General features: G+C 42.5%; 7 protein-coding genes, 8 long non-coding RNA genes and 4 pseudogenes across 59 annotated transcripts; 11 read left to right on the plus strand and 8 right to left on the minus strand.

The window, feature by feature from the left end:
- Positions 1 to 423: 423 nt before the first annotated feature.
- On the minus strand, positions 424 to 201058 carry SYN2 (synapsin II). The gene is made up of 13 exons (XM_025449577.3): positions 200529 to 201058; positions 47514 to 47571; positions 46166 to 46257; positions 43897 to 44053; positions 39371 to 39460; positions 29215 to 29277; positions 28671 to 28813; positions 24785 to 24859; positions 24226 to 24328; positions 22735 to 22884; positions 8047 to 8107; positions 3758 to 3977; positions 424 to 1333 (listed from the first exon to the last, which is right to left on the minus strand). Exons 1-13 carry the CDS (start codon positions 200921 to 200923, stop codon positions 1198 to 1200), a joined length of 1743 nt encoding a protein of 580 aa, XP_025305362.1. The 5' UTR covers positions 200924 to 201058; the 3' UTR covers positions 424 to 1197.
- Positions 31164 to 68726, plus strand: TIMP4 (TIMP metallopeptidase inhibitor 4). Of its 3 annotated transcripts, XM_025449582.3 has the most exons (5): positions 31175 to 31767; positions 32982 to 33079; positions 33477 to 33591; positions 36165 to 36289; positions 36936 to 42169. In XM_025449582.3, exons 1-5 carry the CDS (start codon positions 31629 to 31631, stop codon positions 37131 to 37133), a joined length of 675 nt encoding a protein of 224 aa, XP_025305367.1. In that variant the 5' UTR covers positions 31175 to 31628; the 3' UTR covers positions 37134 to 42169. The 3 variants fall into 3 exon arrangements, with proteins under 3 accessions (XP_025305383.1, XP_025305367.1, XP_048954505.1); XM_025449598.3 differs by lacking the exons at positions 36165 to 36289; positions 36936 to 42169 and adding an exon at positions 65187 to 68726 and having other exon boundaries at positions 31164 to 31767; XM_049098548.1 differs by lacking the exon at positions 31175 to 31767 and having other exon boundaries at positions 32982 to 33057.
- LOC118351600 (40S ribosomal protein S20-like) lies at positions 194793 to 195381 on the plus strand (annotated as a pseudogene).
- Positions 201059 to 276651: 75593 nt separating the features above from the next.
- LOC112662979 (60S ribosomal protein L4-like) lies at positions 276652 to 277983 on the plus strand (annotated as a pseudogene).
- A 4175-nt stretch (positions 277984 to 282158) lies between these two features.
- Positions 282159 to 336310, plus strand: TAMM41 (TAM41 mitochondrial translocator assembly and maintenance homolog). Of its 6 annotated transcripts, none has more exons than XM_049098545.1 (9): positions 282159 to 282182; positions 287722 to 287904; positions 290260 to 290352; positions 298389 to 298539; positions 312761 to 312906; positions 323844 to 324009; positions 325249 to 325311; positions 331028 to 331143; positions 336170 to 336310. In XM_049098545.1, the coding sequence occupies exons 2-9, from the start codon at positions 287728 to 287730 to the stop codon at positions 336173 to 336175; spliced, it is 918 nt and encodes a 305-aa protein (XP_048954502.1). In that variant the 5' UTR covers positions 282159 to 282182; positions 287722 to 287727; the 3' UTR covers positions 336176 to 336310. The 6 variants fall into 6 exon arrangements, with proteins under 6 accessions (XP_048954502.1, XP_048954503.1, XP_025305401.2 ...); XM_049098544.1 differs by lacking the exon at positions 282159 to 282182 and adding an exon at positions 284688 to 285045; XM_049098546.1 differs by lacking the exons at positions 282159 to 282182; positions 312761 to 312906 and adding an exon at positions 284683 to 285045 and having other exon boundaries at positions 323848 to 324009.
- A 12045-nt stretch (positions 336311 to 348355) lies between these two features.
- LOC112662980 (copper transport protein ATOX1-like) lies at positions 348356 to 348739 on the plus strand (annotated as a pseudogene).
- Positions 348740 to 384932: 36193 nt separating this feature from the next.
- Positions 384933 to 548423, plus strand: VGLL4 (vestigial like family member 4). 11 transcript variants are annotated; one of them, XM_025449715.3, is made up of 6 exons: positions 384933 to 385281; positions 400407 to 400483; positions 504343 to 504532; positions 539966 to 540188; positions 545114 to 545237; positions 545635 to 548423. In XM_025449715.3, the coding sequence occupies exons 2-6, from the start codon at positions 400420 to 400422 to the stop codon at positions 545904 to 545906; spliced, it is 873 nt and encodes a 290-aa protein (XP_025305500.1). In that variant the 5' UTR covers positions 384933 to 385281; positions 400407 to 400419; the 3' UTR covers positions 545907 to 548423. The 11 variants fall into 11 exon arrangements, with proteins under 11 accessions (XP_025305500.1, XP_025305507.1, XP_048954202.1 ...); XM_025449722.3 differs by lacking the exon at positions 384933 to 385281 and adding an exon at positions 386013 to 386211; XM_049098245.1 differs by lacking the exon at positions 384933 to 385281 and adding an exon at positions 388668 to 388738.
- Positions 540691 to 545117, minus strand: LOC125753171 (uncharacterized). Its single transcript, XR_007404319.1, has 2 exons — positions 544537 to 545117; positions 540691 to 542915 (listed from the first exon to the last, which is right to left on the minus strand). It is a non-coding gene; the product is annotated as an uncharacterized LOC125753171 (long non-coding RNA).
- On the minus strand, positions 547892 to 787037 carry ATG7 (autophagy related 7). 17 transcript variants are annotated; one of them, XR_007404314.1, is made up of 22 exons: positions 786461 to 786743; positions 769580 to 769752; positions 768617 to 768671; positions 760021 to 760138; positions 758130 to 758207; positions 755121 to 755237; positions 753691 to 753840; positions 747259 to 747347; positions 745521 to 745642; positions 741022 to 741112; positions 740120 to 740264; positions 736331 to 736489; positions 729737 to 729931; positions 728314 to 728517; positions 726269 to 726384; positions 721276 to 721351; positions 707760 to 707840; positions 671289 to 671411; positions 638519 to 638601; positions 633508 to 633715; positions 632930 to 632975; positions 547892 to 549427 (listed from the first exon to the last, which is right to left on the minus strand). XR_007404314.1 is itself a non-coding variant. In XM_049098238.1 (20 exons), exons 2-19 carry the CDS (start codon positions 769740 to 769742, stop codon positions 632943 to 632945), a joined length of 2115 nt encoding a protein of 704 aa, XP_048954195.1. In that variant the 5' UTR covers positions 769743 to 769752; positions 786461 to 786743; the 3' UTR covers positions 547892 to 549427; positions 632930 to 632942. The 17 variants fall into 17 exon arrangements, 13 of the variants coding, with proteins under 13 accessions (XP_048954195.1, XP_048954196.1, XP_025305454.1 ...); XR_003137836.3 differs by lacking the exon at positions 638519 to 638601; XR_007404315.1 differs by lacking the exon at positions 638519 to 638601 and having other exon boundaries at positions 633508 to 633767.
- On the plus strand, positions 550720 to 557375 carry LOC125753170 (uncharacterized). The gene is made up of 2 exons (XR_007404318.1): positions 550720 to 550999; positions 551990 to 557375. It is a non-coding gene; the product is annotated as an uncharacterized LOC125753170 (long non-coding RNA).
- Positions 573856 to 574822, minus strand: LOC125753169 (uncharacterized). Its single transcript, XR_007404317.1, has 2 exons — positions 574699 to 574822; positions 573856 to 574213 (listed from the first exon to the last, which is right to left on the minus strand). It is a non-coding gene; the product is annotated as an uncharacterized LOC125753169 (long non-coding RNA).
- On the plus strand, positions 574852 to 575455 carry LOC125753168 (uncharacterized). Its single transcript, XR_007404316.1, has 2 exons — positions 574852 to 575039; positions 575192 to 575455. It is a non-coding gene; the product is annotated as an uncharacterized LOC125753168 (long non-coding RNA).
- On the minus strand, positions 602731 to 608324 carry LOC112662993 (pancreatic progenitor cell differentiation and proliferation factor-like; annotated as a pseudogene).
- A 52-nt stretch (positions 787038 to 787089) lies between the features above and the next one.
- Positions 787090 to 814303, plus strand: LOC112661670 (uncharacterized). Of its 4 annotated transcripts, none has more exons than XR_003137886.3 (5): positions 787090 to 787190; positions 787298 to 787368; positions 801539 to 801783; positions 802406 to 802549; positions 804002 to 807441. It is a non-coding gene; the product is annotated as an uncharacterized LOC112661670 (long non-coding RNA). The 4 variants fall into 4 exon arrangements; XR_003137883.3 differs by having other exon boundaries at positions 787092 to 787182; XR_003137885.3 differs by lacking the exons at positions 787090 to 787190; positions 804002 to 807441 and adding an exon at positions 812712 to 814303 and having other exon boundaries at positions 787197 to 787368.
- Positions 793117 to 868303, minus strand: HRH1 (histamine receptor H1). 8 transcript variants are annotated; one of them, XR_004807276.2, is made up of 5 exons: positions 867828 to 868303; positions 857857 to 858016; positions 832546 to 832663; positions 829561 to 829686; positions 828724 to 829021 (listed from the first exon to the last, which is right to left on the minus strand). XR_004807276.2 is itself a non-coding variant. In XM_035702663.2 (3 exons), the coding sequence occupies exon 3, from the start codon at positions 796044 to 796046 to the stop codon at positions 794583 to 794585; it is 1464 nt and encodes a 487-aa protein (XP_035558556.1). In that variant the 5' UTR covers positions 796047 to 796081; positions 842183 to 842285; positions 867478 to 867520; the 3' UTR covers positions 793117 to 794582. The 8 variants fall into 8 exon arrangements, 4 of the variants coding, with proteins under 4 accessions (XP_035558556.1, XP_025305534.1, XP_025305527.1 ...); XR_007404133.1 differs by having other exon boundaries at positions 832546 to 832694; XR_003137882.3 differs by lacking the exon at positions 857857 to 858016 and having other exon boundaries at positions 832546 to 832694; positions 867828 to 868301.
- Positions 868304 to 878629: 10326 nt separating this feature from the next.
- LOC112661685 (uncharacterized) lies at positions 878630 to 893433 on the plus strand. The gene is made up of 4 exons (XR_007404134.1): positions 878630 to 878714; positions 887575 to 887727; positions 889885 to 889974; positions 891744 to 893433. It is a non-coding gene; the product is annotated as an uncharacterized LOC112661685 (long non-coding RNA).
- Positions 893434 to 932431: 38998 nt separating this feature from the next.
- Positions 932432 to 942302, minus strand: LOC118351603 (uncharacterized). Its single transcript, XR_004807280.2, has 3 exons — positions 942030 to 942302; positions 941338 to 941400; positions 932432 to 933475 (listed from the first exon to the last, which is right to left on the minus strand). It is a non-coding gene; the product is annotated as an uncharacterized LOC118351603 (long non-coding RNA).
- Positions 942303 to 974275: 31973 nt separating this feature from the next.
- Positions 974276 to 1016354, minus strand: SLC6A1 (solute carrier family 6 member 1). Of its 2 annotated transcripts, none has more exons than XM_025449795.3 (16): positions 1016251 to 1016354; positions 994043 to 994105; positions 992570 to 992899; positions 991893 to 992024; positions 991205 to 991305; positions 990228 to 990337; positions 988493 to 988625; positions 985548 to 985682; positions 985220 to 985323; positions 984809 to 984933; positions 983331 to 983443; positions 982803 to 982934; positions 980849 to 980951; positions 979285 to 979385; positions 978380 to 978547; positions 974276 to 976673 (listed from the first exon to the last, which is right to left on the minus strand). In XM_025449795.3, exons 3-16 carry the CDS (start codon positions 992805 to 992807, stop codon positions 976569 to 976571), a joined length of 1800 nt encoding a protein of 599 aa, XP_025305580.1. In that variant the 5' UTR covers positions 992808 to 992899; positions 994043 to 994105; positions 1016251 to 1016354; the 3' UTR covers positions 974276 to 976568. The 2 variants fall into 2 exon arrangements, with proteins under 2 accessions (XP_025305580.1, XP_025305570.1); XM_025449785.3 differs by lacking the exon at positions 1016251 to 1016354 and adding an exon at positions 997998 to 998084.
- Positions 1007279 to 1012344, plus strand: LOC118351604 (uncharacterized). The gene is made up of 3 exons (XR_004807281.2): positions 1007279 to 1007449; positions 1007759 to 1007895; positions 1011302 to 1012344. It is a non-coding gene; the product is annotated as an uncharacterized LOC118351604 (long non-coding RNA).
- Positions 1016355 to 1063284: the final 46930 nt, after the last annotated feature.

Here is a 1063284-nt window from a genome sequence, read left to right on the forward strand (position 1 = left end):
GCTGGTTGGTCCAGCCTCATTGGCACCACCATGTGGCTTTGGGTGAGGAGCTTGATGGACCAGACAAGTAGGTCTAACTTGGATGCCATAGGAACAAGGGTGCTATGCTTACTAGAAAGGCCACAAATTTAGTAAAAGTGGTAGAGATGTTGAGTTACCAAAGGAAGTTCAGTTGTCCTGCAGGAAACATTCACTGGAAGATGTCAAGGAGGCCCAGCATATGTGACATCTAAAGGATAGCCATGCTCTCAACCACTTGCATACAGTCAGTCACACATAAACACATTCACAAACATACTGGCAAAAACAGCTTCACTCTCCTAGACTTTTCCCTTCCCTATACTTGCAAGCACACACGTATGTCTCACATATACTCTCTCAGCCAAAAGGGTGGCCTAGGGGATCCCTCACAGCTGAATCAAATGCTGGTTAATGCTGCTGCTTTTATTACACCAAATGTCTTAACATTTATTTGGAGATGAACACAAAACTTGGCATACTGCTGTTACAGTGGCATGCATTCTCTACAATGCAGCTTCGGAGCTCAAGATCACTGCAGCACGCACATAAGAACTGCTCTCCGGAGGAGAGAAAAGGTAGGGGGGATCTTGTTCTCTCCAGTATCAACAGACTAAAGGTGCTTTGCCATGAGAGTGGTCGAGGAATCTATTGTGTTGGGCAGGTGTGTTTTAAACAGCTACACATGTACGACACGGAATCCAAGTGTGGGTAAGTTCCTAACACTTAGAGCCAAGAGCATTTTGGGGTAAGTATATCCCCAAATAGGCAGCACTGACTAAACCGTGGGCATGCTTAGCACTGCATCTGAGGTTAAGCTACCAAGAGTCCTCAGTGAAGGGAATCCTGTTTCATGAAGAAGAATAAGACATGACGGCGCTGTCACAATAAGGCCACTAAACTCACAGCAAACGATGACCTCAGAGGAAGCGCTTAGGACTACAGGAAAGCAGCTCTATTCTCTCTGATGTCAGGTGCCCCTTGCTGGTTAGGCACTCGCCCTGAGACTTTCGCATGGTCTTTTCTGAGCTGCACAATATCACTTAGCACAACGGAGCAGAGGAAAGGGCCACACACATCAAGGTCATGGGACACCACCAAGCGTGGCTGACTATTGGCAAATGTCTCAGATAGATGCCTTTCCCAGTTGGGCTAGGTGCCCCCGTGTTATCTGGAGAGCTAATCTGAAAAGAGGCTGGCAAAGGACTTCCTCAAGCTCCGGATGGTCTCCGCTTTGGCTTCATCCTCATTGGCTGAAGACCGGAAGAAGGAGGATTCAGAGAAGCTGAAGGCATTTGTCAGGGACTGCGACTTGCTTGAAGATAAAAACCAGAGAGAATGTGAGAGAGGGTGTTCCCAGTGAGGGAGGGAAAGACGGTGACATGAGAATATACAACCGAACCCCACTCCCACCCCAGGGAGACCAGGGTGACGGAGGAGAAAGCCAGTGGAGTGCTGCCAGGACCCGGGGAGGCCCCTGTGCTATCATCCTCACCTTCAGTGCTGCTAAACAGAAAAGGATGGGGGCAGTGTGGGAGAAAGGGAGAGGGGGGAAAAGAGAAAGGAAAGAGGGAGAAGGAGCGACTTAAAAGCTGTTTCTTATACTTAATGCTAAACTAAATGGCTTACAAGCTACATTTCAGAGGTCCCAATTGGTAAGTACTAATCTAGGAATCTCATACCTTTTCCTTCTGATTAAATATAGCAACTAGGGGACCTTAGACTCTCTGCACTCTCTTTTCCATCAACTGTCTAGTGGTGAAGCCAGCATCAGAAGACCTGGGTCAAAGTGTTGGATCTGCCCTTCACTCAGTCTTGTGCTTCTCTGGACTTGGTTTCTCATCTGTCATGTGCAGATGTTTTGTAAAATGCTCTCTAGGATTTCTCCGGTCTTTATACTCTGCTTTTTCTTCTCTGATTCCAAATAAACTTGGAATAAACTAAGGCCTCAAGTTATCTGCTTTTAAAATGGACATGACCATCCTTTGTAGCCTTCCTCAGAGGAGCCCTAATATGAGGTCGGTGCAGTTCAGGATATCCAGGGGCAAAAGAGATACATATCAGGTGTACACAAGGACGTTAGGCAGTTTTCTCATTAAAAACTCAAATCACACACATTTTAGGAATCTATTTTTCCCCTGAGACCTAGGGATTCAGAGAGGAAAAAGACAAGAACGTCAAAGGGAGGCCAAACCCAGTACTTGAGAAGAAAATACAAGGTATGGTATCTCCAGTGGTCTCTCATGTCTCCCTGACTTTCACTGTCTCTTTCCTGATGATTTCTAGCTATAGAACTCTTCTCCTGATGTCTTAGGGCCCCCAACCCTTCTCTACATTTGGTGTCAGTCCCCAACATTCCCTTCTATGGGAGTGTGAGCAGTTTCTCTCCTACAGTGACTGTGAACAGATGGCCTTCCATTATGGTTGAGGATGAGCCCCAAACATGCTGGCCTCTGGGAAGGAGGGCCTCCTCTGCATGCACAGCCAGGGGCATGGCATATAAGCCTCTTGCTTGTTGGCTCTATTCAACAAATTCAGCCCAAAGGCAGTGACAACCCAAAGATCAGCCCTCAGACTAGGGCTAGAATTGACTAATGAGAAGGTAAGGGAGATTTTAAAAGTCAGCATGCAGAAAACAATTGGATTGAGGGGAGGTTATGGGGCAGGTGAGAGGTGAAATGTGCCACTGGCCAGAGTTGGGGAGCAGTAGTGGATAATGCCCCTCCAGTCATGAGGGTTGGAAGACCCAGAGAAAGTGGTCATCTGGACTACCTGAGCCTGAATCCTAACCAAATCTCTGAGCAGTTTATTCAACTATACATGACCAGACCATGTCTAAGTAGCTTTCTTTTCTCCCTCCCTCCCTGAAGATTCCCATCACCTCACTCTGAGAAGCACAGATGGATCACTCCCATCCCTGCAGGCCATACCTGTCTCTGCTGACAGTGATGACAGAGGTCTGTGTGGGGACAGTGGAGAGAGGTATCTCTGGTTCTAGGGGAGAGGGCACCATCCAACTCAGGTGCTTTCCATCCTAAGTACAGCTATACTGCTTCCCATGAACCCTCAGTTCTTCCTCTGAAGCAGGACTGTGTAGGGGGAGCTTTTAAGGAGTGAGGAAGACCAAGAAGATGGAGTTCCTCAGGGTGTCTCTAGCTGGGCCTTCCTTTGATGGCCACGCCAGAAACTGACCTCCTTCTGACAAAGCTGAAGGTAAAAAGTTGAAATGGATTTAACTACTTCCCCCTTTTCCTTCTGGGCAGCCTTGCTGATTGCACACCCTAAATTCTGAGTCAGAGGCAGGAAAGAGGATTTTTTAAAAAAAATTTTGACACACACACACACACATGCACACACGCACAGAAAAGGAATGGAAAAAAGAGTGGGAGACAGGATTTAAAAAGAAAGAAAGAAAGAAAGAAAGAACCACTCTAAGCTAATATAAGAATAGGAAAAGGGCAGTAACTCTGCCTTATTGGCATTCCCCAGGAAGAAAGGGGAGGGTTTGAGCTTTTAGCTAGACCTTAGACTTTCACTTCCTTCTTTTCTACCCTCCCCAATCAACCCCAACCATACCCCCAACCAAAAAATAACCCAAAACCAAAACCAAAAAAAGCCCCACAAAAATATCTGTAGAAGAAAGCCTGAACAAGGGTGCTTTCTAGCAGCTCTGGAGCCTAAGGCCGGTGAGGAGGGGCAGGAAGAGGGGAGGGGAAGGAGCTGCTGAGTTGTCTCTTACTTGAGCTGTGGGTGAGGCTGGGGCTTCTGTGGTGGAGCAGCCGGGGGTGGCTGGGCCTCTGCCAGGGAGCTGCTGCTGGAGGGTGCATCTCCGTGGGTGGTGGAGGAAGAAGAGGAGGAGGAAGAAGAGGAGGAAGGTGGCAGTGATGGTCCAGGGGGAGGCCGGCGTGGAGGCAGCACCTTGCCTGGGGGTTGCATTCCTTGGGGTTGCCCAGGGCCCCCTAGGTTCAGTACAAGAAAAACTTCATAATTTAGCCGTATCAAAGGGTTTCCTTATTAGAATCTATGTCTTAAAGGGTGAGGTTAGTTAATTATCAAAAGGATAAGCTCTATTATAAGAAGCTACCCGAGGCTCTGTAGGGCTCCAGAGCCAGTCCCTGGTTTCCCTCATACATCTGCCACTACTTGCTCCTCCTGAGACACACAGCACCTCAGGCACAGCAGAAATCAGGAGGACAAGGAAGAAACCATGGGATGAGTGGCCCTGACCAGAAGCAAGCTTTTTTACAGAAGGCCCCCCAGAACAGAGGGACCCCACCGTTCTTCCCCAGAGGTTCCTCAGGTATAGGGCAACCTGCCCCACGGTTTACTGGGAGGTCTCAAGTTCCACACAGTAGACGCAGTACAAAGGCAATGGAAAGAGCACAGGCTTTGAATCAGAAAATCCAAGACACAGTCTATTAGTGACTCCCTGAGCAAGTCAGCAAACTTCTCTGGGCCTTGGTGTTTATAAACCATCAAACTATGAAAAAATAATCTCTAGTCTTAGTTGTCTTTCAAGATTGGTAGTGTTTCAAAGATGTTAATGGACAAGAAAGTTCTTCAAAAAGTATTGTGTGCTTAAAAAAAAAAAGTATTGTGTGCTTTATGATCATTAATGATCACAGACTTGCATTGTTTTTACGGAGCAGGGCCTTGTCCAGCTCCTGACCTGCACATGTCTGATTGCCATGCTCCGCCCAACCAGGGCTTCATTTTAACATTAACTCAAGCACATGACTAGGGGAATCTTCTGTTTCCATGTACTCTTTTGCCTCATAGTACCATCCTCAGGAGCCTCTACCCTCTCCCCAGTGTATGTGGTGAAATTCTCCAGAAATCCAAGTCCTATTCTCCCCTGGGGTTGTTGTGGTCACCATCCCACAAAGAAGCAGCCCCTTACCCTTATCCCCACCCCCAAAAGGACCAGGATACCATTCTCTCAGCATAAGACAGAAAACCACCTGGTGGCCTGGAGGGAAAAAAAGGCCATCCTCCCTCTGGGGCAGTAAGGCAGTAAGTATGATACCTGCTTGCTCAGACTTAGGGCCGGGGCAGGGTGGTGGTGGTGGTGGTTCTTGCAGTCCAAAGTCAAAAGATGCCCCCATCAGTACATACTGACTAGTGGAAATGATGCATAATTGGCCTGAGAGACCCAACTTCTCAAGTCTCACTCTCAGCATCCACGTTCATGAGCCCATTAGAAGGAGCAGGCTTATGGAAACTCAAGAGCTAAGAGAGTTGTGTTGTAACTTAGTATCTTAGAAACACCAGAATACCCATACCCTCTGGAGAGGCAGAATTATACATCAACATCACTGTGCACCCCTGATTATCAGCGCCTCTCCTTAATACATGGCGTGGGCTCCACTGTATCAATTACCAATGAATACCAGAGTTAGTTTTACATAAATAAATACATAAATGTAATTTGGGATTGAAAACTTGAAGTTCCAAGTTCAAATTGGATAACCAGTGAAGATGAAGCCGACAGACCAGCATATTTCATGTTAACCAGTTTTTGCCTCTTCCAAAGTTTGGCATCATTTGTATTAGCCTTTTCTTGCAAAGTACAGCAGGTGGATAGCTCAACCTCTTATACCAGGAACCTGAGTTCTTTCCCACTTGCACAGAGATACTTGAATAGCCAGAAACTTTACAACTTAACACTGAAGACAGATATAACTTTTCCTTTATTGCACATTAAGCTGTACAAGAGAGTCACAAAAGAGAGGTACTTAAATCACACTTCCAGCATTGGCTGAGGTTTTCCCAGCTGGATTGGTACAAAAAAAGGGGACAACATCAGAAAATAAATGGATACAAAACACCTGAACAGCAATCCTATACTGTGACATGGATGTCCCCCAGGCCACAGAGTTCTCCCTTAGCATGCTGCCTGAGGGCACATGATAGTCAGGTTATGCTGCCTGCTTCCATTTGGCAGTAGGAGCCCTAATCAGTTTCTCCCCGACCTGAGAAACTTTGGCTAACACCACTCTGGAGCCTGACTGAATTCAAATGGCAACTTTGTATTTGTGGCTCACAAATGTCACATGAAAAGCACCTGAATGTTCACACTGATAACATGCAGAGAAGCAACACCACCATCAGCTCACCACTTGGACAAAAAATAAAAAATACAAAAATAAAAATGTATTCCTCCATTCTGGGAAATGTTGCTTTATTCCTTTCTACCATTTCATCAGATTGGGAGGTATTTAAGGACCTGATTCTTATGCAACTCACCTGGAAGTGCATAAATGCATATATGTATATATTTACAACAGATCGATCACCATCACCATCTAAGGGAGGGATCACAGATGAGAACACTCACACTCAGTGCATTTCTCTGTAGCCTCAGAATCTGCCAGCAACCAAAGGAGAAACTAGGGCATGTGCCCTTGAACCATACATCATACTATCAATACTATTTATTCCTCAGACCTGGAATCCAGAACGGTAACATGTCAGCATAGAAGTGAGAGGAATGTAACAGTAGAGCTAGAAGCACTTATTTAAAATGGAAACTGCTGGCATGAACTCCCACGGACCTCCATCCTAGAGGAGACCACTCAGTGCCTGTCCCAACCTGGCTAGGAGATGGCAAGATGAGGCACTGCTTTCATTAACTGCCTCAGCATAGCCCAGGAACTCTGTGTCAGAGGAAAGAGGACAAACTGGTGAGGCTTCTTCAAGAGCCATGGCTGTGGAGCCTCTGCCCCAAACACACCCAAGCTAAAATCAGAGATAGGTCTTTCCAGGAAAGATAAAACACCCCATTCTCTGGCCTCTGGGGGGGCTCTTGTAACAGCTGAAAATGAAGGCAGAAATCTACCTCATAGTTCTGTAGGCAGTGTACCCACTCTGTGAAATGGGACATTTCTCATTTGGTCTCATGATTGCCTAGGGAGAGGTCAAGAGCAAGATGGTCGAATCCTTCTCAGACTTTCAGTAGCTTCCTGCATCCTATGTCCAAAATTGCTAAAGAATCATCTCTGTACATAAGTCAGGCTTTGGGGAATACAAATCAGCCTCAATTCCACAGAAGCACATAATACAGCCAATTCAGAAACAGCAACAAAGGAAAAACAACTTAGGGGACTGAGATCAACACACAGAAAATACTCACAAGTTCACTTTGATATTGCACATCAGCGGCCCCATTCTTTTTTGTCTAATCTCATAGCTAATTAGTTAATAATAAAAAAGAAGGTACACTGGGATATAAAGTACAAAACACATTCCCGGAAATAGCTTGTTCTTTATATTTCATGTCATCACTAAAAACACAAGAGCTCTACAGGCACAGCCAGCCTATTCACATAAACTCAAACTGCACCAAATTTTAGCAAATGGAGAAAAAGGTGGATGCCTTCAGATTCAACGGATGAAGCTATGGAAATTAGACCTTGAAAATCTCTTAAACTTCTATTTACCCTAGCCATGCAGAAAGGAAGCAAAAAGCACAATTCGTTGAAGATCCCAAGCACACTCATGGAGGTAAGCAGGGGGTGGGGGGCGCTTTAATCTGAGCCTGGGAAGGTGGAGGAGAGGAGTTGGGTTTTATTTTTGTGGTCTTTGTTTCTCCCCTGTCCAACCCCCCAGTCCTTTTTCACCCCACATTATGTAATACTTTAAAAAATACTATCAAACCACCCAGAAGATAGTCACACTGGACTTGGGAGAGGCACAATTCTTTTGTACACTGTTGACAAACAGCCCTGGAATCACAAGTTATACAGAGAAACATAAGTGAGCATTACAAGCACGAACAGGAACAGGTAAACAACCAGACAGAGGAGCTGACACTGCATAGGAAAACACAGTCCAGTCAGTATTGAAAGAATGCAGAAACGGCACCAAAGGGAGGGTCTGTTGCTCCCTCCCCGCTTTCCTTTCTTTCCTTGTTTGTTTTTGGCTTAAAATTTCTGCTTTGAAAAATGAACTACCAATCACTTTAAGAAGCTTGGACTTGTTTTGGCCCTACTGCAATGCCATTACAGTCGAGAATATACTGTAAACAACCTTGGGGGGCTGGCCGCTGAGGTGGGGTCTTGCTGGAGTCCGGATCCTTAAGTGTTCCACTCTGGAAGACAAAATGCAAAAGAGATAAAAACAAGACTGCAAGCAGATTCCGAAGAGAAACCCTGTGGCTCCATGGCATGAGTGCAGTGGGATGTGATGGGATCCATGGGATCTGGCCTAAAGGCTTCTGCTGTTCCAGAAATACACTTCAAAGGAGTTCTCAGCCTCTCTGGTGTTGCTGGGGCAAGGTTCCTAGGCAGTGGGCTTGAGACCTCCTAAACCCCCTTTTCATTTCCCTCCTTTTTAGACTTATTCTCTCTAGATGCTCTGGGTCTTCTAACAGCACCTGGTTTCTTCTCTGGTGGCTGCCTGCTGTCTAGTTCCTTCAATACTTACAGGCCCAGCTTCCTGAAGGAAAGGGAGGATCGACACCGAAGTCCAGAGATTGGGTTGGGCTTTAGGCACTTCAGGGCCCTGAGATTAGGAGCTGGACCAGCTGATGAGCCCAGATTTGCCTCACTTCTGTGGAATGAACTCTGATGTGGAATCAGCTCTGGAGGTGGCTCTGGGGTCAGATCCACTCTTTGGGCTATGCTGGAACTCCCTAGGGAAGGACTTGGGGCCAGTCTTCTGTTTCCCCCAAGCCTCCTTTACCCAGAGGGAAGGGGTAAGATGTTAATGCTTGTAGAAGTGCTCAAGGCCAAGCTGTTTTTCCTTCTCAGATAGCATAATTACATTTTACCCAACAACATGGCTCCACTCCCATGTTTCCTCTCCTCCCAGCTGTGATTCTGATTATGCCCTGAAAGGATTGAAGATGCATGTGACTTCAGTTTGTCTACCATTTGAATTAAAGGCAGTGAGCAGTTGTAGCTTAAATTCAGTACAAGGGAAATGCTCTATAAAGCCTAAGAGTTGCCAAGTGTGCTCATGGTGATGTCACAGAGGGAGCTGCAGGGGCAGGGCTGTGAAATGGGCTGAGCATGTCCCCAGCATGCTCCCGCTTCCTCTTTCAGTGCTCCTCTCCCTTGTGACGTGCCCCTCAGCCCTACTCCCACATGAAAACTGTTTCTTCTCCTGTTCCCCATTTCCTATGGGTCTCCCATTCTCACCATCAGTCTCCTCTCCAGCCTTTTTCAGCTCCACTCAAGAAGAACTGAAGTGTTACCCTCTCCAGTGTCATGGTCTTTAACACCATTGTCTAAAACTATTTTACTAAGAGGATTTGGGGCAGTAGGAGGCAGAGGACCTTTGAAATGTCCTTAGTGCCACCACATCAGAGGGTACCTGTTCTATCTACAATCTCCACCCTCTCACAGATCACAGCAAGCACAACACTTGCCTTCCCATTCTTCCAAATACTGTCATGGGATCCAAGATGCTTGGTCTGAGCTCTGGCACCGAAATACCCACCACCAATACATCACCTAGAGACCACACCATCCAGTCAGGAGCAAGACCCATCCATTCTTCCCTTTCAATATCTATGATTCACCACCTTTTCCTGACTATTGCTGGTCAAGCCTGTACCATTTCTTGCTTAGACTACTAGGCAATGACTACTACTACTACACTACCAGATAGTCTCCTCTCTCTCTAATCTATCCCGTGCCTACCTAGTGTCCTCTTATGCTCCTTCCCTAATTGTGCCACTTTACTGCTTTAATAATTTATAGCTAATACTACCTATGTGCCAGGTACACGATGGGCAGTTTGATATATTGCATACCTCATAAGACCTCTCTGAGGTAGATGCTATTATTATCAACATCCCTAATTTTTAGACAAGGAAATTGAGGCCCAACTAAGTCAGGTAATTTATCCAGGGTCACACAGTAGAGGCTAATGCAGCTGGGCTGTGAGGCCAGGCAATCTGATAGTCATATTTTCTTCTATTGCCAGCAGGATGACAACCTGCCAGCAGGATGACAACCACATCCCTCAGGCTGACATCTAAAACTTGCTTCAGCATGGTTGGAATTGGCCAATCTAGCCTTCTCTCTCCCTCATGTCTTAAGCATACTGGCTCCCTCCAGGCCTGATCCCTCACTGTTTATTCTCAAGGCTAGAACACATAATTTTTTGTGCTGAGTACCCTACAGGAATACTTTTGCACCTGTTCTACCAATCCCATCCAAAACATCTTAGATGTCTAAGTAATTTTCTTCCTCATCTATGAAATCTTCCCTTCAGCTGCCCCTTTTGACTATGATCTCTTCTCTGAAATCCTGAAACAGCATATAGGAAACTCATACTACCAAAGAGGGTCTTTGTAATGCTGTGTTGTGATCCTAAAGCCTAGATGATATGCCCAAGAAGACTGACACATCCTTCAGGCACAGACTATGTATCTTCATCTTCTCATGAATTCTTAACAAATGCAATGCCCTTGTTTTTAAAGAAAAATAGGGACATATGGCCTGGAACAGGAACTATTTATTTAAAAAGTTAAAATAGTTAGAATTAGGAATATTTTGAAAAATTCAAGACTATCATCATTTTACCAACACCATCAAGCATAGGGCTGAGTATATAAGAGATCCTTAATAAATGCTTGTTAAATAAATGATGCAAGTAAAATAATGGTGAAAATCCAACAAGGACTAGAGTATAATTCTTTAGGAGAGGCATATTGTTAGATCATAGAAGTTAAACCATGTAAGTATTTGGTATCAACTCTAGTGAGCAGCTCTGAAAATGCTCAGGTTAGGGAACTAAACTTGAGGCCTGCTATGTGTACCTGTATATCAGGTACAGAAGGTAAAGTTAAAACAAGCATCAAAGAAGCAGATATTGCTTCCATCAAGACTTCCTAACCCAAGGACATTTTAAGCCTAAGAGTTCATTCCCACTGTGATCTCTTCTTTCTCATGACCTGGTTGCCAGCCAGTTAAGTCTGGGGCCAGGATACAGTGTACAGTGTTTGATAAAGGGTGCATAGATAACAGGGTGGCCTTTCTACCTGGGCTTCTGGCATGCTAAGATGGGGCTGGGGTTCAATCCCCCTCCCAGCCCCCAACCACCACCACCACACACACACATTGCTGCCTAGGTCTCCAGCAGTAGGTCTTTAAGACTGGATAGCAGAGTGACTGAGGAAGTTGGGCTTTTGGGCTGTGAAGACCTTGGGTTCAATCCAGGTGTGCCACTTAATTGCTTTGTGACCTTGGGCAAGTTATTTCATCCCTCTGTACCCACTTCTTTTCAAAAGGTTTCTGTGATGTGAAGTGAGATTATCTATCTTTCTATCTGTCCATCCATCTATCAAGATATCTATAAGCACTGGCCTCTGTAGTTTCTAAGTAAAATACAATAGATGACAATGATATTGATGAGGAATTTCCTCTGAAATTCTGTTACCCAAGTCTTATGCCCATGATGGAATACCCCTTGCAGTGCTCTATTCGTAGGCTTTAGAGAACCTTATTTAGTTGTGATAGTAAAGCCTCCTTTGATCTCCCTGACAATCTATCAGTGTTATGGTTTCTCATTGCCTGAGAAGAATACTCATACGAAAGACAGCAAAATTCATATTGTTTGTGGAGCCACTATATAGGCTCTTGCCAGTCTCCTTCCCTGAGGCCTCACCCCATACCACGCATGGCTGCCAATCATCTCAGGCATTGGTCAAGAACAGCTTAAGATGTTCTCCTCCAAGAAAATTTTTATTTTTAGATAGAGTTATGGAAAACCATTTAATAAGAGATCAGAACCAGGACCATTGGGCAAAAGCTTCAGAAAGGTAGAATTTCAGTTATAGGAAGAACTTTCTATAGTAAAATCAGTGGAAGAGGTTATCTTGGAAGGTGGGTGTGTTCCTGTAGAGGCTAGAGAATCAGCTGACCAAATATCGTAGAGAATATGCCTTCACTAAACATGAGATATATTAGGTGAACACTATGGTTCCTTCTACCCTGAAATTTATGATTCGGGGGGAGGGGAGGTGGGGAGAGGAGAAACCCTTTAAAATCCCATAGATTAATCTCTAATGGTAGAACTCCAGACACTCATTGGATGAGTTGACAGAGTAATCATACTAATGAAGGCTGGCCCTGGCTCTCCTCAGCTTCAGAAATATATAAATAAGACATGGATGAACTGATCCCAAAAGTTCCCTTCCAAAAGCTTCAGAGGAAGAGCTCCCAGAGGCAGTCCTTTGAACTGGAGCCTGGGAATATGCCTTGGCCACCCTTCTCTGGCGCCTAGGAAGCTTCACCCTTTTCTGGCTCCACAGAAGTTGTGGACTGAAGACTTCCCAGGGACTATGAGGGGTAGAAGAAGAGTCCCCTAGGACTGTCCGTTGCTAGGCTGAGACTCTCTGGCTCCACCCATAAGCCATCCATCTGTTGGGGCTGAGGGCTATTCCCGTGGGGTTTGGCTACCATGGGATCTGTCTCCAGTCACCAAGAACTGCCTGGGATGCTGAATTCCACAGAAGTCTGGCCACTCTGGCGTCACTGTCAAAGACTGGACTGTAGCCAACCCACAGCAGGAGCTCATGGCCAGACTGAGCTGCAGTTTCCCTCAGGAAGCTGAGTTGACTCAAACAGGTAAGAATGTGTAGTCCAATGTTTGTGCTTAGCTGTACTGAAAAAAAGAAGGGCCTTTTTCCCTTATAGTCAAAGGGAAAGCCTTGGCAGCAGCATAAGGGAGAAAAAAAAAACCCAAACAATTATGGCTTTATAGAATGATAACAAGCTCAGAGGGTCTCCATTTATAATGCTGCTGCCAAAAATTTGATGCAGTTAGAGGGGCTTCAGTGTCTCAAGGAGGGGAGGGCACAGGTCCATTGCTCTTTTAGCTGATAAGCCTCACAAGAGAGCAATGCAACCAGTTCTGGCTGTTCCTTTAAGGGGGACATCAGGCAGCCCAGGTGGCTCAGCGGTTTAGCGCCACCTTGGGCCCAGGGCCTGATCCTGGAGACCAGGGATGGAGTCCCATGTTGGGCTCCCTGCATGGAGCCTGCTTCTCCCTCTGCCTGTGTCTCTGGCTCTTTCTCTCTCTCTCTCTCTGTCTCTCATGAATAAATAAATAAAATGTTAAAAAAAATAAGGGGGACATCAGTGGAATTAAAATAGATACATGGAGGAAAAATGGGTACCTGGAGCTGTACCCATGGTGAGAAGTATGGAAATGACATCTTTCCTCATGTGACTTTGGGAAAGTTACTTAATTTCTGAGTCTCAGTTCCTCAAACAGATCAATTGCAAGGATTAAGTGACCTAACCATGGAAGCACCTAAGACTGAGTAGAAGATCAAATGTAAATCCGATCAAAGGTCAAGGAATAATGGGCATAGTGAGCTTCCTGGCCTTAGAGGTGTTTAAGCAGGGCCAGGAAAACCCTGGTCAGAGATGCTATGGAGGATGTTATGAAGTTATAGGCAGATGACTTCCATAGGCTGTCTGGTTCTGGTTTCCATTAATACTTTCCTGTATTTTTCAGTTCTTTAGGTGTCTGAGATAGAAGACCAGCCCTCCTTAGCTGCAGAGTCTAAGCCCAGCAAGACCCCGGAGCTATTGGGTCTGAGCAGGGGTGTCTACAGGCACAGGCTTTGAAGCACTTGACAAGTAGAGTGTGTTACCGCTTTCCATCAAAGCCAGTTGGGTTGGTATCCCACTTTGCTGAACGCACTGGGTGGGTCTGAGAAGTCAGGGAGGCAGGAAAGGCAGGTGTAGCTCAGAGACTCCTCTAGATTGGCAGGTTTATCACTTGGTTGTCAGGAGAAGGAAAACAAGGTTTTCCCTTACACAAGGTCACAAAGGCCCAGCTGTCTCCATTCTTACCTTCCCCAGTGCTCTGGTGGGGACATGAAAAAGGCATAGTGCATAGTATTGTATACTACTCCCTAAACTGGGTCCCCCTAAACTGGGGACCAGAAGACCCAGCTCTCCTGCTTATAAACCGCATGACTTTGAACAAGTCGTTTGCATTCTCTTTACCGATGTACAAAACAGAGACAGACATACCAGCCCTATCTGGTATCTATCCTACTATCCTACATGAGCCCTACTATCTCATGTAAGGGTGGTGAGACTCAAAATAATGTCTGTGCTTTGTAAACTGTACGGTGCTAGTCAAAGCAATGATATAAACAAGCATCATTACTATTATAGAAATGATAATAAATATCAATCCAAAGGAATGCAACTCTAATGAAGCTCTAGAATTTAATGCATTGATGGAGAAAGTATCCTTGGGTGGCTTCCTGTCACCTGTTACATAGTAGCTCAGTGTGTAGGGGATTCTGGGCTAGGTTATACCATGCCCTCTGTATATCATTGACTTGTTCCAACAAGGCTTGTGAAGATGCAGAAGAGTCATTTTAGAACAGTAAATATTAGCTCTTAAGGTGAATGGACAGGAAATCACTGGTCTAGGAGAGAAACCAAGCCCATGGATGAGGGTTTGTGGGGTCTTGTCAAAGGCACCTTTAATTTGCTATCCTCTGGCTTTCAGCAGACAAGCTGGGAGACAGGAGCTCCTATCTCAGGTCCCAGCAGGATGGAAAGTTGAGGAAGGAAAGACACTGAGTGACTCAACTTTTGAGAGTTGTTGGCCTGTGTCCAGCTGCCCCCACCAAGGAGGAAGGCCTGTGCTTGCTCAGCATATCTGAGACAGGAAATTGGGAAAGGGTCTCAAGGTCTGGCCCCAGGAAAGAGGCCAGGCCAAGCTCCTTGCCTGACATGGCACAGAGCTATTCTGATCAGCTCCCCCAGGCTCCGCTCCCCCAGTCTGGGACCCCAGGGGGAATGAGGCTGCAGGAAGGAATGTGGTTGGGAGGTTGTAGGTTCAGTTGGAGCAAAGGACAGCATGTTTTCAGGCACCTTGGGATCTTTCTGAGATCACTCTAGCAGTTACCAGTGCCTACCTTCCTTCCACTGAAAGGTTATAAAAGGTTCCCAAGGATGAGCTCCTCCTCCTCCTCCTTTCATGAAGGAAATTTCTACTCCAAGGGCAGAGCTCATCTCCTGGATTGGGGCCCTCCCACAATCAGTGACTTCCTAAGGACACAAGAAGTGTCCCAAGGGGGCAGTCCACAAGACCTACGGGGGCACTAAGGGCCAGGTCACTCGAGGTCAGAGTGTCAGCTTCAAGTGATTAAAGATGTCCCTTAAAAGTTAAGACATCCCTAAAATAGTCAGTTTCCCTGAATAGTCTGCTAAGGGATCTGGTCACTAGTGACTTTATCTGAACCTGCCTCAAATCTCCTCACATTTTCAGCTTATGCTCACTGGGGAACAAATTCCCTAAAGCCAGTCCTGCTGTGGGAAGCAGGAAGGCCTTTCATTTGTCCTAAATTTACTTCTTCTTAGCTATGTAAGTCCCTCTTAGTCCCATGATTGGGATCTGAGTCGTGGCCCTTCCCTAACTGTATGGCACTTTAGACCACAATGAAACCCCTCCTTGGTGTTGGTGTCCTTGTACTTAGAGACTTCATCTTTTCAACCCTCTGTCACTGGAAAGACCTAGCTGAAAATGTTTTGAGTATCTCTTTAGTCCAAAGAACTAGTAAAAGGGACTGGGGGAATGTCCCACCAGAGGCCAGAGGCTGCAGATTTATGGACCTCAGCACCTCAATTTTGAAGTCTCATCACTGCCATTTCCAGGTCTGTGGCTAGCACACAGCATCCTAGATCTGGAAGATTTTATGCTACCTGCTCCAACAGCCCTAACCCACAGCCCACCCTTTTACCATATTCCTGACAAATGGCTCATCTTGCCTCTGAATAAACATCAGCAATGATGTGGCAGGCACACACCACTTCCCAGAGCAGCCTTTTTCTCTCCTAGTGTTAGAGAATTTACTCCTGTCTTTTGTCAGGTTAGCTTTTTGGCACCAGTCCTCTCCCATTACAGCCACAAGGGCACTGATGGTACTAAATCATGAGCTTCTTGAGGCTATTGCTATTCAACTGGAGCTCCTTTAACTTTCACTCAAAGGTTTGCCAAATGTCTCAACCTCCTGGTTATTTCCTCTGAGCACATTCCAGTTAGAGTTAGAGGTTGTCCATGTTATACTGTGGCCCTCAGACTGCAAACAACATTGCAAGTGTGATCTGATCAGCTCACAGTAGGGGAAGAGGCTCGGCTTCCTCCTGGACACCACATGTGTACTAATGCCTCCAAAGACCGAGTCTTAGGATCACTCCTCATGGGAATAACCCACAAGCCAAATAGAAAGCCCGTTGGTGCCTGAAATCCTTGCATTAGCAATTCAGCCCTTTGACTCTGAAAGAATTTATAGGAAAATAATAAAAATGGAAGCAGTATGATTGGAAATTTAAAAAGATGAACACATGGAGAGCCCCAGGATGACACCTCTACTGGTATGACCTGAAAACTTTGTCTACTTGAGGTTCTCTTCCTGATTCCCAAGCCTCAGGAACAGCATATACTTCTCTACAGCCCTGGATTATAAGGCCCAGCTCAGACCCAGAAGGCAGACCCCAGGGGTCAGTGAATGTGTGTGGGGGATGGGAGAACAGGGCCTGCAGGGAGGTTATATAGCCTGGAGGCTTTGGCCATCACTGGCCACCAGGTGTCACTGCCACCTTGAAAACAGTCTCCCTGAAGCACTTCAGAGCCAACAATTGCCCTGGCCAATTCTTAGGGCAGCTCCGAAGCTGGCAGTCCAGTCAGGCTGAGACCATGTATGTTGTCATTAGCCAGATAAGGCTTTGCCACTCACCTCCCTACTTTCAGCAACACAGCCAATGCCTCTTAGAAACCCACCCTATCCCTTTGAACTGGGCACAGCAGCTAGCCTGGGTCCACTCCAATGACTTTGCTCTTTGTTTTCTATAATTAATCCATCTTGGGCTAGGTGCCTGACTGACAAGGAGGCAAGTTGGGCCCTCTACTAATCTCCCCCTCAGCCCCCTTTACGGGCTAGTTCTTCTAGAGTCAAATTAATGAAAGCTGTAAGGGTGGGACTGCAGACAAAGAGAGAAAGAGAAAGGTAGATAAATGGCTAGTCATTGCCTGTCTTGGTCTTGACCTAGAATACTGGGCAAGAAGTAGCTCTTAGGGCTTGTGACTCAGGCCAGAAGCTCTTTCAGCCTGAGCTGCCAGAGCCACAGAAGAAAGAGGCCAAAAAGAGGGACTTGACAATGAGGAATGCTATGTGATTTAGTGACAGCAGCTAAGGGCTCAGTGCATATCATGCAGAATTCTGGCTGGGACCCAGGTAATATTCCTTGGTTCATATCTCTTCCATATGCACACCACCAAAATCACTCATAAGATCCTGACACCAATTCCAATATGCTGTAAGGGCTGTTAAAGACAGTTATTCCATCTGGAAATTCATTCAACAAATTTGTGCTACAATGCCTTATCTAGGGGAGGAGAAGAGGAATGGTTTGTCTGGGTAGGAGGAATATTTTAATCACTGTCATTTGCATAGGAGTGCTATCACATGATAATAATAAAAAAGTAGCCAGACTTAGTTTTGTTATTGTTGTTTAACTCTCCTACTGACTGCACTTGTCTAAATCACTCTCACCCACCCTTCCTTAGTATACCCATGATGTATTCAATGGCTACCAGGTGCTAGCTACTCTGCAGACCCTAGAGGTACAGAAGTGAAGAGACCCCTACTCTCCAGATGCTTACATTCTACTGGAAGAGCCAAAGAAATGGACTGATGGGAATGATTTTAGCTGATAGCAAGTGCTATGCAGGAAATTAAAGAAGCAGGGGTGGTAGCCAGTGATTTGGATCCAAACTTTGGATTGGATAGCTGAGGAAATTTCAGTTATATTCTCATGAAGGAGCCAGCCATGCAAAAACAAAAGGAAGGACATTTAAGAGAGAGGACACAGCTCATATAAAGACCTTACCAGTGAGGAAGAGCTAGGATGGTATGAAGGCAAAGAGGTAGGTAAGAATGCCTGTATGAATTGTTTGGAGAAATTAGAAGGAAGGACAAATTTAAGGGGGGAAAAAGAGTTCTGCTTTAGCCATGTTATATTTAGGATGCCTTTAGACATGTAAATAAAGATGTCAAGCAAGAGTTAGAAATGTGAATCTGGAGTTCAAGGAGTGGTCAGGGCAGGAAATAGATATGGTCTGGTTGAGATCACCAAGGAATATACACAGACCAAGTTCTAGGGCACTGACATTTGGAGGTTTAGCAGAAGTGGAGGGGCCAGCAAAGGAGGTGAGAAGGAGAAACCAATGAGGTAGAATGAAAACTAGGCAAGAACAGGATCACTGAGGCCTAGAAAGGAAAGTGTTTCAAGAAGGAGGGAGTGTGGGAAATTGTATCAAGGCTACTGAGAAGTCCTGTAAGATAAGGAGATGGAAAGATGAGAACTAGGTGACAAGGAGTCACTTTTTGACATGAGCAATTTCAGTAGGATGGTGGGATTGGCTTTTACTTTATTTTTCTAAATGGGAGATGTTTGTGGGTGGATGTGATAATTGTCTAGAAAAGAAGAAATTGATGATGGAGAAGAGAGGGATAACTTGAAAGCAAAAAGGACACTCATGGACCATGGGCCTTAGAAGAGATTCATGTGGCTAAAGATGCAAATAAACTGGCAGATGTAATAGTGGCAATATGAAAACAATCTGGTTTGACAGCTCCATGGGCTTGGAGCCAGGATGACTGAAATGTCTCCTCAGTCATAACCAGTGGAAATGTGTTATCATTAGGGAGAATGGAAGGTAGAAATATGACCAGTACAGTCATAACCTCAAGCCCAAGTTGCAGTGTTTTGCCAAATGTGACAGACTGCGGTATACTTTCTGTCTTTAGGGTGGCCTGGGGTCAAGGTACAAGGTTCAAGAGGACACTAACAGAGAATACAAGAAGGTACCATCTGACGAATGTGAATTTAGTCATGATTTTAATCTAGAATCTAAACAACTTTAGGACAGGAACTGTATCTCATTCATCATCGTACCCCTAAGTCTGCTTTCTAATTTTAAGCACACACATTGGGCTAGGCCTGTGCTGGTCAGTGGAAGTATAGTTGAATAAAGCATGGCCCTCTCAAAATATTTAAGAGACATTTGTTAATTTAATTTAATCATGTCTGTAGTAAAGATTTGACTTTGCCCAAAGAGATATCTGGCCTTTGTACCCCCACTCCTGGGAGAGAAGTCTAAATTCTTGGAATTTCCTGAGTGATAGGAGTGTCTTTGTTATTTGTGGTGAGAGCCCCTCAGACCACACATGATAATAAATGCTGATGAGGTAACTCACAGTGGTCCCTGAGGCCACATGGTATTAACCTGACTTCCAGGGATGGGGATACTGGAGACCAATTTCAAGCAGGTGATCAATCAATCAAGCAAGCCTACGACCTGAAAACCAATGAAAGCTGTGAATACTGAATCTTGGATGCGCTTCCCTGATTGGCAGCATGTGTACTGTCACATATGGACACAGGAATGTTAGGACAGTGGAATCTTCATGTTTGGAACACTCCCAGACTCTGTCCTATGCATTTTCATTTGGTTAATTTTGATCCATACCCTCCTATTATGCACCTGGGAGTACAACAGTTTGCGGTAAGTTATGTGAGTCCTTCCCAAGAATTCTTGGGAACTCTCTAAACTCTATTGGTGTCAGGAGTGAGAAGTAAGTCTTGTGGAGAACTGTACTGTCAGACTTTGCAGTTGGGCAGACTCCAGGTTTCACGTGACCTTAGAATTGAAAGGGATCTAGATATCATCTGATTCAACCTAATTCTATAAGGCAAGGAACCAGAGGTCTAGAGATGGGAAATGACTTACCAAGGTCACATACTTTTATGATAAAGTACAACTAACTCCCACATGTTCTGACTCCCAGCACAGGGTGCTTTCCACAACATCCTGTTGTAGCTTTGAATGTGAGCTTGAGCAGAGAAAAGCTTATCCTTGAGTCAGTCTGGCTTTTACTATGAGGGATTTTTGCAGGAGCCCCTATATTTAGGAAAGCTCATTACTTAATATGTTTCTTGACTTGATTCTGATATTTTCTAGATTTCTTCTTGAGAATATTTAGGTTGCAATATGTAATGCCTGCAAAGTAAGGGGCTTGTATCAAAGAAGAGCTAATGCTTTCCTGGGGTGCAAAGGGTTTTTTGGTGATTTCTCTTTGTTACTGAACTTTTACGCTTCAGATGTCATTTCTGTATAATTTAAATTTCATTGCTAGAAGACATCTTAGCAGGGTTTTGTTGTTGTTCAGTCCTTCATTTTACACATGAAGATGTTGAGGCACAGAAATAGGAAGATATATACCCAAGTCACTTGGTAAGTCAGTGGCAAGGACAAGGCTGAACTCAGGTCTCCTCTCCATTCTAGTTCAAAATGACTTCACTATAGAAGGCCTAGAGAGTTTTGCACAGGTCTATTTATAAAAGTACTTAAGGGATCCTCACAAAATCCCAGAACAGCCCCCACCCCCTTTTTTTTTAATCTCACCTGGGTAGAGCATTGGACTTACTCTGTCATAAGTTCTTTAAGCTACAACCAGATATTCTCTGTATTTCTCAGGGCTAAAGGGAAGAAGGGGGATACCTGCCACTCTTCCTCTAGGGCAGTGACAAGCAACAATCTGTAAATTCCTAAGCTTTACAAAATCATAAAATCTAACCACAGATCTGATATTTTTTTAACCAGGAATATCTTTTTAAATCACCTCTAGTTAAGTATAACATTTAAATAATGGGCTTGTATCTCTAACAAACAATTAATCTTTGTTCTCTTAATTGCCCCCACTGTAATTCTCTGGTGACTAACATTCCTGACATACAGAAACAGATTCTTAAACTTGCCCAGAGGTTTGACACATGTGACACCAGCTATACAGGGTATAAAACACCCATAAGAGCTAATGTATGATAGCATCTCACAGCAGGGGACTACTCTCAAGTTGGATACCCAGAGTAAGTCTACTAGCCCAGAAGCTCTCATTATGCAGCATGAGTAAGGTTAGCAGTATTCTACTCAAAGAAATTTTCAGAGTTCAAAACGTATTTAGATATCATATTATAGGTGGAGAAACTGAGATCCAGAGAAAGAAATGACTTACCAATTATTACAGTTTTATTTTAATAATTTCTTTTTAAAAAGATTTAGTTATTTATTTCAGAGAGAGGGGGGAGGAAGAAGGACAGGGAGAGAGAGCAGATTCCCCAGGACTGCAGGATCATGAACTGAGGTGAAATCAAGAGTTAGACACTAAACCAACTAAGTCATTCAGGCTCTCCTATTTTAGCCATTTCTACAGAAATAGTTCTTATACTTTATGTCTCTAGCTTTCTTAAACAACATTTGGAATACTGACTTAAATATAACTGTTTCCTTATGATTCAGGTCCATTATTATGAATATCAACTATCTTCCTATACTATGATTCTTTGACATTCAAGTGATAAGACAAATGTGGGGGGAATTTGCTTCTATATAAAATAATCCAGGCTGGTTTATACTGTTTTTTCCCCTCCCCACTCCTTTTCTTCTTTCTTACTAAAGAATTTCCAGAATCCAATTACTTGGCTTCCGGTTACAGTATAATCCCATTGAGGCACTGATCTTTAGAAAATGGAGCAATGATCTTGAAGCCTGAAGTTGCAGGGAACCCAAGCCCCGAGGCTGCTTACTTACTTAATAACAACAGGTAACCTTTATTGAGCACTTATGATATACTATATATATGCTGTATTTTAGGTGCTTCATTTAATTCTCATAATAACCCTAGGAGAAGGGTGCCATTGTCATCTCTGCTGAGCCACCTATAAGTACTTTATCCAAGATCACAAAGCCAATACATGGAAGGTCCAGGATTCAAATTTAGGTAGTTCTCCTTTCAAAACCTGCACTCTGAAATCACTATTCTATTTTACCTTCTTAATTGTTTGAAGTAGGATTTTGAAAGAAAGATTTCTGAGAGCTTTTCATGTACAAGTGATAAAACTTGAGCCCTAGAAAAGGTGGTAACTTCTCCCCAGAGTCACACAGATGTTTAGGGGAATAGTTAGACTAGGACTCAGTTCTTGGATTCTTTGTCCCAAGCTCTTATCACTTCATTATGAAAAAGTTCAGTGTGAAGATAGTTGGGGGTATTTTTGCAAAATGAGTTATCTCCTAGATGAGATTTCAGATGCCCACTCCTGCTTTTCTCTGTCCCATTCTAGAGCCATAGGGACTCAGCCACAAAAACTTCAATGTGGATTTCCTACCAGGTCTGCAGCTGGGAGACTGTCGCTGTGAATGTGATTGGCCATGAGTCACACACCATAGTCAACTGAAAAAAGCTGCCTTTTTAGCAAGGAAAAAAATTGTAACCTCAGTTTTAGCAAGGAAAGCAGATTTCTAATTTGAGTTTAACCTTGTCACTCTCTTCCAGAATGAGGGACCTGACCCTCTCTTCTCTCTAGACCAGCAGACTTCTGATAAAGACCCTTCTTTCTCTATAAATGTGGCAGACTCCTCACAGACAGTGAATAGCTGGTGAAAGGACCCAACCTTTCTTGAAGATCTCCCATCCAAAAGTGGGAGTATCCTAAGGGAAATGGGATCTGGTTCTCCAGAGACTTCAAGTTCAGAGAGGAAATCCAGTAATCTATTTCTGGACAGTTCAATAGCTGATACCGCAGACTGCTAATGAGAAGGCTCCTCCATCCTGGAGCCACAGTGGACCTGGGAATGGTTCTTGGCTCTCCTGTGTCTCTTCCTCTTGCTTACCTGTGGCTGCTGGGTGGTTAAGGGTCTCTGAGGGGACAGAACAGGGGTCCTGGATAGCAGCTGGTTCATCTTGCTAATGACTAGTTCAGTAATGAGTTGTCTGTCTTCCACCTGGTGCTCACCAATAAGTGGCATACTGCAGTCCATGACCTAGTGGAAGATGTAGCCCAAGTTAGGAAAGGGTCTGGAAATATCTTTCAGAATGAGTAGGCATCAGAGATAGGTTGGGGATGAAACCAGTGTTCTTTTCTTGAGCTGGAAGCATGTTCCTTTGCAGAAATAGCACCTCTGTCCCCAACTCCAGCAAACTTTTGCCTTGGGTCCTTTCCCCCAGACTTCACCCAGGCCAGGGCTCAGACTGAAAAATTGGTAGCTGAAGGTAGCGGTGAAAAGGAGAGAGCATGGAGATAGCATAATTCCAGGGCTCAGAGGTTTGTTGGCAGGGAGAGCAGGAATACATGAAGGTCATTACTTTAACTTTCTAGTTAGGAATAGGCAGTTTTCATCTCCGAGATTTTTCACCCATGCAGTTTCTATCTCCACACATATTCTACCCATTAAACAACTAGATTTTTGCTTTTGCTCATGACCTGGGATGCCTTCCCTTTTCACTGCCATCCTAATTCTTCCTGTACCTCAAGGTCCAGGTAAATGTTTTCCTCCTTTAGGAATTGTCCACCTAATCAGGATCATAGACTCTATAGTCCAACTCTCATTTATGGATGAGAAAACTGAGTCCCACTGAGAGAGGGGGTATGACTATCTAGAATACTACATGCCAAATACTACATGCCAAACAGATCATGAAGTAGATTTTGAAGCCCACTTTGGGCTCCTGACACTAATCCTTTGCAAATATCACCAACTCCTGGCAAGGAGCCTTTCCTGCTCCCAGAAGATTGGGCAGGAACATGTGTGAAGGATTCACACTGCTACTGACTTTCTTTTAGTATGGAAAAAGGGAGTCCGTCAAGTTTTGTTAGAGGACCAGGCTGAGTAAAGTATCTCTGAGGCTCAGAGAGATGCTAAGGATATCCTGTATCCAGCAGACCTGAGCTCTAGCCCAGGTTGAGACACTGATTTACTCCATGGCCTTGAGCACATGTCATGGCATTAGGCCTTAGTTTTCTCATCTGGAAAATGAGCAGATTGAACCAAATGATTCCCAAGTCCAGCTTTCGGAGACCAAAAATAGTAAATCATTATAGTCTTCCCAGAGAAATAGCATTAGGTTTGGACCCCAGGGACCCAAATCTGGCATCTCTTCCCCATTGGGTGGATCAGCCTAGCTGGTTGGAAACAATAGCTCCCCACTGGTGGAGGTATTTCACTATGCACATCCATTGGTAGTGTTGTCTGGGAACCATCCCCTGGACAGATAAACTGTAATCTAAATGTAGTTTGGGCCACTCACATAGTTCTGAAGCCAAGAGCCTGGCCTCTAGCCTTGGAAGTTGTCTCTTACTGAGATACTCTTTGTGTCAGACTTACCTCAAAAATGTAGTCTTTTCCATCTTTGCCATGTACAGCTTTGACAGCACAGATGTCCAGGCCACCAAACATCTCAGAGCAGGTGTCCACCCACAGCTTGTACCTGGAAGGAATGGGATGGTGTTCTGAGGCTAGGGTGTTAGCTCATTTCAAGCCTGCTTGCTACTCATGATTCCTTGGTGCCTCTACCTCATCCATCCCTTCACCTCTCCTCCTCCCCTCCCTCTACCCCCATCAAGCATGTTGCCCTCTCTACAGTGCTCTCTCACTTTGCTCTCCAGATTCCACCCATGTTTCCAGGCTCAAAGCAGGTCCCACCTACTCTAGGTGGCCTTGACTATTCCAGTGCAGAGTAACTACTCCTTTCTTGGAGCTTCTACATCATGTCCATTCTATCTTTATAATTTAGCATATAACCAAGTCCTACCTAATCTTGTTACCTGGTTGCTTAGGCCTTTCTGTTCTATCTTGATTAGAGGCTCCTTTTAGGCAGAGCTCATTTCTTTCACCTCTTCAACTATGGAGCTGGGCTAGGGAGTGGACTCCTTTGCTCACTCACCTGTCTGACATTGCAATCTGCTCCAGCATTGCAGAGCCGGTGTTTGTCTTCCAATTCCCTGAGATTGACGTCCTCCTGCAATAAGGTGCCACCAGAATAGGACAGGCAGTGAGCCACATCAGCAAGGGGAGGGCATGAGACTTTCCAGAATTTTAGTTCACTGCTAAAATTACTTACCTGCTTCTCGCATAAGTAGCCCAGGCACCTGTCTGCTGAGCCTAGAACCTGGATGCCCTGCCAACCCCTAACCTCAATGTCCTCCTTCTTTCTGTAGTCCAGCCCAGACTGCTGCGGCTCCATGGAGGCTTTCCTGATCTTTTCAATCAGATGAGCACTTGCTCTCCTGAACCCCTAAAGGACTTTGCCTGAACCTCACTTAAAGTCCTATATCTACTTTTCACATTAGTTATTTGAGCTAAGTCTTAAGTCCACAAGTCTGTAAACCACTTGCAGCCTATCCACTTAGTATCTGGGCTGACTCGGCATATACAAACTGAATTCTATTGATCCTGGGAATGCTCTCAAGATTCTTGTGAATATCTCCCCATGGCTTCCTTACTGGCTCATTTATTTCTTTATTCAATAGTTGATTTCTGAGAGTCTACAGTATTTTAACAATGTGACTCTGGACAAGTCAGTTAACTTCCTCAGGCTTAAGTTGCCTCATCCATTCAAATGCAGCTGATGGAATCAAGTCACCATCTTCTCTGAAATGCCCTCTGCATCCTCTGCACCCTCTGCACCCTCTCCATCCACAAGCAGGTGTTAAAGTCAACTAGTCTTGGACTAAATTGGAGGTGGATGACCTGGTTTCTGGTCTGGATTCGCCCTTGACTGCCTGGGTGACCATGGGTGAATCACTTCACCTCTCTGAGCCTCTTATCATGAGGTGGTCATGAGGATCAATTGATACAGTTTTAAATAAATTGTAAAACACCAAAAATAGGCCTTCTTAATTATTTGTCTTCACTCAGACACAGTCAAGAGGAAGGAGTGGCCTAGAGGACAGAAAAGCCCTGTCACACTACTGACAAAACCGTTCATGTGCTGTCCTTCTTACTTGCTACTGTCTGGAGAGAGGATGCATGTGGTAGTCTCCACCCAGCAGTTCCCAGGAGTACCTTCCCCAGAGGCTGATCTCAGACACTGAGAAACCTAGACATATGGCTAATTTTCAGAGCCCTGAGGCGGCCTAATGAGTCAACTGATGTGGTAATAACAACCCCTCACACTTATACAGTACTGATTGCTTTCCAAGGTTCTTCCTCCACAAACCTTCACCAGAGCTTCAGTACACCAGAGCCTTCAGTACAAACCCCTGTTGTGAGCAGGCTGACATTCTTGCCCCAACTTTATAGACAAGGAGATTAAGACTCAGAAAGGTTAAATGACTTGCCCAATGTTGTGTATACAGTCATATTAGACGTAAGATAGAAAAACATCCAAGACTCTTGGTTCCCTCATTGTGCTGTGCTTCCCCTATACCCTACTACCTAGTTCAGAAAACATAAACAACTAACAGATGAATGACTTCCAAAATCTGAGTAGTGACACAAAGATAGATCATAATAAAACTAACACTGTCTTCCCAATATTGGTGGTTTATGAGTGTGTCCCTGTGACCAGGCTGGGCTCTTCAATGGTAGGGGCAGAGAGTCACTCACTTCCTGGTCCCCAGAACAGGACCCTGGTACATAATAAGGGCTTGGAAATTTGAGCGAATAATAATAATGTCCTTCAGACTTCACACCTTTCTCTAACAATGAGATGCAGGGCACAGATCCATCCTAGGTTACCTAGGTTGCATGGGAGAGCATCAGGGACACCCAAAAGCCACTCAGTAACAGCTCAACTACCTCTCAGGACTTGTAGGTCATCTGACATCCACAGAGAGAGGCACATTATGGCCTACTGAGAGCAGAGTGGTAACAGTACCCTCTTCCCACCAAACATGGCTGTCTCTGGATCTCCATGGTGAGAGCTAAGGGAGTAGGGAAGACTCTCAAATCTTATCTTGGCTATTGTCAGGTCAATTCTTTCTGAAAGCAAGGGAACAGATAAACGATTGGGAAAGAGGAGCCAAGAGGAGCTGAATATTCCCCTAAATCACTGTCCTTTGCAAATTAAAAAGTAAGTAAATGTTTTCTAAAGCTTCTTTGGCTGCCCACCTTTCATCATTAATAGAGGATTCTCTTTTCTTATGCTTCTTTGAAATTGCTTTTGGAAATCCTAGCCTTTAAAAATGAGGTGTCTCCTTTTAAGGATCAAGACACTTTTGCTCCACTGTCATAAGCATTTTGTGTTTATTTAGGGGATTTTACTTTGTTATTTTGTTGTATTTTTTAATTTAGGGGATTGTAAAAGTAAAGGGTAGGAAATCTGCTTTCCTAGGTGCCTACACATACTGATTTTTCTGCTTCTTTTAGCTACTTTTTACAATAGTCATTTAAATTATATTATATCATGTATACTTTTAAAACAATCCTAAATTGCTTTTTGAAGCAGCAAGACTTTAAATAAAAAATTATAAACTTTTAAAAAGTAGCAATCTAGTAAAAAAAAAAAAAGTAAAAAAGATTCTATGCTTCAGTTCTGTACAAGGGCTCTTCCCTGAATACTTATTGGGTGCCTCCTCTGTGCCTGCTGCTGCACAAGTTGATGGGGCTGCAGAGATGATTTTACTGTTCCTGCCCAGGGAGCTCTTTAAAGGATAATAGAAATTCCCATGTGTGCAAAGGGCGAAAAGAGAGGTGTGTGCAGAGTTATGACAAGGGAGGGAGGGGCATGGCTCCTAACTAATTCCAGGGGTGGGATTTAGTACAAACACTAACCAGGGGAGACAAGAACAATGGAAATAGATGGACAAGGGAAAGGGAAGCTGTTTAGGCTTAAAGTCTGCTTAAGTGCTGAGCGGCCAAAAACAAATTTGTATGTTAGAATGTTCTTCATTTGTAAAGGAAATACTACCCTGTAGGTTTTACAAAGTGAGAGGCTCACATTTCCAAAATTGGAATTGTAAGCTATTTGCATTCTTATGTACGTTATAGAAGATTGGGTCATCTTTAAATCTTTTCTTTCTCTAAATTCGAATGAAGGAAACTTAACTTTCCATTCTGGCAAATGGACATAGTTAGGTGGAGAAGTCATCTATTCTCATAACTACTAGGCTTTTAGTGCTGTGGAGTGTTTCCAGGGCTATATATTTTCATTTAGGAGTTCCTTAACCTTTTCTGAGTTCTGGAAGCCTGGTGAAGCTTATGGATTCCTTTCAATATATAAAAATATATAAGATATGTGAATGTATAAAATAAAGTACATAAGATAACAAAGAAACCCAATTATTTAAAATAATTATCAAAATATTAAACAAATCTGCAATTAGTAGAACAATATATTTCTTTGTAAATAACAAAAGTATTTTCAGGTACAAATGCAGTGACAGTTCTAGTAACTACCATGATTCCTGAGTAGTGATAAAAATAACTGGTATTTAAAGATACCTGGCGTAACTGTAGTTTGAATCAAAAATCTCTGTGATTACCTTTAGTAACAAAGGCACTTGTGCTGTTGCTACTACAATAGCTTATTGTGGTTTATAACTGAAGAGATGTCAAATTTCATTTAGAAGCTAGTGAATAAATGAATAATGAAATAAATGAATAAAATAAATATTCATTTTATTTCTCATCTTAGTTAATGGGACCTCCTCTGACTAGAAAGGAACTCAGGCTAGGATTCCCTGACTTGAATGGCACCCTCTCTCTGGTCTCTGCCTTTTGGTCCAGGTGAGGCAAAACTGAGAGTTGGCTGCTATCTGGAGGCTCAGATATTCCACTGGGCTGAGGAGAAAGTGAAGAGTATCTGCTGGGTCCCCAGCCCCACTCACATATAAGCCTTGTAGTTGTTGCCTATCTTCTGGACCCGGATGTCATACTTGGCGTCAATAAAAGGCTCTGCTGTGGCATACGTCTGGGTGAGAGCCACCACACTAGCAATGTCCTGGAAGTCGTAGTGGTTTTCCACTTTGACCTAATGTTGGAGCAAGGCAGAGAGGAAGAAAAGGAGACATACCAATACATACACTGAGAGTCACAAGAGCTCTGAGCCTCTAAACCCATCACGATGTTGTCGATCTGTATGTAAACCTGGATGTCACATCTCCCTAGGACACCCCTCCTCTCTAGTTTCCCCTCCTAGAACTCAGGAGCCACACTTGCTGTAAAGGGCCCAAGAACCCAAGTGAGTGGCCTGTACTCTGCTTGTTGGAAGAGGTCTGTTTGGGTAACACTCATGGCTTCAGAGAGGCCAAATCATCTCCTTAGAAAGAATAAATGGGGAAAGGAGGCAGAATAATCCATAATAAGGCTCTCTGAAAAGTGCCCTTCTTGGCCTCAACCCCAAAGCATAGCAAACCCTTACCATGGCCTTACCTTGCCCATGCCTGAGTGAGCATGGCCAATCTTCACCACCACAGGGAATGTGGGCAGTGTCAGCTGAAAGCAGAGGAGGAAGGAATGAACTGGTCAGACTGTGCCTCATCTCTGTGGAATCTTACAGATATTTTTCTTGGTAACACCTTTGGAAGGGTCCTTTAAACAACTAGACCAACTTACTTGGTTTACAAATTAAATAACTGAGGTCTGTAGAGTGACAGTGACCTGCCTAAAGTCATAGCATACTAGTAGCAGAACTGTAAGAACCCTGTTCTGCCACTCAGTACTCCACATCTTCAAAATTCATTGCTTCAATCTCTGCATTAGACAAACCCTGGGCAGGATCAGTCCTTAACCAAAGCGAATTTAGAAAAAAAAAAGAAAAAAAAAAGCATCTTTGAAAGGGTGAATCCTGTTGTATATAAATTGTATCTTAGTAAACCTGAATTTAAAAAGAAATATATCTTGGAATCTTAATGTCCCTTTGTCATATACCTTTTAGTACCCTCCCCTTCCCCTTCAAATGTCCAGCTTCCTATTCTGAACCTGGCCTTTTCCCTTCCTTTCAGTGTCTTCACTGTTCACCAACACTCCAAACTCACCACCAAACACAGCGTTAGGATGCTAAGCCCTCTTTCTGCCCAGTTTGGGGTTTGGAAGAGAAATGACTTAAGAATTCAGCATGCTTATAATTTGAAAGACATCCTTAAAAGTGTAAACTCTATTTTGGGATAGTCATACTTTAACAGAAGGACAATAGAAACCTAAAAGGAGAACTATCCTCCAAAGGCAGGATTTCAAGTGGTTACAAGGTGGTGATGGAGGAAGTACTAGGGTGGAGTGGAAGAAGCACTATACCATATGTCAGGATATTTGCACTCTAGTCCTCTCTGCCATTAACTTTCTGCAAGTCACTTTCCCTCACAAGTCACTTTGTCTTCACATTTGCCAAACAAAGAGGTTGGACTGGATGCCTTTTCCCATGCATCCAATACATCAGGCTCTATCTTGGTTCGAGTGTTATATGAGGAATCAACCTGGTCCCCAAATCTCATCCTTCTCAATCAGACTCAGCTCTCTTTCAATTCTTTTCTTTTCAAACATCACTATCACATCAAAATGGGAAGATATCTTTTGAAAAACTTAAAGTTAACTCTGATAAAAAGTCAGATTCCTATGGGAATTCTGGGTGTGGACAGATACTGGGAACACCCAACCTGAGGATTTCAGTATTTCTGGCTGAGACTAGTTGAAGCTGGGGCAAAGAGCTTCAAAGGGCTTTGGAAACATGTAGTTCAAGCCTATATAATGGGGAAGAAAGTGAGGTAGAGGTTGCCAGAGAGGCAAAGGTTGCAAAGCTACCTTGTGACAGAATCAGAACCTAGCCTTCCACCTTCTAGTTCAGCACTGTGTGGGAATATCCTACAATAATCTCCTGGGTCTCTTATCCTTTGGAGACTTGGAGCCCTATGCTCTGTCAAACAGAGCAGACAAGGCTCTGGTTGCAGTGACCCCATGAGCCTTGGTTCTTTGACAAGACTCAGTCTTCTCCAGTGAATAATGACACGAGACAAGAATCAGTGGTCTGAGAATCCAGGGTCTGGAGAGGGCTTTGAAGTCCCAGGTTTGCTTTAGGTGATGGGATAACGCCCGCAAGGAGCACGGTCCTCGGCCATCTGCAGAGTCTGAGGCTCTGGATATGGGAAAGGGTTTCTAAAGCACAGGCTGCTTTCTCTGACATCTCTCCCCACCCCCCAGCCAACAGCGCCAAGACACACACACACACCCCAACTTTCTCTGTCCTATTCCATTACTGTTTGCTGTTGCTTTGGAGCCTCATAAATAGGGCATTGAAAACACTTCCTGCAGCTGAAAGAAGCCCTGAGTAGCTTGTCTCATTCCCAGTGTGCAGCTCAGCAAGAGGTCCGTCCTCTCTGTCACTGTCTCTTTTGCCTGTTGTAATTCTGTCTGCCTCTCTCTGACTCTGCCTGTCTCACTTTCTGTTTGTGCCTCTCCTCACTCTTGTTCCTTCAGAGTGAATCACAAGCCCTGGGTCTTTCTGCCCTCGTGCATTTGTCTTTGTTTCACTTTCTTTCTGCCTTGACACCATCCTTTCTCAGTGCTTTCCCTCTACTTCTATAAGGCTTAATTGCTCAGGCAGGGAAATAGAGGCCAGAGGCCTCTCTCCTGGCTTCCCTCTTCATTTTACTGAGCCTGCCAGTCAGGAGAGCTGTGGGTCCTGCAGCCGTGGGTGGCCTACTGCCAAAGGAGGGAGGAGCCCATCCGGGCGGGACTGCTCCTAGGTCCACCTCAAAAAGCCTGGGGTGGGGGGCGCGACGCTTCTGGATGCGCCCTGGAGGGTCTGTTTGGTCTGACAGTCCTCGCAGGCTCAGTCGGGGCTTTGCGGTGTCATGCCCCGGGGCCCCCGGACCGCGCCGAGCTGGGCGCTGTTGCTGCGGCTGCTGGCACTGCTGCGGCCGCCGGGGATGGGTGAGGCGTGCAGCTGCGCCCCTGCGCACCCCCAGCAGCACGTCTGCCACTCCGCGCTTGGTGAGTCCGGAGGCCCAAGAGGTCCACAGCAGGGGGTGGTTGTGTGGGGTTGGTCTGGGGCTGAGCTGTAGACCTGGAGTCTGAAGGAAAAGGGAGGAGATCAAATACTGCACCAGTTGCCTCCTACTGGGGCTGATGGGTGGGCAGGGCCGGCGCCATAGCAACCTTGCAAGCTCAGAGCCTGGCTGACTTGCAAGGAAATGAAAGTGTAAGGGACCCCCTTAATGAACCCCTGCCCCCTGCCTACTGCAATTATGGAGTGTCCCTGAACAAGTCACAGGAGCTATCCAGTGATTATTCTGAACTACTGGATGCGGGGAGGGGGAAATAAGGGCCAGGGGACTGGGCATTCATTATAAACATCCCACTGTGACCAAGCCTATAATTGTTTACTCCATGCACCCCACCCCAACATACACACACCTTTGCCCCTTCCCTTTCCTTTGCCTGGAATGCCCTTCCCCCATACCTTTAAATTTCTGGCAGACTTCTATTCATCCATCAAGGTCTTATTTAGGTATCTCTTCTCTGAAGACTTCCTGACTCCTTGGTGTTACCACAGTATCCCTAACATTTTTGTACTGCCAGTATACTGTGCTGTTATTCTTTGTAAATGTATTCTCTACTAGACCAAGAGTTCTGCAGGATGGGAGACCCTGTCCTAACCATATGTATGGACTAGTACTATTACCTAGTGTTAGACCAGGCACAGAGAAGAATTTTATAACCAGTTTTTGATTAATGCCCAAATGGCGAGAGATAAACTACCTCTGTGCAGGGTCAGAACATATTTATTAATTCAATAAACATTTACCAACATCAGGTCTGGGTGGACTCTGTTGAGGCCTCAGACTATGTAAGTAGATGACTGCAAACTGACTATTCTCAAGGGGCTCCTCTTCCTTCTTCTATCCTGATGCCCACCTCCAACCCACTGCAATCTAGGCTATGCAGGTAAAGTATAGAAATTATACTTTAATATAAAGTATATTCTAAAGAGACCTAATAGGCCTGAGGGGTTTAGAACTTCCAGCAGCTGCAGAGGAGGAGTTTACAGGTCCCCACTCTTATATACATGGTCCTCCGTACAATCCAACAAGACCTAAACCCAGAATTCCCTCATAAAATTCTTCAGGGGGCTGAGGTCATCCAGATGCCAGATGGAACTGCTTCAACAGGTTGCTGAAGTTCCCCTCTTTTCTCTTCTTATGCAGCAATAAGGGCCAAAATATCCAGTGAGAAGGTAGTTCCTGCCAGTCCAGATCCTACTGACACTCAAAAAATGATCCGGTATGAAATCAAACAGATAAAGGTACATGGGGACAGGACAGGGCATTAACCCCCTCGGGCTATTGGGAGGAGTGGGGTCTGTGTACTGGGAGTGGGGCTGGTAGGTCAGGCAACCTGGCTCATTGATCCTGGGGTATTGATGCTGAAGTGGCAGGGAGGAGGCCCCACAGGCCCTTAGGGGTCCATCTAGTCCTACAGCTGCCTATGCGTGAGGCTACTAGAGGTATTCTCACTGGAATAAACCAAAGTTTAGATTTTTCATAAGAGAGAAATGATCCAGGTGGGCCATCTGTGTGTGCCAAATCCTGAACTAGACTTTTGTTTAAAATTTTTTTTTTTAGATTGAGAAGTGAGTTTTTCCTGTTAAGATAAAAAGTATACTCACTGACTAAATATTGTTTTTTGTAATTGCCTTTCAGATGTTTAAAGGGTTTGAGAAAGTCAAGGATGTTCAGTATATCTATACACCTTTTGATTCCTCCCTCTGTGGTGTGAAACTGGAAGCTAACAGCCAGAAGCAATATCTCTTGACTGGTAAGTTAAAGACCAACAAGTGGCCCTAATAGTCTCTGTCCTAAGCAAAGCAGTCAAGAAGGAGCCAGGGCTCCTTGGGCAGCAAGCTGAGCTAGGTGGCATTTTCTTGGGCATAAAACAGAGTTGTATTACTAAGAGGCAGCCTCTGAGTTGGGAGAAGCTGTGGTAACCTTTCTTTCAATGAAGAGTCTTTATTACAGTGATCTTGGCCACTGTTTCACTGTTTTAAGGACAAGCTGCTCTCCCAGCCTAGGGCAGCTGGTTCCATTTTCAAACAATTTTAATTGATGTTAAGTTTGATATCTTAAGCCAAAAATATGCCACTCTGAAACTGCCCCTTGTGAATTCAGTTCTGCCCTCTGCCTATGATAATCCCTCACAGGCCTGAGGACCATAAATACATGCATTCTAGCTCTAGGCCTGCTGGTCATGGTTCCCAGACCCCTTCCTATCCTGGCCACTTTCTCAAAATGGGATAAACACTGTCCCTGTCCCTACCCTCACACAGGACCCCAAACTGGACACTGTATACTATAGGTGATGCCTTGGTTTCACAGAACAAACAAGGATTGTGCATGTGCAACCTTGCCCCACAACATATATACTATAGTTACTGTAGTCTATAATGGCATTAACTTTAGGTTGCTATGTTGGGTCATGATCTTGGCTCATAGCCTCGTTGGCTAACTCACATTAAAGACCATATTCTGGGGTACAGTAAAGCACGGTCTTTAACAGAAGCCTTGAATCTAACAATTCTAACAAATCTCTATGAACCTGGGCCCAGGCAGGTCTCCATACTCAACTGGTTGGGACAGAGTAGTTAAGAAACCACACAAGAATATGACTCTGTGAGTGAATGAACACAATACTAAATTATTTTATAGTTTAGGGAAAAGAGGTATCTGTGTGGTTGTAAACAATAAGGAAAACTTCACTGTGTAAATGGGACCTAAATTGCCCCTAAAAGAAGAAAAATATTTGGAAAGAAGGCAACAAAAAGAAAAACACAGCAGGTGAGGAGAACAGAAGGAATTTCCACTATCTGTCCATCCATTCAGCAATAACGACCACCCACTCACTGCCAGGCCTTGGGCAGGAGTGTAGAGACTTAATGACAAGCCACAGTCCTCAAGGAGCTCACAGTCCAGGCTTGGCTCTTGAGAAGTCATAGCCATTAGAAGCTACACTGGTAGAGGCTCCCCAGATCTAAGGATGTGGAATTGTGTTGATCTGGGAGCCTCTGGATGAGAGAGACAGAGGCAAGGGCATGCCACTGAGGCCTCCAGGTCCCAGGATTAATAGACAAACTTACTTCATTCCCTCTGTGTGCTAGCTCTCTGCCAGGCACTGTGGTGCATTCAGGGGAGGAGAAGACATGTTCTTTGTCCTCAGTGTCAAGTCTCACTGATAGGTGGGGATAAATGACAAAATACAAGTCCTCTGAAAAGTCATCAGTGGCCCATGCTCTTCAGAAGAAGGCACAAGCTCTTTTGTCTAATGTTGAAAGTCCTTGTGACCAGAACACTGCTGACCTCTCCAGCTTTGTCTCCAGCCATGTGTGATTGACAGTTCCCAGCCCCTCATTTCCCCCAGAGCTGAAATAAACTACTTGTAGTTGCAGAAGGTGTTCTGCTGGGTTGTGCCGCTCCACCCTGCACAGGGCAGTCCAAATGTCCAGAATTCCTTTCCCTCATTTGTCTGGCAGGTGAACTCCTACCCACCCATTCAAGGCCAAATGCAAGCATCATCTCCTCTGAGACACCTTCCTTGCCCCTCACCCCTTCCACAGATAGAGATAATTGTGCTTTGTTCATTCTTATAGAACAGGATAATTTTTATCTACTTATCTATCTGCCCTACTGTTTATTAAGCTCCTTTGGAAAGAGATTCCGTCATATGTATTTCTGGGACTAAGTCATAGCAGTTGCTCAGTGAATAAATGAGTGACAGAAGTTCTAAGAGGGATATGGGCTAGGGTGGTCAGAGATGGCTTTGAGGACACTGTGGTACTCAAAAGGGTCTTTGGAAGCTAGGAAAGGGTTTGATAAGTAAAGAAGGCGTGCTTTTCTGTGGGGAAGGGGAGAGACTCACCAGGATAGGTATCGACAAGGCAGGAGACTAGGCTGTGTAGATGTTGGGAAGGGTTGGAAAGAGGAAGGGACCTATTATTTATGGAAGCTTCTGTGGGCCCGAGCTGTGCTGGGAACTTTACATTCTCTCATTTCATCTTGACGACAACTTACTACTTTCATCTTTGAGCTGAGAAGTCATGTGACTTTCTGAAGGTCATACAGCTGTAAATGAGAGAAAGGGGGTTGTACCAACAGTCTGACTTTAAAGCTCTCTGCACCACATTAAAGGCCTTCATCCTACAACTCTCTCTCATATGAACATAATCTGTTAACATCTTTAATATGTAAATTACAGAGTTTTTTCTGGTTCTTTAATTGAGCTTCATGCCACCAAGAAGCCATTGAAGAAGCGGCATTTCTGAGCTCTTTGAGGACCTGGGTTCCTGGAGGTCCACAAGCAGATTCCTCATGCTAGGTTCTCCTCCATTCCCCTTGAAGGTCAGGTCCTCAGTGATGGAAAAGTCTTCATCCACCTGTGCAACTATATCGAACCTTGGGAGAACCTGTCCTTTTTGCAGAGAGAAAGTCTGAATCATCACTACCATCTGAACTGTGGCTGCCAAGTAAGGGAATGTCCATTGGCAAGGTCTTTGGGGGGTGAGGGAAGGGTCTTGAGCCTTGCAGCCTCACTTTTCATGTATTCCTTCCTTTGTGCATGTGTTTACTCATGTATTGTACTGTATTTGAACCAAATACATGGACCAAGCTCTGTATGAAGTTGGGGATGGGGAAGCAAGATGGTCCATAGTCCATGATCCCAAAGTACTTACATTTTGGCTGGGAAGGTGGCCATCATATAAAGAATGAGATAATATAGCTACCATTTAAAGAGAGTCTACTTTTTGCCAGGTCCTGTAATGTCTATCTATTTAAAATATTTAATTTAGTCTTTATAACAAATTTATGAAGAGTTCAGATTTCTATTTTAAGGCAAAGAAATTAATGCTATAGGAAGTGAAGCGATTTGCTCAAGGTCAGTGGTAGACTAAGAACCCTGAGGCCTGTCTGACTCCAAAGATACCATTAGAGAGGCAATACTGTGTGTTAGGAAATTGGGGAAAGGGGACTCAGGAGGAAATTTGGGGACTAGGAAAGGCTTCAGAAGTCAGGGGCATTTGAGCTGGGTTATAAGCATATGTAGGAGTCTGAAAGGCAATAATGGAAAAAGAACACCCTACTCATGTTGATGTTGTGTGGCTATGACTCTAGATTACCACCTGCTATACAGTGCCCTGTACCATCTCAGCCCCTAACGAGTGCCTCTGGACAGACTGGCTGCTGGAACGGAAGCTCTATGGGTACCAAGCCCAGCATTATGTCTGCATGAAGCATGTTGATGGCACCTGCAGCTGGTACCAGGGCCGCCTGCTCCTCAGGAAGGAGTTTGTTGACATCATCCAGCCCTAGTAGGGGCCAGTGACCATCACATCCCTTCAACCATCCTGAAGCCCAAGCCAGTTTTCCTTCCCTGTGGAGCTCTGGCTGTCACCACCTGCCTCATCACTGCCAGCCAATGGAAAGTACCAATGGATAGTTTGGCTAGAATTAGGATAGGGATGGGGTATGTTATAGCTTGTATCCAAATGCCAGCCCAGCACCTGTCAAGGGCCAGGGAAAGTAATATGACTTTTCTAGCCAGCCTTCAGCCCATCTCTCCTGCCTCCCAAACCCTTTTAGTCGAGCTGAAAGCTGTTACTGAAAATTTTGATTCTGGCTTAGTTTGTTTTTTAGGTCAGAACTATTCCCTTTTCTATTCCTTTTTCTCTTACCTTAACTGATCTGATAGGGGAGAAATGATTATTATACATATGAGATGATGTAGCCTTGTGATGTACAATACCAGAAAGTGGGCTGACAGAATCAGAATCAGAACAAACTGATTTGGGGGAATGAAAAGAACAACCCACTATGGCTGTATGTCCTCTACTCATGTCCCCACTCAATCTAATCCTCTCATATACTATTATCTGTTTGAGGGAAACTCTTGGGGGATACAGTCACCAAACATGAGACCTGCAATGGCCTAACCTCCCTCCACATGCTATAATCTCCTCGATACCATTCCTGGCAGAGGATCTAGTCCAGTTAGCATGCCTCTTTAGGCAAGAATAGACTTAGGTATGGTCTCTGCAGGTTAACTATCCTTAAAGCCCTCCACTGATATCCATAAAGCTTCTCTTCTGTTTCTTTTAGAAAGCCCTTCTCTACTAGATTACTAATGGTTTTATTCCTAATTCAGAATTTTTTAAGCCAAAAAAAGCTTTTCTATTGTAAGATGAAATTCCCCTTTAGCTTTTGACACCTCAGAGAGATCTTAGCAGGTCCTCTCTTGAGGGCAAATTTCAGGATAGAGGACAGGAGAAAAGTAACACAAGGACACTTGGGGGAAAAGATGGTAGATGGGGAATGTGTTTTGCAACTGTTGCAACTGTTTTCAGTGGTCAGCCCTGGTAGACGTTATGGCAGGAGAAAAGCCAGTTTTATTCCCTGTCTACCCTTCAGTTCAGTCCCCATATCACTGCGGGTTACAGTCTCTGAGAACTCCAAGTACAGATCCCTTAAGGTTCCTTAGATTCTGCAAGGCTTCTAGCTTGCCCTGAAAGGGAAAAGCCCTTATGTTCACCTCAAGGATTTATTAAGGATGAGGCCTTAAAGTTCCAGAGCCTCTTCCTGGCAAAGATGAAGGAGGTAGTTATTTTCAAGGCCCAAGGTTGCTATTCATTTTTTATGTGTGGTTTGCTAATAAGCAGCGCCATCTCCATATGCCAAATGAAGGTTCTTGATTCACAGAAATTGTTCAAATGGAGATCCCTTTTGGAGCAGGGAGTGGGAAAGGGAACAAACATGATCACTGTCTCACAGTACAATACTAGAATGTTATGGCAGAAAGTCTCCATTGGTGGGTTAAGCAACTGACTTAACTAGTGGTCACCAACTGACCTTTCAGGCCTGGGGCAGAGGATGTAGGGACAGAGAAGAAGAAGACAGTTGAGCTAGAAGTTGTCTTAAAGGAAACACATTAGCTTTAGTCCTGTACCAACCAACCATGCCATCTCTCTGCCCCTTCTGACATCCTAGCATGGCCTCAGAGAAGGCACAGTGTTAGTTAGCCCAGTCTTATCTCAATCTTGAGGAAGCCAAAGGAATGGAAGGGCCTGGTGAATAATAACAGGAACAACACCTTACATCTGAGGAGTGCTTCACACTTTTCCAGAAGACTATTACTTAATCTCACTTACATTTTATAAGTACCATATTAGATATCCTGGTCAGAAATAATGATGCCCATTTAACTTTCCTATTGGGAAACTCACACACAGGGACTCTAACCTAGTCCAGTGACATGTGGCAGGGCAATGGCTAGAACCCAAAATAGCAGGATCTTCTGATTGTTGATCCAAAGATTTCTTACTTTTTCAGCTTCATAAAATGCCTTTGTTTCTGCTCTTCCCTATTGGGTCTCCGGATTTGGGAAGCAAGAGGTTGGCATTTAAAATTCAGGTGCTCTAGCCCCACAAAGCAGGTCCACAGTTAATCCCCAACAGAGTCTCGGGGGGTTGAAATGCTGAGGCATTTAGAGCCCCATAATCACCAAGCTCAGAATATAAACACCAGAGGACTAAAGTCCCCACTCAATCTCCTACCATCTCTTTATGGTTGGGGTAGTATGTCTGCTCAATGAGTGGGAACTTCTCTCCTCCCAATGTCTTGTAGATGGCCACCAGCTGGGCAAACTGTAAAAGAGAAGCAAATATTTCAGCTTATCTAGACAAATGCAACAGACAAACATCAATCTATCAAACAAATATTTATTGGGTTTGCTATGTTGGAGGCTTTGTACACTGAGGATATAAAAGAGGTATACTATTCTTATTTTTAAAGAACATATGCATTAGTTGGGGAAGGGAGAAAGAATGCACTAACATTCATTCAGTACCTATATGATTTTAAGGATATTTCATTCATTCCTCATATCAAATTGATGAATTAGGTATTTTATAATCTTTATTTTACATATGAGGCTCAGAGACAGTACAAAAGTTGCCTAAAGTCACAGAGCTGCAAAGAGATGAAGCTGGGATTGAAATTTGGGTCTCTAACTTAAACACTTGCATTCTAGAGATGGCAACTGATAAAGCTAAATAGGTAACATGGGGACAAGTCATGAAAGTTCAAATGCCAGGAAAGGAATGATAGCTTTTTTTTCTGCAGGCAGTCTGAAGTCCTAAGAATTGGAGCAGGGGTCATGAATAAAGCTATTCTTTAGGAAGATTTTCATGCTCATGGTATTCAGGATGGATAGACCTAGTCTCTCTAGGACTTACTACTCATTTAAGAACTGAACTCACTGGATCCTTCACCTATGAGAAACCAGAACAACTCTACAAAGAAGAGGTGAGGTACACATACTTACAGTGTGAGGGTTGAAAACCCTTTGGCAAACATCTAGCACCTCCTGGAGTCCCTTGCCCCCACATTTTATAAGTGAAGAAACCAAAGCCCAGAGAGATCACTTGTCCAAGGCCACATAATAGTTGAGCCGTATTCATAGCCAGGCCCTTTTATTTTTGATCTGTAACTCTTCACATGGCTGCCTTTCAGACTCTGCAGAGACCATGCTTTTCCCATAGTAAACACACAGGCCTTTTCTGCTCAATCCATTCAAACACACACCCACTCAAACACCTATCTCCAGTGCCTTGGCAGCAGAGGTAATCCAGCATCTTCCCTCTAGTGCTACTTAGGTTAGTTTACAATCTAACCACTGATATCTGGAACTGCTAGAAGGAAAAGTTGCCAGATCAGACTTGCCTTCTATTTACCAGAGAAAGGAAAGCTAGAATATTTTTCAAAAGCTCAGGACTTATTCTCTATAAGGGATGTTGGTACATGAGCCAGTGGGGACAGAAGGTATGGAGGGAGGAGTAGAAACTTAGAATGGATTTTTAGAAAAATGAAGTCTTCTGGTTCTTGTTCTGTCTGGAACTTGCTAGGTGCCCTTTGGGCAAATGATTTCTCCTCTCATTTTTTTTATATATAAAATGAAAAGAGTGAATTTAATCAGTTCCTCAAACTTTTTGCCATAAGGGAACACCATTTTATTATATTTCCCCCCAAACTCCATTATCAAACTGCAGTTTAAGTGATCATATATTGTGGTCCTTTGTTGGCAAGGATAGAATTTATTTTTGAAATACTGGAAAATCTTGGAATTTCTGGGTCACTCCTCTTTGTGGAACGGCTATTGACTGTAGATCTTGAAGGCCTCCTCCAGAACTGAAAGTATGATTCAGGGACTCTCAAACCCTCAAGATTTTGTTATTGAAAGAGACTTTAGGGATGCCTGGATGGCTCAGCAGTTGAGCCTTTGAGAATCATGCCTTTGGCTCAGGGAGTGATCTCAAGGTCCAGGATCAAGTTCCACATCCGGCTCCTTGTGGGGAGCCTGATTCTCCCTCTGCCTGTGTCTCTGCCTCTCTCTGTGTCTCTCGTGAATAAATAAATAAAATATTAAAGAAAAAAAGAGAGACTTTAGATCTTGTAGACCAAACATCTCATTTTACACATGAGGAGATGAGGCTAAGCTAAAGAAGCAAAGGAGAGCACAGGTTCCTAGATCACCCCTGGAATTGGGACTGCAGGACAGCACCCAGGTAGGTCTCTTCCTGCTCCTTGCATTCTCCATTATACTTGCTGTCCTTGCCATTCTTTGGTTTTTCAACTTGCTTTGATTGTCAAGACCAACCCCTCAGACTTTTCTTGCCTTCTCTGATTCTTCCCATCACCCCATCTGACCTTTAAGTCCTGCCTGCCCAGATTCCTGCCTCTGGATACCTGCCTGAGCTCCCATAGCTCTCCAGCATCGCCAGCAAGCGGATGCCAGCTCTGCCTGACAACCTCTGTCCTGCTGCAGCCCACGCCCTGGCATGGCACTGAGGCATGTGGGGCCTCATCTTTCCAGCATGTGGGAGAGTTACACAGACACCACAGCAATGCCAAGAAGGCCCACGGCAAAATCCCAGAGTCCTGGAACAGCAAAACTAAAATGGCAGCCAGTTAGGTCCGTGGGAGCTAGTTAGGTCCGTGGGAGCTCACCCTACTCTACTCCACTCCACTTTTAATCTCCAGCAGTCCCTGTCAGCTCAAGGTATTGGACTTGGCATCTAACCCCTGCCTCCTTTGGAAACTTAGATTAAGTCACAAGCACACAGTTACCAATTAAACAAATGTAATATCTGATAAGGGTTATTTCCTTTATGCATAGACAAAAGAATGGATTTTGGAGCTGGGGGTGGTGTTGGCAATGAATAGGAAGATAATTGTTCATTACCACCACTTCTTCAGTGAATCGGGAAAGACTTCTTGAAGAAATGAGATTTCAGAATCAGTCTGAGCTTAATATGTTATCCTTAGCCCTCCTGAAAATAAATGCTTTAATTCAACTCTTGTGTCTCTGCCTCTAAAAAACCCAGATGGAGTGATAGGATTTTTAGATAAATTTGCAGCCATATGGGATGGTGGCATTCTTGCTTTCTCTGGAATGCTACCTTCATTGATTGGGCTATTTCTGCTTCCAAAATTCCAGGGCATAGCCTACCCTGACCAATTTATAACAGTAGATGTGCTCAGAGACACAATGATGCAAGGCAGAGCCTTGACAACCCAACTGAGGCCTCCTCTCACACCAAAAACAGCCACAATAAAGAAATAAAGAAAATATGGTCAAAAGTCATCCTCTCAGAGGGACCCTCCTTTTATAGTCACCAAATTTGTTCACTCCCATTAACAAACAGAGAACAATATATAAAATGCCATTAATGGGGCAGCTGCTTAATGAAAATGAAGGGAAAACTTGGTGTCTGGCCAGGGAGCCTTGCTGTTCTCATGTGATGCCAAAGGCAATGTGCTGCGATTGTGAATGGGTGAGAATGTGAACCCTCACCAGATCCCAGATCCCAGGAGGGACAAAGCCTTAGGCATAGGCTCTCTAATCCTCCCACCTTGGCCTCTGGCATAGTTTTGGAACATAAAGCAGGGGACTATTTTCTTTAAGAGATCCTAAATACTAGGAGAATATAACAACCAGACTGTCAAACTGGTGACAGATACTACTATTATTCCTAGTTTACAGACAAAGAAATCAGGCACAGAGAGGATTACTTAACAAGAAAAGAACTAGCAATAGCAGAATCAGCTCCTTTGGCTATGAGGGAGCCAAATTCTAGCAGGTATTGAAAGGGTGGGGAAGGAAAGGACTAGGGCTTATTATGTGCAGTAGGGAAGGTTATATGACTAGGGAGAAAAGGGAGATCCCTAGAAAACAAACTTGATAAAAGCCTCAAATATGCTCTTCCATGATTAGTAACACATTCAAATCATACAACACTTTTAGCCTGTTTCTGCAAAACTCTAGGATTCTTAGATGCCTCAGGCCACAGAGAAAGGCTGAATAAGTGGTGATCAGGAACCCAACCCTCCTTCCTCAACCATAGCAGCTCCCACTGACTCCTCATTCTTTGGTCTTTGTCTTACACTGTCAGGTCTCCCTGGCTTCTAAGGGAACAGTGAGTTCAAGTGTGAGGAAGCCATCAAGAGCAGAGGTAATGGGTCCGTCTAATTAAAAAAAAAAAAAACAAAAAAAAACACCCCCTCCAATTCCCTGGGTGATGGAGAGGTTTGGGGTCTGAGCACTTTACAGTGACCCTTGGCAAGCCAGTGTGATAGCTGAAGTGATTTTTGAAAAACAAGAGGAAGAGGATGTGATTAGGAGCAGGTGTTTCCTTCTAAGAGGGCAGCCTGGAGCCGCAGTTGTAGGAGCTGGATCCCCACTGGCCTCAGGCCTTTCTAATAGACCATTCAGAGGCAAGAAACGGTATTTTTATTCTTGCATCTTATGACTGAGGGCATCACTTGCAGACCTATAAGGACTTCTTTACAGAATCTTTGCGTGACTTTGTTGTGAGGCCAAAGGTCCACTCTGCAGCAAAGATACCTCAGCCCATGATAATGTTTTAGCACCCACCCTACCCCATGTCCCATCTGAAGCTCCTCTTACATCCTCTCAGCTGTGCCGAGTGTATCTTGATTACCAGCGGTGCCTCCTGGGGGACTGGGAGATACAGGACCTGGATCCAACCCTTTAACCTGGGGGGAAGGGGACCTCACTCACCACCCATGGCTTGTCACAGAAGTTGTAAATTGATTCCAGTGAGTTGATGCTGGGGAGGCCTGCATACTGCATACCAATGATAAGGTGGCGGAAGTCCTCATTCTCTGCCATGCCAAATGCATGCTGCCGGATAAGCACAAAGTCTGGCCGGAAGGACCTGGTAAAAATGTAGAGGCAAGTTTCCCATCAACCAGCACCTCAGGTCATATGCCAACTTACCTCCTATTTCCAAAGCCCTAGACAGTTAGGTATTATGGCACTTCTTAAAGAAGATTCAAGGAATAGATATCTGAAGCTCTCATTCCTCTGGATTAAGCATTGTCTTTTTCTAAGGTACAAATTCCCTCAGGAGGGAAGAAACATTTTCAGACCCTCACACCTTAAGTGAACAAGAATTTATGTGGTCCCTATGGGGCAATAAAAGAGCAGAAGTTTCTTGTGGCTTCAGAGTTCATGTTCCAAGAGGGTCCCAGTAGACTTTGAAGACATATTGCCTGACTTCACCACCCTGCTATGGAGATTCCTGATCTCAGTGTCCTATTCTGACTCTTTAAAGCTGCTCCTTAAAATAGGCAATGCCCTCATCAGGTCCCCACGAGAGCAAGGGTCCAGGCTGGCTGAGAACAGATGCCAAACTTTCCAATGTTATTCTTCCAAAGTGTACGCTAGGGAGGGGTGCAAATATTTTTCGAAGAACTGAGGTTGAGCAATGGCTACAGGAAGCACTGGGAGTACAGAATGTTCCCATGCATGGGAAGGCTCCCTGCATTTCCCCTCTAGCCAGCAAAACTCCTCAGCCGCTCCTTGCTCATGCCCTTACTCCAGGGGAACGCCACCTTCCCAGAGAGTCCATTCTGTGGCAGCATTCTCCCTCAAGGCTCTGGAGCTTGCCAGCTTCACACAATATGCAAATACCTACCTGGTTCTTTGCCCAGGCACCCATCCATCCCCCCACGTACAGCTGCAGTACCACCTGGGCTCAGAGATTGGTCTTTTAAAGTGGGGGTGGAAGAAGCTCTCCTTAAACTTCATGCCCATGCCCTCTTCAAGGAACTTAGCATCAAGTCAGGATGGTATATACTGGAGCTGTTCTGATTTCCTTGTGCACCAGTTCTGGGAAACTAGCCAAAGTCAAATCTTACATGGCAGTTTTAGGTACTGAGCCCTAGATTTCCTACACTGGCCAGGTCTTAAGTTCCTATACTTATAACTGGAAGGGCCTGTCTTATTTTTGCCAGATCCCTCCTGGAACCCTGCTATGGAACTTTCTGTCACCACCTGCTTGTATGCATATATCCCTATGACTCATTCTACCTACAGTTGTAGGGGCCCATCATTCTCTCTTGAGCTAACTCCCCACCTGGATGGACATTTCTTTTTCTGTCCTCATCTCTAGGATGGATGAGTTTACATTTCCTGTTGCTAGGTTCCAGACACCTGAACTTTGCCTTCCCTGTCACTGAGCCAGTCCCTATTGGACATCGGAGACCTCAGTGTCAGGATGCTGCAGACTGAGGTAGGGAAGAGGATGAAGTAAAGATTCTTCCTGGAGCAAGATTCTGAAATCTGAAAACCTGATACCATGCTGAGCCCCTGGGAAAAATGACACTGTGGAAACCATTTTTTCCCATCTGGAATTCTCATGATCTCCCTCACAAAATTGTTGTATTAAACTTGGTCACATCTATAAGTTACCCAGCATACCACCCGGCATGTAAGTGCCTGTAACTACAAATTTTTCTTCCATATACAATGTCCTTTCCAACTTAGACTTTCCTATCAGAATTCCCAGGACTGAAGAATATAGAAAGAATACAGGGCTGGGAGTTAAGGGAATTCACATAGAAACACAAGGCTCTTCTACTGACTCACTGAGTAAATCTAAGCAAATCAAAGTAAAATAGGTTGAACTAGAATTTTCAAACCTTTTTTTAAAGCAATGGAATCCTATTTTCCAGGGTAAATATACACAGAGATAAAAGCACAAAAACCACACTGGTGGAAGTGGCGCTGGAATCCTAGAACCCTCTGATAGGAATCTGATTACCTCTGAATGAGTCCTGAGTTCTTTCTCTACCATTGGATTAAGAGCTCTCTGAGAGCAGTAGCTAGTTTTCTCTGCCTTCCTCTACCACTTCTACATAGCATACATCATTAACTTCTGTACAATATATCCCATCCCGCTCCAACACTTGACTTTGAAACCACCTTTGCAAACCAGAGACAATAACTCTGAAGGCCAGGACACTGAGGACAGAAGGAACCTTACCGGACAACCTTTGTGCCGTTCCGGAGTACCTGCATATCCACAGCATAGGTCCCATCTGCATGGGCCACCAGGTTGAGCTCTGAAAATTCTGCCTGGAAAATAACAGTAGGGGATAAAAGGGTAGATTTCATGTTATATATACATTTTTTTACTACAATTAAAATTGTAAAAATAAATAAATAAAAATAGTAGGGAACTAAGGCCATAGTCTTGGCTTTACCAAGTTCTCCACAGAACAACAGCAGCCCTCCCACCAAACATTTACTCAGTTTTCAAAGCATTTTCACAAACTGATTTCATCTCACTCTCATAGCAAGTCTTTGAGGCAAGGAGGACAAAGATAATTCTCCCCATTTATAAAGAAGCAGTTAAATGACTTTCTGGACAAACAAAACTTATTGTTGGTAGAGATAGGAACAAAGCTCAGGTCTTCTGACTCCTCTGTGCTGCCTTTCTACAAAGTAGGAGTGCAAACTGGGGCAACATGTCCTCTGTCAGTTTCAACATAAAAACACCAGATTTTAGTATGGCAACTGGGTTTTACTTCTGCTCTGCCCCCAGTTAGCAACATGGACTTTAGGCAAGTCACTTGTCCTCCTGCAAGGGTGGGAGGGGACACCATTGTTTCATCTATAAAGTGGGAATAATTTTTAATCAATCCTGACTATCTAACAAGTTGTTTTAAGAGCTAAATGCAATAATGGGTGGGAAAGTACTCTGTAAATTATAGCACACTGTGTAAGGAATGATGAATAACTTCTATTATTACATAGAAAATACATGCATTGTTGAAACTGGACATCCCCTTCTCCACCCAAATGGACTTCTCTATTTATCATGAAGCAAAGGGTAGAGGAAGATTTAAAAAAAGGGGGCGGGGGGCTTTCAGGGCTTTACTACATTAAATGAAGAAGGTGTTTTTAAAAAATTCTCTCTGAAGTGTAGCTTCATGACAAGTAGGCACTACTGCAGGTGCATAACTGAATGACAGTTATATACCAACCCAAGAATATTATGTCACCAACAATATGGAGATGTGGCCAAGTGTCCCAGGAAGACATTCTCCTAAGGTCTTCCTTAGCCTGAGAATCCTGCACTACAAGAGGCCCTAAGAACCACATTCCTTGCTTTTCTACAGACAACAGGACCATGAAAAGAAATCAGGGAAGTTGAAAGGCAGCCTTCATGGCCATATCTCATAGAGAGAAAAGCCCCAGGGAAAGGGGTGGGGGAAAGGAGATGGAGAGCCTGGAATCCAGTGACGACTCTGAAGAACTAGATGGTTCACTCTGAGATGTTGAGAGAACAATGATGACGCAGATGTAACACTGGGCCTCAGGGTAATTACCTGTTCCACTTTGATGTCATAATCTCCAAGGACTTTTTTACCCCGGAAGCACTTGGCCCTGAAAAAGAAAACAACCCACACAAGTTAGTTTTGTACAAGTATTTGAGATCATAAATTTACTATCATAAAGAAAAGGATCACAGCAGACAGAACCCCAGAATGAGAGTCAAGAGACCTGGGATAGGGTTGGACCGTAACTCAACTACTAGAGCATGATGAGACAGCCTCAAGCAAAGCACTTCTTTACGCTCAGTTTACCCATCCATAAAATAATCCAATGCACTATTTCACTCCCAGCTTTTGGGATTTTATGATAATACCCTTTATCTTTGGGCTACAAAAGAAGTCTAGAGAGCAGCCTGGGTGGCTCAGTGGTTTAAGTGCCCAGGGCGTGATCCTGGAGTCCCAAGTCGGGCTCCCTGCATGGAGCCTGCTTCTCCCCTGCCTGTGTCTCTGCCTCCCTCCCTCTCTCTCTGTGTGCCATCATGAACAAATAAATAAAATCTTAAAAAAAAAAAAAAAGGAAGTCTAGAAATAGGAGTTTCCCTAATATGATTCCTGGTAAAGATCAGGTCAGTCTCACACATCTCTATACTTTTCTTATCTTCCCCCATCCTACAACTCACTCTGATTTTTTAGTTGGGATCCACCCTTGGAATTTTAGTGTTTTTTTTTTTTAAAGATTTTTATTTATTTATTTATTTATTTATTTATTTATTTATTTATTCATTCATTCATTCATTCATTCATTCATTCATGAGACACACACACACAAAGGCAGAGACATCGGCAGAGGGAGAAGCAGGCTCCCTGCAGGAGCCTGATGCGGGACTCAATCCCAGGACCCCAGGATCACGACCTGAGCCAAAGGCAGATGCTCAACCACCAAGCTACCCAGGCATCCTGGAATTTTAGTTTTTAAAGAAACTGTTAACATTTTACTGCTTCATATGTATACTTTCAAAAAGGATTTGAGGCAATTAATAATTTAAGAGGCAAATATAACCAACAAAGTAAGGATTAAAGGACAATGAATGACAAAGTGTTAATTATACCGGAAAAGAAATTTTAAAAATTAGGAGGCTGAGGAAAGTTACTATAATTGAACAGAAAACCTATACTGTATTTCTGAATTTCAGTTAAGAAAACTACTCAGTCTGAGTTATACAGTACTTATTATTTTCCTATATTGTCACAGATCTAAAGGAACCTCACATTAATGCCTCAGGAGCTTCAGAGCCCCTTGTCAGTGGACCATGTTTATGTTTATATTGATACCCATTCCTACTTTACCTTTAATCTCCCCATTTCCCACAAGATTTTTCTTATCTATCCACTTACACTAGTTTTCCATGTGTAAAAGGGCCTTTCCACACTATACCTGCTAGTGAGGTTGGTCTTTCCCAGTGCCTTGAAATTTCAAATTAGTTATGTTTCACTGGAGGTTTCTAAAAGCCTCTCTCCAAAATAAAGGGATAAACATTTATTGGGCATCATGTTCTAGGAATTGTGTGAAAATTGCTTTCAAGAACATCTCATTTAATCCTCATAACAACTTACTATATAGGGATAAAGGTCTTCATTTCTGAGATGAGGAAACCAAGACTCGGGAAAAAATAGCCTATCTAAGGTCACATGGCAAGTTAGTGACAGAGCCAATATTCACAACCAAGTTTGAGTCCTGTGTTCCTGGGACTATATAGTACTGTCTCCCTCTGCTGATTCATTCTCTCCATCTTCACTCCCACCCTTACAAAAACTGATTTGTGTGTTGCACTGCATGTTTTTTTCTCCATTTTCCTTCTTCCGCTCAAAGGGACTTAATGTTGCGAGCACTAGTTCCACTACAAATACTTCCCACCCTGGTTCCTGTGAACTACCCAGGATGAGGCCAGGCTATTTCCTTTCCTCTCTGGGTTCTGGAACAGTCCGTTCTAGGAAGTTGTCATTTGTCCTATTCAAGTCCCTGGCCATCCTCAAATTGTTCCTCAGAGGCACTCAGCCATCATCACTGAAGACTATCCCTCAACCTTTGCCCCAATACTTCACTAAGCTTCATCAGCTTGCTTCCAGAACCCTGTTCAACATTTATAGCTCAGCAATCCCCTCCAGCAAGGGGCCTGTACCCCATCCTGTCCCTTTGGCTACTGTTCTTATTTCTTTATTTATGGATTTACATGATAGTCTATACATGGCACTATCACTCCTCTATAGATCTTGGGCTCTGTATGCTTTTATCCAGGACTTTAAAAAGGAGAAATGGAGTAAATGACCCTGGAGTATCACTCCTCTATAGATCTTGGACTCTGTATGCTTTTATCCAGGACTTTAAAAAGGAGAAATGGAGTAAATGACCCTGGAGGTTCCTTTCTTGTATTGATGAGATATGTCTACCTTTTTACCAGCAATGCTTTCTGATGCTTCCTGTCTCAAAATAGCTCTTGTTCCGTGAGGTTAGTCTCAGAGACATTAACAACAACCTCTCATTCTGTATGAAACCTTGCACTTTCAAAGCACATTCCTTGCCTTATTTGTTCCTCACAACTTAGTGAAACAGCCGGGGCAGATAGTACTCTCTGTTTGACCGATGGGGAAATTAAAACCCGAAGAAGTAAAATAATATGGCCAAACCACAGAAAAGTTCATAGGAGCTAAGTTTACAACTAAGAGTTTATATCTATCTTGGCTTACATGTTGCCAAGTATTTTAATTTGCTAACTTACTTTGTGAGTTTAAAACACTGATGTTGAAGTATATTTATAGATTCTGGCTTGGTTTATCTGCCACTTCCTGCATCTGCCCATTGACCAAGTTGGCTAACGATACTGTTTTCATGCCTTTTCCCCGCCCCCACCTCTCCAATGATCTTAATGCCTTTTCCTTAAGGTAATCTGTCCTGTTGAAAATTTTAGTCTGTGTTTCCTGACTACAGGTCACTGACCTCTGTTGGCTGAGCACAATCTTATGGAAAAGGAGTCAAAGATGGCAGGCAAATACGGCACATTCTCCTAGCTGTAGTGTTTGGAAATTTAGGTTCCAGGTTTTTTCATGAAAAATCCTGATACTAAGAGAGCACTGTTAGGATATAGTGTGTTAGAATCCAGGGGAATTGTGAATCACAGGGCTCTGAAATCACAGTCTAGGTGGGAATCCTAGCTGTACCCTTTCCTGGCTCTATGACCTTAGGCAGTGGCTTAAATTAAAACAAACAACAACAAAAACACAAAGGTCATATGGTGAAATTAATCAATATACCTTTAAAAGTACATAAAAGAATACGATAAAAAATAAGTATCTCAATTCCCATTTCTTTTTCATCACACATAATCCCAATTATCAGTTGCAAGCATATCCTTCCAGTGTGGGGAAAATGTCTGCACCTATATCCTTCTAACATACATATAGCGTCATGCTACATAAACTCTTCCTTTTTGAACCTTGATTTTTATTGCACTCAGAAATACATCTTAGTGAAATGCTTTCAGCACATACTGATGGATTTCTTTCTTTTTAATAATTGCATGAAATTCCATTAGAGGGTCATACAGTAATTTCAGCAATATATATTGGTGAGTGTTTAGATTTTCAGTTTTTGTGTTGTTTTTACCATTATAAATGATGCTATAATGGATAACATTTAAGAATATATCCATAGGAGTGTCTCCTGGGCAGCACAATCAGTTAAGCCTCTGACTCTTGGTTTCAGCACGGGTCATAATCTTAGGGTCCTAAGATCAAGCCGTGCATTGGGCTTCATGCTGATGGAGTGTGCTTTCTCTCTCCCTCTCTCTCTGCCCCTCCCCCTCTTCTTTAAAACAAATAAATAAATCTTAAAAATATATGTATCCAGGGGCGCTGGGTGGCTCAATCAGTTAAGTATCTGCCTAAGCATCTGCCTTCGGTTCAGGTTGAAGATGTGAGATGTGAGAGATGTGAGAGATGATGTGAGAGATCCCCAGGACTCTGGGATTGAGACCCACATCAGGCTTCCTGCTCAGCGAGAAGTCTGCTTCTCCCTTTCCCTCTGCTGCTCCCACTGCTTGTGCACTCTGTCTCAAATAAATAAATAAAATCTTAAAATATATATATTTTTTTTGGGGGGGAGGGGGGACGCCTGGGTGGCTCAGGGTTTAGGCATCTGTCTTTGGCTCAGGGCATGATCCTGGAATGCCTGGATCCCGGAATGTCACATCGGGCTCCCTGCATGGAGGCTGCTTCTCCCTCTGCCTATGTCTCTGCCTCTCTCTCTCTCTCTCTGTCTCTCATGAAAAAGAAATAAAATCTTTATATATATATATCCCTAGAAAAAAAAGAATGTGTTCACAGGATAAATATTTTTTCCAGCTGTACTGAGATATAATTGAAAAAATTGTTTGTATTTAAAGTGTACATTGTGGGGATCCCTGGGTGGCTCAGCGGTGTAGTGCCTGCCTTTGGCCTGGGGCATGATCCTGGATTCCCAGGATCGAATCCCACATGGAGCTCCCTGCATGGAGCCTGCTTCTCCCTCTGCCTGTGTCTCTGCCTCTCTCTCTCTCTCTCTGTGTCTCTCATGAATAAATAAATAAATAAAATCTTTAAAAAAAATAAAGTGTACATTATGATGACTTAATTTACCTATACTTTGTGAAATGGGATTACCACACTCAGGTTAATTAGCACATCTGTCACCTCACATAGTTACCATTTGTGTGTGTGTGGTGAGAATGCTTAAGATCTACTCTCTTAGAGAATTTCAAGTATACAATACAGTGTTATTAACTATAGTTACCATATTGTACATTAGAAGGATAAACAATTTATTGCAGAATTGTTGGTGCAAGGAACACAGTTACAGCTTTTATTGACATTGCAACACTGCCCCCTACCCCATGCCACCCCCAAGAAAAATATACCATTCTTCTCAGTATTTGAAAGTTTGGGAAAGTTACTTCACCTCCTTTAGTTCCCTTCTCCTTCTCCCAACCCCCACAGTTCCTTACATAAACTGGGCTCAGAGTAGGACTTTCTGACTGGCAGTGTTGTAAAATCAGCCTAAATTCACCTTCTTTGCTCCATCTTAAAAAGAACCTTAGATGTACATCCTTGAAGCACAGACTAAAAATATCTATGGTGCCTGTGTTGTCAATTTCCCTCTATTGTAACATTTTCTTAACAAGCCTAGCAGCTGAGGATCTATGTGGGTTTAATGGCTTGCAGCTTCCTTGATGGGCCAGTCAAGGAACCATATCACCTTACTGCTAAAATGAGTAGAGGCTTCTAGATTTAACTCTTCTTATTCAAGGCAATGAATATGCTCACCAATTCCTATCCAACTAGGGCTTGTGAGGCTAAGGATTTCAGGCACTTCTCTGCTAAGGCTCCCTCAAAACTTGGCCCAACTTAGGCAAGCTTAACTTAAATTTTCCCTGTTTTATGCATAGGATAATGGAGAAAGGTCTAGAAATAGGAGCTAGTGGGGTTGGGTTCAGGCATAGTTCTACCACTTTTCAGCTGTGTGACTTTGGGCAAGTATTGCCTCTCTGAGCCTCAGTTTCTTCATGTATAAAATAGGGTTAATAATAATTGTAATACTGAAGCAAACATTCACTATGCACTAGCCAATATTCCAAGTATTTTATGTATTTTACCTCATTTATTAATACCATACTCACATGTTGTTGTGAAGACTTAATAAAGTCACATGAGAATAACTGACATGAAATTGTTTTGGAAACTCTGAAATGCTATGCAAATATGAAGTACTATTAGCAAAATGCAACAAACATTTATGTACCAGGTATTATTATTGTTTTACTATTACTACAGCCAACACGGCCTCTTCCTCTTCTGAACTTTCATCCCATTTATTGTCTGCTCACGATATTTGGCTCATAGTATTATCATCTGATACCAACTTTCAAACTCAGTTGTCCAATAACCTGGGACATCCCTCTCCCACTCTCAGCTCAGACAACTGGATTATGTAATAATGCTCAGAGTAAGGACCATCCATCCATATGTGAGCCCTGGATTTTCCAGAACATTTATGATTTTTTTTTTTTTTCATTTATGATTTTAAATAATGATTATGTCCTATTGACAGCTTATATGATTTGAGCTAAGACCTATACAAACATAATGATCATATCTATAAATTTCCAACTCCTTCACTGAGCTATGTACTTACCTAGATCACAATCAAGGCTTGCTTATTGACTCGAGATGTTAGGAGTGATTTTTTTTTTATTGGAGTTCAATTTGCCAACATATAGCATACCCAGTGCTCATCCCGCCAAGTGCCCCCCTCAGTGCCCATCAGCCAGTCACCCCAACCCCCCGCCCACCTCCCTTTCCACTACCCCTTGTTCGTTTCCCAGAGTTAGGTGTCTCTCATGTTTTGTCACCCTCATTGATATTTTCACTCATTTTTCTCTCCTTTCTCCTTTATTCCCTTTCACTAATTTTTATATTCCCCAAATGAATGAGACCATATGTTTGTCTTTTCTGATTGACTTATTTCGCTCACCATAATACCCTCCAGTTTCATCCACGTCAAAGCAAATGGTGGGTATTTGTCATTTCTAATGGCTGAGTAATATTCCATTGTATACATATACCACATCTTCTTTATCCATTCATCTTTTGATGGACACCAAGGCAGGAGTGATAGTTTTGGCTGGACAAATGTAGAAAACCAGAAGGGGCCACCTTCAGGACTCAGTGAATTGAGCCTGTCTCTAAAGGCCCAGCCTCTTCCTCTCTTCTCATATGTGAACACCTGAGGGTGTCATGTTCTTTCTTCCCTGTCCTTCCCTACACAAAAATCTTTTCTTAATCTCCATCCACACTGGAACTAAAGGGCCTAAAAACAGTCTATAGTGTAAATCCTCCCTAGGTGCCTGAGGTTTGTATAAGGATCAAAAACCTCAAGCTAGAATATGAAAGCACTAACAAGCATTCTTAGAGCTCTGGCACTAGTCTAGCACCTAGGAAATGCCTGGCACTGGTCTGGATACTTATCTTTAATACAGTGCTTAGCTTCTGGCACTCACCGTCTAACTGGCTTGTTCTTCCAGTCAAGCATCTCTAGGCATCAAGAAGTTAGAAAGCACACTAGAAATACTAGAGGATTCCTATTTCCCACCCTATGGTAAAATTGGGCCGGCTGGTCTTGAAGTTTGTGAGGTCCTGTCGCCACCCACTGGCAAGATGTGTACTGCAGACATGCTGTGGTCCCAGCTCACGCACTCACTTAGCTTGCTGAATAGCCACCAATCCCACTGACCCAGGTGCTTATTTGCCACTTTGACTAACTATGCGTGAAAATTCACTGTTTCTTTTAGAAAGTCTGTGTCCCTCAAGCTAGATATTTAGCTTTTTGCAATCTTTAGAAAGAAAGGCTGTGATTTGTCAGTAAGTTCAGCAACAATTTACTGAGTATCCAGTGGGAGGTGCTGCAACTGTAATAAATGCATTAGCAGTTCCCAAGTAGTGAAAGCACCATCTAGAACAGGAGAATGATATCCATTACCAAAATGGGTCATTGCTAAGGTCCCTTTCAACTCTTAAGCTTTATAACTAGTATTCACATGCCCAACTTTCAATCTTTCTTTAAAAATTATTTAAAGCACACAACTAAAACAACAGAAGTTTCATTCAGCACAGAAACATGTACGATGAAAAATAAGTTCCCTCTACTTTCAAGAAGCTCACAGGTTTGTGGAGAACAGAAATATAGACAGGAAGTATATACGTAAATACAGGGTATAAGCTGTAACAGGAGTACCAACAAGGCACTTTTGGAACTCAAAGGAGTTTTCTTTGCCTGCAGAAGTCTGGGAAGGCTCCAGAGAGGGAGCTAAGTCTTAAAGAGTTGAGTAGGAATTTGCCACATGAGAAGGAGGAACAGACTTGAATTGAATGGCTGAGTGTAAAGGCAGAGGGGCTACTTGAACACAGAGCACAGCAGCAGACCTCCTGACTTCAGGGAAGGACACTGTTGGCAGAGCAGTGGGAGCTGCAGGTCCCAAGAAATGGAACCATTGAACTGGCAAAGGGTTCAGATGTCAGGCTGAATAGTTAGGACTTAATGGCTAGCTTCCAAAATTTTTTTTAAATGTTTTTATTATGAAAAAACTACCCTCAATAGTTATCAACATTTTGCCAATCTTTTCCATCTATCGCCGTCACTGTTGTTGAGACTATTGTCTGAGCATTTTATTTTTATTTTTTAAATATATTTTTTATTTTTAAGATTTTATTTATTTGAGAGAGAGAGAGAGAGAGAGAGGCAGAGACACAGGCAAAGGGAGAAGCAGGCTCCATGCAGGGAGTGTGACGTGGGACTTGAGCCCAGGTCTCCAGGATCATGCCCTGGGCTGAAGGCGGCGCTAAACCTCTGAGCCACCCAGGCTGCCCCAAGTGTCTGAGCATTTTAAAACAAATCCCAAATATCATGTCATTCCTTCTATAAAATTTTAAGTACTACCTCTAACTGGGTGGTGATTTGTTTTTTTAACGTAACAAAATATATAGAAAATTTGCCACTTTAACCATTTTTAAGTCTAAAATTCAGTGCCAGGGGATCCCTGGGTGGCGCAGCGGTTTGGCGCCTACCTTTGGCCCAGGGCGCGATCCTGGAGACCTGGGATCAAATCCCACATCGGGCTCCTGGTGCATGGAGCCTGCTTCTCCCTCTGCCTATGTCTCTGCCTCTCTCTCTCTCTCTCTCTCTGTGACTATCATAAATAAATAAAAATTTTTTAAAATTTAAAAAAAAAATAAAATAAAATTCAGTGCCATTAAATACATTCACAGTGCTGTGCAATCATCATCACTATTTCCAAAATTTTTTCATCCTCCCAAATAGAAACTCTGTAGCCATTATGCAAGAACTGCCCATACCTACCTACCCCTGCCCCCAGTCCGTGGTAACTTCTAATCTACTTTCATCTACAAATTGGCCTATCTTAGGGTAATGACTTTTTAATAGTTAATTTGTTATTTAATAATTGGCAAATACTTTTAACAACTTTACTGAGTCTATATTCAAATTTTCTCAATTGTCTCCAAAAATGCTGTCAAAAATATTAAGCCAGGAGGTGACTTAATCAGTTGTGTCTAAAATCTGAGAGACTACCTTATCTGGAATGTGGGAAAGACTGGAGGGACCACACCAGGCCTTGGGATCATTTGGGAAGCTGATGCAGTAACTAGATATCAGAACGTGGTTTTACCAGTACAGAACAAACTGCGTAACACTCATCTGGCAACTCAATCATTTGATTGATTAGGCCTAGGAACTTTGAAGCTGGCTGGAAAATGACAGTTATTTAAAAAGATGTTTAAAAAAATATTAACTAAGAGGATATAATGAAGTCATAGAAAGTGGTATAGGGCTCCTACTAAAGATGTTCTGGAGATATAAATGAGACCTAAGATAGTCAGGTAGGGCCTTAACATTGGTAAAGGAATTCTTCACTCAAATTCGGACTTGTTTTCTAATTCACGAACCATATAACTTTCTTTCCATATGTGGAGAGATATGTCTGTTATGGATAATTGGTTTAGGAATAAGAAGCAAACAACAGGAATAAGTGAACACTTTTCTGGATAAAAAGTTATGTGGCTACTCCTTGATATGAATTCAGTGATTTTTTTTAAAAGATTTTATTTATTTATTCACAAGAGACACAGAGAAAGAGGCAGAAACATAGGCAGAGGGAGAAGCAGGCTCCTTGCAGGGAGCCTGATGCAGGACTCCATCCCAGGACCCCAGGATCATGCCTTGAGCCAAAGGCAGATGTTCAACCACTGAGCCACCCAGGTGCCCTGAATTCAGTGATTAAGCTGTTCAATCAAATGCTCTGCAACTAAGGTCCTTCTTAGATAGAAAGCAAGCTGCATGGTGTCTTAGTTAACATTCATATAAATGATCTGGAAGGGAGTACAAGGGGAAACTGCCAAGTATGCAGATGGCATTGAGCTCTTCCAGGGATTAAAATGCCAAGCTGATTAGGGATAAACTGAAAGAAGATGTGGACGTGGGCAGAAAAGTGGCAGAGGAGTTTTAATGTGACTAAGTGTAAGAAAACACATTCGGGGAAAATGATTTTATCACAGGATCATGAGTGTTCGACTACAATCCGGTGAAGGAAACCGAAATGACAGGGGAAAAAAAAGACATCGGTTCTGTACGATGTCGCAGGCAAACCACTGAAAGAGCGAGAGTGAAAGGTTAAAAGATGTTGGGTATCATCAGAAAGTTTACTGGAGGGACACCTGGGTGGCTCAGTGGTTGAGTGTCTGCCTTTGGCTCAGGGTGTGATCTTGGGGTCCTGGGATGGAGTCCTGCATCAGGCTCCCCGCTGCAGGAACCCTGCTTATCACTCTGCCTATGTCTCCACCTCTCTGTGTCTCTCATGAATAAATAAATAAATGATCTGAAAAAAGAGAGAAAGAAAGAAAGTTTACTGGAAACCCAACAGTAAGGCTTTCTTACACTCTGACCTCATCTTTTTGTTTGTTTGTTTGTTTTTTGTTTTTTTAAGATTTTTTTTTAATTTATTTATTCACGAGAGACACAGAGAGAGTGAGGTAGAGACACAGACAGAGGAAGAAGCAGGCTCCATGCAGGGAGCTCGCCCAATATGGGACTCGATCCCGGGACTCCAAGATCATGCCCTGGGCCAAAGGGAGGTGTTCACCCACTGAGCCACCCAGGCGTCCCCACTCTGACCTCATCTTGTACAAGTCATAGTACTTTCATATTTCTGACCCAGTATATTAGGTCCACTTATCTAAAAACAAATGACATAATGAAAGCAAAAATGGCCTAGGGAAAAATGAAACAAAATGTAAAGGCCCTGATTTTAGGAAAGACTGAAATAATTTCTTTGGTCTGTAAAGGTAAGGATCTAAAGGGGACAGATGGTTATGAGGGAGGGAAAGACAACACTGAATGACTTCACTGTCGTTCATCCCAGATAATCTATTTATTTCATGTTATTTCATGCCTTATAGGGAAGCTGTCTCAATGTTATTGGCTTTATAGGAAAATGAGGCTCAGAAACTAAGTGACTTGATTAAAGGTAGCAGGGCTAGTAAAATTAAATTTCAGTCCTTCTGATGATCAGATTTAGAAATTATTTACTTCCTCAGGTGGGGACTGTGCTCTATTCCTTTTTGCATTTGCAATACTGTCCTAGTATTTGACACATACTGGATGCTCAGGAAGTGTTTATGGAGTTATTAAATTGAATATAGCTAGACATTTGGAGGTTAATATCAGAGAGTTTAGCAATGCTCGTTGTGAAAGAATCCTGGGCTTGTAGGTCTCTGAGGATACCTACATAGTGAATTTCTCTGGAGTTACATATGTAAGTTCCTCAAGTTATCTGTGGGAAGACTGCAGCAGCCTTAGGTGGTGGATGAGACCCCTTAAGGAAAACAGCAATCTCAAAGCTCTGAAAACGACTAATTTCTGTGTAAGCACCCTGGTTGTGACTTGATTTGGGAACACCAAATCACTTTTTCTGAGCAGATTTTCTGAAGATCTCTATTTTGGGGAATAATTAAATGATGCAGTATAACAAGATAACAACATTATCAAATGCAGAAGAAAAAAGAGAATCCTGTAACTCAGAACACATGATGGGAAGATTAGATGCATTTGTCTGTAATTATAGTGGAGCTACAGAACAGAATGCTTTAGAGTCATGGGACAGATTCTCTTTCCATGACTGGCTTATAAAATTAAATCAGGCTGATTTGATTTTGGAGCAAAATGGGTCAGTATGAAGTTTACTTTAGATAAACATTAAGCAAATATAATTTTTTAAAAGATATTGATTTATTTCATGCTAGATGAACATGATTCCTAGCATTGACAAATCTCTAGGTTTAACTCCAGCATAGGGTCACAAATCATAATCACAATTACTACTACCATCAAAGCTGCATATTTCCATCCCTTTTTAGCAAACTGGATACAAAGGAATGTTCTCTATAATCTGGCCCCACCCTTCTATTTCAAATTCATCTATTTCCATCCTTCAAGACAGCTCCAGACTTTTTGCATGAATTATAAAAAGATACTCCTGGGCGGCCCGGTGGCTCAGCGGTTTAGCGCCGCCTTCAGCCCAGGGTGTGATCCTGGAGACCCTGGATCGAGTCCCATGTCGGGCTCCCTGCATGGAGCCTGCTTCTACCTCTGCCGGTGTCTCTGCCTCTCTCTGTGTCTCTCATGAATAAATAAATAAAATATTTTTTAAAAAAGATACTCCTTCTTCCAGGTGGATACACTCCTGTACTAGGGTACTTAACTTGACAAAAAGAAAGTGGAGCTGAGTTTCATCCCCCACTAGTTTCCTTATTCAAATACCCCTGTATAGTGAAAAACCTGCACAAGCATATGTAGGAGCCCTGTCCTACCACCATCCAAACACTGAATGGTACTATTACATCAATCTATCATTAAGACACTGTTTCTCAACTACCTCTCATCAAACTATTGCCTCTGTGCTTCGGTCCACTTAGAAATCACCTCTTTTGGGGCGCCTAGGTAGCTCAGTTGGCTGAGTGTCTGACTCTTGGTTTCCTGTTAGGTCATGGTCTCAGGGTCATAAGATTGAGCTGTGTTGGGCTCTGTACTCAGTGCAGAGTCTGCTTGGGATTCTCTCCCTCTCCCACTGTTCCTCCCCTCGCTTGCCACTCTGTCTCTCTCAGATATATTTATCTGAGAGATAAATAAGATTTTATTTATTATAAAATCTTTTTTTAAAAAAAAAAGGAAAAAAATTACCTCTTTCTTACAAGATCCATGATATGGAAACAACCTAAATGTCCACTGGTGGACAAATGGACAAAGGAAATGTGATGTATACATATAATGGAATATTATTCAGCCATTAAAAAGGTAATCCTACCATTTGCAACATGGATGAACCTGGAGGACATTATGCTGAGTAAAATAAGCCAGACACAGATAAATACTGCATGATCTCACTTACATGCATAATATAAAATAGTCAAACTCAGAAGCAGAGAGTAGAAGGGTGCTGCCAGGGGCTTAGGAGGGAGAAATGAGATGTTGGTTAAAGATTCCAAAGTTTCAGTTAGGCAAGATGAATGAGTTTTAGAGATATAATGTATATCATGTAACAATACTGTATTGTATACTTGAAATCTGCTAAGAGTTTTTTTTTTTTTTTTTTTTAAGATTTTATTTATCTGAGATCCCTGGGTGGCGCAATGGTTTGGCACCTGCCTTTGGCCCAGGGCGCGATCCTGGAGACCCAGGATCGAATCCCATGTCGGGCTCCCTGCATGGAGCCTGCTTCTCCCTCTGCCTGTGTCTCTGCCTCTCTCTCTCTCTCTGTGACTATCATTAAAAAAAAAAAAAAAAAAAAAAAAGGATTTTATTTATCTGAGGGGTGCCTGGGTGGCTCAGTTGGTTAAGCATTTGCCTTGGCTTGGGTCATGATCTCAGGGTCCTGGGATCGAAGCTCACATTGGGCTCCCTGCTCAGCAGGGAACCTACTTCTCTCTTTTCCTCTGCCTTCCACTCCCTCTGCTTGTGATCTCTCTTTCTCTCTCTGTCAAATAAATAAATAAATCTAAAAAAAAAAGATTTTATTTATTTGAGAGACAGAAAGTGAGAGAGCCAAAGGCAGATGTTCACAAGATGAGCACAAGCAGGGAGGAGGGGCAGAAGTAGATGGAGAAGCAGACTCCCCACTGAGCAGAGAGCCCCATGCAGGACTCAATCCCAGGATCCTGGAATCATGACCTGAGCAGAAGGCAGACACTTAGCGAACTGAGCCAACCAACCACCCTGAAATCTACTGAGAGTTCTTAACACACACACATACACACACACACACACACGGTAATCTCAAAGGATTTTTATGCATCTATTGAGATCATATTTTTTCTTATTACATTTGCTGCTGTGGTGAATTACATTGATAGATATTCAAATGTTATATGAACTTTGTGTTCCTCAGATGAACTCCATTGAGTTATCATACATGATCCTCTTTATATATTATGGAATCCAATTTGCTAAAATGCTATTAAGTATTGTTGCATCTATATTTACTGGGGACTTTTGTTTGTGGCTTTGGTTTGGTATCAAAGTAATAATGCTGGCTTCACAGAATTATTTGGGGAGAAAGAGTGTTTGTGGAACTTGTATTATTTCTTTTTTTTTCCCAACCTTTGGATCCGAGAAAGTAATTGTTTCTCAGCCTTTTGGCTAAGATCAAGTGGATCCAGAAGTAAGTCTTACTTTATTATATAATGTCTTTTTGATACCTAATTGATTCCATGAATCAATATGTTACAGAGAATAATTGCATCTAAATTTGTAAGTAAATTTAGTAAGTAAATCTAAATTTGTAAATTTTCCCTTTGCTCTTAGCCAAATTATTGCTAAAATTATTCTGGCCTCAATAAAATTGGATAGACAGTTTCCTATTTTCTTTTCTGGTATAAATATTATGAATTATCTTTGCATGTATCCTAAAACTTATTAAAGATCACTTGAAAATTATTGTTTAAAAAAAGAAATCACCTCTCCTCATTCTTCAAAGGTCAAAACAAGTTCTGCCTCCTTTATGAAATTTGTCTTCCTCTCCTACGGTAGTTTCTTTTTCCTCTGAAAGCTTAGTCTGAAACTTATTTACTTGTCACTTTAGAGAGACACAGCTTAGTATAATCCACTGATTTTTCATCTATGTATGCCTTTTCCTACTGTATCAAAGCCTTCTGAAGGTGCATAATATCTTATATTTCCTCCCTACTTCCCAACTACTCACTCTCACACACACCTCTGCCTTAACCAAAGCATACTTGGGATAGTTAATTTTATGTGTCAACTTGACAGGGCCACAGATGTCCAGATATTTGGCTAAACATTATTCTGGGTGTGTCTGTGAAGGCGTTTCTGGATGACATTAACATTTGAGTCAGAACTGAGTAAAGCAGATTGCCCTCCCCAGTGTAAGTGTACCTAATCTGATCCATTGAAGGCCTGAATAGGAAAAAAAGGATGGTGTAAGAAAGAATTCACTCTCTCCGCCTGTCTTTGACTAGGGCATCAGTCTTCTGCCTTTGGACTCAGATTGAGTCCATCAGCTAGCTTTACATCATCAGCGTTCTAGTGCTTAGGCCTTCAGACTGGGACTGAAATGATACCATCACCTCTCAAGGGTATCCAGTTTGCTGACAGATCTTGGGACTTCTCAGTCTCTATAACTATGTGAGTGAACTCTTTATAATAAATCTTTCTCTCTTTTTTTAAAAAGATTTATTTATTTATTCATGAGAGACACAGATTGAGAGAGAGAGGTAGAGATATAGGCAGAGAGAGAAGCAGGCTCCATGCAGGGAGCCCAATGCGGGACTGGATCCCGGATCCTGGGATCACGACCTGAGCTGAAAGCAGGTGCCCAACCGCTGAGCCACCCAGGCGTCCCAAATCTTTCTCTCTTTATCTACCTATTTACTTATCTCTTTCTATACTCTCTAACGATCTACAGATAGAAGTATAGATATAAGGCAGAAATATATATTACCTATTATCTATGCATTTATTACCTATTTATGTTATCTATATGTAGATATAGATATATAGATACAGATATCTATCTCCTCAGGCTGCTAAAGCAAAATTCCATAGACTAGGGGCTTAAACAATAGACATTTATTTCTCACTGTTCTAGAGGCTGGGAAGAGGTTCTTACTGAATAAGCTGCCACCTTGATCTAGACTTCAGATGGGCTGCATTTCAATGAGTTGCCCAATGGTAGGGCTCAGTGGAAAGAGCGTGGATTTTAAGAGCCAGATTAACCTGCGCTTAAGTCTCAGATCCTCAATTTACTACTTGAACTTGGGCTCTTTATTTCTCTGTAACTTTATCTATAGGATAAAGATAATATGCATTTCTAAAATTTGTTAGATTTAAACGACCCTGTCTTTAATGTATTCCTCAAACATGATAAATTTACCATCTCTTTTGGGCTTTTGTACTTGTTGCAGGGTATATCTTTCCTCTAGACATTTGCAAATTCTGCTGCATCTTACCATCTTATATGTCTTACACAGCTTATACATCACCTGTATTATGTTTTTCCAGACTACCTGAGCTCAGGTAGTCCTATCCCCTCCCAGTCATTCTTTCTATAATCTTCAAAGACATTATCTTTACTTAAAAATTTCCTTGAGGGGCACCTAGGTGGCTCAGTCAGTTGAGTGTCCAACATTTGGTTTTGGCTCAGGTCAAGATCTCATGGGTTGTGGGATCAAGCTCCGTGACTTGAGCTCTGCTCAGCGGAGAGCTTGCTTGAGGATTCTCTCCCTCTGCCCCTCCCCCTACTGTCTTTCTAATAAATGAATAAATATTTTTAAAAATTCCTTGACTGTTTGTTTATTATCCATCTCTCTGATCAAAATGTAAGTTATATGACAACAGTGACCTTGCTGTCATGGTAACTACTGTATCAATCCCACTCCCAGCTCTATTATAATACCTGGTGCATGTTATGTGCCAGATAATATTTGTTGAATGAATATAAATATGTAAAGTATCTAGCACAGCACGCATTCACACATTGTAAGTATTTTTCTTCCCCCTTTCTATGTAAAAATCATTGGGTTAAATAATGTGCTTGTGTGGGTCCTTTGAAATGGAGAGCATTTCAACAAAATGGATTCTTTATTTGAATGTTGATCAGGCATTTATAATTATAGACAGAAATATGGTCATTTACTCCATTTTTGATGAGACTATCCTCTGTCTTAATGATCTATTTTAGATACAAATCAACATACTAGCTATTAAAGTGTTTATATAACTTTACTCTTATATGAGACTTTAATGACATAATTCCTCAGCCTTCTGAGAGGGAAAATTTTGCTTAGAGGCCTTTTATTTACAAGGAAGCAGAGGCCCAGGGAGGGGAAATACTTTAACTCAAGGTCAAATACCTACTTAGAGGTAAAATTTGTTGCCTTTCCATTCCACCATGCTGCCCCTTTAGAGAAAGAAAGGCAACTCGCAAAATCAAGGAACATTGGAATTGAACAGAGATCCCTAAGTGACATTACAGGGTAGAAACTGAGGACTTGAAATCTATTCAGAGTGCTTTTGAAATCAAATATGATAAAGAATAAAAGCTATGCATTCAGAAGCATAAGTTTTATTTATTTTTAACACTTTACGGATACATTGATTCTGTTTGTGATACTGCATTACAGTTCATACAGCAAATTGCTGGAAGGCAGTTAGAAAAGAGCTCTCTTCATTCTGTTATTATTAGCACAGGAGATTTAACCTTCATTTCCTAGTCCAAGTGAAAACTGCCATGGCTAGTATTAGCAGCCTCCTCACCACCATGGCTCAGTAGAAACATCCTTATACCTTAAGGCAACAATACTTTGGATTTCCAAATCCAAACCCAGGTGGCACATTCCATTCTACAATTTTCCAACTGGCACAAATTCTGGAGGAGATATTACTCACCAGAATAGGTATTAACAATTGAATTTTGGCAGGATAGGAGAATAACTGGCACTGTCCTGGAAGAGATATGTCACATGTTCCCAGATGCACCCAAGTTTAGCAACATGGAACCATGCATATTCTGACTGAAGAAATGGATCTTAGATGGTATTCTCTCATTTTTATAGGCAAAGAAACTGAGGCTTAAAGAGGAAAAATGGCCCAAGGTCATGCGGTGAGAACCCCATGGAAGACAGCTATACTCACTACTGTATCACCAATGTACACAAGGACCTTATGGGAATGCTCATCTCTTCTTAATCCAGTGCTCCTCTTGTTACACCAAATTTTGTCCAGAAAGAAGCTCATGCCTTGGTATAAAAATGCAAAGATATATGGTGCTGTTCTGGCTCTCTTCTCCTCAATGAATTTGTCCATTCTTTCAGCCCCCTCTCATGATCCATTGAAATGCTCCTCACATTTAATAAGCTCAAAAGAGTAGTTTTAAAAATCAACCCAAACTGATTGAAAACTCAGTTCATTTTTACTTAGCATTGAATATATTTCTTTGAAAAGGAGTTTACTATGGAGTGCTATTATAATGAAATACGTTCTATAAACCTTTAAAAATATTATCAACAATTATCCAATAAAGATTTATTAGATTAAGTACCCACTATTTGTCCAACAACATGGAAAGCACTGGGTGGGGGTAGAGAAAGGAAAGACTATAGACCTCACCAAGCTCTGGCACAAAGAATAGAAATTACAGCAGTAGAGCAGATTATTTATTGCAGAGTCCAAGCACCAGAATTAAATTAACTACTGCAAAATTAATAATAGCTAATATGTATTAAGTACTTAGCACTAGTTACTATGCTGATTTTACACATCTTATTGAATCAATTCTCACATCAATCATATAAGGTAGATAATATTGTCTCCCAATCTAACAGATAACTAAGGCAAAGAAATAATGATTTGTTCCAGTCATACAACTGCTGAGTGGTAGATTCAGGGCTTATGACCATGATTCCAGAGCAGATCTTATTAATCACTCCACTTGACTTCTAAAATATGAAATTATCCAAAAAAATTTTTAAGAGTATTCACTTTTGAAAATCTAACAATTTACTAATAGTTTTCTAAGATACTCACTTTTTAAAAAACAGATTTTATTTATTTACGAGAGAGAGAGAAAGCATGAGCTGGGGAAAGGGGCAGAGGAAGAGGGAAAAACAGACTCCCCCATGAGCGGGAACTTGATGCAGAGCACAATATGAGGTTTAATTTGGGGCTCCATGTGGGGCTCAACCCCAGGACCCTGGGTTCATGACCTGAGCTGAAGATAGACACTTAACTGACTGAGCCACCCAGGTGCCCCTAAGATACTCACTTTTATGCATGCTTTTAAAACTTTTACTTTTGAATAAATACAATTTTGTAATAAAAACAACTGAGCATACAAATGTCTATTATTATTTTAAAATGGCTTCCTAGCAAGTATGACTTTTGTAATAAAAATATAGCTTTAAAAATAGATACTTATACAAAATAGTAAAGAGAGTATTGCCTAGGCGGCTCAGTCAGTTAAGTGTCTGTCTTGGGTTCAGTTCATGATCTCAGGGTCCTGGGATCAAGCCCTTTGTCGGGGAGCCTTTTGCTCAATGGGGAGTCTGCTTCTCCCTCTCCTCCCAGCTTATGGTCTCTCTCTCAAGTGAATAAATAAAATCTTAAAAACAACAACAACAAAATAAACCCCCCAAAATAGTAAAGACAACCAACACCTTTAGATACAATTTGGTAACTTTCTCACTAATAATCAACCATTATAAATATTAATTCTCTTCTTTTTTTCCATAGCAGATTTTAAGAAAAAAATATTTTCTTCATTAGGCTTCTACATAATTCTCCAATTCTTAAAATTAAAGTTTTCAGTTTCCTTTTAGTTATGACATATATACTTTATTTCTTTCATCACACCTTACAGGATAAAACATCAACTTAAAATTCCTTGTACAATAAAAAAATTAAAAAAAAAAAACAAAAAAAAAACAGGGATCCCTGGGTGGCGCAGCGGTTTAGCGCCTGCCTTTGGCCCAGGGCGCGATCCTGGAGACCCCGGATCGAATCCCACGTCGGGCTCCCGGTGCATGGAGCCTGCTTCTCCCTCTGCCTGTGTCTCTGCCTCTCTCTCTCTCTGTGACTATCATAAATAAATAAAAAATTAAAAAAAAATTCCTTGTACTTGGGGTGCCTGGGTGGCTCAGTCAGTTAAACATCTGCCTTCAGCTCAGGTCATGATCCCAGGGTCCTGAGATCGAGCTCCACATTAGGCTCCCTGCTCAGTGGGGCGTCTACTTCTCCCTCTTCATCTGCCTCTGCCCCAGCTTCTGCACTCATACACTCTCTCTCTTTCTCTCTCAAATAAGTAAGTATAAAATCTTTTTTAAAAATTCCTCGTGCTCATTGGGGATTTGTTGTTTGATGGATATAGATATTCAATTTTACAAGATAAGAGTTCTGGAGATTGGTTGATCAACAATGTGAATATATTTAACACTCCTGAACTATACACTTAAAAATGATTAAGATAGTAAATTTTATGTTATGTGTATTTTATAACAAAAAAATTCCTTGTGCTCTTTTAGAGTCAAGATACTTAACTTTCAAAGGTATTGATTTAGAACAAATAAAGTCCCAAACATTCAACATGATTTTCTTTTTGTGTTATAGTACAGAAAAGGGAGTGATAAATTCTGATTATAGTATGATGTGGGAGAAATTTCGTGTAGTTTAGAAATTTATATGAATTACATTTTCTTCTTATGTAAAATGTGGAAATTTAATAACATGGCTTCTAAAGGAATTTTCAGGTTCTAACAGCACAGGAGTTAAACAGTTAGTAGGATTTCAATGTGTGATGCAGAAAAGACATTTCAAGTAGAGAAACAGCTTAAAAGTATTACAGCATGAAAGTGTAATTCACAAAACCTGCTAAGTGATGGTTAGCAGGTTATGGTATAATACAGGATATGCATATGTCAGAGTAAAGGACCATTAGGATAGGCTTGAAAGGTAAAATGGAGCCAGTTCCTTGCTTCCTGGTTTGTCAGTGACCAGGGGAGAGGCCTCTAAAGACCTGTGAGTCCAATAATTTGGAATTTGGGGAATGATGAAACAGACACCTTAATAGTACTGCCTTGAAGGGAGATTTCTACTTGAATGTTGTTTATTTCCCAGATTCCAGATTCTGTACTTTGGAGACTTTCCTAAAATAAAGCTGACATCCTGAAGCCAAGAGTAGTTTTCCCCTTTGTGTCAACAATTCTGGTATGTGACTATGTTCACTTTAATGGCTTAAGACTTAATAGTCTGTCTATCATTCATGTGTAGGAAGCTTAAAACTAGGTCATCAAATCCCACTTCCCACATCAATGTACGAATCTACTCTACAATGTTCATAATAAGGGGTCCTGAGAAAAATTACTATTTTTCTGTTTTGTTGTTTTCATTTTCTGTCAGTTGATTTTTAAACTGAGCCATATCTTGGAGTTTGCTGTTTAGTTTTGGCTCTGCCCACATAAAACCAGTCTGTTCCTTTCTTGTAATGTCTGCCTCGTCGGGGACAGTGAACAGACCTCCTTGAGACTTCACCTCTCCAAGCTACATGGCCGCTATTCTCTCAAACAACCTCAACCTGAAGCCTCTTCTTTGAATATATTCCAGTTTATGTTATAAGGGCATAAGGGCATGATGACTAGAACATGATGAAATCTTCTGGATTGGTCAGATCAAACCTGAATTAAGCAGCAAATATTGGAAGTTGGACAAATCTGAGATCGTACATTCAACATTATTTTCTCTTGGCAAATTACCACTTGGAGAAAACATGATTTTGGAAAAATGCAAGTCTGTTTATTTCTTTAAAGTTATACATTTTAATCAGGTGCAGTGGTATCTGTCTAAATTTCTGCCATCACTTTATATCATGCCTTACTATGAAAAAATGAACTTAATTAATTAGAATTAGTTATACACATAACTATACACTTTTCTAAAAGCTATGCACATTTCTCCAAATTTAAGTAATCTGCTAAATGAAGAGTTCAAGCACACAAAAATATTTAAAGAATGCTCTAACAAATACGTGTTTATCCCACTACCGAGCTTTGTCAAATCTTAACATTTTTCTACATTTTCCTCAGAATTTTTTTAAAAAAGAAATGTAAGATTCGCTATTAAAATTTCTTGCACATTCCTACTCAGTTTCATTCCCCTACTTCTCCTCCCCCGGGATAACTATTCTGAATTCGTGTTTATTATTTCCATATACAGATTTATATAGTTTTACTATATGTGTGTATTTTTCTAAAGACTTTATTTGACAGAGAGAAAGAGAGAGAGCACAAGAAGGGGAAGAGGGAGAAGCAGCTCCTCACTGAGCAGGGAGCCTGCTGCAGGGCTCTGTCCCAGGACCCTGGGGATCATGACTTGAGCCAAAGGCAGATGCTTAACTACCTGATCCACCCAGGGGCCCCTACATGTGTGTATTGATAAACGATATGTAGTACTCTTTTACTTGTTTGGGGGCTGTAAAAAAGTGGTATTATTCACTATCTACCTGCCTGTAAGCTGCCATTTCCCACTCAATGTTGTAATTTTTATGTGTATTTATGGCAATATATAAAACTCTGGTTCATTAATTTTCATTGTTTGAATATATCAAACTTATTTTAACTTTTCTCCCAATGATGGACACTTAGGTTACTCTGGATGTTTACTATTAGAAAGTATGCAGAGTTACTCTTTCTTGTATGGGGCTCCTGGTACAAGTCTTTTCACTTTAATAGTCTGGCAATTACACATCTTATTTCTAATCTTTGTGCAGTTCCACTTAACTCTTATTTTAACCTGTATACTTTACTTTTCAAGTATAAATTTAATCAGTAGCTCTACTATCCTCTCAAATTTTAGTGTGCTTTAAGACTGATCACTCCTCTTTTCTCTTTACTCCCCTACCATGTCACTTATTACTATTGCCCAATATTTCAATTTCACTTTGTTTTCATACTCCTTAAATTGGTCATTATTTTTGTTGTTATTCCATACAGTCGAGTTTTTCTGTTGTTTTGTTTTCTATTTACTCATATGTTTACCATCTCTGTCCTCACTATTACTTTTTTCATGTTACTGCTTCCTTTTAGATTCAATTTTCTGCTTCCTGGAGATTATCCATTTTTAGTACTCCTTTTAGAAATGGTCTCTGAGATGTAAACTTGATGTCTTTATCTGTCTAAAATTATCTCCATTTTACTCTTATTCTCAAATTAAGGCTTAACTAGCTGGAAAATTCTAGATTAAGTGAACTTTTTTCCTCCTCTCAGCTTTTGAGGAAATCATTTCCTTGTTTATTTTGTCACTGTTTTCAGTTTGTGATTTCTAGTGGGTTATCTCTTCTATCTTTGGATGCTCTTTAGATCTACTTTTGTCTTTGCAGTTATGCAGTTTCACTAAAATATGTCTAGAAGTAGCTTTGTTTATCCTTTGGAATTCAAAGACCTAATTGAGATTTTTCATTATTTTTGAAAAAATATCAAGCATTACTTCTGAATATTGCCTCTTTCCATTCTCTCTATTCTCTCCTTCTAGAACTATTATTAAACATATATTCTCATTCTATTCTCCTTGTCTCCTAACTTTGCTTTCATATTTTTTCTTCTCTTTGTTTCTGTGAGAGGCATCATGGATAATTCCTGACTGAACTTCCAATTCACCAATATTTTCTTTAGCAATATTGAATCTCCTGTTTAAATAGTACATTATGTTTTTAATTTTGATGATTATGTTTATGTTTTTTCTATTTCTGTTTGTCATATATGCCTTATGCCATGTTTTTTTTAAAGGTTTATTTATTTATTTATTTATTCATGAGAGACACAGAGAGAGAGAGAGAAAGAGACATAGAAAGATGGAGAAGAAAAAAAAAAAAAAGAAAGATGGAGAAGCCTGATGTGGGACTCGATCCCCCTACCCGGGATCACATCCTGAGCCTAAGGCAGACACTCAACCGCTGAGCCCCCAGGCGTCCTGCCTAATATTCGGTTTTAAATTATTTTTTGTTCTTACTAATTTTAAATATATTAACGGTATAGACCTTTTTCATCTTATAATGTTAGATCTTATATCATCTTGAGAAACTTCATGTTTTCTTCTGCTAGACACCCAGAATTGTTGTTTGGAAATATTTTTTTGTTAATTCATCAACTTGTAGGACCTCAGACTACACAGGTAGTATAGATCCAAACTCCAAACCCAATTTAAGAAAGACTATAGTTTTGAGTTGTCAGAGAGAGACTCCTTTTTTTTTTCTTTTATATCAGAGCATAGGCTGAGATAGACAACTTTATTGTGTCCATATGTTAAGGAGATTTTTTTTTCTAATCCATCATTTTACTGAAGGTCCAAGGCTCACTTGTAGGTCTCAGTGTTAATGTGTCTCATGAAGATTCACATCTCCTGTTCTTGTGTGGGTATTAAAATCTAAGTCCTAAGGTTACCAAGATAGATATCCCAAGAGGCCTGATATGACATCATCTTATAGACTTACTACTCAGTCTATCTCCTTTTTTAGCCTCCAGAGAGCCTCTTGCTTTCTTGCAAATTTAATTGTATATTTTAAAGAATGTTACTGTTTTTTATTTAGAGCTGTTAGGAGTTTAGTGGATGGAGAATTTTCAGATTAGTGAGCTCAAATTACTGCTGGAAACAGAAGATTACTCTTTTTTCTGAGCTTCAGATAGAAGCTCAAAAGCATACATCAATTCAGCAAACATTGCTCACTTACTGTGACGATTAAATTTTGTGGCTAAAAAAAAAAAAATTTGTGGCTAGATTATGGTCCCCTATTATTTTGTTGAATGCTAGCATAGATGTTGCTGTGAAGGTAATTTGTAGATGTGATTAATATTCACAACCAGTTGATTTTAGGTAACAGAGATTATCCTTGATAATTGTTTGTGGGCCTCATCCAATCAGTATAAGTTCTTAAAAGCAAACACTGAGGTTTCTCAGAGAAGGAATTCTGCTCAAGATTAACATAGAAATCCTGCCTGAGTTGCCAGCCTGATGGCCTGCCTTACAGATTTCAGACTCAAGTCTACAGTATCAATTCTTGCCTGAGTTCCTTAAAATTCCTTAAGTTACATTTGATACAATTCCTTAAAATAAATCTAAATATCTATATATCTCCTATTGGTTCTGTTTCTCTGGAAAACCCTAGCTGATATACCTATAATGAATAAGGCCCTGTGAGAGACAAAAAGGTGAGTAAGACTCAAAGACTCAAACCCTGTCCCTGCTGTCACATAACTTGTCTAGTGGTAGACAAAAAGTGTTTTTAAAAATGTAGATACTATAATAGTATAAGCGTATTAAAACAGTATAAAAATTATTTATTCATTGATCCCACAGTGTTTATTAAGCATCTACTATTAGTGAGATGTTGCTAGATGCTAGAAATAGAAAATAAAAGACATAGATATCTCTTTGGAACACTGTCTAGTGTGAGAGTCAGATACAAAGAGATAAAATATACTGCTTAAGTACAAAGGTAGAGACAGGTATATTCTATTATGGAAGTAGCCTAACTCAGCCTGGAGGTGTCAAGGAAGCCATGCTGAAAAAAGTGATGCCTGTGCTCATCCTAAATAGGAGTTAGCCAAGCAAAAGTGAAGTAAAAACTTAGGGCAGGGAATTGTGGGCAAATGAAGAGTATAAGCAAAGCCACAGAAGTGAGAAACAACATGGTATGTACAAAGTTGCTGTACAAAGTCCCTGAGGCAGGGAATGATGGGAGATGTAGCTACAAAGTTATAAAACTACAACAGAGGGAGGTTGTATAAGGTTGGAAATTGCTTCTTAAAGAAGGTGGCATTTAAGCCTGATCTTACAAGATCAAGGTGAAGGTGAGGAGGAAGGGAAGAAAACACAGAACTCCGGGAGAAAATGTAGGATGCATGAAGGGGACACTAGAAAATAAAAATACAGAGGTAAATTATGGCCAGATCCAGAGAGCTTTGAATGATTGATGACTCCCAAAGCAGAAGTTTAGATGTATTCCCTCAGGTAGTGGCTAGAGGCCTGTGAAAAACAGACACTAGTGAGGAAATTGCGGTTATAAACACCTACCACCTCCAAGGGCTTGGAAGGCCCTGAAAGACACACCTGGCCGTGGCATTCAGCTGCCTCTGAAAGACACAGCCAGACTAGCCAAGGGACAGGAAACATCTGTGCCACCATGACCTGCCTGAATCCGCTCTCTCTCTATCCTTCTTGGCACTACAAAAACTGGGAACAGAACAAAGGCTAAGGCAAGCCCCAGCCTGGGTTCTAGAGAAAAACAATAACAAGAGGGGGCCAGCCTGACTTACTAGAGGAGAAGAAGAGGTGGACTCTGTCAGATCTCATCAAGGAGAGTAAAATAAAAGACTCATTGTTACTGTTTTCTCCCCTTGGGAAATGAAGCTCCAAACCGTAAATTGTGGTTCAAAGCACACTGACCTGGAAAGAAAACCTGGGTTCTAGTCCAGATCCTGTCACTAGCTTGCTGTGTGGATTTGGCAAGTTGTTTCACTTCTCTAGGTCTTTGTTTACTCTTTTGTACTGTGAAGGAGTTGAACCAGATTACTGGTTCTCAAACCATGTCCTGTGGAACCCCAAACTAACTCTTGGAACCATTAGCTGTATTTCATTAAAGCAACTCCATTTTCACAAGTTATATATATAGAGTTGTGCCTAAAGCTTTGTTTTAAAAAAAAATCAGCCATTTAAAAAAGTGTAAAGACCCCTGGAAGTGAATCTCTTAGATCATTTCTAACTTCAGGGTTCTATGACTTTGTGGTTTTGCATTAAGTTGCTCTTAGGGAATTCCCACCTTCAGGTCAACTGGGGCTGAGATTGCATAAGAACCTCAGAGTGAAGGGAAAGTCTGGACAGAGTATATCCAGAGTCCAGGCAGGTATGAAGGCAAGAAGGATATGAAAATGAACCTGGGAGAAACATCAGGAATCGAGTAGGCAGGTAAAGAGCAAAGCCTAATAGACTCCGAAGGCTTTCCCAACATAGGTGAAATCAGATAACCCTAAAAAGTGACTAAAGAAAGGGCTTCTGGAAACTACTATGGAATATGGATTAACATTCTGGCTATTTATTTTCCTGCAAATAATTAAAACCACAAATAACAAGGGAGGTCTTTATGTGCCACAGTATAGCTCCTTAACAAAAACTATCATTACAGAGAAAAATCACTGTTGAAGAAGAAGGAGATGGGGGGATATCCAGGAAAAAACTGATTTACTTGTTCAATTACTAAAAATTTGTCAAATTTCTACTGGGGGCCAGAAACTGTGCTAGGTGGCTGGGATCAGAAAAATGAATAAAACATTATCTTTGTCCATAAGTTGAACAAAATTAAGTAGAAGAGACAGACACATAAGTAACATGAGATGGAAAACTCAGTTCAAAAGAGCTGAATATTCACAGAGAAAGAAAGGCATGGTATAAGGAACACTAACTGATTTCAAATAGTAGCTAGAAGAGAATTTTTTACCTGACCAAAGAAGGATACCTGGCACTTAGAAAAGAAGCCTGGCTCTTTAACACCAAAGAAACGGAAAATAAACAGATCCATTAAGAGAAAATAGTGAAGATAGGAATGAACATTAGAAAGCCAGAACTGTGGGCAGCCAGGGTGGTTCAGTGGTTTAGCACCACCTTTGGCCCAGGGAATGATCCTGGAGACCCGGGATTGAGTCCCACATCGGGCTCCCTGCACAGAGACTGCTTCTCCCTCTGCCTGTGTCTCTGCCTCCCTCTCTCTCTCTGTGTTTATTCTCTCATGAATAAATAAATAAAATCTTCTAAAAAAAGCCAGAATTGAGAGATGGGAAAAAGGAGATTATGAAAGGATACATCGTCCAGTAGAATAGCCCCAGCCACATGTGACTACTGAACACTTGAAATGCAGCTAATACAAGTTGAGATGTGCTGGGCGGCAAAATACACATTCCAGCTTCAAAGATATAGTATGAGAAAAGGATGTAAATATCTCTTTAATTATTTGTTTTATATTGATCACATGTTTTGTTGTGTTAAACAAAACATTATTCTTTTCTTTTCTTTCTTCTTTTTTTTTTTTTTTTTACTGTGGCTACTAGAAAATTTAAAATTTCACACCAGGCTTATGCTTGCAATGTTAAACCTTTGCCAAGCCAAATGAATAAGATGATAGCATATCCCTACAATCCATACCCTTTTGGATAAAATATGGATCCCTAAGTTTCCTCACCCTAAACCTAAATACACTTTATGTGGGGGCAACAGCATACTGGCTACTTAACAAGGTCTATAAAAGAGGGGGGAAAGTGGAAAACGTCATTCTGCTTTGTGTCTAAACTACAGGTGACTGTTTAACAAGCATGTAGGACTTTCAGTAAGTTTTTCATCTCTCTATGCCTGTTCCCTCATCTGTAAAATAGGCTAAGATCACTCTCCACTTGTCTGCCTGTGTTTGTATTTTAAATTGTGTTTTCCAAAGTTTCTCATACTATCTCACTTGACCCTTACTACAACCTTGAGAGTTAGGCACAGTGAAGATTATTATCCTCATTTTATAGATGAATAAGCTAAGGCAAAAAAGGTTTATTTGCTTATGAACATAAGACTGAGCCTTTCAGGGATACCTGGGTCACTCAGTGGTTGAGCATCTGCCTTTGGCTCAGTGCATGATCCTGGGGTCCTGGGATCGAGTCCCATGCATCATGCTCTCTGCAGAGAGCCTGTCTCTCCCTCTGCCTATGTCTCTGCCTCTTTCTGTGTGTCTCTCATGAGTAAAGAAATAAAATCTTAAAAACAAAAAAAAAAGACTGAGACTTTCAACCTGGGTCTTCTAACTGTAAGGTTACTGCTCTTTCCATTTCTCCATGCTACCTCTTACTGTACAAACATCATTTGTCTGAATCTGCCCTCTTATTTTTCATTTACCTTTTCCTGTGTATACCCTATCTGCCTCATCAGACTACATTTTTTAATGCAATATCCATGCCACATTCATCGCCATAACCACCATATCTTCTAACATCCTCCATGTAGTAGAACTCAGAATTAAGACTAAGTAGAATGTGGCACAGAGGGCCAGGATAGGAAGACTCAGGAATCCCCATTTTCCAACTCCCCCTAGAAAGGCTGAGTCTTGCTTCTAGGGAAGATGTCACGTACTTCTGGATAGGAAGTTCTATCCCTTCCCAGAAGGGCAAAAGGTAGAAAACGGAGGGGAGAGGATTTAAAACTTGACAACTCTAACTGCAACCACAAGGCAGAATTTTTAGCACATTATATAACAGTTTCTGGCACTACCCACTTATATCATCCAAAGTGCTATTAGTTCCAGTTCCCAATACTATTTGGGAAGGTGGGCCGGGATATAGTTAGTTCTCTGCTTCCAGGGCCTTTATAAACAATGAATGATGAGACACTATATGAGCCAGCACTGATTGGTACAAAATCCAGGGCAGTATGTCTAAGTAATTTCCAGCTTTTCTTCATAGATTTTGAGACCAGATACAAACAAACTAGGATATTCCTTTTTCTAAAGATCATATCTTGGTAAAGCACAATTTAGGGACCAAATCCTCTATCTCAACATTGAATCTAAAGCACCTAGCAAAGTTGTCACTCAAAAAATGTATGTTAAATGACTGGAAGAAATTGCTCTTAAGTTTTCTCTAGGAATACAAGACCCATTGATCTTGTATTTTGAAGCTTTTGTGAGCACGGAGAAATCACAGTGATAGTACATCTTAAGTGAGTTTTTTCACATATCTACAAAGATGGGGAAAGGGATACGTGATTCTAACTAATTGCACTGGTTTTATGTAACTCTCATCAAATATACTTAACCTACAGAAAATTCTTGGGTGACCTTGAAATTGCAGTGACCTTTGCTTCCCCCTGAGGTTAAACTCTAATCAAGAATGCCCTAGACTCTAAAGCTTACGCCAACATCTAATCACAAGAGGAACCTCTCTAGGATGTCTGAGACTTGACTGTGGAGGAAGAGAGCAGTTATTTAAAGTTATTCCTCCCCTCTTTCTCCACAAAACATGTAAAGCTCACTCTGGATCCCAAGGCCCCACAAGACTTGAAAAGCATTGTGAGGGTGGTGACTACTAGAGTCAAACCCAATGCATTTCTGGCCACTATGAGGAAACCATTCTCCAGCAAAAATTCATTTGCAACCGATTACTGACCAATCACAAAACCAGAGTGAGGTCACAGCCACTATTCTCTCAGGTCATCTTTCTTTTTTCTCTGCATTACTAGCTACCTTTTTCCTCTCCCAATTGTGTCCCCATTCTCTTCCCCTCTTCTCCCAACCTTTCTCTCTGCTCCCCCTTTCCATACCAGCAATGGGAAATACAGCATCCTCCCAAAAATCCCTAGTTTTAAGCCTGGAAACATGGTTAAGGAGGAGTTTATCATTTCCTTTTCGCAGAAACTCAGGAAGATCTATAGTTATTTCTATGTGGGCACTATGGGTTCAGTATTATTAGTCTTTGATTAATCTAGGCCACTCCAAAAAGCTAGATTTCCAAAAGGAACTGACATACAGCTCCATGAATCAGCTCATAAGCTCAGTTCATATTTTCTAGGCTATTGTTAACCCTCTGATTCTGATTGATGACTCATTCAGGGGCCCAATATTCTTGGCTGAGAAATGTCCAGTTAAAATAACAGACACTTCCCTTAAAGTGAAGTAAAAAAAATCTCGATTCAATTAATTCTTTAAATAATTTTGAGTATCTATTTTATTCTAGGAAGAATTGTAGTAGGAGATGTACAAGTCCAGACGTTGCTCTGAGGAAACCAATAGTTACCCCAATTCATCACAAGTTCACAGAATGTCTACTTATGTCCTATTTACTGTATGTGGTACTATGGAAGATGAGTGGTATCCTAGGGAGCAAAATAATATTCTCCAAACATAATCTCTTGCCATAATGTAAAATTAGGGAGGCAAACATCAAAGATTCTTTATCAGAAGCTCTTGGGATTTAAGTTTCTATGTAAATTGGAACTCTGAAGCCCTTGTACAGCTTTTCCCAGGGTTTGGTTGTTTAACAAGGACCTTGAACAGGTTATTACAAATACAGAATGAATAAAGATTAAAGAGATTCTAAACACTAGGAATTCCTGAAACCATGAAAGGTTTCATCTGACATATGGCAGAGAAACCTCCTATTTTTCACAGTCAATTTTCTAGGAGAGCTTTTTGTAACTAAAGTAGGAGAATAATTTAAGGATATGAAGATTGAAACTGTTTTTATGCTGCTACTAAGAGCTGGCTATAAGCTCTCTTCCCCCAAAAGTTGAGGGGGAACTTCCAGGGCTAGGTTCTAAAGTAGTAGATGTCCATAGAGCAGATTTAAAAAGTGAAAAATGTCCTTGCCTTCTGAAACTCCACCACACATTCCTTTAGGTCCTAAAGAGCAACAGTATGATATATTGGAAGTAGCACTCCTGCATCCAAAATCTGGCTCTACTGCTTATCAATTGTTTGACCTTGCACACATCATTTACTTGAGTCTACTCTAGAATACAAGTTTCTTGCCTCCCAATTGACTATTTTTTCCACAAAAAAAAAAAATGCCTTTCCACAATAAAAATTAGATGATTCTTTGGAATGACAACAGGGAGCTCTTTTCAAGGCAGTAAGATATTTCTCTAACAGAAAGAGGTTTCATAATTAGGGATAAAAATGAAGACTGACAGGCAAGTTTCTTGGGAACACATGTGGTGGACAGACCCTGGGTAACAACATAGAGTCTCAGGATAAAAGAGTAGTTAGAGATAATAGAAAGTTGTCATGTCATTTCAGAGCCTGGTGAGTGAACTCTTGCTACCTTCATCTTGCCCAGCATTTATGTAACATTATGCCCATTTTATGAAACTGAGGAGAAGGTGGGTAGGAGAGGGTGCTTGAAGAGGAACTATGTTTCCAAATTTGGTTTCCTTTCCTTCCTCAATATTTTATTACAGAGAATTTCAAACAAAAAGCAAAGTTGAGAGTTGAAAGAATTTTATAGAGAATCCATCACCTAGATTCTACCATTAACATTTTACAGGAGCTCCCCACTTATTTGAGGGGGATAAATTCTAACACCCCCAGTGGATGCCTTAACCTGATAGTACTGAACCCTATATGTACTATTTTTTCCTTTACATACATACCTATGAGAGTTTAATTTATAAGCTAGGCACAATAAGGGATTAATAGCAACTAATAATAAAATAAAATAATTATAATGATATACTGTTATAAAAGTTATGGGAATGTAACTCTCTCTCAAAATATCTCATTGTGCTGTATTCACCCTTCTTCTTCTTGTGATGGTGTGAGGTAATAAAATGCCTACGTGATGAGATGAAGTGAGGTGAATGATGTAGGCATAGTGATGTAGTGCTAGGCTACTATAGACCTTTTGAACAAGTCAGGAGGACCATGGTTGACCACAGGTAACTGAAACTGAATAAGAGAAGACTACTGTACCATACTTGCTTTATGACATATCTGTCCAGCTGTCTATACCTCTATCATTAATCCATCTTTTATTTTTATCAATGCCAAAGTAAACTGCAAATGTCAATACACTTTCCCTTATATACTTACACATGCATATCATTAACAAAGTTTAATACTTGATTCTTTTCTTCTTTTGAAATAACATTTATATACAATGAAATGCCCAAATATTAAATGTATTTGCTATGTTTTGACAAGAACACACCCTTATGTAACCCAAGCCCCTATAAGTATATAGAACATAACTATTACCCCAGAAAACTTCCTCATACCCCTTTCCCATCAATCCTCAACCCAACATTTCCAGAAGGCATTGCTGATATGATTAGTTTTGCCTCTTCTAGAAGTTCATATAAATGAAATCATACAGTGAGGCTTTTTTCACTCAGCCTAATCTTTTAAGAATTATTCATGTGCTCTATGCTCAGTAATTTGTTCCTTTTATTGCTGAGTAGTATTCCAGTATATAAGAATTTGTTGGTTTAGTCTCCATGATGGACTCCTGGGATGTTTCTAGTTTGGAGCTATTATGAATAAAGAGCTATGAACATTCTTGCATGAGTCTTTTTGAGAATATATGTTGGTTTCATTTTTTATTTTACTGCATACTGATCCTAGTCACAGAATTGGCTTCTCAAATTCATAGGAAAACTGCTATGACCCAAGTTCTACTCACTACAGCAAATACATAAAGAAATTAGAGTTCAGTCAAAAGAATGTTGGGCCTCTAGTGAGAAGATCTCAGCTCTGAGACTGTGTGAGCCTATAGTAAATCATTAAATTCTGAAAGCCTCAGTGTCCTTATCTATAAAAGGGGATATTATTGGCCATCTTATTATCAAAAGAATAAAATTAGATGTAAAAGCATTTTGTAAATTATAAAGTGAAAACAAAAGAAATATGTACTCTCATTGAAGTGAAATAGGATGATGCAATGGATAATATTTCTTTAAAAGTGGGGAAGGATGTAATTCACACATTATACATGAAATTAAAGAATCCACACACACCCAAAACTAGAGCTAATAAATGAATTCACAAAATTAAAGGATATAAGATCAACATATAACAATCAGCTTTATTCTATACACTAGCAACTAACAATCTGAAAAGAAAATTAAGAAAACAATTCTATTTATAATAGCAACAAAGATAATAAAATACTTAGGAACAAATTTAACCAAGGGAGTGAAAGGTCTATACAATAAAAACTATAAAACATTGCTAAAAGAAATTAAAGATGACCTAAACAAAAGGAAAGACATAATATTGTTAAGATGGCCATATTCCCAGAGTGCTCTATAGATTCAGTGTAATTCGTACCAAAAACTTAATAGTCTTTTTGCAGAAATGAAAACACTGATCCAAATATTTATATAGAACTTCAAGGGACTAAAAAATAAAAAAAATTAAAAAAATTTAAAAAATTAAAAAAAAAAGAACTTCAAGGGACTAAGAATAACTAAAACAATATTTAAAAAGAACAGAGTTGGAGAACTCAATCACACTCCAACTTATTACAAAGTCATAGAAATTAAGATAACGGGGTACTGGCATAAGGAAGGACATAGAGATCAATGGAAGAGAATGAAGACTCCAGAAATAAACCCATATATCAATGGCTAACTGATTTTTGACAATGGTTCTAAGACTAATAAATGGGTAAAAAACAATCTTTTCAATAAATGGTGCTGGGACAACTGGATATCCACATGCAAAAGAGTAAATTTGGACCCTTATTTCATATTACATACAAATATTAACTCAAAATGGATCATAGCCTTAAGTGTAAGATATAAAATGATAAAACTGTTAAAAGAAAGCATAGGAATAAATCTTTGGATTAGGCAATGCTTTTTTAGATATACACCAAAAGCACAAGTAACTAAAAAAAAAAAGATATCAGACTTCACAAAGAACTTTTGTGCATCACAGGATACTATCAGGAAATGAAAAGACAACTCACAGAACAGAAGAAAATATTTGCAAATCATATGTCTGATAAGGGTCTAGTCCCCAGAATATACAAAGAACCCTTACAATTTATTTTTTTTAAAGATTTTATTTATTTATTCATGAGAGACAGAGAGAGAGAGAGAGGCAGAGACACAGGCAGAGGCAGAGGCAGAAACAGGCTCCACGCAGGGAACCTGATGTGGAACTCAATCCTGAGACTTCAGGATCACACCCTGAGCGGAAGGCAGACGCACTCAACCGCTGAGCCACCTAGGTGTCCCAAGAATCCTTACAATTTAACAACAAAAAGACAAACAACCCAACTTTTTAAATGGGCAAGGGACCTGAATAGACATTTTTCTAAGAATACATAAAAACAACCATCAAGTACATGAAAAGATCCTCAACATCATTAGTCATTAGGGGAATGCAAATCAAAATCACATTAAGATATCACTTCAAATCAAAACCACAATATCAATTCACAGACATCATACTTCACACTAGGATGGCTATAATAAAAAAAGATGGACAAGTCTTCGTGAGCTTGTGGAGAAATGGAAATTCTCATACATTGCTTGTGGTAATATAAATTGCTGCAGCTCTGTGTAAAACAATATAGCAGTTCCTCAAAAGCTAAACATACAATTAACATGACTTGGCAATTCCATTCCTTGGTATATAGGAAATATACTGAAAACAAATGTTCAAACAAACCTTTTACACAAATGTTCACAGCAGCACTATTTCTAATCGGGAAAGATAGAGACAGCCTAAATGCCTATCAACTGATGACTAAGCAAAATACAGCCTAAAAAGGAACAAAGTACTGATAATATATAACACGAAAGAAATTTAAAAACACACTACATGAAAGAAGTCAGACACAAAAGACCATATTGTATGATTTCATTTATATTATATATCCAGAATAAACAAATCCATAGAAACAGAAAGCAGAATAGTGGTTGTCAGGGCTGTGGGGTGGGAGTGAATGCTTAATGAGTACAGAGTTTCTTTTTGGGGTGATGAAAATGTTTTGGAATTAGTGGTGATGGCTGCAAAACATTGTGAATGTGCTAAATACCATTTAAGACTAAGACATACTAAGACTAGAATTGCATACTTTAGAATAGTTAAAATGGTGAACTTTCACTCATTATACCACAATTATTAGAAAAGAGGAAAGGTAAATAAAGCCTGTCTTTATTTAAATTAATAATAAATAATAATAAAGCATTGTTTTTACTTAATTACTTTTTTCCCTTTTTCAAACAATTACATATACTATGGAGAAGAGTGCAAATTTTACATCTATTTAAAAATAAAGTCATAAGACTTAAATAAAATATTTCAAATTAATGCCAGCAGCTATTTGGGTTACAATATGTACTCTCTTCTCCACAGGAATACTTTGGTAAAAAAAAATACTGCATGAAGATATCAACATACAGAACTAGGATGCCTATCTGGGCCACAATTATTTCTAGAGAGTTGAATAGAGAGGAGGGTAAAATGCTTTTTAAGGATGGCAGACAGATAAAGATCACCACCACTGAGTTTAGAACTTGCACAAAGACTTCTGTGCAAGAAAGCCCTGTCACTCAGAAGAACAAACACCAAAAACTCCTTCACAGTCCCTCCATTGATTTAAGCCCAACTCAAATCTTATCTACTCTACAAGGTCTTCCCTGATCATTAAAATCCATGATCATTCCAGACTACCATAGAACCAACTAAACAGTAGGTGTATGTACCACAGGTACATACCACATACTAACTTGAAATGACTTAATTCTTAAAGTATAGTAAGATATCCATGGAGGCATCTCAGGCATAATCAAATTAATTTTCACTTGGAGGCAGAAAAAAAATGGGTTCATGTTTTATTCTACCATTTATTAGAGGAAGGCTTAGACCCTGGTGGACACATTATTATTTTTGTAGCTTAAGAGTCTTCATCTACAAAATCTACATAGTGGTTAACAAGGACTATACAGCTCACTGTGATAACTGAAAGAGAATCATGTATATTTCACAAACTGCAAATATTATGCAAATGTGAGAGATTCTTAGCACTTATATTTCAATGGGTTAACAGCCCTGTAACTTCACTGAAAAAAATTTGAAAGTACAGCCTATGGGTCTATGCCCTCCATAGCTGCAAGCTGTGTCTCAGCACAGGATAGAGACCCCCCAAATAATGAAATGAATTAAAACTAAACCTAGGAAGCCCATATCACAATTTAGTTGTCAGTGGTAGTTAAATAAATATGAATAAAGGAATAAAATGAATTAATTGATTCGGACTATGAAGCTGCCAGGAATCCCTCAAAGACAATGGAGTTGATCCAAGAACTAGAACAATGGGTAGGAGGATGGCAGATAGTTAACTTGCAGCATGATATTTTACTTGCACACAGGTACTTTCAAATTCCAAGGAGAATGCTGGACTTCTCATCTAGACTCAAAGCACCACTGTCAAGCCTCTCCTTAAGTTACACCACTCTCATGTTTTTTAGCATTAAACATTATCCTCCTCTTAGAGATTCTAAAAAGATAAACTATACCAACAATTGCCCAGGGATCTTACCTAGGAGTTTCTCCTAATGTGTTAGGTTAGGTAGTTTCTAAAAAATTGCGTTCCCAGAAGTCTGGCTGATACAACAATGACGCTATGTCCAGATTCCATTTCACTTTATCAGACATTGGGAGTCCTTTTCCCAGCCAATGATTCATCATACTACACTGACCAAGGATTCATGGAACAGTAGTCAACATCCCCCAGAGATAAATGGCCTAATACAGTGAACTGATGGCTAAGGAGTTCAGATTTCCCTTCCTTAAATAGCATCCCACTAACTAGGACTATTCTGAAGGCAGGTAGAGTGGGCTATACATTGACACCAAAAGCCAGTTCAAAGCTTTTCAGTCAGAAGTCCTATTTAAGATAAAGAAGAGAAAGATCTGTAAAGGAAGACCTGCTAAAAAATAAGACCATTTTCTCTGAGCCACTCTATCAAACTGCTTATGAATCACTAATTCTTTAAAAGTTTATTTAGGATTGTCTAAGGACCTGAAGGGGATCTCAGTGGGATGAGATGATGACAATACTGATAATACTGATAATACTGATGATAATAACAATGATAGCAATTAACATTCATTGAGCATCACAATGTGCCAGATATTATGCTAAATATATACAAACCATAACTCTATTAGGTAAGTATTATAATTATTGACATTTTAAAAGAAAAAAAAACAGGGGAGTCTGGGTAGTGCAGTCAGTTGAGCATCAGACTCTTGGTTTGGGCTCAGTCATGATCTCAGGGTTGTGAGATGGAGCCCCAAGTCAGGCTCCATGCTCAGCACAAAGTCTGCTTGGGATTCTTTCTCTCTCTCTCCCCCTCTGATACTCCCGCTCATGCTCTCTCTCTCTCTCTCTAAAATAAATAAAATCTTTAAAAATAAATAAAAGGGAAAAAACTAGTTTCGTCAAGATAACTTGTTTTGGTTAGAGGCACCTGGGTGATTCAATCGGTGAAGGCTCAGGTCATGATCTTAGGGTTGTGAGATTGAGACCTGAGTTGGGCTCTGCACTGGGCATGGAGTTTGCTTAAGATTCTCTCTCTGAAAAGACCCCGAATAGCCAGGGGAATTTTAAAAAATAAAACCATATCTGGGGGCAGCACAATGCCTGATTTCAGGTTGTACTACAAAGCTGTGGTCATCAAGACAGTGTGGTACTGGCACAAAAACAGACAAATAGATCAATGGAACAGAATAGAGAACCCAGAAGTAGACCCTCAACTTTATGGTCAACTAATATTCGATAAAGGAGGAAAGACTATCCATTGGAAGAAAGACAGTCTCTTCAATAAATGGTGCTGGGAAAATTGGACATCCACATGCAGAAGAATGAAACTAGACCACTCTCTTGCACCATACACAAAGATAAACTCAAAATGGATGAAAGACATAAATGTGAGACAAGATTCCATCAAAATCCTAGAGGAGAACACAGGCAACACCCTTTTTGAACTCGGCCACAGTAACTTCTTGCAAGATACATCCACGAAGGCAAAAGAAACAAAAGCAAAAATAAACTAGTGGGACTTCATCAAGATAAGAAGCTTTTGCACAGCAAAGGATACAGTCAACAAAACTAAAAGACAACCTACAGAATGGGAGAAGATATTTGCAAATGACGTATCAGATAAAGGGCTAGTTTCCAAGATCTATAAAGAACTTATTAAACTCAAAAAAATAAAATAAAATAAAAAAATAAAAAAATAAAAAAAAAGAACTTATTAAACTCAACACCAAAGAAACAAACAATCCAATCATGAAATGGGCAAAAGACATGAAGAGAAATCTCACAGAGGAAGACATAGACATGGCCAACACTCACATGAGAAAATGCTCTGCATCACTTGCCATCAGGAATACAAATCAAAACCACAATGAGATACCACCTCACACCAGTGAGAATGAGGAAAATTAACAAGGCAGGAAACCACAAATGTTGGAGAGGATGCGGAGAAAAGGGAACCCTCTTACACTGTTGGTGGGAATGTGAAATGGTGCAGCCACTCTGGAAAACTGTGTGGAGGTTCCTCAAAGAGTTAGAAATAGATCTGCCCTACGACCCAGCAATTGCACTGCTGGGGATTTACCCCAAAGATGCAGATGCAATGAAACGCCGGGACACCTGCACCCCAATGTTTATAGCAGCAATGTCCACAATAGCCAAACTGTGGAAGGAGCCTCAGTGTCCATTGAAAGATGAATGGATAAAGAAGCTGTGGTTTATGTATACAATGGAATATTACTCAGCCATTAGAAATGACAAATACCCACCATTTGCTTCAAAGTGGATGGAACTGGAGGGTATGAGTGAAGTAAGTCAATCGGAGAAGGACAAACAATATATGGTCTCATTCATTTGGGGAATATAAATAATAGTGAAAGGGAATATAAGGGAAGGGAGAAGAAATGTGTGGGAAATATCAGAAAGGGAGACAGAACATAAAGACTCCTAACTCTGGGAAACGAACTAGGGGTGGTGGAAGGGAAGGAGGGTGGGGGGTGGGGGTGAATGGGTGACGGGCACTGAGGGAGGCACTTGACGGGATGAGCACTGGGTGTTATTCTGTATGTTGGTAAATTGAATACCAATAAAAAATAAATTTATTAATAAAAATAACAAATAAATAAATAAATATTCTCTCTCTGAGGATGCCTGGGTGGTGCAGCCGGTTTAGTGATGTACTCTAGGTTTCAGCTCAGGTCACGATCTCAGGCTTGTGAGATCAGCACCCCCTTTATGCTTATGCTCAGTGCTGAGTCTGTTTAGGTTCTCTCTTCCTCTCCATCTGCCTCTCCCCTTCTTTCCCTCTAAAAATTTTTAAAAATTAAAAGGGGCGCCTGGGTGGCTCAGTTGCTTAAGTGTCTGCCTTTGGCTCAAGTCATGATCCCTGGGTCCTGGGATGGAGCCTCGCATTGGGCTCCCTGCTCTGGGGGGAGCCTGCTTCTCTCTCTCTCTCTCTGCCTACCTCTGCCCCTACTTGCTTGCTCACTCTTTGTCAAATGAATAAATAAAATCTTTAAAAAAAATTTTAAAGGGATCCCTGGGTGGCGCAGTGGTTTAGCGCCTGCCTTTGGCCCAGGGTGCGATCCTGGAGACCCGGGATCGAATCCCACGTCAGGCTCCCGGTGCATGGACCCTGCTTCTCCCTCTGCCTATGTCTCTGCCTCTCTCTCTCTCTCTCTCTCTCTGTGTGTGTGACTATCATAAATAAAAAAAAAATTTTTAAACTTTGTTTTGTTTATTCAGTTAGTAAATAATAGGAGTCAGTATACAAATTCATATTGAATTTCTCCTGAGCTTAACTCCTGAATCTGTATGCTTTATTGCCTCAGTCAAAGAGCCTCTGCAGGCAGAGTTTCCTTCTCTCATCCTGTATCTACCCCAAACCCAGGAAGGAGTTGTCTGTATAGTGGCATATTATTCTCTTCCTTACAGAAGAAACAGGTGGTAGTAAGAAATAAATCAAGCAACTCTGGTGGTGGGGAGTGTGTTGGGTAAAGAAGGAAAGAAGAGAGGAAAAAAGAATTGTAGCTCTTAGTAAATGTCAGGCACTTCACATATTTTTTATATTAAAGCAAAAATATCTTTACTGGTTTTCTGATACCCCATAATTATCATAAACATTTCAAAAAAAGGAGAAATTAAAAATGTTTCTCAATCTCACTTGCCACAGGCAAACTCTAATTGTTTGATGAATATGATAATACTCATACTCTGATTTATGTAATCTTCACAATCCTGTAGATAAGTGGTATCATCATTTTAGAGAACAAATAATAAGCCCAGAGAAATTAAATACCTTATCTCAAATGACATAGCTCAAAATCAGAAAGTCTGGTGACTTCAGAGTCCAAGTACTTTCCAGTACAGTGCCTTTGGTAGCTATGTCTCCTGTATCTCTTTCTTTCTGTTTCTTGCCTTACACTTCTCCATGTCCCCAGATCCCTAATTGTGTTCCTATCCTGAGTCTAACTTCATTAAATTTCTTTGAAAATATTCCCTTAAAATGGTTTCTGACAATGGCACTTTCTGACAAGAAAAAGCAAGAATGAAAAATCTTCAACATGGAAGCTTCTGGCTGTCTCAGTCAGAAGAGCATATGACTCTTGATCTCAGGGTCATGAGTTTGAACCCCACGTTAGGTATAGAGATTTCTAAATAAATCAATAAACAAACAAACTTAAAAAAACTTCAATATGTAAAGAAATAGGTATTTAGAGATGGGATTACAAGCTCTAAGGAGGGGCAATCTGCAAGCCTCATTGAGTCTTGCCTCATTGATCCTCATTATGGACACATTTTCTTTTTATTCAAATAGCTCAGTATTAAGAATAGGTATTTTGAGTTTTCTCCATATAACTCCTCTCCCCGAAACTTTCCATCTATTTCCTCCCTCTCTCCCTTAAGTAGAGGGTCAAGAAAAGCTCTGGAAAAACTGGTTCCCAGACCAAGTATATCTTAAAAACCAAAACCAAACCAAAACAAAACAAAACAAAAAACAGAATTAAAAACAAAGCCCAAAAAACCCACTAAATAATTTATGAAGGGACGCCTGGGTGGCTCAGTGGTTGAGTGTCTGCCTTCAGCTCAGGGTGTGATCCCGGGATCCGAATCCGGTCCCACATTGGGCTCCTTACAAGGAGCCTGATTCTCCCTCTGCCCTGTGTCTCTGCCTCTCTCTCTCTCTCTCTCTCTGTCTCTCATAGTAAATAAATAAAATCTTTAAAAATAATAATTTATGAAGGATTCAGGTCCTTATGTAGAACACACATTCTTTCTTTTAACAATTTATTTTTTTATTTTTTATTTTTATTTATGATAGACAGAGAGAGAGAGAGAGGCAGAGACACAGGCAGAGGGAGAAGCAGGCTCCATGCAGGGAGCCCGATGTGGGACTCGAGCCTGGGTCCCCAAGATCACATCCTGGGCCGAAGGCAGGCGCTAAACCACTGAGCCACCCAGGGATCCCTCTAAGGCTATTTCTAATAAAAGTATTCTATAATGCTCCAAGAGTTGAGCTTAGTTTCTTAGATTAGAAAAAAATCAGCCTTTCCCAAACTGTGTTCTATGAGATTTATTGGGTGTTCTGTGGCAGGGTTTTTGTAATCAAATGATTTTAGGAAATGTTAGGTTAAAAACCATCCTACACTGAAAGATAAGAGATAATGAACAAGTCATATTGCTCCTCCTTATGTAGTATACTTTAAAATACAGTACCATATGCCAGAAGCCTCCACTTGAGTCATCTCAAATGGGAATGACCTCTCTGGATGAACATTAACAACTGAGCTAAGTAGAGAATTAAATTACCCAGCCTGATTACAGTGACATCATTACACAGACAAGCCCTCTGATGGGATTAGTATCTGCTAATCTATTATTTGAGCAGATAGTCAATAAGGGCTGAGCAAATGTCATTAAATTGCAACAATAACCATCACTCAAAACTGCAGGTTAAAAAGCTACTCAAGCAGGAAGGAAAATATTAACATTAGACAGTCCCAGGGTAATAAACTTTCAATTCCAAAGATAAATTTGTCTTGGAAGCTATTGTTGGCATCCATTAATCTCTCTGGTGCCTAACTTCAAGTATTTTTCCTCTAGTTTGAATATTTCTGCTGGGTACCTGGAATGTACAAGGCACATTGTTATGTGAAATAATATGTGTGAACAGTTGAGTAGTATATGAAATAGTAGCATTGGACATTGGAATTAAAAGATTATCTAATCTAAAAAAAAGATTATCTAATCTAAATTGTCTTTACCCTACACACACACACACACACCTCTAGTTAGTGGCTGGGTCAAGATCTGAATCTATCTTTCATTTCCTATTCCGGTGCTCATTTCTCTATACCAAGAAAAATATAAAAGATATTTATGTGAATAATTTGCAGAATTTTGCTTTTAAAGCATCAACTGAAAAAAACTTGAAGACTATAATTTTATTAAAACTACAAAGAAATTGCAAACTGAATTATACATTATTTTACAAAAATATATCATGCTATATAACCATCAGAATAGTGGCCATTGCCCTGAATTATTCATTCTTTTATTTATTCATCTAAATACTTACTAAAACTATAAATCATACTCTATACTAGATACTAGGGATTAAACATGAATAATATTGTAATCTCATACTTCTAATACATTAATTAGTCAGTGATAATGTAAATAGCAGTATTTACTAAATGTTATTATGTGCCAGGCATTAACCTGCCCTAAAGACTCCATCTAGTAAATTAGATAAAATATTACACAAATGCAGTAGACAGAACTCTAAAGTGACCCCAGATTTCCCAAGGTAATCCCGGGATTGTTAAATAGGATGGATTTTACTCCCGTGGACAGGTTATTATATGGCACAATTGACTTTAATATCAGGAGATTATTTAGGTGGCCCTATCCTAATCACAGAAGCCTTTTAAAAGCTGAGATTTTTCTCCAGCTGGTGGCTGAAGGGGAGGTCAGAGATTGGAAGCACAAGAAACATTTGAGGTGCCATTGCTGGATTAAAGATAAAAAAAGGCCACATGGTAAGGAATTCAGGCAGCCTCTACATGCTGAGAGTGGCCTCTGGCTGACAGCTAATAAGGAAATAGGATCTCAGTCCTATAATCACACGGAACTAAATTCTGCCAAGTTCAAGAATGAGACTGGAAGCAGATTATTCCCTTGCCTCTCTAGTAGCTCAGCTACCACATATGATAGCCTCAGCAGAGAACACAGCCACACTATGTCTGACTACTGACCTACAAAACTGTGAACTAATAATGGGTGTTGTCAAGAAACAATAGAAAACTAATACAACAAAACATTATCATAGGAATTGTATGTATTTTCTCTTAATTGTTGAAAGGAGGATCTGTAAAATGCCTATTAGATCATGCATATTAATTATATTGTTCAAATGTTCTATATCTTTATTGCTTTTTTGATGCTTGACCTTAAAATAATTAAGATATATTGAAATTTCCTAGCGATATATTGCATTTGTAAATTTCTCCCTGTGGTTCTATCAGCTTTGTTCTATATATTTCAAGATTATTTTAGAATTAATTTTCTGGTTGAGTCTTTTCCCCTAAAATGTATTTTCTCTTATATTAATCTGGTTACCCAACCTTTTTTGTTTTCCTTTCTAAATAGTTTTGTAGAGGTATTATTGCTACCTCAGCATTCTTATGTTCAGTGTTTGCCTGGTATACCTTTTTGATATCTTCACTTTCATGACCTATGTTTTGGTGTGTTTCTTGTAAAAAGCATATGGTCGGGTTATTTTTAAATGCTATTTGATAATGTATCTTTTATTTTTCTCTCTCTTAACTGGTAAATTTGGCCACTTATATTTATTGGAATTTGTTACACTTCAACTCAACTGTGCTTTTCATTTGCCCTGTACATATTTTTCTCTTTTCCTGCCCTCTTCTTTTTTAATTTGTTAATTTTCTGAGTTGTATACTAATTTGGAAATTATATACATGCTATTTCTTTTCTTTCATTAGTTATTCTTGAAATTACATTTGTTTCCTTTCATTATATTGGAACTTAATTGATATCATACTCCCCTTCCTAAACAATTCAAGGACCTTAGAAGAGTGCTTCTCAATCTTTAATTTCATATGAATCACTTGGGAGTGTGCTACAAAAGCAATTCCAATTCAGTAATTGTGAGGTGAGCCTGGTATTCTGCATTTCTAAGCTCCCAAGTAATCAGAAGCAATGCTTTAGGATAGTTTACTTCAATCATCCCCCTTTAGACTGGCATGCAATTGTTGTCTGGGGTTTTATTTATTTATTTATTTAAAAAAAGATTTCTCTATTTTTTATGATAGACATAGAGAGAGAGGCAGAGACACAGGAGGAGGGAGAAGCAGGCTCCATTCCGGGAGCCCGACGTGGGACTCGATCCCGGGACTCCAGGATCATGCCCTGGGCCAAAGGCAGGTGCTAAACCGCTGAGCCACCCAGGGATCCCCTGTCTGGGGTTTTAATTGTCTTTTTTAATTCCATAATTATACATTATCATTATTATTTTATATAGACAATATTCATTTAGACTTACAGAGAAAAATTTCTTAATTTCTTTGCTCACCTTTCTTTCTTAACATCTCAGACATTCCCTCTGGGATTATTTTCCTTATTCCTAACATTCCTTAAACAAATCTCTGCTAAATGGTTCACATTCATTCTTGAGAGACAGTATTAAATTAGTGGACTGAGCAGACGCCTAATTTTGAATCCCTGTGCTGTCTGTTACTAATTGTAGACTTTAGGAAATTCACATCATTTCTCTGGCCCTCAGTTTCCTCATCCATAAAATGAGGATAATGATTTATAAATGTATCTGGCACATTGTAAATTCTAAATAAGTGTTAATAACTACATAATTCTAAGCTGTCATTTATTTGCTCTCATCACTTTGGAAATATCTTAGTTCCTCTGGCTCCTATTATTGTTACTGAGGATCTGTAATTCATATCACTCAAATAGGCTAGGTTTTGCTTCAGTAGTTAATCATGCAAGTCTCTGCAGCTCAGCACAGCAAAAGTTTATTTCTTGCTCACACTACATTTTCTACACAAATTGCAGAAGTTTCTGTCCCTCAGTCACTCAGGGACTCAGGTTTTCTTTTTTTTTTTTTTTTTTTTCTTTTTTTTTTCTTTTTTTACCAGGGGACTCGGGTTTTCAAAGGCTCTCTCTTGAAATCTTCTTCCATTAATAGTTTAGACAGGAAAAAGGGAAATGATGAATTCCATACTGGTGTTTCAGGAAGTGACATTCATTTTGTTCATATTTCATTGCCCAAAGAAAGTTACATGCCACACTTAACTTCACAGAATAAGGAAAGCAATCTTTATTGCTTATAGGCAAAAAAAAAAAAAAAAAAAAAAATTTGTAAGAGCATTCCTGACTACTGTAAGTCTAACTATAGTTCTTCTATAGGTGATCTTTTTATTGATTATTTTCAAGATGTTCTCTTTTTCTTAGGTATTCTAGTTTCACCACATAGTGTACAGTGTAAGGTGGTTGTTTTTTCGCCACATGTAAAAATATCTTGTTTTGTGCTTTCTTTGGAGATTTAGGTTTATCAGCTCGAATTCTTTCCATTATCCTTTTAGATAATGCTTCTCTTTTTTCCCTCCTCTCTGGGGTAACAGTGTAGATAGATTTCAGAACTTTTGATTCTATTCTCCATATCACATAACTTCATTTTTCATATTTTCCATCTATTTGTCTGTCTGTGTGCTGTATTCTAGGCAATTTCTTTAGTTCAGTATTCAAATTTATTAATTTTCTCTGCAGGTATATTAAACCTGCTATTCAATTCAACCTACTGAGTTTCTTTTTTCAATTATAATCTTTATTTCTAAAGTTCTATTTTGTTCTTTTTCAAGTCTTCCTAGTAATTTTATATTTCTTCAAACATGTCCTTCATAAAGATTTTACTTTCTTTACTTGCAAGTTCTATTATCAGAAGTCCTTGGGAGTCTGAATCTTACTTACATAAGCATAGTATATCTCTGGAAAAAGCAAAGAAGTTGAAGATGTTTGCTGCCTTTGGGGATGGGACTGTATGGATTTCACTATAATAAACTGTCAGCACGATAGCAGAGATATTTTGGAGATTCTTTCTATAACTAGATCTTTGATAACTTACAATAAAAATATCATTTTTAACCATTATTAGACCCTCAAAAACATAAGGAAAATCTCCAAATTCCCCTACTCCCCATCCCTCTATGAATTAAAAATTTTAAAAAAATAAGGAAAAAAATTCAGTGCAAACTAAACTTGAGAATTGTAAGCAAAAAAACAGCCCCAAAGGCTGAATTAGCCTTGAAGAAAAAGGCTGACTGATATCAACACTGGGATCTACAGACTAAAAACATTGTGTCTTCTGAAGTTGGCTCCTGACCCTAAAACTTTACTGCTAACCACATTAAGATAGTTTCTCAAAGGAGTCTACTCTCTTCTAAGCATCTTCTAGTTTCAGCTCTAATAATTCAGTCTATAATCTATACTAAGTTAGTTTTTGATATAGTGTGAGGTAAGAGCCCAATCTAATTATTTTGCATGTAAAGAATCAGTTGCTCCAGCAACACTTACTGAAAAGATCTCTTTCCCCAATGAGTTGTCTTGGCACCCTTGTTAAAAATCATTGGCCAGGGGATCCCTGGGTGGCGCAGTGGTTTAACACCTGCCTTTGGCCCAGGGCGCGATCCTGGACACCCAGGATCGAATCCCACGTCAAGCTCCTGGTGCGTGGAGCCTGCTTCTCCCTCTGCCTGTGTCTCTGCCTCTCTCTCTCTCTCTCTCTCTCTCTCTCTCTGTGACTATCATAAAAAAAATCATTGACCATAGATATTGAGTTTATTTCTGGACAATCAATTCTATTCAGTTCACCTATATGTTTATACGCTTGACCCAGACATCAGTATCACACTGTTTTGATTACAATAGCTTTGTAATCATGTTCTGTAGTAACTTTTGAAATCAGGAATTGTGAGTCCTCCAATCGTACCTTTTAAAGACTGTTTTGGTTATTCTGGGTCCCTTGAATTTCCATATGATTTTAAAATAAGCTTGTTTATTCCTGCATAGAAAAAAAAAAAGCCAAGTGGAATTTGGGTATGGACTGCACTGAATCTGCAGATCAATTTGGAGAGTAATGCCATCTTTTAACAATGTGTTCTGATTCATAAACATATTTCCATTTATTTAAATCTTCAATTTCTTTCAACAATGTTTTATAGTTTTTCAGTGTATAAGTCTTGCACTTTTGTTAAATATATTCCTGAATATTTTATTCCTTTTGACGCTATTATAAGTGGAATTGTTTTCTAAATTTCATTTTCAGATGATTAGTTGCTAGCACATAAAAATGCAACTGAATTTTCCCTTTCCAATCTAGAAGATTATTTCTTTTTCTTGCCTAATTACCCTGGTTAGTAAAAACAAAACAAAACAAAAAACCTGAATAGAAATTGTCAAAGTGGACATCCTTGTCACATTCCTGATCTTAGGGGACAGCTTTCATTCACCATTAGTATGATATTAGTTGTGGATTTTTTTTATAGAAGTCCTTTATCAGACTTCTTATGAGAACTTATGAGAAAGTTCCCTTTGATTCCTAGATTACTGAATGTTTTTATCATGAAAAGGTGTTGGATTTTGTCAAATGCTTTTTTGGTGTCTATTGAAATGATCATGTGGGCTTTTATTATATTAATATGCTTATTACACATTGATTTTAATATGTTGAACAATTTTACATTCCTAGGATATATCCCACTTGGCTGAGATATATAATCCATTTTATATAGTGCCAAATTCAATCCTGTTATTTTGTTGAGGATGTTTGTGTATATGTTCATAAGGAGTATTGTTCTGTAGTTTTCTTATAATGTGTTACCTGGTTTTGGTATCAGGGTAATACTGGCCTCACAGAATAAGCTAGAAAATGTTCCCTTCTCTTCTGTTTTTTGGAAGAGTTTGTGAAAGATCAGTGAAATCTTCTGTGTTAATTCTTCTTTAAATATCTGTTTGAGGGCAGCCCCGGTGGCGCAGTGGTTTAGCGCCGCCTGCAGCCCAGGGTGTGATACTGGAGACCCTGGATCGAGTCCCACGTCAGGCTTCCTGCATGGAGCCTGCTTCTCCCTCTGCCTGTGTCTCTGCCTCTCATTCTCTCTGTGTGTTTCTATGAATAAATAAAAAAAATTAAGCAATTAGCAAAATTAAAAAAATATACATATCTGAAATCACCAGTGATGCCATCTAGTTCTAAGCTTTTCTTTATGGCATTATTTTAAAAATTACTAATTCAATCTCTTTAATTTTATAGGTCTTTTTAGATTTTGTTTTTTCTTGAGTTGGTTTCAGCATTCTGTCTTTCTAAAAATTTGCCATTTTAACCAGATTCTAATTTATTGCCATAAGAGATCATAATGTTCCATAAAATCCTTTTTATTTCTTCAAGGCCAATAGCAATGTCCCCTCTTACATTCTTGATTTTAGTAATTTGAATCTTATATCTTTTTGTCTTAGTCCATCTAGCAAAAGAATTGTCAATTTTGTTGGTCTTTTCAAAGAATCAACTTTTGGTTTCATTGATTTTTCTCTATTTTTTTTTTACTATTCTCTATTTCATTTCTTTCCACTCTAATTTTTACTTTCTTCTTTCTGCTTGCTTTGGATTTAGCTTCCTCTTTTTTTCTATTTTTTTAAGGTCAAGGGTTAATTATACATTTAAAAATCACTTTTTAAAAAATAAAAATAAAAATAAAAATCACTTTTTTCTTAAAATAGGCACGTACACCTATAAATTTCCCTCTAAGAACTGTTTTAACCACATCTCATGAATTTTAGTATGCTCTGTTTTTGTTTTCATTAATCTCAAAGTATTTTCTAACTTCCTTTGTGATTTCTGCTTTATCTCATTGGTTGTTTAAGAATGTTTAGTTTCCACATATTTGTGAATTTCTTAAATTTCCTTCTGTTATTGCTTTACAATTGCATTTTCTTGTAGTTGGAGAACATACTTTATATGATTTAAACTCATTAAAATTTATTGAAATTTGCTTTATGGATTACTGTATGGTCTATTTTGAAGAATGTTTCATATGCTTTGAGAAGAATGGGCATTCCTCCATTGTTGGATGAAGAGCTCTACAGATGCCTATTTGGTCTAGTAGGGTTTTAGTGTTGTTCAAGTCCTCTATTTCCTTACTGATCTTCTGTTTAAGTAATATATCCATGATTCAAAGTGAAGGATTTAAGTTCTCAACTATTATTTTTGAACTACCAATTTCTTCCTTCAATTCTGTCAGGTTTTTTTTTGAGCCTTTGTATATATATTTAGATGTATGTTTATAATTGTCTTCCTGACAGAATGATCTTTTACCAATATATAATATCCTTTTTTGTTTCTAGTAACAATATTTGTCAAGTCTGTTTTTGCCCAATATTAGTATAGCCATTCCCACTCCTTTGGTTATTATTTGTATAGCATATATTTTTCATGCTTTCACTTTTAACCTGTGTATCATTAGTTTCACATATAGAATTCAGTAATTCTTCAGTTGCATATAACACCTACTGCTGATTACATCATGTACCCTCTTTAATGCCCATCACACATTTACCCCATTCCCCCACCTATCTGTGACTTTAAATCTACTTTAAATCTATTCATTGCCAGGATAAACAGCTCTCACTAAGCCCCGCACCCTGAAGGGGGCGGGGCATCTCCGCCCAAGCACAGACACCTGAGAATCAGTACAGCAGACCCTCCTCCAGAAGACCAGCTGGAAGAACAAGGGAAGAGCAAGTTCTTGACCAAACAGTGCTGGAAAGCTCCAGGGGAAGTCGAGGGATTTATAGTATATAGAACTAGAGGGTACCCCTCCTTTTTCCCCCCTTTTTCCAGTAAAACTCGTTTTTATATCAGACTAAAAATTTCCAATTTTTTTCTCTTTTCCCACCTTCACAATATTTTACCATCTCTTCATTTTTAAGTTTCTTCCTTTTTGACTTTCATATTTCTACAATTACATGTCTTATATTTTCCACTTCTAGATTCCCTTCAACATACTCAACTTAATTTTGGGAGATATACGAGATATGTTTTTTGTTTGTTTTGTTTTGTTTTCTGTTGTTTTCTCTGCCTCATTTTGTTCTACAATGGTGGAAGTTAACATGACCAGCGTGCACCCAGAACCAAGTGGTATACCATGCTGGTTCATTCTGTGAGATTATCTTCTCTCTTCATTCCCATTCTGCCCCCCTCTTTTATCTCATTTATGTTTTGGTGATCAATGTTGGAGCTCTCTACAAGTATGTCTGGTTTATATAAATTTGGGACTGAGCATCTTCTATAATACAGAACTTAATACACTCAGAACCAAGAGGATCACCCTCTAGGACCTTCAGGTAGACTACATTCTGCCTCCACTACAACTTCATCACCACCACCATCTCCCAGTTCCCCCCCCCCCCGTTTTTTTCTGCTTTTTTCTTTTTTTCTTTTTCTTCTTTAGTTTTGCATTTTTTCCCCTTTATTTTTTCTTCTTCTTCTTTGGGGTTCTTGGCCTTTTATTTTTTTACTACTTTGTTTTTAAATTTGTTTATTACTTTAGTGGTCCTTTTGTTTTATTACATTTTGATCTTTGTTTTCATTTTCTGGTCTCTGACCTCATCAGAATCATCTAGGGTGAAATTTATTTAGGTTGTGGTTGATATTCTTGACTCACCCCGCTCATACAGTCACTCTGCACTGAGCAAAATGACTAGGAGGAAGAACTCACCACAAAAGAAAGAATCAGAAGCAGTACTCTCTGTCACAGAGTTACAGAATTTAGATTACAATTCAATGTCAGAAACTCAATTCAGATGCACAATTATAAAGCTACTAGTGGCTCTGGAAAAAAGCATAAAGGATTCAAATGACTTCCTGACTACAGGATTTAGATCTAATCAGGCTGAAATTAAAAACCACATAAATGAGATGCAGTCCAAACTGGAGGTCCTAACAATGAGGGTTAATGAGGTGGAAGAAAGAGTGGGCAACATAGAAGACAAGTTGATGGCAAGGAAGGGAGCTGGTGAAAAAAAAAGAAAAACAATTAAAATATCATGAGTAGAGGTTAAGGAAAATAAATGATAGCCTCAGAAGGAAGAATCTATGTATAATTGGGGTTCCCAAAGAGAACGCCAAGAGGGACAGAGGGACAGAAAGTGTATTTGAACAAATCATAGCTGAGAACTTCCCTAATTTGGGGAGGGAAACAGGCATTCAGATCCAGGAGATAGAGAGGTCTCCCCCCCTAAAATCAATAAAAACCGTTCAATACCTCAAAATTTAATAGTGAAACTTGCAAATTCCAAAGATAAAGAGAAAATCCTTAAAGCAGCAAGAGAAAAGAGATCCCTAACTTATATGGGGAGAAATATTAGATTAATAGCAGACCTCTCTACAGAGACCTGGCAGGCCAGAAAGGGCTGGCAGGATATATTCAGGGTCCTAAATGAGAAGAATACTCATTTGCAGCCAAGAACACTATATCCAGCAAGGCTCTCATTCTGAATAGGAGAGATAAAGAGCTTCCAAGATAGGCAGAAACTGAAAGAATATGTGACCACCAAACCAGCTCTACGAGAAATATTAAGGGGGACTCTGTAAAAGAAAGAGGAATCCCAAAGAAATAATCCACAAAAACAGGGACTGAATCGGTATTATGACGACACTAAATTCATATCTTTCAATAGTAACTCTAAACGTGAATGGACTTAATGACCCCATCAAAAGATGCAGGGTTTTGGACTGGATAAAATGCAAGACCCATCTATTTGCTGTCTACAAGAGATTCATTTTAGACCTAAGGACACCTCCAGCCTGAAAATGAAGGTTGGAGAACCATTTACCATTCAAATTGTCCTTAAAAGAAAGCAGGGGTAGCCATCCTCATATCAGATACATTAAAGTTTATCCCAAAGACTGTAGTAAGAGATAAAGAGGGGCATTATATCATACTTAAAGGGTCTATCCAACATGAAGACTTAACAGTCATGAATATTTATACCCCTAATGTGGGAGCTGCCAAGTATATCAATCAATTAATGACCAAAGTAAAGACATACTTAGATAATAATACACTAATACTGTGAGATTTCAACATGGTAGTTTCTGCAAAGGACAGGTTTTCTAAGCACAACGTCTCCAAAGAAACAAGGGCTTTAAATGATACACTGGACCAGATGGATTTCACATATATTTACAGAACTTTACATCCAACCGCAACTGAATACACATTCTTCTCAAATGCACATGGAACTTTCTCCAGAATAGACCACATACTGGGTCACAAATCAGGTCTCAACCAATACCAAAAGATTGGGATTGTCCCCTGAATATCTTCAGATCACAATGCTTTGAAACTATAACTCAACATTTAATTCTAACTTCAGTAAAAGGTAGGAAGTGAGGGAGGCATTGTCACTAGAAGAGAAGAGAAGGGGTGGCCATGGACCTGGGGCTAGGACCACATGTAGGAAAAGTAGTCAAGGGAAGGGAAAATCTTAAAGAATAAGAAAGTAAGGATGCCCCCATTGTTACTTTAAAACCTCAGATTATGTGTGTTGTGTGGGTTTAAATCATTTGAAGCTAACAATTCTCAGGGATGAGATTTAGGCATATGCATGATCTTGGAAGGCATGTCGAGGAATCTGGATTGTGAGTGGCTTTAAAATCGTGGTTTTTTCAACAAACAAAAGCCCTATGTCAGATTCTATGGCTCGATTTTGTAATAGATTTAAAATTCAACCAAGGGCAGTCCTGGTAGCTCAGCGGTTTAGCGCCACCTTCAGCCCAGGGCCTGATCCTGCAGACCCAGGATCGAGTCCCACATCAGACTCCCTGCATGGAGCCTGCTTCTCCCTCTGCCTGTATCTCTGCCTCTCTCTCTCTCTGTCTGTCTCTGTGTGTGTGTGTGTGTGTGTGTGTGTGTGTGTGTGTGTGTCTCATGAATAAATAAAATCTTTAATAAGGAAAAAAATAGAAACTATAACTCAATCATAAGAAGAAACTCAAACACGTGGAGGTTAGAGAGCATCCTACTAAAAGATGAATGGGTCAACCAGGAAATTATAGAAGCGCTAAAAAGATTCATGGAAACTAATTAAAATTAAAATGAAGATACAACCATTCAAAATCTTTGGGACACAGCAAAAGCAGTCCTAAGAGGGAAATACATCTCAATACAAGCATCAAAAATTTGAAAAAAATCACACCTAAAGGAACTGGAGAAAGAACAGCAAATAACACCTACATCAAGCAAAAGAAGAGAGATAATAAAGATTTGAGCACAACTCAATGAAATAGAGACCAAAAGAACTGTAGAACAGATCAACAAAACCAGGAGTTGGTTCTTTGAAAGAATTAATAAGATAGATAAACACTAGTGAGCCTTATTAAAAAGAAAAAAGACTCTAATTAATAAAATCACAAATGAAAAAGGAAGAGATCACAAACAACACCAAGAAAATACAAACAATTTTAAAAACATATTATGAGCAGCTATACACTAATAAATTAGGCCATCTAGAAGAAATAGACACATTTCTGGAAAACCACAAATTACCAAAACTGGAACAGGAAGAAATAGAAAACCTGAACAGGCCAATACCCAGGGAGGAAATTGAAGCAGTCATCAAAAACCTCCCAGGACACAAAAGTCCAGGGCCAGATGGCTTCTCAGGGGAATTCTATCAAACGTTTAAAGAAATAATACCTATTCTACTAAAGCTGTTCTGAAGGATAGAAAGGGACGGAATACTTCCAAACTCTTTTTATGAGGCCAGCATCACCGTAATTCCAAAACCAGACAAAGACCCCACCAAAAAGGAGAATTATAGACCAATATCCCTGATGAACACAAATGCAAAAATTCTCAACCAGATACTAGCCAATAGATTCCAACAATACATTAAGAAGGTTATTCACTATGACCAAGTGGGATTTATCCCCAGGATGCAAGGTTGGTTCAACACTCATAAAACAATCAACGTGATAGATCACATCAACAAGAGAAGATACAAGAACCATTTGATCCTCTCAATAGATGCAGAAAAAAACATTTGACAAAATACAGCATCTATTCCTGATCAAAACTCTTCAGAATGTAGGGATAGGGGGAACATTCCTCAGTATCTTTTTTTTTTTTTAAGATTTTATTTATTTATTCATAGAAACACAGAGAGAGAATGAGAGTCAGAGACACAGGCAGAGGGAGAAGCAGGCTCCATGCTGAGAGCCTGACGTGGGACTTGATCCAGGATCTCCAGGATCATGCCCTGGGCTGAAGGCGGCGCTAAACCGCTGTGCCACCGGGTCTACCCCATTCCTCAGTATCTTAAAAGCCATCTATGAAAAACCCACAGCAAATATCATTCTCAATGGGGAAACACTGAGAGCTTTTCTCCTAAGATCAGGAACACAACAGGGATGTCTACTCTCACCACTGCTATTCAACATAGTACTAGAAGTCCTAGCTTCAGCAATCAGGCAACAAAAAGAAATAAAAGGCATTCAAATTGGCAGGAAGTCAAACTCTCCCTCTTCCCAGATGACATGATACTATACATAGAAAACCCAAAAGACTCCACCCCAAGATTGCTAGAACTCATACAGCAATTCGGCAGTGTGGCAGGATACAAAATCAATGCCCAGAAATCAGTGGCATTTCTACACACTAAGACTGAAGAAAGAGAAATTAAGGAGTTAATCCCACTTACAATTGCACCCAAAAGCATAAGATACCTAGGAACAAACCTAACCAAAGAGGTAAAGGATCTATACCCTAAAAACTACAGAACACTTCTGAAAGAAATTGAGGAAGACACAAAGAGATGGAAAAATATTCCATGCTCATGGATTGGAAGAATTAATATTGTGAAAATGTCTATGCTATCCAAGGCAATGTACACATTCAATGCAATCCCTATCAAAATATCATGGACTTTCTTCATAAAGTTGGAACAAATCATCTTAAGATTTGTGTGGAATCAGAAAAGACTCCGAATAGCCAGGGGAATATTGAAAAAGAAAAAACCAGAGCTGGGGAATCACAATCCCGGATTTCAAGGTGTACTACAAAGCTGTGATCATCAAGATAATGTGGTACTTGCACAAAAACAGACAAATAGATCAATGGAACAGAATAGAGAAGCCAGAAATGGGCCCTCAACTTTATGGTCAAGTAATATTCGATAGAGTAGGAAAGACTATCCACTGGAAAAAAGGACAGTCTCTTCAATAAATGGTGCTGGGAAAATTGGAAAACCACCTGCAGAAGAATGAAACTAGACCATTTTCTTACACCATACACAAAAAGATAAACTCAAAATGGTTGAAAGATCTAAATGTGAGACAAGAATCCATCAAAATCCTAGAGGAGAACACAGGCAACACCCTTTTTGAACTTGGCCACAGCAATTTCTTGCAAGATACATCTATGAAGGCAAGGTGGAAACAAAAGCAAAAATGAACTATTGGGACTTAATCAAGATAAGAAGCTTCTTTCTGCACAGCCAAAGAAACAGTCAACAAAACTAAAAGACAACCTACAGAATGGGAGAAGATATTTGCAAATGACCTATCAGATAAAGGGCTAGTATCCAAGATATATAAAGAATTTATTAAACTCAACACCCAAGAAACAAACAATCCAATCATGAAATGGGCAAAAGACATGAACAGAAATTTCTCCAAAGACCTACACATGGCCAACAAGCACATGAGAAAATGCTCCACAACACTTGCCATCAGGGAAATACAAATCAAAACCACAATGAGATACCACTTCACACCAGTGAGAATGGTGAAAATGAACAAGATGGGAAACAACAAATGTTGGAGAGGATGTGGAGAAAGGGGATGAATCCTCTTGCACTGCTGGTGGGAATGTGAACTGGTACAGCCACTCTGGAAAACTGTGTGGAGGTTCCTCAAAGAGTTAAAAATAGAGTGACCCTAAGACCCAGCAATTGCACTACTGGGGATTTACCCCAAAGATACAGATGCAGTGAAAGCCAGGACACCTGTACCTCAATGTTTATAGCAGCAATGTCCACAGTAGCCAAACTATGGAAGGAGCCTCGGTGTCCATTGAAAGATGAATGGATAATGAATGTATGTATATATACAATGGAATATTACTCAGCCATCAGAAGAGACAAATACCCACCATTTTTCGACATGGATGGAACTGGAGGGTATTATGCTGAGTGAAGCAAGTCAATTGGAGAAGGACAAACATATATGGTTTCACTCATATGTGGAATATAAAAAATAGTGAACAGGATTATAAGGGAAAGGAGAGAGAATGAGTGGGAAAACTCAACAGAGGGTGACAGAACATAAGAGACTCCTAACTCTGGGAAACAAACAAGGGGTAGTGGAAGGGGAGGTGGGCAGGGGGATAGGGTGACTGGATGATGGGCACTGAGGGGGACACTTGATGGGATAAGTACTGAGTGTTATACTATATGTTGGTAAATCGAACTCCAATAAAAAAATACAAAAAAATAAAATCTAAAAAAAAAATCTGTTCATTGCCAGCAATGAATTCATTTTTTCTCCCTGCCTCTCTCTCTCTTGCTCATTTTCTCTATCTCAATTAATCTGGGAATGTCTTGATTTCTTCTACACTTTGAATGATGATGTTGTTTGATACAGAATTCTTCATTGACAGTCTTTTTCTTTTGGTATTTTGAATGTGTCATCCCACTGCCTTCTGGCCTCATCATTTCCGATGAAAAATAAGCTGTAAATTTTTTTGAGGATTCCCATACATAATAAGTCACTTCTCGGGCAGCCCCAGTGGCTCGGCGGTTTAGCGCCACCTTAACCCCGGGGCCGGATCCTGGAGACCCAGGCTCGAGTCCGCATTGGGCTCCCTGCATGGAGCCTGCTTCTCCTTCTGCCTGTGTTTCTACCTTTCTCTCTCTATGTCTCTCATGAATAGATAAATAAAATCTTTTTAAAAAATAATAAATAAAAAAATAAATAAATAAAATAAGTCACTTCTTTTGTGCTGTTGAGATTGTCTTTGGGTCTGGCTTTGAAAATTTGATCATGATGATTTAGGTGAATATCTCTTTTGAATTTATACTACTTGGAGCTTCTTGAGCTTCTTGGGTATTATAGTATAACACCCTGTGCTCATCCCATCAAGTGCTCTCCTTAGGGCCTTTCACCCAGTCACTCCATCCCCCTACCTCCTCCCTTTCTGCAACCCTTTGTTTGTTTCTCAGTAATTAGGAGTCTCTCATGGTTTGTCTTCCTTTCTAATTTTTCCCACTCAGTTTCCCTCCTTTTCCTTATAGTCTCTTTTTTAACCATTATTTTGTCAAATACTCTTTCTGCTTTTTCTCTCTCCTTTTAGGACTCCCATTATATTTATGTTGGTATGCTTGATGATGCTCCATAGGTTTCTGAGGCTCCATTCATTTTTCTTCTTTCTTTTTTATTTCTATTCTTCAGACTATATAATCTCAATTGAACAATCTTCAAGTTCACTGATTCTTTTTCTGCCTGCTTAAATCTATTGTTGAACCTCTTGGTGAATTTTTCATTTATTATATATATATATATATATATATATATGTATTTTTAAAGATTATTTATTTATTCATGAGAGAGAGAGAGAGAGAGAGAGAGAGAGAGGCACAGACACAGGCTGAGGGAGAAGCAGGCTCCATGCAGGGAGCCCGACGTGGGACTTGATCCCAGGTCTCCAGGATCACACCCCGGGCCGAAGGCAGTGCTAAACTGCTCAGCCACCCAGGTTGCCCCAGTTATTATATTTTTAAACTGCAGAGTATATACTGTATATCCCCTTACATTACTATATATCTTTATATATACATATATCTTTTATATATATTTTATATACTCTTATATACTCCCTGTTCATTGCTATTCTCTATTTGGGGATACATAATTCTCATATTTTCCTTTAACTCTTTTTAAAAATTGAGGTATAATTGACATATAACATTATATTGGTTTCAGGTGCACAACATAATTCAATATTTGTATACATTTTGAAATGATCACAGTAAGTCTAGTTAACATCCATCACCTTACACAGTTACAAATTTTTTCTTGTAATGAGAACTTTTTTTTTTAAGATTTATTTATTTACTTATTTGAGAGAGAGAGAGAGAGAGAGAGAGAACAGGTAGTTGGAGTGGCAGGCAGAGGGAGAAGCTCAGCAGGGAGCCTGATGTGGGGTTTGATCCCAGGACCCAGTAATCATGACCTAAGCTGAAGGCAGATGCTTAACCAACTGAGCCTCTGGTGCCCCTCTTGTGATGAGAATTTTTCAGATATTACTCTCTTAGGAGCTTTCAAATATGTAATACAGTATTAATAATTATACTCAACATGATGTATATCCCCATAAGTTATTTACAATGAGAAGTTTGTACCTATTGACACCCTTCAACCATTTGTCCTATCCCCATCCCTCAACTCTGGCAACCACCAATCTGTTCTCTATATCTATGACCCTGGTTTGCTTTGCTTTGGTTGTGCTTTTTTGTTTTTTAAATTCCGTATATAAATGAGATCACATGGGAATAAGTCAAAGAGCTACTGCTGCTGTTTGTTTGTTTACTGACTTTGATGGGAAAAGTCTGTATTCTTTGTGTGTAGCCAGTGAAGTCTCTGCTCGGTTAGCTTAGCCGTCTGTTAATAATTAAACAGAGATTTCCTTAAATGCCTGGAACCAATAAATCTAGTCTTTCCTGAGGGATCTCTGTGTATTGGGATAGGACTTCAGTATTCAGCCAGGCAACTTACAACTCTGCTATACCCTACAAATCCAGCACATGCACACAGCCCTGCACATGTGCATGACCTTCTAAATTGTAAGTAATATTCCACAGCTTTTTGAAGTCCACTATGGACATCAGATTCCTCAACTTTTCGTTTTAAGTTTCTACCACCTCAAGCAGTCATGATGTTAAGCAATTGCCACTGATTGTTTTTAGAAAATGCCCCCCCCCACCCACTCCGAGAAAAGGCTTTTCTCACTGGGCAAATTTCCAGTCAGGTTAATAAAGACAAACCTTGCAAATGGAGTCTTCCAGGAAACCATCAAACAAGTCAAATAATGGCAATTCTTTGGGTATGGGGCTTTGAAGGAGCTCCATACTCATTCTCATTGAGATTCAGACATTTTTCTTGAAAATGCTCTTTGGATTGCTGTAGACCTATAGTTAATTTCCATAGTTCTGACAAAGTAGATTTTGACAAGTTTTGCCCAAAAAGTTCATTGCTTTATTTTCTTACTGATTCATAGAGGTAATTACATCACTTACATGGAGAGATTTGTCAGAGGTCTGCACTCAAAAAAAAAAAAAAAAAAAAGAGGTCTGCACTCAATCATTCTCACTGACATAACTGTTTCCTTCTTGACTTCAGCAATTCTTATCTTGATTAACTTTTTACTTTTCCTTATTTCTGTTTCCTCAGAATCTTTATTTTCTGGTGCACAATTTCTTTCCTCTGGGGTTTAGAGTCACTGTGTAATTTTATGAAATATTTCCTTATCGTTTTCTGATGTATTTTTACACCTGTGATCATGTTTTCTTCCAAAATGCCCTCTCCCTGCTATGGCAAATGCTGATTCGTCCCTTATGATCTAGTTCATTTTTTTTTTTTTTTTAATGTAGACTCTGATTCAGGAGGACAAGGTGGCTGAGAGTCTGCATTTTTTTTTCTTTAAGATTTTATTTATTTATTCATGAGAGACACAGAGAGAAAGAGAGGCAGAGACACAAGCAGAGGGAGAAGTAGGCTCCTCGCAGGGAGCCCGACATGGGACTTGATCCTGGGTCTCCAGGGTCACGCCCTGGGCTGAAGGCGGTGCTAAACCGCTGAGCCACCCCGGCTGCCCTATGATCTAGTTCAAATATCAACTCCTCTGTTAGGTCTTCTTCACTCCATCTACCAAAGAGTCAAATCACTCCTGCATTTTCTCCCACAACCCTCTTTATGTGCATCTATTACAGCTAATATTTAATCTACCCTGTCTTCTTTACTTGACTTTTGAGGACAGATATAAGGTATACACCTTACTCATCTTTATACACCTAAAATTTAACATAAAGAAGGAACTGAGAAAATGTTTTTGGAATTTATTCTCAATAAAGAAGTTATCATTCTGCTGATAGTAAGAACCAATCTCATCAAAGGCACTGAGCCCTCAGGCATAAGCAGAAGCTGATGAATTTTATGATACAAATCTAATAGAAGTCTTATAATTAACAAAATAAATAAAGAGACAGCACATGGCTTTTTTGTTTAACTTTGAGAAAATGTCACTTGGAATCATATTATTAAGTGTCCTTCTGGAGCTCTGGATGGTTCTCTAGACACCTGGGTTCTCTTCCAAGCCACCCCCTAAACTGCTGTAGGATTCTGAAGGAACCAACAAGAATATGTTTTAATGTGAAAGTGATTAATTTCATCTTTAACTCATACATGCCCTATCAAATTTATATCTGTAAGAGATCTCTTTCCCTGGAGTATGGAGAAAGAATTATAGGAAAACAAGACTGAGAGCAGAAAAAGTAGATAGGTGTCTACTTTAAGAGTGTAGGTGAAATCTGATAGGACCTAGACCACCTAGAAATGTGATAATGTGAGATATTCTGGAAATAGAACAAATCTGATTTGGAGTTAGATGTCAAGAATGAGGGAGAAGAAGTGAAGTTGACCCCAAAGTTCAAGCCTGACTAGTTTGACAAGTGGTACTATTTTTTTTTTAATTTTATTTATTTATTTATTCATGATAGACATGGGGGGGGGGCAGAGACATTAGGCAGAGGGAGAAGCAGGCTCCATGCCAGGAGCCCCACATGGGACTTGATCCCGGGACTCCAGGACCGCGTCCTGGGCCAAAGGCAGGGGCTAAACCACTGAGCCACCCAGGGATCCCCAGACAAGTGGTACTATTTATTACAATGAAAAGAAGAGTTGAGGAGGACAGAGTTTCAACAGTTATGTTTGGGATGCATATACATAATATATACATGACATGTAAGTGGAGATGTCATGTAAAAAATTGAAGCTCATACGAGAAATCTTACTAGAAATAAAAATTTGGAAGTTATCAGTTCAAGATAATAAAAAATCTACAGGAATGGTTGAGATCACCTAAGAAAAGAATTTTCAGAAAGAGGAGAGATAAGGGCTTGGTTTTGAGCCCTGAGGAATCTCAACATTTAGGGATCAGGAGGAGGAATAACTATGAAAGGGTACTAAAAAAGAGGAGCCACAGAAGTAAGGAAAAGGAGGGAACAGTCAACTGTTCCATCCTCACTGTTCAATGAGGATAGAGAAATGCCCATTAAATGTGTCCAAATGTAGATAATGGTTCTTTGAAAAGAGCCATTTCAGTGCAGTTGAGAGGATGGTACAGAAGCCAGCCTGTACTGGGTTGAAGAGTAAATGGAAAGCGAGAAAGAAAGATATCATGTGACAATTCTTTCTTGAAATGTTTTCTTCTCTTGGCTTCTTGACATTACACTTCCCTGATTTTCCAATCTTTCTGGCTGCCTTTTTAAAGTTGCCTTGGTTGGGTTATTCTTTACTCACTTTTAAATATTGAAGTTCTACAGAATATAGTTATCGTAACTCTGCTCTTTATCTTTCTCTTCTTCCTGAGGGCTTCGGTTACTACATATAGGCCAGCAACTCCCAGATTTAACACTGTATCTTTGCTCGGATCACTCCTTTGAGCTGTAGACTTGCATATTCAGTTACCTATTCGACATGTCAAAATTAGTCAACATTTCCCTTTCACAACTGTTTTGCTTCTAGTGTCCCAGATTCTCTGTAAATTATATCATTTTCTCAGTTGTTCAAGACAGACACCAGGAGCCATACTTTATTTTTTTCCCTCTTGTGTACTATAACTAATCCAATAGCAAGTCCTGTCCATTCTACCTTCAAATGTCTCATTCATTAACTGCTTATGGGCCAAGCACGCAAAGACTCCTTATTTATATTATCTTTCTCATCAAGGTTCACAAGTTCTCAACAGGGTAGTTTTATCTCCATCTTGAAATTGAATGTCAGACAGGTTAACTTAACTTTCTGCAGAAATACAAAAAGTGAATGGCAAAGAGGGAGGAATCTAATACTAAATACGTCTGATTTGACACTGCCTCTGACCTCCCCTCCCCCTGATCTAACCTCTCTGAGGTGAAGTTTCCTTAGGAGTAAAATGGACCTAAGATTTCCTAACTTTAGGCTGTTACAAAGATTAAAAAATAAACAATAAGGCATATAGCCCTAGTATATGATGTAAGTTCAATAAACGTTAAGTCCCTTACACTTCCTTCACTCCCTCCTTTATACTGTTTCGGGGACCATCTCAGTTGTATTAGGATTACAGAATGAACAAAGATTGCCCCTTGCCTTCAAAAAATAAATAATTTAAGGAGACAAATGAGCACACATAAAACAATGAGATAATAATATAAAAAGATAGTAGAGAACTAAGCATTAAATTGTATACAGAGGCTTCTTAGAATTACAGAGAAAAGATAAAGGACTGTTGGGGAGATGGGGATGGGAGTGGGCTTTTGAAAAGAACCTATTAGTACAGTTAGGATATTTAGTGAGGATGTCAGCAAAGAGGGGCAGGGCACTCAGAAAAAAAGAATACTGATGTGGAAAGAAGAATAACATGCTCGGGGCCAGTGATGTGAGCAACCTGATTTCAGCAAAAGGTGCCTTTTTTCCCCTACATCGAAGTATTTTTACTACTAAGTTTTCTTTTAAGTTCCCAATGGAACAAAGCAACATTTGAGACCATTATTAAAACCAAATGTCCTGGTAGGTAAAACCATCATTAACTGTCTACCCACCTTCCCAGGGAAGAGGAACAAGACCCGGACTCTGACCTACATGAGATAAAAATAATTCAGATGCTGAGGTGTGCTTTGAGAATAATATCACACTGTCAGAATGGGTTTAATGACGTCAATCACATTTTCTTAGCTTACATCTCTCAGTTGCAGCTAATACTGACAAATATCATCATTCCTATATCTGAAGATTCCTTTGATTAAAACCTACAGAGACTACTGATACTAATATACCCATTAAGTCTAGGGGTTGGATGAAGAAGTTTTTATTCTACAGAAACCTGTTAATCAAACCAATTTGGCTCTATGATGACAAGGAAATGTGAAAATAATTTGCCTCATCATTCAACAGAGCTTCTGGACAACGGCACCATAGAATATTAGAGCTGGAAAGAAACCTAATGATTACTTTGATCTTATTTTACTAACGAAGGCACAGATGCCCAAAACAGGGAAGTGGTAAGTGCAAGCTCAAAGGGGGACCAGGAAAGAAGGGTTTTTAGGATAGCCAACAGAACGTAGAGAAGGAGAGTCGTTAGGTCTCCTGCTCAGAAAAGTGATGAAAATGTAGAAAAAGGAATATTATAATCTACTTTCAGAGCTCCAAAAGCTCTTTGGTACTAGTCAAGAAACCTCAAACTCTGATCCAAAGTCCCTTCTCTCATCTCCCAAATGTTTCAGGTTGTCAATCAACAAACATTTATTCTGTACCAACTGTGTAAAACATTTTGAAACACCTAGGATGTGGAACACAATGATACATGAAATACAGTACCTTATCCTAAGAAGCCTACTGTCTGGTTACGGACATAAGAAATAATATATGAGAGATGAAATAATCTGAGTGGTGAAGGGATTCAAAGTAACTGGTATAGCTAATAAGTGTTCTGAATTCAGATAGAATTGGAAAGAGCTCAATAGAAAGAAGTATAGTAAGAATACTTCACGAAAGAATGAGGACATGATGAGGACAAGGATTTGGCTACAAGAGAGCATGGTGGAACTCACACAGGCCAGACTGGATCCGAGGACCTAAATTTGTAGATCTCATAATTGATTAAATGATCTATTCAGCAGAATCACAGTAAAAGGTGGCACTGGAGGCAGCAGAAAAAATTAAATAAAGCACAGAATTAACTTCAGTTGGAAGATTCAGTTCTGTCACCTACAAGTTATGTGGCCTTGAATGTTATGTAACCCCTGTAGAAATCAGACTAACAATACCTTTTACATAGTTATTTTGAGAATTATAAGGTAAACATGGATAAGCATCCAGTGGTATAATAGGTGGACAATAAATGGCTGAGTATTTTTGTTACTATTGTTCATTTTGCCTTGGTTTTTGTTGCAAGTAGGTATGTAAAGGAAAATGTCAGGTCAAGAAAATGTTGAAGAAGTGAAGGTGGATTGAATTAAATTCTGGACGTGAATTAAGAAACAGAAGAGCTGGAAACATATTTTCCACTCATGAAGTGGAAATTGGATGAGAAACAAGACTGATCTAAACCTGTGATTCTCATTGTTCCACAGCTCTGACTAGTTATGAAATTCACCTGGAAAATTTATTGAAAGAAAAATCAAAGATCCCAACCCAGAGGGTCTGATTAAAAGAGATCTATGGTGGAAACTGGCAATCTTAATTTTTTAAAAGCAAGTTCTGCATGAATTTCTGATGCAGAAGAAGACATATAACTGTTAGACTAAATAACACTTAAGATCCCCTCTAAGAATCTCTAATTCCAAGCAAGCAGTGAGTTCTAAAGGCCTGAAGTACTATCCTTCCCATCATTCAAAGATTCAGGAAATCGAGCCTTAACCAGCCATACTAACTCATCTTCCAAAAGCTCTATTTGATCATGTCACTTTGGATTTTTTTTAAAAGATTTTATTTATTCATTCATGAGAGACACAGAGAGAGAGGCAGAGACACAGGCAGATGGAGAAGCAGGCTCCATGCAAGGAGCCCAATGCGGGACTCCATCCCAGGACTCCAGGATCACGCCCTAGGCCGAAGGCAGGCGCCAAACTGCTTAGCCACCTAGGGATCCCCTCACTCTGGATTTTTAAAAGATGTCTTCAAGCCAAGCTCTGCCTGGTTTACAAGGATTTTTACAATCTTGATCCATCCTGCTTTTCTGAAGTCGTTCTTTGCCAACTCCATTCCATGTAGCAAGTCATACCATAAGATCTACCACTTTAAAATATGCACTTTGATCCTTCTGCATTTTTATGTATGTTATTTTCTTGGTCAGAATAACCAGTCACATCCCCACTAGAGTCTCTTGTTTATCTCAAAACATTTTACTCATCCTTCAAAGTTATTTCATGTGACCCTCTTGGTAGATTATTTCTCCCTCTGCGTTCCTCTGATCTCTCTAAGCAAGTCTTTCTCTCATTTATTATGGCTAATTGCTCTCATATATATAGTTCCTACTAGGTTAAGTTTTTGGAAAGCAGAGATTGGGGTCACCTGGGTGGCTCAGTGGTTGAGCATCCGCTTTTGGCTCAGGTCGTGATCCTGGGATCCTGGGATCAAGTCTTACATCAGGCTCCCCCTGGGGAGTCTGCTTTTCCTTCTGCCTATGTCTCTGCCTCTCTCTGTGTGTCTCTCATGAATAAATGATAAATAAAATCTTAAAAAAAAAAGGAAAGCAGAGATAATGTCTCAACCATCTCTTGAAAAATTAAGAGCACATAGTTTTTTCCATACTTGAATCTAAACCCTAATTATCTTTAGGGTTATTATCTAATGTATTTTAAAACATAGTGAAGAAAGTTTGAATACTGGTGCTCTGTTTAACAGTGATAACAGTTCAATATTTTTTCCCACTAATTCCTCATAGGTGATCCTAATAACCTCAAATTCCAAGAAGCCACTGATCTTAGATATATATGCAGACTTAAAGATAACATATTTAAGGGGACAAAACTTACTTAAAAAAAAATAACGACCGATCTGTAGCAATTTGCCTTAATTACCTTTATGGTGACATCTCCTTCTATTGATGGCTAATACCTATTTGGTTTTTTTGTTTTGTTTATTTTATTTATTTATTCATGAGAGACTCAAAGAGAGAGACAGAGAGAGAGAGAGAGAGAGGCAGAGACACAGGTAGAGGGAGAAGCAGGCTCCATGCAGGGAGCCCAACGTGGGACTGAATCCCGGGTGTCCAGGATCACGCCCTGGGCTGAAGGCAGGGCTAAACCGCTGAGCCACCGGGCTGCCCTAATACCTATTTGGTACAATTATTTATTTTGTGACTTGGCCAAAGTAGATCTGAAATGCAAATCCAGAGGTTCTTATTAGAAGGCTTGATGTTCATTTTGCTATACCCATATACCTCACAACTTCAAGTAATGCTTTAAACACTTCTATATAGGCTACTGCCTTGTATCTATTTGATGGTAAAATCATCTATTCCAATAAATAGCTGGCAGAGATGTTGAGTAAGGGGCAAGATACAGAGGCTATACCATTGCTAAGTCTCCACCAAGTTTTGAGATTTTATTATTTTGACAGAACTAATACCTGCAATCCAATTTAAATACAAAAAAATTCCACCAAATTAATTACAGAATAAAAGCTCTGTGGCAAATCAAAAGACCTGGCTTCAAGTCCTTGCTCTTCTGCTTATATTGAAAGTGATCTCAAATAAGTCACCTTCCCTGTCCTGTCACCTTCTGTTATTTTTTTTCAAGCTTTTTAAAAATTCCAGTTAGTTAACATAGAGTGTAATATTAGTTTCAGGTTATAATTTAGTGACTCATCACCTAAGATACAACACCCAGTACTCGGGATCCCTGGGTGGCACAGCGGTTTAGCGCCTGCCTTTGGCCCAAGGCGCGATCCTGGAGACCTGGGATCGAATCCCACATCGGGCTCCTGGTGCATGGAGCCTGCTTCTCCCTCTGCCTATGTCTCTGCCTCTCTCTCTCTGTGTGTGACTATCATAAATAAATAAAAATAAAAAAAAAATACCCAGTACTCTCCAAACGCATGCCCTCCTTAATACCCACTTAACCCATCTCCCCCACTTCCCCTCCAGCAACCTTCAGTTTGTTCTCTGTAATTAGTCTGTTTTCTGATTTGCCTCTGTTTTGTTTTTTCCCCCATGTTCATGTTTTGTTTCTTAAATTCCACATGCGTGTAATTATATGGTATTTGTTTTTCTCTGACTGATGTATTTCACTTAGTATAATACTCTCTAGCTCCATCCATGTCATTTGCAAATGGCAAGACTTCATTCTTTTTGATGGTTCAGTAATATTCTATTGTCTGCATATGCTACCACTTCTTTACCCATTCACTTGTGGATGGACATTTGGGCTCTTTCCATAATTTGTCTATTGTTGATAATACTGCTATAAACATCAGGGTGCATGTGTCCTTCTACATCAGTATAAATTGCCATTGCTGGATCATAGGGTAGTTCTATTTTTAACTTTTTGAGGAACCTCCATACTGTTCTCCAGAGTGACTGTACTAGTTTGCATTTCCATCAACAAAGTAAGAGGGTTCCTCATTTCCCACACCTTTTCCAACATCCCTTGTTTCTTGCATTGTTAATTTTAGCCATTCTGACAGGTATCGGATCCTGGTATCTTACGGTTTTAGGTGAAATAATAAATGGAATTGATTCCTTGATTTCTCTTTCTTCTTCTGCACTAATGGTGTATAGAAATGCAACAGATTCCTATACATTAATTTTGTACCCAGTAAGTTTACTGAATTCATGTATCAGTTCAAACAATTTTTTGGGTGGAGTCTTTTGGGTTTTCTATATGGAGTATCATGTTGTCTGTAAATAATGAAAGTTTGGCTTCTTCCTCACCAATTTCGTTGCCTTTTATTTTTCTTTGTATTGTCTGAAGGCTAGGACTTCCAGGACTATGTTAAATGAGAGTGGTGCAAGTGGACATCCTTCACCTTCCCTTATTTTAAAGTAAGGATGATTATCACTTGAGCTGTGAAGATCAAATGGACCTTGAATTTGAAAGCTTTTTGAAAGGAATAAAGTGCTTCCTCAACAAGAAGAAAAAAGTAAGGAAAAGAAAGTTTATTAAGTATTTAGTATATGCCAAGTGTTATGTTGGGCATTTATCCATATATTATCTTACTTTATTTTCATAACAACACTAAAAGAATACAGGGATTATTTCTGAATAAAGTCATGGAAGTTTAAGAGAAGTTAAATATCTTGCTAAGGTCTCATAACTCATAAACAGAACTCAACTTCTTTGGCATTTTTGGCTTTTTGCACAGATATAGACACATAAATAGAAAGATATTTTTTTTTATTCCAAAGCCCAGTCCTTTTCCTATTACATCATACTGCTTCTCAAAAAGACTATAACAATCACACCTCTCCTCTCGATAGTTGGGGTAATAAAATTTTCCCATACAGGTCAAAGCAAACAGTTTTGGTAACGTTAACATTAAAAACTATCATTTTAGCTATAATGTCAAAATATTTCTGAGAAAAGATTAGGGCAAGGTTGTCATATTTTACTACTGCGCAATGCTCCTTAAATTGGAATAATGATATTTCCACAGAATATGCATAGAGACTCTTCCTGTAATATCAATTTCATGCACTGATTTTTTTTTAGAAAAGGGGGGTGTTTTTAAAAATTCTACGTTTTCTGAATATATACGCGCAATAAGTTCAACATAAAAATGTAAATAAACTTAACTCAAAGTCCTCTTCTATCTCTCCACTGAACATAAACTACTATAAACAGTTTAGTGTTTATCGTTATTCCAGACTTAGGCCTCCTGTCTACTGAGATTATGAGAGGAAGAGACAAAGGAAATAGTTTTGAATATTCTTTTCCTAAAGATAATTTAAAACTCAATGTTGATAGTAAAACAAAAATATGTTACAGAAAGGAATTTTTAAAATTTACATGAGATTGTCTCACTATAACATTTTAAATTTATCTATTACCCAACTTGAAGCAGACTGTTTAATGCTGTACTATTCCCTTCTTCCACAAGAACCTGGTGTTTGCCTTTCTCTGTCAATAGGGATATCTATGGAAGTTAGAAAAGCACTACCTAATCAGTATTTCAGTGGCACAATCAGGATAAAACACCACAACTTCAACTAGGCCAAGGTACAATAAGAAGTAATGCTTCATTATCAGGCTCCCAGCCAGGAACATCATGCTATCCCTGCTGTCATCTCAGATGACTTTCCATTCAGTGGCTTCTAGCTCGATTCCCTTACTTGTGAGTTGCCAAGTCTCGGTTACTTGAAAGTTAGTCCAACTCTCTTATTTTACAGCTAAATTCTCATGCACAGAGAAGTTAACTCACTAGCTCAAGGTCTTAATGGTAAGGAAGTGGCAGAGCCAGGACTTTAACTTGAGTCTTCAGACTCTCTATGTAGTATTCTTTTAACTCTATTGTGTCATCTCTCTTTTTGGACATTGTAATTTCAGGTGTAGAATATAGTGATTCAGCATTTAATACAATGTCATGACTATACTCTTTATGCTGTACATTATATCCCCATGACTTATTATTTGCTCTCTGTATCTATGAGTCTGGGTTTTGTTTTGTTTACTTTGTTTTACAGATTTCATACATAAGTGAAATCATATGGTATTTGTCTCTCTTTGGCTGCCTTACTCCACATAATACTCTCAATGTCCATCCACATTGATGCAAAAGGCAAGATTTCATCTTTAATGGCTAGATAGTATTCCATTATATATAACATATCACAACTTACTCATCCATCGACAGATACTTTGGTTGTTTCCATATCTTGGCTATTGTAAATAATGTTTCAATGAATATATGGATGCATGTATCTTTCCAATTTAATGTTTTCACTTTCTTCAGATAGGTACCCAGTACTGAAACTGTTAGATCATCATAGTTTTATTTTTAATTTTTTAAAAGATTTTTATTTATTTACTTATTCATGAGGGGGGGAGCAGAGGGAGAAGCAGGCTCCGTGCAGGGAGCCTGACGTGGGACTGGATCCCAGGTCCCCAGGATCCCACCCAGGGCTGAAGGCGGCACTAAACTGCTGAGCCACCGGGGTTGCCCTATTTTTAATTTTTTTTTTAAACCTCCATATTGCTTTCCATAGTAGGTGCACCAACTTACATTCCCACCAATAGTGCACAAGGGTTCTTTTTTCCACATCTTTGCCAACACTTCCTATTTCTTATCTTTTTTATAATAGCCATTCTGACAGGTATAAGGTGATATCTCAGTATAGTTTTGATTTGTATTTCCATGATGATACTCAACAGTGATGCTGAGTATCTTTTCACATGCCCTTTGGCCATCTGTATATCTTCTTTGGAAATATGTCTATTTAGATCCTCTGCCCATTTTCTAATTTGATTGTTTGCTTTTATTTATTTTTTTTGTTTTGCTATTGAATTATATGAGTTCTTTATATATTTTGGATATTAATACCTTATTGATATATAACTTACAAATATTTTCTCCCATTTGGTAGGTTGCCTTTTCATTTCATTGTTGGTTTCTTTCACTGTGCAGAAGCTTTCTAGTTTGATGTAGTCCTAATAATTTATTTTTGCCCTTTTTCCCCACCTCTGGAGTCAGATCCAAACAACAACATCCCTAAGACCAATGTCAAGGTGTTTACAACCTGTTTTCTTCTAGGAGTTTTATGGTTTCAGGTCTTAGAAGCAAGTCTTTAATCCATTTGTGTTGATTTTTGTATATAGGGTAAGATAGTGGCCCAGTCTCATTCTTTTGCAGTTAGTGGTCCAGTTTTTTAAAACACCATTTATTGAAGACACCAATGGACAAAAACACATTCTGTTCTCATGGATGGAAGGATTAATATTGTTAAAATGTCCATACCATCCAAAGCAATCTATAGATTCAATGCAATCTGTATCAAAAATTTTTTTTGAAGATTTATTTATTCAGAGAGAGCGAGAGAGAGGCAGAGACACAGGCAGAGGGAGAAGCAGGCTCCATGCAGGAAGCCCGACGTGGGACTTGATCCGGGATCTCCAGGATCACACGCCGGGCTGCAGGAGGCGCTAAACCGCTGCGCCACCGGGGCTGCCCTGTATCAAAATCCTAATGACATTTCTCACAGAACTAGAACAAAAAAATTTTAAAATTTGTATAGAACCACAAAGACCCCAAATAGCCAAAATAACTTTAAGAAAACAAAGTCAGAGGCATCACACTCCCTAATTTCAGAAGGTACTACAAAGTTATAGTAATCAAATCAGTATAGTTTTGGCATAGAAACAGACACATAAATCAATGGAACAGAACTGAGAGCCCAGGTAAACCCATGTATATATGGTCAATTAACTTCTGACAAAAGAGGCAAGAATATACAATAGGGTAAGGGCCTTCCCTTCAATAAATGGAAATGCAAACGTTGAACCATCTTTGCATCCCTGGAATACATTCCACTTGATCATGGTTTATGATCATTTAATGTATTGGTGAATTCAGCTTGCTAACATTTTCTTGAGGATTTCTGCATCTATGTTCACCAGGGATATTGACCTATAAATTTTTTTTAGGACATGATGTCCAGAACAATGATTCTGGACATTTGTTTGTTGGGAGGCTTTTGATAACTGATTTAATTTCTTTGCTAGTAATCAGTCTACCCAGATGTTCTATTTCTTCATGATTCAGTCCTGAAAGATTGTATGTTTTTAGGAATTTTTTTAGGCTGTCCAATTTGTTGGTGTATAATTTGTTCATGGCTATTTCTTATGATCCTTTGTATTTTTGTTTTTAAAGATTTTATTTACTTATTCATGAGAGACACACAGAGAGAGAGAGAGAGGCAGAGACACAGGCAGAGGGAGAAGCAGACTCCATGCAGGGAGCCTGATGTGGGACTTGATCCTGAAACTCCAGGATCACGCCCTGGGCTGAAGGCAGTGCTAAACCACTGGGCCTGCCCAATCCTTTATATTTTTGCAATATCAGTTTTAATTTCTCATTCATTTCTGATTTCACTTATTTGAGCCTTCTCTTTTTTGTGGTGAGTCTAGCTAAAGGTTTGTTAACTTATAATAATGTTTTTCAAGAATCACCTCTTAGTTTCATTAATTTTTTTCTATTCTCTTATTAGTCTCTATTTCATTTATTTCCACTCTGATCTTTATTTCTGTTCTTTCACTTGTTCTTTTTCTAGTTTCTTAGGTGTAAAGTTAAGTAGTTTGAGATTTCTTTTATTTCTTGCAGTAGGCCAATTTTGCTATACACTCCTTAGAACTGTATACTTCCTCCCATAAATTTTAGTGTATTTCATGTCTCTAATATTTTATTTCTCTTTTGATTTCTTCTATGACTTAGTAGTTCAGTAACATTTAATTTCCATGAATTTGTAGTTTCTCTGTTTTTTTTATTATTATTTACTTCTGGTTTCATATCATTGTGGTTAGAAAAGATGCTTCATATGAATTCAATCTTCTTAAATTTATTGAAACTTCTTTTGTGGCTGAACATGTGATCTACCTAGAGAATATTACATGTGCACTTGAGAAGAATGTGTATTCTGCTGCTTTTGGATGGGACACTTATCTATTATGTCCATCTGGTCTAATATTTCCTTATTAATTTTCTGTATGGATGACCTATTCATTAATGGAAGTGGGGTTTAGAAATCCCCTACTATTATTGCATTGCTGTCAATTTCTCTTTAGGTCTGTTAATATTTGCTACAGACTTCAGTGCTCCTATGTTATATGTGCATATATTTATAAACGTTATATCATCTTGCTGGATTGACCCCTTTACATTATGCAGTGCTCCTTTTTGTCTTTTATTATAGTCTTTGTTTTAAAGTCTATTTTGCCAGGGTACCTGGGTGGCTCAGTCAGTTAAGAATCTGCCTTGGGCTCAGGTCATGGTCCCAGGATCCTGTGACTGAGTCCTGCATCAGGTTTCCTGCTCAGTGGGTCAGTGAGTCTGCTTCTCCCTTCACTTCTTCCCTTCCCTCCTGCTCATGCTCTCTCTCTCTCTCAAATAAATAAAATCTTTTTAAAAATTCTATTTTGTCCGAGTATAGCTACACTAGCTTTCTTTTCATTTCCATTAGTGTGAAATATCTTTTTCTATTCCTTCACTTTCATTCTGTGTCCTTACTTCTAAAGTCTCTTAAAGGCAGTATACAGGTATGTCTTTTTTTAATCCATTCAGCTGCTGTTTTTGAATGGAGAATTTAGACCATTTACATCTAAAGTAATTAGCTTTTAAAATATTTTATTTATTTGAGAGAGAGAACCAGAGAGAGCATGAGTGGGAAAGTAGGGGCAGAGGGAGAAGGAGACTCTCTCCTGAGCAGGGAGCCCAACAAGGGGCTCAATCCCAGGACCCTGGGATCATGATCTGAGCTGAAGGCAGATGCTTAACCAACTGACCCACCCAGGAGTCCCCAAAATAATTATTGATAGGTGTGTACTTATTGCCATTTTTTTAAAAAAGATTTATTCATTGAAGAGAGAAAGAAAGTGTGTGAGTGGGGAAAAGGGCAGAGGCAGAAAGAGAATTGCAAGTAGACTCCCCACTGAGCACCAAGTGTGGAGCCTGATAGAGGGCTTAATCTCATGGCCCATGAGATCATGACCTGAGCCAAAATCAAAGTCAGACACTTACCCAACTAAGCCACCCAGGTGCCCCTAATTACAGCTGTTTCGTTAATTGTTTTCTGGCTATTTTCATAGTCCTCTCTGTTCTTTCTTCTCTTTCTCTCTTCCTTTGTCATTTGATGACTCCTCAATGCTATGTTTAGATTCCTTTCTCATTTTCTTTTGTTTATTTACCATAAGTTTTTGCTTTTTGGTTACTCTGAGGTTCACAAGTATCATCATATGTATATAACAGTCTATTTTAAGTTGATACCAACTTAAATCTAAACACATTTCAAAACTCCAAATTTTGACTTCCCCCCAACATTTTGTTTTTGATGTCACTTTTTGTATCTTCTTATTTTATGTATTCCTTCACTAATTATCATAGTTTTAGTTCATTTTACTACTTTTGCTTTTTAAACTTCTTAGTAGCTTTAGGGGTGATTAATCCACTACCTTTACAATATATTTACATTTTCCAGTGAGATATTTACTTTTGGGTATTTCTTGTTATTAATTAGTGCCATCTCTTTTCAGCATAAGTAAGTTCCTTTACTATTTCTTATAAGGCCAGTGTATGTATGTATGTATCTGTGTATTTATTTTACATTTTAAAATTTTAAATTCAATTTTTCAACATATAACACCCAGTGCTCATCCCATCTAATATGCTCCTGATTGCCTGTCCCCTAGTTACCCCACCCCCCACCCACCTCCCCTTCTGCAACCCTTTGTTTCCCAGAGTTAGGAGTCTCTCATGCTTTGTCATCCGCTCTAATTTTTCCCACTCAGTTCTCCTCCTTTCCCTTATAATTCCTTTCACAATTTCTTATATTCCACGTATGAGTGAAACCATATAATGTTTGTCCTTTTCCAATTGACTTATTTAACTCAGCATAACACCCTCCAGTTCCATCCACATCGAAAAATGGTGGGTATTCGTCTCTTCTGATAGCTGAGTAATATTCCATTGTATACATATATACCACCTCTTCTTTATCCATTCATCTTTCGATGGACACTGAGGCTCCTTCCACAGTTTGGCTATTGTGGACATTGCTGCTATAAACATTGGGATACAGGTGTCTTGGTGCATTCGTCCTTTCTAATGGCTGAGTAATACTCCATTGTGTGTGTGTATATATATATATATACACACACCATATCTTCTTTATTCATCTTTCGATGGATATCATGACTCTTTCCACAGTTTGGCTACTGTGGACATTGCTGCTATAAACATTGGGGTGCAGTTGTCCTGTCATTTCACTACATCTGTATCTTTGGAGTAAATCCCCAATAGTGCAATTGCGGGGTTGAAGGGTAGCTCCATTTTTATTCTTGAGGAACCTCCACACTGTTTTCCAGAGTGGCTTTACCAGTTCACATTCACACCAACAGTGTAAGAGGGTTCCCCTTTCTCCACATCCTCTCCAACATCTGTTGTTTCCCTCTTGTTAATTTTCACCATTCTCACTGGTGTGAGGTGGTACCTCATTGTGGTTTTGATTTGTATTTCCCTGATGGCAAGTGTTGCGGAGTATTTTCTCATGTGCTTTTTGGCCATGTGTAGGTCTTCTTTGGGGAAATTTGTTCTTTTGCCATTTCATGATTGTATTGTTTGTTTCTTGGGTGTTGAGTTTAATAAGTTCTTTATAGATCTTGGATACTAGCCCTTTATCTGATATGTCATTTGCAAACATCTTCTCCCATTCTGTAGGTTGTCTTTTAGTTTTGTTGACTGTTTCTTTGTGCAGAAAGAAGCTTTTTACCTTAAGTCCCAATAGTTCATTTTTGCTTTTGTTTCCACCTTGCCTTCATAGATGTATCTTGCAAGAAGTTGCTGTGGCCAAGTTCAAAAAGGGTGTTGCCTGTGTTCTCCTCTAGGATTTTGATGGATTCTTGTCTCACATTTAGATCTTTCAACCATTTTGAGTTTATCTTTGTTATGGGGTAAGAGAATGGTCCAGTTTCATTCTTCTACAGGTGGCTGTCCAATTTTCCCAACACCATTTATTGAAGAGACTGTCTTTTTTTCATTGGCTATTCTTTCCTGTTTTGTCGAAGATGAGTTGACCATGGAGTTGAGGGTCCAGTTCTGGCTTCTCTATTCTGTTCCATTGATCTATGTGTCTGTTTTTGTGCCAGCACTATACTGTCTTGATGATCATAGCTTTGTAATTCAGCTTGAAATCCGGCATCGTGATGCCCCTGGCATTGGTTTTCTTTTTCAATATTCCTCTGGCTATTTAGGGTCATAAAGCCAGTTTAGTAGTCATGATCTCTTTTAGCTTTTGCTGGTCTGGAAGACTCTTTATCTCTTCTTTAAATCTGAATGATAATCTTGCCAGGCAGAATATTCTTAGTTGGAAGTTTGGTGTTTTGTTTTGTTTTGTTTTGTTTTCCTTTCAGGACTTTGAATGTCAGGCCTCTCCCTTCTGGTTTGCAAAGTTTCCACTGAGAAATCTGCTGATAGCCTTGTGAGGTTCCCCTTGTATGTATCCATTTGTTTTTCTCTTGTTACTTTTATGATTCTCTTTTTAACTTTTTTTTTGAAGATTTTATTTGAGAAAGACAGAGATAGTGACAGAGATATCAAAAGTGAGCACAAGCAGGGAGAAGAGGGAAAAGCAGGCTCCCTGATGAGCAGGGAGGGAACCCAATGCAGGACTTGATTCCAGGACCCTGGGATCATGACCTGAGCTGAAGGCAGATGCTTAACTGACTGAGCCAGCCAGGCACTCCTCTTTTTAACTTTTGACATTTAATCATAATGTGTTTTGGTGTAGCTCTCTTGGGTTCATCTTTTCCGGAGCTTTTTGGGCTTCCTAGACCTGGATGTCTATTTTCTTCCTTAGATTAGGAACGTTTTCAACCATTATAACTTCAAATAAGTTTTCTGCCCCCTTTTCTCTCTCTTCTCCTGCTAGGACCCTTATAATGCAAATATTAACCCACTTAATGTTGTCCCAGAGGTCCCTTAGCTTATCTTCATTGTTTTAAAATTCTTTAATTTGTGCTGATTTGTCTGGTTGAGTTCCATTACTTTATCTTCCAGCTCATGGATCCATTCTTCTACTTCATCCAGTATGTTGTGGAAACCCTCTAATGTATTTTTCAGTTCAGTTATTGCATTCTTCAGCTGTGGCTTCTGTTTGGTACTTCGTAGTGTTTTCTCTTTGTTGAAGTTTGCAATGTGTTCATCCATTCTCCTGACTTTGGCGAGCATCTTTATGACCATTATTTTGAACTCTTTATCAAGTAAATTACTTATCTCCATATCTTTAAGGTCTGTTTGAAGTTTTTTCTTGTTCCTTTGTTTGGAACATATTTCTCTGTTTCCTCATTTTGCTTGACTCTTGTTTGTTTCTATGTATTAAACGAAACAGCTACCTCTCAGTCTTAAAGGAGTGGCCTTGTATATAGATGATGATCCCTGTTGTTCAACTTTGCCCTATCTCTTGGTTGTTTCTCGAAACTTTTAATTGTCTAAACTGCCTGATTTATCCTTGATATGTACCCACTGTTGAAGGTGTGCCAAGACCTATCAGCAGTATTCCAAGCAGAGGAATTTCATTTAGTACCTAGTTTTAGGCTAATTGGAAGCTAAGAGATCTGGAAGTGTTCCCTGGGCTATGGCAGCAAAATTTGGGGCTCCAAACATATTAGCTCCTTTCTGTGAAGTCTCATAGATCTATAGTGAGGCCAAGTGTATGCAAAAAGATGGTATCTCCCTGAGAGTGCCTCCTTAGCCTCTCAATGTATGGGAAACCTGAAGCCTATTCCTAATTCTAAAGCTCTAAGTCAAGTAAAGAGGCCTTTTTCATAGGAAGATTGGGGTTGTTTCAGTCTGTTGTCTGTGCAGTGCCCTGGGAGTAGTATAGTGCCAAGAACTGTCTTCCTGATTGTTTAACTCCTATGGAATTCTGGAACACCAGCCCTCTTGGCCACCAGGGCCAGGCAGTCAAGCAGTGTCTCCTATGTAGATTGCATAGGCCAGCTGGCTTTAGCAAAGCTGCTATGGATTGTAGTGGGTGGGGCACAAGCTTCAGAAAAGCAGCAAGGCAGGGTAGGAGGGGCATTGTGTGGGGAAGGAATGTCTTGACTGCAGGTGCCTGTAGGCTTCAGCAACCCATGGAGAAAGTGCCCTGTTTACACACACAGACTTTAGACTGCGAGCAGGCAATGCCTGCACTTGCCAGCTCCAGCCAGGGGGAAGGAGAGTGTCACAACTGCCTATGTTCACAGATATTACCTCGGGAGCAGGAGAACTCTAAAACCATTTGTGCTCACCCACTCCAGCTAGGGAGTGGGAGAGTGCTGCAACTGTCTGTGCTCTCCAGCTTCAGCCAGTACTGTGATTGGTCACACTCACAGGTTGTAACAAGTTGGTGGGAGACTGCCACATCCGAGCTCATCCTGCCTGTGCTAACAGGTTATCTGGAGAGTGCAACGATGATATCTGCCAATGCCTCCATCTCTGGGGAGTGTTCCAGCTATCCCCTGCCTCTCTAGTTGATGCTTCTAGATCAGCAAGTCAATCTCTCACACACATAGTCTAGGGACTTTCCAAACTATGGTTTTTCACTGGGTCGCCAGGTGAGTGAGGCCACATGTTAGCCCTTCAAGAGGGGAATCTCACTTTCAATAGCACTTTAGGATCCCCAGACATCTGCTGCCTTGATTTTCCAAGCCAGAGGCTCCAAGGCTCATCTTTTCAGTTCAGTTTCCAGGGGCTGAGGGGCCCAAAGCGGGGCACTGACCCTTCCTTCCTCCAGGAAAAGTGCTTGTGTGGTGAAACCCTCCCTATTGTGGTCCCCAGGCCAGGGGTAGGATTTTGTGTAAGATCTTATCTCTGCCTCTCCTACTCATCTCAATATAACCCTTTTATCTTTTGTTGTGGAAAGCAGTTTTCACATGTTTTTAAGGGGGAAATGATCCATGAGTTCAGTTCTTCCTACTCCACCATCTTGGACCTCTTTTCTGTTTTTCCTCATGGTCATTTAAAAATAACAACACATTTTATGGAAGTGTTGAATCACTATATTGTACACCTGAAACTAATTTTACACTGTATTTTAACTACCTAGAATTTAAATAAATACTTTTAAAAGTAAACTATTGGTAAGAAAAAAATAATATAATAAGTGAAGAAAAAATAAAAATAACACATTTGCAGGAAAATGGCTTAAGCCTTTCTGAAGGCCACAGTCAGAGACTGACTTTATTCATCAGCTCTGGATGTAGATCTCTTAAGAAGCTACTGATTTTTTAATTCACAAGGACCAAGGAACCCATCAAAATTCAGCCAGGATTGCTCTAAAATTAATTATTCCTTCTAGATTCTTATCTGATCCACCATCCTGAAGGAAAGAATCTGATTAACTAATTTGAATATGAATTTAATGATTACATTTTCCAGAGGCATTTGGAGGCTACAACAATGTTGTAAAGGGCTTCCTCAGGAAAACAGAGCAGTCTGAATGACACTAAGACATATAATTAGGAAAAGTAAAAATAGTTAGATGTTATAGGGAAGCAGCTTTCACCTTAACATTATAAAAAATGTTCAAAGTGATCAAATTGATTATCTCAAGGCATACAGATAAGCTCCTGATTAATGAATGGTTTTTTTTTGTTTGTTTTTTAATTTTTATTTATTTATGATAGTCACAGAGAGAGAGAGAGGCGTAGAGACACAGGCAGAGGGAGAAGCAGGCTCCATGCACCGGGAGCCCGATGTGGGATTCGATCCCGGGTCCCCAGGATCGCGCCCTGGGCCAAAGGCAGGCGCCAAACCGCTGCGCCACCCAGGGATCCCCCAATGAATGGTTTTAATTCAAACATGGATGACTACGTAATAGGGATGCCAAAATAGATCTCTGAATTACATGAATGGGGAGAAACATGTCTGAACAACAAACTGTCTTAGTATTCTCCTCTTCCCATTTCAACCCATGAAAAACATTATATGGCTTCTAAAGATTTCTTGCTCCCTAGCTTTGGTCATTTTCTAATTGGTAGAGTATTGACATCTTATGGTTGTAAAATTTAGATGTCATAGTAATTCTGATAGGTAGATGGAAAGGTTAGGTCTTTTTTAAACCCAGTGGGCTCCTGCTTCCAGACAGATTAAAATTAGTAGATGACTGGGCTCTGCACCATCTTCAGGAGAGATCACTGGGTAGAAGAGATGATGAAGGGCCAACAGCAGTCCACACATAGGCTCTTTTTGTTCAGGGAGAATCACTACAGTCCACAGAGATATAAATTATAGGGACACAGGAGTTTTAGGAACATTCAAGTACGTTAAGTATTTTCTGAGTGTACTCCTAAACCTGGAAGGTTTCCAAGTCTTAGGGAAAACTGTGGGAGGAAGGAACAAACATTTCCCTTGTCCTTATCTATCCCAAGAGTTTCCCCATTCCTTATTGCCCCAATTCCATCAACCTAAGGGAACTTTAGTCTGAAAAATTCATTAGCACCAACACCAGGAGTGGTGGAACCCTTAATCACAGGCATCTTAGGTGAGAAATGTAGCAGATCTGTCCAAGATATGATTAAGAACAATAGGAATGGTTAGACTGGACAGATTTTTACCTCAATACATACATCAAGAGCTTCTTAATAATCAAAGTAATCTACTGGAGTCTCTCAAGGGGCAGATATATGAGAGGTAGGCAGAGCATTTGAGATCAAACAGTTTAAGTCTGTTATAAACAGATAAGAAGAATGATGGAGACAAGTGAAGAGTGACAGCATAAGTAAGAACTCAGGTCATGGGACGCCTCAGGGGTTGAGTGTCTGCCTTTGGCTCAGGGCATGATCCCAGAGTTCTGGGATTGAGTCCCACATTGGGCTCCCTGCATGGAGCCTGCTTCTCCCTCTGCCTGTGTCTCTGCCTCTCTGTGTGTGTGTCTCATTAATAAATAAAAACAAAATCTACAAAATAACATATTTCATGTGATTTTTTTTAAAAGTCCTAGAATTGGACAGTAGCAATGGATAGATCTCCTCTAAAACTTTTTTTTCTAACTTTTCATACAAGTTTTTTTTTTTTCATACAAGTGTTTTTAAAAAGATTTTATCTATTTATTTGAGAGCACGTGCGAGAGCGAGCAAGCACAGGGGGAGGGGCAGAGGGAGAGGAAGAGAGAAAATCTCAATCAGACTCCACACTGAGCATGAAAACTTGGGGCTCAACTTGGGGCTCAATTCCATGATCTGGAGATCATGACCTGAACCAAAATCAAGCGTCAGATGCTTAGTTAAGTCCCAATAGTTCATTTTTGCTTTTGTTTCCCTTGCCTTCATAGATGAGTCTTACAAGAATTTGTTATGGCCAAGTTCAAAAAGGGTATTGCCTGTGTTCTCCTCTAGGATTTTGATGGATTCTTTCTCATATTTAGATCTTTCATCCATTTTATCTTTGTGTACAGTGTAAGAGAATGGTCTAGCTTCATTCTTCTGCACTTGGCTGTCCAATTTTCCCAACATCATTTATTGAATAGGCTGTCCTTTTTCCAGTGGATAGTCTTTCCCACTTTGTCGAATATTAGTTGACCATAGAGTTGAGGGCCCATTTTTGCGTTCTCTATTCCTGTTCCATTGATCTATGTGTCTGTTTTTGTGCCAATACCACAAGATAAAAAGCTTCTGCACAGCAAAAGAAACAGCCAACAAAACTAAAAGACAACCTACAAAATGGGAGAAGATGTTTGCAAATGACATATCAGATAAAGGGCTAGTATCTAAGATCTATAAAGAACTTATTAAACTCAACACCCACGAAACAAACAATCCAATCATGAAATGGGCAAAAGACATGAACAGAAATTTCTCCAAAGAAGACCTACACATGGCTAACAAGCACATGAGAAAATGCTCTGCAACACTTGCCATCAAGGAAATACAAATCAAAACCACAATGAGATACCACCTCACACGAGTGAGAATGGTGAAAACGAACAAGATGGGAAACAACAAATGTTGGATAGGATGTAGAGAAAGGAGATGAATCCTCTTGCACTGCTGGTGGGAATGTGAACTGGTACAGCCACTCTGGAAAACTGTGTGGAGGTTCCTCAAAGAGTTAAAAATAGAGTGACCCTAAGACCCAGCAATTGCACTACTGGGGATTTACCCCAAAGATACAGATGCAGTGAAAGCCAGGACACCTGCACCCCAATGTTTATAGCAGCAATGTCCACAGTAGCCAAACTGTGGAAGGAGCCTCGGTGTCCATTGAAAGATGAATGGATAAAGAATACACACACACACACACACACACACACACACACACACACACACACACACAATGGAATATTACTCAGCTATCAGAAGAGACGAATACCCACCATTTTTCGATGTGGATGGAACTGGAGGGTATTATGCTGAGTGAAGCAAGTCAATCGGAGAAAGACAAACATATATGGTTTCACTCATATGTGGAATATAAAAAACAGTGAACAGGATTATAGGGGAAAGGAGAGAAAATGAGTGGGAAAACTCAACAGAGGGTGACAGAACATGAGAGATTCCTAACTCTGGGAAACAAACAAGGGGTAGTGGAAAGGGAGGTGGGCAGGGGGGTGGGGTTACTGGGTGATGGGCACTGAGAGGGGTACTTGATGGGATAAGCACTGCATATTATATGTTGCCAAATTGAATTCTAATAAAAAAATACAAAAAATATATATATGTATAAAAAAAAGACTCAGATGATTAAGTGAATAAGCCACTCAGGTGTCCCTTTCATACAACTTTTATCCAACTTATTTGTCAATGCCTTTTACTAACAAGGTAATATTTACTTGCTAATGTTAGCCTATTTCACTTTCTGTCTGCACTTTAGAAAGGTCTCCCTAATACCATAAAAAGTCAACATACCAGGCTTGAGAATGCTCTTTTTAGAAGGTCCTGCTTGCAAGGCTGGCTAGTACCTAGGAACTTAGATTTCAGGAGGGTACCACCATTGTCAAAGTTCATAAGAATGGTCACTGTGCCTAAACTATTTATATAAACAATGTGGTTTATGATGACTATCTGCTTTCTTTCTAGGGGTCTGGATGGCATATGGTAAGTAGAGGGTGCCTATGTGACCAACCCCTAGTAAAAACTTTGGGCACTGAGTGTCTAATAAAGCTTCCCTGGTAGACAACATTTCACACTTGTCATAATACTTAATGCTGCAGGAATTAAATACATCCTGTGTGACTCCACCAAGGAAGCTGCACCTGTTTCCTCCAGATGTCACCACAGGATCTTTTGTCTTAGCTGATTTTGCTTTCTCTGTAACAAATCATACCTGTGAATGACTATAAGCTGAGTTCTGAGAGTACTCCTAGTGAGCAAATCATCCAATCTAGGATCATCTTGGGGACTCTCTGACACAGTGTTTTGACAGATACTGAGTCTTATTCTGTCTTTCTTAGTTTCTGCCCCTTGGCCCTTCAGTTCTACACCTTAGAACAAATGCTAAAATTAATGACAAACTGATAACCATACAAGAACAATGTGAGTTTTAGGAAAGCTCACTAGAGGAAATAATACTTGGGCCTTGAAGAAAGGGTGGCATATAGGAGGGGGGGGGGAAGATTACAAACCAATCCACTTAGGCAAGCAGTTTGAACATAAGTAAAAGCTAGAGATTGGTCTGGGAGGGGACATATATGATGGCAGAAGAGTAGATTAGATGGTTATTGAGAAAAATACTTCTGAGATTCTGATTCTCTATTTTTCTTTTTTTTTTTTTCCATTTTTCAAACACTGTCAGAAATCATCAATCCTTAACAAGGCAGGAAACCACAAATGTTGGAGAGGATGCGGAGAAAAGGGAACCCTCTTACACTATTCGTGGGAATGTGAAATGGTGCAACCATTCTGGAAAACTGTGTGGAGGTTCCTCAAAGAGTTAAAGATAGACTTGCCCTACAACCCAGCAATTGCATTGCTGGGGATTTACTCCAAAGATGCAGATGCAATGAAACGCCAGGACACCTGCACCCCGATGTTTATAGCAGCAATGTCCACAATAGCCAAACTGTGGAAGGAGCCTCGGTGTCCACTGAAAAATGAATGGATAAAGAAGATGTGGTTTATGTATACAATGGAATATTACTCAGCCATTAGAAATGACAAATACCCACCATTTGCTTCAACGTGGATGGAACTGGAGGATATTATGCTGAGTGAAATAAGTCAATCGGAGAAGGACAAACATTATATGTTCTCATTCATTTGGGGAATATAAATAATAGTGAAAGGGAATATAAGGGAAGGGAGAAGAAATGTGTGGGAAATATCAGAAAGGGAGACAGAACATGAAGACTCCTAACTCTGGGAAATGAACTAGGGGTGGTGGAAGGGGAGGAGGGCGGGGGGTGGGGGTGAATGGGTGATGGGCACTGAGGGGGGCACTTGATGGGATGAGCACTGGGTGTTATTCTGTATGTTGGCAAATTGAACACCAATAAAAAATAAATTTATTATTAAAAAAAAAAAAGAAATCATCAATCCAATTACAGAACTTTTTCCAACCCCAGAAACATACAGAACATATTCTTTGGATCTACTACAAAGTGCTGATCATGATATAAATTGCCTTCTCAAATGTTCTTTTAGAACATTTGCAATTTGCATTGGTAGCAATGGCAACAACTAAAAAGTAAATGAAAGGAAGAAACTAAAGGTCCAAATATCTGAAATGAACAACACAATAATATGCAGTAAGCTAAGGAATGCCAGAAAAAGTAAATCATCTTTCAGCTACCTTTTTATTGCAGAAACACAAAATACCTAGAAGAATAGCTCACTCCCTCAGAAACTAGCAGAAAGTAATAACACATATTCCATTTTCAAGTAGCTCTTTTTGGGATTTGATATTATGGACATACAACATTGTATTAAAAAAGACAACTTGTGTGCATAAATAAAAGGCAGCTTTTTACTTGCTTATTCAATGAGCTTTTATCAAGTATTTATATGTCAAGCACTACTAGGCTAACAGTGCAGATTAACCTTTGCCTAAACTTTGTTGTTTGCTCTCTAACTTTGTTGTTGCTCTGCTTCTAAAATCCAGATGTAATAAATCCTCTCATCAGTGAAAATACATTGAAATATTTACTTTCTACATACTACTTAACAATTATCTTTCCTCTAAATTATCAGTCTTCAAATTCTTATAGTTGAAGATTTTTCTTTCACCACAATTGAGACAGCAAATACCCTAAAATATTTTACGCAAAATTTAATTGAAATCTGTGGCCAGGATTACTCTTACAGGAGTTTTCCTTAGAGTGAATTCATTTCAGCGGACTCACTGACATGAAGCTCATGGCTTAATCTAACCTACTAAACTAACTAGTTGTAGAGAACAAATTATGGAGGCGACACTGGTAAGATTGTCCCTTGTTTGCAATCCTGCAGTGAGCTGTAAAGTTAATCAGAAATAAAGTCAGAGAGGAAACCATACCTCTTTGCAACACCTCTCCCTTTGTCAAATTCTAATTCATTGGTTAGCAGCTACTTCCCTCAATACCCTTTCTTCCTCTGTCTTAACATCTGTTCAAAACTACACAATTTCCCAGGTCAAAGTTAATTTTGATCAATTTTGTTCCTCCAAACCATCTGTCGCTACAGAGGCATCTGACGTGTTGTAATCTTAACATCAGTAAACTATAAGGGTAAACTCAGTTCATTTCCACAGCCTTGGAATGGGAAGTTCAAGAGCTTGCAATGATATAAATGTTTGTTCAAAACCATTCTACTGGGGTGTGTAGGTGGCTCAGTTGGTTAAGCATCCAACTCTTGATTTGGGCACAGCTCATGATCTCAGGGTTGTAAGATCAAGCCCTGCATCAGGCTCCATGTTGGGTGTGGAGCTTGCTTAAGAATCTCTTTCTCCCTCTCCTGCTCCTCACTCTCATCTCTTTCTCTCTTAAAAAAAACAAACAAAAAAACAAAACAAAACAAAAAAACCTACTACTAAGAAGCCATATGAAATTAGACAAGTACTTAACCTTTTCTAGCCATGGCATTAATTAATTAAGGTTAATTAAGACAGGTAAAACACTTGGCACAGTGTCTGGCATCTGGCAGTAACTGATTTAAAAAGTAACTATGGGGCACCTAGGTGACTCCGTTGCTTAAGCATCTGCCTTTGGCTCAGGTCATGATCCCAGGATCCTGGGATAGAGTCCCACATTGGGAATCCCTGCTCAGCGGGGAGCTGGCTTCTCTCTCTCCTTCTGCCCCTTCCCCCCAACTCATGTTCTCACTTGCTCTGCTTTCTCTCTCTCAAACAATCTTTAAAAAGTAACTGTTATTAGCATTATACCCTTGAAATTTTTTTCTTCATTCTCATTTCCCATGGTGATCAGGTTACCATAATAAATTGGCTCATATAGTCTAATAAAAAAAATTACTTCTAAGTTAAAAAGCAACCTGGGAAATATATTTTACATGCCATAACACTGGCTTTTGCCTAACGTTTTCATGGCTCATGGGGATAAGGAAACTATATGAAATCAGTACTGAGAAAACCCAAGAACTATTATAACATAAATGCACTTAGTCCAGGCACTTATCACCTCACACCAGCATTACTCCATTAGCCTCCTTACTAGCCTGCTTTTTACTGTCTCTAAAGGAAGCATAGCATAATGAGAAAAGCACAAACTCTGGAGTGAGTCAGATATGCGTTCTAGTCCTGGCTCTACAAGTAACTAGCTGTGACTTGAGATTGTTCCCCAGTATCCTCATTTATAAAATGGGAATAATAGTACCTACCTCACAAGATTGTTTTGAAGATTAATTAATACATGTTCTAAAGTGTTTAGAATAAAATTGGAAACAAATCACACACTCTATTATCAGCATTGCTATACTTTTCATGATTGCTTTTCTTCTACTTACCTGTTAATGAAAAATACCTATTGGTTTTCAAAAAATTTTTGTGATGATTTCTGCTCTAAAAACAAATAAAGTGTTTAGAACAGTGCCTGACAGCAACTACTCAAGGAGCATTGCCTATTATTACTATGTGCTCTTTACACAGTAACTAACTCATTGTTTCAAAATTCTCACATGCGGGATCCCTGGGTGGCTCAGCAGTTTAGTGCCTGCCTTTGGCCCAGGGCATGATCCTGGAATCCCGGTATCAAGTCCCACTTCGGGCTCCCAGCATGGAGCCTGATTCTCCCTCCTCCTGTGTGTGTGTGTGTGTGTGTGTGTGTGTATGTGTCTCTCTCTCTATCATAAATAAATCTTTAACAAAACAAAACAAAAATTCTCACATGTGACCTAGTGTTGCAAAAACCACAGGCATCACATATGCTTTTCTTTATAAATTATTTTGGCAAGATTTCATTCTTTTTTATGGCTGAGTAACATTCCATTGTGTGTATGTGTAATGTATACATACATACACATATACCCCATATTCTTTATCCATTCATCAGTCAAGGGACATTTGGGATCTTTCCATAATTTAGCTATTGTAGATGGTGCTGTTATAAACATCAAGGTGTATTTATCCCTTCCAATTAGTATTTTTGTATTCTTTAGGTAAAAACCTAGTAGTGCCATTGCTGGAGCATAGGGTAGTTCTTTTTGGGGGAGTGGAGGAGTAGTTCCATTTTTAACTTTTTGAGGAACCTCTATACTGTTCTCCAGAGTGGCTGCTCCAGTTTGCATTCCCATCAACAGTGTAAGAGGGTTCCTCTTTCTCCATATCCTCACCAACAGCTGTTGTTTCTTGTATTGTTATTTTTAACTATTCTGAGTAGTGTAAAGTGATATCTCATTGTAGTTTGGATTTGTATTTCCCTAATTAGGAGTAATATTGAGCATCTGTATGTCTTCTTTGGAAAAATGTCTATTCATGTCTTCTGCCCATTTCTTAACTGGATCATTTGTTTTCCGGGTGTTGAGTTTGATAAGTTCTTTATAGATTTTGGATACTAGCCCTTTATCAGATATGCCATTCACATATATCTTCTCCCATTCTGTAGGCTGCCTTGTACTTTTGTTGATTGTTTCCTTTGCTGTACAGAAGTTTTTTATCTTGATGAAGTCCCATAGTTCATTTTGCTTTTATTTCCCTTGCCTCAGGAGACAGATCTAGTAAGAAGTCACTATAGCCGGTCAAAGAGATTACTGCCTGTGTTCTCCTCTAGGATTTTGATGGATCTGACTCACACTTAGGTCTTTCATTCATTTTGAATTTATTTTTGTATATGGTGTAAGAAAGCGGTCCAATTTTATCCTTTTGCATGTTGCCGTCCAGTTTTCCCAACAGCATTTGTTGGAGAGACTGTCTTTTTTCCATTGGATACTCTTTACTGCTTTGTTGAAGATTAATTGACCATTTAGTTCCGGATCAATTTGTGGGTTTTCTTTTCTGTTCCGTTGATCTAGGTGTCTGGTTTTGTGCCAGTTCCCCACTGTCTTGATCACTACAGTCTTGTAATAGAACTTGAAGTCTGGAATTATGAGGCCTCCAGCTTTGCTTTTCTTTTTCAAGATTGGTTTGTTTATTCAGGTCCTTTGTGGTACCATACAAATTTTAGGACCATTTGTTTTAGCTCTGCAAAAAATGCTTGTTGGTATTTTGATAGGGATTGCGTTAAATGTATAGATTTCTTTGGGTAGTATAGACATTTTAACAATATTTGTTCTTCCCATCCATGAGCATAGAATGTTTTTCTATTTCTTTGTATCATCTTCAATTTCATTTATCAGCATTTTATAGTTTTCAGGATAAGAACTGTATGCTCCTTTCTATAGATGCAGAAAAAGCATGTGACAAAGTACAACACCCATTCATGATAAAAAAAACCCTCAACAAAGTAGAGCTAGAGGGAACACACTTTAACATAATAAAGATCATTTACGAAAACTCACAGCTAGGGATCCCTGGGTGGCGCAGCAGTTTGGCGCCTGGAGACCCAGGATCGAATCCCACGTCGGGCTCCCAGTGCATGGAGCCTGCTTCTCCCTCTGCCTGTGTCTCTGCCTCTCTCTCTCTCTGTGAGACTATCATAAATAAATAAAAATTTATAATTAAAAAAAACTCACAGCTAATATCATTCTCAACGGGGAAAAATGAGAACTAGTCCTCTATGGTCAGGAACAAGATGGAGATATCCACGCTCACCACTATTATTTAACATAGTCCTGGAAGTCCTAGCCACAGCGATCAGAGACCAAAAAGAAATAAAAGGCATCCAAATCATCAAGGAAGAAGTCAAACTTTCACTATTTGCATATGACATGATAGAAGCCCAGAAATAAACCCTCACATTTATGAACTGATTTTTGACAAGGGTACAAAGATGAGTCAATAAAGAAAAGTATTTTTAACAAATGGTGGTGGGACATTGTATATCTATGTGTAAAAAAATGAATTTGTATTATTTCATATCATATGCAGAAATTAGCTCAAAATGCATAAAAGGACTAAATCTAAAAGCAAAATCTACAGAACTCTTAATAAGACAACCATAAATCTTGTAACCTTGAATTAGACAATGATTTCTTAGATATGACCTTAAAACCACAAACAACAAAAGGAAAAATAAATTGAAGCTCATTAAAATTAAAAACTTTGTGCTTCAAAAGACACTATCAATAAAGTGAAAAAGACAACCAACAGAGGAGAAAGTTTTTGCAAATTATATACTTGATAAGGGTCTAGTATCTACAATAAAGAATTCTTACAACTCAATAATAAAAAGACAAATAAGCCAGCTAGAAAATGATCAAAGGACCTGAGTAGATATTTCTCCAAAGAAAATATATAGTCAATATCACACAAAAAGATGTTCAATATCATTAAGCATCAAGAAAATGCAAATCAAAACCACAATGAGAAAAAAAAAACACAATGAGATACCAATTCTTACCAAGATGACTACAATAAAAAAGACAGAAAAGAACAAGTGCTGGTGAGGTAGTGGAGAAATCAAAACCTTCATACACAGCTAATATAAAATAGTGTAATTGCTTTGGGAAACACTTTGGCAATTCCCCAAATAGTTAAACACAGAGTTGCCATTTGACCAAGCAATTCTGCTACTAGGAAATGACCTAGAGAAATGAAAAATATATCACACAAAAATTTATACATAAATGTTCATAGCAGCATTGTTCATAATAGCCAAAAACACAGATGTCCATCAACTCGGGAAAACAACGTGGCATTTTCTTGGAGTATGACTGCTAATGGGTAGTTTCTTTTTAAAGTAAAGAAAATGTTTTAAAATCAACAATTGTGATGATTACACAACTCTTGGATATAATAGAAATCATTAAAGTGTACACTTTAAATAAGAATATTTCTTGAAAAAAATATCACTGAAAGAAACTCAATAGTAATGTTGGGAGAAAAGTTGAGGAAATTTTCCTAAAAATACAGAAAAAACTCAGACATGGAAAACAGAAGACAAAAAAATTAAAATTACCTGATTCGTTCAGAAGTTTCAACATCCAAATAATAGTAGTTCTAGAAAGGCAGGCCAGACAAATATGGGTTGAAAACCAACAATGAAAAATTTTAAGAAAGTGTCCCAGAATTGGACTTGTTTTCCAGAATGAAACAAATGTCTCCATAGATCTTAGCATAAATAGATTCTCACCAAGGCTCATCATTATAAATTTCAGAAGAGCAAGTCAAAGAGAAAATTCTAAAAGCTTTCAGGGAAAAGGGTTGGGAATAGATCACAGACAAAAGATCAGGAAATCAAAGTGACTTTGAACTTCCCAGGAACAATACTGGAATCCAGAAGATAACTGAGCAATGCCTTCAATATTCTTATGGGAAAATATCTTCTAACCTGAAATTCTAAAGCCAGCAAATTATCAATTAAGTGCAAGAGTAGTATGAAAATATTTTCAGACATGAAGTGGAACTTTAAATGTTTCCATAAAAAGAGATATCAAGTTCATACCAAAAAATTTATTACAATTGAGTTCATCCACACTTTAAAAATTTAAAGAAAGCTTGAGAAGTGAAGACATAGAGACAGATTGAGTTGAGAAGTTTTTTTCAGGAAAGGAAGAAGGAAATTGGGAGTATGAGTGTCAAGGAACTTTTCTTTTTCTCTCTCTTTTTTTTTTTTTTTCATTTTTTTGTTAAAGCTAAATGAGCCAGAGCTTATGATACGTTAATGGGAAAGATTCAGGACAGAGGGAGAAATTGATGCTACTTGGAATGCCCCCTCCATCAGTTCAATGAGGCTTCATTTTGAGCAGCATAAATCTTCCTAAAGTGTTGGGTAGATACCCACTAAATCTTTGACAGTTTTCCGAACACCATCAGCACCAATGCAATCAAATTCTTAGGTTGGATTTGTGTGACTTCACTTAAACCTTGCTGTTATAATAGACCTGTAAAGGACCCTGAAGCGAAATCATTTTTGGAGGTAATACTGCTTAACGGGCTAAGAGGCAATCATTGAGGAGGTATTATCTAGGAGAAAATATTGATTCTCTTAGTGCTTGGGGTTCAAGCTATGAATCTAGTTATGATTCTTGATACTTTTATAAAACATTAAGAGCTCCAAGCAAAATCTATCATCTTCGATCTAATATTTAAGCCATATAAACCCTCAAATGTTAGCTCTAGAAGGGATTCCAGCAATGATTTTGTTCAGCTCCTCAATGTGAAGATGAAGAATCTAAAACTCTAAGAGACATGTTATTTTCCTAAGATTTAAAGATCAGAAATTACATGTAAATGATTTGGGATCAATAATATTGGGAACAGATTTTTTAAAAGCCAACAACTTTTATTGTTTCAAAAGTAAAAATATAAGAGGTACACATCATATTCCCATGATGAGCACTGAGTAATGTAAATAATTGTTGAATCATATTATACACCTGAAACTAGTATGACACTGTATGTTAATTATACTAGAATTAAAATTTTAAAATAAAGTAAAAATAAAAATCAGAGGCAGAGCCAAAAGCAAAACTTGGAACTCCAAGTTCAATTCTCTTAAATTTCCTCATACTCTGCTTTCATCAATGATAATGCATCAATGATACACATTTGCTATCTCCTCCCTGAATGCCTGACAATCCTATATTACTACATCAATGTACACTACAGAGGTTTGTAGTAACTGAGTTGATAAATGGGGCCAAACAAAATAGCAATGCTTTTGGCATAAGTATAGCTACTCATTTGCAAGGCCCTACAGAAAGCCCTAGAATATGTGCAAATAGTTAATAGTGCCTGCAGCATAGAAAAGTCTGCATCTCTGAGAGTGTGTGAAATAAAAATACCTTCCCATATCTTAGTAAAAATGTTTTATTTCAACTTGAAAATACCAATAACAATGACTCCACATATAGGAAAAAGTGCCTAGAAAAATGTTCCATTCAAAAAAAAATTTATTAAGATCCTAATAGGTATTCAGCCCCATGTAAGATACTCTGTAAGAGAGAAACCATTTCTGCTGTCACAGAACATTGACATAGTTAGTGGGATGAGACTGACACACATACTTACATCAGAAAATAGCCTTAGAAATTACATCATTCCTTCATTTTGCAAGTGGAGAAATTGAGGCTAGGAAAAGCAAATGACTAATTAGGGACCCAGCTCATATGAGAGCCCAAGTCTCTACTTATTGTTCTTATCATAACAGCTATAACCACATACCCATGAGTAATCTTAATGTTTAAATCCTTTCACAAAGGATATGAGTGCTTCCCAACACACACGACAAAAAATAAAAATAAATTATAAATGGTGTGAAAACAAGGCATATAGCAGCAGTAGACCATGGTGAAGCTAGGACTAAGAACAGTACAATAATATCCCATAAGTTCCTATATACAATTGCTAGTTATGGACAATAAATCTGGCACCCAGTTTCTGTATAACAAAGCAACAAGGAAAAACCAATCAGAATTGTAGCATCATTAAATGAAAACTAACCAGTTATTTGGGAGGCATAACTAATGCTTCATAATAAGAACTTAAAGGAGTTTCTCCCATTGGTTCTTCCCAAAAAGCAAACATATCATACAGATGATATGTTGGTAACCTAAATAATCAATAAATGTAATTTCTAACAGACTCTTATTTAAAAAACAAAGTTTTTTCCGCCCTCAGTGTGGAGACTGCATGAAGATTTTCTCTAAAATAAATAAATAAATCCTTAAAAAAATAAAAAGTAAAAAGTAGTGATACCAATTATAGTTACAGCAATTCAATAAAGGGATATAATATGGACTAGAGAGAAACAGATTTCATAGAAGAAATGGCCTTGGAGGATAGAAAGAATTTCACAGGAGAAAATCAGACAAAGTTGAAACAATAAGAGGAATAACTTTCCCTTTTTATCGTAACTGAATGACTTATGTTAAAACTCTCACACAGACTTGTTCTTTTCTGTTTCCCTTAATAAAATCTGCATCTGTGGGGTGCCTGGCTAGCTCAGTCATGCATGCATGCAACTCTTGATCTCGAGGTACTGAGTTCTAGCCCCATGTTGGGTGTGGAGGCTACTTTAAAAAAATATATTAAAAAAACCTGTGTCTGTCCTTTCTCTGCTAGGAAGATGTGAAATAGAATTTAATAAAGCCTGTGAAGAAGTTCTTGAACAGAATGTAATACTCTATATTCTGAATGTAACTACCATACCACCCCTGCGATGTTAAGACTCCAGCATACTTATTTCCATATCTTGCACACTACAAACATTCTGATATCAATATGCAAATTGTGTTGGGGAAGAGAGAGGGAATCATTTGGACTGAAAAACTTGGTAGTTCTGTAAATATGATATATTTGCATAGGAGTCAGTCATATTTTCTACCAATGCCTCCAAGAATTTTGGTGAACATACTCAATTCATGCTCTGCAATTTGATTAGAGATTTTCTCCCTTTGAATCTTTTTTTTTATAAAACAAATAGCTCTAACTATCCTTCTGTTTTCATATGTGAGATTTTGTTTCTTTTCTCTTCTGATGTTAAAACAGCTGTTTTCATTTTTTAAAACTAACTTTACTTTTTAGAACAGCTTTAGATTTACAGAAAAATTGAGACAATGATATAGAGAGTTCCCACAAACCCCAAACCAAGCTTCCCCTATTAACATCTTACATTAGTAAGGTACATTTGTTATAATTAATGAGCCACTTATTCATTATTAACTAAAGTACATACTTTGTTCAGATTTCCCTAGTTCTTTTTTATTTTATTGAGATATAATTCACATACCATAAAATTCACCCTTTAAAGTGTACAGTTCCGGGGCTTTTAATATCTCAGAAGTTTGTGCAACCACCATCAACTATCCAGTTGTAGAACATTTTTAATACCCCAAACAGAAACCACGTGCCCATTAGCAATCACCCACAATGCTCCATTCTCATCCTCAGACAACCAGTAATTTACTTTCTGTCTCTACAGATTTGCCTATTGTGGACATTTCATGTAAATAGAATCATGCCATATGTGGTCTTTTGTGACTGGCTTCTTTCACTCAGCATGTTTTCAAGGTTCATCCATGTGATAGCATGTATCAGTACTGCATTCTATTTTATGACTGAATAACATTCCCCTGTATGGGTAAACCACATTTTGTTTATTCATTCATCATTTGCTAGACATTTGGATTATTTCCACTTTTATAGCTATTATGAATAATGCTTCTATGAATATTTATGTACAAATTTTTGTAGGAACATATGTTTTAAATTCTGTTGGGTGTACCTAGAAGTGGTATTGGTGACTCATATCGTAACCTCATGCTTAACCTTTTGAGGAACTGACAAAATGTTTTCCCAAATACACCATTTTATACTCACATCAGCAGTTTATGAGGGTTCCCATTTCTCCACATCCTTTCTACCGCTTGTTATTTTTATTATAGTCATCATCATTATAGTCAGTTATGCTCTACATCCTCAATGACAGAGAATCTACACAAACTATTTGTAATTATAAGGAAATTTTTTCTCTTCTCATTTATTTATTCAATCATTTATTTATATCAATATGAACCCATGCACATTTATTACATAGTTTGGGTTATAACTCAATAGAACTCTATTTATATTTTTGCTCAATTTGTTCTACATTTAGCCACTGGGAACTCTTTCAATTGATTCCTGTGCTCCTCTAACACATCCCCACCAATGTTTTTTTTTTTTAATAACTATAAACATTCCCATATAGAACTACCTATATCTACATTAAGCTAAACATGAAGTTCACAATGATGTCTTCAAATCTAATCCATTACTATATGGATTTTTCTAGCCTCCTTCCCATGCTTATCCATAAACTTCCACTCTAATAGTGAAAAACCTGGCTTCTACTATTTACCAACCATTTACTTAATCATTCATTTTCAGTTTACATATATAGTAGTATCATATTGTTAACCCATACCCCCATGAGATACAAGATTATCAACTAGAGTATAGTGCTCATGTACAGTTTCATTTGCCTTTAGTCTTGAAAACTCTACTCATTGTCACAGCTACATTAGGTACCTTTTCTCCTTACTCACTTCAGATTGTTTCATACATCTTGTAACTCTGTTACCGTCTGTATTCATCTTGGGATCACTCAACTTCCTATATGATTTTTTTTTAATTTCCAAAAACTATGGTTCGCTCTGAGCTTTTGAGTTTCAAAGACTTTGACAAATGCAGTGTCATGTTTTCACAACTACAATAACACATGGAACAGTTTCACTGTCCAACAAAAAAAAATCCAATTGTTCATTGCTGGGACATAGGAAAACAATTAACTTTTATGTATTTATTAACTTTGCATCCTGAAACCTTGGTCTACACACTTATTAGTTCCAAGAGTTTTTTGGTTGATTCTTAATTTTTGACATAGAATCATGTCATCTGTGAACAAAGAGTTTTATCTCTTCTTTCTCAATCTACATACATTTTTTTTTTCCTTTTCTTGTCTTATTGTACTAGCTAGGTCATTCAGTACAGTGTTGAGTAAGAATGGTGAGAAAGGACATGTATCTCTTATTCCAAATTTTCAGGAGGAAGCATACAGTCTTTCATCATTAACTATGATATTAATTATAGGTTTTTGGTAAGATGTTCTTCATCTGGTTGAGGAAATTCACTTCTATTTCCTAGTTTGCTGGAGTATTTAACATGAATGGTGTTGCATTTTGTGAAAGGCTTTTTCAGCATCCATTTCTGATCATTATTATTCAAATATTTATTCTGTTCCCTCTTCTCCTTCTGATATTCTAATTATACATATGTTAAATCTGTTGAAATTGCCCCATAATTCTTGGATGTTCTGTTCTGCCTTTTTTTTTTTAATTATTTTATGATAGGCACACAGTGAGAGAGAGAGAGAGGCAGAGACACAGGCAGAGGGAGAAGCAGGCTCCATGCACCGGAAGCCCGACGTGGGATTCGATCCCGGGTCTCCAGGATCGCGCCCTGGGCCAAAGGCAGGCGCCAAACCGCTGCGCCACCCAGGGATCCCTGTTCTGCTTTTTTAACTCTTCTCTTTGCATTTCTGAGAAAATTCTATTACCATATCTTCAAGCATGCTGATACTTCCCTTAGCTGTGCTCAGTCTAATGAGTAACCCACAAAAGCATTTGTGTTATAGTGTTATTCCTGGCATTTCTTTTTTTTTAATTGAATATACTGACATGTAACATTGTAGAAGTTTAAGGTATACAGCATGTTATTTTGATACATTTATATATATAATTTAGTTGAGATGTAGTGATAGCTATGGTACATAATAGCACAAGATTATTGTCTCAATTCATTATATTGTGCATTAAATCTCTATGGCTCATTTCCTATTTGTTACAAGTTTATACCTTTAAGAATCATCATTCTTACCCCCAGGCCCTATCCTGAGGTAACCACCATTTTACTGTGTGTGTTTTGTTTTGTTTACAGATTCAACTTCTTTAGATTCCAATATAGGGGTATCATATAGTACTTGTCTTTCTCTGTTGAACTTATCTTGCTTAGCACAGTATGCTCAAGGGCCATCCATGTTGTTGCAAACAGAGGAATATCCTTTCTCATGGCTGAATAATATTCTATTGTGTATATCACCATACTTTTTTTTATCCATTCATCCAATTATGCATATTTAGATTACTTCCAGATCCTGGCTATTATAAATAATGTTGTGATAAGCATGGGAGTGCATATATCTTATTGAAATCCTGTTTTCATTTCCTTTGAATGTATACCCAGAAGTGAAATTGCAGCATCATATGGTAGATCTATTTCTAATTTTCTGAAGAATTTTCATATTGTTTTCCTTAGTGGACCAATTTACACTCCCACTAACAGTGTACAAAGGTTCTCATTTCTCCACATCCTCACCAACACTTGTTATCTCTTGTCTTTTTGATACTAGCCATTCTGACTGGTGTGATGTATTATCTCACTGTGGTTTTGGTTTGCATTTCACTGATGAGTAGTGATGCTGAGCATCTTTTCACATGTCTAATGACTGTGTATCTTCTTTGGAAATGTTTATTCAGGTCTCTGCCCACTTTTTAATTGGATTGTTTGGGTTTTTTGTGGTGTTTTTTTGGTATTGAGTTATGTAAGTTCTTTATATATTTTGGATATTAACCCCTTATCAGATTTCATTTGCAAATATCTTCTCCCAATCCCTAGATTGCCTTTTTGGTTGGCAGTTTTTATCTTTTGGTAATTTAAATATGTCCTTCCACACTCTGGTGGCTTGTAGAGTTTCCGCCAAGAAATCTGCCAATAGCCTAATGGGTATTCCTTTGCAGATTACTGTCTTTTTTCCCCTGCCTGCCTTTAAAATTCTTTACCATAGACTTAACAGTTTTAATATAATGTGTATTAAAGACACTATTTTTGTATTGAGATTTAAAAAGGTGTTCTATTAGCTTTGTGGACTTGAATATCCAGTTTCTTCCCCAGGTTTGGAAAGTTCTCAGCTATTATTTCTTTAAATAAATTCTCTGCCTCCTTCATCCTCTCTTCTTCTAGAATACTCATTAGTCTTATGTTGGCTTTTCAATGGAGTCTGATAGCTCTCATTGGCTTTCTTCACTTTTTAAAAATCTTACTTCTCACTCTTCTTCTACCTGAATCATTTCTAGATTCCTGTTGTTTAGCTTGCTAATTCTCTTTCATCTGATTTGTTCTATTTCCAATTCATGCTAATACATTTTTCAGGTTATTGTTTTAGTTCCTCAGCTCCAGAATTTGTTTCGTTCTTTTTTTGGAATTTCCTTCTCTTTGGTAAAGTACTCCTTCTGTTCATCAATTTTATTCCTGAAATCACAGCACTGCCTTTCTAATTTTTCTTGTAACTTATTGAATTTCTTCATAATAGGTCTTTTTAATTCTTTATCTGTTAGATCACTATATTTTACATCTTTCAGTTCAATGCTAGAAAACTGTCATTTTCTTTCTGTGATACTGTACTACCAAGACTTTTCAAGGTGTTCATGAGAAGCGTCTGCCACATTTGAAGTGGCAAACACCTTTTTTTAATTTAAATTCAATTACGCAATATATAGTACACATCGTTAGTTTCAGATGTAGTGTTCACAAATTCATCAGTTGCACATAACACCCAGTGCTCATCACATCACATGCCCTCCTTAACGCCTATCACCCAATAATTACCCCATCTCCCACCCACCTCCCCCCTAGCAACCCTCAGTTTGTTTCCCATAGTTAAGAGTCTCTTATGGTTTGTCTCCCTCTCTGATTTTGTCTTGTTTTATTTTTCTCTCCCTTCCGCTATGATCTTGTTTTATTTCTTAAGAGTCTTCTCATGGTTTTTCCTCCCTCTCTGATGACTTCTCATTCAGTTTTCCCTCCCTTCCCCCATGAACCTCTGTGCTGTTTCTTATATTCCACATATAAGTGAAACCACATAATTGTCTTTCTCTGATTGACTTATTTCACTCAGCATAATACCCTCCAGTTCCATCCACGCCAAAGCAAATGGTGGTATTCATCCTTTCTGATGGCTGAGTAATATTCTATTGTATACCACATCTTCTTTATCCATTCATCTGTTGATGTACATCTTGGCTCTTTCCACAGCTTGGCTATTGTGGACATTGCTGCTATAAACACTGGGGTGCAGGTGCCCCTTCAGATCACTACATTTGTATCTTTGGGGTAAATACCTAGTAGTGCAATGGGTCATAGGATAGCTCTATTTTTAACTTCTTGAGGAAACTTTATGAAGTTTTCCAGAGTGGCTGTACCAGCTTGCATTTCCACAACAGTGTAAGAGAAATGGTTCCCCTTTCTCCGCATCCTTGCCAACATTTGTTGTTTCCTGTCTTGTTAATTTTCACCATTTTGACCGGTGTAACGTGGTATCTCATTGTGGTTTTGATTTGTATTTCTCTGATGCAGAGTGATGTGGAGCATTTTTTTCATGTGTCTGTTGGCCATTTGTCTTCTTCGGAGAAATGTCTGTTCATGTCTTCTGCCCATTTCTTGCCTGGATTCTGTTTTTTAGGTGTTGAGTTTTGTAAGTTCTTTTTTTCTTTGTAAGTTCTTTATAGATCTTGGATACTAGCCCCTTATCTGATATGACATTTGCAAATATCTTCTCTCATTCTGTAGATTGCCTTTTAGTTTTGTTGACTGTCTCTTTTGCTGTGCAGAAGCTTTTTATCTTGATAAAGTCCCAATAGTTCATTTTTGCTTTTGTTTCCCTTGCTTTTGGAGACATTGTCTAGCAAGAAGTTGCTGTGGCCGAGGTCAAAGAGGTTACTACCTGTGTTTTCTTCTGTGATTTTGATGGATTCCTGTCTCACATTTAGGTCTTTCATCCATTTTGAGCTTATCTTTGTGTATAATGTAATAAAATGGTCCAGTTTCATTTTTCTACATGTGGCCATCCAACTTTCCCAGGAAACAACTTTCTTATTTAGGAAGGACTTTATTTCTAGTCTAACAGTTCAACAGGTTGGTAATTCTTTCTTTTGCTTTCCAGAAGGTGGTGCTATAGCACAAGTTTTTAGTTTCTCTTACCAGAGTTGACCACTAAAATTGAGAGCACATCATATTTTAAAAGCACCTTCACTTTCCACCTCCTGTGCCATAAAGATCCTGCTATTCTACTGCTAGACCTGCCACTTCTTTCTCTGCTACCACAAGCTCTGCTGCCACCAGCTCCACTGCCACTTCCCTTGTTCCACAGCCTCCTTCAAGGTCCAATCCACACACTTTCAAGTGTACAAATGGTGGATATCCTGGCTGTCCTGAAATGCTGTATATGGGGGGTTTTGGCTATAAACAATCCAATTAGTTGTAAATAAAAGAGAAAGAAAGGAACTATTCACAACACCATAATGCTGAAGTCACTTCTAACATTTTTCATTCTTCTGGTTTTCATCTCTTCCTGTTATTTATTCCTTCATGTTGTCTACTTTTCCAAATAGTCTTTAACATATTAATCAATACTTCGAATTTCCTGTATGATTCCAAAATTTTTGCCATATGAATCTGTTTCTGATATTTGCTTTATCTCTTCAGACTGTGCTTTCTTATTTCTTTTAGCATGGTTTATAATTTGTTCTTGAAAGCCAGACATAATTTATCAGGAATCAGAACTAGGGTAAATAGGCCCTTAATGTGAAGTTTTGTGTTAATCTGGCTAAAAGCAGAGATGTATAATATTTGCTGTAGCAGGAGATGCCAGAGTCTTCAAATTCCTCTAGTGTCCCTGTTTGTGTCTCTTCTGTTGCTGTGGTTTCCCTGAGAACTCCACCTCAAATAGAGTATGTCTTATAGGTCCTTTGGCTATAATCTAGTTATTCTATCAGAGCTCTATTGGTCTGGTAGTAAAATAGAGAAAGCATTCTATAATCTATGATTAAATCTCAATCTTTTAGTGGGCCTGTCTCTCTAGGCTGTGACCTTCACAAGTCTTTTTTGTTTTTATTCACAAGTGTTTTTCAGTTTCTTTCTTCTCTCCTCACTTAAGTGAGATATTTAGAGAGGGGTAGAGTTGAAGAAATGTCCCTTCCCCAGGTAGGATAAGGCTCTGGTAGTCTTTTGCCCCAGAGAAGAGACCTTTATTATGAAGGCTGTAGGTATATTTTATAATGGTTCCTCTTCTCTTCCTGCCAGAAACAAGATGAGATCTTTCTTGGTTCTTCACAGTGAGAACTTGGTGGGGTTCCTGGATATAAAACCCAGGAAAGGGATGCCTGGGTGGCTCAGTGGTTGAGCATCTGCCTTTGGCTCAGGACATGATCCCAGTTCTGGGGATGGAGTCCCACATCGGGCTCCCTGCCAGGAGCCTGCTTTGCCCTCTGCCTATGTCTCTGCCTCTCATGAATAAATAAATAAATCTTAAAAAAATAAATAAAACCCAGGAAAGTGTAGGTTTTTTGCTCTAAGAAGAACCTTAATCTTCTCTAAGATTGGGGCCCCAGGAGTTTTTCATTCTCAAACTAGTTCACACTCAGCCTCTAGCAAGTCATCAATTATCAATTAAGTGTTCCTACCAAGTTTGTGACTCCTGCAGCTTCTGTTCCAGGTAAGCAGATCTCAACTGTGACTTTCTAGATTCACCTGTCTTCTCATATTCTAGGGTAGCAATCTAAGTTTGCTGATAAGAAAACTTACTTATTAAGTAAGAAATAAGAAAAATCTTCCAAGAAAAATCACTGATTTTCATTTTGTTCAGCTGTTTTTTTGTGTAAGAATGGAAGAAATAATTTCTAAGCTCTTTACATATCAGAGTTGATACCTGCTACTTGCATTTTCATCCTTATGGTTTAATCAGTTGCCTCTTGAGGAATCACTTGAGCAACATATTATATGGGATGCATATAACCTGGCAGGTAGATTTAGCTATGCCTCAGTGTTAGGATTCAGCTCTTGGCCAAATACTAAGGCTCCCTCATTCCAGCTGATGTTTATGTGGGACCCATTGCAAGATGGTTTTATAAAATGAGAAAGTAGTTGAAACTAGTGTAAAACTGGAATGAGGAGGCAATCTTGGAACATGGCATGTGATAGGGGAGAGGGGATGATAAAAGTGAGTGTTCTTTTTAGAAATGATTCTCACTGTTACAACACTAGAACAGAATCTTTGGACTAGGTCAGAAAAACAAAATTATCAAATAGATTTTCAGTACCCAGGCTCCTTTCTGGATTTCTCTCTGCCCATGCCTCCTTCCCTGTTTGAACACTGCCTCTGTATTACCTTCCCCGATGCTTTTATCTCGACTTACTCACTGGGCCCACTTCAAAATGCTAGAGCTTAATTGTTATCAGAAGGGATGATACTAGAATAAGAGAAAATAATAGAGGCAAGCTATCCATCATTGCAAGGAACAGTTTGCTCCAGAAAGGAATTTCCTGCCACTGGCATATTTAACAGAGAAGAAACAATTGCTTGTCAGGAAAAGAAGTAAATTACTGTTATCTTACACCACGCAAACATACAAAGGTTAATGACTGTAATAACTGACACTCATTCTGAAAAAACATTCTAAGTCTTGATTCCTTTTTTAGTGTGTATGTGTGTGTGTGTGTATATATATATATATATATATATAGTGTGTGTGTATATATATATATACACACACACAGCATAAGAGCATATCTTAATTTAATGTCTTTGATAATGCAGCTGAGAATCATTTAGAAATCATTTACTATCATTAAAGGGATCCTTAGTTTGCTGGAAAGAAAATGTAGTTAATGTTGTCAAGATCTTCAACTTACACAAACCTATTATTTCAAAAACATGCAAATGGTCTATCAGCTCAACCACCAGATAGCCTACTGATATCTACATGTCCTTACAGATACTATAGATAAGAAATTTAAACTCAATTGCAAACTGGTGCAGTTGCTGTGACAAACAACATGGAGATTCATCAAAAAATTACAAATAGAATTCCCATAAGATCCAGTAATTCCACTACTGGATATTTACTCAAAGAATATGAAAACACTAATTCAAAAATATATATACACCCCTATATTTACTGTAGCATTATTTACAATAGCTAAGTTATGGAAGCAACCCAAGTGTCCATCAGTAGACAAATGGTTAAAGAGGTGTGTATGTGTCTATAATTAAATATTACTCAGCCATGAAAGGAATGAAATCTTACTGTTTACAACATGGATAGATCTAGAGGGCATAAGGCTAAGTGAAATAACTCATGGATAGATAAATACATGAGACAAAGACAAATATGAGAGACATATTTCACTCATGTGAAATTTAATTTAAAAATTGAAGAAAAAAGACAAATCAAGAAACAGACTTAACTACAGCGAACAAACTAATGGTTACTGAGAGAGAGGTGGGTGGGGGGATGGGTGAAACAGGTGAAAGGGATTAAGAGTGCATTTATCATGATGAGCACTAAGTGATATATAAAATTGTTGAATAAAAAAATAAAATTGGCGAATCGCTATATTGTACACCTGAAACTAATATAACACTATATGTAAACTACACTGGAATTTTTTAAAGATTTTATTTATTTATTCACGACAGACACAATGAGAAGGGGGTGGGCAGAGACACAGGCAGAGGCAGAAGCAGGCTCCACGCAGGGAGCCCAATGTGGGACTCAATCCCAGGTCTCCAGGATCACACTCCGGGCTGAAGGCAGCGCTAAACCGCTGGGCCACTGGGGCTACCCCAAAATCTATGTTTTTAAAATTGTTCTGGTATTGCTCAGCTGATGGATTATACTTGAAATTTATTTCAAATATCTTTGTTCATGTTTCATTAGGAAACAAATCCCCAAAAAGCAGATTTAAAAGTATTACTGTATCTTCCTGATATTATCTTCTTAAAAACTATTATCTTCTGTTAGAATATACATGTTTCCATAGAATTTTTAACATACACAAAGCACACAACTTTTCAGAAGGGTGACTAATTGGAGGATAGATATTATTGCCATTTAATTTAGAGAGAAATTAGTATACCACCCACATTTCTACTTGCCAACATCAGTCTAACGAGAAAAGTAAAAGGACTCTACTTTGGAACCAGATCAGGTTTGGGCTTGAATTTATACTCTCTCATTACCATGAGCAACTTATTTAATCTCTATGAGACTTGGTAAACAAGGATAGTTTGGGGGTTTTCTTTTTTAAAACACTTGTGTCAAAGGCTGACTTTCAATGAAACAAGGATGGCTTTGAATATAACGATAATATCTGTGAAACACCCTAACACAGTGCCAAGCATAGCTCCCTTCTTTCCACCTCTCTACCCACTAATCATCTTGTTCATTATTTCAGACCACAGAAGAGATATTGTTTTTGACCTTTATGTTGTAGGGGTGCCTGGGTGGCTCAGTCAATTGAGTGTCTGCCTTTAGCTCAGGTCATAATCCTAGGGTCCTGGGATCAAACCCCACATTGAGCCCCACATCAGGCTTCCTGCTCAGAAGGGAGTCTGCTTCTCCCTCTCCTTCTGGCTTGTGCGTGCTCTCTCTCACTCACTCAAATAAACAAAATAAAGAAATATTTAAAAGGATGCCATAAATATGTTTGTTGTCTCCATTTCTTAAAAAAAGAAAACCTTTATGTTGTAAAATAAAACATACAGAAAGCCATACAAAAAATGTATTGCTTAATGAGTTTGATGAGTTGTTATCAGGCAAACACCTATGTATCCAACATCCAGATTAAGAAAAAGAATTTTGCCTACCCCAGCAGCTCTCCCAGTACCCTATCACAACCTTAACCTACTCCCATCCCCACAAAATAACCTCTATCTTGACTTTATAGTAATCACTTTCTTATGTTTGCACCTGAGTGTACAGTTTTAGACATTATAGAGATGCCCATCAAAAAAAAAAAAAAACTGGGGCTGCCTGGGTGGTTCAGTGGTTGAGCATCTGCCTTTGGCTAAGGGTGTGATCCCGGGGGTCTGGGATGGAGTCCCATATTGGGCTCCCTGCAGGGAGCCTGCTTCCCCCTCTGCCTATGTCTCTGCTTCTCTCTGTGTGTCTCTCATAAATAAATAGATAGATGATTAGATAGATAGATAGATAGATAGATAGATAAAATCTTTTTTAAAAATTAAAAAAATAAAAAAGTAAAAAACTGTATGGGTCTTCTAAATCCCTTTTAAGTCACAGGATTCCTTCCATCATCTATTTCTTTCTCTTTTGCTACATCTGTTGAAGAACCTGGAGCCAGTCGCACATACACAGAATTTTCCACAAGGAGTATCAATACATTCCTCAGCCCTTTGTATTTCCTACAAATTGGCAGCTGGACCCAGAGGCTTGATCAGACTCATATTAGATCCCTTTATGTTCTTTTATCAGGAGTGCATAATTTCTGCTTGTTTCTTTTTTGTGATGTTAACAGCTGCTGATGTTCAATGCCTAGATATATTAGTTCACTAGGAGCTGCAAAATGGTAATGCTCTAATTTTGTCATTTTTATGCAAAAAAGTATTTATTTCTATGTCCCAGCAACCAATAAATAGAAAGAAAAATTTAAGAGTATTGCTATTTATAATAGTATCCAAAAAAAAAATCCACAACCCATCAAGCATTCAGGGATAAAGAAAACAAAATGTGTCAAAGACTTCCACACTGAGAAATCACAAAATGAAATTGAGAGGCTATAGAAGCATAAAAAATGGTGGAATACATGTTTGTGAACTAGAAGATGCACAATTGCAAAGATGTAATTTCTCCCAAAATCGACCCACAGTCTATGTAATCACAAAATACTAGCAAGTATTTTTTGTGTACACAGAAATCCATTTTTTATGTACTTCTATTTTCCTTTCAGTTAATTCTCTTTATTTTCTATCTTCATAAAATGGACACTTAGCTCATTCGTTTTAAGGCTTTCTCATCTAATACATGAATTTAAAAGATAAATTTTCTTCTAGACTCTACTCCTGTTTTATACCTCAACAGTGTTATGTAATGTTTTCATTATCATTCAGCTCTAGGTATTTTAAAATTGCATTAACTACTTAGTCTGTGTGGGTTTTTTAAGATTTATTTATAGATTTTATTTATTTATTTGAGAATGACAGCACGGGGCACGGAGGCAAGAAGGAGAGGGACATGGAAGGGGCAAGAGGGAGAGGGACAAGGGAGGGGAGAGAATCCCATGCAAACTCCACCTGAAGCATGGAGCCCAACTGGGGGCTGGATCCCACAACCCTGAGATCATAACCTGAGCCAAAATCAAGACTCTAATGCTTGAGCAATTGACACCCAGGCACCCCCTTAAGTCTTTTCAAAACACCCCCTTTTCAAAACCATAGAAAGTTTTAAAAATTTAACATTCTGTATTAACTTTTAATTTCATTGTGTTGTAGTCAAAGATCATTTTTATATCTATTTTTAAAATTTGATATACTCTCTATTACTTGTTCATATTAACTTTTTAAAAGATTTTAATTATTCATGAAAGACACAGAGAGAGATGCAGAGACATAGGCAAAGGGAGAAGCAAGATGTGGGTCTTGATCCCAGGACCCCAGGATCACGCCCTTAGCCAAAGGCAGACACTCAACACTGAACCACCCAGGCATCCATCACATTCACATTAATTTTTTTATAAATGTTCCATGTATATTTGAGGAAAGGTGTATTCTTAAGTTGTTAGATATAAAAATCTATATATCCAAAATGTCAAGCATAAAGCATTAAGCATTTTTTTAGATTTCATTTATTTATTTATTTGAGAGTCTGTGTTTGAGTGGGGGGAGGGCCAGATGGGAGAGGAAAAGAGAATCTTAAGTAGACTGCACTGAATGTGGAGCCTGACACAGGGCTTGATCTCACAACCCTGAGATCATGACTTTTGTTGAAATCAAGAGTTGAATGTTTAACTGATTGAGCCACCCAGGCTTCCAAAAGCTTTTAAATTTTTAATTCTGCCTTCTTGACCTATCAGTCTTAAACTTCTCAATAGTAATAGATGCTAAAAGAAAGAAGCAGTAATTTTCTAAATTTTAGAGAAAAATTATTTTCAACCTACAATTCTATATTCTACTAAACCATAAACCAAATGTATAAGGAGAATAACAACAGTTTTGAACACACAATTTCTCAGAAGATTAATCTCTTAGGCACCCTTCCTTGAAAAACTCCTGGAAATTATACCTCTGAAGAATGAGAGTAAAGTAAAGCCAAAAGGAAGAAGTGGGATCCATGAAATAGTACCTATTCCCCAGGACAGCATTTAAAAAAAAAGTCCCAGAATACAATAGGCCTAGATAGCAAATAGGGCAAATTACAACAGAACAGATTTTGGGGAGATGAGGGGGAAGAGATTCCCAGACAGGGAGCAGATGGGAGGAGGGAGAATTGGTAGATTTTTCAGATATTGTTAGTAGATGATTGTATTAGACACATCTCTTGCTCCTTGTCAGATTCTCTTGGTTTTACTCACTTTTTCTTCAGCTGGCACCCTAGTGATTCTGTGTGGGCTCAAAGAGTTCCACTCAGGGTGTCTCTGGCTTCTCCCACAACTTCCAGATTCGGATGAAGTATCATACTATGGAAGGAAGAATCTTGCTTCCCCCCAAAATTGCCAAACATACATTTGATGATGTAAACAAGAAGGGCGGGGAGGAGGTTTATTCTTCACAGGACAAATTTTAACCAGTGGAAGACAGAAAATATGGGGAAATAAACAGATAAAATCCCTTTGCCAAGAGAAAGTTCTTGACCACTGGAAAGCTCCAGGGGAAGTCAAGGGATTTACAGTATATAGAACCAGAGGGTACCCCTCTTTTTTTTTTCCAGTACATCTCATTTTTAGCCACTCTGCACTGAGCAAAATGACTAGAAAGAAGAAAAGAAAGAATCAGAAACAGCACTCTCTGCCACAGAGTTACAGAATTTGGATTACAATTCGATGTCAGAAAGCCAATTCAGAAGCACAATTATAAAGCTACTGATGGCTCTGGAGAAAAGCATAAAGCATTCAAGAGACTTCATGACTGCAGAATTTAGATCTAATCAGGCCAAAATTAAAAATCAATTAAATGAGATGCAATCCAAACTGGAGGCCTAACAACAAGAGTTAATGAGGTGGAAGAAAGAGTGACATGAAAGACAAGTTGATGGCAAGGAAGGAAGCTGAGGAAAAAAGAGAAAAACAAAAGACCATGAGGAAAGGTTAAGGGAAATAAATGACAGCCTCAGAAGAGAAAATCTACATTTAATTGGGGTTCCAGAGGGCACCAAGAGAGACAGCGGACCAGAAAGTGTATTTGAACAAATCATAGCTGAGAACTTCCCTAATTTGGGGAGGGAAACAGGCATTCAAATCCAGGAGACAGAGAGGTTCCCCCCCAAAAAAAATCAATAAAAACCACTCAACACCTCGACATTTAATAGTGAAACTTGCAAATTCCAAAATAAATAGAAAATCCTTAAAGCAGCAAGACAAGAGATTCCTAACTTATATGGGGAGAAATATTAACTGCAGACCTCTCCAAGAGACCTGGCAGGCCAGAAAGGGCTGGCAGGATATATTCAGGGTCCTAAATGAGAAGAACATGCAGCCAAGAATACTTTATCCAGCAAGGCTCTCATTCAGAATAGAAGGAGAGATAAAGAGCTTCCAAGAAAGGCAGAAACTGAAAGACTATGTGACCACCAAAACACCTCTGCAAGAAATACTAAGGGGGACCCTGTAAAAGAAAGAGGAAGCCCAAAGAACTAATCCACAAAAACAGGGACTGAATCGGTATTATGACAACACTAAATTCATATCTTTCAATAGTAACTCTGACCATGAATGGGCTTAATGATCCCAACAAAAGATGCAGCGTTTTGGACTGATTAAAAAAGCAAGACCCATCTATTTGCTGTCTACAAGAGACTCATTTTAGACCTAAGGACACCTCCAGCCTGAAAATGAAAGGTTGGAGAACCATTTACCATTCAAATGGTCCTCAAAAGAAAGCAGGGATAGCCATCCTCATATCAGATACATTAAAGTTTATCCCAAAGACTGTAGTAAGAGATGAAGAGGGACACGATATCATACTTAAAGGATCTATCCAACAAGAGGACCTAACAATCATGAATATTTATGCCCCTAAGGTGGGAGCTGCCAAGTATATCAATTAACAACCAAAGTAAAGACATACTTAGATAATAATACACTAATACTGTGAGACTTCAACATGGTAGTTTCTGCAAATGACAGATATTCTAAGCACAACATCTCCAAAGAAACAAAAGCTTTATTTTTTTTTTTTTGAAACAAAAGCTTTAAATAACACACTGGACCAGACGGATTTCACATATATTTACAGAACTTTACATCCAAACGCAACTGAATACACATTCTTCTCAAGTGCACATGGAACTTTCTCCAGAAAAGACCAAATACTGGGTTACAAATCAGGTCTCAACCTATTGGTATTGTTGCCTGCATATTTTCAACCATAATGCTTTGAAACTTGAACTCAATCACAAGAATAAGTTTGGACGAAATTTAAACACGTGGAGGCTAAAGAGCATCCTGCTAAAAGATGAAAGGGTCAACCAGGAAATTAGAGAAGAGTTTAAAAGATTCATGGAAACTAATGAGAATGAAGATACAACCATTCAAAACCTTTGGGACACAGCGAAAGCAGTCCTAAGAGGGAAATACATCGCAATACAAGCATCTCTCAAAAAATTGGAAAAAACTCAAATATGCAAACTAACCTTGCACCTAAAGGAACTGGAGAAAGAACAGCAAAAACAACTACACTAAGCAGAAGAGAGTTAATAAAGATTTGAGCAGAACTCCATGAAATAGAGACCAGAAGAACTGTAGAACAGATCAACAAAACCAGGAGTTGGTTCTTTGAAAGAATTAATAAGATAGATAAACCATTAGCCAGCCTTATTAAAAACAAAAAAGATTCTAATTAATAAAATCACGAATGAAAAAAGAAGAGATCACAAACAACACCAAGGAAATACAATTTTAAAAACATATTATGAGCAACTATATGCCAATAAATTAGGCAATCTAGAAGAAATGGATGCATTTCTGGAAAGCCACAAATTACCAAAACTAGAACAGGAAGAAACAGGAAACCTGAATAGGCCAATACCCAAGGAGGAAATCGAAGCAGTCATCAAAAACCTCCCAGGACACAAAAGTCCAGGGCCAGATGGCTTCCCAGGGGAATTCTATCACACGTTTAAAGAAATAATACCTATTCTACTAAAGCTGTTCTGAAGGATAGAAAGGGACGGAATACTTCCAAACTCATTTTATGAAGCCAGCATCATGTTAATTCCAAAAACAAAGACCCCACCAAAAAGGAGAATTACAGACCAATATCCCTGATGAACACAGATGCAAAAATTCTCAACCAGATACTAGCCAATAGGATCCAACAATACATTAAGAAGATTATTCACCATGACCAAGTGGGATTTATCCCCAGGATGCAAGGTTGGTTCAACACTCGTAAATCAACACTCGTAAATGATAGATCATATCAACAAGAGAAAAAACAAGAAGCATATGATCCTCTCAACAGATGCAGAGAAAGCATTTGACAAAATACAGCATCCATTCCTGATCTAAACTTTTCAGAGTGTAGGGATAGAGGGAACATTCCTCAGCATCTTAAAAGCCATCTATGAAAAACCCACAGCAAATATCATTCTCAATGGAGAAACCCTGAAAGCCTTTCCCCTAAGATCAGGAACACAACAGGGATTTCCACTCTCACTACTGCTATTCAACATAGTACTAGAAGTCCTAGCCTCAGCAATCAGGCAACAAAAAGAAATCAAGGGCATTCAAATTGGCAAAGAAGAAGTCAAACTCTCCCTCTTCCCAGATGACATGATACTGTACATAGAAAACCCAAAAGACCCCACTCCAAGATTGCTAGCAATTCGGCAGTGTGGCAGGATACAAAATCAATGCCCAGAAATCAGTGGCATTTCTACACACTAAGACTGAAGAAAGAGAAATTAAGGAGTTAATCCCACTTACAATTGCACCCAAAAGCATAAGATACCTAGGAACAAACCTAACCAAAGAGGTAAAGGATCTATACCCTAAAAACTACAGAACACTTCTGAAAGAAATTGAGGAAGACATAAAGAGATGGAAAAATATTCCATACTCATGGATCGGAAGAATTAATATTGTGAAAATGTCTATGCTATCCAAGGCAATGTACACATTCAATGCAATCCCTATCAAAATACCATGGACTTTCTTCATAAAGTTGGAACAAATCATCTTAAGATTTGTGTGGAGACTTCTTTCTTGGCAGCCCCAGTGGCTCAGCGGTTTAGCAACACCTTCAGCCCGGGGCATGATCCTGAAGACCTGGGATCAAGTCCCACATCGGGCTCCCTGCTTGGAGCCTGCTTCTCCCTCTGCCTGTGTCTAAGCCCTCCTCTCTTTCTCTCTCTCATGAATAAATAAAATCTTTAAAAAAAAAAAAAGATCTGTGTGGAATCAGAAAAGACTCCGAATAGCCAGGGGAATACTGAAAAAGAAAACCAGACCTGGGGGAATCACAATCCCGGATTTCAAGGTGTACTACAAAGCTGTGATCATCAAGACAGTGTGGTATTGGCACAAAAACAGACACATAGATCAATGGAACAGAATTGAGAACCCAGAAATGGGCCCTCAACTCAATGGTGAACTAATATTTGACAGAGCAGGAAAGACTATCCACTGGAAAAAGGACAGTCTCTTCAATAAATGGTGCTAGGAAAATTGGATAACCACATGCAGAAGAATGAAACTAGACCATTCTCTTATACCATACACAAAGATAAACTCAAAATGGATTAAAGATCTAAACGTGAGGCAAGAATCCATCAAAATCCTAGAGAACACAGGCAACACCCTTTTTGAACTTGGCCACAGCAACCTCTTGCAAGATACATCTTGAAGGCAAGGTGGAAATAAAAGCAAAAATGAACTATTGGGACTTAATCAAGATAAAAAGCTTCTTTCTGCACAGCCAAAGAAACAGTCAACAAAACTAAAAGACAACCTACAGAATGGGAGATGTTTGCAAATGACATACCAGATAAAGGGCTAGTATCCAAGATCTATAAAAAACTTATTAAACTCAACACCCAAGAAACAAACAATCCAATCATGAAATGGGCAAAAGATATGAGCAGAAATTTCTCCAAAGATGACATACACATGGCCAACAAGCACAAGAGAAAACGCTCCGCAACACTTGCCACCAGGGAAATACAATTCAAAACCACAATGAGATACCATCTCACACCAGTGAGAATGGTGAAAATTAACAAGACATGGAACAACAACATTGGAGAAGATGTGGAGAAAGGGAAACCCTCTTGCACTGTTGGTGGGAATTGAACTAATACAGCCACTCTGGAAAACTGTGGAGGTTCCTCAAAGAGTTAAAAATAGAACTGTCCTATGACCCAGCAAATGCACTGCTGGGGATTTACCCCAATGATACAGATGCAGTGAAAGCCAGGACACCTGCACCCCAATGTTTATAGCAGCAATGTCCACAGTAGCCAAACTGTGGAAGGAGCCTCAGTGTTCATTGAAAGATGCATGGATAAAGAAGCTGTGGTATATGTATACAATGGAATATTAGCCATTAGAAACGACAAATACCCACCATTTGCTTCAACGTGGATGGAACTGGAGGGTATTATGCTAAGTGAAGTAAGTCAATTGGAGAAGGACAAATTATATGGTCTCATTCATTTGGGGAATATAAAAAATATTGAAAGGGAATAAAGGGGAAAGGTGAGAAAATGAGTGGGAAATATCACTGACGGTGACAGAACATGAGAGACACCTAACTCTGGGAAATGAACAAGGGGAGGTGGAAAGGGAGGTGGGCGGGGGGTTGGGGTGACTGGGTGACTGGCACTGAGGGGGGCACTTGACGGGATGAGCACTGGGTATTATGCTATATGTTGGCAAATCAAACTCCAATAAAAAATATACCAAAAGAAATCCCTTTGCCTTTTTCTGGTAGCAGTGCAACTTTTAATACAGCCCATATGGAAATGTCCTGAGTGGATGAGTAGGTGAAGCTGCCAAATGACCAGCTGTTATGTCTTCATGGCTTATTGTAAAACAGTAGCCAGTGAAGTAATGCATAATCTTGCATTTGCTTCCCATTCTTCCTGCCTTGCTTCCTCCATCCTCATTCTTGCTGCCTGAGATTGTACCTCCCAATAAAGAATTAGCATTTATGCTTCCCCAAACTCTGTTGTCTAAGGAACATGGAGCAAGTCACAAATGTATAACGGATTCGGATGAAACTATATAAAATTTTAATTTGTTTGTAAAAATTATTCAAGGAAAAACATCAGAGTATTAATAGTCTGTAAGGTTTGTAAAGTAAGCATTGTAATCATAGTACAATATATCATCTAGGTCTGCAGAAAATACTTACACAATTATAATACTGTAAATACTAATCTCTGATATAAGTACAAGTTGTAGAATAATTAAATTTAGTGGATGGAGAGTAGAGGAGTGTGAGAGCTAAAGTTATCTCTACCCGGTAATGAGAAAGAAGGATCACACAATCACAATCCTATTCCCTGCTCTAAAGTAATTCAGTGTGTGAACTTGCACAAGTTGTCTAATTTATCTTTGTCTCAGTCTTTTCACTTGCCACATGGAAATAATACCTGTCATGCCTTTTGCAGCAGGGCTATTATAAAGGTAAAATGAAATGTTTGTGGAAGTATACTGAAAAACAGAAAGAGGCATGAGAACCACAGTAAGTTCAAAACCGCATTTCGGGATCAAAAGAAGAGAAGATAGATATCAGTTCAAATCCTCTACCTACCATTTCTTTGAAAGCTAAACTGAGTGGGGCAAAGCTAAGAATTCAAGAATGTTACAATCTCTTTTCTCTAGGAAGGAGGAAGATATGACCATGCCTGGCTCCTATGGGTAATTTAGATTAAAACAACCTCTTAATTGGTTTTCCTGCCTCTAATATCTCTTCCCACCATATCCCTATCTAGCTTACCATTCCTAAACTAACTCTTTATCTTGTTATCCACAGATCAGGGACCTATTAAGTTCTCTCCATCAACTTGTATTAATTTTAATTTCTCTGGTCCACTCAGATTTTGTGTTTTATTGCCTTCTTCCAGGAATCAACTTAATTTTTTTTCTTAGAAGTATAACCAACAGTTAACTTTTTTTTTCAAGATTTATTTGAGAGGAAGAGAGTGCACAAGCAGGGGGAGGGGCAGAGGGGAGAGAGAGAATCCCCAAGGAGTCTCCCCACCAACTGAGGAGCCCATTGTGGGGTTCAACCCCAGGACCCTGAGAACATGACCTGAGCAGGAATCAAGAGTTGGATGCTCAACCAACTGAGCCACCCAGGTGCCCCCAGCAGTTAATTTTAATATTTGATTAAATTCTACCTTGTCGGAAAGGAGAAAAAATAAGTGGGAAATATCAGAAAGGGAGACAGAACATGGAAGACTCCTAACTCTGGGAAACGAACTAGGAGTGGTGGAAGCGGAGGAGGGCGGGGGGTGGGGGTGACTGGGTGGCAAGCACTGAGGTGGGCACTTGACGGGATGAGCATTGGGTGTTATTCTGTATGTTGGCAAATTGAAAACCAATAAAAAAATAAATTATTAAAAAATTAAAAAATAAAAATAAATTCTACCTTGTCTTTACAAATCTTGACCCCCTCTGACACTGCATGAAATTGAGAACATCAAACATGTCTTTTACTTCTCCCTAAGAGCTAAACACAGTTCTAACCAGGTAGCAGGTATTACCAAAAAAAAAAAAAAAATTCATGGAACAGAAGTTACTTACTTAACCTCTTTATGCTTTTAATTTCTCTTCTATAAAATGTGGATAATACCTTACCAAGATACTATGGGACTTTTAAAAATCATAAATATGAGAGAGCCTAGAGAAATGTCTAGCATGTAGCTAGCAATTCATAAATGTTTGCTGAATCTAGATACTAAAATGTGGATAATATTCATCTCATGATTGGTGTGAGGATTAAATAAGGATGTGGCAACATGCTTTAAAACCAAAACACTCAGGGCACCTGGGTGGCTCAGTGGTTGAGCATCTGCCTTTGGCTCAGTTCAGGATCTCAGGATCCTGGGATCGAGTCCCACATCAGACTCCCTGCAGGGAGCCTGCTTCTCCCTCTGCCTCTCTCTCTGTATATATCTCTCATAAATGAATAAAATCTTAAAAAAAAAAAGAAACCACTCACCAAAGGGAAAGAGTTATCATTATTAAAAAGCACAACATACAGAAACAGAATGGAAGAGGAAACCAGCAGGGAACTAATTCAAAAGCAATAGCCCCATGGGAAATATGTGGTGCATTTAATAGGAGTTTTGGCCTCTGAAACACTTCTTTCTTGGAGAAGCTGAATGAATACCTGAGGTTTTTGTTTTGGTTTTTTGTTTGTTTGTTTGTTTGTTTTTTGTTTTGTTTGGTTTGGTTTTTGGGGGGTTTTTTGTTTTTTTTTGTTTTTTTTGTGTTTTTTTTTTTTTTTTTTTGCTTGAAGAGGTGAGATTCTAATACCTTAGGTACAGGCAAGCCTTGAAGCAGATGCTGTTGTACAGTATGCTTCTAAAGACATTCCTTACAACTGGCCCATTTAAGAAATATTCCCTTCAGTCCAAAGAAGATCTTTGAATAAGCCATCTCCAAGTGGGGTGATGCAAGAACAAGTCTGAGTATTCTGTTTCAAAGACCTAGGATCCATTTAATGTTGAAGAATAGCTCAGAACTAAAAGTATTCCATGTAATAAAGGAGGCAGACCGCAGGAACTCTGAGACATTTCATTTATGAGATTTGATGATTCATCTGTACTAAGAAAACTTATTGGGGCAGCAGAATTAAGGAACAGACCACTGCTACCCAAATCTAGATCAGCAGTATTTCTGAAGGAGAAATTATCAGTCCCTGTACCTCTTTCAGAGATACAGAACAATGTTGCAATTCATCTCTCGCACAGTGACCTCTGTTTATATTCCAATAAAAAATATTCTCTACTGAAAGCCCCCAAGAGAACCTAAACATCCCCTTGCCACAGCCCTATGAGATCATCTTAAATTCCTATTCATCCAGAAAGCTAAGTTTTTTTTGCTACCCATACTCTGTACTATAATAATCTGAACTGTTTTTATTGAGAGAAAACTTAAATAGTCAAAGACAGGTAGGTCCATCATCATATACTAAGCTTTGGCCTGCAAGTCAGAAGACTTGGATTCGTTTGTGCTGTGCAGGTCCAGCGCCCACTTGGAGCTCTCCAGGGTACTGATTTCATTTCTGCCTGGTATTTGCCCTTCTACTCTGGACTTAAGCATGTTTCCAAATCTATCAACCACCCAGGCAGAGGTGTGACACAAATATATGCATTGCCCAATGGATATATGAATGAACAAGAGATGAATGTTCTAACAGAGAACATCACAGGACTGCAAAACAAAATGAGTTCCAAACCAGTTTTCATTCAGCACATACTAGCCACTTCACAGGAAGTACTGTACCATTTTCTATACAATATCCAAGTCATCTATAGCACGTCAGTACCAGACTAGAAGCCAGCTGTCTTAACCTTCAATCTAATGTTCTTTCCACAATTCCTCTCTACTTCTCTGTTGAGTCCCAATGTTAAATTTCCAATATACTAAGCCAGTAAGAATTCAGACTGTCTTCTAATACACCTAGCACAGTGGCCTGATATAACTGAAGTGTTCATAGATATTTGTTGAATGATAAAGATGGTACCATAAGCATTTCTAAACATCAAGTGCTTCCAGTTTCACCATGTCTCACCTGCATATTCATTAAACCCTGACAATCCCAACTTACACAGAACTTAAAAGACTGATACATAAACCTTCCAGAGGTTAGGTCGGCATGTGATTACAAAATTAATAAACCAGCTGATATAATGACTAAAAGTAGACACTACTATGTTGATTGCTGCAATTCCAGTACAGTGATTATAAACAGAGGTTTGAAATTAGACAAACTTGGATTTGAACCCTAGCTATCACTTACTAGCTGCATGACTTGGGCATATTACTTACCTTTCCTAAGTCACACCTGACACATCTGTAAAATGGGGAAGTACAGTATATACCCCTCATAAGCCTGCTGAGAGGATTAAATTAAATACTGCATTAAAGTGCCTACTAAGTAAGCATTCCTTAGGCTGCCTTACTGGAACAATAATGGAACAATAATGGAACAATAATGCCTGGTACACAATTAGTGTTCAATAAATATTCCTATTGTGATCATCTTTATAATAAATCACTGGATTCCATAACTAAAATAGAGACTATATGTTAAAAACAGTCTTAAGAAAATCAAAAACTTTTGTAGTTAAAAAAATAATGAAATCTCACACCATTCCCTTGGGAAAGTAAAATATATGAAACATTATGTCATTTTAAAAAGGCACAAAGAGACTAAATTTTTTACCTGGGGTCACATAAAATGCTCAATCCACTAAAGACAAGTAATGGGCACTTTGCCTATAAATCAGAAGCAAAAGATTGGAATATACAAATTATGTAACTCCACAGAGTTTCACGATTTGGTACCAAAAAACCAACCTATTTCATACCAATTATTTGCTAATTTATTGATCCACCTTAAATCTGAACAGCTTAGAGCAAGAAGTATGTTCACAGCTCTCTTCAAATTAAAGAGAAAATTCACATGCTGCCTCCTTAATATCTATAACAACCAAGTGAGAAAGGAATCAGAACTTTACATTTTACAAATGAAAGCAAACTTCATCTTAATAAATCCTCCAGATGATTCTGATGCACCCTGAAGTTTAAGAACCATTGTCCCAATCCTCTCTCCCCTTATCTTCTTTTGCCTCTCTATTCAACCTGGATTCCATGACCTAGTATTTCAAGAACCTTGATTTCCTCTCTTTTTCATCCCCTCCACTTGATAAAACCTCAGAAACCCCTGATAAGCTCAATTATCCACCTTCTCCAAGTGTATCCTCCAGGTTGCTGAAAAATGAAAAAAAAAAAAAAGGGCAGACTGGCACTTCAACAAGGCTTTCAACTGTCAATAAATCATATGTTTGGCCAAAAGACATGGTAATTTTAAATCCTATTCATTCCCTTCAAATAGCACCTCTTCCGTCCTTCTTCCTCATTCTCAGTAGATGACCTCGCCTCCTACTTAACAGAGAAAATAGAATCCACCAGATGGATACATACTCAACTTCCCACCATCCAATCTACACAACTTTCTGTATCTTCATCCATATTCTCCTCCATCCCTTCTGTTAAAATAATAAATCAAGTGGCCCTCCTCATAAATAAGACCAAAACCACCTCATTCACTCTTGCCCTTAAAAATCATATTATCAATTCTTCTTCTCTCTCCATGTTATTTACCTTTTCTTCAGTTACTTCTGACACATAGTACCTTAGTATACACAATGAAATGCCATACAGTCATTTAAAAAAGGAATAAGGTAGTTCTTTCTGTCCTCATATGAAACACAATATGCTTTCCCGAAATTCAAATCCATATACCTCAACTGCCCATAATCATCCTTTGGTTGGATGTCTCATAGGCACTTCAATATAACATTGTCTAAAGTAAGTCTCTTCTCCCTCTAAAATCTGTTCCTTTAGGCTCTCTAGCATTCCTCATCTCAGTAAACATCACTTGCATCCACCCAAGTGCCCACCCAGAAATCTAGTTGACATACTTTGCTACATCTCTCTCCACCTCCTATCTAATCAATCATCATTTTCTGATATATTTCTTATATTATTCTACCTCTCTCCATCTCCACTGCTACTATCTTTGTCCAAATCAATATCAGCTCTCACCTGGGCTTCTGCAATAGCCTTTTAATGGTTTCCCAGCATTCACATTTCTCCTTTTCCAATTCTGTCTCCACTAGATTACAGCCAGAGCAGTCATTTCAAAAGGAACATCTAATCATGGCTCTCATCTATCAAATCTGTTATAGTTTCCCATTTCTATGAAAATAAAGTACAAATACTTATCAAAACCTATAAGCCTCTGCATGATCTAAACTTTGTTTTCTCTCATATAATTTTACACCACTCTCCCCACTCTACATTCCAGTCACATCGAAATGTATTTCTTCACATTATACTCTTTCCCTTTCAGAAACTTCATGAATGTTCTTTCTCCTGGAATGTGTTTCTCATTTGCCTAGCAAACTCCTATTCATTCTTTAGGTCTCAGTTGAAATGTAATATCCTCAGCGAAACCTTTTCCAAATCTTCAGATTTGGTCAAGCGAATTTAACCCTCCCCCCAACTTACTAGACATTCATTCATTTATTCATTCAACAAATATTTATTGAGCACATAAACTATACCAGTTGTTGTGCTAGGTGCAGAGGATATAACTGAACAATACTGATGTTTCTTTCCTGATTAAATATATATCCTAGTGGAAAATATAATCATTACACAAATAATTATTTCATTCCCATTGTGATAAATACCACCATTAAGGAGAAGTACAGGGTGCTTTGAGAATGAATGAATATCTGGTAAATGAGGAAAGGAAGGAATTCAAATCCATGTCCTCTGACTCCAAAGTCTAAACTTCTTTTCCCACTACACTCTACTATAAATTCAAGCTTCATTTTATTTCTACCCATAACTGATTTTAACTTTTTTCTTCATAACTCCAGCAGATTCAAATTCTGCATAGATGTTTCTTGTGCTTCTGGGAGGCAGTCCTGAGCTCCCCACCACCCAACATGGCAGTTCTCCAACTCCACAAGGCCCACAAATCAGCTGACTATGAATACTATTCTGGGAATGGGGTAGGTAGGGATTGTGGGGGGTAAATGACATATAAAAAATAGTTTAAATACAGTGCAGGGCTATGTGCAGAAGACTATGGGAAGACAAAAGATGGAAAGGTTAATTTTGTCTAGGGCAATAACATAAGCAAAAGTACTCTGTAAAATGTAAAATGTTATTTGAATGATTGTTATTAGTGGTGGCAGTTGTGGTAGTCTCTCGAAGAAATATAATCCTCCAAGGACAAAAAAACCAAACCAAAAGAAAACAAAAACCATCTAGTCAAATAGAAAAACAGTATGACTGTTTACTTATTTAACCCAGAAAAGAAACCGGAAATATATTTTCTTCATTCATTCTTAGTATCCCATTTTAACTCATTTTACAAACAAAATTCTTATTTGCAGCAAATGACAAATTTATGAACTTTACTTTTTATCTACTGTCTTTTATTGCGTCAGAGAAATCTTAAATTCTGATATTTCTAATTTATTATACTCACATCTTAACCATTAAGCAATCGCTGAAGTTAAAACACACACACACACACACACACACACACACACACACAAGGCAGGGGCCACTGGGTGGCTCCAGCGGTTAAGCCTTGGATTCGGCTCCCCCTAGGGTCATGATCTCAGAGTTCTGGGGCCTAATTCCCAGACAGGCTCTGTGCTCAGAGGCAAGTCTGCTGAAGATTTTCTCTCTCTCCCTCTCTCTCTTTGCCCCTCCCGCTGCTTGTTCTCTCATTATCTCTCAAAGAAATAAATAAATCATTTTTTAAAAATTAAATAAGGGCTCCTGGGTGGCTCAGTGGTTGAGCCTCTATCTACCTTCAGCTCAGGTTGTGATTGGGAGTCATCAGATCAAGACCAGCATCAGGATCCCCACAAGGAGCCAGCTTTTCCCTCTTCCTATGTCTCTGCCTCTCTCTGAGTGTCTCTCATTAATAAATAAAATCTTTAAAAATAAATAAATAATAGGTAGATAAATAAATAAAATATTCAATGCACTAAACTGTTAAATTCATTTTTAGCGTAGATTTGGTTACACCACAGGTACAGCCCCCTGGTGGTGGTATAGTGGAATTAATGGATTGAAATTTAGGGGACTAAAACTCAGGATCACTAACCACTTGGAAAGCCCAGGCTAGGTGGGAACCTCTGGATCACATAATCTTTAAGGTGTACAGATTTTAAGTTCTAATGATTCCAGTTATGCCATTTAGCTAAATGACCTGGAGTACATTTCTTAACCTCTGTAATCTTCAATCTCTTCATTCACAAAATAGAAATAACTATACCATTTTATAGAATAATTTTAAGAATTAAAATATGTAAAGAGATTAGCACACAACTAGTACTCAATAAACAGTTATTATATTACTGTTCTTTCAGCTCTAAAAGTCCTATAAACCTACAGAACACAATAAAATACAGAAAACCTATATTATAGGTATTGTTCTTATTCTCCACTAGTAGAAATGTGCTGCAGTTCACAACTAAAAATCATGACCAGGTAGACTTATAGTTAAAAGGGATGCCAACGGTTTTCTAGAGATCTCAGATGTTTCAATAAAACTAAATGATCATGACCCAAGATAAAAAGTCTCCTCCTATTTTGAGGGGTTCTAATGGTTAAATAAATTCATCATAAGACTCCAAATTTCTCATACCTATCCCCCCTTAGTTCTTTCCTATGAAAGGATGGGAAATAGTTCCTTAGAATTATTTTGACCACAGAGAAAAACAACTTTAGAGAATTAGTAAGTCATGTTTCTAGAACCCTTTACTTTTCCACAAAGATCTTATTTCAAATCTTTCAATATTCTAATTACTCATGTAGTGGGATAGACAAAATGAAAAACAATATTCTACCAGGAGTACAAACAAGTTTGACTTACAAAAGAATTCCCATTCTTTTTTGTCTTCGCTCATACTGTTCATGTTCATGCCTTACCTCACCTCATCTGAATTCTACTCATCCTTCAACACCTAAATTATGCTTTTCTTCCAACCCTCTGATTTCATTCCACCATTAGACTTTGTGAGTTGAACTAAAGAGCTATCAGCATCAACATCCTATGAGAAGAAACTAAAATTCAGAGGCTGAGATTTGGCCAAGTTTATAAAGCTGGTCAATGCCAACAGTATGATTTTATATATCCACTGAAACATCAGGGATCATATTTACCTCTAGGGAAACACAAAAACAATTTAATGGCACCAAGAACATCTATACCACCAATCTAATGTATTCTGATGAAAAAAAAATCCAGTTTATTTCAAACAAGTATCAAGTTAAAAGTAAATCTACCTCTTAATGAGTCCAGGATACTCATTTTAAAAATAATAAAATAAAAACTCAGAAAAGCTTATTTAAATTCACTTTTTCAGTTAGGACTTTTACATTTGCAAGTGTAAACTAGGCAAAAATATAGTTTACTAAATCACATATTTGAAAATATGTGGTTTTGAGTTCAACAGATTCTAGGAGTTAAAAGGACCTGGTCATTCTTCATCTGTTTTGGCTATCTCCCAGGCAGAACCTCTCCTGAGGACCCTGGTCTTATATCCTCTCAGGTTCATGTCCAGTATATAAAGAATACATATCTTCTCTAAAGAACTGATCTAAAATCAGAGTCATAGATCCAAACTGAGATTGGTGCCCATTCTTAAGTAAATCTCCATGATTAGAAGAAGGTAGTACTTTAGTCAGCAAAACATGAATCACATGTCTATCTCTGGAACCATGGATAAAGTGGGCTCTGTCCAAAGCTCAAACTCTGAGTTCTGGAGAGGAAATGGCTCCCCAGAGTAAAATTTGGGTATTAATGCTAAAACGAGGGGAAATGGACACTGGAGGCCAAAAACAACAAAAGTCCACCACAATTATATAACAAATTAGAGTCATATCTGGGACAAGAACTTGCACTATGACTTCCAATTCAGTGTTCTATTGTACTATGCTATCATACTACACCATTCTTCCAGAAGGAAGACACTACAAAGGGGATCTCAACCAGCTCCAAGCCTTGAATTATCTAAAGCTTAAAATGTTTTTGCTTTGCCTCTTAAAAGCTATTTTCATGAAAAGATAGCATCACAAAACTCTCCAGGATATAATTCTCCATATGGAGAGTTTCAACATCACTTTTCAAGATGATCGTGACCTTATGATCTACTTCCCATTTATACCTGGCAGGATCAGCCACAGGAAATAGTAGATAACCTATAAGGTCAAGTATTTAGGAGGATCAAAAAGCTCCCAATCCAGATCTCTACCTCACTATTTATTAATATTCTTTTGAATTCTACCACTAAATTATATAGGATTTGAAAGGTCTATTGAGCTACTAGTTTCTCTAGAAAAATAGACACCCTAGGAAGAAAAACACTTTTAATTCATCCACTCAACCAACATTAAATGAATGTGAAGCAAAAAGCTAAGAGTCATTTGGGTATAAGAATGAGCAAGAAAAACCCTTCCTTTTGAGGAGTTTGCAGTTTGGGAAGAAAACATCAAATACAACATATTATGAAAGAGCTATGATAAATCTCCTATAAAAATGATTTAAGTCACAGCACAGGAATCACTTCAGAGGAGAATTAAGTGAGACTCATGGACAAGAAGGCCTAGAGATGGTGTGGGGTACATCACAAAGGATAATGATTCCTTCCTAAGGAGGAATATAGGAAGAGACCAAAGATAAACTTTGCCTTCCAAAGGCATAACCTGGAAAGTGGAAAAGAGGGAGAAGAGGAAAACTAAAATTCAACTAACAATTAATTAGCAGATGTTATGTGTAAGGATGTATGTAGTAGGTAATATGGAAGATAGAAAAATGACAAGATCTTCACCTTCAAGAAGCCTACAATATACAGGGGCAGAAATCACATAATAAGAGATAGACTATTTAAAGTGCAATAGAGTTGAAACATAAACTGCTACAGAGTTTCAGATGAAAAGGAGATAAAGAATATTAGAGAAGAATCTAGGAAAGTATCATGAAGGAGGTATGAACATGTAGGGGTGAAAAATAGGTAAAGATGCTGAGGGAGGCAGATGTTAAAAGCTAATTCCAGAAGAAAGGTCATATGAGACTTCTGGCCTTCTTTTGATTAGTCCCCCTTTCATATCTTTAACCAATCTAGTAGGGATAGACCATCATAATTCAGTGCCCAGTCACTCTGAGAGCCACAAAATAGCTCCTCAGGCAATTAACAGAAAAAAAAAAAAAAAGAAAAGAAAAAAAAACACACTGCTGACCACACATGATAGTCTTAAGGAGCACCTGGGTGGCTCAGTAAGTTGAGCATCCAGCTCTTAATTCCAGCTCAGGTCATGATCTCAGTATGACATTGAGCCCATTTTGGGCTATGTGCTCAGCAGGGAGTCTGCTTGGGATTCTCTCTCTCCCTCTTCTTCTGTCCCTCTCCAACCTCCCTCTTAAAAAACGGGGGTGGGCAGCCCAGGTGGCTCAGCAGTTTAGCCCTGCCTTCAGCCCAGTGTGTGATCCTGGAGACCTGGGATCCAGTCCCACATCTGGCTCCCTGCATGGAGCCTGCTTCTCCTTCTGCCTGTCTCTCTGCCTCTCTCTCCCCTTGTGTCTCTCATGAATAAATAAATAAAATATTTAAATAACATATTAAAGTGCCTAGAACATGTCTGGTATATAAGAGATCTTTCAATAAATACTAATTTTTCTTCCCTTCTGTTTTAGATTCCTAAGGCTGCCTTAACAAATCACCATATATGTAGTGACTAAATCTAAAATTTATTCTTCCACAGTTTTGGAGGCTAGAAGTCTGAAATCAAGATGTTGGCAAGACTATGTTCCCCCTAAAGATTATAGGGAACCATGGGTTCCTTACCTCTAGCTTCTATTGGCTATCCTTGCTCCCTAGCTTGTAGCTACATAGCTTCAATCTCTACCTCCATCTCCACATGGCCTTCTCCTCTCTATTTCTCTCTGGATCCCCTCTTCTAAGTACCACCGCCTTTGGATTTAGAGCCCACGCTGAATCTAGGATGATTTCATCTCAAGATCCTTAACTAATTACATCTGCAAAGATTCTATTTCCAAAAATGGTCACATTCTATGTTGCTGGGTGGACATGAATTTGAGGGGAGACACTATTCAACCCATCCAACCTCCCTTCTTCAGATTCATTTGAGTTTGAAACATTCACAACATTTTTTGTAACTGTCCAGGTCACAGGAAGGCATTTTTTTTTTTCACTGCTCCTGTAATATTTCCATGGAATTGAATAACAATATCAACAAATACCTTAAGGAAACCTGGGATTTTAAGAAAGCCTGAGGCAAGTCAGTATTTTCAACAGAGCCAAAAACCTGGGCTCCAGTTCTCTCTCTACCAGTAACAACCATAAGATCTTGGGCAAATTACATCAACTCCTCAAAATTCAGTTTCTTCATCTTTAAATGGGAATATCAAAAAAATGAGGGGAGATTAAGATAATAAATGTGAAGGGATTTTGTGAATTCTAAAATAATATACAAATACCAGTTATTATTTACAAAACTTTCAATGTTTAATTATTTAACAAAATATAATGATAATTGCCAGGCATCATCTTAAATACCATGGTTACTGACTTCAAAGAGCTCATAGCACAATACTTATAAACAAATAAAGATTATGAACTAATTTATACTGAATTATTTGGAAATGACCATATGTTTGACCAAGCCAAGAAGACAGCAACCAATGCTACTTTGAAAGAGGAAGAAATTGAGCTAAGTCTTACAAAATAGGTAGGTTTTACCTAAAGAAGAAAGGAATGAATGCTAGGGAAGAAGATAAGACATTAAGGCCAGATGTAACAAACTTCATAGCTAGACAATATGCCTAGACTTGACACAGAGCAGCAGCTACTACAGGTAACTGAATGAAGAGAGCCATGATGAAAGCAGGGTTTTAGGGGGGAAAAAGTCTGGCAGCATGTACAGTCTAGATTGGCAGGAGAGAGACTAAAGGCAAGGATACCAACTCAAAGGCTGTGGCCCTAATCCAGAACATGTTTCATTCTCACTGGTTACTAAAATCGTGACTGGCAGCAAGATCCATAATTTCTGGAAAGCTGCTTACTTCTCAAGCAGTAATTCCAAGTCCTTCCCAGGGATTTTTTCCTCTGCTGACCTCACTAAACCAATCACTGGACTGTACAGAAGTTTCCATTTCACATCTCATCATCTCGGCAGAAAAGAAGCATGAAGGACACACAGGCTATCCAATCTAGTGTAAAATCCTCTCTAAAGCAACATGGATGGGAGTAACATCCATTGGGAGTTACAGCTTCTGCTTAAACACTTCAGCCTAAGAAATACCCAATACACCAAAGCCACTATCTCTGCAAATGACTGAGGTCAAATGTCAGCTCCTTGAAGGAACACTTGGTCCTCCTGAGTCCTGGGCAGCTCTTCACCTAAGGTTAGAGTTATCCACTGCTAGAGTAGAAGGAAGAATAATACAATCCTGCAGCTTTTGACTCAGATTCAAACCATACCCAGTAGTGGCTGGCTGCAGGGAGGCAGGTCTGAGTCAGTCTGTCAGGTGATGAAATCCTCACTCCATCTGCTCTGAGGGAGTCGTCTGCCAAGTTTGATGCCTGAACACATGAGCTCCCCCTCCCACACTCACCACTTTCTCCTCTGAGAAGCAGAAACAAAATCTGTTTCAAACCTTCATCTTTCTCTTCTTCCCAAAACCCAGCCCTGAGCAATTACCTTTTCAGTTATAGGTTATAGAAGAGAAAAGAGAAGCACATATTCTACTAATGACTCCAAATGGGCAAGATGGCTATAATAAAACATATATTAAGCAAAGGTTACCTGGCATTTCCATAGTTAGCACACTAGTTCCTTGCTGGGACTTAATTATTTTCCTTTATTCCTTTCATTCTTTCTTTCTCTCTTTTTGAATGAAATACTAGATATACTTAAAATTGTAGTATATACAGAAGTTACAAAGCCTACTAATAAAAAAAAAAAAAACTCTCATGGGCCTACCATTCACTTTAAGGAATAGAACTTGCCAATACCATTAAAGCTCTCTACCACACCCTCTTGCCTCACCCTGGCTTCCATTAGAAGTAACCAATCACCATTCTTCTATCCTATTCATCAAAATGAGATTAATTTGCTCATCCAAAAACCTCTTACCCCCACTTTTCCACTCCAAAATCTACTTTCACTGCCATTTTTGTCTGCAACTACACACTTAACCAGCCCATCTCTCATCAGATTCCAATCACCTTTAGGAAGCTGAATGCCTACACAATCCTAATTCATGATAATCAAACTCTTGAACACTCAAGGAATCTCTTCTCCTGAAACATGAGCACAAATCTCCCAAATCACTAACTTGTGTCCCATACCAGTATACTTTATACCTAATCACTCCATCCTTTATTATTGTTGTTGCTGTTGTTGTTGTTATTAAAGCACACAATGAATATTGCAGGCTCCTCCAACACCAGTGCCCACCTGGTTAATGTGGACCATTGCTAGAGGCCTACTGTACAGCGTGCATGTCATGCACAACTAGACCATTAATTACTTAAGGGCAGGAAACATGTCTTCTTTAAACCTGAGGCTTAAAGATGGCTTTGATTTAGGGGTTAAGTTCTGATCCTATCTGACCTCAAAAAAGAGTACCTATACAATTAAGAAAAACTTTAATTTCTTTCTCTATACCCCCGACACTTCACATGATATAAGATCTCTAGTCCATGATTATAACCAGGTCCAGTTCTATTACTACATACATAAAGCTAGTTTTATAACTCAAGATGCACCTTCAAAAAATCCATTGTTTTATTTGGTTCTGTCTCAATTCTTTTTCTTGCAGCATCAATCCCTATTTAAGGGAGGATACGTGCGGAAGAAAAAAAAAAACAAAAAAATCTTTGCCCTTTTGTCTTGTCACCTGCAAAATAGGGACACCATTGCCTAGCATACAGTGAAAGATTAAATGACCTCCATTTAGCACAAAGGTAAAATTTTTAATAGGGTAACATCATGTAAGGCCTTTAGCAAAGTGGTAGCACAGAGGAGTTGGTGGAATAACATGAGGCAACTTCCATTTCTCTTTATATAATGTCAGATCTAGTAAATATATCACAGCTATAAACAAACTGTCAGCCAACCAAATATAGCAATATATAAAAGGGTTTATATACCATGACTAAGTGAGATTTATCCCAGGAATGCAAGGTTGGTTCAACATATGAATATCAGTCAATGCAATACACCATATTAATAAAGGACAAAAACCACATGATCACTTCAATAGACACAGAAAAAGCATTTGGCAAAATCTAACATCCTTCAATCAAAAAAATACTTGGCAATCTAGGAATCAAAGGGAACTTCCTCAACCTTATGAAGTGCATCAATTAAAAAAAAAAACCACACAGCTAATATTATGCTAATGGTGACAGACTAAGGCTTTCCCTAAAGATCGGGAGTAAAACAAAGAATGTCTGCTCTAATTTTACCTAGCATTGTACTAGAGATTCTGGCCAGGACAATTAGGTAGAAAAAGAAATAAAACATCCAAATTGGAAAGGAGGAAGTAAAACTATCTCTACTTACAGATGGCATGATCTCGCATATATAAAATTCTAAGGAATATGTACACACAATTAGATAAATAAATTAATAATAAATGAATTCAGCAAGGTTTCAGGAGACACAATCAATACATAGTAATGAATAATTCAAAGATTAAATAAAGAAAATTCAATCAAGAGGGACACCTGGGTGGCTCAGTGGTTGAGCATCTGCCTTTGGCTCAGGGTGTGATCCCAGAGTGCTCGGATCAAGTCCCACATCAGGCTCTCCTGAAGAGAACACCTGCTTCTCCCTCTGCCTATGTCTCTGCCACTTTCTGTGTCTCTCACATAAATAAATAAATAAAGTCTTTATGAAAAAAAAAATTCAACTAAGAAAATAACCCCATTTACAAAGAACAAAATTATTAGGAGTGAATATGGAAAACGAAGTACAAGACCCATACAATGAAAACCACTAAAAATCTATTGAAAAGGGCAACCCGGGTGGCTCAGAGGTTTAGCACCGCCTTCAGCCCAGGGCATGTGATCCTGGAAACCCGGGATTGAATTCCACGTCGGGCTCCCTGCATTGAGCCTGCTTCTCCTTCTGCCTGTGTCTCTACCTCTCTCTCTCTCTCTCTGTCTCCATGAATGAATAAAATCTTTAAAAAAAAAAAAAAAGCTATTGAAAGAAATTAAAATCAAAACAAATGGGAAGACACTATGTCCGTGGATTGAAAAACTTGCTAGATGTCAATATCTTCAAATTAATCTATAAATTAATGCAATCTGTATCAAAATTCCAGCTTTGTTTGCAGAAATTGACAAACCAATCCTAAAATCCATAAGGAAATTCAAGGGACCCAGAATAGACAAAAATCTTGGAAAAGACAAAGCTAGAGAACTTATACTTTCCTCTTACACTTTCCACATTACTAAGCAAATTTACTGCAGAAGTAAATAATGAAGACAGTGTGGTACTGGTATGAGGATAGATGATGAATCAATGGAACTGAGAATCCAAAAATGAACCCATAATTCTATGGTGAACTGATTTTCAACAAGTGTGTCAAGACAATTCAATGGGGAAAGAAGAGCATTTCCAGCAAATAGTGCTGGGAAAAACAGATATCCACAGGTATAAGAACACAGCATAATCTGTTTCATTCCCAAGAGGGGTAAATACTAGAATTGCTTAACTCATTACTTTGTATACATTCTATGTCTGATTGAGTGTTGATTCTCCAAAACCTCTTTCTTGACCTTGATGACTAAAGTCCTTCCCCTAAGCTTTTTCCCAATCAGAGGTGAAATTTCAATAACTCTAATAGAATAATTATTCTGCTTTCAGAGTCAAGAAGTAGGAAAAAAAAGGATGGATTTTCAACTCAAACAAAAATTCAAATCCTCACTTAGCACTTTCTAGCTGTATGCAACTTTGGGAAAGTTACCTAACCATCTGCTTATATGTAAAATGGCAATAACACCTCTTTGAAAGTGTAAGGATTCAACTAGAAAATGAATGTAAAGTGCCTGGTCATAGTAACTTTTCAATGTCAGTTCACTCCTTCTCAGTTTTGTAAAATGGATGAAGCTGACACTGGACCCAACAGGCAGATACTGTGCCTCAATGTGAAACACGTCCTCAACCAGTATAGAACTCAGGGGACCTAGGGACATCTCAAAGGCACAAATGATTAAAAGAAGCAAATGGGTGGAACATCTTTATATGTGTTTAATTGGGAACCTGATTCCCAACCTAATGCAATTCATAGGCTCTTTACATCATGGCTCTGAGCCTCGCTAGGCAAGGAGATGAGTGTTTGTCAGAAGAATGAAAAGGCACACTGCTCTAATTACCACGAATGCAAAGCATTACAAATAAACATGTGTTTTCAGGGACAGAATGAAGAGATCTGTTATGGAGAGGAACTAGGAAGTTTTTGACCTACAAGATTGACTTCAATTTTTTACACAGGAGGTAAAATTACAATCTTGCCACTTCCACCTCTGATGACAAGTTTTAATAGTAAGGACACTACTGAGTTTATTACAGTGTGGAAACTTGCTGCCATCAATTTGCTGGCCCTCTTCCATTCCCCTACCCTTTTGTTTTACACAAGCATTACAAATATATCTAATACTCTAAGCCAATCAAGAATAAGAAATTAGTGTAGACTCCAGGTCACCAAGGCTCTTTCTTATCAAAATAACTTCTAAGTGTGTGAGCTTCACAATTGCATACTACCATCCAAATACTGCTGTATGGATCAAGAGTGCACAGTCTAGAGGAACCCAAAATTCATTAAGCAGTTCTAATTCAAATGATATTTACAATTCTTCATTAGTCTTCATCACTGTAACTATAATGTTCGAGTCCCTTTACAAAGGATTCCATTGACCCCTCAACCTATATCACATAGCATTCCTCTTTCTTCCCGTTTTCATCATACACAATATCTACACTAAGACCACAATATTTCCAAAATAACAATGTCTTTTCATGCCTTCCTGCCTCATTCCTCTACCTGAAATGCCTTATTCCCTCCAATCTCCTAATCTACCCAGTGAATTTCTTCCTGTAAATCTAGCTCAGATGTTCCCTCTTTGACTAATCTTTCCCAACCTCCTACCCTAGATCAAAATTAATTATACCTCCTCTATCCCTCATGGCAGTCAGAGGATAACATGAAGGCCTTGCATATACCAAGAAAATGTTAACATTGAGGGGCACCAGGGTGGCTCAGTCAGTTTAAGTGTCTGACTTGATTTCAGCTCCAGTCATGATCTCAGGGTCATGAGATCAAACCCCACATCAGGGCTCAGTGGGGAATCTGCTTGAGATTCTCTCTTTCCCTCTCTTTCTGCCCCTCCCTCTGCTCTTTCTCTCTCAAATAGGTAAATCAATCTTTTTTAAAAAAGAAAATGTTAAAGATGATATTTTGCTCATCCTAGTCGTGCCATTCATAATCTTTCACAAAGTAATATTTTAACTTATAAGAGATATTCTAAGTAAGTCTAGTGGATTTCAGGCATATATTGGTTATGTAATACTTTGCTTTGACTAAAATCTCAGGACGAAGCTCAATACATATACAACAAATTTTTAAAAAAATAGCTCATACTAATATATAGAGGATCCAAAGTATCTCTTACTTGAGTCTTCCCAGTCAGCCCTGAGGATGGTCCATGGAACTCTAACTCCAATCTGACCCTATCTCTGTATAAATTATAAAAACTTTGACCGAGAGAAGGGAAAGATTGTATCTAAAAGCATACAACAATTTAGCATTAGGGCCAGGACCCAGGTCTCCTACCTTCTAGCCCTATTATATGTCATTCTTGCCTTCCTACTCTTGGAGTTAAAAAGCCACATGAAAAAAACTGGTGTGAGAGAGAAATTGGAGGCTTAACTATCCTTAAAAATTCTACAGAAGCTTCTTCCATCAGCCTGCCAGCTAGATCAAAGGATATGCCAGTATAATACCTACCTTGAGACAGTCTTAATGACTGGATTAGAGATTCATTCGGGAGGCAGAAAGGGCCTGAGGCACTGGAGATGATGAGCAGGGAAGAGAGGGTTGCCTGGTCAGGAGGCTACTGTTTGTAGGGCCAGCTAAGTACTAAGTCTCAGAAAAGGGCCACCTGTATTATGGGCTTTCAGGGTCTTCAAGAAGAGCCCCACCCACCCACCAAAAAAGAAAAAAAAAAAGAAAGCAAAAGGCACCTCACTGACAAAATGTAGTTTCTATGTGATGTGACTGGTTTGGATTCAAGACCTAGGCTAAGCCCTATGGGTAGGTTTTCATCGCCTTCTATTAAACAATGCAGTGTGCTGTTTGAATTATAAAAAAATAAAAATAAAATAAAATAAATTTTAAAAAGACCTAGGCTAGATTCTGGTTGGCAACTATGAGTTGCCTGACTAACCTGTATGTTTTATGGCTTGTAAAATCAATGCAGTAACACTGATCTCACATGAGTATCATCTTGATTAAACAAGACAATGTAAGTAAAAGCACTTAGGGAGTACTTGGTACATAGCAGGCATTCAATAACCAGTAGTTCTATTCTCTGGTGTTAGATATAGCCCTTTTTGTTCAAATTTCTTATAACATAAAAGCTTTTGATACTTAAAATACTGCAATACTGAGTAGTAATATAATTCATAATGAATTGAATGTGTCAAACCCCTCCCCTGAAATCCATATGTTGAGCCCCTAATCCCCCAATGTGATCACATTTAAAGGTAGGGTGTTTGGGAAGTCATTAGGTTTAGATGAGGTTATAAAGGCAAAGCCCTTATAAAGGGATTTGTGCCCTTTTAAGAGTTTGAAGAGATCAGAATTCTCTTTCTACCATATGAGGATATAGCAAGAAGGCAGCATCTATAAGCCAAGAAGAGGACATTCACCAGAATTTTATTATGCTAGCACCCTGATCTTGGATTTTAAACCCCCAGAACCGTAAGAAATAGATTTCTGTTTTTAAAGCCATGAAGCCTATGTTATTTGTTATAGCACCCAAGCTGACAAAGACACAAGTATTGGTAAGGAACTCTTATAGATTGCTAGTGGGAACTTCAAATGGTAAACTCCATAAAACTCAGTAATACAGTTTGATACTATCTATTAAAGTTGAACATACATATTGCCCTAACCCAGCAAATTTCCACTCCTGGGTAGGAAACAAGAGCCTATATTCACCAAAAGACATATACAAAATTTGTTCACAGCAGCATTTTTCACAGAATCTCCAAACTGGGAACAAGTTAAGTATTTATCAACAGCAGAATAGATATATAAAGTGTGATATATTCAAGCCATGGAATATAACTGAGTAATGAAAAAGAATGAAGTAATGCTCCATACAAGAAAACAGATGAATCTCATGAACATAATGTCAAACAAAAGAAGTTAGATCCAAAAGAGTTTATACTGCATGGTTCCTTATATAAAGCTCAAGCAGGCAAAATTAATATATAATGAAAAGAGTCAAAATAGTGGTTATCTGTTGGAGGAGGAGAAGTAATGACTGAGGAGGTACTCTATCAGTTTAGCAGGTATTGGTTATGCTGTATATATTGACTTGAGTTGTGCTTTATACTTGAAAAAACCCATTGAACTATAAACTTATTATTCTGTGCACTTTTATACTTCAATGTTTAAAAAGGGAAAACGAACCTCTGGGAGAGATAATAGACTGAAGGTCATAAGGTTCCAGAACTCCTTTAGCCTAGGACTACACTCTCTGATCTCCTTATATCCACTCCTTCACTGTCATGGTCTCATTATTATAAGCCTCTAGTATCTCATAGACGGACAACCAAAACACACTCCCTAAAGTCTCCAGGCCAACACAAATTCTTCCTCCTCCCAATTTTCAACAGTCTCCAGATATCTTCCTAAGGAAGGCACTGATTGAATCACTCTCTTGGTCCAAAATCTTCACTATCCCCACCAACTATGAGATAGAGGAAAAAATCTCTGAGCTTTGCATTGAAAGTTCTTTCTTATCAGATCCCAACTTCCTCTTCTAGCTATGCTTCATTTGCCTCTAGGAAAAGGACTTAGGCAGAAAAATTCATCGTTTACAAAAGTGATAAAAAGCTTAATCCCTCCCCCAAAGTTACCCCTATTCCCTCCCCCAAAGTTACCCCCACCCCATTCTCCATCCTTCCTCACTATTTTCTTGGGGGAAAATAATACTTTAGAAAGTTCTATTTCATCTTCAAATGATAAAGATTGGCAGCAAAATATAAAGAATAAATCCAGGTCCTGGGAATAAATAAAAGTAACTTCATTTCCCTATTTTTGGTTTCCTACATGAGATAATGATAACGATTCTTTTTCACATAGCACTTCTGAATTCACAAAGCTTTCATAACCTACTTTCATAACCTACTTTATTTCAATAAAAGTTCATGATAGGGATCCCTGGGTGGCGCAGCGGTTTGGCGCCTGCCTTTGGCCCAGGGCGCGATCCTGGAGACCCGGGATCGAATCCCACGTCGGGCTCCCGGTGCATGGAGCCTGCTTCTCCCTCTGCCTGTGTCTCTGCCTCTCTCTCTCTCTCTGTGACTATCATGAATAAATAAAATCTTTAAAAAAAAAAAAAAAAAATATTAAAAAAAAAAAAAAAAAAAAAGTTCATGATAACCCTAGAAAGCAGGCATTTTCATTGACATTTATACATAAATATACCAAGGCTTAGTGACCACTAAGATTACTTTCTAGTTCTCATACTCCTGGGATTCTCTGCAATAGATGACATTTTTTTTCTGACAACTTCCTACTACTCTTCTGAGCATCTCTCTCATCCCTATCTCTACCCCTCCACCACCAGGTGTCTATTCTATATTCTATCCCTACAGAGTGTTGCTCTCATGGTGGGGTTATAATTTCCAAGATGTTGCCTGAGAGCACCATAGTCATCCTCCTATAAGTATTAATAAATTCCAAGATTAGAATTAGGCCTCCAAGATTAGAAAATCTTTAAGATCCAAAGAAGAAATCTAAAATGTGAATGTTTAGGCAATTTAAGAAGAGGTGAGAATAATATTTAGAGGAGTTTACAGTACCCCCAAGAAATTCATATTCCTTCAACAATTTTTTGAGGCCTACTATTGGCCAGTGTGCTAAAAGCTGAGGCAAAGAATGAAACATGGCCTTTGCCCTTAAAGAACTCACAGTCTAGTATAGACTTCACAGGTGTCAACCCTACTTGTAGTACTGACTTTAGCTCAAACAATCTGACTCTTGACTCCACAATCACAGAAGTTTTTGCTTAGACCAAATTCCCAAGAAGACATTCTAGCCACTGCTATCCATTCCTCTTCATCAATAATGAATGTCCCATTCAAAATCAAACGCACCAAGGGGCTCCTGGGTGGCTCAAGTGGTTGAGTGTCTGTCTGAGTGTCTGCTCAAGGTGTGATCCCAGGGTCCTGGGATCAAGTAGCACTTCAGGCTCCCCACAAGGAGCCTGCTTCTCTCTTTGTGTCTCTTATGAATAAATAAATTAAAAACAAAACAAAAAACAAAATCAAACCACCAAGTAAGCAAATCTACAAATAAACTGCCAAAAGTCCAGAGCAACTGTTTCACACATTTATAAACAAACATTAGGGAAAACATTCAACCTTACCTGTACTCATAGAAATGCATGTTAAAACATTCAAATACTGCTTTTATACCTATTAACACAAAAAAATAATAATGGGCTGAAAGTGAGGTAAAAACAGTTGAGGGACTACAAACTGGAAAAGCTTTTTATAGGAAGCAGTACAGAAATATCAAAAGCTATATATGTCATAATTTTTTTGTCAAGTAGTTACTTTCCTGAAAATTGAAAATGCCTATAGCCTTACTATGTAATAATCATGAAAAATTCTAAGTCAACACAGTTATCTAATAGAAATATAATTGGATAAATCATGGTACAACAGCTATGAGAAAATATGTAAGTAACAATATGTAAAAAGTATAAGCAGAAAAAATATGAAATTATAGTTAGACAACAATCACAATTACATAAAAAAATGTTTGCATATGGACAAATACATTGGAAGAGAATATAGAAAAATGTGAAAGTAGTTGCTCTGTTGCTATGGTAAAATTATGAGAGAAATATGTCCTACTTAAAACTTTCTTTAATCATGTTGATATGTCAATAAATCCCACTTTACTACATTGCTTGTTTAATTGACTGTCTTCTCAAAGTATAAGCTTTGCGAAGACAGGTCAAAGTCTCTTATGCACAAGCATTACAGCACCACTTCCTACAGAATAATTCATGAAAGAATGAATGAAATACATAGGAAACACCTCACAATAAATACCCCCAAGGAGGGGAGGGGAAGTGGACCACTAAAAGTAAACAAAAGGCTGATCTCTATGTGTCTTTTTTAAGCTCTGAATATGGGAAAAGCCAAACCAACCACTAAAAAGTCTCTGGGAAGTCTTTATTTCCTCAAGGCCCCTGCCGAGATGCTCCTAAAGGGTCTGGAGAAAGACACGGGGTTCTGGGAAGTAGACACAGCAGTAGGGTACTTCCAGGATTTGAGAGGAACACACGGAATCAGAAGAGACAGGAGCTTCATATCCTTTCCCTACCCCTAAATTCACTGCTCTTTGACTCTCAGAACCTTGCATATAACTAAAGCTGGACTTAAGGGGTAGGATGTAGCAAGAGGGACAGGCTATAAGAAAAAAAAAAAAAAGGCAGGCAGAAAAACATAGATCAGCAGGGAACAGTCTTTTTAGTAGGAACTTAAGTCTGTGACCACCTGGAACTCTGGCTAAGAAATAAATTTCCAGGTACAAAGAAAAATAAGAAGCTTTAAAGGAACTGGGCTCTGGAGTGAAAATCTCCTTTCTTGACAACTTAAAATCAGTCTGAAATATACCAAAGACACGAGAAGGATTCTAAGTCATAAAAATATTATAAGCATTAACAAAAACACATTGGGAAAGGAGCTAATCTTTAAGTTGTTTTTCAACCAACCTACGCAGCACCTGTCACAGACCATACAGGCTCTTTCCAGCTTAAGCAATTTTTTTATCCATCCTCAGTGCTTTTAGGCAAAAGTGTCAAAATTGACTAATGTAGAGCTCAGAAAGGAGTTTAGCTGCATAGAGAAAAGGGACACTGAGTATGGAAAAAAGAACACAAAGAAAAATCTAGATTTTAGATGTAGCTCTACTTATTTCAAGTTGTAACTATAAGTGAATCACAATCTACCTGAGCCTTGGTTTCCTAATTATAACAGGAAGTTATACCAACTTACAAGGTTAAAGTAACAACTAAGTGAAGTGACACATGCAAGTCAGAGTACATAATAAATAATAAAGTTTTATTTAAATGTATGACTTTATTACAGAATCTTTAAATGCTACAATTTCCTTCCAGGGTCAAAGTTAAGTTGAGTGCATTTTTTTTCCAAGCAAATCTGAATGCATTAGCTATTTGAAAGCTACAGGAAAATCAGTCTTATCCCACTTTGCCAAGTCAACTCACAGTTTATTCTTTCAAAGCGTAGACTTTTCATGTGAGCAAGTGGCAATAAAGAATGATTCTCCTTTTCCCCAATCTGAGTGCTGAAATTCCACTATTCATTAGATAGGATTAGAGTTTTTCTATTTTCCAGATCCTTTTATGAAAAAAGCAAAAACCTGTGAAAAGGAATTGCCAATAACCAATTGCCAATAACCATTAACAACTCCTGGCTAAGCAAAAATTAACTCAGTCTGCTGAAAATTAAAGACTAGGAAATAGGGATGCCAACAATAATTTGGCTTACAATTCCCAAGAACCTCCTAACTTCAAGGAATTTCCAACCACCAAAATTTCCCCAATTCCCACATTTCAGCACCTAAAAGTCAATCATACTAGTTCTTACACTGAAAAATAAGACCTCATGTCCCAGTTTTGTTTCAGAAAATATGTTTACCTCTGGAATGGGTCCCAGGTCATTTATAGAACATATGTCTGTGGACACAGAATGAAAGGCATCAACAGGGAGAGAAGGCATAGAAAAGCAAAAAAAAAAAAAAAAAAAAAAGATTAAATTAAAAATCACCACCTCCACAGTTTTGAGTATAATCAACTGCCCTGATTCTAGGAAAAATATATTTGCTTCCCTAAACTCCTACTTCTCATAACTGTCCATGACAATACTTAAGAGGAAATTGAGAAATTCTTCCTCATATCAACTCTCAATCCCACCTGTTGCAATAGTTTCAATCCATATATATTTAAATCTATATGGTACAGTTTGCAACTTGACCTCCCAACAATCTTATGAAGAAAGAAGGACGGGTATTATTATTACAATTTTAAGGATGAGGAAATTGAGATTCAGAAACTTGTTATGCCTGAATAACAAGTAGACAATAGGTCTAACATGGGTAGACCATGACTTCAAATCTATGCTTTACAGAATACCATGGTGCTTCCCTAAGGTCTTTTGGCTCCATTCTTTCCAAAGAATACCAGTCTCAATCTTCCTGTCATCACCTTCCATGACAATGTTCACTAGCTTTTTGTGTTAGAACCCAGAAGTTTCTGCAAGAGACCCTTGAGGTAGTATTAAAGAGAAATCATTAAGCTAAACACCCTCGGAAAACAAAGAAGTTTGTTAAATGGCTGGAAGAACTGATATTCTTGCCCATGTCATTTAAGCTTCCAACTAGATTAGCCATCCACCTAGTTCTATGGCACTTGCAACTCAGTACAGGAAGCCCATAGTAAAGTATACAAGATCCAAAGCCAAAGATCTGAGTTCTAGTCCTGACTCTATCATTTCCTAGCTATGTGAGCTTGGGTAACGACTCCATCTTAATTCCTTTATACATAAAATGAGAATAACATTAATTGTGCTCCACAATTTATGTATACAATGGAATATTACTCAGCCATTAGAAATGACAAATACCCACCATTTGCTTCAAAGTGGATGGAACTGGAGGGTATTATGCTGAGTGAAGTAAGTCAATCAGAGAAGGACAAACATTATATGTTCTCATTCATTTGGGGAATATAAATAATAGTGAAAGGGAATATAAGAGAAGGGAGAAGAAGTGTGTGGGAAATATCAGAAAGGGAGACAGAACATAAAGACTCCTAACTCTGGGAAACTAACTAGGGGTGGTGGAAGGGGAGGAGGGTGGGGGGTGGAGGTGAATGGGTGACGGGCACTGAGGGGGGCACTTGACGGGATGAGCACTGGGTGTTATTCTGTATGTTGGCAAATTGAACACCAATAAAAAATAAATTTATTATAAAAAAATAAAATAAAATTTAAGATTAATTGTTCCAAAAAAAAATTGTGCCCCACAAATACTATTGTGTGGTGGATTAAATGAGACAATGGATGTGGTAAGACTCAAAGAATAAAACTTCTACAAATAAGCCATCTCAAAAACATCTTCCCCAGAGGCTGTTTCAAAACACTAGTAATCGGTGTTTTCTAAACTATATGCAACTAATACAACCAAAATGAAGGAATATTCATCTAGGTTTGTCCTATTTTTCAAAATTATTTTTAGTGTCATAGAAATCTGTCTACAAATTATTTTACTTGATTTGAAGTCTTCTATAAATACTCATATGGTAAGCTGTTGTCTTAAAGCTGCTGTGAAAATCTGCTCATCATGGTAGAACATTACTGAACTCTCCATGTCCCGGACACTGCATTAGACATTTTCAGTTTACTTTGACTAATTGTCTTAAGAATCTTTTGAGATATGTCTTATTTCCTCTTTATAGATGAAGAAACTGAAGTTCAGAGAGAACAAGAAATTGCCCAAAGTCAAATGTGTGTCATTGTCATTGAGGATAAGAAACATCAAGGTGTTTAGTGTCAAGAAATTTGAAACACGATTTATCTAGTGTTTACACAGTATATTCAGTAAGAGAATGGACTCAGAGCCGGACTACCTGGGTTCAAACCCTGGACTCACTATGAGCTTTAGTTTCTTCATTTGTAAAATTAAGTTCATAACAATAATCTATTTCATAACCTAGTAAATAAGTTAATACATCTACTTAGAACAGCACCTGCCTGTCAGAGTATATCCAATATATGAGGTATTACCATCCATCATTTCTCCCACACTGCTTATCCAAACTTCTCCTCACTAATCACTCAGCCTTCAAAGGCTAGCTCAGATCTACCCTTCATGTGAAACATTTTCTGACTTCATCAGCCCATAGAAATTTCTTCCTTCTCTGAAACCTCTATACTGTAGAAATCACTTGATTTCTAAGAACTTCTGAAGATAGGTGATTTAACCCAAATCCCTAAATTTTGAAATAGAAATTGAAGCTTAAGGAGTTAAATTGCCTATGATGACACAAAAAAAATTAATTGGCAGAGTAGACAATTGAATCTGGATATTTTAAATGTTTACAAAGCTCCTTCTACTATACTCTCCTTTTGTTTTGAGATTCTACACAACTTCTTAAAGCTGAAAGCATATACTCTATAATTAACTGATTTTAAGTATTTAACTGGCCTTGTGAGCTTCATGGCAACTAACACACTAAAGTTAGTAGCTTTTTGCTGATTGATTAGCAGATCAATCTTTCACTGATGCCCTTTTGTCCAACAGTTAAGGTGTTAATACTTTAACACTTTGCAGCACAGAATGCAACAGAACTTAAATTCTCACCATCAGGGAGTGATAGGGGCCAAAAAGGGAAACCTATTCATATGTATCCCTAGAATTGCATTACAGAATTGCATTGTAGTGCACAAATTTGGAGCCCTGCACCATGACTTGAGGCACAGCATGCTCCAGCATGATTGCCCCTACACATACAGCTCCTCTCTGGATTATTATTGGAACCTGGAAGTATAAAAGAAACAGTCTTCAGTTGAGTTTTCATTATTAATATTAGGGCCCTTCAAGGATTTGAGTCCACAACAGAAAAAAGACACTTCAATTTCCTCCCACAAAGCCCAAGCCTCTTTTTGCAGGATAACCCCAGGCTAAAGTTATTGCATAAAGTTGCTAGGTCCCTTGAGCAGAGAAATAAATATGGGGTATATATCCTGGAAAGTTATTATATCTGTACTTAGGAGGACTGGAATGGAAGAATGGTCCTAGACAGAAGGAAAAAAGAAAGAACAGGCCCTAAAATTTGAGAAAGTCTAAACTAAACAAAGACATCAGCCTATGCTGAAAAGGGGGAAGAAATAGAGAGCAAATGGCTGTTCTCCAGAAAACATGCATGGAGTGTTTATGCCCATCTAAAAACAAAAAGGGTGTTAGAGAGAGGAAGAATAGGTACATCATCTTGTAAGGGAGGCTAGTAATAATAATTAATGCTTTTATAGCACTTTATAATTTATAAAACATTTTTTTAATATATCACTTCTTAATGAATAGTCACTTTGGCTAATGCAGCTATTGTTTGTTTATATTTACAGGGAGCTGAAGAGTTGCTTTTGATCATCATTCATATGTTCATAATTTTTTCATAAGTCATTGATTGGTCCAACAAATAACTATTGAAAACTTTCTTTGTCATACCAAATGCTGGGGATATCAATATTAAAGTTGCAGTCATTGTCCTCAAGAGGATCTCAGAGTTGAAGGTGAGGAGATGAGAAGATAAAATGTGATTATAACACAATAAATTAATTGCTATGACATAACTAAGTACATTATGATTTCTAATACAAATTGAAAGAATTAAGAAATGAGTAAGTCTAGTTCTTGTTGACTCTTCAATAATCAACAACTGAATTGAATCTTGAAGATTATCCAGGCAAAAACACAGAAGAAGCCTTTCAGGTAGTAGGAGTAGTACAAATTTAGGGACATGGCAGATTCAGTTAAACCTAAGTAGTTGGTCATAGCTATCAAAGTAGGTGGGGAATCAAAAAAGGGTAGAACTGAAGAGGTAAGCAGAGTCAGATCATGAAAAGCTTACTATGTATTCAACATTTTTCAGTCACAATGCTGTTTAATTCCTCAGAATTATCCTTCGGATAATCCAAAGGAATTTTTTTCACTAAAGAGAAAGAAACAAGCAGCTTGAGTGTCCCACGATTGGATTGGTTTTTTGGTTTTTTTTTTTTTTAAGACTTTATTTATTCATTCATGAGAGACACAGAGACATGGGCAGAAGGTAAAGCAGGCTCCTCAGGGGAGCTCAATGTGGGACTCGATCCCGGGACTCCAGGATCACAACCTGAGCCAAAGGCAGACGTTCAACCACTGAGCCACCCTGGCATCCCTAGAGTGTTTTATACTGAGGAAAAGTTTTTTGGATGGTGGGGGAGGGAGGCAGAATTAACTTCAAAAAAATGAGCTCCATGAGAGCCAAGTATCAATATAGGCTAGGGAAGAGAACCTCAGTCCTTAATTTTATTTCATCTGCCTTTACTCTGCTCAAAGCTGCCATGGGCCAGATAATACTTTACAGTATTGAGGGCTGCTATGGCTCTCATTCAGAGTCAAATCTCTAAAGATTTATGATTTGGACTGATTGAAAACTGGTAACTAAGTTAATTTGTATTTCATACAGCATAAGAGCAAAAGCATTCTAATGCTTGTATATACAGTGAATAAAGAGGATTTCCAACATAACAACATATACCTCTTATCCTAGAATACTTTTTTCTCACCCTTGTTCCTTTCTATCCCTTTTCTCATTCTCTGGATCTCTCTATCCTTAGCTCAATTTGGCAAAGATTTACTGAATTCAAACTATGTGTCAGACACTGCTGAATGCTAAGGATATAAAAATGAATAAAACACTAAGTCTGCTGCAAAGAATTCTCCATCACACAAATAGATCATTGTGTTGAGTCCAGTGATAAAGATATCCACATGATTGAAAGCATGGAGGGGACAGAGGTGCCTAATATATCCAGGGGGTAAGAGAAGACTTTCTGAAAAAAAAAGGAAATATTCATCTCAGTCTCTAAGATATATGAGTTTACTCAAGAAAAAGAAGCAAAGAGAAAGATAGATAATTGCAGGAGTGAACAGCATAAACAAGGACAAAGGAAAGGAATGCCATAATGTGTGTATGGAACTACAAATAGTTCAATAGTGCTGTAAATTGAAGTTTAGGGATGGAAATGGTTAGCAGATTGGACAAGAATGCATGGGTCAAATCACAGGAAGGTGATGAACTTCACCTATCAGAAATGGGATAGGACACAAAAAGCTTTAAGAAAAGGAATGAATAAGTCAGATTCATATTTTAAATAGTTCATTCAAGCTATTAAGTAAAAACCATGATAAGACTTGCAAGTTCTAGGTGAAATTAATGAGAACTTGAATAAGCAAACGTCAGTGTGTCAGTGTCCTCAGTTGAGACAGAGAATATGAAAAGAGCTGGAATGGGGATCCCTGGGTGGCGCAGCGGTTTGGCGCCTGCCTTCGGCCTAGGGCGCGATCCTGGAGACCCGGGATCGAGTCCCACATCGGGCTCCCGGTGCGTGGAGCCTGCTTCTCCCTCTGCCTGTGTCTCTGCCTCTCTCTCTCTCTCTCTCTGTGACTATCATAAATAAATAAAAAAATTAAAAAAAAAAAAAAGAGCTGGAATAGGAGGAGAGATAAGGTCTTCAACACTGGAACAAATGATCCTGAGTTACTTCCAACCATCCAAATGGAGACATCCAGTAGGCAACTAACCATGTGTGTAAAGGTCCAGACAATGTTCTGGTCTAAAGACGGAGATTTGGAAACTGATTGCATTTAGGAGGTTAACTGACATCTTGAGAGTAGATGGGAAAGTATGCAGAGTGAAAAAAAGAAGTGGGAAGAAGATGGGACTCTGAGGAAAACTTAATGAGGTAAGCAAAGAAAAAGAACACAAAGAGTAAGAAGGAACTTTAAAAAGACAGGTATGAACAAAGATTGCCATATTCAGACGCCAAGGGACTTCTAAATGGAAGATAAACAGTGTCAAGCCAATCCATGAAAGGATAAATTGACATCTTCCTTTGGATTTAGCAATGAGATAACCTAGCAAGAACAATTTCAGTATTATGGAGATGGAAGATGTCAGTGCAGGAGGGGAAATATATGATAAGAAAGTAGAGACAAGAGTGAGATTGCTATTTCCCATCTGGAAGAATGATTAAGAAGGTGGAGAGCACATTCTGCTTATTTATTTACAAGGACAGAGCAACCAGTAGAAAATGAGAGAATGAAAAGGAGGAAAAAGGGGTGAAATTTAGAGCAAAGACATGGAGAGCACAGAGGGGTTGGGTCTTTTTTTAAACAAGACGACAGCATCCTCACGCTCTGAGAATGGAATAAAGAAAATGAGCATTGAGGTAAGATAGAGAAGCAGAACAAGAGCATTCTACAGGAACTATGTAATAATAGCATGGAATCCTGAAAGTCATGTATGTGTTCAGAAGAGTGTAATCCAGGATATAGCAAAAGTTTAGGATTGAGAGTAGTGACAATGAAGCTGAAAAGATAAACTGGAGTAGGTTATAAATGAGCCTCATAAGCAACAATGTGTTGGAGAAGAATGTTAAAAAGAAAATTAACTGTAGTATTTGTGAATGCTTTTGCTTTAATATTTTGAATGAAATGTGAATAGGAGAAAAGAACACAGACACACCTTTCAAAGCCATTCTGTTTCTGTCTTCATTTCCCTCTGTAACCACTCTTCCCTAGTCACAAGTGAAACTGAAGCAGAGCTATTTTAGAATTTATTAAATCAGAATTTGAGGTCTTGTCCCTTATGGTTAAAATAGCTGAGCCAGGGGATCCCTGGGTGGCTCAGCGGTTTAGCGCCTGCCTTTGGCCCAGGGTGTGATCCTGGAGTCCCGGGATCGAGTTCCGCATCAGGCTCCCTGTATGGAGCCTGCTTCTCCCTCTGCCTGTGTCTCTGCACCTCTCTCTCTCTCTCTCTCATGAATAAATATAAAAAATCTTTTTAAAAAATAGCTGAGCCAAATGGGTAATATCTTTTTTTTAAAAAAAGTTAAATTATATTTCCTTTCAAAAAATACCAAAGAAAGCCTTCAAAAATTTTGCTTTTGAGCCAGTAGCCTTCAATTTAAAAAACATATAGATTCTTCATCCTTAAAGTGTGCACAATAGTCAAGAAAACTGCACACTAAAATTTGGGGAACTCAAAGGGACCAAAATAGGTTGGGTACCTGCTGTTGGAAACAGGGAAGAAAGCAACAATCAGTAGTATGGCTCTTTACCCTTTAGAAGGTGCTTTTCCAAAACTTTATTTTATTCAATTCTCACAACATAGCTATGAGATAGACATGTTTTTATCTCCATTTCACACATAAAGGAACTAATTTTTGTCTGTGTTATTCCAGAACCTAGAACAGTGTCTGGCATATGGTAAGTCTACAATGAAAAAGGAAAAGGGGCTCAGAGAGGTTATGTAACTCTGATTAACGTCATATGGTTAAGGGTGGAGCCAGGTCTCAACCCTAGGTCTTCTGACCCTCACATTGTTTCATCGTACTGAAGAGAAGAAAAGAGTAAAATGATTGAATACAATCATAATCTGCTTTCCAATTTTACGTGAACTGATTACAATTTCAGAAATGCCTGCTGTTAAGCACAAACACCAAGGCCAGTATACTTCCTCCTATTCTTAGTCATGCTGCATTGGCATCTTTAGAGTTCAGAGATCTATAGTATTTGCTCACTCTTTATTCCCTCCATAGGTCACCTGCACTATTCTAAGTTACGTCCTCCTGCTGCACTGTAGTAGTATCTGCAGAACAGAAAAGCCTTTTATATCATCCTCTCTTCTCTCTAGAAAGCTATATGTAGCCTTCTGGCATTCAATTGCATCTACGTGGAAAGTTAAAGGATGACAGACAATGCCACCCAATGATTATGCAGGTCTTATTCACAAGATTTTAGTGTGATGCAACATTCCATCCTGAGGCTACTATGTTTAACCACACCCTCACTCTGTAATGGATATGATCCTGAAAAAGCTATGTACATATAAAATTTTTGTAAAGTAATTTCAAAAGCAGTGGGGTGCTTACTATTTAAGCGAATTATGAGGTAAATTCTTTTGCAAAAGAAACCTTTTTTATAACAAAAAATTTTTCTGCTGGCAAATTCATCTTGTATGTGTGGGAATCTAACAATTAGGGTTTAGAACATGACATTTCAGCTTAATAGCTATTTGCTATGACCTAAACAGCTAATTTTGGGCAAGTGACTACTTTTATGAGTTTGTTTATTCATCTATGAAATATTCTTTCTACTGTTTAGAATCACTGTGAGGATAAAATGAGATAATGTGTATCCATATGTTGTATAAACTCCTTAGCATAGTATACATGGCAGGGATCAAGATATAAAGTCTGTCAGCCAATACTTCAATGTATGTATATAAAAGTTCTTAGATCAGGAAGAGGAATTTAACCACAAGTCCCTAAATCCCATCAAGAGGAGGTAAGAAAGAGGTACTGAATGGCTAGTACTCAAAGATGAGCCTTTCATCCAAAGACATGTTTAGTCACTTATTGACCTATGCCTCTTCTTCCACGGATTTACAAGCACTATGCCATAAAATATAAAGTTTTTTTTTTAAAGAAAATGACACAAAAACTGTACCATGCAAATACAGTGGTACTATAAAGGATCTTACAGAATGTCTGTTTCAATCCTGTCATTGAACAGATTTTAGAAAATCAAAATCCAAAGAGGCAAAGTGATTTACCTAAGGATATACAATGGCACAAACATTTCTAACCACAGCTTCATTTTCTAGGACAGTCCACCTTTATGGATGCTAATTACCATACTATAATAAATTCTACTTAAATGTCCATCCTCTCCCCTACTGGACTGGAAGATCCTAGCAAACAAAGCCTATGTCCAACTTATTCTTATATCCCCAGCATGTGGCTTGTGTTAGGTGCTCCACTACATTGAATATACCCCAGTTAAAACTGTTTTACCAATTTGAGAGGAAGATATATAATTCTGGAAAACTTATCTTTTAGGCCTCCATTACTTTTCGCTTAGCAAGATACTGAAAAGGCTAATAATGTAACTACTGATCTGAACTTGGGTACAGAAAGACAAAAAGCAATCCCAGGTAGACAGGAACACTACTGTAAAAATGGGTCCCCATCATTATAGCACAGTACTACTAACTAATATGTTGGACTTCAGTTACTGAGTTTCCTTCAACCATTTTACAATTACCTTTGCTGAAACAACAATACAAATAAGACAATGAAACTGCCAGTGTGAATATAGTGTGATGCTCATGTGGCTCTTTTTAAAGTATTTACTAAGAATTCCACAATGAATCTTTATTTTTTTAAATATGTATTTATTTGAGAGAGAGCAGGAGTAGGGCAAAAGGGTGGAAGGAGAAGCAGACTTCCCCACTGAGTAGGGAATCTGATATGGGGCTCGATCCTAGGACCCTGAGATCACAACCTAAGCTGAAGACAGATGCTTAACTGACTGAGCCACCCAGCCAACCCCAAATGAATCTTTAAAAGTAGACAAAGACAATATTTTTAAGGAGAAAAGGATTAAATTTGAGAGCTCTGCCTAAAGAGTGATTGAAGAGTATCAATAGACCTCTTTGAGAAAGACGTGGTTCTAGCTACAGTGGAGCCCTGGATGCCCCTGCTCCTGCTCCTGCTTCTGCCTCACTGCTGTTTGAACAAATCAGTCAGGAAGCTGCTCCGCAGTCATGGCTTTTAAAGGCACTGGGAAGACACCCTGGAACCAGAGGTGGCAATTCAGCGATTTAGAATTACTCTAGTTGCAACCTAAAATCTTCAAAGACGGTATGTGCTGACTTGATTAGAGGTGAAAAGGAAAAAAATCTCAAAGTGAAAGGACCAGTCTGGATGCCTACCAAAACTCTCAGAATCACAAGAAAAATTCCGTGTGGTTAAAGCTCTAAGACCCAGGATTGTTTTCAGATGACGATCTACAACAACGTATTCATCTGCACAATCCTTCTGAGATTGTTTTTTTTTTTTTTTTTAAGTTGGTTGTTTTTGTGAAAGATGTGTTTTTTTTAATTTTTATTTATTTATGATAGTCACAGAGAGAGAGAGAGAGGCAGAGACATAGGCAGAGGGAGAAGCAGGCTCCATGCACCGGGAGCCCGACGTGGGATTCGATCCTGGGTCTCCAGGATCGCGCCCTGGGCCAAAGGCAGGCGCCAAGCCGCTGCACCACCCAGGGATCCCCCTTCTGAGATTGTTAAGCAAATTACTTCCCTCACTATTGAGCCAGGAGTCAAGGTTGAAGTAACCATTGCAGATGCCTAAATCAACTTTTTAAATAAGTCATCAGTTTGAGAGAGAGAGAGGAGAAAGAAACTTGAGTTGGAGTCAGATAACTTCTAGTCCCCATTCTCTAACTTCTTATTGGACTTTGGCCAAATCTTTCCATTTCTCTACACTAGATAATCATTCAGGTTCTTTCAAGTTCAAATGTTATAATTATAAAGGCAAAAAGTCCCTATCAGTCCTTGAAAGAGTCAGGAATGGAGAAAGATAACAAGAAGGTAGAAAGATGGTAAAATAGAGGGATACTGTGGTATAGTGGGGGGAAAAGGCTTAGTAGAGAGCCTGAAGTTCTAGATTGTAGTTCTGGTTTTGCCATTAACTATTTGAGGATCCTTATCCTTGAACAAGTCACTTTCCCTCTTCAGATCAAGATTTCTCCCATTTATAAAAGTAGCCAGATGATCTTCCAGCTCTAATAATCTAGAATTCTAAGCTACAGCCTACTGCTATTATGAACAATGAAACTTTATAGAATCAGTATGTTTGTGTTCACAAGTCAGAAACAAGACAGATAAAATATTTAGTAGACAGAAGCTTCAATCCTCAGTTGAGTCCCCCCCCATCCTAGCCCCGCCCAAGTTCTCAGCCTCTCACGAGCACTGGTCCAGACTACTGTACTTTGAATTCCCCTATTCTTAATGGTATGTCCCAAGATGGACCATTAAAGCATGGAAATAGGTGCTGCCTAGATAATGCATCAGTCCAGTCTCTTCACTGTCTCTCTTTGTTCTACCACTGTACTTTCCTTATACTATCCACTCTGGACTGAGCCAAACCTATCTCTTTTTATTCAAATTCTTCAAGGTTCAGTTCAAAACTCGATACTTTCATGAAGCATTCCCTTCTCACTATAGATCACATGTATTTTTCACTCTTTTAAACTTCTATAGTACTACAGTGTTGTGGTACAGATTCAATTATATTTGTAAAGAGCTTAGTACAACATTTCCCATTTGGCAATTGCTCAATAAATGATAATAACAATTGTTGCCACACCTTTATTACTAATCATATATCCTTTAGATCAGTGCATCTTACATTTAATGTGCATGTGAATCACCTGGATGTTTATTTATGAAAATTATGATCCATTAGGTATGAAGACCTGATAATATATATCAAAGAATTCCGGGGCTGGGGCACCTGGGTGGTGTAGTCAGTTGAGCTGCTGAATGTTCAACTCTTGATTTCAGTTCAGATGGTGATCCCAGGGTCAAGGGTTCAAGCCCTGTGTTGTGCTCCAGAAGCAGTCTGCTTGAGATTCTCTCTCTCCCCCCTCTGCCCCTCCCATTTGTGCTATCAAAAATAAATAAATAAATCTTAAAAAAAAAAATCTCCTGGTTGATGCCAAAATGCAAGGGGTAGTTTTTACTCAACTTAAAAAAGTATGTATTATATCTATCCATCTGAACAGAAAGATCTTAGAAGACAGATGCTATGTCTCCTTTATCTTAGCATATATACCCTATATAGAGAAGGTGTTCAATAAACACCTGTGGACTTACCATATCTACAGTCCCTAGAACATCTAGATAAACTCTAGAATGCCTGTGCTATGCTGATTTTCAAATCAAACATTGAGACTTGCTAAGATGAAAAAGCTCACTTGGTCCCTGGAATTGGAATTGCTGAAAATGGAGACAGGGGAAAATCTGAGAGAAAACTTACCTCTTCACCAGTGAGAGTGCAATATACAGAAAAAAAAATAACAACATACAAATGGACATTTGTTCCTTGTTTAAGCACAAAGATAATTAGAGTTCAGTCTTAACTGCACTTTAAATTTAGGTATGGACCATAAAAGACGACATGCCTTTTCAGGCTATATATATATATTTTTTTTTTTTTACACTAGTAATGATTACTAATGATTAGGAGCTTGATTTCATTTTTTTAGTGGAGTAGATACATTTATCCAATGATTCTTTAGAGTACAATTAATCTAAAGATCTCAACCAACCAATGAGAACACATTTCAAGCAAGAGATTGAAACACCCTCCAATTTTTCCCATGAACTTAGTCATGGAAAAGTCCCCAAATTCCATTGCCAAAATTACACTGATAAAAAATTGGAGGAATCTGCTGTATATTAAGGTTGCCCTGAGAGGCTGCCTACTTTAAGCCCTTCTTTTAAATCTCCAATTATATAAGTGCTTATTAAAACCCTCTTTATTTTAGCATTCTGTAATTTAAATGGGACCAATATTCTTAAATTCTCCTAGGAGGCTACACTCTAACTTCCTATTCATGAGGAAAATAATATTGAGCATATATGATACCTGCTCACTGAATGCTATCTAGATAGCTTTAGCTGAGACAAATTTACTAAAATTTGCCATTAAAGCAAAAAGAACCTTTTTAAGTCACTACTTGTCATAAGCAGGCATCTGCTTCTTAACTTATAGAGAACTTTCAACAAAACCATTCAATGATATTTAACTGAGATGTTTTTAACAAATTTAGGCAAGAGACAAAATCCGTAATCCTGAGAATTGCTATTAAACACAGAAACAGAAAAGCGTGAAATACTGTCAAGCACTAGACTCAAACTGGGTTTATGAGTTTTAATAAATCAATGTTATTACTTCAGAGAAAATCAGAAAACAGTTGGGAGTCAGCCCAAAGGAAAGTGGCTTCTATTACTTCCATCAGAAGTCTAGTCTCCAGGGCAAGGCAAATTCTCTGGTTCATGCCAGGCAGGCTGTCTTCCTAGAAAAAAATAGTATCCAAAAAGAGTTTTGAATCCTAAGTTGCTGAAGCAGTTCATGCTAAACATTTATCATCAGCAGCCACATTATACCCATACAAATGAGTATCTTGCTATCTGTGGGTACCTAATTGGTAATTAAACCCAAAACAAATGCGTTCAACAGGATAGATCAAGACAAGGTACAGGAGTGTCAGATTCTTGCATAAAAAATGAAGCATCACTATCATTCCCACTTATCCCCTCCTTTTCCTGGCCTTTTTTGAAGACTCTTGTAAAGCTTTCTCCAATAACTCTGGTTCTCACAATCACTCTTTTATTGAATGCCTGGAACATTGGTCCAAAATAATAATTGTAGAATTGTTTTTTAACTTTTCATGTTTCCATTTGTCTCCCAAATTTCAATGCGAGTTCTTAGTAAGACCCTATATTGCCTACCCTGTAGAGGGAGCCAATTAATATTGCCAATAATATAATTGCGAGGCAAAAATAGCACAGTGGAATGGCAATACTGGAGTCAGATGGGCCCAAGTTCAAATCCTTGGTCTACTACTTGCTGGCTGTATGACTGGGAACACATTACTCACCTGTTGTAAGCCTCAGTTTTGTGTTGAGAATTTAAGGAGATATATATTAGAGCACCTAGTAGAGGGTTTTTTTTTTTTTAACTTTTATTTATTTATGATAGGCACACAGTGAGAGAGAGAGAGAGAGAGAGAGGCAGAGACACAGGCAGAGGGAGAAGCAGGCTTCATGCACTGGGAGCCTGACGTGGGATTCGATCCCGGATCTCCAGGATCGCGCCCTGGGCCAAAGGCAGGTGCTAAACCGCTGCGCCACCCAGGGATCCCTAGTGGAGGGTTTAACATAGAACAGAAGCTTAATAAAGCTCGGTTACCTACCTTTCTCACTTAACGAGCACTTGTTGATTTGAACTAAGAGTAATCCTCCTAGGGAGCTACCAATGGTACCATTATATACTTTTATATTTTCCTCATACACTCTTGCTGGTGTCTGTCATTTCCTAACGCGAGTCCCTTAAGATTTTCTACTCCATTGTTCTGAGAAAAGGCAACTACACAAGCCACCCAAATGACTATTCAGACCAGTCATATTAGGGGCCAGGAGGAGTGCATCTCCACATCCACCTCCCACTTCCATTACACCCACGCCAGTACTCCCTCCCTCCAAGTCTCCCAGGGAGAAAAATGATAGAGAAAAGCAGTAAAGCAGCCAAAAGAGAAAATGGAGATAAACAGCTCTGTGGTTCCTCTGTGCCTCACTCTTGGGAGGAAGTGCTTGGGTCCAGTGTCTAACCCCAACCCTTGGGAGAAAGAAAAAATAAAACCCTTCTCGTACTCCTGAAGAAAAAGCAACCCAGATCCCTTGCCTCTTCATTTCTTCAAGCCCTTCAGTAGTCAATTTCTCCATCGCCACGCACCCCAGCCATCTCCTGGGCCAACTTTCTGCTACATAAAATAGAGTCTCTTTAAGCTGATCTGTCTTAAATGAACCCCATTCATGCTTTCACAAAGTTGCTATCTCCTGCATTAAGGTAGGTCTATTTGCGCTCTTTTAACCATACTGAATATTTGACCTCGGGCATCATCTTCCCGGCTGGAAAAACCCACCATCACTTTCACAACCTCCTCCTCCCCCCCCGCCCCCACACACCCGTGGTTTTTTTTTGTTGTTGTTTGTTTGTTTTTTTACTAAAACAAAAACAAACTCAAAAACTCACAAATCCCCTCCCTGCTGCGCAAAACATAAGAATTTTATTATTCTGCAACGGACTTCAGCCCCGCTCCCTGGGAACAAACCCCGGAACACCTGGGCTCTCACACCTGTCCTGTGACCAGCGTTGAGAACCACGCTGACACAAGGCCTCCCCCAGCCGGGTGAGCACTACCCCACCCCCGTCACCCTCTTCCCGCAAAACACCCATTCCCACCGAAAATTCACGCAGCGCCTCACTCTGTGGGCGGCCTTTTATTGGTCTTTAAGTGTTCCACCTGAGCTTTTCCGTGTCTTGGCTGAAAGTCGGCTCCGTCTCCCCACCCCCACCCCTTCAAAAAACAAAAAACAAAACCAAGCCGAACAAAACTCTATTTTTTTTTTTAAGATCCGTCCCCGCCTGTTGTATAAAGTAGTTCGTGTCGTGAGGGCTGTGAGAAAATCGCGGCCGCGTCTCACCTCGGGATCCGCGTCTCGGGCGCCTCCGCCCCCCGCCTCAGCACACTCACCGCCCGCCCGCGTCTCCCCACTGCGGGACCCTGCGGACCCCCCTCCTCGGGGCTCAGAGCCGATTCCCTGGCGCCCCGGGGCCAGCTTCCCCGCGGCCTCCAGCTGCCCGCAGGCCCCGGGAGCCCCGGGAGCCCCGAGCGGCGGCGGCGGCGGCGGCGGCGGCCCGGCACCTACCAGTCGGTGTGCGGCTCGTCGACGACCAGCAGCACCTTGGCCTTCCTGGCGGCGGCGGGCGCGGGCGCGGGCGCGTCCACCAGGCCGGCCGAGGCGGCCGTCTGCTTCACCGCTTGGGACAGCGAGCTGAAGAAGCTGCTGCCCACCGACGGCGCCGCGGCCGCCTGCGGCGCGGGTTGCGGCGCGGGCACCGGGGCCGGGGCCGGCAGCGGCCTCCGCTCGGGGCCCGGCGACGCGGCCGGGGGCGCCGAGGAGGCCGAGGCCGCGCCGGGACCGGGGGGCGGCGGCGGCGGCGGCTGCTGGGGCTCGGGCCGCTGCAGGTCGGTCATGTAGCCATTGGGCAGGTTGGCGATGAAGCTGCTGTCCGACAGCCGGCGCCTCAGGAAGTTCATCATCTGGCTTGAGGGGCTGGGGGCGCGCGGGGCGGCGGGGCCGGGCGGCGCGGAAGGCGAGACTGAGGCAGCGGCGGCGGCTGAGGCGCTGAGGCGCTGAGGCGGCTGAGGCGGCCCGGTCCGCGGCGCACGAGCCCAGCAGACAGCCGCGGTGCACTGGGCCGGGCGGGCCGGGCGGCGCGAGGCTCCGCGCCAGGGGGAGGGCGGGGCCGGGGGCGGGGCCGCCGCTCGCCCCGCCCCGCGCCGCAGAGCTGGCTCCGCCCCCGCCCCGCCCCCGCCCCCGCCCCGCTGCCCCGGCGCCCTGCACGTAGCCGTGGGGGTCCCTGAGGGCCGGGGGTCGCCAGCGCTCCTGCGGCCCGAGCGGAGCTCTGTGGAGAGAGCGTGGCAGACAGTCTTGCTCCCTGAGAATACGGAAAAGGGAGCCGAGACGCCTACCACCTTTTTGGTTGGGGCTGAAAGAGCCGTGGCCCACCTGGGATTCAGATGAAGGAAAATGTCCCCACTCCTTTGGAGGAAGAGAGGTGTCAGCCTCCCCACCCTGAGGTGAGAAAGGAGCCATTCCCCTGGCGTGCGCGCACAGACACACGCGCGCACACACTCCCCGTAGTGGGAAGGAAAAGAACCACCTCCTTTCTCAAAGCTGGGAGAAAGGTGCCATCTCCTCAAACTCCAGGTGACGGAGGAAGGAATAATCTGCCCCCCCCCCCCACACACACACACACGTACCGCTAGGATGAGAGAGAGAGAGAAAAAAAAAAAAAAACAAAACACACCCCTTCCTCAGTGTTTGGAGACAAGGACATTCCCCATTCCCCCTTCATCCATCCGGTGACAGAGACTTGACAGATCCCGTCACCGGGTCTGCAGACGCATTTTTGGTGACTGCACTTTAAGGCTGGCTCACTTAAGAACACCTTCTTCTCTTCCCCTCCTCATGGACCAGAGAGAAGAGGCCGTATATAAGGCTGAAGACCCCCTCCCCGCAAGGGGGATACCTAAGGGTGCCCCCCTCTGTGTTTCCCTCTCTGATAGGCAGTGGAGCATCCTAGGTAGTACCAAGAGGTTCATCTCTTCAAAATCTTTCTATTTGTTTTTTTTTTTCCAGTTCACTAATTAGATACATCTGTTTCCACCTCCAAGAAGACCTCTGATTATTACCTTCCCATGTGTGTTCCCTGAATCTGGTATGACCTCTGGACCTTTGTTTTCACCTCTCACGAGAGATCCTTAATCCATGTGTTGTACTGGAACAAGACACAGCAGATATAGTACTTTATATTCAGACCACTCTGGGTGATATGGGACCTCAGGCAGGCAAATTAGCCTATGATAAAAGGCTATCCCTATCTGATAAAAGACGATAATACTTTAATTTTTTTTTAATTTTCATATAATTGACACACAATGTTACATTAGTTTCAGGTGTACAACATAGTGATTCAAGGAGTTTATACATTATGCTATACAGAGGTAACACTTTTCAAAGTTGTTACACAGAATAAATGAGACTGGGTAAATAAAGCACCTGGCACACAGTAGGTATTTAGTAGTAGTGGCTAGATTCTTATTCTTTTTTTTTTTAAGATTTTTATTTATTCATTCATGAGAGACATGCAGACACACAGGCAGAGGGAGAAGCAGGCTCCATGCAGGCAGCCCAATGTAGGACTCGATACCGGGACTCCAGGACCATGCCCTGGGCTGAAGGCAGGCACTAAACCGCTGAGTCATCCAGGGATCCCCTAGATTCTTATTCTTATTTGAACTAGTTCTCAGTAAGTATCTGTTGGACTGAATAGAATCAATGAGCAGCTTATCATTAATATTGGCAGGCAGTTCTTGCTCCCTGCATCCCACCTGGCACTCAACTTGGGACCTATGCACAATCTGACTCTAAGCCAGAGACCCAGTGATGTTCAAGAGGTCTCTGGCCCAACTATAATAATACAGGGGTCTTGCTGTCTACCATGTGCCAGGCAGTGGAAAGTGCTTCGTAGACTGATATGAATGGGAAGTCACCCCTGTCTGGGGGAAGTTCACAATCTATGTGGGCTAGAGGAGAGAATGGGGAAGATAGACACAGGAACAATTAACCACAATAAGATATGAGGAATGCTATAATACCATTGGGCAAGGTGGTTTAGGAGAACCATGGAGTGAGGGAAGCATTCTGCCTATAAGGTTTAGGAAGAGCTTCTCATGGGCAGCCCAGATGACTCAGTGGTTTAGTGCTGCCTTCGGCCCAGGGCATAACCCTAGAGACCCGGGACTGAGTCCCGTGTCGGGCTCCCTGTGAGGAACCTGCTTCTCCCTCTGCCTGTGTCTCTCTGTGTGTGTGTGTGTGTACACACTCTCATGAATAAATAAAATCTTAAAAAAAAAAAAAAAAGGAACATCTTCTCAGAGGAGGTGACATTTGAGGTGGGTCTTGAAGCAGCAGAGAAGTGGGGAAAGCATCTAAGCAGAGAAGGGCTAGAGGAATGCTAGTTGATGACTCCTCCAGGAAGCCTTCCCTCAATTCTCCAAGGTGGGCTAAGTGTTTCAATACCTGTGTTTGGTTTTGTCACAGCCCCTTAAAAAATTATAATAAAATATGCTGGTGAGTTGAATGTAAGCTTTTCAAGGATAGGATTATGTTTTAGTCACCTTGGACCCCAACATGAAGCATGGTCCTTGGCATGGCAGTAAGGACTTAGCTGTTTGAGAGTTGATATGTACTCTTACCCAGCTCAGTCTATTAGAGAATAAAATTGATACATCATCACTAATAACTAAATAAACTTGATTTAATGTATTGCCCTTCCGGTAAGTATGTTTTAGAATGTCAGAGGAAACTTTTCAAAGGCATGAATCTCTAATGATAGCATTTCATATACTGCATCATTTTGATTTTTCAGGTGTTTGGATTATCTTCTTTTTATATTTCGCTAAGTAATTCCCCTTAACCATTAGTCTTGTATGTATAATATTTTAAAATCAACCAGTTAAAAAAACATGTTGTGAGTACCTAATACATGCAGGGTATTATGCTAAGCACTCATGGATAAAGATTCAAGGATATATAAAACCCAAGTTATGCCCTTAAGAAGACAGCTCGTAAACATGTGAACACATAGCCAGCCAGAGCAAAGCAGTCTGTGAATGACCAGAAATTGGAGCAGGCAGTGAGAGTTAAAGGAGCTAGAGGAAGAAAAGATCTCTGAGGTATGCGAGGATTTCACAGGGGAAATAGGGCTCAGTCTTTAGGAAATGGCTGGAATTCAGATACCCAGGACAGAGTAGAGAAGGCATTCAAGGCAGAGAAGATAGGAAAAGCAAGACAGGAAAGCTGAACTGGATAAGTGATGAGAATGTATTGCTCTATTCCTTGAAGACAAAGACCTCACCTGTGTTATCACTAAATTTTTTGATCCTTAGAATAGCTCCTGTCCTTAAGTATGCCCTTAAATATCTGTAAGGAGGCTCTGACAGGCTATATTTGTGCATATGTTTATGTTGTTAGTGTCTATCCAACTTTCTTTTTAGATGACAAGCACCTCATCGTGAAAGATCTTTCTTATGCCTCTCTCAAAATGTGCAATAAAGCCTGATATAACATTTAACACACAATTAGTGTCCCAATCTTGAGTGCTAGACCAGAATAGTCCCAAAGAACTACTTAGGTTTAGATTCCTTCATTGATACAATGGAGGCCTATAAGACCATTGAAAAAATATTTATTAAGGGCAGCCTGGGTGGCTCAGCAGTTTAGCGCCACCTTCAGCCCAGGGCATGATCCTGGAGACCTGAGATTGAGTCCCACATCAGGCTCCCCGCATGGAACCTGCTTCTCCCTTGGCCTGTGTCTCTGCCTCTCTCTGTGTGTCACTCATGAATGAATAAATATTTTTTTTAAATATTTTATCAAATATTCCATGAGTTTATTGTTATTTTCCGGTAGGTTTTAATGAGAATATCATTCTTATGGGAAGACAGACTATTGCTTTATAATTGGGAATGTGTGGTCATTAATCACTTGTTATATGAGCAGAAGATTTTGATTGGTTGGCACAACTGTAAATCACATCTGCTTAAACCAATATTTTCCATATTCCTCTGAGTCGTTGCCAAGAAGCGTTGGTGCAGTATGCAAAGACACTTGCTTGTAAGTGAGCTTCTGTTTTTAATGAGCCATAATGAAAATCTTTCCCTTATCCTTACCTGTGAATCCCGGTTCCAGATACAGGAAGAGTATAGCTTTTCTAGTCTATCTTATGTCTTGCCTTTTCTCTAGAATTAAAAGAGAAGCAGGACTTGAAAATGCTACAAAATATAAACTTCTGACACAGTTCAGGCCTTTTCTCTCTATCTCCCCCTGAGACCAACCAGCCATTCCCATGTCTAGGTAGAAGTCCTTTCTCCCAGAGTAATCTGTAGAAGGGTCTCTCTCACCTTTCTGAATCACTCAGAGACCAACTAAGCCAAATGTCAGAATTTCAGAGGTCTCTACCAGTTTTAGAAGCCTGGGACTCTGTAAGGCCTTTCCTTGCATAATCTTTATCTTCCCACTGAATCATAAACACAGGCACACATCTGTGAACAGCAGATGAAAGAATCCTGCTAAAATCAGGAACCAATTTAAATGCTTTATCGCCTCTCTGATTTCTCTCTTCCCCTGAACAACAATGCAGCAACAGAGAATGCTCACGGGGAGAAAGGCAGGCAGAGCTCAAAAACAAAGCTTAAAGGAAAAGCCGGCACATCAAGCCAGCTGACCAAACACTTGTCCAGGTGTCCTCTCAAACAAAAGTTACTAGAGCACACCACTTTTGGCCCTTGCTCACTTCTCAGAATCAGGGACCCCATTCAGTTCCACCTGCCCTAAAGAGATATACAACGAATTTGAAATTCAGAAACTGTAAATTCCATCACTACTTGGCTTTGTGATTTTCAACAAGTTGCTCAGCTTTCTGGGCCTCTTATGTAAACAGGGAGGAAACACGCTGAAAGTGAAAAGCTTTACCAGAAAAGGCATCAGTATTGCTTTCCAGACTCATGTTACCTGTCATTTGGAGAACACACTTGAACTGAGATTGTCACCTTTGTTCAGGTAGCCCTCCTTGATAATCAGCCCTGTGGATTCCTTTCTCCACAACCTCAGGATAGAGGACAACTATGTCTCTGACATTGAATTTTCCAAAGGTGGCTGTGTCAGCTGGGCTGGTTTGCTATAATTAGGAATCACACACAAATATAAATTTAATTCCTAAATCTACCTCATGGTAACTGTGTAACTTTGAACAAATCACTTTTAGCCTCAGTTTTCTCATCTGTAAAAGAATGATACAATGATCATAATGACCTTGAAGACTATTGTGAAAACTAAATAAGATCAAGAATATGAGTGTATTTTATAAGCAGTGAAGCACTGTGCAAATGTTAGCTATTAATATTTCTGACGCCAGGGGAAGCACAGAACTCGCCAGCACCACAACTAAAATATAAAAAAGGACTCCCCACACACATACTTATCCTAAAGTTATACACCCAAGAGAATTCATGGAAAGCATGAGGTGGATCCTTTGCAGTTATTCCCAGGCTTAGTCATACCTGCTAAAATATATGCAACAGTCACTTCAACTAATGGCTTCTACCTTCCTGGGTGACCTTGAACAATGCACTTCTCTCTCTCCAGGCTTCCATTTCCTGGCCTGGAAAATGAGCTGGGTGATCCCCAAGGTCTAGTGTTGTGAAATTCTGTGAGTGAAGTCCCACAGGGGAAAATAAGCACCTGATGTCACCAGGCTGAGCCAGGGAATACAGTGGCTGAGTCTAGGGAGCAAACACTGAGCATGACTTTAGGAAGAGAGAGAGAAAGAGAGAAGCAGAGGCACCCAGGAGAAACAGGTGGCAAGGATTCTAACTCCAAGTCTTCCCCTGACTTAAAGGAGTCAGAGGTGATCCCCTTGCCAAGTCTCCATTTCTCTGGCAATATAAAGGACACAATAATGACTACAACTGATTAGATGCTGACCACATGCCAGAAACTGCCCATGTGCTATCTCATTTAATCTCCCTCAAGGGAGGTGTTAAATATCCCCTTTTTACAATTGAAGCAATAAGACTTCGAAGACATTATACTAACTAACACGAGATCTTAGAACTCAAAAATTGCAGAGCTGGAAGGTAGGTTTGGTTGCTTACAAAGCCCATGGGATTCTCCATTAGAGTATACTGGCAGACCCCTTAGAAAGATGCCATTCATCAGTAGCTTGCCTAATAAATACATTTCGTTGGAATCCAAAGAAGAAATAATATGCCCTTAGGGCTCTCCTCAGCTTCTCTGTCAACTCTCTTTGCCCCAAATCCTGCAGACAGGAGGCTTGGTATCCTATATAAACATTCCTGCCTCCAGGAACAAGCTAGCTTCAAGCAAAAAGAATCAAGCTCATGAGACATCCCTCCCCCCACACATCCTACTCCTACTCCTACCCAGCTTGGACCACAGCTCCCCACAGAGCAGCTCTGGCCTCTTGTGGGATGCGGGTGTATTGGTTGTTGCCATGGTGATAGAAGAACATTACTGTCATGCACAGAGGAGCAGCACAGAGTGGGTCTCCCCTGCCTGGGAAACTCAGAGGATTCATCAGAGGTTGTTTTCTAGTTGCTTCCTCACACCACTTCATGGGTAAGTGAAAGAGCATCCTTTCCACTTAGCATTCAACCCACCCCAGGGACAGCGCTGAGCTTTTTGTACCGAGTGGGTGTAGAAGGCCTCTACTTCTGTTACAGTTCATCTTCAAGGAGGTTCCTGCCAGGTGGTAGGAAGAGATATTTACAAGATGCCAGTGAATGAGCTGCTGTGTTTATAATCTCAGCTACACTTAGATTGTGAACCAATTAGATTTTTACTGTCAGATCCATGTGGGTTTATCCTCTGCCTCAGCTGCTTATTAGCAAAATAATCTCATGCAGTTCTTTAAAATGAGACTCAGTTTATTTATCTGTAAAGTGGGATCAATCATTCTTTGCAGGTTTTGAAGAAAATTAAGCAAGATCATGTACAAAACAGTGCTCAATACAATGCCTGGCACATATTCATGACAGCAATTTCTTTAAAGAAAGAAATATAGTGACACAGATGTTCTGGTTTGGAGACAAATATTTGAATCCTTGGTTTACCACTTAATAGCTTAATAGCTGTGTAATATTCTGAAGTCAATTTTATTTTGAGTCTCAGTTTCCTCAGGTGTAAAGAAGAGGTCATAATGAGATTCAGAGGCTCAAAACTTATTATGTTCTAAGTGAAGATTTATTTTGAAGACATGGTTATAATATCTGAGGATTTGTGTGAAAAAGACATCCACTTGTTTATTGGTGAAAGGCCATAAGGAATCAATGGCATTACTTCTTAGTATATCTACCCATTAAGAACCTTTCCTCCACCCCCACCCTTGACACCACATTGTATGAGTTCCTGCACAGCTGTCCCCAGGGAAAGTTTCCTTAGTGCCAGGACCAGCTCTGAGCAGATGGCCCCATTTCTTCTCTTGAAAACAGCCAGCTCCAGAGATCGGAGAAAAACTGTCATAGTCCAAGGTCAAACACTTGACTGTTGTTTTAATGAGTGTGATTCATCCTGAAAGCCCATCAGCATTTTCTCTCCATCCCCTCCCCTGAGCTCCAGAGTCTGCAGGACTCTTTACCAGGGCTGGAGGCCCTCTGAAGAGCTGAGACACCAGCTGCCTGGCTTGCCTGTCCCCTTTTCCTGATCAGGGGTGGGTTGGTTTTCCTATTCCTTGGTTTTTATCTTCTCCCTACACTGCCAGTGTCAAAAGAATGTCTTTTCTCATCTCCAAAATAGCATCTGGTCCATTTGAAGCAGGCTAGCAGTAGGCTTTCTGCCAGCATTCTCATTTCTTGAAGGATGGAAGGCATTCCCCCATCCAATTATCTAAAAGTCCTTTTGCCTGATGATTCAGCCAATCCCTCCATCATGAGCCAGTCCAGGGTATCCTAAAGTCACCTTGAACAGATAGATCATAGTGATCATTTCACACATTGCCTTGGATTCTTACATCTCTACAAGGTAAGACTCATGCTCTCACTTAAACAAAGGAGGAAACAGAAACTCTGAGGAGGAAAAGACTTCCCCAAGATCACACAACCTGTCACAGAAGAGCTGAGATTCAAACTCTAATTGAGTTTTAGGAGGAAGAGTTGAACACTCACTTGCCACTTGCTTTTCCTACAAGCCACAGTGAGTGAGCACTTTGGAAAGTGCTGGGGACTAGAGAGCATAACAGCCAAGGGTTCCAAAAAATTATCCCATATGTCATCCATCTCTAGTGTGCCTCCAAGCCTTTGGCCACGCTGTTCCCTCTACTTGAGATATCCTTCCCTATGCCTTGCAGCATGGCACAGTGGAACCACCACAGGCTTTGTGGTAAACAGAGCTATTTTAGAATCCTCACTGTACCATTTGCAGATCTATGCTCTCAGATAATTCATCTAATATCCCTGAGATTTTCTTCTTCCTTAGGACTATCTACCTCATAATGTTGTCATGAGGATTTGAGCAAAAAGGGTCTAGCATGGTGCATGGTAGTTACCAGGGGCTCGTGACTACAACCAGTCCTTCCAAATGCAGCTCAGGCACCACAGCTTCAGTGAAGCCCTCCCTGACTATGCCGCCCTCCTCCATGCCCTAATATTCATTTTTTTCTTTCTTCATTCAACAAATACTTAAAATAGATAAATAATGCAATTGTAGTACTCAGCACATGGTATTGTAATTATGGGGTCATGTTCTGTTTTCCTTCATTAAACTGAGATCTTTCTGAAGGCAGAGATTTCAATGGAATCATCTTTGAATCCAGAATGCCTTATCTAGGGCCTGGCAGGAGAAAGGAAGGGTGGAAGAAAGAGAGATGAAAGAATAAAAGGCAGAAGGAAAAGAAAATAAGGCCAAAGACTGCTTATGAAACCTGCTCAAAAACAAACAAACAAATCGACCCCTCAGTATCCAGGCAGACAGGAAAAGCACCTGTTTCTTCCCCAGCCTGTTCTGCAAAAGCCTCTCAATTCCCCCCATTGACAGGAGCCAACAACAGGATGGGAATATCAATGACTGTCTGAATAGGAAGCCTCAGATGAGCCCCGCATGGAGAGCAGAGACAGGCAAGTGGAGAGTGCTAAGGCGCAGCTGCAGGAAGGAAAATTCTGTCTGTGCAGCCGCGGGGGATAGACAGCCGCCCGGACCTGGCAACAGCGCGGCTCTTGACGGAGCTCCGCCCACCTCCAGCGACTGCGGCTGCATCCAGGCAACTGCTCCGCCTGGCCTGTGATGAAGGCAACTACGGAATGGGCAGGAGGACGTGACACTCGCCCAGGTGAGGGCCTGGGCCCACAATAGCTCTACAGAGCTGGAGCTTGGACAAAAGCCTTAGACAACATACCAGGGAGGAGAAGATGAAGGTCTTCTTTCTCCCTGCTCCCCAAACAGTGCCCCTACCCACCACCAAATCATCTGAGGGCCTTTTATAAAATCCCATCCTAGGATCACCTGGGTGGCTCAATCGGTTAAGCATCCTACTCTTGGCCTAAGTGTTACATTTGTAAATTTACACTTCTTATAGTTGCTTCTACTGGCATTCTTTCATTTTCTGGTACTTGACTATGAGCATATAAAAATGATTCCTTTTAAAGGATAGAATCAGCTCTCAAATTCAATAACTCAAATGAGGAAGTGAGCAAGATCAGGATGGAGAAAACTTACGAGAATAGTTTGGTTGTATGAGATGTGTTTGGGATAATTTCTGCAATTGTAACACAAGCTCTTGTTTCATAATATGGACCCTACTCTGGAAAACTCAGTGTTAAATCAACCAACCACATCTTCCTTGATGTGAATAAATAGCAGAAAGATTCCTACTGAAATGTTCCATTGTAATATGCAATAAAATATTCAAATATCCAAAAAAATTAAAAAGCATCTGACTCTTGATCTCGGCTCAGGTCTTGATCTCAGAGTCCTGAGTTAAAGGCCCATATTGGGCTCTACACTGGGAAAAAAAAAATCCCATTCCAATTCCACCATTCTTCCTTCAAATTGCTCATTTCCTAGCCTTCCTTGAACTGGTCTACTATCATCTGCATCTGCTTTATGGGCAGATGACATGCTGTCATACGTCTGTGCCTTTACTAATGTTCTTCCCTCTTCTGGGAAAGCACCCTGTCTATTCTTTGCCCTGTTGGGTCAGTTTCCCAGAAGCAGACCCTGAAACTAGAATCTGAGTGCAAATACTTTGCTCAGAGGTGATACCCAGGAAGCTCCAGTAGGGACATGGACAAGTGAGACCAGGAAGGGAAGAGAGCTAAGAAAAAATACATTACTGAGCAGATTACCACTTTGGGTGGCTGGGGCCCAATCCAACTCAGCAACCCTGGTAGCTATTGTAAAACGTATCTTCGGAGTTACACTCAACAGGTGAGAAAACTAGGGCAATTATCTGCCAAATCCCCTTCAAGATTAGTTGAGTGCACCCCTGGGAGCATCAGCTACCCCAGCAGCCTGCAAGAGCCAGGCATATCTGTTCACCAAAGTTAGTGCTCAAGTAGAGAGTTACAGAATACTAGTACCACCTGCTACCCTTGTCAAACTAGTTCTCATCTTTCGAGGCCCAGTTTAAAAGCCAATACTGCTAAGCCCAAATAAATTTCACAACCCCTTCCCTGCATTCCCAGAGCACATTGATCTTAACTCTATTGACTATTTAAGCTAGTTCATTAAGGTGAATTTCTGCCTTTTGTTCCGACTCAACTGTGAGCTCCTCTAGGACAAAAACTGTGACTTTATTCATCTCAGTGTCCAGAGCCCCAGCACAGGATGGCACATAGATAACAAGTGCTCATTAAATATTAATGTTGGTTGAGAATGCTAATAAACATTGACAAACTCCAATGCCAGCCCAAGATTCCATTTTCCTAAGAGGATACAAATCCCTATTTCCTTTCGAAGAGAAAAATCACATCTTTAGAAAGTGTAATACTGAATGCTGCATCAATTTCCTCAAGGTGACCATTTGTCAGGACCAGAGAAAAATCTACCTCAGCTTGAAGCAGCATAAGCTTTAATTTGCCATATTCCACCCTAGCGTGGACACTTTACAGTGGATGAAAAGACATTCAATTCATATAGATTTGTAGCTGCTTATAATATATATAACATCATTAACCTGTTTTAGTATTCATGGTACCCATTCTAGAAGAGATTAGGTGAATGGGTAGCGTATTCACTGGGCCAGAACCCTCAAAGGCCATCTCTGTCTCAAGGGGTCTAGGTCTTGTCTGCAAGCTCACAGCAAGAACTGGAACCCAAATCAAATAAGATATAATGTTTCTCAAGATAGCCTGAGGAAATACTGCCACAGTGGAGATTTTAAATTGTTGCCAAAAGAACATCCAGCTAGAATACACAGAGGAAGGGAACAAATATTTATAAGAGCAATAAAAAAGATAGATTATCCATCAATAAACTTTAAAAGATATATTCAAAATCTATTTGAAAAAAAAGTAATGTTACTAAGGGACACCAAAGTACCCTTAAAAAAAAAGAAAGCTATATCTTTTTCTTGAGTCAGAAGATTCAACATCAGGGCAGCCCCGGTGGCGCAGCGGTTTGGTGCCGCCTGTAGCCCGGGGTGTGATCCTGGAGACCCGGGGTCGAGTCCCACGTCAGGCTCCCTGCATGGAGCCTGCTTGTCCCTCTGCCTGTCTCTCTCTCTCTCTCTGTCTCTCATGAATAAATAAAATCTTAAAAAAAAAAAAAAAGAAGATTCAACATCATAAAGATGTCATTTCTCCCTAAATTTATCTTTAATTTAATGCAATTCCAGTAGAAAAGATACTGACAGATTTGGGGCGGGGGGGGGGGGAACCTAGACAAGCTGACTTTGAAATTGATATAGAAAAGCAAGCAAAGAGGTGACTGGCTCATTCAGTCAGTAGAACATGTGACTCTTGATCTCAGGGTCATAAGTTTCAGCCCCACATTGGATGTAGAGATTACCTAAAAATAAAATCTTAGAAAAGAAAAGAGCAGGAATAGATAGGAGAATTCTGAAAAGGAAGAATAGAAAGAGTGACTAGCTCTACCAAATATTAAAACACGGTATTGAGCTGCAATAATTTAAACAATGTGGTACTTATACATCAAGAGACAGATCAATAAATAGGAAACTCATAAACAAGCTAAATATATCCAGAAATCTAGTATAGAATAAGTGTGGCATTTCAAAGCAATGGGGAACAAGATTATTCAATAAACATTGTTGGAATAACTTGAAGATATCAAGTTAGATTGGATCCATATCTCACACGTTACATCAAAAAGTTTTCATATGGATCAAAACCAAAACAGTAATAGAAGAAAATGTAGGGTGTTTTGTTTTATAATCTTGGAGTAAGGAAGAACTAAGAATGACATATCTCCGTTATAAAATTTTAAAAATTGATAAATTAGACTGCCAAAACATTTCTTCATGGAAAAAAACCTTCACATATTGAAAAGGCAAAAAGACAAACTGGGAAAAATACTGGCAATTCATACCACAGGCATAAGACTAATTCTCTTATAATTAAAGCTTCTACATTATCAGTAAGGGGAAAAAAAACAATTCTACAGCAAATAGGTAATAGACATGAAAGAAAAAATATAAATGACTTCTAAACCTCCTGCATTTTAAACAAGAATTCAATGGAGTAAATTTCAAGATCAAATTGGCTCTATTCAATGATTTATGGATCAAGGCATCATCCCATCAAGCAATATAAAGGAGCTCTGCTGAACTGTAGAAAAGGAAGGTTTTTTAAGTTTTAATTTAAATTCCACTTAGTTAACATAGTGTAGTATTAGTTTCAGGTGTACAAAATAGTGATTCAGCATTTCCATATAACACCTGGCACTCACCACAAGTGCCCTCCTTAATCCCCTCATCTTTGTCACCCATCTCTCCTCCCACTTCCCCTCTAATAACCATCAGTTTGTTCTCTATGGTTAAGAATCTGTCTCTCATTTTGCCTCTCTCTCTCTCTCCCTTTTTTTTCCCCTTTGCCTTTTGTTTTCTTAAATTCCACATATGAATGAAATTATATATTTGTCTTTCTCTGACTTATTCCATTTAGCATTATACCCTCTAACTCCATCCACGTGTTGCAAATGGCAAGATTTCACTCTTTTTTATGGCTGAGTAATAGTCCATATATAAAAATATAGATTTATATATGTGACCACATCTTCTTTATCCATTCATCAATCGATGGACACTTGGGCTCTTTCCATAATTTGGCTATTGTAGACAATGCTGCTTTAAACATTAGGGCGCATGTATCCCTTTGAATTAGTATTTTGGGGACGCCTGAGTGGCTCAGTGGTTGAGCGTCTGCCTTTGGCTTAGGGCAAGATCCTGGGGTCCGGGATCGAGTCCCACATCGGGCTCCCTGCAGGGAGCCTGTTTCTCCCTCCACCTATGTCTCTGCTTTTCTCTCTCTCTCTCTCTGTCTGTCTCTCATGAATAAATAAATAAAATCTTTTTAAAAAATGAATTAGTATTTTGTATTTAGGTAAATCATAGGGTAGTTCTATTTTTAACTTTTTGAGGAAACTCCATACTGTTTAAGGAAAAGTTTTTAAAGATTTTATTTATTTGAGAGAGAGAGAGAGAGCAAGAGAGAGCATGAGAAGGAGGGAGAGGGAGAAGCAGGCTCCCTGCTGAGTAGAGAACCTGATGCGGGGCTCAATCCCAGGACCTTGAGATCATGACCCAAGCCAAAGGTAGATGCAAAACCAACTGAGCCACCTAGGCACCCCTGTTAAAGAAAAAAAATTTTAAGGCAGAAAGGGAGCAGGTAAAAGAACTTAGCAAAGAATGCATTGTTTCAGGCAAAGTCACCCTCCTAAGGGGAATGAAAAGGGTCTATTGGGCAGATTATCTCACTAGTTCTGACCAGGTGATTCCCTGTTGACTGCTTAAGGATTACATTTCTGGGGTGCCTGGCTGGCTCAGTTGGTAAAGTATATGGTGCTTGATCTGAGGGTTGTGAATTCGAGCCCCATGTTGGGTGTCGAGATTATTTAAATAAATAAATAAATCTTTTTTAAAAAAGCTTACATTCCTGGAGGATTGAAACTGCAACTATTTTAGGTATTAAGTCTCGGTTTGCTGACATGGGGTCTAGCACAAGTGACTCCATTTTGGACCTGCTGTCTTCTTTTCTAACATGCTTATCAGTTAACTGGGTGATGGGAAATAACTGTATGTTCTTTTTATCTCTAAATTTTATGCCATCTGCCTATGTTACCTAACTTTCAAAAAAATTCAAGTTAGAAAGAAGAAAGTCATTTTTTAGTAATAATCGATTTGACCCTGGGTACTAGCTGATTGGGTAACTGTGGGCATCCAAGGGATACATAGAAAAACAAATGAAGTTGGTAACTAAGGGAGTTAAAAACAGGGTAGGGGAGCTTAGTGAGGTAACCAATCATCTGGAGCTTGGTGTTCAAGCTCTATTTTATGCTAGTTATGTGACTTTAGCAATTGACTTCATTCTATGGCCCTCAATTTTCTAATCTGTGAAATGGAAACAATTATAGTAATTATCTCATTGGGTTTTTCTGAGGTTCAAAGAAGGGATGCATGAAAAATGCTAGGACAATATCAGGCATATAGTAAATGCATAAAGAGCACCTTGCATGTGCCTCGAAGAGAGTGTATGTCACAGCTTAGTGCCTGTGCAGGATAAATACAAGATCCTACATCTCTGATTTCCTAACCTTGACACCTATGAGGCCGTGTCTACATTTCTCGCTGACAGCCACAGTCATCTCCTTTTATCTCAGACCCATAAGAAACAAATACCTCAAATCCTTTTCTGCAGTTATTCTCTTTCTTTCCTAAAGCCTCTGATACCTAAGAATTACAGATTTCTGTTGACTTGCACAGGGCTCACTGGCCCTGAATTCTCCTGGAAAATTCCATTAAGGCTCCAAATATTCTAATCTATAATTATGGCTCAATTGGGCTCATGATAAGAATTCAATGTGTGCAGTTTGCACTATGCTATGCTGTTCCACCCCTGGTCCTTTCAATGAGACTATCCCACCCACATACCACATTCTTGCCAGAACTTAAAAGCAAGCTATAAATGGTAGCTGATACCTTAGACAATCCCTCAAGGCCAGTCAATCCTCCCTGCTATCTAATCTGCCTACCCAATCTATCTCCTAGGTCTGAACTCCTGGCTCCATTCCCAGACTTTGATCCCTGCCTCTGGCCCCTTCTGGGTTTTTGTATTTTGTCTCTCCTTTGGACTTTAGACCTTAGGGCTTCTGAATAATTTTTCATTTGCATAACCATTAGGATAGTTAAGGACTGTACCTTTGTTTCTTCATTAAGGGGGACTCAGATAAGGCTGGCCCCCTACAAGTTTGCCTCTACTGCATCCCCCCTCCATTACAGAGCTCTTAGCCCAGACTTCATGCTGCTCTTCTCCCCTGGGTACCATCCTTAATGCTTTATTCTCAGTTCACCATCATCAGTACCCAAAAGACCCCAGCTGATAAAGTTTGAGAATAAGTCTAACATCCATCTTCACCATGGATTTTCCAAGGAGTTCTGAAAACCTGCAATGTCTCCAAGACCCTGTGGAAATTTTTAATTGCATAATCTGTATATCATCCTATTCCCCCACCTGATCTTGGGTACTTTTTCCCAAACTCCATCCACATGGCTGCCATGTTTCACATGACTCATTTTCTTGACTGCAATTCATTGGCTCACCTAACCCAGGCTAACCCAATCAAAGTCTTTCTCTGGGAGTTTTTTTTTTTTTTAAATAACTAAAGAATAATAACTAGTCTCAATGAGGGTGGTAACTATAAGGCAAAAATGCAAGACTTATTCAAAGCCCTTTTTACCACCTGTGTCAGTTCAGATCTTCTGAAAAGCAGATACCAGGATGGGATTAGATATGGAAGATATTTCTTAAAGAAACACCTGTGGGGTATAGAGGGAAGGGAGGAGTAGGGCAGCAGGAGCCTCAGAGCGCAATGCAGAACTGACACCTATGAAAGGACAGAGGGAAGGAAGGAGGATTGGTTAGGAAGAGCCTTAGACCACAGCACAGTTCTAAGAGAACTTGGCCAGGCCCATTGGGAGTTGTCAAGCCAAAACTGCATTAGAGGCATAGACCAGCATTAGCTTCCCCACCATGCTTAGTTATTGGCTGGAAATAATTGGGGGAAGCATGGCCTCAGCAAAATGCTATTGTGGGTCCACAGGAGTGGACGAGGTTCTTCAGTCAACTTTGCTCCCTATAACAAACTCTCTTAAAGGAGTCTGTTATTTCAGTACTTTGAGAAACAGACACTAAAACAGGATTGAATGTGCAAGGATTTTATTGGGCAAATCACCAGTCAGAGAAAATGGAAAGGGAGGCAGAAAGGCTGAAAGAATCATTAGACTATAGTGCAAGTCTGACTTCAGGTGACAAAGAAAGGAAAAGTAGCAACCAAGACTAGGAGCCAGTCCAAGGAAGGTTTGACAAGGCGGTAGGGAAATCATCAAGCCAAAAATCAATCATCAAAGCGTTCTTGTCTTCTTAGAAGGAGCCTGACATTTTCAGTCACTATCTTGGAGCAACCCAAGGGGATCATAGCCTTGCAGCAAATAGAAGAAATGAATTTCAGCAGCTGGGACCTTTGGTCAGTGACTTCTCTGTAGCTTCGGGTTTCTCAGGCTCAAACTCATGATCACCTCAAGGAGATCTGGGTGGTGCATTTACATAACCTTCAGCACCACCATACACAGAGAAAGCTGGTTGGCATTAAGAATGACATCAACGGGACACCTGGCTTGCTCAGTGGTTGGGTGCCTGCCTTCAGCTCAGATCGTGATCCCAGGATCCAAGATCGAGTTCTGCATCGGGCTCCCTGCAAGAAGCCTGCTTCTCCCTCTGCTAGTGTCTGTCTCTCTCTCTCAGTCTGTGTCTCTTATCATGAATAAATAAATAAATCCTTTAAAAAAGATGAATGACCTCAAAGGGGTGCCTGGATAGCTCAGTCGGTTGAACAGCTGACTTCAACTCAGGTCATTATCTCGGTCCTAATATGGAGCCCTGCTTTGGGCTCCCTGCTCAGCAGGGAGTCTGCTTGTCCCTCTTCCTCTCCCTCTGTCCTTTCCCCTGCTCATACTCTCTCTCTCAAATAACTAAATAAAATCTTTAAAACAATGAATGACAACAACATAACTAAGAAAAAAGACATAAAGAGAATCCTGGCACTGAACTTCTGATGTCACTTTTTCCTGAAATGCAGATTCCCCTGCCTTTTCACATCATTTAGCTGTTCATCTTTTCCTTAATAAGCCAATAAGTTCCTCTTTCTGCTTACATTCATTTGAATTGGGTTTCTGCAACCAAAAGAATCCTGATTAATACAGACCTAGGGACACCTGGGTGGCTCAGCGGTTGAGTGTTTACCTTCAGCTTCAGCGGTTGAATGTTTGTCTGGGGATCAAGTCCCGCATCAGGTTCCCTGCGAGAAGCCTGCTTCTCTCTCTATTTCTCTGCCTTTCTCATGAATAAATAAATAAAATCTTTAAAAAAAAAAAAAAAAACAGACCTAAAGGAAACAAACTGGTAAAATTTCAGTACTGTCACCAGTCATTAGAGGAAATGTTTTTGGTGATGGAATTCAAATCAAGTTAACTCACAGAGCCTGGGTATAAAGAACGTACAGATTAATGAGATTGATATGGGTATGCCCTATAACAATTTGAATTGTATTTGATGGATAAATGGCTGCTTTTTTTAAAATTTTTTTTAACTTTTATCTATTTATGATAGAGAGAGAGAGAAAGAGGCAGGCCCCCTGCACCGGGAGCCCAAGGTGGGATTTGATCCCGGGTCTCCAGGATCGTGCCCTGGGCCAAAGGCAGACGCCAAACTGCTGTGCCACCCAGGGATCCCTAAATGGCTGCTTCTTTACTAAACTATGAATTCTTTAAGAGCAGGAACATGCATTAGATCTCTGATGTCTGAGCATGTGTAATGGTACCAGGCACATAAGGCTTAATAAATAATTGTTGAATAAGTGAGACAGACCCCTGCTTTCAAGGAGCTCCTACTCTAGCAGCAGGAACAGATGTATAAACACTCTGATTACAATTACAATACAATTACAATAAGTATTAGAATTACATGCAAAGTGCTATGAAATCCACAAGCACAAAGAACATTCAGTTCTGCCTCAAGGAATCCAGAAATATTTACAATCAAGCTGACTTTATGGAATAAAGAAGGGATGCCTGGGTGGCTCAGCGGTTGGGCAGCTGCTGTTGGCTCAGGTCGTGATCCGGGGATCTGGAATTGAGTCCTGCATCGGGATCCTGCGAAGAGTCTGCTTCTCCCTCTGCCTATGTCTCTGCCTCTCTCTCTCTCTCTGTTTCTCTCATGAATAAATAAATAAATCTTTAAAAAAAAATAAGGGATAAACAAGATCACCACTGAGAGAAGGAAGAAAGTTCTTGCTAGGCAGCAGGAAAAGCATCTACAAAAAGATGACATAAAAGCATGAGGAACTTTCAGAAACAGCAAATAGAAAAAAAAAAAAAAAGAAAGAAAGAAACAGCAAATAGACTTTAATTTGGCCATGAGCCCCTGTGTCTTAAGAAACTGAGTTGTATTCTTGGGTGAGTAGCCAACACTTAGAAATGGCCTGGAATATAGTAGGAGCTCAATGCGCTTTTTATTTAGATTTTTTTCCACTGCTTATTAAGTTTTAATGAACATATAACATATAAGTTTAAGCAACATATTGGTTGGATACACTTACATATTGCAAAATGATTATGATATCATTAGCTAACACCCTTGTCACATCACATAATTACCATTTCTTTTCTGTTGTAGAACATTTAATATCTACTCTCTCAGCAACTTGCATTATATAATACAGTATTATTAATTATAACTGCTATACTGTTCAATGAATTTTTTGGTAGTATTTCAAAGTGGCTGAAGCATGGTGTTGTATGAAGTATAGCTGGAGGAATTATATGTTCTCATTCATTTGGGGAATATAAATAATAGTGAAAAGGAATAGAAGGGAAGGGAGAAGAAATGAGTAGGAAATATCAAAAAGGGAGACAGAACATAAAGACTCCTAACTCTGGGAAATGAACTAGGGGTGGTGGAAGGGGAGGAGGGAGGGGGTGGGGGTAAATGGATGAGGGGCACTGAGGGGGGCACTTGACAGGATGAGCACTGGGTGTTATTCTGTATGTTGGCAAATTGAACACTAATAAAAAATAAATTTATTATTATAAAAAAAAAGTATAGCTGGAGGAAATAAAGCTAAACAAGCAAATTCAGACCAAGTGGTAATAAATAATAATAAAATTAAATGTAAAGGGGCACCTGGGTGGCTCAGTCAGTTGGTTATCTGATTCTTGATTTCTGCTCAGGTCATGATCTCAGGGTCATGAGATCAAGCCCTGTGTCAGGCTCTGCACTGGGTATGGAGCCTGCTTAAGATTCTCTCTCTCCATCCCCCCACCCCATCTCTTCCCTGACTCTCTAAAAAAATTTAAATTTAAAAATCAACAATATAAAATAATAATAATAACAATAATAAATAATAACAACACTACATGATTGATGTGTGCCAGGCCCATGCTGAAAACTTCACATGCATTATCGTACATAATCTTAACCTTATGAAATTGGCATTATTATAATCCCCCCCCCCTTTTTTTTTACCACTGAAAATATTGTTGCTCAGAAAGTGAATAGCTTCACCAGGTCAAATAGGAAGGATGGGGCAGAGCTGGGATTCAAACCCAGCTAATTCCAGAGGCAGAGCTCTTCACCACAACATTGCCTCCCTTGCTAAGGAGTATTAATTGATTCTGAGGCAATGGGGAGTCACCAGAGCCACTTGAGATCTGTGTGATGCCCTTAAGCCACACTGCATCAATGACCGCTTTCTCTATTCTCTAGTATGCAGAGTCTGAGAAGTGGGCTGAGGTATAGCCAGAGTGACATGACTACATTGGATGGGGCGGAGCCAAATGAAAATTAGGAATGAGATTGGGGGTAGATGCCAGGAAATGATCTTAAAGGTACTCTTAACCCAAGTACTGAGAACTTGTCATATGCCAGGCCCTGTGTTTGGCACTTCCGTTGCATCCTCTTGTCCCATCCACCTGTACGTAATTCCACCATAGGCATGAGGATTCTGAAGCCCAGAGAAGTGTAGGGTCTCTCCCTAAATTCCCTTAGCTAGTTAGTAGCAAAGCAAGGATTCTAACCCAGGTACTTCTGACTCTTAAACCTATACTCGTTTCATAGCAGAAGACTGTTTATCTCCAGTTTTTATCTTAATCAACTCATCCTTCTTTCCCATCCTGGCCCTGTAACAACAAGAGACAACTATATCCAAGGTTTGAGGGATTATGTCAAACCCTTGGTTTCACCAACTACATAAATGCCTGTTAGTGGTCAGCGCCTTGCCTATTTTGTCAGACTTTTCTCTCTGATCAGCTGTGTTGATAGGTCTGTCACTTAGGTTTGTCACACAGAGAGGTCTGTGTCAAGCTGAGCCACAATCTAAGGTAAGATGCCTTAGAAAGGATTTTACCTGTGAGTTTAATTGGGGAAATTCCCAAATATTAATATCTTTCACTAGGTTCCTCAGAGGAGGAATCACCCTCTTTCCAAATCTCTCATTGATGAAATAGCTCTCATCTCTGTTTTAAAATCTGAAGCTCTGTTTAAATGTGTTCTTTAAAGCTATGCTCTGATAAACTTAGATCTATCACTGAAAGCTCTCCAGCTTAAAAAAAAAATGGTAACAACTTCTAAATAAGCTGTCAGAAAATGTGGTAATTGGAGAAAAATTAGTTCGAAGCATCAGTGTGACCATGCCATTACGTAAACTGTTTCTCCTTCTGCTTCACCCAGAGGTGACAAAGGACCCCTGTAGGAAAAAGTGTGTGGCGGAGACTTCTCTAGCCAAACAAGAATGTTAAGAATGACAAATGAGGCTGTTCCACTCCTGATCTCTAACAAGAGAGGAATGTATGTGAACCAGAGAAGATGCTGAGAATTGAGAAGTCTCTGTAAGAATGTTTAATGTCAACCTTGCTTGCCACATGTCCAGCATGGATAAGCTCCAGGAGGATTTACTGCTAGAACAGATTCAGAGTGTTTCAAAAATATCATCTAACCAGCAGCCAAATCAATTCTCAGTTCTGGTGCTTCCTCTCTTGCCCCACCTGGCAGCAACTCAGGTTAAAAGCTAAAGCTGGGTAGTGGGAGTGGAGAGACTTGCTCAGGGTCAGGAAATAAGGAAGTGTCAGATTAAGGGCTTTTTCTCCAGGCTCATTGTGATTCTGCTGCATATCTACACTGTATTTGTAGGCCATCTTAGTGAAAAAAATCAGGTCTGTTTCATGTTGTCTTTATCTGTATTCAAAACAAAAATTTATCACCAACTCTGAGAGTCCTCTTTTAGTCTAAAGTAATTCTTCAACAAAGTATTTTGAGAGATTTGTCATTCAGGTTCTCAGACTCCCTATTTTTTCTTATCTTTTTCCTTATTCCTTTTCTCCTGCCCCAAGACTCATCTTAGTCTGCTCCTATTCCCCTGCTTAGTTCCCTCTCCCCAGTTAAAAACTCTCTCAAGGAAAGAGTGTACGCGTATCCACACTGGAATGCTTGAGCAACTGCATTTTAACAAGGTTATAAGAATGGCCTAATACTTAGAGGAATTAATATTTAATGGTAGAACCTCAGAGACCATCTCTAATGGGGGAACGCATATCTTGGGGAAAACAGTCTTCCCAGGGCTTTCAAAGTCATACCAATAGGGAACCACTAATATGCATTATAAATCAGATCCATTTCACCAACTTTATAGATTTGGCTGGTTGCACTAAAAGGCAGTGTGGTGCATTCCTGGACCAGGAATCACCTGAACCTTTCTTTCCTTATACATAAGCTTTAGAAGACGTATCTTATATTCTCTTATTTGACATTCTAGAATTCAGAGGTAGATTTTTCGGTAGTTTTGTAAGGAGTCAGACCTGGATGAGCGTGTCATGTCACTTACCATCTGAGACAACTTGATGAATCATTGAACCTCACTCACTAAGCCTTATTTTCCCCATCTATATAATGAGAATTAAAATTACTTACCTCAGTATTACACTAAGCAAAATAAGTCTGACAGGAAAAAAACAAATACTGTATGATTTCACTTATATGTGGAATTTTAAAAAAAACAAAACAAACAAAACGAAACTAACAGTTACAGAGAATAACTGGTGGTTTCCAGAAGGGAGGGTGGATGGAGGAGTGGGCAAATAGCTGAGGGGATCAAGAGATACAAACTTCCAGATATAAAATAAATAAATCATGGGAGGGACATCTGGGTGGCTCGGCAGTTGAGCATCTGCCTTCGGCTTGGGGCTTGATCCCAGGATCCGGGATCGAGTCCCACATTGGGCTCTCTGGGAGGAGGCTGCTTCTCCCTCTGCCTGTGTCTCTCTGTCTTTCTCTGTGTGTGTGTTTCTCATGAATACATAAATAAGTAAATCTTTAAATAAATAAATAAACATACAGCATGATGACCTACAGTCAATAACATTGTATTGCAAATTTTAAAGTTGCTAAGAAAGGAAATCTTAGAGGTTCTCATTACAGAAAATTTTTTTATAATTTTGTATGGTGACAGACGATAACCAGACTTATTGTGGTGATCATTTGTCAGTGTATACACATGTCAAATCATTATGTTACACACCTGAAACTAATATAATGTTAAATCTCAACTATATTTCAATAAAAATAAAATAAACGTACATATCTCAGAGTGTTATGAGAAATTCAATGAGCTGTGTGGTGCATGAAAGAGCTCAATAAGTATTACCTATTATCATTGCTTTCTGTTAAAGGGGGATCACTTCTTCCTCAGCTAGCTGCCTGTCACCAGATAGTTGGATAGTCTTTTAATAAAGCTTGGGGATGAACCTTCCTTTAGTTTTACTGAATTCTCCAACCTAACTTCAGAGAGAAAATTATGTCCAAAACAATTAGAAGTCTATTGAAAAGAAGGAAAATGATTTCTTTCTTAAACAAATGTAGCTTTAATATTCTAATTTCTCACCCTAGCACTTATGAGTCACTAAAATTAATTGGGTTCGGTATTGAAAGAAACACATTATCCCCCTTATGTTTTCATAATCAGCTCCCTGGAAACTATTTTTAAAGAGAAATCAGTATGTCACACCTGGTCAGCATTATACTATGATTAGTTCTTAAATTAACAAGGAGGAAAAAATATCATATTTTATTAAGTCTTTGTGGAAATGCTGTTGGATTCCAGCAACTGAATAGTTTGTAATAATTCAGCATTGGATCATACCCAAGCAACTATTCAACTAAAGAGTGTATATTTATCCAAAGTTAAAGATGCTTATCATATTTTAAAATACTTCCTTACTTACATGGGCTCCTTACAGTAGCATTGATTTCTTTTCTATTCCCTCTTTAATGCACAATTAAATGAAACTTCTTTACGAGAAATGTAGATCCACAAAAAAGAAAATCCCCCAAACTCTGCCATCTAGTTACCCAAACCAGAAACTTAGAATTCATTCTTGACTTTACCACATATCAGAACCATTGCCTAATCTTGTCAATTCCATCTCCTTCATAATTCTAGAATCTGGAATCTCTCCATTCCCACTGCCATTAATCTAAGATCAAGCCCTCATCCTGTCTGACTTAGGTCCTTTCTACTCCAAATGTGATCCTGGACCAGCAGGATTTGCATCACTTGAGAACTTGTTAGAAAGGCAGAATTGTAGCTCACCCCTCGTCCCCGGCCAGATCTACAGAATCAAGATCTGCATTTTGATAAGATCCCTGGATAATTCATACATACCTTGGAGTTTGAAAAGCACTGCACTAGACCAGCTCAGGAGTGAGGCCTTAGATTCTGCATTTCTAACAAGCTCCCAGCTGATGCTTGATGTGCTTTCCATAGAAAGCACTTGTAACAGCTCCTCATTTGTTTCCCTACCCCCAGCTTGGGAAAATTGGAAGAAGTTCAAATCCTATCCACATTTAGCCAACAAAAGAATCTTTCTAACATATATTTGATAATGTCACTTCTCTATTTAAAACCCTTCCTCAGTGGTCCCTAGCATGGACATTCATTTTAGTAGCAGTAGTAATTATAGTAGTTGTTGCTGCTGATTTGGATTTGCATAATTTTGGAGAGGGAATTTGGTTGATTCTCTTTCCAGTTTGGGAAATCTTCTTTCTAACACTTGGTAGAAGGCAAAGTGGCCTCCCAATGTAGAAGCTGAGAATCGAGATATGTTCTCTGTCTCAGACTTTCTAACAACTAGAGAACTGGGCATGTGACCTAGTTTGGCCAAGCTGAGGTACCCATTTGGGATTTTGAACCTGGAGTTGATACGAAAAGAAACAGAGTAGCAGCCCCAACACCCAATTTCGAGGGGTGAAAGTGGCAGAGGTATCCCGGGCTGCAGGTATATAGGCTGTGCAACCTGAAATGTCCAGTGTTCAGCAATGAGAGTGGCAATGTCCCCAACAGTCTGGTTCCAAAGTTGATTTTGTCTGTGTTTCTGGCTATATCACTTCCTTATGTTCCTGCCCACTTTTCAATCCTGGATCCCTAGCCTTGCTGGCAATTCAGCGAGGTATCCAGTGTCTTGTCAATTACTTCTTTTCTTGCTTGTGTAATCCAGACTCAGTTTCTGTTGTTTGCAGCTAAGACCCCCTGATAGGTAAGGCTAACCAGCCTTGAAAGTCAAGTCTAAAGTCCTTAAACTTTAGCCTTATTTTTGTATTAGTAAAGATAATGGTATCTGTTGAAACACATCAAATCTCAGCTTAACACAACAGATTATTTTTTGTGTAATGTACTCCAACATTTATGTTCCTGATTGACAGGTGGTTCTTTAAGAAACCAAGTTCTTTCTATCTTAAAGATCTCACATCTCCAGCATGGCCTCCAGATGGTACTCTGCATCAGGCTGGTGAAGTGGAGAAAAAATGTACCAATCTTTATCTGTGATTACAATTAGATATAAGAGCAGACAAGACTTTGGGGCTGGTGGCTGGGTAATAGAAAGTAGGGCAGGAGATCTGGAAGCATATGGTAGAAATCTGACTATCTCAGTCAAGGGTTCTTTAAAACACAAATAACAGATTTCTTTTCAAAACCATCTTAACCTGGCTAAAAGAAAGGAAAGAAATTTATTTTAAGAATAGAGTAATCTATGATGAGCACCTATTGTATCTATTGCCTTATATCCAGTCCTACTTCCTTTAAGGAGTGTTTCTTTGAGGAGCTACTTTTCTCCTCTCAGTCTATGTGATTTGAATAGAACTGACTCCAACCCCTGGAATCATGTTTGGCCAATTATGCATTCCATCTCCTTGAACATAGTGATAGCTTCAGAGTTGGGCATGTGACCCAAGCCAGCCTATGACTCAACGGTGAGAACTTTTGGGAAAGAGACACTCTCGGCAGAGATGAAACCTGAATAATCTGTGCCTGGTGCTTCTTTCTGGCAGCTATCTTTCTACCATGGAAATTGCCTACTTGAAACTGACACCAGCACGAAAGAAAGAAGATCCAAAGAATAGAGACGAGTTCCTGACAACATTGAGCATATTGAATCAAGGTAAGCCTGAACCCAGTGTTATTCTTAGAGTCAGTGGATTGATTCTTTTTCATTTAAGCCAGGAGGAGTCAGATTTCTATCATTTATATCTAGAGTCATGACTAACACAGGCAAGAAGTCTAACTGGGAAATCCAGGGAGTCTCTCTCATCTTCTCCTTCTCCAGAGCTTCATTCACCTATTTCTTTCTATGTGCTTGCCACATTATTTTTCTATACAGAATTTCTATCTTTGTGTGTATCTAATCATTAATGACCACCCCATAGCTCCCAAGTTTACATACAGATGTTATCAAACATCTCAAATTCAATTCTCAATTTCTAAGCGAGAGAATCTGAGTGATTCAAACTGGATCAGATGTCCAATCCTAATCTAATGAGCTGAGGCTCAAGAGGCTTTTGCATTTCATATAACTCTCTTAGACCTCAATTTCTTCATCAGTAAAATGAGGGAAATGGCAAAACCTACCTCAAATGTATTGGAGGACTAAATGAGATCACACATGTAAAGTTCTAAGCATAGTACCGAGTGTGTAGTAAAGTCACGAAAGTAATGGATTTTATTTACAGAATAAATATAAGCCCTGAAAATAATATTTCATTGTAATGATGATGCTCTTCCTCTGTCCTTGGTGTCCTTAGATTCTTCCTAAAGTCAGGGTGATGTTGAAGCTGTAAGGAGTGTTGAGGGTCTCAGCTATCGGTGAGAGGAGATTTGAGGTAGAAAGCCAGACAGGTGATTACAGTGGTACAGGGTTCCACCAAGGAGGTAGGCTTTGACAGTGCCAGAAGAGGGAGGGAATATTTGAAATTCAGCCACAACACTTTTCCCTCCAGTAAAGGGAGGCTCTTCTCCCCTAAAATGAGGTTGCTCCCTTCAGAGAAATTCTCAGTCAACTCAGCCCTTCACCTGATTTCCCTCGGGTTTGTCTACACCAACAAGCAGAGTGAAGAATTTAGAAAGACTTGTAATGGCATTTGAGGCATTATTTCATTGAATCCTCACAACATTCCCCCTTGAAATAGGTATCACTATCATTATCATTATCATTATTTCTTTTTCATAAATGAGAAGACAGGGGCTGAAAAGGGTTAAATAGGTTGGCTGAGGTCTCAGAGCAAGTAAGTGACAGAACCATAATATGAACCTACATCTGTCGGATTCCAATTCCCTATTCTTTCTACTGGGCCATGCCTAATTCTACAGTGTCATGATTTACCTACCAGTCTCACTAGCTAAATAAAATCCATTACTTTCGTGACTTCTCAAACAACTGGTACAAGCCCCAAGTCACCTGATGGAACAGAGGGTAGTTGTAGGAGGATTGAGCTAAGTTCTGAAAAGTAGGGAGGGGCTAGATTTTTAGGAGTTGGCCTTTTGGTGGTGGTCTGAGAGTGCTATTGGTGCTTGGAGGGAAGTTATGCCAAAAGATAGCTCTTCTCACTCTCGTACTTCTATGAACTAGATTGTGTACCCCCTCCAAATTCATACGTTGAAGTTCTAACTTCCAGTGTTATATATTTGGAGATGGGACCTTTGGAAGATAATTAGGTTTAGTTGAAGTCATGAAGGTCAGGCCCTCCTGATGGGATTAGTTTCCTTATAAAAAGAGACACCAGAGCACTTGCTTTCTCTCCACCATGTAAGGACATAGTGAGAAGGTTGCCGTATGCAAGCCAGGAAGAGAACCCAAACAATGCTGGCACCCTGATCTCAAACTTTCAGCCTCCAGAACTGTGAGAAAAAAGATTTCTCTTGCTCAAGCTACCTAGTCTATGATATTCTGTTATGGTAGCCTGAAATGACTAAGACATATTTTGATTTATGATAGTTTATTTTATGTGACAACTTTACTAGGCCATAGGATAACGAGATATTTGTTTAAACATTATTTCTAGTCCCTAGGTATGTCTGTATGTCTGTGTGTGTGTCTATGTGTCTGTCTATCTAGGTATTTCTGAGATTTACATTTGTTTGGGGGTTTTTCTGTTGTTGTCTTTGTTTTGTTTTGTTTTTAAAGATTTTATTTCTTTGACAGACCACATTTAACATTTGAATGGGTAGAATAAATAAAGCAGATTGCCCTCCCCAGTATGGGTCAACCTCATCTAATCCATCCACAGAAGGCCTGAATAGATTAAAAGTTTGAGTGAAAAAAGAATTCTTTCTTTCTGCCTGATTGCTCTGAACTGTGACAGTGGTCTTCTCCTGCCTTCATACATGGACATGGACTGGAATTTACACCATCAATTCTCCTGCATCTCCAGTTTTCCCATGGCAAATCTTGGATTTCCAGGCTCCAGAACTATGAGAAATAAATTTCTGTTATGTAAAAATACCACCCAATCTGTGGTATTTTGTAACTACTAAAGCTAAGACACACACCCAACTTCAAATAAGTACCCAAGACACACATCTGACTATGATGCAAACCCAAGTCAAGACCACCTCTGGAGGTTCCTTTTCCCCAGTTTTACTTAAATGAGTGTACAGGGAAGGGTGAGGAGATAAAAGATTTCATAGCTGCATCTCTAGGGACATCCCTCAATCCCATCTCCAACACAGTGGGCAGGAAAGGCGTAACCCAGCCTGTAAGGAAACAAGTTTTATGGCCTGAAGCCCACATGGACCATCCAGTCTACCCCATGAAAGGCTAGGGAAGAACCAATGGCTAGGATAGGACACAGGGCCTTTTCCCCCTTCTCTCCATTCATTTTGTCACTGTCGTAGTCCATTTCTTCTTCAATGTCTGCTCAGATTCTTATTATGCCTCCTAGTTTTTCTGTGTGCCACCTATCTCTTCTCTCCCATCCATCCTTCAACATGCGACTGGGAAAGTCTTATCTGGTTTTGTCCCTTTGTTTCTCTGTGATTAAAAACGTGGGCTTTGGAGCCCAACTGCCTGGGTCTATATCTCTGCTCTGCTATTTCCAGCTTTGTTGCTATAGTAAGTTACTTAGTTTCATCACCTGTAAAATGGGGTTTCTGGTAGGTTGGATGGTGACCCCCAAACAGATATGTATGTCAACATTCTGATCCCTGGAACCTATGAACATAATCTTATTTGGCGGGGGGGAAGCCTTTATAGAAGCTAACAATCTTGTGAGGGTGGGGAAGAGATCATCCTGGATTACCTGGTAGGCCCTAAATCCAGTGGGGAGGAGATCATCCTGGATTACCTGGTGGGCCCTAAATCCAATGACAAGTGTCAAAAATAAATTGACTGTAACAATAAGAGTTTATGGGACACCTGGGTGGCTCAGATGGTTGAGTGTCATACTCTGGTTCAGGTCATGATCTCAGGAGTGTGAGATCAAACCCTAGGTTAGGCTCTGTGTCCAGCAGGGAGTCTACTTGAGATTCTCTCTCCTCCTCTCTTCCTGTCCCTCCCTGACTCACATGCACACACTCTCTCTCTTTAAAATAAATAAATAAATCTTTAAAGAAAGGATTTATTTCAAGTTCCCAGTTCTATTCTATTGATCTATACATCTATACTGTATAAATCATTTTTTTATTGAGATACAACTTATATGCCATAGAATTAACCTTTTCAAAGTGTACAATCCAATGGTTTTGGTATACTCATAAAATTGTGCAATCATTACCACTATCTATGGGCTCATCTTGGAGATATTTGCAGGTTTGGTTCCACACTAACACAATAGCAAATATCACAATAAATTGAGTCAAATGGATTTTTTTTTGGTTTCACAGTACATGTAAAAGTTATGTTTCACTATAGTCTATTCAATGTGCAAAAGCATTATGTCTAAAAAAATATTGTACAAGCCTTAATTAAAAATACTTTATTGAGAAAAAATGCTAACCATCATCTGAGATTTCAGCAAGTTGTAATCTTTTTGCTAGTGGAGGGTCTTACTTCAATGTTGATGGCTGTTGACTGATCAGTATGGTAGATGTTGAAGGTTGAGGTGGCTGTAGCAATGTCTTACAATAAGACAACAATGAAATTTGTTGCATCAAATCACTTTCCTTTCATAAATAATTTATCTGTAGAATGCAGTGCTGTTTGATAGCATTTTACTCACAATGAACTTCTTTCAAAATTGGAACCAATCCTCCCAAACACCTCCACTGCTTTAGCAACTAAGTTAATGTAATATTCTAAGTCCTTTGTTGTCATTTCAACAATTTTCATAGCATCTCCACCAGGAGTAGCTTCCATTTCATAAAAACTTTCTTTGCTCATCCCTAAGAAGAAACTCCTCATCCAGTATAGTTTTATATGAGATTCCAAAATTCAAATATAGTAGTAATGAAAATTTTTGAACTATTGTGAAAATTACCAAAACATGACACAAAGACACAAAATAAGTGATATTGAAAAAATGGCACCAAGCGTCTTGCTCCATGCACAGATTTGCTATGAACATTCAAATTGTAAGAAAAGGGATCCCTGGGTGGCGCAGTGGTTTAGCGCCTGCCTTTGGCCCAGGGCGCGATCCTGGAGACCCGGGATCAAATCCCACGTCAGGCCCCCGTGCATGGAGCCTGCTTCTCCCTCTGCCTATGTCTCTGCCTCTCTCTCTCTCTGTGTGTGTGACTATCATAAATAAGTGAAAAAAAAAAAAACTTAAAAAAAATTGTAAGAAAAAAAAACAGTAAGTGCAATAAGGTGAAGTGCAATAAAATGAGGTACAACTGTAATTCTGGGACATTTTTATCATCTGTAAATCCTTTTTTGATCCTTTCTTTCCAGACAGGAGTTTTGAGTAATGGTTGGGCTTTAATTCCTCATTTTGTTTTGTCCCTGTAGGTAGGGTGATCTCCTCATGTTAGTTTGTCTGGGACCTTCCTGGGTTTAAAACTGAAAGTCCCACATCCCAGAACCCCCTTAGTCTGGGAAAACTGGAATGGTTATTCCCCTTTCTTATAGGAAACATCATCAATGCCCTGCCCATATTCCTTGGCACCTGAATGTTTACCAGACACCTTCCTACCGCCAACTCCTGCATCTCTGCTAAAGACTTCCTCCAAAGCCTTGTAAGCTTTCTCTGAACAGAACAGCAGGATGGAATTAAATCCTGCTCTACAGGAACAGTTCTGATGGCAACTGGAACACCAATACCCCAACTCTGTCTCCTCTTGGGTGAGATAACTCCATAGGGAAGAGTTTTACACTGGTTCCTGTTATTTCCCCAGCAAGATAAGCTCCTTTTACCCATGGTGATAGCTGGCTTGATAACATGCCTTTTACTGTTTGCCTTCCCTTGCTGTCTCACTACTCCAGTCTTCAATCTTTATATCAGGGTCAAATCCAAAGACAGTCCCCTGTCCTACATCTTTGAAATAGACAACTAATGCTTTCTCAAATATATGTAAAGTGTTACGCAAATGGAATTTCCAATCCTTTCTTCCAACCAGATTGTTGCCCATAGAGTCCCCCCATATCGAAATGCTGGAACTGCCACCACTTTGCTGGACAGATCTTGATACCTCCCTCCCTCAATACACAACACTGTCTTATGCAGAGCCTATCTTCAATCCATAAGCTTCTCCTAAGGCCCAGCCAGGGAAGTCCTACTTCAAAGCAGGAAACTTTCTAGTCACTGCTGGTTGGGCTCCATCCAATGGCCCAGAAGCAAATCAGCACTTTTTATTTCTGTTCATTGTCAATGTCAGGTCCTCTTGGCAGGCAGGATCATGCCCCTGCCTATCAGTGGTGAGGGCTGTCTGAGCCCTTTGAGAAAAATGGATCACAACCTCCTGCAGGATAAATGCAGAGCACAGAAAAGCAGAATTATGCATGTAGGAAGCTGGAGCAAAGTGACCCCAGGAGCAATGAGATCTGATTTGAGCCACACAAAAAGGACCCCCGCATTGCCCCAAAATCTGTTCCTGTAGACCAGACACATGCATGAAATCCCACCATTAGAGAGTTGTGCCAAATTGTGTTTTTGAAAGTCAGTTGCACCAATACATGGCTACCCCCCGAGTTCTTATAATATGATATCAACATTCCTCCACTGAGAAGTGGAATCCATGTTACCTCCCCTTGAAACTGGGTAGACTTTTGATACTGCCTCAATCCATGAGATGAGGAAGAAATAATACTGCATGAACTCTAAGACTAGGTCATAAAAGTCAATATGAGTTCTATTTGGTCTCTCTCAGGATACTTACCCTGGGAACCCAATTATCATGTTGAGAGGAAGTTCGGGCCACATGGATAGGCCACCAACAGATGTTCCAGCCGACAGCCAACACCACCTACCAGACATAAGAGTAAATGAGTCTTTAGATGATTTCTGCCCCTGGTCTTTGAGTCTTGCAACTGAGGACCAACATATCATCCAGCAGAGTCAAGACTTCTTTTCTGTCCTGAGCTCCAGACTCACAGAAATTGTGAGAGACAACAAATGATTATTTATTATATCAATCCACTAAGTTTTAGGGTTGTTATGCAGCAATAGATTACAAATATAGTAGTAAATTCCTCAATTGCACTAAAGGACAACTTCTCTAAGTGCAAACATACCCATATGGGGAAACCTATGAAGCTAGGTCTAGTCATTCACACATCAGTTTGAATCACTTATACTTGGCACCATTCCCCCATCCCTACTGGAAAAGAGGTAAGATTGAAAATTAGGAAACGGGAGATAGCATTAGGACCTAGGAAACTGAGTAAGCTGAAACAGATAATGTGGCATTTTGTAGGAAGGAATCTGGACTTAAAGCCAACAGGGCTGGGTTCTAGTCCTAAGCATGCCCCTTTCTGACAGAATTTCTTCTGGTATATACAATTAGCCATGTGACCTTAAGCACAGCCTCAGTTACCTCATTTATAAAGCACTCACAATAATACCTATCTCCCCAGATTGCTGGGAAAAGCGAATAATAATTGATATGAAGGGAAACTGTCCATGTAACTTAAGAAAGCTGCAGGATGTGGTAGATCCAAGTGGGACTCAGCAAATCTGGGTTTTAAATCAGGCTTTGCCAGTAATTCACTCTACATCCTTGGCAAAGTCATTCCCTTCTCCACTATAGCCCCTACGTAGCTCACAAAAATATAATACTTAACTCTAAACCCAAGCATCTTGGGTGCAAGGTCTTCAGTTACGAGTGCCAGCAGAGGGGCTCAGAGTCTCAAAGTTACCAGTCTAGTCAATAGGGCTCAGAGTCTCAAAGTTACCAGTCTAGTCAATAGGGATCAAGGTTAGAGCAAGGTCAATTCAGGATCAAGCTAGCAAGGTGAGTAGCCAGTTATTAGACAGGGTTATGGGGGTCCAATGGTTATGAGTTCCATTGTCTATACCTTTTCAGCTATGAGAGACCAGGGATGCAACTCATAACTGGCAATGGGGCCATCGATTACCATTCATGTGTATTTATTATATATATATTTCATACTATAAATATATTAATATACCAATATATATAATTTAGGAACTTAGACTCTGGAGCTAAAACACTTGCGTTCTATATCCCAGTTCTCCTACTGATAAGTTGTTGCAGTCCTGGATATTGTAGTTAAACTTTCCATGCCTCGGTTTCTTTATCTGTAAAATGGAGGTAATAATTATAGCACTCTTACCAGAGTTATTGAGTGGGAGTTCTTTCACACCTAGGAAGCTAGTCCTCAGTGGGCAATTTTGTCTGATGTTTCCCAAGTAAGGAAAATGATTGTTATAGAGATAATTTTAGGAGGCAAATTCCTAGCTCCTTCAAATTAAAATCACATGTTCCCCCACCCTTCATTTAAAAATCACTTTTCAGGGCACCTGGGTGGCTCAGTGGTTGAGTGTCTGCCTTTAGCTCAGGTCATGATCCCAAGGTCCTGGGTTCGAGTTCCTCATCAGGCTCCCCACAAGGAGCCTGCTTCTCCCTCTGCCTATGTCTCTGCCTCTCTCTGTGTGTCTCTCATGAATAAATAAAACCTTTTTTAATAATCACTATTCAATATACTTTTAATCCTTCTGACTATACCACAGGGAAAATGTCAAGTTGGTGGTAGTAAGTCTCTAACACCTCTCTAGCACTTTCTAATTTTCTAATCCCCTCTCTAACAATGCAAGGTTCAGAGCCTGGAACTCAGAGCCTTCCCAGGCAGCAGTATCTAGCCACAATTTAATAACATTTTGCTCTTGTTATACTTTGTTATACTTAGTTTTTATAGTTACTTTCTTTTTATGGGAGTGATTCTGGTTTTACATTTATAGTAGTGATTTAAAGTTTTCTTTTAAACTTCAAATGTATTTTTTAAAGTAAGTCTATTTTTAAATATTAAATATAGTATAGATGGTTCTTAGATATGGATAAAATCATGAAGGTGGTGGTGAAATGATTGAAGTTTGGAAAACGTGGTATTAGGCTGCAAAGGGCAGACATGGCATCACCAGGAAACTACATGGATTTACTGACAGCTAAGGCACATTCGGTAGTTCCAATCTGCGTCCTCACAGTCCCCTGTTGTTTCCCAGGACCTTAAGGAGTCATGCTGTATCCTGTCCTTTCAAATGCTGCCAGGATATAAATTGGTACAAACTTGGGTTAATTTGGCAAGTATATCCTCTTATAAATCAGCAATTCCATTTCAAAGAATTTAATAAAATAACCATAGATGTGCTCAAAGATACATGGTTGGAGATATTTGCGGCCACATTATTTATGATAAGAAAAAAATGGAAACCATCTGAAGATCCAACAATATGGGACCAGCTTAGCAAATTATAGTATATTTTTTAAAATGGACTGATCTAAAAACAATAATGTGACATTCTGTACCAAGTGCTTTTCTAAGGACTTTAGATATGTTAACTCATTTAATCTCACTACAATGCTAGAAGGTAGATGTTAGAATTATTAGCCCCATTTTACAGGTGAAGAAACGGAAGCACAGAGAAGTTGATTATCTTGCCCAAAGTCACACAGCTATTAAGTGGCAAAGTTGACATTTGAACACAGGCCATTTAGATCCAGAGTCCATGCTCTTAACCACTATGCTATAGTCTTCTCATTGAAGCCATTGTTGTAGATGAGAATATATTGACTTAGGAAAGCATTCCCAATGTTTTAGTAAGTAAAAAAGCAGGCAGGGGGGAAAAAAGATCTGGAAAAAACACACCATTCATCAAAAAAAGATTATTTCTGGTTGGTAAGATTATTTCATTTTTGTTATTTGGTTTTTTCTTGTATGTATTTTCCAGGTTTTCTGTTCTGAATGCTTATTACCTTTACAATAGAACTGAAATTATGAAAAGATGACATTTCTCCTCAGTTCTCCCATTTCTTGCTACTTCTAAAGACAAGGCAAGGGGCACGTGGGTGGCTCAGTCAGTTGAGAGGCTGCTTTCAGCTCAGGTCATGATCTTAGGGTCCTGGGATGGAGCCCCGTGTTGGGTTTCCTGCTCAGTGGGGAGTCTGCTTCTCCCTCTGCTCCTGCACCTGCTCATGTTCCCTCTCTCTCTCTCTCTCTCAAATAAATAAATAAAATCTTAAAAAAAAAAAGACAAGGCAAATGGTCCTTCATGATGACAATAAAATTGATGATGGTGATAGTAATAAACAACATTTAATGAGCTTTTTGTATGCTAAATATTAACAGTATGATTTCATTAATTTATCACAGCCAGGACTACAGTGTACATCCTTGTAGGCTGTGCACTGCACAACTCTAGAAAGTACCACTCGTATATCATCTACATTAAGACTGTGCTGTGAATTGTGCTGCTTGGAATTATACAACATGGCCACCTGTCAACAACCCTAAGAGGTAGATATTCTGATAATTCCCATTTTACAGAAGAGGAAATTGAGGCACAAGAAGGCTAATTAACTTGCCCCATATCACCCAGCTGGTGGGGGGAACCAGTATTAAAACCCAAGCAGTCTGACCCCAGAGTCTATTCTTTTACTTTCGAGGGTAGATACACAGGGCTTAACAAAGTAAAATCTGGATCTCTAGACAAAGATTACAAAACCAACAGAGGCATTGTGATGACATGAAAAGAGCACTGGCCAGAGGCGCAGGACATCCACATTCTAGTTCCTGCTAGGTCTCCACCTACCTATATGACCTTAGGTAGGTTCCTTTTTTTCCCCCATGAGCTCAGCTTCCCCATCTGTAAAGTGAAGGAATTAGACAAGATGATCTTTAAGATCTCTTGCAGTTCTGAGAGTCTACAATTACAGATGGCATCCCAATATGGGCCCAGAATCGTGCCCTCCCACTCAGCATGGACCATTCTCCCTCCTGCTTGCTCAAGGCAGTGTCTCTCAAGCTGACCTACTTTGTGTGCGAGGGAGAGAAGGGCAGAGAGGAGGGCTAAGGGTGGCATGAATAACTGCAGGTTTGCCCTCCCAAGAGAGTCAGGCTCCTCTCCAGCCCGTGCCCATCTCACCTGCTTCTGATGCTTCTCCCCCCTGCTCCACAGAATGCAGCAGGCTTAAAATATCTGACAGGGCGGCGGTGCTGTTTTAATGCACTGCTTTTAGTTTTTAATCATGTTGGTGATTCACCAGGGTATTTTTCTTACTTTCCAAACGTGCTTTGTTCAAGTCATTATTGCAGGATCATCAGGATGTTTTATTAAACAAAAAAAGCAAGGTGCAAAACAGTGTGTGTAGGGTGAGAAAAGTAATTTAAATATACATTTGTGGAGAAAGAAAAAAATGAATAATTTGGAGGAGACCTGAGACAACGGTGGCCATTTGCCTCCCAGGAGGGAAACCAGGTGGGGATGGAGGCGGGGCAGAGGTAGGAGGGAGGCTTCATGCCTTTTGAATGTGCATGTATTATTACCTAGAGAATTTTTTTAAAAACCAACACAAGGTATTGTTCTTCTCTCTCAATACCATTTCATTGTGACTCTTTTTTTCTTAAGATATTCCTGGCTGTATTAGTTTGCTAGGCTGCCATAGCAAAGTACCACAGACTGGGTGCCTTAAACAACTCGATGTTTATTTTCTGACATTTCTGGAGGGCAGAAGTCCAAGATCAAGGTGTGTCTGCAGGGTTGGTTTCTTTTGAAGCCTCTTCACTTGGCTTGCAGATGGCTGTCTTCTCCCTGAGTCCTCACACGGTCTTCCCTCTGTATGGCTCTGTATCCTATCTCCTCTTCTTAGAAGGACACCAGTTGTATTGGATAATGGCCCACCTTAATGGACTGATTTTAACCTAATTACCTCCTTAAAGATCCTATCTCCCAATACAGTCACATTCTGCTGTTTGGGGAGTTAGGACTGTAATAAATAAATTTTGGAGGAAATAATTCAGCCCATAACACTGTCCTATGCCAGTGAACTCACTCTTTCAGACCAGTGGCCCTTGGAGGAACATGTATGGGTTCTTATATTCATTCCATTTTAATTGAGCATCTCTTGTGAGGGAAATACTATTTTAGGGTTGTGGGTAATATCAAATAGAGTTAGATTTGCTTCTGGCCCAAAGGTAAATAGGGAAATGAGAAAGAACACTAGATCCATACTCTACCTCTTACTGGCTGAGTTAGCCTGGACAAGATTTTTAGCTTCCAGTTTTACCACGTGTAAAGTGCCAGTCCTAATACATACCTCGAAGGGCTATTGACAGGATTAAAGGAGAAAGGCAGGTTAAATTCCTGATCTCTAGTAAATGTTCAGGATGTAGTATTTATCATTCAGCTCATCTCCCACCTGGACTGTGGACTTAAGCAGCAGAGCCCACAGCTTTTTCATCTTATGGTTCTGGAGTATAGCAACGAACAGCAGAGCACTGGCTGGGAAGTTTTGCTAAAGCAATAGCCCAGACTGATTTATAAGTCCATATGACCATACCCCAAAAGGACTTTGACTTTGAGAAATATCTGAGGGGCCACCTTTAAAAGTAGTTTAAAAAGAGAGAGAGAGAGAGAGAGAGAGAGAGTATTAATGTTAATATGACCATGGGAACCACAGGCTGATGAAGTCCAAGGATATCTGAGCTATATTTGGAACATGTCTTTCATGCCACACAGATCTCCCCAGAACAACAGGAAGCACATACATTTATACTGGACATTTGCTATTTGGATCTGCCAATCATTGATTCCCCCTTCTTTATGTAACAGAATTTTACTTTTCTTTTGGAGACCCTCCCCTCTCAGTCCACGTAGTTTAGATGGGCAGACCACATCTGCAGCTCCTAGGAACGAGTATGTGGTTCAAGCCTGGCCAATGAAAGTACTATATATTCTCTGGTTAACTAGAGTTGACTCAGAGATTAGCACATGATCCCAGCTGGAAAAATCAGCAACTCCTAGGAGTTTTATTGACACTATCAAAGAAAGAAGTGTTCTCTTTTCACCAGGGTTGCTAACCAGGGAACTTCTAGTGGCTATCTTGCCACTATTATGGGAAAGCCTGCCTTAGATCCTGGTCACATTGTTGGAGCACCTGGATTCAGCCTTGCCTAGAACCATTAGCCTTGAACATCTTGGTTATGTGAGTCAATAAGCTTTCTTTATGTCTTTTCTTTTTTTTTTTTTTTTAAGATCTATTTATTCATGAGAGACACACAGAGAGAGACAGAGACATAGGCAAAGGGAGAAGCAGACTCCCTGCAGGGATCCTGATGCAGAACTCGATCCCCAGGACTGCAGGATCATAACCTGAGTCAAAGGCAGACACTCAACCTCTGAGCCACCCAGGTGCCCCTATTTCTTTCTTTCTTTCTTTCTTTTTTTTCTTATTTCTTTTTCTTCTGCTCATTTCCCCCTCTACACTTCCTGGCAATCACCAGTTTGTTCTTTGTACTTAGGAGTCTGATTTTATTTGTTTGCTTATTTTTTAGATTCCACATATAAGTGAAATCATAGAGTATTTGTTTTCTTCTGTCTGATGTATTTCATTTAGCATAATACCTACTACATCCATTCATTTGTTGCAAATGGCAAGATTTAATTCTTTTTATGGCTGAGTAATATTCCATGCATATCTACACCATATTGTCTTTATCCATTTTCATCTATCGATGGACACTTGAGTTGCTTCCATATCTCATCTTTTGTAAATAATGCTGTAATAAACATAGGAGTGCATATATCTTTTTGCATTAACAATTTCATTTTCTTTGGGTAAATATCCCATAGTGGAATTACTATTTTTTAAATCTATTTTTTATTTTTTGAGGAACCTCCACAGTGGTTGCATCAGTTTATATTCCCACCAGTTTACATTCCCCCAACAGTACATAAGTGATCCTCTTCTCCACCCTCACCAACTTGCTATTTCTTGTATTTTTTATACTAATCATTCTGACACGTATTACATGATATCTCATTGTGGTTTTGATTTGCATCTCCCTGATGATGAGTGATGTTGAGTATCTTTTCATGTGTCTATTGGCCATCTATATGTCTTCTTTGGAAAAAAAATTCTATCTAGGTCCTCTGTCCATATTTAAGTGGATTATTTGGGGGAGGGGTGTTAGTGTTGTATTTTATAAGTTCTTTACATATTTTGGATATTAATCCCTTATCAGATATATCATTTGTAAATATCTTATCCCATTCAGTAGGTTGCCTTTTTGGTTTATTGATGGCTTCCTTTGCTATGCAAAACTTTTTATTTTGGAGTAGCACCAATAGTTTATTTTTGCTTTTGTTTCCCTTGCCTGAGGAGACAGTTCCATGAATACCTTCCTAAGGTCAATGTCCAAGAGATTACTGCCTGTGTTTTCTCTTAGGAATTTTATGGTTTCAGGTCTCACATTTATGTCTTCAATCCATATTGTTTATTTTCATATATGGTATAAGAAAGTGGTCCAGTTTCATTATTTTGCATGTAGAAGTCCAGTTTTCCGAGCACCATTCACTGAAAAGAATATCTTTTCTCCATTGTATATTCTTGTCTCCTTTGTTGTAGATTTGTTAGCCATATTAATGTGGGAAGCTTTCCTTTCTACTTATATCAGTTTGAGTTGGATTTCTGTCACTGATCAACCAAAAGAATTGCATGTACAAGATTAGTTCTCAAGATTAGTTACTTCTCTTGTAACTCTAATCCTTTGTTCAGAGGTGTAGGACTAGTCACCACTAAAAACCAGTTCATCAAACAACTTTCATGAGGATAGCCCTTTAGAATCTACAAATACTTTTCACATATCCAGGTGTGTATGTGAAAATAGATATTGGAGATGAAATGAAAATTGAAGATAGATATTGGGGATGAAATGAAATGAAAATTAACTACTCCTGCCAGGTGTATCTACATGCTGATTCTGACCCAGCTAGGACACCTGGCTGCAAGGTGGCTGATTTTGTGCTCTGGGCTAGTAGTACACTGGAACCGGTTTATACCCACTAACACAAAGATTTGTTAAATATCTGTGAATTATCTGCAAAATTACAGCTGATTATTAAACTGTTGGTAGCTTGAAATTGACCATGGTGAGAAAATTTATTTCATGAATATCACCAAACCCTACAAATTAAGGGGGAAAACACTTGAAGAGTCTATTTACCAGCAAATCACAGGCCCTGGGCCTTGGTTCAACAGGTCCCAGAGTGGCCAGTTAAGAATGACTGTTTAACAATAACCAATATCTACATTCTATTTCATAAACTTTCTCATCCATAATCTCATCTGGTTCCTCTACCAATGCTATAAAATAGAAATTATTATTCACATTTTACTGGTAAGGAATCCAAGGCCTAGAGAAATGTCTTCCCTGTGATCAGGTAACAGAGCTAAGAAATAAACTCAGGTCTTTGGGCCCCATGCCTGACGTTGTTTCCCTAACACCTCAGTGGGAGGTGACTGAAATATCAAAACAGGGTGTAAACAAGTAATTTGGTCACTGGATATGGAAAAGCTGTTCCTATAAAAAGAGCCTTTTAACGATGTATTTCTGAGCAGAGGTGGCCAATTAGCAAGGCAGTTGCTCAGGGATTAGCAATAATACTACATATTTGATCTGCTGAGAAAACACAGCATCACTTCTAATAAATTATATACCTCATTTGTATAGAAGTTTTTGGTTTATAAAGCCCTTTCAATTATGTTGCCTCTGTAGATCAACTCCTTTAAAATTTGGGCCCTGTGTAGCAGATTGATTAAACCAAAACCCACCACCAACACTCTTCTCCCGTAACTGCCTCTACCATAAAAGTCTAAAAAACTAAATATTTACTTTTTCAGCCTCCCTTAGAAACCTACAGTCATACAGACTAGTTCTGGCTATTGAGACTTACACAGAAGTCTGCTTTCCTGATAAAAAGAATTTCCTTTTCCCTCATTCTCTTGCCTTAAACAAAGATATGATATCTGGTGCTGCAACACCCATATTAAAACCATGAGGCGACAAGACAAAAAGCTAAGAGTAGCGGAACAAAATATGGGTCCTTGATGGCATTACTGAGTCTACACCTGTCTGCTTCCTCTGAATCTTTTGTTAGGTGAAAAGAATAAACCACTTTTATTTGGGTATTCTGTTACCTGCAGTGCAAATAATCCTACTAGGACTAGCAATTCTGCTTCTAGGAATTTATCATAAAGATCATCTATAATAAAGAAAAACTAGAGTCTAACTATCCAACAATAGGTTGATTAAATAAATTATGGAATGGCCATGTAATGTATAATATTCAGTTATTGGAAATTATATTGCAAACAAGGAATTCTTAACCTGTGTTCTTAAACAGTACCCTTAAATTACACAGAGACGTTTTTGTGTGGGTACATATGTGTATTTTTCTGGGTATATAATTCTTACCAGGTTCTCAAAGGTTTCTATAAACATTTTAGAAATCACTATTACAAATTAATATTTGTATACATAAAGAGATGTTCTCAATATGTTGAAGAAACAGATATTTACAAAATAGCTTGTTCAATATTCTTCCAAATTAGAGAAATTACATTTATGTTCTAAATACAAGTATGTATGAGAGTGAGCTAAAAGTTACAGAATACATACTTAGATGTAAAAAAAAAAAAAACTATTTCTTTAAACTGAATTTGCCTTAGACTCTTATCCCACATTCCTGCTAATTGTAGAAAACTTAATCTTATCATTTTATCATTCAAGGTAACTCAGACACTTCCTGATTTAAGGAGGGCAGTTCAAGACCCTCCCCATTTCCTGTTCCTTCCTGTTTTTCCACTTCTTCCATGAGCAGATGCATTGCCCTGAAATTCAGAAGAGTGACATCTGGTCCTGTGCTACCCTCTGCTCTTCCTTGGCCTCTGCAGTTATCTCATCTGGTCCCCATTGTCAAGCTCTGGCATCTGCTGCCAATGTCTATAGTCTTCTCCTGGTTGTCAGTTGAAAAGCCTATGTACTTCTGTTCTACCTTTTCCCAATTTATTCTCAGCCTGTTTGGTACCCATCACAGGGGGTCACTGGGGAATTCTTAGATGTTTCCCTCATCTAAAAGGATGCCTTCAACATGTTACCCCTACCCAAGCAACTTTGCCCCTCAAAGTGCCAGGTTTGATATGGAGTGACTTTAATGAACATATATCCTGGGAAGAGAGGCTCAAGTGCCTTCTGTTTTTGTATTTTCACTAAAGCTATTTAGAATTCCTAATATCCACTTGCAGTCTCAGGTGTGGACCAGAGCTCTGATCCCTCCTCTGAATCTATGTAATATGTCAGCTGTTTTCATTCCTCCAATGCTCTTTTCCCTTCCAGATATTCCAACTTATCTCTCTTTTTTTTTTTGAAACTACATTTTTCTTCATTCTGGAGTTTATCTTCCAAACACTCCTCTGAGGTTCTCAGGTTTGCTCTTTTATATATAAAATCAGGCTGTCGCAAAACTAGAGATAAACATTTTTTCTGTCAAAAAATCCCTGCTCTTGTGTGCTCATTGCATTGGACAATGTACATTGGCTTCCAAATTTTGTCCCTGCTGTAGATTTTCAAGTCACCTTAAGAATAGCCAAGAATTTGGCTTTTTGTTTTTCTAGATAATTTATTCCCCGCCCTGAGTAATACCTGGAAAATGCTTGAATGTGAGCCTAGAACACAAAAGGTAGAGTTAGCGTGTATTAGGAGGAAGCAAGCTCTTAATAATTCAAAATAAGTTTTCTGGGGGCACCTATGTGGCTCAGTCCACTAATCATCTGACTCTTGATCTCAGCGTATTGAGTTCAACCCCCACCTTGGGCTCCACACTGAGCATGGAGCCTACTTTAAAAAAATTTTTTTTCTGCTACATATGCATTGGAAAAGATCTGAAAGGGTGCACACTGAGGTATTATTAGTTATGATCTCTGGATAATGGAAGTATATATTTTTTGTTTATAAATTTATTTTTTATTGGTGTTCAATTTACCAACATATAGAATAACACCCAGTGCTCATCCCATCAAGTGCCCCCTCAGTGCCCGTCACCCAGTCACCCCCAACCCCTGCCCACCTCCCCTTCCACCACCCCTAGTTCATTTCCCAAAGTTAGGAGTCTCTCATGTTCTGTCTCCCTTTCTGATATTTCCCACTCATTTTTTCTCATTTCCCCTTTATTCCCTTTCACTATTTTTTATATTCCCCAAATGAATGAGACCATATCATGTTTGTCCTTCTCCAATTGACTTATTTCACTCAGCATAATACCCTCCAGTTCCATCCACGTCGAAGCAAATGGTGGGTATTTGTCGTTTCTAATGGCTGAGTAATATTCCATTGTATACATAAACCACATCTTCTTTATCCATTCATCTTTCAATGGACACCGAGGCTCCTTCCACAGTTTGGCTATTGTGGACATTGCTGCTAGAAACATCGGGGTGCAGGTGTCCTGGCGTTTCATTGCATCTGTATCTTTGGGATAAGATACAGATAATGGAAGTATATTAATGTAACAGTTGTGATAGAAATTACAAAGAACCTAACTAACAGTGGCTTAAAATACCAAGGGTATATTCTTCTCACAAAATAAGAAGTATGGAGGTAGGTGGATGCTGGCATTGGCTCAACACACAACATTGTCAGGGCTAGCATCTGCGCAGTTCTCTTGGCCTTTCTCTGTGATCTCAGTGTGGTTGCAACTCACACATTACATGCCATATTCAAGAAAGAAGGGATGGCACAAACCCCATCTGTTCATTTGTACTGAAAAAGCAAAAGCCTCACACTTGCATCTCTTTGGCCAGAACTGGGTCACATGGCCATCTCAGGTTCAAGGGAGGCTAAAAAAACTGGGGAGGGGAGAAGGGGGTAGTTTAGCATCAGATTAGCCAGCCCATGGAGCCTATCACAAAGAGTATTTACACTATTTTAAATTCTTGCTTCTTTGTGTCTTCCAATTTTTCCACTATTGACAAATAGTGTTTATGATGAGTGCTAAACTCATTTAACTAAATGCAAATAAATAATGCTTAGAAATCAAATGCACTGCCTCATTTGATCCTCTCAATGCCTTGTTCTAGCTAATCTTCTCCTTGTCTTAAGAGAATGTAAAGCTCAGAAGTAAAATTACTTTTTCAAGGACATATGTCAAATTATTGCTAACACTGAAAAAAGAATGCACCTATCCAGACTCAGAAAAATCAAATCTTCTGATTTTTCTACTAGACCAACTTGCTGTTAAAGATTGGGGAGTTTATAAATGAAACCTCACAGTTACACTAACAAAGAGGCAAGTGTAAGTTAATTAAGCAAGACACAAAAGACCTATTGCCCATGTTTCAAGCAACATTGAGTGGAGTTCCCGTTGAGCCTATACTGACTGTCCATGCCTCTTGACTTCCATCCTGCCTCCCCTTTCCTCTGCCCTCCCTCCTCACACTCTGCCCAGCTTTTCCCACCTGCTACCCCCAGGAAAGTGTCACCCAGTAGAAAGAGCTCCAACTTTGCCTTCATCTACATCTGAGTCTGATTCCTGATTCCACTCCTTACAATCCATGATACCTTGAGCAAGTTACTTCGACTCTCTGGGCCCCAAGTTCTTTGCCTATTAAATGGAAATAGTATTACTTAAAAAAAAAAAAAGATAGAAAGAAAATAGTATTATTACTTATCTCATGGAGCTAACTTAGTAATTTTATGAAACAGCATGAATGAAAACTTATGTGGTATCTGATGCTTAGTACATGCTCAATTAATCACAATAATAGTAACTATTGCCATAACACAAAAGCTCAACCACTTTTGAAATCTTAATCTTGCATTATTATGAACTAGGGTAAGCATGTGCCAAAGTAGAAGGCAATCAGCTGTGCTTTCAACAGAGCCATCACTTGTACAGTGCCACTTTAGAGTTAAAGCAAATTAATTTCAAAGCAGACTTAAAGAACTCAATCAGTTTGCTAAGTAATTTCTTAGTAGTGTACGATTTTGAGTACAAATGGTTGAAATCATGGCTTGGACATTCATTAGCTGTGTGTCAAGTTACCTAAAGTCTCTGTGCCACAATTTGCTTAGGATAAAAATAGTACTTAACCTTATAGGGCAGTTATGAGGATTCAGTGAGTTAATATATGTAAACACCTAGAACAGTGCCTGACAGACACATTGAAGTGTTATATAACTCTTTGCTGTTAATATTATTGTGGGATTGTATTGAATACCTGCTATGTGTCCAGTATTATGAAGTCAAGATTCACACTCAGCACTGATTCTTAATCAGCATGCCAAACCAATAACTAGCCTTTTAGGGAGAAGTGTTCAGATTAATGGCAGGCCTTTTGTTTTGCTGAACAGAGATGTAAGTTTGAACCCAGAGCTGTTTTGCTTGGACAACAGAGAGACTATATACTGCCAAGAGGAGTATTTGTTTTCATTCTTAACATCCAACAAACATTCAGTCTCTTCTCTAAATTCCTTTACCAAATATTTAAGAATAATGGTTTGAAGGGATGCTAAATTATTAGCCTGCCTGGGATAGACATTACCTGTGCTCATCATTATCTGGCCTTGTGTTTCTCTTTCTGAGCACACAAGAAGAGTACACTATTTGGCCTCCTTGCAACTATATAGACTATATAGGGCTGCATGCCAAGTTCTGGATAGCAGGCTGTAGGCATGAGCTACATATGTCACTTCTAGGCCTAAGCACCTACAAGTAGATGTGAGTTCTCATTGCTTCTCTCTTCCCCCTGCCACAATGAATGTAGAGGCCTTGTGTTGAGATAATGAAGCCACAAAACTGAAGTGGCCCAACCCAGTGAGTGTTGGCTCATGGAGGACTCTACCCTAGGGGTTGGTTGGGGTCTCAGTGGACTTTGACCAATCAAGAAATACATTTTTCATAATAGCCCAGAAATAAAACAACCCAAATGTTCATCGACTGATAAATGGATAAATTAAATGTGGTATGTCCATACAATCAAGTATAGTTCAGCCATAAAAAGAACTACTGTTACATGCTACAAGGTGGACAAGGCCATAAAACATTATGCTTAGTGAAAGAAGCCAGACACAGAAGGCCAAATGTTGTAGGATTCCATTTATATGAAATGTTCAGAATTGGCAAATCCACAGAAACAGAAAACAGATTAGTGGTCACAAGGGGCTGGGTTGGGAGAAGCATAGGGAGAGACTGTTAGAAGGTACAGAGTTTCTTTTTGGGGTGATAAAATGTCCTAAAATTAGGTAGTGGTGACAGTGGTACAACTCTGTGAATAGACCAAAAGCCATTAATTGTGCATTTTAACTAGGTGAATTTTATGGAATATGAATTTTGCCTCAATATAGTTGTTAAAAAGAAATTTTGTTATGTTCAACCACAGAGATTCATGGCTAATTTGTTATTACCAAAGCATAATCTGGGTCATCGCAGATAAAACACTTCCCAAAAGTACCTACCTGTGTGTAGTCAGTTTTGGCTATAGTAAAGTATGAATAAAGTGCCATGGGAGCATAGAGTAGGGGTCAACTAATTCCATCTGGGGAATGGTGACATTTGAGCTCTGGATTGAATAATGAGTAATAGTCCTCATCCTAATAATAGTCCTCTCCTTCTCCAAAATAGATGACAGGTAGATAGATAGATAGATAGATAGATAGATAGATAGATAGATAGATGACTGGTAGGTGGATGGATGGATGAATAGACAGAACATGAGCCACTTATGATAAGACACAGACTCATTGAAAGAAGATATTGAAAAAATAATATGTAGACTGTGAGATAAAGATCATCAAAGGGTCTTTAATTCCTGGGCAAGTTTTTGGGACTGGATCTAATAGAGGGGTTTTTAACAGAGGGCTAGAGTGGCAATATTTGTATTTTAGATCACTCTGATGCCAGGGCAAACACTAGATTCATGTCCATGAAATCTTAGGTCAGAAGCTGAGAGCTTGAGTCTGTCCATCCCACGAACACAACCTGCTGTTGGGCCTTCATACATGCTGGTATCTCTGCCTGGGACACTGTCCCCCTCACCTCTTTGCCTGGTAACTCCTGTTCATCCTTCAAGACTCAGCATCAAAGCCACTTCCACCAGGAAATCTGCCCTGGCTCCACAAACTAGATTTGGGTAACTTATTTTCTTTTAGAGTATGTGGTCCTTCCAGCACTTGTCTGAGTTGTAATTAATTACCATTTATAGGATTTCTTGCAGACTATCTGTCTCCCTCACTGAACTCTAAGCTCCAGTCAGCCGTGCTTACCTTATCCATGGCTTCATCCTCACTGCCTGGTACAGTGCCTGGTCCATAGTAGGTGCTCAATAAATACTTGGTGAATAAACCAGGTGGGCAGGTACATGATGTGGTAGATGAATCTGAAATTCTAATAGCTGGCTTGAAGGTGAAATTTCTTCTTCTTGAAGGAGAAGAAATGCATTAATTGAACTTCTATGATAGCAGGGAGTGGTAAAGATTTCAGGCTTTGGAACAGCCTGGTTTAGTTGTGCCTCAGCTGGGTAACTTAGAGCAAGTCACTCTCTTTCTCTGAAACTCAGTTTCTTTCTCTGTACAATGGAGACAATATTTATCTCATTCAATCAGAATATACACAAAGCAGCTAGCACTGTGTCACACAATAGTAAACCCTCGACATATGACAATAATCACAAAAATAGAGCTTTATTTTCTCAAACCTGACAATAATCCTTTGAGGATTAGGACTCTGTGTTTCCCAAGCTTGCCTGGTTGTAAGAATCACCGAGAGGGAACACGATATTCGTAGATTCACAGATTCTCACCCTGGACATTCTGATTCTGTGGGACTGAGGTAAAGCCTAATGATCTGTATTTTCATCATGCACTCCAAGTGACTCTTCTGCAGGTAAGTTTGAGAAACACAATGGGTGTTATTATAACCCCTATTTTACTGATAAGGAGAGCAAGTCTTATTCTGTGCTTCTCCCATGTACTTCAATGTATAGGAGAATCACCTGGGGATTCTGATTCAGTAGTCTGGGGGGAGGCCTGAGGTGCCCAAGTTTTAGCAACCTTGCCTGTGATGTTGACACAGCTGGTCTGAGGATCACACCAAGTGGAAGGGGTTAGGCTGGGGGATCAGCTTGCTGGTCCCCACCAGAAAGCTGCACATTGAGGTTAGCTAAAAATGCTCGTGCCTGGATTCTACCCCCACACATTCTGATGCAATTAGTAGGGCCTGGGCATTGGAATGTTCAAAATCTACCTAGATGATTCTACTAGAAACAAAGTTTGAGAACCACTGATTTAGGGAAAAGTCATATAGTTCAAACTCATAGAGCTAAGTGGCCAGGCCAGGATGTGCCCCACAGCTAGGTATCTTATGAGAAGAAGATACAAAATAGTAATTGATATAGTGACTAATATTATCGTTATTTGAGGATGGACCCCAGAAATAAGGCACAAAGAGGTAGCATAGGCTGGGGCCCAAATCTTAAACCTGGAAGCACAAAGTGAGCCAAGCCACCAGCACAAGGAGGGTGTAGTCTAAGAGCGAGACGCCTGCTCTTACTCTACCAGCTGTGGGCAGACCAAAGCAGACAAATGTGGATGTTTGCCATGTCTCTCTCCCTCTGGCAGTCCTCCAAATGTCACAAGCAGCTACTGAAGCCTGAACTCACCTCACACCACGCTTCCAGCTTTTTGAAGATGGAGACAAAAGCCAGGCTGCCCCAGCCATGAGACGAGAGAGGCATGATTGGACAACCTTGAGAAAATTGTAGCAGCCCCTAACTCAATTTCTTGCCAATTACCTTGGTGAGATGTCTCCAAGGAACAGACGTCCACAGCCGGATTAACTAGGATACCAGACCACCGGAGACAGACAAACATTCTAACTGCAAAATTCATTTGGAAGACTCAAAGCAGAGAAGGATGTCAAAGAAAAATGGCTATAATTTCAGAAGCCAGGAGAGGTACCACTTGACATGAATAAAACTAAAAGCTGTCATTTTCTGAGGACCTGGAGTGTGCCAGACCCCATGCTAAGTACTCTCCACACTTTATCTCATTTAATCTTCACCACCCAAGGGAGTTGGTGCTCTTGGCCCTTCTGAACAGGTGAAGCGATTCAAGTTCACAAGGCCCAAGGTCACACAGCTAGTCCGAGGCAGAGTTAGGGCTTGAACCTCACCCCAGCTCTTAACCACTTTCTATTTTCCTTCTCACTCTGTAGCTGAGCCTCATAGATCACTGCCTACTTTGGCCTTTAAACGAAGAAAGAAATATTCTTCCTCCAACTAAGCAGTGTAATAATTATCCCCGCTGAGCTAAGGAGACACAGAGCCCAGCTGTTCTCTGTACCCACATCCATCTCTCCAAGTGCCTGCTCTCCAGCGAGGAAAGGGACTGATTTTTGAGATGACGGAACACCTCCAAAGAGAGAAACAAATTAACATAGTGCTCAGCTATGAAGGGCACCAGCACCAGAGAAAGCGAGGTTGTTCTGAGCTGCTTGTCTTTGGTTTTTCATCAGAGCTTTCAGCTGTTTTAATTTGCCCTGGGGATCTGGAAAGACAAGCACTCAGTTCTAAAGGCGTCAAGCAGAAACTACAGGTGTGGCCATTTAATTTCCTAGCTTAGAAAAAAAAAAGGGAACAGGTGACATTTTGAACCAGCTGGCAGGTTTTGGTTCTAAAGAGCAGGATTGTTACTCGTTCTTATTTTATGCCCTCCACCGCAGGGCACACTATGGTTCTATGTCCTCTACCAAGGTGATTCCCAGGATACAACATTATCTACCTCCCATCTGATCTCTGAAGCCTGAAAACCCTTTCACAGGAGGACAAAAGCTTTCCTTCCATAATTAGAGACAAGGCCTTCAGGCAGATAGTTGGGAGAGGTCTATCCAACCTACCAGCCAGCAAAGACCTCTATAGAATCATCATGAATCCTAAGTCTGCCCTTTAGCAACACACAACTAGGAATGTCTTAGCAAAAGAAACAGCAGAAATCTGGGACCAGTCTTCAATTTTAGGCTAGGTAACAAAGTAGTGAGCAAAGAATTTGAATTGCTTGCCTTTTTTTTTTTTAAACTTGCAAACTAATGAGGAAACCTCTTTCCTCAAATTCAGAGGCAACTAAGGAGCTAATGAATAACTGGAATCCATGGTGGATTTCAAGCTGTTTTGTTGGCTTGGATGCATCTTGGTTTTGGAAACTCTTCCGCTAGCAAGCATACAAGCAAATAGTTTGGGAGACCATCTTAATTTTGTATCATTCTGGCTACAAACCTAGACATGAATCTCTTCCTTCCGTCCCCAGTTGTCAAGTGTAACCTTTGCTTCTCATCAGCTTAGGTTGCAAATGGATCACATAATAGGAATAGGAATAGCCAGTTTTTGTAGAGTGCTTACAATTTGCCAGAAATGGTATTCAGGGCTTTATATGTATTAATTTCTTTGCTCCTCAAGACAGTTTAATGAAATAGGTACTATTTTCATTCCAATTTACCTGTGAAGAAACTAAGAGAGGCGTTCAGTAACTTCTCCAAGAACACAGACAATAAGAGGCTAAGTCAAGACTTGAACCCAACCTGTCTGATTTGAAAGCCTACACTCTTTTAAAATTTTAATTGTAAACATTTTACAGAAGATAACAGAAATTAGGAAAGTGCATGAATCATATGTGTACAGCTTCAAGAATTTTCACTGGGTGAATATTGCCCATTACCAATACTCAGATCAAGAAAGTGTTCTCGTAAAGACTGCTAACTCTGGGAAACGAACTAGGGGTGGTAGAAGGGGAGGAGGACGGGGGGTGGGAGTGAATGGGTGACGGGCACTGGGGGGTATTCTGTATGTTAGTAAATTGAACACCAATAAAAAATAAATTAAAAAAAAAAAAAAAAGAAAGTGTTCTCCTGCTCAATTATAGTCCCTAACCTCCACCCCAGGGTAACTTCTCTCCCAAATTCCTACTATCAAACATCCTACTCTCTTTGTCCTTTTTAAATTTTTATATAAATCTAATCATTAGCATGTACCCTTTTGCATCTAGTTTCTTTCATTCCTCATATTTGAGAAATGTAGATAATGTAGTTGCCTCTCTTTCCCACTCTGTTGGTTTATCCTTGGGCTAGTACCACACTGTCCAAATGACTAAGTTTTATGTTACATCTTCACATTTGATCGTAACATAAAGCTCTAGTAATTAAGACAACTGTTCTTCTTCAGGATTGCTTTGGCTATTCTTAACTCTTTGCCAAGCTTGTCAATATTCACCAAAATTCCTGCTGGAATTTTTTTTTAAGTTGAGGTTGCACTAAAATCATGGGTAAATGTAGTGAGAATTGTCATGTTTACAATAATGAGTCTTTCAAATGAAATATCCCTCTGTTTCTTTTTTTGGATCATCTTTAATTTCTCTCAATGTTTAGTAGGGTTTGGGTTTTTTTAGGTCTTATACATATTTTGTTCAATTTATTCCTAGAAAGTTGATGCCTTTTATGCCATTATAAATAGATTTTTAAAATTTCATTTTCAATTGTTTGTTGCTAGTATTTAGAAATAATATTTTTGTACACTGATCTTTTATCCAGTGGCCTTGCTAAATTCAAGTATTAATGTAATCATTTTTGTGTAGATTCTTTTGTATTTTTTTTACATACACAATCATAATATCTAGACATGAGGATGTATTTGTTGTTTCCTTTCTAATAACTATGCCTCTTATCAATCTTTCTTGCTTTGGAGCTCATTTCACAAGTACAATGGTATAATCCAACTTGCTATACAGAACACCAGAACTCTCTGTAGAACCAACTTCCCTACCAAGGCCACATTCCTGGGATCCCACAGCTCATGTTCTTTATCTGCTCTTATTTATCAAATTAGGAATGCTTTCTGCTCCAAAGAACAGAAAACCTGACCTTTGTGCCATAAACAAATAGGAGGGTGTTTCATTTCATTTTGTTTTGTCTTATTTTGTTTTGCCTGAGTCACCTCATGGAGAGTCTAAACAAATGGCTGCTGAAGCTCCAGCCATCAAATCCATTCCAGCAGGAAGAAAAAGAAAGGGGGCCACGTTTATACCTTGAACACTTTCCAGAAGTCCCAAAATAGATTGCCCCTAAAGGCAGAGTGACCAAAATTAGGTCACATGGCCATTTCAACTTCAAGAGAGCCTAGGAAAGGGGATATGCTATTGTCATCATTGACTTAGACCAGATCCATAATCTGGACCAGACACATTGCCTCTTTGAACAAGATGGCAATTCAGTTATCAAAGAAGAGGGAATGGTATTGGGTAGACAACTAGCACTGTCTACCACAACTCAAAAAGACTTACCTCTACCATGACAGGCCTCTGCTTGCTCTCTCTTGCCCACATTGAGTATCCCTGTGTCCCCTTTGGACAACACCACCTTCTACCACAACTGAAGCCTGGTCAGTTGTGGCAAACTACCCTGATACAGCAGACAGGTGGAGCTAATGCTTCCCAACTCCTTTCATGCTACCCTCAGAACTGTCACAGAGTAATGATGTTCAGGCTCAAACATCACAGAATTTTTAGTAGAACAGAGCATTTACAATCCTCTCCTTTACAAGGACTTGACACACATGTCTGAATCTGAGCCCAGAACCAAGTGAGAACCACCACTCTGCACATGGCCCTATCTGAAGACCATAATTTACTAGTAAATCAAGCTCGTTATGCTAGGTGCCATTCTCCTTAGGATGAGTTCCTTCCCAGGAGCCAAGCTTCTCATTTGAATCTCCACTCAGGCTTGAGCTGGAACCCTGGCTACACACATAAAGAAGCTAGAAAATTAGGAAACCATTTTGGCTTTGACCATTTTCAACTTGATGACAAAGCAGTTTCAAATTTTTTTAGCTAGCTGGCAAGTCAAGAAACCTGGAGTCTAAACCCAATCCCGGCACTACTTGGCAAATTTAATCTTATGCAATTTCATTCCCCTCTCTGGGCTTCAATTTCCCCATCTGAAAACATAAAGGAGTTAGACCAGATGGACTCTCATGTTCAACTCAGCTCAACTCTTTTTAGAGCCCACTCCCATAAGAGTGTGCTAAGGGAAAGCCCCAGTGGGCCCTCAATATCTGTCAGCTCATATCCTGAGTACTCTAGGAGGCAGTCCCAATATTTTCCCCATATTAAGGAGGAGGCAAACTGTGAGTCACCATAGTAAGGCAACTTGCCCATAATGGCACAGCTAGGAAGCAGCGGTATTTGAACCCAGATCTGTCAAACTCCAGCCCAGCCTCTAGACTACCACATCATGTGACTTCTACCAATACTGGTTCCACACTCCTTAAGCATGGAGACTTGAGAGTCACTGTGCAAAATCTTGGCTGCAGGAAAGATATTCTTGCTTCTGGGTGAGTTGAAACAGCTCCCAGGTGAGGGGGAGGGCTGTCATCCACCTACCCATCCTTCCTTTGCATTGTCTGCCTACATGATTACAATGTTCTGCTAAGCTTTCAGCTTTCATCTGCTTTCCCCCACGATGCATGTCTTATTTTATGATTTCAATATAAATGATTTCCTGAGAATTGTCATTCTTTCCCTAGGCTGCTCAGCCTGCTATAGAAATCAGATTGCCCAAATCCATAGCCAAGTTGAATAGAGGAAATAAACATAACCTTAGCTCTGAGAATCCAGAACTGAGATGGCAGGCAGTCCATCACAACTGCCACCTGGGTCATTCACTCAGTGATGCATCTCGGGGCCTGCCACAAAGGAGGTCTGTAAACACACCCGCATGTGTACATTCTCTTCCCTTAGTCTCCACAGGAGGCTATTTACATATGCCAACAACTCCATCTTGGAAACTTTTTGTGAGAACTTATGTTCTCAAAAAAGAATTTTTTGAGCTGCCTCAGTTTTCCCAAAAGCAATCAACCTTTGGGAGGACAAAAAGTAAAAAAGTCAAGTGGGAGTTATTCAGATTACTGACCATTCTCTGAAGCAAAGGCAGCCAAGATCTCAAACTTGAACTCTGCCCCAGTTACTTAGTGCTGCAGGTTCCTAAGGGAGATTTGCAGAAACCTAAGGAAGGCTGACTCTTAGCATTGTTGTCACCTTGCCTAATGAGCTTGGTAGTCCATATAGAAGCAGAAAAGTCTCCTTTCACCTGTAGCTCTCAGCCAGGGCTTTGGTGAAGAATGATTTTTTTTCCCCCTCAATCTGTCATGGACTGATAGTTTTACAAAATGTAATAAAAGTGAATTACTAGGAAAAAAATAAGAAAAAAAAAGACATCCAAAATAAAAGCCTGAATGTTTTATTATTAGATTCAATAGATTCACTAAAATTACTCTGTCAAATTACTATAAAAAATGTTTAAGCATGTACTCTCAGTTTCTGCTCTTACCTTGTCACAGACCAGTTTCTAATAGCTTACAAATCAGCTGTAATTGAACAGCACTTTGTCAGGTCACAAAGGAGCAGCTATGTGGCATATGTGCCACCAGTTCCCTATCCTGCAACTGCAACAGACATTGCTAATTGGTCACAACGCTCATTTTTGAATGCAGCTCCAGATTCCTTCTCAGCACATTCATCTACTCCCCAAATCAGATTGGATATGTAAAATGAGAACTGTTAACTATCCCTGTTCTCTTTTTCCAGCCACACTCTGATCCTGGCTCTTCTGACTCTGTGCAGAGCTGCTTTCCTGAGCCATCCACTCTACCCCTCTTTTCCACTCTATCCAACATGGATAGGTCCTCTAAGGGACCAGAGCCTACCTGTAGGGGATGCAGTCCCAGCACTGGATTCATGAGAGGGAAGAAAGAAAAGTGCAATCCTAAAATTTTAAGGAAAGAAAAAAATCAAGAGAATTCCTCACCAACCACCCCCCCATCCAGTTTCATTTATGATCTCTTTACACCCCCGACCCCAGCAGCGTTTATTAACTATGTGCTTTGAATCTTTTACTAGAGGTACCATCTGTGGAGCAATGCATCAGACATTATTTTAGGTGATTATTTTTGTTATCTTGATCCATCATAAAACACCCCTATGAAACAGTCATTATTATATCACCATTTTTAACAGAGTATTTAACTCAGAGAGTAACAAAGTCATACAAGTAAGTGACAAAGCTTAAGTCAAAGGTCTGTCATATTCCAAGGCCTGTTTTTAAGATTTCCTTTATCTTCTCACCTCCAACCAGACTCAGCTTTGGAGTTGGAGAAGACAAGCTTAGGCTCCCTCTAGAGGTGACACTATGCAACCCACGGTCTTCCCTAAGTGGAACCAACAGGCAAGACAGCACTTCCCCCCTCCACACCACTAGAAGGCAGTGGAGGGCAGACCAAGGCTCGGCTCCAAACTCCACGTTTTACCTCAAAGATCATACATTGATGTGTATTTTGGAACTACTCAATGTCCACTCCGATAGTCCGTGGGTGTTGCTAAGGCAGTTGATTAGACATTATTCATTTGCTACTCTGGCTCCTGGAGTCTTGATATTTTAAAGTGGGAGGCTACCGAGTGTCCACCCAAAAAAAGTGATGGAATGACTCAGTATTTTTCAAAAGCATTGGCTGGAGAATTCACCCATCTGGCCTCAGCAATCTGGCCTCCTAGACAACTGAGGAAATAAATAAAACCAAATAAGAAAATGAGAATAACAACTGCTACTATTTATTGAGCTCCATATGCTGAGCATGATGATAAGCATATATATATTCTTAAAATCCAAACAGCATTCCTTTGCATTTCTTCAGTGAAGGGGAAATTTCCGTACTTTAGGAGAGTGATTTTTCACAAGACCCTAAAGTCGTTTGATATAGAAGCAGATGAATAAGATGCGTGATGGAACTGAATCATGGCTGTATTTGACCCAAAATAAAGTGAAGCTTAAGGAATAATAGGATCAATTTCTTATATGTCTCAGATACTAGGTCTCAAGACTGCGGCACAGTGGGCCCTGGAAGATTCTGAACAGTGGCAGCCCTCCAAAAGAATATTTGTAGTTAAGGTGACAGGGTTTTTTCCCCTCTTTAAAAAAAGCAGCTTTTATTTGTTTTCTAAATTGCAAAGGCCATTTATCTTTACTGTAAAGAGTAGAAAATAGAAAAGAAAGTCATCTGTGATTCCCTGTCATTGTTTTTGTCATTTCCAATTTTGTTGCTACTAAAATTATGATGCAATGAATATTTTCATATTTATATATATTTTTGCACACCCCTGATTATTGCCTTAGTACAAATTTCTAGTTGTGGAATTTCTGGATGAAAGAGTACATATATTTTTAAAACTTTCAAAATTCATTGCCAAGCGGGTAAGTGAACAATGTTATCTTATTTTAAGGTGAATGTTCTGACTATTAATAAGATGGAACTTTTTTACAGTTTCTTATTTTGCATTTGTTGCCTATTCATAACTTTTGGTTATTTTCATGTTGAAATATTTATCTTTTTCTTTTTGTTAGGCATGCTTATAAGTAAGAAAGCCCACCTTTTGTATGTCCTATATTTTGCTTTCTTTAATTTGTCACTTGCCTTTCAATCTTTAATGTTTTTCTAAATTACACTTTTTACTTCATGTAGTCAGATATGTAGATCATTTTCTAAGTGGCATCTGCCTTTGCTTGCATACTTTAAGAGGATTTTCCTATATGATATAAATATTCATAAGGCAACTGCTTTGCAGGGAGCATGTTTTTAGATGTATAAACACTAGAATATTGTTTTTAAAGTCTTCATGCTTTATAGTCACACTTTTTAATTCAATCATTTTTCTCAACCACCATCAGATAAGTACCTTTACTTGCCAGGCTCTGTGACAACTATTGGGGGTGCTGTGATGAATATTTTTGGAGCTCAGAAATCACCCTGACCCCACTCTATATTGGCCAAAGCCAAACTTGACAACCTAGGAAGCAGCAGGAAGAAGAAAATGGGGTCGCTCTCCTTGGCTTCCTCTCCTTGACCTCAACGTGTCTCTTACACTCAGTGCTTCCTAGAGGTCTATTCTAGGTCTCTTTTTCCTCTCACTCTTCACAAAGACCCTGGAGGATCGCCTCCAATGGCTGTCGAGGATGAAGGCCCCCATATCACCCTCCTGGGCATTGGAGCTCTATATGCTACCTTCATCAAGACTTGTAGTTCCCACGGGCACCTGTCTCATCATATACCAAATGGAGCTCATCATCTTACCCACAAACCTCACCTCCGTCATTCAGCTCAGTAAATGGCCTCACTGTCTCCCCAAGGGTCAAGCCAGCAACCTGAAGCCACCTCTCATTCCTAGCCTCTCTGTCGCCTCTGTTATCTGATCAATCACCAAATCCTAACAATTCTACCTCCCCATATAGTTCATCTCTGTCCCTTTCTTCCCAAACCTACTACCATACTACCACAACCTCACTCCAGGCCCTCTCATCCCAAGCCTCCTAACCAAACTCCATGCTTCTTGTCTGGTCCACTTCCAACCTATCTTCCACACAGGAGCCACAGTGATCATACCAAAGAACAACTCTGGCCACATCCTTCTCCCGTTGGTCTTTAATGGCCTCAGGATGAAGTCCATGCTCGTAGCCTCCCCTATAAGACCTCCTCTGATGTGGCCCCTCTCTTTAAATCAATCTGTCATGTTCCTTGACTATCCCTCCTTTTTCATTCCAACCATATAAACTGTTCACAGATCCCTGGATGTACCAAGCAAGGGAAAGCCTCTTGGGCTTTTCAAATTCTGTCTCCTCTGCTTGGGACTTTTTATTCCCACATTTTCACCTCACTAACTTCCATTTTTCCATAGGGCTCTGTTTAGATATTACTTTCTCCAGGAAGCATTAAGTGAAGTCCACTCCAATGTCCAGTGACTTGATTAAGTACCCCCTCCTCTCTGCTTACACAGTCTCCCTTCTTACTTATCTTAAATACTATACCACAACTGTTTGTTTACTTGATTTTCTTTTTGTCTAGACTGTGGCAGAACAGCATTAGTTATACACTGCACAGCTCACGAGAGACAACGATGTAAGTTATGCAGTGTATGTCCTTCACAAGTGTATCTACATGTGACCCCATGGAGGAGCAGGAGAACTACATTTTGTTCATTTTTGTATGTTTATATATGCTCAGAAAATAATTGTTGAATTAATGGATTAATAGATAAATGATTAATGGGTTCCTGGAAAGATAGATGGATACAGAACTTTCCCCCTTGGTCTTCACGTCCCCTAGCCAATGAAAGTCCACATCCTCTATTATCCTTGTCACCTCCTACCTGTTCTGCTTGCTTCCAACCAATTCACTGTCTCACATGGCTTCCAAGCAAGTACCTTATTTATGGGGATTCGTCCTTACATTGCTTAAAATCAAGATTCATTTCTCTTTATTGTTGCCTCAATTCCAAAAAGTCTCCTGAAGGTTTAATTGGGAATGACTTATCACCTAGGATTAAGCGGGTTTTTGTGTTTGACATTATAAAAAGTTAACCAGACTCTATGCTGTGCTTCCTAGGGCATAGACGATTTAAAGAGAAAACTCAAAACTCAAACCTTCCTTCTCTCTCCACCTCTTACCTTTTTTCCCACTGTTTAAAGAGAAATTGCCTTTGGAAAATTACAGAATTTTTTTCCCTGTATCCTAGCAAAGAAAAAAAAAAAAACAAAGAGTTTACGAGAATTAAAATCAAGAGACTGAACCTAGGAAATATTTGGAGATGTACTATGCAGATATGCCAAGTGAATTAAGCCAGACTCTAAAGGCCAAATATCTTATAATTCCATTTAGATGACATTCCTGCAAAGGCAAAACTATAAGGTCAGAAAACAGATTAGAAGCTGCCATCAGTTGAGACATTGGGGAATTTGAGTGGGGGATAGAGCTGTTCTATATATTGATTGTGGTGGTGGTTATTCAACTGTATATGTTTGTCAGCACCTGTAGAATTAAACACTGAAAGAGTGGATTTTGCTGTATATAAATTATGCTTTAGTTTTTTTAATTGAAGAAAGTTGTACCACCTAGAAATCATTAATAGCAATGTTAATGTGAAGAATGCAGAAGGTAATGTATGGTAAATTGAGTTCTGTTAGTCTCTATTCATTTTCTACCTTTGGATATCCACCAAGAATGTCATTTCTTTTTCATCTTTTTTATTGTCCTCTCTTTTCCCATTCCTTTTCTCAAACTAAAACAGACTTGGATTTGATATTTGCATTGTCACTTCCCAGTAGACGAATCCTGGACAAATTGCTCAACCTCACTGAGCCTCAGTTTCTGGATTTCCTTATCTGTATACAGGGGATAATCACATCTATTGCTCAGGAAGTTTTTGTGGGTGCTAAAAAAAAAAAAGCAAACGTGAGTAAAGAAGGGTAACGTGTCCTGGGAGAACCTATAGTATAAGTACAGTGCCATTGTATCCATCTATCCATTCATCTACCAATTCACCCATCCATCCACCCATCTGTTCATATATCCACCCACTCCTCCATCTGCCCATCCACCCATCCATTTATCCATCCATCCACCCATCTACCCATCCATCCACGCACTCACTCATCCATACACCCATCTGCCCATCCATCTATCCATCCATCGTCTACTGATCACTTCAAGATGAGAAGGGAAGAATCAGTAAATTCACGTTGTTGAGGATCTACTGGTACTGTGGAAAATATTTTTGTTTAACATTTGTCACTCAATTCTTCCAATCCCATGAAGAAATTCAGAAATACCAGGTTGCATAGCCTAGAAAAGGGGACAAGATGCAAATTTTTCTGAGTCCACCCACTCTTTCTCCAGGTGTCAATTCCATTTTTCAAGTGTTATCAACTTTGGCCCTCACAACAGCCATATAAAATATATAGGCTTATCCCCATTTTATAGTTGTAGAAACTGAGAGGTTGTCCCTTGCCCAAGAACACATGAAGCTAGTAAGTGACTTTATTCTACATGTCCTGTCTAGCTCTTGTCATTGCTAACTGGTTCAAGGCAAGTTGCCAAGCATGCCATGCACCCTCCTTTGCCAAGTGAAGCCTCAGGCTGTATATGATGCAGTCCATGATCCAGACAGACAGGAGGCATTGCCCTGGGAAGTAGAAGATGCTTGGAGTTTGAAAACATCCTGGCAGGTAAAGAATCTTCATAGTGTATGGGCTTTTCCATTTTTCAGAGTGGCCTAAACTTGTTGCTTCTACTTTCTGATTCCCAGTTCCTTCTTCTGTTAAATAAGGTTTATTGCACATGCTTGTTGGAGCTGTGGTGGAGATTTAATGAGATACTTAGGTGAAAGTGTCTTGCATGAGGATGGTCCATAGTAGATGCTCAATCAAATGTAACTTTTCTCCCCTTTCTCCCCTTTTTTGCAGTCCCTGCCCTTCCAAAACTCAATCCACTATTGGTTGAGTCACTATTTATGATTTAGTTACATCCACCAGTGAGTTCAAACCAGTAGCACCTGTTAAGATGATTAGAGGGGAATGGAATCACCAACACCTGCCCATGTTCAGGTCAGAGACTGGGAGAAGAAATCTAAGGAGACTAATTTATGGGGTTCTCTATGGATGTTGGGCCTTCAGATCAAGGCCAGCCCCCACTCTCCATCTCAGATGGATTAAGAGTATCTATGAATGTGCTAAGGGGAGGTATTGCCATAGTTACTCCATGCCCTGTACAAAGCAGCTGGACAGAGACTGAGCCAAGTCCTGGAGTGCAGGTGGGCATTACTCCCACAGGAACTCACTGGGTGCTGTTGAAAGAAGTCCTCAAGCAAAAGACAGCAGAACCCTTAAAAAAAGAGGTGGGGTAGCCCATGGACACTGACTCATCTCCCAAATTCTTCCGGTTATAGGTAAGGGACAGCATTCATACAGGGGGAAGCTGGATGGTGAGCAGAGACTGGCTCAGCTCCTGTCCACGTGGTTCTTTCAGGTCCAAATCCACAAACCCTCCACCTCTCCATGCCCTCTCTGTCTCTCTCCTCTCCTGGTACAGAAAACCTTTCTGCAGTTTTGACGACAAGAGGCCTTGATGTGAGTCCTCAAATTCTTCTCTCAAATGTATCGGAATATGAGCTGAGTTCTTTTCATTTTCTTGAAAGCCTAGGCTTTGGGAACTCAAAAGCCAGAAGCAGCATTCTTTCCTCTGCCAACGCATCCCTTTCCTGGGATAATTTGTCCCAGAATTATCTAGCTTGGTGGTTAGCAGCAACGACATCAGCAGGAAACATGCTACAAATGCAAATTCTTGGGTCCCACCTCAGACCTACTGAGTGGGAAACTCTGAGAGTAGGGCTCAGCAGTGTTTTAACTAGCCCTCCAGGCTATTCTGACACAAGATATAGTTTGAAAACAGTTGCTTAGCTGATGGCCAAATAATGAAGTGGGGTAGATTTTGAAAGGGTCAAGGATAAATTGAAAATACAAAGGGCACCCAGAGTAGTTATTATTATATTAAATATGTTCTCCTCTTATAATAACAAGCAATAATTGTATTTGTAATGACAGACAAATTTGACTACTTATGATGTACCATGCACAACACTGAGAGATTTATCTGCATTGCTTACAACAACATTGTGATGTAGGCACTATCATAATTTCCTTTTGTTGGGTGAGGAAACTGAGGTTGCAAGAGAAAATTAGGGATTTGCCTTTGGTTATACAGGAAGCAGTGGAGCAACACTGGGGTCTTGTGGGTTAGGGTGGGCAAAATGGGTGAAGGAGGTCAAAAGGTACAAACTTCCAGTTATGAGATAAATCAGTTCTGGGGATGTCATGTATGGCATGGTGACTATGGTTACTAATATTGTATATTACATTTGAAAGTTGCAAAGAGAATAAATCTTAAAGGTTCTCATCACAACAAAAAAATCTGTAACTGAGTGGTTATGGACATTAACTAAACTTATTCTGGTATTCATTTCACAATATATACATGTAACAAATTATGTTGTACACCTTAAACTGCTACAATGTTATATATTAATTAAATCTCAGTAAAAAAAAAAAGGAGGATCTTGTAAATTTGATTCAAGAGCTCCATTTTAGCGCTAATTTTATTTTTTTTTAATTTTTATTTACTTATGATAGTCACACAGAGAGAAAGAGGCAGAGACACAGGCAGAGGGAGAAGCAGGCTCCATGCACCGAGAGCCAGACATGGGATCCGATCCTGGGTCTCCAGGATCGCGCCCTGGGCCAAAGGCAGGCGCTAAACCGCTGTTAGCGCTAATTTTAAAAAATATCAGGCAATAGTGTGGAAAGTAGCATTACAGATGAATTCTGTTTTCTTCTATTTTTCTGTATTTTCCACTTCTCTCTGTGAACATGTATGGCTTTTTAATCAGACAAAAGGATACTATTTTAAAAAGTAATCTGAGGGATGTCTGGGTGGCTCAGTCAGTTAAGTGTCTGCCTTTGGCTTAGGTCACGATCCTGGGGTCCTAAGATTAAGCCCCACGGCAGGCTCCCTGTTCAGCTTTTCCCTCTTCCTGTGCTCCTCCCCGCTGCTTGTACCCTGTCCCTCTCTCTTGCTCTCTCTCTCTCCAGTAAATAAAAAATCTTTAAAAAAAAAAAAGTAATCTGAAAAAAAGTAAATTTAAAAAGTAATCTGTACATTATAGGTACCATATTGGTAAAAATAAGACCTATAAAACATAATTATATGTAAATGCACATATATATTTTACATAAATAGATATATCAGTGGGTATTTATTCACAAGAGAAAAAACTAGAAGGCTCAGCGTCAAAATGTTAGCAATGATTAGCTCTGTGGTAGAGATCTAAATGATTATAATTTTCTTCTATTTGCTGCTCAGTATCCTTGTATAATAAACATAAATTACTTTTGTAATCAGAAAAAAGAATTATTTTAAAAATCTGAGCCTTTCTGACTCTAACACCAGAATTCTCTCATAGCAAACAGTCAGTGCTTATTTTAAAAAGCCCTTTTTTTCTAGCTTTTTCCAGTAAGCCAGTCTTGTTTTTCTGTCACATGTATGACTAACCACTTATCTCATTCCACATCATCCAAGAAGAAATCAAACCTTCCAACAAGGAGCCTCCTGCAAAGCTGCCAGATGATATCTGATTCAGATTTTGCCTGCAATCCCGTTGTTCTAAATAAAGACTAGAAACACACTTTGCCTTTCACTAGATAATAGTTGAGCTCCAGCTAATTATGGAATGCTCCTCTCTGGATTTTTGACTATAAGAACATGAGAGGCAACGTTCCTTCTTGGCTTCTTAAAGGATTATGAATCACATAGACCTAGGTTCAAATTCTAGCTATTTCTATTTCTTACCAATCCCATTGGCCTTGGGCAAAATACTTAACTCCTCTAGGCTTTAGTTCCCTTCTAAAATTAGCGAAAGTAATGAATGCCTTTAAAGGTTATGAGGACCCAAGGGGAAATACATGTGAAATTTCCTAAAGTGCCTGGCACACAGTAACCCTCAATCTTAGTTTCCTTCTTTCTGGAAGATTCATGGTTGATTTCTGCTAATTGCCAATGGTGGGCTAGTAGTTACTCAGCCTTTGTCAGACTCAGTTTTCTCAACTGTTAATGAGGATAAAACTTCTTTCACCTTTATGCTGAAGCAGTGAACACAGATATGAGCTGCCCATATGCCCCTTAAAAGAAGGACTTGCCCCAGCTGTCATCTCCTGCAAGATTGGCTTCAGGGCTTGTCCTTATCCAAAGACCGATTGTAGGTGGGGATCAATGGAAATGGACCCACTGCAATGTAGCCCCAGCGGGGCTAGCCAAGTCTTTCTCATGTCTGCATTACAGTTCAATTTTTCCCTCTACCCAATCCACCTCCACTCTTTCTCTGCCACAGCTAGTGATCCCTATTAAATATCCTGCATGCCAAACCTTGTCTCAGCAACTGCTTACAGAGAATCTAATCTGCGACAGCTAGTAGCAGGAGAGGTCTCGGAAAACAGGCAATAGATGAGGCTTTAGACCTAAATCACTCACCAGTGAAGACTCCATCACTAACAGTAGGTAGAGCACAGACAGCCCTCAGCACAAGGTGCTGATGATCCAATTGTTAAAACATTCACCTGTGATGAATCAGGATGGCATGTACTGATGGAAACATGAGCTGGTGTGATCTATTAGGTGTTTAGAAGTATGGGCTTATTGTAGCTATGAGAACAGTGGGATTGGATGGAGCAGTAGTGTCCTAGCACTGTTGTAACAAATTACTACAAATGTGGCAGTTTAAAACAACAGAAACATATTCTCTCATAGTTCTGGAGGCCAAATGTCCCAAATTGAAAAGTCAGCAGGGCTGGTTCCTTCTGGAGCCTCTGAGGGAGTATCTGCTCCATGTGTCTCTCTTCATGGGTGTTCATGGAGGTTTCATAACTTCAACCTCTACCTCCGTCTTCACACTGCCTTCCCTCTGTCCCTCAAATTTCCCTGTCCCTTCTCTTAAAGGACATCAGCTTTGGACGTAGGGCACACCTTAATCCAGGATAATCTCATCTCAAGACCCTTAATTATTCCTGTAAAGACCCTATTTCCAAGTAAAATCACATTCTGAGGTGTGGGGTACACAGATCTTTTGGGAGCCACAATTTAACCTACAGACAGTTATTGCATAACACAATTGATGTCTTTGATAGAGATCATGAAAAGCTGCTGGATCAACAAGCAATTGAAAGCTACATGTGAGGAGTGACTGGGTAACAGGCACTAAGGAGGGCACCTGATGGGATGAGTACTGGGTGTTATACTGTATGTTGGCAAATTGATTTTAACTTTTTTAAAAAGCCCAGGAAAAGAGAAAAGCTACATATGAAAGCCAAGAGACCTCCTGATAGCTTACAGCAGCAGAAGGGTGGAGACCAAGAACCAGGCCTAGACCTAATAGAATGTCCAAGCTCCAAGGAAGATTAACTACTCAATCAAGGCAGATCTGTCAACTCAAGATTATGGCCGGGGTTGGGAAAACATGGGCCCCTTACACTCAGGAAGGCGACATCTGATCTAGACTTCCTCTAGAAGCCCTGAGCCAGTATAAGTGGTCCACCCTTCTTATTAAGAGCGAGCATTCCCCCCACCTCTTACTTGGAAAACATGGAGACGACTCTCTACAACAAATACCTCTACTTAGGATCTATCCCCACCTCCTGTTCTGGCCACCAGGCCTATAGCTAGGTGACATGGCAGAGCCAGTAGGGAAGGAAGCAGGCTACACCCCCAAAGAGCTATAATACATTCAAATACCAAACATTCCAAGAATGTTTGGTCAAGGGGGCTTATGATCAAGAACACAAGATTGGATTCCAGAGTATTCATTGATTGCCAAACACTCTCTCCTAATACAGGAATTAACACCCTGGCAGAGAACTCCAGGAGATGATACAAATTCCCCTTTAAATGGTTATGAAAAACATGGAAAAAAGTGATGGCCCATGCAAAGTGAAGCTGTAACTGCCATGGCTGACCATGGAAGATACTATTAAAATGCTCAGGGAAGTGGATGTACCATGACACACCAAAAGACACACCAGAAGATTATATTCCATAGAATGCCCAGAGGCTACACCATTTACCAAGACTTGGAGAATGGGTTGGTGATGGGGACACTGGCATCACCAAAAATTCTGTGATAAATGGCTCTTTCATAAGCCAAGACTAAGAGCAGGAAAGAATGGCAATATCTAGGTTCACTAATAGCAGCAGAGGGGATAAGACCCCAAAATAGAGGCCAGGTGGTGGCATTTAATCTCCAGAAGCCAGGTGGATGCAATTATCATAGTAAACAGCAGGGTTGGAGTGGCAGCCAAGGGGCCTGACCCACAGAGCTAGTTAATAGTGCACAACATCCTTGGGCAAAATAGATAGGCAGCTTGTATAATCAGAGGAAATCAAGGAGGAATGATCTGGAGGCTTAGGACAGTTATCCTAAGAAAAAGTCTGATCCCTTGCCCAGTTCCAGACCTGGGCCAGGTTTTGGACCTAGAATCCACTGACTGAATAGGAGGCTAGGTCCCCAGGAGGAAGGACCTTTGCAACACCACAGCCAGTATACACAGAAATGATCCCCTAGTCCTTTTCTAAAAGGATCTGCAGCCATTTGCTCTGGTAACTATTCTCTGGGGAAAGGTGAATACACAAGGATTGTTGAACACAAGGCCTGAGCTGACATTGTTAACTCTAGCCCCAAAGCCTCATTCTCTCCATTACAGTGGGAGCACACAATAAATAGAATCCTGACTCCATAAACCAGGAAAATGATTAAGTCTGCTTTTAGAAGTCCTTCATGATTCAGTTTTTGCTATCTCTCCAGACTTATCATTCAGCACTTATTCCACTTACTCCACAGAACTGAGCTACTTGCACTTCCTTAATGCTTCATCTCCTATCTTCATTCTCTTAGTCTCAATATCTTTCAATCTCTGTTTCTGTGTCTCATCTCTCTTCTTTCTCTCCCAAGCCCCCTTAAATCTTTCCTTCTGTCCTTGTCTATCTCTTTATCTCTTCTATGTCCTTCATCTTTCTGTCCCTGTTTCTCTCTCTCTCTCTCTCTCTCTCTCTCTCTCTCTCTCTCTCACACACACACACACACACACACACACACACACTCCAGGCACTGTACATGCTTATTCACCAGTCTCAGATGCTTCCTTCTACCCCTTCCTTTCTTCTCACTGACTTCCACTTGTGCTTCAACCTCCTTTTAAGGATCAGGTCTGAGACTGAGAAGCTTATTTCTTTATTCTCTCTGTGCTTGCCTCAACCACAACAAAAACTAGACTCTGTGAAATAATTAGGACTCTCCAAAATAATCTACAGATTCAGTACAATCCTTATAAAAAAAAATCTAAGCTGGCTTCGGGGCCTCAGTGGCTCAGTCAGTCAAGCATCCAACTCTTGATTTTGGTTCAGATCTCAGAGTCGTGAGATTTAGGCCCACATCAGGCTGTGCACTGAGTGTGGAGCCTGCTTAAGACTCTCTCTCCCTTTCCTTCTCCCCTTCCTCCCTCTCTCTCTCTCAAAAAAAAAAATCTAACCCAGATTCTTAGCAGAAATTAAAAAGTTGATCCTAAAATTTATGTAGAATTCAAGGGATCCAGAATAGACAAAACTATAGAAATCAAGACAGTGGGGTACTAGCCTAAGGATAGACATATAGATCAATGGAATAAAAGTACCCAGAAATAAACCCCTACATCTATGATCAATTGGTTTTTTACAAAGGTGCTAGGATAATTCAGGGAAGAACAAACATATCTTTCAACAAATGGTGCTGGAACAATGGATATCCACGTGCAAAAGAATGAAGTTGGAACCTTACTTCATCATATACAAAAATTAACCCAAAATGAATCAAAGACATACAGGAGCTTAAATTATAAAACTCTTAGAAGAAAAACCTTGGATAAAATGTGAAACCCTTTCTCATCATGGAAATGCAAATGAAAACCACAATGAGATTCCGCTTCACACCTACTGTACTCAAAAAGACAGATACTAAGTATGGCAATTCCTCAAAAAATTCAATAGAATTACTACATGATTCAGCAACTCTACTTTTTGGTATGTTCCCAAGATAATTGAAAGCAGGGACTTGAACAGATATTTGTATACCTATGTTCACAGCAGCATTATTCCCAGGAGCCAAACAATGAAAGGAAGCAACACAAGTGTCCATTGACAGATGAATGGATAGACAAAGTGTGGTCTATACATACAATGTAATATTATTTAGCCTTGAAAATGAAAGAAATTCTAACACATGCTACCATATGGATTAAACTTGGACATTATGCTAAGTGAAGTAAATCAGTCACAGAAGGACAAACACTATATAATTCAACTTATGCAAGGTACCTAGAGTAGTCCAGTTCATAGAGAGGGAAAATTAGATGGTGGTTTTCAGGGGCTGGAGGAGGAAGGAATGGAGGGTGAGTGTTTAACAGGTACAGTTTCAATTTGGAATGATGAAACCTTCTGCTGATGAGTGCTGGTGATGGTTGCACAACAATGTGAATATACTTTATGCTGCTGAACTGTACACTTAAAAATGGTTCACCTGATAAATTTTATGTTATGTGTATCTTATCAGTATTAAAAGAAAGAATGTTTACAGTTACCTAAACATACCATTATGTTTTTAAAGATAGCATGTCCCAGGGTGTGATCCTGGAGTCCCGGGATCGAGTCCCATGCTGGGCTCCTGGCATGGAGCCTGCTTCTCCCTCCTCCTGTGTCTCTGCCTTTCTCTCTCTCTCTCTCTCTCTCTCTCATAAATAAATAAATCTTTTTAAAAAATAAAAAGCATATTGGGCTGCCCCAGTGGCCCAGCGGTTTAGCACCGCCTTCAGCCCAGGGTGTGATCCTGGAGACCCGGGATCGAGTCCCACATCTGGCTTTCTGCATGGAGCCTGTTTCTCCCTCTCTGCCTCTCTCTCCCTCCCTCTCTCTCTCTTTCTCTCATAAGTAAATAAAAATCTTTTAAAAAAAGATAGCATGTTGATCGTTAAATGTCAAACATCATTAAAGATATTGGTACAAAAAAAAGATATTGGTACTTAATTTAGAGGCACTGGGGTGGCCCATGCACCTCCTTGAACCTCATGGCTTCATCTTAAAATGAGGTGAGTAGGATTAGATCAGTCGTACTTCTAGCTCAGAGTCTTAGGACCCCTGTGGACTTCAAATGTAATTTAAAAGATCCTCTGGTTACTTTCAATGTTTCCAAATAAAATTATTCTTTTACCTTCCAAAAGCCTGTCCAGAGCAATAAAAAAACATCAGGCTTCACAGGATATTAGTTATAATTTTTACAGAAGATGGAGGAATGGGTTTAAGCTGCTTATGTAACAGAGCTACTGGTGCAGGGGAGGGGACTGTCACCATGGAAGCCAACTGGAGAAGTACTTCAGAGCCAGCAAAGGGCACAGTAGTTTGAGCTTGGGCCACTACACCTACATCTGGAGAAGAGAAGGATGTCATACCAGAATGGGCACAGGTACTTATGGCAGATAAACATGTCATCACAGCTGAAGCAGTAGTGTCTTCAGGTTCTATGACAACTGAAATCAAGCTCAGCAGCTGGGGGAGGAGAGGAAGAACATGGCACCTGCTACAAGGCAACTGAGAAGACCAGAGAGCAATTTCTGACACCTTTAATTCCCTAAATTAAGGGTTCTCAAACAGTAGAATGCCACAGAATCACCTGGAGGGCTTGTTAAACCACAGGGTGCTAGGTCCTGCCCCCCACCCAAATATTTTTTTTCAATAGGCCTGGGATAGGGAACCAGAAAAATTAGCAGCTAACAAGATCCTAGGTAATGCCCAAGCTGCTGGTTTGAAGACCACACTTTTTTTTTTAAGACTTTATGTATGAATATATGTATGTGTGTATTTGTGAAAGAGACAGAGAAAGCACAAACAGGGGGAGGATCAGAGGGAGAGGGAGAGAGACAAGCAGACTCCCTGCTAAGTGGGAGCCCAATGCGGAGGCTCCATCTCAGGGCCCTAAGATCATGACCTGAGCCGAAGGCAGACACTCAGGTGCCCCTGAGGACCACACTTTAAAAACCATTGCCCTACTAATCTACCAGGATTACTTCTGCTATTCTATAGTACTAAATAACCCCCCAGGAGTTTAACTCCATAAAAGTTTAGTTCTTGCTCACATATCAGTCCAGGGTAGTTTAGATAGCCTTCACCCTTATCACAAGTATGCCAACTTAACTACAGGGAAGAAAAGGATTATAGGAAGGTGCATGAGATGTTTTTAAAGAGTGATGCCTGGAAGAGGTACACATCACTTCATCTGCCTCCTCCTGTGATTGGCCAGATCTCAATCACAGGACTCCAATCTAACTGAGAAACATAGTTTTTCCAGGTGCCAGGAAGGAAGAAGTGTGGTAAACATAGATTATTTCCATCACATCAACCTACTGTCCATTCTTATTGTCCCTTCTCTCCTTCTCAGTAGCAGATTATTTTTTAATTGAAATATAATTAACATAGCATTGTTTAAATTTAAGGTGTGCAGCATGTTGGTTTGATACATTTATACATGTAATACGATTGCCACTGTAGTGATAGTTAGCATCTCTATTATGTCACATAATTACCATTTCTTCCTTGTGATTAGAATAGTTAATATCTCATTTCTTAGCAAGTTTGGTGATTGTAATATAAAGCTGTTGTCTATATTCACTATACTGTGCATTAAATCTTCTAGGACTTAATTACTATTAGCTGCAATTTGTACACTTAAGAGCAACACTGCTCTTAATCCTCCACCCCCCAGTCCCTGGCAACCACCATTTCTTTTTTTTTTTAATTTTTATTTATTTATGTATGATAGTCACAGAGAGAGAAAGAGGCAGAGACAGAAGCAGGCTCCATGCACCGGGAGCCCGATGTGGGATTCGATCCCGGGTCTCCAGGATCGCACCCTGGGCCAAAGGCAGGCGCTAAACCGCTGCGCCACCCAGGGATCCCCGGCAATCACCATTTCATTCTGTTTTTACAAGTTTGGCTTCTTATACTCCACATACAAGTGACATCATACAGTATTTGTCTTCTCTGGCTTTTCTCACTTAGCATAATGTCCTCAAGATCCATCCATGTTGTCACACATCGCAGGATCTCCTTTCTCATGAATGAATAATGTTTCATTATATATATTCACCACATCTTCTTTATCCATTCACCCATTAACAAGCACATCAGTTGTTTCCACATTTGGAGTACTGTGAATGCTGCAATAAGCCTACTTTACCTCTGAATTTATTTAAAGCTACTTTGAAGCCAGATTGTTTCATGTAACAGAAAGCATCCAAATGAATACACCTCTCAAAGCATAAGAGTGGGAACAGAAATATTTTGTTTGCTAATCCTATGACCTTACTCTTACCCCAAGTGTTCTACAGATGAAGGAATGAGTTACACTTAATTAATGATGCAGTTTGTGTGATAGAAATTATTTCAAAAGGTAGAGTACATAGGATATAGTCACAGCAGATTGTAGACTTTGAGGTAGAGACTATGTCTTTTCTTTTCTCTGTTTTTCCCTGTTTCCCAGGGTCCAGCCAGTGCTTGGCACAGACATATAAATGCACACATACACTCATTATGTTGAATAAATACATCACCAGGAACTCACAAATATGGGTCCTTCATGGTGAGAAGGTTGGGAAGTTATCTAAACATTGTAAACAAAGAAACAATGTGAGTGTATAAAATGCCTAGCACAGGGTCTGTGGAACAGGGTCTGTTCCATTTACATAGTATGTAAATGGAAATAGTCATTAAGATTACTGGGGTTAATAAGCCATTCCATCTTGAAGATTCCTTTCAAATCTAACTATGTTATTCTAGGACACATTGTATAGTGATCAAGAATATAGACGTTAGGGGCACCTGGGAGGCTAGGTCGGTTAAGTGTCTGCCTTTGGCTCAGGTCATGATCCCAGGGTTCTGGGTTGGCGTCCTGCATCTGGCTCCCTGCTCAGCCAGGAGTCTGCTTCTCCCTCTCCCTCTCCCTCTATCCCTCCCCCTTGCTTGTGCTTGCTCTATCTCTCTCTCTCTTTCTCTCTGTTTCAAATAAATAAAATTTATTCTTTTTATAAAAGAATATAGACTTTATTCATAATTTTCTAAAACTAGAACAAATTAGTCCAATTCCATCAGCAGGTGAATGGATAAACAAACTGTGGTCTAGCCATACAACAGAATACTACTTGGCAATTAAAAAAAGAAAAAAATTCTCTCCTTCATTCTCTGTCTCTCTCTATCTCTGCCTGTGTCTCTGCCTCTCTCTCTTTCTCTCTCTCTCTCTCTCTCTCTCTCTCTCACACACACACACACACACACACGCACACTGTGGATGAATCTCAAAAATATTAATGCTAAATGAAAGAAGCAAGAGACAAAAGCCTGTGTTCTGTATGAGTCCATTATAACATTTTCAAAAAGATGAAACTATAAAGATAGAAACATTTCAGTAGTTGACAAAAGTTAGAGATACAGATAAGAAATTAGCTAGAAAGGAGCATGGTGAACCTTTTGGAGTGATGAAAATATTTGATACATTGGTTATACTGGTGGTTACATAACTATATATTTGTCAAAACTCATTGAACTCGTAACACTATTTAAAGGTGATTTTAGGGCAGCCCAGGTGGCTCAGTGGTTTAGCGCCACCTTCAGCCCAGGTTGTGATCTTGAGGTTCTGGGATCAAGTCCCACATTGGGCTCCCTGTATGAAGCCTGCTTCTCCCTCTGCCTGTGTCTCTGCCTCTCTCTCTCTCTCTGTGTGTTTCTCATGAATGAATAAATAAATAAAATCTTTAAAAATAAATAAATAAAATAAAAGGTGATTTAACTGTAATTGAATTGTACCTCAATAAACCTGACTTTTAAAACATGTAAAGTAAAAAAATAAATAAATAAATAAAATTTTTAAAAAAAATATGTAACATGTAGACTATTTGTATAGATCATACTCACGGAGATTTCAAATGTGGTCCCAATCCCAGATTCATCACTTTCTATGTAACCTTAAAAATGTTTCCTTAATCTCTTAGATCCTAAGTTTTATTATTTAAATAATATCAAAGGAGCTTTTGTTCTGGGTATGATGGAATAAGCTCATTCTATTGTCTGTGATCCACTGAATGCAACTATAAGGCCTAAACATGATGCTTCAAGCAGATATTTGAGGTCTCTGAAAAATAAATACAAATTAGGAAAAAAAGACTAGAATTCCAATTAAACTGAAAGAGAGTTTGCCACTTCAGTTTTTACTCCAATGTCTTCCAGCTTGGACTCAACACAGCCCCAACCTGGAAGAAAACATTCATATGGACAGGGAGAAGTCTTCTAGTTATGGCAGTAGGAGCAACATAAGGGTGTTGCCTGATGTTTTCTTCTTTTTCTTCTTTCCTTTTCTCAGCTTCTGTGCACTAGGTTGTGTGGCAATGGCAGTGATAGTTGTGGCAATAGAGACTTACAGGAACCTGAAACTCTGAGAGTTTCTGATCAGAAGAGATGTGGTCCTAAAAAGGTGGGGCAAACCTGCTTATTTTTCTCTTTCTTGATCCCACATGTAGGTGTACTCATTGGAAGTGAGCAGCAGAGCAGAATAGATAAATTTCCAGCTTTCTGGCCAAAGGTCAGAAAATATTTAAAGTGATAAAATAAGGAAACTATGAAAGAAACCTGGATAATTGGAGAAACTGATATACCATGTTCATGGATTGGAAGCTATAACCTAGTGAAGAAGTCATTTTTTTCCCATATATATCTACAGATTTAACATAATCCAATACAAATCCCAGTGGAATTTTTGCAAATATAGATAAGCTGGTGCTAAAATATAAGGAAAGGCAAAAGAACTAGAACACAAAGCAATTTTGGGGAAAAAAATAATAGAATTGAAGGAATAACATTACCCAATTTTAAGGCATTATAAATCTCAATTAAGCAAGACAATGCAGTAGTAAGGAGGAACAGACATATAGATTAATGGAACAGAAGAGAGTCTAGAAATACACCACATAAAAAATAACCAATTGATTTTTCACAAAAGTGAAAAGGCAATTTAAGGGAGAAAAAATGGGGGATCCCTGGGTAGCTCGGTGGTTTAGCGCCTGCCTTCAGCCCATGGCATGGTCCTGGAGTCCCGGGATTGAGTCCTGCATCAGGATCCCTGCATGGAGCCTGCTTCTCCTTCTGCCTGCGTCTCTGCCTCTCTCTCTCTCTCTCTCTCTCTTTCTCTCTGTCTCTCATTAATAAGTAAATAAATCTTTTTAAAAAGGAGGGGGGGCAGCCCGGGTGGCTCAGCGGTTTAGCGCCGCCCTCAGCCCAGTGCATGATCCTGGAGTCCAGAGATTGAGTCCCACGTCGGGCTCCCTGCGTGGAGCCTGCTTCTCCCTCTGCCTGTGTCTCTGCCTCTCTCTCTCTCTCTCTCTCTGTGTGTGTGTCTCTCATGAAATAAATAAATAAAATCCTTTAAAAAAAAAAAAGAAAAATAATTAAAAAAAACAAGAAAAAAGGAAGGGGGAGAAAAAATGGTCTTTCTAACAGCTGGTGCTGGACAAATTATATATCTCTATGTAAGAAAATAAATCTTTATTTAAACTGCCCAACTAATAGAGAAATTAATTCAAAATAGATCATAGATCTAATTGTAAAACCTAAAATTATAAAGCTCTGAGAAGGAAGCATGGGAGAAAAAAGCTTTGTGGCCAAGGGTTAGGCGGAGTTCTTACACATGACACCAAAAGCATGATCTTTAAAAGAAAATTTTTTCCCTATTGACAAATTGAACTGAATGAAAAGCAAAACTTTTGCTTTGTGACAGACATTGTCAGGAAAATAAAAAGATTAGCCACAAAGTATAAGAAAGTATTTGCAAATCACATATCTGACAAAGAACTCGTATCCAGAATGTACAAAGGACTTTCAAAAGTTAGCAGCAAGAAAACAAACAATTCAAAAACTACAATAAAATAAGCAAAAGATTTGAACAGATACCTCACCAAAATAGATATACAGATGGTGCTGAATAAGCACACAAAAAGATGGTTTTGGGGTGAGGGAACTGTTCTATATCCTGATTTGTTTACATAAATCTATACATGTGTTCAAATTCACAGAGCTATGCATCAACAAAAAGTCATGATAATTTTTAAGATAAAGTTATAGGAAAGAAATAACATCCTAATAAGAGAACTTTCTCCATATGGCTTTGGTGTTTCAGCATGGAAGTACTAATAAAGAAGTGTGGGCACCAGCCGTAGTACTTCTTCAATCATTTCTCTCCATGAAAAGGCCCAGATGATGCCCAAATTAGTAAGATGCCAGGCAAAGGGTCACATGCTCAGACCCTGGAGATTTGGAAAATGTCATTCTAAATTTTTTTTTTAATTTTTTTTTTTTTTTTTTTTTATGATAGGCACACAGTGAGAGAGAGAGGCAGAGACACAGGCAGAGGGAGAAGCAGGCTCCATGCACCAGGAGCATGAGTGGGATTCGATCCCGGGTCTCCAGGATCGCGCCCTGGGCCAAAGGCAGGTGCCAAACCGCTGCGCCACCCAGGGATCCCCGGAAAATGTCATTCTAAATAGGAAGATCATTCCTAGAATTTTGTCAGCTTGGAGTCTGAACAAAGACAGCCTCAGACAAAGGCATAGATATTCTTGGGATTTTATAACCACAAATTATAACAGTTATTCATGTTTCTCCTTAATGTATCTCTTAGGTTATGGCATCCTCTTGTTCCTGCAGGCAAAAGAGGTCTGCATAAATAAGTCTTGATTGGTTTGGGACCTTGAGATGATTATCTGACAGCAAAGGAGTGCTTGGTACCAATGTTTCCCAAACCGATGCCATGAAATATTAATCCCAAAAGATTTTGAAAGAGGGAGGGGGAGAGAAGGAGAGAGAGGGAAGAGGAAAACATGGTTTGGGAAACTAGAAAGTGCTGCATGTTCTGTTTTTCTTTGAGTGATTCACAATGCATATTAATCTATTAATACTCTGGGAAATCCCACAGTAAAAAAATCTATTTGCCTCTATTTAATACAGTTTCTTTAACTTAGTTGATCATGAAATTTTTTCCCAAATAATTCCAAATAGTAATAATTCAATGAAAGCCCATTTTGGGACATGTTGCTCTATCCCAAATCCTGATTACAGACTTTAGTGGCTAAAATGGACTTGGGCCCTCTCCTCTCCTCTCCCCACGATGGCGTGTGCTCATCCATTGATATCTGTATACTCCGAAAAGGGGGAATCATCTGGCAAAAATGTTACTTTGCCTGCTGTGTTTAAGGCTCCCATTCAACCCGATATCGTGAACTTTGTTCACACCAACTTGCACAAAAACAACAGACAGCCATATGCTTTCAGTGAATTAGCAAGTCATCAAACCAGTGCTGAGTCTTGGGGTACTGGCAGAGCTGTGACTCGAATTCCCAGAGTTCGAGGGGTGGGACTCACTGTTCTGGCCAGAGTGCTCTTGGAAATATGTGTCATGGAGGCCGCATGTTTGCACCAACCAAAACCTGGCGCCATTGGCACCGCAGAGTGAACACAACACAAAAGCAATATGCCATCTGCTGTGCCCTGGCTGCCTCAGCCTTACCAGCACTAGTCATGTCTAAAGGTCATCATGTTGAAGAAGTTCCTGAACTTCCTTTGGTGGTTGAAGATAAAGTTGAAGGCTACAAGAAGACCAAGGAGGCTGTTTTGCTTCTTAAGAAACTTAAAGCCTGGAATGATATCAAAAAGGTCTATGCCTCTCAGCGAATGAGAGCTGACAAGGGCAAAATGAGAAACCGTTGTCATATCCAGTGCAGGGGACCCTGCATCATCCACAATGAAGACAATGGTATCATCAAGGCCTTCAGAAACATCCCTGGAATTATTTTACTTAATGTAAGCAAACTAAACATTCTGAAACTTGCTCCTGGTGGGCATGTGGGACACTTCTGCATTTGGACTGGAAGTGCTTTCCACAAGTTAGACAATCTGTATGGCACTTGGCGTAAGGCTGCCTGCCTCAAGAGTAACTACAACCTTGCCATGCATAAGATGCTTAATACAGAATTTAGCAGAATCTTCAAAAGCCCAGAGATCCAGAGATCCCTCCAAGCACCACGCAAGAAGATTCATCATAGAGTCCTGAAGAAGAATCCACTGAAGAACCTAAGAATTATGTAGAAGCTAAACCTGTATGCAAAGACCATGCGCCGGAACACCATTCTTCGCCAGGCCAAGAATCACAAACTCCAGATGGATAAGGTGGCAGCAGGCTTTGAAGCCAAATCAGGTGAGAAGGGGGTTCCAGGCCATGGTAGGGAAGAAAGGAAAGAAGGCTCTTGGTGTGAAAAAGCCAAAGAAACCTTTGGTAGGAAAAAAGGCTGCAGCTACCAAGAAACCAGCAGCTGACAAGAAACCCACCACAGAAGAGAAAAAGCCTTCTACCTAAAAACTTGTATTTGTTTATTCCATAAAAGTCAAATCATTTTGGACACCTAATTTTAAATAAAGACCTGATCAAAGACAGTGAGAAAAAAAAAAAAAAAAGATGGACTTGGGATACAATAATTAACTCTCTCTCCTCTAACTGGGGTCTTTGCCAACTCAGTTTTTCCCATAATTCAGGGCCAGTTTTACAAAGAGATAAGTAGATAGTTGCTGACTTGCTTAAATTTCAAGGACATTAAATAATTATAATAATTAATAATAATAACAAACACATATATATGTGTACCCACTACAGGGGCACCTGGGTGGCGGCTCAGTGGTTGAGTGTCTGCCTTTGGCTCAGGGCATGATCCCAGAGGCTGGGGATCAAGTCCCGCATCGGGCTCCCTGCATGGAGCCTGCTTCTCCCTCTGCCTATGCCTCTGTCTCTCTCTGTGTCTCTCACGAATAAATAAATAAAATCTTTTTTTAAAAAATACCTACTACATATCAGGTATTTTTCTAAGCACTTTATATATACTAACCAGTTTGGTTGTTGTGACAACCCTGTGAGGTAAGCACTATTATTACCCCCATTTTATACATGTGGAAACTGAGGCACAGGCCACTTGCTCAAGGTCATACAGATAATAAGTGGCTGAGCCAAGTATTCAAACCTGGCAGAGTGGATCCAGAGTCCTCACTCTTGATCACTGTATTATACTGCCTCTCATATGAGATACCTGCTCTGTTTCCTTCCTCTGTTTCTACTATTAGTCATTCATTTCTTTGATACCATTAGAGTCTGTGATCTTCCAGAAGTCCATTGGAAAACACAATATCCTCCCAAAGTGAGAATTCCCAGATGCAGTGTAGAAGCTGTTCTTTCTCCCTAGAATGTTTTTGTTTTAAAATTTATTTATTCATGAGAGACACACAAAGAGGCAGAGACATAGGCAAAGGGAGAAGCAGGCTCTCCAAGGGGAGTCCAAAGCAGCACTCTACCCCAGGACCCCAAGATCACACACTGAGCCAAATGCAGATGCTCAACCACTGAGCCACCCAGGTGTCCCTCCCTGGAATATTTTCACTACTACTCTGTTATCACTCCTGTCTGGTGAACTGCTGGTCATCTTTAAAGACCTCATCCAATCATCACCTTCCCCCATAAGAAGCTTTCCCAGAAACCCTGAAGGGCTGTCTCACCACATCTGTGGCATAGATCTTGTCTGCATTTTACTATAATTGCTTTGTATATATGTTTAGTTTTATCACCAGCCTATGACATTCTCAATTTCAGAAACTTTGTTTCAGACATTATGCTAGGCATAAAAGAGTAGAAAGACAAAAAAGAAATGGTGCCTGGCCTCAGAGAGTCCCTATGCCTTATATACTTGTTCTTAATGGACACAGCTGATATTTAAGACAAGGGCTGGAGAGATATAAGCAAAGATTATGTGGGTACAGAGGGAAGAACAATTATTCCCAGTTGGAAGGAGGTGATATGTGAGCTAGGACTAAAAGAAGAGGAAGGTTTCAATAAGAAAATACATGAATGAATGAATGAATGAATTCCTTGGGGGAAATGAATGATTTATGTTATTTTTATGGTGTAAAAGGGAAAGGATTAGACTTGGAGACTGTATTAGCAGCGGCTGCCATTAGCCCTGTGCCTTCAGGCAAGTCACTTCATTTTTTACATTTCAGTTTACCCATCTGTAAAATTGGAATAATAACCACTCATTTCCCAGGATTTGCTTTAAGAATTAAATAATGTCCAGAAAAGCGCTTTTTGTAAAATGCTAAATACCATAAAGATGTTAGGTTTACTGATGCTCCTTACTTGCTCTTGTATATTGTCTCTTAAGAGTTCAATGAGAGGAAGAATATTTGAGAGCTTACTCTGTGGCAGGATTATTCTATGTACTTCCTGGATACCATTTCATTTACTGTCCCAACAATTCTATAAGGTTGGTATTATTACTATGGCCATTCTACAGATGTGGAAAAGAAGGCACAGAAGGCTTCTCAGTTGTCTTGCCGACGGTCACACAGCTGTCCAATCTTGGAGCCAGATTCAAGCTCAGGTGGTACCTGAGGGCCCCTGATCAGAGACTAAAGATAATGAAAGATGTCCTTAGTCTGTTCCAGTTATTCTACATCAAAAATCAATTAAGAATGGACAGATGTGACAGGATGACTCTCTGACAAAGATCAAAACCCCTCTTTCTCACCTTTGTCAGCAGATACATCGAACATGTGGTTAATCATAAGAATCACAGAGTTTGGATTTTCTTTTCCGAAATATTTTGTCTTTTACTTAAACACTGATTAAATGAAAAAGTAAGGCATAAAGGTTATAGATATTTCACAGGACTTTTATTTTTAAAGATTTTTATTTATTTGACAGGAAAGGAGAGAGAACACAAGCAGATGGAGGGGCAGGAGCAGACTCCCTGTTGAGCAGAGAACCCGATGTGGGACAGGACTCGATCCCAGGACTCTGAGACCATGACCCGAGCCTAAGGCAGCTCATAACTCACTGAACCACCCAGGTGCCCTATCACGGAGCTTTTTTAAAGATGGAATAGGTGAGCACTGTCCTACTGAAACCCAACCTGATAAGGTCATTGTTAAAGATACAATGCCAGCAGCTGGCTAAATCAGAATAATGAGGCTCCCATTCAAATCAAGTAGCATTTATCTGTAGTTTAAATGGCTCTCTAACATTTGTATTTCATTGGTATGAGAGTTCCAGCAGAACCCTAAAGCTATTAAATAGAACACCAAGGCTTTTTAATAGCTTCTAACTTAGCAAACCATGGTAATTTAAAAGGGAACGGATGAACTTCTAGAAGCAAGGAGATTTCTGCTGAAGAATACAAATGTGTTCTCTGCTATTGCTTCTGCCTCTTTCTGGGGAGAGGCAAAAGGCACAGAGGCATGTGATGGAACTTTCCAGCTGGTGGTTTTGCATTATCAAGAAGGAAAGTGTTTGAAAATGAAAATTACTGATAATTAGTTGTGAACATCTGTAAGGGAGAAAAATGGAGAAACACTGCAGAATCTTTATTTATATAAAAGGCTGAACCTCATGGGTAGCAGTGTGAATTGGTACAATCTTTTGGAGGGAATTTTAGCAATGTGCTGACCCTTTGACCCAGCAATTCCACTTCTAGGAATCCATAGCAATATTTGCACATGTACACAAAAGTCTATGTATAAAGAGGTTCACTGTAGCATTGTTTGCATGTATGAAAAAAGGAAATAATCTATCCAATTAATATGAAAATATTTAGGGGATCCCTGGGTGGCGCAGTGGTTTGGCACCTGCCTTCGGCCCAGGGCGCGATCCTGGAAACCCGGGATCGAATCCCACATCGGGCTCCCAGTGCATGGAGGCTGCTTCTCCCTCTGCCTGTGTCTCTGCCTCTCTCTCTCTCTCTCTGTGACTATCATAAATAAATAAAAATTTAAAAATTTTTTTTAAAAATATGAAAATATTTAAACAAATGATGGCATATCCATATTTTAGAAAAATTTGCTGCTAATAGATGAAATGAGATAGATCTACATAGTTGACACAGAAAGATGTCCCTGACATGTTAAGTGAAAAGGGCACATTGCAAAATGGTATCCCTTATATGATTCCACTTTAAAATGTCTTTGATGTTAATATATATGTAGAAAAATATCTGGAGGAATATGTCCCAAAGACTACCAGTGGCTATCTCTGGGGGATGGTGTAATATTTTTGTAATCTTTACATTTTTATGAGCATCAATTGCTTTTGCAAAGAGAGGGGGTAAAAAAACAAAAGTTGAAGGATTTCCTCAAGGGGAGAATGAAAGAAACATGGCTGGTAGAGATTTACTCACTGTATTTAGGTGAAAGGGTTTAATGTAATTCTGCAGAATCTTTCAGATTCTGGCAATCTGGGCAAGGGTACTAAACCATCAGAATGAACCAACATGACTGTGCTCACACAGGGAGACTGAGACATAGTCCTTATTCTGCTTTCTGGGTTGTCCCTTTGACTCTTGCTGCTGTTCCTCAACCTTAGCTGACAGAGTAGAAGCAGCTGATTTTCCTTTTTCTTCTCTTGTCTCACAGGCCAGCCATTTTAGAAGGCACTAAAACATGGTGGTAAAGAGCTTAGCCTTTGGAGTGCCAGAGTCTTAGGTGCAAATCCCAACTTTGCCACTCTACTAACTGTGTGACTTTGAGAAATTTGCCTCTCCTGTTGGGTCCTCCGTTTCCTCATGTTAGAGAACCTGCCTATGAGGGTCTTTGAAATGATGAAAAGAGGTAAGTATAGAAAGCGCTTGGAAATTCATCTTGATGAGGGACGCCTGGGCGGCTCAGCCATTGGGCATCTGCCTTTGGCTCAGGGCAATTCCAGGATCGAGTCCTGCGTTGGGCTCCCTGCTTCTCCCTCTGCCTGTGTCTCTGCCTCTCTGTGTCTCTCATGAATAAATAAATAAATCTTTAAAAAAAGGAAAAGGGATTTTTCTTGATGAGCACTGGGTGATATACGGAACTATTTAATCACTATAACGTATACTTAAAACTGGTATAACACTGTATGTTAACTACACTGGAGTTAAAAATATTTTAAAACAGAAAACACTTGGGAAGTGTAAATAAATAAATACCACCTATTATTACTGTCGCTATGCCCTATCAATTCTCTCTTAGTAGAATTTCTTCCATCTAACTTCTGTCTGATAAACTCCTACCCATTCTTCAAGCCCTGGCTCAGATGCCATCATTGTAAAACCCTCTCTGGTTTCTCCCTGCACCCCCAAAGCTGATTAACGTTCCATTATCAGTGGTCCAATGGAGTGCTGGGGTGCCCCAGCTTCATTACTGCATGTTATGTTCTAGGTTTACTTGTCTTTGTCCTTTACAGACTCTGAGCTCCTGCAAGGCATCAGCCCTGTTCCAGACATCTCAAATCCTCAGCACTTACCTCAGTGCAGGACTCAGAGTTTGAATTCACATAATCTTTTTTCTTTTCTTTTTTTCTTTTTTTTTTTGTTTGTTTTTGTTTTTTTCACATAATCTTTTTTCAAGTTGAATTAATCCCCTCCCTGCCTCTATCACCCAGGCCAGGCATCTTTAGTTTTGGTGAAACTATGGTAACGGCATCCTAACTTCTCTCTCTGCTCCTTCTTTTCTCCATTTCAATCCAGGCTGATGTTCAGCCCTGGGTTTTAGTTCCACCTTTGCCACAGGCTAATGTGATCTAAGCACACTGCTTTTTCTCTCTAACAGCTTCCTTATCGATAAAATGGTGACAATATCCTCCCCCTACCCAGTAGTGGAGGGGACTTAAGGAAAACTGCATGTGACTGGCATCAGCATTACCCAAATTAGCTATTGCTATTTCTGCTTTTTGTTTGTTCATTTGTTTGTTTGGAGAAAGAAGGAGGGAGGAGTGAGGGGCAGAAGGAGAGAGAGAATCTGAAGCAGGCTCCACACCCAGCGCAGAGCTGACACAGCACTCCATCTCAGGACTCTGAGATCATGTCCTGAGCACAAAACCAACGTGGGCTGCTTAACCAGCTGAGCCACCCAGGCATCCCACTATTTCTGCTTTTAGAAAGGTAGAGTACAACAGGGAAGAAGAAAAGAGTATTTGAAAAGTCTCTGTCCTGGAAGTTAAAGTACCTCCTGTGATTTTGGATGTTTCTCCAGTTATACATAAACAGGTGAGGTCTCACCTGGCGTCCTGTTTCCTCCAGAAATTGCATTTGATATGCTTCTCTGTGAAGCCAGTCCCCGAGGCAAAGGCAAAGACTCTTCTCCACCCTTAGAATTAAATACAAATATCAGAGAACACTGGTGCAGTCCCTTACCATTCATGGAACACTTTCATACCCATCACTGGATTTGAAAAGAGCTTTTGTCAGAAAAAAATCACAGCCAAATCTTAACAATGATAATCTCTGGATGGTGGAATTGGACATGATTTTAATTTTACGTGTGTTTTCCTCAAACCTTCAAAATCTCTGATTTTGGAGGTGGATAGAAATGATGGTTGTGTGATACTGCGAATGCACTAAATGCCACTGAATCACACATGGAGTGTACCATTTATTTTAGTTACATGAATTTCACCTCATTAAAAAGTATTCGGCAGTACATATGCATGATGTTATAGCCATGTACTGAAATGTGTGAGCTGAGAACAAAAACATTCTTGGGCAGCCCGGGTGGCTCAGCAGTTTAGCGCTGCCTGCAGCCCAGGGTGTGATCCTGGAGACCCCGGATCGAGTCCCACATTGGGGTCCCTGCATGGAGCCTGCTTCTCCCTCTGCCTGTGTTTCTGCCTCTCTCTCTTCTCTCTCATGAATAAATAAATAAAATCTTAAAAAAAAAAAAAAAAAAGCCTTCTTAAGGCTCAAAAGCAGTTCAGTTAAGAGCACGTGGGTGGCTCCGTGGTTGAGCGTTGGCCTTTGGCTCAGGCCGTGATCCCTGGGGTCCTAGGTTCAAGTCCCGAATCAGGCTCCCTGCTTCTCCCTCTGCCTATGTCTCTGCCTCTCTGTGTGTGTCTCTAATGAATATATAAAATCTCTAAGGAATAAATAAAATCTTTATTTAAAAAAGAAAAGCAGTTCAATAGATGACACTCTCCCCGGCCGGATCTCCCAAGTCCCACCCAGGTCGAGGCGGCCAGCCTGCAGTGCGCTCCTCCCGCCACCAGGGGCCTCCACGGAACCCTGGCGTCCCCACCCGCGGAGGAGCGTCTTCTCTTGAGCCCTTGAAGCGCGCGTGCCTGCGGGAGGCGTGGCCAGGACTGGCCCCTCGGCCCACGTGACCCGTAGCCCACCCGGGCCGCACCCGGCGCTTCCGGGCCTAGCGGGGCGGTCCCTCCAGCCCCCGCTTCCGGCTGCTGCCGTCTGCTGTCCCGGCTGGTCCCCCCCTTCCGTCCCGCCAGCCTTCCTGGGCGGCCCCAGTACGCGTTCCCAGCCCGCTGCCCGCTGCCCTCTGCCCTGCTCCGCCGCGGGGCCCTGTCTCTGAGCCTGGCCCCATGGCGCTGCAGGCGCTGCAGAGCTCGGGGGTGGCCTTCCGCAGGATCCTGTCTCACTTCCCCGAGGAGCTGAGCCTGGCTTTCGCCTACGGCTCCGGGGTGTACCGCCAGGTGGGGCCCAGTGCAGACCAGAAGGTGAGCCTGGCCCCGGGGGCAGCCCCACCGCAGTCGGCCTGTCCTCACGAAGGCCCTTTTGCATCCCGGGCCTTAGAGCTGCCCCTCTGCTCGGCGCGATCCACGTGTCCAGTGCAAACCGTAGCAGAGTGTTCCTGGTGTAATGACATCATGAGCTGAGCTTGGAGGGATAAGTGGGAGCCCACTTCGCTCTAGAACAGGAGATGCGATCACGCAGAGGGAAAAGCTGGTGCAGAGGCAAGCTGGAGGACGGGAGCTATTTGCCCGGCGCCAGCCCAGCGTGCTCAGCCTTAGCTGAGCATTGGGGAGTTTTCTGAGAAACTTTCAAAAATGCTGATGCCTTTTGAATACAATCTCCGCTTGAGGAGGTTCTGATGTACTTGGTCTGGGATGAGACCAGGGCTTCAGGGATTTAAAAAACTTCCCTGGTGATTCTAATGCACAGCCAGTTCGATGTGAGAGTCGCATCGATAGCCGTGGGAGGAGGTACTAGATGGTTGAGGAAGCTGGCGGGACTGGTTGTAGGGCCAGGGCAGGTGCAGTGAAGTTACCAGCAAAAGTTAGCGGGTGACTAATATATTTATTTACCCATGCTCAGGATAATTATTTAGGACTAGGTCCTGTTACTCTTCAAAGTTGCCTGGGCCTAACAGCAGGGAGGGTACAGATTTCCTAATGATTGCAGACTTTTGTTCCTGTAAATAAGGGGGGGGTGGGGAGAGTGCTTCCAATGGGGAGACAAGATTCAAGACATAAAGCAGCGGAGTGCCAGGCAAATATTCTCATTTAAATGAGGCTGTTACAGACTTTCCCCATTAAGGCTGTAGAGCGTATGCTAAATCAACATGAAAGGAGCAAGAGAGTCTAGAGATGTTCTCTGGCAAACGAGATTTTTTACTTGCTGTAGGTCATGCACAGCATAACAATTCATAGTCATCTTAGTTTATTTTTTCTTTTTTTTTTTTTCATCTTAGTTTATTAAACTAAGGAAATGATTGCCATAGGGCGTCCTGGATTTGAACACCTGGCTGTAATCTGTGTTTAGGTTAAAATTTGCCTGTTCACTTCTTGCTAAGGCCATCTATACTGTTGCTTGGATTTCCTGTTTCCCAGCTATATTGTATTTAAGTAGTATGTGCTTTAAGGTGACAACATGTGAAAAATTCTAAGTTGTAGATGTATGAGAAATTATAGATTATTATAGGCTAGTTACTTTTTCTAACATACATTGACATAATTATTTTTTTAAAAATACGTCCACCCCAAATCTCTCTTTTTTTTTTAAGATTTTATCTATTTATTCATGAGAGACACAGAGAGAGGCAGAGACACAGGCAGAAGGAGAAGCAGGCTCCATGCAGGAAGCCCAACGTGGAACTCGATCCTGGGTCTCTAGGATCACACCCTGGGCTGAAGGCGGTGCTAAACCGCTGAGCCACCCGGGCTGCCCATCCACCCCAAATCTTAAGTTTCACTGGTAGTTTGTGGCATTTGAGAAACCTAGAGCGGGCCTTAGCCTCCTGATTCAATAGCCACCTCTTCATTTTTCCATGAAGATTTTACTCTGAAAAGGCTCTTTCTTCCCTTTGCCTCACCTTCCTTCGCTACAAGATAACAAGTCTTACAGATTCCAGCATGAAGTCTCTCTCAGATCAGTCCCTACGCTCAATGCCTTACTTAATATCTTTTCGTTTCTCACCTAGGAGTTTGCAGTTAGCCCCCTATGTGGTTTCCCAGCCTGTAGTCTTTCTTCCCTCCCTTGAGCTCTTCTGCAGGAAAATTTTTGAAGGTGGTATCCCAGCCTCCCTCTCTGGTCTCCCTTGCTTCTGTTCTGTTCCAGCTATATCAAACCAAAAGCAGCATCCAGAATATGCCTAGCTCTCAGAGCCCCAAGCATAGTTTCCTTTAACAGGACTCTCTTCCCTTCCCCATACTTAATACTTCCACCAAGCCTGCTGAACTCTTGCACATTCTTCAAGACTGAGACTTACCAGAGGCTTGAAGAACGTTAACTTCAGAGCAAAATTTCTCATTCCTCTTCTGACCTCATCCTGAGTGAAATTAGTACATTTTGCATTCTACTATCAAATTCACTTAGTGAGAATGTGTCTATTCCCCCCAGTAGACTTCCTTTACCTCTACCCCCAATCTACCAGGGCTCCTTGTAGGTGCTCAGTGAGTGGTTGGTGAGTAGGTAAGAGTTAAAGTAACTTATTTGCCATTATATAATACTTTACAGAGCTTATCCATTCTGTGTTATTTGACCTGGAAGAAAAGTGGAACACTTAGCTACATTTAGATGAAAGGCTGGGTGGCATAAGGTTTAGCACACAGAATTTGGAACCAGACTGTGTCTGCCACTCACTAGCTTTGTGTCTATGGGCATGGAACTTACTCTGTGCCTTAGCTTCCTTTCCTATAAAATTGGGATAATACCAATACCTACTTTGTAGGATTATTTTTGAGGATAGAATGAACTACGATACAGGACAATCCATATTAAGGAAGTATTGCCATTACTATGTGTATTGATGAAAACAAGCTCAGATCGGTTCCAGAGACTTGCTTAAATTTCTGATGACAGCCTCAGGGCTTCTATTAGCCATATTGGCAAGCTTTCCACTCTAGGTGTCTTTGAGGAATTAAAACTAAAATCATTCTCCTCTTTATTCCCAGAATGCCATGCTGGACTTTGTTTTCACAGTAGATGACCCTGTTGCATGGCATTCAAAGAACCTGAAAAAAAATTGGAACCATTACTCTTTCCTGAAAGTTTTGGGGCCCAAGATTATCACCACTGTCCAGAATGACTATGGTGCTGGAGTCTACTATAATCCATTCATCATGTGTGATGGTAGGGTAAGTGACTTTGGACCTTTGTCTTAACTTGGGTGGTTATTATTAAATTAAATATTAGAATACCAGCTGAATATGTATGTCCTTGCAGTCAGGAAATGTTCACATTCCTGCTGGATAAAGATGGTTGAGAGAGACTGTCTTTAATTGTTGCCTTTGGCCAGTGGTTCTCAAATTTGAGCAAGCATCAGACATCCTAGAGGGCTTCTTGGACACACAGATTGCTAGGCCCCACCCCAGAATTTCTGATTCAGTAGGTCTGGGGTGAGGTTTGAAGAATTTGTGTTTTTTTAATTGCGATATAACTGTATAACATTGTATTAGTGTTCAGTGTACAAAGTAACGATTTAATACACACTGTATGTATTGCAAGATAATTACCACAATAAGTTAGTTAACATCACTACACATAGTTACAAATTTTTTTCTTATGATGGGAACTTTTAAGATTTACTACCTTAATACCAAGGATTTGCATTTCTAAGTTCCAAATGATGCTGATGCTGCTGGTCTGGAAAATATATGTTAAGAACCACTGGTTTGGTCAGTGGGATGAATACTGAGGCCTATGAAGGATGAGGGTGTCATAGGTAGTCAGGAGAATGTGGTGTCATGTGATAGGAACCTTTTGGTGCCAGCAAGTGGATGGAATTTGAGGATACACCCCATCTCCCTGTTGGAGAGCAGATAAGAAGCACAGATCCCAGAAGGAACAGAAGGAACCCTGCTGAACTGTTTTTCACACGAAGGGGCCCAGTCTCTAAGAGAGCTGCAAGAACTAGGCAGGACTGCAGCCCAAGAGGACCAATGGGGGACTAAGTCCTGTAGTCTTTAGAGATGAGCCAGGCTGCCATCGACAGTTTCCACCAGCTATGCCAATTCTGCTCTATGCTGCTGATTGCTTCAAGCTGTCTTTATATGTCAATGAATCACCTGAAGATCTCGTTGAAATGCAGATTATGATTCAGTTGGTCTGGAATGGAGCTTGAGATTCTGCATTTTTTGACAAGCTCCCAGGTGATGCTGATACTACGGTCAATGAACCACGCTTTGAAGAGCAGGAGGTTGGATTACTGACTTGAGAAGGATTTTGAAAACCTGTCTGAACTTGGCAGGAATGAGTACTATGATAGATTGGTGATGTCTGCATAGCCTCTGGGCCATATGTTTACTTTCCTGATTGTTTACTTTTCACCTGCATTTTGCAGTTGAGGAAATGAGAGTTCAGAGAGTGGACATGATTTCCATGAGGTCATGCAACTTGATATGGCAGGGCCCCTGACTTACAGGTCAGTGGTGTTTCCACTACCTCCCAGCTGTTACTTGCCAGCAGCAAGAAGGGCTTTCTGCCATAACGTGGCCAGATTGGAGGGAACATGGTTGCTCAGTGCAGTTCTCCACATCCACGTTAGTCATGCCAAGCACGTAGCTTTGTTCTTTCTCCATAATTAGTATTATGCTGAGCCTATCTCTAATTAGTGGTTTCAAACAATATTATAAGCTCCAGTAAGCAAATGTTAGGGCATAATTATATGCCAAAGGGACTGTGCTTTTTAATTGAAATTCTTTAGCTACTTTTTAGATATTTGTAGCCTGAGAAGGCTGTTTGGCTACTGAAGTTTAGCAATGTGAGTCTGAAGTTAGTTGTTGAAGCAAATGGAATTCTGTAATTTGGAACAACTACATTCAGGGTTTGTACAAATTGCTTTTGAAATGAGCTTGGCCATAATTCCGTGTGTTTAGTTCTGATAAAGAGGTTTAATTTTTGGATGTGGCTTTGTAATTATAAAAGTGTTTGAAATACTCAATGGTGAAAGAGAAATTCACCACATAAAGGATGTTGGTGAAAACTTCTACTTAAAGAAAATTTCCTGTACTTTGTGATAAAACGAACGTTGGAAGCCCAGACTGACATTCAGGGACCTAGTTTTTACTCTGCTATTAATGGTAAATAATGGGTACACCATTTATTACATTTATTTCTAAAATGAGAAGCATGAACTATATTTTCACTTCTCAAACTGCCTGTGGTGCAGACCCAGTTTTTCTTTCCAATTCAGTGAGTACCAACATGTGCTAGATAGCCTCTAAGAGCCACTGTGCCTTTAACATCACAGGAGCCTGAGTGAAGATAGTGATCGCTTCACCTCATCCCTGAGGGAACAGATCAGCCTTGGAAACTAATCCATTGTGAAAGATTCTGATGGAGATGTGTGTTTGCACAAGGCAGAGATTTTAAGTGGCTTTGGAAATCAAGGTGCAGGTCTGGTCGGAAATTTTTTTCCTTATATTTTACATTTGCAAAAGCAAGAGTGTGGTATTTTGCTGTCTTTCATGCCCATATCTTCTCTTTTCTAGCTTATCAAATACGGAGTCATTAGCACTAACATTTTGATTGATGATCTCCTCAACTGGAATAACTTATATATTGCTGGACGACTGCAAAAACCGGTGAGCAAGTGTCTTATTGGCTGCCACAGTTAGGGATGTCTTTCCTCTCTGAACCTGACTTGCTTTGATGTGTTTGATTGCAATGAGATGGAACTCCAAGAAACAGAAATGAATTTCAGACTCCTTTTACTCCTTATAGAATTCTGTGCCAAACAATATCAAGATATTACCCACACTACTCCTGTCTTCTCTCTAAAGATACTCTAGTTGTCTGAATGGATCAGGCTCGGTGTCAGGCCATTTGGGCTAGGGAGGATGGCAAAAGAGGTGCCCAGTGCCTCAGTGGAGCCTCTGTCAGCATGACTCAGATCACCATTTCAGAGTCTAAGTGCCATGGGGCACTGTTTGCCCCCTGATGTATCCCAGCAATGCTTGGGACAGTGTCTGATACATAGTGAACATTCAGCAAACACTTGTTGAATAAATCAATGAACCAGGTAGTCATTCAAAAGGGAGTAGATTCTGATCCCCTTTCTTACCCTCCTCAGGCCAGTGGTAAGATCCTATTATAAGGTCCTTCCTTCATTTAGGATGCTGCTAGAAGAGGTGGGCTTCCTCCTGGGTTGTAATAGAAATAAAACAAGAAAAGAAAGTGATAAAAACTTGAACTTTTTCTTTTTTTAAGATTTATTTATTTATTATTTTAGTGAGCTAGAGAGAGAGCACAGAAGGAGGAACAGAGGGAGAGGGAGGGAGAGAATCTCAAACAGACTTCCTGCTGAGTTGAGACTTGATCGAATGACCCAGAGATCATGACCCAAGCTGAAATCAAGAATTGGATGTTCAACCAACTGAGCCACCCAGGTGCCCCAAAGGACTCGAACTTTTGGCATTGTATTTGCGTATTATGTTTCTCCTTTATATATAGCCTATTTTCTATGAAGGAATCTGTTCATAGTTTAAGAACTATGTGAAATAGTCACAGTTGCTAATCTCACAGCAAGGAACAATTTTCTTTGTGCTGTTAGAGGGTCTCAGGCCCCAAAATCAAGTATGTGGATTGTTCTCAGATGTCTCCATAAGTATGATTCTGCTGCTCCCCTTTTTGTCAGTTATGGCAAAAGATTAGAGATTTATACAACCTTAGCTCACTTGATTGTGTCATAAAAATCTTTATTGAGCGACGCCTGCATGGCTCAGTCAGTTCAGCATCTAGCTCTTGATTTTGGCTCAGGTCATGATCTCAGGATCCTGAGATTGAGCCCTGCCTCAGGCTCTGTGCTGGGTGTGGAGCTTTCTTAAGATTCTCTGGCTCCCTCTTCCTCTCCCGACACCGCCCCCCCACCCCCCAATCTCTATTGATATACATAGGTAGTCACAAGGATCACAATTCTCTTGCCTTGCTTCTGGACTTAGAATTTAATAGTGTAGCTCATTAAAATACCCAGAAACACTTGATCCAGGGCAACAGATATGGGTATGTCCATATATAAAAATTCGTCAAGCTGTACCCTAGAGATTTGTACATTTCGGGCAGCCCCGGTGGCTCAGCGGTTTAGCGTGGCCTTCAACCCAGGGTGTGATCCCAGAGACCCAGGATTGAGTCCCACGTCAGGCTCCCTGCATGGAGCCTACTTTTCCCTCTTCCTGTGTCTCTGCCTGCCTTTCTCTCTCTCTGTGTGTGTGTCTCTCATTAATAAATAAAATTAAAAACCTTAAAAAAAAAAAGATTTGTGCATTTTACTGTATGTAATCTTTGCTTCAGTGAAAACATTTTTTTTAAGATTTGCAAATGCAAATACAGAATTTAAGATTTGAGAGAGGGATCCCTGGGTGGCTCAGCGGCTTAGCACCTGCCTTTGCCCCAGGGCGTGATCCTGTCCCGCATCTGGCTCCCTGCATGGAGTCTGCTTCTCCCTCTGCCTGTGTCTCTGCCTCTCTCCCTCTCTGTGTCTTTCATGAATAAATAAATAAAATATTTAAAAAAAAAAAAGATTTGGGAGAGAGAGAGTGTGTGTGTGTGGCATGTGAGCAAGCAGGACGAGGGGCAGAGGGAAAGAATTCTGGAGCAAACTCCCTGCTGAACGTGGAGCCTGACTTGAGGCTCTGTCCCAGGACCCTGAGATCATGCATGACCTGAACTGAGATCAAGAGTTGGCCACTCAATTGACTAAGCCGCTAGCACCCCAGCAAAAACATTTTTTAAAGTCCAGAAAAGTTGGCTTAATAATTTCATATTTATGTAGATGAATTTCTCATTCTAAGCTGGATAATTAGTAAAGATAATCCAGTAAAGCTGGATAATTAGTAAAATAATTGAATGAATAGATGTCATTGAAGATTTGTAAATATTAATTTTTTTCCAAGTTTTTTTTCTTTTCTCTTTTTTTTAGTTTATAAAATATGAAGGCACCTGATTGGCTCAGTTGGTGGAGCATGCGACTCTTGATCTTGGGGTTGTGAGTTCAAGCCTCAAGTTGTAATTAGGGATTATTTAAAAAATAAAAAAGATTAAAAAATGAAATAAATTTACAAAATATAGACTGATGGGAAGATAATGAAAGCAGAATTAGAAGCCTTGGGTCTTATTTATTCCTGTCACTTGTTAGCTGTTTATGTGAACTTGAAAAACTTGTTTTATCTTTTTGAACCTCAGGTAATTTATCTGTAGGATGGAGTAACAATACAGTACTTGCCTTCACAAAGGTGTTGACAAGTGGGGGCAGAATAATAATGCTGGAAAGAGCATGAGTGTTTTAGAATCAGATTTAGGGTTTGGGTCCCAGCTGTAATGCTCCCCAGCTATATGACCCTGCACCAGTGACTTAATTTCCCTGAGCCTTGGGACATCCTCCTCTGTGGATTGGGCACACACCAACTTTAACGGCATTCAAGAAATGCCTAGATCTAAAATGCCTGGCACTTAGTAGATACTCAGGAAATGATTGTTCCTTTCTCTTTGTCCTTGCTTATCTCAGAGTTATTTTGAGATAAAATGAGATATTGAATGTGAAAATGTTGTGTTATTCTCTGTACTGTGCTTTGTGCTTAGAATATTTCAATTTTCTGGAACACCTGGGTGGCTCAGCAGTTGAGCATCTGCCTTGGCCCAGGGCGTGATCCTGGAGTCCCAGGATCGAGTCCTGTGTCAGGCTTCCTGCGTGGAGCCTGCTTCTCCCTCTGCCTATGTCTCTGCCTCTCTCTCTCTCTCTCTCTGTCTCTCATGAATAAATAAATAAAATCTTTTAAAAATATATTTCAATTTAAAAAAATAGCTTTAGAAAATGAAATGCCATGAAATTTCAGAATTTAGCACTGGAAATGACCTCAGATTTCATCTAAATGTCACATATCCTTATAAAATAAAAATAGCAACTCGTGACCAGTAGTAACTGCTACACTCATCTTGATAAAAACTGCATTTCTGAGCTAACTTGGAAAAGAAAATGTTACTGAGAACAATGACTATTCTTCAGGCTTATTAACAACTCAAGAAAATTAGGCTATCTTAAGAATCATTTGAAAGTGTTGAACATAATACATGATAAAAAATAAAATTAAAAAATAATAAATGGGTGAATTTACTCTCACCCATTATCATTTTCCCTGTCACATGGAAATCACTGCTAACCAGAGGATGCTCTGTGGTATCGATCTTTAAGCCAATGATTTTCACCGCTAGGTGGCAGCATATAGTAATCAAACATGAACACAAATACCATGAAAAGAAAGGATTGGTAGCATAGTGGACAAAAGAAAAAATAGGTGAAGGTTTAGAATTGTGAGAATATGAGTGCGAATTTTTTATTTTTATATATTTTAAAATAAGGAGTTATCATCTAAAGCTCTAAAATTATCTTCCATATTGCAAATAGGACAGAATTTCTCAAGTCTTTTTTTTTTTTTTTTTTTTTTTTTTTTTTTTTTTTTTATTTATGATAGTCACAGAGAGAGAGAGGGAGGCAGAGACACAGGCAGAGGGAGAAGCAGGCTCCATGCACCGGGAGCCTGATGTGGGATTCGATCCTGGGTCTCCAGGATCGCGCCCTGGGCCAAAGGCAGGCGCCAAACCGCTGCGCCACCCAGGGATCCCCTGGATTTTTGTATTTCATGTTTTTAGTGTATAGATAATTTGGCTTGACTTTATAAAGCATTCTCATTGACATAGAATGGTATTTTGCTACTTTGTTAAGAAAATTTCTATTTTAATATATTCATTGCAATATTCACTTTTTGCTAGTAATATAGCTTTTTTATATCAAATTATTGACTTAACTCACATATCATACAATTCAACCATTTAAAGTGAACAATGGTTTTTAGTATTGAGTTTTGCAATTATTACCATTTTGTAACTTCACTGATTTACTTTTTTGTGGATAGAAAAATCCCAATGATATTAAAGATTCCTGAAAGAGAGTTGGAAAACCTGACTTACTGGTCTTGGCTCTGCCCAGCTGTAAGCAAATAATTGCACCCCTAGCCTTTGAAATGCAAAATTTAAGCCATTAATTTACTTATTCAAGAGACAACTAAGTTTCTTCTTTGTGGGTGCTGCTAAAGGAATAAAAAAAATAACACCACATTACTCGCCCTGGAAGAACCCACAGTCCAGCAGGTAGATGATAAGGTTTCATCCAGCTCAAATGTTCAGTGTTTCTTCATGGTCAATAAGCAGTGGCCATTTAGGAAAATTAACTTTTCTGGCCATTTGGAATGGAAAACTTCTGTGGGAAGTGTCATTTGGTTACTGGTTGAGTATTTAAACACTAGGTAGAGCTGTGTTCTTTGTGACTATAATTTCACTGTTTGCAATTCAAGGACAGTCTCCATGTGACTGTATTATAATGGAGACTACATGTGACTCTTTTTTTTCTATCTTGAAAGGTACTCACAAATCTCTCAAGTTGAGCTTTTGAAAGTCCCTTCAAGATTTGCCCCTTCCTCTCTCCAGTAACGATTTTCTCCTTGGCAGTAGTGCTAATGCTATCTGTGCGGTTCAGGTCGGGGCATTCCCAGTAAGATACAAACAGCTATTCACAAATCTAAGGACTTTCTTTTTTTCCCAGGCCTCTCTGGCAGTGTCCCAAGAGTTCACTGGCTTTTCACTCTGAACCACAAATAACAGTGCTACGGAGACAAGTTCCTAGGTCACTTTACACTGGAGAGGCAGATCAGCCCAGTAGCAGAGTCTTCTGAATTGACATTTTTCCTTTGTGTAAGGATGCTTTTATTTTTACTCTTTTAACCTTAAAAAGCAAACAGACTGCTTTTTTACAACCTAAGTAGAACAATTTTCTTGGAGAACAAATGTATTGCATTGAATAGGAAAATTTCTCCAAACATACTGATTTGTTAGCATCTTAGATTAACTTCTGTTTCCATTGAGTTTCTGTAAAAGCCACCAAAGAGAGAGAGGATGAAGAATTATTGAGCAGGACCTGGTGAATGAGGAGGAAGAACAGGAGTTGGGAAGTACTAAACAGGCTTCACAGGGTTGTCAGAAGAGCTCTGGATAGATCAGGGACTTAGGTCCTCTTTTGGTGTGCCACTGCTTCTCAAGGGGAGAGCTTTTAACCCCCTGGGCCTCAGTTTCCCCATTAGTAAGATGAGGAGGTTGCCTTCCTAGACCCATGATTCTATATGGAATACAGAGTTTGGGAAAGTTATTCGAGGAATGACCATAGGAGTTCTATAGGAACTTAACATTTCTTTTAATCATCTTTCAAGGTAAGTTAACCAGGACAACCATAACAAAAAAGTTAGCCAGAACAGATCCCTAACTGAATGCATGAGAATAATTCAAAATATTTAGAGCTGGATCTGCCAAGTATAAGGGTGTTACCCTGATTTTTGCCATCAGCTCATTATGCAATGCTGGGCAAGTCATGCTACTGGACTGCACCTTCATTTTCCTTTCTGCAGATGATTGCAATAATGCTAAACTCACCCATGTGCTGAAAGGCTTAATTAAGGGCTATTAAGTGCTGTAATTACAAGGGAGGAGTTGGTTATATTGAATAAAGTGGCTTACCTACCATATGGGAGGTTTGGATTTTATAAATATTCCCTTAGAAAAAAAGTAGGGACAAAAGGTGAAAAATAGAAGTTAGGTTCTTAAGTTATTAAAACAGTTATGTTTTATAATATCCTTTTTGACAATTAAAGAATAAACTGTATTTTGAGATACACATCATCCTTTCTCCTTGCTGTGTAATAAAATTTTAATTTAGTTTCTGATACTGTATGTCTTTTAGTGCCATCTTAGCTTTTCTCAGAAATCATCTTTATTTGACAGATAAAAGGCAACTTAAGCCCTATTTCCTAGATTGGGGGAAGATTTTGTGACAACACTAAATGGTCACAGAAGGTGGATACATTTCAGACAGGTGAGAGTCCTTATTAGGGATTTCTAGACCCTTTCCTCGTTTATAAACAGAGGCAGCCTGATCATATAAAAAGATAGTGCCAGGATTATAAATTGGCACAACCACTCAGAAGAGCCATTTGGCGTCTTCTAAGTATATACCTGAGAGCAGTGGCTCTCAAAATGTGGTTCCTGGAACTTGTTAGAAATGTACATTTTCAGGCAGCCTGGGTGGCTCAGTGGTTTAGCGCCGCCTTCAGCCCAGGGCCTGATCCTGGAGACCTGGGATCAAGTCCCACGTCCAGCTCCCTGCATGGAGCCTGCTTCTCTCTCTGCCTGTGTCTCTGCCTCTCTTCCGGTGTCTCTCATGAAAGAATAAATAAGATATTTAAAAAAAAAGAAATATACATTTTCAGGCCTGACTCAGGCCTACTGAATCAGAAACACTGGGGAATGGGCCTGATAATAAGTATTTTAAGAAGCTCTCTCAATTGATTATGGTGCTTGCTAAAGGTGAGAACCCCTGGCCCAGGAAAGCTCTGGGATTATGCCGCAAGAAAGACACTGAAGGAAGCTCGCTTCAGGGTAGCCCCGGTGGCGCAGTGGTTTAGTGCCGCCTGCAGCCCAGGGCGTGATCCTGGAGACCCGGGATCGGGTCCCACGTCAGGCTCTCTGCATGGAACCTGCTTCTCCTTCTGCCTGTGTCTCTGCCTCTCTCTCTCTCTGTCTCTATGAATAAATAAATAAAATCTTAAAAAAAAAAAAAAAAAGGAAGCTCACTTCAGCTAAGGGTTCGTATGGAATATCTCATTTAAACCCACAACCTTATCAATTTGATTCTGTTATTAACCTCATTTTTACTGATAGGGAATTATGGCCATAGTCATAGAGCTAGTAAGAGACTTGGGTCTTGAACAGATTTTCTTAACTGCAGTGCAGTCTTCAAAACAGAATCTCAGAACAAACTGGAGCAATTTGTATTTTAATGGATTTGAGGAACATCAAAGAGCACTTTCTGCTTCATATTCAAGACAAAAATCCTTTTTATTGATCATGGCATTCACTGTACATTAGGTACTTTACATTTATTATTTTATTCAGTCTTTGTAACAATCTTTGACGCACATTTATCCCCACTTCATAGATGAGGACTTCAGAGAAGTTAATTTGCCCAAATTCACAGTTAGTAAATACCTAGACCTGAGCCCATACCTATTCCCAAGCCCTTGCTGTTTCTACTGTAGCTAATTTTCTTTCCTTTTCTTCCTTAGTTGGGCTCAAAATCAGTTCAAAATAAAGCGTGAAGTGCTTAGGTTATATATGGATAAGAACAGAGGTGAGTTCTAAATAAAGAAGTAAAATGCCTTTGCCTACCATAAAATTAAGTAAAGAACAATGAGATTATAAAATTTAAAAATACAAAATTTCCCAACGGATGTTTATTCCATTTATACTGACTCTTTTTCAAAACCCATGGAGAGTTTCCTCATTTAAGAGAAATATTTACTTTGTTTTCTTTCCTGTATCATGATATATCTTTGATTCTGGCATAAAACATAAGCTTCTGGGATTGCTTATTAGAGTAATGATTATTTCGTGTCAACTGGCCTAATATGCCAAGATCTTCAGGGCTAAGGGTTTGGGACAGTTCTAGTGCATGTGTAAACCATAGCTTGAGCGATAGTCCACTTCTGAAATTTTTCTTCTAAATGTTCTACTTTTTTTGCAGGTGAAAATCATAGCAATGAATGAAAATATTGCTCTTAGGTCAGCCCTCGATAAAAATCTGAGGAGTGCTGTGACCACGGCTTTCCTCATGCTCCCCGAAAGCTTTTCTGAAGAAGACCTCTTTATAGAGATTGCCGGACTCTCTTATTCAGGTTAGTAGATTTGGTGCTCATATTTTGTGCAAGAAGGAGATGTGTTGTTTGAAGACCATGCAAACAAACATCCCGCTCTTCACCCTATGCTGAAGCTGTGGCACCCCTACTCCTGGATCCCACCACTTCCTGTGCAGGTATTTGCAAGAACCCTGTGATTTTCATCCTTGCCTCCAAGGTCTCTGCCTCTCCACATCTGTGTCTATATGTAGGTCACCCCAGGGTAATCTTGTTGTTACTAATCATTTTCATTGTGAAACAATTTCAAGCTGACAGAAAATTTCAATAATAATACAAAAAACTCCCATACACATTTTGCCCAGATTTACCAATTTTAATGTCTCACCACATTTATGTTATTCTCTTCATCCCAATGTTTTTTTTTTTTTTTTAAGGTTTTATTTATTTATTCATGAGAGACACAGAGGCAGAGACGTAGGCAGAGGGAGAAGCAGGCTCCCTGCAGGGAGCCCAATGTGGGACTTGATCCCAGGATCCAAAGATCACAACCTGAGCCAAAGGCACATGCTCAACCACTGAACCACCAGGTGTCCCCATCCCAGTGGTTTTCTGACTCCATTGTGCATCAGAATCCTCTGGAGGGCTTGTGAAAAACAGATATGGACCAGCCCCCACAGAGCTGCTTTGGCACTCTGGGGTGGAGCCTAAGAATTTGTATTTCTGGTCAGTGGATGATGCCAGTGCTCCTCCAGGGATCCCACTTAGAAAACCACTGCCCTCCTCTATAAACTGTAAATACTATATTATTTTTTTGGTTTATTTTTCTGAATCATTTGAAAGTAGGTCACACATATCCATTCCCCTTTGGGCCAAGTATTTCAATATGTTTCCCAAGAGCAAGAACATTCTGTTACATAACCACAGCATGGTTATCAAATTCAGGAAATTTAACACTGATACAGTACTTTTATCAGATTGATGATCCATAGTTCATATGTTGTCAGTAGTCCCAGTGATGTTCTTTGTAGTGTGTTTTCCTCCTCAAGTACACAATCCAGTCAAGGATCATATTTATTAAGATGCCCTGTCTCTTCTTTTAATCTGGAACACTTTTTTTTCTTTGTTTTATATGACATTCACATTTTGAAGTCTCAGACCAGTGATGCTTATGCCCTGATAAGCATAATTTTTGCTCTTCTAAGCAATCCATGGGGAGACATTTAAAGATCAAACACCCTGTTTCTTAGCAAACTTTCCTTCTTAGTTTGAGCTTTCATTGGTGATTCTTGCTCCAACCAGTCTTTACTATGATGATTACAAAGTGGCAACTTTAGAATTCCACCTCTCCTTGTGTACTAAGGAAAAGCTTTCCCTTCTTCCCCATTCATTATTTATCTAAATCTTAACTTCCTTTTCATTTCTCCTTAAACCAGTTGTGTTCCTCAGAGATGTCAGAGTCCCCTTCAAAGGGAGAGAGAAACTCTTGAGACAATAGAGCCCCTGGCCCCTCACCCTTGCTGCAACCAGAGGGGAGCCTCCCTTCCTGTTTAATGTGTTAAGGATCCCTGTAAAACTTCACTTACAAAAAGTAGTCTGCTACTTGAAAAAGAGTTTGAAACCATTGTCTTGAAAATAATAAATATCTTCTTTCCCAACTTTTGAGTGTGAGTTAGAGAACTCTATGCTGAAAACATTGCAAAAGCAGTTTACTCACTTTCTGAATCCCTGTATAGATAAGATTTCATGGAAGTATAATGCTGAAAGAGACCTTAAAGACCTTACTCGTCAGTCTTTCTCCCAAAATACAGCTAGCAGGACTATAGCTGCAGTTGCAACAGTGGAGAGAAAGAAAGTGATGTAACCTCGGTCTTGGTGGCTTCTAGCTCTACATGGCAGCAGCCCTGCCTTTCAACAGGAAGTGCAGAGGCAAAGGCTTCTGTGGCTAGGTACCAGAATGAATAGGCCTGCATGCAACGTGTGGGAAACGTGGTCACCTTGTAAGGATGATTCCCTCTCCATGCTCCCTTGTGAAAAAAAGATGGACCCAAAACCTTTTATGAAGGGTTAACTTTGTGGGAAAATGATGCAGAGCCTATTTCTACTTTGCCCACACCACTGCCACTCCTCCATCTCCTCCCCTGTGATCAACATCAGCATAATGTGAGGTGGATTTCTAGGAGTTCCTATAAATTCTGAACATTTTCTAAGGAAGTTTCTTGAATGGCATAACTGCTTTTACCTATTAGCAGACTTCAAGTTAGCATTCAAGCAGGTATCAATCTTTAGCTGACTTTTACTTTGCCTCCTGGAAGAGCCGTGTTTTATACTCCTGATTTCTCCTGTATTGTGAGACATGTACAAGGTGTTCAGTGAGTGCTTGCTGACTCAGAACACTATCATTGTCTGTTTTCCTGCTTCTATAATTTTTATTAAGGGCTGCTGTGTAGCAGTGCTGTACCAGACACAGTAGGTAGATGGATAAGTAGATAGATAAGTTGGTAGGTGGGAAGGGGGGAGGATAGATATGTAGATAGATTGATCTTTTATTCTATAGTTGAATCCTCACACAGCAAACAAATATTTCCTGTGTGCCTTCCATGTGCCACATGCTACGCTAGGCCCTAGATATATACCGGTGAGCATGATATGAGTAAGACTCCTCATGGAGTTCATGTTCCCTTAAGCAGAGGCAGACAGTACAGAAAGTAATTTCAGAGAGTGGTAAGTACAATGAAGAGAAGAAAAGAAATCAAGAGGAGGGCCTTTACCTTGGATAGGCAGGTAGGGCCCTCTGGGGTGGCGATGTCTGAGCTCAGATCTCATGGTGGCAAGAGCCCACCTGGAGCTGCTGGGAGAAGGGCAGAGAGAGAGAGTTGCTTCCTAAGAGGTAGGTCCTAATCTCGGTGAACCTGACTTGGGCTTTCTCAGCTTCCAGTTTCTCCCATTTCTCATCTCGTCTGCTCTTTCTCTCTTGCCATTGTATTATTTATTGCTTAATCCAGATTTGGATCTGAGAATTTGGCCAAGGATCCAACATTACTCATTTCACTGAGGTTGGCTTCTTTTTACTGTAAAACTTAGGACACAATACTTGGCACATCCTCTCCAGAGGGAACTCATTCCAACTCTGTGGCCATCCCTAGCTTATGAATGAGACATTTTCCAAAAAAGCTTTCTATAAGCCAGTTGTTTAGAACTGGGAATGTATTTTTCCCATCAAGACAACATTATATGATGTTCCTAAGCCAGGGCACTATATAATTAATGGTTACTTAATCCATAATAAACGAAATTAGAGTAGAATAGTGAGGATGGGGAAGGATCTAGGCCCTACAGCTAGATGCCTTTCATCAGTAAGAGACCTGCCCCAGGCTATGTGTTAAAAGGTAAGCTTTTCCTCCTCCCTTTCTTAGACTTCTGAGAATCCAGTATCCTTGAACTGATTGGATTCTGTCCTGATGGCAAACCACCCAAAACTCCCAAGCCCTCAGAATATTACAAACTTTCAAACGACCCACCAATCTCCTCTTTATTTACAATTTTGACATTTGTTTTCCATTTGAGAGACAATACGTTGTTCCTAAGCTGCATAGGTCAGCATTTCTCCCTGGAAGTGAGTAGGGATGTGGAGACAGGAAACAGCATCTCTCTCCATGTTATTGGACAAGTTCCTGCCAGTAGTTACTAGCAGAGGCAGGATCTGTGTATTACTAGTAGTAGTAATAACCCCTTACTTTTTATATAGTATTTAAGGAACACTTTGACCGCCTTGGGGGTCATTATTGATGACATTATTGTTGTAAATGATGGTGAGAAAGGAGTAGGTGGAAGATGAGAGCCTGCAAAACTGGGAAGGAGAAAGCTTTCTAATCCTTCAGTTATTCTTAGAAGTCAGCGTTGAAGTAAACAGAAAAGGAAAACCAAATGAGCTTTAAAGGGTCACCTTGACCTTTCTCATGTAAGTACGAACTATTAAAATGACTAATTTTACATAATGATCCTGGTTTAACAATTTATCAAATGAATCAGCGTCCCATACCTCATGAAGAATTAAAGCTATAATTTCTTCTCTAAAGAACTTCGCATTAATAAGCATGCAGTCATAGTGAGTCAGTGATAGACTTCAAAAACAACACGTGTAGAAAAGGCAGGGAGTGTGAAAGAATACGACTTGTTTAGGGAAGAACGAATAGGTTGATGTGACTGAAGTCTGTGGCTCATGGCAGAAGAAAATAGCACTTACTGTTATGTGGCAGGAACAACTCTCAATACTTTTGATCTAATAACTAGTTTAATCCTTACAGTCCTCCTTTGATTTGTGTGCTAATTTATTGCCTTATTTTAAGATTAAAAAACTGAGACCCAGATCTGTCTGGTAGGTTCGTGGGTGGTGGCGCTGGAATTCTAGCCCACGGTCTTCACCACTTAACTCCACTGTCTCTCAGGTGTTTTGGAGAAGAGGTTAGGCCCTGGCCAGGCCAGACAAGGCATTGAATACAAAGTTAAATGAGACTAGAATTTGACACCCCATACACAACTAGGAGCCACGGAGGTTTCAAGCAGTGCAAGATGGTGGGAGATTTGTTGCTACAGAAAGATCATTTTGCCAGCACTGTGCAGGAGGGAGAGGGACTAAAAACAGAGAGAAGTCTTACTCATTGAGCCAATGAAAGGATGAGAGTCTCCTGTGCCAAGCACTCTTTTACCTCTATGGATGAAGGAAGTAAAGAAAGCAGCTATTGTTCCTGCCATCGTGGGGCTTTCATTCTGGTTGAAAAGTTGTACAGCAAACTCATGGCAACACTAGAATATAGGAGGAATGCAAGCATGGCTTACATTAGTGTAACCAGGGAAGGTTTCAGCGGGAGGTGACATTTGAACCAAACACCAGTGGTTAAAGACCCACAAGAAGGACCCACAGGACAGCCATCTAGGCAGAGAGGAGTATAGTTAGGACGGTGCCCGTGTCTAACCAGCCTTGTTCCTTCGGTCTCTGGAACAGCACTGGGGCACAGACTAAGCACCCTGTATGTCTTTGTTGGGTGGATACAGTGTGAATGGTGATAAGGGCTTGAATTAGAATAGTATCTCAGCGAAGTGCATAAGTTCTTGTGAGAATAATTGACATTAAACCCTTAACTCCTTTTTTTTTTTTTTAAGATTTTATTTATTCATGAGAGACACAGAGAGAGAGGCAGAGATACAGGCGGAGAGAGAAGGAGGCTCCCTGTGAGGAGCCTGATCGATCCCAGGACCCTAGGATCACTTTGGCCCTGAAACAAAGGCAGATGCTCAACCACTGAGCCACCCAGGTGCCCCTAAACCCTTAACTTCTTCTTTCTTTTTTTTTAAATTTTATTTTATAAAGATTTATTTATTTATTTATTCATGATAGACACAGAGAGAGAGAGAGAGACAGAGACACAGGCAGAGGGAGAAGCAAGGCTCCATGTCGGGAGCCCGATGCGGGACTCGATCCCGGCACTCCAGGATCACGCCCCGGGCCAAAGGCAGGCGCCAAACCGCCGAGCCACCCAGGGATCCCTAAACCCTTAACTTCTTAAATTAATTGTCTTATTTTGTACCTTGCTGCTTTTTTTTTTTTTTTTAACATTATATTACTTCGTGGAAGACAGAATTAGTGAAGTGTTTAAAAGCTGGAGCTTTAGAGTCAGAGGCCTGGGTTCAAAACCTAGCTGCACTCTTACTTTTTTCTCTTCAGGCAAGTTTCTTAGCTCCTTGTGATAGTTTCTTCATCTCTAAAGAAGGGTTTTATATGGATTAAATCAAATCATACATGTAAAGTGCTTAATAGAGTAGCTGGTACATAGTAAATGCTCACTAAATGTTATCCATTGTTATTTTAGATATGTGTACTCACATAGCCACTTTGTGTAATAGATAAAAGAAAGGGAAAGACTACAGACCTGAATTTGAATACTGGCTTTGTAAAAGTGCTTGGACCCTTCTGAGCCCATTTTCTTAACTGTGAAACAGAATAGCTGTCTTGTAATAAGGTTTTCAATGAGATAATATATATAAAAGTCCCCAACATCATACCTCATTGAGAGTTGGTGTTCAGAAAATGATTGGTATTATTTATTACTGTTCCCATATCATTGCTGGCCACACAGGTTTTTCTTAGGTTGAGACACCATTGTTTGCTTATTCAGTGATAGATGGATACTCAGGTTAGCTCCATTTATTATTGTTTTATTAATGCCACTGCTGTGAATCACTTTAAAGAAATTACTTTGGTAGGGGAAGGGGGTAAAGGGGGCCCCTAACTTCCTCAGATATGTTCTCCAAAATGGAATTTTGTTGTGAGTTATAAGAATTACTAAATTTGGGATCCCTGGGTGGCACAGCGGTTTGGCGCCTGCCTTTGGCTCAGGGCGCAATCCTGGAGACCCGGGATCGAATCCCACGTCGGGCTCCCGGTGCATGGAGCCTGCTTCTCCCTCTGCCTCTCTCTCTCTCTCTCTCTCTCTCTCTCTCTCTCTCTCTCTGACTGTCATAAATAAATAAAAAAATTTAAAAATTACTAAACTTGTTATATAATGACAAAAATTTGCAGGCATTAGAATCTGCTTAGATGAGGTGGATTCATTTGGCCCTTTCCTGTCCTTAAGGAGTGAAAAAAAACTTTAAACACTCTTGTGTAAGAGAGAGAATGGGTTTCTTTCAATGCCAGATTGTCTGAACACAGGCTCAGCTACTTCTAGGAATAAGACAAAGCAAGGAAGTTGCCAGTTGAATGATTCTTGGAGAAAAGAAATTAGAAATGGGTGCCAGCCCTCTAAAGAGTGAGTAAACATCCTCATTTCTGGATCCTGGTAAAAGCCAATAAAGAAACTTTTTCTCTAGAGAGCTATTGAGATTTATTCCACGAGAGTCGCACCATCAGAAACCTTGCAAGCAGTGTCACTGGACAACTTGCATATTAGAGATTGACTATTTCAGTAATTTGGGAGCATATTTCTCTATGCTTGGCAAGCTTGAGCTTTTTGCTGAAGCCTCAGATGGAACTCTGCTCAGTCACTGATTAATTTCTGAGAATGTAGTACTCCAGAAGGGATAGTAATTGTCAATAATACCTAATGTTTATGAAGTACTTACTGTGTGTCAGATAATATTCTAACTGTACACATGCAGAAAAATGAGTTTGGGCCCGTGACTCATACTATGCATAAAGTTAACTCAAAGTGGATTATGGATATGAGAGTTAAATCTTAGAGCTAAAACTAAAAAGCTCTTAGCAGAGTGACTTTGGGTTAGACAGTGGTTTCTTAGATATATGCCAAAAGCACAAGCAACAAATAAAAAACAGATAAATGGGAAAACTGTATGAAAACTAAACTTTTGTGCTGCAAACAATACCCTCAAGAAGGTGAAAAGGCAACTAATAACATGGAAGAGATTTACAAATTGTGTATCTGATAAAGAATAGCACCAGAATATAAAAGATTCCTGGAATGCAATAAAAAGACAAATAATCCAGTATTAAAATGGGCAAAGGATTTGATGAGACATATTTTCAAAGAAAGTATACAAATAGCAAGTACACACATGAAAAGATGATTAACATCATTAGTCATTAGGGAAATACCAGTTAAAACCCCAGAAACAGTGCTTCATACCCACTACAATGGCTATAATCAAAAAGACAAGAACAAGTGTTGACAAGGATGGAGAGAAATTGAAACTCTCATGCATTGTTGATAGGGTTGTAAAGTAGTACAACTGCTTTGGAAAAACACTTTGGCCATTCCTGAAAATATTACTATATGGCCCAGCAACTCTGTTCTTAAGTATCTACCCAAGAGAAACAAGAACACATATCCACATGAAAATTTGTACACAAATATTCATCACAGCACTATTCATTAAAAATAGCTAAAAAATGGAAACAACCTAAATGTCCATCAGACAAGGAATGGGTTTTAAAAATGTGATACAGGGGATCCCTGGGTGGCTCGCTGGTTTCGTGCCTGCCTTTGGCCCAGGGCGTAATCCTGGAGTCCCGGGATCAAGTCCCGTGTCGGGCTCCTGGCATAGAGCCTGCTTCTCCCTCTGCCTGTGTCTCTGCCTCTCTCTCTCTCTCTCTCTCTCTCTCTCTCTCTCTCTCTCTGTCTATCAAAAATAAATACAAATAAATCTTTAAAAAAAATGTAATACATCCATCCATCCAATGGAATATTATTTAGCCGTAAACAGGAATGAGTATTGACACAGGCTACAACATGATGACCTTTGAAAACATAATGCTAAGTCGTAAAATACCATTTATTGTACAATTACATTTATATAAAATGGAATAGGAAAATATATGGATACAGAAAGTAAATTAGTCTTTGTCTAGTGCTGGGGTTGAAAGGGTGGAGGGAGACAGTGTCTTCTAATGGGTACAGGGTTTCTTTTAGGGAGGCCAAAATGTTCTAAAATTAGATGGTTGCATAACCCTCTGATATATACTAAAAATACTAAAAAAAAAATTATTTTATATAGGTGAATTATATGATATGTGAATTATATTAAAAGGAAAGCTGTTGGGGATCCCTGGGTGGCGCAGCGGTTTGGCGTCTGCCTTTGGCCCCGGGCATGATCCTGGAGACCCGGGATCCAGTCCCACATCAGGCTCCCGGTGCATGGAGCCTGCTTCTCCCTCTGCCTGTGTCTCTGCCTCTCTCTCTCTCTCTCTCTCTCTCTCTCTCTCTGTGACTATCATAAAAAAAAATTAAAAAAAAAAAGCTACCCTAAAAAAAAAAAAAGGAAAGCTGTTAAAAAATGAATATTAGGGGCATCTGGGTGGCTCAGTCAGTTAAGCATCTGCCTTCTCAGGTCATGATCTCGGGGTTCTGGGATGGAGCCCCAGCTGAGCTCCCTGCTCAGTGGGGAGCCTGCTTCTCCCTCTCCTTCTGCCCCTCCCTCTGCTCATGCTTTCTTTTAAATAAATAAGTAAAATCTTTAAAGAACAATGAGTATTATTTGGGGTGCCTGGGTGGTTCAGTCAGTTGAGCGTCCAACTCTTGATTTCAGCTCAGGGCGTGATCTCGGGGTTGTGAGATTGAGCGCCGTGCCATGTCAGGCTCCGAGCTCACACAGAATCCCCTTGAGTTGCTCTCCCTCTGCCCCTCCCCTCACATGCTCTTTCTCTCTCAAATAAGAAAATAAATCTTTCTTTAAAATTCTGCCGTATTAACATCCAGTTTGGAGCTACTGTTCTTAAATACTACCATATAAGAAATACCCACCTCTGCAACCCACAGTGAAATGATCTGTTTTCATAGCACCTCCTACCTCGGGTAGGGCATGTATCTTTTTATCTCTAACATCTGGCAAAGCTTCTGGTACTTACTAGCCACTTAAATATCTATTGAACTGAATGAAATAACAGCAGTACTGCAATGAGTTTAGGGGAAAGTTAGCCAGTTATTATTTTCAAAGACTCAAGGGCTCCCTCTTCCCCCATCCTTTCCTCATCCCATATGGATATCATAGCAACCATACTATCTGTTTTACTCTTTACAAAGCCTTGTCTGCTGCCTTAACTCATTTAAATCTAAAAATAACCTTGTGAGATCAGTATGTTGGTTACAGCCATTTTCCAGGTAAGAGAGCTGACTCAGAACAGTCAATCTCCAGTCACCACAGGGCACTGCCAGACTTTCCACTGTACGGAGCAGCCCCTTACATCCCTACATTCATACTAAGGCCCCTGGCCGCTGGTAGCATGCTGGAATCACAGAGCAGGCCAACTACAGATGCTTTACAAGCCTCTGTATTTATTTCATTTCAAAGTCAAAGAGAAATTATCCTTTTGGTTGTCCATTGTTACTAGACTGGCAGTTTTCTGGCTTGAGCAGTCAAGAGTTAAACTTAGCAGTAGAGGTATAAAATAAAAGTCAGCAGTCAGTTTTTCTCAATCCCTGTGTTTTGTTGCAAACATCTCTGGAGGTAAGAAAAATTGATTCTTATGATCAAAATGCTGGGTCATGCTGTGCCCACAATTTTATTCATTTTGTTCTGAAGAAATGAGTAATAAGCCCATTTGCTTGTGGTTCCCTGTGGCTGAGCTAGTTCTGCTGCACAACAGTTGGAGAAATCCGATTCGGCAGACGTTTGTCAATGTACCTTCCATGTGCCAGGCAGTGCATAAGGAGCTGGAGGTACAGGGATGAATAAGCCCCCGTCCACGTTCTCAGATCAAGAGTATTTTTTTTAAGGTTTTATTTATTTATTCATGAGAGACACAGAGAGAGAGGCAGAGACATAGGCAGAGGGAGAAGCAGGCTCCATGCAGGGAGCCCGATGTGGGGCTCGATCCCGGATTTCCAGGATCACACCCTGGGCCAAAGGCAGACGCTAAACCGCTGAGCTACCCAGGCATCCCAAGAGTATTTTCCATGCAGATGTTCTTTGGGGGAGGATTTGGATTCATTTGCTTTTACGTTTTAGTGAAATACAGCCACTCTCAGTTACTATCTAAAATGTAAGAACTCTTTGTTGAATGTACAGGAAGAAAAGAAATGACACACACGTTTAGAACTCAGTGGTGATAACAAACTGATCTTTTACTTCAGAGCCAGCCATGTTGGATTCAGAGTCCGATGACATTTAACCCTTCCAAGATTGATAGAATCCATTTATGGGCTCTGAATAAAACCATAAGGATTTACACGATTGAAAGTTAACCCAGCTGCCTCTCCATGCACATTTGCCAAGTTAGCATGTCTGTGCATCCCTTGCATCTATTTAAAAATGCTAGAAGTAATATGCCAACATTATAGAAGTGAGGAAAATGGTGAAAAACTGCAAAGTAGAGTAACACTAGTCACCTAAAATGTCACTACTCTGATACCGAGAGGTGGCTGGACCTTTGCACCTCAATCTCAATTTTAAAATTGGGAATACTTAGTACCTTCATTAGGAGGCTTTGCCAGGACTAAACAAGGTAACAGCGTAAAACACACTCACACCAAAACAACCCATAATAAATATGTGCTTATTAGAGCAAAAACAACATTTTTATGTAATCTTTCTGTCTTGTTTTTTCCTATTTTTATACGAAGTTGTTTTCTTCTTGTACTTTTGTCTTAGTTTCTTACTACTATATAATCATTTTTCATCTAGCCGTGTGTGAGTATTGTAATTTTTAATGGCTGCACACTGTTCTGTGGTAGGGTATGGGATTCCATTGTAACTTATCCATTCCCCTGTTGTTGGACTTTTGGGCTGCTTCCAGTGTTTCGCTTTTATAAATGAGTGCCTCGGGGATCCCTGGGTGGCGCAGCGGTTTAGCGCCTGCCTTTGGCCCGGGGCGCGATCCTGGAGACCCGGGATCGAATCCCACGTCGGGCTCCCGGTGCATGGAGCCTGCTTCTCCCTCTGCCTGTGTCTCTGCCTCTCTCTCTCTCTCTCTGTGTGACTATCATAAATAAAAAAAAATAAAATAAAATAAAATAAAATGTTTAAAAAAAATATATAAATGAGTGCCTCAGTGAATAGTTTTATGTATGCAGTGTATTCACTTACTGGGAAATCTCAGGCAGGTGACTTCATCTCTGTCCTTTTTGCCCGGATGCTAAATGAGGATAGAATAGTATCTGAGAGGATAGGGATGTATGGATTAAATAAAGTAATATAGCAAAGCACTTGCAACAATGTTTGGCACTTAACCAGATGCTCAGTGAGCATTACCTCTGGACCTCTGTTTGGGTCTGTTTCTTTAGGCTCACTCTCTAGAGATGAGATTGTTTCATCTACTGCTTTCCAAAGGATTTTACCAATTTAGTATTATGTCCAAGGACCAATTTCTCTACACCCTCACTAGCAATCATCTCAGGATTTAACTACGTAACAACTCTCTTTCTCTTTAAAATAATAGTGAAAAGGGGCCCCAGGGGGCTTTAGTCAGTTAAGCATCTGCCTTCAGCTCAGGTCATAATCCCAGGATTTTGGGATTGAGCACTACATCAGGCTTCCTGCTCAGTAGGAGCTTGCTTATCCTCCCTCTGCTGCCCCCCCCCCTTCACTCTCTCTCTCTCTCTCTCTCTCTCTCTGTCAGAGGAATAAACAAAATCTTTTTAAAAATAAAATAAAGGTGAAAAAATAAGTTCGTCCATATTTAGGGCAGCTTGTTATGACTGGAACTCACTTCTACTCACTGCCCTGAACAGACCTCATGTCACAAAGGTTGGATCCCAGAGGCTGTTTGTAAATCTTTTTTCCTGAAGTTTGCAGTGTCCAGCTGCTCTCCACAAAATTGTAGCATAAATTGGTCCTCTGAAGCTTTAAAACCTAGCATATTTTATTCCTTACTGAAGTACATACTATTGAGTATCTTTATTTTTTTCCAAAACAATAGTTTGGTCTAGTAATATCTGTTTTGGCCTATAATAATTTCAATGATTCCTTCCTCTCCTGCCCACCCCACCTCCAAGGAGATAAATTGGCAAGGGTAACCATATGTTTGGGTTTGCCCAATTTTTACTTACCCTGGTATTTATTCATCATGCCCACTTCACCCTCAAAAGTGACCTAGTTCAGGGAACCCTGGGTGGCGCAGCGGTTTGGCGCCTGCCTTTGGCCCAGGGCGCGATCCTGGAGACCCGGGATCGAATCCCACGTCAGGCTCCCGGTGCATGGAGCCTGCTTCTCCCTCTGCCTGTGTCTCTGCCTCTCTCTCTCTCTCTCTCTCTCTGTGTGTGACTATCATAAATAAATAAAAATTTTAAAAAATTAAAAAAAAAAAGTGACCTAGTTCAAATGATGAATTACTTCATCACCTGATCCCCTGGAATTCCTCAGCAGCTGGGTACCTGCCAACACTTGCTAACTAACTACTTTCCTGGACTTTCTACCTGTCCAACAAAGGTTTCACTCAGAGTGCTTTCACCAGGCTTCACCTGAGAAGCCTTCACATGTACCCAGCCTATTTTGAACACACATTAGCCCAGTAGGCATTCCCTCAAAGTTTTTACATTTCATCATCTTTTTCCCTCTACACCTTGCTGGTAATTGCCAATGGCATAAGCAGGCTTGGGCACTTCAAATTTGTGTCAGAAGTGGCTCTTCCCATATCAGGCTCCCTGCTCGCTGGGGGGGGTCTGCTTCTCCTTCTCCCTCTGCTCCTCCCCCTCCACTTGTGCTCTCTCACTTTCTCTCAATCTTAAAAACAAAAAAAAAGTGCCTCTATTCTTCAGAACTATTCTGCAGCTCATTTCATCCCACAGGCAAATGTAACATTCCTTATTTCTCACCACTTGCAATTTAAAAAGAGACATCTGCTTTCAAGAAGTTAATCTTAAATGTAAACCTCTTCTTATGAGGTAGGACTCTTAACACTCACTGCTCCTGCCCTTATCAAATATGGTAAAGTTCTTTATATTCATAAAGTACGCAGAAGCCCTTGCACAAATGCAGTAAGAGGTTCAAGCTGAATAAACAGTAGCAAGTAGCATTTGCAAAGACATGTCTAAGGTGAGACACTGCAGCTCTGTGATTGGTCACAGACAGTTTTGCTCACAGAATAAAAAATTATAAGTACAGGTGCTTCTGCGATGGAAAAACAAAAACAAATCAGCTTCCGATGATTACATTTTGCACCTAGGTAACTGCATTTTAACTAGCATAAAAGGCTTTATGACTTTTTTAAGATTTTATTTATTCATGAGAGACAGAGAGAGAGAGAGGCAGAGACACAGGCAGAGGGAGAAGCAGGCTCCATGCAGGGACCCTGATGCGGGACCCGATCCCAGGACTCCAGGATCACACCCTGGGTCGAAGGCAGGCGCTAAACCGCTGAGCCACCCAAGGATCCCCTAAAGGGCTTTATGACTTGAGAGGGTCTGTTTTCCCCCTAACCAAGTGCCTGCATTCCTTGGGTAATGTATTCATGGTTTTAATTAAAGAGGAAAATTGGGGATCCCTGGGTGGCTCAGCGGTTTGGCGCCTGCCGTTTGGCGCAGGGTGTGATCCTGGAGTCCTGGGATCGAGTCCCACATCAGGCAGGTTCCCTGTGTGGAGTTTGCTTCTCCCTCTGCCTGTATCTCTGTCTCTGTCTCTGTCTCTCTCTCTCTGTGTGTCTTTCATGAATAAATAAAATAAAATCTTTAAAAAAAAAAAGAGGAAAATAAAATGTTTTGAATGTGGGATGCTAGTCATCTGGAGCTAGCGTCAGATGAATGTGGGGCTATAGTTTATAGGTCAGGATGTGTACTCTTAGTGGAAAATTTGTTTATCCATTTGTTTTAACCAGGCGACTTTCGGATGGTGTTTGGAGAGGATAAGACAAAAGTGTTGAATATTGTGAAGCCCAACATAGCCCACTTTCGTGAGCTGTATGGCAACATACTGCAGGACAATCCCCAAGTGGTGTATAAAATCCAGCAAGGCAGACTGGAGGTAAACCGTATGTGGGAAATAATTTATGTTGTTTCTAAGGCAAGAGTGATTTTAAGAGAAAGAAGTAAGGGTTAGAGTAGTATGACTAGTGTGACAACATTTTACAGTTTAAAAAGTAAGTTTCATATGTAAACATACTCGTCTGTGTATTTGGAATAATGCTAAATGGTAACATAAGAGAGTAGTAATAAGAAGCCGCCTTTGGGGAAGGGAACCTGGGGCTAATGTGGGAGAGGGACCCGTCTTCATCATGTACATCCTTTTTGGCATTTGAAACTCTTCTTATGCATACTACCAATCAAAATAAGTGAAAAATTCTCAGATTTCCTTTTTCATCTCCAATTCCGCTGGCCTCCCCAGATGTAAATTTACTGACAGTCTGGCATATATTCTCCTAGATCTTTTTGCATGCATTTTTGTATTTATTTGTACATATACACATGTATGAGCAAGTTTGGTCTTTTTTTATTTGGGTTTGTTTTATATAAATGGACTCTTATACATACTCTGATGTTTATTTTTCTCCTCACTTATGTTTATTATGTCTTGGTTTTCCTTTTGATAAATGAAACTTTCTTTCTAGATATCTTAAAATTTATATTATTAAATATTTGAAAATAAATATTAAAGAACTTTTCCTTTGAGGAAAATAATTTGGATTTAAGATTTTTTAAAAAACTATAGAAACTGGGAACTCCTGGGTGGCTCAGTGGTTGAGCGTCTGCCTTTGGCTCAGGGCATGATCCCTGGGTCCTGGGATCTAGTTCCACCGATATCGGACTCCCTGCATGGAGCCTGCTTCTCCCTCTGCCTATGTCTCTGCCTCTCTCTCTCTCTGTCTCTCATAAATAAATAAATTAAATATTTTTTAAAAATAAAAAATAGATAAAACTATAGAAACCAGAGAGTTGGGTTTTTTTTTTATCTTTAGCGTAAAGAACACTGTGTTTTACTTTTTTTTTAAGATTTTATTAATTTATTCATGAGAGAGACAGAGACTTAGGCAGAGAGAGAAGCAGGCTCCATACAGGGAGCCCGATGTGGGACTCGATCCCAGGACTCTAGGATCACGCCCTGAGCCGAAGGCAGAGGCTTAACTGCTGAGCCACCCAGGCATCCCTGTATTTTACCTTTTTAATGTTCTTCCTCTTCCAAATAACAGGGGCAACTAATATTATATTGAATATGGAATTAAGTAATTTCTAGAACTGAAAGGGAACTTTCAAAAAAAAAAGAAAAAGGAATTACTTTAAACAAAAAAAATGAGAGTAATATGAAATGCCCAGAATACCTCCACTCAGTTGAACAAATTTTGCAAGAATTTTTTACTTTTCTCGAGGTAATGTGTGCACATGGTTTATTTTTTTTTAAGATTTTATTTATTCATGAAAGACATGGGGAGAGAGAGAGAGAGGCAGAGACACAGGCAGAGGGAGAAGCAGGCTCCATGCAGGGAGCCCAATGTGGGACTTGATCCCGGGACTCTAGGATCACGCCCTGGGCCAAAGGCAGGCGCCAAACCGCTGAGCCACCCAGGGATCCCTGTGCACATGGTTTAAAAACCAAATGGGACCTCACGGTTTATAACAGAAAGTAGCAGTTCCCTACTGGCCACCTTCTGGGTTCTCCATGCTGCTTCCTGGAGCCCACTGCTTTCATCTTGTTAGTGGGTCCTATGCTTACCTCCGGGTTTCTAAACAATATGATTTGACTGTTATTTCTTGATTTTTTTTTATTTTATACTTTATTTTTGTTATCCATGTCTGGAGGATGAGTATTGTTTTACTCTCCTCTGTCATTTCCATTAATAAGCACACACTTGTGCACATGTGCACACACCCTCTTCCTGCCTCAATCCCTCTTGCTCCACATACGGTTATTTCATTTTTGGTTGGGTTAATGTTCAATATTTACATTATTATGAAACTTACCTTTTCTTCATTGCTGAGATATGCTACTATGAAATTTCCTTTCCTATACAGATTTGTTTTTCTTGGAGTTAATAATTGTCTCATTTTCTTCATCTGCTTGATTTTCTTTGTACCTGTCACTAACTCATACCCTCTTACAAATCTGTATAGCTTCCTGGGATCCCTGGGTGGCGCAGCGGTTTGGCGCCTGCCTTTGGCCCAGGGCGCGATCCTGGAGACCCGGGATCAAATCCCACATCGGGCTCCCGGTGCATGGAGCCTGCTTCTCCCTCTGCCTGTGTCTCCGCCTCTCTCTCTCTCTCTCTGTGTGACTATCATAAATAAAAAAAAATAAAAAAAAAAAATAAAAAACAAATCTGTATAGCTTCCCCCATTATAGACAAATACATCAGGTGTTTTCTGTTTCTTGTTTTTCTTGGGGACATTTCTTCCTGGAGCTCTGTGTGCCCTGTTCTTTCTGGATGGGCTATTTTCTAGGCTTGCTGAGTGGCTGTTCTCCTAGAGCATCTTTTCATTATCACCCTGCCGGTTCTTTCCGCCTCTCTCCTTTGTTAGGTTTTGGTTTTCTGCATCTTCTATCTTCTTTTTTTTTCTTAGTGGCCCTTTAATCTTGGTGAAGTATACCTTTTAGTACCTCTCTAACATAGGTTGCAAGGAAGGTAAATTTTTTGAGACCATGTACATCTAAACCTTCTATCCTTGCACTGATTGATAGTTTGGGCTACATATCACATTCTAGGTTGGAATTTTTCCCTCAGACTTTTTAAGTCATAGCATTACTTCTTTTAGTTTATAAGTGTTGTGTTAAGAAGTCTAATGACATTCAGATTGCCTATCCTTTGGATATGACCTTTTTAACTCTTGGACAATGCTATGCTTAGGATCTTTTTCCAGTCTTACATTTCATGGTAGTCTGTCTTTGTATATGTGTTTTTCACTATTATTCTGGCACTTTATGAGCCTTTCTAGTCTGAATACTCATGACCTCCAATTCTAGGAAGTTTTGTTATTTCTATAATAATTTCTTCATATCCATTTTCTTCATTCTTTCTGGAATTCCTGTTAGCTGGTTGTTGGACCTCCTTGTTTGATCCTTTTTATTTCTCTTTCCTCCTTCTAGCTTTCTTTGGGGTTTTTGTTCTTCTTTCCAGAAGAATCTCTCAAACTGATCTTCTAGCACTACTATTAAATATTTAATTTCCTCTGAATGTTCCTTTTTTCTTATAGCATCCTATTCCTGTTTTCCAAATATATATCTTTTCTCATCCCTTTAGTGGTCTTTATTATAATTTTTGAAGTTTTATCTTGCTCTCTACATTGTCTCTGTTTCTTTTAATGTCAGTATCTGTAAGATTTCTCCAAAGGGACATCATCTGCTCCTTGGCTTCAGATCAGGAAGTATAATATGCCTAGCTGCCAACTTTCAGAAAACTGAGCAAGGGGAAAGGGCTGGGAATTTTCTTTAGACCCTGAAGATAAACATTTCCAAATTCCTTACTATGGCCTGTGAAAGGCTGCACAATCTAATTGATCTCTTATCCTGGGGAAAAGTAAGGTTAGTGGGGACCCCTGAGTGGCTCAGAGGTTGAACGTCTGCCTTTGACTCAGCACATGATCCCAGAGTACCAGGATCGAGTCCCACATCGGGCTCCCTGCATGGAGTCTGCTTCTCCCTCTGCCTGTGTCTCTGCCTCTCTCTCTCTGCATCTCTCATGAGAAAGAAAAAAAAGAAAAGAAAAGAAAAGAAAAAGAAAAGAAAGAAAAGAAAAGAAAAGAAAAGGAAGGAAGGAGAGAGAGAGAGAAAGAGAAAGAAAGAAATAAAGAAAGAAATAAAGAAAGACAGAAAAGAAATAATGCATGAAGGAAGGAAGGAAAGAAGAAAGGAAGAAAGAAGGAAGAGAAAGAAAGAAAAAAGAAAGAAAGAAAGAAAAAAGAAAGAAAAGAAAGAAAGAAGAAAGAAAAAGAAGAGGAAAGAAAGAAAGAAAGAAAGAAAGATGAAAGAAAGAAAGAAAGAAAAAGAGAGAAAGAGGGAAGGGAGGAAGGAATGAAGGACACGATTCTAGTTATAAGCGAGGAGAGAAAGAGGAGAGGGGAGAGGAGAGGGGAGATGATAATGGAGAGGATAAGGGAGAGGAGAGGAGAGGAGAGGAGAGGAAGGTTAGTGGACTGAGCTACAGTTCCTAGCGCTGCTGAGGCTATAACTGACACCCACCTGCTCCTTCCTGTACTACCCATTCCAAACTCCCTTCACCCTCATCTAGTACTTGTGCTGGGCTAGACGAGGTAGCCCAGACCCTCATCCCTGAGGCATCTGAGACCTGGTCACCCTGCCCATTTCAGGGTAGGGTTGCTGCCTTTCCCTTTACTATCTAAACAGAGCAAGGGGTACTGAGAGATGTGTATCAGCAGCCCTACCCCTGATGATCAGGATCAGTTACTTCTGCCACTATGGTGACTCCTTTCCATGTCTGAATCTGAATAGAGGAGGTAGCAATCATAGCGTTAAGTTTAAAGTCTTAAAGTTGTAGAGATGGGAAACACACATTTCCTGAGTGGGTCACTGGGAATGATGGGAAGCAGACCTACTTCTTTCACACCTTGGTTCCCAGATCTATGTGTTCCATCAGTTGGGAACGTGGTACTGTATAACAGGCATTAGTGTAGGATGTGTACAGCACCCCATTCTCACAGGGTATCATCTCCAAGCTGCTGGTTCAGCTGTTCCTCATTGCTCTAACAGGATTTTTTTTTTTTTTTTTTTTTATGATAGTCATAGAGAGAGAGAGAGAGAGGCAGACACACAGGCAGAGGGAGAAGCAGGCTCCATGCTACCGAGAGCCCGACGATGGGATTCGATCCCGGGTCTCCAGGATCGCGCCCTGGGCCAAAGGCAGGCGCCAAACCGCTGCGCCACCCAGGGATCCCCTAACAGGATTTTTTAATGAGGGTACTGTTGGCATGTTAGGCTTTATAATTCTTTGCTCTGTGGGCCCCAAATTTCCCCTTTTTGAGAACTGCTCTATCAGTCTGGCAGCTTTGGTGCAGTGTATGGTAGGAAAAGTGGAGCCATGGTCCTATGCCCATCGCCATACCTCTGTACCTCTTTTGTTCTACAATGGGTTCCATGTGTAATGTTACATGGTACAACCACAATGGTGAAGTGTGCGTTTGTAAGCCCTGTAATGGTACTGGCTAGGTCCTGTGGGTAGGAAAGGCAAACCCATACTCAGAATATGTGTTACTTCCAATTAAGATTAATTACTGCCCCAGGTGTGGAAGGAGTCCAATGTAGTCAACTTCCACCAAGTGACTGGTTAGTCTCAGGAGATGGTCCTGTTATCAGGATTTTAGCTTTGGCTTCTGTTGCTGTCAGGATAGACTAACAGCAGCAGTAGCTAAGTCAGCCTTGCCTAGGCAAAGCCTCTATTCCTGCCATCATGGCTACTCCTTTATGAGCCATTGTCCCTGCACTGGAATGTCAGGCTATTTAATCAACTCTCTGAATTGTTCTTTTGGTTATTGTTGATTCTTATGTGAAGAATCCTCTCTTTGTACCAAAATACAAAGTTCTTCATGCTTAGTGGGCTCCTCCCATAAGTCCATCCACATACCTCTTCTCCCTAGTTTTTTGTCTTCAGTCTTCCAGTCTTTTTCCTTTTGGGCCCACTCAACCTGCAAACCATGCTTCATACCCATGGGTCTGTGTGTGTTCTTACCTGGGGCTACATTCTCCATGTAAAGTGGGTGACCATGTGCACTATCTGAAGCATACCCATTTGGGAGGATTTCCCTTCCTTAATGTCTTTCAGGCCTATCCATGGATGAAGCTGTAATGTATCATTTTCAGCTAGTACGTACTAAGCCAAATCATCCATGCAGCAAGCTCATCCTTTATCCTCCAAAACCAATCACAAGAGACCTTCCATGTAGTCATATGCATGAACCAGTGAAGAAATAGGGTGGTATACACTGGTACAACAGTGCAGAGTGGATATTATGGGGCCCTATGTTTCCCTTTGTGCAGCTTACTTGTGCCTTCTGGCCTTACTCATGTCAAATGCTAGTGGACCTCTCCCATCTTACAGTAGATTACTGTTGAGCCTGCCTGGCCTTAAGATCTGATGAATAGGATAGATCTCCACTCATGATGGCAGTTCTTGACACATGGTCTTTTGATGATGACCCATAGTTAGAAGCTCCATCTCTACCAGGGTCTCATATCTAGGAGCTGATTTCAAATGATATATTGTTCTTTATCATAGATGGCATGGCCTTGGTCCAGAACCCTAGTAGTTTACATTGTGATTGTCCTACTGGGAGCCTACCACAAGCTTCCTGTGGCTTCTTTTGATACCAAAGATCTCATTAGTACTATAGAGTTTATAGGGTTCTGTGCCCCAAGTGGGGGCTGCTTGCACTGCTGCCTGAATCTGTTAGAGACCTCTTTTCTGCTCTGAGCCTCACAAACCTGGCATCCTTTCATATCACTTGGTAATTCAGTCTGAACATTATGCCAAAGTGTGAAATATGCTGCCTCCAAAACCTGAAGAGGCTTACCAAGCATCATGCTTCATTCTTAGCAGTGAGAGGTATCAGATCCAAAAATTTGATCTTTACTTTAGAGGGATGTCCCAGCATGCTCCAGACCACTTGACTCCTAAACACTTCACTGAGGTAGTAGACTCCTGTAACTTCATAGGGTTTATCTTCTACCCCCTGGAGTACATTTATCTACCAGGGACTCCAATGTACTTGCCCCTTATTATTTCCCAGGTAACAGTAATAACATACCATTGATGTAGTGGATCAGCCTGAGATTATACAGAATGTCCAAATAGTCTAGTTTCGTTGGGATATCTTATGACAAAGGATAGGAGAGTTAACATATCCCTGAGGCAAACCATAAGATATACTATTGTCTGTCTCATGAATGCAAGCTGCTTTTGATCCTCCTTCCTAATAAAGATGGAAAAGAATGCATTCCCCAGGTCTTGGCCTCATCCAGATACCTGCAGTTCTGTGTCTTGCTCTAGCAGATTTACTATATCTGGCAGAGCAGACATCACTGGGACTTCTACTTGATTGAGTTTTGGTATAATCTTCCAGAACCCATTTGGATTTTGTGAGGGCCAGACTTAATGGAAATATGATGGAGACAATTAGTCTTCATATTAGGGTTCTCCGAAGAAACAGAGCCAGTAAGATTTATAGAGGGTTATTTTGGGCAGCCCCGGTGGCGCAGCGGTTTAGCGCCGCCTGCAGCCCAGGGTGTGATCCTGGAGACCCAGGATCGAGTCCCACGTCGGGCTTCCTGCATGGAGCCTGCTTCTCCTCTGCCTATGTCTCTGCCTCTCTCTCTCTCTCTCTCTCTCTCTCTCTCTCTCTCTCTCTCGCTCTGTGTCTCTCATGAATAAATTAATTAAAATCTTTAAAAAAAAGAGAGAGTTATTTTAAGGAATTAAATCATAGAGGCTGAAGAGTTTGAAATTTGCAGAGCATACCAGCAGCACACCTGGAGACCAAGGGAAGAGTATGTCATAGTTTTAAGTCTGAGGGCAATCTGGAGGCAGAACACCTTCTTCCTCAGAGACTTCAGTCATTTTTCTTAAGGCCTTCGACTGATTAGATGATGCTCACCTACATTATAGAGGGTAATCTGCTTTACTCAGAGTCTACTGACTTAAATGTTAATTATATCTTTAAAAATACTCTTAATTTTTTTTTTCATTTATTTATGATAGTCACACAGAGAGAGAGAGAGAGGCAGAGACACAGGCAGAGGGAGAAGCAGGCTCCATGCACCGGGAGCCCTACATGGGACTCGATCCCGGGTCCCCAGGATCGCGCCCTGGGCCAAAGGCAGGCGCTAAACCGCTGTGCCACCCAGGGATCCCTAAAAATACTCTTATAGAAAAAAAAAAAATACTCTTATAGGGCGGCCGGGGTGGCACAGCGGGTTTAGTGCCGCCTGCAGCCCAGGGCGTGATCCTGGAGAGCCGAGATCCAGTCCTATGTCGGGCTCCCTGCATTGGGCCTTCTTCTCCCTCTGCCTGTGTCTATCTCTCTCTGTGTGTGTCTCTATGAATAAATAAATATTTTAAAAAATACTCTTATAATAACATCTGGACTAATATTTGACCAAGCAACTGATCACTATAGCCTAGCCAAGTGACACAAAATTAAACATCATACCCCTGCATCCTTTAGGTTTACAGATAGCACTAATCTCTGTATTTCCTCCTGAGGTGTGGTGTTGTTTGATTTTGTTTTTAATCACTGTCTTGGATAAGAGGCAAAGTGGCAGCTTCAGAGTCTTCTACTTGGCCTTCCATAGTAAGACAGCTCTAAAATGCCATCATAGAGTATACTCTTTGCACCGATCCTGGTACCTATTGCATAGCATCAGGGATTGAGTGGATTTGAAACAATCCCTCATCTAATCCTGCAGTAGCACTGTGGAATTAAATGGGCCTTCCTAGTTGTCCCCACTTGGGGAAAAAAGGCCAGGCCTTTGTACTCCTGCAGTGTCCAGTCATTGGATCCAGGCAGCTCCCTTTGGCTGAAGACAAGTCTGGGGAAGGACTCTAAGAGTGGGATTCAGCCAATTTTCCCAGCAGCTAGTGAAATGACAGTGGTACAACACAGAATCCAGTATCATATGCCCACATCTGCTTTTTTAAAACATCAGCTTTATTGAGCTATAATTCACATACCATAAAAATCAGTGGTTTTCAGTGTATTCACAGAGTTGTTCAACTATCACTACAATCTAATTTCACAACATTTCTGTCACTCCAAAAAGAAATCCCACATCCATTAACAGTCCCTAGCTTCCCCTCCCCACAAGCAACCACTAATCTGTTTTCTGCCTCTGGATTTGTCTCTTCTGGACACTTCATATAAATGCAACAATACACTATATGGTCTTTTCTGTACTGGCTTTCAAAATGCAGTTTGACTCTCATGATTTAACTGAATGCTTTCACTTCCATGTTTTAATGAGAATCAAAGAGTAAGAAGAATTACCCAGAATTTAACAATTTATTTGAACATGTCACCTAATATTTTGTCTTTCAAGCAAAAATTCCAGTGCATTATTTTCCTCAAGAGAAAGCAGTGGCAAATATGTTTTTTAATCCTTATCTACAGCTGGACAGTACCTGTCCATCTCCTGTCCTTCCAGTTACTTTTGTCCATGTCTGGACTCAGCTGGCTGTTCTGCCAGCACCTTGCTGGTTACTGACCTGAGAGTGATGCAGCCAGAGGCACCTGAGGGTTAGCCCAAGGGCCCACATCCTGGGTTGGCCTGTGAAAGAACTTAGGGTCCTTGTCTGGGTTTTGGTGATGTTGCAGGAATACCCCCAGCCCACTGCCCCCATTCCTTTCTGCTTCTGGTTTGGAGCTCTGGACCAGGGCTTTAGTCCTGGTCGGTTTTGTTTTGTTTTGTTTTGTTTTTTCCTGGTCAGTTTTTAAATAATTATTTAACAGTGTAACTTTTAGACCTGCGTGACATCTACAAAGTGTCCAATAAAGAAAGAAGCAGCTAAATAAATAAATAAATAAATAAATAAACAAACTTAAAAAGCCATTTGACATCTCTAAAATTCCTGAAAGCTTCATAGATAAAGCCTTGCTCAATCTTAACCCCAAAATATGAGTCTATAAATGTTATTTCTAATATATTTTATAGTAATATCCACATTTTTTGTCATTTAGTGAAGCAAAGCTAAGTAGAGTTCAAATCCTGTGAATTTAGAATCCTTTTAATGATAAATATGAAATATTCAGGTTAAAAAACCCCTTTACTTCTACTGGAGCCACTATATAATAGTCCTTTGTTCTTGTTTGCATAAATTTAATAGAAGACTAGGAAATCCAGACATTAGTACTCAATGAGTACTTGTTGAATGAAAAAAAGAGTGGTAGAATGAGTGAATTCTAAGTGTTAATAAAAAATCATATCTGGAAAATCTGAATCTAAAATTTAATACTTAATTTAATTATTGTCAAATTTTTTTCTTACTGTTGTCTTAGTCAAAGTTAAAACCTAAACATTTGTTGAAAAAATATAGGACAGATTTCTTGCCTGACAAATGATGAGATGAGCCGTTGAGGCCAGTGTTACTGGTTCTTACCTTGGCAGGCAGTCAATATTTATGTGATTTTGTAAAAACTTAGTTCTGTGAAGTAAAGTATATTAGACTAGAAGTTAGAGAAGCTAGGTGTGGCCTTGGCTCTGTGACTAACTTTGGATTCAGGAGTAAAGTCTGATGCATAGTTTGTGTGTTTTATTTCTGTGTTTCTCTTTCAACTTGATGTATCTAGAATATGTGGGGCACAGAAACCACTGGTGTAATTTAACCCTACTTAAGAAATAATGACAACTAAGCTTTATTGATGCAGTTATTCATTTCCTTACTCAACTAGTGTTTTTTGACTACCTACTATGTACCAGGAGATTAAAAGCCAATAAGCTTAGTCCTGTCATCAGTTTATTCCTACAGTTTATGAAATACAGCATGGTGAGTAAAAGGCCTAGAAGGCAGGAGACCCGAGGTTGGACGCCTCTCTCTCCAACTGCTATATGACCATGGCTGTGTCACTCAGTGCCCCTGTGTTTACAGTGGGAGAGAGAGAGTCTGAGTGTCTGGATTTGCTGAGCCTCAGTGAGTGTTAGCGGCAGCCTTCCTTCCTTTACCGCTGGATTTAAGAAAAAGAAATTTTAAAACTGAGAGTCAGAAATGGATGCTTGAAAGGGGCCTCTACTCTTTTCTCGTTGTAAAAGGATAATATCACAGGAAAAGTGTTGGCCTTTCTGAAGGACCTTAGAATCTGAACTCTTGTGCATTCAGTTTCAGAAAGGAGCAAGTTTCCTTAGCATGCTCCCCATTCTGGGGGATGGGTTCGTGCATGTCTGTGTGACTTGAAAGAGAAGCCATGACTTTGAATCTTTATAGAATTCAAAGAACTTCCCATAGATATCATCTTTCTTTTTTTCCCCCTTAGATAGATAAAAGCCCAGAAGGACAATTCACTCAGCTAATGACATTGCCCAAAACCTTACAGCGACAAATAAATCATATTATGGACCCTCCTGGAAAAAACAGAGATGTGGAAGAAACTTTATTACAAGTTGCTCATGATCCCGACTGTGGAGAAGTGGTGAGACTAGGTATGTTTATGAATTTGACGTTAAGGAAGTGCTGGCCATGGGTTAAAAGCAGACTTTGTGACTGAGCTGTATTCTTTATTCTTTCGTGCCTAGTGAGATCGAGAGACAGATTGTCTCAGGGAAGAAGAAAGCACTAACAACCTGGGTTTTTTCCAAATCTAAATTGTCATTTGTTTGAAGTACCGCGGTGAGAGTACTTCTGTTTTCAGATTCCTTGGTCCTAAATCACTGTCAAAGGGGGAAACAATGTTTGTTTTGGTTCCAAGACCATAACTTCTAGAAGTTATTCCAAAGACTCCTCTGTGTTCTTCATGGTGGTCTGAGAAGGAAGGAGGCTAGTGACATTTTTAGTGCTTTTATAACATCAGGAACACAGCTTTCATCAGCCGACTCCTGTTCGATGTGTCTCATAGTGGGTTCAGTCAGCTCCCTCTTACATGGCCCAGGGCCTTCCCAGTGTTTACCCAAAAATCTTATCTTCAGAGACCCACTTTTCTTTGAGGCGTTAAAGATAATTTACAAGGCTGTCAGTAAAGAAATAATCATGATTGAAAATGACTCCCTTCTCCAGATGAGCACGTTCTCCTGTGTTATTGAGTAAATATTTCTTGAGCTCCTCAGGGATGCAAGCTACTGCCCTAGATGCACTTGCCAATGACACAGTCTCCCAGGCACCTGCCCCAGGCTGTCAGAGCATACATTTAGATTGCCAGGTACCTATTCTGAAGATAAATGAGGAGGCATGCTGTTTGTTTTCATTTTAACATGATTCTGGTCACCATATGATCTCTGCTGCCTTTGTGAGAGGGTGAAGGACTATGCTATTGCTCTTCCCTGAGGAGTCACATATATGTTTTTAAAATGTAAGTTTTTCTCCCAGGCAGAACCAGTGGGTTTGGGGTTGAGAACTAGCACCCTTAAGCAGATTTAAAGTCATTAAATGACCTTTGAGGGTGACCTAATCCACCCCATATTTTAATTAAGGTGAGGGAGGACCACGCATTTGCCTGAACTCACACAGCTGGTTGCTGACATGCCTGGCAACTCTGGTCTCCTGGTCCTCAATCATGATACCCCTTCCACTGTCATTCTGCAACATCAGGGCAGAGATGGATGTGCTGGTTTTATTGGATAACTGGAAAGAATATTTAATTTTAGATTTTAAAAATGTTAAGATGACTAACATTTGGCTTTTTTTTTTTTTTTTTTTTGGCATCCTTGTTGATTTTCTTTTCACAGGGCTTTCAGCAATTGTGAGACCTTCTAGTATGAAACAGAGCACCAAAGGCATTTTCACTGCTGGTAAGAACTTTTGAAAGTCCATGCTTTTTTTCACAAAAGTTACATTTAATTCACAGTGTAATAAAGGTTACAGGTAAAAACCTACACATAAAGCATAAAAAGGCCTATTACACAAATGTACAATTCTCTACATAAAGCTCATATCACCATTTGCTACATTTATCTCCTCTATTTGTCAGCTAGGACAAGTTCTGGAGCTCTGGATTATGAGAGCTCTCAGACAAGGCAGGGAAGAACCTCTGAACCAACACCTAATAATGTCCTCTTAGAGACATCAGTTATTTGCAAAGTAAAATAATTTCCTTTTCAAAAATCCAGGCTTAATATATCTACTGGATGGAGTGGCCTCAGCACTCCTGATTCAGATATAAAGCTTTATCTGTATCCTGCAAGTACCTCTGAAGTGCTGAATTTTGATGGTCATGAACTAGGACATAGCAGTGGCATACAGACGGGCAAAATAGCACTGTCATCTGGTCTAAACCAATCCAAACATGTGAGGTACTGTTGGAAGTCTTACTACCCCTTTCAGTCTTCTGAATAACTCCTGTGTGCACGTTGTCCCCTTGTTTTAGGATTTATGGAAGTCACATATGCATGATGTTGCAGAAGCAGCAGTACCTTGCCCTTCCCCCTCTCCAGAGACAGATGTTGCTAATCCCTCTAGTGGGTTGGTTTTATTCCCACTGCAAGGGTCTAAGTAGTAGGCATATCCTGCTGCTCCTCTCCTTTCCAGTTGTCGGCATCAGCTGTGGACTTCTCACTCTGGGAGATTAGACTTCAGCTCTTGTATCCGCCCTGTCACACACAAGCTCACCTCTCCCATCCCTCGGTCCTCATGTAGTTGCTGTATAGCTTTGGTGAAGCCACTTGTCAGAGTTTATGGTGTATGACTCTGTTACTGTGATTCACAGGTGAGCCACATCATACACTTTTCTTTCCTGGCACAACTTTCTTTTCCCACGGAGATAGTCTTCCCCTGTCTCATGGGAGGGATCCCCTGTTTCCCGTCTCTTGTGTCTCTTACTTTCATGGTGTACATTCATATTGGTGAAGCATGCCTCCAGTACTTTTCTGAGAAAGGATGCAAGGAGGCAAATCAGGAGACTGTGTATAACTAGAAATATCTTTAGCTTACCCTCACATATAATCAACACTTAGGCTGGAGATGGATTAGAAATCATCTTTTTAAGAATTTCGATATCATTATTCCGATTATCTTCTCATTTGAGAATTGCTGTTGAGGTCCAAAGCCATTCTGATTCTCAGTCTTTTGTGGTATATGTTCTTTCTGGAAACCAGTTGGGTCTTCCCTTGCCCCCATGGCTCTGACATTTCTCAGTGATGCGCTTTGATAATAAATCGTTTTTATCTACTTTCCTGGGTACTCACTATCCTTTCATTTTGGAAACTCAGAAAATAAGAATATAAGAAATTTTTCCTTTATTTCTTTACCTTCTTCCCATCTATTTTCTTTCTTGTCTTTCTGGAACTCCTTTTTTTTCAGATTTTGGACCTCCTCAAAGAGCCCTTTGGTTTTCTTTCTTTTGTCCTCTATTTTTTATCTCTTTGTCTTTTTGTTCTTTCAGAGAGATTTTCTCAACTTTAGCTTCCAACTCATCTATTGAGGGTTTTTTGTTTTTTTTTTTTTAAGATTTTTATTTATTTATTCACGAGAAACCCAGAGAGAGAGAGGCAGAGGGAGAAACAGGCTCCATGCAGGAAACCCGATGCGGAACTGGATCCTGGGTCTCCAGGATCACGCCCTGGCTTGAAGGCGACACTAAACCACTGAGCCACCCAGGCTGCCCTCTATTGAGTTTTTTTATTTCTGCTATTGTATTTTTAATTTCCAAGAGCTCTTTCTGTTTTCTTTTTTGTTCGTTTGTTCTCTGAACGTACATTTTTATTTATTTATTTGAAGATTTTAAAATTTATTTTAAAAAGAGAGCTCGTGTGTGCACATAAGCAGGGAGAAGGGCAGAGGCAGAGGGAGAGGGAGAGAATCTCAGGCAGACTCCCCGCTGAGTGCAGAACCCTACACAGGGCTCAATCTCAGGACCCTGAGATCATGATCTGAGCTAAAATCAGCAGTTGGATACCTAACCAATTGATCCATCCAGGTGCTCCTCAATGTACTTTTTTTTTTTTTAATTTAAAATATCCTGATCTCGTTTTATGGGCCTAAGCATTTGAACGTATCTTTGGATATTGCCACATTGCCCTCCAAAGTGATTATATCAATTTAAATCCTACTAGTAGGAAACAAGAGTTCTCTTTTCCCCCCATTGTCTCCAACACTTGATATTGTCAAGTGATGGACTTTGACAGTTGGGTCTTTCTTCATGTGACCATCTACTGAGCCTCAATGTGCTAGCCATGCCAGGATGCAAAAGTGAACACAACACCATACTGCCTTCAAGGAGTTCATAATCTAGAAGGGGAGACAGATGTGTAAATAGAAATGTGGGGGTGCCTGGGTGGCTCAGGAGTTGGGCATCTGCTTTCAGCCCAGGGCGTGATCCTGGAGTCCCAGTACTGGGTCCCACATCAGGCTTCCTGCATGGAGCCTGCTTCTCCCTCTGCCTGTGTCCCTGCCTCTCTCTCCCTGTGTCTCTCATGAATAAATAAATACAATCTTGAAAAAAAGAAAATAAACATGGAGCAGCCCCGGTAGCTCAGCGGTTTAGCGCCACCTTCAGCCCAGCGCCTGATCCTGAAGGCCCCAGGGTTGGGTCCCGAGTCGGGCTCCCTGCGTGGAGCCTGCTTCTCCCTCTGCCTGTGTCTCTGCCTCAGTGTGTGTGTGTGTGTGTGTGTGTCTCTCATGGATAAATAAATAAAATCTTAAAAATGAATGAATGAATGAATGAATGAATGAATGAATGAATGAATTTTTTTAAAAAAACATGGTAGAGGGAGGGAGGTTAGGAGTAGATGACATAAGATTGGCCAGGAGTTGATTTATTGTTGAAGCTGAGTAAAGAAACATGAGACATATTCTACACTTCTTTATAAGTTTGAGCTTTTCTCAAATAAAACGTTTTTAAAAATCCATCATTGTCTCCTCTTGGCACTTCAACCTGAAATGAATCTTTGGTCCTCTTTCCACCCATTCTTTCCAGTGGCCAGCAGAGGGCAGTGGGTGACACAGAAGCCACAGCCCAGTTTTCCTGTGGCTGTCCTAATGCCCAGTGCTGGTTTCTGTGCCTGCTCACTGCCTGCTTCCCTCTCCTTCCTAAATATGCCTTATTGGAGCTTGGAAGGCCAGAGTAGCAGAATGTATGCAGCCTGTTCTGCAGGTGCAGAAACTGTGGAAAGTGATGGGCATCCCTTCAAAGTCTGTGGGTTTACCTACCTTATGCTCTGGCTCCTCTGGTTTTATGGTGCTTGTGAACCCACAGTGAAGGTGGCCCAAGCCAAAGGCCAAGAGACTGGGGCTCATATTCTAACTTAACTACTGTGACTTGGGCAAGTTACCTAATTTTTCTCAGTTTTAATTTCATAGAGATAATTATACCTGCCTCACCAGGTTGTGTAAATAACATCTTGTGATGAATAAAATCACTTAGCACTGCCTGGACTTTTTGTCTTTTTGGTGTCATTACCTAAAAGTTTCTGGACCCCTCTTTAGAATAGACCTCTTTGCACTGTCATATTCAGATGGCATTCGCCTACCCATTAACCAGGTCTCCAGTCGGAGTAAACTAGCAACGAAAGGCCCTGAGTGGCTGGTTTACTGTTTCTCTGCCCTCTGACTTAAGAGCAAGTTTCAGAACCTCTGTGCTTTTGCACATTGTTCTTTAGAAGTCCTCTCATGGTCACAGAGAGGACCTGTTGCTGTTCTGCTTGCTTTGCTAAGGCAAAACCCTCCAAGTTCCACCTGTGTTCAGGTTTTCAGCTCACTGATGCATCACCTGCAGGGTGGAAACACGTGTGTATTTGATGGAGTTTGGATTCCTTAATAGCCGTTCTCACCCCTCCCCTTTTGAATGGTCCCACTCAGTGGGGGTAAAAAGGAAGGTTCAGCCTTCCCCCTTAGCTAGTGAATATATATATTTTTAAAGACTTTATTCATGAGAGACACAGAGAAAGAGAGGCAGAGACACAGGCAGAGGGAGAAGCAGGCTCCATGCAGGGAGACCGATGTGGGACTCAATCCTGGGACTCCAAATCGCGCCCTGGGCCGAAGGCAGGCACTAAACTGCTGAGCCACCCAGGGACGCCCTGTGAATACCTTTTATACACAAGTACAGTGTAGTTCAGAAAGATAGCTAACTGAGGAGCTAAGCCTGGGGTCAAAAGACCTGGACTTGATTTGTAGCCACTCATTTCTTCACTCTGTAACTTAGCATGTTAATTAGCTCTTCTTCCTTGAAATGGAGAGGATGGGAATACCCAGCTTGCTATGTGTTCTGAGAGTATTCAGTATGTACCTAGTGGATGTTTTCTAAACTTGGGCAAGTCTAGATCTAAATATCACTGTAGTCCTAGAAAAGATAGAGGCCAGGCATCTATAACCAACCCAGAGGATCACCTTTTCTAATAAACTGTGTTGGATAACATAGTTGCCTGTTCTCATAATGGTCCACACTCTCTTCATTAGTTCCCTTGAAATCCCCTCATCATCAGATAACACCCATATTCTAAGGTGAGTACAGAAATGCCTCCAAAGCCAAACACCATTTTCCCCTTTTAGCCCAACTCACCAGAAGTTCAGGAGAAGTCAACAGCCATCTAGTCTCCTGATACTTGCCTGCTCTTCTTTTCATGGTAGCAGCAGATGGCATCACATCTCAAACTGGTCACAGAAGACCAGCTAAGCAAACTGTCTTCTGATCACCAGCAGCCTTCGCGTTATTAACCTGAGTTTTCTGGTATGGGAATAGAAGAGAGATGGAGGAATTTAGTGATAAGTCTGAGAAGTAAGCAGGAACCAGCAAAGGGGGGCCTGAAAAGCCAGGCGGAGGAATTCAGAGTTTATTTTGAGGGTGGAGGGAAACCACTGAAAGATTGTAGAAAGACCTCAATGGCTAGAGAGTAGAGAACAGATGGAAGGGAGATAACATGATTGCACAGGAAACTGATTAGTTATGGTTGCAGCCAGTCAGGGGAAGTTAGGTAGCCTGAACTCAAGTCATTGCAGTATAGGCAGAGAGAAGGGATTCATGTAATATTTAGAGGGCAAGTTACCTGTTCCAGATGGTTGAAGGGATATGGAAAGTGAAGGAGAGAGAGGAGTCAAAGATAACTCCCAGGTCTCTAGCTTGGGAAGTGGTGGACAGTAGTGCCGTTCCCAGAGCTGGGGGAGGTTGGGAAGGAGGATGAGCTTAATTGTTGAAATCTTGCTTTATTTTTCCACACCTGACTTTCTGGTCAGTCAGAATTGACTCTGGGGACAGATACCTATTTACCTTTCTAGCTTCAAAGGATTCACCTGAATTAACAAGACAGGTTTAGTCTTGTTCCTAAAAAGTTTCTGGCATGCCTGAGGGGTTCCTTACCAGCCCTTCCCTGGAACACAAGAGAATGGATCATGGATTAGCCTCTGCTTCTGATTTCTTGTAACTAAAACACTTCTTCCATTTTTTTGGTACCTACACTTTAAATAAGAAGAACACGTGATAATAGTTAAGTTTTTTTTTCTAGTGATTTGCTTATTATTTAACCTGAGAATTCTTTTTTTTTTTTTTTAATTTTATTTATTTATTTACGATAGTCACAGAGAGAGAGAGAGAGGCAGAGAAACAGGCAGAGAGAGAAGCAGGCTCCATGCACTGGGAGCCCGACGTGGGATTCGATCCCGGGTCTCCAGGATCGCGCCCTGAGCCAAAGGCAGGCGCCAAACCGCTGCGCCACCCAGGGATCCCAACCTGAGAATTCTTTTTTTTTTTTTTTTTTAAAGATTTTATTTATTTATTCATGATAGTCACAGAGAGAGAGAGAGAGAGAGAGGCAGAGACACAGGCAGAGGGAGAAGCAGGCTCCATGCACCAGGAGCCCGACGTGGGATTCGATCCCGGGTCTCCAGGATCGCGCCCTGGGCCAAAGGCAGGCGCCAAACCGCTGCGCCACCCAGGGATCCCCCCAACCTGAGAATTCTTAAAATAAGTTTGTACATCTGCTTCAAGAGATTTTCTTTGTAGATAATATCTAACTGTGGTTGGAAAATAATTGGAAGAATGTTAGGGGGCTTACTGATTTTCCCTCCTAAGTATCTGAAATGTTGAATTACAGGAAGGGAGAGACCTCTCACAGCCTACTCGTATCTGCCTCACATTGTTTCCCAGAGAACCATGTCTGTCATTGAACCCACCTTATTTAAGTCACACCTTATTTAAGTGACTTTGCTGCAGGTCATGTGAAACAAGCTGGAAATCAACAAAAGTAAAACTCAAGGAGCCAGATATTGAAGTAGATTTCTCTGGGCTTCCAAAGAAGACTTGACTTTAATCAAAATTCATAATGATTCACTTTAAGGATCTGTCTAAAGACACTGTTATCTAACGAGATGTGGCATCTTTATCCATTAGGGAAGGAGCAAAGGCGATGATGATGGTTCTTGAAGTGTCTTCCTTGAAGACACATTCTAAATGCAGACTTCCTAAATCACCATACTTTTCTGTAGAAAAAGAGCAGAAACCAAAAAGTAGGCTTAATGTAAGCCAAGTAGAATTCTGTGGATCATAAACCCTGTGAGAGCAGAGACCAGAACTCTCTTGTTCATACAGTATCCCCAACAGCTAGTTCAATATCTTGTATTATATGGATGCTCAATAAATATTGGTTCAGTGTATTTCAGTGACTGAGTAAATTAGATTCTAGGTTTTCTGGTAATAGGAAAAAATCTCCAGAGATTCAGAAAAAAAGTGCACAACTCATAAATTTGGTGAATTTTCACAAAGCCAACACACTCATGAACCTAGAACCCAGATAAAGAAATAGAACAGGACTGTCCCCCCAGTGGTGTGCCAGTCATAGTCACTATTCCTCCTGGAGTAACTACTCTGACTTCCAGTGCCATGCTTCTGTTGTGCCCATTTTTGAACTTTATATAAAAATGTAATCTCCTGTGTCTTTCACTCATTGTATCAATGAGATTCAACATGGTGTTGAGAGCAGCAATAGTTTCATTTATCCTCGTTGCAGCAAGTCTATTGTATGATTACATCACGGTTTATCCACTTTCCTGTTGTTGGTTTCTTGGGTTCCTCCCAGCTGGGGCCATTACAGGTGGTGCTACTGGGAATGTTTTTGTACCTGTCTTTTGTAAGTGAACATATGCATTTCTCTTAGTAGCATACTTACGGGGTAGAATTACAGCAGCATAAAGTATGTGAATGTTGTGCTTTGGTAATAGCACCAGACCGTTGTCCATATTACACTCCCCCTAGCTGACTCTTGTTGCGCTCCTCCTACCTTGGTGCTCCATGTCTTTTTCATTTTACACACTCTAATAGGTGAGTATTGGTATCATATTGGAATTTTAATTTACATTTTCCTGATGACTAATGAAGCTGGGCATCTCTTCCTGTTTATTTGGATATCCTCTTTTGTGAAGTGCCTATTCTAGTCCTTTGCTCATTTTTCTATTGAATTATCTACCTTTTCTTACTGAATTCCTATATAGTCTGGATACAGGTCCTTTTTCTGATCTATGTAATGCAAAATCTCCCACTTGGGGGGCTGTCACTTCACTCTCTCAATGACAGCTTTTGATGGAAAGACGTTTTTAATTTTACTCAGTCCAGTTTGTCAGTTTTGTCCTTTATGGGTAGCAGCTTTTGTGTCCTGTATAGGAAATGTTGCCCACCAGAACTTCATGGAGTTTTAGTTTTCCATCTGTGTTGCAATTAGACTATTAAAGCAGAGGGGCGCCTGGGTGGCTCAGTCGGTTAAGCATCTGCCTTCCGCTCAGGTCATGATCCCAGGGTCCTGGGATCGAGCGGTGGGTTGGGCTCTCTGCTCGGCAGGGAGTCTGCTTTTTCTTCTGCCCCTCCTGCTCGTGTGCGCTCTCTCTCTCTCTCTCTCTCTCTCTCTCTCTCTCTGTCTCTCTGTCACACACACACACACACACACATGCTCTCTCTCTCTCAAATAAATAAAATCTTAAAAAAAAAAAAAAGAATATTAAGACAGAAAAGATCCTTCATTCCAATCTGTTGGTTCTTAACCTTCTGCAAATCCTGGCTCCCTGTGAAAACCTGATGAAAACTACCCTTGGCACAGAAGTACACATGTGCACACGCACAGCAAACTTTCCCGGTTGCTTCTTAACTCTCCTGCAGACTGACATTGAAACATGCCTATGGCCCCTTGTTAGGGAACCCCAAATTAGTCTAACCAGTCTCATTACAGATGAGAAAGTTGAGGCCCAGAGAAGGTGCATTATACTGTAAGTTTGTCATCCAGTTGGGACTAGAACTCACATCTCTTGACTCCTATTCTAGTGCCCTAACACAATGCCCTGCTGCAGTCTTTCTGAGAATCTCCAGCAGAGCCATCGAAGGGAGAGAATGTTTTTAATGAAGGGAGGTCTCTTTTTTTAAAGATTTTATTTATTCATTTATGAGAGACAGAGAGAGGCAGAGACACAGGCAGAGGGAGAAGCAGGCTCCATGCAGGGAGAACGATGTGGGACTAGATCCTGGGACTTGATCCCGGGACTCCAGGATCATGTCCTGGGCTGAAGGCAGGTGCTAAACCGCTGAGCCACCCAGGGATCCCCTGAAGGGAGGTTTCTATGTAGTAGCATCAAAACATGGCTACATGGTGACACTCATGTACTTCAGATGTTTACCTTAAATGTTGAAGTCCAGGGCAGCCCCAGTGGTGCAGCGGTTTAGTGCCGCCTGCAGGCCGGGGTATGATCCTGGAGACCCGGGATCGAGTCCCACATCGGGCTCCCTGCATGGGGCCTGCTTCTCCCTCTGCCTGTGTCTCTGCCTCTCTCTCTCTCTCACTCTGTGTCTCTCATAAATAAATAAAAAATAAAATAAAATAAAATCTTTAAAAAAAAAAAGGGAGGGGGGATCCCTGGGTGGCTCAGTGGTTTGACGCCTGCCTTTGGCCCAGGGCGTGATCCTGGAGTCCTGGGATCGAGTCCCGCATCGGACTCCCAGCATGGAGCCTGCTTCTCCCTCCTCCTGTGTCTCTGCCTCTCTCTCTATGTCTATCACAAAGAAGTAAATAAATAAATAAATCTTTAAAAAAAAAAAAAAAAAACGTTAAAAAAAAAGAAAAATGTTGAAGTCCACCGTGTCTGTATGTTAGGTTTGTGAAGTTGAGCTGGGACTTATCATGGCCGATGCATCTTCCTCTAGCTGTGACTCAGTGCCCTGGCATCGCTGTGTTAAACTTTACTGTATGCACCTACCTGTGTTCTGCTTAGTTTCTCGATTGGTTCTGGCTGGAGTATTAAAAAGCACCTTACGTAAGAAGTTTCCAGTCTCAATGCTCAAGTGGGTGAGGTTCACCAAAGTGGTTGCTCCAGGGAGAAAATTAAAAGAGGTGGAGACAGAGAAATGTGCTCTGAGTTTCTTGATTAGGCTAAGTCGGTTTGCAAACAGTAGACAAGCTGGGCCAGAGTTTCTAGAAGTATTTGCTAATGATTTTCCTAGTATGCGGCCTTTTTACCTGCCACTGCCTGCAGTAGCTTCTTCAGAGGTTCTGAGTGTACTGGGCAGCTTACAGGTAACAGGCCCAGGTATTTTCAAGAGACCACTCAAACTCCAGTACTGGGAGTCTCCAGATTTAATCCTGTTACCTCATCCACAGTGCTTACCAGTGATTAAAGTGAACTGCCAGAGGTGTGCATTTCAGACTTGCAGTATAGACCACAATTTGTATCTCATGGGGAAAAAGGCTGTTCAGATCTTTAGGCCACACCTTGAAACACAGACTAAATGATCTCATCCTCAGCACAAAGGGAGTCGAGCCCATAATACCATCTGCAAATAGGATCCTATTAGACCTGACAAATAGCATCCCATTATTGTACCCCATTTTACCTCTGTCCCATTAACCCCCAGAGAGCCTCTTTGGTTTCCTCAGGTACGTGGGATTAAGTAGGTGCAGGGGAAGGGGTGTTAGGAGGTCAGATATCTCATGAGGGGCATCTGTTCCATCATTTCAAAAGCATTTACTGAGTGCCTATATGTGCTAGGTGATGGGGATACAGGGATGAATGGGACAAGCTCCCTGTCCTTGAGGGGCTCCCAGTCTAGGCAGAGGACCAGGTCACTAAGCTGACTGAGCACCATGCAGTATGGTAAGTGCTGAGTGAGAGGTCAGCACAGCTGCTGTGGGACCAGGAGGAGCCACATCTGAATTGCCTGAGGTGTCAAGGAAGGCACTTCTATAGGAGGATTCTGAAAGGGGATGAGTATATAGGAGGAAAGTGATAGAACCCATGTTCATTCTGGTCAGGCTGGTGGCATATGCAGTGACACAGCAGCAGGGATCTGGGGGTGGTCGGAATGTGGGCATAGGAAGGGGGCTGAGGATGCCCAGTTACATACAGAGTTTTGTCTTTGTTTTTCTTTCTCTTTAAAAGAGCTACTCAAGTCAGAGGCTGATGATAGACTAGTAACTTAAAAGATTCACTCATCCCAGTAACCCAGGTACCTTCGGTATCTGTGCCACTGTAGGAGTAGATGCCTAAATCAGAATCTCTTCCCCTTATGTTGATCATGGTAACCTTTAATCATCTTTGACTTCCGGGGTCTCCTGGGCCCCCCAGTCAGCCCATTACTGCCTCACTCCAAAGACAGGCCTCTGATCAGGATATTATGGAAGCTCTAGCTGAGTACATAGTCAACAAGCACCAATTTTCTTACCATCTCTTCTTTTTGTCTTTTAGGCATGAAGAAATCAGTGGTTTATAGTTCACTAAAACTACACAAAATGTGGAAAGGATGGCTGAGGAAAACATCCTGATTGTGCTTGCTTTTATATGTGTTATGTATAGATTAATAAAGTGATCCTTTTTGACGGAACAGTATTTGTTACTTTGACCCATTGCTTGAATTTATAGATACCTTGGTTTGTATAATATTTGATTTTGAAATGTATGTGTTAGACATTTATTGGGGGGGAGGTGCAGATACTTTTGAGGACCTAGCATGAGAAGAGAAGATTCCTCTTTGCATATGAAACCATCTGTGCCCTGCTTGCATAAGAGCTTTAGCTGTGGCCTGTGTTTTTGGTACATGAGAGTTCATAAACTGAGAAACTGCATACACTGTGGACATGCAGCCAACGGGCTACAGGCAGGGAAGTTTTGCTCCCTCTGTCTCTCAAGTCTCCTCTTCACCTGGCTTTTTCCATTGAGAGCTCACAAGTGTCACATTCACATTTTCCTGAACCTAGGCTTTTTATGTTTCTCTTTGTTCTCTGAGACAGTGTGTAGCACAGTGACTTATGGGTGAAGAGCCTGTGACAGTCCCCTTTTAAAGTAATGGCAAATACTGGGTTAAGCACTTACAGTGTCAGGCAGTATTCTAAGCACTTTCCATAGAAGATTCTCCCTCTTCCTCTGCCCCTCCCTGCCATTCTTTCTCGCTCTCGCTCTCTTTCTCTCTGTCGCTCTCTCATAATAAATCTTAAAAAAAAAAAAAAAAAAAAAAGAAGTAGGGGCAAGATTATAATTATCCAACTGAGAGATAATGACTGTCTAGGAGAGAATCAAGAATGGACCAAAGGGACACATATTCAAGTGATGCTCAGGAAGTAGACTCAATACACCCTGGTTGAGGGGCAGCCCAGGTGGCTCAGCGGTTTAGCGCTGCCTTCAGTCCAGGTCGGGATCCTGGAGACCCGGGATCGAGCCCCATGTCGGGCTTCCTGCATGAAGCCTGCTTCTCCCTCTGCCTGTGTCTCTGCCTCTCTCTGTGTGTCTCTCATGAATAAATAAATAAAATCTTTAAAAAAAAAAATACACCTTGGTTGAATATAAAGAAGATGCCAGAGCGTGTGAGCGGCTCAGTTAGTGGCATCCCCTCCCAGTGCTCTTTCTCTCTAAATAAATAAGTAAAATCTTTGAAAAAAAAAAAAAAAAAAGTGCCAAGGTTCAGGCTGGGGCAACTGGGAGAGTTGTGTGCTATTTCCCAAGTTGGGGATTTAGGAGGAGGTTCAAAGGGGGGGTGGCATGAAGACAGCGATAAATTCAGGCCTGGGCACACTGAGTTTGAGATGTCTGTGGGGGATGTTCAGTAGATAGTCGGCTAGACAGGTCAGAAGCTGGAAAGTATAACTATGAGAGTTGGCAGGTAATAGATGGGAGTGGATAAGACTCCCCCCAGGAAATCTGTAGAGTATGAAGACAGGAGAGCCAAGCTCACAACACTGGGAAACACCAACATGAAAGGAACAGGCAAGAAATCTAAGGGGTGGGGATCCCTGGGTGGCGCAGCGGTTTGGCGCCTGCCTTTGGCCCAGGGCGCGATCCTGGAGACCCGGGATCGAATCCCACGTTGGGCTCTCGGTGCATGGAGCCTGCTTCTCCCTCTGCCTGTGTCTCTGCCTCTCTCTCTCTCTCTCTGTGTGACTATCATAAATAAATAAAAATTTAAAAAAATTAAAAAAAAAAAAAAAGAAATCTAAGGGGTAATGGAGAGGTCAGAAAAAAATCGGGAGAGCAAGGTATCAAGTCATACAGGGGATGGTGAGGAAGCATTACATTGTATTACTGTTCCCCAGAATAACCTATTTTCCCTCCTTACAGTTCCCCACCTATGGGAGGACTAATTTTCTTTCCTCCAAGGATATCAGGTTGGCCTTATGACTCTTTTGCCCAATGAAGTGGGAATAGTGACATGTCACTTCTGAGAAAAAAACTTTAAGAGCCAGCCCAGAGTTTATCATGTCCCATTTCTCTCTGCCACAGGATTGGCAGTGGGGTCCTCATTCAGTTGGGAGTGTCAAAAAAAGGTTTCGTGCAATCAGTTGATTTCTTGATTTTTGACAAGGGCACCAAGGCATAAATGAGAGAAAATGATTTTTCAACAAATGGTGTTGGGACAATTGGATATCCACATCAAAAGAATGAAGTTGAACCTTACCTCCCACCATATATAAAAATCAACTCAAATGGATCAAAGCCTAAATAAACTAAGTCTATAAAACTCAGGAGAAAACATGATTAAATCTTCATAACCTCGGATTAGTCAATGGCTTCTTAGACAAGACACCAAAAACACAGGCAACAAAAGAAAACAATAGATAAATGTAACTTCATCAAAATTTAAAACTGTGTGCTTCAAAGGACACCATCAAGTAGGTTAAAGACAACCCACAGAAAAATGGGAGAAAATAATTGCAAATCACTTATTTGATAAGGCACTTATGCCTAGAAGATATAAAGACATTTACCAAAAAAAAAAAAAAAAGACATTTACAACGTAGGGGCACCTGGGTGGCTCAGTGGCTGAGCATCTGCCTTCAATTCAGGTCGTGATCCTGGGGTCCTGGGATCAAGTCCCATATCAGGCCCACTGCAAGGAGCCTGCTTCTCCCTCTGCCTATGTCTCTGCCTCTCTGTGTCTCTCATGAATAAATAAATGAAATCTTAAAAAAAAAAAAAAAAGAATATTCATAGCACCATGATCCACAATAGCCAAGAAGTGGAAATAACCCAATATCCATCACCAATGAATGGACAGATGAAATATGATATATCTCACACAATGGAATATTATTCAGCATTAAAAAAGAATGAAGTACTGACAGCATGATACAACATATTCGAACCTTGAAAACATAATACTAGATGAAATAAGCCACACCTGACATCTTGTAGGATTTGATCGATGTTAAGTGCCCAGAAGAGACAAATATGGAGGAACAGAAAATAGATTAGTGGTTCCCCACAGCAGGAGGTGGGTCCTAGGGGGCTTGGGAGTGACAAGTAAGGGATTCAGGGTGTCTTTTTGGGTTTTTGAAAATGTTCTAAAAGTGATTTTGGGGATGGATGGTTGCACAATTCTGTGAATATGGCATTAACCATTGAATTGTGCTTAAATTTAATTGCTAAAGTACATGAAATGGTAAGTGGTATGGTATGTGAATCATATATCAATGCTGAAAAATTGAAGGTTTCATGGAGGAGAGATCCCTTGAGATGGTCTCAAAGGAATGTGAGGTGCTAAGTAAGCAAAGATAGAGTAAGAATGAGCACAAAGCCTGGAAAAGTAAGGAGGTGACAGGAACAGGAGTTGGACTTTTTTTTTTTTTTTTTTTTGCCTGAGAATTTAGGGTTTTGTTTGAGGATCTCACACCAGAGCTTCCTGTCATCTCTAAACCAAGCTAGACTTGGGGACAAGGAGACAAATCATAGGGTCAGATGGTCAGCTGGTTTCCTCTCTGATGCTAAGCCAGAGAATTCTTGGATACTAGCTGCATTGCTTGTAGACCTCCACTGGAAGATAGGATTCCTCAGCCTGCCTCAGGGCCAGTGTTGGTCTCAGACAGGTTGCTGGGACCTTTGAATTGACAATCTACAAACCACCGTGTGAGATAGCAGGGCCAATGTGATGGGCCATGGTGACATCCAATCTTACCTCACTCGTATATTGAGTGGCAAGTTTCTCCCTGTTCTTTTACAGAAATCGGAGACACAAGTATGATTCCTAAAACTGGAGCAACTTGTAAGAGGGAATTCACGGTGATTACAATTTTCCTCCTTTGGTGCAGTTACTGTGGAGGCCGAGAAAATTAAGGCCATTCCACCTTAGGTTCAGCGTTAGCACAAGTACAGCCATCCCAGGCCCCTGTGAATAAGAGCTGAAATTTACCTTGCTTCAGTTACAGGAAAAAAACAGCTTACAGCTTAACACCCTAGAAAGCCCCATATTAGAATGAGAACAGAGCTTAATGCCCTTGAAAGCCCCATATTAGAATGTAAACAGAACTTGAGAAATTCCTCCCCCCCCTTCTGGAGGTCCTTTAGACAAGCCCATAAAACTAAGCTGGAACTCACCTCGGGGTCCAAGTCCCTGCTCCGCTGTGTCGGGTATACTTGGACCCAAGCTCGAGCTTGTAAATAAACCCACGTGTGTTTGCATCGGTGTCGGCTCCTTGGTGGTTTCTCAGATACGCAATCTTGGGCACAACATTACAAAGTCGATCATCTGGCAAGAGGCCCACAGACTACAATGTCCTTGTGCAAGTATGACACACAAGAGCCGCAATCTGTTAATAACGCTGCCATCCTTGTGAAGAACAAACTAACACTGGGGATAGAAGCCTTCGGTGCATTCCCTGGGAAACAGGCCCTGAAAAGGGGACGTCCCTGCAGAAGGTGTGTAGTGAAGCATGCTCTCCAGAGCAATACCTGTAAGAAAGTGAGGAACACCGCAGGGACAAGCTGAGCTGGGTTGCAGCTGCAGCAGGGCCCAGCCATTCCTCCAGGGTGGCTCTGGAACTGGGGGACCTTACAGGGTGGTCCCAAGTCGAGACAAGGCAGTCAGGCTTTCTTACCAAGGCAACAATTGGTTATTGGATGTGGGCCCTACCCTCGGCGAGGCAACTTCCTTTGGCTGGTGACAGAGGCCACAGAAACACTCAGCTGTGAGCCATCAGCCGTCAGCAGTCTGGACAGCTGGAGGAACGTTTGCTCTGTTGCTGGAGGGAAATCTGAATGGCGCTGCAGTCAAACAGGACTTCTGGACCTTTTTCAGCTGGTAAAACCTCAGAGCCTCCATGGTATAAAGAGAGAGGAAACCTTCAGACATTAAACATTTATATGTTAACACTTTTGTGAGTGTTAACACTATATGTGAGCACTTTTCCCTAGGGGGCTCACAGACCTCCTGCCCAATATGGTGGCCACCAGACACAAGGAGCCACAGGGCCCTGGAAGTATGACTGGTCCAGATTGAGGTGTGGTATATGTATAGATTACACATCACATGACAAAAAGATATAGGATGCCTCATTAATCATTTTTTATATTGATTGAAATAATTATTTGGACTACCTTGCCCCAACATATTAATGCTAATATTAATACTAATATCACCTGTTCCTTTTTCCTTTTTTTTTTTTTAAAGATTTTATTTATTCATGAGAGACACACAGAGAGAGAGAGAGAGAGGCAGAGACACAGGCAGAGGGAGGAGCAGGCTCCATGCAGGGAGCCTGACGTGGAACTCCAGGGACTCAAGGATCACACCCTGGGCCAAAGGCAGAGCTAAACCACTAAGCCACCTAGGGATCCCCCTTTTTTGCTTTTTTTTGAATGGATTACTAAACAATTGAAAAGTATGGGACGACTAGGTGGCTCAGCAGTTGAACGTCTGCCTTTGGCTCAGGGCATGATCCCCTGGGGTCCCGGGATCGGGATCGAGTCCCACATCGGGCTCCCCACAGGGAGCCTGCCTCTCCCTCTGCCTATGTCTCTGTCTCGTGTGTGTGTGTGTGTGTGTGTGTCGTGAATAAATAAGTAAAATCTTAAAAAAAAGAAAGAAAGAAAGAAAGAAAAAGAAGAAAGAAGAAAGAAAGAAAGAAAGAAAGAAAGAAAGAAAGAAAGAAAGAAAGAAAGAAAGAAAGAAAAGTAATGTGTGGCTCCCATTAGATTTCCAGTGGGCACTGCTATCAGGCACGCTTTCTGACAGTCTGTATGCTGGTTTCTTTCTACAGTGGGAAGAAGGCTGTTTCTCTCATTTGATGGCTGGTAGAACTCTCTTCATTCTATTCTTCCGGTCACCCACGCCTTGCCCATAGTAAACTCTTACAAAAGTTTGGTCAGGAAAATGGTGAAGCAGGAACATCCCATTCTGTTTCACTTCCCTCGTTCAGATGCCGCTGTGCAATTTTGTTTGTGGGATTCTTAGCTTCCTCACAGATGGGAACGAAGAAAGCTGTGGGTGTGTCAAGGGTGTGTGAAAGGAAGAGGAGCTTACTAGGAGGTCCTGACGTCCTGCAAAGAAAGCAAGTGGGCGGAGATCCCACAGTAACAATGGTTACTATTCGTGCAGTCTTTCACAGCCACAAGCCTGGCTCTGAGCGCTTGTTCCCAGGCATTATCTAATTTAATCCTCACAGCAGTACAGCAAGACCTACGTTTTCTTTTCCCTCATCTTACAGGAGAGGGAAGCTTGTCCCTCCAAACTCTGCTTTACCGTACCAGCCTGGTCCGGTGGGATTGGAGGCTCTAGCCCTCATCCCTTGGCCAATTGCATGTCTTTTATATTGAAAACCTGGTTGGAACCAAATGAGCAGGGTTCCAATCTAGGTCTTAGTTCAAAGACCATGATGGAACTTTTTAATCAGATGCATTTACATGGTGATTTCAATACTTATTTTGACCCGATTTGATCCCTGGCAGATCCCTGGAAGATTCCATTTAAGTTTTTCTTTTGTAAGTGCACTCGAGTTGTTTAACATAACCTTATTATGCATCTTTCCTAACTCTGAGTTAATTTTAAGATTTCCTTTTTGGGAGGACCAGATGCTGCAAATAATTTGTTTTTTCCAGATTCTGGAGCGATTCCAGACTATGAAGTTAATCGAAGCAGATAACTGTGAATTCACTGGGAAGTGACCCATTTCCAATTCTGCAGGTCGGGGGTGGGGCGTTGAGGTCATCTTTTCACTATTTTAATTAGGAGTACAGTCATAGCTAGCACAAATGTAGTGATTTTGATGGTTCTATTTAACTAGAACAGCAAACATATGTTTTCCAGATATTTTTATTCAAGACCAAAAAAGCAAAAGACTTTTTTCCAATAAAAGAATGAGTATTTTAGAAATGTTTAACTCATTTATAAATGTAAAATACATTTTGTTTTAAAAACATGTACTAAGCAGGCTGTTTTCATCAGGTTGGCATGTGAACCTTAAACTATGTGATTATTTTACATATGATTACATATGTACATATGATTATGTAGCTAACACTTCTCAATTTCTCCTTCCTTTTAATTCACAGAACAGAAGAGAAAGCATCCCCTCTTTCCAGTTCCCAAATATTTCCACATAGTATCAACTTATTGAAAGGAAATACATAGTCTTTCTTTTCTTTTCTTTTTTAAAGATATATTTATTTATTCATGAGAGACATGGAGAGAGAGGCAGAATCACAGGCAAAGGGAAAAGCAGGCCCCCTGCAGGGGGCCCGATGTGGGACTTAATCCCGGATCCCAGGATCATGAAGGCTGATGCTCAACCGCTGAGCCACCCAGGCGTCCCAATACATATTCTTTCTATGCTTACGGCTATGAGAAGATTAATTATTAACTCAGAAAGTGACCATGTTGTTTAAGGGAAAGGTGTGACCTCTGGGGGTAATCAGATCTGGGTTCAAATTTAAGCACCAGCTTATCAGAAGTGGCCCTCATTTATCCTCCAAGAAGTTGGGCTTCCTCTTCTGGCAAATAGGGATAATCACTATCTTGCAAGGGTTGGTGTGAGGCTCAGGTTAACTAAGGTAGCATTTTATCTATTATAGAACTTACATGCATCTTCCCTGATGAATCCCAGTGATTAAGAGGAAGCATGATTTAATGGTTCCAAATCTGAAGGACCCAGGGGGGATAAAGGTCATGCCTGCATAAGTACTTCCTGCTGTCCAGCACTTCACATAAGTGCATCAAGTTCTTTACAATAACCTTGCCAGGTAGGTGTTAATAGTCCCATCTGCACTCTGCTTTTCTCATTATACTTCTCAGATTTAAGGTCAAGTTTCCAGTATGCCAGTTACTCGGTGGGCTGGGGGACATTTATTCTAATGCTCAGTTTTCTGAGCGTCTATAAAACTAGCAGTATTAATCCTGGCATCACACAGTAGCACCTCCACCCCTTTTTGGAGATGCCCAAACCCTTTTTAGAGTTAGATTAGCTCTGGGGTGCCTGGGTGGCTCAGTTAAGCAATTGCCTTCAGCTCTGGTCATGATCCCAGGGTCCTGAGATGGAACCCCACATCAGGCTTCCTGCTCAGTGGGGAGCCTGCTTCTCCTTCTTCTGCTGCTCATGCTCTCCCTAAAATAAATAAAAATAAAAATTTTAAAAAATATGTTAGCTCTGAATATAAAAGTAAAAGCTCCAATGGTACCCTTTGGAATGGGACAATGTGCATAGTAACACCTACCGCACAGTAGGAGCTCAGTGAAGAATCATGACATCTGGATCCAAATGAAGTTACCTCCACTGGCATAGTGGTATGATTTTATTTTAAAACTTCTCAGCACACACATCTCTTAAAATTTGTGATAGTTTATACATGGAAGTATGACTACAGAATTGCCAGGTCCTGACCACCTTGATAAAATTGTAATGCAGTCGTGGAAAACATAGTTCAAGGGTGAGTTATTCACATTGATATCAGAAATCTTGGGGCACCTGGCTGGCTCAGATGGTGTCATGTGCAACTCTTGATCTCAGGGCTGTAAGTTCTAGCCCCATGTTGGATGTAGAGATTACTTAAAAATAAAATCAAAAGAAAGAGAGAGAAGAAAAAAAGAAAGAAAGAAAAGAAAGAAAGAAAGAAAGAAAGAAAGAAAGAAGAAAGAAAGAGAAACAAAGAGAAAGAAAGAAGAAAGAAGAAAGAAAGAAAGAGAAAGAAAGAAAGAAAGAAAGAAAGAAAGAAAGAAGAAAGAGAAAAAGAAAAAGAAAAAAGAAAAAAAAGACAGGATGGCGTCAGGCAATGTGATAGAAATGAAGATGGTAAGCAGGATTTCAAAGCCTTCAGGGAATATAGGGAAGACATTTGGAGATAGTAATAAGAAAAGTATTCTGGCTCATGGCCTGGACCTCCAAAGGCAAGAGGTAAGGTCCGGGGGCAGTCTTGGGAGAGTGCAGGCTCCACCCCTCGGCCTGCTCGGCTTGTGATTGCTTTGGTAGTTCTGCTACTGCCCATTGCACAACTAGTAGACCTTGCACTAGTTAACAGCCATCTAGTTAATAGCCACTCTGGAACTCAATTACTGCTTTTGTTGGCAGTTGGGGGAGCCTGTCTGGGTCAGTTTGGTTTGATAAGGAACTTGCCAGGTGCACATATAAAGGGAAAGAATACCTTCTGATTCCCAGGGAAGAAAAAACCTCCCAGAGCTGGTATTTTTCTGGTGGCAAGACAACTTCTCCTTGCTGTTTTGTCCAGGAAGTTTTCCTGTGTGTAAATTGAGCATTCACAGAGTCAGAGAGCAAGGGTGCTCAAACCTGTTGTAGGTGACAGAGAACCTGCATGTCAGCTCCCTTTGCAGAAGATGATGAAACACTGGCATTTCTATGCCTCATTATATGAATGATGACTTAGCTCAGAATACATTGATGGATTTCACTTCTAGGTCAGGCTAGAAACATCTGTTCAATTAATTGTGCATACTGGGGACACCTGGGTTGAGCATCTGCCAACGGTTGAGCATCTGCCTTCAGCTCAGGGCATGATCCTGAGGTCCCAGGATTGAGTCCCACATTGGGCTCCCTGCATGGAGCCTGCTTCTCCCTCTGCCTATGTCTCCCTCTGCCTCTCTCTCTGTGTGTCTCTCATGAATAAATAAATAAAATCTTAAAAAAATAATAATAATAATTGTGCATACTGTTATAAAATCACAGCTATAAGTGCACTGGCTCATAGGAGAAACAAGCTATTGAGCTATGCAGGATCTAGTTTTCAGGTGTCTCCACAATATCCATTTCCGGTATTCATTTGCCAGTAGCTTGGATATTCTGCTAGTACTTGATAGTAGTCATCAAGGAAAATTGTTGGGAGAAAAAAAATACCAGCCTTTAGCTTTTTTTTTTTTTTTTTTTTTTAAGGCAAATCAAAAAGAAAAAAAAAAGATCACATGTAAGATATTTGGAGTCAGAAAGACCTGGGTTTATTTTTGTTTTGCTTTACTTTTTAAGTAGGCTCCATGCCTAACGTGGGACTTGAACTCACAACCCTGAGATCAAGAATCAGGTGCTCCACTGGCTGAGCACCCAAGCGTCCCAAAAAGACCTGGGTTTAAATCAAGAGTATTAACTGTGTGACAATGGGCAAGTTACTTAATCTCTTGGAACTTTGCTTGCTTCCTCTTCTTTAAAATGGAGATAATACCTCCTTGGTAGGATTAGTCTCAAGATTAGCATTAATGTATGTGAAATTCCTGGCCCAGTGCCAGGCCCATAGTAGGAGGCTTAATAAAAGACAAGTATTGTTAGTGTTATTCACATCAGAATGCTTTGTCCAACTCCTGAAACACCAGTGTCCCATCAGTGGGGAAAAACTAAGCTAGAAGAGGCAGAGAAACGATTGAATTGTTTCCCCCGTGCAACAGGTGAGGCAACGGAGACTCACAGAGGATCCCAAAGTCACGCAGCAAATCTGCCGCGAGCCAGGCAGAGAACCCCAACTCCAGCAGCTTCCCTAAGCTGTGCTGTTTTCTTCTGCAAACCCAGAGCGTTTCTGAAATGCCCCACGTTGTGCCCTTGAGGCCCCGGTGGGGGCACGTGTTCTCCTCTTTTGGTGGCCAGCCAAGGGGAGGGTGCGCGTGACTCACAGGTGAGCCCGGCCGCGTCCTAGTTACTGTTCCTGTAGAGAAAACACTGCGCTCCCGCAGGCCCGCGGCTGGGGCTTCGAGCCCTGCTTGTTCCTGCTGCCGCGGCTCTGCTGGGTCGGGAGAACTCGCCGAGGTGGGGGGGGCCGCGCGGGGGACGCGGGTGTGGGGCGGCGGGGCAGGGAGGCCCGGGGAGGGCGCGGCGGGGGCGGGCGGGGGGCCTGGTGCGCGGGGCCCGAGGGAGCCCAGAGGAACCAGCTGCCCCTTGGGGCCACGCGTGGGTTTCACGGCCTTGAAGGCTCTTTACTATTTCAAACGGCTCAACGGCTTAAGAGATGTGGGATCCCCGGGTGGCGCAGCGGTTTGGCGCCTGCCTATGGCCCGGGGCGCGATCCTGGAGACCCGGGATCGAGTCCCACGTCGGGCTCCCGGTGCATGGAGCCTGCTTCTCTCCCTCTGCCTGTGTCTCTGTCTCTGTGTGTGTGTGTGACTATCATAAATAAATAATTTAAAAAGAGAGAGAGAGCTGTGTGAGGTTCCTGCCGCCTGGGCCCCCTGCGGCCGCCTTCGCCCTCCCACCCCGTCCGGACCGCGGCACCCAGTGCCCCACCTCCCCGCTCCGGGCCTCAGGGCCTGGCCCGCCCAGCCGCCCGCGAACTTCTATTATGTCACCAGCCGCCAATCAGAGTGGCTGATTAGTGTGCGACAACCAGCGTTCCTACCTCGGGTTGACACAATCCTGGCCAAGAGCAAAGACGCTTGACAGTTTCTGTCAGCAGGCAAAACTTTTTAGAGGGCTGTTGGCAAGCCTGCGTATCTTTATAGGGCCACTCATAGACCCCCTCCGGCCTCTCCCCCGTGCTGACTGTTCAGTCATCTGCACACGGCGGTGAGAAAACTGCTCTGCAAAGCCTGCAGCAGACCCTGAGAGATCGGGAGACACTTGCCCTCACTCTGCAGCTCCTGGCTCCAGCCCAGGGGCACTGCTCATCCCGCTTCTAAGTTCTAGAACGAGCCCCCAACACATTCTTCTTTACTTAAATTACTTTGTTTTTACCTAAATTAACCGGAATCAAGCCTTCCTGTCTCAGGCCAAATGGTGCTTTGGCAAGCCTTTCCACGTTATTACCCAGGCTTCTCCTTGCCTGGGCTGTGGGTTCCTTGGCAGGATTATTGCTAGTGTAGACTCTGTCTCTCCAACCTTGCTGACACAAGGACCTGCAGAGAATTCCAGTGGCCTGAATGGAAGATGTGAGCTGGCTGGTGGGTGGGAAGCGGAGTTCCACTTTCCATCCCAACCCATGTTGAAGACCCGGCTCCTCTTGAAGTCCAAAGATACCCTCTTTGTCAGTTAAAAGTCCCACTTCCTTTGTTCTATTTTGATTCTCACCACTAATGAGAGAATTTTTTGGATAGTTGGGGGTCCACCTGTTTTCATTCTTCCCATGGTCTAATCTAAGAGCCACTAAACCACAGCCTGCAACCCCCCCACACACACATCCATTCCACCTGGTTTTATAAATAAAACTGTAGGCCGCCACCACCACCACCAGCACCCGCCATCCACAGTCATGCCATAGCACGAGTTCTCTGTGGATGTGACCTGTGAAGGATGCTCTAACGCGGTCAGTCGGGTGCCCAACAAACCGGGAGGAGTTGAGTTTGACATTGACCTGCCCAAGAAGAAGGTCTGCATCAACTCTGAGCACAGCGTGGACATTCTGCTGGAGACCCTGGAGAAAACAGGAAAGGCCGTTTCCTACTTCGGCCCCAAGTAGTGAGGGCCTGGACCCCTGAGCCCATGATGGACCAAAGGGAGCAGGACGCTGATCCTCTCCTGCCTTCCAGACAGACCTGGGGCCTGGCAGTCCTGCTTAGCGATGGCAGTTCCTGACAGAGACCCTCACTTGCCCCACTCCTCCCTAGCTTCCCTGTAATAAAGTCGAACCACTTTTGCTGGATAAATAAATAAATAAATAATTAAATAAATAAATAAATAAAATTGTATTAGGACACAGCCAGGCTTATAAATTTGTGTATTGTCTATGGCTGTTTTCACACTACAAGAGCCAACGTGAGACATTGTGACAAAGATCGTGTATTGGCAAGACCAAAATATTTGCTATTTGGTCCTTTACAGAGTTTGCAAACCTCTTAATTCCTCTACCTGGCTGCCCCCAGCATGATCTCTCAAGCCTCAGATGCAATCACACCATTCTTCAAAGCAAAAACAAGGGGCACTTGGGTGGCTCCGTGATTGAACATCTGCCTTTGGTTCAGGGCATGAACCTGAGGTCCTGGGATTGAGTCCTGCATTGGGTTCCCTGCATGGAGCCTGCTTCTCTCTCTGCCTGTGTCTCTGCCTCTTTCTGTGTGTCTCTCATGAATAAATAAAAAAATCTTTAAACGAAACAAAAAAACTCAAAATCAACAGTCTGTAAACAGAACTCCTTGGCATAGCTCTACCCAACCTGCTCACATTCCCTTCCATCCCTCCTATGCACCCTTCACCTCTGCTGTTGCAGAACTTTGACATCAACAGTTACACCTTTGTCCATGGTGTGCCTGATGCCTAGAATGCCCTCCCACTTTCTCTATCTGCCAAACCTCTAAACATCCTTTAAGACCAAATTCAAATATCACCTCCCCTGTACTCCCTTCCTGCATGCCCAGCAGAATTAATTGCTCCTTCCTCAATGCTCCCATAGCTCTTTGGATAGGTGTGTGCCATTGTATTGACCAAACGGGATTGCATGATGTGTTTATGTGTTTGTCTCCACCACTAGACAATGAACTACTTAGAGATCAGGGACGTTGTCTCAGTGCCTTTCTGCCTTCGACAGGAACAAAGATGAATCATCTGGATGTTACAAGTAAGTCAGAAACAGACCTTTATAGAAGCACCAGGAACCTGACTGTAATGTCTTATCTACGCCACTTCTCATGATTGACTAACTATCTGGTTTCTTCTCATCTCCATACTTCCTGGTAGGTGAAATATCATAGATGCCCAGAAAATGTCTTACTGAGTGAGTGTGTAAATAGATAAAATACATGTATTTTTTCCTTTCTATTCTAACATCAAAATGCAGTTAATACATTGGCATATTTACTTTATTCATCAAGTACATTTAGGACTTTTAAAAGAAGTCTGTCTTCATCCAAAGATAGGCAAATGGCCAATAAGCACATGAAAAGATGGTTAACATCATTAACCATTCGGGCAATGCAAATCAAAACTACAATGAGATCCCACTTTATGCCCACCAGTATGGCTTTAATAAAAAAAGGCAGGCAATAACAAATGTCAGTGAGGATGTGTAGTAATTGGAATCTTGTACACGGCTGGTGGGAATGCAACACGGTACAGATGCTGTAGAAAACCATTTGACAGGTCCATAGTTACCAAGTGACCCAGCGATTCCACTCCCAAGCATATCCTCAAGAGGAATGAAATCATGCATCCTCACAAAAACATGGAAAATAATAGGAAAAATGTACAAACAATGAAAATGTCCACTGACTGATAAATGAATAAATAAAATGTGGCATAGTGCATACAATGAAATACTATTTAACCTCGAGACGCCTGGGTGGCTCAGTGGTTGAGCGTCTGCCTTTGGCTCAGGTCCTGATCCCCAGTCCAGGGGATGGAGTCCTGCATCAGGTTCCCTACAGGGAGCCCGCTTTTCCCTCTGCCTGTGTCTCTGCCTCCTCTGTGTGTCTCTCAAGAATAAATAAATAAGGTCAGCCCAGGTGGCTCAGCAGTTTAGCGCCAACTTCAGCCCAGGTTGTGATCCTGGAGACCCGGGATCGAGTTCTACCGTCGGGCTCCCTGCATGGAGCCTGCTTCTCCCTCTGCCTGTGTCTCTGCCTCTCTCTTTGTGTGTCTCATGAATAAATAAATAAAATATTTTTTAAAAGAATAAATAAAATCTTTTTAAAAAGAAATATTATTCAACCTTAAAAAGGAATGAAATTCTGACACATGCTACAAGATGCATGAATATTGAAGACATTACGCTAAGTGAGAGAGAAGCCAGTCACAAAATGCCATGTATCATATATATATATATATATATTTTTTTAAGATTTTATTCATTTATTCAGGAGAGACACAGAGAGAGAGAGAGAGAGAGGCAGAGACACAGGCAGAGGGAGAAGCAGGCTCCATGCAGGGAGCCTGATGTGGGACTCGATCCCGGGACTCCAGGATCACGCCCTGGGCTGAAGACAGGCACTAAACCACTGAGCCTCCCAGGGATTCCCCCAGTGCCATGTATTATAAAATCGTGTTTACGTAAAATGTCTGGAATAGACAAATCCATAGAGGCAGAAAATAGATTAATGGTGGGCTGGGTTTAGTGGGGATGAGAGTGGGGGAGGCGATGAGCAATAACTGCTAATGGGTAGGGAGTTGCCTCTTGGGTTGATAAAAATGTTATGAAATTAGACACTGGTGATGGTTGTACAACTCTGTGAATACACTAACACCATTGAACTGTATATTTTAAATAGGTTAATTTTATGGTAGTGGATTATACAGTGTTGTTGTTCTTCAAGTATTCTGCAACAAGTAACAGCTAAAATTGGTGAATTCTATCAGTTTAACTTCCAGGTTGGGAAATTGTTCTACAGTTTTGCAAGATGTTACCACTGGGAGAAACTGAGTAAACAGTACATGGGATCTCTATTATTTATTACAATTGCATGTGAATCTACGATGATCTAAAAATTAAAACTTTAATTTAAAACCGTACTCCTCCTCTTTTCTATTTCTCTCCTCCCCAAATAAGAATACCCCCCCAAAAAAGAATTTCCCAGAACATCATGTCCATGTTCCTTAAATGATATTGCTATTTGATGGCATCTTTTGCTTCTTAGAAACCGTAGACCTAGCTCCTAAACCTTTACTATGACTTTTTCAAAAGTTGACCAAAGTGTTGGATGCAACAAAAATATTTATTGTCCCCAAAAAATAAAAAAAAAAAACTAAAATCATTAATGAATATTTGAATGGCTACCCCCAAAAATGGCTACCCAATATGATCTTATCAAATAGTGACCTGCAACTCAACTCATTTATTTCTCTGTGTGTGTGTGTGTTAAATGCTTAATATTTAATGTGGAATATTAGGAAGATTCAAAACAAGAAGTAACTTGGTTTTGAATCTTGTCTTTACATCTTGTAGCTAGCTCTGTGGCTTTGGATAAGTGTTTAACTTCTTTGAATTTCAATTTCATTTTCTATAAAAAGAAAATTGTAGTATCTACTCCATAGACTTGTTGTGAAAATTAAAATTACAGGAATAACTCATTCATGTAAAAGGCTCAGTAGAGTACCTGCCCATGCCCCATTGTAAGGGCTCTCAATACAAGATAGTTATTATGATGACGATAATACCAAGCATGGCGATTTATGCGCTGTTGTTCCTGACGTATATTTTTGTAGGTGACTGGAGCTGGTGGTTAGAGCTCTAAGCCCAGTAGGTTCTTGGGCTCACTTGATAATGGGCTTGTATTTCACCAGAGCTGGAGAAAAGGCTTCTATTGTCACTGTTCTGCTAGAGGATCAATAGGAAGACGAGAACAAAGACCTGGTTACATTGGAGGCTCAAGCTAATATTATTTTTAATGAAAGCCAAAAACAGTGTGGGAAAAAACACAGGAGGGGTGAGGCCAGCTAAGGTTTGTGTCCTGAGGTCAGCTGGTGGTTGAGTCACGAAGCATTTCATACAAATCGTGATCTGACAATCTGACAGTATTTTCCTTGCTAAAACTCAAGATACGTATTCTAAAAAAAACTTATTTTTTTAGAAATGTGTGTGATATGTGGTGTCTTGTATATGACAAGGTTTGTATATGACTTAAATCAAATTTGGTTATACATTTACTCTTTATTGAAAAGTGTAAGATTGTGTGACATCGGCACCTGCCTGGGAAACCTGAGCTTTAAGGTTGTGTAAGATTGTGTGACCTTTGGGATAACTGTGCAGAACATCTCTGCAAACGTGCGTCAGGGCCTGACCCCTCACCGAGCACAGAGGAGGCAAAACAATCCCTGTCCTCAGGCACACCTGGTACTGTACCTATGAAATGTAACAAACAAACAACAACAAAACCCACAGAAAAAAACCCAGAGAGATCTGTAATATATAAAAAATCAGGGCAGCCCTGGTGGCTCAGCAGTGTAGTGCCTGCTTTCAGCCCAGGGTGTGATCCTGGAGACCCAGGATCGAGTCCCACGTCGCGCTCCCTGCATGGAGCCTGCTTCTCCCTCTGCCTGTGTCTTTGCCTCTCTTTCTCTCTCTCTGTGTCTGTCATCAATAAATAAATAAAATCTTTAAAAAAAATAAAAAAATAAAAAATCAGTGATTCTATGAATGTTTTATCTTATCAGTAGGAGATAATATTAAAACAAAAATGATAATGAAGATCATCTTCATCTTTCTGGCACTTGTATAGTTTTAGAAAAACAGTAGAACAGTAGAAATATGGCTAATGTACTAGGCAATACAAAGATTAGAAATGAAAAGATCTGGAGTTCTGATACCCACTGTGACTTCAGTCAAGTCACTTAAACTCTCTGTGCTTCACTTTCCTTATCTGTAAGAAATGAATAGTAATACATACCTCATGGGTTTGGTATGAAATTATCTAAGATAAATTGAATTGTATTCAAATATAAGGTAACATTATAGGAAATTATAGAGAACATTCTCAGTTGTGGGCTGTTTACAGATAACCCAGGATCACAGCATTGTATTATTATTTTGAATTATAGTGTTACGCATTTTAGGCCAAAATTAGAGCAGGAAGTAAAAATTCCAAAAGAAAAGAAGAACACCACTGGAGGAGTCTAATTTACCAATTTTTCCCTGTTTTGTCTTTCAAGAACTTTAAGATCTTTGATTCATAAAAGAGAAATTTGTGTCCACATCAGAAGGCAAATGCTCATCAAATAATAGTGCATGCCTAGGGGATCCCTGGGTGGCTCAGCGGTTTAGCGTCTGCCTTTGGCCCAGGGCTCAATCTTGGAGTCCCGGGATCGAGTCTCACATCAGGCTCCCGGCATGGGCCTGCTTCTCCCTCCTCCTGTGTCTCTGCCTCTCTCTGTCTCTATGTCTATCATAAATAAATAAATCTTTAAAAAAATGTTTAAAAAAAATAGTGCATGCCTGAAGTGCTAGGTAAGGAATCATGCAGCAAGGCCTGGGAGATAAGGGAGAGTTCTGATTATGAGTTTGGCATGGGTACACGAAGGGCAGTATAGGCAAGAAGTAGGTATTCTTGGCCTTACATATCCAAAAAGAAGGGTGCACTACATTAGCATGATGGGGGGCAAGTAGAAAGCAAAGTAAGATTCCTTTTTTTTTTTTTTTAAGATTTTACTTATTTAAGGCAGCCTGGGTGGCTCAGTGGTTTAGCACCTGCCTCTGGTCCAGGGTCTGATCCTGGAGTTCCGGGATCGAGTCCCACATCGGGCTCCCTGCATGGAGCCTGCTTTTCCCTCTGCCTGCGTCTCTGCCTCTTTCTCTCTCTCTCCCTGTGTCTCTCATGAATAAATAAATAAAATAAAATAAAATAAAAAGATTTTACTTATTTATTCATGAGAGACACAGAAAGAAAGGCAGAGACAGGCAAAGGGAGAGGCAGGCTCCCTGCAGGTAGGCCGATGTGGGACTTGATCCTGGGACTCCAGGATCATGCCCTGGGTCGAAGGCAGGCGCTCAATCACTGAGCCACCCAGGCATCCCGCAAAGTAAGATTATGATATATCTAGAAGACAGCAATGGAAGCCTAAAGGTGAAGTGATTCGATAAACACTAACTAAGCACTTACTTTGTGCTAGACTTTGTGCAAGGCCCTGGGGATAGGGGGATTAGTGGGGCTGTATTCCTTAGTGTTCTAGACAAGAGGCCTTTGAGTATATAGACTGAGGTTCAAGTCCTGGCTCTGCCACTTGAACTATCTATCACTTTAGGTAGGTGATGGAGTCAGCCATGGAAACAATTATAATACCATATAACAAATGGGCTAAGATAGGTATGTGCAGAAGATCTGGGAAGCCTCTGGTCAAGATGATCTCATAAGGTCATGCTTTGAGGCTTTCATCTGCTCCAAATATATGAAATGATAGATAAAGTATGAAAAGAGAGGGAGGAAAACATAGCCACACTAAAAAATTACAATAAAAATCTCTGTGGAGGGATCCCTGGGTGGTGCAGCGGTTTAGCGCCTGCCTTTGGCCCGGGGCGTGATCCTGGAGACCTGGGATCGGATCCCACGATGGGCTCCCAGCATGGAGCCTGCTTCTCCCTCTGCCCGTGTCTCTGCCTCTCTATCTCTCTCTCTCTCTCTGTGTGTGCGATTATCATGAATAAATAAATAAAATCTTTAAAAAAAAAATCTCTGTGGAGCAAAAATGGAAGACAGACCAGTGTAATAAATAGGCCTTCCAGGCTCTGGATGGGGAAGCAGGCAGAGATGACCAGGGATTGGGCTTTTGTGTAGCAACAGAAATGACAAGGACACTCAGCAAGGTGAAAGGCCAGACTCTGGCAACTGGAAACTGCTGGGCAGGGAAAGAGTGCAACAGGGACCATGGGGTGGTCAAGAGAGAAAACACACTCTTAAAATGAATGTGCAAACCAACATTACCCAAGTCTATAAAAAAAATTGATGCTGGGGCACCTGGCTGGCTCAGTTGGTAGAGCATGCAACTCTTGATCTCAGGGTTGTAAGTTCAAGCCCCACATTGGGTGTAGAGATTACTTTAAAAGATTTATTTAAGGGATCCCTGGGTGGCTCAGTGGTTTAGCCCTACCCTTCAGCCCAAGGGCCTGATCCTGGAGACCCAGGATCGAGTCCCGCGTCAGGCTCCTTGCATGGAGCCTGCTTCTCCCTCTGCCTGTGTCTCTGCCTCTCTTGCTCTCATGAATAAATAAATAAAATCTTTAAAAAAAAAAAAAAAAGGTTTATTTAAGGGCGCCTGGGTGGCTCACCAGTTTAGCGCCACCTTCAGCCCAGGGCCTGATCCTGGAGACCTGGGAGTCCCACGTTGGGCTCCCTACATGGAGCCTGCTTCTCCCTCTGCCTGTGTCTGTGCCTCTCTCTTTCTCTCTCTCTCTCTCTCTCATGAATAAATAAATAAAATCTTTTAAAAAATAAAAAAGAAAGAAAGAAAGAAGAAAAAAGGAAAATCAATGCTAAAACAAACAACCAAACAGAACCAACAACCAAGAGACAAATTCATTCCAGGTAAAAAGGAAATAATGAAGCAACCTGAAGATGACTTTAAGATGATTATGTTTATAGTCCTCTAAGGGATAGAGGAAGAAACAGTATCTGTTTTTTTTTTATAAAAGGACAAAACACTAAAAAATAAAAATGGGAAGAAATGAGAAAATGGATATGAAAGAGAAGAAAATGCTGAAAATGAAAAATACAACTATTTACAATGAAGTATGAATAAAGAGTAGAAAAAGAAGCTCCTAATTCGATGGGTGGTTGAGCTCAAGTAGAGCTCAGGATTATAGGTGCCACCAGGGAGGGAACTCCTTGAGTGTATTTTGGAATGTTATTCTCATTGTTGGGTTGTCAGAAAAGGCAGAGAAAAGGCCTCCTGGCTTTGGGGAGAAAAGTAGGCAATTGCTTACATTAGAGGGAAGAAAACAAGCTTTGTTCAACAGTGGAGTTATTTCCTTAAATTGAAAAGCTTCCTGAGAGGACAGCAACTTGCCCATCCAGAAATGCTATAATCGCATGTTCTGGAAATATTATTATTGGGTCCACCATCTTTGAGTGGGTTTTCTATTGAGGGATGTTTTCCTAAACCTGATTTGTAGAATTTGGTCTTAGTCTAGATGCTTAAACATGGAAGCTGGGGTGGGGTAGAAGGAATGAATTTTTATTGAGCCCACACAGCATTTGTTTTCCACACATTTTCTCATTGATCCACACACCAACTCTGGAAGTCAGCTATTTTTATCTCCATGTTGCAGGGAGCAAACTGAGACTCCAGAAATTTACAGTAGCTCAACCAAATGTTCTAGGAGGTAGTGAGGGGGGAATCTGAAGCCATGTCTATGTCTTCCTGTCATTTTGCTTCCTGTCATATTGCTGTTTCCACAATAGCCACTTCAAACTAGAGACGATGTTACATTTTTGTTTGTTTTCCCAATGCCTGGTGCAGTGTTTGGCACATGAAAAGTGGCTGGTAATTGTTTGCCAAAAGAGTGGAAGCTCCATTGATCAACCTCTAAGTTCCTAAATGGGCAATTATTCCTTCCATTTAAATACTGCAGAATGGACCTGAGTAATACCGAGTGTTTGCCAGTGAATCCCTGATAACTATTTTATGTGAAAGATGAACAATATTGCTCTTCGGCCATTACACTCTTCAGTCTCATCAAATCCTGCTAAATTTTGCTCTTAAATAATCTCTCCAATCCCTTCACTTCTCTTCATCCCCACCACCTCGATTATAGCCCAAAACATCTTTGTTTCTCAGCTTCACTGCTGTGGTAGCCTCTCAACTCGTCTGCCCATTTCCCTTTTTGCCTTCTATCGATTCTCCACCTGCAGATACAATCATGTCATTACCTGCTTAAAATCCTTAAATGTTTCCATTGCCATAAAAAATGAAAAGCCATGGAACCCTTCAAATCTTCTCTTTCTTCTTCTTCTTCTTTTTTTTTTAAGAGAGGGAGAGTGGAGGGGCAGAAGGAGAGGGAGAGAGAGAATCTTAAGCAGGCGCCACACCCAACACACAGCCCAGGCATGTGGGGCTCTGCACAGGGCTCTAACTCACCACCCTGATATCATGACCTGAGCTGAAATCAAGAGTCCAAAGCTTAACTGACTGAGCCACCCAGGTGCCCCTGGAATCCTTCACATCTAAACCTGACCTACAGAGTCCTGCATGATCTGACCCCACCACGATAACCAAGTTATCGTGCCTCTGTCTAGTGTTCTCCCTCGTGCTCTCTCTCCTGCAGAGAACCTGGACTTTGCTGTCTCCTGCCTTCATGATGCTTTTCTTTACTTCTTGTACCAGCCTCACTCCTCCTCAACCTCCAGGACTCAGATATCAGTTCTGCAGAGAAGCATCCTCTGCCTTCCTAAGACTGAGTTGAGACCTTTGTTGTATGCTTTCATGGCTCTCTGTTCACTGCCTTTAATAAGCTCTAATAAACTCTGGTTACTTCTTAAATATCCCCTTTCCCAACTCCACCGACTGGGACTGGACCATTCCCTCACCGACCGGGACTGGACCATTCTTGTCCACCAACATATCCTGAGCCCCTCCTCAGTGAACAGACATATAAGATACTCTCAGTGAGTACATGTTCTCTGCGTGAATAATTTACACACTCTACTTAAGTGGTGACATGTCCAATGATTGAAAGGAAGTGACACAGAATTGCTTCTAAATCGCAGAATCAGAGCAAAGATTAAACAACCCTGTGATTTACTTATGAGTGACTTTTAGATGAAGGGCTCCTGATGGTCTAAAGAATAAGTTAAAAAGCATTGTCATTTTGCTGCCTGTGGCCGGCAGTTAATCAAACCCCAGTGGGGCCTGATTCCCATGCGGGGAATAAACAAGGTGACATCATGGTGACACACTCCCAAGGGATCGTGCAAGTTGTCAACTCTGTTTGCTGGTTGGAAGAGGCTGTCCTTGCTGTCTTGGGCTGCTAATCATCTTTGTAAGGCTTATGATTCTGGAGGTCTCCAGAGATGCGTGATAAACTTCAGTCTCCCCATTCATTCACCCTCCATGATGTGACCCTCAGGCTCTAGCTTAGACCTCCATGGCAGGGAGAGGGTGCCCTCCACTGCACACGCAGAGCTCCAGAACAGTGCCTCTGCTCACTGCTTTCTAAATCTTGTGTACTCATAGAAGTTCCCCTCTGAACTTCAGTGTAACAGCTCACATCCTTCTAACTAACCTTCATTGTTTGTAAAACTCTCCCAGTTTCTCTCTTGTCATTTGATTGTGGATCTTATGCTCCAAGGAAAGAAGACAGCTTGAAATTGCAGTGTTCTATGACATATTTTATACACACACACACACACACACACTCAGCTTAGTGATCTGGGCAAGTCTTTTAGCCTCTTGATGCTTCACTTCTCTGAAGTAGAATAATAATAGTAACTATTTCGTAGGATTCTTGCCAAGGTTTATTAAATTAATACATGTACAAACCTATAATAGTTCCTGGCACATAGATAATCACTAAATATTTAGCCATTTTTTATATTTAGCCATTTATGTTAGTAGTATTAATCTATCTCATGAGAGGAAATGTGTTCTATTTGGAAGAACATGGGCTCTGAAATCAGAAAACTGGATTTCTGTCTTGGATCTATCAATTACTGGCTGTGTGACTTCAGGGTATTCTATTTAACTTCTCAGAGCTTCAGGTTGGTTGTTTATAGGATAGTGATTAATTCTACCAATCTCCTAAAAATCACTGTGAATATTAACCAAAAGACTATCTGAAAAACATCTAGTGAAGGCCAGGCACAGGGTGGACACCCATTAAATGATAGCTCTGGCCTATTATTCCACATGGAAAGTGCATCGCTCCCAACACATAGTAAGTGAGAATTGCATTCAAGCTAACCAGTGAAGAGAAGTCAAGGAAGAAGGAAAGGGCAGCACTATCAGATACTATTAGTAGCATCCTGCAAATAGGAACTGCTCAGTGACTCTGAAATTAGAACAAACATTTACTGAGTATCTCAAGGGCAAGAAAGAGAGCGAACATTTTATGAGTACCTACTACATACCAGGCACTTTATGTAAGTCCATTTGAGTGCCAGAAAGATGTGCAAGGAAAGGATTGTCACTCTATTTTACTGATAATAGGATAGACACAGTGATTGCTCAGGTCTTGCTGAGTCAAAAGTAAAGCTGGAGTTCTTTTTTTTTTTTTAAGATTTTATTTATTTATTCATGAGAGACACGGGGGGGGCAGTGGAGACACAGGCAGAGGGAGAAGCAGGCTCCATGCAGGGAGCGTGACGTGGGACTCGATCCCGGGTCTCCAAGATCACACCCTGGGCTGAAGGCGGTACTAAACCACTGAGCCACCCAGGCTGCTCTAAAGCTGGAGTTCTAATCCAGGACTGCGATGCCTAAACATCTTTTCTCCCTGTTATGAAATATTCAAACATCTGATGTCCTTCATAAGGACGAGTAGACAGTAGCAAGAAGATGGTCAGAGGAGTGTGTTTCATGGGACGAAGTCATTGCAGGTAGCAAGAACAACATGGCATATTAGAGAAGCATGACCAAGCAGATGCCTTACAGGAGTGGAGGAGTCCATCTGGGGAAGGTGAGAGATGAGGCAGAAAAGGTGTATGGGAGGACGGCAGGTGGTGCGAGTCCCCCTCATGGTGACAGGAGGAGTACATCATCAAGCAGCCTTGGTGTGGCCATTGAATAGACATTGATTGTAAGTGCACTGGAAATGGTTCTTGCCTTCAAGCTCAAGCTGAACATTTGCACCTGACTGTTTGCAGAGTGCTCCTATTGCTCAGAGCAGGTTCTCCTCATCTTAGTTTGTTTTCTTAGCTCCTTCACAGGAATGTGTCCTCCAACATGGGTACTTGGACCCCTGAGCCATCCCCTCATGGTCCCCCAGTCCCTTAGCCCTTTCATATTCCACCCCCCCCCCGCCCCCCAGGAGCCCACTCTCCCTAGTTTCTGCATGGATCCTCTGAACAGGGCAGTGAATGGCCCGGGGGCTTGTAGGTCATGTCAGGGAAGTATCTGCAAGTTCTGGACTTTCTACAAAACCAAGAGAGGGGCCCCCTCTGCCTATCTCTTATGTCCGTGCATTGTTGTGCTTCCTCTCATCTCTTTGTCTGCCTTTGATCTCATTTCCAAGACTTCCTTTTGTTATCCCAGCCAAGGCATATGTCAAGGCCTGGAAGAAAAGCATGGGGAAGGAAGGGAGAGAAAGTGGATCCCATCACCCCACAAGCAGTTGGACTTACGCAGTTACATCGGGGCAGACTCATGTGTTAGCAGGTTCACCCTAGTGGCCAGTGTGAAGAGCACATTAGAGGGGAACAGGATGATGGAGAGTGGTGGAGAGGGACTCGTTAGGGGGCTGTTGCAGCCATCTATGGAAGAGCTATGGTATCTGGTTTAGCACTGTCTCTAGATTAGACAGGACAGTGACAAAAAGAGATTTGAAAAATCTTTTGGAAATTTAAAGGAAAATTGGTAATTGATTGGCTGTAGGAGGCATGGAAGAGTGAGGGACTCACAGGGACACTAAGGTTTCTAGGTTGGATGTCTGGGTAGAAGGTAGCATTATTACCTGAGCTGGAGAGACAGCACATGGAGCAGATGGAAGGCAGTGCTGCAGGAGGGCTTTGCACAAGTTTGAGGAGCCTGTGGGACAGACAGATGGAGGGTCCAGCCTGTGTTTGACATGTGAGTCCAAAGCCCAGGAGAAAGGTCTCAATTCCCAACTGAGAGCAATCAAGATCCCCCACTTCCCCACTCACCCAGGTAGAATGAGAAGAGCAGGGGGCCAGGCAGGGAAAGAAGCTGGGAGAGCACTAACACTTATGCCTCATGTAGGGAAAAAGCAGCTCACAAAAACCCCCACAGAGACATGCAAGAGACTTATGAGGAGAGTGTGAGGCTTTCCAGGGCATTGAGAATAAATCTGGGTTCCTTACTGCTGCCCAAGGAGCCCAGCAAGGTACTGCGCCGTCCACTTACCTCCTTGTCTTCCGCCTTCCTTACTTGGATCAGACACATGCGACCTTCCTCTTTCTTGGGGTGCATTCCTGTTTCAGGTCTGCTCTTTCTGATATACACCACCTTCCAGGGCAGTCTTCTACTTAAAAAAAAAAAACAAAAACATTTTATTAAGGTGTGATCAACATGAAAAAGCTGTACAGATTTAATGTATACAACTCAGTGAGTTTGGGGATAAATATATATACCTGTGACCATCACCACCATCAAAGCCATAAATGGTTTCATCACCTCCTAAAGCTTCCTCTGCTTCCCTTGATTATTATTATTATTTCATTTGTTTGTGGTAAAAACAGTTAACATAAGATCTATCCTTAAAAAAAAAAAAAAGATCTATCCTTTCAACACACTTTAAGTATGCAGTACAGTATTGTTAGCTACAGGCACTATGCTGTATAGTAGATCTCCAGAAATTATTGATCTTGAGTAACTGAAACTTTGTATTCTTTGACTATCACGTCTACTATTTCTCCATTTCCCATCCCCTGGAAACCACCATTCTTTTCTCTCCTTTTATGAATTTGACTATTTTAGATTCCCCACATCAGTGGAATCACACAGCAGTTTTCTTCTTATGTCTGGCTTATTTCTCTTATTATAATGTCCTCTACGTCCATCTCTGTTGGCACAAATGGCAGGATTTCCTTCCTTCTTCTTCTTTTTTTTTTTTTTAAAAGATTTTATTTATTTATTCATGAGAGACAATGAGAGAGAGACAGAGACACAGGCAGAGGGAGTAGCAGGCTCCATGCAAGGAGCCTGATGTGGGACTCGATCCCGGATCCCAGGATCGTGCCCTGAGCCGAAGGCAGACGCTCAACCGCTGAGCTACCCAGGTGTCCCTTTTTTTTTTTTTTTAAGATTTATTTATTTGAGAGAGAGAGAGAGAGAGAACATATGTGAGCAGGGAGAAAGCAGAAGGAGTGGGAGAGAGAATCTCAAGTCAACTCTGCACTGAGCATGGAGCCCGATGTGGAGCCTGAGCTCACACCCCTGAGATCATGACCTGGGTTGAAATCAAGAGTCGGATGCTTAACTAACTGATCCACCCCGGCACCCCTCCTTCTTTTTTAAGACTGTAGAATAGTCCATTGTTTATTTATACCATGTTTTCTTTATCTATTAATCTACTGATAGACATTTAGATTGTTTCCATATCTGGGCTACTGTGAATAATGCAGGGCAGCCACTTTTGACTATCCTAAAGTAGCTCTTCATTCCTATCACTTCTTGATTTATTTCCTTCATGGCTCATAGCACTATCTAAAATCTTTGGAACATTTACTTGTTCATTTGCCTCTCTCAGATTCCCCACTAAAATATAAACTCCACAGGGACAGGGAGCTGGTCTGCCTTGTTCATTTGTGTGCGCTCAGCACCTACCTGAGTGTCTGGCACCTAGTAAACACTCAGTAAATATCTGCAGAATGAAAGAATGGGCCAGAAGAGAGTGTCACAGCAGCCTAGGACAGTGGTTCTCAATTAGGACTGCCTGCATCAAAGTCACCCACGAAGCCTGTCCCTTGCACTAACCTTATACCCACAGAATTTGAATGCCTAAGCATTGGTTAATGTAAAATTCTCGGCCTTAATGTATTTAGATGGCAATCAGGGTTGAGAACATTTAGAGTGAGAAATTTTAAGAAGAATCAACAGTGGCAAAGGCTATAGGGAGTTTCAGCGAGCTAAGGACTGACCAATGTCCAGACTTGATGTTCTTTAGTGTTAAGCTGGTCAGTTCAAAGTGTAGAGGAAGCTGCTCAAGAGGAAACGTGTGATTACCTTCCAGAGTCTACTAATGCTGCCCTGATTGTCCTTTGGGGGATTTGTTCTTCCCTGTTCTTGACCATGTGGTTTGGTGGATCTGATCCCAGCAGAACAAGTGTTCACTGGTCATAGTAATGTGCTTGTCTCCTAGGCATTTGGCTCAGAGCTCACCATAGGACCAGATCACAGCCAAGTGATCCAAGAAGATACTTGCTCGGGCTTCTTTTTTTTAATTTTTAATATTTTATTTATTTATTCATGAGAGACCCAGAGAGAGGCAGAGACACAGGCAGAGGGAGAAGCAGGCTCCATGTAGGGAGCCCGACGTGGGACTAGATCCCTGGTCTCCAGGATCATACCCTGGACTGAAGGCAGCACTAACCCACTGAGCCAGTGGGCTGCCCTTGCTAGGGCTTCTAAGATTCTTTCTCTTCCTCTGGATGTTGTGGTATGGAAGTATGCAACTTAGACCTGCGGTAGACATTTCACTACCACAGAACAGAACGTGGAGCCTGCTGATAAACAAGGTCCATGGGAGAGAGATCTGAGGAAGGGAGTTAACTGAGGCCTTGGTGACAGGTGGGATCCCTGGAAACAAGCTGTCTGGAGCCAGTTCCCTCGGAACATTTCAGTTCCAAGAGTAAATAAATTCTTCTTATGGGTGAAAAAGATTCTGGACCAATATAACTATTATGTCAGCTGTGCATCTGGGAAGCTGAGAGTGAACTGGGCTTTAGTCTGTTAATACTTAGACGCATCAGTAGGTTTTATTGAAATAGGCTGTCAATCCAAACCACAAGTCTTTAGTTACGAGGATGAGATATGCAATCAGCACAACTGTCACAATTGATAAATATTTTCAGAGAGTTAGAACATAGGTCTAAAGGGATTGGAAGCCTACTGTGGGCTTGATTCTGGAAAGATCTCTTATATCTGTCTCAATACAGAGATTGCTTTTTATTTTTATTTTTTAAATTTTTATTTATTTATGATAGTCACAGAGAGAGAGAGAGAGAGAGAGAGAGGCAGAGACACAGGCAGAGGGAGAAGCAGGCTCCATGCACCGGGAGCCCGATGTGGGATTCGATCCCGGGTCTCCAGGATTGCACCCCTGGGCCAAAGGCAGGCGCCAAACCGTTGCGCCACCCAGGGATCCCCAGAGAAAGCTTTTTAGAAATAGACACTCCTGGGCAGCTCTGGTGGCTCAGCGGTTTAGCGCCGCCTTAAGCCCAGGGCATGATCCTGGAGACCCTGGATCAAGTCCCACATCAGGCTCCCTGCATGAAGCCTGCTTCTCCCTCTGCCTGTGTCTCTGCCTCTCTCTCTGTGTGTCTCTCATGAATAAATAAATAAAATTTTTGGAAAAAAAGAAAAAGAAATAGACACTCTTGAGGTCTTCTGTCCATGTGGGCACAAACTGATGCCGAGATGTTCCAGTGTCCAATATGGTCACAGTAGTCTTAAAAACCAAAATCAATTCTTGCCATCCTCAGAAACCAACGTGAAACAAACAGCTCCTGCAGATCTCAAGCTACTTTGGTATGAATGAATACTCCCTCTTGCTTCATATCTGAATGTTATACATCTGTGTTGGATTGTACATTGTGTTTTTGTGTTTATGCTTTGATTCATAGCATTTCTCATGTTATGGGATTGGTTTGTGTTGAACACAACTCTAAATAAAAAGAAATAAATGGTTGGGGTGCCCGGGTGGCTCAGTCAGTTAAGTATCTTCCTTTGGCTCAGGTCTTAATCTTGGGGTCCTGGGAGCAAGCCCCACATAGGGCTCCTAGCTCAGAGAGGAGTCTGCTTCTCCATCCCCCTCGGCCCTTCCCCTCTGCTCATCCTCTCTCTCTCTCAAATAAAGAAATGAAATCTTTTTTAAAAAAGTAAGAAATAGCTGAAAAGGAAAAAAAAATCTGCCAACAGATCCTGACCAACTGTAATAACTAGACTTGCTCATTCATCATCCCTGTGACTTATCTATGTAGGGTGGAGTTGCAGAGAATTCAGAGGCCCTCCGGGGAACCCTAATCATAAAGCAAAGGAAACAGGGTTTTTGTTTTTTTTTTTTTTAAGGTTTTATTTATTGGGGGCATCCCAGGTGGCTCGGCGGTTTAGCGCCGCCTTCGGCCCAGGGCGTGATCCTGGGGACCCCGGATCAAGTCCCACGTCAGGCTCCCTGCATGGAGCTGCTTCTCCCTCTGCCTCTGTCTGTGCCTCTTTCTCTCTGTGTGTCTCTCATGAATAAATAAATTAAAATCTTAAAATTTTTACATGGATGAACCACAGGACACTATGCTAAGTGAAATAAACCAGTCACAGAAAGACAAATACTACATGAGTTCACTTATATGAGGTAGAATAGTCAAATTCATGGAAACCAAAAGTAGAATCTTGGTTGCCAGAGAATGGGAGTTACTTTTTAATGGATACACTTTCAGATTTGCAAGATGAAAAGTGTTCTACGGATGGACAGTAGTGATGGGGGCAGGCCGGGTGGCTCAGCGGTTTAGCGCCGCCTTCAGCCCAGGGCCTGATGCCGGAGTCCCGGGATCGAGTCCCACATCGGGCTCCCTGCATGGAGCCTGCTTCTCCCTCTGCCTGTGTCTCTGCCTCTCTCTCTGTGTGTCTCTCATGCATAAATAAATAAAATCTTTAAAAAAAAAAAAAAAGGTTTTATTTAGCAGTCCGGGTGGCTCAGTGGTTTAGCGCTTGCCTTTGGTCCAGGGTGTGATCCTGGAGACCTGGGATTGAGTCCCACCTTGGGCTCCCTGCATGGAGCCTGCTTCTCCCTCTGCTTGTGTCTCTGCCTCTCTCTCTTCTGTGTCTCTCATGAATAAATAAATAAAATCTTAAAAAAAAAAAAAAAAGAGAACAACTGATAACTTTGGGTAGCCCAGGTGGCTCGGCAGTTTAGCACCTGCCTTCAGCTCAGGGCATGATCCTGCAGACCTGGGATCAAGTCCCACGTCAGGCTTCCTGCATGGAGCCTGCTTCTCCCTCTGCCTGTGTCTCTGTCTCTGTCTCTGTCTCTCTCTCTCTCTCTGTGTCTCTCATGAATAAATAAATAAAACCTTTTTAAAAAATTCTCTTTCTCCCTCTTCACTCACATGTGTGCACGCACGCACACACACTCTAAATAAAATATTTATAAAAAATAATACATAACAAAATTTACATCTTCATAATTTTTAAGTGTAAAGTTCAGTGGCACATTCAGTACGTCTACATTGTTGTGCAACCATCACTACTGTCCATCCCTAGAACACTTTTCATCTTGCAAAACTGAAAGTGTATCCATTAAAAAGTAACTCCCATTCTCTGGCAACCAAGATTCTACTTTTGGTTTCCATGAATTTGACTACTCTACCTCATATAAGTGAACTCATATAGTATTTGTCTTTTTGTGACTGGTTTATTTCACATAGCATAGTGTCCTGTGGTTCATCCACGTAGCATGTGTTAGAATTTCCTTCCTGGGATGCCTGGGTGGCTCAGTGGTTGAACATCTGCCTTTGGTTCAGGGCGTGATCCCAGGGTCCTGGGATCGAGTCCCACATCAGGCTCCCCACAGGGAGCCTGCTTTTCCCTCTGCCTATGTCTCTGCCTCTCTCGATCTCTGTGTCTTTCAAGAATAAATAAACAAAATCTTTTTTAAAAATTTCCTTCATTTTTAAGTCTGAATAATATTCCATTGTATACATTAACCACATTGTGCTTATCCATTCATCTTCCATGGACACTCAGGTGCTTCCTTCCGCCTTTTAGCCACTGTGAGTATTGCTGATACAAACATGAATGTACAAACATCTCTTCGAGACGCTGCCCTAATTTGTGGAGAATAGATTCCCAAAAGTGGGATCTTTAGGTCATATGGTAGTTTCATTTTAAATGTTTTGAGGAGCTACCATACTGTTTTCCACAGTGGCTGTACCACTTTACATTTCCAACAACAGTGCACAGGGTTCCAATTTCTCCACATCTTCACCAACACTTGGAGTTTTCTGGTAGCAGCCATACTACTGAGTGTGGTTTTGATTTGCATCTCCTTAATTATTAGCGATGTTGAACTTCTTTTCATGTATTTATTGGTCATTTATGTATCTTCTTTGAAAAGATATCTGTTCAAATGCCTTACCCATTTTTAAATCAGGTTGTTTTGTTGTTTTAAACTTCTCTTAGTAATGTTATTCTGTTTTATAGATAATGAAACTTGAGAGTTTCAAAGTGACCATAATAGTACTGGTCACAGGCATTGTTCTTATATCATCAAAGACGAAGATAAATAATTACCTGAATATTGGTTGAGCATATCCTAAGAGCAGTTGAAGTGTGACAGAGGCTGGGCATGCATTCACAGCTCTGAGAATGGCCGGAGAGGTAAACAGTTTAATACAATAGGAGAAGTGCTGTAAATGGGGATGTACATGAAGCCAATAAGGTATATTTGGGAAACTGGAAGTAATGTAGGATAGTTGGAGCATTGGGTATAAGGAGTGGCTAGAAATGAGGCTAGAAAGGAAGGTTGGTTGGAGTTCTTCGTTGCAGACAGCAGAATCTACTCAAGCTTATTTAGCAGAAAATAATTTTTTTTTAATTTATGACAGTCACAGAGAGAGAGAGAGGCAGAGACATAGGAAGAGGGAGAAGGAGGCTCCATGCACCGGGAGCCCGACGTGGGATTCGATCCTGGGTCTCCAGGATCGCGCCCCAGGCCAAGGGCAGGCGCCAAACCGCTGCGCCACCCAGGGATCCCAGAAAATAAACTTTGAAAAGAATATTAAGTAGCTCAGCTCCCCATGAGGGTCATTAAGTGGGGCTGGGAAGCCACAGGAACAAAAACAATGCCCAGACCCCCGCCCCCAGGACTTTGACCAAAGACACCACTGCCAACCCCCTACTGGTATAGTCACTGAAGCTCACTGGCTACAGTGATGTGAACATCTAGACCTCCGTAACTGCTGCCCTCTTTTCTTATCCTTGTCTAAAAATGGTCTCAGAGTATCTACTTCCTCACATAGCTCATATGTGAACAAATTCTCACATGGCTATATCTGATGGACAGAGCCTAAGTGCCTTGGATACGAGTTGGGAAAATGAGTTTTTCTGGCTTCTGTCTTCAATAGGCAGGGAGACTCCTAAGGGAGGGAACACTTCAATCATAGGAAGGGATTCAAAAAGTGGGCATGTTCATACAAAAACTTATACATGACTGTTCATAGGCATCTTCATTTGTGATAGCCCAAACATGGAAATAGCCCAGATGTCCTTCAACAGGTGAACAGTTAAACAAACTGTGGTCCATCCATACGCTGAGTAGTAATGACTCAGCAGTAAAAGGAATGGAAAGATTGATACACACAACAACTTGGATGGATCTCCAGGGAATTATGCCAAGGGAAAGAAGCCAATCCCAAAAGGTGGCATACTGTGTTATTCCATTTATAGGACACTTTAAAACGACAAAATTTTAGAAATGGAGAGTAGATTGGTGGTTGCCGGGGGTCAAGGATGGGGAGAGAGGGTACAGTAAGAGGGAAGTAAGTGTGGGTAGAAAAGACCAATGCAGAGGATCCTTGTGGTGTTAGAAATATCCTGTGTCTTGACTATGGAGGTGGATATGTGGATACTTACACGTGATAAAATGGTAAAAATTAAACACACACATACGTGTGCACACATACACACAAATGAGTACAAGCAAAAACTGGGACCTGAATCAGATTGGTGGACTGTATCAGTATCAATATTCTGGTTTTGATATTGTACTATAGTTTGCCTTGGAGAAAACTGGACAGAGGGTACATGGAATCTCTCTGTATTATTTATTACAGTTACATCTACAGCTATCACTATAAGCATTTTTTAAAAACAGTGAAAAACCAGAGAATACTAGGAACTTAAGATGTTAAGAGCTGTGGGGAACTGTTGTGAGGTTTTAAGCAGGAGTGACACATGTCTTCATTTAGCACCGATTTTCTGTCCAGCGCTAGGATAATGTTATCCTGGTTTCTGTTACAACTGTGACATTTTAATTTAAAATAAAATTTAGAAGATCTGTCTTTATTTTTAACCTGATGTGGTTTTCCAGAGTTTCCAGGAAGGCAATTTTAGGCTCAATGTATAAGCTCTGATTCCTCCTGCAACAGAAATAATAAGGATTTGTTTTTTCATTCTTTCCTCAAGCATTTATTAAGCATCTGCTATGGGTCAGGCTCTGTGCCAGACACATCGATTCAGCAATAAGTAAGACAGTCTTGCCTTTGAGACGATGTACTGTTAGACTTGGCAGGGGTGGGATGGGATGGGATGGGGTGGGGTGGTGGGGTGAGTGACTCCAATAAGAAAAGGATTTATTAAAAAGAAAGAGAATAAGAAAAAAAAAAGAAATAGATTTATTTGAATATCATGTAACCTGAAGCCAGAGGACAAAGGTCCAGAGATGGTGCAGTGGCCCCACAACATTACTAAGGTCCCAGACTCCTGTTATCTTTTTTCTCCGCCATCCTTAGCCTGGTCGCCCAGCCTCAAGCTCACCTGTGGTTGCAAGGTGGGCCATGCAGCTTAGCTGGTATAAGGAGGGAGGAAGGGGCAGCAAGCAGACTACCTGCCAGCTGAATCATCGAGCCATTCCCCGAAGCCATCAGCTTCTGTTTACATCTCATTGACCACTGCTGTCTTGCAAGGGAGCTGGGAAATCAGCATTCTCCTGATGGGGCAGGGAGAAGATGGATAACATTTGTAACTAGCAGTCTCAGTAACTAGTGAAAGACAATACAATGTGATAACCCCCACTATATGTAATAGAACTATGGCATAAAGGCTGCAGAGCCACACATCCAGCCTAGAAGCAATCAGGGAAAGCTTCACAGAGGAGGAGACTTTTTGAAGAAATGCCCAATAGAGGAAACTGCATGGCATGTACCAAGGCATAAGAGCTGTCATGTCTAAGACAGAAAGTAAAATCTGATGGTGCTGGAGCATGAGGTATTTTCAGGAGTGCTACGAGAAGACTAGGAAAGTAGCCTGGGATCAGCACAGGAAGAAACTTGAATGCTGTGCTGAGGAAGTTTGGACCGGGTCCTATAGCTCAGTAGTTTTAATTAAAACTCTAGCACGGGGGATCCCTGGGTGGCTCAGCGGTTCAGCGCCTGCCTTTGGCCCAGAGCGTGCGTGATCCTGGAGTCAGGGATCGAGTTCCGCGACAGGCTCCCGGCATGGAGCCTGCTTCTCCCTGTGCTTCTCCCTCTGCTTCTCCCTCTGCTTCTCCCTCTGCTTCTCCCTCTGCTTCTCCCTCTGCCTGTGTCTCTGCCTCTCTCTCTCTCTCTATGTCTATCATGAACAAATAAATAAAGTCTTTAAAAAAAAACAAACCTCTAGCGTGCTTCAGGATCATCCTAGGGGGCTTGTTGAAACACAGGTTACTGGGCCTCACCACCAGTTTCTGCTGGAGTATGTCTGAGATCGGGCCTGAGAATTTGCATTTGCATTTCTAACAAGTCCCTGCTGATCAGGGGACCCCATAGGGAGGACCATAGATATAAGGAATAGGAGATGGACAATTTCCTAGTAGGGGAATAATGTGATCATGTTTTTGAATGATCATCAACAAAGTTAACCTGGAATGAGTAATTTCCTGAAGAGTGTAAATCTCTCAGACACAGCAAGCTCCCTAGAGCACAGCCCTAAAAGGTAGGCAGCTGCCTCTAGGGGCCTCACGCTGCGCAGTACAGATGCTTTTAGAAAAAAAACGTGAGGTGTTGAGGGGATTTGGGTTCCAGGTCTGTATTTGGGACCTACTTGTTGTATGAACCAGGGCAAATGTGTTAACCAGTTTGAACTAGGACACCGAAAACAATAATGACCACCATTTATTATAGTTACACAATCATCTTGTTTAATACAATTGTCCTGAAAGATAAGTATTATTGTTCCATTTTATAGGTAAGAAAATTAAGGTTCAGATTACAACTTGCTCACGATTCTAAAACTATTAAAGGATAGGATTAGGATTCAAAACTAGAATTTTTGTTCTTTAACTCCAAAGCTTACACTCCTTTTTTTTTTTTTTTAAGCTTATGCTCCTTAACTATATTGCCATGATTTCTGAAACTGAGGTTTACAAGTGTATCCTAAGGAATTTATGAGTTTTGTTGGGGAATTTTTAAAATTTAGTATTCTTGATGCTAATCTTTAAAAAACTGATATAAGAAAATACTGGGTTATTTGGGTGACCCTTCCAGCTGATTGAGCCTCTGCATTTGTGTTTATGTTTGCAATGGCATCAGAGCCAAGTAGAACAATTTTAATGGTCCCAGCCCAAAGAACCAAAGAACATCAGTGGTCTTCATTAGTGAATGGTGTACCGATCCAAAGTAAAGAGCAAATGACCTCAGGATATGATGTATGAATGAAGTGTTCACAGAGATCACTTTGAATAGAGAAAAAAGGTAAAAGGGTTAAATCATCAAGTGGCCCATGGCAGTAATAAAATGAAAACACATGAGCCCATATTAGTCAGTTTCACATTCATATTATTAATAGCTATTTAGTTTCATAAAACAGCACCATCTGTCATATTAGGTCAATGCTGTTAATGTCAACATTGGTGATTTTGTGGCCTTGCTTGTATTTACCTTGCTAATGTGTTTGTGTTTGATAGTCGCTATAGCCTCTAAGGAGTTTATGCATATTCAAGTGACATGAGAACAAAAATAATGTACTTCAACCCTGGGAGTCTGGAATTTTTGTTCTTTATTGGGGGACTGCAAATTACTTGATATTAAGCCAGGGTTCTGGGTTATGATGAACAGAAATGGTCTATGGGAATAGAAGCAGAAATGGAGCTTATTGAATGGGTATTGGGTAGCTAAAAAACAGGTGAGAAGGCTAGAGAACCAGACTCAGAAAATATCAGAGCTAGAGAAGGTGGCCAGGGCTTCCCCAGAACCATCTGGGGTGGAAGCAGCTCTGACTCTGCCAGCACTGGATTCACCTCTTTGGCCCTGGCACTTCCATTCCAGGACTCTTGACACTGCCACCACCAAGATCCTGGGCAGGAACATCTAGTTGGCTGAACCTAAACCATTTGTCCACCTCTTGGCTGCCAGGGAGCAGCCCTTTGGCTTCTGTAGACCTAGGCAATGAAGAATTTCCCCCAAATAGGAAGGACCTCTAGGTGCTGGGCAGCCAAAACCTAGTTGATATTCACAATTCACACTTTCCCATAAAACAGAAAAAATGGGACCAGTTCCAGAGATGGTCAGCATTAACTAAGACAACCTCATGAACATCAACTGTATAACCCTACCCACATGTTGCGGTCATTGCTGAGCACTGTCCCGAGTCCCACAGTGATGAAGAAAGAGCAGCTTTGAAAGGCCTAGACTTTACCACTGGTTTTTCTGTTTCATGGCTCTCACCATAGTGAGCAGATAAAGAGAAAACCATACAAGGTAATTTAACAGGCCTGAGAAACTGTGTATCTCTTGAAAATATACATTTTTTCCCCATTTAAACCAGCTTCTTCTAGTGTTCTAAAGACCAGCTAATAAAAGGCCTCTGGCTCAGTTTCTGGAGTTGAAATTCAGAAAACAGAGTATTTATCATTGTAGCATTTTAAGGTTCCCATCCTCCTGAGCTAATCATGCAAATGGTCTAGCTCCAGGCATGAGGGGATGGGAAGTGTGTGCCTGGGTCTCTGATGGTGCTTGCTAAAAATGCTTCCCCTCCAAGAGGGCTTCACATGTGGCTGCAATTAACTGTGAAGAAAACCTGCAGCAAGAGGAAACGTTGTGCATTCTGAGCTCAATGTTGTTAAACTGTTACCCTTTCTTATTTTGGTTGCAAATCCTCCACTTTGAAAGTGTTTCATTTTGGGAGTCGCACAGGAAGTTATTGACCTGTGTGTTGCTTTCTTTGCAAAGATTTCTGCACCAGGAAATAGGTTTGTTTTTCTCCCTCCTTCTCCAGTTACATGAAGGCGTTGGGAAAAAAAATCCGTTTTGGCCGCTGCATGGCCTGCCCACCCCCCCCCCCCCACCTCTCTGACCTCTACCACTCTTCCTCACTCTGGCCACATGGCCTCATGGCTAGTTTTGGAACATCCCAGGTACTCTTCTGGCTCTGGGAGTTTGCATTTGCTTTGCCCTTACCTGGCACATACGTCCTCCATATAGACACAAAAGTGGTATAAGCAAACGTTGGGTTATCTGGATATGAGCCCCTGCAATGGCGTTTATGTTTGCATAAACTCTCAACTTCCTTCGAGTTTCTGCTCAAGTGTTCCTTATTATAGAAGTCTTTCTGTTTCTAATAGCCCTGGCACCTAACTTCCCTGGTACTTTCTCATTTACCCCACACTATTATTCTCCAGGGCAACTGACACACTGTATACTTTTTTTTTTATCATCTTCTACTAAAATGGCATCCGTATGGGGGTTTACTAACCACAGTGCCCAGAACATAGTAGACACTCAATAAACTATATGTTGAATGAGTGAATGCATGTAATAGTAATAGTTGTCATTTCATGGGTTATAGAATTACAAGCATTTTCTCTAAAGAGGAGTAAAGTTATGCCGCTGCATTAATGATTGAGGGTCAAGGGTAATGAAGGGCCCCTACCTATAAGAGGAGGTGTTGGGATTAGAAGTCCTGGCAAAGGTAAATGCAAAATTTAAATTTCCAGTCTTCACTCTTCCTTTGCAGTCCTGACTTAACCCAACTGCCCTTCCAGCATTTCCTTTTGGATGTGTCATAGGCAGCTCATAGTACATATGGCCAAAATGGGTCTTCTGATATCTCCGGCCTCTAGTATAAATCTACTCCTCCCCCAAATTTCCATTTCAGTTAATGACCACCTTCCACCTTTGCTCAGGCCAAAAGCCAGGGGATCACCCTGGGGGCTTCACTTTCTTTCAATTCCCATGTGCAATCCATCAGAAAAATTTGCCAATTCTACCATGATAGAAATGGCCTGTTGGGCACTAAGGATCTGAGTTCCCTTTCCATAGTATAGAACTGTCAACCAGAAGTGATTCCCCACTCGGGGACTAGCATTTCTTAGCTCCCCATCACTCCGATGAGGCCATCTGACTGGTTCTCACCAATGGGATTATGCGGAAGTGATTTGTGTTTAGGCGCACAAAGAAGCACAGGTGTACACTCTCCATGCTCTCTTTCTCCATCTGCTGGATGAAGATCTTGCAAAGGATTCTTGAGATTTGGGGGCTGGCAGAGCCACAAGACTGAGGAATCCTGGGTTACTGAGTCACCACTTGCAGGATAGCCTTTTAGACACCTTTAGGTGTCTTTTTTAGAACACCTGTTAGACTTTATGTGAAAAACCACCAAGCTTTTGGGGTCAACTCTTGCAGTAGCTGACATTGCCTTAACGGATACACCTATCACCAAAATACACCTCAAATTTGTCCATCTGGCTTCCTTAATCTCTTCTTCTTCTTTTTTTTTTTTTTTTTAATGTTCCATATCTTCTTTTGTTGTGAGCCACTCTCCTCTCTCATTTGAAAGATTGTGAAAGTCTCCTACCTTATCTCCTTGCCTTTATCTCCCTGCTAGCTACAGATTGTGTGCTTGTGCTCCCTGAAGATTCATATGCGGAAGCCCAATCCCCATGTGATGGTGTTGGGGTGGGGGGAGCTTTGGAAGGTGACGACAGCTGCGCCCTCAGGAATGGGTTTAGTGCCCTTATACAAGACTCCAGAAAGCCCCCTTGCCCTTTCTACCATGTGAGAACACAGCAAAAAGATGTTCACCTATGAACCAGGAAGTTGGCTCTCATACCAAATACATACAGGACACCTTGATCTTGGACTTCCCAGCCTTCAGAACTGTGAGAAATAAACATTTGTTGTTTAAGCTCCCCCGTCCATAGTATTTTTGTTATACAACCCAAAAGGCCTAAGGGACCGCCACAGCCCTTTCTCTGCACAGCCATCAGAGAGGTCTTTTAAGAACCCAAACCTGTGTCACCACTTTCCCTAAACCCCCTCAAATGGCTTCCTCTTGCATGTAGAATAAAGTCTGAACTCCTTACTATAGCCTGTCTACTTCCCTAACTTTACTTCAACTGTCTCTCCCCTCACTTATTATGGTCCCGTCACCCAGGCCTTCATATAGTTCTTCAAACATGGCCGACATATTCCTGTCCCAGAGTCTTTGCACTTGCTATTTTTTCAATTTGGAAATCCTCCCCCACCCCTCCCCAGATCATGGCATGACTGGTTCCTCCTTATCATTCAGTTCTCAACTCAAATGTCATCTCCTCATAGAAGCCCTCCCTGATCATGCTGTCAGACTGAGGCCATTCCGCTGCCACCAGTCATTTTCTATTTCATGATCATGGTTTTTTTTGTTTTGTTTTGTTTTTCATTGCTCTTATCACTCTTTTAAATTCTTTTAAGTTAACTTATGTGACTTAAATTATGTTTCATGGCTAATTATCTCTCTTTCCACCTCCTCCCCTACACCTCTCCATTAGACTCCTTCAGGGCAGAACCTCATCTGTTTTATTCATAGCCACAGCTTCAATATCTAGAATGGTAAATGGCAAACAGAGGGTGCCCTAGACAAAAGGAAGGGAGAGAGGGAAGGAGGATGGGAAGTCAGAAGGAAGGAGAGAGGGAGAAAGAATTGCCCCAATTAGATAAGGCCCCTCACAGTGCAACCCCATGGTCTACACAAAGTTCCCGGAGATAGGGGACTAGTGGGTTGGGGAGACCCAGAAGGAAGGCAGGCTGAGCAGCCCTGTGGCTTCTGAATCAGCTCCAGGGGATAGAAATACATTACCTACCACCACGAGCATCAGCTCGCTGTGCTTTGCAGGCTCCCACTCTGGAAGGGAAAAAAACACTTGCCCTTCTTTTTTCCTCTCTGTGCTGAAACCTCATCTATTTTGGACCCAAACCCATTTCCCTTACTGCCAATAAACACTGGAAAGATTATGGTGTCTCCTCATATATGTGATTCAGAAGCATATTAAACTGTAAACATAGTGTAAAAAAGACATGGTTGCCCACAATGAGTATTTATTTGTATATATCAAATTCTTTAAAAAATAGGTTTGTACATTGTGGTGCCCTAAATACAAACACAGTCTGCTTACTGGGGATGCCAGCACTACATACAGTAGGAGCGCATTAGACTTTGAACTGAGGCCACTTTTATTGAGTATGCAACTGCTCTAATGTATACAAATACCCCCCTTTTTTTAAGAAAAACGATTTTATTTATTTATGAATAGACACATAGAGAGAGAGGGGCAGAGACACAGACAGAGGGAGAAGCAGGCTCCATGCAGGGAGCCTGATGTGGGACTCAATCCAGGGTCTCCAGGATCACGCCCAGGGCTGCAGGCAGCGCTAAACTGCTGAGCCACCGAGGCTGCCCTGCAAATACCCGTTTTAAAAAATATTCAAGCTAATATGAATTCATCAGCCTAAGGAGGGTTGACTTTAACACTTTTAAAAACCCTGAATCTTTTTTGCCAATTAGAGTTTTTTCTTTTTTTCCCGTTTTAATGATGTATAATTGACCCACAACCCTGGATACCATGTCTTGACTTACACATATTGTGAAACAATCACCACATTGTTTTGTTTTTTAAAATTTTATTTATTTATTTATTTATTTATTTATGAGAGACAGAGAGAGAGAGAGAGAGAGAGAGAGAGGCAGAGACACAGGCAGAGGGAGAAGCAGGCTGCATGCAGGGAGCCCGATGGGGGATGCGATCCTAGGACTCCAGGATCAGGCCTGGGCTGAAGGCAGATACTCAACCACTGAGCCACCCAGGCATCCCGGATCACCACATTGTTTAGTTAACATCCATCAGCTCCTATAGATACAAAGAAAGAAAAAGAAAATTTTTTTCCTTGTGATGAGGATTTACTTTCTTAATAACTTTCAAATATATAAATATATACCATATGTCAGTGTTAAGGTGGTCATCATGTTATACGTTACATTCCTAGTACTCATGTATTTTGTAACTGGAAGTTTGTACTTTCTGAGCACCTTCCTCCTATTATGCCCCAACCCTGCGTCTGGCAATCATAAATCAGGTCTCTTTTTCTATGAGTTTGGTTTCTTTTCCTTTCTTTCTTTCTTTCTTTCTTTCTTTCTTTCTTTCTTTCTTTCTTTCTTTCTTTCTTTCTTTCTCTTTCTTCTTTTTCTTTCTTTCTTTCTTTCTTTTTTCTTTCTTCTCTTTCTTTCTTTCTTTCTTCTTTCTTTCTTCTTTTTCTTTCTTTCTTTCTTTTTTCTTTCTTCTCTTTCTTTCTTTCTTCTTTCTTTCTTCTCTTTCTTTCTTCTTTTCTTTCTTTCTTTCTTTCTTTCTTTCTTTCTTTCTTTCTTTTTTCTTTCTTTCTTATTCCACATATAAGTAGATCATACAATATTTGTCTTTCTTTGTCTGTATTTGTCTGTCAATACTTGTCTTACCAAACCTTTCTAAGTAGGAATTATACCCAATGTATAGGAGAGAAGATGGAAGGGTGGGCAGTGGCCAAGTGTGTGACCAGCATCATACAGCTGGACAATGGTGGGACTGAGGTTTGAACTCTGGTCTGGCTGATGCTGATGTCTCAGCAATTCTCATGTTCCAAGTGTTTGTCCATCCTTTGACAAACAACGTCAAAAATGATGTTAGAACCTCAGTAAATTCCAATTCCATACAGTAGCCCACCAAGGATGGGCCACCAAGAGGAGACATTTGCCTTCAGAGATGAAGTGTTGGTTTATAAGAGTAGATTTAATGGTTTACTTAGAGATTCTCAATAGAGTTGTTTCTGGGTAAACTTAGTGATATCGCTGAAAGGTTATTGAATCAGGATCAGGACAGTTGGTTTGAATCCTGGCTCTGTACTACTAAGGCAAAGGTTTTACCCTTTCTAAGCCCCCATTGTCTCATCTGTAGGAAGGGGTTGATAATGTCTTCCTCACAGGATTCAGGTTGTGTCAAATGGGAATGCTCAGCAGAGTGCCTTGCATGTAGTTGGCACCCAAGAATGTTGATCTTCTTCCTTCCTTGTTTATCTTCTTCTTGCTTATGTATAGCACATGCTTGTAAGAGCCGAATGCAAAGCAAGAAACTGGAGCCAAGAGAGACATGGCAATCTTGGTTTGAAGAATTTCTCTCCTAGATGGTGGTGTCCTCTGAGTGATTCCACACTCAAAGGAAAAACACATGCTCATTTCTGGTAAGTTCCCTGACTCAAACCATTCTCTGTCTGAGAGTTAGCTAGTTACCTGTGGTCAAACTCTCAATGACCTTGAATCCAGCATCTACAACATTATTTTCCCTGGAAAATGGCTCCTATTATGTCCTTGCCCAGACCACTTGTTTGTCTCTAAGAAAGATGGCAAGCATCTATTGCCAAGGTGAATTGTTCTTATAGTAGTTGAAGGAAAATTCCTTGTGTGAGGATGAATCCAATCTTTGGATAAGTTAGACAGATATCACTCAGCTGAAGTCTAAGCAATTGTTCTGGCCATAAGTCTTGCCTTGCTTAAGGGCGTCCATTCAGAACCATGCTGTGAAAAGAGCTGATGTTCAGAAAATACTCACCACTGACTCCTTGACAGATTTCAAATGGTACCTCTCCAAACCTCGGAGTGTCCCCTTCATTGAATTCCACAAACAATTTGAGACTTGGATTACTACCACTCAAATGGTCCCATCACTGCTTGGTGAAGGGTAAAATTCGTGTTGGGTCATGGTAGAGGTGAGGCTCATTTGTGGGCCCTAAGATGGTTGCAAGGAAGGAAAGAAAGGGACTTCACTGAGTGCTTACTTTGTGCCTGGTACTGTTAGATCCTTTCCTACACATCTGCCTAGAAATTCTGCAAATGTGTTAACCATTCAAAGCTCTATCATTTACCACATTCTGAAATCTGAGCAGTAGAGGACTTAGTAACCCACATCTGGGTTTAAATTCTAACTGCCCACATTGGAATAATAGCTGAGAAAAAAAAAAGGGGGGGGGGAAATAATAGCTCAGGGAGGGCAATGTTTGTTCACTGCCATATCCCCAGTGCCTACAAAAGTTCCCTGCACATAGTAGGACCTTAATCCTTATTTGCAAACTTGGGCAGGTTAGCCTCTTTAAAGCTTCTGTTTCCTCAGTGATAAAAATGGGAAAAAATAAAAATAAAAACCTACATCATATGATTTTTTAGTTACGCTTTTTTTTTTTTTAAGATTTTATTTATTTATTCATGAGAGACACAGAGAGAGAGGTGCAGAGACAGGGGCAGAGGGAGAAGCAGGCTTCATGCAGGGAGCCCAATGTGGGACTCGATCCCAGGTCTCCAGGATCACACCCTGGGCTGAAGGCAGGCGCTAAACTGCTGAGCCACCCAGGGTGCCCTACACTTTTTATTTTGAGATAATTATAGATTCACATGCAATGATAAGTAATACAGGGAGATCCTATGTATCATTTCCCCAAGTGGTAACATCTTGCAAAACTACAATATAATATAATATCACAGCCAGAATATTGACATTGATCAATCCATTGATCTTGGAAGATTTCTCTTCTGGGATTTTTATGTGGATCAAATGCAATTATATAGGCATAATGTGTAGCACAGTACATGCGTATTGTAAATATTTAATAACGGTAGCTAATGTCCTCTTAGAAGACAATATAGTGTAGATCAGCATTTCTCAAAGGGTAATGTGCCTATGAATCATCTGGGAAGCTTGTTGAAATGCAGATTCTTTTTTTTAAGGTTAATTGATTTTTTTATTAATGAGAGACACACACACACACACACACAGAGGCAGAGACATAGGCAGAGAGAGAAGCAGACTCCATGCAGGAAGCTCTATGCGGGACTTGATCCTGGGATCCCGGGAACACCCCCTGACCCAAAGGCAGACGCTCAACCACTGAGCCACCCAGGTGTCCCAAAATGCAGATTCTAAATCAGTTGGTCTGGGAATCGGCATTCCTAGCAAGCTTCCAGGGGATGTCTGATGTGGAGTGACACGTTAAGCACATGGACTCCAGAATTAGACTCCCAGGTTTAATTCTACTTGTACTGTTATTATTTTTAAGACTTTGGACAAGTTATTTAACATCTCTGTGGTTCAGTGTCTTAATTTGCTTCAATAATGGGAATATTTACAGTCCCTACCTCATAAGGCTGCTGTGAGACTTGAACTCAATAATTGTTTTAAAGCACTTAGAACAGTGTCCAGACCATAGTAAGTACTCATTAAATGTTAGGTATCATTATTACTTTAGATAATTTCTTTTTCTGGTTAAGATTTTATTTGAGAGAGAGAATGAGTGAAAGAGAAGGCAGAGAAAGAGAGAGAATGATCAAGGGGGCAGGGGAGAAGGAGAAGTTGGCTCCCCACTGAGTAGGAAGCCTGACTGGGGCTTGATCCCAGGACTCTGAGATCATGACTTGAGCTGAAGGCAGGTGCTTAACCGACTGAGCCACTCAGGTACCTCTAGGTAATTTCTTATTCTGTACTCTTACACTGGAATAAGATCATTTGACTTTTTCCACTGGTTACTTTGGCCTCTGGAAAAGTAGAAGTTCACCTGTTCCCACTTGAAGAGAAAAGAGAAGTTATGGCTAGAAGGGATTTTTAGAGCTCCTCTAGATCAGAAATGGTCAACATTCAGTACACCAGTTTCTACTCCGTGCCCATAGCAGACATTACTAATCAATCTTGACACTTATTTTTTCACTGGACCTCAATTGTGGCTTCAGAGTCTTCTCAAGAGAGGACTGCAGACAGAGCTGGTGCTCAAGATGACAACTGTTTGCCAAACCTGTTCTGATCTAAGCTCTTCATAGGTGTGGAGACTTAGACACATAGGTGTCCAATAACTTTAAGGGGGTCCCACTGTCACCTAGAGAACACACATCTTCTGAATGAGAATCCATATCTTCTGTCTCTTCAGGGATCTTTGTGGGATAATTTGGAGTGAAGAGAAGAAAAAAAATGAGACATTCATGTGAGCACATTATATAAGCAAAGGGCTGGGGCAGAAGAGGACATTCTTCCATGGCAGGTTAATGCATTGATAAGAATGATGACTATATGTTTGCACTACAAGCAACTCAGTGGGGAGCCATCTTGGTGTTTCCTCAGTTTCCTTCTTGGAAGTATAACATGGGAGAACAAATTGGAAAATAAACTATTAATTGGGAATTTGGTGTGGGAAAAAAACCCTGTTTTTACAATACTGAGTAATTGGAGAGCCTTAACAAATCGTTAAGGAACAAATGGCAAAGCAGAGAATTTGTTCTCAATTGAACTCCTGAGGGCCTTTCAAAGTCTTGCATTGCTCTGGGTGCCGCTCCCCTCCACCTGCTGGCAGCTGTGTTATACATCCTGTAATTCCCATTCTCCTTTGCCCTATCCTTTCTCCTTGCTGGACTGTGCCTGATGTCATGGGCCCTCACAGACCCTCACGGATACCCCACTTCAAGGCAGATCAGATTGATGCCATTTCTAGGATTACTAGAAAGAGAAGAATCAGATTATCTCTGTGAACAATTTGAACTCTGAAGATAGAAAGGGAGTCCATTACCAGGGGAACAAAAGCCAAAAGGAGCAGTAGGAACAGTAGTACAGGAGCCAAAGTGACAAGGAAACTCCTTGGTGCAGGGATGAGAAGGAATTAAATGGAGGTGGGGGAGGCCCAGAGAAACAGAGAGGAAGAATGCCCAACGACACTGTGGCCCATGAAGGAGGCAGGATTATAGTCCACAGAGCTTCTTTCCATCCTTGGCACTTTCTTTTCCTTTTATTTTATTTTTAAAGATTTTATTTATTTATTCGAGAGAGAGAGAGAGAGAGAGAGAGAGAGGCAGAGGGAGAAGCAGGCTCCATGCAGGGAGCCTGACGTGGGACTCGATCCGGGGTCTCCAGGATCAGGCCCTGGGCCAAAGGCAGACGCTAAAACGCTGAGCCACCCAGGCTGCCCCTTTCTTTTCCTTTTAATTTTGTAATGTCTTAATATAAAAATCTCAAACACACACAAGAGTAGACAGAGCAGTATAATAACCCCCCTGTACCCATCACTTGGCTTCAACCATGATCAGTTCAGGGTGAATTTTGTTTTATTCTCAATCTCCACTCACCACCTCGTGGATTATTCATTCTTTTTTATTTTCATTTTATTTTATTTTTCACTCTTTTTTACAAAAAATAAATTTCTGGGGGTGCCTCGGTTTTTGTTTTTTCTCAATCTCTACTCACCCACCTCGTGGATTTTTTTCATTCTTTTTTATTCTTTTAAATTTTTTTTTCTTTTTCATTCTTTGAAAAAAAATAAATTTCTGGGGGCGCCTGAGTGGCGCAGTTGGTTAAGCATTTGACTACTGATTTTGGCTCTGGTCATGATCTCAGACTCCTGAGATCAAGCCCTGTGTTGGGCTCTGCACTCAACAGGGAGTCTGCTTGAGTACTCTTTCTTTCTCCTCTGTCCCTCCCTCCACTCTCTCTTAAATTAATAAATAAATAGAATTAAAAAAAAAATTTCTAGGGGCTCCTGGGTGGCACAGTCAGTTGAGTGTTGGGACTCTTGGTTTCAGCTCAGGTCCTGATCTCGGGGTTGTGAGATCAAGCCCTTTGTAGGGCTCCAGGCTCAGTGTGGTCTATTTGAAATTCTCTCTCTCCTTCTCCCTCTGCCCCTCCCACTCATGCTGTCTCAAATAAATAAATAAATCTTTACAAAGAAAGATTCATTCCTATTGCTACACGTTAGTATAAGTGATTTGTTTAGGCTGCTAATATCCCATCGTGTGAATAGTCTGTGTACCTGACAGGTTCCAGTTCCAGTCCATCTATACCTTGAAGGCACACCCCATTTTCCTCAGGATGACTTGAGTGTGTCTTTCTTCTGCACAACTAAAACAGCCAGGCTTAAACAACCATGCTTAGATGTTGTCAGAGCGAAGTCACACTAATGCTGATGTAAGAGAAGCAGTGAGATTGATTCTTGGAAAGGTCGAAGACTGATCACATCCATGAGAAAAGGCCCTCTGTCCCCAAGATTTATCTGCAGAGTAAGGTTTGCTCTGAGCAGTGATGGAAATTAAAGAGGCAGCTTTAGGACCTCCACACTGACCCCAAATGGAAATCATTTAGCAGCACACAAATGGCAGAATTGTCATAGAAATCAAATGAGATAATGATATGTGGGAACACTTTGTAAACCCCAAAGCCAGTTTATAAATGTGCAGTTGTATTATTGTTGCTATCATTATGCATTTGCATTATCTGGGCAAATCATTTTCCTATCCCTCCATGTTAAGGTGGGGGTCTGTTTATAAGGTGCCACAGCAGGACTGGATTTAAGGTAGGAAGAGAGAAGGAGGATGTGAGTATTCATGGAATCCTATGCCTAGTCCTTGGTTCCGGCAACGGATCTTTAAGGTAAGAATTATTATCTGTTTTACAGATAAGAACACTGACCTTGATAACATGCCCAAAGTCCTCTAACAAACACAGATAGAGTTTGAATTCAAATCCAGTTCTGTCCAAATCCCAAGCCCTTTCTCCATCCTGCCACACTTCCTGAAATCTGCCCAGGCAGCCCTCACTCTTTCCTCATACCCTGCCCTAACTTGGCAGGATGAAAACCTCCTTTTAATAATCTTTTCAGGGTGGTTTTCCGCCCCCCTCCTAGTCTGAGACTATTGATGACCTAACATGGAGTCTAAATAAAAATATCTTTGGGGAGGCTGGGAGCCTTCCCAGCTTTAATTTGTGAATTTTAATCTGGGAACTGGGGCACCAGGGTCAGCTATGCTTGGGTTGACTTGTCACTTGGGTTGTGCATTTACAGTGGTCCTGAGTGGCCTGGAGGAGCGAGTATTGCACAAGGGGCCATAAGACCCAGGCTCTGGTACAGGCAACACCCCTACCTGCTTTAGGTAAACTGTCGAGCCTGGCTGTAAAATGGAACTATTAATACCTGTCCTGCTACCCAACAGGGGCTAAGATCAAATGAGGTAATATGCTGTGACTTGATATGATTGGATGAGGTAATAGATGCAAAAGCAGTTTGAAAACGGCAAAGCCTTCCCCCCTCCCCCCTCCCGCCAGCATTAATGTAAGCTGGTATTTCTTTTTATTGCTATCATCGCCTCTCAGCAGAGCCTTCTTTCTCCCAGGGAAAGCCCTGTAGTAGGAGCTCCTAATGCCGACCCAGGTTTGAGAACAGCCAGAAGGCGAGCAACATGAAGCCATTTAAAGCAAACCAGAGGAAGTCCAGTCTCTGACTATTTATTTTATGAAGTTAGCGGCTGGATATGTTAAGCAAATGTTTTCTTAATTGTGGCAGTACGAGAAAACAATGGGGCAAGGGCTGCTGGAGACTGGAGTAGCAGGCCTCCACCCCTCTTACCGCCCCCCCCCCCCGCCCCGCCCAAATCTCTAGAGAATGACAGGAAAAAATTAAAGACAGGGCTTTTCTTTTCGTGGTCACATGTCTGCGCTGCTGCTGTAATAAGAACCTGCACCAATTAGAAATGTTTCACCTCCTCCCCTCTGCCCCTCCCCAGGCACATTGCAGAGCAGCCCGGGTTGTGGACTCCAGGAGTTTGCCAAACACAGCAAACACTGCTCTGGAGCGGCTGGAGGGGGCTCTATCCACTCCGACCTCCCTCCCTTTCCTCCTCTGCTCCCTCCTTCCACACTGTTTTCATTTACTAGGACTTCCTCCTCCGGGCGAGGGAGGGGGAGGAAAGACGCTGCTGGGCGCCTGGGGCGTGAGTGTGTGTGTGCGTGTGTGCGTGTGAAGTGGAGTGAGTGGTGGAGTGTAAAATGCTGTAATGGGAGGAAACCGAGCCGCGCCTGAGTTCCCCGGACTGCAGCGGCCGCTCTGATCGCAGTGGCACCTGAGCACACACTCCCCGAGCAAGCGCGACCTGTACCTGCAGGTACGTGTGCCGCCGGCCGGTCGGGGCAGTTCGACGTGGGGGTGTGGGTAAGGAGAAAGTGAGGCAGCAGCGGTCCGGGGCGGCGTCCCGGGGAGCGGGGAGACCCGGTGTGCGGGAGGCACCGTGCACCGCGGTCCTGCGGGCGAGCCGGCGTGGGCGCGGAGGGCGGGGGCTGCTGGTCGGGGAGAGGACGCGTGCGGGTCCGAAGCCAGCGCCGCGTAGGTGCCGCAGGTCGGGCTCAAACGCTCTGGCGCTGGCTGGCTGCGCGTGGCGGCCAAGGGGCAGCGGGTGCAATGGGTGCGGGGTACGGCTCGGCCGTGGGCGCCGGTGTCACGTGTGCGGAGCCCACTGGGTGCGTGTGGGGAACGCGCCTGGTCCACAGCAGCGCGCACCTGGACGCGCACGCAAGGTTCGGTTGTGCGTGGACCCTGAAGGTGTGTCGCACCCGCTGGGCCCTGGGGGTACAGGTAGGTGTAAGATGCCGGGTCCCGGCGCCTCCAGGCCGGCAGCCGGCGGCACCCGCGGGGTAGGTGCTAGCCGCAGCCCGGCGCGCGGCGGGGGGGGGGGTCTGCTCCGCGTGCGAGGCCCCGCCCCGCCGCCCGGCCGGCTCACCTGGGCGCGGCCCCCACCTGCCTGGCGGGAGGGGCGTGTCCGGGGGCGTGTCCGGGGCGTGTCCTGGCGGGCCAGGCGGAGCCCCGCGGAGGGCGGGCGGCGCCTCATTCCAGGGATTCCTCGCGCTTCCGCGCTCGCGTCCGCCGCGGAGCCGGCTCGGCGCGCGCCGCCCGCGTGTGCGTGTGCGTGTGGGTGTGGGTGTGGGTGTGCGGAGCCGGAGGCCGTGCGGGAGCGCGGGCGCGAGCCCCGGAGTGCGCCCCGGAGTGCGCCCCCGCCCCGCCCCGCCCCCGCCCCCCGGGGCCCGGCCGGCCCGAGGCGGTGAGTGCGGGCGGACTGGCCTGCGGGGGGCTCGGGTGGGCCGGCGTCCGAGCCGGACGGAAGGCGTCCTCGGGGGGGGGCCGGCGGGTGCTCGCGAGGCTCCGGGGCTCCGGGGGAGGTCCGGCTCCAGGGGGGTCCCCGGGGCAGGCATCCCGGGAGCGCGAGGGCGAGGGCGAGGGCCGGGAGGGGGCCCTGGCGGGCGGCGGAGCAGGGCTGGATGCAGGGCTGCGGGAAGGGGCCGGGCGGGGCCGCCGGCACGGGGCTCCCCTCTTGCGCTTCCCTGTGCTCCCTGCCCCAAAACGGAACGGCGCACTCTTCCAGCACCGAGTGCAGGCCTCGCCGAAACGCAAAGGTCTTTTCCTTTTTTTTTTTTTTTCTTAAAGTCTCCTCTGATTTCTGACGCTGAGACATTGAAATGATCTTAGGTTAGGATGACAGTACTTGCTGGGGCTATTAGCCTTTATGCGCTTTACTGGCATATATTCGTCTACTTAAGCTAGATGATTAAAATCGGTTTCACTTTGATCATCGGTGCTGTGTGTTTGCTGGTTGTATTTTCCTTCTCTGTGGTTAATAAGAACCAGCAGCCCAGGGGCCGGGAGTGCAGGCGGCTCTTCTAGTTTTTATCGCAGCTGGTTGCTACCTTCTGTCTGAAAGGTGCGATCTTCCAGTTTGTAGATCTTGCAAGTCTTTTTCAAAACCCAAGCCTACCTTGACGAGAATGAAGGGTTGCATTTGGTTCCTCTGAACATTCAAAGACAAAACCAAGGAACGATAGCTTTTCTGTTAGTGTTTGAAGGTCAGTTTTGCACACCGTGTTAGCGTACCACACTTGAACTCTTTGCTCTAGTCCACTAACTTGTAATGTTCATTGTTTCCTCCTTGCCGCGCGTGACTGCGAGGAGTAGCGTGGGTAGTTGAAAGGGAGCTTTGGGGTCAGTGCCTTAGGGCTGTGCTGATGACATGATCTCGGCACACGTTATTTATCATCTCTAAATCTCAGTGCCTTAATTTTAAATAAGGCGTTTAGAAATACTTTCTTCAGAAATTTCTTGTCTCATACTCAAGACATAATTTCGTGTTCGTTTTCTTCTGTTTCCTGTTGCATCTGGCTGAAAAATCATCCCCCCCATGGTAGAAAGGATGTAAAGCCCTCAAATGGTTATTTAATTTTAGTGCAATTTTTAAAAAGATTTTATTTATTTATTCATGAGAGACATAGAGAGAAAGAGAGAGGCAGAGACGCAGGCAGAGGGAGAAGCAGGCTCCATGCAGGGAGCCTGACGTGGGACTCGATCCCAGATCTCCAGGATCATGCTCTGGGCTGAAGGCAGGCACTAAACCGCTGAGCCACCCAGGCTGCCCATTTTAGTGCAATTTTAATCCCAGGTTGATTTCCCCTGCCACTGTTTTTGTCACACTTTGGGGCAGCTCGCTTTTGCTTTCCATTTGGAAGAGAATGCAAACTAATTTTTATGTTGACCAAAACACAATACAATTAAGAAGATAATTCTGCTATAAATAACCATGGACTACATTCCAAAACTGTGAATGTTGTAGTAAAAACAGCTCTGGCCTATTTCTGGAGACTTGACGTTAAATCCAATCTCTGTCACCTACTAAGTTTGTGACCAGAAGAAGTTACTTTTACATAATCTTTGTATTTGCTTTTCCTCTGTAAGAGGGTGGTAGTATCTGGTCCCAATACATCACAGAAGTTCTGGAATTACAAGGAATGATGTGCTTTGAAGAGGAGTTGTATTATGTTATTTATAAATGTCTTTGAAGATTTGAGAGATTTTCTTAATAACAGTTGTTGGCACTTCCCCCAACTGATTTAGAATTGTGAGATTACCTGAAGGGTTTGACACTTCTTACAGACGTGATCATTATGAAACCAAAACTTTCACTTTCAGATGTTCAGTTTGACAAGAGTGCTTTAAGGGGAAATTCCTTTTCACTGCTTATGGTGTCAGCCATGTTACCAACCTCTGGTGGTTGCAAAAACAAATCCAAAGGAAGGTTTTACTTTGTGTCTTTTCTCAGTATCTTTCCCAGGATCGGTTTGCTGTGCAGGTTCTAGTTTGCCTTAGTAAAATAAATTAAATAACCATCCTAAAAATTGCTTTGAGACTTTGACTATGACTTCATAAAACAATGAGAGTTGTGAATTCAGGAGGTAAAAGTGACATACATTGGGAAAATTTTAATGTAAATAAAAATATGACACTATAGCGATTTTAACATATCAAGTCTGGTTTTTTGGTCTTTGTTAGACACCCTGTGCAGACCCTGGTGAAAGAAAGTTTTTGTGTGTTAAGTTTGTGCATAACCGAAGCTCATTTGTGATTGTTTTAGAGAGCCCATCTAAAGGTCGAGAAGTCGATTTGTGAGCATGTAATAGGTGAGAAAAGGGAATGCTGCCAACAGTCTGTAGCCATTTAGAATCTGTCCACATGAAGACAACAACAGCAACAACGACTGCTTAGAATTGGACTGCCTAATCTTGAGAGTATAAACTGCTAAGGTAGGAAAAGCAGGAGTATAAGTGGGAGGTGCTGAAACCAGAAAAATTCTTGCTACCTGGGATGCGGTTTGACAGCTCCTTTTCAAGGGAGGAAAACCTTGTAGAATATACTGTGTCTTAAGCCTTGGGTCTGATAACCGAATACTGTCTATCCTCGGATTTCTGAGTTTGTTTACTCACTAAAATTTATTTGTAAGCCCAGATCCAAACTTGCAGGACTTTCCCCGTCGTATCACATAAGGTGTCTTTAAACAAAAACACTTCTTTTTTTTTTTTTAATTTTTATTTATTTATTTATGATAGTCACAGAGAGAGAGAGGCAGAGACACAGGCAGAGGGAGAAGCAGGCTCCATGCACTGGGATGACTGGGAGCCCGATGTGGGATTCGATCCTGGGTCTCCAGGTTCGCGCCCTGGGCCAAAGGCAGGCGCTAAACCGCTGTGCCACCCAGGGATCCCACAAAAACACTTCTAAAACAATGTTAATGTATTGATGTAACCAGCGGCTCAAAGGAACCTCAACAGGTGTACTTCCCCTAGGAACAGTGGTTCAGTGTTTGCTAATTCAGTGTTCTTGGAGACTTTAGAGAGCGTGACTGCTGTGAATAATGAGAATTGAGCATATATCCTGATGCTGATAACTGGAGCGCTTCCTAATGATATGATGTGTCATGGGTTATTCATCTAGGTCTTAATAGGCTGGGTTGAGATTTGGAACAGTGGACAGTTAGAGCTAGGTATTATGGGAAGTTTGCCAACTTGGACTTTGAAGCAGATTCATGTCTCTCATTCTTGGGGGTAAAAGGTTCCTGAGAGGGATGCCTGGGTGGCTCAGTTGGTTAAGCATCCGACTCTTGATCTCAGCTTAAGGTCTTGATCTCAGGATTGTGAGTTTGGGCCCCATGTTAGGCTCTATCCTGGGTGTGGAGCCTACTTAAAAAAAAAAAAAAAAAAAAAAAAAGGTCCTTAAGAGGACTTGTGAATAGGAAATTCTAAATATCCTAATAAAAGAAATGTCAGAACAAGCATACCCAGACTAAACTAAAAATGCCAGGAAATTTCCCTTATTTCATGTGGAGTGCTGTAGAAGGCTGAAGTCTTAGAAATAAAGACACAGATTCACAATAGCCTAAACATGAGAAAGAAAAGGATAGTCCTTTTTTTTTTTTTTTTTTTTTTTTTTTTTACAGTAATGTCAAGACATGGTGGGAACTGGTATTCTGCTCTAAAAGTCCAGACTTGAATTTTATTTTCTTTCACTTAGACACAGTGGTGTTAGTGTGGGTGCACCGTACAGTTTCCAGGGGACCCTTTGGTAAGGTAGGTAAACTTCAGCCAGCCGTGAGATTTTTACCAGGCATGCAGCCTCATAGAAAATGTCAGGAAATATGCTGTAATCTAAGTTTAGTTTTGCAGCATTGGGCTTATACACAGGGCTCTCAACTGGCATATGGTCAGCTTTCATACTGTCTGTGCAGGTGCATGGTTGACACTGATACCAAACTGTATTATAGGACCTGAGGATTTAGTTACTGTGTGGTAGCCCTGTTTGGCAGCTCCTGTTGCCAGGGTCATCAAGATGACTAAATATCATATTCCTAACACACACATCCCTGGGGAAAGGGTGCTTAAGGAGGTCCATAGAGTCAAGCCTTGGGCCATTTTAGCATCAGAAAACCCCAAGTGGTTGAGTTGGGGATTCATTCTGGAGTTTCCATCCAGAGTGGTACATTTTATTCAGCCCAAACTGCCTGGGATCTCAGTCTCTGTTGAGATGATAGAAGGTGGAGACCAGCAGTAGGCAGAGCGGAGTAATTAATGGCAGTTACCTGAGATTACCTTGTTCCGACATCTAATGTATCCCCCACTTCGGAGGGCGAGAGTTGGATGGCTGTCCAATCTATAGACTGCCTCCTACAGAGCTTTCATAGGAAGAGCATTATATCATTATGGAAAGGGTATAAAACTGTCCCCACTTACCAAGTTTTATAAGACAATGGACAATAAAGGACAATGGAGTCAGCCATCAGCTGACTCTCATTCTGGGGCTTATGCAGCCTAACTAGGGATTTTATACACACATATTTTCAATTCTCTGGAAATAAGCATAGAACATGTAGGTATATTGTTCAGATTTACTACATTTGGTCTTGAAATAAATTTTCAGGAGTGGCTATATATAGAAGTGAGGAATTGAATGTAAGTGGAAGCTGGCCAAGCTCTTGTATTGTACTTGGTGGGTGCTATACATTATGGCAGTGTGGGTCAATTATTCATGCCAGGGATATGCCTAGGTGAGGAACGCTGGCCTAGCAAATGATCCATCTGTTCATACTCTTTCTTTGGCAGTATGACTATTGAAAGAGTATTTTTAATGAGGGCTGGTCTATATTTAGTAGTGTGGTATACAATTTAAGGTTGTGAGAAATACAAGTACGGTGAAAGTTTGAAAATATCATTTACAGATTTCTAACAGTTACCATTGGAACTCAACAATAGTTTTTTTTTTTTTTTTTAAGATTTTACTTATTTATTTGACAGAGCAAGAGAGCATAAGCAGGGGGAGCACAGAAGGAGAAAAGAGAGGGAGAAGGAGACTCCCCGCTGAGCAAGGAGCCCCATGCAGGGCTCTATCCCAGGACCCTGGGATCACAACCTGAGCTGAAGGCAGATGCTTAACTGACTGAGCCACCCAGGTGCCCCCCAAAACAGGTTTTCTGGAGCATGACTAAGTAGAAACCATCCTTCCCAATACTGAACCTGTTCATGGAGCCTGAAGCCTTGAGGGCTTATGTTTAATTGCTGTGTAGCTGCAGCCCTATGGAGTCCTGTGGCAGCAGGCTACTGCCAGTGGTCGCATGTTTCACTTCAGAACCAGCAGACTGTGAGCATTTTCTCACCTGGCTTGGTTATGATTCCTGTGACTCCATGCCTGTCTCTATTCAAAGAAAGTAAAATATGGCCTCATTCTCTCATTTCCAAGAGGGGAGGGTTTGTTTTCCTTTACTTACTTTAGGAACTATAAAGTTATTTATTGCCTGATGTATCTCAAGGTATAAGGGGGAAAGAGCACAGACTAGAAGTCTTGCCTTGAGTTGATGATGGAATGGGTTTTTGGGGGAAGTGAGGTGTAACTTAATGAAACTAAAAAGAAATAAGTATTTTTCTCCAAACGTCTTTATGAAAATCAGCTGAAGTATAGTAAAAATAGCATTGGATGATAAGTCAGGGGACTTGGATTCTAGTCTTAGCTTCTTCAGGAAGTCACTTATATTCTTGGCACCTTGGTTTTTCATCTGTAGAAGAATATTAATAATCCTATGTGGCCAACTTACAGTGAGAATCCAGTGAAGTAATATATATGTGTGTGTTTTGGAAAAGTATGTGCTGTGTAGCCTTAAGAGTGTGGTGGCAGCATGGGTATAACATCTATTTCTCATTTGAGTTTACAAGGTACTTTTGGTTATGTTGTATCACTTAATCCACATACTGGGTTTGTGACCATATGAAGGAACAATGTTATTGCCATTTTCTTTAAGTGAGGAAACTGGGGTCTGGGGAAGGTAAATGACTGGCCCATCCAATCAGTGGGAGCTTGTAGAGCAGGGCCTAGAACAAAACAGTGATTGTTGACTGAATGAGTGAAAGTGTTAAAAGTAGGGCTCATGTCCTGGCTCCATTGATTTAACAGATGGTAAAGTGTGAAAAGTAAAAAAAAAAAAAAAAGATTACACAAATGAGAGATATTTTCTGCAAGAACATAGAGGGGTGGTCTGAGAATTGGATGTTAATGGGAAGAATGTGTTGCAAGAAGTTAGTGGGGCATCAAATGGACGCATAATGGAGAAGAAATAGCCAGGAGGATAAGACTCATCTTCTTCATGTGCCCATCCATGTACATCCATGTGGCTGCCCGAATCTGGTGATGATTTGGTCTGAAGTTTTATTTCAGTTCTCCTTCTCACTGAGATGGACAGCTAGCCAAATCAACCGCAGTGTGATACATATTTGGTGTAAGTTGCTTCAGGGCAGTGGATTTCCTTTTCTGTAACATCTGTATATAGGGATTTTTTTTTTTTTTTTTTTGTATATAGGTTTTATAGAAATAGGAGATATACAATGTAAGCCTCTAAATTCTTGATGGCCAAAAGGGTCATATACCTCCTGCTATGGTGTGAGAGTTCATACTTGTAGGCTTGTCCTCCAGTTGTGCTTTATTAGCTGAGGCTGGTTTAGATTATCCCAGGAAGTGGCCCTGATTGCAGGGAATAGAGGGATGGAACAGGGCCAATAGGAATTAGAGATACTCAACAGTGTGCATCTGGAAGCTGGAGATGCTATCAGTATTCCACGGTAGTGATGTCTTCCTGTTTCTGGGTTTTGGCCAAGTGACAGTGTGGCAGGAACATCAGGAGGTTTGAATGTGCTTCTCCCCACCCCCACCGGTTTCCACCCCTTGCCAGGACAGTTGCTCCATGTTCTCACACTCTTTCCTAAATCATACTGTAGTTGGGTCCCCGTTCCTGGCAGAGCCATGGAGTGAGGCAGGCCTGGTGCTGTAGCTTTCACCTGGGAAAACTCCTTAGAACATTTCTATAACATATTTTAAAATTCTGTTCTTTTGCCTGAAAAAAAAAAAAAAAAAAAAAAAAAGAATACACCCTGTGATTCTTTCCAAGACAGGTGCTTTTAAAGTCCTCATGTTGATCAAAAAGGGACAGTTCTTTGTGGAAGTCCAAAATAACGGCTTTCAGATTTATAGCTGAGCTTGTCATTATCACTGCATGTCCCTAAATTTTAGTAGCTTTAGAATTGACCTCTTATTCTCCAATTCTCTATCTTAAGCTCTTTGTAGGAGCATTATTATAGGCAATAAGGGAGTTTGAAGAAAAGAATATGGGCTGACAGAGAAAATACTGACCATTGCTTGCAAAACAAAACAAAATGTGTATTCTGTTCAGGATGACTAATGGTCATACTTGTCAGTAATCTCCTGAGAAGGTAAATGGATAGACTGGAAACAGAATGCAAGAGAGTAGAGTATCTTTTCAGATGTACATGATGTCTTTTTTCCAAAAGTATTTTCTTCACACGTGAATGGTGTAATGTTTCAGGTGTGAGCATTTCAAGCGATTATGTTTTTGGGTATTGTGATATTATACTGTAAAAACCATCACAGAAAGGAGAACATGTAACTGGGATGTACTTGGGGATCCCTAAGTACTAGGATCTACTTAGCTTTATTTTCTGGAGGTTGCATAATCTTTTGCAAAAGGTAGTAGATGATTTATGGTTCATAAAGGATATACAGTAAACCAGGCATCTCTCTCCTCTGTGTAAAACTGTTCAGACCATTCAAGGGCTTTACACTGAGAATAAAATCTCAGCTTTGTCATGCCCTAAAGGGGCATGCTTGATCTGCCCTTGCCCACCTCCCTGCCTACCTCCTGTTCTCTCCCCCTTGTTCCCTGGGCTGAGGTCATTCCCTCCACATCTCCAAGCCCAGTTTGGTTCTGTTTTGGGTGTTCTGCAAATGCTCTTTGTCTCCTTCCTGCCCCCCTTCACAAGACTAATTCTTCTCCTTGAGGTCGCAGCTTTCATTCATCTCAGAGACATCGATTGCCAGGTAAAGTAATTGTCAGTACCCCTTTTTTCAAAACACTTACCACCATCATTTGCAACTTATTAAAATGTTTGCATACATTCTGACATATTGATACATATAAAGCCCATCCACTTTCCATAACACCCTATGAGGGAGGTAATAGGAATTCATATCCTCATTTTACAGATGGGGAAACAGACACTCAGAGATAAAGTCATTTTCCAGGGACACACTAATAGGAAGTGTCTGAGCCCAGTTCAAACTCAGGTAGGTGTCCAAAGATCATCCTCTTAAATAACCACTCTGCTAATTTGCCTCTCAGTGTGCTGTGACCCTCCATAAAATACTGTAACCATTGTTTCCCCCCAGCCTTCTGCAACTTTACTAACATGTTTTATTGGGTTTTTTGAATTGTGAATATTGAACAAGCCGTAAAATAAATAAGGGTTTTTTTCAATAAGGTTTTTTTTAATTAATTTTTTTTTTATTACTGTTATCTTCTACCTGTATTTGCTTAGGTCTTTTGTGGCTAGATAATGCCTAATTGCTGGTCTTCATCTCCCACCTGAACCAGCCCCTAATGTTCTTATCTCACACTTGGTTCCTATAGAAGCCTCCTAAGTGACCTACTTCCAGTGACTTCTCACTTCACTCTATCAAGTTAAACCATCTTCTCCAGAACTGTTAAACAAAAATCTCATTAACATCAGATCACCAGCCTGCTCAGGGGCTAATCATAGCTGCCTGTTGCATACTACATTCAGCATAAACCTGTTGGGCTAGCCTTCAGCTTGTTCCTCCATCTACCCATTTTGAACTCACCCAAACTCAGCCTCTACTGCTTTTTTTTTTTTTTTTAAGATTTTATTTATTTATTCATGAGAGACAGAAGAGAGAGGCAGAGACACAGGTAGAGGGAGAAGCAGGCTCCATGCAGGGAGCTCCACATGGGACTCAATCCCAGGTCTCCAGGATCACACCCTGGGCTGAAGGCGGCGCTAAATTGCTGGGCCACCGGGGCTGCCCACCTCTACTGCTTCTTTATCAGGACTCTCCATTCTGACCGGAATGGTCTCAGTTTCCCTGTCTTGGTTTTCATTCCTGCCTCTGAGCCTTTCTTCAGGCTTTTGATCCAACATGACTGCACATGTAAGGATAAGACAGGGTCCTTGCACCCAGGAAATACTCCGACAGTGTGATTGAGGTAAGAGAGGTCAGAGAGGAGCATGATAGCCTGAGGGAGTGAAGCTTTGGAAGGAAATCTTTGAAGTGGCTTTTTGAAGCACACACATGCCCACACAAAACAAAGTAGATGTTCACAAGGTATACATTTAAGCTGACACTGAGCTCTCTTTTATCACACAATACACACATTGGTTTTTTTTTTTTTTTTTTTTTTTTTATATTTTATTTATTTATTCATGATAGTCACAGAGAGAGAGAGAGAGAGGCAGAGACACAGGCAGAGGGAGAAGCAGGCTCCATGCACCGGGAGCCCGACGTGGGATTCGATCCCGGGTCTCCAGGATCGCGCCCTGGGCCAAAGGCAGGCGCCAAACCGCTGCGCCACCCAGGGATCCCCCACACATTGGTTTTAAACTATGTCTTGTCTTTTATTATGCTCTTTTAAGTTTGTCTGTTATCCCATTCCTTAAAAAAATTTTTTTTGTCTGTTATCCTATTTCTTATACTTTAGGTTCACCAATAAGATCATAACTCCTTAAAAAAAAAGATCATAACTCTTTGAAAGCAGAGATCACATCTTCTGTTTCTCTTTTACTTCTCCTGAGTACTTCCCTGAACTCAGAATACTTGTGTCATAAAAATTGGTTGCTTTCATAAATAAGGCTGCAGCAGATGGCAGGTGCCTCTTAGGTGAACCTTAACCATCTAATCTCTTATCTGCCTACTTTGAACGTTAGGTTGCTTGGGGGTTTGGATTTCATAGTACCTGAATAAATTTAAATATGTAATCTGAGATGCTAGAACTCTGCATATACTTTTTTGTGTCATTTGATGTTTTTATTCTTTGATATTTTGCTTCTATGTATAACACTTCTATGTGTCATTTGCATAACTGGAGGCATGTGTCAGTGTATATCTGTTCAGGTTTAGAATTTTCACTGTGTGACAGGAGAGGCAGGAGTTTGATTGGGAAGAGAGTGTCCCTCAAAACCCTTGCCCTTCAACCTCAGGAAAATTAAGGAATTTGAGTCTACACAGTGCATTATGGACTAGAATGCTTATCAGCATCTACTTAATCAAAATGAAAGACTTTAAGCCCAGTTCTTGCCTGAATGGGAAACTGGTTCAGGTGAAGAGAAGATAACAGTTCTTGGGGGGTTCAGCACGCCTTTTCCTGTCCTTTTGTTCAAGCCTTTCTTTGCTTTCTCCACCTTTGGACAAGTTCAAAAGTCCTTACTCTCAGGAGATGATCTTTTCTATCTTGCCAAGAAGATTAGGAACGTGAATGTCATGAATTTTCCTTCATTCTTCCGATTGTACTCATCTTACCTTGTCTCTGAGAAAGAAGACATGAACTCTGGTTGGTGACATTGCTGCCCTTGCACTCACTGACAGCCTGCTTTGACTTTCCTCTCACACTTTCCTTTCTGCCCCCTCCCCCCATTTCTGGTATGACTCACCAATTTATTTATTTATTTTTCCACACTCCCTTCTTGACCTATCCTCTCCCCCTCCCCCTGCCTGCAACCACCAAACTGTTCTCTGTCTCTGTGAGTTTGTTTTCTAGATTCCACATTCGAGAGACTCTACAGTATTTGTCTGTCTCCTCTCACATCTTGAGACCTGTCAGTCTGTCTCTGGTTTTCTCCTGTCCCCACAGCTCCCATAATAGCACCCCTCATTACCTTCTGCATGCTACATAGCTGTATCTTTCAAATTGTTTATCCTGCCTTTGTCTTCCCATTCTATAGAATGGGACTACATGGTGCTACCAGAAAAATTTTCATACAACACGTAGATGACCAAGTTAGTTCTTAGCTTAGAGATTTCGGTGGCTCCTTAATGCATACAGGATCAAACCCAAGTCTTTTTTTTTTTTTTTTAATTCTATTTATTTATTTGACAGAGAGTGGGGGGAGAGAGAGAGAGAGAGAGAGAGCACAAGTAGGGGGAGCTGCAGAAGGAGAGGGAGAAGCAGGCTCCCTGTGGAGCAGGGAGCCTAATGCAGGACTCAGTCCCAGATCCCTGGGATGATGGCCTGAGCCAAAGACAGACACTTAACTACCTGAGCCACCCAGAAGCCCTGGAACCCAAGCCTTGTCAGAGAGCACTCAGCCCTTCCATGACATGGCCAATTGAAACTCTCATCCCTGTCTCGTACTTCCTGTCCCCGTCTGACTCTGGTCTTCTAGCCAATATGGGCAACTTGTTCCTGAATAGATTCATCTTTTGTACTTCCATTCTGGCAGAACTTTTATATCCATTCTTCAGAGGCTTAGCTCATGGTTGTTTTGTCCACAGAGTCAGAATTCTTCTGTATTTCTATGGGACTTTGTTTATACCTCTATTTTGTCGGTTAGCACATTTTACCTTAATCCATATTTTCCTAAGTGTTCTCTAAGAGATGTTTCAGGTTAATAGAATGGCTAGTGAAATTTGAGATTTCTTTCTTTCTTTTTTGTAAGTAGGCTCCATGTGGGGCTTGAACTCATGATTCTGAGGTTGAGAGTCAACAGGCTTTACTGACTAAGCCAGCCGGGAACCCTGAGAGATTTCATACGGAGAGAGCTACTATGCCCACTATCTTAGCCTTTTGCAGAAGGAAGCCATAGCAACATATTTGAAGTGCAGAAAGGAAAATAAGCTGCTTAATTTGGTTTACTTCAGTGTTTCTGAAACTTCTAGAAAAAATTTTCCTTATAAAATATGAACATATAATGCGAAACACTTTTATTTATTTAAATTTATGTATTCATAGAGAGAGAGAGGGAGACAGAGACACAGGCAGAGAAGCAGGCTCCACTCAGGGGGCCTGACGCAGGACTCGATCCTCTGTCTCCAGGATCACACCACGGGCTGCAGGCAGCACTAAACCACTGCGCCACCGGGGCTGCCCTCAAAAACACTTAAAAAAAAAAAAAAGATTTTATTTACTTATTCATGAGAGACACAGCAGAGGGAGAAGCAGGCTCTCTGTGGGGATCCTGATGTTGGTAGGACTCAATCCCAGGACACGGATCACCCCTGAGCTGAAGGCAGACGCTCAACCACTGAGCCACGGGGGCGTCACTCAAAAACACTATCTTAAACAACTAGATTCTTTTTTCTTTTTTTTTTTTAAAGATTTTATTTATTTATTCCTGACAGACACACACATACACACACACACACACAGAGAAAGAAAGAGAGAGGCAGAGACACAGGCAGAGGGAGAAGCAGGCTCCACGCAGGGAGCCCAACGTGGGATTCGATCCCAGGTCTCCAGGATCATGCCCTGGGCTGAAGGTGGCGGTAAACCTCTGAACCACCCAGACTGCCCAACTACTGGCCTTTTATTATTTTTTTGCCTTAGCACCTGGTAGACAATGTTTATTAAATGAAGTTACATTGCCAGGCAAGACTTAATATTTCTTTGAAGACCTGAAATACGAAATTCTAAAGCCAGCTTATCTGTCATGTCTTGTAACTGGCACATACCCAGTAGGTATTCAGTAAGTGTTGAAGAAGGCTGAATAAATGCTGAGTGTCTTTAAAGGGGCATAGTTAAGAAGGTAATTCTCGGAAGCTCGGGTGGCTCAACGGTTTAACACCACCTTCAGCCCAGGGTGTGATCCTGGAGACCCGGGATTGAGCCCCATGTTGGGCTCCCTGCTTGGGGCCTGCTTCTCCCTCTGCCTGTGTCTCTGCCTCTTTTTCTCTGTGTGTCTCTCATGAATAAATGAATAAAATCTTTTTTTTTTTAAAGGTATTTCTCTCAGTTGTACTAATAGGGTGTGCCTATTTTTCCAATAATTGCGTGTGCCTCTGTTTCTGTGTTTATGTATATGTGCGCATGTGCATGTTTAAACAACCCAGAAAAGGAAAACTGGGCAAAGTGGCCTGATTTTTCTAGGTTTTCCACCATCTTTAAATCTTTGGCAGTTTTTATTTTTATGTGTATTCCGTAATTTAAGAAAACAATGAAAAAATAAAACTTATTAAAAAACACAGGATAAAATTGGTGATGGGTGGTGGTGATAGTAAGTATAAATACCATATAAACATGGTATTTTATTTGTTTTTTTAAAAGCATTTTATTTTATTTATTTTTTTAGTGGGAGAGGGGCACTGGGAGAGGGAGAGAGAAAATCCCAAGCAGGCTCCACGCCCAGTGGAGTGAACCCAAAACAGAGTTAGATCTCACAACCCTGAGATCATGACCTGAGCCAAAACCCAGAGTTGGATGCTTAACCAACTGAGCCACCCAGGCATCCCCAACACATGATATTTTAAAATCAAGATACCTTTCAGAGTTAAAACACCACTTAACTCAGCACTGGAATTCACAGAACTTTCGTGAGTATGTTGAATATATTAAGTGATATGATCATGCAGTCTCTCAGCGAAGGAGGTGAATGAACAGAACAGTTCAATCTTAGTAATTTCTGTTAGAACTAATAAACCAACAACAAACACCACCACAACAGAAATCTCAGACTGGTAGTAATGCTACATTCATAGAACAGCCTTTGTTCTGAAACTGTTTTTTTTTTTACTAGGTATGTCTGTATGGGCTTGTTGTTATGCACACACATAAACATTTATAAGCACAAATAACATGGGCGTGAATATTCACAATATCCCTCCTTTAAGCGCTAACACTGGCTGCTTCCTGGAATCCGCAAGGTTTAGCTTAGTACACTGAATGGAATTTAACCCTTTGCTCTGTCTGTGCCTGAACCAAATCCATTGGATTTCTTCACAGATTGGGAAGAATTTCATCCTCAGAATTAGGATTTGCATGTAGTGGGGGAATCCTGTTAACTACCAGAATTCTAAAAGAGTGTTTTGAATTCTTTTTAACTTTTTTTTTCATCTTTTTTTTTTTTTTCCTTCTAGGCTCTAACCAGGAATGGAGACACCATTGGATGTTTTGTCAAGGGCAGCATCTCTAGTGCATGCTGATGATGAAAAACGTAAGTCAGGAACCTATTTTAAAGTGATTTTTATCCGTGCCCTCTTGTCTCCTGCGTTATAATAGATTCATGTGTTTCTCCAACATGGTTTTATGGTTATATGCAGTTAGTTTGGGTTGTTTTCCTCAGAGATAGCAGGTTAGGACCTTCATTTTTATTTTCCAATGCTAGAACATGGAAGTCTTATGAATGTCATCTTTGGATGCTGGAGCTCCAAGGCTTAACTCAAGGAAGTCTTTTCTAACTTCCTTGCTCTAGGATGGAGATAGTTCTTAAATGTCTCTGGAAGTTTAGATAAATATGTATTGCTTGATGGACTAATTGACCAGCAGAGAATTAGAGGTGGAAAAAAATCAAGATCCTTCTTGTCATACGTAATACGCGGTGCATATAATGGAAAACAGTCTTGAAAATTCCTTTTGCAATGGTGAGAAAGAGCAAATGTTGTGTGGAAAAATTTACTACTGTGGTGGAGGACAGATGAAAGGAAAGAGAACATGACATTGTCCTCCACAAAGTTATTCCACAATGTGTTAAAGTGGTTTTCCTGCTCATCCTAAGGCATATTTGTTTTTAAGCATTCTTGTTCAATGTTAAAAAATTGCTTGCTGAACAATTTTTGCGAGATTGGCTGTTTTACGTGAGAACAAAGTTAAGTGTTCTTTTTGTAAGCACTAAAATGCTAATAACAAAAAAATATCTGAGGTTGAGATTTCATAATTAGAAGTTCTTAAAAATGAACTACTTTCCAGTTCTTAATGAATCGGCAGGCTGGAAGGTGCATGGCATTAAAATGTAAACTCTTGACTTTTTACCGGCTAAGACTTGTGTATTTTTCTATGCCTCAGTTTCCTCTTCACTCACCTGAAGTAACAACATTTTACGAGGTATTTGTGAGGATTAAATGAGCTATTGTAGATTGTGCTTATCTTAGCTGTCAGCTCCTGGCGGGGACTGCCATGCTGTGTCCTCTCTTGGCACTTTGTTGGCTTCTGGTAGGACTTAGTCTAGTCTTCTGTATAATCACTGTGTCTGTATCTTCCCACCCTCTCCTACTCCCAACAACTCTTGCAAGGTTATCTTTAGACTAGTGATTGGATGAGATAACAATTAGAGGGCTTTTTTTGTTTGTTTTTTTTCAACCTCTTACATAATTTACATTTACTTAGCTTTTGATTGTTGGAAGGATATAACTACCTTTTGGTGTGGTATAATTATCCCTTGCTAAGGAAATTGAAGCTCAGGGATGTTAGGTGTCATTCCCAAGGACACTGAGCTAAGGAGAGGCAGCTCAGGTTGTAGGCTTTTATCTAAACCACAAAAACTCCTTTATGCCTCTAAGATTGCAGTACATGTTATTGACTTGAATAGCTAGTTACAAGCTTCACTAAGTATGAATATAGTTAATTTAGAAGTTTTTATACCTTTGCAAGACAGTATTTTGAATTTCTTATAATGCCCACATTTCTTTAGGATTAGTAAAACAAGATTATGTTTATACACATAAATAGAAGTAATGACCTCCAGACAGCCCTTTGTGTCTTGGGGGTAGAGAGTTAAAGTTTTTTCCCTTTTTGAGCACCCTTCTTAGAGATTCAGCCCCAGAGCTCAGCTTGAGGGTCACTGATTTCAGGCTGGAGACCAATTCAATGAGCAATGATTGAATCATTATGTATAAGGGGCATGCATAGATGAACAGGAAATAGCCACTGCCTTTATGAAGCATAGGAACTTAACTCCTGCAGCTGTAAAATGTATATATAGTAGGGGGAGACTGGGCATACTTGGTGATAGAAACAGAATGAATGATAATGCCAAGGGAGAGAGGAATTCTTACTTTTCTCTTGAGTTCAACACAGCCGGTAGTGATTTGCAGAGTAAGGATATATGCATATGCAAGGCCAGAATGAATCACAGAGTAGACTTTATTCTGGAATATTCTTCTTTGGACTCTGGTGCTTCCAATTGGTTTAGGAATGGGCTGGCGTGATTCTGGAATCCCTCTGGAATGATTTCAGTTGCTCGGGATCATTTTTTACACTTAAAGAAGAGGGAAAAAGTCCAAAAATGTCTATAATCATTATTATTAATATGTAGGCAACATTTTTGAGAATCCTTTTTACCGTTGTGTTCTGTACATCACTACCCACAAGAGCACAGAGCTCAAAAAGCAGGAATTCATTGTATTTTTTGTTACCTAATAATGTAAGTATGTGAAAACTTATGCAATTTATAGGCAAAGTTGAGCATTAAGTTCAGAGTCTTCCAGTAGATTTCTTAAGACTTACTTGGGCTTGTTCAGCCTGAATCAGCTTTCTCTGCCCTAGATTAATTCTATTTTAGCTTTTGTTATAAATTGCTCTTACACTCAACACTTAAAAAAAGTCTTGTGTATGTAATCTGATTTGGGTGTCTTATTACAAACAGAAAAATGTTCTACTACTTGGGATCAGTTTCCCGACTCATGTAGGTGACCTAAATGATTGTCTTTTCTTTGGCTCACAGAGAACCAAAAACTCAGGCATTTTTGAAGATGTTATTGTTTGAACATTTTGAAGAGAACAGTACCTATTAGGACTTGAGTCTATAATACCTGATAGCCTTAAGGCTTCATTATGTCTACTTGCAGAGAATAAAAGAAATATCTCAATGGTACACTGTAGAGCTGAAGTCAATAGTGAAATGGTGGTTTTGTAGTAACACAATAGTCATTTATCTGGATGGCCTAGAAGGAATACATTTACTTAAAATAATCATTCCACTGCTCATGAGACATTGATTTAATCAGCATCCAGGGTAATCCTGGAAGGTACTTAAGGAAAATACAATGTGAGATTGCCCGTTTTTCGTGTGCTGGAGGAATCTTTCCTTTCACTTGTGATTAATGCTGGTGCTGGGAAGACCCCAACTTTTTGTCAGGTCTAGTTTTTAGTGGTCAAAATTGAACAAAATTTGAGGACAAGACACTTAGACACTACTGAGGTTGTTAGACCAACACTTTGTGGCGTCTTTAATATGATACTTCATTTTATCTTAATGTTTACAAAATATTTTTGGTAACTTTGTTCATGTAGCTTCTGATGATAAGATCTTGTCTTTGCTGACTTCTTCACTTAGATTAAAATAATTTTAAGAGGGGCGCCTGGGTGGCTCAGCGGTTTAGTGCCTGCCTTTGGCCCAGGGTGTGATCCTGGAGTCCCGGGATCGAGTCCCATGTCAGGATCCCTGCATGAAGCCTGCTTCTCCCTCTGCCTGTGTCTCTGCCTCTCTCTCTCTGTGTCTCTCATGAATAAATAAAATAAATAATAATAATAATTTTAAGAAATGGGTAGTTTTGGTTTTGTGGATTTTGGTGGAGGGAATAGCACTTTCGATCTGCTCTGATGAGCATGTGTATGATCAGAAAAAGCATGATAAGGTTGGTATGATTGTGGGGAGAACGGGAAGAGAAGACAGCCTTGGCAGGGGGTGCTGCTGTACTCACCAGATCCTAGAAATTCACAAACTTCTCACTTGGGGAAGGTCACTGAAAGTTGACTAAATGATCACAAATTACCGTAATCTTTCCAAGTAAAACACTGTTAGGAGTGCAAGCTTTTCTTATAAGGGGGACCAATGCCCCAGATGCATTTTCAGTATATAGGTTGTGGTCTGTTTTGCCTTAAAAAGGAGAAAAAGAAGCCTGTCTGATTAATTATAACATAATGATCAATTGCACTCACATACTGTTTTCTCAGATAAATTTCCTTCCTGCAAGATTGTGATCAGCCTCTGCATCAATAAAGTAATCTAGTTGCTGTGTGCACAGGTTATGGGTGCTCTAGATCAACTGGATCTGTACCTTGATTTGTTTCTCTCTTTCTTCTTCTCCTCTTTTTTTTTTTTTTTTAAATTTTTTATTTATTTATGATAGTCACAGAGAGAGAGAGAGAGAGAAAGGCACAGAAACAGGCAGAGGGAGAAGCAGGCTCCATGCACCGGGAGCCTGACGTGGGATTCGATCCCGGGTCTCCAGGATCGCGCCCTGGGCCAAAGGCAGGCGCCAAACCGCTGCGCCATCCAGGGATCCCTCTTCTTCTCCTCTTATTGTTGTTTTTCCTTTCTTCATCTGTTAGGGTGGCTTTCAAACATTTTTTATTATGGCACAGAATAAAGAAGTACTTAAAGGGCAGCCCAGGTGGCTCAGCGGTTTAGTGCCGCCTTCGGCCCAGGGCCTGATCCTGGAGACCCGGGATCGAGTCCCACGTCAGGCTCCCTGCATGGAGCCTGCTTCTCCCTCTGCCTGTGTCTCTGCCTGTGTGTGTGTGTGTGTGTGTGTGTGTGTGTGTGTGAGTGTGTGTCTCTCATGAATGAATTAATAAAATCTTAGAAAAAAAAAAGCATATTGTGACCCTTGTATTGATATATTGACATAAATGATAGCAAAGCTACATGAAACAAAAATTACCCTGACTTTGCATGGTGATATACCTGTTTTGATCTTTATATTCTACTCTATTTAAATGAGAATTGGGTCATGACTCATTAAATAGACTTTAGGATCTACCGATGAATTGGGACCCACACTTGAAAAAACAGGATTTAAAAAAAAAAAAAAAAAAAAAAAAAAAGAAAAACAGGATTTGATTTATATCCCCTTTGTTGGATAAACTCGCTGCTGGCTCCTCCCTTCAGGTACTGGGAAGACTTGACTAACACACAGGGTCATGAAAATCGGTGAGCCAGATTATTCAGACATGTTGGAATACATTGGTGACTAGACAGGAATGACATCATCATACTCTCTTTCAAGAGTACTGGAAGACTTGGCACACCAGTTGTGAGCAAATGTGACTACTCCATTAGAGGCAGTTCCTCCCTTTCTCAGTCTAAATTGTTCCTGAATTTTTTTTTTAAGATTTTATGTATTTATTTGAGAGACAGATAATGAGAGAGAGCATGAGGTGGGGTGTAGAGGGAGAAGCAGACTCTCTACTGAGCAGGGAGCCTGATGCAGAGCTCTGTCCCAGGACCCTGGGATCATGACCTCAGCCAAAGGCAGACACCTAACTGACTGAGCCACTCAGGCACCCTTGTTCCCAAATTTTACAGCGGTACTCAATGAAATGGTTACTCTCCTTTGGTTAAATTTATTTAACTCCATCTTGCTCCCTAATGTGTGCTCCTAGCTGTACTACCACTCTATTGAGATTGCTTCATAGACAGTAATTGAGAGAACACGCATCTGATCATTTGTAGCCTAATTTGATGGCATTAATTATTGCATTAGTGATTTTTATCCTTTATATCTTAAAACACCCAAGAGAGATACCATGCATTTTCATCCATGACAGTGGTTCATTGTGGCAGTGATTCCCAAAGAGAGGGAGGAAGGAAGCATTCTGAAAATGCCTTACCAGGTGATTCTGTCATTGGATCCCTTCTCCCGGTTGAGGTAATGGTCGAAAAATACTCTGGGAGAATCCTGGATTTGGATCTTTAAGAAGGAGGGACTAGGTCCTCCTACATGTAAGGTGCTGTAATTCCTTGGCTATCCTATATTCTTTAACCATATTCACCAGTGGTTTATATTTTGTCCCATTTCCGTTATCATTGTCTCTCTCTCAAACATATGTGCATATATTTGTATATACATGTGTATATATATGCAGATTATTTTTCCTGAAACAATTGAAAGTGGGAGAGCATGCCTCTTTACTCCTAAGTACTTCGTTATGTATTTCCTACAAATGAGAACATTCTTTTGCATAATCACAATATGGTTATCCTTATTAAAATGTTATTTAAATATATATAAACCTAAAACTAGGCATAAAATCTTTATGCATATAGTTCTTTTACAATTTCATAACCAGAATATGAATTTATAATTTAAATATAGTGATAAAAGTTAGCCATGATACAGCAGATAGCTATCTGCTCCAACTGAAGCCTGTTCCACTAGTGTGGTCCTGCTGTCACACTGGGTTTGCTTCATCAATGCCTGTACTGCTATGTGCCCTCTGACACAGTTTCCTCCCCACTTTTATCTTTTCAAACTTTTTAAAAATACTTTATTGTACAGATGGTGGTGAGTGACATAAGTTGGCTTTCTCAATGCAAATGTTTTAATTTCATATTAGGCCTATTTCTGTCCTTATCTCACTAGACCAGGAAGAAATGCAAACGTAGTCGCTGAAATCATGTGCCAGTACCTCATTGTATAGTAAATATCTGATTTTTAACCCCCAGATTTTCTTTTTCTTTTTTTAAAAGTAAGCTCTATTCCCAACATGGGGCTTGAACTCATGGCCTAAAGAAGAGTTGCATGCTCTCCTGACAGAGCCAGCCAGTTGCCCCTGCTTATGTTAGGTTTTTAAAAAGATTCTCATTGACCACAGGGGAGCCATGATCTTTTCTTTCTTCATGCTCAGACATAAACTTAGCATCTTAATGGAAGGAAAATGAGGGGAACTTAAAATATGATTTATTAAAGACAATTTCTATTACACCTTCCTTTATGACAAGTGACATTTTAGATGTTAAAGTAAAAACTTTACCATGCCTTTTTTTTTTTTTTTTTTTTTTTTTTTACCTAACATTGAGGCCTTAAACCTGAGGCTCCTGTGCCTGATGAAATTCTTGTAACATACACTTGTGTATCATATAAAGATACCAAAAAAAAAAAAAAAAGGATACCACTCTGTTTCTCTTAAAAAAAAAAAAAAAAGATTCTCATTGAAATAACACAAGTGAAAATTCCTCACAGCCTTCAGAGCTTTGTCTGTGGACCTCAGTTTAATCACTGTATTATCTCATTTTGTTCCCTCAAAAACCCTATTAAGTAGATATTGTGATTAGTCCCATTTTATAGATAAGGGAACTAAGGCTTACAGAGATTTTTTTTTTTTAATTTTCTTTTTTAGGCTTACAGAGTTTAAATAATGTGAATACTAATTATAATAATTCACTATACTAATAAATAAGGATCCTTAGGTGGTAGTGGCAGCTCTAAGATTCAAACTCAAGCAGCCCGACTCTGAAGCCTAAACCCTTAATTTCTCTGCTGTATGCCTTCTCAGAGAAAAGGCATTGAAGACTGGACTGCTGAATGAATGAATGCATGAATGCATACATATATACATACATAAAAGATTTCTGTAAATTCTACTTCCACTAATAAGTTAGCAAAAGGTTTTTCTTTGGAAAATGTTCTTCAACCAGTAAATAGCATTTCAGGAATAATTAGTAGCTATAATCAACCAAATGTTAGGATGGGTGGTGGCACATATTCAAGAACTGCAGGGACTCTGCTTTCTCATGTGTGTCCATGACTCAGATCCTCACTGCCACAGAACTTCTCTTTTTAGGGAGCTTTCTTTTCCAGTAAATATCTCTCAGTTAAGACATTCCGATGGTATGGGCAGCCTTACGAAGTAACAGATCCCTTACTGCCAAAGTTCAAGTAGAGAGGACATAACCACTATTCAGAGTCTCTGCAGGAGAGACTTGGTGGTAGGTGGGTGGCCACACTTGCTGACCTAAGATTCTCTGAGTCTGTTAGATCCTAGACTTGCTCAAGGCCAGGATCCTGTTCCATACTGCTTTGTATTCCAAGCATGTACCATTTGATGCATATGGTTGGCATTTAATAAACATCTGTTGGTAATAAAGTAACCGCTGTAGTGAAAGGCTCATCTCTAAGGAATTAATTTATTTAACACTAGCAAAAATGACTCATTATAATTATCACTATTACTACTAATAGTGTACAAATTGAAAGGAGTACTATATTCCACTTGATAATAATTAATAGTTGGCAAAACATTTTCATTTGATGGTTATAACAGGAATTTTTGCAGTAGGTTGAGTGGGAGTGTCCCAGAAAAAAAACTAAGCTTGAAAAAGTTGGATGCCTAATCCAGGATTAAAATGTAAAAAGAAGGGATCCCTGGGTGGCGCAGCGGTTTGGCGCCTGCCTTTGGCCCAGGGCACGATCCTGGAGACCCAGGATCGAATCCCACGTCAGGCTCCCGGTGCATGGAGCCTGCTTCTCCCTCTGCCTGTGTCTCTGCCTCTCTCTCTCTGTGTCTATCATGAATAAATAAATAAAATCTTAAAAAAAAAAAAAAAGTAAAAAGAAAAAGCTCAAAGTGTGCCTCTTCTCTCAGTGTCTTCATGTGCGGTCACACACTATGATTGCCAGAGGTGCACTTAATAACTGAGTGTCAGCTGTTGCTGGGGAGTGCAGGGTACTCCAGGGGTGAGAGTCATGAGGTCTTGGGGGAGCTTACCTCTTCCTCTGACTTCAAGCCTCCTTTTGATTTTCGAAATAAGGACTGAATTTATTATCCTTTTTAAAGGTTTGAATCACTAATAATATGCTTTGTGCTTTTTCAGTTATTTCCCTTTGTGAACAATGGCATTGAAATATCTCTCAGAAGCTTTATTTTTATTTTTTTAATTAAAAGAAAAATTTTAAAAGATTTATTTATTCATGAGAGGCATACAGAGAGGCAGAGACCTAGGCAGAGGGAGGAGAAGCAGGCTCCCCGCAGGGAGCCCTATGCGGGACTGGATCCCAGGACCCCAGGATCATGATCTGAGCCAAGGCAGCCGCTCAACCCCTCAGCCACCCGGACGCCTGGACGCCTGGAAGCAGAAGCGTTACTTTTAAAAGGTGCATAAAACCTAAGGTGGGATAGTATTTACGTGCTAACTTAAGACACTCTAGGTGTGGTCAGCTGCTTTAATCAAAGTTTGCCTTCCAGGCGCCTGGCATACAATCAGAAGGGCTACCCTCCTGAGACAGCTATTACAAAGGTCTCTGCTATTTTTGTGCTTTTATACCAGCTCAAATTAGCATAATAAATGTTAGAAATGGATCTCCACTGGTGAAAATAATGGCTCGTTAATTAACAGTGGATGTTGGAAATCGATTCTTCCACCAAATAGCTCTTTAGCCACTTGAAGATGGTTTATTATGTTTTCTTTAAACCAATATTTCTCAGCCTTTAGAAATCCATGCTTTCCTTTAATACCTATAAAAATGTAATGAGCTATTGTAGTGTCATTTGCAATTCAATTTAAAAAGTCAGAGTCAAAAAAAAAAATAAATAAAAAGTCAGAGTCAAGAATCCTTGGATGAAGTCCTTCTGTTTTCCATTTGATGCCCGCCTTCCTCGGCGTCCCCTTTGCTTCCCAGCACGTTCCCGCGTCTCTCTCTGCAGCTCGAGGCGCTGTCCGCGGCAGGCTGGGCGGGCTGGCGGGCTGGGCGGGCTCTCCTCCGCACTCCGCAGCGGATCTTTGCGGAATAGGCCTTCTAAGCTCACCTTTGGGAGTCACTGTCTACTCCGCCACTCTGGCTCCTTGGCGTCCCTCCTATAATAGGTACATTCAGACTTAAACAATGATTTTTGTGTGTGGTCTGGGGATAGTGTACCTGGTACTACCACCAGCCTTGATCTGGAGTTCTCTGGGACAGAGGGATGGAGGGACTGGGAGGGCAGCCTGATGCCAAGTGCCTGAGGCAGCCACGCTGAAGACTGTAGGGAGCAGGGGAATCCTGGAGAACACAAGGCTCTCTCCCGCTTTGCAAGAGGCAGCCACAACCCAGCGCCAGTCACTGTCGTGTCAGAGCTGTCAGGAGAGCCGGCTGTGCACGTCTCCCCTCAGGACACAATGTTGAGAAGCTTGCAGTCAGCCCTGGTGGGAGTGTTTACACTGGGGCAAGAGCTACGGAGCAGGGCTTGTTGGGTTTTTCCTCCCAGCAGAGCCAGTTGCTACCGTTTACCAGCATGCACTGGCTCCTGGTGACTGCTTTTACATGGGAATATGGGGCTGGATTTGTTAAATTTTCTGATTCTTCAAGACAAATTGAATCCTGAATTTTTATGTAAAATGTATTGATTTTTAAAATTCCATGTGAGCCAAACAGTCATTTCCTTGTGAAGATCTGACCTGTGAGTATCTATCTAGTACGTACTTTCTGGTCTAGTTTTAATACTTCTATTAGTACAACCTAAAATAACAGTAGATTTAGGGACGTCTGGGTGGCTCAGTGGTTGAGCATCTGCCTTTGGCTCAGGGTGTGATCCTGCGGTCTGGGATCAAGTCCTACATCAGGCTCCCTGTAGGGAGCTGGCTTCTCCCTCTGCCTGTGTCTCTGCCTCTCTCTCTCTCTCTCTCTCTCTCTCTCTCTGTGTATCTCATAAATAAATAAATGAAATCTTTAAAAAATAATAATAGTAAATTAAAAAAAAAGAAATCTAGATTAGCCCTCCCTCCCCCGTAAGTTGTGAATACTATAGCAATTCTTTAAGAGCTGAAATGGTGGTATTTAACATTGAACCACTTCCTGGTATCTGTCATTGACTTAATATGGAAACGAATTTGGATATGTTTGTATTTTTTTCTTCCCAATCAGATTTTCTGTTAAAAGACAGAGGCCACATCTTTGCTTCACCTTATTTTGTTTTCTTAAAGATTTATGTTACACACTTATGAAATACTTATTGACTTGATAGTGGATGTGTGTGTATTGCAGAAGCAATACCTTTGGGTTTACACTTTTAGGGAAAGATCAAGTTTGAAAGATCAAACTGTTACATGCTTAGTGGCTTTAGATTTATTGTAACTGCCTTTTTATTGGACCAAACTCGTAATTCCTCATAAATGAAATAAATAAATCTTTTCATTTGAAATCTGGGTAAGTTCCTATTTCTTTCTCTAGGACTGCCTTTCTCACAAACTTTATATGTGTTTTTTTCCCCTTTGAAAAATATCACTTAAATGTCACTTCTTTCATGGAACTTGCCATGTTTAACTGGATTGTAGTCACTTTTTTTTTTTTAAAGATTCATCTATTTATTCATGAGAGACACAGAGAGAGCCAGAGACACAACACATGGAGAGGGAGAAGCAGGTTCCATGCAGGGAGCCCAATGTGGAGCTCAATGCGGGACTCGATCCCAGACCCTGGGATCATGCCCTGTGCCGAAGGCAGACACCCAACCACTGAGGAACCCAGGAGTCCCTTGTAGTCACTTTTTAAATGAACTTGACAAACAGAAATCTGTTTTGTTCACCAGTAAGCAAGAGTGGAGAAGAATGATTTTTCTTTTCCTTGGCAAAAATGGTAGTTGGGGTGCTTTGAGTAAAATAGTTTAAGTTACAAAGGAATATTTCATTTAGGAACTTAAGAGGACAAACTGGATTTTTGGGGTAAAATGGTAGCCTGAACAAATGTTTTTAGTTCCCCTCTTAATAAAAATCCTTTAAAATAACAAAATACAGACATTTATTTTATTTTTATTTATTTTATTTTTTAAAAGATTTTATTTATTTGTTCATGAGAGAGACAGAGAGAGAGAGAGAGAGAGAGAGAGAGAGAGAGGCAGAGACATGGGCAGAGGAGAAGCAGGCTCCCTGTGGGGAGTCCGACCTGGGACTCAGTCTCCAGTCTCCAGGATCATACCCTGGGCTGAAGGCAGTGCTAAACCACTGAGCCACCTGGGCTGCCCAAAATACAGACATTTAAAAAAAATCTGTCACACTGCTAGAAAACCAGAAAAGGTGCCTACCTGTAGTAGACCAAAACGTAGGAAGAATTCCTGGAAAACTGAAAACAGATGGGATTAGATTGACAAAAGGAAATAAAAACAAAAATAAAAAATCATAACCCAAAGCACCAAGTGCTTGCACCAAGGTGCAAGAGAAAATGGGATTAAAAGCAGAGCTTACAGCCACTAACCACTACTGACAGGAAGGGGCCCTAGAGCCAAATTCATGAAACTCAAGTACTGCATTTATGACAATGACCCTCTGGCAGAGAACTGAGAACTATGCTCTAAAGAAAGTAAACACCCTGCCTTGGTAAGATTCCTTAACTGGATGAAGGGAGCTGAGAGGGCAGCAGAATAGAGTTTAAGATTGGTGTGGACACCCCCAACCAAAAGCTGGGTGGGCAAGGTGATGTAAGCCTTCCTGTAGGCAGTGTCACAAAACTCCTTCACCACTAGAGGAAATACTCTTATTTAGGCAGGTTGTGTTTGTCTCCCAGCCTGCTCTCTTACGTGTTTCCCACCCATATACCCTAAAGCACAGCCTGCTTGCTGGACACCTCTTGTCCTCTTACCTAGGGCCTACAGCTGCTCCTCTCCAGGGAGAGACCCCAGTGCTAGCTAGCCAGGAGACATGCATTAGCTGCCTTTGGTGATTGAACTAGTCTTTTCTGCTGAAGTATGAAGGAATATCCCAGGATCATCTGGCATTCGAGGAAAGCAAATAGGATGAAAGAAAGACCCAGAGTAAGCAGACTTTGGGGAATATAGGAGAAGCTAAAAACATGTTAGTATCTTCAAAAAGATTTGAGGTAGTGAATATGTTAGGATAATAGCCTGCTATGAAAAATATTATTTATGCAATAAAGTCCATGGAACTTTAAAATAGGATTATTAACTTAAAAGATTAAATAAATCACCTTGAGAATTGGGTAGATATGATTAAAGACAAATTTAGTGACCTGGAAGATAGGCAACAAAATTTTATAGAATATCACAAGGAATTGAGGGAAGTAATAGAGATCTCAAACATCCATCAGATGGAAGTTCTGGTGAGATGAGGCCAAAGGAGGACTGAGAAGATGCATTTATTAGAAAAGCAGGGGCACTGGGTGGCTCAGTCGGTTAAGCATCTGCCTTTGGCTCAGGTCATGACCCCAGAGTCCTAGGATTGGCCCCATGTTTTGGCTTCCTGCTCAGCGGGGAGTCTGCTTCTCCCTCTCCCTCTGCCCTTCTCCCTGCTTGTGCTCTTGTGTGCTCTGTCAAATAAATAAAATCTTAAAAAGAAGAATAGAGGGCTGCCCAGGTGGCTTAGCAGTTGAGCATCTGACTTTGGCTCAGGGTGTGATCCCGTAGTCCCAGGATCAAGCCCCACATTGGGCTTCCTGCATGGAGCCTGCTTCTCCCTCTGCCTATGTCTCTGCCTCTTTCTCTCTGTGTGTCTCTCATCAATAAATAAATAAAACCTTAAAAAAAAAAAAGAATAGGAAATTAGTGGACCCAATGAACAACCAAGATAGTAATAGTAATAGTAATAGTAATAGTAATAGTAATAGTAATAGTAGTAGTAGTAATAACGCTAAAGTAGAAAGAAAAGAATTGATCTTTGCTTTTATTTTTATAAATAAAAATGAAAATCAATAAACCTAAAGAGTAAAACCAATTTTTTTTTTAATAAGCCAAATAAATGACATAAATCTTTGGTGAATTTGATTAGGGAAAAGAGAATACATACAATTATAGAACATTACAGGTGACAAAAGGTATTATTATGAGTATAGATGAAAATAATATACAAGTGAATACATATATACATATACCAAACAATGAAAAATGTAAGTGACATGTATAATTTTATTTGGATCATGGAAGATAGGAAATCTGAACTAGTCAGTGATTATAGGAAAAATTGAAAAGATAGTCAGAGATATGAGGCCCAGATGTTTGGTTTTTAAAGAATTATTTATTTACTTATTTGAAAGAAGAGAGAGAGAGCACAGGCCCAGGGGGGAAGAGGCAGAAAGAGAGAGAGAAGCAGATTCCCCACTGAGCTGGGAGCCTGAGTCGAGACTCATTCTCATGACCTTGAGATCATGACCTGAGCTGAAGGCAGACCCTTAACCGATTGAACCACCCTGGTACCCCCTAGATAGTTTTATAAGTGGAATTAACAAATCTTCAAGAAATAAATCTCCTTATAACACTATGTGTAGAGCACTTTCTCACTCCTTCTGAGGAGTAATACAGCTATGATATCAGAAGTGGATCAGGAAAGCCCAAAGTGTATGTGGTATTATAAATCAATTTCCCTTCTAACATAGATATGAAGATCCTAAATTAAATATTAAGAAGTTCAGTCTAGTGTATTAAAAGTAATATATATTGAAGTAAACTGCATCACAGGAATGCAAGGATAGGTTAATAACAGGGGCTCTTAGAATGTAGTAAATTATTTGTATTACTTTAGTAGATTAAAAGAAAAATCATATAATCATGACAGAAATTCAAAAGTATTTGATGAAATACATTAATTTATGAAAAAAAACTCTTAGCATGATGTGAATCAAAAGAGACTTCCTTACACTGATAAAAGTAACCCACTAGAAACCTATGATTACTGTGTTTAATGGTGAAACAGTTTAAGTCAGGGCAAGACAACTCAAATAGCATTGAACTTAAGGTTCTAGCTAGTGAAAATTTTTTCAGATTTTTTCCCAATTTTTAATTTTATTTTAGTTCCAGTTTAGTTAACATACAGTGTTATATTAGCTTCAGGTGTACAATATAGTAATTCAACAATTTTATGCATTACTTAGTGCTTATCATGGTACGTGTACTAATCCCCTTCATCTATTTCATCCATCTTCCCAGCCACCTCTTCTCAGGTAATCATCATGTTTATTCTCCATAGTTAAGGATCTTTTTTTGGTTTATTTCTCTTTCTTTGTTTTCCCTTGCTCATTTATTTTGTTTCTTAAACTCCACGTACAAGCAAAATCATATGGTGTCTTTCTCTGACTTATTTCCCTTAGCATTATACTCTCTAGCTCCATCTGTGTAGTTGCAAATGGCAAAATTTCATTCTTTTTCATGGCTGAGTAATACTCTACCAAACATACATATACACATACACGTACCACATTTTCTTTATCCATTTATCTATTGATGGAGAGTTGACTGCTTCCACATTTGGTTATTGTAATTAATGCTGCAGTAAACATAGAGATAGATGTTTCCCTTTGAATTAGTGTTTTGTATTTTTTAAGTAAATATCAAGTAGTAAGACTACTGGATCATAGGGTGTTTCTATTTTTAACTTTAGAAACTTCCACGCTGTTTTCTACAACAACAGTTTGCATTCCCACCAACAGAGCACAAGGGTTTTTTTTTTTCCCCCACATCCTTACCAACATTTGTTTCTTGTGTTTTTGATTTTAACCATACTGACCCATATGAGGTGATATCTCATTGATTTGCATTTTTCTGGTGATGAGTGATGTTGAGTATCTTTTCATATGTCTGTTGGCCATATGGATATCTTTGGAGAAATGTCTGTTTCTGTCTTCCACCCATTTTTAAATTGGATTATTTGTTTTATTGGTGTTAGCTATATAAGTTCTTTTATATATTTATGTATGTATGTATGTATTCATTCATTCATTCGTGATAGACAGAGAGAGAGAGAGAGGGAGAGAGAGAGGCAGAGAGACAGACAGAGGGAGAAGCAGGCTCCATGCTGGGAGCCCGATGCGGGACTTGATCCCAGGACTCCAGGATCGCGCCCTGGGCCAAAGGCAGGCAGTTAAACCACCGAGCCACCCAGGGATCCCCCTGAGCTATATAAGTTCTTTATGTATTTTGGATACCCTTTATTGGATATTTCATTTGCAGATATCTTTTCCCATTCAGTAGGTTGTTTTATAGTTTTGTTAATTGTTTCTTTACTGTGCAGTAGCTTTTTATTTTGATGTAGTCCCAGTAGTTTATTTTTACTTTACTTTGTCAGGAGTCATAAAAGTCATAAAATCCTGATTCTAGGATTTTTATGGTTTCAGGTATTAAATTTAGGCCTTTAATTCATTGTAAATTTATTTTTGTGTATTATGTAAGAAAATGGTCCGTTTCATTCTTTTGCATGTAGTTGACAGTTTTCCCAACACCATTTGTTGAAGAGACTTTTTCCCATTGCATATTCTTGCCTCCTTTGTGGAAGATTAATTGACCATATAATTGTGGGTTTATTTCTGGGTTTTCTATTATTTTCCATTGATCTGTGTGTCTGTTTTTGTGCCAGTCTCATACTGTTTTATTCACTATAGCTTTGTAATAGAACTTGAAGTCTGGAATTGTGAAACTTCCAGTTTTGTTTTTCTTTTTCAGGATTGCTTTGGCTATTCAGGGTCTTTTGTGGTTCCATGTACATTTTAGAATTGTTCTAGTTCTTTGAAAAGTACTGTTGGTATTTTGATAGGGACTAAATTCTAGCTAGTGAATTTTTTTTTTAAGATTTTATTTATTTATTCGAGAGAGAGAGAGAGAGACAGAGACACAGGCAGAGGGAGAAGCAGGCTCCATGCAGGGAGCCTGATGTGGGACTTGATCCCGGGTCTCTAGGATTACACCCTGGGCCGAAGGCAGGCACTAAACCGCTGAGCCACCCAGGGATCCCTAGCTAGTGAAATTTTTTTTTTTTAATATATTGTTTTGATTTTTTTTTTTAATTTTTTAAATTTATTTGTGATAGTCACAGAGAGAGAGAGAGAATGAGGCAGAGACACAGGCAGAGGGAGAAGCAGGCTCCATGCACCGGGAGCCCGACGTGGGATTCGATCCCGGGTCTCCAGGATCGCGCCCTGGGCCAAAGGCAGGCGCCAAACCGCTGCGCCACCCAGGGATTCCAGCTAGTGAATTTTTAAAAACTGAAAAGTTATAGGCAAAACGGTAATTTTCAGATGTTTATAAACAGTTTACTAGAATTTTTTTTTTCTACTAGAAAAATTTTAATGTCCCCATGTATTATAATGGGAAAAAGACTGCTAGGACTAATAAAAGACTCAAATAAGGTGTCTGGTTATAAGAGTAGCATCTAAAAAATCAATACTACCCTTATTCACTTGTGATAACCAGGTGCAAATTATCTCTAAAAAAGTCTTATTCACATACCAACCATAGATATGAAGTATTCAGGAAAATACTAATAAGAAACATGTAGGACCTACATGAATAAATCATAAAACTGTTGAATGACATGAAGATGATCTGAATAAAAGAAAATACCATATTTCTGAGTAAGAAAGATTCAGTCAAATAAAGATGTCAGTAACATTCATTTTAATCTATGTTATCCTAATCAGATTCAATATGTCAATATAACCCTAATCAGAATATCAGATGTAATTTTTAAATTGGTAAACTGATTCTAAAGTTTTTTTGTTTTAAAGATTTTATTTATTCATGAGATACAGAGAGAGAGAGAGAGAGAGAGAGAGAGAGGCAGAGACACAGGCAGAGGGAGAAGCAGGCTCCATGCAGAGAGCCTGACATGGTACTCCATCCCGGGTCTCCAGGATCAGGCCCTGGGCTGAAGGCGGTGCTAAACTGCTGAGCCACCTGGGCTGCCCTGATTCTAAAGTTTATGTCAAAATTTATGAAAAATAATTTGGGTGAGGAGCGAAGGGACTTGCTATATCAGGCACTAAAAATCTCTATAAATTGTATTATAATTGTGAAGTAATTAAAATGGGGGTAATACTGGCATTGCGATAACTAGAGCAAGTATTTTTTAAACTTAAAAAAATTACAATCCATAGTAATGAAAGCATTTTACAATTAAGTTTCGTGGAATAGATGGACATAGTGTGCAGGAAGTTTGCTGGGGGTGCTGTCAGGATTATCCCTGTGGGGGAAGGGAAGAACATGGGAGCAGAGGGAGAGGTTGGGCTCCTGAGCAGTCCCTGCAGGGTCCTCCCACTTTCTCCTGTCTCAGACTGTTTTCTGGTGAACCCAGCTAATAGCAGACCTTTGCAAATGGATGCTAATTTAGGATTACTGGAGATAAGGGCCTTGATTATTTTCTTGTTCAGTCTTCTTTCTGATGCACAGGTGCCCTCTGCAATATTCCTGAAGTATGAAGTATTCAGGAAAATACTAATAAGAAACATGTAGGACCTACATGAATAAATCATAAAACTGTTGAATGACATGAAGATGATCTGAATAAAAGAAAATATCATATTTCTGAGTAAGAAAGAAAATACTAATTTTAGCTGTTTGTCCTCTGCTTGAATGTAAGAGATGGAGACTTTATTATGTAGCTGCATCTGTCAGTGTTGAACACTTTAAGGAGTTAGAGCATTTTAAAAATTATTATTATTAAAGATTTTATTTATTTGAGAGAGAGAAAGAGAGAGAGAGAGAGAAAGCAGGGCAGGGTGAGGGACAGAGGGAGAGGGAGAAACAGACTCCCTGCTGAGCTTGGAGCCCAGTGCCAGGGAGTGGGGAGCAGGGAGAGGGTGGGGTGGTGGTGGTGGAGGTTGGAGTGGGAGTGGGAGGTGGGGCAGAGGCTCCATCCCAGGACTGTGGAATCATGACCTGAGCTCAAGGCAGCTGCTTAACCAACTGAGCCACCCAGGTACCCCTTGAGCACTTTTATTATTAAGTAAAAATCTGCATCTCTATAACTTTCTCACCTTAGATACACTTCTCTCAGCTACTCCAAATACCTCTTCCAATCCTTGGAATTGTTCTAATTTCCGCCCTTAAGAAAATTGAAGAAAGTTACCACATTTCCTTTAAGTTTCTTCTTTACCCCTATTGAAATGCCTCATATTCTCACCTATCTCTTATATGATGTCCTTTCTCTCTTTTCTCCTCCAGCTTTATTGAGGTATAATTGACAAAATTGCATATACTTAAAATGTGCAGCATGATGGTTTGATATATGTATGCAATGTAAATAATTAATCAAGTTAATTAATACATCCATCACCTCACATTAGCAAATGTGTGTGTGTGAGAACACTTAAGATCTACTCTGATAGCAGATTTCAAGTATAAATACAGTATTTTCACCTGTAGTTACCATGCTATGCATAAGATCCTCAGAACTTATTTATTAACATTTGTGCCCTTTGACCAAAATCTTCCCATTTCTCTGACCACCCCTAGCCCCTGGCAATTAATTTTCTATTCTCGTTTCTATGAGCTTGACTTTTTTTTTAGATTTCATGTGTAAGTGAGATCATATAATATTTGTCTTTGGCTTATTTCACTTCACATGTCCTCCAGATTTATCCATTGTGTCACAAATGGCAGAATTTTTTCTTTGTGTGTGTCTGAATAGTGTTCCACTGTATACATATACATATTACATTTTCTTTGTCCAGACATTTATTAATGGACACTTAGGTCGTTTCCCTATCTTGGCTTTTGTGAATAAGGCTGCAGTGAACATGTGAGTGCAGGTATCTCCTCTCGATACTATTTTCATTTCCTTAGTGTATATACCTAGAAGTGGGATTGCTGGATCATACGGTAGTCCTATTTTTAATTTTTTGAGGAAATTCAATTCTGCTTTCCATAGAGGCTATACCAATTTACATTCCCTATAACAGTTTTACAAGGTTTTCCCTTTCTCCATGTCCTTGCCAATATTTGTTCTTGTGTTTTTTTATAATACTCATCCTAACACAGGTGAAGTGATATTTCATTGGGGTTTTGATTTGCATTTCCCTGATGATTAGTTGATGTTGAGCACCTTTTCATATATCTGTTGGCTATTTGTATATCTTCTTTGGAAAAATATTCAAATTCTTTGCCCATTTGTTTTATCAGGTACTTTTTTTTTTGATATAGAGTTGTATGAATTCCTTACATATTTTGAATATCAATCTCTTGTCAGATACATAGTTTGCAATTTTTTTTCCTGTTTTATGGGTTGCCTTTTCATTTTATTGATTTTTCTTTTGCTGTGCAAAAGCTTTTTCATTTGATGCAATCATCCATGTTTATTTTTGCTTTTGTTATTTGTGCTTTTGGTGTCATATCCAAAAAATCATCGACAAGGCTAATATCAAAGAGCTTATTATCTTTTAGGAGTTTTGTGGTTTCATTTCTTACGTGTTTAAGTCTTTCATCCCTTTTGAGTTGATTTTAACATATGGTGTAAGATAAGGATCCAGTTCATTGTTTTGCATTTAAGATGTACAGTTTTCCAAACACTGTTATTTTATTTAAAAATTTTAAATATAAATTCGATTTAATTAACATATATCATATTATTAGTTTCAGAGGTAGAATTCAGTGATTTGTCAGTTGCATACCAGGTCTCATTACATACCAGGGCTCATTACTTCAAGTGCCCTCCTTAATGCTCATCACCCAGTTATCCCTTCCCCCACCTTCCTCCCCTCCAGCAACCCTCAGTTTGTATCCTGGAGTTCAGCATCTCTTATGGTTTGCCTTCCTCTCATTTTTTATCGTATTTTATTTTTTCTGGTCAGGATGGCTAGTATCAAAAGGATAAGAAATAATAAGTGTTGGCACAGATGTGGAAAAAAACCGAAACCCTCATGCACTGTTGGTGGGAAATGCATATTGGTATAGCCATTGTGGAAAACAGCATGGTGGTTCCTCAAAAAGTTAAAAATAGGGCAGCCCGGGTAGCTCAGTGGTTATGGCGCCCCCTTCAGCCCAGGACCTGATCCTGGAGACCCAAGATTGAGTCCCTCTTCAGGCTCGCTATATGGAGCCTGCTTCTCCCTCTGCCTGTGCCTCTGCCTCTCTGTGTGTTTGTGTCTTTCATGAATAAATAAATAAAATCTTAAAAAAAAAAATAAAAATAGAGCTATCATATGATCCAGCAATTCCACTACTGGGTATTTACTCAAAGAATATGAAAACACAAATTTGTAAAAATATATGCGCCCCCACGTTCATTCCAGCATTATTTACAATAGCCAAGATATAGAAGCAAGCTAAGTGTATATCTATAGATGAATGGATAAAGAAGATGTGATATGTAATACACACACACACACACACTTATCACCACACTGGAGTATTACTCAGCCATAGAAAAGAATGAGACTTTGCCATTTGTGATAACATAGGTGGACCTAGAGGGTATTATGCTAAGTGAAATAAGTCAGAGAAAGACAAATGCCATATAATTTCACTTATATGTAGAATCTTCAAAACAAATGAACAGAAACTAAACAGACTCATAAACACAGAGAACAAACTGGTGGTGGCCCAGAGGAGAGATAGATGAAATAGATAAAGGGGATTAAGAAACAAACTTTGAGTCATAAAACAAGTCATGGGATTAAAAAAAAAAAAAAAAAAGTTCTGGGCAGCCCGGGTGGCTCAGTGGTTTAGCGCCGCCTTCAGCCCGGGGCAAGATCCTGGAGACCCGGAATTGAGCCCCACATCGGGCTCTCTGCATAGAGCCTGCTTCTCCCTCTGCCTGTGTCTCTGCCTCTCTCTCTCTCTGTGCCTCTCATGAATAAATAAATAAAATCTTAAAAAAAAAATTCCTAAGGCATAGAAAATATAGTCAATAATGATGACTACACTAACTGTGGTGAGCATTGATGTATAGAATTATCGAACCCCTATGTGGTGCAATTGAAACTACCATTACATTGTATGTTAACTGTACTTCAATAATAAAAACCGAAACCAGATGCTCCTTTATTCTTCAATTTTAAAGTTATTTCTAATTATCCCATTTGTGCATGATGCTACAGTGAACACTTTTATTCAGACAACTTCTCCATCCCCTTCTCCCCTTTAGGGTTATTTCTTTACAGTGAGTTTCCAGACAGGAATCACTAGGTCCAAATTTGTATGTATGCTTCTATCATGGCTGTCCTGTAATTAAAAACAAAACAAAACAAAACTGTTCTCTGGTTCTTATTTCATCACATATAGTTGAATGTTAAGGAAACTTTTGGAAGGAAATGAGTCACTTACTATTTTCTATTTATTGTTTTACATGTTGTTAGTTTATTATTTCCAAGTACATATTAAATTCCTGAGGTTAGGATTCTATATTCTCAGCCCAGTACAGTATAGAACTTATGAGTAAGTGCTCAGTTTTGGTTGCTTGGTTGAGAAAAAAGAAAAGTTTAAAAGGGAAATTAATTCTGGGGAAAAGACAAAACATTATTGATATCTGGTCAGATTATCATTTCTAGAAATGTACATTTAGGAATTTATTCCAGGAAGAATAATAGTCAACTCCATGGGAAGGGCTCATCTGTGAGGGAGAGAAAATCCTAGTAGATAAGAGCAAAGCAGATAACCACTGGGAATGGAAAGGAAGGGGAGGGGAAAAGGAAGGGAAGGCTGCTGCCATTTACTAAGTACCTAATACAATGGTGTGAGCATTTCTGCATGCAGTCCTTACAGTAATTCCGGCCTTCCATCCATCCATTTATTGAATGCTTCTTGCATGTCAGATGTCATGCTAAGTAATGATGTGGAGGTATCTGCTTTGGCAGAAATCAGGACTTTGTTATCTCATAGCCAGTTGGTGGCAGAGATGGGGGGCAATCAGACTTGACTGCCTCCATAGTGCATATCCTTTCCAGTATGATGTTTCGGTGTAAGTGTACATTGTATTGGGAGTTAATCATGCACTTTTTATTTAGACTTTTATTAAGGGACTTGGCATAAGTGCTGTCCATGAGAAAAAAGTAGTATCCACCAAGGCAGCCCATGGTATCTTCCCACTATCCTCCCCATTGCCCTTCTGGATCAATCTTAGTATATTATGGGACCCTGTATCTTAGTGTAGTCTGCCTTCTATTCAGACTTGTTTGTCAGTCAATCGGTCTCTCCCACACATTTTGATTTCCCAAAGTATCCTTGTGTAGTACTTTAAGCAAAATAATTATTTTACTTGAAATTAAATATATTTTTTTCTTAGTAGGTATGAATTTGGTAGTGTGTTGGGATATTTGATTATCATGCTGCTGTGGAAAATAGCACATGGTTGTAATAGTAAGGAATATTTAAAAATCAGATGGCTTTTCTAAGGAGCATCTCTGGGCTATGATTTTTTTAAAAATGAATGTACTTAATTTATTTTATGGAAAATTTACAACTTAAACAAGTAGAGAGAACATTATAATAAGCTCTCTTACACTTTTAGTTGGATTAGGATGATATGTTGAGGGTCACAGCTAAACAAAAGGCAGTTTAAAAGGAAAGCAACATTGTGACCAGGAATGGCATTCCTGCTGGAAGATAATTAGAATGTAGGTCAGAATTAATACTATATTATCTCTGGAGTGAAAAATACCATGATAGTAAGAATTTAGCTATGGGTCAGAGATATTTTATGTGGTGTGAATCTTAGGGATTCTATTCTTGAGATCTGAGCTCCGAGAACAATAGCTTGCACTGAAGCTGGCCTATGAAATTAGTAATTTACTTTTTTTATTTTTTAAAAGATTTTATTTATTTGAGAGAGAAAGAGAGCACAAGTTGGAGGGAGGGAGAGAGAAAGAGGGAAATGGAGAAACAGGCTACTCGCTGAGCAGGGAGCCCAATGTGGGGCTCCATCCCAAGACCTGGGACCCATGACCTGATGCAAAGGCAGATGCTTAACCAACTGAGCCACCCAAGTGCCCCTTCTATTGATTATTTTCAAAACTTCTATCATTATTTTAATTTTCTAGAACTCTTTTTAAAAGTTACACCCTCTTTCACCAATGCTATGTCTCTTGGAGACAATTAATACATTGAAAAAAATTTCCTTCTTGCACGGTCTTTGAGTTGTCTGGGTTGCTTTCTTTTTTGTTTGATTTGGTCTCTTTCTTACATGTTAGTAGCTTTCCTCAAATATCTGCTTGTGTACTCATGATTAAGGTCAGGGAAGAAATGACTGAGTTCGGTAAAAGACAGAGGGAAGCTTGTACTCTGAGCCCCACTGTAGGTGATCTTTGAGGGCCATCTGTTGGGGGAACCTCCAGTCTCAGTATTGTACATCTTTTATCTTGGGTTGGTTGAGTTTGTTAGAGCTCTCTAGAGTTCAGAAGCCTAACTGCCAGCATTCTGGGAGCCAAGGAGGGATGTGAAATCAATCTGCTATCCTTACTTAGGTAGGGGTTTAAAGTAGCACAGAACTGAGGTTCAGTACCCAACCCATTGTTCACTAATCCTCTATAAGCTGCATTTTATTTTATTTTTTTTAAATTTTACTTATTCATGAGAGACACAGAGAGAGAGGCAGAGACACACAGACAGAGGGAAAAGCAGGTTCCCTGGGGTGGGGTGGGGGAGCCTTTTGTACCCTGGGATCACATCCTGAGCTGAAGGCAGATGCTTAACCTCTGAGCCACCCAGGTGCCTCTATAAACTGCATTTTATTTTTTTATTTTTTTTATAAACTGCATTTTAAAAACAGCTTTATTGAGACTGATGTACCACATGACTGACTAAAAATGTACAGTTCAGTGGTGGTTAGTATGCTTACAGAGTAGTATATTTGTAGTGTTGTATAACCTACATTTTATTAATTGAAATATATGTGGCATATAACATTGTAAAAATTTAAGATGTATAACATGTTGATTTCATACATTCATATTTTGTAATAGGATTGCCATGTAGCAGTAGCATCTCTCTCATGTTACATAATTATCATTTCTTTTTTGTGTCTTGGAATAATTAAGATCTAGTTTCTTAGCCAGTCTGATGATTGTAATACAATATTGTTGTCTGTATCCACTATACTGTGCATTAGAGCTCTAGGACTTATTTATATACTGGTTTGCAAGTTTGTACCTTTCAACAACACCTTTGTGTTGCATCCTCTCTCTCCCTCACTGGAATGTAAGCTCTAGGAGGGCTGAGAATTTGTCTTCAAGGCTAAGCCACAGCATTTAGAACAGTACTCAGAGTGTGATAGGCTTCGAAAGTGTTTGCATGGAGTTTCACTTGAAATGCTTATCGGCTTCCTTCCCTTTGCAAATCCCTCTTTTACTGTCACCTTTTGTAAATGATTGTGGGGCTGCTTGTTGAAGTAGAAAAACATTGAGCTAATGATGAGTAGAAAAACATTGAAGCTAAATATATAATGGTTTTCAGAGACTTATTTTTAATTGTAAAAAATTTTTTAAAGATTATTTATTTACTTATTCATGAGAGACAGAGACAGAGAGAGAGACAGAGAGAGAGACAGAGCAGAGGGAGAAGTAGGTTCCATGGAGGGAGTCTGACGTGGGACTTGATCCCAGGTCTCTACGATCATGGCCTGGGCTGAAGGGAGGCGCTCAAACGCTGAGCCACCTGAGCTGCCCCAGAGACCTATTTTTTAGCCCTTGCTTTGGCGATAACTGTGTTATTTATTTAAGCTTTTTGTATTCCATTTTTCTAAGTGGGACTAATACTTGCTCTGCCTTGCTTCTGGTGAGCCTCTTGAGAAAAGTGTTAAAAGTATAAATGTATAAAAAGTATACAGTGCTTTTATAACAGAATATTTAAAAATTAGGAACATGAGCTATCACCTTGCACCTCTCAGAATGGTATTTATCAAAAAGACAAGAAACAGCAAGTGCTGACAAGGATGTAGAGAAAAGGGAACTGTGGTGTCCAATTGATGGGAATGTAAACTGGCACAGCTACTGTGGAAAACAGTATGGAGGTTTCCCAAAAAATTAAAATTGAACTACCATATGATCCAGCAGTCCTACTTTTGGATATTTATCTGAAGGAAACAAAAACAGGATATTGAGGAGTTATGTATGGACTTGCATGCTCATTGTAGCATTATCCACATTATCTAAGACCTGGAAGCAACCTAAATGTCAATCAGTGGAGGAAAGGATAAAGAAAATGTAGTGTATGTGTGTACAATGGAATATTATTCAGCTATAAAGAAAAGGAACTCTTGGCTTTTTGTAACTTTATGGATGGACCTCGAGAACATTATGGTAAGTTAAATAAGGCAGAGAAAGACAAATGCTATATGACCTCACTAATATGTGGAATCTTAAAAAAACAAAAACAAAAACAAGGGTGCCTGGGTAGCTCAGTTGATTGAGCATCTGCCTTCAGCTTGGGTCATGATCCTGGAGTCCTGGGATCCAGCCCCAAATCGGGCTCCCTGCTTAGTGAGGAGTCTGCTTCTTCCTCTACTCCCCACTTCCCCACTCCCCACTTCACACTTACATTCTCTCTCTTTCTCTCTCTCTCTCACTCATTCTCTATCAAATAAAAACATTTAAAAATTTTTAAAAAATTAAATAAAAACCCAAATTCATAGGTACAGAGAACATATTGATTGGTGGTTGCCAGAGGCAGGGAGGAGCATAGCAGGTGAAATGAGTAAAGTTTGTCAAAAGGTACAAACTTCCAATTATAAAATAAGTAAGTCCAGGGATGTAATGTACAGCCTGGTGACTATGGTTAACAATACTGTATATTTGAATGTTGCTGAGAGTAGATGTTTAAAATTCTCATCAGAAGACATTGTAATTGTGTGGTGATAGCTGTTAACTAGACCTATTGTGATCATTTTACAGTTCATACAAATGTTGCATCATTGTGTTACACGCCTGAAACTAACATAGTTATGTGTTAATTATATTTCAGTTAAAAAAAGTAAATGTAGTTAGAATCAGAATACCTGAAGATCTCTTTACAAAAAGCATAAAAATAAGGAATACATTTAACTTATTTTTAAGCCCTTACCTTTCTTTTTTTTAATTTTTTAATTTTTCTTTTATTTTTAAAGATTTTACTTATTTATTCATGAGCGACACAGAGAGAGAGAGAGAGAGAGAGAGAGGCAGAGGGAGAGGCAGGGTCCATGCAAGGAGCCCAATGTGGGACTCAATCCCGGGACTCTAGGATCACACCCTGGGCTGAAGGCGGCACTAAACTGCTGAGCCACCAGGGCTGCCCTACCATGTTGTTTTTTGATTGCTGTAAGATTATTTGTTTTCATCCTCAGGTTAATTGAGGTTAATCTGAAAATGTATACTTTTTCTTTTTTGGTTAGGATCTAGAAAAATGGGATTCCCAGATTCCTTCTTTCCAAACTAATAGTTATTATTTGGAATTGGACTTCCTGTTTAATTATGCTTACTGGTAAATATTTGTCATTTCAGTGGGGGGACCTAAGAACCTAAAGGCAGGTGTTGGCCTCTCAGCTTGTTTTGTTGAGGTCTCTGAAGGTAGAGTGTGTTGCTAATGGCTAAAAGCTAAGCATTCTTCTCTATCCCAACCTTTTCCTATCTCCCTCAATGTTTTTCTCTTTTCGTTGGCTGAACCTCAAATCAAGTCTTATTATCTCTTTGATCCATAAAAAGTTCAGCTCTGGCAGCTCTGGCTTATCTATATTACATTGTATCCCCATTTTCCGATAAGCGGCCATCCCAGTGGATTTAATGCATCTCTTTGTGTCCTGCAACTTGCTTTTCTTTTTCCCTTTGATTCACTCATTCAGTTATGTGTGGAGCATCTGTTCTCCTATTTGTCCCTCTTCTAGGCACTAGGACACAACAAGGAGAACAATCCAGAAACCTTTCTCTCATGGAGCTAGATGGAGCTTTCAACTTTCTTCAGTCTGGGATGCTTCTTTTGATTGACTCCAGTATAAAATAGAAGTATTTAATTAAATAATAGATGAATATCTTGACTGAAGTTTAGTGGTCTTTGTTCACATGTTGAAAAGTTAGTTGCATACTCTTAAGTTTTTCTGAGAAATTCATTTTGAATTCTTGTAGTTATGAATGATCCTTCACTGATTGTCTCTTGCTCTGCTTGCTCAATCGTCCTCCACAAGAACAGATTTCCTCCCTTTGCTGAATAGCAGAGACTTGCTGTGGAACCTGGCCTGGGAGAACAGATGAGGGAGAGCTTGCTGTTTTATATTCAGTTCTGTGAGTAACTGGCCTAAGTATTCCGTGTGATGTCTGCCCTTTATTTTTCAGTTAAGGCTAAGAGTTCAGCCTTCTCTTTTTTCCTTTTTCCTTTCATAGAATTTTTTGTTGTTGCTATTAACTTCTAACTTTAAAGAAGTTGGTAACTTCTTTAAATGTATACAGATAGCTTTTATTTCTCAAAGTTGGCTGCCTCTGCCTCCCTGTGAAGTATTTAAAAATGCACAGATGAGGAACCCAGAAGACTCAATTTCAGTAGCAGTGTGGCTTTGAGTGAGTCACTTAATGTCTTCGGTTCTGTGTCCTCACCTGTAAAATGAGGAGCCTAGAGAAAGCTGTTTGAAAGTCTCTCTTGCTGTGCTAAGAATTTTAGCAAAGTCTCAGCAAGGAATGATGACTAGAGATCAGAGGATGCACGTGTCATTTACCTTACAGAAGTTTGACAGGTGATGTTTGCACAAGTTTTGACTTGCAAACCTGTGCCTGTGCTGCAAGACTTACGGGAATTGTGAGAATTTGCTGAGGATATTGCTCCAGAGATAGTGAATAAGATAGAGAATGAATATTGTTTTTAAAATAAGAAAATAGAGGTGCCTGGGTAACTCAGTTGGTTAAGCATCTAATTCTTGGTTTTGGCTCAGGTCATGATCTCAGGATCGTGAGCTTGAGCCCCACGTTGGGTTCCATGCTCTCCTTCTGTCCTCCCCCCAATATAAGTAAATAAGTCTTTAAAAAAATAAGAAAATAATAGGAAAGTAGAATTTACAACGGGGGAAAAACACTAAACAGAAGCATATGCTTTCTTCTTGAGCTATTTTAATTCTGAGAGCACAGTCTTAGAAAGTCAAGTTACTTCCTGGGTGTCTGAAAATATCTTTGCATCCTGGATTCATTCAAAGTTGACCTTCTGTACTTAAATTCTGGTTTTGTTAAATAGAGTTTGTGCTTTGCAAAGAGGACTCCTAATTGCCCTTTCTCTGGGATGATGATTCGAAGTAACCACAAACTTTCAGAAAGTCCAAAAGTTCTTGGCTTCCTAATTCCATTACTTTGTGGCATGATACTATGTGCCATTGGGAATCTTGAAGAATTTAGAGAAAGAGGGAGAGGTTGGTGAAAGGGTTCAAACTTTCAGCTATTAAACAAATAAGGTCTGAGGCTGTAATGTAAAACATGATGACAAGAGTCGGTAACACTGTATTGTAAAATTGAGTTTGCTAAGACAAGCTGAATGTTCTCACCTAAGTAAAGAAGTAAACAAGTAGGACAATGGATATGTTAATTAACTAGATAGGGGAAATCCTTTCACAATATATATGTATATCAAAGCACCAGGATGTACACTTAAAACATATCTTATAATTTTATATGTTGGTTATACCTCAAAAAAGCTGAAATAAAAAACAAAAACAAAAGAATTTAGAAAACTTGCCAGGAAAAAGTCCTCTGCTTTGTAGGAGATAAGCAGATGGCAAAAGGCATTTTATCTACCTGGCAAGCAAGAACAGTAGAGATTTGGAAATTTTGTGACCCATTTTAATGGCAGAGTAAGCAGTAAGTGAAAATTGAAACAAGGATGAAGTTAATAAAATAATAATTGTATGGGTATCAAGAGCTTTGCTAGAATTTTAGCCAAATATTCTATTCTTTTTGAAAAAATGCTAGGCATTTTGAAAACCTATTTTTAAGAGGCGTGTGGCTGGGATCCTGGGCTTTGAGCCAGGGCCTGGCTTTGTGGAATTTTCCCAGTTGAGATTTTTTTTAAAAAGTGAATTTTTAGGGCAGCCCCCGTGGTGCAGTGGTTTAGCATCTCCTGCAGCCTGGGGTGTGATCCTGGGGACCCGGGATCGAGTCCCACATCGGGCTCCCTGCATGGAGCCTGCTTCTCCCTTTTCCTGTCTCTGCCTGTGTGTGTGTGTGTGCGCGTGTGTGTGTCTATGAATAAATAAATAAAATCTTTAAAAAATGAATTTTTAGATGATATATTCTCAAATCAGCTCCTTTAGGAAGCACATTGCTGCAGAGAATATATTCTCTCCCTCTTTGCTGCTCAACTGTGGTCTGTGGGGTCACCTGGGAGCTGGTTAGAAATGCCTTCATGTCCTCACAGCAGAGGGACCGATGGAGATGCATTGTGCCCAGATCTCCCAGTGAGTCATGTGCACGCTGAAATTTGAGAAGCGCAGTTCTCTACCCCATGGTAAACATGTATTTTTATATTTTCTTTCTTTTTGGGGAGTAGGGAGAGGGAGGAGTCTCAGTTTTTTCCCCCCAGCTATAGTGAGCTATAATTGGCAAGTAAAATTGTATATATTTAGAGTGTATAACACTCTAAATGATTTGATACATGTACACATTGTGAAGTTATTACCACAATTAAGTGAATTAACACATCTATCACCTCATGTAATTACCACTTTTTAAATTTTTTTTCACATTTTCTTAATTAACTTAGCAAAATTGTAACACAGTGCTTTTCTTGCAAAGAAAAGTTCGGTAGGTTTGTCTAAATGGCTCATTACTTCCTGAAAACACCATTTGTGCTGGAGACCAGAGTATAATCTTCTTAAGGACAGGGACTCCTGCTGTTGCTACTTTGTCTTCCCTCCACCTGTCTCAGCACGATGTCCTTGACATGGTGTAGGATAAGGGAGGAGACTGACTCCCAGTCAGCGTGCACAGCGTGCACAGGTCGCCAGAAAAGTTCTTTTTTTTTTTTTTTTTAAGATTTTATTAATTTATTTATTCATGAAAGACACACAGAGAGAGAGAGAGAGAGAGGCAGAGCCACAGGCAGAGGGAGAAGCAGGCTCCACGCAGGGATAACGACGTGGGACCAGATCCCAGGTCTCCAGGATTACGCCCTTGGCCGAAGGCAGTGCTAAACCTCTGAGCCACCTGGGCTGCCCACTGTGGTCTTCTTAATGGAAGTCATACCTTCTGGAAGCAGGATTCTAGTCTCAAAGAATTATGCCAAATTGATACAGTCAAAGAATGTTGTTCTAACCATTACTCCAGGATAAAAATATTACAGCAATACTGTCATAGTTCAAGATGTTTTTGGAGTTGCCTTAGGGAAGAGTTTATGAAATACACCAAAATAATCAGTTTTATTAATATTTACCTTTTTTTGGAATAGCTATTTTAATCACCCCTTTAATTTGCATCAGTTGTTTAAATGGCTAGATGTTTCCTAAAATTCTTTTTTTTTTTTAAGATTTTATTTATTCATGAGAGACACAGAGAGAGAGGCAGAGACACACAGAGAGAAGCAGGCTCCCTGCGGGGAGCCCGTTGGGGGACTCCATCCTGGGATCCCAGGATCACACTCTGAGCTGAAGGCAGATGCACATCCACTGAGCCACCCAGGTGTCCCTGTTTCCTAAAATTCTAATGATGTCTTCAAAGAATATTTTTTGTCATTTAATGTCATTTTGAAAAAAAAAAAAGATGATAAACTAGAGGAAAATGTAAAAATTTTCAAAGAAGAGCTTTAAACAAAGACAATATTCTGTGTCTGAGTTGCGTTTTGAAAAACATTTAATTAAGTGTTTATTTATTTCAAGCCATGTGTTAGGTGCTAAGGCTACAAAGATGAGTAATATATGGTCCTGCCCTTAAGGTACACACTGCCCAGTGGAGGAGAAAGAGATGTTTAAATATGAATCACGGTTTAGGGATGCAATCCTCACTGTGTTAGAGGATCAGTGGAAGCCCAAAGAAGAGATTATTTCAATCTGGTTGATATTTAGTCAAGGACACAGGCCATGGGATGGGTGGAAGTGGTTTTACCAATAGTCTTTGAATTGAAAGGAGTTTTTACAGAAAAAAGAAATTCTAAATAAAGGGAACAGAATGAACCCTGGCATGAAGTCAGTAAAACGCACAGATACATTTGGAGAAGGGTGCCTAGGTAATATGACCAGAACATGGGGGGTGGGGCACTTTACCCCATGGGAAGCTAAGCTCCTTGAGAATAGGGACATCAGGTACATCCTTGCTACCTGCAGGAGTACCTGGCATATATCAGGCAGTCAGCACATGTTTATTGATATAATGGGGAGGTGGTTGCAATTACATTATGAAAATCCTTCACTTTTTGTTAAGGTGTTTGTACTGTATCTTGTGGCCTTTGAAGGTTTTAGATGAGAGATGACATTTTGAGGATTGTTTTCAAGATGTAACGCAGAGCCATCCTTCCAGCGTTTTACCTAAAGACTTTGTCTGCTTCAGTAGGTTGGGGAGGGTCCATCAGTTTCCTTTTCTGACAAACTCCCAGGTGTTGCTGGTAGTGCTGGTGCCTCACTTCAGTAGCAAGGATCTGATGCAATGGATCTGATCCTTTTAATGAGGTTTCCAGGAACAGTAGTAAGCATGGTGCATTTGGAAATTGAAGAGGCCATATTTTGGATTCAGAAGATGAGACTAAAGCTGTTTTGATGTTTAAAATTCTCTCTCCCTTCAAAAATATACTTTTAATTTTGCTCTTTTTTGTTGTTGTTCACTTGTTTCTGTTTATATTTTAAAGAAATGGGTTGTTTCCTGTGGCTTAAAGGTAGGAATTTGAGACCCTCATGAAATATTTCAGAAGAGTTCTCTATTTGGAAGGAACCTTCAATTGCATAATGAAGACAATGCAGTCCAGGTGGTAATGGTATCTAGACAGTTTAAAAGGAAATGCCTTTTGAAAAAATTATTAATGAGCTGGCTTTGACGTTTGGTCACTTTTCATTATCTTTCACATCTGTTTGTGATACAACAAATATTGGGGCCCTTTTTTGTGAAAATGTGGTGCATAAAGTCTATGTGCACCTGGTACTATACAGGATATATAAAGTGATGAGCAGCCCAGGTGGCTCAGCGGTTTAGCGCTGCCTTCGGCCTGGGGCCTGATCCTGGAGACCCAGGATTGAGTCCCATGTCAGGCTTCCTGCGTGGAGCCTACTTCTCCCTCTGCCTGTGTCTCTGTCATTCTCTCTCTCTCTCTCTGTCTCTCATGAATAAAAAAATTAAAAAAATTAAAAAAGAAATTATATAAAGTGAATCAAATAGGTCCTAAATGATTACATAGTCTAATAGGGAAGATAAAGCAAGTAGATTAATGGCAAATAGTATATATTGTAGTATGTGTATGTGTATAGTATATATCAGTAAATAAATAGGCTATATCACTTTTTATCTTTATATCAGGTACAATGTGACATTATACCATAAAAACAAGACAGATAACATGTTATGTAAATTCAGGGAAAAAGATAAGGAAAGATTATCAGGAGACTCACCAGTCTTATTTTGTTCTGTATTATCTAGAAAAGAGGCCCAAGCTGTACAGCCTGTCTTTCAAAGTCACGGCCTCCTGGCTTCAGCCAGTGAGAACAGTGAGGATTAGAACTTTAGTTTAGGACTTTGTGGATTTGAGAGTCTGCAGGAGATGAAGCACAACTGTTAGGGATGCCATTTGAAATAGCAAACTGTGGTCCAAAGAGAGTCAGGCTAGAGATGGAAATCTGTGTGCTTTTTCCTCTCAAGGGATTGATGTGTGAATTGATTTAAAATTGTAGAGTGAAAGGCTGTTGAGACAGAAGAAGAAATAAAGGAGGATGGCACTTTGCAGAAGATCAGCATCAAGGTGTGTTGAATGAGAAAATGAAATTAGGGAAGGAATCAGGAAGGCAGGAGAACATCGCAGAGGTAGGGAGAGGAACTTCTTCCACCAAGGGGAGTTAGTAGTTTTTGCTGCAGAGAAGTTACTAAGACTGAGAACTAAAGAATGTATTATTAGTGATTTATGAGAGCAAATACATTTCTTAAAAATATATACCTACCTCTACAAAGACTAGAGTGCAAATAAGTAAATAAGTAAGACAGTAAAACTATGGTAGCATTAACATTTTGTAAGTGGCTAATTATTGCAGTTGAATTATTCTTTTTTTTTTTTTAAGATTTTATTTATTTATTCATGAGAGGCCCAGAGAGAGAGAGAGAGAGAGAGAGGCAGAGACACAGGCAGAGGGAGAAGCAAGCCCTACGCTGGAAGCCCGATGCGGGACCTGATCCTGGGTCCCCAGGATCACACCCCGGGCCACGGGCGGCGCTAAACCGCTGCGCCACCGGGGCTGCCCCAGTTGAATTTATTCTTAAGTTGAGTGTTTTATGGAGCCTTAGAAGCCTATAGGTTTATAGGTCTCTGTAGAAGACCTGTCATAGCTTATGGTCTCCTTGGCTCTGGATTCCAAGTCCGATTTCAGTGTTTCAGCAGTAGTTCTACCAAATATACATTTAACAGTTTTATTTGGAGGCCAAAATGCTTAGAGTCATTCTTGATAGTCTTTTTCTCACAAACTACCCACCAGCAAATTGTGTTTCATCTACCTTCAGATGTATCCCAAATCTGACCACTTTTCGCCATCATCATTGCTACCACCCTAGACCACAGACACTCACCTCTTGCCTGAATGCCACAGAAGCTCCCTAGCTGCTGTCAACTACTAACTATCCACTTTCCATCTGTTCTCAACTCTATTGCTAGAGTGATTCTTTAAAAGTGTAAATTGGATCCGAGTGCCTGGACGGCTCACTCAATAGCACATGCAACTAACATGATCTCCTGGTTCAGTTCAAGTCCCATGTTGGACAGAGCTTACTTTAAAAAAAATGTAAATCAGATTATGTCACTCCTTTGTTAAAAAATCTTCCAGTGGCTTTCCCTCTCATGCTGAGATAAGAGCTGATGTTCTTTTATAACTTCTGAGGCAAGCTGGCCTCCTCACGACTCCTGGAAGCATGCCCCCGCCCTCTGCCCCATCTCAGGACCTTTGCACTTGCTGTTCCTTCAGCACAGAATGATTTTCCTTCAGGTATCCTCATGGATTGTTCCTTCCCTTCCTTTGTATCTTCACTCAAATGAATCTTCTCAGAGCAGTCCTCCTATCCCCTGCCTGTTCCCCATCTATGACTTGACTGCACATTTCTGTTTTATTTTATTTTAAGATTTTATTTATTCATGAGAGACACAGAGAGAGAGAGAGAGGCAGAGACACAGGCAGAGGGAGAAGAGGCTCCATGCAGGAAGCCCAACATGGGACTTGATCCCGGGTCTCCAGGATCACACCCTGGACTGAAGGCGGCGCTAAAACCGCTGAGCCACCCGGGCTGCCCCTTCTGTTGTATTTTTATCTAAATTGTCTCTCACATACAGTGGAATGTACAATCAATGAAAGCAGAATTTTTGTCTTATTTTATCCACTATAGAATCTCCAGAGCTTACTATGGTGCCAGCACATGGTAGGTGATCAATAAATATGTACTGAATGCCAGCTTATCCTTCCCCAGACTTGGTGGTATTCTGTTACAGACTTTATTAGTCACCTTCATGCATGGACAGGACTTGCCTTTCTTTATAGAGGAGCGAGCTGGTAAAGGATCTCCTTCCTCCACAGCTGCTTGGCCAGCTCCCTCTGCCCACTCAGAAGTTACTCATCTCTAGGTCGAGGGCTGGTAGCATGGTGTAAATTGGCTTTGGCAAAGTTAGAGGTGCATGAGGCATGTTGGGATTTGAATATGGTGAAATTTTTAAAGTAAAGACATCTCTTCCATTTTGGTAAGCATTGTTTGGAACTTTATTTTGGAATTAATCAAATTTATACAAAAATTAACTAGTGACATTAAAGGAAATCTCCAGTAGTGACTACAAAATCTCCAAAAGGTGCTACGTATGTCCTGTAAGAAATGTGGGAAGATGCTGCCGTGCTTGGAGGAAAAAGAGAATGGGAACACACTTGGGCTAATTAAGGTGTCGGTTTTCTTTTCTTTTTTATTTTATTTTATTTTATTTTTATTTATTTATTTATTTATTTATTTATTTATTTATTTATTTATTTGTTTTATTTTCTGAGAAAGAGAATTCTATGACTTGTAGGCATTTGGGGCTGGTAGACTGTCATTTTGGACAAATCTCAAGGGTTAACATCTATTCTTTTCTAGTTATTTCTGGTGAGAACTATGTTCTCTTTGAGGCAATTGTTTCCAGTAATAATTCTTGACAAGTCTGCCTCTCTCACCACAGTCTAGACTAGTGTCTCTTTTATATGGAAAGCATTTTACCTCTAGGGCATATCAGAAACCCTTGGAGGAGTTTTTTGTTTTTTTGTTTTTACAAATGACTCTGTGTGTGTGCATGTGTATGTGTAGATACACAGGGTATGCATATCTTCAGAGATTTTTTATTTTATTTAATTAATTTTTAAAGATTTTATTTAGTTATTCATCAAAGAGAGAAGCAGAGACACAGGTAGAAGGAGAAGCAGGCTCCCTGTGGGGAGCCTGATACAGGACTCGATCCCAGGACCCAGGACCCCGGGATCACACCCTGAGCCAAAGGCAGACTCTCAACCACGGGAGCCACCAAAGTGCCCCTATGCAATAAACTTCTGTGACTCCTGAGAGAGAGACAAATGACAGAAAATAAACCAATAGTAGAGATGTAAAAAATGATATAAGCTTATGATCATTTGCTTTTTTGCTTATTTGTTAAAAATTAGAAAATATATATAAAACAATTAACAAAAACTATCTGAAGTCCTCCCTTCTGCCCACAAGATGACTTACTAGTTTTAGTATATAGGCTTCAAACAATTTTTTGTACAAATAGATAACATATCACAAAAATAAAATAATATATAATATTTATGTATTGTTAGCTAGATATACAATTTTTTAAAAAGATTTTATTTATTTATTCATGAGAGACAGAGAGAGAGAAAGAGAGAGAGAGAAAGAGAGAGGCAGAGACACAGGCAGAGGGAGAAGCAGGCTCCATGCAGGGAGCCCGACACGAGACTCCATCCCGAGACTCCAGGATCATGCCCCGGGCCGAAGGCAGGTGCCAAACTGCTGAGCCACCCAGGGATCCCCTAGATATACAATTTTTTATATATACTATGTGTATAAAACAAAAGTGGAATCACACATAAAAACCAAACTGAGGGCAGCCCGGTGGCTCAGCGGTTTAGCGCCGCCTGCAGCCCAGGGCGTGATCCTGGAGACCCGGGATCGAGTCCCACATCGGGCTCCTTGCATGGAGCCTGCTTCTCCCTCTGCCTGTGTCTCTGCCTCTCTCTCTCTCTGTGTGTGTCTCTCATGAATAGATAAATAAAATCTTAAAAAAAAAAAAAAAACCAAACTGAAGCAAAACCATATGTATTGCTTACTTTTTTCACTTAGAATTATTGTGAACATTTGTCTATATCACTAAATGTAGTTCTATAGCATTTTATTTTTTAATTAAAAAATTTAAAAAAAAATTTTGTTTTAAGCTTTTATTTTTTATTTTACTTTTTAGAGAGAGAGTGTGAGCAGGAGAGGCAGAGAGAGAGAGAGAGAGAGAATCTTAAGCAGGCTCCATGCCCAGCGTGCAGCCTGATGTAGGGCTCGACGTTATGACCCTGGGATCACAACCTGAGCCAAAACCAAGAGTTGGACACTTAACTTTAACCTACTGAGCCATTCAGGTGCCCCCTACCTCATTATAGATTTACTGTAACTTATTTTGTTAGTTTATAATTTCCAATTATTTTTAGTTTTTTATTATAAACAATGCAGTTATGAGTATTTTTGTATATATATATGTGTGTGTGTGTTTCTGTGTTAGGGAGTTTTTTTTTTTAAGGCGCTTTGTTAGATATGTGAGAGGTATAATCATTTTTCAAGTAAAATACTAAGACACTTCACAATTTTTTTTTAATTTGTGAATATGTTATATGGGTATTATTGCTAAGGTAGAGAATTACTAAGGTAGAGCATCTCTATCTAGTTGGCTGTATTTTAAAGGAATTGCCTATACTGGAAAAAATATGTACGGTTGGGATTGTCTTAGAAAATTGGGATAGATGATTACTAATTATTAGTATAAATTGTTGTGAGCTCATTACCTGCTTTATACATAGCCCTAGCCCAAAATACTTGATATTCCTATTGATGATCTGGCTTGAAGCCTTCAGGGACGTCAGAGGAAGGCTGAACTGTAGTTCTACATGTGCTCTGCTCTGAATGTTTATTTAAATAATTGTTCCATGACTGTCTTCCAAGTAATTGAAAAGTAATTGTTTAAAGGGGTAACTCAGTTAACCAGAGCTTTTAATTAATATTCTGTTTCTCCCAAACTTCAAATAAATAGGAGTCTGCTGTAATTGCTTCTTGTACCTACCCTGAATTGTTAAGCCTGTGTATGCCTTGTGTCACTGAGTTTTGCTATTTAGGCATTTTAAATTGTCAAGGAGTTAAAATGTTTATCTTGATGAGATAATAGCAATTTAAAGGAGTCTGTTTCTAAATGTGATTGTACCATAGTTGTACTTGGCAAAAATACACGAGCAAATAGAATTTCAATTATTAGGTAATTTATTCTTTGGATTCTGATGCATAGGATTTCTCTGTTCAGACAGGTCCTACCAGTTGTAATTTTTCTCAGAGACCTTTTGAAACCTACCTAGCGAATAGTATGTCATGCTTTGTGGTGTCTTTGTTTTGTTTTTGCTTTGTTTTGGTTTATTTCACTTCCTCCTGGGAGCAAACAGCAAGGAATCTAAAGGAGGGAATTGAGGGGACATAATCTAAAATGGAAGAAACAGAAGAAAGTAAAGTCTCACTAGTATGGAAGAATCAGACCATAGGAAGCAGTAATCTGTTCTGTTGGCCAGTCCTTTCCTGAAATACGGTGTTCAGTTGTATACCATTTTTTAAAAGAGAGTCAGTAACAAACTCCATTCCCAGGAAGAAGGAAGTGGAGCAGAATGATTTGTGGTTAAGACTGAGATACGTGTTGAAGGAACTAGGGTTAATTAATCCAGAGAGAGGTCTAAGGTGAGACAGAAGAGCTAGTTTCTACATGACAAATATTCTTGTTTTAGGTCAGGGATTAGGTTTATCCAGTGCTGTTCTAGTGGGTCTAACTGGGATTTGTGGGTAGAAATTACAGGAATTGATTTCAGTTTGCTGGAAATAAGAAATGTCTAACAGTAGGAGTTGCCTAGGAATGGAATAAAAGGCTCACAGGTGAAATGCTGAGTCCTGAGTCCTCAACAGCTAGAGCTAAGGAGTGGGGTGGGGTAGGGGCACCATCCACTGATCTTTTTTTTTTTTTTTTTAAGATTTTATTTATTTATTCATGAGAGACACAGAGAGAGAGAGAGAGAGAGAGAGAGAGACAGAGACACAGGCAGAGGGAGAAGCAGGCTCCATGCAAGGAGCTCAATGTGGGACTCTATCCTGGATCTCCAGGATCACACCCCAGGCTGCAGGCGGCGCTAAACCGCTGCACCACCGGGGCTGCCCCCACTGATCTTTTGTATAGTGACTTCTTCAACTCTAGTGAGGAGGTGATATTTAGGTAGCCCCCAGATCCTTTCCAAATCTGAGATGCTTTGGCTTTATTTATTGGTCAGGGAAATGCTCAAACTAAATACTTAAACATTTAAGTCTGTTTCCTACCATTTAGTTAAAACAATTTTAAATGGTTTTCTATTGAGACTTCTGATATCTGTGCAGCCACAACTTGGCTGTATTCCAGCTATCACCCGACTACTTACATGTGCATGGGTCGCATCCCAGTGCTATAAACATTCTCTCCAACCCAAAAATTTCTTTAAAAAAATAAAAAAATATTAAGGTACTTGAGGATGTAGATTTACAAAAGAGAATACCTCAGCACAAAAATTAAATCATTGTATTAATTTAATTAACAATGAAAAAAAACAATCCATTTCTAAGACATTGATGATATAAAGAAAACCCTGACTGTAAGACTGAATATATGATTTCTGCAATTTATCTACCTGGCCTTTTCACCTAAAGGCATACAAATTTATTTGCTAGATGACTTACCACAGCAGTGTGTATAAACGCAAAAAATGTGATCGTGAATAACAGTCTTCAGTAGGTTTTTTTTTTCAATTGTAGTAACAACAGTCATCATGCAACCTACCCTCTTAACACATTTTTAAAAAGATTACTTATTTATTTATTTAGAGATTAAGCATGCATAAACTGGGGGAGGGACAGAGAGAGAATCTCAAGCAGACTCCCTGCTGAGTGCTGAGCCCAATTTGGGGCATGACCCTCGTGTCCCTGAGATCATGACCTCGTGTCCCTGAGATCATGTCCCTGAGACCATGACCAAGTGTTAGACGCTTAACTGACAGAGCCACCCAGACACCCTCTCCTTTAACACATTTTTAAGTGCACGGATTATTATTATTATTGTTATTAAATATTTTATTTATTTATTTGACAGAAAGAGAGAGAACATAAACAGGGGGAGCGACAGCCAGAGGGAGAGGGAGAAGCAGACTCCCCTCTGAGCAGGTAGTCCAATGCGGGGCTCCATCCCAGGACCCTGGGATCATGACCTGAGCCAAAGGCAGACACTTAACTGACTGAGCCACCCAGGCGCCCCCGGAACAGTATTATTAACTACAAGGCACCATGTTGTACAACAGAGCTCTAGAATTTACTCATCTTATAGAACTGACACTGGATACTTGTTGAACAGCCACTCCCCGTTTCCCCCTTCACCTGGCCCTTGGCCACCAACTTCTACTCTTTCCATGAGTTTGACTGTTTTAGATTCCTCATGTAAGTGGAATCATATGGTATTTGTCCCTCTGTGACTGGCTTACTTCACTTAGCACAATGTCCTCCAGGTCCATCCATGTAGCATATGGCGGGATTTCCTCCCTTTTTAAGGCCGAATAATACTTTATTACATGCACATACTATGTTTTCTTACTATATTAAAGAAATGGAAGAGAAAGAACAGGTATAAAAAAATGAAAACCAATTATACATTAAGATGATGGTAGTCTGGGTGAATTTTTACTCTTTGTACTATCAACTAATTATATACAAAATTTTCAACAGTCTTATGTATGTTATGTATAATATATAACTATAGCTATTAAGATCTCCATATCCAAGATAAATGTGAACTGGGTCATACAGGTTCCTAAGGGTAGGACTTCTTCAGTATTCAGGAAGTCTTTCGTAGCCAACTGGAATGATGTGTGTTCTGAGTGTCACTGGTAACCTGTTACTACACGAACTCTGTTGTTCAATCCCAGCCCTCTAGTGCTGGCCCCAGGTTCTCAGCTGCCATTGCTGCCAGATCTAAGTTTAACCTATTCATAAAGTTTTACAATTGGAAAGGATTATAGCACACTTTTGGTCCAGTCCCTTTGTTTTATAAATGAGAGTGCAGAAAGAAGAGGTGAGGGCAGCCCCGGTGGCTTGGCGGTTTAGCTTGGCGGTTTAGCTTGGCGGTTTAGCGCTGCCTTCAGCCCAGGGTGTGATCCTGGAGACCCAGGATGGAGTCCCACATCGGGCTCCCTGTGTGGAGCCTGCCTCTCCCTCTGCCTGTGCCTCTGCCTCTCTCTCTCCCTCTCTCCGTGTCTTTGATGATTAAATAAATAAAATCTTAAAAAAAGAAAAAAAAAAAGAAGTGACTTATTTAGGATGACTTAGGGAGCTAGAAGTAGACTTGAAACCAGAATCCAGGTCTTCAGATTACTAAATTCGTGCTCTTTTATTACCTCTCTGCAAAAGTCGTAGATTGGACTTTGGTAGCCTTCCTTCCAGGGATTGGTCTGTGTCTAGCTACTCTCCTTTTTGGAGCTGTTTAGATGGAATTTATGCTTAAAAGGAAATGGAAAAAGAAATGGCAAATGTGTTGTCTTATGTTAGTGTTTAGCACAGAAAAACGAAACCCATCATTTTGCTAATCTCAGAAATATTGTTGCATAAAGAAATAGTGCGTAATGACAGAGCTGTCCAAATTCTTCAACATAATTTACCAACATATATATGTATATACACACGTACTTATACATATACATATACATATACATATGTATATATATGTATTTATCAAGTACTGCTAATTTAATTTTGAAACTTGGGAGTTCAGCAGGATGAATTAGTTGTGATTTTCACTTCCTTTTCCTTTTGCTTCTTTCTTGGCTTATTCTATATCCTAGACTGATCTTCAGCCATTGTTTTTATTATAATATTAATCCTTCCGTCTCTCCAAAAGGAACCAATGGCGATTCTTCACTACTGTGTGTTACTGTGCAGAGTCAAGCCTGATATAGTCCTGGTCTTCATCCTCTGGCCCCTTATATCTTTTCAGGTATATTTTCTACTGCTTTCTGCCACCCCAAACCCTTTCCTGAACTCATGGCTCATGTCATTTTGGTAGCCTGAACTTACCCACCCACCCCTGCTTTTTGCTTACCCAACTTTGACCTCGTCCCTTGTCTAAAACCTCCTAACTACTCTGCATGATTCCTTGGTAATCAATCTCTCCTCTTGTAGTTACAAAATAATTATTTATCAGTTTTGATTATAAAATGTTTAGAGAAAAGAAAAATTCAGTCAGAGAAGAAAATTTCTCCCCTCTCAAGTTCCTAGTTTTTCTAAGGTAACCAGTGGTAAGTTTCTTTTGTAGCCTTCTCAGGCTTTTTGCATCATGGTCACAAAATGGTTGCCATATCTCCAGGTATCACATATACATTCTAGACAGTAACTCAGGAAGGGGAGGAAAAGGGTTCTCATGAGCCCAAACTGGCCTTTTTATTAAGAAAAACAAAAGCTTTCCTAGAAGCTCATAGCAGACTTGTTTTCATGTCTCATTGGCCAGGCCTGTGTTCTCTGGCTACTCCTAGCTATAAGAAATTCTGGAATAGAGTATTTAGGCTTCCTAGCCCCCCTAGTGGAGGTAATAAAGGAGAAGGGAGTTGACTGTGTATTTTGAGTTAGCCATCAGATTGTGTCTACTACACACAACATATTATTTTCATACTGGATTTTTATAAAAGTTAACTTTATAAAAAGCCACTTTACTACGGTTTCCTATTGTTTTGAGTAATTTTTCAGTTTTTTTTTTCTCAGCTTCCCAGTATGTCATTTTAAAATTATGAAAATTCTGCCTTTTTTTTTTTTTTAAAGATTTTATTTATTTATTCATGAGAGACCGAGAAAGAGAGAGAGAGAGAGAGAGAGGCAGAGGGAGAAGCAGGCTCCATGTAGGGAGCCCGACGTGGGACTCAATCCCGGGACTCCAGGATCAGGCCCTGGGCAAAAGGCAGGTGCTAAACCGCTGACCCATCCAGGGATCCCAAATTCTGCCTTTTTAAAATAGTTTTTTAAACCTCATCAAGCAGCTTTCAGTTCCAAGTAATGGAAAACTGAATCAAAATGATTTTAAAAATAAAAGGAACTTATTAATTCACTTAGCTGCAAAGTCTGAAGGTAGGATGGACTTCAGGGGCAGTGAGATTCAAAGAATCCTGATGTTATCAGGTTCTGGCTTTATTTCCCTGTGATTTTCCTGAGTATGTGGGTTTGTCCTTGGGTCAGTCTTCTTTGTAGTAAGCTGCATGGGTACATCATATGAGTCCGAGAAGACTGTCTCTTCTCGTAGCTCTCTTATCTGCTTTCCAGAAAGCTTACAGCAAACGTGCAAGGCATGCTCTTTTTTCTTTTTTTCTAAGATTTTATTTATTTATTCATGAGAGACAGAGGGAGAAGTGGGCTCCCTGTGGGGAGCCGGATGTGGGATTCCATCCCAGGACCCTGGGATCCGACCTGAGCCAAAGGCTGACACTCAGCCACCGAGCCACCCAGGTGCCCCATGCAAGGTGTGTTCTTATCCTTGAATCAACTCCTGTGATTTCCTGAAGCCTGTCCTTCATACACCTGATCTGGTGTTTATCCATGCCTGTTTATTTTACTGTTTTTAATGTGGCATCTATTTCTGTCACAGCCGAATTTTTCCTTTTTGTTTCTTTCCTGAACTTTTCTATATTCATCTTTCCATGTGGTCATACTGTTTCTTCAAAATAGAGCTTTTACTTCAGAGTTTATGCTTTTTCTTCTTTTTTTTGGTAAATCTTATAGAGAAATGTTGGTTCACTACTTTCAACATTCTTTGTATAATTTTCCTAGTATGTTTTCTCAAACACCTTGTTACTTGTAATGTTTCTTTGCCTTTTTTTTTTTTTTTTTAAAGTAGGCTCCAAGCCCAGTGTGGAGCCCAGTATGGGGCTTGAACTCATGACCCTGAGATCCAGACCTGAGCTGAGATCAAGAATTGGACGTTTGGGATGTCTGAGTGGTTCAATGGTTGAGTATCTGCCTTTGGCTCAGGTTGTGATCCCAGGGTCCTGGGATCAAGTCCTGCATAGGGCTCCCATGGGGAGCCTGCTTCTCCCTCTGCCTGTGTCTCTGCCTCTCTCTGTGTCTCTCATGAATAAATAAATAAAATATTTTTTTTAAAAAAGAATTTTGACGGATTCTTGTCTCACATTTAGATTTTTCAACCATTTTGAGTTTTTCTTTGTGTATGGTGTAAGAGGATGGTCCAGTTTCATTCTTCTGCATGTGGCTGTCCAATTTTCCCAACACCATTTATTGAAGAGACTGTCCTTTTTCCAGTGGATATTCTTTCCTGATTTGTTGAATATTAGTTGACCATAGAGTTGAGTGCCCATTTCTGGGTTCTCTATTCTGTGTATTCATTTTTGTGAGGACCTTCATGTATCATAGTTTTGCTGTTGGTCCCACAGCTACTGTGATGAAACAACTGTATGATGAATTGGGTTTTGTTTGTTGTTCTGTGTTCTTTCCTTTTTTTTTTTTTTTTTTAAGATTTATTTATTTATTTTAGAGAGAGTACAAGTGCAGGGGTGGGGGAGACGCATAGAGAGTCTTTTAAGCCGACTTCTATCTCACAACCCTGAGATCACGACCTAAGCCGAAACCAAGAGTCAGACACCCAGGTTGCACCACCCAGGCAGCTCTTGTGTTCTGTGTTCTTGATGTATTATGGAAGCAAAGCTGAAATGAAAGTTCAGTTAACATAAAACTTGAGTCTTTGGATCTCAAAGTTTTTTAATTTTTAGAACTCAATGTGAATGATTTTTTACTGGCATTTCATATACCCAGGTCCCCAAAGAGATAGATATATTTTTAAAATCTATAACATTATTCATAGAAAAAAAATCCTACTGAGATAGAGATATGCTGAAATGTAAAAGATGAAACTCAAATTTTGAAATAGGGATATTTCAGAATTTGAGTGACAGTATACTTTATAGTACAAAGGAAAGAATTTCCATAGTGAATAGAAATTCAATAGAAAAAAAAAAAGAAATTCAATAGAAAGGAAGAGAATTTGGCATCTGTGGGTGCCTGCTGATAGTAGCAGCAGGCTGTTTCAGAGTAAATAAGCAAAGAAGTTGGGTCTCAGGGAGTACTTGGTCTATCCAGGAGATAAAGCCATGTGAGATTATAGCAGACTGTATTAACAATGCCATCATGGAAGTGGTGGCATCCCAAGAGAGTGATCAGTCTGTGGAAAGTGTTGGCATCATCCCCATTTTTCAAAGATAAAAAGTGAGATCAGAGGCATTATGTAATACACCTGAACTCACATAGCTACTCCTTTGCAGAATCAAGGTTGGAACCTGCTTCTGACTAGCTCCTGGCCTCCAGGATTGCACATTTTAATTATTTCAATATTTTAAGCTAGTTTTGCCCTGAGTAATCCCTTGAAGTTCACTTAATATGTCTATGGAAAACTCATTGAGCTATAGTAAATATTTTACTTTGTTTGTGTCTTGGGAAATACCATTGGGAATGTCTTGACCCTCAACCCTGCCTTGAAATCCTATTCTTGTGAGGGCCCAGACAAATGCCATTTTCTTTGTGAAGCCACACCTAAATCCCTTCAAAAAACAGTATCTCTCTTTCCTTTGCTTCCTATGGTTTGTTTATAGTTCTTGTTGTTTGCCCTCTGGTATATGCTCTTCAAGGACGGGGACTGTGTCTTATTCATCTTTGGGCCCCCATCCCTTCTAGGCCAGTGAAGTGGTATTAGCATTAATGTGGCTCTGGCCATTTTTTTTTTTTTTAAGATTTTATTTATTTATTTGAGAGAGAGAAAGAGAGAGAGACAGCATGAGCATTGGTAGGGACAGAGGAAGAAGCTGACTCCCTGCTGAGCATGGAGCTGGACATTGGGTTCCACCTCGGACTCTGGGATGATGACCTGACCCAAAGGCAGACACTTAACTGACTGAGCCATCCAGGCGCCCTCTGGCCATGTTTTTATGGATGTCTTGCTTGCCATATGTCTAGAGTCCCAAAGACAAGTAAACAGTACTTGGAGGCAGTAAGATTGTGTCTGTGCTGGGTAGATTTTCACCTCTACTATGATCCTGGGCAGGATAAATTTGTACCTAAGGTTTGGAGAGTAGGGGTCAGATGAATATGGATGGTCTGGTTGGATGTCTCTCCTTCTGGGGCTCAGCAACACTCTTACCAACAACAAAAATTCTAGGTATCTCTATATAGTGTCTTTTAGCAACAGCCAAATAGCACTTTTCAGGTCTTCAAGATATTTTCACATTCATGTACTAAGTGCACACAGTAGGCATGTCAATACTTTATAATTGCATATTAGGCAAGTTATTCAGACTCTCTTATCTTTTTGTTCCTTGTGAACTAAATAAATGTGCATTTATGAGTGAGAATTGAAGGCTTGATTTTTCTTTCATGAAGAGTAGTGGGCCACGTGCCAGGTGAATAAAAAGAAAGGTCTAGAAAGAGTTTGTGTATTCATTCCTTTTCTCTGTGGCCTTCCCAGTCTATTAAAGTTGGCAGCTGGTTCTTTAATTAATGATGATATTAAAGCAGCAAACACACTACAGTGCTCTGCCGGAAGAGAATTGGAAGGTTTGCTTAAACACGGGAAAGAAAGCTTTTTCTTTTTCTTTTTCTTTTTTTTTTTTTTTTTTTTCTTTTTCTTTTTTTTTCTTTTTTATGTGTCAGCCTTCCAAAGGAAAATATATTGGTGTACCTTTCCTTGGTGGTTCCAGGCCAAACGCGAAGTGTTTTAGCCTGCACTTTGGAAGCAGTTGTACTTTTAGAGCATCTATAAATAAAATATGGCCATTTGGTTATTTGTGCGGGAAGTGCAGCACTAAGCATGCAGGTGCAAAGCTCTATTTTCTCATGTTTCTCTCTCTCTTTTTAAAACTTGTTTTCCTGGGAAAATGGAGAGCAGAGAACAGGAAGAATCATTTATTTTGATGCTGCGTAAATCGGCATTACTGCCACAAGGATCATAATTTTCTTGTTGGCAACCTGTACCACAGGGCTGTTAGCACAGATATCCTGTGACAGGAGTCTTGAACAAGGAGAGTCGCAAAGAACACTGATAGCCATTCAAAAGTAATAGGATCATACATGAAACTTTTATGGTGAACTGGTTAGGCTCCTTAACCCTCTGGTAACTACCTAGAATGAAACCAAACCGAGAGCTAAAGACAACCAGGAGTTTTAGGTATTTTCATTCTTATTGAGCTGAAAAGTCCGATCCCCCTAGGGAGCAGATGTCTTGCCTTCATGTCCTCCCCAAGAAATGTAGAACTTTTAATTACTTTAAGACCTCTTGTTGTTATCGTTGGTATTGCAATTCAAACCATCAGGAAAATGAGCTAAACAATTTTCTTCATGTCCATTGTTGGCTAATATGTGTGTGTGTGTGTGTGTGTGTGTGTGTGTGTGTGTGTGTGTTTCTCTCTCTCCCTTTGTTTTTTCTTTTTTTTTTTTTTTTTTGCCCTGGGAGGTACAGTGTGCTCTTTCTCTCCACGTGCTTTCAGTCAGTAAACCAAAGAAAAACCACCCATAAACCCAGCAGAAAAAGCCATCTCTAAATAGTAAATACTGCCATTTATTATATAAAACATGAGATTCTGTCTTGAGATTGCAAATGAACATGGCAGCCTATGGTTGGGTAGGGATAAGGGCACAAAAGGAAGGGATGAATTAACCGGAACCCTAGGATTTTAAGGCTGATTCATGCACAGAGGAGGTTGAAGGAAGGATGTTGTATATTGAAGTGGGACATATAGTGCATTAGAAAGGAGTGAGGCTTAGGGAAGTATATAAGTAATGTGGTACATTTTCTGTGATGTCAAGAGAGTAAATCTGTTCTGGTATTAGACCCCGTTTTTATTTTATTTTTGACAATTTTGTTTATTTATTAGAGAGCTCATGAGCAGGGGGAGGGGCAGAGGGTGAGAGAGAAGCGGACTCTTCACTGAGCTGGGAGCTCTTCACTGAGCTGGGAGCCGGATGGGATGGGAGGCTCCATCCCAGGACCTCAGGATCTTCACCTGAGCCAAAGGCAGATGCTTAACCGACTGAGTGACCTAGATGCCCCTACATCTCTGTTTTTAATGCAGTCTGCAGGATAGGTTTTGTTTCATCTGAATAATGGATAAGTCATCAATGTGATTTTTAAATATTTGACAACTTTTAGGGTAAGGATACTAAATTTAAGTGAGGCATGCATCACGATCATATTTTTAAAATTAAGAAAAAAAAAATGATGTGTGTGGGTTCCTTGGCAGATCCACAGCCGTCTTAAATTATTTTCCCCTCTTCAGGATGCACAGAGGAGGTATGTGGCAGGGGCATTCCTGGATGCTCCTTCCAGAAATCCACAGAAGTCTAATTAAGCATAAGGAAACTGCCAACCAGCAAAAAAGACGACCTTTGTTCCCACATTTTTATAGATGTTTCTGTTTGAAGTTCTTTCGGGGGGAGGGAGTGGCCAGGGCAGTCTTACTGTCTGAACAGGCTCTGCTTCTCCTTGTGGGATACCAAGAAACTTCATCATCTGCGTGAGGAATGGCGTGAACAGTTCCCTACATTCGTACGTGTTCTGTAGTTCATGCGATGCTCTAATAGCCGTGGCTCCCTGGGTCCTTGACAGCCTGTGTGATGGGTGATGGGCAAGTGAAGTTCTATCGTACCCCGTTTGCAGAGAAGGCAATGAAGCCTGGGAGAGGGAGAGTTCGCTAAGAACTAGGAAGCTAACTTTTCTGACTCCCAATCCTAGTGCCGTTTCTCTCTCTCTCTCTCTTTCTTTCTTTCTTTCTTTCTTTCTTTCTTTCTTTCTTTCTTTCTTTTCTTTTCTTTTCTTTTCTTTTCTTTTCATTCATTCATTCATTCATTCATTCATTCATTTCTTTATTTTTACTGGAAAGCCAGTCTGAGATTGCAGAGGACAAAACGTAGGCTCATTATTGTTATCAGTTTCCAGTCTTACCTGCTTCTCCTCCTTCGCCTCCCCATTCCTGACTTCCTCTGGGGATGGCTATGTTCCCCTGCAGCTGTTCCTCCTTGGCTTAGTCCTTAATTCTTAGACCTTCTTCTCCCTTGCCCTTGGCTCTCATTCCCTCCCCAGGGTTGGGGTTTACTGTTCCTGTGGCCACAGTTGTCAGTGCTTCTCTGGGAGGCTGGAATGTCATCAGTCTTCTGACCCTGGTTAGAAACCTAGTTCTTTATTGATCACCTGCCAGATGCCAGGCATGGTCTAGGTGCTGGGGAGGCAATGGCCATTAACCAGAGGAGCATAGGAATGTGACATCACAGTTGAGTCCTCCTCAGGAAGGTTCATGGTGCTGCACGTTACTAAAAATTCACCATCACCAGCCTTGACTAGACGCACATACTGTGGAAATGCTGTTCTGCTCCTCCAGTAAATACCCTGTCTCATTTCCAGGATCCCTCACACACTACACACCCTTACCCATTTGTAGGTAAGCAGAAAAGCCTGGTATATACATTTCTGGTATTAAAATAGTTGAGTGTCGGCAGTTTATAAATCTCTAAGTTTTCTTCTGGCTACTGAGTGTCAGTGGTTGAAGAAGACAGGCTGAGAAAAGGGGGATTTGTTGGTCTCTTCCTTGTAAAGCAAGACACAATGTGTAAATTGAGATGATGGGGTTCACAGTCCAGCTTCCTAGTGGGAAGGAATTTGAGCTGTGTCTAAGATTGGCTCAAGGGGATCCCTGGGTGGCTCAGTGATTTTGCGCCTGCCTTTGGCCCGGGTGCGATTCTGGAGTCCCAGGATCGAGTCCCGCGTTGGGCTCCCTTCATGGAGCCTGCTTCTCCCTCTGCCTGTGTCTCTGCCTCTCTCTTTCTCTCTCTCTCTCTGTCTATCATAAATAAATAAAAATAAATCTTAAAAAAAAAAAAAAAGATTGGCTCAAGTCGTCCCCTAGTCCTGCCCAGGAGTAACTCATTGGGATGTCCTTGAACTCTGGAGGGTGTGGAAGGCAAGGGGTTTCCTCAGCCAGGCACTTGACTAAATTCAACTCAACATTCCCACTGCAGAGCTCCTGAACATCAAGGAGAGGGGCGCATGTGAAAATGATGTAGGGAGCTATTTTCAGACTGTACTGAGTGCAGCTGTTTCCTGGGCGTAAATTCAAAATACATCTTTCTGGGCCCCACTGTGTCCTACCCCAGATTTACTAAATCACCCTCCAGATACATTGCCGGGGCCTGCATAGTTTTGAGTCTCCTGGGTGATTGTGATAGGTGTCCAGGATGGGAAACTGCTCTTCTAGTTGATGAACTACTGGTGCCCTAAGGCTGCGATGTCCTCACTAATGGAAGCATCAGTGAAAACATCCAAAGGGTGATTGACGGGGCTATGTGTGCCAATCCATCCTTGGAAAAATCTGATTGTGTTGTGAAAAGAATTTGATGGCATTGACTATTGTTTGACTCAACTGAATATTTGCAACAGAGGGACACCTGGGTGGCTCAGCAGTTGAGCTCCTGCCTTCTGCCCAGGGCATGATCCTGTGGGATTGAGTCCCACTTCGGGTTCCCCCCAGGGAGCCTGCTTCTCCCTCTGCCTGTGTCTCTGCCTCTCTCTCTGTGTGTTGCTCATGAATAAATAAATAAAATCTTAAAAAAAAAAACATTTGCAACAAAACCCTTTTTATTCTACTTTAGGCTACTAAATATAGTTGACTAGGTGAAAAAAAAAATCTGAGCCATCTGCTTGCTTTATGAAGACTCTGTCTTCCTTCACTGGGGCTTTAGGTCAGATCCAGGGAACTTTAAATGCCTACTCCCATAGGCATTGGGGGCATATACAAAGAAAAATAAGACATGATGTAGCTTTAAAGAGATCACAATGTTATGAGGAAGATGGATTTATTTAAAAGTTTTAAGGTACAGTTCTTAAAAGCGTTGTCTTTTTTTTTTAAGGTTTTATTTATTTGTTCATGAGAGACACAGAAAGAGGCAGAGGCACAGGCAGAGGGAGAAGCTGGCTCTCTGCAGGGAGTCTGATGCAAGACTTGATCCCAGGACCCAGGGATCATGACCTGAGCCGAAGGCAGACGCTCAACCACTGAGCCACCCAGGTGCCCCATTACAGGCATGCCTTAATCTTAACATTGCAGATGATCTGTTTTTCATATCCAGTTTAAAAAACATTTTTTAAGAGATTTTATTTATTAGAGTGAGAGAGTGCTCATGCGCACAAGCGTGAGAGGTGGAAAGGGCAGAGGGAGAGGGAGAAGCAGACTCCCCACTGAGCAGGGAACCCAATGTGGGGCTCAATCCCAGGACCCTGGGATCAAGACCTGAGCCAAAGTCAGACACTTAACAGACTGAGCCACCAAGGTGCCTTGTACCCAGTTTTTATTCTGTTGCTTTCTGCAGATCTAATGTGAAACTTGCCCCTTCTAAGTTAATAGTCCTTATAGCCTTCAAAAACTCTTATTTTTAGTTAAAAGTAAGACCTGGAGTGTAGTAGAAAAGCACAGCTTCAAATCCAGAGCTACCACCGCTTCTGTGAGTTTGGACAAGCCACTTAGCCTGTGTGATATCTGCTTCCTCATCTGTAAAACTGTGATAGTCCCTGATAGCATTGTTGTGGGGATTAAAAAAGACACCAAGTATGTAAAAGAACCTAATGCTACGCCATGTACTTGCCCAACACCTAGTACTGTCCTTTGTCTTTTATCCCTTCATCTTTAGGGAGAAAATAACATTTTGAGACAATAGGAAATTGACTTCTTGAGCTGTATCAGCCACTGATTATATGGCCAAGAAGAAAAATTCTAATAATGGTTTGCTTGAACCAGGGTTTCTTATTAATGAAGAAACCAAATGTTGCCATTTTGGTCTAGCTAACTCTTTGTTGTGGGGGTTGTTCTGTGTACTATAGCATGTTTGGCATTATTGCTGGCCTCCATCTGCTGCTAGATGCCAGTGACAGCCCCAAGTTGTGACAGCCAGGCATCACCAAATGTCTCCCAAGAAGGGAGTGAAGCAAAATTGCCCTGGTTGAGAGGCACTATTGGTCAGAGGAGTATAAAGTAAAACCACAGTGTGGCTGCTCCATACTTAACAGAATAGTGGGAATGAAAAAGATCGAAAAGTGTTGGCCAGGATGAGGTACAACCTGAAATCCATACACCACTGGCAGGACTCTGTATTGGTACAACTGCTTTGTTGTCATTGTGTGGCAACTAAGGTGAAAAAGATAAAATGTAAAGCTGCAGAAAAAATATAAAAAGTATAAATATCTGATTTTAAGACTTTACAAAAACAATAGCAATAGCAACAGTAACAAAAAAAAAACCCAGCTATATGCTCACCAAAGACACGCACTAGCAGATTTGTAGCAAACATATTATAATAGCCCCCAAATAGAGACTGCCTAACTCAATGCCCATCAACAATAGAATGAAAGAAGTCTCCTCTGGTAGGGCGATGTAATGCTATACAGCAGTGAAAAAGAATGATTTTTCATCTGTGCATAAAAATAAGGGTAACACACTGGGTGCCTGGTGGCTCAGTTGGTTGAGCATCCGACTCTTGATTTCAGCTCAGACCATGATCTCAGGGTCATGAGATTGAGTCCTTTGATGGGCTCCATGCTCAGTGGGGAGTCTGCTTGAGATTCTTTCTCTCCCTCCCCTCTCTCTCTGCCCCTCCTCTGCTTGCATGTTCTCTCTCTCAAAGAAATAAAATCTTTTTTTTAAAAAAAGAGAAGGATAACACTCATAAAATTGAGTGAAAGAACCCAGTCACAGTACATAACATATTCTATTTACATGAAGTGATCAAACTAATTTATGCTGTGAAAGGTTAGGATATTAGTTACCTTATGCGGGTAATGACCAAAAGGGGGCACAAGGCAGGGGAGCGTTAAAATTCTCTTTTATTTTATTTTTTTATCATTTTTTAAAGATTTTATTTATTTGTTCACGAGAGAGATGGAGATAGAGGCAGAGACATAGGCAGAGGGAGAAGCAAGCTCTTTGCTGGGAGCCCAATGCGAGACTCAGTCCCAGGACCCTGGGATCACCACCTGAGCCAAAGGCAGGTGCTCAACTACTGAGCCACCCAGGCGCCCCTAAAATTCTCTTTTAAAATACCTGGTGTGGGGTCTGTTTTCTGGATGGGATCCTAACTGGTGGAATGGGTAGAAATTCTATTTCTACCCTCCAGATTCTGGAGGTAGAAAAATGCTGCATACTGAAGTACTAAAGGCTGTGGTACTGTGGGACTATCAGTTGATGTTAGCACTTCAAATGCTATATATTTTGGTACTCTTCCTCCTTTGGATTTCATCTCTGATTTTTACTGTGGAAGGCAGTTCCAGCCAGCCTTGAAGGAATACATTTATGGATGATTATGATTTGTGAGAATGTGAATATCAGAATAATATTTTATTTGTGAAAGTTCTTTGGATGGGCTTTACTGAACCTAAGTAATTTTTAGTAATGAAAACCTGTAAAATAATAATTCTGTTTGCAACAAAACATTTGCGTTGTCAAGCATATAAGGTACTAGTTGTAAAACTTACAAGATTTGGTGTTTTGCAAGAGATTTCTCCTTCCTTGGGAATGCTAATTGATTCAATTCCTTCTCCCAGTACTGATTTATTCCAGTTTAAGACTTCAGTCCTGAGATGGTAGCTAAATTTGTCACGACGATCACTTGGTAATGTATATAAATGTTGATTCACTATGTAGTGCACCTGAAACCAATATGGTATTGTACATCCACTATGCTTCAAAATATATATAAGATATAAAATAATACTTTTAAAATACTATTAATATCTTAAATTAAAAAAAATCTTAAATTCATGTCAGTAAAGATTTCCTATTCAATCATTTGATATTAATTGAATTGGTTTTGCTAGTATTTTAATTTTTACAAAGTTTAGTAATTGTTGAAAGATATTTGCTGTGAGGCTCCATGGCAGGCCAATGTGGAGTCTACTTAAAAGAAATATATTTGCTGTGACTTTTAAAAATAAATAAATTAACAGGTTTATTGTGTTTGAAATATAAGGTCTATCAGGTGAAAATGGCCCAAATTGTGGGGGTTTGCATTCTCAAAATTGTCATTACATTTTAAAACTCACCCCCAGAGGGCGCTGTTGTATTGAAAGTTTAAATCTTTGAAGCACCATTTTATGTTTTTTTTTTGAAGTACATATATTTGTGCTAAAATTCTACACTAGAGTAAGTAATCTAGTAAAACTTAATAGAAGTTGAGAGTGTTTTGGGGAACCTGGCTGGCCAAGTCTGTAGAGCATGCGACTCTCCATATTCGGGTCATTGATTGATATGAGCTTCATGTTGATTGTAGAGATTACTTAAAAATAAAATCATAAAAAAAAAAAAAAAAAAAGAAGTCGAAGGGTGTCTGGGTGCCTCAGGCAGTTAGGCCTGTGCCTTCAGTTCAGGTCATAATCCTGCCCCCTCAGCCAGGAGCCTGCTTCTCCCTTTCCCTCTGCCCTTCCCTTGCTTGCGCTCTCTCTCTCTCGCTTTTTCTCCTCTCTCTCTCAAATAAATAAATAATTTTAAAAAGTTGAATATTTTAACTTAGAAATGGTACTATTTTATAAACAAAGAAGTCAAGATAGGGCAGCCCCTGTGGCGCAGCGGTTTGGCGCCGCCTGCAGCCTGGAGTGTGACCCTGGAGACCCGGGATGGAGTCCCGCATCCGGCTCCCTGCATAGAGCCTGCTTCTCCCTCTGCCTGTGTCTCTGCCTCTCTCTCTCTCTGTGTCTATGAGTAAATAAATAAAATCTTAAAAAAAAAAAAAAGAAAGAAAAGAAATCAAGATATACAGCTCAATAGTATTTACTTTTGTGAAAAAGTTGACGGGGATCCCGGGGTGGTTCAGCAGTTTAGCGCCTGCCTTCAGCCTAAGGCCTGATCCTGGAGTCCTGGGATCGAGTCCCACATCAGGCTCCCTTGAGTGGGGCCTGCTTCTCCCTCTGCCTGTGTCTCTGCCTCTCTCTCTCTCTTCTCTCTCTTTCTCTCTCTGTCTCTTTCTCTTTCTCTCTGTCTCTCATGAATAAATAAATAAAATCTTAAAAAAAAAGTTTGCAAAATAGTATATATTTTTAATCATTCTACGGTGAGCAACTCCAAGTTAGAAAAATAAGCAATATTTTATTATATATTTAGGAATTATTTCCTCAAAAGAAAATGCAGTTAAGATAGGAAAACTGATAGATATGTAGGTTCACCTCATTGATACTGGAAGCATTTGAAAATTATTTAGTTTAGGTATCTTATTTAGTTCAGCAGCCATGTTGTTGAAGACCTTTGTGTGCAAAGCAGTCTTTATAAACTGGTGGGAGAGAGATACATATATTATCTCATAGTCTCCCTTGTTTTATATATTTTAAGATTTTATTTATTTATTCATGAGAGACACACAGAGAGGCAGAGACATAGGCAGAGGGAGAAGCAGACTCCATGCAGGAAGCCCGATGTGGGACTCGATCCTGGAACCCGGAATCACGCCCTGAGCCGAAAGCAGATGCTCAACTGCTGAGCCACCCAGGTGTCCCATCTCCCTTGTTTTAGAATTAAGTGCAGTATATCTGTTTTTTTAAAACAGATTTTATTTATTTATTAGAGAGAACATGAGTGAAGGGGTGAGACAAAAGAAGAGGGAGAATTAGACTCCCTGTTGAGCAGGGAGCCCAGTGCGCATTGGATCCCAGGACCCTGAGATTATGACCTGAGCTGACGGCAGATGCTTAACCAACTGAGCCACCTGGGCACCCCAAGTGCAGTATATCTAAAATTACAGATTATAGAGATTAATCCTAGCTAATGGGGTTCTTGAAGAAGTTGGAGTTTTAGCTAGGCTTTGAGGAGCCACAGAACTTTGCATTCTGAACAATATTTAACGGAAAAGAAAGTTTGGTTTCTTAAGTCTTTTTTCTTGACACTCAATCTAGATGTTCATTTAATCCCTTTTCTGTGCTTTCCTTCTTACAACCTTTGTCTTAGTAATTAGTATAATTAGATAAAAAAGGAAATGTGCCTTGCCCAAGAAAATGTTGTATGAACATCATCATTGTTACTCTTGCTATTGTTCATATTATACTGAGGAATGTATCTGTATATGACAGTGGATTCTAGAGATGCTTTTAAATATTGTTCTATAGCCAGCTTCTTGTTCAACTAAAACTTTAGGTCAAGGTATAGTCAAACTTACTTTCTTCCTTTGATTAGGTCTATTTTGATTATTATTCATATATTAGGTTGAAGTGATTTAAAAAAGATAAACATGTGATAAGGAGAAAACTTTAAAAGCATTAACTAAGTATCTAGCTTACATAAAATCCTGGGGAAAAGAGAACAGTTCAGTCCATTAAAGGAACTCAATAACGTTGTAGGGTTATTTATATTTCCCAGTGTCTTTGAAGAGATTATTGTTAGATTTAACATTAAAATATTCACTTCTTGGGGATCCCTGGGTGGTTCAGCGGTTTAGTGCCTGCCTTCAGCCCAGACGTGATCCTGGGGTCCCGGGATCGAGTCCCACGTCGGGCTTCCTGCATGGAGCCTGCTTCTCCCTCTGCCTGTGTCTCTGCCTGTGTCTCTCTCTCTCTGTCTCTCATGAATAAATAAATAAAACCTTTAAAAAATAAAATATGCACTTCTCGGAGTGTCTGGGTGGCTCAGGCAGTTAAGCGTCCGACTCTTGATTTCAGCTCAGGTCATGACCCCAGAGTTGTGAGATTGAGCCCAGTGTTGGGGCCTGCTTGGGATTCTCTCTCTCTCCCTCTGCACCCTCCCCGCCAAAAAAGAAAGAAAGACAGGGAGGGGGGAAGAAAGGAAGGAAAAAAGAAAAGAAAAAAGTCTCTTCTTCATACACATACCTCAATGTTTATAACAACATTATTTACAATAACCAAACTGTGGAAGTAGCCCAAGTGTCCATCAACTGATGAATAAAGAAGATATGGTGTGTATACATACATACGTACATACAGTGGGATATTATTCTACCATAAAAATGATGAAATCTTGCCATTTGCAACAACATGGATGGAGCTAGAGAGTAAGTATAATGCTAAGCAAAATCAGAGAAAGACAAATACTGTATGATTTCACTCATGTGTAGAATTTAAGAAACAAAACAAGCGAAGGAGCAAAGCAAGAAACAGTCTCAACTACAGAGAACAAACTGATGGTTACTAGAGGGCAGGTGAGTGGGGGGATGGATTAAATAGGTGATGGAGGTTAAGGGGGACACTTGTGATGAGCACCAGGTGGTGTATGGAAGCGTTGAATCACTGTATTGTACACCTGAAACTAACATTACTGTGTATCTTAAGTAACTGGAATTTAAATTTTTAACTTAAAAAATTCCCTTCTCTGCACATGCTCTAATGAGAGCTTTTTGTTTTTACAAAAGTGTCTGGAGAGTGAATTTTATCTTCTAGCATTTATCAAGCAGGTCACGGTTCTGATGTTCTGTTCTAAATTGGTAGTCAATTGTCTAGCAAACTGAATAGTTGAATCTAGTAATCAGCCTGGGGTCCTATCATCGTTTGGCCAGCATTATTCCACAGAGATGCCGAGATGCTGTCATAGTGAACATGTATGGAGCACTTATTGTGTGCAGTGGAGAGGTTTATACCAAGAACTGAAACTCTGTTTTCTTTTTCTCCAGAAGAAAGCGAGGTCTTGGGGAATTGATACTGATAAGTGAAATAATTAGTAAACAATAGAGGACAGCATGTGCATACATATCCACCTGCTCTGAAAGTTTAAAGTACAGGGAGATTCTCTTTAGTCCCTTTAGGACACATTTGAAAAAAACATCATAAGTATCTTTGAGTCTTACAAAGGTCTAAATAAATGTTTGGAATCTTTAGTTGTTAAATCTAAATCAAAAAGATATATTATGGTATTTAAAAATAAGATACATATGATCCACTGTTCATGCCTTTACCAGGGGATATTTTCTCATTATGTGCCTGCTTTTTAATAAGTGAGGAATCTCCTTCACCCTCACCTTGATTATATATGGCATATACTCTCTGTAGGTTAATTAGAAATACAGAAAAATGTCAAAAATGCCCACTACTCAAATATATAGGCACTGTTACTTTGGTATTATTTTTAAAAGATTTTATTTATTTATTCATCAGAGACACAAAGAGAGAGAAAGAGAGAGAGAGAGAGAGGCAGAGACACAGGCAGAGGGAGAAGCAGGCTCCATGCAGGGAACCTGACATGGGACTCGATCTCGGGTCTCCAGGATCACACCCTGGGCCGAAGGCAGGTGCTAAACTGCTGAGCCACCTGGGCTGCCCTATTTTGGTATTCTTTATAGTATTTTTAATACATGTGCAAACTTTTTCCCTATATATGTGTATATACTCCGTATAGAAGCAAAATTGGTGTAGTACACTATGTACACTATGTATTACTGTTATTTTTTAAATTTTAAATTTTTAATTTTAAACATTTTATTTATTCATGAGAGACACAGGGAGAGGGAGAGGCAGAGACACAGGCAGAGGGAGAAGCCAGCTCCATGCAGGGAGCCCAAAGTGGGACTCGATCCTGGGTCTCCAGATTCATGTCCTGGGCTGAAGGTGGCGCTAAACCACTAAGCCACTGAGGGTGCCCCTGTTCTATTCTATTTTGATTATATTCATTTAACACATGTAGTAGTATTATCATACAGAACATAGTATAGCCTTTCCTCATGTCATAATATTTTTTTTTAATTTTTTTTTAAGTTTTTTTAAATTTATTTATGATAGTCACAGAGAGAGAGAGAGAGAGAGAGAGACAGAGACACAGGCAGAGGGAGAAGCAGGCTCCATGCACCGGGAGCCTGATGTGGGATTCGATCCCGGGTCTCCAGGATCGTGCCCTGGGCCAAAGGCAGGCGCCAAACCGCTGTGCCACCCAGGGATCCCTCATGTCATAATAGTTTTGAAGGAATTATAATAACAATAATATTTTGTTATTAATATATTGCATTTTTTTTGTTATTGTTTTTTAGAGAGCAACAGATAGAGAGCTGAGTAGGGGGGCAGGGGAGAGGGGCAGAGGGAGAGACAGAAAGAGAGAGAGAGAGAGAGAGAGAGAGAGAGAGAGAGAGAATCAGGCTCTGCACTCAGTGTGGAGCCCAGCGCAGGGCTCAATCTCACGACCCTGAGATCATGACCTGAGCTGAAATCAAGAGTCAGACACTTACCTGACTGAGCAACTCAGGTGCTCCAATATACTGTAGTTTTAATGCAGTCTCTTTGGACTTTAAGTTTTCAAGTTTTCAGCATTATAAGTAAAAGGTTGGTAAGCATCCTCATGTAACTCTTTGATCAAACCTTAGTATTTCCTTAAGACAGAGTTCTAGAAGTAGAGTCTAGTGTGAGGAAAGGAATATGAACATTTTTGACACTACAAATAACTTGATATAAATGCCAGACTGCTTTGTGGAAAGGCATTATCTGGGGGGTGGCTCAATCCTTGAGCATCCAACTCTTGATTTCAGCTGAGGCGTGTCACGATCCCAGGGTCTTGGGAGCGAGCTCTGCATCAGGCTCTCTGCTCAGGAGTGAGAGTCTGCTTCTCTTTCTCCTTCATTGATCTCTCTCTCTCTCTCAAATAAATGGAAAAAATTCTTAAAAACAAAAAAGAGGAAAGGCATTATCTGTTAACATGTCACTAGCAGTGAACACAAATTGTACTAGGATCTCACCTTACCAGCGCATTTAATAAGATTGAAAAGTCTTTGTTGTAGTTAATTTGGCAGATGCAAAATCACTTAATTTTTTTAAAATTTGTATTTTTCTTAAAGATTATTTACTTGAGAGAGAGAGTGAGAGAGCAGGGGGAGGGGTGAACAGAGAGAGAGAAGCAGGCTTCCTGCTGAGCATGGAGTCTAACTTGGGGCTCCATCCCAGGACCCCAGGATCATGACTTGAGCTGAAATCGGATGCTTAACCTACTGAGCCACTCAGGCGCCCTAAAAATTTGAATTTATTAATAAAGTTGAATAGTTTTTCAAAAATATATTGACCATTCATTTCTTGCATTCTTTAAAAAATATTTAGATTCTTTTATTTCTTTCTACTTTTAAATGTTCTTTATAGATCAGAAACATTTATCCTTCATGGACCATAATGTATGTTACAAATATATTCTTCTGTTTGTTTTTTTTACTTGGTTTTATGGTTTTTATATGTACAAACACCTAAAACTTGTATAGTCAGTCAAAGTCTTCAATGTTTTCCTCTGTATTTTCTTTCTTTGATTTAAGGAGTTTTTTGTTTTGTTTTGTATTTTCAGCCTTAGAAAATGTTTCCCTGTTCCAGATTAGTCTGAACATATTACAGTTTTTAAAGTTTTTTCAGTAAAAATTTTATTGCATTACTTGTATCATGCTACTTATTCTTTTTTTTTTTTTAAATTTTTATTTATTTATGATAGTCACACACAGAGAGAGAGAGAGAGAGGCAGAGACATAGGAGAGGGAGAAGCAGGCTCCATGCACCGGGAGCCCGATGTGGGATTCGATCCCGGGTCTCCAGGATCGCGCCCTGGGCCAAAGGCAGGCGCCAAACCACTGCGCCACCCAGGGATCCCCATGCTACTTATTCTGTACCCACTTCTACCTCCAAAATGTTCTTTGCTTTATGTTTTAAATATCTGATAGCTCAAATTTCTTCATTGTTTTTTAAAAAAGTAAATTTCCTACTTGATTTTTTTGTGTGGATAAAATATAGAATAGTCTTTCCCATTTCTTAAAAACAATCCTGTTGGTACTTCAATTATGAATATATCATTAGCCTGTGAATGAACTTGAGAAGCATTGACATTTTCCAGGATTCAGATTTGTAAACTGAGTATGCCAACTATAACTTGAGGTGCGTTCAGAATCCAGATGAATGTTCCTCAAATGTGAGGACTTGTGGTTCCCAAAAGATGTCTACAGAAACCAATCTGGAAAACGCTAGGTATTCCAGTGTGTGCTGGGGCGGGAGGCTGGATAGAGAATATTCCTGTGAGATGTTTTAATCTTACTGATTTTAATTCACCAAATATTCACTGATGGCCTACCTAATGTGGCAGGCTTAGGCCAGACTGACCTTGAAGAAATGAAGAAGCTATAGTCCTTGCTCTTTTCTTTTCTTTTCTTTTCTTTTCTTTTCTTTTCTTTTCTTTTCTTTTCTTTTCTTTTCTTTCTTTTTTTCTTTTTTTTTTAAAGATTTTATTTATTTCTTCATGAGAGACACAGATAGGCAGAGACACAGGCAGAGGAAGAAGCAGGCTCCTCCTGGGGACCCCGATACGGGACTCCATCCCGGGACCCCAGGATCAGGACCTGAGCCGAAGGCAGATGCTCAACTGCTGAGCCACCAGGTGCCCCTGTAGTCCTTGCTCTTAAAGTCTAAACTTGGGGGCAGCCTGGGTGGCTCAGCAGTTTATCACCACCTTCAGTCCAGGGCGTGATCCCGGAGTCTCAGAATCGAGTCCCAGGATTCAGTCCCACGTCAGGCTCCCTGCATGGAGCCTGCTTCTCTATCTGCCCCCCCCCCCCCCCGCCCCGTGTCTCTCTGTGTTTCTCTATGTTTCTCTGTGTTTCTCTATGAATAAATAAATAAATCTTAAAAAAAAAAAAAAAGTCTAGACTTGGTTAGGATCGAAGCATATATCTGGAAAAATGATAGTGAGGAGCAGGGAACAAGGAGGTAGACAGACAAGAGCTATAGGACTGTCCACACAGATGATTGCCACTCAGAAACTAAGAACCACATTTTTTTTTTTTAAGATTTTATTTATTTGACAGAGAAAGAGCACAAGCAGGAGGAGTGGGAGAGAGGGAGGAGCAGGCTACCCACTGAGCAGGGATCTCAATGCAGGACTCAGTCCTGGGACCCTGGGATCATGACCTGAGCCAAAGGCAAATGCTTGACTGAGCCACCCAGGTGCCCCTGAGAACCACATTCCAAGCGACATAGCATCATTTAGGGAAAATTATGAAGTACTCATATTTTTATAACTATATTGTTTGAATATGGTTAAGTCACTTTATTTTATTTTATTTTATTTAAAAGTTTTATTTATTTATTAATGAGAGACACAGAGAGAGGCAGAGACATAGATGGAGGGAGAAGCAGGCTCCTCACAGGGAGCCCGATGTGAGACTCCATCCCAGGTCCCCAGGATCATGACCTGAGCCAAAGGTAGATGCTCAACCACTGAGCCACCCAGGCGCCCCTAAATCACTATATTTTTAAAAACAGAACTCTTTCTTCCTCAAAATAAGTATATAAAATGAAGTATCTTAAGGGAGGTAATTTTTTTTTCCCTCTTGGATAAAAGCAATGGTTTTCAACCTTGATTGCTTATTAAAATCACCTGGGACTCTTTTAAAAATGATACTGATCCTGGGTCCCACCTCCTCAGGTTAGTTTGGGCTGCTACCTCAGCATCAGGATTTTTTTAAACGTCTGCATTGATTTTTATGTGCAGCCAACTTTCTCCCATAGGGACATGTTAATGAGTCATCGTGTTTTCTGTTTGAGATCTTATGTCAAAGAACAGCAGAGTAATTGTACTCCAAAACTACCATTTGAATTTGAATGTGGTGCTTAAAGATATTAAGATTGTTTGAAATGCAATAATCTAGTGTATTGTGGATGCTATTAGAGCTTTCTTCTGACCTTCCCTGCCAAATACCATTATTTTAATTATAATTGATGATATATATATATATATATATATATCTTTCTGTACAGCTTATTCAGTATCTAGAATATGTAACCCAATGTTAATAGATACCCTTATAAATGAAAGCTTGTGAAATCTTGATTTTTCTGTTGCCTACTTCACCCGCTGCTATCCAGTGATAGCAGTAGTATTGGGTGTTTTGTTAATCTTCTAATAAGATTTGATTAGAACAATTTGCTGTGAACATCTGTCATCCAAAATGCAACTACTGATGGATTTTAAAAATCCCCTGAAATTATTTATTCAGCTCTGTAGAATATTAAAATTTCAGGTCTTGATCTACAGTATGACACTCCTTGATATTTTCTAAATCTCCAAATAGCATATATTCATATCAATACACAGACACTTCCTGTGGTGAATTATTAGTCAATTTATGGTGCCAAAAGCTAGCTACAGCCTGCTAAGATAAAACAATTTCCTCCCTCTGTTTGCTAGTGTGCTCTTTGTGCGCTTAAAGGCTCTGGACATTCAGTGATGTACTCATCAGTAAACAGCTTTTGGGTACCTACTTGTACTAGATACTGGAGATACGAAGTTTAAGGGTTTTATTTTTTATTTTTTTATTTTTATTTTTTAAAGATTTATTTATTTATTTATGATAGAGAGAGAGAGAGAGAGGCAGAGACACAGGAGGAGGGAGAAGCAGGCTTCATGCCAGGAGCCCGATGTGGGACTCGAACCCGGGACTCCAGGATCGCACCCTGGGCCAAAAAGGCAGGTGCTAAACTGCTGAGCCACCCAGGATCCCCAGTTTAACAGTATAGGAACAGCATAGCAACATGCTACTGGCCCCTAATAAATAGATGAAACAGCTTTCATATGTGCCGAATGAAAATGCCTTTATTCTCCTCATGACCCGTCATTTCAAATAGGCTTTTGGTCTTCCTTGCTTAAACCACTTTCTCTGTTTTCTCTTTTTTCTCTCTTTCCCTCCTTTTTTTCTTTAAGGAAAATTATTAGGGGAAAAAATACCCTAAAAGTAGTTTTACCAACTATTTTGGGGTCCTGGGTCAGTCATTTAATCCCTCTGAGCCTCAGTTTTCTCTGCTGTAAAAAAGTGATACCAAAAAAAAAAAAAAAAAAGTGATACCATCTCCGCCCGGTTCATGTCATGAGGAGCAGGAGAGAAGTTCTATGTAACATTCAGATCAAAATTTGAAACATACAGCCCGAAGTGTAGAAGTGTAAAAGGACATCGTAAACCAATTTTTAAAAGAAACAAAAAACCTTCCAAATAACGCATGGTATATGTACCACGGCAAACGCAGCAGCCTGGGTTCCCGAATCCCCACAGTGAAGACCCAGCCAAGGTTAAATTCTGTGGAAGTTTGCTTCCATGATGGATTTTTTTTTTTTTTACTTTTTTACTCAGCTCCCGAAAAAGAAACTTCCTGGGTTTTCTCTCCCTCCTAGGGTTCTTGCAGTGGCAGGGCTGCTTCCTGTCCAGAGCAGCTCTGCCCCGGCCCCTCTGTTCAGACTCTCCACCTCCTCTTTCTCTTTCTTTCAAGCACTTAATGCATTTAGAGACTGATCTTGTGCAGAAAATATCCCTGACATTTGAGGAGCTGCGGGGCGCAGTGAGCATGCTCCGTGGCCCTCGGCGGGGAGAGGAAGCTCGCTCGCATTCGAGTCATACCGAGCATAGCCAGCATGTCAGCGCGGTTCCCTTGCAGCGGGCTGTGAGGAGGGCGAGCGCGGCTTTGTCCGAGGAAATGTGCTTCGTGGTCTTCGTCTTCACCCCTTTTCTACTGCGAAGAAAGACCTGCAAAGACTTCCGAAACGGTTTTTAAGTGCTCCATCGAGGATACAAAACCTATACTGTCTACAAATAAACCCTCCAAGGGTTTCCGTGTGACTTTGATTTTTTTGGTGGCGTGTTTTTGTTTTCTCTTTTCTTTCTTTCTTTCTTTCTTTTTTTTTTTTTTTACTTTTACATACTTTGTTTTGATCGTCTGAGGCTGGGCCTCGCTGTCTTTGTGAAGTTTGAGAAGAGCCAGGAGCTACTCAGTAATAATTGATTTTTGAAACCTACTCTTTGGGGGCGGAAAGCAAAGAGCTGGTTTTCTGTGCTAGCCCAATAAATGCTATTTATGAAGATGGACCTGTTGAACTACCAGTACTTGGACAAGATGAACAACAATATCGGCATTCTGTGCTACGAAGGTAGAGGTTCTGTTCTAGAAATTGCTCTCCTATTGCTTTTGTTAAGGCCACTCCTCCTTTAGGGTTCTGAATGCCTTCTGTGTATTTTGCTCTCTTTCTTGGGATTTTAGGGTGCTTTGAAAGGCGAGTATTTATTATGCACTATTTTCAATACAAAGTTTGCTGTTTCTCTCTTAGCTTTCAGGGTTACAGTGGGGGAGGGAAGGCAGTGAAATATAAACTGTTAAAAGTTTCCCTTTTGCTTGCAACATTAACTCTTCAAAATTTTTAACTCTTGATAATATGATTATTTTTGTTTTCTGCTGGTGCTCTCTTTAGAGGAAGAACTTCTAGGACCAGGAAAAGTTAAACGAGTTGGTCACCTCCCCACCCCCCGCTCTGATACTTATTTTAAACATACACTATCTACAGTATTCATGTTGTATTCCAGTCAGTGCTTTGGATTTTCATGTAGAGGGGAACAGAAAGTTACAGTGAGTTTTTGTTTTCAGGAGCTATTGTCCCAAACAATGAAGAATTTTTCTATTCAGTTTGGGGGACTGGAAGGGCACCCATGTCACAAAGCACAGACTGGCTCTTTGTCTGATTTCCCATTTCCTGTACTGCTCTAGAGAGTTCTGACATTGAAGGATGTTCCCTCCACACTCCGGTCCCTTGTGGAAGTGATTGCACAACACACCAACCAGAAAGCTAAATTGAAAGAGAGAAAGAAAGAAAGAAACCTACTCAGAATTCTTCTTGTTTATCACCTCCTGCTAAACTGTGAGGTGTTTCCCCACCGCCTTGTAGCATTTCAAGCTGCCCCTGTTGGTAGGAAGAAGAGAAAAAGCGATTTCTTGATCTGTTGGAACATTATCTACGTGCAATTTGAAAAAGTGGAAATGGCCTGGGTTTGAGTGGCCGGAGAGGCATCTGCGGGGGAATTCAGCTTGGCAGGAGGGGCGTTTTTTGTTGTAACCAAATACAAATCGAGGAGGAGACATCTCCTTTCTGATTCAGTAGGAGTTTCCATGTTTTCCCTTAATAGTGAACTGAACGTTTCTTTTGAAAAAGAAAACATTGAGGAAACTTGTATTTTTCATGTAAAATTTCAGGCCTGTTACCTAGTCAGTTGAAAACTTACCCTTTCCCCTTCAAGGAACATAAAATCTCATTCATACTGTTTTTTATTTCACTCAGGATAAGGATCTCATACTTAAAATTTTTTCTAAAAAGTTATACGTATTTAAACTCCTGCTTGTTCCACTAATGAGAATTTTGGTGTTTGCTTTCTTTGAATCTGCTGTTTTTAACTATCGTGTTACTTCTGAAATCACTCATTTTAAAAAAGGCAGACTTCTTCAGGGTGGTGGAAGTAGCGAGTGACTGGGCTCATTTCTTGTGAAATTAATATACTGCAGTTTTTAAAAACATTTTTTTTTCAGTGATCAAGAAATCACAAAGTCTTAAGGCAATATCTGGTGGCTTGTCTTTGTCATTGTGTAATATGATATTCTCAAACCAAACCAAAACAAAATAAAACATAACGATCCGCTTAAGAGAGGGATAGAGGGATTGCTAGGAAATTGATACCACATTACTTTTTTATGTCTTTAGTTGGGGGTGGTGAGGAAAGGCTTACGGAAAGCTCCACCAGGTTGATTTGTTGTTCTGTAGTCTGTAATATACTTGAGAGTAGTCTGCTTGAAGCTTCCCTCTTTTGGGGGGAGGAAGAAACTTTGATTTTGAAAGTTGAGTAGATATGTAGGATGATTTGCTATAGTTTGTTTGGTTTAAACATCTGCTGCTATTTTCCTTACTACGAAAGTTAACGTTATATTAACACCAAAATAAATACACAGGAAATGAAGAAAAGCACAGCAAAACTTGAGTGGTGTTTTTAGTGGGTTGTTTATGTACTGGTGGTTTTCTTAGTATAAATACTGCACACATCTGCTCTGAACTCAAAAGGGTGTTTTGAGGATGGGCATAAATCTCAGATGGGAATTTTTTTTTTTTTTGGTAAGAAAAGTTGGAATCATTGCTATTTCTTTAAATCCAGTACTTTGGAAATATTCATATTAAACATAGCCGCTCACCAGCATTCCAGGGAAGTTATTTGGAAAATGGAATGTACAGTTGGTGTAGGCAGCATTTGATTTCATTTACGGCACAGGCAGGTTTTACATCTCTTAAGAATAAGGGGCAATTTAATTTTCTGAGGTTTTAGTTTTAAAAATTAAGATGCGGATGGTTATTCTTATTCTCTAGGTTATACCAAATTCCTTAGTTGTATTGTACACTGCCGTACTCTGCAAAATAAACCATGTGTCTGCACTGTCATTTCTTCAGCTTCTGTGGCAACATATACACAAATAGATCATTTTTAGCCAATTATTTTGTAGCATGCAGGGCCTTCCTAAAGTCCTACAGTTAGATGACTCTAAATGGCTCAAATATGGACACTGCTTGGTGACTGCTGTCTGGCACCTGACTTTCACCATAGTAGCCTGGAAGCATAATTGAAGAAGAAAATAAAGGAAAAAATTAACTTCAGATAGGTTTGGGGTGAGACCCATTGGATAGGAGAAGGAGAGGATTGGCAAAGGGCAGAAAGAATCTGGCTAATTTCTGGAAACCAATTACCTTCATTGGTAATGAACAAATTAGTAGAACTCTGCTTGTGTTAATGAGTCTGTTCAAAAACCTTATGGTTTATTACCACACTCAACAGTTTACCAGCTAATCACTCATGATCCTACTGAATGTTCAAGTTATACCCACTTGAACCCCAATTTTGCCTGTATCTCCATGAAAAGGTCATAGGCTAACCTCGGCCTTCAATTTTCCCCAGTGAATTCCTGAGAATATTCCACTAGTAGATTGGAAGCCTCATGAAGGCAGGGCATTTTTTCTTGGTCACCACTGTATCCTGGCGTCCTGACACAGTGCCTGATTTGGCTCCCAGGAAGTAGCTGACTCAAAAAAAAAAAAAAAAAAAATCCATGAAATCTCTCCAGTGGCAGCATAGTCACTATTGTATAATTTAGTACTTTGTTATATATATCTTGTATTCCTTATCTAATTATTGCAGAGCTGTACAGGGCCTTAGGTATATCTTAGACATTTGACTTTTTTTTTGGCCAGGGAAACTGAGGCCCAGAGAGTTAAATTGTTCAAGTTTATTCAGAAAGTTTGTAGCAGAAATGAGTTGTTGTGAGGGCTCAGTGGTTTCGATTAGTCTCTGCTTTTTCTGTAGCATTACTGCCTCTCCACAATCATTTTATGTCTTGTCTCCTTAATTATTAGCTCCTTGATGATAGGGACCGGCTCTGTAGTGCAGACCCTTCCAGCTCCCAGCATGGGGATGACATCTTAGATTACGAGTGCATGGTGAGCCTGTCCTGGAGTCCTCATTGCTTTGAAGCCAGTTGCTGGCCTAGGTTCCCAGGCTGTTGTGATGTCAGGAAAGAGAGTAATGAGAACTGTAGGTGACCAGCCTTGTTGGAATTCGTTCTCCCTGCTGCTCTGGCACTTAGAGATTTTCTTTACTTTTTTTCTGATTGTGCAGAGGAGGAGGCCCTGGGTAATGCCAGTTCACAAAGAGTGTTTTCCCAAGGGAGTAGAGAACTGGTTAGACCATTGATTTTTCTCAAGATGGCTGATGGTTATATTTACATAATTACGTGGTGCTGAAAACATAGGTCCTAATAAATGTGCTCATGGTTGGCTATGGCTTTAAGCTGCTGTTAGTGATACTTTAATTATGGGTTAAGAGCCATTAGTGTGTAATTTGGTAGAAGAATTCTCCCCTTTTAATTTAATAGTGCGATTTATATTGGGAGAAAGTAAGAATAAATTGCATATTGTGATCATCTGAAAGCTTAAGAGTGGAGTATTCTAAGTTCCTCACATTTTGAGCTCTTCATTGTTTTAGAACATAATTATCACTTATTTCATCACAGGCTACACTTAAATTAATTTTCTGGAATTGAAAGGAAAATGCACACGAGTTGTTGAGTGAGACTGTGCCAGAGATAGGAGCAAGGTTGGGTGACGGATTTCTTTTGTTTTCTGCCAGTCTAACTAGCAGCAGTTTAGCATTCTTTGTCTAATGAGTTCAGAGGCATCAGGAAACTTAGAGTACTGGGTACTATTAAGGTGAAAAGGCCACAGAGCAGAGCCATTTGAGACCGCCTATGTTCCCCAGCCCTGCATATCAAGTGACCAGCTCTTGATCCAGGGATGTATTCTGAAGTAGAACATCTGCAACTGTTTTGCTGTGGAAATTCATTTTACTTCAGCATTTTATTTGCAGGAGAGGGTCCAGAGTGAGGAGAGGGAGAGGGACAGAAGAGAGGTAAAGGGGAGGGGAGAGGGGAAGAGAGGGATGGGGACGGGGAGGCAGGGAGGGGAGGGGGGAGCCCAGAGAGGGGGAGAGGGGAAGGGGGGAGGAGGCGGCCGAGAGGAGCCTGATGAGTAAAACATGCCCAGGTGAGCCCAAGAGATCTCCTGCAAGAGATCTGGCCAGTTTGTATTTCTTCTAATTACAGTTTGTGAAGGGAAGGTGTGATTATATCCTCCTTCCTTCCAGCTCCCCACCCTTGTTTCTCTCCTGTCCTCTGGAAGGATTATTTTACTTGGCTGTTTATCTCTTGGAGCCTACACATGGCTTTGTTTTGGAAGGCAGATTTCTCTTCCTTCCTTCCTCCTTCCCTTCCCTATTGTCTGCATGGCCTTCTATTCCTAGGGTGTTGCGATTTGTTGCTGTAAGGATTTTTTTAAACACACCATAAGATACAAAAAAAAAAAAAAAAAAAAAACCCCCCCCCCAGCATGTGAGAAGATTCAAAACCTCTCAATATAGCCTCTCAATATAGCCTTGTTCTGCTCAATTGTTGCAGAAAACTTGGTTTTGTCTGAAGAAATTAGATCCAGACTTAGCACGTCTGCATGTATACAGATATATAAAACTAGTCTTACCAGGGATTGTTTCTGGTTATATCTGTTTTATCTCCGTATCTGAACATTTATTCAATGACTGTTCATGTAAATGGCATTTCTGTTTTGCATATTGAGCTCATTGGAAGTATTCTCTAGCCTTGCTGATCAACATCAGTTTGTCCTACAGACTAGTCCCTCTCCCTCATGGTTTTTTTTTTTTTAAGATTTTATTTTTAAGTAAACTCTACACTCAGGGTGGGGCTCAAACCTAAAATCTGGAGATCAAGAGTTGCACGCTCCACTGACTGAACCAGCCAGACGCCCAATCCCTCTTTTATTTCTTAATGAACTCCTATCAACCACCCCACCCCCACCCCCCAGCCTGAAAAATGATTTTATTTTCTCCATTTGGTCTCTTTTTGCTTTCCAGAATGTTACATGTTCTGCTAAGTTCTAAGGAATCATTTCCATCCATTTGCTTTGTTATCTTGCCTTCTTTTCTGCACTTTCCCCTCCTTTTTTAAAAGAATGGTATAGATTGGTACATTATTGGGGTATTACAGAATATGTTTAAATCCTAACAATGTGAATTACTACTAGTTGAAAGAATGCATATTTACCCTCAATAAAGTAGATAATTTATTCTTCAAGTTATCTTTAATTTGTTGCTAATTTATATGATCTTTCTGAACTCTTACTATTTTGTTTACAAAGAAGTCTGTAAGGTGCATCTGGGTGGCTTAGTCAGTTAACCATTTGCCTTTGGCTGAGGTCATGGTCCCAGGGTCCTGGGATCGAGCCCCATGTCAAGCTCCCTGCTCTGTGGGGAGTCCACTTCTCCCTCTACCTCTGTCCTTCCCCTCTACTATGTTCCTCTCTCTCTCTCATAAATAAATAAACAAACAAACAAAAATAAATAAATAAAATTTTAAGTTTTAAAAAAATTTTAAATTTTTAAAAAAAGAAGTCTGTAAACATAACAAACAAATATATCAGTAAATGATCACAGAAAACTCAATCCAGTCCTTTTCCCACCCAGTATCCATTCTCTTAAACGTATATAGAATGCCTGTGTTCTTCTGGAGTGTATTAAGTCTGGGGTCGTCCCTCTGTCTCTTAACATTTTTTATTATGAAATATGTCATGTGTACATAAACATGCATAAAACATATGTGTGGTTTAAAAACGAACAACCTTATAATCACCACCAGGTCAGGAAATAATAAATCACCTCCTTCAACTGTTCTTTCCTTTTCAAATTCCTCCTCTCCCCAAGAGGTCATCATAATTGTAACATGTCTGTTGTTTATACCTTTACTATCTGTGTGCACTTCTAAATAAATTAGTTTTGTCTGTTTTTCCTTTTTCTTTTTTTGAGCCCTATACTGAAATTATTTTCTGTGCCCTCTTTTGTGTCTTGCTTATGAGGTTTTTTTGTAGTGGAGATGTCTTTTCCATATGAAGCCAGCTTATCTTCAAGTGTGGGAAATCTTGGCTGTGGAATATGTGTGGACGCCCCAGCATCCTTCTCATTCACTTGCTGCTCACTGTCTGCTAAACATAGTTGGTGACCCTTTGGTCTGAACTTTTTTTTTTCAGCCTGTGTTTTGTTCACAGTCTACCTCACCTGTTAAAAGCCTTCTACCATCCATGCTGTAATGGGAAATTGTATGTGTGAGAATTTCTGCACGGTTTTGGAGAGTGCAAAGTGGGGGACGCTTGAGGAGATACATAGCTTAATTAGGATCTGAACAACGACTTTCGTTCTGCATTAATAAGCAATTTGCTTAAAGGCTGAGACTTGTTACAAGTCAACTTTGTTACAGTGCCAGATTTCTTTGGATGTTAATCCAGGGACTTTTAGATACACAGAAAAAGCTTAAGTTGTTCCAGTATTCAAACAATACTCTACATTGTAGAGAGATGGCTGTCCGAGGGCAACAAAGATCTGAAACAATAGTCTGCATTATGCACCATCTAACTTTATGAATGAGAAAGAATCATCCATATGTATTGCTCCTGATTTTTTATTTTATATCTGTTTTGCATGAAAATAGTTGCCTGTTAATTGTTCTTGGCTAATGATTCGATTTTAATAGAGTGAATTCCAGAATTTAATGATTTGTTGCAGATCCATTCTGCCAAGCAATTTAGCAAAGTTGTTTACACTACCCCAAATCCAGCTGGACAGAGTGAGCCTGTGCTTCTTCCCTGATAACAGTTGAGGGAGTGATGAGTGCAAATTTCTGGACATCCCCCCCCCCCCCCCTTTTGAAAACAAACATGTCTTCCATTATGTGGCAGCACTATTAACGTGGCAAGGGATTAATTTAAAATTTTATTTTAATGTCAGCAGCTTTTTCAGGTACCCATTTTCTCTCATTCTTACTCTGTGTGTCCTCTTAAGTGATTGTTTTTTTTTCTGATGAGTAATTGATAAACTATTGGCTGACCCCACAGGGAACTCTTGTTTTATTTCCCTGCTGAAAGTTTTGACCTCTTTGCCAGTCTTTAAAATCACCCATTAGAGGGCTTTGAGCAGCTTTATTAAAGGAATATGCAATAGCAGCTGTATCAGGCTCTAAGTTCTATTGAGCAGAGAGCAAAAGAAATGAAAAACAGTAGCCATTCTCAGGATAAAACCCATAAAAAGTTTTCTAGCACCGTTTTTACTGAATTCAAAATTGGGAACAATTACCACTGCTTTCTGGAGATCACGATGGGAGCCCTTATTCTCTGAGAGGCCATATACCAGTAAAAGATGACTGATGTTGGTAGGAGGGAGGTGGAGTGGAGTTCTAGAACAAACAGCAGACCTCAAACGTGGCTCTTGGTATCCAGCAATAAATGTGATACACATACATACTGTGCTTGGTTCTGTATTTTGTTCAACACAGAGGGGGAGAGGGCCTTCTCAGAGAGCTGGAAGAGAGCTTATGTATCCTTTAAGGAGAAAATAGAACCACCACATCTTGTTTTTTCCATCTGCAGATTCTTCCAAATCCAAATCCTTTTTTAAAAAAATTTTTATTTATTTATTTGAGAGAGAGTGAGGATGGGCAGCCCCGGTGGCACAGCGGTTTAACGCTGCCTGCAGCCCAGGGCGTGATCCTGGAGACCCGGGATCGAGTCCCGCGTCAGGCTCTCTGTATGGTGCCTGCTTCTCCCTCTGCCTGTGTCTCTGCCTCTCTCTCTCTCTCTCTCTCTCTCTGTCTCTATGAATGAATAAAATAAAATCTTAAAAAAAAAAAGAAAAAAAGAGAGAGAGTGAAGATGAGAGATCACAAAGGGAGAGGGAGGAGCAGACTCCCTGCTAAGCAGACAGCCCAATGCGGGGCTTGATCCTCAGGACCCAGAGATCATGACCTGAGCCGAAGGCAGATGCTCAATTGACTGAACCCCCTAGGTGCCCCCAACTTCATCCTTCTTCTCTTTCCCTTAGGCTCAGTGAAAGGCTAATTCTTCTATTGGTGCTTACCAGTAGAAGGGTCCCAGCCTTTCTGGCCTCAGGGACTTACGTATGATCTGTTTCCGATTTCCTCTTCTTCCTCCCCTGGTTCTTTATCCTCATCATCTACTTATGCACACAAGTCTTTCCCAACTGTAAAACAAAACCAAATTCATCTCTAAATCTTACCTGCGCCCCTGCTCCCACCCTCATTGCAGCTATTAGACTTTTTTTCTTTGCCATCCAAGTTTTTGGAAGAGTATGGTCAACTTATTTCTACTTCCCTTCTGCCCAATCTTTCCTCAATCCACTGGCATCTCATTTCATCTCATTTTGCTCCTACAACTCTATAAAGTTGTTCTGGATGAAGCCACTAAGTGATATATATCCTAATGGAAAGTTCAGTGGACACCTTTTAGTCCTTACCTAATTGAATCTCCTAGTACCACTTGGTGTGGACTCCTTCCAAAATTGTAAACTTCTTACATTCCTTGGCTCAAATACTTTTTGAGTATGCACTCTATCGGGAATGAGGTGCTGGTGAGCGTATGGTAAGCAACATCGACAGGGAGCTCCTGGTGTTGGTAGGAGGGTATAAAAAAACAAGGCAGGCTGATAAACATTCAAAACAAACAAACTGGTTGCAGCTTGAGAACAGATTGGAAGGGAAGAAGGAGAGAATGTAGAAATAGGAGAGAATGTGAACATGCTGCGATGGTTTAAGCAAGAGATGGTGGTGACCTAAATTGTGGTGGTGGTCATGGAAAAGGAGAGGAGTAGTTGAACTAAGAAATATTTAGGGAGAAGACTGACGGGACATGGTGAGAGCCTGGAGCAGAGGATGGGGGAGAGGACATAGAAGACATGGAGAGTGCCTCCTAGGTTTCTATCTTGTCTGGGTGAGGGGAGGGGGCCATTTGCTGAGATGAGAAACGCAGGGAGAGGATTGGGTTCTGGGATGAGATCGTGAGTTTAGTTTTGGATATGTTGAGTTTGAAGGAACTTTGAAATTTCAAAGAAGAGCTAAACATTACAGGATTAGATATATGGGTCTAGAGCTCAGACAAGAGGCCAGGGCTGGCAATATTCTTTTGGGATAGAGCATAAGTGAAGCTCTAGCCAAGAATGGTCACTGAGGAACAAAGGGCAGAATGAGAAGTTGAAGAGGTTCTAGGAACTGTTCTAGTTAGTTAGGTCTCCCTCAATTTTCTTCTTTATTCCTAAAATAACTCCATAACTGACCCCTGCTTCTAATCTTGTTCCCTTCTTGGCCTTTATACATAATATTACCAGAGTGCCATCCCTTATTTACTGTTTACCTATCTTTAATTATTCCTTCGACCGCACCCTGTAGTCCAGATATATCAATATACAATATTGTATACAATGTGTATACAATATATACTTTTGACCCTCAGACAACATAAGAGTTAGGGGTGCCTACCTGCCTGCTGCCCCCCGTCCCCCGTGCACTTGAAAACATGTGTATGACTTCTGATTTCCCCCAAACTTAACTAATAATAGCTTACTGTTGACTGGAAGCTTTATTGATAATAAAACACAGAGTGATTAATGTATATTTTTGTATGTTATGTGTATTATATACTGTATTCATTCTTAGAATAAAGTCAGCTAGAGAAAAGCAAATGTTAGTAAGAAAACGTAAGGAAGAGGAAGTACATTTATAGTACTGTTACGTATTTTCTGGGAACAAGCTGCATACAAGTGGACCTGAGCAGTTCAAACCCATGTTGTTCAAGGGTCAGCTGTATTTCCTTTGAGGGAACCGTGGCCTATCTCTGAAGTTCATCCCCGTCTCCCACTCTTTGTCTTGACTTCTATTCATCCCTCTCAAGTGCAGAGACTTCTAGAAAGTGACCCTCCTCACTCTTCCTTTTTAGCTGAATTAGGTGTTGTGTTTGTATTTTCATAGCATGCCACGCATGCTTTTGTCAGAGAATTTATCTCACTATGTTATGTACTTCTCTGTCTGCCTTTCTGTAAGATCTGGGAGGGCCAGGACTTTGTCTTTTATCTCTTTGTTCTTAGCACCAAGCATCATCCCGTCTGCTTAGGTATGCATCTACTCCAGTGTCGTTTTATTAAAGAGAGAAACATTGAAATTTTGTGTGATTAATCCAGGGATAGTCAGTTACTTGGTAACACAAGAGAGTGGAATGGCAGCTGGCAAAGGAGGGATAAAAAGAAGGGAGGAAGAAAGAAAACTGTTTAAGGCTTTTTCTGTAGAGAAACATTGGAAGTGGACTAGTTGGTTGTAAATGATTGTTTTCTAGTTACTGCACTCTGGATGGTCTATTAAATAAATAACTGAACATTTATGGGAAAATGCTTAATACCTGTTGTGTGCCAGGTCCTATTTTATGTGCTGGGGATATAGCTGTTAACAAAATAAGCAGCAACATCCTCGGATTTTGGGGGCCTACATTCTAGCAGGGGAGATGGACCATGAACAGGTATATAAATAAAGAAGATAATTACAGATTATGAACAGTGTCATTATTAACAGGTTGATGTCTCTTAGCTGATCTGCTGTTTAGAATAGTTGTATCCGTACTTCAAAAGTGACTGCTTTTATTTTGAAGCTTCAAAGCATATATTTGAGTGGATGGTTATTTCCCCCATGATATTGTGAAGGATTTAAAAGGATATCCAGGAAACTTTTAGAAAATTTCCTTTGAAATATTAGAAGTTGAATCTTTTGCCTGGTTTTTAAACTATGGTCAGAGAGTCAGACTGCCTTACTCCATTGTACCTGGTTTTTATATTGGAAACTAACATTTACTGTAGTATTAACACGTTTTTCTTTTTCTTTCTTTCTTTCTTTCTTTTTTTTTTTTTTAAAAGATCAATTTTTGTTTGGGTCCTAAGAGGAATAGAATATATTTAGAATAAAAAAGTCAGTGAATTTTGGGACACCTGGGTGGCTCACTCAATTAAGCGTCTGACTCTTGATTTTGGTTCAAGTCATGATTTCAGGGTTGTGAGAGCGAGTGCTGCATCACACTGAGCTTGGAGCCTGCTTGAGATTCTCTCTCTCTCTCTCCCTTTCCCTCTGCCTCTCTCCTCCCTTTCTCTCTCTCTCTCTCAAAAAAAAAAATATTGGTGAGTTTTAAAAAGGCTCAAGAAATCATATGTTTTTCTTAAACTATTCCGGTCAGAACTTTAAAGTTACTGCCCTGAATAGAATAGATCCTACAAACCTCAGGGGGAGTTTTTCTTGTGAGCTCTAATTTTGTGATAAGAGTATCTGGGGAGGTCTAGATGAAATGCAAACCTGGGCTTCTTATGGATAATGGACTACTGGGGTGTTCCACCTGTTTGGTTTCTTTCTTTGTTTTTATTGAGGTATAATTGATGGTGGTGAAATCTTAAGGGCATGGCTTATAATGATTTTTTTCCCATTTATACCTTTTGTAAGAACAACCCGGATCAAGATTTAGAACATTTCCATCACCTGGAAATGTTCCTTCATGCTTCCTTGGATAGGTCATACATATCCCCCAAAGACAAGGACTATTTTGACTTCTATAGCCATAGATTAGTTTTGTTTGCTCTTGAGCTTCATATAAATAGAATCATTTGATTCCAACTTTTTATACTCAACATAGTATTTTGGAGATTCATCCATATTGTATGGATCAATAGTTTTTTCTTTTGTATTATTGTGCTGTAGTCCATTGTATGTCACAGATTGCCCATCTATTTTAAGGTCAATGGACATTTGGATAGTTTCCAGTTTTTAATGATTCTGAATAAAATTGTTCTACACATTTTTGTGGTAAAATATACATGTGCTAAAATTTATTAACCATTTTTAGGAGTATAGCTCTTAAATTCATTCACTTTGTGGCACAACCTCTGAACTTTTCCATATGAGCCTTTTTGTGGACAAATAAACTCCTTTCTCTTGGATACGTATGTGTGGAATTGCTGGGTCATTGGTATATGTAACTTTTTTTAGAAGCTCTCATTTGTTTTCCAAAGTGGTTGTACCGTTTTATTCTCCTACCAGTGTTGTATAAAGGTTCCAAGAACTGTACATCTTTACCATTACTTGGTGTAGCTGCTCTTTTAAATTTTAACTTTGCTAGAGATTTATAGACAATATTAAAATGTTTTTCATTATTAACTTAAAATTCATTACTTGCTGAAATACCTGTTATGACACTGCTGTTTCATATTTTTTGTGAAAAGATGTATTCTTTACTTTCGATGGGTTGATTGCCTAAGAGGCTGGAATATGTGTGTTCCTTGTCTAATTTCAGACAGAGGTAGTGATTTTGGTATTGTCAAAGGAGGGGTTGTTTTTCCAAATGGGTAAATCCAAGCCATGGAAACCAGCAGGCAGCCGGATTGAGGGATGTGAACAAACACCAACGTGGCACAGAGGACTCTTTTTGGGAGCACTTTCCTTTAGTGTAGTGTTACTTTCCTTTATTTTGTATTTGGTAATGATTCATCCAACCACTGGCCTATTAAAATAAAGCTCAGAGATTAAGCTCTTCTAGCTCCAGTTAGATTTATCTTCTGGTTTGCCTACCATTCCCTCTGTAGGTTCTTTTAATTTCCCCCAATGTGGAATGCTCTTCCTGCTTCTTTCCAGCTATGTGAATTCTGTATACCCTTCAGAGTGTAGCTCAGCCTCCCTCTATGAAACTGTATCTGAAACTTTTTATAGGCAGGAATTGCACTGTGTGTAACCTTTTAAATCCTCAGTGCCTAACAAGATACCTTGTCCTCCTTCATGTCTGACGATGTTTATACCCCCCTTTTTTGAATTTCTGTGGGGCTTATAGCCTGTAATATTCATTTGGGAGTTATATCACCTTGTATTTTGTTATCTTTAATGTAAATAGAGTGTGACATTAAAAGCAAACAAATGTAACGACTTACACATCCGAATAAGTAAGGTGTTCAAACTTGTCTTCATAATAATTGCCTTGGAAAATTACACATTTAACCTAACATTGTGGTGATCTCATTCTCAGAACATTGTTGGTTTTTTTTTAGAAGTTGCCTTCAAGGTCTGAGGTGCATTCTTTTGAATATTTTATATGGTGGCTGGTGATTGTATATACATGTATACATATGTATATGCATTTATGTATGTATATATATACACATAAGTATTACATATTATATGTTATATATATATTAGACACTTGTAGAGTACTTACTGTTTGCTAGGCTCAGTTCTATGTAAGTATGCCTATAAAATGATGAGCTGGTTTTTTTTTTTTCTGTTATTTTAAAGTCAGTTCCACAAGTGGAGTTGGAAAATACCTTTTAATCAGTGACAGTTTTCTTTGGAATAAGTAGGTTCACATCATCCTAGAATGACTACTTTGAAAATGACAAGACTCGTTTGCATGCCTACCAAAAATTTTTAAATTCACTCTCACTGCCATCTAGATAGGTAAACATCACATCTAAACTGTAAGTTACTTGAGGGCATGGAGTCTGTTATCTTTTATGTGTCCTCCACCAGTAGCACTTTTCACTGTGACTGTGGCAGGCACTAAGTAAATGTGTGGTGATTCGAGATCATAGAACCGTGCTTTAGAAGGCTGAGATACTTTGTTACGCTGGGTAGACAATCTCTGGCTTTGTCTTTATTGTGTTTTTTGCTCGCTGATTTCTATGTCACACAGTGCAGTGGCTGTTTGTGACCTTCCAGCAACCAGTTCTTCACTTTATGGAAGATGTGAATGCCACTTAGTTTGTCTGTAAGTGATTTTCTGTAGAATGAATCTTCCATTCCCATTAAAGAGGTGGGTTAATCACAGCCCATAGCTATGACAGTGGTGTTTAGAATATAGCCTGGGAAATAGTCATGGCACCTTAAAATACTTATTACTGCCTTGTTAAGGTTATGAAATCTCCAGCTATGCTAGATCTTATGTGTCATGAGGAAACACAACTTCAAGTTCCTGCCTTTGCAAGGGCTTATCTTTTAATTAACAACAGGAGAATGAGAGAACCTCTGGTAAGATGAATGACACTTAAATACTCATGCACCCATATGGAGACTTCTGTTGTTTGATTTTGTGTTATGTGTGTAGGGGTCTTTCTTTCCTTTTTCATTTTGCACATTTGTGTGTGTGTGTGTGTGTGTGTGTGTGTGTGTGTGTGTGTCTTTTCTTCCTGCCATGTTTGATTTACCTCATTTTAGTTACCTCTACAGCTATGACAGTTGGTTAATTCTTTTAATGCCCGGGGCTCACTGAGAATCTTAGAAAGATAAAGAGCTGCCATATTTACCTGCCTCATTGTTGGCTCTGTTTCTGCTATAGTTTTTTTTTTTTTTTAAGATGATAGTTATTTTTAAACTTAGTATCTTTAAACAGCTTTGCTGAGATGCAGTTCACATACCACAGAATTCACCCTTACAGTATTACAATTCAGTGGTTTTAGTACATTCACAGTTGTGTAGCCATCACCATGATCTATGTTGGGAATATTTCCATTACCCTCCAAAGAGACCTTGTACCTATTAGTAGTTACTCTCCATCCTTCCCTTACCAGGCCCTGGTAACCCCAAGTCTACTTTTTGTTTCTGTAGATCTGCTTATTCTGGACATTTCATATAAATGGAATCATACAATATATGGTCTTTAGTGACTGGCTTTTTTTACTTAGCATGATGAAAGGTTCACTTGTATTGGAGCATGTGTTAATACTTCATTTCTTTTTATTGCTGAATACAGTCTCTTGTATGCATATACCACATTTTATTTATCCAAAAGATAATATTTTTTAGAAGCAGTAATAGAGGAGTGCCTGGGTGGCTCAAGCCATTTAGCATCCACTCTTGGATTCAGCTCAGGTCCTGATCTTATGACTTGTGGGATCGAGCCCTGTGTTGGGCTCTGTGCTCAGCCAGAGTCTGCTTGGATCTTCTCTCTCTCTCTCTCTCTCTCCCTTCCCCCACTCACATGCTGTCTCTCTCTCTCTCAAATAAATAAATCTGTAAAAAAAAAAAAAGTAATAATACTTTCTGGGTAAAGATTGGGCTGAGCAGTTATACTGACTACAGTGTCTTCTTTGCTCTTCTTCAGCTATGAAAAAGCAAGAGAAAAACATGCCATTTTGTTTGCTGATTTGCACATGAACCCCAGCAAGATGCCATGGTCCCAATCCAGTGGTATAACTTCTCTAGAGCAATAGCATGGTTTATTTTGAGTATCTGAGTGATAATTTCTGCTTACAGGTAGACTAATCTCTGGCTTTGTTTTTATTCCATTTAGCTTCATTTACCTATTTATATGTTTTATATGTTGCACAGAGGAATAGCAGTTTGTGTAATTGGTAGATTCCTTACCCTCGAATAATTTACACTTTGGATGTGGTGATTTTGTGTATATATAAAATTACATATATATATGTGTGTGTGTGTATGGCAGTGAAATTGGCTTTTTATTTTAGATCTGTAATTTCACATGGATATATAGCTATGTATCTATTTGTAAATTTATATTATATAAAGTATATGCACATTATATATAAATTTTAAAAATATATCTACATCAATATCTTTATCTCTCTTTAGCCAGATGGTCTTTGACATTTTGAAGACTGTACTTTGAAAGACTTAAGAACCAAATGTCATTCAACCAAACCACAATGGGTTATAAACTAAGTGTTCTATAATTTTGTACTCAGTTGTCATGGGGTCAGGTAAGATAGACTGCCAAATGCTAGCAATCCTACTTAGAAGGCCTACTTGTAGGATTTAAAGGAAATGCGCTGCCATAGATGAATGATCTGACACAAATAGCAACATGCAGCTCCCATGAGTGATCCCTTCTGACATGAAGTAGCATTTGAAAAACAATCTAGGACAAAAAGAAAAACCTCTGGTGCTTCTGAAGTTTTGAAGAGAGAAACCTGTAAAAGTTAGCATGTGATTTTTTTTCTAAGTTATTTTATTATTTTATTTCTTAATTATTTTTACTTAATTTCTTATGCTTGTATTTACAGAATGAATTGAGATATTTTACAAGGCAGACCCGCCAGATAATTTTGATCTCTTCCTCCAATGATACCAGTCATGCTGAGCAGATCTTAATACTGTCCTCAGTTTACCTGCTGTGATCTCTCAGAGAGGGATCACAGGGGCTTTGTAGCTGGCCTCAGTTTAATTATGAGGAGCTAGTTGGGAGAAAGTGAGCAGTTTCCTGAAGAGCAAGTAAAGGCTAGTTTTAGGGGTTAAAGTAGAAAGATCTCTTTGTTCCCTTTCCTGCCCCTTTGTTTTTCTAGGCTTTGAGGAATTTATGAATTGGTGGTCCCAGAATCTGTAATCTGATATTTATTGCATATCTTGAAGCTTTTGTTGCATAATTCAAAGCTATTAGGGGGATGAGTTGTTTTGTCATGCAAAAGACATACAGTAAGTTGAGGGCAGTATACACATTAGAGAGAGTATAAGGCCACTGATGGTTGACCCATTTTCCAAATAAGGAAACTGAGACACCAGTGAGGGCCATTTAACTTAAAAATTCTAGCATCTGAAGAAGTGAATATTAAAAATAATTAGAGAAATATGTCTCTGTTTGAAAACAGAGGTGAGCTCTCCTAAAGACTATCTTAGCTATTTTACATGTTATTGGTGGTAATGGGAAGAGTCTAAACTCTATCCTCTGAACTCTGCTTCTTCAGGCATTTCCTGACTAGATGCTTGGGCATTCAGATACTCACAGTCATCAATTTTCCCTTCTATCAATCACTGTTGCAATGCCCCTTGGGCAATTGGAAATGATTGATCATAGCATTGCTTGATTATACTATTGATCCGTTTTGAGAGTGGAAGAGGTATAAGAGAAGATACAAGCAAAATGCAGGAAAATTCCTGGGGAGTATGCTGAACTTACATATTTTTATTTTTTAAAGATTTATTTATTTATTTATTTATTTATTTATTTATTTATTTATTTATGATAGACATAGAGAGAGAGGGAGAGAGAGGCAGAGACACAGGCAGAGGGAGAAGCAGGCTCCATGCAGGGAGCCTGATGTGGGACTCGATCCCGGGTCTCCAGGATCATGCTCTGGGCCGAAGGCAGGCACTAAACCACTGAGCCACCCAGGGATCCCCAAACTTACATATTTTTAGAGGTCCTGCACTACTTTTTCTTTACAACTGGGGTTGGGCCTAGGAATATGCTTTTTATTTTGTCTTATTTATTTTTTAAATATTTATTTATTTTAGAGAGAGTGTGTGCATGAGTGGAAAGGTGGGAACAGCAGAGGGAGAGAATCTTCAAGCAGACTCCCTATTGAGCATGGAACCTGAGGCGGGACTTGATCTCACAACCCATGAGATCATGACCTGAGCCAAAACCAAGAGTCAGACACTCAACCAACTGAGCCACCCAGGCCCCCCTGCATTTTAAATAAGCATCTCAGGGGATTCTGATACAGCTGGGCCAGGGACCACACTTCCAAAAGCTTTGTTCTAGATGGAGATTAAGAGTAACAGAATGAGAAACAATAAGGAGACTTTCCATAGATTGATAAAAATAAACTGAGAACCATTTTTGCTCTAAATAGGAGCTCAGTAGATCAAGATTGTATTTAACCAAAAGTGAATTTATTTCCAAATTTTCAGTAATAACATTTGTCACATAGAGTCCATTTCATCTGAATAGTCATGGAAATAGTCATTAAAATTTACAGAAAATCCTGAGATAAAGAATACAATATCTCTTTTGTATACAACACCTATTTTCAACTCTTCACTAAAACAAGAACATTTACTACTTCTGCTTCATGGATTCTTTCTTCTTTTCCTTCCAGCAGGTCTACAGTGCCTTGGTATTATCCCAATAGATAATCTGCTGTCTCAGTGAGGTAACTTGATTATGTGTGGGTTGATGTGGAAGCTAGGGTTTGGATATGTATGAGGTGATGTCACTTTCTCCATTTGGGATTATCACCTCTGTGCTTTCAGCCACACTTGGGATCTATAATTGGTTTAACATGAGCATCTTCAATAAATGTCCATGCACCTTTGGCCAGAAAGATTGAAACATTAGCCGTTTAAGATATTTGCTAAACTACTGAGTGCTTAAGTAAATGGGCCATCCAAAGCCTGAACAACTCTGAGTGAGTGTAAGAAAGAAAATGAGAGCATCTCACCCCTCAGTTTTCAATGCAACAGATGGAAGCCTCTCAATTACATGAGCACACATCTGTCTCTCTGATTTGACTGGGTCTGTGCCATAATGTGCTGTGGAATTACTGATCCTGTAATCCTTAGAAAGCATGGTTGAAGTGAGATTGACAAAGAGCTAGGCCCTAAAGGTTAATGGCACAGAGAGAATATGGACCCTGGAGAACTAATAGTGAAATATAAATGTCAGTGGTTGCAACCACTCATCCATTTTATTTGCCAAAAGTTTAATATAGTTTAGTAGGCCCCAAATTAAAATGTTTCAGTTTTGTTTTATTTCTTCATTAGTCTAATTCCCATTGACCTTGTGTCAAGGCTGAAACAATTTAGGAGCGTTCTAGCATGGGAGCAGTTTTAACAATCATTGTCAACATGGTTTTAAAGAAAATAGGTTGGCAAGACACATGTAGGTTCTGCAATCTATTAATAGCGTGACAGTCTATTTATTTTGTAAAACCATTAAAACAAGGCTTTGAGAAGATGGATTGAATTTCTAAAATGGCAGAGTGGCTATGGTGAGCATCACTGTTATTTATTTTCCTGGAGTTTGCTGCCCAGGCAGATGTGGTGGGTATTTGGTAATAGCTGGGCCCTCTCGTTCCAACATAGGTTGGCCTGTCAGGAAACAGGATGGAGGGGCACCTCGGTGACTCAGTTGGTTAAGTGTCTTTCTTTGGCTCGGATCATGATCCTGGACCCTGGGATCAAGCCCTACGTTGGGCTCCCTGAGGAGCAGGGAGCCTGCTTATCTCTCTCCCTGTGCCCTTCTCCTCCGTTGCTGCGTGCACTCGTTCTCTCTCAAAAATCAATCGATCAATCAATCAATCAATCTTTAAAAAGAAGATAACAGTTTGGAAAGATAATAGCTTTTAGAAGAACATTTGTTATAAAATTCTCATGCCTTATGGAAGAGGTAAGAATAAGGGTCAGATTTTGTGTAAGGGTCTTTTGTTTCTGTCTGAAGGCCCTAGATAATGGTAATAATAGATTCAAATGAAAAGGCAGTCCACAGAATGGAAGAACAAATCCTATATCTGGTAAGAGACTTGTATCCAAAACATATAAAGAACACTTATACCTCAACAATACGGAGACAGTAACCCAATTTAAAATTGGATAAAGGACTTGAATAGATATTTCAAGATATGTCAAGAAGACATACAAGTAGTCAGTGAACACATGAAAAGAGGCTCAACATTGTTAGTCATTAGAAAAATGCAAAACTGCAGTGAGATACCACTTCATACCCACTAAAATGGCTAAGATAAAACCGACAATAACAAGTGCTGATGGGGATGTGGAGAGATTGGAGCCCTCATATACTGCTCGTGGTATTGTAAATCTTGCAGCCACTTAGGAAAACAGTTTGGTAGTTCGTCATGTGTTAAAGTCAGGGCTGCCATTTGACCCAGTGATTCCATTCCTAGGTATACACCCAAGAGAATTGAAAACATAGCCCCACAAAAGTTTGTCCACAGACATCCGTAGTAGCATTATTCAGAATAGCCAAAAAATAGGACCAATATGAATACCCCTCAACTAGTAACTGATAAATGGATAAATAAGATGTGGTAGTTCTCATATTATGGAATATTACTTGGCAATAAAAAGGAATTCTCCCTCTCTCTCTCTCTCTATATATATATATATATATGTATATATATATAAAGAAGCCAGACACAAAAGACCACACTTATGATTCTATTTATATGAAATGTCTGGAATAGGCAAATATATAGAGAAAGAAAGGGTAGTAGCTGCCAGGGTGCCAGGGACTGGAGAAGGGGTGCAGTGTGGGTAGTCACTGCTAAGGGATATAGTGTCTTTTTTTGGGGAAAAAGTATTCTAAAATTAGATTGTGGTGATTGTTGTACAACCCTATGCATACACTAAAACACGTTGAATTGGATATTGAAATGGGTGCATTATGTGGTATATGAATTATATCTTAATAAAGCTATTATACAATTTGGAGATTTGAAGGGGAGAATATTGTTTGTGTTGTTATTCCATTCATTTGATTATTTGCAGTCTTCTATGTGTGTGATTTACTTACAAGTGAAAACATTTTGCAAAATATTCTTAGTTTGCTGATGAACCTTACTAATGGCACCTGTAGGTCATCCAATGAATATTTGAGCACCAGGCTTTGTGCCTAGTGCTAGGGGACCTGTTCTGCTCTTCTCAAGGAGCTGACAGTCTAGTATCATGTTTTCTTTATAATCAGTACTAGTTATTGTATAAAAAGCAAGTTGGCATCATACATGTTGTAAATTAAGATATCTTTACAGAGAATAAGTTGTGGCTGAGGGTGTTTGGGGCCTGGGGGGCCTGGGCCCCTTCATCTCTGTCTAGGTGAAGATAAGCAGCAAGGGCAGATGTGTGGATGGCAATATATACATGTGAGTGTGTTGCTTTTCAGGTTGGATGTCACCATTGGCTCCTGAACGCCTGCAAAATAAAGTCAACCTACTTGAGCATGGCCCAGCAGCAGAATTTCCATGCAGGAGAACCCTAGGGGCACCAGTCTGATTGGAAGTGGGAGGATGCAGGGCTCATGACCTTGTCTGGACCTGGTCTGCATAGCAAGCTAACTTTTATCTATAATGAACATTTATTGGAGGGGGACTTTGAGGTGCTAAAGCCTTTAGATGGCCAAAGCTGAACCTGTTCCCCACTATCACTGTTAACGGGGCTGTCTTTCCCTGATTTGTCACTTTACTGCTCTTTCACTTTCTCCTGGAAAACTCCTACTCATCCTTCAAGACACAGCTGGAGCACCATCTGTTCCTTTAAGCCTCTCTGAATGGCATATAACCTTGGGCAACTTGCTAAGCTACTTTTTTGCTTCCATTTCCTCCTGTCTAAAATGAGACTAGTAAGAATACCTACTTCATAGGTAATTGGGATGATGAAATGAATTTGTGCATATAAGCTTTTGGAACGCTAAGTACATGCTCCTAAATGTTACCTATCCTTCTGATTATTAATTTGGGGCAGAGTGGGTGGCTCTCTTGTCTGTGCTTCCTCTGTACTTACATGCCCTTCCGTTACTAACAGTAAATTACAGGATGGGAAGGCATTGCAAAAATTGGTGAAAAGTCTCCAGTGTAGTCAAAACCATATAGATAAGGTTGTTTCAAGTGTTAGAGGGCTCGGGGTAGAGAGTGCACATTTACCCCATTTTGTAGTCATTCCAGGGAGTCTGTCTTGGGATGGAGATGAGATCAAATGACTTAAGGGCTCCTTCTAATCTTTCCTGCCTGAAGGAGCCTCTGTCTGTGGAGGTACTGGGAATGAGGGGGGAAGTTGGGGTACAAAGATGGGACAGAGTAGGATGAGGGAACTGGGGTGAAATCCTAAATCCACTTGACTTTCCCACTCCTTCTCCCTATCCCTAGTGTGGCTGTAGACCAGCTCTGCTCCCACCCGAAAGCCTCAGGACAAAGTCTGGGGTGGTCTGCATCAACACACTAAGCATCCTGCATTAAACTGCTGGGGAAATGGGTCTTACTGCTTCATCCAGGACCTCTCAGAATTAAGATTTGTTTCCTTACACAGCTGAGGGCATATGGAGAAACTCTGCTTAAATGTAAATGCACACTGTTTCAGAAATGCCACTGTCTTTAGCCATCATTGAACCACATCACATTTAAAAATTTTCATTTATCCAAATATGGAAATGATGTTTCTGCCACTTTATATTTTTGGATTACCCACCCCTCTGTAAATTCAGGAGGAAGCCATTGGAGTTTGTCCTCGCATTTCTATTTTACATAGCGGGCATGCAGCAGCTTCAGGAATGTCTAGTCCATTACTCTGCAGTCTGTACCTCGGATCCCAGGACTCATGCTGTCAGCTCACCCAGCCTCAGCTGTACCTTTGAAGTGGAGGGCAAGCCTTTCATCTTTGCTCATTTTCACTTAATGACAGCCCAGCCTTTGATCAGCTCAGTTTTCTTCTTTCTTTGGCTTCCTAATGAGTCACTTGGAGGTAAGGAGAGACCTGAAGTGTAGGCCCTGAACCAGCCACAACTTTTATGAGCACAGTGGTTGTTTGACCTTCATATCTTAAGTAAACATACCAGAGGAGTCAGTCCTTCCTGGCCTTTCATTGATAAAATTTGCTCACTGGCTAATGTAAACTTTAAAAGAGAGGTAGAGGGGGGTAGACAGGATGGAGAGAATGAAGTGAAATGTAAGCAACATCACCTCCTGCAATATTTTAAGTTGTTTAATTTGGGAAACCCCCTTCATCTTCAAACTCACCTATAAAACTTCTCAGCATCATGGGGGTGTATTGTGTTTGGGAAGCATCAAATTCTGCATGCTAGTGAAATCATTTGTTTTCAGATTAATGGTTAAAACTTTTTAGTCTATTATTTAACAGTATCTTTTCTTGGCACTTGATAAGGATACAAAAAGTTCTCCTTGATTGAATATAATTTTTGCATAAGACTTATTTCCAGTTACTGTTAAAATCTAGGAAACAAATCTGCAATAATCCCTTTACAAAGTTACTCTTAGATTCACATATTCTTTTTTTTTTTTTTTTTTTTTTAGATTCACATATTCTTTGGGTTTGGTATTACCACCATTATTCCTTTGTTCTTAATATGAGATCAAAATACATTTTGGTATTAGATACTCTTATTCATAGATGAAATGAACTGTTTGCCTCTCCAGTAAATCTGTAATAAATGGTTTAATACTCTTTCAAGCTAGTTATTATACTTTTAGACTTCAGGTCCAATAGTGTTTAATTTTTGGTTGGGGAATGCAAACATCTTTCAGTAATAGCTTATGTTAACTATAATTAGTAAAATTTTTCCATAAAAGGACTCCAAAGTATACTGCATGCTGTGGGAAAAAAAAAACTAACAACTGTATATAAACTTGACACTAATTTAATGAAAGATGTTATAATTTTTTAGAATTGTGTGTGTGTGTGTTTTTAAATAAGGTGGATTTCATCTGAGTCTATTTTAAATCATTGTTAAGAATTTTTCTTCTGTATGTATCCATTATTATTTGACAGGCTTGATATTTGTTCTTTACAACTCAGATGTTACCCAAGAAATAGTTATTAAATGAATTTGGATTATTTATGGACAATTGGAAACTCTGCATAACTCTTGCAATTAAAGCAATAGACATCTATATTATTTTATTTGAAGAAAATGAGTTTTGGCATATTACATTTTTCCCTCCAACAATAAAAATAATCTTATTAGAATATTGAAAATGTCATAACAAAAATGTCGATGTAGAAGACTACTTAATTAGACTTGTAGATCAACCTGGAGAACCTAAAATATGGACTTAACTGGTAACTCAATCTTTACTTTTCCTTTTATATGTTGATAAGGTAAAAAAAGAGTGTAGCTTTCTGGCTTTTCCAGTTTGTATAGTTTCTCAATTTATAAAGAAGATCTTTCCTTAAAGTGTCTCTTGGACTTGCCTCTTCACTACCCTCATAGATGTGAACATAGTTGGCCACCCCACTTACACATACATTACTGCCCTGTTCCATGGCTCAGGTGTGTCCATCCCAGAAGTCATTAGCATAGTGTCTGAAGGTTTGCTTTAGCTGTGTCAACACTTACAATGGCTCCCTATCAGTTGCTTGTCACACCAAGTCTAAACGTTCTGCTGTGTTCAAAGCCCTTATTTATCTGACCCATCTGTCTATATAGCCCTGACTCTTTACTGCTAGAAGGAATGAGCCCTTCATTCCAGTTAGGTTGACCTCGTGTACACGTGCACACACATGACATCATCCTTGCTCTCTCCATTTACTCACACAGTTTTCAAGTGTCCAAATCCTGTTTTTCAAATCCTACTTCTATTAGAGCTAGAATTAATGTCTTCCTTCCTTTTACAAAATGCCCACAGCTCCTCCTTTTTTTTTTTATGTATTAAGTTTATTTTGATCTTCAAATTAGTTAATACCTGAGTATTTTCTCCATTGTAATTCCTGATATGGTAATTATTGAGAGATTTAGCCTATACAGTCAAAAGCTCTTTGTGGTCCTCAATTATTATTCTTTTTTGTAAGAGTTTTATTGAGATAGGATTCACACACCATATAATTCATCCATTTAAAGAATATCTCTTTTATTTTGGCATTTTAAATATTTTTCTTTATAGTTATTTATCTCCATGACTTACCAGTCCTACAAGAATTATATAGTTCCTTGAGGCAAAGGCCAGATCTGAAAAACATCTTTGTATTTTTCTTAGTTCCTGGCATAGTACTGCAAACACACCAGTCAAATGGTATTGAGTGAAAAGTATCCCTTCATTTCTCCTGCCAGCTCTAAAATCTCATACTTTGTTTAGATTGGGACTAGCATCAATAATTAGCAATTAGCCTTTAAAAGCTCCATGTGTCAGTTTCTGGGGTGATAAGCAGGGTTACAAATCCCACTAAATATCATTTTGTGAGGAGGATCATCTCAAGAAGAGAGCTTGAGTGGCAGCTTTCAGAGCAAAGGAAAACAGACTAGGGTTTGCCCCTGGAACGTGAGTCTATCTAGTGGCTTGTTGGCTTACCAGCTTTGTCAAAATGTAAGTAGTGATCTAGTTGGGTGACATGATTAAGAACACAGCACATGACCCAGACAGTAAGGTCCAGAAAGAGATAGGTGCAAGGCCAGAGGGATGACTGTGGAGGCCTAGACTAACAGGTTGAAGAACTTCAGACCTTATTTCAGCAGTCCAGTCCATCAGGGATTTTAATCTCTCATGGCCAGATACTCTCTGCCCAAGGTATAGGTGAAGTGAGAAGAAGGAAGAGCTGAAACATGAGGTTAGTGCCAGTAGCGTTTGAACCATACAGATCACTTATTGAACAGATATTTATTTTTCACCTACTGTATTCTAGGAAGAGTATAAGCCAGCTTCTGATAACATTGAGTACTTTTTTTTATATATTTGTTCATTGCCTTTTTTAAAAAATAAAAATTTACTTATTAATTTGAAAGAGAGAGAGCATGCACATGCAACTTGGAAGAGGAGCAGAGGGAGGGAATCTCAAGCAGACTCCCTGATGAGTGCAGAGCCCAGTGCAGGGCCAGACCTCATGACCCATGAGATCATGACCTGAGCTGAAACTGAGTCCAATGCACAACTGACTGAGCCACCCAGGTGCTCTTCATTGTCTTTTATATGAAAATATTATATCCCAAATCAGACTTGTGCTGATTTATAATCAGGAACTTTATGTTTTATCCAGCTTAGCTCTGGTCTCTTGCATAGCAAATAAAAAGTGAGCAAGAGATTGAGTGATAATGACAGATTTCACACATGTGTAAACAGTATTAGGAAGTCAGGTAGCTGCCCCAAGACAAGATACATATACATTGTTACTACAAAAGGGGGAAGGCTACTTTTTTTTTTTTAATAGCAGAGACATCTGTGGACACCATCTTGAGAGCTTGTTTGGAGGTTCTAGCAGGGGAGCGCAGCTACTCGTATACCCTTGACCGAAGAACGGTCCTCCTCTATCGGGGATGGTCGTCCTCTTTGACCGAGCGCGCAGCTTCGGGAGGGACGCACATGGAGCGGTGAGGGAGGAAGGGGACACCCGCCTAGCCAGCCAGATCAGCCGAATCAACCCTGGCGATCAATGGGGTGACAGATGTCGCAGCCAGATCGCCCTCACATCCTGTGGACACCATCTTAACCAAGTAATCAAGATTAGTTTCACCAGCAATGTATAAAGTGACACCAGGTGTCTTATGATGTGATACAATGAAATGCGCACAATATCACCTCCCTAGTATTTGTGCCCAAAATGTTCAACTCGAACGTAATTGTGAGGAAATCAGTAGGCCACAACAAATTGTAGGACAGCTAATCAGTCTGGATCTTTTTTTCTGTAAGATTTCTTTATTTCAGAGAGAGTGTGTGCACAAAAATGGTGGGGGGCGGGGAAGAGCAGAATGAAAGAAAGGGAGAGAATCTCTAGCAGACTCCTTGCTTGAATGCAGAGCCCAATGGGGGGCTCAATCCCACAACTCTGAAATCATGACCTGAGCTGAAACCAAGAGTCAGATGCTCAACCAACTGAGCCACCCAGGCACCCCTGGTCTGATCATTTTTAAATGTCAGTGCCATGAAAGAGGAAAAAGGATAAAGTCCCTTTAGATAAAAGGAAATTAAAGAGGCATGACAACTACATCTAGCAGTGTGTGGTTCTTGATTTGATCTGGATTGTCCCACCACTCCCCCATACTCTCCAAAAAGAAGGCATTCAGTTGGGAAAATTTGATTGGATATTAGATAATGATAGTATATCAGCTTTACCTTGTTGAGTGTCATAATGGTATTATAGTGATGAAGGAGAATGTCTTAGTTCTTAGAAGACATTTGTTGGAGTATTTAGGAATGAAATATGTACAAGTTACTTCAAGATTATAGCAGTTAAAAAAAAAGATTATAGCAGTTATAGCAGATAAAGTGTGTATAGATAAACTGACAAGATGCTTATACTAGGTGAATTTAGGCATAGGAAGTGGGCTATTCATTGTGCATTCAACTTTCGGTAGCTTTAAAAATTTTTTTGAAATAGAAAGTTGGAAAAATGTTACTCAAATGCCTGAATCTTTCACCGATAAAGTTTACAGAATGTTACTCTAAGTGGCTTGTTTTACAGTCTTCATGGTTATTAGGCACTTAAATTATGTGCATGCCTGAGTTCTTCATGCTGCTTTCATTCTCTAAGTATTGTGTGTCACACTCTCAGTATTTGAACCGTGTCCTATTTTAATCCTTGGAAAATTTATTCTGTGGCTTCTGAAACCAGCATGTTTAGCAATGATAAGTAATACAGTGAATTAATGCATCTCTGTGGGGTAGCAGAATGGCTTTCTGAGGTATTTGAGGATATTTGTCACATCTTAGCTACTTACCCACTTCAGCTCTGTTGGGGGTTTGGAGCTGATAATGAGATTTCATATTTGGAATAGGTAAGCCTATATGTGACTTTGAATAGTCCATATGCCAATTTGTGTAAGAATTTTGAATTGGTTCCTGGGAGCCTCATGTTATTCCTCAGGGTCCAGACTAGAATATATTGTAGAGAACAAGATTGCCTATTTATCTTCAGAGACCGTAGCACACGTATTGCGTAAAAATCTGTAGTTGTTGAATTGGAGGCAGGCAGTGCTAGAATGTCACTCAGGACTGTTAGGTCGACCAGCTTTAACAGATGGTGTCAGGAGAGGTACTCTTGGGGTTGGGGATGGCAGCATGCCTCTGGGTTGGGTTTTTGAAAGTGGAGATGAATATGATTTGGCTGACAGGGATTCTGAATCCATTCTAGTGGAGAGAAAGGTATATAGAAGCAAGCATATTGAGTTGAAGTGTGCCTGGGAAGGAAATGGTGCTAGTTTACTGAACACCAACTATGTGCCAGGCACTGTACCAAGTTTCTTGTTTAATCTTTGAACTAGCTCAGGGTCCATGTGTGGGTTCACATGGTCATTTTCACACACGTGTAAACAGTATTAGGAAGTCAGGTAGCTGCCCCAAGGACCTCTTGGCTCCTGGTGCAATAGATTGGGAATGCTTACTCACCCATGCTCCTTGACACTGTGTCTCCTGACCTTTTCAGGTAGTTGGTGGAAACTGTATGTGCTAACTCTATGGGAGGAGATGAATAGTGAATAGGAATAGTGAGAGTGACCGTTGGAAATGTCTCCTTTGCCCCCATCATCTCATCCTTTATCTTTTTAAAAATGATTTTTATTAATTAATTAATTTGACAGAGAGAAAGAGCATGTGCATGAGAGTGCACAAGCAGGGAGAGTTGCAGAGGCAGAGGGAGAAGCAGGCTCTCCACGGAGCAGGGAGTCCTATGTGGGGTTAGATCCCAGGACCCTGAGATCATGATCTGAGCCAAAGGCATATGGTTAACTGACTGAGACACCCAGGTGCCCCCATTTCCACACAGCTTATTATCTCTATTTTATGGCAACTGGAGTTCCTCAGGAGGCAGCTCGACTGTAGAGGCTAGAACAAGCCTTTTTCAATTCACCTTGTTTGATGACTCCTTGTACACGTTTATGAGGCCTGCCACCAAGGAAATTGAGCCTGGTTCTAATACCATCTGTAAAAACTTCTATAACTCTCCTCCTTCTCACTAAAAGTAACATGTCACAAAAGTAGATTTTCTGGTACATATAGTGAAGAATTCCCACTGTTAAGAGGCCCTTTCCATTAAAGGCTCTGTATGCTTGGCACTAAAAGGTTCTCCAGCTGCCTTTACCGTGTCATGTGTTGGTGCCGAGCCCTCAGACAGGGATTGGTGAGGACATGTGACACATTATGTCGATGTTCTAATATCCAGGCAGACACAGCCCTTCCGGCTTCATCAGTACAGGAAAGCAGGGCTCGCACTCTGAGCCTCGGCTTCCTGATTTACTCTGAATCCTTTTGCAGCTGTCAGAGCCACAGTCTAGGCTTGGAGGACCAAGAATAGAAGTTGGTGTGGTCATTGGTCTGGCTCAGGAAACCAAGGACGCAGACAATTGTTTGATCTTTTTGAGTCCTGGTTATGATTTACGAAGCCAAAACCCAGCCTGATACCGAGATCTGCTGATCTTCAGCCTCATTGTGTCATTGTTAAGATACCTGACTTTTTCTTTAAGCTGAAGTGATATATAAAATAAGACATCAATTTCAGTTCTCTTACTTTGTGATAATTTCACCGAGGTTACAGTATTTTTTAAAAATATTTACTTATTTACTGGGGGGGAGGGGCAGTAGACTCCCCACTGAGTGCCCCCCTCCCAAACATGGGGCTCAGTCTCCTATCTAGGAGATCATGACCTGAGCTGAAACCAAGAGTACACACTTAACAAACGAGCCACACAGGTGCCCCCTAGGTTACAGTGTTGCATAATCCATGAAGATAGAGTGAAGTTGTAAAGTGAATTCAGTAGAGTAAATGAGATTAGAGGGACTTTATTTTTTTAACCCCAAACACAACAAAATTATTTAAGTGGTAGAAAACTTGTTAATTAAATGAATAGCAACATATGGGTATGAATATAATAATTTTTAACTGACTTTAAAATATCTTTAGTTAGTGCTTTTTGATATTCAGATTAATTTCTGTTCAATTTATATAAAGTATTTTATTGTCTATTCAGAATGGAGACCGAGAATTTGAGACATTTTACTGTTCCTCCGGGGTTATTTTTTACCCTTTCCCTTCTAGTCCCTACAGAATTATAGATATTTAAAAATGTTAAAGGTTGTATGCACTCTCCACCCCGATGCACTAGCCACACCGCCACTCTCTGGGAGCAGGGGCCATCCAGACTGGCTCTGCAGGGACTCTCCCCTTCACCTGTGCAGCTCAGCACCCTGTCCATTTGCACTGAGGCTCAGCCTGAGCCTACACTTTTCCTGGAACCCAGCCACGGTGTCCACTTTCTATCAGTGCTGACCCATTGTTCTCCTCTCCTCTGTGGCTTCTAATTCCAAAGTGGCATCTGTCCATTAGACTGCTTCCATCTTGACCAGTCCTGCCATGTTAGGTCAGGTGGAATAGACTAAGTGGCAGAAGCTGTTGGGTTCTAAACTGAAGAGGCCTCACACCTCACCACCCATCTCCCCTCCTTAGTCTTTTGTCCTTGTGCTCTTCAGCTCTGGCCCCATAACAAAGCACCCCAGGGGGCTTAACCAATGTTTGTTGTGTCTCAGTTCTGGAGGCTGGAAGTCTGAGGTCAGGGCTGGTTTCTTCAGAGGCCTCTGTCCTTGGCTTGCAGATGGCTACCTTCATGTTCATATGGTCTTCCTTCTGTGTGTGTCTGTGTCTTAATATCTTCATAGAAGAGCATCAATTTATTAGATTAGCACTCGTTGTAATGACCTCATTTAACCTTAATTTTTTCTGAAGGGACCCTATTTCAAATACAGTCACATTCTGAGGTACTAGGGTTAGGACTTACAAATTTTGGGGGGACACAAGTCAGCCCATAATACTGCCCTTCCTGCCTTTCTCTTCCGGCCTTCCCACCCTGCTGCTCCTCCTTCCTCCCTTTCACCTGTCTTCCTCCCACTTCTTTTCTTTAATGTGTAGAGCATCCTGCACAGCTAAAAGGAATATGAAAATGGAGGGATCTGAATGTCATATTTCTCCTGCTAGGTCTTCTCTGGATCAGCTTTGTGACCTTGAGCAATTTACTTAATTCTTGAAACACTAGTCTCCTTAGCTATATAGTTTGGGAATCATTCTTCCCTTCTTCCATTTTAGGACTATCGTAAGAAAAAAACTGGGATAACATTATATTTTTAAATGCTTTAAAAATAAAACATACTGATATAAGTTACAGGAAAGCTCTGACAAAGTGTAATGCTTATGGGATTATTTAGATTACTTGTAATTCTGATTACAATGGCATTATGTTTCAACTCCACATTTTACTGTGTTTTCTTATCCTTAATTATATTATTAGCAGTCAGCAATATACCGTAAGCGTTTTTGTTTTTGTTTTTTTTCTTTTTCCCTTTCCTGAGCCATCTCCTTGCTGCTCTAAAGAAAAGACCAAAGCTGCTCAAATTGTGCTCAGCTGGGGGTCTGGCCTCCCCCGCCTGGCTGACTGCACAAGAGTGACCTTTCGCTGAGGGTTGGCCTCCAGATGTGGGGTTGGGCTCTGCAAGTCTCCAGCTGTGGCTTTGGGCTCCTGAGGGTGGCGGTGGGAAAGGGGTGGGGGGTGAGGGGTGGGGGCGAGGGGGCGCGGTCGGCTGAGTTGTAGAATCGCTTGTAATCCTTGCTCCGCTGGCAGACACTACGTCACGTCTTTTATCTCTGCTGGCTCGCCCGGGTTTCATCATGTTGCCTAACAGCCCTCCTTACAAAAAGAAAAAAGAGAACCAGAATGGGGATAGCCACCAGTTGAACTGTGTGAAAGAGGTTGACTTCACTGTCTTCGCTCCAGCTGCTAGTCTCTGAGACAAAGAAGTATTATTTGAAAGAAAATGAATAAGCCCCGGGTTGCTGGGGCTGCTGCCCTGCACCGTCATGAGTGTGAGAGGAGAGTGCAGTTGTTTTATCTGGGTGTCTCTCACCAGGAGGGTGATGTCAGTCTGGTCCCTGTGGGCTGTGGTCAGACAGGAGACGTTTCCACGTAGCCCAGAGGCTTGCGGGTATGTGTATGTGAGAGAACTGAGCTGTGGTTTTACTTTGATTTAGGTTCAAAAATGATAAAAGGGCTGGGGAGGGGAGTAGAACATAAAGTCTTAAACACAACAACGATTTAAATTGTGGAAGAAAGCTTTTGAACAAGGAGGGCAATACAGATTTTTGTGAAAAATCTACCCTTAAAAGTTACAGCAAGATACTTTTGTTTTTTAAGTACAGATGTACCTTCCCCTTCTCCATAAACACAAAGACACTGTCATTTCAGCCTTGTGCTGTTTGACTAATCTCCAAAAAATGACAATAAATGCCATGATTTTGATTAATTCCTCATGAAACATGCCACAGTCTTGCGTGTACTCACAGTCCTTTTATGGCAGTTGGTCCACACAGTTGGTCTCTTCAGCACTGTGACCTGGGTTCTAAAGCCACCTCTGCTTTTCCTTGGAATCCCTTAGAATAACCACATCAGTTACCTCATCTCCATGATGAAGGCCAAGGGCCTTCAGTTGTATAAAAGTTAAATCCACATTCCATGGATCTGATCATATTTATTTCCACTATAATTTTCTTATGGTATTTGAGCAAGTGAAGCTTGAACACTGAGAATTAAAAGTGTACTGGATCGGGATCCCTGGGTGGCGCAGCGGTTTGGCGCCTGCCTTTGGCCCAGGGCGTGATCCTGGAGACCCGGGATCGAATCCCACATCAGGCTCCCGGTGCATGGAGCCTGCTTCTCCCTCTGCCTGTGTCTCTGCCTCTCTCTCTCTCTCTGTGACTAATATAAATAAATGAAAATTAAAAAAAAAAAAAAAGTGTACTGGATTGTTAATTACATCTTCTTCAAGGACAGGGTAGGGTAGGTTACTTAATATTTGATGGAATCAGTTTTTTCTCCTGTTGTGTGAAGTGTATCCTATAAAAGTTTAGTGTTTCTTGATTAGCAATTAAAGTATGACTTAACTTTGGAAGATGTACATTATGTAGACTGGAGATGTACATTATGTAGAGCTGAAGTTAGGCCATCAAGGTGATGTAATCAAACCACTTAATTTTACAAATGAAGAAACAGAGGCTAACGAGACAGAGTTCTGTTTTGAAGGCCCTCTAGTTGTTCCATAGTGCATCCAGTCTAAGACATCTCATTATCTTGTGTTCCACTAAGAAAGAAGCTGTCTTGCTTATTAATATATGATTATAAGACAAACCTTAAGTAGCTTTATTAAAATGAAGGAAATAAGAAGTCTTAGAATCTTTAAAGGATTCTAGGCCACATCTTCCTGGATCTTGTCCCTGTGCCTTGCTTTTCTCCTGCTTTATTCTGACTCGAAAGCAGAGGTTTCTTGTGATATTTCACCAGAATCATTATGTGGCACATCATAAAGCTAAGCAATTGTCTTTATTTCTCTGTTAAACTTATTTTTATTTTTTAAAAGATTATGTTTATTTATTCATGAGAGACAGAGAGAGAGAGAGAGAGGCAGGGACACAGGCAGAGGGAGAAGCAGGCCCCACGCAGGGAGCCCGACGTGGGACTTGATCCCAGGTCTCCAGGATCATGCCCTGGGCCGAAGACAGACGCTAAACTGCTGAGCCACCTCGGCTGCCCTCTGTTAAACTTTTTAAAATTGAAATTCATGTATGCTGATTCTTGTGAAATCTTGGGCCAAAGATCTTTGCTCATATTCTGTTGGAAGACATATTTAAGAACATTTTTGATTCTTGTATTAGAGCTGCCACCATGACTAAAAACAGGAGTTATATAATCTTTGTATCTATTGGGCATTTTCCTTTAGTAACTCATCTCTAATTAAAAAGGCCAAATACATTTTTAAAAAATGGAATTTCCTTTTTATAGTCAGATTTTTTTAAAAAAAATTTGTTTATTTATTCATGAGAGAGACAGAGAGAGAGAGGCAGAGACACAGGCAGAGGGAGAAGCAGGCTCCATACAGGGAGCCCGATGTGGGACTCGATCCTGGGTCCCCAGGATCACACCCTGGGCTGAAGGTGGCGCTAAACCGCTGGGCCACCGGGCTGCCCCAGAATTTTTTTTTTTTTTTAATTAAATTGACAATTATAGTGAGGCCAGCTTGAGAAACTTGAAACCCAGGGTTACTCAGATCTCCTTTCTCCTGTTTATTCCTGAAAAAGAAAGATAATCCTTTCTCCCTTTTCAATTAGTGAACCATTGTGAAATGTAGAATACACATTAGTTCAAGAGCAAAATGTCTTTTACACCTCAAGATAAATTCCTTTTGGTGTGTATTCTTTGCTCCCCTGCTTGTGGTCAGGGTCTGTATAAATTTCATCATTTACTTTTCTGACAGCACTTCACACAGCCTTCGGCAGGCAGCAGGCGCTCACACAGTCTGATTAAAAGCTGAGCTGGAGCTTAATCGAACTCTGATGAATCCAAGGGCCTGCATAACCTCAAGCGGTTCCCTGCTTTGCCTTTTCTTAACTTAATGATATTAAAAAAAACTCTGACTTTAACATTGTAGAGAGCTGTAGCTGTAATAACAAAAGATTTTGTTTTATACCAGAGAAAATCAATGGGTACTTGTTCATATGTAGCAGTTCAGTGTGAAAAACCTGAGGGAGGGGAGGAACTAATATAATACTAGAGTATTTTATCATTTACTTATAATTATATTTTTATTTTTTAGGGGTGAGGGTAACAGCTTTATTGAGAGATTCATATAGCAACATAATTCACCCATTTAGCCTATACACTCCAGTGGTTTTTAGGATATTCACAGGGTGGTACAACCTTTACCAAAATCCATTTTAGAACATTTTCATCACCCCCAAAAGAAACTCTGCACTCACTGGCAGTCACTTCCAAGTGCTTCTACTCTCACCCAAAAAGTAGAAAAATTCACTTTTCGTCTCTTCAGATTTGCCTCTTCTGGACATTTCACGTAAATGGAATCAGACAGTATAAGCTCTTCGTGTTTGACTTCCTTCACTTCACATACTGTTTCCTAGGTCCATCCATGAATCAGTACTTCATTGCTTTTTATGGCTGAACAATGTTCTATCCTATGGATAGATTGCATGTTTTCTGTACCCGTTCATCAGCTGGTGGACATTTGGGTTTTTGGCTATTATGAATCATGCTGCTATAAACATTCATGTATAAGTTTTTATGTGAATATGTGTTTTAACTTCTCCTGGTTGTATGCCTCAGAGAGGAGTCGCTGGCTCATATGGTAACTCTATATTTAGCCATTCAGGGACCTGCCCAGAATTATTTTCCACAGCAACTGCACCGTCGCATTCACACCAGCAGTGCATGAGAGTTTCAAATTCTTCACGTCCTTGTCAACACTTGTTACTTTCTGTCTTTTGAGTATAGCCCTACTAGTGTGTGTAAAGTAGTAGCTCATTGTGGTTTTGATTTATTGCCTGATCAATAATGATGTTAGACATTTTTCTATGTGCTTATTGGCTGTTTATATTATTTTTCTTTGAGAAAGGCTATTTAGACCTTTTCCTATTTTTAAGTTCTTATTGTTGAATTTTGAGAGTTCTTTATATAAATATATTAAGTGGATCTTTTAAAATTCCTTATTCTATGATATCTCTGATCTTTAACATGTCTTATACCTCTCTAACCTGGGCACCCCCTTGCCCAGACTCATTGATTTCATTCAAGCAGTGTTTACCATCCATCTACTATGTGCAAGGATTGTGCTTTGCATTCTCAAGTGTATAAAATGAATTAAATGTTCCCTGCTTCAAGGGACACAAACCAAATAGGAAAGGAAACACGTAGGGATAATTTTCTATGGTATTCAGAAGTGATGACTTTTAGATTGAGGAGTCAAGGAAGACAACCTGACAGAGGAGGCATTTTAAGTGGCCTTTGCCAGGTGTGTTGGATTTAAGTATAAGAAGATCGGAGGAATGGGACGTCTGGGTGGCTCAGCAGTTGAACGTCTGCCTTTGGCTCAAGTCCTGATCCTGGGGTTCCGGGATCGAGGATCGAGTCCCACATCGGGCTCTCTGTAAGTAGCCTGGTTCTCCTTCTGCTTGGGTCTTTGCCTCTCTCTTTCTGTAAATAAATAAATAAAATCTTAAAAAAAAAGATCGGAGGAAGAAGCTGAGTAAGGCCTTAGGGTTAGACAGTGAGATCTCTGTGCAGTGGTGTCCAGTCTGCTTTAACCTCTAGGGCTGACATTTTCAGAGATTACCAAGAGGGATATTAGGAAAAAAGGCTGGGAAGCCGGTGGGCCACTTGTTAATTGTAAATGTAGAAGCAGCCTGGAGATTATTTTATCTGTGACTGGCAAGACCTTGGCTATTTGGGGTCCTGGTAAGTTGACATACCCAGAATGGTGCCATGGAAGACCGAGTTTACAGAAATGTGTAGGATGGTGGGGGTGGGGGCAAGTAAAAGCAGCACTGCCGTGTCTCTGGCTCAGAAGCTGACAAGAAGGCCTGTAGTGAAGAAACTCCTGTGAAAATGGTTTAATCTAGTTGTTTTCAAGTTTATTTGACCATGGGTTCACTTTCTGGTTTTTTAAATACATGATCCTTGAGACACGTATTTTGCATTTTGCTGCCTTCGGTCAATGTTACACAAGTAATTGCTTAGTAAATGTTGGCTGGTTGGTATTTGATCATTTATTGGGTTACTACTAATTCTGAGGGCTGAAGGAGTGTTAAGTATTAGCTAGTCCATCCCCTTGTAGTAGTCAGGCCTTAGAGGGGAAGTGTGTGTCTGTATTCGCCTGGCCCTACATAAAGTGACAATGTCCCTACTGGTGTCTTGATTCCCAGACTGTGTTCTCTTCAATTTTACTAAAATAATTTTAACCTTCCTTTGCTACTTATGCAATAATAATAGCAAATCCCATTTTATAATATAAGGTATTGGATGAGGATGTGTGTAGGCCTTGCTTAGTGTTTATGAGGGGATGTCACTCTGATAAGCAGAGGGCATGGGCTTTTGCTTACAGTAAACCCATTAACTGTGTGAGCCTAAGTAGGTCACTGCATGTCCAGGGGCATAGTTTTCTCTGTCCAGTGAGGGAATCCAAGTGTACAACATGGATTCCAGTGCTAGCAACATGCATGTCCCATTGTCTTTAGGGGATTTGGTATAGTTTTGTCACAGCCCCTAAAGGATGAGGAACCACCTGTGGTTCCTGTGTGGATCCTTTACCTATCAGGTTAGAAATCCCAGTGTTTTTAGGATTCCTTTCTTCTTTCTATGTCAGACACCAGCCATTTGGTCTTAAAGGTAAGCAGTGCATCCATTTGGTGAACTTAAACTGCAAACAAGCACAAACAAGCTTATACTAAGATGGAAATTGGAGAGTGGAGTGAGGATGTTGTCCTAACTCCAAGACTTCTGCTTTTCGCTTAGCAGTGTATGCTAGTGTTGTAATGAGTGGCTCTTTATTGGAGTGATTCGAATTTGTTGCTGTGGTGGCAGGTTTCCATGGCAACTACTGTTGCTACACATCTGGCATCTGATAAAATGGTTCCCAAAGCCCAGGGGTCCACACAGAGCCCGAATATTCCTCATCCCTGCTAAACCTGCCAAGGATGTGGAGAAACACAGGGTGGAGGGCATGGTGGCCCTGTGCCATTTGATGAGGCTTGATTTGCAATTGTCAGGTTCCTGGGGGTATCATCAGGGATCCTCCAAAAGTTAGCCTGGCTACTGACGCTTTATATTGGAAATTCCCTCTCCCTTTCCATGGAAGAGGAGGGTACAAGAGGGGGGAGCATATTTGGAAATAATATTTTCCGATTTATCACAATATAAATATTAGCATGGCTTTTTGTTTGCTTTTTTAGAAAAAGATTTATTTATTTATTTGAGGTGAGGTGGAGGAAGAGGGAGAGAGTCTTAAGCTCACTTGGTGCAGACCACGGAGCCTGACACAGGGCTCGATACCACAACTCTGAGCTCACAACCGGAGCCAAAACCAAGAGTCAGATGCTTAACCAACTGCGCCACCCAGGCGCCCCGTTTGCTTGCTTTTTTAAACCAAAAATTCATAAATAGGAAGTAGAAGACAACCAAAACCCCACTGAATGTCTGAATGTGGCAGGCCAGCATATGGCCTGTTTTTAGATATTTCATTTAAAATGGAAAGTTCCAGTTTGCTTTGGGGCCAAAATCTCTAAAAGAAATCCTGCCTGGAGGTGTATTATGGGGTCACTGTATATTTGCTAGTTTATATCTTGCTGACTAAATTGGCAAAAGTTTTATTTTTCCTGGTAAACATTCAGGAGGCTTTTCCTTCACTCCTCTCCCTAACAAAATCATATTTGTCATATGTGTATGAAGCAAAGGACTGTTAAAACTGTCCACACATCTGTGATGATATGAAAATTAGTGGTGGCAAACAAAGATTTCCTTTCTTAGGTACTATGAAGTCTCAGATGAAGTTCACTTTATCCTAATATGTCTCTCAAACTGTGACCAAGTGGAAAAAAAAATTGGTCATGCCTTAGAGACCAGCATGAATGAATAAATAACATGACAAAAAGGTAATTATTTGTGAAAAATTTAGGTACCCCCCATATGACTTAGAAAACTTGAAGTTTTCTCTTAAAGTGTATGTTAGTTACTCTTGTTTATAAATTTTAGAAGGTATAAAACCTTCATTATAATAGAGTTGTGCTTATTTTAATTAATAATGATGCATAAAGTTACCACCCAGTACAAAGTCTTTTTAGTAGTTGGAATGAAAATACCAAGATGTTGGATCAGATCACAATATGAATTCTCACTTGAGATTTTAACTTTGAGTTTGAGAACTGCACCTGTGTATTAAGCTCATGACAAATTCTATGCACTTTGTGCTGATAATAGTCAAAATACATTCAGTGTGCCATTTTTAGTGTGCTGTAAGAATGAAATGTTTGTTTTTCATTAAACAATGTGTTTTCATTTCTTTTAACTTTTTGGGCAAATATGTGAATTATTAACTCATAAATTTTCCTCATTCTTTTGAAAAAAGTAACATATCAAAATTGTAATAAAAATGTAATAGGCAAGAAAAGTGAGTTTCTCTAGTCATGTTCTAATGAAACGTGTGTTAGGTCATTCTCTTACAGTTTTAGAGCTGAATACCCACACGTCAAAAGACCTTTATTGTTTTAAATTAACTTTTGGGATGGTTTGTGGTCAGTACTTTTACTCTTCTGTTACTTTATTGCAACTTTTAATATTAAACTCTACCTTCAAGAGTTATTGCAGAAAAGGTAATTATGTGTCATACTGGAGGTGTTAGCAATATGTAAGTGTATCAAATCGACACCTTTTACACCTTAAACTTGCCCAGTGCACTATGTCGGTTACATCTCAGTAAAGCTGGAGCAGGGGGGTGGGGTGGGAGTGGGGGTAGTGAGTTACTGAGTAGAAAACCACATTTATGTAAAATGTCTTGTGCTTGGCAGCTCACCTCCCGCTCAGGCCATGTTCTGAGAATGGCAGGCAGCCCATTCTGTTGCCAAAACTTTCCACTGGGAGTAGTTTTGCAAGGGGTGGGCGGGGAAGCGGGGCACTGAGGTGGGGGGGGTGGTTTCTTCTGTTTGGTGACGACATCATCTCTCTTTGCGTAGGTGAAGCTGCTCTCAGGGGAGAACCCAGGATGCAGACCCTCCCTGTGGCGTCTGCCCTCACCAGTCACCGCACAGGCCCCCCGCCCATCAGTCCCAGCAAGAGGAAGTTCAGTGTGGAGCAAGGGGACGATGACCTGGACTGTGAAAATGACCATGCTTCTAAGATGAGTCGCATCTTCAACCCCCATCTGTAAGTTCCATCTTTCTGCAGTGAAGTTGGTTTTGGCGTTGGCTTCCCCGCGCTCTGTGCTGGGGCCACGTTCTCCCGCAGCTTTGTGTGAAGTGAAAGGATGAACAGTGCTTACCTGCCAGGCAAGGGATTAACCATCTTTAATAATTTGCGGAGAGATGACATTTCCTTTCCTTCTAACTTACTTGTATGACCCTGTGTGTGTGTGTGTTCGTTCCCCATAGATGTTAACTTTCTCTTCCAGCTTCTGGGGGTGGGGTGGTGGTGGTTGTCTGAAGACCGCGTTTTCTTATCTGTACCACTGATGGTTGTTAGGAGAATCAGTCTATGGTGAATGTCTTATGAGCCAGGAAATGGAAGGACAGATTAGCGCCTGAACAGACTTTGTAAAATATTTTGCTTAGGAGTTGAGAATTGTACACATTAAGAAGTACAGTAGACCCCTCCCTTCCCCCCCTGCTTATCTGCGGGGTATGTGTTCTAAGACTCCCATTGGATGCCTGATACATGGGTAGTACCAAACACTATATAATCTGCATGTTTCCCTGGACATAGATACCTATGAGAAAGTTTAGCTTACAAATTAGGCACAGTGAGAGATTAACAACAATAATAAAATAGAACAGTGATAGCAACATACTGTAATAATAGTTATGTGAATGTGGTCTTTCAGAATATCTAGTGTACTGTACCCACCCTTCTTCATCCTGCGATGATATGAGATGATAAACTATCTACGTGATGCAGTGAGGTAAATGACGTAGGCATTGTGATGTAGCGTTAGCTGCTGTTGACTTTCAGATGGTGTGTCAGAAGGAGGGTCATCTGCTTCCAGGCCACAGTTGATTATGAAAGCAAAGCTGCAGCAAAGGGAGGGGGGAATGATTAGGTCAGTTCTCACCTTGTGTATTCATGGTACGAAATTGAGACCTTTCTAAAGTGGGGAAGATGGCTTTTTGTGTTTATGATACGGTACTGCTTATCACGTCTGGCATGTGAGCCTGTTGTAGCTGCCAGAGAGCCAGTCTTGGGGCTAGTTCTCCATCTGCCACCAGCACTCTCTATGATCGTGACATGAATTGCTCCAACTTTTTGGGCCTCAGTTTCCTTATTTGTGAAACAAAAGGGTTCATTGAATCTGTACAGCTCTTACCACGTTTATATTAGGAAAATAGCTTGCAAGGCACCTGGATGGCTCAGTCAGCTAAGCAGCTGTCTTCCGCTCAGGTCATGATTTCAGGGTCCCGGGATGGAGCCCCACATAGGGCTGTCTGCTCAGCAGGGAGCCTGCTTCTCCCTCTCCCTCTGCCTGCCGTTCCCCCTGCTTGTGCTCTCTCTCTGTCAAATAAATAAAATCTTTTTTAAAAATTGGGGAAAAAAAAAAGAAAATAGCTTGATTCTGTGCACCTTGTTCTGGCTACCCCTTTGCACTCCCTTCTGAACATGCATACCCCGCAAAGGGAGTGGAATGTCTTTTCACATGTTTTCAGGACTTGGAGACAGCCAGCCAGCTGCCTGGAGAGTCTGCTCTGGCAACTGAGTAACCAGTTGGTATTATCAGCATAGGGGAGCTTGTCAGAGGCGGTGAGGTAGTCCTGATTATTAGAAGGTGTAGCTTTGTATAGCCAGGTAAAAAGATCCTACTCTTTTTTTCCCTTCCCCAGGCATGAATTGATGTTTTGAAATTACTCAAAATGCTTGGCTTCCCCAGTTCTGATTTCTGAGGATGCGACTGCTTCTGGCAGGAACGTGACTGCTCAGAGAGCTCCTGTTTTCTCATTGGAGGAGACCTAGTGCAGTGAGAGGTAGCCGATAACACCAGCGGCCCTGTGCTGCCTCAGCGCCAGCAGTCCTGAGCATTCCGTGCATTCCAGCCCGCTTGGACTGTTGTGTTCAGTCATAAGACATACTGACAGAGGTATTTATCCTCAAATAAATCACTGTAGTGTTAGTCAGAGGCTGAGCCTGCAGTCTGGAGCCCTGGAATTTGCTACAATCAGGAATCCAGCAACAAGGCCCTGCAAAACAATGAGCTCTCCCAAATAGGCAGAGGCTCGTAATTGAGATCCTGGGCGCTTGAACTAGTTGTTCGTTCTCCTGTTACTAGGAATTTCTTCTCCTCTGCCATCCTCTTTCCTGCCACCCGAATAGGAGACCTTTGGTCTTTTATTTGGAAGCAAAGGGGAGCTAGCTAGCCCTGAAGCAGTATATTTTGTGAGCAAACATGCCTTGGTTTAAATAGCAATTCGGCCACTTACTTGGACAGTCACTGAATTTGCTTGGGCGCAATATCCTTCTTTGCACAATGGCAATGAGAATAGTTCATGTGAGGCCTGTCGTGAGCATGAGAATCAGCATATGCAGGAAGTTTGGTGCAGGAAGATACCCAGTTGATGGTAGCTATTACTTTTATTATTATTAAATCTCTTATTCTGATATTGATAATACAGATAGAGATTAAAATACTTTTATGGTGAATTTAATGCCCAAGAGTGTGTGAATTTCACTCAGAAGGTCTGGGCTCAAATTTCAGCTTCTTTATCATTCAGTGAATGTAAGCATAGTTCCTTCTTCATAGGATGAGTGCAGTGCCTGGCATCTATGTAGTAAGCACCCAGCTTCAGTCATTATGAATATTATTATTAAAGTGTTGAAACAGAAAATGATTTTGTAACTCCTTGGGTCTTTGCAAATATGACCTTAGTACAGATGAATATAAATAATTCATCCTGTGTTATCATTATATTATAGTGGGGGCACTATAAGTAATTTAAAGTGTAAATAATAAAATAGCTAGATTTCACGTGCACTCACAATTGATGTCATCGTGCAGACTTTTAGGCAAACAAGAAGAGCGGCATCCCCATGGGCCACACGGTCTGAACTTATAGGTGATCAAGATGTGATCGAGTTCATTCTGGTGTCACTGTTCACCTGTGATAATTATTCATTTCGATGACAGTAACAGTGTTTCTATCTATATCTTCTAAGAGCTGAATTACAGATTTTGTAGGCAAATTGGAAAGATGCTGTATCTCTTCTTCATGTTGTAGTGTACTTGGTATTGTTGGACTTGAGGTAATCTTTCCTCTTTGAGCTATAGTGTATTTTCTTCTTTTTGATATGTCTAAGAATTTTTTTATAAGAAATTACAAATTGATATTTCTTTGGAAAAGAATGTCTGGTATATTTGTCTCTTTAAGAAATTATAAAATGGGGACATCTAGGTGGCCCAGCAGTTGAGCATCTGCCTTCAGTTCAGGGCCTGATCCCAGGATCCAGGACCGAGTTCTGCATCAGGCTTCCCGCAGGGAGCCTGCTTCTCCCTCTGCCTGGGTCTCTGCCTCTCTCTGTGTTTCTCATGAATAAATAAATAAAATCTTTAAAAATAAAAAAACAAAACAAAAGAAATTATAAAATGGGGCACCTCGATAACTCAGTGGGTAAGCATCTGCCTTTGGCTCAGGTCGTGATCCCGGGGTCCTGGGATCAAGTCCCGCATCAGGCTTCTTGCAGGGAGCCTGCTTCTCCCTCTGCCTATGTCTCTGCCTCTCTCTTGGTGTCTCTCATGAATAAATAAATAAAAACTTTAAAAAAAGATTATAATGTTCACATTGTGTATGAAAGTATGTTTTGTTTATTTTATCACTAAAGAAATCACAATAATTCTGGGCATGGAGTGTTGTTGAAAAACAGTTTTGACAGCTAGTAAGAGTTTCAAAAATGCAAGCCTTGGCTGTATTTCATTATAACCATCATATTGAGATATTTTCCAGTAGAGAAGAGGCGAGATTGCATGTCTCTGAGCCAGAGTAGGAAGCTACAGAGAATGACTAAATTTCATCTGACTTAATTCAGGGAGGAGGAGAAAGAAGAGAGGTTTCCTTAGTAATTTCTCCAGAACTTGGAATTTGAAAATTCCTGGACTCTTGTTCCAGCTCCTTATAGCCTGGGTCATTTGAACTCTTCATTAACTTTATTGTTGATATGATGACTCAGAGCAGCCTATTTTTTTTGTTTAATTTTTTTTCTTAAGAAAAGTGTTAAGAACATGAGTGTCTTATTTGGAAGTTGAAAGATACTGTGTCTCTTAGAAAGAAAGTGGTTAAGTAAGTCATGGGGGTGTGGGTATTGGGATTCCTTTCGTAGAAATGACAATAAGTAATTTTTTTCTAGGGCCCTGGTAGTCAAGCATGATCTACTAAGTAGGAATTCTCTTTTCCTCCATCCAGGACCCATGTGGACTCATGGATTTCAGTTTTATAGCTGTCCCTAATTTGGTGAATAAGAGCACTTTCAGCTGGCTCCTGTGTCCTTGTTATGTGCCTTTTTTTTTTTTTTTAAAAGCATTTATTTTCTGGCAAACATTATCCTCCTCTTAATAACTTGCTTATACCAGCCATGGAATCAACCCTTTTTCCTAGGGAACCTGGTTCCTTTTAGTGGAGAATAGGATTTAGAAGCCAAAATCTGGGTGCTAAGTATTATTATGGCATCATTGCCTTTAGATTTGAGTTGTCTAACTCAATTCAACTTAATTGTGTAGCTAGTAGGCAGTAGCTACATGTGGCAATTCAATTTTTTTTTTCAATTCAAATTTAAAATGAAATAAAATAAAAAATTCAGTTCTTCTGTTGTATTAGCCACATTTCCTACTCAGCAGCCACATTTCAAGCTCAGCAGCTGCATGTAGCTAGTGGCTACCATATTGTACAGCACCAATATAGAATATTTCTACCATCACAGAAAGTTCTGTTGAACAACACTCTTTGAGGAGAAAGAGCTAAGAAATCATGAGTTCATATTAATACTCTCAATTCTAGTCCAATGCCACAGATTTCTTCCTCCCCATTTCCCATTCCATATTTGCATCTCCTTGTTTTCCAGTAAAACATTTACTTATTGTTCATTCCTGTAGCTCACATAAAATAGTTTCAGAATTGCTATGCCCACATCACTTTGAGAAACAAACCTTTGTTGGCACTTCTTTTTTGGTTCTGTGCTGAGGGTGTAACAGAGCACTTGTAACTTTGGAGCCATTGACTTCCCCTCTCTCCCTTTCAGTGTTGTGCCAACTGAAATATATAGTTGGGTTCGTTCGTTTCTGTTTGCATTCAGCTATACATTTTTTCCATCTTTGTTGATTTCATTTTATTTTTTTGAATATGTAGAACATCAACGTGCTTCTAAAAGTGAAAACTATATTTAAAAGTACTTGGAGGATGGGCAGCCCTGGTGCCTCCGCCAGGTTTAGCAGCCCCGGTAGCTCCGCCGGTTTAGCGCCACCTTAGGCCCAGGGCATGATCCTGGAGACCCCGGGATCGAGTCCCATGTCGGGCTCCCTGCATGGAGCCTGCTTCTCCCTCTGCCTGTGTCTCTGCCTCTCTCTCTCTCTCTGTCTCTCATGAATAAATAAATAAAATATTAAAAAATAAAAGTACTTGGAGGAGTGAGGAGTATTATTCCCTCCTCTGTCTTCTCCTTCCCTTTTGCTCCTTCCTTTTCTAGGCTATTATCCTTCTTGTGTTTCTTTTTGTTAAAGTAAGCAGATACATGAATGGTTTCTCAGTTCACTGACTTTTTCTTACACATAAGGTAACACACTTCATATGCTCATTTAAGCTCTGGAACTTTCATTCAACCATACACCATGGAAATCTTTTCATGCCACTGCCTCATCCTTGTTTATAGCTGCATAGCATTCCATGGCATGCATGTGCCAACGTTCAGCTAACTGATTCCCTTTGCTTGGACATTTATATATATTTTTAAAAGATCTTTATTTATTTATTCATGAGAAACACAGAGAGGCAGAAACATAGGCAGAGGGAGAAGTAGGCTCCTGAGAGGAGCTGGCTGTGGGACTTGATCCCAGGACTCTGGGATCACGCCCTGAGCTGAAGGTAGATTCTCAAACTCTGAGCCACCCAGGTGCCCCTCACTTGGACGTTTAGGTCACTTCCAGCATTTTTACAATACTGATAATGCTGCAGTAGATAAACTTGTGCATTTGTAATATTTTGTGTATTTGCCATACAGTAGAAAACTCCTGAAGGCGGACAGTTGATGGACTAAAACAGCAGGCTAAACTCATTGATTTTGAGACCTAATTTGGGCTGCTTGACTGAGAGTTCAGTGCTGAAGAGTACAGTCTAAGATGACTTTTGGAAATGAAGCAGTTTCCAACTTTGTGTGTGTGTGAAGGTATGTGGCAGGGTTTGTGTGTGTTGAAGGTTTGCTGTTGTGCTGTTCAGTTAGTCACCTCTGAGAGGAAGGGAACATTTATTGAGTGCTGTATACTCATCCTATGCTAGACACTTTAAATATATTGTTATCTTACTTGAGCCTCACAATAAATGTGACTCTTTTAGACGTGTGTGTGTGTGTGTGTGTGTGTGTGTGTGTAAGAGCTCTATTACTTACAGAAGCAGAAATTGAGGCTCAGAAAGGATCATGTGTCCAACATGGTAGAGCTGGGATTATCCGTTTTGTGTGTGACACCAGAACCAAAAGTTGTTTGCCATAGCTGTATCTTACCCGAGGCAAGGTTACATGCATCTTAAATACAGACATCTTATATTTATGACACTTTGCCAATCCAATGTCCAGTGCATGGTAGGCACTACATAATTTTATTTTATTTTATTTTATTTTATTTTATTTTATTTTATTTTATTTTATTTTATTTTATTTTATTTTATTTTATTTTATCTTATGATAGTCACACACACACACACACGCACAGAGAGAGAGAGAAAGAGAGAGAGAGAGAGAGAGGCAGAGACACAGGCAGAGGGAGAAGCAGGCTCCATGCACCGGGAGCCCGACATGGGACTCGATCCCGGGTCTCCAGGATCATGCCCTGGGCCAAAGGCAGGCGCTAAACCGCTGTGCCACCCAGGGATCCTGGCACTACATAATTTCTGTGTTGGAGTGAATTAGATCCACTTTCAAGAGACCATGCTCTGTCCCAGCTCCTGTCCCAGCTTGGGGGTGGGGTCGGGGGCATCCTCTTCTGATCCATGCTATACAGTTACAAAGTAGTTTCCTCTGGCCTGAGATGGGGCAAAACTCTGTAAGCTCACACTGGGATCAAAGCCATGGTCACTAAGCTTGTGCTCTAACCAGCTGAATTTGCCACAGATTGAGTTAGCAGTCCACACTGCATGGGGAAGGGCCAGTGAAAGAAAACAATGCCTCTCCTCATAGGTGGTGCTCCTTTGAGATACTGCCCTGGTGTGAAATGTGTCCAGTGCTGTTGTCTTTGCTTCTGTGGCCATTCTTTTGAAGTCTTTCTGCAGCTTCTTGTAGCCAATTCTGCTTTCTCCTTGAGTGCCTATGCAGCCCCTGGGCTCCTCTGTTTCCTCTGTTCTTCCTTTTCCTCTATTTCCTCCTTTTGTTTTTGCATTCTCCTTCCCTCCATTCCTTACCCTTATTCCTTCCCACATCCCTCAGCTTCACTCTTCCCTCCATAAGCATGAACAGAAAAGAAGGAGAAACAAACAAACTCAAAACCAGTCATTCTTTCAGCTTGACAAAAGGTTGGAGGCAGCCTTTGAAATTAAGTGCTGGTCCTATAATGGAAACTCAGTAAAAAACGAAACCCCCCCCCCACACACACACACACAACTTACTGATTACTGGTTAAAATGAGCGTTGAAGGGGATCCCTGGGTGGCGCAGCGGTTTAGCACCTGCCTTTGGCCCAGGGCGCGATCCTGGAGACCCGGGATCGAATCCCACGTCGGATTCCCGGTGCATGGAGCCTGCTTCTCCCTCTGCCTATGTCTCTGCCCCTCTCTCTCTCTTTCTCTCTCTGTGACTATCATAAATGAATAAAAATTTTAAAAAAGTGAGCGTTGAGGTTTTCACCTGGATTTTGTTTGTTTTTTTGCAATGGAATTGATTGTATAAATGGTACCTCAAATGTTCTAGAATATCTATAGTTTGTGATGTCTATGCATAAAATCCTTGGGAACATTATCACACTCCTTTTGGTGACTCTGTGTGTCTTGTATCTCATTAGTACCTTTAGTTTGGATATATGTGGACATGCTTTACCAAGGGACAATTCCACAAACTCCATGAAAGTGAAGAGGGCAATTCCTTATTTCGTATTAAAACTAGACCCAGAGGAAATTGAAAAGTTGGGGTTATTTTGGTACTTTGACTCTACTGGCAACTGGGACTTTGTAAGGTAAACAGTAACATATATTTATAGACAGAGTGTATTACAGTTGTGTTCCAAGTCCACAAAAGCCTTAGGAGAGAGGCATGCTTCCCTACTGAGAATGGTGACAGCTCAGGATCTGCAGCATCCAGAGAATCATGAGAGCCTTTGCATCGGGGCTTATTAATAACAGTGACAATTGACTCTTTATTGTGTACCAAGCACTGTGCTGAGGACCTTATGGGCATAATCTCATCTCATCCTCACAAACCCGTGATGTTGGATACTATGATTATCCCTCACTTACAGATGGTAAGACTGAAGCCCGGAGAGGTTCTGTACTTGGTCAAGGTCACACAGCTAGCTAGTAGGTCAGGGGACCAGGAATTAAATGTAGCCTGTCTGATCCTAAAGCCAGTGCTCTTGGAGACCATGTTACATTTACTTAATAGCATAAGTATCTATCCTCTATGAATCATTTGATATAGGACCTTAACACCTTTCAGGTTTTTTTTTTTTTTTTTTTTTTTTAGATTTTATTTATTTATTCATGAGAGATACAGAGAGAGAGAGAGATTGAGAGGCAGAGCCACAGGCAGAGGGAGAAGCAGGCTCCACGCAGGGATCCCTGGTCTCCAGGATCACGCCCTGGGATGAAGTTGGCGCTAAACCGCTGAGCCACCCAGGCTGCCCCACCTTTCAGTTTTGGACGATTTTCTATTTAAGCTCTGTCAAAATGCTACTAATGATGCTTTGGAGATGAGAGGTGGAGACTTTATTTTAGCAGTAACGAGGATGGGGGCATAAGGCTGTCAGTAATAAGAATGCTCTGCAAGGCAGATCCTTCCAGAGCAGTGATGAGACCTTTCAAAGATGGCTGAAGAAGAGCTCCTATTTAGCTTCCCTGGAGGAGGCTTGAAATGGTGTGTCTGTGCAGGTGAGAGCCCTAAAAGAATAAGCATGTTTGTTTGTTCGTTTATGCCCAGGAAAGGGCTTATTCATTGTTTTAATTTTGGGGGGGCGCGTGGGTGGCTCAGTGGTTGAGTGTCTGATGCCTCTGGCTCAGGTCATGATTCTAGGGTCCTGGGATCAAGTAAGTCTTGCTCATCAGGGAATCCGCTTCCCCCTCTCCCTCTGTCACTCCCCCTACCATTCATGTTCTCTCGCTCGCTTTGCTCTCTCTTTCAAATAAATAAATCAATCTTCTAAAAATTGTTTTAATTCTTGTTTAAAACTTCTAACCCAATTTTAAGTTAGTGGCACAGGCCAATAGTAACCTTAATCTAACAGATTTGCATTGGAGCAGTTCAAAATTTGGTTTAAGTATATAGAGACACATTTTTTTCCCCTTCCAGATTTCATAAATCAAATGCTCTTGAAATAGAATCCCTCCAACTATGTGCTCTCTCTTTTCTCCCACATCCTTCTTGGCATCATCCAAACTTGGAACATTTTAGCCTTGAAATTCTATACTTCTACACACAATCTTATAGGTACCCCCAAAAGGGTTCTGGGGGATTCAGGAGGATATTTAATAGCCTTAATTCTAGTTATCCTAAATAACTCAGAAACTGAGATAATGTTAAATTAGAACTAAAAAAAAGTCTCTCCCCTCTGCATGCAACAAATATGTATATTTACTTAAAAAAAAATAAATGAGAAGGGAGCCTGGGTCTTTAATAAATGTTTCATGTTAGGGAAGTATAATCTAAGAACCATTTAGAGTGAGACCTTGCCCCTAACACGGTAGTTGGAGCCGTGGGCCAGCCTTAACAGGGATGGAAACGAAGCTGATTTTTTATGGCCGCTCCTGCTCCCATGTGACATTAAAGGCGCATCTGTGTGTTCCATGCAAGTGTTTTGCTAATGAAGTGTGGTACCTTTAAATAAAGGTCACAGGCCTGACCTGTGTTGTGTGGGTTGCTTGTTTGTCAGGCTAGAGGCATTTTCTCATTTTCACAGTTCAGCCGAAAACAAAGACCTCCTTATCCAAGCAGGGAGCTGTGCTCTTAAGAGCTGACATCAGCCTTTTCCCAGCAGGCATCACTTCTGCCTTAAGAGTCTTTGCAGAGAGCTGGAAAGGGAGATACCCATCCTGCTACTGGTATTTTTCTGGCCAAATTACTCACAGAGTAAAGAAATGCCAGGAGTGCCAAGAGTCAAAGAAGGAGAAAAACAGGACCATTCTCATTTGCCTGTTTGGTCTGCTCTGGGGACCTCTGTGGTGCTGATCTGTGTCACAAAGAATATAAAAGCGCGACCAGAACCTTAAAACAGGAGGGCCTTTTTTCCTAGAGAGGAATTAAAAAACACTCGGGATATAGCAGAAACCTTCCATTAGCATGTATAAAGTCACTTTTTAAAACGGCACATTAAAATTGAAAGAAAGGAGTGTTTTTATTTGCAGAGTAAGTCAGAGGCATTTGTTCAGAAGTTGAGGAAACAAAACAATACAAGATTTGGCTGTTTCTCCCTCCTATCCTGATCTCCGAGCTCTGAAGCTCTTTTCAGAGTGCCGTTGTCTTGAAGATGCTTCTGCTCTGGGAACACAATGGCAGCTATTTTTATAAGTTAGAGGATTAGTCTTGATGTTGCTTTATGACCACACAGACCTCTTACTGTAATCCAAAGCCAGTCTGTCCTGCAAGTATAGAAAGTGCTGTCGCTTGAGTAGATTTGACCACGGACCAGAGAGAGGGATGCTAAGAAACATTGCTTGTGTGTGAGTACCGATGGTTCTTTTATTTTCCTCTAGGATCTGGATTGTAAATCCATCATTTGCCTGGGCTACGTGCAGCTGGAACATAGGAAGGTAGTTAACAAGCCCAGTGTTCTGTGTCTGGTGTAGTTTTTATTTGATAAGTGCCAGTACTCGGTCTCTATCTTCTTTGCTAGATCCCTGGGTAAACCAACCCTCCCCACCCCCGCCCTCTATTTTGAAATTTCTTCACCAATTGTCTCCAAAGCATAATTAGAGAACTTAATGTTGCAGTGGTGTTCTGAGTCTGGCAGTAGTTGGAAACCTTGCCAAACAAGGGATCTGTATTCTGGATCCAAGCCTTCAATAGCGCCGACAGAGGCAAAATATACTGCAGAATAGAAGGAAACTGATGTGGGGCGCCTGGGTGGCTCAGTGGCTCAGTTGGTTAGACTCTTGGGTTTTGCTCAGGACGTGCTCTCAGGTGCATGAGGTCCAGCCTCTGTGCTCACTGGGGAGTCTGCTGGAGATTCTTTCCCCCACCCCTCTCAAGTAAATAACTCTTTAAAAAAAGGGGAGGAGGGGAACTGACTTCACTACTGTGCTCTTCTCAAAATTATCCTTCCTCTTGCCTTCCCTTCCTTGAAACGATCTAAGAAATGTAACTAATGGATCCACATAGAAACCAGTTCCAGAAACTGGTTGAAGGTCAAGTGGAAGAAACAAACCAGCTCTTACAAGGTCAGGTCACTGTAGAAGCAAGTCTGAAAACTGAAATCTCTTTGCTTCCCTAAATTTGTCTCTGACATTAAACCCATCAAGGAATGGTTGTGGAGTGTTCTAACTCAGCAAGAATCATTTTCTCAGCTGCATGTGACCACTGAAGTGACAGTCCTCATGGATTCAAGACACCATTACCCATAGATGATCTCAGAACAGTCTTGCCAGCAGATGCTCCAAGGAAAAAAGGGTTCCCTGGCCTAAATTTGGGAAGTACATCACCTGATCTTGCAGGTCTGCTCATGCATGGCACGTATTAGGCTTTGAGAGGTCCAATGCGTGAAAACATTGGCTAGCCCAGGATTTATTGGGTAACTAGCCATGGAATCTTTTATCCCTTTTCATGAGACCTGTTAGGAATATTCCAGGGAGCACACTTGCCTAACAAAATGAGCATTTTGCTTGATTTCAAAATTCTGTTATAAACTTTCAGATTCACCAAGGTCTGATGTTGTACTGTTGTACCAACTGTTGTAATGAAATGATTGTATAATTCCTGGATTTGGGGCTATTGGGTGCCATCTTTCCTGTCTGGGGCTCTTAGGGAAGTTCTCTGAGTTCAGAGAAGTTGAGGAAGTCTGAGGTCCTGTCTTCCCTTGACCTTATGTGTCTCACCATCCATCCTTAGCTTTCTCCCCCTCTCTGAGCTGTTTCTAGACAGCATATTATTTCTACTCCATATCCACCTCCCAGTCTAGTACTGTGGTCTCTGCCAACAGTTTTATATATTTTTTTAATCTTTAAAAAATATTTATTTATTTATTTATTTATTTATTTATTTATTTATTTATTTATTTATGATAGACACAGAGAGAGAGAGAGAGAGAAGCAGAGACACAGGAGGAGGGAGAAGCAGGCTCCATGCTGGGAGCCCGACGCGGGACTCGATCCCGGGACTCCAGGACCGCGCCCTGGGCCAAAGGCAGGCGCCAAACCGCTGAGCCATGCAGGGATTCCCCAGTTTTATATATTTTTTAAAGATTTATTTATTTTAGAGTGAGAGAGAGTGAGTGAGTGAGTACAAGGGGGAGAAGGGTAGAGGGAGGAGAGAAGCAGACTCCCATTGAGTGAGGGGCCAATGTGGGACTTGATTCCACGACTCTGATGAGATTATGACCTGCACTGCAAGCAGGGATCGTACACTTAACTGACTGAGCCACTCAGACGCCCCTCTCCCAATAATTTTAATGAAACTTCTCTCCCTCGTTCACTGGTGACCTACTCATCACTAGAAACAAACCTGAAGTTCCTTATTGGACTCCCTCTTCCTTGTAAGTCTTTTCTCCCTCGTCTCCCATGGCCCCTTTCTTGCTTTCTTTGGTTGCTCTCCTACTTTTGTGCCCACTTCACTCAGGATCTTTCAAAGACTCAGCATTACTGCCATTCTGCAGACCTCCATCCTTGTCACTGTACAGACCCTGCTGATGAAGTCACATTGCCAACTCATGGCCTAGATTACCACTCCAGGTAGAGGATTCTCAAATCTTCGTGTCTAGCTGAGGCCACCCTTCATACCTGTAGAGCCATCTGCATTTGAGATACTGTGTACACTCCTCGGGTCAGCGCTGCTTTGCTGGAATTGATTTTAGTAGCTCCTTTCTTCTTCCCATCTTTTTGATGGGACAGCTGTCTTTCTGTTTGCCCCGGAAGTCACCTCCTCCCACTTCCCACTTCATCTCCCATATCGAACCCATTGGCATGCCCTGCTAAATATTGCCCATGATGGTACTGGCCCTAGCCATAGTTTAGGCCCTCATTTCCATGATAGTGCCTTCTTTGCTGGTCGTGGCACTTCAGAAGGTTTCTGAAGTTCTTACTCTCCTCCTCAAATCTTCCATGATTTCTAGTCAGCTGCAGAAAACAGCAAACAGACCACTGTCAGCAGGAGCTTCTCCCTGTGTGCTCCCACTTGCTGAAGTGAGCCCATGTGCCTTCAGTCCTTCCTGGTATACTTGCCTCCCGCTCTTGGCAAATGGTGATTCCTTTTGTTTCAAGCTAAACACTTCTTTATATAAAATGGTAATGCTTTGCTATAATTGTGTGGCCATCAGTCTGTGCCCCTCCCCAGACTGCAGGTCCTTCCAGGGCAGGAGCTGAGTCAGGGCAGGAGCTGAGTGTCTGTCCCACTAACACCCAGCACAGTACCTGATACCTGCTAGGTGCTAAATAAGTGTTTGAATGAAAAACAAATCACTCTGGGAGCATTGTTAAAACTCTCCTCCCTTTGGGAAAGATTTTAAGAATTGCTTTTACATATGTAATAAATCCTGCGTGGCACCACTTCCTGTGCTTCTGTGTTTTCTTGTAGCCTTGATGTTTAGTTGAGGAAAAATGCTGGAAGAGAGAGAACCAGAGCATTACTACCTTCACTCTTTCCTTTCCCTATCCCTTGCTCCCCCAAGACAGGAAATGCAAACCTGGGCAAATGCACAGTTTACGAATCACTAGCTCCGCTTGTGATGCTTGCTTTGGATCAAATGATCTTTTCCTGATGTTGACTTTGAGTAATAAGTCTTCAGAGTTCATTGTATGAATGAAATGTGGGTTTTGTTTTTCCCCACTGCTCTATTTATATTTCTTCTTATGCACTGTGCTCTGATGCCAGTGTGTACATAATGTAAGGTATATGGAAATGAGAAATTCACTTCAGCTGGGCTCACCTCCCAATGCAGAGGGGTGGCCAGACATGTCTTCTGGGTGGAAATCAACCCAAAGACTAGATCTGTTCCTACTAGAAAAGCAAGCAAATATCTACCCAAGTGTTCAGTACTTTTGGTATTTTTTCAAATCTACCTAAAAAGTTCTCAAAGCCAAAGTGTATTGGCTATTCTAATAGAATTGTTTATTTTTTTTGTTTGTTTGTGATAGCTTTGGGCTGGCATCACTGACAGCTCTAGTTCCCTGTGTGTTGGTTTTGAATGATCTTGCATCGTTTTGTATTAGGCTTTTAGCTTTAGAGTAAGTTATATCAACTGATGGAAACAGCATTCTCTCAGAGCTGTCTGTCAAATGTGGATTAAGGTTGGGAGTGGAGACCTAATTGAAAGGGGCTGATGGCTGCATGGTGCCATGGTCAGCAGGTAATCTTGAGGGCTTATTTGGAGGACACGGTAAAGTTTATTGGTGGGTGGTGTCTCTGGCTTCTTTTTGAGAACAAGATAAAATCCAGGTTCCTTATGGTGATTTTCAAGAATTTTGGTGATTTGTCCCAAACTCCCTTTTCCCACTTAGTTCTTAGTAGGTGGCCTTCTTGGACTATCGATCATTGAACTACTCCTTAACCATGGTTAAATCTTAAAAGAATGTATTTAAATTCCTGCTGTTACATACCTTTAAGCAAGCTACACAGTATGAGAAGTAGCTCTTTGACAATTCAGGGTGGGCAGTTTGGATCATCCAACCTGCTTCAGGACTTCATTTTGAGGCTAATATTTGAAACCAACATTTTCCTTGCTCATGGCATCTTCAAATATATGGCATGCTCCTCTCCATCACACAATTCCTCCCCGTATCCTTGTGTGGGCTCTTCTGTAAAACTAAAGTCCCACAACATCCCACTTTGCCTACATTTGGTTATTAGATAATTCTAGACGTACCATCCAAATTTGATGATAATCTGACCTGTCATCTTTTACTCCCTCCACCATCCCCTGCCCCAATTTTTTATTTTGGAAGAAGTTCAGATTTGCAGAAACATTGAACAACTATTTCAATGAATACCCTTCACTAGATTCACCAGTTAATATTTTGCCAAATTTGCTTTCCCTTTTATATATGTTTTAACAATGATATGATCTAATATACAAATATATTCACATTCAGTGATGTCCTTTATAGATTTTTCTTTTTAATGCAGGATTCGATTACAAGTCATACTCTGCATTTCATTTAGAACAGATTTCTCCATTTTGCGGGGGTGGATGATGATGGCATTTTGGTGGCTAATGGAAAGGGGACCTGGCAGGGACAAGTCTCAGCACCTTGGTGAGGTGAGGTCTCCCCTTGGGACAGTAGTTGGACGCCTGGCAGGGAGTTGGTTTGTTTGTCTGTGAACCCTGGGAGGGGTGGCATTGTGGATGATAAATAAAGGCAGTATTCAGTATACGTGTGTGATTGTTATATTGTAGGAAGTGAGAGCTCAGGAATGGGGTGGGGGGGATGAGGGGGAAGGGAGAGAAGTCATGGTGGAGGAGGAGGCAAAGGATCTAGAACACAAGATGGCTGAAATTTATGCAATACATTTAATTTTTCCTGCCTGCTCTAAGATAGCTCAAATCACCTTTTCATAGACTTTTATTACTAATGCCCCAAAGGCTCAGTTCTACTTCTACCCCCGGAATTCCAACAGTTTAATTCCAACAATTCCAACAACAACAATGACAAAAACAGAACTAGTACCTTCACTTATTCATGGCAGAGATGGAGCATTCTCTGTTCCTTTTCTCCCCAAACCTATAAAACTCAAAACGTCAGTAGATTGCTTTCCTGTAAGATCCCCAATTTCTTACTGAGAAATAATTCATTGGAAACTCAGGTGAAGTCTTTTGATTGAAAACTGGTGCCATTTGGGTGTGTGTGTGTTGGGGAGTTATCTTCTAATTTTCAGCAGCATATATGGTATCTAATAAAAAGTCTCAGAATTTTTAAGACTTGTTGTCAATAACTCCTCCATGACTCTGTGATTGGATTCCAGTATATGTGTAGGACCTGGAAAGGGGACTGTGGTACTATTCATGGTGATTGAGTCTAAGACCTGGAGTGGTTGGCCATGGTGCCTCCCCGCCAAGCATCTTGCCGTGGTGCTGGGAGAGGGCAGGTGTGCTCTGTGCAGCAGTTGCTCTGGGTATTGCTCACAGGAGCATAGAGCTCCTTCTACCTCCTGCTGCCAAGGTCCTGGGGCTGCCTCATTTTTGTTTTTGTTTTTGTTTTCCTTTACCAGGATTGGTTGACTCTTCTTTCATTTCCAAGAAATGTAGCACAGTATCCTTCCAGTAAATTCCCCTTTATTTTCTTCAACTAGCTAGCTTTGTTTTATGTTGCTTGTAACCAAAAGAACTTGTTAAACAAATGCAGATATTTGGGTTGTTTACAGTGTTTCACTGTTATTTGCAAAACTTCTGGGATGATGTATGTAGATCCATCCTTGTGCCTATGTCATATTTCCCATTTTTCTAGAATTGGAATTTCTGGGTCAGAAGGCACCCTTTTCTGCTTTGGCTGGTATATTCCCTAGCAGGTTCTCTGATTTACATTCCCACTAGTAACCGTCTGCACGTGCCCGTCTCCCTGCATCATCACAAAATGACTATTACCATGTACTCAATTTTTGCTAGATTCATAGGGAATCATTGTAGTAACTTGCCTTTTTTCCCTTCTCTGCTACTAGGGAACTTGAATGATTTTTTCACATGCTTATTGGCCACTTGGGTTTCCTTTGTTACTTTGTATCTTCTCTCTCTCTCCCTCTCCCTCTCTCTCTCCCTCTCCCTCTCCCTCTCCCTCTCCCTGTCTCTCTCTCTCTCTCTATTTTAATTAGGGCATTCATCTTCTCTTATTGTGTTATAACTTTTCATGTCAAGCATCCTTCATCAGATGTTAGGAAAATAACCATTTTCCTAGTTTGTCGTTTGCTTTTCAACATTACTGTTTTTTTAAAATACAGATTTTTAAAAACTTGGAAATGGTTGAATCATTCAAAAAATATATATATATTAATGGAAGAGGCTTCGAAAGTGTTCTGGGACTGAAATGTGTTAGTACCTTGTAATATGTCTGCTGTGTTTCGATGGTAGGGTAATTCTATCTGCTTGATGCATGTTTGCTGTGGAATGGAGGAAAGCATGTTGTTTGTGTATAACTTCTTTAGCTCAGTTTATCCAATATTTTCCCCAAGTGCCTGTTTGTTGATGGGTGTGCAGGGAAGGAGTCAGCCCTGGTTAGAGGAGGGAACGTAGCTGTGCCTGGTGATGATGTACAGGACGGAACTCTGTGAGGAGCAGGGCCACCGCCTGCCTTTCCTGACTTGTCTGCTTTTTCCTCCCTTCCCCTCAAGAACGTTTTTCACTATATCACTGAGTACTGTGCGTGGCCAGAGCGCTTTCGGTATTTGTTTTAATAGCCTCTTGTTGGGTACCATAAGTAAGCTCTGAAATCAAAAGTTTAAATTCTGTTTTTATTTAACCATTTTACCAGATGTTTCCTGTGGTTTGACAGATTACCATTTACTCGAAAGTTACACTCCTGAGATTTTGAATGTTATGGACACTGTTGCTATAGACAATGATTGTGTCAGGGCAGGATTTGGAAGACAACTTTCAAATCACTTTTGGGTTGAAGTTGTGTTTTCCCCCAGAACTGAAATGCTTATCTTCGTAATCTGTTTTTACCTTCTCGGTTACCATTCTGATCTGCGGTTTATGAAAGGCTATAATCTATATCTGTTAGAGTTTATTCCAATAAACACCATTGTTCCTCCATGGGGATTCCTTTCTGGAAGCAGCTGGACTCAGGTACATCCAGGTTTTGTTTGCAAAACTCACCTGGGTTGGGGGGGAAAAAAGCTCAGGTGATGGGCAGGAGAAGATTTAAATTGGGTTGAAAATCCGGCTTGATGCCCTACGTGGTAGGCCACTTGATGCTGAGTTCGGTTGATCTAGAAAGCTGCAAGCTTGGCAGTTTTTTGCACCCACCGAGAGCCGCCGTCAAGACAAAGCGAGGACTGCTGTGGTACCTTTGGTTCCCCAGTGCCCACAGTCAGCGTCTCTCTGCAGCCTGAGTCCTCATAGAAAAGAGCCTCCCATCCAGGATTCTGCTGGCAGGAGGAAAGCAGAAGGAAGTTGCTTCCTACAAAACACAGGCGAGACTAGTTGTGGCTGCAGCGGGGGGTGGGGATGAGGATTTTTGACATTCCTTCACTAAGGGGCCAGATGCAAGGGTGCCATGGAGTTGCATGCGTGGTTCCGTCAGAGCTGGCTCCCTTCTCCAGCAACCTTCCTCTCCTGTGTTTTGTTTAGCCTTATTTAGAGTTTTATAAAAGCCTTATGTTATGGAAGATGGAGAAACAAAGAAAGAGGAAATCGCATGCTATAATTCCGACAGCAGATCTATTTGCGCACAGAATGGAACTGTAATGATGCATGTAACGTTTTGGCAAGACCCTCTGTGTAAATAAACCCTCCCCGGAGTTACTAACCCATCCCAGGGCCCGCAGGGAAGTTTGCTTGCGGCGCGGGGCCGGCCGGCCCCTCACCTTGCAGCGCGCCTCTCCGACGGGGACTCTTATTCTGACAGGCGCCCTGCTCACCCACTTCTGCGCGGGGCCCGCCTGCCAAGTTTGTGAGGCCCAAGGCTTTCTTGTGGGAGGACGCTGGGCTGTCTTCATGCTCTTTGGCAATGATTAAAGTGAGGTTAGTACCAAAAACCCTTTCATTTTATTCCCTTATCCTTGCTTTTTCAAACCAGATGGCAGCCCTGTATTTTCAGCTGTAATTAATTTAAACTATGAGGCAGCAAGTCCTGGGAGAGGTAGGGTTGACCGTGCTCCGAAGGGGCAGCGCTGACTTGCCTGCCCAGCCCTCCCGTCACCAGATGGCACCTGGTCCCAACCAGAGCGTGTCCCGCGCTGCTTCTGAGGGGCCTGGCAGCGGAGCCTGCCGCCGGCCGCCCATGACACGTGGGAGCCGCGCGGGTTAAGGCACACAGGTAACTGTTGCCTTAATGGATTGGAAGCAAGCGAGCTTCAGGTGATGGCTGACATGTCCTGCCAGGCCGGGCTTCCTGGGACCGCCCGAGACCGTGGCGCATAGTTTGAGTGGCCGCTGATTCAGGGAGTACGGGGTGCTTTTTCTCCCCACTCACTGCAGCTGCCAGGATCGCCTCCAAAAAGGGGGGATGTTTTAGGTTTAACATTTATTCTTAAAGAAAATTACAAGGGCAATGAAAGCCCTGGGCCACGATTGCAGTCTGGAGGTTTTGACCTCAGCCACCTGACCACTTCCCTCCGTGGAAATTTTACTCGAGTCCCCTCTCTGTAAGTTGCGTTAATCAGTGATTGAGAGATCCTTCACTTTTTAGTAGAAAATGAGTGCTTTTGTTTGATCTCTAAGTAACTTGTCAGATAACTCCACAGAGCGGCCTCCCGCCACCCCCTTCTCCCCGCCCCTCCTTGCTCTGAATCCAAACTCAGGTGAAAACAGAGCGAAGTAACCGACTTCCCAGGAGCTCGGCATCCAGGTGCCTGTACCTGCCCGCACAGGTTGGCACACAGGGTTTTAGTTTCATCGTTGGAGGAATACATTTTCCGGGCAGTACAGAGGAGTTGCAGACTGAAGATCTGTTAACTATAATATATGTGCAGAACACTTTGTAAAACAGTACACTAATGTTATACAAGTGGTAGTTATTACTATTATTAACATTAGCCATCCTTGGATGACTTGAAGTAATTTTTAAAGGCCCATAGTGAGAAATGAGAACCACAAATATGTAGCTTGTGAGTCTCCAGAATGCTCACTGGTGATTACAGCATCACTGACTGCAGTCGCTGTGTGTGCTTGAGTTTGCTGAATTTACTGGGCTGGGTGATGGCTGTTCTTTGTTTACTTAATTTTTATGTCAAATATTTACATTATTCATGAGCATCTCTCTCATAGACCACTTGGACTGTGTTTACCAAGGCTTGCATTTTTGTTGTTGTTGTGGGCCAGACCCATCCTTCTGGAAACCTTTTATTTTTCTCTAGGAGAGAGGGCCAAACATGTAGATGATTTGTCAAAACTTGTAAGGACTAAAAATTTAACATAGAATTACCATATCCAGCAAGTCCACTTACTGGTATGTTCCCCAAAGAATTGAAAGTGGGGATCAAGCCATTATTTGCACACCCATGTTCATAGCAGCATTGTTCACAATAGCCAACAGGTAGAAACTGCCCAAATGTCCATCAGTGGATGAACAGGTAAACAGAATATGTATGCACATAATGGAATATTATTCAGCCTTAGGAACACAGTTCTGACACACACTACAACACGGATGAACCTTGAAGACATTCGCCAAGTGAAATATACTAGTTACAAAAGGACAAAAATAATGTAAGATTTCATTTATGCGAGGAGTCAAATTCATAGAGAAAGAAAGTAGGACAGTAGTTGTTGCACAAAGGAGGAGGGAGACAGGAGTTCGTGTTTAATGGGGATAGACTTTTAGTTTGGGAAGATGAAAACATTCTGGAGGTAGATGGTGGTGATGGTTGCACAACAACATGAATATATTTAATGCCGCTCAATGACATACTTAAAAATGACTAAAATGGTGAATTTTATGTGTATTTTACCACAATAAAAAAATAAAAAAATCTAAGAACTAATGATTAACTTTAGTTCACTTGAGTAAACAATAATAAATCTCTTATGTGTTCCATACTTAGCTGGGAGAAGCAGTGTGTAAGGAGGGGGTAAGTGGTTTGGAAGACAGCAGAAGTCCAGCTCCCTGGAGATAATGATATTTGGTGCCTAATAATAAAGAGAGTCACAGTGTGATGACTCTTGGAGGTGGTAAGTTTAATTTAAAGGGTAGTTAGAGGGCAACCCTGGTGGCTCAGCAGTTTAGCGCTGCCCTCGGCCCAGGGCGTGATCCTGGGGACCTGGGATCGAGTTCCGCGTCCCGCTTCCTGCATAGCGCCTGCTTCTCCCTCTGCCTGTGCCCCCCCCCCCCCCGTCTGTCTCTTGTGATTAAGTAAACAAAAAAAAATTTTTTTTTTTTTTAAAGGGTAGTTAGAATTAACCATTACCATTTGGTTTTGTACTTCCCAAGAAAAGGAGAGGGGTTGTGTCACTGGGGTATTAGGAAATGATGGTCCTCTGGATTCTTCAAAGGTGTTCTAGAATCATCAACTCAAGAGTTTGGGGGAAAATGCCACCTCAGTGCTGAACAGAATCACCAGGTTCCTGAGGAGGTTCCTTTCCCTCTTTCTCTTCCAGGTTCCAGGTTTGGGATGTGGACATGATTTTAGTAGCCAGGGGATGGCTTTTAGATGTTAGTGATGTTACAATAAAACTAAGTGGACAGCTTAATTAGTACTGAAATCCATGAAGTTTTCAAATGAGAATATTTGTAAAGAAATACAACTTTATAACTCAGAAATGAAATAGGCCATCTGTGTTTTGGTTTTTTTAAGGTCCCTTGGGCACTTTGCTTTAAGAATAGAGATTGATGTGTGATTTGCCTATCAATTGTAATAGCCTTTCCAAGCACCTGTGGGACCTCGTAATAATCATTAATTCACATCTTGTTCCTATCATGTAATCTGTGTTTTTTTTTTTTAAAGGCCAACTTTTCCTCTAGTCTTTGAAAAATGGGGTTCAACCTGGACTGCCTAGATGCTCAGAGGGAATTAATGCACTAAATGCCTAGCATTAATGCACTACATAATTTACTCTCAGATAAAAGATCCTTGAGGTTCTTCATTACTACTATTTTAAAGACTATTGGATAGATCCCTCATTAATTTTATTAGATGAATATTTAATCACTTCATATAAACCATCTTAAATTTTCAAACTTTTTAGTATAGTTATATAGTAACTTAACTCAATTATTTAGCCCAAAAGTTTCTGATGTCAGTCAAGGTAGGTGGCTGGTTTTGAGAGAAAAACTGGCTAATTTTTGTTTAGTGTTGAATAAATGTACTGAATTTGAGGTTGGATAACCCCTCATATCAAGAAGTCATAAAATCATGTGGAGCTAGTTGGCACCAGCATCGGGTGCAGGAAGGTGACTGGGTGGGTGTGCATAGGGGAAGAGGGAGGAGCAACAAACATAGGAAGGACATTTGCCAGTGTATGTCTGATGTGCAAGCACAGATGATGCAAATACAGGTAGCAACTCATTTGTAATCCTTGCCAAGGTGGGGTCATAAATACAGCTGAGTTAAAGGAAAAAGAAGAGGAGGGATTTAGATGACCACACACTTACAACATGACACAGGTGCTGAAGGAACTGTTGGCATCTTGGGTAATGCTGTTAAAAGTGTGGTTCTAGATGACTTAGAGTGTTGAAATCATCTTGATTTCGAGTTCTGTTCTGTTGACCTTAATTCTTACTTATTAGATCTTATGTCATGTTTTTTTTTTAAGATTTTATTTATTCATGAAAGAGAGAGAGAGAGAGAGGCAGAGACATAGGCAGAGGGAGAAGCAGGATCCAAGCAGGGAGCCCGATGTGGGACTTGATCTCCGGTCTCCAGGATCACGCCCTGAGCCAAAGGCAGGTGCTGAACCACCCAGGCGTCCCTGTCCTGATGTTTGGTGCAGAAATATGCTACCATAAATGAAGGGAATTATCTTTTCCCGTGTGCTCTGTGTTAGATCACATCGAGAGTATTATATTTAGTTCTAGGCACCACACTTATGTGCACCACACCTACAAATGTTAATTTGTAGGGCATGTGAAGATGGATGGTGGGATGATAAAGGGTCTGGGACAATTTGGAGCAGTTCTTGGGTGAAGAGAAATCTGGGCATGGCAGGGCTAACACAGCAGTTTTCTAGGAGTAGGAAGAGGAAAAAGACTTCATTGAGTTTTCCCAGAGGCTTCCCAAAGTTTTGGACCTTTGACCAAAGAATCATACTGGAAAGAAAATTTCATTTATTGTGAGGATGAACGTTTCATTGAAGCTCTTCAGTCCTTGAGTGAAATGCCTGAAGAGGAAGTTAGTGCCCATCCCCAGAAGTGTTTAAGAAGTTAGCCACCCCCCTGGTTATGGAATGAATGAGTCACGGGAGTGAAAGGCACAGCATAGGGAACATAGTGGTACTGTAATGGGGTTGTGGAATGACAGCTAATAGTTATACTTGTGGTGAGTACAGAATAATGTATAGACATATTGGGTCACCATGTTGTGTTCACCTGAAACTAACGTAACATTGTGGGTCAGCTACACTTTAAGAAAAAAATAGCAGTATGGCCATCTTAGGGATGCTGAGATTTCCCACCCACTCTCCTTTATTCACAGCCATCTTACCTTGAAGTTTTCTTCCTTTGAGTAGGACAAAAAGTCCCATCTTTCTGCTAAATGGCTCTCTAATATTTTACAATGATTTGCAGCAAATTGCAGAGTAAACTAAGAGTGAGCCTTCTGAAGAACTTGAACGGAGTTATGACAGATGGCTTGGTACCAAACCAGAAGCATGGAAGCAGAAATAACGATGGAAGGTGTTTTCAGACCACTCCTTTCAGGGTGGGAGTGGTTTGCAATGGCGGGAGTTGGCTCTCCAAGTTACCCCTGTACCAGAGCTGCTCTGGTCACCGGCTTCATGAGCTCCTCTGTCTTGTTCAGACCAGTTAGTGCTGGTTTTTCCTAAGAACTCATGTGCTTTTTGGTTGGTTCAGAAGTTAGTCACTGTGTACCAGGCACTGTATAGACACCGACTGATGGAGTCTTCTGAGCAGCATATCGTGCATGGGAGTTACTCTCCCTCATTTGTTTCATTCCAGGTGTGTCTGGAGGTCTGGAGGGACCTTTCTTCCCCCTGGATCTCAGATCAGTGGATAGCTGAGAAAGGGGATGCCTCCCTCCTCTGCCTTCCTGAGGAGGGTGTGTAAAGTAATGGTCCCACACCACTTTGCTAGCACAAGGAAGGTGTTGCCTGTGGATCTTAGACTGAGAGGTGGGGTGGGAAGCAGCAGGGAGAGCTGAGGCCCTGGGTTGACCCCAGTAGAGCCAGCATTGGCACTGGACAGTCTTGGTGGGCAGATCCCTTTGCTCCCCCTCTTTCTCCTGTCCTTGCCCCAGCTCACCCAAGCATTCCCTAAATTAGGACAGCAGAGCAAAGTGTCACCAGGTTGATGCCTCTGATTTTGTGAAGGGGACGTAGATGGTCTTTTCTAGGCTTTTGTCCACCTCAGACACTGTAGTAGCTCAGTTATAGAAGGGAAGACATAATGTTTTCCGTCCCATCTCTGGTTCCAAGGACTCCATTTAATGCCAAAAATATGGTAGTGGTTGTAGTTTTTAAACATCATTCATTGAGAGAATACATAATGATGAAAGCTCCTACCAATATAGTAGCAGTAGGAATTTTAAATTAATTTATATTTTATTAATTTCAGCTACATCTCCATTCACTTGGAAACTCTGAGTGTACACGTGTGGGACCTGTGATCTGTCCGAAGAGTAAGCAGTGCTGGCTGTGCACATGGATCCTGGGCCCCGGCTCACACATGGAGGCCCCTTCCTTTGGTGGCAGTAGTTGCCAGCATGGGGAGGGGGATGAGCTGCCTTACAAGTCATGTTCTCAGGCTGACCTCTTTTCTCAAACTTTTCTCTTGTCTCAGCTAATGATGGGAAACATGTGCAGACAGCTCTAGTCAAAGACAACCAATGCCTTATTTACATGGGGCTGAGCTGTTTGGAAATGTGGCTTGAGTCCCCGGGCTATCTGTGAGAGCGCTGCCCTGCCTGCTGACATCTCTGGGAGTCTTGCTTTCTGTGGGTGACAGCGCTAGAAAGCTTTTCCTCTGTGCAGCAGGTCAGCTCTCTGAATGCTGGAGCGGGGGATGGGGAAGGGTGCTGTGGTGGGCCCTGTGCTCCCTCGGCCCATCCTCTCTTACTTCACGCAGTACTCTAGCATACCTAGTTGCCTAGTTTGTTGGCCCGGCGTAAGGAGTGGTAGCACCAGCAGTGGCAGGCACGCTTCTCCAGGAGTGACCCTTTAGTCACTGACCCAAGAGTGCAAACGGCCGAGCAGTCTGAAACAACTCCATCCAGGCCCGTGGAGGCCTGCTACATCACATCCGGGAGCAGTGTTTATACTGAGGAGCCTGAGTCACCAAGAAAGGGAAGAAGTTGCAGGGTGTTTCAGACAGGTTTCTGACTAAAATAGTTTAAAAAACATATTATCTCTTAAGGCTTAATGTTTTGGTTTTATCTAGGAGCTTAAGTGGCTGTGCTGGGTAAGTGCCGCAGGGTCCCTTGTGTGACCTGCATAGTAATTGTGCTCAAGGAGAGACCCACTTGCCCCCAGAGTTCCTTCCTGTCTCCCGAAGAAAGGACAGGAGTTCACAAAACGCTCATTAGGGCTGACCTGCTGGAGGAATGGAGGGAAGTCTGAGGAGTCTCAAAGGCTGGAGAGTATTTGGAGATATCGTTACACTAATTTAGTGCCTCTCACTCTTGGGAAGGCTTTGATTGGAAACCCTTGACTCAATTATAGACACAGAGTCCAAGTCAGTAACAGCGGAAATGTCACTTAGATACATATTTCCTCTTACACTATTTGTGATCTCTCCCCCCTCTCCCTGCACTAGAGAAATGTGTTATTTCTGAAGCCCCTGTAAGGCAGTTCGGCAGAAGAGAAAGGGTGGCCTGATCTGAGTTCCTACTTCACCACCTACCAGGCTTGTGACCTTGGGTGATTGGCCCACCTCTCAAATCCATTTCTCCCCATGTTCTAAGGCAATGGTGGTGGGAGCCCCAGAGGGCTTGCACAGGCATTGATGTGAGAAGGGGGACAGTACTCACAGTTGGCCCATGGCCTTGAGGGGTTGGTTATCGATGGACCCATCAATGCAGGAATGATGGAAAGATCTAGTGGGTCATTCATGCTGTCATCTGTCCAAAATGTTACCGAGCCAAAAGGTTTTGCAATGTAACTTGGCTGACAACCGTCTTCCCTCCTGTATGCGGGGGCAGGTGGGGATGCTTTTCCTGCCTTCCTGAATTGCTCTTGGAGGTGAGGTCAGGGGGCAGCTTGCTCTCCAGCTTCTCACTGGCAGCCCTGGGCTCACACACACTGTCTTAACTTGTGTTGTCATTTCTTGGTGCTGGTTAAATATTCCTCATAATGACAGGCCTGCATGGCAAAGTCCAGTGGATCTTAGGAATCTCTTTGAAAATGAAGCTTTAAGACTTCGTGCAGGGGGTGGGGGGTGGCATGTGTTAATTATAGATAAAGCAGAAAAAACCGTGATTATGGAGAATGTCTAAAGATGTATAAAGCAATGGTGTGGAAAAGCCATGGAAATTGTATTGGTTTCCCAGGAACAACCTGACAAAGTACCACAAAGTAGAGGGAGGAGTAGATTGTGTCACAGTTCTCGAGGCTAGAAGTCCAAGGTCAGGATGTCAGCAGTGTTGGTTCCTTCTTGAAAGCTGTGAGTGTGGATCTGCTCTTGCCTCTCTCCTGACTTCTGGTAGCCTCAAGCATTCCTTGGCTTGTAGATGGCATTCTCCCTACGTCTTCACATTGTTTCTCCTCTGTGTGTGTGTCACTTTGTTCAGATTTCCCGCTTTTCTATAAGGACACCAGTCATATTGACCTCATCTTACCTTGATTATCTACAAAGACTCTTTCCAAATGAGATCACATTTACAGGTCCTGGGGGTTAGGGCTTCACCATCTTTTGGGGGAAACACAATTCAACCCAAAACAAATTCAAAGCAATCTATACTAGAAAGTAGGATGAAAAAAAAAAAAAAAAGAAAGTAGGATGACCGATAGATATATGAAAATATGCTCAACTGCACTGGTAACTGGAGAAATGCAAGTGAAAACATCAAGGAGGAATGACTGTGTACCACAAGAATGGTAGAAATCCACGGGCCGCTGAAGCTGGACAGCATAGAGGCCGCACATCGGCCGAGGTGGTGACACATTGCTAGCAGAGGCGGTGCAGAGTGGACAGCTACGTCATAAAGGGTTCTGGCAACATCTGTTGACGTCTAGAAGGTGGTGAGCTCTGCAACCCAGTGGTGTACTTCTAAATATCTTCCTGGGAGACACCCAGAAACCCTTGCACCCAGGGACAGAGATCTGCAAGGATGGAAGCACCACGGGGTTATTTATAATAAGGACAAGGCAGAGATGGTCCAGATGCCTGTCAGTAGAAGAATGGATAAATACATCATGGTGTATTCATACGAAGTAATCCCATGCAGCAGGGAAATAATCTAGGTCAGGACGTGAGTAGAGCCCCAAAACCACGTGAGGGAGGAGAGCATGATTTGAAGTCAGAACATACAGTCTGATACCATGATGTCAATTTGAAACGTGCTTCATATTATTTACAGATAGACTAGGTGGCGAGAGTTCATAAGCACAAATGGGAAGACTCCCCAAATACAGGGCAGCGGTGCATCTAGGGATGAAGAGGGGGAATGAGTTGGCGGGGGCGGGGGGGGCGCATGAAGGAAGGGCTCCAGCTGTGTCTGCCATGTTCTGCTGCATTGGTTACTGCCAGAATTTCCCATAAGAGGAAAGAGAAGGTCTAAAGCGAATTCCATATGTGATTTCATTTGTCCATCCTGGGCGGTGGGTACATAGGTCTTTGTCATCTTCCCCCCTGCTCTGCCCCTCTCCTGAGAGGAAAAGCTGCAAGGAAAAGGCTTTGGAGCCAGTCACATAAAAATTAAAATCCTTGTACTGTACTGGTTTTGCAACTTTAGATGAACTCCTTAGCCTCTCTGAACCTCAGTTCACTCATCTATAAAATGGGGATGATACTTAACTCTGCGCTGTAGTGAGGGCTTTAATAAGACAATTAGATCTAGAATATGGTCTGGCAATTAGCATTCAATAAGTGTTAGCTTATATAATAAAGATTATAGTGGTAAAAAGGGGGATTCCCTAACTTTGCAGCATTATATTTTTGGACACAACTTTCAAAGGGCAACATTGCAATGGCATATGCTTGCCTTTGGGACTAGAGATCGCAGATGTCATTGTGATAGAGCAAATCAGTGTGTGGTTTGGATCCCTGTGATTGCTTTTTGAAATCTGAACTAGCAGAAGGGGGATGGCTGCTTTTGTGGAGAGCTAAAGGGGAAAAGGTTATGTGGGTGCATAGATGCGCAAACAGTGTGATTCACCAGCTGCAGCGCCCTCCACATGCAGGTGGGATTGGTTCCCTTGGACCTTTGACGGTGGTAGGGCTCTGGCTTTTTTCTTTTTTTTTTTAAAGATTTTATTTATTTATTCATGAGAGAGGCAGAGACACAGGCAGAGGGAGAAGCAGGTTCCATGCAGGGAGCCCGACGTGGGACTCGATCCCGGGTCTCCAGGACCATGCCCTGGGCTGAAGGTGGTGCTAAACCGCTGAGCCCCCCGGGCTGCCCTGGCTTTTTTCTTGATTGTTAAGTGATATTAAGTGATGATCATTGTCATATGGAACACAGTGTCTCCCCACAGTTAAAGTCAAAGGCGGTCTCCGTCCTCTTTCTACTGCCGACCAGGTCATGTGTGTGGTTGAAGCAGAGGTCCCAGATGGTTCTGTGTCTTTGGGACACTGTGAGTACCAGTATTTCCCAACTTTTCCTGCCTGCGACACACAGCTCGTCATGTTTTACCCAGGAGGGTGTGTCTGCCTTCCCTGGTGGTGTCACTGCCCCCTCCGCTTCCTGTCTGTAGTTGGTACCAAGGAGTGACAGGCTTGACCAGGGTGTCTTAGAGACACACCCAAGTGCCCTCTTGCTTGTTGGGAAGCAGTGAATTACCCTGCTCACGGGGGAAAGCAGGAGGTGGTGCATGATGACCTAAGGGACAATGGGGGGTGGGGGAGGTGGGAGGACAAAAACGAGGAAGGTACTTACAGGGAGAAAACATTTCACTACTGTTTATTCTCAATATATAAATTCTGCTTTTTCAGACAGTCTCTTCTTGCTGGGCATTGCCTCTGAAATTTCCTTAATTCCTTTTTCTTTTACCACAGATGCTGCTCACTGGATGCACACGTAATATAGGTACTTTAATAATTCACTTAGTCAATGACGAGTTAAATGTCCACTGTGTGCCCAGCCCTGCACTGGGTGCTGGGGAGAGGGCAGAGCAGGAGGCCTGCGGGGCCCTCAAAACGTCCCGTGGAGCCGGCTCCTCGGAAAGCAAGGCTGACAGGACACCCAGGGCTGGGCCTATCACGCGTGTCTGGGGGTCAGGGAAGGCTTCCTGGAAGCTTGGGGTGGAGCAGGAGGTGGTGGAGGGAGGATGGCTGAGCAGCCCGTGTGTCTGGTTGATGTTCTGCCTCCACCCCCATCCTTGGCTAAGTGTTTATTTCTGTATCTTGCTCCTCTTTTGTGTAAAGCTGTAGGGACAGCATCATCTACCCAAACCCGAGGAACTCAGTAAGTAATGGCCATGGGATGCTTTATGTTTTTTAATTAAAAAAAAAATCATTATTCTGTTTAATTCTGGTAAAGCATATTTACCATACAGTGTACCAGTCTAGCCATTTTTTAAAAAAGTTTGTTTTTAGTAATGTCTACACTCATTGTGGGGCTTGAATTTGTGACCTTGAGATCAAGAGTCATGTGCTCCTCCAACTGAGCCAGCCAGGTGCCCCTCTAGCCATTTTTTTTTTTAAGATTTTTATTTATGTATTCATTGAGAGACACAGGCAGAGGGAGAAGCAGGCTGCATGCAGGGAGCCCAACGTGGGACTCGATTCTGGGTCTCCAGGATCACACCCTAGGCCGAAGGCAGCGCTGGACTGCTGAGCCACCCGGCTGCCCCCCTCTAGCCATTTTTAAGTGTGCCATTCAGTGGCATTAAGTATGTTGTCTGAGAAGCTTTTTAAAATTAAAGATGCTTTACTGACTATTATTATTTAAAATTGTATTTATTTGAGAGTGAGAGAGTGAGCATGCATGAGGAGAGGGAGAGAGAGAAGCAGGCTTCCCGAGAAGCAGGGCCCTCTCTGCCGCCTCCATGTGAGGCTCGATCCCAGGACCCCGGGACCATGATCTGAACCAAAGGCAGCCACTGAACCAGCTGAGCCACCCAGGCGTCCCCTGACTTTATTATTGTTGTCTGTGCTGGGCTGGGAAGGTGTAGTACTGTCCTGTAGGTTCCCAGAGGGCGACTGGCCCACTAAGGAGTGCAGTGGGAGTGGGAGGAGGACTGCGCAGGGGAGAGGGCTGTATCTCGGCTGGGACCCTTGTCTCATGCGCCCCTGCTTCCCCCGGCCTCAGCCCTGCTCCTGGCGCCCTCCTGCTTGGAACGTACATCTGCACTACACTGCTCAGTTGGCCCCTGTGGGGTCTGGTCTGGCGCCCCACAGCTGCTCTGTGTGCTCCCTGGGGCTTGCGCCCGGGGTCTGGACTGGGCCCTGCCTCATTCACCTGAGCCTAGAGAGCTGCAGCATGCGGGCCCCCAGGGCCCAGAATATTTCCTCGAAAGCACCAGCTAAAATGCCTCATACCCATAGCCCCTCCGCTGCTGGAAGAATTCAGACCCACGTTGGTTTATTTAATAGCCATCGATAGTTCATGGAATTCAGCTAAGGCCCAAGAACATCAAGTAATACCTTCCCAAGGGTTTGGTTTCAACTCTGAGCTCTTATTTGTTTAAGGGCAGGAAAATCTCATTTTAATGAGAATACAGATGGCCGCGGTGCAGGTTTTCCACGTGGTGGATTCTTTCGCCGTGTCCCTGCGCTTTCCCCAGACACAGCGGACGCCTGCTTTCTGGGCTCGGAGAGGGCGGAAGAGCAGGACGGATCCGTCTCCGCACCCTGTCCCCGAGGAACGTGCGACAGGCATCTTCTTTTTTTTACCTCATCTCTACGTTTGTCCCCCTCTGTTTCCTCTCCTGGGAAGAGTTGGCCGTGGCTGTGCTGCCCCAGGAGGAGCGTGGGTTTCCAGCAAGGGGCCGGGGTGCACGGAGCCAGCAGCCCGTCCTCGGCTGCGGGGCACCGGGGAGCCCTTCGGGCCGCCGCGGCCGCACCGGGTTTTCGTGAGCGGGGGCGCCCGGACCTCCCGGGCAGGAAGCGTGTGGTTTGCTGCCCGTGAGAGCACATGACCCTCTGGGAAGCCGTGGAGCTGGGGTATGATTCACTGGGGGGGAAACATGGAAAACGGTGACTGTCTGTGAGCTCCGGGAACCAGGAAGATGAGCTGGAAATGTGAGTAATGTATAATTTTACTAAAATTAAACAGCAAGTTCTTCAGACATTTTCTGTGTTTGTCGGTGTCTTGTCTGATCCGTGACGCCCCACTGCATCACCTTTGCCGTTGACCGTTTTTCTGGTTGGCTGCCCCAGAGTCCTGTCCCCAGCTCCCGGGTGGGTGCGGTGCGGGTTCAGAGTAGGCCTCTGGGGGTGTGGCCCTGGCCCGTCCCGCTCTGCCCTGGTAGCTCGATGCCTTTAGACAGTTGCCTGCCACCTTGGGGCGTCCCCGGCTGCCCCCTGGCCGTGAGGTTCGGGGGACCTTGACGTTGGGTGGAGCTGGGCGCCGCCGGAGCTTGGGGTGTCTCTTCATCCTTTGTCCGGCCTCCGCCCTCACCGGGCTGCGATGCTCCGCTGTCGCCTGGAGCCCCTGCCCCTGCCCCTGCCGCCGGCCGCGTGCCCGCGAGGAGCCAGGGCCGGGTCTTCCTTTCTGTAGCGGTCACGAAACAGGGGCTCAGTTAACACCGCGTGATAAACGAGTCTGCACTGGATGGAGGGGATTGGGACTGGGAAGCTCGTCATTGGTCCCCTGAGCGCCCACGGCTCGTGCGGTGGCCTCCCGGGACTTGCTTGGGCAGCGGGGAGTGGGGAGAAAGAAGATCGAGTAAAGGAGGCAGCTTACGTGTCTTGCCAGCCGTTAAGTTTTATCCCAAATTTCGAAGGAAACCTGATGATGCAGATGAGGAGTGTGATGATATCGTCTTCTCCTCGTTTGAAAAATTGTATCTTTAGCAATACATTTCCGTGTGGGTAAAGCCTGGTTGGTCTCGGGTTCGAGGGGCAGGAAGCCTTCCCGGTGGACGTCCTCAGCTGTCCTGCGTGATAGTGGCTGTTTGCGACCATAGCCCTGGAGGCGTTCACTGGCAAGGCCTGAAGTGTCTTCTGAATCATCACAGGAAGATGGAATTAGGTACGGGCTGGTTTCAAAATTAAGTGTTTTTGTTTGGTTTGGTACTGTAATTCTTTGACAATTGCTCTGGTACTTGTGGCAAGTGTGGAACATACCAAAACACAGTCCTCCGTGACTGTCTTAATAGGCTGACGATTTATTCTCTAATTGCTTTCAAGTCATTCTGCATTGTCAACCAGAGGATAAGAGGAAGAAAAATCATTCATAAAGTAAATGCTGTGCCTTATGCAGTGAATTACCCTAAGCCTACAGCCAGTTCGGCCTCACTGTGTCCACTGCCCCCTTGCACCGTGCGAGCACGATTGTCTGCGTCTGTGTTCTGTTCAGGCCCCGCTGAAGCTCCTCCGAGGAATATTTTACTGTGACCGCACAGCAGATAAGGACACTAGGCTCGGTGGCTTGCCTGAGCGGTGGCGTGCAGAGCTGAAGCTTGGGGCTTGCAGGACTTGCCACGTCTCATGCTTTTCCTGCTCAGCCCCCACTGGCTTATGGCTCAGGCACAGAACCCATCGGAGGGTGTGAACCACCCGGACACCCGGCTCCTCAGCCCTCCTTTCCCCACGATACCGCCCATCCTCAGTTCCCCGGCCACAGTGCCTGCCTTTCCTTCCAGGTCACCCCTGTACTGCTTCTCCGTGGTCTAGTGTGGTCACTGTGGGCCTGCCCCACGAGGCAGTGTGCTGGGCAGGATGGGGACAGGGTGGGCAGGGCCTGGTGTACTCCCAGAAGCCTCGGGGAGAGGGGCAGCCCAGGTGGCCCAGCGGTTTGGCGCCGCCTTCAGCCCAGGGCATGATTGGTCCTGGAGACTGAGGATCGAGTCCCATGTCAGGCTCCCTGCATGGAGCCTGCTTCTCCCTCTGCCCGTGTCTCTGCCTCTCTCTCTCTCTCTGTCTCTCATGAAAAAATCTTAAAAAAAAAAAAAAAAAAAAAACCCTGGGGAGGTGAGGGGTGGACAGACGGACGAAAGGCTGTTAATGATGGTGTGATGGGTTCTTTGTTAAAAGTCTGCGCAGGAGGGCATCCCTGGGTGGCTCAGCAGTTTGGCACCTGCCTTTGGCCCACAGCGTGATCCTGGAGTCCCAGGATCGAGTCCCACATCGGGCTCCCTGCATGGAGCCTGCTTCTCCCTCTGCCTGTGTCTCTGCCTCTCTCTCTTTCTATGTCTATCATGAATGAATGAGTGAATGAATAAATAAATAATCTTAGAAAGTCTGCGCAGGGCGCTTAGGGACCGAAAGCCCAGTTAGCAGCGAGCGGTGTGTGCGAGTTGGCAAGCGGCACAAAACATACACGGTTCGAGGCAGAAAGCGGTGCGTCTTGCTTGAGGCATGGCGAGAAGACTGCTGTAGCTGCAGCGTGCAGGGCGTGAGGGCGTGCGGCTGGAAAGGTGGTCAGGGCCAGAGCGGGAAAGGCCTCGAAGGGGGTCCTGAGCGGCCGAAAGTTGCAACTACGGGTGTGACGTGGTTGGAGCTACTTTATAAAAGGATCCCGCTGGATGAATGCGAGTAAGGCCGGGCGTCTGAATCGGGCCTGCAGCTGGTGGCAGTGTCAGCAGCCCGGGTGTGGCGTTGCGGTTCTACAGGATGTCCCCCTCGGGGAATGGGGCGACGGGTACACGGCTCGCTCCGTGATACTCCCTACACCTGCCCGTGAGGCTCCTGTGGACGAGGCGTGCTTTTGCACATGTGCGCATGCCCGGGTATAAAATACCTTTTGTCTTATTCAGGCAGTGAGGCGGGCTGTGACTTCATTTCTCTGGGTTTCTTAGTACGTGAGCCTAGGCTTCTATGCTATACAACTGGTTGTCCACTGAGGCAAGAGGATGGTTGCCTGTAGAGTCTGAGAATAATTTGCATTCCTTAAAGAAAAGTCACTGACATTTTGATCTACCACATTTCTAGTTAAAAGACCACATTTGTTATTTAAAAAAAAAAAAAAAAGATTGTGCTGGCAGCAAAGAACATGGTAGACTGAAGGGGCCGAGACCCAAGGTAGAAAGAACCTCTGGAATAAACAGGGCAGGAGGGACCTGGGCCCAACCTGAAATGGCGTTCCTGGTCTTTGACAGGCTGTGCCTTCCTCGTCCCCTGCGCTGCGTCGCTCCCTGACAGCTGCAGCATGGCATGCTGCCTTTAGATGAGGCCACTCAGATTGCGGGTGGGGGTGGTGTTTACAGCCCTGTCCATGTTCCACACAGTACCTGCCAAGTGCTAGACGTGCAGCGGAGGTCTTCGGGGGTGCCCCTCGATCGAGGGACTTGGCTGGAGCAGACTGCTGTGGCTCGTGTGTTCTGGACGTAGGGTGGCGTGCATAAGCCAGGGCAGATGCCACCACTTACCAGCCACGGCACCACTGCCCCGAGTCTCAGTCCTGTCCTCTGGAAAGGAGGTAGTCGCGGCATCTCCTTCATGCTGTGGGGAAGATCTGGAGAGCTCACGCTGCTGGAGGCCCAGAACGGGATCTACCATATAGGAGGTGTCTGGTGACTTTGTGTCATTGTTGTCTTCGTTCTTTTGAAATGGCAGATCCTTGTCAAACCAAGCTGGCTCGAGCACATAGGCTAGTTCTCCAGGCTCTGAGCAAGAAGGGCTCTGATAGGCACCCAGCTGTGCAGGGGGCAGGATGCTGAGCAGAAGGGTGCCATCTTCATTTGGATGGCCCAGCAGAGCCGACTTCATACCCTGGGGACACTACTTCCTCCCAGCACCAAGGGGCTTTGGAGTCTTGCCCACCTGGGTTAGCGCTGGGGCTCCTTACTTCTTCATGAGCTGTTTGACCTGAGCCTCAGGAAATGGAAATGGTGGTAATAAATATTTATCCCCAGCACAGTGAAGAATTCAATGAGATAATCAGCCGAAGCACCTGGCACAGGGCCGGCAGCTCCTTCACCATTCAGAAGATGCCAGATTTTCCCATCTGAGTGCTCTTTCCTCTTTTTCAGGAACAAGACTGCCAATGGAGACTGCCGGAAAGACCCCCGGGAGCGGAGCCGCAGCCCCATCGAGCGTGCTGTGGCCCCCACCATGAGCCTGCATGGCAACCACCTGTACACATCACTCCCCAGCCTCAGCATGGAGCAGCCCCTAGCACTGACCAAGAACAGCATGGACGCCAGCAGGCCAGCTGGCATCTCGCCCACGCTGACCCCGGTGGAGCGGCAGCAGGTAGGCCTGTGTCCAGTAGGGTTCAGGTTGGTGGCGGATAGGAGGTCCGGGGGTTTGGGGACTACATCCTGGCTGGAGAGCACAGGGCGGAGGGCCGGGGGAAGGGTGTGGGGGGGTGAGAGAGGTGGTGCTTAGCTTCCATTCAGTGGGGGAAAGGAGGAGTGGGAGCAGCAGCAGGGGTCCTTTCACTGAATGCCACCTGCGTTTTGATTCCTACCTAGACCTGCCTGGGCCTCTCCTCCCAGGACTAACAGCCCTGGACAAGATGGTTAACATCTCTGGGGCTTAGTTTCTTTGCACAAGGCAGGGCTGGATTAGATTAGCTATGTTTTCAGCAGTCTTCCTTGGCAATCCTATTTCTAGGAGGATCAAGGAAAATCCTGCCTTTACCTGATATAAGGTCACGCTGATGAAGTTAAATGTCAGGTAACTCTGCTTTGGGTTGGAATCCTATAAAACCAGTGGTCAGAGCAGTTATTAGCTCATGCTGGTGAGAAATCTGTGATTGGCAGATAGGGATGTTTTTTATTAAAGGGAAATAAGGAAATTACATTATTACTTAACAAAACACTGTTTGCTTGATTAAAAAAACCCAGTATTTCAAAAATTGGGCTCCTGGGGAAATATAACAGGAAGCATTAGCATCGAGGTTTGGAATCCCCACATAAGCCCATGGCGTTTCTCTGTGAACCGCTGGGGCCTGTGACCCAATAGGCTCCCGGTCAACATTTGTTCAAGACTGACGGGCAGTGAGCAGAGGCAGGTGCTGTGTCCTGAGGAGATGCAGGGTGCAGCTGGAGGCCCTGCTGCTGGGGGTGCCACTGCTTCCCTGCGGCGCCTCTAATACTGCCGGGGCTGGGCTCTGGGCATTGGGAGAGGTGGTGCTGGTGCCTGTGAATCCCAGTAAGGCTGACAGGCAGTTGCACTTCCTATGTGGGAGCCAGGCATCTCCATCCCATTATGTTTCATTCATTCATTCATTTAATGAAACCGGGTAGATGCCTCCTGTGTGCAAGAGGAGAATGCTCGAAGCTGGGCAAGGAAACTAGAGGCACTTACGGTTTTAGGCTAGGGGAGACTGGTATCAAAAAACTATAGTGCTTAAACCATTAATGTGGGAGGAGACAGCCACTTATACCTGATAGAAACTGGGGGCCAGGTTGTCATTACGTTCTTTGTTGTACACTTACTATGCTAACTGTGCTTTGGATGCTCTGTAAAGCCCTAGAGATAGAGATGCTTGTGTAGATGCTTGTGTATCCTACAGGTCCAGCCTGCAGGGAGCCCGCAGCCTGGTCAGGGAGATGGGTGTGTGCAGAGAGGATTGCACTCAGAGGCTGCAGGAGAGGTGCTTTAAGCATCAGAGAATTTGTAGGATCAGGGAATTCAGCTTTCTGGCTGCAGCCACTGCCATGTGGTGGGTGGGGGTCCTTGATGTGGGCATGGGACTCCACTGGGAATTCAGTCTCTGAGCCCATGCTGGCTTGGGGGAAGAAGCTCCCCAGAATGCCTGGAACTATCTGCCTGGAACAGCTGTCTCTGAAGCTTTAGTGTTGGCTTGGATCATAGGTTTCCATGACTCTGAGGTTCTTTTGGTTGATTTTGGTCATATCCGCTGTGTGAGAAGTATACTGCTGGACAGTAACCTGGCCCTTTTAACCATGGTCTCCTCGACCCTTCTGTAAAACGTGCCTGGCTGCCCACTCTAGCAAGAGGATCCCTGGCCCATCAGATGTGCTATGGGGGCTGTTGAGTGGGTTTTCTAGGACTGAGAACCTTGAGTTTCCACCTGAGTTCTTAGGGGATTCCTGGATGGAGAGCAAAACAGGTGGTCGTGGAACGAGACCCCAGCTTTCCCGGGATGGGTACCATGGCTTTGGCTTCCCTGACACGGTGGCCCAGACCTAAACTTTACTTTAAGGTTGGGGTTGGTGGTGGAGCAGAGGGCAGCTTGCCCTCCCACCGTGGCTGCTGGTCCCCATGTGTTTTGTTCACATGGTGACCATTCATCGAGCTCCTTGCTGTGCCCGATGTGGTGTGGCCTGGCTGGTCACTGGAGCCTGAGCTAACTCTGAGGCTTCCTTAATTCCCTGCCAGCTCCTCTGCAGACCACACAGAGATGAGCTGCATGGTCCTTGTTCTCCAGCACCTGGGAGGCATCCATGCATTTCTGGGGGTTCTGTTTCATTTGTGAGCTGTCGGGGTGGCTCTGGTGGGGAAGCTCTGAGCCAGGGAAGTGACGGGGAGGGGCTTCCTGGAGCAATAGCACAGCTCTGTGTGGAGGGCAGGCAGGATGGGCTGAGCAGGGCAGGCGCTGGAAGCCTTCCTCTTTGGGTGGAAAATGTGACTCAGATCTCTGGCAATGGGGAAAGGAAGGTTTACAGAGAGGGACGTCTGGGGAGAGTGTCACCCCACTTCTCGTTTTGGTGATGGCAGCTCTGAGGGGATCGTGTGTCCTAATGCTACGGAAGAGCCCACGAGAGTGGTTTTGATGACCGCAGCAAATGAGGAGACACAGATAAGGCTAAATTTTAACAAGCCCGGGGACAGCAGAATGGTTCTCCTCTGGATGCGCTTTCCCCGGGGCAGCCTGGGGCTCCGTGTGCAGCCAGAGTGCGTGGGGCGAGCGGTGCATGGAGCGTGGGTCACAAAGTCTGAGCTGGCCCGGCCACCGCCTGCTGTGGGAGCTCCAGCAGGTTACTCATTTCTGGCCTTTGCCTTCCGGGTCTGCAAAACAAGGGGGTGGGGGGGCGGGGTTTCACGTGAGCTCCCAGGGCTCAGCATCTTGGAAGTGGGAAGCCTGTTCCAGGTGGTGTGTGGCGCCCAGCCTGCGCTCTGCGCTCGGAAGGGGAGGGAAGGGAGGGTGGTGCGGCGCCGCGTCCTGGGAGCTGTGTCCTGGGGGGGCTGCCCCCTGCCCACTCTGTCCATGCCATTGCCTTCGTCCCAGCCAGGAGGTGTCCTGGAGACGGTGTGCTGCCCCCCTCCCAGCGAGGTTGGGATGTCTTCGCAGCATCCCCACGTTCTCCCGGGGCTCTCCGGCTCAGGGGCCGCTTTCCACCCTGGAGTGGCTGACGTAAAGGCTGGGCGTTGACTGTATTCTAGCTTTATTCTAAGCTTTCCCTGACACCTTACATTTCTTACGTTTCTCCCCAAAATAGGACCGCGTTTGGGGGCATTTGCGTCAGTCAGGACTCTAGTTGCAAGGAACAAAAACCAGCCTGAGCTGGCGTAAGCACAAAAGGAAGGGAGTTTTATTGGGAGGACCTGGGGCGTGGGGGTTCAGCGGGCTCAGGAAGGAAGGGCCAGCCCTTGCCCGGGAGAGCTGGGGAGGAAGCCAGGCTCCCCGTCCCCGAGCCGTCCGGGTCTCCCGTCCTCCCCTCTGCCTCTCCGCGCACAGCGCCGGCCTCGCGCCTGGCCCCCGGTCAGCCCGAGTCTCTTAGTCTGGCTTAGTGGTTGGCCCCAGCCGGGTCAGATTTGCAGCACGGCCAGCAGGACAAGGTCACTTCTGGACGAGGCCGCCCGGGCCTGCCTCACGGATGGAGGCCGTGTTCTGCGAGCGGGCAGGCAGGGAGACCGCAGGCTCAGGGGCCAAGGGACCCTTCAGGAGGTGGCCTCGGGCGCTCCTCCAAGCCCCTGTGCAGCTGCTGCCCGCTGAGGGGACGTGGACCTGGCCTCAGCCCTGTCCCCCGCCCAGTGTGCGGGCTCCCTCTGTCCCCACGCCTGATGTGGCGAGCTGGTAACGAGACCTCCGGTTTTTCCTCCCCCTGTGCTGGGAGCCGCACCTCCCCCCGGCCTGGGTGGCAGTGCTTGCGGGTTAGACCCAAGCACGTCCTGGCTCATTCTTGTGGATCCAGATCTTTATCACAGGACGTGTTTTTCACTCTTGTTCATTTCCCATCGTGGGAAGGTGTGCGCACAAGCCTTCTGTGTCTTTGTCCTGCCTGTTGAACATCTTTAAAGGAGAGGCCGGGGGTAGGCAAGCACAATTTCCCCCCGCGTGGACACTGTTTGCATCTGTGGGCCCTTTGAGGGGCTCTCCCTGGGTCCCCTCTAGTTGTCTTGGAACTCCGCCTGGCCCCCCCGCCCGCCCATCTCCAGCGCTGTCGGGAGGGGTCTTCCCTGGCTGGGGCCTGAGGAAGCTGTTGGAGTCACAGGTGTTTCCTGGTCTGGATGCCGTGCCATGGCTTGGGGATCCAGGAACGCTTCCTGGTCCTTGTTCCAAAGTGTGCACGGGGTAGAGGGCCCGGTGCCGGGGTCTTCTGGGCACACTTGGGAAGGATGCCCGACTCGCTCAGTGGGGACACGGTTAGACTTGAACAGGGTTTTAAAGGACAACTAGAGTTCTTACCGGCAGCGCACTGGTCGTGGGGAGGGAGAGTGTCAGCAGAGCCAGCTGGGCCAGGGGTGGGAGGCACGTAATTCACCCTCAGGTGTACTTCCTGCATTCCCATGCCCGTCGGGATTGGTGTGGTCCTCGTAGAAACACACTCGAGCTGTCTGGCTTGAGCAAAAGCCGGGAGCCTGCCGGGAGGGTACAGGGACTGTGCCTAGAAGCCGTGGACCACGGGGACCTGAGCGCCCTGGGGACCGAGCCGAGGAGCCGTGAAGGTTTCTCACCCCCCAGGAGGCCCACGCGCTGTGAGTCTGCTGGGGTTTAGCAGGTGCACTCGTTCTGAAGCTGGAGGCGGCAGGAGGCCGGGCTTCGCTGTGCCTCCTGTGGGGAAGGGCAGCAGGGCAGGGACCCGATGGGGGGTGGCACCTGATGCCCCGCAGGTGGGAGGAGTGCCTGTCTGTGGTGCTGGAGGGACACACAGACCACCCAGCCTCAGCTCTGGCAGGTGTGTAAGGCCCGGGGTCGCCGGCCGGCCTGAGCACCGGCGCTCCTCGCCCGCGCCACCCCAACCGCAGCCTCCTCTCCTCCCCAGAACCGGCCCTCGGTGATCACGTGCGCCTCCGCCAGCACTCGCAACTGCAACCTCTCCCACTGCCCCATCGCACACAGCGGCTGCGTGGCGGCCGGGCCAGCCAGCTATCGGAGGGCGCCGAGCTGTAAGTCACCCTGCGGTGGGCGGGAGGCGGCGGCGGGGCGGGAGGGGCGGGGAGGGGGGGGCTATTTTTTTGGACGTGGCTCAAGCAGAGTGTTTGCATCCGTCCTACGTTGTGCCCTGGACAGAACAACTACCCCTGGAGCTTGTTCTGTTGAGGCTGAAACAGTGGTGGTTTGGAGCACGTGGCACGTGGGTTGTGTCTGGCTTGAGTGGGACCGGGAAGGGGCCTCCAGGATCCCACCGGACTTGGGACAAGCCCTGTTCTTGTCTCTGAACTCCTGCGTAGCCCAGGCGGGCACATTGCCGTGTCACGGGCCCAGAGAACAGCCCGGTGGGTGGGGGCCGGGCCCCACGCGCGTCTCCACGGCCCTGACCGCCTGCTGTCCTGCCCCCCGCAGCCACTGCCACCTGTGACCCCGTGGTGGAGGAGCACTTCCGCAGGAGCCTGGGCAAGAACTACAAGGAGCCCGAGCCGGCGCCCAACTCCGTGTCCATCACGGGCTCCGTGGACGACCACTTTGCTAAAGCCCTGGGCGATACGTGGCTCCAGATCAAGGCGGCCAAGGACGGCGCGTCCAGCAGCCCTGAGTCGGCCTCCCGCAGGGGCCAGCCCGCCAGCCCCTCTGCGCACATGGTCAGCCACAGTCACTCCCCCTCCGTGGTCTCCTGAAGGGAGCTCCACCCTCGAGCAAGATGTCAGTCTGCATGGTTTGCCTGAGCTTTGAACAGTCAGTGCTTAAAAAATGGAAAAACAAAAAAAAAATATTGTGGGGGTGGGGTAGGGGGAAGGGTGGGGAAGGGATGGTTTATTCGCAAAAACCATGTCGTGGGGATTTTGGTTATGTTTTTGTACTTGCTTGGTATTCGTACGCGGGGCCCTCCAACACGACCGCAGGGGCTGCCCCTGAACATCTAAGGTAGCGTCCTGCCTCCCTGCCTCAGTTACCAAAGAAACCTCTGACGCAGGTCTGCTGCCCTGACTGGGCGGGACTCCGCGCGCACGCTTTCTCAGTCACAAGCCATGACATTCGTGACCCAGATGCTTCGTGCTCTTTAATTTGCTTCTCGAGACCGGGGTGTGTGTGGCTTCGCTTCCACTGGGTGTTTGGTCCGGCCCGCATGTGTGTGCGTCTGCGTGCGTGCGTGCGTCTACTTGAAGAGAACAGAGAACTGTCGCGTCTGATTTGCACTATTGGAGGAGGGCTGAAGTTGCCTGCCTGACAACTTTATGTGAGATGCTAGTACTCTGAGGGCAAACTGCTGAAAAACAAAGGGTTTAAGGATGACATTTCTGACCATTTGTGTGTTTTTTGTTGTTGTTGTTGTTGTTTTTAATTTAGACAAAACAGCTTTGGAAGGGGAAGTCTCATACAGGTTATAGGTCTTTCTCTCTAGATTTCAGGTGCTTGCAACTGGACTGCAGACTCTACCGTCACGGGCATTCTCCCTTTCCTGAACACTGCAGTTTGTTAGACTAGAGCTGAGGCTGGAGGATTCTTTAGTGCTTTCAACGTGATGCATGTTTTAATGGAGAAAAATAGCTGGTTTCTATTAATTGTATAGATCTAGTAAACAAGAACCTTAATACTTATTAGCTTCTTTTCAGAATTAGTTTATTTTTGTCAGTTATGGTCCTGGATCTACTTACTGCTGGTACAGTTGTACTCTGAGATTCGTGTTTGCTACTCCCACTGCTCCCAGGTAGCGTGGGGCCGGCAGCCCTGGAGACGGGCGGGCCAGTCGTGGGTCAGCCGCGGTGTGGGATGCTGGAGATTTTTTGCTGCAGGCTGACATTTATTTTTTGCATCCCTTTCTGCTTATTACTGGCTCCCAGGGGGGTTGGGTTTGTGTCTCCTTCCGGCTTCCCTCCACGCAGAAACCGCTCCCTGCCCACCCTCTTGGCTGAACAGCAGATTACTGACAATCTGTGATATGGTATTCTGTGCGCTTCCTCGTACGCCGGGGCCAAGGCAGTATACATTCCTCTGACTATACACTTATCACTGCATTTATTATCGTTTGCTAGAGTAATAGCTACTAACTAGAGGTTAGGCGAAGAAGAAAGCATGACGGACACAGCTGTGGATGTTCAACAGCTGCTCCTCTTTTTGGTAAACGTACATTTCTATCCCCCCCACCCCACCCCACCCCACCCCCACCCCACCACGGCCCAGCCTCCAGAGGGCTTACCAAGTCGCCTGGCCGGGTGACACAGGCGGGCCCGCCTCCCCTGCGAGGCACTGTGGACTTGCGGGAGCCCTCGAGCCTGGTTTTCAGTATAAGAGAAATGGAGGTTAGCCGGTTGTGAAAGTCGTCACTGGGCGGAAAGGTCAGCCGATCGGCTCTCGTGGTCACAGGGTGGCTGCGGGTCCTTCCACAGGCGGAAGGAAGGCCCCTCTTTTGCCCCTGCACACACATTTCACCCCCACGTAACTGGGCTTCCAGGCTTTCGCATTTGGGCCCCTATATTTTCTGTAGGAAAAATCGGTGAGAACACTTTTTTTATATAGGTAACTTTAAGACCATCATTACGCTGTGCGTAAAGAATGTACAGAGAAATTTGTAGGTATTTTTTGAAGAACAATTAATTTGTTAATGATATGTAGCTATTTAATTTCCCCTTTCCCATTGTAATCATTCATATTTTTTGTTTGGAAAAAAAAGTTGATCTTTTTTTTTTTTTTTTTTTTTTTTTGTCGTAGATGTGTCTGTAAAAGTGCAGGAACACAGTTATTCTATGAGAACACTGCATCTGCCTTAATAGCCACTAGTTTGTTACTGCTCCAGGCTACTGAGCGCTGCGGCGGGCAAGCCGCCCCGGCGGGCTCTGTGAAGGGCGGGTCCTCGGGCAGCTGCCCCGCGGCGGCGGCCCCCGGCACTGACCTATCTGGGATAGGCGGGACCCTGCGGGGGGCCCCGGGCGCACGGGGAAGCAGAAAACCAAACATTTCACTGGGAAAGGACACACTCCCTGGCCTCAGGAGGAGCACAGTGAGTTCTTCACAGAGCCTCGCCGTCGCAGTGCGTTCTGACCGTTCTCTCCATGTTTGTAAATCTGTAATATACCATTCTCTGTGGCCTGTTTTTCCTGGAAGAAGAAGAAGAAAAAAAAAAGGTTTGGCAGGCCATCTTTTTTTTGTACTTAAAAGTAGCCTTAAGAACAATAATAAAGTGCTCTTAAACCACAGGCTGTGTGTGTGAGCCACCTGCCCCTGCGTGCGACGACACCCCCACGGGTGGTTCCTGACGTAGCTCTGACTCCACGAGAAGCACCACTTACAGTCTGACCTGCAGGTGCCCCTCAGCCTTCACATGCATGCTGACCTGGGTCCCTGGCCTGACACCGAAGAGAATACCCCAAAACACAAGTGTGGAGGGGGTGCCTCCCTCTCCTGAGTTCCCACACCCTAGCTCTGGGTGTCCACGGGTGGGGGGCGGGTGTGGCCTCCGGTGGTGTGAGGCCTCCTCCAGGGTACCAGATTGTGGCCCTGAGCCCTGTTCCTGGGCCTTCCACCAGCTCAAGACAGCAGCAGAAATTTCTTTCCTCCCCACAGCTGAGGACAGGCCAGGAGGTGGAACAACTGTGTAGGTGGCAGGCCCTGTCCTTACTGGTGCTCTGGGTTCATCGGGACGAGTGCAGGCCCTTTTGTCCTGCCCCCCACCCCAGCAAGGACATCAGCCCTCACTGGTGCCCAGGGGCCCTTCTCTGGGCATTGCCCCCCACAGTGGCTGCCGGAAAGAGGTGCCTTCTCATTTCCCTAGTTGGTGTGTGTTGGGCTGTTTCCTGTCCTCCTTGCCACCCCACGGGGACCAAGATGGGCAGGATCCTGGGAGTTTCAACCATCAAACACTTGACAACAAGAAAAAAAGAACTCGCGGAACGAACCAAGTCCCAGATCACTGTCAGCGCCAAAGCCAAGGTTATTATTTAGCTCAGAACTGGTAGGATCATGAATCATGAGACCTGGAGAACCCCAGAAGCTCCTGGGCAGCGGAGAGGGGGCTCCGGCCCTCAGGGTACGCAGAGGAGGAGACCACAAAGGTTGGAAGGTGCAGGGCCCAGAGTCATCGGTCCTGGGGGCAGCTGTCCTGCTCCGGTAGCCCAGGGCTCCTCGGCGCGCAGCCAGGGAGAAGCCAGCCGCACACAGGTGGGCCATGTCACACGGTCTCATCGTCGCTCATGTCCCAGATCTGTGTGGAGAGGGGGAGATGTTCAGTGTTCAGCCGCCTGGGGGCACCCGCTCATGTGGGCTCAGATCTGGGTAGTATGACAACAAGCAAAAGAATGCTGGCTCCCACTGGCAGAGGACACACCGTGTGCCTCACAACGCCCTTGTCACTGAGGACAGACACCCTATTCTTGTATAAGCAAAGCAAGTCATAGAGAAGGGAAGGCACTTGTCCGAGGCCTCACTGCGAAGTGAGCAAACCAGCAGCCAGCCGGGGGCAGGGCCGGGGGGCCGGGGCCTGAGCCCCTCACCTCTAAGGGCCGCGCCCAGCAGCCATCCCCGCCAGGCCCTGCGCCCTCTGGCTTCTGCAGCGCCCCGAGCCATCCTCTACAGTGGCCTCCTGTCTTCGAGGGCGGGGCCTCCGGCTTGTCCCCTGCTCAGAGGCGCAGCGGCCTGCCTGGACACACCCTTCCACCTCCGCAGGCTCCCACCCTGGGCCGCAGGTCAGCTGTGGTCTAGGTGCCACATGGACTGCAGCTGGCTGTCCCTTGGGAGTAAGCTCTCGGCCCACCAGTCCTGGGGGAGACAGCCTGGCCCTGCCTCTGTCCCTCTCTCTTTGGGGAGCCCCAGACTGCTGGGGCCAACCTTCATGTGCGCAGCGTGAATAAGGGGACAGTGGGGCGCTTTTAGGAGCGGCGAGCTTGCTGGGCCCTGCCTGGCCACCTCTTTCTCTGCAGGCCGTCTGCATGAATCCCTAGGAGGGAGCCAATGCAGGCATAGAGGCCCCCAAGGCTCCTTGCACCCTGGGCTCCCTAGGGGGCTGGTCCCTGAACTTATGCCTTCAGACTTTCAAAATTCCTAGAATTGGTTGCAAAAGGCCACCTCAGCCCTAGCAGAGCTGAGAGAAGGAACATCATGTTTACACGAGGCTGGCCCGGGGAGATGGGGAGGCCCGGCCAAGGTAAATAACCAGCTTGGCTTTCAAAGTCAAGGATGTGGAAAATAAATAGAGAAGGAAATTTCCTTTATCCTGAGGCCTCAGCTGCCCAGGCTGAGGGCTGGTGCTGCGTGTGCCTCTCCCACCCACCCCCCTTTCTACGTACACCCCACTGTCCCAAGATAGCAGAGTGGGAAGGCACAAGCAAAGATCCAGACACATGCAGGAGCAGCAATGTGGGGGGGGGCCTGGTCTGGGGTCCAGCAACCCCAGTGAGGCCAGGCAGGCCCTGCCCTTCTCTGGGCCCAGCTCCCCGCCCAGCTTATCCAGAGCATGCTTTGAATGAGACTCCAGGGCCTGGACCCTCAGGTGGGTTTGGTTGGGGGGAGGGGCAGAGGGGTATGAGGGCGTGGCTGCATCTCGAGCAAAGGCGGTACTGAGGAGCCCCTGGTGTCACAATGGTGGCTCTGGTTCAGGCCATCTGAGTGTGAAATCAGCTGCCAGAGGGTGTCTTGGGGGGCTCGTCCGTTCTTTCAGTCATCCAATAAACACACCCGTGGAGCCCCTCCCCGTACTGTGGCTGCACAGAGCTGTGGCAACTACTCCCTCCTCTGCTGCACAGCAGCCTGGGAAATGCAGATGGAGACAAATTCAGAGGTAAGATGGCTGGCCTGGGATCACACAGCAAGTCAGGTGTGAGCTGGGAGCACAGTGTGTGGGAAAAGGTTACGTGAATAACAAGCGTTCCTGGGGTGGGCTGCAAGGAGGCGGTGGCCACGGCCAGTGGGCTATAACCTGCTGGGGGTGGGAGGGATGCCAGCCAGGGCCCGGGCAGTCTGGGTCAATAGTGTCCTCTGAATGGATGGGGTTTTTCATAGGACACCTGGGGGCCAGGCCCGGGACAGGGCTTTATGGAAACGCAGGAGCTCCATCCATTTTATCATCGACTCGACTGCATCTCAGCTACAGGGAAAGGTCCTCAGCACCCAGCCCTGCCCGTGCACGCAGCAGGGGAGGAGGAGCGGGAAGGGAGCTGGCTCTGCCCTTCGCTCCTAGCCCCACCCAGGTTGTGCAGGGGATCAAGTCAGGCACCCAAAGGGCTTATTATGACAGGACTCTACAGAAGGAGGCAGTGAGGGGTAATGGATTTTACATAACCATTCGGGCATTTTCCAGAAAGAGTTCCCTGGGCCTGAGATGGGTCTCTCCACTAGGGCAGCCAATCCTTTTCCCATCAGCTAGGCTCAGGAAGGCAGCAGTCTTAGTTGTAAACTTCCAGAAATGTAAGCCTCCACCGCTCCCATATGATCTCACTTATAGATGGAATCTAAAAAAGCCGAACTCCCAGAACCAGAGAGCAGCTGGGTGGTTGCCAGAGACTAGGGGGAGATGAGATGTTGGCCACAGGGTACAAACCTTCCCGTTACAAGAGGAATATGTTCTGGAGATCCAGTCTACACCTACACCATGGCGATTATACTGGGAGAATAGAATCTTAAGTGTTCTCATCACACACACACACACACACACACACACGACAACCATGTGAAGGTTTGGATATGGTAATTAATTTCGTGGTTGCAATCATTGCATAATATATATTAAATCACTACTTTGTAAAACCTAAATTTATATACTTTTTGTCAGTTTTCCTCAGTGAAGCTGGAGGAGGAAAAAAACAAACTTTAGTCTCATCTCACCCTGGAATAAGGCCTTGGGGCTGGGTTGTCCTCAGAGGGCCCAGCAGCAAGGGGCCCAGCAGCAAGGGGCCCCATGAATGTCCTCTTCGTAATGAATGAAGGTTGTATTAAATTGGCAAAGATTTAAAAAATGCTGATACTCATTGCTGGCAAGAGAGTGGCAAAACACTTCCAGCAGGAACATAAATTGGTACCATATTTTTCAAAAGAAGAGATTGGGCAATATATAATACAAAGCTTTAAAAATAATCATACCCTAAGGAAGAGATAAATGATCTCTTTTTGTAGATGATATGCAAGTACACCTAGAAAACCCAGGAAAATAAATATCGAGAAGAATAGAGAATATTCAGTAAGACAAGCAAGGTATAAAATTACCAACAACCAATTCTAGCCTTCGTATCTGCAAACAGCAGCCAGTTGAAAAACAGTGAGAGGAAGAACCCATTGTGAGAACGATGAAAAAGAGAAGCTCCTAGGGAATAAACCTACACGAAATGGATAACATCCAAATGAAAAACCCGTCATCCCAGCCGCAGAGCAGTCCACGCCAGGGCCTTGGGAAAAGTAAACTGGAACAAACTGGGAAAAACACTCCTTGTGTGTACACGGGGCGACTTGATGACAAGAAAGCCTGTCAGGTTTGCCCACTTTCATACAGAAATTTACCACGATCTCAATTTGAAAAAAATCAACACATATCTTTTCTGGAGCTAGACAACTTGGTCCTAAGGTTTATGAGGGGAAAAAAATATCTAGGAAAACCTTGGTAAAGAAAAACAATGAGAAGGTTCACTTGCTAGATGTTCAAGCAGGTCATCAAGTTGACAACTTCGAGAGGGCTGCGTCACCACGGGAAAAGAGAGATGGGCCAATGGCACATAGTGAGCCCAGAAACAACAGAAAAGAATGTCCCAGGACATATGGACATTTAGTATCTTAATGATAAAGGTTTGGGGAAGGTGATCCCAAATCATTAGAAAAAGATGGACATTTTTTTTAAAGATTTTATTTATTCATGAGAGACACAGAGAGAGAGAGAGAGAGAGAGAGAGAGGCAGAGACACAGGCAGAGGGAGAAGCAGGCCCCCTGCAGGGAGCCCGATGGGAGACTCGATCCCGGGTCTCCAGGATCACACCCTGGGCCCAAGGCAGACGCTCAACCACTGAGCCACCCGGGCGTCCCAAGATGGAGTTTTTAATAGATGATATGGATATAACTGGACAGTCATTTGCAAAAAGACAGAATTGATCCCATGCTTCACTGTACATCAGAATCCACTCTAAATGAAACCAATCGAAGTGTACAATGGTGAAACCATATAAAACAAACATGAATTCCTTTGTAACTTAGGAGTGAGGAGCCTATAGCCTTAAATCTATAAGCAATAAAATAGATACACTGGATTATGTGAAAACACATAATTGTGGAATTTTGCATAGAAAAAGCTACATGCAAAGTCGGAAAGACAACAAAGTGGAAGAAAATACCACACCAGACCGTAAAGGGCTAATCTCCCTAGTATATAAATAGCTCTTACAAATCAAGAAGAGAAAGACCAATAAATGGATTCTTTTTTTTTTTAAACAGACCAAAGACATGGACAGTTCACAGAAAAAAAAAAATACACAAATAGTCTTTAAATAGAAGAAAAGGGGCTCAGCCACTCAGAATTAAAGAAATGCTAAGATTTCTTAGGATACAATAAATACACAGCAGAAAAAATACTGAGTCTTCACAAAAACCCAAACTTCTGATCTCTTAAAAGATACCACTATGAAAATGAAAAGGCAGACCAGAGACTGGAAGAAAATATCCACAGTGTATATAAAAACGACTTGTAATCAGAATTACGAAGAACTCCCACAGTTCAGTGATACAGAGATGGGCAACCTTTTTTTTTTTTTTTTTAATGGGTGAAAGATGTGAACAGACACTTCACCAAAAAGGAAATAGAATGGTCAGTGAGAACCTTAAAAGGGACTCAGCATCCTTAGTCCTCAGGGAAATGCAAACCACAAAGAGACACCACATTGTACCTTCTAGAACTGCCAAAATGAAAAAGGCTGGTAGCGCCAAAGGTCTGTGAGAGTGTGGAGCTACAGGAACTCACGTACTGCTGTCAGGGGTAGAAAGTGGAAGAACCATTTGAGAGTAAGTTCTGCTGACTTTTTTTTTTTTTTTAAGATTTTATTTATATATTCATAGAGACACAGCTAGAGAGAGAGAGGCAGAGACACAGGCAGAGGGAGGAGCAGGCTCCATGCAGAGAGCCCGATGTGGGGCTCAATCTCGGGTCTCCAGGATCACGCCCTGAGCTGCAGGCGGCGCTAAACCACTGCGCCACTGGGCTGCCCAGGTCTGCTGACTTTAAAGTTAAAAGTACAGTATGGTGCGGCCATTCTACTCCTATTTACTGCACAGGCATGAAAACACGTGTCCACAAAAAGACTTGTTCAAGTATGTTCACAGCAGCTCTATTCCTAACACGCACGAACTGGAACCAACCCAAAGGTACACTGGCAGGCGAACAGAAACACACTGGTACAGCCATACAGTGGGTGCTGCTTACCATCCGAGGAAGAACGCACAAACGCATGCAGCAACATGTATGCATCTTAGAGTCACTGTCCTGAGTCAAATAAGCCTGACATGAAAGACTTAAACCATATGGATCCATTTATATAAAATTGTAGACGTGGCAAAACTAATCTATGATGACAGGAAGTAGATTGTCTGTCAGAACTCACCAAACAAAAAAAGAGAGGAAGAACTCACTAAACTATGCGCTTTAAATGGGTACATCTTACTGTACACAAATTATATATACCTTAATAAAGTTGATTTTAAAAAAAAGCTGTACAGAACAAGGGTGTCTGGGTGGCTCAGCCAGTTGAACTTGGGTCCAACTCTTGATTTCAGCTCAGGTCATGATCTCAGGGTCATGAGATCTAGCCCCACGTCAGCTCCACCCTCAGCAAGAAGTCTGCTTAAGATTCTCTCCATCTCTCCCTTTGCCCCTCTCACTGCTCTCTCTCTCAAATGAATCTTTAAAAAAATAAAATAAAAAAAGCTTAAAAGCTGCACAGAACATTTTGTCACCTATCAGAGGGGCACAAATCCCAAAGCTTGCAAATATGTTCACTGTATCTGTGAACCAGCGGGAAAGCACACTCCCCTTAGAAGCCAGTGCTATGGAAACAGCACAACCTCTATGGAGGATTCAACAGAAATTACTTGTCTCAAATTTTGACCCAGCAGGCTGACTTTTAGGAGTCTGTCCTAAAGATATGCCTCCACAAATACAAAAGGATGTGATTAAAAAAAAAAAAAAAAAAAAGGATGTGATTCACGGCTGGGTGGATTGTTACAGGCAAAGATCGGAAATAGCCCAAATGACCCTCAGTGGGGAACCAGCTCACTAAGCCATTTGCTGCACATTGGCCACTATGGCCCTAAAACACAGCAAGGAAGCTCAGTGAACAGGATGGGGTAATTTGCAGGATTTCCTTAGTGAGAGAAAGAAAAATGAGAGTGTCTGTGGCATGCCACCTTTTGTGTGAGATGGAAGAGAAAATAAGAACATCTTACATTCTTTTAAAAGTTTGCAAAAATAAAAACACAAATGATAAACTGGAAATTAATTTTACTGGCTCCCTATAGTGTGTGGGTGGGATGGAGGCGAGGGTGGTCTGAGCATCCCTTGTAATTTGAGCATCAGCTACATGTTTATAGAGTCAAAAATTAAAAACAAAAATAACTGAAAGTACAGCAAAAAAAAAAAACAAAAAACAAAAAACAAAAAAACACAACAACAACAAAGATAGATACACTGGACCTCATCAAAAGTACAAAGTTTTGCGCCTAAAAGGACACTATTAGGAAAGTGGAAAGACAGCCCGAAGAACGGGAGAAACTACGTGCAAATCACACACCTGATACGGGACTTGTTTCTAGATCCTTTACGACTCAGTAGTGAAAGGACAACTTAATTTATGAACGGGCAAAGGAGCTGCATAGACAAACATAAATGGCCGAGAAGAACATGAAAAGATCCTTGGACGTGGTATCAGTCATGAGGAAAATGCAAATTGGAAATGTGAGGAGATACCATGTTGCACCTGATGGGATGGCTTTAATCAAGTCAGATGACAGGACTGGAGAGGACCTGAAGCAGTTTGCACCTCAGGCATTGCTGGGGAAGACGCACCATGGCACGGCCACTGGGGAAGACTGTCTGGCAGCTCCTCAAGCCAAACACAGCGATCACGTGGCCCGCAATGCCACCGTGGGGTGTGCACCCGAGAGAACAGAAACCTATGTCTGCACAAAAACTTACCTAGAAACATTCACTGCATTACTCGTAATAGGACGTCGAAACGCCACAGATGCCTACCGACTGATGAATGGAAATGTGGACCGTCCGGACGGTGTGATGTCACTAGCAAAGCATGTGTGTGCTCAGTGTTCTCAAGAGCCTGAGGACAGTGCTGTCACCGTGTACAACGTAGGCAACTGAAGTCCAGAGGAAATTATGTAACTGGTCAAGGAGGCCCAGCTAGTAAGGGGGGGAAACTGAGACTTTTCCCCTCATCTCACTATTTCCTTACTGTTAAACACAATTCCTTATAAAACAAACAAACAAACCAATGAAGGCCAGTCTCTGAACCTGCTTCCTGGACTGACATTCAGCTAGGCTGACACAATGGGTGGCCCCACGGCTGGACAGCACCCACGGGAAGCACGTGTCCACCCAGGGCTTGGGAAAGGCCAGGCCAGCCTCTAACCTATCTTGGCTGCGGGGGTCCCCTGACCTCTGTCTTTGACTCCATCAGGAGGCGAGGCCAGGCTCCTGCCCGAGGCCCAGGCTGCTCCTGGCTGGCTGAAGGCCTGGCCTCCGCAGGCCCAGCCGTCCCACAGCAGGGAGCGGGTCTGTCCAGAGGAGGTGCTGCGCCACTTCAAGCCCATGTAGGCGGGGGACGGCGGGGCCAGGGCCACTGCTTCGAAGCACGGAGACCTTCCAACATCAGGACTCCTCATGAGAGGGCGGGTAGGACAGACAGCTGGACCACACAACCCCAGGGGGGCCTATGGTTTCACTTTCTGCTCTCTCCAAATGAGACACATTTGAGAGGAGCTGTTCATCATCCAATTCCAAACTTGGGTCCCCTTTCTGGACCACACTGCCTGGAGCCTGCCACAAACTAAAGTTTTTCTTTTATAAACACTGTAATTACCCTTTGAATGGCATGATTATATTTGTGTATGTGTGTTAAAAGTGTTCATTTGTTAAATGTAAACATTTAAAATATACCACAGTTTCTGAAATCCAGTTTGGGCATTTATTTTTTAATATAAAAATGGAAATATCCAGATCTCTCTGGGCCTCTGAGCAGCCCTGCTCCCCCTCCCTCCTCTCTGGGATCTTCATAGGTATGCATCTTTCTTCAGGAAGGACACAAAACAGAGGGGTCTAGGGGTTGGCCTTGGCTGGGGACCAGATGAGGACATCAGCCAGGACTTCCCCAAGACTTCCCAGCCAGGGTTCAGTCCACTGGGGAAAGAAAGAAGGCTCCATCATGCTTCCAACCAGCTCACACTATATTAGCTCTCCATTCATTCACTCATGTACAATCACTTATTCAAAAAAATGCTTCCTGGGTAGGTGACACTAAGCCAGGGATGTGGGGCACTGTCCTTCATTTCTTGCCTGTCCAGGTGGTCAGTACCTTCCTCTGAACTATGGGAAACAGTTGAGGGCATTAAGCCCCATTTCGTCTGAGGGGCAGGGGTCTGGCAGTCTGCGAGCCCCTTCTGAGCACTTCTGAGAAACCATGGGCGCCTGTGGAGAAAGAGGACAGGAGGCACCCAGAAGATAGCTCCATAAAGACTTGGGAGCCAGGCAGCCAAGGACATGCCACCAGAAGGCCTAGCCAGGCAGGGCTGGCCAGGGCAGGGCCCAATCACAGCCGAGGTCCAGAGAGAGGACAGTGGTTACAGGGCTCCCATGGCCAGCACACTGTAGACCCGCCCTGGGTCTCTGATATCTCAGGTCAGGTTCCTGGACAGGAAGGGAGAGGAGGCGGCAGCCTGGCAGGAGGAGGAAAGAGGGAGGAGGAGCAGATGCAGAGTCCCCTGCCTCACTCTGGGTAACCCGCAGGCCTTGCCACAGCCCCTGAGGGGAGACCCCTCTGTATCCTGAGAGCAAGGAAGGACTGTTTTCAGGGTCACTCTGCACACTCTGGAGGCCCACAGACAATAGGATCTGTTGTCTTCATTGGTCACTGGCCCCTACTTGCTCTCCCTGGATCTCCATGGTCCCTGGAGGGCTGTTCACACAGGGAGAGTGCAATCCATTCTCGTTGCTGTGCCACTAGGCCCCCCATGCATGACCCTGTTGACCTCCTCGAGCTCACTTTCCAGGACTCCTTGCCCACCTGCTCCCAGCCACCTAAGCTTGAGTGCTCCTCCCTTTGCCAGGGCTCTTGCACACACTCCCCTTGGGCATGGGAGACACTCCCCTTGGGCATGGGAGCCCCTCCCCACGACCTCGTCTCCTGGCTGGCTCTGGCCTGTGTGTGGCTGCTGTTTTCCTGATCCCCCAGCTGAAACCCCCCAGCTGAAACCACTTCCCCTCATTCTTCAGTATGAACAACCCATCTGGCTCCTTCAGTGCCCCTCCCATAATTTGTCAGCACACTGTGGTCTGTGCGTCTACCTAAATCCCCTGGGAGTGTGAGCTGCCTGAGGGGAGGGCCCAGGCTCAATTCACTGCTGTGTCCCAGGTGCTGGCACAGAGTCTGACCCAAAACACAGCCTTTGAATCAACGGTGACTCAGAATCATCTGCTCTGCACATGATACCACAGTGAAGAAAAGAAAGGGCGATTTTTGGTGTGAACATAATACCCAAGAATCAAACAGCTAAGGAAAGGGTCCTTCAGTCCAGATGGTTGCTGGGGACTCTGGCAAGTCAGTCCCCTGCCCTCCAGACCCCAAAGGCTGTGGGTATCTCCTGGCAGGAGCCCATGGGGATAAGCAGGCAGCAGAGCTAACTTTCCAAAGGGAGGCCTGGGCTCCAGAGCAGAGACCCTTGTTTTCCTTCCTGGGCCTCCCCATCAGGTCCCAAGCCAGACCATGGCAACGCACCATGGCAGACACTTCTTGCTTCTAGATCCTAAGAGCTCCAGTACAGGATGAGTGCTAGTCTGAAAGGATGCTCTGTATGTAGCAGTTGGGGGGCCTTTCATGCAGCGTGTCCACTTGTGCAGCGTGTGCCTGGTTCAAGGCCCAGGTTCTGACTCCTCAGTTCCTAGATTCCCACCTGAGCTCAATCACACCATGGGGACGTGGGCCAACTCAGGAATAACCCTGACCTCTCTTTCACAGTAAGTCCAGAATGCAAAAGGATAGACCATGTGCCCCAGCTTTTTATCTGTACCAGGGGACCCAAAAACTTCAAGATCCTTCTGCCTTTTTGCCAAGGCAGAGGTAGCTGACGTGAACTGGCTAGGCTAGCTGGTATAAGCAGGTGATGGCCACCAAGGACAAACAAGGGAGAAGAGAAGGGCAGAGAGTCTGCATAAGGAAGGCTGGAGTAGATAGCTAGGGCTACCCTGGGGATCAGCCACCATGGCCTGCAGGGTACTTCTAGGTGCCCTTGCTGTCACCACTCCATCCACATGCCTTTGTCACAACCTCCTTCAGTGGAGATGAAATTATTCCTTCCCCACTCCATCCCCAGGGCTCTGCACTCCCTTTTCTTATATACGACTGCTCTGGTACCTTCCTTTTTAAGGATGCCCGCTTGCTCTTCCACCCTGAGACCCCAGACACTCACTATCTCCTCCAGCCTGACCTCTCCTGGGCACTTGTTTAGGAGAGGAATTATGACCTAGCCTCTCTTCTCATGGAACTTCAGCCCCAAACTCAGCCTCCCAGACACCAGGCAGCTGAGGGTTGCAGGAGGGAAGAAAGACGGGGGGTAGCTAGAACTTTTGGGGCAACTTCCAGTGCCTTCTGGTGGAGAACTTCCCATCTCCATCCTCACAGGTGCCAACTCAGGGACGCAGTATGCACTGCCCCCTGACCCCACTGCTCCAGGGGCTCCAGCACAAGGTTAAGGTTTTACCAGAAAGAAATAGTTGTGGCCCAGGCAGCTGGTAAGATGCAAACAATGACTTATACAAAGCACACTGGGCAGCCAGTAGTGAGGGAGGACAAAGGAGAAAGGAAATGCTTCATGCTGGCAGCAAGATGGGGTGCCTCTCCCCCTGCAGTGGGGTGGGGTGGGGAGGATGCCTCTGTCTGGCTGCACCACTGATCAAAGGCACATCAAGGGAGGAGGCAGGGCCTGGGCCTGTGAACACATGCAGCTTGCACGCCATCTTCAAGGGGCCTCTGCCCCCAAACCTCCCCCACAGCTCCCCTCCCCCCCCAACTAAGATGCTCTGGGCTGCAACTGACAAAAGGGGGCCTGAAAAATGGCCTCTTGTTTTGGAACCTAGATCTGGGGGAAAAGACAGGCTGACACAGCAGGCCTGCACTCAGAGAAGCCCTGAGGAGGCACTCAGCCATTCCTAAGGTCACTGGTCCAGGTACCAAGCATATAGTTAACTCCTCAAACACAAAGATACAGGGCTATATAGGACGCCCTGGGGGTGGGAGGAGCATACCCGGAGGGTTGTCATCTTAAGGGAAGCATAAATGGTAAGCAGAGGAGAAGGGGGGTTGCTAAGAGCAGCTTCCAGGCTCGGGGGAGAAAGAAGAGAAAAGAAGTTCAAGGTTGCAGCTCCCCTCCACCTGGGGAGGTGCAGACCTCAGGTGACAACACTCAGTGGCAGGGACACTCCATGACAATCCACCTGAGGAAAGGCTGCTCCTTTCCACCTTCCCACCAGGAGCTGAATGGGCCTTCAAGGCCAGAAGAGAGGGACGGGGGCAGGCAGGGGGAGAAGGAATGCTTCCTGGGGGACAAGAGTCTCAAGCCATCCCCTGGGGTAGAAGAGAGAAACTGGGAGCCCTGTCCTCGCCACCACACCAGGGGAGACTGGGTGGGAGAGCCTTGGCCCGTGTACAGGATGAGCAATAGGCAGGCATTTAACATGTTTTCAAGCAAGTTCTAATGATACGAGAAAGTTGTCAGAAAGGGATATGTTAAGAGAGAAAACAAAACCATGTGCCCCAATCACATTCACCTGTGGTTAAAAAAAAAAAAAAAAAAAAGCTAGAAAGAGCAACACCGAAGAATAACCTCCAAGTGGTGGAGTCATGGGTGCCAATTTTATTCTTTATTTTGGAGCTTTTCACAAAGCTCACATAGCACTTTTGGGACCAGAAGACAACGCAGCCTGCAGAGCCCTGAGGGCCCCTGGGGGTGAGTGCACTGGCTGTGGAAGTGCCCACTGGCACCGTCAGAAACCTCAGGCCAGGAGGAGAGGCTGCCCCTGTAGCCATGCACTCCTTGTGAGCTTTCCATGGGAGACCCCAGAATTCCCAGCCCCCCCGCACCGGCTGCCCAATGTCTCCCCTGTGATGGGTCTGGACAGTGGGCCTTGGAGCCCTGCTATATTTAGTGCCTGCCCTTTGGAGGTCCCTAAAGGAGTACCAACATCTGAGAGCTCCAACGAATGTTTATTGCCGGAGGACAAGGGAGCAACGGAGGGCTGAGAGGGGTCAGTCGAGTCCAAGGACTGATGGGGAGCAGCCTGGTTTCTGGGCTCTCAACTCCTCATCATCAAGTGACATTCAAAGGCAAAACTTCCAAAATAGCAGCAGCAGCCCCAGAGAATGACTAACAACAGGGTGTGTGTTCCATGCTTCAACTTCTCTACTTAGTTTGGGGAGTAGTGTGGATTTATTTTGGGGATGGAGGGGAGGAAGGGGACGTGTGGGAGAAGGCAGCCGGGCCCCAGGCTTGTTTGCTTTCTTCCCAGCTTCAAAACACATTTTTCAAATTAGGTGGTAAGAATACAGGGCAATTTCTGTGGCACCAACATACTTTCTTTCAAGATATGATTTATATGTTTGGCCCACATTTTAAATGAAATGGTTATTGAGATAAATGGCCATGCTGGAGGCTGCAAAATGGTTTCCATTATGTAGTTCTTCTTTTTCAGTTCCTTAGAAAACTTTCTGAAAAGTGCCCCTGTAAAAAGGCAGACACTTTAGCATCTTTGTTCTCTACCTCAAGGGGCTTTTGGGGTCAATACTGGAGAAATGGTGAAGGAAAGGGAGAAACGGGTGAGAGCTCAGAACTCCAGAGTGAGGTGAGGGCAGGATATAAACATATATAGACTTTATGTGGTAAGAGATAATTTTGAGACTTTACATAATGCTAAGGCAGGGGACCTAGAAAACCATGAGAGGGCCCTGATTCAGTCCCTGGCAGACATTCAAGAAAATGTTTGGTATCCCTGCACGGAGTCCTCTGTGCACCCCCAGGAGAGACAGTGCGGTGAGACAGACACCCACCCCTGACCTTGTACAAAGGTGCAGGATCAAACCGTAAGGCACTGAAGTAAGGGCAAAAAAGAGTAGAGGAGCAGAAAGAGACCCACACATACACTGGGCCAACTGACTTTCAACAAAGATGCCAGAGTAATTCTAGGAGGAAGGGAGAGTCTTTTCAACAAATGGGGCTGGTACAATTAGGTACTCATGTGGAGAAAAATGAACCTCAACCCTTACTTCAAACCATACACAGAAATTAACTTAAAATGAATCAAACATGGATGTACATGTAAAAGTATAAAACTTCTAAAAAAGAACATAGAAAAATTCATGAGACAGAGAATCCTTAGATACTAAAAGTATGAACCATAAAATAAAAAACAAATAAACTTGACTTCGTCAAAAATCAGAACTTTTTCTTGCTTAAAGACAGTAAGAAAATGAAAAGGCAAGCCAAAGATATAGAGAGAATATATGTCGTACGTATACCTGACAAAGGACCTATGTCCAGAAAATGTAAAGAACTCTTACAAACCAATAATAAGGTAAGCAACCCAATGGAAACTGTGGCAAAAGGTTTGAGAGAAATGTCACAAAAAGAAGATATATAGATGGCAAATAAATACATGAAAGGATGTTCAGCATCCATTGTCATCAGAGGACTGCAAGAAAAAAAAACACAAGCTACCACCATATACCCAGCCAACTAGCTAAAATGCAAGACCACCAACTAAGTGCTGACCAGGAGACAGAGCAACCTGAACTCTCAAGTGCTGCCAGTGAGAATGGCAAATAGTATGGCTACTTTAAAAATCAGTTTGATAGTTTCTTAAGAGATTAAATGTATACTTATATTAAAACCCAGCAATTCCAGTCCTAGGTAAATCACTTAAGAGAAATGAAAAGATACGTCTGCACAGAAACTTGTACTTAAGCACACATTGGAGCTCCATTTCTAACAGTCCCAAACTGGAAACAATCCAAATGCTCAACAATAAGCGAGTGAACAGACAATTATGGTGTATTCATAAAACAGGATACTATTCAGCAGGGAAAAGGGACAAACTACTGAGACATGCAAACACATGGATGGATTTCAATAATATTACAGCTGAGCAAAAGAAGCCAGACAGAAGAGAACTTAGTATGTATGATTCAAAAAAATTAATCCTAAAATTTGTATGGAACCACAAAAGACCCCAAAACAGCCAAAGCAATCATGAGAAAGAAGAACAGAGCTGGAGACATCATACTTCCTGATCTCAAACTGTAACATAAAGCTAAGTAATTACAACAGTGTAGTACTGGCATAAACATAGCTACCTAGAGCAACAGAGCAGAATTGAGAGCCCAGAAATAGACTTCCACTTTGATGGTCAACTAATTTTTGACAAGGGTGCCAAGAACACTTAATTGGGGAGGGTAGTATCTTCAACAAATGGCACTGAGAAAATTAGGTAATCACATGCAAAACAGTGAAGCTGGATCCCTACCTCACACCGTTTATAAACATTAACTCGAAATGGATTAAAGACTTAAACACAAGACCTCCTACAGTAAAACTCCTACAAGAAAACATAGGAAAGAAGCTCCTTGATTGTTGGTCTTGGCAATGATTATTTTAGATGTGACACCAAAAGCTCAAAAGCAACAAAAACAAAACTCAACAAGTGAGACGTCATCCAAAGAAATTTCTGCACAGCAAACCCAACAAAACAGAAAACAACAACAACAACAACAACAACAACAGCAAAAACCTGTAAAATGAGAAGGTAACCTATGGAATGGGAGAAAATATTTGCAAGCCATGTATCAGATAAGAGGTTAATATCCAAAATATATATTAAAAAACCTCCTATAACTCAATAACAATAAATTAAACAATCTGATGACAAAATGGACAGAGGAACTAAATAGACATTTTTCCCAAAAAGACACCAACAAGTACATGAAAAGGTGCTGGACATCATTAATCATAAGGTAAAAGCAAATTGAAACAGCAATGAGATACCACCTCATAGCTGTTAGGATAATGATGTTCAAAAAGATAAGAGATTAAGTATCCTTGAGAGTGTGGAGAAAGGGAACCCTTACACACTGCTGGTGGAAATGCAAGCTGGTGCATCCACTATGGAGAACTGTGTGAAGACTCCTTTAAGAATTAAAAACATAGGGATCCCTGGGTGGCGCAGCGGTTTGGCGCCTGCCATTGGTCCAGGGCGTGATCCTGGAGACCGGGGATCGAATCCCACGTCGGGCTCCCGGTGCATGGAGCCTGCTTCTCCCTCTGCCTGTGTCTCTGCCTCTCTCTCTCTCTCTCTCTCTCTCTCTCTGTGTGACTATCATAAACAAATAAAAAATTAAAAAAAAAAAAGAATTAAAAACATAACTACTATTTGATGTAGCCATCCCACTCCTGGGTATATATCCAAAGGAAACGAAAACATGATATCAAAGAGATTGATGCACTCACCCCCATGCTCCCTGCAGCATTATTCACAATAGTCAAGCTACAGAAACAATCTGAATGTCTGTCACCAGATGAATGGATAAAGAAGATGTGGTATAGAAACACAATTGAATTATTATTCAGCCATGAGAAAGAAGGAAATCCTGGCATTTGTGACAGCATGGATGAACCCTGAGGGCATTATTCTAAATGAGGTAAGTTGGAGAAAGACAAATACTTTATGATACCTCTGATATGTAAAAAAAAAAAAAAAAAAAAAGCCCAACTCATAAATAAGAGAGTAGAATGGTGGTTACCAGGGGCTGCGGGGTGAGGAAATGGTGGGAGGGAGGTGGTTTAAGGGTACAAACATGCAACCAGTAGATGAATGAGACCCAGAGATCTAATTCACAGCACAGTGATTAGAGTCAACAATGCTATATTACACACTTTAAGGCTAAGAGACTAGATCTTAATTTTCCCCACCATGAGAAAGAAGTAATTCTAACTTGGTAGAGGAGTTAGCCAACATTAAGGTGGTATCCTTATTGCCATATATCAAAGTATCAAATCAACATTGCACACCCTAAACTTACACAGTTGTATGTCTTGACAAAAATAAAAAATAAAAAGTAAAACAAAAAATATGGTTTCATTTGTATGGAGCCCTAAAAAATATAAGTGGGATCTATAATGACACAAAGCAGACCCTTGGTTGCCTGGGGCTGGGTGTGATTTGACTATGAAAGGCCCCAAGTAAATCTTTACCTTTTGGGGTGATAGAAATTGTCCCTATTTTGTGGTAGTAGTTATATAGGTATGTGTAAGGCTGCCAAAACTCATAGAAATGTACGCTTTTACATATATTTTATTACATGTGAATTACAATAAATAAGAAGTTTGATCTTTTAAAAATTCAGCAAAACGGCTAAAAAGGAGGAATTCACAAAATATAAATACATATTTATAAGTTTCAAAAAATATAATAGAGGAATACTGTCCTTTCCCAAATGGCAAAGGGCTGGCAATCCTAAAGGGGGACCCCATTTCTACCCTTTTAGTTCTGACACTGTTTCCCAGACATTTTATCTAGAAGTTGTGTTTCTGAGTCGCTTTAGGTGGAACAGAATCATCACAATCCAGCATTCCCTCGCTTCTTCAGCTAAATGGCATGCCTTCTCTCCCCCTGCATCCTACATGGGGCTCACCTTTAATCACCAAGCAACATCAAATCACTTGGCTCAAGAGCTAAGAGCTCTGCCTTTGAAGTTAGATTTCCTGGATGGTGTCCCTGCTCTGCCACTTGCTAGCTGTGTGACTTTGGGCAACTTGCTTAATCTCTCTGTGGTTGTTTTTCTCATCTGAAAAACAAAGCCAAACTGTATCTCCCGAATAGGGTTGTTGTAATAATTAAATGAAACACATGAGTAGGTGCTGTTATTTGAAATTATTGAGAATACAACTTTACAACCTGAAGAAAAAAAAATCCCTGTTCATATAATTAACATTTTTTATAAGATCTTGGAAGTTGTAGGTAATTGATCTCATACAATAGCCTAAATAAAGTTCTTCATGCTAAAAATAACATGAAGCGATTTCCTCTTTTCTGTTGTCCTTTCAGGATGAGGACATCTTAGATGATATTCCTTCACTCACTCACAGGCACAAGAATTATTAAGTGCTGATTCTGTGTCATATTCAAATAGGACTCAGAGAGGACAGATGACTTGCCCAGGGTCACACAGCCAGTAAACAGCAGAGCTAGGATTCAAACCCAGGTCTTTGTGGTTCCATGCCTTGTCTTCCCTTCTCCACTGCAGCTTCTGGCAAACAGGTCTATTTCGAGGCTCCATGTGGGAGTCTTACCAAGAGAACTATCCCCTGAAGGGCAGGCAGCTGTATGATAGCATCTTTGCTGGCCTTCCTGACGCAGCTGCAGGTCATGGCTGAGGGGCAGCATCACCCAACCCGTCCCCTAGGCTTTCTATTATCATTAATCCAAACACAGCCCCTGTGCTCTGTATGACACTGTGTTTCTAGGATTGCCAATACCTTACCTTAGGTTCCCATGACACTCAGGGATGTCAGCCAGCCCTAGTCTGCACTGTTTCTCCTAGCTAGGTGGGCCACAGAGGCCATCTGGAATCACACACCAGTACCTGCTGGCCCTCCCTCCACCATTCCTGGGCCCCTGCTATGTTCAGGGCTGCAGCTTGGCTCAGTGACATGGGGTATGAAGGAAACAGCACCGGCCCTGGGGTAAGGCTCCATCACATTTCAGCTCTATGATCTTAAGCAAGGTGACTTAATTTCTGAGACTCGATTTCTATCATCGACCTCTCAAAGGTCACCAAGGGTCAATAAAATAATGATTGGAAAGCACTAGCCCAGAACCTGGCACTGAGCATATCCCTAGGAAATGTTCAAGGAATCTGGTTCAACTGTGCTGAGGCTGCAGGAGCAGAGTAGAGTGGGGATTAAAAACACCTCTTGGCTACTGACTAAGGGCTTCATAGGGGAATTTGGTTTGTCTTATAACACCCCTCCTGCTACAGCCAGACCCTTGAGGGAAAATGGGCCTGAGTGGTCAGGAGGAAAAATAGAGTTCTTTATATGGAGGAGCATCCATCCATTTAACCATGCATCCACTCAACAAACATTTATGGAACACCCCTGTGCAGCAGGCACTATGCTAGGCGCTGGGTGCTCAGTAGCCATCAGGAAGGCCCCCACTCTTGCAGGTCCCTGTTTGTGTGAAGCCGACATTCTAGTGCAGGCAAACAAGAGACTAGCACAAAACCAGATCCAAGAAAATAGCTCCAAGACCTTTAAGCACCAAGAAGGAAAATAAACACAGAGTGAGAGGTGGAATAACAGAGGAACACTTACTTTAGACAAGGATTTTGAGTCGAGCCTCTTGGAGGTGACATTTAAGCTGAGATCTGAAAGATGGGAAGGAGCCAACCCATTAAAGGGCAGAGGGAGGGTGGCTAAGGATGGAGGAAACAGCAGGTGCAAGACCTACAGGCAGGAGGGGGTGTGGCGTGCTCCAGAGGGTGACAGCAGAGCACGTGGTTGGGAAAAGCCCCAGGCAGAGTCATGGGAAGTCTTCCATCACAGGGTCCATGGTGAAGAGTCTCGGTTTATTCTAAACCACTGAACTTACGCAAGAAGTGACATGATCATAGTACCAGGAGAAATGGAGTGCAGTGTGCATATCTGAAGTATATTTTGGAGGGATAATCAGCATATTCATAAACACCTAAGATCAGAATTGTAAAATGTCAGAGCTGGAGATGATCTTACATGTGTCAGGTTCAGCTCCCACTGTCACAGAGGGGGAAACTGAGGCCCAGAGACCCTTCTGGGCATGGCCTCAGTGAGGTCATAGGCAGAGCTAGGTCTAGAACCCTGAACTACCAGGGTGGTCCTGCGCTCTCCTAAGTCAGAGCCATGGGCTCCGGCTGGGTCCACGCCTGTGGAAACAGAGGTGAGAGGGTCCCCTCTCCATGGACTCCCCCTTTCGGAGTGTACTCACACAGAAGTTTACTCTGAAAACAAGGGCAGCGACCTCCACAGAACACAAACATCCTCCCTAGGTGTGCATGAAACTCGGCACTTTTCTTGGGAAAGGGAAGTTTTGACTTTCTTCCTCTGCAGTCCCAGGGAAGGTCCTGGGAAGGCACTGACCTATTCTGAAATCCAGGCTCCACGGGCAGGATGGAACAAAAGGAGTCCATGATGATGGTCACTGCTGATGGAACAGGGTGGGCACACTTCCTCGAGCCCACATGGGTAGGGCTAATTGGGCCAGCCAAGGGCTTATGAGGAGATGGCTAGTCTTTAAAGACTAAGAGCAGTAAGAGCAGTCTTTAAAGACATTTCTTTTGCAACCTAATTTATCCCTAGTGAGCTATTTCAAATGCACTGGAAGGCTCTCAGTTCCTCTCCAGTCCTGCTCCAGTGGGCCCTAGGGCAGACCTTCCAAACTCCTCCTACTGGCTCGGCTGGCCTTGACCTACTCAGCAAAGAGGGGAAATCTCTCATCCCCACTGGCCAGTCTTGAGGCCTTGTCCCTCCTGACCCAAGAATGGAGGCCCAGCCCATGGCCAGGCATGGCGGCCAGGCTCGGCATTGGTTTGGCCAGGGGCTCTGCTCATCCCATATGGAACTGCTTTTTTCCCTCTGAAGACGTTAAACTTTGGGGCTCATTTTTTGTGGGCTCAGCAGAAATTCTTTGAAAAGGACTGATGTGATTTCACCATGAGAGTGAGTATACAAGATTACTAGGAGCCTTGGTCCAGGGGAGTTCCAAAGTACTCTGGGAGGCATGACAGAGCACATTCCATAGCTCTCCCAGGAGGCAAAGCCCAGCCTCATCCCAGGCTCCCCCAACCTCTGTGCCAAAGAGCCTGGGCCTGGAGATTTGAAAACTGATAGGGCCAAGCCCTCCTCAGAGAGAGCCCGGGTCTCCAATGCCATGTCTACCTGAAGAGTTGGGTCCTCCCACTGGGTTTTCAGCAATCATCTCAGTCTGGCCCAAGGGCTCCCAATAAAGGCCACTGTCCTGTCATCACCTCCCCAAATCTGCGAAAGAAGGCTCGCTCTGAATCTCCTCTTACACACATGCTCTTTTACCTGCTCTTGGAGGGGCTGATGCAGGAGACTTTCAGGGTGACAGAAGTTGGGGTTCTATGCTAGGGCCTTGGACATAGTGCTAGGTATCACTAGGGACACAAGGAGGACTGGGATGCCCCCTTCCCCCTGACCTGGCAGCCTGGAAGATCATGCACACCTTGGATAATACTAGCCAGGGTTTCTAATAGATGGGCCCAGGGGAATGTTCTGAGTCAGAGGATGCAGAGGGCTAGAAGCTAAGCTAAGCTAAGGCTCTGCATGGGATGTCTGGATCTAGAACCCAAAAGGATGGAACATTCCAGAAGGAATGCCACCATGGCTGAGAAGGAGGACTCCAAGCAAGGCAGCCAAGGAAGAAATCATTTGGCCCTTTACAGAAGGCTTCCTGGAGGAGGTGAATGAGGATGTGAACTCACACAGTGAGTGAGGATGTGAACTGGTAGCATAGATGGACAATACAGGGAAACAAAGGCACTAGGTAAGGAGGTTTAGGAAGAGGGCTGACGGCCAGCTAGAGTAGAGACCCTGTTAGGAAGTAAGGAAAGGAAAGGCAGGTTGGCTCAGGCCCCTGAGTGGCGGCGGAGAGGGACACTAGAAAGGTCCCAAGGTAGCCAGGTATGTGATGGCAGGCAGTGACTGGGTCTCTGTTCCCCAGGTGCTCAGCAACACAGGAGATGGAGCCAGGTGAGAATAGCTTCCTGCTGTGGGTTGAAGAACATCTTCTGAGAAGCAATAACCCATCAGACCTGGCTGGGTCATTCTGGGCTTTACCACAGGCCTGCTAACAAAGGGTGTGCAGCAGCTCCCTTAAAGGACAGCAAATAGGAAAGCACAGTGTCCAGGTCCTGCTTGGCAGCACGTAGCCACCCAGCATGAAGGACAGTCATTCAGGAAGGGCTCTTGAGGCCTTCCAATTCCTAGGCTTTGGGCAGAGGCCTTCTCCTCTGTGAGACAGTCCAACCCCCAGAGCAACACAGGGCCTCTGTTCCAAGACAAAATGCATGCTGAGGTGACACCAACCATGCCTTTCTTTACCTTGGCAATCTCATGCCCACACCTAAATATAGATGCTTGTGCAGAACATCTGCCTGCTGCCACAGAATCAGTGAAGTTTAACTTACAGCAGAAGGGCACAGTGTTAAGACTCTAGAAGCTTTTCGCTATGTGTTGTTAGAATCCCAAGTTCCTTTTTTGTTCAGACTGAACATCCTCAGCAGGTGAAGATGGGGGACAGCCATGCCAACTGGATAGAGACGCACAGCTTCTCACCGGGAGGGAGGAGAGGACATGGAGCCCCAAGGAACCCAGCCTGAGGCTTTCTTCTCTGGTCATTACTTTTCCAGCCCCAACTGCTCAGAAGTATTGAAATTCTTGAGTGGCTACACATTTCTGATGGTGGGAAACCTGAATCTTACTATACCCTACAAGTTTTTTTAAATTGTCATAACTTGGAAGAGCTTAAAAATTTAAGAACAGGAAAGAAGGGTAGTTCAATCTCTTCAAAAATACATTTTTAGTGGCGCTTGAGTGGCTCAGTCAAACATCTGTCTTCAGCTAAAAGTCATGATCTCTCAGGGTCCTGGGATCAAGTCTTGCATTGGGCTCCCTGTTCAGTGGGGAGTCTGCTTCTCCCTCTGCCCCTCCCCCTGCTCATGCTCTCTCTCAAATAAATAAAATCTTTTTTTTTTTTTTAAGATTTTATTTATTTATTCATGAGAGACACACACACACAGAGGCAGAGACACAGGCAGAGGGAGAAGCAGGCTCCATGCAGGGAGCCCTAGGTGGGACTCGATCCCGGGTCTCCAGGATCACACCCTGGGCCAAAGGCAGGCGCTAAACCACTGAGCCACCCAGGGATCCCCAAATAAATAAAATCTTTAAGAAAATACATTAAAAAAAATCCACTTTAAAAACAATTCCGTGTTTCCCCGCTTCTAGTTTCTTTCGTTTTTTTCTCTTTTCTTAGTTTGTTGATAAACACCAGGCATTAAGTCCAGAAGGCTGCATTTTGGTTAACAAAGAATAAACCAATGACTGTGGCTTCAAAAACTCAAATCTTTAAAGAATCAGTTCTGTGTCTTCCTTCCTATCTCTTCTCAGGAAGAAGTTTCTAATGACAGTTTTCAGTCTTTTCAGAAGAGTTTCTGCTCCAATGTATTTACGTAATGAGTGACTCTTCACAGAACAGGGCTTTTCTCAGGGGTCCCAAACCACCCTGAGAAGGAGGTAAATGAAAGTTCACACTGGGAACAGCATCAAACCCAAGCAGAAGAATAACACAAAGCAAGCTCATGCATGGGCCTAGCTCTTTAAAATCACACTTAAAAATCACTTTATCTTCCTTAATAAATTATTGCAAGCTGAACTAGGAAAAAAGTCACTCCAGAGGAGGTTTACAATATAAATAACCGCTGAGAGATCATTTTCTTTGTTTTCGTTGGCATGGATCTTGCTGAGTTTAAATGCACATGCACCATGATGATGAAAGGATCCTGGAGAGTAGGGCTGGGGGACCACAGCCCAGTGTGGCCTCCAGAGAAAGAGACCACTCCAGGCAGATCATACCCCCAGGCAGCACTGGGGTGGTGGGGCTTGAGGTCAGTGACTCCAGTGCAGAGCCCTAAGCCCACACCCTCTCTCTCTGCTCTGCACAAGGCACCCCTTTAGGCTGTTCCTGTCTGGGGCCCCTTCTTCCAGCCCTCCCGTCTCAGGCTGGGGCCTGCTCCTCTTCTCCACCCTTCTGGGTAACTCTCCATCTTAGCACTTGGGTACCCAGCTTGAATGAGCCAATTCCAACACTGGGGGCTAGGAGATGGCATACAGACAAATGAATAAAACTCGGGGCCTCTGTCAGAGCCCCTTACTCTCTTAACAGCTCAGCTCGTTTTTCCTGCCTGTTGGGTACTGTGGTAAACACCACTCTTATGTTACCTAGATCCATCCTTAGCCCACAGGGACATGGTACGATTGCTAACTCTGGGAGAGAGGCCAGTGTTCTCAACTATCCATTCCATCTCCCTCTCTGTAACTCCAATTCATCTTTCCAGACCCAGCCCTCTGTTCTTCTCCTCTTTGGGTACCCAGCACAGGGCACCTCTGGTTTACCTGCTGCAGGTGATGTGCTCCAGACCTGGGGCTGCACCTGTTCTCTGTGCCTGCAACTCACATAGTGCTAGTAACTGCTCAATAAATCATAAACCATACATAAATCAGCAGGTCAGCCTCAGCGAATGCTTGTGGAATGAAGGAATAAAAGAACAAGGCACCCTGTGTAAATTCTCTTCTTACCATTTTGATTCTCAAGCACCTGAGGGCAAGACCACCCACTTGTGCCTGCAGGTTCGCACACTGCCTAGCACAGGAGGCTTAATGATGGACCCATCTGTCTGTAGGCACGACATGCAACCTTTCCATTTCTAAGTTTTAACAAGTTGTCGCTTTCTACATGATGATTCTGGGGGAAAATCAAGTAATTAGATTTGATAATTAATTTAAATTGATTGAATGTGACGCTAGCAAAGTGTTTGGAACAGTGCTTGGCACACAAAAGGCACTCAAATGTTAGGTACTATTATTACTATTATTAGTAGGCCTAGTTTTATCTATTTAGGAAGTTTCAAAATGCTCTGCTGTCACAGTGAAGTTTAGTGAAAGCTGACACACAGATTTGTAGACCATTTGACTATTTCTTGGGCTTAAGGATGATTACCAAAGGGTGATACTCTTGATGCCATCCAGAAAAGGCCTGAAGTGGGGCTGTGAGGAAGGTGCTTTGCCTCACCATGCAGATTGCACACATAGGCTTGAGAGGTAAATAAGTGTCAGCATGAAGTGAGAGTGAGGTCCCCTCCTGTCCTCATGTCTTCTCATCTCTCAGGCAGGACAGCAGGCCTAGTCCCCTCCACCTCCCCTTACTCTTCCTTCTCGCTTCCCCTAGGACCCTATCGTTAGCTAGGGACTGTGCGCAGCCGCCTGTTCCCCCAGTGCCAGGCCCTGATAAGGACAAGTGGGTTTTAGGCTTGACTCTGTAGCCTAATAGTTGAGAGCACTGGACCGAGGGAGGTGAACCTGGCTCCACCTAACTCCACAGTCCTGTGGGGAGGGGACGCTCACCCGGACCACCACAGGGAGGAAGGCCGTCGTCATTTTGACGAATAAAACAAATGAGTTACTATTTATCACTAAAGAGAATTGGGGTAAATGGGGGTCACCTGATGGACAGCAGAGTCGGGAAGGCAGAGGAGGGAGCGCATTTTACAATGAGGTCCAGGTTGGGTACCGGTTGGAAATAATTTGATTTTTCTTACATTTCTGTTTTCAACTAAAGGAAATCATTACTTCCCAAATCAGCATCTGAGTTTCTCAGAAAACCAACCAAAGGAGTTCCAGAAGTACTTCTGGGCCAAGACATAACCCAGGTCGTTGTGGCTCCTTAAATTCAAAAGGTGGCACTTCCCTCAAAGTTGATATTAGCATGTTCAGCACATTGGCTGGCAATGCGCTCAACAGGAGGAGGTCCGCACACATACACCAGGAGCTGTTGTTGTGGAGAACATGTGGCTGCTCGCCCTGTGAGCTGCTCTGACAACCAGATTAATTGTTCAGAGAAGACAGTTTGTTGAGTCATGTCTGCGGAGGCGAGAAGGATGTTACAGTCCATCTGTGCTGGCCCTCTCCACATGGGTCATGCAGTCCTTAGGCCTGCCTCAAACCCAACCCCCCAGATCCCTCAGCCAGAGCTAGAGGCACGGCCACAGATGCCAATGCACACCTGCTCCACTGGTTTCAAATTGAAAAGGAGAGAGTATGAGAGAAGGCTGCAGGCTCCTCCTCTCTTGTCAGTCACTGTGAGGGTAAGAACAGGGCAAAGAGCAGGGAGAGAGCCAGTGCCCGAAGGTGACAATGTCACAGAGCTACCTCTGTCCCAGTATCCTCAAAGGGAAATACAAACTCCTTACCCAGGCGGGCTTTTGAGTGTCCCAGAACATGACCCTCAGGATCTTAATTCCTAATCCTTCCTTCCTCCCCCATCATGTGCCCTCTTGTCTAGCTATGCTGGATGTACTGTCACCTGGATGTACCATTCCCTGCTTTCAAGGCAGTATTTTTCTCACCAAAATGTCCCCCAGGCAGGCCCACTTTTTGCAATTCTATCTGTTTTGCAGAAAGCCCTCTTCTACCTCCCTTGTCCCCACTGACAGTCTGACTGCTTGTGTAGTTATGGGAGTTCAACAACATTCTATTTATGACTTATGTCCTTCAATTGTGACCTCATTCTTGTAATGTTGCTTTTAACTTTTGTTGAAAAGAAATAACAGATCTGAAATGGAGTCACTTGTGCTAAGCCTCACATCAGCAAACCAAGACTTAATACCCAACCTAAGTGCAGTTACAACCTCCCCCCAAATGTGACCTTTAACCAGTCAACTTGGAAATTCCTGGTCAGCACAAGGAGGTAATCTGCTGATAGACCCCTTTCGTTCCCCTGAAGAGGGCATCCTTGCCTAAAACAATGCATCCTTTGCTAATAATTTCCTTTTTGTATGTTTCCTCTCTGCCTTTAAAAAACTTTTCCTTTTCTGCAATTCTTTTTTTTTTTTTTTTAAGATTTTATTTATTCATGAGAGATACAGAGAGAGAGAGAAGCAGAGACACAGGCAGAGGGAGAAGCAGGCTCCATGCAGGGAGCCCAACGCGGGCTCAATTCTGAGACTCCAGGATCACACCCTGGGCCGAAGGCAGGTGTTAAACCGCTGAGCCACCCAGGGATCCCCCTTTTCTGCAATTCAATATAGCTCCTTTCTATTGCTAGATGAAAGGCTGCCTGATTCATAAATCACTCAATAAAGCTAATTAGATCTTGAAAATATACTCAGTTGAATTTCTGTTATTTAACATTTTCTATGTGTACTTTGTATCGTCCCTCCTACTGGACTTGATGTTACACTATGATGTAAAAGACAAACCTTCTGTAGTCTTCTCAAGGTCTCTGATGGTGAATGGCACAGAGGAGGTACATGGCTATCTGACTCACTAAATATTAGTGATAATAAATGACTGACTCTAAGCTCCCTGAAGGCAGGAGAGATGACTTATACTTCTGTAAGGTACGTGCCATTGAAACTTTGATATACCTGGACACATCAGCAGGGGCTGGCACTTGCTGATTTAACAATAGCAGCTCAATAGATACTGGTTGAATGAAGTCAACATTCTTGTGGGCTGAAAATAGGGTTCAGTATAGACAATCTTGTCTTGTGAAATTAGAATGGTAAACAGAGCCTTACTTCATTAATGTGTTGGTTTTCTTTGCTGCATATATTGTATTTCCATAGTCCCCAAGATGAGAAGGTGATAGCAAGCCCACAACTGAAGTAGAAATGAACTCATGGGTGACCCTCAAGTGAAGGGCAAAGTGGGGAAGATATAATGCTTCAAGCCAAAAGGCAAGGAAACAGGATATATGCCAAATCATTTCCCTGTTGCATTTCTGCATAGGTAAGGGTGAAAAATCCTAAAGCTGGAAGGCAGTGTACTGTTTCCAGTGCAGTTGGAAGTCCTTTCTAGGATATAAGTCTCTCAAACTTTGATATGTTTGCTTCCTAAGTAAACTCCGTGGGGTCCTACACTATAACAATTGTGCCTGTGTTCCTTCCCACTCAATCCTTATACACACTGATAATGGTTGTAAGGCATCTGCATAACATGAAAAATAATCCAATGTCAGTGATATCCAGGATTTCCCAAGAATACAAATTCTTAATTACAGGAGATAGTAAGAGACAGGTAGAGGAGAATGACAGTATCTCAGGAATGCAAAGATAGCTCAGCATTTTAAAAAATCTAGTATGTTAGTATATCATACTCCTCATTTTTAGGAAAAATTTAAACATCTTAATAGATCAAGAAAAGTTAACATTCACTCACAATTTTAGCAAAATGGCAAATCTGTAACAAAAGGAAGCTTTCTTAATCTAATAAAACCTATAGTGGATATCATGAAAATGGTAAAACTTTAGAAGCATTCTCAGTAAAGTCAGGAACAATTCAAGGAATCTGCTATTAGTGCTTTGATTTAACATTATTTTGGCAGCCTTAGCCAATGAAATAAAAGAAGAAAAAGCAATGAGGTATACAAAATGGAAAAGAAGAGCCTAAACTACTGTTAGTTGAAAAAGATTTGACATTCTATGTCGAAAATCTAAAAAGATTTGCAGGGGACCCTGACTGGCTCAGTCAGTAGAGTGTGCAACTCTTGATCGTGGGGTTTTGAGTTTGAGCCCCACAAAGGGTATAGAGATGACTTTTAAAAAATCCTTTAAAAATAATAAGAGGCAAATAAAAAATAAACGGATTTTCAGACAAACCGTGAAAACTAATGAGATAGGTCAACAATGTTGGACATATAAGCAATGTACAACAACCAATGGTTTTGCCATATATGGATAATAACCAATTTGAAAAATGTAATGGAGGAAATCAGAGACATTACTAACAATCTCACTGTTTGTAAGTTGGTAATTTAAAAACAAAAGACAAAATTCTACTATTAGTGAAGGTTATGGTCCAAGGTCACAGAATCTCACACTCTGCCTGTGAATTTGGAAAAACGATCAGCAATAATCACATCTGTATCGGCAAGCATTTTATGGTTTACTGAGTATGATATTTATTGTGCACAGTAAGAAATATATTGATAAAAGAAAGAAGAGCTGAGTGGCTGCCAGCAGGTATGCATTTCTTTTTAGGGTGATGAAAATGTTCTAAAATTGAGTGCTAAAAAAAAAAAAAGAAAAAAATAAAATTGCTGCACAACTCTTTGAAAATACTAAAAACTGTTAAATTATACACTTTTAGTGGGCAAATTGTATAATATATGAATTACATCTCAGTAAAGTTGTTACCAAAAAACAATAAACAAACAAAAAGACAAAACAATAATTTCTCCAGGCAAACACATCTTAGAGTTGACAGTAAAGTGACACCTGGTTGGTAAATTTTTCCTAAAAGATATAAAGTCTTTTAAAAATTTTCTACTTTAACCTCATAAGCATCTTTGGAAATACTGTTAGCTCCCTTTGGGCTTTATTTTGTAGTTGGAGAAATTGAAATTCAGAGCCTAGCTCGGTCTGAGAAAGCTTCATGGAGAAAGGGAAACTTTTTTTTTTTAAGATTTTTTTTTTTTAAGATTTTATTTAATATACATGAGACACACAGAGGCAGAGACAGACAGAGGGAGAAGCAGGCTCCATGCAGGGAACCTGATGCGGGACTCGATCCCAGGACCACGGGATCACGACCTGAACCAAAGGCAGATGCTCAACCACTGAGCCACTCAGGTGCCTCAAGAAAGGGAAACTTGAATAGAATCTTGCTTGCCCTAGAAAGTTTTGGGGCATCTAAAGAAAATAGTTCTGGAGGATAAAAGTTGACAGCTTTATTAAAGAAGGAAAAATGTGAATGAGACGATTAAACTAGAAACTCCCTGAAGGCAAGAAATCTCTTTCATCTGTGCCCTTAGTACCAAGTCTGAGTCTCAGGCAAAGGAAGGGTTTAGAAAATATTTCTTTAATATATAAATGAATGGATAAACACCACCAAAAAAGAAATAACATATTTTGGTCTTTGTGACTCCTGGCTACAGCTCCTAAAACTTTTGGAATTTCCTGGGTAACAAGAGCACCTTTTCTTCTAATGAGGTGAGTCTTGGTGGGTTCCTAGATGGCTTTAGGAAGGGGGGCTGGTTCCCAGAAAGACCAACCCATGTTAGAAACTTGGAACTTTCAACCCCATCTGCCATCCTTGTGGGAGGGGAGAGGAGCTGGAGATTTAGAATAATCAATCATGGGCAGCCCAGGTGGCTCAGTGGTTTAGGTTTAGTGCTGCCTTCAGCGTCGGGATTGAGTCCCACGTCGGGCTCCCTGCATGGAGCCTGCTTCTCCCTCAGCCTGTGTCTCTGCCTCTCTCTCTGTGTCTCTCATGAATAAATAAATAAAATCTTAAAAAAAAAAAGAATAATCAGTCATGCCTACATGACAAATCCTTCATAAAAATCCCCTTAAGTATGAGGTTTGGAGAACTTCGGGGTTGAACCCATGGAGGTGCTGGGAAGGTGGCATGTTCCCAGAGGACATGGAAGCTCCACACTTCTTCCCTTGTACCTTGCTCTGTGGTATCTCTTCCATCTGGCTGTTTCTTAGTACTTTTTCTTTCTTTTTTTTTTTTTTAAAGATTTTATTTATTTTAGAAAGAGAGAGAGAGAATGTGAGTAGGGGAAAGGGGAGGGGGCAGATGGAGATGCAGAGAATCCCAAGCAGCTTGGAGCACAACGTGGGACTGTGGATCCCACAAACCTGAGATCACGATTGGGCCGCAACCAAGAGTCCCAGGTTCAACCAACTGGGCCACCCAGGTGCCCTCTGAGTTCTGCCTTTTTATAATAAACCAGTAACTGGTAAGTAAACTGTTTTCCTGAGTTCTGTGAGCTGCTTTAGTAAATCACTGAATCTGGGGACTGGGTCATGGGAATCCCTGATTTGTAAGCCAAATCAGACATAGGTTGTGTGTAACTATTTTCAAGTGGCATCTTAAGTTGGGGTGGGGGGCCGGAGGGGCAGTCCTGTGAGACTGAGCCGTTAACCTGTGGGATATGACACCACCTCCAGAATCAGACTGACTTGCAGGGCAAGTAGACGGTGTCTGCAGAGAACTGGAAAACAGCTCGGTGTGGACGTCTACAAATTTGGAGGACAGAGACATTCTGAGTCGGAACAGTTTTTTCTTTCAATGAGTCTCGTCAGCTAGCACAGTAACGCTGCAGATCCTCAGAATTATCCTGTGAGAGGTGAATCCTATTTCATGTGAAAGGAGATAAAAGCTACAAAGTTTCTCAGTCCCTGGTCCTCTGCTTCAAAATAAGTCTATAATTAGATTTTCCTACTGGATGCATAAAAGATGTTCAATTAACAAACAAGTGAGTACCTATCAAATACTAGGGCAAGGCAGCAAAAATCCCACCGGGGATTTATGGCAAATCTCTTTTGTGTGAAGTCAATCACTCAGAGCAAAGAGGAGGGGTTCTTTTTTCTGTTCCTCAGGAAATAGCTAATGTGAACATGATTTGAACAGACAGAGGAATAAATGTCCCTTAAGTTCCATCCTAAATCCTGAAGCAGCTGAGGACAACACAGAATATGTGGGTTTGTTGCTCTGTCGTTTTCAGCATTTGCTCCCTGATAAACAGTTGTGTTCTTAATGATGTCTAGAGTACAGACCCTTACCTGGAAGATGACAGGATAATGTGGGTGGTGGTGGTGGCTGCTATAGACTCAGAATGCATGGTATTTATTAGTAGTGTTAAAAACAGACTGTATGTTCTTTACTAGAATTCTTCTGCTTTTCTCAGAAACATGCAGCAGCTGCCACCATTTAATGTGACACTTTTCTGTTTCTCTAACATGCCACAGTCAAGGAGACCCTAACCCCATTTTTCAGCTCTCCAATGCACATTTACCCCATGGTGCCAACAGTGGAATGGGCTGCTCTGTCAGAGGCTGGAGGGAAATGCTGGCTTCATTTTATGCTCTTCATCTTAGGTTAACCCAGGGGAGCTGGTTAACTGGGCCAGTCTGCTAACTTGGGGGAGCCTGCCAGGCAATCAGGGGTCGGGCACCCAGAACAGTGGAGAGGTGTGGGGCTCCTTTTGATGGAATCATGCATGTGAGAAAAACAGAATATTTCAAACTGCTTTTGAACCAGACTTTTTACAAACTGTTGCCTGTTTTGGCCTGGGGCTGCATACTTGAAATGATAAAAGCAGTTCTTTCAACTCATTGTTAAATCACAGAATTCCCACAGCTAGTGTCAACATGCAGGGCCTATGCCTGCAGAAAACAAAGGGGTGGGGGTTTGCGCAGAGGTGGGGTGGGGGGCACAAGGTGTTCCAGTTAGAACGAGACAAATGAAAATAGAAGATTTTGTGTCCCACCAAGGCTTCCTTCTCTATCCCTTGCCATGGGTTTGGTTGAATTTTCCCCTTCTTGTCTGGTTTTTCCATGTTAGCTGGATTTAGCAACTGTTGTTTTGGCTGTAATCAGAGATCGAGAATGGTATAATTATTCTAACATCACAAGGTGCAGTTTCATTTCCAGAGCTGACATTTAAAAACCTTTGCCAATATTACCAGAGCACTTCCTTTAGAGTATGTGAAAGGAAATCGGTACCAGGGCGATGCAGTAAATCAGGTTTCACCGAAGCCCTGCCCTCCCAAAGGCAAATCAACATTTAAGGCTCCCAGAGGAATGGCAAAGCAGATTTCCCCATTACGCTAAATCAAACACTGCAGAGTACTTCACCTCTGCCCAAAGGTAGGTTGGGAAACAGTCTTGCATATGGTACAAATTAGAAAGCATCCTCCCCCTTATTCTCTCTAGGCCTGGAGACAAGCTAGATGGATTTGCCTTGCATGCAATGGGTCACCAGGATAGAGGGTAAAATCATTGTAGGGTAAGAGTTTTAGGAAGATTATTTTAACAGAATTGGACAACTCCTCCTCCCATCATCCCTCCACCAAAGAATGAAGAAGGATGGGTACTAATTGTAGTTTATAAGCCAAACATTTACAAACCATTTATAAAACCATCATCAGAATTTCTGGTTGATCCTTACAGCCTGGGGATGTTCTCAGAAAGGACCTGAGATGGGTGTTACAAGAATCAGAGAAAGCATTTCCTATATGACACAAAATGACATCATCAACAATTCCAGGTATTTTACAAAGTATGATCATACAATTTCATTAGCCCTTCTGAAAAAGCACTAAGAGGTCTCAGTGTGTCCATTTTACAGGTGGGGAAACAAGGCAGAAATAGGAAAAGCAAGTGGTTTGAGGTCATATGGCTGGTGGGTGGCCGGCTGGCATTTCACCTCCACCGTTTGATTCTAGATCCAGAGCTGTCCATTAATTTGTGAAAAGATTTGTCCATTAATTTGTCAAAGATTTGTGAAATCTTTGAAACATGAATCAAAACAGTGCAGGTGATCAATGCCTGCCTACATCTCCTGGCAGCCCTGCCCCTGACTAACGTGGGTTGTGCTTGAACACAGGCATGTCAGACTCAGAGTAGAGGACACACAGCGAGCATTCAATAGATTAGTCTGAAGGTTGAGGTTTGTTTGAATTCATTATTCACGGTCACATGGAATTGCCCAGTAAACACTTTTAAAAAGTTGGGTGGGCCATTTTGATAGAATTTAATCTAAATTCCTTGAACACCATGTCTGTTACCTTGGGGAATGACTGCCCCTGTTCCGAGCCCCTCCCAGCCCTGTAAAGACACTCATAGGAGAGGTGTGTCATGGCCTTGCCCATCCCCTGCTGATTCAGTTGGCCAACCTGCAGAGCTGTGAACTCTGTGAGGTTCATTGTTCCTCTTTGAGTACCAAGTTCTGAGCTTATTTAGGAATTCCCCAGTGTCTCCTAGCACAGGAACTGTGTATGTAGCCAGCACACAAAAGGATGGTAGGCTCCAAAAATACTCGACTCTTGGTTTCAGGAAGTCAGGGTTCCCTGACATTCCACCAAAGATAAGTGCTAGTCTCTGCTGTAGCTTAACCCTTCCATTGGAAAGTTTTCAAGCAGAAGATAAGCAGATAAAAGGAGGTGAATGGGTTTAGGAGGCATAAAAATCTCCTCCTCCCAAGAATAACTGCTGAGTTAAGAGCTCCTGCTATGGGGATGGACCCCTCTGAAGTGGAACTCTGGCTCAACCACTATTAGCTAATTACCTGGGGGCAAGTCACATAAGCTCTCAGCCCCTCAAGTGTCCCTTTTATTTTTTTAAATTTTTAAAAAATTTTATTTATTTATGATAGTCACACAGAGAGAGAGAGAGAGGCAGAGACACAGGCAGAGGGAGAAGCAGGCTCCATGCACCAGGAGCCAGACGTGGGACTCGAGCCCAGGTCTCCAGGATCGTGCCCTGGGCCAAAGGCAGGCGCTAAACCGCTGCACCACCCAGGGATCCCCAAGTGTCCCTTTTAAAACAATGAGAGTAACAATGGTAGCTATCTCACGCAGTTGTGGTGAAGACCAAGGACATAAAGGGCCACTTGACACACAAAGGTTTTTTTTTTTTTTAATATTTTATTTATTTATTCATAGAGACACACAGAGAGAGAGAGAGAGAGAGAGAGAGAGAGAGAGAGAGGCAGAGACACAGGCAGAGGGAGAAGCAGGCTCCATGCAGGGAGCCTGACATGGGACTTGATCCCGGGTCTCCAGGATCACACCCTGGGTTGCAGGCAGCGTTAAACCGCTGCGCTACCGGAGGTGCCCGACACACAGCTGTTACTACTCTGTTACTGTTGTCATCAGAAACCAATCTAGAGTCACTAAATGCATGGATAATTCCCCACAAAGCTTCCTGGAATGGCCATGCAAAGTTGATCCTCTGGCAGGCTCTGGCAAGGGATTAGAAAGAAGAGACTGGGTGCAGAGTCTTGTGTTAGAAGGTCTTCAATGTCCCGTATGTAGCTTGCTCCTGCCTGCTGTCCTACTATTCTGCGTGCCTTTCTTCTCATCTAGAATGTGTGACTATTCTTCTCCCTGACAGCACGTCCATAATCTCGGAGACTGAGTCGCCACCTCTGTGACGCTGTTCTCAGCCACCCTTTCCCAAGCTGGTGTCAATTAGAATCCTGATTTCCATTAGACCTTTGTCAGCACATGGTGTGCACAGTGGCATTCTTGTCCAGTCCATCCAGCTGTTTCACATGGTCCTGGCCTCTCCACCTCATCCTTACTAATGGCAACTCATTTCTGTGTAGTGCTTTACAGATCCCTAATATGCTATACCTATTAACTCACGATCGATGGTGTGTTTGGTGTGTTGGGGCTATCCCTCCAACACCTCTGTTAGACAGTTTTGCCATCATCCCCATGTTACAGAACAGGCAACTGGGAATCTGACAATCCACAGCTGTCCGCTCCACTATTCTTCCCCTCAAATCCCCACGTGTGGCCTGGAACAACAGCTCCTTTGAGTTATGGAGTCTTCATGCTAGGAAATGCTCCAGTGTTTGCAGAGTGTTGGCCCCCTGGAGAGGATTCACAACCAACTGTTCCTTGTTCTCAGGGGTGAATGAGATGTGAGGCATTGGAAGGTGAGGGATCCTAATGAATACTGAATTTTTAAGAGGGAAAAGCTACATCCCAAACACACTTCTGGTTACTGATAAGCCAAAGCTTGGATCCACGATGGTTTCCAGAATCAAGCTTGTCAGGTCACTGAAATTTCTACTGTGAGGCAAGAGGACAGCCTCAGAGGTGCAGAGTCTGTGCTGAGGTCCTACTTTCAATATATGCTTGTTATTCATTTGGGGCCATTTCTTTCACTGGGCTATGAGCTCTTCCAGGGTAGGGACATAACTTCCTCACATCTATTTCCCCAGTCCATCTGGTATGGTACCTGACACAGCAGCCACTAGTAGTAGCCATAAAGGCTACTGTTTAGCAGGTACTTACTGCTGAACTATAGGCCAAAACCCTTACAGGCATTCTATCTCTAATCCTTAAAATATTCTTGAGACATTGAACATCTGATTCTGTGGGACCCAGGAAATCTAACAAAAATCCCCTACCCCTGGACAAGCAGAGCAGGACTAACTCCATTTTGTGCTACACCCGCCATCTCATGTAAAACCCCCCACACGACACCTGCCTGTTGTTTAAGGCACTCCCTCACCCTAGTTTAGCTATTAAGCACACCCTTATCAGAAACTAGCACACATAGGAATGCGGGACCTCTGACCTTTAACCGCCAACGAATGAAAACCCCTCTTTTGCCCGCCAAACCTGCGCGCCAATTCTAACCAGAATAATAGGCTAGTTCAAATGGTCACTATAGGGTGAATCGTGATTCAATTGGCCACCTGCGTGTGGACCGACATGACTGTGCAACTTTCTACGTATGTTACAATCTCATTGGCCATGGACCCCTATAACACTACTATGCTTCTTAGTCTCGGGGTCCAAGTCCCTGCTCTGCTGCATGGAGTATACTTGGACCCAAGTTCGAGCTTGTAAACAAACCCTCACGTATTTGCATCAGCGTCGGCTCCTTGGTGGTTTCTTGGATTCGCAATCTTGGGCACAACAATTCTTGGTTTCAGCTCAGGTCATAATATCATGGTCATGAGATCCAGCCCCGCCTGCTAGAGATTCTCCTCCTCTCTCTCCCTCTCCTTCTGTCCCTCCCCCTCACCTCCCCCACCACCTGCAGGTGCTCTCTCTAAAAAGTAATTTAAAAAAAAATGTCCTCATGAGGGAAGGTGGATGTATCATCTCCACTTGTTTACTGAATGAATAAACAAAAGGAAGACAGTGGATTTCAGACATGCTAGTTCTCTACTAGCATACTGGCAGAGAAGGAATTTTATCCAGGGGTGCCCCTGTCATGGTAAAGCAGCATGCTTAGTAGAAAAGTATGGTGGGGGGGGGGGGCATCTCGCTGAAGTGGGTTCAAATCTCAGCTCTGTCCCTTCTCAGCTGTGTGACTCTGGCTAAGTTTACTGAATTTGGTGAGCCTCAGCTTCCTGGTCTTACAAGATTTTTTTTTTTAATAAGGTCTTATGAGATTCTTATGAAAGTTAAATGAGTTTGTGTGCAAAATCTCAAGCACAGAGCTGCCATTTGGGTAGCTGGCAGGCTCCCTACTCCCATAGTCACTGCAAGACCAGCACAGCCTCAATGTGTACGTACATACGAATGTGGTCTCCAAACTATATACATTTTAAAATGCCAATAAAAAGTATCATTATTTGAAAGTGGGGAGAGAAACAAAAAATGTTTAAGGTTATATGAAAACTCTCACCAACTAACTTTACTGACAGCAAATAATACTGTGAGCACGAATGTAAGACAACTTGTATGCAGTGTATCCCTCAGCACTGAGAAAGAGGTTTGGCTGCAATCATCAGAACAAAATCTGAATAAGATTCACTAACCAGATCTATTCCACCAAGGAAGCACAGGGTCTTAAATAATTATCCTCATCTATTTATTTCTTCATCATTAAAATGAGGATTGTTTGTAAAACATGTCTAATTACATTCTACTTTTTTTTTTTTATTTTTTTACATTCTACTTTAAAACCAAATCTATCCACTGCCAAGGGTTAATCTGTACCTCATACCTCAACTCAGCAGGGAAAGTCCTGTACGATATGGCTTCTGTCTATATGGGAAGCTTTATCTTCCACGTCTTTGCTCATGTGAATGATTTGGTCTGGCCAAACTGATCACCTCACTGACCCAAACCAGCCATCTATGTCCTCCTCCTGCCTCTCTTGTGATACTCTGACTACTCAGGTCTCAGACATTGGGAGACCAGTGTCATGGTGTTGAGTGTCTCTGCCTGTCTATATGTCTTATCCCAACCAGATTAGAAGTTCCTGGAGATCAGGGATCAAATCTTAGATGTGTTTTCTCCATGGGAATATTTACGTGCTTTGCTTTGATGGGTATGAGGCTTCGTCAGACTATTCTGGTACATTTAGAAGAACTCTGAACGCAAGTGTTTTCACCTTTGGTGCACATCAAAATTGCTTTTATTTTTCCAAAATCCGTATGTCAGGTACCCAGACTTGGGGTTCTCTTATGTTACATCCAAGGTAAGGTCTATGCATCTTTATTTTTTAAATAAAATATATTTTATATATATATATATATGAAGTTAGCAATTACTGCTAGCTATCCCCAAAAGGACATACAGACTTTCTTACAGCCCCATTCTCTCCTAAGGTGTGGTAGAAAGCCTGCTGATTTTGATACAGGTGCCATCTGTGCCACTATACTCTGGACCTCTCTGAATCTCTTCATCTGTAAAATGTGAGTATCACTTGCTTCACAGGTTTGTTGTGAAGATCAAAAGACACAGAGCAAGTTAAAGCATTTTGTAAACTGTAAAATACAAAATGGTACTTCTGCTATTGCTACTGATTATAATTAGACTGGATGGGCAATGTGAGATGGAAGCAAAGATAGTGGGAGCCTGAGGTTCCCCAAGAGTACAAGATACTTCTCTTTGGTATTCACCTTGCCTCTATGCATTCCTTCAATTTATATCTGAGGTTCTTGGCAGGGCTTGGGCCCCTATCGTTCTCAGGCAAAAGCATCATTCCCTTTGCCCTGGCCATTCCCCATGACACTGCCTGCTGTGGTAATAATTAGGAATGACTTCTTTATGTTTGAGCTACCTACACGACAGCCTCAAGAGGCAAGAACCTCTCTCACTAGCAACAGTGTGGGGGCATTCGGAGGCCAGGAAAAAAATATCTGGCAACCAAATCTTCGCTCAGCCTTGAGTGGAAACAGAGATATACCCCACTCCAACACTTTCCTACACATTTGCTGGCCCAATCCCACAGCTTTGGAAAACACTTGCAGGTAACCTAGCAAGGCTTCAACTTCACAAGTGAAACAGTTAGATGGTTATAAGATCTAGGCCTAGGGATCCCTGGGTGGCTCAGTGGTTTAGCGCCTGTCTTTGGCCCAGGGTGCGATCCTGGGACGCCAGGATCGAGTCCCACGTCGGGCTCCTGGCATGGAGCCTGTCTCTCCCTCTACCTGTGTCTTTGCCTCTCTCTCTCTGTCTATCACAAATAAATAAAATATTAAAGAAAAAAAGATCTAGGCCTAAAATATGGACAAAGATGTGAATCAAGATAACTGTGGCTGTTTCTCGTAAGGCATGTAGTTTAGATAACCAAATACTGGTTTTATCTCCACAGTTTATTTATTGGTTGATGAAGACCATAGGAGAGGGTATTTGAAACTGGAACACTCCACACCAATGGTAACTGCAGTGAGAATAGCAGGACAGAGTGTTCAGGAGCATGCACTCCATAGCCAGACTGCCTTAACTTGAATCCTGGGTCTGCCATTCACTAACTGTAAGCTCAGGCCAGTCACTCCACCGCTTTCTGCCTCAGTTTCCTCATCTGCAAAGTGAGGAAGATAACTAAACCTACCCACATCATAGAGCTGTGAGGATTAAACGAGCATGTAAAGTTGGTTATGACAAACAAAACTGAGGATTATAATTGCACCTGGGTTCCTTATAGGACACAAGATGGTTATGCGATTTTTGTTGCATTAGTATCAGGAAATTCATTGCTGGAAAGACAGAACTTTCCTTCTCCCCTTCTTCCTTCTTCTTTCCTTCTCCGCCTCCCTTCTTCCTCCCTCAGTCAGAGCTTCACAGGTTACAGTGTTTTCAAACAATAACAGCACACGGGTCCAGAGGATTTACACTCTGGGAAATCTGACAAGTTGGAGTTTCAACATTAAAATTTTGGATTAAAAAAGGTTTGAGGCTCAATAAGGGATAGCTCTGTACTCTGTGTTTATTCACATAGAGTTTTTTTTTTTTTTAATCTTGATGAAAAATTTTATTAGGCTAGAATTTCAGAGCTGGAAGGGAACTCTGAGATCAACAGGTCTGTTTCCTTCATTTACCAGATGAGAAAACTGGGGTCAAGAAAGATTAAGGCTGTTTCTGCTGTTTACCTTATCATTTAAATTCAATACTTTAAGAAATAATTGCTAAAATTCAAGAAAAGCTATTCTCTTTTATTTAACTACATTGGCTTTGGGGCTCATATCAAGTTTTTCTCCAGGCTTTAGCAAGCACCCGATTGTCAGTTTGGGTATGGGCCACTTTGGGAATGCAAAGGCTGTCAAATGTTTATTCTAGAATCTAACAATTCCCAGATGTCCATCTATATTTCAGGGTCTGGCTGAAGTCTGATGTATCAAAGAAAAGAGCAGTAACAAAACAGTGATTTGTAACAAGACCGTGCCTTCCTTGGGCTTCCCTCATGGCAATTGGCACATTGGCAACCACAGCACAGTTCTAATCCACCTTTCTAGCCTTATTCCCCAACCCTCCTCTCCCTGATCTTCATCTTCTCTTTGTGGATCCCTCACCCACTGCTCCCATCCCTGCTGGCTGTCTAAGCCATAACCAAAGCCCATGGAGGTGCCAGTGTCCTTGCTCTCACTTACCACCCAACCAATCACTGGTGCCTGCACATTCTACCTTTTCAAATCCATCCACTTCTTTCTGGCCTGGTCTTAGCCAAGCCTCTGTCCTCCTTGAGCCAGCCCATCATCTGCAATCTGTCCTCTGCCCTGTGGCCATCTTTCTGAAGCAGGCATCTATGTGATCATGTCACCCTGCTCAAAACTCCGTGGTTCTCCCCACAGCTCTCCACATGAAATCTCCATGTATTTGTGTGCCTGACCAAGCCTTGCATGACCTAGCCCATCCATGCTTCAGTCTCCCTGCCCATCCCTCCCAGTTCTGCTGAGCTCTCAGATCACAGATGGTTTTTCTTCCTCTCTCTCATCTCTGGGCATTTCCACATCAAGTTTCTGTGGCCTTAGAATGTTCTTGCTTTCTATTTGCAGCTTTCTAATCACACCCTAGATGTACCTGGTCCCCTAGAAAGCCTTTAGTGAAGTCCCCTTCCTAGAGTCCCAGTTCCTTTCCATGGCTTCTTCTGGGTATGTCCTCCATCTCCCTCTGATATGGGTGTCTGTGGACCCCAGCTAGGCCAGATACCCTTAAGAACAGGGACAGAGGTTTTTTCCACTGGCCTAAAACTCCTGTGTGCTTTGCCTGCTTGTTCCCTCACCACCTCCCCGACCAGCACCTGGCAACCACTGATCTTCTACTGCCTCCAATGTTTTCCCGTCCCAGACTGTCATATAGTCGGAATCTTATAGCCTGTAGCCTTTGTAGGCTGGCTTCTTTCACTTAGTAATATGCACTAAAGTTTCCTCCATGTCTTTACGTGGCTTGATAGCTCATTTCTTTTTAGCACTGAATAATGTCCCATTGTCTGGATGTATCATAGTTTATTCACCTACTGAGGGACATCCTGTGCTTCCAAGTTTTGGAATTATGAATAAAGTTGCCATAAATATCTGTGTGCAGATTTTTGTGTGGACATAAGTTTTCAACTCATTTGGGTAAATACCAAGGAGCATGACTGCTGGATGGTAAGAGCGTGTTTAACTTTGTAAGAAGTTACTGCACTGTTTTCCAAAGTGGCTGTACCCTTCTGCATTCCCACCAGCAATGAATGAGGGTTCCTGTTGCTCTGTTTCCTTTCCAGCATTTGTTGTTGTCAGTGTTTTGGATATGGGCAATCTTAATAGGTCTGTAGTGGAATGTCATTATTGCTTTAATTTGCAAATCCCCCAATAACAGATGATATGGAGCATCTTTTCATATGCTGTTTTGCCATCTGTGTATGTTCTCTGGTGAGGTGGGGGTGCAGATGGGGACTCATCTCAGAGTCTTCAAGTACTCTGTTGGCACAGAGTTGATGCTCAGCAAACACCAGCTTAGAAATTATGTTGTATGTTAAAAAACAAAACAAAACAACCCCAAACCAAACCAAACCAAAGGGAGTGAGAGCTGTTCCAAAACACACCTCCCTGCTCCCATGCCTTTCTTCTGGCAGTTTCCCCCTCTGAGATCTCCCTGCATATGCCACCTACTGTCAGGACGGTTTGGGTTTCCCACAGCCAGCAGTGGTCTGTGCTGGCTTCAAGGCCCCACAATGTCCAATTTCTCTGGTCACATACACTGTATTTAACTATGGAAGACAGTTTACTATCTTATTTTTCATTAAGCTGTAAGCTGTTTGAGAGGAAGGATTAACCTTTTACACTTAAAAAAATTATTTAAAAAATTTACGCATGGTAAAAAACCTGACATTTCAGGGTGATCAATTCTGTTAGTTTTACATACACCTATGACTGTGTAACCACCAACACCACAATCTTTCAATTCCCTCAATACCTGTGGGACACTGTCTTGGTCTTGTATCTATATACTTAAGACATTTTGAATGGAATCACACCATTTCTCAGTTAAGACATAAACACTCTGAAAAGCGGCAAGTTTTATTATGTGTCTTTTCTTGAATTAAGATTAAAACCAAGTTTATACCAAAGCCTCCCAGGAATACAGCATTCTGAAACCTTGACCATATACCCCTGGCTATTTCTCATATTTGGAACATTCTTCACTCTCCTTACCATTCTATCCACACACACCAGCATCAAGATCGCACTCTTTCATGGGGGCTTCGCCTTCTCTGAATCCTCTTGTTGGATCCATTTCTTTCTGTACTGCCAAATATACACACACTGATTAGTCACAACACCTGTCCTGTCTCTGCAACAGGATGGTGGTCACACAAGGATCAAGACTTTTATGTCTCATTCTGTGGCTAGCCGTGTGCTATGCCAGGAACTTGGTGAACTCACACCTAGCCAACGGCTCTGAAAAGCAGAGCAGGTCTAAATGCCCTACCTCTGTCAACCACAGTAATAGAAATGCAGTGAGCACTGTCTGAGCCTTAGTCATCCTGACAGCTAGTGGCTTATATAAGAGTCACTGTTGAGTTGGCTAATGTATAGTCAGTGCATCGGGGTGGTGCAGTGTGGGTGACAGGAGTGGGTGGCATTTCCTGGAACAGGCAGACACATCTCATGTCTCCCTCTCCCAGGAGGAAAATGAAGTTCCATCTCCTCTGGAAATAAGGCCTGAGCACAGGAAACAGCTTGTTGATCCAAAAATGGTAGGGAAAGTCGGTATCCCAAACAAAACACTATAAATGCCCATCTTTGAAGTTAATTATGTTTCTCTTACCAATCCTGAAATGAGAAGGGAAATATTCTGCTTAATAGATGAGAACATGGGCCTTAAAGCCAGCCTGGCCAGATTCAAATTTTGACTCTCCCACTTTCACTGGGTATGTGAACCCACCAATAACTTCATCTTTTTAAGCCTCACTTTCCTTTCTGTAAAATGGGCATACTAATACCTTTATTTTTTTAATTATTATTATTATTTTTTACTAATACCTTTAAAGAGTAGTTGTCAGGATTAAATGAGGTAATTCCCATGAAGCACTAAACAAAGTAACTGGAACATGACAGATGCCTATAAAATAGTACCTACTATTTTTATTCTTGCTGTTGTTATGCTCTCTGCCTTTCATAAAGCATTTCAAGTATAATACTTTATTTTATTTGATCTTATTATTCTGAGATAGAACATTAATCCCAGACAAAGGCAGAACCAAAGCTCAGAGCGTGGATAGACATCATTGGTGACCTGGTTCCGTGGTCCCTTTGGCCAGACTGCAGCACCAAGCTCTGGGGCCCTTGACCCTGGGGTGGAACTCAGAGACTGAAACAATCTCTTTTACTTCCAGACTTGGCCCAAGAAGTGAGAAAGAGCTCCAGCCCTCAGAGTTGGCTGGTGGGTGGAAGGAATGGGGGCAGGGCTCCCAGAGGCAAGCTAGTTGTAAAGTTAAGGAGACACTCAAGGCCACTGGGTGGATGAAGCCACAGATTCTGGTAAATTATCGGGGGAGGGGGATGCTGAGGCTACACATGGCATACTGCCAACCAATTTAACTTACACTTGAAACTATCAATTCTATCCCCAAGCCTGGAAGTTGGACTGCCAAGTACACCATGGTCAAAAACACAGGATGAAAAAGAGCAGGATCAATTTTTGCTTCATGTTGAGAATGTGCTGTTTATGGCATGAAAACCTGGGGAAAGGATGCAAAGAAAGGGCAGTGCTGCAAGGCAAGACTCTCCTGGCTGACAGTGCTAGTAGTGTGTGTGTGTGTGTGTGTGTGTGTGTGTGTGGTGAGGCGGGCAGTGCCCCACAAGTAGGGAAGAGAACTCTAGAAGCCCTGGGCCAAGACATCTCCCAGGGGGAGGCCTGAGCTGGCACTCTAATGTCTGTATCACCTAGGACAGGGATGTTAGTCACAAATGGGGTTGAGGTTACCTCAAAGGAGGCAGTTTGGTTCATCAGCAGGAACTTAGGATTTGGGTTTTTGTCCCCCCCCCCACCCCGCCCCAACTTGGGGCCAGGGCAAATCTACAAAGACAAACAAAAGGTAATATTGTAAAATATACATTCAGGTATGAATGTAGGGAATTGTTCTGCCTGAATGCTGGTAGATATCCATTTCAGACAAGGCGGCTAGTCCCAGAGATTCTGTGGCCAGATGGGCGGGGTGGGTGCCATTCTCGGGCCGGATGAAAGAAAGATGATACTGAAAGGGGGTGAAGATATAGGATTTCAGGCAACTCTGTGTCAGGCACGTATCTTTCTTCTAATTTCTGCAGACACCAGCAGGCTGAGGGAGGTGGAAAGACAGGCTTGCAGAATAGAGGATCTCCCCAGTGGTAGAGGAAAACAGGGGAGCCAGAGGGAGAAAGTCATTCTGGGTTCAAAGAAATCAACTTAGAAAGCTTCCCTTATAAAAATAGCCATTGGCAAATCCTAGCCTATTTATATCACCTGACCAAGATCACTATCAGATCCTGGGCTGAATCACAAGACCCTGTAAATAATCCTCACAAGTATGGGGCACTGGCTGCCTGATTTATGGGAAGATATTTGAAACACCGCTGGAGCAACTGAGTCAGGGAAAATTTGAGTGCTGGCACCAAATGGTACACTTGCAAGTGGATCTCACTTTACAGAAATAGATAGGTTCCTGAAAAGTTGGCTCTAAAATTAATTCAATCAATGGAGTCATATTTTCCTAGTGAATCATATTTTTAAACTAGCGAGGGATAGGGGGAACGGTGACCAAAAATCTAAGACAACTGGTGACCCTAAGACTAAATAAAAACCACTCTTCATTCAGCAAACCTTAAAATCACACTTATTTAAAAGGCCATTATAAGCGCTCATAAAATAGAAGCGATTTGTCAGCAAGCAGAAGTCTAGTGCCTGTGATGTACAGGGAATTGCACCAGGCTTTGTGCGGGCTAGGAAGAATCCAGTGCCTGCCCCTTGGGAGCTCACAATCTGGGACTTTAAAGAAAATAACACTGAGCATTCATGTTCCATCAGAAAACATCTCCTGGGGTGGAGATGAGAGGCATGCATGAGGGGTTGCCTGGCCCTTTAAGTGCTATCTGGGCTTGGACCAGCTCTGTCTCCCTCTAGCCAGAAGCCAACTGGGTTAGCCTGTAAGTATGCCTTTTTAAACTCTTCTTTTAGAAGCTAAAAGCTGTCAGCCATGTGGTGCTGTGTCAGAATTGCTATTTATTTAACTAACTTAAAAAAAAAAAAGAAAAATGAAACTCTCATGATCTGGATACTTTAATAAGATGAGAAGAGTTAAGATACTAAAAGATCTCTGAAAAGTTAAAGGCCTATACAACCCAAGGACTTGTTATTTTAAACTTTAAAGGGCATTTGTTCAGGTATCTGTTTGGAAAAAGCCTGCCTCCTTCTACTTTTTATGCTCTCTTACAGATGGACTATTGGTCTCTGGTGACAGGAGTAGATACCTAACAGTACAGATCATGGCATACTGAGTCGGCTTTGAGGAAGGGGTAAACACACTCTGACATGGATGAGACTGTTGTCTCTGAGCTAGTCACAATGTTGCCAGTGATTACAGGCAGATGTACAGAATTGGGGAATACCAGCTACAAATTTGCTACATCCCTTGCACACTGTATGCCTCAGGACTGGTAACACTGTGAGAGCCTGTCCACAGCTCCTAAGAGTGAAACTCTTCCTAGCATTTCTGACTCAGATCTGAAAATGCACAAAATGTCAGAGAATAAACAGCCATTTTTGAAAAGCAAAAACACATTTTTTTTGTTTCTATTCCACAGTGATGAACCAAGCTGTGGCAGAGACTGCCATTTATCCTAATATTGCTTCTTCCCTTCTTTTACTAGCAGAACTCCTAACAGCTTTTTATTTTATTATTTATTTATTTATTCATTCATTCAGAGAGCGAGAGCGAGGGCGAGAGAGAGAGCGAGAGAGAGAGAGAAGCAGGCTCCATGCAGGAAGTGCGATGTGGGACTCGATCCCAGGTCTCCAGGATCACACCCTGGGCTGCAGGTGGTGCTAAACCGCTGCGCCACCTGGGCTGCCCCCTTAACAGCTTATTTTTATTTATTTATTTATTTTTATTTATGATAGTCACACACGGGGGGGGGGGGGCGGGGGGTGGAGAGAGAGAGAGGCAGAGACATAGGCAGAGGGAGAAGCAGGCTCCATGCACTGGGAGCCCGACGTGGGATTCGATCCCGGGTCTCCAGGATCGCGCCCTGGGCCAAAGGCAGGCGCTAAACCGCTGCGCCACCCAGGGATCCCCCCCTCCCCGCCCTTAACAGCTTTTTAATAACAACATACAGGGCTGCCGCCTGAAGACTACATTTCCCAGGCTGGTTTATACTACAGGTGATCACGTGACTGGCGGTTGGCCAATGGGATGGGAGCAACTTTCGGGTCACGTCTTATTTATTTATTTATTTATTTATTTATTTATTTATTTATTTATTTATTTATTTATTAACTTTCTGGGGTCATGTCTTTTAAAAGAGAAATCATTTACCCTCCCCTTTCCACATTCTAGAGGGTGGACTTGGCATTGTCAAGCCAGCTTTGACATCACCCAGCAGGGCTTCTTATATCTGGAGTCCATAGACCCCTGAGGGGTCCATAGGTAGAAATGTTGGTCTGTAAATCTGGATGGGAAGAAAACTATATGACTTTCTTTTCACTAACCTCTATCTGAAATTTAGCATTTCCTTCAGTTATTAGGTATGGAACAAACCATAAGTGCTATTGCCATATCTATGACTGTCACCAACTGAAATTATATTTTCATATCACATTATATTTGTTATGGACTATCTTGAAAAATCACATATACTTATTAATACCTTGAAATTACAGTAGCCATTAGATTTGCCACTAGATCATTACTTGGTGTATTAATAAAGGACATATTATTATATCATGAGTTCATTTTATTTTTTATACTTTGACAATTATATTTCAACATAATTAATTTCCATTGTAATTCTATGTGTATACATTTAAAAATATTATTCTGTGAAGCAGTCTGTAGGCTTTGTCATAGTGCCAAAGGTGGATGGGACCAAAAATACATTATGAAGCCTTACCTAGGGGGTGGCAGAGAAATAGTATTAATGAAACTCAGGTCCATGGATGACCTTGTAGAGCAAACCCACCCTTAAGGTTCTGGACCACTCCTCTAGATCAGGGCTGCCCAAGAAAACTTTCTGGATGATGAAAATGTTCTATATGCGCTGTTCAATACAATACAATAGCCTCCAGTCAAGTGGCTTCTAAGTGCTTGAAATGTGGCCAGGGAAACTGAGGAAGAGAATTTTAAATTTTATTTAATTGTAATTGATTTAAATGTCAATAGCCACAGGTACCTAGTGGGTACTATATTGGATAGCACAGCTCTACACTGTTATATGAGAGAGAAACAGATTTTTGTCTTGTTTAAGCTTGTTTAAACTGTCATATTTTGGGGTCTGTTATTAGCACTTTAACCTACTCCTTAACTAATACACAAGCCTACCTAGAATCATTATAATAATAGCAACTCAGGGACAGAAGGTAAATTTGTACAAACTTACCACATAAAGAAACTCACTAATGAAACCAAGAATTGTAATAGGAATTTTCTAGTTACAAGGCATTCCCATTCACATAATTTTGCCTGATATCTATTATCACCCTGTGATTATTATTGCTCCTATCTTATTCTCAAGAGGTTAGGTGACTTTGCTAAAGTCACAAAGATAAGAGAGCCAGGAGTCAATTCCAGATCTTACCACCACCACACCATGTACTTTCCAGCATTTTAAATGCTCTGGATGGCAGTCCCACCCCCTGATTTCTGGGGAGGAAAGAGGCGGCAATGGAGGTTGAATCAGTCACCGATGGCCAAAGATGTAGTCAATTATGCCTATGTAGTAAAGGCTCCATAAAAACTCAAAAGGCTGAGATTCAGAGACCTTCCAAGTTGGTGATCTAGAACACTCCCATGTGCTGGGCCCCAAACTCCACAAGGACTGAGCTCCTTTGTTTGGGTCCTCACCCTATGTATATTTTCATCTGGCTACTGATTCACATCCTTTAATATCCTATGTAATAACTCAGTCATCTGGTAAGATGATTTCCTGAGTTCTGTGAGCCACTAGCACATTAATTGAACCCAAGGAAGGGGGTCACAAGAACCTCTGATTTATAGCCCCTTAGTCAGAAGTATGGATAATAATGTGGACTTGTAACTGGCATCTGAAGTGGAAGGTAGTCTTGTGGGACTGATGCAAACTGATGTTATCTCTGGGTAGATAGTGTCAGAACTGAGTTGAACTGTGGGACACCCAGCTGGTGTCAGAGAATTGTGAGGTATGGGGGACCCTTTCCCCAATAGGAATTGGGTACAAAATCTTTAATGTCTACATGGTTACTTCTTGGCTTCATGATTTTTTCCTCCCTGGGTTTAAGCATTATGTATCTATTTCCCATTTTGGTAAATGAGGATTTAGCTATCTTCCACTAAAGCACCTATCACCCCCACAATCACAAACTCTTACCTTCTCCTCCTTTCATCTTACCAACATAATTATAATTCCATTTGATCAGTATCTAATTCCTATATCAAGGTGAGCTGTGTAATATGCTAGGATTACTTTTCATTTCATCTACAAGGCTGTTTTCCCTTGAGGTAACAATGGTCTTTTTTGTTTTACTTTGTTCTTAAGGATTTATTTACAATTTAATCCCAAACTTTCTGCCAATTGTCTAAATCTCCTAAATAAATGCTCAGACACATTACATAATTTCAGCTCCTTAACAAATCTGTGTTGGAGCCCTCTGCCCTGGTCCAAACTGTTCTAGTAGCCCTTACTGCTTCAGGTCATCCTGAGATTTCCCCTCACCATTATTCTGAGGGTTCCACTGTGTGCCATTTGCCTTTTCCCATTTTCCGTGTCTTCTTCCTTGATTTATTCTTGTTCTTCTAGAGTTCATTCTTCAGTGGTTCCCTCAAAAAGGGTGAATAAAGGGTACGTTTTTGGAGAGCTTATGTATCTGAGAATATCTTTACTCTAGCTTCATACTCAGTTAACAGTTTGGATACAGAATTGTAGATTAGAAATAATTTACCTTCATGCTTTGAAAGCACTGTTTCATTGGCTTCTGGTTTCCAGTGTAGTTACTGAGAAATCAAAAACTATTTTGGTTCTGGATTCTTTGCATATGACCCTACTTTTCCTCACTTTAAGTGGTAGGTATTTTTTGACCTCCATTCTGAAATTTCATCATGATGGGCCTTGGTGTTAGTCTATTGCCATTTACTATTCTGGCCAGTCAGTAGACCCTTTCAGTCTACAATCTCGAGTCTTTCAATTTTGGGAAGTTTACTTTAATTCCTTCTTTATTTCTTCCAGTGTGTTTTCTCTGTTTTGATTTCTGCAACTTCTATCATCTGGATGTTGACATTCCTACCCCAATCTATAATTTGCTTATTCTTTCTCCTCTGTTTTTCATTTCTTTGTCCTTTTGTTTTAGTTTCTGGAAGATAATCTGGTTTACGTTGTCTACTCCTTCTGTTGAATTTTAAATTTAACTATATTTTTAATTTCTGAGAGTTCTTTTTCATTATCTGAATATCCCTTTTCATGGCCCTTTGTTCTTGTTCCATGAATATCATCTTTTGTCTCAATGAGAACATACATAATAGAAGAATATCTTGGAGTATCTAAAATTTTCATCTCTTAACATAGTCTGTTTCCTTCAAATTTGGTTAACTCTTTGTCTTTCAAGTGAGATGCCTAGAAATACACAGTTTCTGCTCCTATTTAAGGAATTACTCAAAAGCTGTTTGAGGTCTACCACGGACTTCACTCTAGGGTCATCAGCCTGAGCTATCATGTCACAAAGCTCCTGACACTTTCTTTTTAGAGTTGATCAGATTCTCTGGAGATGGAGCATCCTCTCTCCTGTCTAGAAGGTATTTAAGCTTGATGACTTGTGTTATGGGAGCCCAGTGTGGAGAGAGGGTCTAATCTCTCTGTATTTGATACATAAACATTAGTTTAATCCCATGTTTTCAGTGTTAAACATCCTACTTTCAACTCTGATATCCTTCCTTGTCTAGAAACTCTGTTATACTCTCACCAGTAAATAAACTTTCAGTTTTTACCTAGAGCTTGATAGGGAGTTGTGCAAAGCTAGGGTGAGAGGCTAGGGATCTAACTGCCTCTTAAGATATTCAACCAACCCTCCTGTTTTTTTTTTTATTAAAAAAAGATATTATTTATTTATTCATGAGAGGCACAGAAAGAGAGAGGCAGAGACGTAGACAGAGGGAGAAGCAGGCTTCCTGCAGGGAGCCCGACGTGGGACTTGATCCCAGGACTCCAGGATCATGCCCTGGGCTGAAGGTGGCGCTAAACCACTGAGCCACTGGGCTGCCCAACCCTCCTGTTTTAAGTCTCGTATTTACCTCCCATTTTCAGATGTATCTACTGTCCCTAATTCCCAAGCCTTCAGGTAGCTCTATGGAAACTCTTCGCTTTCTCTACTGGCTGGCTTAGTATTTAACTTTCTTGTTGTCCATCTGTCTTAGTTTGGACTGCTATGTCAAAAACACCAAAAGCTGGGTAATTTAAGCAACAAACACTTATTTCTCACAGTTCTGGAGGCCAGGGAAGTTCAAGATCAAAGTACCAGCAGATTTGGCATTTGGTGACAGCCTGCTTCCTAGGTCATAGATGACTATCTTCTCACTGTAACCTCATAAGGTAGAAGGGGTAAAGGAGCTCTCTGGGGTCCCTTTTATAAGGCTACTAATCCCATTCATGAGCAGTCCACCATCATGACTTAGTCATCTCCCAGAGGCCCCACACCTGCAAATACCATCACACTGAGGATTAGCTTATGAATTTTAGTGGGACACAAATATTTAGTCTATAGCATCATCTTTCCAGATTCCAAATTTTTTGTTGCCAGTGTTTATACTCCTATTCTTATTATCTTTGAAGGTCAAAAAACATATCCCTTTACTCTTAGGGTGTTATAGGAAAGGTAACAAGTAAACATGCTTGATCTTTTCTTTTTTCTCTTCTCTTTTCTTTTGAGTAACACATTCATACGGTTCAAGCTTCAGGAGGAAAAGAGATTACAAAATGAAGTCTCTCTCCCTCATCCTTAATGTCCAGCCACACAAAAGCCCTCCTAGAAAAAAACCAATGTCACCAATTTCTGGCATCCCTCAGCCTACCTTACTCATTCTAGATTTTACTGTATATTATCAGCCTATTTATATCATTTTAGACTTTGCTTTATTGCTATAGTTCCTATCACATTGCACGAATAACTTCTTGAAGAAACATATAAAAAAACTGAAGGAGCCTAGTTTCTTGGGGAGGATTATAACAATAATAAGATTTATCTTTTTTATTCCTTTTATTTTATGTACACTTTCTCACCTTGTATGGCCCTGTTCACTGCCTCAGACATCAAGGAGTAACCACAAAAGCTTCTCCCCAGCTATTGTTCAACCAGTTCTACAAGAAGGGTACTGAGAAGTTGTTTTTGTGTGAATGACTAATACAGGCTACTCTGCCATTCTTCCTTTGAAGTGGCTGAATTTTCACAGGAGATAAAATTTAAGGCCAAAGGAATTAAATTCTAGTGGCTGCCATTTTGGGAGTCACCCAGGACAACAGGTCACTTTTGTTACTGGGATTATGCTTACCAGGAAAACAGGGTCAAGCCTGAGCAGACTCTCAGCACTAGACCATTTTCAAATTATGCAAATGCCAAAGAAGGTATGTCTTAATACAGTGAGCACCAAAGCTATTCTGAATAGGCCAACTGAAACATTCATACATTAATCAAGATACTGCTAAAAAATAGTCATTTTCTATCTAAATGATAATGTTGGGAAACATTACTGAATAACAAATTTACCATGAAGTGACCATAAAATAAAAGTTATCCATAAATTGTGCCTTTTAAAATGAATGTCTCAAAAAATGTAACTGAAACCAAGATAGCAAAATGTTAGCTTTTAGTTCTATGATAAAGTAGATGGTATCAGACTCACATTCTTGCCAGAAACAATAAAAACTTGACAAAATATATAATATAACAGTTACCAGGATCAGAGAGCAACCAACACAGAAACTCAAGCAGGGCGCAATTGTTTTGATAGAGGGATGAGTCAGAAATAAAAGTTCGATGCTGCTAAGGTGGGGAGCAGGGTGGTAGCAATGGTTGAATGTGAGGGATAGAACCCAGAAATCTATAGGGAAATTGCCCTTGAATACTTGGCTAACTCTTGGGCTACTGAGTCGTGGCTGAGATTCCTAAAAGTCTGGGAGAAACATGTGCTATGAAGCCGAAGCTGAGTGGAAATACCAGGTATTAAACAGTATTGGAAAGATGTTGGATTTGGGGTGATGGCAGAGTGGAAGACACATACCAAACATTTACATATAACTCACAAAAGTCACCCATAAGATTATCAATCACACATAGCAGTAAGAGGACACTAAATAGATCTTCCCTAAATAAGGCTTTCTAGTAACTTAGTGGGCTGAACAAATTTAAACACTCTGTAGAATACTATAAGATAGTCTGGAGTAAATCTAGCAGTACAATGTCTTGCATATAATAAATATTTGCTAGATATTGCCACTCACTCTCTAAAAACTGTAAAAGGCACCAGTTATCAAGGGATAAAACACTGATTAAAAGTAGAGTTGATCCAGATATTTGACTTAGCAAAGACTCCAAAATAACTATGATTAATATATTCATAATAAAAGAGATAGAAAAACCAGATGAAAATATAGAACATTTGAACTTAGAAGCTATAAAAATAAAAAATCCAAAACTTCTAAAACTTCTAAAAACAATATCCAGAACTTCTAAAAACAGTATCAGAGATTAAGAACTCACTGGATGGGTTCAACAGTGGAGTAGATATACAGCAGATAGGATTAGTGAGCCAGTAGATTGTCAATATTATATATCCAAAATAAAGCACAAAGGTAAAAAAGAACAGAAAAAGCAAAACAGAAAGTAATATAGATTTGAGCCATCGTCAGATGATCTAGTATGCATGTAATTAGACTTCCATTAGGTAGAAAAAGAAAAGAATGGAAAAGAAGACAAATTTGGAAAAAATGCCAAACAATGTTCAAAATCTGAGGAAACATATCTATCCCACAGATTCAAGAAGCTCAGTGATCCTCAGGTAAGATAATAAACAGAACAAAACCTAGGTTTAACAAAAATTGGTAAAAAGCAAAGAAAAAGAAAAAAAATCTTAAAAAAAAAAAGACACACTACGTTCCAGGAAACAAGAACGAATAATGAATGTTGATGGAGGTTAAAAACATGCTACTAAACAATGAATGGCTCAACTAATAAATCAAAGAGGAAATCAAAATTACATATGGAGACAAATGAAAATGAGAACACAATGGTCCAATATCTTTGGGATGCAGCAAAAGTGGTTCTAAGAGGGATGCTTATGACAATGCAGGCCTACCTCAAGAAACAAGATAAACAAACAACCTAACCTTATCCCTAAAAAAGCTAGAAAAAGGAGAACAAACAAAACCCCAAACCAACAGAAGAAAGGAAACAATAAAGATTAAAGTAGAAATAAGTGAAATAGAACTAAAAAGTCCCAATAGAACAGATCATTGAAATCAGGAGCTGATTCTTTGCAAAGATCAACAAAATTGATAAACTTTTAGCCAGACTTATTAAGAAAGAGAGAGAGAGAGAGAGAGCTCAAGCAAAATGAGAAATTAAAGAGGAGAAATAACAGCCAATATCACAGAAATATAAAGGATTATAAGAGAATACTATGAAAATCTACATGACAACAAATTGGGACAACGTAGAAGAAATGGACAAATTCCTAGAAATATAAAACCTCCCAAAACATAATCAGGAAGAAATAGAAAATTTGAGCAGATAGATTATCAGGAATTAAATTGAATCAGTATTTAAAAAAAAATCCCCAAAAAACAAAAGTCCAGCACCAGACAGCTTCACAGGTGAATTCTAAATCTTTTTTTTTTTCTTTTTTACTGGCTCCTTAGAATTTATTTTCCATTTGGTGTAAGGCACATGGTTACAGGGTGTCAGGAAAGCTTGCATTTGGCATGGATAGTAAGAGCGGGGTTTTCTCAACTCCCTTTTTGGTGTTTTGCTGTTTTAATATAAAAGAACTTAACTGCTTCTGTTTGCTGCAGCCTGCCTACTCTACATGGAGGGAAGGGGTAGGGAAGGCTAATGGCTCTGATGAGCCTAGCATCTCCTGAAGCCTGGTGGCTGTGGTGGCCACTCAGGATTGGGGCCTAGTATTGGCTTTGCTAGGCTGGACACAAGGCTGCTTCCTTAATGGCTTCCAGAGCCAAGTCACAGGTGACTGTGCCACTGGAGGCCTAGGGATATTCTGAGTGTTTTGGGGACTCCAAAACGATGGCCATGAATGGGAGAGTGGACTTACCAAAAAAAAAAAAAAGAAGCTTGCCCACCAGTGATCCAAGTGGGCCTTGAGGAAACTGCTGTGGTTGGGGGTGGCTTCCCCAGGATACTCTGCACTTCCACAGGAGCTGTTGCTGGAAGTGGAATCCAGGCGGTGCTGGTAATAGTTGCAGGTGGCCACAAGTCAGCTGCTGGGGGGAATGGCTACCAAGCTCTTGCTTGTGGGTGGGTGGAAATCTTGGTGATGACCCCTGGAAGGCCTTGGCCTGTGATCACAGGTGGCAGGGATGGGGACACTAGGCCATGGAGCACTTGCAGAGGACACCAATGAAGGCCACTGTGCAACTGAGGCACAGGTAGGATCTCTAATAAATAAGAGTTAATATCCATTTTTCTCAAACTATTCCCAAAGACAGAAGAGGAGGCAAAGTGTCCAAATTCATTCTGTGAAGCCAGCATTACCCTAAAACAAAAACCAGATGAAGATACTACAAACAAAAAGAGAACTACAGGCCAGTATCTCTGACGAACATAAATGCAAACAAAATATTAGCAAATTGAACTCAACAATACACTAACAAAAGTCATTCACCCCAATCCAGGGGGACTTATTCTGTGGATGCAAGAGTGGTTCAATATTCACAAATCAATGTGATAAATCACGTCAGTAAGAGAAAGGATAAAAACCATATGATCATTTCAATGGATGCAAAAAAAAAAATAAGGAAAAAAAGCATTTGACAAATTCATGATAAAAAAAAAAACAACCCTCTACAAAGTAGGTTTAGCAGGAACATACCTCAACATAATAAAGGCCATCTATGAAAAAAACCTCAAAGCTAATATCATCCTTAATGGGAAAAAACAATTTCACCCTAAGGTCAGGAACAACACAAGAATGTCCACTCTCACCACTTTCATTTAACATAGTTCTGGAAGTCCTAACCACAGCAATAAGACAGGAAAAGTAAATTAAAGGCATCCAAAATGGTAAGGAAGAAGTGAAACTTTCACTATTTGCAGATGACATGATAATATATATAGAAATCCCTAAAGACTCCACCAAAAAAACTACTACAACTGATAAATGAATTTACAGTAAGGTCACAGGATACAAAATTAATATACAGAAATTCATTTCATTTCTGTACACTAACAATGAAATAGGAGAAGGAGAAGTTAAGAACACTATCCCATTTACAAAGTGCACCAAAAATAACAAAATACCAGGGAAAAAACTTAATCAAGGAGGTATAAGACCTATATTCGGAAAACTATAAAACACTGATGAAAGAAATTCAAGATGACACAAGCAAGTGTTTTTCCACATGACTGGAAGAACAAATATTGTTAAAATGTTCATACTATCCAAAGCAATCTACAGATTTAATACAACCCCTATCAAAATTTCAATAGCATTTTTCACAGAACCAGAGCAAATAATCTTAAAATTTATATGGAACCACAAAAGACAAAAGACCCCAAATAGTCAAAACGATCTTGAAAAAGGAAAAAAGGAACAAAGTTGGAGGTACCAAAATTCCAGATTTCTTTTTTTTTCTTTTCTTTCTTTTTTTTTTTTTTTTTTATGATAGTCACACACACACAGAGAGAGGCAGAGACACAGGCAGAGGGAGAAGCAGGCTCCATGCACCGGGAGCCCGACGTGGGATTCGATCCCGGGTCTCCAGGATCGCACCCTGGGCCAAAGGCAGGCGCTAAACCCTGCGCCACCCAGGGATCCCAAATTCCAGATTTCAAGAAATACTACAAAGCTGTGGCAATAAAAAGTATGTTACTGGCACAAAAATTGACACATACATCAAAGAAAAAAGAAGAAAGTCCAGAAATAATCCTACAGTTATATGGTCAATTAATCTTTGACAAAAGAAGAATATGCAATGGGAAAAAGAGAGTCTCTTCAACAAATAGTGTTGGGAAAACTGGACAGCTACATGCAAAAGAATGAAACTAGGCCACTTTCTTACACTATACACAAAACTTAACTCAAAGATGGATTAAAGAACTAAACGTGAGACCTGGCACTGTAAACATCCTAGAAGAGAACACAGGCAATAATCTCTCCAACATGGGATGTAGCAACATTTTTCTAGATAGATTTCCTGAGGCAAGAGAAATAAAAGCAAAAAGAAACTATCACAAATACATCAAAATGAAAAGCTTCTGCCCGTTGAAAGAAACCATCAACAAAACTAAAAGACAACATACTAAATGGGTGGAGAAGATATTTTTAAGTGGCACATTCAATAAAGGGCTAGTATCCAAAATATATAAATAATTTCTATAACTCAACAACAACAACAAAAAAAACCCAATTAATCCATCTAAAAAATGGGCAGAAGACATGAATAGACATTTCTCCAAAGAAGACATCCAGATGGCCCAACAGACACATGAAAAGACATTCAACATCACTCATCATCAGGGAAATGCAAATCAAAACCACAATAAGATATCACCTCACACCTGTCAGAATGGCTAAAATAAAAAACACAAGAAACAACAAATGTTGGCAAGAATGTGGAGAAAAAGGAGTCTGTTCACACTGCTGGTGGGAATGTAAACTGGCACAGCCACTGTGGAAAACAGTTTGGAGGTTCCTCAAAAAATTAAAAATAGAATTACCATATGATCCAGTAATTGCACTAATACATATTACCTAATATAAAAACACTAATTTGAAGGGATAAATGCACCCCTGTTTTGACAGCAGCATTATTTATAATAGCCAAATTATGGAAGCAACCCAAGTGTTCACTGACAGATAAATGGATGAAGAAGATGTGTGTGGTATACACACACACACACACACACACACAGAGGAATATTACTTAGCCTTAAAAAAAGAATGAAATCTAGTCATTTGTGACAACGTGGGTGGACCTAGAGCGTAAAATGCTAAGTGAAATTAAGTCAGAGAAAGACAGACACCATATGATTTCACTCATATGTGAAATGTAAGAAACAAAACAAAGAGAAAAAGAGAAAAAAACCAGACTCTAGAAAACTGATGGTCACCAGAGGGGAAGTGGGTGGGGGATGGATGAAATAGGTGAAGGGGATTAAGAGTACACTTATCATGATGAGCACTGAGTCATAGAACTATCAAATCTCTTTACTGTATGCCTGAAACTAATAGAATGCTGTATGTTAACTATACTGGATTTTTTTTTTAAGTGGAAAAAAAAAAAAAAGAAAGAATGTTGCCTTAAGAAAAATTACACAAAATAAAAGATTTTAAAAGTTCTGAGAAAAAAAAAGTCAACTAAAAATTCTATACCCATGGAGGATGCCCTTTAGAAAGAAGTGTGCAGTACAGATGCTCTCAGAAAAATAAAACAAACGAGTATTCGTTTCTTGTAGAGAACTCGTCTATGAGTAATATCAAATTGTATGATGAATATAAGACAGGATGCTCTTCAGGCTCAAGGGCAAATGCTCTCATATGGAAGTACACAATTTTAAGAAGGAAACAGTAGCTCCAAGATGTAAATATATAGATAAATATAAAGGTCACTGACTATTAAAAACAACAGTGATAATAATGCCTTGTGAGGTTTATTACTTAGTAGAAATAAAATACATGGCAAGTGTAACAAAAATGAAATAGAGGGGGAAGGGAATACACTTTAAATTTCTTGCTTGCTTAGGCAATGGTGAGGTAAACTGTAATAGATTAATTCGGAAAGTTCTATAATAACCACTAAAGAACTCAAGCCCCATATTGGGGGTAGAGTTGACTTAGAAAAAAAAGAATTAAAAACATGAAAACATAAAAACATGAAAAATGTTTTAAAAATAAATAAAGTCAGAGAAAAGGGAATGAAGGAGGAAAAAACAGAGCAGACAAATACAAATACAAAAGAGAATTAAATCTAACTAAATCAGTAATTGTATATAAGCAGTGTAAACAATCTAATTAAAGGACAAAAACTATCAGATTGTAATTTTAAAAACACAGATGCAACTAAAAACCCCTAGCAATTTACTTTTCAACAGGTTGAAAATAAATGATTTATACCATGGCAAATAACGAAAAGAAAGTTTTTGTTATGTCAATATAAGATAAGTAGATATTAAAGAAGGATCCTGAGAAATAGCTAGAGACATTTCACAATGACAAAAGGGTCAGTGCAACAGAAAGATGTTACTGTTCTAAACGTTTATGATCAAATAACTTAGCTTTAAAAGAAATAAAACAAAGCTGAGAGTAAAAAGAAGGAACAGACAAATCTATAGTCATCACTAGAGATTTTAACACACCTCTTTCACTAACAGAAAAAGCAGACAAAATATCAGTAAGGATACAGAAGATTTGAACATGACTAACCAATGCAATTTAACTGACACACATAGAAGAGTATATGCAACAACTGCAGAATAGAGATTCTTTTCAAGTGCACATGGCACATTTACCAAAATAGATTATAATCTTAGCCATAAAGTAGGTCTCAACAAATGTCAAAAGATTAAAATCATGTTTTCTGACCACCATGGAAATGAGTTAAAGTGCAAGAACAGAAAGATGAGAAAAATCTCCAAGTGATTGGAAATTAAGCAACACATGTCTAAATAACCCATAGGTCCAAGGAAAAGTCACAACAGAACCTAGAATTAAGCTCTAAAAGCTAATAGGGCCTGTCCACGGCCAGGGCAATCAGGCAAGAAAAAGAGACTAGAGGACATTAGCTCTGGAAGAGATCCTGGGGCAGTAGACAAATCCTATTTTATACTGGAAGGGACTGCAGTCTTAGAAAGGTCAAATGGCATGTACAGGGTCTCAAGGATAGTCAAGAGGCAGGGCAAGGACACTAAATGCTGGCTCCCTGATTCCAAACACAAAGGACTTGCCCCCTTTGCTGACTTGACCATGTGCAGAAATCAACACACGAGAGTTAAGATATGGGATGATTCTAATTTTAACTCAGATTCATTTCTTTCATATGCCTCAAACTCTTGTCCTTTGTAGATGTTTATGCCTTTACTTCCATATTATACTCCATTTTGTTGTCTCTCATTTTCATACCCCTATTGATACAAACACTGTATTGATACAAACACTGCTGCTATTTACCTCTGGTCTGACCTCAGTTTGGCAAAATGAGTGGAAACGGAAAAAGAGTAAGTAACAGGAACTGCCCTCTGCCTACCGATCTGCATTTTGCTCATTCCTGACCAAATAGCGGCCTTCAAATTCATCCTTTCCTTCCTTCTTTCTATTGCTACTGCCTCCTCCTGTCTCTTGCTCAGGCCTCCACCTGTCCCTTTCCAATGCATGTCTTTCCCAGCTGCTAACGGCATTTTTCTAACAGTCTCTACTGTGTCTCTTCGCTGCCTAACACAATTCTATGAGTTCCCCAATTCATCAGGATGAAGTCCATTCAACATGCTCCCCAGACTAGCCTCAACCATTCACCTTCCTACCTTTCAAGTTTCATCTCTCTGCACCATCCCTACATACACCCTACCCTCTAGTTACCTGAAAAAGGCAGTATCTGTGCCTTTGAACCTACTGTTCTCATTGTTCATCTTCTCTGTTAGCCTTTTTTTTTTTAAAGATTTTATTTATTTATTCATGAGAGACATAGAGAGAGAGAGAGAGGCAGAGACACAGGCAGAGGGAGAAGCAGGCTCCATGCAGGGAGCCCAACATGAGGCTCAATCCCGGGTTTCCAGGATCACACCCTGGGCTGAAGGCAGCGCTAAACCGCTAAGCCACCGGGGCTGCCCTGTTAGCCTTTTTAGATAAAGCTGAAATGACCTATCTTCTGTGAAGTCTTTCCTGTCCCCAAACTGGAATCAATTCCCTCTTTGACACTCTATACTTTTCCCCTGTACACAACTAGCAGTCTTTATATTTCTGGTGTTACAATTATAAATGTATGTGCCTGAAGCCTTTAGCACCACAATGCAACCTTACTGAAGGCAGGGCTGTAACCCCTGTCTAGCTTGACACGGGAGTAACTGATTGCCCCAGTATCTGGGGTTACAGAAGATGAGCCTTTTCTAACATAGAAGAAATAGAAATATCAGCTGGCCTGCCATAAACATAGGTACTTAGAAGGGATGATATGGGTGGAAGTCAAATGGTATCACCAGCAGGCCAGGACTGCTCCACAGTGGTGCACAGTGTGTACTCTGCTGAAAGGTCATTTCCTCTCTCCGGGTCTGCCCACTGTCTAGAGAGCCATGACCAGAGTCTGGAATATAGCTTGCCAAAGTACAGCAGGGTACTAAATAGGTGTGGATGGCCTCAGTCATTAGGAGCTTTTTCAAGAGGAGCTTTTCTTCCCTGAGAAGAAGTCTGAGGTAAAGGCCTGAGTTTATTTGGAAGGAAAAAAAAATTCCCAGGTGATTTCCAAGAGCACTCTCCAAATTAAAAACTCTGAGGTAAATCAAAGTGCTGTCTCTCAGATAAAGACCTGCTTCTATGAATCATTAGCTTCTTTTTTTTTTTTAAAGATTATTTATTTCTTTATTCATGAGAGACACAGAGAAAGAGACTAAGCTACCCAGGTGCCCCTGAATCATGAATTTCTGAAACAGAAAGAATCATTTGTTCAGTCTGTGAATCAATGAAGGATATAACAATGGTGAGAAAAGGTGGATACTGTGTGTACAAGGAACAAGTACAAGGATGTTTGTTGGGGTATTTGTATCAAAAGCTTAGCTTAGGGGATGCCTGGGTGGCTCAGAGCTTGAGTGTCTGCCTTTTGCTCAGGGCGTGATCCTGGGGGTCCCGAGATCGAGTCCTGCATCAGGCTCCCTGCATGGAGCCTGCTTCTCCCTCTGCCTCTCTCTGTGTCTCTTATGAATAAATAAATAAAATCTTTTTTTTTTTCAAAGCTTAGCTTGGAAACAATTTAAATGTTTTTCAGCAGAAGAATAGATAATTTTCAAATATGTCAACAATAAAATGCTCTGGTGAAAATGGGTGAACTGGTGCTCTACCAGCAGCATGGATGAATCTCAAAAATATACTCTTGAGTGGAAAAAAATAGTTGTGGAAGGCATTATATAAATGATGTACAATGTGCCATCATTTATATAAAGTTGTAGGAAAAACAAGGCAATACCTTATCTAGGGAGATATCACACATGCAGTCAGGTTATAAAGGCACACAGAGGAATGATAAGGAGCATATTCAAGGTGAGGCTTATCCCTGGGGGAAGGGGAGAGGGAAGGCCTGTGATCAGGGAAGGGGAGGTGGGGCTTCAATCAAATATCCCAGTCACTCTTTTTTCTTTTTTAATTTAAAATTTTAATTATTTTTTACGTTTTAAAAAAGATTTTATTTATTCATTTTAGAGATAGATGGAGAGAGTAAGAAGGTGAGAAAGAGAGAGCTGAGTAGGGGGAGGAGCAGAGGGACAGGGACACGCAGATTCTGTGCTCAGCATAGAGCCCTACTTGGGGCTCAATCCCATGACCCTGAGATCATGACCTGAGCTGAAACCAAGAGTTGGATGCTTAACTTACTGAGCCACCCAGATGCCCCATCCTAGTCATTCTTTGGCTCAGTGTGGTATGTACACTTTCATCACATTCACTAAGTCTTTTTCCATGCCTGAAGTATTTCATAATAAAGTTAATAGTGAAAAAAAGTTCTCAAATGTTCTATGTAAAATCTCCAGTGTTAGGTATTTTAATGCTCTGAGTGCAAAGGATAAAATCCACCATGAGTTTATCAGTCTCTTTTAAGTAAGAGGTGTACTGGGTTCCCTGCCAGGCCTTGCATGGGCAAAACACTGTTCTTAGTGAACCTTGCCTCCCTAACCCTCCCTACTCCCATCCTGACTCTTCAGCTATAAGCTGCATTGTATGCTTTTCTTCTGAGACCAAGCAAGCAGATCAGCTGCAACACCTACTGCCCAGTGTAACAAGTCTCATGCCTGCCACAGAGTGAGTCCCCGTGGACCTCTCAGGAGGCTGCAGCGTTATGGAAGGAACCCTGGAGAGATGGCTCAGGGGATGTATGGTTACTAGCTGTGCCACATGTCCAAGTCAGTGGACCTCTCCTGGCCTCGGTGGCTTCATTTGTAAAGTGGGTGGTTTGGATCTCTCAGTTACATCCCTTCCAGCTCTGAAATCTTTGGCACCATAAGCTATATCCAAAACACTTTCAGTTCTGGTTCTCACCAAGGAGGAAACCTTGAAATCAGTTGCCTCTTGCCCTGAAGTCGGACACTGGAGAGCCTCACCGGTGTCAGAGTGAGCAAATTATTTATTAACAGTGTTCCACAGAAATGCTTTCCGGCTTGCCTGAGTCACAGTGAAAACAGGAAGCCCACACCTTTTTCTTCTGAGGACCATCCCATGTGCCTACCACCTTCCACCAGCTGTAAAAACGTCTTCATGAAACCCCCACAGAGCAAAAGCCAAAGGGCACTGTGTGCGGGAGGGGGCGGGATGTTGGGGCAGGAGGCATGCCGGCTGCTTGCCTACAGGAAACCCGCAGTGAAGTCTGGACAGTCCAAGGAGGAATCTGTCCAAGAAGTTTGCCTGGAGATAAGGCACTCCCTACGTAGTTTCTGACCCCCGGGCATAAATTATTTCATTTATCCAATAATGGCACAACAGTGAAACTGAGCATACAACGTGGAGTTTAAAATTTTTTAAAAATTATAATAGCTTCCCCCACCATTAAGATAGAAAATGGAAGCACATCTACAAGATTCACAAGCTAAGTCTCCTTCCAGTCCTGTCCCAAGCCAACCAATTCTCTTCCCTAGTAGCAACCACTGTTCTCAATTTCTGGTATAACCTTTAGAGTTCATGGTGTACAAGAATATAAACATGTAAACACACACACATATATATACACGATTCTTAAAAAAAATACCACACGTATTCTTTATCCTGGTTTTTGGCAATTTTTTTTCTTTTGAAATGTTTCAAACTTAGAGAAAACCTGAATCAATACTCCCATCCTACTCCCATAAATATATTGATATTTTCCCACATTTTTCTCTTAATCTATGTTTATTTTTTTTCCCTGAACCAATGAAAGGTATACTGCAGACATCATGACACTTATCTTCTGAATACATCAGCATGTGTCCTGCAAGAGTAAGGGTGTCTTCCTACACACCCATAATAACATCATCACACCCATGAAAATTAACATTAATTCAATACTATATCTTAATGTGGAGCCCATATTCAAATTTCCCCAACTACCTCAAAAGTGAACCTTGCTTTTCAAATTTACCATCTATCCAGGAGAATTTCCTGCATCCAAATAGAAATTTCTCAATCTTTGTGACAGGTAAATAATAATGGGTAACATCTATTAAGTGCTTATTGTGTGTAAGGCACTTTTCTAATATTTTTCTTCTGCCATCCCTGGGTTAATTTTCCTTTTTTTAAAAAATAATGTCATAAGTTTGATGCATAATTTCTTTTATTTTCATTCATTTTTGTTATTCATTAGAACTTAGGTTGGTGAATTTTCCTAAGTACCATGTTAGCTGTGTCAAAAAAAATTTGTGTCAAATTTTCACATTATTTTCTAGACAGTCTACAGCTTTCATTCTGATTTCCTCACTAACCCAAGAGGAGCTTTTAAAATTCCCAGTGATGTTTTATTTTTGTGTTTTAATTTTTTAAATTTGTGCTTCTTAGTTATATTACAGAGTGATCAGATATGTTTTCTGTGCTATTTCTACTTTTTTTTGATATATAATGTAGCTTTCTTAGTGTCCTATATATGGTTAATTTTTGTGGCAATTGAAAAGAAAAAGGTTTATTAATGAATCTATTTTATAAGTCAAGGAAACAGCAGTTTTATGTCTCACATCCATACCAAATTCAGCATGTTAGAATTCAAGTATTTGAATTCTATTCAAATATATTTTTGGCCTGGGAGTTTGAGACATTTCGTCCTTACTACTTCATCATACAATTGTGCTTATGTGGGTCTTACATGGCATATTGTTTCTACTGAATTAAAGAACCTTAGCAATAGAAAGGAATTTAAAGGGCACTTAAGCCAACCTCCATTTAGTATAGGAATTTCCTTTACAACATCCCCAAAAGATGTTCAAATGGATTTAATTTGAATTATTGCCATGCCAGGGAACTCCATACACTGCTGAAGTTGACGTTGTTGGTGCTTATGGTCCCTAGCAGATGCCCAAGGATTAAAGTCCTCATTAAGTATTAATTGGCTACTCCTATGAGGACTGCATTGTTCAATGCACTTTGCGGAACACATTAGAGAAGGGTGATACTACACTAGAGCTGTGGTTCCCAAGGTGCGTGCCTCAGGGCAGTGAATTTGCATCATGGGATGGGATATTTTAAACTTTTCAGGAAAATGTGACAGATAATATCTGTCAGGCACCAGATCAAGGTAGCATACAGCTTCAACATTATAGTTTGTGCTATGTTCCTTTTGATGACCTCATATCTCTGCAAAACTGGGTTTTTGGCAGTCATATCATCATAGTATTATGTGAAAATCAACACAGAACAGGAAAGGAATGTGGCAGTATCTTATCTGATTCTAAGCTTTGGGAAGCTGTGCAGTACCCAACAGATCCTGTTAGTAAATAATTGGTTATTTCAGAATAAAACAATGATTTTTTTTCAATTTATGTGCAGTATTTTTTTCAAAGGGCTAATAATTGTTAGGCCAGGACTACTTATTGAGTCATAATTGCTTCATAAATGAAAATTCTGTGTATTTCTTTTGGCCTAATGGGCTCTGTGGAATAATTTCTGAGACACTGAGAGCACTGTGAACTGAGAAGTCTAAGAATTTCTCTGGGAGCTCATAGATAAGTCTTAGAAACCAGAACTCATATGACAGCAATGCAATTAGGATGTCAAATGTCACAGTTATACAATCTCATAGAATCAGTACACATTTCAGGAGATCAGAGTGGAGGGAGTACGGTCAGACCGGAGCACAGCATAGGACAGAGTCAAACAAGTGGGACTGGCCAGGCCCCTGGCGGGTGGGAATGCCTGAACCACAGACAGGAGAAGGAGAACCTTTACAAGAATAGAGAGGATTGGGAATGACTATGGTCTGTTCTGGTGAGGACACTGGTCTGGTGGGGGGCCTTGGAGGGGCAGTTGAGGAGTTCAGAGCTTTGACTGGGTGTTTGGTCCCAGCAGTAATACATTAAAAGCCAGCATTTTCAGAAGATTAATCCAAGCAGGGTAATAGATGGACTGGAGGGTGAGAAGGTAGGAAATTATATCACCTGAAATAGCAATGTGCCTGTATAGGACAAGCCTGATATAATACACCATAGGAGTCAGTACCCTCCTTCAGCAGCCACACTACATGAGGTCCACAATGGAAAGTTCTCAAAGCTATAATCCTGAGAACAGGAATCATAGCCCTTGATTGCATGCCTTGATAATTGCTATTTTAGGATTCTTTCTAACTGAGGCACACTGGAATTGAGTTTACAGAAATTCTGCTTGGAGATCATAGCCTTGCTTCTAGGAAAGTATACAAAAAAGAGGGGTTAAACATAGAATAGGAGAAAAAAATACTGGATCGAAAGCCAGGATACCTGGAATCCAATTTCATTTTGACCAAAAACTCAGAGTCATTCTAGGCCTCCACTTCTTCACTCTTAAAATGAGGGCTCTATGATGTGAGACATGAAGAAATCCTGAATTGCCAAAGAGGGCTCATTTCTATCTGAGGAATCAGGTCCAATCTTTTTGTATAATGATAAGTCGAGCCAAAATTGTGGTTTTAATATTTCATTCCAATTTGCATGAAGCATTTATATCAACAAAGGGCTCTATATTATTAAAATATCATAATCTGGGCTTCTGTAAACTATTATTACTGTAATAGCAGTGAATGTATACAATAGACCGGAATATTGGCAGAGACTTCTAGGGAACAAAAATGAGCTTCATGTACCAAAGCTGCCCCATGATGACGATTCACAGACATTTAAAATAAAAATTAAGCAAATATCTGCTTTGTGTCTTGAGGGAATAAACAAGCTCTGTACAAGCTGCATGAAGACAGAGTAGGAGCATCCAAGTATGATAGGGAGAAGATGATGGAAAATCAGGGGAAATCAGGGAGCAAAATGACTGCTTAGAACTTGACACAGTTACAAACACAAGAATACCCAATAAAGGCCACATCAGAAAGGACATTAAGAAAGTCCTATGGATTTGTGTTTATTTTAATTCAAGCAATGACAGCTTTATTTTTCCTTTCCAACTTCAGAAGGAATGATAATGCATTCTACACAATCAGCACTACTGATTCTTTACTCAAATTGGGTAGAAGATCAAATGAGACAGTATTGGGGACCTCCTAGGGTGATGGGATTATTAAATGTCCGGACCTGGTGATGAGTCACAGAAGATGTCTCTAGCTTTTTAAATGGCCCCCGGATATTACAGTCTCTTTGATAGCCCTGAAATGTCTTTTTAGAGGCACTGGTCTAGTGGGGGCACAAAGCCTCCATGGCCGCCAAAGAAGACCAGGATAAACCTAGCCACAGTAGGCTTCCAAACACAGCTCTGGGTGGCTTTTGCTAGGGTAGGGAGGCTGAGGTTGTTTTATGGTGGAGGAAGTGGGGGAGGGAAAAGGAGGGGGAAGAAAAAAAACACTATCTCATCCTTGGGAAACTAGCACAATGACTTCCCTGGATGAGTTTGTTCAAGCGAAATCTCTACCTCCCACCCTTGCTTACAGGTCAGCGAACCCATTCACAGATTAGGAAGTGACCCACCAGCACCCAGAGTGAGAAGAGGGGCGTGGTGGTGGAAACGTTTGGAGAGAATGCCGTATCCTGTTTAACTTGGCCTTGCCAACATTTCTTTAAAGAGCAAAACGTCCTACTTCCAATGGCCTTTCTGTTCATAAAACGGGCTGTTCTCCACATTTACGAAATCACTCTCCCTGCTTCACTTCACCTCTCCTGCATTACTCTACTCATCTGTGAGACAGGGAAGGAGCTCTAACTTACATCATAACACCGCTGTGGAAAAATGCCTGGAAATAAAAATGTGATATGCTTGCAAAAGGTAATACAATGCAAGTCCTTACAGTGCAACATTCCCTGGATATGGTCTTTATCTCGTTACTGGCCACTCGGATAAGAGAAAATAAAGAGTGAATGTGGGAAATAAAACTAGATAAAGTATGCTGGTGGCCAGAACTAAGAAGGGTTCTCTAAAGCCACATTTATGAACAAGGGCAAAACACAAACTTTGTGACAGTGACGGCCACTGGGAACACTACCTTAAAGTTTCAGAAAGTGTAGAGTCAGCATTAGTACAGACGCAAAATCTTGGATAAGGCTGCAGGTGGATAAATAAAGCCTCACTGTTGATGTGCTAGCAAGGTGCCTTTTCCCCATGGCCTTAGGGAAACTGCCTATGACTCTTCAGCAGAAATAACTTTTGAGGGGATCCCTGGGTGGCTCAGTGGTTTAGCGCCTGCCTTTGACCCAGGGCGTGATCCTGGAGTCCCAGGATTGAGTCCCGCGTCGGGCTCCCAGCATGGAGCCTGCTTCTCCCTCTGCCTGTGTCTCTGCCTCTCTCTCTCTCTCTATATATATATCATGAATAAATAAATAAAATCTGTAAAAAAAAATAACTTTTGAGTAGTTTGGTCAGGACACCTCCACTGCCTGTCAACCAACAGAACAGGGAGCTGCCAATATCACTGAGATCATGGGGTTGGAGTCTGCTTCACTCTGTGTCCTTGTAGGAGACCACGTGAGAGTAAGGGTACCCAAATCTTCATCTGCTATGGTTTCCCATCCTGTTGCCCCACCGTATCTACCCAAACTTCTCTCTCATCGTCTCCCATCATCACCTCATATCTGCCTACCTTCACTGGGTGCTCCTCAATTCTGTCACACTTCAAGATCCATGACAGTCCCTGCCTTCTTCCCCAGATGTTCTAATTCATGACCACCTTACTAGAGCTCACCTGAGCCTTCACTGTGCACCTATGAACAACCATAGAACATCAGGGTTGTTTCTAGGGCATCTTGTTCCAAAGATCTTTAGTGCATGAATCCCTCTCACAAACCCTCTGACAAGTGGCCACTGGGGCCCTACGACTGGTATGAGGTCCATCCTCCATAAATGTGAGTCCTTTACACCCACACACACTCATGAGGCCACCTATTTCTTCTGTTCAGCAGCTTCAAGTATGGGTAATGGAACCAGAGACTCTCTCTGTAACCTCTCCCTAATCCTAAGCTGGCCTTCTAGGGCATAGCCTTGTGTGCCTCACATACGGGACAGCCTTCGGATATTTGGGGATCAGACATAGGTGTCCTTTTTCTTTTTCCAACTAACTACCCCTTCTTTTATTTGAGAATGTTCCAGGTAACATGGTTTCTGATCCTGGTTCTCAACATCTTTCAGCATCTTTAAGTGCAGTCATCTGAAATGAGGTCAGTATTGTATCCAGGTTTGGATACTGGCCATTCAGTTTTGAGAAATGGGAGTTTGCAGTACAGAAGCTGTATGTTATGCCCCTTCATACCATGGCTTCACTCACACAGTACTTGCAAGCATCCATGATCTCTCCTCACAGGTGCTATTTATTGTGTCTCTCCCATTCTAGACTCACAGAAGCTTTTTTAATGATCTAAGGATTTACACTTGTGCCTGTTATATTTCAACTTTCTAGGTTCAGCCTTGTGTCCATCATGATCTCTTTAGATCCTGATTTTAGTGCCCTTCTAGGTTTAGCATCACCCATGAATTAGTTAGACGTGTCTATTCTGTTGTAACCTAAATCATGGATAAAAATGCTGAAAAAGTTTTGAGAACTTATTCCTTTTGACACATCATCTTCCCTTTGGGCTGCAAACTACATTATGCAATACCATCCATATAATAAATGCTTATGTACATTGTTAAATTATTCCAAATTCTCCCCCATATACATTATAATTATATTTTCATGGTAATGATGGAATCTATCTCAATTTTCTTGCTGGGTTTATCCTCTCTTAAGTCTCCCTCTTGCTTTTGCCCTCAGAACTTGGGGAACACAATGTAGCCTGCAAAGCCCAAGAAATACACATTATGTCAATAACATGTTCCTTAAATCCTTTTGTGGAGTCTATCCTGATTGGCTGTAAAGTCAGAATGTAGAAAACCCATCGCATTAAGGCAGACAACATTTGTGAATCCTCTGATTTCCTGTTTGGCTCCAATGTCAATATAATAATAGCTTCTTGTAGATATTTTTACTGTAGGATAAACAGACTAAGCTCCACTTTTAAATACAAGGATTTGAGTAAGGCAGTGCATGCCAAAATGGGGGCTTCTGTGTACCTCCTATAAAATCATCTTCTTGTAATATTCCTTAGTAGAAACAGCTCAAGATGGTCAACGTTAACAAGGGGAGTGCAATGGTGATAGTCCTCATCAAATGCATTCCCCATCCCCAAGAGAACTGAAAACATAATCAGGGGAAAGATAATCCCACTTTGACAGAAAAAGGAAAACAGGAATCTAAACATGTTGGAAGCTCAGTGGCTATTTGATGATTCTAAGAACCACACTCTTGTTCAGCTTAGAAAACACTATACCGTGAGGTTTGGACACCAGGGAAATAGGACTAAGGTCCTAGGGCATCTGTTTCTGTTCCTTTTCAGACTCTGGGATAGAGCATGACTGGCTAGAAAAGATGGGGATTTCACTTCCCTGACCATGACCTGGTTGGGGGTTGTGGCTGGTGGGGGTAGAGGGCATATTAGAATGTGTGTGTAGGTGGGGAACGTAGGAAAAGCATTTCTAATATGACTATTACTTTGTTTCTTTTTGATCATAGCAGGCTATCTAATACATAATAAACTTCGAATTCTTAAATGATATTAAGTAGAAAATCGGGATTTAGGGGTGGGCATAGTTGCAAAAAGGTCAAGAACCCAATGCAATCTAAGGTGATAAGAGGTTGAAGCAGTAGTTACCTTTGGGGTTACTGCAAGAAATGGGTCCAAGGCTCTGGAGTACTGGAAATGTTCTGAATCTCAGTGTGGGTAGTATTTACACAGGTGTGCAGATCAGAAAAATTCATTGAGATGTATACTTCAGATTTGTACACAATCAAGATTTAGTTGTATATAAATTATACAACCCTCAAAAAGTTAAAAAAAAATAACAAAAAGGTTGAGAACCACCAGCTTGGTAGCCTCGTACTAGCCTTACTATCATCCCCTTTAACTTATGGTACTGGTATGAGAGGGGTGCCCAGCTCTTTATCACTCCAATGTTTATAAGATACAAAAGGATGTTGTTAACTTGGGGAAGCTGAGAAATTATACCACCCATCAAAGTAATCTTTCAACGAGCTGAATTCTAGGTCTTCGTGAGGCCTGATGCAAAGCTGGGGTGTCTCTTAGAGCCAGTTGGGACAGCATGAACCCACGGGAAGGAAGGGTGATGGTCCCCAGACACAGCTTTTCAGACCTGCAGGAAGAGGGTCTGCTGGGGCCAAGCTACCAGCTGAAAAGACACAGGTCTGGGGTAACAAGTACCTTTCTTTGCTTCTAGCTTCCAACCGAGGGACAAGAGGTCAAAGGAAACCAAAGGGAAGACATTCTAACTCTAGGGAAAGGTAGTGGGTCTGAGAAGCGAGGCTGAGGCCTTGGGGTCTCAAAGGAGGCAGCAGACCCAAATACCATGAGACACTGAGCGCTGCTGCCATTTCCACAGCTGCTTCTGGCACTGGGCCAGGGGTGGGCAATTTCCCCTCTTTCACAACATCAATATATTCGCATCATGAACTTTCCATTTTAAAGGCAGGCAGACCAGGAGAGCAGAGTATATAGAGTGATAGGAGACCAGAGAGGGAGAAAAGATTTCCAGGATGTGTCTCACATGCTTCCACACGTGGAGGATAAAGGGTACTCTGGACGCTGTCTCAGATACCTACTGCATTACAGTCCTTTGTCACAAAAGTCTCAGGGGCAAGGGAAATGGCACTGATTTGCCACCTACTCTACCCCCAGCCTAGTGCTAAGTTTCTCACAAATGTCTGCCTGTTTGGTCCTGACAGACTTTACAGCGGGCATCTTCACTCCCATTTTATAGGTAAGAACACTGCAGCCAGCCCACAAAGATGAGATGATTTGTCCACAGTCATACCACTGGCCAAAGGTAGAGGCAGGAATCAGAGTTCTGAAGATCAAGGCTTTCTCCACTTTAGCTGGTCTCAAGGCAGAATCGGAGTCTCCGTTCACCAAGCTCAACAAAGTTCTGGCCGTTTTGGGATACTGTGGTATGGACGTTAAGTGTAAGGCTTAATTCAGGGGTTTGTTATACAATGCACTTGTTGAGATTCTGTTTTCACCTCGATTACAGAAGATAGTAATTTGTTAACTTAAATAAGACCTTATATACTCTTTTGACAACAGGAGAAATCAGTGACATAATGATCTCAGTACTTGCTATGTAAAATACAAAAAAATGTAGAACTCTAGGTTTTTGTGGTAGTCCCACACACATTTTATTTTGTTATAGGATATAGGTGGAACTTATAACGTACAACAAATAACTAATCCTGAGTGAAAAAAATTTAAGATCCCTAATTGGTTTTGTGGTAAAAAATACAACTTACCATTTAAAAAATATAAAATCTACCATTTTAGCCATTTAAAAAAGTACAGCTCAATGGCATTAACTACATTCACATGCTGTAACAACCATCACCATCATCCATCTCCAGAATTTGTTCATTTTTCCAAACTCTGTCCCCACTAAACATGAACTCCTGTATCTGTTCTTAAAGTAGCAGTTTTCACAGTACTTTGCCCGGAGCACATGCTTAGAAAATGCTTGTTGAAGAAAAGTGAGATTTATAGTCATATGAGAGGACCAACTATTATATTATATAAATAAAAGAGATTAAAGTGAGTATATTTTTCCATCACTAAAGACTAACAGCATCCATAGCCAAGAAGAATTAAGAGTAATTTATGACTTGTTTACTCTTCTGGCATCAACTCTAATCATCTGTTGTGACTAAGACCTCTTGTTCCTTTTAGATGCATTAGCAGGTGGTAGTGAAGTCTAGTGAAGGGGGTGGGAAAGAAGAGATGGCTGGCTAGCCAGCACTCAAGGATAGTTGTTGCCCTGTCACTCACTCTGTGGAGAGGGACTCAGTACTCTCCTAGACAAGCTTCCTTTGACAGATTTGTATGACTTGGCAGTGACCCTCTGATGGAAATTCACTGAAGAGCATGAATCTCAAGTCCTGGTGAGCAAATCTTTCAGAGAGCTTCTGTGCATAGAAGCTGCCTGGAAAGAAGGCAAAGGCTTCCCCAGTACCCTTTTGTGTGAAATTGGGGAAGCAGAGAAGCATGGATCACAAGGCTTTTTATTGATTTCAGGGCACCACAGAAGCATGCAAAGCCTCAACAAGCAGCTCCTTTACTTCAGAATGATCTAATGTGGTAAAGACACAATGCCCTAAGTGGAGAGGGCTGGAGGTAGGCTATTTGTTGGGGACAGGTTAGCTGGATTTTCAAAAAATGACTGAGGGACCAGGCATGCACATAGCAATGGCCACTGGGCCACTGGTTGACCTTACCTTTCTTTAGCAAAAAAGAAAAAAAAAATTGAAGTAATAAATTTTGCCAGAGAAAAAACTGTTCATTGGGACACTACTCATGTCTGTGGTTTTGGATTCTTCTGACAATTGTTGTTCATTAACTTTTCCTTTCGTTCCTGGAGACTATACCTTACCCAATGTTTCATACTCAAAACCCTAGGCTGGGAAGGTGATTCTGAGCTGGTAGATTTGGACTAGTTGAGAGATGCTCTGTTCCAAGAGAGGGGACCGATAATTATCCAGGCTTTGGAAGTAACTTTATGATGTTTGGATTTTGTGCTGGCACCAGCCTCTGGGTTTTAAGCACTCTGCTGTCATATGGCACGCAGCCTCTCCAAGAAAAACTCTATAAAATGAAAATACTTTATTGCCATGGCCTTTGACTTTTTGAGTCACAAAAATACTGTAATCTCTTGCAACATTTAATTTAATTTAAACTAAGTTCACCTAAAGAAAAAATTAGTTCTGAATCTGCCCATTTCATTTCTTAAAAAGCACTAGTCTTCTCTATGGTGTCACTGTTTTGTTTGCTATGTGCCAAACTGTTATTTCACATACGTGAAAAGAAAATTGGCATCAAGTCCGTATGAACTCAACTACTGGCAAAGGCAATGCTAGAGCTTGCCATTGAGAAGATTAGATTCCCAAGAAACTCCTCTAGCACTGTCCAATATCCACAAACTAAAAGAGTGTGTGTGTGTAAATATACACACACTTATTTGATTTGAAGAAGCTGATGCTGCATACCCACCCCAGAGTTCAGGTAGGGTAGTATTCCATTAGTTTAAGTTGCCCCGAGCTTAAATATCTCAGTTGTACATAACTAAAAAAAAAAAAGAAAAAGAAAAAAAAACATAACCAAAAAATTGTGCATGATTAATAAGATAAATAGGAAATTGAGAATTTATTTTTATTCAAGTCTGAACTTGCACATTTTGATTATCTCCCTCACATGCTTAAAAATTGGATGATTCATACTTTCCTTATTGATTAGATCATGTTCAGTTGGTATGGGGGGAGATTAGGAAAAGCACTTTTAAATTTTCATCTAATGTTTTCTCTTACTTTTTAAAGGTCTTTTGCTATTTAAGTCTGCCATTTTTAAGACTGTTTAGCCTTTGCCCTCACAGATTCAAACGTGGAACTAAACCAAGAGAAAAATGGAAAATTGGTATTATCCAGAATTGTGGTAAGTAGTCTGGTACTCTGAGGCAGTAGTTGAAAACTGTGCTCTCTGGAACCAGGGATCCTTAGTCCCCTGTAATAACGCAGCTCTGGTGGCTGTGCCACCGCAGCAGGCATCTTTGTGTCTGTTCCGTCTCTTTAGGGCCTTGCCCTTAAAGTGCACTATTACGGGCTCAAGAATGATTGCAGGTGAGGTTAGGCAATCATTTGAAACTGAGATGTATTCTTTCATAACTCGGTCTTACAAAGGTCGAATATATCTAAAAGAAAGATGGAGATCCACTTTGGAAAAACAGGCAGAGACTATTTATTAGGTTTGGATACTTCAGATTTTCATATTCATTCTCTAAATAACCATTGTGTTTTTCTTAGTCACTAGGGAACCACCTATGGGGACATACTAAGTTCTCCGACAGGGCTGTCAATCAGAGAGACTCTATCTTCCCTACCCTGCCCCCAGGGATGACATGCGACCCAGGCTTGGCCAATCGAATGGTATCATTTCCTTGGGGCTGGGAATTAGTCCAGGGGGTGGAGTATGACTCACTAGGGCCAATGGGAGTCTTTCCTTGAGGCCAATTTATGAAAGGCAGAAGACACATGTTACTAATAGAGTTGCTCAGCAAGGAAGATTAGAATCTGGGGCTACTGATGGCCATGTTTCCTACCACAGGGAGAAGTCTAGAAACCTATCCTAAAAACAAGGCCAGGCACAGGCAGACTCAACTGAGAAATGAACAGAAAGTAAGTCTCAGGAGGGACCGAGTCCCAGTTTCTAGCTCTGGTTCTTGCAGCTCTTTTTTTCATCCTATTAGTGGTTCCAATAACATAACTTAAGCCAAGAAATGTACTCTTTGCTAAGGTTGGTTAGGATTAGATGTTTGTCACATGGAAAGAGTTCTGGATCATGCAGCGGCCCATCCTAATTTGGGAACCAAAGTGTGTTACTAACATTAGTGATTAATGGCTTTCCAGGTGCCACTTATGCCAATGTTCTGCTAGTGGCATCCCATATCAATTTATAGGTCAAGAAAGGAATGCTGATATGCCTACAACAGAGCGAGGAAAAATGTTTGTGTTTAAAAAAGAGCACAATTATGTTCCCATTTAGCATTTCTCAGCACATGGAGCAGATTTACATTTGTTACTGGTTGATTCAGGAGTTTGTAGCCCAAAAATTCTTACCCACATCTCATTTCATCAGTATCCTTCATCTACCTTATGGAACAAAAGGCCAGGAACCAGATTGGGAAAGAATAAAAGAAAAGCTTCCATTCATAGAAGGGCTTGATTCTTCCTCTCCATATGTTGAGATTCTGCTTCTTTCGCTAATCCAGAGCTGAACATCTCAAAGATGCTGGCAGGTACAAACATGCTCCCTTTTAATTACACTACCAAATTGCTGCAATAACTGATTGCCAGTTAAATAATTATAATCAAGTGCCCATTGTGCATAACAATCATTTAATGACTACCATCCGAAAACACTATAATAAAGAGAGCTTTAATAAAGAAAACTGGAAAAGAGCCAAGGTTTTATGGCGGTTTGCTTAAAGGGAAAGAGAGTCATAATCTGTATTTAAGATTAAAAGAAGCCTTTAATCCAGATGCTCAACATTAAACAAGAGAGTGGAGTCATGTTTTGATCAAAAGTTACTGCATGCATAAAAGAAAGTAATGTAAATGTTCTTTAAAAAAAAAAAAAACTTCAGTAAATTATATTAAGTAAGTGTTTGTAACCATTTGCTTTGGAAAAAAAAATTAAAAAGAAGAAAAACATCTGATTTTCATTTTGGATAAGAATACTTAGCTAAAATAAAATAAAAGGGAATAGCATTTTATTTGATTTGTATAATATCATTGAAAATCGGTGAGATGCCATTCAACTTACCTGGTACCAGTAATCATTCCCCTTCTACTGACCCTACTTATTTTTTGCCCTCACTTTACTAGACCAGACCCATATCTTTGGGAGGTATAATTATATTCTCACACAAAGTCCTAAATTGAAATGATTTTGGTGATCTCAGCTAGCAAACAGTAGTTCTCATTGGAGGGGGGAAAACAAAAAACAAAAAAAATCTCACCACATAAAACTCAGATCAACTGACAGCTACTGCCCCTGCTGATGTGTGGAGTATTTGGCTAACAAATTAAGGCTGCAATTCCTAGAACTGCAACCATTTTCTACCAGCTGATATGGAGCCTGGCCAACAATAAACACCAGAGATTCCAGATTTTGCTAGAGTGAATGCTAAAGGCTTTCAAGAAGGAAGAAAATAACTCAAAAGAAAACCAAAACTGGTTCCTATAGATGAGAGCAGATTGGGCTCCAACAGCTCTCCTAGTATCTCAGGATACAAAGGAGCAGGACTTGACCCTTGTCAGGTGCCCACAGAAACAGCCACTCCTCAGGAGGTCATGATGATGTCTTGGGGCTGTGAAAAGCCCCTGAGCCCCTGAGGGAAGCATATCAAAGCTAGGGATCATTTCTGTCCCAGGGTGAACACACAGAGCAGAAGAGGCTACCCTGGTGCTCTTGAGATGCCCCAGAAAGCCCAGTTCCTGGTGTGTGTGCGTGCGTGTGCGTGTGTGTGTGTGTGTGTGTGTGTGTGTGTGTGTGTGACAGAGAGAGAAACAGAGACAAAGGACACAGATGAACTGGGGGTAGGAAAAAAATGCCTACTTGCTTATTTGGGGGTAAAGGGCAGACAGATCAGGACAGGTTTTCTGAGACCATTCTAACTTAAAACGGACTTAGGAGAAGGTATAGGAATTCAGTGAAGACACCAGGACTTTGGACATTGTAAGTTAAGTGTATCAACAAATTCTCCTTCAAAAGGTTCCTGCTTTTTAGTCTGTGTTAGAGGCATCTCATCACCTGGCCTGTACACTGCTGGGGGAATGGCTTGATGGTCCATTTTATCCCAGGCTCTCCCACAGCACTACCTGCAGAGTTTGACAGCATGTGGACTGCTCTGGGATGTGTGTTCCTACAGCAGGCTCTTCACCATCACCTGGAACCAGCTCTTCTTTGCATCTCAAAGTCACCACCAAACTCCAGTGTGCTTCCTAAGGAGCCTCCCAGCCCCCTTCTGGGAATTTGGGGTCTAGCCATTGTGCTGCCCCTGTTCCCTTTCCTCGCTAGTGAGTGGTCAGCATCTAGGCTCTCCTCATCACAGTTTCTTCCTTTATAAAAGGTAAAGGTAACATTGACACCAAACTCAGCTTATAAGGTTCTTCATGTGAGAGAGGACTTGATGAAAAATGCACAGAAAGCCATGTGACTGGCACTGATAAATGTTCACTAAGCAGGAGCCATTATTGACACACACTGTTGCCTCTAGGAGAAACCCCAAATTCAAATTCCTCTGCCAGGTATGTGATAACATCGATAATTATAACGACATAACTCATCTTGCTCAGCCACTCACCCCAAACATTCTTGTTCCTAGTTTTTTACACCCTGATCCATTCCCCACATAGCAGTCAAGGCATTAAAAAATATGCAAATCACTCCCTGTCATTCTCCTGCTTAAAACACAACACAAGCTCTCTCTCATGGCCTAGGAGAGCCCCATCACCTGTTCCCTGCCTGTGTCTCCAACCTTGCTTCCCACCACTCCCCAGCAACTCACTGTGCTTTTGCCATGCTGGCTATGTTCTCTCCCCCCTCCCCCACCCCCCTTTCTTAAATTGAACAGGCTTATTCCCACCATTGGTCTTTGCACAGGATGGTCCCCCTGCCCAGTCTCTTTCTGCATACATGTGAGGGTCTGCCTTCAGGTCTCAAGTCAGAAGCTGCCTTCTCAGATGGGTCTGCACTCACCCGCCAGTCTAAACTGTCTAACTTCTGACCCCTATTTTTCTCCTCCTCTGCTCCCCATGCCAATTCACTCTACCCTAACACCCTGTTTTGTCTGCATCTTTGTGCTCGACATTATCTGAAAGCATCTTTGTTCGTTGTGTATGAAGCTCCATGAAAACACAGACCTTGCCCTGTGTGTCTTGACTACGAGTACTTACAAGGAGCCTAACAGCAGGCAGTGAATGAATAAGCTGTATTTCCCCACAAGGCCCGACATACCGGCTGCCACTTTACTAGGCACTCAGTAAGTCTCAGCTGAACTGAAGTGCACTGAATTCAACCAAGTCCTAGATGTCCAGGGTATAGAAAAAAATCTTCCCTGGACCAAAGTCTTGTCAAATCAGGCGGACAATGGAGAGCTCATAACTGTGACCTGTGTTTATCAAGGTCATGAACCCTAAAAGGCAGGGGTCATAGGGGTGAACATGTGTAAAGACACTTAGAGGTCACAAATGTTTCTGGGTTCAACAGAAGGCTGAGCAGACATAAATGCTTAAATTTATGGCACACAGTAAACAAAGTGGTGAATGAGCATACTGTACAACTGGGACCAGGGTAACATTTAAAATAAACTCTTTTTTAAGAAGATATTTATTTGAGAGAGACGGGGGGGGAGAGAAAGAGAGAATGCACATGAGTACGCATGCACACAAGTTGGGGTGGGGCAAAGGGAGAGACTCTCAAGCGGACTCCTCGTTGAGCATGAACCTGACATGGGGCTCAATCTCATGACCCCGAGATCATGACCTGAGCCAAAACCAAGAGTCTGATGCTCAACTGACTGAGCCCCTAAAATAAAATCTTGACTTAGTATTTATATATGCCTAGTCATGTTCAGAAAGGAGTTCAGATAGGGATCTAGAGGCAGAATTCACCATTTTCTGAACTTGAAGAGCACCATCAATTATACTGTATCACATGGCACTTAGAAGTGACAGTATCTTAATTCACTGTTTCCAATGTGTTAGTCTTACCCTTTGGCTTCAGGTCATAAATTGGAGCTTCTACTTTTCCAATATGTTTGAGTTCCTAGTCTAATTCTTGGAGAAAGGGCTTTGAAATTTAGCAGATTTGCAACGGAATCCCTGGTCTTCCACCAGTTCTATGATATTTGGCAAATTATTTATCCTCTCTTAGCCTTAATTTCTGCCTCTTTTAAGTGGTGATGACACCCATCCCACAAAGCATTGCTATGAGAAATAAATGGGATTATTTTCATGAAATTTTGGTCTACTGATGTACTTAACAGAAACAAGTACTCAATAAATTACAATTTCTGTCGGGTAGGTGGTAGGAGTTCAAAAATACTATGTGGCAACCAAATTGGGGTGGAAAGCATGCCAGGAAACAAGTTTAGGAAGCATAGTAGGAAAAGAAAACAAACTATCAATTGGAAAAGATTAAAAAAGGCCCAAAGTGCTGTAATGTTCTGTTATTACTCCCCATTTAAGAAGGATCTACCAATATTGTTATTTTATGCTTTGGTCATGGTGACAAGTGGCAGTCAGGGATGAATATTAGAAGAAAGCAATTGCTGAAGATAAAAAAATCACTGGTTAACTACAGAAAGTAAAGGGAAAGCATATTCTTGAGAACAGTATTTGCTTTAAATCTATATAGTAGTTGAGAACTCATGACAGGATTCCAATTAAAAATCATCAGGAATTTAAGTATTTCTTGATCCTATCAGGAAATGCAAGTCATCATGAAAAACTGCTGTGTTCAAATCCCTCCATTTGGCATTCCCTGGCTCTGACACATACAATAGAGCTGTTGGCCAATCACAAAGGCTAGGGTGAAAAGTAAGTGCAAGAAAGCAGTAAACTATCTTCAACAGTCCTGGGTGGGGGGTATTTATAGAAAAAAGGGAAAAGACAAGCCACCTGCTTGGGGTCTATCACACCATTTAGCTCTAGGAAATAAGAGAAATATTAGAAATATTAGCAAAAAGGATATCTTTCACTCTGTTTGCTCAGCCTGCTTTATCATCATCTTTGTGATAACAACACAAGTTTCCTAACTTTTCACCAATTTCTCCCTGCCTCTCAGAGGCTGTGTGATTTTGGTGGGCTGTTTACCCTATCACCACAGGAAATGGAAACATATCCAGCTCTGACCAGTGAGAGCTACCTCCTTGCCCCCCAAATGGTAACTGGGTCACTAGCAACCGGTGACGCAGGACCTAAGCTAGGACCAATGGGAAGAAGGCTTTCTTTCCACGGGAGTTGCTAAGCCTGGAGATAGAAGCCGTGAGCTATTAGTGCCATCTTGTTATCCCAAGGTGAGAGTGCCTAAGAATAAAGCAGTATAGAGTAAAGCCAGGCAAGAGTAGAAGATGGGAAAGTTATCACTGACACTTTTTGAACATTTAGATCTAGTGGTACCTAAGGCTAGAACTACCCACGAATTTTTCAGTTATTTGAACATACAAATCTTCACATTTGCTTACATTTCTTTGAGTTTGTGTCTAACTTCCAACGCAAAGAGTCTGACTGGTAACAGTAATTAATTCTGTAGAGTTTAATCCTAAAGGAGTTATCTAAAAAAGCCATCCACGAAGTATTTTTCTGAGTTCTCTTTAAAAAAAGGGTGGGGGGAAGAGTTAGAATATGTGAGATGCTGGGAAACCACCTATATTTCTCACGCCAGCAATCCTATTGCATCAAATATACATATGTATGATACAGCAGTATACATGAGACAACTGCACTGTGAGATTTCTGTAGACAGAAGGAGACCTTCTATTTATTATGTCCCTGTTCCTTCACCTTCACCTCACCATCAAAAAGAGTCAAACAGTCATTCATTCTTTCAAAAATGTTCTTAGTAAGTGCCGTATGCTAGGTACTGAGGATATAAAGATAATCAAGACATTATTCTTATTTTCAAGAAACTAGCAGACGATTATGATCCAATGTGACAAGGGTGAGAAGGGAACCAGGGGGGCCTTCAGAAAGGATGAAAGCTTGAAGGATGAGCATGCGTTTGTCAAGTAGAGAGAATGAGTGCCAAGGGATAGGTGGAAGTATGGGGCAGCTTAGGAGGTAGGCTAGAGCCTGCTGTAGGAGCTGTGACTGCCACTCTGAGGAGCCAATCTTTTTTTTTTTTAATTTATTTATGATAATCACAGAGAGAGAGAGAGAGAGAGAGAGGCAGAGACACAGGCAGAGGGAGAAGCAGGCTCCATGCACTGGGAGCCCGACGTGGGATTCGATCCCGGGTCTCCAGGATCGCGCCCTGGGGCAAAGGCAGGTGCCAAACCACTGCGCCACCCAGGGATCCCTGAGGAGCCAATCTTATCCTGAAGCAATGTTCAGCCTCTACAAGTCCCTGAGTAACATGCTCGGATCTATGTGTCAGAAAGGGATGCCTGGTGGCTGCAGGAGGGTGGGCTGGAGGGGACAGGGACTGAAGGACTCACTGGAGCCTGTGATTGTCAATGGGAACTGGCTGTGGGACTTCGATGTAAAGCCAGACTAGACTAGGAGGCAAGTGTCTATAGTTCCAACTTGAAAAACAATAAATATATACATACAGATAACTTGAGAACTGGAGAATTATCCTGGTCAAGACGATTATCTGCATCTTAATGACAAAGACAGAACAAGAGTAATATAGGGAGATGGTAATACACCTCTGTGCTTTCCTCAGATTCCAGGTCTCATCCTCCTCCACCTAAGTTCTTTTCCCAAACTAAATTCCATCCACCTCATAACTTAGCTTCAGGGACGGGCGTCTGCTTCACATCTGCTAGCGGTCCTTAGGGCCCTCTGTGCTATGGCATCCCTATACTTTTTATAAAACTTGTTCACTGAATACACCTCTCTGAACCTCAACTTCCACATCTTTAAGATGGGAATACAGACATTTATCTTGGAATAAGGATTGAATAAGAGAGCACGGCACAGAACCTGGGATGTGAAAAATACCCAATACACAGAAGCTGCCACACTCCTGCTGAAGATGACATCACTGCACTGCCAAGAAACAAAAGACACCTCAAACCTACCAGCAGCTTTGCACTTCCAGGGACTTCCAGAACTTCCAGTTAATAGAATTTTGTGGTAAGAGCAAGGCAGAGGCACTTTACCAGGTAAAGTGCATGGACTAACACGAGTGCACTAACTCGGAAGGCCTCTAAGGAATCCAATCAGGCCACAGTGAAGGGTGAAACAGATGTTCATGCTCCTAGACACAGAAATGCAGTACTCATCTTGTTCCTCCTCAGTGAAAAGGTTGTTCTATTGTTGCCCCTCCTCGAAAAGCTAGGGAATGTTTTGTAACTGAAATAAGAAACTCAGGGGACAAGCAGGTTTATTGATGATCTGGTTTATTTTGTTCCTAAAGCCACATCTACAAAGATAGTTTCTTTATAGAATTTCCTACTACCCTCTTCAACCAAACCTTTTTCTGGACAAGTTGGGACTTGGCTACCAATGAGCCTGGCTTAATAGTTTGTGCAAATGAGCAAACTCAGGAAGAGATTAGAGAGCCATAATGCAAAAACCCAACAAGACTGGGCGGCTGTACACTGCTTCAGCATCTCTATCCTCAACCCACCCACACAGAGCTTTGGGTGCCAGAGGAACAAAGCTGCAGAGTTTGCAAACACTAAAAAAATATAGTCAGTTCACTTAGGGCAGTGATTCCAAAGATATCTCTTGAGAATTTAGTGACAATGAACCTCCCCTCCATAACACATGTACATGCAACCTTTTGTGTACAACTCGTGAGTGTTCAGGAACCATCCCTGCCCCACCTGCAGGCCTATCATGGTCCTGTGGGAGTTTAGACAAACCAGTTCATAGGACTTGAAAGAATGAGGTGGGAGAGTCAAGAGCTCCTCTTCTTGGGGCTTAGTTTTCTTCAGGATGCAGTTCATTGCCATGAATGCCCCCTCTTCATAGGGAGAGGGCAAATGAATGAGGGGAAACTGAGCCCAAACACTGATCTGTCACAGGGCCTAACTCTTAGGGGTTATGTAGCACCTTGGAATCTTAGTGGTGTCCACTGTGCTAGGTATGTTAAAGTCAAGGAGGATGCTCTGGAGGTGTGGAGTGGGAAGGGAGCCAGCCACCAGGTTCCCCTGGGAAGCAGCAGGAAAGCCTATTCTCTTTCTCTCAGCTCCACCTACTTCTCCCATTCTCATTCTTCACTTATGCACAGACAGCAGATTCCACAAATGATCTGTACCAGATCCAAATGGTTAAAAATAATTTGCTAAATACCTTCCTAGATGAACTGAAATACAAGACCTTTTTGAGCCTTGTCCAGCCATCTCTCAAAGGGTGAGCAGGGCTCACAGGGCTCACAATCATGCTCTTTCCTAGCTGAGTCAGACTTCTGCCTGTCAATCTTCTGATGTCACAAGTCAAACTGTGCCACGGAAGGCTGAGTAAGCATCTTTAGGAAATAGAAACTCAACTGTAAGAACACAGGTATTTCCAAATGCAAAACATCCCTGCTTGGTTTCTAACTCAGCTACTGTATATAAATTTAGCCATGATACTGGGAGAGGATTTTTTTTTTCTTTTAAAGATTTTATTTATTTATTCAAGAGAGACACAGAGGCAGAGAAGAGACATAGACAGAGGGAGAAGCAGGCTCCCTGCAGGGAGCCTGATGTGGGACTCGATCCCAGGGCCCCAGGATCACAACCTGAGCTGAAGGCAGACACTCAACCACTGAGCTACCCAGGCATCTCACTGGGAGGGGAATTTTTAAAAAACAGAAGTCAAGAATGAAAAGAATAACAACAACGTACAAGTCACTACCTTAGGCAAGACATATAAAGTGGTCAAAAATACATATAAAGTCTTTGCCCTTATGGGGATTATATATATATTTTTTTAAGATTTTATTTATTTATTCATGAGAGACAGAGAAAGAGAGAGACAGAGACACAGACAGAGGGAGAAGCAGGCTCCATGCAGGGAGCCCGATGCGGGACTCGATCCCAGGACTCTAGGATCATGCCCTGGGCCAAAGGCAGGCGCTAAACTGCTGAGCCACCCAGGGATCCCCTGGGGATTATATCTGAATGGGGGCCGGAGTGGGAAACAGGAAATAAACACAAATATTTCAGATAGTGATTAAGTGCCATACAGAGAATAAAATGGGGTAAAGGGATAAAGAATAGTTGAGGCGCTATTTTTATATCCATTTTATAGATGAGGAAACATGATAACAAAAGTCAGGTGGATTATTCAGTGATTCATAGCTAACAAGTAGTGAATTTAAACTTAAGTCTGTCTGATTCCAAAGCTGTTCCGGTATACCTGCTACCCCATGTTATCTCTTCAGCTTCCAGAGAAACCAAAGAATCTGGAGAACAAAGAAGAGAACAGACCACCCTTATTTTTAAAATTCCCTCTCTTTAAGAGATCAGCAAAATTCTGAGATTCATGAACTCAAATGAGTATACTACAGCTTCCATTTTGATGTTAATGCAACTAACATTTGAGATTTTCTACATGTTATTTAACATACTTTAATCCTTAATGCCACCCTTTGGGAGGGGGATTACTGTCTGTATATTTGATAGGAGAGTTTAAGTAACCTGTTGAAAATCACAGAGCTTGTAAGCGTGGAAGCTGCAACCCAGGCCTCATGCTTCTGAGTATATTGCTTTTTCCATTACACCATGCTGCCTTCCAGAAGACTCCCCAAGGAGCTACATTTTTCTCCCACTGGGAGACAAGGCAGTAACTAACTTGGCAGTGCAGACAGAAAGGAGTGACTGTTTTTGCATCTCTGCCAAGCAAGCATTCATGCCCTTTGCAATATGACTTGGACACAATACCCAACCAATCTTTAGCAACTAAGCATTCTAGAATTTGCTGAAGAATTTTCTCACCTTCTCCGTATGGGGTCCAAAATTAAGAGGGGAAAAACATATTTATGTCTCATTCAGAATTCAAAAAGTAATAAATCCTTCAAGGCTCTGGCGAGTTTCTCTAATCCGCTGTAATCATGTTTCCTTGTATAACAAGTCTTGTGATGTCTGTAGCACCGTCTTGCTATAGTAACGGCAGCCTGAATGTTGGGAGTTCTTCTTCTTGTGCCTGGGGGATTATTCCATTTTCCACATTAGGAATAAGCCGCAGACTTTAGGTTCTAAAACAGAGCCAGAAATGCTGACTAGAATCCAGATGCCCAGAATATACTTAGAACTAAATTTTACTGCCCTCTGTGCAAGGCACAAATGAAAAGAATGTACCAACTTCTAGAATACTGGTCCAGAAAGCAAAGTTATGAATAGAGCCAGCATGGTTTCTGCTGCAACCCAGAGGCTCCTTAAAGCTACATGGAGACTTTCTAATTATCTCTTCTGCTTTTTTAGTTTTTTCCCTGGCTTAAAATTTTTTTCTTTTTTTAAATACAAAGCCAAACATAGGAAGAAGGAGGTGCTATAGATTCGGGTTTTCACATACCTCTAGAACTTTATAGAGGTGTCCTTTTACATTAAAAAAATTATTTAGGTTTTCAGGGATTGATTTGATTAAAAGTGACTTTTCTTTATAGTTAAGCACTTCTAATTGTTATTAAAAGAAGTAAACTTATTAAATTCTTTAGTGGAAATAACTTGTTTAATACTAACAGTTGCCCGAACAAGGCTGTTATTATTTCCATTTTACAATACAGGTCTAAGTCTCAAGATGCTCCTGCTGCTAATGCCCAAGGTTACACAGCTAGAATTTCAATATAGGGGATTAGACTCCAGAACCTCTTCTACAATAAAAGGTAAAAGCCCTCTTTCCCACTGCAGAAGAGCCATTGCTTCTAGCTACTGGCTCATCAAATCTTTCCAAATTAAACTTAATTTTCATAGCAGTAATTTTCTTCTTGCATTGTTTTTTTTTTTTTTTCACTAGGAGAATGTTTAATTAAATGGTATAATTACAAGTCCATCTGGCATTCTCAGGTTTTGGAAAGCACACCCCTCAACTGATGGGAGCAGAAACATGCAGGTGTTCTAGAAACCAGCCTACTAGCTGGCAGCATCCAGCTTCTAAGGGTACCAGATACTACTTTAACAAGAGAGTGCATAGTTAATTAATCAGGAGAGTCAATGAAGGGAAAGTTGATTAGGAAAGCTTTATTGAATATATATATTTAAAGATTTATCTATTTAATTTTTTGAGAGAGAGCAAGTGTGCAAGCATGTGTGCACAAGCAGGGGATGGGCAGGAGGAGAGATAGAATCTCACACACACTCTGTGCCGAACCTGAGCCCAGTGTAGGACTCCATCTCACAAGCCTATGATCATGACTTGAGATAAAATCAAGAGTTGGACGCTTAACCAACTGAGCCACCCAGGCACCCCCTAATATATAAATATTTTTTTTTAAAGATTTTATTTATTTATTCATGACACACACACACACACACACACACACACACACAGAGGCAGAGACACAGGCAGAGGGAGAGGCAGGCTCCATGCAGGGAGCCCGACGTGGGACTTGATCCCGGGACTCCAGGATCATGCCCTGAGCTGGAAGGCAGATGCTTAACTGCTGAGCCACCCAGGTGTCCCTAATATATAAATATTTTTAAAAGCATATCACGCGTCTTGTTTTTCAACCTGTACTCAGTCATTCCTCTCAGGACGGACTCTCAGTTTGTTTCAGATACCCTTAGTTTTCAATGCTCAGCACCCTTGGGCTCCTAGTAATGGCAAATACCTTCTGATGGGGACTGCTAACCATGTTCTTTTACAGGCCCTGGCTCTCTGGGCCAACCTGACTGGCCCCAAGATGAGCAAAAGACCTAAGCTGGGCCCTGGATTTTGAATCCAGGACTGGAGTGGCCAGTTGACATCAAGGGGACTGCAGCTCTGAATTAGGAGGCTCTGGAGCTGCCAGCAGCCATATATCCTATCTTGCAGAAGAGGCCTGTCTGCAGGGACAACACTTGCTCTTGTTACTCCTGAACTGCAGCTTTTCCCAACGTGGGCCTGATTGACTTTTTTTTTTTTTTTAAGATTTTATTTATTTATTCACGAGACACACACACACACACACACACACACACAGAGAGAGAGAGAGAGAGAGAGAGAGAGAGAGGCAGAGGGAGAAGCAGGCTCCGTGCAAGGAGCCTGATGCGGGACCGATACCGGGGCTCCAGGATCACATCCTGGACTGAAGGTGGCGCTAAACTGCTGAGCCACAGGGGCTGCCCCTGATGGATTTTTCTTTCAGTATTTCTGTTGATCTCTGGTAATTCAAGTTGGGTCTATTTCACTTGAAACCAACAGAGTCCTGAATAAATTTAGAAATGGTACCAGGAATGGAGAGCTGAAAGTGAGCAGAAAAGCACTGGATGAGGCAGGAGGGGAGGCTAAAAGAATCCACCATCTAGGGCCGAAAAATTCCCAATTGTGGCTATAGGCAGTAAAACAATGGGTTTATCAAGGCCAGAGCTTTAGGGGATTTAAGAAAGCACCAGATTATTGGAGGCACTGTCTACTTCTTCCGACCTTTCATAAGGGGCAAGAAAGAAATGCTTCCCTGTAAGGTGGCCTAGCCAGAAGCAGGTAAGGACGGCAGAACTAGTATATTACACTTTTGGAAGGGATGGAGGGAGATCTCTTACCCTTTTGGTCAGCAGTCTGAGTCTTTTGTGAACTGCAAAGGCTGGATTTTTTTTTTCCTCTGCAAACAGAAGCGAGCAGTTGCTACAGAAATGGTGGGCATCTGATAAATGGACAGAAATCTATGGGAGGAGGCAGGACTCTTAATAATGGTGACAGGAAGGTTCTGAACTCAAATGCAAACTAAGGGTAGGTACCAGTAAAAGTCCTTAAATTGAGTCCCAGAAGGATACACAGAGGCTCTTAAATAGCTTGGAGGCACTGGCCTCCAGCTAGGAACAGAAATCATGAGGACTGAGTAGGTTTTATTTTTTTAATTTTTAAAGATTTTATGCATGTATGTATATATGTATTAGAGAGAGATAGATAGAGAGAGAGAGACTGCATGCGCAGGCTGGAGGAGGGGCAGAGGGAGAAGGATAGAGAGAATCCCAAGCAGATGCTGTGCTGAGCATGGAGCCCAAGACAGAGCTTGATCCCATGACCCTGAGATCATGACCTGAGCTGGAAACGAGAGTTGGATACTCAACAACTGAGCCCCCCGGGTGCTCCTGAGTAGGTTTTTTTCTTTTTTTTTCCCTGTTTATTACTTATTTATTTAATAATAAATTTATTTTTTATTGGTGTTCAATTTGCCAACATACAGAATAACACCCAGTGCTCATCCCGTCAAGGGCCCCCCATCAGTGCCTGCCACCCAGTCACCCCCACTGCCCACCCTCCTGAGTAGGTTTTAATGGCTAGACCTCTCAAATTTCTAGGAGCTGTCCCCTGGATTCAGATTCCATATCTTAGAACGAGAGTACTGAATAAGATTATCTCCAAAGTGTCTCTTCAGTTTTAATCTTTTGTTTCTTGACGATTAAGTAGAAAATAAATCTTCATTATTTTCTTAAAATCACTAAGGACAATTGTCCTAATTTTAAGCATTAAATGTATAGGCAATCGTAGGGGTAAGAGACAGAACAAGTACTTCCTTGTGAGTCTTGGCTCAATTCATTGTGTGATCCATACCACATACTCCATTTCCTCACCTGCAAATGGGGATTTTAAATGCTTGTCTTCACAAGGCAGTGAGAAGGGAAAAATGAAAGTCTTGCGACTTCTCCTGAGAGAGAATTTGTTATAGAAATCCTAAATAGGATTAGGGCAAATCTCTTTCTAAATACAAAGATTAGGGCAGCCTGGGTGGCTCAGCAGTTTAGCGCCACCTTCAGCCCAGGGCCTGATCCTGGAGATCCAGGATTGAGTCCCATGTCAGGCTTCCTGGGTGGAGCCTGCTTCTCCCTCTGCCTGTGTCTCTGTCTCTCTGTGTGTCTCTCATTAATACATAAATAAAATCCTTTTAAAAAATATAAAGATTAGCCTCAAAATGACTTTATTTGGGGTTTTTCACGTCCTGTAATGCAATTTCTGACCCCAACCACTGCTCTCCGCCATTTTCATATGTCTACAGAGAATATAATTTCCCAATGGACACAGAACTGGTCTGGGGGAAATGCCAATGCTGTCTCATCCCCAGCATTTCTGATTTTCCCATTTGGTATCCTATTTCACCTGTCCAGTACTGATTCCCTATTTCCCTGGCTTTATCTTACCCAAAGATCACAGAGCCAAGCTTGTAAAACATTGACCCAATATGATGGATTAATTTCATCCTCTCCTGGGTGTATAACTGCAGTGAGACTCAAAAGAAATGACATACTAATGGTAGTGTTGTATGTATTCTGAATATGATAGTTAAATAAAAACAATGGGAGATGTCAGTCATGTCAGGTAGCTGTCAAAACACACTCCCTTACAGGTTCCATACACATGGGCTGAGTTAGGGTTTGGACTAACTGGCACCTTCTGTGAAGCCTGTCCGCTCTTCCCAGGCATAAACAGCAGCTCTTTCCTTTGTGCTCCCACACCACTTTCTAAGAATGCTTATTATTTCACTGTATAGAAATTGTTAAAATTTATAGGTCTCTGGTTAGAATAAAATTTGTGGACACAGAGACTATGACTTATTCATCTTTCTATTGTGTGTCTTGTACAAAGCAGGGATTCAATAAATTTTTGTAGAATGAATTAATGAATTGTGTGAATCACTACATCTTGTTCTCCTATTGAAGGAAAAATAACCTTAGAAGCCATGCAGTTTAGAGGGAGCCTCTGATCCTGAACTAGATCACGGATGGCAAAGACATGAACTTGTGCTTGCCCAAAGCAGAAGTTACACTCAGCCATGAACCTCTCTCTCATGACATCTGAACCAGGCTTGCAAACCTTTCTCAATACAGTTTTCCAGGTGGCCACTTCCCCTGCTGGAGCAGGCTGATTCAGCATCCCTGATGTAGATTAAAGATACCCTGGAACAAGAGGACACATGGTTGATATATGATGCTCTTCACACCAACAGTGAGATGTGCAAAGCAATGCTACACTGTTTTTGGAACTCAGGATGCTACCTTAAAACAACATAAAAAAGAACCCGTTAACTTAGAGAGAAAACAACGGATCCACCCAGTTATTAAGCTGCCTGCTTTGTAAACTGGTTATTGCTGCTATAAATGAAACATTCTTTCCTGAGATGGTTCAGAGCTGGGGAGTGGAGCTAACTGGTGGTGAGTTAAATTTCTGTAGTGATTTCAGAGACATAAGAGGAAGTGTGGTGCAGTGGTTAAGATCACAGACCTCAAAGCACTGTTCCGAACTCTCATGGTTGTTATAAGGATTTCATATCTTAACATAGGTAAGATACTTACAACAGTGTCTGGCATAGAAATACCTTAAGAGTAAGCACCAGCTGCTATTATTATATGTGGCCTGTCTAGAAGCCACCAAACAACCAGCAAAATAAGGTTTGGTCTACGTTGGCACTCTTATTCACAATTCAATTGTTTTTTTATTTTATTTTATTAACTGATAGCTATTGCTTTGATAAGCACGGCAGGATGACAAATTGAGCTTGCATTTTCCTTTTTTCCCCCTAAAGCAAATTATTACACTGGCTATTGTCAGACAAGGAGAACAAGGTAGCCCATTACCTCCCCCTTTGCCTTGGCTGCCAGGAACCATGAAGCTACATTTCATGTTCAACTTTGGAAGCTTTCCATAGTTTTAAGTATCTTAAAATAATGATATATATTTAAAAAAAATAAACTTGGCTCTTGTCCTTTCTTACTCTAAAGGTTTTTAGGTTTAATTATTTCTATGGTATTGAGTATAAGTTTCTTATATATACATTTTTCAACAGGCAGAATGTACATAAATATAAAAACATTTATTTGTCAGATTCTTGGTGAATGTCAGCCAAGACGTGTCTGAGATGATACATTTTTATGTATCACATGTACCACAATCATCTTGGAATATAGGGCAAACCTATTCTGTAGAGATATCGGAAAATGCTTTCATTGAGTTGACACTTTACTGTAAGTGATCATAATTAAAAATGTCATTCCTCCTCCTTAGCCTGAGATCACTGCCCTTAGGATAGAAAGTGAAGCTGAAGTCAGAGAAACAATCAGCTAGGCTAAAGAGAGAAAGCTTATCTTGTTGAAACCCATTCTCTTTTTCATCTTCTACCCTGGTTCACAGGGCCAAAGAGCTAATGGAACTTCAGTTCTGTGATATTTTTGGAGGGCACAGAGACCCAGAGTGGAGAGGTGATTAGCTTATAGCCGCAAAGTGCTGTAAGTAAAATCCAAACCTGAATTCTAGCCTGGTGTTCCTTCTAAAATACCAACGTGCCACTCTAGGCCACCGAAATAGAAAATGAGAAAATCTGCTTTGAGTAGCCAATTTAAGTGGAAACTCTTGAAATGTATTATTTCACTGTAGCAAAATGGAAAGCTATTTTGAAAACATCAAGGCAAAAGCTCCATGATAATCAAAGTTCTCTGGGAAATACTTCTGTTGCAAAAAATTCATTTACTGTTAAGACATTTAACATGTGTCATTTACTTAGAATTACGGAGTAATTCTAAAACTAGGAAATCAAATCACTCATTCAACCAATATACACCTACTGCTGATTTACTCTTTGCCAGGTCCAGAGACTAGACTACCTTGTTATTGAGGAGCTCAAGGTCTAGGGCAACTACTGAACACACGTGCTACTTCTGAATCTCTTAGGTGTTCATGACAGACACCACTAATTCAATATATGATCATCTTCCCTGCTGAGCCTGAAATTGGCCTCAAAAATCCTTCCCAAGAGAATCCTCCATGTGGCCATGAGCAAATGATAAGAGAGACACACAAACTTATCTATCATCTCCACACGAGGATAGGTACTATGAGCTTATTAGATACTATGCAACTGGAAATCCTTATTGTATGTGCTAGAACCCTAGTCTCCCCACTCAGAGGAGCAAAACAAAGTACACTCTTGCTTTCATTTAGCACTGACTTAACTCCTGGGTGATCAATTCTTTTAGGTACTGTAAGAGTTCTTTATAAAGGCTCACGAAAGACCAATTATGTCCCAATAAGAGGCACTCCTCTTTGGTTCGCACTTTTCCTTTCAGCCTGGGAAGCACAGCCTTCCATCTTATGTTCATCATCACCCACAGCTACCATCTGCTGCAAGAGAATCAGACAGAGGTGTTGCACTCCTTGCTCCAGAGCAGCTGCTTATCACACGTAGTGATTTCACCAACTGAGAAAAGCATCTGCTCCTGACAATGCTGCCCTAGTCTAGTTCTTCCTGCCAGCAAGAGTTTGGGAAAAAAATACTTCTGATCTTACCCTTTCAAGGTGGACCTAAAGACAGATGCAGGGCCTCTGTTTTATAAACTTGGCATCCTTTCTCTCCTTCGTTAAAGCTGTTTTCTTAGGGTCTGATCAGGGCAGAAAAAGTAGAATGATATCTTTTTCTTTTAATGGCTTTTATTATGTCTTTAAACGTTTTAATTAACAATGATACATGAATAAAGGCCTTGTGAAGCCCTGCTTTGTGGAGGTGCATTATTACCCCCACAAATGCTGACCTTTCTTGGCAGCAGGGAACAGTGCACAGTGTTGTCTGCAAGGAGACAGGTTTGAAGCTGTCTTTTCTTTGTGCCTCAAAGTACATCTCCCTCAGAATATACAAACCTGTAGGTATTGTACATTGATCATCTGCACTTGCAGGTCATTCACCTCTAATAGCTGGGGCTCGGGGAGACCAAACACTTTTGAAAAGAATATACATGCAGCACTAACAGAAAGGAGCAACATAAATTAGGCTTAACCAAGGAAGAGAATGCCACTACTTTCTACTTTCCATTATATTTCCCTGTCCTAACAGTGACCGTGTTTTTTTGTTAGGTAGATATGATGGTAAGTACTAGGTGGAGTAGAAAGGGGAAAAAAAAAAGGCTTTTTTTTCCCCTGCCCTCAAAGGTTTAAATTTCATAAGTTAGGCAAGATAATGATAATAAAATACCATGGGATTTAAATATCAGAATATATAATGATGTCCCCCAAAACAGGTACAAAACACAGAATTACCATTAACCCAGCAATTTTACTCCTACTACGTATGTACCCAAGAGAACTGAAAATGTATGTTCACATAACAGCTTGTACACAAATGTTCATAGCAGCATTGTTCATAAGTCTCCAATGGAAGCAACCTGAATGTCCAGCAGCTGACCAATGGCTCAACAAAACGTAGTCTATCCATATAATGTAATATTACCTGGCCTTAAAAAGGAATGGAGTACTGACACATGGTACAACATGGATGACCCCTGAAAACATTATGCTAAGTTGAAGAAGTCAGTCACAAAAGACCACATGTTGTAGGATTCCATTTATATGACCTGCCCAGAAAATGCAAATCTATAGATATAGACAGTAGATCAGTCATTACTTATGGAGCTCAGAGGAAATGAGGGCTGACTGCTGAGGAGTACAGGCTTTCTTTTTGGGGCAATGAAAATATTCTAAACAGATCATGGTGACAGTTACTTAACTGAATATATCAGGGACACCTGACTGGCTCAATAGTTGAGTGTCTGCCTTCGGCTCAGGTTGTGATCCCGGGGTTCTGGGATCGAGTCCTGCATAGGGCTGCCTGCAGGCAGGAGCCTGTTTCTCTCTCTGCCTATGTCTCTGCCTCTCTGTGTCTCTCATGAATAAATAAATAAATAAATAAATAAAATCTTTCAAAAACAACTCTGAATATATTTAAAAAGTTAAAGTGTATATTTTAAAAGGGTGAACTGCAGGGTATGTGAATTACATCTCAATAAAGCTGTTATAAAAAAACACAACAGTACACACAATGCTGTAGAGGCTCAAAAGAGGGATAGAGAATTTCTGGCTTGGATGATTTGAAAGAGGTATTAAAGTTTTGAGGAGAACACATTTACTGGAGGCGGGGTGGATGGATAGGAACATAGTACAAGCCAAAGGACAGAGATGCTCTGGTCTTTGAGTAAACAAATTTGGTTAAGGTGGGAGCCTTCAGTGGGAGAACTGGGGACATGAAGCTGAAAATATAGTTGTGGGGCACCTGGGTGGCTCAGTCAGTTAAGCATTTGACTTTTGGTTTTGGCTCAGGTCCTGATATCAGGGTCATGAGACTGAGCCCGATGTTGGACTCTGTGCTCAGCATGGAGTCTGCTTAAGACTGTCTCTTCCTCTTCCCTCTTCCCCTCCCCCCTGCTCTCTCTTTCTTTGTATCTCTCTCTCTCTCTCTCTCAAATAAACAAATAAATATTAAAAAAAGAAAACATAGTTGGTCTCAGCATGGGTGAAATCAGAGGGGCAGACTCTCACTCTGGTGAGGGCCGAATCCATTCAGCTCTGTGAGTGCTGCTGGCTTCCAGGTCAACAAGAAGCAGCATGCTGACAACCTGTCAGCCTCTCCCACAGCTGTCAGGGGAAATGGGTGCCATTGGAGTAAGGAATGGCTGGCTGGGAGGCTGCTTCCACTCCTCTTCAAAATGAGTAATGCTGAAGTCAGAATCTGCTTCAGATCCCCTACTCTGCGGGAGGGGATGCTGAAGAGCTGGATGTGGGACATCAAAGAGCTGAAGAGGATCACTAGGTGTCTGGGAGCTACCTGCCAGAAACTGATTTCTCTGGAACAGGGTACTTTAGTATGGCCATCATTATGGTTTGGCACGTGCAAGTCTTACTGGGTAAGAAGAAGGAATGAGCTCTGTGAGAAATTTTAGGACTTTACCTCTCCAGTGACAGCCCACTTAAAAATCAATGACTTATTTCCCAAAAAGGCTCCAGAAGTCAACAAGGCATTTTAAGTATCTTCAGTTTCCAGGTCTAGGAAATGCTAGTTGCTCTTGCATGAAAGAACATTTATACACACTTCATTTTGTATAATGTGTGGCTCCATATGGTAATTTTTTTCATTATACTACTGTGTTAGAATTTGTATATAAATCATTATACACGAGAGAAATAAAAGTTGACCTTTCATAAATCACTCCTTTCAAGTAAGCCAGACTATTGTTCTGTATGTTGTGCTATCGATCATTTCAAAACAAACATCTGCAAAAATACAGCATCCTAGAATTATGATCTGAGTCTTACATATGTTTGTATTCTCTACAGTAGCACTTTCCAATAGAACTTTGTGCAATTATAGAAGCGTTCTGTATCTGCACTGTCCAGGAAAGGAGCATTGAACACTTGCTTTGTGGATGGCATGATTTAGGAACTGGAGTTTTTATTGTTTAATTTTCATTAACTGAAATTTAAAGAGCCACATGTGGCCTGTGGCTGCCATATTGGACAGTGCAGCCAGAACAATACATTTGTTCCTCGTAAGTGTTCGAAAAGTATCTGTTCAACTGAAAGAAAATTTGTGCATAAATAAACACATACTGAGCTTCCTCTACATGCTAGGCACTATGCTAGATGTTAGATATGAGTAAAACGCTGCCCCTGAATGAGTTAAAACTCATGCAAGGGACAGCAAACTTGACCCTGATTAACTCAAGCCAAATGGGAACTTTTTGGCTCACACGCCTGGAAAGACCAGGATAATGGTGCCTTCAGGGAACTTGGCTGAGGGCTTAGAGGATAACACCATGACCATCCTCATCCTCACCCTCTCCCTCCTCAGTTAGAGTTGGCTCTTTTCCATGTGTGGTCTTCATGCTCAAATTGGCTCTCTACTCATAATTACTAGAGAACTGCCCCAGCCCAGAGCTCACATTGGCAAAGCTCCAAGCCCTGACCCCAGCCTCCTAGCCAAAGGCTCATTAGATCTCATTGGTCATGACTGGGTCAGATGCCCAGTTCTGCACCAATCATCAGACCCATGGAAATATGATGTATTGACTGACCTGGACCACAATTACATGCTGCAACCCTAAGCCAAGGGTGGAGCCAACTTCACCAGACAAACACACGGAATTAAAGTAATGTCCTAGATGGTCTCTCAGAATAAAACCAAGGTGATCATTAGGGAAGAGTAATTTTGCTAAGCAGCAAACACAATAGCCATCCATTGTAGTCTCTACTTTGAAGAGCTCAGCATCTCCCTAGGGAAATCTTTTTTTTTTTTTTTAAGATTTTATTTATTTATTCATGACAGACACAGAGAGGCAGAGACACAGGCAGAGGGAGAAGGAGGCTCCATGCAGGGAGCCTGACGTAGGACTCGATCCCCGGTCCCTAGGATCACACCCTGGACTGAAGGCAGCGCTAAACTGCCAAGCCATACGGGCTGTCCTACCTAGGAAATCTTAAAGAAAAATGCTGGTTGGTCAAATCTGCTGGTCAGATAAAGAAAATACTATCTAAAAGGTAAAGGTCAATTTGCAATGACATCTAAGTTGAAATGACAGTGTTTACTTACACAGAATTTCCTCTGATGTTTACTTTTCCACAGATAATTCCCCTAAAACCCTTGTGGGGAAGGTTACGTCTATGAAATCTAAAACATTAAGGAGGGAGCCATCAATTGACCAGGGCCTGCTGTCTGCAGCCTGACTCAATCTGAGAGTCCAGATGTCTCCTTCTGTGACCCCTTGTCACTGAGCACACTGAGGGTGTGCTAGACCTTAGAAGTCCTGACATATGTGGATGCAGGCAGAGCAGACGCAGTGCAGCCCACCCAGGGAAGGGACACACAACTGCCAGTTCACACAATGCAATATGAATTGTCTATTTTCATAAGGGCTACTCCAAGAGAGATTATTTGTGGGCAGGATGACTCACGAGAGAGACAAATGAAATTCGCCCCACAGAGAAGACAAAGAGCTTGGAACATCACTGAAATGAGAAAAATTAGCCAAAACAGCTGCAGCACTTTAGGGCCTTTTAAATAGCCTCCTTCTGTCTACTTCTCCACCCCTTTCTAGCTGTTCCCTCTCTCTCATTAAATACTGATGAGCCTTTGCTTTTGTTGGCTCTAAGGGCCAGCCGAAGCTGGGAAATAGTCTTTTTTAGCAAGCATATCTTTTTATCCCTCTGAGTTTTCTGGTATTATCTTTTGTGAGGATGATTCTGGATTACTCTGAAACTTCTTGGCTTATTTCTTGGCAGAAAAAACGTTAATAAAGCTCGTGGACAGGACTTTCTGCACTTCAGGGACATCCAGTGCTTGGGCCCCATGGCAAGAAGGCCCATGACTCTCTCTGCTCTCCCCTGGGAATCCAGAGACCTCTGAGCCCCTTCAACATCAAAGTGACCACCCCTACTTCTACTGTACATTGAATCTTCTCATTGGAGTATGGCTCTCTAGGCATAGTAGAGCTGCAGATACTCCATGCTTGGTAAAAAAGGAGAGGCTGTTTGCAATATCTTCTGTGGTTTTCCCGGATTGCTCAGTTTGGCATTTAGTGGGCCTGTCCCCTACCAGACTGGAACTGTGCCTGCGGCAGCCCGGGAAAACCATGCACTTCCAGCACGCAAGAACTGGGCCTCCCTTGGTTTGCCAACTGGCACAGAGTAGGTGCTTACTGAATGCTGGCGAACTGTGGAATATTATTGGTAACTTGGAGATTTACTGTGCATAAAAAATACTAAACAGAATGGGTCTGAACACTAATATCTGCAATTCTTACTGTTCCAATAAAGTGTTCAGCTCTTTGACTACCCTGTAAACCTCAGTCCCCCAATCTTAACAAATTCTCAACCCTAAAGTGACTTAACTTTAAAACACTTTTTATTATGGATCTCAAGCTAGTTAGCTGATTCTCCAGTCCTCAAGGGCTAACTCCAAAGGACTCTAGTAGATCAAACTGGCATAAATTAATTTGCTTTTCAGAATGCCTCTAGTCTTTTCCCTACTATAGTTTCAATTCATGTCTAGTGGGTCTTTTAGTGAGTTTCACTTTCCCATTCATTTTTAAATGGAGTTTGAGATAAATAATTCACATAACATACAATTCACTCATTTAGTGTGTAATCCAGTGATTTTAGTATATTCACAGAGTTGTGCAACCATCATCACGATAGAATTCCAGGACATTTCATCATCTCCAAAAGAAACCCAGCACCTATTAGGAGTTATTCCCCTATTTTGTCCCAATGCTCCCCTTCTTCCTAACTCACCACCCCTACCAGCTCCTGGCAACAACTATCAATCTACTTTATGTCTCTATAGATTTGCCTATTCTGGATATTTTATATAAATTGGATATCATTCATTTTTTTTAAAAAGACCCCTTATTGTATTTTCTATGTATGAGCTCTCACACTGTGCTGGAATCACAGGCTTAAGTAAAATCTAATGCCTGCCTTCTAGTTACTCACAGTTCAACAACAAACAATTGCTGAGCCCAGAACTCTCAGCGTTTCCTCTTGGGCACAATAGCCACATACATATTAGCCGGCAGAGGCTTTTGTACCAGTGAGATACTCAGGCCAAAATGTCCATCACTTCCCTTTGGGTTCAACTCTATTGAGTAGATGGTGCCCAGTACTCCATCTCATGTGCTGACCAGGCCTACAGATGTCTACTTTATTCCTATTTAATCAAGCACCTGTAACTGACCTGACCTTTTGAAAAGATTCTGTCTTTGGCAAAGACTCAGAAGTTTGGGGGTGTTTTTAAATGCACCCAGGTTGTCTTTTTCTTTCCAATAAAATCAAAGGAATAGAGAATAAATGGATGGTTACCAGAGGGACAGTGGGTAGGAGATGGGTTAAATAGGTGATGGGGATTAAGGAAGGTACCCCTGGTGATGCACACTGGGTGATATATAGAAGTGTTGAATCATTATGTTTTACACCTGAAATTTAAATTACACTGTATGTTAACCATAAGGGAATTAAAATACACACACATGCACACACACATACATGCACACACACACACACACACACGCATCAAAGGAATATTTTTCTCAAGTTTCTAATAAGGTATTTGGGATTTTCCTGTGCAATAATGATTGTATTTAGCATATCCGAGGGTGGAGGGATATAGAGGTCTCTCTGCAGATCTTGAAAATAAGGTTAGCTTTGCAGAATGGAATGAATAAGAACTGACATACCCTGGAGGAAATCAGCCATGTGTGGAAGTTAGTCATCTGAAGAGACTAGAAAAGCAGTTGAAGAGATTGGGAATTTCCATCTTCAATCAAAGTTACAAAGGAGTGATATCAGAAGATACATTTTAATTAAGAAAGCTACAACCTACATAACTCTAAAATATTATTTATAGATAGTAAAGGGTCCATGTGGATTTTGAAAAAGTCTCAGAATTTGTGCAAGAATTTGTTCATGTCTCCGCTACTGTCCAGAAATTAGCAGGCTCTCCAGTGGAGCGATCATGAAATCTTCAGATTACCAACTGTCTCCCCAGGTACACATGGGGAGTGGCAGACAAAACAAATTAAACAGCCTCACTTATACATTAATATCTTATGAGTCTGGCTGTTAGAAATTAGACCCCGAGAGTCTTCAAACTTTGGCAAAAACTGGTTTCTGACTAGATAAGGTAGGACCCATATACTATGATGATTTACCAAAGCAAAATCTGGAGAACAGAAGTTTGGGAGGTGTGAAAACCATGGCCAAACATACAAAGGCCTGCCATTTAGAAGAGGGATACAACTAGCTATAGGCAGGCCCAACAGAGCAGTAGTTAAGAACACAGGCTCTGGAGCCAAACTACTTGGCTCCAACACTTACTAGCTACATGAACTTGGACAATTTAGCCTGTATACACCTCAATTTCCTCCTCTCTATAAAAAGGGGTTGTGAAGATTAAATGAGATAATCCAAATAAATGCTTAGTATGACATCTGGAACACAGTAAGTTCTTAGATGTTAGCCATCATATCATCACTTTCCAAAGAAGACAGACCACCCTGTGAGATGGGGAGCCCCCGCAGACTTCAATTCAAGGCAGAGATTTGTCAACTGAGGGCCAAATACAAACTTGCTGCTGCTGAGCTTACTTCAAGCCCTGGACTTCTGATTAGCTCCTATGCCCCTCAAGCTCCTACATACAATCCAAAACAAAAATGCTCTCTCAGGGGCTGATGTGTTGTTCATGTAAAACTGCCTTTTTGGGCATTCAACCCATGTATACCTTATGTGCAAAGCAGCTGTTAGTCAATAATAATAAGGGGGAAAAGTGGTCCTTGCCCTCAAGAAGCTCAACATCTAACTGAAAAGAGGATCAGAAAACCACACAGTGACACAGACACATATGTTGGATTTAGGCCAACCATATACTTGGTGCTTAAGTTTTTATTAGCCATAACCAAGAGAAAGCTCAGGGAACTCTATTCTATGGAACATAACAAGCCTGTTATACTGAACTAAATTCAATCACATTCTCTCTCCAACTCTTAGTCTCCTTCTCCATCTCTCTTTCTCTCCCCCCCCCGCCCCCTTCCCATTCCCTTCAAGGTATAGCAAAGTAGTATGATGGCTCTAGGACCGCCTAGTCTCAAATTCTCAGGCTCATGTGCTGGCCAGCCCATGGCAACAGCTGGTGAAGGTGGAAAAGCTGCTTCCATGTTGCAAGTTCACACAGGACTCCTTGGCAGGACACTGAAGGCTAATTTTTATTTTTTACTACTGTTTGAATTCCCTTCTGCCTCTTATCTGTAAGTTCAGGGAAGAAAAGGAAAGTGGCCTTTCTTCCTCATGTGGCACAGGCAGGTTCTCACATATTTATTGACTGAGGCAGGTTCCTCCCATGGTTATTACAAGTAACATCTGTAAGGAAAACCACCCATCCCTAGTCTCCTAAAGACTCCTAAAGTCTCCTCTCCCAACCCTGATGGTTTCTTTTTGTGACATTCTAACCAGAGTTCCGGGCTTCTTTTAGGTTCCACAGGAATGTGTGGCTGCATTTTAAGTATATTCCTTTCCTGTAAAATGTCAGGTAGGGAGAGAGGCCCCTGGGGTCTGCCTTGCATTTTGTGGACAAACACCCGGGACCAGGGAACACCAGGAGGCTCCATTCATGTTGGAACAGTCACCAGTTTACTGATTACTCTGTTGCCTCAAGAAATTCATAGCACCTTCGGGCAAAGGAACAACAGTGTGGTGTTTATTGAAATCTACATCTGGTAGCAATTTGTTCAACAGCAACCAGCTTCCCCCCCCTCCTTTTCTTCAGTCAAATAATCCACAGGGGCCCATAATACCCCACAACTGTTCATTTGTGCGAGGCCTGTATTGTGTCGTTTATGTTCCTAATTACAGACCTGGGTTTATCAACAAGTTGCAGCATGGTAAGTAATTTTTTAGACTGCAGAGGAGAGTAAAGGCCCATGTGTTGAGGCAACGACACTGTTACTGACCGTCACCATCTGGACTGAACAATGAAGTGGCACACTGGTCCCGGTCCTCAGCTCCTCTGCCCACACTTGGTCAGCAGAGGCAGCCAGAGCACATCCCTTCCCCACCCAAGGAGGTGCGGCCTCACCATGGTATGTGGGAACTTGGGAGAAGGAACAACAGAGTGTTAACCTAGAATTAGACATTTGCGTACTAGAGAGCAAGGGACAATCCTTGTGCTTCAATTTGGGAGAAAAATTCTTTCCCCCTTTGGAGGCTGGTTGTGAGAGAGACTGAGCAGCTAGTTTGTAAAGGACTCAATGAATAAAGAGCTCTTAGGGTATCTGTGGTCTGATGAGAAGATGAGGTAAATTTAGAAACCAGAGTAAGCTGAGGTTGGGGTTAAATCTGGGGAGCTGAATTTCAAAATTTGCAACAAAGTTGCTGATGTGAAATTGCTAATAGAAAAGCAGAACTGTTTAGGGAGGAGAACAGACAAAAGAGCAGACTTAAGAATAAAATGGATGTCTCTATATATGCCTGCACCTACCACACCCACATCAGGCCCTCCTTTGGGGAGGACGATGCTGCTCTCCCACTAACCACCCGGTTCTGAGGGATGCCACCAATCCCCACACCCTGCCTGTGGCCCAGGCTGGCCAATCACAGCAGTGCAGCCCTGTCTATTGCAAGTGGTCCAGAGAAGGCATGTGACTCAAGCCTGGTCAGTCATAGTTTGTGTCCCAGGGGTTTCCTTTTGGAGCCATTGGAGAAGATATTCCTAAAGGAAGAATAAGATTTGGAACTGCCTGAGAATGTGTTTTTTGCTAAACAGAAAAGAAAGAGAACTTGTTGGCGGTGAGAGAAAATGGTGCCAACAAATAGGGAATAAAGATGAGCAATAAAGAGAAAGATGGCTGTGACATTAAACCCCTCTATGTCGAGTCCCTGAAGCCAAGATTCCATGGCCTACCTACACATTCTTCATATATGTTAAAGCCAATTTGAGCTTTTGGTTTCTGCCATCACAACCAGGGTCTAGGTGGCTACCAAAGGCTTTTCTCTGAATGGTTGCTATGATGACCAACTGAGTAAATGCAAGCAAACACTCTGAAAAATACAAGTGCCACACAAGTGCCAGGTATTGATTGCATGCAATCACACATTATGAGAGGCAGGTGGGCACAAAAAAACAGGGCTCATGGACACCAGGAAAGGGGTTTCTTAAAAAGACTTTTTGTTTGGGGAACTTTTGAAGACACACAGAAGTACATGGAATGGTATAATGCCCTCTCGTGGTACTCCTCTCAGCCCCAATAACCACTGACCCACAGTGCAATCCAGGAGAGCAGTGGTTTTGACCAACTCTTCTTGGAGCACAGCTGGTTCACTCTGTGCCTTGGTTCCAGGCCTGAACAGCTCCTTGTCTGACTGGAATTGAAAGTCTGGCTTCTGGCAATGGGATAGGATCTTACAGAAAAAGCCAAATGTCAGGAATTAATGAGTTCAGCCTTATCAGGCTGTACTTAGCCCAGACACCATAAGTAGACATATGCTCATTCTAAGGCTCATTTATAATTTCTTAGCATTGTCTTTGGATGTGTATTTTGTCATGACAGGTGTCAATGAAAGAAATTCTATTTAGTGTTGCATGTAAATCAGCTACAAAAAAAATTTTTTTTTTTGAACATTGACACTACCTTTCCTTTGTGGACTAAATTTTAGGAGTTTCCTCTTTTTTTTTAAAAAAAAAGATTTATTTATTTGAGAAGAGAAAGACAGCACAAGCAGGCAGGACACAGTGAGAATCTCAAGCAGACTCAGCACTGAGCACAGGGCCTAATGCAGGGCTCAATCTCACAATCCTGAAATAATAACCTGAGCCGAAACCAAGAGTGGGACTCTCAACCAACTGAGCCACCCAGGCTCCCCAAGTTTCCTCCTCTTTATAACTCATTTACAAAAATAGATTATAGTTTGACAGAGAAATAGTCCCCTGGCATGACTAATTTAGGGAACACACAGAAGGATGACTCAAAACTATTTTATCAATATCATGCAATGTTGGGTTGGAAGGGATATAGAAATCTCTAATCCAATTGACTCAGACTTTCTAGTAGAAGTATGCTCTAAACATCGGTATTACTGAAAAGACAATTCTAATAGGCAGCCAGGGTTGAGAAGCACCTCTCTAATCCAATTTCTTTATTTAGTATATGAGGACACTAAGTCCCAAAGATATGGGACTCTAAGACAAATAGCTCATCTGGGATTAGAATGCAGGTCTCTGGGCTCCATTGTGTTTTTCAAGGAAGTAACTAGATCACCCTATTTTAATAGGATGTGTTTTAACAAGAGTTACCTAAGTGGAACATACAAGAATTTTTAGAGTTGAAATAGAGAAATAAACCATCAGGGAAGAGGAATCCAAATAAGTAATAAACACAAGCTGTTTAACCTCACTGATAATTAAGAAACTACACATTTTTTTTTTACAAAGCATAATGTAATATTGTTATACATCTAACAGATTGGGAAACATTTTAAAATATCATAGTACCAGGATTTTGGCAAGGATATGCAGCCACAGAAATTCCTATATACTACTAGTAATCATTTAAATTGGTATAATTGCTCTGAAAGACAGTTTGCCATGATCTAATAATGTTGAAGATTCACATTTTCCATGACCCAACAATTCTGATCTTAGTTATAAAACCTAGTACATGCATTTTCAATAGGGGTAGTATTATTCCCACAAAAGAACAAAATTTAATTTTTGATAGGTGAAAAAATCTTGGGCTATCACAATGGCTTGTGGCCCCGCCACAAAGCTCAGCTCTACTCAACAAAACCCTACTCTTTAGGATTAATTAACTTAATTTAAATTTAAAATTTTCAGTTTAAAATTAATTAAGCGGGGATCCCTGGGTGGCTCAGCAGTTGAGCGTCTGCCTTCCGCCCAAGGTGTGATCCTGGAATCCTGGGATCGAGTCCCACACCAGGCTCCCTGCGTGGAGCCTGCTCCTCCCTCCGCCTGTGTCTCTGCCTTTCTCTCTCTCTCTGTGTCTCTCATGAATAAATAAAATCTTTAAAAAAAATTTAATTAAGCCTTCTTCTTAGGAGAGGTGATAAAGGAAAAAAGGTTGAGAAACACTGACCTAGAGAAATGTTGCACATGTAGCCCAGGAGATAGATAGGTAAATAGACCTATATAGATAGACAGATATGGACATATAGATAGATTGATCGATATATATATATATATATATATATATATATATATATATATATATATATAAAAAACCTCAACACTCCAACCCACACTCTTTATTATAGTACAAAACTGGAAGGGCTACAGGTATTCATCTACAGTAGAATTGGAAAACTACACCATATGTAAACTACAGAATAGAATATAGCAATGAAAAGGAACAAACTTTGGCTGCACACAACATGAGTAACCTTCACAATGGTGAGCAAAAGCAGCAAGACACAAAAGATCATATAAGACTTATTTCCATTTATACAAGGTCAAAGTCAGGCAGGCAAAGTGAATTATACTGTTCATACACCCAACTGAAGCTGTCAAGAAAGGCAAGGAAATATCACAAGAGTTAGTAGGGCATTTACCTTGAGGGCTGTGATCCAGGAAGTCAAATATGAGAGGGGAGAAAGGAAACACTGTATTTTTTTGATCTGGATGTGAATATGATAATCATTCTCTTGTATACATAATGCTTTATGCTTTCTTCTGGCTTATGTGATAGCTCATTTGAAAATATTAAGACATAAAAGAAAAAAGCAGGGGGAGAAATCTCTTGATCTTCGCCATTTTCATTTTCCTTAAAGCATTGTTTGGATCCAGTTAGTCTTCTGCTCACAAGTAATAATACAAACCACCCCAAATGTACATGGTGCTTTCAGACTTTCATTTACAGAATCTCATGTGTACTCCAGCATTGGGAAGAAAAGAGTCAGAAACCACTCCTCAGAGGAGGTTGGTACTTGAATTGGAAGAACCAGCAGGAACCAGAGAGACTCCATGGGTAAGGAAACAGGACTTTACCAGAAGGACCAGCTCGACCAAGTCTGGAATGGGGAGAAGGCGGGGCAAGGGAACAGAAGTACACACAACAGAACTACAGTGAACACATGGAAGCATGGGAGAGACAAAGCTATTCAACTGTCCTTTTGAGGAGTTAATTTCAGAATAGGTAAGAATATTCTTTTAAAGATCACAATTAATTGAGAAGTTGTAACTTTTTCATATTAAGGGGTTTTACCCAGATTTATTTGAAAGTTAATGTGTATTCTTATACCTGAATTGAAATCAAGTAGTTTTTTACAGGTTCTTGTATAACAAAACTGTCTGTTGCTAATGTCTTTGATACTCAAGATCCAGTTAATACAAATTATTTTAAGGGTTAATGATTGTTTAAAGTTTAATTCAAGACATTCATGTTCAAAGGTCTACGATATATCAAGAAAAATTTTACTTAAAAAACTATGGCAGTTTTCCATTTGGTTCATTTGCAGTTAGCTTACAGGAACTGATGCTTATATTATATTTCTAAGATTTCAGAGCACATTATAACACCAACTTGGTGGGGGTACGTATTATCCCATTTTACAGATATAGCCCAGACAAGAGGAAATGATGCAATTAGAGGCAGGACCAGGCAAATTCCTACTCTTCAAGACTCAAAGCCTGTCTTTCCTTCCATGAGAACACTATGTTTCTAGGCCCATGCTGCTAAGGGCTGAAGGGAGCTAGGCTTAGTATCATTTCAGCCTAGCATTCATGGTATTAAAGTATAAGCTTTTCATATACTATATATTTTCTATTTTATATACCACATGTTTTCTAGTGAAAATAAAAGAGAAAGGGGAAGGAGGGAGCAGAGTATAAATAAACCAATCAATATTTGAGTTTGGAAAGTTGAAATACTTATCTCTAAAAACTTGGTATTGAACTGCTGCTTTAAGACATCAATTCAATGCTTAGAACTGTTAGTTTGACAAAGAGTATCATCAATGTTACATATGTATATTTTATGAAAATAAAATATCAAAAATCTTTTTGAAGATTTTTAAAACTTTCTAATAAAATGCTAAGCAGAATCAGGTATGCCTGAGATTACAGTAAGATAAATGCAAAGACCTTAAGTTTAGTGGCATAATTAAAAATAAATCAATCCACAGCAGTTTAATATACATGTAATTAGAAACTCAATGACTTTTGTTTTGTGACAATAAAAATCTAAATATTTCTAGTTTAGCACTGATTGTTTTTAACCAGATGCTTGAATAAAGACAAATAGGGACAAGCCTTTAATTTCTCTTTACAAATTAGGAGAAAAGTAAAGGCCCAGAAGAAACAAGTTGTCTCTTATCTGCACTTTTCCCATTGGTTAAGTCTGGAGATGGAATCATGAATGAGTAAAATCTCATTCCCACAGATTTTAAGATGCCAGGCTGTTCTTAAAGACAGTTCGAGAATAAGAAAGCACAGAGAGGCTGGCTGACCAGGCTCCAGGATGGAACAGTGAAAGAAATTATGCTATTCAAGAATGCAGTTGGGAGGAAACAAAAAGCAAACTACTCTTTGAAACTGCTCAATCTGAAAGCAGAGGCACCCTTAGTAAAGCAGAACACATCTGTATCTTCCTGTCTGCTCTCAGGTACATGAAGCATATTGTAAACCTGAAGATGTAGATTTAACAGTGTCCAGTCAACTTAGCAAATCCATTCACTCCTCTGAGCTGTAAAATGTAAGGTCTAGGGCATCAAAGGCTAGGTACAAAAGTTCCATGAGAAATACAGATAACATAATCAGTATTAATTGCTGTCTCTCTTGGTACTTTTTTCATCAGTGATCTCGGATGCTCCTGTGCCACAGCCCATTCTGGAATGCCTTCTCACATTCTCCTCTCATACACTTGGAGAGCCAACCTCCAAGGATTAGTTCAAAATCTAACTCTTGCCTGGAGCACTCTCTGTATCCTATGCTCTTGAAATCTTGCAGGACTTACTGTACCATGTGTCTAGCTCTCTGTGCACACCTACTGCCTCACAGCCTCATCTCTTCTACTACCCTAACTATGCCACGTCAGCCACCTGAAGGCCTGGTGTGTACCTCTTTGAATCCCCACACCGCCATGAACTTGACAAGGGGTCAACATTTGTTGACTGACAGAAGCCATGATTAAACCCCAATAATACTTAATTTAAAAACAATATACACCTTAAAATGTCTCACATCCCTTCTCTCCTTGCTGTCCCACAGTTAATGGCAAAGCAAGATGGATCAAAACTAAGATCTTAGAGCCAAGAGTCAATTTAATTTTACAGTATCAAAACATGGAAACCCCCCAAATTCAAAATAGCAGCTGTTATGTTTGCAAATGAGAAGGGTCAGCTGTAAAAATATAGCCCCTGAAATAATGGTCACAGGGCAAACTGCAGGAACATCTCCCCAGGACCCTCTATTGCTGATACAGTCAAGAAGTCAGGGTCAGTGGGGCCCCGGGCCAGGGGCTCTCCTCTAACCCCCACTTTCTTTCTTTTTTTTTTTTTTAAAGACTTTATTTATTTATTCATAGAGACAGAGAGAGAGAGAGAGAGAGAGAGAGAGGCAGAAGACAGAGAAGCAGGCACTATGCAGAGAGCCTGACATGGGACTCGATCCAGGGTCTCCAGGATCACGCCCTGGGCTGCAGGCAGCACTAAACCGCTGCACCACCGGGGCTGCCCTAACCCCCACTTTCTCTGTCTCAGACTACATCTTGAAAAACTGCTACTACCCAACAAAATGCATGACTTTATCTAATTGTGTTTATAATTCAAAGGCATATATCTGTCAAAAAGAGCTTCTGGCTGGATCAGGCTAACCAGTATTCCATTCCACTCTGAGACAACAGAATTCAGAAAAACCAGCTTGACAGATCAATGTAAGCTCCCGTCTTAAATGTTTAATTTCTGTTTGGCTTTACAAAATATCGAAAAAAGCCTTCACAGTCCTGTGATCACCTCCTCAAAAGCCTTAGGCATTGGGTATCCCCATGGGAGGATGAAGAGGCACCCACTACTCAGGGCTGGTTGGCTATGGAGGCTGTCTCAGACCAGGATGCCAAGGTGATACCTAGAGATACCTCACCAGGAAGAGGCCTGTCTAGAGCAGCAGAAGCTCTGGGGTATTCTACCTAATAGGAGAACTGTATTTTCCTTTTAGAAATCAAGGTGTTAAGAGTTTAGAGATAAGATCAAGCTTATATACCAAGTAACGGACGCTTAATTTTTATTTTTATTTATTATTTATTTTTAAAAGATTTTACTTATTTATTCATGAGAGAGAGAGAGAGAGAGGCAGAGACATAGGCAGAGGGAGAAGCAGGCACCCTGTGGGGGGCTGGATGTGGGACTCAATCCTAGGACTCTGGGGATCACGACCTTAGCTGAAGGTAGACGTTAAACCATTGAGCCACCCAGGTGCCCCTTAATTTTTATTTTTTAAAACTTTTAAAGTATAACGTTACAAACTTGTGGGGGGAAAAAAGCAAATAATGGTTTGAAAGGTACTTTAAAAATTTTGTGGACTACTGGGAAAATAGGAATACATACTGGCTTTTAGATGCCATGATGGAATTACTGTCCATTATTCTGTGATATAATGGTATTCTGCGTATATGAAAAGAATAACTATTCTTAGGTGATTCATGCTAAAAATTTAGAGGTGAGGTATCATTGTATGTGGGACTTGCTTTCAAATGGTTCAGGAAAAGAGAAAGTGTGTGGGTGTGTTTGTGATGTGCTGTGTGTATGTACTAGCCATAGTGCAAGACAGGGTGAAATAAGGTGAGCAGAGACTAAGGCCTGGAAAATGGAGGCACAACAAAAATGGGAACAAAAATCACTATCATATTTACACAAAGTTCATTTCTACAAACAATGAGCTAACATGATCTGACAGCCTGTCACAACAGAAAATCAACACTGCCCTTAGAAGCCAGAGAGAGAAAAGGAAAGAAGGAAGCACACAGAGTCCTAGCTATGTGCACTGGGGCTCCATGCTGTCTTTCTCTTCTCTTGGTTAAACTCCTTTATTGAGATATAATTCACATGCCATACAATTCACCCATTTAAAGTGCACAACTCAGTGGCTGCAGTATAGTCACAGCTGTGCAAGCATCACCATAATCTAAGATTAGAACATTTTATCACCTCCAGAAGAGATCCATATGGATTTTTAAATTCTGGACATTTCATGTAAATGAAATCCTGTAATATGTAGCCTTTGGTGACTGGCTTCTTTCACTTAGCAGGTTCATCTGTGTTAAAATATGTGTCAGTAGTTCTTTTCTTTTTATTGTCAAATAATATTCCAGTATTTTCCAGTCTAACACCTACATTTTATTGATCCATTCACTAGATGGACCTCTGGATTGTTTCTACTTTGGGGCTATTATACAAGTAAACAATGCTGTTACGAGCATCAGTGTGCATCTTTTTGTATGAACAAATGTTTTCATTTCTCTGGGTTATATACCTTGGGGTGGAATTGCTGAGCAATATGGTAACTCTGTGTTTAACTCTTTGAGGAACTGTAAGTGGCTGCACCATTTTACATTCCTACTAGCAATGTATGAGGGTTCCAGTTTCTCCACATCCTTGGCAACACTTACTGCTGTCTTTTTGATTATAGCTACCCTAGTAGGTACAAAGTAGTATCTCAGTGGTTTTGATTTTCATTTCCCTGATGGCTAATGATGCTGACATTCCTTTCATGTACTTATTGGATATGTGCATATCCTCTTTTGAGACATGTCTATTTAAATCCATCGCCCAGTTTTTAATTGGGCTTATGTCCTTTTATTACTGAGTTTTGAAAGAATTTCCAGTAAGTTCTAGATATCAGTTCCTTACCAGATATATGACTTGCAAAAAACTATTTAAAGCACAAAGTTTCAAATTTTGATGTACTCCAATTTGTCTCTTTTCTTTTGTTAGATACCTTCTTATTTAATGCTCACAGCAGTTGTGAGGAGCAGGAATTATTGATCCCATTCTATAAATGAAGAAAATGAAACTCCGTGAAATCAGGCAAATGACCCAAGGCTCCTGCAGAACCCCACAGGCCTCCTGCTCATGGTCTTGCCCCACACAATGCACATGGCTGAAAGGCAGCAGTCTTGGTTATTTGGCGAAGCTGTAATATGGACTCAGATCCTTTGACCAGGTCACGGTTCAGGCTACTCATTTACTCTATGAGTATTATAGTGTAATGTGGTTTATTGTTAAAGAAAATGCTTGAATATTATACATTCAACATTCTGAAGATGTTATCATTACTTAAGGGCTTTCGAGATCATCTTTGGAAGCTGTACCAAGAGGTTGTGAGTGGCAGATTCAAGGAACACACTCGATTATGGTGTGGGGAAACTTTGGTTTAGGTTTATAAAGAAGCCAAAAGTCCAGGGCATCAAGGCGGACAATGAGGTGAGTTATGATGCTGGCTTACATCATATTGAATTTATATATACTGCTACATTTACCAATCAACATAAGGTATGAGAAATGTTATGATATGGCTCAAATAGATCTAAATCTCTAAAGAATCCAACAACAACAAAAAATGCCTCTAGCCATGACAACCCAGATAGGACAGATAACAGTGAATAGTTATAAAATGTATAAAAAGTAATCATCTTGATACATTTTAAAACATTTTGACATAAAAATTTGGCCATCTCTTTTCTTCTTGGTCTCACCAGCTATATTTGAAACAAAACCACTGGATTATTAGAACTAAAAAGAATTTCACATATGGCTCAATTCCTTTAAAAAACTGATAAACAAAATTTTCAAGTTTTGAATATTTATCCCAATACTCAGGAGAACATGAGGAGAACAAGGACTGAAATTTATAGAAGGATGCAGTACCCATATTCTATTTCTTAATATTTGCCATTTTAACTCTTCTCTTAGCATTTATGATTCTCTTCTTCTCTCCCCCATAGATCTCTAAATGGATTATACCATCCAAGACTGCTCTTTGGAAGGGTGGGGACTCTACCCAAACTTCATCGTTTATCCTCCAATTGGATCCTTCTCCAACACCAACTTATCTAAACATCTCAAATCTATGTAGATAACTCTGACAGCAAATAAAAGGGATTCATTTTATAAACTGAGTTCTGAAGGGATACTGCCAAGCCTTATTTCAAAAACCAGGCTCTTATTTCCAATCTAAGAATTAAATGGCTTTCTGCCTGCTGTTTCTGCCTTTCTCAAATTAGGAGAGAAGGCCAAGGCTGTGTCTCAAGGGATTGCTTCATAAGGTAAAACCAAAGCAGGATACAGTCTGAGGATTGGCCAGTGCAGGTTGGAAGTGGGCTAGCAGAAGACTGTGGGAAAAGCAAACTAGGTTCATGAGCAGGCTAGGTCAGTCCCCACAGCAATTTCTCTCCATTGGAAACAGGTCTAAGTGCTGACATGGGGGTTTCCCACAGCTTCTACTGGCCTCCAAAAGCATATTTGTCATCAGAGGTTCTTGATGAAGCTGTACATAAATATCTGACTGTTGTTAAATACAAAACAAAACAAAAAAATATTCCACAGGAACCAAATCAAAACCATCTGTGAGGGGGTGAGGCCAAAAACTCAGTGTAAGTGCAAAAGGCCCAGCAGAAACACTTGTTAATTGTGTTATTTACTTTGCTGAATAGTAAATTGTCATGCCAATGAAGTCATATCACATGACTATAATGTTTTTCATATGACTTTCCTGCTATGAGAGAAATGGGCACTTTATTTTCCAGAATTCTGAATTCTGTAGTAGATGAGTCAGAACCTGAGTTTTAATTCAGAATCAACCCTTTGGCTCAGCCTTCTTTATTTCTGCCAGCCTGTTCATGATTTTACATCTTTGTTATTGTTGGCATTCAACTATTTTTTAATGATCATTCGTTAATCTCTGATTCTGCAGGAAAAAAGTTCTGCTTAGCAAACACTTGACAAAGATGTAAATTCTATTAATGAAGTGCTGTAACTGCAATCCTAAAATCGTAACTGCATGACACAGCATCAAATATTGATGACACAGTCAAGGCAAGGGAAGAAAACATAGCCTAAAAGTAATCCTGGAGTCACGTAACTTGCAAACCTTTAAAAATGAGAATAAAGTATTTTGGGGAAATTGGGTTATGAAATTTTGTTATTTGAATTTCTCAAGGATATAGCTTGCTTTATTACCTCTCTTATGAATCGGTCTTTTCTCTCTAGATGGGGTTTGAAAATTATTTGGCATTTCCCCCAGCACAATGTTGAACCTACAGTTGGAACTAATTCAGTACATGTGAACAGGTACTTGATGAAAAATAACCCTAAAAAGATTAAGTCACAGCAAATTTTATGAAAAGATGGCTAAGTAATTTGTGTGTTTGATTTACACTGAGCCTTTCTTCAACAAATTCAGCAGTTTTAAAAGCATCTGGTGAGCACTTCAACAGCTTCATGACTTGGATATCTTGTACTTTGTCAACTTTAAGGCCATTTCCTTTTATTCCAACTGGAATAAACAGACAGGGATAAGCAACAGGGAACTCTGGTTAATCTCCAAGTATCCAAACCCATTCTCAAAAAGTAAGGATCAGAAGTTTGCAAAATTCCTATTTGGATAGCAACATTTTAAGAGGGCAAAAGCTGAGGGGGGTGGGGGGCTTTTCTCCATAGGGCCTTCTAATACCTCATGGGTAGAATGTAACTATAATTTGGCAGATTGATGGACTATAGACTAAGGACTGTCTCCATCCAAGACCTCTTCTTTAGGAGACGTAACATTAGCAAAAACATTTATGAGAGGAGTATTTTTAATTTTTTAAGCTACAACTCAAGACAGTCAATCTATCACACACATTCCTCATTTAAATACTAGCTCAATAGCTTCTCGTCACTGCACTCAGTGAAACAGGATAATTTTCTTTACCAGCTAAATCCATCTACCAGACTCCCTCTTTTTCCCCAGGCTCTATCACCATCCTATCTCTAATACCATTCATTTATGCCATTACCTCAAAATCACCATTACCCCCAAATAAACTCGTCTTTGTAAGTTTGATCTGTCTGCCCCTCCCTTGGCCCCATCACCACATTCACAGTCCCTATTTTGCACCTTACACCTCACCCCTCCTCCAACAGAAACCAACCTGGTGATTTGTCTGTTAATTTCAATCTCAACAGCACTGTGGTAACAATAGTAAACTAGCCTAAAATAATGACAATCATCTGGGGGCCATTTGATGATGGAAGAAAGGTGGGTGCGAAAAACTGGGTTGCATTAGTCAATCTCACTAAATCTGGGTGATTGTCTCAGAATATATCTTCAAATCCATTATTCCTGTGTTCCTTTCTATGAAAAGAAAGGGATTTATAGTCTCTAGTAGGATCAGCTCTGCATTCTTCCTTTAGAAAGGGTCTATATTTTGGGAGATAGACCACAGGTGTTAAAGGATAGGGGATTGTTTAATAGCATCAAAACTTTTCTTTCTTTAATGAAAAAATAATTATTTTGCTATAACATTGATGAGCCTTGAAAACATCATGCTTAGGTAAAGACACCAGACACAATGGGCCACATATTGTTTGATTTCATTTACATGACACGTCTGGGATAAGCAAATCCATAGAGACAGAAAGTACAGTAGTGGTTGCCAGGCCTGGAAAGAAGGCAGAATGAGCAGTGACTGTTAATGAGCATGGAGTTTCTTTTTGGGCGATGAAAATGTTCTAAACTTAGAAGTAAGAGTAGTATGACAACTCTGTGAATACACTAAAAACCACTGAATTGTATACTTTAAGAGGGTAAATTTCATGGTATGTGAATTACAACACAATAAAGCTGTTATTTAAAAAACCCACCTTATCTGATTTCAGATAACTCTGCTTCCAACTACGTGCTCATGATTCTGAGTAACACACTAAAGACTCTTGGCCTCTGAGACCTTTATTCGTTTAGAATGCCTTCCACCCCTTCCCTCTCCTTTCCCTCCCCATTTTTATTTATTTATTTATTTATTTATTTATTTATTTATTTTTCAATCCAGTTTTATTTTTAAAGACAGTCTATTCATCCCTTAAAACTAACTGGTGATGGATGTTAATTAGACTGATTGTGATGGTCATTTTGGAATACATACAAATATCAAATCATTTTACACTGAACACCTGACACTAATATAATGTTGAATGTCAATTATAGCTCAGTAAAAAATTAAATAAAAAAATTAAATTTTAAAATTTAACTGGAATACTTGTTCCCTTCTGTGTGAAGCTTTCTTTGACATCCCTATTCCCCCAGGCAGGAGTAAGTGCTCTCTGAGCACTTAATATATATAAATGACTAAAAATATTTTTGATATTAGAATGCACTATTTACATCTGTTTCTCATATTAGACTATGAGTTCATCTCATTAACTTCTGTATTCAGTTACCAGCACAGTGACTTGCTATCAAATTTTTTAAAGGTGTTCAGTAATTCCTGTTATAAAAATAGTATGTGTACAAACACATATTTTATAAACAACATTCAAAATGATGCACTCACATGTAATTATCTGGTTGAATCTTTTGTAATTCCAATACTGAGGCATAAAAAAAGCCCAAGATGTGAACTGGGCATTCTTTTCTTTCTTTTTTTTTTTTAAGATTTTATTTATTTATTGACGAGAAACACAGAGAGAGAGCAAGCAGGCTCCATGCAGGGAGTCCAAAGTGGGACTTGATCCTGGGTCTCCAGGATCAGGCCCTGGGCTGAAGGTGGCGCTAAACCATTGAGCCACCCGGGCTGCCCTTAACTGGGCATTCTTGACTGCATTGCTAAAATAAATAAATTGGGACCTTTCTATATGGAATGAAGAATTTTGTTTTTTTATTAATAAATACCTCTTAATGCATTGGGAATCAAATACATAAACCAAAACACTACCTTCACCTAGATTTTGATATATATATATTTATTTACACACACATACATATTTTTCATAGTATTGTAAAATAATGTAGGGGGCAATGCGTTTTATTGTTAGAGGCCTTCTGCTGAGCTTTGTCTTAAAATACAGCCCAATTTAGAGCACTGAAATACATAAGGCAGTTAATAACAGACATAAAAGAAATAATAGTAATACAATAGCAGGGGACTTTAACACCCCACTTACATTTGATCATCCAAGCAGAAAATCAACAAGGAAATAGTGGCTTTGAATGACACACTGGACCAAATGGATTTAACAGACAAACTCAGAACATTCTATCCTATAACAGCAGAATACACATTCTTTTCAAGTGCACACAGAACATTCTCCAGAACAGATCATATATTAGGTCACAGAACAAGTCTCAATGAATTAAAAAAAAAAAATCAAAATCATACCATGTATCTTTTCTGACCACAATGCTATGAATCTAGAAATCAACCACCACCAAAAAAAAAAAAAAAAAGAAAAAGAAAAAAAAATTCTGGAAAAAGCACAAACACATGGAGGTTAAATAACATGCTACTAAAACAATGAATGGGTCAACTAAGAAATCAAACAAGAAATTGAAAATTACATGGAAACAAAAATGAAAACACAATGGTCCAAAATCTCTGGGATATAGCAAAGTGGTTCTAAGAGGGAAGTTTATAGTAATACAGGCCTACCTCAGGAAGCAAAAAAAATCTCAAATAAACAACCTAACCTTATCCCTAAAGGAGCTAGAAAAAAGAACAAACAAAACCTGAACCCAGCAAAAGGAAGGAAATAATAAGGACTAGAGCAGATAAGTGATGCAGAAATTAAAAGAATAGAACAGATCAATGAAAACAGAAGCTGGTTCTTTAAAAAGATCAAAATGGATAAACTTCTAGTCAGACTCATTTCAAAAAAAGAGAGAGAAAAATCAATTTAAACAAAATCACTAATGAAAGAGGAGAAACCGCCACCAACACCACAGAAGTAACAGAATAACAATTGTAACAGACTATTATGAAAACCTATATATCAACAAATCAGATAGACAGACAGTTCAGAAAACACGGATAAATTCTGAGAAACATACAGCCTCCCAAAAATGAAGCAGGAATAAAAAGAAAATTTGAACAGACTGATTACCAGCAAAGAAATTGAATCAGTAATCTAAAAACTCCCAACAAACAAAAGTCCAGGACTAGACAGCTTCAGAGATGAATTCTATCAAATATTTAAAGAAGTGTTAATACTTATTCCCAAAAATATGAGGAATGAAAACTTTCAAATTCACTCTTTGAGGCCAGTAGCACCCTAATACCAAAACCAGAAACAAACACCACAAAATTGGGAACTATAGGCAAATATGTCTCAGGGATATAGATGTAAAAATCCTCAACAAAATATTAGCAAATAGAATTCAAAAATATATTTTAAAAAATCATACAGCATGAATAAGTGGGATTTATTACTGGGATGTGAGGCTGGTTTAATATTCACAAAACAATCAACATGATACAACACATCAATAAGAGAAAGGATAAAAACCGTATGATCATTTCAACAGATGGAGAAAAAGTATTTGATGAAGTATAACATCCCTTCATGATAAAAAAAATAAAACCCTCTGCAGAGTAGGTCTAGACGAAATCTATCTTAACATAATAAAAGCCTTATATTAAAAGCCCACAGCCAATATCATACTCAATGGTGAAAAACCAAGAGCTTTTCCCCTAAGGGCACAAATAAGACAAAGATAGCCACTCTCACCACTTTTATTCAATATAGTACTAGAAGTCCTAGCCACAGCAATTAGACAACTAAAGAAATAAAAGACATCCAAATTGTTAAGGAAGAGGTAAAACTCACTATTTTCAGATTACACGATACTCTATGCAGAAAACCCAAAGACTCCATCAAAAAACTACTAGAACTGATAAATGAATTCAGTAAAGTCCACAGGATACAAAAATCAATGTACAGAAATCTATTGCATTTCTATACACAAATAATACAGCAGCAGAAAGAGAAATGAAGAAAACAATCCCATTTACAATTGCATGAAAAACAAAAAAATATCTAGGAATAAACTTAACCAAGGAGGTGAAAGACCTGAACTCTGAAAACCATAAAAAATACTAATAAAAGAAATTCAAGATGATACAAAGAAATGGAAAGACATTTCATGCTCATGGGTTGGAAAAACAACTATCATTAAAATGTCTATACTACCTAAAGCAATCTACAGATTTAGTACAATCCCTATCAAAATACCAATAGCATTTTTCACAGAAATAGAACAATCCTAAATTAAAAAAAAAAAAGATTTTATGTATTTATTTTGGTGGGAGGTGGGGAGAAGGAGAGAGATAATCCCAGCCAAACTCTGCACTGAGCACAGAACCCAATGCAGAGCTCAATCCAATGACCCTGAAATCATGACCCAAGCCAAAAATCTAGGGTCAGATGCTTAACCAACTGAGCCACCCAGGCACCCCTAAACATTCCTAAAATTTGTATAGAACCACAAAAGACCCCAAATAGCCAAACCAATCTTGAAAAAGAAAAGCAAAATTGGTATCACAATTCCATGTTTTCAAGTTACATTACAAAGTCGTAGCAGTTAAAACAGTATGGTACTGGCATAAAAAAAGAAACAGATCAGTGGAATAGAAAACTCAGAAATAGGGAAGCCTCGGTGGCTCAGCAGTTTGGCGCTGCCTTTGGCCCAGGCGTGATCCTGGAGACTCGACTTCCCCGTCGGCTCGGGCTCCCTGCATGGAGCCTGCCTCTCCCTCTGCCATTCTCTCTCTCTCTCTCTCTCTCTCTCTCTGTCTCTCATGAATAAATAAAACCTTTAAAACACACACACACACACACACACACACACAACTCAGAAATAAACCCATTATACAGTCAATCTTCAACAAGGGGGAATGAATATACAATGGAAAAAAAAATCTCTTCAACAAATGGTTTTGGGAAAACTGGATAGCAACATGAAAAAGAATGAAACTGGATCATTTTCTTTCACCCTACACAAGAATAAACTTAAAATGGATTGCGGATCTAAATGTGAGACCTGAAATCATAAAAATCCTTGACAAGAGCACAGATAGTAATCTCTCCAATATGGAATATAGCAACATTTTCTAGATATGTCTCTTGAGGCAAGGAAAATATTTTCTTTATTTTTTAAAAAAATTTTTTTATTGGAGTTCGATTTGCCAACATATAGCATAACACCCAGTGCTCATCCCGCCAAGTGCCCCCCTCAGTGCCCATCACCCAGTCACCCCAGCCCCCTGCCCACCTCCCCCTTCCACTACCCCTTATTCATTTCCCAGAGTAAGGTGTCTCTCATGTTTTGTCACCCTCACTGATATTTTCACTTATTTTCTCTCCTTTCCCTTTATTCCGTTTCACTAATTTTTATATTCGAGGCAAGGAAAATAAAAGCAAAAATAAACTATTGGGATTACATCAAAATAAGAAGCTCCTGCACAGTGAAGGAAACACTCTACAATACTAAGGAAACAATCTACAAACGGAAGAAGATATTTGCAAATCACATATCCAATAAAGGGTTAGTATGCAAAATATATAAAGAACTGATACAACTTAATACCCCAAAACCAAATAATCCAATTTAAAAATGGGCAGAAGACATGGACATTTCTCCAAAGAAGACATCCAGATGGTTAATAGACATATCAAAAGATGCTCAATATCACTCATCATCAGGGAAATGCAAATCAAAACCACAATGATATATTACCTCACATCTGTCAGAATGGCTAAAATAAAAAACATAAGAAACAGCAAGTGTTGGCAAGGATATGGAGAAAAAGGAACCCTCATGCAATGATGGTAGGAATGGAAACTGATGCAGTCACTATGGAAATTATGGAGATTCCTCAAAAAATTAAAAATAGGATTATCCTACAATCTATTAATCACACTACTGGGTATTTACCCCCCAAATAAAATATGCTAATTGAAAGGGATACATGTACTCCTATGGTTACTGCATCATTATTTATAATAGCCAAACTACAGAAGCAGCCCAAGTATCCACTGACAGATAAATGGATAAAGAGGATGTGGTAAAATTACAGTGGAATATGATTCAGCCATAAAAAAAAAGAATGAAATCTTGCCATTTGCAACAACATGAATAGATCAAGAAAATATAATGCTAAGTGAAATAAGTCATACAGAAAAAGGCAAATACCAATATGCATATGATCTCAGTCATATGTGGAACTTAAATAATGAAACAAAAACAAACTGAAAAAAAAAAAAAGAGAGAGAGAGAGAGACAAACTGAGAAACAGACTCTTAACTATAAAAAACTGATGGTTACCAGAGGGGAGGTAGGTGGAGGCATGGGTGAAATGGGGGTGGGGGATGAAAGAGTATACTTGCTATGATAGAAAATAAGAGGAAATAAAATGACAAGAATTTTTTTAATTAAAAAAAAAAAAAACCTACAGCCCCATTTAAAGCTTTTTAAGAAAAATAATGGGGACACCTGGGTAGCTCAGTGGTTGAGTGCCTGCCTTCAGCTCAGGTCGTGATCCCAGGGTCCTGGAATCAAGTCCTGCATTGGGATCCTCACAGGGAGCCTGCTTCTCCCTCTGCCTATGTCTCTGCCTCTTTCTCTGTGTCTCTCATGAATAAATAAATAAAATCTTAAAAAACAAAAAGGAAAAAGAATGATCCTTTTCTAAGATAAGGATTGCAAATTCTTTTTTTTTTTTTTTAAAGATTTTATTTATTTATTCATGACAGACACAGAGAGAAAGAAGCAGAGACACAGGCAGAGGGAGAAGTAGGCTCCATGCAGGGAGCCTGCTGTGGGACTGGATCCCGGGTCCCCAGGATCAGGCCCTGGGCTGAAGGCGGTGCTAAACCACTGGGCCACCATGGCTGCCCCAGGATTGCAAATTCTAACACCTTTGTTAGGGTCATTAACTTGAGAGCATTGTTTAAATGGAGAATAGCACTTAAAAAATAACTTTGGGTAAAAAAGCAACAACTTTGGGTAAAAAAGCAATTTGTCTCTAGAAAGGAAACTAGGTGGTAAGGGACAAATGTAGATTTCCTTTTCATGCAGAATATTTTTTACATCTTTAAATTTCATATAAAGTACATTATTTATCTACATAATTTGCATCCTGGCTCCAGCTAACCATCACTATTAAGAAATGCAGGCCTAGGCTTGCCAGATCTGGTATTTTCAAAGTCGGAAATGGGAAAATTCAGATTTTTTTATGTAAAACTCCTTAGTTTTAAATGTTGACTTTATTCAGAATTTAACACACAGGGCAGGCCAAACAAAACACACCTGCAAGCCATATCTGGCTCACAGGCCAACCAGTCTACCATCTCTAATCAAAAATCGGATGTGCAGCTTATGATTCCAAAACTATAAATATAATTTAGTAGAGGAAAACTTCAAAAAGAAAACAGACTTGTGGATGAAGCCATGTCCCCTCCTGCCCCACCATCTATTTAGTCACTATTGTTCTCTTAAACTTCCCCTTCTCTTTCTGGGTCTTTGAAAAAGCTATTAATGTTTGACCAACTCAAATGTAAAACAAGCCAGATTTCATCAAGGAACCTGCCCATTATCCTAGCATCTGCTCTGTTTTAATTAGTGAAATTTGGGGTCAATTTTAAGTTGCAATTCATCTAGCCAATGAAAGAGAAGTATATGAATTATTTCTAGCTGGGTAGAGAAATATTCCTTCAGCAAACTAGTCAACGATTGCATGGTTGAAAACATCTTTAAGTTATTTTTACCTCATCATCAGGCAGTAAGTACAATGCTACTCAAAGGATAAAAAGGTGGCCATGAGCAACATAATGTTCTGAACTGTGTCTGGGAACCAATCACAGTTCTAGGGAAAAATCTCAAGTCTCTGTAAGTTCAGCAGAGATGCCATTCATCTTCTGAAACTGAAGCTATGAGACAATATGTAGATCTAACTATTGGTTATAAGTGGAATACTACAACTACTGAATGCCCAGAGGACACCAAGGGAAGTTAAAGAAGAACTAGTTTCAAGGTTTTTTTTTTAAAGTTTTATTTATTTAAATAATCTTTACACCCCATGTGGGGCTCAAACGCATGACCCCCAGCTCAAGAGTTGCATGCTCTTCCAACTGAGCCAGCCGGGCATCCCAGAAATGATTCCAGTCTTAGAAGTAGTATTTGAGATATAGTATCTTGCTTCTCTGTTGTGCCTAAAACTCTCACCTCCATCTGCTGAAAGCCTCAGAGGATATGACTTTGGTAGTTCCTCTTTTCCTTAGTGCTACTAGCTCCAATCTTTCAAACAGCGGCCTTAGTTTGCCATCAGCTAGTCTAGTATTGGGTCTGAATGTCTATTCACTGACTACTGGGGACTGCCCCAATGGGGAAGACACAACCCCAGGAAGGGGGGGAATGGGATGGTAATCCATAAAGAGGACAATAGAACTAATGGCATCTTTGCAAGTGTTCCACTCCATCATGACATAGGCACTCAAGGCTTTCTTTATGTAGCTTGTGGAAATGCTAAGACAGGCTACATTTCTCCTAAGAACTTCTACACAAGAAATTAAGATCTGCAATATATTCTAAGTGACAAAGCATAATTTTCTCAGATTGTGACTGGGGAAGCCATTTTATTTATTTTTATTTATTTTATCTTTTTTTATTTTTAAATTTTTTTCTTTTTAAATTTATTTATTCATGATAGTCACACGGAGAGAGAGAGAGAGGCAGAGACACAGGCAGAGGGAGAAGCAGGCTCCAAGCACCGGGAGCCCGATGTGGGATTCGATCCCGGGTCTCCAGGATCGCGCCCTGGGCCAAAGGCAGGCGCCAAACCGCTGTGCCACCCAGGGATCCCCCGGAAGCCATTTTATAATAGAGTTCAGTGATCTCAGAAGATGTATCTAATTATGAAATAAAAGCCAGGCATATCCTCTCTGAAGAACATGGCCAGAGCCCTTGTCTTTACTGTCTTACATTCTGATGTGTGGACATCAGAGCCAACTCTCCCATGGCCACAGGCATGGCTAGTCTTTAGAGAGGACCAGAGGTGCTTGAAAATCCATAACCTTTACTCCCTTTAATTATGTGGATTGGGCACCTACTATATAACAATCTGCACACATCAACATCCAGCAACTGAAAAGGTTCCTCCTTTTCTGATAATTAGAAAAATTATTTAGCCATGTTTGTTCTAAGGAAAAACATCATAATTAACTGCTTCTTTACTTTTCCATAAACCTGAGTATCAAGTAGGTTTCAAACACACCAGTCCTCAGTACAGAGAGCTTTCTTTATTCTTACCTCAGCAGCTTGGGTCTCTTGATGCAGCAATGTGAGACCAGTCAAATCTTCTAAGAAGGAATGTGAAGAATTAAACACCTTCGCTAGGAAATTAAATCCTTCTCGTTCATATTGATCAAGAACCTGTAAAACATTTATAATTTTTAAAAAGAGGTTGCAGGTTTTAAAAGCATATTACAATATTTTCACTTCTACAAGCACCTGTCAAAAATGAAACTAAAACTAGAATTAAATATGGGGATAATAATGCAATCTGGTGGGCAAAAACTGGGAGGGCTTAGTATTTATCATTTTTCTCGTTTTAGAAACAATGACATTGTCTTCCAGTTCAGATGACAATTTTTTCAAATAAAATTTAAGTCTCATGCAAATTCACTAAAATTCCCAGAAAAGCTGAGGTTACCTACTTTTTTTTTTTTTAAAGATTTTATTTATTTACTCATGAGAGACACAGAGAAAGAGACAGAGACATAGGCAGAGGGAGAAGGCTTCCTGCAGGAAGCCCAATGTAGAACTCGATCCCAGGACCCTTGGATTACAACCTGAGCCAAAGGCAGATGCTCAACCACTGAGTCACCCAGGTGCCCCTGGGGTTACCTACTTCTAATGTTCAATTGTTAAGGAAAAAAATAACAAGCCAGAAAAGAGCCAAGAAAAAAATTAAAAAGGATAAAGGCAAAGAGAGGGATAAATGGGTGTGAAATGTGATCTACTGGCTAACCATATATATATATTTTTTAAGCAGAATAGCTTAAAAATGTAAAAATAAATTTCACCAGGCATGTCACAAAAGAGGATACCTAAATGGCCAATAAAACATATGAAAAGTTGCTCTCAACATTACAAGTGATTAGGGAAATGAAAACTAAGACCATAATGAAATCCTACTTTTTACACACCAAAATGGCTAAAATGAAAAAGAAGATACCAAGTACTGGCAAGAATGTAGAACAACTAGGATTCTCACGGGAGTGCAAAATGAGAAAGCGATTTAGAGGCTTAGCATTTATATGCCCTGTGATCAAGCAATTATACTCCTAGACATGATTTTATACATATATATAACATATATATAATATATAAATATATTAATATAATAATCTACAAAAAAGGTATACAGTTGTGCATCAGAAGACCCAAAGTGTCCATAGCAGCACTACTCATGATAGTCCAAACTAGGTACTACTCAGGCATCCATCAATAGTAGAATGAATGAACAAACTGGCATATTCATGCAATGGAATACTACTTAGCAATGAAAACAAACTATACCTACCGGCAACAATATAGATAATTCTTACAAACATCATGTTAAAGAAGAGAGAAGCAATATTTACTGTATGGTTACATTTTTATAAATAAAATAAAAAAAAAAAAGAACAGGCAAAATGAATCTAGGTCAGGAGAGTGGTTACTCATGGAGGGACTGTAACTGGAAGAGGAACAAGGAAGGCTCCAGATACTGACAACATTTGTTTCTTTATCTGGGTGTTGGTGTGCTTTATGAAAAGGCATCAAGCACTTTTTTTGTATAACATGTTGTCCTTTGATGAAAAGATTAAAGGCCTGCAGTCTTGATAGGTGAACAATATGAGAATGTATGAGTTCTTAGAAGCGAACAAAATAATGATTATCATATTTAAAAATTCAAAGATCACAGGAATTCTGAATGTTAGAAAGGAAACAGTGAACCAGAATGTCTCAAGAATTCTCTCGGAACTCAGAAGAAATAGAGATGAATGTATCAAAAAGTAGACACTGAAGATAAATCCAAGAAATCAATGGCACATGAATAGAAATGCTGGAGAAGCAAAATAAGAAATAGAAAACAATTTAAAAAAATTCCTCCATAAAGAAATGAAAATGTATAAACCCTTTGATGCAACAATTCCACTTCAAAGACTTTTCATATAGATATAGTTGTCCATGAGTAAAAAAAAAAAGTCAACATGTAATGATGCTCACTGAAATATTGTTTGCAATAACAAAAGATTAGAAGAAGCTACTCTTTAATAGGGGGCTGGTTAACAAAATTATGGCGTATTTACAATCAAGGGCATAATTAAAAGAATGAGGTAGCTCTATAGTATTGATGTAAACTTATTTCCAAGACATGCAGAAATATTAAAAGCAATATCCACACCACGTGTCTACTATTAATGTTTTAAAAACAAAGATAGAGGAGGAAAGAGGAAGAAAGGGAAATTTACCTATGTGTATGCTTGTTCATGCATATAAGATCTCTGGAATAATACGCACACACACAACTGGTGTCAAGTAGTTACCTCTGTAAATACTACTTGAATTTTTAAAGCCATGTAAATGTATTACTTATTTGAATATTAAAATCTCTGTTTTTTCCCCAGTGCTGGAGAAAGGTCTCAGAAGAAGAGAAAGAACTCTGAAGCCCTGATGAAGCTGGAGCTAGGAGGAGCAGCCCTCCTTTAGCAGGAAACAAAGCAGCTGTAGTGTTAAGTTAGAAAAGCGGGGAGGTGGGGGTGAGAAGCCCTGGAGTCTGAAAGCAGGCAGCAAGGTCATCTGCTGCCAGAGAAGGGGATGGGGTGGACCATGGAGCTTCAGGACAGTGGTGATGGTCTGGGACAGCTGTGTGGGAAATGCAAGAAAGGAAATGGAAGCCCTTTCTCAGGACAGAAAATACAAGTTTTGGGAGAAATGTGGTAAAGGACTCATCTAAACTTGGGCATTGAAAAGATAAAGGTAAAAGAGAGGTCAAATAAATCAAGGGGCTGCTGAGTACCAATGAAGAAAGCCAAGGATGGTAAGGTAAGACCTGCAGACTGGAAGGAAGAGATACACTGGCAATCACAGAGGAGAAAAGGGTGATCAGTATGCCTCAAGGTACACAAAGCAAAGCCTTTGGCTGATGAACCCCAGTAAATTAACCTGACAACCCAACACCTGGATAAAAAGGCACATAGTAACTGAATCCCTCAGGAGTAAAGAGATTCCTTGCAAGAAAGAATTTTGTCTTAGAAAAATATGCATGAAAATTAAGTGATCTTTTTCAAAATGATAAATACTATGTGCTTAGTGATCACTTATTTCTGAACCACTAAGCTCACTAATTAGCTACTTTGTGCCAGGTTTTCAGTAAGGAAAAAGAAGAAACAGGTTTGAAAAATGGATAAAAACTTTGAAAAAAATTAGAATAATTCCAGAGATGATACTTTGTTGTACCTTAATCAACCTTTCAGATTTCAAGTCTATGTTTCCACAGATAATTTTGCAGTGCTGCAAATCTGAATAGCAGAAAAACTAACAGCAAGAACAGTTGGAGCAAAACCCTCCCCCATAATCAAGACATACAGAAAGTTTAATGCTGAAACATTATTCATAGCTCTGGCTTCAAAAGTATGTGGAAAAACTTAATCCTCCAGAGGCATATTTAATCATGCAAGGGTTTTCTAGTATTCCCTTTATGTGCTGGGAAGTTAATCTGTGTTAGGAGTATAAGCAGCTTATAAAAGGTACAAGGATATTTTGCCCTATAGTTTGACCTTCTTAAAGGGGAAAATGTGTTTTAAATTACTCCTCACCCCCAAAAAAGATACTATCACAATGAATTTGGGTATTGCAACAACATGTCAGTCTACATAAAACATAGTGCACCTCCTAAGTAATTAAAAAATACATGGTCCTGAGAAGTGTACTTACTCCATTTTGATAGATTGTAAGTACTCTGAAGGTACTGGGAGAGTTTGCTAAGTAGAGAAATAATAATGACTCTTTGTATATAAAGATATAGATCCTTTCCTGATGAACATGATTTTCCTTACTTAACTGTTTTATAAGGCTAGGTTAACTTTATTCATGTCTCATGCATACTGCTGGACAAAGATAGTAGACTCTCTTAAGAGAGAGTCTCGTGCTGAAATTCTCAGCTCTTTACTAGATCAAACCTTACCCCCCCCAGCTAGGCATTTAAGTCCCTCTAGAACCTTCCAACTTTGGACAATTCTCTGAAGAATGCCTTTCACAGGGTGTAAGATCTCCTGATAATACCACACAATGATTTCCATTTCTCGAGAAGCAGAAGAGATTCATGGTCTACAACTCTTGCCTATTTTTAAACAAGAATACAGGAACTGAGTACCCAACCTAAAAAAAAAAAAAAAAAAGGCTTATGTGTTTTCTTCTTTTAGCTTATGTATTTTCATGCAGTGTCTGCAACCTCTTATTCAAAGTCTCTGTTGTTTAGAAATTGTATTTACTTACTCCAAATGATTTAAAAATCTACATGTGTCATGATCTCTAAAATATTCAGGGAAAGCTAGCCCAATATCCCAGATTGGGTAATAAAAGATTATGGCTGGAAGCCACCAGGACCTCTGATCCCCATCCTCTAAGAATCCACAAAGAAGGGTCAAAACACTCCCATCTGATAGATGGACAGTTACCCAGTAGTCTGCAGAGGCTTTGCTCCAAGGAGGGCAAACTCCTCTGTTTTCCAGTTCTGTTGCTAAGGGAGCCATTCCAGAGTGGAGAAGCCCCACTTTGGATAACAAGCTGGAAACATCACTAATAAGACCAGGAAACCCCTGATCAGTTTCTGTCTCTTGGTGTTTGGGATTTCTCTCACCATAATAAAAAAGAATCAAAGAGGAAGAAAGAAAGCTCTGATTTCAGCAGCCCTTAAAACTACTGTCCCACATTTACTGCTCCCAGCTCCTTTCTTATTCCTTCTTGGTGTTAACCACTGAGAGTGACCTCCAGTCTTCCTCCAAGGGAGATCTTTCACTTCCATCAAAGTTCAGCTCAAGTACCAGCTCCTGCATCAAGTCTTGCCTGATTAATTCCACTCCCTATGATCTTTTCTTCCCTTTTATATTCTGATCCCACTTCCCAGGGCACACTAAGTTGCCAAAAGAACTGAAGGAAATGCTCATACTATCCATGATAACTGAGGGTTGACGGCATTTCCAACTATTAACCACATGCTGGATAACTTTGTTTCTGTTCTATATATCTCAGTGATATAAAGCAAATAATGGATGAGAAAACAGCTTCACATAGAAACATATAGCTATTAAACTAATTATTTTTCTTTTAAAGATTTATTTATTTATTCATGAGAGACATAGAGCGCATGTGAGAGAGGCAGAGACACAGGCAGAGGGAGAAGCAGGCTCCATGTAGGGAGCCCGACGTGGGACTCGATCCTGGGTCTCCAGGATCAGGCCCTGGGCCCCAGGATCAGGCGGCACTAAACTGCTGAGCCACCCAGGCTGCCTGCTATCAATCTAATTAAATCTGCTGCTGTCAACTTACTTTAATTGGACATAGGCAGGATTTATAAGGCCAAATAAAAAAAAAAAAAAAAAGAAAAATCTGAGTTCAGGGTATGTAATGGTATTACTGGCATATCAAAAATATGGAACAAGGAAGTCTCTTGTTGTTTCCCTGAAGTCTCTGAATAGTGTACAATCTTAGGCATCCAAATGCGAAATGGGCACAACTATAAATTAAAGGACGTGGAAGAGTTCAAGTGAAAACAGAAAACAGTATCGACATTGAGATAACTGACTATGGAATAAAAGTTCTAACACTTAAGTCTTTAAACTTCTTATGGTATAACACACAATTGCATTTAAAAAATCAGCTATCAAAAAATTTAAAAAATATATAAAAATCAACTATCATATCTTGTTTTTTTCATATACCAAAATCACAATTCTGCTTGAGTCAACTGGGCAGAAGAAAAGAAACTGATTAACTGGGAGTTAACACTTAACTGGGAGCAAGCTGGAAACACTGGGCAAGACACTTCACCTTTAGGAGCCTGTTTGCTCATCTCTAAAATGGAGACGCAACTCCATTCCTGTTTCCCTATCTACTAAGACACAAAAGGGATCTCACGACTTCGATCACTGACAAAGAATGGTTTATGAAGGGAAACTGAAATGCTATGCATTTATTACTTTAAAAATATTACTGCCAACTAGGGTTTGATAAATACAGAAAATATATGACAAGATGACACATAGTGATGTCAGCAATGTTAGCAGAGTGAGAGCCTCTTGTAAATCCTCTTCTTTGTAAGAGAAAAGAGAATAATGACAAAGTCTGAGGAGTATTTATATTCAGGAAAACATCTGAATTTCTGTAAAAAAAACAAAGGGCTTTGAGGCTTTTAACATGCTCCATTCCCACCCCTTCCACCTTCTAGCTCAACTGTACCCTTGAACACTAATACAGAATCATAGTAGAAACCAGCCTGGCAGCCACTAGAGGGGGCAGACTGGAGTCGAAGCTCCTTCGAAGCTCCATTTTCAGAAAACTCCACCTGCATAATAGTTGCTGCAACAACGCACTAACCAAAGAGTGTAAAACAAAATTCTGGGTAATATCATAAGAGACTTTGAAAAATTCCAACATATCATGAGAATCTGGAAGACTGTAAACAGGCATATGGTGAGCTGTATGCCCAAAGTTGTACACACGCTCAGGAAAGGTCTGAGAAGGCTGTAAGCTCTCACTTCTAGTTGACCCTCAGTATCTGTGCAAGCAGGAGAGGAAAGGTAAAGGCAGAACTCTTAAATGCCTGGTTCAGCATTGAAAACACTCCCCAATACACACACAGAGCATCTCGGCAAAGACTGTGATTTACTGGTTCAAGGAAATTAAGAAAATCTCTAATCATCAGATGACACCACACTAACAGCAGAAATTTCATGGTCACACAGGACAAAGAACATCAACTTAATGAAATTCGTTCAGTAAAAAAGTCACTAAATAACAGTAAAAAAGTCACTAAATAACAACAGCAGCAGCAGCAAAGAACAATAATAAATGGGCAGAGGAGAGACTTTGATTTCCAGAGTTAACACATTATATTATGTAATACATCTAGCTCTCAACAAAAATTACTGGATATGTAAAGAAACCAGAAAATATGTCCCATACATAGAAACAAACCAAAAACAAAAATGGTCACTAGAAACCATTTCTCGGGAACATACTACTCAAAGACTTTACAATAGCTATTTTAAGGGCAGCCTGGGTGGCTCAGTGGTTTAGCGTCACCTTCAGCCCAGGTTGTGGTCCTGGAGACCCGGGATTGAGTCCTGCGTCAGGCTCCCTGCATGGAATGGAGTCTGCTTCTCCCTCTGCCTGTGTCTCTGCTTCTCTCTCTCTCTCTCTCTCTCTCTCTCTGTGTGTGTGTGTCTCTCATGAATAAATAAAATCTTCGGGAAAAAAAGCTATTTTAAGTAAATTCAAAGAACTAAAAGAAACAATGTCTAAGTACAAAAAAAAAAAAGCATGAAAGTGATGCTTCACTAAAATAGAGAATATCAATAAAGAGAAATTATAAAGAAGAACCAAAGAGCAATTTTGGAGTTGAAAAATACAACTGAAAAATTCACTACAGAGACTGAAATCAGTTTTAGGCATGGCAAAGAAAGAATGAGTGAAGATAGGTCAACTGAAAATATCCAGTCTGTGGGGCACTTGGGTAGCTCAGTTGGTTAAGCATCTGACTCTTGATTTCAGCTGGGGCATCATCTTGAGATTGTGAGATCAAGCTCCATGTCAGGCTCCATGCTGAGCATGCATTTTCTCTCTCTCTCTCTCTCTCCCTCCCTCCTTCCCTCTCTCTCTCTCAAAACAAAACAAAGCAAAACAAAAAGTATCCAGTCTAAGGAGAAAGAAGAAAATTGAGCAAAACCTCAGAGACCTGTTGACATTATCAAGTGTACCAACATATGCCTAAAAGTAGTTTCAGAAGAGAAGAGAAGCAGAAGAATATTTGAAAAAATAATGGCAAAAAAATTCCCAAGTTTGATGAAAAACATTCTTCTACACATCCAAGCAGAATAAACTCAAAGAGACCTATACCTAGACACATCATAATTGAACTGTCAAAAGACAAAGGGATGATCTTGTAAGTGGAAGTGAGAAATAACCTATCATGTAAAGGGAATCATTAACAGCCAGTTCTTCTTCAGAAACAACAGGGACCAAAAGTACTGGAATGAAATATTCAAAGTGCTGAAAGCAAAAGACTGTCAATCAATAATTCTATGTCCAGCAAAACTAACCTTCAAAAATGAAGGAGAAATTAACACATTCCCAGATAAACAAAAACAAGAGAATTCATCACCAGCAAATCTATCCTGTAAGAAATTCTAGAGTACTTCAGGTTGAAATGGAAGGACACTGGACAGTAACTTAAATCCATAAGAAGAAACAAAAAACACAGGTAAAGGAAACTACATAGATAAAAATAAAAGAAAAATGTCTTTTTTCTTTGTGATTTTTTCTTCTTTGTGATTTAAAATACAGATACATAATACAATAAAATACAAATGCATAAAGTAATAATTATACATTTATGTTGTCATATGAAGATTTAATCTCTGTGACAGTAAGCCCAAAGGAAGGGGAAGCAAACCAAGGTACAATGGAGCAAGGTTTTTACTAGTATTCAAATTAAGGTGACGTTAAAACCAAAACACATTGTTATAAATTAGTATTTTTTTTTAATTTTTTTTTTTTATGATAGTCACAGAGAGAGAGAGAGAGAGAAAGAGAGAGAGAGAGAGGCAGAGACACAGGCAGAGGGAGAAGCAGGCTCCATGCACCAGGAGCCCGACGTGGGATTCGATCCCAGGTCTCCAGGATCACGCCCTGGGCCAAAGGCAGGCGCCAAACCGCTGCGCCACCCAGGGATCCCTATAAATTAGTATTTTAATTGTAAACTCTGGAGCAGCCATCAAAAGCACCAACTGAAAAAAAAATATATATATAGTAAGAAAAAATAACAAGGGAATTAAAATGGAACATTGGAAAATATCTAACACAAAAAAGGTGGAATACAGAAAGAAAAAAGGCATAAGACACATAGAAACCAAAAAAAAAAAAAAAACCCCAAAACAAACAAACAAGCAAAAATGCCAGATGTAAATTCTATTTTATCAGTAATTACATTAAATATAAATGAATTAAATGCTCCAACTGAAAAGGCAGACATTGTAGAATGGACAGATAAAACAAACAGCATCATCCAACTACATGCTGTCTACAAGAGATTCATTTTAGATTCAAAGACAGGAATAGGCTGTAAATTAAAGATTAGAAAAAGATATTCCATGCAGTTTAAGTTATGCATGATAAAAGTTCTGGAGATCTAATGTACAACATGGTGATGACAGTTAACTACACCATATTGCATACTTGAAATTTGCCAAGAGGACAGACCTCATACTAAACTTCTCAACAGGTATACCCACTCTCACAATGGTAACTCTTTAGAGTGATGGATATGTTAACTAGCTCAGTTGTGGTGATCATTTCAATATATATACACACACACAGCAAGTTGTATACCTTAAATATGTAAAATTTGTATATATTAATGATATTTCAAAAAAGCTGCCTAAAAAAGAGAAAGAATCCATGAAAACAGAAACCAAAAATCAGTTAAGTGGATAGGCTATAATAATATCAAACAAGGGATCCCTGGGTGGCGCAGCGGTTTGGCGCCTGCCTTTGGCCCAGGGCGCGATCCTGGAGACCCGGGATCGAATCCCACGTCAGGCTCCCGGTGCATGGAGCCTGCTTCTCCCTCTGCCTATGTCTCTGCCTCTCTCTCTCTATGTGACTATCATAAATAAATAAAAATTAAAAAAAAAAAATAATAATATCAAACAAAATAGATTTTAAGACAAAAATTGTTACTAGGGATAAAGATCAATATATTAAAAAAGATAAAATAATTATAATTTTATGTGTACCTATCAATACAGCTCCAAAATACATTTTGCAAAAACTAATAGAATTGAAGGGAAAAATACATAATTACACAATAATAGTTGGAGACTTCAATACTACACTCTCAGTAATGGATAGAACAACTAAACAGAGATCATTGAGGAAACAAAAGACTTGAACAACACTATATAAACTGTATCCAGGATTAGTAGAATCCATATTCTTCTCAAAGAATGGAACATTCTCTAGGATATACATGTATTAGATGATAAAGTATGTCTTAGTAAGTGAAAAAAAGGTGAAATCATACAAATTATAGTCTCTGATCACAATAGAATGAAATTAGATACTAATAACAGAAAGAAATTTGGGAAGCTCACAAATAGATGGATATTTAAACAACACACTCCTAAAAGCAATGGATCAAATAAGAAATCACAAGAGAAATTAGAAAATACTTGGAGATGAACAAAAATAAACACGCATACACACATAACATACCAAAAGTTATGAAATGCATTGAAATACAGCACTCAGAGGGAAACTTATAGCTATAAATGCCTATATTGAAGAAGAGTGATTTCAAGTCAATAATCTAACTTTTCAACCTAAGAAAAAGCAAAAAAAGTGGACTACACACAAAGCAAGCTGGAAGAAGGAAATAATTGAGCAGAAATAAAATCTTTTCAGAAGACCAACAAACCTGACAAACCTTTACTTAGACTGACCAAAAATTAAAGGGAAAAGACTCAAATTACTAATATCAGGAATGAGAGAGGGGATATGACTGTCAATATTTCAGAAATAAAAATTATATGGAAGTACTACAAACAATGGTGTGCCAATACATTAGATGAACTAGATAAACATGGAAAAATTTTGAGAAAGACAAGTACTAAAACTGACTCTAAAAGAAATAGAAAGTCTGAATAGATTCATGAAAAGTAAAGAGACTGAATTAGTAATCACAAACTTCCCACAAAGAAAAGCCCAAAAGCAGGTGGCTTTGCCGATGAATTTTACCAGATATTTAAAGAAGAATTAACCAATCTTTCACAAATCCCCCTGAACAATAGAAAAGAAGGAAACATGTTTCAATTCACTTTGAGATCACTATTATCTTGATACCAGAATCAGACAAAGACATCAGAGATAAAGAAAACAAAAGACTAATGTCCTTTATGAATATGAGTGCAAGTATCTTCATCTAAAATATTAGCAAACTGGGGTGCTCAGTAAGAGCAGCATGTGACTCTTGATCTTGGGATTGTGAGTTTGAGCCCCATGTTGGGCATAGAGATTACTTAAGGAAATTTAAAAAAATATTTTTTAATTAGCAAACTGAATCTCCAGCAACACATAGAAAGGATTATATACACCATAACAAAGTGAGATTTATCCCTGGAAAGCAAGGTTGGTTCAACATATGAAAATCAATGTAATACAACCTGTTAATAGAATAAAGAACAAAAACCACACCATCATCTAAATAGGCACAGAAAAAGCATTTGACAAAATCCAACACCCTTCCATGATAATAAAGAATAAACTAGTAATAGAAGAGAATTTCCTCAACTTGCTAAAGGGCATTAATAAACACCAATATTATATACTTAATGGTGAGAGACTGAAAGCTTTCCCATCAGGACTAAAACAAGGATTCCCACTTTTGCCACTTCTATTCAACATTGTATTGGAGGCTCTATAGAGTTAGGGTAATAGGCAAAAAAAAAAAAAAAAAAGAAAGAAAGAAATAAAAGCATCTGTCTAGATTGGATTTGGCTTACAAAGGAAAAAATAAAACTATTTTCAGAAGACATCTTGTATGTGGAAAAGCCGAAGAAATCCACAAAACACTTAGAACAAAAAAGTACATCAAGTACTCCTACTCTTGAGTACAAGAGTACATTCTATTCTTGAAGGATATAAGAGCCATATACAAAAATCAATTGTATTTCTATACACCAGCAATGAATAATTCAAAGAAAAAATTAAGAAAACCACTCCATCTAGGGGTGCCTTGGTGGCTTGGTCAGTTGGGCATCTGATTCTTGATTTCAGCTGAGGTCATGATCTCAGGGTTATGGGACTGATCCTTGCATGGGGGCTCCACACTCAGGGGGAGTCTTCTTCTCTCCTTCTCCTTATTCCTCTCTCTTGCCCCTCCCCCTGCTCACAGTCTCTCTCTCTCTCTCAAATAAATCTTGAAAAGAAAACCACTCCATTTAACAGCATCCAAAAAAAAAAAACAAACTAGGAATAAATTTAATCGAATAAGTGCAGTACATGTACACTGAAAACTACATTGAAAAAAGTAAAGAACTAAATAAATACAAAGTCATTCCAAGTTCATGGATTATATAACTTAATGTTGGTAAGATAGCAATATACTCCAAATTGATCTAATATTCAGTGCAATCTCAGCTGGCTTTTAGTAGGTGAGGACTGTGACAAGCTGATCCTAAAATTCATATGGAAACCTAAGAAATCCAGAATAGCCAAAACAATCTTGAAAAAGAATGAAGTTGGAGATCTCACATTTCATGATTCAAAAATTTAAAAAAAGACACAGTAATCAATACTAGATGGCACTAACATCAGGACAGACATACAGATCAATGGAATAGAATCCATTGTCAAATGGATTGTCAAAACCCTTAGGTTTTTGACAAGAATAACCAGATAATTTAATGGGATAAAAAAAAAATACTCTTTTCATCAAACAGTATTGGAACAACTGAATATCTACAGGCCAAAGAATGAAGTTAAACACCACATCCAAAATATAAAAATTAACTGAAAATGAATTACAGATCTAAATGTAAGTGCTGAAACAGTTACACTCTTAGAAGAAATCAAAGTAAATCCTTATGAGCTTGGGTCAGACAACAGTTTCTTAGATGTGGCAACAAAACCATACTTAACCCCCTTACCATCCCTCCAAAAAAAAAAAAAAGAAAGGATGTCATCAATATCAAAAACTACTATGCGTCAAAGGATACATCAAGAAAATGAAAAGATAAGCGACAAAAATAGGAGAAAATATTAGCAAATTAGGTATCTGATAAGGGTTTGGTATTCAGAATATATAAGGAATTCTTAAAACTTCTCAATAAAAAGCCAAGCCCACCACAAAAACAACAACAACAACAAAAAACCCCTCAAACAATTTAACAATGGACAAAGGAAGTGAATGGACATTCCCCCCAAAAAGACAGACAGATGACCAAAAAGCACATGAAGAGATGCTCAACATCATTGGTCACTGGGGAAATGCAAATCAAAACCACAATGAAATATCACTTCACACCCAGTAAGAAAGCTATAATAAAAAAGAGACAAAAACAAGCGTTGACAAGAAGATGGAGATTGAAATCCTCCTTCACTAATGGGAATTTAAAATGGTACAGCTGTTGTGGAAAACAGTTTGGCAATTTTATAAAATGTTAAACAGAGTTACCATATGACCCAATAATTATACTTCTAGGTATACACCCAGGAGAACTGAAAACATATGTTCACACAAAAACTTATACACAAATGTTTGTAGCAGCATTTTTCATAAAAGCTGCCAAGTGGAAACAACCCAAATAACCATCAGTTAATGAATGGATTAAAAAATGTGGTATATCCATACAATGTAGTATTTTTTAGTCTTAAAAAGAAATGGAGTACTGACACATGCTACATTATGGATGAACCTTGAAAGCATTATGTTAAATGAAAGAAGCTCTTTGCAAAAGGCTACATGTATGGCTCCACTTACATGAAATGTCTAGAATAGGAAAATCCATAGAGACAGATAGTAGATTAGTGCTTGCCAGGATCAGGGGGAAGCTGGGAATGGGGAATGACTACTAATGGGTACTGGGGGTCTGGAGCTTTTTTTTGGGGGGGGTGATGAAAATACTCTGTAATTTGATAGTGTGATGGTTGCACAAACTTGTAAATATACTTAAAAACCAAAGAATTGCACACATTAAAGTGATGAATTTTATGATACATGAACTGTGCTTTTTTTTAAAAAAAGATTTTACTTATTTATTTATGAGACAGAGAGAGAGAGAGAGAGAGAGAGAGAGAGAGGCAGAGACATAGGGAAAGGGATAAGTAGGTTCCCGGTGGGGAAGCCGATACAGGACTCTAACCCAGGACTCGATCCACGACCTGAGCCAAAGGCAGATAGATGCTCAACCACTGAGCCACCAGGTGTCCTGTGAATTATGCCTTAATTAAAAAAAAAAAAAAAAAAGACCCATAATGAGCTGTTAGTATAAGGATCCAAGGTAGGCTGTCTATAAAGCAGCTTGGAATAATAAAAAACACTATCTGGAGGGAGGAATGGAGGAGTGGGCTGATGGACAGACAGACACACTTAATCTTCCCCATTAATCTGTGGATTGTTTCTTAAAAATGTGCCATTTCCAATTAGAATTGTTTGGAACTAAATAAGTACCAAGTCTAGTTTATCATCTTAAAAGAGTGACAATACTTTTGAAGATCCTTGGAAAGACAAACATATATAGTGAGGAGAAAGAGAAGAAAAGGGGTGGCTCAGTTGGTGAAGCATCGGTCTTCAGCTCAAGTCATGACCGCAGGATCCTAGAATTGAGCCCCTCGGCAGAGTCCCATCTCCCATTCTCTTAGTGGAGAATCTGCTTCTCCCTCTCCCTCCTGCTTCTGTGCTCACTCTCTCTCTTTCTTGCTCTATCTCAAATAAATAAAGTCTTCTAAAAAAAAGAAGAAAAAGGAAACTCTTAGAAGGTTTCACAACCTTCAAGTTTTGAGTAGTGGTAGATCAAAGAACTACTGAAGACCCTTTGTGGAAAAGCTATTTTTCTCTACCCCTGCCCCCCAAAATAAGCTAATCTACCGTAACTTTATCTAAATCTAAAATATCTCTCTTTTGGGGCACCTGGGTGGCTCAGCGGGTTGTCTGCCTTCAGCTCAGGGCACGGTCCCAGAGTCCCAGGATCGAGCCCCACTTCAGGCTCCCTGCTCAGCAAGGAGCCTGCTTCTCCCTCTCCTTTGCCTGCCACTTTACCTGCTTGTGCTAACAAATAAATAAAATCTTTAAAAATAAAACAGCTCTTTTTAATTCTATCATAACAACAAAATAAGGTTTTCTTAAATAATCTTACAAAATTGAGTTGCTTAATGAGCATGGTACTATAATGATCAAGGTACTTACAAATGGATGTTCTGACCAATTAATCTATCTTTTTAGACTTCCACTACTATGGCAGGTCATAAACCTGAGGGGGTTTTATTTTAAATACGATAGAAGTCCACAAGGAGGTGAATTGGAAAAATGCAAAGAAGAAGCGCTTTAAGAATGACTATAGCGGGGGCAGCCCCGGGGGGAGGGGGAGGAGCCTCAGCGGTTTAGCCCCGCCTTCATCGGAGGACATGATCCTGGAGACCTGGGATTGAGTCCCACATCAGGCTCCCCGCATGGAGCCTGTTTCTCCCTCTGCATGTGTCTCTGCCTCTCTCTCTCTCTCTGTTTCTCTCTCTCTCATGAATAAAGTCTTAAAAAAAAGAAAAAAGTGACTATAGCCCGAGTCACTCAATACATTGTTTGAATATTTACAGAGCCTGCTCTAGGTTACAGGCTTCTTGGGAGAAATTCACTATGTTTCTGTATGAGAAATATCTTTTATTTTTTCCAATTTTTTTTGTTGTGGTAAAATAAATACATAAAATCTACTTTCTTAAATATTTTTAAGTGTTCAGTTCAGTGACATTAAGTACATTAACAATGGTGTGCAACCATCCCCACTACCTTCCATCTCCAAAAGCCTCTTCATCTTGCAAAACTGAAACTCTACACCCCTTACATGCCAACTCACCATTCCCTTCCCCTCCCCAGCCCTGATAACCCCCCATTCTACTTTCTGCATCTAGAAATCTGACTATATACCTTATTTAGGATCATGTGTTGTCTTTTCGGGACTGGCTTATTCATTTAGCATAATGACCTCCAGGTTCCTCCATGAGGAAGTGTGTGTCAGAAAGCCCTTCCTTTGGAAGGTTGAATAATATTCTGTTATATGGATAGACACATTCTGTTTGCTGATTCTTCTATAGATGGACACTGGGTCCTTTCACTTTTAGCTATCGTGAATAATGCTACTATGAAGAGAAGTGTACAGGGGTGCTATCTTTTGTTAAGGAGATAATCAAATATTTATTGTAATGCACGATGCATGCAGAACTATTTTTACCCTTGTGATATTCATTCTTTGGTCTCAGGCTTGTTAATATCTGATGTTTTGTTGGTTTGTTTTTATTTTATCATTTCACTACTAATTTATACAACCAAGTTAGGGAGAAAGAACTGGACTATCTTATCTACTTAAGAATTAATAGTAATATGTAAAAGGAAGATTATTCATCCCAATTAAATACAAATAACTCACAGAGACAAATAAAAATCCTAGAAAATACATAAGTTAAAAGCATACATTAAGGGATCCCTGGGTGGCTCAGCAGTTTAGTGCTTGCCTTCGGCCTGGGTTATGATCCTGGAGTCCCAGGATCAAGTCCTGTGTCAGGCTCCCTGCATGGAGTCTGCTTCTCCATGTGTTTGTGTCTCTGCCTCTTTCGCTCTCTCCTGTGTCTCTCATGAATAAATAAATAAAATCTTAAAAAAAAAGTGTACATTAAGTAGAAGGTTTTTTTTAAAGATTTATTTAAAAATAAAAATTTATTTATTCATGAGAGATACAGAGATAGATAGAGAGAGAGAGAGGCAGAGACACAAGCAGAAGGACAACCAGGCTCCATGCAGGGAGCCCGGTGTGGGACTTGAACCCAGGACTCTGGGATCATGCCCTGAGCTAAAGGCAGATGCTCAACCACTGAGCCACCCAGGCATCCCTAGATGTTGGTTTCTTTTTTTTTTTTTTTTTTAATTTTTTAAAATTTATTTATGATAGTCACACAGAGAGAGAGAGAGAGAGGCAGAGACATAGGCAGAAGGAGAAGCAGGCTCCATGCACCGGGAGCCCGACGTGGGACTCGATCCTGGGTCTCCAGGATCGTGCCCTGGGCCAAAGGCAGGCGCTAAACCGCTGCACCACCCAGGGATCCCCCTAGATGTTGGTTTCTTAAGTGATCTTTTATCCTTCATTATCTAAACAAAAGGAATCAGACAAGAATTTTCCCTACCTCTCCATATTCTCATCTGAACACAAACAAGCTGAAATACCCACCATCTTTAAAAATATAATGTTTTGGGGGATCCCTGGGTGGCTCACCAGTTTAGCATCTGCCTTCAGCCCAGGGCGTGATCTTGGAGTCCTAGGATTGAGTCCCACATCGGGCTCCCTGCATGGAGCCTGCTTCTCCCTCTGCCTGTGTCTCTGCCACTCTCTATCATGAATAAATAAATAAAATCTTTAAAAAATGTATAATCTTTCTTGATAATCTATTTGTCTTACTACCTTCCCCCAATGCCCTTAACAGTAAAAATATCCTTGAAAACTGCATCTATTTCATCCTATGACTAGGGGATAAGGAAGGCAAAGAGAAGGTACGATTGTATCTTTCTTGTATACGAATCTTTATTTTAAAATGGAATTTTTAGGGACAGAACTTTTCTTTCTCAGTCATTTCTCTAACCCAAATCATGTTTCTTCATGACTATAACAAACTGAAGATATTCTTCAAAGGATCAATTGGAGAATGGGGAATAAAAAAAAAAAACACTTGAAACTTTAACAATGTACATCTCTCTAAAGCCATTCTTCAAAATAAGTCACAAAGCACAAAAACTACTGAGCCTTGGTCTGGGAGCACACATCAGAATCCCCTAGTGAGCTGGGCCACACCCCTAGTGCCTCATTAATTAAGTATAGGGTGGGGTCTAAGAATCTGCCTTTCTAGTGAGTTTCCAGAAGACACAGATGCTGTAGGTCTTAGGACCACATTTTTGGAAATGCTTCCCTTATCTAAGCAGGAGGACCTTCTCTTAGATTCAACCCATGAAGAAGCATGTATGTTCCCTTAACTTTAAAAACGCATCTTTAGCTGTCCCTCCTAAAAGAAATTACTGTGTGATATTGCTGTTTATTTAGCAGTTTAAGTCAATCCCTTTAATAAATTCTTTATGGTAAAAAGTTTTTAGATTCCCTGCACAGAGAGCCAGCTCTCATTAAGTAAATTATTACCCTGACTTTGTAATGTGTGAATTTTGGTTCAGTGACTTTCTTTTAATTTTGGAACTGAGAATTATACAAGCACATACTTGGCAGGAAAGGTCCATTGAGAAAAAACTAGGCATTTGATTATATTATTTTATATATTATTCTCTATCTCTATCTGCATGGCCCTTGATGTCACTGCCATAAACTAATGGCCATTGACTGGAAATAGCCCAGACACTGGTTTGGTTTAGTTTGATTCATGGAAAATTTGGGGAAAATATATGCTTGAATTAATACTAAGAATCAGATGCTTTGACTTTAAAATATAGATTTCCATTTACTCTTCAAATAAAGAAATAACAAGATATAGCAACTTTATTCCCAAATTTCCACAAGTCAGTGATCAATCAGAGTTGGATCCTCACTGCTCTTCAGAGAGAACTTGTGCTCTAGCAGGCCATAGTCCCCATTCATTTCCTCTCATCTTCAAACTAGTTCACTCCACTCATGTATTTATCGGCCTGCCCTGTAGGCTTCTGTATTCAGGTGCCCAGAATAAGAAGGAACACATAGTAGAATCTCAATTTCAAAAAATCTATATACACTGGCTTAAATTAAGTATGGTGTAAGTAAGTTCCTTTGGACTTGGTCCCTACGGCCTAAGGTTGTTGAGCTGTGTGATCTACCAGTAGGTCACCTCTACTCTTGTGTTAGAAACCTTCTAGCTAAAATGAGCATTCTCTAAAAAGCAACGTGTTAGTTTGAGACCCTTTAGTGTAGAGCTAAAAGAATAACGTAAATGATGGGTGAGCGAGAAAACACCTACAAGCATGTTTGTTAATCTTTTTGTCATGAAATAACACAGACATGAAATGTTATAGCTTAAAATACTGTAGAGTGTACTCCTGTATTACAATTGAGAACATCAGCACATTGGAAGTCCCCACAAAACGCACTTTACAATCACTACACCCCATCTACCTCTCTCAGATAAACACTGACTTGTATGATAACCACTTCCTTATTCTTCTTTTTTAATTCTTCCACCTAAATCTGCTTCCTGAACACCATCTCTTAGTTCTGTTGTATTTGAATGCTGAACTTAGGCATTTATTCCTTTGTATCTATCTAACCTTTAAAAATTCAATACTATGTTAGGGGCACCTGAGTGGCTCAGTTGGTTGAGCGTCCCACTCTTGGTTTTGGCTTGGGTCATGATCTGGGGGTCATGGGATTGAGCCACAAACACAAGCTCTGTGCTCAGTGGGGAGTCTTGAGATTTTTCTCCTTCTTGCTCTTCCCCTCCCCTCCTCATATGCATGTGTGCATGCACGCTCACTCTAATGAATAACAATCTTTTTAAAAAATTCAATACTATGTTGTTAAGATACAGGCTAATTGTGTTTTCTGTCTCCTCATGGTTGGCCTCAGCAGAGGCTTATCAATTTTAGAGATACTTCCACTACTTGGCTTTATCTTCTTTTTGCTCTTCTCTTTAGTTTCTACCTTTGGCTTGTTTGTATTTGTTGTGCTGCCTTTTCTGACTTCTTCAGATAAATATTTTCTCACTAGTTTCAGGTCTTTTTTTCATTTTAAGGCTATCCATTTTTCTATCAGGTTACTCCTTTACCTATATCCTGTAAATTTTTACATGGAATATTTATCACTCCTTTACAATGTTTCTTTCTTTCTTTTTTTAAAGATTTTATTTATTTATTTATTCATGAGAGACAGAGAGAGAGAGAGAGAGAGAGAGAGAGAGAGAGAGACAGGCAGAGACACAGGCAGAGGGAGAAGCAGGCTCTACATAGGGAGCCTGATGTGGGACTCGATCCCAGGACTCCAGGATCACACCCTGAGCCAAAGCAGATGCCCAACTGCTGGGCACCCAGGCATCCCTAAAATATTTCTTAAATTCCATTATATCTTTCTTTAATTCATGACTTTAGGAGTGACACTTGAGTTTCCAAATAAATATATGGCAATGATTTTCCTAGTTATTGAGTTATTACTGATTTCTAGCATAATTACATTGGGTTAAAAGTATATATTCGGTATAGTTTCAGTCTTTGATATTGAGACTTGCTCATTAATTCAGGCTATGGAAAATTCTTATAAAATATCTGTGCTTGACAAGAATGTGTACCTCACAGTTTGGGGCAATGTGTTCATTAGAATAGGTTTTTTAATCATGTTGATCAGATTTTCAATTACCATCACTGACTTTTTTTTTGTATGCTTCTGTGAGAGAATGGAAAATATATATATTGGTATCTGCCCCTGGGTTTCAGAGCTCCTGAAACCCTTGTAATTTACTAAGTGATAAGAGCACTCTTACCTTACCTTTTATATTTCCCATCTTTTTGTATCTTCATGCTTCACTTTAAATATTGAAGTTTCTTCTAACCCATTTTTTTCAGGTCACTGATTTGCTCTTTGCTATGTCTGACAGCCTATAAAATGTTCACTTTGTTTTTGTATTCTAGTTGTAGAATTTGATTTTTTTTTTTAAACATCCAAAGCCACATTTTGGAGTTTTCAGTCTCTGCTTAAAATAAAGTTTGGCGCTTTTTCTTTTAATCCCGAAAATGTAGTATTTTACAGTGTGCTTCTGGTAAGTCTCATATTTAGAATCTCTGTGAGTCTATTTATGTTGTCTGTTGCTTCTGTTAGTTTTCATGTTTGGTGTCTTCTTTCTTTGTGTGCATGGTTACTTCTGATTGTGACTGGGTACTATAATTGAAAAATTATTTGTAGAAGTAATTTGAAGACTGGGATCATGATATTCTTTGATATGATTTCATTGCTTTTACCTGGCACCTGTGGGCATTAGCTACATGCAGTCATCTTAATCCAAGTAAACCTTAAAGTTTGTGGGCTATCAGATAATGCAAAAACAGAGCTGCAGCCAACGTGAGAGTTGATTTACTTCCAGTTACCATTACTCCTCAGTGTATCTCTTTAGGGAGTCCCAACTCAAAGGAGGGAGTGTTTTACCACGTTTCCTAAGCTTGACAATGCCCAGGCTACAGTTTTTAACCTTGAAAGGATACCACAGGTGAGCTCAGTTTCTCAACTTCCTTTTTTTTTTTTTTAATTTATTTATTTATTCAGAGAGAGTGAGAGAGAGGCAGAGACACAGGCAGAGGGAGAAGCAGGCTCCATACAGGAAGCCTGATGTGGGACTTGATCCCGGGTCTCCAGGATCACACCCCGGGCTGCAGGCGGCGCTAAACTGCTGCACCACTGGGGCTGCCCACAACTTCCTTTTCTTGATCAGTAAATGCCCATAAGACAAAAGAGGCACCATTGTTAGGCTCAGATTCTCTCTCAAGTCTCAACTTAATAATTCTTCACAATTTACTAGTTCTTTGATGTTTAAGAAGATTAAAAAATGATTTATCTAGTTTCTTTAGGTGATTTCAGTAAAACAGCTGGTTTGAATTATATGGCTTACCATGAGTTAAACTACTAATCTCTCAATATTCTTTTATGTATTATGTCCTTAGCACATGGCCTTACCTTGCCCACACCTGCCCCAAAGTGAAAACTCTATGGTATTCCTTGAAGAATTGTGACAGCTCTTCCTGGTGGCAATCTACCCATATAGTACAGAGGAACTATAAAAAACAAAGGTTCAAGTTACAGTTCCTATTTCCTCTGTGACTCTAAAAAAAAGATTTCTCTGCAAAATTGGGTGGGAAATACTTTCATGCATATCAGAAGATTAGATAGAGGAATGCAAAAGAGCTTGAAAAAGTCTACAAAACTAATTCTCTTTCTCTGCTCCACAGGTGAACCATTCATCCATGGCTCTGGTTTATTCATCATAGCAGGCCAGTCAGTGGTCAACTGAAATTTCAGGTCACTCATTAATGTCTGGCAACATTATACAAGACACAATATTCCAAGTCCAAATAAAGAGATACCTACTGTTATGTTGTCTATAATTTATTTTAAAATACTTCAGCATATGTAGAGTGTACATGGATGATGAGCACCATACACTCTCTACTTCCTAGGGGTAACTAGGTACCCTAATGAGTAATGCATCATCTGGGTGTGGTTGGTTCACATTTGAAGGACTAAGCAGAAGAGATCCAAACTCCCAAATCAGAGTGTATTAATTAGTTATAGTTACCTAAATCTACACTGGAGGGTTTTTCTAATGAGTATTATCGAGGGAGTGGGGCAATATTTTTTCTAATGAAAATAATAGTGCTCAAGATAGATGGGCTGGTTGGAAATATACCTTTACATATACATGTGGATTCTAAGAGTTGGACAAACCAGGAAGCCTACCACCCTTTGCAGTGGCACTCTGGGCCTAAGCTTCTGGTCCTAAGTCTGGACAGTTAACAGAAGAAGATTCCATCCTCATCCAACTGACAGGTTAGATATGTCCTTTAATAAGAATATGTTTGGATCTGTCTCTACTGAATATTTGATGTGAGATACATATGAAAAGGATGACGTTGGGCTTTTCTCAGTCTATAAGAACTGCTGAATGACCAGCTTTTGTGTCTGCTTGCTAATAAATATTCACATGTGTGACAAAATCTGGTCTGAGACTTGACTTTATTGTTACAAACCACATAGTAACAAGATAACCTGTAACCATAGGAAGCTACTGATTTCTACCAAAAAGATTAAAATGCATGTTAGTTTGTAACAATTGTGGCGCATCAAATTCCCGAAAAGGATCCTGTTGAGCAATAACCTCAAAGCAGGAGCATCATGCTGATCAAGCTAATGTACAGACTTGCCCTCCTGGACTATCCAAGAAAAAAGGCTGTTTCTCTTCAGTGGGAAAACCACAGGAAGCTACAGAGACAGCCTTGGGGTGTGGGTTTTGCTGGGCCTGGAAGCCTGCCAAAAATACCATCATTCTGTCTCTTGGCCCTTGGAATGCAATAATGCATTGCATTATTTTGGTTGTTGTTGTTTTTTAAAAATATATATAACTTTTCCCACTGACTGCCCCCAAACCACCTGGACTCCATATTTTATTCAAAATGATGTCATTTAAAGAGTATCTGTATTCAAAGGAATAGATAGATGGGAGGCAACTATCCTACTTCCTTAAATAAATCCAAACCAGAATCATTTTCATTTTCAAAACAGTACTGTCTTGGATTCTCAGCAGCTGCATGTCCCTACCTTCCAAATGTTTTTAAAAATATTTAAGCTGAGGGATGCCTGAGTGGCTCAGTGGTTGAGTGTCTGCCTCTGGCTCAGGGCATGATCCTGGGATCCAGGATCGAGTCCCACATTAGGTTCCTTGCAGGGAGCCTGCTTCTCCCTCTGCCTGTGTCTCTGCCTCTCTCTGTGTCTCTCATGAATAAATAAGTAAAATCTTTAAAAAAAAAATAAAGATATTTAAGCTGAAAATTAACCCAGTCAAATCAACTATGTTTGTCATAACAATTTTTTGAGGAAAAACTTTGAAACTCTCATTCCCACCCCCCCCCCCCCACACCTGTGCTGGAGGGCACCTAGAAATTGCTCTAGTGCACACAGTTTTCCTGATGTCAGTCTGAAAATGTGACTGTAAGAAATACATTCTTCTGGGTCAGGATTCTCCTTTAAAAGGACAAGTCTCCCAAGGATAACCAGTTGGTTCACCATGGAGCTTAACCAATCAGTCCTCAAAACTGCTAAAAATGTCATTTATTTTTTTTGAAGATTTTTTAAAAAATTATTTATTATAAATATGCAGAACTTGATCCCCAGATCCTGGGATCATGCCCTGAGCCAAAGGCAAATGGATGTTCAACCACTGAGCCACCCAGGCGTCCTCCACTAAATTAAAAAAAAAATTTTTTTTATTGGAGTTTAATTTGTCAACATTTAGCATAACACCCAATGCTCATCCCGCCAATCCACTAAAAATTTTAAATGGAATCTTTCCACCCTCCACCCCCTAACTCTCCCAAGGACATTGGAATTCTATGAAAACTGAGTTATTTCTGCCACATCATTGCGAGATGCTTAATATGTATGTAAGTGAACTGAGGGTTGGAAATCTTGGGTTTCTGTGCCATTTCTCTGAGCCTAATGAGCTCTGGGCCTGATAGTTGGGGTAGCCCTTTTGCTAGACACTTCCTGGGAAGCTTGGAAAGGGCACCGAGAAGACATTCATAAAATGGTGAAGACAGAAACACTGCGGCATCTGATGAGATGAAGCCAAGCCAGTTGGTCCTCCCTGCTCATGTTGCTCTAACCACTTATAGCCACAATAAGACAAGACAAGATGCTTGAGGCTGGAGAAAGGCTTCTGAGGAGCAATGTGGGACAAGGGCAAGAACAACAGTACTGCCAGCAGCAGGCCTGGTGCTGCCACAGAACTACCACCCTGATTCTCTTATGCCCCTGCCCTCTGAGGGCACAGAGGAATTCAGAATTCAGAGGCAACATAACCAAGAAGTCTTCCCCAAGATTCATGCCAGCTCATCTAGAGTTGTGGGCCTGACACTAGTCAGATACATGCACAGAAATTTCACCAAATAAGAGGATTCATCTCCTCCCCTAGTGCACATTCCTGGGAACATTAAACCTCAGCTTCATTCTGGTTAACAATGAAACCCCTAAGTTAAATGCCTACTTGAAAAGCGAAAAGGAAGGAAAAAGACAAAATCTAATAACTTGTATATTAGTATTTGCTCACCTCTCGAGGCCATGCCCTTTTAAAAGAACTGCTCATCCTTTTTTGTTTCCTTCCCTTTTTAGCCTCTAAAGATAGAAAGATTTTTTGGCTGTAAATTACAAAGTGAGCCTTTCTGTGAAAGGAAATGGAAATGGCATCTGAGTTTTGCTTGTAAGAAGGAACAATTAAAAACATTTACCCGGGATCCTTGGGTGGCGCAGCGGTTTGGCGCCTGCCTTTGGCCCAGGGCGCGATCCTGGAGACCCGGGATCGAATCCCACATCGGGCTCCTGGTGCATGGAGCCTGCTTCTCCCTCTGCCTGTTGTGTCTCTGCCTCTCTCTCTCTCTGTATGACTATCATAAATAAATAAAAAAAAATGTTTAAAAAAAAAAAACAAAAAACATTTACCGTACTGAGGCACCTGGGTGACTTAGTTAAGCATTCGACTCCTGATTTAGGCTCCAGTGATCTCTGGGTCCTGTAGGGCCTCTGAGATCAGTACAGAGTCAGCTTGAGATGCTCTTCCTCTCCCTCTGCCCATCCCCCTGTGTGCACTTGTGCTTGGTCTCTCTCTCTCTCTCAAATAAAGAGAAAAACCACAAAACAAACAAACAAACAAAAAAACAACAAAAAAAAACCATTTACAGTATCACCTATAGGACACTTGGCACACTTATAGGACACTTGGCACATGAGGTCTGATTTAATCTTCATTGCCACTAAAAAGGTTATCTTAACTGCTTTCCACCCAAGGGAGGCACAGAATGTTTGAGATACTTTTCATCGGTCACACAGCAGGCAGTGTTATCTCTAAAGCTAATGTCCATTTCTATGGCACAAACCATATTAAAATGTCTTGTTATCTCTCAGCCAGCTTGTAGCCAAAACGTTAGCATACTCTGACTTCCCTTCCAACTAGTAGTTTCACTTATTCAGATCCATAAACTGTTTGAAGCTCTTGCAGTTTTTTAATTCCTGAAGTTTTTCTTGCAAATTGCTTGTTCTCTTGATTCACAACACACAGCTTCAAATTACTTCTAGCCTTTCCAAAATTCAAACCCACCCTTCAAAGGTCAAGAACTTACCACTGCTGAGGCTATTAAGAGGAAAATATTTTGAGATCTGAAGCAATTTCCTAAGAATTGTCAACTGTTTTGTGTGAGTACAACAGAACTGAAACAAGCACACAGCCTCCCTCAGGGACACTGTGAAAGGGCCACTTCTTGGGACTTGCAGTCCTTTTGCACGAAGGGCGTCACAGGTCTCATTTTTCAGGTATTAAGGGCCTACTGAAATATTCTCAAAAACAAGCAGTAAGCAATTAGGTAAAGAATGGCAGATGTTAGGAAATAAAACTTACTCCTCTAGTAGAGCCAAGTGACGCGTGTTATGTTTTTGTTTTCTTCCTAACATGTTACTCTACTATTAAGTCAGTTTGTACTTGCTTATTTTTAAAAATCTGTTTGTACTATGATTGAAATCAAGTCTGTCAGGTCAAATTGAACTAAAAGGAAATCTAAATATGGGCCCATAAAGAGTGATGCTAAGCTCACGTCCCATGTTTGGGATATGCGAAAAGTATTAACGCAACAATGAATAACTTGCCTTAATTCTCACTTTTGTTACCATTTCCCCTTCAGAGTCCTTCATGAAAGAGCTGACAGGGAAATCTCAGGCACAACTAAGGACGGAGAGAAACCAAATTTTCTCTCCTGCCTTTACAAAGAACATAAAAATATGCATTCACATAGATTTCTATCTCAAGTTGGAGTGCTGACAAAGGTCTTCAAAGTATCCAAATGCTCTGGTGAATCCAGAGTCAACTACAAAGACATCAAGACTGTCTAGAGTCATGAGGACAGACAGATAAGTTCTGACTACAGGTCTTGGGACTATGCAACATACCCTTCAAAGCAGTCCTCATGGGAGGCTGGGCAGTGATCCCAGAGATACTGCCATTCCTCAAGACCCCGCTGGATATGCACTCATGTAGTTTCTACATGGTCCCTTGTATTTTTTTTTTTTTTAAGATTTTACTTATTTACTCATGAGAGACACAGAGAGAGCGGCAGAGACACAGGCAGAGGGAGAAGCAGGCTCCATGCAGGGAGCCTGACGTGGGACTTGATCCCGGGTCTCCAGGATCACGCCCTGGGCTGAAGGTGGCACTAAACCGCTGAGCCACCCGGGCTGCCCGGTCCCTCTTATTTGAAAAAACTTGCTATGTCTGTTCTCCCACTGATTGTCTATATTTGGCATGCTTACAGCCATTTCAGGATCACAGGGAAGATATTTTGCAATTTTAGTCTGATGGCCATAAATTCAAGATGTCGAACTTTGGTGTATGCTTTAATCAGCCATTAGATATTCTAGAAAAGAAAAATAATGTAGTCTTTCCTTCCTTGTGAAGGAAAGAATCTTTAGTTTCTATGATGAAAAAATTACTTAAAACTAGGGAAGACGAGGGATGTCTGGCTGGCTCAGTTTGTAGAACATGCAACTCTTGATCCCGGGGTTATGAGTTTGAGCACCATGTGCAGCACAGAATTTAAAATTTAAAAAAAAAAATTTTTTTTTTAAACTAGGGCAGGCCAGACACTACCATTTATCACTATCATCACACAAAATATTATGTAAGCAAGTTATAAGGACAGTAACTTTAGGAATAGGATGTTCTCCAACAGTTCTTTCATATCTTCTATGGCAAAAAAAGGCTGTGGTGATAAGTTCTTTTAGAAATACCTGGACAGGATATTGGAAGGCCTTTTAGAAGAAATAAATTGGAGACTCTAAAAAAAATCCTGCAGGAGAGTAAGCAAAACCCTTCAAAGAATTCATTGCCAAAATGTGTCCTTTAATAAAATGTTAGGTCAACTCTGACGAATCCCAAAGGCTCCTTCTTTTAATATCCTCTGGAAGTGATCTTTCAACATAATAACAATCATCGAAAGCATCAACTAAAGCAAAGGAGACAGTAAAAGCTGAAAAAGAAGATCAGCTGGTAAATATTCAGAACACTGAAATGTAACATGCAGTAATTAGCTACCACTTACGGCATAATGATAAATCACACCTCTGCACTAATAGGCAAAGGGCATTCTGCTACTGAGTCTTAGCTACATACCACACTGTGAGTTCCTAGAGGACATAAACTATCTTATTTTTTCTTATCCTGTTTTGCTGTTCATTTATTCATCTACTAAATCGTGATTTTTTCCTACTATTCAAACTAAAAACTAGTTTACTATCATTTACTAAAACTAGTAAATGCTAAAAACTGGTTTTATCATTTACTAAAAACTAGTTTGCCTTCCAAGCTAGTACATTTCTTGAGTAAAGATGTTTAGATAATTCTGGGATAGCAAGTTGTTCAATCATGTCATATAATTTTACTATTTTGTCCAAAAGGATATCACTGGACACTTCAGAGGCTCTTATTTGCCTCTGTATCATTAAAAAATGTATCATAAATTAGAAGCTCTAATGTTTGTTCAAGTGAACTGCTATGACAATAGTGATTAAAATAAATTCACATAATATGTATCTGGGTGTTTTCAGTATTCAACTTAAAGAGTTATATGCTGTATACAAACTGTGTATGTATAAGTATGTACATTCATAAAAGATTTTCCAATTCAAGCTGATGGCTCCCTTATTTAAAAAACCCAGCAGTTACTACCATGATCCTCCCTCTCTTCCTTCTAAAGACAACACACATGTTATGAATATAAAAATATAAAATATAAATATAGGTTTTGTGTAAATAAAAATATAAGAAGGAACATGAGCAAAGGATAATTGCGGCTCTTTGTCCACTGGTAGCAGGGTCAGTATCTTCCCCATCCTAAATGTTAGTTGGGCCTAAAGAAATGGAATAGTTGATCAAGAGATTCTATAATTTCAGAGTCATAAAACAAAACCCAGTGGTAGATGAGTTCCTGAATCTCTCTTTACTACAGCTGAGGAAAATGAGTCCCCAGAGAGAGATGGCAACTTTCCAAAGCCATATAAGAGGTCATGGTAGGGCTGATTACAACACTCATTCCCCAGTGGCTCATACAGAACAGCTTGGGAATGGTATCAAAGAAAAACTCATAGAACAAGGGTGCTTTCCTAGGATCCACAGGAAGGTTTCAGGGACTTCATGAAACCACTGAAATTGTCTGCAAAACTGTGTGTGGCTTTGCGTCTTTTTCAGGGAAGCAGGGTCAGTCTAAACAAGGTCCAGGACTCAAAAATTTTAAGAACCACTCCGTCAAAGGATGGGCTTGGGTGAAGGAGAGGAGGAGAGGTTAAAAGTAAATGAAATTTATTCCAAACTAAAAGGAACACAGATTTTCAACACCCTGAAGATTATATTTGGGCTGGGCAGCCTGTGGAACCAGGTAAGAACACAGTTCTAAACTTTCTGGTGTGGATGGTAAAAGGATCCTGTAAGAAAAAAAGGTGTTCAAGCAAACTAGGCATGTCTTGGTAACCACAGGTGACAGGGAGAAGAATAAGCAGTACAAACTTAACTACCAATTAGGTGGTCTCAGAAAACCACTGGTCAAAAGTAACAGACAAGGCTCAGTTCTCTGGAATCAAGGGGAAGGTTTTGGCAGTTATCTGTCATGAGTCACGATGGAAGGTTTCTGCAGCTTCTCAAAACCAGGGCAGCCTTGACCTTCACTCAGGCCTCTCATTGTACCTACTTGTACAGTGAGCCTGGAAGGGGCTCCACACACCCCAGGTGACCTATTTAAATCACAGGGGTCTTTGTTTTCTTATTTCTGATGTCAACATCAGTCCCAGGAGTGGGCAAAGGCCTTGCTACTTGGTCACAGGGAACTGGATACACGTCAGTCATTGCAATTTCCCTGGGAAACAGAAAATATTTTCCCCACTCTATGGATGAGGAAATTAAAGCAAAGGGAGAAATGTCCAAGGTTTTTCAAGGAGGTGAAGAGCCAAGAGCTCCGAGGTTAGGGCTTGCAGCTACATATGCCACACTGGCTCTGGCTAGATATTCTGTCCCCTTTTGGGAACCAAGCAGTTCTGGAGATTGGGGAAACACTAGTTGCTAAGCACAAGATGTAGGATACAGTTTATACCACACAACCATGCATATGGAATCCATCACACGTTACAACAGAAGACTTGAGGCCTCACTGGGTAAATGAGATAGGAAAAGGAGAACCTGGGGGTTACTCATCATTTTCCAAATCAGAGATTTATGTCCCTTTTGGAAAGGAGAAGGAAAGCCTGGCTGCAGCCCAGTTTTGAGTAATATTTGCCACTGAGAAGCTGTATGAAAAAATTCCTGGCACAAACTTTGGAGAGCTCTTCCGATTGGGCTCTGGCCAGTCCTTATAAATGATTGAGATTTAAAACCCTATCAAATCAGAGAAGCAGGGAGTGTTGGTGCAATACCATAAATCCCTCTCTAAAGCTAATTTCAAACACAAAATAGGAATGTTCAGAGAAAAAAATTATCTACACATACTTCCTTACATAGAATTTTTTTTTCCCCTTAAGTCTAGTAGGGTAGAGGTCAATGGCTAACTGTAGTCTGAGTGCCTGGAATAGTCGATTATCTTCTTTAACCTAAATATATTTTCTGATTTTTCCATCATTCAAATAGATTGCTGTGAAATAAAGAATAAAATTAAGTAAAGAAAATATAAAAGCTAATAACTTTGAGTGTCAATAGAGAGCCAGAGCTTATCTCATCCAACTGACTCATTTAACAAAAGAAGAAACGGAGGCGGACAGAACAGGGAGCACCTTGCTTGTGGTCACTCAGGCAGCCAGCAAGGGACTCAGAGCCAGGACCCTGGAAATCCCCTGAACAACTTCCTGGCCTCCACACCACAGTGTTGCAGCTGCTGGATTCCTTAGGCTAGGAAACCCCCTAGGCTGGGTGTTAGGTGAGAAACAATTTTATATGGAATTGTAAAATTCAAAACAGCATCCTCAAATGTTAGACAAAGTACACTAGATTCCAACTCAAGAATAAGTGAAACTGAAAAGGCACAGAGAGGACAGTTTGTAGGGAATTGGGTGTCCAATGCTCTGTCACAACTGCTATACTGAACTGCATAAATGTACCATATTTTCTTTCTTCTGGCTATTGTTTATGTAATTCCACCTGTCCACAATGCTTTCCCCTCTTGGTCTACCTCCCTCCCATGTGCTTCTAGAAATTCCTCCTCATCCTTTAACATCAACTCAAAAGTCACTTTCTGCAATGCTGTCCCTGGTCTCTATTTGAAAAATTAATGGGTACTGGGACACCCCAACAAAAGGATGCACTTTTGACTGCACAGCATACCACTATATAAGGGAAATCATTGCTGGTTTACAGATCTGTCTCATCTCTAGATAGCGTTCTTTTTAAGTCATTGTATTTCTGGCACCTAGCAGGAACTCAAATGACAGCTGAATGAATGAAACCTACTAACAGCCATACAGCAAGACTTTTACCTCTCTTTGCATATCTATGATTTGTTTTTCTATCCTGGAAAGGGTGCATTTGTAGAACCTGAGGCAAGAGAGATTGCTTCCGGACAGAGGTTTTCCCTAAAGTTAAAACAGCTAAATTGAGTATTGTTATTTCATACTACCTAAGTAACAAAGAAATAGGTTAGAAAAACATTGATTACAAAATATCCAAAAAATGGACAGATTGGCAACAAACACACAACCCGTATAGTTTATTACAGGAAGACACCAAAGTGTATTATTCCTACACCCTCTCTATCACTCAAGATACATGTACATAGGCACACACAAAAAGTTAATAGCAAGTCACTGTGGGAAGTTTAATCAGAACCCATCAATAGAAGACCCATGGCGTGGTAAACACCAAAGTGTATTATTAGGGTTGCTAATTGCTAATTAAAATCCCCAGATCAGGTTTCTGGGCACAGCTTGCTGCATCTGTGCAGTGGGCAGGTCCCAGACAGTATGAAAACCAAGACCGGGACCTGCTTCTTCATGCAAGGCTATTCCTGTAGTATCACAAAGGGTGTGTGACAGATTGTACAAGAAGAATATCCACATGCAATCCCCTCAGGCACAGTCCTGTTCCTGACTACAGATTTGAAAGAAGTTTCTCATCAACCTCTAGGATCCAGAAACTAGGCTATTGTTGCATAAAATACCAGAAGGTACCTAGCTTACCCCTTATAGGGAAAGAGAATGGTCACAACATTCAACATACTGTCCTCCTTCCTTGAGATGGTCTGGGAAGGGGGATAAGAGGACTTTCTGGGGCGATGGAAACATTCTATATCTTGATTGAAATGTGGGTTACATGCATGTATACACTTGTCAAAACTTACAGGATTGTTTGCTCTTAAGATTCATGCTCTCTAGTGTATATAAATTTTACCTAGAAAAAAAGAACCATGGACAAAGATTGAACTCTAATTAGTAGGTTTATTTTCTGGAGTGGTATGAGCTAGCAATTTTGAAACTATTTTCTATGTATTCTAGACTGGAGCAAGTGAGTAAATACATGCAGGATAATGAGATCCAGGTTTTTCACCATTGGGGAAGGTAGTTACAAATATGGGAGAGGGTAAATTAACATCACCATAGGGGATAAAATATATCATGTGCCTCCTAACATGATGATACATCATCACGTCTTTGGTAGTTGTGCCAAAATTTCATGACCTGACTCAAATTATAAGGAAACAGGAGACAAAAATCAAATTGAGGGAAATGCTACAAAATAACTGGCAAAATATCAACATATTTAGGTTAAGAAAGACAAAGAAAGAAAGGTTAAGGAACTTTTTCAGATTGAGGGAAGCCAAAGAGATACGACAACTAAATGCATGCTTGATCCTGAACTGGTTTGGGAAAAGAAACCTATAAAGACTGTTACTGTTACGAGTAACAACATTTAAAATATAGATTGTGGATTAGGTAAGAATATTGTGGCAACATTAAATTAATTGCCTGAATTTGAAAAGTATATTGTGTTTAGGTAAGAGAATAGCCTTTTCCTTAGGAAATACACATTGAAGTATTTAGTTGGAAAGGACACAGTGTTTCCAACTTACTCTCAAAGTTGCAAGAAAAAAGAGAAGGGTGAGGAGGAGGAAGCAGGGTGAGAGGGAGGGGAGTATGCATATATAAGTGGGACAAAAATGTAAACAAACAACTGGTCAATCTGGGTAGAGTGTAAGAAGGTTCTCTGTACTATTCTTCTATCTTTCCTGTAAGTATGAAATCATATCAAAATACAAAGTTACCCTCAAAATACCCTAACCTCCCCCAAGATATTTTTTTTTTTTAAAGATTTTATTTATTCATGAGAGACAAGGAGAGAGAGAGGCAGAGATATAGGCAGAGGGAGAAGCAGGCTCCATGCAGGGAGCCTGATGTGAGACTCTATCCCAGAACCCCAGGATCACGCCCTGAGCTGAAGGCAGATGCTCAACCGCTGAGCCACCCAGGAGTCCCCTCCCCCAAAATATTTAGATGTAAGGCTATTAATAACTAAATAAGTGTATTATGAGAAATTGTTTCAAGAATATTGGTTTTAAAATTCTATTTTTCCCTATGGTAGCAATCCACAAAAACTTTAGTTGGCACTAAATTCCTTTTTAGAACTAAAAACAACTCATATACCTTCAAATAAGATTTTTTGAAATTCCGTGCTTTTAGATTTTAGAAAGTCTTGTAAGACAATAAACAGAAATTGGAATGAAAGTGCCTCTTTACGAAGACATAGACATGGCCAACATGCACATGAGAAAATGCTCTGCATCACTTGCCATCAGGGAAATACAAATCAAAACCACAATGAGATACCACCTCACACCAGTGAGAATGGGGAAAATTAACAAGGCAGGAAACAACAAATGTTGGAGAGGATGCGGAGAAAAGGGAACCCTCTTACACTGTTGGTGGGAATGTGAACTGGTGCAGCCACTCTGGAAAACTGTGTGGAGGTTCCTCAAAGAGTTAAAAATAGACCTGCCCTACGACCCAGCAATTGCACTGTTGGGGATTTACCCCAAAGATACAAATGCAATGAAACGCCAGGACACCTGCACCCCGATGTTTATAGCAGCAATGGCCACGATAGCCAAACTGTGGAAGGAGCCTCGGTGTCCAACGAAAGATGAATGGATAAAGAAGATGTGGTTTATGTATACAATGGAATATTACTCAGCTATTAGAAATGACAAATACCCACCATTTGCTTCAACGTGGATGGAACTGGAGGGTATTATGCTGAGTGAAATAAGCCAGTCGGAGAAGGACAAACATTATATGTTCTCATTCATTTGGGGAATATAAATAATAGTGAAAGGGAATATAAGGGAAGGGGGAAGAAATGTGTGGGAAATATCAGAAAGGGAGACAGAACGTAAAGACTGCTAACTCTGGGAAACGAACTAGGGGTGGTAGAAGGGGAGGAGGGCGGGGGGTGGGAGTGAATGGGTGACGGGCACTGGGGGTTATTCTGTATGTTAGTAAATTGAACACCAATAAAAAATAAATTTAAAAAAAAAAAAAAAAAGAAAGTGCCTCTTTACTACCCAACTCCCTCCAGATTCTTCAGTATTTTTTCTGTAAGAACAATTCATCTGGCTACATGCCAAGTTAAAACCAAACAAGATAATAAACAATTTGTGTATGGATGATTCAGCCTTCCCTGACATAGCAGAGAACTGCATTCTCCCCAGGCCTTATAAAAGCTCTACACACACACACACACACACACACACACACACACACACACACAAATATAAAATATGCTAAGGAACACAGCATTATCACTCAGCAGAACTTATTCTATCTCCCCATCTTTGTCTTTGTGTTAAATCAAACACAAGTATGACTGGTCTGGGGGGGGAGGAGGGGAGGCAAAAATACCAAAAACTACCAAAGGAAAAAAATTACTTCATGGATATCAAAGGAGAATTTTTAAAAAGTCATTTTTAGCCCCAAGAATCTTTTTGAAACAATAACTATGATATGACTCAGTATGAAAATATTATGCTAAGTATGTATTAAGAAAAATTCACATGCACAGAGATGAAACTGCAATTGGATTTGTCATTTCAAAGTATTAATGTTGGGTTTGCAGATAATAGAGAATGACATTCTCCTAAGCGAATAAAGAAGTTAGCCAAGTAAGTAAATGCTGTGTTTCTACTGTAAGGAAATACATGCACCAGTGAAGCAACCTTTTCAGCACAAAAGAAATTTAATACCCAGACCACATGAAAAGTGATCGCTCTGGGAATAGCACAGCTGTTAAAATTCAAGGCAGTTTGTATTAAATCGTCCAGCATGTTTATGTAAAGCAGGACTCTCAGAATGACCACCAAGAGGAATTAACTTCGCTAACAAAAAAGTGATACCTATATTTAGTTTAATGCTTACAATAAGTGTGAAAGAAAAATGCAAAGCGATTCTTTCAAAGAATATAAGGGACCTCAGTTAGCTAGTATGCCTGTGATTCTTTCATAAACAGTATCTCAAGGGCTAATTTAATTAGAAAGAGAACAAAAAAGAATGAGTGTTTGCATTTCACTTACAGAACCCAATTATCTTTATTTCATTGAGATGCATGATCTACATAAAGCCACAGAAAAACTTCTGGCACCTGTGCCAAATGATTTCAGTATGAAAACTAATACTGCCAAGTTATTTTGAGACCAATTAGCTTAGCCATTCAAAGAAAAATAATGTGCTCTCTAAAAAACATATAATCCTAAAATCTGCATTTCTGAAGACAGAAGTGTACAGATATCCTTGACGCCTTGATGTGAACAGATATAAGATACCTCAAAGAGATGGCAAAAAGAATGAGCTTGTGGGTAACTACTGACAAATGGCAAGCTTTAAATCTCAATATTGATGCTTGGGATGCACAATGATAAAACAGCTTAGTTTACTTTTTGAAGAAAAAAGTTATTCTCAATGTTTGAACACCTAAAATTAACCAAATTTATCAGCATTCTCAATCTGAATTAATTTTTTAAGACTGGGTAGGATTATGCTTCTCATAGGATATGACCAAGTCAAGTCTTAAAAAAAAAAAAAAAAAAAAAAAAAAAAAAAAAGCTTATCAACTCAGAATGGAGATAATTTCCCAAGACCTCAATCCCTTCCATACTGCTAGATGTTGTAGGCCAAGGCAAAGAAATCCTGAGTTAGAAGTGAGATGCCAGACTTAGGGGTTAATGACCCTAATACTATTTTGCATAACACTTGTACATGAAAGTCTTACCAAAAAGCTTGAGTTTTAAAAGCCCAAGTTAAATCACTGGGCATCAGAAGGCTTAAAGAGGCATACAAAAGAAAATTAGCAATAACACACAGTATAAAGTCACAAATAACTCAGCCTATCTCTAGGCCTGTTAAAAAAGGAGATGCCATCAACTGTAGTTTTGAGATACATCAGCCGTTTCCCATTACAATGGGGTACATACCAGCTCTATTTTTAGAGCCTCTGGAAAGATCAAAGCAAAAGGGGCCCTTTTATGGGCTCCCTAGCCAGGCCCCTAATCTCTGTTTACTTTTTGTCATTATGTAGATCTCCCAAAGACAAAACCACGAGGACTGCCTGGTTTAACTCCCTCCTCTGATAACACTTACAAATTGCTCTAGGATGGTCCATGTGAGCAAGGAACTTCTGAGGAGGAACAAAACCTAGTAACGTTCATATTCAAGCCAAAATTATTATGAGGCAAGTATTGATACAGATATCTACAATATCTAATTCAATCTCTCTTTGTACACTATAAATTAAACTTTCTCAGGCTGATTTCTCTGTGACAATGAATACACATGAATGACAAATCTCCTCTGGTATTTTAGACCTTCCCTCTCCCCCTCCAAAAAGTCCTCAGTTGGTTTCAGTGCTCTGGCTAGTAAAGATGATAGGCTCATTTTAAAAAACAAGTCCTTCAAATGCCGAATGACTTACTTTGGAAGAACAAGCTGTACATTTGTCAAACGCCAGGCTGACAGGAAGAACATTATCAAACCGTGACAGAAATCCCCGGATCTAAAAACAAAGCAAAACAATTGACATCAAGCTCAGAATGCCCATACCTGTGAAATATATTTGTAGTTTCTGACAAAAAGTGGGAAATAATATGGTGGTCTTGACACAGATTAGCAAAAATGAAGTTCAGCATGGACATTTTTCCTTGTATTATAATCAGTTTGAGGAAGAACTGTATCATGTCCTTTATGCCATCAAGAACCAGGCCCCACAATCTTTTTACGTATTTGAGACCTAAAAACTCCAAAATACAAAAAGAAAGCGATATGCTGTAAAGTATCATTGTAACAAATGTCTTAAAAAATAAAACAGGTTAACTAGTTCATGATGGTGCAACTGTCACATACATGTTACAGTGAATATGGTAAGTGTGTGTACCTGGATAGGATATTGGGTGGGGCATCACAGGTGAGAAGGTCTGGAGACTACATCAGGCAGAGATGGTCCTAAATATACATCTAGTTACTTGCTTGAGTTGGGACAGGGATACAATGCAAAACATCACCAAATTTATGAGGAAACAGCGCCACCTTGAGCATAAATTTCTGGACTGCAACTCACTGTCCCAGGATATCTGCCATAACCAGGTTTCAAAAACTATGATTTACGTAATTTACTGAGAACATCATATCTCTCTAGAACTATAGTATGCCAAATGGGAAGTTTTAAACTGCTGCGTAGATCATTAACATATTATTATGAAAAATATGAATGGTAAACCCCATGAAGTCTCACAGGACTCAGCATTTATAGTAAATCAGATAACATGAATCCTTTCATGAGTTAATTTATTTCATCTTCCCAACTGCCCCCATCTTCATAAAACTCAGGCTCAGAAAGGTGACACAAGTTGGCTGAGGAAAATAGAAAGTGACAAAGCTAAGATTCAAAAGGAGGCGTCTTAACCCTCAACTTGGCCCAGTTTCCTTCTGCTACCTACCCTTTCCCTCCCTTTCTCTCAGGATACCACAGGTTTGTCTTCAATATTAGGTCTCAGCACAAATTGACAGTCTCACCTGAATAGAGCAAAAGAACCAAGCCACATATCCTTGTTGCCTTTGGCTGCCCTACCAACACTCCCCCAAAATAAAAACAAACAAAACCTGACAAACTCTTTAAAGAAAAAGGCTTCCTTCTGCATTGAGATAACTCCATCTTCACACCCACACTGGATCTAATGGTCTAATTGCATGTTCATACTAGAAAATTGAACCTGTACAGACATGGCTATGGCTATCTTTTAAATATCCTTATCAGTATAATCCAAGATCAAAAGAGCATTTGGTAGAAATGATAAATTAGACAGCTGGTTTTAGTTAGATGGCCTCATTGTGAGCTTTGAAAATGTGACAATCTTTTAGTTCCCTAAATCTCAGGAATGTAGTGACCATTTCATTATACAGTACTGGAGGCACAGTCTGGGTTTAAGTTTGCTATTCAAGGACACCAAAACAGGAGACCTCAAACTTCTAAGAAGGATTAGTCAGAAATAGGAATGCTGAGACCCTCATGAGATCAAGAAGTTAGAGGCTTAAAAATATTGGCAAAGTGAGCCTTCTCACTTCTCAGTTACTTTCATATTTTATATATTTATATAATATATATAAACTTTTATATTAAATTCTCCAAAAATGTTACTATATTTTACACATTTTCCATTAAAATGTTTGTTGATACAGCCTATGTTAATGTCTCCATATAGGCTTCGCAAAAAGGTTTTCTTCATCCTTTTTTCTCCTACAGCTAATAACAAGTTTTATGTTGTATAAAGAAATATTGGTAATTTTCTCTGCTAAACTGTCTCATATTTGCAGATGGGAGGTAAGGCTGAAGGGAAGGGAGACAGAAGACCAAGCTAGAGCAGGAAGGAAGGCAGGAAAGAAAAAAATAAAAACAAAAAACACAGGTGGTGAGCAACAGAAGAAAAAGGAACCAAAATGAATGGATTGGCCAAGCATGGGCCACACACTATTGTTTAGCACCCCCAGACAGCTCTTTACTAGGAAACTGTGATTCATTTTCCCAGGAAATGAAGTAAAATAACATCTGTGTGTGAGGCCTTTTAAATTCACCAAGCTGGTATCAGAAGGCCCAGAGCTCAAAGTAATTAGTTTTAGGTAATTTCAAAAAGGAAAGTCTTCTTCTCAAACCAATTGCATCGGATTCCTAATGGGTATTTCATAGGTGAGCTCCCTCCTCTCCACATAATGCTACACTCTGCCATTGAATAATTTTTGTAATACACAGCTCCTAGGTGTGTCACTTTATCGATTTCTATAGCTGAAACAAATATGGCAGAGAATTCCTTATGCTGGCATTCAGAAACCCCCACACACACTAATCTGGGACCATCCTGTCTTTCTAATTATGTCTCAAATTGAAACTGCTCACAATCCCCATACAGCTACTAAGCTGAACTACAACTTCCTTCCAAAGACTTTCCCAAGTTCCTGACCTTATCTCATGCTAAATTCTGTGACTTGGAACTCTTCTTTTTGGAAAGAGCTACACAGCCAAATCTCCATCTTCCTTAAAAGCTGCTCAATGCAAACACACCTTTCATAAATCCTCAATCTACCTACCACCAAGCTTAAAGATCATGTCTCCATCATTTGAAATCCTTCTTTTTGATATTTATCACTAAATACCTGTGTAATAGTTATTTTAAGAAAACAACAGGTTATGAACACCTGGGTGGCTCAGGTCATGATCCGAGGTCCTGGGATGGAGTCCCGCATTGGGCTCCCCATAGGGAGCCTGCCTCTCCCTCTGCCTATGTCTGTGTGTCTCATGAATAAATAAATAAAATCTTTTTTTTAAAGGTTACAACATAATTCACGTACCATAAAATTCATCTTTTTAAAGTATACGACTCAGAGGATTTTAGTATATTCATGGAATAGTACAATTATCATTAATATCTAATTTCAGAATACTTCATCACCCCCAAAATAAATCCAGAACCCCAAAATAGTCCCCATTCTTCACTTTTCCCAGGCCCTGGCAACCACTAGTCTACTTTCTATTTCTACTGATTTGTCTATTTTGCATATTCCCTATAAATGGAATTATACAAGACTGGCTTTTTTTTACTTAGCAAGTTTTCATCCATATATATCCTGGATATGTACTTCCTTTTCATTGCCAAATAATATTCCATTATACGGATATACCACATTTTGTTTAATCCATTCATCAGTTGGACATTTCTTTTGGGTATCTACAAAATTGGGTATATACAAGAATTCCCATTATTTTAGGAATTAATGAGTCACATGGTAACTGTATGTTTAACATTCTGAGGAACTGCCAAACTGTTTTCCAAAGTGACCATACTGTATTACTTTCTCGCCTATAAGGTCAACACTTGTTACTGTCTCTGATTACAGCCATCCTAGTGAGTCTGAAGTGGTATCTCACTGTGGTTTCATTTGCATTTCTCTAATGACTAATAATGCTGAACATTTTTCTGTGTGCTTCTTGACCATTTATACATCTTTTTTGGAGAAATGACTTTGCAAATTCTTAGACAAATTTTAAATTTGGTTTTTCTTTTTATTGTTGAATTTTTAGAGTTTTTAAAAAACATTTTGGATACAAGTTTCTTTTCAGATAAGATTTGCAATATTTTCTCTCACTCTGGGTCATCTTTTCAATTTCTTGACAGTGTCCTTTGATGCACAGGACTTTTCATTTTCATAAAGTCCTATTTATTTTTTCTTTGGTTGTCTTATGGTGTCATATGTAAGAGACCTTGTCTAACCCAAGGTCATGAAGGTTATGTTTTCTTCTAGTTTTATAGTTTTAGCTGTTACATTTATGTCTATGATCCACTTTGAATTAACTTGTGTATATGGTAGGAGACCAGCATCTCAATTCATTCCTTTGCATGTAGAAATCCAATTGTCCCAATGCTTCATTGATAAGACTATTCTTCCCCAATTGAATGGTCATCAAATGACCATAAATATAAGAATTAATTTCTCGACTCTCAATTCTATTTGGTTGATCTATATATCTATTCTAATGACAGTACAACACTGTTTTGATTATAGTAGCTTTGTAGTAAGTTTTGAAACTGGTGAAGTGTGAGCCTTCCACCTTTGTTCTTCTTCAAGATTATTTTGGCTATTCTGGGTCCTTTGTCTTTCCATATGAATTTTAGAATCAGTTTGTGTGCTACAATTAACAAAAACATTTATTTCTCTTGCTTTTAAAGGGCAAGACACAGGTTGAACTATTTGCATTTGCCCAAAGCACAGTGAGATGTTTATAAAAGAGGCTACATATTATTATGAAATGAGAAAAATACAAACATCCCAAAGCCTACCAAATTACTCATATTTGAACTATACAGAGAAAACAAGTCTCATACCACAAGAAGAACTCCAATTTAGCACCATTCACATTTTCCAGGCAATATGAAGCCCTTCCCCATCAACAATGCTTTAAATCCCCAGTATTAAAAGTGCATAGAACTTCCACAAAAAGCTCTGCATTCCCTCAATCCTACAATAATCGTATAAAACTTGAAGAGCAGAGGTTGTTATTTTAAAGTTTTAGCACCTTCCTTCCTTAGATACACACAGAAATCACAGAGCAATCTAAAATCCAGGTACCCTATGCAAAATCCTAATATGTTCACATCTATTTAAGCGGCCACTCCCCAATTCATAATCCAAGAAATTCTAGAAATTTGTCCTTAGCTTGGGTAGAGAAAAATTCACCATCACCTCCTACTTAGAAGTGTACAATGTGAAGCAATATGCTCAGTGTTTTTCTAAACTTGCCTGATCAGAAATAATTCCTCTCTGGAACTTGATTCAAAAGGGCTGGGGTAAGGCCTGGGGTACGGCCTGAGAATCCGAATGTTTAATAAGAGCCCCAGGTGATTCTCATCAGGCAAGCACATGAAACAGGAGCTTTTAGTTACCAACTGTATTTACACCTTCCTGTGGTTTGCGCTAGACCACTCAACATCACCTGTTAGACGTCAGAAAACAGATGGAAGCAGCTTTTAGCAAACTTCTCATTTTTTTCCACATTTTCTAAAAATAGCACCACACTCACCAAATTTTGCCCACATCTAAAATAACATTCAAAAGGTTTTATGAAATGATAGTAAAGTCATTTCTCTATCCACACAAGAACTAATAATAAGTAAGCCCTCTGGATACTGCTCAAGGTAAATTCTCTAACTTTGGGGAATGCACACAGTTCACTGTAAACTTTTATTCTATTACTAGTATTTGCTGTCAATCTTTCCATACAGGAGGGTTAGCACTAAACAGCTTTTTAAAAATTCTACCTATAAATAAAAGCAATGCACATGACAGGAAACAAAACAAAAAACAACTCATGCTCAACAGGATATTTACTCCCATTTTCATATTTAAAAAATATTTACATATTTAATTTCCTCTTACGTGACCTCCTCTGTATTGAAGGGGAAAAACTGTAGATTTTACAAACACAAATGCCTTGCCTCTCTATCTAGCTTTGGGGCTAGTAAGAGATTTCTTAGAGGAGCCAAATGTTGCCTGCTTCTCTACATGTTTTTTTTTTTTTTTTTTTAATTTACAATAAGTTTTTTTCCTCTTAATACGGGAAAGAATAAGGAAGAAATTTAAATGGCCTGCATGGATATGGATCAGTGGTTGCCTGGTGATGAGGGTGGGGTATTACCTGGGAAAAGCCACAAAGGAAATTTTGGGGTTGACTGGGAAGATTCAACATCTCACTTGGGGTGGTAGTGGTTATATATGTGTATGCACTTGTCAGAACTCATTAAAATGTACATTTAAATGAGCTATATAAATTATACCTCAAAAAGGGTAATTAAAAAACCTGTTTATCATCTTAACATTTTTAAAATATAGAAAGGCACAAAATGAAAAATATAAGTCCCTATTGCCCCCAACTCCCCATCCTCAAAATAATCTCCAGCATCCGTTTCCTGTGTTGCCTTCCTCAGAAAAAAAAAAAAAAATCATGCACAAATCAGCTCTCCAATTTTTGCTACCCCCCTGAATATTTAAAAGCCCACCTGGGAATGACAGAACCTAGAAGAAATACAATTAGCTGTCATTTCTTGGCTCCCTTAGCTCTCATGGCCCCCAGGTTCCATCAAGGGCGAAAGCAGCCTGAGTTGAAATTGCCGTTGTCCAACAGTAGTGAGGCACTGGTGGTATTTGCCTTGTAAGAAGGACAAGCTCCCCTCACCAGAAAACAACAAAAAAACACAAAACAAAACAAAACAAAACAAAACAAAACAAAATGAAACACCTGGCAGGAGATATGCAAAAGTCTCAGAGGAGGGCCTTTAAACTTTCTTTGGCCTCCCTCCCCAGCTGTTCCAGCAGGACAGTGGGCGTGGTCCCAGCCCAAGTCATTAGGCACACCTGTGCTGTGCCTAATTAGCTCCATAGGCTCACAGGCAGGAACACCTGCTTGGGCTAGTGGTGTGGGCTGGGGACAAGGTGGCAAGGGTCCTTTTGTAAACAGAACTTGAGTTGGTGGGAGCACAAAATTCAAAGGTATGTTCAAAGAGCAGAATTTGGTCTGTGTTAACTTGAAAAGTAATGTACTTTGTCCCATAGGATGCCACCAAGAAGCCATTTTTTTTTTTTTCTAACGTCCCTGGAGGCTGGCATTCAGTATATCCAGAAAAGGGCCAGGAAATGTGATTCTGAAATGGCTCCAGAGGTGACTCTGATGTAGTCAGATGTGGGAACCCCTGGATTAGGCTGTCTTTCACTTAATGGGTAGCAGACTCCAAGTCTATATCCAGACCTGCTCAGATCTCCTCTAGGCCATTCTCTAGGCAGCAGCCAAATCTTACCATATTATGTCCATCTCCTGATTTTCCACTCACTGGCTTTCCACTGCCCTTGGGGTGAGGATCCATGGCTTTCAAATGCCTATAGGATTTGACTGACTCCCCTCCACCCACGCCATCCTCCTGTGCTTTCTCAGCCCTGTGTTACAGGCACACCTGCAGCCCTGCAGGTCCTCAAACTCACCAAGCACTCTTCTCGCCCATCTTTGCCGCTGCTCTTATGCCTCCCCTACAGTGTTTACCCCTCTCCTTTTTCCCTTTCAAAGAAACAGCTGCTCTTCTTCTTGCAAGCTGTACGGGAAGGCATGTTCTGGAATAATGTGGAAAATGGGAAGAGAAGGAGGAGAGCACTATTGTCATCCTGTGCTCTTGGGTGTTTTCACTTATTTATCTCAATTTACCCTCAAAACCATCCTGTGACTTTCTCAGGGAAGTAGTATGGCTTGCCCAAGATTCCACAACCACTCAGTGGCAAAGCCAGGAATCTGAGTTCTATTCCTTCTGGCTCCAAAGCCTGGGGAAGAGAGCTGCAGAGCATGCGGGAAATAAAAAGAGAGGAGGAAAGAAAAAGAAAGCACAGAAATTAAACAAAAAGTCCTGCAAAAACAAAAACTCAGTACCTGGTGGCTATCAGGGTCTGGGTAAATGAAATTAGATCTTCAGTCATTTATAGCCAATTGGCTACAAAATAAATAGATCAGGTATAGGAAGGAGCTGCTTCCATTCTGGGCTACTGCTGGCGGTGTGTACACCAGAGCTGAGTAAAATCAGCTTGAGCTGTAAGCCCACCCCGCCTTGATGGGAAGCAGAGAGCCAATGTCCACAGACAAACAGCCACCCTGAGAAGGTACAGTGCGGCCACAACTGAACCTGCTGCACTGACTTCACACCAGTTTCCATCAGATCTGGCAACATTTCTAGAGTTGGAGTCTGCATAAATAAAGACGAACTCCAAACTCCAAGAGATTACTCTAGAATGTTGAAAAGAATTTTTTTTTAAAGATTTTATTTATTCATTCATGAGAGACACAGAGAGAGAGAGGCAGACACAGGCAGAGGGAGAAGCAGGCTCCATGTAGGGAGCCCAACATGGGACTCGATCCCAGGACTCCAGGATCAACGCTCTGGGCCGAAGGCAGGCACTAAGCTGCTGAGCCACCCAGGGATCCCCTGTTGAAAGAATCTTAATCTAAAAAAAAAAAAAAAAAAAAAAAAGAATCTTAATCAAAATCAATGCCAAAATGGGGAGTTGAGCAATTGCAAAATCCCAGGCACTGCATAGTCAGTCATCTTTGTTTCAGACAACAGTGTCAGCGACTACCAATGATCCACCTCTTGCTATTGAAATGGAGCCACCGAGGGACAGAAGGACTGAGCTGGAAATGAGCCTGCCTTATTCTTAGAAAAAGCCTGCAGAATAGAGCTGGTTAATCTTTTTCAACTCTTTCCAATGCACTCAATGCTTCCAGGGTTTTATGAAGAATCTTTGTAACTCCCTCTTTAGGAGAACACAGAAGCTCTATTTTACCATTTTAGTTCAAAGTGAAAGAGAAAGATAAAATAAACATTTACTAGTATCCCTTATGTGCCCAGAACTGTGCTATTGCTTAGTAAATGTGATGTAATCTGTATGTTAGTTCCAGGAGTTTATTATATAATTATTCCCATTTTACTGGCATAAAGTGTGAAATTCAGAGAGGATTGGTAACCTGCACAAGGCCACACAGTAACAAGTGACAAGAGCTGTCTCAAATCTTTTGTATAAGGACAAAAAAATGAATGGATGAAAATGCAATTAAGAAGCAAACCTAGGATTCTAATCAGATCCATATGATTGCAAAGCCTACAGGCTGCCTCTCACACGGGACCTCTCAAACAGGATAACCTCATCAGGTGAGCACAAGTAACATCCTTGAACTGATAAACTTATGTCCAAGTCCTCTGGGATGAGAGATGCTCTCTAAGACACATCTGAACTCTGGTACTATATGTAATTCATTGCCTCTGTCATTCTCCAAAGAAAGCCTATCACCCTCTCTTTTTCTAGGGCCCCCACACAAAGCACAGACATTGTCAGGTCTTGTACCCAGATCCCTCCTTCTATTTAGGGGCCTCCCACTGGAATGAGGCTCCACTACATCCACATGGCTTGGAGTATATCCTTCAACTTAGATCATTCCAAAACCAAGTGGAAATAAACACTGGGTGACCTTGTGTCAGTTGCTGAACTTCTCTGAACATCAAGGTTCTTGGCACAGTGTTTGGGCATCATTTGCTGAAGGGATGGTTGAACGGTCTAAGAGGATGGATAGGTCACAAATCACAGCATCTGATATGGAGAAACAGCAGACATTTAGACAATTTATTTTTCCTGCCATTCCCATTATCATCAATCGGAAGGGTAAAGAAGCAGAGAGGGAAGGAGACTCCTTTTCTTGGGCTACATCTCAGGAAATGGGCTTTTATTGCTTATCTTCTTCATCTCCTTCCTCAGCAGTTCAGTCCATCCATATCCCTAGAGGCACACTGCGATAAGCATTTCTGACAACATAAGAAGAGCTTATTCAAAGCTAAAGGCCTGAGGATTTGTGGGGGCATAGCCTATGCAGACAAGCCAAATAACTAGCAATCCAAGGAATGGCTAGGAACCCCAGCTCTGTCTCAGACTTGTCTCAGAGATTTCCCAGGCCAGGTCTCTCCCAGGGTCCTGCCCTAGTTCCGGCTTTGTTCTGTGTTTCTGAAAGTAATTAAAAGAAAGAATCCAAGAGCCCAAGAGAACCATGGGGTTGGCAAGTCTAAACCCCTAGGAAGGGCATACACATTCAGGGTCTTTATTCATCAGTACTTGAGAGCCAAGAGTACATTCACCCAAAGACAAAAAATGTGAACTGCCTGGTCCACAAGCGGGATAAAAGCTGACTGCTATATTAATGACCATGGTGTTTGGAGGACTGTTGTAGTGCCACCTTGTTTTTCATTTTTTGAGGGAGGTCTAGTCAAATGATCAGTAACTTCACAGGCTTCCAATTTCTGTCACATTCAGGATCTCTTATAAACCTGAAAACCAACTTCCTGGAGATATCAAGAGTAGCCTGTACCTTTTATAACTCTTGAGCTGTGCCAGCACCAAAGAACCAGGAAAAAAAGGGTCTGACCTCATGGAACTCAGCCACCACCCTGAAAGCCAGGAAAAGATAACTTTTTTTTTTTTTTTTTTTGTTAAAGATTCTACTTGATGGAAAGCAGAAGGAACAATACTATGGTAAGATCTGCAGTGAAAAAGTTCTCTCTACAAAAGAAGCCAAACTCCAAAGAGTATACTACATTAGATGATTTCATTTACAGAAAGTTCAAAATTGGGGCAGCCCGGGTGGCTCAGCGGTTTAGTGCAGCCTTCAGCCCAGGGTGTGATCCTGGAGACCCAAGAACAAGTCCCACGTCAGGCTCCCTGTATAGAGCCTGCTTCTCTCTCTGCCTGTGTCTCTGCTTCTCTCTCTCTGTCTCTCATGAATAAATAAATAAAACCTGTAAAAAAAAAAAAAAAAAGAAAGTTCAAAATTAGACAAAAGTCTCCCACAGTGTTGAGAATCAAGAGATGCTTGCCTCTGCGTAGGAAGTATGCAATCATAATTGCAAGAATCATGAAGGGGCTTTGGGAATACTTGATAACATTTTATTTTGATCTGTATGCTGGGTACATGAGTAGTGTTTATTTTGTGATAATTCAAGTTGTATACTTAATGATTTGTAGGATTTGACACACTTTATACATCAATAAAATGATGATTTAAATTACCCAAATCATTGCCTTTACAGACAAAAAGAGTTATGCTTATTGTTGGCTGCTTGCACAATCCCTACTATGTACACTGGGCCAGACAGTTTTAAAAAAGAATAAGCCCATAAGCCTATTTTCTTACCCTCAAATGGTTTTCTCATGGTTTTCAAAATCAATCAAGTTTTTTTCAGGCTATCACTGAATGTCAGGGCCTAATCAAGCCTTTTCCTACACTTGGCCAATCTCTGGATGGGCCAAATTCTGCCTGTGGTTCCACAGGCAGATCAACCAAGTAATCCTCAGGCCTCCCTGGTCTGACACAGAAAGCAGAGACACAGAGCCCACAGGCTAAGTTAAGCAACTTTCTCCAGATTACACAATGAGCTGCTAGTGGGGGGCCTTGTGATTCCCATCCAAGGGCTATCACTTTTCTACTACAGCTCATTCCACAGGGGCCAATTAACACACACTCTCTTTTGGGGAACAGAAAAAAAAAATGAGCTCAGGGAACTCACGGGTTGTTCTTTGTATGCAAGGCACACAAAGGGGTTTACCAAGTTCCTCTCCAAGAGGAAATCTGGAGAGCCAGGAAGAGGAGGAGAGAAGTGCTGAGTCTGCAGCAGGGCATTGCAACACAGCCCAGTGTTTTTGTGGAAACGATGTTCTCCTAATCAAAACACAGTTGCAGAAATGGACTCACTCCATTTAAAAAAAAAAAAAAGAAGAAATTTAAAGTCTATAAATAGGAACCACACAACACTGATTAATTTTAAAGTTCTTTCTCCACTGTCTTTTTTAGATAGTAGCTAAAAATAAAGGCTTGAAACTTGAAATAATGTAAGCAACTAATCACACACAAGCGCTGGGCTTTTCCCATATATGGCTGGGTTATTCTTCAGCCTTTGAAAAGACCAAATGAAGAGATGGCCAACAACCAAAATAATCCTTCAGACATTTGAAAACGAGGAGAAAGAGCTAGAAGAGTTGGTGAATGACAAACAATTGTGAGGCTCAATGGGGGTAAATGACACTGAGAGGGATTAGTTGCCATAGTACTTTAGAAACATGGGTACATGCATTTTGACACTGGACCCCTTCTATAAAGAGACTGTTTTGCCCTCTGGCCTCAGAACTAAGGAAACTACAGCTGTGGTGATTTAACATAAAGGACTTAAGGAGAGAAGTGCAGGGGCATGACTGAAAATCTAATTAAGGCCTTTCTCAGTATGAAATCTGTAAGGGCGATGAGGGCACAGCTCAAGGTCAGGAGAAAGGGGTAGAGACATGTGAAGAGGGGAAGTGGGTAGGGATTCAAATGAGCTTCGAGCATAAGTAGCAGAGGTCAGCTCTAGAGGACAGCTTTCTTGCCATGGAGAGGTATTATAGTGTCTGCTGGGTCCTGCCTGAAATGTTTTTAGAAAGATGAACACAGTCATGTCAGATAAATGCTACACAATGGCACACAGTCCGTGTGAGGCAGACTGGAAAGCCACACTTGCACTGTGTTTTATGGCTTACAAAACCTTATGGGAGGCATAATCCTGGATACAAGGTAAGACACCTGCTTTTACTGATACGGGAAACGAGGCTTTGGGAGGGTAAGTAACCTAACACATGGTATCTGACGGGCGACTTACTGCAAGAGGGCTGGTGTAGCGACCAGAAGGTAACACTCCCAATGGGCAGGCCAGGGAAGTTTCACTCATAAAACCTCATGAAGAACACCAGTAGGAGTGTCAAGTTTAGGTTCATGTTTTGGCTCATCCACTACCTCTCTGTGACTGTGGGCAAATAATTTCCCCTCTTCTAATTCAAATCCTCAATTGAAAAATGATAGGGCTATCGTAGATGACAGGAGGCAGGAGGAGACAAATGTGGGCTGAATGCGCCACCCTACTCTCGCCCTCAGCTTCACGTGAGTCTGTCTGCATGACCCTCAGCCAGAACTATCAGGCACCTTCACTGCTTCATCCATGGAGACAGCCTTTCTCTTACACACTGAAATACACATATGGGTCCTAGAGAAATGACTACCAAAAGGTAAGATTGGAAAATGTCTTCATCCCTCCAAAAACATAGTAACAAAAACTAGTGACCGGGCAACATGAATTTGAAATTTTCATTCCACCACCTTTTGTCCCCCCTCCCCGACCAACAGCTCATTGTGATGAATCTTCCTCATGATACTTCAGATTCTTTTTCTGAGAAGAAACCTTACTTTTTGACACCTCTAATGGTTTTCCCATGCATACCCATAAGGCTTCTTATGTGGCTAGGGAATCAATAATAAACAACAGCAAAAATAGCAAGCACCCTTCACTGAGGGCCTATGGCACACCAGGCACCACTGCGGAGCCCTCTGCACACATCACCTCTCATCTCTGCAACTACCACATGAGGGGTGTATTATTGTCACATTGCATAGATGGAGAAACAGGGGCTCAGATAAGTTTAGGGACTTGGCCAAGGAAGGCCATCTCAATAATTGCATGGCTGGGACTTAAACTGCCATCCAGCTGATTCCAGGGTCTGTTCTTGCTGCTGCTTCTCCATTATGGGACCTCTGGTCAATATGGTTAATGCATCCAAGACTCTGGGTGATGCTGCTTGCTCATGATTTCTCCTCATCACCATCCCTGTGGAATGGGATACTTTCCAGGTAGTCTGAAAGCACTCCCACAGAAACTCAAGGGCAGCTGGAGAATAAGGAGGGTGGAAAAGCGGTGGGCTGAGTGGACAATGAAGGGACCCTGAATGCATTCCCCCCTGTGCCACTGGCACCAGGTCCAGAATGATGACTTCATTTCCAAATCACTAACCTGGTGAGGCACAAGCCCAAGAGAGGTTGGCGGTTCATTCATGCGGTCATCACTGCTGCTGGCAATGGCGTAGCCCCTGAGAAATGAAAACAATTAGAGGTGCTCATTTAATAAAAGTTAATGCTTGACATCTGTGAGGATGGTCTGGAGGGGGACCATGGGAGATTTATAAGGATAACTGAAAACACCCTTGCAAGGCAGCAAGATTTAGCGGAGACCTAATTTCCAAGGGAAGGAAAGAAGAAGAGCTCACACACACATATGCGTGAGAGCGTGCACACACACACACACACACACACACACACACACACACATCCCTGCGTCTTGAAGTTAGAAAAGCCAGAGCTTGTGACCACAGGCAGATTGCTTAACTTCTCTGTGCTCTGGGTCCATTACCTATAAAGTAAAAATAAGATAGTTATGAAGCATAAATTAGGAATAAGTTAGAAAAACTGCCAAGTGCAGTGGCTGGCACGTGATAAGCTGTTTAATGTTAACTCCCTTACTCTGAGATAGTCTTGTAAAAACCATGGCACATTTTTGTACAGAAATTTTGAAATGGAAAACTTTCCAACCATAACTTCTTGAGGTGATATGAATGCTATGAAAATGGAGGAAGGAGACAGAAACAGTAAGGAATTAATGGGGCAGGAGAACAAATGCACTCCTTCCTGAATGACGGTGTGATGTTTTCTTACGGCACAGAAGGGCCTGGTTTTAGCCTATGACCAGGGAGAACACACAGAGGGGTCAGTGTCAAGGAATGGCACAATCAGCTCTCCAAGATTTTATCCCAGATATGTCCTGTCAGGAGGCCACACAACACTTAGAAGGCAGGGGTGGTCAGGGGGATGACAGAGACTAGAGGAAGTTAAAAAAAAAAAAAAAAAGCTGCTTTATTTTCCTTTAACTCTCTTGCACCTAGACTAGCTATGTATGCTACCAACATTGTACAGGGGTCATCTTTTCAATTGTGTAGAAAAACTGTTGAGTCATAAAGTAAATAGAATATTTGATGTTAATTTCTGAGAATTGGAAAAACAAATCTTTCGAAAATTCAAGTCTCTCCTGCCTGTGTTACAAACAGCATAGCAGGATGATTAAAAACAGAGTTTGGAGCCAAACTGAGTGAAAGCCCAGCTTTGTGAATTCCAGCAACTTATCTTCCCTATGCCTCAATTTCCCCCCTCAAAAATGGGACAGGTAATAGTTCTTTCCTAATAGGTTTGCTATGAGGATTAAGTGAGTTACTTCTGCAAAATGATTAGAACAGTGCCTAGCACAAGGTAAGCACTATGTAATAAGTGTCTGACAAATGAAATAAATCACAGTGTATTTGTCAGACAGTCAGGTGTAAATACCCATTTGACTTCAGTTTGCCTACGCTAGCTGACACTTGGCAGCAGACACTTGGGCAGATATGGAGAGAATCTTAAACTGTTTAATCATTTTTCTTTTACTTTTTTATTTTTTGTTTCCTTTCCTCTTCATTCCCCCACCCCTTTCTCATCTTTTCTTTCCTTCTTTCTTTCTTAAAATTACTGATTCTATTTTTGAAATCAATTTAATTTTATCCCACTTCTACTTATTACAAGATGAATTAGTTCTATTGTTTATAGGTCATAAAGTAATAAGATCTTCTTGATTAGAGCATCTGGGTGTCCAGATCGCAAATGTGGTAAGTTTTATATCTTTAATGTAAAATATCTATAGTATGGTAAATATATAGTCTGCTATAAAGCCAAAGTCAGGTTGAAACAAAATGTACCAGCCTGCTCACTTGTCTACTCTCACATGCAAGTTAGTACACAATGAGTGCTTAATAAATTAAAAAAATATATTTTTAAAAATTGTATGTCATTGATAGACTAGGTAGTCATGACTAACCTTTCACTGAAAACAAACAGAAAGCTAGATACAATATTAAAACCTTTGAAAGCCTGACAGCTACCAAAGTAGGGAAGAATTGCAGAGCTGGGATCTGTGAGAGGAGAGAAGCCGCCCATAGAGGTAAACAAGGCATTTGCAAGGGAACTTTCTGCCATAAAGTGATTGCCAACCTCCAAAAGCACTGGCTATAGGATCAGAAGCTGGACAGACAAATGAACTGGAAGGAAAAACTAGAGCTTGAGGTCTGCCAATAAGGAGGAATCATGGAAAATATCCTGGGCTTTGGGTTGGGACCGATGGGGGTTACACGCTAGGAAAAAGAGTGAACCAGAAATAGACAAACCCTAATTGGACTTAAGCATTCTAGGACTTGGTCTAGCAGTTTGCCAGAAGGAAATGTAAATCACATCATCTCTGCAATTTCTCATATACAATGTCCAGTAGTCAAAATTAGCCAAGCAAGAAAAAAAAATAATAATAACCAAGCAGATTTGAGAAACTAGGGAATTTTTTTAATTTAAATTCAATTTGCCAACATATAGTATAACACCCAGTGCTTATCCCATCAAGTGCTCTCCTTAGTGCCTGTCACCCACTTACCCCATCCCCACACCCACATCCCCTTCCACAACCCTTTGCTTGTTTCCCAGAGTTGGGGGTCTCTCATGGTTTATCTCCCTCTCTAATTTTTCCCACTCAGTTCCCCTCCTTTTGAGAAACAAACTGGGGAAATTTAAAAGCTAATTGTATATTAGGTGATATGAAGGAATTACTTTTGTTTTTATATGTAAAATAGATATACACACTAAAAAGATACCTTTTATTAATGAAATGCTACATCTTAGACTTGCTTTAAAATAAGCCAGTGGGGAGAGAAAAATGTGGATATCTGTATAGACAAATGATGGGCCATATGTTGGTAACTGTTGAAGCTAGGTGGTCTATACGATGGGATTTATTATTTTATATATGTTTTTCTTTCATAGATGTTGGAATTTTCCATAATAAAAAAGGTTTTCTCTTAAAAAAAAAAAAAAAAAAGGAAACAGTACCAGATACTGGAGGAGGTAATACATAACCAAAAGCCAAAAACCAAAAAAATAATAGACAAGAGGAACAGACTCATAGGAGAGCCAGATAATAGAGTTACCTGATAAGGGCTTAAAAGAAAATAATAATTGTTTTCAAGGAATGAAAAAGATCAAAATCACAATTTCAGCAGAGATCAGGAAATGTATAAGATCAAATGGAAATTTTATAACTGAAACATAAAATAATTAAAAATTCAATGGATGGTATTAGACACAGAAGGAAAAAGAATTAGCAAACTGGAAGATAAGCCAAAAAGCAAATTGGCAAACTGAAGCAAGGAAAGACAAATACTGGAATATACAAAAAAGGGCATAGATTGATTCTGACACACAATTAGAGACTCAAAAGGAAAGAAGACAGAAAGGGGCAGAAGCCATATTTTAAGAGATACTGGCTGAGAATTGTACACAATAGATGAAAAGCATCAAGCCATGGATTCAAGAAGCACTAGAGAGCACAACCAGAATAAATACGTAAGTAGGTATACCATAGTCCAACTTCTGAAAAGCAAAGGCAATGAGAAAACCTTAAAACCAACTAAGGGCAGGGAAAGAGAGAGAAAAACAAACTGTATCAGAGGAGCCTCTGTGAGATAAACACCAAACTCCTCAACAATAAAAGCAACCAGAGACAAGATTATACTCTCAATGTGCTAAAAGAAAATTATCACCAATCTACAATTCTAAACCCAGCAAAAATATCTTCCAAATATATAGTCATTTTCAGGCAAACAAAAACTGAAGTATCTTGTCACTAGCATTCCTTTTAGGGATGCTAAAAGAAATAATAAAGGGCATTCTTCTGGCAGAAGGATAATACAGCCTTGGCTGGAAGCTCAAAGATAGATAGAAGAGGAAAATGAAAAGTAACAGAAAAGGAAAATGTTAGCAAACATAATGAATACCACCATAAAACAATCTCTTCTGGGATTTAAAATATATGCATAATTTTAAAAAATGAGTGTGCAGACAGTGCTATTTGCCTACCCAATATCCATTCTCCACATCTATCTTAAGACAACTTTATTTAGAGAGGTAATGTGTCCAGACAAAATAACCATATATGTTAGTCTTCCTTGTAGTGAAGGGTGGCCGTGTGATACAGGAGTTAGAATCACTGGGTGTTATTCTCTATGTTGGCAAATTGAACACCAATAAAAAATAAATTTATTATTAAAAAAAAAAAGAATCCATGGGTGAATCGGGTAAGTTCTTTTTTTTTTTCTTTTTTTTTCTTTAATTTATTTTTTATTGGTGTTCAATTTACTAACATACAGAATAACCCCCAGTGCCCGTCACCCATTCACTCCCACCCCCCGCCCTTCTCCCCTTCTACCACCCCTAGTTCGTTTCCCAGAGTTAGCAGTCTTTACGTTCTGTCTCCCTTTCTGATAAAAGGGGGCAGCCTCAGCCAAGCGGACATGTGTTAACTTTAACACAGAAGCAATATGTAGTCACGACCACAAGGTGGCAGGCAAAAGGAAAAATGCTAAGGGTACCTGAGTGATTAATAAGGAACCGAAGTCCCTGAGGGCCTAACAAAGCCTTTGTACCAACACTGAACTGCCTGCCTCCAGGCTTTTGCCACATAAACAAAATAAAGTCCCATTTGGCCAAGTCACTGAAGATGTTACATACAGCCCAATACAATTTCTATCACATGTGATTCATGTATTGCCTTACAAACGTTCAGGGCTAAGGAGATCAAAACCTACTAATAGAATAAAAGCATGAGGGTCCCTACGGCCCCCACCAAAATGTTTATTCTTCCTTATCATCAGTTACCAAATAACTCAGAAGAGTTCAATTCCAGAAGAATCCAGAGATAGAGCCCCAAAGGTCCAATGACAAGCTCCCCAAGAAAAAAGAATCAGACTAGGGTTTTCAGTCTTGTTTTTTCGAGGACGGCTTTAAAAAGCAACACAATTCTCAGAGGAGTCAGGATGAGAAAAGCCCAATGGAGATACAAAAAGCTTTTTGTTTAAATGACCATCTCTAAATAGTAAGCTCACCCTTCTGGATGCTGCAAAACAGAAACCATCAATTCCACAGCCAGGGCTCCTGCAATCATGGCCAGTCCTGGGCGGCTCACAGTGCACTGCTGGTCCAAGGTCCGGTCTCTGGTTGACTAGAGAGAAACAATCATTGATGTGTGCTCAAAGTTCTAGTCCACTCAACTGTGCTGTCTGAAGCATGAACCTCCTCCCTGGTAAAGCTATATAACATAACCAGATGCTCACTCAGTGTGGACAAAGAACATTCAGCCTCAAATAATACTGCTTCTTGCAAGTACCAAGAAAAAAACAAAATATACAACTCAGGTAACTAAATGAGGTACTTTGCCAAAAAGGAGTAACAGTTACAAACTAATTAAAGATTGGGGGCCTAGCTGCCCCAATAGGGAGTTGCATCATATGCTCTTTTAACTGACTCAAACCCCACTGCACTTGGTAGCTGAAGGACAGAGACACAGAGAGGAATAATCACTTGAATAGTACAAATGATTTTGCCCTGCCATTCTAACTGAGCCAGTGCCTCAGACTGCCTGTGAGGTGGGACAATAACTTGCCTTTCCTGCAGTCCTCAGTTCCTACGTGCCTCTCACAGTGTGGACATCATGTCACCCACCCATCAAGTCACCCATCATTTCACCCTGGGTTGAAATGCAAGTATTTTTGCTACAACATGGCTCCAAATACAACCCTTCAATAGTGCAACCAAAGAAATTCTAGTCTTACAACTTTAGGCAAATTAAGAGGTGGTTGTTAGGGATAATTTTGACTCTGAAATTTTCCCCTTATGAACAGACACGACTTTACTGCAATTGATTCCTTTATCCTACTTCTTGGTAATGATGCGGTAACAGGGCCAGCTATGTGTTATAACACCACTGATGAAGATCCTCAAGTCATCCTTCTTCACATGGAGAATATTTATCTTTTATTTGTTCATACTGGGAGGCCATAGAAGCCAATCTTCCAAAAAAGGCAGGAGTTATTAAGGAATACATTTTTAAAGAAGGGGAAAATGAAGGGAAGGGCACAGAAACACTTATGCTTTATTTCACTGGACATGATTCTCTGTTCTGATAAAAGACCATTCCTACAGACTGGGCCTTGTGTGCTGGCATTAATACTACAGAATCTTATATTTGAACAGGGTACTACTTGCTGTTCAGAGCACTTTCATATTCAACCCACCTTGCACTATGAATAGGTTAAAATATTTTTCCCTCTTCTATTGGGTTAGCAGATAAAATACAGGATGCCCAGATAAATTTGAACTTCAGATAGACAATGCATAGTATTTTAATATGAGAAGGTCTTGAATATTGCATGGCAAAAATTTATACTAAAACTTTATTTACCTGAAATTCAAAGTTAACTGGGAATCCTATTTTCATTTGCTAAATCTGACAATCTTATAGGGCCCAGCCCCTTCTGCAGAAACACAGGCAGCCTATGAGCCTTATTTGGAATTATCCTGCAAGGCAGTGTCCAAGCCTGGATTGGAATCCAGGTCTTCAGACACCTCATTTAATGTTCTCTTCAATGATACATGCACAGGAGACAGAGCTGACTGCTGCCAGGGACCAGTCTATCCTCCAGTTTCCTTGCTGGAAAAATGGTTGCTCACTGTGTTTATGCTAGTGAACAAGGAACAGCTGTGCACAGTTGATGACGCCAATCAAGGCTTGTAGTGTGATAGCGTCACCCCCAAATTGGAGACTTCTTCTCTTTGTTAAAAGACAAAATTTAGGGACGCCTGGGTGGCTCAGCGGTTGAACGCCTGCCCCTGGCTCAAGGCATGATCCGTGGTCTCAGGATCGAGTTCCACATCAGGCTCCCTGCCTAGAGCCTGCTTCTCCCTCTGCCTACGTCTGTGCCTTTCTCTCTGTGTGTCTTTCATAAATAAATAAATAAATAAAATCTTTTTTTTTTTTTTTTTAAAGAATAGACAAAATTTAAATAGTCACAAGAGAAAGAGCTGGGCCATTTTGCCCCAGTGGGCAAGACAGTTGTAGGAAATATCTAGAAGCACAAAGAAATCCACTTACATCTCCTGGGGCCACCACATCATTGCAGAAATAGCAGCCAAGTTTGTAGCCAGGGATGTTGGCAAAGAGGGATGAGCCCAGGAGGTCTGCAGGTGCCACAAGGTGACCAGAACACAAGTCCCCAGCTCCCTGCTGCTTAGGTTTCTTCAAGCCATGTCTCATGACAACAAATGTGTCAAACCCCAAGGCAGCATTGATGACCAGCTGTGGGTTTTGAGGAATAAAAGTCTACAGTTAAGAGACACTTACATTTTAAACCATGGCTAATTTCATATTTGGTCAACTTTTAAAATTCATTTTATAAGTATTTGCATATGAATGTAATTAGTGTCTAGAAGCCAACGTTAGTAAAAACAACCCAATATTGAGGATTTATTAAGTGCAAAACACTTGACCAGTGATTAACATTAATTATTTTATTTTGCTTCATTTAAAATTCCCAGCACACATTTCCCATTTACAGATGAGGATAATGAAAGTCAGAGTAGTTATTTCTGTAACTTGCCCAAGGTCACTTAGCTGGTAAGAGGTAAACGCATAAAACCAAGTCTTGAGAGTCCTCAGCTTTATTCTTTCTACCATTACACTATCATCTGACATACCTACACACATTTTTTTTAATAATAGATTCGCTGAGATATAATTCACACACTATACAATTCAACTGTCACACAGATTTTTTAAGGACAATTTGTTTCTCATTTATACTAGAACTTCTTAGTCATAACTTATTCCTCTCATATTTCTGGTTATATAGGTTGGAAAAAAAAGGAAAAAGTATATCAGAAAACAAAAATTACTCACAATCTCACGGCTCAAACACATACTACTAATAATTTGGGGTATTTCTTCCTACTGTGTTCTTTCTCTCTCTTTCCTTCCACCACCTTTCTCCCTTCTTTTCTCTCCCTCATCCCTCACCAAACAGATAGAAATGTTTGTTTATAGCTATAAACAGTTCATATTAAATATATACAATACTGTATCCTGTAATGTGGTATTTTCCATGTTATTAAAGTTTTTGAGAACATAATTGTGCACAGCTGCATAGTATTCCATCACATTTATGTACCATGATTTAATTAACCATTCAATACTGTCGGTCCTTGAAGTTGTCAGTGACCAAATAGTAGTAAATGAGATGGTCTTTTCTGCTTGGAACTTACATTTTAATCTAAGTAGAATATCCCTTCTAGAGTACTTCAAAGGGTTGCTATGAAAATTAAATAATAGGAGAAACCTATTATATTAGATGGTGGTATGTGAGGTAAAGATAGCATCTGCCAGTAGAAGCCTTTTGGCACCATGTCACTAGGTTATACACAGCACATCTCTCTTCTGGAGGGAAGGCAGATCTTCCTCCAGGGTGATGGTACATTAAGTCGCACTCAGACTTGAAAGTCCCAGGATCCACACACTCTACCTTTCTCTTGCTCGCAGCAATGACGGCAGGGAGCCACCGGCTCTCCCTGGTGTCCATCAACAGAAAAACGACATCATGGCTTTCAATGAGCTGCTCTAGTTGCTCCACATCCCTGCGGGCTTGGTCCAGGGTGACGCTTGAAAAGTTCACTGGGTGTCCAGGCATGGGGATGCTCATGTTGAACCCTCTGGCATTCTGGGGAAACACCCAGATATATAGATGTCTGAACAGATATACAGATGTCTAAACAGATATATAGACGTCTGAAGCAAATATATAGGTGATATCTTAGGGCCCATATCTCCCCATAGCTACAAGCATGCATGTGTGGTCACCTGCAACCAGAAATTTCTCTATGTGTGATTTTGCTACCCGTGCCCTGTACCTTCTTCACCTCTACATCCTAGACTATCTTTTCCTGTCATTCCAGGGTCCCTAAGCCTGGATAAAGTAGCAAGCAGAGACATATGGATCCTAGTTCCAAAAAAGGAGGGAAGTACATCCCATCTGAGGCAAGGAGGACACTGGAAAAAACCGTACTCTTGGCTTTCTCCTAGAACCTGAGACAAGAACCTCTATCAAAGTGCCCTCTGGCCAACTGTCTCTCCCTACTTGCTCCCAATTGTCCCCACCCCCGCCATTTCCTTAATATATAACTTCTTCAAATAGGATATTATAACAAAAAACATTTGATTTAATAAACTCACATAAGATTAGAATGACTGATAGTCTTGTCTTAATCTTAGAGGTATATGAACTTTAAAAAAAAATCCTCTAAACTGAAAAACTCCACTTGCTAACTTATGACCAGAAAATCTACTTAGGAGTGTGCAGATATTTGTTTGGAGGGGACAGGGCGGTGGGGGTGGTGGTGAGCTATAGCAGAGTGCGGTACTGAAGTGAAGCTTCATTCCCTGTCGAAAGAAGTTGCCTGGTGGCCCAGATTCTCTGCAAGTGTGGTGACTCAGGAGTTTTCATAGGGGCTTTAGAACAGCTCTGTAAGACTGGTCCCCCGCTGGCCCCACAGTTCTTGGCAGATTAACAGTGAGTCACATAGGGGTGTCAGCGAAGCCAGGGACATTAACTGTCCACAGAAAAGAAAGTGTTCTAGAATCACAAACTGCATCCTTAATCCTCTGCATAGCGCTGGCCACAAAGAGGAGTGTGAAAACATTAGCTTTATCATTCATTTGCCAAAACCTGTCACTTACCTGAAAAACAACTGGTGGGGGGCAGGGGAGAGGACCAGAATAAATAGGTCCTTTCACAAAGGAAAAAATCTATTTTGTGGATTGTGGCTATTCTCTCCTTATCTTAAACTTTAAACCTAATCTCTGGAATTCAAGAAAGGGACAATGGTAGCAAAAGCAATGCTATTTAAAACCATAAAAAAAAAGTTACAGGAAAAGACACCAGACAGAAAGGACTTCAGAAAGAGGGTTCAAAACAAGTCCATTTTAACAATGAGAACACCACAGAGACAACTTTCTGGCCCTCATTAATTAATTCACTCATTAAGATGCATTTACCATATACCAAATAGTGTCGTAAACTTTAAGCAAAGATCACAGTAATGTTAATACCTTATTGTCTTATTACAATTGACAAAGTATCTTAAATGGTGGTGGCTTGATCCAGAAAGGTATTTTTGGTATATTAGTGACACCAAAATCAAGCATAATTACTCAACACCAATTCTGACCTTTTCAGTAATACAGAGCCATACTCACTTCACTGACCTAAATGATTCTCTACTTGCTAAAATTTCAGCCAGTAAGCCTACTTAGGACTGGCTCTCAGCCCACCATTTAGGTCGACATGCCTAAGGCCAGAATTCAGCAAGTTTCAACACAGAAGTTTTCAACCTTGGCTGCATATTAGAACCACCCAGAGAGGTTTAAAATTCCTAATGGCTAGACTTTTCCCCAGACTATTTAAATTGGAATTTCTGAGAGTGGGACTTGCCATTAATATTTCCTAAAACTCCCCAGATGATTCAAATGTGTAGCCAGGGTGAAGCATAATTTACAGAAACTGTAATATACAGATTTCAAGTATACAGCTGGCTGTGTTTCAACAAACTGCAGATTAACCACTGCATACACCTATTAAGACATAGGATATTTGCATGACCCCAGAACGTGCTCCTGTGCCCCTTACTCCCCACTCCCACTGGGACAACCACTGTTGCAATCACTTTTTTTTTGCAATCACTTTTTAAATCCTAGATTAGTTTTGCCTCTTCTAGAACCTCATATAAATGGTATCTACAGTATATATCTGTTGGTGTTTGGCTTCTTTAACCCTGCATAATGCTTTTTAGGTCTATCCAAATTGTTAAGTATCAAGAGCATGTTCCCTTTTTGCTGTGTGAATATACCTCCATTTGTTTATTCAATGTCTCATTGACAGATATTTGGGTTATTTCTAAATTTGGGCTATTATGAATAAAATTGTTATGGACATTCTTTTGTAAGTGTTTTAGGGTATATACGTTTTCATGTCCTTCAGGTAAACATCTATGAGTGGGGATTTCTGGGTCATCGGCTAGGAGCAGTTTCATGAAAACCTGCCAGACTAATTTACAAAGTGGTTATTTTAGCAGCAGACCAAGAGCTCTGGTTGCTCCTCAACCTGACAACAGTTAGCCCTGTCAGTCTTCTTAATTTGAGCCACTTTAGTGGGTACGTAGTGATGTATTTTCATGGTTTTAATTCCTCTTTCCCTGAGACCATGGATGTTGAGCATTTTTGTGTGTGCATTGGCCATTTATAGATCTTCAATATGAAATAAATGCCTGCACAGAAGTCTCTGGCACCTTAAAAAAACCAACAAACCAACAAACCCTTGTCTGTCCTTTTATTATTGAGTGATAGGAGTTGTGTTTATGGATTCTGGGTAATAGCTATTTGCCAAATAGACATACTGTGAGTATTTTCTGGGTTTTGACTAGTCTTTTCATTCTCTTAATGGCATCAATTGGGAAGCAGAAGTTTTAGGTTTTGATGAAGTCCAAAGTTATCCATTTTTACACATACGGGTCAGTGTTTCCTGGGTCTTAGGAAATCTCTGCCTATCACAAGCATACTGTGCTGCTTTCTCCTGGGAGCTCTATAGTTTAGCTTTTATGCCGAGCTCTGACATACTAGAGTGTCACCTAAAGGCTCAAGGTGTTCAGTGAAGACACTCCATTCTGGAAAGGTGGGGATTCCAATGTCTCCTGGACTTGGAGAAGCTCTGGAATCTCCAATCGGCCCACAACAGACAATGGTGCATTTTTACCCAGCCTTACAAAGTCATGCCCTGAGCACACGCAGCTTGATCTGGTCAAAGATCAGATCAAAGGTGCTGCCCACACTCCTCCTCTGCTCAGCTCCCACATGTCTGATACTCTGTCCTGCATGTTCCAGCTCCCTTAGCTGCTCTGAGATTGGATGTCGGTTTCCTCAGCTCATCAAGCCCAAGAACATCTCCTTGGGCTCCTCATGGGCTTGGGAATGGGCCAGAGAGTGCCTCCATGTGATGGGCTAAGACAAACATTCTTGCTTTTCTTTCTGTCTATGACCACTGTCTTTCACTACCTATTGTTCATTGTCCAGAGAGAGTCATTTTTATATTTTACCCAGTTGCATAATTGTTTATGGCAGGAGAGCTGGTCCAATACCAGTTACTCATCAGGGTTGATAACAGACATTCAGAGTTGGGTTTGAAAATCTATCTATCTATCTATCTATCTATCTATCTATCTATCTATCTATCTATTATTGGTGCTCAATTTGCCAACATATAGAATAACACCCAGTGCTCATCCCATCAAGTGCCTCCCTCAGTGCCCGTCACCCTCACCCCCACCCACCTCCCTTTCTACCACCCCTTGTTTCCTAGAGTTAGGAGTCTCTCATGTTCTGTCTCCCGGGTTTGAAAATCTCTAGTGCAATTCCACAATCCTACATTTTATTGTCTTGTCTTAAAAAAAAAAAAAGTAACTTCAAATAGTTTGATTTATTAATGGTCAGGTTTTTTCCTATTGAATTAATTCAACCCCAAGATTAGACAGGGTATTTGCAGCAGAGCAGTTCTTCCAATATCTTGTTCACTTAGGACATGTCTGCAGCCTGACATGAGAAAGGTGATGAGTGAGTATCTGTTGAAAGAAATAAACACCACCAAACTGAACATACAAAGAAAGCACCATAAGCCTGAGTAACCGGTAGGTGAGATTATGATGGATTACACCAGGACCTTAATGGATTCTACACATTATCTATTATTGTTGATAAGGCAGGAAGGGTAAAAGTATGAGACCTGGCTCCTGGCCTCAAGGACTGAATAACCCAGTAGGGAAAGCAGAATAGCACAATTTAAGTGTCAAGGAGGACACTCAACGCTGGTGGGCTGGTGGTTTCAAGAAAAAGTAAACTTGATCTCAAAAGGTTCCATGTGAGTCAGCCCTAGCTTTGGCTTTAGCTTCTGCCCTAGCCCCTTCTATCTTCCTTGACCTTCATGCTTCAGCCTCCCTAGTTTTCCTTCAGCTCCACAGAAGTGCTATGCCACCTCCTGCCTCCAGCATTTGCACAGACAGCTCTGCTGTCCTCATCTAGCTGACCCCTACTCATCCTGCAGGACTTTGGCTCCTCAAGGGCATCTTGAGCTTAGGTCAGGCTGCCTGGTAAATGTCCCTATAGCATCTGAGCTCCTACTTCATGCACTTACTATAATTACAACTGTTTATGAAATTTGTTTTTTTTGTAAGATTTATTTATTAATTCATGAGAGACACAGACTGAGAGAGAGAGAGGCAGAGACACAGGTAGAGGGAGAAGCAGACTCCTCGTAGGGAGCCTGATGCGGGACTCAATCCCGGATCCTGGTATCATGACCTGAGCCAAAGGCAGGTGCCCAACTGCTGAGCCACCCAGGCATCCCTGAAATTAGTTTTTGACCATGTCCCCCTCTGGACTACAGAAACTCCATGCAGAGAAGAGGGAACTTTATCTGTTTTGTTACCCAATTCCTAGCACACAGAAAACCTTAAGTATTTAATGAATAAGTAAAAGAATAACTGAACAGATAAATAGGGAGGACTGCACTGGATCATAGACTATCTGGACAAGGAAAAATTTCAGGCAACTAGTTAAGTAGCAGAGGTGAGATTCAAAGTCAGGTCTCTCTGGGCCCTGAGGGGAGCTCATAAGACTCTCCAGTGATAGGTTGGATTATTCTTCCCAACCATGCACTGCCTCTCACTAATGTTTTCACTCTTAGCCACATGACTTTGCAGGACCTCCCACTAGGAAGGCAAAGTATACCCCTGGACTTTGGGTTTGGCCCTGTGACCAGCTTTGGCATGGGGATGGAGAATGCTGCATTGTGTCACCAGTGAACTGAGACTTTTAGAGGTATGATACGTTTTCACCAATCCTTTTTCATTTCCACCTTCTATTGTAAGAAGAGCATGACCCAAATGACTGCTGCTCCTCAAGCCTAGATTTTAAAACTATAACACATAGCACAGACTGGAACCTGACTTAAAGACTGGAGTCCAGCTATAGCCACTCTGCAGACCTGTGAGTATGAGATAAATGCTTATAATAATAAGGCACTCTCATGTTAGGACTGTGCGATATGCAATAATGTAGCAGCAACTTAATTAATATGATAGGGTTCTAGCACTCTTATTTCTTTTGGCCTCCAGCACCTAGCTGGGGACACAGTGGGTGCTTAAATAATGGTGTTGAATTAAACCCAATAAATGATGTTCTTCTGGATCAATGATGAAATGGACAAAACCATCAAGTTGCTTCTTTTAAAGCAAAAATTAAAATGAATGAATCTAATACTGAGTAATTAAACAGAAAAACCTTGAGAAAGTGGTCTTTTTTCAAAAATTTTTTTGTTGTTGTTGGTAAGGCTGAGAGCCTCTTGTGGCACTTTAAGTATTAGCAGATGCTTTGGAGACATCTAACCTAACTTCTGTCATATAAACTGATTAAGTATGCAAGATGCACATTTCCTTTTGTGGATGACCTATGAAAAAAACTGGTGAGATTTTGAATTGAATGAGCTGAATGGCTTGTCTCTTATTATTTGGTTTTTTTAAAGTAAATAATGCAACTCAAAAACAACCAGCAGCTTGAGTAAAAAGCTAAATATTTAGCCAGATCTTCATTCTGTGCAGACTTGTATTCAATTTAATTTCATAAAACTGCACTAAGTAACTATCAAGTATTCTGGTAATGAAGGAGAAATAAAATCCTATACCTGAGCTACCAAGAATCCCTTTGGGATAAGGCAGTATATAAAAATATCATACTTCTAAATTCTTCAAATGAGACTCCGATAATGCTTTGCAACTTACAAAAGCATTTTTTTCATACATTCTTCATTTTATTTTCACAATATATGAGTTTTGTTTTTTGATGCCCATCTCTGAGATGAGGAAACAGAGGCCTGGCCATATAATGAAGGCCTGGGTAGTAAGTGACAAATGTCTGACTCTCTTTTACCAATACCACAGGACCTTCATTGCCCAAGATTAATCAGTAGGAAACTACAGGAGACAAGCTCTGACGTTCCCAAACAACATCAACGTACCACTCCAGGGAATATTTTCTGAAGCCGGTCTGCTGCAGCCAGGGCCTTGGGTTTACCACCTGCTAGGCAATCTTCAAATTCATAGAGAGGCTGCCTCACAGGATTGGAGTAGGAGATATTGGCGTTGTCCACAAATGTGATGTGTCTGACACCCCAACCCTGCATGGAAACAAGAGATCATGGTGTGTTTCTGACAAACATGTCACAGGGTGTCTCTCTTGAAATCCCTAAAAGAGGTTTTGCTTTGGAGTAGCTTAGGAACTTCAAAATACAGGAAACTTCAGAAAAAGGATTGTGCAAATTCAGTTTTTGATCAACGGAGGGTCAACTTCCTTTAAAAGACAAAATAATTATATACCCGGTGCCTGGTTTCCTGCAGTAATGAGACTAAGAAATGTCAGAGTGGGTCTGACTAATAACTCATTATTTTTGACAGTAACACCAGAGAAAAATTTGGAGGTAAGTCCCATAGGAATTGTCTAAGCTGTTGTCTTAAAAGGATTAGCAATGAGCCCCCAAATGTCCTTGCTTTCCCTTAATGAATAATTAAGTATAAATAACAGCTCACTTAAAACTCACTTAAATCCTGAATTAACTCCTCAGAAAAATGACTTCTGAGTTATTTCCCATTGTATAATGTCATAGAAGATTTTGGCTACAAAGCTGATTCTGCTCTCTCTTATTTCAATATCCTTCCAGCAGAGACTCAGAAACTCAGTTAAACTGATGTTTCCAAGGGGATGGTCAACAAGAATCCAAGGTTCATTTTCAGGGTTGAGGACAGGCCAGAATCTATCTTTTCAAAAGCACAGTTATCTGTGTTGAAAGCCCACTGGTAAACTTGGTCTACTCATCCAGTTTTTGTTTTTTTTTTTTGTTTTTTTTTTTTATTTATTTATTAATGAGATACAGAGAGAGAGATGAAGGCAGAGACACAGGCAGGACAGGCTCCATGCAGGGAGCCTGACGTGGGATCTCCAGGATCACACCCTGGGTTGAAGGTGGCGCTAAACCGCTGAGCCACCGGGGCTGCCCATACTCATCCGGTTTTATAAGTGACTTTTACCAGCAAAGCAATCTACCGTGGAGGCAGAATAAAGATACGGAAAATCCCTCTCTCTCTGTGTCTCTCATGAATAAATAAAGAAAATCTTAAAAAAAAAAAAAAAAGACACAGAAAATCCAAAAGTCACTTGTGCTTGATTTGGACACATTTATTTCTTTTTTCTTTTTTTAAGATTTTCTTTATTTATTCATGAAAGACACACACACACACACACAGAGAGAGAGAGAGAGAGGGAGAGAGGGAGAGGCAGAGACACAGGCAGAGGGTGAAGAGGCTCCATGCAGGGAGCCTGATGGGGGACTCCATCCTGGGTCTCCAGGATCACACCCTGGGCTGAAGGTGGCACTAAACCACTGAGCCACCCAAGGATCCCCGACACATTTATTTCTGAAGTATTTTTACATCCCTTAAAGCAATGCTGAGTGGAAGGCAGTCTAGGAAGATGCTGGGCAATGGAAAGAAAGCCAAGTAAATTACAAACAGGCCATGGGTTAGCCACATCCAGGGGGGCATTCACACTCAACTTTTGGCTTCCTGGAATGCTAACACAGTTTAAATAGCTAAGATTAAAGAAAACTGTAATAGTCAATGCTGGTGAGGATGTGGTGATGAAAAGCTATTGTACTGGATGAGAATATAAACTGATATAATTTTTCTGGAAAGCAATTTGGCAATATGTTTCTAGAATCTTTCAAATGTTCATATCTTTTGGCCTATTTGCAGCAATCTAACCTCAGTAAATACTTCCAGCAATCTACCCTAGGAAGCAATTTGAAATATTAACAAAAATGTTCCACAACATAATTTGCAGTTGTAAAATACTGGAAACAATGTTAATGCTTACCATAAGAGGAGTATCTTAGAACATTACATTTCATCATATAAGAAAGCATATTCTAGGGGATCCCTGAGTGGCTCAGTGGTGTAGCACCTGCCTTCAGCCCAGGGCGTGATCCTGGAGTCCCTGGATCAAGTTCCGTATTAGGCTCTCTGCATGGAGCCTGCTTCTCCCTCTGCCTATGTCTCTGCCTCTCTCTCTCTCTCTCTCTCTCTCTGTGTCTCTCATGAATAAATAAATAATTTTTTTTAAAAAAAGCATATTCTATAGACATTAAAAACGCTTTACAGGCATTATTTTTAATTACATGAGAAAGTGTTTACAATGTTAATAAATAAAAGTGAAGGGCATTATATAAATCAAATAAGATTTTTAAATATATATTTAACAAACATTAAAGGAAATAAGTGAAAAAGTGGTAAGAAAATGGGTGTCTTCTTTTTCTGCTTTATAACTTTTACACTTTACAAATTTTCTATGGTAGATTTCCAATGACTTTATAATTCTCAATAATGCTAAGAAAACCTAAACACCTAATTCTGGAAGCCAGAAAAAGAACACAAAATAAATTTCACAAAAAGAGGAAGATATTAATGAAGATAAAAACAGATATTAATGAATCTGAAAGCAAAACAAAACAAAACAAAAACAAAAACTATAAAACTAATAAATAAATCAAGGACTGAGTCCTCCAAAAAGACTGATAAGACAGACAATCCTCTCTGGAAAGTCTGAATAATAGGAAAAAGGAGAAAACGTAAACATGCAACCTTGGGAGTGAGGAAAGATTTTTTAAAAAGACAGAGTTTTAAAAGATGCTAAGAGAGTATTATATGTATTTTGTGTCAATATATTTTAAAATTTAGATGAATAAAATAAATAATATTCACAAAGGAAATAAAATTAAAGATATACTCTCACTAATAAAAGAAACAAATTAAAAAGCTCTGTTTTGTACATGGTTCTAAAAGTACAGGCTAGTAAAATGTTTTTGGAAGGTAACTTAGCTTGAAAAAAAACTTATATATACATAGTGTGTGTGCATACACACACACACACACACACAATACATTCTCTCTAACATAATAATTTCTACTGGGGCTTTTTTTTTTCCCTAAAGAAATAATCACATACATATGTAAAGATATAAAAATATTCATTTCAGCAGCATCTCAAAAATATGCTGAAATTGAAAAAAATTGAGGACATGGTCATACAACAAAATACTACATATACATAATACAGAACACATAGAGAACCACAATTACTTTTCTATGAAGAATAAAAACCTGTTACAGACAGTATGCCATGATCCAATTTTTATAAATACAAATAAACAAATGACAGCAAAGATGACAAAGGTCCCTCTCTATATTTGTATCTGCCTATGAAAACTTCAGGGAGTGCTTTACTGTTTACTCATCTAGGAAGTCTGTTTAATTTTGGGAAATGGGACTTGAGATGAAGGTGGAGAAAGACTTTCTGTTTCTACTTTACAATAAAAGTATGAGTTTCTTTTTTAGTTAAAAAGATAACTGAGATAAAAAAGGAAGGGAGATGGGATCCCTGGGTGGCGCCGTGGTTTGGCGCCTGCCTTTGGCCCGGGGCGCGATCCTGGAGACCCGGGATCGAATCCCACGTCGGGCTCCCAGTGCATAGAGCCTGCTTCTCCCTCTGCCTGTGTCTCTGCCTCTCTCTCTCTCTGTGTGACTATCATAAATAAATAAAAATTTTAAAAAAATTAAAAAATAAATTAAAAAAAGGAAGGGAGAGAGGGAGGGGAGAAGGAAGGGAGTGAGAAAAAGAGGAAAAGGGGAATCTGGGAGGTAGGAAGCAAACTGGTATACACAGCTTTGGAGGTACCATTTGGCCCCCACAAACTTACCATCAATGTCCTAGCTACATTACAACCCAATGTGCCGGCTCCAAGCAACAGACACTTGACAGACACAACCTTCTCTAAGTCCAAAGTAGGGACCAATCTCCAACACATCAATTTGAGATTTAGATCCACTGATGACTCAGCTAACCTAGAAAATGACAGAATTATTTATTCATTCAGTCACTCATTTATGCCCCCATCTTACCCTAAAAAGATAGAAAGCATCTCTATAAGAAAATGAAGAACAAATCCTGAGCAAAATGGGATCAAAGGGAAAATAAGATGAAGCTTTAGGGCAATAGGGAGGAGAAATGACACAACATGTGTGCCACTGTAGACCACTGCAATTGCTAGTGATAGGCCACAAATTTGATACTGAGCCCCTAGCAGCCAAAGTAAAAATGCAAACATGACCACTTATAGGAGTTATTATATCTATAAATAAAAAAGACACCAGCAACTTAAGAGGAAAGTTTTCCCTAATACTGAAAAGCAAGAAATATGTCCCCTCAAAAAAGGGTGCACTTATATCATCCCTTCAATACAACGTTGGTTTCCATGAAATATTCTTACAATGTCCTTCAATGTAGGCCAATGGACTAAATTAAAGGGCCATGAATAAAGGACTAAAAGTAGGTATTGGTGTAACTAGGTTCGAGAGTCTCAGCTCAAAGCAAGAACAAAATTTATAATGTGTAGAGAGCAGATGAATTGTGCATCCTTCAAAATCTCCATCAGGATATTAATTCGCACTAACACGCTTCAATCAAGAGTCAGTGGAGTAACACTCATCAATGTGAATGGTATCCCCTGCACTGAACTCAGTGATGCGGTTCGCCTGACAGAACCTGCTGTGTGTTTGGTGACAAACAGCCCCACTGGAGAAAACAGCTTCCAAACTATACCTTTTAGGGTCCATACATTCACTGAGGTTCACCATCCTCGGTCCCATGCCGCCTTTCTGGTTTTTTTCCCATCCGACCGCCTTGGGACAATCTTAAGGCAAATACAATAGTGAGTTGAATGAAGGAGGAAAGAATAAAAAATGAGCAAGTCAAGTAGCAAGATGGCCGACACATTAGTAAGTTTTCAGTTCACTTCTTTCTCACAGAGGCTCCAGGATCTGAATTTGTGCATACTTGCTGCAGTTGCTCGCCATCTTCCTCAACTAGCCATACCCTTGCTGAGAGACCACCAGACCTGAGCATGGTTTTCATGTAAAGGTGCTTCTGAAATAGCCCTCAACTCTGGCCTGAGTTGAGTCAACTTCTGCAGTTCCCAGAAGTTACGCACCAAAATAGACCATCCTATCTGGGATAGGTATCTTTGGGGGGCTCTCTATCCAGGGAAGACCAGCCAGAATGACTGCACTTTCCACTGAAGTTCCCACCAGGCTTTGAAGCTTTGTGTTCAGTACATCCTTTCTGTTCCTCATCCTTACCATGTCCTGCTGCTCAGTCTTTCAACACGGTCACTGCACACCTAGCCTGTCCCTCTATTAAGCTGTCCTCTCCTTTAAGTATATCCTTATCCATTCAGACTTTCCCCTTCCTTGACTTCTCTCTTCTCCACTAACTTCTTTTAATCTCTGCTATGGGTGCCTCTGAACTTCCAATTCCAGTTCTCAAAGTCTGATCTAAGAGGATAAGGGTCCCGTGGCTGCTCTAGTCTACTATTACGAAGTCCTCTTAAGTGTCTCACTTGCTTTCTAGAATACTCCTGCTACTTTCTCACCTTAACAGTGACCTGAATTCCTTGGTGGAGACCTGCTAATGGCAGCCACTCACTTTCTTATACTCCTCACATCTTAGGACCTCTGTCACTCTCCCTTTCTCATCAAATACCTGAAATTCATAATAAAGCCTCAACTCCTTATCAGGAGGATAACCCATGCTGCTAGCATCCCCTCCAATGTCTGCCTTAAGTAACAGTCTGTGAAGGAACAGAAACTCCCTGACTTAAAAATGTATAGGACTACTGGGAAGAATCATATGTTTCTAATTTGTATGTTGGTGTTCTTTGGCCTTTCTCCTACTTTTAGATTGCTGTCAACACTTCTATTTTCTTTCCTTGGGAATCTTCTAGCTTTTGACCTTTGTTTTTAAAAACAGTATTGTTCAATGTAATTATGGGACCTACAAGGTATAGATTTCCTTAACACAATCTTTCCTTTCTGGGATAAGATGACCGATGGAAAACATTGGAACCAATTATCCTCAAAAGCTAGTTGGGTTTCCCTGTGGCTGGAAATATCATTCGTAGCAAGGAGCCAGAAAACAAATATTCCTTCCCACTTTAACTCAGGCACTCTGATGTGGGTTTTTTGTTTTTTAATGTAATAAAAAATTAAAACGTATATAATAGATGAGTTCTTGGGGCACCTGGATGGCTCAATGGTTGAGTGTCTGCCTATGGCTCAGGGAGGATCCTAGGGTCCTGAGATTGAGTCCTGCAGCAGGCTCCCTGCAGGGAGCCTGCTTTTCCCTCTGCCTGTGTCTCTGCCTCCTCTCTTTCTGTGTTTCTCATGAATAAACAAATAAAATCTTAAAAAAAATAGATGAGTTCTTAAGTCAAGAATTCAAAATTCTTTTTTTCTGGGAAAAGGAATTCAGACATGTTACTAAATTCATATTTTGTTTGTTTTCCTTAACTATTCTTACATTAAATTTTAAAAATGCTTCTAATATATAGCCAAAACCTTGAAGATTTCAGAACCACAGTCTAGTACTGTAACTAATAACTCTGGCCTAAGTTTTCTCTTGTTACAGATAAGAAGTCATAGGACAAAAAAAAAAAAAAAAATTCATTTCAAATGAAAACATCTCTGTAATCAAAACCTTATAGCCATTTCTATATGGCTATAGAAATGGCTATAGCCATTTCTATATTATCTAATTAGATATACTTTAAGATATAAAAATAAATAAAATTAGATATACTTTAAGCTTAATAATGAAAAAGATATATATTTAATCTATCAATAGTGTTTAGTACATCTTGTCTGCCTCTGTATCAACTACATCCATAAGACATGCCCCAAATTAATAGAAAAATATTTTTAGGAGAAAAGCTAAACAAGCAGGAGGAAAACATGAAGGACAGGAATTAAAATGAAGAATCTCCCACTCTCAGCAGAGACAGTTGCCTTCTTCAGCTGGCTGCCAGGACACTTTTTGTATCAACAATGGACAGTGGACTTGACTGTGCCACAAGGAGCAAAGGATGATTAAAATTATACTTTTATGTCACTGCCATTGCAACTATGGGTTGTCTTCAAAATAATAAAAAATACTATCATCAACAACCTTCAGTTCACACTATGATATAGAATAACTCTTTACAAAGTTTTATTCAGCTTTATTTAGAGGGGCGCCTGGGTGGCTCAGTTGGTTAAGCATCTGCCTTCAGCTCAGGTCATGATCTCAGGATCCTGGGACCAAGCCCCACATTGGGCTCTCCGCAGAGCGGGGAGAGCTTCTCCCTCTCCCTCTGCCTGCCACTCTCATGCTCTCTCTCTCTGTCAAATAAATAAATTAGTCTTTTAAGAAAAATAAAAAATAAAGTTTTATTTAGAGCTATGAGGGAAAACATTAATGTACACAAAAAAAGAAAGAAAATTTGCCTTTTCTAAAGTAAATGATCTACACTCAACATCAAGCATAAAGAAGCTGTATCGAAGGCATTATTGGATGATAGAAAACATACTTTCCTTTTTTTTTTAAGATTTATTTATTTATTCATGAGACACACACACACACACACACAGAGGGGCAGAGACACAGGCAGAGGGAGAAGCAGGGTCCATGCAGGGAGCCTGACTTGAGACTCGATCCCGGGTCTCCAGGATCATACCCTGGGCCGAAGGCGGTACGAAACTGCTGAGCCACCAGGGCTGCCCGAAAATATAGTTTTCAAAAGGAGATGTGCAATGTTTCTGGGCTTTGCTAGCTTCACCAAACATCAGCAAGATTGCTGGGATTGTGGAGGAAGAATCATATGAAGACTTTATCATAAAAATGGAAAACAAAAGTCCCTACTCTATAGGATAGCTGGCAGGATTGAGTAGTGTGGAAGGCACCTGGTGGTTTGTCAGGCACAGACCAGGCACACATTGTTAGTTAACTCACCCATTCCCCTAGAACTATCTACAGTTGTTGGTTTAGTACACACAGGTATGGTACCTCAGTTAACAGCATATGGAAGCTATTTTAGAATGTGCCAGAAGAGGGTGCTAAATCAAATGCCTGTATCTAAAGACAGCAGAGAAGCAGAGGATTTCTTAGGGCTCTCAACTTAAAACCTGTAGCCTTTCTTTGCCTAACCAAGCTGAATCCATCATCAACCTTTCCCAGAGATCTATTTAAGACATTTATCAGTGCTGTGGCAAAGAATCACCAATAAAATGCCCTCAGAGTCAATCCTGAAACCTTCTGACTTCACTCTAGAAGACATCTCAGAGGAGGTGATAACACTGCCCTCCCCAACACACACACACACACACACACTCTCTCTCTCTCTCTCTCTCTCTCTCTCTCTCTGTCTGTCTCTCTCTGAGACACACAACCCCCAGAAGAAAGAAAGCAATGCTCCTTGGAACAATGCAGAGGTGGTAAAGAGCAAATTAAATAACGTGTATAAAGGTACCCTGGAAAGCATGTAAGTCACAGAAATCTGAGATCATTTTGGAGAGTGCTGGGCTTTGTGTAAGATAGGAAATTAACATAAATTAGCATCTATTAAATACCTATAATATGCCAGACTTAGTGTTCTTTTACATAAGACACATATTCGTCCTAAGGGAGACTCCATGAGGTGGATATTATTATCTTTATTTTACTCAAATTTGAGTATGTATTCTATCTTTGTAACATGCATATAAATACATAAATGTATGTGTACACACACACACACACACACACACCTGTAAAATATCTGTGAGTTAAAGTTTCCTAACAGCTACCGTCTACCACCCTGGATCTAAAGAAGAATACTAAACGTGAAAGGAGAAATGGCACTTCTGCTGACTGGTTTGCTACATGGACAGCAGGATCACACATAATTTTATATAACAAATGAATACGTAAATGTATTAATACTTTGTTCTTCCCGTAAGAAAGGTCAGGAATAAAGATTTTATGTGAAACAAAAACTAAGGGGGAAAAGAATCCTCAAGAATGAAAGAAAAAAAAGGTCTGGAGGAAATTTCCTGAGGACATTCTCTGCCTTTGTTCCTTTCTGAATAGCAGTGTGTGCCCTCTGTTCAAGGGAGGTGTTCCCATGGGCAAAAAGGTAGAAGCTGTACTTTTTTCTACCTTCTGCTGCCATTGTGAAGGGATGAAAGTTAAGCTTGCTTCGGTTTCTGATATATGATAATTATATGCATTCTCAAAGACCTGCAAATTACCTGGGCTAAATGCCATTTCTGGAAGCTTCACTTCGAAGATGATGCTGTGGGCAATGTCTCTCATTCCCTGCATGGTGCGGTCCCGGAAGCAGAGGACTTCAACAGACTGGAAACAGCTACTCCTGATGTCAGGCCCCAGATTTTAATTAATTCATTTTTTTAAAGGAAGGAAAAGAAAGAGCTCACATAAGAGCTTCAGCAAAGCCAGTTGGAGAGTATTCAATTCATTGTTAATTATGCCTTCCTGACACTCTTGGGGCATGGCCTTAACCTCTGATTCTGAACACATCCACATGTTTTCCTTTATCTAAATGTTTAGAGACTGAACAATGAATTGGCTGATTTCTTTCTAAGTGAATTTTAGATGACAATCACATTGCAAATAAATAATTCTGACAAATGCATCTTAAGTGCAGGGGAAATAAAGCTTACAGGACATTAAAAAGAACCTCTAAGACACACATAGGTTCTCCTGGTTCCCCCTTCTCCCCTTCTGAACTCACATTCTATGAAACAGCTCCTCAGTCAGGAGTAGTTAGCAAGCCATGTGTGCTCTACAGACACACTATCTGGATAACCAAGTGCAATCATTCCCCCTCTAGGGACAATCTATAATTTAGCTATCTTCATTTTTTTAAAGCATTTTTATGTAAGTCAAACAGATAGGAAGATAAGTACACAAGTCCTAAAATAAAAGAGCTTATCTCATGCCTTCTCCCAGTCATTGGCTACCTCCCTCAAGAGTAACTGCTACTCTAATGTCTAAGTCCATTCCTGGGTTTTGCCTGTTCTGATCTTTACACGGAAAGAATCTAGTGTGTGTATTCTTTTAAGGTCTAGCTTACCTTGACTCAAAATTATGGCATCCATGTTGACACGTGCATTAGCAGTTCACTCAGATTTACGATAACATCCCATTCTGTTGCAGTGACTGTGTCACAATTTATTAACCATTTCATGTTGAGGGACATCATCTGGGTTATTCCCAGTGTTTGATTATAAAGAAAAATGCTGCTATAAATATCCCTGCATGTATGTTTTGCTTGTATATGAATGCACATTTCTGTGCACTATCTACCTGTGAAAAAAAATCATTGAGCCATACATAGTTTTAACTCTAGTGGATGCTGCCACTTTTCAAGCAGTCTGCAGGAGAGATTCACATCTTTGTGATGTGAATGAGATGTGAGAGTCACATCTTTTGACAATGCTTGGTACTGTCATCTTTTTCAAGTCATTTGGTAGGCATATAGTAGTATCTCAGCATGGTACCTCAGTATCTCTATTACTGAGTAGAAACTCATTATATTTTATGTCCATGATGACTAATGATGTTGAGCATCTTTTCAAATGTATACTGACCTCTTAGATACCCTGTTTTCATTATTTTAGGGCTAGGAGAAAAGGAAGACAGTAGCAAAGGAAAATCCTATCTGAGAGTGACCCAGACGTCTGGAGGAAGGGGCTGGAGAGTTTCCAGCTTGGAACCTCTGCTGCTCACCCTGCCCTACTCTGAAATGTCTTTAGTGCAATATGGTCAGAGTCTGCAGCTCTGTAACATACCTGCTTAGGGGCTCACCACTGATGGAAACTGGACTGATGGATTGATTTATTATCTGGTTTCTATGCCAGAAATGAAAAAATGCATATGGGAAAAAAGAGACACAGGCAGAGGCAAACACAATGTCAAAAACAGATCGACAGAGACAGACAGACACAGACACACACATGTAAATACCATCGGTGAGCTGCTAGGACCAAAAGATTCCTCAAAGGCCATCCGGGGTGCTGCGCTAAGTTACAGGGATCATATACACCAATTGTTATCTGTGAACAGAAAAGATTTTCTGAGTGAGTCAAGTATCATGTTAGGTTCACAGTATAGACACTGCTAAGACTTCTTCTTCCCTTTAATGCTATTCTGCAAAAGCATTAACAATCAGACATTTGATGAAGGGCTAGAGGGAAGAGAAGAAAGCAAAAGGATCACACACCAGACTGCTGAACTTCTAGATAGAGGGGCTGTCAAATTCTTCTCTGCACTCTCCCACACCTTATAGTAGGCCCAGCATAGTAGGAACTAGATATATTTAGAGGGAAGAATTTTGATTACTCTAGTTCCAGTTAGTTCTATAAGAATGAGACGAGCCCAAACAATTCCACTTATTTACTATACTGCTCAACGGAGGGACGGAGGCAGGGAGGGAGGGAGGGAAAGAAGGAGGGAGGGAGGGAGGGAGGGAGGAAGGAAGGAAGGAAGGAAGGAAGGAAGGAAGGAAGGAAGGAAGGCAGGAAGGAATTTTTACTACTAAGCAAAAATGACATCATGTTATAAATATTGTTTTATTATCTCTTATTCTATTGCAAGCTTTCCACACCAATAAATGTCATTCTACAACCACTGTCAGTAGTGGCTGAAGGGCATTCCATTGTACTGGTGCACCATAACTTTTTTCTATTTCCTATTGAAGGACAATTAATTAGCCTTCATCTGTGCTCAATAAATATTTCTGAAAATGAATTTTACTCTTATCAGATAATTATTGTATTATTCCAAGGATATTCTTTTTTTGCTACATTCTCTATGTGAAATTTTCTTATTCCTAACATTGAAGCTCTTTGTCTAGGTGTATTTCATGCCTTTAATGCAAACTGACGGATTCATACTTAATTCAATACAGATTCAAATATATAACCATCCTTTCAGGAAACACAGAACATCTTTATCCGAGATTTCCTTTTCCATGGGAGATGAAACACCAGCATCCAGGAAGCTTTTAAAAACAGAGTTTGCAGAAACTATTATTCTGAGTACTGCCCCTAACTATGTGAGTAGCCTAGGGCAAATCAGTCAAATTCTTTAGACATCAGCTTCCCCCCAACCCCCCCCCCCGCCTTTTTTTAAGAGGTGAGGGGGGGCAGAGGGAGAAAGGACCTCAAGTAGACTTCCCGCTGAGCACAGAGCCTGACAGACTGCTCAATCTCATGACCCTGAGATCAGGACCTGAGCTGAAATCAAGAGGAGGACACTTAACTGATTGAGGAACCCAGGCACTCCAGGCCTCAGCTTTTTAAACCTGAATCAAAGGGTGCACCTACCTCACAGGGCTGTAATGAGGATTACAGGATATAGTACTGACATGAAAAGCCCTGTACATGTGTAGTGCTGCTTCATTATTAGTGCCTCCAAATCTCCAGTGGTGAGGCTAGCTATCTGTATCTGTATAAAGTGCCTAAGTAATTCTGGTGCACTTGGACCAGTCCACACGCATACTCTGAAAACCACTAGAGAAGGTTATTTCTCTTTTGTAGACAAAAGAATAAAAAGTCTGTGGGGCCACTTTCATTACCTTAGAAAATCTGGATTGGTTCTATGTCTTTCCATTCTCTGTAAAATGCAGTTCATGCAACAGTAGCATCACATGGGAATTTGTCAGAAATGCAGAATCTCAGACTTCTGGTCTCCAGCCCTGCTAGATCCAAATCTGCATTTTAACAAGGACCCAGGTGATCTGCATGCTATATTTTGTCCTATATTTTTCCTATGGTAACTGATTATTTGTTGAACCTTGGTATTTTCTTGATTCAAAGGCACCACAGACTATAAAATGCACTCTCCAACCAGAAAAAAAAAGAGTAAACACCATTAAATATATGCAACAACTGCAAGCAATTCCTGACTTTAGAAAAATAATAATGTGAGGAAAAATGCAATTTAGGGATGTCTGGGTGGCTCAGTGGTTAAGCGTCTGCCTTCAGCTCAGGTTGTGAACCCAGGATCCTGGGATCGAATTCCGCATCACGCTCCCCATGGGGAGCCTGCATCTCCCTCTGCCTATGTCTCTGCCCCTCTCTCTATTTCTCATTAATAAATAAAATCTTTTAAAAAAAGGAAAAATTCATTTCAGAATGGAGGATGCCTTTCGTATCTGTTTCTTTGCTGGCTTCTGTGAGGGCTCGAGCAATGTCTAACATATGCATCTTTCCATCCTTGGTGCCTGGCACAGTACTGGATACTAAGCAAACAGTGCTGAAAAAATGACAGAATTGGCCATTTCTCTAGGTCCCACTATCTGGAAAGCTCTACCCCTTACACCTTATCTTTGGGCAGGGATCCTGGGGGGCAGCTGGAGGGAAGGAAGTGATGGCTGACCAACAGAGATCTGAAGCTCACATATAAAGCCATGGTGCAGCATCTTGGCTAGCTCCTTTTCCTCCCCTTTCCCTTCTCAACAGTACAGGTTCTCCCTTCAGTGACATTTTAACACTAGGATTCTCCTGCTGGGTGAGAATGTGACAGTTTAATCTCAAGGGATTTGCTCTGAGAAGCGAGAGAACTCAAAGAATTAGGCACTCCCCCTAAGGCTCCCTCTGAATGCAGAAGCTGTCTCCCTTTCTCCCTTGAGTTGTTCTGGTCCCATTGGCCACCACCACCACCTGGGATACCTTTCAGCTTTGTTCCTTTCTTTCAGTCATGACAGTCATGACAGACAGCATCTACTGGACAAACTACATTTAAAAGTAATCACTCCTTCGACTTCACATTTTTAAAAATTCATCAAAGACATTTACAACTCTATTATCCAGCAAGAAAAGAGGGAGAAGGGAGAGACTGGCATTCTATTTCTGGAACATTTAAAACAGCTTAGAAGAAGAAAATGACCTGATGTGGTGGAAAAAGCATCAGCTAGAGGTCAGAAGGCATGTGTTCTAATTCTACCACTGACTGATTTTCAGACCTTGGGGGTGAGTAGGCAAGCATACTAACGTAGGGAGGAAAACTGATGGTGGGGGAAATTCTGTCCTCACCTATAAAAAAAGGATACAACAAGTTGTATCTCCCTCCCTCGTTCCCTTCCTTTCTTTCTTTTTAAAGATTTTATTTATTTATTCATGAGAGATAAGGAGAGAGAGGCAGAGACATAGGCAGAGGGAGAAGCAGGCTCCCTGCTCACCCCCTGAGCCAAAGGCAGATGCTCAACCACTGAGCCACCCAGGTGCCCCATGGGTTGTATAATTTCATCTCAAAAGATTCCTTTTACCTCCAGAATTATAAAACTTTATAGAACATTAAAGAGAAATAAAATCCTACATATGTTATAAGGCAACACAGACTTATTAGGCTCATCTTACTGGGTATCTAAAGGCTACTCAACTTTTATTTAGGAAGAATCTAGATAATATCAATCCAGAAAATCCTGTTTGCATTGAGATTCTGAGTTTCAATTTTCAAATGTGACTCAGTAGATATGGACTCTTAGCAGATGCCCTAAGTTACTTACTCTCATACTAGTTCTCTATGCCTTAGGTTTCTCCTCCTTGGAGAACTCTGCCCGGACTCAGACTGGAAACAAGGCAAACACTCAACAAATGCTAACACTAACAGCCATGTAGATAAGTTCTACTGTAGTCCCTGCAGGTTCAATCTGTTACTGTTACATAGTATAGATGTACCCTCAGTCTCAATGTTCCTTTTTCCTAACTGGCAGAGAAAAGAAGGAATAAGTTCCAGTTTATCAAATATTTTCTACACTTGGGTTTTATCATCTGTAAATGCAGATTTGGGACTAAGTGAATTTTAATCATAGAAACAGGGTAGCCTGGTGGCTCAGCGGTTTAGCGCTGCCTTCAGCCCAGGGCCTGATCCTGGAGATCCGGGATCAAGTCCAACATCGGGCTCCCTGCATGGAGCCTGCTTCTCCCTCTGCCTGTGTCTCTGCCTCTCTCTCTCTCTCTCTCTCTCATGAATAAATAAATAAAATCTTAAAAAAAAAAAAAGAAAGAAACAAGAATATCATATAAGGTACTATAAGTGGGTGCCTAATTTCAAAGAATGAGCATATTTCTGACACTAAATACAAAAACAATGAGATAAGAAGGTGATAAAAAAACAAAAAAAAAACAAACAAAAAAAACTTTTTCTGAGCAGCAAAAACCAGGAACAGGTTTCTTAGAGCAACCTGACCTAAGATGAGCTACAGCACAGGAATGAACTGCTGGAGAGAATCTATCACCCACAAAGGGAGGTCGACTTGGAAATGCTTTAAAGTAACTCTCCTAGGGGTCCCTGAGTGGCTCAGTGGTTTAGTGCCTGCCTTCGGCCCAGGGCGTGATCCTGGAGTCCTGGGATCCAGTTCCTCACCGGGATCCTTGCATGGAGCCTGCTTCTCTGCCTCTCTATCTGTGTCTCTCATAAATGAATAAATAAAATCTTTAAAAAAATAAATAAACAAAGCAACTCTCCTACCCACATGAGGCATGCATGAGTACAAAAAGCAAACATCCAGACAGGAAAATTACAGAATCCATTTGACATTTAGGCTGAACATTATTTAATATTTCTTTGATGATTCAAAAGTTATTCCAAAATGTTTAAGTGCTTTTGGAACCAAATCAGGAACGTCAATTACTGTAGAAATTAGTCAGCACAATAGTAGGTAAGCCAGCTTAACTCTTTGGGTAAATAGATTTTTTTTATTGGTGGTAGTGACAGTCAGAAATCATCATGGGCCAGGAGTTCTGTGTTCTCCAACTGGCTTTGTCACACAATCATTGTGTGAAGTTGGGCAAATCATTTCCTTTTGTAATACAAATCAGTAGAAAGAAGCAAAATGTAATTGGAAAAAAAAAAAAAAAACATTTGTTCAGAAGGTTGTTGAAATAAATGCTCCTTTCTACTTGGCTGAGAGCATGCAATTCGTTGAAGTAGCTCAGTCATGCTCTGGCTATGGTCCACCCAGCTATTTGCCGAGAAAGTACAGTGTAAGAGAGAAAAGGGCAAAATTGTCAACTTGAGTAACTTCAGTAAACACGTTTATCTGACAAATAGCCATCTATTACTCAAACACTTGATATAACAGGAAATGCGCAAAGGCGATTACAGGTTTTAAAAGAAAAGGACAAAAATCCAAGTATCTAATGCACAGCAATGTCACAGATGGCTGCCAAGACGTGGAGCTTGCTAAGTGAAGAAAGAGCCCGCTAATAGCATATCAATTGCTGTTCCTTTGCTATCGTTCTTGTCCAAAGATTTTAAAACCCTAGAATTAAACGCTAATGTTGTTAAAATTACAAAATGTTTCCCAAACATCCAATCTTCAGTAACTGCTCTGCAGAAAGCAAAAGACTCAAGCAAGCTTTCCAAAAAGACTGGCAACGGAATAGTGATATGGGCTGTTTTTGATGGAATCACAAGCACTGGCTTGAAGGACAAGTAATTGTTGTTAGTGACGCAGTTGCCACTGTGACTACTCAGCAGAATCGTTATTTCCCTGAGGGGAAATAAGAACGTTAACAAGGCCCATTTTTAACTGATGCAAATATGTAAAATGTACAACATTCCAGAGCTGGTAAGGGGGCACAGCTGGCAGGACCAAGAACTGGCATGGTTTGTGTGCTAGAGCTGTGACAGATAAGCAGTGGTGTGCCAGAGCTGGTGCAGGCAGACTTGGAAGAGTCAACCGTTACCATCTCTTGCCATCTCCATGTTCTGTGACTTCACATTAGTAGCTTGAAATTGGCCACAGTGGGAGTAGCAGCACCACGGAAAGAAGCAAACACTATACAATCAGGGTTTTGCCCTACCTGAGAGTCAGCTGTCAAACATTTACCGGTGTACCATTGACGGTAAACCTTTAAGTATTCAAACCCTTTCACTAAGTAACTATCTAGGAATCCTTTCTAAGGAGATAATTCAAGATAAGTGGGGGGAAGGCAGTAATTTGATGCACAGGGAGGCTTTGAATAGTGATGAAATTATGAGAAAACTAAATGTCAAAAATTTGATGTCTCTATCAGAAAGGATGTTGATAACGAGTGTAACAGTACTACGCTAAGTTCTACAATAAAAAGAGACTCTGGTAACTCTGGAAATAAGTTAAAATATAAAATAAGTTAAAATATCAGAAAGGAAAACAGAAATAACTTTATCACAAATAGGAAGTAGGGAACCCAAAATTACTCTGAGGTGTAACAGAGCTAGGAAAATCTGGAGGAGAAGCTGATTTGGGAACAAGGGTGGGAGAGGATGAAGATACAGAATGTTCCACCACATTCTTTGGAGGACTAAAGAAATCTAAGTGAGTCTGAATTTTGCAGTGGTCTTACTACGTACGACATGAACATCAGATTTTTTTAGGGCTAATAAAATGAAACTCAGAGTTTCTCTGACCTTTGTCCTTTGGTCTTGGAAGAAATCACTGTAGTGTTTAAGCAGGGAAACCAGTACCATGTTCTCATCATACTTGATTAAGAAGTATGGTAGCGCTGGGACTCCTTCTGTTTGACAAAGATCATCATATGCATGCTCAAGGGCTTGAATCTAAGAACAGGAAACATTGAGTTATTCTCCAGACAATTACATATCTACTTCTGAGCTTAAAATTAACATAAAAGGCACTTTAAAGGCAGGAGACTAGAAATGACTGAGCATACCCCTGTTATTCTTCTGCAACAAATGAACATATAAGTACTTCAAATAATACCCCTTCACTTCTGTGTAGCATTTTCCATGTGCACGGTGGTGTGTCTTAGACAGGGGCACGAGGGGACATTTTATGGTGCAGTATGGTCGTTCCCTAAGATGCTAATCACAAAGATGTAGAGAGAGCTCCTTTAAAAACCAAGGACTGAATCCACCACTGATGAATTTTACCCTGAACCTTTCCATAAAATAACAGCATTATTGACACATACCTCACTTACTATACAATTCACCGACGTAAAGTGCATAATTCAGCTGTTTTTAGCATGTTCATATGATTACCCAACCATCAATGCAATAATTTTACAGTATTCATGTCATTCCTAAAAGAAACACTGTATCCATCAGCAGTCAGTCCTATGGCATAGTCCTTTTCCTCCACTTATATTTCTTGGGAAATTAGTTCCACAAAACAACCTTCAATTTGTTCTAAACAAACTTATTACTATTTTTTCATCAATAAGGGCTTTTCCCTGGTGTTAGAATTCATGGTTTAGTGATTGACGTGCTTCATGATTTTCAGATCATCTTGACATGACCACAATCCTTGCCTCAATAGCAATCAGAATTCTTTGGTTTAGGATCTGTGTTCTACTGGCCTGATTATTTTCACTGCTCTTCTCAGGATCATCTCTGATGACCTTATTGTCTTTCGTAGACCACAAAGACTAGCTCTGCATGTGCCATTCCTGATGTTCCACAACATGGTGTGAGGGTGGTAGAATGTCTTTTGTTTGGTTTCAAAGACTCTTTCCAAAGTATACTGCCTTAGGATCCTCACAGTGAAAGTGAAAACCACATTTTGGCAAATTCTTGCAGACTTAACAACATATTCCTATAACTCCTCCCCACCAGCTTAGCTTTTCACCAAATGTCACTGAAAATCTGAAAAAATATCACTCACTACTCTTTCAATATGATTTTACAATATGATTAAATTGAATAAAATATGATTTTATTCACATGTTGTGAATAAGTCTGCTCCTAGTACCATGTATGGAGGATTCCACAGTGACCATCTCTTCATTCAGCAAGTGCCTATCTGTCTTTAGAATGAACTAAAGTACTCAAGTGTGTTAAGTCCAATTTTTGCTGCATTTTGTTTTATTTGTTGATACCTGTTTTGGCGAAAACCTTTGATCCAAGCCCACTGGACCCTGGATGAGGGGTATACTCTCTGGAAGGCAGAGAGCAGGGAAGCAAAACCAGTAGTAGAAGTGGTACTTCTTTAGATCCTAGAAGAAAGAATATGACAGAGGATATCAGAGTAGCACCAATGATTAAATTGAAATGCAACTATTAATGTAATTCCCCACTGCCATGTAGACAGACACACTGATGCACAAAAGATATGATCAGCTGGTCAGAAAGTCTCATCTTCTATAGACCTCATGATAGAATACAGAATTTCTCTTAAAGTATTCCTACACACCACACACGAATATCTCATGATAAACATATCAGCCACTTGCTAACAGAAAGTGTTGACAATGATCATCATCCTTGTTTAATATACAAAACCACTCCTGGAAGTAACTATTATCCCTTTTAATGGACAGAAAACTAAAGCTCAGAGGGGGAGAAGAACTCAATAAAACAAAAATACTGAGTGGTGGAGAAGGGGGCAAGATTCTGTTTCTGAAATTTACTCTGTTCATGGTACCAATCATCCATATTCAATAATCCATCTGGGGAGGCTCAACCACCAAACATGGTTACCACTCTTTATAATCAAATGCATTGAGCATGTTATTGAAGAAGCTGTGCTATCCATAACCTACATATGCCTGGGATAGTAAAATGATGCTTTCAGAAATGCCTCGTTGGTGAAATTTGGATCAGCAACTATTAAGCACTTGCTATGTACAAAGCAATACATTAGACACTCTGACAAAAAGATAAGTAAAACCCAGTCCAGCCCTTAGACAGCTGTAGAGGCAGAGACAAAGTGAGTCCATGATTAATGCCACAGGTCACAGAAGAGGTTCTGAGAACAAAGGAACATCAGTGACATGAGATTACATCTTCAGGGATGTATCTGACCACTCCTCCACCAAGGGATGCAAGGCAGAGACAATGACTCATGAAGCTGATCTTGAAAACTTCCCACTCAGGCTGGATGCTCTTGCCTCTGGATTCTTGCAGCCTTTGTGGCCTAAGTCACTCCTATGGTGGGATCTCATAGTTATATGGGCAGTTGGCAGCTTCTCCATCAGTCTATTTATTGGCTAATCAATATTGCTTCTTGAATCTTGCTAAGAATAAAGAATAGGTAGTTGTTTGATGACTTTTTATTGAAATAAAACTCACATACCAGAAAATTTACCATGTTCAAGTGTAGAACTGGGTGGTTTTCTGGTATATTGACAAGGTTGTACCACCACTCAACTGCAGAACATTTTCAATGCCCCAAAAAGAAACTCTAATAGCAGAGCCCCTCCCACCTCTGTCAATTTATTAGTTAGAAAAACCCATCCACAGAGCTCCCCATTCTCTCTTCTCCCCCCCCCTTGGAACCAGTCACCTATTTCATGCCTCTATGGATTTGTCTATTCTGGGCTTTTCATATAAATGAAATTGTACTAGATAACTTTTTGAATATAAATGTATATATAAACGTGTGTCTGGATGAGGAAGTCTAGTAATTATAGTTTCCAGTTTCTAATTCTGCCATTAATCGATCAACTAAGAACAAATTCCCTTTTGACAGCAGCAAAACAAAATACAAAATTGAAATGAATGAAGTGCCTGTTCCTTTGAGTCCTAAAAACAGTAGAAAGGAAAGTAAAAACATCTCCAGAGATTATTCTCTCTTCTTTATACTTAAATGATTTGTCATAACTGATCTTTAGTCAAAGGTTAAACAATTCAAGATGAAAAACTTCACAATTTCTAAGAAGCTTTATCAGATCATCTTCAAAAGTCAAAAGGCTTGAATTTCTTAGAATTCTTTTCAGGATACAAAGGACCTCGATTAAATTAAACATAAAGCCCTTTGTGTTTGAAGATTTTAAAAGATAGAGACTTTTAATTTTTTTTTTTTTAAAGGCAAGGTAAGAATGATCAGTAAAAAGGGCAGCAGGGCCAACACACATACTAACTCTAGGAAATGCCTTAAAACTTTAAGTAAGAGCTAATGTTATTTTTCTCATTAAACACAAATTGTCAGATTCTATTACTGAGAATTCTTTGGTACAGAAAATATATCGATATTAAAGTAACAAACCCAGAAATCCTTAATTAGCACTACTTATCTCTTAGTAGCAGATCTACAAAATTGCTCAAATTTACAAGCAAATTATTAATGCCAAATTGCAGCCAATAATCTCATGAAGAATTTAAACAATTTTTTTTTTTGAATTTAAACATTTTTCTCTCTCTCTCGCTATTACACAGAAAGCATTATAACACGTTAGGTAATGTGCTCCTTATATAATAGCCACCCTTTGGCATGGCCTTCAGTATGATTTTTATCATTCTCTCCTTTGTCTTGGGCAGATATATACACAGACATACAAACATATACATACACAGGTGTGTATGTGGCTGATATCTCTATAATCCACCCTTACATTTTCCCACACTGCCCATCATAGAGACCAGGTCCTTCCCTCTACTTCCCTAGGCAACAGATGTTACACTTACACAAAACATTTTTCATTCTTAAAAAGAAACACAGCTGTACAGACAAACTATGTAGTGTGAACTCCTCTAGTCCAGAAGCTGTTGGGGGATAGCCATGATCCCCAAGATGTCACCTTTTCCTTATGTTGATGGACCCAGAAACTGAGCTCCACAGGATTGTACTGAAAAAAGACATTAGCAACAAAGAACCACTACTCCCTGAAGCTGACTTTATTGTGTCCTGAATGACAAGACATGGGTCACCATGTTACACAAACCATGTGATTATGATCAGTATGGTCAGTAAGAATGAATTAGTTTTGCACTGGTGTTAAGTGCCAGCACTATGGGGCCACTTATCAAATGAGTGTTTCTTGAACAGCTCTGACTTCAATTATACCAGGTAGTAGCTTCAGTGAAAAGAGCACAGCGTCCTATCGGCAGCCTGGACTTGGCCAGTGCATTTCAGCAGTCTAAATGTACCCAAGAGTCCATTTACTTACTGCAAATGTCAAGAGGAGGAACTTGTTGAGGAGGACAGGGTTTTCAAGAGCAGCGCCTGATTTTATGGCTTCCCATATCTGTCATAAGAAAGAGAAGTGTCAAGGCAGGTTCTCAGGCATCTCTGAACTTCGCTCTCAAGTGAAGCACAGAGGCAAAAAGCTTCGAGCTCTTCTTTCCTCCAAGCCCAGCACCACTTAACCCAGGCAGTAAAGTAGGTTGTTACCTCACTCTGGCCACACTCCCTGTGGCCGCTGAAAAATTGAAAAAACCCAATAACCCTCCTTTTTGTCAGTCTCAGCATCCAAGGAGGCAAGCATGCCTTCCTTATTTCCCCCAACAAATGTTTACTGCCTACTAGCTACCAGGCACATCAGGATTACAGAATAAAAGACACAGTCTCTACCCTCAAGAAGCTTTGGATTTGGTGAGGGAGATAGGCATAAATGTCCGAGTGCACCACCAGTTAGGACATGCTACCTCAAAGGGATATGGAATTCCTGGAATTCGGTGGATCTGCCACCAAACTGGGCTGAGCAGGTGGAAGGGCAAGGAGCAAAGGAGGGATTCTAGGAGGCAGTGATCTGAACTAGATGTAGGAGATTTCTAGAAGAGGAATTATCTTGCCCTGAGACATGAAGGAAAGAGAATGATGAGTTTATGCATACTCAGCAAGTATTGCGACCAGAAGCAGAGCTGGTATGGTTTGTAGCTGCTGATCACAAGATGTTTCAGCAGCTGAAATTAGCTGCTAAACTCTGTCACTAAGCAAGGCAAACAGTTGCACCAATAGGAGCCACTGAGTGGAAGAGAAGTTCCTGCCATCGACATAATAACCTTGGAGGAGCTGGACCAGAGAAGAGCAGGTCCCCACTTCTGAGAAACTAAGGGTGTGGGAACTGCTGGGGAGTGTCGACGGAGGTAAAGACTGAGCCCCAGGGCAAGGGGTGGGATTTCTGTGGGGAACAATCTGTGATTTTTGATGATGGATGAGAACCTGACCCACTCTTTGGAGACAGGCTTTGAAATGTGCAGCCAGAGCAGGAGCCTAGAAGCAGTGAAGCTGCAGGCCAAGGAAAACCACCATCATCACCTGTATCACAAGCTATACCCATCTCAAGGGATGTAAAGGATGCCTTCCTCAGGACCAAAGGGAGAAGATTTCCTTCTCTGACCATGGCATCTACATAAATAAGACTCTTTTCTATTTTAAGACTAGTGTGAAGACCACTTGATTAAGTAGGTTAGAGAGGATAGGAATAAACTGTTCTCCTATTTTAATTCCTAACACTCAGATGTGAAGAAGTAAGGGAAAGACACTCTTGGCAGAGAGAATATTATATCCCAAGGACAGGGGTGAGAACAAAAGTAGGGAAAGGAATTGTAAGTGATTTATTGTGATGGGGTCAGAGAAGGTAAGGGCAAGAATGACAGGGGAGAAAGGCCAAAGAGGCCAGGCCACAGGGACCTTGTAAATCAGATGGAGTAGTTTAGATGGAGCCCGAAAGATCCTAGAGAGACTCTACAATTACTTCTGATAGCATTACAGTGCTTAAAAGTGGAAGCACAAAGAACAGAGAACACAAAGGCATGCAGACACAGGAACAGAACTCTCAGGGCTGGGTCAAGCTGCTTCCAAATGCTAACTGAAAGCAGCAGCAAAGCTTTTTACAACTACCCTGCCGGGACTTTCCAGCCTATCCCCAGCTGAGAGCCTGAAGGTCTTCTCCCTGACCTTCCTGCCAACACGGGAAAGCTGCAAGTACTCTCTGAGATAAACCAGAGCCCACAGCTATCTTTAAGTACCTGCTCTATGCCTGTTTCCATGCCAGACCCATGTACGTGATCAGAGACACTGGACCTACCATGCTACCCCATCGTTTCCCAGCTCACCTCATCTGCTGCTTGCTCCAAAAGTAGCTTCTTATCTGCGGCCTTGAAAGCCTCAAGTGTGTTGGTATTAAAGAGCGTTCCAACAGCCGGGCAGCAGTGGGCTGGGGTGGGAGCACTCCTGGACAGGGGAGAAACATGGTTAGGCAGGCACAGCCAGGATAGCAGTGGGAGACAAAGGACAGTGGTCTATAGGGTAAAGAAAGATTAATCACATGTTTCTTTGGGAAAAGATGAATATCCTTGCTTAAGAACTAAAAAAATAGGCATTATATGCATGAAAAAAGCCTGTATATTCCTTTGCCCTTATCTCTCTTCCACTGCCCACCACTCCACCCTCAAATATAAGTTCATTACCTAGTTTTTACTCTTTCCATCTTTAACCTGAAAGGGAAACATCAATTATTGAAGTTCTACTGTGCCAAGAACTATACAAGTGTTGAATTTTCCTAACAGCTCTTTCTCCCAGTTAAAAGCTTAAGTAACTGGCCTAAGGTCACATAAAGGCAGAGCAGTATTCTAAAGCCAGAACTAGCAGACTCCAAGGTACTGAAGGTACTGAGCTGTCTACTTCCCACTCAGACATTCTCAGGCTTCAAGGCCCTGCTCTAAACCCTCCCCTTCCAGGAAGCCCCTCCCATTTCTCTGGTTATGGCCGGCAGAGGAAAATGAGCATCACATTTTATTTTATTATTTTATTTTATTTTATTTTACTTTATTTTTTAAAGATTTTATTTATTTGACAGACAGAAAGAGAAAACATAAGCAGGAGTGGCAGGCAGAGGGAGAGGGAGAAGCAGGCTCCCACTGAGCAGGGAGCTCAATGCAGGGCTCAATTCCAGGACCCTAGGGGTCAAGACCTGAGCTGAAGGCAGAGGCATAACCGCTAAACTGACTGTGCCATCCAGGCATCCCAAGCACCACATTTTAATGTGTCTTAAAGACTGACCATCATACACACTCAACTAGAGGACAGTAAGCTCCCTGAGGGCAAGGAACATGTCTCCAGACCTCACCCCACCCAAACAGGCTCCACACAGAGCCACTGCAGAGCAAACTCCTAGTGGTTGTCTGAGTCACCCAGATAATGTCATACCCGGGCTACCTGCCAATCTATCATGTGACATGATACAGAGTAATCAAAATCAGGGGAGCAGAAGATGAGTTAATTCTGAATACAAACTCAGATGTGGAAACATCTGGTCTCTTCCCTGAAATGATTAATTTGTGTTTCAGAGGTTACAGATGCTAAATGAAAATACCCATTTCATTAGTACCCTAATATTGTTGTCAATTACAATTGCTGCAGAAAGAATGCATTTTTATTGATTGTACAGTTTCAAAGACCTCATATCTCTTGGAGTCTGTGTAAAATTGGATTCACAGGGGCTGCGAGGAGAAAAGATGGAAACCTAGAACAGGTGTGGAGGGGTGTGATGGGTGGCAAAGGCTGTGGCAAATGCTACCTGCAGGGCTCAGATGCCAAGTCCTAAGGAAAAAGTACCTTTCAATGGCCAGAGCTTTCCCTTGGAGGCGGACAAGTCAGCAAATCATATGTTGTTTCTCACAACTCTACTCCAATAAAATATTTTTCATCCACGTGGGAGGAGGACATCAAAAAACAGTTTTGAAGAGAAAGAGAAATCACAAAAGGGCAAGACTCAGCGGACAGGGAGGAGGAAAGAAGCACAGTGGTTGGTATACTAGGCCCCCGACATTCAGACTTGGCTTTATGAATTACTGCTGAAACAGAAAGAACAAAGCTCTGATCTAATTCTGATACAGGCACAAGAAGAAGGTACCCTTCTTCCTAAGTGCTGGAGTGTCCCAGGTGTGTGAATGCAGTGCCAAAGTGTCATCATGAAAAGTCAAGCAACTGCCAGCACACTGATGAGGCTCCTAGAACATAGTGCTCATGCAGGTTAATCAGTGAGGACAAGGTGAAGCTTCAAAGGAGAAGACTTTTTCAGGAGTAAAGTCCCACCAGGGAAGGTAGCCAAGGAAACGAATTTAAAAAGTGATGGGGGAGGAAAAGCCATTCTGCCAAGCTCTCCAGGTTCAAGTTCACTTGTTTCACACAGATGGCTCAGAAGAAGAGTAGAAAGAGCCCTGGACTTGGATACAAGAGAATTTAGTATACATCCTGGTCCTAGACACTTATTAGTTTCTTACAAATTCCATTGATATTAAATGCCCTGAATAGGCAAATCCATAAGGTAGAAAGTAGACTTTCTAGGTTAGAAAGGTTACTAGGCCTGGGGGGTGGGGGGGTGGGAGAAGGGAAGAATGTAGAGTAACTGCTAACAGGTATAGGCTTGCTTTCTGGAGTGATGAAAATGTTCTAGAATTAGTGGTGGCAGCTGCAAAACCTTGTGAATACACTAAAAACTGCTGCATTATACATTTGAAAGTGGTCAGTTTTATGATATGTAAATTATATCTCAATAACACTGTTAAAAGATCAGAATTAGAAATCTTCCCCATATACGAAAGCCAGCAGCAAACTCACAATGCGGTGCAGACTAACCAGGTAAAGGACTGATCTTAGAAAGGCCACAAGTCTGGGCCTGCTTGAGGATGCTAGCTCTAGAAACTTGGCTTTCACTTCATTCAGTCTCCTGGGACTTACTGAGGAAAGTACTGAAGCTGGTTAGCACCTGTTATTCACATCTGGCCAAAGGCAGGCATGTAGCCAGAGCCCTCAAAACAGGCAGGGTAGTGGCCAGGACAGAATAAATCCCTCAGAAGAAAGACAGAGGTAGTTTTTGAATCTCTGCTCCACATGCACAGCTCTGCATGCCCATGAGGAACTCTGGGAACCTAGAAGTCACACTCAGTCTGGGGGCATGTGCCATTATCTCCTGCTTGCTGTAATAATTTGAGAATCTGTTTTGCAATATCCGCTAACAGACTCCACTGCTGTCTTTCCCACCAACCACACCACATCCCATTTTAGACAACCATGCATTTAGACTGCTTGTAATTGATTTCAACAGTTATTTGAGCAACTAGTACATGTCAGATCTGTGTTAGGGGCTAACAAGATTGCAGAGATTAAGAGCCTGTATCCTGCCCAGATGATTTTGCATATGAGTCTCATTTCCTTAACTATTTTTTATTTTTTTATTTTATTTATTTATTTATTTATTTATTTATTTATTTATTTATTAAGATTTTATTTATTTATTCATAAGAGATACACAGAGAGAGAGAGAGGCAGAGACACAGGCAGAGGGAGAAGCAGGCTCCATTAGGGAGCCTGATGTGGGACTCGATCCCAGGACTCCAGGCTCACGCCCCGGGCTGAAGGGAGGTGCTAAACTGCTGAGCCACCCAGGGATCCCCCTTAACAATTTTTTAAAGTTTTTTTGAGGGCAAGGGTTATGCCTTCTATTTCTCTAATTAAGTCCAACTTGAGGTTTAGGAAAGAAAATATTTCTTCTGACTGCAAAGATAAATGTTCCTAAAGGGAAAGAAGCCCATAGAAAGGAAAACTCTTGTTTTAATGGGTCAGTTTCACATTTATGCAGAGATTTTTCACTGAAATCTATTCTTCCCTTCTTAAGCAGAAATAGAGTACATATATGCTGCTTGTAGTGGGGCACCATGCTTCCCAGTCTTCCTTGCAACACAGGTGAGGGCCCACGCTCTCCCCAATGGAACCTAAGTGACACATGTCTCTGCTTTGCAAGGTAAAAAGTGACAATTCAGGTTGCTGGTGGGTTTTTTTTTACTTGTTTTTTCTCTTTCTTTCAAGGTTTTATTTAAATTCAAATTAGTTAACATATAGTACAGTATTAGTTTTAGGGTAGAATTTAGTGATTAGTCACTTGCATATAACACCCAGTGTTCATCACATTAAGTGCCCTCCTTAATGCCTACCACCCAGTTACTCCATTCCCCCATACACCTCCCCTCCAGCAACCCTCAGTTTGTTTCCTCTAGGTAGGAGTCTTCTCATGGTTTGTCTCCCTCTCTGTTATTTTATTTTTCCTTCCCTCCCCCTATGTTCATCTGTTTTGTTTAAATACCACCTGATTTCACTCATATGCAGAATTTAAGATACTTTTTTTTTAAGTAGGCTCTATGCTCAACATGGGGCTTGAACTCCCACCCCTCAGTTCAAGAGTCACATTCTCCACTGACTGAGTCAGCCAGGTGGCCCCCAAGATTCAGTTCAGTTTTAAGCAGCACACACAGACAAGCCCTCCAGAATGATGGAAACATAGAGGGAAGAACACTGAATCCCAGTCCTAGACTATTAAATGGGCAAGAAATAAACCTCCTCTGTATTTGGATCATTACATTTTGGGGTCTGGTTTGGCAGTACACCCTACCCTAAGACAGCTCTCTCCAGTGCAAGATGGTTGATGACTGATGAAATACTACTTGACTGCTAATTCACCTAATGTGAATGTGGAGAACAGGACCTTATAGTCCTAACTGCTGGCAGACACCCATTAGGCTTCCAGGGACTCAGAGGATAAGGGATTTACCTGATGCTATGAAAAGCTGAGATACTCTTGGCATCTATAAATGAGTACTAGGACGCTTAGCTCTTCAGCTGTATCTTATTCCTCTCTGCACGCCCAGTGCCTAGCACATCCTATTGTCAAAACACAGAGGAAGCAATCAATAAGTATTTCTGAAATAACTATTACACCTTCACTTTTATTACAGCACAGAACATACTACAATGCAAATACTTATCTTCTACCTCTATCCAGAGCTCTGTGTTTCCTAAGTCTTTGCATTCCTACCACCTACACATCCTGCACATAAGAGGCATTCAACATCTGATGAACAGATTTATAAACAATTTCCCTACAAACCCATGCAGATGTACAGCAATAAAACAAAGAAAGAATATAATGAAAATAATTTGGATATGAAGAACTCCTTTCTTCTGTGGAGCTCCAAGCACTTACATTAAACTCCCTAGCTCTCTTAGCCTTTTTGGGCTACTATAACAAAACATCACAGACCAGGTGGCTTATGAATGACAGAAATTTATTTCTCATAGTTCTAGAGGCTGGAAATCCAAGATCAAGGTGCCAGCATGGTCAGGTTCTGGTGAAGGCCCTCTTCCAGTCACAGACTACACACTTCTATGTCCTCAAGTGGTAGATGATGTGTATCCATCTCTGGGGGTCTGTTAAGGCACTGGTCCCACTTATAAGGCCTCTGTCTCATTACCTAACTCCCTCCCAAAGGCCCCACCTCCTGATACCATCACTGTGGGCACAGGGTTTTCAACATATGAATTTTGGCAGGGACACAAACACTCAGACCAAAAGCACCAATCATCCTAAGACAGATTCAGAAAATCACAGACTTGTAAAACCAGAAGGAATGTCAGAAGCCAAGTGCCAGAGATGAGGAAACTGAAGATGAGGAAACTAAAAGCACTTACTCTAGGTAACAGAGTTAACCCGCTACAGATTCAGGTCGGCCAGCTCCAGCTCCAGCTCCACCACTAGGGCATGCTTCATTCCAGCCCATCTCCCCAACAACCTAGCACACACCCTTGTACGCTGCGGGTATTTAACAGCACAATGAAAAGATGGGACTAGTCAAAGCGAGCCATTCATGTGAAAGTCATAGCTGCCCAATCAGATTTTCTTACCTTCATCAACTAAAATTTCTGGATTGTTCAAGTTTAAGATGTTTGGATTTTGTAATAAGATCAAAACCTAACTTCTGTGAATTGCTTTTTCCTATAATTAATTGTTCCAAAGAATAAAATTATTAAAATCTATTAAAAAATATAACCCTTCAGTCTAGTTCCAAAATAAAGATGAGAGGGATCCCTGGGTGGCGCTGCGGTTTGGCGCCTGCCTTTGGCCCAGGGCGTGATCCTGGAGACCCGGGATCGAATCCCACATCAGGCTCCCGGTGCATGGAGCCTGCTTCTCCCTCTGCCTGTCTCTGCCTCTCTCTCCTTCTCTCTCTGTGACTATCATAAATAAATAAAAAATTAAAAAAAAATAACAAAATAAAGATGAGAGCAAGTCTAACTGGCAATTAATGTTAGATTCTCCAGATCACACTAAAACTACACTGTTGATATGCCCCCTTGAACATCTTCAGATAATTTAATGATTGTACACTGTGGGTTATTTTCTTATTATCTTATAATTGCTTCAAAGGTAAACTAATCTCTACCAAAACAAGAGAGAGATTATCAGGATTGGATTTGTTTTGACAAGCAATCACAAGGAATTTATTACAGAGCAAGAAAGGTCTGAAGAGAACAAGAAACACCAACACATACCTTTTAAAGATATAAAGACTAATATATTTTTTAACAGGACCATGTTTTGTTTATTTTTCCTAAGCCATTCTTTCCTCTCAAAGTGTGGCATATTATTTATTTCAGCATATCAAATCCCTCATTTACGTGGGATTTGATAGGGGAAAGGACTAGTATCAGCTTGAATTTATGTTATACAGTTAAATTTTGCAATTTGAGATAGAGGAATCAAATGTGTTGACTTTTTGAGAGATTTTAAAAATATATTCTATGCCTAAAATCAACAGCACAATAAACAACACGTGTTGGCAAGGATATGGGAAAAAAAGGAATCCTCATGCACTGCTGGTAAGAATGCAAACTGGTACAGCCACTGTGGAAAACACTATGGAGCCTCTTCAAAAAATTAAAGATATAGTACTGTATGATCCAGTAACTGCATTACTGGGTATTTACCCAAAAAAGACAATAACACTAATTCAAAGGGATGTATGCACCCCAATGCTTACAGCAGAATTATTTACAACTGTCAAATTATGGAAGCAGCCCAAATGTCCACCAATTGATGAATGGATAAAGAGGATGCAGTAGATACATACAATGGAATGTTATTCAGCCCGAAAAAAGAATGAAATCTTGCCATTTGCAACAACATGGATGGAACCAGAGAGTGAAATAACTCAAATACATATGATATCACTTACTTAAGAAATTAAGAAACAAATGAGCAAAGGAGATGAGAGAGAGAAAGAGAGAGAGAGAGAAATCAAGAAACAGACTCTTAATTATAGAGAACAAATGGATGGATGGCAAAGGGGAAGAGGATGAAGAGATGGGTTAAATGGGTGATGGGGATTAGGGAGTACGATGTGATGATAAGCACTGAGTAAGGTGTGTAACTGTTCAATTCCTATATTATACACCTGAAACTAATATAATACCTTGTATTAACTAACTGGAATTAAAATAAAAACTAAAAAAAGCCAAAAACAAATAAATAAAATAAAAATAAAAAATATATTCTAGGGATACTTTACTTGCAATACCCTAACCTCTGACTATTGCTACTTTCAAAAGCCAGGCAGTCCTTACAAAGACCGCTTGGCTTTTCTCATAGCCTACATCTTGACACTGCTAATGTGGAGAAAGCAAAAAACACTGACCACCCTGAAGCCTTCAATTCTTCAACCATTAATTGTTGTATAGCCCCTCAATATTGTTTCAGCTCCACCCTCCCGTGTGGAATTCAGTTTGGAACTACAAACAGCCTAATCAACAAATCCAATGGCCCTTGCACTGAACACTGACCTTTCTGCTTCTCACATGTTGATCAACTCTTTCCTTCCTGAAAGCATCCATCTTTGGTTTCTGTAACACTTTTCTGGTTCTTCTTCCTCTCCGACAATTCTCATCTCCTTTGAGAGTTCTGTATCTTCCTTCTTGCACTCCCTCATCAGATTCATTCACTGTTCAGGCCCTTTGTTCTTCTTATATGATAGCCTCATGATCTCCTCTACATGGATGACCCTTCCTCCTTAACTCCAGTGCCTCTTGGACATTTCTGCCAGATGATGCCATCTCAAACTCAATATGTTTTAAACCAAGTGTACATCCTCCTAAAAATCAAATCCCCCTCCTGGTCTATTTCTGTGGAAGATAACAAAATGCCCCCAGCTACTCAGACTACAACCTGGGAAATAGTTTTCACTTTTCTCTCATCTCTGCTTCCTAAATTTAGCCACCTATGACCTTGGGCAAGCCATTTTACCTTCTGACCCATGGTTTCTTTGTCTGGAAAAAAAGAAAAGTCACATCTGGCAGGTCTGAAAGGATTACATATGTGCAAACACCCATAAAATCAAGTCAATAAATATCTCTCTTCTCTCCAGCACTCCCTATGGCCCCCAATAAGAAAAAAAACTAACAACTTTTTGGGGGTATGTGTCATATTTCTTTGTATAATACCTTACACAGTGGCTTGTATACAGAAGTAGCCTAATAAATGTTCACTGATGCCCATGGATAAGCAACTGAAGGAGTAAGTCAAGAAGTACCAATAAGGAATCACAAAATATTAACTAAAATCAAAAGCAGAAAGGATATTATCTAAGTCTCAATCAATCTAGATACTTGGCACCTAATAAGCTCTGATAATTATCTGCTGAAAAAATAATCCAGTAGTCCCTAAGCATCTAGCACATGTCTCTGTGCAATGGGGGCTGAGGAGATGGCCCTGCTTCTGGTGGCTCCCCCAGTTCTCCCTGCAGCCCACCTAGGTGCAAGGTTAAGGATGCTCATTCCTCACAAAAAACAAACATTTTAGATTTTAAGCAGAAAAATACTCACATGTCAAAAGCACTGAACTCCAACGTTAAGCGAGCTGGCAGCCCAGCAGAATCACCTGGACAGAAGCATTATTACATTTTCCATTATGAGTCAGCAATAGCATTCATAACTAAAACATCTGTGAATAATTTTGTTCTCTTTCTTGAGCAGTAAGTGCCCTGTCCAAATTCCTGTCCAAATTCCTGGTCATCCATATTCAATAGGGACTTAGTGAAAGATGCCAGAGCTTTTCTGAATTTGAGGAATTTATCAAGAATATAAAAAAAAATTCAACAGGGGATCCCTGGGTGGCTTAGCAGTTTAGCGCCTGCCTTCAGCCCAGGGCGTAATCCTGGAGTCCTGGGATGGAGTCCCACATCGGGCTCCCTGCATGGAGCCTACTTCTCCCTCTCTTTCTGCCTCTCTCTCTCTCTCTCTCTGTCTCTCATGAATGAATGAATGAATAAATAAATATCTTTAAAAAAATTTCATCAGAAAAAAAAGAGTTTCCAATCTCCTCCCTCAGCAATTCTAAGCAATAGATATTGATTTTTTGGATTAATAACTGGAGTCTCACTAATCACTTTCTTTTCCCCACAACAGAGGAAAAGTGAAAATGAACTTGTGTTAAAAGTCAGGAAGTAAAATGGGGACAAAAGGTTTAGCCTCAAGAATATAACCAATGTTATTGTAGTAGCATTGTATGGTGACAGATGGTAGCTACACTTGTGGTGAGCACAGCATAATGTATAAACGTGTCAAATCACTATGTTGTAAATCTGAAATGAACATAGCACTGTGTGTGAACTACACTCAAATAAAAATTAATTAATTAATTAAAGACAGACAGTTGGGAAGTAAAATAGAAACCAGTGAAGGGTATTAATTATAAAAGACAAGGGTGTCCCTTTTCTGAAGGAAAGCTGATCCTAAACTGGAGGGCAGAGAACATAACAAAAGACGATGGAGTTTACTGTTGCCTACCATTGTAGTAATAGCCCTTAATATCCTTCGGAGCTTCGTCTAGCCGATACTCATTCAGCTTTCTCTGGGTCAACTCATGCCAGAATCCCACATCCAAGGCACTGCTAAAGGGAGCAAACAGCAATTTGGAGAGCCCGGGATCCCCCAGAGCTGCTGCCATCATTTGGTGCCTCCTAAAAAAACAAAACAGAACACAGCAAAACAGTACAAAATATGAGGAAGAAAACATGTGTAATAAGGCATAATCAAAACAAAAAGTGATGGGAGATACACAGGCTACCTGAAGACATAACTGAAAACCATCCTGAGTAATCTGCCTACGTTGCCAAGTTTCACCTCCTGATGACACAACTGATTGTCTAAGTAAAGTAAAGCCCTTTCTCTGAGGCCTTTCTGGCCTTTACCTCTGTACATCTTCCCTTTTCATTCAAGTCAGTCTGATGCTGCACAAGTGCTACTCCTTCCCTGACATAATCCCTGTCTCATAAATATCTGCCCTCCTGTATGGTCCTGGAGAACTTCACAAGTACAAAACCCAAGCCCAATTGGCCAGAAACACAACAGAGCCAACTGTCAGACCTCTGAGTGACAGCAGCACTTGAGCACCTCCCGCTGAGGAGAATGAAGAAATTTTTGCCCATCTAACCTGCATTTTTTTATATCACATATTTTACCTTTTAAATGCATGGAAAATGTGCATTTTCTTTCTATACAGATTTTAATATTTCATTCCCCATCCCTCGATATCATCAAATAAATATGACCCTACAGGCAATCATGCATGTGCGCACTATAACTCCCCTGTCTCTGCACACTCTCAGGGGGATACCACCCCCAGCTAGAGAAGTACAATACTAGAGGAACTCAGTATATCCAAAAAGCAAAAGTGGGAGAGGTCTCTTCACTTTCCACCCTAATTTCCCTATGACCAGATACAATAACATTTCTTCAGCAGAATGGATGAAGAATCATGCTAGATGACAACAGTTCACATCTTTTATTGTCTGAATTTTGAGCCAAGATTATTACATAGCTTTCAGTTTTACAAACTTGTTTGATTTTGAAATTAAGAGGTAATGAGCTTTTGATTGATAATAACTAGATGGTAAAATGCAAAGTTATCACTACATGAAAGTGCTAAAAATCCAGAAAGAGATGAGTATGGGGCAGAACTGGGAGGAAGTCTCAGGGAAGAAGCTCTTTAAAACTTCCACTGCCTCAGTATGCACTCTCAAATCATGCTTCAGACATCTGACCAAAGGTTTTCAAACTTTTCCCAGTGTGAGGGCTTATTAAAGACTTATTAAAGACTTTTCCCAGTGTGAGGGCTTATTAAAGACTTATTAAAGACTGAGGACGCCTGGGGTCCACCAGGGTGAAGGTCCTGGGGTCCACCAGGGTGAAGGTGAGGAGTCTCCAGGTTGGACTGGCAGGTCTGATTCAAGTTTGATACTATCTTGATGGTTTTAGGCCACTGCCACTCTTAGTTTTGGAGGCCCCACCTCCAAATCATTTCAAACATATTTAAATGTACCCCCACCCCATGTTAAACAATTTCTGGCTTTTAGTTATTTGAAAAGCTTTTTATAATTCTGTACTCTCCGAATGTTCATCTTTTCCCAGGTCACACCTATTTCCACAGGCCCAGGGAAAGCTCATAGATCCCATGCACCGGGGCTTCAATGCCCAACAGAGAAAACAGACCTTCATATAGGTGACCTGAGGCCTTCGTGTTGAGAAACATGGGGTTAGAACACCCAACAGCCTCCTCCAATCACTCCCCTCTATTCTTCCTCCACAATGCTTTCCACTATTGGTTTCTGAAAGATTCCATGGTCAGACCTCTCCTTGGTCTGTAAGCTTCTCAAAAGCAAACTTATTCATTTTCTACATCAATTTCTTTTTTTTAAGGTTTTGTTTATTTGTGTGTGAGAGAGAGAGCCAAGGAAGAAGGAAAGGGAGATACAGACTCCCACCTGAGCAGAGAGCCCAATGTGGGGCTCGATCCCAGGACCCTGAGATCATGACCTGACCAAAGGCAGATGCTTACCCGACCGAACCACCCAGGCACCTCTCTATATCAATTTCTATCTATATGCCAGATACAACTGACCAACATATATAGTTGACCCTTGAACAACACAGGTTTGAACTGCATGAGTGCACTTGTACATGGAGTTTTTTCAATATGGTACAGTACTATAAATGCATTTTCCTTATGACTTTCTTAATAATATTTTCCTTTCCCTAGCTTACTTTATTGTAAGAATACAGTATATAACACATATAACCTAGAAGCTATGTGTTAATTGACTGTTCATGTTATCAGTAAGGCTTCTGGTCAACAATAGGCTACTAGTAGTTAAGTTCTAGGGAGTCAAAAGTTATACCTCTATCCTCCATGTTGTTCAAGGGTTACCTGTATAAGTATGTTTTAAAGCCAGGACTTGGATTCCTCAGAGACATCTCAAGTTTGACAAACTCCAATCTGAACATTTCTTTTCCCTAAATTCTATCCCTTTTCCTTTTTTTTTTTTTTTAAAGAATCCATGGTTAAGTGGACCCTACATGTTTCTTTTTCTTTTAAATGATTTTATTTATTTATTCATGATAGACATAGAGAGAGAGAGAAGCAGAGACACAGGCAGAGGGAGGAGCAGGCTCCACGTAGGGAGCCCGATGTGGGACTTGATCCTAGGACTCCAGGATCACACCCTGGGCGGAAGGCAGGTGCTTAAACCACTGAGCCACCCAGGCTGCCCTCTATCCCTTTTCCAATTTGTCCTAGTTTACTTAATAGTATCACCTTAGATACTTAATAGTATCACCTACATCTGAGGCCAAAACCTCAGTCATCTTCACTTCTTCTCTCACGTTCAGGAGGTCAGCAACTGCTAGAGGCTCACCCTTAAATGGGCCTCTAGAATGGGAGGAAGGGAACAGCTACTGAGCACTGCCCAGGACTGGGCACTGCTGCAGGAGTGTGCATCTGAATGTATTCCACCGGAAAGCCCTAAGAAGTGACCGTCCCAATTTTACAGGGGAAGAAATTGAGGTTCAGAGAAGTAGGAAGTCCACAGAAGGACATACAGGTTGGAAAGCGGGGTGAACTGGGGAGGACAAGGGTCCAATTCCATATGTCCACACTCTTCATACAATTTCGTGCTTCCTGTTCAATCGGCTTCCCTCCTCTCCATCCCTGCTGCCACATGTCAGGCCCACCATCTTACACCTCAGTTCCTGCAGTAACATGCTCAGAGGTCACTGCCTTCTGTCCCTGTACTCTCCAAACAAAATGTCACACTGCCACCAGGACTGATCTGCTCATGGGGGCTCCCTTCTTTAAACAAACAAAAGCTTACCACCTAACTCCACAGAGAGTAAGGTGTCCACACTGTCTCAGTCTGCTTGTTTTCCAGCCCTACACCTTTCCCTAGGAAACCTCTCCCCATCTCTACCAGGAAAATTCCTTCTCATCTAATTAAGATTATTTATAAAGCTCTCACTAATGCCCACTGTCAGTGGGCATCCATGGTTCCCTTCCCCATGATGACAGATGAAAATTTCTATTAGAGGGATGCCTGACTGGCTCAGCGGTTGGGCGTCTGCCTTCGGCTCAGGGCATGATCTCGGGGTTTGGGATCGAGTCCCACATTGGGGTCCTTGTGAGAAGCCTACTTCTCCCTCTGCCTGTCTCTGCCCAACCACCCCCCCCATCTCTCATGAATAAATAAATAAAATATTTTTAAAAAAATAAAAAGAAAATTTCCATTAGAGCATTTACCATCATGATTCATACTTGCTTTTTTTATCATACTCTTTTTATAACTTTTTAAATAATAGCAGTACTAGTAACTATTCTAAGTGAATCTTTATTCGGTGCCAAGCACTAAACATTTTACACATTATCTTATGATATCCCCGAAGTGGTTGCATTGTGCCTACTTTACAGAAGAGAAATGGAGGCACTGAAATATCAAGTAACATGCCCAGAGTCACTCAGAAAGGAGAAGAGCTAAGATTATAACCCAGGTCAACCAGCTTCAAAGCCCCAACTGTCATTACTACGCTGTACTGCCTTGAAGGAAGACACCCCTTTTCAGAGCCTTTATATTGCCCACCAGCCACATATATACTAAAAGATAACCATTTTGAAAAACATTTACATACTAACTTCCTCTCCAACAGTCAAAAGAAAAACACTGCAGTCAGAGTAATCATCCAACATGGAAGGAAATCAACACAGAAGCATACAGTGGTACAAATGGATCTTTGAAAGCCTCTGTGTGATGGGTCATCAGGCCCCTACATGCTTTAGTCATCCCCAACTTACTCTTAAAGGTCAACAGTAACTCATCATCATTTGGATGATCTGCTAAGGTCATCCCCATGAAATTTTACCAGTGCGAGACAAAAGAGAAAACTCTCATCTATACTGCACTTCAACAGCTGGGTAAAAGTAAATCAGGAAGATCACTTAGGAGATAACAGATGGGGGATGCCTGAGTGGTGCAGTGGTTGAGCGTCTGCCTTCGGCTCAGGGCATGATCCTGGAGTCCTGGGATCAAGTCCCATGTCAGGCTTCCCACATGGAGCCTGCTTCGCCCTCTGCCTATGTCTCTGCCTCTCCCTCTGTCTCTCAAGAATAAATAAATAGAATTTTTTTTTTAAAAAAAGGAGATAACAGATGGGCATACTAACAAAGTAATCTGCATAAGAGGCACATCCTTCAAACATTTTCTGACTTATTTGATCTTTGAGAAATTTCAAACAGAACCCAAGAGTCTATTTCACAAGAGGATATGGTTGGTATTCAGCCATTGAACTGCTGCTTGACAGGCTAAGAAAACAGAAAGGTCCTAAGCAGCAGCAACATGTGATGAGGACACTGCTGGAAATATCTAAATACCATACTCAAGTATAAATGTATCACTTAGGAACCCATATATCTGTGTCACACTGCTATCTTCCTTAAGCTGGAAGAAAAAATTTAAGAAGTAATGATCAAAATGGAATCCTGGAGGAAGCAGTGAGTTAATAGGTGCAAAGTAATTTATGTGTCACTAACCTATATCCAAACATCATGTGCTTCCTAAAAAATTACATGCCTATACAACCCAAGACAGCACAAGGTGAGAATTCTGGCCTCTGCTTACTTAACTTAGAACATTAAAGATTACTTCTATCATATTTCAAAACCACATACTGACATATTCAAGGAAGGAAACTGACAGGGGCATCAATATAAATGTGGTTCAACTTTTTTTTAAAAAAAGATTTTATTTATTAATTCATGAGAGACAGAGAGAGAGAGAGAGAGACAGAGGCAGAGACACAGGCAGACGGAGAAGCAGGCTCTCCAGAGGAGCCTGATGTGGGACTTGATCCTGGACCCCGGGGATCACACCCTGAGTCAAAGGCAGATGTTCAACCGCTGAGCCACCCAGGGGTCCCTCAACTTTATTTCTAACTATTTCTACCATACTCAGGATGTGAAACCCAGAAGTTACACAAGATGGGATTGTGTCACTTCCACTGAAAGAGGAAAGGCTTTGATGAGGATTCAATGCTGTCATGAACAAAAAGCTCAGCAGTAATCAAAACATCCAGCCAGTCAAGATTTAACTGAAGTAGCAGGTAGGTAGTTAAGCAATACAAACTCTCTGGGTCTGTGTGTACCACCCAAAGGCGGTGCAAATTTCAGGTCTTATGAAAACAAAATGAAATCACACTCAGCAATTTACCCAAGTGGGAGCTCAAAAAACACCACTATCTGAGTACTTACCAAAAGTTTCTTTACCATTTCTAAGTCTCTAAAGTCAAATCCCCTGCTGTTCTTTAAAGTCAAATCCCTACAGGAAATGGGTAACAATGGTTGCCTCCCAAGAAAGCAGCTATGGAATCAGGAGACAAGGGTGGGGAGAGACTTATTTTCACTGTATGGCCCTATTCCCTTTGTATAGTGTTTGAAATTCAATGAATTGTGTGTATGTGGAATAATACAGAAATAAAGAAAAAAGCCCCAACCCAATGGCAAGATGGGGAATGAAACACACCAAAAACTACCAGCATAGCTGCTTTAATTCCAAGAAACATCTGAGAGAGCTCTGATGCAACAACCATGTCTCTTACTCATCTTTCTTCAGCACTCAGCACACTGTCTAGAATATATTAGGAGCTCAGTAAATGTTGACATGCAATAATAGCACTCTTCCCCCACAAAAGGCCAATAGATGGATGCTATAATGAGATAAATTACAGCAGACTTTAAAAATTACTAATAGCCTGAATTGTCCAAATAAGAAACAGATTGGCTGGAGAGATAATGAATTTTCCATTAGTGGAAGTGTCCGAGCATATATTAGATGACTATTAGCCAAGTCATATTGTTCAAAGGATTACTGTATCAGGCAATCAGACGAGACGAGGGCTTGGCAGGCTTTTTCTGAAAAGGGCCAGATAGTAAATATTTTAAACACTGCATGCCAGAACAGTTTCTGTCATAGTTCCTTCTCCTTTTTTACAACTCTTAAAAAATGTAAAAACAATCCTTAGCTCATGGACTACACACACACAAAAAGGCCTTGGTCAGGATCTAACCTGCAGGCTGTAGTTCGAGGACCCTCAGTTTCCTTCCTACTTTTTCCTGGACCCCTGCTACTACTGCCTCCCAACTTTTCTGGTGCCACCCTGGAGGCCCCACCACTCCTCTGACTAGATGCTGAAGAAACATCAAGCTGCTTGGTTCTCCTGTAACACAACTGCTGTGCTGCCTTGGCAACTCTGAAAAAACTGCTCCCCCTGTCTAAAAGGCACCCTTGCCTCTGTGACTAGCACTTCTCAAAATCCAGCTTGGAGATTATTTGCTCCAGAAAGGCTTCCCAAAGCTGCCTTTCACTCTCTTTACTCCATGTTTGCTCTGCTATTGGCTATGGTTAATCACTCCTGTCTCTAAGCTACCTCTACATTTAGTATTACTGTCTGACTCTCTGCTGATCTGTCTACTTCCATCAACCTGATTATAAATTCTACAGATTCAGATCCTGGCTCATATTCCTCTCAATATACCATACTCCCTTGCAGAGTGGCTCTCAAATGCTACTAAGATGAGTTCTAGAAACCTTTTATGGGTACCTATCACAAGAGAAGCAAGAGTAAGAAATAAGCCAGGCTTCTGCAATTGGGAAGACAAACTCTAAGCTTATTACCATGGAATATGGAGATGAGAGTAAGAAATCATGAAGAACATATGGAAATAGGCCATGTGACTTAGAAGGTCTCTAAACTTATTACTGTATTTTAGGACTAAGATCTTAGTGGGCAAGAGATATGCATGTACAAATCAATTGAAATGAAACCTTACTCAACCAAATACAAAATCAGTAAAGAATCAATCTTTCTTCCTGAAAGTATTCCCATGGCTACAGAAGTTAAAAGCCTACATTCAGTCTCAAAGTCTCACCAAAAAAATGATTAATCAAAAGAGAGAAAAAGTGACTCTACAGTGACAAAATCTGGCAGATTCCATCTTCATGTAGGGATTGAAGTTAACATCAGCAGCAATGGGACAAACAGACATGTATGCTATGTGATGGAATGCCATGAAAAACACAAACGTCTATAGCACTCGGCTAAAAACACAACTTGGAGCTTATCGAGAGGAAACGTCAGGTAAACCCTAACTAGAAAACCTTCTACAAAATTACTTAGATGGGCTTACAATCTTCCAAAGTGTCAAGGTCTTAAAAGTCAAGGGAAGACTAGGAAATTGTCCCAGAGTGAAAGAGAAAGATGTGACAACTGAGGGCAACATGTGATCTTGGGTTGATACTCTGCTTTTATAAAGGATGCTATTGGGACAGAATCTGGATGAAGTCTCTGGGAGAAGGGCACATGAAAGGTCTTTGTCTTATTCTTGTAAGGCTGCAAGTCTGAAACTGTTCCAAAATAAAATATGAAGACAATTTTAACACCTGCACACACCTAGCCTATGTTATTATATACTCAAGGCAAAACCAATTAACATGATAGAAATTAGAAAAGTAATCCAGGATGGGGTGGGGCTAGTGACTGAGAAAGGACAATAAGACGCCTCCTGGGGAGCTGGAAATATTCTATGTAACTTGAGCTGGGCGGTGGTTACAGGGCACATACCTATGTAAAAACCCATGAGCTTAAAGATTTATGATTAGTGCATTTTACTATATGTTTACTACACTTGAACAAGAAAAGTAAAACAGAAAGTCCTATATTCAGAAAGTCCTGGGGATTTCTGGGTGGCTTAGCAGTTTAGCACCTGCCTTCAGCCCAGGACGTGATCCTGGAGTCCCAGGATCTAGTCCCACGTAGGGCTTCCTGCATGGAGCCTGCTTCTCCCTCTGCCTGTGTCTGTGTCTCTGTGTGTCTCTCATTAATAAATAAATAAAATCTTTAAAAAGAAAGGAAAGAAAGAAAGAAAGAAAGAAAGAAAGAAAGAAAGAAAGAAAGAAAGAAAGTCCTACAGTGACCCTACAGAGAACTGCCTGTATTCATTTAATACTTAACAGATTACCTCTTTAAATCTAGCTTTGGTGAAAAGAAATTCTTGCTCTAAATAAGTCTAAATGAAATATCATTTCCATAAATTTCTCTGACATTTGTTATTAAAGAAGCTGAAGACAGAAGAGTTTTGGCTTTGCTGTTATATAATTAATTGGAGCAGGAATGCTCCCTGGTGAGTCTGTCCAACTGGTCTTTCTCCAGCGGGGGGCCAATAGGATTGGACACAGCAAGTATTAAGCCAGTGTAGGATTTCTGGAAATGAAGAAGGTAAATTGGTAGAAGATAGACAACAATCATAGTGATAAAACAAACAAACCTGTCTTCAGGGAAACTAGATCCTTGGAGAGATAGCAGAAAAAGAGGCCAGCCAAACTGTACTAAATTGCTGTAATTTGTCCATGTGTGTGTTGTTGGGTTTTTGTTCATCTGCTTTGGGAGGGCAGGGAAGCTTCTAATGGTTCAGAGAAAGGATGCTAAAGTGACAGCAGTTGGGAGTCTGGTCTTCAGATAAACCCAAATGCAAGTTCCAGTTCCACCTCTTATTGGCTGAGGAGCCTTGGCAGGGAACTTTATCCCCTCTGCCTTCATTTCCTCATCTCCGAAATAAGGATAATTATACCCAAGCCCTGAGGTCGTTGGGACGGCTAAATGAGAAAGAGTATGATGTACCTATCCCAGTGCTGGGCACAGCCAGTGCTCAATACATGGTAGTGCTGTTAGTTCTTCTTGTCAACACATCCCTCCTACGTTAGCCAACAGAGCCTGACTAATGTGGTTGCCTTCCCCATGTTCACTATGAAAACTTTCTCTGCCTTAAACACGTCTCATTGAAGCCCTGCCTCCCTCAAAGGAGCATTGCACTCACAGCAGAGATTAATTAAAATGGAACGGATGGTATCCTGCTATAGGCCATCAAGGGGAAGTGCAGAGGAATAAGTTCTAAGGGTTAGGAGCACTTTGTGTTCAATTTCTCTGAGGTTGCGTGGGGCCATTCACTTAGCAGAAGTGCCAGAATAACCACAATTTGGCCCTGAAGTACCTCCTCTGGGCCAAAATGGAGCACATAGAGCAGACTTCTGTTCTCATTCTCACAGCTACAGGCCGCGAGCTCTGGCAGTCATTAAAATAAGCACCAAACCACATGGCCAAGTCCCACTGTCAAGCAGTATATTCTTAGCTGTGGATGGGTTTAAAAAAAAAAAAAAAGAGGCAGAGAGGGCCAGGAGTGGGAGAGGGCCCCTTTGGCATATGGAGCCAATGCATGTTTTGTTGGCTAGTGATGCTCTGCATCTTCATGAATTTTGGAAATAATGTGCAAGGCTGCCAAAGAAGGAGATTTACAAGCCCTCCCTTCCAAGAGGAGGGGAGCAAAGTTCCAAACTTTGAAGACAGATTATTAGCCTTTACCAAAAGATGAAAACTCAGGATTCCTACAGAGGAATCAGCTGATTCAGAAGCCTCGATTCCTTTTAAAAATTGCATTAGAATCAAGATGCCCCTGAGCCAAACCGATGTCTCCGCAAGACACCAAGTCATCTAAAATGGCTTTTTTTTTTTTTTGGTAACTGTACTGTGAGGTGATCACAATTGTGATCATAGCAGGCATGATAACTGCTATTACGGATGAGTTGTCTCCCTCACCTCTATGTGTACCCCTACAGATTGGCATTATTTGCTTCTTCAAGAAGTCAATCAGAGAACTGACAGTCACCTCCCCAGTCTTCAAACTGTAACCTTCATTCTCATTGGCTACTTCTGGCAGTTGTTTTCCTTCTGCTTTAATAATCTTTACCTTCATATATAGTCTGCTTGTTCAGCCTCAGTTTTTGAGAATGGATGCACTGGATACCAGCCTTGTAGGGCATGGGAAGCCTATGAAGGAGAGGTAGCAAAAGCTGTAAAAGCTGAGAAAGGCTGTGAGACAGGAGAGAGAAACAACACAAGAAAGTTGGATGCATGATACCTGCTTTTAAGACTTTTTGTTACCTGCACCAATCAACAGTGTCACGTTGCTCTGTCGTGTATATGAGGGACTGCTACCTGGATTCACCCGAATCACTGTGGAGACCTTATGTCAACCAACAAGTAAAATCCGTGATGGTTTCCTAAAAGCAGGCTGAGTTATGCAGGCTAGCTTCTGAGTAACAGAGACTCTGATTTTCAGTTCTGGTGATATTTAAAGAGTCCTGGAAAAGAAGGGCTGAAAAATTGGGCCAAGCCAACACTTGATACCAGATTTTCAAAATATTTAATTTCCAAAGATGAGAATAAGGTTGGGCTCTCCAGCCCACTGGACAGAGGTTTTGCTCCCAGGAAGTGTCATGTGGGCCTTTCTAGACCACATGGCACTTTTGTACAATTAGAAAACTGTACCCCTTGTTCAAGATATTTTACTTCCTTCCCTTAAAAAACTTCCTTAATACATTGATGGGTTGGCTCAAGACATTTTACCCTTGTATGTCAGAAAATTAACACTATAAAAAATAAACCCATGATGCCTATGACATAAACACCCTCAGACGTGGCCTCTTGTGCAGTGCACAACCTGCAGAACTGTATGAAGCAGGCCCAAGTAATCATAAGAAGCCACTATAGTTTAAGAACAAGTCATGACAGAGTAACCGCACTTCTTCCTTGATCAAAGAAGAACCACAGACATAGGGACATAGGATATCTGGACCTCAGCCAAAGTCTCTGACAAGAATGCTCCAAATATCCTAGTAGGTAAGATGAAGATGTTGTAAGTGGATATACTGACATAATCAGAGGGATTAAAAACTGGTAAAAAATAATCTTATTCAAAGAATTCTGGTTAAGGTATGAACCAATGTTAGGAAGAAAGGAGCTAATGGTGATAAGTCACTGGCTGTCTTTGGTCCAATTTATTTTTATTTATCTGTGTCAATGAATATTTACTAAGTATTTCATGTGTACTGAACTGTGTGTTAGTGGTTTAGAGCAGGGAAACACACAGAAACGGTGTAAACAAATATATTCAATAAGTATACTTGCTGCATTTTACCAGTGACTTGAATAATGTTAAGGGTTTGCTTACCAATTCTACACATGACATGAAGCAGGAAGGAATAGGCAATATGATGGATAACAAAATTTCAGAATAGAAAAGATTCTGACCACCTGATACAACAGGCCTATTTTAACAAGACTAAAAACTTTACAGAGGTAAATATAGAGTCTTAAATCTAAGTCCAGAAAAACTACTGGGCAAAGATGCAGCCTGATACGCTGGAGGCAGTATGACAATGGAAGGGCTTCATGAGCCAGAGAGACCTGAGTTAAAATCCCACCTCTGCTACATCTAGGCACACAACCTTGGGGAGGTCATTTAACTTCTTGGAGCCTGTTTCTCCAGCTATAAGATGGGATATCACCTGCTATACCGAGTCATTGTAAGGATTCAATTAGAAAATGCAGGTAACTGACACAGGAGGCACTCAAAAAAAGAATTAATGTTACCAACAAAACATGTGTCAAAGACAGAGGGGTTTCCATTTAGTTATTCCCTCAATAAACATAATATTTAAATAAATAAATAAACATAATATCATGCACAAGTTCCCGTGCTATATTTCAGCACTCAATGGCAAAAAAACTAAGGTCATTGCTTTTCAGGATCTAAGTTTTGAGGGTTACTAAGACCAGGAATGACAGTAGAGCAATTTGTGGATAAAACAAGCACCACACAGTATGGTGTAAGTATCTGTACAGGCTGTTATGGGAGGAGGAAGGAGCGATATCCAAATTAGACTGAAAAAGCAGGGATTTGTTTTTTAGCTAAGATCTGTATTTTAGAAAGGGCACCTGGTGCCAGACAAGGCAAGGAGCTAGTGTTCATGTAGGGAATATAGGCAAGAAGTGAGAAGAGCCCAAACTAAGGCAGTGGGAGAGAAAACGGAGGACACATTTTCTAAAGCATCTGGGGGACTATCAAAAGAAGGAGAATCTGTAGAAATTTGATGACTGCCTGGATGGCATGAGAGGTAAAAGTTCAAGATGACAACAGAGCTCTGGTGTGAATGACTAAATGGAAGGAGGAGAATGAGTCAGAGTAAAGGATGTAAAAAGAACTGCAGCCTTGGAGGACGCCTGAGTGGCTCAGTTAAGTATCTCTCTTCAGTTCAGGTCATGATCCTGGGGTCCTAGGATCAAAGCCCATGGCAGGCTCCCTGCTCAGAGAGGAGCCTGCTTCTCCCTCTGCCTCTCTTTCCTGCTCTGCTCTCTCTCACTACCTCTCTCTCAAACAAATAAATAAAATCTTTAAAAAAAAAAAAAAAAAGATTTGCAGTCTTGGAAGGAAGCTTATGAGCTTCATTTTGGACTCACTGAGTTTGAGCATGGGCCCTCATGAGAGATCCCAGCTCAGGATACAGAACAGGGGTCCTTGGTATGTAAGTGGGAGCTGAAGTTGTGAGTGAGAAGAGCACAGAGTATAAGGCAGGGCCTTGGAAAAAACTAGCATTTAAGAGACAAAAGGAGGGGAAAAAACCTACAATGGATACAGGGGGAAACAGCCAGAAAGACAGCACAAAGCAGGAGTGGTTTTCATAAGTGAAGGAATATCAGCAATATTAGATGTGCTCAGAATTCAAAAGATAAGGAAGGCAAAATGTTCAGAAGTTTTGGTAACACAGAGGTGTGAAGACTAGGGAGAGCAATTTTGGAGGACGAGTGGGTGGAAGCAGGATTTTAGCAAATGATGACTTCAGGAAGTCAAGAAATGTGGATGGGATGAGGTTGCATGGTGGCTGAAGTAAATGGGAAGACGTTTTGTTTTTTTACTAGATATTTACATGAGAAGGGATGGATAAGCAGGAAAGAAACAGAATAAATGATGGAACCAGATCTGGAGGAAAAGGAAGAGATGGAATCTCAGCACAAGTAAAAGAATTACCCCTAAACATATTTCTTTCACAGAATGAGGCACAGTGACAGGGTCAGCTGGAGCTAAGTTTGTAAATGATAGAGGCTGAGGAGCCTTCACTGATGTTGCAACTCAGTGAAGTCAAAGGGAACATTAGGCAGCTAGGGGAGGAATGCAAATCTGAAAGACAAGCAGGGGGATCCCTGGGTGGCGCAGCGGTTTGGCGCCTGCCTTTGGCCCAGGGCGCGATCCTGGAGATCCGGGATCGAATCCCACGTCAGGCTCCCGGTGCATGGAGCCTGCTTCTCCCTCTGCCTGTGTCTCTGCCTCTCTCTCTCACTGTGTGCCTATCATGAATAAATAAAAATTAAAAAAAAAAATGAAAGACAAGCGGGAGCCAGGCAAAAGAGCTGTGCAAACACACGTGGGGAGTGCCAAGCAGCGCCAGGAGCGCAGGATGTGACTACAACAGAGATGGGGTGGGGGGCCTCAGGTCACCAAAAAAACTACAGCCGTCTGTATGGTCAGACTCCGGAAGAAAGAGATCTTTCTTTGCATACCACACTCTCAAAGAGAGACTGTCAAACAGGAATGAGTGCCAAGGAGGGTAAGCACAACAAAGAAGGCGTTGAGAAAAACCCAGAGGTGATCATTGGAGCTGGACTGACACTGCACTGTTGCTACCCAGTCTGCCAAGACCATGGAGACGCATACTGTCCACTGGCTAACAAAGCAGCATCTCGTTATTTTCCCTTGAGTACACAACCAGGCCTTATACTAGAGATGGTGAGAAGGATTAGGAGACAAAAAAGGAGGAAGGCATTTCTGAACTTCACTTCCCATGACTAATAGTTGAGAAAACAGGCCATTTGGACTTCCACATAAAATCTCAGCGGAGGTCAGGGATAACCAATCAAGGACCACTCATCAAAGAACTTTGTTATTACTTAGGTCCACACACAGGATTCATCCCCTGCACCCACCCATATCCCAATTCATCTCCCTCCTCTCACCACGTGGTGTTACAGGGTTGCCAGTCCAGCAAATCCCACTCCCTATATCCCTTAAACCCACCCATGCATCTCTCGGCACAGCCACTGCCTTGGTTCAGGCCTCCCTCCTCTGCCACCTGGACCAAAGCGACAGTGTCCTCACTGGTCTCCCAGCTGGCCCCAGTGTAATCCCCATGGAACTTCCTGGGTAATTTAAAATATAAGAGAGCATGTCACATTCCTTTTTTTAGACTGCCTGGACTCTCCAACATCACACTTTCAAGATAAAGTCCAAATTTCTTAGCATGGCAATATTAACTGCTACAGTTTATCATTTACCATCTACGAACATCAGGTGGGTTAACATATAGCGTTCAATTCTCACAGCAACCCTGGGAGGTTGGCTTTCACGTGAGGAAACTGAAGCTTAGAAAGGGAGGAACTTGCCCACGGTCTCAAAACTAGCTTGGGGCAAAGCCAGCTTAGGTACACAAGTAACTTAGATCACAAAGTCTGTGATCCTAATCGTATATTACAATATATAATCCTCTATTGCCCACAAGGCCTTTTGTGACCTGCCTCCTGCTTACCTTTCCATGGTCCCCTCTTAGCCTAGGTGAACTACCTGCAAGTCACACAGTCACCAACAGCTCTCTGCTCACACCACTCCCAATGCAATATCATCCCACCTCACACTCCTCTCCTCCTGACTAATCTTGCTCAACCTTCATAACCAATACATCCTCACAGAAGCCTTCTCTGATGCCTCATCCTGACCTACGGTCACTCTGAGTCCTCCTCTGGCAAATCTCTACTCTAGCTTCATACCAGAGTGCTATTATCTATCTCCTTGACTTAAAAAATAATTAACTCCTTGAGGATGGGGATGTACATCTTGAATGAGAGGCCTGTACTTCACTCCTTAAAGAATTCTGAGATCATGTCACGTGAAGGGCAGGGAGGAGTTGGCCAAGAAAGTGGAAGAGGAAGGGGAGCTGTTTTTAGGCAGCAGAAGGAGCTGAAGGGGCAGGAACAAAGGGCACAAGTGAGACACAACCTGTACACGGCTTAACAAGACCGCAGCACAGAACCGGGGGATAGAAGGAACAATTAGGCAAGATGAGCTTTCACAAGGCTGGCTTTTTTTTTTTTTTTTTCTTCATTCGCATGTGAGTTACAAAATCACCTACTCAGAGACTTTGCCTCTAGAATTCACCAGCTAGATTTTACAAAAACTCCCTTCACTAACCCCTGGTTACTCTCCATCCCATTACGGTCTCTTTTTTCTGTAGCATCTAACAGGATCTGAAACACCTTTGGCCCACTAAAAGATGGGTATTATTGACAATTACCACAAATGCCACCACCACGATCAAAAAGTAGGCTCCGGGCAGCCCAGGGGGGCTCAGCGGTTTAGTGCCTCCTTCGGTCCAGGGCAGGCTCCCTGCATGGAGCCTGCTTCTCCCTCTGCCTGTCTCTGCCTCTCTGTGTGTCTCATGAATAAATAAATGAAATCTTTAAAAAAAAAAGTAGGCTCCATAAAACAGGGTTTTTTTTGTTGTTGTTTTTGTCTGGTTTTACCTCTACACCAGCAATGCTCACAGTGTTGCCTGGCACATAAACAAGATTCTCCATCATTACGGAGTTTACTATGGGTACATAAGTTAAACGTGCTCAGCCTGGAGAAGAAATGGTGTGAAGGGGAAGACAAACCAGCAGCTTTCAAAGGTGTGTGGGCAATCAGGTGGAAGGGAGATCCCAGGAGCCTGAAGGATGGTGGACAATGAGCTGAGATCGTGGGTAGCTGCTTTCGGCTCAACATAGAACTCAAGTCAAAGCTAGGGGAAGACAGAACAATCACCAGAGGTAGTGGGTTTTCTGCCACTTACGAAATTTAACCAGTGGGCAATGGTGTCATCAAAGAAATCAGGGGCAGCCTGGATGGCCCAGCGGTTTGGCGCCTGCCTTCAGCCCAGGGCGTGATCCTGGAGACCCGGGATCCAGTCCCACGTCAGGCTCCCTGCATGGAGCCTGCTTCTCCCTCTGCCTGTGTCTCTCTGCCTCTCTCTCTCTCTGTCTCTCTCTCTCTCTGTGTGTCTCTCATGAATAAATAAATAAAAATCTTTAAAAAAAAATAAAAAGAAAAGAAATCCGAGTACTCAATGGGAAAGGGAACCTGGTATCCAGGGATCTGAAACTGGCAGTCACATATATGTCTGGTTTCAGCTTGCGGAGTAAAAACAAACAAAACCCCCAAAACCCCACAATTTCTAAAAATTGGTCTTGAAAAAAAAAATTGTAGTTGTGTTTAATGATCAAGAGCTCACACGCGTGCAGCACCCAAGTCTTGTTTCCATTTCTCCCACTTCATACGTGTCAGTACTGCACCATGAAAACTCAACTCGGTGAAAACAGAAGTCTGCTCCTGACGTGGAAATAAATTCCTTACACCTACATCTGCCTTACCTGACTGAATAACCATTAAAGCTTGTGACCCCTGGGCCACGTTGAAGAATCGAGAACCTCGGCTCAGAGAAGCCCTGACAAAAGAACGGACTTCATTTCATGCCCCCGCCTCACAGATGACGTTATTCTCGCTCTCCCATTCTACAGATGAGGCAAGAGAGGCCGAAAGCGCTGACTCGCCAAAGCCGCACGGCAAAGGCGGGCAAGGCCAGGATAGGAAGCCTGGCGTCCGGTCTCCGGCCTTCCGACCCCGAGATTCAGAGCGCCGCCTGCCAGCCGACGGGAGGGCCTGACCTAGGACAGCAGGAGCCTTCCAGTCAGAAGAGCCCGGGCTCAACCAGTCCCACAGTCCGGGGGACGTGGCTGCGGAAGGACGGCGAGAGCCGGAGTTAGAGACCCCCCGCGGGAGGGAGGATCCCGAAAGCCGCCAAGACTCCTGCCCTCACCGCCGAGCTCGCCCCTTCCCGCCAGGCGCAGGACCCCGCCACTGCCTCTCCAGCGCGGCTCACTTACCGCCGCTTAACTTCCGGCAACCACGGCGTCGTCCGCAGCGCGCGCTCCGATGACGCAATATGGCCCCGCCCCGGGTGGCCCCGCCCCCCCCCCCCCCGGCCAGTGGTGCGCGTGCGCACACGGAGGCGGGGACCCGACCTGGTAAACGAGCCCCTACACCCGGCTGAGTGGGAGGAGCTTGAGTTGCACGGAAGGCGGAGCGTCAGGAGGTCAGGAGGTCAGGAGGTGGGCGAGGGGCTCCAGGGAGAGCTGAGCTAGGTGTGATGAGCCGGTTTATCAGCGGTGGGAATGTGTAGAGGAATTAGGATCATTTCCATTTTCCAGGACAGACAGCATCGGACATATCCCAGGCGTCATTAAGGAGGAGGTGTGGAGACAGACGAGAATTTTAATAGGTAAAAGCTCATGAAGATTGTCAGTGATTAACCTGTTCTCTTTTTTTTTTTTTTTTTAAGATTTATTTATGTATTTATTCATGAGAGACACAGTGAGAGGCAGAGACACGGGCAGAGGGAGAAGCAAGCTCCCTTGGGGAACCAGATGCAAAATTCGATCCCAGGACCCTGGGATCACGACCTCGGCAGAAGGCAGAGGCTCAACCACTGAGCCATCCAGGTGCCCCTTAACCTCTTCTTTCTAAACTAGGCAATATTCCCATAGCTCCCTGCTGTCGATGGGATAAAGTTACTCATTCCAAATTATTTATCACGCATATACCATATGCCAAGCATTGGTCAGGTATTGAAGACACAATAGTGAGTATAAACTTAATGTGACATATAAGGCCATTCATTCATAAGGAATGAAAGTGACTCTGATGTAGCTCAATAGACTCCTAACAAGAGCAATGACTACTATTATCTCCCATGTTTTCAGGATTTCACATTTTCTAATCACCACAAATTTCCTGAAACATAGGTGTCATATTGTCCCCATTTTACACATAAAGGAACAGAGACTAGGAAAAGTTAAGTGGCTTGTTGAAGGTTACAGAGCTTTGGGGATAGGATTCTAATGGAAGCCTGTTTGACTCTGTCAAATAAGAAAACAAATCCAGACTTAGTAAGGAGATACTTTATTTGAAAGGATTATTGCAAGGGGAAGGATAAGGGGAGGGAAGGGCCTCTTGTAATAGGGAGACCCCTCTGACTAAAAGATCTTCAAGTGTCTGAAGGGTTAGGCAAAAAGAATTTTTCCTTAATAGGGAAGAGTGAAAAAGGGTAGAAAAAGCTGGGTATGAGAGAGTAGGAGGAAAGGGTGGCTTGGTTGGATAGTAGTAGATCAGAGAATGTTTTACCTTAAGGTCAGTCTATTTTCTGGAGGGGTTGTGACTCAGGTGGAGAGTATGTCAAAAATAAGGAGCCTGGAAGGTATGGGCAAAGCTTAACTAAAGTTGGTTAACAACGCATTTTGTTTCGATTGATCAGCAGATACAAGTAGTTCAGCTAAACATTTATAAGGCAAAGAATACCAATTCAGAAGGACTGTCTTGCTTTGTCACAAGGAAGGTATCCACGAGTCTTAGTTTAAGTCATACAGGAATGGATATTTATTTGCAGTAAACCCTTTCTAGAGCACAAAAGAGTAGAGAAAGCGTGTTGAAAAAGGATTTTTTTGTTTTTTTTAAAGAGCACAGGGACCAGGTAAAATTCACTATTATAAATTCTTTCCTTATTGCAGGCTCCTCTCCTGCCATGGCCCCCTCAGACTGCATACTTGGGTCACACCAAACTAATTCTGATATTTTAAGCATATTCTATAAATCTCCCCCCCCCATCAATACCCTCACACTTCCTTTGCTTGTGTAATTCTTTCTCTGTCTTCAAAAGTTGATGCACCAAAAAGATTACCTAGGAATAAATGTAACCAATGAGGTGAAAGACCTATATTTTGAAAACTCTAAGACATTGATGAAAAATGGAAGATGACACAAATGGAAAGATGTTCCATGGTCATGGATTGGAAGAATTAATACTGTTAAAATGTCCATACTTCCCAGAGCAATCTACAGATTCAATGCAATTTTAATTGACATATCAATAGCATTTTTCTTAGAACTAGAAAAAATGCTTCTAAAATTTGTATGGAACCACAAAAGACTCCAAATAGCCAAAGTGGATTTTGAAAAAGAAGAGCAAAGCTGGAAGTATCATAATCTCAGACTTCAAGATATATTACAAAGCTGTAATAATAAAAACAGTATGGGACTGGCACACACACAAAAAATACATAGATCAATGGAACAGGATAGAGAGCCCAAAAATAAACTCATGTTTATATGGTCAATTAATCTATGGCAAAGGAAGCAAGAATATACCATGGGGATAATACAGTCTCTTCAATAAATGCTGCTGGGGAAACTGGACAGCTACATGCAAAAGAATTAAACTGGAGCACTTTCTTACACCAAACACAAAAATAAACCCAAATTGAATTAAAAACCTAAATATGAGACCTGAAACCATAAAATTCTTAAAACATAGGCAGTAATATCTTGGACATTGGCCTTAGCAATGAATTTAAGGAAATGTCTCCTCAGGTAAGGGAAACAAAAGCAAAAATAAACTATTATTACACCAAAATAAAAAACTTTTGGGACACCTGAGTGGCTCGGCGGTTGAACGTCTGCCTATGGCTCAGGGCATGATCCCAGAGTCCTGGGATCAAGTCCCATATCGGGCTCTCTGCATGGAGCCTGCTTCTCCCTCTACCTGTGTCTCTGCCTCTCTCTCTCTCTCTCTGTCTCTCATAAATAAATAAATAAAATCTTAAAAAAGTTTTTGCCCAGCAAAGTAAACCACCAACAAAACAAAAGGCAACCTAGTGAATGGAAGAAGTCATTTGCAAATCATATATCTGATAAGGAGTTAATATACAAAACAGATAAAGAACTTACACAATTCAACACACACACACACACATGCATGCATGCACAAATAATAATAATCCAATTAAAAATGGGCAGAGAACCTGAATAGACATTTCTCCAAAGACATACAGAAGGCCAACAGATGCATGGAAACATGCTCAACATCAACTAATCATGAGGGAAATGCAGGGCACCTGGGTGGTTCAGTGGTTGAGCATCTGCCTTTGGCTCAGGTCCTGATCCCAGGGTCCTGGGATCAAGTCCCACATCAGTGTTCCCCACAGGGATCCTGCTTCTCCCTCTGCCAGTGTCTCTGCCTCTCTCTCTGTCTCTCATGCACAAATAAAATCTTTAAAAAAAAAGAGAGAGAGAGAGAGAGGGAAATGCAAATCAAAACCATGGTGAGATATCCTCTCACACCAATCAGAATGCCTAGTATCAAGAAAACAACAACAACAACAAAAAAACAAATAACAAGTGTTGGTGAAGACCTGGAGAAAAGGGAACACTTGTGCACCATTGGTGGGAATATAAATTGGTGCAACCACTGTGGAGAACAGTATGGCAGTTCCTCAAAAAATTAAAAATAAAAATAAATTTAATCCAGTAATTCCACCATTGGACATTTACTCAAAGAAAACAAAAACACTAATTTGAAAAAATGTATATACCCCTATGTTTATTGCAACATTATTAACAATAGCCAATATATAAAAGCAGCCAAAATGTCCACTGATAGATGAAAGAATAAGGAAGATATAATACATACACACACACTCACACACACACTGGAAGATTACTCAGCTGTAAAAAAAAAAAAAGGAAATCTTGCTATTTGCAACAACATGAAAAGACCTAGGAAAAACCTATTTTGCTAAGTAAAATAAGTCAGAGAAAGACAAATACTATATTATTTCACTTATATATGTATTCTAAAAAACAAACCAAATAAGCAAACAAAACAGAAACAGATTCATAAATACAGAGACAAACTGGTGGTTGCCAGAAGGAGGAGGGTGGGGTGTGGACAAAATAGGTGAAAGGGATTAAGAAGTACAAAATTCCAATTGCAAAATAAGTAAATCATGGAAATGAAAAGTACAGCATAGAGAATATAGTCATTAATGTTATAATCACGTTGTATGGTGACTACATTTACTGTGTGAGCATTCAGTAATCATCCAGATGATCCAGTTCAATCAGAACTGTCAAATAACATATGGTACACTTGAAACTAATATAACATCGTATGTCAGCTATACTTCAATGATAATGATGATGATCATAAACCCAGTTGAAATGTGGGTAAATCTTTGACAAATGGACAAAAAAATTACATATAATTCCATTTATGCAAGGTTCTACAATCAGCACAACTAATCCATAGTGATTAGAAGTCAGATCAGTAGTTGTCTGGGGCACAGAGGGACATGAAGAATTTTTTGGGATGATGGAAATGTTCTGTATCTTGATTGAGATGGGGATGACATGGGTCTGTACATCTGTCAAAACTCATTGACCTCTACATTTTAAATGGGTGCATTTTAATTTTAATTTTGGTGCAATGCAACAAAATTGACTTTCAAAAACCCCAGTAGGATGACACCCACCCATATTTAGGCTTCACTCAATAGAGTGAAGGCATATATGAGCATAGGTTGATGTTTGTACTTTATAAGCTTGTTCCCTCTGCTGGACTTCAAGATACTTACAGTGAACACCTTTTTGGAGTTTCTGCCCAGCTCACAATGATTCCACCTCTCTGGGAACTGTTGGTCTTCCAATCATGTTTGTACTACGTGTGCCATCTGCCCCCACCCCACCCCACCCCAACCTGTTCAGAGTAAATTGCAGTAGAGGTAGACACAGGATGATTCTTCACTCTAAGCTTTGGACTTTTGAACTGATGTTCATGCCTTGGGGCACCAAGATGATGGAGCATCATGAAAGATGCAAGACCAGGACCCTTAAAAAGGCAGAGAATATTCTCAGACACAGCAAGGCAATGAGGCCCATGACACTTATTCAAGGAAACAGTGATTCAGATCTATCCACCTTCATCATTTGACTTGCAGCTCAGTTGAGGAGAGCACCTGCTCCCCACAATGGGAACCATATGCTGCGTAGCCTAGGCTTTGAAAGCTCAAGAAACTGTGGAATGACATATTGGCAAATTGGATCTTAACAGCATTATTTCTCTACAGAACTTAGAATGCATCTCAGCCAAAGAGCCTCAACATCCTTTTTACCCTGTGTTAGGACTTAAGTCTACCTTTGGAAGGCCCATTTTCAAAAGAGACATCAGCAATTGTCTGCCAGCCAAGTTGCCAAATGACCAATCTATCAAACGGCCAATCTGAAGACTAATGGATTTTCTGAATGAACACTTTATTAACATTACCAACTTCTAAGATCTATAGCAATTTCTATTATATGGAGTAGTTTCACAAGCTTTTAAAGATTTATGTGATGCAGTTGTTGACTGGTTTTCATGTGGTCTTTAGAGAATCGTTTGAAGGAATTTCTATTTATCAAGAGCTAAGGATGGTTTATTCTTCTTTTGAATATATTTAACTTCTGAATACATTGATGCAGAATATGTTCTTGAATGTAGATTTTTCTTGTGTGTATTAGTATTATGCCACTCGGTTTATGCTCTTTCTGTCTGCCACTTTCTACTTCTCTTTTTCTGTCTGCCTTCCCATTCCTCAATTTCTCTCTGTGCCTCAATATGCCTAGTTGTAAAAACACAGAAATTTCCCTCATGAGATTGGCATATAGGTTAAATTAGATCATGGTGGCAAAGCATGGGGCCTCGCACATAGTAAGATCAGTATTTTTAAAACTACATATGAAAAAAATACATATGAGTCCCCACTGTGTACCAGACACTCTGCACACACCATAAATATTGTATTCAATAATGCATGGGTCTTGTTTTCCTATGCTCTGACCATTTATAATTACTGTTTCTTGTTCTTGTCAGGCTCAAATTCCTAAGTCTCTTCAGCCCAAAGTGAGAGCTCATAAACACTTCTCTTCACTAGTTGCCTCTACCATACATCAACATAAATAATGGGCACTTGAGAAACCTTTTTTGACCTGGGAGCAGACTGGCTGCAGCTTTTAAAACCAGGATAAAGGTCTCTTTGGCTCTCCTAAGTTTGGAGCAAGCAGAGCTTTGGGAGATGTCAAGCAGAGTGAAGCTTGTTATAAAAAGTAAGTTCTTTTCTAAAGACATTTACGAATGTGACCAGAAACCAAAGAGAAACGCTGTATTAGATCTCATAATATTTGACAGTACGTTTCAATACATCTTTTCAGTCCAAGAGACTCAGAAAGGCAGAATTAAATAAATCAAAGTCATAACAGTATAGTTTCAAATATATTTTAGGTAGGTAAAAATCTGTCATTGTAACAGATCATGCAAATAGGAACACAAGACACAAAATACCAGCTTGTACACGCACTCCATTTTGCTACATATATGACAGCTTGCCATTAAGTTTTAAAATATAAATCACAACCAGATTGAGATATAAACCCCAAGGAAAACTGTATGTTTCCATGACTTTGCTAGTTTTTACTGAAGAACTGTAACTATAAAAGAACATGATGACTTCTTCAACAAACACAGCAGAACTCACAGATAAAAATGCAACTGTTCCTTCAAAGTATCACCTTCTGCAGCCTCAGGCATATTCTATGTCAGCTGTTCCTTCTCTCAACACATCCTTTTGAGAATTGCCACCACTCTCAGGAATAGTGTGTGTGTGTGCATGCGTGTGTTGTATACTTAACAGGACACATTTTTGCCTTTTGGAGGAAATGTGTTACAACGAGCCGCAGCCCCACTACCCCACTGGATTTTCATTCTAGCTCCCTCACATAACTAGCTATGTCCCTCAATCTGCTCCCCTAGTAATACCGTCCTCCTGCGGTGAGGTGTCATGGAGCTTAAATGAGATAAACATGACCCAGCCTTCAAGAAATATGGCTTTCTTCTCCCCATTCCCATTTTTTGTTTGCTTTTTATTGTGCAACCATTAAAAAGCACCCTTTTTCTCTTTCTTTTGAGGGTAGCTTTTATCACTATTTTGTTAATAGTCAAAAGGAATGTGGGATTGAAAACAATCAAGCTGCATAGTGTCCTACCAACTCTAAGATATGTAGGAATGAGAAACAATAAGGTAGAATTTCCAACGTGGTTCAGACACTGGTTCTGGAGAAAACTGTAGAAGAGCCTCAGAGGACAGGTGTTCTGAGAAGTGACAGTCACGATGGAATAGCTGTCAATGCCTATCAAGGTGACCCCTGGAAAGGGACAGCATCTATCCGCATATGTAAGGTCTCTGCACAGTCCTATAACTCCATTCCAGGAAGGCTTGAGAATTCCATCTAATTCTGCAGTAAAACTCTCTCCATGTGTCCCTTCAGTTTCCAATTAATTCCAGTCTGCAAGCTTGAATTACATTGAGAGTCTGAGGCTCTCACATTTCCTGAGGAGCAGGAGAACTCATCCAGATCCGATTGTCTTGGATACATCCTGCTCTCTCTGTTGACCACTGCCATCTGCTGTTCTGTCAATGGTGCCTAAGAACTTTCTAAGTTACCTAGTCTTTAAGACTATTCTTCTGACTCCAGAAAGCCCAGGTGCCTGGCAACTCACAGGCCTTCATCCTCTGTTTTCTTCGGGACCATCCTAAGTGTCACTTTGGTTGCAACCCCTGGTCGCCTCCCTTAGGAGCGAATGTGCAGAATTTTCTTGAATGTCTTCTTGAAGTTTTCATTGCATAAGGGATAAATGAGGGGGTTCAGCGTGGAGTTGATATAGCCCAGCCAGATGGTGAACATGTGCACACGCTCATTGCAACAGCTCTTGCAGAAAGCAATGACCATGAAGAAGATGAAGTAAGGAATCCAGCAAAGGATGAAGGCCGCCATAATAAAACCCAATTGTTTGGCAGCCTTTCGTTCTCGGTTCATGTGTAACCCAGACACATATTGTCTTGAATGTGAGCGGAGCCTCTTCCAAGTGAACTTGATATAATCCAGGCCTGTGCTAGACTCACTTCTAGGTTTCCCTTTCCCTGATCCTGACTCTGTGGGGGTGTCTGAGTCTGTCCGAGAGAAAGACTGGCTATCACCTAGGATCTGATCCTCTGATGTCTCATTGGCCCCACGCATGTTCAGACCCTGTTCATCCATCTCAAGCATGCTCTGGCTCTGGTTGATAGCTACGTAACTCCTGACACTCCCCTCTGCCTCAGTCTGCACCTGCACAATGTTAAGTGGAAAGCACTGGAGTTTGTCCACCTCTCTGTCCTCCTCTTGACGGAAGACACTTGGGGATTTCATCTCCTCTGAATCTTGGGATGGTGGCTTCAAGACAGGCTCACCACTGGCATCTTTTGACTTCCTTTTCAGAAATTCCCAAGGAGACTCCTTCCCTGGTTTCTTGGCCCCTGCCTTGGGGTTCTCTGGCTTCAGCTTAGGTTCAGAGAAGGAAGGGAGGGATCCATTGATGAGTTCTCGGTGCTGACAGTGCTGCCGTACAGCCTTGTAGATCCTGGCATAGAACCAGAGCATGAGCAAGGTGGGCAGATAGAAGTTGATGATGGCAGTCATGATCTTGAACCAGGTGACATCATAGAAGTCTGTCTCACACTTGTCTTCCCGGTGTCCTGAGGTCTGTGACATAAAGTGATGCCATCCCAGAATGGGAATAATCCACAAGAAGGAGAGAAACCAGGCCCCCAAGATGGTGGCTGATGCTCGGGTCTTGGTACGATACTTCAGGTATCTGAGGGGCTGCCGGACAGAGCGGTAACGATCAATGCACAAGATGAAGACACTGAAAATGGATGCTGTACTGGCCACATAGTCCATAGAAAGCCAAAATAGGCAGAGAGGCTGGCCTAGGGACCACCTGGACATGAGGAGGTAAAGGATGTTCATGGGCATGACAACAGCTCCCACGATCAGGTCTGCCACAGAGAGGCTGACAATGTACAGGTTCCCCACGGTGTGTAGCTTTCGCTCGCTCCGCACAGCATACAGGACCAGCAGGTTGAGTCCCACTGTGACCAAGGAGATGGCACTCAGGAACACCACAAGGGGCATCAGTTTGGGGTTGGCTATGGTGGTCTTGTTCCCCTCACACATCTTGTCTTCGAAGATGCAGGAAGAATTGGGAAGGTTCATTGGCACAAGAGCAGCCTCCAGCTGTGGTTCCCTCCCTGGAAAGAGAGACACAGAGATTAAGATCAGAGCCTTGGAGATCAGTAGAGTCACTTGGTACCATCAAGTTGATCTAATTGGGGTTGCATGCTGTTGGGGGTAATAGATACTGCTGGTTACCTATAATCTAGATCACCTTCTCCCTTAGTCATTCATTTCTTCACTTATTCAATGACTAGTCAGTGAATTCCTGACATTTTTCTGGACATTGAGAATACAGAAGTGAACAAAACAAAAATCTCTGCCCTCATGGAGTTTACATTCTAGTGAGGGAGTTGGGCAAAAGCAAGGCAAAGTTTAAGTCCTATGTTGCATGTGTTCTGGGAAGGTGGGCTGCATTATGGCTGGTCTTAGCTGGACATGGCATTCTAGTTCTTAGCCAGTGGCTGATCTAGGAGTGGCTGATCTAGGCCTCATGACTGTGGCAAAGAAAGTAGATACGGAAGTCTCATGGCAGAGCCAGGGTTCTAGAAAGTTCTTCCTCTCTGACAAATGATCAAAAGCAGGAAAAGTGTTACTTCTCCTTGTCCCCTTCTTCCTGACAGGAGGTGATGCTTGGGGCTATGGCAGTCATCTTGGGGACAGCAGGGAAATGCTAAGAAAACCACTGAAACACCAACTCAGAGTCCTGTTATCACTAAGGTGCTAAACCAACCCTGGAATCTCCTTCCTTAATATTGGTTTTTAGTGGGAAATAATGAAATGTCTTCTTTGCTTAAGTCACTGTTGTGGGAGTGTTCACTTGTAGCTAAAAGCATCTGTAACTGATATGGGGGAGATAACAATGGTACAAAAAGCAGGAAATAAAACTAGCACCTCTTTAGACTAATGGTTCTCAAATGAGAAGAGTTATGTGGTTTAAGAAAGCATATTTTACCTTTTTAAATTTATTTTGCTTTTGTGTTTGAAATTTTTTTCGTTATATAAACCATACAAAGTAATATGTAACAAAACCTTCCTTGCTAATAAGGCTGTACTGAAAACACATTGTATCCTGTTATTGGTGATCCTCAACTGGGGTGAGAGGTAGAAGTAGGTCTTAAAATTTCTGGAAGAGGCTGTGAGATTTTGATATTCATCAAAAAGTGATACAGTTTGAAGAAAACTGAGAAGCCCTGAGTGCAAATCTCTCTCAATAATTTAGCAAAAACAAACTACTTTCACATTAAGACAAACCCAGATAAATTCTTGAGAAAAAAGCTAAATTTGAATGATTTTTTAATGATAAAAAGCAAGGCCCTAATACATTTATTTGTTCCTTGTAAGAGGAACCCTTGAGTTACTCTGCTGGAAAAGCACCACGTGGGTAGCATTGATTTTGCCCCAGCTCTGCCACTGATATTTTGAGTGACCTCTCAGTCTTTATTTCCTCACGGGTCAAACGTGAAAGGTGGCACAGGTGATCTCTCAAGGCTTTTCCAGTTATCCTATTTAGAGTCTGCTTTAGGCATTTTTCCATATTCTCCTCCAGCTCCAAACTGTCCATCAGGGCAACCCTCCAGCTTCTCTGAGTGTGCCTCCTCTGAACAGCATCACCTTCTGCTCTTGTGACCCAGTCCTGCTCTCTGCTCCTGTCACTCTCTGATGTCTGCCTGAGAGCTTTCCCCACTCACCCCCATCCGCCCCAGCCATCAGCTCTGTGAAGATAACAGCTTCCAAATCTACAGCTTCAGCCTCTCTCTTTCTCCACCTCCACATCCCAAACCAGGACCTTGCAGCTTCACCTTCAGCCCTGACCAAGCTCACATCCCTTGGAATAGATTGCAGCCACCTCAAGAAGGAGGAAAGAGGCTAAGGAAGTTCATCTCAATTTTATTTTCGATTTTGGTTGGAAGGAAACAGGAAGCAGTTCCTCCAGACACTCCCATAGCCTTGGTATTCCCAAGGTAGCTCCAACCACTCTCTCTGCTATAGATGTGTCTCGTTTCTCTATTTTCCTTTTTGACTTGAGGAAAATTCTCTTCTCTCATTTCTCTTTTGTCTCATTGCACACAGAGGGGAAATGAGAATTTCTTTTCACCGTGCACATACTATTTGTCATTCAATAATTTGACAGAAAATGATATTTTTATATAAAAAACACTGATTTTTTCCTTTTGGCTAAAAAAAAAGGTTGTTATGATTGAACTGAGATCACTGAACTAAAAATTACCATTGGATATTAAGCGTTTAGGGGTGAGAATCTATTGAGTCTGCACCTTACTTTGAAATGAAAAAAACAAGTTGGATGGATAGTTGATTAGAAGAAGGGATAAAGGAACAGACATATAATAAAACAGAAAGAACAAAATATTAATTTATAACCCAAGTGATAGATATAGAGGTGTTTACCCTACCTAAACATTTGGAGATGTTTCCAAATTTTCTATTTTATCAAACATTTTCATAGTAAAATCTTGGGGAAAATTAATGTAGCATATATATGTTTATCCTCACCTATCACTGTAAGCTTGATTCTTTATCACATGTTCTCCTTTGTAGCTTGGACATGTTATTTTGCATAAACATAAAAGCAAAAGATCAATACATATTTGTTAAGTGGATGAGTAAGTGAGTGAGAGGCAGGGTGCTATGAAGCACCTCAGCTCAGAACTTACTCATTCAACAGGTATTTCCTGGTGAAAGGTTCATTTCAGCTCAGTGATCTGCTCTAGAACAAGAGAATCCACTTTTGTCTTCTGATGCTATGGAATTCAGGATTCCTGGAAAGGCAACTGCAGCAACCACCTGCTGTATGCAGACCAATCTTGGCACCTGGCTCCCCTGAGGAATGCGAGGTGGAGGATGGGGTGTCAGGGAAGGAAGGGGAAGCCCAAGGGATCCCTGAAAAGTGGGTGCCCAAAAAGTCAACAGGAGCAGCCATATCAATATTAACTTCATGTCCAACTCAGGACTGGCTATGTAATTTGTAGGGCCCAGGGCAGAATTAAAAATTAAACAATTATTTAGAATTTCAAGATGAGGACACCTGATGGCTCAGCAGTTGAATATCTGCCTTTGGCTCAGGGTGTGATCCTGCAGTCCCAGGATCGAGTATCACATCGGGCTCCCTGCAGGGAGCCTGCTTCTCCCTCTGCCTACATCTCTGCCTCTCTCTCTGTGTCTCTAATGAGTAAATAAATAAAATCCTTAAAAAATATAAGTTAAAAAAAGAGAATTTCAAGATGGCAACAGCAGAATATGAAACCAAGACAGGAGGCCTCTTGAGCACATAGCCTGTGTGACTGCCAGGGTCACAGGCCCATATGCCATTCCTTGTCTTTGGTGCTCTTACACAATCCCTGAACATGTCCTACCCCATGAGGTAACTAATGTAAGATGATTTCCCCTGCCTCAGGGATCTGCATTTTGAAAAATAGATGGTTGAATGGTTTTCTCTCTATAAGTGCCAAAGGAATATCAAGTTGAGCGTAGGAATTATTTGGGGACATGGATCCTCACTGCACCTCATTCTACACAGGAGGTCATGCTCCCTTTGGGCTGCCCAGACTCTGTTGGGTTCTGAGGTACCCTCTCTGGGATCAAAGCCAAGCCTACAGAGATGATGCAAGCGATAGTGTGCTCTGAGAGAATGGAAGCTAGAAGAGGCACTTTGGACAGGCCAGTTGGAGAAGAATGGTGGGCACCTGTAGACTCTTTATAGCTCTGTGTCCCTAGAGAAGCAAGTGATGGAAGAAGAGAGTTCCCCCCCAGGCTCTGTCACTTGGTGGACTGTGTGGAGCTTGGGTAAACAGCCATGACTCCAATTTCCTCAACTGAAAAGTAGGGAAAACATCATTACCTCCCTCCCTGGGCTGTTGGGAGGGTCAGTTGAGGCAGTGGGGTAGGAAAGCTCTGCTAATCCCCAGGTAATGAGGACTGGGTGACAAGCAGAAATGAACCCCATTCCTCTAAGAGGCTCATGTGCATAAGCAAGCCATCATTTTTGAATTAAGGCAATGGCTCCATTCCAAAACTATTAGCTGCAGCAGGACTTTTTCCAGAGTGATTACAAACAGTCTAATCCAATCAGGTCCATGTGCCAGCAAGTAAACAGAGGTAGTCAGTGTATCTTCCACATCCTGGGAATGCTGACTGGAGCAGCTATGACAGTAAGGAGTCAAGCCCTTTCAGATATCAGTTATTAAATGGCTACCACAAGCCCATAGAGAGGTCTTGTGATGATCCTCAAGATAGAGATGAGGAAATGGTCAGGTCAGGCTCAGAGGGGTGAAGCAACCGATGCAGGGTCACACAGCTAGGGTCACACAGCTAGGAAGAGACTGGTGAAGTCCAGGTTCAAACTTCAGTCTATCTAACTGTTTCTCAGGTTTTGTTCTATTGACATTTTGAGCTGGATATTTCCTTGTTGTGAAGGATTGTCCTGTATTGTTGGATGTTTAGCAGTATCCCTGGCCTCTGCTCACTAGATGCCATAGTATCCTCACCCTCTTCTTGGTCATGACAACCAAAAATATCTCTTTGACATTGTCAGAGATCCACTGGGAGGCAAAATAATCCTTAGTTGAGAACTACTGGTCTAATTGAAGAATAAACACCATGAACTGCCAAAGAATATAGCTTACTGCTCAAGGTAAAAAAGGACTTTCTAAAAATAGATGTTATCTAACAATTCAATGAATTGCCTTGATAGATAATAAGCTCCCCATCATGGGAGGTATGCAAGAAGAGGTGGCCTGGATCTGATTCCAAATTAGAAATACTCCTTCTTTCTCAGGGGCAATTATTTACCTAAACAAAACTTGCAGATGTTGATTTTGGATAAAAGAGACCAATAGGCAGGGATCTCTGTGATAGGAAGGGGAGGCAAGAAGAACTGGTGGGTTTGAAGAGATGCTACACTTTAAAGAAGGCACCCAGTGGCCTCATATTCCCTGCTTTCCATCCTATTTCAGCAATGCTGATCCACAGAAAGCTCGAGCTCACTTGGATGGAGGAATTGGGCAATGGTTAAAAACCCAAGCTTTGCAAACCAGTTAACCTCTGCTTTGATCCTATTTCTGCCCTATTTAGCTGGGCAAGATATTTCACTCTGCCAAGTCTTAGGTTTCCTCACCTCTCAAATGGGGCAGAAGCACCTCATACAGTGCCTGACATATAGGAAGTGGTCAATTAATAGTAGCTGTTTTCTTCCATTTCTGGGTGAATAACACAACGATCCCACAGCTGGCCCAGTCTGGCTCAGGGGAATCATCCCAACTTCCTTGTTTTTCACTGTGGCAGAAACTGCTCATAGTCTTCCAGTATCAGTTCTCCTCTATTTGGGAATAGACTTCTATTTTTTCTGAGTACATGGCTGCCTGGAATAGAGACTACATTTTCCAGGCTCCTTTGTAGCTGGGTATGACCATGTGACTAAGTTCCAATGAAACAGAAATGGAAATGTAGCTTGCAACTTCCAGAAAGCAACCTTAAATGGAGAATGTGTTCTTTTCTTTGGCCTTTCATTCTTCCAGCTGGCTGGAATGGCAATAGGATGAATATGGCTTAAGCAGCCTTCTTGGGACCATGAGGAAGAGCCACATAATGACAACAGTGAAGCAGCAATTTGGACAGAGCTGAGGTCTTTGGTGACTGCAGAGCTTCCAACTCAGTCAGGACTCTCTACCTCTGGGATAACTTAGGTTTTCTATCACACACAGCCAAACCAGATCCCTGACTTCAAGGGGTTTTCCAGTTAACATGAGAAGAAAGACAAAAGGTAAGTGAATAGCATCAAAAAATGAAAACTTCTAGAATGTAACTGGGACAAATATGATGACTGAGGTAAGATCAAAGCAGATGACAGGACAGAGGAGAGAGGAACAGCCTCTCTCAAGGTGGAATATAGATGTCAGGAAGAACACTGGAGAAGGAGTGATGTGTGAGCTGGGCTTCAAAGGATGAGTAGAAGTTCACCAGGAGGAAGGAAAAGGAATTTAAGGATGAAGAAAAGAAAGAATAAAAGTACAGAGCTGAATTCAAGGAATTGGGAGGGAATCGTTGGAACGATGAGCCCAGGAAGGCATCAGGGGACAAGGGATAAGAAAGCTCTTTACACCTCTCTGCTTTTGCTTGTGTTGTTTGTCCCAAAGGGAGCACCATTTGCCTTGAAGCATCTAAGTCCCCACAATGTTTCTAACACTCCCCTTGACATCACCTAGCTTATCATTCTTTCTTTAGCTGATTCTCCCTACCTAAAAAGGGACCACCTCTGGGACATGGAAAGTGTCCACTATTTCTGTTTCTGACATGAGACACGCATGAGCATCAAGGGACACACCCTCCTTCATGACAGAGCCCACACGTTTTCATTCACTGCCATTCTCCCATGCTGGCACCAGGCTGGCACACGAGGGATGCAGAACAGAAGCTTGTTGGATGGGGTCTGAAAAAGCAAGACACGAATGAAGAGCAGCAGGAGATGCATGGAGAAGGATCTAATTGCCTATTTTTCACGAGGATGTCTAAACGAACAAAACTTGGAGGTAAGATTTATGCTATTGATGAATATCAGTAACTTCTTTTTCCTGGAAACTTTATTTTGGAAATTTCTCTCATGGGAATCAAAAACATGAATACAGATTTATGCACAAGGATGCCTCCAGCAACATCATTTATGATAGGCAATAGAAGGAAAGAAATCTAACATCTGGGAACTAAATATATTATGGGATAGCTACAGAATAGAATATCATGCAGTCATTGATAATCACATTTATGCAGGGCCATTAGTAATATCAAAAATGCTTATGATGAAGTTAAATTTACAACGCACATTGTTTCACCAGGATTATGTCAATTCCATTATCAGGTTTACACAAAGGTGAGTCTCTGTTACATTATATTAACAGTGGTTTTCTCTGGGTAGTGAGTGATGTTTATTATCTTTGGCATTTCCCAAGATATCAACACTGAGAGCATCCTAGTTTTATAAAGGGGAAAAATAGGAACAGCATCCATTTTTAAAAATAAAATAAAATAGATTTATTCCATCGGGAAAAAAATTTTTTAAAGAAAGGTCTTCCATATTCTTAGCACATCGTTTATTTTATTTTCTTTTTTTAAAAAGATTTTATTTATTTATTCATGAGAGACACAGAGAGAGAGAGAAGGGCAGAGACACAGGCAGAGGGAGAAGCAGGCTCCATGTAGGGAGCCTGACATGGGACTCGATCCTGAGTCTCCAGGATCAGGCCCTGGGCTGAAGGTGGCGCTAAACCGCTGAGCCACCCGGGGCTGCCCCATTGTTTATTTTCTTTAGTGAAAAGTAAGAATTTGGGATTCCTTTCTTGATACATTCTAAATTGCCTCACCCACCACTCCTCATTCCAAACTGCTCTCCCCTCTGAGAACCATTTGCCTTGGCAGCTTATTTTCATCAAGTCTGAACATTAGTTTCTTTGCTTTAACTCTGAGAGAGAAGTGCCATGCATAAAAGTACCCCAAGTACTACATATTCTAATTGAGTCTTACCAAGGCATAATTTCCATAAAACACCTAGGCTTATCAGTGCCACTGGTCGTAGTACAGAGAGCAGACTGCAAATAGCAAAATCCCATTATGAACCCCGTACTGCAGGAACATGCCTGACTTTGAGTCTAGGGCAGTGGTGGGTTAAGTGTTAGCCTCTGGGTAAGATACAAGAGGTAGATGACCTTGTGGGCAGAGAAAGGTCCTGAAGATTGTTCTGGGGGTGGAGGTACACATTCAAATGTCTACAGAGTCAGGGAGGGGAATTTAATAAAAATAGGGAGTGGTGGGGCCTGGGGCAACCTGTAGAGTATATTCTGTCTAAAGAGGACAGCTCTTGCTCAGACGCCACCAACTACTGCAGGCTCAGATCTGCCTATTTTTAAAATGAAGCATAAAAGCTGAATTTTTACATGAAATCTTTTTGTTTTAAAACATCAATTATTCAATTGTTTTCTTGAACACAGGTCAAGCAAAAACAAAATTTGAGGATCTGACCTGTTGTCCCCAAGCTGGAAATGTCAAGCTAGTTCATAGAGAATCTGGAGTGCTGAATATAAGACAATGACCCTGGAATAGACTCCTCTTGGGGTATTTCCACAGCTCATAAGCTTCCTTCCCTGAGAACCATCATCCAGCTACGGGTGGGCCCTGGCAGCCAAATTTTTACCAAATAAACCTGATCTCTAGTCACGTGATTGGGCTAGAGGATATCATCTGACCCAGAAGGGCTATGTCTAGATTCATCTTTGCATATGGAGAGATTAGTTATTCCAGCACAAGAGTCATGGCATTCATCCCCTTACACCATACACAAAAATTAACTCAAAATTGACAATAGTCCTAAGTGTAACAGCTAAACCTCTTAAACCTATCAGAAGAAATAATAGGAGAAAATCTTTGAGATCTTGAGTCAGACAACGATTTCTCAGATACAACACTAAAGGCATAGCCCATTAAAGGGGAAAATTGCCAAGTTGGATTTTGTCAAAATTTAAAACTCTTGTGTTTCAAATGGCACCACTAAGAAAGTAAGAAGCTACAGAATGGGAGAATATATTTGTACCTCCTGTATATGCTGGATCATATGTCTGATGTATCCAGAATATATAAAGAACTTTTCCAACTCAATAGTAATAAGACAAATAACCCAATTTAAAAATGGGCAAAGGATCTGAATAGATGTTTCATCAAAGAAGGTATAGGAATGACTCAGAACCTCATGAAAAGATGCTCAACAGCATTAGTCATCAGGAAAATGCAAATCAAAACCACAATGAGATACCACTTTGCATCCACTGGATGACTATACTTTTAAAAGACAGACAATAATAAGCATTGATGAGAATGTCAAGAAATTAGGATCTTCATTCACTACTGGTAGAATGTAAAATGACGCAGCCACTGTTGAAAAGTCTGGTAGTTCCTCAGTTAAATACAGTTACCATAATAACCAATGATTCCATACCTAGATATCTACTCAAGAGAACTGAAGATATTTGTCAGCACAAAAATTTGCATGTGAATGTTTCTAGTATTATTAATAATAGCCAGAAAGTGGAAACAACTCTGATATTTATCAACTGGCGAATGGATAATCAAAATATGATATGTCCATGCAATGGAATATTATTTGTCAATAAAAAAAACCCAAAGTGCTGACGCATGCTATTGCATGGAAAAACTAGAAAAACATCATGCAAGTAAAAGAAGCTAGACACAAAAGGCAGCACACTGTATGATTCCACTTACAGGAAAAGTCTAGCATAGGAGACCCAGAGAGACAGAAAGTAGATTAGTGGTTGTCTGAGACTGGGGGGGTGGAAACAGGAAGGAGTCTTCAGGAGTGATGGCAATGTCCTAAAATTGAATTCTGATGATTATACAATTGTGGACATTTACTAACAATAATTTAATTGTATGATTTACTCAGAATGGGTGAATTTCATGGTATATAAATTATACCTCAAAAAAGTTGATTAAAAAAAATTCAGTGGTACAAGCAAGAGGCTGTCTAGATTTCCAGACCTCTGTCTGTTTTAAAAACCTATTTGGGTATACTACTATTACTCCCTAAAATACTTACCAGGCACTAGGATTTTTTAAAGGGAAATAAAGGAGTGTTAGCCAAATAAGGATGAAACTCAGGTTAGATCCTAAAGAGCCACCAGAATTGGGCCACAATTCTGACTCTGAGCTTCCCAGGAGCCAGAGCAAAGAAGAAAAACAGGATCAATTACAAGATTCTATTGTCCTTTGAATGAAAGTAAAATAGTCTCTTAGCAGAAAGACAACTTTAGTTGGAACTAAGTTTAGATAAAATGTATCTTACAGTTTCTTGTAGAGAGGGCACAGAGAGATGTTACACATAACTTCTTAATTCTTAGAAGCCCAAGTGTGGACATGATTTAGCTATATCAACTCTTTCTTCTTGTGCCTCCATGATTTTCTCTCACTTTATAATTTGGACTTGTTTGTCTGCTCTCCCATGCTCCATCCCTAGTATGACAGGCTGGGATTTTGAAATTAGGCCAGGAAGGGGAAGCTGAAGGGTAATTATCCCTTTATTATGGCAAACAAAAGAAATATAAAAAGTCCAGCTCCATCCTCTCTTACCCTCTGACATTGAAAAGCAACGAAGGAGAAGAAAAGTAGTATTTCCAAGGTTTCCTATATACTAGCATTGGGCTAGGATGGTTTCCATGTTGCTTTATTGAATCCTCACAGTGCTGATGACCTTAGGATAAAGGAATCATTTTTTGCTTCCATTTTAATTTAAAAAACAGGCTTCTGGAGTTTATAGGGCTTGGTACCCCACACTAAGATCCAAAGATGACTGAAAAACAAGTCCCTTAATGGCCCAAGTGACACCCACCTGCCCTAACCCACTTACCTTTTCAGTATAGTAAGAGAGAGAGAGCTGTAACATATGCTTAAAATAAAGATTTCATGGCATTAGAACTATGAACATCCGTGCTAACATTAGACAAGGACACTGTACACAACACCAGGCCCAGCCTGCATACACGTATCATTTCAGGACACAATGAATAATGCTTTATTTTTGTTCCAAATCCCCAGAGATTAAGCCTTGAGAAAGGCATTTCAAAGACCAAAGTTATCCAGGCTGTTTTCTTCTTGAGGAAAAAAAAAGAATGATTTATGATATTGAAGTAAATAAAAGAGCTGATAGAAGAAAAAGGAGAGGCAGATGAGATGTTTGCAAGAGAGAGTTCCTAGGTAATTGGGAGTTTCTTTAATGTCTGTCTCTTTCAGTCAAGTGACCCCCTGCCTGACTGCGCAGCTGGGCCGTCCCAGCACCTCACCTGGGGCTCCTCAGTGCCACCTGCTGGCCAAGCACCCTACGGGTGCTGGGGCCAGGCTTGTCTCTAGGCCGAGGTTTGTGCAAAGTGGAGCACAGGTGAGAGTGAATCAGTCTGGCTGCTCATTCCATTCTCATATGCACTCATTTACCCACCCATTCATCCACCCACCCATCCATCCGTCCATTCAACCATCCTCCCTTCCTTCCACCAATCCATCCATTCAAAAACTCCTTATTGAGGCATCGGGCACAGATGTTGTGATAGGCTTTCACAGATACAACCCCAGTGCTCATGGAACTTATGGCCTATTCCAGTGGTTCTCAACCTTGGCTACCTGGAGACCTTTTAAAACATACTGAGACATCTGTTTCAGGGAAGATAGAGTACAGGTATTTTTTCCTATTTTTCTGCTAAACACAATTAAAAAAAACCTTGAACATTATATTTAAAGCTAATATGAGACAAATCTAAAAGATGGAGAGGCAAAGGCAGATCAGCTAGGAATCCCAGGACCCAAAGAATGACACAGTGATGAATTCCCTGGGTTTTTGTTTGGCCATATATATCTGAAACTTTGAGTTATGAAGGTTGGCAGCTCAGAAACACCAATGGTCATAGACCAAAAAAAAAAAAAAAAAAAAAAAAAAAAAAGGAAAGAAAGAAAAAAGAAAAAAAAGAAAAAGCCCCAACAAAAGTCTGTTGTGTCTAGCCAAAGGACCAGGAACAGCCTAGCAAAATAGAAAACTTCTAGACTAAAACTAGTCTACTTTCAGCCTAACTCCACAGAAAATACTAGAGAAAAAAAAAAAAAATACTAGAGCCCTGTTCCCATCCTGGCCAGCAGAGGAGCCAAGTGGAGCCAAGATATCCATCGTTGTCAGGCTACAAGGTGACTGACCCTCCTACTGGGGTGGTGTCCCTACAGTCCCTAATAGGGACTTTCATCCTCATCAGGTGGAGATAAACCTGCACCCTCTTCCCCCTTTACCCTCCCCCACCCGAAGTCAGTGGAGGGCACATGGAGAACAGTAAGGAGAGGCACCTCTACCCCTCCTAGTCAGGGAGTTATTCCTGGAGGCTTGGTAGGGAGCTAGAACTTGTCCTTGCTCATGAGTAATGAAGACCCTCCCTCTTCAGGTGTCAAAGAAGCTGAACAAGGAACCTGGACTTCTACCCCCACCTCCAAGTAATGAGGAAGAGCACCCTCATCCCACCACCTCTTGCTTCCCCTGCCAGAGCAGTGTCTCATGAACACAGATAAAACAGAAGACTTTTATCCAGAGTCTCAAATGCCGACCTAAAACACCCACATTTCAGTTGAAAATAATTTCTCATATGAAAAGCTGGGAAGAATTCATACAGAATTTTTAAAAGCAATCAATAGATACCAATGCCAAGATGACAGGGATGCTAGGATGACCCAAAAAACACTTTAAAGTAACCATCATAAAAATGCTTCAATACGCAAATGGAAACATGCTTGAGACAAATGAAAAAAAAAAAAATAGAAACTCCGGACAAAGAAACAGAAGAAAAAAAAGAAGAACCAAACGGAAATTTTAGAACAAAAAAATTTGATAACTGAAACAAAAACTCAATGGTTGGGATCAACACCAAGAGAGGAAACAATCAGTGAACCAGAAGTGAGGACAACAGAAATTACCCAATCTGAACATCTGAAGGAAGTTCTGGAATGGGAGTGGGGGAAGGACAGAGTCCCAGAGATCTGTGGAGTGATCTATATAACAAAAGACTTAACATCATGTAGGCTTAGTGCTGGAAGTTGACAAGAAAGAGGGTAAGGATGAAGAGGTACTTGAAGAAAACTTCTAAATTTAGTAAGAGACATAAACCTTCATCAAGAAGCTGAGTGAACCTCAAACAGGATGACCTCCTCTCAAAACCCACACCAGGATACGTAATAATTTAAAATTTTTAAAAATTTGGCTTTCCAAAGAAAACAATCTTGAAAGTAGCTAGAGAAAACACCTCACTATAATGAGAAAGACAGTAGATTTCGCATCAGAAAATATAGAGATGAGAAGAAAGTGACACAATTATTTTCAGAGGCCATAGGAAAAGAACTGTCAACCCAGAATCTCATACTTGGTGAAAATATCCTTAGGAAATGAAGGGAAATCAAGACATTCTCAGAAGAAGAATTTGTACAAGGCTTATATGCTGAAAACTACAAAATGCTGATGAAAGAAATAAAATATTTAAATAAATGAGATACACAGTGTTTATGGATTAGAAGATTCAGCATATTAATGTGTCAACTCTTCCTAAACTGATGTATGGATTTAATGCAATCCCTATCCAAATCTCAGCCAAGTGTCTTATAGATATGGATGACACCATTCTAAAATATATATGGAAATACAAAGGAACTAGAATAGCTAAAATGATTTTTGAAAAGAAGAATAAAATGGGAGAAATTAGGCTACTTGATTTCAAGACTTATTATATAGCTACAGTAATCAAGACAGTAGAAGGGTAGACACAGACCAATGGAATGGAATAGAGAATCAAGAAACAGACCTGCACAAATAAGCCCAAGAGACTTTTGACACAGGTGCAAAATCAGTTTAACTGGGGAAAGGGTGTTTTCAAAAGGTGGTGCTAGACAGTTAGACATCGATAGGCAAAAAACTGAACCTCACTCAGAACCTCATACTTCATAAGAAAATTAACTCAAAAATAGTTCACAGACTTAAATGTAAAACAAAGAATGGGCACCTGGGTGACTCAGTCGGTTAGGTGTCTGCCTTCAGCTCAGATCATGATCCCGGGGTCCTGGTATTGATCCTTGCCTTGGCTCCCTGCTCAGTGGGGAGTCTGCTTCTCCCTGTGCCCTTCCCCCCTGCTCAGGATCTCTCTCTGTCTCTCTCCTCTATCTCTCTCTTCCTCAAATAAATAAAAGCTCTTAAAAAATAAAACTATAAAACTTGTAGAAAAACTCCTTAGAGAAAATCTTCAGGGTCCAGGGCTAAACAAAGAGTTCATAGACTTGACACAAAAAGCATGACCCATAAAATGAAAAATTAATTAATTGGATCTCTACATCAGTTACTTACCTACTCCCATTGTAATCTTTGCAATCTTTGCTGGGTCTATGCATATCTTATACCATTATTTCCTTTTTATACATATTATATATATATATGTGTATATATATATATATATATATATATATATAAGACCTACTTTTTTTAAGCTTAAGTTTATTTTACTATCACATATGAAAATCCAGTCACCTATTTTTTTGTCGTCTATAGAAGCTTTCCATAAGAATAAACAGGATGAAAACAAAACAAGATGATTAAATTCTAGCCAGATATTTTGCTTTTCATTAAAAAAACAAACAAAACATGAGTACTTATAATGTGGGTACTAAAGATCTACCAGCGCTAAATTGAGACTCTCTTGCAGGTAACCAAAAGAATCAAAAACCAGTGTGAGTCAATATTAATCAATGTCATGACTGTGTACAATTTATAGTCATATCAGGTACCACCTAAAATGTGATAAGCATTGTTTTAAATCTCATCACAGGATCGTTTTGCTCCCAAATGCCTTTAGTAAAAGTTCAAACTCTTTTGACGACTGGCATGATATTTCCCTCATGTCTGATCCACTATACTCCAGTAAAAATGAAGCCACAGTCCCCAGACACTTCAGGTTCTTTCAGCCTTGGGATCTGCACATGTTATTTCCTCCTCCTGGGAGAGGAGGTTCCTTCAGAGTGGGGGCCTCATTTTTGCATACTATTTTCTCCTTCTGGGCTTATTTGATAGGCTGCCCTGCAACAACCAGGTGAGAAGGATGAGAAGGAGAAAGAGGGGGATGGTTGATAAAGGTTGATAAGATGGAAAGCGGAGTACCTGGGTGGCTCAGTCAGTTGAGCATCCAACTCTTGATTTTGGCTCAGATCATGATCTCAGGGTTGTGGAAAGTCTGCTTCTCTCTCTCTCTCTTTCTCCCTCTCCTTCTGCCACTCTCCCTGCTCATGCATGCTATTTAATATCAATCAATCAATCAACCAATCAATCTTTAAAAAGAATATGGGAAGAAAAGAGGAAGAAGGGAGGAAGGCTAGAAGGAAGGGAGGGAGGGAAAGAAGGAAGGAGGATGATGAACTTCTTTTTTAAAAAAGTTAGTTTGTTTATTTATTTATGTCATCTATATCAATGTGGGGCTCAAACTCATGACCCCAAGATGAAGAGTTGCATGTTCTTCTGACTGAGCCAACCAGGCACCTCTGAATCTCTATTTATCATACAAAACTCATCTTAGAAGTTCCTTCCTCTTTGAAGCTTTCCTATACCCTATTGCCACATCTAAGTCGTTTCTTCCTCTGGGTTCCCACAGTATTTTTTCCATATTTGTATCTTTTTTTAAAGATTTATCTGAGAGGCAGCATGCACACATGTGTGAGTGGGGGTGGTGGGGGACAGGAGGGGCAGAGGAGAGGGAGAGAGAGAATCTTAAGCAGACTCTCCCCTCTCTCCACTGCTGAGCACAGAATCTGATGTGGGGCTTGAAATTATAATGCTGAGATCATGACCTAAGCTAAAACCAAGAGTCAGATCCTCAACTGATGGAGCCATGTAGGCATCCCCCATATCTCTATTAAGGCATTTAATGCTCTGCGTTCTAATGAATGAATGAATGAATGAATGAATGAATGAACACATTAGGGATCTTTCACTTAGACTTTGACCCTTACAAGGGCAGGGACAATATGATAGTGACCTATTATTCTGGTACCTAGTTCAGAGGTTATTAACCATGGCTACACATTAGAATCCCATGAGGAGTTTTTTTTTTAAAAAAAAAAAGCAAATATCCTGCTCCCACCCTCAGACAAGATCCTGATTTTCTTCGTTTGGTGTATCAGGATTTTTGAAAACTTTCCAAACACAGCCAAGACTGTGAACCATTGCTTAACCCAAAGCTAAATGGTAGGAGGAGCTCAATAATGATGAATGAGTGAATGGATGAATTCTTTTAACACATCACTGTCCTGACCCAACATGACCATTTTCAGGGTTTCATGTTATGCTAATTCATTAATATATTCAGGAACTATTAATTAAGCAAGAATGCAGTAGCAGGTGTTATGCTAGGCCACGCTGCTGGAGATGGAAACATGAGCAAGACTCCCACTTCTCCCCCTATTCTAATGTGCCTTTGGGAAAGCTGGGTCTGTGTCCTTGTTTGCCCAAGAACTTTCTGTCCTGCTGGTTAATTGGCCAGTACCAACAGCAACCATCTCTCCATGGACAGACAGCAAATTTTACTTCTAGCTGCTTCCTTTGGCAAATGGAAGGACAGACTCCATAAATTCCCGACAGAAAGTTCCTGGAGGGTATCAGTGAGTCTACACACCAAAAAGTGGTCCAGTCTAGATCTCTCCAAGCACTGCAGAAGTGACAGGTGAGTCTCACAGGTGGCAGAGTCAGTTGAGTCTCACAGGTGAAACCCTACTCTACTTAAATAAACTGCTTTCTGGGTGTATATTTACATAAAGTAAATCTAAGACCTTAGGATATGATTAAGCTCTAAATTGCTTCACACTTAAAGAGAATTTCCTTTCCAATTGCTGTCCTCTCATACTTAGAGCTGCTTTAAGATCTGTACCACAGATTACTGAGAAGCAGAGATAATGACCCTTTGTGTCACTGCTATTCTGGTTCAGACTTTGATAATATCTCTGCTCAACTGTTCAACAGCTTCCGAATTGGTCATCCTGATTCTGATCTGGGTCCCCTCAGCCCATCCCACATGCAGAAGCCAGATAATCTTTCTGAAAACCACATATCCATCCAATCGCCTCTTTTTCCTACAGAAACTCTAATGGCTTGCTATGGCTGTGAGACCACAAAAGAGATACAGAGGATGACCCCGCTGCATAGACAAGGGTAAACCAAATGAAACTGGGCTGTCTTGTGTCCAGTCTAACCATGGTACTACAATCAGAAGAAATTTAAGTCCAACATCCAGGAAGAAAACAGAAAATGACTTAAACCTTTACTGAAGACTCCTAAAGAGGCAATCAATCAATCAATCAATCAATCAATACTAAAGCACCTCTTCCCCCATCTACTACCCTATTGTGTCACTTTCTATGTCAGCTGTTTGCCATTGAATTCCCCTTCTCCCCTCAAAAACTGTAGCTTGCATTGGTCCCCACTTGTGTTCTTTCTCCCATCTACACTCTGATCTTTCTGACCTATTGAGTGGTACCTTACATTTGTTACATAAATCTACTTCATCTTCCCATTGATTTCTCTTATTTTCCCATTACTCCAATCAGCACCACAGAAGCCCAAGAGACAAGCATTCAAAAACAGATTCTACTCGGGAAACCAGGAGAAAGGGCCAGGCAGTGGTTAGTGGCATGTTAGAATCTTTGACCTCACACAAGAGCCTTTTCCATCTGGGTCCAATTTCCCATGTAGCCTCCTCTTGTGGGGCTCCACTTTGCCTCCAAAGGCCTGGCTCTCACAAACCCCTACATTTGCAAACACTGTTCCATCTGGGATCCCTGGTCCTTCTCTCTCAGTCTGAGGAAAGGAACACATTCAATTAATTCTTTACAACGAGCTCTGATGTCACTTCCTTTAAGTCTTTCTCAATTCCATGAGAAGGGTTCATTGGCTTCCTTCTTCAGGGTTTTTCTGAACTTTGTAGAGACCTCTCTTATAACCCCTGTCAAGTTGGGTTGTAATTCCGTAATTACTAAGCAGACTTTTTCATTAGACCGTAGGCGCCAAATTTAAGTCTGAGTCATCTCTGTGTCCTCCCAAGAACCAGGGAGCTGCTCAATAAACAGTTACTGAAAGCTCTAGAAATATGCTCCAGCTATGAGTGCTACAGAAAAGCATTTCCCAGTGTTCTCCCCTCTGCTCACTAGCCTGGGAGTGCATGTCACAGTGGTGCTTGAGAGATCTGCCCTGGCACTCACATGGTTATATCTGGCCAGCTCTCCAAAGGGTAGTCTGTCCCTCCCTCTGACCCCAGCCAGGCCTGGTTCTCACCTAGTCAAAAAATAAAAGGATTTAAAGACAGCCCAGCAATTAGGCATGAGAATGCAATAAAGGTATACAGATTTGAAAGGAAGAAATAAAACTTCTTTCTTTGCAGATGACAGGATCTTGTATCAAGGAAATCCTAAGGGTCCTATAAGAAAATGATGAGAGCTAATAAATGAGTCTGGGGGGCCCAAGTCCTCAGTTGGGATGAGAGGAGCCCTACTGCCACCTGGATCCACCTTCCTGTGGCATTTGCCAGCACACCTTCCTTTCCAGTGCTCTTGGCATCAGCAGACGGAGTGTCCTGTGCAAGCTGCCTGTCTGCCCTTCTGGCACTGTGCCTGGGCAGTGCCTTTGTCTGGAATGCTTCTTTCCCACCATCGCCTTATCTGTAAACTCTGGAAATATGAGCTACATCTATTGAAGCTGAGAGTTTGTTATGCATAGCTTCATTTAATCCTCACAGCAACCCCATCATGAAGGAGCTGTTATTATCATCCACATTTTTTTTTAGAGGGGGCAGATAATCTTTCTGAAAACGTGGGTGAGAGAGACTCTCCAGCAGACTCCCCACTGAGCATGGAGCCTGACACAGGGCTCCATCTCATGACCTTGTGATAAAGACCTCAGCTGAAATTAAGAGTTGGACTCTGAACCAACTGCACCACCCAGGCACCCTATCACTCTCATTTTTCAGATGAGACTCTGTTCTTGTGCCTTGCCCAAGCTCCCTGGCTGTGTGGCCCAGCTGGGCTTTGAAGGGCTACCTTACTCCAACACCCAAATTCCTAACTGAAAATATGGGAAGGTAAGAGAGGCCCCATTTCAATGCCACTTCCCTAACATTGTAGGGAAGAGACACATTCCCTTTCTAACCCAGATGCCAAGAGTGGTGTTTAGCACTGACTCTATAGTGTAGTCAGTTGTGTAGAGCTTTTCTCCCCCCTATTATGCAGGGAGTTTGTTGGCAGCAAGAGCCATGTCCTCATCAGTTTGATAGCCTCATATGCCAGTACTGCTTGGCACATAGTAGGTACATATATGACCGGGCTTTAGCAAGGATGGAATGATATGGTGGGAGGAAAATATACTAAAAAGAACACAGATTTGTTCCTTTTTTGCATGTACAGGAGTTATGGCATCACTCATATGTGGGGTGTGAGGATAATCCAGAGGGCACACATTGTGGATGGGGGGGAGGCTGTTCCCTTCCCTATCGACAGGTCCCCATGTACCCAATCCCCATCCTCTACAAATCTGGGGGGGGATCCATCCTAAAGATCCTGGCACGGGATTTGTCTGCTCATCTTTGTTTCCTGTGCATCTGGCTCATAGTAAGTGTTTGCTAAGTATTTGTTGAATGAATCTGCTGTGTGACTTCGAACACTTCTCTCAACTTCTCTGGACTTCCCCTGTCAAACAAGGGGGTCTCACTAGATCAGAGGCTTTCAAAGCTCCCACCACTTTTCTTGGTAGCACAACGACTGGTCCTTATAAAAATTTATAATCAGATAAAAGCATATTGCTCTGGCTGGAGGAGAGGAGTGGGAGTCCCGGAGCCCCATCTGCTTGGCTCTTTCCCTCCATTTTTGTCCAAGAATCCCCAGAAGCTCCTCAGAGTAAAGTTTGATAACTATCAAGCTAGATGAACCCTAAAAGTCCTTTAAGGAACATCTGCTCTGTAAAGGGAAAACCTTTGTGACATATTTGGACAACTCTTTATTGCACGTCTAATGTGTCTGAATGGTGGAACCTGAAGCACTTTGATTAGAAGGGAGAGGTAGCATTGTCTCACAATGAAAGATGGATGCTTCCTGGTGCCTTGACACCACACTGGATAGAGAAGACCACTTGCTCTGCCTGGACAGGTTTGTAATTTGGTCCTGGCTACACAGCATGTCAGCAGTCAGCAACCCGGACCACTGTCCTTCCTGTGAGCCTGCCATCTTTTCCCTAAATGGATATCTACTTCATAAATGGTTGCCAAGAAAACCTTACCAATCCAGGGACATTATAGCTGTGAATGTACAGCATTTTTTGGTTCCTTGTCCTGGCCCAACCCTGGCTTGTCCCTCACTCCTGTCCTGGCCCCTGCCTCCAGCTACTTTGCTATTTCCCCAGTTCCTGAGACCAGGATGTAGGTATTAAAGAGAGGCTGACTGTTAGTACCCCATGGCATCAGAACACCTACATAATAATTGGAATATATGATTAATTTTAAGGAAAAACTGATATAATGTTCACAGTGGCATCAAAGAGTGGAAGCATTCCAAATATCCAAGAACACACGAATAAATATTGTCTATACATACAATGGAATACTGTTCAGCCTCAAAAAGGAAGGAAATTCTGACCCTTGCTACACAAAAATGAACCTAGAGGGCATTGTGCTAAGTGAAATAGCCAGTCACAAAAGACATATATTGTATGATTCTACACTTAAAGTTATAGATAGAAAGTTGAATGATGGTTGCAAGAGCTGGGGAAAGGGAAAAGAGGTTGCTGGTGTTTGATGGGTACAGAGGATCAGTTTTATAAAAAGATAAAAAAGGATCTGGCCCAAGCAACTTTTTATAGCATTCTAGGATAGGTTTGTGTCTAACGTGAAAGGATTTGTCAGTCGAAGGGGATCTTTAGAGGGAGTCTTCCTGGGAATTCAAGGTAGATTGAATGTGAGTATCTAGCAGCTGTCTAGGCATTCACTGAATTGTTACATTTTACATTTTATCACAAACTCATATTTTTGGGAGCAGCCACCCTAGTGACTCCACTTGACTTGATTTCTCTTCTCTGTTCAGTCAAGGAATCAGGGGTTGGGGGCAGCCCAGGTGGTTCAGTGGTTTAGCATCGCCTTTGGCCCAGGACATGATCCTGGAGTCCCAGGAAAGAGTCCCACTTTGGGGGAGCCTGCATGGAGTCTGCTTCTCCCTCTGCCTGTGTCTCTGCCTCTTTCTTTCTCTCTGTGTGTCTCTCATGAATAAATAAATAAAATCTTAAAAAAAAAAAAGAGGAATCAGGGGTTGGTCGTCTCTTTCCTGGTCCCAAGGAAGCAGGATTGTGAAGGACACCAGCTAGGAAAAGTGACCCTTTGATAGGCAGGGAACCCTTCCCAGGTTATTCCCTTTCTGTTCTTTAATCTCACACAACTTGGTAAAAACCAGTAGAAAGGCAGTTGAGGCAAACAAAGCTTACAAGAGGCAGCCCAAGCCTAAAGGGTAAAAGCAGCACCATTTTCCCTCCTTAAAACAACTGAAAGCAATTTATTGCCTCTCTGCCTTGTGTGTCTCCAGCACATCTTCACCTGCCACCGGCATGCTGGGGAAGTGCTAAAGATTCCATACCTCTCACTGCTGCTGTTTCCTGGGGCCACTGGAGGTTCCGCGTGTTTGGAGGAAACATAAGAACGGGCAGGCTCAGCCTGGAGCACCCGGGGCCCAGCAAGCAGCCTACCAAAATCAGCTACAGTTCTTACAAGGGATGGGATTTTCAGGAGAATCAGGAGACATCAGACAGCAGAGAAGTGACTCTGCCAAGATCACACAGCAAGTCAGGGGTAGCACTCAGGGCTCCTTATCCCAGGACCACCAATTCACATTAATAGCTTTTACTGGGGTCCAGGTGTGTGCTAGGGTATTACATGCTTTCTCTTCTTAAATGACCAGCACAATGTTAGGAGCTAAGTACTATTATAATTTCTTTTCCAGAGAAGGAAACCAAGGTTGAGAGAGGTTAAGTAATTTGCCAAAGGTCAGAGAGCTGACAGGAGGCAGAAACTGGATTTTTATCTGATTGTATCCAATACACCCTTCCTTCTTATTTAATTCAATTTATTTATTTATAAAGATTTTATTTATTTGGGAGAGAGAGAGAGAGAGAGAAACAAGTGGGGGAGCAGCAGACAGAGGGAGAGGGAGAAGTAGATTCCCCGTAGAGCAGGGAGCCAAACCTGGAACTTAATCCCAAGACCCTGGGATCATGACCTGAGCTGAAGGCAGATGCTTTATCAACTGAGCCACCCAGGCGCCCCCATTCTTATTTTAAAAGTGTGTTTTTTAAAAAACATAAACACAGGAAACAACACAAATCTAATGAATTTATTCAATAGGTTATTGTAAGATGCACACCATCCAGGTCAAGAAAGAGGACCTTACTCCCCACTCCAGGAGCAAGCATGACCAGTCCCTGAACTCTCTGCTTCCTGTCTCTTTGCTCATGCTGTTCCTTTTTCCTGTACCACCATTATATAAAATCAGTACTGACCTACTGAGATCCTGCCCAACCCAGAGGCCCAACTCAAGTGGGCCCCGTTCTGAAATGATTTCCTGATTCCTACTAGCTGGCCTGGTCAGAACCTCTCATCTCTCAATATGACAGTCTTTTGCACACCTCTCTCATTTTCTTTAGTACATTCTATCTTAATTTATAGATCTAAGTAATAATAGTCTAAGGTCAATCATCATTATTGAGAATTTTAATTGTGATAGGCACCGTGCAAAGAACTTATATGCATTGTCTCATTTAACACGTAAGCCTCTACCTCTATAACCATGTCCATTTTAAAGACTTGGAAACTCAGCCTCAGAGATACTAAGAATCTCAAGGTCACACAATTAGCAAGTAACAAAGCCAAGCATTCATTCAATGAATCAATCAATCAATCATTATTTATTAAGGGTCTGTAATATACTAGACACATACCAGAGAATCAGGAGGCATCTGATGTTCATCCCATTCCCAGATGTTGGAAAAATAACAGTAATCACTTTACACAAAGTGTCCATTCACAAAGAGATAGGACAGGGGAGAAACAGTTCATAAAAAAAAAAAAAAGTAAATAAACACTACATTAGGTAGTGACAAATGCTTTGAGAAAACAAGGGGATTATTATGTCTGGGATTATTATGTCCTAAAGGAAGTGAGGGAATGAAACACATAAAGATCTGGGAAAAAGAGCATGACAGGAGGAGGGAACAGCCTGTGCAAAAGACCTGGGGTAGACACATCCTTGACATGTTTGATAAACACCCAGGATATCAGGATGGCTGGAGATGAGTGAGTGAGAAAGGCAGAGAGGTAGAAGAGATGAAATCATCTGGGGCCTTAGAGAAGGGGTAGATACTTGGGTTTCGACTTTGAGTGAAATGGGGAGCCACAGGAGGATGGTTCCCAGAACCCATGCTCTTTATTACTATGCTAAACTTTCTGATTCTGACTTGAATGAGTGTCAAAAGGCATTTGGGGACATTTTCTCATTAAAACCAGCAGGGTGGCAGCCAGGCAGCCAAAATCCACAAGAGATAGCAAGATCTGAGCTGACAGGGATGGCATGGCCATCCCTTCGGTTGTCAGGAGGCTCTGTGGCTGGTTGGGGTTCTCTGGTTACCTCAGTGGCTCCTCTCACTGGACTTGGCCAAATGTTAACTTCCCAGGCCTGTTCCTGGGGAGGTCTCAGCCCCTCCAAGAAATGTGTTCTTTGCTTGAAAGAGGCAGAGAGAAAAAGGCAACTTCTGTAATGACTCACCAGAGAGAAACGAAAATTGTGTCCAGGCTAGAAAACAATCTATTTGAAAGTCACACATTTGCCTATATTCTGGAGGATATATATATATATATATATATATATATATATATATATATATATACACACACACACACATATAATGCTTTTTATATATAATATAAATTTTTAACATATATTATATATGTATGCTTATTCTTTTTCCTTCTCATTAGAAGCAGAACCTTCTCACACACAGTGCCTCACAGCATGACAGAAACCATCTCCTGAAATTCCTGCCTTCCTTCTTACTGCAGTTCTTTCTGAGACAAAAATGCAAACTTGAGGATATGGCCAGGCCCCAACCCCCAGCCTGACCAGGAACAGACACAGGCGCTGCTGGTCCCAGAACAATCCCAGCTATGAATATCCTTCTGATGGGTACCCCCACCAACCATCCATCCCCCAACTTTGGAGGGCATAGCAGTCAGTAAGGAGCCTGTTAAAAGGCAGATTCCAGGGAACTGGACCCAGGACGTCTGGCATGAGGCCCAGAAGTTGAGTTTTTAATAAGGAGTCCTCAATGATTCTGATGTTGGCGGACTGAGAAACACTGCCGCAAACTGTAGGAATAGCACCAAGAGCCCAATCTTTCTGCATCTAAGCTTGCAGAAAGTGGCCCCCAATCCTTTCTGACTATAAGTAGTACATTTTGGCTCCTGGCAGGGGTGGGAACTCTCCTGGGTAAATCCAAGTGGAGGAGAATCTTGAAATCCCAGTCCTTGCTGATGTTCATCCCAACCATCTGCATTTATTATCCTGACTTGAGCTACCACACCACCCAGGATTTGCTCTCTGGGTCCCACACAGGAAGGAGCTGCCCTGGGACTGCAGATGCTCGGGGGACAGCCATGACTGGAGAGGGTACCAGATGTGCTCTGATGTGAAAGGTAAAACAAGGCCTAATCCTGATTATGAAATACTGTTTCCTTTCTCAACTTGCTGGATTTACATATTGGCAATAGGTACTCTCCTAACAGTTGGAAACAACAGAGCTCAATGGACGTTTATTATTATTATAATCACTGGAATAGGGGGCCACTAGCTAGAGCTCCTGGCTGGCACCCTTTCCTCAGGATTTACAATAGTGGTTTGAGAGCCCTGTTAGTTGCTTGCTTCAGGCACCAAATTTGCTAATTAAAATTTTTCCATGCTGCATTCAAGTTCATTTATATCTGTGCTTGGATGCCACCTTCCTCTCCATTCTGTCTAATGAATTCTCTTCCCCAAGCCTCTTGTTGTTTCTAACCTCTTAGCTTGCCTTATTTTTCCTCTTACCCTACTTTCTTTTTTTCTTCATAGCACCCAGCATTAATGGAATAGATTTATTTGCCTGCTACTTTATCTTCTATCTCAATCCCCCTAGCAGGTTAGCTCTTGGGGAGCTGGCCTTTTATCTTGTTCACCGCTGGATTTTGATGCTTGGCACGTAACAGGCACTCCATCAATATTTGCTGAGTGAATGGATAAGTGAACAGATGATGTTATTATACATGAGAGTCCATGGAACCATCTTTAACTCCATGGCGCTCTACTCATTGGATCCCGGGGTCTTTGAGGGACTAAATGAATATACCCAAAATAGTAAATTTATTCAGTGCTTATTATGTACTGGGTATGTACACTATTTCATTTTGTCCTTAAGGCAGTTTTGAGGGGTAGGAATTATGAATCCAATTTAAGAGATGGAAAACCCAAGCCAAAGCCACAGAGCTGGTAAGGGGCAGAGGGGCGATTAAAACCCAAGTCATTTAAGGCTAAGGCCTTTGCTCTACCCATTAACAGCTGGACTTGATGCTATCTGCCTTGTGTTGACACTGGAATAGGATTCAGAAGCAAGCAAGAGAAACCCCTACCCGCCAGAAGTTGTACCTACAGTCTACCTGGGCATGTAGCAGAATGACAATGGGCAGAGAATTGGAGTTAGCCTCCCAATCTGAGCTCCATCTCTCATTAGCTGAGCCTCAGGATCCTCCTCTGTAAAATGAAATAATTCTTTCCTTGTAAGGATGTCCACTGAGACAATACATAGATAGTGTACCAAACAGAGCTTGGTGTATAGTAAACACTCAATAAATAATCGGGCTTATTGGCTACCACTGGAGAGACAAAACTCACATTAAAAGCAATGACCTAGCCCACTGGTTCCCAAACTTGTCTTTATGGAAGATATCTCGGACTGAAGGCTTGTATCTCTTCCCACCCCTGATTCATATGTTGAAGTCCTAACTCCCAATGTGATGGTATCTAGAGATGAGGCTTTTAGGAGGTAATTAGATTTAGATGAGTTTGTGAGAATGGAGCCCCCATGATGGGATTAGTGCCTTTTATAAGATGAAAAAAAGACACCAGAGGGTCCTTTCTCTACCATGTGAGGACACGGTGAGAGGGTGGCTGTCTGCAAGCCAGGAAGAGAGCCCTTGCCAAGAACCTGACCATACTGATGCTCTGATCTTGGGTTTCCTATCCTCCAGAACTGTGAGAAGCAAATGTCTGTTGTTTATGAACCCAGTCCATGGTACTTTTATGGCAGCCCAAGTTAAGAGAGAAGAGATTCTAGAGGTCACAGGGCTATTAGCCAAACACTGTAAAACTATTGGTAGATTTAATTCCATCATACAGACCAGAAGCAGTTTTATTATGAGATCAGTGCCAAGAAAGGAATCCAGAATCTCTACACAATTAAAAATTACCACCACAAATAAATAACTTCCAAATCTCTTTGTTAAGTACAGATTACCCTTGAATAACATAAGGGTCAGAGGCACCAACCCCCTATGCAGTCGAAAAGCCATGTATAACTTTTGGACTCCCTCAAAACTTAACTATTAATAGCCTACTGTTAGCTGGAAGCCTTACTGATAACACAAGTTGTCAGTTAATACATATTTTACATATAAACTATACACTGTATTCTTACAGTAAGCTAGAGGAAAGAAAATGCTAAGAAAATCATAAGGAAAAGAAAATACATTTACAGTACTATAAAATATAATACTGTTTACATTTACAATATAGTACTGTACTTCCTCTTCCTTGTAAGGAAGAGAACATACAAACAATACATTTACAGTACTGTACTCACTCCATGTGTGAGCGGACTTATCAGTTCAAACCTGTGCTGTCCAAGGGCCAACTGCATTTCTTAATTGGGCTTTTAAAATTTTCATGTCCTCATGAACAATACAAGGTAGATGAGTGTGCGGGAAGCTGGTCTCTCACAGCTGGTGGTATAAATTAGGGCTCTCTTCTTGGAGGGCAGTTTGGTGTTTTTTCGTTTTTGGTTTTTGGGTTTTTTTTATTCAAAGTCTTTAAAATGTACATCCTTTTCCTCAGTGGCTCTACTTCTGAGAATCCTTTTTTTTTTTTTTTTTTAAACATATGGTTGTTTTTTTTTTTTTTAATTTTTTATTTATTTATGATAGTCACAGAGAGAGAGAGAGAGAGGCGCAGAGACACAGGCAGAGGGAGAAGCAGGCTCCATGCACCGGGAGCCCGATGTGGGATTCGATCCCGGGTCTCCAGGATCGCGCCCTGGGCCAAAGGCAGGTGCCAAACCGCTGCGCCACCCAGGGATCCCTACTTCTGAGAATCCTGCATCTCACAGCATACAAAAAGGTGTTCACTGTGGCTGTTTATATCATTAGAAAACCAGAAGCTCTATCAACGACAATCATTACGGGATTGGTTAAGTATTGGTTCATAGAAACACTGAGAACATATGCAGCTGTTAATAATCACGTGCTTGCTCTGTGGAGGTGGGAAGATGTTCGTGGCTGTCAAATTAAGGTTACTGAATAGTATGTAACTCTATTATGCAAAATTGGATGAGTGTGTATCCTTGGAGAGAAGTTCCCTGAAAATTCACAGTTGGTTTTACCTTGGTAGAAGGATTTTAAGTGACTTTTTAAAAAGCGTTTGATTTAATAGATAGTGTTGTGTTGGGACAAGTTAAGACAAAAAAAAAAAAGTCAACTTAAAATTGATTTCAAGAAAAGTGTTAAGGGAACAACAGGTAGAACAGGAAATAAAGAGACACGAAAAAATTGTGAAGGGAATGTGAAAGTTTGAAATTCGCAGTTTTAAATTCCTCTTCACCTTGCTCTTGTGTACCTTCCACAAAGTGGAGAGTGTTCTCACCTTGAAACGATAAACTTCTAGTCTCGGTGGCCCGTAACGCCTACCCTTCTTGACAGCTATCAGGGCACAGGCTAGACAGACACACTGGACATGTAGGGATGGCCACTCTTCTTCTTTGGGTCTTGCAGTGGCTCCCTAACCCCCAACCCCCCAAATGAGGGGAGCAGTGTGTGCATACTGGATCTTCATTTTGTAAATACCGTGCTAATCTTCTGTGCATCTTCTTAACCACTCTGAAAGGGAGGCCTTTGGATTACCACCTCCCTCCATTTTATTGACTAAGAAGCCGAGGCTCAGAGAAGTAAAGTCTTGTCCATGGTCACACGGCCGGTATGTGGAAAAGTTCAGACTCTAGCCCTGGTCTGTCTGAGTCTTGAACACATCACTAAATCTCTGCTGAGTTCTGATTTAGCTTGGCCTGGGGGGCTTAGCATGATCTCACTTCTACCTGCCTTTCCTGCCTGCCCATCCCACTGCCACTCCCTGCCCATCATCAACCCCTGAGTCCTAGGTTCAATACATTCATGAAGAAGGCAATTTGGAGGCAATTTCACTGTGACACAGGACTCTCTCGTTGGTGCCTCTCTTCTCAGGAGGTAGGTCTGAGGTTATGGGAAATGTATGCACTGCCACCCATGTCGCTGCTCCTGCTGTCACCCACCTCCAGGAATGCCCTTTCCACTGTAAATCTCCAGAGGCTTCTACCCATCCTTTGAACTCCCCAGCCAAATGCTCCCCCACATGCCACTCCCCTGGCTTCTCCACCACAGCACTTCCACCCTGCTGTCATAGTGTGTCCTCCCATTTGTTCCTTCCTACAAGTCTGCATGCCCCCTTGAGGTTACAGATAGCATACCACAGGCACCTGGGAACTGTAGAGCAATGGACTAGAGGGCTTAAAAATCAGGTTAGGAACCAGACAGATAGCCGGGACAGACATCGACATCATACCAGCTGTGTGACCCTGGAAAAGTCACTCTATCTCTCTGAGCCTCAGTTTCTGCATCTGTAAATGGTTGTGGGGATGAAATAATATAATTTTAGGCAAAGAGCTTGGCATAGCAAACACACAACAAATATTGGCTATAATCAGGATGATGTCAGTTGCAGTTCCACTGGTACAGGGGGACCGGGTGGTGGGAGGACAGGGACTCAGGTACCAGCAGGCCAATTTTGGCACCCAAGGATGGGAGAACAGCCAACCGACAAGTGGCAATCCATGTCAAAGGTCAGCTGCTGAATGTGCCCCCACTGCGCAGCCAGGTGAACCGCAGGGACAGGGCACCCAGGACCTGAGTAAAGTCCAACTCCAAGACAGCAGACTTCTGACAGCAGCAAAAAAAAGTTTGTGAGCTGAGGGTTTGGGGGCAGAACTCCTTCCCATTTGGAGCATGGGTAGGTGACAGAGCTACTGAAAATGTCCCACATTCATGTGCCGAGGGCTTGCTAAATGATTTAATGCATTATCTCATTTCATCTTCACAGCAACCTCATCAGGTGATGCTATTTGTCCCATTTCACAGAGGAGGAAACTGAGGCCCAGACAGGTTAAGAAACTTGCCCAAAAGGACAACTGTGTGGCTTAGTGGTTGAAGCCTCTGCCTTTAGCTAAGGGCGTGATGCCAGGATCCAGGATCGAGTCCCTCATCAGGCTCCTCCCGGTGAGCCTCCTTCTCCCTCTGCCTGTGTCTCTGCCTCTCTCTGCATGTCTCTCATGAATGAATGAATGAATGAATGAATGAATGAATAAATAAAATCAAAAGAAAGAAAGAAAAAGAAACTTGCCCAAAGACACAGCTGGTGAGGGAGGAGCCAGGATTTAAAGCTAGACAGTCTGGTTCCAGAAAACTGGAACCTCGGTACCCCACATCCAGGGTCCAGGGGCCCAGAACCGGGTGATCCCCACATCTGGGATTATGTGATCTGAGTACTTTCTTCAGTGTGTTCCACCTGGGGTGGGTGGTGCTTCCCCAGCAGGAAGAATTTCTCCCTGGAGAGCGGCCAGATGCAGCTTGGTGGGTGGCAGTGCATACATTTCCATAACCTCAGACCTACCTCCTGAGAAGAGAGGCACCAACGAGAGAGTCCTGTGTCACAGCGAAATTGCCTCCAAATTGCCTTCTTCATTAACTGTACAAATTTGCATCTTAATTAGGCTTAATGGAATACAATTACCAGACCCTGAGTTTCTCGCTCTGATTCCAAGCAAGGATGCCACAGGATCAGGCCAGAAGCCAAGCACGCGGGGCGGAGGACAGCGTGGCTGGGCTTTCCCTGCGGGGAATCCTACACCTGGACGAGGAGAGTCGAGGTGGGCGTAGTGCAGGGATGGTGGCCCATGTGTCCAGACCCCTGAGATGGGAAGCCGAGGACAGCCTGGGCTTTGCACTGGATGTGGTACACAGCCTGGCCACCTCTGACCAGCTGTGGGACTGCAGCTGTCCGCCCCCTCAGAGCCTCAGTTTTCTGCATCAAATGGGATAGTGAAAACACTTGCCTCTGGGTGGCTCCTGGGATCAGATGAGATCACGCGTACAACAGCACCTGGCACAGAACCTAGCATCTAGTTTGTTCTCTTTCTTGTGCCCTCTCTCTCTGCACCACTTCCATCATCCCCCTCCATGCTATCACCACACACACCTCTGAGTCCTTGGAATGCTCTACACTCTTTCCTGCCTCAAGGGTTTTGCAAGAGCTCTTCCCTCTGCTTCGATCACCTGGCCCCTGCCTCTCTCCTTTAATACTTACTCATTTCATGCTTCCAATCTGAACTCAAGTGTCACCTCCTCCAGGAAGCCTTCCCTAGCTCTGACTACACTCTCCCGACACCATTTATCTTTGAGATTATTTCACTAGAGTCCCTCTCTCCCCTACTAGACAATAAGCTCCACGAGCATGGGAAACACTTCCATTGTGTTCTCTGTTTTTTCTCCAACTCCTGGCTTAGGCTTTATCACACAGGTCCTTCCTTCATATTTGTTTATTCTGCACATCTCCTCGAGCCTCACTGAATGCATCTGTCAAATGGAAACCATAATCCCACCCTCACGTCATGGTGTTGTGAAATGACCAAACAATTTTTGGCACACGATAGTTACAAATGGACCATCACTCCATGCCCCCATTCCTTTTGATTAAGGAACTCAGAAGAAGCCGTGTAGCTAGCTCAAAGAGCAGTTTGGCTAGGGCACAGCAGAGTGTAGGGAGCCCAGAAGCTGATACCACATAGGATCAGGATGTAAAATCTGGAAGAAACCTTAGAAATGATCTAGTTAATTTGTTCCCAGACAAAGGCCCCTTTTAATCTTCCCGCCATGCAACAATTTCATCTACCTCAAAACTACATGAATTAAGGGAAAACATCCACTTTCCTAGCTTTGAATTACTCAAAGGCATTCTATTTTATCCTCCTGGTGCCTGCCCAGCGTGAGGGGAGCCATGCAGAGACACCTTACCAAGCAATTCCAGCAAAAAGCCAGGCCCGCGGGGGCCCAGACAGCAGGAAAATGATTTCCTTTAACTTTCCAAAATGTTAACAACAGCCTCTGGAGGCCAGGTACAAGGGCCAGAGTTAAGAGTCACCATGGGACCATGTAAAAGGGAAAAGCTCTCTGCTTTTATTTTTCTAAGCTAGAGCTGCTTCCTGTTGGCAGTTCAGCAGACACATGACAAGGCCCAGTCAGGACAGCTTTCTGCCTGGAAGGTTCCCTCTCAGGGTGCAGTGACAGCCTTGGTAACACCTTGAGCTTACAGAATCTGAGGCTGTGTTGACTTTTCAGCCTGTTTCTTGGAAGGCCCGGGTCTGACCTTAGATCCTTGTGAACTTCTACAGAAATTTCCTGCCCTGATCCCCACCCATAGAGCACGCCCCAGAGTATCCAATACTTGGCCACTTCCCCTTGGCTTCTCTCCCACCCACCATTATCTGTCCCTTCCACTGCCTCCACCATCGATCCAGTTTCTTCTCTGCTTTGTTCTAGCCGCACAGTTACTCAGCATCCATAAAACCCAGCACCCTTGCACACCCCGGGGCATGTGCATGTGCTGTCTGTCTGCTGGGCCACCAAGAGGTCTTTCTCATTTGAGAACCTGGTGAATTCCTACATGAGCAGCAAGGCTTTACCCTGCATTCCTCTGTAGTTTCTGCTGTCCCTAGGGTCTGTTTCAGCACCTCTCAAATTGGAGATGAGTGGTTTATTTGCACATCTACTTCCTCTTTTGCATTGAAGTCTCCTCTGTCCCCTCTAGCTCCAGCTCAGACAGGGCTAGAAGACAAGTGTAGGCCTCTGGAGGTTTTTGTTTAGCTGAAAGGATTTCCTAAGGCTGCCCACAGATGTGAAGAGGGCAGGAGCATTTTTCTGTGGGGAGAAGCCATCAAAGGGATCTATTCCCGCCACCCTGCAAAGGTAAAGAACCTCCACCCTAGACCCTGAGTATCTCAAGAGAAGGGAACATGTCTGATTCTTTCCTGTAATGCATAGCCTTGCACAGAACAGATGCTTAATATAAAATACTATCAAGTCATGGAGGTTTTTTAGAGCTGGAGATTTTAATCCAACCTTCCCATTTTACAGATGGAAAAGCTGAGCCCCAGAGCAGGAAAAAGACTTACTCATCTGTCAGCCCAGGTGCAATGCTTAAGGGAAATGCTTTCTGTCTTACAAATTAGGAAGTAGAAATATTAATATTATTTGCCCTTCCATTTATTCCTCAATCATTTTTAAGCACCTACTATGCATAGGATATAACTGGGGGGATACAAAAATGACCAACACACAGGCCCTCCTCTTGGGGAGCTCACAAGCAGCAGGGAGAGAAGACACATGAATAGATTATCAAGATACACAGAGGAAAAAAAAAAAAAAAAGATACATAGAGGAGTCCAGAGTAAGGAGGAATGACTTCCTCGGAGGCTGGGGAGGAAGGGCAGTGCTCTAGGAAGGCTTTGTGTGAAAGTGGCATCCAATTTGTGCACAAAAGATACCCCAGGCCCCTCAGTGCTGGAGTCAGAGCCCATGTCCCTGCTGTATTCTCCACTCGGTCCCGGACTATACTGTTTCTCCATGGTACAGTGTAATCGTTAGGATGGTTTAGGCTAAAAGTAGCAGAAAACCCCAACACACTTGGCTTATGTAATAAGGAAATATATTCTCCCTCTGACAAGAAGTCTTGAGTTAGGGCAGCTCCAGAGTTGGTTAATTCAACACCTCAAAGACATCATTGTCTCTGCCATCCTCGGTGTCTGTCAGGAATATCCTCAAACCAGATCACCTCCTGGTCACAAGATGGCTGCCAGGAGCTCAGAGGTCACACTCGCACATGACAACATCCTGAGGAAGAACCATCCCTCTCTAAGTGTGTCTTCCTTAGTGGGAGTTAGCCAGGCAAGGAGACTGCAGGCAGCAGGAACAGTGCATGCAAAGGCCCTGAGGTGAATGAGAGAAAGAGAGATGACCCCTGGGACTGGCAGTATGCATCAAACAGAAATGCAAGACCTCTGAGTCAAAGAGATTTGTGTTCAAATCCTAGGGTCAGTACTAATGGAGAATACGACCATAGGTGAACTGCTTGACCTTTCAGAGCATGAACTATTACACTCAGAAATAATACAGGGTTAATACTACATGTCTCACAGAATGTGTGGCTCAAATAAGGTCAAGTCCATGGGGATCCCTGGGTGGCGCAGCGGTTTAGCGCCTGCCTTTGGCCCAGGGCGCGATCCTGGAGACCCGGGATCGAATCCCACGTCAGGCTCCCGGTGTATGGAGCCTGCTTCTCCCTCTGCCTATGTCTCTGCCTCTCTCTCTCTCTCTCTCTGTGTGACTATCATAAATACATAAAAAAAAAAAATTAAAAAAAAAAAAAAAAAAGGTCAAGTCCATGAACCTGACACCTGACAGCATAAATTCTCAATTATCATAATTAGCATATTGTGAGGATTGGACTCTACAATGAAGAGATGCACCGAGAGAGATGGGCGGGATCCAACTGGCTCCTCCTCAAGACCGGCTGGACTTGGGCCACCCAGTAAGTGGTCACAGCCATATTGACTAGAGAGTCCTTGAATGCGGTGGGTCCAAATTCAGATGTGCTGTAAATATAAAATACACACAGGTTTGAGGATTTAGCCCCACGCCCCCAAATGTAAAATATCTGATAATTATCTTCATAAATGTTTACAGTGGTTACAATGTTCAAATGATAGTATTTGGGATATACTGGGTTAGATAAAATATGCTATTGAAATGAATTGCACCTGCCTCTTTTTGCTTTTTAAAATGTGGCTCCTAGGATATTTATAATTACATTTGTGGCTGGCATCCTATTTCTACTGGGTAGTGCTGGGTGAAGCACATTATCCCACCACAAAGGTCAAGAAATGGAAACGCGAACACATTCAACACCTGCCTGCATTCTGTGGCTAAGAGGGTATAGTGGTCGAGGGCCATGGCATCAACTCCTTGGCCAGTACTCATTCCACTCGCTCTCCTCTCACTTACACACTTGGCTGATGTGATGGTGGTGGCACTCCCCACCCCACCCCAACTCTCTGGGTTTTCATTCTCTAGTTTATCCTTAGTTTGTCTTCTCCAGGTCCCCAGCTTCCTCTTTGCCTAATGAGCTCCACTTCTTGGAACTGTTGACAAGAGGCACTCTCTTTATACAGAGAGGGAGGGAGGGCTGTACAAGCAGCTAATGACTGTTCTGTGAGAGGTGGACTGAGCTCTAAGTAGTGGCCTTGCAGTCAGTCCCGGGGGTGGGAGAGGAGCTCATCTGTGGGTCCCACCAGACCACTGATACTCGAGGACTGTAAACATATCGGGCTCCCTGCTCAGTGGGGAGTCTGCTTCTCTCTCTGCCCTTCCCCCTGTTCATGCACGTGCACGTTCTCCCACTTTCTCTCTCAAACAAATAAAATCTTAAAAAAAAAAATAAGATAAACACATATGAAGACCCTCACCCCTCCAGAGCACAGTGTCAGGAATCCTTGATGGCTACTGCAGTGTCACCATCTTCTGTTTGGGAACATCTAAAGCTGGAAGTCCTAGATGCCTGAGACTCAACCCATTTGAGCTGTCTCATCACCTGTAGCGAATGCCTCTGGTGTCCCATCCATACCTCCGGTCTACTCCAAGACACCTGTCTATACCATCAGAGAAAGGTCTCTTTCTATCCCTAATGAAGAGCAGGATGAAGTGCTGGAGAATTAACACCCCAGGAGCGATGTAAAACCAGCTTCTGGGGACCACACACAGGCATGGCCCAGAGTCTGTCATAGGTTCCCAGGTGAGCTGAGGCACTGCTCACAACAGTAATCCATGTGCCAACACACCTTCCATCAGTATTCTTCCTTGCTCTGGCTCACTTCCAATTCCTATCTGGAATACCTCCCTAATAAAGTGCTTACCAAAATCCTTGCCTCAAGCTCTGCTTTGAGGAGAACCTACACTAAGTCATCATCTTTCCCCCTAAACTACATCTTGTCCCATGGATGGGAGTGCTCTCCTCTCAGATGCTGTGGCTAGAAAACTGGGAACCATCCCTGACCTTCCCCTCCACCTCACCTCTTGGATTCCAACCATCTCTAAGTGCTGCCCATGCTGCCTCCTAAATGCTTCTCAATTCCATTCACCTCTTTGGGTCATTTTGCCACTGTTTCTGGACCAGGCCACCATTGCCTCTCATCTGGACAGCAGCTTTAGCCTTCTGTATCCCTGCCTTAACTTTTGATCCTGGTGGCTCCTAAATCTGCCCACATCTGCTAAACTCTGCCCAGATATCTACATGCTTCTTGGACAACTCCTCTTGGAAGTGCACCTCAAACTTGGCACTTTCAAACCCCCTTCTGGGGTACCCACATCAGTGACGGGGTCCCCTCCCACACCTCATCAGCCACGCACCTGAAAGGTAGGAAGTCACCTTCAGTCATTCTCTTTCCTCACCACCCTGTTTCTGCCTTGGAAACTTCTTACACACCAACCCTCACCTGTTGTTTTCATGTCACTGCCTCCGTTCAGGTGGCCCAGAGCAGGAATACTCTGCCCCTCTCTGAACTGGTCTGTCTGCCTCCAGTCTTGCCCTCCCCGGTCCCTTCTCTATGCTGCTACTGGAGGGATTTTCCTAAGACACCGATTAGATCATGCCACCATCCTGTCTGACTCTTCACTGGATCCCCATGTCCCACAGGATGATTCCATAAAGATCTCTTATAATGTGGATCCAAACAAGCTTAACTCCCACATTCCCACAAAATCCATTACCGCAGCCACCCCCAGGACTATCTGTACTTTTTCTTGCCTTGGGCCTCAGGGCTCTAAGGGGTGAGCCCAGGGATAAGTAGCTCCCTGGGCCATTCAGTCAGACATTTCAACAGGAAGTCCCCACTCTCCTCCTCTCCATTCCAGTGAATGGCACTCCCATCCACCTGCACATCCAACCCAGAAGCCAGGCAAAACCAGATGTTCAACCCACTGCAATGGATATTATATATCTCTCAGTCATTCCTATGCTCTTGGAGGAGGGAATTAGATCAGAGAGAGTGAATGTTTGGAGTATGGGGAATTGGAAAGTGAGGCGAGAGGGGACAGAAGCAGATCTGGGTAGGACTTTGTTGGGGGGGGGGGCAACAAGCAAGCACATGGAGGTGGTGCAAGGTGGAGGGGTGTGTAAGAACAGAAAGTGTGAGGGCACACAGGACAAACTGCAGCTCTTCTGACCTCACAGCTTTGCAGAAGGTGGAGCCAGGGCCACAACATCCCATGTGCTATATACAGCGGAGGCCACAGGTAGTGCAGGGGGCACATGATGGAGGGTGCTGGGAAGAAGGGAGGGCCCCGCAGAGAGCTAGTCAACCCAGTCCTCTGCAAGTTAGTGGGATACATGATGCCAAAAGACAAGCAGAGTTGGGGAACAGCATCCCATTTCCCAGGTGAGGAAGTAAAATTGTCACCTGCAATCACCAGCTGGCAAAAGGCAGGGCAGGGCCTTCCCAGGCATGACCTGCCAGTTGTGGTCTTTCTTCTTTAGCTCCTGGAGGCTAACACTGTAGCATCAGCAACAGTACACAGCTGGGAGAGAAGTCTTTGATGAACAGTTTGGCTTTAAAAAAAAAATTCTGTGGTTGTATGTCATGACCCTACAACATAACCATATATGTAATACTTTTTAAGATGGTCCTCAAAAGGCATGTATAGTGCTGTCTAGCTTTTTCAATTGTGAAGTCATACTTTCCAGAAATGATGACTAAATTGGATTGCATTTCTTTACCCATCATCCATTGAATCCGCTGAATGACCTCTATAAACATCCAAACTAGCATTGAGGTCATTTTCACATTTATGTGCCTTTCCCAGACAGTACCTTTTGTTCAAAACAAAGTAATTTATGGAGCACTCTATAATATGAAAGATGTTGGATGGGCCCTTTTCTGGGGGATAATTTCGGGGGAAAATATCCTGGCCTGTGTATGCCAACCTACCTCCCAGGCACCGAGTTTACAGAGCTGGGCAAAGCAGCCAAGGTTCCTGCCCTTGGGAGGCTCACAGGCTAGAAGGAGAAGTTCAGCACTAAAGAAGCACTGGTAAGTAGAAAGAAATCAAGGGAGGTTATAGGAACATATAAAAGGATGTCCTAACGCACTGCTCCTCAAACTGTAACGTGCACATGAATCCATTTGTTAAAATACAGATTTCTACTGAGTAGGGCTGGGGTAGGTTTTGAGATTCTGCATTTTTAACAAGCTCCCAGGCAATGCTGATGCTGCCTGGACCACAATTTGAGTAGCTGAATGGCTTCTTCTGATTTGGGATATAATTTCCTATGACAGCATCCTGAACAGTCTCTAAAAGGGCAGCATCTCAAATATTTTTTTTAAAGATTTTATTTATTTATTCATGAGAGACAGAGAGAGAGAGAGAGAGGGAGAGACACAGGCAGAGGGAGAAGCAGGCTCCACGCAGGGAGCCTGACGTGGGACTCGATCCCGGTACTCAAGGATCAGGCCCTGGGCTGAAGGCGGTGCTAAACTGCTGAGCCACCCAGGGATCCCCAGCATCTCAAATATTTTATATGGGTTTGAGACTTGGCTGCTCTGAAAGGCTCCAAGGGATGACTTAGTTAAAGGCTGCAGCACGAATGCTGCTGTTGCTGAGGACCACTGGCCATGTGCTGGGAGAATTAATGGACCTATCCCCATCCTGATGGAGTGAACAGTTGAATGGCGGTAGACACGTAAAAATCCAAATATCATAATACAGACAAATACGACAAATATGGGGGGAAGAAGACTATAACCAGATTACATTTTGAAAAGATCATGGGGTGCCTGGGTGGCTCAGGTGATTGAGCATCCGACTCAGGTCATGAGCTCAGGGTCCTGGGATGGAGCCCTGAGTAGGGGTCTGCCTAGTGGGAGTCTGCCAGGGATTCTCTCTCCCTCTCCCTCTGTCTCCTCATACTCTCTCTCTCACTCTCTCAAAGAAATAAATAAGTATTTTTAAAAAAGAGATCACTGGTTACAGGGAGGAAAATGGACTGACTGATGGGCCAGAGTGTCTAGTCCCTTCACCGGGGGTGTGGAACTGGGCCCAATAGAGCATTGCAGTCTCTCTCTGGGTGGCATAAAACTCTAAAACTGTGGATGGCCACTTCCTTCCCCAAGGATGCTGCAAGCGGGGATAGATGACCTGCTCAGAACAGGGCATGAAGGAGACACACAGGAAGTAGCTGGGAGAGAGCGGGCCACAGGGGAGTGGGAGAGGAGCTCTGCTACACTGTGGGCCCTTCCTTCCTGAGGCTCCTCTGCAGTCCTGCCTGATTTCTTTAGGATGCCTCCATACCTTTATGAGGAGTTTTTTGGTTGAGGTGGCTTCTGTCTCTTGCGGCCCAGAGAGTCCTAGAGAATTCTGCGACACACCTCAACTGAGGCTTTCACAGGTGAGACCACTCCAAAGGCAAGCCACAATGCCCCAGGATTGGAGTCTCCAGAGGCCCCATAATTTAAGCCACACCATCGTCGAAGTTGCTTGGTTCTGATGAATACATGTAGATTTCTGAGCTCCAAGGGGGTCACGTGAGGTCACCCCATGCCCTCTGTGGAAGTGGAGGGGATTTCTAGCCAACTCAGAAGTGCAAAGGTGAGCTGGGCAAGGAGAGGCTGTCAAGGAATCACATGGCAGATATGCCTAAATGTGGTCTGGCTGGAAGCACAAATTGGCTCTGAAGGTTCGCCGCTGGCACCGTCTAGTCAGCCCCATTCAAAGTTGTTTATGTTTCCTCCTCACGTTGGAGGTTTGGGTTTGACTTACAAGGGACTGAGATGAATATGAATCTTTTCCAAAGGAAAACAACCTTGAAGGAAACTGTGTGCTCCAAGGAGCACTCCCTAAAACATCTTGCTCTTTTGGGTAACTGGCAAGAAGATTGAGGATCTGAAAGATGTCTCTTGAAAAGAAAACATCTTGAAGGAATGTCAGGCTGACCTCTCAAAGTTACTGATTGGATGCGTGCTGTTGAGAGGGAAATCCATTTCTTTATCTCAAAAAGAAGGGTAGTTCTGCTCTTGACAGGACAGCCTGGGGATTAAATTTGGACATTTGGGCATCCCCAAGTGTGGTGCGCATATCAATGTTGCTTAGTACACTGATTCTTTTTTTTTTTTTTCTTTTTCTTCTTTCTTTGGTCTCATACAAAGAAAACTGTTGTTTTACTGGTTACACGTATATTTTAAAGCATGTCAGAAAAAGAAGCATATCAAACCCATAACTTCATGGCTACTATTGCTCAGGAGGAGGCTTAAACTAAGAAGTGAGTTGACTTAGAAAGTTATTAAGTAAATAATAATAGTGCACTATTCCTATTTTATAGTTGAAAAAAAACTGAGGCTTGGAGAAATGGGATCGCTTGTCCAAATGCAGAATACCACAGTGTCAACGGTGGGATCTGGATGTAGGTCTGTTTGCCTCCTGTCTCCAGATTCTCTGCACCATACCACCATAAACAATATATCATTCTCTCTCACTTCTAGGGAAAACAACCATCCTTCATACAAACAGCTCATAAATGCATACTTGGGGCATGGCCAATTTTACCCCAATGCACTAATTTATGCCACATTATCTATTTGCATTTGTGCCTGGACAACCCAGTATCAACCCAATAAATTTCAGGACCAGCTCTTCCTGCCACATCATGAGCCCACTGCCCTGTCCTCAGGAGGCCTGAAGTGAGGAGCCTAGGTTAGCTTAGCCTTGGGATAGTGTGGGATGGCTGGGTCTCTTCCCACTACTGGGGTGCTAAGTGTTGGGGCTTGAGTGAGGACCAGGGAAGGGGCCCTTCCAGTCTGGTCTGGTCATGCTTACTTGGCATCCAGGTGGGTTTCTGGAGCCACAGTTGCAGAATGATACTTTGTTCTGTGTCCTCTGGGCACTTACAGGGACTTCCCGGGCTGGAGTGGGTGTTCCAGGGCCCCTGCTAAATGCCATCTGGATGACACCCTTCTACCAACATCCATAAGAGTCAGAGACTTCCTGTCCTGCTCCTGAAAGGCTCCTGGCTCTCTGCCTACAGGCAGCCATTCTAGAGGCACATGCTTCCTGCCTGTCTCTCCCCCAGTTACCTGGATTTACACTATTTTCACTCCCTTATTGATAACTTTTCATAAAAAAGTACGCATGCATGTTTTAAGATGATCATCACAATATCATTCCATGTGAGTCGTTAACTTCTGCCTCGGCAAAACAACAAATTGTTACACATCATGGACCACTAAGGTCCTTTGAGAATTGCCAAACTATACATCCATGGATGCCAAGCATGTCATTAGAGTCTTGCCTAATATCCATGGAGCACTATGTCCTAAGCACTATTCTAAGAGTTTTGTATATGTTTACTTAATTCTTCTTGAGGTAGATAGTTACTATTATCCTCCTAACTTTACAGATGAAGAAAGTGAGTCACAGAAGGACTGAATAGCTGGATTATGGATGCAGAGCCATTCCCTTAATCACTGAGCTGATTTATAACATGACTTTGAGGGTATCCCCTGGATCCAGAAGGATAACAGGTTTATCTAAGAGTAAAGAATTTGTGTTACAGTTACACATGTGCCATGTGACCTTGAACAAAACACTCCTCATTGAGACCTTTCTGGCATCTGTACAATGGAGACAAAATCTGCCCTGCTCACTCAAAGGGTTTCTGTGAAGGTCAGAAGAGATCAGTCACATGCAAATACTTAGTTTTTGCTAAATGTATGCATGAAAAGATAGAGACAAGTGCTAAGTCCAATGCTACTCATACCTTCAGGACACATTTAGGATCTTATAGTAGAGGAAAAGCAGAGCACACATGCATTTTCCTCTGTGGATTCTGCAAACACTCAGGCGAAGTGTTTGAGGCACAGCTAGCACAGCTACCAGGAACACACTATGTGATCTGAAAAAGAGTACTTCCTAGCTCCAGGCTTCACCCTTCTCAACGCCGAGGTTAAGGGGAGGTCCCGTTCTGTTCTAATGTCTATGACTTCACCCTGTTTGTATGTTAACATATTTGTGAAACAGCAAACGGCTCACATTAGGGATTCTTCTCACTGGTGGGAACACACAGCAGTGATGTGTCAGGTACTAATGGCTTCTTTACACACAACATCAAGGGGAGGTCACTACCAAAGTAATATTTAAAGTTGCATTTTTGTCTCTCCATCATGTTAGCATTCTACTTTGGGATCTTGAGCATGGATGTTCCTTCTTATCCTGAACAATGGACTTACTTTCCCTTTGTCCTGCCTCCCTGAACTCCAGCCTTCACCTCACACAATATATTTTCTTATCAAAGCTCTCTTGAGCTTGAAACTAGTTTAGAAAGAAAACACTAGCCTTGAAGTCAGACAGACCTGAGGTGGAACCCTAACTCTGCAACTTCCTAGATGCATGACCCTGGCTGAGCAAGGCTCCTTGAGCTTCTGTTTCCTTATTGGAGAAATGAAGACAGTTGGAGCTCTCTCACAGGGCTGCTGTGAGGATTAAATGGGATGGAGCAAGTCAAGTGGTTGGGTATATAGGAGGCATTCAATAAATGGCAGTTGGTATTACTGAGGTCATATAGCGACTGTATTAGTCAGCACAGGAAGAGTTATGCTGCAGAAACAAATTAACACCCAAATCTCAGAGGTATAACCAAGCAAAGGTTAATTTTTCACTCAAGCTAAGTGGCCAGTGCAGGTCAGCAGGGGATCCATGTGGTCACTCAGGGAACCAGGATGAAGAGGCTTCATCATCTAAAATACTGTTATTAACACCACAGGGAAACGGAGAGTGCCAATTAAGTGCTTTGGACTTGACTAGTCTGAACTAGTTACTGGCCCTGATTGCCTGCAAGGGGGCCAGGAAATGTAGGGGAACATGTGTACTATTAGATAAGCATGACTCTATGTGATATGGAGCCAAATTTTGTTCACTTTTGATTCTTCCACAGTGCTTAACACCGTGCCAGGCATATTAGATATAATTAACACCATGCCAGGCATGGTGAGAAATTAAGACCCAAGTCAAAAAGAAGTCTTCTCTGATGATGTAATAATTTACCAGCAAAAATGGTTTTCTCTCTTTTTCTCACTTTCAGCAGATGTTTGTCATTCTTACCCTACAGTTTATCATTGAAACAGATATTCTAGTTTTATAGACAACATTTGTTTTGAGGACATTTACAAATGCCCTTTCACTTAAGGGAAAACCCCAGGTCATGTCCAGGCCATGAACTCACACTTGAAAGAGGAAGAAAGAGAAGAGAGGACAGGACTGCCCAGGACAAGACGATGAGATGTTTGCATCTCTTGACAATGCTTCCAACCCTTCTTGTCTTGAACCCTTCCTCTGGGTCCTTTGGTCACCCAGGGGTAGGTGGGTGGATCATGGCTATGGAAATCAATTCATGGAGGCAGTATGGCTTGCCCATGGACCCAAAACAAGTCAAGAGTAGATCAATGTTCCTGCCACACCTTTCCCTTCTTCCCAAACCCTGGTACTCTGAAAAATCCTCCTTCTTGCCCAATATTCATAGAAACTATTGTGAGCCACAGTATAACAATACATCTATTCAAGAGAACTGAGAGCTGCGTACTTCCCCCTTAGCCTAAGTGGAAAGTGGGGGGGGGGGGGGCGCTCCAGAAAGATCCTTTCCTATAGGAAGGGATCACCTATCACCCCATTCTCCTCTGGGTTCCCAGATGTGTTCCTGGTTCTGGCTCCACCCCCCTGGCACCACTGGGTGACTTTGGCTAACACACCACTCTCCTCTGGGTGTCCCTTTACTCACCTGTAAAGTCAATAAGCATGCAATGCAGCCTGACAGAAGGGCTGGGGATGTGCAGATGACTCTGCCACGACCTGACTTCCAAGCAAAGGAATAGGTCAAGTAGGGGTCATGGGGACTGCCTATGCCAGCAGCCCAGGTATAAACAACAGGGGTGGGGGAAGCAAGTGAGCCAGGGAGGGGATGAGTGGAGACCTGGCACCTGCTTGCTGCCACACACACACAAAAAAAAAACACTTAAAGACACATTTTCAGGTGACTTTCCAAATGGCTAATTCCAATTTGTTAAGAGCCCCCTGTGTTTGTGTCACAGGAGATGGAAAACTTATGATTTACTAAGATCATTCTGTTGCCACCTTAATCAGCAGAGAAAAAGATATCTTTGTTCTCAGTGGCCAGTGGGGCTCACCGTAATGACCCTGAGATTGGTTTATTCCAATCACTCATCTCTCAGAATGCCCATGCTCTGAACAGGAACCTTCCTCCTTCACCCCACACCAGCTTGGTACCTCAGGTTCACAGACCATCACCACACTGTATCCTGTATCATCTAAGTCCCTCCCAAGAGCAAAGCATTATTCCTATTTTCCAGATGAGCAAACTAAAGATCACCTGGAGCCCATGTGTAGCCCAAAAGTCAAGATGATAGAAAGTCACGAAGTGAGAATTCAGGTCTTTTCAGACTGTAGGCTAGACCACGAGATGCTCTGGATGGAGGCCAAAGCAGCCTGGATGCTTAGTCATTTATTTGTTCAATAAGCATTCATTCAATATCAACTTCATATCAGCACTGGATGTGCAGAGGCTGATAAAACTTTTCTCACTCAAAAAGGCCAAATAAATAACTACTCTGTGATGTCAAGTGTAATGGGTGTACCAAATGTGGTGGGAGGTCAGGGAAGGAGCAATTACCTACCATGAATCAGGGGGGCCTTCCCAGAGGAGGCAATTCTGAGACAGAAATTGAAGGATGCTTTTTATCAATGATGAGGAGTTGATTTACTCCTCAGTGACCGAAAAGTTAGGTTCCCAGGCCCACCATTTCTATGCTTGGGGCTCCTGTTCCCTGGCCATACATTAGAATTTCCCAGGAATCTTGTTAAAAATACCCATTCCTAAGCCTCACCCCAGAATTTCTGAGTCTGAATTTATAGTGCTAGTACCCAGAGGCACTTGAATTTTCTCTGAACCACCCAGGTTTTTATCTGAGGGTGTGCATTTGGGGCTTGCTATCTAATGGTCAGCTATTGGCAGTTTTTTCTTACGAGCATTATTCATTTTAAGAAAAACTAAATCTAGTGGAAGAACAAAGACAGAAACCCCATGGATAAACCCCATGCCCATTTATCCTATCACAATTAGTCTGATTCTCTCCTTTGTGCTTGAAAAACATTATCTGGGTAAGTTAGGAAAGTGCTTCCTCCACTCCCATTAATATTGCCCAATATGTTAGAAAAGCTTTGAGCTCTGGGAACTTCTTGTGTCTATTTGGGAGAAAGTTGGCCCCGAAGACATGAGGCAGGGAGGGTAGGCTGTGCTTCAAAGGCAGTTCTTAAGAAAGGGAACAAAACATTTAGTGATAAAGAGGATGCAGTTAGACCACCTGTGTTCAGATTCAGCCTCTGCTACTTCTGAGCTGTATAATTGCAAACAAGTTACTTAACCTCCCTGTGTCTCAGTTTCTTCATCCATAAAATGGGGATAACAGCAATTTCTATCTCATAGGTTGTGTGAGAACTACCTGAGTTCCCATATGTAAAAGGTCTTAGAAAAAAAGAAAGGCCTTAGAATCATGCCCATCAGATATAATAAAGTTTACTAGTTGCTTTCATTACATTAACATGGAATTTAGAGGTGAAAGTTGGGGGGTGGGAGGCTGGCCATTGCCAAGACTGGGGCAGCTCTTACACCAACAGAAGGCATCTTCTCTGACCAATCATTTTCATACAGCAAGTCCTGCCTGAGAACCAGCTATGTTCATTTACTTGTGCAGGCCACTGGAGACAGAGCAGTGAACAAGACACTCACAAGGTGCCCTGCTTCAAGAAATGAGCCAACCATTCCATCACCTGCCTCTCTGAGCCTGTAGAGCGGGATCATGGGTGCTTTAAAACAACAAAGCAAGCTTTCCCACTTCCTGGCTTCGTTACAGGCTGATTTGCAATGTCCAGCCTAAAACATAGGAAGGGGCAGGAGAAGAAAAGGATCCCCAGGCATCAAGTAAAGAAGATCTTCCTGGGGAGTAGAGTCACCCCCATGTACACATACATAGGTCCCTGCCCCTTCATGGGCCCCTGGGGAGAGCAGGACCAATCCTACAACTGTATCTGCCTAGAACAGAATTTCTCAGCCTCTGTACTGCCACTCTGGGGCAGAAGGGTTCTTTGTTTGGGGGGCTGTCCTGGGCCTTATAATAGGATGTTTAGCAGCATTCCTGACGTCTACCCACTAGATGCCAGTAGCACCCACTCTCCCAACCCTCTCCAAGTCCCAACAACCAAAAACAGCGCAGAAAAATGCCCAGTGGGTGCAAAACCACTCTGGGTTGAGAACCACTGCTTTAGAATCTGAGTCCCCCCCACCCACTGTCCAAGAGACCCCCACCACCTAACTAGTAGGAACATAGATTTTCCTGATTTCTAGAAGGTGGGGCCCAAGGTATCTTTGCCTCCCAAACCCAGCACTGTCTAGGCGAAGTTTGGTCCTGGGAATGGTGAACTTCTAGCCTCCCCAGGCCACCACTTCTATAAGGTGGGACTTGGCTGGGCCTACGTTGCATTCAAAATCCTTCAAGTCTAAGAGGTGATGAAAGCATCATATATGACCAGAGTAGGAATGCCTTTTCTTTTTTCCTCAGGTTTCTTCTGTGGTTATTAATTTCTGATACAATCACAATAAACATCAGAAAAGAGAAAAGGGGGGAGAAAAGGTGCTTTCCTGGGGCAACCCAAGAGATGGAGTACCCTAGGAGTCATTGGGTAGCAGCCAAAGAGAAGACAGATACTGAGGTTAGAAAATCCCGATGTTGTCACTTCCCAGGCAGGAGCTCTCAGGCAAGGGACTTCACCTCTCTGAGTATCGATTTCTACATCTGTAAAATGGACAGGAAAGAACACCTATGACTTTGGGAAGTTGGGAAGATTGAACAAGATGGTATTCATGGAAGCATTTCAGACTGTGCTTGCCACATAGGAGTTGCTCAGTGCAGGCCAGCTGTAACTCCCTCGTTCACCTCCATTTTACAGATGAAAACAGTGAGGTGCACAGAGAAGAGTTACCTGCCCAAGGTCATGCAGTTGAGCTCCACCACAGATATGTTTCAGACCATTTCTGAAACCAAGAGCAGAAGGTCACTTTTCTCTCTGGTCCGAATTGCTTCATCTGTGAAATGGGTAGAAAGAAGGGAGGACAGATTGGTTAATATCAAGAGGTTTATCTGGCCTTGTGAATGAAAAAAATGTTCTATTGGGGTGCCTGGCTGGCTCAGTTGGAGAGGCATGCGACTCTTGATCACAGGGTCAAGAGTTCAAGCTACACATTGGATATAGAGATTACATAAATCAATACATATTTAAGAAATCTTAAGAATGTTCTATTAATGATAACTACTAACTGCTACCCAGTATTTATCAAGCATCTTACATACTTTGTATCATAATCCAGGAAACAGTAAGTTATAGATGAGGGAAATGAGGGTTCACATATCTGATAAAGAAAAAATAATCTAGAAGCTATAAAGAACTCTTACAAATCAACAATAAAAAGGGAATTAACCAAATTAAAAAATGAGCAAAGACTCTGAATGGACCTTTCTTCAAAGATCTATAAATGGTCAGTAAGGACATAAAAAGATGCTCAACATCATTAACCATCAGACAAATGCAAATCAAAACCATAATGAAATATCACTTCACACTCACCAGCAAGGCTAAAAGAAAAAAGACAAATAAGTGTTGTCAAGGACATGGAGAAATCAGGATCTTCATACATTTTGATGAAACTGTAAAATAATGTAGCCTCTTAGAAAAATAGGCAACTTCTCAAAAAGTTAAACATATATGACACAAATTCCACTCCTAAGCATATACCTATATATATGCACAAGAGAAATAAAAACATAGTCACACAAAAAACTTGTTCATAGCAGCATTATTCATAATAGCTCAAATGTGGAAACGACCTAAATGTCCATCTACTAATGAACGGATATACAAAATGTGGTACATCCATACCATGGAATTTTACTCAGCTACAGCGAAGAGTGAAATTCTGACACATGCCACAACATGAATGAGCTTTGAAAACATGATGTTTAGTGAAAGAAGTCAGATACCACCAAAGACCACATATTATATGACTCCATTTATAGGAAATGTCCAGAATAAGAAATGTCCATAGAGATAGAAAGTGGATTCACGGTTGTCAGGGTCTGGGGAGTTCGCCAAGGTGAGGGGGGAAATGGAGAATAATTGCAATGGATAGGGGCTTTTTTGCAGGGTGATAAAAAGGTCTTAAAATTAGATCATAGGGCAGCCTGGGTGGCTCAGCGGTTTAGCACCCCTTTCAGCCTAGGGTGTGATCCTGGGGACCTGGGATCAAGTCCCACACTGGGCTCCCTGCATGGAGCCTGCTTCTCCCTCTGCCTGTGTCTCTGCCTCTCTCTCTCTCTCTGTGTGTGTCTCTCATGAATAAATAAATAAAATCTTTAAAAAATTAGATCACGAGGATAGCTACACATCTCTGTAAACATATGAAAAACCATTGAACTGTGTCCCTTTAAATGGATGAATCATATGGTATGTGAATTATGTCTTAATAAAGCTGTTAAAAAAGAAAAAGAAAGAAACTGTGGTCTAGGGAGGCAAAGAAACTTCCTGAGACTCAATCAGGAGGTTCAAAACAGAAGTTGGGGCTCTCACTCCCCAGACCAATGCACTCGGCTAACTTTCTGAAAAAAGGGATCCTTAAAATTAGGGATCCTTAAAGGATCCTCCACGCCATGTGCCAAGCACCTTGCCTGCACTCTTTCACTCAATCCTGCCAATAATCCTAAGGCATAGGCACTACTGGCCTCAAGTTTCAGAGAACACTGAGGCACATAAGTGTGAAGGGGCTGCTTGAGTCACTGTCTTAATCCAGGTTCCCCAGAAGCAGAGCCAGAGACGAGGATTCTTGTGTGAGAGTTGTATTAAGGCAGGATCTGAGGAAAAAGCAGGGAGAGGGTGGGGGAGAAAGAGCCAAGCGGGTATGTGATGATCTCAAGCAGACTCCTGCTGACCCTAAGCAGGAGCTGTGAAGCATCTGCCACAGCCCAGGGTTGGCCCAGCCCAGGTTGGGGAGATGGGTTTGCAGATGTCTTTGGTCCAGGGCCGAGGAGATGGGAGTGGAAGTGTGAATTCTCGGACACTTCTGGATCTCTGCACTTGTGGACAAAATGGCTCATGGCCCAACAGCAGCCCTCCAGAGAAGGGTCACAGGCCATGCCTTTGGAGCCAAAAGCACAGTGAGTTGGAGGGAGGTTGTACAGACACTGTTTGGAAATACTGTAGATCACCAATACCGTCTGTTCCAAGCACCTAGGTAGGAAGTAAGGGACCTGGGATTCGAAACTAGGTCTGGTCCCAAAGCCCATGGCCTTGGCACCCTCTTTAGTGGGGATGCGCCCGTAGACCAGGCTCGGGAATGGACCAAATGTATAGGCCCACAGGGGCGAGGACAACAAGCCAGACCCTGAAAGGATGGCATCCAGAGACCACAGTCTGAGGAAGACATGAACCTGGTTCCCAGGGAGATGAGAGGATAAAGTACATATGAGGCGGAGGGCTGAAGGACGATGACGGGGACGGCAAACAGCACCTCCTCCCTCCTAAATGTAATCCAGCCACCTCTTCGGCTGCTGGAAGCTCTGGTGTGGGGATGGAAGGGCCCAGATAACAGATGCCTGCAGGAAGCAGATGTGTCTGAAAGAACCCCCATGGAGGGAACTCTTTTGGATAAACTTCTTCAGAGGGAGGCTGAATTGCCGAAGGCACAGGCTGACTCCTGTCTGTATCTGTGCCAACTGAGAAGCTACTGTGTTTAAAGGAAGCCATAAACAGCTCATAAATCCCAGGTGACTGTGACCTGCTCTACTTAGTCACCTGGTATGAAGGGTCTGCTCTGTGAGCAACTTAGCAGGCAAAGTGAATTGATTCAATCAAACATAAATTCTGCACTTTTTCATGCCTGTGATGCACCTGGAAGGTTCTGTGTTGGGCACTGTGGGTGGAGGGTGGAGTTGTTAAAATGAATCCAACAAGGTCTCTTCCCTCAAGGAGCTCATCATTATACCTCATCATCCCTGTGTAAGGGAGACAGACAGCAGGAAACAAAACACAGGGTGGTAAGTGTCGTAGTGAGTTAATGATGGGAGCCCAGAGCCCAGAGGAGGGACTATTCCCTCATCCTGGAGGAGACAGGGATAATTCACAAATGAAGTAATATTTGAAGTGGGTTTTGAAGGATGAGCAGGAGTTCACCAGAAAAGCATGAGGGAAGTGCCATTTCAAAGTTACTCAGCGGATGAACCCAGGACTGCGTTCGTACTTTACTCCATGTTGTCCTCTGGAGTATTTAACACTATCCAATAGTCCCATTACATTAATCTCCCACATGACAACCTCAATTTTAAAAAGTGCAATAGAGATGATCCCCTTTGGAGTCAGTCCTATTTGAATCCTGGCTTCACACCACTCATTAACAGTATGACCTTGTGCCTAGCTGACAGTAAACACTCAGTAGTCATTCATTTCTTTTTCTCTCTTTCCTATCCTGTCCAGTCCCTGAGCCAACCTGAGACACTGGATGCTTCAGGTTCACCAATAGGTGGCTCCTGGAATTGTCACCAGATGCCTGCAATGCAGAGTCTAGCATGGTGGGGTGGGAATCATGGTGCCCATGTACCTCTCTAAACCTTGGACGCTACCCCGGACCATGCTAACCTAGAAGAATGGTTTTCAGCGGTGGTGGTGGCAGCAGTGGTGGTGGTGTTTGGGGGTATCACCTATGCAGCATCTGGAAATGACAGAGGTATTCTGAGTTATTACCATGATGTGGAGGGCACAACTGTCATTCAGTGGGCAGCAGCCAGTTAAGTCCCATACAACAAGCACTGTCCTTTGTCCTGCCTACCTTTCAAAGGTTCCCTGGACTATCTGGAGATGGAAACACAAGTTTAAAATTATCTAAATCCAGAACCCCTACTTCCATTTACATGCAAACACAAGAACTCATTGCATGGTTTTAATCTGCTCTAAATTGTCTAATATTGCTCTCATCATGTAAATTGAGGGAAGATGATACACTGATAAATTGAGGGAGCTTGACAGGGGTTTAATCACTTGGTGGCATTCAATGTGCCAATTCAACACACCTATGTCCACCTGCATTTGTAGCTGTGCATTTACCTGATTCTAGATGTGGCTGCAGGCACCTGCTCCACTTCAGGAAATCTTCGAGTGTGGGCATGCCCAAGCATTTATGGAGTGAAATATGTATTATTACTATTACATTATAAATGGTTTTCTTTTCATTTCTCCTTTACCATAAGATTAGTTTCTACTAATTATATTAGTTGTAGTACATTACATCCTACTAATTACATTACTACTGTTACTACTATTTTTAGTATTTGAAGATAGATTGTTTTATCTTTGTTGGAACTGCATTTCAGGATGGTAAAGAGGGCATCATGGACTATTGGTAATAAAAGGGAGCACTGGGTCTGAGGGATTCAGAACCACTGGTTTAGTCCACACAAGTGGGAATCCTCCCCATTTCTTTGGGAGGACAGAGAGTATAGCCTATGGATAGGAGCCAGAGTTTGGGAGCCAGAAAGACTTAACTTGAAACCCAGCTCTATTGATTACAAGGTATATGACCTGGGGGAGTTTGTATAATCCTGCTGATCCTTAGCCTCCTTGTCTGCAACATAGGAATGAAACAGCCCCTCCAAGGAGTATAGTGAGGGTTCAACACGGTTGACTGTGGAAAGGCACAAATTACGTGCTCAGTAACAACAGGAACTGATTTATCATGTCGCTGTTGCTGTTTCTCTGTGGAATCCTCCCCAGCTAGAACCCTGAGCTGTGAACAGACCTTAGCGTTTCAACCACACCTGCCACTTACAGTCTGGCTCAGCATCCTGATCCCCAGACACTGAGAGAGATCCATACGAACCATGAAACCAAGACACCCTGTTGGGACCATGTGAATCAGGCCTGATTAGCTACTGAATGTTGCCCTGGGTAGTGGGGGTGGAGCGTGTTCTATTGTCCAAAAGTCTTCCAGTCTCTGAGCTGATTTTGAGTTCACCTTCCCTACTTTTCCCACTGCTGCTCCGGCCCTGGCATGCCCTGCATATGCTGTGGGGACCAGCCGGTTCTGGCTCTAGCCTCTGAGCCTCCAGGGTCAGCCGGGGCCCCTTTGCACCAGGCCCATGCCAGCTTCAGAGTGTTGAAACGGCTGAGTCCACCCACGGTTAGGCATTCACAGAGCCCTCAACCAGCTCTACACAAGCCACCAAGCTACAGTTCATGGCATACAAACTCTGGAGTGGGCCCTGGGAGCTGGCTTTTCTTATCATCATTCTGGCAGGTCTCTGCTCTTTCACTGACCTTTTCTCTATTCCTCTGAGTAATCCCAGTTTTCACATCCTGCTTCCTGGCCTCTGTTCTCAGGAACCCCAGGCAGGCCTTGAACCATGCATTTGGCCATTAAAGGGAACTGATTCCTTCCACCAAGGCAATGGGAACCAGCAGAGTTGTCAGAGTAGAGATGTCCTCTCCCAGTCTCAAAAGACCCAGAGCCATATCTTCATACCTCTTCTCTTTGGCTGGGTCATTAGGAATTCAGAGAAGGTGATGAAAGAAATTTGGTCTTGATCAAGTGTTGTCTAAGAGGTGAGAGGACTGAGACAACACACACACGGATGCCTGCCCCAAAGAATGTCGCGGTCTAGCTGGGAGGAGATGGTCATGTAACATAACTATAGTTAAATGTAGTACGTGTTGAGTATGACATTTGCTCTAGAGGCCATGGACCTTATCATGGTGGAATGGCCAACTAATTCTGCCCAGTCAAGGTGGGAAGTTTTCTGAGAAAAGTTAACATTGGAATGAGGCATTGAAGGATGAGTAGTTTTCCAAGGCCTGGACTAGACTCTCAAGCTTCACCCACACTGCTAGTTCTACAACTCTCACATAGTTAGCTCATATCTTTATTCCTGAGTCACAATCTTGGGGGAAGAGGTGGTGGAGAAGGAACTGAGAATGAAACACAACTCTTTACACCCAGAATAATCCATATCTAGGCTGGATCCTGGTTCAGAGATATTGGTTTCCCCAGACTGTTCCTAAAACACAAAAATCAGTATTTCCCAGAGTCCCACAGAGCATGAATTCCTTAGAAAGTCCTGTATGTTACGTGAAAAGGGCCACTCCGAAATTAAATTTCAGAAACATTAAGTTAATCAAAGTCAAGCAGGTTTTACTGCAGGATCTCTCAGAGCCTTTAAAGGTAAAATAATAAGACAATAGTAATTTATATATTTAAAATAAATTTTTACAGATAATATTTTATAACATTAAAAATATAATAATAATTTAAAAGCTTTTATTAGTTTTCCAAATGTGCAAGACAGGTGCTATGCGTTATCTCATGAATGTTCACAATAACTTTACGTCATTGGTACTGCCATTATTCCCATTTTGCAGACTGCATCAACCCAAGAAATAGAGTTCACTGCCCAAGATCACACAGTAAGTGGTGGAGCTAAGGTTCAAAGTCAGGTCCTGTCTGACTGACCTAAAGCCTCATCCTTTACCGGGCATTGTGAATCCCTAATCTTTTAGGATATGATATGTAGCATTTCCACACTTATGTAGCCATGGAATATCCTTCTATTCAGGGTTCTACAGAGCAACTTTGGGAAACACTGTTCTACTTTCTTCCTAGTAAGATTCACCAAAGACAACAGAAGGACTTCTGAGGCTCTGTTTCTCTCTCTTCTTCTCCCTTCTCAGCTGGGCCAGGGGTCTTGAGTCCTCGGCAGACCCTTCATGTTCATCCCAGGAACCACTGTGAGAATTCAGAGGAGTTCCCGGGAGAGGCCAAGAGTCTAACCAGGAGTTCCTAAACTATCCAAATCTAAACAGATGACCTCACTGGGTACACATCACCCACAGAGGGTTCCAAATCTTATTCTCAGCTCGTTTTAAGTGACTGCTTCAAAATTAGCAGCTGCTTCTGTTTCCAACAGACTAGATAGGGTATGAACCCAGAATTCTTGTGACATTACCCACTTAGCAAAACAAAGTATGGGCTCTCTGAGTGCTGGTGCAGTGTCACCAAATAGGGCCACTGGCCAGAGCCAGGTCTGATCTTTCTCACTTGGACCCCAATATCAGCCTCTGCCCTGATGTCTCCAGATCCCTCTTGCCAATTCCTCACTGCTGGCAGAGTGGTCTTTCAATCAGCAACATTTTGACACTCCCTTCCTTGGAAATCCTCAATGTCTCTCTAGTGCCCTGGTATAAGTCCAAATCACTTGGCCTTATTTTCAAGGTCCTGGGAAATGTGGGAGACTTTGTAGTCATTGTCTCTTTCTCAAGAGAACACATGGATGAACAAAGGGGCCATAAGGTCCATGCACTCTGTCCCTGAAGACAGACCATCTCATGGAAGGAGCCGGGTAAATAGCACCTACCACATCTCCTGCCCAGATATTTTTTATTTTGGAGACTCTTTTTAACAAGGAACAGAAAAAAGCTTTCTCCTTACTAAGAGAGAAAGTTGTATTGATATATCCCACTCAATCCTGCTTGAGACCAGACAAGAGACCACAGGGAGGTGGTAAAAGAGGTTCAGACATCTCCCATTTTAGGGAAGTCCCCACATTGGAGCAATGCCCTCCTGGTCCTCATCTGAGACCAATGACACATGCCTATTCGAAGGTCCTGCACTGCTCGAAGAGCAATAAGCCCACCCTTGCCAGGGAACTGGAAGCAGAGCAGGTGATGTCTGGATGCTTTCCGGCACTGCATCACCTCCTCTCTAAGGTGTGTACGTGTCATCTTGCCAAAATGCAGATTCTGATTCTGCAGGTCTGGGGCAGGGCCTGAAGTTCTGTGTTCATAACAAGCTCCCAAGTTACATTGTCACTGCCGTTCCTAGAATCACTCCACCAAGCGCAAGTTTTCAGAGAATAAATGGGCAATGAAAACCCTTCCACCCACCCACTGGGTCTCCTGGCCACCCTGAATCTTTCACTCATTGTGATGAAAAGATTCTACGTTAGATCAAGGGAGACAATCCCTAATGATCCAGCTTATCTCTCTAGGTATGTCCATCTCCTACCACCCACCCTGCCAGTAAGCTTTGTTTTATACTCTGGATAACCTAACTCCTTACGGCTTTCTGCACGCACCATGCTATTTGGTTGGAATGCTATTTTGCTCTGTTGAGACTGACTTCTGCCTGTAAGCGCCTTTTACCTTATTTTGCTGAATTACATCCTACTCATCTTTGAAAACTATGCTGGCATACCCTGAGGCACACCCCACTGACAGCCATGCAGCCATAAGCCTTGTGTCCATCTAGACCATACGCATAGCTCATTACCAGGAGACTGACTGTATGCGGGCCTGCCTTCCCTGCCATGCTGCAAGTTCAAAAGCATAAATCATGCCTTGTCTCCTTTTGTCTCCTCAGGGCCTAGCACAGAGCCTGGCACATGGTGGGTGTGCGATACATGTCTGGTGCACTGCTCCAAAGCCGATAACATCTCCTCCAAGGAAAGAGTTTCACAGATTCTTCCCATTTTAAAGAGAAAAGACTTAATTTTATAAACACCATGTGTTCTGGGTTTTTTTTTTTCCTGCTTCTTTCCTTGCTCCTGAGTTTAAAGAAAGGTATGAACGGTAATGCAGTTTATAGCTGCTTCACCTGGGTTAACTCACTGAGTCCTGTGCGGCAGATCCAGCTATCAACCCCCACTTGAACAGATAAGAAAACTAGCACTCACAGGGGCCACTGACCTGTCACATGATGTGTCAATGGCAGAGCAGGTGGAGATTTCAACACAGCTTTGTGTTAACTCCAAGCCCTGGGGTCCTTCTGCTGAATTCCTCCAAAGCTAATAGGGCTTGAAGTGTGCATTCTTTTTTTTTTTTTTAAGATTTATTTATTTATTCATGAAAGACACAGAGAGAGACAGAGAGACAGAGACACAGGCAGAGGGAGAGGCAGGCTCCTTGCAGAGAGCCTGATGTGGGACTCGATCCCGGATCCTGGGATCACGCCCTGAGCCAAAGGCAGACGCTCGACCGCTGAGCCACCCAGGCATCCCTGAAGTGTGTATTCTAAGTAGGGAAGGAGAGCCTAACAGTGTCCACGTGCTGGGAGGTGGGTGGAGAGGAAGTAAGAGCTGTGGGATGGAGTTCCACAGGGCTGGGGTAAAGAGAAGGGGCAAGGAGACTCTTTCTTCGAGACAAGGTGTCAAAAAGGATCTAATTATTGAAGGACTCCCAGAGAGTGGGACTAGATCTCCAAATGGAACTGTTCTTGCTGCAAAACAGTGAGCAACTCGTTTTTGATATCAATTCAGAGAAACAGTCAGAAGGGTTGTCGGCTTTGACTTGACAGAGATGTGGTAGGGAGATTGTTTCAAAGGGCAAGACAATGAATGTGTCGCCTCTTGATGGGGGTGGAAAGAACAGCAGGTGGATAAGGGACTCCAGAATGAGTCACATCCCGGCTTTAGTCTGCCCAAGCCTTGGGGGGCCTGGGAGGTGGCTGTGAGTGGCCCCACAGGTGGTGCCCTGTGTCCCACACTCCCTATAGGAACAAAGCCTCCAGTTGAGCCCAGCTAGCCTTTGTCTGATCCATCACAGCCTGGCTTCCCGCCCCCAGTCTGTTCCTCTGAGCCATCACTGCTATAATGAGCTGGTTGAGGTGGGCCAGAGGGTGAGCAAGGGAATGACAGCCCCTCCCCCAGATCTCTCCTAGGCCTCTCCTACTCCCCCATCTCTTGGTTTCCATGACAGCGTCTGGCAATGAGGCATCTACTTCAAAATGCTGGCAGGGATGCCAGGCAGGAGCCAGAGACACAGGCCTGGGGGCAACAGAGGAGAGGTCTTAGCTGTTGAGTGTCTACTCTATGTAGGTCCCACCCAAGACTTGACATCCAGCCCCTCCCTTAGAACCTCACCCCAACAAGCAAGGAACCCAGTATTGTCCTATTTTATAGCTAAGGAAACTGAAGCACAGAAAGGGGAAGAGACATGCTCAGGATCACACAGAGCAGAGCCAGGATTCAAACTTAGACTTCTGTAGCCCCAAGCCCAGGTCTTTAATCACTATACCACTCTGCCTCTTGGCCAGGAGCCAGCTGTTCGGGCCTGAAGTCTGCCACTTGCCACGGGCCCTTGGGTGAATCCCTTCACCTTTCCAAGACTCCGCAGAATGGGGCTGGTGAGTTCCATTACTCCAAGGGGCTGTGAGAACTAAAGTACGGTAGGGCAAGCTCCAGGCTCTTGTTTGGATTTCAGTAAAGGGGTTTGCCCTCCATTTCTAACTGGAAAGTTCCCAATCCCAGGGTTCTGGCCAGAGCAGAGCCAGGGCTGCCCAAAATCCACTGGGAGAAATCCAACCTAGAGGTGTCCCCTGCATGCTGCCCCACCTCCTGTGTTCCTAACAATAATGATCCTCATTTACTTGTTATAGAAACTCATCAGTGACACCCAAGGTAAGCACTTCAGGAATAGACAGGAGGCAGCACTTGCATCTGCCTGGACAACTGGCAGGGAAAGTATATCAGGGAGACAACCATTATGCTCAGTTCTTTCTTCAAAATAGTCCCGGGAGCTCATCACATCTCATCACATCTACACTATACCCTGGTCTAGCCCACCACCACCCCTTGCCTGAATGATGGCATTAGCCTCCCTGAAGTCATTTTACTACCACTCTTCTCTTCCTTTAGTATATCATCCACACAGCAGCCAGGGTGATGCTTTTTATCACACATTTGATCATGTCATTGGAAGTTCCCAGTACTTTCTGAACGAAAGCCAGGTCCTCACAATTGCCAAGAAGGCCTTACATGCCTGGCCCCGTGACTTTGACTTGATCCCCTATGTTTGCCCTTGCATACTCTGCTCTAGCTACTCAGGCCTCCTCCCTCTTTCTAGAATATTCCAAACCACCTCCAGCCCAGGGCCTTGCTGTTTCCTCTGCCCAGAATGCTCTTCCCTCAGATATAAGCATGCTTCAGCTCCTTACTTGATTCAAATGCCACCCTTCTAAATGGATACCCTTCATTCTCCCACTCTGTTTATCACTTACTGCTCTTCAAAGTGTTGCCTTTTATATTCATTTGTTGATTCATTTTTTGCCTGTCCTCCCACTAGAGCATAAGCGCTAAGGCAGCACCTTTTGTCTCATTCATCCCTGTATCTTAGCATCCAGAACAGTCCTTGACAGTCATTCATGGGTTATCTGTACAGTGGCCTGGGGCAAAGTTTCTGGACACTGAAATACTGGCTAACTGAACTATAAGATTGTTTCTTGAACCAGAATGTGCAATATCCAGAGCAGCTTCAGTTGGAGAAGTTGGGGACAAACATCAAAAGCCATGAGGTCCCAGAAACAATGACACAACCGATGTCATGGGCTAGCAGAATCCAGAAAGCAGGACATAGGCTCCACCTGGACAGGCATCTTTGTCTGCTTTGTTCTGCTGAGCATCCCAAGTGCCTAGAGGAGGGCCTAGTACACAGTAAGTGCTCAATAAATTTGTTGATGAATGAAAGGTACAGTAAATCAAAAATAAGAATCAGTTGGCATCAGCAAGAAGAGCCAAAGCTAAGGAGCAGGTTGCTGAGGCCCTCATTGGATGTCCCTGTCCTAGGGATGGGAGCAGAGGACACTGCTGCAGGGGCAGGAAAAGCTAATGAGTCTCCAGGGGATCCAAACAACCCTCAAGGTCCTCGTGGGACCTGGCAACATGGTGGTGACACTATTTTTTGTCTTCCTCCCATCTCGCTATATGCAGACAATAAACCCCAGGGTGCAACTCTGGTCGTTATAACCCCAAATAATCTGCTAATGGGAAAGCCTTCCTGGAAGAGGTATCACAGAAGGGGGAACTCAATGAGCATTCCCCTGACTCCTTTCCCTTCTTGCTTTATTTGAATAGCTGTATTGAGATATAATTTACAAACCATAAAATTCACTCACTTTGTTATGTGTACTTATCACAATAAAGAATTCCCACAATAAAGAATAAAGAATTCACTTGTTTTAAGGGTAGAATTCAGAGGGAACTTAGGGCTTGAGTGGGCAGGGGAAGTGGGAGGTATGGTGGCAGCAAAGCCATGGTGATGAGGAGGCACAAGGGGCATCTGGGGAAGGGTGAGTTGTCCAGTATGGATGGGGCCAGTGTGCAAAGTGCTCATGGACAGAACTCTGGCTTGGAGTTCAGATTTGATGTGGGAAGTCTTAGAAAGAGAATAGTCTGCACAAACCCAGCAATGGCCCCCATGGGAGCCAGATCTGGCTTGGAACCCCAGTCCTTCCACTTTTTTGTCTGTGTGATCCTGGGCTCCTCATCATTAAGATAGGGACAACAGTCCTGACCACAGGAGGCTATTTAGAGGGCCAAATGAAGTGACAAATATAAAGCACTCAGCATGTCAGACACATAGTAGATGCTCAATGTGTACCATTATTCCCAGTTCCTTGTGTTAGGTGATGCCAATAAGATGTGTGAGGGCAATACTGTAAAATAACAAGCATAGAACTTGAGATCTGCTCCCAACTGCAGTGCTTTCAAAGTAACATTTAGTGTGCAGATACACACAGAGCTCTGTGTCTGGGATGAAAGGGTGTAAGATGCATTCACCAGGAAAACGCCTGGTTTCCCCTAGCGACCAAGGACGCAGAAAGCCCTCAGTGCTCAGAACTGGCAGGGTGAGCTCGCTGTTAGGGAACTCAGCACTGACCAGGCAACCTGGGTGTCCAAATGCCTGTAACTCGCTCAAGCTTCCTGCCTCAATCCCCAGGGCCAAATGTTCATTTGAGTTTTTTTCCCTACTTGCCTGGGCACTTTTTCTGCTTGTAACAGAAAGAAAACAGTGAAATCTCTTGGTATCAATGAGCTCTCCATTAACCCTGGGTTTAATTTTGTGACTTATTCTTGCTACCTACCCTGGAACTCACACACCTAGAAAGATCCACTTTTTAACTCTAGAGGGGGATGAAATAAATGGAGGAATGTAATCTGGGATACCAAGTGAAGAGTCAGGATTGCGTTATGTGGAGCAATTTCTAAAATGTTTTAGGGGCAGCCCCAGTGGTTTAGTGGTTTAGCGCCACCTTCAGCCCAGGGTGTGATCCTGGAGACCCGGGATTGAGTCCCACATCGGGCTCCCCGCACAGGGCCTGCTTCTCCCTCTGCCTGTGTCTCTGCCTCTCTCTCTCTCTCTCTCTAATAAATAAATAAAATCTTAAAAAAAAAAAAACATCTAAAATGTTTTAGGCAACTACCTTTTAGGGGCTTCATGGCACTAGGAAAAAAATGTCAGAGGATCTCAGTTCAAATGCCAGGCTGGCTAAACTAGCTGTGCTATCTTGGGCGAGCCACTTAGCCTCTCTGAGCCTCCCCTTAGGGTTGCACTTTCCTGCCTGAGAACCTCACATCCCATTTCACTGTTCCCTGGCCAGCACTTGTCTTCTCCACCACCCTGTAAAGGCAGTGGGCGTAGCTGTCCATCCACTGCAGTGTCCCCAGCACACGGTAGGGGCACGATCCCCACAGACTCCAATTCCTGCTTTACCTTCCCATACCTCTCCTGCTGAACCTAGGCAACACTACCTGTTTGGGTTTGGCAAGGATTCCATTTAACCCCAAGAACTTAAATGAGAACTTTTTCTTTTGCAGGAACTCTGTTCAAAAGACCGATGTCCCCATCTGACCCAGGAGTGAACTGCAAAGGCTGTTTCTGTTCTGGGCTTGATACAAGAACTCCATGAAGGAAGCAGAGTCACATAGATGGTTCGGTTAAGTAGAGAAGGTATAAATCCTCTGCTCCCACAAAAACCAGAGTGATTTATACTAGGATCCAGATGTCAGAATGCCCAACACAATCTACGTCTATAGCCCTACATGGCAGGGGATAGTAGGCATGGAGGAGCAAAGAGCTTATCTTTGTGGGCAAGAAGGTTTTAGAAAAAAGAGAGAAAACATAACTTTCCATACCTTGAGAGGTTCACAGTCTGCAGGTGGAAAGAGACAGGTAAGCCACGTGTTTATTTTACATTAGGCTGAACACACGGCATCACAGAAGCACCTCAGCCAGTCTGGGGGATCGGGGTATGAGTGACAGGAGGGCATGATGCCCCTCCATAGATCACTTCCTTCTCCATGCCCACCCTTATTACATCTACTTTCCTTTTGTTTACACAGGACATTTCTTGTGCTCCCTTCCTACCTTCCTACCTTCAGTACTTTCTGTCACCCCGTGATCACACTCTACGATGTATCCGGACCCGCCTGGTTGCTCTTCTCAGTGTGCCTTCCTTCCCACCTGTGCGTGCCTTTGCTCACGCTCTTCTCTCTGCCTAAAAGGCCTTCCTCTACACCTCCACTGACTGAAACCTTAGGTTTCAAAGCCCTGCTTGCATTCATTCATTCACCCATCCATTCATTCAACAAACACTTTCTGAGCGCTTACTATGCCCCCCAAACTGTGATGGGTACCAGGGATCTCATGAGGAAGCAGCCACAGCCTGTATCCTTGGACCGCTTACAGCCTTGAGGAGACAGAAGGCTACAATAAGGGGGTAATATGTGTGGTAGATGTAAGACCAGGGGTGCTGTGAGTCCAGAGAGGAGTCCTAGCCTAGCCCTTAAGTGGGATTGGGGAGGGGGGGTCTAGAGGAGGAAGGAGATGTTTAGGGAAGCTTCCTAGAAGAAGCTATTTCTTTCTTTCTTTCTTTTTAAAAGATTTTATTTATTCATGAGAGACACAGAGAGAGAGGCAGAGACACGGGCAGAGGGAGAAGCAGGCTCCCTGCAGGGAGCCTGATGTGGGACTCAATCCCAGGACCCTGGGATCATGACCTGAGCGAAAGGCAGATGTTCAACCCCTGAGCCACCCGGGCACCCAAAGAGGAGACTTCTAATCTGAGTTCTGAAGAGTGGGATGAAAAGAGAGAGAGGTGCATATAAATGTATATAAACATATACAGTTATGGCCATGATGATGACCGGCATTTACTGAGTGCTGCTAGGAGCCAAGCACTGGGCTAAGCCCCTTTAGCCCTTTCAACCCTCTGGGAGTAAGCACTGTTGCCATTCCCATTGTTCAGATAAGTCTGAGGCACAGAGACATTAAGAGCTTGGCCCTGGTCACACAGCTATCAAGAGGCAGACCTGGGGTGCAAAGCCAGCATGGCTCCAGAGCCCATGCTTGTGACCACTACACTGTCCCATTCTATGCTGTCACAGCTATCCTTCCACGTCCTCTTTTCACTTACTGGTATGTTTACCATGGACATCTCATGTTGTGATACTGGGGTTTCAATCTATTTAATGGCTACAGAGGATGTGACGGGATATTGAGCAGGGAAGTAACATGCTCAGATTTGTGCCTGGCAAAGAGCCCTCAGCATGTGTGTGGGGCGGGGGGAGGGGGTGGCAGGCAGCAGGGTGCTGGAGGGGCTCCTGGGGAGGGAGAGCAAAGCCTAAGCCCAGGCTGCAATAGGGAGGCTGCAGAGGGGGCTGGGCTCCAGGAGGAACAGGAAAGGACAGTGGTGCAGAACTGTCAATACTGAGGGAGGGAGAAAATGGGGGAGGGAGTGGGTAGGACCCTCTTACAGACCCAGGCATCTTTTCCCTTTACCCCAACCTTACCCCTGTGTGTTTTCATTCATTCTCTTTCAGCATGGTCCAGCCAGCATTTCCAATTAAGAGTGAGTGATCATCAGTTTCAGTTCCGCTGAGATGTGCAGATGTGGTCCTATGGAATTCTTAATTCTTCACATAATCTCTGCCTGGAAGGATCATGTCTTTTCTACCCAAAATGTGAAACACAAGCAGAAAAATCCACAAGCTACCCAAGGGCACTGCTTTAACACTCTCCTCAAGTAATGCCCCAATAAACTCCCCACACTCAACTATCTGCCTGTCCTAAAACACCCGTTCCAGGGCAGTCCAGGTGGCTCAGCAGTTTAGCACCACCTTCAGCCCAGGGTGTGATCCTGGAGTCCCGGGATCAAGTCCCACGTTGGGCTCCCTGCATGGGGCCTGCTTCTCCCTCTGCCTCTGTCTCTGACTCTCTCTCTCTCTGTTTCATGAATAATGAATAAATGAATAAATAAATAAAATCTAAAAAAAAAGCACCTGTTCCAAAAGTGTCAGTCTGTCCCTTCTCCTCACTGCCACCACCCTCTGATCTGAGTGACCATCCTTTCTCATCTGGATGACTACAAGAGCCTCCTTACTGGTCTCTCCAGTTCTGCACAAGTGTGAGTTAGTCAACATCTCAGACCTCAATTTTCTTATCTATAAAATGTGCACACTAATTCTTATCTCGTAAGACAATTGAGACTGTAAGGACAAAATAAATGGGAAGCCCTGGCTTCCTGTGCTTTCTTAATAGATGGCAGCTCCTTTCCTTGGTCAGCTGGATGGGAAGGCTCAGAAGGGTCATGACTCTCCTTTTTTTTTTTTTAAGATTTTATTTATTTATTCATGAGAGACACGGGGGAGAGGGGCAGAGACACAGGCAGAGCCTTAAGCCTCCCTGCCCTGATCATGCAGTTGGCAGTGAACACCACCAAGATGGCGAATGTACCTGGTACTTTGTTGCATTCACACACCTAAAAATGCTTTTAGCTGTGATCTTACTTTCTTCAACCAATAAGTTTTTAGGGCATACCTGCGAGGTGCCAGTGCTAAGTAATGCAGTCACTGCAGGTATAGCAATAAACCAGGCAGATGACATCCTGACAGCCCTAGGGCTGGAAGTCTGATGGAGGCTATGAAGAAAATTAATGCAGTGGAACCAGATTGGAATTGGGGATAGGTAGCCAAACCAGGGTGGTCTGGTAAGGTCTCTCCACAGAGGGGACAGCTGAGTCCTTGGTGATGAGAAGATCAGATACTCTAAGTGTATGAGAAGAGGCTCTCTTATTATTATTCCCCTCTTACAAATATGGAAACTGAGGCCAGGGATGTTACAATGCTTCCTCTGAGGCCAAAGAGGTAAATATTGATGTGAAACCCTTACTACTGCCACCAAATCTACTACCACTAATGACCACTTCACTACCACTTCACTTCCATGACCCCTCTACTTCAGTGAAGGGGCATTTAGCACGCCCTCAAGGAGCTTGCAGTCTAATCTGAGAAAGTATCTTCACACTGAAAACACTAATCACACAAGGAGGGTCAGAAATTGATGCACAGGATTAACACAATTTCAACTTTTAAAACTCAGTTGGGTTTATTCTGGAACATGAAAAAATGACTCCCAATTTCTTAGGGGAAAAGAAGTCCATGTAATATATTTATTTACTAATTAGTTTATTTTACAAACATTTATGAGTTGCCAGATTCTATGGTAAATCCTTTTCAAAAATTAATTCTTTTTCTTTTTAAAGATTTTATTTATTTATTTGAGAGAGAGACAGAGACAACAAGCAAGAGCATGAGTGAGAGTGGGGGAAGGAGAAGCAGGCTCTCCACAGAGCAGAGAGCCCATCCCAGGGCTCGATCCCAGGACCCTGAGATCATGACCTTAACCGACGGAGCCACCTTGGTGCCCCCAAACATGAATTCTTTTTAATTTCATGACTTACTTATTACTTGCAGCAATGCCATAAGTTAATATAGTCACCAACCCCAGTTTATAGTTGAGGGGATCAAAGGAAAAATAGGTGGGAGATTTGCCCTGGACATACTCTGGCAAGTGGTGGAGCCAGAATCCAAACCTATGTCATCCGGCCCTGGAATCTTTGCTCTGACCATAAACTGAATTTATGAGTGCCACTTATACTATATTTACATATACAACATTTTCTCTCTTTTTGTCTCACATGAGCTTGTTTTGTTCTGGGAGCTCATGGGAGGTACATTAAAAAGTCTGGGGAGCTCATGGGAGGCACATTAAAAAGCTAGACCGGGCGGCCTGGGTGGCTCAGCAGTTTGGTGCTGCATTCAGCCCGGGGCGTGATCCTGGAGACCCGGGATCGAGTCCCATATTGGGCTCCCTGCAGGTAGCCTGCTTCTCCCTCTGCCTGTGTTTCTGCCTCTCTCTGTTATCGCTCATGAATAAATAAATCTTTAAATTTTTTTAAAAAAAATAATTAAAAAAAAAAAACAAAAAAGCTAGACCATCGTACTCCAGGGAGGCTGAAACCAGATCCATCAGAGGCCCATGTTAGGCCCCCTGGGCCTAGATTCACCATTCAGGCAGTTAGGCGCCAAGGACAGAGGAAAGAAACTGAGGCTTCCATTCTCAGCCCAAGATCAACAGTCATATTGGCAGATGTTCCAGACCACGTGTGTGGGCTGGCGATGGACTGTGTTTCACGTAGGTCAGGGCGAGGGATAGCAGGATGGATTTATTTAATGATGATTTTTCTCCAGGGACAGAGAAAAGCCAGCTAGTAAATAAACAAAGCTCTCAGAAAGAATAAGCCAAGCAAAAATTGCCTAGAAAAGTTTAAAAGAAGGGGGAAAAAAGAAAAAAAAAAAGACAAAGGAAGCAAACGTCTTTGCCAGCTATTAAAACATACAGTACATAGATAATCATCAAAGCAGTGTGGTGTGGTCCCTGCCCCTCACCTTCACCTGCACTATGACCAGCTGCCATCTGCCCTTTGTTTTCTGCCATGATCCTGTCAATGGGTCGGCCACTAGAATCAGCAGAAAGCTCAACACCAAAACAGATAGCCTGGAAAGAGACCGGTTCCTAATGACATGATTTCCAGGTCATACACCCCTGATGCCCAAGATTGGAAGCCATATGAACGGTGTCCTCTGGAGTTGCACAATGCTGCACCTCTGCCTCTGACTATACAGAGGGCCTTAGGGTCTGATATAGGTAGCATACAGCTGAGGAAGGGAAGAAAGGTGCCATAAACAGGATGGGAGCAATTAGTTAAATATGTGACAAGCAAGTTAAGTCACCTTTATCTCACACCCAAACTCAAATAGCTTAGAGAAGGACAATTTAATGTGAAATATGAAACCACTCAAATAATGACAACCAAAAACCTTGTTTTCCTAACATGAATAATGGGGATAACAGTCACTACCCTATAGCACTGGTATGAGGATTAAGAGAGATGATCCAAATTAGCACAGTGCCTTGGTGCTTCAGTAAAAGAAGATTGAGGGAAGGTGTGGCTGAGAAGTTTGCCCAAATCTAGCTACCCCAGAGGGATAAGGGGATGGGGGAATCAGCAGGAGGGAAGTGGTCCCAGGTCTCAATCTGGGGATTCCAGACAAACTGGTATCACAGAGACAGAAAGCCTCTCCTACCAACTAGAAGATGAATGGTCCGTGGAAGCAGGTCCCTCCAGCTGTGGGCACCAGGGAATAATAATTCACTGTGAGCACTCTGTCTGCAGCCATGGCAATTTTAGAGGTAGGAAGACACTGAAGCAGAGCTCACAGTCATTAGAGTCTCACCCTGGACTGAGCTCCCTTCATCCAGGGTCCAAGGTTGCAAAAACTTTACCTAGTGACCTAGGCTGGGCTCTCTCCACAGCACTCATGAAAGCTGGGGTTCATAGTCCCTGAACCTCTACCTGAGGCAGCCTGAGCTCTCACTGTTAGGAAGTTTCACTTTGGACAGAGCTGAAACCAGCTGTCTTCTTCACCTTTCTCTTTAGTTTCTACCCTCTGGATCCTCACTGGTGAGTTTACCAATATTCCACAAGAGTAACACCCAGCTTGCACAATCTCTTCTAGAGAACTGAAGAAGTGGGAACACTGCCCAACTCATTTCATGAGGCCAGCATAACCTTGATACCAAAGCCTGACAAGTAAGCACCAGAAAGAAAAATCACCAGTGGATCTCCCTCATGAAAACATAATGTGAAAGTCCTCAACAACAGGGTGAGCAGAAAGAGTCCAGCAACAAATATACTACAGGATGACCCAAGTTGGGTTGATTCCAGAAGTGTAAAAGTCAGTGTGTTCACCATGTTAACAGATTGAAAAAGAAAAATCATGTAACTATCTGAGCAGATAAAGAAAAAACATGTCCATTTATAACAAAAGAAAAGAAGAAAAGAAAGAAAAAAAAAACCCAAACACACATGGCAAAATGGGATTAGAAAGGAACTTCCTTTATCTACCAAGACTCTAGACTAAACATACCTAACTGTCAAATGTGGACAGCTACTCCATAAGAACTACAAAAGGCAAGATGCCCACTGTCCCCGAAGTCTTAGGGCTGTCAGGCAAGTTAAAACAAAAAAAGAAGAAAAGAAAGAAAGAAAAGAAAAGAAAAGAAAAGAAAAGAAAAGAAAAGAAAAGAAAAGAAAAGAAAAGAAAGAAAAGAAAAGAAAAACTGAAAGGGTTGAAAAAAAAGAAAAATATTCTACAATTCTATTAACATTGTTTCCAAAAGAATCTACAAATACATTTTTTTAATTAGTAAGAGAGCTTAGCAAGATTTCTAGATACAAAATCAATATACAAAACGAGAACACATTTTTCCAAAATGTAACCAAGAAAACATTAACTTAAAAATACGCATATGCATATATATAATTTATAATAGAATGCAAAATATCAAATAACTAGGAATATATCTAACAAAAGAGGTGTAAGACCACCAAGGGAAAATTAGGACACTATACCATGAGAAACTAAAGATATCTGAAATGATGAAGAGAGATACCATGTTCATGGAAGACTAAATACTACACCTTCCAGCCCCCATTGGGGGCAACAGAGGGCTCAGTCATATTAAGCAGCAGATCAGAGCAAACTGTCATGTATTCTACTTCCTGCTGCTTCTGGACATCCCACGAACCCCTCTGAACCTGTTTCCTCATCTGTAAAACAGAAGTAGTCATTCTGTCTAGTTGTTGGGGGGGGGGGTGTCAATGGACATGAAAGCACTCTGTAGAGTACTGTATAAATACAGGGATCCTTATAGCCTGTATTATTGCCTCTTGTTGGTCTGAGTGTGAGGAAAAAGTTCTCCATAGACTCTGCTCAACAACTTATCATCAAAGGCATTGCGGAGTATTTATTCTGTGCGTAGCATTTCCTCATTCAGTACTCAAGCAACCCACAAGGTGGGTGCTATATTAACTCCATTTTACAGATGAGAAGGCTGAGGCTTGATCAAGCAACTTGTCATTCATATATCCAATTCTTCATTCACTGGATATTCACGAACCCCTTCTATGCACTAGGAGCTGTGAATATCGTGGTGAATTAAGATAGGCATGGTCCCCGCTCGATCAAAACTGATAGTTTAGCTGGGAAGATGGCCAATAGTCATGCTACAACTAATGAACTGGAAGAACCAAGATTCAAACTCTAACTGAACTCAAGCCAGAGTCTACACTTTTAGCTACTCCCTGAAGGTGTCTTCCTCAACCTCCTCTACTCCATTCTCTGTTGTGATGTAGTGATTTCTAACATCCATTCTGCTGGCAGAGTAAAATTCCAAAGGGCCTTGCCATGCAAGCTGCTACACAAATTGAGAGCTGTCAGCTTCGATCCCAGCCCACGTGATCCTCGTGCATTATCACTGGAGAATTAGAGCCGGGAAGATAAATGCATAAAAGAGAAGAGGCACCCTGGAACCGCTCCCCCCCCCCCAACGGCATCAGCAGTATTGTTCCCAACGAGTGTGTGCCTGAGTCCTCTGTCACCATTAATGGCAGAAGTGAGTCACTTATAAATAAGATACGGGAGCTTTATTATAATTACATCCTGAGATTCAGAAATGCTCAGCATCACTGTGAAAGGGAGGGCAGCAGGTGACTGGGGCTTGAATGATCCTCTGCCAGGTACATCTTTCAGATAAAACGTCTTGGATCAGGAGCAATTACAACTAATGCTCAGCCTGAATGCTAATGAGAATTACTTACAATTGCATGTAATTCTTTGCCATTTATACTATCTACTTTTTCCCTTCTTTTCTCTGCTTTTCCATCTTGCCATTGATCCTTGGAACCAGACACTGGGAAATATGATTAGTGGCCATTTTGCAGATGAAAAGACTGGCCCAAGGTCACTCAGCTCAAAGCGCTGGGGTTGTAACCCTGAGCTTTTTTTTTTTTTTCTTCTTAACCTCACCATCCTGTCTTAAAGGGACATTTTCAGAACTCTGGATATGTCCACTCACTTGAAAGGTGCACAAAATATCTCAAGTTAGTAGGACAATCTGAAAGGCAGCTCGAGTGGTGTGTTGGGGCCTTTGCCTTGGTGAGGGCAGGGCACCTTATGAAATAAATTTCTTTTTTTAAAAAAAGATTTTATTTATTTATTCATGACAGACACAGAGAGAAGGAGAGGCAGAGACACAGGCAGAGGAAGAAGCAGGCTCCATGCAGGGAGCCTGATGTGGGACTCGATGCCGGGACCCCCAGGATCACACCCTGGGCCAAAGGCAGATGCTCAACCACTGAGCCACCCAGGGATTCCCTGAAATGAATTTCAAACCTACCCTCTGCCATCCTACAACCACCAAGAGGCCCATGCTTGGAACTGAGAAATGATCATGAAGAGAGAACCTAACTGAAAGATAGAAAGAATCCTTTTCTTACCCATAGAAAGGTCAGAAAACTATCCCAAACCCATGGCCCATGAAACCAAGCCAAAGTACAGAGTTCAAGCTACAGTGTGAAGGAATGTGGTTCAGCATAACAATGATAACTGTGGTGATGCTCAGCATTTGCTGAGCACCTAGCAGGATGCCAGAAGTTTCACTAAGTCTGCCCCCTAGATAGCAGGTGTTAGGCTATTTAAAGCTTGTAACTACACTTAAGACTTCTGGGACACACACTTATGTCTCCCACTCGACAGATGAGAAAGCCAGAGGCTTGCACTGGTGAGGCAGCTTGCAGAAGGCAGAGCCAAGAAGCAAATTTGGTCCTGTTGGACCTTAATAGTAACCACCATGACAACTAATGTTTAAATAGCACTTTTACGTATTACATGCATCATTTAAAGCCTTCATGCATATAAACACAATTCTTTCAGCAACCTAGTGAGGAAGGTTCTATGAATCTTCCTATTCTAGAAATGAGGGAACTGAGGAACAGAGAGGCATAGCAACTGGCCCAAGGCCACAGAGTTCATAAAGAGCATTGGAATTTGAACCCGTTCCAGAATCCACACTTTTGCTCTCTTTGCTATCCCTCCTCTGTGTTATCGAAAGGCCACTCCATTTCCACCAGGCACAACTCAGCTGTGAAAAGGAAAATGCAAACATGGAATTCTGAGAGAGTGCAGAGGCAGGAAGTTCCAATACAAGTTCTTCCTCCCTTGGACATTCAGCTGAGAGCCAGGAGGAACCAACCACTCCCAGCTCAGGACTGCCCAATCTCCTCAGGGCTGCAGGCTCCTTTGCCGGCAGCTCAAGTCTCCACCCAGCTCTGAAATCATGGACAGGGAGTGCTGGGCCATCTCTTGCCTTGGAAAGATTCTGCATCACACTTGAAAATGGTGCCAGGCTTTCTCTCTTCTGTCCACAGACTCTCTCCAGGGGAAATACCTCTTGATAAAGCCAGGCAGCCTCAGACAGCCTTGGGCTCATATAAGGGCCTAGCAAGCCCTCAATCGTATTAGCATATTTACCTGGGGTTTTCAGGGATTCCTGTGAATGATAACCCATTCAGCAGGAGGCCTCCTGCAGGACACCCATCAGAGAAAAGGGAGAGTGGTGCACAGGCATCAAAGACCCTATTCTTTATTTCTGCTGCTGCCAGCTACAAGCAGGAGGGACCTAAGGTCCCATCTGCAGCCTGAGTTTCACTGATAACCTGGAAGGAATCAAGTAAGATTTGTGTTCCATTCTCAACCTTCCTGAGCCTCACCAGAGTATAGGTTCAATGAGGCTAGTAGTAACAGCGCCTATCTTGTAAGGTTGCTGTGAGACCTAAATGGGATAATGCATAATGACACTATGATCAGTCCTCTATCTCTCCCTCTCCTGGTGCATGCTGGTCCCTGGCTGCCAAGAATGGGAATATGTCAGACCCCCAACTCCTCTCTTTTCACGTTCTGGAGATACCCTCCATCTGTGCTCCACTCACAAGGGCCTACGCCCCCCCCCCCCCCCCCCCCCCACACACACACACATCAAGGAATGAGCTACCTCAGCATCTTCCAGCCAGGCTCACATAGTACAACAAGCACTGGTCCCCTCATGTCAGATTCCAAGGCTGAGGTGGGAGCCCCCTGCCGGAGAACAGTGACCCTGCCTGGAGCATCTCTGCACTACCAGCTGCCAGGCTGAGCGGACACTCAGGGATGAAGGGATTGGTGGTAGTGGTGGTGGTGGTGGGGGGGGGGGGGGGGGGCGGTGTTCTTCTTGTGGGACAGGGGGAGTGGGGTAGGAGATGGGTTATCACCCGGAGACAAAAAGTGGCTTCCATAAAGAACTGCTGCGCTCAGCCCCTGCTCCCGAATTCCTTGGCTCCTTCCAGAAAAATCTAGAGCAACTTCCAGAATTTGGTTCCCTCTCACTCTTGCCCTCAAAGAGCAGCCCTGGTGCCCTTCGGGCACCAAAATCCAGACCCTGGCAGTAATGGCCACCCACTGTTCCAAAGGCTCCTCCGAGGGGTGCAAGGAGGAGGTGGTCCGTCCCTCCTGGGCTTGCAGCCTAGACGCAGGGCTTGATGCTTCCCATCCCGGACCCCTGGTGACGCTGAACCTCGGGCTTGCCCGCGTGCGCTCAAGTGCTTAGGGTCGGGCCATCTGGGGCTCGAAAACCCGGCTCTCTCCTTGACTTGGCTGCCTTCCTGCGCACAACTTTCCTTCCCTAAGTCTCAGTTTCGTCTCCTGTAAAACGGGCGCAGCAATACCTGGTTGCTGGCGTGGCCGGGAGAATCCCAAGAGGTAATGGATGCCCAGCGCCCGGCACAGATAACGCGCCCATCGGATGGGCTGGGGCTGCGGGCAGCATCAAACTCAGGGGCGGCTCTGAAAGCTGGGGGCCCGTCCTCGCCGCCCCACGGCCCGAAGGCAGAAGCTCGGGGCGCGCACCCCGGCGAGCCGGGGAAGCCACAGGTGTCTGCGCGCCGCAACCCGGGGGATCCGGGAGGTGCCGGGCAGCGAGCCGCGCGGCGGGACCCGCCCCGAGCCGCCGCGGAGCCCGAGCCCGAGCCGAGCCCGAGCCCGAGCCCGAGCCCGCCCGCCCCGCGCCGGCCGCCCCGGGGGCCCCGCCGCTCCGCAGGGCCGCCCAGACCCCACGGGCCGGCGCCCAGCCTCGCCCGCCGCCGCGGCCCCGCGTCCGCCCCGGCCGAGCCCTGCCCGCGCCCCGCTCTGACTCACCGCGCCGGCTCCGGGGAAAGTTTGGAGGCGCGGAGGCCGGGCTGCTCGGGGCTCGGAGCTCGGCGCTCGGCGGCCGGGCGGGGGCGGGGCGGGGCGGGGGCGGGGGCGGGGGCGCCGGGGGAGGAGCGGCGCCGAGGGGGGCCCGCCGGGAAGGGGGGCGGGGACCCGGGCCCGCCGGCTGCAGCGCCCCCGCCTCCCGCTCGCCGCTCCGGGGCCGCCCCACGCCGGGAGGGGGCGCGAGAGGGCGCGACACGCTCTCGCCTCGGGCTCCTCGAGCCTGGACACACGCAGAAGGGACAGGCGGTCAGAACCGAGAGAGAGAGAGAAGAGGGGTCCGAGCCCACGCTCACCTGCGAGTGGGCGACGGAAATAGGTCAGTCCAGATAGAGAAGGCGAGGTCGAAAGTCCGAGGGGGTGATGTCTGGCAGAGCCACCCGCAGACGGTGAGGCCCCACCTCCACGCACCCCGGGAGCGCCCGATATACCAACAGACGGACAGAGCCAGCCAGAGAAGCACCAAGACTGCCGGATAGGGACCCTGCCCGAGAGGTTTCCTGGGGAACTGGAGAGACCTCCAAGGTCTGGAACGCCAGCCCCCCTCCCCCATTTCTCCGTAGCCCCCTCCAGGTGAGCTCACGTTCCAAATGACAAGGTGTTTCCATTAGCAGCCTGCGCCAGATTGAATCTAGCCGTGTGGCCCGGGGAGGTTGCCTGGGTGAGGGTAGGGGGGTGGTTCTTCCGCAGGTCCCCGGGAGCCTCCGCCCCTGCCTCTGGCAGCCTGAGAATCCTTACAGGCTGCCTTCAGTTCCAAAGCCAGGCAAGAGAGGCAAAGAGTTCTTTGCTCAGTGTGAGGAAAACTCCATCTGAACCTCATAGCAGTTGTGACTTCAGATCTTATCTCCAGGCTTCAGAAAGAGACACTCAAGTTCAGAGGGCAAGAAAGGTATTGAGGAGGAAAGAACCCTGTGTTGAGGGTGTGTGGGGGGGAGTATGGGTTTGGGGCATGGTGGGGCTTTTAGCTTCCTTTGGGTAGAAGGTAAATTCCACTGAGTCGTTGTGGGGTCACATGGAGCTAGTCTGAGGCTCAGCCTCACAAGATACGCATGGGATGTTGTATCTTTCTGGCCTTTCCGCCTCAATGTGCAAAATGAGGGTAATGAAAACAGCTGTCATGGTGCCCTGTACTCGTCTAAGTGCTACAGGTGTTTATTCACTTAATCCTCACGACACCCTGAGTAAGTGGGAACTATTGTTATTCCTGTTTCACAGAGGAGAAAACTGAGGTCCAGAGAGGTTAAATAACTTGCTCAAGGTCACACAGCTAGTATAGAGGAGGACTGAGTATCCACCCAACCTTGTAGCAACCTGGCTACAAGGTGCAAGATCATCTTGACTGCGCTGTAATCTTCATCTCACTGCAGCTGCTGGAAAGTCCCATGAGGTCTTTTACATAAAGGACTTAGCAAGTCCTCAAGTGGTGGCTCATAGACTGCGGAGCCTTTCTTCAAGGTGGGGATTAAAGGGCTGATGATGATGCCCAGAGATAGGAGACTTTGGGTTCAAGATAGCCAACAAGCCATGTTACTGACTTTCACGAATCCAAGAGGCAAGGGATTCCCCTTGTTTGTTCCTCTGACCAGACCTCTGTTGATTAGCCTACCCCCCAACTGGGATTCACTCTGCATCCACAGTGATCCCCCATCCATTGCCTGGTGATTCTCCAGGGCCTCCGTATTTTATACTTTACCAGATGGATGCCATTTTGGAATTGAGCTAGCCCTTGGGGGAGCGACTGTTATATACTCTAAGGGAAATGCAGTCTACCCCCTATAGCTGTGGGGCTGATGGGAGCAAGAGGTTGGGTGGGGGCGCTTAGAAATGGCTGGGTCCACTGCCATCCCGTCTCATTTCTGCAGTTCCTCATAAAGCTTGATTATTTGGAATCCCTCTCCAAGGTTTTACTTCCTGGGCTGGTTTTAGGCCTGCTAAGCGCATAGTGGTCACCATTTTTAGAAACTTCAGAATTTTAGAAACAGCATGTCAGACATTATTTGAAGCCCCTGGGGAGCACAGTATGTGTTGCTTTGTTGTATAGTTTGGAACTGACATATCATAACATAGGCCACATCCTGGTTGTGTGGGATGGAGGTGGGTAACCAACTTACTAATAACATACAGGCAGCAGGAGAAAAATAACAGTAAGCCCTTTGTCATATTTACCATGTGCCAGGCTCTAAGAGCATTAGACATAATGCACTACACCTGCTCCACACAACAATCCTGCCAGCAAGATACTATTAATTTCCTATTTCACAGATGGGAAGAGTGAGGCGCAAATTGGGGAAGAGACCGGTTCAGAGTCTGTCTAGTAAGTCATTCCAAGATCAGACTAGGTTAGGAAGCAGTTGAACCAGGCCTGGAACCTGGCTTGGCCTGGCTTCACAAGCTTGCCCCTACCTCCGTGCTTTGTGCTTTGTGGAAGGAAGCTAGGAAAGGGGGACTGTCTGAGCCCCTGAGCAGAGATTAGAGGTACAGATTAAGAAGCAGTAGATGAAAAAATCTGCTCTACCACTTGTGAGTTCAGGGCTTACTTTGCTTCTCTGATCTTCAACGACCTCATCCGTTAAATGAGAGTGATAACATCTGCATCATATCCAGGATTTTAATGATGATTCTTTTGGTTGCAGGGCACATAAACCCAATTATAACCAGGTTCAGCCAAAAAGAGTTCTGAACTGAAAAGTTTTGGATTCAGACCATAGTGCATGCCAGGAGCTCAACAGAAGTCGTCATGAATCTCTCTCCCTTTGTGTCTTGACTCTGTTTTATTAGCAGGCGGGGTCTTTCTGCAGGGAAGCAGAAATGGCCAATTAAGCAAACTCAAGACAAAGAGATCACTTCCCAATACTTCCAGCAAAAATCCCAGGGTTGATCTCCATTGGCCTGGATTGGGTCACATGTCCAGGCTGAACCCATTACAACTGCTCTGATTGGCTAAGCCTGAGTTACATGCCTATGGCAAGTGTCAGAGAGTGGGGTCAGCCCCTCCTAACTGACAGGGACTAGGAGTACTGGAGGGGATGGGTCCCTAAAAGAAAGTCAGGGTGCTATTAACAGAATAATGGGGCATTGGTGCTAGACAGGCCCAGATGTCCAGTTACTAAGGAGCATTGTTAGGATTAATACGCTCATGTGTGTAAAGTGCTTGGCTGTGGTGGGTGCTCAGACCCTGAGATCTCTCTCGTGGGAAACATGTTTCATGGCTTGCCAAATCCAGACCAACTGCTTCCTTGGTCACATGGAGAGGGGAATGGACCAGGTGACCCAGCTGACCAGTCACAGAGCCCAGTCATAGTACCCATGCCCTGGGGCACTTGGGTGGCTCAATGGTTGAGTGTCTTCCTTCAGCTCAAGTCATGATCCTGGGGTCATGGGATGGAGTTCTGCATCGGGCTCCCCGCAGGGAGCCTGCTTCTCCCTATGCCTCTGTCTCTGCTTCTCTCTGTGTGTCTCTCATGAATAAATAAATTAAATCTTTTTTAAAAATTAAAAAAAAATCCATGTCCCTTGAACTGAAACAAATTCTAGTTAAAGTCTCAGCTGAGAAATTTTAGGTCTGTCACTAATCAAAGGAGTATTCTTTGCATTAGCACAGGGGACACTGGAAATCACAAAGTCCTTAAGACCCAGAGGAAACGAATACTACTTATGTTGGACTCCCAGACTGAGCAAAAAGCAATGGACTGGTAGACATAGGCAGAGTGCTCAGTCCAACTCCCCACCCAGCACTCAGCCATTTCCTCTGGGGACTCTGTACTCTGGGTGCTGAGAATTCCAAGTGGTTATGTTTCAGACAGCTGCCCAAAGAAGGCAAGATGGCCCTTCTCTTATTTTATTTCCTGCTCCGTTTGTGAGAACAGATGTTCATCTTTCAGGGCCAAAGTAGGCCAAGTGGCAAGCATGTTATGTGGAATTATTAAAACTGCCCCTTCAACTTGGCCCTGATGCAGTTTCAAAGTTTTTGGCCTTGGGCAGTTAGTGACTTCTCCACTCTAAATTTAGTTAGATTGGCATGCTGTGAAGCTTATGCATTTAAAGGAAGGTGAGCAAGAATGGCAAATATCAACCTGGAATAAGACCTGCCCCTTTCTTGCCCACTTAAGTAAAGTGAGTAGGCTTGGAGTGAACACTGCTGGTGGAAGCGTGAATTGATACAGCCTTCCTGGAGGGCAATTTGGAACCAAATATTGAAGGCTTTAAATATATTCAGCCTATTATTCCACACTCTAACAGTTTTTCCTGAGAAAATAATAATGAATATCACCAGGATATACATAAAGATGTTCATTCGAGGATTGCATGTAAGAGGAAAAGATTGAAAATAATCCAAATGTCTAACTATAGGACTGTTAAGATCATATTAGACATTATGGAAGTATGTGAAAATGGTTTATGACATGAATGTTAAGTTAAAAGGGCAAGTTACAGAAGACTAGGTATGTGTGAACTCATTTTGTGAAAAAAATAAAATATACCTATTTATGTATAAAAAACTTAACAGTGGTTATATAAGGCATAGTGGGAAGGAGAGAATAGATGCTTTTGGTTTTAACTTATCTATATTTCCCAATATTTCTTTAGTAAATTTGTATTACTTTGGTAATTAGGAATAATGTCCAATAATTGTTATAAAAGGATGTGTTTGGTTTCCTTTTAGAAAAGCACTTTCATTTATTAAAAGATCACAAATCAGAAGTGAGATTAATTAGTCCTATCTCCCTTTCTCTCTCCTCTCTTCTCTTCTCTCTCTCTCTCTCTCTCTCTCTCTCTCTCTCGCTAGGATGTGTGAGAGGAATGGGAGCTTATGGCTGGGAGTAGTAACAACAGCTGCAGACCAGGGCAATCCAAGAAGGTTGTACCAGGAGGCTCTATCCATTTGCTGTGTGACCCTGAGCAAGTCACTCAGCATCTCTGGGCCTCAGTTGCCACATTGTTAAAATGAAGTGTTTGGTTATATTATCTCTGGAGTTCTTTCCAAGGCCAAAACTCTATGTATAAAAAATGTCTGTGAGCTCCAGTGAATCTTCATATATGCTCCCAGAGAACATGTATGGCCTAGAAATGGGCTCAGCATAAATTACTTTTGCCTCTCCAGCCCTGTACGACTGCCGAAAACCCTGCTCAGCTTTACTGTTTCTCAGCTTCTGTCTCTCCACCTAGTTACTTAGGAATTGGCAGATTCCGGGGGAAAGCACATGGAATGCTGGGCTCCCCTCCATGTGTTTCTCTTCACTCTGGGATCTTGATCCTTCAGGTGTTGGCTTCCTGGAGAGCTCTTTGATGCCTTTAGCAGATTTTTATGTTCTTTTTTAACAGCTCTCCCAGCCGGATTTTCTTTTTTTTTTTTTTTTTCCAGCCGGATTTTCCAGTTGTATATTGAGAGGATTGTTCTCTGCAAGCTAGTTTGTCTTGAGCAGAAGTTCAGTCATACGTTATTTAAGTGAAAATGGCTGGTTATAAAATGTATGCACAGTGGGATCCTATTCATATGCAAAACATGTCTATGTGTTTATGCAGAAGAAATAGTGAAAATGGAAGCTACATACAACCTCTATCTCTGGCTGGGTTTTCACTTTTTAATATTTAGCTGTATTTTTCAAATTTTATACAGTGGACTCTAATTATCCCTAAACTGGGATTAACTTTTGAAGTCATTTATATCCATTTTAAAAATAAGGAAACTGAGGTTAAGAACACGTAAATTCATTTCAATCAATTTTTGGAGGCTTGCTGTGAGCAGAGATCTGTGCTATGGGCCCCTGGGGCATCTAAAGAAAGGTAACACTTAGTCACTTATTCCTTCATCTCAAGTGTCTCCAAATGTGCTTGACTTTGGGATGTGAGGATGAAGATGACAAGAATCTGCCCTCAAGATATTCTATCTGTGGAGAAAAACATCCAAATAAAATATCCCAGTTATAGTGTGGATAAATGCTACAGTAATGATGTGGCAAAGACTGCCTCTTAATAATCATTCTTTCAATATCCAACTAAAAGATTGGATTTCCCAGCCTCCCTTGCAGCAAGGTGTAGTCATGTGACTAAATCTTGGCTAATGAGATGTAAGGGTAAATGTTTTGGGAATTACTGGGAAATCTTTTTATTTTTTTTATTTTTATTTTATTTTTCCATATTCTCCAGCCCCAGCAGAAAGCATGGGCCATGGCTTTCAGTATTTTTATTTACTATATCTGCCCACTTTGAAAAAGAATTTGCAGTGACATACAGTGAAGAGCCAGACACAATCAAAGCATACCACGAAGGTAAAAAAAAATGCACCAGACAATCCAGAAACAAGACAGTGTTACTGTTGAAAAATGAATTTTGCTTTGGGTTTCCTGATGGCCAAGGCAAAAAGGGAAATACGATGGGATCTCAGTTTTTGTTACATGTTAAAATGGCACGGATGATCGTTCATGTGTTTGTGTTTTGCAAACACGCTTTTTAATGCAGTTTCCAAGTGCATGTGTGTGTAAGTGTGGGTGTGATGGAAGACCAAAGGGAAGGAGGACACCTGGCATTCATTGTGTGTGTGGGTGTGTGAAGGGTGAGAGCACTGTGCTCTAGTGAGCATTCAGTAAATAGCAGGGGAAGGTGTGGGTTTCCAAGTGTGAGCTTTGCAGATGGCTGCCTGGGAGCCCATCTTCTCTCTATGATTTACTGGCCTTGGGTGATGTCCCACCTCTGACTGTAGGATTTCTTCCTCCTCCTCCTCCTCCTCCTCCTCCTCCTCCTCCTCCTCCTCCTCCTCCTCCTCCTCCTCCTCCCTTCTTCTTCAGATTTTATTTATTTATTCATGAGAGATACAGAGAGAGAGAGACAGAGACACAGGCAGAGGGAGAAGCAGGCTCCATGCAGGGAGCCTGATGTGGGACCCCGAGATCACGACCTGAGCAGACACTCAATGGCTGTGCCACCCAGGTGGCCCTGACTCTAGGATTTCTGAGCCGTAGAATAAGTAGAATAACGAGTGACGGCACTCAGCTCCTAGGACCCCGAGAAGTTGCAGTGAGGCGACAGTGTGTTTGAAACACTTAGTGCCATGCCTCATCCAGAGTGCGTGCTCAGGGCACACAGAGCCCTGTGCTCTTGGCGTTTGTTTGGAAGGCATTTAGGACCATTGGGTCCCCTGTAAAAGGGCCCCGTCAGTCTTGGGCAACTGCAACATCTAAATGCAAGTTAAAGTCGACACAAGCTTGTTTGTGAGCCAGGCCCACTGTTCATTCAACCCAATTGTGGAAAATAAAGCAGTTGGTCATGTCTGGAAAACATGTGTTAAAATAAAGGTGTGCTTGTTGGGGACATTTGACATGTTGAGTGCAAGCCCTCTGGCGGCAGACGCGGGCACGGGGCAGTGGGGCCCCAGCGGCTCAGGTCGTTTCCCGGGTGGACCTTGCAGGTGGATTTCCGGGGCTGTCCGGAGAAGCTGATCAGACTCCGGAACCTGTAGGGCGAAGTGGAGTGGACGGGGGCCTGGAGTGACAAGTAAGCTCTGTCTCCCTGTCCTCACCTCCCCTGGTGGAAAGACATCTCGCAAAGCATGGTCCTCATGTGGCTGATGGCACAGCCAGTGTGGCAATGCTTTCTGTGCACAGCCTGTTCTGGAAGGAGTATTGCATGGCTGTGGCTGAGAAAAGCAAAGCAGCACCACGTAGCTGGAGCCTTTGCTTCTGGGTCTCTGCTCAGCATGTGCAGATTTGGCAGCTCAGTCACTGAAAGGTTTGCCTGTGTGGGAAATCTTTTTAAAAGGATCAAGCAAATGCTCCTTTCCTTTTTTCTACCATTTGGGATGTAGATGCAATGGCTGGAACTTTAGCAGCAATTTTGACCTGTAATGTCACCTTAGGAAGGGAGCCCCATACTCAGATGATGGAGCAAATAAAACAGCTTCAGTCACTGAAACCATAGAGCTGCTGTATCAGCCCTGGGTTGTCTACCTCCATATTTCTTTTACATGAAAGAGAAACTTATTTTGCTTATCACTCCATTATTTTGAAGTTTCTCTTTCATACAGATAAACCCAATCCTAATTTACACAATTCCTAAAAGTAAAGTGCTATGGGAACAGAGGAGGGAAGGGAGGGAGGAATGAATATTTCTACTCTTGAGCATCAAGGAAGTCAGAGGAGGTATCAAGTGTGTGAAGAGTTCACCAGTGGAATGGGCAGAAGTTGAGAAGTTAGAGGGTTTCAGGCGGAGTGGATCATGCAGGGAGCATGAGCACACAGCTGGAAATGGACATTGGAATGGGCTGGAGATGGGCACATGTGTGTTGGAATCAAGCAACCTGGACTCAAATCTTATCACAATCTTTAGCAAGTCACTTCATTGCTTTATGCCTCAGTTTCTCCATCTGTAATATGAAGATAATAGTAGTATTAACCTCATTGGGTTGTAGTGAGGATAACATGAGTTAATAAATGAAAAATGCTTAGAGCACTACTTGGCAATGGTGAGTGCTCAGTAAATGTTGGCTGTCATATGCCCATCTGTAAAATGAGGTAATCATAGTCTGACCTCAGCTCCCATGGCCCCAGGGGCATAGAAAACTCTGTTAGGCATTTAAGATTCTTCTGCTCAGCCACATGGCCATTTTTCTGCCAGAGTTTGCTTTAGGAGAAGAGCATGGGTTTTTCTACATTCAATCTCTTTGAAGTTATGTGGGGAATCTGGGACCTTTCTCCAAGCTCTGTAGCTCTTTCTCCAAGCTCCGGGCCCTATCCAGTGAAGGGGCAAGTTCAAGTGTGCCTTTCCTCAGGAGTTTGTACCATCTACCTCCCCCTTTGCTGCTGCTCCAGCTGTCTCTCCTACCCTTGTCTCTGTCAACCTTTTAAAAGGAAAAAGTAAGTAAAATCCAGTTTATTCAGGAATAGTAGAGGAATTGCAACTCGAGACAAGCAAAGGAATCATAAGTGAGTCCCCAGAACAAATGAAGAGAGTGTTCTTTATAGAGGAAGAAAGGGAGTTGGGTGAGGTTGTTTTGAACAAAATTCATTGGAAGAAAAATGAGTTTGAAGTGGTGGCAGCCTCTCATTGGCTGCAGATGAGGGCAGCTTGTCTTTGCCAGCCCAAGGGAAAACTTCCTTCTTCCTGCTGCACTATGCAAGCTGCAACCATGGCTTCCCTACTCCAATTCTGAGTTAGGTTTCCTTAACACATTTTTACATCTGGAAACTCTTGCCTAGTTTCAGAGAAGTGGAGCCTTGCCCCTAAATACGCTGCATTTCCCTTTATTAATCATGTCATCAGTACACAAGAATCTTTTCCTGTTGCTCCTGAGATCCTAGAGTTTTGAAACTCAAAAGCCAGGAAAAGAGTTTGGTTTCTTTCTTTTTTTTTTTTTTTCCTGCACAGCCAGAAAAAGAAAGTAGCCTTGAGATAGCAGCTTAAGATAAGACTTCTGGGTAACAGAAATTAGCAAAAATGGAAAACAACTCAATGAGCTTCCTCCACGCCCCAATCAGAATAGCTGAAATAAAAGTGAGTGACAACATCAAGTATTGGCCAGAATGTGGAGCCCCTGGAACTCTCATACATGCCTGGTGGAGATGCAAAATGGTACAGGCACTTTAGAAAACTGCTTGGCAGCTTTAATAAACATAGATCTGCCTATGATCCAGAAATTCCACTCCTAGGTATATCTTTGGGGGAAATGAAAACATGTCCACAAAATCTGTACATAAATCATAACAGATTTATTCCTAATAGTCCAAACTGGAAACAACCTAAATATCCACTCAAACAGGAGTTTGAATAAACAAATTCATAGTACAGGATACTATATAGCAATAAAAGTAGATGAACTACTTACTGCTGCCCACAACAACACAGAAGAAAAAAAATCATTATTTTGAATAAGAGAAACCAGTGCATAAAAAGTGAATATTGTACAATTCTACTTATATGTAGTTCAATAACTTGCAGGACTAATCTACAGTCTTAGAAGTGGTTACCTCTAGGAGAGGGGTGGGGAATGGGACTGTTAGTGACTTAGAAGAGGCACTAGAAGCAGGTGCCAGAAAAATTCTATACTTTGATCTTTGGGATGGTGACACAGGTATGTAGAGATAGGTAAAAATTTTTAACATTTGTGCATTTTACCATGTGTAAATCAGTTCTAAAAATCTCATTTTAATTAAAAAACAGAGGTTAATATTTCAAAAATAACATGCCACTCTTGGTGCTATGAAGAGGTAAACACATAGCACTCTGTGAGAGCCCAGGAGGGGTATTAACCACACCATGTGTGGGATGGGTGTGTGGAGGGAGGGGTGGGTCCCTAAGGAAGACTTCCTGGAGGAAATGATAGCTCAACTAAACTTCAAAGGACTTGAACTGAAAGTCAAGCAAAAGATGTCGCTATGGGCATTCCAGGCAAAAGGAGCAGCATGCCAAAGGACGGGATGAGTCACAAGAGGACTTAAGTGGGGTGGTGTGGGGGTGGGGAGATGAGACTGCAGATGAAAGCAGCAGCAGTCAGATCTGACAGAGCCTCATAAGCTGAAGAGGAGCTCAAAGTGGGGGCCTGAACAGTTGTGGTCAGACCTGGACTTTAGAAAACCTCCCTCAGGAGGAAGGGAGGTCAGTGGTATATAGAGGGAGTTGCAATAATCCAAGAGATGGGGATGTGTGGTCTGAGCTAGGGCAGGGGAAAAAGAGTTTGGGGTTGAGAGAAGAGCTTCCAGGACACTGAGGAGGTAGACCTTGGCAACTGTAATAGTGGGGGGAAGTTAAGGAGACTGTCAGGATCTCGTCTTTCATGTCGTAGTGGAGCCAACTGCTGAGAAAAAGATCAGAGGAGGTAACATCTGTAAGTGTTGTAGTGGTTAGCCAGATGTTTTGCCTGTGCAGCCCCTGCTGGCCCCTTTCCCTTGTGACAGAACCTTGTCTTTGGGACTGAGAAGTTACTCCTTCCTAACCTCAGGCCAAGTACCTAAAGTGGAGGTGATTCCACTTCCCAGCTTGTAGGACATGTGGCCCTGGCCAATCAGCAAGTTCCAGCTCTCTGGTGGAATGCAGTGATTGGTTCAGGGATTGACACGTGGCCCAGATTGCTCCAATAAGAGTTAGCCCTGGAAATTCTGCTGGAACTCTTGGCAAAAGAATCCTCTATTTACTTCTGGGGTTGCCTAGCTGGTGGAATGGAAGCCTGGAGCTGCCGATGGCTCTCTTTGTCAGTAAGAAGGGGAACGGCTGGGGGCACACGGAGGGCTCAGTGGTTGAGTGTCTGCCTTTGGTTCAGGTTGGGATCCCAGAGTCCTGGGATCCAGTCCCACATCAGGCTCCCCACAGGAAGCCTGCTTCTCCCTCTGCTTATGTCTCTGCTTCTGTGTGTGTGTGTGTGTGTGTGTGTGTGTATGTGTATCTCATGAACAAATAAATAAAATCGAGAGAGGGAGAGAGAGAGACTGCCTGAGAATAAAGCCAGCACTTGAGTAAACAGCTGAAAGAAAGAGAGCCCTATGCCTGATGATATTGCTTGGGCTTTTAGATCCAGCCATGCCTGAAGACTAACCTGTACTTTTCACTTTTGTGAGCCAATCACTTCTCTCCTTGGTGTAATTCTATTTGAGTTGGGCTTTTTGTCACTTTTAACTGAAAAAGTTCTGATGACCACAGGCTCCACTGAAAAGCTTTAGAGGTACAGAGCTTCTGTTAGGAGTGATGTAAAAGTTCTGGGAACGGATGCTGGTGATGGTTGCACAACATTGCGTATGTGCCTACTGCCACTGAATTGTACTCTCAAAAGTGATTAAAATGGTAAAATTTATGTTGTGTCTATTTTATCACAATAAAAAAGTTAATTAAAACTTTTGAAAGAATATGTTATGAGAGACAAGTGACCCATTCCCCACACAACAGGTAGAGGCCCCTTTGATGCACATTAAATAATCTTTATTAAAAATCATTCAGGGGCTTCCTATTCCACTTAAAATTCAGCTCACACACCTTCCCAAGGTCTACAAGTCTCCCTGTCATCTACCCTTGCACCTTTCTGTCTTCAAGTCCCACCCTCTTGCCTGGGCTCCCTACCCTCCAGCCACTGTAGTTTCCTTGCTGCAGGCAAACAGAGCAATCTTTTGTCTTGTCTTGGGGCCTCTGCACTTGATGGTCCTTCTAAGTGGGACAGTCATTTCCTCCCCCACTCCCACCCTGCCCCCGCCAATCCTTCCATGGTCACCTCACCATCATTCAATCTATACTCAGTTGCCGCCCTTTGGAGAAAACTTCCCTGAACACAGTAGTGCCCCCTGCCTATCATTTCACCCTTCATGTTCTCATGGCTATCTGCAATGGTCTTTTTCTTTGTTGGTTTGTGTTTATTGTTTTTCAGCCTACATTTGAATGTAGGAGGGCAGCGGGAGGGCAGGAACGTTGTTCCTCGTGTTCCCAGCACTTAGACCAGTACATGGTCTGTAGTATGTGCTTAATAAATGGTACTAAGTGAACCATTTGCACAGGTGAGTTTCTTACAGACAATTCTGCAAGTCAGGAAGCTGAGCCCAGAGAGGGGAAGGGACTTATCAAAAGCATCCTACAAATCGATGTCAAAGACAGACCTAGACCCAGACTCCTGGTTCCACATTCAGTTCAGTTTCTGTAATTCCCCTCCACCACTTTTTGCCCAAAGAGTTGCAAGGCTGCAGTGATTTTCCCCTCTGATGCAAGTATCTCAGAACAGAAAGAACAGTGAACTAGAGACCAAGGGACTTGGGAGCTGGGTCTAGCTCTGCCATCCACACACCCTCCAGACTGGGTTTCCTTGAGGACAGAGGCATTGCTAGCATCTAGGGCACTCATAGTAGAGTAGGCACTTAGACAAGGTTTGCTGAATGAGTAAGTGATTGCTTGCATGAAGTAAATGGGTTTCAACAAAGGATGGTGGTTAAGACCTCAAAGTCTGAGCTAGATAGAATTGAATTCAAATCCTGGCTATGCCACTTTCTAGTTGTTGGACACCTGATCTCACATGAAGAATATACTTGGCATCATCTATGATAGTCTCCCAAGATGGGTCCTGATGCCCCTTACCCCCTGGTATTTATGTTTGTGTGTAGCCCACATTAAATTAGGATGGGCCTGCATCAACCCATAGAATACCACAGGAGTGATAGTGTGTGACTTCTGAACCTAGATGATAAAAAATATTGCAGCTCTTCCTTGGACTCTTGTATGGTTCATTGGGTAAATCAGCTACCATATTGTAAGGACACTTAAGGAGTTCTGTGGAAAGAAGAACCAAGCCCCATCCCCCAACCCCAACAGCCAGCACCAATTTGGGAACATATGAGCAAGCCACTTGGAACTGGATTATTTAGCCCAGTCAAGACTTCAGATGACTGAAGCCTCAGCTTCATGAGAGACCTTGGGATAGAACTGCCCATCTAAAGTACTTCTGCATTCTTCACCCACTAAAACCACAAGAGAAAATAGATGATTATTGATTGTTCAAGTCACTAAATGTTGAGGCAATTTGTTATACAGTATCAGGTAACTAATATATTTATTCATCTTTATCATTGACATATACTGAGAGCTTACCATGTGGTTTTTCATCAAGCCCTCCTAGTAATGCTATGAGATCGGTATTCTTATGCTTGTTTTATAGACAAGAGAACTGAGGTGGAGGGCAGTGAAATTTCTCCCTACAGAGCCCCTGAGCTGAAAAGCTTTATGGTCAGGCCTGAGAGTCAGAAAATCAGATACGTATGACCCAAGACAAATATGGCTCTAGGATCCCAGGAGGGAGAGAGGAATTTTGGATCTGGTTTCTGGTAGTTTTTCTCGTAGGTTGAGAGAACACTCCGAAAGCAGCAGACACACCCCCTGCCCTTGAGCACCTGATTAGTGGGCATCAGATGCTTATGAATAGTGTATGGTATTCTGTTGCTGAGAAACACACACACATTTACACAGTAATGATGAAAAATAATAACCCTTAATAAGAGTCTGGCACTTGGCATATATTAAGCTTCATACCTTCAGAATTCCATGGAATCCCACCTGTCAAGTAAGCTTGGTTTAATGGACTGAATGTGTCTCCCCTCTCCCAACCAAATTCATATGTTGAAGCCCTAGCCCCCAATATATGGTAGGTATTTGGAGGTGGGGCCTTGGGGAGGTAATTTGCATTAGATGAGGTCATGAGGGTGGGGTCTTATGACAGGAGTGCCTTATAAGAGAGCTCTCACCGACCATGCTGGCACCCTGATCTCAGACTTCTAGACTCTAGAACAGTGAGAAAATAAATTTATGTAGTCTAAGCCACCCAGTCCAGGGTATGTCACAGCAGCCTAAGCCGACTAAGACACATGGCAATGTACGTTTTACAGATGTGGACACTGAGACCCAGAAAAAGGTATAGGATTCTGAAGGGTCACACAGGCTTTAAGTGGCAGAGCTCAGATTAGAACCTGGCAATTGGGTGTCTTTACAAGTGCTAAGGGCTGATAGGGAGTTAGTAGGGTTCATCTAAGGGAGGTCTGGGAAGAGGTGAGCAGGGAGCAGGGTTCTGAAGTGGGGGGTGGCATAGTGCAGAGGATGGGGTGTGGTGGGCCTAGAGGGGCAGGGTGAGCCCCTGGGAGGCTCCTGGGAGGTGTGAAGGCAAAAAGGGAATATAGCCAGAATGGAAAGAATGAGGAAGTCTGGGTGTGTGGAAGAGGTTTGGCTGAAGGAATTTGGGTGTTGGGTGCAATTGCAGCAGAAGGGTTGTGCAGAGTGAGGGATGGTGGAGCTGGGGCCAAAGTCAACTACTGCGCCTAAAGCAGCTTATTTTGCTTCTTGGGTGGTTTTAGAATATTCACAATATTTTGCAACCATCACCACTGTCTACTATTACCCAAAAAAACAACTCCATATATCCCAATTCCCCCCTCCCCCGTTTCCTGGCAACACTAATCTACTTTTTATCTCCATAGATTTCCCTGTTCTACACTTTCATATGAATGGAATCCACTTTACCACATGTTGTCTGAGGTGACTGTCTTCTTTCAGTTAGCATAAGTTTATCTATGGCTTTCAGGATTTATCTATGTTGTAACATTACTTCACTCCTTTTTTATGGCTGAATAATTTTCCATTGTGTAGACATTCTACATGTTTCTGTATTGATTCATTAGTTGATGGACACTGGGTTGCTGCCTTTTTTTTGGCTGTTATGAATATTGCTGCTATGAACATTCTTGTACAAGTTTTTGTGTGAATATACGTTTTTTGTTCTCTTGTGTATACATCTGGTTATGGAATAGCTGCATCCTATGATAATTCTATGTTTAACTTTTGAGGAACCACCAAACTGCTTTCCAGAGGAGCTGTACTATTTTACCCTCCCATCCCCAGTGTTTGAGTTCCAAAGCCTCCACATCCTTGCCAGTACTTGTCTGGTGTTTTATATAGCCAACCCAGCGAGTGTGAAAGGGTATCTCATTGTGGCTTTGATTTGCTTTTCCCTAATGACTAATGATATTCTGCATCTTTTCATATGCTTATTAGCCACTTATATAACTTCTTTGGAAAAATGTCTATTCAGATCCTTTGTCCACTTTTTAGTTGTTTGCTTTTGTGAGACTTCTACATAGAATCTAGATACTAGACCCATATCAGATATATGATTTGCAAATATTTCCTCCCATTCTCTAGGGGTTCCCTTTTTCTTTCCTCCTGTTTTCTGATGAATAGGGCTCCTCTGGGACTGGTAGGGACCTTACCCCTGGTGCCAGAGCATGGAACACTCTCCCACCATGGAAACAAGTGGCTCCCCAGAGGTCTCACCCAAGAGGACATGCTAGTACCTCAGTATACCTTTACAGTGAGTGCCCTGCCTGCCAGGCACTCAGGGTGTAAGTCTGAAGACAACATGGTCCCTTCCCTCTTGGGCTCTCCATCTCCATGAACAATACCTACAATCACCCAGACTTTCAGGAGGGAAACTCCAGTGCCCCCTCAGACCACCAGCCAATTTCCCACTGTAGCCCTCATCTCCCTCCTGTCTCCTGCCCCCACATCCCAGTCCAGCCCCCTCCCCATTACCTGAAAGATTTCAATAGCTCGATAATTGCCCCTAGACATCCCAACTTGCTTCTTCCAGTCCATTTTCCCTTCCATCAGCGCAGGAGCAGAGTGACTTTTCTTAAGAAAGAATCCCATCATGAGTCTTCCCTCACCAACAACATCTACAGTCAAGAAAGAAGGCACTTGGTTTAGACGGCTTTCTCCACCCTCCTTCTTAACTCAGCAGATTGAACCTTCTCCCAATTTCCCAACTCACCCCACCTCCACACTGGGCCGAAATCACTCACTCTGACACAGGAAATAGTAAGGAGATGTCAGTGAGAAACTCCAAAATAGGTCATGGGCTGGACAGCAATAGGTCAGGGAAGAGCTGGGAGTTTGTGTGGGGGAGGGGAGAGGACTTCAATCATGCACCTGCAGCCACATGTTCAGACTTGGACGGGCAGGCCTGCTAGGTACTCAGCAGTCTCATCTGAGTCTCTGGGGTGTGTGAGAGCCTGAGTCAGCCCTAGGTGTTGGGAGGCAGGTTCCACTGCCACCTGGACCCTCCTAGGTTCCTCAAACCCAAGCACTGAGAAAGCCCTAAAGATATCGTGGCCCACCGCTCATCCGTGTGCCTCTACTAAAACCCCATTCTTCCTACCTCAAAACTGGAAATAATGGCACCCCCTGGGGCTGTTCTGGAGCTCAAAGAACACATGTGTCTGGAAGGCACATCTAGACTGTTGTGTTAACTTGTAGAACAGATGGGGAAACTGAGACTTAAAGAGACAAATTGGTAATTTTCAACCCTGGCTGTGGCTAAAGATCACTAGGAGAATTTGTTGAAAACAAGGATTTCTGGATCCTACTATGGCTTCTGATAGGGGTCCTGTTGTCTGTGTTTTTTAACAGGTGACTGCTGGGAACCAGGGGAACAGCCGACTGTGCTGGGGATACGTGGAAAGGTGTGGGAGGGTGCATTCTGCTTCTCTTCCCAGAATTCTTTTTTTTTTTATTTTTTTTAAGATTTTATTTACTTATTCATGAGAGACACACGAAGAAAGACAGAGACATAGGCAGAGGGAGAAGCAGGCTTCCTGCAGGGAGTCTGATGTGGGACTTGATCCCAGCACCCCAGGATCATGACCTGAGCTGAAAGCAGACACTCAACCACTGAGCCACCCAGGTGCCCTCTTCCCAGAATTGTGAGATGTGCCTCTGGCAAGAGGTCACTGAGGTCCCAGCGGTGTGTGGCTGGCCACCTTACTTTCCCAGACTGGAAGCCAGAAGCTGGCTTTCCTGCTGCCAAGCTGCTGAAAATATTTCTCCCTGCTGGATTTGGCTGCTAAAGATGTTCTGGGGAGAGAAGTCTCTGGCGGTACAACCCCTAATGAGCTGGGAAGGGGAGGTTTGGGGAGGGAAGCTCCCTCCATCCTATAGCGAAGAGAACTGAAACCAAATTTAAAAGGAAACAGATTTGTCTTGGGGCAGAGTGGGGACTGCAATGAGGAGGGGGTTGGCTAAGGCAGGCGCTTAAGCAGTCATCTCCTTGTCTGTCTCAGGCTCCTGGCACCTTTCTCGCTCCCTCCTTGACCTTTCCATCTAAATATGTTCTCTGGACAGGGTCTGAACCTCAAATGCACTTGTCTCAAATCCACACTCAAATGCAATTGTCTAATAATAGCAGTCTAAAACATGACTGTATTCCCTCTTTCTTTTATCTCTTTCCTTCCTTCCTCCCTCCCCTCACCTGTCCTTCCTTGGTCTGCTTTTTAATTTTGCCTCTGGTCTTCAGCTCATAATCTAAATTGCTTTCCCCAGGTCTTTATTTCTTCATTTATTATTTGTGTTTTCCATACATTTTTTTTTTGTGTGTGTTTTCCATACTTGCTCGGCAAAGCTACCACTCTGATCATGTCCACTCTCAGCCAATGCTGTGTCCACCCCCACACAGCTGCACTAAACAACCACTCTGCCTGGACTCACTTTAAAATTCGTGACCTTGAATGTCAAGAGAGCCCTTGGTACTGCGTGGCAATTAGGCTTTACCTACCTACCCATTGGTCTCCAGCTCTGTTAGACTACTGTTCCACTTCTCTGCTCCCCTAAATTCATAGTGCCTGCCCCCGCCCACACTCTCCACTGCCTCTTCACTGACAAAATTGAAGTGGTCTAAATGTCCACACACCGACCATGAGAGAACCCTTCCACCAGCGTCTCCACCCCCTGTACTCAGGCTTCCCACCTGCCGCCACAGGTGAACAGCCCATGAGCTCGACTACCTGTCTCTGTGCACTGGACCCCAGCCCCCTTCATCTGCTCTTTCTTCCCATACCATCATTTTTAATCTCTTCTGGATCATTCTCATCAGCATACAAATACGCCATTATTTCTCCCATCTTTAAAACAACAACAAAAATCTGGGCAGCTACGTGTAAAAGATTAAAACTGACCCACTTTCTCACACCATATGCAGAAATAAACTCAAAATAGCCTAAAGACTGGAATGTAACACCCGAAACCATAAAATTCCTAGAAGAAAACATAGACTGTAATTTCTTTGACATCCGTCTTAGCAACATTCTTTTGGATCTATCTTCTCACGCAAGGGAAGCAAAACCAAAAATAAACAAGTGGGACTATGCTCAATGAAATAAGTCAGACGGTGAAAGACAAATATGGTGTGATTTCACTTACATGCAGAATCTAAGAAACACAACAAACAAAACAAAACAAAACAAGAACAGACTCCTAGGTACGGAGAAGGAATGGTGGTTACCAGGGGGTGGGTGAGAGGATGGGTGAAACAGGTGATGGGGATTAAGAGGTATAAAATTCTACTTATAAAATAAATAAGTAACAGGGATATAATGTACAGCCTAGGGAATACAGTCAATAATAGTGTAATGACTGTATGGGGACAGATGGTAACTAGACCTATGTTGGTGATCATTTTGTAATGTATAAAAATATCCAATCACTATCTTGTACACTGGAAACTAATATAACATTATATGTCAATTATAATTCAATAAAGAAACAGTGATGCCATCACTACTAAAAAAGATCTTCTTGGCTCCTCTTCCCCCTTGACTATCCCTTTACGTCTCCCTGTTTGTATTAGTATTGCTCTATGGCAGTCCACCCCAAATTTAATGACTTCTTTCAATTAACAACTGTTTTATTATGCCCCCTTGACTGGGCTCCCCCAGGCAGCTATTCTGCTTTGTGTGGTGTCAGCTGCAGCTGTAGCTTTCTGGAGGCTCCACTGGGCTCAGTTGTCCGAAGGCCTGTGGTTGGAGCTGCCTGGTGGCTGGAGCTTGGTTTGGCCCTGTCGAGGGCAAGACCTCCACTCTCTCTTCCACATGGCTTACCTGTGTGGCTTGGGCCTCTTACAGCATGCTGCCTGGGGTCTAGCAGTGCAGAAGCTTCCAGGCCATGTTATGAATTAGGCCTGGAACTGGCACAGTGTGGCTTCTGCCACATTTAATTGGGTAAAGTCAGTCACAGGGACAGCCTAGATCCAAGATCCTCCTTGAATACCAGGAGACAAGGTCCCCGGGGGCAACCAAGCAACAAACTATCACACTCTCCTTTGTACTACAACTCTTCAAAGGAACTGTCCATCCTCAATCCTTGCAAATACTCCCTCCTGTTCTTTGTAAATCCATTCTAATCAGAGGGCCACTCCTGCTGTTCCATGGATGTCCCTTTGGTCAAGATGGCGAGTGGCCGCCTCATGGCAAAATCCATGCTCATTTCTCAGATCTCGTCTTTTACTTGGGTTAGCGAAGTTGACTGCTCATTTCTCTCATCTGATTTCAGGACCCTGTGCTCGTCTAGTCATTGCTTAGCTCAGTGGTTTCCCCTGCTTCTCCTTCACTGGTTCTTTTCTCTCCCCAACCTCTTGATGCTGACAGGACCTAGGGCTCGGTCCTTGATCCTCTTCTCTCCTCCATCTGCATCATGATCTTGGTAACCTCATCCAATGTCATTGCTTTCAATACCATTTATGTGTAAGTGACTCCACCTTTATGTCTTCAGCCTAGACCTCTCTTAAATTCCAATGATGGTGACTGCCTGTTTGACATCTCCACCAGAGAGCCAATGCACAGCCAAACCCATCGTGTCCAAGACCAGGCTCCTGATTGTGTGCCCTCCCAAAACCTTGACCTGATGCCAGCTGTCCCCATTTAGGTGAGTGGCAACTCCTTACTCGCAGTTACCCAGGCCAAAAGCCCCGATATCAAAACTGATTCCTCTCTTCCTCTGACATCCATATCCAAATCCAAATGAAATCCCGCTGGGTCCACCTTCAGAATATACCCAGATTCTGACTATCTCTGTCGTTTCCACTGCCCCCACCATCCCCTGTGAGCCACCATCCCCTCTTAGATGGATGACTTCCCATAGCTCGCTCTGCTTCGATTCCAATCTCCCATGGTCTACTGATTTATTATAAGAGTTTTCATAAGGATCCTTTTTTTTTTTTAAATTCAGAAAAAAAAAATCAGAAATAAACTCTTACATTTAAGGTCAACTGATCTTCTTTTAAGATTTTATTTATTTATTCATGAGACACACACACACACACACACAGAGACACACACACACACATTGAGAGAGAGAGAGAGAGGGGCAGAGACACAGGCAGAGGGAGAAGCAGGCTCCATGCAGGGAGCCCGACGTGGGACTCGATCCCGAGACTCTAGGATCACACCATGGGCCAAAGGCAGGCACCAAACTGCTGAGCTACCCAGGGATCCCCCCGAAGGATCCTTTTAAAATCTAAGCCAGGTCACATCCCTCCTCTGCTCAACACCCTCTTGTGGCTCCCTGTCATTCAGCAAAAACACCAAAGTTCTCACCATCACCTACAAGGCCCTATGTGACCTGGCCACCCTGTGACCTTGGACTCCCCCTCTCCCCTCCACTCACTTTGCTCCAGGTGCTTGGCCTCTAACATTATTGCTGATACACAGAGGCACACTAACATCCAAAACCTTTGCATGGAACATTCCCCCACCTGGAATGCTCTCCTCCTAGCCCTTTCAGGGCTCCTTTCCTTACCTCATTCAGATCTTTGCTCGGAGGTTACCTTCTTCATGAGTCCATCCTTCATCTCCCTGTTTAGAATGGCATCCCATCCCTGCCTGCTTGGCTTTTCCATCTCTCCCTGCTCTTTTCTCTCATCAATAGCTCTTAGCCTTCTAACATACTCTATATAATTTAGTCATTTGTTATGTTTGTTGTTTATTGTCTGTTTCATGCTGCTAAAATTGAAGGGTCACAAGGGGAAGAATCTTCGTCTCTTGCTCACAGATGCATTCTATTGCCTAGAGTAAATCCAGGTACAGGGACAGTGCTAAAATTTTAGTTTTTAATTTTACTATAAGTATCTTGAATCCTTTTGAGTATCTCAAATTCTTTGTGACACAAGGCAGGCTGTGGACAAATTTATTCTTGCATTCACCTACTCATCTAACCATCCATCCATCCATCCATCCATCCATCCATCCATCCATCTAACCTACTGCCTATCTATTCACTCATATCCATTTATCTGCTTATCACCACCCATTCACATCTGTCCACTTGTCTGTTTATCTATCCATTCATCCCATCCAACATATTTCCAAACAATATTTCAACAAAACAATTTTGAAGCATTAGCTTTTGGCCAAGCGCTGTGCTGGGCTCTAGAGTCAAATCCATGACAATAAAATTCTGACCTCTGAGGTGACAGTAATAGGATAACTGTTACAGGATGCTTACAAAACAAAAACAAACAAACAAACAAAAAAACCACAATCACTGGGCCTTAAGTCTTACTACAGGGAATGACACCAAAAAAGACACTTGGTGAATTGCATGGGTGGAGGTAGATGGGGGGAGGGGGAAGACAGGGGGAAGTTGCCAGTTCTTCTCCTGTCTCTGCTTCAGGCTCCCCTTGCCCAGCAGCATGCACAGACCTGGGATCTCTGGATTCTACTCGCCCCTCTCATCCCGGTCCCCAAGCCTCAGGCTCCTCACCTGTGAAATGAGGCAGCAGCATTCTCTTGACAGAATTCACTAAAGCACATGGGAAACTTTCTGGTGCCTGTGGAACTTAACCTGCTGCACATTCTAACCCTCAGGAAGCTGATGCCCAGGCTCCACCTCCAAACAATGAAATCTGAACCTTCTGGACCAGGGTGGTATCACCTTTTTAATCATTTGGCAGTGGGACCTGGGCATTACTGTTTTTCAGGAGCTTCCAGGGGATTCTAATGTGCAGCCAAGCTTGTGGACTGCTGGAGGTAGAGCCATTTAATCAATACTCCTTATCTATTTAATTGATCTCAAATATTGCAGCTGGAGAAAAGTGGATTTAATTAGAGGAGACGAGACATTTGTGAAGATGCTGAAGACAATGTCTGGACACTGTCAAAGGCCTCACAAGTTGTACGTTGCTTCTTATCTTACTCTTAACTTGTTTTTTATTCAGTTTTTGTCAGAGGAAAAACTCATGTTCCTAAATCTAATTTTTGGAAGAGGGAGTTAAAGAAAGTAAGAGTTGGAGAGAAACCCTCAAAAGCTCAGACCCATAGAGAGAGAAAGAGAAAGGAAGAGTAAGGGAGAGAGGGAGAGAGAGAGGGAGAGGGAGGAAGGGAGGAAGAGAGGAAATATTACCAAAGTTCCCTTGGGTGTTAGGGCGAGACCTTGCAAAGTGAATATTAGTGGGAAAAATTGTTTTGAAAAGGCAAATTCCAGGGTCCCACCCCCTCAGGATTCTGATTTATTATGGTCCAAGCTAGGACATAGGAGCCTGTCTTCTCAGAGCCCCCCACCCCTCCAACCCCTCATGTGGCTCAGGCCATCCTGGAGGCTGTTGCTTTCAAGAGCTGTGCCATTCTTTCCTTTACCCGCCCCTTCCCACCCCATCCCTGCGAATTGCAGCTGTTTGTGTTGTTTTATACCTTCTATGTTTCCTTGGTTCTTCAAAAAGGAATGATAGAAATAAAGTTATTTTCTTTAGGGGAAAAAAAAGAGAGACACAGGGAGAGGGAGAGAGATATTTTCTTGAGTTAATTGGCCAAGAGTAAGTGAAGAAACAACAAAGAAAAATCTGTGGAAGCACAAGAGCATCAGCCAGAGATCAGTGCCAAACATGAGTGGTGAGAGAGCGTGCTGGGCAGGGGCTCCATCCTTCCAGAGGAAGGGGGTGTCTTTCTTGGTAGGGAGAAGAGCCTTGGACCATTGGAGGGTCCCACCTCACAGTCTTATTGAGAGGGGGCACCAGTCCAGATCCCCTGAGAAGACCCCAAGACAGGAGGCATGCAAAGGATTTGGTGGGGGAGACACTTGTGAGGAATAATGAAGGGGAGGAGGAGCAGAAGGCAACAGGAGAGCCTCAGATCCAAGTGCAATTGGACACCTGTGAAAGCTGAGAAGAGGCCTCCAGTCCAGGAGTGAGTAGTGCAGAGAAAGCCAAGGCCAGGAAAAATGGGGAGCCCCCAAACAAAGACTGTCTGTTAGAGGTCTCCACTGGGAGGGAAGGCCCAGCTCTGATACCCCCACTGTGCTCAGTGGTTAGGAGCCAACTAGGACAGCAAGTGGAGGCAGTGAGCCAACTGCACAGGAGGGGGTCTTAAAGGGGCAGCTCCATGGCCACCGCAGACACTTACCCAACAATGGAAACATTCATTTGTCCAGGCAAGGTTATCGAGCTCATGATAAACATAAAGACAGTGTGACTATGATGGTGAACAAGGCAGGCATGTTCCTGCCATCCAAGAGCTTTTATAGCACAGCTGGAGAGACAGCATCACACAATGAACCAGTCACAATTAAGAGACACTAAAAGGGAAAAAAAAAAAAAGACACTAAAAGTGTCTATCAGGAGTAGGTGACCATTTGGTTCACCATCTAAATCTAGACCCTTTGGAGTGAAAGTGAATGCTGTTAATAATTATGCCTGGACAACTGGCATCTATTGGGACTATCTTAGGAAAACTGGGATATACAGTGATCCTGAAATAGAGAAGCCCCATATAGCCCAGGGAAGACCTCCTTGAGAAAGGGACTTTAGAGCCAGGATCTGAAGGCTATGTGGAAGTTAACCGGTTGCTTGGGCTTCCATCGTATGTCATCAGAGCCTGGTGATCCCCCCTGTATGGCTGGCACCATAAGAGTTGGTTAACTGTTTGGTGACTGATTTCTCACCATCTTAGGGACACCCATGTCGGGGATGTCACCAATGTCTGGAAGACCGCTGCCTGGTATTCTTTTGATGGCACTGAAATGGAAACACAGGGCGCCTGGAAGAATCTGTCGATAGCTTTCCCTCCGCCCTTGATTATGTCATTCAGGGCAGAGAATAAGGGAATCTGTTGACATTAGATTATAACCTATTTTTACCTTTTTTAATAGAGAATTTTCTTTTTTTAAAAAATATTTTATTTATTTATTTGCAAGAGAGTGAGAGCCCTAGAGAGAGAGAGAGAGAGAGAGAGAGAGAGAGAGAGAAAGAGAGCAAGCATAAGTAGGGAGCAGAGGAAGAGGGAGAAGCAGACTTCCATGCTAAGCAAGGAGCCTGACATGGGGTTTGATCCCAGGACCCTAAGATCATGACCTGAGCTGAAGGCAGACACTTAACCAACTGGAGCCACCCAGGCGCCTCCATTCTTACATTTTTTGAAATACCAATGAAACTGCTTTCCCCTAATCTTTCTTAAAATTGTTGCAATATACATAACATAAAACTTGCCATTTTAACCATTTTTAAGTGTCCAGTTCAGTGGCAATGCATCCATTCACACTGTTGTGCAGCCATCCCCACCATCCACCCCCAGAACTTTCTCATCTGCCGAAACTGAAATTCTGTTAAACACTGACTCCCGACCCCCTCCCCCAGCTCCTGGTACCCACCATCCTACTTTTCATCTCCATGAACTGCACTCCTCTAGGGACCTCACAGAGGTTGAGTCACACACTATTTGTCCTTTTGTGAGTGGCTTACTTCACTTAGTACAATGTCTTCCAGGTCCATCCATGCTGTAGTGTGTGTCAAGATTTCCTTCCTTCTTAAGGCTGAATAATATTCGTGTATAAATTTACCACGTTTTATTTGCCTGTTCACTCATCGGTTGAAATACGAATTATTTTTTTACCTTATGGCTATTATGAAGAATGCTGCCATGAACATGTGCATAGAAGTATCTCTTCAAATCCTTGCTTTCAATTATTTGGGTATATACCCAAAAGTGGAGTTGCTAGATCATAGGGTAATTCTATGTTTAATTTTTTGAGGCATTACCTCACTGTTTTCCACAGCATCTGCAATTTTTCACATTCCCACCAGCAATCCACAAGCCTTCAAAAGTTCTCCACATCCTCTCCAATACTTGTTAACTTTTCCTATAGTCTTTCAGAGGGACTTAACATTTTTTTGAGGTAATTGTAGGTTTACATACAATTTTAAGAAATACTGTGGAGAAGGCTAATATATTCTTCTGTCAATTTCTCCCAATGGTAACACCTTTCACATGTATAGCCTAATAGTACAATCAGGATATTGCCATTACAACAATCTGCTGCCCTTATTCAGATGTCAGTTTTACATGCATTCGTGTGTGTGTGTGTGTGTGTCTAGAAGCAGTTTTTTTGCAAACTTATCCTCCTTGTAGATTCAGGTGACCCTCCTCTTGTAGTCAAAATACAGAACAATTCCATCACAAAGATCTACAATAGGGATTTTAAAAAAAAACCTTTCGGGGATCCCTGGGTGGCGCAGCGGTTTAGCGCCTGCCTTTGGCCCAGGGTGTGATCCTGGAGACCCGGGATCGAATCCCACGTCGGGCTCCCGGTGCATGGAGCCTGCTTCTCCCTCTGCCTGTGTCTCTGCCTCTCTCTCTCTCTCTGTGTGACTATCATAAATAAATTTTTAAAAAACCCCTTTCGTTTTGGAAAAATTAAAACTACACAAAAGTAGAGAGCAAGGTGTTATTGATACCACGTGCCATCAGGCAACTTCAGTAACTCTGTGTTTATGGCTGATTCCGTTTCCTCTGTAGCCTTGCTTACTCCCGGATTATTATGCAGCAAATCCCAGCCTTCTCATCACTTCAATGCCAAGCATATCAGACAAGAGACAAAGACATCACTTTTAAGCAGAACCACAACACTACCCTTATGGTCTATCGCCTGCCCCTTGCCAGTAATAATCCCCAAAAGGGCTTCATAGGGAATTGGCAGATCTTGCAGCTTCTCCTCCAGGCGACATCCTAGGAAAGGCACACATCAGCTATGAATAAGTTGCTGAAGGATAACAGACAAGAGTAACAAGCTCTTTTTCTCCCAGACCTCACAACGAATCCATCAGAAAAGCCCGTCACTCTATCTCCAAAATAGAATCAGTATCCAACCACACGTCGCCACCTCTGCTCCTGTCACTGTGTCCCAGCCTGCACTGTCTTTCACCTGGGCTGCTGCAGAGCTGCCTCTCTGCTCTCACTGCCCCCACCTCTGCCCCCTGCAGCCTCATCTCTGCACTGAGCCAGAAGGATCTGTCAAGACAGAAGCCAGAGGATACCCCTCCTCTGTTCAGCACCCTCCAAGGGCTTCTCATCTCATTCAAAGCCTAGACAGTCACCCCCACACAGCCTCCCATCACCTTGTGATTTCGTCTGCTGCCCTCCTCTGCTACAGCCAGAGGCCAGTAAGCTGTGGCATAGATGCCCTGGGCACATTCCCACCGCAGGGCCTTTGTTCATGCTCTTCCTTCTGCCTGGAATACTCTTTTCCAGATGTCCACTCAAACTTATCCCCTTCAGGTCTCTGGTCTAATGTCATTGTGCAGCTTCTGTTTGCATGCCTGGATCTTCTCAACACCTATTTCCACCCTGCTCCGTCTTCCTGGTGCTTACAATAGGGACTAGATCAACAGAACCTTCGCCCTCTAGCTTTCACTGGGTTTGGCCAATGGAAGGCTCCATAAGGAGTGAGGCCAGGTATTTATTCCCTGTGCTCCCTCCCAGGAGACTGTTACAGGCCAGCTGTGGCCCTGTCAGGTGGCCTCTCTGCCATAGCCTCTGTCTTCTGTCCTGTGTTCTCCCTTGCTAGCCTCATTCCACCATCCCTGTGGTTTCTCTCCATCCTGCCCACATCATAGTAAGTAGTCTCTCTGCTAACACTCCTCCAATGACCCACTTTGGTGTGCCAGCAGTTCCCTGCTGGGGTGCTGACGGAGGCAGTGATCTTGGTGAGTTTGTCCCTGGCCACCCAGTATAAAATTGCACCCTCCCACATGTCCACACCCTTTCTGTATTCTGTGCGTTATGCTCCTCAGCATTTCTCACCATCTACTGTGGTACATATTGTACTTACCTATGCTGTTTATTATCTGTCTCTCACAACTGGGACAGCTGTGTCCTGTTCCACAGGGTGTGTGTGCACTGCACAGTTCCAGAAGTCACTATTTACACAGACTACGATGTAAAGGGCAATGGCACCTCCTAGAGTTGTGCAGCAGGGTGGTCCTGTCCCCCATCAGAATATAAGTTTTGACCCCCCCCACGCACTATTCTATCTGAAATGCTTAGAACACTGCTCAGTACGTAGTAGTTCTCACAAAATTGTCACCAATAACTATTAATCTCTTTTATTTCCCATGAGAAGTCTAAGTGCAAGTATCCTTATATGGTGGTGTCAGGAGGTCTCAGTTTTCTAAGGGTTTCTCCTGATATACCTTCTGTAGTGTGTGCCCTCCGCGCCCCTCCCAGTGCTCCGGAGAATTGCCTGCGGTGTGGTGTGTTCTGATGAGAGGCGAAGTGATGACTCAGAGTCCAATGTCTTGGAACAATGAGAGGCCGGAAGGGGATACACCATCAGGCACCGCCTAGAGGTGCAGGTGCCAACGTGACGCCTCGAGTCCAGATTGGCTCTCAATTTTATTATCATAGAATGTTAAGTGTGTGGAAACAAGGAAGGAAAAAGAACTCAAGAAACCAATCATGAGAGGGGTGGCCAGGAACTGCGTCCGTGACTATCTGCATGGGTCTCAGAGGAGCTTAACAAGGGGGCTGCGGGGGACAGAGAGGTGACCTCAGCAGGCCTGGCTATCTATCCAGCATCAGTGCTGTTTTCAGCACAGATCCATAGCAGGAATAATTGGCTTTTGCCACATGCATAGAGCTGTTGCCATTTATGTGTGTCCCCGTCCTTAATGTTTCTCTTACTCGCTGAGGTCTTGCGCTACAATTGCCCTCCGCCAGTCGGGAGCCCTCTTGCTTGGGAGGTCCTGCCTTCCACACCCAGGAGAGTCTGCGGCCAGTGACTGCCACAGGTGCAAAATCCTGCCCCTTGGGCAGCCGGGTGGTTCAGTGGTTTAGCACCGCCTTCAGCCCGGGGCGTGATCCTGGAGACCCGGGATCGAATCCCACGTCGGGCTCCTGGTGCATGGAGCCTGCTTCTCCCTCTGCCTCTCTCTCTCTGTCATGAATAAATAAATAAAAATCTTAAAAAAAAAAAATCCTGCCCCTTACCTCAAGGTGGGGCCAATTCAGCGCTGCACACCTGCCAGGCCCAGATTAAAGCCAACCTCCCTGGAAGGTCGCATCCTCATTAGCTCCCACCCCACATGTACATAAGCATCCTGGCTGGCTCTCCCCTTCCTGGGAACCTGCCCTAAGACACCTATGTGCTCTCCACGTGTGGCATACTGTCCAGCACACGGCAGGTGTCCCGTCACTATTTTTAGTGAATGAATAAATCAGTATGGTTTGGCTTCCCAGCCCTGCCCCTCATTAACTCTATAACCTTGGCCAAGGTAGTCCTGATCCTGAGCCTCAGTGTCCCAAAGGCCAGGCAGGGTAATCCCATTGGTAGAGATGATCCTGCGTGCCATGGGGGGCAAATGGAGTTACGTATGACAAACCCTCACCCTGCCCTGCTCTGCTCAGCTTTTTCACTCCTCCCTGAATGTTAAATCTGGTCAGGCCAGCTTCCTTGTTAGCTCCTGGTGGGGTGGCTTTCTGTTTCCTGGCCTCTTTCCTCCAGGGGATAGGGCTCACAAACGCTCTGTGGATGCTCTTTGCTTGATTTAAAGTGCTTTGGGCAACAGGAGGAACTTGAGGGAAAGGCAGCGATTAGAAGAGAAGAGACCATTAGGTATTAACGCCACCCACCATCAGTGCTGCGGCCCGACTGCCTTCCTTTGAGTGTGCTGAGCTGCAGTTAATTAGCTTTTGGATTTCTTAGCTGTGGGGTGTCGCTTTAATCATCTGCCACCTGGCCCCAGCTCTGCCCTGGGCGGGAGAGAGGCCTCTAGAAGCATGAGCTGAAGGGAGGCCAGTTGTGCAGCATGAGAGCCCCTCAGAGCTGAAAGTATGCTCCAGCAGCTGGACTGCCCACCTGCTTGCCCCATGTGAGGGCTCCGAGAGGCTGGACTGATGTGTGGCATGTGGCAGAGCCGGGATCCAAGCTCAGGGGTCCTGTGTTATGGTTTGGGGCTTTGTCCATCTCACCATCCCTCCCTGCGTGCCACAGGTACTTCCCTAGCACCTCCTCAGAGTGGGGACCTCGGGATTTTGTGGATGAGGAAACCAGAGCTCATCCTTCCCCTCCAGGGGCTTGCAGCCATCAACAGGCTAGCAAGCAGATACAGCGATAATAACAAATGGTGAAAAGGATCACGAAGGAGACCAATAGTGCAATGAAAGGGAGTACTATGAAGCCTCTCTAAGGAGCTGACGTACATTCCTTAAGAGGACCAGAAGTTTTCCTCTGTAGAATGGCAGTTAATAAATAAAAGATGAAGTAACAGCATAAGACTATCATAATTTTCAACCCCAAAAAGAATAATGGACCAGGCTTTGAACATCAGTGGCTGCAAGCATCACAAAAATGGAGACCAGCAGATACTAAGTGCCACCGATGGAAGAACACAGCATCGCCCTGAAATCGCCAGAAAATTGAACCTAAATCTGATCAAGCCCTTAGCTCAGGACTGTTCAATTAAATACACACAAATGCAAGTCAAACAAGTCACATATGTAATTTAAAATTTTCTAGAAAGAACATGGAAAAAGAGAAACAAGAAGTGAAATTAATTTTTTTAATTTTTAAAAGATTTTATTTATTTATTATTTATTTATTTTTAAAGATTTTATTTATTCATTCATGAGAGACACAGAGAGAGAGGCAGAGACACAGGCAGAGGGAGAAGGAGGCTCCATGCAGGGAGCCTGATGTGGGACTCGATCCTGTGTCTCCAGGATCACGCCATGGGCCAAAGGCAAATGCCAAACCACTGAGCCACACAGGGATCCCCGAGATTTTATTTTTTTTTTATTAATGAGAGACAGAGAGAGTGAGAGAGGCAGAGACACAGGCAGAGGGAGAAGCAGGCTCCATGCAGGGAGCCTGATGTGGGACTTGATTCCAGGTCTCTAGGATCATGCCCTGGGCCAAAGGCAGGTGCTAAACTGCTGAGCCACCCAGGGATTCCCAAGAAGTGAAATTAATTTTTTTTAATTTATTTTTTATTGGTGTTCAATTTACTAACATACAGAATAACCCCCAGTGCCCGTCACCCATTCACTCCCACCCCCCGCCCTCCTCCCCTTCCACCACCCCTAGTTCGTTTCCCAGAGTTAGCAGTCTTTACGTTCTGTCTCCCTTTCTGATATTTCCCACACATTTCTTCTCCCTTCCCTTATATTCCCTTTCACTATTATTTATATTCCCCAAATGAATGAGAACATATAATGTTTGTCCTTCTCCGACTGACTTACTTCACTCAGCATAATACCCTCCAGTTCCATCCACGTTGAAGCAATTGGTGGGTATTTGTCGTTTCTAATAGCTGAGTAATATTCCATTGTATACATAAACCACAGCTTCTTTATCCATTCATCTTTCGTTGGACACCGAGGCTCCTTCCACAGTTTGGCTATCGTGGCCATTGCTGCTATAAACATCGGGGTGCAGGTGTCCCGGCGTTTCATTGCATCTGAATCTTTGGGGTAAATCCCCAGCAGTGCAATTGCTGGGTCGTAGGGCAGGTCTATTTTTAACTCTTTGAGGAACCTCCACACAGTTTTCCAGAGTGGCTGCACCAGTTCACATTCCCACCAACAGTGTAAGAGGGTTCCCTTTTCTCCACATCCTCTCCAACATTTGTTGTTTCCTGCCTTGTTAATTTTCCCCATTCTCACTGGTGTGAGGTGGTATCTCATTGTGGTTTTGATTTGTATTTCCCTGATGGCAAGTGATGCGGAGCATTTTCTCATGTGCATGTTGGCCATGTCTATGTCTTCCTCTGTGAGATTTCTCTTCATGTCTTTTGCCCATTTCATGATTGGATTGTTTGTTTCTTTGGTGTTGAGTTTAATAAGTTCTTTATAGATCTTGGACACTAGCCCTTTATCTGATATGTCATTTGCAAATATCTTCCCCCATTCTGTAGGTTGTCTTTGAGTTTTGTTGACTGTATCCTTTGCTGTGCAAAAGCTTCTTATCTTGATGAAGTCCCAATAGTTCATTTTTGCTTTTGTTTCTTTTGCCTTCGTGGATGTATCTTGCAAGAAGTTACTGTGGCCAAGTTCAAAAAGGGTGTTGCCTGTGTTCTCCTCTAGGATTTTGATGGAATCTTGTCTCACATTTAGATCTTTCATCCATTTTGAGTTTATCTTTGTGTATGGTGAAAGAGAGCGGTCTAGTTTCATTCTTCTGCATGTGGAAAAATATTCCATGCTCATGGATTGGCAGAATTAATATTGTGAAAATGTCAATGTTACCCAGGGCAATATACACGTTTAATGCAATCCCTATCAAAATACCATGGACTTTCTTCAGAGAGTTAGAACAAATTATTTTAAGATTTGTGTGGAATCAGAAAAGACCCCGAATAGCCAGGGGAATTTTAAAAAAGAAAACCATATTTGGGGGCATCACAATGCCAGATTTCAGGTTGTACTACAAAGCTGTGGTCATCAAGACAGTGTGGTACTGGCACAAAAACAGACACATAGATCAGTGGAACAGAATAGAGAATCCAGAAGTGGACCCTGAACTTTATGGTCAACTAATATTCGATAAAGGAGGAAAGACTATCCATTGAAATTAATTTTAATAGCAGCTCTTACTTAACCCAATATATCTAACACATTATCACTTCAATATATAATCAATACCAAAAAATGATTGATGAACTGTTTTCCATCCTTCATTCATACTTAGTCCTTGAAATCTGGTGTGTGTTGTATGCATACAGCACATCTCAGCTTGGATGAGCCACATTTTAAGTACTCAGTAGCCACACGTGGCTGGTGGTTACTGTCCTGGACGGCACAGCTCTGCTCAACTACCAGTTTCCAGGAAATTCAGAAGACAGGAATGTGTGAACACCATCACCCTGATGCAATCAGCAAAGTCCACAAACTGATTTTTTTGGAAAACTCTATAGAAAAAGCAATCTAGCTTAAAAAAAAAAAGAAATACATTTTTAAAAAGATTTCAGGGGATCCTTGGGTGGCTCAGTGGTTTGGCACCCCTTTGGCCGAGGGCTCGATCCTGGAGTCCCAGGATCGAGTCCTGATTCAGGCTCCCTGCATGGAACCTGCTTCTTCCTCTGCCTGTGTCTCTGCCAATCTCTCTGCATCTCTCATGAATAAATAAATAAAATCTTAAAAAAAAGATTTTATTTTTTTATTTGAGAGAGAGAGAGCACAAGCAGGGGGAGCAGGAGAGGGAGATGGAGAAGCAGACTCCCCACTGAGCAGGGAGCCCAATGTGGGACTCTATCCCAGGACCCTGGATCATGACTTGAGCTGAAGGCAAACACTTAACCCACTGAGCCACCCGGGCGCCCCAAGAAATAAATTTTAAAGGGAAAATTTCCCCTTTAAAATGGAGGGAGGACCCATAAATTAATAGTCTTCATATCAACTAATCACAGTATGTGAAACTTCTGTGATCCTGGTTGAAGCAAACAATCTGTAAACAATCTGTAAAGCATTTTATAATGTTTATGAGATAATTGGACATCTGAACACTGAGTATTCGTTGCTGTTAAGAGTTGTTATTTGTTCTAGGTGTGATAATGGTGTTGTGGTTATTTATTCTTTCAAGGAGTCATTATCTTTTAGAGAGACACACTGAAATATTCATGGAGGTATTCTGAAATAATATGAAGTCTAGAATTTGTCAGAATAATCTGGGAAGGGAAAGAGTAGTAGAGATGGAGTGAAATGAAACAGGATTGATAATGGGGGTGCTGGGTGAAGGACTTATGGGTCTCATTATACCATTCTGCCTACTTTTGTGGATGTTTGACATTTTGCATCATAAAAAGTTTTTTTTCTTTTTTTAATAAAAAAGTATTTTAAAGAAGTTGGGATGATGTTGGAAAGGGAGAGATTGCACCAGGGTAGGGATGTCTGCCTTATTCACTAGTGTCTCCTAGAGTCTCACATGGAGACTGCACATGCTAGGTCCTTAGCACATTTGTCACTTTTTGGCTATGTTTGCAGCTATTTTTGTCCTTAGGGCTCTTCAGGTATATCCCACTATGGGTGTACAGTCAAATTACTGTGTCTTCAATCATAATTCTTCCCTGTCTGGTTACATCCACAATGTTTTCCTTTTTAAGGCTTGTTGTATTTCACTTTTAGTGATTTTTAAAACTTTTATTTTATAATCATGTAAAATTTTTGGATGCTTCCCAAGCCAAGTCTAGAAAACAAGGCATATTCAAAGGAGTCTGACTCCAATCCCTGACAATTTTCTTTTGAGGACTTACCTCCACCTTTTGGTATAGCTAATGGGAGTAAAGACAGGAACCTTCCTCCAGCCTAAAATTTTGACCCAGGACCTACCAACAAACTTACTGATCATCTCTCTTGGGAATCTGAAACTCTAACAGAGGGACAAAGACATGAAAGCACTTGGACTTGACTCATCAGGTGGTGACATCCTGACCAGACTGCCCTTGCTACAGCCCCACTCTAGAGGTCCTAGCATCCTAGCCCTCTGACATTGGTTGGGTTCCTGCCTCCATCCCAGCCAGGTTCTCCAACCTTCACTCAGTTCCAAGCCCCCCAATATGAATCCACTTAGTTCCCTTTTGCTTACATTAGCTTGAGTCTCTTTCTGCAGTTTGCATTCTAAGACTCCTAACTGACGCACAGACCTCCGGCAACACATAGCATAGTTAAGTACTTAATCCAGGTTCTGATAGACACCCAGAGTGACAGTCCAGAACCCTCAGAGCTGTGAAGTGAGCTTGAAGAATTCCCTGAATCAGGCAAAGCTGGAGAAGCAGATGTGGCAACCAGGGTTCCTATGCCAGAGGTTAGGCTGGGTTATCAATGTTCCTGGGCTGCATACCTGGTGGTATTGGCCTGAGGGTCCCAGAACCTGTGCTTAGGATGGTGCTCTCTGAACATTTCTCTCCCAACTCACCCCGGCTGACATATCTCCATCTATGACATCCCTGGAGTAAGGGCTGTAGCTCAGCCTTGTTAGCTATTCAGAGGCTAGACCTTTAAGGTTGAGGTGTTTTTTTGCTGTATTGAGTTGTCCTGACCCTACTTCTGGCAAGTTGATTGAAATGCCTGGGGCCAGGTGTAGGACAATAGGGGGCAGTGGGAACTGGAGAGAACATGAGGGGTTATGCTACTAGGTTCTAGTGATGTCACCATGAGGCTCAGGATTACCAGATCACCTTATTTTTCATGAGAACCTAAAACTTAAGAATTTTATGCTAAATGTACTTATTTTTAAAATACTCTAAAAAATTTCCGTGGGATGAATTCATCCCATGGGCTATCAGTTGGGAACTGCTGGTCTACCACCTACATTGTGTGTTTTCCTCTCTGGATGGCCATAGTCTGTCTGTATGTCTGCCTCTCCCATGAGCTCATGAGTCTCAAGAAGGCCAAGATCATGATTCTCTTGCCTTGCTTAGTCCCTGGCATATGGCAGAGTTCAATATACCCATGGATGGATGGACAGATGGGAGAGAGGTCACAAAATTCACAGAGGATGACAATGCAAAGATATGCATCAATATCATACGGGGCAGGGAAGGGAGAAAGGGAAGAGAGGTGACTTGGCTTCTTAGCTTGGATGTGGCTGCACCACTAGTCATTAGCAAGTTCCTCTATCCAGGTCTACAAGGCCAGACCAGTCCCATTCCAGAGCTTTCAGATTCTATTCTTAGAATAGCACTTCCAGAGCACTCACTCCACCCAGGGTGAGGACCTGCTTTCCTGTGTCCATAAAGCTTATAGCCTTGTGATTATTCAGAGCTAAGGGCCTGAGGGCTATGGCTTGCATGCTTTTCCCCCCTGCCTGGCCTCTGATCACCTCTGCGCCCCTCACCCCAGCAGGGAAGCAGCCTGCCTGGCCCCCTGCTAGTCTCAGGGCATAGAAGTCATGGTTCTCAGGCCAGGATGGAGCAGGGAGTGGGGCTTCCCTTGGCCTGCCCCCCCCTTTGCTTCCTGATGGTATCCTTTGAGGAGCTTCTTCCTCCCCTGCTCCACCGCCCACTTGGCCTTGAGGACACAGAAAGGCTCATCAGTTGCTATAACAACACCTACCACCTTCTTCTGCACTTAGCCAGGCAATTTAGTCCCTGTTTGATAATGGATCTGCCTGTAGAGTGACTGGTTCCCTTTAAACTGCCCAGCCACTGGCCTGGCCTTTGGCCTCAGAGTTGGGTCTGAGACGTGATTACTATTAGCAGAGGTGTTGTTGATCTAGTCAGCCAATTACTGAGTGCTCACTGTGTGCCAGTATTATAATGAAGCCTTTACAAGCACTATCTCATTTAATCCTCACAGGGATGCTATGAGATGGGGAACATGGCTGTCATGTCACAAATGCTGGTCTTGGTTACCCCCAGAGGAGACCCTGCAACAAGGGTAGCAGCAAAAATTGGCGAGATCTGAGGCAAGCAGGAAGGAGTGAAGCACGAGGAGGCAGCGGGGAAAGCGTGCTCTGTTAAGTTACCACCCTGGGCAATTGGAGATGAAGCCTGCCAGCAGCCAGTATACACACACATCTCCAAGTTACCCCATCTGAAGGGGGATGGAGTTGGGGATTTATCCACTAATTCCACCAGCCATAGGTTGACAGTTGCTGCTGGGTGTATGTGAGCTCCCCAGCACTTCTGTCCTACTCTAGGGGACTCTTCGAAATCACTCTGGCATCTGGCTGGGAAAAGCTTGTGGCCAGGTGATGCAGGGCTGGCTGTGGGAAGCTGGGCTGGGCATGTGCTGACAGCACTCACAGTATCTGCTACATCGCTTATGAATATGTGTTGAATAAAGGAACAAAAGAAACTGTGGAAGGCAGAACAGCCCCTCCCAAAGATGTCAATGGCCTAATCCCAAGAGCCTGTGGATATGCTATATTACATGGCAAAAGGACTTTGCAGATGTAATTAAAGTTACAGATCTTAAAATAGGGAAATTATCTGGTGGACCCAATCTAATTACATGAGCTATTAAAAGCAGGGAACTTTCTTGAGCTGGAGTGACAAAGAAGAAGCAGATAGAGCAGCTAGAGAGGTCCAAAGCATGGAAGAGACTGGGCTTGCCTGAGGCGTGCTGGCAGCCCTTAGAGGCAGAGGCTGGCTCCCAGCTGATAGCTGGCTAGGAAACAGGGACCTCAGTCCTACAGCCATACCATCTGGATCCTGCCTACAACCTGACTCCACTCTGAAGTGGGTTCTACCCCAGAGCCTCCAGCAAAGGCCTGGACTGGCCAACACCTCTATTGCAGCCTGTGAGACTCCAAGCACAGTACCCAGCTGAGCCCTTTACACTTCTGAACTACAGACTGTGATATAATAACTGTGTGTTATTTTAAGCCACTGGGTTGTGGTAATTCATTAGAGCAGCCTTGGGAAATGAATACAGAAACTGAGGTTCAGAATGGGCAAATAACTGGCTCAATGCCATATAGTCAGTAAATGATAGAGGTGAAAAGTCATTTATCATCAATACCCAGGTCCCTGGCCTCTAGGTAATGCTATCTCCTGGTCTTTGAGGGGCAGGAGAAGAGAGGAAATACCTAAGAAAGGCTGCAGAAAGTGGGGAGAATACAGTTAAGAACACAGATTCTGGCCTGGACATATTTGGTTTGAAGTCTGCTTAGTAACTAATTAGCTCGGTCACTTTGGGGAAAATCACATTACTTCTCTAAGCCTTAAATTCCTCATCTGTAAAAGGTAGGTGATAATAGCATCTCCCTGGTGGGGTGTATTGTGAGGATTAGAGGAGATTGTGCTTATAAAGGGTTGTTTCCAAGGCCGGGCCTATGGGAAGTGCTAGGTAAAAATTTGCCTCATATGGTCATATATGTAGCATCCATTTTGTGTCAGGTGCCTTAGTGGTACCCCAATACACATAACCACTGAGGTAAGTGTTGTCATGCCCATTTTACAGATGAGGCAACAAGGCTCATGCAGATGAAGGGACTTGTCCAAAGTCACACAGATGGTGTCAGATCTGGACTGAAACTCAGCTCAGCTTGAGTTCCAGGCCCTGTCTCTCTGTCCAGGCCTCCCCAGCAGTCCTGATGTTTGTGTCGAGGACTTTACCAGTGAGCCTAGAGAATCAATCGGGGCCTTCCTCCCTCTGCCCTGAGGGCAGTCATGCCAATTCTAGATGCTCAAAGAAAGCTTTCTCATTCTGGTTTCATTTTGCTCTAGCTGTCTGTTGCCTGCTCTATACATAGTGCTGGAAAAGGACCCAGGCTTCATTAAACACTTACAGGGGCCTTGGCTGTGTCAGACCCTGTCTTAGGCACCCGGACATGTAGCTCAAAGAGCCCTGAGCCCAGCCCTTGGAGAACACCTGATGAGGACAACAGACATGTGAATAACTATGGCATGGTGCGCCCAGGTTATAAACCAGGTCTGAACAGAATGATGATGATGGTAGTAATAGCGCACTATATTGAGATTGTTCTTATGTTTGGCAAGTGAGAGAATAAAAGACATTCAAGGAGAAAAAAGGTGATTCCAGGGCATTACATGTTGCTGAGATGTGATAGGAAAAAATAAGATAAGGAAGGAAGATAGGAATGGTGAGAGAGAGGTGTTAAAATTTAAGTTGTTTCTTGAGGGGGATCCCTGGGTGGTTCAGTGGTTTGGCGCCTGCCTTTGGCCCAGGGCACGATCCTGGGGTCCCGGGATCGAGTCCTGCATCGGGCTCCCAGCATGGAGCCTGCTTCTCTCTCTGCCTGTGTCTCTGCCTCTCTCTCTCTATGTCTGTCATGAATGGATAGATAAAATCTTAGAAAATAAATAAATAAATAAATAAATAAATAAATAAATAAATAATTTGTTTCTTGAGGAAGCCTCACAGAGAAGATCCACCAAAATGGAGTCCTGAAGGAAGTAAATGAAGATACCTGAGGAAGAGTTCCCCCAAGCAGAGGCAATAGCCAGAGCAAAGGCTCAAGAATGACCAGGTGAGTTCAAGAATACCTGGTATATTCCAGAAACCTAGGAGACCAGAATGGCTGGGACAAAGTAATGGGGAGAGAATAGGTGAGGTCGGTTCATGTAGGGCCCCAATAGCTATCAAGGACTTCATTATTTACTCTGAGTATGATGGGGAGCCAGTAGAGGGCTCTAAGCAGAGGAGAGACCCTGGTAGAATCAGCAGGACCCCCAGAGCTGTGTTGAGGATGAGCTAGGAACTGGACACAATAGCAAAAGCAAGAAAACCTTTCAGGATGTCACTGCAGCAACCAGGGGAGAGATAATGGTGGCCTGAGCCACACAGTAGTGTCAAGAAGTGGTTGGATGCTGGAAACAATGTAATGATCTCAGACATACATTGTTAGGTAAACAAATCAAACTGTAAGATATGCAGTCTTGGGTCACTTCTCCCTAGAAGCAGACGTTGAGACAGACCTAGTAAATAGTTTATCCCAGGAAGCACTGGGAGGAAAGAGGGAAGTGAGATGGGAAAGGGAGAGAAGACAACAAAGTGTGTGCTACTGAGCAGATTATTTTTTCAGCAACTGAGACTCAATCCCCCTGGGGAGCTCTGGGAGACAGTGTTGAATGCACCTTGGTGATCCCAGTGGAGAGGCAAGAGGATGGCACGATTATGTGTCAACTCCTGCTAGCCATTGGTTGAGGTCAGTTCTTAGAGGGAGGCATGAAGTTCCTGGCACTGCAGCCTGCCCTGGCACAGGCTGAGAGGACTCCTGTGACCAGACGAAATCTGCAGGCAAAGAAAGCCAGGTAGTTAGAGTTGGAAGTAGTCAGCGTAGAGTGTCAGGAAATTGCAAGGACATGGGGTAAGGGCAGGACATCAGCGGTGTCTCTTAAAGCAAGTTTGTGATATCTGTAATTCCTGCTTTTCAGAAGGAGCATCTAGAGAATAGCACTGAGAGGATAGTTAAGAAGCTGGTGACATTGGTTGCCTCTGGGGAGAGAAAGTGGGATATTTAGATTCAAGATGGCTGAGACACTCTTTACCAGATAACTTCCTATACGCTTTTATTTTTTTTACTGTGTGCATTTTAATTTATGAAATTAAAGAAACTAAGAATGGGAATTTCACTTTTCATCCATGAAAAAGCCAACAGCCAGATGGAAAGAGGGGAAACAAATGAGTGAAGCCTCATGTTCACCATGATGTTTAGCCTAGAGGCACTTTCCAGATCACGGTGTAGGATGGTGGCAGAGAGCAGAGTTGAATCTGATGAAGTAATTGACATTTTCAGGTCAGAGAACCAGAGGGGAGGGATTTACACAGGGGAGGATGGCGGTGGGTGGGGGGTGGGGAGGAGGAGAAGTCCATGTGGGGGTTTCTGGTAGATCCTTGGCTAAGGACTGGAGTGCACATGTAGAGGGAGAGTCTGCAAGGCCCAGACACTGGTGGTCACCTGATGGAGTTCCATCCCAGAGTGGACAGACCTCACTGAGTATCTTGGACATTAAGTTGACAGCTCAGAAAGGCCACACCTTAAGAGTAAAGATCAAGCACTAGGGCCATGTCCTAGCACAAAAGACAGAAAAAGATATACCACTCCAAACGGTAAGCTAAAGAAAAGCTGATATTATGTAAATATCAGACACAATTCATTTTTTTAAAGAAGATTTTAGGGCAGCCCCAGTGGCTTAGCGGTTTAGCTCCACCTTTGGCCCAGGGCTTGATCCTAGAGACCTGGGATCGAGTCCCATGTTGGGCTCCCTGCATGGAGCCTGCTTCTCCCTCTGCCTGTGTTTCTGCCTCTCTCTCTCTCTGTCTGCCTGTCTGGCTCTCATGAATAAATAAATGAAATCTTTAAAAAAATAAGAGGATTTTATTTATTTATTTGATACACACACACAGTACAAGCAGGGGGAGGGGTACGCAGACAAAGAGAGAGACGGGCTCCCCACCAAGCAAGGAGCCCCGACTCAGGGCTCAATCTCAAGACTTGAGCCAAGGGCAGATGCTTAACTGACTGAACCATCCAGACACCCCAAAACTGACTTAAGATAAGGAGAACTAACAAAGATAAAGAGAGATTTTTCATAAGGACAAGAGAGCCAATTTAATCCTAAATGTACAGGCGCTTAATAACATAATTTTGTAATAAGTAAAGCAAAACCCCATAGCTTAAGGGAAGAACAGACAAATCTATCATCATGTTTGGCAAAGTAACAACTCTCAGCAAGTGAAGAAAAAGTAGGAAAAAATCAGTATGGCTATAGAAACTTTGAACACTATCAATCCTCTTGGTCTGACATTTTAGGAGCTCAACCCCCCAATAATTGCAGAATACCCTTCTTTTAAGGTACAGGAAACATTCACTAAGATGGATCATAAACTGGGCCATAGGATAAGTCTCAATATAATTCAAAACTTGATACATTTTTTAAAGACAAATCATATAAAGTGTGTTCTTGGCCTACACTTGAATGAAATTAGAAAATCACTACATCTGTAAATACCTATAAAAAAAGGAGCAAGATGTCAAATCAGTAACCCAATTTTAATTAACAATCTTAAGAAACTAGAAGGTGAGCAAATTGAAATAAAAACAAACAGAAGAAAAAAATAATAAACGTTATGGTGGAAATGAGTGAAAGGGAGTACAGAAAAATAATAGAGAAAATTAATACAACCAAAAGTTGTTTCTTTGAACAAACAAACAAGCAAAATGGATAGACCTTTGGCTACATGATCAGGACAGGAGAGAGAAGATTCAAATTATTAAAATCAGGAATGAAAGAGCAGAAATTATTACCAACCTTTCAGAATAACAAATTGCCAATGTTACCTTGATACCTAAAGCCAGAAAAAGTCATAAGAAAACTACAGACCAACATCCTTTGTGGATAAAGATGCAAAATCATCAGCAAAACACTAGTAAACAGAACCCAGCCATCTATACAAAGGATTACACACTATGACAAAGTCAGATTTATCCTAGAAAGGCAAGGTTAGTTCAACATCCAAAAATTATTTAATCATATCAATAGAACAATAAGCAAAAATCACACAGTCATCTCAAGAGTTGCAGAAAAAGCTTTTGACAACCCAAACCTTCTCATGACAAAAACTTCTCAACCCGGAAGGAATAGAAATGAACATTCTCAACCTGATAAAAGACATCGATGAAGAAGCCACAGCTAATAGCATACTTATTGGTGAAAGACTGAAAGCTTTCCCTCTAGGATCATGAATGAGTCAAGGGTATGTACTCTCATCACTTCCATTCACTATTGTACTGTAGGTTCTAGCCAGGAAGATTAGGCAAGGGAAAGAAAAGTCTTCACATAATTATGAATATGGAAAATCCTAAGGAATGAACATCAGAAAGGAGGAGGAGAAGAAGAAGAGGGAGAAGAAGAAGAAATCACAAAGAAAGGAAAGAAGGAAGGAAGGAAGGAAGGAAGGAAGGAAGGAAGGAAGGAAGGAAGGAAGGAAGGAACTACTAGATCGAATGAGTGCAGGGAAGTTGCAGAATGCAAGATAAATGTACAAAAATCAACTATATTTCTATGTACTAACAATGCATAATCCAAAAATGAAGTTAAGAAAACAATTCCATTTAGAATCAAAAGATTAAAATGCTTAGGAATGAATTTAACAAAAGAAGTGAGAGACTTTTATAGGGAAAACACTTAGAAAGCAACTAAAAAAGACTTAAAAAAATGGAAAGTCATTTGTGTTCATGGGTAAGACAATATTGTTAAGATGGCAATACCGACCACATTTTTCTACAGATTCAATGCATTCTCTATTAAAATTAGAGTTGTCCTTTTTTTTTTTTTTTTTGGCAGACATTGATAAGCTGATCCTAAAATTTATGTCGAAATGCAAGAGGGCCAGAATAGTTAAAACAACCTTCAAAAATAACAACAAAGGTGGAGAAATCATACTTCCAAATTTCAAAACTTACTTCAAACATACTGTAATCAAGATTGTGGTAATGGCATGAGGATAGATATATACATCTGGAAGTTGAAAGTCCAGAAATGAGCCTCTGCATTTATGACTGATTTCTGACAGAGTGCCAAGACAGGTGAAGAATTATCTTTTCAACAAAGGATCGTAGAGCTGGACATCCACATGCAAATTGAATCAGAGACCTTAAGTGTAAGAGCCAAAGTTGCAAAACTCTTAGAGGAAACTGGTGTTATTTTTAGCTGGATTATACAATGGGTTTCCTAGCTATGACATGAAAAGCACAAGCATTTTCTCATCTGCTTGTTGGCCATGTGTATGTCTTCTTTGGAGAAATTTCTTTTAATGTCTTTTGCCCATTTCATGATTGTATTGTTTGTTTCTTTGCTGTTGAGTCTAATAAGTTCTTTATAGAGCTTGGATACTAGCCCTTTATCTGATATGTCATTCGCAAATATCTTCTCCCATTCTGCAGGTTGTCTTTTAGTTTTGTTGACTGTTTCTTTTGCTGTGCAGAAGCTTTTTATCTTAAGTCCCAATAGTTCTATTTTGCTTTTGTTTCCCTTGCCTTCCTAGATGTATCTTGCAAGAAGTTGCTGTGGTCAAGTTCGAAAGGGTATTGCCTGTGTTCTCCTCTAGGATTTTGATGGATTCTTGTCTCACATTTAGATCTCACTTGCCATCAGGGAGATACAAATCAAAACCACAATGAGATACCACCTCACACCAGTGAGAATGGGGAAAATTAACAAGACAGGAAACAACACATGTTGGAGAGGATGTGGAGAAAGGGGAACCCTCTTACACTGTTGGTGGGAATGTGAACTGGTGCAGCCACTCTGGAAAACTGTGTGGAGGTTCCTCAAAGAGTTAAAAATAGACCTGCCCTACGACCCAGCAATTGCACTGCTGGGGATTTGCCCCAAAGATACAGATACTGTGAAACGGCAGGACACCTGCACCCCAATGTTTATAGCAGCAATGTCCACAGTAGCCAAACTGTGGAAGGAGCCTTGATTGTCCATTGACAGAATGGGTAAAGAAGATGTGGTCTATATATACAATGGAATATTACTCAGCCATTGGAAATGATGAATACCCACCATTTGCTTCGATATGGATGGAACTGTAGGATATTATGCTGAGTGAAGTAAGTCAATCGGAGGACAATCATATGGTTTCACTCATATGGGGACTATAAGAAATAGTGAAAGGGATTATAGGGGAAAGGAAAGAAAATGAATGGGAAAAATCAAAGAGGGAGACAGAACATGAGAGACCCCTAACTCTGGGAAACAAACAAGGGGTAGTGTAAGGGGAGGTGGGTGGAGTGATGGGGTGATTGGGTGACAGGCACTGAGGGGGACACTTGATGGGATGAGCACTGGGTGTTATATGTTGGCAGATCAAACTTCAATAAAAAATATACCAAAAAAGAGAAAAGCACAAGCAACAAAATAAAAAATAGATCAACTGGACTTCATCAAAATTAAACACTTTGGTGCTTTAAATAACACCATCAAGGATGTGAAAAACACAACCCACAGAACAGGAGAAAATATTTGCAAATCATATCTTTGATAAAAGTCCAATGTTCAGAACACATAAAGAACACTTACAACTCAACAATAAAAAGACAGATAAACCAGGGGCACCTGTGTGGCTCAGTCAGTTGAGTTAGTTCAGTCTGTCTGTTCAGTCTGACTCTTGATTTCAGCTCATGATCTCAGGGTCCTGAGATACAGCCCAACGTCAGACTCCCCATTTGGCAGGGAGTCTGCTCGACATTCTCTCTCTCCTTCTCCCTGTCCCTCTCCCACTGTGCTCTCTCTCTCTCTGTCTCTCAAATGCATAAATAAATATTTACCCAAAAAAACCCCAACAAATAACCCAATTTTAAAGCAAAGGATTTGAAAAGACATTTCTCCAAAGAAGATGTACAAATGCCAATAAGCACATGAAACTCAACATCATTAGTCATTTGGAAATGCAAATCAAAATCACAGTGAGGTACCCCTTCACATCTAGTATGATGGCTAAAATAAAAGGGAAAATAAAACCCAGGAATAACAAGTGTTGGCAAGGATGTAGGGATCCTGGGCCTTTTATGCGTGTTAGTGGGAATGTAAAAAGGGTGCAAGCTGCTGTAGAAAACAGATGGGCAGTTTCTCCAAAAGTAAAACAGAAAGTTATCATATGACCCAATAATATCATTCCTAGGTATATTCCCAAGAGAATTGGAAGCATATGTTCACACAAAAATTGTGCACAAATATTCATAACAGCATTATTCATAAGAGACAAAGGGTAGAAACACCCCAAATGTCCACTAACTGATGAATGGATAAACAAATATGGTCTATCCATACAATGGAAAAGTATTCATCCATGAAAAAGGAATGAAGATAAAAACATGGAAGAATCTTGAAAACATTATGCCAAGCAAAAGAAGCCAGGGACATCTGGGTGGTTCAGTGGTTGAGCATCTGCCTTTGGCTCAGGGCGTGATCCTGGCACCCAGGATCGAGTCCCACATCCGGCTCTCTGCATGGAACCTGCTTCTCCCTCTACCTGTGTCTTTGCCTCTTTCTCTGTGATTCTCATGAATAAATAAATAAATCTTAAAAAAAAAAAACAAAAAACAAAAACTAGCCAAACATGTATGCCACATGTATGTATGCCACATATTGTATGATCATATATATATAATTTCCAGAATGGGCAGATTCATAGAGTCAGACAGTAAGTAGATCAATGGTTGCCAGATGCTGCTAGGGGAGGGGAGTGGGGAGTGACTGCTAATAGGTACAGGGTTCCCTTTGGGGTGGTGAAAATGTTCTGGAATCAAATAGCAGACATGGTTGCATAACCTTACGAGTTGTATATACTATACTATATACTGTATAACTATACTAAAAACACTAAACCATATACTTTGTTCTTTGTTATATAGTTTAATAAAATAATTAAAAGAATAGCATATACACACAGCATTTGTATTAGAAGGCTTTTAGCTGCAGGTAACATAAATAAAATCTCCACTAGTTTAATCAATAAGAAAGGCTATTGACTCAAGAAGCTTGCAGTCCAGAGGCAGATGGAGCCCGCAAGATCAACTGATTCAGTAGCTGAATGTTGGTGTCAAGGATTCAGATTTTGGTACATCTCTCTGCTCAGCAGTCTTCAAGTATCAGGTATGTTTTAGACTGGTAGTAGGCTATTTCAAGGGACTCCAGACAAAACAATGTCCTGAGGCAGAAAAGAAAGCTCACCTTCTTAGGATTTTCTCTTAAGAAAGGAAAATCCCGCCCCCCCCCCACCCCAGCCTCCAATGGACACACTTACTTTCAAGTCACTGAGGCCCAGCCTGGATCTTGGGGTGCTATCAACCTTCCCTGCAGCAAATGGCTGAATGGGTAAAGAATGAGTGCTAAACACAGTAAGAATTAGAAGGAAGGGGGAAATAGATGTTGGATGGGAAGCCAATAATTAAGTTATCTCAATAGAAGATGACTGATTCAACTTTTACAAATTTGATTACAAAGTATTAAAATACTCAGCCAATGAGCTAGAAAAAAGTACACGGACAATGTGAAGTCCAGTGTTCTCCATGGAGATTTAAGATGTAATAGTACCAACCAAGGATACATCATGACCTCCATCCTCTCTGCCAGAGGTTTCCCAGAGAGATTTCATCCTCTAGAAGAGACATTGACTATAGAATAAAGAGAGCCCCAACCTGAGAACACGTTATGTGTATCACAGCACAAATAAATCAATTTCTAATTATTCCTAAGACAGGATGAGTTGTAGAGTATTTCTTTTCAATTTATGAATGAAAATGGTTAGCAAAAATAAATAATAAAAAAGCTTTTTAAAAAATAGGCAAAAGACTTGAACAGATGCTTCATAGAATAATATATCCTAATGGCCAATGAGCATGTGAAAAAGTGCTCAACTTCGTAAGTCATCAGGGAAATGCCACTTCTAAATTTAACAGCACTGAAACGCTAGATGTTTGTGAGGACATAAAGCAGTTCGAGATATCAAACATTGCTGGTCGGCGTGTAAAATGGTACACCCACTTTGGAGAACATTTTGTTAGATTCTTACAAAGTTAATACCTACCCTACAATCCACCCACCCACCCCTAGTTATTAATCCTCAAGAAATGAAAACAAATGCCCTCAGAAAGAGTTGTTCAAGAATATTCATAGCAGTCTGTTCATAAGCCAAAAAGGAGAAATCACCCAAATGGCCATCAGTGGGAGAATGGATAAACAAATTGTGATGTATTCATAATGGAATACCACTTAGTAATGGGAAGGAAGGCATAACTGCCCAATATGGATGGATTTTAAAGACATGATGTTGAATAAAAGAAGCCAGACCCCCCAAAAGTACATACTGTGTGGTTCCATTTATATGATTTTCATGAACAGGTACATCTAATTCACAGTGATAGAAACCAGAGCAGTGATTGCCTATGCGAAAGGAACATGGAAATGTTCTGTATGCCGAGAGTCATGTTGATTACGTGGGTGTATACATTTACCCAATTCTGTTTATTGATACACCCAAGATCTGTGCATTTCAATGTATGTAAATTTTTCTTTAATTAAAAGAAATGAAAACGATGAGAGCAGAAGTGGCGATTAGAGAGGAAGTGTCTGGAGCCAAATTGGAAGAGGCAGGAATTCATAGTTGAAGAGTTTGCCTCTGACATTCTGGGCCACAGGGGTCTAACTAAACAGGGTGTGTGTGGCTAGCCTTTGGTGCATTCCAGGGACATCGTCTGCCTCCAGCTACCCTACTGGTGGCTTTGGTGGCCGAGTCAGCTTAGCTCCTAGGATCTGGGCTTTGCCACCTGCCCCATCCTTCCTGAAACACCTTGGAGGGTTTGTCCCTCAGGAGATGCTCAACTGGAAGAGGCAGAGCAGCGCCTAGGCCCCGGGTCTCCAGTCCTGGGTGAGGCAGGAGTAAAGAGGAGCCACCCCCTCCCTCCCAAACCCCTGCCTTCCTGAGCTGAGCAGGGCTGAGGCTTCTGAGAAATCCCATTCTGAGTGCCAGCCAGCCGCCCAGTTCTGCTCTATGATTTGTCACTGCTCTGCATGGTTGATGACTCAGTGTGGGGGAGGCAACAGGAGCCTTGATGCTGCCAAGGCAGCCCAGGGCTGCTGCTGAGGGAGGAAAAGCTGCCCATCCCTGTGGGGACGAGGGTTTCCGCTCCTGACCTGTCATTCTGGGCAGACAGGATGAAAGAAGCAGAAAGGGCTTGAACTTTGGGGACCGACCAAGTTGGGGTCCTTCTAGGTAAGGCTTAGTTTCTCGTCCTGTAAAATGGGGTAGGGGTGTTTCAGGGCTTTGAGTGCATGTGATTTACTGAGGGAAAACTTGTAAGGGGTGAGAGAAACAGGATAGGGAAGAGGGAGGGGCCCAGGGGGAAAGTGACCCCAGGTAAGGTCCAGCCTCAGGATGTCTGGGTGGCTCAGCGGTTTAGCACCTGCCTTCGGCCCATGGCATCATCCTGAGGTCCTGGCATCGAGTCCCACATCAGGCTCCCTGCGTGGAGCCTGCTTCTCCTTCTGCCTGTGCCTCTGCCTCTCTGTGTCTCTCATGAATAAATAAATAATAAAATCTTAAAAAAAAAAAAAAAAGGGCCCAGCCTCAGCCGGATCCCCTGGGGACTGTGGGACTCCTTGCACTACTAAGTTGTTCACAGCCCCAGGTGGAATGGGGAGCTGGTTTTTTGCATCCCTTTCTCAACACTGGCTGTGGAAAGCTCTTGGAGGGGTGTAATCTACTGGTGAGACTTCTATCAGCATAGTACAATTTTCCAGAGATGGGGGCAGCTTTGAGCTCTTGGCAACATCTACACAGCTGGTGGTGGGTATACTGGCCTGGTTATGGAGACCTGACTGGGGTCCCAACAGCCCATATTCAAGGGGTAAGATACCCACTTCCCAGGGCTTCTGTGAGTGAAGTGAATAATAGGCAATAGGCAGTGAAGAAATAGTAATTATTTCTTAGATGCATGAGAAATGGCATGTAGTACTGCAAGTGTGTGTGCCCTGCCTACTGCAGATCCAGCACTTTTAAGGACCAGGGCAGAGTGAGAATTGAAAGTCTATGCATCTAAGCAAGAGCAATATCAAAAATACTTAATAGCCAAAAAGAAGCTGGCAGGGTAGCTGGGTCCTGAAGACCCGTTTAGTTCCTGGATCATAGGAAAGTTTGGGGTTTCTGAGGACAGAAGCTGAGGTAGTGATGGGGAACCCTTGAAGAACCTGGGACAGCAGCTACCAATAATCTGGTCTTACCAGCTTGCTGCATCATTCTGCCTTCCTGCCATGTACTTGTGTGACCTTTAAATACACCTACTGGAGATGAGGGAGCCTCCGGTCACCTCTCCACACTCTGCCTCCTGACATTTTCTCTATTATATGCTCCTAAGAAGTTGAGCATTGACCACTGAACATCATCTGGTCTGTTCACCCCAGCACTCTGCTTTTGATGGGGGCTTTCCAGAAACAGTGAGTTTAAAATGTTCATGGGAGGTCCACATTTTCTCTCATAACCTACTGTGTGTACATCATGGGAGGAAAGAACACTGACTGGAATCAGAAAGATCTGAGTTTGGATCCAGCTCTGCCATTTCTTGGCTGTGTGCTCTTGACCGAGTTGCCTTACCTCTCTGAGCCTCAGGTTCCTTCTCTGTTAAAAAATAAAACAAAAATAATAAACTTAAAGGGATAAATTAATGTGCCTGCTCAGAATAATGACTGGGAGAAGTAAGCCTCATGATGTCACATACTTAGCACAGAGTAAGCCCTTGGTAAATGTTTGTTCTTTGCCCCTTCCCTCTTTTGGAACAATGTATTTTTGGTCCTGTCATCCCTGGGGGAACAACTTTCCTAGTTTCACCACCTGCCATGGGGGTCTTGCTCATCCCACTTGTTTACCCTAATGAAACTCTTTACCTTCTGGGAGGGGATACTCATCCTTTTAATTTCTGGCTCTAGTTCCAGGAACTGCCTTACAAAGGCTTGGTTATTTTTTTCTCAGCTATTAAACCTCCCAGAAGACTCATCTCTGTTATGACCACCCTCATTGTCCCCACCATCCGGCCTCCCTTTCCTTGGAAAGAGGGTTTTCCATGAGGTAGAGCCTTTGCCAGTAAGCTGTGTCTGTTGTTTGGAAATGTGTTAAGATGGGATGAAGACTCACGTGAAATCTGTCACCACAGATGATTTCAAAGGAGCTGGTGGCCAGTACCTATTTCCTGCCTTGATTAGAGGTGCTTCTGCAGGAGAGGAGGCACTTACAGGACATAAATATCAGGGCACAGACAGCACAATCCCAGCCTGACCTTGAGGTCCAGGGAGGCAGCTAACAAGCAAAGTGCCTCTCTTGATATGGTCTGAGTGTTGAGACAAAGTGAGAGAGATCCAGGTGTGCAGGAGCCCTGCCCTGAGTTCTAGAACTGCCACCTGCAAGGGAATGGGATCAGGGCTTGAGTCCTGGCATGGCCGCTTCCCAGCTATGTGATCTAGAGCATTGTACCAAACCACTTTGTGCCCCAGTTGCCACTCCTATAAAATGGATATGATGATAATTGGCATTTTTCCCTGATAGTGAGGGCTTTCTTCCTTTACACATAGGCATTGTCACTTCTGGTAGTAGTACCTGCTTCTTCTGGAGAGCAGTCCCTGCACACCCAGGCCCTGTGTTTGGGAAAGGCTGGCCTCCAAACTAGGCCTGTATTTCAGCCCTGGCCTACAAGCATATTCCATCCTCAGGCCCTCATTGTTCAGAGATGGATGCTGGACCCCTGAAGGTTCAGTGGAATTCAATTCGAGGACTTCTGTTGGAAGTGTTGAGAAATAATTCTTTCCACAGGGGTTTCAGAGATCTCCGGCAAGGGTTTGTATTCTGGGCTACTCATGGCCATATTGCTTCTATGAAAGGAGAACCTGACAAGAAAGGAGCCAACACAAAGCCATGAGATAGAGTGGAAGGTTTCTGATAACATCCTTTGAACACCTGGATCCAGCTGGACCTGAATACCTCATTGGGGTTTGTTATCACTGTTTTTTTGCTAAAGCAAGTTGTGTTGGGTTTTCCATCTTTTGCGTTGAAGAGTCCTTCAGTAGCGTCATATATACAATAATGTATTCTTCTCTGGTTGCTTGAAGACAAGCCACAAGAGGTTCCTTAGCACAGCACCTGGCATACAGTAGGCACTCAAATGCCCCTTTCTGGGAATATAAGGGAAGGGAGAAGAAATGTGTGGGAAATATCAGAAAGGGAGACAGAACATAAAGACTCCTAACTCTGGGAAACGAACTAGGGGTGGTGGAAGGGGAGGAGGGCAGGGGGTGGGGGTGACTGGGTGACTGGGTGACGGGCACTGAGGGGGGCACTTGATGGGATGAGCACTGGGTGTTATTCTGTATGTTGGCAAATTGAACACCAATAAAAAATAAATTTATTAAAAAAAAACAAACAAACAAATGCCCCTTTCTCCAGGGCTTCTTTTCTCAGTTGTCAGGTGGGTGCACTGAACTGTGTTCCAATGCTTCTTAGTGGAGATGGAGACCATAAAGGGGAAATCTGAGCAGTCTGTTAAAGTAACAGAGGAGCACTGGGATAGCAAGAACACTCCCCAAATGTCCACATCCTAATCCCTGGATGGACCCTGTGAATAAGTCACACTACATGGCCAAAGAACTTCAGAAGATATTATTAAATTAAGGATTTTGAGACAAAGAGATTTTCCTATATAGAGATGGGTCCAACCTAACCATGCCAGTCCTTAAAAAAACTCAAGAATCAGGTCAGAGATGCAATATTCTTGGCTTTGAAGGATGGAGAAAGGGGACCTTGAACCAAGGAATGTGGCAGCTTCTAAGAAACCAGAAAAGGTAAAGAAATGGGATTTTTTCTAGATCCTTTATAAAGGAATGCCACCCTGTTGACACTTTTAATTTTAGCCCAAGGAGACAGGTGTCAAGACTCCTAACCTCCAGAACTGCAAGACAATCAGTTTATGTTGTTTTTAGCCACTGAATTTGTAGTAATTTATTAACAGCAGTGGCAGAAATTCATACAAGCATTCATACATCTACTTATTCTTTTCATTCATTCATCATTCAGCAACTATGTATCAGGCCCTGTTAGTAAAACAGATTTCATTTCTGCTCATAATCTACTTGAGGACACAGAAAATAATACTCAGTTTGAAAAGCTCTGTCAGGGGAAAATGAAAGCTGCACAATGGGAAATGTACATGTTGCTATGGGAACACGAAGGAGCCACCCAATGCAGCTCTGGGGTGAGACTTATGGTGGCCTGAGAGGACTTCCTGTAGGAAGTGCTGTCTAAAAGCAGACACAGGAAGGATGAATATGAACAATCTTCCCTGGGTGGGTGGAGCTAAAAAGCGTGTGGTGCTATATTAGAGTTCTTCAGAAGAGCAGAATCAACAGAACACCTACATAGAAATTTATTTTAAGGAATCGGTTCATACAATTGTGGCAGTGTGGTAAATTCAAAATCTGCAGGGTAGGACAGCAGGCTGGTTACCCAGAAAAGAGTCACAGTTTGAGTCCAAAGGCCTCCTGCATGGCATAATTTCTTCTTGCTCAGGGGAGGTCAGTCCTTATGCTATTAAAGCCATCAACTGATTAGGCATGGACCCCCATTATGAAAAGCAATCTGCTTTAGTCAGATCCCACCTATTTAAATGTCGATCTCATCCAAAATACACCTTCACAGAGACATCCAGAACAATGTTTGACCAAATGTCTGGCCACTGTGGTCCGGTCGAGTTGAGACATAACATTGACCAGTAAAGCATCAGCTTACACATATAGACATATGAAAAAAACACATTATTTTGTCTCAGTCACTTAAGGGTGTCCCTCTAGCCACACTCACTTGGCAAGCATTTCAGTCTCAGCTATGTTTTGGCAGGCTACCCTGTTTTAGGCTCAAACAAGAATCAGGGATGAGGGCATTTTGGGACTGCTGGGAAAGCAGGGATGAGGCCTGTTCCCTTGTCCACATGAAGGCTACTGTCACCATGTCTCCCTCTGCTCCCTGAGGCAGCTGTTTGGCCTGCTTCTCTGCTCCATCAGCCCCTACTGCCTCCAAAGTCTTCTTTAGGAAAACTTCCCTTCCTTCAGCATATGTCTGAATGTGGAAACCCTCATGAGTTCACTCAAGGTCTCAGGGCTATTTCTCCAGGCATTCTGCAAAGGCAGGGACACAATATCTCTTCCCTCCCTACAAAAATGACCACCCTGAGAACCCCTCCATTCCTTTCCTGCCCCTTCCTCCCTAGTCAGATCTCAGCCCCCACCTCTGCCTCCTTCCATAGACCTCCCTCCCTAGCTGAAGTCTGGGGTAGGTGAGGGCCCTTGCAGAGGCCTGGAAAGTTCTGTTTGAGGCTCTGAAACACAAAAGTTCCTGGAAATATCAGAAATCGCACTCAGAATTATAAAGGGATTTGCGAGAGAGAGAGAGAAGGAGAGGAGGAATGGGTAAAAACATCACTTCTGAATCATGTGCAGGAGTGAGAATTAGTCAGAAATGAATTCTGTAATGAGTGACTTTGCCACATGCACATTAGAAAGAAGGACCTGCTGTGCAAAGGCCCTGGGGCAGGAGGGGAACCACAAGGAGGCAGGGGTGGGCAGAGAGAACAAGGGAGAATGGTGAGAAATGAGATTGGGATGGTAGACAGAGGCCAGACTGGGGCTGGGGGGGTAGGGGGGTGGTCCTGATGCCAGATGAAAAGTATGAAAAGTATCCTGAGGATGGCAGGAGGATGTGAAGTACTTTAAGTGGCAAGAAACACAATCACATTTGAGTTTTTAGAAGACTTCCTCTGGCAATTGGGCAGAAAGTGTCCTTGATGAGTATTATGGGCTGAAGCACACCCTACCCCCTAATTCACATGCTGAAGTTGGAACGCTTAGAAATTCAGAATGTGACTGCTTGTGGAGATAGGGCCTTTCAAGAGGTAATTTAAGTAAATAAATAAGTCATTAAGGAAAAGTAAGGTCATATGGATGGGCCCTAATAGAGGATGTCTGGTGTCTTTATAAAAAGATGAAATTGGGACACAGACACAGACAGAGGGAGACCACACGAAGAGACACAGCGAGAAGATGGCCATCTGCAAACCGAGGAGAGAAGCCTCAAAAGAAATCCACCCTGCTGACACCCTGATCTCGGATGTCCAGCCTCCAGAACCATGTGGACACATGTTTCTATGGTTTAAGTTGGCTAGTCTGCGGTGCTGTCACAGACAACAGCCCAAGCAGACATATACAACAGGGCAAAAGTGGCCCCTGGGACGCTGCCAGGGCAGCTGCTGCGATTTCTCAGGTGAGAACACAGTCTGGAGGTGACAGGCAGATGGCCCCCAGAGGGCCTCAAAGGTCTGCAGCAGGGCGAGGCCCGAGACCAGACATGTCCGCTTCCCAACAACTTCTAGCTGTGCCGAGAAGGGCAGGGCTTGGTGCCTATTACATCTGGAAAACTGCTCTCTGACCATATTCCTGCATGCTTCCCCACCTCGTGGGACTGATTTGGCTGCCCTGGGCCTTAAACAGACTGCGTCAAACCCGAAACTTTTTTTTTTCCTCCTGCCTCTTGGACACAGTGGCATTTTCTAAAGTTGGTCACACCAAGAAATTTTTATCAAGAAAGTCAGATCATTTTTCTTCCTTTGAGGACATAATCACACCCACGGGTATACTTTGTCAATTGTTTTGTGAAAACTTGGCATTTGGACACTTCTCACGGTTTTAACTATGTATAGTTCTAGAAGCAAAACACTCAGACTTTTATCCTTTTATATTTGAATGTTTATATATTGCGGTTTATGTAATTACATATACTGAGATTGTTATTAAAGTAAAGGAAAATGCATACATCTTAGGTGTACACCTCGATGAAGTTTTCCCCTGTTTAGACTGCTATAACTCCCATCCAGATCAAGGTGAGAAAACCCATCTGATAGAGCCCCACCATTCCCCTCAGGAGGGTGACCTTGCCTGAAACTGCATTCTTTGCTAAAAACTTCCTCTGTTCACTCCCCTTCTGTCATTAAAAACTTTTCCTTTTCTATAGATTTGGTAGAGCTTTTTTTTCTGATGGGGATGCTCTCTGATTCATGAACCATTGAATAAAGCCAATTTAATCTTTAAATTTATTCAGGTGAATTTGTTTAACAGGTTCAGTTGGTAGCTGTGGGATCTAAAGTGAAATCCAAAGTGATGGCATTTGGGGACAGCAAGAAACAGGCATGGTGCCCTGTAAAAACCCTGTTGAGATCACTCCCTTTCTTGCCATTTCTGAGATCCATGAGTAAATCCCTCTTGATTCTGAGCTCTGTTCGTTTTGCATTGAACTCCCAATCTAATTGACTTTCCAGACCAGAGCTTAATGGGTAGACTTACTGGCAGACAGTTCCATCTGGAATGCGAATCCCTGGGCTTTGGTTCAGTCCGCAATTCCTCAGTTCCAGCCCGCAGTCTCCACTTTAAGATTGACTTTATGGAACCAATAAAACCTTTTGGAAAAGTCAACCTGGTACCTTGCTCACAAGGTTTCAGCAAAACAGTCTTAAAAAGAGCTTTTACGGTCAATCACCATTTTCAATGCACTTATGTAAATAATCAGGCCAAGTTTTTTTTTTTTTTTAATTTATTTATGATAGTCACACAGAGAGAGAGAGAGAGAGAGAGAGAGAGAGAGAGAGAGAGAGAGGGAGAGACACCGGCAGAGGGAGAAGCAGGCTCCATGCACCAGGAGCCTGATGTGGGACTCGATCCTGGGTCTCCAGGATCGCACCCTGGGCTAAACGCAGGCGCTAAACCACTGTGCCACTCAGGGATCCCCAATCAGGCCAAGTTTAACACAAACAAATGTTTTACTGTGATTATCTTTTAAAAATTGGGGGATAATTATAGGAAGAAAAATTATGTTTGTACCTTTGCAGCTATTAGAGTTTAGTACTGTAAATTGTTTTTAGGTTTTGTTACATATCTTTCAACTGGACTAGATTCTGAATTCTTCTAGTTTTTTTTTTAATTTAAATTCAATTTGCCAGCATATAGTATAACACCCAGTGCTCATCTTGTCATGTGCTCTCCTCATGCTTGTCACCTGTCACCTACCACCTAGTTAACCTGTTCCCCCACTCACCTCCCCTTCTACAACCCTTTGTTTGTTTCCTGGAGTTAGGAGTCTCTCATGGGTTATCTTCCTCTCTAATTTTTTGCTACTCAGTTTCCCCCTTCCCGTATGGTCTCTTTCACTATTTTTTTTTTTTTTTTTTTTTTTGTTTCTTTTTTTCTTTCACTATTTTTATATTCCACATATGAGTGAAAACCATATGATGATTATCTTTTTCCAATTGACATATTTCACTTAGCATAATACCCTCCAGTTCCAACCATGTCAATGTAAATGGTATTTGTCCTTGCTGATGGCTAATATTCCATCGTGTGTGTGTGTGTGTGTGTGTGTGTGTGTGTGTGTGTGTGTGTGTATACCACAGCTTCTTTATCCATTCATCTGCCCATGGACATCTCGGCTCTTTCCACAGTTTGGCTATTGTGGACATTGTTGCTGTGAACATTGGGGTGCAGGTGTCCTGTCATTTCACTGCATCTGTATCTTTGGGGTAAATACCCAACAGTGCAATTGCTGGGCTGTAGGATAGTTCTATTTGTAACTTCTTGAGGAATCTCCACACAGTTTTCCAGAGGGGCTGCACCAGCTTGGATCCCCACCAACAGCGCAAGAGGATTCCCCTTTCTCCACATCCTCTCCAACATTTATTTTTTCCTGTCTTGTGAATTTAACCATTCTCTCCAGTGTAAAGTGGTATCTCATTGTGGTTTTGATTTGTATTTCCCTGATGGCAAGTTATGTGGAGCATTTTTTCATGTGCTTGTTGGCCATGCGTATGTCTTCTTTGGTGAAATGACTGTTCATTTCTTCTATTCATTTCTTGACTGGATTGTTTCTTGGGTGTTGAGTCTGATAAGCCTTTATAAATCTTAGATAATAGCCCTTTATCTGATATGTAGTTTGCAAATATCTTCTCCCATTCTGTAGGTTGTCTTTTAGTTTTGTTGACTATTTTCCTTTGCTATGCAGAAGCTTTTTATCTTGATGCAGTCCCAATAATTCATTTTTGCTTGTTTCCTTTGCCTTCATAGATGTGTCTTGCAAGAAATTGCTGTGGCCAAGTTCAAAAAGGGTGTTGCCTGGGTTCTTCTCTAGGATTTTGATGGATTCTTGTCTCACATTTAGATCTTTTTTTTTTCAAAGATCTTATATATTTATTCACAAGAGACACACACAGAGAGAGGCAGAGACATAGGCAGAGGGAGAAGCAGGCTCCCCATGGGGAGCTCAGGACCCCAGGATCACACCCTGAGCTGAAGGCAGACACTCAACCACTGAGCCACCAAGACATCTCTCACAGTTTGAGTTTATCTTTGTGTATGGTATAAAAGAATGGTCCAGTTTCATTTTTCTGTATGTGGCTGTCCAATTTTCCCAACATCATTTATTAAAGAGACTTTTTTTCATTGGCTTCTTCCCTGTTTTGTCGAAGAGGAGTTGACCATAGAGTTGAGGGTCCGGTTCTGGCTTCTCTATTCTGTTCCATTGATCTATGTGTCTGTTTTTGTGCCAGTACCACACTGTCTTAATCACAGCTTTGTAATATAGCTTGAAGTCAGGCATTTTGATGCCCCCAGCTTTGGTTTTCTTTTTCGACATTCCTCTGGCTATTCAGGGTCTTTTCCGGTTCCATACAAATCTTAAGATGATTTGTTCCAACTTTCTGAAGAAAGTCCATGGTATTTTGACAGGGATTGCATTGAACGTGTACATTGCCCTTGGTAGCATAGATATTTTCATAATATTTATTCTTTTAATCCACAAGCACAGAATGTTTCCATCTCCTTGTGTCTTCCCAATTTCTTTCAGAAGTGTTCTGTAGTTTTTAGAATATAGATCCTTTACCTCTTTGGTTAAGTTTATTCCTAGATATCTTCTGGTTTTGGGTGCAATCGTAAATGGGATTGATTCCTTAATTTCTCTTTCTTCAGTCTCTTTCTTCCATCTCTTTGTGACTTCCTCAATTTCTTTCAGAAGTGTTCTGTAGTTTTTAGGGTATAGATCCTTTACCTCTTTGGTTAGCTTTATTCCTAGGTATCTTATGCTTTTGGGTGCAATTGTAATTGGGATTGACTCCTTAATTTCTCTTTCTTCAGTCTCATTGTTAGTGTATAGAAATGCCACTGATTTCTGGGCATTGATTTTGTATCCTGCCACACTGCCAAATTGCTGTATGAGTTCTAGCAATCTTGGGGTGGAGTCTTTTGTGTTTTCTATATACAGTATCATGTCATCTGCAAAGAAGGAGAGTTTGACTTCTTTGCCAATTTGAATACCTTTTATTTCTTCTTGTTGTCTGATTGCTGAGGCTAGGACGTCTAGCACTATGTTGAACAAAAGTGGTGACAGCAGGCATCCCTGTTGTGTTCCTCACCTTAGGAGAAAAGCTCTCAGTTTTTCCCCACTAAGAATAATATTCACTGTGGACTTTTCATAGATGGCTTTTATGATATTGAGCTATGTCCCTCTATCCCTACACTTTGAAGAGTTTTAAGCAGGAATGGATGCTGTATTTTGTCAAATGCTTACTCTGCATCTCTTGAGAGGATCATATGATTCTTCTATTTTCTTTTATTAATGTGATCTATCACGTTGTTTTATGAATGTTGAACCATCCTTGCATTCCAGTGATAAATCCCACTTGGTCACAGTGAATAATCCTCTTAGTGTACTGTTGGATCCTATTGACTGTATGTTGGTGAGAATTTTTCATCCATGTTCATAAGGGATATTGGTCTATAAATCTCCTTTTTTGTGGGGTCTTTGGTTTTAGGATCAAGGTAAGGCTGACCTCATAGAACAAGTTTGGAAGTATTCTTTTCATTTCTATACTTTCATTTTTTTTTCATTTCTATACTTTCAAACAGCTTTAGTAGAATAGGTATTATTTCTTCTTTAAATGTTTGGTAGAATTTCCATGGGAAACCATCTGGCCCTGGGTTTTTGTTTCTTGGGAAGTTTTTGATGACTGCTTCGATTTCCTCACTGGTTATTGATCTGTTCAGGTTCTCTATTTCCTCCTGTTTCAGTTTTGGCAATTTGTAGGTTTCCAGGAATGCATCCATTTCTTCCAGATTTCCTAATTTGTTGGCATATAGTTGCCCATAATATGTTTTTAAAACTGTTTGTATTTCCTTGGTATTGGTTGTGATCTCTCCTCTTTCATTCATGATTTTATTAATTTGAGTCTTTTTTCTTCTCAATAAGTCTGGCTAGGGGTTTATCTGTCTTACTAATTCTTTTTTTAATAAAGGTGTTATTTATTTATTTATTCATGAAAGACACAGAGAGAGAGAGAGAGAGAGAGAGAGAAAGAGGCAGAGGCATAGGCAGAGGGAGAAGCAGGCTCCATGCAGGGAGCCTGATGTGGGACTTGATTCTAGGACTCCGGGATCACGACCTAAGCGGAAGGCAGATGCTTAACCAGTGAGCCACCCCAGCATCCCATGTCTTACTAATTCTTTCAAAGAACCAGCTCCTGGTTTTGTTGATCTGTTCTACAGTTCTTCTGGTCTCTGCTTCATTGAGTTCTGCTCTAATCTTTACTATTTATCTTCTTCTGCTTGGTTTAGGCTTTATTTGCTGTTCTTTCTCCAATTCTTTTAGCTGTAAGTTTAGCTTATGTATTTGAGATTTTTTAATTTTTTTGAGGGAGGCTTGTATTAAAATGTGTTTCCCTCTTAGGACAGCCTTTGCTATAGCCCAAAGATTTTGAATAGTTGCACTTTCATTTTCATTAGTTTGCATGAGAATTCTTCTAGTTTCTTTGAATATCTGGCTATGATGCATCAAATTAATGTCTCTAACTTTCTCCCACCCTTTTGATTTGGAATCACTGAGAACAAGCCCTTTACTCTCCTTGGAAAGACTATCCCAGGGCCTCTTCCCTACCTGGATGGCAGCCAAACTTCAAGGACTTGAACCTTGTGTCCACATATCACAGCTGAAGAAGGCTCTACCTGAAGAAGGCTATGTCCTGTGCAAACACTGGAGATCTGAATCCAACTGACCAGGAGAAGGAGCTGACATGGAAGTAGACTGCCTCCTCCCAAGATGCCAAATAAAGACTTCATACTTTAACAAAAACTTCCCCCCTTTCTTTCCTTTACTCTGGCAGTGGCCTGGAAAGATAACACCCTTATGCAACTCCCCCAGGCCACTGCTGAGAGGAGTAGGCTTTACTTCTCAGACTGTTGGATTTTTCATCAGAAACTTGTCTATTAACAATGCCACCTTATCAGGAAGTGGTGTGTGCCCCAGCAGGTATTGCCTTTGCCTGCAGTAGTTATCATTCTCCATGGATTTATGAATGCCTAGATGGCTGTTATATAACTGGACAATGCCTCCTAAGTTATTTAACTGTGCCCCTAACTGCTCACAAATAGAGACACCTGATTGGTCAACTCTCCTGAATTTACACCAATGAGTTAGGAATTGCCAGGAAGCGTTCATAACTCAGGATTCACTTAACTCACATAACTCACATAACTCAGGAATCACTCTTCAATACTTGCCTGATTCAAGGTAAATGTAAATGAGGCTATGATCAGGAATTTCTCCTTACTCTTGAAAGTATTACAGAATCCTCTGTTAAAACAATAGATGCCCCCCAAAATCCTTAGACTCTCATCAAAGCTGTCTTGAAAACAGGACAGCTCAATTACCATTTAGCTGAACAAGGAGGTGTTTGTGCTATGGCCAACATAACCTGCTATAACCAGATTAACAATTCTGGGGAAGTTTAAACTCAATCACATAATATCACTGAGCAAACCACTTGGCTTAAAATAGTGATGCCCTCCAATGAGCCTTTCTTTGACTCACCTGATTTCAATCAGTTCGGGTCTTGGGGACCAATGTTCTGAACCACAGTCCAAACATTGAGAATTATCTTGCTTATAATAACCATCATAATCTCCCTGGTGCATTGTATTCTCCCAAAAGATTTAAATGCCTATCTGTAGCCATGAACCACCAAGCAAAGAATCTCCTGAAGACTGGAATGTCAAGAAAGGAATGAAGAGGACAATTTAAGAATTGTGAACCTAAGGTCTTGGCCTGTGAAGATCACAAAGATTAATCCAAAAATGCAAACCAAGACTTAATACCTAACCTAACCAATTTTATGCCCCCAGAAATGCAAACTTAAACCAGTCATTATAGAATTACCTGGTCAGCACTGGTGAAATAGTGAGATAATTTGCCCTTCTGCTCCCCTTCAGGAGGGCAACCTTGCCTGAAACAATGCACACTTTGCTAATAATTTCCTTTCTTCCTCCTCTTCACCTTTCAAGACCTTGCCTTTTCTACTGCATCATGGAACTCCTTCCTACTGCTAAATGGGATGGTGCCTGATTCCTGAACCATTGAATAAAGTCAGTTTGTTCTTTAAATGTACACAGCTGGGGCAGCCCCGCTGACCCAGTGGTTTAGTGCCACCTTTGGCCCGGGGTGTGGTCCTGGGGTCCTGGGATCAAGCCCACATCAGGCTACCTGCATGGAGCCTGCTTCTCCCTCTGCTTGTGTCCCTCTCTCTCTCTGTCTGCATGAATGGATAAATAAATCTTAAAAAAATAAATAAATAAATTTACACAGCTGAATTTTTGTTTTTTAATGGGGGCAATGTGGTAACTGGGAAGAATGGGGACGCTGGGTTCAGGCAAAGTGTTGAATCCTGTCTCAGTCACCTAGCAACTGTAGGAGGCTCGGAAAGCACTTCCCCTCTCTGAACATTACTTTCTTCCTCTGGAAAACAGGGGTGAGTATGCCCACCTTGATGGTTCCCCTGAGGGTCATGACAGTTGGGGCCCAACCCCAGCCCACCCTCTGGCCTAGGATCTGCCTTGGCCAGTAGCGTTTCCTGGCTTGTTTTTGTCCTGTAGTTGTCATGGAAGTAAAAGTTTAGCTAAGGGCATCAATAGGACTCCCAGCCTTTAATGGAATGTTGGTATTTGTTTAGTGTTCTTCAGGCTCTCAACCTGTACGCTCCATGCCTGCATTGTGCATGTGGACAAGAAGGCAAAGAAGGCACAGCCCCAGGTTCCAGGAAACAATCAGGATTCCTGGCTCCCTATGCCTTCCTCTGGCCATCTGGAAAAGTGGTTAATGAGGCCCTCTCCAGGGAAAGGCAAAGTATCTGGACTTTGATGTCAGATAGACCTGGGCTTGAATCTCTCTTGTTCATTTAAAACTACATGTCTTTGGGGAAGTGACTTCATTGCTCGGATCCTGTGAAATGAGGATAACAATCATCCTTCCCTAGAAATGTTACTGAGGCACCTGCTTGTGGGTAGTGAATGCTATCTTCTACTGTTGTTGAGATAAGGGCCTGGTGCATGGTTTACTCACCCAATAGTAAATTCTCCAGTGTGAGCTGAAGTAGGCCTTATTCTTCACAGCTCGTCATGGGCTATAGGGAGTGTTGTAGGATACAGGGTAGCACATGGACATTTGATAATGACAGCCAAGTGCTTGGCACATGGTAGATGCTCTATAAATGTTAATTCCCCCTCCCCCAACTTCTCACAGGTCAATTGAAGAAGGGCCCAGCACTCCCTTGGGTACTGTTACCATGGTCCTCACTTCCTTCTGCTCAGGCTTTACAATGTCAAAGGACTCGAAGTCTCCTTCATTCCCCAGGAGAGCCCCATGGGGCTTTGTCCCCACGCAAGGGAGGACATTCAGCAGAGAGGTTCTTAGTAGCTTCAACAACATGGACGAACTGGTGATAGCAATTATATCCACTCCACCTGCTATGCATCCATCATTCATTTACTCAACAGATATTTATTGAACACCTGCTATGTGCTCTGGACATAAAGCAGTTAAGAAAATAGACTCTTCTTGGCCTGTGGAGTTTATAGTCTAAGTAGGAGGGAGACATGAATAGATAACTAAATAAAGGTTTCTTAATAGCAAGGGTGATAAAAGCTATGAATGGAAGATGCAGGGAGTTGCCAGAGTGTATAGGGATGACCCAGCCTCCTCTAAGGGATCAGGGAAAGCCTTCATGAGGAGGACCTCAGCCGAGTTCCTAAAGAGCAGAGCTTAAGGCGGGGACCTGGTTTTCAGGGGTTTATTTGGAAAAGGGGCTGTCCTGGGGATCAGCAAGTAGGGAGAAAGGTGGTGGGACAGGGCAGGGAAAAAGCCAATGTATACAGTTGTGTCATCAAGGTTATTACTGTGCCCAAGACCACTGAAGAGGAGGCATAGAGTTTCCTGACAGTGTCCCAACAAGAGGAGGGGAGATCATCCCTGCAGAAGGCTAGCCAGCTTCCCCAGTGTCCTATCCATGAAAGGAGCCCAAGGGCATCTGTCCAGCCTAGCCCAGGCTGACTCAGAGTTTGGACCCAGATGAGTCAGGTACAGGAGGTGACATTTTCCATGCAGTTTGGAGGGCCTGGGAGAGGATACCAGGTGGAGGAACAGCTCCAAATTCACCAGCCTATCAGAGCGGTGGCTCATCTGCCATAGCCCAGGCCCCCAGCGCTTCTGCTGGTCTGAGTCCTAGAGGATTATTTCCTGGAGCAGTACATTTCCCCAAAGCCCCGGGCTCCTTCCAGACACCCACCCAAAGCTGCATTTCTCACTGTCCAGCAGGGCACTTTCTCCACGTGGTACCTCTGCTACTGATCCAGGTGGGCATGGGGTACACTGCTGAGAAGTAGATCTGTTTTCTTCCTTTCTGCACTTCTTGCCTCATGGACTCTCAAAGGCTTTGGAAAGAAGGAATAGTGAGAAAAAGGGGTACAGGCCTGCTCTTGATGTGTTGTTGGATGTTATCCACTTTAGTTCCAGGAAATCTTTACTTTCAGGCCACCAGATTGTATACAGCTCTGGTCAGGGGCTTGGTGCTTTTTTTAGGTGTGTCACGTGAATCCAAGAGTCTTATTCCCTGGAGTTCAGTGGCACAGATTAGTAGTTTATGATAAGGGCCTTTCCAGAGAGGCCGAAAGGTCTTTCTGAGGGTCTATTTTCTTTAACTGATGCAATCTCTGGGTTTTAAGGTGTGATGCTTAAGGTCAACCCTCAGGAGTGTGCTGTGAAAACTGCTCTACCAAAGCTTGGTTATTTTCAATAGAAGCAATTAGGCCTTTACATTACCAAAACAGGTTTTCTTTTATCAACTCTGGGTCAAAGGGGGCAGGGCTAAATGCTTTGGCTCTCCTGGGACTATCTCAAAGACTCTGAGTGTCTCTGAGTTCCCAAGAGGGTGGGTCTGAGATTTAGAAGGGCTGATGGCAGTACTTTAGGCCAAGGTATTTGGAGAGTCTCTGCAAATTCTTCCCGTTGAGTCTTACTCAAATTAGTGCATGCAACGAATGCTGAGGGTTGAGGGTGGTGTGCTTGATGTTAGTGTTGTAAAACTGGCTAAACAGCAGCGATTTGCCAAGACAAGTTTGAAAGGGGTTCTCAGGTAGAGATAATCTTTTCTAACAGAAGCAACATTAGACGATCTACAAGAGAAAGTTCTGGTCCAGTGAGAAAACATACAGACCACGATTAAAACATACTTATTTGTGAGAGGAGGAAGTTGTATGAAACCCATTTGTGCCAACAGGTTTCCCTAGAATGTACTTTGGACAAGTGAGACAAATGAGGCAGGCGCCTTTTATGGTCATATTAACTTTTCACACCAGTGCTGGTCCATGAATGCTATCACCTTGTCAGTAGACCAGGTACATGTTTGATGCATGTACAGCAGTAAGTAATGGAAATTTTAAAATTTTCTGGTAAGACTAGATTATGATTTGGTCCAAACCAGACTTTTCTCTTTATTGAGCTGACAATTATAAGATTCACATTATTTTTTTCCCCTCTCTGGAGCCAATTGTTACATATCTCCTGTCAGTTTTTCTAAAATTATCATTTGTGATAATGTTCCTTTGGACCATGATAGAGATTTAGCTACTGATTTCCCTCACAGTGGCAGGTTTTGATGGAAATATCAGCAAGGTAGAGTCAAGTCTAAAACACCCAGGAACCTTAATAGCTAGAGCAGCTGACAAAAGTGCAGCATTAGGACATCTGGGTGGCTCAGCAGTTTAGCGCTGCCTTCGGCCCAGGGCGTGATCCTGGAGACCCAGGATCGAGTCCCACATTGGGATCCCTGCATGGAGTCTGCTTCTCCTCTCTCTGCCTGTGTCTCTGCCTCTCTCTCTCTCTCTCTCTTTCTGTGTGTGTGTGTGTCTTTCATGAATAAATAAATAAAATCTTTTTAAAAAGTGCAGCTTTTAACAAATTCTGGACATAGACATTTTTAATTTATTCCCATAGGCGATAAAGGCAATTTGTTTTTTTTCCATATTACAAAGTCATGAGCAACCCCAAAGGCATACCAACTATTAGCATAAATGCTAGTCATTTCACCCTTGGCTAGGGTAAGTAGGGCATATAATTCTGTTTGTTGGGCTGAACTTGCCACAAAGTAAAGGTACTGTCTTGATGACTTCAAAAGGAGCCGCAATAATAAACTAGCACAGTATTTATCATTTTCATCCTTTTTATAGGAACCATCAGTAAACCATGAAAATCTGCATTAATTAGAGGAGTTTCCTGTGAATTGCCACAGGGATTAGAAAGGTAACCTGTCAGCATTAAGCAGTCATGAGGGGTTTCATTTGAATCCAAAAGTAGTTTTTGTTTTGAGATCAGATTCCCTACGTATAGAGCCTAAGTTTGATAAACTGAAATTTTTCTTTGGAAACTTGATGTCCCTTTAAAGCCAAGAGTTTTGACAACTGGGTGTGGTTGGTTCAGCAAGGGAAGAAGAGAAGTAAATCATCTACGTATTATAACAAAGTAGAACCTGCTGTTCATCCAAATTAGTCTATAAGGTTTGTGAAAAGTAAAGACTGAAACACTGGCATTACTGTCTAGGTGTATTTCTGTTCTTCCCAAGTGAAAGTAAGAAGATTTTGGCTATCCTTATCACCTAGAATACTAAAATTACACTGCACCGATTAATTACAGTGAAAATGCTTTCAGTGGGAATAGGATGTTAGTGGCATATGGGGGCTAGGAACACAGTGCCAAGGGATAAGGATGGTATTTATTGCTCAGAGGTCCTGGCAAAACCTCCATCCTCAGCCACTGGGTTTTCTCACAGGTAAAATAGGGGTATTACAGGGACTAGTGCAGGGGATAATGAGGCCCTGAGCCTTGTAATATTTTTTGTGGGCTTCATGCCTTGAAGGCTTCTTCATTTGTTGGGTACTGATTAATTATGAGAAGAGACTTTTGAGGGATCTATTGGAATCTTGATGGAGAAGGTGTAGTGTGGATTCTGCTCGCATCATTGAGGATCTTGCCCGTAAAGAGACTGGTAGCTGATCCAAAAGGAACAAATAGAAAAATGTCAAAGGGTCATTTAATTCCCCCCATTAGCTATTTTGATTACTGCTGTCAAATTCTAGAATTGTTACCTCCTTTTGGAAGAAAAAAATTCTGGCATACTCCTTTTCTAAGAAATCTCAGTCCAATAAATGGCTAGGGGCAGAGGAATTGAGGAGAAAAGGATGCGTGTCTCTCAAAGGGCTTAGGGAATAGGTTCAGAGACAGGAACCTGTTGAGGTCTAGGAGTTGAGCCACTATTTGAGCTGTTTTAGCACTCTGAGGCAGAGGCTGCTTTATAGCAGAGGGTTGAGCGCCAAGAGTGTAGCTCTGCTGTCAACAGGGACAGAATGTCCTTCCAATCTGGAGAGTGGTTTCTCCAAGCCTATTGGGAAGAGCCCCTGTAGTTTCTCATACCCTCCTTAATGGGAATTAGGAGGGCATTGCAAATACTGACTAGAAGGCTGAAAGTACCTGGAACACATAACATTTCTAACAATCCTTTTTCCAGTGACTTGGCCTTTTGCAAAACAAGAAACTAGGGTTTTTTTGGGTTGGTTTGAGGAGTCTTCATTTGCTGGAATTGAAAGTTGAGAATTGTAGTGGTTTTTCTTTTAGAAAGAAAAAGTGACTCATTTAGGATGAGTCTTTGAGCTGGCCTGCTATCTTAACTAAATCTGGAGAGGGCAGTTTCCCATTCGATGCTGGCCCTTTGACCTAAAAGAGAAAGATCCCAGTTCAACCTGTTAATAAGCATAGCGTCACATGCCACCTGGGTGGATTCAACATCTAAAGGAAGACCAGAATGTTCTTAAAAGACAATTTGGAATTGATTGTACTAGTTATGAACAGGTTCATCAGGCTCTTGTGCACAAGCTGGAATTTTGTTCCAATCAGCAGGCTTGGGAAAAGCTACTGCAATTTTGCGGTGGAGATTTCTCGAGAGTGTTCTAGCATCTTGCCAAAAGTTAGTGGTTTCTTTGAATTCCCTTCAGGAGGTTCCCTTCCAGCTTGTTTCATCCAATGTCTGGCCAATGTGAAGCCTGGCCCTCACCCACAAGCATGTGAACTCACTGATATAAATCTAAGAAACCTAGAGGGTAAGTTGGAATGACTACACTTAATTTTCTGGCAAACCTAAGGGAGTCCTCAGTCACTTTAGGAAACTCCTTAACTATGGCTTGCAATATGAGAAGGAAGACCAGGGAAGATAAAAAAAAACTGGGGCTTTACTTAGGGCCTCAGAAGACTTAACTTTAAAAAGGCAGACTTTAATCAATTCAGGAGAGCAGGGTGTGGGGAGAGAGTGGAAGAAAAAGGGAATTTTGGCAGGGAGAAGAGAGGTGGGACCAGAGCACAAGGTGGCTGCAGATTATGAAGACAGGGAAGAACAAAAGGGGCCTAAGAAGCTGTTTTGATTCCCTCTCATTTTTTTTGTTTGCCTCAATTAACTTAGAGTATTTTGCAAGGAGGCAAACTTAGAATCCTGAAAACATCTGGAAGCCTCGAGGTCCCATTTAAAATGGCCATCCCCTTTGGCTTCTTGTCAGTTGGTTTTGGAGCAGTGGCTGTCTAACTTAATTTTGAGTAAAACAAATTTGGAAAGATATCAATTCCCCATAATGGGCATTGGTGTTCTAAATTACTTTATTTTTAAATTTTTTTAAATTATTTTTTTATTGGAGTTCAATTTGCCAACATATAGCATATCACCCAGTCCTCATCCTGTTAAGTGCCCCCCTCAGTGCCTGTCACCCAGTCACCCCATCCCTCCACCCACCTCCCTTTCCACCATCCCTTATTCCTTTCCCAGAGTTAGGTGTCTCTCATGTTCTGTCTCCCTCTCTGATATTTCCCATTCATTTTCTCTCCTTTCCCCTTTATTCCCTTTTACTATCTTTTATATTCCCCAAATGAATGAGACCATATAATGTTTGTTCTTCTCCGTTTGACTTATTTCACTTGGCATAATACCCTCCAGTTCCATCCACGTTGAAGCAATTGGTGGGTATTTGTCATTTCTAATGGCTGAGTAATATTCCATTGTATACATAAACCACATCTTCTTTATCCATTCATCTTTCGATGGGCACCGAGGCTCCTTCCACAGTTTGGCTACTGTGGACATTGCTGCTATAAACATTGGGGTGCAGGTGTCCTGCCGTTTCACTGTATCTGTATCTTTGGGGTAAATCCCCAGCAGTGCAATTGCTGGGTCCTAGGGTAGCTCTATTTTCAACTCTTTGAGGAACCTCCACATAGTTTTCCAGAGTGGCTGCACCAGTTCACATTCCCACCAACAGTGCAAGAGGGTTCCCCTTTCTCCACATCCTCCCCAACATTTGTTGTTTCCTGTCTTGTTGATTTTCCCCATTCTCACTGGTGTGAGGTGGTATCTCATTGTGGTTTTGAGGTATTTCCCTGATGGCAAGTGATGCAGAGCATTTTCTCATGTGCTTGTTGGCCATGTCTGTGTCTTCCTCTGTGAGATTTCTGTTCATGTCTTTTGCCCATTTCATGATTGGATTGTTTGTTTCTTTGCTGTTGAGTTTAAAAAGTTCTTTATAAAAAAAAAATAAATAAATAAATAAAAATAAAAAGTTCTTTATAGATCTTGGACACTAGCCCTTTATCTGATACGTCATTTGCAAATATCTTCTCCCATTCTGTAGGTTGTCTTTTGGTTTTGTTGACTGTATCCTTTGCTGTGCAAAAGCTTCTTATCTTGATGAAGTCCCAATAGTTCATTTTTGCTTTTGTTTCTTTTGCCTTCGTGGATGTATCTTGCAAGAAGTTACTGTGGCCAAGTTCAAAAAGGGTGTTGCCTGTGTTCTCCTCTAGGATTTTGATGGATTCTTGTCTCACATTTAGATCTTTCATCCATTTTGAGTTTATCTTTGTGTCTGGTGTAAAAGAATGATCTAGTTTCATTCTTCTGCATGTGGCTGTCCAATTTTCCCAGCAGCATTTACTGGAGAGACTGTCTTTTTTCCAGTTTTGTCAAATATTACTTGACCAAAGAGTTGAGGGGCCATTTCTGGATTCTCTATTCTGTTCCATTGATCTATGTGTCTGTTTTTGTGCCAGTACCACACTGTCTTGATGATCACAGCTTTGTAGTACAACCTGAAATCTGGCATTGTGATGCCCCCAGTTCTGGTTTTCTTTTTTAATATTCCCCTGGCTATTCGGGGTCTTTTCTGATTCCATACAAATCTTAAGATGATTTGTTCCAACTCTCTGAAGAAAGTCCACGGTATTTTGATAAGGATTGCATTAAATGTGTAAATTGTCCTGGGTAGCATTGACATTTTCACAATATTAATTCTTCCAATCCATGAGCATGGAATATTTTTCCATCTCTTTGACTTCCTCAATTTCTTTCAGAAGTGTTCTGTAGTTTTAGGGTATAGATCCTTTACCTCTTTGGTTAGCTTTATTCCTAGGTATCTTATGCTTTTGGGTGCAGTTGTGATTGGGATTGACTCCTTAATTTCTCTTTCTTCAGTCTCATTGTTAGTGTATAGAAATGACATTGATTTCTGGGCACTGATTTTGCATCCTACCACACTGCCGAATCACTGTATGAGTTCTATCAATCTTGGGTGGAGTCTTTTGGATTTCCTATGTACAGTATCATGTCATCTGCAAAGAGGGAGAGTTTGACTTCTTCTTTGCCAATTTGAATACCTTTTATTTCTTTTTGTTGCCTGATTGCTGAGGCTAGGACTTCTAGTACTATGTTGAATAGCAGTAGTGAGAGTGGACATCCCTGTCGCCCTGTCGTGTTCCTGATCTTAGGGGAAAGGCTCCCAGTGTTTCCCATTGAGAATGATATTTGCTATGGGCTTTTCGTAGATGGCTTTTAAGATGCTGAGGAATGTTCCCTCTATCCCTATACTCTGAAGAGTTTTGATCAGGAATGATGCTGTATTTTGTCAAATGCTTTCTCTGTATCTATTGAGAGGATCATATGATTCTTGTTTTTTCTCTTGTTGATATGATCTATCACATTGATTGCTTTATGACTGTTGAACCAGCCTTGCATCCTGGGGATAAATCCCACTTGGTCTTGGTGAATAATCTTCTTAATATACTGTTGGATCCTATTGGCTAGTATCTTGTTGAGAATTTTTGCATCTGTGTTCATCAGGGATGTTGGTCTAGAATTCTCCTTTTTGGTGGGGTCTTTGGTTTTGGAATTAAGGTGATGCTGGTCTCATAGAACGAGTTTGGAAGTATTCCATCTCTTTCTATCTTTTGGAACAGCTTTAGTAGAATAGGTATTATTTCTTCTATAAACATTTGATAGAATTCCCCTGGGAAGCCATCTGGCCCTGGACTTTTGTGTCTTGGGAGGTTTTTGATGACTGATTCAATTTCCTCTCTGGTTATCAGCCTGTTCAGGTTTTCTATTTCTTCCTGTTCCAGTTTTGGTAGTTTATGGTTTTCCAGAAATGCGTCCATTTCTTCTAGATTGCCTAATTTATTGGCATATAGCTGCTCATAAGAAGTTTTTAAAATCGTTTGTATTTCCTTGGTATTGGTGGTGATTTCTCCTTTTTTATTTGTGATTTTATTAATTTGAGTCTTTTTTGTTTTTAATAAGGCTGGCTAATGGCTTATCTATCTTATTGATTCTTATTAAACAGAACCAACTCTTGGTTTTGTTGATCTGTTCCACAGTTCTTCTGGTCTCTATTTCATTGAGTTCTGCTTGAATCTTTATTAACTCTCTTCTTCTGCTGAGTGTAGTTTTTATTTGCTGTTCTTTCTCCAGTTCCTTTAGGTGCAAGGTTAGCTTTTGTATTTGAGTTCTTTCCAGTTTGTTGAGGGATGCTTGTATTGAGATGTATTTCCCTCTCAGGACTGCTTTTGCTGTGTCCCAAAGATTTTGAACTGTTGTATCTTCATTCTCATTAGTTTCTATGAATCTTTTAAATTCTTCTCTAATTTCCTGGTTGGCCCTTCCATCTTGTAGCAGGATGGTCTTTAACCTCTACGTGTTTGAATTTCTTCCAAATTTCTTCTTGTGATTGAGTTCTAGTTTCAAAGCATTATAGTCTGAAAATATACAGGGGACAATCCCAATCTTTTGGTATCGGTTAAGACCTGATTTGTGACCCAGTATGTGGTCTATTCTGGAGACTGTTCAATGTGCACTTGAGAAGAATGTGTATTCAGTTGCATTTGGATATAAAGTTCTGTAAATATCTGTGAAATCTGTCTGGTCCAGTGTATCATTTAAAGCTCTGGTTTCTTTTTTTTTTTTTAATTTTTATTTATTTATGATAGAGAGAGAGAGAGAGAGAGGCAGAGACACAGGCAGAGGGAGAAGCAGGCTCCATGCACCGGGAGCCCGATGTGGGATTCGATCCCGGGTCTCCAGGATCGCGCCCTGGGCCAAAGGCAGGCGCCAAACAGCTGCGCCACCCAGGGATCCCAAAGCTCTGGTTTCTTTGGAGATGTTGTGCTTAAAAGATCTGTTATTTACAGAAAGTCTCCCAGTATTAGTGTATTATTATCTAAGTATGTTTTAACTTTGGTTATTAATTGATATACTTGGCAGCTCCCACATTTGGGGCATAAATATTGATGATTGTTAGGTCCTCTTGTTGGATAGATCCTTTAAGTATGATATAGTGTCCCTCTTCATCTCTTACTACGGTCTTTGGTATAAACTTTAATTTAGCTGATATGAGGATTGCCACCCCTGCTTTCTTTTGAGGACCATTTGAGTGGTAAATGGTTCTCCAACCTGTTATTTTCAGGCTGTAGTGTCCTTAGGTCTAAAATGAGTCTCTTGTAGACAGCAAATAGATGGGTCTTGCTTTTTTGTCCAGTCTGAAACCCTGCACCTTTTGATGGGATCATTAAACGCATTCATGTTCAGAGTTACTATTGAAAGATATGAATTTAGTGTCATCATACCACCTATTCAGTCCCTGTTTTTGTGGATTGTTTCTTTGGGCTTCCTCTTTCTTTTACAGAGTCCCCGTTAATATTTCTTGTAGAGCTGGTTTGGTGGTCACATATTCTTTCAGTTTCTGCCTATCTTGGAAGCTCTTTATCTCTCCTTCTATTCTGAATGAGAGCCTTGCTGGATAGAGTATCTTGGCTGCATGTACTTCTCATTTAGGACCCTGAATATATCCTTCCAGCCCTTTCTGGCATGCCAGGTCTCTGTGGAGAGGTCTGCTGTTAATCTAGTATTTCTCCCCATATAAGTTAGGGATCTCTGTCTCTTGCTGCTTTAAAGATCTCCTCTTTATCTTTGGATTTGCAAGTTTCACTATTAAATGTTGAGGTGTTGAATAGTTTTTATTGATTTGGGGGGGTATCTCTCTATCTCCTGGATCTGAATGCCTGTTTCCCTCCCCAAGTTTGGGAAATTCTCAGCTATGATTTGTTCAAATATACTTTCTGGTCCTCTGTCCCTTTTGGCACCCTCTGGAACCCCAATTGAACATATATTTTTCCTTCTGAGGCTGTCATTTATTTCCCTTAACCTTTCCTCATGATCTTTTAATTGTTTTTCTCTTTTGTCCTCAGCTTCCTTCCTTGCCATCAACTTGTCTTCTAAGTAACTCACTCATTCTTCTACCTCATTAACCCTCATCGTTAGGACCTCCAGTTTGGGTTGCATCTCATTTAATTGATTTTTAATTTTGGCCTGATTAGATCTAAATTCTGTAGTCATGAAGTCTCTTGAATCCTTTATGCTTTTTTTTCCAGAGCCACCAGTAGCTTCTGAATTGGCTTTCTGACACCGAATTGTAATCCAAATTCTGTAACTCTGTGGGAGAGAGTACTATTTCTGATTCTTTCTTTAGTGGGGAGTTCTTCTTTCTAGTCATTTTGCTCAGTGCAGAGTGGCTAAAAACAAGTTGTACTGGAAAAAGGAAGGAAAAAAAGGAAAAGGGAAAACAAAGAACAAAACAAAGACAAACAAAACAAGACCAAAACAAAACAAAACAAAAAGCAAGGAGTGGTATCCTCTGGTTCTATATAGTGTAAATCCCTCAACTTCCCCAGGAGCTCTCTAGCGCTGCTCAGCCAAGAACTTGCTCTTCCCCTGTCCTTCCAGCTGGTCTTCTGGAGGAGGGGCCTGCTGTGCTGATTCTCAGGTGTGTGCACCTGCGGGAGCTGCCCCGCCCCTGCCAGGTGCACGGCTCAGTGGGAGCCATTTATCCTGTGAGGCCCCTGCTCCCTGGTGGCCCCGCTCAGTCCCAGGCACAAGGTGACACCAGGAGGAGCAACAAAAGTGGCGGCGGCCGGCTCCCCAGCTCTAGTGTCAGCTCCCGCAGTAACTACCGCAGTCTCCCAGTCCGCAGGGACCTGGATGCTCCAGGGGCAGGGGGCGCTGACCTGCACAGCTCAGGGTCACCTGGTGGCAGGAGCATCCTCGCTGTCCTGGGCCCTCCCGACCTCCCCCTGTCCCGGGGGGAGCACAGGATCCTGGGCTGTGTCCCCCAGCGCCCTGGGCTCTGGGGACTGCACCACTGGGATCGCGCTCCCGGGGCGCCCGGCCTCCTCTGTGCGGAGCTGCCGCCTGAGTGCTCCCGGGGCCTGCTGGGCTTGCACTCCAGCCCTTTAGGGAGCTCAGCCCGTGGGGTGTGGCATGCTCTCCCCCGGCACCCTTTCTCTGTTAGTGACCCTGGGAACCTGGGGGCTCCACTGCCCCTCCTGGGACCCTGCCCGAGTTCCCTGTGAGCACCTTTCCATACAGAAAGATTGGTAAAGTTCCCGCTTCTCCGGGACTGGGCTTTCCTGTCCTGGAGGCTCTCGCTGCCTGGCCTTAGCAGCAACCCCCCTGCCATGCTTTTATATTTATTTATTTATTTTTCCATCTTCCTACCTTGATAGAAGCATGAACTCTTCTCACTGTAGCATTCCAGCTGTTCTCTCTTTAAATCTCAGGCTGAATTCGTAGGTTTTCAGGATGATTTGAAAGTTATCTAGGTAAGTTGGTGGGGACTGGTGACTTGCGGACCCTGTTCCTCTGCCATCTTGCCCCGCCCCTCTATTTTTTATTTTTTAAAGATTTATTTGACAGAGAGAGCATGCACAAATGCAGCAGGAGCTGCAGGGAGAGGGAGAAGCAGGCTCCTGCTGAGCAAGAATCCCAATAAGGGACTCAGTCACAGGACCTTGGGATCACAATCTGGGCCAAATGTAGATCCTTAACTGACTAGGCCACCCAGGCACCCTCTAAATGACTTTCTGTTCAGTCCTTTTAGTTATAAATGCACATACGGAGGGACCATAGTTTTTAAGTGTAAAACCAGGGTCCCAGAAAGGGGGCTGTGGCACCACCCTGCAAACATTTTGATGACAGAGATCCCATTCCTTCGAGGCTTCTCTCTACAGCAAAGAGAAGAAATTTCTAACCAGCACAGTTTCAACAGGAACAGTCTGATTCTGAAAAGGAGTCAGACTGAAGGGCAACCCAGTACTCTCAGAGAAAAAAAGACCAAGACCTTAAACCCTTCATAAAGCCCACAGAGCTCAAACACAAAAGATAGGCTTGAGACGCAGGAGAAAATTTACCCTCAGACTCCAGGGTGGGCAAGAAAGCAGTGAATTCAACTGGCTCCGTGGGTACCAGCCCCTGTTCGCTCAGCAGCATAGAGTGTTGTTGGGGTCTTCTCTGGATCCTACTTCTGGTCACCCACTAATGTTAATCTTAAAAATAAAACTACCAGTTATTTTGCCAGCAAAGAAAAAAAAAGGTTTATCTGGAAATCACAGAGAACTGAGACCTTGCAGGAGCAAGACCCAGCAAAACCACAGGTAGCCCACGGAATAGAGAGTAAGGTTCCTTTATAAGGGAAAGGGGGGGAGGCTGGAGCGCTGTTATAAGCAAAACATCTATTGGTATAAACTGGGCCCTGGAAGTATCGTGGCTTTTCATTGGCTGAGTCATGACTGCCTCTCATTGGCTGCAACTGTTGCCATGGGAGGAGAAAAGCCTTTCTTCCTCCTGCTGGGATAGTAAAATAGCATCCACCTGCTTGGTCCCTCTTTTCCTGTTGGGTCTGCAATTGACAAGGAGCGGTAGGATGTGAGAGCGCCTCTTGCTGGCCTCCCCACTCCTTAAAAAAAACTTTTTTTAAAAAAACGCTTTTATTTATTTATTCATGAGAGACACACAGAGAGAGGCAGAGTCATAGGCAGAGGGAGAAGCAGGCTCCTCCCTGCAGGGAGCCACATGTGGGATTCAATCCTAGGACCCCGGGATCACAATCTGAGCCAAAGGCCGACACTCAACCACTGAGCCACCCAGGTACCTCTCCCCACTCCATTCTAAGTGAGATTTCCTTTCATTAATTTCAGTAGGTGGAGGGGTGACTCTAAAAAGCCCTTTGGTGACCAAAGAAGAGGGATCTCATGCACAGTTATCTCTAATGAAATTCAGGAAGTCTAAGGTATTTTCCACACTTAACCTGCTCTCTCCCAGCCATCTTATTCACTGGGCAAATGGCTTCTGGCCAGGGGCCAGCACAGGCCTTCAAATAGGTGATAGAGCTACATCTAGTCCCCTTCCAACTGACAGTGATGGAGTAATGGTCTGGAAGTTAGATCTCATTCCAGGGTCGCTGACTCTTTGGGCCATTATTGTAAAAAAGAACGAATGTAAAAATATAAAAATAAAAATAAAATAAAATAAAAATAAAAAAGAACGAATGTGATCTGAAATGCATGATTGAAGTTCTTTTCTGGTGGACAATAGCAATAGCTAACAATTAGGACCAAGGGAGGATTTGCTGCTTCCCCACTGCCTTGCTACCACGCTACAATAAAAGCAACTGGTGAACAGAATTCTACCACAATGACATTTATTAAGCAACTATTAGGAGCAAATAGGCCCCAAACAGTGCATACGATGTGCTATTAAGTTCAATAAATCTGAGGCAGATGTAAAAATATTCCAGAGCCACATTTCTGTGACTATTAGAATCCATGTCAGACAACCAGAATCACCCTACACCAATGGCTGGATGCAGATCCACAGGGACCAGCCTGGAGTGCCCTCCTGAGGGTTTGTGGGACTCTTAGACCATATCCATGCCAGGGAGGGAGCATTTCTAAAATGTTTTTAGCCAAGCTCTATCTTCTGAATCTCATCAATTTCATCAACAAGTGCCTGTTTCTAGCATCCATTAAGCTGGCTAACAAGCCACTGATTTCACCTCTAAGAACCCATTTATTTTTAACAGTCATTATGCTAATCAGCAAAACCTCTAGTGTTGATCAACATCAAGGATAAACGGGGCTCTTGTCCTAGTGCCTTCTGGAGCCAATGAGGCCTTTCTGGAGAGGATGCCAGCTGGCTACCCCTGGACTGTGAATTCCAGAATAAGTAACTGATCACTCCCATGGAATTGTAGCTTGAACAGGAACACAGGCTCATATTACATTATATTCTTAGAAGGATACTAGACTTAACTTCCAACATAGGGTGGTAAGCTTCCCATAGTCAACTCTCCCCTCCCCCTGGGTCTCAGTGTCCTGATCTCTAGAATGACTGGTGCCTCATGCTCTTGGCACAGGATCCTCTCTGAAGGTTGAGTCTTAGTGAGGCACTTCCAAGCTCCCTGTGGACAAGGCTGATCATTTTCCAATGCCTTTCTCCCCCCGCCATACACACCCAGAGATATACTTGACATATAACATATTAGTTCCAAGTGTACAACATGATTGGATATTTGTATATATGTGTGAAATGATCACCACAATAAGTCTAGTTAACACCCATCACCATACATAGTTACACATTTTTTTTCTTGTGATGAGAACTTTTAAAATTTACTCTTTCAGTAACTTTCAAATATACAATAAAGTATTATTAACTATAGTCACCATGCTATGCATTCACATCCCCAAGACTTATTTATCCTATAACTGGAAGTATGTACCTTTAGACCCCTTTCACCTATTTCCCCCATCTCCCATCCCCTGTCTCTGGCAACCATCAATCTGTTCTCTTTATCGATGACTTGCTTTTGTTTTTGTTCTTGTTTTAGACTCCACATATAAGTGAGATCAAATGGTATTATCAGTCTCTGATTTATTTCATGTAGCATGATGCCTTCAAGATCCATCCATGTTGTCACAAATGGCAAGATTTCCTTCTTTTTATGGCTGAATAGTATTCCATTATATATATGTGCCACGATTTATGTATTCATTCATCCATCACATCAACAGACACTGGGTTGCTTCCATATGTCAGCTATCATAAGTAATTCTGCTGTGAACATGGGAGTGCAGATATCTTTTTGAATTCATGTTTTCATTTCCTTCAGATAAATACCCAGAAGTGGAACTGTAGGATCATACAGTTGTTCTATTTTTAATTTTTTAAGGAACCTCCATACTGTCTTCCACAGTGGTTGCACTAGTTTGCATTCTCACCAACAATACACGAGGGTCCCTTTTTCTCCACATCCTCACCTAGACTTGCTATCTTTTGTCTTTTGAAAATAGCTGTGTTAACACATGTGAGGTGCTATCTCATTGTAGTTTAGATTTGCATTTCCCTGATGATGACTGACATTGAGCACCTTTGCATAAACCTGTTGGCCATATGTATGTCTTCTTTGGAAAAATGTCTGTTCAGACCCCCTGCCTATTTTTCGAAATAAATTTTTTGTTAACGCCTTTTGTTTTGGCAAATCAATCCTGCCTCCTAGTTGGGCCTCCCTTTGTTGAGAGGTTGTATTGCTCATCCTGAGGCCCCAAGCCTACTGTGCTTATCCCTAGGAAAATATGCCTGTTTTTTGCTGGTGGAACCAATCCTTGTTTCCATTCTTTTGTTTGATTGATCGTTCATTTGCTCACTAACAACTTTTTGGCTATTTTCCATGCATCAGTGACCATGTTAGTGTTAATTTTCTGTCTCCCTTGCTAGACAGACCACAAGCTCAGCCCTCCTGTGCCTAGTGCAGTGCTGGCACTCAAAATCCTGCAGGAGTGCATGAATGAATAACAAGAAAGGAGAAAGAGGTTTGTGGCTGGCAAGCTGCCAGCTCTGCTGGTCCCTGAGCTTTCCTCGGTCCCTCCAACTTAACGGCTCTCCCAGGTCGGTGGTGAGCCTTGAGAGCAAGGCTGAATTAAGTGCAGAGCTCCCTTCACCGCCTGAGTGCTTGGTAGAGCTGTGCCAATTAGCTGATTGTCAGAGCACGAGGTGCTTTTCCTTGCCTGACTCACTTGGGAGGAGGTGGTTGTGATTCTGAAAGGCTGAGGCCTGGTGAGTGTTCATGGACAGAGGGAGACGGAGGAGTAGGAAACAAAGCAGCAGACTGAGAGAGTACAGGCCAACTAGTGTGTGCAGGGATCCCACTCCACACCAGCCATGCTGGGAGGCCCCCAAGGTTTAGTAGTGAGGAAGACAAAATCACACCCCACCCTCATGAGGCTTTGGGTGCAGAGCTAGGTCTGCAAACTCTAGCCCTCAGGCTCACTCTGGCCCGCTGCATATTCTTGTAAACAAAGTTTTACTGGAATATTGCCTTGCTCATTCATTTGAGTATTGCTTATGGCAGAGCTGAGTCATGGCAACAGACACTGCATACAGCCTACAAAATAAAACGTTTCAACTATCTGGCTCTTTACAGAAAAGTTTGCCAGGTGGGATCATATATGTAACTTAGGGTTCACTTACCCCGTAAGAAATGGCTGCTATTCTATCTGCCATCCCTGACCTGTAAGAGCACCTGCTCTAGGTGCATGGAGGAACACGGACAGGCATTGGTGCATAGCAAGGATGGGGCTACATTTTGTATGTGTGTGGGGAGAAGGGTGTGGGATTTAAAGTTTATATAATTTGGGGGGACCCTGTTTAAGTAAAAGATTTCAAAATGATCAATACAAATTTAGGTACCCATGTGAATATGTATTTGGAATTAAAAAAGAAATCAGAGTGTCACAAATCTTTTAAAAAAACCAACAAATACCAGAAACATCACTGCACCTAGAATAATATGTATTAGTTAACTTCCTGAAATGCATTTCCTACCTTTTATTTATTTATATTTTTGGCTGTATACTCCTAGATAAGCTCTTCATTTTTGACTAGATGTCGATGAGAACTGAATCCAATTATAATACTACACGTCTGATGATGACAAGAATGTCCCACTTCCATTTCCAAGACTAATTTCCAGCTCTGTACATTTCCAGTCTTGTTTCTCTTGTTACTGACATATTTCCAGGATAGGAGGCACCAGGGCATGCACAGATCTTTCAGCACAACCAGGGATCTCACTCCTTCATGTCATGAACTGGGGCAGGTGGCACTAGGGCAGCAGCGTGATTTCTGGAAGCCATCACTATGCCAGCATTGCTAATAATAAACTGTCCGTGGAAGGGAATGTGAACCACATGTTATACCCCACTGGTCCCAAACTAAAGGTGTACCCAACTCAATGGCCCCAAAATGCTACCTGTCATGTGACCAAAGGAGTTAGAGAGGAAAGAGCTAGTAGTTTTAACTGACTGTGGTTAGAATGTGCTACTTTTCCTGAAGGCCCATCAATTGATGAATGGACAAACCAAAAGTGGCATACCCATGCAATGGGATGTTATTCAGTCGTAAAAAGAATGAAGTACCAACACAGGCTACAACATGAATGGATCCTGAAAACTTAGGCTAAGTGAAAGAAACCAGACACACAAGGCACATATTGTCTGATTCAATTTATATGAACTGTCCAGAATAGGCAAATCTGGAGTCAGAAAATAGATAATTAGTTGCCTGGGGCTGGGGGCAGGGGAATGGGGGAGTGACAGCTAATGGGTATGGGGTTTCTTTTGGGGGTGATGAAAGAGTTCTGGAATAAGATAGTGGTGACAGTTGTACAACTCTGTGAATATGCTAAAACAAACAAACAAACAAACAAACAAACAAACCCAACCACCCAGCATTGTACACTTTAATGGGTAAGTCTGGTAGTAAGTGAATTACATCTCAAGCTATTACATAAAAAAGAGTATTACTTTTGAAAATTTTATAAAACCATATGACTAGGTAAACACATTGCTGGGATCTCCTCGTAGGGCCTTTAAAAGGCCGATACACCGCATGACAAATTCCCTTGTAGTGTATGTATGTATCAGTCATTCATTGCTATAATAAATCTGTATGACAAACAACCACAAAGCCTCAGCAGGCATTCTATGTTCACAGGTATATGTGTATTTGTATGTGAATATAAGTGTGTTCAGGCATAAGTGTGTGTGCATGCAAGGCATGTGTGTGTATACCTTCTTTAAGTGTGTATACTTGTGCTACATGCATGCATGCATGGACATGTTTTGGGAGCTTTTCTCCTTGTGTGACCACACAAATGTGAGCTTTCCTAGATGGGTACCAAGCATAGTGGGCTGCAGATAGTGCCAAGTCAATGCATGTGACCCCACCCCCAAGCCCCAATGCCAATGGGATTCTGGAGTCTCTGTGTCCTTGTCTGTCACTCCCTAAGAAGGACAAGAGCACAGGCTTTGAAATCTGGAAGGCTGGATTCAAATACCAGCTCTGCCACTGACTGGCTTCGCAAGTGACTCCAGCCCCAGTTTTCTGATCTGTAAAATGGGAACACCATTTGCTAGTTACCTTGTGAGAGTGCCCCACAAGCTAGTGCTTGCTGAAAGGGTTTTGTAACAGGCACTGTGCTGTGGTTTTGTTAATTATAAAGATCCCAGGGGAGTGATTTCCCTTCCCACTCCATGTTCCAAAGGCTTGACCCTTTCCAGATGCAGAAACTGGAGGTGGCTCTGCTTCTCTTAATGTGCTGCCATGGCAACTGCTGCTTCCTGCTCTTCCGTCAGCCAGCAGCGTGGCTGGGGCTCTGTCGCCCCCTCACCACTGGCTGGAGGTGGCGAAGGAGCAGGGTCGCCGGAAGTCCCTTCCTTTTAGGAGCAAGGCAGGGAAGGAGGCAGGGAGGTAGTTCTCTGTGTTTGGGGCTTCTGCTCTGCCTCTTTCGCTATGTCTCTTTCAACAGCATCTTCAAACTTTAACACACCTCAAAATCACTTGGGCAAAATGCACCGTCAAAAAGACATACTCCTGTGCCCCGTCACAGACGTCTGATTCTGTGGGTCTAAGATGCACCTGCATTTTTAATCTGCTCCCCAGGAGCTATAACCACTGGCTGAAGCGGCTGTCCCCGCAACAGAGCCATCACTTCATCCATTCCTTCACTGATTCATCAATTCTCTTATCCACTCATCAGTTTATTCACTCACTCAATTATTCACTCCTCCACTCACACTTAAATAACTATCCCCTCATTTATTTACTTATTTATTTAAACAAACATTTATTAATGTCTTAAGCTCTGGGAGTCGGAGAGAGAATTAAAGATGCAGTCCCTGCAGCCCGGCAGGAGGTTCCAGGGCAGTGTTTTTCAGACTGCAGCAAAATGAATTTAATGGGTTGACTAGCACGTTTTAAAAAATGAAACAGAATAGACTATAATTGAAAATATTAGTGTGCATAGCAGGTAACAAGGGAAAAATAGTGTTTGAGAAACTTTTGCGTCCATTGTGCATATGATTGTGGGTATTGGATTTCGATGTGAAATGTATTTTCTGGTGGGGGCGATGGGGGCTATGGAAACAAACGCCAACACGGCATGGTGGGTGGTATGGCAGGATGTGCTGTGTGTGTGTGTGTGTGTGTGGGTGTGTGTGGCAGGGCTCAGTCCCTCTGCCAGGGTGACACTGGGGAGGCTTCACACAAAAGGTAGGTGAACAATGAGCAGGAGTTTTCTCCCCTAAAAGAAGAGGAAACGGATTGCAGGTAGAGGGAATAGCATGCCCAAAAGCACAGAGGCAAGGAAAAGCAGAGAGAAGAGCCACACCACCAGGGAGCCTGGTGCACGGAATGTGTGGCTGGAAATGGTATGAGATCAGGCTGGAAAGTAAGAGAAGGCTGGATCCCAAAGGGTCTGAATGCCAGGAAAAGCACTAGGGTTTTTAAATGATACCATCTGGGGCCACTGGGGAGAAGTCAGGGAAATGATGTGCTGGGAGTGGCCATTGAGAGAGACCACGCCGGCAGACCAGGGTGGGGAGACCAGTGGGAGACTGGCTATATTACGTGGTGAGAGATGGTTGTAATCGGAGCTGGGAAGTGGTCTGTGGTTGGAGTTGAAAGATAAGGATACACTTGCGATGTGGCTTAGGAGGTAAAGATGCTTGGGAAGTGGTGACTGGACATGGGAAGTGGTGACTGGACCTTTGGAAGAGTCCACGATGATGCCTGGGTTCCCAACGTGAGAAGCTGGGTGGATGGGGAAGCCATTGACTCAGACAGGATCCCTTGATTCTGATCTTTTTAAGGGCCTCCACCTGATGTCAGCATAGATTCCCTCCCTGGAAAGTAGAGGTACTTAGCCCTCCAGTGGGAGTTCTGTAACTTTCAAATATTTTAAAAGATTACAACACTAGAAAGCAACAACGTCCAATGTGGTGTCCATTGCTAATCTAACTGCCCTTCTCTGAGTATCTGGAAGGTGACACTTCCCTCTCCCACTCTGTGATGCCTAATTTAATGTATCAACTTGACTGGGTCATGGGGTGCCTGGATATCTGGCTAAATATTATTTCTGGGTGTATCTGTGAGTATGTTTCCAGAAGACATCAGCATTTGAACTGACTGGTGGAGTAAAAGAGTCTCACTCACCAGTGCAGGTGGACATCACCCCTCTATTAAAGGCTTGAATAGGGGCACCTGGGCGGCTCAGTGGTTAAGCATCTGTCTTCGGCTCAAGGCATGATCCCAATAAATAAATGAAATATTTTTTTTAAAGGCAAAAAGAGAACAAAAAAGGCAGAAATATTTTTTTTTAAAGGCAAAAAGAGAACAAAAAGGCAAAAAAAAAAGAGAATTCCCTCTCTGTCTCTGCCTGACTGTTGAGCTGGGACATTGTTCTTCTCCTCCTGCCTTCAGACTGGAACTTAAACCATCAGCTCTTTGGCTAGTAGGCATTTTCTTTAAAGATTTTTTAAAAATTTATTCATGAGAGACACACAGAAAGAGGCAGAGACACAGGCAGAGGGAGAAGCAGGCTCCTTGTGGGGAGCCTGACTTGGGACTTGAACCCAGGACCCTGGGATCACACCCTGAGCCAAAGGCACCCAGGCATCCCTGGCAGGTAGGCATTCAGACTCAGACTAGAACTCTACCACCAGCTCTCCGGGGTCTCCAGCATGTCGATGGAAGGCTGTGGGACTTCTCAGCCTCGACAGCGGCATGAATCAATTCCTGTAATAAATCTCTTTATGTACATAGACATAGAGATCTACAAATGGAACTATAGATAGTTTGGGATATCTATAGACTTCCTTTTGGTTCTCTTTCTCTGAAGAATCCTGACTAATAAACCCCTGGGCATGGGTCTGTGACTAATTCCGACCACTGAAATGTGAGAGGGAGTATATATAAATCATTTCAAGTCAGAAGCATCTAGTTGGTACTATTGCTCTTCAACTTTTCACCATTCTCTTCCCCTGGCTTGATGAACCCTGAAGGCTTCTGTCAAAGCATCAGTGTCATAGATTGGTGGCGCCGAAATCCCCTGGATCCCTAACTGAAGGTCACCCCAAACCACTGGGGCCAACCCTTTGTTGGACATGTAATGTAAGAAATATATCTTTGTTGCTTTAAGCAGCTGGGCTGTGGGGTTACTACCCAGAATTACAATTATTGTTTACTCTGACTGTATCTATTTAAAAAACGCAAACCACCATTTGTTGAGCATCTGCTATGCACCATACTTTTTCTTTATAGAGTAGCTAGGACTCTGTTGCTGTGTAAGCGTCATGGCACTCCACTCTTGAAAATTTTCTTGGCTTTCCATCTCATTCATGGTGAAAGCCCAGTTCCTCCCACTGTGGCTGGGAAAGCCCTTCATTTTCTGGTGCCCTGTCCAGATTCCCCTTCGCGCTTACCCCGGCCCGGGTCCTGCCGGCCTCCTTGCTGTCTCTCCAGCACACCAAGCACGTTCTCTGCTCAGGGTGCTATTTCTTCTGCCCAGAATCATGGCCCTGTGTTTCCTTATGATGTGGCCCCTAACCTCCTTTGCTCAAATGTCACCTTTTCAGCAAAGTGCTCCTGAGCTCCCTGAGTGTTTTCACTAAGTGTTTGGCCCCCTGCATGCACATTTCCCACCTGCCTTTTCTGCTTTATTATTGGTTTTCCTTATCACCTTTCCATGATTTAATGCTTGCCTTCTTTCTCTTCTTTGCTGTCTCTCTGCTGGAATAGAGTCTCCCCTAGGGCTGAGCAGGGTTTTTTGTCAGCTTTGATCCCTGCTGAATCCCAGGGGCCTGGCAGAGAGGAGGCAACTCATTCAAATGAATGAGCACATGAGCTCCCTGGATCTTCCCAACGACCTGTGAGGGATTGTTAGAGCATCTTCCCAGAAGGAAGCAGAGACCCAGCACCTGGCCAGAGGTCTCTCAGCTGTCAGGGAGCCACAGGCCTGACCTTCTGAAGTGGGCCCGTCTCTCTCACACACAGCATGTTGGCAATACTTGGCATCTTCATCTGAAGCGCCCCGCCTAGTCTCACAGGCGGATCCTATGCCCTGATACACCCACCCACCCACCCACCATCCTCCCTTGCAGCCTGCGTAGACTGACCCCACCTGGGTGAGACTGTGGGCCCTGGGTCGGGCAGCAGCGCCACCTGCTGGACACGCGTACCGGTCTGAGCCTTCTGTTGCCACCTGAGGGTCCGGAGGGAAGCTCCAGGTTCACACTCTGGGACAGAGCTTTGAGGCCCTGGGAGAGTTGCAGTATTTGGGGCGCCTGGGTGGTTCACTCAGTCAAGCATCCGACTCAGCTCAGCTCATGACCTCAGGGTCACCATCTCAGAGTCCTGACTTCACTCAGGAGGTCGTGAGACCAAGCTCTGCACAGGGCATGGGGCTTGCTTGGGTTTCTCTCTCTCCCCCTCCCTGCTCATTCTCTCTTTCAATTAATTAATTAATTAATTAAAAGAGTCAAAGTTATTTGCCTTCGGGATGTGAACTGATAACTGTCCTCACTCAGTGTGGTTAAGAGCTTCATGGCTAGGCTCCAACAGACCTGGATTCAGTTCTGGGCTGGACCACTTCCTAAGAGGGCAACTCTGAGCACCCTCACCCCATGCCTCAGATGCTTCATCTGTCAAATGGGTATAATTACAGTACCTACCTCACAGGGGTGTGGTGAGGATCAAACCAGGACACCCAAATACCACCTCCACAGAGAGGCCTTCCCAGGTTACATCTGCCGGAAAGAGTTCCCCCATCACCATCTGAGACATTTTTCGTCCTTTTACATTGCCTTATTTTTTCTGTATAGCATTGTAAAATGACAAAACAATTGAGCAATGGGTTTGATGTCCTTTATTTAAGGGAAAACAATCCATGGACTGGGAGAGGACAGAGCCTCACAAGCAGTGGAGCACTGTTCTGAGGGGATTTGGGACAAGGGCAAGTTTTATAGAACTTCAGAAGAGACAATGGGGAAACGGGGCATGATTGGCTACGAGATGGAGCATTTCCTTATAAGGCTAGCAGGTCCTATATTCCCTGGGGAAGGCAGGTCAGCTAGCTAAAGCTGAGCTGGAGGATTTGATGGGTGTGCGTTAGGCTTCTTAGGTGTGTCCTGTCCAGCCCTCTATGGGCTGGGCCACTGGGGCAGCCTCTATATTCAGGGTCCTGAGACGCAAGTTAACTTCATCAGTACATAGCACCATTTGACACCTTCATAGTCCCTGTTTACTATCTTTCCCACAAAATGCCAACTCCATCATGGTAGGGACTTTGCTCGCTACTGATCCCCAAGAGCCTCTAGCACTGCTGGACACGTCTCGATAAATATACCTCCGAGCTGAAGAACATGTTACATGATGACTGACCCGTGCTAAGTACTGAGCAAATATTCCCGTTATTGTGATTATGCATTCCTTTGTCCATTTGCTCGGTTCTTATTCACTCTTACAATTTCTTTTCTGCATTGTGATAAAATCCACATGACATAAAATTCACCACTCTTACCATTTTAAAGTGTTCAGCTCTAATGCATTAAGTCCATTCGCACAACCATCCCCACCACACATCTCCAGAACTTTCTCATCTTCTCAAAAGGAACCTCTGTCCCCGTGAAACACTAACTCCCCTTTCCCATCCCTCAATCCCAATCCCCTGGCAACCTCCATCCTACCTCCTGTCTCTCGGCAAGTGACTGCTCTAGGGACCTCATGTACGTGGAATCATCTGGCATTTATCTTTTTGCCCTACGTATTTCTTGAACCCCTGCTACATACACAGGGTGTAGTTCTTGCAGCGCTGAAGTGTGCATTGAATGAGATCAGTGGAGGTGAAGCACCTTGCACCGGGCCGGTGCCAGAGACACAGCCCACATAAAACGGACCCAGTAACTCCCACCCCACCCCCGCCCCCCGCCCTATTCTCCTCTCCGAGCTGCTGCTTCCAGGCCAGGCAGTGCTCCCTCCCCGGCAGGGAAATCCCAGGCTGCCCGCGGCCCCTCTGGGGCTGCTGCACTCGGCACAGACACCAGGTGGCAGCCTCGTACCGCGAAGAGGCTTTGCCGCCCGGGAGGTGAGCAGCGGGAGGGAGCCTGCCGGGGACTCTCGGGGCAGGAGGTGATTAAGAAGGTTTCAGGGGGTGGGACACAGGGGCCTACATCCTTCAGAGTTTGAATCCTATACAGAAAGCAAAGCCCCCGGCAAAGGAGAGGAGAGGAAGGGGCAGCATGTTGCAGGGGAAAGAGCACTGGGATGGCGCGGGATAAACACCAGCTCCAGCCCAGCTCAGAGGCTTCTCTGCTGTGTTGACACTGGGTGAGTGTCTTGGCCTCTCTGAGCTTCCAAATCTGTAAAATGAGTCTTCTGATAGACTCTCTGCAGGGTTGTCGGGAAGAGTAAGTGAAAGGCGTGCTAGAGTCTCTGGCACATAGCAAGTGCTCCATGTTTATTGGCATTTGTTGGTGTTTATTGACGTGGAGGAAAGAAAGGTCCTCTCTAGGACCATTACAGGACTAGGAGGTGAAGAGAATCCTTATTTCCCCTCACACCATTAAATAAAGGTCACTCCAATTCCCACTAAGTACTCACTGCCTGCTAGACCCTAAGCCAGGTACTTGGCAAACCCTGAGAGGCTGGCATGTTCTCCATGCCCACTTCATGGCCTGGAGCCTTGGGGTCTTGGCCTGCTTCTCAGGTCGGGCTGCTTCCACCAGTTCTTTTACCTTCCCAGTGAAGTGGCCAGGCAGGGCTGGTCATACTGCCGTTTCACAGCTTCCTCCCCAACCTCAGAAGCTAGTTTTTGTTGCCCACAATAAGCCTGATTTGAGAAGCCAGACACGAGAAGTCACAGATTGTATGATTCCATTTATATGAAATGTCCTTTGCAGAAAGTAGGTTAGTGACTGCCAGGGGCTGGGGGAGGGGAGGATGGTGAGAAGCTGCTTACTGGGGTTTTATTTTGGGGTGATGAGATATTTTAGAACCTGATAGATGTGATAGTTGTACAACATCGTGAATATACCGCTGGATTGTTCACTTTAAAATGGTAAAATTTTATGTTATATGAATCTTACCTGAATTTTTTTAAAAAAGAAGTCTGGTTTAAGAATATGTTACTTTTGTTGTAACCACTGAAAATAAGAGCTGGGGGCAGGCACAGAGCCTTCCAAATCTTTTTTTTTTTTTTTTTTTGCCTTCCAAATCTTGATCTTAAGACTGGAGTTTTTCTTCCTGTAATAATAGAGGAAGGACCAACATCTATCTCTGTGTTCATCAGCCTTCCAGTTGTTCATCTATCCAACCATTCACACATTTATCCACTATCAATTTATTAATCTCTCTATCCTTCTATTATTCATCTCCCAATATACCATTCCTTCTCTCCATTCTCCTACTTATCTATTCACCCATCCATCTATTCATCTACCCACCCAACCATATATCCATCCATCCACTCTTCCAGCTATCCAGCCATCCATCTATCCACTCATTCATGTACTCTTCCATCCATCTACCCAACTGTTCATCCATCCATCCATGCATGCATCCATCCATCCATCAGATCCTCTACCCCAGGAACTATTATTTCAGTAATGAGCAACTCCAACCTGGTCCCCATCCTCAAAGTTCCCTGTATCCAATGGAGGAGACACACTCTAAAGTAATTACAACAGAATATGGTAAATGCTGAACAAAAGAAGCTTAGGCTATGGAAACTTTAGCAGTGGACTTTGGGGGACATTGGGAAGAGTTTCTTCAAGGAAGCAGTGTAGCAGTTTTGGTGGTGGAGGTGAAGGGAGAAGGAGCCCCTCCCAGGGCAGGGGTCTGGGGGCCGCAGGGACAGGCTCCTCTCCTGGTGCCCCTCCACTCTCCTCCCATCTCACCCAGTGACCCTCCCAGAGACTGTTCCTGCACTGCTTCTTACTCTACTGCAGCCCTGGGAAGCGACAGGGGTCTCATTTTCCAGACAAGGAAATGGAGGCACAGAGGGGCCAAGTGACTTGCCCAAAGGCAGGTGCCTCGGAAGCAACCACACTGAGGCTTGAATGCCAGTTGGCCTGACCCCCGAGCCATAGCTCTTCAACTTTGGGAGCTGCTCCTTTAATATTCATCATCTTTTTAAAAAAAAAATTGCAGATGAGCATGATTCACATCTGTTTCTACCTCCACACAGCCACACTAGAAGCAGAATAAGATGACGCCCAGAGGGCCTGGTCTGAATCCTGCCCCTCTCCTTATTAGGTGAGATGAGTGCACTTGGGCAAGTTACTTAGCTTTTCTGTGCCTCTGTTTGCATCTGCCAAGAGAGCTCGTGAAAATGACACCACATGGGATATTGGGGTGGATCAATGAATTAACCTGTATAATTGTGGTGTTTTAATAATGCTAACACTTAGTGAATGTAGGCCATGTGCCAGACATTGTCCTTACACTGGACACATACTCACTAATTTTATTCCCTGTGAGACAGGCCTCACTATTACCCCTCTATTACAGCTGGGGGACCTGGGGTCCAGAGACGTGAATTAAGTTGCCCTCAGCCACATAGCTAGGGAGTAGCAGAGGCCAGATTCAAACTCACAGAGGCTGAGCCCCAAAGTCTGCACGCCTATTCATAAACCCCCAGGGGCAGCAGTTACTTTCAATGCATATCAGCTGCAATAATTGTAGCCATCACCACCCACTGTCCGGTGTGCCTCCAGCTAGGCTGACAGGCCTCTGGGAAGTTGGCGCAAGAGAAGTCACAATCCCAAGCAGAGTCCTTCCTCCCCTTTATTCTATCTGAACAGAAACTCTCAGAAGCCAGGCTGGCCCAGCAAGGGAGAAGAGTAAGGAAGCCTGGAGACCCAGTGCTCTTAATGGGCCAAGCCCTGTTCCTTGCACTCACCTGGTCCCCGCTTCCCCACTCCTCCACTTGTCAGAGTGTCAGCAATAATCCCACCTCTGGGGACGGGCTCTCTCAGGGGGTCCTGGGTTCTGAGATTAGCCACCCTTCCTCACAGCAGGGAGCAGATCTCAGTGCTCTAAGGGATCAGGAGAGAACTGCAGGGACAGGAGGGTGGCTCCCTCCCCCACATCCCTGCTCCCTCAAGCACCTGCTCTTGCCTGCTCTGCCATCCTGGCCAACTGTACTTTCATCAGAAAGGGATTTTTAGGGCCACCTGGATCCTCACTTTAATTAAAAGGAAATGTCCTCCTGGAGTTATCGGGCTGTTTTCCCTTTTCTTCCTCAGAACATTTGCTCAGCCTCTGAGCCGGAGCCTGGTGCCTGGTTAATTGAAAGTCACAGATGAGCAAGGACATGGCCCTCTTGGGAGGGAATGAGGAGAGACACAAGCTGGTGCTGGCTCTCCACATTTCCTGGGGGAGGGAGCAGCCGTGCCTGTGCTGGTGGGCAGGAGGCAGGCAGGGGTCTGGAGTGCCCCCTCCACTATCACATCAGGCCAAGCCACTGCAGACCTCATGCAAGCTCCAGATACCCAACATACCCAACTTCTAAACAACTCATGTGCTCCCTTTCTACAGAAAAATGACAAAATAGAGCAAAATGAGGATCCCAGAGTGCCCCAGTCCTCCCACCAGCTGAAGATAATCATGGATAACACCTGAGTGTGTACAGCCTTCCAGAACTTTCTAACACTTTGCATACACAGATTATTTCATTGCCTTTCCCTCTCTATTATCATATAAGTGATAGATGTTTGTTGTAAACAACTTAGAAGAAAGTTTTAAAGGCATAGAAAAAGTTTTACCCATGTACCTATAATGTCATACCGAGAGATGGTATGTAGAGAAGTAGGGCATAGAAGATGTGGGCCTGGGTGTGGACTCTGGAGCTAGACAGTCCTTGCCTTGGTGAGGAGCTTAATTTCTTGTGCCTCACTGGTCCCATCTGTGGAATGGGAATATAATACAACAGTGGCTATCTCAGGGACCATTATGAGGAGGAATTAATTCATTTTGTACCCTGTCCAGCTTGTTCAATAAATTCAGCCAGTATTGCTGCACACAGCGTCAATGCTTGGAGAGGTTTCCTTCCCTGTATATAATAATACAGCACAACGCAATGTGAATGATATTATGTATAGATAATTTTGCATCAATTTATTTTTACTTATAACTGAATTTTGAACATTCTCCCCAAAATGACATCTATTTCTCTTTTATAACATCATCTTCTATGGCTGAGTCATATTTCATGGGCTGGGGGTGCCATGGTTTATTCCACTAATGCTACTATTGGACATCTAGGTGAATTCCTTTCCTTTTGCTGCAATTCTGTCCCACATTTCTGAGTACCTCCTAAGAAAGAGATTTCTAGAAGTGGCAGTGCTGAGTCAAAGGGAATAAATATTCTTACTATATATCTTACCATGTATTTTTACCAAATTACATCCAGAAAGATTTTTTTTTTCAGAAAGATATTTAAAAATCAGTTTAGGTGTCTGTCCAACGTGCATGAATGTGTTTTTTTTTTTCTAACTGATACTGCTGTCTATGATTTTTTTTTTAATTTTTTTTTTTATTTATTTATGATAGTCACACACACAGAGAGAGAGAGAGAGAGAGAGAGAGGCAGAGACACAGGCAGAGGGAGATGCAGGCTCCATGCACCCGGAGCCCGATGTGGGATTCGATCCCGGGTCTCCAGGATCACGCCCTGGGCCAAAGGCAGGCACTAATCCGCTGCGCCACCCAGGGATCCCCTGTCTATGATTTTTTAAAGTTTTGTGGATTTAATGGATGAGGAAGATCGCTCTAGTTGCATTAGTTACTGTGTGAAAAGAGGAGTATTTTGGGACTTGATCAGTATTTGCTAGTTGGGAAAGCAAGTTTCTCATCTCTTTGCATGCCTGGTTCCTTACCTATAAACTGAGGATAAAAATATCTATTTCATAGGTCGTTGTGAAGACTAAAAGAGTTAATACATATAAACTTTGAGAGCCCTTCTCAATAAGTGCCAAATAGCCCTCAGCATGCAATATTATCTTTGTTGCTGTTGTTGCCAAATTCCACAGGTGCGGTCCAGGGCCTGTTTTCTGACCGAAAGAATGCTGTGTGATTTTGTGTAGGTCTCTTGTCCTCTTTGGTCCTCAGTTTCTTAATTTGTCAACGGGACTGAGAAAGCCTGCCTTGTCTGGTCTGGGAAGTCACTGGAAGGGCTGAACGTGGACTTGCCTCTCAGAGAGCTGGGCATGTATAAAGGTTTACTGCCTCTCTTCTCGCTTCATGAGTTTCAGATTCCCAAGAGATATGTGGGGAGCCCAGGTCTTCTTGGAGGAAGGCCACCTAGGCCGAGACATGAAGGCAGAGATAGAGTTAACCAGCTGGACAAAAGGAGGAGGAAACTGGTAGAGCAAATAGCATGTGCAAAGGCCAAAGGTAGAAGAGCATCAGGGGTTGGGGACGTCAGTGTCCCCAGTGGGTGACAGGGATGGTGAATGGTGAGAGAAGAGGCAGGACTTGTGAGGAAAGGCTTCCCCGGACACTCCAGCCCACAGGGGTCCCTGCAGCTCACCGCCAGGGAGCTCTCCTTGCTCTTCCTTGCATGTAACATCTCTTCTACTGTTGAATTTCTGTTTGGCACCCCTGCCCCATCCCTGCCCCGAGTAAACTAGAATGTAAACTTCACGGTGGCATGGGGACTTTCTAAGCTTTTTCTGTAGGCCTCAGGGTCCTGGGGCATAAAACAGGAATGATGATAGCACCCACCCCCTATGGTTTAAGTGAGGATTTGATGAGATCTCGTGTGTTAGGGGCTCAGAACACTGCCAACCACAGAATACGTGTGCAGTGAATTTCAGTTATTATGGTACATAATAACTGAAAGGTGAAGGGTGGTTAGAGACTTTGAGGGAGGGGCCCAGGAGAGAAAGAGTGTATGGGAGCAATCTCTGGGGGACATGACTTAGCAAATAATAACATTTAGGAGTAGCTCATTTCTGGGCATGTGCTGTGAATTGAACGCTGAACTTCACAGGCAGCACCTTGTCTCTCTCTCACAGGTTCTCTACAAGGTGGTCCAAGAAATGGAGACTCAGAGAGGGAGAGTCCTATTTCCAAGGTCACAGAGCAGTGAGTGGCATAGCTGGGGATTAAGCTCATCTAGGTCTGGCACAGTGCTACCCGGAAAAGCTCCAAGAATGAAAGGAGGGACTTTGGGGGCAAATATATGGATGTGGAGGGGGGAAATCTGAGAGAAGAGACATTTCTGGCTGGTGAGGAGGTCCTAGAAGGGAGCTAATAGGGAAAAACACTCACTTGGTTTTCCATTCTCTTATTTTTTTGGTATTGGTTGGGATATATACAACTACAGGTTACAGAAAACCTAAATAATAGAGGCTCACACAGCATAATAAATTATCTTGCCTAATAAGAACTCAGGAGGCAGATTTGATTCAATAGCCTAATGATGTCATCAAGCACAAGTGTCCTTTACTTTTTATCTTCTTACCTCATGATCACAAGATGGCTGCTCCATCTCCCTACATGATGCTCCTTGCAACTGTGTTCATAGCAGGAAGAAGAGGAGGAGTGCTCTGTTATCTTTTTCTCAGGAAGGAATATCTCTCCCAGAAACTCCTTTTCCCTCTTCCCCTTAGATACTTTCTCATTTTCCATTCCTGTTTTATGCCCCAGGACCCTGAGGCCTACAGAAAAAGCTTAGAAAGTCCCCATGCTGCTGTGAAGTTTACATTCTAGTGTACTCAGGGCAGAGATAGGGTAGGGATGCCAACACAACTGTGCCACAAGCACCTCTGTAGCTAGGAGAGACTGAGGAAGTGAGCATCTGGCAAAGGTGGTTGGATTTACCATGATTGGCTTAGACCAGGGGTCCTTAGTTGTGCCACTTAGTGTAATCTGAAGAGCTTTCAGAAAATACTGATGCCTAAATCCCCAACTAAGCAAACCTGAATCTTTAGGTATGAGGCACAGGCTGGGTGTTTTTTAAAAATCTCCCCAGATAATTCTGATGTACAGACAGAGTTGAGAACCAGCAGACTAGACCAGTCATGATCTGTCCTCAGTGACAGAGCCCATCACTACCCAAATACCATTGGGTTCCATCAACATGCAAGAAGGGAGGAATGGTTATAGGTGGGCAACCCTTACGGTGAGCCCCATACTTTTCCTGGTTAATCAAGATTCACTGAGCACCTACTACCCCACCCTGCCCTCAGGAGACCCCAGCCTGGCAGGAGGAGGTGGGCTGGCCAACAAATGAGAACAACGTGGGTGCTGGACGCTATGCAGAAGTAGGTGCAGAGAGGAGAGGCAGCATTCAGCCTTGGGGCGCAGCCCTGGGATTCATGAGAAGAGCCCCAGAGTTCTAACCCTGGACATCCCAGTGGTGTGTTAGGCAAATCCTCCCTGGCTCACCTTTCTCAGCATCTATTTTCAAAAGCAAAAAACGACAACAAAAACCCCCTCCCTCGCTCCTCCAGTCTGCTCTTCACACTTCATTGGCCATAATTGCTCCGCTGCCTAGGACTCCACCAATCACTTGCCCAGGAGAATGGACTCTCATAATCAACATAGATCAATCCAGATTTACCTTCTGGAGCTGGGGCAGAGCTCAACAGGATCTGGGTTTCTTCCAGCAGGCGATGTGGGAGAGGGGCTGTTGTCTCCCAGCCAGCTGTGTCTTTCATGCTGTCTCCAGAGACCACCTTGGCAGACACGAGAATGGACTGCGCAGAGGCTGAGCACCCCCGAGGAAGGGAGCGTCCAGTTGGCTGCCTTGCCTCATTGGCTCCTCATCATTTTCCCTCTGGGTCTTGGCAGACCTTGGAGGCTCAAGAAGCAGAGGATAAATCTACTTTTTCACCAGGGTATGCTAACTTGGAGCTGAGGCCTCACCAGAGACCTCTCATCCCTAGGCTCTGCCCTTGGGGTGCTGGTGTCAACTCTGAAGAAGCAGGGCTGAGTTAAGAGGCCTGATCCCCCAGTTCAGAACTGTGCCTGGTACTTAGCAACAGCTCAATAAATATCCTGTTTCATCGTTTTGTTTTTTTTTAGAGATTTGATCCCCAGCCTTTGGGCAAATTACTGCTCTTCCCCAGGCTTCAGATTCCTCACCTGCAGAAATGGGAAAGTAAAGAAAAAGGGAAAAAATTGATATAACAATATCTGCCCCCCCATCCATGGCCTCCTGACCCCAGAACAGCAAGCATTGTCTGTCGTCCCCCCCACTCCCCCACCCGACCTTCCATCTTCCTTTCTCTGTTCAGGACTGGGGAGAGAGAATGCCTCTCGAGCCCTGGGCTTTCAAGTGCTACCCCAACCAGCAGCACCAGCAGTATCCGGGAACTCGTCAGACAAGCAGATGACAGGAGCCCACCGCAGAGCTCGGGGGTCAGGAGATTGCCAGGCTGAGTTTGAGAAACACTGACCTTCTCAGGTGAAGCTGATGCTCCTGGTCCAGGGACCACACTTCGAGAACCACTCAACCCTGGCTGTTTGTGACAGTCACTTGGGCTTTGAAAAATCTGAAGTCTTGCCCACCTCCCCTGCAAAGATTCTGAGCTAACTGATTCGAGATGGGCCTGGGCCAGTTATTTTAAAAGCTCCCATGTGGTTCCAGCGGGAAGCCAGGGTTTGAGAACCATAGCTTTACACGTTTGGGGTGGGGGGGGATGTTCTATCACTTACTTCTTTACTTGCATTTAGGCCTTCATCCATGTGAGCATTAATTTGTGTTTACATTTGTGTATTTATATCATATGTGCTAGTTTGTTCCTGTGGGGAATACAGTTTAATCGGGCTTCTGGTATTCTCACTGATTCATCCATTTGCCCACTTCAGTCAACACATTCATCGAGCCTCTATAATGTGACAGGCATGCACTTGGTGCTGGGGAAATGATGAGCAAGACAGTCCCTGTCCTCATGAAACCGACAGTCTAGCTGCAGAGGGAGTGTGGAAGAGCTGATACCAATACTGTGCATATTTGTGCACAACCAGGTGGGTCTAGACACCTCCAGAGCACGGGGTGGGGGGTGGGGAGGCTGGCTCAGGGAAGGGTCTGCAGGGAGGGGGTGTTCCAGAGGGCTTCTGAAATACAAGTAGGAGTTTTCAAGGCAGAGTGAAGGGAGGACAGTTGATAGCAAAACCCAGACATGAGAACATCCAGCTGAGTGTGCAGAGCTGGATGGGGCTGGAGACCAGGTCAGACAGGGCCCCACAGAGTACGGCAAGGAGTTTGAACTTGATTTTCAGCGCAGTGGGAGGATGTTCCGGGTTTTTCAGCAGGAGAGTCTCACCACCTGACTTAAGCTTTAGAAAAAGCTCTCCAGTTGTGGGTGGAGAATGGTTTGGAAGGTGAAGAGCAGAAGACAGAGGCCAGAGAGCAGGACACTGCAGCTGTCAGGTGAACCATGCAGTGGCCCGGGGTGGGGGACAGGAGAAACTTGAGTTGAGATATATTGGGAGGGGGCACCCCCAGGTGAAGGTCCCATATGAGGGCTCCTGGGGACCTGGAGTGGAGAGCTGGCTGGGGATGGATGCTGGAGGCGGGGTTCTGGCTGAGGCTGAGAGGACTCGATTATGAATGTCCAGGTTGGCCCTCAAGCCCCAGATGGGGCCGCCTGCAGGTCCCACGTGACCATTGTTAGTCTGACTGGGGGTCGGCTCCCTTGTTTCAACTAAAGTCAAATGAGACCATTGTCTTGGTACAAAGACTCAGCTTAAAAATATTCAAAGTGCAAGGGCCAATTTTTTAAATTAATGTTCGATGGGCCAGGACTTGGCCACATGCCCTTGGGGAAATGATATTCTTGGAGTGGGGGCAAGGTGGAGGATGAGGAAGGGGAACAAAAACTCATCTTCAGGTTTTCCACCGTGTCCCAGTCCCAGGTCTCCTCTCCCACCAGATCAGCTCAGAAGCCATCTGCTTCTGGGTCCTGCAGAATGGGTCCCTGCTTGCTGTGCAGCCACCTCTCATCTTCTTTTCATCTCTGTCAAGGTGGGGCCCTCTGCTTGCATAAGCCCAGGGACGGGAAGCTCACTTGCTACCAAGGCCACTTGTGTTATAGGACAGTCCTGATCATGAGACTCCGCTTCCTTCAGTTGAACTGGGGCTTATCTCCTGGGACCCCTCCCTTATCCTTACTAAACACAACTATGGCCTCTCTGGGATCCCAGAACATCTGCACCCTCTGCCTTATTCACTTATTCATTCAATACATTTTTTTCCCAAGCAAGTCACTTCGTTTTCCTAAGCATTTTTTCATCCAACAAATGAGAGTAATCAGTGCTACCTTACAAGTTTTTATGGGTGCCAATGAGACAGGGAAGGCAGAGCTTTGTTAGCGAGTATGTATTGCAAAATGCTGGATTTCAGCCATAAGAAACCCAAAGCAGTCTTTTGAGCATTGGTCTGCGATAAACGTTGTGCCAGGACTGGGGACGCAGAGACAAATAAGACACAGTCTATTCCCCTTGGGCCAGTGGGGGAGACAAGTGAGCAAGCAGTGAGGGGAGCACCTGCCAGGGAGCATGGTGGAGGCATCTAGTACAGCCTGGGTGCTCTGCTGCTCCTGAGAAGCTGCAGGAGGGGACTTTTCACCTGAGACCTGAAAGAGTTGCTTTCCAGAAGAGGGCAGTTACAGGATGGGCAGGCGTGTGCGAGCAAGGTGTGAGCCTGCTCCAAACTGAAGCCTGTGTGTTCGTGGCCCAGCCCCCTACACCCCTGCAGGAACCCCTGGACAGCTCTCATCAAATGCAGGTGATGCCCAGGCTCTTCCTCGGTCATTTGTTAACATAATTCCAGACTTAGAAGTCGCAAAACTAGTGCAAAGAGTTTCTGTATCCCCTTCCCACAGATCCCTCAAGGGTTATTTCCCTGCCTTTTCCTGCTGCGTCATGCACTCCTTCTCGCCGCCCCCCCCCCCCGCCACCCCCGCTGCATACACACACAGTCATGCATATGTGGATATTATCATTTTACCTCAATCATTTGAGAATACATTGTAGACCTGATATCCACTTACCCCTCAATACTGCAGCATGCATTTCCTTAAAGCAAGGGCATTCTCTTACATAACCACAGTGCATGGATCAAAATCAGGAAATTAACAGATATAATATAATTATCCAATCTACATAGCCTATTCAAATTTCACCTATCATCCCACAAATGTCCTTTAGAGCAAAAGAAAAAAAAATGGTTTTGTTTTGTTTTTTTATTCCGGCTCAGAATCTAATTCGGAACCATGTGTGGCATTCAGCTGTCACTTCTCCCTAACCTGAAAATTTCTTCCATTGTTGTTTAAGACCTTGACATTTTACAAGAGCATAGGCCAGTTGTTTTGTAAAATGTCCCTCAATCTGGGTTCCTGGGTTGTTTCAAACAGTGTTTCTTGATGCGATTGGCAGCCAGTTTTCTCCATCAGAAAAGCTTGGGCTGCTTTTTTAGAAGGCAATTTTCTGGGCCCCAGGCCAGACTTCCCGCATCAGAACATTTGAAATGGGCCTGGGTATCAGCCTTTGATCGGACACCCTTCCTGACCCTCTGGTGCGCTGCTGGCTTGAGGCCTTCTTCTGAAGATGCACTTCCGGTTCTGGGGGCTGGGGCCTCGGGGTGGTGCTGCCTGGTATGGTTTTGGTCACCTCCGCTGTGCCTCCACACAGTACAGCTCCCCGCACTCAGGGGTGGGTGCAGACCGCTTGCACCCAGAGGGGCTGGCACAAGGGGTGGGGCCAATCCCTGAGGCGCCAACAGAAAAGGGTCAGAAGCCTCTGACGTTTAGGCCACAGATTTTTCCTGACCACCCTCTGGCTTAACTCTGGCTGGTCTTAGACCTTTGCCTGGTGCCCTGTATGTGGCTCTGCCCAAGGGAAGGCCACTGTGGTGTCTGCCCCATGACTTGCAGCTGTGTGGCCTTGGGGACGTTGCTTTCCCCGTCTGAATCCCAGGGATACTCATCTATAAATGGAAAGAATGACCTGCATCTTTGTGCAGGGTGGCAGTGGGATAGGAAACAGCCTCCCTTGAGAAAGGGCTAGGCATGTGGAACACTATCAGGGAACGTGGCTACCCTTTCCTTGTCCCTATATTTCTGTATTTTGCAGAGCTGCAGTGGAGTATAGCTGGCACGGCCTCTAGCTGTGGCAACTCTCAACGTGTCCACACTCCCCCAGGAGCCGCAGCCGCGGGCCTAGCATGCTGGAGGTGCTGGGGCCGGACAGTCCCCCAGTGTGGACTCCTCTAGTGACAGCCAGTGACCCAGAACGCTTCTGGGCCTGGCCGGCACTGCCTCTGTGTAGCCCTGCAGGCTGAGGCTCTTCCTACCCGGGCCTCCTCTCTGCTCCCTCCTGGCACAGGTGCCCAGGTGCCCAGCTGCCCAGCGGGGCGTCCCCCTGCCTGCTCCTGCCCTTCCTCCCCTGTGTCACTCAAAGGCATCTACCCTAGTAAACCTCCTGTGCTTCTGACTCTGTCCTGGTGTCGGCTTCTGTTCAGACCCCAACTGACCCAAACCTCAAGGGAAACACCAGCAAATCCTCTTAAACATCAGATGAAAGAAACCTCCCTTGATCACGTTGCTGGAGCTCCTGGTTTCTTGTTAGACAGTGTCCCGATGTTACTAGAACTCTCCGTCGTGCTTGGGCTGCTCACCCATGTCCCCGTTAGCATTTTTTAATATAAGAACGCTCGCCTCCAAGAGCAAAATATGCACAGTCCTTCACTGTACGTGCATGATAATGAGATGCTCTTGTCAGTAAACTGTCCTCCCCCACGTTGGCAAGCCCACGTGGCTTTGTGATTTAAAAAAAAAAAAAGTTTATTATGAATTTCCCATTATAAAAAGTAATGCCCATGTCTGTGCCACAGACCGGAGGTGCTGATATGGGGGTGAAGGCGCACGTATACAGCGCGAACAAGGGAAAGGGATCCCAGGGGTGAGGCTGGGCCGCCGCTGTGAGGACCCCTTGCCCTTCATGGGTCCCGAGGTCAAACGAGAACGCGCTCGGGGGGCTGTGGGCTCAGCACCTGCACTTAGCAGGGGCTCAGGACGGGCGCACCCGAGCAGCTCCCGCAGCAGCTGCGCGAGCCCGAGCCCGAGCCCGAGCCCGAGGCGCGTCCCGGAAGGTTCTGTGAAGGTCACAAGGGGACGGCTGAGGACCGAGACGCACGCCGCCCGATGCCGTGGGGTCTCCCAAGGCCCCGCCTGTGCGTCGAGAACCTTCCGGGTGCGGCTCCGAGGACTTGGGCCGTGGGAAGGCACGAATCGCCCGCGCCCCAGGAAGGCCCCGCAGGAGGCGCCCGCCCCCCCCTCCGTGGACCGCCTGTGCCCGGCTTCACGCCACGGCTCGGCTCGGCTCGAGAAGGCAGGCCCGAAGCCAGGCTCGGAGGAGGACGGCTCCGGGGGCGTATCTCCCCCGCGCCCGCACCCGCGCGCCTACACCCGCACCCGCGCGTCTACACGCTCACTTGTGCACCCACACCCACACGTCTACACCCACACGCGTGTGCCTACGCCCACACCCGCGCGCCCACACCCACACCCACACCTGTGTGCCTACACCTACACCCATGCATGTACACCTACACATCTACACCCACACCCGTGCGCCCACACCCGCGTGTCCACTCCCACACCCGCGTGCCTACACCCACACGCCCACACCCACAGGTCTACACCCACATCCATGTGCCTATACCCACACCCATGCATCTACACCCACACCCGTGCACCCACACCCACACCCGCGCATCTACACACACACTTGCACACCCACACCTACACCGGGCGTCTACACCCACACCCGCGGGCCTACACCCACACCCATGAACCTAGACCCACAAAGCTACACCTACATGCACACACCTACACCCACATATCTATACCTGAACATCTACAGCCACACCCACATATCTACACCCACACACATACACCCACTTGCACACATTGGCATCCACACATCTATACCTACACCCACACATCTACACCCACACCCACACATCTACACCCAGACATCTATACCCACACACCTACACCCACAACCACAAATCTACACCCACACATCTATACCCATACCCACACATCTACACCCATACCCACAAACCCACATCTACACATCTATACTCACACTACTACCCCTACATATCTACATCTACACTCACATATGTACACCTACACATCTACATCTGTGTCTTGTGATTTAGCTGTCTAAGATTTAATGTGTATTTTTAACATAGAAAATATAGTGTTAATGTTCTCAATATTTAAAAAAAACAAACAAACTTCCAAACAAGAAATAAAAACAAAATGTCTAGGAACTGTAAATTCACAAAACAAATATAAAAGGGCAGAAAACACTTGAAAAAAGACCAGCATCAGTGACATTCAAAGACATCTAAGCTCCAACATTCAGATATCTTTGGCTGTGAAACTGGTAAGGAGTTTTGAAAATAACAAGGTCTGCTTTTGGAAAGGGTGTGGAGCGATTATCACTTCTGATACTTTCTTACTTTTTTGGAGAACGGAAAACAGACTCAACTTTCCTGGAAGGCAATTTAGCACTAGATATGAATGGGTGGGGGGAATGGGTAAAATGGGTGAAGGGGATTAAGAGCTACTAACTTTCAATCATAAAATATATAAGTGACAGGGACGAAAAGTATAGCACAGGGAATACAGTCAATAACATTGTCATGTGCTTATCATGCTGAGCACATTTCATAATGTGTTTAATAGCTGAATTAAAAAAAATAGCTGAATTAGTATGGTGTACACCTGAAACTAATTTAATACTATATTTCAACTATACTTCAATCAAAACTAAAAAGGAAAGCACACAGGCCTTAAAAATGGACTTGGTGGCATTTCCACCACTACGGGTTTTCCTGAAGAATAGAGAGATGAGAACAATTTGAGCTTCAAGACCATGAGCCATTTTCCTGATTTTTTTTTTTTTTTTTTTTTTGCTTGAGCAAGGGTCGTGGTCACCTTGCTTGCAAGTTTGTTCCTCAAAGCAACCTGTGTGGCTTTGATTTTAAAGAGGGGCGATACAAAGTCCACAGAAAATGTGCTGTGGACTTGTGTGGGTTCAGACCCCATCTGAGGCCCTGGATCTGTGAGGATCCCTGAAAAGACCAGCGGGGCATCTGGAGCCTCTTTTTCCATGTTATGCAGAGCCCAGAGGAAATCACCTAACAATGCACTGTCAGGGTGAGCTGTGCACCCAAAACGCCTGCTTTGCTTCTGCCTGGAATGATACCAGCTCAGTGCTGTCACCCTGGCTACCTCACGCTAATCGGGAGCTCTCTTTAGCAGCCACATCTGATTAATCAAAAGGGGGACTTGCTTGTTAAGCCACAGTGTGGTAGGTAAATCCTGGAGGTCTGTGTTGGGGGAGAGGGTGGACCCTGATGAGAGAGGTCCTTCCAGGAGAGTGTCTCGGGGACCACTGCTATAACACTTGCTGTTTCGTGTGTGCTCATTTTGGGCCAGGGGCTGACCTCTGTGCTTTTCTTAACTCGTTTCACATTAACCACATTTTTGTGAGGAAACTGAGGCACAAAGAGATTTAAGTAACCTGGTCAGAGTTCCATGGAGATTGAGTGGCAGAGCCAGGACTCTCACATCAGGGTTGTCTGATTCCAAAGCCTGTGACCTTGAGGGCTGTTACGCTGCCATTCCCTGGCCATTCATATTCATTCATTCATTTATTCTTGTATTCATCGACCTCCTACTGTCGGGCACTGTCCTGGACATTTGGGACATAGCGGTGAACAGATAAAACCCCTACCTTCCCTGAGCTTCTGTTGGAGTGGGAGAAGGCAGACAAATTAATGAGCCAATGAGTGTTGAGAATAAGAAAAATAAAGCAGAGTTAGGCAACACAGAGAGAGAGAGAGAGAGAGAGAGGGGAGGGTGTTATTTTAGCTAGGGTGGTCAGAGAAGTCTTCTGGGAGGAGGTGACATTTTGAGCAGAGACCTGAATGAAAGGAACCAAACTTGAAGATCTTTAGAGGAAGAGCAGACCAGAGGCAGAATGTGTGCCTGGTCCCCCCAGTACAGAACCAGGAGTGCTTCTCTGCCTCTGTGTCCCAGAGCCCTGGGTCTTTGCTTACTCTGCCCTCTCTGTTCCTTTCACCAAGTCTTTGTTATCATTCATCTTTGGGCAGGTTGGGAGTAGAGCTGGACCAAAGTTCCATGGCTAAGTCATTCTTTGGTTCCCAGCTGAGGTGGTTCCTTCCTCAGCAAGTCATCCCTGACCTGAACCAAGCTGAATCAGGTGCCTCTTTGGTGACCTCCCCCCATCCCCTAGGCAGTGTTCCAAGCATAGGGAAGGACAAGTGCAAAGGTCCTGTGGCAGGAACAAGGTTGCAGGGCTTGAGGGACTGAGATGGCCAAATACTGAATGCAGGAGTAAGTGGTACACATTGAAATCAGAGAGTTAGGGCAGCCCAGGTGCCTCAGTGGTTTAGCACTGCCTTTAGCCCAGGACATGATCCTGGAGTCCCCGGATCGAGTCCCACATCAGGCTCCCTGAATGGAGCCTGTTTCTCCCTCTGCCTGTGTCTCTGCCTCTCTCTCTCTCTCTCTCTCTCTCTGTATCTCTCATGAATAAATAAATCTTAAAAAAAAAAAAAGAAATCAGAGAGTTAGTGGTCATCAGATCATGGAGAGCATTACAGGTCGGAGTAGGGAGCTGGAACATTTTTCTAAATGTGCTAGGAGAGGCTATTGGAGAATCTTAAACAGGGAGATGACACGATCTGATTTACATTTTCAGGATATCACTCTGGCTGCTGTTGCGGGGTGGGTGATGGGGGCAGGACGAGGGGCAGGCAGACAAGTCAGCGGTCTGTTGCAGGGGAGCTAGTTGGGCCACGGTGATGGTCTGGGCTGAGTGGAGGCAGCATTCCTGACTCCACCTCTGGGTCCACCCAACAGTAGCCACACCCTGGACTATCCCAACTTGTTCCAGACACACACCCCGTTCCTCTCCATCTGCCTTCCGGACTGCATCACAGCACAAAGGACTTGTGCTAGAAACTGGACCAAATGGGCGCAACTGTTCAGGGAAGGACTTGCAGAGGATTATTTGAAGAGATAGTGGGTTTCTCGGGGCGGGGGTGGGGGGTCTTTATCCTGTTTGCTTGTGCAGCATCTATTTCCCCCTTTTTCCTTTGGTGACCCACCTCTCCTGCCCCCATTCTTAGTTCACATGCTTATGTGCAACTGACCCATCCCCCAGCTCGAGAGATGGCCAGGTGACCCAGGCCTGGCAGTCAGTCCATCCCATCCTCTTGGTCACATTGACTGGTAAGGAGACGGGCATGCAATCTAGGCTGGCTCAATGCGACTCAGTCCCAGCACTGTGACAGAAGTTTTGGGGACAAATCTCACTTTTATGGTGTGGTTGCCCATCTGATAGGATGTTAGCCTGAAACTTCTGGAAGCCTCATTAAGAGTAGAAACAGTCAGAGAGTGGAAGCTTAGCCAGAAAAAAAGCAGAGAGGTGGAGAGATGCATTCCTTTTTTTTTTTTTTTTTTTTTAAGATTTTATTTATTCATGAGACACACAGAGAGGGAGAGAGGCAGAGACACAGACAGAGGGAGAAGCAGGCTCCATGCAGGGAGCCGACGTGGTACTCGATCCCGGGACTCCAGGATCACGCCCTAAGCTGAGTAGCCGCTTAACCGCTGAGCCACCCAGGCGTCCTGAGAGATGCATTCCTGATGCTTTGAGCACCTGGATCCAGCTGTGCCTGAAGCAAGTGCCCATGGAAATTTTTTGAGTTAACAAATTCTTTTTTATGCCTAAAACAGTTTGGGTTTCTGTCGGTTTCCTAAGGAGGTGGCAAACACTCTGAGTATTTAAAAAGAAGCTGGGTGGCTTTTCTTTGAATTCTTACCATGTAAAGAGCAGGAGGAAGCCCACTGACAACACCTAAAGCTTATTGGAAATGCAAATCCCCGGACCTCTGGAATCAGAACCTGCATTTTGACAGGATCTCCTAGGGGATTTGTATGCACATTGCTGTTGAAGAAACAAGTCCCTGAAAACAGTCCAAGCTTCAGTAGAACCAGATGACCTTCAAGGTTCTTCTCAATCCGGGGACCTCTGACCTGTGCCTCTCCTCTGAGCTGCTAGGGAGGAAGTACCCCAGTGTGGGGGACGTCAGGGGCAGACGTAAGGGCCATCACCGTGGCCATGGTTGACAGGTGAGCTTCACATTTTGGATTTTATTCTCTTCTGTTTGTGCTTTACATGCTTATGGCTTAGGGATGGATGAAGGCCAGGAAGGGTGTGGAAAGGAGAGAGGCCCGGGGGAAGTAGCCAGAGAAAGAAGTGCGGGGGGCAGCTGGGACACTGCCCCGGGGGACGTGGCTTCCTTAAGTGAACCTTGTGTCTGCTCTCCTAAGGGAGAAACACATTCTTTTTTGTGATGCCCATGACAGAATCCTGGCTGTCCTTTCCTGGGAGAGACGATAGTGGAAGAGAGAGTGACCTCCCCCTACTTCATTCAGAGGTGGGGGAAGGATGGGGGGGTGGGAAAGCCAGGCTGGCCAAGGTCGCTCTCTGCTTGACAGGTAGTAGGTGCTCACAAACACTTGCTGAGAGATACAACAACTAAATGCAATGTGCAATCCTGAATCAGAGAGAAATTGCTCTAAAGGGCATTATTGGAGAAATTGGATACGGACTGTAGGTAAGATAATAATATTGTAACACTGTGAAATTTCTTGAGTATGATAAAGGTTTTGTGGTTATGTAAGGGGATCTTTCTTCAGAGGACACATGATCATGTTTAAAAACAAATAGGGCCCCAAATGTCCACAAGTCATTCTCAAACAGCTTAGCAAAATCATTTCATTATTACGATTAGTGTGTGTTTGTGTGTATGTATGAGAGGGAGGGAGAGAGAGAGGAAAGAGAGAGAGAGTAAAGGGAACTCTCTGTATTATAGTCTCTACTTGGTTAAGCTGAAAGCATTTCTCAGAGTCCCTTTCCATGTATGGTTCTGAGTGAGAATTGGCCAAAATCGACATTTGCCCAAGATTTGGAAGGCAGAAATGAAGCAGGAGCCATTCCTCTCCGGAAGCCTCGAAAGTCAAAGGCAGTGAGAGATCTGAGTGCTCAGGGATCCAGCTTGTCCTCACTGTCCCCTGCCCTGGGGCCTGCTGACCGGCAGCTCCAACTGTCCACCCCACATCCAGAGTCAGAAGCTCTGTGCAGGCGATGGCCGTCCCTAGATGATTCCCCAGAGCAATTCCTTTGGTTGCAGGATCCAGTGCAAACGGCAAACACAGGACCCCTTGTTCAGCAAGTGAGGAAGAAGTGCTGATAAAGGTACTGAAATATAAGGCTTTTCTTTCCTTCCACGGTCTTTCTCTCGGTTGGTCACGGCATTTTTAAATTTGCTGTTTAATGTCGTTCTAAGTAAAGGAAAATTTAAAATCTAAATCTTCACCATACATTTTATTGTTCACCTGTATACTATGCAAATGCCAATATAGGAGCACGTACTTCTTATGTGAATTACACAATATGCGTTTCAAAAATGGAATACATGCACGTGTATTCTGTTCTCTCCCCAACAGAAGAGACGTGCACAAGACTGAGTTGTTTCGATTTCACTTCTTGAGACGTGCACATTTTGCCAATACTCACTACTTCCACTTACTGATGCTCGGGGAAAGTATGGGGTTCGGTAGCTTTCCCTTTCCTTCTATGCCATCATTTTCAGTGTGAGTGGTTGGCTAGAAGGGGGAAGCAGGAAAGCACAGGCTAGGGGTCCTTGGGTGCTGAGCATTTCTTCGAGCGCCACTGCCTTTTTCTGCACTGGAAGCAGGTTCTCGTTTGAACAGAGTTGTGACCTCTCAGAGCCCTGCTTCACAGTGAAAACATCTCCTTTATGTAGCTCAGAGTTGTTTTTTTTATTTACTCATTCCAGGACTTTTGGCAAACTCAAGCTGTATCTTGCTGTTTTTTTTTTTTATGAGATTTTATTTATGTATTCATGAGAGACACAGAGAGAGGCAGAGACACAGGCAGAGGGAGAAGCAGGCTCCATGCAGGGAGCCCGATGTGGGACTCGATCCCGGGACCCTGGGATCATGATCTGAGCCAAAGGCAGACGCTCAACCACTGAGCCACCCAGGCGTCCCTCTTGCTGGGTATTTGAGCCCAAATCTCTCTCTCTCTTGGGGAAAAAATGGTTCTGTGTGTATGCAGTGTTGTTCCAATGAAAGAAGCTATTGTGCCCCCAGCTCAAAGAATTGAAGGTCTGACATTGTATATCATAGAACCTTTATTATTTTTCCTCTAAATTCTTAGAAACGTACATAACGCCCGTGCTCTAGTTATGACACCATTTATAGACATTTAAAATGCATCTTCATTTATAAATATTTTACATTTGGTCCATAGAACAGATAATTTTTCTAAATAATACTGTAATTTTTTTAAAACAGGCTCTGTATATAGTTTGAATATGTATATATTACATATATTTTTTTATATAGAGATAGATTTACTTGGTGTTCTGAGAATAAACCCTTATTGCAAAAAAAGCATATATGATAATACAATATCTTTTCCCCCAGGGCAAATACTAAAAAAAGGTACACATATTCACAGTTCTCACTGGAATTGTACGACACGTAATATTGTGCTCTATAAGTAGGTTTGGATGGAAATCAGTTAGGGGATTTCTTGCCAAACATCTCAATTAGATTTGCATACAAACATTAAGTACACTGTATTTGTCTTAGAAAGACTCGGCCTTAGTTTCACATTGAAGAACAAAGAGAAAGTCAGAAGTTTTCCTGCCCTTAATCTAAAGGAATTCACACAGGATGGGGGGGTGGGACCATGAGACACAGTGAAGGGTTCCTTTCATTCTAAACCCTATAATTTAACAACACATATGCATTTTGATCATGGATTCACCAGTTGGCATTTGGGATGCCTTAGCAATGAGACTATTTTACAGATGACCTCAGGAAAAGGTTTGAGATTTCCTAAACGATACCAGATAAGACCCTATATACCACACGGGAGGATGAATGTATATGTGTGTGCCTTTATATGTGTACATGTACTTTTTGTTTCTCTACAAGAATGTGCTTAATATTCTGAGGGTAATACCTTATTGCAAGAACGGGTATGCTGGTCACTGTCGGATGAGAATGACAAGAGATTAAAAAACCCACAGTTACAGTTATTTACCATAATTATTAAGGATTAGTTGTAAAACACAGTTTGTGAGCTAACTAGCTAAGGAGCTACGGGACACAACATACGATTTGCTACATGGGAACCCATCTTCCTGGCAAATGAGAAACGCTGAGTCACTGGAGCTTGCAAGAAACTGTCTTTGCCTGATGTGCCGCCGCCGCCGCCGCCACCACCACCACCACCACCACCACCACCACGGAGCCCAGTTCCGGAAAGAAACAAATACTACCTCTCAATGAAGCAGTTTAATCTTGGAAGCACTTTGAGGGGTGGGGGCGTGGGGGTGGTCTGGATTAACACTAGCTCCTCAGTTAGTAGCTGGGGAGATTCAGTGGCAGTGAGGGGATTCCCGCTGAGGAATATGAACGAAGAAGGCAGCATTTTTGACTGGGGCGGCAGTGAGGACACAGCTGAAGGGGGAGCTGGAAAGATAACTGCATCCATTTTGACTCAAGGACAGAGAAACCTTCACCTTGATTTCCTCCGCACCTGATTTGTGCTCCACGAAACGGGGCAAGCCTAAGAAAAACTGGGGCTTCTGATTAGGGAATTTCCCCAGCGGAATCTTAGGTCCCCCAGAATGGCAATAAAAAAAAAATCAATTGTGCTTGTGGCAGTTTTCCAAGGACGGAGTGAGGGAGCTGGGCCGTCTGGAATGATCGCTCTTGGGCCAGGTGCAGTCAGCATGGCCTGGCTAGGAGGGGGCGGGGAGGATGCTCTGCAGATTGCTGGAGACACAGCTCAGCTGGCAGCTTGGGGTGGGGGGACACTGATGGAGGTCCTTGGGGGTGCTTTTGTCAAGCTGCCTCGGGAAGGATAAACAAAAAAATGAAAGTAAGAGCTCCGCTGGCTCCCTGCTACTGAAGGGTGAGCTCTCCCTGGAAATCCCCATTATACAAAATGCCCTTTGCGTGTGTACAGAGCAGCGTTCCGACGGAACCAAACTCCGGCAAAGTCCGAGAGTAAGAGTCATGGGTTTCGGCAGTAAGAGAACAGTCAGGAATATGACTAAAAGCCCCGAGTGTGTGAGCCTCACTGCACCACACTCGCTGGCAGGATAAAAATGATCTACTGCACAGTCACGAAGGCTGATTGCTTGATGCTTATGGGGCCCGGATTCAAAAGGTCACCAGCCTGCAGGTGCTGGAGCCATCGGGTATCTTTGCCCACGGCGGGGCCCACCGGGGGTGTGACTGTCCCCCACCTCCCCTTTCTTTGCATGGTGATGGTGTCTGGACTCGCCACTCGAGGTAGGTTGAGATCGACGGTATCTTCAGACATCAAGTGGTGGTCATGTTCAGCCAGGTTGGGGGGTGAGTGTCGGGTCGGCAAGCCGCCAGACACCCCTAGATGTAGGCCTCTTTGCTGGCTGAGCCACTGGCCTGGGGCTGCTCCGGACCGTTCTCTGGGCGAACGATGTCTTCGCTGGGCTGGATCATGACCTGGATGCGCTGTGGGCACCAGGGAGAATTTGGGCTGAGAGGAGGAAGACTGGCCTCTCCGTTCCCCCACCCTCTTTTCAAGTCAGGAAGGCCTGCTCTGCCTTCAAAACGCACCCAGACTCTGGCCTCGTCCCCACATCCTCTGTACTCTCTGGCCTCCTCGCTGCTCCTCACATGCCAAACACATACCTGCCCAGGGCCTTTGCACTTACTGTGCCCTGTGTCTGATCCATCCTTCCTTTCAGATCATGACACAGTTCGATCTCTACCTCCTAGGTCTTGGCTCCATGTTACCTTCCCAGCAGGGCCTCACTCAGCACTCCCTTTCTACTCTGTCTCCATAGTCATTCCTATCTAACATGTTTTTAGTTTGCTATTGCTGGTCTTCCTCTACTAGAATGTAAGCCCCATGAGGGTGGGATTTTTGCCTATTTTTTCTCACAGCTGTGTCTCTAGCACTGACAACACTGTCTGGCACACAGTAGGTGTTCAATACAGATTTCCTGAATGGATGAATCTCCCACTACCTTCTCTACACATACTCCCTGAAATCCTGTCACTTCAGATAATGCACCGTGTCTTCAGATGTGCCCACTCCTGGGCCTTTGCACAGGCTGTGTACCCCTCGTCAAATGCACTGCGTTTGCCTCTCTCTCACTCCAAGACCTGACTGCCTTTCACAGCTCCAGGGTTGTGGAAAATGAAAGCATTGGGCCTGGATTTGAAGAAAGGGCTGCAAGCCTCCGCTCTCCTAATAACTTACTATAAGGGGTAGGGAAGTGATTTCTCGCTTGACCTCAGTTTCTCTGTAAAAGGAGGAGGCTGGTCCAAGAGCCTCCCTTACACTGTCTTCCTTAGACCACAGACCACAGAGCTCCCTCTTCTGGTTCTGATTAGTCTGGAAGGTCCATCTTAGTAGAAATAAGGTTGAGAACCATTGATCCCGGGGCCTCCCAGCCGTGGCCCTCTGTATCTGATTATTCACCCCTCCTCAGGGAAATCTTCTCAGCTTACCTTAATCCATCAATGTCTCTAGCACCTGGGTACCTCCAGCACTGCCTTGTTTCACTTGAGAATTTGATATAACTTAACAAAGAGCTAGTGTGGACCTAGAATGTGCTAGCAGGCACATCTCCTTGAGGGTAAGACCACATTTTGTCTTTATAAAGCTCACAAAAGAGATCTAGAGTAAGTCCGCAGTACAACTGACCCCACCCTTCGCCTGCTTCAAACTCTTGAGGCGTTCCATTACCCTCAAGATAAAGTCCAAAGTTCTTGTCTTAATTTTGAAAGCCTTTCATGATCTGGCCTTTCTTACATCCCCAACCTCTTCTCTTATCACCCCCTCTGCATCCTTCTCCATTCTACCCTCCAGCCACAATGATCTCCCTTCAGTTCGCCAAATGCTGTTTATATCCCCGGGCCTTTGCGCATGCTTCCCATCCACCTTTCTTGGAACATTCTTTCTGCTTCTACTCTTAACTCTGACTCATCCTTAGGCCTCTTCTTAGCTATCCCCTCTTTTAAGAAGCCGTCTTTAACCCTCCTCAATCCAGGCGGGGCTTGCCCATCTCCCCAGTATGATTGGCACATGTTGGCACTTCCAACATTCTGCTATCATTGGAAATGGAGTTGTCTGTTTCCTAACTAGACTGTGATCTCCACAAGGGTAGGGGAAAGGGACTAGCAATCTGAAGGGTGAAGAAGGGACTTACCTGCTTCAGGGAGCCCTTTAAGGTAAGGAACATGTAGGCCATGTACCCAGGGATGAGGACCATGGAAGACAGAGCCATGAGCCAGCCCACACCCTGGCCCCACTTGGGGAAAACGTAGTTTCCCATGGTGAGAGGAGTCATCTGCACAGCACTGAAAATGAACACACCCTGCGGATGGTGGAGGAGAGGGAATGGGACACAGTTAGTCACCCAGATTGGACAACCAAGGCCCCTTCCCAGACCCTGAAGCTGAGAGATCCACTGACCACCTCCCTTGCCATGAGGCAGACCCTCACAAGGGCCCAGCATGTGGGAATCCTGCACCGAAGGCCACTGCTCCTACATAAGACATCTCTGTACAGGATAGAGAAAGGGACCCCCCCCCCCCCCCCCCCCGGGGAGGATCAGTAGCAAAAGGCATCCGTTCCTCCAAGTTAATCAGCTTGGCAAGCCAGAGTGCAGGACACGACCAATCCAGTGGTCTAGCCCCCACCCCAAGGACCTGGGGCGGCCACCCCAGGGCTGCTTAGGCCTCAGCTTCCTCCTGCGTGAGGGAATAAAGGATGCTGAGGATGAGAAGCCTTCCTGAGCCCATGGCTGGGGCTTCAGAATCAGGCCTGCCTGGTTTGAATGCAGCACCAACTAGCCGGGTGATGCTGGCAGGGTGAACCCGGGTCCCTCAGCAGCAAAGTGAAGGCAAGAATGCCTATTTTGCTGAGGTTTGCGAGGACTATGTAATGTGTCTGGTGCTGTATAGGGCACAAAGTAGAGGCTCAGCAAATGGGATGTAGTAGTATTTTTAGGAAATAGGTGCCTCTGCTTCCAGAAATTTCTCTTTGGACCTGAGTCGCCCCAGGGCCTGGTCTGGTCTCATCCTAATGGGGCTGGTCAAGACTTGTCCTTACCGCTACAATGATTGGGGTGAAGAAAGACCAGCAGAGTTTCCACCAGATGCAGGGCCTGGAGCCAACCATCTCTTGGATGTTGTCATAGAATCGGTTGACACCTGTGACATTCGGAGTGAGAGCAGGAGGTATGAATGAGTTGTGGGGACTGCAGGCTCAAAGTCTCAGTCTGCCACTTTCTTAGAGTAATGACCATAGGCAAGTCGCCTGACCTCTAGGAGCTTGAGCCTCTTTGTAACATAGGGCTAACACTCTAGGGGGGGCCTCCCTATCTAATCATTCAATAACCCCCAGCAGGTGGATTATGTCAGGAAGAAAGCCAGGCACCTACATGTGAAAATGTCCACCAACAAAGGGATATGCTTATAAAGCATGTCCTCACCTCTCTCAAAGTCCCTCCCACCCAACAGGTAGCCTGGCATTCCTTCAAAGCCCTGTGGACAAGGCCATTCCTTCAAAGCCCTGCTGATCTGATGCTATAAGCGACTGCTGATGGCCTGCAAAGAACCACAAATCTTGCAGAATGCCACAGGTGTTTTGAAGTTCCCAGACTGACATCCGACATCCCTCGGATTCTGAACAAAGCCCCCGACCAGCGAGAATCTCACAGCATTAAGCCAGTTGAGAGCGAAGTGGTGGGGATGACAAGGAGGGGCAGGTGGTGAAGAAAGTACAGTGAATATCAAGGATTAAGAGGGACCCAGAAAAACATTTCGAACACAATGCCTTGCTGTGATAATCAAAGTGCAGGGAAGGATCTTTTGACCATCATGCAGCAGGGTCTGGAACCTCAGTCCACAAGGTAAACAAATAAAATCATCGTTTCCTCCATTCTTTGTTCTAAGGGAGTGCATGCTTTAATCATGGCCCCACTTTTGTTAACTATTTAACTTTAGAACTTTTTCTTTTGTACTTTTGGTCTCGCTTTTCTAGATAAAAATCCCTCTTATCCCAATCTATGAAGAAATTTTGGCTCCCATTTTAAGTGAATTTATTTAGCCTGTCTTACGGTGTCTCCTGAACACGGGACCCCCTCTGCTAACTTCATCAGATTGTTGTGAGGACCGAATACAGCCGACCCTTGAACAATGTGGCAGTTAGGGGTGCTGACCCCACCATGCAGTCGAAAATCCTCATGTAGTTTCTGACTCCCCAAAAACTTAAGCACCAGTAGCCTACTGTTGACTGGAAGCCTGACCAATAACAAACAATTGATCAATACATATTTCGTATGTTCTCTGTATTATGTACTGTGTTCTTAGAATAAAGTAAGCTAGAGAAAAGAAGTGTTATTAGGAAAATCTTAAGGAAGAGAAAATACATTTGCAGTACTGTCTTGTAGTGAAAAGAGTAATGGAAAAATGCTCTACTGTATTTATACACAGAACAAGTAGGCTGTACTGTTCCCAACAGGGTTGTTTAAGCATCAGTTGTCAACCAATGTACAGAAAGGGCTTGGTTTTCACGCTGTATATCTCGAATGATGCTTGAAGAAAGGAATGAATGAATGAATGAGGGAGGGAGGGAGGCAGGGAGGGAAGGTGGAAGGAGGGTTGACACTCACCGTAAAACCAGGAAATGGAGACACATTCGAAGAACACGAGGAACAGCAGGCTCATGCCACTAGCAGAATAGTAATCAAACAGTTTGAAGACATAGATGCCCCCCTAAGAGAGGAAAAGCAGTGAGAGGGGTCCACTTTCCACCAGGGCCCAGGGCACTCAGTTCCTAGCCAATGTGGGCTTCGCAGTCTGGCGAGGTAGGTGTGAGACAACACTGCAGTGAGGAGGCTTGAGGGAAGACTAAAAGAAGCACTGAGGGCCTAGTAACTATGAGGGGGTGTGATCGTCGACTCCCTGGGAATGGGGGAAAAATGTCTAAGGAAGAGGAATGCCTCATTTTTGGGAATGCTGGAAGACTCACAGAAGAACTAGTCATCAGAGCCATCTCTCCACAAAGTTAAATCAGTTATGTTTTTCCCCTGCTTAAAACCTTCCATGGGATCCCTGGGTGGCGCAGCGGTTTGGCGCCTGCCTTTGGCCCAGGGCGCGATCCTGGAGATCCGGGATCAAATCCCACGTCAGGCTCCCGGTGCATGGAGCCTGCTTCTCCCTCTGCCTGTGTCTCTGCCTCTCTCTCTCTCACTGTGTGCCTATCATGAATAAATAAAAATTAAAAAAAAAAAAAAACCTTCCATGGTTTGCAAAGAACATAAATATAACACATCAAGAAGTTGAGACAAAAAAAAAAAAAAAGAAGTTGAGACAATAGAATAGAATAGAATAGAATAGAATAGAATACAAAAGAAAATCCAAATGGCTTTGATCTGTACATTCCTGCACGGTCTGCTTCTGTACCCTCTAGCGATCCCCTCATTCCCTCTGCCCCTCAAACTTACCAAGCTCATGCATACCTCAGGGCCTTTGCACCTGCTATGTTTTCTTCCCCTAGCTCCATCTTCCCTTGGTTGTCTCTTCCTCATCATTTCAGTCTTAGCCCAACTGCCATTTCCTCAGGGGGCCCTCTCCTGACTACTCTGAAGTAGCATCCCTCCTACCCTCACTGGTCATTCCCTGTCCCACTGCCCTCTTTTCTTCATGGCACTGAACACTCTCTGAAATTATCTAATTTGTATGTCAGTCTTGTCCACCAAAGCATAAGCTGTAAGAGAGCAGATATTACATCTGTCACGTTAACTACTAAATCTCCAGTGTCATGACAGGCCCATGGTGAGTAACAATAATGGAGGAATAATTCGTTCTGGGAATGAACTGTATTTGAATCCAGAGGTAGTTCTGTGAATCATAAAGCAAACTCACAGGGCTGAGCTCATGGCTATAGGATCATTTACATTTATTGTACAATGCATCAGGTATGTGTATGCCTTCTGACCAGACCAGGACGGCCTTGAGTGCAGAGACAACTGCTTATTAATATCAATAGAAAAAGAAAAGTGGGAGCAAGAAGAAGGGGCAGTGTCGATGTCAAAGGCCTAATTCCAGCTTGACTCTCTAATTTTTTCTTATAAAGATTTTGTTTGTTTGTTTGTTTGTTTATGAGAGAGCACACAAGCAGCAGGAGGAGCAGAGGGAGAGGGAGTAGTAGACTCCCGGCTGAGCAGGGCACCTAAGGACATAGGTCTCCATTCCAGGACCCCGGGATCATGACCTGAGCAAAGGCAGATGCTTAACCAACAGCCACCCAAGCATCCCTCTCTAATTTTTGTCCATTTTTAAAAAATCAGTCCCCATATCCCCTCCTCCAGGAAGCAGTTCTGGGTGCCTCAGGCTGTATTCTCCAGCTGTGTCTTAGCACTTCTAGTTCAATGTCGTGTCTCCCACCCTTGCACCCTGAAGGCAGGGTCCCTATCTGACTCACTACTGTGTATGCTGGGCTTGGCACAGAAATGGTGCTTGATGAACAAAGGGTAGGATGGCGTGAGGCTAGGGTGGAGGGGACCTGGAAGTGGGCCTGGGGCAGATGGCACTAGAGGCGTGCCAGGTGCCCAGTGAACTCACCTGGGTGATGTTAGAGAGGCCAATCAGGTAGGAGACGATGCAGACAGCAGCAATGAAGAGCTCCCTGCGGTTGCGGAGGAGCCTGGGATACTCATCCACCAGAGCGGTGATGAAGCCCTCCACGGTGCAGAACTTCAAGGTGGACAAAGGTCAGCCATGTGCGGCAGACCCCAGCCCCAAGCCACCCAGAACCTGACTCTCTGGGACAAGATGGAAGGGGTCTGGCGTTGTTGGGACAACGGAGCCAGAGAAGCCCCGGGATCCAGGCCTGATTCCACCTTTGCCTCTTTGTGACCTCGGTAGAGTCCCTCCCCTCTGGACATCAGTTTTACCATCTGGAAAATGGGGAAGGTGGCTGAGCTGATCCACCCTGAAGTCTCACATGGTGGAACAGTCTAGAGGTCTGAAACTCTTGGCTATCTTCCTGGGGGCCTAAGACAATGGACAATGGCCTCGTCTTTCTGCTTTCTTCCCAGACTGACAATGCTGGATGGGGGCTCCTCGAAGTGCCAGGGAGGGTGTCCTCACCTGGCTGTCAATGCCCAGCATCAGCAGCATCGAGAAGAAGAGGATGGCCCAGAGGGGAGAGATGGGCAGCTGGGTCACTGCCTCCGGGTATGCCAGGAATGCCAATCCAGGGCCTATGGAGAGAGGACAAAAAGGAAAAAGAAAATAAAAGGTACTGAGCATTCACAGCATACCCAGCACACCGCCCACTTTCTCAGCTTTATCTTTGGGGTAACCTTTTGGGTGAATACTATAAGCTCCTCTTTCACTGAGAATACAGTGTATGTGGGGGGTGGGGCAGTAGGGTCAGGTCCAGAGGCCAGGGTGCCACTGAGATGAAATGAGGGACTGTGGTGGCTTGGCTGGTGGTGGGGACTGTACAGGGGCAGAGAGGGGGCCAGACGGAGAGACACCTAGCAGGTGGAATGGGCAGGTATTAGTTGGTTTGCAGAGTGAAGGTGAAGGAAGCATCCAGGATGATGCCGGGGCTGGCCTGGGTATGGGATGATGGCGCCCTTTGGCACAGTGGGGAGCCCAGAGAAGGAGGCGGCTTAAAGAGGTCAGTATGGGACATATGGTGTTTGAGTGTCTGGGTGGGGGTTAGTCAAGAGATCAGGGGAAACCCTGGAAGGAGAAGAAAAGAAATCATAACCTCCCTGGGTCTGGCTTAGGAAAGGGGGTGGTTGGGGAATTCCAGAGGAAAGAGCTGGCCCTTGGAGAGAAGATGAGGACAACAGTAGGAGAAAGTTCCTTTCTACATGACCAGCTCAGTTCTCCAGGATGGCAGAGGGACAAGTCCTGTTGCCTCCCCAAGCCTCAGGGACTCTGCTGTGCATGCAGTGGGTGCCTCATGCCCACTGCTTTCTTGGCTAAGCAGGCAGGCAGGGGTTGCTGGGGTTCTCCTCGGACCCTGCAGCACCGATGACCACGAGTGGGCACAGCCTGCTTGGTGGGAACACATTTGGAAGTGAGACAGAAGCAAAGATTTAGGGACTCTCAGTCGTGGCGGTGAGCATGTCTGAGTGGGAACAAGGTTTCTATCCCAGGGTTGAGAGTCGGGTCTTCCCCCCGCAAAAGGCAGGACTGTGTCGAAATGCCAGTATGGTCAGGCGATTAAGAGCCCGGGCTTTCTTTGGTCAGCCAGGTCCGTGCTCAACTCCAGTTCTACAGCTTTCTAGTTTGCTGAATGTGGTCCAAGAGCCTCAGTTTCCTCACTCAGTAAATGGAATAAAAAAGCACGGACTCCATCGCGTGGGAAGGTTTCAGGGACATGGCCCATGTGAAACGCTCCCTGCTCAGCCTGGCACATAGTGATGCTCCGTGCCAGGGAGCCAGCCCACCGCACTCATCCCTGACTCTAGGCCTTCCTACTGGCTCTTCCCTCTGCGTGCTCGTCCTCTGGCTCCCGCTGCCGCTGCCCACGGTGGTGATGACCAAAGAGGCCCGGTGTCGGCGCCTCCCACCCCAGGAGCCCCGGCCCTCCAATGTGTGGCGCTGACCTGACGCGGCCACATCAGCAATGGACCTCTTGGTGACATGGGCCATGAAGCCCACGATGGAGAAGATGACAAATCCTGCGAACATGCTGGTGCACGAGTTGATACAGCAGACGATGATGGAGTCCCTGCAGAGAGGAAAGGTGGCCGTGGGGGGGGCTGGCAAGCAGGGGAGCTAGGAACCCGTGCGCGGGGGGGAAGGACAAGGGGCCAAGGGGCGGGGGCAGGAGGGGGTGCCTGGGAGCAGGGCTGCAGGGCAGGTGCCCCACCCCACCCCAGGGAGGGACTGGAACCCGGAAGGAGTGGCCACAGGCAGCGGCTTAGACAGGAATGGAGTTGAAAGTGGAGAAAGGCCACGGGGGCGGGCCTACAGGGGGTGTGGCCAGAAAGGAAGGGACTCCTGGGCTCTCTCACCTGTAGACATTGTTGTGGAAAGAGTTATAGCTCCCAAGAGCGATCAGGGATCCCAGGCCCAGTCCATAGGAGAAGAAGATCTGGGTTGCTGCATCCAGCCACACCTGGAGGAAGAATGAACAAAAAACAGTCAAAATTATAATCATAGCCACAGCGCCCCATGGCCTCTTGCAGGTGGAAACCAGCTGTACCTGGCAACCCCTTCAGTTTACATATGAGGTTAGAGGCATAGCGTGACTTCTCCTACAGCTGGTAAGTGGTGGCTCAGGACTCAGGTGTGCCCTTAACTCAGCCAGTGGGGGCTGGGGAACCTGGGAAGGTCACTCACCTCAGAGTCGGACAGCTTGCGGAAGTTGGGTGTGATGTAGAAGAGGATGCCCTCCTTGGCCCCAGGCAGCGTAACTCCACGGAAGAACAGGATGATCAGCATGATGTACGGATAGGTGGCGGAGAAGTAAACCACCTGGGAGGAAAGTTGGCAACGATGTCCCCTCCAGCGCACCCATTCTTTCCCTCCTCTCCATTTCACTTACATCCATATCTTTTGTGGCCCTGGGCCTTCCAGTTTGTCTTCGTCCAGGAAGCCTTCCTGGATTCCTAACTGTCCACTTTTCTGAAGCCTCTCCTTGGAGTCTGAACCAACCAGCTCAGCACCTGGTTTTTCCATTCCCTACCCCTCCTTTATTTTTTTTTACTTTTGTCTAAACTGTTCAAGTAAAACATGGTATCAGGAAAATTTTCAAGTTACACACACACACAATTAAAATTCCCTTCAACAGCCCCTAGAATTTAAGTTAGGTGAAGGAGAGGGCTTGTCTCCTTCACTTGTTTTCCCGTGCCCAGAACAGTCCATGGTTTATAAGATACACTAAATAAATGCCTAATATATCAATGCACAGATGTTAACATTTTAATGTTCCTCTTTTGAGACTTTTGCTGTGTATCTATTGCTATCATATTTTCTTACAAAGTGATGCTCCAATTATGCGCTTGCCTTTTGTTTTAACATATTTAAAATTAGAAAACAGTGCATACCTTATTTCTGCTTACTAAACATTGTCTTACTGTCTCATAACAATGTGATTTTTAATCATGTAAAATAGTCCCTCAGGAGTTTCTATCGTCCTCTTTAAAATTGTCCCTACTGTTATCCCTTCATGTGAATCTCACTAACACTACATTGGATATCTCTGTGTATAAAACTTTGTCTACAAAATTATTATACCATTCTTGAGAAAATTTTCTAGAAGTAGAATTACTGACTTAAAAAAGGGATAAATTTCTCAATGGCTTGTGAGCCACACTGCCCAATTATCTTCCAGAAACAGAACTTTGTCCAGCATTTCAGAGCACACCTTCCCCACAAAGGTGCCAGCACTGAGTATAATCATTAAAATGTTTTTTTTTCTGCCAAATTGATAATCAAAAGACTGATGTCATTTTCTGAAATGACATTTCTTTGCCCACTGTTGTGAATGAGCAATTTTCAAGCTCAGCAACCCTTCTATCTCACAGTCTGATGTGACCCTATTTTCTGATCAGCATGAATTGTTCTCCAGGTTAATTTCATTTCCCTGAATGGATCTGAGAATCTCCAGAGTTAGGAAAGGCAGCCATGATCCACTGGAAAAGCTACCATACTTAGAATTAGGAAAAATGAATTCAAAGCCATCTGTGGCACCTATAAGCTGTTTGACATTGAGTCAATTTTTTATTCTCTCTGAGGCTTGCTTTTTTTCTGTCTGGAAAATGGGTACAATCAACTTGCCTACTCAGAAAAGATTAGTTATATAGGAAATACAATATACTTAATATATATTGCCTAGGTCTTGCACTTGAATTTGTCTTCCACATTTAGCATGGGGCTAGGTACACAGAAGCTGTTCAATAAATGTTTACTGATGACTTGGATGACTCCCTCAAAAGATAATTGATACCATGTATTGTCTGCCTGCTAGGTGCTAGGCATATGCTACACACTCTACATAGATTATTCTCCTCAGTCTTTATGACAACCCTGTAAGGTACTATTATTGTAGCTACTTAACAGATGAGACTGAGGCACAGAGAGGGAAAATGACTTGCCCAAGCACAAATAGCTAGGTATCAGGAGACTGAGATTCAAGCTTACCTCTATCTCTTCTGGAGCCCTTAGGCCCTATGTTCTTCTACTTCTTAAAGTTGGGCGGGGAGACACCTGTGCCCTCCTGCTGCCTGCCTAATGTAGGGATACATCGGAGAGGTTTTGACACCGGCTTTGGATCTGAGAACCTGGTAGGTCCAAAGGTCCCACCAGACTGGAATTGGGCAGTTTTTCATCAGCGTACTGTACTCATGCCCAAGTATGGACCTCCTTAAAGTTCTGTTTTGCTCACATCAGCTTGGATAGCCTGGACCTCCCTCCTCCAGCATAATTTTGTTCAATCCCTTCTCTCCCTTACTTGCTTTGCTGTAAGAACTCACAGAGGTTTCCTCTAAGTTTCCTTCAGGCCAGGGTCCAGTGAGAGGCTGGGCAATCCTCTGTCCCTGGACCCCTGAGGTGGGGCTTTAAGGGGTAAGGGGTGGGAGTGAGGCCAGTTCCCTTCCCTCTAAAGTGACTGGCAAGCTCCCCAGATGTCCCCAGGCTAGATCCCCCAGCTTGATCTGGCTCTACCCTTGCTGATAATAAAAACAAAAACAAGTACAATTCTTCCTGCTAGTTGCCAAGTATTTTGCAAAATCACCATCCCATTTGATTCTCCTAACAAGCCAACAGACAAGCCCCATTTTTCAGAGGAGGAAACTGAGTTCCAGAGAGGTGAAGTGATCTGCCTGAGGTCACCTAGCCAAGTACACAGCCAAGGTGGGATCTGAACTCAGGAATGTTTCAGTACAGAGCCTGGGTATTTATCCATTCATTGATCCATCTGTGTTCCTCCTCCAAGGCTGGGATGTGGAATATTCATCTCTGGATCTCTCCAGAACAAGATGGCGTGGACAGCAGAGATGCTCAGGGACTGTTTGTTCAATGGTCCTTGAGCAAAGTTAACCATCTGTTTTGTGATGGCTGTGTGTAACTGACTTACATTATCATAGTTCATCCTCACAACTGCCCAGAAGGTAGGTGATGTTATTAATTCCATTTTACAGGAAAGAAAATCAAGGCAGAGAGAGATATAGGGACCTTCTGCACTCCAGGTTCAGTGGGGTTCCTGGAAGCACAGACTCCTTGTCTAGGACAGAAATCCCCTTGTAGATGCATCCCTTCTGTTCCCCACTCTGCACATGCCTTACCTTTCCAGTCCAGCCAACACCCTTCCAGATACAGAAATACACAAGGATCCAGGCGATGGCCAGGGTGATGGCCAGAGGCCAGCGGATCTGACCTGGTTTATCCAGCCCGTCTGTCATCTGATGCATGTTTCGCCTGGTGGGACAGTGGAGGGAGCAGAAAGTCATGTGGGGCTGGTGGGAGCTGGGGTGACCTGGGGGGGTGCCCCGGGGATGAAAGATCCTCCACTGTGATGGCACTGACATCTGTGATCATTGACACCCAGGAGTGGGCTGGAGAATGCAGGATCCATTATACTAACCCATAGAAAGCACTAGTTGCTCAAGGGGCCTGCCGATGCCTTATTTTGGCCATGATTATTGCTCACCTGTTTGGCTGCTGTCCTAACAGGACCCTCACTGTGACTTTTGCTCTATTCCCACTCCAGCCTCAGGGACCCTTCTAAATTATATGTCTGATCATGTCACCCTCCCGCTTAAAACCCTGCAGTGAATAGCTCCCTACTGTCCTCAGAATGAAGCCCAACCTCCCCAGGCTGACCTTGCAAGGCCCTCTGAGCTGGCCCTGCTTCTCTGTCCAGTCTCAGCTCTCCCCGAAGCCCCTCAAGCACTCATCAGGCTGGATGACTCCCATGCCCTCACCTGTGCCTGGCTTGCTCTCACCTGCCTCCAAGCCTTCATTCACATTCTCTTCCTCCTGCCAACACCTGTGGTTTTCTCTCCTAATGTGGTTTTCACCATAGATGTCACTCCTCACCTGGGCTTGTCTAGGTACGAACTTGGGATTCCTATGGCCTCCAGTGCATCCCCTCCCCTTAGCACTGATTTTCTGGCATTTCCACTGCCTGTTTGTTTATGTTTGCTTTTTCTCTAACCAGACTGCACATAGTAGGGCTCAAGAAATATTTACTGAATAAATGGTTCAGTGCAATCCTGAATGTGTGTGGCAGATGCTGGAAAGAAGAAGCAGCCGGAGAAGAATCTGATTTTTATTTGTAAGGAGACAGCCTAAGCCAAGGACATTTCTGCACAAAGAGACTCTCATCACGTGTTCTGACACCTCCTGAGCACAGCTCCTCTTGGCAGCCCATGCAAGGTGCAGTGGAACCTTCCAGGGCGCTCCCAGGCCCTTTCAAGCTGCCAGCCACAGATGCTTCCTTCACGCCAAAGAGATTTGGATCCCAAGACCTCCTTTTTGTAAAAGCAATACCCCAACACACCATCTAGGATGTGCTCTCCTGAAGATACAATAAGCATGGCCTCAATATGAACTGTGTGTGTGTGTGTGTGTGTGTGCGAGCGTGCACGCAAGCGTGTGCCTGTATGGCAAACAACTCTGGGTTTCTAAGTAGACTGGACTGGTTTTCAGGATGAACTGGGATTTCGTTGGCCTGTGCTGGTTACTCCCCTCCAGCAGCACACTCTCCACCCTTGTCCGGCCTGCTCTACACCCCAGGAGGCTAGTGATGTAGCCATCACTGGCTCCCTCGCCCTCTGGCTTCTGGCAGGTTTGACCAATGGCAGGAGCAGTGGGCAGGAAGAGAGAGGAAGCAGGAATTCATTTTCTCGAGCTTGTGTCTAGTGGCCTTTTCCAGGGCCCAGCTCTCTATGGCGGAGGAAAAGGCCTCACTCTGTCTCGTTTCTCCCTTAGCCCTGAGCACATCACCAGCTCCCGTCACCTCTGTCTCCTGCTGGCCCTGGCTGACAGGACCCGCAGCTCTGATGGCCCCACACTTACTCCCAGAACTCTACAACGGCGCTGGTCATGTTGGTGGTGTTGACGATGCTGTAGTTGGAGAAGCAGCGGTCTGTGTTCCAGGGGTTGTCACACTGTTTCCACGGCAGCGTCTGCAAAGGCACAGTGGCACAGACAAGCCCTGTTGAGCCCCCAAGGGATGGCGACAGTGGTCCCAGAGCCCTTCATCTGTCCTCATGGTCCCCTGAGCCTCTTCAAAGCCATCCATTATCTCCCCTCCCCTTCCCATCAGCTCCCAGATGCAGATCATGTTGAGATCCCCATTTTGGAGATCAGAGAGGGGCAGCAACTTGCTCGACATCACACAGCTCCTAAGTGTCAGAGCTAAAATTTTAACCTTGATCATTTCACTCTGAAAGCCAGCTTCCCAAGCTGCACCATAAGGTCTTGTGTGTTCATCCCGATGTCACTTCCCAGCTATATGACCTCAGGTAAGAGATCTTGCCTGTTTGGCCCTCTGTGCACTGATGAGAACAGTGAACACTTAACAGCACTGCTTTGTGAGGTAGCTCTAAGCCCTTTACACATATTTACTCCTTAATCCTCACAACTCTATGAGGCAGGTTTTATTTCTACCTTCCTTTCATAAATATGGGCACTGTGGCTCAGAGAGGGTAAGTCTCCTCCCCAAAGTTGCACAGTTGGTATATACTGGGGTTAGGATTTGAACCCAGGCAGTCTGAGTCCATATGAAATAAGCTAACAATAGCCACCTTAAGAGGGCGTGTCAGGAGGATTAGGGGTCAGCCCACACGAAGCACCAGGCTCAGTGACAGGCCCAGAGCAGATGCTTGGTTCATGGTGCTACGACGACTTGTGGGGAGATAGGGGCTGCTGAAGACAAACCATGCCCCCCCTCCCCAGGAACAGCTCTTCCAGCAGAATGGTTGTCCCAACCAACACAGGGTGGGCTCTGGGTCTGGCTCCTTCTGCAGAGGATGGTCCAAGGGGCCACTCACTGTGGTGAAGGAATTGTACAGATAGTAGATGGCCCAGGAGATGATAACGATGTAGTAGATGTTCAGCCAGAATGACAACACGGCAGCGGCAAGGCCCACACCTGGGAGCAGACATAGCATCATGATATTTGTTTCCTAGAGTAATAATAATAACTATCCCAGTGAGCGTCATTCTCATCATTTTCCATGAGGCCCACCAGCTTACTGGACCTTGGATACAGGTGGCACTGAGGCTCAGAGACAGGGAGCAGCTTGGCTAAGGTCACCCCCATCTGGCAGGTGAGGACTTGGGTCTGAGGCCCAGCACTGGCTGGTTGTAGATAGGACAGGGGTCTTAGCTTGCCAGGCAAGAAGGGTTCTCCATGCATCCATCTGAGTGTCTGTCAGGCACTGAGCGAGGAAACAAAGAAAGTGGTACCCAGCCCTGGCTGGGGAAATGAGCTCACAGGACAGGGCAGGATGATGTGCATATGGAGTCTCTGGATTGGGCCCTCCTGTCCACCTCCAGCACCCTAGATTTTAGCCGGGGCTGCCATCTGCCACCTGGCCCCTGCAAGGGCTCCACTCTGCTGAGAAGTAAACCAAGCAGGTCCCTCTCCAGCGTGGCCAGGAGCATCAGGAAGGCCCTGGTTTCACCACAGTTCTGTGGGCAGGAGCACTACCAGACGGCCTCACTCCACAGACTTACCCTTGAACATAGGGGCCAGCTTCCATACCCCCAGGCCCCCGATGGATGTGTACTGGCCCAGAGAGCACTCCAGCAGGAAGAGCGGGACCCCCGCAAAGATGAGTGTCAGGAAGTAGGGGATTAGGAAGGCTCCTGTGGGGTTGAGAAGAGAGATGCTCATAGTCCCAAGGCTTTGGAGAAGCCCCATTCAGAGGAAGCATCACGCCAGGGCGTTCTGGGGCCCCAGCCACAATTTCCTTACACCCTGCCTTAAAAGGAGCATCCAGGGGGAGCCCCGGGTGGCTCAGCAGTTTAGTGCCACCTTTGGCCCAGGGCGTAATCCTGGGGTCCCGGGATCGAGTCCCAGATCGGGCTCCCTGTAGGGAGCCTGCTTCTCCCTCTGCCTGTGTCTCTGCCCCCTCTCTGTGTCTCTCAAGAATAAATAAAGTCTTTTAAAAAAAAGCAGCACCCATAGCCAAAACGAGGCCCAAGAATATCCTCTGCTCAAGCTACATCCCTCGTTCTTTGCAAAATGAAGAGGTAAACTTTTTGCAATCTTTTGGTAAAGAAATAAAAACAGGAAATGGGGCCTGGTCTTTAAGGGGCCCCCTCCCCTAAGCTTGTCCCAGAAAATGCCCAAGGGTGATACCCTTCAAGGGGTCCATACCCGGCTGGGAGGTTGCCAGGCCAGCACCTACCACCACCGTTTTTGCCACAGAGATACGGGAATCTCCAGACGTTGCCCAGGCCGATGGCGTAGCCCACACAGGACATGAGGAAGTCGAAGCGGCCCTTCCACGTGTCCCGGTCCGGAAGGTCTGCCGCCTTCTTCTGCACCTTGACCACCAGAGTTTTGGGCTTGTCATTGGCCACGGGGGCCTCGCTGACCTCCGTGGAGATCTGCCCATCGGCCACCTTGCTGCCATTGGTCGCCATGTCTCGGAGTCTGGACACAGAGGTCCTGGTAGATGGGCGTGTGATGTCGGCCCCAGTCCACGCAGACAGCAGTTTTGCGGCTCAAGGTCACCCTAGGAGAATGGGGGCGGGGGTGACAGGCGTGGAAGGATGGCAAAATCCTGGAGTTGCCCCAAAATACCACAAATAAAATAACCCACAACCTAGGGAGTAGAGAAGCCTCTCTCATAAGCCCTCTTTCCCCTGAAGGAAGGACGGTGACTTTTGTTTCCAGATTGGGGTGGGGGGGCGCGGGCGGGGCTGTCCTGATAGCTCCTAAATCAACTTCAGATCTGCATCTGTGTCATATGTCCCCTGGTATGTGTCTTCCTTGAGAAGAAACCAAGGAGAGCAAATTTCCAGACAGAAATATTAAGTGTTGCTCGTCTTTGAGGAACCCTGAGGCCATAGAAACCACGCGAATGTAAGCCACGGAGGGGCTTACCCTGGGGCCAAATGCGGAGGTGACTGGGCTACAGGTGGTGGGTGAAAGTGAGCACAGATCTAATTATGGTCAAAGTCCTCTTTCACATTTGTGACTTTGAAAAAACTGCTTAACCTCCCTGGAGCCCGCTCTTCCTATCTTCTAAATGGAGTACACTAATAGGACATCAGGTGGTTGTTCTTCTCTTATTCAGCAAGGCTCCTGTGCCTGGCAAATGGCGGGGACTTGGGACTATTTTGTCAGCAGTCCCCAAGCCTGGCTATGCTTCCAAGTTGTTTGCGAAGCTCTGTAGTGATACAGAGTTCCAGGTCCCACCTCAGATGTTCCACATCAGAATCTCAAGATGAGTCCTGAATCTATACATTTAACAAATTCTGCAAAAGGAGATTCTTATGCTGGGAGCCAGTCCCAGCCCTCAAGTGAAGAACGATCACTGGTTTACATGACCTCTCTGACCCAAGACATTCCACCTACACTCTGCACTCTTCTTGTCTCTTTAGTTCCAGGGGCAGCATGGAGCAGAGAATGGTGTATGACTTTGGACCCAACCCGGTCCTGGATTCAAAACTCTAGTCTACCTTATAAGCTGAGTGACCCTAGATATCGCTCTTGATGGTTCTAGCCTTAGTTTCTCTATCTATAAAATGGGAGTAATCTTATCTGGCTTGTAGAATTGTGGCAAAAATAAGCTCTAATGGTCGTATGGGTATTTTTCACCTGACTGGTTTAGAAAGAGAATTCCACAAATGGTTGTTTTGGTTGTGGGTGTTACCTGATGGTCCTGGTGGGTCAGTCAGCTCCAGAGCACCTCCCTCTGCAACCCCTGGGTGCAAGCCTACAAAGGAGAGATGAGGAGGGACCACAGTGAACTGGCAAGTGGTAGCTAATGGGCAGCCCTGGGGCAAGAGCAGTAGGGGTGCAGGAAGCCCATCAGAGCCCCCCAGCTGGGTGACCGTGTGAGTCCATGCAGTGTGGTGCTAGCCACAGGGCATTAGGAACATGCTGGAAGGGGCCCGCTGCCCTCTCAGGACAGCTGGGGGGTGGGCATGAGGGCAACACGGGACGGCATTCCATCATTTTATCAGAAGGAAAAGATATCAACAGAGGGGCTGTAGCCCATTGGGGAGCCAACAGATGCAGCCGAGATTTTTCTCCATCCCCTGACCAAATGTGCAGAAAGCAGACCTCAAAATAGTTTATTTAGTAGGATCCTATTTAGTAGGAACCCCCAAATCTATTCGTTAAAAAAAAAACCTCCAAAACCCTAAGGATATATCTCAGGCATTCACAGTGATTACTTTATATGTGACTTTTGTTTTCTTTTTTGTGCTTTTCTGGATTTTTATAATTATCTCTAGTTTTCTACAAAAAATTTAAATTAATGACACAGAATAAACTTACGGAACCTTCAGAGCAAATAGGACTGTGTGGAACAATGGTCTGAGGCCTCTGAAATGTAAGAGCAGAGCCAAAGCAGTGTGTGGCTCAGGCCCAATGGCCTCCTCCCTCAGCTCTGCCCTACAGGGGAGGATCTTGACTGGGGTGCACTCACCTCCCAGCTCCTCACATGCAGTCCTCATTACCAAACACTACGGTCTCTTCCTAGAGTTCACAGAAAACCAGATTACCTTTGGAATCCAAACCTTACAGTGAATCCTGTTTCTTGTTTTCAGACATGACCAACAGGCTTGGCTTGGATGCCTAACTAGTTCCTGACTTGGCATGGCACCAGCAGAAGGAACTCCAGACTCAGGTAGGGTGACCTCCCACTGTCAGGGATGGTAGCCCACCTTCTGGTCTACCAGGAAGTCTTGGGATATGCAGGAGAGAGAGCAGCCTTAGGAAAGGGGAGGCTAAAATGGACCCCCTTGCCCCTGCACCTCAATGTTTATAGCAGCAACATCCACTGTTGCTATGGAGAGAACCCAGATGTCCATGGACAAATGAATGGATAAAGAAGATGTGGTGTATATACACAATGGAATACTACTCAGCCATCAACAGTGAAATCTTATCATTTGCAATGATGTGGATGGAACTAAAGGGTTTTATGCTAAGCGAAATAATCAGACACAGGCAAACTATTATATCTCACTCATATGTGGAATTTAAGAAATAAAACAGAGGATCACAGGGGAAGGGAAGGAAAAATAAAACAAGATGAAATCAGAGAGAAAGACAAGCCATAAGAGACTCTTAATCATAGGAAACAAACTGAGGGTTGCTGGAGGGAGGGTGGGAGGTGAGGGGAAGGGGTAACTGGGTGATGGACGTTAAGGAGGGCACATGATGTAATGAGCACTGGGTGTTATATTAAGACTGATGAATTGGGACACCCGGGTGGCTCAGTGGTTGAGCATCTGCTTTTGGCTCAGGGTGTGATCCCGGGGTCCGGGCATTGAGTCCCATATTGGGCTTCCTACAGGAAGCCTGCTTCTCCCTTTGCTATGTCTCTGCCTCTCTCTGTGTCTTTTATAAATAAATAAAATCCTTAAAAGAAAAGACTGATGAATTAATAATCTCTACCTTTGAAACTAATAATACACTATTACGCTATATGTTAATTAGTGGAATTTAAATTTAAAAAATAAATAAAATGGACCCCCTTTTGTGTATATGTGTGTTGGGGGGGGTTAGCCATTAATTGTCAAATCAGTGATGCCCCTAACTGTCCCCATGACCTACCCTTGTGGGCTCCAGCCACCATGTTTGTTCAAAAGGATCCAAACACCTTGGACTGGGGCTGATCACCTGACTCTGGCTAGTCAAACAAAACTCCTTCCTTGGTAATTTGGCATGAGGCTGAGAAAGAAGGCCAGCCTGTCTGGGGGAATTGGGAACTCTTAGGCAGCTATCTTCTGCCCACCTGTACTCAGAGTAGCAGGGAGAGTTGGTCTGCTGAGGAGGAAAGAATAAATTGAGGTCAAACGTTGCAGAGTCTTGACAGCATTTATCTTTGCCATTCCAGGCTTTCTTAAAACGGACTACATTCCTACGCTTAGAGTTTACAAAGAAAGCATCCCCACTGTGGTAAAATAAGTGCCCTGTTTTTGCTCATGTTGGCTCAGGGGATTCCTGCTAAAGTCCTGAATCTCTGTTCTACCAACTTGACTGAGCTCTGAGGTAGGCCAGTAGCCTATGGGAACAACTTCCAGCCTCTGCTCTGGATACACTCTTATACTTATATCTTGATTGATTATCCATGGAGACTCAAACCAAACTCCAAAATCTGTGCACTGGACCTCAGATTGCGCCACACCACACAGGAAGGGAGACAGACAGACAGACACAGCTGTGGCTCACTCCCAGCAAGCAGGCAAGATGGCAGGCTGCGTTTAATGGGATGAAATGTGGTGTGTATGTCCTTTGAAGAAACCATTCAGCATCAACAGAGAGGAAAGTAGAGGGTCGGAAGGAAGCAGAGTTCTGGTTCACCAGGAGGTTTATTCCACGGTCTTCTCCATGAGTACATTTAGCATCTCCTCGTGCAAAGGCCAGAGAGATCAGAGATTGTGGCCGCTTAAAGAGCTCAGCGTGAGGAAGGCATTCACGCTATCTTCGGAATATGGGAAAGATTCAGCCAGATGCTGTAACTGCCCTCTAAAGAACCACACAACCGTATGTGGAGTTTTCCTTTTAGAAGACAAAACGTGAAGGTAACAGCATAAGGCCGTGAACTGATACACTGGTGCTTCCTTGGGGATTCCTATGGAGAAGGGCCCCTGAGTTGCAAAGCAGTGAGATGGTGCTACGTCAGAGACCTCGGCTCCCCTAGACAGTTACAAGCGCCGGGCCCGTTCCTCCCCGTTTTGATCCTCATCTGTAAAATGGGGAAATAATAATAATCTTTCATTCGTACAGTTGTAGTAAAGGGTAAATGAGATCATGCATGTAAAGCCTACGATAGAATAATCTGGCTCAGAGGGAGGGTTTAGGCCATCCCAGCCGTTCTCATCACCACAATGATGGGCACAGTGATGATGATATTACTACTACTAACAGCAGTTAACATTTATCGAGAGCTTATTATCCAAGGCCCTCCAGAGACTTGCAGCATTTTCAGAAGACTGATGGAAATTGTCCTTTTAGCCTCCGTGGGGAAAAATAGCTAATAAAAATTTCAAATCTCCCTGCTTTGGGCTCTCTGTATACCATCTGGAGAATGGTCCAGGTCATCACCCTAGGCCAGCCAGAAGCTGAGAGAGGTCCACTTGTGTGTTTGGTTAATAAAATAAAGAATTATTCTGTGGCTAGTCAAGTCTGGCAAGAACAAAGGTCAGAAGCATCTAATAGACAGGAGGAAAGTGATCAAGGGATCCTTGTTAGTCAAAAAGCCTGGGGCCCAGGGCTTACAGACAGCACTTCCAGAAGGGGCCTCACTCACATACCCCAGGAGTAGCTGCTTGTCCCTTTTCATTCCTGACACCAGCTTCCCTCTCTCGCGAGAAACAGCACACAGAAAGCACATCCATGTGCAAATTCACAGCAAAGGAATCTGGCTATCCTTCTAGAAGATGAAGGATCTCTGAAGTAGGAGCCACCCTCCAGCCAGTTGTTATTTCCTCTTTCCTGAAATAGGCTCCCGTTTTGTCCTCTGACACTGGGGCCGCCCAGTGTCAGAGGACAGCTGTGTTCTACAGCAGTAGGACCATGCATCTCTCCACCCGCCTGGACCGTGTGACTCTGCTCTACCTGCTGGCAGGATGGGTAAAAGGAATGCCTCTCACCACTTCACGATTTGGGGCCATCTTCAGAGTCTTCTGGTTCTTCCACGTCAGGTGACCATATGCTGCAGACCAAGAACCTGCCTACATGCTCCAAGTCCTTAATGTTTTATTAACTGAATCCCGCTGAAGCAATGTTCAAAAGGGCACTGTAATGTGAAACCACAGTGACACATCCTCTGTATTCCCTCCCCTACACATTCACTCCTTCCTTCATTCAGCAAGTATTTACTTGCACATGCTGTGTGCTGAAATGAGGATGGAGCAATCATTTCAAGCACTCTGTATTCTGAACCAGAGTTCGAATCAGTGAAGTAACAGAAGCCAGCAGAAAGATTCCATTTTGTAAATATTTACCGAGGGCCTAATGTGTACATTGAGCTGGGCTGGACACATGGGTCACAAACATTAATAAGACAAGGTCTGTGACCTTGACAAGGTCATGACCTAGAAGGAGAAATATCTCCACGTGTAAGCAACCATAGTACCCTGAGATATGTGCTGTAAGACTGTATGAACAAGACACTGTGGGCCTCAAAGAGATGATTTAATTAAACCAGAAAAGGCATCCCAGGGGTGCCTGGGAGGATCAGTCAGGTAAGGCTCTAACTCTTGGTTTTGGTTCAGATCATGGTCTCAGGGCCATGGGATCGAGCCCCGCATTGGGCTCCAAACTCAGTGTGGAGCCTGCTTGGGATTCTCTCTCCCTCTGCCCCTCCCCTGCTCTCTTTCTCTCTCTCTAAAATAAATTAATTTTGAAAAAAGAAGGCATCCCAAATGAGGGGACACTTGAACTGGGTTTTGGAGGGTGAATAGGTATTCAACAAGCTCAAAAAGAGGGAAGGGCCTCCCAAGTGGAGGGAAATGCAGGAACAGAAAGAGAGAGGTTTGAAGATAGGAAGGTCAGTTTGCAAAGGACCTTGAAAGCCAGGCTAAGGAACTTAGGGACCAGTAGCAGGAATGCAACAGGGGTGATGATGTGATTAGATTAGTATTTCAGAAGAAGACTCACTCAGGGAAGCTCTGGGAAGGAGTTAAAGAAAGAGACTCGAGGCAGGAAAGTGGTGAAAATGTTCCCATGAACATGTTCCTTCCTCGATGTGCAGTTTGAGACCAAGTCCTAAAGCTATCGATAAAAATGGGGCCAAACCAAGCAGAGAGAATACCTCTGCCAATCCCTCAGTGAGGAAATGCTTTATAAGAAAAAAAAAATGAAATTGGGAAGCTCTAGATCAGAAGTGGCAAAATGGGTCAAAATTGGCCCTTGGGCTTGTTTTATCTGGCCTGAACAAAAACTTTTTCAGTTTGAATTAGGAGCCAGAAATATAACTCTCTAGGATACAGTATTTCAAACAGAGGGAACAGCAAGTGCAAAGGCCCTGAGGCAGGAATAAGCTTGGCATGTTTGAGAGTCAGCATGGAGGCTGTGCTGGCTGGAGTCCAGTACAAGAGGGAACAGAACTAGTCAGAGGCGGGCAAGGGCCAGATCACACAAGGTCTCAGAGACCGTGGCAAGAAGTTCACATTTTCTTCTAAACAGGATAGGAGAGAGTAGAGGGTGCAAGTAGTGGGGGAAATCTGACTTACATGTAGGAGTCTCACTGTGGCTGCCCAGCAGATGCTACAGAAGGGCAGGGGTAGAAATAGGAAGGCTCATTAAGGGGCTGAGTCCAGGTGAGGGAGGACAGTGACCTAAATGGTGGCAGCCAGGGCAGAGGTGGTGAGGAGTGGGACCAGGGATTAATTCTAGAAGTGGGGCCTGCTGGTCTTGCTAGCAGATTGGCTATCAGCAGCCCAGCCCTGCACAGATGGCAGGCTGGGGGGAGGGGACTGTGTGGCAGCCACCTTGGACAATCTCCTCTCTGTCCCTCTGCATCAGAGGGACTGGTGGCTGCGTGGGGTGGGGACTTGGGGAGAGGCCAAAAGGCCAAGGCCGGTGTCTCAGAGCTGCCATTGTCCAAGGCTAGGGCTGGGTCCAGAACGAGGCTCAGAGGGAGTAGGACACCATGAAGAGCCGGGAAGGCAACCGCGGGAGCAGCAGGCCTGGGAGTAGGGGCCCCACTCCCTCCCATGACGCTGTACATACTCCTGCTTTGTCTTGCTCCCATTCTGTAATTACAGAAATTACAGAGGCTTGCTTCATACTGCAATCACTCTACTTGCTTTTATTTCTTTTTGGAACACTGCAGTTCAAGAAAAAAATTAATATTGGGTTTGGCTTCATTCCAAAGGGAAACATAATGCAGTTTATTCTCTGCTTTAGGGAAAAATGCTAGGCTCAATAAATTGGACAGGCTTTATTGAGCATCTGTTGGGTATCCAGACCCATGCCAGCTCCTATCAAAGGAGAAGAGCCAGCATTTATTGAGCACCTATTGCGTGCCAGGCATTTCATAGGTGCTGTATCATACAGCCTTCATGCCATCTCTGTAAGCCAGAGGCTATTTCACCCATCTGACAGAAAGGGAAACTGAGGCTCACCAGCCTGTGACTATTGTAAAACAGTCTCAGATTGCTTGGTGATTCAAGGCCTTGCCATCCAAAGTGTGGTTCTCCAAGAGGCAGCATTGGCATGGCCCAGAGGTCTGTTAGAAATGCAGAATCTTGGGCCCCACTCCAGACCCATGGGATCAGAAGCTGCATTTTAACAAAGTCCCAGTGATTTGGGTGTACACAGAAGCTTTGGCAACTGTCAGCTAGGGATGACTGATTATTTCACAGAGCTTGGTTCCAATCCCTGTGTGACCGGGGTCTAGATATTTAGCGTGCCTGAGTATCAGTTTCCTCATCTGTAAATACGGACTCTTGTACTCAATAGGATGGTTGTGAAATTCTGAATCGAGATAATGCATGGAAAGAGGGTGGTGAGAGCAGAGGGCCTGGTGCACAGGAAGTGCTCAATAAACAGCAGCTTAGGTTGCTATTCAAAGAGATGAATGGCTGGGGAAGTGCTTTGTAATTGAAAAACATTGCACAAATATGAGGACCAATTAATAGCTGATAATCATGTGCAGAAGGTTAGAGGGAGGATGGAAGTGGGCAGGCGGATGCAAGTGCTGTGGGTAGCCTTTGACACCACCTGCCCTGAAGGTCAGGGACAGTTCCCTGGAGAAGGTGCTTTGATGTAGAAGGGGCAGTTGGAGAGGTCCAGGAGGCCTCAGGACTTAGGTCTCAGAGACCCGAGTCTGGGGGTGAGGAGTCAATCGGCCAGGGTGCGAGCTGCAGGCAAACGGGATGGCCACAGGTCTAGATGGTAGGTCCTTTTCTTGGACCCTCAGCCAATAGGGCATAGAGCCAGGACTTACGCAGCCTCCTTCCTGCTCCAGACTTGCTCTCTGCCACACTGGTACACCTGGTCTACACCAGCAGTCTACAGATGAAGAACAAAGCCCAGAGAGGGCTGGTGGCTGGCCCAAGGTCACACAGGACACAAACAGTATGATCCTTGCAGACCCCACCGCCCCAATCAATTCTCAGCTCACTACACATTCATACTCAAGAGATGAAGGAAAGCAGCTCCACATCTCAGCTCGAACTCATCTACCTCGACATACCTGAGAGGTAATTTGCAGACCCCCCTGCATTTCTCAGTAGCATCTGTTGAATGCCTTTGGCTTCACAACATCCTGCTGTGACTTTCAAGTAAGTTACTTATTTTCTCAAAGTGTTCATTTCCTCATCGGGAAATGGAGCCAACAGTAACCACTTCACACAGAGTGAGGACTGGGTTTGAATTTTCTAGGGCTGTGCTTGGCCCAGCAAGTGCTAAATGCATTGAAACTAAAATGATCACTAGATTCACTTTGCAGATGATGGTATGAGGCTCAGAGGGGCCAAATGACCTGCCCAAGGTCACACAGGATTTAACCCAGGCCCTCTCACAATATGGTGGTATCTGCTCACCCAGCAGGGGTCTCCCAGACATAGGCCGGGTGAAGCTCTCAAAGTCTTTAGATGTAGCCTTACCACCCATTCGAGCCTTCCGGCTGGGTTCTGAGGGGAAGAGATGTGACTGCACATAGATGAGTTTCCCCAGCCTCACAGCCCCATGCAGATGAGAAAACTCAGACTCAAGCCCTTCCCCTCTACTTGAAGCCTCTGAGAGCCTGGAATTCTGGTTTTCCAGGGTCCCCCCCAAAGCTGGAATGTAGGAGAAGGCGAGAGAATGCACCCACACACCCCCAACGAGCAGTGAGGGAAAAAAATCAGCTTTATAACTGCTAGAGGCTTAACAGACCCATCTAACAATGAACTAAACTCCAGGAGTTGAGCTTCTCTTTCTTTTGTGGTTGCACACAGGAAAAAAGATTCCCAACTTTTCATGAACAAAGAAGGAAAGGAAAAGAAGAGCTCAGAGTTCAGGAAGGAAGTGAGCCCGGCACTTACTAACATGCCAGGGCCTGCTTTAAATAATTTTTGTGTATTATCACTCCCTCCCCATTTACTGATGGGTAAACTGAGGCACAGAGAGGTTAAAGTGGCTTGCCAAAGGTCTCATATCTAGGGGCGAGGGGAGCTAAGATGAGGCAGCTGGGGTCCTGTATACATGACCTTAAACACTCTGCTGTCTCTAGTGGGATACTCATGGAACCCCCAAACCCCACCTTTAGGGTAAGAGTGGCCTATTTCCAGCAAGCAATTCCCTCCAGGGCAAACCCTCACAAGGACAAGGCCTGCCACTCCTTTTAAGAAACCTAAGGGAGGCTGCAGAGGCCTGGCTCCCTGAGAGGCTAACTTGTCCCCATGGTTTTATCGGGCAAGCCTGCCAGTGTCCCAGGAGCCAATAAGAGGCCACTTGGGATCCAGGCTAAACAGCTCTCACCAGGCCCCACGGGCTAGAGGTTCTAATTATAGAGTCCCCGGGGGCAAGGGGAGCCAGCCCCAAGGGGTAGTGATCCCCTCTGGGAGTCCCCAGCTCTCCTCCAATTGCACATGTGGCTTCTGGGTGCAGCAGGAAGGAGGCTGGCCTTCAGGCCACGTCTGCAGGGCAAAGAGGGAGCATGGCCAGGCGCAGACTTGGGAGCCGCAGGCCCCCGGGGGAATCCACTGCACACAGTGCTAGCTGTGTGATCTCTAGCCAGCCCCTTCTGCTCTCTGTGCTGTGCTTCTCCTCCGTGTGCAAGGAGAGGTGCCAGACTGCGCCTTCTAGGGCGCCTTCCAATCTGTGTCCTGATTCTCATCTCACCCTGTGTGTCTAGCTCAATCAGTGGTTTACTAACATCTGTCCTGGCCCCTAATTGTCTGCAAAGCCCCACTGAGCACCTCCTCTTGTCAAGGCAATGTTCAGTCTAATCCAGCCCTCACAGACCGTGCATGCCCCTGGGGAGCAGGTCCCACACTAGGTGCAGGGGAATAAAGATGCCAGTCGGGGTCTCGCTCTGCTGCCACCGAGTTCTCAGATGGCTGGGCCACAGGTAACCAGCAATCCATGTGATAAATTCTTTGTCAGGCTAGAGAAGGAGGGTTGGCCCCCTTGGCAGGCAATTGGGAGAGGATGGCACTGTGTCCCTCGGGCAGAAGGGGACAGAGGTGGGGGGTTCTCTATAATCAGAGCCAGAGAAGCAGGACTGGAGTCCTTGTCTTACCCCAAGTCTAGCTGCTGGTCCACTGTGGGCAGAGAGAAGAAGGTGAAAATGCATAATGTATTTGGGACCAGTGAGGAGCCAGGCATGGCTGGCTAGAAGCTGAGGTGACTTAAGGAGCTGGGGCTGGAGAGGTGGAAAGCAGCAGTAAAGGGTTTTGAATGCAGGAAAAAGGGGGTGCAATGTGTCCTGTAATAAGAACAAGGACCACACTAGATGCTTATTAAATGCTTAATACATTTAGTGCATTTCACAGATGATCATATATACCTCTCTCCACACCCCATTGCACAGATGTGGAAACTGAGGCTCAAAGTAGTAAAGCACCTTGTCTGCGTTCCCAGATCCAGGAGGCAGTAGCATGCTTCTAATCACTCCTCCTCACCTTGGGCACTGTAGGGGGTGTGCATCTTGGGGGGTCCCAGGCAGGCCCCGGGGAAAGCAAACAAAAGGTTGATTTCTGTGGTATAAATGCTTCCCCTGCAGCCAGCTCAGGGTCCTACCATGAGGTCACAGGACTGCCAAGAGATGAGCTCTTGAGGGCTCCCTGTAAGGAGAGCCGGGACTCACCTCCTCCGCTGGCACCTGAGTGGGGCAGCTCCAGCAGGTGCCTGGGGCACAGAGTCCAGCCCTCCGTGGGTGGTGGGTGCTGAGGGGTGGGGAGGGATGGAGAGAGGGCAGGAAGGAGGAGAGTGAGGAATATCAGAGGGAGAGGTGAGTAGCAGAGCAAGCAAGCAGTGAGAGCAGGGGCACAGGAGGAAGATGGGAGGAAAAAGAAACATAAAAAGGGCAGTGGAGGGAGGGGAGATGGGGTGCTGTCCCTTTCCTGTGGGCTGCACGAGGCTCTACTCTGGGATCTCACTGGAGCCTCCGGAGAACCAGCGAAGGAGGGGGCCTGTGTTTTAGCAGGAAGAAACGTGGTTGCAGAGCCCCAGTCTTGAGCATTTGAGGAGCTGTGACCCTGGCCAGAGGCCGCAGGGCCTGCCACGCTGGCTTCCTCCCTTTGGTTTAACTGGATGCTCTGTGGGCCAGCCCATGGGTCTGTGCTCTCCTGGAGGGCTCGAGGCACCTACTGGGAGGTACCCTGCGCCAGGCACCAGCCTCGGGGCTCTCGCAGTCCTGTTCCAGGCTGCGCCTTTCCTCCTCCCTCCCTCAGTCGAGAACGTGCAATCTTGTAGGGCTGCGCTCTGGGGGCTGCCTCTGAAAAGGCCCGGGCTCAATCAGTCAGAAAGGATTAATTCTGATCAGGAAATGAGAGTGACATGATGACCACCTAGCGTTCTTTTACATCACTCTTTGCCTTTTTAGATACACTTGTGAGAAAATCAGGGTGTTGAATAATTGTTCTCTCCTGTTCAAGATGTGCTTGAAGGACTCTGAAGGGCATTAAGATAAACGCCCTTCAAAATCTCAGACTGGGGAAAAAGGAAAACGCAGTACTGCAGGCACGGGCCGAACTAAATGATAATCTGTAATAAGTCACACGCAGACACGCCACCTAAATGGAGAGCTGACTGTGTGTCACAGAAGAGCACTTCAGTGGCTGTGGCTCCTGGCATTCCTTCAGTTCATTATCAAGCACCCACATCTGGGGCTCCATTTCCAACTCCGCTGGCTTATTGGCTCCATTCTAGAGATGAACACACTGAGGACCCCAAAGGTCAACCGTCTGGACCAAGCCCGCACAAAGTCACAATAAGAAGCAGCGGGGATTTCAAACTGATGGCTTGTGGGGGCGCCGAATGGGTCCTTTATGCGTGTCTGGTTGACTGATATCAGAACCTTAAAACTTGGATGGGCAGGTATTGGGGGAAGGGAGTAGGTCTGTGTTTTCCCATTTACTGTACGTCCTGCCATGACTATTACCCTCTCCCTGACCTCTTTAGTCATTTCTTTGACCTGCCTGGCTCTCAGTGGGTCCTGAGTTTGCAATCTAGTCACTCCAGAAAGCTCTTCCTCTAAGTGGTAGAAGGACAAAGTTACTCTTTCCCGAACTTCCCTAGGAGATGGGCAAAACTCCAGGGGTGGATGGTATTGATCAAAAAAGCATATTCAGTATTGTAATTGTAATTTATATTTGGGAAACAACAAATCCTGTCTTCTCTTAACACAAGCTCAGTTGGAATTTTTTTTTTTTTTTTTTAATGTAGAGGGACACTGTTTTAGCATATTTTGCAAGAATGAGGAGGGTGTGTGTTTTCAGAATTGACTAAAGGTCAGATTCCAGGGTCTTGATATCTCCCACAAGAAAAAGCTGATTTTATTTTTAAAAGCCTCAAATGAATGCTCACTTTAGCCAGTGCATCTGTTCTTGATTCATTCACTTAGCTTTCAAGAGGAATCTTTATAGTATGAATCTCCCCTTCTTTGCAAAGCGAAAAACTCACATGCAGCAAGAAAAATCTACCCATTTGGGAAAATGGGATTTTTACTGAGTGCATTTTAAGTCCAGGGCCAATGAAGAAACTCATGAATATCTTCCGCTGGGGGTGTCACAGGGTCTTCAGAAGCTGATTTGGCAGCTACGACAGGGGCAGGAGGAACAGGCTCATGGTTAAGGGCACGGGCCGAGAACAGGAAAAACCCGGGTTTTGAGCCTCAGCTCAGATGCTGTGTGACCACGGGTTCCTCTCTAAGACCGAGGTGATGATACCTACTTCCAGCTACTATGAGGGTTAAATAAGATAATATGTAAAGCGGTTAACACAGAACCTGGTTGCTACCTGGCAGGTATCATAATCAACCACTTGATTAGCGCTGGAATCGTTTGTTTTGTTTTTGACAGCTACGGGGAAAAGTCCTGGGCACGATGCCGCAGTTATCTTAACCTATAGGCAATCAATAGAAGGGAACAGGGCCAGCCACTGGGAAATGCCGATCCAATCAAACTCTCAAAGCGAATGGTTCATCAAACACGACTCCCCCGAAGTGGACATGTGTACCTTTCCCGCAATCAGCACACTCGCTCCAATCCGCGCTAACGTGCGCCTCCCCGCGCGCCCACCGAGCGAGTCTCCCCAGGTCGGGAATCCAGGGCCTTCAGGCTCACTGCCTCACGCCCTGTCATCCAGCCCCAGGATCAGCAGTGAACAAATGACCTTCCCTCTCGGGAAATCCAGAAACAGGTTGTCACCTCCCGGGGGATTTGCTCAGACAGGTTTGCGGAAACAGACAAAATGGTTGCTTGCCTCCAAGTCCTCAGGATCCCAGCTCTCACCACCGCTTTCAAAACAGCAAAGGCCTGGGTTCGGCACCCTCTTTCTGCCTCCCAAAAGGAGTGGGCTTGTCTGCCAGCTACATCACATCTTTGCCAGCATGCAAATGATGCACTTTGGGGTTTCTCAGGGTGTTAACCCCATGCTCCCCGATCCCCAAGGAGAGGAGTAAACAGTTGGGACCAGCTGTGCAGGAGGGAGAAATGAAGAGCGTGGGTGAGAGTATTTATTCTCCGAAAGGGTTTCCAGCACGGGGTCATTTAGATAGCTGGCACAGAGAAAAGGCAATTTCCCCTAGCATGGTTTGCACATGGGCTTTTAGGGACAGCGTGCTGCAGCGAGGTACATCAATCACGCTTTCCAAATGCAAAATATTTATGTATATTTTTGGTAACGGGGGCTGTTCATTTGTTCTGCTGATATTCACTAGCCCGGAATGAAGAGCTCTGTTATTCATCATTCTCATACTCATTTTAGCCAGTTTCACTCTCCCAACACCACAAATTACAAGCTGATACACGGTTGGGAGCAGATCCCTCTCCTACCCTCTCCTCTTTGGTTAATAATCACAGCTACCGTTGATGGAGCTGGACGCTCAAGAGCAGGGCTGGACGCTCCATCTACCTTACCTTATTTGGTCTTAGAACGATCCTATGAGGTAAGTCTGTTATGGTCTCTGTTTTGCAGATGAGGACACAGAGGTCCACACAGGTACAGTGACTTGTCCAGGGTCATGCAGCTAGGAAGCAGCAGGGTGGGATCTGACTTTGGCTCCAATGCTGAGATGGGTAGCTACCGTGACATACTGGTTCCTCACTCCTCCTGGGCTAGAAATGTCATCCCGGGCCCATCTGAATCCCGAGCACCCTCTTCAGCAGTCTTTATGGGGGCTGAGGTGCTCTGGGTGCAGGGCTCAGAGCCGGCTTCCTTCTGGTTCCTGATGCCACCCACCGCCCGCCCTTTCTAGGTGCCCCTCCAGGTCCTCCCCGGTGCTTCAACTTTTGACACCAGTCTGAAGTTTAAATCTCATGTCTTGCCTGTGTGACCCGGATGAAGAGTCCCTTCACCTCTCTTGGCTGTATTTCGTGCCTTCATGAAGAGAAGGTAATTATCTCTCTCTGCTGAGGTTGTGGGAAGATGGAACTAGGGAGGGCAAGGGTCCCCCATGGCTGTCCCCACCTACCCAGCCTGAGTCTCCTGGCTGGGGGAGCTCAAACTCCAGACACAGTTCCCTCTGCACTCCTGCTCACTCGCTCCAGCAGGTCCCGAATCAGCATTCAACACACATCACTCTGCCTGTACAACGCCATTATCTCCCGAGGACACAGGCTCCGTTGTCACGGCAACCAGAGTCCTTCCACCAACTCTATTTAATAATTTCTCAACAGTGGAGCTGGGCTGGCTTGGGGCAGGGGAAAGAGCACTGGGTTAGGGGTTAGAAGCTTTGTGTCCTAGAGACTATGGCCTTGGGGCTCCTCCCTTCTGGGTCTCAGTTTATTCATCTGTAACACAGGGGTGTCTGAAATGAGTGGATTGTGTGACTTTCTCTGGCCTAGACAAACCCAAGAAACAGTTATCCAGGTCCAGAAGGCAGGAGGCAGGGGACTGGAGCTACTGGGGAGTGGATGGAGGTTTGGGTGACATCCTAAATCCATAAGAAGAACCAGAAACTGCCTTCAGTGACCAAACTCCTTTGCTGAATTGTTCACCAAACGTCACTTTTCAGATGTTTATGCAACCTCCGTGACCCTCGGGGTCCAGAGCTGGGGTTGGTTAGGAGACATAGTTTTGCCTTACTCTCCCCATTTTGCAGATGTGTAAACTAAGGCTTAGAAGGCAAAAGGGTTGTCCATGGTTGCCCGACAGGTGGAAAGTCCTGCAGTCCAGGAAGGCCAGGTTGGTGTGAGAGCTGGTCTACCTGCCTGTCCTGCCTCACTCTCATCTCACAGTTGATAGTGGCCTCTGGCTCTCACTGAAGAAGACTCAGTGAAGAAGAAGATAATAAAAAGCAAAGGGAGTAATACGATGTATCGAACTATGCTGAACCCCAGAGATGCCAGAAGACACAGTATTCCTGCTCATAGGGAATGTGTAGTTTTGACTGTGAGAGGCCAGAAACGCCTGGTTTGTCTCCACAACCCACCGTGTTTGGGCCACCCACCGTGGTCCAGGTGTTTGCCCACATCTGCCCCTGAGGATAACCTGTCAGGCCCCCAGAGGCCTCTATGAAAATGTCCCAAGTGGCCACCAACATCTCTTGCTTCAAGGAGCCACCGTGGACTCCGCTCTGGGGAAGGAACCAGTGTGGACAGGCTTTGTGGCTCCTGTCTTGGACCTACAGTTGGGGAGGGGGTGGTTGTGCCTCGGCCCAGGTCCATGGCATCACTTTTAGGCATGGCCACTGCCAGCCCAGCAGCACTATTAAACTCATCCCAGGTTGGCATTTTCATTTAATACCCGCGGCATAATTAACAGTGCTGCATCTGCTCTGTCATTAGTGGCATTCACTGCCATTTGGAGAAAGGGCTTTATCTTCCCCAGTCATTAGTCTCGGGAGGCTATTATGAGGGAAATGGAGGAGGAAGCGGGGCATGCAGCCGCCCTTCCCCTGCCTGGAGAGCCGGCTCCGGGCTTGGGTGCAGCTCATCGTCCAGTCCAGTCCAAATCCCTTAGCTTTATGGACTGAGAAATCAAAGTCCAGAGAGGGGAAGGACCCTGCCCTTTATCCCCTGCAAGCTTGAAGCCTGCCCGGACCCCAAGACAAGCCTCAGGGTCCCGCAGATCTAGATCTGAGTGGCAATTCTGTGGCATGTCAGTGGGGCGATCCTGGGTAACCATGAGAACGCCCCGGGGCTCAGTTTCCTTATGGAGGATCCTAGAACACTGCTTGTCAAATACTCAGCTCAGTGCCTGGATCACAGTCAGACCTCAAAGTCAAGGCTTGCAGCTATCCGATCATCTGCTACCAACCTGTTAAAAATGCATGCATTTAAATGTCATCTTCACATAATACTCTTCAGTAGGACAACTTCCCTGTTCCCAAGCCTACTTTCTTTCCTGTTTTTAAATCACAGGCAAGTCCTTGATCTCAAGCTCTGAAAACATCGGACATGGGAGCAAAGGGGCAAAGGGACTTAGGCAGCAGGGAAGCTGGACCTCATAATCAAGGGCACGGGAACCTTTGGCCTTGGTGGCTTTTATTTTGTAAAGTTTACTCTCTGCCTCGGTGAGTCAAGCCCCTGCCTCCTCCACTGTGACTCCACTCAGGTGCTTTCCAAAAGCAATGGGTAGCATGAAAAGGCACATGGAGAGGGGGCATCAGCAAGGTTTGGGTTCAAACTCTGTTGTGCAAGCCAGGGTGAGTGACTCCGTCTACCTCAGCCTCCAGGTCCTCCTCTGGCCCACGGGGACAGTAACAGCTATCCCCCTATGCCCGTGAGAAGGGGCATAGAGTTGACTAAAGATCAGATTCCTTTAGTCAACCGGCCTCAGGCGGTTCTTCTCACGGGCCTCAGGCGGTCCAGGACCCGTGCCCAGGGGGGCACTCCATACTCGGTGGCTGAGAGGAAGAGTTAAACTCTCAGGCGCCCCTGCCCCCCAACACCCCAGAAGGAAGCTCCCAGAACTTTGATTTTTCATAATCTTCAGCAAGGACAGAGGGGGAAGTGCAGTAATGGCCTGAATGAGTGACTCCGTCCCCTTTCCTATCCTCTTGACTGGAAAGGACTCAGAACCACTCAGCCTGCACCTCCAGCAGGTCCCAAACAACCCAAGGCTCACCTATGGATGCTTCCTCATGCCCTTCCTGGTTGCCGAGGCCCTGAGATCCTTCTAGACAACCTCACAGGGCCCCTGGTGTATCTGTTTTCACCCAAATCTACCTAGATAAGCATGCTTGTGTTCACGCACTGAGAATAATCATCCCTTCCTTTCCTCCCAAATCTGGCTACCGCTGGGGGCCCCCCTGGCCAAATGAGCACATATCAGATTCCACAAACTCTGGGAATAATTGTGGAGATGTTAACCTCTGGCCCAAGCTCAGAACTAGAGGGAAGGCGAAAACGATGCCGGGGCTCTTCCCCACCCGCCCCTGAACTGCAGGGCTGTGCCTTCCCGTCCTATCCTGAGATCAGTCCCTATGTGCTCGGGGTTCAGTCTGCATGGATTAAGCTCGTCGGGCTCCTTCTCAAGGGGCAACTTGCTAGATTCAGACTTGGGTTTAGTAGAGGTGAATCCCGTCACCTGGGGATAACTGTGTTCAGGGCTTGTTGAGTCTCTGTTTCCCCATCCAAAGGATGGAGATAATCATGGCAATAATAATAACAATAATATTTTCACTTGGCTCTCCCAGGGCTGTTGCAAACTTGGACTATAAAATTCTACATAAGTGTTAGGCGTGCATGTACTCACATGTATACAGAGACCTCATTTGAGTCAAGGTCATTCTGACTTGGGCTTTTTGAGAAAACTAGCTTTTTAAAAAAAAAAAATGTCTTTTTTTGTTTGACAGACGATTCTTCTCCAGGATATCAAGGACCGCATTTTCTTCCCCTGGAATATTTGATACGGGATCAAAAGACAGAACAGCTTCAAGAACATTTTTCTGCAACCTGCAAAGGACTCTTGTGATGACCAGAAGTTTTAGCAGCACCAAGTTCCAGCAAACTGCTATACTGATACCAAATGTCACTCAACTCCCGTGGCTGCTGCCTTCTCCCTGGACAGAACCTCCTTACCAAACAATAAGGCCATGAAAACAACCTGCTGTCAATGTCTTTCGGGGCATCTTTGACCTTGAATGTCCCTCTGGCCAGGGCTCAGTTGTGTCAGGAGCTGGCATGCAACACTGATCTTGCAGACACCATGCACAGACAGGTGGGCAGAGCTGCAGGTCACCGTCCAAGACAGCCACCAACTCCTGCTTCCTGCAGCCTGGTCTGTATGCCAGGATTCCACTCGGCCCCGGAAGCTGGGGGCCCCGTTGGCAGCCAGCCAGCCCCTGGCACCTTAATGTGGCCTGTTCCACCTGGCTGCACGCCCCCTGCTTTCAAAGAGCCCCAGCCAATCACTCTGCAAGACCTGGCCTCCTTGTAATTTCCAATTTGTGACAAATGTAAAAATAGAAGGCCATTCGATGCAGGCGGCTCGCATCAAATTGGATGCCACTTTCGTGTCATGTCAGATCACAGTAAACAGAGCTGATGACTTCGTCGGCCACTCTCAATGACTTCTGGAGCAGTGAGAGGGTGGTGACAAATTGTGGGACACCTAAGAGTTGGGGAAAGGTGGCTGGGTGCACAATATTAAAACCAGCTTCAAGTGAATTTGAAGTCTAGCTCACAAATATGCTGTGAGAGGCAGGGCACCCGAGTGCAGATCCCAGTTCTACACCTTAGCAGCGGAGGGACCTTGGGCACAACTCATCTCTCCATGCCCTGGCTTCCCCCAAAGAACACCACCACCCTCCAGAACTGTGGCCAAGGTCAACTGTTGGAAAACAAAGGGGGAGTGCTTTCTAACTGTGCAGCTCCATAAATGGGGCGTGTGGTCCTTGCCAAGTGAGCAGCACTGGGGCGGGGGGTGGGGGGGGGAGCGCTCTTCCGGGGCAGGGATGTCAGCACATGGCAGTTGAGCTGGGCCTCCAGGGGCCAGTTATGGGCCTAGCAATCCTGCAGCAAGCACCTTCACCTCTCTTCCTCTGTTTCCTTAAAACAGGGACAGGGACACAGGGACAACCCTATGTACCCCACGGGGTTTTGTGAAAATTAAATGCAAAGATGTAAGTAAAGCACACAGCACATTCCCTGGCTGATCGTCAACTTGCAATAACTGTTAGCAATGATTGTTATTGACGATATTATCATTGGAACAATGTTTAGTGGTTTTTTTTTTTCTTTCTTTCTTTCTTTTTTTTTTTCTCCGTTTGTGACTGAATCCAAGTCTGTGCTGAAATATCACAGCTTGTGTTCACACCTACCATCTATGCCAGGCAGGCCTTATCCCTACTATTAGCTGGCTTCCCACTGACTCTCATGCCAACCTGCCCCTGGCTCTGAGGTCTGCAGGTGAGCTCTGAGCAAAGATGCTGGATGTTCACAAGGCTCACAGAGGCCACATTTCCTGGGAAGGCCTATGCTGGGGTCCACATCTGGCCTCCCAGCCATTTCCCCCTCTTAGATACCACACTCTTTCCCTCCACCTCTCAGCAACCTTCAGGGAGTGGAGCAAAAAGGTAACAGTGAGGAGCACCAGTGCTGGGCCCACTGAGGAGCCGGTGCAGAGGAATGCCACGGAGCAGTGGACGTCTGCCGATCTCCTCACTGAGAGGGGCCCTGCTGCTCTTTGCAATTGGAGTCAATTCAAGGTTGTTTTCATCACGGCAGGGGCTGTGCTCTGTCCACCATTCTCTGGGCACAGAGAAGCTCCGGTGAGTCTGCATGGGGGACTGAAGGGGCTGCTCTGACAGGGGCAAAAACAGGCCTGCTGACACATCTCCGTGTCCTTCCGGGGAATAAGGCGATTAAAGGGCTCTAACTGGGTTTGGCACTGCAGCTGTAGCTGAAGGACAGGGATGCTGGGGTGGTGTGGTTTTGGTGATCCAAGGGAAGGAAGGTGGGCACACCTGGGACCAGGTGACAGGGAGGGGCTCCAGCATCCCATCTGCTCCCAAGGACAAAGGGGACGGGGCTTGAGGATGGACTTTGGATGCAGGGGGCTAGGGGCGGTGGGCAAAGCTTAATGGTTGGCACTTGGTCTGTGATGCATATCTGTGCTAAGAGAAGAAGGAAAAAGACATCTCCGAATTCCAAGTGGCTTGGGACATTTCTATCTCAGCTGCTGAGCTCACAGCCAAGCCTACAAACAGTATCTTTACATGATGGCGAGAAGCCACCTGACATTGGTGCTTTATTCAAGCTCTTAACTTATGCTGGGAAGGTAGAGAAACAGCCACTGCTCAGACAGCAGACCTAGAGGCCTCATTGCCAGCCATTAAATCCTCACAATCACCCTTCCACTTCACTCTATGGAGGTGAAAACTGAGGCCCAGAGACCCAGGAGAGGGGCAGAGTGTTGGCCAGGAAATCAGAAGATTGGGGTTCAAATCCCTGCCCTGCCTCTTCCCAGCTGGATGACCTTGGGCAAGTCACTTCCCTTCTCGGTACTGCAGTTCCCTCACCTCTGAAGCGGGGATTAGAAGAGTAGCGGCTGCAGGAGGTTATTATCGGAATTATGCTGGCCACACTGGAAGCTTGCAGTACTCCATTCCTCCCTTCCTTCCAGTGGGGATGAGAACTTACCCAAGGTCACTGGGCCAGAAAATGGCAGCACCCCAGCTCAAAGCCAACTGAGCCAGGGCTGGTTCTAGTCTCAGAGTCCACCTTTTCGAGCCTCCCTGGCTCAATGACATAGAAAGGTATTGCAGGTCGGTCCATGCCAGCACTGTCGTCACCTTCCATCGGTGCAGGCTTTATTCTAAGACACTTCCTAAGTGCCTGCTATGTGCTGGGCCACGCATAAACAGATGACATTTGGGGTTCCTGATTGCCGGGCATGTGAAATCCGGAGAGACAGAGCTATTGTGCTTCTTTCTGCCTTGATGGACTTGCTCTTTCCTCTCTTTACCCTCTGAGTTGTTTCCTTCTGGGCCTCTAGATGCCCCTCTCAGCTCCATCCTGAGCTGCTGGGGACCCACTTCTCACCAGACCTTCCAGCCTGGGAATAAAGGGCTGCACACAAGACGGATGGTCCCGGTTTCCTCTCCCACAGCAGCTGCCTCTCTCCTGTGTGGTTCTTAGGAATCGCCCCACTCTCCAGATTCTCTGCCAGACAAGCCCGGCTGTGTGCCCCTGCCTGGGACTCACTGTTTGTCCTCCAAGCCCTGGCCACCGAGCCAGCGCTTGGCTGGAGAGAGAGAGCTCTTTCTTTGTTTGCTGCTTGCCTGACAATTTATTTCTGAGACTCAAGAGAGGCTCAGCCATTTTGCCCTGGATGCTCTGAGGAAAGGTCTCTCCCACTCCTCCTGGGACTTGCACCTCTAAGGGCAACGTCCCCTCTTCCTCCTCTGCCTGAGGGAGGGCCTGGGACTACTCAGACCCAGACCAGAGCAGAGGCGGGGTCAACCCTTCCCAGAGAGAATGCTCCAAAGGGAGAGAGTGAGAGAGAGACACAGAGGGTACAAGTTGCCTGTAGTTCCCACTGATCTCCTTTGTTCTGGAATTTGGGAGTCGGGGCAGCCTTCTCAGACTCCCTTGTGAATACGTTTCCCCAAAGTTCCCAAAGAGAAAGAAGAACCTAAGCAATACCCAGCACCCACCATCCCATCTAGCCAAACACCTCCTCTCTCTCCAGACACCCACTTAGTGTGTCACAGAAAAATGAAGGTCGACCCCAAAGTCCACTCACATAGCCCGACAGCCTGAGATTTTGGGGTTGTCACCAAAGCTCAGGAGCCATTTTACTCAGTGCTTTCCCCTCCACCCCAGTTCTTCATGGGGATGAGGCTGGGGTTTCTAGGAGAGGGAGGGAGTGCTCCAGCCCCATATCGGGAAGAAACAGGGCTTTATCATTTGGCTTTTTAAAATCCAATTTTCTCCTTGGGGTCCATGTCTATCTTGGGAAGAGATCAGCTAAGAGCCTCAGTAAGGGGTTGCCCAGTCTAAGTTCCTTGTCTGAGGACCAAGCCAAGCTAGAAGAGGGCATCTGTGGGTGCCACCCGTAGGGATGGTGGGCACAAAGGGGACGGACATGGAGACCCCACGGTCACTGCCCCGGGGTAGGTAACCACGGCAGGCACTTTCCTTTTTCCCATCCCCGGAGAGCACATGCGGGACACAAGAAGGTGAAAACAGTTTCCTCAGCAACAAGGGGACGGTGTCCCCAAACCCTCCGGGGGCCTGCCCTCACCCCACATTCCTCGGGTACGGAGCGCAGAGTGCGGCGGAGCTAGCGTGCGCGCAGCCCCGGCGGTGGCAAACGCTCCTTGGCCAACATCTCTGGAGAGCCTGCGCTGCCCCCGGAGGCAAGGAGGTGACCCGTCCCCGAGTCGCTCGCGCCAGGGCCCTTGGAGAAGGAACGAGGCGCGCGGCTCGACCTCGGCGCATCGGACCCCGGGACGGAGCAGTGGCCACGGCCCCCGGACGCTCCTCTTCGTATCCTGCGCTGCCCGGGGCCCCGCCACCCCGGAAACGGACGCGGCGCTTCGACGGCTCCAGCTAGGAGGCTCCAGCGCCAGCGAGGGGGCCCACGCGTGCCCGCGACGGGGAAGGGGCAGGGGGCCCTCGCGACCCTCGCGCGCCCCCGGGGACCGGCCGGGCTCACGTCGGCGGTCGGGTCGGAGGGCGGCCCGGGCTCCTCCGTGCGGCCCCGACCCCGGGGGCCGCCCCCACCCCGCGCGGCCGCACCTGCCCGGGCGGTCCGGGGCTCCGCGGCCCGCGCCCCGACGCCGGCGCCCGATCCTACCTGCGGCCCGGGCTGCGCTGCCCGCAGCGGGCGCTGCGCGGGCAGCTCGGCCGCTCCGGTGCGCTCCGGGCGCGGGGCCGCTCGGGCTCGGGCCGCGCTGCGCTCCCGGCTCGTCGGCTCCTCCGCTGCTCCGCGCAGCGCGGCTCGGTCTTCCGAGGGCGGGCGGAGGGACGCGGGGAAGGGGCGGGCGGGGGAGCGAGGCGCGCAGGGCGGGAGCGCGCGGCCGGGGGCGGGGCGCTGCTCCGGGAGCCCGCCCCGCCCGGGAGGGCCGCCGCCCGCCGCCCGCCCATCGCCCCCGCCGCCCCCCGCCGCCCCCCGCCGCCCCGCCCCGGCCGCGGGGTCTCCGCATCCCGCCTTCCCGCCCTCCCCGCGCGCCCTCCCCGCGCGCCCTCCGGCTCTCCCTCCGCCCGCCCACCCGCTGCTCCCTTCTCTCCCTCCTCCCAGCCCCTCCTCCCCCGTCTCTCGGGTGGCCTCTCGGGCCTTGGCCTCGGGTCCTCAGCCTGGCGCTCGTGGGCTCGGTTTCGTTCCTTTGCAACACGGACTCCCCTCTTGGCTTTCTCTTTGCAGCCTGACTGTCCGCTTCTGCGGTTGGTCTGTCCTTTCAGCTTCTCTGCCTCCCTCTGGCCCCCTCTTCTCTCTGTAGGTTACAGGGCCCCCCGGGTGGGGGTGGGGGCGGGTGGGGGCGGGGGGCCCCTGCCTCCCGCTGCCTGTTAGGAGGGGAACACAACTTCCGACCCGAAGCTAACTGGCCCTTGGTGCCCGTCTGGGGTGTGCCTGTGGCACGGTGGGGCAGGTTGCTACCAGGGTTTGGTCCTGGAGACACAAGTGGGTGCACAGGTGGATAAACATGACTAAAAACTGGAGAAACACCCGAGGGATGGCAGTGGAACCCCCAAGACATCCTCCTACTTGCAGTGTCTGAGGTTTGAGGGACCCTGCTCTGGAGAAGCCTCTCTCCTAGCTGATCCCAACCCAGTGCGGGAGGACTCCCTCCCTTCCCTTTGCTGACACCGCCTGCAAGTCCTGGCACCGCTGCCCCCTTCCATTTTCACAAAGGCTCCTGGAATTGGGGTCACAACTGGCCTTCTCTCTGGGTTTCCCAAAGACTCATAGAATTCCCTCTTTCCAGCCCTGACCTACTCTTCACCTCCTCTCTTTTCCCCTAGGGCTGGCATTTCCTGATGGACTTGCCATCCTCTACCCACCTTGCCCCCCACTTGGGTCATCCATCCTGGGGTCCCATGACCACCCTGACTTCTCCTGGCTCTTTCCCTACACGCACCCACAAGCATGGCATCCCAATGCCTTCCTTGATATCTTCCATCTGTCCCTCCCCCCACTTCACTGGTCACTAGCTCCCACAGGCTTATAACCTCCACTGACTGGGACTTCAAATAAATATTTATTGAGCTTCCACTTGCCAGGCACTGTCCTATGCTCTGGGGACACAGCGGTAGACAAGACAAATCTCAAGGTGGTCTTGGTCCAGCATGGAAGATGGGCTTCTGTCCAATAGTCAAGTAAGCCCAGAGTGAAAAGCTTTGCCAGGAGCACACATTTCAGGGGCATCTCAGGCCAGCTCGGGGTGGCCATTTGAACTGAGGGCCATAGGATGATTGGGAGCTGCCTGGATGGAGAGGTGGGACACAACTCTTAGCAAAGATACGAAGGTAGCAAAATGGAAGCTATTTTTGCTTGCCTGACATTCATTCCAACTTCTTCAGGTGATAGCACCTCAGTTTTGATTTGGGGAACTTCCCCTCCTCCCCTCATTCCTATGGCCGGGTGGGGTTCTCTTCTTCCAGAGGTGGACACATGCCCTGGGTATAGCCAGAGCCACCATGACCTCGATGGGGAGGGGGCACGGAACATGTGGCGTAGGCTGGCTCAGTGAGAAGTCTCCCTGGGACTTTTGTGAAAACTAATGTTGAACAGAAGCTTGACCTCCACCGCGGTCCCAAGCCTGGAGCCGCCAGCAGCCACTTTTCACACCTGGAGTAGACCCTACCTGAAAATGCAGCCAACATAGAGCAGGGCAAAGCTGGGAGATGGAGAGTGGACCGAGTCCTGATGAATATTGTTTGGGTCTCTGAATCTAGCCATGCCTGTAGGCTGTTTAGTTATTTTAAAACCCATTAAGTTCCTTTTTGTCAATTATGCAAGTTTGAGTTCAGTTTCCGTTGCTTAAAATCAAAACTGTCCCGATGAATCCAGAGCTGGATTGAGAAATATGAAGCATTACCTATATAAAGAAATAATCATAACCACTTCCATCTCCCCTTCTGCCTTTGGGTCTCCTGAATAACCTCATTCACGATTGTCTCTCTTTTTTCTAAATTCCTGATCAGAAGTTAATTCCCTGCTATTTTCATTGCAGTACATGTGTTTTGCCTACATACCAAAGCGAATTCTAGCTGTCAGGTCAGTTTCATAGGCCGCCATCTGATGCTTGAATTATCTTCACAACATTTCCTGCTCCCCATCCCCTCTCCCCCCATGACTGTCTAGCATCTGTCTGCACGTCTCCAATGATGGGAGCTCCTTATTCCACCAGGCAGATGGTTTCAAACAACAAACTCTTATCTCAGTGGAGTTCTGAGAACTGTCTCCTGTGCCATGGGGTTTGGGTAAGGGCCACTATACTATAAAGATGAGGCAAGTGTATATAGGACCTTCATCCTTCTTAAAAATCCCCAGTTAAAGTCTTCCAGAGAATTCATAGGCACCCCTCATGGGCTAGAGTGGTGGGTTCCATTAAGCAGCATTCCCAAATGTGGACTGGCCATTAGGTGGTAGTTAGGATGTTGTTGGTGGAGTGGAATAATCTGGAAGGGATACAAATCAAAACCACAATGAGATACCACCTCACACCAGTGAGAATGGGGAAAATTAACAAGGCAGGAAACCACAAATGTTGGAGAGGATGCGGAGAAAAGGGAACCCTCTTGCACTGTTTGTGGGAATGTGAACTGGTGCAGCCACTCTGGAAAACTGTGTGGAGGTTCCTCAAAGAGTTAAAAATAGACCTGCCCTACGACCCAGCAATTGCACTGTTGGGGATTTACCCCAAAGATACAAATGCAATGAAACGCCGGGACACCTGCACCCCGATGTTTATAGCAGCAATGGCCACGATAGCCAAACTGTGGAAGGAGCCTCGGTGTCCAACGAAAGATGAATGGATAAAGAAGATGTGGTTTATGTATACAATGGAATATTCCTCAGCCATTAGAAATGACAAATACCCACCATTTGCTTCAACGTGGATGGAACTGGAGGGTATTATGCTGAGTGAAGTAAGCCAGTCGGAGAAGGACAAACATTATATGTTCTCATTCATTTGGGGAATATAAATAATAGTGAAAGGGAATATAAGGGAAGGGAGAAGAAATGTGTGGGAAATATCAGAAAGGGAGACAGAACGTAAAGACTGCTAACTCTGGGAAATGAACTAGGGGTGGTGGAAGGGGAGAAGGGCGGGGGGTGGGAGTGAATGGGTGACGGGCACTGGGGGTTATTCTGTATGTTAGTAAATTGAACACCAATAAAAAATAAATTAAAAAAAATAAATTAATTAATTAAAAAAAATCTGGAAGGGAAAAGCTCTTCTGTGTTCATCTCCCTATAACATGCTTGTGACTTTTGTCCAGGGATAAGTCTCAGGTTGGTACTAATTTTTCATTACTTTTCCAAAGTCCTGACCAATCCCATTTAAGAGAGAGAGAGAAACTCTAGGACTCCAGCCTTGGTAGACAACAATGTCTAGTTAGAAGTGAATGCATTGCTCATTTGTCCTTGCATTTCTTTTAATGAGACCTATTTCTGGCAAGCAATACTGATCTTCTAGTTATAGCATGATGTACAGTTTCCTTTTGGGATACATTTATTTAATCTAAAAAAGAAAAATATTTAAGTAAATAAAAATAGACACAGTGCACAGATTTCACAAAACTCTTGTAAGTGGCTTGCAAATGACTAAAGTTTGAGTAGCCTAATTTAGAGAAACATTACACCCATGTGTTCATTCACTTAAAGGATGTTTATTAAGCACCTCTGAGTACCAGGCATGGAAGAGGACCAGACAAAGAGACAATACAGTTGATAGGAAACTCCTTAGAGAGGGAATGGCCTGAGCATGGAAATCTTAACCAGCACATTAAAGAACTGGACTTGACCTTGGGGGCACTGGGGAGCCATTGATTGTGCTGGAGCAGAAGAGTAAGGTAAGAAAGGTTGAGACTGGCCAGATGTGCAAGGTGGATTGACGGGGAGAAGAGTGGAAGCCAGGAGACCAGCAGGGAGCTTTTGTAGCATTGTAAGTGTGACATGAGACGGGTCAGTACCTAGCAGAGTTCCCAATTCACCCAATAAATGGTTGAAACTGTTATTGTTAATATTAATGTTGTAGTCTTCCCTCTTCCCTGCCTTAAGGTAATTCATGAAGTCATATTTTACAGGCCTTCAGACTGGAATCGGTCCTTAGAGAGTACCTAGTTGAGTCCTTCTATTTTAGAAATGGGTAAATCAAGGCCCAGAGAGAGGTGACTTGCTCGAGAGCACCTTGGTGTGTGATGGTGAAACTAGGAAGATGTTGACTACCTGCTACATTTTGGAACACGTGCTACATGTAGGGAAACAGAGGCCCAGAGAGTCACTGGTCCAAAGCCACACAGCAAGACAGGAGCAGAGCTGGACTCCCAGCTCAAGCCCGGGCCACCTCAAAGCCACTAAGCCATTAAACTGGTTTATCTTGCCCCTGGGGGTATTCTGCCAACGCTGGCTGCCTCCCATGAAGGCCACAAGTGGTGCTGTGGGGAGAGGCCTGATCTGGGGGTGAGGATGCTGAGATCTGTCACTAACCCTCTGTGTCACCTTGGGCAAGTCCCTTTCCCTCTCTGCGCCCCCCCGTTTGCTCACCTGCAATTAAAAAGATGGCACTCCCTTCTGCCATCCCGAGTCACCAGGCTGCTGGGGAAGAGGCTTAGGGGGAAGTCGTGCCAAGTCTGCTTCCCACTGTTTGGCCCAGGCCTCCTGCCCTGGACCCCTGTCCACTGCTTCCAGCAGACTGTCTCCCTCTTTGAGGGAATTCCCGCTTTGAGTTTCTCCAAAATTATAGTAAAACTGAGACGCATCCCTTCCACCTGAGAAAATATCCCCTGTGGGGAAACAGAGCTTCAGGTTTTGTTTGCTGAAGGGACGCTGTTATCCTAACCACACCCCCCTCCATGCAGGAAATTCCCCCATTAGCGAAAGAGCCACAGCTGTAATGTGTATAATCACTTGAAAACCCACAATAAACCTCACAGGGGATAATAGGACATAAGATCATTTTGTTATCCTGCCCACGAGTCACGCTGGGGCAGATCCCTGGCAGCCGCCTCGCTGCTGAATGTTCAAATATTTGTGTGTGTCATACCACGCTGGGATCAATATTTTAACACTTCAACAGAATGCCACTTCCAAAGAGTTAACCCCCCAAAAGACGGGTGGATAGCAGTCTGTGATGGGTGGGGGCTGAGCCTGTCCCTGCGGGAACGGCCCAATAAACATTTCTCTGCAGCGTGCAGCATTTTGGATAACGTGCAGGCTTTGCAGCTAGGCAGATCTTGGCCAAATGATCTCGCCTTCTTGGGCCTCAGTTTCCTCTTCCACAAAATGAGAATCATAACAGCATCCATCTGACAATGTTCCTGGGAGAAAGCCAGATAACACACGGCCAATACCCAATATACTTTCATTATTCAGGTGCCATTCACAAGGAAGCTCCTTGCTTTCCCTTCCCAGTCGACATGATCCTAGTTGGGGGTTGAAGGCAAGCTCAAATGCTACCACTGCCAGGAATCTTGCTGGAATTTTGCTCAGCTGCATGTGGATTCTTTCTCATATCCCCAGATAGATCTTGTTCCTGCTTCCCTGTAGGTACGTAACCACTCTCCTTTTGGTGGATCCAGTGACTGTTGTCCCGTCAAGCCCTGCACACAATAGGAGCTCACTATTCATCCTCACCCAGGGCAGAGAGCCTAGGACTCTGATTCCCTCTACACTCATTGCCTGCATCCAGCCCTGAGGCTATTTTCAGTCCCCCTCCAAAAGTTCTCAAGTCTGAATCTTTGCATATACCATTCCCCCTGCCAGGAATACTGTTCCCTTATCCTCCTCTCTTGGCGGACCCTTCTTCGGTCTGCAGGCTTTGGCTTGGATGCCAGCGGGACACCTCGTGCCCTCCTGGCTCGGACCAGTTCCCTGGTATATTCAGGGAACTCTGCATACAGTCACCCCCTGTACAATCGTTTTGCTTTTGCTTTCCTCTAGTTCAGTTACCCAAGGTCAACTGCAGTTGGGAAGTAGATGATTCTCCCTCTGAAGAATCGCCCAAAGGTCAAGTAGTAGCCTAACACTGTATCACAATGCCTATGTCATTCATCTGACTTCATCTCACCTCTGTAAGAAATTTGGGGGGAGCTTTGTCTTTAGAGCATTCATATGTGATACAGATGCAGGTGTGATCTTTAAAATTAATTCAGAAAGGGGTAAAAACCACATCACCCCTTCCCGGTTGGGTGACCTCAGGCAAGTTGCTCAAATTCTCTGCTGTGTCTCTGCTCCTTGGGCTGGTGGTCTGGGTTCAGTAAGGTGATGGCCATCAAGTGCCTAGTGCCCAGCCAAGGTAGCAGTTTGTACAATGGCAGCTCTAGTAGAGGGCTTTCGACGGCTTTAAAAAATGATGGCATCTTTGGGCAGCTTTTGAGAAAAGTGTTGTCTGCGAGAAATGGGCACTAAGTAAGAAAATGAAGAGGAAGTAGTTCCCCACCTGCCATGCCTTTGGGTGCCTCCTTGACCCCACCCTTGTCCACAACCGGGTGACAAAAGCCATCAGCAATCAGATGGTACCAACCTTACTTCCTCACCCATAGCAGCCCAACTCACTTTATCTGTTGGCTCAGCCAGCAGCCTATATAGTTTTCAAATTGAGGTATAACATACATACCTTAAAGTGTCAGTAATATTTTAATAACTTTGTGTGGTGACAGATGGTAACTACACATGTGGTGAGCAATTCATAATATATATAATCACTAAGTTGTACACCTGAAAATAGTATAATATAGAGAACTATACTACAATTAAAATTTTAAAACTTAAGTGCATGAAAATACTTACCTTGTGTGGACAGCTCAGTGAAATTTTACATGTGCACACTTCCATGTGCAAGACATAGAGCATTTTGAGCTTTTCAGAGATTCCCTCTCGATATATCACCCCCAAGAGGTAACGACTCTTCTGACTTCTAGCATCATAAATTAGTTGTGATCTTGAATTTCACATGAATAGAATCATACTCTTATTTGTCTGGTTTCACTCCCTCAGTATCATGTTTGTAAGATTTACCCACACTGTTATGTGTAGGAATTAGTTTATCTTTTCCAGGGCTATATGGTATTCCATCACATGACTATAGTATAATTTCTTTATATATTTTCCTGTTATGAACATTTATATTGTTTTCCACTTGGGGCAATAATAGGTAGTGCTGCTGGGAATATTTTTATATGTGCCCTTCAGTGCACACGTGAATGCGTTTCTGGCTGGTGGTCTTCTTTCATACTTACAGATTTGCTGATAAAATGCCATGCATTTTTAAGCCAAGAGTCACTTGCAGACTTGTCTTTTCAATCTCGGAATGGGATTGCTGGTCATGGATGTGTTTAACTTTGGTGGGTATGCCAGCAGCCTATTTAAGAGCTCTGGATCCTTGGTGGACCTGCCTCTTTTGACGGGGAAAAAGGAGCCCTTGAAATGGACTCCTATCTAAATTCCCCATATATTTGTTTAAAAAAAAAAAAAAACCAAAATTTTTTTATTCCAGCCTTAGCTGCCAAAGATGGCAGGCAGATTTATCTCCTTGGCTTCCTTCAGCCTGGCTCCTGGCTGTCACATCAAAAAGAAAGGCTCAGATTGGTGCTACCATGCCTTTAACACCTCTCCAATACTTGCTAATCTTCCTTTTTAACAAAGAACCGGCTGCAGCCTCCCTTCTGCAACATAGAATTTAGTAGCATTGTTCTTTGCTTATTATTGTTATTGTCATGATTTTAAGTTGGTTTCTATTTTGGCAAAGGATATTGGCTTTCCATTTGCAGTGGTGAAATGTTTCCTTTTAAATAAATTTACTGTTGTTTCAAGGAGAGTTGCTTTAAAGAAAGATCTGATTATTGCCCAAATCTGGCAAAATTCCTAAATTAAAGTGTGGATGATGAGAACGAAAATGAACGTGATATGTGAGTGGCTGAAACTTCAGAAACCCGGGGGCTGAGGGTGGAGCCAGAGGTTCACCTGGATTCCAGTTGTGGCACAGAACCATGACTTGCCCAAGGTCACACATTCGTTTTGATGTGAATGTTTCTTTTTGGTGTGAACACAGAAATTGGAAATGAATTGAAGAGGAAGTCACTTTCCGTGTTTGTGGGTCAGTGTTGTTTAATGCCATGTCCAGATACACCTGGAAACCCCACTGGCCCGCCAGTGGTAGACATCTGACAAGGACTTTCTGCCATAGTCTAGTGCTTCAGAAGCTCTTGTATGGCCATGAATTTCCTGACCCCTCAGCTGGAGAGTTATGGGACTGGGATAGGACAGTGGTATGAGCTCCCACTGGTCCCTAGATCTTCCTGGGGAGGTGCCCCTGTAGGCCAGGAACATGCGAGTGGTGGTTGAGGGCGGCAGTGGGCAGACTCAAGGACCCACATCTCTGATTTAGCCAGAACAGTTCCACTTGTATAATCTGGGCTTCTACTTACAATTTTGTTTGATACAATTTTTATGTCGCGAAAGATAAAAGTTAGAAGCCATTGGCTTTAGGGATCCCTGGATGGCTCAGTGGTTTGGGGCCTGCCTTTCGCCCAGGACATGGCCCTGGAGTCTCGGGATCGAGTCCCACGTCGGGCTCCCTGCATGGAGCCTGCTTCTCCCTCTGCCTGTGTCTCTGCCTTTCTTTCTCTCTCTCTGAATGAATAAATAAATAAAATCTTAAAAAAAAAAAAGTCATTGGCTTTAGAATCTTAAAGGGCTGTCTGGCTCACTCAGTTTAGTTCTTAAGCAAGTTTCCATTCCAAATCCCTTTGGTTTCAGGAGATGATATCTGAGCTCAAACTACCTGAAACACAAAATGAAACTTATTGGCTTGCACAGCGAAAATGTCAAGGATATATCCAGTTCACATAGCTGGATCTACTCCACGTCTCTGTCTTTCCATTTCTCTGCCTGGATCTGCTTTCTGTCTCTCCCTCCCTCCTTTACCTTTCTTGGTCCTGCTTTCTTCAGAATTGACTTATTTCTTGGGCAGCCTCTCCCCCATGTGTAGACGATATGGCTACCAACAGCTCCAGACAAATATCTTTATTTTCTTGACAGGGAAAACCCTCTCATTCCCAGCGTTCCCTGAAAATTCCCAGCTTGGACATTTGTTGGACTAACTTGGACGCATTACTGAACCAGCTGCCACGGTCAGAGGTATTTGATGCTCTCTTTGGCTAAGCCTGACTCATACACACTCCATCTTCATGGAGTCTTGGTGGAACCAGCACATCAGAACCATATACCAGGCACTGTGCTCAACTCTTTGTGTGTATGAGCTCTTCTAACCCACACAAGACTATGTGGGAGGTACTCAGCTTGTTGCCCATCATGTGAAGAATATACCTAAAGAACAGAAGCTCCATGAACTACCCACTCACATCACCAGACAGGATTCAAGTCCATATACTCTTAACCAAGGATGAGATCTCTCCTATGTTCTCTTTGGACTGAGTTTGAAGAAGTAATTCCCTGCCCCCGCCCCCAAATTGAGAGGTTGTAAACAGACCAGGGAAAAGGATTTCCGAACAGATAAAACCTCTAAGTGTCCAAATACCACCTTAAGGAATTTGAAACTGTGATTGCCAGAGGAGGGAAGTGGGGGTGTAGCTGAAGGGAGTGGAAATGTACAAACTTCCAGTTACCAAGTAAGGAAGTCATAGGGGTGAAATGAATCCATGGTGACTATAGTTAATAATACTGTAATGCCTATCTGAAAGTTGCTGAGAAAGTAGATATTGAACGTTCTCAACACAAGAAAAAAGTCTGTGACGATCGGTGTAGTGACGAATATTAACTAGATCTACTGAGGTGATCATTTCCCAACAAATACATTTATCAAATCATTATGTTGTATCTAAAATTAATATAATGTTATATGTCAACTGTACCTCAATACAAAACAAAACAAGGCAAAAGAAGAAAAAGTTTGAACTTAACCTAGGGAGCCTTGAAGGATGGGATCAGATCTGCGTCTTAGGAAATTCCTGCTAGGAGATTTGCTGCTGGTGACTGAAGCTTTGGTTACAACGTATCTGGATCTTGGCTTCCAAGGGGCTCTTTGCTTGAGTTCTCTCAAACAAAGGTGGCCCCCAGACAAGGACTTGAGTGGGAGTGGTCTACTTGGGAAGCTTAGGGAACACAGTAGGGAAGTGGGATTGGGAAGGGAAGGCAGCCAGTACGGAGTGCATGACCTAGCCCACTAGCTGGTGGGCAACTGGTGCTCAATTCCAGTGAGAAAACCTAGGTAAGAGTGTGCCACATACACCTCAGAATCATCCCACCTGAGAGGAGAGGGAGCTGGGGTATCTATACACCAAATCCTGCCAGCCATTGGTTGAAGACTGCTCCAAGAGTGCTAATTTCCTGACACTTCTGGACCAGCGAGCACTTGGTAAAACAACTTTCATAGGTGTTATGGGGAAGCCCGCAGGCAGAGATGCAGGGAAAGGAGTAGGAGGTTGGCCAGAGTCCCTGGAAAAGGTTAGGTGCAGGGTTATGGTAATATACTGTGTCTTCTCCACTGGGGAAGGGGTGGGCTGATGCCTGATGGGGGTGAGCCACTGAGCACTACCCTGAGTCTACTCATCTTATTCATCTTCTAGAATTTCTGCTTTCCAAAAGTAATGGGCAGTTGGGGTGTAGAGATGTGAATCCTGATCTTGGAGAGAGAAGTCCTCAGTTCATTCTAGGACTTTGTAGGTGGATGATGTCACTGGGCCACAGTCTATTCCTCTGCTATGTAGACACAGCCACGACTACCAAGGAGAGGTGGAAGGAGTGCATGGACTCAAAGCCTGGCACAGAGCAGATGCCCCATCAGGGCTTGTGGCACCCACACATCTCTATCTTAGGAGATCTGGAAGCAGCAAATGCATGATCTACTTTCATTATCTGCCATCAGAATGGCAGCTAATCACAATATCAGTATTTATGAGAAAAATGGATTCAGCATTTTTATTCCAAACGGAAGCTATTGACATTCCTAGAATAGTCCTGGGAGAGGGAAAACCCATTGCTAAACACTCCTTCAGAAACAATTTGCAATCAGTGGGCCAGGCGTGGGGCCAGCCATGTGGTCCGTTCTGGTTTTCTCTGATAAGAGGAATAAAGGCCTCTGCAGAAGGCCAGGGCTAGGGGCAGGTGGGGACCAGAAGAAGAGTTGACATCTTAATGGGAGAGAACACTGCAGAGCCCTGGGATTTGAGCTTGTCTGCCCCAGGCTGATGGGACTGGAGAGATCTTGGCGGGTGCAGAGGGAGGGGACCTCACAGGGCTTCTGCAACCTGCTTCCCCACCCCTGCTTCCTCCTCTCCCTCACTTTCTCCCTGACCCTCTCTCTGCCCATTTACCTCCCTGGTCTCTCTTCCTTTCCCTCTCTCTCCTTCCTCTCCTTATTTTGTTCTCCTTTGTTTTCCTCTTATAAAATACTATTAATGATGCAATATTTCTGGTGTATATTCCCTATAGACTATTACAATATTTAAGGGCTTTTGATCAACCACTTAATCTTCATTTCTTCCTCCACCCTTCTCAGCTACAACAGGAAGAGTGTGCCGCATGTCCTCTAGACTTTTCCCTTTCCAGTTGCATACATCTATATATACCTAGAAAACATGTAACAATGGTTTCTTGTGTGTGCGCTTATATTCTAAATATAGCATCTCACTCTAGTTATCATTCTGCCACTTGCTTTTTTTAAAAAAAGACTTTTCTGTAGAGTAGTTTTAGGTTCACAGCAAAACTGAGAAGAAGGTATAGCAATTTCCACACTCTCCCCGCCCCCACACAGGCACAGCCTCCCCTGCTGCCAACATCTCCAAGCAGTGGGTACATTTGTAACAACTGATGAACCTGCACTGACACATCATTGTCACCCAGAGTCCACAGTTTACATTAGGGTTCAGTCAGCTTTGTACATTCTATGGGTTTGGACAAATGTATCCATCATGCTAGGACAATACCGAGTATTTTCAATGCCCTAAAAATCCTCTGCTCTGCCTTTGCATCCCTCCCCATTCCCCAAGCCCTATCAACCACTGATCTTTTTTTTTCTAAGCTTTTTTTTAAAAAATATTTTATTTACAGGAGAGAGAGAGAGTGCACAGAGGGAGAGGGAGAGGCCGACTCCCCACTGAGCAGGGACCCAGATGAGGGGCTCTACCTCAGGACTCATGACCTGAGTCAAAGACAGAAGCTTAACCCACTGAACAGCCACCCAGGCATCCCAACATCTGATCTTTTCATTCTTTTCATACTTTTGCATGTTCCCGAATACCAGCTAGTCAGAATCATGTAGTATATAGCCTTTTCAGATTGGTTTCTTTCACTTAGTAGTACGCATTTACAATTCTTCCATGTATTCCTTGGCTTGCTAGCTCCTTTCTTTTTATATTGAATAATATTTCAATGTTTCCACAGTTTATTTGTCCATTCACCTACTGAAGACCTTAGATCATGCTGTTGGTATTATATCTAAAAAGCTACTGCCATCCCCACTGTTATATAGATTTCCTCCTTCGTTATCTTCTAAGAGTTTTGTGGTTTTGCATTTTTCATTTAAATCTATGATCCATTTTGTGTTAATTTTTGTAAACCATGCATATGATTTCTGTTGGTCACACAAAGGTAGAGATACAGCCCAAATGACCGTGGTTTGTTACCTTCATTCATAGTGGAAGGGACTTAATGAAAATAAAGATATGATCCATCTGGCAAGTTCACGGACACCCCCCTCCCTCAGTTCTCTCCATGGTGGTCTATAGGCCAGGAGGAGGGGGCTGCCATAGAAGCTGGAGGGGTCCCTTCCATGGGAGTCCCCATGAGGCTATGGATCCATGCAGCTCTGACCAGGCTCTGGGGGCAGGCATGATGGAAAAGGAGAAAAGGTTCCATTTGTGCCTTGCCTGAAGCATCTATCCAGCAGCTTGAGAGACACATGGGGACAGTACCCAGGGCCCAGGCATCAGTAAAGACAGTTGGGGACAGCCTTGCTGGCAATAGCCAATGTGGCTGCTAGAGAGGAAGATCACAGTGGATGCCGCAGGTGACTGCCACTGATGGGTTGGTTGGTGAGCACTGGCAAGATGTCATAGGGCCCACATGAGGGGGATGTAGAGCCAATGAAACATGAGCTAAGCTGTTTCCAGGACCCCATCTGAACCCATATGCTGGGGAAGCTTAGGCAACTCAAGATATAATAATCCTTATTTGCAGAATATTTGACTCATGTTTTTCAAGACATAGCCATTGTCATCCCCCAATTTATAGATGAGAGGCTGAGGGCCCAGAGAGAAAGAAATTTGTTCAAGGTCACACAAGGTCACTGCTCATTAGAAAACTGGTGCTAACTCAAGTTTTGGGCTCTTAGTCCAGTATAGAAGGTTAGAAGAGAAAAGGCTAAGAAGGAGAAGTCAGATAAGATCTTGGGGGCCTTGAGCATCAGATTAAGACATAAAGATCTTGTTCTGATGGCAACTGGGAGCAAAGGAAGGTTCTTGAGCCAGGACTTAGCAGATTGGGAAGATTAATCTGGTGGTGGTGGGTGGTGAGGCCTGGATAGAGAGAGTGAGGATTAAAAGGTTATCCAAGAAGGAATGAGGACACCTTGAGAAGAAACCCTGAGTATAAACCCCGCACCAAGAACCCCCCGGACTGTCCACTGGAAGGATCACAAGCATATGGACCTTTTCTGGTGTCCACTCCCAGCATATGTCTGCTTCATATTCTGTGGTGCCGATCCTTCATCACACGTCACCAAGAGGGCAAGTGGGTCTAAAATCCAGTCTGTTCTCTATAAGCCAAGCCAAAGTGTGCAGCTAAGTCCACACAGAGGAGGGTGCTGTTCTATTTCACATGAAGACTCCCTATAGGCAAGTGCAGCCCATCTACTACCCTAAATTCCTTCTGGGGAACCACCCTTCTGCCCCTGCAAGGTTGTGTAAACCTGGATTCCTCTCTAGCTCTAGCTTCTGGGTCCCTTGATCCAGCTATGCCTGAAATCTACCCAGGACGTTTCTCTTTTGTGAGACAATAATCCCTCCTTCCTGAGACAATGTTTAACTTAAGCCAGTATGCGCTGGGATTCTGTTGCCTGGAACCTAAATTATCCTGACTGATACACCAGGGGAGTCTCCTGGACCCGGGGTAAGTAATCTACAAGTTTGGGCCTACCACCTCTTTGTTATAAATAAAATTTTATTGAAACGGAGCCATGCCTGTTTGCTTACATATTGTCTGTGGCCGTTTTGTGCCACAAGGGCAGAATTCAGTAGTTGTGACACAGATCCTATGGCCCACAAAACCTAAAATATTTACTACATGGACTTTTACAAAATGTTTGTCAACTCTTGACCTACATCAATCTCTCTCACCTCTTATTGAGGTAGAAACTGGGGCCCAAAGTAGGGCTATCCTAAAATTGGGGCAAAGCCAGAGCTAGAACCCAGGTTTTCTGACTCCCAGTGAGAGCCCTTTGCACTGTCTTCCTTGGTCTCTCAGACACCAAAATGATCAGGGGTCTTTCTGGGGCTGTTTGATTCATTTGGCAGTTGAATCTTTCTTCTAGGCCCAGACAAATATTTTTCTGCAGCCTCCCTGGGATGCTCCTGGGAGTCACAGGGAGCCAGGGAAATTGAAATCCATAAATAACCAAGCCTCACATCCCAGCCAGTCCAGCCTGTCTCCCCTAGAGACTTGCTAACTGGAGCTGGAGCTGACACAGAGGACACTGTCCTGTTTGGGACCCTATATAAATCCCACAGATGCTCTCTTGGCCCTGGGACCCAGGACCAGAGGAAGGACCCAGTTGTACAATGCTTTTACCATCCTTTGAATAAGACAAGGCAGGGGGTTTAAGACTCCTCTATCTTAAAGGGGCCAGGAACTGATTTGGGTCATCAGGGTAGGGACTGGGAGAGCTCAGAGGTACAAGGAGTGGCAATCCAGAGAAGGTTTTCTGGAGGAGGCTGTCTAGAGCATTCAAGGACAGAATTTTTAAATGTTCAAGAATTGCTTTGCTACCTCTCCAAACCCTCCCCTCCCCCAGCTCTCTCTATACTCCAGCGACCTGGGCATAACCCAAACATGCTAAACCTACTTCAACCCGGGGGCCTTTTCACTTTTCACTTGCTGTTTCCTCAGCCAGGAGTCCCGTATGTATGCAAAGGATTAGAGATAAAGGAATGTCAGTCAGGAACTCAAAGCAGGAGAGAAAGGGAGCATGGGGTGACAAGGCTGGACGAGTGGGCCTGATACAGTGTGTTGGGGGGACTGGACATTTATCCCTAGGGTAGCGGGGCCCCCAAGCGTAGTTTAGCTGGGACATGACAAAATCAGCCATGGGCTTAGAAGGTTCATTTCAAGGATGTGTTAGAATTAGAAAGCAGGGCCAAGGGAAGGGGCCAGTCCAAGAGGGTGGTCTCTCCCCTGAAAGGGGTGGGGTGGTTGCCAGAGAAGAAGATGGGGTGTCCTGGGCACCCTGCTCCACCTCCTTCCTCCAGCATCCACACTCAGGGCTGCTGTCCAGCCAGAGACCCAGGCCCGATCCCTCCAGCCTGTGAAATGGGACAGCTTCCTGGAGGAGGTGACCTGGAACAGCCCTAAACTCATCTAGAAGAGCTGCACAGGGAGAAGTTAGCACAAGACCCAGTTTGGTTACAAGTGGGTGGGAAAGCTTGGACACCTCTCTGTGTCTCAGTTTCCTTATCTGTCAAGAAGGGAGAACAGTAGCGCCTGTCTCGGGTTTTGTGAGGATTAACTGAGACAGTCCATGTAAAGCACTTAGCACGAGCCTGGCATAGGACCAGCACCCAGAGGAGGGCACTCTCAGCAATTATTAGGGGCTGGTTTGTTCTGGCTGGGGGTTCCTATCAGAGTGGGAGGATGAGCTGGGAGATGGAAAGGGTTGCTAGAGGTTTGGGGGAGTCCAAGTATTTTGGAGACTTCTACTTCCCTTCTGTTCTTGGGGACCACTCAGGGCTGCCCCCTACCGGGATCCCATTCCCCCAAGGCAGTTCCAAGAGAGTCATTCCTGGGCTGGGAGGGGGACCCCATTCTCTGGAGTTGGTAACTGAGGGCAGAATGCCTGTGTCCCGGTCCTACCAGCATTCCTTTGCACCCAGTGTGCAGGCCAGGTAGAAACAGCCACTGTGTGGAAGGTGACAGATGGCCACAAATGAGGGGTGAATGAACCTGCTAAATCATCAGCTGGGAAATTGAGCATCTCACCTCCCATCTGCGAGAGCCTCTTCCCTGTGGAAGGGAGCATATGTTTAGGTGTGAGTGCGGGGGGCATTCAGCGTACGTACAAACAGACTCAGTACTGTGGCCAGGATGGGTGTGCACACACATGCATATGTGAGTACACATGCATGTTTAGTATTCACATGCTCTCACACGCACGCATCGCCACACACTTGCACACACACATATGCACACATGCTGACACACGTGCAGGCACATCCACATGCTTACACTCCACTGAACCACATTCCTTCTCTCACACACCGACATTTGTCCATTCATCCACAGGCTCTTGTACACAACTCTTACACACTTTTTTACATCTAGAAATGCCAACCTAGCCCTGTCTACACTCAGAACACAAGGCACTCCAACAGGTAAGTTTGCACACCTGCATCTTCTCACATAAACCAATACTCATTAAGATGCAACAGTCATTTGAATTGGGTTCTCACACACTGGATTCATATTCTCCTTGTTCACAGATTTCCTAGTTCTCACTGAGGGAGGGGTCCACTTCCCATCCTGCTGAAGTCACGTTTGCTCACGTGACCAGCTCTGGCCTGTGAAAGAGAAGTGGGAGAGCCATGTGTCACTTCAGGGCAGGAGCTCTAAGAGCCAGCTCACGGTTACTTGTGTTCTCTTTTCCCTCTGCTGTGGCGACCCACAGCATTCCAGCTGGAGGCTGTCCATTTAGTCTGGGTCCAGGGTGCAGCTGACAGGGGGCACATGACCTGTGAATTAACTGGTAAATGCTGGGAAATAAATCTCTGCTGCTGTGAGCGCTGGAGCTCTGGGGGCCATTTGTTACAGCAGCATAGCACAGCCTCGGCTGGCTGAAATAATACTCACGTACACACACTCCTGCTGGGTTTATGTACTTCACACACACACAGACACACACACACACACGCACACTCCTGCTGGGCTTGTGCACTTCACATACACACATACACACATACGTGCGCACACTCCCCTGGGTTCACACATTCCCCAACACACTCTAGGCTAGTCTGGCACGCAAGGACAGGATAGGGACAGGATGAAATAGGAACAGTTGTGTGCTTCTGTGATACTGTTGTGGTTGAATTATTTTGTTAGGAAGGGCTTCTATGTTATCCAAGGATGCAGAGCTCAACCATGAGTGAGTGGTGAGGTTTCTGAAGGCCAAGGAGCGCTTGCTGGGGAGTTGGGGGTAGGGAAACTTGGCTTTGAGCCTCATGTGGCTCTGTGATCTTCTCTGGTCTGCCCCTATCTGGGGGCAGGAATTGCTTTGAATCCAGGAAGGGGGGCTTGTCGAATCCAAATAACAATAAGCAGCCCAGCGTGGCCTTCCCCTGTGGTAAGTGAGCCAATCTCTTCATAAGCGTCTGCAGTGCTCTGTGACCTTACATTTCACTGGATGAAAGTCCCCTTGGTATTGATGTGTGGGTGGCCACTAGGCTGCAAAGCCCTAGGCTGGGTGTGGGTGCAGGTGATGCAGTGATGAACCCCGCCTTGGACACAGCTGACTGGAGCCTACAGAAGAAGAAGACAAGTGTGATCCTGAGATGAAGTGAGATGGGGGTCCCAAGGAGCAAGTGGCCATAATCTGAGGGAGTTTGGGAAGACTTCCTTTTGGTGGACATATTTGAGCAGGGTCTCCCGATGCTGGTGAGAGTAGAGACTTCAATAAGAAGTCCCAACTCCTTTGCTTCCTGACTGTGGAACTTTGGGTAAAGTTAGGGACTTACCCTGACCAGGCCTCAATGTCTTTATCTGTAAAATGGGTATAATCATTACTATAATTATCATTGGGTTCCTGTTGTGAGGATAAAATGAGTAGATGCTAGGCAAAGCCCCAGGCAGAGCCAGTCTATGCCTCTATACCACTTCTGATGCTCCTTCCTCCAGGAAGCCTTTCTTGATCTCTTCCTCTTCCAAAATCATGTTGCAGTTTGTACACCTGGTCACATTCTGGCATGACCAAGCTCACTCACTAATGGATTTGTCCTATGTTTTATTAAGCATCTTCCCTGTCCGAGGCCTTGGGATGGGGGCTAGGATGTGGAGTGGAATAAGATGAGATTGCTGCGCCTCCAGCAATGTCTCCTTCATTTGCCTGCTGTTAGGTGAGGGCTGTGGCATGCTCTTTTCTTTCCAACTGCCTGGAGTGGTGACTGGTACACAGGTGTGCATCAGGGGCTGATAGACAGAAGGACAGAGTCGGAAGGGCTCAGGCCTGGAGTCGAGTCCAAGTTCTGCTATTTTCGTATTAGGTGACCTTGAGCAAGTCCCTGCACCTTGTTGAGACGTAGTTTCTCCATCTGTAAGGTGGCAGGGGTTAGGCCCAATCATCTCTAAGTGCCCCAGGGCTCTGTCTCTCCAGAGTTGCCAAGCACTCTGTTCTCACACTGCTGTCTATTCTAACACCCCTGCTCACCTCCCCCAGGTCCTGATTGTGTGCCCTGCCAGGGGGAGTGAGGGAGAGGTTAATGCCAGACCTCTCAGGAGGTGGCCCTTTATTCAGATGGCTTGGATTAGCATCTGTGGCCCGATCAGAATCTGGGTATTAAAGAGCCATTGAGTCAGAGCCAGTTATTCAGTGGGCTGTGCTATTAACGAATTAATCACTTCTGACAGCTTTGAACGCCAACTCTGTGTTCACCCTGAGCAAGCTTGGGGTGGCCACTGGCTGAGCCACTCAGGGTCAAGGCCGGCCTAGCTGCCCAGGACACCCCCTGCCCCCAGCAGCATGTCAGCAGCTCAGCCCAGGGTCTTGGCCTCCTTAATCTGGACCCAGCCTCTCTCTCCTTTCCATTCATCACTCTTGCCTGCACCCTAATCCACTCCCATAACATGCTAAATCATTCAGCCTCCTTAGCTAGAATGGTGGCCTCTTCCCCTACTCTCGCTTACCAGTTAAATGAAATTACACTTTCCCATCTCTTGGGTAACAACATGCAGAAAATCATTTACTCTCAGAAGCTCATTTTCTCCCTAGAAAGACAGATGTTTTCTCTGAATGAATATTTGTATACTTTTTGGGAGAGTGGGAGCGAGATCCCCAATATCGGGCAAACGACCAGTTGAGGATCATAGAGTGAGTGCAGAGTGGACATGCTCAAGCAAGTAGAGAGGACTTTGGGAGACTACGTGGTTAGAAGAGAAATGAAGAGCTGTGGAGCATACCTTGAAAATTGTTCCTTCTGCCTTGGTCTCCTGGCAATGTTCTGGCTACATCATGACCTTTCACATCCCTGGACTTTTGCTCAAGCTCTTCTCTTTTTCTGGAATGCCGAGGCCTTTCTTCTTGGTCTAAGAAAACTTGTAATCATGCTTCGAAGCCCACTTGACTTTCTCCAATCAGCCCTGAAAAGATGGCCTGAGAGGAATTTGTAAACTTTCTCTGGATCTGTCTGGATACATATGTGCCTCCCCGTGTAGCCTGGCTGAGAGCTCCTTGAGGGCAGAGACTTCAACTTATTCACCACTGGAGCCCAGGGATCAATCACAGAGCCCATCATGGACAGGGACTCAGGGAACAGGGAGTGGAATGGATAGAATTAGTCAAATCCTGGTGAAGATCATAGGAGTTTGGGAGTAGTTGGAAACTTCCACCTTGGGTTTTGGTCATGTGTGCCCCCAAACTGGTAGCCATGAACCCGATGATGTCTGAGTCCTCTCAGAGTCCCCAGCCAGTATAGCCCATCCCCTGGCTGGTAGCCGAGTGGGAAAACCAGTGAGACCTGGTGGTTGGATGCCAACCCTTCACCTAGAGGCCTTCCCTCTCTCAGGCTCCACTACTCCCGGGGGCCCGGGGGGAGCCCAGGCTGCCGGGTCCTCAGCCTGCAGAGGAACCAGGCTCATGGTGCACCGTACATCGGCCTGCGGTGTGCAGGCAGGGTCAGCGGTGAGTCGCAGAACCCCAGCTCTGTCTTTGGGCAGGTGACTTAACCCTTCTGGGCCTCATTTTCCACATCTGTGAAATAGGCGCAGTGATGAGACCGGCTTCCTAGGGCTGTGGCGCGGCCTAAGTGAAATCATGAACAGAAAGCCTTTGGCAAGAAGTCTGGAGTTGGGGATCTCCTGTCCCTTTCTTCTTTTCCATTCTTCTGTCTCTTCTTTCCCTTATCCTTTTCCCATTTGAGTTTCAGCTGCTTGTCTTCCTTCCTCTTTCTCAACCTTGACAATTGACACGGCAGAGAGAATGAGAGACAGAGAGACGGGGGTGGGGTGGGGGAGACAATGCCTGATTCTAAGGAGCTACTGCTCTCTTGGGGGGCATTTTGGGCCTCGGTGGGCCCATCCTTACCCAGCGCTGTGGAGGCAGCTGGGAGCCTCCGCCCTGCAGAGCAGGGGTGCCCGCACAGGACAGTGTTGGCACCTCGACATCTGTGTGCCATTTCTCCTATTGGCTGTGCGCCTTCTGCCCTCAGCCTGCTGCCTGGGGCTGCCTGCCCGGGCTGGCCGCGATGAGGAGGGCTGCCAGGATGGCCTGGGGCCTCTGGAAAGCGGCACTCCGAGGAACACAGTTGTCACAAGATGCAGGATCATCTTCTCTGCGTGGAGCTCCCTTTCATGTCTGTGATCACACTAGCTCCCTGAGGTCGTGCTGGCGGTGAGAACACAGGGCCGGCAGGGGCAGCTGGGAACGCAGGAAGACCATCAGCTCCCCGCCAGGCCCAGCTGCCTGACTCCAGGGCCTGCATTCCAGACTCCACGTGTGGCTGAGGCTTCCAGCAGCTTCTTGGCCTCGCTCCCTTCCCATCTCTCCCTAAAGTAAGTGGGCGGGACCGATCTGTACAAAGGTATCAGGATACTCATGCCCTGGTTCACACACTCACTCGTGTATTCACACATGACTTTATGCTCTTCTCAAACCTGTCCCCAGAGGGATCATGAGCAGTGGTAGGTCAGACTGGGGCCCCCACCCTGCTCAGAAGCCACCTTCCTCAGAGTGGAAATCCAAGCCTGCCCCCCCACAATGGCCTGCAAAGCCCGCATCATGGCCCTGTGGCCCCATTCATTTCCTGAGAAGCCCGCTTCCTGGTTGGGGAGCCGCACTAGGCTCCTGAGGGTTCCCATCTCCACACTTAGGCAGACTGTCACCTCACAGGTTTGTATGAGCCTTCCTTTTACCTGGAACTCAGTTCCATTGCTCAGGTTCCTCCTGCAAGCCCTGACACACAGCCGTGATTTCAGGGAAAATTTCTCTGATCGCCTCTTTCATTTTGTACTGCTCCCCCCAGTATTCCTAATTCCCTTTATTTTATAAATAGCTCCTGTATTTTACACATATAAATAGCTCCTATATTTTGTACATATATATAGCTCCTGTATTTTATATATATAGCTCTTTTATTTTTCTTCACACACACACATACACACATACACACACACAGAGCTAGTAGGCTTTAAAAATCCCTATATATTCTACTTATCTGTGTTGCTTATTGTCTGTCTTCTCCATGAATTTAAGCGTGTCAGGGTAGGAGTTTTCATTTATTTTGTCCATATATTGGCTGGAAGACCTTTAGAAAGCAATGTCATACCCATGCCTCAGTTTCCTCATCTGTGAAGTGCAGATGGCTGGCCCTGCAGCCTCATGGGGTTGTGTGAAAACCGTGGTGGTGGATGTATAAAGGGCAAAGCTCTGTACAGGGTAGTCATGCAGACCCATGGACCCAATAGTGACCCAGTGACCCAGACACACTTCACAGGAGGCTCTGTCCTATTGTGGGATGACAGATGGTGCATTTTGGGGGGGTGGTATGGGTAGTTCCCACTGCAAGGCCCTACACCTCTCCAGCCAAGTGCTCCTCTTGGCCATGCTGGACAGGCTGGACATGCTAAAACTTCTTGCTCCTGGCAAATGTTGGCCAACGAGGGATGGCAGATGGAAGATGGATACCCAGCTTCCTGCCTCTCCAGGGGATGGTGCTGAGGTGTGCTCTCTGCTGGGAGGATTGTCCCCAGTTACTCACAGTGGTAACCTGCTCAGTAATGAGCCATTTATTTACTCTTTCCCCATGCTTCTACCAGAGCTTCCTGGGGTCATCCTCTAAATAAGCTTCTTGTATTCAAATCTTTGTCTCAAAGTCTGTTTCCTGAGGGAAACAAACTCAAGACACATGGATTCTTGGCAAGGGCAGTCTCCATGGGGAACTTCTGCCATCTTTTCTTTGACAGCCCAGCCAAGAGTCTCCATTCCAAGAGTTGTCTGTGGTTTTCTCAAAAGTGTTCCTGGAACTTTCCTTTGGAATTCCACCTGCCCTCACAATGGGGCTCTTGGTCAGGATCTGGGCTGCATGAGAGAGGGAGAACTACTTACAATAGTTAAGGATTTTCTTCCCTCCAACTAGAATTGCCACAGGTCAAGGAAGTGTATATTTGATTGAGTCAAAAGGTCACTGGGAGAAAAATGCCTTGTGGGTGTATTTTTCTGGGGCATCCTTGGGCCATACATGCAGGGAGACCTTGTCTGAAATAGGTTAGTCCTAAAATATGAGAAGAGTTCAGCCAGTGTTTGTGCCAGCTTATGGACTGAAGGGTTCATTCACTCATTCATTCATTCATTCATTCAGCATACATATATGGAGCCCCCACCCCATATATCAGGATCCAATGATGCAGTGGAGAACAAGACAGATATGGCTCTGGGGCAGCAAGGCCATCTCAGGGCTCTCTAGGCTTTGGGGATCTATGCTGTTGGGAGTCTGGTGGATTTGGAACCCAGTGAAGGGAACTGAACTTGCCCTCTGAGGGTTCCTAGCACTGCTGTGAGAAATGGCAGTGACCACTTAGCACCCTTGGCTGGTGGTCCTAGCACCATCTTGGCCACCTTGTAGAGGTCTTTTTACACCTCCTGGTCTTGCAAGATGTCCCAGTTACCCTCGGAAGGGAGCAATAGAGCTGAGATGTGATTGTCTCATCCAAATAGAGAGGAACAAAGTCCTGCTCCTGTCTTTTCATGCAGAGCTCATGTGTCCCAGAGGAGGGTCAAGGCTGCAGATACCCAAGTCTTGGGCGAGGTGGGGGGAGTAGAGTGGGGTAGTGAAGCCTCCACAGACCAACTGGTCAGCTGGATGTCTTTTTTTTTTTTTTTTTTTAAGCTGGATGTCTTAGAAGGAATGGGGGTAAAGAAAGGGAGATGAGAATCAGAGAGCACTCTAGAGCCCATGGGCTGGAAGCAAGAGGTCCCTGGAGTAATTTACATTCTAAGCTTCATTCTCAAAGCCAGAAATCTCTAGAGAACACTCTCTGGTTATCTACATTTCACCAAATGAACTGTTTTCAATGGATTGGTATGTACGTGCATGCACATTTGTGCATGTGTTGGGAGCCTTGTGGCCAGGGAGGATGACTGGAAAGAGCAGGGAAAACAACAAAAGATAACAAAGCACCTGAGGTCAGCAATGATGGGCTTAAATGGACCAAGGGAAGGAGATGTTACTGGAACATGATGAGCATGAACACAGCCCCAGGCAGGGCTGTGGAACAGGAACTGTAGCTTTAACAGAGAAATGCGGCCACTCTGAAATGACCCAGCAGGGAGGGAACCCGGGGAAAGCACCCCACTGGGGGATGGGTAGTTTGCCCTTGGACTTGAGCACATTCACTCTCCTTTCCCTATCATGTCCTGTCAGGGCCTCCCATTGGCTGAATACAACCATGTGTCAGGACGTGGGAGCCTGACTGGTGTAGTCCTCATAGGCCAGCCTCCTGAGCCACAGGGCAGGGTAGAGAAGGCTAGAGAGTAGACCTGGAGCAGGGCATAGAGCACGTCCAGCTGAGGGAGGTGCTGGGCGATGATTATTCCCACAGGAATGAGTGCTATTCGCAGGACTAAGCGATATTCAAGACCTAGTGCAAAAATGAAAATGCTAACATCCTCGTTAACAAGTTATTGAGAGGGGTACCTGGGTGGATTAGTCTGCCTTCAGCTCAGGTCATGATCCCAGGGTCCTGGAATTGAGCCCTGCATCAGTCTCTCCACTCAGCGGGGAGTCTACTTCTCCCTCTCCCTCTGCCCCTCCCCCTGCTCATGCTCTCTCTTTCTCTCTCAAATAAATAAATAAAATCTTCAAAAAATACTGAGAATTTCAAAACAGTGACAAAAGAGAATTAAACCATGTCCCATGCCCATGACAAGCCAACCTTGCTCCTTTGTTACCTATGGGGAACCCGAGGCAGAGAAATGACACATTATCCAAGACGGTTATGCCTGGTCTTGAGTCCTGGCTCTGGCCCTTTGTAGCTGTGAGGCTTCAGACAAACTACTTCAGTGACACACAGGGGGGCCTCAAGACACGTTACTACTTTGGAGGGAGGCATTGCTAAGAAGGAGAGGATCAAGCCAGGTGAGGCGGGGTTGTGCCAGGACCAGGCCTTGGGAAGCTGTCCAAGGTGATCCCGCAGAGGGCATCTTGAGTCCCATGTGTGTTACGGATGCTGATGTTGGCAGGAACTTTTGAAATAATCTGCTCCCTCAGTTTGCCTCTGGGGTCCCCTAAGCCTCAGAGCACTGAGACTGAAGTGTTATCATCTGGAGTTTGGGAAATGATGTGCTGAGCTGGAAAGAGCACACAAATGGGAGTCAGGAAATCAGGATTTCACTAAAGCAGTGTTGACATCTTGTCCTTCATCCTTATAACCATCCATCAGATTGACCACTTTGGCCACATCATATACTTTATCGAACACCTACCATTTGCCAGGCATGACTACTGCGCAGTTACTGTATCATCCAAGTGCTCTTAATACCTCACCTAGGGAGTCTAAGGCAAGAGAGAGTCACTACCGCAGCGCATCCCCATCATACTTACCCAGTGCACAGAACAAGCTGAAAATGCTGGATTTAATGCCCATGGAAGCAGTTCTCAACCATTGATGGATGAGGATTGGATGGAAAAGTACCCCAGAGTCCGCATGTTTAGGTTGCAACGACTCTGAGGCATGTTCTACACTGTCCTCCAGGGCCTCTGGAGGGGGGCTCTTAGCTGTCCACAGTGGGACCCGGCTTGATAACATGTCTTTCTCCTGCCTTCTGTTGCTTCTCCCTGTCTCTCTGCCACAGCCAGCCTCTATCTAAGAAGGCTCCCACAATCCCCACCTCCTGGTCTGCACAGCCTTGCAGCCCCTCCCACACTCTATCAGGGTTAGTCTGTGTGGCCAATCCAATAAGACAAAAGTGACGTCGGTCTGAGACTCGGTTATAAAAGACATTGTGGCTTCTCTCTTCATCTGTGTGCCCACCTGGTCCCCAGCCCATCCCCCATCGCTCACTCTAGAGAGAGCCTGCTTCCGTGTCATGGGCTGTGATACGGAGAGGCCCACGTTGTAAGCAGCCAGTGAGGAATCCAGGTCTGCCAAAAACCACGAGGGTGAACTTGGGAGTGAACTCATCAGCCTCAGTTGAGTCTTCAAATGACTGCAGCCCTGGCTGACAGCTTAACTGAAACCTCATGACAGACTCTTGAGCCAAAACTGCCACGCTACACTACTTCCAGATTCCTGACCCTCAGTAATTATCAGATAATAAGCATTTGTTGTTTACCCTGCCAAGTGTTGGGATAATTTCTTATGACAGTAGGTAACTAATACATTTTCTCCCTTCACTGTTGATGCTTCCTATATTCACCTCCCAAGCAAACAATTTAAACTTAAAACCTTGTTTCAAGATGAGCTCCTGGAGAAACCCACATTCAGACCATTACCCCAGGCACCTATCTGATAAGTGAAGGAGCCAGAATTTGAACCCAGAGCATGAGAGTGACTGTCCAAGAGCCCAGTATTGTGCGTATCATTCACTCTCAGCTTCAGCCTGCAGGTGCCTTGGTTAAAGGAATGAGGTCTCAGCTCCCTTGGTGGCTTCAGTACCCAACTCAGTGCCTCCCCCTCCCACATAGTAGGTGCTCAGCATATGTTGCTTCCCTTCTGCTACCTGTGCCCCCTGCCCCCCTTTTTTTAAACAAATGTTTAGCTGCATTATGCATATTCCCTGTTTTTATTATTTTTTATTTATTATTAGTTTTTGTTTTGTTTTGTTTTTTTATTACCTCTTTTTAGATTGAGATTTCAGAAGATAAACTCTGGAGTTAGGCTGCATTCAAATCCTGGGTCTGCAACTCGCTGGCACTTGACTTTGGGCAAGTCCTTCAACCATTTTGTGCCTCAATTTCGTCTTCCATAAAATGGGGATGATCATGGTATCTATTTTGTAGTGCTGTGGGGAGAATGAAATAAATGTGTGTATATTCTCAGTCAGTGCCCAGCACACAGAAAGTGCTGTGAGAGTGTTTGCTTTACTGGGATCGTATCATGCCTGTCTCCATTCTCCCTATTTGTATTCCTCTGAAGGGCACATAGCTCAGGGAGCCATTACCTGCTGTAATTTGAGAGAAAACTTTGAGAGACATGAGAGATTATTTTTTTTCAATTCCCAGGGCCCTTTATGGATCCTTACCAGACATGTATAACTTAGAGCCATCACCTTACTCTGCAACAGATAGCAAATCTCTCTGTGAGTGGGAAGGAGGATGAGGGGCTTAGAGGATGGGGAGCACACTCTGTGAACTTAAATTTTTTTTTGTCAAGAATGAATCCTGGCTGCCTTCCCAGCAGGTGCTCAGTAAATACACATTAAAGGATGGATTGGAAAAATGCCAAGTGAACATTGATGCCTTGAAAACAAGGGTGCGTTTTACATAAAACAACATCTCCTGTGGACACTTGCACAGCAACAGCCTTGAATACACACATTTCCTGCCCTCTTCTCTCCCTCCTGAACTGGTGACTCCCAACTCCTGGCTGGTGTCGATTTCTCTACTGGAGTCCCTGAAGGCACCACAATTCATATTCACCTCCCACTTTGGGTTAGGAATATTGGCCCGTTTATGCCCTGATTATGCTAATTAACTGTTTTTTTTTTTAAGGAGACAATTATTACCTTCAGTTTGACAGCTTCTAACTCCATTAGTAGTCACAGCTGCCAACATCATGGTGCTGATTAGTTACCTTGAGTTGCTCAGAGAAAGATGATTATCCTCAGGATGTACCCCCAGCCTCTCCTGCCATGATGGGGGTACTGGGCTCCATGACTTCTACAGTGAACAGCAGTCTAGGGAGATGAGGTCGCAGCCAGCAGGGTCACCAGCTCCAACCATGGTCTAGGCAAAGGCAATTGCATTTGGAGCAAAAAGCCAAAGGAGGAGGAGTAGAGGTCCAGACATCTGGGGCTGCTGCCCCTGGTCAGAGGAGCCATGGTGGCAGGAGGCCCTCTTTCTGGCATCCACACTGCTTTCCATGGTCCTGAAACATTGCCCCAGGGCTCCTGGCTTCTCCTAACTCCTGGCTCCTGGTTCTGGAAACTCATGGCCAACTATCCTCATAGCTCACATCTTTTCTTTGGTTTTTAAAATACTTTATCTCTTGATAAACATTTTGTCTCTTTTTATACTGTCACTGAATAATTAGGCCCGTGACTTATTAATAATTCACAGGAGTGATTTCATATACCTTTGACAGTTCCATAATGGTTCTGACAGTTCCACACTTTATTTTTGTCTCTGAAAGGCTGGGAGGGGGGCTCTCATGACCTTAACTGCCTTCTCCAAGGCTCTGCTTTTGAGTAGTGGGTGCATTTGGTGGGATGAGGATGACGCTTCCATAAAAGCTGCCTTCCACCTTATGGAGCCAAGGGCAAGGGGCTAAGCAGTGCCACCAAAGGGCCAGTTGTGAGGGAGAAGAGGATCTTGAGCACAGGATAGGAGTCTGGACCATAGTCTCTGGCCCCCATCTCTATCATCCTGGTTATAATCACAACCCTCATTTATAACCACTTTCTCAGTTCTAGGTACGAGGCTAAAAGCACTTTGCAAATAATTTCTTTTTCCCCTGATATCCACTAGAATCTTGAGAGGCAGAAATCATTAGCCCCATTTTATAGATGAGGATACTGAGACTCAAAGACCTCAAGGCCCTTTCCCAAAGCTTATTAGTACTGAATCAGGACTTGAACTTCAGAGTCTCTATGAGTCTCCTGTCCTTTGCCACTTTGCCTAGTCTGTGAGGTTGTAGGGATAAGAGAGGATGGCATCTATGAAGCACTTGGTACAGTAACTAAGTTCCTTTCTTCCTTCCTCCTTCTTGATTGACCCCCTTCCCAGCACCTTGCCGCCTCATGCCCCCCTTGCTCTCCCTGGGACTGACTGGTCTGCTTTGCAGACAGATGACCTATGGGGCTCCTGCTCTGGCTGTGGGCACCTTGGGCCTTTTCTACCTATGGAGTAGCTGTGGCTGGATTGTATGAGAGTTCCTAGGCTGCAGTGTGGATATTGAGAAAGTATGCACCTATGTGTGTGCATACACACAGAGGGCTCGCACATCCCCAGGTGTGTGCTTGTACATGTGGTGTTCATGTAGGCACAGGACTTGAACACACACACGTGTATGTGTGCACATGTGCAGACATTTACCCCTGAATCATCACACATAGTGCCGGGTGAGACAGAGGGAAGATGGGAAGATTCCACAGCAGGTGAGGGAGGGATTTAGCCTGAGGCTTGGGGAAGGACAGGATCTAAGGCTTGGAGGGAGGAGAGGAACAAGTGGAGGGTGAGGTAAGTCTGGGTGTTCCCTGAGTGCACCATTCATGGCCACATGTCACAGTCACAAAAATCCAACCTACTCATGGAACAAAGAAACCAAGACCCATAAGGGCCATGGTCCTGGGCAAGGTCATATCATGTGTAGATGGCAGAGTCAGAGAACCCAAGCTCCTGATCAAAGCTCAGATTCCCCTGAACCCTGAATCTGAGGCAAGGATTTGCTTAAGGTGGTTTGTGTGAAGGTGATGTGGGGTATAGGAGTGGGGGAGTAGGGTGGCCAGGAAGGAGACACTAATGTAGGGTTGTGTGAGCCAGGTTGCCATTGTCGCAAAGAGAACTCAAATCCACCAAGACCTTCTGCAGAGTATACAGAAATCCTTCCAGAATTGTCCATCAGGTCCAGGCCCCCATTTTTCAGGGGTTTCCTGGGACAGGGATGCTAACACCCTTGTACTTCTGAGCTGCATGTCCATGAGGTCCCAGTGAGCTTCATGGGCACCCTCATGTTTAGGTAAAGGCTCTGGCACGTCCTTGAATAAAGTGAGAAGGAGATTACAATGACAGCCATGGTGGAAATCAAAGTGGTCAAGAGCATGGGAGTCAAAACTAGAGGTATCAGATGAATTCTGGCCACCAAATGCATCTGCCATGCATGTTGGCTTCCTTTGGGTATCTCCATGACAATTCACCTGTCTGTGCCCCCTGGCACTGGCAGGATTGCTCACTCTGAATAATAAGACCAGATGACACTCACTAAACCTTTGCTATCGGGTCACCTAAGTGGCTCAGTTGGCTAGACATCTGCCTTCTGCTCAGGTCATGATCCTGGGGTCCTGGGATCAAGCCCAGCATTGGGCTCCCTGCTCAGCGGGGAGTCTGCTTTTCCTTCTCTCTCTGCCCTTCCACCTGCTTGTGTTCTCTCTCTCTTTCCCAAATAAATAAATACTCTTTAAACCTTTGCTATGTGCCCTGTCCTCCTCACTTCACATATATGAACTCATTTAAATCTCCCAACTTCCCCTCATCCCCAGGATCAGTACTATCATTGTTTCCATTTTACAGTAGAAAATACGGAAGCACAGCTAGTAAGTGACAATGGTTGGATACAAACCTGGGTCAAAAGTCTGAGTCCCTAAGTGCCCAGCCCCCGAGGAGTTCTGAGAGATTTCTATCTCAGCAGCATGTGGCCAGCTGAGCAGGTGGCTCAGGTCACTTCCTTGGGAGAGCTTTTGGGCAGAGTGCATCCCCAGGACCCCAGAGAATGATGCTCCCCTGATCCTCAGAGCCTGGGGGTTTCTCTTTTAACTCTTGCAGGTCTCTTGTGGGCTGCTGCCCACAGACTCCTCTCGGTTTTTTCTTCTGCCTCTGGCAACCCATTCGGGCCTGGGTCTTAGCAGAATTTTGTCTCACATCCTGGAGGTGCAGGCACAAGAGCTGCTGAGAAATAGACACCCAGCGCAAGTGGCCTCTACAGCTTGGTTTCCAGCAGCTGTGGCAGTTGAGTTGCTAGGTCATTGATAGCTGGGAAGCCAGCCAAGCCACAAGTGCCAGCTGATTGCTCCTGAATGCATGGCTCCTTGGAAGCTCAAGGCCCCCCTCCCCTCTGCTCACTTGGGTAGGGGTCAAGGCTCATTAAGGGGGCAGATATGATGGGGAAGTTGCATGGTGTACTGAGGTACCTGGAGCCGTCTCTGGCTGGAAAAAGTAGGGTCCCTCACCCTCCTTAGCACCCTTTGGAGAGCAAAGGGATTGGGTTAAACCAGGTTCCCCACTTGAAGTTACAGAAGATAGAGTCGGGCCATAATCCACATTGGGACCATGCATCCACTGGTAAGTTCTGTCGCTGAGGCCTGGGTGTCTTCTTCTCTATTAGATGCCATTGCCATGCAAGCAGGTAAGTGCTTAATAAACATGTAGCAAATAGATTCATATCCAATCCCCAATTATCATTATTAATGACTATTGCTGGCTGAGAGCTTCCTCTGCACGAGACTGTTACAAACATCACTGCATGTGATCCTCATGGGCCTAGGAGGTGAGCATCACCATTTTCTGGATGAAGAAATGGAGGCTGAGAAAAGGTAAGCCACTTCTAAATCACACCGCTGGGAGGAACAGAGTAGGGATTCTAGCCCAGGTCTGGCTGATTCCCAGGCCTGGCCCCTTAGTCTCTGCTATGCTAGAATAAGCACTGCAGCACTGTTGATGGAGTTTTCCTCCGAGAAAAGCCCCCAGAAAAATTTTTGTAGATAACATCTCATTTAACCTTTGCAACAGCCCATTGCACGGATGAGGAAACAGGCTCAGGAGAAATGAAGCCAATTGCACAAGACCACATGGTTCAGAAGCAGAGGAGCTGGCTGCCCTAAAGCCTGCATTATTTTGACTACCATAGTGCTCCCAGATCCCCCCATAATCCTCACTCCAAATAAAGTCAGGATATGTGGGTGACAAATCCTCCTAGAACATCCAGAATGAACCATACAGCCCTCCCTGCAGCCCCCGTGATCTGTGCTCAGGTTGTTCAAAGCTCTCTCCCCCTGCGCTGCCAAGAGGTAGGAAAATGGGGTCAAAGTCTCCGGCAGGAGAGAAGTGAATGTAAGATGACAGTCCCGTGGCCGGCGGGCCTGTGGGCAGGAGGGAATGGAAATAGGTTAGTGTCCAGGGCAGCGCTGACCCACTTTGGGGTTTGTTTCCTCTTTCTAAGCCTTCCTCAAGCCCCTCCTTCTCTGCCCATCCGGACTGGGTGAGTGGGGTTGCCCCCCATTCACAGGGCAACTGGGGACACTAGAAAGGTCTTTTCCTCTTTGTCTTTGCCGGGGAAAGCACATGCCTGGCACCGTCAGCGTCAAGGAGACCTGCCTGAGAGATTTCAGCGTGCCTGTCTGGGCAGGAACAAGGGGCTAGCTCGGCCGGCCCTGGGGTTCATTTGGAGAGTCGATACAAGCCGGCGATTTCTATCTAAACATCCACAAAAAGGACATACCTCACAGGCAACTGGGAAAGCTGCTGTTACTGACTAAGCACCTACTATGTGCCAGGAACTTGACGTATCTTCCAAAGAATCCTCTCGATGGGTGGAGGGACCAGAATTATGTTCAATTTCCCCGCTGTAGATGACGAAACGGAGGCTCAGAGAGGTTCAGCGACTTTCCCAGGGTCACACAGTAGGTTTGCTGGGATTTAAGCCAGGGCTTTCTGCTTCCAGGGCCTCCAGCCCTTTTCCCTCAGGCTCGCCAGTTCTCTATTTTAGAGCCGTGGTTCCCAGACACAGAGAAACTTATTAAGAATCCAGAATTCCCTGGGAGGGGGTATTGAGAACCCGGATTCTTTTAAAGTTTCTGGTGGGACTGGGAGCCCCAATTTAAGGAGGTGCCTAATCTGAAAGTGCAAGTTAAATTCTGGGGCGGGGGGTAGTCTGAGGGTAGCCTGAGACCAACTGTTCGTCCATTTTTACGTGAGTCGAGTCCCCCTGGAATGGGAGACCAGGGAACAGAATGGCAGAAATCCCTGGAACGTGAAGGAATTTGTTTTCTGAGCACCAGGCCTCCTGAATGCTCCATAGCTTCAATCCCAGCAGGCGGGTCTCCGAGGAGAGTCCCCGCCTGGGGCCCACAAGCCAGGAGCTGCTGTGGGTCAGGGGAAGGCAGCAAGGGAGCATGTGTTTGCAGCTGCTCCCTGAACAGCTGACTGGGGCCCTGCCTGGCCAGCAGACTCAGGCCTGTGTCGGGGAAGGCAGCGATGGGCCGCACGCCAGCCTGAGGCGGCACACGGATCTGGCACATGGTGGACCCTCCACAGATCACAGGCGCGGCCTCCAGGCGCCCAAAGCAGAAACCGACTCTTCTTGATTCTATTTCCTCCCCTAAGCCCCTGCTCCGCACCCACCACACCAGACACCCCTGGTCCAGCCCACCTGCCTAACCGCTGTGGTGCCGCCGTCTGCACCCCCCACCCCCAGTCCTTCTGGCCTCTTCCCTGTCCTGGGCACACGCTTTGCATCTGCTCCTGGGAACGTGCATTTCATTTGCTTTTACCCTTTCCCTGTAATGCTGTTCCTTTGGCTCTGCTGGGCTTGCTCCTTCTCCCCTTGATTGAGTGCCTCCTTCAGAATGGCCTTTCCTGAGCACCTTGTCAGGAGCAACCCACCCCTGGCCTTAACATTCACGGTCTTGGGTCCTTGACCCCCTCCCGGCACACAGCATTATCATTATTTGATGTTTTTATGGGTTAGATTTATTAGCATATATTCTCCATGGGGCAAGAAGCTGCATTTAGTGTGGTAATTGGCTTAGAGTAGGCGCTCAATAAAATTTTTTTTAGTGAGTTAATGAAAGATTAACAACCGATCTCAAACTCATCGCCTCTGACTGGATGTCTTCACTCCTGCTCCTGGCTCACTGCCACTTCTGGATCCCTTGAAAACAAGACAAAAGGGACTCAACATAATCAGAGGGAAGAGATGACTTTAACAAAATGTAAAGAGAGATCTGGGGAAGAGTGGTTCTGGTGAGAGTCTCCAAAGCCATCAAAACAGACACACGAAGGCTATGACAAAGTCCTTCAGCCAAATTAGGTGCAGTGAGAACCAGACAGAGAGGGCGCTGGGCAGGGGCAGGGGAGACACTCCCTCCCCCAGGTAGGCCCGGGGCTGCTCCCTGCAGGTGGCATGAGCCACCACACCTGGGCCCCAGGGCAGAGCTCACCACCCAGGACCCGCAGCTGCTCCCCTCCGCTCACACCCGCACCAGAGCCCCTGCACTGCCCCCCACGGCCCCGTGCCGCCTGCTGCATGACAGCAGAACCTCTCAGTGTGCCTTGGCTGGGTCAGGAAAGATCTTATTTGAGATGAGATCAAGAAGACCACGGAAACGTTTCAGGGGGAAAAATACAACCAGCTCCGCGGGGAAAACTGTGTGTGCGCGCACACACGTGTGTGGAGTGTGTATGCATGCTCGCACACCTGCGTGCACATGTGCGGGGGTGCGTGCACATCTCCCCCAGACATTCTCATTTCAAGTCCCACCCTTGAGTCTCAAGAATCTCTACCGGAAGCTCCCTCCAGCATGATTCTTCTCCGAAAACCCCCTTCCCATCCCTCATCCCCGCTCCATGCTGGCAGCCAATATCACCATGTCCTTCATGACGGGGCAGAGGGCCTGTCCCCAGCGAGAGGTGACCCCAAGCTGACCCACCAGGGAGGAGGAGACTCTCTCCCTCCCCTCTTCCTGGTCAGCTGCTTCCCAATCCAGATGCACCCGAGGGGCAGGGCTTGCAAGGGATAAACCGCATCCCTGGGTGCTGGACTTGCAGAATCTGAGCGTCTCTTCTGACTCCCTAATTGGCAGAGGAGAGAATGGAGGCACAGGGAGGGGAGGGACTTCCGAGGTCGAGTCGGAGAGTCGGTCAGGAGCCGCAGACAGCGCCTCGTCTTCTCTCAGTCTGGTGGCGCTTGAGCTGTGTCACGGTTTTTGGCTTTCGGGAAGGTTCCAATCCAGCAGGCATGCTCGCTTGCTCTGTGCCCCCGGCACCACACGCTCACCAACGCCGCTCTGCGCAGTTACCAGGACCACCTACTGTGTGCTCTGGGTGAATAGGGGACCCGGGCCAAGGCCTTGCCTTTAGGGAGCCCTGGCTGGGAGACTGGGATGACAGTGGATTCCATGACCCCCCGTGTCAAGGGCTCAGCCCCTCCCTGTGAGGGCGGCAGCGGTTGGGACTGCAAGGCCTAGGGTTGGTTGTGCCTTGTTGTCCTGGATCAGAGGAGCTGAGACCTGGTGGCCCGGTGGCAAGTGCCTGGCTCTGGGGCCAGTGACGGTCCCTGTGCATGGGGTTGAATGACCTCACCTCAGATAGGTGTGGTCTGTGGCATGTCACAGGTGTGGTGTGTGGTATGTCTGTGACATACGGTGTGTGGTGTGGTATGTGGCGCGGTGTGCGGTGACGGAGGGGGAGCCTGCCAGGTTCTCCAGCAGCCACCAGGAGGCAGAAGTAGGCATGGGATGGATCGGAGTCTAGGGAAGGGCAGAGAAGGTGGCAGACCCCAGACCACCTAAGCCCCAGCTGAACCCCAGCAGGTGCCCCTCAGCGTTCCCCTCCCCAGCCTGGTATCTGTTCCCCACCCACACGGGGCGTCTTCTTCTTCCCTCTCCAGCTACCGCAGGACCTGGTGAGCGCCAGTCCTTACCCCTCCGCCAAACCCTTGCAGTTAAACCCACTTGTTGGGCAAACATCTGCCCCTCCCGGAATGAAGCTGCCGGCCAGGTTGAGACTGAGGAAGGTGTGTCGCGGGGATGCTTGGATGTCAGCCTGGCTGCTGCCACTCGAGGAGACAGACAAGAAAGGAAGGATGGGGTGCAAAATCCCTTGAGTGCCACTTCCACATCCGACACTCCGCGGGATGCTTGCAGCTGCTCCCCCAGCTAATGTTTATGGGGAAGGCTTGCTTTGGTCGAGCCCATCCTGCAGGCGGTACAGTCTGAGGTTCAGAGAGGCATAGCCGCTTGCCCCAGTCACAGAGCAAGACAGCACAGAGCCAGGTCCTCGGGTTCTGACTCCTGGGCCCAACGTGCGTTTTATGCAATCACATTCCTCGGGGCCTCCGCTTCCCTGTCTGTAGAATGACACCGTAGGAACCGAGAAGAGATGAGAGAGACGTTGATCTTGCACGCCAGCTCTGAGCCGTTGTCAGACTGGCCCGACCACTGTGTGGAGAATTCTGACGCTAAGGCTGGGCTCAGTGGAAGGAGCACGGTCATGGACAGGCAACGTCTGCCTTGGCTGAGGGACTGAGGGGTGACAGTGCGTGTGCTGTGTAAGAGCTGCCTTCCTAAGGGTCTTACCAGTGCTGACATTTTGGTGCTGGGATGTTAACCTTCCCCACCAGTGGTCTTGGGCAAGTCCTTGCCCGTCCCTGAGGCGCGGATTTGCATCAGGCCTGGCCTGGCCACAGCTTCCGCTGGCCTCTCTGTGAAGGAGGAAGCCAGCTGCTCAGCCTCCCTCGCTGGTACCTCAGGGATGAGCAGCCGTTGCCTAGCAACGGGGGATGGGTGGGGGGCTGGGGGGTTCTGCACAGAGTCTGGGCAAACATCCTATCTCCCACACCCCAGGCATGGGTCTCCAACATCCCGCGCCGGCCCCGTGAGAGTCCTCAGGGCTGGGGCCCAGCACCAAGTAAGTGGAGGGAGACAGGTCTGTGGGGCCATCCCACTGAGCCCCAGTCCCTGAAGGGCTCAGCGTTCACGGGCTCACCCTCAGTTGTTTCATGTGTAACATGGGAGAGAATAATCCCAAACCAGGGGAGGCACTGGGTCCTGAGGGTGATGGGTGGGAAGGTGCCTAGAATCTGCTTCCTCCCTCCAAGTGCTCATCTAAAACCCCAGAGACTGGCTCAGATGTCCACTGCCCACCCCAGACGTCAGGCCTGAGACTGTGAGCTGTCCTTAAGGTTATTGAGCACCCAATGTGTGTGTCGGGTCTGGTGCTCCATTAGCTCGTGGAATCCTCATGGCATCCCTTGGAGGCAGAAACTAGCTTTACCTTCATTTCACAGATGGGGAAACTGAGACTTGGAGATTTCAGGTCACTAGCCCAGGGTCACACAGCCAGGATATGTCAGAGTCAGAATTTGAACCCAGGCCTGTGTTCTTAAACCCCAACCAGACAAGCCCCTCACCCTGCCTCCAGGTTCCTCTTGGCACTGTGACTTCCCCTTACCATCTGGGCCTCCTCCTTGCCCTCAGGGCCCCTCTGCTCTGCACAGGGAGAGATTTTGAGGGATCCTGTCTCCCTCCTCTTCTTCCTTAAGAGTGAGACTTTGGAGAGCACCTCCTAACAGTGGTGTAGGGGCTTTGAAGTCCAGGGAAAATAGCAAAGGGCAGCAGGTCAAGTTTCCTGCCTGTTCCGTCCATAGGGAGGCCATTCCTGGCACTTGCAGCCCTCCCTGGCACCCTGACCCAGGTGGACAGAGGTCCCCAGTCGGGCAAACTGATAGGAGTAAGGGCAGCTGCAGAGAGGGAGACAAACAGGGACCAGGTAGTGAGACAGGGAAGGGTACAAAAAGGATGGGAAGGGGAGAGGAGCCAGCAGGAGTGTGCAGAGGCGAGAGCCACCTGCGAGAGTGGGTGTGAGGAAGAGGAGTGAGCATTAGGAAGGGGCAGAAGGGGGAGGGGAGAGGAGCTGCTGAAGAGAGGGAGAGGCGAGGAAGGATGGAGGCTGCTGGAGAGAGAAGGTGTCTCAGAGTAGTAGACGGGAGAGGAGCTCACAGCAATCGCCCTGGATGTTACAAGTGCCCACCAACCAGGAGTCAGGGGCAGATTGTTTCACTTCCCAGGGCTGCCAAGGACCCAGGGGCCAAGTGGAAAATCTTTTTTTTTTTTTTTCAAAATTTTATTTATTCATGAGAGACACAGAGAGAGAGAGAGGCAGAGACACAGGCAGAGGGAGAAGCAGGCTCCCTGCAGGGAGCTTGGTGCTGGACTAGATCCCAGGACCCCAGGATCACGACCTGAGCCGACGGCAGATGCTCAACTGCTCAGCCATCCAGGTGCCTTAAGTGGAAAATCTAATGAGAATTCCAATCTTGTTGCCAGAGCTCTGGAGACCCTACTGCTGCCAAGTGTCCTCTGCTTAGGCTCCTTGGAGTTCTGGGTACCAGGGGCCAGGTTTCCACTGTCCCCTTGGCTCCTACACCCCAGGAGGGCAAGGGCCCCCTTGTCCCAGAAAATTACAGGCTCTCCTAGGTAGGGAGAAGGATCTAGGGCTCAGACCCAAAGCAGATAATCTCCATGATCTTTTTCCAAGTAGATAAGCAGAATTGTCTTGTATGCCTCCCTGCACAGGGAGCTTACTCCTCCCAGCAGCCCAGTCTCTCCAGGATAGTTGTAGGAAGTGAGGTTTGAGCTGTATATAATGTATGAGCAGGAGTTAATTAGACAAAGAAGGATGAAAAGGTGCTTCTAGAAGAACAGCAACACAAAGGCCCTCTCTGGCAGACAGGCATAGAGTGGGTTGAGATCTAAAATCTGAAAGAGGACCAGGGAGTTGCAAGGAGGAGTTTGGTGGTGGTTTGGCTGGAGATGGAATAGAGGCCAGTCCCTGCAGGATCTGGTAGGCAAAGTGTGGGGTTTAGTCTTGGAGCAATGGGGAGGCAAAGTGTGGGGTTTAGTCCTGGAGCAATGGGGAGCGGGTTGGTGGTGGAAACTAGGGGCAGAGGGTGAAGCTGATGATGGTGGTATTCAGATTGGCATTTCAAGAATACCCTTCAGTCTTTTGTATAAGAAATGGACCGAAGAGGACCAGAGGGCAGCAGAGAGTCCAAGGAGGAAGCCGTGGCAGTGGTCTGGGCACAAGATAATGGGGGGTTGGGCTGGCGGCAGGGAGCAACAGGGCTATGGAGAAGCCTGATTGCAGACCCTAGAGAGTAGGACGGGCAGGTCTTGTGCATGGATGGGGCTGCTGGGGAGAGGGAGTTTGGGGTGGAACTGACTGATGTCCGAACCATGGACCTTGATTCCTGGGCTCATCCTGGGACTAGTGATTTCATATCTCTAAGGATGAAGTCCATAATCTGCATCTTAAAAACGTGCTTCTAGATTATTCCAAGAATCAGTACATCCGCCATGGGCAATGGTCTAGGGTTTGAGCTGCCCTGAGCCCACTCTCCATGTTACAGAGGAAAAAAAACCAGGTCCTGGGAGGGGAAAATACCTTTCCAAGACCACACAGGACTGGCATAGGAGAAATAAGTAGCACGAGGCATCTGACACACAACGCCCATTTGTGGTTTCCCTTCAACCTGGCGAAGAATCTGGAGCGTGCTGTGGGGATGTGAGAAGCACAGGCTGTCCTTCACAGTGACCTCGGTTCAAATTTGACTTCGCCATTCTCTAGCTGGGCAATGCGGGGCAATTCACTTCACCTCTGTTAGCCTCCTGGTCCTCACCTGCACATGGACACAAAACACGTGCCTCAAAAAAATAGTTGTGGCATTTGCACTTGATAATGCGCCCAAGGCACCTGGCATGTGCTCAGCAAAGGGAAGCTCTCATTATTAAAGTCCAATTCCATCCTGCCAAGGGCAGCCTCAAATACAGGCCGAGGCAGGAGCAATGTGCGTGTGTGCGTGCGTGCTTGCGAATGTGCATGCGCGTGTGCATATGTGTGTGATGGGGGTCTTTTGAAGAGGTGCTTCTCCAGTCTCCGGCCTAAACCCTGTCCTTCCCCCTGGTGACCTAGCACGTGTCTAAAAGCCCACCATTAAAGCCGCATTGCCCTGGGCACTATTCTGTTTGGAGCCCCTTTTGTTTCTAACTCAGAATTTTGCAGTGGAGTAAATCGAGGCCAGGGAGAGGGACAGGGACCTGCACCCGGTGCCGTGGGCGGTGCAGGCAGAATGAGGACCCCGGCCCCGGGACGCTGCGCGGCTCACGGGGGAGGGGGCGGGTGGGTGTGGGAGCCTGTACTCCCCGCAGAGCCTGGGGAGGGGGCTGAGCGATGCGCTCTCCATAATCAAGGCGCAATCAGCGCTAATCAGCGTGTTCTTGAAATAGACCCAACTGGATGGGGGAAGCGAGCAGCCGCCGGGTTTGTATAGCGGCAATCAGAGGGAGGCAATTTTAGATCCGCGGGAAAAACAGCCCTTTGTCCAGGGACTCTGCCGAGCTCTTCGGAGCCCACTGCAGCTTGCAGATAAAAAGCACTGCACGGGGGGCTGCAGCTGCCCTGGCCCAGGAAGGGGGGCGTTGATGCAGTGGGGCCAGCTGCGGCCAGGGTGAAGTCCAAACTCCTTAGCACCTTGGCTGGGCACCTACTATGTGCCGCGTGCATGGACAGCTTCCATTTTCTGCGTGGTTTCCATTTTGCAGGGGGAGGAACGGAGGCTCAGAGACGGTGGGGCTTTGCCCCAGGTCACTAGGCTGGTAAGCGGCAGGGCCGGAGTGGGAATAGAGCCCGTCTGACTCCGAGGCTTGTGCCTATTCCTTCGTGGGGGAGGGCACGATCAGGCCCTAGGAGACAGTATCTTGCGTTTAGCCAACACCCTAATGAAATTCCCACATCCTGCAAAAATCTCTAGGCTTGAGGATTATGGGTCCCCATTTGCAGATAAGGCAAGCTGAGGCTCAGAAAAACAAAAGGACGTGCTGAAGGTCGCCCAGAGGGTGTGTGAGGTGGAACCGGGATTCAAACCCACATCTGTGAAATGCCAGAGCCCACCACCTGACATCACTAGGCTCAGAGCTTCTTCAAAGACCCATCCCTTCCACCGCCTCCAGGAAGCCTTCCCTGCTAACTCCGGGGCCACCATTCTCTCCCCTTTGATTGATGCTTGCTTATCAGGGAACTGAGTGGGTATGGCTGGGTGGCAGACTTTGTGGGGTTTCCCTCTTTTGTTGGTACCAGCTCCCCTGCCCTCCCGATTTCCTTTTGGGGTGGTAACTCTCAGGCAGAAGGAAAGCTCCCTGACAGAGGCTGTGAGTGAGGTGGGAGGTGTTCTGGCTCAGGCCCACCCATCCGGGAGCACAAGGTGTGAAGCACTTTATCATAAGAAGAGCGTGCAGTAGAGGCAGGCAGGCAGGCCGGGCACGAGGCCACAGCAGTGGTCCAGGTGATGGTGGACCCACCAGAGCGGTGGCTGAGACGTAGGAAAGTGGGTGGATTTGAGAGATTTCATGGAGGAAGAACCAAAGAAACTCTCAGATAGATTGAATGTGGGGAGTGAGGAGGATTTCTCACTTGACCAGCTGACCCTACCCTTCAGTCATCCTTGATTCCTCTCATATCCCACCTCTATTCCACTAGGAAATCCTGTTACTTTATCTTCAAAATACACCAAGAATCTGATCATGTCTGTCCTTCTCTGTCTCCTCTGGTCCTGCCAGGATCATCTCTCACCTTGGATTTTAACAGCTCCTCACTAGCCTCCTTGCTTCCACCCAAGCCCACCGTTGCAGCTCGAGAGGGTCTTACTGTTTTTTTTTTTTAAGATTTTATTCATTTATTCAGGAGAGACACACAGAGAAAGGCAGAGACATAGACAGAGGGAGAACCAGGCTCCCTGCGGGGAGCCTAATGCGGGACTCGATCCCAGGACCCTGAGATCGCACCCTGAGCCTAAGGCAGACACTCAACCTCTGAGCCACCCAAGTGTCCTGGAAATGATCTTATTAAAACAGAAATCAGATTATGTCTTTCTGCTCAAAACCTTCCTGATCTCACATCTACACCAGTCCTTTGTCATCTGCCCCTCACCTCTCTTGCCTCACTTTTATACTTTCCCCTTGTTCACTTTGCTTCAGCCAATATGGTCTCCTAGTTCCCTGGGAATGTTGCAGAGAAGCTCTCACCCCAGGGCCTTTGCAAATGCTACTTCCTTCACCTGGAACACTCTTCCCCTGACAATCACATGCTCTATTTCTCACCTTCTCAGGGAGGCTTTTCCTTACGAACCCATTTAAAATTCCAACCCAAACCCTTACTCCCTGGCCCTCCTTATACCCCTGCTCCACTTCATTTTTATTTATTTTTTATTTTTTAAAGATTTTATTTATTTATTCATGAAAGACGCAGAGGAGAAAGAGGCAGAGACACAGGCAGAGGGAGAAGCAGGCTCCATGCAGGCAGCCTGATGTGGGATTCGATCCGGGGTCTTCAGGATCACACCCCAGGCCGAAGGCAGTGCTAAACCGCTGCGCCACTGGGGCTGCCCCTCCACTTCATTTTTAGCCAGATCCTTTATTATCTTCTGCTGTACTATATATGCTTCCTTTTTAAAAATGTTCATTATCTTGTCCTCCCACTAGAATGTTAGCTCCTTGAGGGCAGTTTCATAGTGATTGCTAAATCATATTTGCTGAATGAAGGACGTTGTTGAATGATGGTGTCATTTATTGAGACTGGGAGGGATAGATTGTGATGCATGGGGGATGGAGGAGATGAATTTAACTGCTGAGAGGCCTCAACAGACGCCCAAAAGGATACCCAGAAGGCAGTCAGATACCCAAGTTCATACCTTGGCTTCCTCATCTGTAAATTGGGCTAATAATCCCAGCTCCCTCAATGGACATGTGTGGGTAGGGTAGGGGGGTTCTGATGAGATAAAAGGAGTGGCAGTAATTAGCACATGGTCAGCCCTCAACCAAGGGCGGCTGCCTTGCATGTCTGTCTCCTTCTCTCTTCAAACAGCTGCAAGCTCTCCCTGCAACACTTGAAGATGTTGGAGCCTGGAGCACCCAGAAATGTGGAGCATATGCGGCCCAGAGGAGGGGTCCTGCTCCATTTGCTCCTCCTGCATCCTGAGGCCCAGATTCCCCCAGAGGAGGTCGGAGCCAGAGGACCAAAGAAATGTGTGCCGCGGCAACACACCCGCTCCCTTCTCCTGCTCATCATTTCTTTCAACCATATCAGAATCCTTCCTCATTCCCCCCACCCGGGTCTTCCTTTGTAACCAACCTCTAAGTGGCGAGGAGAGGATTTTTAAAAATAGCTTTATTGGTTTTATTTTTTTGGAATGTAAAAACTATAGAAGTTCTTTGTTAAAGAAAAATTAGATGGTACAGAAAAAAAGGAGAAAATTAAAATTAGCCAAACATTATTGCCCAAAGATGATCACCCTCCATATTTCAGTGGTTAGCCTTCTCATCTCTGTTCTATATTTTTGTGTCCAAATGTGTTGGGGGCAGGATTTGAGGGATGATAGTGGGAAGTAGGGACTGGAGGGGGCGGAGGCGCTGGGCTGGTGCATGGCAGGGCCTGGCTGATGGGGCCTGTGTAATTGCTGGTACACGGTCAGGGCAAACCCACAGCCCGACCCAGTCCCTGAGAGGCCGCCCTGCCCTCCTCATACCTTATCACCATTTTCATATCCACCCAACTACAACACCCTGGAAACATTAATATTTTCAATAATCATTTTTCCTGTTCATTTGGTGCTCCATAAAACAAATGTCCTAGAGCCACTGTCTCATTTAATTCTCAAAATAGCCAAACAAGAGAATTCTTATGATTAACCCCAATTTACAGATGAGGAAACCGAGGCCCAGGGAGACAAAGTGACTTCGCCCAAGGCAGACGGAGAGTTGAGAGCTAGGACATGGGTCTCCTGACGCTGGTGGGGGCCCTTCTGACTGTCGTCCTGAGAAGAATGACACATAAGAACAAGATTCTGTGTGTCAGCCATGTGGCACTATTGTCTCATATAATTCTCTCAATGTCCCTGCCAGGAGGGCTCTATTGTGTCTGTTTGCACAGATGAGGAAACTGTAGTCCGAGAGTGAAGTCACTTGCCTGAGGCCACACGGCCACTAGTGGGGAAGTTGAGAAGTGAAAGCAGGTGTCTGGCTGTTGAGGTAATGCTTCAAACAGGAGCAGGGAGGTAGGGCAGTGTGAGGAGGGTGAATTGCGCCCTTTTGTCAAGGGGCAGCCTCCTTGTCCCTCATCTGGGCACCTAGAGTGGGGCCTCTGGGCCTGGAGTCCCAGCTCCTAGTCCCACCTCACTAGTCAGGGCCTGGACCCTGGGGAGGGGGCTTGGGTTTAGCAGCAGTGCCACCTGGTGGCTGATTTGCTGCCACCAACGTCTGCCTGAGCCCAGGACTCCCAATGGGAGGGTGGTGATGAGGGGAGGGAGGCCCAGGGCCTAATCTCTGCTAGAGACTCGGGCCACCCCAATAGCCACCTGCCATAGGGAGTAAACCGTGGTCCCTGGGTTTGATAGACCTGGCTTGGAGTTCCAGCTCAGTCTATGTGATGTCGGGTAAGTTCTTTCCCTACCTCTCTTTGCCTGTTTCCATGTCTATAAAATGGGAATAAATCAGAGCTGCAGTGGTTGTGTTCAGGCTTATGGAAAATACCCAAACCTATCCCAGGTGTATGGTAGGTACTGAATAGATGATACTTTAGGTGATCAATGATACTTGCCTGTGCTCTACTATTTCCTCTGTCCCTCCCACTGTCTGACCAGGGGCTCCCACAGATCAGGCCCAGACCTCTCTACTGGGCCCAAGCTCCTTCTCAGACAAGGCTACCAGAGCCTGCTCGTTCCAGAAATGTTTGGCTTTGGAAAAATACCCGAAAAGAAGGCAGAAAAAATTCCATGGAGAATAAGAAAAGCCAAGCGTTGGCTGGTTGGCACACCTAGGTGGGGCATTTCCAGAAGAGCCAAGCCTGCTCCACTCTTGTGAGGGCAAGGTCATGGAGTCCCAGAACTCTGCACGGCTCCAGTGCCCTCCAGAAATGACCAAGGGCTCTAATTATTTGTATAGCTCTTGATGGCCACCAGCAACTCTGAAGTGTCTCCCCAACAGTCCTTCATTTTCCCAGCGGTCCCCTACAACTCCCGTGCCCACCCTCCAGAATGCTCAACTCTCCATAACTCCTGAGGGGCTTCGTCTCTCACTGACGACTCCACATAATTCTGGCTCCTCACTCAGGACCTCTCAATCTCTCCTGCAGGTCTCCAGGGCCCCAGTGGTCCCTTCCACTAGCCTCCAAACATCCCTTTGTCCATCCCAGTGAACCCCAGTGACCTTCTATCATTTCTGGGAGACCAAGAAGGCTTCCAGAGGTCCCCAGTGTCCAAAAGATAATTCAAGGCTCCTAGAGCCTTTCCGATTTCTCTGCCTGACCTCTACCATCTGTTTCTCCATGGCCTGTAATGATTCATCAGTGCTGGTGGCTGTGGTGGCACACAGAGGCTCCCAAAAGTGGTCTGTGGAAAGTGCATGGGCCTTGGAGCCAGAACCCCATGGAGCTGCTACCACAGCTCTGCTGTTAACCAGCTCTGGGACCTAGGGCCGCTGACTCTACTTCTCTGAGCCTGTCTCTTTACTGGTAGATATGAACACCTTGCCAATCCACAAGGTGATTGAGGGCAAGATAATACATAAGAAGGGACCCAGCATGGTTTTCAGCACCAGGTGGGTCTTCAGTGGCTCCCTACTCAGGGGCAAGCCAAGCACTTGTTCATTGAAGGCCCTGTCTGATGGAGCACCCACTCTGTGCCAGAACTTGCACCAGGTGCCATCTTTGATGAGCACAGTGCTACCTAACCCCCTTGCTCTCAGAGAATGGGGAGGGGCCACCCTCAGAGCTGGTGAAGTTGCAAAAGTAGACCAGGGATGGGGAGGATTTGGGTTTCCACCATGTTCACCCAAAGACATTTTCCTGCCTCTACTTTTGCTTAGGCTGTTCCCTCATGTCAATTGCTCTTTCCTGCCTGGTGAAATCTTCCCATCCCTCAAGGTATAGCTCAAGTCCCATATTCTTGGTTAGGTGGTTGGGTTCATGGCTCTATTTAGACCCAGCAAACCTTGATCCAGTCCAGTTTCTCCACTTTCCAGGAGGTATAGCTGGTATTATTTGGGGGGGCAAATTATTTATAATCTCTAAACTTGAATTCCTCCATATGAAAAATGGGATTAATAACATTTTCCTCTTAGATTTGTTATAAGGCGCTGATGAAGTAATGCAGGTATGACACCTGGAACATAGTAGGTGCTCAGTGAACAGTTTATTTCTTATGCTTGGCAATGCCTGGAAACTTGGTCCCTGGAACATTCTGCCCTCTAGTTTCTCATGGGAGTAGTTCTGACACGTCAGCCGGCCTGAGAGCTCTGAGAAAAAAATGCATGTGTATCCCCTGCAAAGTGGATCTTATTTAAAAGTGAGAGGCAGAGAAGGCTAAGAGTTGGCAACAGATTGACTTTGCTCCCAAGCAAGGTGCCCAGGTCAAGGACCCATTTGATTTTTAATAGCCTGAGAAGGTGCAGAGGGCTTCTAGGAGGATCTTGAGTCAGCTATGTTTCTCCTCCCTGGGTCTCATTTTCTTCACCTTTCTCCTGATGGCTAAGCTAAGGCCTGGAAAAGTGGAGACTTGCCCAGGGTCACACCACAGAGCTCAAACTGGCTAACAAAGGCTAGAAAGAAGAAGGAAGAACAGCTCCTGCATGTATTTACTCCTGTCCATAGGAGTGTGGACGCCTGTCCTCTTGACCTAAAAGAGCAGGAACGTTCAAGAAAAGGGGCTGTTCCACTTGTCTCAATGTCCCTAGTTCTAGGTCTAGACATGAAACATGATGCATACTCAGACCCTCTTTTCCAAAAATTGTAGCTGTCAGCAGAAATGGTCAGCTCTTTGGTGCCTGATTCTCATTCCCTCCCTACTCCTCACCCACAAAATTGAGAATCCTAGTTCTGAAGTAACCTTTGACCTCACTTCCACAACTCCCCTCTGCTCTGGTTATTTGATGTGTCTAAGAGAGCTAGGCTGCAGAGAGTCACATCTGGCTGGGAGGGTGACCAGCACGTACTGCAGCCTATAGGGTCTACTGGGAAAAACAATGCCATAGGTTACCAATACTGTAAGCTTGAGCACCCACAAATCTGATTTCCTGGGAATTAGGGAGACCCACATTTCTGTGACCCAGCCTCTTTGTGTCTTGATGCTTTGTACCAGGTGCTTAATACACTTTCAGACACGAGGAGGGAAGAGAGGCAGAAACGTGACTATACCAATCCTTGTGGCTCTATGAAGTTACAAAGTTCTCAGGGACCCTTTGGGGATCAGAGATTTTCCGAACTGTGGGACAGTTCCCTGTGAACAGATGTTACCATCTCAGAGAGGGTGAGAGGCCAAGGAGGCTTGGGGGGGATCTTGAGATCAGGGATTTGAAGCAGAAAAGACAACTACTAGGAATGAGCAGACGCTATGTGGAGATGATCACATCGTTCCATGGACTGGCAGGACAAAACATGCTCTGTGGTCTCAAGCAACTGTCTGGAAATCCCAGATGCAAATTTAGAGATGTTTGCCTAAGTTCTGAGCAATACTACCCTTTTAGAGCTTAGGGACTAT

Source organism: Canis lupus, chromosome 20, assembly GCF_003254725.2.
Source record: "Canis lupus dingo isolate Sandy chromosome 20, ASM325472v2, whole genome shotgun sequence".
NCBI classification, from domain to species: domain Eukaryota; kingdom Metazoa; phylum Chordata; class Mammalia; order Carnivora; family Canidae; genus Canis; species Canis lupus.

What these genes read in the sequence shown, in the direction of transcription:
- TIMP4 (XM_025449582.3), top strand. Translation starts at nt 31,629, where the DNA reads ATGCCCCGGGGCCCCCGGACCGCGCCGAGCTGGGCGCTGTTGCTGCGG. An exon ending in ATGAAATCAAACAGATAAAG is followed by an intron (nt 33,080 to 33,476) that starts GTACATGGGGAC and finishes ATTGCCTTTCAG; the next exon opens with ATGTTTAAAGGGTTTGAGAA. An exon ending in ATCTGAACTGTGGCTGCCAA is followed by an intron (nt 36,290 to 36,935) that starts GTAAGGGAATGT and finishes CTATGACTCTAG; the next exon opens with ATTACCACCTGCTATACAGT.
- SYN2 (XM_025449577.3), bottom strand. Translation starts at nt 200,923, where the DNA reads ATGATGAACTTCCTGAGGCGCCGGCTGTCGGACAGCAGCTTCATCGCC. An exon ending in ATGACATCAAAGTGGAACAG is followed by an intron (nt 46,258 to 47,513) that starts GTAATTACCCTG and finishes GTTATTTTCCAG; the next exon opens with GCAGAATTTTCAGAGCTCAA. An exon ending in TAACCACCCAGCAGCCACAG is followed by an intron (nt 8,108 to 22,734) that starts GTAAGCAAGAGG and finishes TTTGTCTTCCAG; the next exon opens with AGTGGAACACTTAAGGATCC.
- TAMM41 (XM_049098544.1), top strand. Translation starts at nt 284,911, where the DNA reads ATGGCGCTGCAGGCGCTGCAGAGCTCGGGGGTGGCCTTCCGCAGGATC. An exon ending in GGCCCAGTGCAGACCAGAAG is followed by an intron (nt 285,046 to 287,721) that starts GTGAGCCTGGCC and finishes CTTTATTCCCAG; the next exon opens with AATGCCATGCTGGACTTTGT. An exon ending in TGCCGGACTCTCTTATTCAG is followed by an intron (nt 298,540 to 312,760) that starts GTTAGTAGATTT and finishes TGTTTTAACCAG; the next exon opens with GCGACTTTCGGATGGTGTTT.
- VGLL4 (XM_025449709.3), top strand. Translation starts at nt 464,956, where the DNA reads ATGCTATTTATGAAGATGGACCTGTTGAACTACCAGTACTTGGACAAG. An exon ending in CGGCATTCTGTGCTACGAAG is followed by an intron (nt 465,038 to 504,342) that starts GTAGAGGTTCTG and finishes CTCTTTGCGTAG; the next exon opens with GTGAAGCTGCTCTCAGGGGA. An exon ending in CCCCGGTGGAGCGGCAGCAG is followed by an intron (nt 540,189 to 545,113) that starts GTAGGCCTGTGT and finishes TCTCCTCCCCAG; the next exon opens with AACCGGCCCTCGGTGATCAC.
- ATG7 (XM_049098234.1), bottom strand. Translation starts at nt 769,742, where the DNA reads ATGATGGCAGCAGCTCTGGGGGATCCCGGGCTCTCCAAATTGCTGTTT. An exon ending in AAAGGTTTTCGCCAAAACAG is followed by an intron (nt 753,841 to 755,120) that starts GTATCAACAAAT and finishes TCCTGTTCTTAG; the next exon opens with ATTCAAGCCCTTGAGCATGC. An exon ending in TTGCTGCGAGCAAGAGAAAG is followed by an intron (nt 728,518 to 729,736) that starts GTAGAGTGTGTG and finishes CAAAACCCACAG; the next exon opens with CTGGTCATCAATGCTGCCTT.
- HRH1 (XM_025449749.3), bottom strand. Translation starts at nt 796,046, where the DNA reads ATGAACCTTCCCAATTCTTCCTGCATCTTCGAAGACAAGATGTGTGAG.
- SLC6A1 (XM_025449795.3), bottom strand. Translation starts at nt 992,807, where the DNA reads ATGGCGACCAATGGCAGCAAGGTGGCCGATGGGCAGATCTCCACGGAG. An exon ending in TGTACAATTCCTTCACCACA is followed by an intron (nt 990,338 to 991,204) that starts GTGAGTGGCCCC and finishes GTGCCTTTGCAG; the next exon opens with ACGCTGCCGTGGAAACAGTG. An exon ending in CTCCATTTCCTGGTTTTACG is followed by an intron (nt 979,386 to 980,848) that starts GTGAGTGTCAAC and finishes CGAATGTCACAG; the next exon opens with GTGTCAACCGATTCTATGAC.